Source organism: Delphinus delphis, chromosome 7 (genome assembly GCF_949987515.2).
Source record: "Delphinus delphis chromosome 7, mDelDel1.2, whole genome shotgun sequence".
Lineage (NCBI taxonomy): Eukaryota > Metazoa > Chordata > Mammalia > Artiodactyla > Delphinidae > Delphinus > Delphinus delphis.
In genome coordinates, this window is record NC_082689.1 from 86,106,595 (window position 1) to 87,203,667 (window position 1,097,073).

Sequence of the window (1,097,073 nt, forward strand, 5' to 3'; positions counted from 1 at the left end):
CTGATGACACTGTCTGACAGCCACTGAAAAAGAAATGGAAGTAATCAGAGATACACATTCCTTACGTTCCCACCACCTAACATAGAAACCCAACTTTACATATATCCATCTGTCTTTCTTCTTTTTAACATGGAAGAAAAAAATACATAATGCTATACATACATAGGTATATATACACACACATATATGTATATATACACATATATATGTATGTTTATGTATACGTATATACATACTCTTCTGCTACCTTCTTGAAGACCTAATTTCTGCTGTTCTCTCTCTGCACCACCAATTTCTTTTCTCACATTATGAAAAATCTCTAATGACCACACAGTCCTTTTAGTGCTTCATGTCTCTGCCACCCTTCAAAGCAACATTTCTCTAAAAATTATCTACTCTCTATCTATCCACATCTTCACCTCCTATTCACTCTTCACGCTCTTCAATCTGGATCTCATCCTCTCCACGCCATTAAAAATACCCTTGTCATGAAACACATCCTTCTTTAGTTTCCTTGACACCAGATTCCCCTGGGGTTTTTCTTACCTTTTCGGTTACTCATTCTCAGTCTTTTCTCAATGACTCCTTCTTTCTTATTCCCTCTCTGAATATTGGAGTCCTCCCAGGATCCATCCTGTACTGTTTCATCTTCATTTACCTTCTCTCCCTAAGTGACTTCATCTAGTCCCACAGTTTTATATGATGCCTACATACTTATATTTATATCTCTGGTGTTAACTTCTCCCATGAGGCCCAAATGCTTACTGACTACTCAAGATGTCCCCTTGGATATATATTGGCATCTAGTCATCGCAAACTAAATGTGTTTAAGACAGAAGTCTTGATTTTTCCTGGACTAAACCATTTTCTTTCCCAACCTTCCTCCTTTCAACAAAGGGCACCCGCACCCAGCACCTTAGACCTAGGAGTCCTCCTTGATTCCTTCTTTTCCTTCATCTTCTAGAGTCAACCTATCAGTGTCTCTTTTTGATTATAACCCCCAAAGATATTTCAAATCTCTTTATTTTTTCCCCCATCTCCACTGCCACATTCTTTGTCCGCACTGTCATTATCTCTTGCTTGGTCTGCTGAGATGGTGTTCTGATTGGTCTCCCTGCTCCCATTTTTATACTCTTATAATCCACTCTCTACCCAGAAACTAAAACGATCAGTTAAGCCTCTAAATCAGATCGTGTAGCTCCCTTGATTACAGTGTTTGCAGGCTGCCAGTATCACTTAGATGAAAACCTGAACTCCTTATAATTCCTCATGGGACTGCATCCCTCCTTTTTGTATCATCACATAACACTCACTACCTGTTTCAATATATTCCCGCCGTATTGCTCTCCTTTCTGTGTCATAAACAGGGCGAGAGAGCTCATCGATGTACCTTTTGTTGCCTTTGCCTGAAATGCCCATCCCTGGTTTCATCACACATTGCCTTCTTCTTGTTTGTTCCTAAAATTTCCATTCAACTGTAACCATTCCTTTCTTGGACCACCCTATCTAAAGTAAATCTCTTACCACCACTCCTCTCACCCTCATAACATGATTGTCTTCATTTTTTGAGAGAAGTTATTACAAGCTGAGATTATCCTGCTTATTATTTGAATAACCGTGTGTTGTCTGTCTCTTCCAGTAGACCATAAACTACTCAAGGGTGGGAATCTTGTCTGATTTCATCTCTTCTATTCCCACCACCTAAAACAGTGCCTTTCCCATGCAAGGCTTGCAATAAATATAGGTTGAATGAATTATCATTAGTATTGCCCATCAGCAATTCACAGGTACAAGGAGACATGCCTGCAAGAGAGGGGAGAGCAGAAATAACTCTGGAATGGTAAATGTATATCCTGACGAGTCTCATAAAAAGTACTGAGTTTAGTTTTTTCTTCTTCAAGCAGAATTCCCTTGGTTAAAAAAATGATGACTCTATAGTATTTAATATGAGTGAACTAATCTGTATGTATCATCATGGCCAGATCTTAAGAACAAAATGAAAGCAAAAAAGTAAGTTTCAGAATAATGTATACTGTATCCATGTATAAAAATGTAAAACTCCATATGCATGTCTTGTTTACATATGCAGCTTATGTGGTAAAAGTAGAAAACACTGACTTTCTGGACGGAGCCATTCCGTATTCATTATCATGGTTACTTCTGAGATGGGAAGGGAATGGGACTCAGGCAGCGAACAAAGGAGACTTCAATTTTATCCACAAAGTTTCATTTCTTTTATTTAAAAAGTCTGAGGCAAATTTGACAAAGTGCTAACATTCTGCAGTTGGGTGGGTTGATGCATGTTTATTATCTTTTTCTTTATAATTACTGTACTTTCAACATTAAAAATAAACTTAGTTAAGGGCTTTATATACCTGTGGTCTGAGGGGAACTTAAGGAATTGATTCATAAAATATAATGTCCTTGTATTTAAATCAGGGGTTAACTAATTCAATTTGGCATCTATCTTTATGATTCTTGGGTGGGCTTCCTTCTGGCTGGCGTCTGTGTTTTTGGGTCAGACTGAAGGGGTGTGGAATGTGGAAATAGGACGGAAAACATCTGTGCACTAACTCAAATATCTCTCCTCTGTTCCTCCAGGGTTGGCTTTTTCTTTTTTTCTCCTGACATAAGAGTGGCAAAAATAACAAATGTCATTTATTGAGGACACACTACATCTTAGGGACTCTTTGTACACTATCTCATCAGTGCTCGTTCATGCAACTCATTGAGGTGGATATTACCACCCCTTTTTTTACAGGTGAGAAGATTAAAACTTGTGCCAGGCCATGCAGCCAGCAGACGATGGAGGTAGAGGTCAGAGCTAAGTTTATTTGACCCAAAGCTGGGGGTTTTCTATTCTACAACTTTGCCTATTGCTGTTTGACTGCAAAGTGCCTCTTTAACTTCTAGATTTTTCATTTCAGGTTTTGCTTCAGATTTAAAAGCTGCCTTCCTTTCACTCATGTACTTGGTCAATGATCTATCCCTTTCATGAAAGACATATTTAAACAGAGCTGAGTTTCAACTCTAAGAGATGAGATGGGGAGTCGTATTATTTAGTACCCAGTACCCCTGCTACAAACTGGAATTTCATGGATGAAAAACAGTAAAAACAGAGTCGAAATTTTATTTTAGTTACACACACACATACACACATATGTGTGTATGTATATATCTATGTATAAGTATACAGATATGTATGTATATATGTACATGGGGAATGTGTATGTCTTAAGAGAGTTTGGCAAAAGATATCAAACGAAAGTGGGGGAAATTTGAAGCAACAGATACGTACTGTTAAGAACTGTACTCATAAAATTTTGGATTTGCACTAACCACGGCTGAGCTTTGTGAAATAGACAAGATTTATTTTCTTAGGAGCTATTATATTATTATTTTTTTGTCACTCTATGTAGCTAGCGCAGTGTTTCTACCTGTAAATTTCTTGAGTGAGTGACATGTTTTGACATCTATCCCCCATGTGGGACCCTGTCCCTCACCTCACTCACGTACCCCACCACTGAGTTTTCCGTGCTGGTCTGAGGTGCTGGAGCCCACCCTCCAGTACCCATCCTAGGTACTATTCCCAGTAGCTCCCACTTACCAACACTCCCTTAAAGACGAGTCAGCCGGGCTTCCCTGGTGGCGCAGTGGTTGAGAGTCCGCCTGCCGATGCAGGGGACGCGGGTTCATGCCCCGGTCCGGGAAGATCCCACATGCCGCGGAGCTGCTGGGCCCGTGAGCCATGGCCGCCGAGCCTGCGCGTCCGGAGCCTGTGCTCCGCTACGGGAGAGGCCACAACAGTGAGAGGCCCGCATACCGCAAAAAAAAAAAAAAAAAAAAAAAAAAAAAAAAAAGACGAGTCAGCCTTATTGCTTCCTGGTGAGAAAGACAAATTGGGGTGACTGTATTCATTAATGTACAAGGGCCAATATCTTAGCTGTAACAAGTGGTACATTTTCATTTTTTTCTTCTATTTTCATATTTCCTTTATTTTATTTTTTAAACTTTTTATTTTATATTGGAGTATAGTTGATCAACACTGTTGTGTTAGTTTCAGGTGTACAGCAAAGTGATTCAGTTATACGTATACATGTATCTCTTCTTGTTCAAATTCTTTTCCCCGTTAGATTGTTACATGATATTGAGCAAAGTTCCCTGTGTTGTACAGTAGGTCCTTGCTGGTTATCCATTTTAAATATAGCAGTGTGTACATGTCGATCCCACACTCCCTGACTTAAAAGGCCTGTCTCATTTGCCTCCCACCCCCATGATGACTCTGTGAATTTCAGGCATCATGCCATAAAAAAAAAAGGGGAAAATATTTTAGGGAAATGATCTTTCTACGTGTCCCAAAGCAAGTATGTTGCTGCTTTTTCTCTCTCTTTGTGTGTTATAATTCTGGTATTCAGACCATCATGCTGGATCCCATCAGGACACTGAGAAATGTGTGACCATGCTTTTTTTAATGGAAGTATGTAGATAGTATTTTGTTTTTCACTGCTGATTGGGAATAGAGGTTTTTGTAATGAAGGCAGATAAAGAACATAGTTTAGATGTAAATAAGAGTGGGCAAGAAAGGTTTGATTTCTTTTTTAAGTTGTAGCCATGATACTGAAAATACAGGAAAGAGAAAATTTTTAAAAATTGAGACATGGAAACTATCAACTTAAATCAATGGAAAATAACACTTTACATGAACATAGATAGGTGTATGTTTTCTCTCATTTACTGCTGAGATGTCATTTTGTTTGATTCATCAGAATGTCAGCTTGTGGGCTTTAAAACAGATGTATATCAGCCAGAATAATGATACCAACAGGAACTGTAACACCGCAGGCTTTTTCAAAGCCTTCCTCAGGATTTTGAAGAATTTAAAAGCTAACAAAAAAATCAATTTCGTGGATATAGAGGGCAGTTCTATAAGTCACTTTGTGCTCACCTGGGGGAGTGGATTCACTTGTAGAAGTTTTAAATAAATCACCTAAATGGGAAGGAGAGATTAGATCATAGGATGGAAAATTTCTGAGATTACATATGTCTCCTTTGTGGCCTCTCTTTTTTTATTTCTTCATGGATATACTTAAGGGTCACCTCATGGTGGGAATAGCAGGAATGTTATCAAGCCTCAGATTTACTTAGAAAGGTAAATAAAGCTCTTCTCTATTGTCAAATAAATTAAAATGCACTAGGGCCTGTTTACTCTTCTCCACTGGAATAATTTCTGGTGGTTTCTTTTGCTTCTCTAGATATCAAGTCCATTTGAGAGCAATGGTCAGTCACAGTAATCCGTCACCCAATCTTGTTCACAAACTGATTTATCTTTTATACTTCTTAAATGTTCTGTGAGTTGATTGATGGTTAGGTGAGATAATTAATGAAAAGCCGCTTCTATCTGATATAGTTTTATTTTACCTTCAGCATAATTTCTGGATGCTGTAACTGTGTAACGGTAGCTTTTCAGGTATCTCTTTTTTAAAAAATTTGCAGTTGAAATGAGATGATGTCTGGGATTTGCTTTAAAATACTCAAGGGAAAAAAATGGCAGATAGATGAGATAAGATTAGAAAAATGTTAGTACTTGTTAAATCTAGGCAATGACTACTTGGAGTTTAATACACTATTCTATCTACTTTGGAATTATGTGTAAAATTCCTTCTGCATTCTTAGTTACAATTCTTCTGTAAAATTTTTTTTTTCCTCATCAACTACTTGGCTATCCTGAAATACTACTGATAGAAGAGAGTCAGAATAAATACTTGATTTGTTTCCTTTACACATCACTTTTCAGAGTACTGTTCTATTTTCTAGGTACTACTTTTTCGGTGAACTGTGAATTTTTGTTTCTTTTATTGGTATTATTATTTGATTAAAAAAAATAAATTTGGTATCTTTCAATCCATTGCAATTATTATACATTCTGGTGCTTAAGTTATCCCATCTTAGGCCAGTGGGAATCTCTTCAGATTGGCTTTTGTGCCCTTTTGACAGGATCCCACTAGTGTTTGGTGGCTTTCTTGTCTTTGGGCCGGACCAGAAGCTCCAGAGTCATCTTGTGCACTTCCGGTCCAAGGCCTAGAATCTGTTATCTCTCCAAGAGCTCAGGGCATTTTCATCTCAGCCATGGAGGTATCTGCCTCATCTAACTACAAGGAGGGGACACTGTGAAGGAAGGTTACACTGTGATGATATTGGTTAGCAGAAATGGGAAGGTTTCTTTGGACAAGCTGCTGCCAGACATCATTGTTCATTCTCCTGGGAGGCCCATGCTTCTCACAGATATCACTTGTTATTACAGTGAGCCTATGCCAGCCAACTACCTCTTTTATAACTTGCTCCAGACTTATTTTGGCTTACAAACACCGATCCTGCTGGCTTCTGTATGTCGTAGTTTCCATGGCTCAGTCTTTGCCCTTCAAACCTTTCCAGTGCCCAACCTCACCCATGGAATAATTGCCTTCTCACTTATATTTGGCACACACTCTTCCACTCAGTGTCTAAGTTAGAGAGTCACAATCAAACATCAACATCATTATCTTCATCCACAAACTTGATAATATTTTTAGGCATAATCGTGATTGCTAGAACAAGAGTTATCAAGGTGTACACACTTCCAATCAAGGGCTTTGTACACACAATTTCATCATCTCGCTTAATCCTCACCACAGTCCTATGGAGTGTGTGTTACTGTTCCCATTTTACAGGTGAGCACCCTGAGGCAAGAGAGGTCAGGTTACTCCTTTAAGGAGCTGGGAATCCCACAGAGGACTCTCTGAAGCCAAAGCAGGCACCTTGACCCACGGTTTAATGCCTCCTCTGTCGCCTGGGAATGCCAGAGATACAAAGAAATATAAGACATGGCTTTTCTTCTCAAGGAGTTCATAATCCTAACTGAGAAAGATCTTCACAGAAAAAAAATCAGCATGAAGAAGCATATGACAAGAGACATGTAACTGTTTCCCTTCCAATCCACTTACCCTGTGCTGTCAGATTAATTTTACTAAAATGTTTTTGCTCTCATTATCCTCCTACTTCAAACTTCAGAGGTTCCCCACTGCCTTCAGGATAAAGTCCAACTTGCTTGCTTGGCGTTTCAGGGCTTCCAAAATTTGGCCCTTACCTATCTTCTCATGTGTGAAATTCCACTGTGAAGCTGGCTTGCGAACGGGGTTTCTAAGCCAAGGGACACGTCTGGTGCTCTATGCTTTTGTGTCCTAGAAATGTTGTCACATAAGGGCATCCAAGTTTTACTTAGTTCCGCCTTTTAAAACATGGTCCATAAAAGATGTAAAGTCAATTGCTGCTCTGAACCCTCCCCTGTTAGAACTCTCCATTGTAGCCAAACATGTCTTATTCTCCAAATGCATCTTCGCAATTTCTGCCTCTGGGCCTTTGCTCATGTTACAACCTCGCCTTGATGCCTTCCTCTTTTCTCGACCTGCCCTCCTTCAAGAGCCATTGCCATCTTGGAGCCTCCTTGATTTCTTCAGGCTCTTGTTTAATATGATATCATTTGAAATTTCTCAGCTCTTATTGTCTGTATCAATGATCATATACAGTCTCAGATTACCACTTATGTATATTTAAAATTGTATTTGCTCTTTTTCTAATTATGAAAGTAACAAATGCTCAAAGCAAAAACTTGGGGATGTGCCAGGCACAATGGGAGAAAATTAATTACTGATAATCTCACAACCCAAAGATAAGCACTGCTAATAGTCTGTTGTGTGTGTACGTATACATTACAGGATATATAACAACAGTGGCATCACACTGTACCTATGATTTCATAACTTGTTTTTCCTCTTAACAAAATTTCTCTTGTCAGTAGTGTTCGTACACATAGATTTTAAATGTCTTCATAACACCTCATCATATAAATGTTCCCTTGCTTAGTTATTCAATTTTATATTAGTAGATATTTACATGGTTTTTCTATTATATGTTGCAGTAAGTATATTTTAGACTTCTTCTCTTTTTAATATGGAGGAACTAAGAATATTTCTCTAAAGGTAGACATACCTGGTTTAAAACCACTTCCTAGCTCTTTTCCCTTGGGCAATGATGTAAACCTTTCTAAGTTTACATTTCCTCATCTTTGAAATATTCATGAAATCACTGCTATATCACAGTCCTGTTGCAAGATAACTGGCATGTGGTAAGTCAATAATAAATGTGAGCTGTTATAAGTTTCATTTTTTGGCCTCATGTCTTTTCACCTATAACTGAATCATAAGTCCCTTAAGGGGAATACTTTGTCTCATGGGGCTTGTGTTGTTGCCCTCAGGTCTGTCCCACTGTATTATACAAAATTGGTGGTAAACCGATGTTTGTTAATGATCATAACAATGATACCTCAATATTCACTGAATGCTCACTGGGTAGGAAGTTACTCTTAGTAATAGTCCTGGGCAAACCCAAAACTGTTATTACAACTTAAAGACTTTAAACTTTTCTCTCCTCATCCAATGCTCATTTTTGGTACTAATCTTCGTTTTCTAACGTTCAAATTTTCCCCTGTATTCTTGACATCCCAGTTGTTGCCATTTTTGTTGATTTGCTGTTCTAGCTGTAGACTGTGCTTTAATAGCAGGATTTGGGAAGATCTATGCTACCCTCATGTGATGGTATTTCTAGGGCACTAATGCATGGCACTGGGAAACACATCTTTGGCTGAGCTAGCCAGTTCAAAAGCCAGCTTCACAGCAGAATTTCACACATGCAAATGAACCATTGTGATCCTAGTCATGAAAATTCATGGAATAGTGGCTAGTTCAGTGTGGATGACCTGTCAATTTGGCAGCCAATCATCTAGTTAAACATCCAAATTACTGGCCACTCAGACTAAAGCTAGTCTTCCTGCTTGTGACTGGGTTCTATGTAATCCTATTAAAAGCAATGACATTTCCTTTGATTTGTGGCAGCTAATGGTGTAGAAGTACCATGCAGGCATCGGACATGTTTCTGGCACAGTTTAAAAGTGGGCATTGTGAGAATGGACTGTTTGTGTTACTACTGGATTTATTGTTAAAATACTAAATATCTTCCTTTGAATAACAGGCAAAGTATCAATTTCATGGGTGCCCCTATTTACTATTTTCATCAATTGTAAGTGGGAGGTCCTCTAAGGAATGCAGCATCATTTTTCGATGTGCACTAATTGATTTTGTCGGATCTATATTTCACTCCTTGGACCAGCCCGTCCCGTCAGGCAACCAGACAGAAAGCCATGAAGACCCCTTGGGGCCTGGTAGACCTTAGGATTTGACTGAAGTGACCCATTCTTAGTTTCAGATAAAAGGTAGTAGCACTGTTATGCTGGGAAGTGAATCTAGAACAGTAAACCCTAATCACAGACTTCACTGAGAATCTAATGAAAACTCCAGACTTTAAGTCGAGGGAAATGCACAAACAATCTAGTCTGAAAGTTCTGAGAGTTCATGTATCTGTCAAAGCCCAGGGGGTTGAGGGAACCATGAATTTTAGGTTAAGATTCCTGCTCTGGGTGTGAGAGTGGGGAGTGGGAATAAAGAGAGACAGAGAGACAGAGGAGAAGCACAGAGATAGGAAGACAAAGAGAAGCAGAGAAAGAAACACAGAGGCAGAGGCAGATGCAGAGACAGGGTGTATAACTCCAGTTTTCTTAGCAGAATACAACTTCTCAACACTATGCTCATCTAGATTCTTTTTTTTTTTTGCGGTACGTGGGCCTCTCACTGTTGTGGCCTGTCCCATTGCAGAGCACAGGCTCCGGACGCACAGGCTCAGCGGCCATGGCTCACGGGCCCAGCCGCTCCGCGGCATGCGGGATCTTCCCGGACCGGGGCACGTACCCGTGTCCCCTGCATTGGCAGGCGGACTCCCAAACACTGTGCCACCAGGAAAGCCCATCAACTAGATTCTAATAAATGTTTTCACATGTTCCTAACCCTCCTTCTTCTGGTGAATTAAATCTCTCATATGAGAGACACAACACATCCCACACCTGAGGATTTTTGACCTTAGTGTGGAGAAACTCTACAGGGACACAGATTTCATTTTAAAGGCAAGTATGTAGGCCGCTTGAAGACACAGTCTTACAGGTTAAAGGACTATTTGGTTTGTAAGTGAAAAAGCCTTTTGTGTACACTGAAGACCACTGATCGAATAATTGTACTAAAAATACTACTGATTAGGAAGCCTTACCTCATATATTTTTCAAGGAGTTTTTATATACATTCTCATATTTTATTCTCACAGTAGCCCTGATGTTAGGTAGGAGAGAAATTGCTATATGTATTTTAAATTTAAAGAAATGGAGACAGAATATGTATAGGGACTTTCCTGGAATCACAGATATGCAATAAATAAGTGAACTCTAGAAAACTGATGTTCCAATTTTTGATTCTAGGTTGAATCTATATACCCGTGTTGATAGTAACATCCATATAACCAGCATAAATCTTTTGTTTCCGAAGATGAAATATATGAATTTAAAATAGCGTTCTCGAAATGGGACAAAATAAGAGAATCATAGAAATTTAGAGGGTAGGCGGTCCTAGAGATGAATTTTAAACTGGCCTCCTCATGTTAAGGATGAAGCCCTGACTCAGAGGACCTGAGACTAATGCAGGGCCTCTAGCTGGCCTGCAGGAACATGCAGAGGTGACAGAGTCTAATACCATGAGCACTTGGTCCCAGATTTCTTGCTCTTGTTGAACTAGGAAGAAGTGGGGTGTAAAAGCATCTATTCTATGTCTTACGACGTCATTTAGGTAGAGTGACTTGGCGATAATTTTGAAATATTAGGTGTGAGTCAAATCCGGTCCTCCACTTAGGTGACGCTTGGAAAGTTTAAAATTCCAACAGTGTTTCTCAGAAATAGTTTTTATAGGATAATGTATAGTTCTGCACATTCTGTTGGCCTGGGAACACATAAGGAGATATGACAGATTAACTGCTCTGCTTCTCAAGCTATAATAGAGAATCCTAGGTTAGAATAGGTAATATATGTAGCAAAGGTGGATAGATAACACATACATCTACATCCACATATATATATATTCATGTGTAAGTGTCTATAAAAATTAGGTCTTAGGGTTATTTAAACACTCTTCACTTATAGCTTGCTTTTGGGGAATTATTTAGTTATGCAAGATATCACCATATTCAGTATATATTTTTTTAATAATAAACATGTCTAGTCAAAGAAGGCATTAATGAAGTAATTCCCCAAATAAAACAGTCCATGATATCTGAGTTGCAGCAGAGAGAGAGTGTGGTCTTTGTAGTCTAATCAAGATCACAAGACTTGTTTTGAGCGTCTGTCATCTTTAATTTTACAGCACTTCATTTCAGAGTAGGACTGCCAGGGTCACATGCAATTAAAACACAGGCAAGATTTGTCTTGTGAAATCTTAACATAAAAAGTAATGTGTTACTCCATTTTAACTTTTCTACTGAACTCTGTGAACTCACTAATTACTTTTCCCCCTCCTGTCACCTTTTTGATATGACATGTATTTTATAGAGAAGATAGAAGTTTGGAATTTTTTTTTTATATCATACATACGCTTGAGGATAACAAAATTAAAGCAGAGAAAAAAGAAACGCGTTTTTCAGAAATACATTTTTTGGTTAAAGAAATATCTGAGTACTACAGCTTCAATTACAAAGAACCTCATAGATCAAATTCTAGGAAATAACTGTTCATCTGTTTAACTAGGGCAGGTAGAGTGTAATAACGGACCAGCGATTTTATGGAGGCCAGGATGGTGAACCGGAGTTTATTCTCTGGGGTGCGGGGCAAAGGGGCTTTTATGTGATTGGCTGTGAAAAGCATTAAAAGCCAGCGCCAACGCGGAGCTTTGGAGCGCCAGGAGGCTTGTTCCATCTTAGTGATCAGTAAATTGCATAGACCCTTATTAACCTTATTGATAAGGAGCTTAGGGAAGTCCCATTCAGGCCGCAATATATTCTTCTTTTTGTTCTCCTGTCTCCGCCTGCGATCCCAGCCGCTTTGTATGGACAGCCTTTATGCTGCGCCTCAAAATTCAGCGTGAGTAGCTGCGCCTTTAAGTTCCAGCAACGGAAGGGCGCGCAGAGCAGCCTGCCCAGGGGCTCAGGGCCTGTTGCACTGGTGCTGCGGACACCTGGAGAATGTTTGAAAATTTTGTGCTTAAAGAATCTTTTATATTGCTCCTCTTTCAATGCAGCTGGGGTCTATAGGGATCAGGGGATTATTTTTGATACCTGTCGAAAAGAGTTATGTCTACACTGATTTTCCATCCCTCACTACTAATTAACCTTATTGTATACAGGAAACAGTCTATTTAATACCTGCATTCTTTCTGTAATGCCAAGTAAAATGAAATCCAGTGTGAAATCTAGTTAGCGTTTGCCTTTTTGAAGTCATTTTTAAGTTTCCAGTTTTAGTGACTGTGACCTTAGAACTGATAGCTAGAAAAATGGTGAGCTCAAACCAATTTTGGTTTCAATTGTATTCTTCACCCCCTCCTACTTAAAAGCTGCCTTTCACCTGGATTTGGGAGGAGACGTTAGGAACAGGCATCCGGAGCTGGACCATCGTTCCCTGGAGCCTTCCCCGTTGACCTCTCGCTGGAGTTCTAAGGCTTCCCTTCAGACCCTCATAGGCTGGCCCCTGGTCCCCTGACTCTGTTTCTCTCCTCAGCAGCCGAACACCTCTGTCCTCTTCCTTTCAATCGGGGAGGCTTGAATTTGACCGAGGGACACGTCACGGCAAAGCAGTGCAGCAGCAGCGCAAATAAATGCTGAAGGAGAGGAATCTGAGCCCAGGGTTAAACTACTGAAGGGAATCCCATTGGTGGAATATTTGCGAGGGAAAAAAAAGGTAGGGTCTAGCAATAAAGGGCAGAAATTAAACCGTGCAAAAGGTCACCAAATGATGTGGAAAAATCTACACATCTTCAAGCATGCTGCACAACGTGGACTCAGAACACATTTTGCTAGTGATCTGAGAATGGTTAGCGCAAGTCCTGCTCTTAAAATGTGAGTGTGCGTGTCTCAAGTAACTGTGTCAGCTTAAATGGTGCCGGGGAAAGTGTGGATCTTTCAGGCCGATGCTTTGTATTTGCCGAATTTCTTGGCTTTTGAGATTTTCGTAAATTGGTCCAAAAGTCTATGCTCTATAGCATTTATCCGACTCTCCGCCACTGAGCTACTGGAGAGAAGTATTTCTCGTGCACTTAGACTTCAAAAGAGGCAGTTGAAGGCCTATCTGTTTGTTTGTTGGTTTTTTGCGGTATGCAGGCCTCTCACTGTTGTGGCCTCTCCCGTTGTGGAGCACAGGCTCCGGACGCACAGGCTCAGCGGCCATAGCTCACGGACCTAGCTGCTCCGCAGCATGTGGGATCTTCCCGGACCGGGGCACGAACCCGTGTCCCCTGCATCGGCAGGCGGACTCTCAACCACTGCGCCACCAGGGAAGCCCCAGGCCTATCTGTTTGATGATCCTTTGCAGGCGGGACTAGGAGTCAGTACAGATACCAGTGAGTTGAGACTACATAGAACTTCTGATGACTAGCTGATAAGAAACCCCATGGTGGATCAGAGTCGTATTTAATGTTGCTTATGTTCTGAGTGTCTGTCTTGGTTCGCTCATCCAACAAGCATATACTGAGTACCAACTCTGGGCTTAGTGTTACCTCTCTCCCTCACTGCTTTCCTAGCACTCTCCTAATTGAATGAGGAGCGTTCTATAGAATCCAGCTGCTTGCGTAAGAATTTCGTGGACCCTGCATGCTTCACTTCAAGCATGAGATAGCAAAAAGCAGCTGGATGAGTCTACAAGGGATGTGTGTGTGTGTGTGTGTGTGTGTGTGTGTGTGTGTGTGCATGCGCGTGCGCACACGCACGCCTGCATGTGCGTGTGTATCCTTCTGCCAGGTCTCTCACCGAGACAGCTAGATGTTTTCATTTTGACAACACTGCTACAGATAATTGTCCTCTTTTTGTACAAGATGTTCGCGGTATTCTCATCATTTGGGTGATTCAGGATCACTCTCCAGCAGCATGAGACACAGCGTGTTTTGATGCCTGCCTCTTTTTCAATTATATCTACGAGGAAGACTGCTGGGGACCCATTTTTTTTCATCTTGCACAGGACCCCTAAAGGGCCAGATTTAATTTCACTACAATATTAAGCGGTATGATATGATGAATGATAACAGGACATTGACAAATACAATCCAACACAGGATAATATGATGTAACATAGAGTAGAAGCCACCCAAACAAGCACTTTTAAAGATGTGGGAAAGGAGGCTTCCATGCCGTCCTCTCCATAATGTAGTGACATGGTCGGTACAACGTAGAAAAATGAAATGGTACGTGAATATTCAAATTATAATAGCGATAAGATGAATGAGAGTTAGTCATCTACTCATAACAACAAAGGTACTCTGTATTTCTTTGGGGAAATACATAATATCCCTCTTGTTCTTTCATGAAAATTAGTGTGAAAGTGAAACTCTCATCAGGTGTTTTAACAGGGGAGGGAGGAGTTACTCACATCTGGGGTATAAATATTTAGGTGTTCATCTGCTTACATTTCTTCAACGTTTTTCTTTTCTAATTGAGCGAGCATATATGGTCTAGTGGTTAAGGCAGGGGCCTCTGGAGCCATATTATTTAGTTTCAAACACTAACCTGACACTTACCAACTATGTGAACTCGGGTAACTTCATTGTTTTTTCCCCTCAGTTTCCTCAAGTATAAATCAAGGATAATAGTAGTACCTTCCTCCACAGACTTAGGAAGATTAAGTGCAGCAGTATGTGTGAAGTGCAGTTCCTGGCTCTTAACAAGCACTCAAGAAATGTTCGCTAATCAAAAATTAGTCATTCCAGGACAAATTTTTCTTGGTGGTCCTCTGAGTGGCCAGAGAAGGCACACTGCTCCGAGAGAAGGGGGAGACATCAGAGCAGGTGAGATAGAAATGACCTGATGATCACCTGGGAAGCATGCTGTGGAAGAAGGCGGCAGCAGGCGTGCTCCTCTGACTTGGGTATGACTTGGTCCAAATATCTTAAGATGTTACTGTCAAATGTCGACTCATTGTCAGAATACCAGAATCTGCTCTGCCCCAACCCAGAAAAATTCAGCTGGAAAGGGGCCTGCTAGAGGAGTCCTGTGTAACAACAAATGCTGCCTTGCACGGAGCAGTCGTAATTCAGAGGTGGCGGGTGACGCTCAGAAATGCAGGAGGACGATGCTCCTCAGTATTGGTTTCTGAATCTTCTGCCACTGTCTGAATTCAGATCTGTGTTAATAGTATGATGGCAATGATCTTCTGTCTGGCAGTGGTGCCTATAATTTCTCCCTGCCTCAAACGGTAATTCATAAAGTTGCCAGGAGAATCTTCACAGCTTTGCTAAAGTCACTTCGCTGCTAAACAACCTTCAGGGTCTCAAAATTGACTATGGACTTAATATAAAACCTCTTGGGCTTCCCTGGTGGCGCAGTGGTTGAGGGTCCGCCTGCCGATGCAGGGGACACGGGTTCGTGCCCCAGTCCGGGAAGATCCCACATGCCGCAGAGCTGCTGGTCCCGTGAGCCATGGCCACTGAGCCTGCGCGTCCGGAGCCTGCGCTCCGCAAACGGGAGAGGCCACAACAGTGAGAGGCCACATACCGCAAAAAAAAAAAAACCTCTTGGTATGACATTCGAGGCCTTTCGGAGTCTGGTTCCAACTTGCCTTCTCATCATCTTCAGAAGATCATAAAGTTAATTGTTAGTCAATAAGCTGGAAATCTATCATCTACCTCCAGACAGAGGTAGATGGGACAACTTCTATTTTCACAGTGTATTACCTGTTTTAATTTCCTTCACGTGATTCCATTAGACAGCCTTAAGAGGTGAGATAAGGCAAGTATGATTCTATTTCATAAACTGAAAAACTGAGACCCATTTTAGTTTGCAACCCTTGGTTTGAAGAAAAAGAAAAAGATCCACCTATTTTCTAAAGATGAGATGAAACATTTTTAATTGAGGAAATAATATGTGACTATTATGTTTGAAGAAAGTCTTTTCTTTTTTGTTGGTTTATTATTTTTTTTCATATTAAGATTTGAGTTTCCCAGGAGAGAGTTGATATTGTTTTGGTTTTATTTCTCATTTTTGACAACAGAGCAATTTGACCCAGAACTCTTAGTGACAGTCCTTTGGGCAGAAAATCTTCGCGGGACCTTTTAATTAGGAATTGACAGCATGATTAAACTTATAATTCACAAAAAATAAATGTGGAACAGAGAAGTACAGGTCAATTTCTAGCTGTGTTCAACTGTAAGGACAGCACCAGTGGCAAGTGATTGTTCCCTTTTAACAGCTTTTCTAATTTCTCTTAATTGGATCCTTTGTTTTCTAATTGGAGAGAGAGAACTATCACATGGCTTTCAGTTACTAGCTGTGGCATGGTGATCCTGTCATATGGCACACGCTAAGTAAAGTCAGACCTGCAACATATAAGATGGAATAAATACCATCTCCAAGAAGCTCTGTGAGTAGGAAAGAGGGACAAGCTCCCGTGTCCTGGGAGGAAAAGCCGTGCTGCAATTGGACATGCTAACTAGCCTGATTTTCCAGGCAGACTGCTTTGGACTTCCATTATGTTAAGGTTATGATCTCTTTAAAATATTTATTCATCATAATATATAAATGCTTCTAAGACTACAAGATTATCTCTTGCACTCCTAGAAAACGTTAAAAGCTGTACACACACACATATAAGGCCACACACGAGAAAATGCCAGTGTCCTGCAAGTACCTTGTTTTCTTCTGCCCACTGGTGAATTTAGAGATTCTCTTTCTAAGAAACAAAGTTTCTCATTTTACAACCTCCATTGGATCTCTTTTGCCTGCAGGATAAAATCTAAATATTTTATCACGTCCTGTATCTGACTCCAACTCTATTCTCCAAAATTGCCAGGCGTGTGCTTCACATGAGCTTCTTACTTTTCCTTGGAGGGGTTAGGTCTTTCACGGCTCTGTTCATGCCATTCCTGCTCCCTAGTGTGTCTTCTACATTTTTCTTTGGTTAGTTTTACTCATGGGTCAAGGCCAGATTGAAAGGGTTACCTTCCTAGTGGAGCTTCACCTGACTCTCCCAGGCACAATCTGTTTTTTGGTTCTTTGTCAACCACTGAACTTTAACACCTCTGTACCAGCTTCTGCTCATTCACCCATTCAAAGATACTTTCTTATGAATAAAACTGGAAAAAATACTTTTTGAGCATCTCTGTGTCGAGGTGCTAAACCCTGGGGCTACATGGTCACTAAGAGGGCTGAGCGCCTGATCTGGTACTGAACTGTAACTAATCCCTAGGTGATTGTTTTCCTTACCGGACTGTGAAACTGCCTAGTGTAGTAACATTTGCCTTACTTTGTATTCGATCAGCAGAGCCTAGACTTGCACCTGGATCAGATAAGGTGATTAAGAAATGCTCATTGTCTTTAAATGTCTTCTTGATGGAGAATGTTGATCAGTTTTATAAAATCTAACCCCTCAGCGAGGCAACCTAGTATACCTACAATCTTGGCTTTTAAACTTGGAACAGTGGATAATGAGCATCATCGTTGTCCCTGAGATGTTATGGAAGCTAATGACCTTCCGGCGTAAACTTTTTTATGCCTTTAGTGTGTATAAGTCAGATCCTGTGATGGGCGCTTTGGCTCAGCACCTTGGAACGGTCTTCTTCCAGAGAGGAAACACAGTCTTTGATTAAATGCCCTTAGCGGGCAGGGACAGGACACAGCTGGGGTTTGAATAAGGCTAAATCCCATCAGATTGGAAATCAAGAAGCTGCTGCTTTTGAAGATCATAAATCTGGAAGGCAGCAGAGGCAAGGGGCTGTGAGTCCCTGCTCAGAGAAGGTAGTGCCACGTCTCTGTGGCTGCTAGCGCTTCTTCTCTCTGGCTGTTGCTCCCAGAATTACTTTAAAGATGGACACGGGAAGGGATAAGAGTTTAACACTCGGACTACTAAGAAGCAATGAAAGCCTTGGAGAAGACCTAATTAAGAATATGAAATGTCATGGAAATGAGGAGGACTTGAATGCCAGAAACTCTTGTTTCATGTCTCCATGTTTTTCTGAAAGGCACAAGCACAACTTTGAATAAAAGAAGAGCTTAAAGCTGCAAGTCTGTTAGCTCATTGCTACCAGCAACTTTAGATCATGGGGTTCTGCCTCATGTGACTTTCCTTGGCTTTGTGGTATTTGTATATGTCCCACTCCATGAAACCACACTTCAGCATTTATTGTGGTCGCTTGTGTTCTTGGCCATCAGCCAACTTACTGGCGCCATTGCCAAAATGAAGACATTCAACAGGGGTAAGGGAAACCTCTCCTTCCTCAGGCAGCTCCGTGGATGCTGGAGCTGTGCACGTCTGGCTGTCTCTCGAGCAGCCGCTCTCCCTCCACTGTATACCCCACCCACGCAGACAGCCCAGGCCTCTGAGCTCCTTACTGCTCTAAGTGTTTGCTCTTGGATCCGTGCTTCACGTGTTTTATTTACACGCTTTATTTTTCATTTTATGAACAAATCGATAACTAGACTTACTCTTTATCGCACTGGATTAGCTTTATTTATTCCATTTGAATTTGATTAAAAAGCTGTCAAACATAAGTCTACATTTATATCAGCAGAATAATTTCACAAAACCGGCTATGAGATGTGTTCAGCTAGAACACAGTTTTCAAAATAAAACAATGTTTGATATATTCTAGACAGTTACCCTTTTGTTTATCCATGACAACTGAAATTAACCATCAAATGGATAAAGCAATCCAAGTCCAGTCAAGTAATCCTTAGGGCATATGGAAAAAAAGCCTTTTTTAAAAAAGTTCTTTCTAGATGGATTTAATGTAATTCACCAATAAAGCATCCTCAGAAGCATAATAAAAATTCTACATAAAATGACATAGCCAGGGAAAAGGAAGATATACAGTCTGATGAAGATTCAAAATGGATGTTAACATTAAAAATGAACAGTCATGCAATTCCTGTATAATATAAAGATCAAAATTGCAGGGCACTAATTTTGCTTCTAATTTATAAGACAGTATGTTTATGGGACTGCAAATAGTATATGTAAAAAAACATATCCAGGGCTTCCCTTGTGGCGCAGTGGTTGAGAGTCCGCCTGCCGATGCAGGGGACACGGGTTCGTGCCCCGGTCCGGGAGGATCCCACATGCCGTGGAGCGGCTGGGACCGTGAGCCATGGCCGCTGAGCCAGCGCGTCCGGAGCTTGTGCTCTGCAATGGGAGAGGCCACAACAGTGAGAGGCCCCTGCGTACCGCAAAAACAAAACAAAACAAAACATATCCAATGGCAAATGTTTTGAACTGCCATTTTTCTTCAGAAAAAATGCCATTCAACATGTATTTGTAAATTTCAGCATCTAGCGCCAAGGATAGCTGGACTAGATTTACGCTTAACGAAAAGGTTCTTGAAAGAGGAAATATGTCTATTTTGGTTGAGATCCTGATTTCCTTTGTTCTATTTAAAAAGTATTCATTTCTGCCTTCTCCCGTCTTTTGGTTCTACTCGTGTACACGTGGGCGTATGGGCAGAGGCCTGAGGCAGCCAGGGTAGTGAAGAGGCTCACCTGTGTGGACACATACCCACACTCTCAATCACACTCACACTCACACTCACTCACATGTCTGCACATACACAACCACACATCCAATGCCCGGGAGTCAAATTAACGCTAGTTTTGGATATATGCTGTCCTCTGAACAATATTCTATAGCATGGGGCATGCATAATGTATGCCTAGAAGTGCTGGAATGCACAACACTGAAGGGGTTAATGTAGAACACATATAGGCAAATACTGTCAACTATTTTATTCAAATGTTTGGAACTTAAACACAAAATCATCATTAAGTTTTTACAAAATGAGGCATCTGTCACTTGAATGGAAAAAAATATTTCAGAAATATGTTTACAGAAACGTAAAAATATGAGGCCTCGAGACAGATGTGAACATACTCAGTAACTCGTCTTGTCTGTCAGTCTTCCTCCGAGCCAAAGATCTTACTGTACTCGCTCAGCATGAGCTCGGCGATCTGGTTCTGGTACACCATGTGCACCGCCATGTTCCCTGTCTCGTTTTCAGCTCGCAGAAGGGTGGGTCCAAATACAATCCCTAGGCTTTGTGTGGACATGAGGTTCTTGGATGCCTCGGCCACTATCCTATGGAGAGAGAGAGAAAAAAAAGACCCATTGGAGTTTGAATAAAATTGTGGCTACTTTTGAATTATAAAGTTCTGTGCTCTTGAATCCTTTTTCTTCGTTAAATTTCAACTTAAAGAAGGAGAATAAGGGCAGTGATTGGCTTTGGCAAAACACAGAATGCAACACAAGCAAAATAAAAAAAAAAAAAAAAATTCAGGTTCCAGAAATACTACTAGACCACAGCATTATTTAATCTTCTACTCTGTGTGCTTACTGTATGGAAATAGAACCTATGACTTTTGGGGGGAGGATTCTATCCCCATAATACCTGGCCATTGTGGGTGCTTAATAAATGTTTGTGGAATGAATGAATGAATAAATTAGCAAAAATGAGAAAAATTACTGTGGAGAGTTAACAAGATTCAACCTGTGAAGTGGTTATAGTCAATGGAGGAAACATGCACAGAATATATAAGAAGCCAAACACACAAAAAATAGAACAATAGATACATAATTCATGATGGAAAGACCAAAAAAATAATTAAGTTTTTAGTGATTAGCATGAGTAAAGTATTCCTGACAAATGCTAATTGCAATATGTTTTGTAGAGAGGGTAGGTTCTGGGACATTTAGGTGTATAACAAAATTCTAAGTGTCCCCACCCATTTTACTCAATTTAGCTCACATCTCAATAAAATGCAGAAGACTGTAGCATTTGCACAGGAGAAGAGTCCCACTGGAATCAAAGAAATGTTTGCTTATGTGAGGACTGTGGAGAGCTGGAATACCAATGAAACATTAGGATGTGGTTTTATTACTGGTAATGTCTTGCCTGCTTCAACACGGGACTCTTAAAAAGAAAATAAAGCCCCCTCCTATCAATTGAGACTTTAAAATTAAAAAAAATAATGCTTATTCTCACCATTAGAACCCCCTTGGTTTTATATTAAAATTAGGTTTTAGTGACGTTAGGGAAATAGGGAGAGCACATGGAAGGACAGGGTGCTAAGAAATACTGTACTCTGCATTCCTGCAGAACACCGACCCAAGGGAAATATAAGCTCAGAGAATAAAGTGGGGCAAAAGAATACTTTACTGCAAGGCAGTGGGGCATCCAGTCTCAGAGCCCACTGGGGCACTGGTTGAGCTCTAGCGGACTCTGTGTTTGGTCTGTTTGGGCCTACCTAGTTCCCACTCAGAGGAGGCAGGAGGAAGGAAGACTTGCTCTCTTTCCATCTCTCCACAAACCCAGATCTCTGACATACCATTTCGGTGACCAAGAGCCCATGCCTTCTCTCTCCTGAAAGAGACTGAGAAGGGCCAAAGCCTTCAGTTTGTGACTCCCCACAAGATGTCAGCAAGATGTCATTGACCTGATCAATATCAGTAGTAATCAAGCAAAATCAAGTATTATTCTAAGCAATTTTATTTATTTATTGGCCACAGAGGCATGCGGGATCTTAGTTCCCTGACCAGGGATCAAACCCGCACTCCTATTCCATAGTGGAAGTGCAGAGTCCTAACCACTGGACCGCCAGGGAAGTCCCTATTATTTATTTTTTATTTAATTTGATTTTTAAATTGAAATATAGTTGATTTTATTCTAAGCAATTTTGGGGTCTCATTTAACTTCATAACAATCCCATGAGGTAGTATCTATTATTTAAGCCCTTTTGACAAACGAGAAGACTGAGGCCAAGAGCGGCAAAGTGCCTGATATCACACAGAGCTGAGGCTCAGACCCAGGCAGGTGGGTTGCAGCTCCCGTGGAAACATCATTGCCCTGGGGTGTGTTATGGCTCCTATGCTTAATAACTGGGCTGTCATGTCACTCTACCATCTTCCACATGGTTATTGGTCCTTCCATAAGGGGGTCTGGAGTTTTATTCCTCACAGTAGCATTGTGATTGACAGCCTGGTTACAATGGATTTATTGTGGGGAAAATTACTCTTAAACTTGGACTGAATATTCAAGATATTCTGCCTCCCATTTTCACTTTTCTTCTCCTTCAAATGGAAAGCATTTGTACCTGTGCGTAATGTTGGCAATACTACGTTTCTGGAAGGGATTCTCACATTTAAAGTATCAGTGAGTTATCAGAGACTTCAAGTTTAGAGTTTCCTTTGGAATGTAAGAAACTGTGCCACTTTGCTACTACATTTACCAAAAGTCTGTAGAATGATTTTAAAACACTCTCCTAACCTGGAGTAGGCACAAATGGAGTGGGGCTTTGCTTCTCTTTAATACACCTATTCACCTTGGCTTAAAGTCTCTCTTGAGCCTCTCCCAGACCTCTTGAATATAAAAATCACTTGTATGATCCATTGTGAAGGAAGACAGTTTTTCTCTTTTGGATTTAAAGTAATACCTTTTTGGGATGCTAACTCATTCATTGACTATGCCACAATAATAATTTAAAATTTTGTTAAACAAATATGGAGAGAGATAACATAAGTGATCAATTAATTAACTATTAGGTAAAAGTTGCTTTAAAAACATTACCCATAGGTAGCAAAGGTCTAGGCTGATAAGAATTATCTATCAGAGAACAGGGCTCAGAAGGCATGGGGCATGAAGAAGGTAAAATTAAAAGCAAAAGTCTAGGGCTTCCCTGGTGGCGCAGTGGTTGAGAGTCCGCCTGCCGATGCAGGGAACGCGGGTTCGTGCCCCGGTCTGGGAAGATCCCACATGCCGCGGAGCTGCTGGGCCCGTGAGCCACGGCCGCTGGGCCTGCGTGTCCGGAGCTTGTGTTCCGCAACGGGAGAGGCCACAACAGTGAGAGGCCCGCGTACCGCAAAAAAAAAAAAAAAAAAAAAAAAAAAAAAAAAGCAAAAGCCTATTTAAGTATGAAGGTGAATGGCTGATATAGGGCCAACAGGGGAGAAGAAGAACATTAGGACCTGGAGTCCAGGGAGACTGAAAGGAGAAAGGGGTGACCTCAAGACAGATTGATGATGGGAGATATAGTTTCCTAGTTAATAATGGCTATAATTTCAGTCAATAGCAGGAACAATGAGATTTGGGGTATAGCTGGGAACCAGAATTGTGTCAAACTCAAGGTGACGCTAGAAATCAAGGGACGTCCAAAAGCTGATTATTGGAAGGGACAGTTGTGGCTGTCATTATTGGAGATTATGGGGGTAGAAGCTGGAAGAGGTCTAGGCTATCTGGAGGAACTGGCGTGACTGGAGGGGTCTCCAGAGCATACAGGAAAGATATAGCTGGTGGGACTCGAGCTGTGAGAGGAGAAAAAGAAGGCTGAAATGGGACTAGATTATTTTTTAATTTTCCCAGTGTTCTTTATATTTTTCCTGCTCAGCAAAAGTCCTGATCTGAGAATCCAGAGCAGGACCAAATCTAGAGGAAAGCAAGGCTGAGTTTCAATGGAGTGAAGAGTAGGAGGCTACAGCGGGCTGTCAGAGCCCCCTCTGGGAAAGGATTCGCTCTTGGCCAGTGGATCATGGGAGAGGACTCCTGTAATGGATTTCTGCCAAGTCATCGGTTTCCTAAATTTCCCATGGACAAGTGTTCACTTTGAGCTCTTCTGTGTGTGTAAATGTGGAACATTCATGCCATCTCAACCTGTGTTATTTGTGTCCATTTCTCTTCACATTCTCCATGTGACTTTAATAAAACCAGTTTTAACTAATGGGTGCTTTCAAGTAATCTTGTTACATGTAGATTTTACCAAATAACACTTAGTGTTGTATTCTTGTTATATTTGCATTACTGCAGGTTAAATTTTCTTAGCAGCTTGGAATTTTTTCCAAGTTGGGAAAATTAAGTTACTTGCAATAACTTTTAGAAAAATCAAATGTAGTTAAGAAAGAATGTTAAGAAAATGTGGATATGTATTATACAGAATGCATGCTTTCTTGCCTATTCTCTGTTACAAAACGTGTGCTTGTGTGTGTGTGTGTGTGTGTATGTATTTCATTGGCAATTTATGTTCTGAATATCAACCAACCAGTAGTTGGTATATTGAGAAATCAATCAATCTTTAGGTTAGAAAATGCTGAGGGTGAAGACTATTTTGGGGTGGAAGTCACCAACTACCGAACTATATGATTCATGTAGATAGACAAAAATATTCTCACATCAACATTCACATTAGATTATACCCCTTTATAGTAAAGAGTGGTGATAGATATTTCTAGCAAAGAAGGCTCCCAAACTGGGGATGTCTGGAAAATGTATTCATGCTGTTATGGATGTATTCATGCTGTTATAGACTTCACTATTCAAATGTGAACTTACTTACGCTGTACCTCAACAGACTCTTAAATAGTTAAGTGGTTGATTTAGGACCACATAAGTAGTCAACCACAATGTCAAAATACAGCTAGAATACAATCCTACGAAATTATTCAAATCTCAGTTTTTTACCTCAGATCAATGGGTGTCATAATTTCCACTCTCACTATGGGGACTATCTGGGCATTGCAAGTGTCATTATTTCTGAAGGCTTCAACTAGTAAAACATATGTAGAGGAGAAATAGAGGCTATCGAAAGAAATAAAAGCCCTGCATGGAAAAAAATGCAATCTAGTATGTAAGATGGAAAACTCTCAAAAACAGTTAAGTTGTACTTCCAGTAGTTTAAAATGCAGTTGAGTTGTATTATTGGAGGGGAGGATCTGATTCAGAAACCAAATACATTTTTACTATGGGTTTGGCAGTACTTCCAAGACAGCTTTCACTAAAGTGAGTTCTGCAAAACACCATCTCTGTGACATACTTCACAAAAATAGCAATCTGGAGTAAGAAAGTTTTGGAGAAAATTATATGCCATTTTTCTTTCTTGGAAATTTACAATGCACAATAGCATAATAAAGGCTCTGACAAGTCCTGCAGAAAACTAACCCTGTTCATCTTTGTGTAACTCTTGTGCTCCCTAACTTACTTGCACGTTGTGGATCCTCTTTCTTGAGAGACAATAAACAGCATACATTAAGAAATGTTACTTCTAGTGTGCTTTGCTAAGGATCTACTAAGTCTGAAACATTATGGATTTTACCCTCCTATGCCACCCAGGCTTCAGAACTCCATAGCAGCTAATTCAAAGAGAGGTCAGATTGTGGTCATTTCTGGCAAGTTCCACCCCTCTGGTAGGGCTTAGATTTCATCTGGCCTTAAACTCCATGACAGTGTTGTAAATTTTGAGCTACAATTTAACCTGTTTTCAGCAAAGAAATGAAAGAAGCTCCCTTTTTAGGACAAAACAAAGGCCAAAAGGCAAAAGACCACATCTGAATGAGAAAGGTGAGAGCAGAGACATGGTTGAGAGATTACCATACAGTAAATTGATGGATGGTAAGAAGGTGCAAAAACATTTAGATCTTAGATCAATATTTGGAAATTCTTCTACATGTTTGTTTACTCACCATTAGATTACTCCCAAGAAATCCTTATAGCAAAGATACGTGATTTGCAGCCACAAGAAGAGCTCAAAGTTTAGTGCCTGTGAATGCTTGACTAATAGGAAAAATACCCCAAACTGCAACTCTTTTGAAAAAGGCTATTTATTAACACTGCTTAGTTTAAAATAGCCTGACAAAAATAATTATGATTTTATGAATTTCTTCACAAAATAGCACTTGATATGTGTTCATTTTAAAAGAAACTCTTATACCGCTAACTAAATTCAAGTTTATAAAATCTTGAAGTGGGTAAGAATTCATTTTTCTGGCAAGAGATCAAAAAGGTGATATACAGTTTACAGCATAAGAAGGAAAAGAAATACCAGAGCTACTTTTTGTTGGGCCCAAATGGACGGAGCAATGATCCATCAATTTTAGATTATTTTAGAAACAATCTATAATCCAGAGCTATAGATGCTGGACCCCAGGCCAAAAAAAAATCCTCAGAGCCTTATGCTGGGTAAGTTTTTCCAAAAGTGAGCTGAATTGCTAACTCAAAGGAATTTCTTAGTTGCTTAAAATCACAGTCAAATGATTCAAAATGAAAGAGAGATTTACTATAAAACTAAAAATTAATGCTGAATTAAGAAGACCAAAGCATTTAATAATAGTCCAGCTCCAAACAGATATACGGATGCAAACTTCCTTTTAAGTTTGTGCTTTGCTGTTACCATAGTGACTTGCAAAGCAAGTCGAAAGCCACATAATTGCCTGCAGAACAAGCCTCAGGTTATTGGAGGTGTACTAAAAATATTCCCTTCCCTATCTCTGGATTGCTGTGATTTTCCAACAGACATAACTTTAGGATGGTTTAACTTGAATGGGGAAAGTGCGGTGGTAAACGTACTTTTGCCATCAGGTCACACTTGCAAAATACAGCTCATCCACTGTATGTGAAATGTTAATTGTGACTTTGACCATTTCAGTGAAGAGAGGCTGTTAAATATAGAATAAATTTTCAATGTGCTCAACTTATGTTTCCTATGTGCTATAACTACTTTGGGGGGGGGGTTCCATGCTAACCATATGCTTGCCTACTCTCAATTTGCACAAACTATACTGCTGTCTACACTGGCCTTTTTATTTTTTTTTTAAAGATTGGGGACTTAGCAGGAATTCTACCTTCTCCCTTAAAGTCATGGCTGTATGTTAGAAAATTTTTCAAATATTGCAAAAGCAGAAGAGCATTCAGAAATGTTTTTGCATTTAATACTAATGTAGTTCAAGGCAGTGATTCACTGGTGATTCAGTCATTTTTTATATGCAAATTTATAAATTAATTGATTTAAACTAATTGTAAAGTCTTCAATTTTATACTTAAATATCATATTATTGTTTTCCAAAGTAAGCAAAAAACTATCCTCCTAAAAAGCAATTACTGCTATATTCTGACATTTTTGCTTTTAAATTATCTTTAAAGCTACGTGTATGTAATTCTTTCAAAGCACATCATGGAAAAGGTACTTTATATGGCAGTCGCACATTCACAGGTAACATGGCCTTATTCTTTGCATTTATTGAGTACCCTCTTTGCATTGATTTCATTGCAAAAGACTGAAACATTTTCAGTTATTCACTTGTTTCATATTTATATTGATTGGCCATTACAGGGAGAGTCTAATGTATCTTTAAAGCAATATTCAGAACAATAAGATAGGAGGAGTGATAAAATAAAAAAAGGGACTAGCCCATAGACTTCAAAATGGCTTATTTCTGGTTGGAATATGTATTCTATAAGGTGATAACAACCATGGATAAAATGGGATATCATAGCCAAAGCCCTTACATAGTAGATAATATCAAAAGGAACACTAACAGTAGTCACTATTTGTTGAATATCTTTTATGTATTAATCACTGTGCTTCAAATATATCACAATTTCCAAAGGTAGACTTAAAAATCAGCTTTAATTTCTTTTGTTATGATTATAAAGTAATACATTCTATTAGCATTTGAAAATTTAGTAAAGTATAGTAAAGAAAAAACCACACCAGCAACTGTGAACAGTAACTCAAGGTACCCATTATTCATTCATAAAAATCTGTTACTCAGTAGACCTGCCATTACTCAACACCTGCTAGGTGCCTGACGCTGTTCTGGATGTTGAGGATGGTGCAGTGAGTAAAACAAAATCCCTGCCCATATGCAGCATACAATCTAGTGGGGGAACCAGACAACGAACAATACACTAATCAGTATACGGTGTGATTTCAGGCACTGAGGTACTTCAAGAAAAACTAAGAGAAGTGGTGGTTCTTCCACTGACCCTGGGAGCCTTTTAAAAGTTTCTCCTGGCCTAGAATCCATCCCCAGAGATTCTTCTTTACCAAGAATGAGTGGAGCCTGGCTGGCTGTAGATAATACAGCCCCTAGATTATTCCACTGTGTAGAGAGGTGGAAAGTGCACATGTGGCAGACAAGGTGCTCAGGAGTTCTTTCTAAGGAAGGGACGCTAGGGCAGAGAGCAGCTTATGTGCACACACCAAGGGAAGGAAAACGCCAGGCAGGGAAAAGTAGGTAGAAAGCTCCAGTGGTGAAGTTGGGCTGGGTGGTTCTAGGAATAGAGAAGAGGAGAGTGAGGCAGAGAAGGTAGGAGATGCTGTGGGCGGACTCATGGGCCTTGGTAAGGATTTAGGACTTAATTCTAACAGTGATGGGAATTCAACCTTGGGTTTTGAGCAAGAGAATAACACTGCCAGCATTTAATATAAATGTATAAGTAATTTATTTACATGCATATTCAAGAAAATACTTTCTATATAATTTTGTATTCACCGTTTTTCACTTCTATCATGAGCAATTCCCATGTTTTATATAAGTAGTATATATTTTTTACTCATTATCTTATATGGGACAGAATGGGCTGTACCCTATGATTTCTTAGTATAAGTGAAATTGATGTATTAAAAAATCTTTTTGTACTCTTTCTCCACATTTTGGAGTATTTCTTTAGGCAGTGGTTTCCAAATGGGGCAACTACCCACTCCCACTCCCCCTATTAGGCATTTGCAATGTCTGGAGACATTTCTGATTGTCATGACTGGGCGGGGTGGGGGAGTTGAGTTGCTATGGTATCTAGTGGGTACAGGCAAAGGATGCTGCTAAACATTCTACAATGCACAGGACAGTCCCCCAAACAAAGAATTTATCCAGCCCAAAATGTCAATAGTGTTGCTGTTGAGAAACCCTGCCTCAGGGTAAAATAGTAGAAATGTAACAATTAGATCGATGGTTCTGAAACTTTACCATTCATGAGAGTAATTTGGAAACCATATGAAACACAAGTTTGCTGAACTTCACCTTCAGATTTTTGGTTCAGCACCTCTGGAGAAGGACTTGAGAATATGCATTTGTCACAAGTTCCTAGAGATGATACAACTGGTCCCGGGACCACACTTTGAGAACTTGTGCTAGATTAAGATATTGGTTCTCTTTTCTTAAAATATGATAACGTGGGATACGTAACATGACAACCCATAGTCCTGTTAGCATTATTATCACTTGGTTTTATTCTTTTTAAAATAATTGCTAACTTGATAGGTGAAAAATGATTGTCGTTTGGATTTAGGATTCTTTTAAGTTAGGTAATGGGGAAGAAGTTAAGAAAAGAACAGCCATGTGGATTTTTTCTTCTGTGAACAATTGTTCATATCACCTGCCTTTTTCCTATTGAGAGCATATCATTTTATTTGTTTACTTAATCCACTTACTTATTTTGTATAACAAAACTAACACATAGTCTTTAACAGTGTGCTAATCAGGAGTATGTAGAATAAAAAGGTAAAATACTCTGGCTTTCTAGTCAAACTCCTTCATGATAACTCTAATTAACAGATGGGTGTTCCTTCTGGATGCTTTTCTATCTATCCATCTACCTATCTATCTATATATATATTTTTTCTTTTTAAAAAAGTACATAATATGGTACAATTTGCTTTATTTCCCCTTAACTATATATCATGGGAATCTTTCCAAGTCAGTACATATAAAAATACCTTACCCTTTAAAAAAAATGTTGTTACATTTCATAATATGGAAATAATTTATTTAACCATTCCCCTGCTGATGGACTTTTAGGTTGCTTCTAATTTTTTGCTGTTACAGACAATGCTACAATGAACATCCTTGTACATATAGATTTGTGAGTTTTTTATGTATTAAGATGCATAATACTTCATTACTTTTGTTGTACTTATATTCTCCCAATTCTTTTTTTCCTTAATTTTGTTTATTTAAATTTTGTGTGGTCACATCTAGCACTCTTTCTTTTGGAATTTCTATCACTGTTTTTGTTATTATAAAATTCATCCATTTAAATAAATCAGATAAATGTCATTAATATTTTTTCCTAACTTTAAAAAATGATTTCATTTCATATCCTCTAATTCATCTCAGTATATTTTACTGTTTGAAATGTGATGGTAATCTCAATCTTCTTTTTCTTCAAAAGCTAGCTGATTCCCCCAACCACATTTCTTGAATAAATTTCCATTCTCCATTGATTTGTGATGCTACCTTCCTACAACTCACAGACACACACACCTGGTATTTTTACTCTGTGGATGATTTCTGTGTGTATTCTTAGCTAGTACTTTGCTGTTTAAATCATGATAACTTTAATAAACATTAGGAATCTTCCCATTTTTTTTCTTTTTCAGATGGGAAGGAAAATGTTCAGATGGACAAAAGGAGCCTGAGAAAGATTGAATAATTTGATCAACACCATGTAGTTAAGCGGCAGTAGCACCTAGATGAAGATGCAGATCTTTATTACTCTGGGAGATAGATATTCTTTCCACAAATAACTAAGATTCAAGAATTTGGGGTTTGAAATCAAGGGGTTTCTTAATGTTGAGGCCTGAGGCCTGAGGCAGACGTGGAAGAGAAGTGAGTCAGAAAGTTGGCACAAGTCTTGGGTGACATATTTTGATTTTTTAATCACCTAACTCACACCCAAGGATATATTTATAGGGATGAGAAGGATGTTCAGGTGGAAGAAAAACCAAATGAATACATATTGTCTTTTTCTCCAGAATCACACAGTGTTTTAAACTTCTGAGAGCATTCACTTCTCACTGTGAAAAGAAACGCACTATTTGTGAGATTGGTTGAGAGTTTCAGCTATTGTTTCCCTTAGCTGTTTTCTCTTAAGCTTTAAAATGGTTTTAGCCATTCAGATTTGACCTTGTCCGCAGTAAAAGAAGTCTTAATTTTTATTCCCTGAGCTCTGTTGATCTACCAATAACCATGGATAATATCACCATCCTGGGAAGACACTGCCCTGGATTTAGGGGAGAAAGGCTGGGGAATGTATTACATGTTGGGAGTATTTTTAGAAAAGAAAAAAAATATATAAGACTGTTTATTATTCTTTACTTGGAATTTGTCCAATAAGGCAGTTAAAACACTAGTAACGTTTTATATAGAACATTGGGGGTGTGCGTGGGTCAGCATTAATTAGGCCAAGCAGAATAAGGCACCTAATTATAAGACATTAGTGGAAAATACAGAACTTAAATATTTGCCTTGTGATGTTAGATAAAACTAAAAGGAATACTATCAATATGCAAAGTCAGGATTCATCAACCTCTTTTTTTTTTTTTTTAATTTCTTTTCACATAGGTGAAGAGAACAGCTATTTCGCTAAGGGCATCTATCAAATCTTCAGCAGTTTTCTAGAAAATTGTTTCCTTATTTAAAAGGTCCCAGAATAGCTGAAAGAGAATCACTTGTAGTTTGGGTGTCAGCATTCATTCGTCCACACTTAATTTTACTTTCTGAGGAAAAACAAGCTTTAGATGTTTCTCACAGTGACTTGACTCTGAGAGGCTGCACAAATAGAGGCTCCAGGGTGAATGTGTGAAGCAGAGTGACAGGCTCCTCAGTGACACAGGGCAGGGACTGATGGTGTTTTGGTTTGGAAAAAAGAACAATTAGGGAAGCCACGATGACTGAAAGCAAAAAGCCATGATATGGAAGAAAAAGTCTATTTTCCTCTAGTAAATCCAGTTCCTGGAATTGGCCCAGAGACAAATTTCACCTCCATATGACGAATTAGAGTTATGAAAATAGACTAGACTCCTTCAAAAGATTCACAGTTATTATAGAAAATTTAGAAAATGAAGTTGAGTCAAAATAGAAACTAAAAATCCCTGATAAGTCCATCACTTAGATATTACTATTATTAATATTTGGTATAGATTTTTCCAAGTGTATACTAGAAAAAGAGCGGGACTATCTATCAAGGTTATTAAACATTCTGCACTTAAAAAGAACATGAGTTCCCCATCAGGAGGCATTCAGAGATGTTCCAGATTCCCGTATTGAATGGCAAAGTGAATGACATTTAAAGTGTGGTTTGGTTTGGGCTTCCAGATTAATGACGAAAGAATGAACATTCTGGGAAAGTCAAACTATCGTTAGAGATGAGGTGGGATAATATATAATAACTGAGGTTTCTTCCCCACCCTTCCTAATGCCTCTTTCTTTTCTCCAAGATTCAATCAGCAGCGTTTTGTCTTCAGTGGAGGGATGGTACAACAGAAAAGCAGAGAAAGTGCTTTGGATTTTTGTAAGCTAGGGCATTTGAATTGAAAAGGACTGGGCCTAAGTGCCCTGGACTCAGAGTTGCAGCGATGGCTTAACCAATAGATTGGAAGGTGGATCAAGAGCCAGGCTGCCCTGCTGCCAGACAAGAGAAAGATTTCTCTGGATCGGTAGAAAGAGAGTTAAAAAGAGAGCTGAGACTTTGGTGAGGTCCCATGAATGCGGCCCAATCCTGAGTCCTTCTTATCCCCCTTCCCTGGGGATGCGGGCTGTTGGAAGGTTTGAGGATTCTGAGATCAGATAGACCCATATTCCCCTCCTTGGGGAAAACCTAGGGTTATAAAAAAATTCCAGACTTCCTCATGTTCAGTGTATCAGGAATAAAGACAGATTACCGCATGGTGTATCTACGCAAGGGTGGCATAAGATAACTCCACAGTGTCTGTCTGACCAGTGACTGAAACCAAGACCTGGAATTGGAAGTTGGGGATGATGACAGAAAACCAGAAGGAAATGAAGACAAGCCAGGACAGGTGACAAAAGCCAGACACTTACTACCCTGCTTATCTGCTTTACTACCTTTCTCTAGTAGAATGTAAACATCTTAAGGACCAGGACCTTATCTGTTTTTGTTTAGTGCTGTATTCCTAGACCCAGATTAGTGTTTGGCGCATAGTACTAGGTGCTCAGTAAATACTTATTGAAATGCTGTATAAACGGATGCTCTCCCTGCCCCCCACCAAATGCTGAGGCCATACGTAGCCCTCCAGACCTAGAAAGGATCCAGGAAAATGTCTAGAAGTGTCTAGAAGACACTCTGAACTGACTAAATTTAAATCATTTCGATGAATAGGGCTCACAGGGGAAATTAGTTTCAATTGTGGCACAATATTTACATTTCTGGCACACCTGAGTTTCATACCTACTCCGAGATGATGAGAACACGAAGGCAGAGATGAACAGAGATACTATTTCTTGACAGCTAGTTAAGGGCCTGTAAGTGTGCAGGTTGCCTTTCCTTCCCATGTATTATCTGACAATGAGATTCTAACATGTACCCAGTTTGAACAAAACTGGTGAGAGGAGTTTAGAATAAAATGTAATTTTTATCTGGTTTATACTATGGATGGTTGAAGTTAAAGACAGTGACATCATTTTTCTTGGCCATCTAAAATCTGACCATCAAATTCTATTTTAGGTAAAATGCTTGATGTATCTGCAGAAATACAAACCCCTTCAAAATGTTTATAATACTTGGCTTAAAGATAGAAACTATTTGTTTTGCTTTTACACACATGAATTTATAATCTGTAGTGTGGTGGAGAAATAAATTGTGCCAGTTTCTGCATCTGTCCTTGTACATATGGACGTCAGGCTAACTCATGAGTCTATTGTTCAGCACACACCTCTGTAATCACCTGTTATGACTCAAATCTAGACCTTTTTGTGCCTCTCTCAAGTTTCATCTGCTGTTATCCATGCTGAGTTTTCATTCTTGCACATACATTTTATCATAATATTATATGTTAGTCATAAAGTATAATAATAGAGATAAGAGGGATTTTGAATTTAAAACATTGTAAAATGTGCTATAATTATTATATATTAAAAAATTACTTCTATCCCACCAGAACTAAACCATGTGATTTGTGTGCTTTTAGTGAGTAAGGGGTGAGACTATAGGTAACCTAAGCTATTTTTAAGTGTATATGAACCAAGCATAAATTAAATAAAGTGACACCAAGGCTGAAATAATGTAAGCAAGCACCAAGTGAAACACTGCAGTGAATTCAAAATAGAGTAGTGTACTGCTACTGACGGTTCCCCTATCCTGACATGCTGACTTAATCTGGCATCAGGAAGGAAGAGAACAGGATAAAGACAGAGAGAAGGATAAATAGAGAAATGAAGATTATTTTTAGTGTGATCATGACCAGGCCATTCATATTTCTCCTATAGCCTGGAACCAGTCTTATACTTATTGGAAGGTGTGACCTTTAAATATTCCTTACTTGCAAAACGACAAATATTCTAGAAGCTCGGTGTTAGCTTGTGGAGGCATCTGTCCCGCTAGCTCTTTGCATGGAGTTTACTGCAGGGGGGGTGAAAATTGTAGATGAGCAAATGTGTTACTTATTCTTTACATTTGCAGACTTTAGGGTAAGTTCTCCTTGACAGCTCCCCGATTTCTTTAACGCGGCAAACCTTTAATCAGTCTAGATATGTTAAAATGTGATTTTTACAGCGAATTGACCTGAGTTGAGTACTTGAGTTGAAATGTGTATTTTTCACCCACAAAAGCTGACTTGGAGGAAAAAAAAAATCAGATATTCTATGATATACTTTGCCTTAGTGACAAGATGTTTTGGGGGAAATCATCCAAGCTTGAAATAAAATCTTTATTGAAAGTAATTCTACATTCATGCCAGTCAGATACATTGTAGGATTAGACCGGATATCCCAGGGGAAAACTACGGTATATGCACCAGGCAGAGTTGATTATTTGGACCTCCTGTCAGTTCTTAACTTCCTGACAATGGCTGAAGCATTCACAACCGTTACAACTCCGTTTTCATCTTTATTTTGAGAGAAAGTTAATACACTTTACCTTAACTACGCCAAATGTACTGGAAAATAACCCAGTAATAAGATACACCCCGCCTACCAAGTGATATCTGTGTGTAGAGAACATTTAGCTGTGCATTTTAAGGAAACAAATACAAGCAGCAAATGACAGAAAGATATTGTGATTATTTTTTCTACTTAAACTTTAAAATTTTTCTGGCAAAGCCTCCTGTGTGCTGTCTTAAAATCAACAATGTATACATAATTATGGAGCCAAATAAATGGCTTTTATTGAAAATTTCCTTCAAATGGCAGATGGGGGAGGCTTTTCAAATTATTATTGCTAGAATAATTTGGTTATCAATGTTATTTGGTGTCAAAAAGGAAGACACAGGTACGCCAGGTGACATTTGGCTCCATTTAGAGAATCAACAACAGCCTGGGATGTCACTTTTGAAAAAGTCATAAAATTGTTTCTTTGGATATAATTAACACTGTGACTAAAGAAGAGAGAAAAAGGCATAATTTCAAATTTAGATTTATAGACTGATTTGCTGTGAAGACAAAACATCCTTGTAGTTCTAGAGGAAAGGAAAAGACATAAACCCCAATAGATGTTTGATAATAACCATGTTCAATTTAAAAATTCAGAACTTAATTTTGTAACTCTCATCTTTTGGTTATATATTTTTAAATGCTTTGCTTGCACACTACCAAAGAATGAAAGCAAAAGGGTGAGGTGGCCCATGACTCACAAGTATAAGGAGAGAAATGATGACCTACTATCATGTTATAGAAAATGACAACATACTCCCCTAGACAAAGAAGTCTCAAGGTGAAAAGAATATGTGTTCTGAGAACTGTATTTCCTACCTGAGTAATGCATTGGTTAAAAAACTTAAGTTGAAAAAACTTTGTTTTTAAATTCAAAAGATTATGAATGTCCTTCAGTGGGTGAATGGATAAACAAACTATGGGATGGAATAATGGAATATTATTTGATGATAAAAAGGAATGAGCTATCAAACCATGAAAAAATGTGGACGGGGCTTCCCTGGTGGCGCAGTGGTTGAGAGTCCACCTGCCGATGCAGGGGACATGGGTTCGTGCCCCGGTCCGGGAAGATCCCACATGCCACAGAGCGGCTGGGCCCGTGAGCCATGGCCGCCAAGCCTGCGTGTCCGGAGCCTGTGCTCCGCAACGGGAGAGGCCACAACAGTGAGAGGCCCGCGTACCGCAAAAAAAAAAAAAAAAAAAAAAAAAAATTTGGACGAATTTTAAATGTATGTTGCTAAGTGAAAGAGGCCAGTCTGAAAAGCCTGTATGATTTCAAGTATCTGACATTCTGGAAAAGGCAAAACTCTGGAGATAATGAAAGATGAGTGGTTTCCAGGAGTTAGGGGAGAGGGAGGAATGACTGGGCAGAGCACAGAGGATTTTTAGGGCAGTAGATCTATTCTGCATGATACTATAATGGTGGATATATGTTATTATATATTTGTCAAAATCAATATAATATACAGCAAGAGTGAACCTTAATGTAAACTATGGACTTTAGTTAATAATAATGTATTGATGTTGGCTCATCAATTGTAACAGATGTCCCACACTAATGCAAGATGTTAATAATAGAGGAGATTCTGCATGTGTGTTTGGGGGTGTGTGGGGCTAGATAGCATATGAAAACTGTGTAATTTCTGCTCAGTTTTCTGTAAACCTAAATCGGTTCTGAAAAATCTATTAATTAAAAAAAAGTAAAAAAAAAAAAAAAAAGATAACGAAAGCAGATTGCATTAATTCAGGGTCCGGAGGTCCATTTCCCTGTTTGTCTATCCTTACGGGCACACACATTTGAATGGCTTTGCACTGTACGTCAGTCACCGTATCCAAAACCATATTTAAGTTTGTTTCTACGAGGAAGCCTTTAAGAACTGTATTCTGATCACTTCGTTATTTGCTTTCTTGGCATTTAAACATTCAGATTGTATTACATTATTGTTGACGGTTTATTTTTATCTCTAAGGTATTTCATGCACATATGTTTTATCTCCCTCAATTAGATTGCAGAATCTTTGAGTTTAGGTGATGTGTCACCTTCTACTTTTCTCCTGTTTTCACTGCAGTAGGAAATTTGGGTATTCTATACCTTCCTGTTATTACAAATTGATTTTGCTTTATAGGTCACTGGCAGGTTAAATTTTTCCTCACCCAGATGTGTTTTGCTCAAGCAGAAAGTGAGCTGAACTGAACAAAAATGAGGTACTCCCTTATACTTTTCTATCTACAGTCAGAGCAAAGCTGTCCACAGCTACTCCTTTTTTTTTTTTTTAATTAATTAATTTATTTTTTGCTGCGTTAGGTCTTCGTTGCTGTGCGCGGGCTTTCTCTAGTTACGGTGAGCGGGGGCTACTCTTCGCTGAGGTGCGCGGGGCTTCTTGCAGTGGCTTCTCTTGTTGCGGAGCACGGGCTCTAGGGCGCACGGGCTTCAGTAGTTGCAGCACGCAGGCTCAATAGTTGTGGCACACGGGCTTAGTTGCTCCGCGGCATGTGGGATCTTCCCGGACCAGGGCTCGAACCCATGTCCCATGTCTTGGCAGGCGGATACTTAACCACTGTTCCACCAGGGAAACCCACAGCCACTCTTGTTAGCTTCTGTTTCTTAAGTCCAGGAGGGAAGTCAAGATCATCAGTGAAACCCTTGAGCCCTTTTCCATGTCAATCCTCTCCCTTTCTCCTTTCCCCTGTCTTCTCTTTTTACTTCTTTTGAAAAAAAAAATTACAGAGGATGACTGGAGAATTGAATTTGGAAATACAGCAATCTTATGTAACATTTAGAGGTATTTTTTTTTGGAAAAGAGAATTCAGTAAGTGCAAAATATCATCTGTGGATGCTCCGTTTTCAAAGGTTTTATGAGGTAGTGTGAAATTACTTTAGGTTAAGGTGTCAAAAATAGAATGCAGGAGTTATGAGGTTTGTGTTGAGCAGTCTTGCTTCTTCACAGAAATGTCTACATCATCCAAATGAGAAAGAATCCATCTCACTGACCTAGAGAATCGTGTAGACATCCCTGAGGCTTACTGACCCAGCACAGCATAGGAACCTGGAGAAAAAGGCGATTCAGTGAGGAAGCCTTTGTCTCGTAAATGCACACAATTTTAATTGATGTAGAAGATCAATGTGTACAAAGAAACAGAAAGCCTGGTTTCCTCCCCTGGCTCCACTTTTTATTGCATGTAGGACTTTGGGGATTCACTTAGCCTTCCTCAGCCTCAGTTCCCTCTTTTGGAAAATCAGACAGTTGGGCTGGAAGAGTTCTAATGTCCTTGTTGAACAATTTAACGCTTAAAAAAAGCTTAAACTCTTTTCTTCCTCAAATTTGAAATGATTTGTAAGGAAAGTTGACACGCTCGGAAACACATGGAAAGCATAGTACTCCACTGCAAAATAAGGAAACCCTAAAATTTAAGGGGTTGTAATAATATCTTAGGTATATGTGTACACGCTTTAAATATAATAGACATATAAAGGGTATGTATGTATATTTTTGCTATAAGGCATACATTTATTTATTAAAATAAAGAATGAAACAAAAAGGCAGACACTGGGAATTTTTAAGGAAACAGACACGAGCCTCCTGTTCTCTTGGAAGCATAAGGGTGTGTCTGTAGTCTGCATTTTTGTTTTCATAACACCTATAAAAGAATAGCGGCAATGGACCAACAGACCTTCTCTGGCAGACATGACACACAGGTTTGCTTTACCTGGCTGATGGTGGCTGTCTGCTCCGTGGGGAAGGACCCTGAAGTTGAAAGAGTGATGTGACCAATCAATAATGTCTACATGGGATTTGGATGGAGAATGGTGGTGTATGTGCCAGGAATGTGCCATTCAGGGCAAAAGTAATTTTGAAAGGAAATCAGATACATCTATAGAAGAATTACAAAGCCTTCCTGGATGAGAAAGAATCTGGAAACTTGAGAGGCAAGCTGTTGGGGGCATTTGAACCAAGTTGCCCTTAAGTAAGTATAGAAAAAAAAGGGAAAATTGTAGCTGCATAGAGGTGTCAAAGTAGACAAAGAGTGAATTTAGATATATATGAGTTAAATTTCAAGGATAACTCTCTGAAAGAGATTTAAGGAAATATATACAAAAGATATAAATTGGTAGTCCTTTCAAATCAGAACATATATACCTGCTTCATTTTTTAAAAGAAATTACTCAATATTTATAATATGTATTTTAAAAAACCCAGTTCCCAATGGATGTACATTATCCACCCCACCCCTATATCTTATTAACTCATAATCATCACAAGATCAGAGCTTTCTCTGGTTGTATATGAATACTGAAGAGAAAGTCATAGAAAGGAAAAATACAGTCTCTCTATGGTTAAAAAGATCTACTAATGTCAGTGGTTAAGTGGTAATTTTATTGAATAGTGATAATAGAGGGAAGACGTACAACGCTGTGGAATAGAAGAGGGTCAGTGGAATCTATTCATTTTGTGTTTATACGTTTGTACTCTTGCATGGCGCCTCATTGCCATGCCTTATCTAGGAGGATTACTAATATGACAACACTCCTGATTTATAGAAGCCCAGTTAGGTTAAACAGTTTGATTCATTTCAATTGGATAAAAAAAACTCTTGTTGAAGCTGAATTCTTGCTTTGCAACGAACACAAACTCACACTCATTATTACTTATGGTGCTTTTCTTTATGGATGAAGTGCTTCGCAGCCAAGTAGCAGTAGTCACCAGCTGATGACCATAAGGAAAGGCAAACACTGTCAGTGGAATAACATCCTCAGCCAAGTGTTTATGTTGGATGCATATACAATACATAACTGTTCTTAACTAATGATACAAAGTTGGCCTCCCCAAGTTTCTCCTTTTGTATTATTTCTTGCCACCCATGTGTTAAGCAAGATTTTCTCAGGACCTAAGCCCCACCCTAAAAGTAAGTTCGGCTTCTTTGCAAGTTGGATTTATTCCTTCTAGCTTCCAGGGGAATATCATACATCAAATAACTGTGAGTTAGTTGTACATACAATTGTGGTGATGTGGCTGCTAATGAAGTTTCCAGAGGTGGTTAATTTATGTACAGAGTATCTGAAGCAATGAAATGACCTGGTTAATTGGGAATTTTTTAATGTGGCCCTTTAAGACCGTTTGTTTATATTTTCTTTCCGAATCTATTGGTTTATTACATTCTCAATGAAAGCTTTTTTTTTTTTTTTTTCTTTTCCTGCAGGCAGGGAAAACATCTAAGTCTTCCTATTAAGAACTTTATTTTCTTTCTTTTCCTTGCTCCAACTTTCCTTGCTTTAAATTTTCTCTAACCTACAATTTGGAATTTTCTCTTCAATTGGCTGAAGTAATGTTTTACTGGCATTCCTCTGACCAGATATTCCCTTGATATGTTCAACACCAAGCTGAAAGATCTGGCCAACCGCTGGGACAGAGGGAATGAGGCATTGGTACATTAGGAGTGAGATGAAGCCAGCTAGATCAGACAGAAGCTGGTGCAGCCCAGACCATGGCTCTAGGGGCAGAGAGAAGCTACCAGAAAGAGTCAGTACTGAGATCACAAAAAGCTAAGCAACACAAGTTGGCAAAGTAGTTTTTAAAAGGCTACAGCCAGGGGATGAGCCATATTTGCAGCAACGAAATGGCAACTGTCTAAGACAGTCAGTGTGTCAGCCTAAGACAGATAGACATGGTCAGGAACAGCGCTACTCATGACCAAGGTATCAGGCCCTCCAGTCGAAGTCTCTGCCCCTATTTTTCTAAACCTCAAGTGCTGTCTGGCAAGCCATCCTCTCTCTGATAAAGGAGCTAATGTTTGTTCAGTCCTTGCCTTGTGCCACTCAAATGCATCATCTTACTTTTTTCCTGACAACAGCTTTATGAGATAGGTACTATTATTATCCCCATATTAAAGATGAAAAACTTGAGGCTCATGGAGGTTGTCCTGTGTCACACAGAAACGGTTGTGCTAAGATTTAAAGCCAGGTCCTCTGAGTGCAGAATATGAACTCTTCTTACATTGTTATCCCTCTGTCCTTCTCATACCTCACTGGTTCCTCTGTTTGCTATTCTTTCCCCCCAGTCCTGGGTCTCTTTAGTTCCCAATCAGATAGCCCTCATCTCTGTACCCAGAGCTTTGAGCCAGCCTCTCCCCCCCCTTCCCCCAGTCCCAGCTCACTTAACCCCAGCCCGGGTAAGAGCCCCAGGCCCCTTGCTTTCCTGGCAGGAGAATAAAGACAGCTGGCAGTGAGAAAAGCCTGTGAAGGAGAATATGAACGCAGTCGTGGTTATGGCTTTGCTGTCTGAGAACTCCCTCTGTCAGGGAACTGCTTTGGCTTCCCACACTTGCTACATGGACAGATGTTTTCAATTATTATCACTGACAAGCCTCCGGGCCAGGTTCCTTCTGATTGGCTGTTACAGGACTCAGAGGGGACTAAAGGAAACTGAGGCTAGGACACAAAACACCTCAGTCATCACTTTAATCATGTTTCTCCAAAGCAACTGGTTGAGTTGGACAGTTCACCCAGAATTGGAATCCTTTTGTAAACACAGACTCAATTTCCTTTTAAACCTTTCTTTCATTCTGGTTTCAATTTTTCCGCCCGTAGTTTTTCTGACATTGTAAGAGAGTGAGACATTTGTCATTTCTTTACCAATTCTTTCCTTTTGTTGTTCATCCGGAGTTTTGGGTACGTACCAGAGTATAGTGGGAGTTGTGACTTAGTGAAATTTAACCTGATGCTACTAGACTTGGCATTGCATCATCATCTGCAAAAATGACCTAGGTCTGATCTGGAAGCACAAATATCATCCAATGTTTCCACCTATAGTGACCTGGGGAATGTTCTACCCTAAGTTCAAAGCCACTTCTCACTTAAGTTTTGCATCAACTATAGGAGCCGTTTGACATATCTGTCCTGCATTACCAGGACTGTTGTCTAACTTTCTAGCTAATCATTGTATCAGCCATAGTTACCCTGATTTCTTTCCCTTACCATCTCTGGTGTGTCCTAAGGAAATCCAATGACGAACTGATCCCAAGAGAAATCTGAGGGAAGCCTTGGCATGGTCGAAAATAGAAAAGAATGTAGACGTGGCTCTCAGAAGCAACCCTGACAACCCTCTCTTCTATGTTCCTTCTTCTTCAATGGGATTAGTTATATTTGATACCACTCAGCCTCTAACTTCTCATTATTTATTCCTTCCTTCCTATTTCTATAATTAGAAGGGAAAATTAGACTGTCAGGTGGATTAAAGCTTTCTAAATTCATTTTTATTTCCCATTCTGTCATTTATCTGGTTAGAAAAAAAATGTATTCAAGATGCTCCAGTGTTTCTGCATATTAGTTTTCATGTTCTTTTGATGTCCTGAAGTTAGGTTTGTGTGTGGTCCGTCATGCTCAAGTCTCCAAACTGCCTTGTCTCTGCTGCCATTTTAAAACAATAGCAGCAGACACGCAAGTCACCAAACGTATTTGGTAAAACAGACAAAATCCACAGACTTAATCCTGAAAGCTGGAGTCTCCACGTTGATTTCTGAAAAATGTCTCCTTGACTTTCAAACCACACTCTGTATTTTAAGCCCAAAGGTAAAATATTATAGGATGTTAATTCATCCTTTTCAAAAAAGGCACATGAGGGTTAAAACATATGCTTTCTTCTTCACTCAGAAAAAAATTCACTCCAACCTTTTGGGGAGGGGAAATCACATGTAGCTCTAAAACAGCTGAAGCTAAAAACATCAAAGTTGGCATGACTTCAGTTATCACTGAATCAGGAAGATCAAGCCAAGTTTTTGAAGAAAATGGTTGAGCATTTTAAAACTAAAAGAAGTTAAAATGCTCTTTCTGAGCATGCTCGTTGGGAGGTTTTAAAATATTTTCTTTAGGTTGGCTTTATTTTGCTCATCACTTTGGAGACATTTCAACAAAAACTATCTAATTAGTCTTTATTAATATTGTTCACTAATGCCCTAGCCAAGGCCCAAGTGTCTGTCACCTGCTAAGGTGATGTTTTCGCCATGGTTGCCAAGGGACCACTGCTACTCAGCAAGGGTGAGTCGTCTTGGTCTTTCACGTTTTTGTCATCGTTGGGTTCAGGTATTTGTGGTGGGACAAACACGGGGGAGGGTAGAGGGACAGGGTGTTGAAGCAGTTCCACAGCAATACAGTACATTGAATATAGCTGCTAGATCCTTGCCTGTTTTGACTTTTTCTCTCAATTATCCACAACTTCAGTATTTCCCCCCCAAAATGGGTAGGATGGTTTGAGTATTTGAAAAACAAGAGGCAGTTTAAATCAACTCCCAAGCACATAAATATGGTCCTTGAAATGGAAACTGAACAGACCCTATGTTCATGGTTTTCTGATAGAATTTCACTCTCTTTTAGGCACTCAGTAGCTCATGCTGTGCTTCTCACAGTTTGGGGGTCTGCATTTATTTTTCAATAAGGCAGTCACTGCTCTTGCTTTACCTGGGATGAGATCAATTGACAGACCTGGAGGATCATTGACACGGAGCTTGTTATCACCGCCATCCGATACTGTCTCAAGATGTAAATTTCTCAAATGGTATCAACAGCTTGGTGAGAAGAGTGCTTCTTGTAGCAGAGCCCTTTTACTAGTTTCAGCACTGCAGTTTCAGGAATTTCTTTACTGGAGCTCTCAGTGAAATCCTCCAATAGCGTTTTTGAATTGCAATATCTTGCATGTATAATGGCCCAAGGGAATTGCCTCACTGGTGAGATTACTTCTACACCTGTCTAAATAGCATCAGATCTATAAATTGTCAAGAGGAAAGGCAAGAGGTAGGGTCTGACATGACTGTTGTTTCTAATATGCTGTCAGACAGTGATAGCCAGAAGGGCCAGCATAATACAGGGTATCCCAGTAGACTATCTGCAGGTCAGTTTAGATATATTAATCCATTCTTAGGTAAAAAGGAGGTACAATTATGCTCAACTTACAGATTCAAGTATACTGGGGAAAAAGTCTTATTTAATAGCTGGTAGCAGAATTCCTCTTAAGGGAAAAAAATCAGTTTTTCTTTCTTTCTTAGCAAAACATTTTTTTTTTTTTTTTTTTTTGCGGTACGCGGGCCTCTCACTGTTGTGGCCTCTCCCGTTCCGGAGCACAGGCTCCGGACCCGCAGGCTCAGCGGCCATGGCTCACGGGCCCAGCCGCTCCGCGGCATGTGGGATCTTCCCGGACCGGGGCACGAACCCGTGTCCCCTGCAACTGCAGGTGGACTCTCAACCACTGCACCACCAGGGAAGCCCAAGCAAAACATTTTGATGGACCATTCTGGAAAGATAATCCTTAGAACACAGCCAGAAAAAGAGATAAACAAATTCTCTGTATAAAAAATGAAATGGACTTATGAAGGTTGCGTGTAAAAAGAAAGAATATGAAAGAAGGGTGTTGGGGCAGAATTACATGGTGGAAAGTTGGAGGCCAAATGGAAGAGACAACCCACAAAAATTTCCTAGTGGAGGGTGTAGGGAGAATGACCAAGGCAGTAATAGGAATGCCTATTACTGAAGTTTAAATTTTCAATTATCTGCTAGGCTGGGTGTGATGTAATCTTTCCATCCTCCATGAATTTTCAGTAAATGTCTACTAAGTGCTATGTCCTGGAGTGAGCTTTTGGAAAGCAAGGCAGAGGAATTGTTAAGATAAGGAAACACTGGCAAGTGATGAGGCAATGCATGGGTTGTGGTTTCAGCCAAAGCAGGAAATCAAGCCAGAAACAACTAGATGAAACATAAATCCTTTCTGATAACCTGAGAGACACCAGGTTTCTAATTTCATAAGGATTGTAAGTTTGAACACGTTATTTTAATTTGAGTAGGAATGATGATGCAGACTGACAAAGGGTATTTCCTTGGGATTCCTGGTGCCATGTCTTGCCTGCCTCAGCTGTACCCAAGTTTCTTCTAAAGGGCCTATGCATCCTGCTAGTTCACAGATTTCAGGATGCAGCAGGACTGAGCCATATGTGCCCTGTTTCCCCAAGTGACCCATCCATTTGCGGTTTTGATACTTGGTTCTGCCTTTCAATTCCCCCCCTCAAGGACCAGAACCCGGCTCTGAACACGAGAGGGGTTGCTGGGAGACTTGACTCTATCACCTAATATTTGCCAGCTTCTTCTGCTAAGGTTGTTGTCTTTTTCTGCTCTCCTAAGTATACCTGAACCACTATTATTGCCTCTCCCCAAACACGGGTTACAGAGCCTTCCAAGATAGAGTCTGCATGCACCTGGGCTCTTTTAGTCTCATTATGTGGATCAATGTTCTTGACTTGAAAACCAGCAGTGGCCTTCTGTTACCCATTAGGTAAAATCCCAGCTCCTTATTAGGATATATTAGCCCCTTCATAACCTGTTCCAGTGTCTTTTTCCAGTACTCCCCATTCAATGTTCTCAATAAGCACTCATCAGAATATTCCTTTTTCTCCCAGTGAGTAGACCTGGCCATGTTTTTTTATGGCTGTTTGGACCAAGGGTAGAGGCTTGAATCAAGAAATGGGACCAACCAGAGTGCCTTTCTCAGCATTTAAACTTGGTTTGAAGAAGGACATTCCAACCTTTGCAATGCCTGTTAATATAAGGTCTTCACAGAACAGAGCACGTGATTTGGATTGTGTAACTATTTCAATTAATACATTAAGAAAAACTAAAAAAGGTGCCTTGGCTCAGAACTCTTTTTCTCACCAAAAGTAATTATGAAATTTTAAATTGTTATTTATACCACAATGTTCAAAATTATAATGACTACATATGACATAGTTCACATAAGTAGTGAAATTAGTTGATCTCCATGATATTCGAACAGAGACCTGGAAGTTCAAATCTAAGGAACTGATCTGGTTTCAAGTCATCTTTAATAGTGAACCATTCTATACAAGGTCAGTGTCTGCTGGGTGGCCGGTGATTACTAGAGAAAAATCTAAATCGTCTAAAATACAGTTGAGGAGTGGAAGAGGCCTTTAACGTTTAGGACTCTAAATTACCTCACAGACCACCAGCGAAAGGCACGTGTCTTCTGAATTTGACCAATTCTATATGACAGCTTATTTTCTTTCTTTTTTTAAATGTCTGCTATTGATATTTACTAATATTGTATTTATTTGCCCCGGGCTGGGCCACTCCAGCACCCATCCCAGGGCCCGCCCCTTGTTTTGCTCAGCACGCTCCCATTGGTTGAGACTTAGCAGTAATGATAGCTTATTTTCTACTCTGATCATAAAATTTTAACTTCTTGAGGCATGGATTGAACTACTTCTAATGCTCTTCTCAGCAAAAGTACCTGGTTACAAATAAGAACTTCATTAGCTTTTAGCCTTTAATGACTATTACTTAAAATTTAACACAGAGTCATTAATCTCCCTCAAACCAACGATCTTATTAAAGTATATATGTTGTCCATGCTTCCAATTTTTGTGGCACTCTGATTTTGAGGTTTTCAAGACAGTAGACAAATAGATTTCAAAAATCATCATGAGATCACCATGGAGAATGGGAAGAACAGTCTCTTAATTTCATGCATTAGGACAGGCATATATGGGAAGCAACTTCTAATCTTCTTTTAGATTCTACCCAGTTGTTAGTGTCATTTCAATGTGTGAGCTAACTTTCTATTTTTTCCTTCTAAGAAATGAATATATAACCTATTATTTAAGATTAGAGTTAGAAATGGATTTAGGGCAGCACCAAGTACTAATCCTTCATGTTCTACCATTTTCTATTCACGTTACATTTTTGCCCGGTACATAGTTGTGACTATAGAATAGGAAAACTGACCAGAAGGCAGGCTTAAGGTTCTGGTTATAAAGTTCTGATCATGTCACCTATAGAAGTTTAAAAAATACAAGTTAATATGGGACACATTTTCAAGAATCAGTGGCATTGAAGAAGATAAGAGCACGCAGAAGACCGCTACAGTACTGCAGAGGTTCCGGTGGCTCACTTCTACTTAACCAGCTCTCTATTTCCTCTGTAAAATATACTGACCAATGCCCACAACACACTGAATGTTCACAGCTAGTTAATGACTCTCAACTGTGCACATCTGTTCCCACTAGAGGAAAGTCCCAGGAGAGAGTCCCAAACAAGTTTATACCATTTGTACTTATTATTGTAATTACATAATTTAATTAAATATTATGTAAACTGATGAAATATGAGAGCAAAAAGGAAGACAGTTGCTTTGGGGAACACTTCTTTTGAAGAGAAGATAAATTCTACTAAATCTAAACTGACTAAAGGATTTTCTCTGAAGATGGGGTAGGTCTGGATGAATTCTCAAGGCTTTTTCCAAATCTATCGTAATAGATATTTCTTCGTTTTTAAATTTTGTTTCCTTTTGGATTTAGTCCCAAGTTCTATTTCATATGATAACAGCTGCCAATTACCATTTCCTGAGCACTTACTATGTGCCAGGTACTGTGTACAATGGTTTGTTTGCATTATCTCATTTGATAAACACAGTAATGACTATTAATTATTGAACAATGACCTTATGTGCTTGGCCTTTTGTTGAGCAAATTATAAATATTACCCATTTAATTCTTACAATACACCGATTTTTAGATACGGAAGCTAAAACACAGAAGGAATGGGAACTTTGTCTACACGTACGCAACTAATAAGTAAAAGAGCTGGGACTGAAACTCAGCTCTATGTAACTTCAAAACCTTATCTCTTGTGACTACACTACACTACTTCCACATAGAGGCTCTTTAAGGAGCTGCCTTATTTATTTTTGTAGCCTCAGTGCCTAGTTCAGGTCCTATCTCACTGTAGGGACTCACTAGTGTTACATGGATGAAGGAATGCATGCATGGATGGGTATTACTTCAGTTTTGCTTGCTAGGCCTTGATGTCACTTTGCCAGAGAGCACGGAAGAAAGACAGGCAACATTTCTTATTCGTAGACAACAGTGCTGCTTAATGTGACTTAGCCTCCATGTACGTCTCTCATTGATTGAAATACTATTATATTCAGATATAGGATAGTTGTGTTGGGGAAATAAGAGGTTGTAGTTACAATTTACTGTTGTGGACAAGTGGATTATTTTTTTTTGTCTTCTATGCATCTTTTTTCTTCCTTTTGGGGGAAACCTCTCGCCCACTCCCAGTCTCTGTGGTGTGAGTGGAGTTGACCCAGTCCCTGCCTCCAGGGTTGGGCTTATGTCCCAAGTCCAACTAATGAGAACCATTCATTCCTCTGCCACAGTGAATGGATCAGGAGCAAATACGGAATAAATATGGGATCGAAGCCAGGCCAAGGAGAATTGTTCCTGGGAATTTTCTATTCCCACGGCAAAAGAGAAACATACTTGCCCCTGAGGATGCTAGGCTGATACGATACAATACTGCTGCTGCCATCTTGCTGCCAGGAGGAAAGATTTTAAGCGAAAACGAAGCTAACCCAAAGATGAGCAGAGATTAGAGATGGAAAGAGGCAAAATTCCCGGCAAGATACTTTGGCACTTGGATCTAGTCATGCCCAAAGTCATATCTAATCCTGGAACTTTAAGTTAAGTAATCCAATAAATTCTCTTTTATACCTAAACAGTTTGAGTCGGCCTTTGTCACTTGCACCGAACTTTAGCATGTCTTAAGAATTTATAGAAGCCTAAGAAATGTTTTCAGAGTGCATAATTGGGATCAAATGGATTGATCCAGAAACCATGGCTTGCAAATGTTTAGAGGAGAAAAAGAAATTACACTTAAAACAAAGCAAAGAAAAAAAATTAAACACAAAGCTGAATCTAATATCTGGCTCTAATATCTTAGCTCTAGCTAGTGTTTTAACTTTGGTGCTTAGTAACACTCTTTTGTTCTTTGATTTAAAAGAAGACTAGCTAATCTGCTAAGTAAAATGGCTTCATACATAACATTGCAAGATCTGAATTTCTTGGAAGTCTTCAGAACAAGTCAGAATATGCAGGGGGAATACCCCCACCATGTTTTCAAATGAATTCTTTAATTCAAGACTTCTTCAAGCAGCATTTTCTTCCAGCTCACTTGCAAAACACACACTTGTGTATACACAACCATGCAGAAACAGAAATCCATTCGGGTACAATCTAACTTGTAATCAAGAACTACTAAAATAGGACCTTATCATCAGCACAGCACATCCCAAAATGTCTTTGTAAAATAAATCAAATTATATGAGTTAATTGATTCCAGGCAACATCAGCAAGTGCAGGTGGAGACTGAAGAGCAGGATGTTTATTAATGAAGTACTATTAATCAAAATTGACAATACCAATTCCTGTTTGTTGTATCTGAAAGCTACCTTCAGTGGTTATAGATATATTTGTTGAGTTTTAAAACACAGTTTTGAAAAGGAAGAAAAAAAGGTATAGTAACACATGGGATTTTTAGCTTTGGATTTTGGACTACTGATATTTAAACACAGGAAAGATATTCCTAAATGCAATTTGACAAGCAATGCCAAAGATGCCAGTGGTAATTAATTAGCACTTAATTGAGACCACAGAACAACAGGACATAGGAATTGGTACTCAGTGCCATTTCCCCCTTAGGCTCCATCTCATGAGGGTCAGGAGTGTGGCTGCACGCTGAAGGTCAGGAAGTAAATTGAGAGAACACATCGACGCTGGACATTTCATGATGGATCTCCTTCACCCTTTGCTGCTGCTCCCGGCCATCTCTGATGAGAAAACGACTGTGATTGTTTGAAGGGGAAGTCATTGTTCACGTACATCTAAACTAAGGTAAGCGCTGCCCTCACATCCTAGACTAGTTAGGCTGGACACTTCACAAAAAGATAAAACTCATGAATCAGATGTTAACATGAATGAGGGTAGGCCAACATAAAAGCAAAGTAAATTTAGAGTGAACATTTATTTGAAGTTGCTGGCTTTGTTAGTTTATATTCAATTTTTGTAGAAATAAATTTACACCAGGGTTTTTTATAGTTTGGACTTCTATGATGCATGTTAAAGACTTAAAAGACGTTTGGAAATTCAATCTAAGACCATCATACATACTCCCCCAACTCCTCTTCAAACATTGACCCTCTATCTTAATAGACAGGAGTCAACATGCTTTAACAGAGAGGAAAGAACATTCTTACTTCATTATTCCATGGACTGAACAAATGAAAAAAAAAAAGGAAATTAATTCTAGTCTCTGAATAAATCTAGAGACAATTTCTGATTGAAAGTTTATGGTAGCTTGTCATATAATACATGAATTGGGAAATAGGTTTGTTAAATTTGCCACAATATTTTTTGAAAAATTAAGTTGGGTCAGTTTTGATTTTTCCATCTTATAGTTGAAATCAGTAACTGAAGGTATAGTTCATTGATGTAACTGGGAAGTGATATCTGGGTTCTTGAGTAACAAACCCTCGATCCACACAGATTATGTTACTTTTGAAGGGTCTTCACTGTCCAAAAGGAGCTTGAATAAAGCACAAATGTCATACATACATCTGGAAGGAGACTCTTCAGGAATCTGCTTTACTTGGTCACACATGCCTGCAGTTAAAACCAACCAGATACCCTTCCTTTCAACACTCCTAGGAAGGGCTTGACTCTGATTCTTTGGAGGTCCTCGAGAATTTGTAGTAGACAATGACATCCACTGACAGAGCAGATGGCAATGACAATTTGGTAAGAAATACGTACTCCTTTTCCCCAACTGAGTTCCTTTCCATGGTTCATTCACGGAACTAAGTTGGTTCCCATGAGAGTCGCCTCAACATCACTGCTCTTTAAAAACAACTGGAAAAATCTGGACAAGGGATTTCTTTCTGAGAATTGAGATACTCATGTGATATGACTGGAGTAGATCAGTGGTTCCCAGCCTCCCTTATCATTAGAAAACACAACTAAGAGTTGGATGGCAACAGAGAGAAATACCATCTGGTAGCCTCAGAATTTGCAATCAAATAAGCTTCTCTTTATTGTCTTGATATTCATTTAGTTAAAAACTTCGAGAAAACCATAACTTTCAGTCTTAGTCAACCTTCCCCTCTGTGTTTTAAAATATCAGTTTGCAAACGTTATGGTATTTGAGGATAAAATCATTTTCAAACTCAGAGATCTTTGTACTGTTTAGTGGGATTAAAAAAAAGATCTATGAAAATCCCATATCTCTTCCGTTGGCCTTTAAACTTTTCTGATTTTAATACGGATAAGCTGCATCTTTAAATACCTTCTAGAACGCCACACATTTCAAATCTTCCCTAAAACACAAGGTCACAATTATAGTCCTATGCTTTAATGAAGTAACACGTGAGGCCTGAGCCACCCACTTCTATGCAGTGAACATTTCTGAACTTGTTCTGTAAATTGGAGCACCAATTTTATTTTGTTAATTAATTTCATTTTCATTATGTATTAAATTGATTTATACTTCCACCTTATAAATGTATTTTACTGTGTAAAAATACATTACATATAAAAGGTTAAAATACGTTTAGAATGAGTGAGAGGGGCTTCCCTGGTGGCGCAGTGGTTGAGAATCTGCCTGCTGATTCAGGAGACACGGGTTCGTGCCCCGTCCGGGAAGATCTCACATGCCGCGGAGCGGCTGGGCCCGTGAGCCATGGCCACTGAGCCTGCGCGTCCGGAGCCTGTGCTCCGCAACGGAAGAGGCCACAACAGTGAGAGGCCTGCGTACCACACACACACACACACAAAATTAATAAATAAATAAATAAAATAAAATGAGTGAGAAAATAAGGGCAAAGGGAAAATAAGGGGTTAGTAGAATATTTAAGGTGCATGCTGTAAAGTTACAAATGCTTGCCAAGTTTGACTCGAAGCTTGTCATTCCCTGTGAGTCATATCACTTCCAGGTAGTCTGCCAGTGACCAACTTAACTGTTAACTTCTGAGAACATTTCTGCTTTCCTTGTGCTGTCTATGTGACCATGTCTGTTCAGAGGCACCAAAGATTCTGAATTTCTTCTTTTTTTTTTCAAGTCAGATTGGAGCAGGGAACAGTTCCCATATTAGCTTGTCCATTCATACAAATATTTAGTGACTTTTATGTGTGGGTTACTCTGAGAAGGGAAGCAGTTTTGCATAGAATTTAGCTTTGGATTCAGAAAAACTTGCATTCAAATACTGACCCCACTACTTTTTAGTTGGGTGGTCTACGAAAAACACGTGGTTCCTCTGGATGCTAGATTTTTGGCTCCATAAATGGACAGTAATACCTCCTTTACATGGTTGCTGAATTGAGAGGATGTATTTCTAAATATTCAGGAGAGTATGGGACACGTGGTTGATGCTCAGTAAACTATGTCTCTTCATGCTAGGTATTCTCAAGAACCAGAAAAGAATAACTTCTGCTCTACATTCACTATGCTGTATGTATGTGTCAAGCTCCCCTTCACGGCTATGCCTAAGAAGGGCTATGAGTTGAGTAGGGAAAGATCTCCTCAGATGGGGTCAGATCTGTGATCGAGCAAATCTGAATATAGCTGGACACTGAGCCAGATGCTTCAAAGAAGTGGTAGCATCTGGGATGAGCAGAGAGCATAGAGAGGAGTCTGGGAAGGAGCAGAAGAATGTGGGCCAAGCCTTGCAGAGGGGGATGCGGGAGGTATGGGTGGAGCTGACGAGAAAATTCATTCATCTGATGAAGTGACACATTCGTTCACGGAAGTAATGGTTAGAATTCCAGGTAGAGCTAAGACAGTGAGAAAGTACTGACAATTTTATAGAAAAGGGACCTCTGTGATGAAATTACCTTCATCAGAAATTGAAAATCTAAGAACTTTAACTTTAAGAACCATCTAGAGTAATTAGCCAGTTGGAGGTCAAGTGCCTTCGACATAGCTTATTTCCATTTTCCTTTTACCACTAAAGTCAGCCTGGGTTATAGGACCTGCAAACCGGCTAGATGACCTGGGAAAGCACAGGTTTGCTCATCTTTGCAATGAGAGCCTTGGCCAGCTTCCCTTCTGGCACTGACACCTCAAAAACCTATAAGCCATTTCACTCTTGAAAATGAGAATAAAGGTCAGATGCTTGCTATTGCTGCTGTACCTCGACTTGCCTTTTGGACGCCTCTGTTTAAACTTCCAGATGTCTGCAAGAAATCCTCTGCATGCTGAGTCATTTAAATTTTTGAGAAGGTCTTCTTCTTCCTCTTTTTTTTTTTCAAGGAGTGGCCTAGGTGTTGACTGGCCTGAAATTCCACAGAACTAAAGACAAAATCAACTCCTTTCCCCACCGCCCAAAACAAAAACCTTCCATACGTGTCTCTCTGCGAAGCCACATTACTACTTCTTGATTTTAAACTCAACAGTTACATTTTTAAAGAGACATCACACTTTGGAATATAAACGTGTGAAATCTAAATACAAAATATAATAAAGCAGCTTGAGCCAAGCCACAATTTGAACTTTGCTGTTGTTTTAATTTAGGGTCGTCAAGCACTTTTGAACTTGTTTCTAGCTGTGCTACTATTCTTTGGTGGGTTTCGAGATGAAGCCAGCCACCTTCCAGGGGCTTAATTCGCTCACTTTTGGAAGATGCCCCATATTCTCCTCTGCTTTGCAGCATCTTTCCTCTGAGGGGCTGGGCATACGTAAGCCTCAAAATAGCCCAATACAGAAGGGTATATAGTCTTTCTGCATTACTGATTTGAGATGGTGAAAGACAAATATTGCATACTTTTCTCTAAGCACAGGAAATGCCCTTTTGTGATTCACTCCCCATGTGGACTGAGAAAGACATATGATTACAGTGTGTGTTTAGGCCCTTTCTAAGCTCTCTGCCTGGGGATAATGCAGGACTGCTGAGGGTGGTGGCTGCCACCAAGCACAGAGGACCCAAGAAACATTCTCCTCACTTTGGCTACATTGTGGCAGCCCTTATTGTCTGAATTCCTACCTTAGTGTATCCCCAATTGTGTTACTAATGACATTCTTATGGTACAACAATCTCCGTAAAGAAGTTCTCTATACCTGGGGGTGTTTATCTTCTTGGAAAGCCTTTCATTAGAACAGATAGTAATCTGACGTTCCTATACCTCCCTGACTCTTGCCTCTTCTGATATTTTAAATCCAATTACTGACCTCTATTTTTACCTTCAGGCTTCCTCAGAGGCCCCACCCCACATTCTAGAACACTTCCCAGTTTATGACTTCTCCCTCCCATTAGAACAAAAATTCCTGAACTCATACTTATTTCAGAAAACCTTTGCTGGCTAAATTCAAGACTAGTCAAGATAACTTTCAACATATACTGTCTACAAATGCATTTGGTCACTCTGATTTAAAGCAATCTAAATCCTTATTTCATTAGATTTTTTACTCTGCATCTGGACTATCTCTTCTTTGCTGTGATCTGTCTTAGCTTATAACTTTATTGATGAAACAGGATGTGCCAAACACACTTTTAGACTGCTTTGCGGAGTGCTATGAAAATGTGTTGTTCATTTATCTCACAAACATTTATTGAGCACCTACTATGTGCCAGCCACTGGACCAGGTTCTAGCATTACAGGAATGGACAGCATATATTCACCATCTTGGAAGGCACGTAAAGCAGAAGAGTTGTTTCAGTAGGAGAAGGCAGACTATGCAATAACAATAAAAAGTCAGAAAACAAAAATGAGGTGGATCAGGCAACAGCCCTGTTGGAAAATGTGGGTGGCCAGTGAAAGTTTCTCCAGGGCCTTTTAACTTGATGAAAGACTGTATTAAATTGAATGTCATGCAGATTTGACCTAGGAAATAATGACCAGTGAACAATATGCAGAGCATGATTGATTTCTATTTCCTGCATCGCTTAATAACCCTTTAAAAGTGTTATTGTAGTTGTCCTTGATTAGGGCAATTCATTTCCCTTTTCTGAATTTTAGGTCCAAAACTATGTGCTTGCTTTCTTGCTTTTTTCTTGGTGTGGTTCTTAGTTTATTAGAGCAATGCTATGGAACGGCTCGTTTCTAAATTTCTTCAGCTATATAAGTGGCAGGGTAGCAGATAAGTTTCCTTTCTCTCCCTTTTTTTTTCCTAAATATGCACACACATACAAACACCCACCTTCAGATTTTTAACTGGCACATCAAGGGGGAAACTTGAGCGTCAGTTTCAGGCTGTGTAACTGAGACCATAGCTCTGTGGCTTTGACTGCACTTCCCAGTGCCGAGTAGACTGCTGGGATTCCACAAATAAATAATAAAAATAATAATGATTTTTAAAGCATTTGGAATTGCTGAGTTGAAAGGTGTGGTGTAAGTGCAATGTTTTATTGTGAAAGTGATATCTCTTGCATTATCTTTTCCTAATGGAGGGTGGAAGTAATGGAGGCGGAGGCACTTATGCCTCCAGACCAGGGGTCCCTGAAGGCGGGGTGGAGCTCAGGCAGGCACTGTGGTAACACTTACTGTACTCGGTAACTGCTTCCTTCCAGTCTAGCAAGAAGGTATAAGAAGAGTCACGCTGCTGCTCGTTCTCCTAAACCTTAGAAAGTCATCCTTGTTTCTTACTGATGCAAGAAGTGAATGAGAATCATACTGGAAAAGTACCACAGATTTAATTAATTTATTATTATTATTTTTAATATATTTATATTTATTTTTGGCTGTGTTGGGTCTTTGTTGCTGTGTGCGGGTTTTCTCTAGTTGTGGTGAGCGGGGGCTACTCTTCGTTGCGGTACGCGGGCTTCTCATTGCGGTGGCTTCTCTTGTTGCAGAGCACAGGCCCTAGGCGCGTGGGCTTCAGTAGTTGTGGCACGAGGGCTACAGTAGTTGTGACTCGTGGGCTTAGTTGCTCCGCGGTATGTGGGATCTTCCCGGACCAGGGCTCGAACCCGTGTCCCCTACACTGGCAGGCGGATTCTTAACACTGTGCCACCAGGGAAGCCCATACCATAGATTTTAAAATATTAACTTTAGTTTTAGTTTTGGTCTCAAGTAAACACACATTTGGCAAGGGGCATGTCAGCAGCATGGATATTGTCTTGGACTACGTTATGGGCTGAATTATGTCCTCTCCCCTCTGCCCCCCCCATACACCCCAATTCATATGTGGAAGCCCTAACTCCCAGTACCTAATAATGTGACTGAATTTGGAGATAGGGCTTTTGGTAATTAAGTTGAAATGAGACTGTTGGGATGGGCCTTCATCCAATATGACTGATGTCTTTATAAGTAGAAGAAACTGGGACAGAGAGACGCCAGGGATGCATACACACAGAGGAAAGACCATGTAAGGGCACAATCAGAAGACAGCCATCTGCAATCCAAGGAGAGAGGCCTCAGAAGAAGGCAAACCTGCTGACACCTTGACCTCAGACTTCCAGCATCCAGAATTGTGAGAAAAGAAATTTCTGTTGTTTAAGCAGCCTAGTCTGTGGTATTTTGTTATGGCAGCCCTAGCAAACTAAGATAGTCTGGGATTATCTACATTTAGGATTCACACTGAACCAGACAGATATAGAAAAAGATAAATATTTTCCATACAGTATAGTCTGAGTGCTTTCTCAACTAAGTCCATAACTTTAATTATAAAATGAACATAACCTGTATTAAATTATGAATATGTTAACATATTGAAGGGGGACAAGAAAAATAAACACCAGATTTAGGCTCTATAGGCACTCGAAGGTAGAGTAAAAAAATCTGGTTTCCTTGACCACATTGTCATAATATGCATATATAACAGTTTATTGAATCCAGGCTGTGTAGACAACCAGAAGAACTCTGGCTCCATACTGTCACAATGCATGCCCACAACAAAGACTCTGGGGGAACAGCCCCTTTCATTCGATCCCTCTAAGTATTACCAACATGAGAGCTGAAAACCTTACCTCTGTCTGAAGTATATCTATATACCCATGCATAAGTTATTAACTGGGCTCCCTGGGTTCTGCTGCTGAAACTATCAATATATTCAAATCTCATTCTAGCTACTGCAAAAAAAACGGTATGTCAGATCAATGTATTAGTATCTTCTTAGACAAAAGAATCTGGAATTTTTTTTAAGTTTCCTTCTTATTCCTTGGACTCCAGTTGAAACATAGGTGATACACAGCCTAATAAGGGAAAGTGCTCACCAGGTGCCAGAGTGCAGGGCTGACTGCATCTATGAAACACTGTTGATTGTGTTTGATATACAGCACTCTTTCGTGAGTATTATGTGCTAAGTACTGTTCTTAGCATCCAATGGCGGAACATTTTAAAAAATTCTTATAAACTTTCTTAGACATTTTACAGGATGGAAATGACACGGACTGTATCTGAATGCCTTTAATTGCATATAATGTGACCTTTAATCTATCACTATTCTCGCTTTGGTGGGCTGTGTCTTCTGGACACAAACACAGCCTCAGAGGAGTTGAGAAGCAAACCTTTACTGAGAACCAGCAAGCCAAGCGGAAAACTAGAGAAGTTAAGCCAGTGATGAGAGGGGGTCATCCTTGAGATTTATCCTTTTAGATTGCTGCTCTGCATTTCTGGACCCCCCAGTTAAGAGATATATGTAATGACCAGCCCCTACACCATACAGCTTTGCCTTTCTGCTATTGGCTGCACTTAAGGCCTTTTATCAATGACAACAAGCGAAGTAGGTGGCCTTCTACCTCTTTCTAGCTGTAGAAAAAAAAAGTGACATAATTTTTCACAGCCTGAAATAATTGTGGAAGTACAGATACTGGTTAGCATCACTATGAATTATTAGTGGAAAAGTGGGTCTCAGAAGTACGTTACATGTGAAATATTTTTCGTCACTTGAACATGTGCCGTCCAGAGCTGGCCCTGTTCTAGCCGTCACAGGGAACAAACATTTCACATTCACAGATGCTCCCAATTTGGTGCGGTTTGGAGTGTAATTTAGATCAAACGTCTCCATGTAAATGAGTCAGGGTTTCTTAATTAGGTGCCTCTAAAGCAAAACCTTGGACCACATCAGTAGGTGTGGGTGTGGTGCCCACAATACTGGAATCTTTCCTATAGACCAGCCTCCTAGTATCATTCAAATAGAGCTTTTTTTTTTGGTTGTTTTTCTCAGGCAGTAATAAATCTGCAGATGGCATAGACAGAAAGACGCTACTTCAGAAGAGCTGTCTAAAAACACTGCCTCTTTGGCAAATGCCTTAAAGTAGGTCATTCTGCTGTGATTTAGCTTTTTTCTTTAGATTTGATTGCCAGCTTTTTGTTCCCATTACAAGTAGGGTGCATTCCAGTCCACAGACTTGTTCTTAATTTTTCCAACTGGTATTTGTTTACTAGGATTTGCAGATCTTCCTACAAAAATGGCCAATATCCTGTCACAGCGCTAATCATGCACTTGACCGCAAAGTGAAATGGATCCTGGTGATAATCTGGTGATGCTGAAATATTAAATGCCTTAAACACCCAGTCTTCCCACAGCAAAACTGCATTGATTTATATGGGTCGGTTTGTTGAAATAATTGTCCCATCTTTTATACATGTGAAAAGAAGAGGTGACAGGATGTAAATGGAAAACTTTTACAAGCCATATAGCTGTTTGTATAGATATTCAGGTTATCTGCTTTTATACTTGTCATTGTTTGTGTTTTTTATAGGGGGAAAATCATCGGGTCCCATTTCCCCATCAAGGCTTCGGGATTTACATGCAGAAACCCCTGCAGCATTAATGAGTTACCTGCATAAATCCCCTGGCAATCGATGGGCACATAGACCTTGTTTTGTTATATTAATTATTCCTCACAGAACCTTGACACTGACATTAAACGAGGCCTTAAAAAATCTTGATGAAGGTCTTAAGGTATCTTTTACTCTTCAAATATTAGCATTGCAAAAACTATGTCTAAGGCATTATTCATTTTGCGGTATCACAGGGAAGGAGGGATTGAAATAAGGAGATTGAGCAAAGGGCCTAGGGGGTGAACTTTCTGGTCTTAACTCTTTACTGCTTGGAGGCCAGTTTTCTTAGGACCAAGTTATAATCCTCAAATTGTGATAATGATTAAAATAAATATTACGATCATAGTGAATACAGGAACTGAGTATGCTGTTTTCTCCAGATTGGTGTTGAATATGGTGTCTTCTCCACAGGCCAAGTTTTGTCTTGGCAAATCGTTGGTGTTTTCAGGTGAATTCCAAAATGTCAGTTAAGAAGACACAAAAAAGAGGGCTCTAGAGAGGAGATGTAAATTATTGGCTAGGTATGTTGCAAGATGGCTTGCTAAGTATGTACTTAACAAACAGACTAGGAAAATGGTTTTATGTGCCACTTTCCTTCTTTCCCAGTAAAGTTCCTTTACTTAGAAGGCCTGGGGAGTGTGAGGCTCTGATTAAGCAAATGCTCTGGTAAAAAACACTTACATTATATTGTCATATGTGGATTAGCAGGACTCAAACAACACAATTAGTATTAAAATTACAATGGACACTGCATTATCGTCCTTCGATAATTCACACGGAAGTTTTGAATCGTGAAGGAACTTCAGTTGTCTCTGTGCTGGAGTGTGGTTACTAGAGAAGTGGGTGGTCATTAGGGATTTCAGACTGGTGAAATGACAGCTAATTGAAATTTGTTTGGATCCTTTCTGAGTGGAAGGTATTTATAATAAGTTATACTAGTTGATGATGCTCTTCAGGTTTTTATCATGCTGATGATTCCGAATGATCTGTTTACTTTCTACGGTGTTTCCCTTTGCTGGTTAGTGAATTTACTGTGCTAGTCCCCAGTTTGGTGTTTAGCTCTATCCTGCCTCTTCAGGCTCTGAACTCTCTCGGTGAATGTATCCACTCTCATGGTTTGGAATATTTACTCTAAAAAAACCTGATTCCCAAATCTACATTTCCTCCTTTAATATCATACCTTTACTTACCCACTTGCTAAAATGACTTGCTAAGTACCCCCTGCTGCTCTACCCTGTGCTGGTTACATGGGGCACTAAAGGAAGAAATGATTTCTGCCCTCAAGGAGTTAAAATTAACAACTACCTATATGGAAGGATTAATTAAGATTTTTTATCAGGCTGAGTAGAGCTGTCTACAGTTGCAATAGGAGCTTTGGGGGGCTTCATCTCTTTGGTGCTTTACAGTATATAACAGGAATTTTATTCACCTGTAACTCTGGATTAAGTCCTTTGAGGTATCAGTATCGTAATCTCCTCTAACACAGAAGAGGAAACTGAGGAAGCTGTTTTATCCAAGGTGACAGGGGTAAGGAGTCAGTGACTCAGGATCCAAACTCAGGTTTTCTGACTCTGAATCCAGTGCTATCTCCACTCTCACTTGGATTCAGCACAAGATCAGGTGTCTGGACTGGACTCTGCTTGAATTTCCAATTGTGTCAATCTCTAATAACAGTGTGTAGTCTTGGCTTTTACTTTCTTTATCTCCTTCGATTCAGGGTGTGCACAAACACACACACAAACACACACTACAAGGTAGATAAAGTTAAGCATTATTCCCATGCTAAAGACAATAAAGCAGCAGCTGAGAAGTGAAGCAACAGGCCTAAAGTTATTTGGGAAACTTATACCCAAGCAGGGGGCTGGAATCCAGTTCTTTAAATTCCTTCAACCTATCAGAGGCAAATGCATGAAGGACTTTCCACCCACAAATAACTCTTTCTAATTAGATTGGTAACTGGATAAGTTAGTTTTCCAGCTGGTTTTCTTGTTCTCCTAGAATGTATTCTCAACACAGTGATTCTTTTAAAACTGAAATCAGTTCATGTCAGTCCTGCTCCAAAATCTACAACTGGCTCCCCCTTTCTTTTAACTAAGAGCAAAGACCAGGTCCTTAATTTTTTTTATTTTTAACATCTTTATTGGAGTATAATTGCTTTACAATGTTCTGTTAGTTTCTGCTGTATAACAAAGTGAATCAGCTGTATGTATACATATGTCCCCATATCTCCTCCCTCTTGCGTCTCCCTCCCTCCCACTCTCCCTATCCCACCCCTCTAGGTGGTCACAAAGCACCAAGCTGATCTCCCTGTGTCATGCGGCTTCTTCCCACTAGCTATCTGTTTTACATTTGGTAGTGTATATACGTCCATGCCACTCTCTCACTTCGTCCCAGCTTACCCTTCCCTCTCTCCATGTCCTTAAGTCCATTCTGTACGTCTGGGTCTTTATTCCTGTCCTGCCCCTAGGTTCTTCAGAACCATTTTTTTTTTTACATTCCATATATATGTGTTAGCATGTGGTATTTGTTTTTCTCTTTCTGACTTACTTCACTCTGTATGTCAGACTCTAGGTCCATCCACCTCACTACAAATAACTCAATTTCATTTCTTTTTATGGCTGAGTAATATTTTATTGTATATATGTGCCACATCTTTATCCATTCATCTGTCGATGGACACTTAGGTTGCTTCCATGTACTGGCTATTGTAAATAGTGCTGCAGTGAACATTGTAGTACATGACTCTTTTTGAATTATGGTTTTCTCAGGGTATATGCCCAGTAGTGGGATTGCTGGGTCATATGGTAGTTCTATTTTTGGTTTTTTAAGGAACCTCCATACTGTTCTCCATAGTGGCTGTATCAATTTACATTCCCACCAACAGTGCAAGAGGGTTCCCTTTTCTCCACACCCTCTCCAGCATTTATTGTTTCTAGATTTATTGATGATGGCCATTCTGACCAGAGTGAGATGATATCTCATTGTAGTTTTGATGTGCATTTCTCTAATGATTAATGATGTTGAGCACTCTTTCATGTGTTTGTTGGCAATCTGTATACCTTCTTTGGAGAAATGTCTATTTAGGTCTTCTGCCCATTTTTGGATTGGGCTGTTTGTTTTTTTGATATTGAGCTGCATGAACTGTTTGTATATTTTGGAGATTAATCCTTTGTCAGTTGCTTCGTCTGCAAATATTTTCTCCCATTCTGAGGGTTGTCTTTTCGCCTTGTTTATGGTTTTCTTTGCTGTGCAAAAGCTTCTAAGTTTCATTAGGTCCCATTTGTTTATTTCTGTTTTTATTTCCATTTCTCTAGGAGGTGGGTCATAAGGATTTTGCTGTGATTTATGTCATCGAGTGTTCTGTCTCTGTTTTCCTCTAAGAATTTGACAGTGTCTAGACCAGGTCCTTATAATGGTCTTGGAAGGCCCTGTGTGATGTGGCCTTGTCAACTAGGTGACTCCTCTCCCCACCCTCCCTCTGCTCAAGCCACACCGGCCTCCTTGCTTTGCTGTAGCTTGAAGACACCAAGATGCTGGATGTTCTCTACACATCTCTGGAATGCTTTGACTCCAGGCAAATCCGCCTCACTAACTCCCTCCCCTCCCTCAAGTCTCTTCTCAAATATCCCCTTTGTAATGAGTTCTTCCCCAATGACTGCAAACCACCGGACTCAGGACCCTGGCAGCACCCTTGACCCTCCTCACTCTGCCCCATTTTTACTAGTTCCTTAGCAGCCATTATCTTCTAATATGCCATAGCATTTCCTTGCTTATTATGTTTATTTGTTTGATTTATTTATATTATGTGTGTTATGTTTATTATGTAAACTCTGTGAGGGCAAAGGTGACTTCTGTAAAGTTTACTGATGATCCTAAGCTCCTAGAACAGTGCCTGTCACATCCTTGGTTCTTAAAGTCCATCGATAACCCAGTTTCTATAAGTGACATCTCCACTCTTCTTTGTCTACAAATTGGACATCCTGGCACTGTCTCAAACTCTTTCCAGTCATTTATCCATCATATCAAACCTATCAGCAAATACTATTGACTCACTGCAAAGTTTCTCTAGAAATTCCCCTCTTCCCACTGAGCTCCTCAGCCACCACAGGACTAAACTGCTCCTTAGCCTTTCTCCAAGCCTCCCTCCCCAGATCCATTTCACATTTGATCCTTCAATGAATTGAGATACTTAAAACAGAAACCAAAGCAAAACTTCTATTCTTCAACTGCTTCATAACCTGCCTTGGGCCCCTATTATCTAAGACTTCAGATTCCGACTTTCCTGCCAGGCCCTACCCATGACCTGGTCTCTCCCTGCACTCAGGTCCCTCCTCCTCCTTTGCTCCCTGTCACATCCTGGCTTCCTTTGGCTTTTCTCAAGTGGAAAAGTGCCAAATCCTACTTGTGTTTCAAAGCCTAACTTCAGGTCCACTTTTCATTGCAGACTTAACTATTTTACTCTACTTCTTCCCATACATGCTGTTTAACAGTTAATTATTCTCTACTCTTTTTCCTAAGTGCTTTGTTCCCTTTTAGATAAGTATCTCTGCAATGGCAGAACTTTATACTTCTTATATCTTCCCAACCCTCCCCAGTGTGGTATGGAACACAAAATAGGCACTCCATAGCTACTGCTGATTCACTGATTGATACTTATATTCTTCTGTTTCTTGTGTGTGTGTGTGTGTGTGTGTGTGTGTGTGTGTGTGTGTGTGTGTGTATGCTTTACTGTGTTGGCTTTAGATAGCTGAACATTTCAAATGATATATTCTGAATGATGGCAAGTAATAAGATTTTTGTAGCTATACTGATGAGCTACATATTAGGATAAATGTATATCTAAACTCCAGCCTTATCTAGTTTAAAGCATGTTTACAGCATGTCTAAATGTGGGAACCCATACTGCTTTCACCAGGGATTAATTGGGTCTTGCTTTTAAGCATGTGTGTGTTTTTGTGTGTGTGTGTTTCCATACATCTAAAGTGAATTCTATCATTAAGAAGTCACAAAATATGTAGATATTAGTATAAAAAGCACTTGGGAAATAACTAAAGAATATAATCAATAATCCACCCAACAATTAAGTCTTTAATAGTACATGCAGACTTTAGCATGGAAGCCTCCACAGCACACAGCAATAAACTAAGTTTGCATAATATAAGCTTAAAATGGCCCATTCTTTGATGTTTTTCAGCAACTCTGATTTTATTTTACAAGGCTCTGCAGGAAGATTATTACTCCCTTCACTGTCCATTGGTCAAGCTTTGAGGGTCTGCATTCTGCCATCTTGTCTTCTCTTGACTCACCTTGAAAGACAGACAGTTTTCGTTCTTGGGAGGTCATCTTAGACCACTGCTGGCTGGTGTGTCTCTGCTACAGCACCAACCAGTGAGTGGAAAATGCTACACTGTTCAGAGTGGGCATCTCATTCATGAAACATGTTCAGGGGCCAAATTCTGTGCCTCTCCCCATCCTCTAATGGCAGAAGCCATTTTAGGAGTGAGTTTTACGAGTGGATTGGATTCGTTACTATTTTGAACTCTCCAAGTTTCTGCTTCCTTTAGTTCCTAGGACAAATGAAAGTGAGCCTGATTATTCTGGGTGCTAAGTCTCATTTTAAAGTCCTCTTTCTCTTTGTCCAGCCTCTGCCCTCTTCCCTGCAAGAAATGACTTCTAAAAGTTTGGTTCCCGGACAGCAGCACCTGGGAGCTTGTTCTCGATGCAAAATCTCAGACCCCATTCCAGACCTCTTGAATCAGAATCTACATTTTTAACAGGATCTCTAGGTGATTTAATTGATAAGCACCTTAAAGTTTGAGAAATCCTGAGCTAGAACTTTCTGCAACAGTTAGGCAGCCATCGTGTTGACCACAAGACTAGCAGGTGGTGGAGCTCTCACAGTTCCCATCGTCCACCACTGGACCCCCCTGGATATCCTCCACCATTTAAATCCCCCTCCACTCTACCTCTTCAAAGCTTGTTTCCTGAGAAGGCTGAACTAGTCACACAGCACGAGGCACAGGCACACCTGCACAGATAGAGGGCACTCTTTCTTCCAGCCAGTAAGTTGATACCATTAAGCCCTTCTGATGGAGCCTAGGTTGTGAGAGGTGAGGCGTTTTGGATGGGCCCCAGGATGACAGCTTTTACCATTTGTGGTCACTGATGTTCCCGTGGTGCTTTTTGTGAGAGAAGGGGTTGTTAACCTCGGTGTATCCTGGCTGACTTCCAATCTGCATAATTGCATTCAGCCTACCTAAGTCTGCTCTGTAGTTTCAATTAAGTAAAGTATTGTTCACTTCTTGTACTAAACTGCTGTGTTGTGTGGCTACAGACTGCTAATTAGCTGGTTTTTTTCAGGTGACTGCATTCGTGACGAACAAAACGTCTCTCTCTGGCTATCTCCCTCCCCAGTACCGCTATCTCCGTGACCACCAGCCCACACAACCTCATGCCTGTTTTCTTCTATATCACCATTTCTTGGATAAAAGTGCTTTGGGATCAGAAATTACTAGAATGTGACAGTGAACCTTTCTTTACTTTCTCTATGTAGCCAACTGCTTCTTAGCCTACCTAGCCTATTGTAGGGTGTTGGAGGGGAAACTCAAGCACAGAATGGCAAGAATGTGATGAGGGGTGGATAAAACAGGCCTTCCTCTGCCAAGATGAAAGGTAAATGCCTGTGATTGCCAGGGAAGTATGAATTACTTTAAGAGCCTGGCACCCTAGGAATTGGTTATTCTCAGTGTGATATGAATGGAGAGTGAGGTCAAAGAGAATGGGGCGTGCATTTTATTTCTCTTTTCCCACTAGTTAGAAAAATACAGCTGGACATGTAAACCAGCCATAAAATACCTCACTATCTCTGTGGGGGATGTTTGACCCTAAACAGGAAATGTGGCCCCGGGAGAGTGAACGGAGTCCCTTTCTGATGAATCAAAGGTCAGTACCAAGGGAGCACTTGCAGCTCTGGAATGGCAGCCGGAAATGAAAGGAAGTGGAAAAAAGGTGGGTGAGCAGGGAGGGGACAGAGTTGTGCTCTAATCGAAGAGGAGATGCATTTGAGGGTGGAATTTTTCTGGGATGTAAAATGATTGCTCAAAAAGTGTTCAAATGGGAAAAAGAACCCAGATTTAGGTAAAGTATCACACTTTGCATGTGTAAAGTATCACACTCTGCATGTCTTTTCACTATGTGAGGACATTTATCCTGTTTTGATGTCTAAGCTCAGAGACACAAATTAATTAGATAAAAATTCCTTTAGGGCAGGAGTAATTTCTTTTACCTTTTCATAGCCCAAACACTACGCGCTAAATGAATTCATGAATGAATGAATGAGTGAACTCACTGACAAAGGGAAAAATATTTATTAAGAGGTATATGTTGACTGGGAGTTCACGGAGGGTAGGAAAGAAAATGCTTTTAGCTCTCCGGGTGCCAGCGCCCATGTCTTGCCTACTCCTCGCTATGGCCCTGCCCCGAAGTGTTCTACTTGTCTCTCAGAAAGTGGGAAAGAAAAGAAGATCAGGGGCTTCCTGAATCTCATCAATGGACTCACCAAACGCCTATAACAGATAGGCTGGTTTGCATATCCCTGCGAGGAGAGGAGGGGCAGGGCTAGAACCACAAAGTTGGGAGTGAAAGTCAGACTAAGGGAAGTGAACATTCCCAGATAAGGGCAGAGAGATTGATAACATAACTGAATGCAGTTCCCAGATGCTAGGAACTGATTGTTTTCCTGGTAAAATTATCCTTATTTCCAGCTCAGCGTCTATCACGTGAGAGGCACTTGATCTGTTATTTGTATAAAGAATAAATGGGGAGATGGATGACGTATTTGGCAATGCTTTGAAGGTGAAAAGAGTTCTCAGAGTGAGGGGCAGGAGGAAGAATTTGAGGAGGAGGGTGATATTGGGAGAAAAGGCAGAAAATAGAAAGGGGAAAATGTCAGCGAAAAGAGTCTGACAAAAGAATGTATGACACAGAGGAGAAGAAATTACTAGAAGTGAGGAAAAGTAATCTCTGTACAAAGGGCAATATTTAGTATAAAGCTTCTAAGTTCTGAATGTATTTCCAACTTCCTTTGTACACATTAACCTGAGGAAAAATTATAGACCAGAAAATGTCACTGAGGCAGAGATTAAAAAAACTTTAAAAAGCCTAATCTTCAATTCAAGCTCTACTGTTTTGTAGATGATTTCAAAGATTTTCCCAATGTCCTGATCCAAACAGCCCCTAAATTCATTTCCTTGTCCCCCAGAGGCTCTCATTCCAGGTAAGCCTGTGGTTTTAGCTGCGGACCTCTTCAGAGTCAACTGTGGGTTGAGTCTGCCACTGGCCACAGACTAATTATTACTTATGGTTGAGATTTCCTTCTGTCCATTACTAAAGCCCAGTCTTTTCTCAGCACAGCCAATACAGTTTTGGGATCTGAAATCTCATATACAATCTGCACTTTTTCCTGCATGAGGCAAAACCCCCCAGCAACGTGGAAATGTGCAGCTACCCCATGCGAACTATTCCTGGATGTCACCCTGCAGCTCTAATTTCTTCTTTCTCCTCTGCGTTTTGGGTGCTGCAGCCGGACCTGTCAGCACCTTGTCACGGCTTCCTCGTGCGTGGGCTACCATCGGATTCTGTGTTCTTAACAATTATCCATAAAAAACCCCACAGAATCCTTCACAAGTAGAACAATTTATTTACATTAACAGATAAAAGAGAAAAAAAAAGAAAGCTACTTTAAAAATTTTGGTGTCCTGAAGCAGGAGCTATTTGTAAATGCTGCCGTGTGGCCTCCTCTTTTCCAGTCCTGAGATGCTCTTTTGTTCATGGTGTGACGAGGATGCAGGGAGCCAATTTGATTTAACTAAATAATACACAAATGCCAGGAATACTTTCATATCTCGTGTACAGACCAGAATAAATTACTCTGATGGAATGTTTTGTTTTCTTTTCAGGGAACAACCCCGCAGATTACAAGGAGCTAGGCTGACAAGGAGTGGCTAAGAAACACTATTAAATGTCACCTATTTTAATGTAGGGCTAAATGACGGAGGATTTCACTCGGGTTCAAAAGACAGAGGCCTGGAGAGGAAGTGGACAGGCAGACAGCAGTGAGAAATTAGCCTTGTCCTGGAATTCTTATGGGCAGTGGGGAGAAAAATAAGTCCAACAAGAAATGAAAATAAGGGAACTAGTTCTCAGAATTAAAGGTGAACCGAAAGGAACTGGCAGCTGTCTGGACATGCCAGCCAGAGGGGCCACGGTATCTGATACACGTGACAGACCAAGAGACAACTGCAAAGCTCCCCAAACAACTCGCCTGAAGGGCTTGCCAGGAAGCCAGATGCTGCTTCTGGAAGAATATCTTCCGTGGTTGGGCATCTGGGTTCAGTGCTTTCCATTTAAGGAGGAGAAAGAAGGTGGTAAAGGACAGCACCATCACTGTCTTTTAAAAAAATGTGTTTTTTCTACACACACACACACACACACACACACACACACAAGCATTAATAAATATGGTCATGGAACTTGGTTTTAAAAAGGACCCCCCAAAATAAAACTTTTCCCAGTACTTTTTAGGTAGAAAGCAAGCTGTTAGAGGGAGAGAGAGAGACAGAGAGACAGAGATAGAAGGACAGACACCAAGAAACCCCTTATTTAAATATGTCACTATACTAATTAGGTTATTTTATTTAAAAGATTGGGATTATAGCTGATGTTCAATTTAAAAAGTTATTCAAGTGATGGGCCTGTGCCTCTATCACAGTTGGCCTCTCATTCTCCCTCTTTCTTCCCTGGAAACAATCGAGTATTGGTGTTGGCAAGGAAGCAGAGTGTGGTCTAGTGGACTGGAAATCAGGTGACCTGAGGTCTGGTTGATTTTTTTCCCCCTTCCACTTTGAAGTTATGTGTCTCTGCTCCATAAAACAGGAGAACCAAATTACTTTATACACTTTTTTTTTTTTTTTTGCCTCTCACTGTTGTGGCCTCTCCCATTGCGGAGCACAGGCTCCGGACGCGCAGGCTCAGCGGCCATGGCTCGTGGGCCCAGCCGCTCCGCAGCATGCGGGATCTTCCTGGACCGGGGCACGAACCCGCGTCCCCTGCATCGGCAGGCGGACTCGCAACCACTGCGCCACCAGGGAAGCCCTCTTTATACACTTAATAGCACAGGTCAAGTTTTTGTAATCATAATTTTTTTCCTTGACCTGATGCTAAATAATTCAAGGTAGTAGGAAGTCAATATTGGATCTGGAACAAAAGATGGACAGGGAGGTTGGCTGATATGATAGGAGACAGGAGTGATAGAGATTCTTTAATTTAGTAGTAAGAGTACTCACAGAAGGTATAGAACTAAGTTTTGAAATTCCAAGATCTCTTACAAATCCAAGATGATCAAGAAATCAGAAGAAATGGCAATCCCACCCTGGGCTGCACTAATTGATCTAAAGGGCTCCAACACTGGTCTGTGGTCACAGATTCCCTGACCAAGACTCACTCAGCAAGGTCAGCTTCCCTTAGCTCCCATTCATCATTATACTCCAGGCCTCCTAACTTGCAGTCTTAGTGATAATATTGCCTCTTTTACAATTAAAACTGCTCTTCTCTTCATCACGATGAAAAGATAAATATCAGGTGAGGAGAGAGAAACTTGAGAAAAACAATTTACTTAACAATAACCTCAAAATGGAATATTCCCTAGTGCTAGTCTGAAGTATATCAAGTTTCCAAGATTACAAGCTTAAGAAGTTGATCTTAATTGGAACCACCAATGGCTATTAGATGTTCATCTTCTCTTCAATGACTTCATGTGATTCCATTTGTTCAGCAAAGACCATTGAGTATCTATAACGTGTGGAACACTGTATTAGGCTCTGGGGATATAGCAAGAATCAAAATGATACAAATTCCTGCCCTCCTGGAGCCCAAGCACTAACGGTAGAAGGGACCAGGTCATAATTTCCAACTTTATCAATGTTTCCAGGACCTGACTATACTAAAGAACAAATTTTCTTTCTTCTGGATTACTATATATTCATTCCTATGGCTTTTCAGAAGCCAAAGGATGAATGTTAGAATAGGACATCACATCACTAGAAATTCTGCCCAATGTCCCATTACCATAAGAATTTTCTAGGTCTTGTGGAAGCAATAGTTTTAACCACAAAATATAATACCTCTGGTCTCATCACGTTTTCTATTACCAGGCATGCTAGTCTCAGACTCCTTTCCCAGTATCCCTTCCTCTGGCCACTTCTTCAATGGGGACACCCTCAGGAGTCTGTCCTCAACTCTCTTCTTTTTTTTTTTTTTGCGGTACGCGGGCCTCTCACTGTTGTGGCCCCTCCCGTTGCGGAGCACAGGCTCCGGACGCGCAGGCTCAGCGGCCATGGCTCACGGGCCTAGCTGCTCCGCGGCATGTGGTGTCTTCCCGGACCGGGGCACGAACCTGCGTCCCCTGCATCGGCAGGCAGACTCTCAACCACTGCGCCACCAGGGAAGCCCTCAACTCTCTTCTAGGTTCACACCTTCCCTTGGGTTTATTCATGACCTCACCCCAAGGCCATCTTTAAACTGATGACTCCCAAATTCATACCTAGATTCCAATCAACTTTCCTGCATTCCCAACATATGTTTCTTATTCTCTAATGGAATATGAGCAATGACCAAATCACATCATGTCCAGAAAATTTCAACTTCTTTTATGTCTCCAATTTTCTCCTTTTGCTCTGTTTGAGTTAAGGGTATCACCATTCAGCTAGTTCAAAACCTGGGTGCCATCTTGGAACCTTCCTTCCTCTTAACCTCTTACATGCACTCAGTGAGCGTGTTCTATTGAATCGACCTTCTCCATGCCTCTTGTATCCATTCCTTTCCCCCACCCCACACTCCCTTACTATGGGATCTCTGACTTAGACATTATACCAGCCTCTTAACTGGTTCCACTACCTCTAGCGTTGCCCTCCTTATAAACACAAATCACATCACCTCATCTGCCTGCTTCAGACCTTTCAGTGATTTACCTAACATCCACAGAATGAATTTCAAACTCCTTAAGCAAAGCATATGATGTTCATCACAATTTAGCTCTAGTTTACTACATTCTGGGCTTATGTCCTGTCACCGCTTTCATGTTTCCTAATTCATCATTCCAGAGGAGTCAGCATGTCTTTACCACACTGTGGTTCTCCTTCTTCCTGCCTCTTTATACACAGTCTTCCCTCTGCCTGTAGCAGGCCTTTGTCTGCCAAACTGACCTCCTTAAAGATAGCCATGTCTTCTCCTCTGGGAGGCATTCTTTGGTTTCTCTAGGCTAAATTTCAGCTCCTGCTTGGTGCTCTCATACTGTCTTGTGATATCTCACCACATTTATTATAATTGTTTATTAATTTATCTACCCTGGGAAACTATAGGATAAGGGAGGGTAGGAATCTTTTTTATGCCTCTGGTATCTGGGTGAAAGGTCAGTAAACTGTTTCTGTAAAGGGCTGGATAATAAATATTTTTGTGCAACTTGTTACAGCTATTTAATTCTTGCCACTGTAGCATGAAAGCAGCCATTGGCAATACATAAACATATAGGTGTGCGTGTGTGTTTCCCAATAAAACTTTGTTGATAAAAGTAGGCAGCAGGCTGGATGTGGCCCATGGCCATAGGTTGCCAACCTCTGATCTGGTCCAGTGCCTGGAGTACAGTAGGCACTCATTTAAGACTTCCTAAAGGAATGGGTGGATAGGACTTCACAGTTAACAAATATTTTCTCAAGTGTGAATTTATTTGACCCATTTCACATATAAGCAAAAGGGAGGGTTAGAGACATTAAAGCTTTTCCTAATGTTGTACAGTTTCTAAGGGCTGAGGTTGGGACTTGAGCCTATGTCTTCTGATTCCAAATCCTTGGTTCTTTCCATTAGGTGAAAGGCCAAGATTCACAGTGGAGAAGGGTGAGGCAAATTAAAAAATTTACCTCTTATGAGGGAAATACCCCCATAAGGTGAGCCACCGCTAACAATAGAGAAGACAGTGATAAATGGTCAGTAGCCATTTTAAGTTTTGTTTTGTTTTTTATTATTCAGTGGTTAACTGTTAACATTCAAATGTTAAATCAAAAGATCTAAAGTAATTTCACTCCCATCTTAAAAACCTTATCTCCCAAAGCCTTCCTCTAGAACAAGGATCCACCACTGGAAGGATCATTGAACTTAGTCCCCAGCTCACAAACCTTATAAATCCCATGCCAAGATGTCTCCTAAGTAGATGACATTTTAATGATTACTACAGGGAGTTGGGAACTATTGCTTCATCCTCACTATCAGAGTAATTAATTTTCTTAACTACAGGCCAAATTCTGCCACGGGAGTCCAGTTGAGAAATTTCAGGCCCATAGGAAGTACATTAGCTCTTCAAAGTGATTAGGGTGCCATTTCAAATACACAAGCAAAGGAGCTATTAGGCTTCTGGCTTATTTCAAACAACTTGCAGCCCCTGTTTCTCAGGGAAAAAAAAAAAGAAAAAGAAAGAGAAAAAGGGAAAATAACAATTTGCTAAGGTTCTTTATTTTCCAGTAAAAACACCCATGGCCTGCAAGTCATTGGATATCAGGTATTGTGGCTGGGTGAGAGACCAAAGTGTACAGAAAAAGGGTGGAATGCCAGAAGGCAGCACAGAAAAACACAGCCTGCTCCAAAGCACCCCAGAGCTGAGCCTTCAGAGGCCTGACGGGAGGCAGAGCCTCACCAGCCATTGCTCTTGACCAGAGAGAAGGGTGCGGGCTCATGGGCTTTCCAGTCGCTCTCTGGCCATGTCTCACCCCCCTCCCCACAAAATATCAGAAACGCTCACAATGCCATTTTAAAGACAGAGCGGATGAATTATTTCCTCACCATTGTTTCCTCATACAACCCCTATATTTCTAAGTCATCATCATTTGAGTTGCCTCTGACATGCTTTTGTAGAGTATTTATTTAACATCCATGAAGACCACAGAGAAGCTTTAAATATCGGTTTACTCTCACAAAATAGCCACAGCTCAACAGTTTCGCCTTTCAATGAGGCATTCAACTGGCATGCTTCCATGAGACTCGTCTATTCACCTTGGAATTCTATGAACAGCTGGACGATTTTCTTAGCGTCAGTGCTCTCCTTTCAGCTTATTTTACAAAGTGCAAGTCTCCTATAAGAATGTTTATTTGCATCTAAACTCTGCAGCAAATATATTCTTCCAAGGCTATTTTTGAAAATCAACGAACGACATTATTTTATGTCACCTCTAAAAGCCACCCATCTCTAAGACATTTTGACTTTCTCTGGACAATATATACCTATGTGGGAATTGAATGTTCTTTTATATCCTCCCCCCACCCACCATCAAACATTTCAGATTGTTTTGGCTTCCAAAACGCATGCCACAAAGTAAATCTGGATAACAAGTTCAATTTAGCTGGGGGAAAAATATTTTTGTATTTATCTTCTAAGTTTTCTGTAATTCTCATGTATTACTTTTATCCCGGAAATAAAAATGTGAGAAAAGACTTCAGCAATAGCTAGGACAGCTTACTTATAGGAACGGCAACAGGAATTCTAGAACTTGAAAAGGTCAGTGTCCATTCTAGGTGGATATGTAGCTGATAAAATTCTAGGAGTGTTTACACTGGGGATTTGAGGCATAGGGTAAGGCCCTACCAGCTCCAAATTATCTCACTTACCAGGCTTCCACGTGGCCAGTGAGCTGTTCTGCCTGGTAGGAAATTCTCACTGTGAGAACCATTCTGATAAGTTAGACAACAAGAAGAGAACCGTCCCTAGGAAACTGCTGTGATGGGAGGCTCTGGGCAGGAAGCAGAGGAGGACCTGTGTCCTTCTCCAGTGTTCCCACGCCTGCCTAGAAGTCAAGCGGACCAGACTTTCTTATCAGCAAGCTACAACTCTGAAGGTGAAAATAGTTGGATTTGAGAACACGGGACAAGATTCAGATCAGGTTGATGGAGAGCTGGCGACAGTACAGAATTGGGCAGGGGAATTCACACAGGGACTGGGCAACACATGGAGGCGTCACGTGGTTTGTCAAACATGTGAAAACAGCCTCACTGGGACTAGGGGAAACTGGCTGAGTCAGGCCAGTATAGAAACTCAGGTTTTGGCAAAAGATTCTGTGGTGGGGTAAAGAATTTTCTGGAAGCCAGGAAATTTGGCAACCCAGCCTCTGCAATTCTTCCTATATTTATTTCATTAGAAATAATTTTATATTTCTCTCACTATAAAAATAATACATGCTGATGTCTGATGCTTAACTAGAACCAACTATGTGCTAGGTATTGTGCTAGACTCCTTAAAAGGATAATTCCTTTACTCCTCACCACAGAAATAGGTCCTATTGTGATCCCTGTTTTGCAGATGAGAAGAAGGAAGCTTAGAGCTAGGTCAGTTCTAAGTTACATGCCCAGTAAGTGGCAGGGCCAAGGCTCACATTCAATTCTGCTTAACTCCAAAGCCTGTTCTCTTTACCGGTTCTCTTAACCTCAATATCTCTTTCTATCCCATTGTTAGGAGAGAAAAAGAAACACACAAAGAAAAAAAAAACTTTCGGGCTTCCCTGGTGGCGCAGTGGTTGAGAATCTGCCTACCAGTGCAGGGGACACGGGTTCGAGCCCTGTTCCGGGAAGATCCCACATGCCGCAGAGCAACTGGGCCCGTGAGCCACAATTACTGAGCCTGCGCTCCGCAGAGAACAAGAGAGGCAGCGGTAGTGAGAGGCCCGCGCACCGCGATGAAGAGTGGCCCCCGCTTGCCACAACTAGAGAAAGCCCTCGCACAGAAACAAAGACCCAACACAGCCATAAATAAATAAATTAATTAAAAAAAAAACTTTCATTGTTCAACAACTCTAAGAAATATTAACATCTCAGCAAATAGCTTTACAGTCTTTTCTAGATGCACAACTTTCCCACATATTTATACTCTCCTTAAATATATAAAATATTGTATCCCTGACTTTATTTAACTTAATACAAGCATTTCCCTAATTAAGAAAACAATTAGCTGTGAACCACATTTTATGAAGCCGATATGATGTACCATGTTCTATAAAACCTTCCCCTATCACTGAACACTTAGGTTGTTTCCAAGTTTCTACCAGTGAAAACAGTAAAATTTTATCTGCATAAAGTGGCCTCATCCCCCAGCATTACTTAGGATAGGGTCCTAGCAATTAAGATGATTGGCTCAAAAGGCATGAAGATTGGAAAGGTTTTCATTCTTGAGCTATATTACATATGTGGCTTCATACCATGCTGGTTGGAACATCCCCACCAGCAGATCTAGAGGGCTTGATTCAATTCACACCTGACAAAATGGGGTTTACTTTATTTCATTAGTCTTCTATACCCTCATCTTAATCTTCCTCTTTCCCCTGTCTGCATTTCAAAACAGAGAAAAAAGTGCACCCTTCTAAACACTATCTCCTTTTGCTTTTTAACTTGCTACCAGAGGAACTATTTTTACAATTACTCAGCACTGAAACCACAGACTTATTCCCATGGCTGACCGGATAAGGGGGATAAAGAAATGAGAGAAATAAAAATTGTATGGAATTTTCCTTTGAAAAGTCTCAGGATTTGGACCATTGCTTTCCATTTTATGTTCATCACTCCAAACCAACTACAACTCCCATGTGGCCTCTTAGGTTTTTTTTCTCCTTCTATCTCGTTCACCCTGCACTCTATTGTCAGAATACTCTTTCATAAACACAGAGCACATCATGCAAATGTCCAGCAGATAAAGTCTCAATGGTCCTCTATTTCTTATATAACCTCTTTGCCTGGCTCTCAACGTCCAACCGCTACCCATCAGCAAGCAACCCTTATCTTTCTAGGTCTTCCTTCCCATTAACTTCATCTTCACTTTGCCTGCCTGCCTTTCCAAAGAAGCAGGCTGAAGGAACATGCATTCGACACTTATATTTTAACAGAGATAGAACTTGCCATTTATATGATGATTCAGAGCTGTCACAGGACCTTCCAGTGCTTATCACTGTAATGTCAATTGGTGAAAGTGCCTATTAATAAAGGTTTCTGGCTGATGGCATTTTGAGATGATAGTGTATTCTGAATTCCTGGTCTCAATCTATCACAGCAGAAGCACATACTTCACCTTGAGTTTGATCGAGAATGAGGACTCTGGACTCTGAGACTATTCAGTCTGTGCAGCTATTGTGTAATCTTATGCTTAATATAATCACAATCCTTTAAAAATTCTGGCTTTTGTGGACAGCACTTGCATCCACCTTCTAGCCCAACTGTGCTGTATTAAGCTTTCTCAGCTGGTAGTTGCTCTGCTTTCAAGGGAATGTTTAACTCAGAGCTTTGCAAAAATGGACTTCTATTCTGTTGGCTACAGAGTACAACGCAGGTCAAGTGGAATTTTTGGCACTTCATTACATTCCCTGACCCTTACAAAACAAACTTCAAAATATATATATATTTGCAGCAATTTGGAATAAACACTACATACAAGTGTTGATGGTAGATTTTCTGAAGAACTACCAAATGCATCAAGACTAAGGAAAACATTCTAATGATTCTTTCAAAGATGAATACATTTAAATTCTCGTTAAACAATCTTCTTATTTAGCCTTCTCAGGCTTTGATGACATGCCACGATTGGCTGTTTATCAAAAACTTAACAAGAAATGCTTAACAAGATATAATCATGTGCACACACTTCTGCATAATTAAACCCCGTTTATAAATCATTGCAGGGTGGAATATGGTCACACCACTCAAGAAAGGCGGGTGGCTAGCAAATAACACTTTTTTCTCCATCTGTAATGAAAAATCTTATCATGTGAATGCTGTGAAGGTGACATAATCATCTGATCTTAAATCTTAGTTAAAAACATCTATTTCCATCTCAACTGAAAGTTCTAACAAAATTAGGAAATTAATTTAGATATAAGAAACATGATCAGGCACTAATTGTTAATACTGGGATTGTTGGCATGAAGGTGGAAGATTCTCATCCTTTGAAGGTTTTTAATTGGATAGATTCTCATCTGTGTGTGTTTTTTTCAAAGTAGGATTTAGCTGATTCTCAGTTTCTTCATTTTATAGCTGTTCTTTCAGTTGGAAAAAAAAAAGGAATAATTGAGATTGAGTAATGGATATTTCTCTAGATCTCTGAGACTAGGTATTGCACAGCATTAAAGAGTACACTTTTCCATTTGTTTTACGACTTTGTCCAGTTAAAGTTACTGAGATAAGCACTCCAGTATTTACTTGTAACTTGAAACCCCTTTCATGGTGGGTCTGGATCCTAAGGGAAAAGAATTAACATTTGAGGAATGCTTACCTTGTGCCAGGCTTTTTATATGCATTATCTCATTTAATTCTCATAACCACAAGATACGGTTGATATTATTTAATCTGATTTTATGTGCTTGAGATCATGAAGGGAGTATAAAGTATAGAACAAGAATTTGACTCTAGCTTTCTCTCTTTATTTTTTTGAAGCCCAAGATCCTTTCACTTAACCACACTGGGTTTCCCACTGAAGCCAGTAATGTGGAGGTGACAAAAAGGGGCATTCTAACAATAAGGGATGTTCTGAACTTTGACATAGGTTCCTCTGTGGGAGTAAAATAAGTAAGAAGCAAATACGATGAATTAGATTGAAACATGTTCAATCTAACGCAGTGCCCGGTGAAGTGAATTATGGACCATCCATACCATGGAGTACTATGCCATGAAATGGAAAGCTGTCCATGAGTTGCAAAACAGTAGAAGAACAATATGTGCAGAATGATATACTCTAATGCAATAAACAACCACACAGAGGTATGTATGTCCTTAGGAACAGGTCTGGAAGGGTAGATACAAAAATGTTAGTTGCTTCTGCTCAGCAGGCTAAGAGTGACTAGTAGGTAAATTTGACTTACATGCACGACAGTTGCTTAAATTTTGTGTGTGTGCAATTCTGCACATTACATTTACAATTAAAAATCACGTAGTGGATGAGTTGAATAAGCTGTAGGAATGACTCAACCTAAGGCATGGGTGATTAAAGAGATTTAATCTCACAAAAGCAAAACAGCCCAATCTATTTGAAACTCTGTCAGGCTTCAACATTACTATATGCATATGGTGAAAGCTACAACCTCATCACTTGTATTGCACTTTGCATTATCTGAAGAAGGTGTTAACAGAAGGCAAATGAGGAACAGTCATTTCAAACTTAACATGTCCAGAATGAAGTTCTCCAGTCGGCTCTTCCTATTCAGCCTGTTCCTCCTCCAGTTTTACCCATCTGTGCCGCACTACCATTTCTCCACTTGCCCAAACCCAAACCCTAACAGGCACACTCAATTTCTCCTTTCCCTTCCCCACTGCACCCCAACCATCAGCAAATACAATCTGATCCATCATCAAAATACCTCTTTAAGATCTCCACTGAAGTCACCATTACTTCTTGCCTGGACTACTATGGTCTCCTCCGTATAGGTTTCCCTGCTTTCACTTTTGCAAATCATTCTCCACCTGTCAGCCAGGGTGATCTTGTATATCCCTCAATTTAGCACTCTTTATGGCTCTTCACTGTATTTAGAATGGAATTCCACTCTCTCACTGTGGCCCACGAGAACCTATGTGATCTTACACTGGTCCAACATCTATGACCTCAACTCCACCACCATGCCCCTTGTCCATTAGGCTCTAGCCCGCCTGGCCTGCTTTCTGCTTTGCAAATACATAAAGCTCTGTGCGGCCTCTGGGTCTTTACACTGTCTTTTTTTCTTCCAGAAATACTCTTCTTTTAGCTGTTTACATGGATGGCACCTTATCAATGTGAATCAGTGTCTTACAGACGAAGGAATTGGATATCAGAGAGTTTAAGTAACTTATTTGTGGTCATCACTCTTGGTATGTGGTGAGGCTAGGTTTTGAACTCATGTCTGAATCATTTCAGGCTCTTGCCATTATACTAAATAACAAAGTAAACCCAGCCCATCCCAGGGCTCTGGCTACAGTTCTGACAATCAATCAGCAAACATCTACTTGTTGAAAAGCCAGAAAAAAGAAAGTATTTTAAAAGTTCCTTTTGTAGGTTCCCCTTCCTACCTCTAGTACATTCCCCAGCTTCTGCAGGAAGACGCGGATCAGCTGGAGAGGGAAATCTGAGATTGATGCATTCGGAAACTCTTGTATTAGAGATTTGAAATTAAATATTGCTCATTTAGGAAATGAGACTGTGACAGAACAACCAGAAACTTTGCAACTTACTTAGTTAGGTGTCCAAAGAGGACTTTCATGGTGTCACGATTTGGTGGAGGGAGTTTTTGTACAAGAGACTTTATAGTTTCAATTCTTGTGTTATTGTCTTGCTTTTCTGGAAAAAAAAAAAAGAAATTAAAAAGGAAGGTTAGAAAAGAATGATATTTCTTAGGTGCATGAGGGAATTTTCTTAGGAGAATTCTGGACTAAGTCTGAGCAACTTAAAAGTTCTAATTAGCAGCCAAAGGGAATAGTTATACTTGAAATCAGGATCATGAAGTTTCTTTATTTTGACTCTGAATTAGATCATGGGAAAATGAAAGCAGCAACAGTGTGGCTCTGACACGATCTTCTTATTAAGATCAGGTACTACATCCGTTTTCATAAATGCTTTACTATTTTACAAGTTGTGGCAGGGTAAATAATGGCCCTCCAAAGATGTCTCTGTCCTAATCTCTGGAACCTGTGAATGTTACCTTCCATGGAAAAAGGGACTTTGCAAATGTGATTAAATTAGGGATTCTGAGATGGGGAGATTATTCTGGATTATCTGGGAGGCCCAATGTAATCACAAAGGTGGCTAAGAGGGAAGCAGGAGGGTCAGAGTCAGAGAGAGAGGGGATATGACAATGAAAACGAAAGGAGATTTGGCTATGTGATAAAGGACCATGGGCCAAGGAGTAAAGAGAGCCTCTAAAAACCAGAAAAGCTGAAGGAAGAGAGCCTCCAGAAGGGACACAGGCCTGCCAGCACCTTGATTTTTGCCCAGTGAAACTGACTTCACACTTCTGGTCTTCAGGAACGTAAGATAATAAATTCTTATGGTTTGAAGCCACTGAGTTTGTGACAATTTGTTACAGCAACAATATAAAACAAACACACAAGGACATATATTCTCATTCAATTACCAACATTCTATTATTTTGCTTGATTTTGTGGAGAAGTAAAGAACTTTTAAAATTAGTTCTATGCTATCTTTTCTCCCTAATACATTTTGCTTTTGCTGTAAAACAAAAAAGTGCAAATAAATTTGAAAGCATAATACTTATTCATATACATTTTGTTTCATTTTTTAATTTGTATTTTTTATTGATTTTTAATTTTTTGGTCATATACATTTTAAAACAATAGGAAGTTGTTCAAAACTACATACCATATTGGTTGTTTTCCTTCATTTTGTTTCTTTTTGCCTTTCTGGGCATGGGTGGCATAAGAAGAACTGAGTTACTTAGTACACTAGAGAATTTATCTTACCATAGTTTTAACCAGGGCCCAGAATTATAATTACTTCTCAAACTTAAACTCCTTAGATACACTGACTCAGGTGCCTTTCCTTTCTATACGTTAACTTCTAGCACAGAGCTCCTGATGATTCTAAAGAGGCCACTGCTGGAAAAGATGATAGATAAGAGAATAATATGTAAGGCACCCACCCACGCAATATCCATTCTCTTCTTCTTTAGCTAGACAATCCCGCTGTTGAAGGGATGGCCACATCCTTCATCCTAGCTTCCTTGCTTGGCAGCTGGAATGACCGTATGACAGAGTCCAGCCAATGAGAAGGCAAAGTGTTATGTGGGACTTCCGGGGAGGCTGTGTGCAGGAGGCTAATTTATCTTTGTGGTCCTTTGGCCTTTCTGCTCCTCAGAATGTAGATGGCATGGTTGTACCATGAGATGACCTTGAGAACTGAGGCTATGCAGAGTGGGACACACAGTATAAAGAGCTTCCCTGAATCTGTGGAGCAGTCAGCCCAGTCCTGCACTGTTGGTCTCTGAGTTTCTTTAACATAATAAGTCCTTGTGTACTGAAGCCTTTGAAGGTGGGTCTCTAAACCAAACGTACTTCCTAATACAGTGTGCTTCCAAAAGCCCAGTTCATAATCACCTGTTATTAGGTATATAAACTTTATACAGTGGGGCAAGAAAGAGTTAGTGTAGAAACTGGCAGGGTGTTTTGTTTTCCTTTTTTTAAATACACTTTTGCAAAAGAAACTTTTTATAAGGAATTACAGGAAAATATCCTGCAGAAGATAGTATTTGGCTAAAGTAGGGTGGGGGCAGTCTTCCTAGTAGAACTCTGCTTGGAAGCGTTTCTTCTTCTTCCTGAAACCACAGAGGTCTATAAATAATGCCTCCCACAGTCTGAGCTTTCAAAACTGCACTTACTCTTAGAAGAGTTCCGGAATAATATGGATTGGACAACTGCAAATGAAAGAGACAAAGGGGAGAGAAAAAGAGAGAGAAAAACAGAAAAGCCGGTTGCAACATCACAGCAGACAGCAGATCTAATCTTTCTGCCGAAGGGTAGAAAGCCACCTTGTAGCTTAATGATGGTAAGACAATGTGATGCTTCACAGGACCAGTTGGAGCCTATAGGATATGAGAAACTCAGAAAAAGAAGGAAAACAAAGTCAATAAAGATGAGAGTGAAATTGGTACAGTACATTCAGGACAGAGCACTTAGGGATACTTGGATACCTTGTATCTAGCCATCTGAAGCTAATGCAACACACCAATGATCATATACATAAACAGGTACATATACATACATTTATATATTTATGAGATGGGTATATTCTGCATAGTTTGGCATGATGCTAGTAGTTGAATTTACCTAAGGATCTGCTGAACTACTTGATTCAAGCAATTAAGATGAAATTAGGAGAGGTGAGGGAGAGGAGGGAAAGGAAGGAGAGCCTTTCTAATTTCACTGAAGTCTCTGGCCATGGTTATGATTAGGTCAATGTCAGAGTCTCCAAAAAAGGGATCTGTTGACATTGAGGACTATAGGAGTAGTGGCCATAATCTAAGCCTGACAGACAATAAATGGAGAGTGGTCTAAATGGCTATATCCAGCAAACCTCAGTTTTAGGGAAATATACTCCAGTCTGGGTAGGTTTAAGAAAGGCTGGTGTTGCTTAACTGGACATACTTGAATGTGCAAGGTCACTGCCATGGTGCCTGGGCAGGAATTAAAACTTTAGTTTGTCTGTTTAACCACTAGGTAAAAGAATTATGACCTTCCCTAGACAAAGTCCCTGTTCTATGTTCCATTGCACTTAAGACATTCTATGTAGATAACATTCTGCATGATATTTTCATGGCTTGAATGCCGTTCAATTTTTCCTATTAAACTGAGAATTTTCCCATAAACTGAGGCAGCTCTTATACTGGTATATAGTGGGTTAAATGAATAAAGAAAGAATTAGTGAACAAAGGAAAGACATGAACACAGATTGGAACAGACAGACCTTGGTTTGAATTCTGTAACAGCTTTTTATTAGCTGTGTGGTCTTGGACAAGTTTCTTATTTTCTTTGAAAAATGTCTGAGGCCAATTTTATGGATTGAACAAGATAGTATGTAATGAACCTAACGATGACTAGTAAAAAGTAGGTACTCCATAAGTGTTCACCCCCGCCCCCCCGCCACCTTTTTTGAGGCCCATGCTGGGTATGGTTCACCTTTTATCTTCAGCAATGAGCATACTACCTGGTTGCAGTCAGCGTTCAAAATGTAGTTTCTAATACTTGAACTGAGTTGGTGCCAGTGGGTGACGGTACACTTGCTATGGTAGCCTGACATTTTACAACACACTAAATAACTTGTGGTGGGCAGAGAGACCGATGATCTGACTGATGAGCAGCTCAGTTCCATGCAAGAATTCTTATAAAAGTACATGGTGGTTCCCATATCTGCTTGTAAGAAACATCCTACACGAAGAATACTTTATAGAAACATTTTTCTCTCTTCCTCTGCTTTCACACATAATTGAGGAACTGGAATGAATGGTGGTATATACATATTTGTGGCTGGGTTACACTTAAGTAGTGGAGGGGGTACTGGACAATGGCTTAGAGAGGGCTGAAATATTATCAAGGAGGAGCAATTTATTGTTCTTACAACATAATCAGAACAAAATCTTTGAAAAGGTTATAGGAAAGCAGTGGTTTCCCCTTCAAATCAATACCATACCCACTCTTCCATAGCTTGTAAAATCAGGAAATAACACAAACACTTCTAAGTAGAGGAACATCTAAAAATACAATTGGATACATTAAAATCAAAATGACACCTTTTCTGATCTGGTTTATTGATGTGTCATATTAGGAGTTGGAATCAGCATACATAATACAGCAGTGGTTAATGAGCTAAGATTCAGACACAGTTTACTACAGATGTGTCAACTGTCTTCAACTGATTCAGCGAGCATCTGAAAGACAGCATTTTCTATTAATATTTCTCCTTCAGCATATGGTTTCTCATTCTTGTGAAGTATTGAGAGTTCTGAGAAGACTTTGAGATATCTCTGACTCTTTTACATTATGTCTAAAAGGGGGGAAATGAACCTTTTCTGCATGGAGAATTAGAGAACCTCTTAGGTAAACTGTATACTAAGAGACTTACACAAAATCTTGCCAGTAATTAAAAAAAACCTCCATGATTCTTTCCTTTTTCACTCACATTTGCTCCTACCTTCATTCCCTTATAATTTATTTTTGTATCTACTCTATGTTCTCTAATACGTCTGTTTTAGTTCCCACCCAGATCCCAATAGCCTCTCCAATCTCTGAGCTGTGAACCCACATTGCATACAAAATCTTTCTGTAGTGCTTCATTCTTGCGACCCAATAGTAGCAAAAATGTCTATGTAAAAATATGCACAGTGTACATGTACATATTGAGATAGTAAACTGTTTTTTACTAATGCCTATTCCTCACTCACCTGGCCCCATATTCTCAAACTACCTTAAACTCTTTTGTAAATGAGCTTCTTCAAAAACAACTCCAGGCCAGTTAGAGAAGTAACAGCTCCTGCATGATGTGAAATAGCCTTTAATGTTATGGTAAGGATGTGGCTTTACAGTTTTCCTCTGATTCATGGTTTTGAGGACACATTTTTAAAAATATGGTTTATGATGCATTTGCATTCATCTGCATGAAATGTTGCTACTAAAACAAGGACATTTACAACCGAATGCCTTTTTTTGCAGAGATAAGAGAAAGTTATACAACGATGGAAAGAGTTCTGTGCAGTGCAAAACCCTGGACCTGGTGACCCCTGGACACTTTTCCGGCCTTATCATCTATGCATTTATTATTCTTAACTTATTTATAGTCACATGTTAAATCATATTTCAAAATTAATTCTGCTTTGTTATGTAGGTTCACCCAGGGGAAGAAAAGACCAGATTCTCCCAGTAACCAATGTATCAGTAGTACTATTCTTTCTATTTGTCTGTAATTCTTAAAGGACAACTGTACCCCTTTGTTTTGAGGAGGTCAGCAATATCACAGCTGTTCTGCTTCTGAAAGTTACTCTGGAATGTATAGTGCATCCTGTATGAAAAAAATGGTAGTCACTTATACGTCAGGGCTATATTTGGAAGAAAGCAGTTTAGTTTCTATTCACTTTCTATTCTTTGTATCATCACCATTTCAGAATTCAGTTAGAGACTGTCCTGGCTTACAGGAGGAATGATTATCTTCAGAGAACATTTTATTTTTTTAGTGTACCATACAACTGGATGCAAATCTTTGAGGACATGATTTTTAATTATAAAATTTGAATTGGGTGTTGAGGAATCATCCAAGGCATGACAACAATCGCTTGATAACTTTCTTTAAATAATTTACGTTGAATTCAGGGAGGAACACTGGGGGGGAGGGGAGCAAATTCAAGACTTACAAATGGATACAAATAGAGGCTTTAAATCCCTGTTATAAATTAAGAGAAGTGGTATATCATGAAGGAGTCTGAAAGAACTAAGTTAGAATTCTTGCTCTGCAGTTATGATTTGGGACAAGTTGCTTGAATTTCGATGCTTCCAGTTCCTTATTTAAACGCACACACGCACAACCCATTTGTTGAATTAAATGTTTCAATGTACATAAATGCACATATTATAAGTGCTTATTGAATGTAAGTACCCTTCCCATTAAAATCTTTCTTTTGAATCATCTATCTGCCCTGACACATGATTGTTCATAGTTCAAGGCCATTTCCCAAATCATATGAAGCCATAAATACTTAGAATGCTGTCCATTATGAAAGAGTGTTTGGTTCTAACTCATAAGTAGACATAGTGTATTATAAATAGCTGTGCCATTGCATCATAAAAAGGAAGAACAATGGACTTCAGGCTAATCTGGAGTTGGCAATTGGCAATTTTTCAAGAGTCTGCTCCCCTCGCCCCATCCAAACTGAAGAGCCATTTTTTATTTTTAGTTAAAAGGAAGACACATTCTTAATGTCTGCAGTTACCTGGTAAGTTTGATTTTAGGTACTGATAATCTATGTCAAGGCAGTTCAACTTGAGAACACAGGGCAGGAAAGATGCAGCCGGAACTGAATCTACTTTCTCTAGTAGGGATCACCTGCATATTAGATCTAATCCCCTCACTGGTACACCAGATTTCTGTTGTATTCTTTGTTTCTACTTCCAGGAGATATTAATGTGCTGTCTGATTTTTGAACAATTTTTCCCTTTTAGGAAGAATTTTAAAAATAACTCTCCATAGCTAATAAATGTCAGTAACAAAAATTCTCTGGCCAACTGATTGACATAAGTCCATGGATTCCTCAACCTGTGAGGAAAGTTTCAGCATCCTGTCCAGTTTTGCATCATTTCCAGAGGCCATTTCTGGTCCCTGTGCAGGTGGAGCTAGGCCATCTACAGCATGCTATTAGGGGCAAACTTAGTTTTGTTAAGGCTGACTTCTGTTTCTTTTCACCTCTACTCCTAGTCTCTGGCAATACCAACTAGAAAATTATTGAAAAGAAAAAAATACCTTTTTGTTAAATAATTTTTAGAGTATTAAACATACATATGTACGCATGGTTGAAGAAAAAAATGTTTATTAAGACCAACGTGCAGCGTGTGGCAAACACAAAGTTGATCCCTATCTACTGTCATTTTACAGCCTAGAGGGGCAGATAAGATACAAAATGTGTCCCAGAGATGTTTAAACTTAAGACATATCATTATATAGTTATCAGTGGAGTTTGTATCTTTCTTTTGACTGAAGGAATCCTCTAAGATAATTGTTAAACTCAAAATGCTTCTTGGGTGTTAGTTCCTTATACCAAAAAATTCAAAATAATTGAGAAATGCAATTAATACCAAGTCACAAATGTAAAATTTTTTCTAATCGATTTCTGAAGGTCTTCGAATCATTATTCTTAACTTCTTTGTATATCCCCAAATACATTCAAGAAAGTAATTTAATCACCTTTTCTTTTTCATGTAACTGTATCTATGTTATCTTAGGGACTTCTGGTGTATTGACCTCACACTGAGGGCAAGTTTGGAAAATGTATTCAAGTTTTAGGCTCTAAGTAACTTTTAATAACTTGTATTATTGCTTTGGTGCAATCACTTTGGGGATGGTAACATTTTCTAAAATTCACCAACCTGGAACTGTCTCTTAAAACAAATTTCCTCAGTTTTGCAGCAATGCCGCTCTTTGTCTGAATCAAAGAGTAAGGTAGTGGCAGCAATCTTCACAGGAAAAGCATGATCGTAGTATCCTGGCTAAAATTTCTTGTTTTCAAAGTAATTTTGCAAGTGTCATGGTGGCCAAGCACATTTCTGTAACTTACAAATGATACTAATTCATCCTCAGGTGAGAGTGTGTGCCGAGAAAATAAAGCTCACTAGTTTATTTAGTTCTCCTTTGAGAATTTTCTTTAAACTATACTTATCCGTGCATATCTGGTTTTATAAGCCTTTAAAAAAAAAACAGCCTTATCGTTTTGAGACATTTGACATCTTTCTAACCATAAACCAGTAATTCTTTTCAAATACTCAAGTAGCTATTTACATTAAGCATTATCTTTGTACATTTTCATGAGGGTGGCAATCCTACAAATACTTTTCCAGATTTAAAGTTTTAATGTGTCTACCTCTTTCCACTGGTAGACAAATTAAATTTATAGGGGATTAAAAAAAATCACACTTGAAAACAACTAGGATGTGTCACACAATTAAGAAAAATGTGAACGAAGAAATATTTTCCCCTGTCTTTTGGGTTAAAAATATTTTTTGAAGAAGCATATTCAACTTTATCCATAACTATTCATTTGGAACAAAACACCTCTCAAGAGGAGATAGTGGTTAGTATGAGGTGAACTGTTTCTCCAGACAGTTCATTCGACATGGCTGCACAGTGACATTGAGAGCAGGGGAGAGTTAACAGCACAAGCATCAAACTCCTTTAAGAAATGGGGAATAAAATAATTGTATGATTCAGCTTTTTTTTTTTTTAATTGTGAGAGTATTGTAAAAGAAGAAAAACAGGCAACATGTGGTAACTTTAGTCAGCATTTCTGAACTGGGAATGATAAACACCTCTGCCTGGCTCTGGCATTTATCAGGACTGAGATATTATTACCACATAGAGTCACAGCATGGTTACCGTTATCATCGGAAAAAAGAGCCAGCTAATCTTAATGGTTTGTAAAGCCGTTACCTGCACCGGTCTGACATTTATCATGATCATTTTACCACATGGGTCCTACATAGCAAAGGTCTTTTATCTGGAAGGGACATCACTATGAATTATTATTTGCAGCTAGGTAGAAAATTGTATGTTGTAGATACCTTTTCTCATTATAAATCACATAGTCACATTTCACCGTTTCCCCCAGAAAGTTGCTGAGCCCAGGCTTTTTGCCACAGCTTGCTTTCCTCTCCCTCTCTCTCTTTCTTTATGGTTTCTTGAAATTATTAGCCACCTTTTTCATTAACATCCTTAACATAATCTTTGAAGAATCACACACATATGGACATACTTTCAGTAGAGTTAGGGGACTTTCCTCTACATCCTATAAAGGGACTGCACTGTCCTTTAGAAATTAAAGTTGATAAACTGTCCACTTTTTTTAATGCTTATTCTCTCTTCCGTCTTGGGGGCCGGAGTTTTCTCTCTTCTTGACCTTGTCAATAGAATATTTACCAGTAGATTAGATGAAATTTCTGATGCTTGATTTGTAATACTCAAAACACGTATGCCATTTGTTGCCTGAAATCCTTTGCTTGGAAATGTGTTCTCATAAGGAGTACGATGTAGTTTACTTTGTTCGATTGTGAGTTTTTCCAGATTCTGTTCCAGTAAGTTACAATGAAGTCGAAGCTTCTGCCAACAAATTTGTTTAAAAAGGAGCTTAGGTTCTATCCCTAACTATCTAGGTCCTAAACGACATACATTAATATATATAGAAGAAATAAGGATATTAAAAAGTACGATGTTTTTGAACCATGGGGCCAGGACAGTAAAGTGAAATGCATTGATTTGACCATGGAAAATTACAATGAAAAGCCCAAATTGTTTACCATGGGGAAGAAATGAACAAATACTCTCTTTTAAAAAGATTGAGACAACTAATCTTCTGAAGGAGATATTTATATATCTTCTTCTTTCTCAAGTGTTCCATTAGGAATAAACAAACCAGAAATTCTGCACTTCTGTAATGAAGAGGGAGGAGAATTCTTTGCCATCTTTGCATTTAGGAAGAAATGTGCAAGAAGAATGTGACAATTTAAGCAAATCAAGATTGTTTCAAATGGATCACAAACAGGACTTTGCGGGATACTTTATACTAGCACGTGAAGCAGACAGTAAATTTGAAAGGAGGATTTTCTCAATGGTCTAGTTCTGATGTGTTTTCCTATCTCTTTGTGTGTTTAAAAAAGGTTTGGATGTGGTGTTGAATATTGCTTCGACTTTTTTGCAAATGAGTTCTGGAGAAATATCCGCACATGAAGGAAAGCTGATGTGCTGTAATGCTGACAGCAGCTGGGGGGATATGAATGAAGAAACCAGATTCCCAAGCCTGAATTTAGCAAAAATAAACACCTATCATTCCATTAAAAAGTTGTGCCATTTTAAATGTTTACGGGCATTAATAGCAGACCTCTCTCCCTTTGAAAAAGCCAATATTTTTCTCAAAGAATTCCATTCTTTGAGGGGGAGATAAAAACTTGAATTTGACATGCAGTATTTTGCAATAATCTACAGTAGTTTGCCAGTCTTCCTACATTTGATTCCACATTAATTTTTGTATTATTATAAATTTCCTCCAAAGGATACAATTTCTGTTTCAGAGATTTGTGAGACGAACTTGCATAAATTTGGGGGCAGGGGGTGGAGTGGAAGATGTCATTTGTGAAACCAATCTGTACTTTCACTGCTCAGAAAGAGCTGTACACACTTTGGTTAGGTCATCTAAAATTTCATTGTAAAGAGGTGGTCTAATATTCTAACACACTGTCTTACCCATCGAATGAAAGACTGCACTGATTTCAAACAAACAGACAAATAAACAAACAAGCGAGCCCTTTTATTCTTTCTTATTTCAGAATGACTCTTCCATTCTAGCTTAACATCATTCTGCCATTATTGTCCCCCCAAAACTGTAACCTGGGAGCATTTACAATAATTAGTGAGGGGCTTTGGTGCCTGGGTTTTTTCTCCTTTTCTGGGGAACTGGGTGAATTGTTGAGTGCTAATGAAATTCGGAGACTTCTAGCAGTGGTTGAACCAGGCACGGTGCGGGCAGACGCGTTGAGCTTCCCACTGTGCTGCAGTACAAGCCTCCCCGCTGTTATGTTTACCATAGTTTTAATGTCTGTGAAAAAAATTCCTGATGCAACCGAATTATGTTATGCCCTCTTGTTTATCTAATCCCACCCTACCCCCCGAATTTAGCAGATTCCTGTTGCCCCTGCCTGTGACAGAAAGAGCCTTCTCAACTTGGTGGCCATCTTACCAGGCCAATTCTCGCCACCACAATCCAGCTGCTATGCAGCCACGGCCGGAGGATCACACATGATCTATTTAGACGTTCCGGGAGGATAACACACACGCCTTGCTCTACTTATATCACCTCATAACAGATATCCTCTTCTCTACTGCGTGTGCATGTCATCGGAGGTAATGTTAAAGCACCGACATCGACAATGCTAGCTTAAACTGCAAGTGTACTTGGTGAAATGCACTGTGTCTTTAAAGAAATCTATCAAAAGACCTCAAACTATCACTGCAAACTAAATAATGTGCTCAAAGATGAAAACAACCGATCTGTGATCTGAGTTGATTTATTCTTTGTCCTTTTCTTAAAAATGGTTATCTTGAAGAAAATGACCATTCCATTCCATCGTAAATTGACAAATTCACCAAGTGTGATGTACAGTGAAGTTTTTAATGAATATTCATACCACTCTTTCAGTCCATTAACAGGACTTAAGACAATGAGGATGCAACTCATTCCCATTTAGATAGTGGGGGGAAGGGGAATGCGGAATTAATAGCATAAACAGCACTTGGAAAAGTTTAACTTTAATGTATCAAACTCCAGGTGCCAGAGTTTGAAGAAAATAACCAATAATAGCCATTTTTAACATATTTGATGGGACTGATTATGCAATGTGCAACTCTAAATGGCTTATAGCACATTGTAGCATGGTTCCATCCCATTGGCTACAGTAGGGTGCAGGCAGATGGATGACAGTGACAGGGAGAGAAGTGCTTTTGCTTAGCCGTGCGTTAAGATGCCATCCAGAAGCTCTGTGCACTGCAGACACTTCATTAGGATGCCAGGATAATGGTAAACTACCACTCAGAGTGACACCCCATTTCCTGCTTACTGAGCGCTCCAACCTCGGCAGATGTCAACAATCTCACAGTGCTACAGAGCAGACCTAACTTTCCAGCCACTTTGACTCCAATTTTTTCCTCCTAACAGTGCCATACATTATGTGCAATATGTAATGGCAAACACCTCACTGAAAACAAAATCTGCCCAGTTCGTTATGACTGGAGTGCTTAATTTTTTTTTTTTTCTTTTAAAAGATGAGGGACAGTGAGTTGGGTAAGAGAATATGTCCATTCACTCTTTTAACCTCAAAATGTCTTGCTATGATTTCCATTTGCTAATCAGTTCAAAGTGTTAATTGTGTGGTGAACTCTGATTAATAGTAGTTAAACTCTGATCACAAGGGATACGTTTCTTTTAATTAATGTCCGTTTCAAAGGTAAGTGATTGTGGAATTCTTTTGTTAAAGACTGTAGACTCAGTTTTGCTATGGTTCTTAGCTGTCTGGCAAGAAAAGGCTGACCTGAGCATCTGGATGATATTTCCTCTGCAAATGTATGACTTGAGGCCATTTGCACACCTCCTTACCCGCAATTCAAGCCAATAGAAACTTTTTTTTTTCCTATGGTGTAAAGTCCAAAATTCTTTTTATAAAGAACCAAGGTGTGGTTTAGACAATGAAAAAAAATCCCCCAAATGGAAAAATAATATTTTGAAATCGATCATTACGATAAATGATTGATTTACATTTTGTGATACTAAGCATATTCTTAGAGGCTCAAAGGGCCTTCCTTGCAAATGGCAAGACTAAAAATAAACATCCTCCTCTCAGGTCTGTTACCATTTCCAGGTAAAGATGCAAATGTAAAGAAGAAGTCATAGACAGAGGTCACACTCCAAGGGAGAATTTGAATGCAGACTTTCAATGTGATGTCCTTGATGCAAATCTTGACTTTTGGTTTAAAAATGGCATCTGATTGGCAACACCTAACCACCTCTTGGAACTTGTCACTAAATATGCTTGAAGACAAAGAAAAAAGACTAGAATTCTTAAACACGGACTCACAGGCAACGTGGTGACAAAAAGTTTATAGTAATTTCCTTCAAGACAGATGGAATTTAACTGGAAAGTGCCAGCACAAGTGGGACCACTTGTGCTATTGAACTATTGAACCAGAGAGCCTGTCTTTCTCAGAGCAGATAGAAACATCCTTCTCTTTCTTTCTTCAACTGTCTGATTTCAGAATCAAAGACTCAAGGTCTGTGCCAACCAAAAACTCCCTTTCCTCAGCTGATAGTGTTGAGTACTGTGAATAGTATAGTTTCCTTCTTCCCTTCCTCACCTGTCCTCTGCCCTTCTAACTATAGATGAAGACTTCTCTTTTGCCTGCAACAATTTAGAGATAGCAATTTCCACAAAATAACCAAGGAGATTGAGAATGGAAGGCAGAATAATAATAACAATAATAACAATAATAATAATAATTGAGAGTGGAAGGCAGATGATGGTGCATATCACCATAGGAATTGTAGTCCCATATGTAAAACGTAGGAGGGAGGTGGAGACTGGCAAAATTCTATTAGGAACACATTCTTGGAATTCTAATGTTGTATGTCGTTCATCTTTTAGAATGCCAGTGAGTTAAGAAACATGGTGGGAGAAATATCATCAGGATAGTAGGGCCACAAGTCAGTAAGTGTGCTAGAGAAGAATAAATATAAGAGCTGTGATTATCAATTTGTCAACTGGATGGTACTCCAGGACAAAGATTAGGCTAAAACTAAAGCAGAGGGTGAAAGGCAAAATGCAACGTGCACAGAATGTTGCATGCATTTCCACCTTTTGAGATGAGTAAACATAACGAAATTTCCAACAATGCATGACCTATGAAAAAACTCATTTCAGGTAAGAGAACAATGCTCAGAAATGCAGAACTCTCACAATGACCATGAGACAATTAGGAAACTACTTAGTATTTTCAACAGAATTTTGTATGTCAAGGAGTCTAATCAAAAGGATCAGCAAGCCATAGGGAGAGAACTGGATAAGATGAAAACATACCAGGATGAGATGATAAGGAGATAGATGGTGAGGAAAGACAGTGTGAAATCTAAAAATGCAAAACAAAATTAAATTTTACATTAAAGGCCAAACTGTCATTGTAGAAAAATTAGGTCAGTGATATGGATGACAAACTAGAGAAGCTTCCTCAGAATGTGGAAACAAAAAATGATAGGAAGGAGACATGCTGGAAGTCAGAGAATTGAGAGATTATCTACAACTTGTAAGTGTACTTGAGGAAGAAACCAGAACATTTGAAAAATATTCAATAATCAAAGACAAAATTAAAGAAAATGTCTGTCTGTGAGTGAAAAAAAACTCTCTCTTTACAAATGACAGCTAGGTTCTAAGAAAACATCATTGGGTAGATGTATTATTTTCATATAGTTTGGCAAAACTTTGTAATGATGAAGATCAAGCACTATCATACAATTATTAGAACAAAAATAAAACTAAGTTAAGTAGTCATGCGGGCTTTCTGAGACTTATCTCACTAAATTCTGAAGTAAAAGCAGTATCTGTTGTTCAGAGGGAAAACTGTGGTCTTAAAACTGTGTGCACACTTCAATCATCTTTTTCATGTTAGGATAACAGAAAGACATGCTCATCTATGCAAAGATTTATAATAGCACTGCTTTCTTGAAAAGTTTACTTGAAGGTTTATTATGTAAGCCCTACTGACTAATGAATCAAAATTTAGAACTCAAGAAGAGAGACACTATAAATGAAACTAAGTATCTTTTTATACTTATTTGGACCTCAAACTCAGAAGGCTCCATTGAATTATTTCTCTCTGGCTTCCATTTCATTCTCAGTACCAGGAAATGATTTTCTTGGGCTCCACCCTTCATAGTTCAGGTGAAAGCTCTAATGACCATTTAAAACAGTGACTGATGCTATTCAGTTCTGGCATTTGTTAGCAAACACCATTATTAGAACATTGCACTGGAGAGTTACTAAAGTTTTCCCTTCGCAAAAATCAAAGCTTCAGAGAATAGCAGAATGTTTACTCCTGAATCTTTAGTAAACAATAATAACTGTATTGAAAAAACTGAATCTTTAGTAAACATCCTTTATATCTATAATAACTGTACTGAAAAAACTGAATCGGAGGACAATTAAAGTGATAAAGACCGAACAATTAAGCAATGATAAGTATTATATACAAATTATCCTATGTTGCATATGTTTTAAAAAGTCCAGGGGAAAAAATGCAGAACAAACAGGTCAAAAGGAAATATCTACAAAATACAATGATGAAATTCAGAGTAATTTTAATTTTTTTCTTTTTACTTTTCTGTTCAAGTTAGCTTCAATAAATATTTATTATTTTTGTAATCTGTTAAAAGAGACAACTTTAAATTGTACAATTGCTTAGATACCATATAATTATAGCTTTGCTAAACAGCTAATTAAAAAGACTGCAGAAAAATATACCAAAATATTAACCATGATAAGTTATCTTTGAATAACAGGACTATAGATCACTTTCTTCCCCATTTTAAATGCATTTTACATGTTTTCTATAATGAGTATGTGCTATCTTGATAAGAAAAATAATTCTCTGTGTTTGGTACAGAACCTTTAGTTGTTCTAAGCCATAGAAAAATATACTATTTTCACAGATCAAACCATTTCTAGGAAAATAATATACTGGACTTTCCTCTAGGTTTTTCTGTTGCAGTTAATCTTTTATTTAGTGACTAAATTCTAGAATCAAGAAAGCAAGGTTGGAATTTGATACTTTCTTTTCATGGATGAAAATATTGGGTATAGGGTGCTTGCAGGGAGAGTACAGAAAATGTAAAATGCCACAGGATTATATATTTGCAACTTGAAGAAAGACCCAGGGTGATGCAGTGCAATATATGTAAATATATTCTAGTTCCACATTCTGATTTCTGATTCTTCCTCAATCAAATCTTTTCTTAGGGAGTTACATCACCTATTGGACTGAACCTCTGAAGCGTGAGAAATAAAACCTATCAACACAACACTAGTTCAAGGATAAGACTTAATGGTGGTATTTCTAAGTGAAAAAAAAAAAAGACTGCTCTAGAGCTTACATCGAAACACACATTTTATTCCTACCTATCCGTTTAAGTCACATCAATTTCTCTTCTCTTTTGGAAACTACATTCGTTAAAGCTTTCTCTACTAGTAGCGAAAAGTTGAGAAATGAGGTCATATCCAGGTAATTTAAACCCTTAAACTTTACTTTTGTCTCAATTTTTCTGTACATGTTAGATGCCCAATTAATACATGTTGATTAAATTATCCAGATAACTGACTTGGTTCTTCAGTTCACCTTGCATGCATAGTGAGTTGAGAAATTATTCTTCAGAGTTGGCATCAGTAGTTAGCTCCTAGTTTTACCAAGCAGAAACACAAGGAACCAAAAGCTAAATATTCTGAATGCAGAAGTTGTTAGACAATCAAAAATTAAATTTTTGATTTAAATTCTTTTCAAAATTGGGGTTAGATTTGAATGGACAACTAATTTGGGATGGTAGGAAGTCAGTATATCTGGGATATTTAAGAGAGCCCCCTGTTGGTTACTCTTAGAAATGTCTTCTGATTCCTTTCTGTCCTCCAGATGGCCAGATATATTTAAGCATATGTAATTGGCCATGTGTTTAAAAGTAAATTGGGATGGTGGCAAAGTCAGCCCCTAGATTTGATTAATATCATTTTCAAAATAAAACATTTTTCAAAAAGAATCTATTAATTCTCTCTCTTAAGGTATACAAAAAGACAATATCAGCCTCCAACAAATAGCTAGAAATATAAGCGATATGGAGAATGCTGTAAACAGAATTAGACTAAAAAGTATACTTGGGCATATTACAGTGGGATTCCTTAAAGAGGTTGGACGTGATTGCTATAGTAAGGGACTGGTGCTTTGCAAAGGCTCTTCTGTTCTTTCTAAAACCAATTTCAGGCTGAATTTAAAAAAGAGAATAAAGTTATTTTCTCATATAATCAAGCAATGGCCCTTTTCACCGGTAGACATCTTCCAGGACTTTAAAAATTAAAAAAAAACAACAATAAAGGATGCAAATGTTATTCTTTTCTAGCTAACATAATTTTTTTTTTTAAGTAAACATCAGCTCCTCAAGGGAGATTTCGATTTGAAGACTGTTTATTATATCATTTGAATAGGACTAGACCTGGCCTTTTGACTTTGAACCACTACCAAATTTCAGGCTGTGAGGAAATTGTTCTACATTTCCTGACAAATTGAGTTAAGCAGACATTAAGTGGGCTTTAAGAAAACAAATGGCCATCTTTATCACAGGTGGACACTGATGGCTTAATGGGGCCTGGGCTGATTGTATCACTTCTAATGGCTTGACGGGAAGCATTAGGGTTTTTGCATAAAGAACTGGCATTGCGAACCCTGCTAACACAGACCTGTCAAGCGCTCTGTATCCCTTTGTGCACGGAAGCAGATGTTTGTATGTATACTATGAACTGGCATTAGAGCAAGCGACAGATGCCTGTATGAATGCCAGGTTTGTGAATTTTTACAGCAGGAGCATGTTCTGAGGAAGTGCAGCTCTGCCCTCTATCATAGGTAATTCCCAGTGGAACTTGCTAAATCCCAGCTATGTTTTCATTATTTGGCTTTCCTAGCAACTGGATGAATGTGTCTATCCTGAAAATGCAAGATGAGAGCCCTACCAATCTTAGAGATTTGCAAATAGCTTGGACTTTCCAGGCAGCGCTTTTGCACTGTAATCGCAACCAACTTACTCAGAGAAGCGGGTGGTATTATGGCTCTCTAATTAAAACTTACTTCAATGTTTATCTGCCAGTCCTCCGCCGTGGTCTCCCTACATTCCCACCCCCGCTCCCGAGGAAATGCGAATTCCATTTGGAGGTTTTTCTCTCCTGCAACATTCAGAACTTACACTCTAGTTGTCTGTCAACAATAGAAACAGGTAGCTTGCAGTCCATTAAACAAACACAGTGCCCCCCTCACTTTTATTTGACATTTTATTTGGCTGTGACAAATGAGCAGCAGTTGGATTATAACATAATTTGTCTTGTCTTTATTACCAGCACAAAGGACACCATTCATTAATTATTCTGCCGTTGCAGCTTAACACTGACTGGAAAGGTCCCTCTTCGGACAGATGGCGGGGACGATGTTATTTATATCAATCAGCCAAAATCCTCAACAAGGATTACTGTTCCTGAGACTACAATGATTTATTTCTTTTTACCTCACCCCCCCCAACCCCTTCTGCTTTCAGAGATTTCTCTATAAAAACGAAATTTGATGGGAATCTTAAAGCAAAGCCATATTTAACCTGTTAGCTTGCAAAACAACATGCATGCTACATCAGTTTAACTGCATGACATTAGCTGCATATTTTTAAAACTGCTCAGGGTTTTTTGATGTTCCATTCTCGAGCAAAAGATTAACTGAAGGTCCCAGGGCAGCAAGTTCAGCAGAAGTTTGCCTCTTCTGTGACATTGTATTGCTGTGGCCCATGGGACCCCTGCAATAAGGATATCATGCTAACTGTCCCGATTTTTTTTTTTTTTTTTTTTTTGCCTCTGCTGAGATGAGATGATCCATCCTATTTCAGAGTCCAGAAGACTTTCTGCAAGATCAGCTCGGATGTTTGGAGAAAATAAAAATAACAACCACAACCACAAAAAGCAGAAACAACCTCATCTCCTGTCTAAGCTGGGGTTAAATGAAAAGAGTGCAGCTCTCCTTTGATTTCTCCTGGGTCCACATCTCTCTGTAGTATCACCAGGTGGTTATCAGGGTGGCGGTAGTGGGTGATGTACCTTTTGCTTGTTTTGTGTTGTTAACGATTCTGTCCAATACATGCTGATCGAGCACGAATAAAAGACTAGGCCGAACCCAGATGTGACATTCTTCTACACATTTTTCCATAGTGCTCCTGTGATGTGGCCATTTTCTCCACTTAAAATCTTTAAGAGAGGAGGAGTATGTACAAAAAAATATACAGATTGTTGGGGCTAAGGCACTGAAAGTTTTTATTTAAGTTTTCTGCTTGGATGTAATAAAGAAAATAATGCAGAAAGTTTTTTGTCTTCAGAAATTATTGGTATAACCTTGCTATCCTGATTAGTTTGCAAATATTAAAAAAAGTCCCATCAAGACAAATATCAGCAACATGCAAATACCCTTGCAGGTTGTGATTAAGATTTTAAATGTATCCTTTTGCTTTTAGTTAATGAAAAACAAAGTCTTGGAGGATCTAAGTTGTAATTTATTAAACATGAAAGGCTCCTTGATGAAATATAGAAATGAGATATATTTTGCATTTCAAAGATTTAAGCTGACAACTTACTTGCATGCAAATAAGAGCAAGATTTGTAAAAATATTTGAAAAGAAATTATTCCTGAATGTACTTATTACAATAATGTGGCATGTAGATAAGAGAAACACACAGCATTAAAAGACATTCATTTCTCCAAAGTCTTAAAATTAGCTTCTTTATGCCATTGTGTATTAATGTTCTTCTTCAGGAATGCAGCATATTAAAGAACTGAACAGAATTAGTAATAAATTTGTTAATTACAAATTTAAGCAACACAACTGTGTTGTTTTCCCAATATGTTTTTTTTTAAAAGCAGAATTGCTAATGCATTTTAATCATTTATGTATAAACATTTGAGGATAAAATATTCTGAAGTTTATCAATTTCAAGAGCTGTTTATTTGCTAGCAAAATAGGCCATGTTATACAACATATATCTTATCATTTTTACTCATCAAATCCCCATTTGCTGAATGCAAATTTCCCTGGTCTAAGTGCTCTTGCACCTCAATTTAAATGAATAATAGGATCGACTCTATTAAAATCAGTTTAAGGTTGCCATGGGTGACATATCAGTAGGGTTAAAATGAGAAAAACAGGTCACAGAATCAGTCCTTACAACCTGTTTTTTATCATAATGAAGCATATGTAAGATTCGGCGAAGGCTTAAAATAACAATATGTCACTTGGGCAATACTTTAGTTTGTGGGTCTTCTTAAAAAATCTTTTTTTAACCACAATGTATTCCAAACAAAATAAACGTAAAATTATGGGGCCATCAATAACTTCGGGAATGTATTCAGTTGTGGTGAAAATTAGAGAGTAAGATCTTGTGCTATTATACAAGACTGACGGATTGTGGATTTGTAAAAATAACAGAGAACTCGTCAAAAGAAAAAAAAAAAGGACAGTAGGTACTTTTACTGCAGTAAATCTCTTGTTACAAGGACCCAGCTAGGTGTTATAATCAAATTAACAAAGCATACAGAAACTAGACTTAAACACTTCATTTGAGAAAAATTTTGCTTCTTCTGCCAACCAGATTTAAAGGATTATATTCATGTAGTTATTAGTAAGTATTGAAACACCGGCTGATGCCAGACGGAGAAGATATCCTGGAGCGAATCTTTGGGTCATAGGCTCTTGAAAGCTGAACAAGCAATACTTTGGGGCCGATGGAATATACATACGATCACATATATATGAATCTTCATATTTTAAAAGTCAATTCTATTTATTAAATTCACACTCAGTGCTGATTTTATATTATTTATGATTCTCATTTGGATTTCACAGAATCCCATTTTTGTTACAAGCATTATATTTCCTATCTTTTTTTTAACCTGCAATAAAAGGGAAAAAATCTCCTTATTTGCTAAGGTTACAGTGTTAGTTTAATTTTCATAGAAGCGGTGGAATATTTTGAAGTGAGTAACATTTACCAAGTCATTAGTTTTATGCAAACTAGGAAGGAAGATGAAAGAAAAAAAATTATCAATTATTTATAGATTGTTAAAATGTATCTTAGTGCACTGCTACTGTATAGAAATGACAATTAGCCAAACTTACCTTCTTTAATTAATAATGCATACATTATGCTCTTTGGGCAACTAATCACCAGCTCTACAAATTTGTTTGACACTGTTGAAGATACCTATCACATGGGTTAAAAAAAGAACAATGCTCTGCCAGCTGCAGCCAACGTTCAGCCTTCTAGCAATGCTTGAAATGCAGTAGCTGTTCCAGGGAGCAAAATGGTGGTCCTTCAGCTGCCTGACACTACGAACATGGCACCGAGCTGCAGAATGCTGCCTGCTATGCCTTCACCACCGGAGAATGTACCCGTTATCTCAAGTTGGTTACTCAGCAATGAAAACCCTCAATCTCTTCCTCCTATGTTCATTTCCACAATCTTACAGTGAAAAACTCTTGCAGGTAAAATAGTCCTATTGCCTTAAAGCTGCATTTACCATCTTTCCTGAAGTAAAACAGGAACACATGGTTGGAGAAAAGGATGGACCATTTGAAAACTGAACTATTATAGAGAATCTGAGATGAATGGTCACCATGCTTACCACAGAAAATTGCCATCACACCTGTGATTGCAGCATTTTGTTGCGATGATTCTCTCCAATTTGTTTTTAATGACATAAGCGCCTATCTGTAATATATTTAGACCAGAAGGAAAGATCAAAAAAAATCTTTAAAAATTGCCTGTCTCTGCATCTCTCTATACTATAAGGATGGCAAACCCAGTCTCCTCATTTTACCCATAAATCTGAGGGCAGTGGCAGCCACTGGGAAGTTTGTAAAAGTTTCACATGTGCTACTAAATTAATATAAAGCCCTAGGCATTCTCTCTCTCAGAGGCCACTAAAGCATAGTATCATATTGAGCAGCACGCTCGAGTGGTCAACAGGCCAACTGACATTGGGACCAGGTAGACACTTGGCTGTCACCAATTTCATTCCAGAGTCACACACACCACAATGAGGTAGCAGCTTGTAACATTTGGAAGGAGAAATGAGACTGGTTCAGCTCCCTCACATATGGTGTTGAACAGACCACCCTTCCCATTTGCTCCTCCGAAAGGTGTGCATTTTCCAGGGATAATGCCAAGTGTTCTTTGTGCTATGGTGTCTTTCTTTGCATTGAAAGGTGATGTGTCTGACACATTTTGGCAGGCTACATTTTGAAGAGCTTTAGAATTTTCCACTGACTTGCAATAAGACAAGAGAATAAGAGTGTACTTTATCAAAGGTAATAATCTGACTTTTGGAATGACAGGGTCACAGTTCCGGAGTGAACTGAGACCAGGAGAACATGGATTTTTATTGATGATATTCCTCACTACCCTGTAAAATTTCTGCTTTGTTCCTTTTTAAAAAAAAAAAAACAAAAAACATATTGACTAGTGGATCTGCCACCTAAGCAGGTTTATCATTTTAAGTAGATTCTGAATTAGAGCTTTGAAACGTGGGTATAGTAAAACTAGAATGTGTCTTTCTCGTGAAATCCTCTCCTCTTTTTCAGTTGCTCTAAATGAAATGCAGACTAGGAGTCAGAATAAATGCAAGGAACTTCTCTCAGAAGCATGTGAGAAGAACCAATTCTATATGTAAACTGAAGGAAATCTTCATTTCTATCATGAACAGTGGATATTTCCCCACCCACCATTTAGAAGGATTTCTGTTAGTCTTTTGTGAAAGATTGCTCTCATTTATTTAACTCAGGCCACATGGCGTAGCTTCATAACCAGTATAGGGTTTCTAGAGATTAAAAAAATCCATTTTGTATCTATGGAAATATGAAGCTGGAATTTAAGCTATAATTGCTGCAAGTTTTCCACATTATAGTATAAAATTGCTCGATTTATTAATGCTGGGCATACTTCAAGACTCCGTGTTTTGCCCTGGTCAGTGGTTACCTGTCAAAATGTAAAACAGTTTTTAAAGAATATTCTGTGCCACAGAGAAAAATAATGTGTGGATTTTTTCCATGTTTTTGTTTGTTATAAGCAGAGTATTTGCAATAATTTATGGAAAGTCTTGGAATTATAAATATTACGCCATTGCCAAATGATTTAACTATATCCCTCAATGGCAAATTGTCTTTAAACACTACTATTTTTTTTTCTTTCGTTCTTTTTTTTTATCATTTACTTGTGGACCAGAAACACTTGCAGGCTCTTGCCCCTGGCCTTCTGTGAGAATGTTAGTTAGCAATGCTCATAAAAACTCAATTCATCAATGTGAACATAATTTGCTATGAACAGAAAGCTCACAAAAGGGTGAATTTGTCAGATAGACAGGTGGCCTGAGATCTCTCCCTGATACTGAATGATATGAATAATAGATTCTGGTAAATGTATGCCAAGACTTGAGCTGTAAACACAGCTGCCTCCATTCCCTTCCAGAAAAACAGCTTCGAGGACGAAAGCACAGGAACCACGGTTCCACCTGAGGACCTAAGCTTGTACACACACACACACACACACACACACACACACACACCCTCATTCAAGAAATAAATAACCTCCATAAAAAAGGACAGAGTTAGAGGAATCTTCTTGTTTTTCCCACTCTATGAGAGAGACATTTTAAAGCTGTCTTGGGCAGGGGAGACTAGATAGAGAAGAGAAAGAAGAGAAAGAAATGGATTTTCCTATGGTTCTGGTTCCATATTATTCAAATGTCTTATTTTATAAAATACACAAATCAACAGAGCTAACAAACTTCGCAATATTATAACTCCTGTTTTATGATGAGAAAAATAAGAGAGCAGGTTGGCTCTATGCAGAAGCACTGTGCTTGAAATCATTCTAGTAATTCATGGCTATTTGTCTTATGGGTTATTAAGTATTTATTAAGGTTCAAATGTAATGTAGCCTTTTCTCCAATTTACTCTGAACTTTAAAAATCTATTTTTGCAAATGGTTTTCCAGGTAATGCACATACTCACTTAAGAGTTGAATTCAGGATTTAGAAGATTCTGATTGAGTGCAACATATATTTTTTTAGTCTTTATAGATACTAGTGCATATAGGTTGACCTATTCTGCTAACATTTATGATTGACGGTCAACTGGCAAAGACACTGGATAAGTCTTTTTTAATACAGTAAAACAGTGTTTCTTAAAGTAGAATATGCATATTATTGGTTGTATAAGAGACAAATTTAATGATTATGTATTTATTTTCATGTGTATGAAAGCATAAGGAACACTTAGAATGTATGCTTCCAGGGATATTATTACTTGGGAATAAAGCTAAATCTATTTAAATAAAATTGTCATTTAATTTTAAGAAAAATATTTAACATTGATTTACTGAAAATACTATCCATGAAAATAGCATGTGGATTACAAAGTTTGGGAAACTGGGCAACCTCTTTCACCAAAATCACATAAAAAATTTTATTAAAGATAATGAGAATCACAGAGGCACAGAATATAGTCATGACATTTTTCGAGTTGGAGCAGACTTTGAAACCTTCTGTCCTATTCTCTAATTTTATGGATGTAAAGGTTATGATACAGGAGAGTAAGCCAATGAACAAGTCACCCATCCAGTTATGGGCAAAGATACAATTAGAAACCAGAGCTCCTCACAGACTAGGCTCTCATTGTTAGGAAAAGAATAAATAAATTTGGGAATCACCTCCCATTCACTCACACTTGATTTCTGGAAGAAATACTGACTATTCTTCATACAAAAGGTTATCTTCTTGACTCTTTGTTGAAAGAGAATTCCTAAAACTTCTTACTAGTATTTCTTTCGGCTTTCCCAACATGCATATGCTAAACATGAGTAAAATTTGTTCTAAAAGAGAGCAAGCCTCTCTAATGGGAGAGGGAAAATACAGGCAAACATATTCTTCCTCTTTGCATTTTCATAAGAATGTATCTCTTCCTCTGTTTTTTCACATGACTTTCCACTTTTTATTGTGTTTCAGTTATACACATTGTTTTTTTCCCCTGACAACCTGATAGAACTTTGCATACAAGAACTATGCCTTATTTTTCTTTGATTTTTTAATTTCTCATCTCATTATCTTACTCATGGTAAGTATTCAATAACTTTGTTATAAGAAGGCACAAATGAATCCAGCTCCTCAAATCCCTGTTAATATTGCCTGATCTGTAGCTCCATTACCTACAAAGGTTATTCCATTCAGTCCAATCAAATCCAATCCATCAAATACTTCAAACCTTACCAAGCACTCGATCTAAATTAAACAATGTTCTAGGTGCTATGAGATAATAAACAGTTTTTAGCCTTAAGAGCACACCAACTAGGAGGGGTGATATAACATGGACACAATTAAAATACAAGGCATACTAAAGAGGTATGAATTTCTATGTGGATTTGAAGAAGAAAAATATCATATTTATCTGGGATAATCCAGAAAGGTTGCATGAAAGTAGGTTCCAGTAACCAGGAGCTTTGTTCATTCCCTACTCTAGTGTCTAAAGATAAATATAGCAATATACATTCCCTGGTTTACTCACTGATTCTGGTGTTCAAACTCATGATTTAGTTACCAAGTTCACCAACCATGTGTTCCAAAACTTGGTGTTCACAAAATGGAAATCCCCAAGACCAATCAGGTCTAAATCTTCTATTTCTTCTCTTCACTTTAAGCGTAACTAACTGGTACTCTGGGTTTTCACCATTTTCAGAGGCTCTGAGTCAATATTAGAATAATTGGAACCATGAAGAATTAATGAAACAATGAATGAGGTGTCTACAGGAACCATGTAGAATCAAAACAGGATAACATAATAGAAACAAACCAAAATGATCTTTCAATTATTGAAATACTTTCCTTTCAGTTTTCAGTTCAAGTAAAACTGAGTTAAAATTCAAGTAGGGGAATGCACACATCTTAAGTGTTGATTAGTTTTGACAAATGCATGCACTCAAGTAACGAACACCCCAATTGAGTTAGAACATGTATAGCACATCTTTTTCATTTCCAAAACTTCCCTCAGACATCTTTCCAGTCAGTCTCCATCTTTCTCACATGCAACCATTGTTCTGAGTTCACCATAATAGATTAATTTTGCTTGTTTTTGAACTTCATATAAATGCAATCATGTAGGTACATACTCTTGTGTGTGTGAATTCTTTTCCTCAAGACAAGTTTTAAGATTCATCATGTTATTGTGTGTATCCATAGTTCATTGTTTTTTAATGCTTAATAGTATTCTGTTATGTGATTTGTTCACAAATCCTCCCTTTGATGAACAAATGAGTCATTTTTATGTTTTGGCTATGATGAACAAAGTTTGTGGATTTTTGTACAAGTCTTTTTGTTGACAAATGTTTTTACAGTTTTTGGGTATATAACTAGGGGCACAATTTTTGGATCATAGGTAGGAATAAGTTTGATTTTTAAGAACCGCCTAACATTTTTTCAAAATGATTGTACCATTTTACACTCTCACCAGCAACATACAAGGGCTCTAGTTGCTCACTATTTTCACCAATATTTAGTGTTATAAGTCCTTTTAATTTTAGCCATTCTGACAGGTGTAAAGTTGTATTCTGTGGTTTTGATTTGCACTTCCCTGATGACGATTAATGTCAAGAAACTTTTCATGTGTTCGTTGACCATCTGTATGTCTTTGGTGAAGGTCTGTTCAAGTCTTCTGTCCATTTTTAAAAATAGGATTGCATGTTGTCTTATTGATTTTATAATATATATATGTGTATACATATATACATATATTTTTGTCAGATGTATGTATTATAAACTTTTTTTCCCAATCTATGGCTTATCTTTTGTTCTTAATGATAACTTTTGTAAAATCCAATAAAAATGTTTTCTTTTAAGGTTATTGCTCTCTATATATTGTTTTTTTGTTTTTGTTTTTTTGCTGTACGCGGGCCTCTCACTGTTGTGGCCTCTCCCGTTGTGGAGCACAGGCTCCGGACGCGCAGGCTCAGCGGCCATGGCTCACGGGCCCAGCCGCTCCGCGGCATGTGGGATCTTCCTGGACCGGGGCACGAACCCGTGTCCCTTGCATTGGCAAGCGGACTCTCAACCACTGCGCCACCAGGGAAGCCCCATGCTCTCTATATATTATCTAAAAAATCTTTGCCTACTTCCTAGGCCTTAAATGTGTCCTTCAATATTGTGTTCTACAATAGTTTCTTCTAGAAGCTATGTAGACTTAAATGTTACTTTTAAGTCTATGGTCCAACTCAAATTAACTTTTGTGTATGTTGTGAGATAGGGACCAAAGTTTTTCCTTTTTTTCCCCATTTCCTTATTCAATTGTTCTAGTGGTATTTGTTGAAAAGACTCTTCTTTCCCCATTGATTTTTTTCTTCTTTTCACAATTGTTTCAACTGTTCCATGCTGTTTTCATTTTGTTATTAACTGTATAATCAACGTGTAATGTCTATAGAAACACTTGTTGGAAAGTTGACTGTGTTGACTATGGATGAATTTGAGTAGAGATGACATCTTACCAATATTGAATCTTCTAATCCATTATTTAGGTCTTTTAAATTTTCTCTCAGCAATGTTTTGTAGTCCTTGATTTGTCAGGGTTATATGACTTGATACATTTATTGCTAAGTATTCAAAGCCATTTTTAATGCAAGTTTTAATTTACATTTTTAAAATTTCTATTTCTTATTGTTTGCTGCTAGTATACAGATATATAATTGCATTTCTTTATTGATTCTGATCTGTGATGTTTATAAATTTGCTTATTACTTCCAGTAATGTTTTTATGGATTACCTTAGGATTGCATTGGCTAGAAAATCCAGTACAACTTTGAATAGAAGTGGCAAGACACTGAGTTGACTTTTTTCCAGCACTTTAACAATGCTTTTTGTTTTTGATGAGAAGTCAGTCATAATTTACAGTTTTTATATATGCATGAATTATATTCTTTTTCTCCATAAAGTTTTAAGTTTTTTATTTCCGTCTTTCATTTTAAGTTCAAATATGTGGTTTAGGGATTTTATTTTTGTTTTGTGTTGTATATTTTCTGCTTAAGGTTTTCTGAGCTTGCTAGATTCATAAGTTGAAGTTTTTCATAAAATTTGGAAAATATCGATCACTTTTTTTCTCTGAATATATATATTTTTGTGCTCATTCTTTTTCTACTCTCCCACTGTATGTCCAATTATATGTATGTTACACTGTTTGATTTTGTTCCATAGGTCACTGAAATTCTGTTTCTTTTTTATACTTTTTTTTTCTCTGTTCTTCTTGCTGTATAATATCTATTGATCTGTCTTCAAGTTCACTGACACTTTATAATATAAATACCTGTCTATTGCTAGGCCCATTCATTTCAAAGTAAATTTGTTCACTTTGGATATTTTACTTTTCAGTTTTAAAACATTTATTAGGTTTTCATTCTTTCTCTTCCTTTTTCTCGCTCTCCCTCCCTCCCTCCTTCTGTCCTTTTTTCTACATTTCTATGCTGAGGTCCCCCTTCTGTTTACTCAATATGGTCATCTTTTCCTTTCAGTCTCTGGACACATTTATAGTAGCTGTTTCAAAATTCTTCTCTGCTAACTTCATTAACCTGGTCATCTTAAGGTCTATTTCTGTTGTCTGCGTTTTTCTTGATTGTGGGCCATATCTTCTGTTTTGTTACATTGCTAGCAATCTTCATTGTGTCCTTGCAGATGACATGTTGTATGGAATCTGTATTAGTCGCTTTTCTTTAAAGAGGAGAAGTTTTTAATGAAGGATTGTTAAGCTTCTGTCAGATCCTTTTGATCTTGTGAGACTTGGCTATTTCTCTGTTAGGGTTGGTTTATTTCACTTTTGAACTCAATTACAGGTCTTGTTAGATATAGCTACAGCCTTTCTGAGGTCGTACCTAAATGTCAAAATTGCTCAGAGAGATTTCTCTACTCTGACTAAACTGAAACCCCAATGTCTCTCAGTACTGTAAGACCTCAGTACTGTAAGATATCTTGCTTCAATTGTCAACCCTGAAACAGGGTATCTCTGCTTGGCCTCATGGAAGCCTTCTGCATGTGTAACACAGCTCTCAGGCACACACATATACAGAATTGCCATGCAGATTTCTGGAAGCCCCGTTTGCAAAGCCCCTTCTTTTCTCATACCATCCTCCATGAATTCTAGCCAATTTAGCACTCCTGAACTTTGGCATCTACCTCTTTAACTCAACAATACTACCATCCGTTCTGGTCTCCATTTCCCTATGCTGCAATATCAAAGTGTATCCAGATAGAAAGCTAGAGCAATCATGAGGCTCATTCCATATGATTCCCTTCTTTTATTTTTTCAATATCTTAATGCCTCTTATATTTTGTCAAATTGTATAGTTGTCTAAAGTAGGAGAGAAAGTCTATTAGCAGTTATTCCAACATGGAGAGAAGCAAACACTGCCTTTCCGATATATGCATTTTTAAACTCAACTTTTCAGTAGCAGTCAAAAGAGTAGGAATGCAAAATTATCTCTTTAATTTTTTTATCTGCTTATTTATTCAAATTAGAGTTTAAACTAACCCTAAATAAGTGTTTTACCATTGCCCTTGGATATTTCTACTTTAGGCAAAGCAAATAATGTAGATATTCATTTAGCTTAACTAATTCTCAGACTGGACCATTAAAAGTTACCATGGAAAGTGAGTAAAGGCCCCGTATTATAGAAATATTATTCTGCATTCTTGGCCCAGCATTTTCTTCATGATTTGTACATGAATCAGCAGGGCTGAGTTGAGGTTCTTTATCCTTTTTATTAAATTGAACCAATTTAATGCAAGTGCACAGTTTTGCTAAATTTTGCAATCAACCAACACTCAATCTATCATGTAATGTCTGTAGTGAGGTCCATTAACTAACTTAAAAATCATTTGAGTATTCTAATATTTGTATATGGGAGACTTGTCTCATCTTTGGGCTCTTTATAGACATTCATAGTGGTCGTTCCCCATATTTAAACAATGAGCCGATTTCTGAGTTTTGTCTGTTACATATATGCATTTTTCTGCTCCACTTTGATTTCTGACCTGAGAATATTGGTTTACACTGATGTTAAGGTCAGGTAAGTCTGCCAAATACTGTATCTCAACTTTTTAGTTCTACCAGAGTCAAATTACTCTATCAATTACTTATACCTCTCCTGAAATGAAAATCTACTGATACGTTCTAAGTAATGCTATTTATCTCCCATTTAGGAAAAATATTCTTTTTATTAGATTAGGCATGGGATGGTCTAGGTTACAATTACTGCTATATTAATAAAAATTATTAATAACAGGCTTTTCTTAGCACCAAGTACACACTATTTGTCTGTGGCATAATAGACTTGAATAGATGTGGAGACTTGGAGACTTGAATAGATCAATAATGATAATTCTTTTCTCTTCAGCTGATGGTGTAAGAGGTGACAGTAGGCCTGAATACGTATTAAACAACTGTTACAACTCTACTTACATGAGTATTCTACATTACATTTAAGTAAATACATAAAAAAATAAAAGCATTCCAAATAAAGTGTTATAAGGCAGTTAATATGCTGTATAATTGTCTTTAAAGATTATATAAAGATGTGGATAAATGACAGACCACCTGATTTCATGGAACTACCCCCCAGCAAAACAAACTGAAGGCATAACTATAGAGTAAAAATATATAGACCCATGTAGACTATAGATCATTACTAAATTAAACTGCATGTCGCTTTTGGCCATCATTGCTTTAACTGGACACCTATAAATTTGTCAATTGTTTAATCACCCCAAAATTTTGCTAGAACCCCTTGGAACATAATCTTATTTAAGGTATCTGTAAGATGAAGTTCTTCGGTCAAATCAATAATCTTTCACTTTTGATATTAAAGGCAAAATTATTTCCTAAATCAGAAATGATGCATTGTAGCCAACTGCTCTAATATGTCGAAAAAAGCCATTGCAAATGAAAGATTCCAAGGAACTACTCTTTCAGGGTGCTACTAAAGTAGAACTACTCAGAGCACCACACACGCATACCTAGAAGCAAATCTCCCACTGATATAAGGAAACTGGTTAATGGACCCTAACTTTTGAACCACTGAACCAAAATGATAGTTTTACAAAAGAACCATTCAAAACAAAACCTAAAGCTGCTTCTTCATTGCATTATACTGCATGAACATTGTTCATAGTAATGTTCAATTACTGTTCAACCAATAACATAGACTATGTTATTTAGCTTTCTGACACATCATTTTCTCAGTAGGCGTGCCATTAGCACACTGTTCTCAGAGAAAATATAGTTGTAGAATGGAGATAATATAGTTGTAGAATGAGTATTCCCAATAATTCTTTTCCAATAATTTCGGTTAGTGGTTTCCTTTGACCTGGGCCTGATGTTTTAACCCAGTTACCTCATGCTGTTGAGCGAGTCAGGTCAGTTTACCAGCTGATTAAATAGGGATAAAGTATTCATCTTTAGAAACCTACAATATGCAAAACAATTTAAAATACACAAAACAATTAAAAGTATGCACTAAACAGGAATTTTTGTGTTGGTGATGAATTCAATATATAAAATTCAGTTTCTCTAGATTTTGTTAATAGGTCCGACCCTGTCCTGCTGTCTGAAGGGGACCTGATATTAGCATAAGAGACAATGGGGAATTTGGTAGAAATAACTTTGGCATAAACAGAACCATGGTTGTAGGGTGGACTGGAATGGCGGCGTGGTCACCACCACCAGCAGAACAATGCATAGGGCAGGATGTTTGCAGAGGGTTCTGGTCTCCAGTGACCCATTGGATCCCTCACTGTGTGCAGGTTGTTGAAAGCATAAAATTTAGGATTTGCCATTGTATGGAACTGGCAGAGGCAAGCAGAAGTGTCCACATGTGTATCCTTGGTTTTATGTGTCCTTTGCACTGCCTTTTGCTGGTCTGGTAAGGTGGTATGACAAAAAGAAAGCAAACTGAGTCTGAGGCATCAGTCTTACAATCGTCAAACCCTTTCTATCATACTCCAATGTATGATAGAAAGTATGACATGTGTGGCACAGAAAATATGTTGACACCAAGAAGAAATAACAACAGCACTACAAATACAGAAAAAGGTGAGGTTGTATAGGGGAGAGAAAAAAGTAGATGTTATAAATTTAAAAAAGCTGGGATGAGGTTAGGGGCAGAGATGGGGTTTGCTCTAAGAACTTCGAGAAGCAGCAAGAGCTTTTTTAGGTGGAGACTGACTCCTAGAATTTCCAAGTCTCTTCTGTCCATCCATGGAACACTTAACTGCCACCTGTGAGCCCAGTTCCTCCCTAGTGTCCAAGGTCTGCCCTGATCTTAAGCAGTAGTGGGCACTTAAGAAACTCCAGTCTACGTGCCCTACATTGGGGACCTGTACACCATGTCACCTCTGCTGCTTGTCTCAGCCTAAAATTAAATTCAGTGTGAAACACTGGACTTCCACTTGGTCCCTTTTTGCTTGAATCTTTGTGTTGGTGATGAGATCAGGTATATCCTGGATCCCTCTAATAACTGGAGCCCTATGGTCCTCTCCCTACCTTTTTTAGGGAGAAATATTTCTACTCAAGTATAAACAGAGCACCATGCACACATACCTAGAGGCAAATCTCCATTTTCAAGCTCCACTTCCCGCTTTCAAGTCTGGAATCTGTCCTGCATTCTCACACCTTCACAGTTTGCTAAGACAGTTCTTTGTCTAGGTTATAAAATATAACCTGATCTTAGATTCACCATTATAGCTTCATATGATATATGTCTCCTGATAAAGTCCTACTGGACTAAAGCCTGTGAGTACACAAGAGGTTAAGTCTTTGGATCACGGAACCAGAGAGACCTGAATTTAAATCTTGGGGTCTATAAATTACTAGCAGTCTGATCGTGGACAAGCCACATAAACTTCTAGGTCTTAGTTGCCCTATTTGTAAAATGGGGAGAGTAATAGGTGCCTGATCATGGTGTTTAAGCTACATAGATTATAGAAAGCCTTTAGCACAGTTTGTGTATATAGCTAGTGCTCAACAAATCACAACTGTTGCTGTCATTATCTTTTTGGATTTCCATATGGTACCTACACTTGTGTTTGCCCTTCAAATGTTTGACCCATGACATGGTAGATTTAGTTTGTTTGTTCATTCATTCATTCAACCCGCTGCATTCCAGGCACTGTTCTGGGCATTAGCTCTAAATCTGGGCTTTTCTCACTGGGCTCAGTCCTTGGGTAGGTAACAGATTTATGGTCAACTATGCTCCAAGATAAGAGACATGGGAGAGGCAATATACTGACTAAGGAAGCTAGCTTTGGCACCATACTGCCTAGGTTTGAATGCCAGTCCCTCTACTGGATGGCTGAGTAAACTAAGATAATTTTTCTATATCTCAATTTTTCTAAACTTCAATTTTTCTTTTCTTCAGAATAGAGATAATAATAGTACATATTGCCTAGGATTGCTCTAAAAGCTGAAATTGAGACCTTTAATGTGCTTAGATCAGTACTTGGCACATAATAAATTATGGTAAGTTAGTTACATTAAAATTGTAAGGTCTAAACTCAGGGATCTGCGACCTAACAGAATGGAAACTTTCCACTTAGCTACCAATTCCAATACCCAAAAACAATTAAAATTCTGATTCTTTCATACAGGAGAGAAGAATATATTTACAAGTAAATTTATACCCATATGAATTAAATCATTCTCTTATTTCTCCTCTTTGGGAAGTGCTAGTGGGATAAGTTTTGTGTTGTGAACTTGAATGATTCTGTAGCTCTCTGTGGCCTGTATTGACTTTACAGGATTGTGTATGTATTCAACTTCAAATAAAAAGTTGGAATTACTCATCAAAGGATTGGAATAAAGGTGACTTGAGCCACAAGTACATCAGAACTCTGGGCTTCTCTAAGAAAAAAATAACTGACAGATCAACTGCAGAAAAAGGAACAGGGTGACTTATTCAGAGTGAGACTGTCATGTAGACTGCACAAAAAAGGAAGAGTCAGAGTACAGGCTTGTCAAACAGCAAATTGTGCCTGCAAACAAAGGACATAGTTTAAGGGCATGGGGTTTTAGAAAGGAATGCTGGTCTCTCATTTGTCTTTTCAGCTGGGTCTGCATACATGGGTGATATCGCCACAATCAACCATGTCATCTTTGAATAGGGAGGAATAGAGACTCACACAGAGCTTGCACCAGGGAGATCCTTCACACAGATGAACAATTCATTAGTCATTCAGAACTCAAAGCTGTTGCCAAATTTTGCTCTGTATGCTAAAAACAATACCATGATTGAAAATAAAAAGAAAATAGAATCAAGACAGTGAAGAAGCCTTTTAGGAGGAGATGGGAGTGTTACATCAACATACTGTCAAGCTTCAGATGAGTATCTTCACAGTATTTTCCATCCTATGGGCTTTGAAACTTAGACTGCATATAGGTTTAACAACAGTGTTAACTATTCTCCAGTCTAACATTATGAAACCTACAAAACACACTTCAAAACTTTTTCCTTATTCCTCATCAATATAATTTTCTTTTCTGAATCTTTATCATGATTTACACTAAATTATAGATTGCATTTTCTGGAAGATTAAATCAACACACTTCTGTTGAGCACTTATTTTCAAGGTAGTTATCACCGATAATTTTATTTTCATAGTAAGAACATATACTTCTTAAAGGTATGGATTTTTTGCATATGCTTATGGGGTCTTTCTTTTTTTCAGCCTTGTATCCCTCCTTATCTCCTCCTACTTCTCTCTTTATTCATAGTTGACATTCATTAAACATTTGTTGCTTCATTATTTTGGCAAGGACAATGCAAGATTTCAACTATTTATCATTTAAGCAATGTTATATCCTGCTTAACATGTGTGGTAGGCAGAATAACAGACCCCCAAAGATGCCCAGGTCCTCATCTCTGGTACCGAGGAATATGTTATCTTCATAGCAAAAGGGACTTTGCAGATGTGATTAAATTAAGGACCTTGAGATGAGGAGATTATCCTGGATTATCTGGTTGAGCCCAATCTAATCATATGGTTATTTAAAAGCAGAGATTTCCTGGTAATGGTCAGAGGGAGATTTCTCCTGGTATGGAAGAATGTTCAGAGAGATACAGTGTTTCTGTTTGTTGCTGTTGCTGATGATGGAGGAAGGAGGCCATGACCTGTGGAATGTGGGTGGTCTTTACAAGCTGGAAAAGGCAAGAAAATGAATTCTTCCTTAGAGTCTTCAGAAAAAAAACACAGTCCTGCCAACACCTTGATTTTAATCCAGTGAGACCCATGTCAGACTTTTAAGCTACAGAAGGGTAGGGTAGTGTCATTAGGTTTGTGGTAATTTTTACAGCAGCACCACAAAACTAATACAATGTGGAATGAGATAAATGAGGACATATCCTTATGTTATTTCCTGGCCATAACAAACTCATTTTGTTGCTACTACTCCTAGGTAAAAGGTCAGGGGTTAGGAGAAGATTTCTCTCAAGGAAACACATATGATAGGTCCAATCTTTTTCTTTCGGTGACAATTTAGCACCAACTTCTGTAATTTAACATACTTATACTCAAATAAAGATAACCCCCGTGGAGACACATCATATGTACAGTTCATTGATATTTATGCAGGCCTATCTCTAAATGAGTAATTTCCTGATATCTTTCATTAATAATTCATAAGCTGTGCATTTTAGGATTGATTCTTGTTCTTATGTTTTGTTTTGTTTTTTAACAAAATCCTCTTTTTTTCACCTTTCACTCCTTGGCTATGTTAAGCCACTAACCCTGCTTTAGCCTCTCAGGGCACAGATCTCTTTTCTGTTTCCAGAAATGTTGCCCAGAAATACAGAACTTTAAAATCTGGTTGAGAGTAATAAGCAAAGTTGACTTTTATAAATGCAATTGGTGTCCCCATTGGTTCTCCTAGAATTCCTGGGATTACAGAGTGGAAAAGACAGTCAAAAGTTGAAAAATTAAACCAAATGTGGAGGAAGAGTGAGAAATAGATGTACTTTCTGAAAATAGATAGAAGCAAGTATGCGTGAATAGATTTTATATAGAGGAAAGTTTGAATGTAGGGGTTAGTGAGAGCATTGAGGACTCCATCATTCCAGGCTATGAAGTTTGCAATGATTTTTGTCACATAGCAGTAAAACATCTTGTTAGACTCAGATCTGTTGTATTTTGGAACACAGACCATGTGTGTATCCACACTACCCTGTTAGGAAAATTGGTCAGAGAAATTGGAAATTCAGGATGTTCGTCTATGTTGGCTATTTCTAGTGTCCTTCCATAAGAAGAATACCCATCTATTGCTTCAGTTTATCTTGAAGAATGTTCTAAGATGAAGATAGCATCAACTAAACAGAGTGCCAGAGAAATGGGCAGAAGACAGAAGCTTGTTGCTAAGAGGCTAAAATTTCCAGAATATGATCACAAAAGATTTCTAAAATTATTGAAAGCTGATATAATTGACTAGAAACAAATAAACCCAAAGTATTCTCAATTTTTAAAAGGGATTCTGTTACCAGAGAAATCCATGTTTGCCTAGAAGGACAGACAACTCCTTAAAATTTCCCTGGGACCCTGAGGACAAGGATGCTGCTAAAGGCTATCCTTCACTGTACCTTTCTCCACTGTGACTATGGAGACAATGGGTAAGTGAGAATTTTCCAGAAAGTAGAATCAGGAGCTGCCAGACTAGCTGATCCAGAAAATCATTCCACAGCCAGGGCACGGAGCTCACACTTTTCTTCTCGGCAGAATCTCATATATCCCTTGGACAAAGCACTATCGTATGCTCTCCATTGTTCACTTTTACAAATAGAAATCTTAGTGGTAGTTATCTCTTTTTCCTCTACTCTTGAAGAGTAAGTGCTTTGGTGGCAGACGGATGTCATTTATTTAGAGAAGTCACATCATACCTGATAAAGAAAACTGAGCACAAACCTTGATTCTTGGAACCAGCTACAGTAGCTGGATGAGGCTTTGGGGAGGAGTGAGCAGTTTCAAGTAGTTGTGAAGGTTTCAGAGGTAAAGGCTGGAGCAGAAGGGAGCATGTGAGTGTTGGACAGTCAGTGAGCTGGAGTGGAGATACCGTTGACTGCCTATCCTACATCTATTCTCCTCCCTTTCTTCTAAATGGAACTTTCATCTTGTTCAGGGATCTGTTGTCTGACTAATCCTTAGCAGACCCCAGTCCCTGATCCTGGATTCAGCCTTGCTTAATCGAAGCCAATGTACTTTTCTGGGCTATTTTAAGAAATAGGCGTGTGATATGATTCAAATTAATTAGGTGAAAGGAGATGTTTGCTTCAGATTTCTGGGAAATGGGCTCTTCTACCTCTCACCATATGTAACAGAGGAAGGACACGGTTTGTGTTGCTCTTGGAGGTCATCCTATACAACGAGGGCAAATCAGCATTAGGATGAAACCAGCCTTGTGGATGGCAGAGCAATGGTAGAACGGCCTTGGGTCATGATGTCCATCTTTGAATCCCTGTATCAATAAATCCTGTAATTCCCCCTAACTCATGTAACCCTTTCTCATTACATGAGCCACTGCTTAAATCCTTTTGAGCTGACTTTCTGTCAACTGTAGTCAAACACAATCCAACTGACACAGTATTTGATAGTGACATAGGAATGGCTAACTAACTTAGTAATTTATAGGAATAAATAACATAGTAAGGTTAAATTCTGGCTCCTCAGATGAGTATTCCAGTATGAATGTAATAGTTAGGAGTATAGGCTTTTAAGCCAAATATACCTGAAATTCTACCCTGCTCTTTCCATTACTGCCTATGCTTGTCTTCTCTGAACTCCAATCTTCATACTGGTACAATGAAGACAATGAACCTATCTTATAAGACAGTATAGTGGTAGACAGTACATGAGATAATGCACGTAAAATTCCTGTCATGAAGTAGATGCTCAATAATTGCAACCATCATTTTAAGGGCCGGAGAAAAAACATTGCTTAAGAACCCTTAGTGAGAATTTTTTTATAGGAAGATGGCTCAAGAGAAATAGAACACTAAAAAATGAAATTCTGAAAATACAATGGCAAATGGTTATGATAAGAAAGAAAATGAGTAGGTAGCTAAGGGAACTGATGTAGCTGTACAGGAATATTTTCCATGAACTAAGGTAATTTTTAAAAAAATATATATTGAAAGAGAGAAGAAAAGTCTTGCAACCAAGAATGGATATAAAAGAGAAGTGCCAGACTCCAAGAACAGGATCGGGAGGGTTGAGGCACAGACGGAATATCAACTTAAAAGAAGGCTCCAAAGCCACAACAATAAGAACAAATCAATGAGACACATGAAAAGACTCTATAGTGTTAAGAGGTGACAAGGAGAAAATAAGACTGTTTAAAAACTGAACTGAGCAACAAGCACTAATAATATGCATGATATAGATGGAACCACTAAAGAGTAAAATAATTGTCTACCCATTTTCAAGGCAAATGTTAGTTCTATGAAATTTTAAGTTATACTTTGAAACATTACAGGCCATGTTGACTTATTTGTTACTAAGTTATGAAACATAATAAAAGTCTTGGTAGTACAAAAGGACAACTGCTCTTTATCCTGAGGTCTGTACTGGCAAGCTACTACTTTTCTGTATAAGCATGGTATTCACAGTTTGCCTCAGTGCACAGAAATAGCTTTCTAAAATCTTTGATTAGCTTTAAATTATAAAAATGTTTCTTAGTGATTATACTAATGGATAATATGCCCCTGCCCCCAACACACACACAGGGAGAGACTGGGAACTGGGTTCAGAACTCAGACAGATGCCACCATGTATATGTGCCTTGTTAAAAACATACTCATACACACACACACACACACACACACACACACACACACACACCCCAGAACTTATATCCTAAGTTCTCTGTGTCTGTTAGTAATAAAAGTCCGAGGGGGAGGCCTTCGTTACCAAGGTTAAATTCAGGTCTGACCTAGTTCAATCTCCTAGAGAGGAACAGAAGGACTCTGCCTTGCTAGGCCAGGAAAGAACACAGCTTTCTCACCAAGGAGGTCCCTGGACATAATTCACCTTAAGGTGAACTGCTTTTAGAAAGCACTTTTCAGTTACCTGCCCCCAGAGTGAAGTTCAAAAGAAAAGGGAGTAGAATGTTCTCAATCAAGATCTCTGGGCTGTGGTGTTTTCTATCACTGGAGAGTTGCTTGATTCTGAACATTATCACCTTCAGGGACAGGAAACAGTCATTTCTTTACCCAGACAGTCTTTTAATCTTGGAACAAGAGGCCTAGAAAGCTATTCTCACTGAAGGCATTTCTTGCTTTTAAAAACGCAATCAAATTGGTTCCAGTGGAGTGGGATATAAGGAATGTACCTCCTCTACTTCTACACAAGTAATTGGACTAGCCTAATTAGATTGCCCAAGTGTTTAGATACCATGGTGATGGGCACTTGATAAATACTGTATGTAGCTAAACTGGGAGCATCCCTTGTGACAGTAATAGCCATACAGTTATCTCTGATAGGTTAGCAAGATGCAAGCCAAGTGCTTTGCTACGTGCCATAATATTTATCGATAGTTATTTATGTTGACACTTTCAGCCATTTGTGGTGTCTTTTTACTCTAGACCTGTGGGTAGTGTGGTCAGAGATGACTTCTACAGACAAAGATATCATCTTGTATGCAAGGTAAGCATCGTTGTGGATTCTGCCCAATAACTAAGAAAACTATTACAACTTATAAACAAATGCCATCCAGAAATCAAGTTGCACTTAATCAGTTTAGAATTAGAACATGCTTAAATGAGACCTGCTGTGAATGAAAACCACATATTGCACAGAAGCTAATGGTCTTTGGTCCTCGAAGAAAACCAAAGGATAGTCTCTAGTAGAAATAAATCCAGAAAATAGCCATACTGAATGCTGAATTGCTTTCTTTCGTTCTCAAACATTTTTTCTGCTTCACTTGTCAAGCTGGGGCAACCTCAATGAGAAAACTGGGGTGAAAACACAAGGGGTGTTTCACTTATTGGGGAATTCACTTATGTGAATCCATTGTACCTACTAGGCTGAATCAGTGCTATACTGATAATGAAACATTATTAGGGAACTGTAATATATTATGTTTTTCTTATCTCCTTGTTAAGTAAGCTTTGGCAACCTCACTTGAAATGACTGCAGGGACAAAGAATTATAATGCTGATTTATACAGGTAACAAACTGGGTACCTGTCTTTTTGGAACAGAAAGGTTTCCCCTACTCCATTATTTTTAAATTTACTTAGTGGCACCATAAATCCAATCAATTGCTCAAGCTATAATTTTGAGAAGCTGTTCTGTTTCCTTTATCCTCCCATTCCTTACACTTCATTTTCACTCATTCTCTACTGTAAGTGGTCAAACAAATTCTGTTAGTTTGATTCCCCAAACACTCCTTATGTAACCAATGTCTTCTTAACCAGCTCCCTATCTCCAGTCTTCTTTTGTTTGCCACCATCCATCCCATAAGTACACATGTTGCAATGCAAGTCTCAGTAGGTCATGCACTTATTGAAAATATTAAGGGGACTTTGTTTGCCCTCAGGTTAAATCTACCTCCAGAGTAAGTCACAGAACAGCATTCAGAATCTGGTAAATGATTATGTTAATTCATTTATAACACATTAAAATAATCATTTTTAAGCACCTACCAGGTGGCAGGTACTGTGTCGTGTTTTGGTGCTATGGAAGTAAACGAAACAGACAAACAACTAATCACCTCAAACTATTGATGTATAAATAAAATTAATGAAAGTGCTATGACTGAGGGAAAGTACTGGGGGTAGGGGATGCTAACCCAGACTGAGGGGCAACTAGTACTATCTGAGGAACTCTTATTTCTCACCTTTTTTATTTCATGTTTTTAAAGATCTAATCTGTTTCCTAAAAAAATTGTATTCTCCTCTTTGAGGCATCTTTTCCTTGTCCCTTAGAATGATCTTGAAAAAAACATAGAAGACACTAGTTACTAAGGTCAGGGATGAGGAAGATCACTATATATTCTATCGATAATAAAAGAACAATAAGAAAACATTATGCCAATACACTCAACAAATGAGATGAAATGAAGAAATTTCCTAAAGACAAAATCTACCAGCACTCACACAAGAAGAAATAAATAACCTGAATATTCATGTATCTAGTAGAGAAGTTGAATTTTTAGTTAACTCTTTCTCACAACATTGAAGAGAAAGAAACAGTTCTTCATTTTGTTAGGGCCAGCACTGTTGACAGCAAATAACAAAACCATGCAAATATATTACAAGGGGAAAAAAAAACCCTTTGAAGATGAATATCCTTCATGAACATAGATGTAAAATTCTAAACAAAATTTTAAGAAATGGAAATCAACAATGTATAGAAAAGATAATAGATCATGACCAAGTGGGACTTGTTCCATGAATGCAAGTTTGGTTTAGCATTTGAAAAATCTATCAATGTAATTGAATACTTTCCATCTAAAGGCAACAATAAGACAAAGATGTCTTCTCTCATCATTTCTATCTAACATGGTACTAGAGGTTTTAGCTAGTGCAATGAGACAAGGAAAAGAAAGAAAATGCATCCAAATAGGAAATGAAAAAGTAATATTGCTTTAATTTGAAGATGACATAATCATCTATGTAGAAAATTTGATGATGTACCAAAAAACTACCAGAACCAATGAATTAGTATCACAATGTTGCAGGATATAAGAACAAAACATAATATAACCGTATTTCTATATAGAGGTGAAGAACAACTAGAAATTGAAATAAGAAATATATAATAGCAATGAAAAATGTTAAATATTTAAGGATAAATCTGACAAAAGATGTGCAAGATACGTATAATGAAAATCGTGAAACATTGCTGAGAAAAATTAAGATATAAATAAATGATTAGATATAATTTGTCCATTGGTTGGGAGACACTATATTGTTGAAATGTCAATTCTTCTCAAATTCACCTATAGGTTCAATTCAAAGCCAACCAAAATCTCAGCAAATCTTTTTTTTTTCTTTTTATAAATTGACAAGATGATTCTAAAATTCATGAGAAAATGTGAAGGACCTACAACAAGGGTTAGCAAACTATGACTTGCTTTTGTAAATAAGGTTTTATTGGAAGATAGCTATATTATTTGTTTAAATATTGCCTATGGCTGTTTTTGTATTACAGTGGCAGAATTGAGTACTGTATGAGACTATATAGCTATAAACTTTAAACTATTTACTATCTGTCCCTTCAGAGAAAAAAAAAAACTTTGCCAACCCCTGACCTAAAATAGCAAAAACAAGTTTGATAAAGGGTGAAGTTGAAGGAAAAATAATACCTGATCTTAAGACTTATTTTAAATTTATGGTAATAACTTGTGGCACTGGCATTGAGTTAAAATAAATCAATGAATCAAAATGGACAGTCCCCAAATAGAACTACAATTAAATGGACAACAGACTTTCAACAAAGGTGCAAAGGCAACTGAGTGAAAAAAAAGGGTAGTATTTTCAACAAAGGGTGCTGGAAAAATTGGATATCCATAGGCAAAAGGAGTGGACTTCGATCCATACCTCTCAAACTTATACAGAAATGAACTCAAACTGGATCATAGATTTAACATAAAATCTAAAACTATAAAACTTCCAGAAGGTAACACAGGAGAAAGTCTTTGTGACGTGGGGTAATGCGAAGATTTCTTAGATATGACACCAAAAGCATGATCCATAAAAGTAACAAATTTATAAATTAAACTTCATTAAAATTAAGAGCTTCTGGTTTTTAATATACACTGCTGGGAAAATGAAAAGACACAAACTAGGAGAATATATCTGCAAAGCATACATTTAAGAAACGGTTCATATCTTGAATATGTAAATAGCTCTGAAAACTCATCCGGAAACAGACAACCTGATCAAAAATGAACAAAAATTTGAACAGACACTCACCAAAGAAGACATAGAGATGGCAAATAATGACATGAAAAGATGCCCAACATTATTGGCCATTAAAGAAATGCAAATAACAACCACAATGCGACACCTCTACAAAACCTGTTCGAATCGCTAAAATTTAAGAGACTGACCATCCCATGTGTTGATGAGGATGTGGAGAAACGCAGCTCTTACTGCTGGTGAGAATGAAAAATGGTACAGCTACTCTGAAATACAGTTTGACAATTAATTTTAAAGTTAAATATACATCTACCGCATGACCTAGTCATTCTACTCCTAGGTATTTACATAAGAGAAATGAAAGTATATGAGGACTTATACACAAATGCTCATAGCTGCTTTATTTGTAATAACCAAAAATTTGACAATCCAAATGTCCACCAACAGGAACTTTGCTAAGCAAATTGTGATACACCCAAACAGTAGACTACTACTTAGCAATAAAAGAATAAATCCCAATATGCACAACCTCAATGAATTTTAAAATAATTGTTCTACATGAAATGCACCAGACAAGTATATATTGTATAATTCTACTTATATAGTACTTTAGAAAATCAAACTAATCTATGGTGATGGAAAGCAAATCATTTGTTATGGGAAGGGGGCACCAGGGGTGGAGGGAGGGAATTACAAAAGAACATGGGGCAAGTTTTTGAGGCGAAGGATGAGCTCATTATTTTGACTGTGCTGATGATTTCATGGTGTATACATACCTCAAATTGTGTCTAACTTATCAAATTGTATACTAAAGTTGTGCCCCAAATTATACCTTAATACAGCTGGAGAAAATCCACAGGAATTGCTCCAATACTGAGCATGTTTACTTTTTACTACTATAGCTTTTATCAAAAAAGAAACATACAAACAACAGCACCCAGACTTACATGTACCCTGGTCTTCACTCTGGGTAAGACCAGGACATGTGCATTGCAGTAAACCCATTGTATTTGACTTCTTTTCTGCCGATGCAGGCGTAAGTAATTGACGGTTTTATGTACTAAAAATCTACCAGTACATCGCTATATAGGATTTCCCTCCAAGAGTCCTCCAGGTCACCATGGGAATGTATTTCTAGCACAGAAAAAAACGGACAACATATGAGAATGTGTTGATTTTGGGGGAAAATGAGCCATGTGATGGGTGCTATGCAATCATACGCTGAAGTTAATCTTGAAGATAAGATTTTATTTTAAGGGGTTTGATAAAACCCCTTATTATTTTATTTTGATAAAATAATAATTGATTATCTCTCAAAAGTTACCTAATAGAGAGGTATATTAAGTGCCACCAAATATATGACAGATTAAGTCAAGAATCTTATTTTGTCTCCAGTACTACAGAAATCCCCACCAATACCGGATAAATTATATTGGCAATAAGGATTTGCTATGCATAAGGATCTTTGATTTTACCTGCCCCAGAACAAGACAAAGGTGCTTTCCTGATTCTTTCACTTGGCTGGGCCCTTGACATAGAGACTACTTACTGGGTGGGGTATACAAGACTACAGAAGAATCAGACAAGAGACTTGACTTGATTCACCAAGAAACTGCAAACTTTTGAGGAAGGTAATTTGTAAGGTATAGCACTATAGCCATGGAACTTTAGAGTAGGATGAGATGGTTAGAGATCCCTTCGTTCAATAACCTCCAATATCAAGTTTGAGAGGACAAATTACTTGCTTGATGTGGTGGAGCTAATTTGAGCCAAACTAGGAGAATGTAATCACTTGTGAACCCAGTCTTTTCTTAGTAAACCATACCTGCCCTTTGTTATTCATGGTGCCATTCAATGGAGGTGACAAAAAGACCCACTGAAATTTTATCATATTATTTTGAAAAAAATAAACTGTAGACCCAGTCTTGATCTCCCAGCTCATCAGGACACAGAGCTAGGGAACATTTTCGGAGTTGTTCCAGATATGAGTTTCTGATCTTTTGTTTTTTTTTTTGCAAGGTGCTAATTGAACATTTAGGTTACTGAATGAATTTAAAAGCAAAGAAAAAAACTCGAACAATATGAAACTGGAAGTTCACTTACAATCTTTTGGAAAATATTAATTATTCTTAGTAAAGAATACTTTTTACCAAAATGATTATTTTTCATTTAACTCTGGCAATCCCTGAAGTATGATGTACTTTATAAGAGAGGTCCTTTCACTGCTGTGATTCATGGTTGTATCCCAGTTCCTTCCATCTGTAAAATGGGTATAACCCTGAGTTCTAGTGATCCAAAGTGATCAATTCTTAGACTACCCAGTTATGTACTTCAACAGTATTGATATGCAGGCAGAATGCTGTCATTTTCATTCCCCTGTATTAAAGGGCACAGATTTATTCAATACCTTCTTTATTCAATGATTGTGGAAAACAGACTACATCTGCTGGAGAGCAAACATTGTTTCTTCTCTCCAGATGTCTGTTTTTTCTCCCAGAAGTTGGAGAGCATTGGACAAGCAATAACAGATGAACACATGCATAACTACAAATGGGCAAGCTGATTGTTTTCAAAATTGGTATAAACATTTGCTCTTGGGTTGAGATCTAGCCCATAGCAAATCTTTACATTTGCGTTATAAACTCCCAACTAAAAAAAATGTTTATAATGGAAGTGCTGACAATGTGAAAATTCAGTTATGGTCAGGATAGCAGTTTTGTTTAAAAATGCCATTTTGTGCTTCCATATTTACTTCTTAACCAGTGACTGAGATGTCAATTTCTCCAAAGTTTTCTTTTCCAGTCCAAGGAAGAATTTGACAACTGTTTTGAAATGAACAAGAGATCTGAATTTCAGCCTCTTGCTTCTTCAACAAATACCGATTAGAGGATAGATCCACATGCTGGTTACTTAACTGGTTACATAGATGATGATGATGTTGATGGTGATGATGATAATGATGAATGAGACAGAAGACAGTTAAGCTTGCTGCTGAAGTGAGGTTTTGCTTTTATACACGATTTGAAAAAGAAATGGCAGCAATTATTAGGAAATACTTTGCATTATCTGACCTTGAGTATGCTAAAACACAGTGAGTACATTGATTAGAGGTGATTAAGTAAGGTCAGAGAAATTCTTTGACTTGCCTATAAGTCACTTGGTGTAGAACTAAATGTGTGGTTTTCACTATGGGGTTGGTATTACAGTGAGTCCAGTGGGCTGAATCAGGTTTTCCTCATGCGTCTCATGATATAAATACATATATGGCCCTCTTTTACATAGTTGAATTGTTAAGACTACCCTACTATTCACTCCCAGAATGGCAAACAAATTTAAAAAAAGAAAAGAAAACCAATAAAGACGTAGACATGTGCTAACAATGCATCTTTATGAGCGAGGGGTTTTCTTTTGGAAACCTGTGGTTGGGTGGAAGTCATAGGAAATAAGCCAGTGGTGGGAATTTCCGCCCTAACTTTTGGATATCAGGCAACTATTTTCATTTAAATATTTACAGCTATTATTTCTGATCATCTAGATTCTTACCTGGATTCTCACTTATTTGCAGGGGAATTGAAGTATTTTTATTATAAAAGGGGAGAAGGGAGGGGAAAACCCAAAATATCTCGAAGACTCAGTTGACACGAATAGGCAAGGACTCCCCATGTCCAACTTCAACATGTGGTTCTGAGTGTAATCCAGTCCTACTCTCTTAGGTTCAGACATGAAAAGGAGGACAAATGACTTATCCTAGACATAAAAACACCTCACACATTTCTCTTGAAAATGTTAGAGCCTCTTGAAGGCAGAAAAAATATGTTAAAGTCTGAGTTCCCTGTAAGCTGCTAATACTTAACACTTGCCCAATACTGTATTCAAACAATTAAGGCATACATGTAAAATTTTAACATTTGTATTCTCCTGCATTCAAGCACACAAATAATAGGATACTGTGCTCACAATAACTCTCAAGTGAATGCATGAAAGAGGGCTACTGCTCAAATCTAGGACCTGGGTAATGAGAAGCCCTTCAAGCATTAGAAGAAAATGTGGATTTTGCCTTTGTACTTTTGTTTTCAAGTCTCAAATCATGTAAATGTTCAACCTTACCCAAGGTTAAGAAGACTTGCATTGATCTTATTAGTATTTGTGGGGAACAATCTGGGTGGTGGTAGAGTAACAATCCTCTGAGTGGCTTGACATTCCGAGTATTAATACTCAGCCCTCTCTGGCTGTTAGATTTCTGGAACTATTTTGAAAAGAGTGTTATACACCATCAGAACAAAATGAAGAGGGCATGTGTATGAAAACATGGAGTCCATTCTCATTTTCCATATTAATGAAAGAGTTAATTTACTTAGGACACTGAAATACTTTCACGTGAAAGGCATACATTGAATAAAATGGTACAGCATAAACCTTAGATAGCTAGTTAATATTGCTAGTCATTTTGAATTTTTACTGTAATTTAACATTTCATAAAAATTATGTATATTTGTAAGTTGAGTTAAAAGAGCACTGATGGACAGAATAAAAGCAGAATTAAAGATAATTTTTTCCCAAATGAAATCTTTTTGGCTTGTCCTTTTACAATTATTGCTCGAAGGACTGGAATGTGTTCTTTGTTTATAACTCAATGATTCCCATAAAGGCAGCACTGTATTACCACATAAAATAACTAAAATAATTTGCTGTAATTAAAGAAAAATGTGTTTGTGCAGAAAGCACCTAACAACCACAGTTTTGGTGAATTCTTTTCATAATCCTTTGATCAGCACTGTAATGTAAGCAGATTCAAAATATACTTTCTAGTAAGTGGCTTGCCTTTTTTTTTCTTAACTACTTGGTGATATCCTAATTAACCATGCTCAATTGATTGCTTTCAAAATAAGAACTAAGAGCTCTCATCTAGTCAAGTGGAAGCTAATTCAACTCTTTTACACTATGGCAATGATACGTCTCACATACACACTCATACCCACACCCACACACCCACCACATGTAGCATAGTAGACGTACTACATTCTGGGTCTCTTGGTTTGAGTCAGTGTAGCTTGACAATCACATTTCTATGGATTTTCGTGTGTTATTTTCTTTTAATGCTTATGAGAGTGAGTATAAATGTTAATTTTTCATTCACAGATTGAAATTGTTTTCAGAACTTTTTTTTATGTCATTTGACAAACTCTCACATCCAGGAAATATGCTGTTCACTTGGAAGAGAGCAAAAAAGTAAATGGGAGAAAATGAACTCCAATCAGGCAGAAGCAAACTCTGACCATTTCATGTCTTAACTTATCCCAGTTGCCTCTCTCTTTTTTCTTTTCAAGTCAGAATTAAACACATCTAATTTGGGTTGACAAAACACTTAATCATTTGACTATGAGATCATCGTAAGAAGCCAGAGCATCTATGTGCGTGATGTTATTTTGCAGTAGAATACAGAATTTTCAGATCCTCGTTACTGTGCATCCCATGAACATCTTCTCCAGCCACATGGACAAGCGGGGGTAGGTGATACAATACGTAACTACATGTCATGCACAGACCTGAAAAACTGGTTTCAGCCTGTATAAATCTCACTCCAGGCATTACACAACAGGAGTTTAAAATGTTACATGTAAATCATCCAGACTTAAGCTTCTTAGGAAACACAAACCATTCTCCAAGGACATATGAGACCAGAACTTCAGAAGATGTTGCCTCACTGTGGACGGCAGAAAACAACGGTTCACAGACCACCCTGGTGTGCAGTAATCAACAATGTAGTGGCCCACTTTATAAAGGCGTCAGACAGTCTGTAAGCAAAAAGGCAGAGCCTCCAACTGAGACAGGCCCTGCTAATAAGTGACTTCTAGTAAAAAGAAAAAAAAGAAGCCAGCTTTAACATTTGCAACAGGTCTCATATCGCAACATATTTACTTCTTTTGTGTTCTATCTTCTTCCTTTTGGAGCATCGTCATCAAGGATGTCATCCTGAAACACCATAAGCAGTGGAAGAGAGACCCTTCATGTGCTCAAGGCCTTTCATTTCTTCACTGTGGGGCTGCCCTTGTAAATATCTCACCACATGCCTGTTTCACCTGCTGGACTGTGAATTCCATGAAAGTGGTAGCATGTTCTGTTCATCTTACTGTCTCTAACTTTCAATATATTTGTGTCCATAATAAGTCATTCAGGGCTTCCCTGTGGCGCAGTGGTTGAGAATCCGCCTGCCGATGCAGGGAACACGGGTTGGTGCCCCAGTCCGGAAGATCCCACATGCCGCGGAGCGGCTGGGCCCGTGAGCCACGGCCGCTGAGCCTGCGCGTCCGGAGCCTGTGCTCCGCAACGGGAGAGGCCACAACAGTGAGAGGCCCGCGTACCGCAAAAAAGAAAAAAAGAAAAAAAAAAAGTCATTCAATACGTACTTGGAGAAAAAGTTGTTCTATTCCAGTACTGCTCTTAGTGAACTGGGAGATTCTGGACAAACCACTTCATGGTTTTAGCTTCAGTTTCCTCATGCAACTTTAAACATTTGACAAAAAATTAGCAAAAGAGGTGATATATTTGAAAAACTTTAAAAAGTATTTTTATAAAAAGCATGTGTTTGCAAGGTGCAGGTTTGGGCACTTCTTGCAATATACACTAAATTATCTGAATAATAGAATTATTATATGACCTACAATAGTTTAATTGAAGTTCTTTTATTCTGACAGACAGAAGTTCTGTGATCTTATGTTAAAAAGAATGTTGTTAATTTCTGTAATGTACATAACACATTAAATGTTGAAAAATAACAAAGCAATTACTTCAGAAAGTATTGAATATATTTCTGTTTCCTTATAATTCTGACTTTATATCAGCAAAAGTACCTCAGTGAGTGCTCATACCTGCTGTGATAGAGAGACTAAACCACATTTTGTCAACAGGGGCAACCTGCACAAACTGGGCACACAAATAGAAAATAATAATGTTGAAGAAACTGTAATTAATTAATTCAAGCTTCAAGATAAGATCACTGGATCCTGCTGACCTTACATGTTAATCAGTTGATTGATTAATTGCCACAATCATAATAATTATATGGTGCAAATCTAAGTACACTTAATGATAGTGCGGACAGAGTTAAAAGTTCTTTTCAATCTGCGTATCTTTTCTCTTTCTTGAATCAAAGGAGTTGGTTTCATTTACTTTAAGGATATCTTTTGGTTTGTAGAGCTTTTGTCAAAATTAGTCAAGGTTTAAATTTGCTTGTCCTGTTAACCATTTTTTGGTCATTTTTCAATGCTCTGTTTAAAAATTTAAAACAATCTCACCTCTGAAACAGTAATTTTACATTATACATATTCATCAAATCGTATTACTTTTTTCACATGTGGAAATCCCAATTTTAGGCTTTAATATTTTTTTGCTACACACACACTCACGCATCAGTATATATGATGGTATCTTGGATTTTGCCAAACATTTCATTCTGAACAATCTCAACTTCTGATCAGCTATTAGGTGTTCGTTCCAACAGCTGTATTCAGTTGGGTTATCCTGGAATAATTTCTTGCAGCACAAAGGTACACTGAACTGTCTTGCTCTGAAGTCTATAGGAACAATGCCACGAAGAAAAATCAGTTCATAGATGAGTTGTGTTTGGTCCGGTCTTCTACTGCATGCAAAACAGTCATCATAGCTTCTCTATTTCTGTCAAATACAGTTCTGTTCTGTTGGTCATGCAGGTTTAAAATCTGACCATGACTGTCTATCCAAGTTACCATTAAGTCTTTGCAAATTTTCTTCTTTGTTGTTCATCTTTCTTATCTATACTTTCTTCTTTTCCTTTTTTTTTTTTACAAAACAGTCAAAGATTTTCAAGTTGGTGAGAAGCTTAGAACTCATCTAGCTACTAGATGCTTCTTAAACTTTTGCATGCAGATGAATAACCTGGGGAGCTTGTGAAAAAGGAATTCCTGGGCTCCTTTCCCAGAGATTGTCATTCAGAAAGTCTGGAATCAGGCCCCAGAATTTGTATATCTAACAGCATCCCAGGTGATTCTGATGCTACCAGTATTCAGACCATGTTCTGAGTAGCACATATTCTATAAATTTTTGCAAGGTCACATATCTTCTGGGAATCTTGTCCCAGAAAATACACAGGTGCACATCTACAGAAACCTGGCCAACGCTTTGGGCAGTGGCTCATGAACCTCTTGCATATCTATGTATCTCAATTTCAGAATTTTGACATGGTATACTTTCATTACTTCAGAGAGAAAAAACTGAGTCCATGAGTGGTTAGGTTACTTGTCCAAGGTCATACTCCACTTGTAGCCAGGTATAATGCCAGGTGGATAACACAATAGGGTTTTATGTCTCCTGTCTCTCCTCTTAAATACATCTTGTCAATCACCACTAAATAATTTCTCTAAAAAGTATTCTTTAGTTTTTCACTACTTTCCTCAAAAATGTTTAATGGGGTTTTCTCTGCTGTGGATCAAAATGAAAACCCTTCTGTAGTATTGAATTCTGTGCAATTAATTAGTTAATTTATTGACCAAATATTTACTGAGTAGCTTTTCTGTGGAAGGTACGGTGTTAGGCGGGAGGTTACAGGATCAAATACTACAGTTGCGGGCTGCAACCTTCATGGAATTTATAACACTGGCTTAACTGTATCTCCACTCCTTACCTTCTGTTGTTATCTCCACAATCTTTACTGCTTTTTATTCAGATTCTTCACTCTCCCCAGCATAACACATTCATCTCAGGGCTGGAGCCAGTACTCATGTTCTTTCCCTGACTGATTTTTCAAACTCCACATACACTGAATGACTCCACAGTGAAGTTATTGCAACCACTGTACTTTTCTCTCTCTCTTCTGTAGAGTGTTCATTGTCTTTATCCCTTGTTGTGCTGCTAGATCGTACAGGGTCGCATATTCTTCTCTAGTTTAGAGTATTTACCTCTTACTTCTGCAGTATCCCGCTCAAGGATTGCACACCTTATTTTGGGGTAAGACGCTGTGATGCCAACAGACTATGTACAGAAGGAACATAGTCTGTACACGTTCTCCTTTTTGGCTTCATCAAGGAGAAAGGACAGAAATCAATGGTTCCCAAATCTGACTGCACATCAGAATCACCTGAGAATTTGCTCACTGCTTTTTAGTAAAAATTTCTCAACCTCATCTCAGGCACACTGAATCAAAATCTAGCAGAATGGGTCCAGGGATCTGTTTCTATGAAGGTGATTTGGGTCAAAACCACTTTTGGGATCCTCTAGAGTAACTGCTTCTGGGATCTCTCACAATACCGTCAACTCGCCCTCTTTTTATACTTTTGAGTTTTAGGTTTTTTTTTTTTTTTCCATTATTACAGATGTACTTATTGAAGAAACTTGAAGAACATAAAAAAGCAAAAAAAAAATAAAATGAAGGCTATATAGTCAATCAGAGACAACCCCTGTTAATATTTGAAATAAATACTTTGTCCTTTCTCTACTTATAAATAATTACATACATATTTTAAAATAGGTTAATACCTGTACACCCTTATGCTCTCTTTTAATATTTACTGGCATTTTACCTTGTGAGTAATGCTTTCTATAACATAATTTAACAAATGTATAATATTTCATTATATGAATGTGCCATAATTTAACTTTCCCCAAATTTGGACAAATATGTTACTTTTACCTTGCTCACGATTATAAATAACATTTCTATGAGCAACTTTGTACACATACTTGTGCATATCTATAAAAATTTTCTAAGGTAAGTTTCTAGATAGGTAGTAGTCAATACATAGGTATGCAGATTTTTAAACCTTTTGGTGTATATGTAGTTAAAATGCCCTCAAGAATGTTGCAAGACTTCCAGTTCTAAGTAGCTAACAATTCTTGCCTCATCATGAACTTTAGCTGGCATTTCATCTGCAGCCAAGTGTTTATATGATCAGCAGTTCTTTACAGGCATCATCAACTTATACCTGTACAGCATACTCCACTACGTGGAAACTGCATCTTTTGTTAAGGTTATTAAATTTTTGGCTATCTTCCTTGCAGGTTGCCACCAATGTTAGAGAAAAGAGATCTCCAAAATAATTAATCTCCTGAAGTAAACTTTGATGAGATGTAACATTAAAGCTAAAAACCCGAGGCAGGAGAATGCTATTTTCTCGTGCGATACCTTATTCTGGCCATCTGTTTAACAAATATCTGGTTCCAAAGAGTGTCAATTAAAACTGATGACAAATCTTAATAACATCGACTTGTGAATATCAGCAAGACCAACTTTGTGCTATTCATGTAGTTATCTTACGGCAGTTGAGGTACCACCAGATTTTACATGGATACACAGGGTGGTTTTTGCTCTCTCTCTCTGTTTTTAACCTCTCAGAACAAGTAATCCAGAACATCCACTGTTAAGCAAGTTTGTAAAACACAGTACAGCTTAGCATTGGGAAATCCCAAATCCGGTGCCAAGAAGTTCATGAATATAGTAATGAACCCTCCCGTGTCAAAAGTGAGCACTGTTTAACAGAGCAAGTAGGAATGGCCCTCGGGATGCTCTGCAGCTGGGGTTTTTCTATTGCAAGAGAGCAGAAACTTCATGATGGTAGTAGTTGTAACACCAGATCCTGGAAAGGCTATCTACTCAGTCTGCAAAGTAAACTAAAAGGAACGGCTGCTCACATTTGGTCCTGATGCCACCGACATAAGAAACTCAGCAACAGGAGCAGTAAAATAGGAATTTGGTGGCAGATGGAAAGGTCTGTGGGAAGTGTCCACCCAGTTTTGTTTGGCCCATATTCTGAAACAACTAGAATAAACACTTAGTGTCGTAATTTATACACATATCAGTACCAATAAATCAGAATCATGCAAACAGTCATGTTTATTATATTCTTGTTGCTTAATATTCATGACAGTAATTTATTTTTATAGTACAGTTTCACTGTTTTCTCCACCATTGCCCTGCATTTAAGACTGGCAAGTTGTATTAGCAGGAGTTCAGGTAACCCTTTGAATACTGCAAAAGTTCACTAGCCTTATCAAAATACTTTATTTGCTCATTTAACATCCCCTTTCTTCTCTCATAAATTTTTAAACCACCAAGATGAAGTCTTTGTAAATTATATAGTAATACCATTTTGACATACAGAAAATATGAAGACTAGAGTCAGCATATTCCTCTGAAGGTAGCTGTAAAACAGAGCTTTAAAGACAGATAAGAACATCTGGAGAGATGTAAGCAGTTAATTCTTAAATCTGCTCTCAGTAAAATGGGCTATATTAAGCACAGTTTCCTCCTCTCTTCTTACTCACCTAACTCACCACCAGTCCTTCCCACTCCCCCACCTCAACAGTCCATTGCTGCTAATTACAATGGATTGTTAAAGGAGGAATTACATGAAACAACCAACACAAAGCACGTTACGTTTTTGCATTCACCTAGTAGCTGCAGCTACAAAGATACTAAAACATGGCTCCTACCCCAGAGATCCTTAGGTCAGATTAAGAGATGGAAAACAATATTATACAGTTCTATACCTAGACATGAGACAGCTTAGACTCAGTTTCATACTTAAAAATTCAACAGAGATAATTTATGATTAATCATCAGAGAAAAGAGTCACAAACATATAAGCCTGGAAAACCAATTTTATAAAAAATAATTCCCAGTTAACAGCACTCTCAAGATCGGTGTATTTTTCTGTGTGTTTGCTCTGTTTCAACAAAGATGTTAAATGTTTTTTAAAAAGTGGACGATCATTGCATGTGAGTGGACATAGCATCAGTATTTTAACTCTGGTTGGGCTTTTTCTGTTATGAATATGATGGGTTGAAATAGTGAATCTATTTTATAGACTCCATGAAAATATATTCTAGCACATGACATGAGGGGCAAAGCAATGCTTTGTTGTAGTTCTACCTTTCAATTAAATAACACATATGATGAAAGTTGTAAGAAATTTTATGCTATTTCTTAATTCACTTGCTAGAAAATGTAATAAGGACATAGTGCCTTGTTTCTACACTTTAAGCATTTTCTTCTCCATCTGCTAGGAGTGTCTGAATTTCACTGGTGCTTAACTTTATTTTTAAAAGTTTTTCCAGTGACCTAGGCATGAGAATGAGTACCTGTAATGTTGCCTTGGATACAGAAAGCAATAAAAAATTTTGTTGAATTTGTTTTAAGTTGAATAGCCAGGACAGAAGCCTTTCTTAAATAAACAATGAGGTTTTGAGACCATGTGTATGAACATAGCAATTTATTCATGTTCTACTTAGCTTCCTTTCATTATAATTCTTGACAACAGAGTCTTCATCTGAGCCACATCTAACTCTACTAATTATCTCATTTCTAAGTAGACTCTTGCTATCACTTTGTCCAAATTAGGCAAGACTGTTAGTTTCCTGGTTAAGAACAACAGCTTTGGAGTCTACCAGATAGGGGTTCAAATCTGAGTTCTGCAACTTTCCAGCTGGTAGCCTTAGGCATGCTATTTAATGTCCAAGAGCCTCAGTTTTCTAAATTGAAATAATGGGAATAATAATATCTATCACAAAGGAGTGTTTTAAATACTAATTTAAATGGCAAACTGTACATATTGTACTTGGCTTTATCCAAGTGAAAATATGGTAAGTAAACCATAAATTGAAACTGTAATTATATGACCAGTTTAGTTTACAATATTTATAATTCAAATTAATTCTTAAAACTGTCCAAATGTCTAAAGAATTACACTTTGTAAATTTTTAATGCCCCTCTCTACAATTCTTCTTAATGGCACAGTATTTGAAATTCTTCCCAAAATGTTATAAAATTGTTCTCTCTCGTTGCCCCATTGTTCCAAATGGCCTTCCAGTCTATGCTATACGGTCTTGAAATGCACTCAAGGAACTGGATGTGGGTATGGAATACACATTGTTCAGATTTGCAAATGTCATAACGCTGAGAGGAAGAGTGAGTGATGAGACTGAAGGATTTATGGTTAAAAACTTGGATTTTGGTCCCAGTTCCAATTGTTACGTGACTCAGGTGAGATTAGTCTTGTGACTATGCAAAACTTAAAACTTAAAGCAAAACTCCACTGCCAGTGTTATTGTTTTGACAGCCTGGGATCATGAGGGAAAAAGCACAATGGGTTGCATGCATATTTCTGCACGTAGGTTAAAAAACACACAAAATTAATACGAGAGAGAAATGGGTAAAAGTGACACCTGGAACTTTAAATTCAATTTTAGACCCCCATAATATAATTAACTAATATTAATAAAGAGCTAATTAAATCGTGTGTGGCACTAATAGAAAGATATTGCCAGAATAAGGGAAGAAACTTCATCCTACACTGGTTAAGTTGTACAACTAAAGTATTCATTCAAGTATGATTTCTGTTATTGCCTGAAAGTTTTTGTTCCCCCAGTCCCCCAAATTCTTTTTTTTTTTTTTTGTGGTACGCGGGCCTCTCACTGTTGTGGCCTCTCCTGTTGTGGAGCACAGGCTCCGGACGTGCAGGCTCAGCAGCCATGGCTCACGGGCCTAGCCGCTCCGCGGCATGTGGTATCTTCCCAGACCGGGGCACGAACCCGTGTCCCCTGAATCGGTAGGCGGACTCTCAACCACTGCGCCACCAGGGAAGTCCTAATTTTTTCTTTTTTGTGTTACCCCAAATTCTTATGTTGAAACCCTAACTTCCAACGTGATGGTATTTGAAGGTGGGGCCTTTGGGGGAGGTCATTAGATGCTGGTGAGGTCATGAGGGTGGGGCCTCATGATGGGATTAGCATCCTTCTAAGAAGAGGAAGAGACCAAACTTGCTCTCTCTCCACCACACAAGGATACAGTGAGAAGGTGGCCATCTGCAAACCAGGGAGTGAGTTTTACTGGAACCCAACCATGCTGGCCCACTGATCTCAGACTTCCAGCATTCAGAACTGTGAGAAATACATTTCTGTTGTTTAAGTCACCCAGTCAATGGCATTTTGTTATGGCAGCCCAAGCTGACTAAGATAATTTCCATACTTTAGAGGGGCACACTTGGAAGAGTGTGATCTTAATTCTTGAGAATGACTGAAAGAACAGAGAAAGAAAGGAGAATACTACACAGAGGTTGGAGCTTATGTTTTAGGTCTTTTCAAATATTACGGAACTTTTAGAGAAAGATGGTGTTTGGATGCTGACATTGACCAATGTGATTCTTCTAGTTATGTTCTAGTTGGTCTGTCTTTCCCCTTTGTGGAGAACTCTGGGGTCTTCTGCTTGGCTAAGACATATTCATTTAGGGGTCCAGCTCTCAGAAGCCCTGAGCATTACAGATCCTAGCATCATAGACAGGGGTTTCAGAGGTCTTTCTGTGTCTAATATTGCTCAGGATGATTTTTTCCTAAAACATTTTCATAACAAAGCACAAAGGAGTAGAAATTTCAAAAAAATATTTCAATGACGTAATAGTTCCTTCTTAGGTGCCAATTAGATATTCAGAGAATAATACACAAAAGGTGTCAAAGAAAAATCTTACCATGGTGCTTAGAGGAGTTAGGGACCTGGAGGAGAAGCTCAAAAGATCATTGATTTCATGTATTGGAAGGACAGTATCAGCCTGCAAACTAGCATGACAGACGGCAATACTGGGTCTACCCATCCGTTACTTGGCAGACGAATGGACTTGAGATCTGAAAGAGTCAACCTTTCACCTGCTGGACGCTCCAAGTGAAAAGTAAAAGAGAAAGCGGCCAAGAGCTGATTGGTTAGACAGCAATCATGGACTCAGGGCCTTAGACATTTACCCTTTTAGAGTTTCAATTTTCTGAAAAGTGAAGGTGTTGCATGAAATAAAAGGGACTGCACATTTAAATAGAAAACTATAAATAAGTCAATGAAAGGAGGAAACTCATAATTATCCGGTGCAACTTTTTTCTATCGTGCATGGATTTTTTAAAAAATATGTGTTTGCTTTTGTTTTTTCAAGCATATTACTTTAACTTACAAAACCAGCACTGCTACTTGCTTTCTATAAAAGGGTATCCATTTTCCATGTTTCTATTTCCCAAAGTGTAGGTAGAAAATGTGTGAGTCGATCCTTAGGGAAAGGCTCCAATCTCCAAACCACATGGCAATTCTCAGCAAGTATATTGTGCTGTTCCAACATGAGCAGAATTCCCCCAGGAGATGTATAGTACTCTGGCAGACATCACTTCTAAAGTTTAACTCTCCAAAACAATAAAGAGTGAGCCAATGAAGACATGCTGCATTTCAAGGAGCCCGTGATAGCCCTAGAAGCTATTAGAAGAAAACTCTGTTATCAACTGAGAGGTGGAGAATTAGAGTAAGGACAGGTGCCTGAGCCGATGAGAGCATGTGCCTGCCTGTGAGCAAGCAAGAGGAAACAGGGTAAGGGGTCAGTTCTCACCCCATATCAAGGTTCAAAAATAGCTCAGGGAGATTAATAGGAAAGTTCTCGAGATAATTGTAAAAGTTTTTTCTTTTTGGCCGTACCGCGTGGCTTGTGGGATCTTAATTCCCCGACCAGGGATTGAACTGGGCTCTCGGCAGTGAAATCGTGGAGTCCTAACCACTGGACCGCCAGGGAATTCTCCAAAATAAGTCTACCTTTTAAAGCTAGAATGTCACGAGTTGTGAGAGCTGAAAAGAAAAAAAATGAAACATTTCCGCTTTGGAGAATGTGTGTGAGTGTGTGTCCCTGTGTCTATGTGTGTGTATGAGGAGGAATGACTTCTTGTAGAATACGGTTGACAACTCTTTGAATGTTTTTTTCTGTGAGAAAGATCTACAGTGTTACGAATATGTGCACAGCCTGGTGTCTAGCCTCCCCCTTCCACACCCTAAACTCCTCTCTTGCCAATGAGCCTATAACCTTCACAAGAGAAAACACAGGAACACCATCAGCAAGGAAGCTAATTTCCCAATTGGGAGAAGGCATTACTTTGAAGTTGTCTTTTCTGGTGTCACTATCAATGTCACATTTACTAATATCCATTAGAAGTAAGGCAGCGTCAGGTTGGAGAAGATGGTTAGCCTCTGAGTTATGATTAAGATGTATGTTCTATAATGAAGTAACAGGCTTCGGAATAATCAGGTGGAGTTGGGCTGGGAACTGCTGAAAGAACAAAGGAGAGATGTCATGAGATAAAGAAAAGTGGGATTTGCTGGATCTCAAAGCAAGAGAATATCCTGGATTATTATCTTAAACATATTTGGTGCTGTCTGGAATTCTGGAAACAAATATTAAAGCAGAATAAAGATGATCATACGTGTCACTTGAGACACGTTATCAGAGGAGTGGAAAGATTGTGGGAATGGACAGGAAGGTCATTTGAGAGCGTGGCCCGAAGGATAGGCTGATTGTACACTGATTTGATATTGCTAGCTGATGTTCGCTGAATGTCACGTGCCAGAAACCCGTAAATAAGTGCCTTGTCATAATTAGCATTTCATTAAACTCCCTACAGCCCCCATGGGGAAGATACTACTTTTACATCCTTTTTCTAGTTGTAGAAATTGAGGTGAAGAGAGGTTGAGGACTTGCTCAAGGTCTTAAAGGTAGTAAATAGTGGACTCAGAATTTGAATGGAGGTGGTGGTGTGCCCCACAGGTAGAAATGTTAGCTTCTCTGATGAGGTAGGCCTCACTGAAAAGTGAACATGTGAGTGGCAACATGGGGACATGCCTGTAGCAGAGGGGTTGAGCAGACAAAGACCCTCCATATACCTGGGGTATTCAAGGAAAGGCCAGGAGATCAGCGGGCTTGAAGGACATGGTCCAGGCAAGAGAACTTTCAGGTAACCAGACACGAAGGGCTTTGAAGACCTCACAAAGAATTTGGCTTTTCCTCAAAAGGAAACGGCAAGCCAGTTGCATCATTAGCTTATCTTTATAATTAGAACCACGCTGGACTGGGTGAGAGAAAAGAAACCTACTGGGGAAGTAGGAGAGGTCACTCTCCCAGAAATGTGGCCAGAATCAGAGTTGGGAGTGGGTCGGCAGAAAACTTTTTGGAAGGTCTCTCTGTGGTGATCACAAAGCAGTACTGGTGTTAACCTGAGAATGTGAAATGAGACTGGCATCTCAAAGGCCACAAACCCTCATTTTTCATTAGGATCTATTGATGCTGTGACCCTGATAACAGCCCATGAAAACCAGTGACCTAAATCTACATTAGAGGACAGGGTCGCGATAACTGTTTTCCCCTGAGGTACTGAGGAGAAATTCTGCATTTTGCTATATATTTTTTAAAAGCACCTCTCTTCAGTGGGAGCAGGGATGCTCAGGAAGGCTGACTGGCTCATCGCTCAGCTTGAAGTTTATTGCTTTGAAAACTGACCTCATAAGGCTATGGAAGAAAGAAGTGCAAGAAAGTTTTAAGGAAAAGCAAAAAGACGAGCGCCACGTTTTCTAATGGAGCTGATGTGTTACCACTCAATTAATTTCAGCATCGAGGTCCAATTTTAGTTCTGAATCACCTTCTAGTTTTACTTATAAAGGACTTTTCATTAAGCCAAATTAAGTAGATGGAGGTCCAGTTGTTTATTATCTAGCACTAAACCATTCCTACAAAAAGACACCTGTGCAAGCCATTTGGCTCTAGTCAACTATTTTTTTTTTACAATTTAATTATGAATATAATTAGAATGAGTTAAGAGACAAGCTAGGCATCAGCCATAAAATTTCTAGTTTGCTAAACACACACACACACACACACACACACACACACACACACTGATTAAAAAGCAACCACAACAAAAACCCCGCCAAGTCTGTGAGCTTGAAGTGGAAACTGTAGTTAAAGGGGAGTATTTGTAAAATCTACCTTTATTTTAATTTCAAATTTCCTTGAAATGGTGCTGTAGAGAATATTTTTGTACTACATTATTTTTATATCCCTGCTTTCTCTGTGGTGACCCTTTAAACCCTGTTTTTTCCTTTCTCTGGTCTTAAGGTAATTTGTCACTATCATGCTTTCATGTTTAGCAACTATTCGTAGTCAAGTGCCTTGCAAGCTCTGTTTCTTTTCTCCCAGAGTGTCATCATAGAGTTGATGATGCATCAGAAATAGTTTGACCAAAGGGCAAGATAAAGTCAAGAGTAAAGAAAATATTTGCAAATATACTTGACTAGTTTATTTTCCCAATTACTTACTGAAAGTATAGTTTAAAGGTAAAATGGCATGATGGCCATAGGAAAAAAAACATTAAGACATGCAATAGATACTTTCTGACATAGGGCAATGTCTTTAATTTAGATTTTTTTTTTTGCGGTATGTGGGCCTCTCACTGTTGTGGCCTCTCCCGTTGCAGAGCACAGGATCTAGACGCGCAGGCTCAGTGGCCGTGGCTCACGGGCCCAGCCGCTCCGCGGCACGTGGGATTTTCCCGGACCGGGGCATGAACCCGTGTCCCCTGCATCGGCAGGCGGACTCTCAACCACTACACCACCAGGGAAGCCCTAGATCATTTTTATATGAGGATGGTGTGACTGACAGATGTATAGTAGGATGAGTTATATTTAAGGACCAGGCATGGGGTATGCTCTACCTTCAGTGCCTTGATTTTAAAGATGCTTAGTCAACCTTATGGATACCATTTCTCACAATTTGTTTTACTGCTTAACTGATCAGTGTGTAGCAAAACTAGGCATAAATATTGTCTTCAAATGAGTGTGTGACTACAACCTTTAAATTGAAGACTTGTATGAAGCATCTTTACTGTCTCAGTTTGTTGCTGGCTTGCCTAATCTCCAAGTGTTATATACATAAATACATATATATATGTATATGCACATATATTAAATAAACACGATATATAACAATATGATGCATAATAAACATGATATATAATAAACATTATATATATAATATTATTTAAGAGTAACTGAAAACGAGGATAAGGGGACTGCTATTGGACCCATAAGGTTGTTTTGATCTTGAAGTTAGCATTGATTGCATTCCCATGATGGGGCCCTGCTCAGGGGTGGAAGGAAAAGTAATTATTTTTATACACAAAAGGCAACTTTGGAAATTTAGAATACAACAAATCAACAAACCCTAAATCATGCTCTAGCAAGAGCAGCACAGAGCTGAGGTGAAGGTGACCAAGGTGAAATTATCAGACAGTCCTTGAATAAATGAGCTTTGGCCCAGGCCTGACACAAATCTCTAAGCCTATCCCGCACAAATAATAGATAAAACATCTTGTAAGGAAATTCACAAGGTCATTTCTCTTTATTTTCCGCTCATCTACTAATCAACCTATGGTTTCACTGTTATCTCAACTCTGATGATTCTTTAGATTTGAGACAGGAAGATGAAAATTGATGGATGAAGCACATCTGTGACATGGGTGTAGAGAAGGTGTAGGCAAAAAAAAAAAAAAAGGCTCCATAAAGATGTCCATACTTTACTTCCTAGAGCCTGTGAATATGTTACTTTACATGGCAGAGAGATTTTGTAGATATGATTAAATTAAGGACCTTGAGATGGGGAAGTATCCTGGATGATCCAGGGGGTGCCCAATGTAATCACAAAGGTCCTCAAAACTGGAAAATGGACTGAGGAGAAAGTCAGAGGGAGACTGACTACAGAAGAGGTCAGAGTGATGTGATGTCATGTGACTGCTGCCTGTGAAGGAGGTGGAAGGGGACCACTGGCTAAGGCATGCAGGCAACCTCTAGAAGCTAGAAAAAGCAAGGAAGTGGATTCTCCTGCAGAGCCTCCAGAATATCGTCCTTCCGGCACTCTGATTTTAGCTCAGTGAGACTAAGCTTCAGACTTCTGTCCTATAGAAATATGTGGTAATAAATCACTGTTATTTTAGGCCACTGAGTTCAAGGTAATTTGTTATGGCAGCAATAGGAAACTAATACACATGTCCTATAGGACACAGTGCCTCTAATTCAGAAAACACAAAGAAATCTGAACACCCTGAAGCAGCCCTGGAAGCACCACTCCAATATGAATTAGAATGGCAGAAGCCTCTAGAAAGAAGCCATCCTGGTAAATCGGGACTCTGCGCAATAGTGTCAGAAATGAGTAAGGACATTATAAAAGAAAAAAAGCAAAGAAAAAGAAAAGCAATTACAGACGCCAGGAAAAAAATAAATAAAACATCTGCACAAGAAAAGCACGATCCAACTATAAAGGGAACCAAATGTGGCCAAGAGTTTAAGCAATTTTTGGAGTGTAATAAAATAGATTCTATTGGACCTGGTGAGGAATACTCTTTGACAAGTGTAGGGATTGTGACAGTGAATTCTAAAGAAGGAATCTTTGTGAAACCTCTTGGACAGGTAATGAACAAGACTTACAAACTCATAATAATGCAAATATCAACACTGTTTATTAGTTTTCTAATTGGTCAAACTATTAAAATTTAAAGGAGTTAATAACCAGAGATTGTGAAAGAAAGGAAGAGAGGTAAAGGAAAGAGTAGAAAGGAAAATATATTTACCTTACAAAGGAAAGTTAGGAGTTACTGTAGAATGCTGAATGAAACAAGAAACAGAGGTTTATGTGTATTATTCAACATCTACATATAATAATATGACTATCAAATGCTGGAGGAAGTGAAGTAGAATAAATTAATATTTCATATTAGGTATTATCTATAGTAGATAAGTCAAGAAGTAGAGATATTATCCAGAGTTATGAAAGTAACGACTACAAGAGATGAAAACTGAAATAGTTGAAGGAGGTTTCCTCTCATGAATAGGCCTGGGGATGTGAAGTGATAGGGCCCAATCTATCACTTTCCATCATGAACTCCTCTGTAGAATCTGGTTTGGTGCATGTTGTAATTTGATAAAAGTGAAGAACTGTATAAAGGAACATTAATAACACTTCAGCTTGAAACAGGTACTCATATGAAATAGGAAAGTAACATTGTCTATATCTAAATGAATTTCAAAAGGGGATAGGTGAAAAATTGGTTACAAAAATAATACAGTGGAGGGTTAAAATGTACTCAAAGAGGGCAATATTTAAAGCACTGATGCTTTTAATATCTAATAGTAAATACTGAAACATAGCTCACCCTTGGAAAGTTTTAACTTATTTCTAACCTAGAACTCCAATACTAAAATTTCTGATCATTTCATTCTAACCTTGGTTAAAAAAAAGACAGAAATGACACGATCTTATATAGAATGATATGGGATATATAGGTTTTATATAGGATGATGTAACAGACAGATATTTGGCAACAGCTAGTTTAGTTGTTAGTTATTCTTCCAGCAAGATTTCTTTTAGATAAACAGTCCCAGAAATGCAATGTAGGATGATGGAAAGTATTTATGTTTTAGAGTCTGCAGCTTAATGCTAAACCTAATCTTCTGAGCCATATGAACTTGGGAAATATTTTGTGACTTACTTTTTTCCTCTGAAAAATGAATTTCTTTCAAATCATTTATTGAGCACCTAATATAAAGGAAATGTTATGTTGTATTATTCTCATAGTAACTTTATGAGCTAGAAATTACTTTCCACATGATTTTTCCATTTCTTCTGTGTCTCCTGTGTTATTTTCAGAAATAAATTAGATAATTATAAAAAGTGTCAACAAGTTTTCCTCCTCTCTTTCCCTTTCCCAGGAATTTTGGAAAAATGCAGATAGTAAAATAGAAAAGACATTGTTTGTTGTCTCTTTTCTTTGGATCGGTAGCGGCACCAGAACAAAAGAGATGGGAATAGAGGAAAAACTTTGTACATTTCATAGGATTTAGATGTACTGGAAATGTCCAGACCCCCTGCAGGCTTTTAGCCACAAGATTGCATCACCTATCATAAAACTCTAAAGTCATGCTTTTGTACTGAGTTCACATTTACAGTATTAATAATGCCTTCAACACAAGTCATTTCCAGGGAATTAAGTCCTTGCAGTCAGTGGGTTAAATCCCCATGAAATAACCTGCAGGTGACCCAGTTGCATTGACCTCAAGTATAGAATTTCAGATCAATAGCTGCAGTACTTGGATTCTGAAATATGAAACAATCGCTAGTGTTTTTGTTACCCCAATGGGTGTTATCAGACAGGAAATCACTATGGCAATTGTTGGTTCTTATCATATTAATGCTTGTTTTTGGTCCAAAAAGAAACTACTTAAAAAAGTAAATGCCTTCTGTTCACTCTTCTTGGAATATGTAATGATGACTTTCAAACATATAATAAAAATTAACAGTATTTCAAATAGCACAAATGATCATTAATTGCTTGTACACGAAAAAACATTTCTTCTTCAGAAGCAAAGCATTCCAGTTGGATGTAAAATTCCTTTTGGTCTGTTCACCTTTTCACTCTGTCATGAAAGGGTAACAGAAGATCTCTCAATTTGGGGCCAAATAGAAATCTTAAGCCTTCACAAACTGGGCTTGGGGGTAGTGAGACAGTAAAGGAAAATAACGTTATAGCTACACGAACCATGACAGTGACTGGCATGGAGTTTTGCTAGTGGCTAACCAGAGACCAGACATCACTTCAAGCATTTACACCAACAGAGGGAATGATTTTGATGCAGGGAACTGGTTACCCATGTGATGAAGAAGCTGAGAGCCAAATAAGGAAGCCTGAAGTCACCAAGAAACCAGACACTGCAGGAAGCCACTACCAGGCTGGAGGGACAAAGGGAGGAGGGTCCACATCACCAGATGGAAGATGGAACCAGAATGGGCTGAAGACATGGAGGACATCATGGATCCTCAGGTAGAGAAGCTATCTGAGGCAGATGGGTGGGCAAGGGATAGGGGGTGGAGGATAAACTAAAAAAACTGGTTGGTCTTTTCCTTCCCCCTCCCTCTGCCATCTATCACCAGAGACTTCCACTGACTGTAGCAGCAGGAAGCCAGCCCTCAAGAGCACCTCTGCGATACAGCTGGCTAGGGTCAACCTTCCACAGGTACAGAGCAAAGAAGTGATGGATGAAGATGGTCAAAGAAGCCTAGAGCCAGCCTATATGGACATCTCCCCTGCAGACAGACCTCACCTGGCTGGTTCCTTTTCATAAAGAGCGAAGAATTCATGGGCAGGTCTGTTGAGCTTCTCATGGTATAGATTTTACAAGAGGCAGCGAGAGCTATGATAAAGCCCAGCACTTCCCTGGGACTGGATATGGATGTCCTTATATTTTGGAAAAACTTTTTTACTCAGTTAGTGCACCGTGGAGTAAAAGTGCCTCCTCTGGTGTGGTTTTGCCATTTCCAAAGAACTATGTGGCCATTCTGCCATTGCTTAAGGATATTTAAACATGAACTACAACCTCAAGCTGAGTTGAGAATTCAAGAACTAATGTCAAGGTTATGTCAAAAATGCATGGATTAGCAAACATATGTCCCTTTCCAACATCATATTTCTTAGCCATATCAGCCTCTTGGTTAGTCCCTCCATTTGACATATTAAAAATACTACGTACTACATGAGTTAGGTAAGGCAAGCCTGCTGAGGGTGATTCTCCTTGCCTTGAGCAATGAAGGAAAAACTCCCGTCTCTTTGCTTCCAGATTACTTTCTCAAACAAAGCTCATCTGGAGAAACACTGTTAGCATTTGTTCAGTATCTTACATCTCTAAAGGACTTTCTAAAGCACTCTCTCATTCATTTTCTCCATAGCTTATTTGATAGGTGTTGGAAAAAATCCTCTCAATGGCCATCAGTCACAACAGCATGCTGCCTACCTCAATTCTGCTTTGTTAAGTTCTAACCATGCCAATAATTCTGAAATTCTGTCCAGTTTGGAGTCAAGTCTAGGATAGACCAGAGATGGTCCTCCTCTTTATGGAAATTCAAAGGACACAACCTCTCATGGGTTTGAGGGCCTGCTTCCCACATCTCTTAGACTAAGGGAATGGCTTGCCTAATATCTTCAGAATCAGGTTAACTAAAGGAAGCTTAAACGATGGGTATCCTACATCATAGCCCTCAAATCAGCACATGCACAAGTATATTTCCAAATAAGACAATTCTCACTTAAAAGTATGGTGACCACGATGTGAAATTTGTATGAATTCTCTAAATATACATAATCAGAAATATGTACCCAAATGCAAAAGCCCCCAGTGTCTTACCAGAACACTGTCTTCGCATTATGAGTGATCTTCCGTGCTTGAGTGTTCCAAGATGGAATATCAGAATAAACTGTTAGGGAAATTCATGCTTGTTTATTTTTTCTTTATTCCTCCTTTTAAAAAGAAGTGAAGAGAGCCTGGGAACTATAAAATACTGTTCTTGAGAAGCAGAGGGCTCATGACATAAAAACTCTGACAGGGGATATGAGCTCCAGCCTCACTTCAAAACCCATATTTAAAGCACTGCTACTCTATTCAACAACAACAACATCTGAAATTGTGAGCAGGCAGCAAGAGAAAGACCTTGGGAGAATAAGCTCTGCTTTATTCCTCTTGATATCATTTTGCCAGAGCTTTAAACAAGCGTGAAGACTTTTGTGAAATGAAAAACAGAATAAAAGGGCATATTGAGGGGCTGTTTCCAACAGGCTCCCCATATCCCACTCCCCCTAATGGGAACACTGTACACACAGCCATCCAAGATCAGACCTCCTAAGTAGAGCACTTTTTTTTCTTGGAGATTATTCTCATTTGGACTTTAATTAAGCTCCTGCCAGGCTTGCAAGCTTTTTAATTTTACCTTTCTTTCTTCTTTCTTTTTCCTCCTTGAATCAGCTTGCTTGCCAGGAAACTTTTTCCAAGCTGTCACAATCATAGTAAGTACACCCTAAGATGTTAAATTTAGAGATGTACTAATCGTTGCTGCTCCGAGAATCAATAGCAGAAGTGTCCTTGCATTTGGAAAGATTTTCATTCATTCATTCATTCGTTTTTACGTGTGTGTGCGCACGCGCGTGTGCGTGTGTTATGAATGAGAAAATAATAGAAAGGAAGTTTCAGGGGGTATACAATGACTATTGGCTAGTAAGTGATACGACTCAACCTCCCATAAGGCCACCAGCTTAACAGAAGAAACTTTCCATTACTTAATTTAATATTCACATTGTTTGTAAGCAAATTGTAGCCAACTCTTTACTAGTGTTGGTGGGTGTAGGGTGAGCAAGCTTTGAGAAGGTGATGCCTCAGCTGATGATTTAACACCTCTTTAATGAAATGTAATAGTTAATTCACTTCGGTTCTTTTTCAAGATCTCCTTGAACTCAGTTAAACTCACTGTGATTCTGAAAGTATAAAGGTAGGGGCTAGGGAGGTGGAAGGTGGCCCCTGTAAAGCAGATTGCATGAGAAGCCATTTTCATTTGAGGAGGCTTAGTTGAAAACTGGCCACCCTAAACAGGATGCCTTCTTCTTTTTTTCTTAATTTTTCAAAACACTTAGATAATACTGCAGAAATAAGACTAAGCCATCAAAAACACCAAAACTAAAATGAAAGCTGTGGAGCATTGGGGATATTATCATCACCATGATTGCTATTATCACCATTCTTATTATTTACTTAATAGTAATTCCACACTGCCAGGTTATTGCACCAACCGCTCCTGTCTGTAAGGTACTTACTGATCGCCTCCACAAACCGCTCAAAGAAGCTGTAAGGGAAGAGCGGCTCAGGCAGCTCCCGGAAAAACATCTTCAGTGCTCCAGTGACAACGTGGATGTCCTCCCACTGGCTGTCGTCCAAATTCAGCTTCTCTTCTGGGAAAACACGAGGAGAAATGGAACAACTGGTTTTAATGAAACAATTACAAGACACTAATTATTATGTTAATGTTTGCCTACTATCATCAGCAACCGTTAACAGCCTTCTGCACCTAGAGGTTTGGTGCTGTGCATGGTTTTTTTTTTTTTTTTCCTTTTTTCCGTAGGACGGGAACATTTTCAATGGAATACCATCTGTAGGAGTGCGGCTAACAAAAAACAAGAGACACAAAGAGACAGTGCCATTGACACAGTATGTCAGATACATTTATTCCCATAATGCATCAGTATGAAAATTAGCATCACAGCTCAACATGATTCAAAGCTATTTGGTTTTGAGGCCGAGGGGCTAAGAGTTGCCAATGATGGCCGGCTCAAGGGACCGGCCTAAAGGCCTTGCTGAGCCAACAGGAGACATATGCTAAACATGGCAATAGAAAATGAGTTATTGCTTTACATGTGTTAGTCTTGCTATGTACAAGGGAATAATGGGTAACACTTTTTTCCTTCTTTCACTGAATATAAAGTCAGCAAGGAATAGAATAGTGAGTGAGAAAGGATATTAATTCCTTCTTCCTGCTTCAAAAATATCTTTTTTTAGTTTTCATCTCAGCAAGGAAAATGTGCCCAGCAACAATATTAGACAGACCCCTGTTGGCCTACGTAGGCTATGCAAAGCTGTCAAAAATGATAACACACTAAAGACAACCCACAAGTGCTTACCAACTCCTCTTAGAAATAACGGAAATGTTTGCTTGGGAAGCTTGAGTGAGTTGAGATATTTAAATATTAAAGAAAATAAAGGCCACAATAAAGTTCTTAGAAGAAATAAAGAGACGCTGGGCAATTATTTCCTTCCTTTTCGTCTTCAGTATGAAAGTCTGGAATCATTCTCACCCAAAAAGTGGATGTAATAGGGTCTGAAAGTGACATCTTTGCATACAACTAAAAGGAAGCAGGCATAAAAGCATTGCTGCTGATCCACAGCGTTTGTCTTTCTGAACGTACAACACAGAAGAGATTTTGGATTCTGGGCTTAATGAAAACTAAAGCTAATCATTCTGGACAACCTGGGGGTTAATGGGAAAGCAGAGTATCCTGGCAAGAACTTAATAGGTATTTGGTCAACTAGAATTGTGTTTCCTTACCGACGTCCGAAGCTCACATTCAGATGCCTGCTTGTGTCAGTTTTATGAATGCAGAGGAGAATTGACACCAAAAATGTAAGAAAAGCTGAGAATTGTCACTATAGGGGATCTCTGCATGGGCTGTTCTGCTAATAGTCTTCATGTCCTTTTAAAAATATTAGCCGAAATCTTTATCAGATCTTTTTTTCTAAATGGACTATTACTCCCAGGGCTAGTAAGTTATGTTCCTGCTCAATTGGCTGTTTGCAAAGAGAAGGAATGAAGGTGAATCTGTTTATTTCAGACGGGCTATTTTCTTTTCCCCTTTCAGCCTTCATTCCTACCTCGGTCATAACACGATAATTTGATCCACAACAAAATCAGCAGAGGAGACCTTCTTTCTGCCCTGCAATCATTTTTGATTGATTGTATTTCAACAATTAGTCTTTTATTTGGCTACACACTATTGAAATAGGACGACAGCATCTTAGCAGGCCAGCTTTAAACAGTCAACTGTTAACAATAGCATCAAAAAGGGAGACCTGATGGGGTTTACTGTCACTTTAAAGAACGGGTTTTTCACGTTGTTGAAATCTGTCAGATATTTTGAAATGTCCCTCTCACTATGGTGCCACACCCCCTGCGTGCCCTTATAATAAAATTGGTTTTACTCCTGATTAAATCATTTTCTCCCTACCCACTACCATACTTCTCATAATGGACCTGTGCGTTCTACAGCTGGTGTTCTTCCCATGGTACCAATTCTTACTTTATCTTTTAAGCACTTTGCTGCTAAGATCTCATGCAGAGTGCTTATGTTTTGTTAAGAGCTTCATTCTTAGAGAAATAGCTTAACACATGTTCTAAAAATGTTGTACAACTTATTGCTTAAAGCACATTTAGAAAATGTATAAGTACAGTAGCTTTGGCACTGAACTTTAAGTGGAAACCTAAATAAACACATACACACACACAACACACACACATGTTCACACACACAACTATCTCTACCAAAAATTTATCACAAAAGTCCAATACAAATTGTCGTTTTGGTGCATAGGTTTAAGATCGCCAAATGAAAGTGTTCAGCAGGTAAAAAAAGAGAATGATTTTATCTTGAGCAAGAAAACACTAAGAACAAATAATTGCTTAACCAAAGGCAGATGCCAGTAAACATCAGTTAATTCAATTGACTGTGAAAATGAAATATTTTAATATACATAAAAGATAATTTACCAGTCAATAAATACCATTTGATTATATCCACTCAAAATACCATATAACATATCAACTTGCGTTACTTAAACTAGCATTCCTACTATGTAGTCTTCACTTTAAAAAGATAATTTGTAGCCCCTCAACAAGTAGCTTCAATAAATAATATGGCAAGTGGTTGGAAAGAGTCTTTTTGTATATAATACCTAATTTTTATATTAAGATTTTTTGTGAACAACCAAGGTTAAGATTCCTTGTAAACCAGAGGCCTTTAAGGCATATTTTTCAAGGCCACTGTGACTTATTTAAACATGCAGTTGTGTCCATATTTGCACACCTTCTCATGAATCCAATCAGTTCTGAAGATGAAATGAAGATGAAGTGATACCTGTCTCCACGTTAACGGGTATCATTATGAACACATTTGTATTACCTGATAGGCATTTTCTAACTAATCTGTTGGCAGTGATGATGTCTTCCGCTTCCCCTCTTTTCAATAGAGCAGGATTTCTCAATAGTGAAGCACTGTTGACATTTGGGGCTGAGTAATGCTTTGTTATAGGGTCTGTCCTGTGCATTCTAGGATATTTAGTAGCATCCCCAGCCTCAGCCCACTGGATGCCAGTAGCACTTCCCAGGGCTGCTGATGAAAAATATCTCCAGATATTGCCAAATATCTCCTAGCAGTGAAAAGTTATCCCCAGGTGAGAACCACAACAGTGGAGCCTGTAAGAGTCTATAAAAGTTACTCAATAAATATCGATTTATGAAGTTTACCTTAGGTGGGCAGAGAAATAGAAAACTAGATATGTGAATACTGAGATTTCTTTAATATGAACCTAAGAGTTGGTAATTATTATTGACAGAATAAAAACCTTTTACAGAACAAAATTCAAAATTCATATGACTATATTTCAGGAAGCTTTGCAACAGGAAGAATAACCAACAGTTATTCAGTGCTTACACCATACTAGGGACTATGCTATGCACTTTCCATTTATTATCTAATATAATTTTTTTTCAGTAAGACAATGAGGTACATGCTATTGTTATCATCACATATTTTACAGATAGGAAAAATGAGGCATGGGTAGATTAAATAACTTTTCCATGGATGACAAGTAATAAACCCAGGATGTAAGCCTCCCCTCAAAACCACTATGGTCAGACTAATTTTGGCTGGAAGAAGCTGAAAGGATAAAGGCAAATAAATAGCAATTGCCAGTGGTAGTAGATTGACTATTACTTCAAAGATAGTGATTTTTATATTTTATCCCTAAATATCTTACTTGAGGCTATGCTTTTACCTGTAAACTTACTCTGATCTTTCATAATTACTGATTTATAGAAGGAACAGATTCTTATATAAACAGATATAAAGCGAATTGGCAATAAAAAGAAACTGCATTAGGAATGGGACAGAAGATGTAGCAAATTGTTATGTGGTGATGGAGTGAAGAGGAAATATGATAGGGTGAGAAAGAGATTATACAAAACACCAGGTCTGGATTTACCACTAATTCATTGTATATCTATTTATTTATTTGTGAAATGAAGATATTCAGAAGGATAGTTGTTGGTATCAAATGAGAAAATGTGTCTGAAAAACATTTGGAGAGTAAATATATATATATATATATATATATATATATATATATATATATATATATATATCCAAGACACCACTATGATAAGGAAAGTGAATAAAGCCCAAATAGGCAAAATACATTAGGGATTAAAGCAATGGAAATACTGAGCAAACATCATAAACCATTCTGGTTGTTTTAGAGGATTTACCTCAGTGTGATGTAATCTGTCATATGAACTCAACAAAAACTTTACATGCTGGAGTTCAATACTGGGAAGAAGTCTGGTTGAATCAAGATATGTCACAATTATCATGCTGATAATCTGTGCTCGTTTCTCCTGGCCCTCTACTTAGGCTACCGTAAATTCATTTTGGTCATGGCTTTTTGCTTAAAGCATTTAAACAGAATTGAAGATAGGTTAACCTCCAGAATCCAAAGTCACTATGTGACTTTTATGATATCACAAAAAATATATTTAAATATTGTATCCAAGCATTCAAGTGCATCTTGAAATGTCCTTCCTTGAAGGGACTTTTGTGTATTTTATTTTTTAAATAAAAACTTACCTATATCCAGCTAAAAACTATTTAAAATTTAAAAATTTTGACAATAGCTATTAGGAATAATCTTTTTTAAAAAGGAGAACTGAAGGATGGACCTTTTGATAGCCACAGTAGGTCATGGTAATTTCCATGGAAAAAGGCACATTTAAATATCACTAATAGCTTAATCACCACTTTCCTCTTGTATTATGTATTGCTCTATAGACTGGTGTAACCAGAAGTTGCAATATCAAGACTGACTTTAACTAAACTCACTGTGTTAACCTAGTATTGGTTGAAATGCAGCTGAAGATAAACTTGGACTATCCAGAATAGAATAGTTATATAAGAATAAAGAGGCACTTCTTTGTGTATTGAAAAACAAGTACATTTTTACCTTGTAGTTTTTAAAGCCCTTTACTAACTTTTCTTTTACTGTTGCAATAAAAAAATAAAGAGGAAAAGACAGCCCAACTTTCACAGGATATGGAGAAAATAGCTCTGATTTCATTAATATAGTGACAAGAACCTATTACATCATGAAACTCTCATAAAAGGATGTGGTATCTGCTTCCAGTGCAGATGACCACTTAGAAACCTTATCTGAAAGCCCTGCTGGGTACATGAAAGTCACATCATGAATGAAAGAGATGCCAGAGAGACTACTGATCTGAAAAATAATAATATGTTTGTCCGGAAAATCAAACTGGTAGATATAAAAGTGGATAAAACATACTGTTTATCTATAAGGATATAGCTGATTTTGAGTTTAGCATTTAAAGGAGTGGATCAAAAGGAAGTTGGTTGAATCATTTGACTAGCTCGACCTTTCCTGTTGTGTTGGCTCCTTAGAGTGACAGTTCAATCTGATTTCTAGTGGATTAGAGAGGTTCCAAATTCTCAAACACGGTGATATAAACCCCGTGCCAAAACCATCCTCTTTCCACGCTGCACTCGCTAAAGCCCCTCCTATAACACCTTGGGTACAACATGAGACTTCAGTAAGGACAATATCTTTGAAAACTAGGCTGGTTGACCAGTTAATCTGTTTGTTCACTTAGTTTTTATTAAGCAAATATAGATTGAATGGAGACTACATACCAGGAACTGTATTTTGTGCCTTTCAAAGCTACAGCTGTTGAGGCTGCTTTATATTCCTCAAAGGAGAGGGCTTTACCAGGTGCTCAGAAATACTACTCAGGTGAAAATAAGTTAGGTTCTAGACATTTTACATCTTATTTCTGTCCCCTAGAATAATACTCTTTTGACCTTAATGAAAAGCAGGGACAAATTCACCCCTCAAATGTGCTTTATGTTTCTTATGGGCTGAATTGTGTCCCCCACCCCCGCGAACGATTTGTAGTCTCAACCCCCTGTACCCCACCATGTCACTGTATTTGGAGATAGAGCCTTTAAAGAGGTAATTGAGGTAAAATGAGATGATATGGATGGCCTTATTCCAGTATGACTGGTGTCTTTATAAGAAGAGGAGATGGGGACACAGACATGCACAGAACGAAGACCATGTGAAGACATAGGAAGAAGACACGCATCCATAAGCTAAGGAGAGGGGCCTCAGAAGAAAGCAACCTTGCCAACACCTTGATCCTGGTCTTCTAGCCTCTGGAACAGAAAGGAAATACATTTCTGTTGTTTAGTCCCCCACACCCCCATCCCCCCTAGTCTGTGACACTTTGTTATGGCAGCCCTAGAAAACGAATACGATGTCCAAAGATTCTGTGCAGAGAAAGATGTCATGTTCCTAGATCATATCTAGACATTTTCTCAACACATGGGCTATGCCACACTTATGAAATATTATAGACAACAGAAAGAGCTGTTTAGGTAATTCAAATTAAATAAAAATAATTATCTAGATTCTGAGAAAGGGTTTGAAGGTGGAATAAGTTGAATAATTGCTTGCCTATTCAAGATCAACCTAACTATTTCTAATTACTTGATCTATAAACATGCAGGATACTCTCTAGCATGGCTCCCAGACAAAGAATAAAATCATGATTGCTATTTTCTTACTCACTCTAGGGAACATTTAAAAAGTTCTCAGGAAAACTCAACACAAGCCAAATCAACTCTCTATGGCCATGGTATCTATCAAAGAAGGAGGAAAGTGGTTTTAAATATGAAATTTCATATTCCAAAACCAAAGAGATGTATTCCTTACAATGTATCACAGTAATCTCCAGGAAGCTATTAGGATGCTTACATTTGAAAATGGTTACTTTACTGTAAGAGGAGATGGTTTGACCTATGCAGAGAATGGGCACTTTTGCCACCTGGTCTACCAAATCCAGTTTTGTGTGGCCCCCTTGCAGTAGGAAAGAGGGAGGAACCAAGAAAATAAGCAGAAATTCTCTAAGATACTAAAACCTTATTCATAGAAGCTTTTATTTCTTAAATCCACTGGGATATTTTGGCATGCCATGTTAGCTTGCTTTCTATGGACTTCATGCTGTGCATATTTCTTTGGAAATCACTTAAGAAGCCCAAGGCATGCAAATAATGTCACAGGCTAATATGAAATATCTTTCGTTACTCTCTTTGAAGGTGGTGAAGCAGCCTTCTACTATATCCAATACAGGAACTGAGTCAGGAATGAGTATGTCTTATTTTTATTTTTCCTCAGATTTCATCAGAATGTAAATAATAACATAATAAATAGGTACAACTGAAATTTGTGAAGCAAGCGTCACAGATGGAAAGTATAACAAATGTGTCGTTGCTTTGTGCATTTTTAATTTATAACGGCATAACATAAAACATCTCCCCATCATCATAACTCCATGTATAATGCCATCTTATAAAATGATGTTACTGACATTATGCTTCTCTCCAGGCTTCTAGGTTTTTTTGTCTAGGCATCTGAGGAGAGGTAGCCCTGTTCAGACTCTAACAACAACAACAATGACAAAAATGAATTGACTTTATTTGTTAGGATCATAAATATTAAAAAGGATGCATTTCATGATACCAATATATATTTCTTTAATTACTTTCTTACTCAGAGCTTCCAACACTGCTCTTAATTCCATGCAGTCAAAGGCTTTTTGTGCTCTGCAGACACTATACACAATGGTTCGTTTTATTTGACTGTCTTCTCCAAACAGATTCTGAATTTACTTGAATTCCATGGATGATTTCATACATTACATACTCCAAAGGGTAGAGAATCCGTAGGATTAAATTTCAACAGAGTCATTTTTGAAAGTTTTCTTTGTTATCGGCTCTAAGTTTCAACACTATTGCTATTTGTTCTCTCCAAGTTATATTACATTTGTAAATACCAAGCGGAAGGTCAGATCAAAACATATCTCATAATGATATCTAGGAAATAAACATAACTAAGTCCTATAAATACCCATATACAGATAACATGTCTATTGTAGGTATATGCACATATACAGAGTTACTTAATGTATTGTTTCCTCACTTGTCTAATGAGAACTGTCATCTCTCCCTCCTGATTTTGTGTGAGAATTCAGTGAAGTAATATACGTAAAAGTTCTAGCACAGGTTTGTTATAACATTATTAGAAAATTTATTTGGACATTGTCTTCTTTGTCAGCCAGACTTTGGAAAATATTTCCAGAATTTAATATACTTTCTTGCTTCAACTATTCCTTTTGCTACACTGTTGGTGTACATGGGGTTAGCAATGGCATTACTTAGCAGGAAAAAGACTGGGCTTTTTACTAATTTAGAAGTCTCTTGTCTGGAAATATTCTGTCAGAAAAACAGAAATAAAAGGATAACAAAAATCAATAAAATAGAAACAAAATGGATAGAGTAAGACAGTGCCACTCTTACTTCTTGAAACCATTTTACACCTGGATAGGACAAAAATTAGTTGTCAATTAAAGACAACCAAAACAAAGAGACGATTTCTAGCAGTTATTGAGGATAATATTTTTTCATGTAAGTTATCTTTATTAATTGACCCATGGTAGTAGTTGAGTAAATTTTCTACTTCATATCACAAGAATAGCCAGAACTCCGCAAAGGTACATACAATAAGAGTGGAAGATTTATAAATTTTACAACTACTTGCATTAAGTTAGGATAGCTAGAGATCTATGCAAAACTTTCTTTGTGAAACCACACGATAACACTATCTTCTTAATTCTGCATCTATACAATATTCCAAGCCCAGAATAGTGACATAGATTCTTTAATGGACCTACCTATTATCAATAACTGTTTTTGGTTTTTTCTTTGTGAATGAAAAGTTTTAGAGATTTTTTTTCCCACCTCAAAAGAGAGTCTGCCTGTCTGACACCAGAGGCCTCCAATTATGAAGCACAAAATTACTCTTGTGTTCCTTTCTACCATGACTTTGAAGAATCATAATTCATACAAATAATTCACAATGAGGGTTGTTTTTATTGCAAAGTAGCTATAAAAACTAGTTGATAAAAATTGTCAAAATACCTAATAAGATGATACTCAAAAACCTACAATTGTTTAATATGAAGTGTGTGCTTATTGTTTTTTGAACACTTTTATTTATTTTATTTTGAAATAATATATTTACAGGAAGTTCAACATACATGAGTATACTGCAAAAGTCTCTTTCTAGTCTATCCTTAGCTACCTAGTTTACACCTCTACAGAAAACCTATATTGTCAATTTCCCATGTATCCTTTCAAAGATGTTTTCTATACTCAAGCAACATTATCCTCAACTACCACTTTAAAAAAAAAAACACTAACAGTGGGTAAGCTGGGACAAAGTGAGAGAGTGGCATGGACTTATATACATTACCAAATGTAAAATAGATAGCTAGTGGGAAGCAGCCGCATAGCACAGGGAGATCAGCTCCGTGTTTTGGGACCACCTAGAGGGGTGGGATAGGGAGGGTGTGAGGGAGACGCAAGAGGGAGGGGATATGGGGATATGTATACATATAGCTGATGCACTTTGTTATACAGCAGAAACTGACACACCATGGTAAAGCAATTATACTCCAATAAGACGTTAAAAAAACCCGAAAACACTAACAGTGATATCTATGCACTGTTCTGCATTTGATTCTTTTCACTTGACTATATATCATAGAGATTACTCAAAATTGGGACACAGAGAGTATTCTCTTTCTTTTTTACAGCTGCATATTTACTTTAATGGATGTACAATAACTGACCAGTTTCCAAATGTCAAATATTTTTCATAGTGCTAATGTGAATAATCTTGCACTTAGATCATTTATATCTAAGTATGTATCTGTGTGAGTAGAACAAATTCCTAGACCTGGAATTTCTAGGTGAAAAGTTGTGTGTATATTGTAAACTATTGATAGACCTTGCCAAGTTATCCTCATAGCCAGTGAACCAATTTATGTTACCATCACAATATTTGAGAAACTATGGTTGATTGGGAATATATATTCATTACTGCCTGTAACTCTTCTCAGATACCCATGAATAAATTGTGCCTTTGACTGTATAGTTGAAAAAATACATAACAAAGAGTAAAATGAGGAAAGATACAGACTAAAAATATATATAAAGTCTTTGTTAAACATAAGAGAGACTTGTGAGAGATGTAACTTCTGATAAAGAAAAGTCTGAATATTTAACACAATTGATGTTTAATAAATATATAACAATAATACAGTTGATCCTTAAACAACCTGGGTTTGAACTGCAAGGGTTTACTTATACACAAATTTTTTTCAGTAGTAAATACTACAGTGCTACACGACCCATGGTTGGTTGAATCAGCGGATGCAGAACCGCAGTTACAGAGGAACTGCATATATGGAGGGTGGATTATAAATTATACTCCGATTTTCAATGGCATGGAGGGTCTGCCGCACCTACTCCTTGAATTGCTCAAGGGTCAACTGTAACTACAAACAAAAAATAAACCCAATAACAATGACTGTCTTCTGATGAAATAAAAATCTAAATAGGAACAAAGTCAAATAAAAGAAAAAGGACTGAGCATGCTGAAAATGAAATGAATGAATGGAATTCCATCAATTATGTCAATTTCAGCAATACATTTATAGTGTAAAGTGAAACAAACCCATCAATCAAATAAATTAATATATTCACTCATTAAAAAATAAAACACCTATAAGATGTCAGATGTGCTAAGTGCAAGAGGTATGGGTGGGAAGGCAGTTATAAATGAGGATCAAAATATATCTAAAAAATGGTATATAATCTCTTAAAGTCTGACAGTTCTTAAGTTCTCTAACATTACTACTAGGATTGTGCTGTCTCTAGGGAAGGAGCTACCCCCTTTGATTTTATTTTTTTAATTTTATTTATTTATTTAAATTTTTTTGCCCCCTTTAATTTATATTTGCTTCATTAGTACACAGACATGCTCAATTAGTTGCTTAATAAGTACCTTTTAAATAAAGATGATGATGATGATGACAACTATATAAACTTCCAAGTCTGAGAGTTATCTACAGTTCCTCTTGTAGAAAAATAGGAAGACATCATTTGCTATGGTCTCAGGTGACCTGTTAGTAGTAAACACATTTCCAAGCAGCCTAGGCAGTTCTGGCCCATATGAGCCTCATCCCTCTGTAGAGCAGAGATGTACTTAGGCTAACTTCACCACACATGTTCTCACACAAGAAAGTCAGTGGAGGAAGCTGTAAATGGAGGAGTGATGTAAATGGAAAGATACAGGCTTCTTCGGCCAGGTGCTCTTCTCCTTGCTTTTCTTCTCTTCCAGTCTAACATGAAACAAATCTGTGGCACTAACTCCTGGGTCTCTGCCTCTGGTTCCTGATGTCACCCAGGTCTATGCTGCTAATCTTAACCCTGGCCTACATTCTGCTTCATCTCAGATCCTGTTAACTATGTTACTCATCCTAGCCTGGTAATCCCATGACTCCTGGGGCACACCCTAAATAATTTAACTACAGCAGTCTCCTTTCATCTTTGGTTCCCGCTTTCTGCAGCTACCTGCAGTCAACCACAGTCTGAAAATACCAAGTGATAAATTTTAGAGATAAATAGTTCATAAAGTTTAAGTTACCAGTCATTCTGAGTAGCTTGATGAAACCTCACCCAGTGCTGCTCGGTCCCCCCCGGGACCTGAATCTTCCCTTTGTCTAGCGTAGCCTCCGTTAGTCACCTAGTAGCCATCTCGATTATCAGATTGACTGTCACGAAATCACAATGCTTGTCTTCAAGTCACCCTTATTTTACTTAATACTGGCCCCAAAGCACAAGAGTGGTGATGTTGGCAATTCGGATATGCCAAAGAGAAGCCATAAAGTGCTTCCTCTAAGTGAAAAGGTAAAAGTTCTAGACTTAATAAGGAAAGAAAAAGAGTTGTATGCTGAAGTTACTAAAGTCTGTGGTAAGAATGGACCTTCTATTCATGAAATTGTGAAAAAGGAAAAATAAATTCATGCTAGTCTTACTGTTGTACCTCAAACTGCCGAACTTACGGCCACGGTGCTTGGTAAGTGCTCAGTTAAGATGGAAAAGGCATTAAATTTGTACAATAAGATATTTTGTGCATGTGAGAGAGACCACATTCACGTAACTTTTAATTCAGCATATTGTTATAATTGTTCCTGTGCATTGGCAGGAGTGAGCAGGATGGATCAGAGTGAGTATATGGACGAGAGGTGGTGTGTCCAAGAGGTACCAGGAGCAAGGAGCTCAGCTGAGAGGCTCTGTTGTGTTAAAATACTGCATATTTACTGTGGAAAAACAATATTTTAAAGGAAGTCAGGAAATAAGAGAGAAAAACTCAGGTGTATTCATGAAACCACTGCATAGTGGAGAAAGACGTCTAGAGAACTGATGGTTAGGCATGTACAAAGGATTAAAGTTCAGAGACAATTATTGTGTATCACATTTATCATAAGTTTGAGGAAGTCAAAATATTCTATTTTCCTGAAGTTTATAAAGATCTGCTGGTGGTTGGAAAGTGAGAATCCGTTTGGATTATATGACCAGAGATAAGACTTCAATGGTGTTTCAGTATCATGCGCTGCTTTACCGACTCTACAAAAGGGAATTACAATTAATTGGATTATGCTGGTCTCCACACGCTGATTGTAAGAAAAGAAAGTATAAAAGTGTAACTATTGCTAACAGGTCATACCTATCATCAATCATGGGATTTGCTTTTTACTTACCAATAAGATTAATTCCTTCTTTACAATCTTTCAATTTGAAGCCGTTTTAATTATAGACTTTAGAAAATTCAAAGGAAAAGGCAAACCTACTTTCAATGTATTATTAATAATTGACCTCATCTTTATTCATCTTTATAATGAGGGAAAAAGAAATGGATGGTTTACTTATTGTTTAGAAGATTTTTACTTACTTAAGATCCCTTTGCAATCTTTTCTGAATTTCAATTTAATTAAAAAAGTTTTGTACTTGATTTCTGTAAAGTGCTAAGCCTGGGGCTATGTTTCTGGGGATTCATGGAGATGTGGTCTTTGTTTTCAGGGAACTTAACATCTAATAAAGGACTTTGGTCTGCAAACCCCAAACGTCATTACATGGCTAAGTGGAGTGTTAGATTAAAGGTATGAACTACTAAACATAGTATCTTTGAGCCCTTCTCAGGCACTATTCTAAGTGCTTCACGTGTATTAAGTTATTTTACCTTCACATTAACACATGCTATAGGTGCTATTATTTGTTCAGTTTTACTGATAAGGAGATGGGTCCAGAGATGAAGTAATTTGTCCAAGTTCACTCAGGTATTTAGCTAGAGTCCAGTCTGTCTGGCTCCAAGCCTTCAGAACCCTTAATCCCTCTGCTAGCACAGAGTATGAACTGGTGCATTCTGACTAGAGTGACAGATGAAATTTCTCTAAGGCAATGGCAGTAAGGGATTCATAGGATTCTGATGGACTGAGATGGGTAAGGAAGGATGTTCTAGGTCATACAAATGTGGCCTCAGGACCAGCCATACTGGCATCACACAGGACATTGTTAGAAGTGAAAATTAACAAACTATATCGGACCTACTGAATCAGAATCTCTGGGGTGCAGCTGGCCATCTGTGATTTAACAAGTCCTCCCAGTGATTCTGATGCATGCATGCTAAAGGCCGAGAGCCACGGTTTCTAGCAAACAGATACGAAATGGATGAAAGTTTGATTATTGTCAAGCACCCTCTTTATGGCTAGTGCAAAGGTGGGTTATGAAATGTGGTGAGAACTTAGCTTGGAAGTCGACTGCCTTCACTTCCATGCTGAGAGATTAAATGTTCTTCTTTAGACAAGAGAGAACCATCAAAAGTTTGAGTGGGGAGATAATACCATTCAGACTGTATTTAATGGACACAGTATTTGAGAAATGAAAAGGTAGGAATACGCAAATTATTTAGGAAGCTATTGCTGTAGTTCAAGGCACCATGAAGGCCGAAACTAAGTGGTTTTTGTAGAAACGCAAAGAGGCTGAGTATGTGAGGCCTTAAAATGTAATGAAAGTAGTGGTGGTAAAGGGAAAAGAGAATCAAGTGAAACTATTGTTTCTAGCTAGAAGGATGTTGATGTGTTGACATAGTTGTCTTGTATTAGACACCTGAGAAAGAGTGGCTAGGAATTTTTTTTTTTTTTTTTTTTTTGCGGTACGCGGGCCTCTCACTGTTGTGGCCTCTCTCATTGCAGAGCACAGGCTCCGGATGCGCAGGCTCAGCGGCCATGGCTCACGGCCCAGCCGCTCCACGGCATGTGGGATCTTCCCGGACCGGGGCACGAACCTGTGTCCCCTGCATCGGCTGGCGGACTCTCAACCACTGCGCCACCAGGGAAGCCCTAGGATTTTTTGTTCACTCCATTTGTTCTCAACAAGAAGATGCTAGGGAGTATGAGTTTGGTTTGGGTATGCTATTGACGTTTTCAGGTGGCAATGTCCAATAGACATTGGGATATTTGAATATGAAGCTTAGCAAAGGGGATAAAGATTGACTAGGTCAATTTGAGAATTATCAACATAGAAGTAAAAGTTGAATAACAATGATTACTACAGTAATGACAACAAAAGCCGTTAAAGGAGCACCTTTCATGTGCCAGTCACTATGATAGGCACTTTACACACATGATCTTAACTTCCACAGCAATCAAGGAATGTAGTACTATCCTCACTTAACATGTTAAGATGTAAGAACCAGAGAAATTAACTTGTTCGAGTTCATACAGGAGGTTAGTGTCACAGCTAAGTTTTTAACATTGTTTCCTGACTTGCAAACTATTTTTTTGCAAGACTACCTAAAATAATAAGGGAGGAAAATGGTCATGTAGAAACAGAGCAAGAAGAGAAGAGTGCCATTTAAATATATGTTCTGGAAGTAAGAATATAATTATTTTTACATGAGTTTATATGCAAACAGCTCCAGACTATGAGCTCCAACCAACAACATGGATTCTTGTGTTAATAGTTAATCTCCCCAAATCAGCATCTACACAAATCAGCTTGCTTGACAAGGTAAATTCCATGGTCTCTAGAGGAGCAGCAGCAGTCTTAAGACCACGGAACAAGTCACACTTTGTGATTCAGGTCATCTGTCCTGAAGAATACCGATCACTGCAAACCCAGTGCTCTCTGATGTGTTACTGATTAATAACAATTACTATGTTGTAAAGTTTATGGGGCAAAACACATATAAAGTTGAGGGAAATGAAACACACGGACTGATAGGTGTTTCCCACGTTCAGTGGCCATGTCTATGCAAACAACAAGTTGATAGTTTGAAGTCAAATTGGAATCTTGTTCGGTCAAGTACAGATAACCTGTTAGATTTATAACTCTCCACCTTAGTCCAAAATATTTAGGAAGACAGTGCTAAATGGTGACTCCTGGTTAAAGGTATAACATGATTTTAGGAACATTATGTTTTAATTTTCTGAAAATCTAGGTTACTTTTCCTTTAATGAACAGAGCTATTTTTAAATGATAGAACAGCCATAAGTTAATTTAAATGTGTGATAAGGCACTTGAATAAGCCTCCACAATACGTATCATTTACAGATTGTATTTATATACTGAACACACCTTTGTAATGTACTTTAAAGACTACGATTTCTTATTCCATCCATTCAAGGCCTCTACTATGTGACACAACCTGCCATTTAATCTTAACTTTCCACTTCACTCAGACCCCTGTCATCTGCTCCTGTTAAACTGGTGTACTCACTATTCCCAAACAAGAGCTGTACTTTAAAACCTCCATACTTTGGTTCTTGCTCATTCTTGACCTAAGCTATCATAGCCACTCCCTCCTTCTACCCCAACCTACCAATTCTTTAAAGCCCAAAGGAAGCCTTCACATCTCCAGAAATCCCGCCTAGAGCGAGCCACTTTTCCTTGATCTCACTTCACTTTGAAAGCTGAGCACTTATTGCCTATGACGCTAATTTGGGGATTAGGCATTAACAATCACTGCATTCTTGCACTGTCTCCTCCTGCCCTCTGCTCTCCTGCAGATGCTTCCTATTGGTTCAATCTAGTTGGAAGCCTTTTGGTAAGGGGACCTTGGTGATATAGTGCATATAGGTCAGATCCTGGTTACGGAGCAAGGTAGTGAAGAATGCAGAACCAATGTGGGGTAGGGAGGCAAATAGAAAATTACAGTCATATCAATCCAATAGTCTGTTCGTTGACACCTTGGAGCCAATTGCCCAGAGAAATATTTCAGAATCTCCAAACAGTGTAACTTGGTTTTTAGAACCAATTGTAGAAACTTTCTGGGTGGAGATGGGAGGGACAAAAATCTTTTGTGTAAGGCCATCCCTAACGTCCTTAATCCCATAAAGACTCACATGTACATGCACTTATTTCAATGTGTAATTATTGACATAAACACAGCTGCTCTCTATGTTAAAGGAACATTAAGCTCACAAAAGCATGGAAATTCCTACTTAGAGTGTCTACTCCATTCTTAACATGGCTTGTTGTGCCCAGATGCTGCGTGTAGTTTTGCACCATTTAAAAGGCTGATGTACAAAAGCAAAAAAGGTGGTAGAAAAATTAACTGAAGAAAAGGAGAGAGCCATGTAGAGTTGTCCTATTCTTAAATTTTATTATGCTCTAATCTTCATAATGGCTAGGCACAACAAAACAAATTAAGAATTAAAGGAGAGATAATTTGACCATGGATTTTTGGATTTGGCGGCAGGAAAGCTACACATTTAAAGAAACACAAGACACGTACAGCCAGAACAGAATACTGAAATTGTGTAGTTTATGTTAAACTTAAAATAAATAGAGATTTACACTTCCCTTTACATCCAGAAATACATGAAAAGTTGCAAGCCAGCCCACAACAAAGCAATTGACAAGAAAGATAGCATCTGCTTTTCTGTCTATTCAAGCTGAAGTTTTTCATTCTAAATGCAAGCAATGCTTCCCAAGTTAACATAATTAACTCATGACAATCCTGAAACATCATGATATAAGATACAGATGGAAATTCAAAGCTTAAGAATGTCAGCTAACTGCATCAGGATTACCACTTTTTTTTAAGTGAACAAATCATGATGCTAATTAAAACAGGTGTTTTTATTTCAAACCCTTTTGCATGTTATGAAATTACAACCAGGGTTATTTGTTCATTACTCTGCTGTGAAACATACATCTTAGAACAAGGGGATCTGTGAAAACAACAAAGTAAAAAGATAAAAAGAATGACACTCAGCACTGCTTTCTGACACAACAGAGAACCAGTCGTTCAATTAGTTAGTAATTTCCCTGTGACTACTTGACAGAATCTACTAATTGTTAATCTTCTACTAACTATTGCTTTACATAATTAATTATATCCAAATAAAAACAACAAAGACATGTGGGCCAGTTGCCCTTTTGAGAATGTTTTTTTCACGACTGTTTCTGCTTACTGACAATATTTCCAGTATGAAAAGATATTAATCTCACAGGAGAAAAAACACATTAAAGTGCTAGCACACTCTGTCTTTTACCTTGCTTATAGAGCACCCGCCACCCCTCTACCACCACCAAGGACACAACTACAAAAAACCCTGAAGCTACTGACTGCTTTACACAAATCTATCCTCCAAGCAATTCGTAACAGTCAAAGTCCTTTGAGTTGGGATCTTTCATGTTAATTTAGCATTGCATAAAATTCAGAGTAACCCGTCCAGAGGTCAAGCATCATTCATCATTAGTTGAAGTGACATTTTCAACCCTTCATATTGCAGCTGCTAAGAAGTGGGGTGGAAAGGTATTCTTTGGGAGGAAAAAAACAAGACTCAGAACACAATCCTTGCTCTATCCACAGAAGAGAAAACAAGGTGCCTCTATGTCAGCATGATAATATGCTTAAATTTGGTGATGTCATTCTTCACTAACCCCAAAGTCACTAAGCACATGGCAGCTGCATTCCTCCACTTAGGAGTTCTAGTGGAGATCAGTATTAACCATTTTAGATGTAAATGAAATCCTTTAGTGGGGTGGAAAACATAGCTTTGTGAGCTGAAATGATGATTTATATCCGAATCCTATCTTGTTTTTGAGAGATTAAAACTGTTAACAAGGATGCCCTTGTTCTGGTGGCATCCTCCAGGCATAAAAAATTCTGGGAAGCTGAGTATGATCACTTTTGAAACTGCAAAACAGCATTCCAAGGCTTTGCAGTAAACGCACTGCCAAATTAGGGTCTAGGAAGCTTTGCAGTTCACAAATGAAAGATCACTCTCTTGTGGGATTCCTTCCTTTCTCTGAAACATTAAGGTCAGGACAGGAAATGGAAGCAATTGAAATGAAAAAGCAATCAGAAAAAAATAGATAACTTATATTTAAATGACTAGTAATTCACAGGGCTTTTGATAATGCATAGATGTTTGCAAAATTATGAGACATCTCTGGGTTCTAAAATACCAGGATATTTGCTCTAGGAAGTAAAGTCTCTCTGGCAAATATCGAGAGTTCAGACACAAGTATTATGAAAAGTTCCAATGAAAGAGGTGAGATCTGGAGGTCTCTGCTAAGACTCTCTAGTCTCTCTTTGAGTGGCCTTAAACTCTGACCCACAGGGTAGAATTTTGAAACACTGTAGAATTTTAGTGCTAATTCTCCTCCCAGGTCAGAGCAGTGTGATTGAAAGGTATCTGTAGTAATTGTTTATGATGTGTAAAATAACCATCTTCCAAATTTTGCAAAAATCAAAACTAAAAAGGACATTTCATTTGGGAGAAGAAAGTAATTTCAAGGACTCCTCCACGTTGATGGATTTGAATTATGTATAAAGTTGTAATTCTGTTGCATTATGTCAAAACTCATATAATGTAGCATTTTCATCTGTAATGATTTTCCTAGTATTATTTAACCTTCTCATCCACTGTGTTTGGCTAGGATCATACCTATTCAAAAGAGGCAAGTGGAGTAAATAATGGCATATGATTGTAGCAGGTGAGATCACAGGTCCTGTGGATTCTTACACATGTGGTCAGAGCCTGCAGTGGTCCAATTTTTAGACTTGACCCTGAGGGAAATGTACACCTTTTACTTACATCAAAACCATATGGGATTTCTGGCATTGAAACTTCTTTACAGAGTAGGCTTTAAGTTTGGATATGAATGTCTCATAAACAAGCTGACAAAAAAATAGAGGCTGTCCATACACAGGAGTCCAAGGACTGTTATAAATTACAAATGTCTTTTCTATTTCACTGCTAATTACCCTGACATGGACTGAGCACACACAGAGATCAGATTGGGGTGTTAAAGGGGTAGTTATCTGAATAATTTAAGAAATTATTTTTACTAAGCTACTAAACTAATTGAAGCAAAATAACAGATTATGTTGGTATCATGCATCACAGATAAAACACACTCACATTCAGCATCTCATTAAATACAACAATCCGGGAAAAAGTTATTATTGGCATTCTCTGCATTTTAGAGGGCAGTAAAAGAAGGTTCAGTGAAATAACTACACAAACACTGTAAACAGGAGAACCAGGATTTGAACCAAGTCTTTGAGTCAAACACTCTTTCTGCTGCACCATTATAGCACCGTTGCTGCTGTCTAAATCAGCTTTCCATTTTAATAGTTAAACCATATCTAGGTGGAACTATGAAGAAAGCATTCAGGGATAAAAATAGTAAAACCATTTCAAATTCAAAACACAGGTAGTTTGAAAGTCACAGATGAATGGTTTTAAGGTAGGTCTCAATTAGCTCCCTGTGGTCAATTAATTTCATCTCTTTATCCTGGAAGAGGAAAGTGTCTTTACATTAAGTGCCCTGAATCTGCTTCATAGTAGTATATGTTGGCATAACTGTTACTTGGGGATCATTTATGCTTTTTTCCTGGGACCTGTCCTATTTTCAACCGTGGGTTTCAAGCACCTTGACATGAGGTGCTATGTCTCACACTTCCTCGAGTGCCTTGCTTCTGTGCAGGTAGGTACTTTTTACATTGTTCCCTTAGGACTATGTCTTTACCTGGATATATAGTTCAAAGTGCTAATTATGTGCTAGTCCCAGTGAAAGAGAACACCAAATGGAAAATGCTTTTCATGTGAGAGTTCAGCCACGGAGCAAAGCAGGAAGGAGCTGAGAGTCAGAACTCCTCAAGTCTCTGCTCTGTCCCTTAATCTCTTAGCATCAATTGTTGGGTTGTTGTGAGGATCTATTAAAGGAAGTATATGCAGAAGCAACCTATGAAACTGCAAAATATTATGCTATATAAGGCATTACTACTCCAATCTTTTCTTCACCAGAATAGAGATGCTCAAGAGAGTAGGACATTTAGGAAAAAGCACAGAACATGTATTTGAGATTTAAAGTTGTCTGAATGTCACTATTTAGTTGCAGCAAATTCTGTTCTATATTATTTAGTTTTAGTAGGAGTATAACTTGCATGTATCAAATCATGGTCACCAGGACTAAAATACTAAAGCTTTATCTAGAGGAATTAGGGAATATCTCAGTAGCTACCTACATACAATACTTTCTCTGAAGGGGCATTTTGTTTATACAAACAGGCGAAATGCCCAAAATGGGCAAAATGCTGAAGATCGAAAGTTTTTGTAACTGTATGATGTTTAAATTCAATAAATATTGGGAAGTGGAGCAGAGAGAATTCTCTAAATGATAACTGTGATGACTCTTCTGCTTCGGACGTTTGAAGAACAATGTAGAAACGCAGACAAAACCTGGTCTCTATGTGAGATTCCATCCCAGTTTCCCAAAACTGCTTGCAAGGATTCATAACAGAGGGTGTGGAAAATTCCAATCCTATATTTGGATCTGAATTTTCAATCAAACAAACAAAAACAAGAGAAACAACTAGGCTCAGAAGAACTGGTCCTTCCAACTGCTAGAATAAAACTCTGCATTTGAACTTGCTGTCTTCAGTTTAACCTTAAATTTTAAATCTTATAAGCAATGCAACCACTACTTTGAGAAATTATTTTGTAGTCTAATGGATCTCATTGTCAGGAAATAGTTTTTGATTTTCAGCCAAAATCAAGCTTTCCAGAAACAAGTTTTATTCGTGCATTTCCCTCCTTTAATATTTGTGGCTAATGTAGATATTTCATTTATGGGCTTCTTTTTTAAAGCTTCAAATTGGTAGATGAGGAAAGGAAGAAGAGGAGTTTATCCTTTTCCTTTGAGAATTTCTTTCTTTTTTCTCCTTATCTACAGTAAAGTTAACTGCTAATATCGATGACTGCTTTTCCACCGAGAACATGAGAAATCCTCACAAGGAGAAGCAGCACAGATAGGTGGGAATATTTGAACAGTACTTTGCAAGAGCTGGAAGTTCACCAAACAGACTAAATCTGTAAGAAGACTACTTCAACTTCAACAGCTTTAAAATTCTTTGTATTGCCATCATTCATTGGTAACTGGGGAGTTTTTACAGCCTTTCAAATCTTAGAGTCCTTTCAATCACTAGATGCCTTAAAGGGACAGAAGGCCTTAAAATGTGCTCCCGATCTCCCTAGTTGAAAAAGATACATAGACAGAGGGGGGAAAAGTCAAACAACAATACAAAAAGCATTAATGCAAAGAACAGTGGGGTCTCTCCCTAATTTGACTTTCTCTACAGGTGGCCTGCAGCTGCGTCCAAACAGGTTAGTCCAGCGCCTTCCCATGAACACGACAACAAAGTACTATCTGTATTCACAAGAATACATTTTGTGGCAGAGACTGATTCAGGTCTAAAAATAAGAAAAGAGCATTTTTCCTGCATAGCCTGAGGTAACTCTGTACACCAGCAGAAGACAGTAGCACTCTTGTCTCCCTGGCTGTGCCTGAACATAAAGGAATCAGAAACCTACTTCACATGACTCAAGGAGGCCCAGGGCCAGCAAGCAGTTGATTCATTCTATATACAACCTTAAGAGTCCCATTGACTACATACAGCAGCTGAGCAGGCAAAATTAATAAGGAATATTCTGTTTTCAATTGACTTCAAGGTAACTATACATACAGGTCTCTGAGACTGATATACCTGCTTAAATAAGTATTCTATCATGCTGGTCAACATTATGCTGAAATACGCACAATTAGAGCATGCCTATTTGGTTTGGCTTAAAAATAATTGATCAGACCACCTTTACTAATCTCCTTTAAAGACATACTCCCTGCCTGCGTGGTTACTTAGTGATGAAATGACAAAAAGAAGAAAAGCCTGAAAAATGTTTATACTGGATGGATAACCCTCCTAAAATTGATTTATAATTTATGTATTAATACTTAAATAATATCTTTTGAAATGGGATTTCAATAACATTGCTTCTTGTATGTAACATGGACACATGAGGGAGTTCAGCTTGTTTCTGGAGAGTTTTCCTATCCTCCCTCTTTCCTTCTTCCTTCCTTCATTCCGTTCTTTTTTTCCCATTTCCCCTCTTATCTCTAAGGCATGTATTCACACTTTTTTTTTTTTCTTTCATGAAATCTCTACTCTTTTCCAATTCATCACGCTGATTTAGGAGCAAATCAGTAAAAGGTGCTCCCCCATTCACCTCTGCCAATAAAGAAATATCTGATCCCCTCCATCTTCCCTTGAACACAGTTGGATTTCCATTCTCATGATTGAGCAAATCATCTCTGAGATATGTTTAATTCCCTACTGACCCAAGAAGTGTGAATCTCCACTCTCCTTCTAAGTACAGGACTTATGAATAATTTTATTTGTTCAATTGCTACACTCCAGAACTGTCTTCTTTCTAAACTTTTTGATAGCTCTGTGTTTGCCCATCCACTCAGAAAGCCATACAATGTTATTTTTGTAATGTGTACATGACAACCATTAGCAAAAACTTTTCTCTACTTTGGTTTCCAGATGGTTCCAATTTCTTTCCTTATTTCTCTTTAAACCTCCACCTATATTGTTTTATGAAGATATATTATTTTAGAATACCTCATAATAACATACTTTTGCTGATGCATGCCAAAAAGAAAAAAAAGACTAGCTGATTTGCCTTTTAAATTCAATAAAGAGAAAAAGAAGAATGGATTTAATAATGATTAATGAATGCTTTACTGTTTTATGTTATATAGGAAAAAAACCCTGAAAAATATATCTTGGAAAGGATAAGTGTCCAGTAGTCAATGTTCATTGTAAAGTGACGGCTCACAAAGGACTGGGGTAAGATTAGCAAGTCATTCCCAAAGAAAGTCACAAACAATTGGGTGGATTTAGGAAAAAATAATCCAAGCTAAGCTATATAATAGTTTTCTTATTTTAAGTGAAACACACTTAATACAATGTGGTTTGAAATAAGACTTTTAAGAATTAGGATGGAAAACTTTAAATCCTGCATCATACAAAATTTTCAACACCAGATGAAGTAAAAATGCTCACTTATGTTCTCATGATTGAGATATGAAAGACAAATAGTTACCAAGGGAAAACTGAGAGTCTCCAACTCATTTTACCAGAGAAATGATAGAGCTCAGGTTTTAAATGGTCAAGCCCTGTGGTTAGGCAACCTCCTCCCTCTTGTGTTTGAAACTAACAACATTTGCTTGATTACTGGCTAATGCTAATTTTTAAGGTTTATGAATGCTTGCTGTATCAGGGAAAACAAAATTAATATTTTAAACTTACTCTTTGCCTTTTACTTCTTATCATGTCTACTTCTAATTTCCCGTGGCAAGAAACCTTCTTTGATTAAGGACAGTAAAGATTTTTGAAGAGACAACAGTACAGGTTGTGAGCAAAATATTATAAACTCATGAAATCCAAACAAATTTACAGATCTCCACATTGTAAAATACATGTTAAAGATATAAAGAGAAATTGAATCATGTTTGGAGAGTAAATCAGGTAAGTTGCTGAGGGTCCTTCAAACACAGCAGTTGTATTACTCAAGCCCTGAAGACCAGTCTGGGACTTCTATAGCAATCGATGTTCTCCAGCCCAACTTTTAGAACTACTGCTTTAGTACAGGGTTTGGCAAACTAAGGCCCATGGGCCAAATTTAGCTCATAACACAGGCAGGTAACATTTTAAACATAGGTCATATTTTAAATATGACATTCTTCAAGAAATGTCATTCATATAGGTGGCATTTTTTTAAATTATATTTTTATGTGAAGTTCCTTAGTTCTCAAAAAAGTATTATATTGGAATAAAAAAGAATACAATAAAAAATAAATGTACATTTGTGAAGATGAACTGTTTACCTAAGATCACTTGTCAGTTCCCCAAAACCATCTAAAATACTACATTAGCCAGTACCATTTAGCTCATGATAGACAACGACTTTAAAGTTTGTTTTTTCTGGCAACTGATTTAATTTGCTTTATGGGACTCTAAGCTCCTTCAATATAGTGGACAATTTCACATGGTAGTTAAATGAGATGAGGTTTGTAAAAGCAATTTAAAGCAGTAAAGAACTATGTAAAGTGGTAGTCATGGTTGTGATACTAGTAGTAGAAGTAGGTGTTTAATAAATATTTATTGGATGAATTAAATGTTGGCTCCATTCTGAACCATGATTTTAAGAGTTTTAACTGCTAAAAAGAATATCATGCAGATAAAATGTCTGTTTCAGATATGAAAGTCAACTGAGTTACATATAATATGAACACTCCGCTGGTTATGCAATGCTTGGAATTCCAAGTGGGAGTTTTACTCATAGAAGAAATACAGTATGTGGCCCTGTGACTAAAAGATAATAGGAACTATTGAAGATGGAGATTTTTCCACTTGGTCCTGGGCACAGAATCAAAATCTAAGTTTAACTTGGTGATATTTAAAAATGCATAACATGCAAAAGTCTGCAATCATTCTGTTTCTCAGCTAGTGAAAATAGAAGTCTACAGCCTAGTATGTGTCAATTTTGAAAATATAGCCAAATCAGGCCGACAAGAAAAATCTTAAGTAAATAACTTCATCCATGTGTTTAGTACCATCCATGACTCTATGCCAAATTCGCTTCACGTTCCCTTCTTCAGCAACTTCTTTTATAACATGTGCCTGCAGCTATTAACTATCTGAAGTGTTGATGAGGCTAGGAAAGAAATTACTTTCATGGTTATGTTTTAGGGGGACATTTGGAATTCAACAGTATGTGAAAGGACCAGCTTCAGCTTGAAATAATCTGCTAAGAAAAACACCTGAATTCTAAGCAAACAGTTTAGCCTTTAAAACTCATTGAGGCAGATATACATGGTAAGAAATAGTAAAACTGAAAGAGAGAGAGACAGACAGAAAGCGATCCATGAACATCAGTAGCAATGGGAAGGGGCTTAAATAGGTTAAACTGGAAATACATGATGAATGCAAACTGTATGAAAATACTGGACATTTAATTTTGGACAGAAAGTGCTTTCTGGTCTTTGAGGCTTATTTTTCTGGTTTTGGTAGTGATGTCTTCATTTCTTTATCTTTATTATTTGTTTATAATTGACAGTTTTTTCACTATATTTTTGTTACTACAAAAGTCATTTTTTCCCTCCTAACTATGAAACATTCAAATGGCTCATCCTCAAATTTATTTTTGAAAGAACTGTGCATTAACAGGAACTTACAGGTGCGCATATATGTTTCTCAAAGTACATTGTTCTCTGCTGGTAGGAAAATTACTTAGGCTCTCATCTATGGACAGCAAAAACACTATTCAAATGTCCATGTTTATTAAAATGATCTGTTGCTGTTCTTCCAAGTGGAAGCATCTAGATGTGTGGCATTCTGTGAATAGACAAATAAATAATTTTCTCAATAGCTAACATTCCTTCCAGAATACATCACTTGTATTCCTGTTTGCTGTTGATGTTTGGTTTTTAAGCAAATGCATAGACCTCGTTGTCTTTAAGACTCTTAAGTTTACTTTTCAACCCTGAGAAATGTATCTCTACTCTCCTTCTATCCAGTATATTTCTTAGGATTTCTATCTTCTGGTTGCACACTTTCTATCCTCAGCAAAAATAAAATAAAATAAAACTTCTTTTTAAAGAGTGGAATGCTCACTGCCGTGGAGGACAAGCAGGGTGTGATAAAAGAGACATCTTATTGGCTGGCTGATCCAACCCCGCTCCTAACCTCTTTCCCTGTGGCACCTTCCAGCTAATGGTGACCATGTGACAACACAGTGGCCTAGAAATTTTAACATGTGTATTTCATTTAATACAATCTAAAGTCTTTACATCCCTTCATAATTTTTGAAGACCTTGGAAGTTTTTTTTAACTTTGTTTACTCCCTTACCCACTTATATACTGTTTTTGACCAAGATTTTATCTGTGTCTAGATTTACGCTCCACAAATTTCTCATTGTTTTACACAGTTTCTTTAGATTTACCCATAAGTTTAGCTTCTTCACTAATCTTTTCTTCTAACAGTTCAGACATTTCTTCTGGAATAATTTAATTTCTTCCTGAAATACATCCTTATAATATCTTTTCAGGAGAGTCTGTTGGTGTTAAACTCTCAAATTTCCTTGCTTGAGAATGTTTCTATTTTGCTATGGATCTTAAAAATATATAGACACACATTATTAGTTTGAATGTTATTTTTTCATGTAAGAAAATGCCACGTATCAAACTATCTTTTCTATCTTTCTGTACCATTTTTTAAGTTAAGTATTTACCATTTGAGATTAAAGGCTCTCTCTCCCTTAAATTAGATTTGGGAAGGAACAATAAGAGGGAATTATTAAGCTGATTAAATGCCCCCTATTAAGCTGCTGACTTAACATGTTGAGGGAGAGCTGGACTGAGTCGTTCTCATGAGTGGCCTCCTGCTTTCTTCTAGAAAGGCCCGATGAGGGCATTTCCATATAAACTGGATTAAAGGTAGATTTTCTACCTGCATCTGCATCTGAATTAAGATCTGTAGGCTTATATATTATATGTAATATAAACCATAAATAATAATTTTTCCATAGCTCTTACAAAAGTGTATCAATTTTATATGTTCATCTCTTTATTATCATATTTTGTATTTAAGCAAATCAACTAACAAGTGATAATAAGTCCGGGGTTCTACCATGTTTCCTGAATTGCAAATTCTCAAAACTTCTTATTTATATGGTTATATTTTCAATATGCCTATAGACATGTATTACTGTGGGGCAAAGGTGGTGATTGAAGGGAGGGTTAGGAAGAGGAAAAGAAAAGGAGAGGCATGTTTAAATTAGTGAGAAATAAAATTATGGTCAACTTTGATATCATTTAAAATAGCATTGTTATATATTACTGAGGATAATAAATGATTCTTGGTGGAATTGCTTAGAGGATCTGAGTTAATGATTAGTGATGAAGGTTTTATAGTTAGAATACCACGTTGGTGAAGAAAAACAGATACTTCTAAAAGTAATTAAGAATGTTTAAAAATGTCCCTGGAATTTTGCAAGTATTTTCTTTGAAGATATTTTGCGTAATAAACAGGTAAACACCAACCTATTCTATTTCAAGTATATGTGAATCATTGATTAGTGCAACCTAAATTATTTGGAAGTAATGATACAGAATATTCTAAAGAACTGGCTTAATGATTCTAAATAAAAATAAGGATAACAATTGGGATAAGGGTTAAGATAAATGTTAGTTTATATGTAATTTACTTTCAGAAGTAATCATTTTATTTTGGGCAAGTTGGGTAGATTCACAAATGGTGACTTTTATTCAAGTAATTATTGTGCTTCTCTTCCAAATGATCTGATTCCATCGACCCCATTTCTCTGGGGTTGTTATGACATGAATTGAAAGTTTTAGCATTTTTTGAACAGTAAAAAATAAAAGCTCTTGCTTGTTTCTAATTTCAGTAGAAAATTTTGCTTCACACAGGAAATGGCAATACAGGTTGAAAGGGCTCTACCCAGATGTAGCAATCTAGATGTTTCTCTTCATATTGACTCAACCGAAAAATTTCATTTTAATGAGAATTAGACCATGGAATTTTTCCTTAGCAAAACCACATTTCTATTCTAGGGCCTGTGTTTTAATTCCTGGTATAATCTGTGTGCTCCGTAATCCTGAAGTGCAGAGTCAATACCACCTCCTCCCTTGGCACAAAACAGGAGTGGTTTGGGAAAAATTTGAGATCGTCTATCTATTAAGGGAAACCAAAATGTTACCCTCACCTTAAAAATTCTTCTTCACATAAAAGGAATGCCTAAAATCCTCAAGTTAACAATCAATCTTAGTTTAAGAGCTGAATCTTGGTTAGAATATAAATTCTCCTGAAAAAAGACAATACTTTTGAAGATTCTTTATACTTCATATCTTAATATTTGTGGGTTTCAGATACTTTTCTGAAAGTAGGTTTTAGACGAGAAAAAAAAAGAGAAGAGTATACAGGAAATATGCTTCTTAGGGGATTTAGAAGGTATCCTGAAGAAAAGGACTCGTGGACAAATGTTGAAGCAAATTTCTGCTTCCTCAGAATCTTATTTACCGAGGGCTGCCTCGATATTCATGCATGTATACCTTCTTTCATTCACTTGACTAGCTTTAATTTGGTACCTCCTGTGTTCCAGGCAGTGCTAAGGATTGGGGGTGCAAAAATGAACACAATATATTTTCTGTTTTTAGGTATTCTACTCTAGTGAAGGAGAAATAAACCAACAATCAAAATAAATAGTGACAAATGTGTAAGGGAAGACTCTAAGGGATTCCACTGGAGGATTATGTAAAATAGAGGGACTCCATTTATCTATAAACTATTTTTGAAGTTAAAATATTTATTTACGAGACTATGAGACGATGCTCATTTAGTATAATGTACATTGAATACAGTCAACCATTGCTGGCCTTACATTACCAGCTCTTGGAATGCCTCACTACATTTCTTCTCTGAAGATACGGTGCCAACAAAGCTTAAAATATTTTAATATCTGGTCAAGTCAGCTGCTCTGACAGCAATTGATTTGCTGAATGTCAAATCTGTTCACTCTGGAATTTAATGGGTTTTAATAAGGTTCGGGATGGGATAAATCTAAATAATGTTTGAGTAAGTATTTACCAATTTAACTTTTTATATTTTGGTTGAATAGGAGGCATTTATATCTCTCAATATGGATTTACATCATGGGCATGAATGCAGCGCCACTATTCATTTTATGGATTATAATATATCTTGACACAATCCGGGGAATTTGAAGGTAGAGTTGACACTCCATCATTTGCTTGCACAATTGTGTCTTTTCCTAAAGCTGAACAACTTAAGAAGGGGGTGATTATAGATGTTAACTTTGATGCTGCTGACGTTTGTCACCTTATGTCATAACCTTAACATTATTTAAACGTATTTGTGGAAGGGCTTCCTGATTGTTCAAAGCACAACCTAGTATTCTGAAATGTACAGGCTCCTGTAACATTTGCTCCATCAGCAATCAACACATCAGCTTTTCTTTGAGAGGTAAATATTATGTGTCATGTTCCATAGGGGAAAACATTAAGAACTGCTACGACATGGTCTTTGATAATTTTTCCCCCATTTTCCCTTTGTTTTAGAGGTTACTTATATCAGAAATGAAATAGCCTGTGAATTTCTCTTTGTCCTTCATCAATCAAAGCTGATCAATTATAAGACCAGCAAAACTGGATCACAACTCCAAGCTACGTGGTCATATTACACTCATATTATTACTAAAAGCCACATCTATATTCCAAACTGGGATACTATAACCCCTTTGTCATTTTCCAATAAAAAGACCATACCAAATAGGCAGAGCACACCGTAATTAGCAGCTGGCAGAGAAAGCTGTAAATCTATATGAGTTCTGAACGATTTGCTTACATTGTTGCTTTGTTGACAAATGATGCTGTACATGTTAATGTTCCTGAAATGTCCCCATTGCACCTGACGTGCCAATAAATGCCAGCCAGCTGTATGAATTATGGAAATAAGATTTTTGTTTATGAAGGTATCCCAGACATTTATTTTACAGCATTCCTCTCGACAGATTTAATGTCTGGAGTTACACTGAGAAGATATTTGCTACCTGACATAACGGATAATGGAAACTTTAAAGGCTCTTTTTTTTTCTCCTTTTAATGGTAAGATTAATACCTCCACCCACGCACACACATGCACACACATACATGTATTTTAACATTTATCTTTGGACTTTATACTTTTCTCTTAATTTTTAAACATCACACATTCCTGCTCAAGAGTTAAATAAGGTATCAATTTCCAATTAAGACTAGGAGTGAATATTTAGAGTTATATACTGATAATTTTCATTTCCATTCCAATCATTCCTTTAGTGTGTTATGTGAATAGCACAAAAATATTTTGTATGAATTATAATATTTTGTATTTGTTGATCTATTTATTGCTGGTCTAAAAGAGCTTTACTTGTGGGTATTTCTTTTATATGTTACAGGAGTTAGTACTTCTGTAAATATTTTTATATTAATATACTTTAAAATAACAGATTCTATGGCTGGGGAAACCCACAAACTTTGCCTCATTGCCCATTGCACGACTTAAACCCCTTATTCAGATAAGAGATTTTATTAATTATTTTTAAAGAGCTCTCACATGAGATAAAAATTCCCTGATCTTACAATAATCATAAAATAACCACTGATTCTGAATCTTACAAACACAGTAATAAAATAAACCATACTAATTTAAAAACCTTTCCTCTAACATAAGTATAAAATGTATAATTCCCAGATATGAATGCCAGTCTTCTCAAGTTTTAATCTTCGAAACATTTGTGTGATAGATGTTCACTATTGTCTTTGAATTTTTCTACTTTGCCATAGGCCAAAGGGGGCTAGAAATTATGATTTCTGGGCTATAGTAATATTTTTGTCTTCTGTTTTAATACTGAAGAATGGACTGAATCGGTACCTAAAACAGTTGATACTATGTGGCCAATAAGATTTTGAATCTGATCATTCATCTCCAAATGATTTGCCATATCATATGGCATGTGATTTCGAAAAGAACCAATGAGTACAGGCTAATTGGCCCTCTCTGAGTGACTGGTTGCATGCTTTTTCACCTGGGTTAAATTGTTCAGTTGATTTTTACATACATAGGCCAATGTGCTTTGTCCACAGAATGTTTGATATACCTTCCCACATCCTATTCAAGATCTCTAAGCTACCTAAAGTCTCAAAGCAGTATGAAAAAATGCCTCTTTATGGAACTTTGAACAATGGAAGCTTAGGGATGGTTAACATATAAATAGGGAGGAAAGTCAAATCACTTTTGTGACCAAAGGCAATTCCCCTCAAATGTTTCTTTCCTCACAAAAGAATCCAGATGGCAAAAATGATGCTTAAATAAATGCTGGCTACAGCTCAATTCTTCTGGTTCACACTGGCTACAATAGACACTCACATTTATATATTAACCATTTCACAGATTTTGTGCAAAGAGTAAGCTACTTGTCCATAGGCCTATCGTGTTTAAAGAGTTAAGTCTCCAGTTCTTGGCATTGCTGCTTTAGTCTGTATTTGCTCAAAGGAGGATTAAGGGTAATGTGCAGCAGAGGAACAACGTAAGGAGACCTGGACTATATCTCTCTCCTCAATATACCTGCACAACGGGAAATACAGGGCTCCAGACTCCACTCTCCATGTTTTCTTTCACGTGCATGGAATTCATTGAAACTAATGGGAAGGAAATTATAGTCGTCTCACAGGTCTCCTAACTACAGGTTTCTGTGTGGATAAATTTAACTTGTCAAGGTTTCTTACAAAATGACACAACGAAAGTCAAATAGTCAACGAAGAATAGCAGGAAAATCTAAAAGTATTCAATTCCCCCATTTCAGTTAAATAAAACCAGATACATCATAGGCAAAGATCAGAGTTTGACTGGAGATTTTCCAAAATGATACTGTAATTTCTTACTGAGTTGTGAAGTTAAACACACACAAAGTAATAAATATCTGGAAAAATAAAGATAGTTCATCTAATTATCTCAGAGTATAATTTAAAAAATGAATTTTTTATAAACAAATCTTTTCATATACTCCACTAGATATACTAGGATTGACATTAGAAAAATTGAAGGAAGGAGTTGCTGAATGTTGTCTGACTACCAATCATTCAGAAAGAGCATTTCATCCAGGAAATATTGAATATAATAAATAATATTTGAAACAGAGAAATGGGCTATGCTGCTTTATTGGGGCAAACTAAAGTAGTAAAAGAAAGTTTCTTCAAACAAAAATCCTTCTCAAAATAGAGTTACGAGAAATTTTATCCCAGCAATACTTGCAGAATAATAAAATAATAATAACCATTTACCTCATTTGCATTTTATGTTGGAACTTCATAAGGTAGGAAGGATGATTAATTTTGTGTTATAATTGAAGAAGCAGAGTCCTGAGATGTTTCAACCTATTCAAGGCTGTGCCAGTTTTACAAAGCAAGGCTTGAACTTATCCCAGGGCAATGTGATTCCAGAACTCACATTTTAAAGCACATATTATTTTGTGCTTAGAAATGAAATATGCTGATTATCACAATCTAATTTTAGGATTTAATGAATGTGTTTTGGAAACTTTACCGAAAAATGGAAAGCAAAGCCAAGTGGATTGGGGAAGAGGATCCTTTGGACAGAACGTAAGTTGGTAGGAAAGGAGAGGCAACAAAAATAATTAACCAAGCAGTTGTGAACAGTAAGGTGGACATGGTACACCAAATGGGTACTTTTGGAAATTTACCAGAAGAATCTTTTTCAGGCTCCTGAATACGTGATATCCCAAACTCACACGGGTCATCATCAGGAGAAGCCCTGAATTGGAGGCCTAATTTTTGAGAACAAATTGCTCCTGAGTAGAACATAAATTACAAAATGAGAACTTGTCCATCTCACTGTTCACAATTGCTTTATTATTTTTGCTACTAATCATTTCCTACAAACTTCTGTTCTGTCGAGAGGATCCTCTTTCCCAATTGGCACTTGGCTTTGCTTTCCATTTTTTCAGTGAAGTTCCCCAAATGAGACTATCATCTGCAACAGATAGTGAATCAAGGGAAAGAAAATGTATATGTATTAACTACTAAGAGCTAACTATTTGAAATTGCAACTATAATACTCATCAACTCATGAAAGATGCCCACCCCTACACCAAGCTTTAGTCTCACTGTTTCTCACTAGCCCCAAAAGTCCTCTGAGCCAGGGCCACATCCTATTCATTTTTATACTCTGTTGCATTGTGCCTGGGACATAACAGCCATTCAATTCATGTTTGTTAAAGGAGAGTGACTGCAGACTCATGAAGCCTATCCTAGACCTAGAGAGAGGCAGAATTTAAGACAACACTGCATCTTGACTAAGAGCACATTGACGTTAGATTCAATCAATCCCAGGTTTGAATGTTGGCTCTGTCACCTACTAGCTGTGTGCCCTTAGGCAAATTAACCTCACTAAGCTTCAGTTTCCGTGTCAGCACCACTGAGACAGTGATGTCTACCTCTTTGTAGTCTACGTTTATTAAGTGAGGTAATATTTGTAAAGCACACCATGCCATGGTGGTATATAAAAGTGTTCAAGAAATGCTGTTAAAGCTGTAGTAGTTGAGATGGTCAAAAAGCAAATGCTGGAAATTTTTGACTCAAACTTGTCATTCTAGGATAGTAAGAGCAGTCAACTGCTGTAGGCAGTAGAGTGTACACAGAGAAGTGGATTCCTCAGAACAGAGATTAAGTTTCTATATCATTCCAGTGATTAGTGACCGCTTAAGTAGAGATATATTTTCAGGTAATGAAAATCACACTTTTAATAGTATGCTGAAAGGTTGGAATTAAGGTATAGAAATAAAGGCTTGAGAATAACTTGATTGCAAGTGACAGCTGAAATATGCAAGTTCTCTAAGGAAGGAGTGTGTAGAGAAGAAGGCCTGAAGTTGAACTTTCTCCAGCCTAGTTCAATAGGTGAAATACAGTGGAGGAAAAAGCAAAAGGGACCTTTAAGGCCTTTTTCAAGTCTTGACCCAGGAAGTAGGTAAAAAAGGCCATAGAAGAAGGCAGATGGTTGGGGAGGCCAAACATGAATGTAAATTTACTATAGAGCATTGGGAACATGTCCAAGCCAGAAAGGAAATGTATTAAACTGGGCAGAAAATAACAGATTCCAGAATCATTTATTGTTCAACATAGTACAGGTGATATTTTTTTGTGGGAGAATTTCTGATGGGTATGCCCAGGATGGACACAATCTAATTTTAGGTATCCATACTTTTCTCTTCTGCCCATAAAAGCAAACTGGGATGCCACGGGAGCGGGACTTTTCCTTTTTCTTCTTTTTTTTAATGAAAACCTTGATTTTTCTCCAATTTACTTAGAAGGTAAATAACTTGAAAACATGAGTACTTAGAGCAATTGAGATCACTGTTCAAGAATGTGATAAAGGGTAGAAAGCCAGACACAGGAGCTGCCCGGAGAGTACCACTGGTGCTCCGGAGAACTTATCCAAAAGGATTTTAAAAGGTCACTTAAAATTTAATGAGCAGGGCAAATTTATATTACTAGAACTTCTCTTGGTAGGAGAATTGCATACAGTTCTTTGATAAACTGTTGGAGAAGGAGAGGAGCTAAAATCCTAGGTTATGCTTGAGTAAAACCAAAATACTGTTAAACTGTCTTCTAAAGAAGTTGAGCCCAGTTAAGAGAAAGCCTTTTGTTGTGCTGAATGGGGTCTGTAAATTGAGAGGCTAGCAACAGTAGATTTTTTTTCTGCTCTTCCAACCCCCAATACTTGAATTTGTCTTTAAGAAATGTTTAATAAATATTTATATCAGTTTAAGGAAGTGACAAATTATTGGTGTGCTTTGCAGGTCAAATGATATGTTTGACCATAGTGCAAAATTATTATCATGCCAGTGGTGTCCACGTCTCCATTCAATTTAGAGGGAGGGCTGGCACTACAGAAATTGTTATGAAAGAGGAAAGATGAAAGAAAGGAAGGTCTTTATCCTTCATTTTGGGAAGGATAAAATCAACTAAAACAAGAGGGATTTGGGAAGGAGTAGTATATTTGATTTGTTTAAATTAATTCATTAGAAAGGAAGAGATTTTTTCAGGAATATGTGAATAAAGATCAAAACACAATGAGACAAACTTCAAAAGTCCAGAGGAACTTGGGTCTTAGATTATTTCCTTTAAAAAGCATCTGGATTGAGGGCTTTGAAAACATACCAAAAGCAATAAAGACTGAAAAAATAGGGAACCACAACAACAGCAAAACCCCTCAATCTTCAATAAAACAAAAATAGCCACAGCTTCAAACCATACACAGTCATGTGTACTGTGAAATACTGTGGAGTCTGTGCCACAGTGAGGAGAGAAACTAAGAGCCAACACAAACTTCAGAAATGGAAGAGGAAAGGGGTTTCCTTAAAAGGGTCATAGTTTTGAGCATGGTATCTGATGATCTGATAGAATATCAGGCCATGGGAATGGAATGGGTGCAGCCTGTGAGTAGGGAAATATGCTAGAAATTTATGACACAGAAAGTCAAGGAAGGTGGCATGGAAGCAAAACCATTTTACTGTTTATTCCCCAGTCACATAGCTTAGGAAGAGTTCCAAGGAGGAAGCTGCATGAAGGAGGGTGAGGAGACAGAAATTTCCAGGTTCCACACACAGAGCTATGTTACTGAGAGAAAGAGAGAGAGAGAGAAAGAGAGAGAGAGAGAGGTATTAAATAAGCCAATTCAAGGATTAGTAGTAATCAGAAAAATTAAGTAGGGATTACAGAAGCACCAAGGGATCATTGATTAGACAAGAATAAAAAAAGCAGAGGGATATAAATCATAAGAGGAATTATTCAAGAAACCAGGAGAGTTCAGACAAATAGCTATTCTATGGTTGCAAAGAAATTATTTACACAAAATGTATCAGGAGGAATTTTTAAAAAGAGCTATATGTATTCAAAGGGAGGAAAAGCAAGTTTATCAAGCTCAGGAAATAAGTGGAATAAAAAAAAAACCTACGAGTGTCAAAGTAGAAGAAAAATTGAATATATATAATTGAAAACAGAGAATGACATACAGACTAGAAAAAATTATACAAAATGAAAAGGAAAAGATTAAAGACATAAAATATGCCTATGAACAATTTTATCTATATGAGTAAAGGTGATTATAATACAAAGACAAAACTAGTGCTCTTGAAGATCAAAGAGCAAATGGAACAGAAAAAAACAAAGATGTAACAGAAGAAAAGTTTCTGGAAATAGAGAAAGACTTAAATTTGCTTACTGAAAAAACATACCTAGTCCCAGGAAAAATTGATACAGCATGATTAATCTAACATATCCTAGTAGGGCTACTGAAATTTAAGGATAAATAAAAAGCCATATGGTTTTCCAGACAGCACAGGTAATTCATATTAAGAGAGGAAAAAAAAAGGTTGGTCTCAGAATACTTCACAGCAATACTCAATGCCTGATGAAAAGGTTTGCAAAATTCAGAGAACTTCATTCAGAAACTTGAGAGTAACCTACTCATGCTCCTTTCTTGGAAATGGAACTGGATGACAAAACACAATAAACAGAAAGTTTAAATGAAGGCCTTGAGAATGGAGAAAACTTGGTAAAATGACTAGGTGTGAGCATTTTTTCCTTTGCAGCATAGAACTAAGTCTAAACAGCATTGGGAATGATGATTGCAAATGTGAATGTTAACCTTTCAATAAGAAAATCCTAAATAAATTGGAAGACCATCTGGAAGGAAGAATACCTTCCAAATCTTCTAAATAACAAAAGATTTAGTCTAAAATGGAAGTAATTCTTTTAACTTCAAAGTCTTAACATTTTCCTTAAGGTTAAGTCATCTTTTAGGAGTTAATTGTTCTTGGGTCAAGTAAACATTTATTTGAAGTTTAGGCATTCTTTCAAGCTCATTTAAACTTCTTTTTCTTCTTAAAATTCAAGTAAAACTAAATGTAAAACATTTTACTAAGGAATAACCGCTGTGGGAGAGTCGTATTTTTAATCTATCTTATTATTCATCTGTGTGTACATCACTATATCAAGGGCCATCTTGAATGTTATTCACTGAATATTAACATGTTTATACGTATGTGTATTTAATTATGTGTTTATTTATGGAATGACTAGGTGACAATTTTTTCTTTTTCTATTTTTGTGCTGTTTGAATTTTTGTAACAGTTAATATTTTAATATAAAAAGTTTTAAAATATTCTTTTAACAAACAGCAATATAGCTGCATAAGATCAGGGCTGAAGAGTTTTTTATCATTCTTTATTCAGTCAACATATGATTATAAAGAAAAGGTACAGGGTTACACAAATCTCTACATTCTTTTAATTTTAGTCTAGGGAACTATGAACCTTTTGTAGGATTTATCTTGCATTTGTCTAAATTTAGAAAGGACGTTTTAAATCTCAGGATGCTTTGTTAACACCCAGAATGTTCCTGATCCATCTCTCTGTGCTTTTATCAATATGCTTAGGAAATATAAAATTGTTTTCATAGCAAAAAGTAAAATACAAATATAAAGATATTTGCAAGATATTCCGAAGCCAAATACCAATTATTTGGGACTATTTAGAATTACAGATTTCACGTCCAGTTGTTCTGATATTGGTCATATTTCATTTTCAGAATTTTTCAGGTATTTAGATTTAAAATCTTGCAACTGAGAATAAAAGATGTATGATAAATTATTTTCATTCATAAAGACTGCTTTGCTGAATTATAGCTTGACTTCAATTAGCTTCAGTAGATACGTGCTATGTGTCTATATTGTCAGATTTTTTTAATGCTCTGATTATCCAGATTATGTTGCAATAATATTGCTATTCTCTTCTAGAGTTTTAGTTTACCAGGGTGTTGCAAATAGATTGTGAATGTTCACGTACTTTGATATCTGGAAGACTTTGAATGTACTGCTGATTCTCTGGCCTGCCTTGTGTCTATACTGTTGAAATAATTTTGTTCAAATTCCTTTGGACGTTTACCTTCATGACACTTCTTTCCAAGTATCTGACTTCAATAAAAGGCATCTTTAGCAGTTCCAAAAAAATAAGAATGGTAACTTTTGGGTGATATTTTCTCATAGTGCATTTATTTAATCTATTAGTTAATGGAGAATACAAAATATAATGTTTCAGTTTTAAACTTTCAAATTTACCTAGAAACATCTCAGTTTAGATAAAAAATAAGATTTAGTTGAAACTGTGAGAAATGACAGGAGAAACTAGTTTTCTCAACCAATAAAATGCCTAAAAGTTAGTAGTAGACATTTAACTATAAGTAAATAAAGTTAGTATTTTGCAGTAATTGTACAAAAAAAAATCCTTGGAGAACTCTCTTTTATTCAGAATTATTTCTAAACATAAGAATTGCTAGTTTATCTTTGCTCACAAGAGGTCTTCCAGTCTGAGCTTTAACTTGATCTCCATGTTTAAATAAACTCAGACAAAATATTAGAAATATCCCTAACAGAACCTAACTCCCTACATTAATTTTCGATTTGTCTAAGAATTCAGAAACATTGTTTTAAACAGATTCGGTTAAGTAAATCCATGCCATCTACCTTTCTGACTTTTTTTTTTTTTTTTTTTTAATGAATGCAAGCAACATCCATCCTGAGTAACTTGACTTTCTATAAAAGTAACAGTTCATAAAAATCTGTGAAACTACTACTGGGAACAAACAAATTAAACAAATGACAATGTAAAATAATAAAACTGCTGTTGTCCTCCTCTGGTGGAAGAATTGCTTCTTCTGTGGGACTAATACATCTTGCAGAAACAATTTTAAATAATATGAAACATATGGATTCAGCTTTTATTATTCTTCTAAAAGAAGACAATTATATTTATGTGATAAACTGTTCAGTGTTAGTAACATGATGTTTATATTACTGGCCACTTAAATAATCTTTGACATGCTCCTATGTGAATCAACAGCCCTCTTCTCTTGAAATCCCTCTTACAATTTAAGTCCTGTCTCTTCACAATGGCGCTCATGTGCCTTTCAGCGCATCAGGAGTGTAGCAGAGCTCTACATGAGACCAGTGAAGAAACAATTTCCTTACAGTGGATATGACTAACGTACATTCATCTCCTCTTCCCTTCCACACACCTTCCGTCTGAGTTCTCTCCTATTCCTGAAGAGAACGTTGGGACTTGACCTCAGTCAGTGTTTGGTGGAATGAAAGGAAACCAGCTTTTGAAGTTTTGCTTTTGCTAAAGGAACAATCAGTTTGGTGTTACCCGTGAAAAGTTTCTGAAGTACTATCTCCTCCTCACTCTTTGGTGAGATGTTTTTTATATTATTTTTAAAGAAGTTTTGCAGAGTAGAGAGAAACCTGTAGACATTTGCTGAGTTGCCTTCCACAATTCATCTAAAAATGCTTAATAAAAGCAGAGAAAAGTTTGTCTCCTCATCTTTCAGTATGACTGGCCTCTCACCCACATAGACATTTCTGGAGGAAACAGATTAATTTCCAAATTGTCACTTTGGCTCACTCATCGGTTGCTGCTGTGTGTTTAGATAACGCTTGTTAAAAAGTGATGGAGTTTGCTCTGCTGCCTTGTGCTTCTGAAATGAATCTCTTACAGAATATCAGTTGGCTTAGTATTTACCCATGCCCCTCCTCATTGCCCTACAGAGTGAGTTGAATAATTCTAATAATCAAAGGCACAGAGTCTGCATCTAGTTTGGAAGTGAAACCATGGGTAATTTTCAAATGGGGTGCTCTCAATTTTTGATGAACTGTCACAGAAACAGGAATTACCACAATTCAAAAATCCCATCCACTAAAGGACAGAGATCGGCATCTGTGGATGATTTCTTCTAACCCACTACCCTCAAATTTCCTTCCCTGCCCCCCTAATAAAAACACACTCTTGTGCCTCATGCTTCCAATTTAGCGCAATCATGCCTCTTACTGGCCATTGCCTTGCAGGACACCAGCTGTCAAACACATAGATGCAAGATATGGGGTTTGAAATAAAAAGCCTTATTAAGGTAAAAGATGTGCAACTCTTTATATCACGTCCAATATTAGACTCAAATAAGACTGCTCAGCATGCAGAAGCAAGAACGCAACTGCATCATAAATACTTGAAATGAAGGAATGCTAAATGGCTGTTATCACTTTCCAGAGTCTTTAGATGAGTAATCTAATCTCATCTCAACTCATCTCATCTCATGTCTTTCAGAGAAAAAACTGGTCCCGTTCCCACCCCTTCTAATCCCCTTCTCACCAATGAAGTGATTGTGAGAGAAGCTCTAATCCTTGGAAGGTTTTAAGAAACTGTCTTTGAAGATAAGATTTTGCTCTTCCATAGACTCTGAGAATCTGAAGTTGGGGAAGCTGCCAGGGGAGCTCAGAATGTGCCATTTCTGGAATTGGAGCAGCTAATATCATGCACAAATAAACTGCACTTTTTTTCTTTTTTGCAATAACTCAGTTAAGACTCATTTATTTATATCACTTCTGCAGTAGTCCTTATGCCAGGTAGTAAAGGCAAAGGTGAGACGCAATACTTGACCTTATGGAATTCAGGCTCTTCAAAGTGAGAAAATAATGCTATGAAAAAAGCATGTATAAAATGGAGAAAGACAAGAGGAGAAAGGGAGGGGTTATCTGGGCCTGAGGGATTTAAGGACAGTTTCAGAGATGTGATGGTTTTGACGATTTCAGCTTGATTTTGAAGGATGAACAAGGAATTTGTGGGGCTGTGGAGTGGAAGTGTATTCTGGGAAGGACTAAAGTGTGTGCAGTGGTTCACAGTTATGCACTAGCAGACATAGCAAGTTGCTGGTTTGATACCATTAGCCCAGCTCTTCATAAAGTGAAGCTATAGAAAATTGCAGCTTATTTAACAAATGTTACAGTATATCGGAATAGATGTTGCTTGGCTCCTGCATCTTTTAGCTTTTTGTGGAGCTAATCAAGCAACTAACCTTGAAAACATGGATTCTGTTTAAGCATATTTGTGTTTAACTCTGGTTACCAGCCTCATGTCCTTAGTCAAATTCCTTATCACACTATACCTTAGTCTGAAGATGGGAATGATACTAGTACCTGGTACATAGGATTATTGTGATGATCAGTAAGAAAATGCCAATGAAACACTTAGCACACACAGTACCTGGCACATAATAAGTGCTCAATAAACATTAGTTATCATTCTCACCATCACTATTAAGCATCCATTATGGGCACTTTGAGGGTAAAAAATATAGAATATGATATGAATCTACCCCTGAGGATCTAGATATTTTTAGTACTAGGTACTTATGTAATGAAAAATACCCTAGAAAATAGAGCAATTTACTTTAAGGCATTAATTATTGTATTAACTTTTTTAAAAACCATATAATAGGAGGAAGAGTACAGAAATAGGTAAATTCATCAAAGGAATTTGGAACTTGACCTGGGTTTTGAAACATGGTCTAAGCAAGGGAATATCAGGAAAACAAAATACCCAGAACATGGGATCTGTTGCTACCATCAAGCCATAGAAATGTAAATAAACATACCATTTTCTGCCTGTAATAATTACATTCGCTTGCAGGAGCATAAGATTCATACTGGGCATGGGTTGAAAATAATAGCATGTGGTCAGCTTCTGGAGAACGTGGTGAACTCTGAAGAAATGTATCTGGCTTTTGTACTAACAGATACAGGAAATCCTCAGTTAAATTTTGTCTTTTCATTTCCTATTTAATTGCGATAGCACAAATCTCTGAAATAACTGACATATTGAATACTCTAAGTTGAGACAATTACTTTTACCTATCTTTGGCCCCCTAATTGAGTCACTACTAAATAAATATGAAACAGAAAATATTGTTTGAGTTTTTCCTCTACCTTTAGAATATACCATCAACCTAGTCTTCTATTGGCTCTGTCTCCAGATCACTGGAAAATTTAGGCAAGATTGTAAATAAAAAGGCTTTCCTCATTTCCCAGCGTTCTTCCTTAATAAAACAAACAAATGTTGTTCCAGTGCTGGTAATAGAGGGAGGAGCTCTATGTGGGGAGAGCTGGGTAAAGCTCAGAATTGTTGCTCACTTAAAAGTGTGCCCTTCCAAAATATTTATTAACCAAAAAATCAAGCTTCTTCGTCTATTTTAAAAGTTGCCTTAAAACACTGGCCTCTCTTGACAAAATATCTAGCTAATTTCCTCCATGTGAGGCATATCCTTTGAGCAGTTTTTCTGGAAATGGGGATGGATCTGTGTTGCTCCACTTATTCTTTCTGGTCCAGCTCCCCTCATGATCATGGGCACACATTTCTGAGAACATGGATCTGAATTAAGGGCACAATGTATACCCACGGAATATAAAGAAAGGATCAAACTGACCCACGTGGAGACGAGAAGTATTGTGCCCTAACTCAGCTAACTAAACACTGACAGTGTTTTCTCAAGGGGAGAAAACCATGGTAGGTCAAATTCAAACAGATTCAGATTTGTCAAGATAGTGCCCATGATGTGAATCAGCTACAAGTCCTCTTCTAGCAAACTTGTGTTTGAATTAGTTGCCCATTCAATAGCAACTATGAATGGCAACTTTACACCTTCTGATTTCACTACCCCCGAGAAGACCATGTACTTAGACGCCTCCTATCACATTTTAAATGCTCTTTTAAATATTCAAATTATACAATTATGTCTAATTATACAATACATTGTATTTGCTTACAAAATAATAATACAGTTTGGGCATCATTGTCATCTTACAGCATTTGCCTTATTATGCTGTGGCATTTTCAGTATTTTTGATCAAACAATATAAATGGAACAGGTTTTGCATACGGGGGATCTTAAAACCCACTTTAAAGATATTTACTATCAAAGCACATTTTCTGTTTGGCTGGAAAAAATAGGAATTTTGTAGTGTGTATTATGAAATGTTGAATATTAATACTATTTAAAGTTAATGGTATGCCAAAGAAAATGGCTAATAATACATTATACAATTAAATGCCTATCATATTAGTTCATCTATTAACAAAATAAAATAGAATCAAATAGAAGGATTCTGATTTGTAGTTTTTTAGCAAGAGTTGCCCATGTGTAAAAGCTAAATTATTTATTCAATTTTTTACCGCTGGATACATCAGTTTGCAATTATTTGCATTATATTTGAATGCTTTATCATGGGTCCGTGATACAACAAAAAACCGTTTTCTCTTCTTGTATGAAGGCGTCTTCGTATGCACAGATGCCACTAACAATGACAAAAGCATCAACCAAAAAATCACCTTCCCCTATGCCTAGAGAGTCATTAAGGATTTCTAAATATCCTGGAGTCACCAAAGATCACACTACTACTCTTTCAGATCCTTTCCTGAACTGTATTTGTTATCACAACTTAACCTGTTTCTGGGGTACATAGTTCTACATCATTATTCTGACTCTCCCAACGTTCACCTTTGCCTGTCCAAGGTTAAGTCTCTCCTTTTTAATACTCTATGTTGTAATTTTGCATATCTTGGTCCATGCTTGTATACGATCAAGTGGTTTTTTTTTTTTCTTTCAATGTTGGTAGCCTAAAATACTTTGAAATCGTGTAGGTTTTGCTCCTAAAACATTTCCAAGATTATAGATTAATTAAATGCTGGGAACATGTTAGGGCCCATGCTTGTGCTGGAGCAAGCTAACCAATTTAACTGGGATGCAATTACCCCTTTCCTGAACCTATCAATTACAGCAAAGTTTGTGTACATCATCTCCCAAAGCAATTACTGCATGTTTAAAAAAGCTCCCAAACCCTATGAAATGGATTTATCTAAAGAGTTTTAAGCATGTTTGAAGCCTGTCTGAAGATAAGAACATTGCTTTAGTGATGCCTGATATCTCTTGCACATACCAATCTCCACGGTATGACATTCATGGTCTTAACAGTAAAAGTTCACCTACTCATTGTAGAGAGCATCTTACTTCTGGACCTAGTGTACCAAGTTTCCTTGGGGGAACATACTTCTCCTTCATCCCAGTTCATGTGATCTGGATGGGACTCTACCCCTACCTCCAAGTATGGACCATGTGATGTTTGTCTAATCCAATCTGCCCATCTGATTTTCTTAGCCACAGTGGTTGACTCAGGAATATTTGTTAAGGAGCCAATTTTGGTCATTAGTACTCAAGTCTGTTTAGGAAAGAGACTCCTGATGAACTAGAAGCAGGGACCTTGTTGACCCAGAGAGAACTGCAGCCACTTTTGCCACCATGTGAAGCCTAAGCAGAGCTGAGGGATCCAGAGAGACTAGGTCCTGATGAAGCTGTTTAAGTGACCAATTTTAGTCATGCTTGAATCTGGATTATTTTCTGACTTTTCTAGTTACATGAAAAAAAAATATTTATTTTAAGTCAATTGGGATTGGTTTTCTATGCCTTGAAATCAAAAGAATCCTAAGTGATTCACCTGTAAGTTTTATTTATTCCTTTGTTTTCTTTAATGGTGCTGAGTTTTTCAGCTGCTGCATAGTGAGAGACCAAACATGTCAATAAATGAAAAAAATCAACATTTCATCGTTATCCCCAGTGAAGGGGACTGTATTTTAGCTGATATAAGGAATGGGCTGATAGTATGTTTAAACTCAACAGACAACTTAAATTGAACATTGAGATCTTGAATGCAGATGGCAGTTGCATCAATTTTTTAAGGGTCTGTCAAGAAATGTGACTTAACGAAAATAAATCTCACCAACCTGAGCCCAAACAAAGTGAAAGTAAAGTGGGAAGACTGTGGATAGATACATCATTTTAGTTTTTCTGTATTTTTTTAAAGATCTTTTTGATGTGGACCATTTTTAAAGTCTTTATTGTATTTGTTACAATATTGCTTCTGTTTTATGTTTTGGTTTTTTGACCGAGAGGCATGTGGGATCTTGGCTCCCCAACCAGGGATCGAACCTGCATCCCCTGCACTGGAAGGTGAAGTCTTAACCCCTGGACTGCCAGGGAAGTCCCTAGTTTTTCTGCATTTGTGACTTGCTTTTATTTCTCAGTTAGGGGGTTTGTTCCATCCACAGTTAAACGACAGCTTTATAGACAGAAAGACAGTGTCTGTGGTCATCAGCTGAAGTCATGAAGTGGGATGGGACATTTCCTGTCGGGAAGATTATTTTGGACTTCCTGTCATTCCAGTGGGAGTCAACTCAATATATGGTTTGCATAATGAACAGAGTCAACCAAACTAGTCTAGTCATACCTTATACCAAACAGGGGATTTAGTTAGTGGGTAAAACAGGGCTAGTCTTAGTAAAATTGTTAAGTAAAATGTGGCTTTTTCATCTAACTCATTGTTAGAGTCAAGGCTTTTTTGTGCTCTTAAGCTTCTAGGACTTCTGAGTTCTTCATTCTCTATCATATACTCCTCCTCTCTTCTGACTCTTCCAAAATCTCCTACTCTTTGTTGTATTCTGTTGGAGGTATCCTAAGATATATGCTATCCTGCCTGATAAACAGATTTGTGTTCATTAGATTTCCTTAATGTGTAAACCTCATATGATATTTGAATTCTAATAATCAATTTTTATTAATGCAATACCATACCCCAGAAACAGAAAACATGTGGCAAGCATACTGAGGCTCTTTTTAAAAAATAATGCCAATGCCACACATCACTAACGGATCACAGAACTCATTCTCTTTAGGACAATGCTTCAGTATCCTTCTTAACACAACCATCTAATCAGCCCCTAATAATCAACTGTGTTTAGTATAAGAGGTAAAATTATTTGCCTTTCCTGCCCTAGCTGATGAATTGATTTTCTAATTGTGGCATTTCAGGCACAGTGAAATAGTGGTGGGAAATTATTTTGTATATAAAGAATTTCTTCATTGGCACAAAGCATCCACCTACACTGCTGTCAAATCAGGTTAGTCCATGAGTATTTTAAACTTGTTAAATAAGAGATATAGATTTGGGTGTTACCAAACAGTGCTTTTTATACTGTCATTTGAATATGGATGTACTCGGTGACCTAAGTGAGTTTATATTCCACCTCCTCCAGTTTAGATTATTTATAAAATAATTCAGGGCACTTCTTTGTCAAAATAACATATTCCATCTAGAGAAGGCTAAATCAAGTACTCCAGTCCCTGCTTTCTTTTCCTTCCCTCTTGCCCCCAGAATAGGACTATTCATATGGAAAACAAAATACAGGCACCATTAGAATGGTATCATCTCTTATTTACTTCACAAAACAGAATACAATATGGGTTGCTGTGAAATACAAATGAACTGTAATCCTCATCAGGTTTGGAAATAATGGATTCAGGCTAACATTTCCAGAAGAAATATGAAGGCAGTATTCTAAATTTCCTATTCTTTCCCAAATGAGTTTGCACAAAATGTGTCGCTACGAAGAGTAATGTGCCCATCACATAGTGAAATTTCCCACTTGCAAAATGAAAATGAAAAGTCTGCATTTTAGGATGGCGTATTTAAACACATGCACCATGCTGTCTGTACAGTAGGGAAAAGAAAGCTCCCCCTACTGGAGCATAAAAAGGCCTCATCGCTTTCCTGCACCCCATGGCTCCGTCATATGCAGGAAGGCACAGAAACATATAGTCTTCCCATTATCCCGCACATGATCCTGGTTCTCTCATCAGAACATTACATTTTCCTCATTTCAGTTAATTAAAGGACAGCTGGACATTTCGTTATCGCACCAACCTCAGCTCCGACAAGTTGAAATGGGGCATGTAAAGGTCTTGGTCCCAAAGACACTTTCTCCTGAGGCAAACGATTTTAAAATCCATGCCTCTAAGGGAGAAATTTTAAAAATAAATAAAAATAAAGTGTGTACATACGTGTGCCTGTGTATGGTTTTCACAACATACAAGTGCATACATAAATAGGGAGAGTGAAACTCAGCATGGAAGAATTTTACTAGAGAAATTATACTTATACATATGGAGAGAGAGAGAGAACACACAGGCACACATATGTGCATACTTTAAAGATTACTTTTATTTCTTTTTCACACATATATGTAGAAAGAAATGAAAAAGGAGTCATGTGATTGGTGAGTTGTTATTAATGGTTGGTTATTAGCATTTATTGGCAAATCTCTAGACATGTGAAACTCAATATGTATCTATCTTACTCTGTAAGCATAAAAAGCTACTGTAAACGTGAGAGGTTTAGAGGTTTAGAGGCACAGCCAAACTAAAGATAAAAATAATTTTTCCCATGACAAATATGAGGTCACATGTTTTACCAAGAGGGCAAAGGGTTTTATACTGAAAAAGATTCTAACAAAAATTTTCCTCGAAAGAATTTCTAAGCTTGTATAGTTGAAGTATTTGCTGTCCACAGGAAAAACATCTACACTACCTGCTTCTAAAGCAGCTTTAGACTCAACAGTAAAGGTCTCTGGGCTTTAGTCAATGGAGACTTGGTCAGCAAGGTTCCCACTCCTAGAAATCTGAGGTAGTACACTCACATGTTTTTTTCTTTTTTAATAAATTTATTTATTTATTTTTAGCTGTTTTGGGTCTTCGTTGCTGCACATGGGCTTTCTTTAGTTGCTGCGAGCGGGGGCTACTCTTCGTTGCGGTGCACAGGCTTCTCATTGCGGTGGCTTCTCTTGTTGCAGAGCACGGGCTCTAGGCACGAGGGCTTCAGTAGTTGTGGCACGTGGGCTCAGGAGTTGTGGCTTGAGGGCTCTAGAATGCAGTCTCAGTAGTTGTGGCGCACGGGCTTAGTTGCTTCCCGGCATGTGGGATCTTCCCGGACCAGGGCTTGAACCCGTGTCCCCTGCATTGGCAGGTGGATTCTTAAACACTGCTCCACCAGGGAAGTCCTACACTCACATGGTTTTGAAAGCCATACTGATTGGAGTTTTGACTGGATGATTCCAAACTCTAAAGGGTGTGTGAGGATGAGGAAGTGTCTGTGTGCTAACGGTCATGGTATAGAAATAGAGATCGTGCATTAGAAGAAGTTCTTTGCCCCTTTTCTTGTCTCCTTTAACAGACTCAGGAGCAACTATTTTCAGAAAAACATGTTTTGCTATAGCCATCCATACAGTCTAGAAACCATCCTCTACTGTTTATGCACATTTTCAAGAAAATAATATAAATGGTCACAGAACAAAGATAATTCAGACAATTTTTTCCTCCTCTCAATCCTGATTTTATTAAACATAAAATATAGAAGATGCAATTTTTCTATAAGTGGACAAAATATGATTATCTTCTGCAGTGAATGGGGGAAATACATAAGTCAGATTTGTCACTGTATCCAACAACTAGAACTGGGTTACCTCTTATAAAGGAAGAGTGCACCTCTAAATACACTATACTAGGTATGTTGGAACCCATAAACTTTCCAATTACTGCTTCAGAATTGATTGTGCACATATGGAAAATAATACTTGTAAAACAGAAAGGGGTTTGTGCCTTGTGCTGTCAATACTGTGAAGGATGGGGTGATTATAAAGCAAATTAACAATACTTTTAAATGTGCATTCACTTATCTTTCCAATTAAATCCTTGTTAAACAACTGCACAGACAGTAATGGCGCTTCTGCAAAGCACTGATCAAGACAGTTTTATTGTAATTTTTACTCTGTAACAATTAATCAAGTAGGCATTTTCTTTATTATTAAATTATTTAGTTAATAAATATTCTCAATTGGCTAACATATTTGTAGTTTACATGTTATTTTTGATTTTCCTACAGTGGAACATATTTGGGAATATTTCCATTTTCAAGCAGAGAGACCATTAAGGGATGTGATTTTATAAATTTCTTTTCTCTAGAGGAATAACTGTGAACAAGAGAAGTCCTTCAAACTTTAAACCATTCAAAAACCCTATTTCAACCATTTTATTTTGTAAGGGATGCAAACACATTGCTTTCAGCAGATAAGAAATGAGAGGTTTTGCTCTAAGGCGTCTTTCTTAGAGGGGTAAGCATTAAAATTAGCATTTTAAAAGTTCATTAATACCAGTTACAGACCTTTGAGTCATGAGGCTGCATTGTGGTTAGCATTTTCTTTTCTTATCCCAGTGAAATGAAAAGTTCCTGAATATTATTCCTTCTATAAACACGCAAGGTGGTATAAATGAAGAAACAGATATAAAGATATCTAAATTTTTTGAATCTTCATTTTTGTAATTTGGAGATCTGAATTTATCTAGCTGGAATACCTAACTTTTAAAGTGCTTCAGATGGCTCTTTATATGGTCTTTTTTGTTTCAATTGTATTTTGTACATTTAAAATTTTTTGATTAGAAGAAATTTCTAGGTAACTAGATTAGTATTGAGAACAGTGATCTCAGAAATTACACCTGGATTTAGGATTCAGGAGTGCTATATTAATTCAGAAGTAAGAATAAACATATGAGAGAGACAACATTTTCTTGAGTCATAAAAAGAAAATTCCAGGCATAGTTGGCTATAAAGTTGTCTAAGTGGTGTGATTTGAGGTGAGTCAACATTATGTTTTGAAAATACCTTACGTAGAAACCTGATATCCTCACTATTGGCCTGGTTATAGGAGGCCCCTATATTACGCTATTATGTAGTACAGAGCCTGAGCTAGTGTATTCAGATGAACAGATTGTCACCTTGGAAGGTCTGAACAGACTCTTGGGAATGGGGCTGATAAAGTTCAGCAGAGGGTAAGGGAAAAGGGAGAGGGAGAGATGGAATTGAGAAGATGGTTGGGTGCTGTGAGTATGAGCGTGGAGAAAGTAGGCTTTGGAGGTGTCAGAGGTGAAGGTAGAATGACTTGAAGGCTCTGCAGCCACTTCGTCCCTCTATGCTTTGATTGATGGTTGACCCCAGTTTCAAGTCAGATAACTCTCTGAGGGTAGAAGTGTAATGCTGATGCCAAGGCATACACTTCTCTTGGCTGAGTATTTGGCAAGCAGAAATTACAGGTTCTGGCAGGTACAACTTTACTGAGGGCCTATAATGTGCTTGGCACATCATGGGCATAATGGGAAATCCAGAAGTAAGTGTGAAGCACATTTCACTTCCCAGCATCTAACAGTTGGGAAAGGGAGAGAGATACGATACAAAATTGACTAAAACCAGTGCTAAACCACAGGTACAACATGCTAAGGGAACATAGTGGAAGAAGAAGCTAATTCCTGTTGAGATTTATAGGAATCGTGAGATTTGTCTTAAGGAGGTGAGTTTACCAGTCAGCAAAACCAGTGATTGTGTGCCTCTTGCTCAGAAAGATAGATCTGCTGTTCCTTCCATTGGGACCAAACAAACAATAATACACATACATACTCCAGTCCCTGTGGCTGATGGGACATTGAATTCCAACATCTCGAGCAGAGAAAGGACAGTGAATCCCTTATGGTTGTCAGAACATTAAAGGAATGAATTAAGTAGAAAGGAGAACAGGCCACTCACTGGGGAAAAACGTAGCAGGGAGTGGGGAGACCACAAAAAGACAATTTGGAGAACTGTAAAAGATGAGATAGTGAAACAGCAAGAAAAACTGCTATTTAAACAAAATTATTCCAATGAGCTTCTCAGAATCTCATGGACATTATGTTAAGCAGACTATCGGACACCCTGCTGGCCTTAGAGTCTCCAAGATGGGGGCCAGGCATTAGAAGACCATAGATGGGCTTTAAATCCAGTTTATCTCTAGATTACCAGGAGACACATAGTGCCTTCTCAAAATATCAGTTGAATGAAACAAATGCAACTTTTAGCAATTCATTTAAACTCATAGGGACTTTCATTCATCTATAAAGTGAAGAGCTCTTTTATAAAGATCTAGTGAGACAGCATTGAAAAATGCTTTAGAGAACTCAAGTACTGACATTACCTTGGCATGTTCTAAGGAATGAACATCATTCTCCTAAAGTGGATTTACCCAATTCTTTAAAACAAAACATATATTTCTTTTGTTATTTCAAAAGAAACATGTATTAATTGTAGGAAGTTAGTACACAGTTTAGAAAAAAGAAGACAATAAAAGTTACCAGCACCTAGTGACTTTTCAAACATTTTATGCTTTTCTTGCCATTGTTTCTTGAACAGAGTTCAGCAATATGCAATGATACAGTCCATGTCGAGAGTGATCTCTAGCATGTGCAAAAGGCTTTTTCTTTTTACATGAAATGTCCCAACTCTGAATCTGATCAATATATTAATTAAAATGTATAGAGATTCTATCAGGTGTGAGATATTCTTCAAAGTGAAGTAGGACCGATGGACTTAAAAGATATGAGCTCTGCTCTTAAGAAGTGTTCGGTGTGTTGAGAAGATAAGATAGGCACATAATGTTTGCTAATAATATATGACAATATACACAATATGAGATTTTTGTGAATCGCGTAGTTGAAACTGCAAATATAGGATTTAAAAGGAGCAACAATTTTTGTGCATTGGGGTGATCCAGGGAAAATTTGAGTGACATTTAAATAATCCAAGGAGGACATGAGATTAGCCCTTTCTCAAGTATTCTTTCCTTTTAAAAAATATATACTTCATACTATATCCTATTAAAATAGATATCTCCATCAGGATAGTTGTCAGGGACACATTTCGATATAACTTTCATTTCTACAGGCATACATCGAAGATATTGTGGGTTCTGTTGCAGACCACAGCAGTAAAGCGAATACCACAATAAAGTGAGTCACACAGCTTTTTTGGCCTTCTAGTGAATATAAAAGTCATATTTACACTATACTGTAGTCTATTAAGTGTGCAGTAGCATTATGTCTACAAAAACAATGTACATACCTTAATCACAAATAATTTATTGCTAAAAGATGCTAACCATCAGCTGAGCTTTCAGTGAGTCATAATCTTTTCTGTTGGTGGAGGGTCTTGCCTTGATGTGGATGGGTGCTGACTGATCTGGGTGGTGGCTGCTGAAGGCTGGGGTGGCTGGGGGCAACCTCTTAAAATATGACAATGAAGTTTGCCACACTGATACTTTTCCTTTTACGAACTGGTTCTCTGTAGCGTGCAGTGCTGTTTCATAGCATTTTACCCACAGTAGAACTTCTTTCAAAATTGGAGTCCATCCTCTCAAACCCTCCCACTGCTTTATCAACTAAGTTTATGTAATATTCTAAATCTTTTTTTTTTTTTCAATTTCAACAATCTTCACTGCATGTTCACCAGGAGTAAATTCCATCTCAAGAGACCAATTTCTTTGCTCATCCATAAAAAGCAACTCTTCACCCATTCAAGTTTTACCATGAGATTGTAGCAATTCAGTCACATCTTAGGCTCCACTTTTTTTTTTTCCAATAATGCTTTGCTTATTAATTCAGTTTACATACACTGAAGTTTGTTCTTTATGTTGTACAGATCTGCATTTTTTTTTTTTTTTTGTGGTACGCGGGCCTCTCACTGTTGTGGCCTCTCCCGTTGTGGAGTACAGGCTCCGGACGCGCAGGCTCAGCGGCCAGGGCTCACGGGCCCAGCCATTCTGCGGCATGTGGGATCTTCCCGGACCGTGGCACGAACCCATGTCCCCTGCATCAGCAGGCAGACTCTCAACCACTGTGCCACCAGGGAAGCCCGGTCATCTACTTTAAATACAGCAGTGTGTACATGTTAATCCTGAACTCCCTAATTATCCCCGCCCCCACCACCCTTTCCCCCTGGTAACCATAAGTTCGTTCTCTAAGTCTGCATTGACAGAGGAATGGATAAAGAAGATGTGGTACATATATGCAATGGAATATTACTCAGCCATTAAAAAGAAGAAAATAATGCCATTTGCAGCAACATGGATGGACCTAGAGACTGTCATACTGAGCAAAGTCAGTCAGACAGAGAAAGACAAATATCATATATCGCTTATATGTGGAATCTAAAAAAAAATGATACAAATTAACTTATTTACAAAACAGAAACAGTCTCACAGACTTAGGCTCCACTTTTAGTTCTCTTGCTCTCTCCACCACATCTGCAGTCACTTCCTCCACTGAAGTCTTGAGCCCCTCCAAGTCATTCATGAAGGTTGGAATCAACTTCTTCCAAACTTCTATTGATGTTGATATTTCAGCTTCTTCCCATGAATCACTAATGTTCCTAGTGGCATCTAGAATGGTGAATCCTTTCCAGAAGGTTTTCAATTTACTTGGCCCAAATCCATCAGATGAGTCACTATCTATATAGCTTTATGAAATATATTTCTGAAATAATAAGACTTGAAAGTCAAAATTACTCCTTGCTGCAAGGGCTGCAGAATGGGTGCTGTTAGCCGGCATGAAAACATTAATCTCATTGTCCATCTCCATCAGAGCTCTTGGGTGACTAGGTGCATTGTGAATGAACAGTAATATTTTGAAAGAAATCTTTTTTTCTGAGCAGTAGGTCTCAACAGTGGGCTTAAAATATTCAGTAAACCATGTTGTCAACAGATGTGCTGTCACCCAGGCTTTGTTGTTCCATTTACAGAGCACAGGAAGAGTGGATTCAGCATAATTCTTAAGGGCCCTAGGATTTTCAGAATGGTAAATGAGCACTGGCTTCAACTTAAAGTCACTAGAACATTAGCCTCTTCTTATAAGAGAGTCAGCCTGTCCTTTGAAGCTTTGAAGCCAGCATTGACTTCTCTAACTATGAAAGTCCTATATGGTATCTTCTTCCAATATAAGGCTGTTTCATCTGCATTGAAAATTTGTTGTTTAGTGCAGCCACCTTCATTAATTTTCTTAGCTAGATCTTCTGGACAACTTGCTGCAGCTTCTACATCAGCACTTGCTGCTTCACTTTGTAATCTGATGTTATGGAGACAGCTTCTTTCCTTAAACCTCCTGAACCAACCTCTGCTAGCTTCAAACTTTTCCTCTGCAGCTTCCTCATCTCTCTCAGCCTTCACAGAATTGAAGAGCGTTAGGGCCTTGCTCTGGATTAGGCTTTGGCTTAAAGGAATGTTGTGGCTGGTTTGATCTTTCTATCCAGACCACTAAAACTTTCTCTGTATTAGCAATAAGACTGTTTCACTTTCTTATCATTTGTGAGTTCACTGGAGTAGCACTTCTCATTTTTAAAAAAAAATTTTTGCTTTGATTCATAACTTGGCTAACTGGTGAAAGAGGCCTAGCTTTCTACCTATCACAGCTTTTGATATACCTTCCTCACTAAGCTTAATCATTTCTAGCTTTTGATTTAAGTGTTTACTCGAACACTTAAAGGCCATTGTAGGGTTATTAATTGGCCTGATTTCAGTTTTGTTGTGTCTTAGGGAATAGGGAAACCTATGAAGAAGGAGAGAGACAACGGAATAACTGGTTGGTGGACCAGACAGAACACATACAACGTTTATGGATTAAGTTCACTGTCGTACCTGGGCGTGGTTCACAGCACCCCAAAACAATTACAATAGTAACGTCAAAGATAACTGATCACAGATCACCGTAACAATCATTATAATGAAAAGGTTTGAAATACTGTGAGAATTACCAAAATGTGACACAGAGACACAAGGTGAGCAAATGCTGTTGGAAGAATGGCATGGATAAACTTGCTCAGGGTTGCCACAAACCTTCAATTTGTGAAAAAGGCAGTGTCTATGAAGCGCAATAAAGTGAAGCACAACAAAACGAGGTATGGGGTAGCATTTTCCGGTATAACTGGTTCATTATTTCATGTGATTAACTCATCTCAAGTGAACAGAAGGTCTTGCTTTAAAGATAAGAAAATTGGCCTGTGAAGGCTAAGTAACTTGAGCAAGAGGACACAGTTAATAAGAGGTGATACGGAAACTGATCTAAGTTTTCTACCTCCTGGACATCAGTGTTCTCTTTGCACCTAATGGCCTAAAAGAAATTGTTCAAAAGACACATAGAAAATGAGACAAAGTACAGTAGAACATGGAATTTACCTCACGTAAACCAGTCACCATTATTATATCTTGACTGACCTACTGTAATAACCTCCTAACTGTTCCCCTGTTTCTACTCTTGTCTTCTACAATCTATTCTCATAGCAGCCAGAATGACTTAAAAATAAATACTCATAGCAGCCAGAATGATTTAAAAATAAATAATGTCAGATCATTTTGTGATTATCTCCCACCTCCCTCTACCCCAGTGACTTTCCATTGAACTTAGAATGAAAGGCAAAACTTCTTATCTTGATTTGCAAGGGCCTCCCTGGGCTGGCTTTGCCCACCTCTCTAACTTCTGTGTCCTGATGTCATACAAGCCCTCATTCCCTGGGACCAGTTTTCCTCTGCCTGCTCTCCTCTCCCCCCACATCTTTGTGTTCCTGTCTCCTTCCTATCAGGGCAAGTTTCTACTCAGATGGTACCTCCTCAAAGAGATCTTCCCAAATCATCCAAAATGAGGACCATCACCCTCATCTCCTTGGTTATCCTCTATTATGTCACCATCTTGACTCTTGACTTGACCTGTAAGCATCTTGTGTATTTGATTATTATTTGTCTCTTGACACCAAAATGTACACTCCACCAGATCCTGATTCCCCTGGGCTCTCCTCAGTACCCAGAAGAGATTCTGACTCATAGGTTTTCAACAGATATTTCTGAATGAATAAATCTCCATTTCAAGCTGTCCTTAGGCAAATTAAAGCCTTATTTTATTCCTTAAACTAATTTTCCTCCTTTCCTGATTCTTCTCATATACTTTTCATTTTATAATACTTCTGTGGGGGGCGGGCATGGTAAGACCAGGAAAGTCCCTTGCAATTTGAGCCTTGCAATTTGAGAGGTGGCTTTTGGCAGACTGACGTGGGGCTGGCACAGCCTTGTGGATAAGCAATATTACTAAGAGGAATCACACTGTGGACATTTACATAAGCAGATGACAGTCCTGAGTGTGGTCTTACCACCTGGATTGGGAGTCACCCATTGTTTAGGCAGCCTTTCTTGGCCTCTTAGGCCAGGATGTTAGAGCTGGCTATGGTCTTCCATCTTGATAGGTGTCTCTTATTTTTTCTTCTTTTTTTTTTTGCCAAGTGTTTCTTATGTGGTCCATGTTGGACAGTCAGATTATGACCACAGGTGGAGATGGGAGGTGGGGAGAAGTTTGTGACTCTCAAATTCTGGAGATTTTTTTTTCTTGAGGCTATATTGTATTCTGGCCCTAAAAGCTAAGGTTACCTTTGATTAGGGTCTAACCATCGCTGTGGTCCACATTATTCATTAATTTCCTTATGGAATTCATTTAATATTCAACAAATACTTATTTGAAGGCTATTATGTGCCAGGTACAGTAAGAACTGGGGATACTTAAGAGACTAAAATAGGCAAGAGCTTGCTTGTATAGAGGCTACAGTGTAGAGGAGAAAGGCAGCCACTGAAGCAACAAATAAAGAAGCAAGGCAGTTTCAGATAGTATGTGTTCTGAAGAAAACAAAACAAATATTGGGGTGGAGAGTGACTGGGTGGGCATGGTGGAGGCATGTTTCAGAGGTGTTAGTCATGGAAGGCCTTGCTGAGAAGATGATTCAAATGTTGAGAAGAGTGAGTCCTGTGGACGTCTGGAGGAAGCACATTTCACGTACACAGGAGCAAAAGCCAAAGCCCTGGGAAGGAAATGAGCTTGATGTGTCTGAGGAAGGAAGAAAGGAAGGAAGGAGGAAAGGAAGGGAGGAAGGAAGGAAGGGAGGGAGGAAGAAAGGAAGCCAGGGTGGTTGGAAAATAATGAGATGACAGAGAGGTACGTGGTGAGATCAGAGAGGTAGGAAGGAAAAAGAATCTGTGGGGCCTGCAGATCCTAGAATTTTCTTACTAATTTACATTGAATAGACCACCAATCTTCTTGGCTACTGGATTGGAATATCCATGGAAATAGAGGCTCTGTGTCAATGAGAATGTCATTTGTTGTATTCACTGCTATTTCCAGCATCCTGCATGTTGCCTGGAATAGTAAGAACTTTTTAAGTGTCTGTCAATGAATGAATGATGTAAAAGCCAAAATCTTATTTTATGGAGCTCACCTCTCAGTTCCTTATCAATCCTGATGTGCCAGGACCCTCAGAGAAAAGGAAAGCTGACAGGGATATCTGCCACTCCGTCTCTGGTGGGCCATGAATGTGAGGGCATAGAGAGGATGGGTTTTGAGTTCTGCATGACTCTAAGTCATTCAGATTTTCATCTGATCGTTGCTTCAGCCCCTACCTTTGTAAATTTTGGATGCTTCTCTTCAGGGAGTTTATGGAGACCCCCCAAATTCCTTCCTGCCCCTACACCTGTTCCTTTTTCTTTCTAGAAGCAGCTTTGAAGTAATAAGAATACCTTTTTTCCTATAGCACACTTTTGTTAGGAACTCCTCCTAAACTACATGGAGCACCTTGAAGAACAGGTGCCATATAAGTATATGTGAGTCACTGAAGCCACAATTATTGGCAACAGGGACCTCCTGGGTGAAAACAAACACCAAAGCATACTTTCAAAATTCAAGGCATGGACTTAACAAGAGCAATATAATTAATTTCATTGCTATTTACTCACTTCCTATTTTCTCTCTACTTAGTCATTTCCAACATTCTGGAGAGCCAAGATGGCAAGTGAAGTTATACCACTACTTCCTGTGTCGTGCCCGACTTGCCCAATTGCCAGTGACACAAGGTAAACCCTCTCTCCTCAAGCTCTGTCTTACTGAGGCAGAGAATGGGAATACAGGATTTTTCACTCTTTATTTCTGTCCCACTATTTTTTTACACAGTCTAAAATTGTGTTAATTTATAGGAGTCTGGGAGAAAATAAATGTGAGATACAGCTTGAGTTTTCTTTACTGAGACATCCAAGAAGTAGAACCTAACACAATGTACCAATGAGACCATTTGATAGAGAGTTGATTTGTTTAAGAAGTTCATCATTCTCTTATTTTGTTGCAACAAAACTTTAACCCATAAACAGTAGTGGGCACTTTGTTGTATTGGGGATACAAAAATGAATCCAACTTACTACCCTTCATGAAGTCACAGGCAGTTAGGGGTTATTTATTGAAAGGACATTTTAAAATGAAGTTTCCTTTTATAAAAGAGTCCCACAGACTGGACACCAAGAATGTATAGTATTATAATGAGAAGAAGTGGTTTTTGGTTCTTGGATGTTAAAAAGAAGAAAATGAGAGAGCTGTTCCCTCCCCTACAGTAAATTGAATCCAGCAACGAGCAATATATTCTTTGGAGTAAGTTTAAAATGGGTTCACCGTCTGGCTTCAAAACATAATAACTTCGTAACCTTAGGAAAGTTACTTAAACTTTCTGAACCATGATTTTCATGTGTGAATAATGTGGATAATAAAGTTTATCTACCTTGCAAACTTTTACGAGGGTTTGAGATAACTCTAACATTGCATACCTGTCACGTAGCAGATTCTCAATTAAATGCTAGCTATCATCAGCATCAGTATTATTCTGTTACATTTTAAAATATTATTTACTCTTTAGTTTTGTTAGCAAATCCTTCGGTAAAACACCTTTCTTTTTCATTTATTCCAAAATCTATAATATTGGAAAAGGATTGCAGCTGTGAAAAATGTCAGCAATTTTAATCATATGAATAATATACGTGTTATAGTCATGACATTCGTTTCTTAGTTATATTCCAAATCATGACTCAGAGTTCATAAAAGTTAGTTAACATTATTATACCAATCAATAGTCAAAAAGAAAACTTCTCATCACTAGAAAATTGGTTAACAAAAAAGGGTTCATAGTCTATTCTTGTTTTCCTCGAACATAAACTTCACATATCTTATGGCTTGTAGGTCACATCTCCTCTAAATAGCCAGAATAAAAGTAGCTGGATACTGTGCAGGAGTTCCCAAACCTGGCTACGCACTTGAGTCACCTGTAAAGTTTTTCTTTAAAAATGCATACTTATAGCTCTAACCTCAGGTTTTTACATCAGAGTTTTTATGACTGAGCTCCAAAAATCTTTATTTTTAAAAAGTTCCACTACTTGATTCTCATGGCAGACAGACTTTAAAGTGATCCCTGATTCTCTCCTCTTCCTTGTATTCATGCCTTCTGTAATCCCCTCCTCTAGGGCATGGATACAAACTGTGACTTGCTTCTAACCATCAGCATGCCCCAAAGGTGCTGAGTTATAACCTTCATGATATCTTACAAAAGATTATAACTTTGCTTTAGCTACTGGTCTATATCCCTTGCTGCTTGGATGAAGAAAGCTGCCATGTTGTGAAATGGCCTATGGAAATGTCCACAAGGACTTTGGCCAACAAGCCAGTAATGTTGAGACGTTAAGTCCAACAACTCACAAGGAATTAAATCCTGCCTACAATCATGGGAGCTTGGAAGCAGACCAGTCCCCAGTTGAGCCTCCAGATAGGACCCACCCCTGGCTGACACCTTGATTGTAGCCTTATGGAGAATTCAGCTAATCCATGCCCAGACTTTTTTTTACATCTTTATTGGAGTATAATTACTTTACAATGGTGTGTTAGTTTCTGCTTTATAACAAAGTGAATCAGTTATACATATACATATGTTCCCACATCTCTTCCCTCTTGCGTCTCCTTCCCTCCTACCCTACCTATCCCACCCTCTAGGTGGTTACAAAGCACCTAGCTGATCTCCCTGTGCTATGCAGCTGCTTCCCACTAGCTATCTATTTTACATCTGGTAGTGTATATACGTCCATGCCTCTCTCTCGCTTTGTCACAGCTTACCCTTCCCCCTCCCCATATCCTCAAGTCCATTCTCTAGTAGGTCTGTGTCTTTATTCCTGTCTTACCCCTAGGTTCTTCATGACTTTTTTTTTCTTCTTAAATTCCATATATCTGTGTTAGCATACGGTATTTGTCTTTCTCTTTCTGAGTTACTTCACTCTGTATGACAGACTCTAGGTCCATCCACCTCACTACAAATAACTCAATTTCGTTTCTTTTTATGTATGTCCAGACTTCTGACCCACAAAAACTGGGAGATAATAAATGTGTGTTGCTTAAGCTGCTAAGTTGGTGGTAATATTGTTAGGCAGCAGTAGATTACCAATAAAATTCTGAAATATAGTCAGGGTTGGGAACCAGTGCTTTAAAGCTTGGTTAGAGCAGAAGTAAGCTTGGTGTATTTTTCCACTAATTTTTAATGACTACACATTAATTCTTACGGTGATGATAATGATTGATGATGATGATGGAGTTTTATAAATATCCTTAGGGTTTTCCTTGAAGATTGGCAGTGACACAACTCTGGCAGATTTAGTTTCTGGACTCAATTTCTTGACCCAATGGAAAAGCTACAACTAAACTAGGCCCTAAAATTTCAGTAGACTTTTCTCCTCCTCTCCAATGAACATGAGGCTAGTCTTTTGGAATCTGGAATCTCCCAAAAGCCTATGGATAAGATAAAGCCAACCCAGATTTCCTATGAATTTGGCTAGGAATGAGACAAATCATTGGATAGCAGGTAGTCTCCAAAGAAAAATAATCTTATTATAATCAGAGAAAACTCAATCATGTGGAAGCTAAAAGCCATATTTGATTATTAATATTTAGTATCATGCTATCATTAACACAACTAAGTAACATTGATCTGATTTCATGTAACCACTTGTCATCTTAATTAAAGTTAATACTGATGATCGCTTGGCTGATTCAGAATTCTTAAAGTCCTAACATTTTCATTATTATTCCCATTTTGGAAATGAAGAGTCTGTGATTCAAAGGGGTTAAAATAGTTTCCATTAGACTAACGAATAGCTCAGAATCAAGATAAGGAGGCAGTTTCATCGATGCTTATCCAGTGCTCTTTCCCCACTAGATGGTCTCTGTCTTTGATTGTTTCACCACACAGTTAAGTCAGTTCCTTATTGCTTGGGATGTAATGAATTATAAAATATAGTCCACAATAAATGGATGGTATAATTTGCTTTAACATAAGTAGCCAGAATTTGTTTACTTTAGAGACTATATTCAGAAAGTTGTTATTTGAATATTACATGAAACTAAAAACTATATAAATATATATGTACGTGAAGAGCTTATTGTTTTGACCTCTGTGTTTACCATTATTTACTAATGACAAATACATTTTCTTAAGCAGCTAGAAAGCAATACAAGTCTTTGAGCTCTCTGACTCAACGTAGCTAAAAAAATGAGGTCTAAGAAAGTTTCCAAAGCCCTGAACGATGTTAGAGTCTGGCCCTTTTATGATCAAGTGATCTTTTCAGCTTAATGGGAAAAATAAATCACTGTTAAAAGATAATCTTGTCACATGGAAGCCAGAAAGGTGCAATATCAATGATTCAACTTTCCAAAAACTGCCCCGTGGAATCGGATAAAGCAAATAACACAGTTTGTTTTGTTGTTGCTGTGGTTGGCAGTGAGAGGGAAGTAAGCTTAAGGAAATACCTCGTTTTAAAAATAATAAGAGGGCAATATAAACTCACTTAATAGAAAAATGAACGGACTTGATGCAAGGTCTATTTTATGAGAACAGAACTAGAAGTTTTGAAATCTTTTTCTAGGTCTTTTTCTGTTTCATACAATTGCTTATTTCATGGTGAAACTGCCAATTGTTCACATTCTTTCTCGCTTTCCTCTTCATTTATTCAATTTTTAATGCTGCAAATAATATGAAAAGCACTGGGATAGCTACTGAAGTTAATGCTTTGCTTTCTTTGCTTTGTGGTACAAATCTATAAAAAAGTAGTTTAGATATAGTTGGCAACACAAAATTGTTTCTCTAATGGTTTATTTTCAATGGAGCTTATTCTTAGCATGTTCAAAATAAGCAAGTTCATCTCTTTAAGCCAATACTTAATTTGGATCATTATGTCAATAAGATCTGGATGAATAAAGGTATGCAAAGTACAAGACTGTAAATTAATGGGAAAAAATCCTCTTCCATTTTAAAATAACACACACACAATCGTATGAACACACACGTACACACACCCACACACCCAATTAAGATTCTTGGCCATGTAGATTTATGGCATTTATATATTTTGTTCCTCCGGGTGTGAAAAAGTGAAGGAGGGTGTCCCTAAGAATGTTCCTTTAAATTATTTTTCTATATATGGAAAACATGTCTAAAATCCTGGTAAGAAGTAACTTCCTCCAGTTCAGAGAAATGCTTAGAGGGAATATTTGTTATTGTGTGCTAAGAAACACCAGTTTGGAAAATTCCCAGTCAGTGCTTCCTTTACTGCCTCAGAGTCCTCCCATTGGCTTATGGGCTTGGGAAGCTTCACAGTTAATATCTTCCAAAAAGGATGCCAGTCTTCCTTGTCCCTTTTTTAAAGGGTGAAAGAGAACATTTAGATGTTCTCTTTGTAATACCAAAGAGAGTCTGAACTGAATTTGGAGTTTGAACAATAAGCTAGATGGGCAGCTCAAGTCAGAATTTTGATGTCAGAAGGAGGGGGAATTCAGACTGGTGGGACTTCTAAGACCCACTGTCAAAAAGTTCTCAAGACAGTTATGCAGCATCCTCAGGGCTAAAGTTTGTCCTCTGTAAAAGTACCCCACACAAGAAAACCATCACGTCACAGATCATCCCAAAGAATCGACGCAGTCTCACAGGCTGATGACAAGTTGACATCTAAGGTCACAGACTAGTTTTCTTTGGGGATGCCCTCATAGAATGGAAGAGCAGCATCAGCAAAATGTCACTGAAAGCTGTCACCAAATACAACAAACAAGGCAGAGCACCGCTCAGTAATGCATCAACAGCCCAGTAAATCTAGAGTCTTCAATGCCTTTCCTGAAGGTTGCAACAGAATATTGTGTTAAAGTAGTTTCTCGGTCCAAGCATAGATACATGAAGCCCTACAGAGAATGGCAGTGCCTGGCTTCTTCCTAACTATGGCATTTGGTGTTTTCCCAGGCATTTCTCTTTCTTGAAAAGTTTTAGCCAAACTCCTATGACAGTACTTGTCACTTACAGAAAACAGAAAGAAAGTCACTAACAACTGGGTACAGCATGAAAAGACTGAGCTCCACTTTTCTAAGGAGGTAATCAACAATCAGTGAATAGGAAATGTCAAATCAGGCAGTGGTTTTTAGCATAGGCTCTGAGACAGAGAGACCTGGGATCTAGTCCTACCTCTTTCACTTATTGCTTTATGACCTTAGGACATTATTTAACATTTCTGAGCCTCAGTTTCCTCAACTTTAAAATGGGAGCAGTAATAGAACACATTCTATGGGATAGCAGAAAGGATTAAATTAAATGATATAAGTAAAGCGCTTGGTACAGTGCCTGGCACATAATAAATTATGAAAATATGTTAGCTACTTTTACAATAATAATAATTATTATCATCTTCATTACTAGTTATAATTAGGAAATACTTTTCAAAAGTGATCACTTTGAATTTAATTTGCATGCCATCTGATCTGGAAGTATAATAAGGGTATCCAATTCCTACTGATTTAGTGAGTCAAACAGAAAACCAAAACAAATTGAATCATTCAACTGGTGTATTTAGAATTGCTGATGATTATAGCATTCAAGAAAGTTAGTGAAATACATAAATTGCAATTAAACTGTTCTTGAAAATCCCCCAAATCGTTTTCATTTGTCTAGTCCAATGGTGGGTAGGGCTTGTTCATTTTAAAAACTGTACGTTTAGAACCTTCTGAAAAGGAAACATTGTGGAACGTGAACATGGAGGAGATAAGAGGTGTTGATACAAAGAGGGTATGCCAAAACCAGGTATGTTCCATCTCTGAATACAATGCATTGCATTCACATATTCCTTTATGCTTTTCAAGGAATTATCACTGCACTGCCACTTCATCGCACACACTCACACACACACATACACACACAGAGGGGAGACCACAATGTACACACTCAGTCTCTTTGTATCCAGCACTGATTCTCTCCCATATCAGCTCTGCTGTCAGCAACCAGCATGCAGATGGAGGGGAAGGTATGGTGTTAGAACAAATGCTACAGGTCTACTCCTGAAAATTTCATTCACAGGATAATCTGATTAGCAAAATTTGAGAGAGGATGGTATACGCATATCTTTTATCATCTAATTCAAAACAACTCCACAACACAGCTTGGACAAAATACTAGTATCAAAGGTTCTAATATAGCATAATTTGTGTTGAGTGTGTTGCATTCTGACAGTGGTATAAACCAGGGAGACAGTTTACTGACAATTCTGTGCTACCAGATACCAACTCAGGCCTCTGTCCAGCTTTACATTGTCAACTCTCATGGAAACATGAGCAGTTACACAGCCCCAGAGGATGCTGAAGTTTGGATTGCAAAAGATGAGATGGACAGATTTCATATTCTCGCTGCAGATTTTTTTTTTTGCCTTTTCAGACTGCTGAGCATAATTGTTTTTAAAGGCAGGAAATGCAACTAGTGTTTGTTTCTAGCATGGCTTCTGTTTTGAGATTTCTTCTTTGTAGAAGAAATGTGTTGCCCACCTGCCTAGAATCCCAATCAGGATATGGTTTCAGTATGAAATATATTACAAGAATGATTTTAGCTGGTTATAAACAGGAATGGTTATAAAAAGCTGGGGTATTTTATCCAATTTTTATCCACAGTGGGGTACTTTGGTTCAGGCCAATGGCCAATATGAATACATAAGGTAATGTTCAGTTCTGTTTTTTGCCCAGGAGGGACAGTAATTCTGAAAGACAATGGTGCACATTAGTGAGCAAACAGATTCTAGGTTATAGAGATGTTCAGAAATAAGAATCGTGTGGCCACTGGCCAAAAGCACTGCAGTTAACACTTAAAAGTATGGTTCAACCCAAGCTGAGCTGCTGGAGCGGTTAATGATTCTCTGTATTAATACTTCTACTATTTGCAACACACACACACACACACACACACACTATACAACAGATATTAAGAGCTCCCTGTATGGAGGCTCCAGAGCTACTGGTGGTGACTGAGGGAAGATATAAGGCTAATTTAAATCCTACCTTTTTAGGTCTATAGAGATTTATGGAGGAGACACATATTTCAACCAATATCCTCTTTTTTTATTCCAAGACTTTCAAATTTTAATGTTTGTGAAATATAATCACTGAATACATTTGATAAAATTCTCTTTAAAAGATGGCATTAAATCTCTGGGTCTTATAATAGATGGAATTTTAGAAGTTAGATGTGCCGGTATGAATGCAAATTTAACTACCCAGCGTAATGGGCACACAGAGAAGGAATCTGACTGAGGGATGTTGCAGGCTCCCTGGAGAAAACTATTTATAATCTGGGCTTTTAAGAATAAGGAGAAATCTAACCAGGCAGGAAGCTTTTGTATGTGGGATGGGAAGGAAAATATAGGAGAATACTGAAAGTAGATGGAAGAGACTATGCAAAGGCATTAAGAAATACAACAGTATGTAAATAAGGAAGTACAGTTAGGAATGTATCATGAAGGAAATTCAGAGGACCTGCAGTCAGCTAGAAGTAGCTGGGAAGCCAGATTATGTAGACTTTGTGTAAATTCTCCTGAAGGTAATGAGACATCATTGACTTTTTTTTTTTTTAATCATTGACTTTTTAAGTGAAAGGGAAACTTAGATGTACTGAACAACTACCATGAGTCTGTTATGTTACTAAGGGAATACTACACACTATCTCATTTCATTCTCAAAAATATTTCCAAGGCACTTCCATCCTGTTTTTACTGATAAGAAACAGAGCATAAGGGAGTTAAATAAGATGCCAAGGACACAAGGAGAGAGTGTCTGGGTTTTACTCCATGTGTTTAATTCTAAACCTGTGAGCTGTCTGTAACACCATCTCAAGATGTTTTAGTCTGTTTTTCTTTCAACATTTCCTAATTTTTATTTTAAAAATTCACTGTCTTTTTAGAGAAGTGTTAGGTTTACAGAAAAATAGAAAATACAGAGTTCCGACATACTCCCTCTTATGACTGACCACTCGCCCCAAATTTCCCCTATTAGTAACATCTTGCATTAGTGTAGTACATTTTTTACAATTGATGAGCCAATATTTATAAGTTTTTATTAACTAAAGTACATAGTTCACATTAAGGTTCACTCTTAGTGTTGTATATTATATAGATTTTGACAAATGTATAATGACATATATAATGGCATGTATCCACTATTACAGTATCAAACAGAATAGTTTCATGGCCCTAAAAATCCCCTGTGCTTATTCTTCCCCCTTTCCCCTCAAATCCTTTGCTATCACTGATCTTTCTACTATCTCCATAGTTTTGCCTTTTCAAAAATGTCATATAGTTGAGACAATAGAGTATATAGCATTTTCAGACTGGCTTCTTTCACATAGCAATATGCATTTAAGTTTCCTTGAAGCCATTTCATCACTTGACAGCTCATTTCATTTTATCATTGAATAATATTCCATTTTATGGATATTTTATGGTTTGTTTGTCCAGTCACCTATTGAAGGATATCTTGGTTGCTTTCAAATTTTACCAATTACGAATAAAGCTGCTGGAAATACTGTGTGCAGTTTTTTGTGTGGACATAAGTTTTGAACTCATTTGTGTAAATACCAAGGAGCACAACTGCTGGGTAATAAGGTAAGAATATGGTTATTTTCATAAGAAACTGCTAAGCTATTTTCCGAACTAGCTGTACTATTTTCCATTTCTACCAGCATGAATGAGAGTTCCTGTTGCTCCACATCCTTGTCAGCATTTGGTGTTGTCAGTGTTTTAAATTTTAGCCATTTTAATAGGCTTGTAGTAGTACTTCATAGTTGTTTTAGTTTGTAATCCTTTGATGATATTTGCATTTCCTAATTCTTTTACTTACCTATTATATATTTTTCTAACATCTGTGATCTTGACTCTTACATTTTCCACCATTCATTTATTTATTCATTTATCAGCATATATTGTGTATTATATACCAGTAACATTTTTCAAAGCTAGTTTGTTTTTTCCTTTTATTATTCTCTTTTTCATTTTTAGTTTGTCATATTTCACTTGTTACTTATTTCACACAACATAATAGTTAGTCTTTCTCTTTATTCTATTTACCTCCAAGTAAACTGGCTATCTTTTACTTCTCTGGTAATAATTGTTTAATTTCTTCAAATTTCTCTTTCTCCCTTCAAAGCCTTTATCAGTATATATTCATAATACATATGCAGAGAGTGTGAAATATTGTTGGAGATGAAACTACTTGTAAAAAGGTCTGAACTGAAGAAATCACTTACCTTGGTTGACAATAAATCTTAACTTCTGTATTGTTGCTAGATTGCCACTAACTCGATATATTCCATCAACATCTAGACCTGAAAACAAAAGGGCATGTTTTATATTCACTCATATAAAAACTGAGATGGCAAAAGAAAATAGTAATAATAATTATGGGAATGTAGTAAATCACCACCAACTCTCTCTTCCTCACAGAGAAAACAAATTTCTATGTCCTACACCAAGCAATCTTCAATATTTTAATACAAGCAAAATAATCATTAAGTTCAGTAACAGTTAATCATCAACAAACTTGAGTGCAGTTGAACCATAAAACAGCAGTAGGTAGCATGGGATTTCACAGTATAGTTAAGATTCATTCCCCCGAAAAAGACAGGAATCAAACTTGGGGTGGAGTAGGGAGAAGAACCTTCATGTATATATGTATTATTGCCCCTTGTTGGAAAGATAAATAACCCAAAGTGCTTGTGAAGTCTTCTTTCCTTAAAATCTCCCTCCCTCCCTCCCTCCCTACCTTCCTTCCTTCCTTCCCTCCCTCCCCTTTACTCCCTTCTCACTTCTCTTCTGTCTCCCTTTCTTTCCTCTTTCCTATTCTTATTCTATTCTGTTTTATTCTATTCCTAGGGATTCCAATCCATTCCCATTGTTTCATTCTCTTTTCCTGCAATTACTATAGCATAACATATATTGGTCTGATTATTTGAAACTACAGAATGAAAATTCTACTACAGATGTATAACTACTTTGAAAATCTCTAGTGTATTGTAGGTAATGGGGTGCTCCATTATGGAGGGAAAAATAAAAAGAAATCTTTGACAAGATGGTGACATTAGTTCCAGATTATTTTAAAACTAGTTATCTATAATTCAAAATAACTTATCCTGGCAGTTGGTTTGGATAATCAACCACTTGTTTTCCACACATTTATTTATATCATCAGGTTATTTCCATGTCCCAGTTATCAAAAAGATGAAGAAACAGGAAAATGAAAAGAGAAACATTTATTCAAACACTATTATTGTTGATAAGAAATGTTGGTAACATAATTTTAATGTCAGGATTGCATATTCCTTGACGTGTCTAGACCCTCAAGGAGGCCTGGATGAGATTACCAGTTAATGTAGAGGTCAGTATCTCAGCAGTTTCTCTAGGGAGGTGGTATAGTATCATCATTAAACATTGTAATTCACAATAGATAGTACTAGATAAATTGACAGAAATTATTGTCATAATCTAACAGAATAAAATTTTTGTAAAGCTCTTTACTGACATGGAATGAGCTCCTTTATTGCTTTACCATCTCTGTTTTTAAGTATCAATACTTTATAGTAGGAACATTTCTGCTGCTGTGCAAAATATATCATCAGTAGGTTAGGACAGAATGACATAATGTGTAATACTGATATTAATGGCATAAATCAAAGCCATTATTCATTCAGTTTTAAGACATTATTTTTTAGAGCAATTTTAAGTTTATATCAAGATTGAAGGGAAGGTACAGAGGTTTCCCACATACCCCTTGCCCCTGCACATGCATAGCCTCTCCCATTATCAACATCCCCCATCAGAGTGATACATTTGTTAAAACTGATGAAAACAACATTGATACAGCTAGAGTCCATAGTTTACATTAGGGTTCAGTCTTGGTGTTGTACATTCTATTGGTTTGGACAAATGTATAATGACTTGTATCCATTATTACAGCATATACAGAGCATTTTCACTGTGGTTAGGACTCCACGCTCTCACTGTCCAGGTCCCTGGTTCGATCCCTAATTGGGGAACTAAGATCAAAAGCCGTGCGGCACGGCCAAAAAAAAAAAAAAAAAAAAAAGCCCTCTGTGTCCCACGTACTCATCCTCACTATACTCTTCCATGTAATAACTTACATATAATGTCAATAAAATGGAATAGCTATTAACAAATGTATTAATTTGTGAGTTTTGTAGTTCTAGAATAGTCTAGTAATAAATTAGTGAGCCTCTGTTCCTTCCTGAGAACTATGAATCTGTGAATTTGTGAGGAATTGAGATGAGGCTGGACACCTATTAGTGTGTGGTGAAAATGTCTAAGACACATACATTTATAAAAATCAAATGCATTCTTTTTTTTTGTTTTCTGATGCACAAAATAGCTCCATTAATCAAAGGGCACTCCAGTTCATTTTTAAGTACAATGTGCTCTCGACAACTTAAATGTGACAATCATCTTAATTAAAACTTTCATAACGTTTGATTTTTAGTTTCAGTATTAGATCATGCTGGTCTTCAGTTTATGCACATGTGCTCAGAAACGTAATAATTTATCAACTATTTTCTTTTTTTGCTTTGTCATTTAGCTAGTGTTTGGTACTTAGCTTTAACCTGTATAATTTAAAAAATGTGACAGATTTTTAAAATTTTAAAACTTATGCATTAAAGTGTGTCCCTTTCAAAGTTCTCCCTCTTGTGGGTATCTGTACTTTTTCTAAACATGTAGTCCTTAGGGAAAACATTTTGAAATTCTTCTCTAAAATGACCTCCAGTGACTCCATATTGTCTATAGAAAAATGTTTATTGATGCAAGTTGGGGCCTTTGGTGATAGTTTTTGGTTTGGAAATAGTCAAAGGTCATTCAGAACCACAAATGGTGAATAAGGTCATCTTCCTTGCCATCACAAAGTCAAACAAAGTTTCACCAAATGAAAGCGTTCATGATGTTCCACGAGTTATCAGTTGCTCTGAAGGAACTTGAGAAAAATAATATTTTGGAAAACAGAAACATTGATGCAGTATGCAGGTCTACATTTTTCTCAAACAAGAAATCTTAATATATGTTTTTTTGGTTTGTTTGTTTGTTTGTTTTTTTTGCGGTACGCGGGTCTCTCACTACTGTGGCCTCTCCCGCCGCAGAGCACAGGCTCCGGACGCGCAGGCTCAGCGGCCATGGCTCACGGGCCCAGCCGCTCTGTGGCACGTGGGACCCTCCCGGACCGTGGCACTAACCCGTGTCCCCTGCATCGGCAGGCAGACTCTCAACCACTGCGCCACCAGGGAAGCCCTTAATATATGTTTTTTGCAAAGAATTGGTCAAATTAGCCCTATTTAAAGTAATGATTAAAAATGAAATGTCAACAACTATTAAAATAAAAAATGAGAAAATTTACCATATATTTTTTAAATTAATTTTTGTTTTGCTAATTAGTTGGACCTTTATCAAAGGTCAACAGTAAATAAAATTATTTGAATCCCAACAAATTTTTTTTACAAATAAGGACCTTACTTAAGCCTCATTTTAATAAGCATATCTCTTTATAGATATAAATCAAGTGCATTTTTATTTTGAAGCTAGAACTGTTCCTTTTCTAATATTATTTTACATGTTATTGAAATGCATGTGTTGTCTAGAGTTGTAAACTGAATTTCAATTAATGAAATTCCCTACTATCTGAAAACTTTTTCTCTTATAGAAATTTAAAGTTACAACATAGGAGGTATCCCTTTGATTTTTCATAAATTTCAGTACAAGGTTTGTTTTTTTTTAAGTTCAGTAATCAAAAACATCTGAAAGAGCAGTATGGGTTGGTTATATTACGTATGAGCAATTGGAAAGCACTATACTGTTCAAACAAAGCAGCCTCATCCTAAATTAATAACCTAATTTTCTTCTGGAATAAAAGAAGGGAGGGTTGGGAATGGAGACAGGGAGGGTAACTCAGACCAGTGTGACCACTGTGGTTGCAGAACTAAGTCACAGTAGAGAAACTGCTTTGTGGCTTACGTTAGAAACCAGAAAGAAGGAGTAAAGCAAAACACATTAGATGCAATTTGAATCTAACTTGACAGAACTTCCAAGCCCTTTAGATATAGAGATATCAACACCATATATCTTACGAAGGATAACAATCTCTGACATTACTGGCTCCTGCTTTGAATGGCTCATGCTCCCCTGCTATCATACTTTTTAAATTACATAAATAGAGTGAAAATGACAAAGTATATATTAAAAAGGAGGGTATTACATTTTGCAAAATAATCTGGAACACATCAGTGAATTTTAGCAGTTATAAATTACATAGGTACAGTCTTATAGTTGATTAGCTCTCCCCCGAATGGCTCACAGAATGGCAAACCCTAAGTCCTGGGAATCGAACCCAAATTAGAATGATTCACGTGCCATCCTCTTTTTGCTCCAAGAACTTTGAAAGTCATGCCAAGACAAACCAATGTAAATTGGTGGATTTGGACATCCTTTTCATGACCACATTATCCTTGCTGGATTGGAAACTACTTATTTTGGAAATATAATTAGACCTCTTATGATTTTTAAATGAGCAATGTCTTCAAGGTATCCATGTTGTGCTTTGGTGAAGTTTGGAGAAAAATCACTGAAGAGGTACTTCTTTTAAGAAAATACCATGACTGAAAATGCTGACAGGAATTTTGCCTGTTATGCTAAAAATACTTTGGGGACACAATGAAACTAAAACATTTTACATTTATTTTTATCAGACCAGCATTAATGTAATGTTAATGAAAAATTCTCTAAAGAAATTCACATTCACCGAAATGTCTTTTATTTGTTCCTCATCAGCTGACCTTCTTAAGTTTCAAAATAGTGTTTACTGTTGACAGAAATCACTGGGTACTGCTGTAGGGGATTTTCAAAAGTCTTCCCCCCCCCCTTTTTTTTTTTTTTTCCCTGAAGAAGCTTAGACTAGGATAGACACACAATTAGGAGTTATTAGACCAAATGGTGGTCTAAACCCAGTGGAAAGAATGCAGCTGTCATGTGTAATTCCCACCATAAATCTTAGACACTTTCCAAAAAGAAATCTAAGAGACCAGCACTGTTTCCAGAGTTGACTGACTTATCTGCCAAAATATGGGTAGTTTTCAACAATGCAGTTGAGTCTGTTAAAAATAGCTGCAAACTGTGGATTAGGTAGCATTCTTGGTAGCTCAAATTATGGACAAATCACGAAGATGTGGAGTTTGAGCCTGGTTGAGAGGTGTGCCCAAAAAGCCTGCTTGTTTTTCTGGAATATAACAAAATGCATCTGAACCTCTGGAGTCTGAAATATGGGCTGGGAATTTTACACAGTCTCTCTCCTGAGATTTATGGCACTTCCTAATTCCTAGGAGGCCAGAGCTACCGCAAGAAGAGTCATTCTCGCAATGCTTTGGTCTTCTGGCTTCTCCCTCTGGCAAGAACAAGTGAGCGCAGGAACGCCCAGACTGCCCCCTAAGAGTGCTGCACGTTTCTTTCTCTATCCTTCTAAAGGTCCTGCTTGGTTTCAGAGCTCAATGTGAGAGGTTTTGGATCATTTCAAATGGCACACATTTCCTCCTCCTTTAAAGTGAAGTGTTTCCAACTTTATATTGCTAACTTATCTGATCACACACTTGAAGTTCAGTGACTGAGAGTACAGGATATAAATGGAAACTCTTTCTAAATTTAATTTCTACTCTGTCTCAATGGCTTGTATTTATCCTGTATCTTTTGCTGGCTCTATTTAATTATTACTAATTCCTTGTGAGATATTCATCCTTCAAGAACAACTACCTTAGAAAATAGTTGACACAATTCTGATTGTCAAACAAGGATTTTATTCTATAGGAAAACCTTATGACTTTATAATAGCCATTTTAAATGGATGTTTTTTTTTTTACTATAGAGGCAATATACTTCCTTGTTAAAAATGAAAATTTAAACCACACAAGATTATACAATGAAAAGTAAGTATCTACCTCATCCTGCTGTCCAAATACAGTCATTGTTAACAGTTCTGTTTTAGTTCTTTTATTGTTACTCATTTTATGTTAATGTATCACATTTCTGTTTATTAATTTATTAACTTTGGTATTTATTCACTCCCTATCATAAAAAACAAAGAGTCCATAGCTCCTACCACTTATCTATGTACGCTTTGTTATTAGTTACATTTGTCTATTTCTATATCTTAATATATCAAACTACCTCTGTGTATAAAAAAAAAATAAGGAACTTAGTGCATTTACTCTTCCTTCCCCTTCTCTTCTCCCTCATAACTTCCAACTTTATTCTTTATGTTATTTCTTATTTTCTCAAAGTTTAGAACATTTTATTCTTTATAAATATTTTTGACTTATCTATGGGTTAATATAAGTCACTATTAAAAAAACAAATGTGATTGGGTTCCACATTAAAATTTTGTTTCACAAAGATCTCCCCAAAGTCAAGGTCTCATGTGTCTTCTTCTATTATAGGTTCCTTCATTTCCTCAAATTAAGTGCTGCCCAACAGAACTTTCTGTAATGGTGGAAATATTCTATATATTAACTCTCCAGACCAACTGTCACCGGCCACATGAGGCTGGCTGCTGAACACTTGAAATGTGGTTAACGCAACTGAACAACTGAATTTTTATTTTATCTTATTTTAAATAACTCAACCACATGTGGCTTATGACCACCATCTTGGACGGTGCAGCTCTAGGTCAGAGTCAACTACTGCTCCTCTCTTGTATTCCACTGTTATTCTTTCTTGGATTTATTTTTTTAGTGTTTTTTTTTTTTCACAAAAGTATGTGGTTGGTAAATTTTCTTACTTCTTCCATCTCAATGACTGTTTTAGATAAAAGACAATGTCATACCGTATAGCACAGGGATTTATATTCAGCATTCTACGACAAACCATAATGGAAAAGAATATGAAAAAGAATATAGATCTCTATATGTATATATGTATAACTGAGTCACTTTGCTGTACAGAAGAAATTAACACAACATTGTAAATCAACTATACTTCAATAAAAATTTTTTTAAAAAGACTGTTTTCTTTTGCTTCATATTTGTTGATTTAAGTATTTGAGTTTTATTATTTTTTACTTTTCTAACTTTGAAAAGTAATGTTCCACTATCTTCTAGCAACTAAAGATCAAGTTGATTCTTAATGTTTTGTAGGTAAATCAATTTTTCGTTCATGATTTTTTAAAAAAAGATTTTCTCTTTAAACTTGTATAAGTAAAATTTCACTCAGATGTATCTAAACATTTTCTTACATTATTTGCTTTATATACCCTTCCCTCTACTGTCTCTTTTCTTTCCATCTAGAATTTCTTTAAGATGGATGTTCAAATATCAGAATACTCCTATGATGAAAGACAAAATTAACTAGAATAAATGATGGTCATGGGTATTTCTGTATTTATACACATCTTTTTACCCTCAACAGGCTTCAATCTTAAATTGTTAGGCTCAGTGAGGGGTTCCTGCAGTATCAATGGGTGGTGAGTAGATAGTAGGCTAGAGGTCTTCAGTAAGGAGGACTGAAGTAAGGAGGACTGATTTTGGGATATGGAATACTTTAACTATTTTGCTTCTCGGCAAAGTTCTCTAATTCTATGCCTGCTGTAGAAGACCTGAGATACTTCATTCTCCACTGCTTTCCTTCTTAGATGCCAGCATCCTCTTATTTGTCCTTGCAGAACCTATTCTCATGCGAGGACTTCCTTGCTGCAAGGTAAATGGAGAGGGGCCCAGCTCTCCCACGCGTTAGATCCAGTATTTGGTGCATTACTTTACTTACTGTCCTCTTGCCAATTTTTGCTCTTTTTATTTGTTAACTCTAAGCTTGGATAATCTCTAGGACATCCCTGGGAAGAACTGTGCCTAATTATGGTGTCTGAGAATGGTGTTTCTTTTGCTCTAATATCTTCACTTGTTTGATCCCATCTGCTTTCTGTCTTCCTGGAATTTCTATTTCTGGTCTGCTGATGGTACCTTTTCTGTTTGCAGCACGACTTTTTTTTTTTCTTTTCCAACATATCTTTTCTATTATTTAATTGGGATATTTTTGAGGAAGGAGAATCAGACATGTTTTTTCAGTCTGCCAACTTAATGGCGGGGGGCTGAGTTGTTTTTCATAAGGAGAGACTTTTTAATGCTGAAAACAAATGTTTCACTGGATTGTAAAGATACTGCTATATAATAACTTTCTTTTCAGTAATAACCTATAGGATATAAATGATCCATGTGAGATAAATTATGAATATTTAAAACACTTATTATGTGAATCCAAATCTAATGTTGGCAGAATTTGTTCATACAGGGTCCAGGATCAGTATACCCCTCATTTTTTTGCCTCGCTCCTGTCCTTTTCTTTGTCTTCAGAAGTTCCTATTGTCATTAATGCTTTTTCCAGTGTTCCCTTTATTACTGAGATTGTTTTATTTTTCTTTTCCATTTGTTTCATGAGCCCTTTCTTTCTAAATTTTTATCTTATTTTGATGTTTTTCCTACCTTCCTTTTCCTACTTCCTTATTCTCTGCAATAAATTCTTGTTTCATGGAGACAATTGTTGCAATAAGTTTTCTTTTTAATATCATATCAAAATACTTTTCTTCAATTTTCCTTTACATTTTGTTTGTTTGATTTTGTTAGCATTTTAGGTTACTCATTTCTGAATGAAGTAAGTTTTTCATCTACCAGATATTTTATAGTATATTCATATGGAAAAGAAGAATTTTGTTTTCTTAACACATGGAAGAACCAAGTATTTGTTGATAAATTAAAAATGTTAGACTTTAAATAGGTCACCAAGAGAAGGGTATTTCCCCCCACCGCCCCCCCCCCCCGCGAGAAAACTGCTTAGAAACTGTGATGCTAATAAATGAACCATTATTATATATTGTTTACGTAGCCTACTCTGTAGATAGGAGCAAATTCCAGACTTAAATTAAATATCCTAAAATTGAAATTGCAAAGTAAATGAAACAATATATGAGACTAAGGACAAAATGATACCAAAAATGAAGAATCTTGGCTCAGAAGGAAGGATGTTGATTTCCTCTTCAAGGACTTTTCATTGAACACTTGAGTGGTTAGGATCATTATCAAATATTTCCCACCCAACCTCCCCATCTGTTTAAGCTATTACACTAGGAAATAAAACTGTTAAGGGTCCTAGCAAAAAATTCTTTATCTATCTATCTATCTATCTATCTACCTACCTACCTACCTATTTATCAAGTCATATTCACTTTTCTGTGCAGTCCTAACATCTTAAGCAGCCTGGGAAGACAAATTTAAAATTGGAATTGGAAAAGGACAAAATATCCTGAGTGTTAATGGTGTTACTGATCCATTTCTACTGGGCTGTACTTTACCACTTATGCCTTGAAAAGATCTACAACACTAGCACTTAGGGATTGTGTATGGGGGGGAAGAGCTGGCTATCTTACTTTTCACTATTATTAAATATTCTTGTAAAGAGTTACATTGCTAGAAAGTAATTGTTTAAACTTAGCTGAGAATTTGAGGCCTATGAGTATGAGCCTGAAGGATGGTAGAAATAAACATAATTTACAGAATTATACCAATCTTAAGACTTGAATAATATTGGAAATAAACTCAAAGTAAGAAGAACCTCAGAGACAGCTTGAGTATGCTTGTGAAATTTGACTAGGAATCCTAACCTCTTTGATTTGATAAGGCTAAAGATAACCACCTGAAATGATTTCTGGAAAGTGGAAAACAAAGTACCTAGAAATAGTGTTTAATAAATTCTCTTACATGTTTCTTTCTTTTAAATGTTAGTCTTGAAGACAAATATTGGTGAATGATTCTAAGTATCATTAAGTGAGAGCACTTGTCTTGAAGGAAAATCACATGTGTCTGGAAGACATTGAAGTGGGAGGTTGTATTTAGCTCATCTCCTATCGTTCTCTGAGTTTCTTGGAGGTTTGAGTTCTATTGTTATGTTATGCTGTGATCATGCTGATGTAAATAAATCATTCTTTTGGTATTGTGACTTGCTCAGTGTTTCTCTAGAATAAATAGGAGTCATATGAATAAACAGTCTAATTTGGTCGGCCATTATCATCTGGTAGTTTGCAAGTAAACATGCCAGCATAACCTGAGGTCCAGACAGGAGTGGATGGCCACAGCAGGTTTATGGATAGAAAACTAGTTGCCCAACGCTGCCATTCCTAAGGAAAGCTTGAGGCCTAGGGAAGAGTAATCTGTAGACTATGCCCATGTATACTTTTTTTCTTTTTAAAATTCTAGCAACAAACTCTCTTATAAGTTAAAGATATGCAATAAAAGGCTTACCAACACAAACAAGAAGAAAACACTTAAAAATTGCCCCTTGTGTGATGAAGTCATTATAGTTATATGAAGTCTAGACTTTGATCCCATCATACTTGAAATCGATATTGATCTAAAATTTATAAATTTACTCTCATTCTTTTCAGTCCCTCCACCTCTATTTTTTTAAACATCTAAACAAAGTGACCTCATTGTTTTCCATTGGACTTTTTTTTAAAACATTGGCTGGGATGATTGAGATTCAGGAATGTGGGAAAATGGATTCCCAAACCACGTCCCCTCCCCTTTCATTCTGAACTGTAATTTTTGGCTTGGCTTGAATCACAGTCATCACATTTCAGCCTGAATCTCTCTGTAAAGTGATCTTTCTTAAACATTTCTCTCACTCATCAAGGGATCAGAAACAAAGCCATTCTAGCCTTTCAGCAAAACACTTATAAGCAGCTTTTACAGAGAGGTTGCAAGAGCTAAATTTCCTCTAAAATTGTTTGAAAAGTGAACATTTTCAGTGCCTTGTTGTCCTTTTTGTGAATCTTGTCATCTGTATGCCATGAGCTCCAGCAGCTATTTTAATCTGTTTTTGTTTGCAATCCATTTGGTGTCCATCCAAGGAAATGCAGGTGATTCTAATTAACTTATTGCTGAAGACGTAGGAAAAAAATATCTCAATTGTGTTGCAAAGAATTATATACTTAAAACTTTTCTTCTATTATGTGCAACATATTATTAATGAAAATGATTATATGAATATATTTACCACCTAATTCATTGCTGTTCACTTGTATAAATCAATGAGGCTTATGGCACAGGAAAAAGCCACACACATACAAATACACAGACACAATACAGACCCCAAGAATGCTTGCCAACTTTTATTTAACAAGAGTAGCAACTTAAAAATAACATTATTTTTACTTTGTGCAACATAGTTTAATATCTGAAATAACTCTGTTCCAATAAAAACCTATTGAAATACTCTTAGGCCTAACTCTGCCCTGAGGTAAAAGTGATTAATTGAAAGATTTTGGCAGGTCTCTGCTCACCACCAGGGCAGTTTAATTTAGAACACATTCAACCATTTCTCAGTGTCTCTGTGTTGGTGGAGCATAACTTTTGATCTTCTTTGGGGAGGTGCCTCTAATTCAGACCCTTTGGCTAGCCACTTCCTGGAGGATTTTGATGGCTTGGCTCTGCTAAGCATTCAGGTGAGAGAGAGAGCCCATTCTGGCTGCTGCTTCTAGAGTGGGTCAGGGAAGCTGAATTCCATCCACAAAGGCAAAACAGTCTACGGACCTGTTTAATCCTATCAATACCCACAAGTCCTGTTTAGATCACAGACAAGATGGTTCTTCTCAACTTCTTAATGCTCTCCCAAACTTCTGAGAAATTCTGTGTCATTAGACTCTTTCCTAGTCAAAGAATATGCTTCTAACCATGACAATGGATGAGACTAAAAAGACTGGACTTCCTTTTCTCAGGAAACATAAGATTATTGTTTTCTTTTTGAGAATACAGGATAAACTACTGAGTAGGTACTGTTAATACTCCTGCTAAACAGAAACATGGGGCTAGTGCATAATCCTCCCTATTTGGCAGATGGACCTGTGCTAGATTGTGGTTAAATGGAAGGACAGAAAAATTTCAATACATTCTAGATGGAAAGACCTCGAGCTGGTAAACTCCAACTGTCTATGCAATTTAACGAATATTGATTAAGCACTTACTATGTAGCAAAAGTGTGCTAGGCACTTGGAATACAGCAAAGAACAAAGAGTACACAGTCCAGATGTAATGAAGCCATAGCACCAGCATCTTCTGAAGCAACAGTGCATTAGTGACATGCATTAGTCATGCATCAGTGACAATGGCACCTGTAATCTCTAATACTTTTACATATACGACACAACCAAGCAATACACTCAGGTTGGTATATAAGCTCTGTAGTCAACTTTAGAAGGAAACACCATCATGGTATATATTCAATTTCACATTATATTCTAAAACTGTTAAGTTTCATATGTGTGTATATAGATGTTTCATGTAAAATATGTAGGCATATAATATATATGAAACTTTAGCAAACAAATGATAATTATGATATTTATTTTATTACCAAAGTATTACGTCATAGATTACATTTCTTTCTTATGATATGGGTGTGTGTTCCGAAGGGCTCATTTGAAAAAGATTGGGAGATTATCCTAAATCTACCATGTCCTTGAATGTTCTATTTTATACCTCTAATTTAGCTGAAAGATGCTTTAAGACCCATGATATCAGATTCCAAATCTTTAGGTGACACAGTAAAAATCTCAAAATTTAAGTATTTCACAAGTTACTGGACAAATCACACCCAGGTTTGGAGATATAAATATAAGTCACTGGAAGAGAGATAAAAAGACAATCATTTCCCCTAATAAGAAGCTCTAAGTATACCCAGACAATTTAAACCATTGATTTTAAGACTTCTACAAAATGGAATATATAGATAAATGCTCAGAGCTATCACTGAGGTTGGCTTTTTAAATTTCTATTATCATATTACAAGCAGAAAGATTAGGGGAAGACTTCTTTTAGTGGTGTAAGAGAGACCTATCTGCTCAGCTTCATTTTTGACTACTTGAGGACTGTTAACTATCTAGCAAACAATTGCACAGACTCTAGTTGCTCAAAACATTACTTGTTGCCTTAAAAAAAGGCATTCCAGTACCAATTGTTCTCTTTTTAAACTCATTAGCACTAGTGTAATACAAACCAGATTTCTTGCTTCTGAATGATTTTGTCACTTGGGTCTACATCAAAAGTCTTACTGAAATATTTGTGTGTGTATACATACACACACATATTTAACATCTATCATTAGATATTTAGCATCTATCACTTCTTTCTGACCTGTTGTCATGGAAAGAAGGTATATTAAGCAAAGATGTGTTACATATGTTGATGTTCATTAACACACTATTTACCGAGTGTCTCTTCCACATGTGTGATTTTTCGAAGTGGTAAGAAACCAAGTTACAAATGCATTTCATGTTTTCCATTGTCTTAAATTTAAGTAAAGAGTATCTTAATTTTCCTAATTCCACCAAGGTCTGGCCAATCTTGAACTTTGAAAATAATATTAGAAAATCCATCATCAGTTACTATAGCTGACTTTCAGGGCTACAGAAGACAGAAATAAAAGACTATCAATTTGATGACCTAGATTTTATTTCATTGGTCCCCAAGGTTAGCCCTAACATTAATTATAGAGGCTATATTTACAATTTCTTTTAGAATTTTGGGGAAGATAATTTCATCTTAAAATATTTCTTTTACATAGTATTGCTTACGTTCAAAATTCTGTAATTAGAGTTTTATTCCTTTGTCTTTAAATCCCATGGAGGGATTTCACATAAAACTTCACTAATCATGTACACTTTAGTGTGGATCAATCTATTAGATCTTGTCTTGAGAGCAGACTTTAGCTAAAAGGAAGGCAAATAGAGCAAGAGTTCACTTGTGGAGGATGTGGAACAGGAAGAGATGAAGGATAAGTGTCAAGTATAATAAATAATGGGAGAAGAAAAGAAAAGGAAGTGGATGTAACATGTTGGGTTCAAGCTAATGCAAATGGGTAGTTGCTATTATCCAAATGCTCACCCTCATATTCTCAGATACACTGGACATAGGAAAATGGAGTGTTCTTACTGTATTTAAAGATTTGTGGGGAGGAGAGGCGCGTTTTTCAGTTTGACTAAATACAATTTATTCTTAAATATGATTTGTTTTTATTATCATGATAATTTTCCAATATATGGGAAGTGTAATAAATGATCTATCTTTCTTCTGGGACAACTTATACCACGCTTTTTCTTTTAGGTGAGTGTAATGCTCTAAACTGAAGTTCAAAAACTGAGCTTAGGGGCTTCCCTGGTGGTGCAGTGGTTGAGAGTCCGCCTGCCGATGCAGGGGACACGGGTTCGTGCCCCGGTCCGGGAGGATCCCGCATGCCACGGAGCGGCTGGGCCCGTGAGCCGTGGCCGCTGAGCCTGCGCGTCCGGAGCCTGTGCTCCGCAACGGGAGAGGCCACGGCAGTGAGAGGCCCGCCTACCGCAAAAAAAAAAAAGAAAAACTGAGCTTATATAAATCCATATAGGGCTTTGCTCTACAGATTGAAATGTTGTTAAGAGACACACTGTTCTTCCTTGGAATTATGAGACCTCTGTATCTCCTTGGAATAATGACATACACAAGCCTGTCTCCTCTGGGTAGGGCCTGCAGAAAACACAGTCTGGCATCATTCTTCTCTCCCTGCATCATTCTTCTGCACCTGCACTGCACATGGAGCTGTCTGTGTATAGATGACTAGCTCCATCAGACACCTCTCCTCTCTCGTGTCCTTAAGTCTCTCAGTAACTTAGCCTAAAACTCTTCAGCCTCAACTGGAGATCACATGGCACTGAACAATGGCGGACTCACGAGGTCCTAGATTCCCAACCGACTCTCAAGTTTTCAAACAAACCTTAACGAAGACTACTATAAACAGAAACAAATGCATTTCTACCAACCCATTGGTTAGAATATAAAAACAAAATAATGACCTTATTTTGCCAAAGTTTAGAGCAAAGTGTACTACAAGCAAAAGCCCTAGAGAGGAGGAAGGTACTAAGCTTGGGAACATAGCCTGCTCTTAGAGGTGTCAATATGATTCCCTTTTCCCTTCTTTGCCTTGTCAAACAAAACAAAACCCCTTCTCTGGTGCTTGAATATACTCTAATAAGAGACAAAGCCATTTGACGCCAGTTTATTGATGCCTTTTAGAACAACTGTACTCAAGGTAATATTCAGTCATAAGGGTGTCTGAACTTCAGGCTGAAGTATAAATGATATTCTTGAGGCAGGTTGGCCAGGAGAAGGGTACTAGAGGTCAGACACAGTGCTGAAGGGAACAGTATGGAGTAATGCAGCCATCCAGCAAAGAGAAAGAAGGAAGGGGGTAAATGAGTACCCAAAATACATCATCATCATCCTGGAGTCATCCTTCTTCAGAACTCATGTTTTGCCCCATAAGAAATTTCACTAACAGGTTTGTAATTGTCTTCTTAAGGTTTCAGGGTTTCAGACTCCTTTCAACTTTAACTCTGTTACCTACCAGTATTAATTATAAAATCTTGCTATAAATATGAGCTAAAAATTTAATATTTGACAATGTTTGACAAGTGAAAAGCATTTCCCCCGCCCAGCATGCTGTCAAACAAGAAAATGACAATAAATGATTCAGGACTTTGAGTATGAAGGTCTGTTTTCCCTCTTATATGCTAGGTGTGTTAGAAATAGTAAATAAGAGATTTCAAATACCTTCAAAAGAGAGGTTGTTCATAGAATAGCATTTCTGTGCAATCTCCAACAATTTTAGTTAAACAGAAGTGCTATAACCTTTTTGTTTATTTTTGTTTCAGTTTTGGTAATGGGAATTTGCGGCAGTTAATTTCAAAATATGGAAAAGAATTCTTTAAACTCTTTCTCCTCTACACAAAACTCTATCCCGCTAATTTATCCATGGGATTAAATATGCAATATCCCTTTAAATATTAAAAGTCCCTACTCTTTAGTCTTTAAATATATGAGAAAATATGACCAAACTATATTATTTTAACATGTGATCTTCTTTTAGAGCCACTGGTATTGCTTTTTGCACGTGGTACTCTAATTGTTTCTGTTGGTTCCTCAGGAATCTACAGTCTAGTTCTAGAACTATTTTCAGTTAAGAAGAGTTGCTTTCTACCATTAATTCAATTTCTAGCTTAATAACTTTTCCCTTAGTTTACCTGCTAAGAATAATTGTTATTCTTAGCAGGTAAACTAAGCAGATAACTGCTCGTATTCATAAACAGCTTGTGAAAAGAAGTCTTTCTTGTGGGAAAAGAATTTGTATGGAAAACATGCTCATACATATATCAGACCAAGGATTAAATGATGAACATTATATGTGAGGAAACATTACAAGAAGGTTTCACTATATTAGTTTTTCCAAGTCAGTATTCCAAGCCAGTCTTGGATTGTGTGTGAAAAGTAAGAACTCTGCACCATAACAGGTGCTGGCAGGAAACTCCCATTAAAGCTTATGGAAGTTATGCCTGTAAAGTCTTGGCATCTGAGAAAATTCTCTCATAAGAATGCATCATGCATCAGATTTTTCTCACTGCAAAAACAATACAAGGCTGTAACTGCTTAACCATATTCCCAGTCACTATTTTGTTAACACCATGCCTCGGTGATGACATCTTTGGTGACCTTGCGCTATATGTAAAGTATGTATCAGCCTTAATTTCAACATTGCAAACGTGCATTATCTTCTGTATATAACAATAGAGATGCTGGTCTACCATCTGTCTGTCCTAATCAAAGCATAAATTTGAAAGATTTTTTTCCTGTGGAGTCAATGGATTTAAACTAATTCACCCACATTCTGAAGACTGACTTTTCATATACAACATGGCAAATGTTTAAGAGATTTACTGGAATTAGGAATACAATTTGGAGTATCAGGTAGTAATTAATATAAGCTTTAAATGTATAGTACTGACTCATGTTGGGAAGCACTAGCATTATGTGTCGCACACAGTGGGTGCTTAATAAATGTCACCTTTGCTTTCCTTACATAAATCATACCATATCTGTATGACCACAACTTCAAAGACTAATGGTATAATTCTTTGCGTGTAAACTTGCCTACCTTAAAGTTAACAAGTAAGGCTTCTTTCTCTGATCAAGTTCAATTTTTCAGCCTATTAATTCTAGAGGTTAAAATATTTTTACTGACATCTGCCTGTGGGATACAACTGAAAAAGTTCTCTGGCCTTATTTTATAAGTCTACTAGTTATAAGGGATTTGATTTAAACCCAATGGGTAATTTGGGTTTAAAGCTTTTGTCAAGTTAAGGACTAAGATAAAAACTTAGACAGTGGTGAATGTTAGAAAAATCCTGCTGAAAATAATTGTGAGCCTGTGTATACCCAGATGCATATATTCACATCTAGGTTTGTGGCTACACTATGGAGTAAATGTCACTAGCTTACATTTATATTTGTATTTATACTTTTAAACGTGCTTTTCAGATATCAATAAATATCTTTCATAAAAAGTCCTCAGTTGGGGTAACAGAGCTACATTCCAGAACACGCGCACGTGTGCACGCACACACACACACCCCGCCCACCCAGCACCAACCCAGGCAATCTGCCAAAGTGTAGCTGCTGTGAAGGTTTTCCTTTAGGGCAACAGCAAACTAGCTCACCGCCCTGCTGCCCTGTCCACTCCTCACCACATGGTTCTTTGCTGTATCTTTAACTTCCCCTCCTACAGTGAGGGAACATTTCTTCAGACTGTTTTATTGCCAATACATTTTTACTTTGTATGATGAAATGAAACAAGGGACTGGTTTCATTAGAAGGAAAGGTAAACAGAGCATTAATTAAATTTGCTGATGATACTAAATTGGGAGGAACTGTGGACATCTGTGAAGACAAAAGAATCATACAAATGGACTTCAGGAGTTTAGAAATACGAGCAGGAAATAATAAAATGAGATTCAGCCTTAAATAATGCAAGCTAATACATTTGGGAAAAGATAATCAGAAACATGGCTATTCAGTGGATGGTAGATGCCTGGAAAGTGGTGATGGTGAAAGAGACCTAGGGGGTGATAATGGGAAAAATTATACACAAACTTACGGGGAAGTAGGCACAATGCCTGGAGGTTTATATATAAAAAACATAATTTTTTGAACCAGGAACATGATAGTTCTACTCTTATGACACTGGTAGGTCTCAAAAGCATTAAATTTCTCTTTAGTTAGTTGAATCTCTCAGGTTTATGAAGCAATTTAACACTGTTTGTTGAGAGACTGGTTTCTGCCTCTTAAGGATAAGCAAGTCAGTTTTGTCTGAAACCTGTCCTGAACACCAGGGTCATTGCTCTATTTTTGTTCTGTCTTATCCTATTAGAGATTATTGCTAATATGGTATGTCATATAGATATAAACATGGATATAGACTGAGGTGGATATATATACACATATCATACCATGATGCAAAGGCCAAACAAAACAAAACAACTCTTTTAAGGCAGCTTCTTTACCTTTCCAGATAATGTAACTTTACATTGTGTTTTAAGAGACATTTAATCACTATCTCTTCTAGCAGTTCAATGAATCTTCAGCATAGAATTTTTTTTTAATATCTTTATTGGAGTATAATTGCTTTACAATGGTGTGTTAGTTTCTGCTGTATAACAAAGTGAATCAGCTATATGTATACATATATCCCCATATCCCCTCCCTCTTGTGTCTCCCTCCCTCCCACCCTCCCTATCCCACCCCCTCTAGGTGGTCACAAAGCACCGAGCTGATATCCCTGGGATGAAGTGAGACAGTGGCATGGACATATATACACTACCGAACGTAAAATAGATAGCTGGTGGGAAGCAGCCACTCAGCATAGAATTTGATTCTCTAAGGATGGATGCTTGGGTGGATGAGTGAAAAGAAATCTTGGATAATATCCATCTATTCATCCATTTAATCGTCCATCTTGACTGGAACCCCTACATATGCCAGCTCTAGTGTGCTGAGCAGTGAGGAGGCAGGGATGAACCAGACCGTCTCTAGACTCCAGGACTCACATTCTAAGTGGGGAAAGGGCTATGAAACCAGCCGTTATGGTTGCATGCAATAAAGGCTATGTTGGGGAAGCAAAGCTCTTACTGGAACACTGTGGAGAGGGGTGGCTACTAATGTTCAAGAGACCACAGAGAGGTGGTTGAGGGTATGAGTCAGAGAACATTCATTGTTGAGGGTGACTCTGGTGCTATGCCCAAGAGGATCAATCGGAATTTGGCAGGTAAATGGGTATGGAAAGGGTCTTTAAGGAGAGAAAACAGTTCATGGAAGGAATATCAGCCTTTGGAAAACTTCATGTAGTTGGAGCATAGGAAGCCGTTTATGAGGTTATAAAGCTGGAGAGTAGACAGAGGTCATATGCTTCTCCTTTTTATGGTAATAACTAGTATGGTATTTTGTTTATCCTGATGGGAAGGCTCTCAGAAGGGATAATATAATCCTATTTATATTTAAGAGGGATAATTTTGGCAGCATGGAGAAGAATGGCCTGGGAAGAAATAAGAACAAAGGCAGTGATATCAATTAGAGGGTTTATCTCAAAAGAAATTATGGGAGCACAATTAAGGCCATGGGAGGTGAGAGGAAGAATCAGCTTCAAGAGATAGTATGGGCTTCCCTGGTGGCGCAGTGGTTGAGAATCTGCCTGCTAATGCAGGGGACACGGGTTCGAGCCCTGGTCTGGGAGGATCCCACATGCCGCGGAGCAACTGGGCCCATGAGCCACAACTACTGAGCCTGTGCTCCACAACAAGAGAGGCCGCGATAGTGAGAGGCCCGCGCACCGTGATGAAGAGTGGCCCCCGCTTGCCACAACTAGAGAAAGCCCTCGCACAGAAACGAAGATCCAACACAGCAAAAATAAATAAATTAATTAAAAACAAAAGTACCAATGCCACCGTGGATGTGAGGATTAAATTAGTCAATGCTTAAAAAAAAAAAAAGAGATAGTAAAATAAGTACAGATCATTTGATCTGATGAAAGATGCTGTACATAATGAGAGAGAAGAATTTAAGATGTCCAATGAATTTCTTTTTAGGGCAATGGGGAAATAGTTATGAATCCACTGACTGAATTAAAGACTAAAGGAGGAATAGCAGGTTTGTTGAGGAAAGTTATAAGTTCAGTTTAAAAAAGTTGAATTTGGAATGCCAGGGAAAAACTCAAAAAGGGTTGTTCCTGGACCTCAGGTCTGAGTATAAAAAGGTAGCTTGAGGAGGCTTCCCTGGTGGCGCAGTGGTTGAGAGTCTGCCTGCCAATGCAGGGGACATGGGTTCGAGCCCTGGTCCGAGAAGATCCCACATGCCGCGGAGCAACAGGGCCCGTGAGCCACAACTACTGAGCCTGTGCTCCGCAACAAGAGAGGCCGCGATAGTGAGAGGCCCGCGCACCGTGATGAAGAGTGGCCCCCGCTTCCCACAACTAGTGAAAGTCCTCACACAGAAACGAAGACCCAACACAGCCAAAAATAAATAAATACACTTATTTTAAAAAAAAAAAAAAGTAGCTTGAGGAGTCATGCCCATTTAGGAACTTTAAAGTCATTGAAGGAATCATTGAAGCTTTAGGGGCATTGAGATCACACTGAGAGAATGAGTAGCACGAAATGTCAGTCAAGAATTAAATCCAGAGGAAATGCGTGTTTTTATGCTGTCAAACTCTAGGCCAGACACATAGGCTCCAATATTATGCTATGCAATTTCACATACATGCCAACTGCTCACCTTTAAGACAAAAGTAAAGAAAACTTACCACAGTGATTACAGTGCTGTTGGGTGTCTCACCACTCTGTAGGGATACTCAAGAGTTAAGTTATTAGCCCAAACTGTCAAAAGTGCAAAACATAACTCGAAGAGCATTATGTTTAAAACAAGAAAGGTAATAGTCCTCTTTTAATGACACTGGTGTATTCTAAGTCTTTATAGAGCTTTTGATAGTGTCAGCAGAGTTTAACTTTTTTCTGCTGTGAAGTAAATTTTGGAGAAAATGCAATCAATATCCAGTAGCAAAACCATGTCAGAATGTAGAGGATTGGTATCCTCTGTTCGTTAGTTTCAAACTGATAGGTCTGTGTCGTTGACCATATCTTTCTTATTTCAAATTCTTTGACAGAATCTGTAAACTCAAAATCTATCTTCAAACTAAGAATTTCCTGATATTTACATAGAAAAGAAATACTAAATCAGGAAGGTGAGATATTCACAGGGAAGTAAACTAACACAGAGGAGCACCAGCATGGTATTCCAAGTCTGAATTAAAGGAAAAGATGTGGTGCTCAACTTTCTGTGTGGTTATGGGACCTGAGCCTATGCCTGACCATTCTCAGACATGTCACTTACAAGTCATAGTTGCCATTCAATTACTAAATTAAAAACAGCAGGCTATTGGTGTTGAAATAATGCCTAATGGGATATGACTTCCTCTGATGAAATGAGAATGGATGTTCTATTAGCTGCGGAACTTAAACGTGCTTTCCAAAAATTGATGAGCATAAAATCTTAAAGTAAACATAACTTCGAATGTTTAGCATAGCTGAGTATCAATGGGAAAGAATGATGTCATTTAGAATATAATATAATATCATCAGAAATGGTTTAAATGTTTAAAAGAAAGATTTGCAAGCTACATTTTTCTCTGCACATCTTGTAGCTGCCTTCAACCAACAACTGCTGGTCATTCATCTTTTCAGTTTCAACCAGTTGCAGGTGTAGCAATGGAGTGCAACTTTCCAATCAAGATTTAAACAATGTTGAATGTAATTTAACCATTCTTTCATCATTTATTGAGAATTCATCACATGCAAGGCACTGTGTGAAGAGTTAAAAATAAATTCATGCTCCCTATAGAAAGGAGCACACAATGTACTGAAGGTGATGTCTTAAATACTTTCCTTCTATAAGTGGTGCTTTCACCCTACATCTCAGGGCATTCTTATTTTCTTAAAAAGAGTACGACTTTACATTTTGGGTCTATGGTCTACTAAAACCTCAAGAACTCTTCCAGCAGTATCATTTCAGACTTATTTTGGTTTTGCACGGTCAGTTTTTCTTTTCAAAGCATCCTGCCCTTGGTTTGTTTGTTTGTTTGTTTGTTTCTGAACTGAAAATAGAAGTGGCTTGAAGAGTATAGAATTTGGCAAAAGGAATAAAACTAGCAAAGAAAAGATTATTTAAACACAGGAAAAACATTTCTAACTCAACAGCCCATTAGACTATAAGATAACCTCTCATAGAGTTCAGAAGAATCTCTAAGACACGAATCTATTAAGGAGTGAGTAAATTACTTTAAAACATCCTGTAGAGGAAAATATGCCACATTCAATTATGCAGACCAATGCAACTATTTCTCCTGGAATCTGTACGTCTCTTTTACGGTATACACAGATTAATGATTAATGCTTAAGTTGGACACACTTCATCTGAAAGTGTGAAAATTCTTTGGAAAAGGCAATTTTTTCTAGGCATTTAGAAAGGGAATGTTATTCATTAGGAAACCCACAAAAGAGTATAAAATTTTGGTCTTGTTCATAGCTTCCTGAATTAACTTAAGGCTTCTCAATTATCATACATTTTTAAGCTCTAGGGAAATGCCTATCAAAATATAACGTATATATTTTTGTTCAACCAATAAAGAATAGATTAATTCAAAAAATAAAGTGACACTCTTGTGAAAGTGTTGATAATTTACTTTTTCATCAATTGGTTCACATTATGCAACAAGAATAAAAAAAATATTTAAAAACTACAAATCCATTTTTGAATCCCAAGGCAACAAATATCTGAAAATCTCTAACTGCCTTATTATTAGTGGTATTATTATCACTATTACTCCCATTTTTTAAAAAACTGAAAGCTTTCCAAAAGCATGTGATTTTTTTCCTTCAACATTTGTAAACACTTGCTTTCAGGCTTAAACATCCTGCCAACTTTCAGCCAAGATTATTTTTATGGTTGAACTATTAACTTCTGAATATTGGGGTTTATAATGGACAAAACTCCCAGACCCAGAACTCCCATCATATAAATGACACCACTAAAGGATAATTTAGAGTACTGCATCTTGACATGTTGAGGTGTTGCATTATTTAAATCCTCCATCCACAACAAAAGGCTAATTTCCTAGGGTATTAATTTTGGCTGTGTTTCCTTCCAACTGACTCCAAAGGAAAAATATGTTAAGAACCTAAACTTTAGAAAGGGGATGGGAGTGGGGGCAGAGGTTGGAAATTAGACTCAGGCTTTATCTAGGAAGAGACATTATTTATTCGTATGCATTCTGGACTCAAAAGTGTGGGAATATCCGCTGACTGATTTGACCAGGGCCACGTTGCTGGATACGTTAGATAGCCTTTCTGGTTATTGAACTGCACATTCATTTCTCTGTTAACTTCTGTTAGTCTTAAGCTCTCTTTTTTTGATAATAAGACTGTTGTGTATTGCTCAATGCAGATAAACTCCATTAAATGTCACTAATAAGTACAGTGAACTAATTCGTAGCCACGTCTATACACAGAATTTGTGAACATTCAGAATTTGTGAACATTCATGGCAAGATTTAACTGACAAGCATTTTCTGGAACAGCAGTACGTTTCTCTGGAACAGGGAAGTAGGCATTAGGTAACTATGGCAGAGATGGTAACTGGTGCAATAGTCTGTCTTCTCTTCATTACAGACCTCACAAGCAAGTCTTTTTATCCATATTTGTTTTCTTAATTGCAAAACACAGCTTTTTTCTCTCTCTCCACCTTGTCATCTCTGATTTCTTTTGGTTGTCTTTTCCCAGTTTCTCTTTTATACTCTCGCTGGCTGTTTCCTGTTTACTCTTTTTTGATTTTTGTCTTCCCCTCTAGCCCTGAATGTGGCTTTCTTACAGACACAGAGGCCCCAGCATGACTACCCCAAAGAGCCAATTCCAACTTGGACCCACAAGACTACTGCTGTCAGGAAGGTGGCTGTCATTGGTTGCATTAAAACAAAACATAAAACACCAAAAACGCTAAACTGGACTTGATTTTAACTCAGAATTAAAAACTAAGGAAAATTTGCTGTAAACTTTCACGGAGTTTCTTGGAGGATCATTGCTATTGTAAACGCATGTGGATGCCTAACTTTAGGCATAAAAAGCAAGCACTTAAAAAAAAAGGAAGACATAGGTCAGTGCTCTTAGAAACATTTTTGTTCAGTCCACAAATATTCTCTGGGGAAAAAGGAATACTGCTTATCTTGAACTCTTGATTTTATTTTTTGAACATGTCATTTTTATCAGTTTGTTTTGTTTTTGTTACTTTTTTTTTTTTTTTTTACTCACTGCTTTTAAAACTAGCAAGCAGAAGTCCCTCTGGAACAAGATAGAATCATACAAGTTTTCAAGAATCTCGTCACAAACTAAACAGTACAAATTACACATTCTTCATGGAAGTATCAGACTTTGGTGCGTGCCTGGATCCAACTATAATAGATTATCCCAAAGTGGGAAAGAATGAACAGGACAAAATTAGCAGAACTGGGAGCAGAGCTTGTCTAGGGAAGGCATTATGATCTGCCCTTCAGGGGTCTAGATCATCAGGCAATGGGAATAGACCATGTAGTTTTATTTTTGCAAGTGAACACTTGGTAGTATCTCAAGAGGCAGACTGGTGCACTGAATGTTGCCTGTTCTTTTTATAATAAGTACGTACATGGGCATGCCTTACTTAATATGCAAGTACATGTTAAGCAAGGCATGCACTATATATAATAGTAAATATCCATGAATTTACGTATCGTCCTTGTTCTGAATTTTTATGACTCGGTAAGTATACTCCTGTGTAGGTGTACAACCTTACCTTCTTATGATATTAATACATACGTCTAAATAAATACTGACACAATTAGAGAAATAGATTTCATTTATAATGGCATGGGATTCTTAATGTGTCTTTCTCTCAAACTTCACGTTAACTGCAGCTGAATTACCAAAAAGAAACAGTTAAGGTATAATAATAATCTTAGCCATTCTTTTTCCAAGTTGCTATAATCTACCCAAAGATAACTAATTGTTCAAAGTAAACATTCCACTCTGACCACAAAAGGAATCCATTACACAAACATATAATTCACAGTCATTTTTAGTGGGTTGTAAACAGTTTGGAATGAGCATAAAATGGGACAAAAATCAAAGTGAGCATTTTGAAATGAAAAAGTGTTTGCTACAAAAGGTCAGTCCCTTTGCTTGGCAAACTATGTAGAAAAGCCTGGGAAAATGCTGATCACACAAGCAATGAAGGAATTTTAAAGCCAACAGCCTCCTTGTTTCTTTAAACAGACATCGGAACCTATAACTGGATCCTGTCAAACAAACGACAGCAAAAAAATATAACAGCTGCTAAGAAGTCAAGTAGAGAGATAAAGTTTTTGAGGCTAAGGACCTTCTCAGAAGTAGACTAAAGGTCTTTCTTAAATCTTTAAGCAAGGTTATGGATCCCAGGGTGGCTTTTAGGCACCAAGTCAAATATGTAATTTTGTGTATCATTCTTGTCATAGTATTTTGTGTTCCAGAAAAAAGAAAGAGCAAAATTGTCAGTTAGCATCTGCTGAGGCATTCTGCAAAGTAGCTTATAGCTGGAATCATCAAATTTGGAAGACCTGGTATCACTGATTTTTAACTGTGGTAAAGAAAACCACATAATATAAAATTTATCATTTTAACCATTTTTAAGTGTACAGTTAAGTGGTGTTAAGTGTGTACACATTGTTTGCAACAGATCTCTAGGTATCATTTTAATGTTGTTAAATAGTTCAGGGGCATAAAAATCAGAACTGGGAATCATGGAGGAAGAATGAGTTGTTAAACCATATTCCAAAGGATGAATGCCAATCCAAATGTAATTTAAAAATTGTTTTAAAACCAGCCCTATTCCTTTACAAACAAAAATATATTCAATGCATAAAAATACATTTAGTGTAGAAACGTGTTCATTCATTTAGTTAACTCCATTATTATATAAAGGAAGTCTTTGGCAATGTATGGTATTGTTGTGTAGAAAAAGGACTGGTTCATCATGTATGGCATGTTCTTTTGGGCATCTCACACCAAGTGACTCCTTGTATTGTGCTGTCACAATGTGTCAAGAAAATAACCTGGGAAATAGGCTGTAATTAAACTTCTGGTCTTATCAGGAGGCTAAAACCAGAAGAGTATGTGTTTTATTATTCAGGGTTTATAATGTCATTTAGAAATATATTCTAAATAAAAATTATATATATTCGTTGTTTTGGTTTTATTTTTTTGCGGTACGCGGGCCTCTCACTGCTGTGGCCTCTCCCGTTGCGGAGCACAGGCTCCGGACGCGCAGGCTCAGCGGCCATGGCTCACGGGCCCAGCTGCTCTGCGGCATGTGGGATCTTCCCAGACCAGGACATGAACCCGTGTCCCCTGCATCGGCAGGTGGACTCTCAACCACTGTGCCACCAGGGAAGCCCCAAAATTATATATATTTAAGGTGTACAACATGATGATTTGATATACATAGACACAGCAAAATGACCAACTAATTAACATATCATCTCCTCACATAACTACCAATTTTTGTCTGTGACGAGAGCACCTGAAAACTACTCTCTTAGCTTATTTTCAGTATTCATCACAGTATTGTTAACTCTGGTCATCATGCTCGTATAGTAGGTCTCTAGACTTATTCATCCTGCATAACTGCAACTTTATGCCCTTTGACCAAGATCTTTCCATTTCCCCCATCCCCTATTATGCCATTTTTAAGCTGACAAACTTCTCCTATTGTTTTTTTATTATTACTGTAGTGGTTGTTCTTTCTCCTAGCACAATATCTATTCTTTTCTTTCACAGCACTTATCACAGTTTGTTTAATGTATATCTGCTCTATATTCTCAGCTGGTAGTATGGAGACTGACACAGAGTAGGTACTGAATAGTTACTTACTGCCGAAATGCAATAAAAACTAGTGTCTGTTACTTCAGTGAGTGTTTACAATGCCGCACACACTGTGTGCCGTTCTTTCCAAATATCAGTAACTGGTCTTCACAAAGAGTAGCCAGTCAGTTACATAGTTTTCATATAAAAAACTATGGATTAAGGTCTCAGTACTAATTATACCAGTTTAGTACTTTGTTTAGTTCATGTCTCCTAGGTCCTTGTCTCTAAGTGACACAGGTGACCCTATTTTTAAGTAAGCAATTTCTAGACACCTTTGAGGTCATCATAAACTACAGAAAGTATTTTATAAAGCACTGAAGACTGGACTTCTCCCTCTTTGGATCTACATACCACCAGTGTGTCACAATGTTATCCTCTCCAGGCTTGTCCCCTCAGACCTCAAAAAAGTATCAGATGATCTCCTGCTTTTAGTCAGTTTACCATATGTATTGAGCATTAGCTGAACAATCATTCAATATTTTTGCAGAAACTGCTCTGGAAGAAGAAACATAAGTTGAATTTTTCATTGGCTACTTATGATTTCACATATATATATAAAATCTAAAACTGTAAAGGCAAGGCAAGGGAGAATGAACCACTTGGAAAAGCTTTAAAGACTAACACACTCCTTTACAGTTTGCCCTCCAAGTTTTCTGTATGTTTTCTAGGCTGAGCAGACAATGTCAGAAACCACAGAAATAACTTTAATCTAGTTATAATAGTTGGTAAGAAGGAGAATGCTCTGGTGGTTTAGAGGAATAAAGGAAATCCAAATCAAGATAAGGAAACATACTAAACAAGTGATTCGCTAAATTGGTTTACATTCGGCTCACTAAGAGATTTCTTTCTAGGTAGGTCCAAGAGACGCAAAATTTAAAATGTAACTAATACCACTGTACCAGTGATGAATAGAGAATGTATCTTGTGCCAAGGGCTGGGTAGGATTTCCCTGTGGAGGCTAGAGGAGCATGGGCAAACTGGCTCTGCCAAGTGCAAGTAACTAACTGAATGAATGAATGGAGGAATGAATGGATAAATGGTGAGAAATGCCCTCCTGATGTTGTTTCATTTGAAATCAAGCTTGTAAGAAGCATTAAAAAAATCCAGCTACAGTTTGTAAATGATTTTTTTAAGGTGGGGGAAATAACCTCAAGAAAAAGAGAGAGAAAGGAAACAAAATATTTTTTATAACAGCTGATGTGCTGCTGTAGTGAGGATTGAGACCATTTTCCTAAGACTGAGAGAGTAAACACACAGTTTTCATTAAAAGTGCCTTTCCCATAACTGGTCCATAAGCATTTCCCATGACTCTGCAGTTAAGTATCTTGGCTGGAAGAGGATCTGGCCATTAGAAGGAGGGCTCTAGATATGCAGAGTCCAGCCGTGCTGAGAGACTTGGCACCTTTATATGCTACTTCCTAACAACAACCCCAGCATAAAATGTCATCAGAAGCCTGCATAAACATTGGACTTAGATTCACATAAATTATTTCTGTCCTGAGGTGCTTTATGCCAAAATTTAGTAAAAACAACACTTTGAGTAAACAGAATTGGCATATCAATGTAAGAATATTAATCCAACAAATGATCATAGAAAAATATAATCAAAAGCACACACTTGTAAATCGTGCAGTGATGTGAGAGGTTTACCTTGTGTCTCTGAGTTTTTGTTGAACATTTCCATACAGTTCCTTCAAGCTGACATTGCCAAAATGCTTTGAATTATCAGTTGCTTTATGGAATTGCAGTCTTTGAGTTTCATTAAAACACTTAGGAATTATTTTAATAATCATATGTGATTAGTGCCTTTTCAGTGCTGAATCTACAAATTCATTTTAAGAGTAAACATTGGGACAATGAAATATAATGCCAAATATGATTGCCCCTGTCAGAAAATACATTGTCTTATTTTATTAAAAATCACCAACAAAATACCATGAACAAAACATACAGTTTCTATTTATGGGCATTTTCTATTCTGCAATACCATGGTGTTTGCATGCCACAAGGTTGTATCTAGCAGAGTTCTCATTTTGCCTGGGGTATGTACATAAATAGAGAGTTATAGAATCCTTTTTTTTATGGGCACACATCTTATTATGTACAGCTTCCCCCAAAGTCCTATTTGGATTTTTGCTAATATAACAGTGCTCACACCATCAGTGCTGAGTATTTATAAGAGAATGAAGATTTCCTGAAAATGATGATAATTTAACTATTAGCAATAATGGCATTATAACATTTTCAGTGATCCATTTGGCTTTAAGTACTTATTAAATAATATTTATTCCTAAAATATGTACTTACAAAATTAAATGAGATTGCAACATACAATAAAAAGACAATTCTCTCTGAACTCCAATTGATTCCATTCCTCACAGATACCTCTCCTTGTGTTCATTCTGCTTTTACTGTTTTCTCCTCTCTCTTTGAACCCTCAGCTCTTCTCTCTGATGTGTTGATATGCTTTTCCCCAAAGCTGCTCACTTTATCCACTTTCTCTACCCACTCGTCCCCTTCTTGTTATTCTCTCATTCCCTACTGACATGGGAATAATAGGATCCCAAGGCTGTCCTTACAGTATAATCAAAGTATGAATTTCCAGGAGCTGGAAATTGCAGACCATTTTTATTATGTTTCTATAATAAAGCCAGGTAATATCGAGAGAATTAAAATGGCTTTTCCCTAGCAGATAACTTGGTAAACATTTCTTCCCTTGGTTCTATTGTTTTAAGAGACTGGGAGCTGAAAAGGGGAATAGATTCACCACTTCTTTTTCTGGAAACACCTCTGTCTTTTACATGATATATATTCCCCTAGATCCTGGGAATATGTTGTAAACTTGTAACAGATGGTGATGAAGCTTCACATTTCTATACAATATATTTTTTGGGACTCTGCACCTACTGTACGTATCTTTCAGGGAAAATGACCTTGAATGAATAAAGTCATAGTCTGAAGGAAAAACACCCCACAGATAGACTAGCATAGAAATGATGAGTCAAATGGGTTTTGTTTTGTTCCCCTCAGTAAGATGAAATAATTTCAAATGGAAAACAGAATGTTGAAATATAGGAATCAAAGGTCATCTGAACACTGGAGGTGTGTCTGTTAATTGTTCCAGGAAAACCAGTTAGGCATATTCTGTGCTGAACAGATACACGTGGAAGATGGAATATCACCATGTGCAAGTAGAAACGCTGTTTGCTTCACTTGGGTAATGTTGGGGGCTTACCAAAATATGTTCTGGCACAAAATCTACCAGCATGAATGTTAGGAGGGTTCTAACACTGTGAGTGCTGATATTTTATGAATGTTTTATCACTGGCGAGAAAACAAGAAGTTTGCAATTGAATCAACAACATGTCAGACAGAAAAAAATATTAAAAAAAGAACATTAGTGGGAATTATTGATGTCCCTACTGTGAAAACAAACTGAAGTTAATAAGAAACTTGATCCTCTTAACTGATTAACAAAAGTCAAATTTTAATTTCATAGCTTGTCAGTGCTGTTAACTTGAGCACTGGTTGTGTAGAGGGTACAGTATTGGGGGAAATTGCTGTATATTCAGTTACCCACCTCTTTTTTCGACAGCTTCAATGCACTGCTTTACAAACCGCGGAACTGTGGAATTTTCACGTTCACACACTGTGTGCAGATGAGAGCCAAAAATTTGATCTGCAAAAGAAACAAAGATGAGCTTCATTAAAATCCAAGCTTGCGTTGTTCTTTAATTTGATTCTGTTTCCATATCCACTGAATGATGAAATCTGCATCTTGCATAGGAATCGATTTTTTGCTTTAATTCCAAAGTGTCTATTGCAGACATACAAAGACCATAACTCCCTTCTCTATGGAACAGGACTCCGGCCCCAGAGAAAGAAAACTAACACTCTGCCATCGATTAGGCAGGGATGACTGAGTAATTTATAGTCTCTCTGGGCTTAACTTTGTTGTCTATAAAATAATGACAAGGAATTAAGAAAACTTCTATAAAATAATTAATCTTAGTGAATTGGTGTCTTAGTGTTTGAGAACAAATTTGTCAATGGTTATCAAAATTACGATGTTGTTAGTATATGCAGAAGATTCACCCTGTGGCTCAATGATATTCGAAGAAAGCAAGTTCCCGGAGACTTACTTGGAAGTGAATTTCTTCACATCTCTCCTGCCTTGAATGCCCTTCCTCTTCTCTAATCTAAGTATCCCCTTCCTTTTAGGGCTCAGCTCAGATGGCTCTTTCTCCATAAACTCTATCCTTCCTATCTCAGCTTTATGTCTCCTGTAACATAGGTTCTTTGGAATACCAGTTCTTCAGGATGTTAATAGGCGATTTTGGGGAAAAAGCCTGTAATCAAAAATGGTTTAGCCACATTGGGTTAAACAAAGTTAAACAGGTTTCTTTCATGTGTACTTATTTTTAGAGCCTGTGTTATGCCAGTGTGCACTGGGAATCTCCAGGCGGGACTGGAGGATGCATTATTTCCCAAACTTATCTGAGTAAGATCCTTTTATTTCAAAGGGCATCTCTCCAGACTAATGTTTCCCAGAACACACTTTGTGAAATTCTAGCCTAGCCCTCTCATTTGGAACATGATTTATGCTACCTTGCATTGTGTATTTACACTTATAATATATGGAATGTATTTTCTCAAAGCAGATTCTGAGTGCTGCATTGCTTATATGTTCTTACGGTTACCAGTGCCTAGCACAAATTTGGGTCCACGGCATTCACGCAAAGATTTTTTAAAACTGTGTTAAAATATGTGTAACATAAAAGTGTCCATTTTAACCACTTTTATGTGTACAGTTTAGTGGCATTAAGTACATGTGCATTGGTGTGCGACCATCACCACCATCCATTTCCAGAACCTTTTTAAACAGCATAGATGTTGATTACTGATAATGAAACAAATATTTAGTAGGTTCAAGGGCTTCCCCTCTACCATAGAATGAAATCCAATTCCCTAACATCACTTCCAAGGCAGTAAACGACCTGACCTTCCACCAATTAACTGATTTCATTTGCTTCCTCTCTACTCTTTCCCGCTCATCACTTGCCTGCCACCACTCTGTCGACGTTGCTGATTCATGCTCTGCCTCAGGGACATTGCACTTATTATTTCCTCTGCATGGAGCTCTATTGTCCTAGCTCTCTGATCAAATGTCACCTTCTTATTGTAGCCTTTCCTATCCACCTTTAAATAAAACCTGGCAACCACTGCCAATAGAACTCTCCATGCTGCCCCACCTTACTTTTCTTGGAGCACTTTTCTCCACCTGACATATTAGATTGATATGTTTACTGGTTAGTTGCTTCCCTTGCTTAGAATGCAAAACCCAGGAGAGTAAGGACTATTCCTATTTCCTTTATTACTGGATCCCCAGTAACTCGACAATGTTTGGCATACATTAGAAGTTCAATAAATATTTATTGAATTATTGACTGTAAGACAGCATCTTAATCATCAGTGGAGGTCTTCAATGCATTTAAAATATATTTTTAGCAGAAGTGGGGAGAAAAATATAAAATGCAGCATAACAGAATGCTAAATGATGCATTATTACAAAGGGGTAGTCAACAAGGACTGTGGTGAGACTTCAAGAAAGTCACGATTTTCATCCATTTCTCAGAAAAGGTGATGGCTTGAATTGAGAACTTAGCAGAGAGGGAAAGAATTAAGGCTAAAACACCAATAATAATGACTTCAATATGGAAATGTGCATTTTTTGCAAGAGAGAGAAAGAAGATAAGCTCAAAACACAGTAACATAGTGTAGAGAAGTGGGAAATAATCATAGGTATTTCCTTTGAATAGCTGGTCAAGTAACAAAGATTTGTTCAAAAACAGTGAGTCACCACTATAAGAAAGGATAAAATAAAATATTACTTAAGAAAAATAATCCAAAACTTCAGATTTGATCATTTAATTTGGCCAGAGGTTACGGTCAGGGGGAACTGTTATAGAGTAGAAAATCCTTTAATAGTAATCATAATTCAAATGAATTTCACAAATATTTATTATCTTCTATACTTGTAGTGATGAAGTAGGCATATTAGGTTGTGAAAAAGATATCAAGAGGTCATAATACTGTAGGGCTGAAAGAAATATTCAAATAATATAAAAAATAGACTATAACAGGTATCATAAAAGGTACTCAGTGCTAAGGAGGATGTTCTATAGTATCGAGTTTTTTGTGTCATGTAGTGCAGATGCCGTGTTTGGTGGGGGCAGAGTGGAGGGAAGTTTATGAGATGGAGATCATTCCAAAAAGATAGATTCCTGAATGGAGTGGTGTTAAAATCTGGAGAGAGGTTTCTTTTGTTTATTTTTTTTTCTTCTGATAGGTAGATACAGGAAGATGAAGATGAAGGCACTCTAGTGTATTTACTGTTTCATTCACTCACTTATTTGCCAAAAAAAAAAAAAAAAAAAATTCTGAGGGCCTGCTCTGCATCAGGAACTAGGAATGGCACCGGTAACACAATAACCAAGACTCAATTCCTATACTCTAAAAGTTTCTTGACTAGTGCGGGCATCATATAAGTAAACAGGTAAGAACATATCGTGAAAAATATTATACCTGGGGAAGCACAGATACATGTGGCAGGGCAACCTGAACAGCCTTGACTGCACATGGAAGACTTCCCAAAGAAGAAATGAATCCTCGAGGATAAGTAAGACTTAGATTGGAGAGGTAAGAAAAAGGACAAAAAGGACATTTGGAGAAGATGGAGGAGAGGCAAACAAACACATCAATGATGAGAAGAGTGATGAGGAGGATGTGGTGTGCTGAGAAAAACATTCACTCTTTCTTATTTAGAAAAATCTTGATGTATTAAGCTTTCAAAGGAGATGAAGATTATGTTATGTCTTAAATATTAAGTCAGTATTAAATATTAAGTCAGTATTAAATATTAAGTCAGGCAGGTAATTATTTGAGAGTGTGCAAATACCATCGATTTCTTATACACATGCTATTCCCCTCCCAACTTCTTTCTTGTTCTTTTTTTTTTTTTCTTAGAAGATGTTGGGGGTAGGAGTTTATTAATTAATTAATTTATTTTTGCTGTGTTGGGTCTTCGTTTCTGTGCGAGGGCTTTCTCTAGTTGTGGCAAGCGGGGGCCACTCTTCATCGCGGTGCGTGGGTCTCTCACTATCGTGGCCTCTCTTGTTGCAGAGCACAGGCTCCGGACGCGCAGGCTCAGCAGTTGTGGCTCACGGGCGTAGTTGCTCCGCAGCATGTGGGATCTTCCCAGACCAGGGCTCGAACCTGTGTCCCCTGCATCGGCAGGCGGACTCTCAACCACTGCGCCACCAGGGAAGCCCCTTCTTTCTTGTTTTTAAAGTCCACTCATAAGACAGAACCTGAAAGTGTTCTCCATTGACTTCTGTTTCCCCTGTAGCTTTAGTTAGTTTAAATTAGATAGTTCTGGTTGGTAAAATGTAAGGGAACGTGACTTGGGAATCTACAAGAGAAGATTTTTTTCCCTGATAAACGGAGAGGGGTATATGAAGACATTCTTTCTTTCTTCCTTCCTGCTTTGAACATCACTGTGCAATCATGCAATGCCTGGAGCTACTGCTGCAATGTTGTCACCACGAGGCAAGAAGCTTGCAAACAAAAGCTAAACATGATTAAAAAAGAAGGTACAAAAACCTGAGACCTCAACAATATTGTTGAACTTTTAAACCTATCCTAAAACACATTCTCTAGACTTCCTGTTATATGAATATAAATATAATAATAATTAAATATAATATAAATAATTTTTAACTGGGTATTCTATCACCTGTAACCAAAAGGTCCATAAAAAAATGGGAGGCACAGATAGTGGGGAAGACTGAACACAAAGAGATTTGTTAAGAGGCTAATGTGATTGCTTGGGAAGACCAGAATCAGGATAGGCTTGTGGTAAATTTAATCATCATTGAGAATCCATCTCATCTTCTCTGAGTTAGATTCATACATTCACTACCTCTGCCATCTGCCTGTGTAGTAAAACTCACTAGAGTGGGCAACATTTTCCTCATTTCACTGCTATAGGGCTTGGCCATATGACTTGCTTTGGATAACGTAGCATGTGTAGAAATGATGTGTCAATTCAAGACTGAGGCCTTCAGACACATTACAGATTTCTACTCATCTCCTTGCTTCTTCACTATTGCCAAGACAAGAGTTTCCCTGGGTAGCTGCTGCGCCTTCAGTCTGGGCTCCAGAGTAAATACATATAGCACAGAACTGAGGTCAACCCTCAGTGAGGAGACAAGTCCAGTCAGACCTACAACTTAAAGCAGAGCTGTCCATTCAAGCCTGCCGTAGACTGACCCACAGACACATGAAAAATACGTGCTTTTTGCAGTTTGCCACTGAGATTCTATGTTTGTTTGTTAGGCATCAATAGCTTACTGATAAAGATGATAATAGGAGTCTGGATTTTTGGTGATCTAAGCTATGCTGTGAGAATGAAAACAGAGAGTTGACAGGACATGGAAACCAAAACTGGGGAGCAAATAAATAGAGAAAAAAATCTAAATTTGGTTAGAGCGTGGAAATATGCATTTGTTTAGAGTCAATCCTAGGAAGGAGTCTCAAAGGAAATTTCTCTCACCTTAAAATTTAAACTCATTATGTTTTATGTTATATTATGGCATTTCTTATTATGTATTCTCTCCAGATCAATTCAATTCTATTTAATTCAATTCAGCAAATATTTCATAAGCACCTACTATACGCAGGGCATTGTAAAGAATGCAAAGATTGACATTCATCCACATGCCCACTGTTGTCCAGACGGTGTGCTCCATCCTAAAGATGCAATGATCCATGAAGCATGATCTCCCACAGTGTAGGGGGAAGAACAGCTCTCAAAACCAGTTATAATATGATGTGATTAGTGCTATTGCAAGGACGCTCAATAATAAATAGCGAAGATATATTTAGCCAGGCAAGGGTCAAAGTACGTTATATATTTTAACTTATTTAATCTTTATAACAATCCTTAACACTTTGGTGGTAGATACTATTACCATCCTGATCTTATAGGAGAGAAAAATGAGGCACAAAGATATTGAGTTGTTTGTTCATAGTTACAAAACATCAGGCTCTGGGGAAAAAAAAAAAAGATAAGGACCTGAACTAAGACAACGAAGAGATGGGGTGATTCAGTGGGATTTGTAAACTGGATGCGGGAGGTGAGCCAACCCACCAGGCAAAGAGGACTTTCAGGTTTTTTGCTTGGTTGAAGGAGACTAAGATGCTGAAAACTGATGGTTTGGAGAAGAAAAGAGAGATTGATGTTTAGAAGTTAGGATAGCATTTCAGACCCAGCAAAACACTGATGGGACATCCAGGTGAAATTCAGAGACTATTGCTGATCATAAGGAAAATGGCTTTCATAGAATGAAACTGAGAAGCAGATGTTTGTGGTAAAGATTTGAAGAGAAGGTAAGAAGTAGAGGTAGCAAACAGACCCCCTTTTTTAGAAGTTTAGTGGTGGGAATTCACTAATTATAAGGAAAGACGGGACTTGGGGAAAGATTTTCATTTGGGGTGGATAGGAGAGAATTTCAATTGCAGAGTGTTTCTGATTGCCAGAATGCTCTAGAGGGGGTGAGACGCCCTCTTGGCTGTTTTTGGTTGCTATAATGCCTGGGGTGGGGGAGGTGTGCTACTGCCACTTACTGGGTGGTCCAGGTAAGTGCAGGCAATCCCTCACTGGGAGAGAAAACAATCCCTCCCTGATTGCCAATAACGCCCTGGGGAAAAAAGAGCTTAGATATGTTGAACTTCATTAGATAGAATGGAGACGTTTGCTTTCACTAGTTACCAGAAAGGTCAAAAAATTCCATCTCACTTATATCCTGTCTTTAAAGTGGCTATACTTACCCAAGGAGGTATGGCTCTGTAGTAGAAGGACCTAGCCTTTCAGGTAAACCTGATTGAATCAAAGGTTGTCATGTGGCCCAAGCTGGGTCAATCCAACTTGTCCTGCAAAAGTTTTAGAATTGGGACACTATAGACTGAGGTGGCATCAGAGATACTACCTGCTCCAGGGATTTGAATTGAAAGGCCGTCTAGATTTAGACACTGCAGGGCAAAAGCAGCCATTTGGGGAGATGGTGATGTGCAGTGAATGAGTGTTACTGAAGCTAATATGCAGACAGAGAGGTGAATGAAACAGACACACCTCAACTTCTCACTTCCTGATGCCTAGGCACCATATATGGTTGCCATGGGGTGCATTAGAAGTTAGAGGGAATTTCAGTTTAATGCAACTAGACAAATTTGGCTAGTACGTGGATAGCATTGTCCACAAGGTTTCGAAGAGGGTTTACAATCACAATAGAAAGGACTAGCCTTGGGAAAATAACTAAATGAGACCCCCTGTTACAGATGATGCTGGTTAGGAAGAGTATGTTGTATGTCTGTTGGTTTTGCTGGCCCTGGAACTATTCTTCTATCCTCCGGTAAGAGCACCCTGGTTTTCCTTTGGGGATGATACTTTCTCATTCTGCTGCCATTTGTTTTGAGTAGTGCTGACCTCACCAGCTCCAGCTCCAGGGATGAACATGCATTTCCTCCCCCGGCCACAGTAATCGGTTCAGACATGAACACATGACCCAGCTGGATCTGGGCAAGCAAATCCTGAGGCTTCCTTTTTTTAGTGCTGCTGGGAAAGAGGAGCCCTCTTTCTATAGGATTTGGTAAACTATGAGGATATGAGTCTAAGCTTCTAGAAGTTATATTGCCAGCTTCTGGGAAAACATACTGGAGAATGAAGCCGACAGAGTGGAAAACAGCTGAGGGATGGAGGAGCTAAATATTCGATAGCATTTTGTGCCCAGAGGTCCAGTCATGCCTGAAGCTATCCTTGTCCCTTGGACTTTTCAGTTAAGTAGTCCAATAAATTCCATTCCTACATTTGCAATTTGAATAAGTTTCTATCAATTACAACTAAAAAACAACTTGACTACAACATTAGCCTTCAACATTACATGGTGAATTATATAACGTGGAGGAGATGGTGTTATACATGAAACGACTTTGCAAAGTCAAAAGTGCTATATCCAAAGGAAGTAAATCATAGAGATTTAGCTTAGACATCATTGTCCAATTTAGGGGCTGTGGTAAGATTGCCACCCATCTGTAACTCTGATACAGTCCAGAGTTTGATACACCAAGGAAGACCATTAAATTATAGGAATGTCTTTGAACCACAGAAACTTCTTTCTTAAAACCCTGTAAAGAAAGGGGGAGGGAGAGAGAAGGTGTTTTGTTTTCATGGCAAGCATTGATGACCTAGCTTTTGCCCCCTAAACTTCCGTGCTTGCTGGGCTGGCACAACATTAAGGATTGTTTCTGCTTTTCCCCTCCTTATGGTATTCCAAAAAAGGGAGCAGTCCCAGAACCCTGAGCTCCCGGCTCCCCATCTATAGTCCCATCTGTGGGCTCACTGGTAATCCTTTATTCCTCTCTTAACAACTTTTTGTATTTAGAAAACACCTCTTGCTAGGGGTGCCAATATTTTCAGAATGCTCTGCACATGCCTATGGCCTTGGCTGGTGTGATCATTACATCTTTGTTCTCCTGCTTCAGCGCTTGTACCAGGGGTGGCAGGCAACACATTGGTTGGAGAAAATCCATTTTCTGTAATTTTTCTTTGAAAGCATCTTTTGGTGAGAAAAACAAATAGACCTTCCACATGACTGCACTTACAAATCACGTTGTTTACATAATGAATTAGAGTTTAACTAGGGAATGGTGGTTTTTAATCTTTAAGCTCTCAAACTTTTGACCGATTTAGTTAGTTCATCAGCATAACCAGGTTAAGCCTCCCAGATCACAAATTAGCTTCATTCTCCCTCATCTCTGCTATGTATTTTTTGACAAAAAATGAAAAGAACACCCAGTAATGGGATCTTTGTCAGTTAGATTCCAAATGAATCAAAACTATGAGGAAAACTACTCAATAGAGGCAGTTAAATGTTCAAATAATGTGACGGTGTTATCATCATTTACGCAGGGAGACAGTCTCCACATGCTTTTCAAAATGATGTTATTCTGCTTTCAGGACAGAGGCCCATTGCGGCCACTCTAGTGAATTTTAAAGAAGAAAACAAAGCACCTAGAACTACATACATGAAGAAATAAAGAGGGGAAGAGAAAACAACAACAAAAAACTGAACTGTTCGGACACACACACACACACACACATATTGGATAATTATTTTGGTAATGAGGCATATTCATCAAGGATTTTGGCTACAATAGAAAAAAATCCACTGTGGCTATCTTAAGCAAAGAAAAATTTATTCAAATGATGGTGAAGGATAGGGGTAGGAGGAAACTCAAAGAATTTACTGAGAACTAAAAGTAATTTATAACTGAATCACTTTGCTGTACACCTGAAACTAACACAACATTGTTAACCAACTATACTCCAAAATAAAATAAAAACAAACAAAAAATTAAAGTAATTTATTAATTCCTCAAAGAAAATACTGGAGGCGAGGGACCAGTCTTGGCGATGTTTAATCCAAGGTTCTCAGGAGATCCACGAAATAAGAAAAAGGAAATAGAGCAACTGCCTTGTAACTTTGAGAGCTGGGTCAGGATGCTATACGCATTGTCACCTCCACCACCAGTACTGTCCTAGCGACTTCTGTTCATCAATTACTCGAGATCTGAAGTTCCAATAGACAATGTCCAACGGGTTGAGATTTTGTCTAAAAAATGGGTTGAAATGAGAAAAAATACAGCCCATGTAGCTTCCATAGTAGGTAGCATTCACTTGGAAATTTACTCCCTCTGGACTGCCACACACATGGGCAGATCATTTCCCAATAGGTTGCTATGAGGGCAGGGCAGTGGAGAGTGGAGGGCTAAAATAATATTCTCAACACAGGTAATTTCAGCGATCTCACTGATTTCATCTTTTGATTTTAAACTGTAAGTGACATTTGCTTTTCCTTTTGGGAGTAGGTTTCCAGACCAAAACTTTCAGATTGCTTATGAGGGAATCGTATTTCTATCCTTATATTTTCTCCACTTCCATTCTTACATTTTTCTCTTCCTCACCTTTAAAATACCCACTATATGAGCCCCCATCATATAACTTTCCCACAACTTTACTGAATAGTTTTGGAGAAATAGGTGATTTAAGTTAAGAACTATAGTTTACTGATGGCTTATGTCTTTGAATTAAGATGCGGAAAAATACGTTTAATGCTAAAACACTAGCACTGAACTTAATCTATCTTAAGTGCTTCGGAAGGTACCGCATTGTCTTATGATGTCTCAGGGCTTTGATTAAAAATATCAGCTACTGCTTTTCGTTACATAGATATCAAAAATTGGGCTGATACTCCGTTGAGTCTCTAATATACACTGAAAGTAAATCTCTCTCATTGCCTTGTTTACTTGTGATTTCTTTTCTCATAAGAGGCAAGTACAGGGAAAAGCTTAATTATTTTAACTTTTAGGTAGTTTGGAATCTAAATAAATAGGAATTTAAAGTATATACACTTCTGTGTATAGTTCCCCCCCACATGTTTATTCATATTTTTGGATCTCATCTACTAACAGACTTTAAAGTCGCTGGTGGAAAATGATAATGTCTACTCCGGAAAGGCTGGCCTGGAGGAAACTGGCTTAGGCTCTAGAGAGAAGATCTTCTCAAACAAGGGTAGGCTGGGGTCTGCAGCTTCCAGTAGACATTAGACAGTTGGCTGCAGGGGTGGCATCCTTTGACAAGATCGGCCCAAAGATGAGTGTCAGAGACAGGCTAGCTGCCATCCAGACGGTATGGTGAGTTCTTCCCCAGTCCTTTCCATGTTTTCTCCTTCTTCCCTTTTCAGGCTTCCAGCCATCGCCACCTTTCACAATTTCACCCTCAACCCCAAACAATGCTTCTATGAAGTACCTTTTGGCCCCTTGCTTTAAGCTCCTAAACTCATTAAAAATAGATCTCAACTCAATTTTGGTCCAGTTAATGCAACGGACACATTGGTGGGTCCACTAATCAGGAAGGAATTTGTATCTTAAATGAAGAGTTTATTAACCCAAATGTAACAAGGAGAATAAAATTTTTCTGTATTTGTCTCCCCCAGGCAACACTTTGCCCTATACTTCTCCTTACCTCTGCTTACCCAGAGCAGCACAACACATGAATTACACACATATACACACACCCCCTCCCCTTATATGTGTGTGCACAGAATCACAATACTAAAGAGAATGGTTTGACCAAGTGAATGTTACTGCATTTTTGTATTCATCCATTCAATCTATCCATCCCTGAATATTTTTCAGTGCCTTCGGAGGATGGAATAATGAACAGAACACTCTCTGTCTTTACACAGCCTGTATGTAAATGGAGGAAACAAACACATAAAGACATTAACATGGAATGCAATGTCAGATGGTGATAGGTGCTATGAGAAAATGAAGCATGGCAGGGAGATAGAAAGAGAGAGGTGTTGTCAGGGCAGACATTTGCTAGACAGTGGCATTGAGCAGAGACCCAAAGAAGTGAAGGCATGAGCCATACCAATACACAGGCAGAGCATCTCATCAGAGGAGTAAGTTGCATACCCTGGAGAAGCAGCAAGAAGGCCGGTGTGGCTGGAGTGAAATGATAAACAGGAAGTATGGCTGAGGATGAAACTGATAAGGTAGCCTGGGGGACAAAGCAGGTAGGACCCTATAGGTCACAGGAAGGGCAATAGATATTATTTTAAGTATGATTTTATTCTAAGTAATTGGAAATTATTGAGCAGGAAAGTGACTTAAAGTGATTTATGTTTTTAAATGATCTTTCTAGTTGCCATGTGGAGGTTATATGTAAGGGCATCAGGAAAAGAAGCAGAGAGGCCAGTTAGGGGGCTGGTGAGATAGTCCAGGGAGAGATGATAGTGCTTGGGTAGGGTGGTAACAGTGGAAGTAACTGAGAGTGGTTGAATATAGAATATATTTTTAAGGTGGGATTTGTTGATGAGAGTAGAAGAGACAGAATAGCATGGAGGGTGACCCCGGCTGGCAAAGAACAGAGGTATTTCCTGAGGTCGAGAACACATGGAAGCCATTCGGAAGCCAAGGGTTGCTCTAGGTAAATGTGAGCTGTCTACCAAACATCCTAGGAGATGTCAAATAGATGTTTGAACATGCAAGACTAGAGTTTCAAGGGTCTGGAGTTTGAAGCTGAAGTACTAAGTTTGGAAAGCTTGCAGATGGAATCTGAAGCCACAGGGCTGGAATATTTCAGCAATAGTGCTCAGTAGTCTGAAGGAGAAGGAAAAGAAAAGAGAAGTCCAAAGACTTAACATAGGAGTAGCCCAACACTGTGAGGCTGGTGGGAGGAGCAGGCTCGACCGAAGGAGCACCCATGGGCAGAAGACTTTCCACAAGAAGGATGAGAAATTGTAAATAAATAGCAATTCTAAAACCACTGAAAGATTTCATGTCCTGCTTCCTTTCTTTCCTACCCTCTTTTAGGCAATAACAAAGCAGAGCGAAGTAAGGTGATCTCTATCTACCAGAGATAGTTCACAGTCTCCTTGGAAGGTATTAAAATATTCAACCACTGAAATTACAGTTTGGGGATAAAGAAAAGAGAGGACTAATTCAGAATGAGGAAGACAGGGATGGATTTATGGAGTTGGTAACTTTGAGATGGAGGACTAAAAATGAATAGAAGTTTACAATATAGAGTAAGCTGGAGAAGAATATTCAAGGTGAAGGAAGCTTTACACAGTAGAACAAGATCAATGTAATTTCTTCCTCTTTCCTATAGAAATAGATGTACTTCTATTGCATCCTATTACACTCCCTTCTGGATGCCAAGTGAAATATATATGAATGAGTGAATGAATGAATGAATAAATGAATAAGGGAATGTATAAAAGAAAGTGACTTTTATGTAAAAATTGTGCCACGGTCACTTGAGTATGAAAGAAATATATTTCAGTTTAGTTTGCATTAGTGCATTCTGGATGACTGACATGGCCAAATTTTGCTTAGCAAAGACTGATTATTTACATTTTGGGTTGACAATACTTTCTGGTTTTCCTTTGCCTGTCCTCATTTTATTAGAATTACACAGGGGTCTACAAAAGGAAAAGGGAATAAAATTCAAAGATGTCAAACTTTGCTACCTTAACCTTATTTGTGTACATTTTATGTTTTTAAAATAGAAAACTGTCCATGGAATTCAACTGCTCAAGCACACAACTTACTGCAATTATTCTGAAGTTAAAACTTTTATAGGTTGGGTTGTCTACTTACTTTACTTAGTAGGAACTTCACTGCAGTTAAAATTACTGTGAAATCAGTACTTTTATTTCTGTTTGAGTGATGAGACTAAGAAGAAAACTTGATACATAAAATTTATTCAGATATTTGATTGAATTAATTCTAAATGATTTAATAAAATTACCTTTTTAGCTCAAACAAATATGGACTAAAGTTGGAAATGTCATTCAGTGATCGATAAAAGTTGAAAGTTTCTTCTAGGGTGGAGAAGGTGTGGAAATTTTGAGTCACTCTGGATTTAAGTAAAATCTAGGAAAGAACAATGTACTTTTCCAGATATCAGCATAGATTTGTTAGAATCCCAGGTGGTAAGACTTCAATTTATTTGCATGAATGCATAGTTCAATAAGAAAAGATTCAAATTTAGTTGGAGTAAAACTGCTTAATGATTTCAAATATTACGTGTAATATATTAATATAACGGGTTTGAATATCTATAATGGAGTCTCTTTCATTTGGGTCTTAAGGGTGTTCTCACAGCAACTAATGCTGAGTGCTAGGTACATGCTGAAGCACCTAAGAGGAAAGCACTTTAGGTTAAAAGCACTTTCTCTTCTCAGCCTCGGGTTAAAAGCTATTTCAGGATTCTGTTAAAGGCATTCTTTGGTCCTCAGCTTCAGCTTAAAAGCTGCTTTGAAGAAAAGTGCTTTGAGGCAGGTAAAGGATTTTATAATAAACCATATTAAGAGCTGGGGAATCGTGTGGTTCTCTGGAAGTGTTGGCTAGCTCCATGGAGGTGTGGTACATACTCTGCGCAGGTTTGCCTGTTCCCTGTGGTCCACGGATTATTTTATGCAAAGAGACTGAAAAACATTTCCAGGAATATAATTGGAGAGAAGGGGTTATGAGCCCAAATTTAGTAGTCCATGATGCACACATTTCCGAAAACGTTTTGTCTCTTTTGGGTTTCCAGTCAAACACGGTGTGTATCTCTTTTTCGGCCCTTACTGCAGAAAGCAACTATGCAGTAACGTTTCTAAAACACCTTATCCTGTCCCGAAGCTGTCCACAGAAATGAGTAAATAGATATCTCCCTGGGAGATGCACTTTGCATATTGCACATGAAGATGCAATATCAGTTTATTTCATACTCTTTATTTATATAACTTTCCCAGCTAACAGGGCCTCCCATGGGGGGATGGGCACACTTCAAGATAAAATGGAGTACCTCAGTTGGGTCTGCCTACTGAATTGGCAGAATCATGGTCACCACCCAGATGTCTAATTGCAGGTATTGATATTCGTTGGTGAAAACACAGTGACTTTTGAGCCTGTGGAGGTCAATGGGAATTCTGAGAGATGGCAAAATGGTTCATGTAACCCAGTTGAGTCCCAGGGAGTAGATCTGAGTTCTGTTGAGGAAAGGGCCTCAGACAGTATGGAAAGAAGCTGTTTTCTCACTTTGTGAGATTCAATGCCTAAGCGCTATTACTTCAGGACCTAAAATACCAAGTGAAATATGCAGGTGGCTGGGGAGAAGAGCATTCTTCCTGTTTGCTCTGGAGACAGAGTGAACCCAGAAATGCAGTGGAACCAAAGGAATCAAAGCACTGTATGGCACCCAGAAGTTTTTGTAGGTTTGGAAACTCCTGGACAGTACCTAGGCAGTGAAGCAGGCATCGACTGGAAGATGCTGGCTGCCTGTGGCCTGGTGAGGTGCCTTCCTTGGCCAGTTTGTAGGCAATGGGATATCAAAGAAGAAGAATCAAAGGAGAAGAACATGAGAAGGGCAGTTCTCCTCAGATGTGATACATTCCAGGTGCTCCCAGAAATAGCTAGGGAGAGCTTGGAAACAGAGACAGGCTGAATTGTTATGATTGTACAGGTGGGAGCCGTGACTTGTGATAACTGTGCCTTAATGTCGGTGTTACTTCCCTCATATTCACAGGCTGCTGGGGCATGGCCCATTGAGGTTATACAGGAATTAAGTAAAATTAATTCCATAATATAGCTTTCTAATACAATCAGCCCTCCACATATGCAGGGATGCAGAACTGGCAAATACAGAGGAACGACTGTACTATGGCATTTTATATACTGGACTTGAGCATCCTCAAACTTTGAATCTGCTGGGGTCCTGGCACCAATCTTTTGTAGATAGTAAGGGACAACAATATATATTTCCAATGGTCTTTTAAAATGGAGCCAAGTTGGCAGGGTATGGACATGAAGGTTTTTTTTTTTTTTTTTTTGATATAGAATACTTCTTCCTAGGCAGTGTCTAATTTTGAAGGAAGGAATCTCACATTATACATCTTCATGGGCCCAGTATCCAGCCCATCACTTACCACATGGTGGGTCTGGGTCTTCAATAAATGTTCATCAAATAAATAAAAATATATAATGGGTACTGAGTGAATAATAAAATTGCGTATAAAATAAAGTACAAGCTCCTTAGCCTGGCACTATGCAAGACACCTGCCACAACGACCTCTCATCGAACCCTCTACGTTTCATCGACGCCACCATTCCCCATGCTTTCCTACAATTGGGCACCTTGGATGGCTTACCCATTTCCTCACATATCCAAATGCTCTAAGTCAAGACTCAGCTTAAAGACAATAGAATAAAATAAATATTAATCTTACCCACACTTCTTCCACTTGTAATTTTCCCAAATCTACAACCTGAATGTCCCTGGAAGCATTTGACATATTATGCCGTATTTGTTGTACGTTTTTCCCCCTCACTCACTTCTTGGGGGATTCTGATTTACGTAACTTTGTATCCTCTTAGAACACAGTGATTTACAGAATATGTATGAGTAGGCAATATGAAAAACCATCAAAGCATAAAGAAATGTAAGCACAGTTCTTTTTTTTTTTTTTGCAGTATGCGGGCCTCTCACTGTTGTGGCCTCTCCCGTTGCGGAGCACAGGCTCTGGACGCGCAGGCTCAGGGGCCATGGCTCACGGGCCCAGCCGCTCCGCGGCATGTGGGATCTTCCCGGACTGGGGCACGAACCCGCGTCCCCTGCATCGGCAGGCGGACTCTCAACCACTGCGCCACCAGGGAAGCCCAAGCATAGTTCTTTATTCTCATCATTGGATACCGCATGCAATGCTACAAGCACAGTGTGAGGCACACAGAATGCTCAACATGTTGGCTTTTTTAATGCAATGTCACAAAAATCTCACCATATTTTATCTGGTTTGCAATTTTCAGAATACCTACTCTGCATTCAGGACAAGGTGCACTTGCAATATGTAATGCGATAATAAGAGTAGAATTAGGAGTATAAGAAGGGATAGTTATTACTTGCTACGCTGATTGTTCTTTACACGGTATCAACATTCCTAAAAGGCATTATCTGGAAAGTGTTAAGACAGAAAATTTCATTACCTTGCCCTAATTCACAAAAAATAAGTAGCAGAGCCAAGACTAGACTTCAAATCTACTTCAAAATTCAGCCATCTTTAGGGCTTAATGACTGCAATACATTGTTTCCCTGAGTAAAGGAGAATACATATAGCTCTTTCAAATAGCACAGGGAGAGTTTGTCACTACTATCTCATCACTTCACACCACATGTCTCCAGACCCAATAGGGAAAATAGTCTTTCATATATTTCATTATTTCAAGTGTTCTTTATGGACTTAAATATCACACAAAACTAAGTACAGTTTTGTATTCAAGTATCTCTTTTTCCCAAGAATGTATGGCATTGCTGCGTTTCTTGGTAGATATTCTTGGAGTCTAGGATTCTAGGCTGGTGATAATGGAGCCAACAGCCTGGGACCCTTGTCCAGCAGAGGCTGCCTCAACCACTCCTAGCCTCCAGATAGTGTGGCAAATGGATTAGCACAGACTCCTTCTAGCAGATCTCAGTTGAGTGTCTGCCATTTAGCTCAGTAGGCGAAACTGAAGCTCAATACACATATCCATGGCAGCTTCTCAGAATCAGAGAACTGCATCTGGGAGACAGAAGCCTCCTCTGGGCTTTTGGTAGTGCTCATACTATAATAACTGATTGTAGGAACAAATGGCTTTGGATTAGCACATGGAAGTATTTTCCACTAGAACTTTACGCAAAAGTACTTACTGCCTTCTCCAGAATTCCTCAGATTAGATGTCCCACCTCCTTAACTTTCTCCAATGTGCTATTTATTCTCTACCTTCTTTCTGGTCCTGGACCAGGGTTGTGGTCTTTGTTTCCCCCACTATTTACCTCCTACCGATCAGTCCCCTCTGAGGTCACAGTTCCCTGGCCAGGGTTTCTGCTTCCCATTCTGTCCTCCGCGATGCAGCATGGGACAGGCGTATATCTACTAATGTAGTGCCCTGGTATGTGGCACCGTATGGTCACATTTGGAAAGCTTATATTCCTACACTGCATAGCCACCCTTGAAATACTTTCTCCATATTACTGTGGCATCTTGAGTTGAACATAACCTCACACACAGATGTAATTGTCTCTCCTCCTGTGTGATGGACAGCTTATTTCTAGCCAATATTACTTTTCTTCAATATTATTCATTCATACTATAAACATGTGATCTTTCTGATTAAAGAGGTATGCATACAAGTGTGTACATGAATAAAAAAACCTTATGCTAGAGAATTTGAGACATCTGACATCATTGGGAATACTGCCTTTGATGAAGAGAGGATCTAACCTTGCTTTTTTTCCCCCTAAAATGTTTGACTTCTTCAACTGGTAATTATGTAAACAGATTTATAACCAAAAAGGGCTCTCAATTCTTCTTTTGACATGTTAATTGTTTCTAAAAAACATTAAGTGAGGTCCTGTCAAATTCTTTACATAATATTGAATGTTCTCCTATGCTAATTACTCTTTTTAAGATGGAAAAATTGTAACATGCTCAGGGCTCCAGTGCATTTGAAATGTAGAGTCAAAAAAGATGTAAATACAGTATCTCACTGTTCAGAGAAGGAATGTATGAAGTGGTGCAAATGATGAGGGAGTCTGGGTGAATAATGGCTTTTCTGAAATTTAGATTATTTGGAATATCAAGATACAAAGATATCCTCAAGACATTATTTTCAGACCATCTGCTTTCTTACTTCTCAGCCTCTAGTGCATCATAGATTCCACCGTTGTGAGGTTAACTGAGGCCAGTCCTCTTCCGCCTGCATCATTTCTTTTCCTTCTATGAGTTTGAGTTCCAAGTTCAAAGGGATAAGTTAGGAGTGATATATTCAAGTTAATGACCCTCACATGTGTTTAACTTGGATGACATCTCCTCTAAAATCCCCCTCCTGTCTAATATGGGTAGATAAGAAAATCATTAAAAAATTGGAGCTCAACAACTGCTGAAAGAGAATGAAAATTTCTCTCCTTTGCTCTTACATTTCTAAGGGAATTAAATCTTATGAAAATGTCAAACCTTGTAACAGCCTCTTAGATGACTATCTGCACAAGTTATCCATCACAACACAAAGCATGATTCAATGCCTGCATGCATCTCAGGAAGGCATGGAGTTAGGCAACTTTAGGTTATAATTTGGGGCAAAACTTCAGCAGTAAATATATAAAAAATTTTCTTATAAATATTGGCCAAATATATACGACTTATTTTGCTTTAAAATTATAGTCTCCTTTATAATTTGATTATCTTACATGTCTGAACATATGTATCAGTATCCACGGACATTATTGTCAAATATATCTAAATTTCTTAGTCCCCTAATTTTAATTAACACTTGACATTGCTACATATTTAGGGTATGCTAGCTGGGCACAATGTTTTAGTTTCTCTTTTTAAAATGTATAGGTGAAATGGGTACATGATATTTGGCTTTATATTCCTTCAACAAACCCCAACTTTATTATTATAGATTGATGTTCTCTATCAGTTAGCAATACAAAGTGCTTTGAATATTTTTTAACAGACTATCAAAGGTAAAAAATACTAGAGACAATTGAAAATAGAATGGAGTTAGGTTACAATATTTGATAGTAAAGGCACTGAACTCTCGGAAAAATCTAAGTTGACGAAGACGTGTATAAACAGATATTCCTTTCTTATAAACTTCTTTAAATTTCTCTGTATTCTTTTCTTTACTAGGCTTTTTCCCTAAGCTACTATAAATTGTGAAAATACATTTTCATAAAATTTTTTTATTATATGAGTGTTGTTGATTTGAGGAGGGGGAGGAAAGTTTTCTTATTTCTCTTTTGTGTCTTTTTTTTTTTTCTGTGTGAGAAGAAAGTGTTCAGATCATCTTTTTAAATAGTGAAAATAATAATAACTGTTCCCAGGAGAATAAGACAGCAAAGAAGAGGTTTTGTTGGACTTATCTGTGATGAAGCACTTTGGTGCTTCGGTTTTTGCGAGTTGAAGAAAGAGATGTACACAACATTTCAACCCTTCCATTATGACAGTTTATGCTTCCTGTACAGCTTATCTAACTCCAATGCCTGGGAAATAGACACGATTACCACCTTATGGAATGCTGCTTAACTTTAAATGTTCCCTACAGACTAGAAACCCACTTCATCAAAATTTATCTCAGTTTCTCAGGAATTATTTCTTCTGTAAGCTTCTGAATATTCCTGTGCAATTTTAAAATTTAACCCAAGATTGCTTAGACATAACTATGATATAAAAAGACAGAAAAAATTCCCACACTAAGGGAGTTTGTTCACAAGAGTTCCTGTGAAAGAGCTGTGTCCTATGCCCATGTACACTTTAATCACTCACTCTTTCAGCTGTTATCAATTTAAAACCAATGAAACTCCCACACTGAGTCCATTTGAGCAGTCAATTTTAATATCTCAAGGCATCTGTAGTTATTCTGAATTGGCTGCAAAAGCAGAACTAACAAGTTAAGCTCTAACCATAAGTCGACATCAGGCTGGTAAACCATTCATCAAACACAGACAGTTAGTCAATACTCCAGTATGAAAAACCAACTAGCATTTTTAAGAAGAGCAATATATTCATAATATGTTTGGCAGTCTGGTTTGCATTGCTTCCTTGATGGCTGTGCAGTTAACTTTCTAGTCAACAGGGTGCTTCTTGCACTGCCAAGGCAACGTGTTTGAGGGAAAACTGGTCAGTCTTCCCATGTTTGGGTAATATTTTTACACAAGAATAAAAGGGATGGAGGAATGTGCCTTTTGTGAATAAGAATCTAGAGAGTGTCTTAATAGTTGCTTTTTATAAGAAAACTCTTTCAACCATATGTTCTGGATCTTTGAGCACAGTCTCCACTTCAAATATTATGTCACTGTCAGGCCATGTGTCTCAATTTTGTGTTTGGAAAATATGGTTGCTTGAAATACCTCTTTCTCTCCCAGGAATGACTCCATGACAGGATTGCTGCCTCCCATAGAGAAAAGACAATGAAGAAGGAGGAGTATTCAAACAAGATCAAGGCAGTCATCACTTCAATCAAATTATTTCCAAATTTCAGGAGCTCTGGGGGCCTTGCGTGAGGGGGAGTGAAGGGTGTTTATGACATATAGCTGCCTATTCCCAGAACTCTTTTATGTACTTTTATTTTATCTTCAAAAAGAAAGGACATATTAAAGAGAAATATCTAAGGAGGAACAATGCTACATAAAGTTTATGTTTTCAGATCTGTTGCCCCAGAAAATGCTTTGATAAAACACACTTAGAGCTACATAGTCAATTTCAAAGGGAAGTTGGGAGATATACCTCTCCTTATTGCAATTTGACTAATACTGACACTCCAATTATGAATTGGAGTGTGAATATACAATTATGAATATCCAAATTCTGATACGGCCTCTTGCCTCTTCCCCACAGAGGAAAATAGAATATGCTGGAATAGCACTTTTGCCACACAGAGTTATTTTTTTGATGACTAAATTTTACAGAGGCTGGTCAAATTTCAATGTCTATAATCAGATAGGGTAACAAGTCAAAAGAGATATTTTTATACTGAACAAAATTTGCCCCTCCCCCAAATAAAATGATACAGTTATTTTTTTCTTTATGTTGGGAATTTGTGGAACATTGCTGATTTATAATAGAAATGAATTTGCGGGGAAAGATTTGTAGGCCAGACTGTCAGTGATGCTAAAGGAAATATTATAAAAGAACACTCTCTTAATCTTAGGATATGTCAAAATGAATTGTTGATATTAATATTTCCTGTACTTGTAGCAGCCCACACGTCTGCTGAATGTGGACCCTGATGAGGAGATGCAGGTTGGGAGAGCTCTGATATGTACCATCTTTAGAAACACATTCAACATACATGTAATGTGGACTCTCAAATCCCAATCATAGCATGAATAAGCACTATGAAAAATTCAATTCATCTCACTACAAATGAAGCATTTATTCACACATTTGTTCAGATTATCAGTCTGCAGGTCAGGAAGAAATTCTGCTTTCTGCTCCCTCAATTATCCACCTCACCACAAAAAGAAATCAACGGCTAGTACTTTGTATAAGCAGTAGAATTATAAAAACGACAAAGGAGAAAGTGAAGCGCCAGCACTGGCTTTGGATACAGTTCGTATAGTCTACCGAGGCCCTGAAAAGCTAACGAGAATTAAGCTGAAGAATCTTCCACTGTCTGTGAGCTGGGTTTAGGAGTCATGAGGGAACTATGTGGTACGAGAACACCTGCTGGAAAACAGCAGGGTATCAATAATAAATGTAACCTTTAAAAAGGGGATTCTTGTGAACACTGAGGAGAGCCCTGCATCTTTTTCTTCTCTTCAGGTGGTTTCATGGAGGAAAGATTTAGGATGTGATTAGAGGATTGAACGGGTCATAGACCACCTCTCCAGAGGGCAGTGCAGCAGCCTCCTGGCACAGGAAGGAAATATCACATTGGCCTGACTTTTGGTCATCTGCAACTAGTTGAGGATATGCTTCAGAGAGCATATAAACTTGGGCTGGTGCAATGTCAGGGATGGGGAGGGGAGGTTTCCTAGCCTTTATACAGTCTACACACACACACACACACACACACACACAATTTGAGTTAGAGCATGCTTAAAACATGGTTTATGATGAAACAAAACCTGTCTCTACCTGTTACTGTTTCCTTACTGGCACTCATGCTGATTTCTTCTTATTTTAAGGAAACTTGTCAGTCCTTTACCTGGAAGGCTTAAAGACAGTATTTTGAACTGGCACTAGGATTAGACTAATCCTGTAGGGCATGCCAAAACTCTGGACAATTTTTTAATGATAGATAGTCCATGGAATGAATAAAACCAGCATCTACTGCCAGGGCAAGAATTAACATGGGTTTTAGAGGCAATTGGCTAACAACAAAATACCAATATACCAGTTTCAAATCAACTGGGTCTTATTCATTTTATATTCTCAGCATTTAGCATGCCTGTTACCAGGAATCCAGTCAAGCTTTAAGGCTAAAGCCTATTATCTGGAACTTTCTTTTACCTAAAAAAGGACAAAGATCTTGAGAACTTTACTCAAAGGGAAAGTAATATAATTTAAAGGAAGAAAAAATAATAGAAAATATTATTTGCAGATATACAAAATATATATAGTATATAAAATATAGTAGGTTATACCAGGAAATTACTGGTAAAACCATTTTGTAGGTACTAAAAATCAAGTATATTTAAGTCACCATCTCAAATAATATATTCTAACTAATCCTGTGTGAAAAGGTCTCCCTCCATAAGAAAATAAGTTCTTGAACCTCAGGGAAACCAATTTATTATTCTGGCTCATTCTTTTCCTGCTTACCTAATTCACTCCCATTTCTGGACCTCATTTTTCTCCTGTTGTTCTAAAGTTATTTTGATTTTAATATCTCATAATATCAGGATCATTTCCTCCTTGGATAACAAGCTTTTAAAAGACATGGGCTTAACCTGCTACCCAGGTGCACTTTTTTCTCAACATTTGTCACCTTTCATGGTGACCTGTATTTTATTATTGAACAAAAGCTATCTATGTGGTACTCTGTTACCAACACATTAGCTCCCAAGAGCCTTTAAATAACAGAAATTGCCTGGGAACTCTAAATGCAGAGGAACCAGGAAGCTTATAGGCCAAGATAAAGCAGCTTAAGGTTGGCTATTAATTTTGGCTAATATTAAATCATGACACAGCTCACACGTAAGGATCACAGTTCAATTATGAACCATAAAGAAGTTTAAAGAAAAGAAGATTTACAAGATATTTTTAAGCACATTAATGCATATTGTGGAAGTTGTGAGAGTATTTCAGGCCCCAGCAATGATAGACCCATGCCCCAGTATATAAATTCAAATATAATTATTCTTAGACTAACACTGATAAAGTGGCAAGTTGGAGCATACCTCTACTCAAAGGTATATTGCAGTGTTGCACATATATTTTTTGCTTAAATTAATGATGTGACAGGTAGGTTACTTTGTCATACATTAGTTCTAACAAATTATTTTAAAAATACTTTCCTCTTAACGATTTTGCTATTCATAAACATAACTGTTGGACCTTTAGGGCTGACAACTTGTATCTGAAACTTGGATAGCAAAGCTTTCTTTACTTCTCAATATAATTGACATCTTTTACAAAAGTACTGTGATTTAAAAGACATTATTTTCTCATATGACAAAAACCTTAAATAATTAGTTGTGTGGGTAATTATTAAACATTCTAGCAATTAGATGACACCATGTAAATGGGTGTAGATAGGAAAGAAAATGAGCTCATGCCCATTTGTGTATAAAGAGCACCATGATAAAAATTACCAAAAAAGATAAACATGAGCCAACTGCGAATGATCTTTATACTTTCCTTAAAGTAAATGAGTTACTGCTGCCTTTCCTTGACACTTGTTTGGATTGATTTCTCATACACTAAAAGAATACTTGGGAGAATGGTTTCCTAGGGTCATCTTGGCCATGATTTCCTCCATAAACATAATTAAGAAAAGAAAGAAGCAGGAAAGAAAGGAAAGAAAGATGAAAACAAGGAAGCAAAGACAGAAGGAAGGAAGGGAGGGAGGGAGTTGCTGAATGGTTAAGATAATGGTTATCTAATGGTTAATGGGCACTGTGTGAGATTCTTTACATATATCATTTCATTTAAGTTTTATGATATAAATTTTGTATATCAAGAAGTCGATAACCAAATATTAAATTATATAGCTGGTAAATGACAGGATCTACCTTTAAGCTTAGATTAGTCACATTCTAAAGCTGCTCTACTTTCAAATAAATTCAGTTTTCTTAATTGTAAAATAGAGTTGAAAATTTTCTATCACCACAAAAAATTCTATAAAGACTGATTCAGTTTATCCAGAGTATATAAGACATACTGTATCCAATGGAAATATTTGATATTTGAGGCAGATGTGGTAGTCCCTATAGTCCAGCAAAAACATATCATTGACAAGCTACCTCTACCCATGTATGCAGAGTTCCAGCTTATCTTGTTGGAGCCTCATTCTGTAATAAGAATGGACAACCACAGCCCACCAGATATTTGAGTCAAGTCACTAATATGATGGAAATAGAATGAGAAAAATATATGAACGAAAGGAACCAGATGAAATTGATGATTCAAAGTAGAGAAAATTTAAAATAAAAAAACCTAAAAGTACAAAACAACAAATTTTAATTTATATCCTTAGGTAAGTTAGAAAAAAATATAATCTATTGGGCTTCCCTGGTGGCACAGTGGTTGAGAGTCCACCTGCTGATGCAGGGGATGTGGGTTCGTGCCCCGGTCCGGGAACATCCCACATGCCGCGGAGTGGCTGGGCCCGTGAGCCATGGCTGCTGAGCCTGTGCGTTCGGAGCCTGTGCTGTGCAACGGGAGAGGCCACAACAGTGAGAGCCCCACGTACCACACACACACACACACACACACACTATATATATATATATATATATATATATATATAAAATCTATTTTCTGTTTTCTCACTTATTCAATTAATTAATGTTTATTGAGTGCTAAGTGCCATCCTCACTATTGGGAATGGGAGTAGCATGGTCAAACAAAATTTTTGCCCTCACAGCATGTGAGGGAGTGAGGTATGCAAGAAAGAACAGAGAATAAGAAAGACATCTAGAAAATTGAAAATATAATTGCTTAAGTAAAAATAAATTAATATAAAGGTGGAGGGGGGCGCTTCCCTGGTGGCACAAAGGTTAAGCATCCTCCTGCCAATGCAGGGGACACGGGTTCGAGCCCTGGTCCGGGAAGATCCCACATGCCAAGGAGCAACTAAGCCTGTGTGCCACAACTACTGAGCCTGTGCTCTAGAGCCCGTGAGCCACAACTACTGAGCCCATGTGCCACAACTACTGAAGCCCACGCACCTAGAGCCCGTGCTCCGCAACAAGAGAAGCCACCGCAATGAGAAGCCCGCGCACTGCAACAAAGAGGAGTCCTCGTTCACCGCAACTAGAGAAATCCTGCATGCAGCAATGAAGACCCAACACAGCCATAAATAAATAAATAAATAAATGAAAATTTTTTTTAAAAAAAGGGGGGATCAAACTGAGAATTCTTTCAGAACATGAGAAAAATCAATCCTGATGATCTAACACTCACATCATAAAGATCACAAAACAGGAAACAGAGAAAACTGATGGGAGAAACTTATTAACATAATAATAAAGAGAAAAAATTCCAGAGCCAAAGAGTCACTGTTCCTCAAGTTGAGTGCCAAGCAGAATAAATTTTAAAAATTCTGCCAATATACATTATCTCGATTACAGAATCTCAAAGACAAACAAAACCCAAAAAACAAAAAAAAACCCTCAATGATTCTGAAAGAAAAAAAAATTCAAAGTAACAAGAGTAAGAATGGAAGCTGCAACTCTGTATTCTAGAGGCAATGGGATTTTATGCCCAACTAAACTATTGATTAAGTGTGCCTGCATCCTGAAGATATTTTTAGGCAGTCAAGTTCTCATGTTTCCTAAATGAGTCACTGGAGTTACATAGAAATAGAAGAAATTAAAGCAAGAAAGAAAAGGCATGTGATTCAGAAGACAGTGAATACAACTCAGAAGATCAGTGAAAGGAAATCACAGGGTGATAAATGTGAAGTCTGGAAAGCAACCAATACAAATGAAGTAGGATGGTGGAAGGACTTTAGAAAACATCCTGGGGTAAAAACCAGGGAGTCACAGACTAAAGTATATAGAATGTTTAATTGAGAGGATTAAAGCCTTTGAGGATGTAAAGGCTCAGAAAGCAATAAAAAATAAAACTCTGGAGGAAAAAAAACATCTGTACAAGAAATTCACAATCCAAAAATATATCAAACTAAACAATAGCATGATTATAAGCGAATGATGAAGCATAAGCTTTAAAAATAAGAACATTATAATATGTGTGGCCGATACGGCATAGCATTGGACCCATGGATAAATTAATCCAATCTGGCAAATTACCTGGGGAAAAATTCCATAATATTTACATGATAAATATGAAGTAAATGCTCATGACTAAGTGACTGTTTTTTTCACATTTAGATTCAAAATATGCGGGGGGCGGGGTGGGGGGGGTGGGAAATAGAAGACTTGATTGTGGTTGTGAAACAACATAAACTTACTAATATAACCTTCAAATGTAAAAGAAAGGAGAATCTTTTTCACCAGGATCAAGGTGCATTTCTCTTTGAGAGTCACAGGGTCATGATATTGTAAGAAAAGGGAAGGAAGTCTAGTACTAGGTGCTGCAGTAAGCAGCCTTACCTAATCATAATCATACGAAAGCTGTTTTTTTGGTTTTCTGCTTTTAGAGTCAACCTATAAATAAGTCATAATTACAGAAACCAGTGAAATAATATAAAATTTCAAAACATAGAAGACTCAATAGCAAAGGCAGAGGAGATGAAAGGGCAAAGGACACTATGCTTCTCATCTTGCCAATGGATGCATTAAGTCTCAATTTTCTATGGTTAATAGAACAATAAATAGAGGTTCAAGTATGTTGGATGTTTCAGAGGAAGCCAACAGTAACAGCAAGACCGGCTATATTTGAGTATTTGGGGAAGAGAGGGCCAGGTAGATAGAGTCTAGTTTAATTAAGTCAGATTCATTGTAAAATAAATCTGAGGTAATGTCTAAGCTTTATAAATAAAGATATTAAAACATTACAGATAAGCAAGATATTGACAAAAATCTATACCCCAAATAACAATAACACAAGATAGGGAGGCAGCCACCAGAAGGGCTGCGAACAGAAACCATTCCAAACGGTGCCCTGCAAGAAGGAAAACTGGGGTAAGGCAGGAAAACACTGCTTTTCATCATAAATCCTGGAGGCATACTATTTCATCCTCAAACTGGTTGTTTCCTCTACAATATACTGAGTAAAAAATACAAGTAGTGTAGCATTACTCTCAATTTCTGCTAATATCATCCAGTATGGTTTTGTCCATACAAAGATGAAAGAAACCACTTTCTAAATATACAGTACTTTCTAACTCTATCATTTTGATATAAGGAAACACTAGTTGCTCCTAAAAAACCAACCAATTGTTGTCTTTTCTAAAAATTGCACTGCCAAGTGCTTTCTGTTCTTGGATGTCAATGCTGCCATTTGAAAGATTACATAAGGTAGTTTGGTTGACGCTAAAGAGCTATAATCTCAGTTCCAAAAGCAAGTAGAGGACATGTATAAGCACACCTACCACCCTAAAATGTACCCTCTTCCCTATAATTTACATATTATACTGATTGGAGTTTTGTTTTCTATGAGAGGCTCAATGTAATAAACTCATACTTTCAAAAAGCTCTTGCCATTCCCTTGGCAAATGTGAAAGCACTTGGAGAAATTGAAAGCTTTTCAGAAGCTACCCCTGCAATGGCACAATGATTGCAACGCCCACCTGAGCTATTACGATTTCCTTCCACTGGGTGATCATTCAGAATTATCTGATGGCCCCTTTTTGGCATCACAATGTACCCTTCTCATTAGTCATATTAAAGAAATCAGAAAATGCAGCCCCATCAAGAGACTGTTTCCAGATCCAAAACCTGGCCAAAGAAATCACATATTGGCTAGGTCTCCGTGAGTCCTAAAAACAGGTTTTGAAGAAAGGCTTTGTGACTGAGCTTAGACTGTGTGATACTGGGACAATTTTCTTTTCACATAAAGTACTTTGTGAATATGGTTCTGCTGGGCATTTAAAGTCCATAAAACACAGCCTTTCTTGCCCCACAGTGAGGGCTCAATAAAGGCTGGCTGAATTCAAAACTCAGGCCTCTCAGTCTGTTGGGAACACTACATAAAAGAGTAAACACTTTGAAAAGTGTCTGTGGCCTTGTCAAGCCCCCCCCCCACCCCCCAGGTATCAGGAAGCACACTTGTAAGATGCAAACTACCAAAGCTTTCCCAAACCTTGGTAATGGAGGCCTTTATTCCACATGTGGAAAATTAGACAGTTTAAAGAATTTGATATATATTCTTTGGTTAAATGCACTGCAGAATAAATTTAAAGGCATTATCCCTCTTTCTAAATAATTCTTCTCTTGAAAGAGTTAAGTCATTTTACTTGGAGAAATTAAATATTTAACTGTTAATCATTAATTTATGTTATGTGAGTTTTCATAACCAATCAGAAACACTGATTTCATTGGTTTTTTCTAAGTCTTTGCCTTAGATATGCTAAGAAAATGGACTTAAAGTACTAAATTTGACTAGGCCTGAGTTTTTTAAAAATTGGTTTAATCCTTTCTACTCGGTTAAAAAAAAAAGTCTCAGAAGAAGCCTTACAAAAAATTCACAGTTAAAACTGAAACAAGCCCAAGAAGTGACTATATTTGCATAACTTGAACTGTATTTGGAAGAAAATTCCACTGAAGACAACAATGGAAGCTTATCAAATTGGAATTTCACATAGATTTTCCATAGCCCTACTAATGAATACTGACTCATTGGTCAGCTATGGTGAAAATGTAATGGAGCTCTAAGATAGGAAATGTATCATTGGAGTGTGTTCGGTGGTTCCATTACATCAGTATGAAAACTGCATCAGGCATCCGGTTTCTCTGCCGCTTTCTGAGACCAATTCTAGAGCACTATGGTTATTAATTCTTTAGCATTTTGACTGGGGCCAGACTGTGCCACTGAATTAAAACCCCTTTTATTTTGCCACAGTCATGAAAAATTTGGACTTTATGTCAGATTGGGATTGTTTGGGCTACTTATCTGGTTTTATATTTTGTCAGGATGGCAGGTAACATGCTACTGAATCCTTTCTAAGAAACTTTTAATCTAGGGGATAAATTCGAAGGCAGAATTGAAGGTACTACTGTATTACTATATGAAGTTGGATCTGTAGAGGACCAAATGCTGTCCACTGAAAAGGACACTTCAGACAGTAAAAGTCTGAGCTAAGACTGATTTAAAGCACGTTCTAGTTCTACTTGCAAATGCTTACATTCTAAGAATTTTCCATTCTATTAGTGATAGGTATGTTCATGCTGCATAAAAGTTCACCTTTCACAATTGGTTCAGAATGCTAGATGATTTTTGTGATATGTTCACCTCTTTTAAAATGGACTGAAATTGATAGGTCAAACAGTTACTCTAAACTATTGAAATAATTCTCATTCTAAGTAGTGCTGAAAATATTATCTGCTTCGTCCTGTTCCTGAGAAATAATTGCATATTAAATCACTTTTTTGATTTCTATAAGGATCAGTCTTTCAACTTTGTTCTCAAAGTTTATTTTAGGACTTTATTTTAGCCCAAATTCTTTTCAAATTCTTTCTTGTATTTAACTTTCAAAATATATGCATCAGTTAGAAAATTTGAAAACCAGAGAGAATAATGGACTTGATGCATGTTTTCTTCTTAGGAAAATAATATACTTGCCTGTGTGATCTAAGTGATGATTTCCAGTGATAGAAATCTACATCACTGGTTTTATCTGTCCATCCATCCTTTCATCTATCTGGTACACTACTGGTCATAACGACAGTAATGAATAATAATGGCATTAATAATAGCAGAGGACATTTCTTGAATAATTATGTTCCAGAAACTCTGTTAAATCCTTTAAATGGATCATCTCATTTATTTGTTTTAGTGGTCCTCTCGGTGGTGGGTATAAGTATACCCATTTAACAGAAGAGGTATCTGAGGCTCAGAGATCATAACTTGTTCAATGTCCATATTAGTGAGTGGTAGAACCAAGGTCTGAATTCCAATTACAGTCTCTTGCCAGAGTGTTTTTTTATTCTGGTGGCTGGGCTGGTCTAGGATATTTTATATACTTTAGATATATTTGCAAAAGTACCTGCTTATTTCAGTTTAGATTGAGTTCTAGGTTCTCCAGCTCTCAAATCTGTAAGTTTTCATGACACTAGTTTATCTTGGACTTTCCTCCTAGCACTTTCTTCCTCGCACTTACTTCAGACTATGACTACATGATCAGACAACTTACAGGACAAATCAAGATTCATCTGAGAATGAAGAGGGCTGCTGTTACTAAGTATTCTGGGACGACAGGTATAACTAGGATTGTCCAGGCATGTGGGGACATGGGATCATTCTGATGGGCTACTAGGATATTTCTTCTCGGCTGCTGGTCCAGAGCCCAGATCCTCTGAGGGCAACACTAGGTGTTTTTTTTCAATGATCCTCTGATACAACCTTTATTTTCTCAGGATTAGTTTTCTGGACAACTATTTTTTCCTCTGTTATAGAGCAGAACATTTAATAAGCAACCTAAAAAGACTAAAATATCTTAATACTCCTTTAGAGCTGAATAACTATGGACACAGAGGCACATTTATTTATCACTGTTACAGTAAAAGTATAAAATGTTCTATACCTTTAATAAGTCCTTTTTCTTGCAGAGTTTTCAGGGAAGGTCTTCGGGTAATAAACTTCTTTAATCTGCTCTTAACTCGGTTTTTGTCGCTTGTATCAGAAGCACTATGATGCAGTCTGAACACTGGAGATTTAAAAAAAAGAGGCTTTCAGTAAATTTTTCCTTTATGATTATTACTTTATGCAAATATGAATAGAAAACAGTAGTTATGGGACAACTACCTGAATTAATAGCTCAGGCCCTTCTGTTTAGACAGGGCATAGGAGTAAAAATTTGTCCATATGAAAATATTAGCTCTGTTGCAACATGCATGTGTAATGAGAATGTGGTTAGCTCCATATTTTCACAATTTATCTCACATTCATTTCCTCATATTTACCACAATAATCTTTATCTGTATAATTCCACCTAACTGTATCCATACACAAAATTGTAGAAAAGTTAATCTAACTTAGAGATAAAAAAGCTCTGGTTGGGCTTCCCTGGTGGCGCAGTGGTTGAGAGTCCGCCTGCCAATGCAGGGGAAACGGGTTCGTGCCCTGGTCTGGGAAGACCCCACATGCCGCGGAGCGGCTGAGCCCGTGAGCCATGGCCGCTGAGCCTGCGCGTCCGGAGCCTGTGCTCCGCAATGGGAGAGGCCACAGCAGTGAGAGGCCCGCATACCGCAAAAAAAAAAAAAAAAAAAAAAAAAAAGCTCTGGTTAATTTCAATTAATTGTGATTATATACTGCCTGTAGGAAATGTAGGCATTTTCAAAGATCCTGCTTGCCCAAATAATTTCATCAATTTTCTTTATCAAGTTAACCCAAAGTGATTTCTTTTTCAGAAAGCAGATATTTCTTACTCTTCTTATGTGTGTGAAATTACCTCTAGGTGAAATTCTGTAACACATATTGCCTCAAACTTTTGCCATGTCTTCATCAGTCCCCCATCCTCAGTTTCCTAGCCTCACTGTTATCTTCAAAGTTAGGTGTGCATCAAATTCATTTCCTAAGCAAATATTTGCTGAATGTCTACTGATTATCACATCCCATGCTAAACGCTGTGAATTCAATGATGAACGTAACACTTAAGGTCTGTACCTTCATTAAGCATGGAGTCTAAATACATTCAAGTTATCTTATTATTAATGACTTTATTAACTAACTTGTTAACAATGATTCTTATCATTAATAATTCCTGAAATGATAGGAATTTATTATCTGTATGACCTGAGATACAGATCGTAAGTGGGTCCTTCACTGTCTTAATCTAATTACTGACGTCATGTGAGGATTTGGGGCACTTAAGGAGGAACATAAAGGTTCTTTTCCTCTCAAATCATATTTTAGAATAAGCCAATCATTCAGTTGGGTTAATAATAATATGACTAAAATGTACTGACACCGTAATTTATGCTTGATATTCTCCTAAGCACCTAACATGATTTAACCTAATTCTACTGCAATGTAAGCTACATGTAGGCAGGGATTTTCATCTACTTTTACAAATGTTGTTCACTAATGTGTCCCTAATACCTCAAACACTGTTTAGAATTAGTAAGTGTTTAGTCAATATCTGTTGAATCAAATCTCAAATGACCTTTTGAAGTATATATAAACTAATTCATCCATTTTAGAGATGAAGAAGCTAAGTCAGAGAGTCAAGCTAAGTAACTTGTCCAAGGTCCAGTTTGGATATGGGACCAGTCTCATAGGATTTTTATCTGGTATTCTAATGTATTGGAGTATTGGTGAAAGAATGGAAGGGGAAGGAAAACAGAAATATCAGGAGCTCACGTAGTCATTTCAAGTAGAATGGTTTTAATCAACTAAAATTTTTTAAGTAGCTATTGGGTGCAAAACACTTTACTAAGTTACAGCTGTAGGGGAGCTTCACTTGAGTCATTCTATCCTCTCCTGAGGAACTCAGAAGAGAAAAGAGAGAGACTTAGGAGGGAGCTGCAGCTGGAAGAAAATAAATTGCCTGAATTAGAGGATCTGAAGTCAAATTTTCCCAGTGGGGTCTCCAAGGAACCCGCAAAAGTGCCTAAGGGAGAGTGTATGCTTTAAAAATTCTGCCAGGCCTAGAGTGTGAGAAGCTTTCTTATAACTGGTCAAATAAGGACATTTTTGCAACCTCCTTCCTCTAGCTTTGACCACAAAGTAGTTATAAACTTGCGTTAGCAAAATGGGGAGTTGGAGTGAAGTGTTAGGCTAAGGAAAAGAAGAGGAAGACATCCTGCCCCCCTCCTAGCTAAGTGTAGAGTGGAGTTTTAATTTTAACTTAAGTTCAAAATTTTGATTATCACATGGGGTTATACACTATTAAATACTGAGTTGAGACAGTACTTGCTACTTATAAGACCATAATATCTTCTATTACCTCAAAGTAAGGTTCTCAATCTTAGTACTATTGATATTCTAGGCCCAAAAATTCTTTTTTGCAGGGAGTTGCTCTGTACAGGATAAGGATGTTGAGAAGCCTCCCTGGCCTCTACCCACAATACGTCAGTAGTACACTCTCCTCAGGTGTGACAATCAAAAATGTCTCCAGACATTGCTAACTGTCTTCTGGGGTGAGAGGGGGGAAAAGTGCTCCCTGCTGAGAATCATTCCCTTAAACTGAAGGGACAAGTTATAGGACCTGCTTCAGTTCTTGTTTATTGGTGGTGGAAGGGCTACTCCCACGCTGACAAAATGTAAAGCAACAGTGAAAAGCAAAAAAAAAAAAAAAAAACCCTATTATTTTAATAATATATCTCTCTATAAGTAGCATGTATATAAAAATATATATGTAAAACATACATATCTGATCTATCATCTATCTATTGTCTATCTATCTGCTATCTGTTAATTAAATGAGCTGTTTATACAAGTACAACCACTCTCATGTGAGTGTGGTCAATGGGTCTATCACTTGAAAAGGTTGGGAAGCACTGCTGTAGACCAGAGCGTCCCAACTATTATACCTGACAGGATGGTTATATAGAGTGAGATTTACGGATGCCCTCAGCACTCTGTGTAATTGAGCAGGACCAAGGCAACCTGAGCCCCTGGGAAATTGTTGTTGGCTATGAGCAGTCTTATTTATTTGTTCCAGTGGGCTATGCAAATATTATCATTTTTTTTGTGCATTTGAACATAAAATGGTTTGAGGAGCACTGCTTTAGACCTGTGTTGTCCAATATGGTAGCCACTAGTCACTCAGGGCTATTGAGTACTTGAAATGCAGCTTGTGCCGTAGGTTGAAATAATAATGTTTTGGATATTTTTGTTAAAAAATATATTGTTAAAATTAATATATTATTAAAACTTGTTACTTTAAAAAATGTGGCTATGAGAAGATTTTAAATTACACACATAGCTCAGATATTTTTGGACAGTGCTGCTAGGTGATACACGCACACAGACACACAGACACACACACACACACACACACACATTGACCACCTACTGAATACATGGCAGTGCTGGATTTAACTGTTGTGGATAGAAATGCATACGGTCTATGTAGTAATAATACATCATGATAAGGAGTTTGAAGTATAAGAGACTAAGGGTTCTTAGAGGAGGAACAGACCTCAGGTCATTTTGGAGAAATAGCAAGTGCCTTGAAAACCCATGCAAGCCATAGTTGCTTTTACAGGACCATGAATGTCAGGCATTAACTGATTCAAAACTGTATGATTGGATGAGTCATTCTGAGTGTCTTAATATACTGTGCTTATATGCTATCCTATCAACTTTCATCTGGGTCCAGTCATATATAATGTGCTCCAATTGATAGCTGTATCAAAGCCCCATGGCTCTGGGTTCTAGTACTGGGAGCTAAAGGAACACTTATCCTTCAGGAAGAATCTACCTCAGTAATTCTGGTCTCAAGTCTGTCTGCCTTTGAAATGATATGGAATAATCAATCTAAATTTTCACAGGTTACCATTTTCTATGTCTAGTCTCACCTCAAAATCTTGTCATTTTCCATGATAGAATGTCAAGAAATTAAGGGCCAAAAGAGGTATTTTTTTGGCCAGTTAGGGACTAGTAAATATGATATGATTAAAAAGTACTTTTTAAATTAAAATACATACATGTGGCATAAATGTGAGATTATGGAAGTAATTATATAGTGTATATATATATATTGTTTTCAATACCAACTTCTGCCTCCACATGTGAGAAATGTATGTAAGGTACACTGGTTTTTCAAGAAAAATGAAAGTGTATTTTAAAATGTTTTAGCTTGTTTCTTTCTCATACATTCTGAGAAACTAGCAGAGTCTTGAATATAATTACACAGTTTTTAACATAGCCAAACTATCCGAAGTTGCCTCTAATGATGACTTTCCTGGAGACAGACTAGAGTGTCAACTTCCATTTCCTGATGCCATAAATAATCGTCCTCAGATGACAAGTCAAATTGCCAGGCCTTTGCCATCATTCATTCTGCTCACTTTGTTCTAAGAAGAGATCCGCAGAAGTTAAAGTCAATAGATGACTATAATATATGGCATAATTTTTATTAACCAAATAACTTGAAAGTGCTGTAAATACAAACTAAAAATGTAAAAAGCACATGGTTATAAAGCAAAGTCCATCACTGGACCCCTGTAAACAGCAATAAAACTCTTTGAATATTGTGGTTTACAAATCTGATTTTAACAGCCAAACTTATAAAACAGTTTACGCTTTTCTGTTGTCAAGGGAGAAAAACTTGCCAAATTGTTCATTTTAAGTAAATACAACATAACCAATTAAGGAAAGCAAAATTTAAACACATGCCTATGGTAATCAGGACATAGTTTGCTTCTGATTTCACTACTGATTTTAACAGAACAGTGTTCCTTCCACTTTCCCACAGCACCCAAGTGACCCCACACATACTTTTAGAAACTTGTAATCACACAGTGCAAATAAAAGGACACTTTACTGGAAAATACACAGTGTGGTACAATAATCCATCATTTATGAAAAATAGAATTCAGCCTTTCCTCTTTCCTCAGAGATTCAACTACTTTTTGAGAGTGAAGCTTACTGCAATTTAAAGATTTATGTTAAGCCAATGAGCAGTTTTTTTCCGTTCCCATTTAAACTTTTTATTCAAAAATGAAAAGAGACTGAAGAGATAGCGGTTTAAATTCCAAAGCATTTAATCTGATTTACAGAGGAATCACTCCTAATTCTACATATTTTCACCTCCACGAAAAGTTAACTTGAATTGGATTAGCTTTCCAGGTATTCTAGAATTTACTTTTATTTCCTTTATGCTTTCTCTTTTTTTTTTCCACTGATGGGTGATCTTTTCTTTCAAGCCCAAACAAATAGACTATTTTTCAAAGCGTAAGAATTTTGAATAACAATATGCAGTTTAAGTCTCCACACTCATAGGCCAAAGGCATTAGCTTTAAGCACCATTCTTAACCAGTGGAGAGATTTAATTGGTGTTAAAGCTGCTCACACCAGACAAGAGTTAGGATCCTGGGCTTTTCAAGATGATCTTCAATAAATATCATTACATATGAGAATAAGGCATTAGCCCAACACAAGTTTTATACCTGACACAGCCATTATGGTGTTAAAACCACCTCTAGAGGTAGGAATGCTTATTGTAAAGGATGCCCTTTGTATATTTATTTCCCAACTTTAGTAATGGGAGGAGGAAGCAACACAATTTAGATGATGAATATCCACTACCATTCTATTAAGGGATGGGAACCACAAAAGAAAAACCTTCAAATCTTCCAGAATCCAACGGTTTGGATAATATGATCCAGAACTGTGCATCTGCCAGAATTTTTCTTGCTATGGACCTTATTTTGAAATATCCCCTTTTCCTGCCAAACTGCTGTTCTCGCGGTATTCCCATGTTACAATTACATGTTGTTAATATTATTATTTTTCTTAAATTTGGAAATGCTGGGAGAGCTAACATTTCAGAAATGTTGCTAAAGGAAAGCAGAGTCATTACCCTTCAGAAATGCTATTACAAACAAATTTCTAGGCTACTTGTTGTCACTTTTTTGATGGGGTTTTACATAGGGATCAACATCAGGTGTAGATAGATAGTTGTATTAGCAGCTAAGAGCTCCCAACACAGAGTCTGGTAGGATGTTCAGAGCAAAACTGGTGGCAGTTGCTTAGTGCACTCATCTTACCGCACTGCAGTGTTTGGAGAGGGAAATCCAGAAAGAAATGACAAAATAGGGTTATAGCAGGCTCTTCATCCCCAGAGATTCGAAAACACTTCTCAAACCATCACACGGATTACATAACAAAGTGCTGATTGTCTCCTTTCATATTTTCCAATATGACCTTCTCGTATTTGGAATTACCCTGTTGTACCACTTTCTAAATTACTAAAACAAGAGCACCTTACCCGAAGTAGAGAAATAAAGTTTATTAAATTTCTTGCCAGTCTCCTGCCTGATTCCTTTACAGGGCATATCTGCTTGCGCTCATTCATTAGGCTGTAATAAATACTGCTTTGCTCTCTCCAGAGTGTGGTTTTAGAGCTCAAAAACTTTGCACATAACTCCATGTCAGAGTGGGCAGAAAGGGTAAGTCTGGACTTAATGTACTGAAATGTACTGTTGGTCATTTAATCTCTCTTTTTTTTTCACATGCTCAGTGTAAACAGAAGTCATAATTTCAATCCCCTGAGGAGCTAAGTTATTGAAACTTTAAGTGACTTACTTGAAACACAAATCATGATTAAATCTGGAAATAATTGGAAGAGGGAATGCAGGGCGTTTTAACAGCAGTGCTTTATTTTAACCACTTAATTCCCACTTAGACATTGTAGAAATATAAAATAAATAATCAGTTGGAAACAGAAGGGTATGAAAACGTTCTCTTGCCAATGATTCATAGCTATGCTATCTACTCATTTAAAGAGGAGTGAGAATTCATGCAATGAAATATGTTTACTTTTAGGCTAAATCATCTAGTTTAAATAGACAAATCTACTCACATTTTTACATTTTCAGTGTCAATAAAGAGCTGGCAGTTTACTGTCATGGCCCCTGTAACTCAGCCATATGGAAATGCCATTAACTGCTTTTTCCAGTAATGTATAAATTCTTTAGTGTCTTTTCATGTATTGACCTAATATTTTAATTTTGCTCATGATGTATCTTTGATGTGTCTGTGTTGATAATGCATTTCTATAATGTGAGTCAGGGTATTATATTTAAACTCTTTTTACAGTGTTTAGCATAGCACTGAGTTACTTAAAGAATAACTTTCAGGACGGTTATGATGATGATGATGACAACTTCAAAACTGTACTGCAAATATTGAGTAATTTCATCACAAATATAATTTTCTTTCAATTGTTAGTCTATCTGGTTTCTTTCTATAAGCCAGAGTTGCAAAAGATTTTGGCATCAAAGGTTATGGAAATACTACATATTCACAAAAAAAGGAAAGAAGAAAAAAAGAGAATACACCTAAATAGCAAAAACCTATGGTGTACGTAGAGACATATGATGATATTTCTTCCTGAAACAGAATCAGATACAGATACAGTATAAGATGTAAAGATTCCGATCATCAAGACATCTTCTATTGACTAGATATTTTATCTTGGCTTCTTACAACTTAATGTAGTGTTGGTAAAACTTTGTCACTTGAGAGCTATTTCAAAACTTTGATAAATTTGCTAATAGAGTAAGGGGTTACTGAGCTAAGGCAGTAACTGATTTTGAAAGTAAAATTACTAAGGAGAAAAAAGAAAGAAAGAAAAAAATAACATACGGCACCAATCCAGACAAAGGGCACCATGAAGTAGAAACATGTTTTCCATGAGGAAAGGCTGCATATTAAATACAGGGATGGGTTCTCTCGTAGTGATAGAAAACAGGCCATGGCCAAATCAAATGAGAAGAGCCTTACAGATGAATGTGAACATCAGTCCACAAACAGAGAACAAAATAAAGAAAAAACAAAACAATAGGATTGTAGGCATGGCAATTCCCCCCATAGAGGTAGAAGCAAGACAAAATTCTAGGAAATTAACACTTAGATTTCTATGGAAAAAAAAAGTCAAGTTGGAGAAAGAAATAATATTCATATTTTAGAGCACCAGCCAATTTCCATGCTTACTTTACATACTGACTCATGCTTAGCAGTATTTGCATTGGGTGGGTGGTATTAAAATCTTCTCTCCATACAGACATAAATAGAGCTATCACTATGTATTTTGTGCACGTGTATGTATTTGTACCTTTGTGAAAATGTGTGTACAGATACTGTATTCTCAGCAGGCATAGGGGGGAGAAATATATAACAACTCTGAAGCTTTTTCTTTAATCTCTAAACTCTTGGCCCTATGTGTGATCAAGAATATTTTACAGTGTATCCTTAATTTTTCAAACATAAAATTTGAAACAGGACAGGAAAATATATAGTCAAAAAAATCAATATTTAAGAGGAAGTGGTGGAATAAATTGTTTATTTAGATTGTGAGAAAAGTTAAATAAATATATATATTTAACTTTTCTCACAATCTAAATATTATAATTATATAATCATCTACATAATTACATATAATAATCTATATAGTACTGATTCTTTTAAAGCAGTCTCAATTTCCATTTTGACCAGTCAATCTGATCATCTTAAAATCACATGTATTATTAATAATGACTAATGTTTGTAGAGTACTACCAGTGTGACAAGGAACTGTACTAAGAACGTCATATCTCATGATTATTCAATGTGGTAGGTTCTCTTATTGCTGTCTACTCTGCAGATTAGGAATCTGAGGTTCAGAGAGCTTAAGCCAAGTAGCCAATAGTGGCCGAGCCAGAAATCAAATGCAGGGCTGTTTGATTTGGAGCCCCTGGGCATGCCTAACCGGCCCCACTGCCTGCCTCTCTATCTGTTTGGCAATGCTGTCAAAGTTCTAAGGACATGGAGAGATGGCAGTAGCCTCCCACTGTGGTCAACTGCTTCCGACCTAAGGTCTTAAATCATCTGCTTCAGGTGAACTGCTGACAAAATTACTCTAGGTGCTGTGTGTCACTGTAGACCTAAAAGGGAAAATGAGTTGCTTTAGGCGAGATTAGTGAATCACAGGACAGCCACAGTGTTGACAGCTGAATACTCTCTGGATTGTCAGTCAGAACAGCTGAAGATGGCTTCTGGGCTGCACAGAGCCATAACCATCATAAACACAAATTGAGCTCTTCAGCTACTGGGCAGAAGGTGAATACAAGGATCTCTCACCATGCTCCAGGTGGCTGAATGTAGCAAGACAAGAATGAATATAGAAATAGAGCTATTGGGGCTTCCTTTTAAGCCAAAATGCCTAGTGACCTAGTCGGTTCTCTCAATTTCTTAGTCCTTGTTCTTGATTCCTGTCATCATGCAATCTTTTTTCAAAAACAGATGATGCACCCTTAGCCCACAATACATTCACAATACATTCAAAGCACATACATTCATGTCTACAGATTCCTTAGTTCTTCTCTCAGCCCAACCAGGAATCTCATTCTTCTCTATATCCAGCCACAGAGTCTGCTTGTATTATTCCTAGTTGCTTCATAGGAGTAAGTTCAGGGACAGCATTTAAGGGGAAGGCAGATAAGAACCACTAATATGTGGCCTCCTTCTAACAGCTAATGCTGTTCCTTTTCAAAAATGTGTGTTCCGTTCTCTCTCATGCATTTTTTTCTCTCTTTTGAATACTACCAGTTTTGGATTTTGAATTTCAACTCTGATACTTAACAGTGGTAAGATCTTATTTAAGCAGTATAAGTTCTTTTTGCCTCTATTTTCTCATCTGTTAAATGGCACTGACAATATCCCTACCAAGGATTGTTATAGCAGGTAAATACCCCGATATATGCAAAACACCAGCACAATATCTAGGGTATAGTAAGCATCCAATAAAAACTAACAATTGTTATGAACTGTGAGGTTATGAGAGTTACCCCGTATCACAATCATGGTTGTAATAATCAGTAAGTAAACAGATCAGGTGGTATGAAAAGTGCACTCTTCACCTTCCATCCCAGTGCCTCTCATTTTATCAGCATATACTTGGTCATTTATTATGTATCTGGTATTATTAGATTATGCCTTTAGCTGTTGCATACATTAAGTTTATATTAATTTATATGATTAATATATATTAATACATACCCATTTTAATTGATGGCTGTTCGGCTCTCAGTTAAAAAAAAAAAAACTTGTATACAACCCCAAGAGTTTATCTGTGATTAATTTCTGCCAGGTAGAGTGTATTTCAAGACTTTGAACATGCCTTGAAATCATTGGGTTTTGAAGAACTATCCATTAAAGACTTTCTGAACTGTGACAATGGATATTGACAGTGCTTGTCAGACTAAACCACTATTGATTGGCTCACATCATGTGTATAGCAAAACCAATTTCTTTCAAGTGCTTCTTCCTAACTGAAATACATTATTGCAGCCTTCCTCTCTGTTTATTTTAACACCAAAGCTCATCGCATGTAACACATCCAGCAAAAAGGTTTCACAATGAACAAAGCAGCAAACTGCAGCAAAGAGGGAAGGGAAGGCACTTAGCAATCCAAACGCTCTTGTACTGTAAGTTGCTATCCCTTTGGAAAATGTCAATCTCTTGCAGAGTCTTGTTTTTATTTTAGAATCCTCTTGAATATGGAAAGATCATGGACTAACAGAGCTTTGCTATTGTTTAATGATCCTGTGACTCTCACGGTTTCTACCCCTGAATGAAACTATTTTAAGTATTGTGTGTATGTTTCAGTTGTGGGAAAGAGTTTATGTTGGGTCATTGCTCCCCTGTCCACAAACATACACAGCTCTACACACACACACACACACACACCAGGGATGTGACTTTTCCCAAGTCTTAGAATGTTTTCTCCCATGAGTGACTCAGGCCAACTTTGGCCATATGCTACACATTGTACAGTTTCATTACTAATTTGAATTTGCATTGTGCCTTTCTTCCCAAGAGGGCACATTTCTTACTGAAACAACACTCTTACATAACAAAGAACAGTTCTCATAATACCCTCATGAGTGGGAAGAATTCCAGATTTATTTTTTTATTTGAAAATATTATTAAACAAAATCTAAAAGCATACCTTCCCCAAGTACTGACTGATCATATCTCATGCTTCCTGCAGTGTACGAGGAGCATTCCAGGGCCTAAAGAACCTTCAGTCTTAGTTTTCACCCTCTACAAAGCTCAGAGTTTACTGTATGCAAATGCCTGGGGAAAGCAGGGTATTCCTCGATCTTGGGATAATTCTCAGAATATTCCTAAAATTGTCAACCCTCTAAAAAAGTGATCCTTAGAACTCACGAGTTACTCTGATGATAAAACAGGGAAGACTTGGTTAAGTCTACAAATACTTTAATTAAATCTGCTGTGGTGCTGTCAGCTTCTTCCCCAGTCTAAGCATGCCTGGAAATTTAAAGGAAAAAATTTGCTTAGAATGCTGGCAAATGCTACACAAGCAAACTGTATCATTGTGCAAATCCCCTCCTTAAGTGACAGAGTTCCAAGTTTACTTGAACATTCGAGACTAGGATTTCTCCCAAGAAAAGGGTCCCATTGAGCCTTGCTTCCTGCTCGTCCATGCTATGGCCCCGCAGAATGGCCTCACTGAGCCCCCTGGACCATGTCCTTCCTCTGGCTTGGCCCCTTGGCCACGGCCTTCTCAACCCTCACATTCCCTAGCTCTGAGACAGGCTCCTGGCCTTGGGCCCATTCTCTTGGCACTCTCTGCAGGGGTCACTCTGTCCTGAAGAACGGCTGGTTGTCAGCGTGGCAGCCTCCTGTGCCTTTTTCAGGACATCGGAGATCAGGGAACGTCAGGCCAGAGTCAGTTAGTCTCTCACAAAATAGTTTTGCTGGGATAGGACCCTCTAGTAGAGGCATCGTTTTGATGTAAGCTTCAAGCTATTTGCTCCAAAATGTGCTTGTAAACCACTGAGACCCTCCCCCACAGGAAGGGTATTGAAAATGCAAAGGGTGGGCTGAGCAGAACTGAGGACACAGTATGCAGTCTACAGCTAAGTGATCCGGGATAGTGGAGCGGTTTGTCCTCACAAATGCTGACAGACAGCTGCAATTTGCAGCTGGCAGTGAGTTTATGCTTGCTAAACAAAGATCTAGCTGGAGCCGGTGAATACTTGGCTCCATTGCAATAATCATAATTCATAACATACATTGCTAAAGAAGGAGAAAAAACTAGGAAAAGACCCAGAAAGAACCATATCATTGTGACACTTGAAGCGGTCAGGATATACGCTGTTTTATTTGTTGTCTATTTGGAGTCTACGTGCGGTCCTTTATGGAGACGATGGTCCCCAGGTCTGTGACAAATGAAACTGCTTTCTGCTTTCCAGTCACACCTTCAGATTAACTCTTCTTTCCATTAAAAAATAGTGATAGGAGATTTACTTTCTGCCAAAATCCAATTATTATCCCGAATATTTTATTTCTTTTCCTAGATGAGTTAATTGTAATCAAGTTGCCAAGCTTTTCCTTGTTTTTGACCATCAGATAACCCCATTCTTGGGGGCAGTTCATGTTGGAGTCACGGAAACATGAAATATTAAATCTGGAATGAACTTGAGGGAACCTAAAATAAATGCTCCTTACTTTCTTAAAAAATAAATTTATTTATTTATTTATTTTTGGCCGCGTTGGGTCTTCGTTGCTGTGCATGGGCTTTTCTCTAGTTGCGGCGAGCAGGGGCTACTCCTCGTGGTGCGCGGGCTTCTCACTGCAGTGGCTTCTCTTGTTACAGAGCATGGGCTCTAGGTGCACAGGCTTCAGTAGTCGTGGCACGCGGGCTCAGTAGTTGTGGCTTGCGGCCTCTAGAGCGCAGGTTCAGTAGTTGTGGCGCATGGGCTTAGTTGCCCTGCAGCATGTGGGGTCTTCCCGGACCAGGGCTCGAACCCATGTCCCCTGCATTGGCAGAAGGATTCTTAACCACTGCGCCACCAGGGAAGCTCAAATGCCCCTTACTTCTGAGATGAGGAAAAAGACACCCAAATTGTTTAAGTCACTTGCCTTAGGCCACAGAGTAAGAAGCAGGGTAAAGATTCTCTCCAAAGTCTCAAGCACCATCTCTGGGTTTCTGTCAGCACATTTTTTATGTCTCACTAATCCCAGATTTAACTTTATTGGAAAAACTGTTCTAAATCCAGAAGAATGTTCTACAGGAGCCAGGTCTGTTGCTCTAGGCACCCACTACTAGCCCAAATCTTTCAGTGATCAGGTATTTTAGATTTGAATCTTAATGCAGTCATTGCCATCAATTAATTTCATTTTATTGTACATATTTGGAAAAAGAGTTTTGAATAGAATATGGATATATATATATATTTTTATAAATTTTTTAATTTTATTTAATTTTGGCTGCATTGGGTCTTCGTTGCCGCGCATGGGCTTTCTCTAGTTGCAGTGAGCGAGGGCTACTCTTCGTTGAGGTGCGCGGGCTTCTCACTGCGGTGGCTTCTCTTGTTGCAGAGCACAGGCTCTAGGCATGCGGGCTCCAGTATTTGTGGCACACAGGCTCAGTAGTTGTGGCACACAGGCTCAGTAGTTGTGGCTCGCGGGCTCTAGAGCGCAGGCTCAATAGTTATGGCACGTGAGCTTAGTTGCTCTGCGGCATGTGGGATCTTCCCTGACCAGGGCTCGAACCCATGTCCCCTGCACTGGCAGGTGGATTCTTAACCACTGTGCCACCAGGGAAGCCCTGGAAATATATTTAAGTTCATATGCATAATTATGCATACGAATATGAAAAATACATGCCCCAAGGGGGGAAATTACAGTAGCCTTGCTTTTGACATGTAGCAATGCTGTGTTTGCTATTATACTTTTCTTTAACTTTTGGTAACCTGAAATCTGTAATAGATTATTATTATTTAGGGTTCTGACCCTTCTCATTCCCTGTGGGGAGAAGATCCTGTTGCCAATTGCCAGGACACTCCTCCAGACACAGATGTCACTGAGGAGAGTCCTCTGCTGGATATCCCCTCCATGTGTTTCAGCCTAAGCTAAGAGGGAAAAAAGAGGATTGAGCTAGGAATGGGAACATGCATTTCACCAAGTTCCAACCCCTCTGAAATTCGAACTTTTGGACTATTGAACAGGCTGAGATCTTGATTTTCTTCAAGCTTGTTTATTTTCGACAAAATAGAAATTCTGGTCTTGGGGAAAAAAAATGTCTTTGGGTTTTAAAGGTCTCTGAAAGCTTCTTGAGACATTAAGTATCTCTTGTATAAAAAATAATACAGTGATGATTTAAGACCAGAGAAACTGGAAGTGCGTGGATTAAATGACCTTTAAAATACACATAGGTTTAAAATCAAAAGGAAAATGCACTTAGCAAAAAAGCATTTGGCATTTACTTCTAAAACATGGTTGGAAACATTAAGCAAACTCAAAATGAGGCAACGCACACACATCCTTATTTTGACTTAAAGATCTACTTTAAATAACACAACAGATGTGGTCATCAGCATCTGTTCCAACAGGGACACAGTGAATGGTGAGAAAGACGCGGTCAGACTTGATAATAACAATAACTACTGTCATTGTTATCCCTTAATCCTTCAAACTGTCAAAGCACAACCAAGAGTAAAAGGGAAATATTCTAGCAGGATCTGACTCCCTCCCCATTTGTGTCAAGCAGTTCAGTTAGGAAATTTCTATCAGGAAATATTCCCTTAAATTAACCACTGGAAAGCAAGATTAGCTATTTTTCACTCTGTGGCACACACAAAAAAAGGAAAAAAACACCTGTGGACTTCAGTCTGAAAACGCGCCTGACAACAAAAACAGGTGTTGGCTTATGTAATGGCTCAAGAAAGCAGAGGAGAACAGAGTCGTGAGTCAAAGGTGGGGCCTTGCAAAGGAAAACTGAACTTAATTGCTCCACTGTGAGGGAATGGCCAAGAATTATGTGCTCTTGGTCACATAATAGTTTGGCAAAAATACTTCTTTTGCCAGTTTTGTGCCCACATGAAATAAACTGCTGTTGGAATACATGTGGAAGTCAAAGATGAGGGTGGGCTAAGGCAGATCTTCACATAGCACTTTGGAATTTAAGGGTGTTCCCTATACACTAATCAAGGCTGACACAGAGTCAGTAGTCAGTTAAAAAAATGTTTAATAATTGAATACTCTCTGACCAAGATGTATGGTGGAAAGCACATAGGCATTTGGGCTAAGAGACCTGATCTTGACTCCCAGATCCACCACTTAGGAAGTATGTGACTTGGCTTCCCTGAATCTCAATTTCCTTATCTGTATAATAGGGATAGAAAAGCTCCAATGCAATGTTGTAAGGATTAAATGTTATGATGTAAAATATCACAAGGCTTTGTATGAACACAAATATATTACTATCTTTATGCTTTTCCTCCACTTTCTTCCACATCTTCATCATTCTCACCATCATTACCATAAATTACAGCTTGCACTAGACTCTGTAAAGTGAATTAAACAGAGATGGTCCTTGGACCTTTGGGAGCTAACAATTAAAAATTACAACACTGATGTGTCTAAACAGAAAGTAGATATGGATAATTTAAGAAATTTGGAGTAAGTGTATAAAAATTAAGTTAAGCTTATATTAATATTAGCTGTCAGTAAAGAGATATGTCTATATGGCATAGGAAGAGCCCTAGGAATTGCTGGTTGAGACAGAGTATACCTTCTCACACTTTTAACACACTGTATACCAAATTCTCCACCTGCATGAATGTTTATTTATTGCAGCTTTGATGGCAATAAGTGTCCTGGCGGTATAAACCCTCCCACATGAATGCATGATGTGAGTTACCACAACAACTTCTGCTAATAATAATAATTAAAAAAATAATAAAGTATTTTATTTATACTTTAAGACTGAAATCTTGCGTCAACCCAAATAGAAATGGCAGAAATTTTTCTTTGATAAATATGGTAGCAGCATTGTCTTATATAATGGTACTTCTTATCAGAATTGTGTCAGAAGTACATCTCATGCAGCCTTACAGTACACAGATAAGTAATTTAATAATGACAGCTAAAACATATTTTATATATTAAAAAAATTTTAAAGACCCTTAACACTTGATTAATAGCGGATGGAATATCAGTTTGGGGGAGAATCTGAAGATCTGAGGAGCTGAATTGTTTGTGCGGTGGGGAGTGAGGGAATGGGTTAGTAGTCAGAAGACTCTTTGCTGTTGTACTTCATAGGGGTCATATTCACAATTTTCAAGCAAGATCAGCTCTGACCAGTAGAGTAAAAGAAAACTTCTCAGGATTAGTGTCTTTCTGGTAAGCTTCCATACCCCCAGATGGAGTTGATCGCTTATAGTTACTTGTCAGTCACTACTTTTACTTTAGATACATTGACCTTCATTTTCTCTCCTGAGCACATCCCACCTCAGGGTCTCTGCACATGCTGCTTCCTCTGACCCAGAACTTTTTTTGGATATTTGCATAGCTACTTTCCTTACTTCTTTCAGATCTTCCCCTAAACATCACCTCTCATAGGTTTTCCCTCTCTATTTAAAATTGCAAGCCTTCCCCACTTAGGTGCTATCTCCCTTCCTTGGTTTATTTGTTTGTTTGTTTATTTAAGTTTTTAAACTTCACTGTCTCACTAATATATATTTTACTTCCTTTTAACATCTATTTTTCCCCCAATAGAATGTTAGCTCCAGGAGAGCAGGATTTTTGCCTATGTTTCATTGTATTTTATTTTACTGATTTTTTAAGAGACTCTAATCCCAGTACCCAGAACAGTGCTGAGTGAATGATAAGTGCTTAGTATATATTTGTTGACTGAATAGAAGAATACTCTGATTTTTTTTCTAGAAAACTGAAAGTTCTAGTTTCTTTTATTCAGCATTTTTAACACATGAATAAAACCCTATGTTCTTAGAAAGTAAACCTTCACCTAATGTTTTATGAAGAAAGGAAATTATGATTGGTTATTATCATTGAATGACAGTCTGAGTTTATATCCACAACAGGTCTGAGAAAAGAAACAGATCCTGGCCCTCAGGCCCTTTTCTTCAAACCTTGAACATCTAGAAAGAGTTGTGGTATTCTTTCCTTATTTACCTATTCACAGATATGAGTGAAAAATTATGTTGCTATCCTTATTATCTTACTTAAATAAGAAAAATAGAATTCATATTAAAAACATTAAATATCTTTTAAGGACACATACATTCAAGGATATATTAAAATTATTCTATATGGTATTTATCCGGAGGAAGGTGAATGAGAGATAAAGAAGAAAATTGTAAAGCTAGAGAGTTGCATGGCTAATGATAATAGGATGACAAGGATGATGAGGATGATAAAACTCAATTCTCTGTATCAATTAAGCAGACAGAGAGAGAGAGAGAGAGAGAGAGAGAGAGAAAGAGAGAGGCTGAGTTTCCTCAAGGGGCTGATTCTGGTCTCTCATGTGGCTGAGATTGCAGACCTCCTAGACCAGCATTCTTCACATATGTAATTATAAATATGCTAGTAGTCACATTAAAAAAGAAAAAGCAGACATTAATTTTAATAATTTGTATATTTTATTTAACCTAATCTATCCAAAGTATTGTCATTTCTCCATGTAATCAAAATAGACATTATTAGTGAGATATTTTATATTCTTTGTCTTGTACTAAGTCTTTGAAATCTGGTGTGTACGTCACACCTACAGCCAGCACGTCTCAATTCAGACTAGCCCCATTTTAAATGTCCAATAAACACTTGTGGCTAGTGGCATCTGTACTGGACAGTGCAGGTCTAAAGCAAGCTTCTAGGTGTCATGTCTGAAGGTGGGCCTTACCACAGCAGTGGGCAACTGTATGTCAGAAAAGAAAGCTGCGAAGTCATGTGTCTGGAATCAGAGCCACCAAAACCAGAGGCTATTTCTGAATTAATTTGTGATTCCAGTTCTTTCTCCATCTAGCTTTCTGTTAGTGTCTAACTAAGACAATTGCATGGGGGAGCCAGAGTGATTCATCAAAAAGGACAACAGTTAGGAAAAAAGTAAGGTGATTTTACCTGTATCTCAAGCTGGTAGAGCAGATCAAGCAAGACACACTCTGTTCTTTTAACTGTAATACTGATAATTAGGCTTCTGAATTTTAGTATGCCTACTTTCAAGTGCTGTTCTGTTGAAACTTCACATGTGCTAGTCATCGCTCCACCATAACTGAATTTATACCCAAACCTTAAAATATATCTGGGGGGACTGAATGGGTTAACTCTAGGTTCTCAGGGGTGCTGGGTGTTTTAACTTTATAAGAGGTACTCCCTGTGCTCAGGACAGTTACAACAGTTCAGAGTGGTAGTCCTTATTTGACCTCTCTCATGTTAAATGTATTTTATTTTTGAAAATTCATGGCAAGATAAAAATTTTAAATTATCACAAAGGGTCAGTTTCAGATGATCTATTTTAATACAAGAAAGACTAGATGGGCACTGTCTGCTTTATAGTACATTATCCAAATAATGGTTTTGGTCTGGTGAGAAAAGTTGGAGACACACACACTCAGACATAGTATATGCTTAGCTACAGAATAAATTGGTTTTGTTCAATTTGAGTTTTGGTTTTGCTCTTAAGTGCCATATATTTAGTTGACTTGACTGTACAATGATTTGAATAGACTCTACTGATTTTACTTTTATAACATTTCCCTGTAAGGGAATCAATTCACATAATCTCGGCCAAAAATTATTCAAACTGAGAAGTGTGTATATCTCTCAACTTTTACATCACACACACACACACACACACGCACTCACAAGGCAACACATAGTGTGGGCTATATTGTGCCATAACCCCTAGGATTTAATAATAAAACGAACAATCCATCATGGCACTGATTTCAAGCAAAGCAAATTCTGAGAAAGCTGTTTGATTACTTGAATAATAATCATCAATATTCATTTCTAAAGGGTTTATGAAACCCTCGAACCAGTTCTCAAAACCAAAGCCACATTCACCTGATTTTCAGCTGAAGCTTTGAGCTTCAGCTTTGCCTTTCCCCACAAATGATTTTGCTCTTACTGCAAATGATCACTGGAGAGCATTTAAATGTGTTCATCTTTAAAGTCATCCCGCTAAAAAAGGAGAATATAAACAGAACTTCACTTTAATTTTAAAAACAAGAGTGTGTCTTAAATATGAGTATGATGGAAATCTTGCTAGAAAAAAAAAGAAACTGGCTCCTCCCGTTCCGCTTGTAATTTTTAGTGTGTACAAGTACTTAAAATATAAACTATATAGCAATTGACGCTGTGAAGCAATACATAATCAAACAAGACACCATGAGGCAGATTGAAAACTTCCCTCGATCATGTTTCCCAGCTTTAAGGATGCAGAGGTCTAATAAACATGAACTTGAACTACAATGAACATACTCAAATCATCCTTAAAAAATAGGTATTTACAACAACAAAGTAGTACTGTAATGGCAAAGATAGATGAACTAAGTTTAGATATGTGTAATATAAAAAAGGAAACAATGATTATATAGTACAAATAATTTTGCTGTAATATGACAGCCTAATGACTTAAGTGCCCAATATCGTCATTATGGTTCTGAACCCCATGTGCATTAGCAATAAAGACTCAATAAAACTACTGTATAATTCATACTTTTCCATGAAAATCTTGTTCTTCTTTTAAAATACTTGTGTCTCGAAGATCTGTAAGCCTAAATGGAAAAAGTTAATAACCTGAATTATGTATTATGCCTATGTTGTGATCTGAAGGTGGTCTCAAGGAAATTTCTAAGCAATCCTTTTGATGGAGAGAAACAACAGTTTTGGACACCTGGTTTTATTTTAAGTTTTTTTAATCTAGTAAAAAATGCTTACTTTGTTATATTAATGCATTGATTTATTGTGTATATAATTCCCTGAAGATTATATACTCCAAATCCAACTACAATTACTTATCTGATCAGTGCATTTTAATTTTACTCAAAAGAACAAATAATTGAAAGTATGACAAATATTTAAAATGTTCATCTTTACTTAATATTTGCCATGCATATAGCTACTAGTTTAACCTTTTTTTTCAAACAAGGTAAATGAATGGTATACAGTAGTGATCAAACAAAAGACTGCAAAAATGTCCCGGAATAAGCGAACAGCATGACAAGGCATTATTTCAAGTTTTCAGATTCTCTTCCTTAGATCCCCAAGTCTTTATGTTCGCTAGAAATCTTCCCTCTCTCGAGTTATAACATGAAGGAAAACACTTAAAAGTGTAGCAAGAGTAGGTATTTTCAGGCCACTGAGCCATGTATCACCAAGCTGTTTTTCTAAGAGATGCTGAGAAACATGAGAAATTAAAGATGTTATTATCTTTTATTTTTGCTTTTAACGTTTGTAAGGCAGCAGCTGTGCCCAATTCTTAATGTAAAAGGAAAACCATATCAATTTTTTTTACTCATTTTTGTGTTTGGAATGAACATGTGAGGAGAAGTACATTTTGCCATTATCAAATCGGGAGATGTGACAATAATTGTAATGCGTGTTGTTTCATCTACCTGCTAAACTGGTCCTCTTTGCTCAAAATATGGTGTTGTAGGGTTGTATCAACCATCTGGCAACACAGAATGAGAGTTTCACAAAGAAACTTCTTGGATATCTAAAAATGATGTGAGGATAGACAAGCCCCTCAAGGGTGTCTGCACAGATGCAAATCATTTACATTTGCAACTGTGTGCACAAAAGAGAGGATGGAATTACCAAGCGAATGGCTCCCCTCAATTACCTGTTTTGTGCCTAAATATGCTTGATTTATGAGTATAGGAGTCAGGAACTTGAAGAACTAAACCAGGAGACAAAGCCTATCACATGAAATACTCTTTTCCACTAATACTCAAACACAGTGAATGTCTGGACAAACATATATGCTCAATTTAAACAACCGACTATTTTTCCTCATAAGCTGAAATTGAAAAAAAAGGATTCAGCCCAAGCTGTCTTTTCCAAGAGTGTTGAGAAGTTGCATTGTTTTGAAAAAAAAAAAAAACTGGCTTCATTTTCACAATTAAAAAAAAATGGATATGGAAAGAATAAGATTGTGCCCATAAAAGCCAATTGTTTCCAAACCGCCCTTTATTATTTGGCCCACATACTTTATCCTATATGGATGTAGAGAACCATGATAGACTGAAAATACAATAGCTGATCAAAATAAAATTTCTATTCTGAAATAACTTTATCATCCTGGGGATATTTGCCGAGACCCCGACCCTCCCCCCGACCCAGACCCAGTGTGACAAAAACAAACTAAATAAAATATTCAGTTTTCATATTAGGTCATCACTGCTCAAGGAACTGGTTTGTTGACTGACAAAAATGGGGTTTCTGTTAAACAGACCCTAAAGAGAGACACGAAGTATCAAAGGCAGGTGAGGGATTTTTCTGTCTTCCAAAGAAGGAACTACAAAGCTGATGTGAACTGGGGCTTGTGGAAAGTGTCATACCTAAGCACAAATGGAGGTAGTGAAGCTAATTTAAAATATCACTGTTGCTAATACAACAAAATATCACTGTTGCTAATACAACAAAATATCACTGGTGCTAATACAACAAAAATTAACTAAAATTAGCCTTTAGTTAATTTTTATGTGGGGAGCTGTCAAAAAGTAGTGATGTAAAGAAAAACATATTTATACTTTTTCTCAGTTGATTAATGTCAAAAAGGTAACTATATTTTCAGACATTTTATGCTTTTTTATATGTAATATATCAGCATCTAGACTTTTAAACTGGAAAACATAAAGCATTAGCTTTCTGCTTAAATAAAAATGTAAAAAAAAATGTAAACGAAGATTTTAAAATAAATACCTGTGTAAGTCATACCCTAAAAATGCAGATATCAATAAAATAAAGACCATCAGTGACTAGATTCCCTGTACTCTTAATAGCCCATATTCATTACATTTAAAGGTAAATATTATGGCAATAATCCATGATTCAAGGACTGTAGACTTCTTATTACCAAGATCCTTCCTTTTCTCTGATTTGGACACCTCAGTAAATACTGTAGAATTTTGGACCAGCTCTGGACATGAGAGCCAGCTGCAGAAATTAGTTTAAGACTGATAGTAACGCCCACTGTTCATCTCTTCTTCCTCCTCCTCCCTCTCCTGCTTTCTTTGCCCCCTCCTTTGTTCATCTTAAATCTTTTGGTTAATGCTCATTAAAGTATATTTTTAAATGTTAACGGAAGGCCAGCCACAGAAGAACAAAAACAGGAGGAGGTTAAGTGGGGAAGAAATAAGAAAGAGGGAAAGAAAATAGCAGTGGGAGGGATAGCAGAGCCATTTTGAGGGAATGATGGGAGAAAAATCTGTCCATCTCAACATTTTAAATCTAAAACACCTTCATTAAGCTAAGGAACTATTTTTTTAAACAGGTTTTAAAAAGTCTAAAAAAGTAAAACTTGTTCTAATACTTGACTGTGAAAATGACATCACTGCTTTATAGAACATGAAAAGGATTTTCTTATAAGATAAAGGAAAATTATCAAATAGAAGGCTTTAAGTTGATGTGGTAATCCAAAGAAAATCAATAGGATTTTTATTTCATAATTACATAAGATAAAGGGAAAAAACTAAGAACTAAGAAACATTATGAGGGTGTAGTCTATAATAAAAATCTCTAGAAATGCAATCACCCTCCAGCACAAACTTCTTGAGATGTCTTGATCATCAACAAGAAGCCAAACTAGCCTTGATTACATCATTTCCACTGTAACAGAAGTTGTCTTGAATAGAAATTGTCAAAGAAGTTTCTGTTACTTACATTTAGAAATATAAATAACTTTTCTGGCAAGACTAAGCACGGCTTTCCAAATTTACATGAATATACAGAGGGTTATTTATTTACTTATTCTTGCTTTTTATGTTTGCCATAATATGTTTGCCATATTAATAGAAATTCATCTTAGGTTATGTTGTTGTATGTCCTCAATCACCAATGCAATTCGTTCTGTTTATTCGAGGGTAGACCTTTATTTTCTTTAAAATTATTGTAATTTTGGTCTATTCCTTATATGTATCAAATTATATCCAACTTACTAATTACCATTAAAATAAATACAATTAAAGAAATTATAATTGTTTCTTGATTGTCCTAACATCAGTTCGATAAATTAAAGATGTTATTTAAATACATTTCTTAAACTCTAATCAGCTGAGCTCTTTAAAAGAGGGCTTAAGTCTTCCCTGGTGTCATAGACTCCAAGTAACTCCTGCCCAGGGAGTTTCAGTTTTTGCCTAATCTCCCTTTTCTTACTGTCCATGGACAAGTAGCTTCAGCCCCTGCCTATGGACTTCCAGCCTGGTTGTGGTCTTCCCTTTCTGACTGCCTTCCCTATGGCCTGTAGACTTAGCTGGCCCCATATCTGTGTAAGTCTGTTCCTTGTTATCTATCTATCCCTCTCATCTCCTCTCCTCTCCCTTCCCCTCCCCCTCCCCCTCCCTGCCTTCCACCCAACTTCCCTCCTCTCTCTCTTCCCCTCTGTCCATCCTTCCTATTAGTAGTGGTTCTGCGTCTCTGGTTGAACCCTAACTTACACAGTGGCTTTTGGACTAACTTTTGTCTTTTGTAAAAGTAGAAGGTTGATTAGGTGTAGTCTTGAGTTACCTCTCAATTCTCAAAGCACTTGGCCCTGATATTAGGGCCAGCATTCTCTTATGTGTGGGACATTTTTGGAGAATATTAACTAATCTATTGTGTTCAAAATTATATCTCCAGTGCATAGGACAGTGTCTCATATATGGAATGGATGCATGTATGGATGGATGAATGGACGGAACTCTGTTCTCTGTGTCTTCTGGAAATGTGAAATATATCTAACCTTCAGTGGGGCTTTGTATTTTCCTATCATGTCTTTGTAGAAGGTTTAATGATTAGGCATGATTTCTTCCTTTCAGCCTTTTAGTTTTTTTCCAGAGTTAAACTTTAATCTGTCATTTTTAGAAAGGCAAACTTCTACCACAAAACAAATTAATAAAAAAAAATCCAAGTAAAGAAAACAAAAACCCCTGGCACAATGCAGATGGTGAGTCAAATACACTTTACAGCAACCGTTTTTACATATCATGTGGACCTACTGAACAGTCCATTTTTAATGGTAAACTTCAGGCCTGTTGGAACTAGGATTAATGCCTATTTGTTCAGTGAACTATGCTGAAGAAGACACCCCAAAGGGGATTCATATTTACGGACAATTTCAGAAGCAGAATTAACTGGTATCTTCATTTTTACAATTACTAAATTTTTCTTTATAGGCAAAGGTACTATAAGTCATACTGATGAAAATGGATACTGAAAAAGAGTGGGTTTTCTGACAGTTAAAAAAAGTTTCCTGGGCTTCCCTGGTGGCGCAGTGGTTGACAGTCTGCCTGCCAATGCAGGGGACACGGGTTCGTGCCCTGGTCCCGTAAGATCCCACACGCCGCGGAGCGGCTGGGCCCGTGAGCCATGGCCGCTGAGCCTGCGCGTCCGGAGCCTGTGCTCCACAACGGGGGAGGCCACAGCAGTGAGAGGCCCGCGTACCACAAAAAAAAAAAAAAAAAAAAAAGTTTCCTGATGAATTTACTAATGCTCTTACATATATAGATATATTCCATTATTTTAGTTTGCTTTCTTTTAATGATGGGGGAAGTTATTTTCTCTAATTATAGTAAAACTAGTCATTTAGTCCTTACATTTTTCTTATAACATTTAGCCCAAATGAAGAAATGATGCATCTCCCTGGGATTTCCTCCAAGTTCAGAGGAATGAAGATCTCGAATCATAAATTCACTGCCCCACAGATGTGCCAAAAGTGAAAGGATAGTTTAATAGTACAAGTCAAATCTGAAGAAAATGTTCAAGGATTTTAATTTAAAGATGGGCTTGTGTCTTCTAGACTCACTAAACATTTTAAAGCCTGAAGAAAAAGCTATGGTCTCACTTCAAATTAAAATTTTTTCTGACAAAAGGGGCCTCTATCCTGGGGCTAAATTCAGGTATGTTACCTATGTTCTGTGTGTCTGTTCCCCTCTGACAGGGTGGCAGAAGTACTGAGGGAGCTGCCAGCTGTTCAACCCAACAGGATAGGGCCCTCTCCCTGAATCATGGCACAATACAGAGACTCAGTTGAGGCCATCTGTGCTCTTGGTTCCTTTCTTAAGTTTCCTCTAAATGGCAATATTTCAGCTTTCTCCTCCTTCTCTCATTTTCTTCTTTTAAGGAGAGGAGGAATCACACATATATGTTAGTTAAAAAGGATCAAAGTTTAGGTAGAATCTTCCTAGAAAACTGTATCATTTCTTGTCTTAAATCCAACTCAGAGAAAAAAAAATGATAGTAAAGAGAATAATAACCTTAATGCAATTACCATATCAAGCAATAAACCACAATTTGTGCTTCATATCTGAGGTTTGGTTAGTATAAAATAAAGATTCTAAGTTATCATTATTCAAGTAGTTTGTCTTCTAAACCTTTGCATTCCAGCTCTTTGATGAGAAATTATGTTTTTAGTCTCTGGATATGTATTTTTCCAGACGTGTCATTTGTGCTTTCACATATGCAGAGGATACAGTGAAATTAATAAAACTAGTATGTATTGTTTTATATATATGTATACATGTATGTGTGTGTGTGTATATATATATATATATATACACACACACACACACACACACACACACACACACACACATATGTAGGGGCAGTAGATGAAATCTGGGGGAGAAAATTGGTGTGAGTAGATGCAAGAGTTTTGAACTTGACCTGAGAAGAGCCAAATACTCATAAGTACAGTCCAGCAGACACTTTGTGAGGTGTATTTCCTGTACATAATGTCCATCTTTTACAATAATGCCCTATTTTATATTTTTTCTGATTTTGAAAGCAAATATGCATTTATTGTGAAAAACTTAGAAGATACAGAAAGAACAGAGAACACAACAATAAAAGAAACCAATGACAAATTTATTACTTAGAAAAACAGCAACCACTGTTGCTGTTGTTATTTTGGTGTATTTTTCTTTTATATCATATATTCATTCACATACTTAACAGTATTTAATGAGCCCTTACTTTGTTTAGAGATACATCTCTGAACAAGTAGATCAGGCCCCTGCTTTCATTCTCCTTATCAAACAAGTTCTGTGGCTTGTTTTTTCTTACCCCCACTTCACATTATACCATGCACATTCATTCTGCAATTGTTCTTTGAAAACAAATTTTTATAGTTGCATAACACATCACCATATAAATGCACAATGACTTATTTAACAAATGCCCACTGTTGGCAATTAGATTATTTCAAAATTTTCACTACACTCAAAAGCATTTTAATTTGGAGTTTCATATTGTTATTATTTTCTTTGAACAGATTTCTAGAACTGAAATTAAGTTTGGAGACTACAACTATTTTCAAGGTTCTCCGTGCTCAATTCCAAATTGCTTCACAGAAAGCTTATGTACAATACAGGTGGAATATTTGTATATACACCTGCACACACACACATATGCTTTTATATCTACCTGTTTATGTACAAGGAAGTATAATAGTTGATAAAATTTATAAAAATGTAATATGTTTCTTTCTGTTTAATTTTATTTTTGTTTTTAAATGATGGATACGAAATACTATGATTTACTCCATCTTTATGATTCAAAATGTTACAGGGAAGCATGGAGAAACAAGGGAAATAAAGCATTCTTCTCTTCCTCATTTAACCAGATGCATCATTCTAGCATTTTAATAATATGCAGATGCCTTGACCCTTTGACTTGGATTGGATGCTGGCAAAAGCAAATCTTTGCAACTTGGATCTTCCTCTATGGCCACTCAAATCATCCTTCTTCTTGTACATCATTGTAGCTCTGAGATGGTGTTCACCATGACCTTTCTTGAAGTCTTCAAGTCTCAATCTGACACCCCTTTTTAAGGTAGGAAGTAGGCTGTTACAACCTCTCTCCTCTTGACTAACCCAAGCTACTAGTAATCTTAAAAATTAAGTCAAAAAAAAGTTAACTCAGTATATAAAAATATAAAACTATGCCTCCAAACATTGAAACTATGTTGCTAGGATGATTTTCAGAGCACTAGTTCTCTGAGGCTAAAAAAGATCTAGCCAAATGCTTCCATAAAAACAAAAACAAAAGTACGGTGTACCTAACAGCCAGACTTAAGAGGTCACATGGCCTTGACTATCCTGACTAGTTTATCATTGTTTACATCTCAAGCTGATCACAGATCAAGTATTGCAACCATCATTCCAAAAAAATTGTTCTGTGTTGCCACATTTAGTTGCTGTGAGATGCCAAAGCAATTGAGTCTTGACTTCAAAGCAATGAGTGATGGTTCATTCCCAAAGGAGAGAAAATCATTAGGAAGGAGGGAAAAATTTTTCTTTCCTCTTAAACTATTCATCAAACAGATGTCTATCTTGATGATCTTAACTGACAAAATCTAGAGTTCCTATCTTCCAGATCTGAGGAGTCCATTTTCAACAGTTAAGAGCACTAGAGACTTTCCAACTTTCTTTCCCATGGCCTATGATTACCAGCCCTTCAACAGGAAAATCCTTTCCCTATAGTGTCTTCTGAACACACTGCTGGTAGTGCTACAAGAATCTGTGTGCAGGTCTCCAGAGCTGACTCCTCTGAGGAACTTCGTGGAAAATCAGGTTGGAACTCTGGTCATATTTAGCCTTCATTTCTGTGCAGACGACCCCCACTGTTCATGACAGCTATGGCTGCAGTGGTGATGTATGCTCTCTATTGCTTAATTTTGCAGTTCCTTGATTATATGGGTACTTTAAGATTTTTCTCATTGATTATTTGTGTGCTTTAGAATGCCATGAAAATGATCTGCTCTTTAGAAAACTGACATCAGTAAATTTTTAGACCTGTAACAGTTTTGAGGCAGATTTTGAAGAGATATTTTAGAATATTCTACTTTCTCCTTATTTCTTTTGGTTAATTTTTCTAAAATAACATATTTCACTGGTTTTCCATTGATGAGAATACAATTTTATATACTATTGTCTTGAAATTTAACTTCTGTATCTGCTTCACATTTTAAATTTTAATTGTGCTTTATATTCTTTTAGAGTCTTCAGTTATTTTTATTTTATTCTTAATAAGATTATTTTCAAAGGACTATCTCTTAGTTTAAAAGTAATTTTTGGGCTTCCCTGGTGGTGCAGTGGTTGAGAATCCGCCTGCCGATGCAGGGGACAAAGGTTCGTGCCCCGGTCCGGGAAGATCCCGCATGCCACAGAGTGGCTGGGCCTGTGAGCCATGGCCGCTGAGCCTGTGCATCTTGGAGCCTGTGCTCCACAATGGGAGAGGCCACAACAGTGAGAGGCCTGCGTACCGCAAAAAAAAAAAAAAAAAAAAGGAATTTTTGTTTTATAATTGACTGGTTTTCTTCACTTTACCACTTTCACCTTCAAATTTCTTTAGTTATATTTAGTTATTAAAAAAATGTTTCTTGAGTTAACTACAGAATTGTTTAACTTTCTTTGTAATGCTAAAAACATTTCATGCTATGCATTTGCCTCAGAATAATATTTTGGTTGCATACTATTACATTTGATATTTATTGGGCTCTTCCTTAGGGCAAAAGCAACTGAAGGAAATGTTATTTTAGCTAACAAGTGACTTGGGGCATTTTGCTTAATATCTTGTTATCAATTTCGATTTTTCTTATATTTTATTATATCTTATTCATGTCATGTTTCTTTGTAATCTCTACATTCAGGATTTAAAAAAAAATTTCTTTGTGGCTCTAGTATATGATTGATAATAATAAATATTATGTGGGATATTTTAAAATAATGTGTTGAGTCTGTACTTCAGGTACAAAGTTTAATATGTATTTAGTAATCAACAATACAAATATGTGAAAAATGTTTTTACCTCCAGTATAATCTTATGGACATTTATCTAGAATTAAATATGATATTTTCATACTAAATATTTTTACATATGCAAATTTCTAAAAAGAAACAATTAAATAAATGACATAAGTTATTTGGAAACTTAAAGGTTAGAGTTATTTTAAATATAATTAGAAAATAACAAACATCTGAACAAGTTCATAGAGTAATTTCACTAATTTTAAAAATCAAACTACATTTTAAGCTTTTGTTTTTACTTTTTAACTCATCATCTGTTAAATCAATAAATGCTGGAGTTTAATTTTTGTTATTATATATTAATTTCTAAATCAACCTTCCTTGACATTTATGCTTTTTCCATCTGTCAATATGGCCCTTAAATTTTATTTTTATATACTGTATATATGCACACATGCATTTATATCTGTATAAAGATCTCTTTATCCTTCAAAACACATGTACAAAAATCATTTAACAATATAATTATTTATACATATTTGCAAGTAAAACTTAAAGAAAGGTAAGAGAAAATAAAAACAAAATTGTACAAAGCTTAAAAGATACAATGTGTGCTTAAGTTAAAATCTGGGCTCCAAAACTAAAATATTTGTGTTTTCTCCTCTATAAATGAATATAAAATTGTTCTTATTATATAGGGTGTTTTAAAGATGAAAAATGAGAAAACACATGCTATGTGATTAGAGCAAAACGTGGCACATCTGTTTATATTTTTTATTAATACTGATATTAATATGTAAATATTGACAAAAATTATTTCCCTTGTAACAGGAGAATCCTTTAACTTTTTGGAAATAAAGTTATCCATATCACTTTATATCTTTGTTTACTTCATATCATTACCTAATGTATTTAATCTTAATACATAAGACAATGGAAAATGCAAAATTATTATTTTATTTATAATTATTCTAAAATTTTCTACAACCTCCAATTAATCTTCCACTCTGTGGTTTATATTTTTACCATTTGTTTTTAAAGTTATTCAAGTTATATAAATTGTTAGGTTTATTTGGTCTAACAGGAGTCCCTAATATGGATAACTGACATTTCAAGGGCACTTACTCTATTCTGGGCAATGTTCTAAGCACTTTCAGGGACTAAGTGATTTAGTCCTCACTGCAAATCTATGAGGAAATGTTACCCAAGTCACACAGATGGTCCTGGCAGGGCCAGGACCTACACCCAAGCCATCTGGGTCTAGCATCAATGCTTTTTGTCACTGCACTGCAGCTGGACAACCAGGTGAGCTCCTAGCCTAATCTGCACTTAAAGTAGCACTTGCTTCCTAACAGCTGGGCTCTAGGTCATTTAACGCTGTTTCTATTACTGTAAAGTGACAGATTCTCATTCCTAGGGCCATATAGGAAACAATTCCAGCCTCTAGAAGACTGAGGAGGAACAATGACACTAGGACTCAAGCTTGTAGCATTTTGACTTATCAAATTCTTCCCTTATGAACTCTTGGTGGACCATGGCTCATGGTGCTACTTAACACTCCATAGATAGGAGCTTGGTCTTAATGTGGATGCAAAATTTCTGAGAAGTTCAGTGTGAGATATAAATGTAAACTTAAGCAAAGTACTTTGCCAAAAGCATATTTAACCAGTCATTATTGTATTCATTTTGTTGAGAAAATCAAAAAAGGTATATTCTAACAATATTTCATGCATAAATTCATCATTAAATCATTTTGATAGAGAATAGCAAATACCTACTTAAAATGTGACCATAAACACTCTTTGTCAATGTAGAACTGAGAGCATCTGGCACCTCTTTCACATCAGTGCTTCAAACAGTGCAAGCAACTTCTCAAATGCACCTGTGACACGAATGTGTGAACTGAGTGCTTGTTCCCACTACTCTAGCTTTTAAGGGTTCTTGTCAACTTTGCTTAGACCTCAAATATCAGTTCTAGCTTTTTAGAGCTTATTTGTCTTCCCTCAGTCCCCAGATACAGATCTCTTTGATCTGAGTTAATCCATTTATATTATGAACATATTATAATACAGGGACATTAAGAATGTCCCTCTATAATTGGAATGTAACAAATACATTGAGAGGAATATTGCTCTGTGTAACTTGTTTCTTCACTGGTTTTCAGAGTTGATTGGCTGATCTATCTGGTTGGGCCTGGGTCCCTTTCCTTTATTACCATTCCATCTAAAGTCATTTCCTTTCTATCTATTCAGTGGAAGAAAAGCAGAATTTAAGATTCAATGAAGAGCTTTACTCCGCTGTTAGAACCGCCAAATGAACAAGCAAATAAACAAATATAGAATGGTTGCTGGTTAGGCTGTTTTCCAGACAAATAAAGCACATCTCTGGTGGTTTTAAATATCAGATTCTGATTTTATCCCAATATTTTTCCTAAGATATTGAAAGAGTAAAATTATCTGTATATGATTCACCCCTGACTTACGATGACCTTGGTCCAATAGTGAAAGACTAGTGAAAGACTGGGTAGGAAAAAAGAACTCTAATTCCTGACTTTATTGACAAGCCCTTAAAATAGCAGTTTCTTTACTATTTGAGCCTGAAGTCTAGGTATCAATTACTAACAAATAAGAGGCCTCAGGGCCTCTCAATGACCGTGATTACAAAGGAAGGCTTCTGGAACACTCTTTCCACCCAACTCTGCAAGGATCAATTTGTTCCTTTTCTGTTTATTCCCAGTCAAAATGCTGATAAGTAATTTCAGTTAAAGTCCTGCAACTTCACTGCACTTTGTAATTCCGTATTATATTGCCAAAGCTTAACCCCCTCAGTAGGACCATCCAAGTTATATAATTATACCAGTTAGCTGAGTTTTCTGCTGTCTTCTGAAGTACGGCAAATGCACTGAAGCATGTGTTCTATCAGATTTGGCAAGAGGAGTCTGTCTCTAGAAACAAAGAAATTGACTCCTATCTTCATCATCTCTTTTATGATTGAGTAAATTTGTTTTCACTAAGTAAGCTAATATATCTATGTTAATTCTGAATCAAGACTTTTATAAATGGAAACAAAAGAGGACAATGTCTGACTAAGTTCAGACTGACTACAGTTCAGTTTTCTGTAAGTCATTCCATATGCTATTTTTTTCCCTATAAATGCCAAAGAAATTTTGAAAATATGTTAGTCTAAGAGACTTCAATCATCTATCTCTAAGGTAACCTTTCCTGAACCAAATTAGGAAGACTCTTCAAAATACTATGGATGAAAATTAAATATGCGTACCGATGTTAGTATTAACATTTATTGAGTTCTTACTTTATGCCAAGCACTGCTACAAACACCACATACATAATCTAATTTATGCTTCCAAACAACATAGGTACTATCGTTATTGACATTATCAAGACTGTAAAACAGAATATAAGTGAGTTTTACAAGTTTATAGAGCTAGTAAGCAGCAGAAACCTTCAGCCTCATTCCCAAACCCAGAATCCTCACGGAACAATGGTTATGGCTCCAGGCTGTGGATTCAGAATCCTTGTGTTGAATTCTAACTCTGCCATTTTTCAGCTGTGTAACCTTGGGCATATTGACTAACATTTCAGTGCCTCACTTACCCACTAGGTAAAATGGGGATGATGGTAATACCATTGTACCTCATAGGTTTACTGACAGAATTAAATGAGAGAGAACATGTACACTGCTTAAAACGGGGCCTACAGCCTGGTTAAGCACTCCCAAACAATAGCTATTTCTATACCATACTTCTGTAGCATGGGGGACATGAAAGCTCCATTCTTACAGTACTGTTCATAAATTTGGCATAGGGATGGTCCTTGAGTGATCATCTAATGATGATTTTCCTACCAAATATTTTTATAATGGGAAATCTTATGTTTATTTAAAATTCTACCATATTGTCCCAATGTTTTCTTGTGATAGTCACTTAGTTATTTATTAAGATAGGAAGAAATGATACAAGATTAGAAATCCACAGAACCTCTGTGAGAGGACTAACTGCATCTCTTTTTAGGTTTTCCCTCCTACTCTCTCATGGTCATATGAGCCCTCTCATTTTAGATTGCTAGGCATTGAGAAAAACCATCCAAAGGGGTCACAGCTGGGGACTTCTCCTACAAGGGTGCACCTCAGCACACAGAATGTTGCACATACATCTTTTACATACTTATCCTTAAACTGTTTATCTGGCACATCGACAGGCAGCTGGTGGAACAAATAGGAAATCCGGGGAAGCACATTCATTTTTAAAGTGTTAATGCGTCCAATCCAAGAGACAGTAATGTGCTTCCATCCGTTAAGATCCCCTTTAATGCTCTGAATTGGAGGGCCATAATTTAAATGAAATGTGTTATCCAACCTGGAAGGTATTCCACATCCTAAATATTTAATTGATTTCTCCATCAGGGGAAGATGAGCCTACACAATAAGCAGATCCTGTCTATATCTAAGTGTCTGATTAATAGTGTCTCTAATTTAGGGTAATTCAGGAGTTTACAACTTATAAAATGGCTATTTCTTCCACATTCCTCCCAAAGTACCAAGAGAATTGTGTCTGGATTAATTGCAAACAGCAGACAATCCTCTGTGTATAATGAAAACTCAGAGTCAGCATCATCCAGCCATGCACCTATAATTTGAGATCTCATCTGAATATTTTTCACAAGGGGCTTCACATCCAAAGTAAATTGAAGTGGCAAAGGAGGAAAGTTCTAATTGTTGCATCTCCCTATTAAAAACGTTTAACAACTCAAGTTCATTCCTGCAGGTTTTTACTTAGTTGAGTCTTAGCTAACTGAGTGAGGAAGATAAATCAAGCTACTTGCAGATTTTCCTAATGGTGCAAAGTTTGGCACCCTGAGGACTATGGAAATGTCTATTACTACACTTGTAAAGGAGAGAAGTGGAACAAGACTGTGGGTGGCTGGATCCATATGAGTGATTTATTACCCCTGAATCCACTTAGTCATTTCCGGATAAGCACTTAAGTGCCAAAGGTTATGGTCATTTTCAGTTTAAGAAAAGAACAGGGTACATTTCAACATACAAAACAGATATATTATTTGGAGAAATGGTCGTTTTTTTTCTGAGTTTACTAGCAAATTGGAAAATTTGAGTTTATATGTTTAAGTGTATCCTTGAACTTCACCTAAATATGTTTAATTCTGATTTTACGAGGTCCTTTCAGTTCCACTTGTTTTTAGAAAAAAAGGTGTGTTCTGTTAAATTTTATTTTGGGATTTGATGCCTGAAACAAAAGAAATTAAAAATTTAGTGGCATGTCAGGACTATAATTTGTTGATGTTAAATTTACCTTTTCTGTGGCAGTTTTTCTCTGTATTCTGGAAGAGCTACTTTGTAAATAGCTTAATTTTTGTTTAAATACAAATTAGAATCAATTTTCTGGGGAAAAATAATCAGTATAGCTCCTGTTCTCCACAACAAAGAAAATACATTTGTAGACATATTCTGGAAATTTAAATCCCTCAATGCTCTTCTGAGCAAGTCCGAGGAGATTTGAAGACTGACATTTTGTACTTTGCTATTCCCAAGAGGCATATGTATGATCATCTTTACTGAGGTTTGTTCCAGTTCCTGCTGAATTAATATGCATTTTCGTTAACTAATCTTGAAACAACAGGAATAAAGTTTATCCAGGTCTTTTATACCTCAGAGAACAAAACAAATACTACAAATCTTTAGAGAGAAAGGATATACAAAGGGCTTGAGGTGAATATTTCAAAGCAAATACTCTTTAAATGATGTGCAAATTATTTCAGCTCTTGAGCATGATTTATGAAAGGGGATTAGCCCACTGAAATAAGAACCGAGTTTAAAATGTTGGGTTTCAAAGTCAAAGACGAGAAGTGGTTACAAGAAAAGGAAGGAGAAAGGCGATAATAATTTAGAGGAGGGATTTGTTTTAGTTTTTCCTCTAAACTGACTCACCTTAAATTAAGTATCACCAATTGTTGTACTTAACTGCAGTAGAAAATATTGCGTTTCTCCTCTAATTTTCTCTAAAGTTAAGATTGTAATAATTAAGAAACGATACTGGAATATTTCAGCAAAAAGGTCTCTACTTGCCATGTAAAAAATATAATCACAAACTGTGTTAAACAAAACTATTCAAGCTGAAAAGGATAACTTCTAAGAGTCTTGAGTGAGAGAACACTTTTTTTCAATTCACAAGTCACATCTATAATAACACAACATAATACATTCTAATATTCCAATATGCTCTTCAAGTAATAGTTAAAAGCTTCTTCTAAGACTTATGAAAATGACTGCTTTTATGTAATTGTTAAGAGTATTAAGTGAGCTCACTTCTTATGATTCTGTAATGACCTGCTATTGCTATTCTGGAAGGTAAAGGAAATTTTAATGATTCCACTTGCATGTGATTAATATCTAATGCTTCTTGACTAAAATTCAAGATTTTGTTCAATAAAAATGAGTTAAGCAAAAATTGTATGGGTTCTCAGTCAAAACCTTCAGTGAAATCAGTTATGTCCAATTTAAAAATAAGGCATGGAACCTCAATAACAAACCTAGGTACTGACGAGGAAAAATAAAGAAGATTAATTATTCTTACGTAAGCCGTCCTGGAGTAATAAAACTAAGTGAAGTGTATCCAGGCACTACTAAAATTTTGAGGATACTCTTTCAATCTGTCTCATTACTATCCAACAAGTTTTTAAAAGACTGGGCATTTAGGGGCAAATTTGTAAGAAAGATTCTTACTTAGAAAAGATTATCATTTGCCCAGCTCAGTTTGCATTTCCTAGAATAAATAAAGGTGGATCTGAGAAAATGATGCTTTATTTCCGAGATAGTTATTATTACCTCTTCCTGGTGAATGAAATTTCATACTACCAGAAGGAGTAATCAGACTTTATTTGGAATCTATCCTTTACTTTTTGATCACTAAATTGTGAGTCTACTTTTTTTTTGGCAATTTTTCTAAACTACTTCACTACGTGCAAGCTGGTAGGCCTTGATTGTTTTGGCAGGCACAACAGATAAACTTATTCTATAAGTAAAACAGCTATATCGTGACTCATTCAGAATTATGACATATAACCTGAAAGGCCAATGAGAAATGAATTCAGGTACCCAAGAACAACATTAAAATAAAAGACATTTAAGCCATAAAATACTATAATTCTTGCATTTGGAGAAGAAAAATAACAAAAAGAAGGCTATGTATGAGACTGTGTGCTCCCATAAGAGTCAAATGGAAAATAAGAGGTAAATAGCCTTTCAGATGGACTTTGCACGTGAGCACATCCAGGGAATTCGTGAATCACTTCCAAGGAATTGTTTGGAGCTTTGGTTTCTTGGCTGTTTGTCTTGGTGAGGGTAGTTTATTCTTGGCTAAATTTTCATTATTGTGGTTGTTGCTTGGCTAGAGCTGTTGACTTTTTGACATGGATAATTCAGAGTTCATGACTTGGGTGTTTGCACAGGCAAAAGCTGTAAGGAAAGTGTAAGTCGGTTCTGTCTCAGTTAGTCTGCAATTAGGGGTTGAAAGGGGTTGGTGAGATGAAATAAGTACTCACCATCCAAAATCAGTGCCATGGCATGGCCAACGTGATAATAACCACGTGTAGGGTTATTTTACATAAAGGCAGACCAGATAGCTCTTCTACATAAGTAGGTCTTGTCAAAGACTCAAAGGCCACTCTCTGGCTCAAGACTTCCAAAAAAGTACTTAGAGAAATTATTTTTGTCATATGGGAGCATCCTTCTCAAAATTTAATATGCATATAAATCACCTGTTAAAACAGAGATTCTGTTTAGTAGGGTTGGGATGGGGCTCCGGATTCTGTATTTCCTGATAAGCTCCCAAGTGATAATTGTTGCTGCTGATCCACAGACCATACTTTAAGTACAAGAATCTAGCAAGATCCTAAAAGAACAAGACATAGGATGCCAGTTCTGTTGAACTCCTAGGCATCCTGATGTTTCTTTTATCCTAACCACAGAAGCAATGGGTATTTGGGAACTGCCAAGAATCTTCCCAATACATATCAAGAAAACCTGTCAATATCCCCTCAGAAATTTCTGGAATTTTCTCCCTTCTCCACTCTAATTACTTAGTTTCAGCCTGTATTACGTTACTTGGTCCACTGTAATAGTTTCCTGATGTATCTCCTTATATCTGATTTTTCACTTTTTTTGTGCTACCTGTCTCTTTGCCATTCTCCACATTTCTGCCAAAATTATCACTCTGAATATCAGATCTGTAAATGTCTCCTGCCTGCCTGCATAAAAGTGTGTCACTAGGCACCCATTACTTATAGTATAAATCAAAATTTCTTAGCATTCTGTGCAAGACTCTTTGCCAATGTTTCCTGCTCATTTCCAATCTGATCTCCAGTTGTTGCCCTAATGTTTTGTGTATTACAGGCTCGCCAGTCTAGGATGTTCTCCAAACATGTTATGCTCTAATAGTTCTTTCTTTCCTATCTTAATACGTACCCATTTTCTTCTCTGCCATTCCTGTCTTCTCAACCTGAAAAACTCCCAGCATTTCATAGCAGTATTAAACTCCAGGTAACTTATATTTTCCTTTGTTGCCTTCCTTTCCCTGGTTCTCTCCACACCCCCATCTCCTACCTGTATTTCCAGGGATGACTTCCCAAAAATATTACCTACACTCAAATCTTTGTCTCAGGGACTGTTTCTGAAGGAATCCAAACTAAAACACCCATCAAGAGGTCAGTGCCTCACATTTCAACCTTTCCCTTCATTTCTCATACATAAAATTCAAAATTGTTTTCTTTTTTTTCAGCTCACTCACTCTGTCATTTATTTACTCAGTCAGACATTTAATATTGAACACCAATATATTTTGGACTCTGCCCTTAGGTAGCGGGGATGACGAGGAGTAATCATCAGAAGGTCATGATTTATACCCTCAGGCACTTGCAAGCTAATGGAACAGGGAGATCCTGGCTTCAGCAGATGACAGAAACCTTGGTCAGCTAGGGTTGCCCCTCCCACATAACAACCCCCTTCATTCAGATAGAGTGGGCCTAGGAGGCATCCTGGAATGCTTACCAGTCTGTCAATAGAGTGTGCTTTGGTGAGACCAGATCTTAAGCATCTCTCACTTTACTCTGTATAAGTGGCTCTGTATTCATGTGGGTTTGATAGTTTTACTTTAGTCAAGAAAAGCTATCTCTTTATCACCAGATGTGTTACGACATTTGGCTTGGTTCTAATATATATATACATATATATATACACACACACATATATAAAACATTAAAATTAAACAATATCTTTCCTTGTTTTTAAGTGAAATTACATAACTTTCTGTCAAAACTCTACCATTGCATTATTTTGCTCTTTTATGCAAGAATGAAAAGGCAACTGACACTTCATGACATTTAGTCTCTAGAGATTGCCATAACATCAGGTTCACACTCAGGAATGGAAAACCAAGGGTTTATTCCCCATAACACTCGGAATCCCTTAATAAAACAGAGATAAAAGTGTACATAATGCTATGAGTCAATAGAATAATGAAGATATTAAAAAATTAAGCCTTTGATAAATTATGCATTTGTTTGATCTGATTTCGCCAACTGTTCAAATCAGTGGCAAAGTGCATTCCTGCTATATTTCTAAAGAGAAAACTTGATGAACTTATAGTAGACAAATGTCATGATTATTTTACTCAGAGTACACCCATTTAGAAATCATTATCTAATATTTATACTGTAATATAAATCTACATAGTTCTTAGATATATTTTAGATCTAGTATATACACTATCCTTAGATCTAATATATTATTATCTCCTTAGATCATATAATATTGTATATATGCTTTATATTTATATAAAAATTATCCACTGTATTTATCTGAAAAGTCAGTTTCTGGAAACTTAAGAAACTTGTCCAAATCTTATAGTTAGCTTATCTTGGCGGTAAGAATTGTACTTAAAATACCCGATTGTTAGACACAAATTTCTGACACAATCCCATACAACCTTTTGAAGAAGGTGCATACAACACTTTTCTAACTTTTGTGTGGATTTTTATAAAATTACTGGATTTTTATAAATATGCTGACCTTAAAGAAAACTATTCTCAGAGTCTTCTAAAAATGATCAAAACTACTATCTTTTTTGTACATTATAGAGTGTCTTCTTCTTTCTCGCCTCCAATACAGCCTTGAAAATTCTAAGTCAGAGCCCACAGAACAGCATCAAGAATGATTATGAACCAGAGTGATTCTCTCAAATAAAATAGAAGGTTATTGTAAATAGTGCCAACCTAGATGTCCATCAACAGATGAATGGATGAAGGAGATGTGGCACATATATACAATGGAATATTACTCAGCCATAAAAAGAAACAAAATTGAGTTATTAGTAGTGAGGTGGATGGACCTAGAGTCTGTCACACAGAGTGAAGTAAGTCAGAAAGAGAAAAACAAATACCGTATGCTAACACATATATATGGAATCTGGGGAAAAAAACAACGTTCTGATGAACCTAGTTGCAGGGCAGGAATAAAGACGTAGACATAGAGAATGGATTTGATGACATGGGGTGGGAGGGCGAAGCTGGGGAGAAGTGCGAGTAGCATCGGCATATATACACTACGGAATGTAAAATAGTTGGCTGGTGGGAAGCAGCAGCATAGCACAGGGAGATCAGCTCCGTGCTTTGTGACCACCTAGAGGGATGGGATAGGGAGGATGGAAGGGAGGCTCAAGAGGGAGGGGATATGGGGACACATGCATGCATATGGTTGATTTGCTTTGTTGTGTAACAGAAACTAACAGGGTATTGTGAAGCAATTATACTCCAATAAAGATCTATTAAAAAAAAAAAATAGAAGGCTAGAATGCATGATAGAAAGATACTGAGAGGACAGTAACTTTAAGCAAAGGGATTAGGCTTTTCTCTTTTCTCTCCCCAATATCTTAGTCACTTTTATCCTCATTGAATGATAAAACACTTACTTATACATGACTTTGCTAGGTACAGTACATGAGACCTGCAAAAATATACCATTGCTTTGAGATTTACAGTTCTAAGAGAAAACTAAGAGAGACATACAAATAGTGACCTTAAAATACCAAACCAGTACAAGTAGTCAGGATGAAGAAATAATCCATTATTGTTCCTAAAAATGTTTCAGCAATTTTATCTTCATTTTTAGCACAGAATGAGAAGTACATTGATAATGGCCACTTGAATATCCTCATCCATTCATTCACTAATTTAACACTGCAAATTTTGAGTACTCTCAAATATCATCAAGCCACTCTGATAGTTGCAGATAAAGCTAAACTAGAGTTCTCTTTAAAGTCTGGCAGTGTAGTGGACAGACAAACAGACATGGATAATTAGCTTGTTGTAACACACTTTGGCCACTGCAATGGTAGAGATATGCACTGAGTACTAAGGATCTCCTAACTCACCACAGAGGTTTGGGAAAGCTTTTTGGAGGAGGTGTGGCTTGAGCTGAGTTGAACAGGATGTTAATTTAGCAAAGAGAAGATACTGATTTAAATATAAACATCAGCACAGAGTAGCGTGCATCAGGGATTATAACTGTCATTTTCCTGGAACATAAATCATGGGTCAGAGAGAGGTGGGAAAAAAACTGGAGAAGGGGACTCAGTGATAGCTTTCTATTGAGGAACTTGGACTTGAGCCATTCCAAATACAGTAATTTAATTAGAAATTGTTCTTAACCTTTGACTTCAGTTTGGAGGTCACCATCTCTGACGGCACTATCCCAGTCCTACATTTTGTATTTAGCCATCGCATCTCCTATTTTACCTCTATTTTTTTAGGCCAATTGATTTTGTATACAAAAAGGGTATATTTACATTACTGAAATTGGGTAGCAGGAGTATTTAGGTTCTATTTAAATAATCAGAGAAAGATGAATTGGCAGACTGATTTATCATTCTCCAGACATTCATAAGCCATTTCTTGAAGGAAGCTAAGAGTCCTAATGTTATAGATCACATTTTATTGCATTTCGATGGAAAGAGCTGGTACTTTTGGATACAACTCATACTTTGGGAGGAAAGCAATACCTGATTTTTCCTTACATGGATGTGGGCTTTACTATGAGTAATGAGAAATAAACTTATTTTCCAAGAAAATCTCATCGATTATACATGTTTACAGTTAAATGTTTTCCCTAAGCATACTTTTGGGCCTATTTGGGACACCCAAATAAATGCATTAAAAATCAAATTATTTTGTTTTAGGATTTTGAAGAAAAATAGCGTTATTCCCGCACTCCAGAAACAAAAAGGAGTATACCAAATAAATTCTGTACACAGAAAGAGTTGATCATTTGCATTCAAAAGAATGCTTTTTTTCTGCACAGGGATTCACTGTAAGAATGCTTTAAATATCATGTTTAGCTAAGATACTTTAAACTTGATATGACACCAGTAAACTAATATCATATACCTAACTTTACAAGAAAATATTAATATATGCCCATTCTAGGGTCATGGAATAAAGAGAGGAGAAACTTTCAGAGGAGATCAAAGGACATTTTTTTCTATTGTTTACAATCACAGTAGTGTATTCATGCTAAGGAAGTATTGCTGGAGAGTTACAGCAAACAGCCCTCTGGATCTGGCCTATTATTGAAAGAAAGATGCCATTTGACCTAATGAAATCAGAAATTGATTAAATGCAGTTCATCTAAGGGGAAATATGGTCAGGGAGTTACTGCCAGGGTCAAGAGGAGATGCGGTGATCTAGTGCTTAAGTGCTGATAGGGTTAGATAGACTTTCAGAGTAGCTGATGCTACAAGATACATGACAATGGACACTGAAAGGTCAGAGAGCGAGATCAACCCCTTAGATGGGAAGGAAGAGATTAATCAGAACATCCTTTGCTCAGCTTATAACTAAGTCCTCTTATCCAATGATTCACGGAGAACTGAATGTTTTGAAGAGACTGTAATCTATGGGTCCCAGGAAACTTGAATTGCTGCTAACTGTCTTGGAAACACATGTCAGAACAATTGCTGTGGTCACACAGTGCCTCAGTGAAGCCCTGGAACCTTCGTGAATAACACTGGTTTTTGTTTTTTTTAATTAAATAATACTGTTTTGACAAAGTAATTCAGATGTCTGATTATCAAGTGTGCATTTAATCTTTACTGTTTGTTTGTTTTTCTCATAATGTTTAACTCTTCCAGCTTTGGCAATGTAAATTTTCTTTTAAAACTTTTCATGTTTTTCTTCACCAAACTGGAATATTTTGAAATAAAGAACTCCCTTAACCTGTGGGAAACAATCAAGAAGAGAGCCGACACTCACCGTTCCTTAGATATTGTGTCTTAAATGTCAACTACGAACTGGCATTTTCTATTGGCACTTGCCATCTACCTCTACAAGGATTAAATCATGTGTTGCTGCAGCTGCTGACTTTCAACACCCCCTGAAAGGAGTTCAGGTGGAGAGCAGAAATGAGGCACTCTGTGCTCTGAGAAACACTGGCAGAACAGGTCTTCAGATAGTTAGATATTTTCAGGAGCCAATTTTATGACCCCCATTCTTGTATCTCTTCATATGTGGAAAAGTGCTAAAATCCTTCATGGCGACCTCTGCTCCTTGTGACTAGCAGTAACCTGCACGGGACTAGCAGAAACTGTCTGTAAAAAATATGTGCTTGATTGCATGTATTCCCCTTCACCAAAATCACATATATACTGACCTTGCCCCCTGCCTGCCTCTGTGGAGCAGTTTCTCAGAGCTATCTGGGATGCTGTCTCCCGGGCTGCAGTCCTCATTTTGTCCCAAATAAAACTCTCACATTGTGCGGTTTTTTTTTAAGTCAACATAACTATAGTAAAACAAATTTATTTTTATTTTCACACTTCAGTTCAATAGTTTATTTTTCTCAGGTGGATATTGAATGAAACTGGTGCCAGGGTACCAATATTGATTTTAGTGGGAAAAAAAAGAATCAGATAATTGACCACCTTATCTGAATCTGGATCTTTCTGACAACACGTTCACCCATAATATTCTACACAACTATTATGATTTTTTTCGTGTGTGTCCAGGTAAGAGCTTTTCTGTTTCTTCAGAGCTAGATATAATTTCTTTGTGCAATTTTAATATTGTTTTCATTTTCTTGGCAGATGGCTTATTCATCTTACTATTTTCATGCATTGGCAAGATTAGGCTGTTTTATACAAAATTCTTAATAAGAAGAAACTTTAACATATGTATTTATATGACTCTCCAGAACAGGCCTCACAATATGTTTTGAACAATTGCTAATTACATATTCATCCAGGAAACTAGTATGACTTTTCCATTTCGGATAATAATGAACATTTTAATAAATTTTGTTAATTATATAGTTACCAGAAAGGTCACAATAGTCACAAGAAAAAATATATTGGCTTTTGGAGAAAAAGTAGGAAAACAGTGATTTATCAATGTTTTACATTTAAAGAGGTCTTAATGTAACTCATACTCAGAAAATTTGACTTTTCTCTTAAAATTTTCAAATTACAATTAGAAAATGTATATATTCTTTTATTGAATTGTGAACATGAGTAATGCCTTATTGTGTATGTGTGTGTACATGTGTGTATATACTCCAGTTTTTGATTGTGAAACTTTCAAACATACAGAAAACAACAGCATCATGATCACTCCTATAGATACCACCTAGATTCAACAAATGTTAACATTTGGGACAATGCCAGACTAATCTCTCATTACATACATGTCTTACAAAGAACATCTGACCTTGCTGAGGACTCACTTCCCCACCCATGCTGCAAAAACTTCCTCTCCAGTCCTTCATTCTCTCCTTTTCTGACTATTTCTTCTGGCTTGGAGGCCTTGCATTCCCTCCTTGCCATCACTGGGGATTTTCAGGGTCCAGGAATCTCCTGGCCAAAGCCATTCTGAGAATCCTGATTGCACTGGTGGAGTTGGTGTAAGGGTGGGGGGAGGAGAAAAAGGGAAACCAGATGGAAAGCAATGCTACTGGGAAGGCAGAGCTCCTAGGACAGAGGTGCAACAAACTCAAAATGAACTGTTCCCTAGAAACAACATTCAAAATGATTGCATAAGATTCAAGTGTGCTTTTGTGGCTAGTACATGGTTTCCTTACGAAAATGTGTTGAGGTCTAAGCCACCAGTTTACAATTGGATTTTGAGAAGTTAGTCTACATACAGTTGTGGATGGCCAGTATTATAATTATTTAGATTAGCACAAAAATTAACTGTCTTCTCTATCACACTTGTTTTCACTTGGCATGACCATTATTACTTTGCAGGCAAATTTTTAAACAAAAATAACACTAAAGTTTCACAAGCATTTTCATTTTCTGCACTGTATAAATATCTCAATCCAATTTTTCCATTCTTATCTTTATTCCTGTAGCCTTGTACCTACGTTCTTGTTACATACATCACTAAGGAGCTGTGGAATTAGGAAATCCATATCTAAAATACTTTTAGGATTTCACCCAGAATACATTTGGTTTTTATGATGCTTTCATCAAAAGACAGTTAATAGGAAACCCATTTCCTTTCGGTTCTATTACTTTTGATTTTATTCTTCTAACTTATGTTCATTTTGGGGTGCTTATTTAAAATGCTAAGTATCAATTTTGTATAAACTTATTCAAGATTTCCATACATGGATTTACAGCTTAGCAATTGATTAGCATGAGATATACTACTCCTACAGCATAATCTAAATACAAAAATAATTTTTAAAAGTTTAAAGTACAGATGTGTGGAGCCAGGAATTTTAGTGGTGTGGCTTCAGATATATCTATTAATGAAAAATAATAAATACATGAATGAGGGAATAAACTAGAGGTATGGCTAAAGCAATGGTGAAATGGCTAGATGCTGAATCCTTTCCATCAACTGGAGTTTCTTAATGAACTGCTCTTCTGGGCATAAATGAATCAAGAGTATTTCTTGGCTCCCTTGTGCTAGTTCCTGGTGTGCTGCTCCCAAGAATGCCCTGGCTGCCATTTTCACCTAGGAAGTCGCCAGGGAAAAGACCAGCTGCTCATATTCAGATTTTTGCAGCCATAACTCCCATATCCAGTTCTGGCTCCTTTCCCCTATTTCCTCTACACTCAGAGAGAAGATGTCAAGTATATATGCCTTGCTCCAGTCTTCTATCAGACACCACCCTTGGCTCATGCCCTAGTTTGCTGCCATCTGCTTGGGGACATAGAGGGCAATAATAAGAGCTCCTACTTATTGAGTGCCTGCTGTGAGCTAAGTATTTACATATCTAATTTCACATTCTCACTTGATCCTGCAAGGACAGTATTAGATCCATTTTTATAGACCTAGAAAGTAAAGCTCAGAAAAGTTCAGAAAGCTCTCCAAGGTTTCTTGGATTTATATTTGAGCTTTTCCTCTTTGCCATCAGTGGAAGACGCTTCTCTTTCCTCGGAAAAATATGTTAGCATTTTCTTTGACTGACTCTCCACTTTCCATAACAGCCCTCCCTGGAGAGCTGCTCTCCCACTCTCATCCCATGCTGGTGTCCTGAATTTCCCACAGTGATTTGGCCCTTACATTGAATTTTCTGGCTTCTTGTCTGTTAGACTCAACTGATATCTTAAAATATCTGATTAGTACTTAATAGTGTTGGCAGGTTAGAATCATATTTTAAAAAGGAAAGTATATTTAAGCACTTAACTTTCTGATTCACTCACTGAAAGTACATATTTTTTTTCCCATGTTATACAGAGAAACTGGACAATGAAATGACCACCTGTTAGCTGCTAATGATGTTCACATGCCTTTAAAAAAAGTAATTCTGGCTTTATCTGTCTACAATCTTGGCGACAAAACTCGTGGGAACATCAAGGGCACAGGAAGCCAAAGGCAGCAAACTGACAATAAAGTTTGTTCTTAGACTGCTAATAAGGAAGGAGACACTGTGACTCTCTAACTCCACATAATTATTTAATCTCAAGAGGGTGACATAAAACCGAATTCATGCTTTAAAAACCTAAGTTTGGGTGCTCAAATCTGGGACTGAGATCAGAGGGGTTTCACAGAGCGTATTTCCTACTTGAAAAAATATTTTAAAAAGCATCAAATATAAAATATGCCAATCACTATTTTAAATGCATAGCTAATTTGATATTGTGTGGTTGGGTCAATCATTATGCCTTTCAAATGAAAATGAATATGTAAATACCGAATGAACTTCATTCAAAGTATTAGATGGATATTAACTGTATCCTACGTTGCAAAAAATATACTAGTCCTAAAAAAGGCTTACAACTATAAATATCCACCAAAATACAGTAACGAAGCATTTTCTAAAATTAGGGCTAGCAGTAAAGATTAAACGACCCTTTTAGTTTAACAGTGAAATCAAAGTCCAAAGGCAACATCTGGTTTTAATTCTTTTGCTAATATGTTTTTGGGTCCCTATTTAAGTTTATTGATTTATATGGATCTCATCTTTAATGTAATATTTCCACCCAAGGCCAAGGTTGATATAAACTAAGTTTACCTTTTATTTGTTCATTTCACTATAGTGTGATGGTTAAAAGCACAGACTCTAATATCGGTTTGCTTGGGTTTGAAACTTGTCTCCATAACTTGTTTTTTGTACAAGTTGGTTTAATTTTCTGTGCCTCAGTTTCCTCATCTATAAAATAGGGTTAATAATGGTACCTATGTCATTGGGTTAGTAGAAGGATTAAGTAAATCAATATAAGACAAGCACTTAGAACAATGCCTGAACAGTAAGTACTCAGTATTTGCTAGCTATCATTACTTTTTAACTGCAAAGAAAAAGGTGAATATGAGGTCATTATACAGTTAAATACATTTTGAAATGAATAGAATGAATTATATGTCTCTTTCCTTGTCTTTAGACAGGATCGAATTTAAGCCCCAAATAGACAAATAACTGTCTCTCCCAGTTAAAAATAAATTCTAAAGAGAAGCGGCTGGTATTCTACCTGTAGGAATTTTTTTCCCCAGTATGGTCTGAAAACATTTCAAGTGACTATTGCTGAATACAAAATCCATTTACCTCAATGTTTCTCACACATACTTTTATAAACCTTTATTTTCTCCTGAGCTTTAGGCTTCAGAAATGTGCCAAGGTCTCCTCCAAACCAGCAATTATATCTGAGATTCCAGAGCTACTGCTCATTGCCTCATGCATCCTTTTATATCCACTACAAATGTTTATGTAGTTAACATTAATTATGTACTCACAGTTGAATTCTAATTCTAAAATCTTATGTCTGATCCCATATGAAGTCAAGAGGGACAATGACCAGGAATTCAAGAGAAATCTTCAAATGAGATAACTTCAAACTGTACCAGCATATGGAAAACTTTTAAAAATGGCATTGTTTATCTTCCACAAATAATTTGGAAAGCACCATACAGTCCAAGACACTAACACTGATAATTTTAAGCTCTAAGTTAACACAACTGCTACCTAAATAATGTACCTAACAGTTGTTGAAACTATGGTATGGTTCTTTGAATAATGACAGTTTTGAAAGGGTGCTCTTACTCAAAGCTGTCATGCTGTTTCTAGATTTGGGTTCCTAATAATTTAGATTTGGAAGATATAGTATCACATATAAATAGTTTCCCTCTTTCTTGTCATGTGGGTGAATGTACATGTACATTTATGTATAAATATGTATAATACTCTCTAATGCACACAAATATGTGTATCTACACATATGGTCATCTAGCATATTTACTCATATACATATGTAGATAAGGAGATATTCCATAATCAGCCTTTCTCTACTTACTGAGTTCTCCTTAAGTTCAAAAAGCTAGGATGTAACTACACTGATCTTCGGTCAGAGGGAAATTGCAGAAAAAATGGTGATTCAGAAGATTCAGTGTAGGTAGACAGATGATGCAAGAAAGGTATTATAATTTACAAGACTTTGGGAAATTGTTTTTCTCTAATTCCAGAGATATCTACTTGTTCTTTTAGGAAGCTGAGACTCATGTCAACTCTGTGAGATATGCACGACACTTTTTCATAACTTCCTTTATTGAGGAATAATCAGAGTGAAGAAGGCTAAGAGATATGCTCAAGGTCACTATATAAGTGGACAGACTGGTCCTTTTCATTTCAAATTCATTTCTTTCAGAATATTAGAAATAGATGTGACCTTGGAGGACATCTAATCCACATTCCACATTTCTAAATCTTTCTGGTGGTCTAAAAGTGTAGAAAGTTGCATAGTCTGTTGGTTTACGTTGAGCCAACTATGCTGGTCACTCATATATCTTTTAACGTATGGAAATCAAATAGTCAGCTTACCAAGGTTTGGAGACACTTGACATTTCCCACTCTCAAAATCAATCACCAATCTGAACGCCATGGTTATTACTCAGAGATTCAGAGGTTTGCTGTAAGCAGAGACCATGACCTTGGAACAATTATTTTTTCAAAAGGCATTACCAACAATGACGCATGCAAAGCGCCCAGACTGCCCTCCAGTGCATGAATCCCTGGCCAGAAAATGGCTACGAATCTTCCATGAGTAGTATGAGTTTGGCTCAAATCTCATTTCAATGCATTTATATTTCATAAGCACTGCATTTAAACAGAGTTAAAATGAGCAAGTCAAAAGAAAATACTTACTTAAAGATTTCCTGTTCTCTGGTTTCTGTTCTTTTATATCACTATCATAGTGACTTAGTAGTTCAGTACTGGAGGATCTCTGAATTTTAAATAATTCCAGGTTTCTTGAAGGACTACTTGGATCCTTTGGCTGGAAATGACAATTAGATGGGATAATTTTACAAGGAAGAAAAAATGCACTGAATAGTTCTGTGATCTATTTTGCTGTTAAAGAGAAGTTTGAAATAAGGTAATTATTTTGGAATAGGGCCCCTAAGCTAAGCTCAATTTTCAAATTTAATAATGATATATATATATATACACACACACACACACACACACATATACATATATATATATATATATAAAACTTACTAAATGCTGTGCATACCCCAAGCACTCCGTGCATTAACTCAGTTATCACAGTAATCCTATGAGGTAGGTATTATTATTATTATTATCCTTATTTTCCAGACAAGGAGACTGAAGCCAAAAGAGATAAGTAATTTGCCTAAGGCCACACAGCTAGTAAATGATAGAACCTGGATTCAAACTTTCAAATGCAGGAAGTTTGACTCCAGAGTCCACTCTTAATGACAACAGCAATCTGTGTGTGTGTGTGTGTGCGTGAGTACTCATGTGTGCCTGGAAAAGGGAACTATATTGATGATGGGGAAAAGTCAATTTGTTATTTTATTTTTTAAAGTTTTGATCCCAAAGTTATATAATGGAAGTGTGTGATTAAATCACAGTAAAATTACACAAAAATGTTGTAGTTTTTGTATACATTATTAAAAACGCTCAAGAATATTTTCTTCTCAAGATTTTGCAAATATTAGTGTCCTAAAATAAGACGTTTGGTCGAGAAACAGTATAAAATGAGTAGTTTTAAATAATTTGACTCTTTTAAGAACATACTCTAAATGTGTGAATTTAGGGTAATTTCATGAAGTTCTAGATACATAATTTTCATGAGAAGAACAATCTAGCTTAGCTGGAAGAACAATGAAAATCAATACAAAGGGTTATTGTTTACTGGTATTATAACAGTGAGTATGGGCTTAAATACATTGATATTTATTTTCAAGAATATGTATTATAGATTGCATAAACTGAAAATGTGAAAATTCAGTAGTTATTAAGTCCTTGTGTGCTTTTCACAGACTTCAGTGAATGAACGTCTGTGTTATTTCAGGAAAAAAATGAATGCACTGTGTTTTTGAAAGAGAGAAATCAAATGACATTTAGTTCCACAAATCCTCTCTACTGAAAATGGTTTTCGTGGACTATTTAAACTTAAAATAACTTACTAACTCTCAATTCATAGGATCTACTTAAATGCATGTGTGCTTATGCCTAAGCAATAGATTTAAATGACTACATTCTAATTAATAAAGGTAACAGCCAAAACAAATACATACCAATCTGTCAATTGCATTTTTGATAGCGTTGAACCAATCCAATATGATGAAGTCAATATCTGACTGCAGAAGGAACTCAGTTCCTGATACTGTTGTGATCTAAAAAAGAAAAAGTTGAGAGGTAAGCAAACCATATAAAATAAAATAGATCTCTTACATTAAAAAATATATACTTTTTTAAAAAACACACTTTAATACACTCAGATATTTTCTTGTATTCCAGTAATTGTCTTTCTGGAAACTGGGAGACTAGGATCATTTTGAACTGCTCTCTATAAACGATTTTTTCATGTCATAACAAATATATTATTGTTTTAATAATAGAACAATTAACTCAGAGTAGGCCTAAAGCTGAATTACTCCAACTCATGGAGAAAGGAAGCCAGGAAGTTCAGAATAATGCAGACAGTATCCACTTAAGTCAGAACCTCAGAAAAATGCACTCGGGTGTGTCAGAATTCATTCTGCACTTTTGGCTCTTTCCTGTTTGTCTCTTTCAAATCAAATAGTATCTCTATATTTGATTTCATTTTATGGAGGGCACTAAAACAGATTATTTACCAAAGAGACTAATGCAGACTTTTCTGAAAGGTCATTCTAACGAATAACATTTGGCTACTTCTACTTTCCTATCATAAAGACCTATAGGAAAGCAATAAAGGACCAATTTCCCCACAAAGGGAGTACATTAGAATAAAAGTTCATTTACATATTTGAACCTCTCATGGAGAGTACTTATCAAATGAACATTCCTGTTCCAGACTCTTAGGGCTGTTAAGTAGTTGGCAATATTTAGCATGCAACTATACGTTTTTCATTGCAGGGAATCTTTTTCTCCCTGGAATTGTGAGAGAAGAATGTGGCCCTATAGAAAACAGAGCAATGCTCTTGATTTCACACATAAAGGACTACTTAGACAAGAATTTGATTAGAGTGGGTGTGGACACGCTCTTCGTATTAAGCTATCAATCTGAACTGTGAAGATTTTCCCTTTGTATTGTTGACTTTTTGTTTCAACAGGAAGATGAACATTTCCCAACTACTGTCACACATCAAGCAAAGCTTCAGAGGTTTAGAGGACTGACATTTCAAAATACTCAGTCAGGAGCTAGTCACCTCTTCTCAGCCTTACTTCCTCTAAATAGGAGGTAAATGCTGAAACGTGGCACAAGTTCAGAAAATCACAAATCATGCTACAAAATGTCTCTGTAATTCTATCATTGAAGTGACAATTATTACCCCAAATAGCTCACTCTGAAGGTTTCAGTGATTCTTATGGCAACATTTAATGACAATAATCCTGGAGTTTTAAAGCAATCTTTGATTACACACATACATATATATTCATTTGCATTGATTTTTAGAAAAAACTATTTAGAGATGCAACATTACTCAGTGCTGCAATGCAACCATTCTTGAGTGAGTTGGATTCCGACTTTTTACAATTGTAAGAAAAGGAACTATTCAAAGTACATTCAAATTATGAGAAGTGAAAGATTAGAAAATAAGAGGAATTTAATTATCCACACTAGCGTTTGACAGATTACCAGGGCCCATCACTCTTTTTTTTTTTTTTTTTTTTTTTTCGGTACGTGGGCCTCTCACTGTTGTGGCCTCTCCCATTGCGGAGCACAGGCTCCAGACGCGCAGGCTCAGCGGCCATGGCTCACGGGTCCAGCCGCTCCGTGGCATGTGGGATCTTCCCGGACCGGGGCACGAACCCGTGTCCCCTGCATCGGCAGGCGGACTCTCAACCACTGTGCCACCAGGGAAGCCCTATCACTCTTTTTTTCTAAGTAAAATTGCGTGCAAGAGTCGGGATGGCTCAAAATAGCCTCCAAATAGTCCTCTGTTTTATGTATCTAGTAAAAGACAGTTAAGCTGATGTTTGCTTAATTATCTGAACACACTTACAATGGTCTTTACTTACATAAAGTTCCAAATATTTACTTTATAAAGTGCTGCCACAGAAATAGTCATCTAAAAATATAAGGTCACTTCTAACTAACGCAAGAAAACTAGTAATGTCCTTGACCTCTACCTTCATCCTAATCTGAAGGTAAATATTTTGATTAAGAATGTATTATATAATGTTACGATTTGTTAACATACACAAAGAAAAATCAATTAGCCCAAAGGCAGTGTACAACCTATTTCTCTGTCATTATAAATAAACCATTATTAAAATTATAAAAAGGAACATTTTCGAAGTACCAGAAACAAACATATTCTGAGGGTTTAGGAAAGAGCCAGTATGGTTCAGTTTTCAGTCTAGTAAATTCAAACAGTGATAAAATGTAAGGACTTCAGCAGTGCATTTGCAGTTTTGGTGCATGCTACACAATGCAAAGGGGATCTTTACTCCTAACACAACCAAGAGCAAAATGTACTTTAAAAGTTTCTTTGTCCAAATATATTACTGCATTAATTGTACATAACCAGTGATTTATGAATTCATTTTGAGAAGCTGGATCAGAGAACTATGTGAATGCAATTCATTCAAAACATACTATCAGAAAGATACAGTTTACATCCTTTTCTTGGTCTTCCCACTAATCTTTCAAGTTACTAGGCAGTCTGGAGAAGTCTGCTACTGCTCTCTACAGTTTAAATGCATCCACTTCTTAATTACAGTCAGTAATTGACTGTTCTGCTCCATTCCAATCACTCACAGGAAAGCAGTTTCAAAGTCTTTGGCTGGTAAAACACATTTAATTCAGGTTTCTCAATCCACTTTTTTAACATTACCTCTTTAGGTTTTCTGATAAATGGTTTGCTGAATCATACTTGCACTTTGAACAATCAAATTTTCAACACTCTTAAAAAAAAAGATATCAGTAAATGTTAGCTTTGACTAAATGTTTGATTATCTCCTGATGACACTATAGAGTGATATAGAACTGATAACAGACATAAAAGATTTGATATTAAGCCAGGCTAATGTATTCTTTCTGTATCGTGCTTTGTCTAACTGACAGATGCTGGAATACGGTAGATGAAGGAAGAACTTACAGAAAAGATGGGTTTAGGCAAGAGCTGTTGGTCTACACTTTGCTTCAAAGCCTACTTTAGACAAATGCCTCTTGAAATCCCTTATCTCCACTAAGTTGTACTTTGAAGGGATATATCCTGGCACCAAAGCCGTCTCAATGAAATTTTCTGGTGTTGTCAAGAATAGATGTATTTAAATACCTGTCAGGAAATTTGCCTGAAACTTTTTCTCGCTAAATAATGACCACCTGAATTCTTGCTGGTAATAAGTGTATGCCTAAGAAATTATATAAGCATATCCACTGGGCAACACGCAGAACAGACACATTCCTCAAGACTCTGGTGTTAATTCTGCAATAGTTTCCCTGGGCTAGGGACATAACTTAGTCTGTGTCCTTGTTAGGGCTCCTCTGAAGATGAAAGCAGGTACATCCCAACTCCAAACTTCACTGATTAGAGACAAGGAGAGAAGAAATTTGTTTTCTAACCTTTAATTAACAAATGGAGTATAGTTATGCTAATTTAAAGCTGCTTAAAGGACTTTTAATGAGTAGGGTTTATGTTTAAGTATTGCCCTTTTCAATATTGTCAATTAAGTACTGCTCTTGTCAAAATGCATTCTGGCGGTTAGTCTTTCCCCTGTTGGATGTTCACTTAAATGAGAAATTAATATGTAGGATGGTATTTATATTATTAACATTTTCCATACTTTGGTTTACCAGAATAGAAACAAAAAATTTTCAGAACATCACTTTTTTTTTTTCCTGATTTTAAGACATTAAATTTACTGTGGAGAATTTAGAAAAACTAAAGATAATGAAAAAACAAATTAAAACTATTCATAGCTCCATAGAGGAAACATTATAGACATATTACTTTAGTTATTTTTCAGTATTTTATAAATAATAACCAAATGTATGTGATAATGATCAATGAACAACTTTACGTTATAGATGCCTCATCAGTAAAACATATTTGATGGTTAAATATTGTCGGCTACTTCCATTCCAGTTGACCTCAAATGAATGTTGGGAGACTATCAAAGGTGCTAGAGTTAACAAGTGACACGTGTTCCCCTCTTTGATAGTAACAACTTACTTACTGCAGAATAAACCCCACACATAATTTTAGTTCAGGAGAATGAGAAGATGTATTTCTCACCGAACATCTCCCTAATCATCAATAAGGACTGATTAAACATCTATTAAGTGCAAGGCGCATTGTTAGAAGCTAAGAATACACAACTCTCACCCTCAAGAGCTCACAATCTGTTTGGATAAACAGGACATATGAGTATAAGGATAAATAACAATAGAAAATGGCTTATACTAAGTCCCAATGTGAGTGGCACAGACAATGCTCATGCCAAGATTTCAGAGGAGGGAGTAATTACTGCAGACACATTTGTATCATGGAATTATATATAAACTATTGGTCATGATATGTTATTCTTTAAAGGTTGACTTTATCAGAACTTTAGTATATTAAGGATATGAATACTACCACTTGGTATGCAAAGTGATAACAGCTTTAATGATCTCAAAGCACATATTAAACATTCTTCAAATGCAGCTTTCTTCCACTATCATAAAGTAATTTTGCAAATGAAGAAAATGAAGCAAATGAGGAAAATGAGAATGCCATTCTATCAAATTGGCATCACTTTAAATGACAGAATTAAGAGATTACAAAGATCTTGATTTCTAGTTCACTAGTTCTTAGCAAACAGTTGTATACCAGTCAAGGACTCTGCATATGGGAAAAGGACCATGATGATTTGGTTTCAGTTGTGAAATTTGGAATATAGATCTTAGACAAAAGTTGCTTGTTTCTTTACTGTTATGCTAAAGATAGCACAATTTTCAAAGATCAACCAATATTGTTTCTCAGATGTTTTGTTTCTTTCTTTCTTTTTTTTTTCCCTCAGAAACAGCTACTATCCTGCTACGAAAAAAAAAAAAAATATCTAAAACAGAATTGGAGCATCCAAAAAACTCTTTGAGATTCTAGAAAGAACTAAAACAATCCTATGTTTGAACTAAGTATCTTTCACATTTTGCTTAGGATCAAACTTTGATGATGAGCCTAAGGAGGGTTTATTCCATCTTAATAAAGTTGAAACTGTATATAGGAAATGTGTAATAAAATATGCCAGATATCCAAAGAGCCTTGAAAAATGTTAAATCGTGTGTCTACAGTGATTCTACAAGTAAGCAGATTACCCATTTAAGAGGAATGGAATTTAATTGCTACTATATTTGGAGACACTTTGGACTTCTTGATGAAACCATTATGTTTAAGTTAAATTAAGTAGATATAAAAAGTTATGTCAAAGTATAGCAAATTCATTTGAAGTGAAAATAATTTTTTTATTAATTTTGGTTGTATCTTTATTTAATTCTAATAGCATAAGAAATATATATCTTGGCCACATCATAGTGAGATGTCAAGACCTAAAATTGAAGCAATAATGCTTTGAAAAAACCCCTCAGATTAACATTTTTTTTTCATCTTGCATCACACTCCACATTTGATATGGACGTTGTCATGGTTATACTAATAGTTAAATTACTTGGTCTCAAAGGTGTTTATGACCACCAAAGAAATTACATTATCAAGCTGCATGTCTGTCTCAAATTACAATCTGGTTTGAGTAACTCCTAACATTTTTCTTAACATGTCGAGCAAAGTTAACATAAAACTGAGGGTGAAATATCAGTTAGAAGTAAAAGGTCTTCAATTTGTCTTTCCAAAAATGTTACTTGTTAAAACATTTTGTGAGAAAGTATCTGCCTTGTGTTCCCAATGTTGCTAGATGTTAAGTAAATATATGCTGATTAGAAAAAAAAAGTTGCTTTGGCAACTCTCTTATTAAAATGCATTTGTAACCCCCATCTGTCATGAAAGTTTTGAAAAGTTTGTTTACTTTGGATAGCAGCCTTATCCTAGCAAACAATGATAGCAGTCTTCAGAAGTCGGGTGAGGAACAAGCCACTAGGGATCCATTTTCGTTTTAATTGGCACACACAAACACTTTTCTGGTCTGTCAAGAAGATCAAGCTAATATGCATGGAGGGTGTTATATTCTCAGCTTTGGGGACCAGTAAAGCTCCCTTTATTTAAGTAATTTAAATGATAGACTGCAAAAACTTTGCAAGTCAGAAAAATGTTTTATACTTTCTTAGGGAATATTTGTTTTAAGCAACGGAAAATGTTCTACATATCTAAAGATGTTGAACCTTATGTTATAATTACCCTGTTTCTTCTGACTCTGAGAAATGTTCTAAAATCCACACGCTACTAAATGAGCCTGGCCACCAAAGGATCCTGTGTATCCACAACTCCCTTTGTGTTAACAAACGTGAGTTCATTAGTTTCGAGAGGTTTATTGGATATGTTTTCAATGTGTTTGGGGTTGATTGATTTGCATGTACATTTACTGGAACCCTCAGTGGTGTCATCATATCAAAATAACCTGCTCATGTAAGCAATTTCTTATTTAATGGAAAGTAAACAAATGTTGGGCAATATACACGACAGATTTTAAGTGTGTTCTGAAATCCAAGGTTTAAGGTCAAACTTTCAAGAAACAGTGTTTTTTAACTGAAATTGAGCTGTACCTTTGACACTCAAATAATTTGGTCCCTGCATTCCTACAACACAGATTTGTTCTGCGTAATAAAACTGGTCCCGTAGTGAACATTCACACCCTGAATCACTTGCCCACTCTACCTTTCTGTTTATGAATGAAATACCCAAACCCAAATAAAGAAAAAAGAAAAACAAAACTCGTGTTCATTCTTTTACCTGTAGTAAAATACTTTAACTACTGAGAAACAGTCTTCTCAATATTCATCAAAGAATACTATCCAAGTAATTAGTAGATAGTTTAGCAGTTTCTACATGTTTGCAGTCAGCTACACCAAAACTTTTGCCTGTGGTGCTCATATGAAAAACAACTGAAAAAGTGACTAATCAAAGCAGTTGGTGTATAAAGATATCAGCTTAGAGTTTTATTGCTGTTAATGTTAATTTTTAAACTTGGGGGGAGCAACTGCCTCTAGGTAAACTCATCATCCCAGGGCTCGTGTTCGCTGGTACCCACCACTCAATCCCTGCCAACCACAGATCGGCTTCTAGCTTGAGCTATGTTCACTGTGCAAAATTACTCATTTAGTCACATGACATTTGGGAATCTGCTGTTCCCACTATTTTCAAATTGGAATGGTTGTCACTATTTCTGTGTTTACTTAAGAAATGCCCAATTTAAAGTTTCTTACCAAATATAAAAGTATAACAAACACAAAATTTCCCTTTTCCCAAGGTACACCAAATTGCTATCGTTCAATTTTTTTGATTCATGGATAAACATTATATGTGTTTATAATTTTAATGAAAAGTCATGTATACTGTTATGGAATTTTAATGTATTTAACTATGTATACTACCATCATCTTCCACATGGATTTAATGACAATATCTTTTTGTCTCCCCACCATCTCATCTATGTTTTCCCTTCCAATCCATGCTCCATATTGTAGCCATAGTGATCTTTCTGAAATTTGGATCTGATCATCCCATTCCTCTGCTTGATATCATTCTGAGATTCCCCACAGCTGTACACTGCAGTGCAAATAAAACCTTTAATTCAGGCTGCCAGACCCTGTGTGCTCTGCCATCTACCTGCTCTGCAGCCCCCCTGTTCCACATTTTCCTCTGCACCTCTACAATCCAGCCATATTGATTTTTTTCTTTTTTTTTTTTGTCCAGCTGTCCCATACTAATTCTTATTTCTTCCCTCAGAGTAGGTTGTTTCCCTTGTGCAGAACCTTGTGCCTTCCTCTATGATATTATTCAAATCAATTTAGATGTCAGCTTTTCAGGAAAGCGTTCTCTGAAATAGATGTTCCTCCTAAGTGCTTCTGTCATATCCTGCTTCTATTTCATCATAGGACATACTGCTCTCCATTGCAGTTCCCTATTGATTTCTCTATTCCCCCCACTACACTATAATTACTCTGAAGCCAAGGGCAATTGTCTATCCAGTATATGGCTGCACAACCCACACCTAAGGGGCACTAAGTAAGTAATATATAGGTGAGCTATATCTACCTTATACGTTTCACTGAATGCATTACATCCTATTGTTTGATATGCCATAGCATACAGTATTTACCTCATCCTCCATTGTAATAGAATTTTGAACGTTAAAATACCATTGTGTACTGTCAGGCAACGTAAGTAGTTTATTTGGATATCTACTAATAACACTTGTTTTTTTTGGCGGTACGCGGGCCTCTCACTGCTGTGGCCCCTCCGGTCACGGAGCACGGGCTCCGGACGCGCAGGCTCAGCGGCCATGGCTCACGGGCCCAGCCGCTCCGCGGCACGTGGGATCTTCCCGGACCGGGGCACGAACCCGTGTCCCCTGCATCGGCAGGCGGACTCTCAACCACTGCGCCACCAGGGAAGCGCCCTGATAACACTTTTTATCAGAGTAGAGTAGGCAATCCATTTTGAAGACTGGGAACAACAATCTGAAACTATGTTTTCCCATCAGTCAATAAGCCCTAGACGTCAGACAATAGGACTAAACGTGGAGGGACTCAGGAAGCACCAAAAGTGGGTCTGTATTTCAATGCATATTGCTAGAATAGAATGTTCTTGATTATATTCCAAAGCATGTGTTTTGCAGGGGTAATCTATACTAGATCATCCAAGAATCTCGCCCTATGTGTGGATCTTTCTAATTGAGCGTTGACAATACTCAAAACTGGATACAGTTGAAGATTTTCGAGAGTTAATCCTAAGGTTAATGGGTCAAGCCTTTAGAGAGCCTCAGTGATGCAAAAGTGCTCATTGCTGGTCCATCAATGTTGCAGCCATTATGTTCAGTAAAGCATTATCAACATTAATAAACAAGCAAACTTTTTATTTAGAAGTATTAGTTAATTTAAGATACAGTGACTTAAGTAGAAATAGGTATTGTTGCCCCTAGTTTATTACTCACACATGTCTTCTGTTAATAAGTGCTGACATTGCACAACAAGGATGAAAGATGTTGAAGTATGTATCTTTATGCTATTGTAACATATTTGGCCATGATTATGAGTATTTATAAAACATTCAAGAATTGTTCCATGTCTACTTACATTAATGAGAACACCTGTTAACGTGAGTGCTGTACAGACTTATTTTGCAGTAGATTCAGGTTTTTGCATACTGTACATCACTTTTTGAAACAATTAGGTGCTTATAGAAAAATATAGCTGAGCAAAAAACAGCACCTTGAATGCCTTCCGGCTCAAGATAATTCAACTCCAGGTTTCAATGAAAAACAGAAATGTGCTGAATTACAAAACTGCCAGTGAGAAATGAATGTAGGTGTATTTTATATTTTTTACATTCAGAGAACAGAAGATGCATATAAAAATCTGTGCTTTAATCTTCAAGTAAAATTACAGCCAACTGAGACAGTTTCCAGACAAGGATGCCAACAAGAGAGAGATGGCAATGCCATTACAATGTTGATTCTCCATCATCTTGGGGACCTCTCTAAAGATGGACTCTTTACCAGTCTGAGAAAGCTGGATGGTTCCCACAGGTCTTTTGACTGAATGAGAAAATTTGCAGACTATTGCTCACTTTGTTTTGTTTATAACGCTTTGCCATAGAGCCCTTTCTATGTGATGCCAGAACTAAAAGAAGGGAAGGAGCTGAGGACTCCCTCTGAGTCAGTCATTTCCGGGCCGCTGCTCCCAGCACAACAAAAGCCTACCAACTTAGAAAACGTACTGTGATTTCCTTGCAGAAGCCAGTGAGACTGCCTTATTCATAACTCAGAGAAAATAGCTGCAACTTTGGTAGGTCCCACTCTGTCTGCCACTTCTCATAGGATGTTAAAACTTCTGCGATTTAAATATTTTCAGTTATCAAAAAGGGAGCACTTGCACAAATCTGTAGATTCACAGCCTCGATTATCATCATTATATTTAAGAGGTGCAATATTTACATCAAAATGACTCAGTTGGTGATATATTCTAAAGATAAATGTGTATTTATGATCTGAAGAAATGTGATTTATAACTACTTTGTCAGACATAAACAGAGCGCCTCTGTGCTGTTCTAGTAAACACCGATTACCCAGGCACAGATGAACTATTCTCACAGAATTAATGCCACTTCAACCTGGGAGATGAGGGAACTGAGAATTACTCTGGGAGAATGTGTAGATCACAAGAACGAAGGGTATCTATTTCCTTCTCTGATGTCACACTACATGGTCTGGGCAGAATGACAAATACTCAGTGAGGATTTGGGGATCAACTAGTGAATTTTTATTGTCTGGAATCGAAACTTCCTAATCCAAGAAGTAAAGTTAATACTATAGCAAAACCTTACTTTTGGTTTCTGAAAATTTTGAAATTGTATTTAACCAAGAGCTTGACAATCTAGATTTTGGCCTTTATAAAACAGCATCATTATTCACTAAGGATAACAGACTAAGTATATGTGTAATTAGGAAGTTCATGAATGAGAAGAAATTTCTCTTTCCCCATGAATTATAGGTTTAAATAAGTTGAAAATGATGAAACTTTCCCTGAAAATGAGCAAAAGTGATAATTCTGCTTTTGGGAGAAAATCACTGTTTATTCAAAAGGGTTCTCTTTAAACAAACATGTAGAAGTATCTGACATTTCTAAAACTATAATTTAGTGGCATAATGTGTATATAATACAATAGTAGATATATCATTTGATGTCACTTTTTAAAAAATAAACCACTCATGACTTTATAATAGACAATGACATCTGTCAACTGAAAAACAGGCCAGTAATGGGGACATCTGACATCTGGAATGACATATTACTTATGCTACATGTGTGCAGAAAAACTTTAACACTCCTTAATTTCCAAAACAAAACTATATTTGTGTTAGAAATAGCACCATTTTAAAATGCTAGATTTTAAAAAAAATATAGATTGCATTATCAGTAGAGTGACCATATAATTTATTGCCTAAACTGTGACAATTTTGAAGGCAAAAGAAGCACTACTAGTAATTGCACCAGGACAACAGGTCCATGTACTTTGTGTATATTGGTACATATAGATCACTATTCATCACATACAACACTGGAGAGCCATTCAGCAACCACTGATCATTAGATGCCTAGTGAACACCTATTAGCGTTCAATTCTAGGAATGATGAGGTATTCCAAAAAAAAGTTAACAGTGACCCTTGCTCTTAACAAGCTTAAAATCTAGGGTGACACGGAAAAACAACTAGAAAGCAATAATTAATCATGATCCAAGATGGGACATACGTACTAACTTTTAAGGAACAAACCAAAGTTTCTCTAAGGGTAAACTTGCATTTCAGGGAAGAATGTTGGAGAAGGTCCTTACAAGGACAGATGAGATTTAGTAAAAGAAAAGGAGGGGGAAGAGAATAACACAGGTGACAGGAGCAGAATGTATAATGGCTTAGAGGCAGGATAGAAGTTGGCATCTCTAGAGGACATTAAGAGTCTATTTCTAAGTCCTCTTTGTGGGCTATTCTCCCTTCACTCACCCTTTAAATGGAGGTGTTTTATCAGCATTCTCTCATAAGCCATGATTCTTCTCAATTAGGGACATACTCCTGAATGACATTACCCACTTTGTTATTTGTTTAAATCAGAATTATAAACTAATGAATCCTTAATTACTATCTCTATTTCAGACATCTTTCTTGATATCTATTTTAATTCAAGCCACTGTTATTCCCTGTCTGATCTCCCTACTGCTGATTTGTGTTGCTACAATCCAATCTCTACATCTACTCATTAGCGAATTCCTAATTTGGCTGATATCAGAATTGTCCTTCAAGGTCTTTATAAGAAGTATTGATTCCCATGCTCACAGGGACCTAAGGATCAGATCCTTGGAGTAGGGATTAGGAATCTCTTTGTTTACCGAGTTCCACACATGGTTTGGAAGTTACTCTGTGTTGGCGCCTGTCACTCCAGACTATAGACAGATGATCCATCCAAACCCATGTTGGTCACCTGTCATTTAATAGTCACTGACTGGATCCATATTGTCCTCAAGATAAAACCCAAATTCTTTAATATGGATTACCAAGCACTTCATGATTTCTCTTTCTGTCTCTAACCTTTCTCTTCAAGTCCTCTATATGTTAACTGCATAACTTTGAGCAAGTTACTTATAGTAGAATCTTTGTGTTTCCATATCCTCACCTATAAGCTGAGGAAAATAATAATACTTACCTCATAGGACCAGTGTGCAGGGTATATGAAATATAATTCAGGAAAATAATTTAGCATAGTATCTGTCACATAGTAAGTCCTTGAAACTATTGTGGTTGTTATTATTTGATTGACTGAGTCATTGATTGTCTCTTGGATTTTTGCAAACTCCTCCTCTTTATTCAGGAAACTACTCAGACATCACCTATTTAGGAAAGGCTCTTCTAACCTATGGAGGTCAAAACGGAAGTGTCCCTTCAGTAGCCTGTATTTACTCCACCATTGAGTTCATCTCACTACTGTAAGTATCTAATTTCTTGTTCCACCCTTGCTACACTTTAAACTCACTGATGACAAAGACCATGTGTCCCAAGCACACAGCTGAGCACCATGGGCCCTCAGAAGGGTTATGGAATGAATGATGGCTCAGTTGAGTTAGGTTACTACTGTAGAGTTGTGATATTCAGATAACAAAAGGCCTTAAAATTTAGAAAACGTAAGTTTGATTTGATATGTTAGGCAAGAGGAAAACAGCACTAGATTCCTGAGCAGATATATCAGTAGAGTCATACCATAGTGTCAGAGGAGTGGGGGCATCTTAAAGCTGGATCTGTATTGCAACTTCCCTATTAGCATGGCACTGCCTTCTACGTTTGTGACAATGTAGCTCTTCTGAAAGGTGTACAGTGCCTCTTCCATGGTCTCCTGGACTTTCCAAGGCTCTTGTTGGTTTTCAGTCTTTTGTCCCTCCTTTCCAAAGAGCTCAAGTAGTCTGTTTCTCTGCCTGTGATTTTAGACGCTAGGCTTTTGGGATGCTTGGCATTGAATTCAGACCTTGAGCTCACTCCTAGGTGGCTTGACATGATCTCAGACCCTGATAGTTTAGAATGTACCCAGTTCTCAATATCCTGTCTTTGCTGAAACTCAGTTCTGTAGCTTTACCCTTATCTTGTTTCTTGGCTTCTGATTCCGTATTCTGATGGCTTACATTGTGCACCAGATCCTCTCAGGTGGCAGGAGTGCTTTTTGCTAGTATCCCTTTCAGGAACTGGGGCTCTGCTGAGCATCTCCTTGATCCTCACTGCCCACCCCCTTCCTTAACTCCACCTTCCATCTGTCTCATCCACCTAAATTACTAGACGTGTAATCAAACAATAATCCTTACTTGCATTCAAGGCAGATGGTCATATGAGTACCCCAAAATGAGCCATTTCCGGGTATTCATTGATTATTCAACTGGCCTTTTAAATATTCTTTTTATTTCAAGTTGGAACTCACACTCTGACTCTAACAGCTTGGACTGTATTGTTATCTTAGTTATTGGTTCTGTAGTATGTCCAGCAGACACACTTCCTTCCCATATTATCATCTCAAACTTTTCCCTAGCACCTGTCTCAACTATAGTTTTTTGCTGGCTTCATCAAGATGGTTCTATTGCCATCAACCAGATTACTCTTAAACCTAAGAAATAGTCCCTATCCCTGAATGATATTATAAGTAAGTATCATCAATACAGTGAGTTCCTCACTCAATTTTTGTGGCTCACTATGAACTATTGTGAGATTTATCATTTTCTAGGATCCTGAGGAGTGGGACATTAAGAACACCTTCCCATCATTGGAACCACTATCTGTCTGGCTTGTAATTTGCTACTCTTGATGAATGGCTCATGGCATTAGATCTACATCTTACTGAGTTTCATCCACAAAGTTTTCTAAAAATGTTTGAGATTTACATTTATAAGTAGCTTGTGAATTTATCTGAAAGCTGATGAGGGAGGCATTGAGGGGGAGAATTTATTCCAAAGTTAAAAGAAGCCACTGCCCAGGAGGTATAGTGATATATATTTTACATTGGCAACTGGTACCTCTTCCTTCACTCACTCTCTCTCTTTTTCTCTTTCTTAGATGCACACACACAATCCTACCTATCTATCTAGCCATCCATTTTCTATATATAATATTCAATATATATACTGTGTACATATGTTTGTGTATATGTTTGTGAATATATGCACAGCTTATATAATTGAAACAGAAGTTTCATAAAATAATAGTTACCCTTACTATATGTAATGTAGTCTGATATTTTTATTCTGCCCTATTCTTTCTTTAATTGATTTCATTAAAAAATATAGTCCCAACTCACTAAATTGATTTCGTGATCCACTAAAGTGTCTTGAATGCTATTTGAAAAACACTGGCTTAGGGAGTAATGAAGAATCCAGTCTTCAAGTCCTGCTTCTTGGCTTTCTCTCTCTTTCTTCTGGTTTATAAGATGCTTCAAAATGTTTCCAAATATAATTTAACAGTTGGATATTTAACCCTACAGAAAGACTCCAGAATATTTGTCACATTTTTGACAATTAGGCCTGGTTGATCAATAACCCTGCAGGGGGGATTCTGCTCTGATAAATCATTTCCTGCCTTTTGAAAGTAGAATTAGGATGTGGCTCTTTGGAATTTGGCTTAAACCCTGTCTTTTCTAAATATACCTTAAAGCACTAGTTTCTTCATAAAAGAAGAAACAAAGACTTGACGGTAATGCGCTGTTTGGAATACATTTGCGATACCTCACCATGATCTGAAGAGGGAAAAACCAAAGAAGTTAAAAGCCTGGCAAGCTATCAGAGGCAGATATGGTAGCTATTTGTTTTTAAGGCCCTTGTATCGAAACAATGAGCGCACTCCACGTTCATCCTGCAGCACCATGATACAAGGTCTGGGAGTAGTTATTAGCATGTGTCTGTGTGATGGGAGAGTGAAAGCTAAACATTTTAATAGTGTTATGGACTCTCCTTCTCAAGTTCCCATTAATGCAAATACAGCACATGTGGTTTAAGCCCCAAGAGCCTTGTAGGACACAAATCACAGATGTGGAATAAACATTATCAGATAATATGACTCCATGGTCTTCTCCTTGCCATCAACAGATGCCCTTATGCTCCTATGATGTCAGGCAGATACCTGATATGCTATCTTGAGGAAAATCACAGAAAGTCAGTGCTCTCAAAGGGCCCACGATGGTAAGATTCGAAAGCAAACTCCAAAGACTTTTTGGTAAATTTCGGCAGCGCTCGGACTACATCAAGGTTTTCAGAGAACACTTGCCACTATGATAACTAAAGGTAGTGAAACGTACTCATCCTTTATGCACCAAAATTACCAGAGACTTAGGCTCCGACTGTTCTTGTAATGTAAGCCAGACAATACGACAGCAGAAGGCTGACAAAATGGAGCTGGTATATCTCAGATAGCCAGTAAATCTTCCCCCAGGTATACTGATTGTTCTACGCCATCTCTAACAAGACTGTAACTCCAAGTGATTGCTGCTCTGAGACCACACTTTTCCTTTTTCTGTGTTCCATTCTCTCCCCATGACATTCTTTTCCAAAATTCTCAAGCTCAAAAACTGAGCAAACTTTCTTCTATGTAATTCATTATCATGACTATATTTTAAAACTGTCACTACATTTGAGAAAGTTTGGCAATCTCCTTATAAGTTGATGAACTGCATTTCCCATACATGAGACTTCAGTATCCATATGCTGACCTGACCTTAAAACTTATATTGGCAGTATTGTCAATTGCCATGTAGTGTGATTCCAGGAGTGTTAAGAAGAAGCCTCTTTGGATGACAAATTCCCTAAACCTGCTGTATCAGGATTGGAATATTAATGATCAGGTTATTACTTTAGATGAAGCTTTTTAAACAATTAAATGGAGAGATTATCTTTTTATATAATTGTTCAGATATCAGTATATTACTTTTCCTGAGAAAATATATTAAAACAAATGATTTCTGATTATAAATATAGCATATAAACACTTTAAAAACAAGCAAAATCAGAAATAAGTAAAATGAAAATTAAAACCCACCTCTAATCACACTACTCAAAGACAGCCCTCTTAATACTTAATGTATTTCTTTTCAGATTTTTTAATGCATATATACATAAAAATATGTATATATAATAGGTTGAATTAAATATACAGTATTATATCTTAATTTTTAAACATTATAAGGGTTTTTCTATGACATTCTTTGAGAGCATCGGTTTAATGACTTCATAGCATTCTGTCATAGGGATTTATCATAATATATTTAAGTTTTCCTGTTTTTCCATAATTTAGTTGTTTCCATTTTTTGTCATGACAAATGAGGCCATGTTGCATAAACATGCTTTTTTTTTCAAATTTCTGGTTTGTTTTTCTTAGAAGAGACTCCTAGAGAGAGATTTGCTACATCAAATAATATAATTTTGGAAGGCTGCTGAAATACATTCCTAATTACTTTCTAGAAACATTATTCTAAGTTGTATTATCTCACTAAAATTTAGAAGTGGGACCATTTCAATTCATACTTTATCTTATTATTGTATGGTTAGCAAATTTTGTAAATACAAAAATATATTTTTTGTTAAGCTTGTATTTCTCTTATCAGTAGTCATTTATTAAAAATTTGTTGCTAGTATCCTTTTACATTTTTCAATTATAGGACTTTTAAGATTTATTTGAAAGAGAACTTGAATTAAAGTTTGTTAAAGCTTGGCCATGATGGCTACAAATACTCTCCCTAATTTATTTTGAATGGTACTTCTAATTAATTTATTTATATATAAAAGTGTAAGTTTTAATTTTACATTATAAAAGTTGTATATTGTTCCTTGGTGATTTTTCTAATTAATATTTTAATTCTTAGAAATTCCTTACTCATCCAGATGTCAGATTTTTGACTCATATATTTTCCACTATTTTTTATGATTTTGTTAAACTTGTGTATACTTAATTCCTCTTAGATTTGTTTTATGGGTATATGAGAATCATTATTAAAACTTTATTCCAAATAATGTGTTATCTAGCACCATTTATTGATTAATCTTTCCTCTCCCTATTGGTTTGAGATTCTCCTGTTATTGTATAGATGCCATGGTCTTTTTGTGGGCTGTCTACACAGTTGTGTGACTTCTCTCTGGATTCATGCTATTTCAACCTCTAATTATTCTTATTTTAGATTTTTTCCTGTACTTCACATGGCATGTTTCCCCTCTGTTATTCCTTTTATGATTTTCTTGGAACCATCTTGACTCTAAACCTTTTAAACAAATTAAAAAAATTTTTTTCTTCTCCCAGAATCTCCCATTGGGATTTTGATAGGGTTGTATATTAATTTGCAAAATGAAAAATTTGCAAATGGTAAGACTTCCTCCTCAGAAACAAAGTATGTCTATCTTAGGATTTTGTTTGTATCTCTTAACAGATTTTTTGTTTTACTCATATAAACACACTCAGTTCTCGGTATTTGAAAAGAATTTTGATAGAAGAATAGAGAGAAACTTGAGGGCAAACATAACTATGACTCCAAAGAAAGAAGAGGCTCAGAATAAATAGATGGGGAGTGCTTTTTCTACAGCAGTGTTTAGCACAAGGTCAGCGATCTTTGTGGTAATGACCCCAAGAAGCCCAGAACATTCATTTCCTTGTTCTTATCATCTGGCTTGTGTAAGCATTTCCTACAGGGCATTGTCCCTATAAATGACTCTAAGCTAACAGGTGCTACTAGAGTAATCTAATCCAAAGACATGCTCATTTTATGATAATAAAAAATAGAACTACTGATACCCAAAATGTACTAGTTCTATTGGTCTGAGTTTCCTTTTCTTGATCAAGGCAGTTAAAACCCCTCCACATCAGCAGCTGCAAAAACATTCATCTAATTTTAGACCCACATCTTTACCATTTTCCAAAAATCGATTTCCCAAGTTACTGTAAATTCTTCAGATGCAACCTTTTGGTAATTGTGTAATATTTCATCATTTGGATATATCATATTCCATTTTCAAAAACTTGGAGTATGGCTTTAATTTCTTTCACATCTTCATAATATCTAACAAAATGAGAGCCTATAATTTCCAGTACAAATGTGAGGGACATGAAAGATAGCGTGAGACGGTATAGCTCAAGTTCAAACACGTGAGCTTTACAGATACCACTCTGGGCAGATCTAGGCTTGCCTCACACAGGCTTGAGTCCTGCCCATGTCACTTCACCACACTGTGCTTCAGTCTCACCTTTAAAATGGGGATAAAAAGAGGAGCTACCTCATAGGACTGTGGTGACAATTAAGTGTAATCCATGAAAATCCCATGACAAAGTGCCTGGCAAAGAGTCTTAACTATTAATACAATTACCCATGATATGTACAAACAAGTAAAGAACAAGATATCTTTGCAACCACTACCCTATCTCCCCTCCCCTAAATGTTCCTAGCCTATTTTGTGAAAGAGGACAAGTTCACTTCAAATAAATGGGGAGGAAAAAGGAGAAACTTTGCATATCTATTTACATATATGCATAAACATGTATGGAGTACCTCCACAACCCACATGTATGAGGATTTTTTTGGCGGGGGGAGGGAGGTGTGAAGTAGAAGAGAATAGCTTTATTGCTTTGCCAGGCAAAGGGGGCCACAGTGAGCTAATGCCCTCAAAACCGTGTGTCCCCTGTAGGAGGATTGTGGACTGATAATTTCTAAACTGCAACTGAAGAATATGACAGAATTAATGATCATAACCCTGTGGGCTGCAGGAATCAATTCCTGTATAAGAAGTTATAAAGACACCTGACTGAAGACTCTGGAGTCCCAGTCTCTATTTCTTTTGCTTACTCAGGTACCACACTCTTCCACTACCACTTATCCTAAATTTTTCAAAGGCAGTGTCACCACAACAGCAGTTTCAAACAAGCAAACAATAAAAGGAACGCCTCAACTATGGAGACTTTGCAGAATCACCATTAGGGTGAATTTGACTTCGGGGCTCCTGAGAAGGGAATGAGTGGGTTTGGACCGCTGTCTATAAATGGGTTAGAGCGGGGAAGATATGTGGAGGGAAAACCCTTGTCTGGGGCTAGGTTTCAAGTGTGTGGTGGCTGGGGCTTGGGGGAGAAGTGGCAGGCAAGGCTGCAGGGCAGGAGCAGTGTTAACCAGGCCCAGGAGCAACACCTCATCCTCACAGTTTATACACAGCTTTGAGGAGACCCCTTGTGTCCCTGTGCCCCTGAGGGCAGACACAGATGTGCTAAAATCTCCATCCTGAGGCCAGGACAAAGAGGCTGAAGAAAGAAGCGATCTCAGAGTTGAAGCAAACAGTAAAAATCACAAAATTTGGGGGTGGGGCAGCTTAACGCCAGCCACAAAACAAAGCAAATAAACAGTTAAGAACAAAAACCAGGCAGGTGTAATGGAAGAGCAGAGGACAGAGAACAGCAGGGCACAGACTAGACCAACCACAAAGTGGAGACCAGAAAGGCCTCTCCTTAGGATGTAAACTCCATGAGGGCAGGGATTTTTGCCTCTTTATTCACTGCAGTGTCCCCAGGATCTCAAATAAAGCTTGGCACATAATAGATACTCAGTAAGTATTTATCGAATGAATATATGAAAAACAATGAATCTAGAGACCATTCTCTTATTTGCCATTTGCCGTGAGGCCAGTAAGCTTCTCATTTTACCCAGATACCATCTTGGGAAGGAGACCTGGGAGGGCAGACTAAGGAAGACGTTATATCTCAGAAGACTAAGTTGACTGAAATGGTCAAGTGTAAGTACTTTTGTTTTTGTTGTTTTGTTTTAATTAACAACCCACAACCCTCCCAAGGAAATGGGGGACCTGGATCAAAATGAATTAAGAATTAAATTATTGAGTGAATACTCTTTTAAAGAATATTTGCTTTATAGAAAGTGATTTTTGACCCCATTACAATTATCTCCCTCATATTTTTTTTTATCTCCCTCATATTTGATATCTCAGAAGCTATAAGCAAGTTAACCCTCTATCATGAATAATCTCTTTTCCTGGCTTTCTTCTAATTCTTTGACTCCTTCTCAGTCTGCTTTGCTACTCCCCTAAACAACATTGAAATGTTCCCTTTTGAGCCAAATTCTTCTCTCACTCTAGCCATTCCTGCCATTTCTTTTCCTGATACGAACAGATAAAGAGTGATTCCCACATTAGCATACCATTCTTTCTAACCACTGCCTAGTTTTCCCATACACCTTTCCCAGTGTACCTGAATTTATTTAATACCTTCCTATAAAGGGATATTTAATAAAATTATTCTCTATTACAAAAAGCCAAGGTTACAACCAACCCCTTGTACATATACCAATTATGTACGTGCAAATGTTTGATAGATTCTTAAAAGTGGAAGAGCAGGATCAAAAGTAATAGACATGTAATTTTTTTTTTTTTTTTTTTTTTTTTTTGCGGTACGCGGGCCTATCACTGTTGTGGCCTCTCCCGTTGCGGAGCACAGGCTCCAGACGCACAGGCCCAGCAGCCACAGCTCATGGGCCCAGCTGCCCTGCGGCATGTGGGATCCTCCCGGACCGGGGCACGAACCCGCGTCCCCTGCATCGGCAGGCGGACTCTCAACCACTGCGCCACCAGGGAAGCCCTACACATTTAATTTTAATAAATTCTGCCCATTTCTTCTCTAAAATTGCAATTACACCAACAGTGAATGAGAATGCTTTTCCCAACATTCTTTCAAAACTAAACATTATCAATCTTTTAAATATTTATCAATCTGATGAGTGAAAATGGTATCCCATTGAAGGCTGCAATTCTCTGATGCTCGGTGAAGTTAAACATTTTTTTTCCATAAGCTTATTAAAAAATTTTAATTAATTGCTTTTTTTTTTTTTTTTTTACAATTTTTCTTCTCAGCTATCTGTTGGCATGTTTCTTTATTTCTTATTCATTTAGAGGTGTTCTCTCTATATTTGTCCTTGCAAAAATATTTTTTATCTGTCATATTATTTTTTTACTTTACTCATAGTATCTTTATTCCCACAGAGGTTTTAATTTTATATGTTCATATATGTCAGTCTTTTTTTTTTTTGCCAAAGAAATTTATTTCTATTGCTGGCACACCATTTTTTTAGGCAGGTACTGAATTTTATCAAAAGGATTTTTTTAATATCGGAGATATTATATAGTTTTTTCTTTTTAGTAAGTTACAGTAAGAATGTACAAAAACAGAATTCCTCATGTTGGAGATATCCACTCTTGGGATAAGTATTTCATTTGGTTACTAAGATTTGTTTGCTAATATTATATATAGATATTATATTTAGAGGTCTTAGCACCTTATTCATCATTATGATTGTCCTTCAGTTAGTTTCTTTTTTGGAGCTCTGCCTGTTTGATTTTATTTTCACGTTATGCGAGTCTCATAAATTGGGAAGCTTTCCATATTTCTATGTGAAAAAGTTTATGTAACATGGGGATTGCTTGATCTGTGAAGTTCTGGTGAAATGCATCTATAAAAAGTATTTGTTCTTGATGCCTTTTCAGATGTAGATATTTTATTACTTCTAAAAATTTTTCTAGGATAATTTTTCTATTCAGCTTTTCCGTTTCTTGAGTTAAGCTTGTAGGTTTAAATTTTCCTAAAAAATAATCCATTTTATCCAGGTTTTCAGAGTATTAACCAAGTTTTATGGAAATTTTCTTGTAAATCACTTCTCATTTGTAGTCATTTTCTTATTTCTAACATAATGCCTTTTCTCTTTTTTGCTTATAATTGTCTTTTATTGTTCAAATTTATTGTTGTGTCTTTTTAAGGGATCAGCTTTTAGTTTTATTGATAAAGTATGTTTTATTCATGGTTTATTCCATCATTACTTTTTGTTTTTAATCTTAATTAAGTTCTAAATTACATTTTCTTTGGGGTTATTTTGATTTTTTATAACTTTAATCTTTTTAAATTTTGTTTTATTATTTACTTTTATTTTTATTTCTAAATATATGCATTAGGATAATAAATATTCCCCTAAAAAAACTGCTTTGTATTCTACCATTATTTTTTTTTCATTAAACAAGTTTCAGACAAAGGCTGACTGGCTTCAGATCAACATTTACCAGAGAACCAGACACACACACACAAATAACACTTCTCTTTGAAGACACAGAAGAGCCAACAAGGCACAGAAAACTTATAAACTAAGATCTTGAAACGAATAGAAGCCCAGAGAAGTGAGCTCAGAATTTGGTCTTGCTTCTTCCCCTCAGACATTCTCCAATTAAAGCTATGGGTGATAGGTTGAGAAGCTCATCAGAGTTTATGGTAGTCTCACAGAGCTTGAGAAACAAAAGTAGAGTTTAAGTTCTACCAGGATGGAAAGGACCTGAGGCTTTCAATTGGGACCCTGAAGGATTGTGCCTTAAGCATTAAAATGAACTTGGAATCTACTAGCCTTCACAAATGTAGAAAGCCAATATTGAGTTAATTTAATCCCTGCTTGGATTAAGGTGATCTCCCAGCCTAAAGCTCCTGCCATAAATAAAAAATAAGTTCCCTGTGAAAGAAAATGGCATCATCTAGATGCTTAAATTATCTCTACAATTTTTCAAAACAATGTCCTGCGCCTGATTTAAAAAACAGGTTTGCTATAGATAAATGATTTACAACAAATAGAAAAAGTGATGAAAATAGACCTACAATAAATTTAGATAATCCAGTTCTATGACATTATATAATATATTCAAAAATAATTTACAAACTAAAAGTCTTAGCAGAGACCTGGAAATGATCAATAGAATGATATGAATTTTAGAACTGAAAACATAATTAAGATATATTAAGATATAAAAATAAGAAATTAAGATAGATTACCAGCAGATAAAATATACAGAGAAAAATGAACTGATATTAAGTCAGAATAAAATATGCACACTGAAGCACAGAAAGCAAAATAATGGAAAATACCGAAAAGGTCATAAAAAAAAGACATAAGGTCCTACAGATATATACTTGGAATCCAAAAAGAGAGGAGAAATTGAATAGGAAGAAGCTATATTTAAAGACAATGAGTCAAAAAGAATAAAATTTTGCCATTTGCAACAACATGGATGGACCTGGAGGGTATTATGCTTAGTGAAATAAGTCAGACAGAGAAGGACAAATACTGTATGTTATCACATATGTGGAATATAAAAGATAAAACAAACAAATGAATAAAACAAAACAGAAACAGACCCACAGTTATGGAGAACCAAGTAGTGGTTACCACTGGGAAGAGGGAAGGGAGAGGGGCAATATAGGAGTAAGAGATAAAGGGGTATAAAATACTATGTATAAAATAAATAAGATACAAGGATATATTACACAGCATAGGGAATATAGCCAATATATTATAATAACTTTAAATGGACTATAACCTATACAAATATTGAATTACTATGTTGTACACCTGAGACTAATATACTATTGCAAGTAAACTATACTTAAATAAATAAACGAACACATAAATAAAGCTAATGACTGAGAATTTTCCAAAGCTGCTTAAATACATCAAGCCACAGATCCAAGAATCACTACAAACCCTGAGCAGGATAAATGTAAAGAAAATCACCCTTACTATATCATAATTATACAGCTGCAATCTAAAGAGAAAGAGAAAATTCTCAGAAGCACCCAGAAAAAAAGGCAATGTGAATTTAAAGGAACAGTAATAAATCACCAGTTAATATTATTAGGTAAAATGAATTCCCATAAGCCCATAAAAGACTTATGAAAAGATAGTATTCATCCACATTAGCCATTCCTTGAAGTAAATTCCAGTTAATATTTTGTTTCAGTATCTGGAATTTTTACCAAACATGTCAGTGATAAAATTCAAATACTGCCACTTTTTAATATCATTACAGTTACTTAAAACCATGTGTTGAAAAGTCCAACAAGTTGTTTTCAAAGAATTTCCCTTTGTACTATCATATTTAACCCATTTCTATTTCATCTCCAATCACCTCTGGTCACTCTAGACCAAAACAGGAGCTACCTCTTATCTATATGACAAGAGCCTCCTAAGTGGCCTCCTTGCTTCCGGTCTTAACCCTCTACACTCAATTTCATTACACAGCTGACAGAGTAATTAACAAAAAACTGCTAATAGGATCATATCACTTCTCTGCTTAAAATACCCTAATGACTGAAGCTGAAACTCTGTCACAGTCTCCTAGGTTTATGTGATCTGAGCATCATCTATCGTGTTGACCCTCTCTCCTCCCACATTTCACCTCCTACTCTGATTCAGCTGCATTAGCTTTCTAGCTGTTGCTACTGAGCCTTTGGACTTTTCATTCCCTCTTCCCAGAATGCTCTTTATTCAGATGCTGCCCTTCACTCCTGGTTCTGCTACGATATCACTACCTCACAGAAGTCTTCCTTAATCACCCTTCCCAAAACAGTACACCCTATTACTACTCTCTATCACCCTCTATCCCCTTTTCCCACTTTATTTTTCTCATGATATATTTTAATTGGCATACTATATATTTTTACTTACTCGATTATTGACTACTTTTTACTAACATGTAAACTCCATGATTCCAGAAAATTTTTCTTCTTAGTCACCAGTGTATCTCCAGTTTTTAAAATAGTATCTCAATAAATATTTGTTTGATCAATCAATGTATTCAACAATTATAATGAGTGAGTGCCATGCATTGCTCTGCCTTTGTGCAAAGAAAAGATGAATTCAGTAAGTTCAATATATTCAATAAATCTGTATCTTTATATTCAATAAATTCATAGGATAATAGGAGATAAACAGATAAAGTAATCAATGTGATAACTATAATAGGGAGACAATGTCCATATACAGTGATGTGAAGTCTTGGTGGTTTTTTTGGTTTGTTTTTGGTAGAAAATAAATTGATTAATTTATCATCTTCACACAGCTAGTTAATAATTGTCCTAGATACTTATCTTTTAATTTTAATAAATACAGAATTAAAGGCTGTGGTTCTTAAAATATGAATTATGCCATGGTCTTTAAAATATACATTTTAAAAGGTTTTCAATTAATATAGCCTTTCCTACTATATTCTCATTTTCATTATCACTGTGACTGAAGTTATCATGATCATATAAATCAGTCATCAACAGAACCTAACCCTAACCTTAATTAACCCTTACTTCCTTCAGACTTGACTCACATAATCACTTTACTATGGCATTCTCTGGCCATGCTATTTAAATTTCAAAATTATTCTTTCTGCCTTAATTTTCTAGTTGCCATAGCAACATCAATATACTATATATTTTGTTTTATCTTAATGTTTTGCCTATTTCTAGCCTCATCAAACTAGAATGCTAACTCCACGAGAGTGGAATATTTTTCTGTTTGTTAACTGCTGTAGAGCAGTACCCACCCTAATGTTTGGCATATATATATATACACACACACACACACCATAACTAGGCACAAAGAAGACTGAATCTTCTTTGAATCTTCAATCACACATTACACATGTTTTCCCGCTCCAGGATAGAACACTAGTAACCTATTCAGAACATTAGAAAATGCTGACATAGAAGAGGACATATTATAATAGACAATCATGTAGACTGCTATTGATCAATGAATACATTTTTACATTAGTCCCAAAGATGAATTTTTGTCTATGTGCATGTGTCCATTCTGTAATTGATGAAATAGCAAATGTGTCTTCAGACTTACCAAAACAAATAATAAAGTAGAAAATTTTCATGTTACAAAGAATATTCCATTTTAAGAGAATTCACCATGACTTTTAATTTAAATGGCAAGTTTCTATAATGCATTTAAATTAAAATTCTATGGATTTTCAGACTTTATACACTACTTTCTAAAAATATGCATGGCAATAGTAGTTTCAGGATGATTTTTGGTTGGATTTGAAAAAATCAGTATCTCAGTTTCATTTATTTTCTACATGTGAAAACCATAAAAGTAAAATAAAGTGAATTTCTTGATCTAGAAAAGAAGAACGGGTGCCTTTGTAATGTCTGAAGTACCATTCTCTGTAATAGGGGATATACAGGTGAACAAATATATTTCTTGTCTTTGAGAAACATACTGTGATCCAGCAATGATCTTAAATCATGGAACATTAAAATGAAGCTCAGTAAGTTTGATTAAATAAGTGGTTAAGCCCAGTTAAAGGACCACTGGAGATATTCCCTTGTGGAATTAACACTTCTAATATGACTGTGTCTCCACTTCTGTTTCTGACATAAATTAATAAGACTCTATTTGGTTAAGAAAAAAAGATTCTCTCATTAGTGTCCCATCGAAAGTAGCACCATTTGCCTCATTAAATTTAATGAGGTTGTTGTTGTTGTTGTTTTTCTATTGGTAGGTGTGGGGGTGTGATATATGTGTCAACGTGTTAGACTTGTACCTTCAAAGAACATGCTTTACATAGGTTAGCTATTCTCTGAAGCTGAAGTCGCTTTACAGTAAGCAATTTCTAGAAGTTGGTGGCACCTGAATGGTTTTTATAAGCAAGTAATATTTTATTCTTAAAAAATGAAAGTGTCAGAGACAAGTGTCTTTTGTATCAAATCCTCATAATCAAACAATGTCATTATCAGAATATCTTATATTTATGTAATACATGTTTCAAACCAAGATTTAAAGGAAAAAACGTATCTTCCTCCTTTATCCAGTCCCAACTAAAACAAAAATCTCACAACGATGATTGATTCAAGCCACCACTCTTCCTCACCAAACAGCATGAAAAATGTTTTTTCTGTAGGGCTGAAACATTATTTCATTATTACAGTAATCAAGTCTTCTGTTTTCAAACGTATAAAAATTAACATATGATTTTTTTATACCTGTATACAAATTCTATTCAAATAGTGCAAATACCGTTTGTATTCAAAGAGGCCATTTCTTTTTCTTTCCAGCAATCTACACAATGGAGACACTTAAATACACACGTCATATTGATGTATTTAAAAAGCCTATGTATTGTCTGCAGAGTTTTTACTGTATTCAAAATTATCTTTGGCAAAAAAGATTTGAGGACTATTAGCATAATTGAGGGGAGAAGTGTTCTAGTAAATTAGGTATTGGACAATCCTTTACCCAATCTCATCTTTTAGATGGAATTAAATAATTCTTAAAACATAATAATACGTTCTCAAAAATAGCCACAAACTGATACATGTAGCCTAAAGCTGGAAGAGACTTTACCAGTCTTGTCCAGAGTTCTCCATAAGGAAGAAATAGGAACACAGAAAGAAGGAAGTGCAAAAAGTCAGCATGTGGATTAAAAATGAAAGAGAAAGAGAAAGAGAGAGATTGCCCAGGAAGAAGTGTGCAGCTTTCTTCAGATTAAATACTTTGGGTTTAAATGCAATAATTTCCATACTAAGAAGATTAATAAGCAGAGAGCATGCCATATGGAACTAGTGCACAGACACTGCAACTCTTGTTCTCACCTCCTCAGAAAACAGTGGGGGGAAAAAGATAAAAAATAAACAGAAGTCATAGTAAAAACCCACATGAGAAGAAAAACTATTCCAGGAAATAGGAGAAAATGTCACACATAATATTCTACACCTTCAGGGAAAAGATATGGGACCGTGCACCTATTGAAAGAATAACACAAGAATAAACATACATGGTCAAAGAAAAGATGAGTAAGCAAAAATATAAAGTAAGAATTTTTAGGGTTTATAAAAAGAATTGAGTGTTACAGTGAGAATTATTAGAGAAATTAAACCACAGTAAAGTAGCAAAAAGTAGAACAGGTATAATGATATACTGAAGGAAAACACACGAATGAAAAAAGAACGATGAGATCAAAGTTATTGGAGAGAATATCTGAGAGATTTAATAAAGATGGTAGACTGAATACAAGCATTAATTCTGCTTTCCTGGCATATTTTCATCAAAGCAACAAAACCCAATATCTATATGAAGAATATACCAGGGTTTTGTTTTTTTGGTTTTTGTTCTTTTCCAGTAGGGAGAGAAAAAGCATGTTAAGGGTCTTGACTCCACCAAATGGATAAAAATAAACAAAAAAGAGTAATTTAATTTCCTAGAGATAAAACGAATTGAAGAAAAAGAAATAACCTGCAGGTAAAACGAACAAACCCTCAAAAGCCAACACCAAAAATAATAACATAAAAATCACAGAAATATCAAATACCTTACTAACCTGAAAAAATATGAATGGGTTATCTTTTCCTATTAATGAATGGAGGTTATTAGTTTGAGTTTTTAAAACAGAAATATATCAATAGACTATTTACAAGATACAAAACTAAGGAAACAATGAGGTTGGAAATAAGAATGCAAGTTCATATTAATATTACCAAAAAGTATGTGGCACATGTGGCACTTTCTTTTCTTTCTTTCTTTTTTTTAAAATGTGTACTCCTGGCCTCTTTTCCAGATTTTTTTTTTCACCTAGCTTTATTGAGATTTTTCTTTAACTTTCTATCTTATATTGGACTATAGCTGATTAACAATGTTGTGATAGTTTCAGGTGCACAGCAAAGCGACTGAGCCATACATATACATGCATCCATTCTCCTCCAGACTCCCCTCCTATCCAGGCTGCCACATAACATTGAGCAGAATTGACAAATAACGTTGTGTAAGTTTACGGTGTATAACATGATGTTTTGATGTATATATATATATATACATATATATATATATATACACACATATATACATATATATATATATGTGTGTGTATATATATATATATATATGGGGAAATGATTACCACAAGGTGAGTTAACATATCCATCATTCCACATAGTTATCATTTTTTGTGTCTGGTGAGAATATTTAAGATTTACTATTTCAACAACTTTTTCCAGTATCAGTACAGTACTGTTAACTATAGTCACCATGCTGTACATTACATCCCCAGAGCTTATTTATCATCTAACTAAAAGTTTGCACCCTTTGACTAACATCTATTTCCCCCACCCCTGAGCTCTGGAAACCACCAGTCTACTCTCTGAGCCTACAAGTTTGACTTTTTTAGATTGTGCATATGAGTAAGATTGTACTGTATTTCTCTTTCTCTGTCTTACTTATTTCATTTACCAAAATTCCCTCAAGGTTCATAAACGTTGTCACAAATGACATGAATATTTTTCTGGCTGAATAATATTCCATTATATCTATATAGATATATCACATTTTCTTTAACCATTCATCCACTGATGGAGAGTTAGTTTCCCTGTCTTGCCTATTGTGAATAATGCTGCAATGAACATGTGAGTGCAGATATCTCTGCAAATAGTGATTTCATTACTTTCATAAATATACACAGAAGTGGGACTGCTGAACCATATGGTAGCTCTATTTTTAAACTTTAATAGCCATACCTCTAAACCATGATGTCGTATAATTAGAAATTAAAAGCAAACAGAATAGCTGAAAAGAATTATCTTTCCTTGAAAGTAATAACATATAAACAAATAGAAAATACTCTCCGTAATAACATATAAGCAAATAGAAAATACTCTCCTGAAAATATTTGGATTAAAAAGGACATTAAAACTAGAATAACAAAATTTTAAATATGAACCTTATATTATAAAACCTGTGAGGATATGATAAAAATACTAAATAATCAGAAAATTTATTAACTGAGGTACATTCATTTGTAGAAGACTAAATATGAGAACACAACATAGGAGATGTCATATCCTCATCATTGGTGAACCCCAAAAAAGAACATTTTAATAAAACAAAATATCCAAATATGTGACAAACAAAAATCTCAGTAACATAGAGAGAAATCTGAATTTATGTGGATAAGATGAGTGTGTTCTAGAGAATTTTGCTATAGAATTTAAATACTAAGAGATATCTTTGCTAAATTATCAGAATTTATGGATAAAGAAAAAAGTCCTATAGACCTTCAGAAACATGAAGTCACTTATTAGAGCAAAAACAGGATTGCTTCAGACTTCTCCATATCAATGTTTATATACAGAAAATAGTGGAGAAAGCCTAAAGGTCTTGGTAAAATGAAAGTGTTAATCAAGTACTTTGTACCCAGTCAAGTTTATGTTCACATACAAAGGCACCAGAAGACTTCCTTGGGCAATATGAGTTTCATAGTATATTTGGTTCCAAACAAACAAAAGCAACCAAATATCAAAAGCTAAAAAAATATTTTTGAGGAAGTTGCTGTACAAAATGAGATACAATCCTTAATTAAGCTAAAACTCTCTGAAAATTAGGATGACAGAAAAATATAAATATTGTAAACCGGAAAATATAAAAATATAACTAAAAATCTATTGACTATGACAAAGTGGGAAGAAGTATAAGTGCACACATTTCTCATTTTTCATAACGGGGGTCAATGCTGTTTAAGTTAATGAAGCAAGTATTACATTTATAAGGATAATTGCAAGAGTAACTAATTCCCATAATGGCAGAAATAAAAAACACAAAATGATAAACAAAATTTGATGAAGACCACAACGCAAAACAAACAAAAATCAAAGAGAACTTGCTCATGGGCACTCATTTATTTGTTTTGTTATAGGGAAGTCTACCTTATACCATCAAACTTACTAAACACACTTCCTAAAATGTGTTCTCCCATCACACATTAAATTGTTATAAAATTCATTGAAAGGACATGTTTGTATATCAAATTATTTAACTAGAAATATTTGTTTTTCTAAAATTTACCTTGGCTTCCCAGAAATTATCTTCATACTTTGTAGTCATTGCAATGAGAGAAAAATCTAAACTATGCATTGTTTTGAAGTAGAAGTTGTACATTTTGTAACATGAGTTTCATCTCAGGTAACCTTAGAGAAACTTCGTGTGGTCTCTAAGAGACAGAACTGGTCTCTTAAGAACTTGAGAGAACTAAAGAACTAAAAACTTAAGATGTGAGAACATAAGGCATAAGTTCTTAACACAACCCAAGTAGTAATAAATTTTTAATTTATTTTAAGAGCATAACCATGAGTCCCCTAATTTACCTTTTATAAACTTAATTCATTTCACCAATTTTCATTAACCCTGTTGCCCAAAGGGTAACATCTTATTTGGTTGCTTTGTGCTAGAGGCTAAGAACTATCCCTAGCTTGTGCCCACATGGTAGGAACTCATACGTGTTTGCTGACTTTTGAATACATAAATCATGACTTTAGAGTTTACATCTTACTTACACTGAACAAAGATAATTTAAATGAAATATTAATAAACTAATGCAAAACTAATGGAAACCATATATGCAGTAGCAGATACTTTTTTGAAAACTACAAGTATACCATGCTTTAGGAGACAAACATGTTCCTGAAAATAATATAAATTTTTCTATGGGATTAACTTAAGTGACATCATCAAAATTTTTAGTCTATAATTTGATTTCCATATCTTTTTGTTAACACATTCACTCATTCTACATATGTCATAGGGCCTCTATCAAATTTTGCTTCTTCAATAAAAATTTTTTCCTTAAAATGTTTTACCTTCCAGATGTTCACAATTCTACCAGTGCACACCATCATCCACTTCATCAATTCTTGTTCTACAACTCTATTACTTTTATTTCTTGCATCTCCTTTGTCCCCAGTAGACGATCATTTATAATGTCTCCTTCATCCTTGAATGTTCAGAATTGTCAGTCTATTCCACACTCTATTTGCTCCTGACATGCCACCTCTGGACCCCTTCCTTTCAATACCCTCTTTATATCATATATCTCACCAACTCCAAAACCTTAAAGAATTAACATTACAAGAATTCTCTACTTAAATTGGAAAATATTCAATATACTGTCACCTGAATAAGCTTTGAGTAATAAGGCTCCCACTGTCTTTTCCTTTTCTTACAACCTTCATATACCAGTATCACTCTCAGGATGTTTCCTGTGTTGCTCTCATATACCTTGTATGAATAGTTGTTCTATGTCTCTGGAGAAAAGTTTGTCTCATTCATATTGTCTTTATATACTTATAGTAGAAATGCAACAATAAAAGCAAATGAGTGATTTGTAGAACAATTTGTTTTATAAATCTTGATAAAAATTGCATCTCTTTCTCTGTCTTCCCCTAATAGCTCATAAAACTGAAGTTTTCCTTCTCTGGTCTCTCTAGGTATCTCACTCATAGATTTCTTTGATTTCTGAGCATAACTTCACCACTATTATGTATTATACATTTTTAGAAGCAATTCAAGCAGTTTGTTGTATTTTATCTTGGGTGTTTTTTTTCTTGTTTCCTCCCTAGTAACAACATATCTTTTTTGAAAGTAGTAACTATTTTGTGCTTCTTTGTAACCCTCACAATACTTAGTCTATCTCTGGGGTAATGATTAATAAGGTAAAAATTGAGTTGACAGAGTTTGAAAATTAGAAGACATATATTAAGTCCCGCGAAAGTGAGGCATGTGAACTGGATGTGGACAACAGTAAATAATCCTCAAGGCTTTAAGGAAGACTGACATTGGCAAGTGGAATGTTGAGAGAAAATACTGTGCCCAGGTCTCCAAACTGACACAAGACTAGAAACCAAATGCTCACTGGTCTCAAGGCTAAGGAATACAAAAATTTATTCTAATTTTTGTGAAAATCATGGCTTGAAAAGGATGGAAACATGTTTATTTACTTTAAAATAAATCGTATATACTTTAAAGACATTTCTCAATTTCAGCCAACTCAATTTCAAATTAATTTACAGATTAATATCCTTTTGTGTCTACATAGCTATACGTGAACAGCTTAGCATTTTGCTAATTAATCCTTTCAAGTTTTCCTTAAGATTCCTTTTATATCTTTGAGAAGCTAGCTTTAATATTTTTAATTATATTAACAAAACTAGATAACTTTAGGATACATTCTTCTGTGAGAAAACAAAACTCTCATTGAGGTCGTTCTCCAGAATGTCTTCTAGCCAAGTAGACAGCTAAAAGGTGGAAACATTCTTTTCAGTGAGGTCCCAAAGTGTCCCTCAATTAAGAAAAGCAATTGACCGATGTGTCTCTATTTGATGCTAGGAAGCTCTGTGCAGTGTTTCTAGAGTTTTTCCTTCAATCAGCCCAATATGAGATTGTGCTGCAAGCTGTGATTTTGTAAATCATTTTTTTAGTACCTATTGGGGCATCCTGTGAATTGTGGTCGCTTCATATCTGCATCATGGGGAAATATGCACAGAACAGAAAGGATTGGACAATTTCACATCTCAAAATATCCCCACCCAACCCCCTTTCAATTTGGAAAATAAAATTAGCTGTGAGTTTTTATCCTGGGGAACCACATATTTTGGAAACATCAGAGTTTTCAAGTTCTCAAGAGGAGTAATTCTTTTGTTTTCCCTGTCATTAATAAGCGAATTTGAAGAAGCTAAAATTCTCACTAGTACCTTAGCTGTTTTCTATTTTTCCAACTTCAGTTTTGTCTGTAATAAAACAACAGAATATCTGCCTCTTTCTCTCTCCCTTCTTCCCCCTGCCCTGCTTCTAATCCTACCTAGCCTGGCAAATAAGTTTGTCTTTTTGTTGGGGACTAGTAAACTTATCCTGTATTTTTTATATCGTTATAATAATATTATACAGCAGGCAAAAATATAATGATAAATGATAATTTGCCAAAAAACCAAAAAAAAACACTGAGGTGTTACCTATCAAAAGTTCTCCTTCTGTCTGTGATGCAGCACAGATTGTGATCGTGACAGTAAATCTGGTGCTATTGTTAATGCCATGGCACTTGGGTTTTTGGCTTGCTTTAGTCCAATCTGTGACATGCTTGTGAATATCTTTCTTCTGTTCTGTCTGTATGGCATATGGATTTCTGGGATACAACGTCAGACCTATCCACATAACAAGTGTTCAGAGCACCTTATCATTTTAAAAAGCCAATTACTCAAAAAGACAAATGTGAAATGTTTCACATTTAATGATGAGCAAATCTGCAAAACAAATGCAATTTTGCTCCTTCTAAAAAGTTTAGTTTAACTGTAAATATTGCAATGGAATCTTGCATGACACACATCACTGATAGAGAAAAGCTCATTTAATACATATTGTGTATCATCACTGTCAATTACATCTGCACAGTATTTAAAATGAGGGTGGTATAAGTAATTAGAAATAAAGCAAATAGAATATTCTAAACTACAAGGCTCTGAAATCACTGTAAAAATGTCACTGCTAACATTGAACACTCTAAAAAAATATTTTGAAAGTCTCACCCAAAAAACTGAAAACTGCATATGTCTACAGAGGTAAAGGTCATTCATGAAACACTCAACAACAAAAAATACCAATTCATTTTTTAGAAATATTTGTCAATATGTAAAGAATGTTTTGTACATAAGTTCTCAGTTACTGTTGAATCAGTGGCTGTACGTAATATTCCCACATGGAATGATGTCCTTTCAAATACTTTAAAACAAAGGTTTAGTGAAGGATTTTATGGGGACATCTTGAGTGCTGAGATTTTATGCATGGGAAGTACAACAAACAAAATATAGTAACATTGGTTTTGCAACTGATTTATATATTCAAACTGTTATACTTATTTATGATGGAGACAATAGCTAATTCAGAACTGTACATACATATTCCCATCATGTTATTCCACCTAAGGAAAACAAAGACAACACTAAAAAAATAATCCTACTCTTCAGCACTTACCATGTAGGTTGTGTAGATACAGTTGTCACATTTAAATGTCTTTACTCATTTTTCTTTTGTCTACACATTCTTTAAACCTTCTTTTAAACTGTGAACACTGGTAACAGAATATTATATGACATAAGAAATGGAATGCACCTGGCACTGGTAATTTTAGAAGAAACTAATCTCGATATTTATAACATATTTTAGCAAGCGGAATGGTTTTACCAGGCTTGCATGTTTAGATATGAAAAAGTTCACTCAGTTCTTGGACTTTCATTCTACATTGAAATTGAAATGTAGTAAAAAATCAGAAAGTCTCCAATCAGCTGTTGCACAACACACATAGAAAATTCTACTACACTCCTCTATTAGTAATTGAGACTAGAAAACGTCCCACAGTTCTACTGTATTTCATGTTAACTATTTGTTATCCAGGCCAGAGCCTAAATAAGAGCTGAACAATCAGTCCATACATTAAAAATAAAAAGTTTAGTCCATCATAATATTTTTTAAATATTCACTGAAAGTAAGTGCTTCACTTTGTATTTTATTATTCCTGTATCTACTGTGGTTTCATTTCAACTGCATGGATGTCCACCTTAGCTTGAAGTGAATTAATATAATGATGTGCATGGCACTTGAATTTTTTAATGTGATAGCTAATATTCAGGAGTTTTAGGGCATTTAATCAAATATTTAAAAGTAGTGTTATGGGCTGTCTCAAAACTTTGGTGGAAAGGACACAGGGTATAGATAAACAAACAAGTAAATAACTAATCATTGCTTTGGCCTCTGTGAAATAAATGTAAATAAAAATGTATTTACAAACAGAATGTGAGGTGCAAGCTCCTTATGGAGAGCCACTATCTTAACTTCGCATCCTTCACTTTCAAGCAATTGACTACTTCTTTCCTTTTGCTGAACCTTAAACTCCCTGAAATGTGATGAAATGTAATCTTTCCAAATTTCCATAGTAATGTTTAATTTCTAACAGTTGGGACTTTAAACATCTAACACTGAAACCCTTACACTCATCCCCACATTTATGTTCCTGGCTTGCACAGAAGTATTTACACAGAGGAAACTGATGATGCTAATGGAACTCTGTCAAAAAGAAACAGTTAACAGAACCTCCAGGTGGTGTGAACTAGACCTGAGGGTGTGCTCCAGGTGACCTTGAGGGTCTGCACAGGTCACACCTTCCTAGAGTCAAGTTGTACCAGATATGTGTTGACTATTTCTTGAAATTTGTTGCTTATTTCTATGATTCTAGAGTTTTATAATCAAATCTCAAGATCACATTTTGAAACTGGAAGGAGACTTAAAGATCATCTTTCCGCCAATGTCCTTTTTTGACAGAGGAAAAGATTTAGACCCAGAAGTATTCAGGGACTTTCCAGGGGGCACATTCCTAAGAAAGCCCCAAGCAGACCTGGGGTCAAAAGGTTTGGGCTGGAGTCATTATTGCCCAACTTACTCCATGAGTTACTTTAGGAAGTCTCTTAACTTTTTTAAGAGGCGATTTTCCCAGCTGTAAAAATCTGGTGACACGTATTTCACAGAGATATTATGAATGAGATAATACATGGGAAAGCCCTGTAAACTATAATACATTACATCTGCAAATACATTACAGGGCCTTTCTCCAGTTCACCAGCAACTTAGTTCCTAGTGTCTTTATTTCTTTCTTTATTTATTTATGCCTTATCTTACAGGATATAAACCATTAAACAGCAAAGGAAACATCAGGGGATAAAATTCCAGCTTTTATACATAGAAGCAAAGCTGCCAAGAAGGGCAGTTTCTTTCACCTCAATGTTCTTTGAGGCTATCTGAAATGGTTTCCTCACAGCTTGTACCCATGTTCTTCCAAAAAATTTTTCTAAAAGGAAGAAAAAAGTAATAATGGTGTAAGGAATAATTATGATAGCTGCTAGCCTCCATAATCAATTTCCACATAATATTCTCATATGAAATGCTGTCTGGGCAGTACCTGAGTCCATAAAGTGTCACGTGGCCATTTGGCAAGAGAAAAAGGAAGAAATCAGATCAACATTTTATAAGTGGTTTGCATTTTTATTTATTTATTTTTGCACCTGGTATTCTACAATTTCTTTCAGTTATATTTCAAAACACTACAGTTGGGATCTCCTTGCCAACCTGAGATGGCATAAGCCTGGATAACAGAACAAAATGTGAGAAGGTCCTTCTGTCTTTAACGCCTGTTCACCAGTGAATCAGCCTCCAATTAATCTGTTTCTTCAGTAGGAGTTTAATAAAAGTCAAGAGCACACATGTTCAGACTTGTTTAGTACTGAAGCTGTGTTAACATTATCTGTCTAGCCAGGTCAAAAATTCTGTGTAATTAGATGCCAGAAACCATTTCAAAAAAATTAAGGATTTTTCCATGTATTATAAGCAATTGATTATCTGAGATAGGGAAGTTTAAATCTAAATTGGAAGAGCAACGAGAGGGATGCTTCTCATTAAACATTGCAAGGGGAAAAAAGTTTGTCTCGTGGCCAAACTGCACATAAAACTCAATATATTAGGCTTGTTATTTTCTATTTGTTTATGAACCAGAAAATTCAGGATCATTCAGCAACTCTATTTCCATTCCACTGTGTGGGTGATGATCAGAGTTGGTCGTTTACATTCAATCATATATGGCATTATGCTTGGAGGAAGCCCTTAACCCAGTCATCTGTGCCTATAAACCGAGTGTGCCTCAGTATTTTCTGGAGAAAATCAACAACGCTGCAGGTTGGATGCATTTACGACAAGCCGAGTTAGCAACTACAAAAGCTCAGAACTGAAAGCTTCCTAAACCCCAGCTAGGCTGCTTAGTCTAAGCAATGGTAGAGGCAGTAAAATTCCAGGAAAGTCCACTTCTCTTAGAGTTTTGGTGAATGACTTTTAACCCATCACTGAAGGGGACATTAGCTTTGTGTAAATTATAAAACAGTATCAACCTAACCAGCAACTCTTGCTGGAGTCTAACTGCTCAGGCTGAGAAGTATGAAATCTTATTCTTGCTCTTATGTCTCCAATATGGAAGGATGTAATAAAGATGACTCATACATGTGGGACTTCCCATACAATTTGAACCTTTTTAAAGGCAGATTATTTGAGAAATTACCACTCAAGGCAGAAAGCAGACATTTCAAGGTTGAAAGGAGTGAATGATGATGGTCTACACTCAGCTTTTAACTTTCATTGAGCTACTCAGAAAAATAATTTATTGCTTTCCTTTTTTTTTCTTTTTTGAGATTTTTATAATCAATTTATTGAAGGTATGAATCTATCTGTACACTTTCCAAATAATTTCAGAGGAATACTCTAAACATTCCAAATGAAGATGAAGCATGGTGAGATAGACTTACATGTTAGGGAAATTTCAAATTAGTGGAAATTCATGACCATAGTGGCATCCAGCACCACACCAGGTATAATGCATTGTAGACCCCAGTTTTACTTAAAGTGTTAGAATTTGTAGCATTCTTAATTTTGTTACAACTTACTATCCATGAAAAAAAAATAAGCAAAAAATGAAAAGTCCATGAGTAAAATGTTCTAGGATTATACTGTATTTTTTCTTTATTTTTAGCTAATTATCAGTAAAGTTATGATTCCTATATATTTAAGATATTAGCTACTTTCATAGAAGTATCTCTAGTATGCCAACTTTATCTTCTGTTGAGAATCTGTGGAATTCAGCAATTTTTAGTAAGCAATTAAAAACTATATTAAAAATGTACCACCCATGAAAAATGACCAGAAACCTAAACACTATTCACACATTCATTATATAAAACTAAAGTTGAAAATATACATCACTCTTATTTATTGTTATTGTTCATATTTATCATCATTCTTATTTATCATTAGTTATTATTATTTTCTGCATATATCAGTAATGTACTGATAAATCAGTGAATATACTTCATTCACTGTGATGGAATAATTGTCCATACTATGTTTAGGGCTTTTGTCTTTGACCCCTAGCCATAGTCTCTTGCCAAGAGACTGTATCTACTTTCCTCCATCTACAGGTTGTACTTGAGCTAGCAAAAAGTAGTTTCCTTGGCTTTTTACTCTTTGCAGCATTGGAAAGTGAGAAAATAACATGGATGACAAGAACTCAATCTAAGGAAATGTCAAGAATATTTCAGTAATTCTCCCACCTCCTCCATCTCTAACTTTGGGTATGTCATGAAGTCATACTACATCTCCCTGTGTCTATTGTTAAATGTGAGAAATCATGAGATAATTCATATAAATATTCATTACAAACTTCAAAGAACTATATCCAAGAGAGAAACTACTATAATCACAATTGGTACTGCAGTTCAGGGTGTTCTTGGGATATTGGGTATTGGAATGCTTCATCTTCTTGACTGAATGTGCTGTAACCATTTAGGCTTTGATGTACATCTAGCAGAGTGACAACTAATCTCAACAGATGGGTTGTGCTCTAGGATATTTTTATTTCCTTAGGAAAGGCTCATGAAATCATTCAGAAAGCTGAAAACACCATCTTTGATTAAAAAGAAAATAATTTGAATCACTTTTTCTTTAGAATATTTACATGGAGCTCACTCTAAGAAACAATAGGCTCCTTTGATTGAATCAGATCCTTTACATGGTCTGTCATAGCATCATTAAATTATATGTTACTCTAGTCACTAGGGACCACTTGAATGGGGGCCTCACTGCTTGTGAAAACCCATAGCAGGTGATGCTGTGTTCCTGATTCACGTTAGCCATCAGTCTACATTCCTTGGTATATTACTGAAAATGCAGTCATGGCACAGAGAAGATCCTATGATTTGGTTCATGAACATCTGGTGATATTTCTGATAATGTTTTTTAATCTGTTAAAATGGAAGAATTTTATGGAAGCACAGTGGCAATGACAATATAAATGTTTGGGTTATTTCTGTTGCCCTTAAACACAGCTGAATAAAACAGACTCAGCAAATCAGAATATTAATATGCAGCATTATTTCACCTCCTTTTGAATGAGACCTTCAGTAAAGCGTCTTTGATTTACGATGAAATTTTAGGAGTGTAAAATGTACACAGAAGCTGACAGCATCTCTGGTGAAATGGTGAAGACAAATAGTTTTACACCATCAATGAATACAATAGGAATGAAGTGCTAGCATTCCCTGGAATTTCTGTGTTCTGGTTCAGATTCTGATTAGCACTCATCTTCCTCCATGCCCCACTATGTGCCTTGTACTCCAGGACAAACTTACCTTGTTTCTGCTTCCTAAAACCACCAGTGGCATCTCATTGCTCTCAGATAAAAGTGAAACATGTTTAGCATAGTTGTATGCTAAACTTGCATACAAGTTTTATAAATGAGTTTTATAAATGCAGGAATAGGAGTCTCTAACAAGCCACTGGAGTACTGGAACACTAGACCCCTTTCCCCCCAGTCTCTTGGTGTCATTTGAAAGCACGTGCTTCTAGATATTGACATAGTTCAAAACACTGGCATTAATTTACTGTCCTTAGAAGAATTTCCATACTCTTTGAGAAGTGACATCATTTGGAAAAGAAAATAATTCACTATCAATTTTGTGATATTTATACAAGAGACTAAAAACTAGCAAGACTGAACAAAAGTAATAAAATCACTACAAAAAACTGCCAAAAAAAGGGACTTGCATTACCTGTCTCTGCCTATCCCATGGCTTTATGCCTTTCCATGCTCTATCTTTCTCATTGCATTCTTTCCAGAATGTTTTGGTTCTTCAAACATGCCATGCTCTCTCTTATCATAGCATCTTTGAACAAGATGCTCCTTGTGTGTGTAATTCTCTTAGCATCTCTTTCCACCTGTGTATGCTCACTCATTCTCCTGCTCCTAATTTAAAGATCTCTTCCCCAGGAGAGTCTTTCTTGACATGTTAGACTAGATACAGCTAAAAATAGCCTTTAACACTAATAATGTCTTTTACTTTTTATATAGGAAGAAGATCTTCTGGAGATAACTACTGGTGTGCTCTCGTTGTACTTTGTACTTTTCTTGAACTGCACTCTGCATGTGTGTGAATATTTAAATATTTGCTTTATATCTTTCCATTTAGACTATAAACATCATGAGGACATAGACTATGTTTTGTTCACTAGTGAATTCTTTGTTCTAGGTCAATGTTAGATTGTAAGAGTGGCTCAAAAATTATTGACTGAGTGGTCCCTCATTCTCACTTGCAATCCCCTTAAACTCCTTGCCTTTTGAATATTTACTAAATTCTTGAAGGTCCAGCTGAAATGCCATCTCTTTATTGGCCTTTCCTTTCTGTAGTCTGATTTAATCTCTCTTTGATATTCTTGTACAATAATGACTGTTCCTCAATAAATTTCAAGCTCATTTAATGTTAACAACTAGGCACTTTAAAAATTATTGTATTCTTCACATTATCCAGGTGCTTTGAGCTTTTACTATTCATGTGTGGTTTTCTTGTTACACTGTGGTGGTAGGCGATCCAGATATACAGTGTCTTTCAGGCAAGGTATAATAATCTTTCTCTCTTACCCTCAATTCCTCCCTTCCTTCTTTGCCCTATCCTCCATGAATGGTAATTTTTGACCATTTTCACACTAATTTTTCCTTGAAGATACAATACAGAATGGAGTCTTATAATCTTTTTTTTTTTTTAACATCATTATTGGGGTATAATTGCTTTACAATGGTGTGTTAGTTTCTGCTTTATAACAAAGTGAATCAGTTATACATATACATATGTTCCCATATCTCTTCCCTCTTGCGTCTCCCTCCCTCCCACCCTCCCTATCCCACCCCTCCAGGCTGTCACAAAGCACCGAGCCGATATCCCTGTGCCATGAGGCTGCTTCCCACTAGCTATCTACCTTACGTTTGTTAGTGTGTATATGTCCACGACTCTCTCTCGCCCTGTCACAGCTCACCCTTCCCCCTCCCCATATCCTCAAGTCCGTTCTCCATTTTTGTGTCTTTATTCCTGTCTTACCCCTAGGTTCTTCATGACATTTTTTTTCTTCTTAAATTCCATATATATGTGTTAGCATACGGTATTTGTCTTTTTCTTTCTGACTTACTTCACTCTGTATGACAGACTCTAGGTCTATCCACCTCATTACAAATAGCTCAATTTCGTTTCCTTTTATGGCTGAGTAATATTTCATGGTATATATGTGCCACATTTTCTTTATCCATTCATCCAATGATGGGCACTTAGGTTGTTTCCATCTCCGGGCTATTGTAAATAGAGCTGCAATGAACATTTTGGTACATGACTCTTTTTGAATTATGGTTTTCTCAGGGTATATGCCCAGTAGTGGGATTGCTGGGTCATATGGTAGTTCTATTTGTAGTTTTTTAAGGAACCTCCATACTGTTCTCCATAGTGGCTGTACCAATTCACATTCTCACCAGCAGTGCAAGAGCGTTCCCTTTTCTCCACACCCTCTCCAGCATTTATTGTTTCTAGATTTTTTGATGATGGCCATTCTGACTGGTGTGAGATGATATCTTATTGTAGTTTTGATTTGCATTTCTCTGATGATTAATGATGTTGAGCATTCTTTCATGTGTTTGTTGGCAGTCTGTATATCTTCTTTGGAGAAATGTCTGTTTAGGTCTTCTGCCCATTTTTGGATTGGGTTGTTTTTTTGTTATTGAGCTGCATGAGCTGCTTGTAAATCTTGGAGATTAATCCTTTGTCAGTTGCTTCATTTGCAAATATTTTCTCCCATTCTGAGAGTTGTCTTTTGGTCTTGTTTATGGTTTCCTTTGCTGTGCAAAAGCTTTGAAGTTTCATTAGGTCCCATTTGTTTATTTTTGTTTTTATTTCCATTACTCTAGGAGGTGGGTCAGAAAGGATCTTGCTGTGATTTATGTCATAGAGTGTTCTGCCTATGTGTAGCAAGGAAAAACTTCTGCTGATCATTAAGTTGCCTCATTTCTTTTTGTTAGAAAATACATTTTACCATGTTCTGAGGCTTTACTCATCTCTTTAGTTCTAAGTATAATAACAATCACTTCAAAGTGGTAAACAATAGTCCTATTGAAGTATATTGGATGATTCTTTGTACTTCAGAAGTCCTTAACTAAGATGAAAAGATGCCTACTCCTGAAACATGCCATTTTCTGGGAGTTTCCTTTCATATTTTCATTTCCACTGTTTTCAGTAGGTAGAAGACAGCACCAGTCATCAAAGGTTATCAGTTGGGATATGGGAGATTGGAAGACATTCCATTTATCACTCTCACTATTAAAAGTGAAGCTAAAGTTGCACAGAGTGTGTAACATATCTATAATGTTTAGTCTGGGCCCCTGGAGAAGCACCCTTGCACTGTGAGCAGGCATTCTGACCATGGTTTTCATTACATTTCCATGTGCTCACAAGTTTAGTGTAGGATTTGTGTTTTACAGTTTTAATTATTTTTTCTAACTTGCCAACAAGGAAGAGAATCACTTGTGTTCTAGTCTTGGCCGTCACTAGCTCTTGAGTCACCCTGGACATTTCCATATTCTTCACAAACTAGTATATTTATGGCTATGTTGATGCCTAAGAGTCTATTAGTTTATACAGAATGATAATGAGGTTGTAGCTTAAAGTTGTAGGGAAGTTGTTAAGTGTTTGTCATATTGGATGAGCAAAGAAGTCTATTTGAAAAGCTCTAATTAAGTTGTCATAGTATGTTCTGTGTGCTTATTTAGTGATCACTGTGCATATTCATCAACAATTAAACCCTTATTTTAGAAAAGGGTGGAGTTTTTAGAAAAATTCTTGTAAATTTTTGCTGTGTCCTAAACCACAGAAGCAAGCTGGACGTGATCCTGGAGTGTCCCGTCCTCTGGCACATAAGAAGGCCAATGCTGACAAAGGGTACTGAGAAGTAATGCTTGTTCCATGGACATATTCAATGGATTGCCTTCCCTAGAGACAGACTGGCTTTACAGTAACAACAATTTAAGTATTTCTTTCTGTTTCAATTACATTTCAACTGGAAAAACAGTCCTGTGAAAGACACCTCTTTTAATGGTCTACCCCCTAATTTCACTTTGCATTTCTTAAGTACCAATTAAGTAATAATGCCAGTTTTCTCATAAATTATCTGAAGTGTCTTTTTCAGAAGATAAGTTATGGATAGGGTGCATTATTCTTAGTAATATTAATAATGATGTCTGCCTAACAGATAAATTACTATTGGTGATACAAGTCCTAGCTCTTGGTGCACATATTGCCACATCGAAAATATCAGTTCCTAGATTATAAAATTTACATGATTCTAAATCTTATAATCTAGGCAAAGCATAAAGAAGGCTAACTCTGGCTGTCTAGATCTTTTGGGATATCTAGGTTCAATCGGTTTTTTAATTAACAAATCCAAAACTGAAAACAGAAACAGAGACCTTTACAATGAAAGATATTTAAAATAATCTTCCTGGAAGTAAGTACACATTGTAATTTGTTTTGTAAAAAAAGGAGAAAAAAGCTAAGATGTATGTGGAGAAAAATCACTTTTTTTCTTATTCATCTTATATATTTTCATACATGTATGATGAATATATTGACAAATTCCCTATAATTTTAAGCTTGACTATGGGCCTTTAAGAACATTTTTTTGTCAAGATTTTTATCTTGGGATATGCATCTACATTGAGTTAGCTTAAGAATATGACATTTTCTTACTGATTACTGAACAATACTCAAATGACAATGACTTTTGTTGAAAGCTAATCAGACATCCAGAGGTCAAAATCATATCAAGGAGCCATATATGTTGTACAGAATTTTTCCTAAATGCCCCAAAAGCCAAAACAACAAAAACCTCTCAGCATGTTCGTTATTTTCTATTTATGCTTCTTTCAAACCTCACCCATCTACCTCACTTGCTGATTTCATAGCATCACTTCAAGTTGCTGAAACAACCACACTCATCCAAAGCGATCCAAACCCAATCTCATTTGTCTTTTATAAGTGGAGTGTATGTGCCAGTGTTACTGTGCGCTAAAGGGTACATATTGTGGGGATATACTCATTACTTGAAGTCGCATTTCTAAATGCATGTTCACATAACCTAGGCGGAATTTAACACTGAATAGAATGTTTAACGTTTTTAAATTGATCAATACTACATCTGTAGACAAAATATACAATAATTCTTCCAGAAAACATGATTTCAATATATTTTTGAAAATAGGAAAAGGTTAAAGATGTGGGCCAACTGTCAAAAGACTTGGGAGAATAATATTTCTGTTTTAAAATTTCTATATTTATATTATATGTTTATTCATGTTTACATTTTCTTTGGAGTTATTGGAAAATGGCAGCTTCATAAAAAGCCATACCATTTCAGAGAATAAAAGTAGTATTTGGAAAAATATAATAGTGACTCTTGGTACTTTCCCAGCATGTTCTCACTAGAGCTACATAATGTAACGGATAGGAGTTACTTTGGAAACTGACCCACTCAGAGCCTGATAAGTTTCTCTGGGCCCTTGTTACCTAATTCATTCCTGCCACCTTTTTTTGAAGCCGATGGACCTCTATTTTTCCCCCAGGAATCTCTTGGATAGCCTGTGTGTTAGTTTCTAATAATACGTTCCTGTTTGTGACCTGAAGTACCATGAGAATAACCTTTCCCAGGTTCCAATGACAACATGATAAATGTCTTGAATCTGTAGTAATTATTTTTGAAATGTGAATTAAGGCAATGTTTGCTCACGATTTCCCTTAAAAAAGAAAAGGATAATATACAATTTCAGTCTGCTGTTGTGCTGGAAAAAACCCTTGGGTCTTCTTTGGCTGTTCCAAATCTTCCTTCTCAGGGAGAGGTGTATGTTGGGAAGGAAATTCTGTGGCCTCTGACAGTCATGTGGTCAAGTGCAGTTCAGGGCCATGACTGTGCTCACAAGGTGACAAGAAAGAGGCCTAGTAGTAGCATATCATTTTCTTTTGTAACTTTATAATTAGGAGTCAATTGAGTTAAGTGCTTGCTTAATAACTGGCCTCTGGACTGAAGGCAGGCTCCCCAAACCAAGAAAATAAATGTGTATTGTGCAGCATAGCATGTCTTAGAACAGGGTGGAAATCAGATCTTACCGCACATAATGGCAAAAATGTTTCTCTTTGGTGATGTCTAACAAAGGTATCACATGGGCATGAATCCACGGGGGTAACGTATTTCACTACAATTATCCCGATTTATCCCAAGAAACTAGGTTTTATTCCGTAATCTGTGAGGAAATCTTCTGTTCTAGCCCTAAATCCTTTCCTCAGCCAGGTGATTATCAACTACATTTTTGTACAGGAGGGAATTAATGCCACATATGGCCTAAGCAGCTTTGAAGGCAAAAAGGCCTGGACCTGTAATAACTTTTGTGCAGGGTATTGATTCAGAAATCATGAGGGAGTCCACCGTCCCAGGGTGTCGGGGGGCTTTGTATGGCCTTCTTTACCCTTTGTATTCTACCACACTCCCCCCTCCACTGTGAACCCTCACATTAAGTCTCCACAGGAGATCCCAGGTAACTGTGCTGGTGTTACCACAGACTGAGTAAAACCGTAGGTAAAAGCCCAGCACCACAATGAAATCTGATTTTCAAGTCAGCAACAATCAATACAGCTTTAAAATTTGATAACAAGGAACTTTGGCAGAAAATAATCAGGTTTGCTGTAAAAAGCTGAGGCAAATTTTCTCCCAACTACATGGTTTGTTCTTTCATTTCAGGTTGATACTTCAGCGGTCATATTTAGTTGTGTTTGCGTGTTTGTGCCCATGTGCCTGTGCTAGAGTGTGTGTGTGTGTTTCAAGGGTGTACTTGCAAATATCTAAGGGTGAATCTGAAAGCTTCTGCTGGAACCGGTGAGCACACCAGGCTGAGGGTCGCGGGTAAAGTGGGGGAAGTGAAGGGAGGGGGAAGCAGGGAGAGGGGCACAGCACATCCCGCTCCATGAATTTATTCAAAAGCATTGCAATCTGCCTGCACATCTTCATCACTTCAGCGATAATTAAATCTCAGCATCACAGGTGATGTCCTCACACAGTCTCTTTCCCAGGTTCCCACTGGGCCAATGAAGCAGGCCTCCCTGTGAGGCCTGTTAGCACAGATCAGGTGGTAATGTGGAGGGACAGATGAGCTTTAGCTGACAGATGGCAAGATGACCTGGAAAACCTGCCCCCTTTTCTAGGATCAGGCAGCAGCTGACAGGTATTATTTCATAAAATAACGTCTAAAAGGAATCGCCAGGGTCTTCGCATTAATCTGAGGCTGCAACCAGCCATGTAACGTTTATGTCAGAACAAATCTGTCTCTATGCAGGAGAGGGAAAGTGGTTTTTGATGAAGTTGTTCATAAATTTTAATATAATATGCCTGATGGTGTCAGATATAGTCTCATATCTCTTTTATATTTAAAGGCTCTAGTGAAACATAGAAATATTCAATCTTCAACAAGCTACTTTTAAATAACTAAAAAGTTAACCAAGGATACCTTACTGCCTTTTTTTTTTTTTTTTTTTTTTTGTATTTTCAATAAAGAACTGGTTCATCTGAGCTCCCATTTTTAAATGAGAATGATTTCAGTGCCATGAAAAGCTCTTTGCCTGGGGTACCAAACAAAAGGAGCAAGGCTGTTGCAAAGTTGCTTTTATGGAAAACTTGCTTTTTGGAAAAGACGAAATTTGCCCAAACCCACAAGTAAACAACAACAGCAGGAAGCACCTGTCTTCTACATACATAAATAATATTTCACAACTTCTGGTGAAAAAAAAATCAACTACTGACTGGTTGGCAGAGATAACCCTTTCATTAAATGAGCTCTCCAGGCACCTGACATTTGAAAGTTTCAGTCCAAATGAATATGTGGGGAGTTCAACCACCTGGATGGGGTTTGGCTTTGTCTGCCCTATGTGTTATTCCCAAAGCCATGATGCAGCAAAGTATACCCTATGACTCAATTTGCATCTATCTACTAAAGAGCAAGCTCACTTTAGTCATGTTCCACGTGCACTATCCAATATTTCAGCAACAAACTTCTAAACCTGCCAGGGGAAAATGCTGACATCTTTCTATTTATTTGATTGTTATGAAACAAGGAGAATCATTTATTGTAATTGTGTTAAAAGAAGGGACGTTTCCTCTTCTAGAGACCTTTCGTGGTGTAAGACTGCCTCTTTAAGCACACCTAAGGATAATCGTAAAGTGAATTGATAAACATAACAGACGCACAAATAATCTGGAGAGTCATGTATCCTAGCAATGGAACTATCTCCACACACCTCATAATTACATTTTCACCTGCCCATCTGGTGCAGACCTGGGCTTATTAGTAAATGCACCAGATACAAAATCTTGTTTGTGTTTCAAAAACATACTGAACACAGTTTGCAAAAATAAGTAATGCCTTAGTTTTTTAAAAAAGCAGGAAAATACATATTTCAAGATGTTCTTTTTAAAAACTGAAACTAGTGAGGCATAAGGGAAAATATCTCAGTCTACTTAGATACTTTTATAGGACTACCTAGGCTGAAGCCCTCTAAACTACTAGTTTACCAAATTTTTTTTTAGAAAGGTAAATTCTTCATTTGGCATGTCATAAAATAAACTAGAGGTTTAATAGTATCCATACAGATGCCTTAATTTCATTATAACATAATCAAATTAAACCTTTAAAAAAGTTCTCTAAATGGCAGAGGCTTTTGTGAAAAATCTGATTGTTCTTACTCTACATTGAATATAACATACATTAAATTACAAATTAACAGAAAAAGTAAAGAATTTAGATCTAGTAATCATAGAAATATTCTTATCTGAAGCAATCTGGCCCAATACTTAATGAGTAATTTAAAAAGTTAAGTGAGGAACTATTATAGAATTATATACTATACCTACCTAAACCAATTAATTAAATTTAAAACAAATATATATTTTAGATAGGGTCGAAGTTTTTCTTCATTTGAGTGTCAAAGTTTGGGTTTCATGCTCTCTTCCATAAACCTGTCTGTAATACACAGAGAATGTCAATTTTTTGTTTCTTTGATGTAGAGCGCAAATTCAGTGATACATGCAAAATAAGCTAAGTTCAGAATCTTTCCGGAATTTTTGTCAACTTTTTGCAGTTGTCTTGTCTATACCTGATTTGGAACAATTTCTTTTAACAATTCACTTATCAAGTCTTTCCAAAGCATTCATCTTTGGTTTCATACAAACAATAGCTTCCTTTCCTTGAACATTTTTATGTCATCAGTTCACATAATATTGAATTAAGTTATGTATTTCTATACATAAAACTGATGTAAATCATTGTGGAAAAAAATGAACTGTATTCTCCAAAAGCACCCTACTCAACTGTTAGGCACAAAATAGTACAGGCATACCAAAAGTGGAATATTACCTGTGAGCATTTAGCATGGTGTTGACATCAGTACATTTCAGAAAGAATAGGAAAAATGTTAGCTAATCATTGAGGCACTTAAGTGAGACTGTTTAAAATATCTTACGAATATGTATTTATCATTGTGTGTGTATTTGTGTATGTATATTCTCACACCCCATGGTAAGGGTAGAGGCAAGGGAATGGCGTGGCAGTTAAGAACTCAACAATTTTTTCCCATTTTTATAATAAGAATTAGTAGGGTTTTTTGTTTGTTTGTTTGTTTCCCCTATTTTGGAAAGATTCAGTACTGCATTTTATTCTTTTTTATCCCCATGGCCCAGCACAGTGCATGGTTCACACATGGTGATTAGCAGTGTACCAGCTTTATGAGCTCAGGCAAGTTCTGTGTGTCAGCGTCGTCATCTGTAAAATGTCAATGATAATAAAATGTCAAGTTATTTTATGAATTCTGTGGATTAATAAATGTATAAAGAGCAGAGAATAAGACCTGGCTCATAGTGGGTGTCAGTAATTGGTATAATTATCAATAATGTAAGGTAATATTACATTATCAATATTATTGCCATGTAATCATTAGTCTCTTTTAAGTATTCACTCACCAAAAATAAGATCTAGTGAAAAATGGGAAAGAAAACCCAGAGTTGGGACTCTTGAATTCTGTTTAATTGCTCAAAACTGTTGCCCACTGTTAGTGTGTGTGAAGAACATTTACGTAAAAATCACATTCATTCAACATTAATTGATATTCCTAAATTCCCTTAGTTAAACTGGCAAAATTCCACTATTAAAAAATGTATAGTTCCTATGTTACTCCTTTTCATCATGTTTTTTCCTATTGATTAACGTTTTTAAACTATTTTCAATGAAACATTATACAGCAAAATAGGCTGTTTTGTATGGACTTGTGCTCTGAAACAGATACTCTCTGCAAAATTAAAAGCCAACTTGGCCATTTTGAACAAAAATAAATGCCTACACAAAACATCTTTCCAGAATTTTTTTTCTGATAGTCTTTTTTGGACACATGGAAAAAAATAAATATACAAAGGATCCTGTCTATTCCTTCCACATATTTTCCTTTCATGTTACCTGAAGACCAGTTTTACTGTGTATTATAAGAGAACTTCTTGAACAATTGTCTTCAGTAAGCATTGATTTTTTCCCCCTCCTTTTAATCCAGGAAAAGTTGTACTTTCTCTTTTTTTTTTTCCTTTCAGTGGGCTTTGCAAAAACTTCATTCCTTAACTGCAAAACAAGCTCTAAGTTAAAACAAAGAAAAACTTTTTTGATACATAAGTCATTTTTTTTTTTCTTTTCCGGTACGCAGGCCTCTCACTGTTGTGGCCTCTCCCGTTGCGGAGCACAGGCTCTGGACGCGCAGGCTCAGCGGCCATGGCTCACGGGCCCAGCCGCTCCGCGGCATGTGGGATCTTCCCAGACCGGGGCACGAACCCATGTTCCCTGCATCGGCAGGCGGGCTCTCAACCACTGCGCCACCAGGGAAGCCCCATAAGTCATTTTTCTAGATCAGAGTGATACACCTAACACATTCAGCCTATATAGATTTTTAACAATCCTCTTCTTTGGAAAAACCCATGGCCATTTTTTGTCTGCTTAGTAATATCCCACCTGACAATACTCAGATGAACTATCAACACTATGTTGGGGGCTGAGTGGTTTCAGGTTGTAATATACCTCAAGCGGAATTCATCTGAATCTCCTCTCTTCATTGATAATGTGAATTACATCATGGATGTTTCAAGGAAACCATTTATTTTTTTTTATGCTTTGCCATAAACTAGACAATACTAGTTGAGTATGAACATTAAGAAGTCCCAGGAAACAAAAGAGAGGAAGTATTTATTTATGTAGTTCAGAGCATTAACACTATGTTCCACTGTCAAAGACCAATGCTGGGCCTGAGATGGCCCTTTTTCTGTTGCTTATCTGTCTCTTCTGGTATCAACATTAATACAAGTATTAATTGGAAAACCCAAAATAGCTAGATCAATATGTAGACTTCACATTTTCTAAACCAAAATTACTTTTGCTTGATTAGTCCATTTCGTCTGGTCCAAATTAATAACTTTAGGACAACTACAGGGCACTTCAGAAATCTTGTACTAGTTTAGTGTCTGAGTTGGAAAGTTATCTTGCAGGCTAGCTAATGGTTACACTGACTGCCCCATGATTTGAGAAAGGGAACTATTACTGTAATTCCACCCCCTTTAGTACTGAAAAAATACTGAGACACATCTTGAATACATTCAGGTAATTTTAGTAATCAGTGTGCATTTGGTGAAATGCCTGCTGGTAGGAATGTCCAGAAAAAAAGCCATTCCAATGTCTACAGAAAAACTCTCAAAACATATGCCTTCACTTATAAGTTTAGCTATTATTTTGATGAAATAAAGTGAATTTTAACTTCAGTTCTCTAGAAGTCGAGTGGCCCTAGCTTGGTCGTGCCGAGAGTTACAGTCAGGTGACAGCAAACACTTCAGTTGACCCTCTTTTAGACGAAGCTTCTCTACCAATCTATTTATCTTGTCTTCATGGGTTGTGCATAAAACCTGATGTTCTCAATCACTGTAAATAACTGCACATGTCAATATGAAGGCTTCCTGGATCAGGCTGACACTCCTCTGCTCTGTGTGGTTAGAAAACACATGCTTGACCTCTGTGAGTTCCATTCCTTCACTGTGGTCTATATAAAAACCTAAAATTGAGAGATTTCTGAAGCAGCCATCAATTTAACATAGTGAATTTATGAGAAGCTTCTCTCCAGGTAAATAAAATGGTAGCCTAGGGCTTCTATCAAATGTTTTACACTATGGGCATTTGTAGAATGAAATAAAATCTCTTTTTCTATAAAGGCACGCCTTCTTCAATTTTCCAAAGAATAGACAGTAGGGGAAAAGTTTTGTTCTCTGGAGAGTTTTGAAGCTTTTCTTCATAGTGGGATAAGGTATACTTAGGCAGGTTAGATTTAATTAAACTTGGAGGCAGAAAGAAGGAGTGGATGGCCTTTCAAGGGGCCTTCATGCCTTTGATTACGTTTACTTACAAATAAATCCAGATACAAATAAACAGAAATATGCTTCAAATATGGGTGATTCCTGAATGACGCCAGGAAAAGAGAAAGCTATTTTGGAATATCCAAACTTTTTTTCAAATTTTACTTATGCAGGTGGGTTACATTCCCCTACTATGCACTTAACAGTATTTTTTTTTAAACTCTAAAACACATAGGCCTTTTTGCCTGAGTTAAATTTGTTTCTTTAGCTGGTAAAGCTTTTCCTTTCCATATGGTCAGGATAGCTAATTTAGTTTGTCTCTGAGGTGGCCAACATTATAGTGTGGTATCATAGAATATAAAAATAAAAGAAGGTATGAAAACCTTATTCTAAAAATGAAATAAAAACAGATGGGACATACGTTTCTAACGTACTTAATTTGCATCGTCTTTTTCTCCTTTTAAAGTTCTTGTGGACCAATCTTGCAAAGAGGCAAAACAAACCCTAAACACTCCAGCTCCATGCCAGCAAGCTGCCAAGCTGATCTTTTTATCTCCATCAACTCCATGAAAAATCAACGAACAGAAAAAATAAATCAAAACCCGTGTGTTTAAATGTTCTGAAAATTTTAAAATAAAATTCTAAAATAAAATTTGTATTTTTCACTTACATACTGTGAAACTATTTCCAAGTGAAAGCATAGTCATCTGCAAGGTTGAATTACCCCAGGAAGCCTAATGATGACTTTTCTCTGCCTCATGAGGATGACAAGGACTTTACAGGGTGGCCCCAGAAGAGCATGCAGGTGGCTGTCAATTTTAGTTTCCTCTCCAATCCATACCTTTCCCTTTCTTTAATGCTGCTGTAAAAATTTCATCATTCACTCCAAGACACAGTCTCGTAAGTCCTGCCCCTAGAATCCTGATTTCATCAGATTTGCTCAATGTAACTTGTTTAGTAACTCACTGCATAATACCCCGGTGGTCTTGTACCAGCTACCATATGTGAATAAGACTAGGTCTGTGTGATGTCAAAGCAAATGAATTAGGAGGCAAAATAATTTAGACACATAATTACTGGTTTTGTCTGAACAACTGGCTTAACTATTTTTTTTCTCTACAGTTTCCTGAATCAACTTTTTTTTTTTTAATCAAATGAACACAGTGGAGAATTGCTTGAGAACTGCAAGAATTTGGCTGAATATGGAATATGTGACAAATTATTTTCTATACTTTCCATGTTTGTCATAATTACTTTTTAAAAAGCACTTCCAAGAGAGCAGGTTTGGATCTGCTATAGGGTTATAGCTGTATTATTAGCAATAGGGGATTTGCAAATATAATTCTTTTCTGACATTAAATATTTTAGTTTTATTACTAACCTCAAGAATACTTTATTCATTGATAGCTATCCATAATTTTAATTAAAGATACATTCAAAGAAAAGCATTGCCACATTACTGTTATTTAAATGAGCCAAGATACCTGCTTGAGTAAAATATTTTATTTTCTTCAATTTTCCAGAAGAAAATTAAAAAGTTAATAGAGGCCACAATGACAGTCACAAATTATTTATCATCAGAAGAAAACTTCGAAGGATTTTTAGGCAAATACTCCAGTAGTTTGGGTTTGAAATGGCTTTATATATTTTAAATGTGTTCTCTCCTTTTTCTCTCCCTAGCATAATTCAAAAGTATTTAAAATGGTTTCATTGATTACTGGAACAAGGCATTAAAACTGTGGGTTGATAAGCTTCTTTGGAATCCTCAGCAATCTTGATACATATCTAAGTAATAAAATTTGTGAAGGAAAATAAAACCATGGCTGGTGTTACTGATACTTGATAATTTTCTTTCCCACGATGCTGTGTAGCTTAGCTTTTCTTTTCTCAAGTCAGGATGATTACCAAACAAACTTTATATACTACATAAAAGGGCTACTTATAAAGATTATTAAAAGAATGGAAAGGTTATGCAATGCTTTTTCATCAGTGTTTTGTATCTGATTCTGCCTTTTCCATAGAAACCCTCAAACCAAAAGAGCAAGGGAACAGTGCAAAGAAGTCATAGACAAGAGAGTAGCCCTGAACGGCACTTTCAGCCTTGCAGGATCCTACCAATTGCTAAAAGCTGTCAACATTTCCTTTGGAAGCAAGCGTGGGGGAGAATTCTGTTCTTAGTTGGTGTTGTGAGTTGAATCAGGTCCCCCCAATAAGATATGTTGACGTCGTAACCCCAGTACCTCAGAACATGACCTTATTTGAAAATAGGGTCTTTACAGAGATAATCAAGTTAAAATGAGGTCATGAGGGTGGGTCCTGATCCAATATGACTGGTGTCCTTATAAAAAGGAGAAATTTAGACACAGAGACAAACACATAGAGGGAAGACTATGTAAAGAAACACAGGGAGAATGTCAGGTGACAATGAAGGCAGAGATTAGAGTTATGCCACTACGAGTCAAGAAATGTCAAAGATTGCTAGCAATCCACCAGAGGCAAAGAAGGATTCCTTCAGGTTTCACAGTGACCATGGTCCTGATGACACCATGATTTCAGACTTCTAGCCTCCAGAACTGTGAGACATTCAGTTGCTGTTGTTTTAATCCATCAGTTTGTGGTACGTTGTAACAGCAGCCCTAGCAAATGAATGCAGTTGGTGAAACTAGTGCCACTGAGGCTAATATCTCAGAAAAGAAAATTATAGAAAAAGAAAAGGAAAGGAAAGGGGAAAGTCCTAAAGGCGTGAACTACCCAAATGCAAATTGTCAGAAGCACTTTTGTAAAAAATGAGGAAAAGATACCAAAGAGGGTACCAAAAAAGATGGAATGCCTCATTTGCTAAGTTGAAAAGTCTCCTCTTCTTTGTACTTTTTCCTCTTTATGCCTTTTACCTAACAGTCCAAACATTTCAAAATGTGGCACAATGGGGAAAGAAGCAATTGCTAGGAAACACTGAGATGGGGAAACCTGGTGAGAAACTGAGTAATGGTGATATCAGTCAGTTTCAGGGAAAATGGTGAAAGAAAGCTAGAGGTCGGTCAGAGTCTGTAGTGAGAGGGTGTCTGTAAATCACTGTGTAAACACCCAGGAACTGCTCCCCCAAAGTCAAGAACCAGTCAAGCAGTACCAGCTGTAAAAATGGAAGAGTGCAGGAAGTAGAGGATTCCTCCAACATCTGTTGGGGCCATTAAAAATGAAAAGTAAATCCAAACTGGCAATATAAGAGATTTATTTTTCTACATTAACCCTGACAGCAACTGCCAATTTTTTTTCAATCTTTTGCCACACAAGTACCTTTCAAGGGGCATAAGAATCAGTGCCAACTGCAAAAGCAGCAATAGGTGGAAAAATTGGGATTAAGACAATTTAGTATTGATGGCAAGCATCCAATAAGATGAGAATAAAGAAGGGAATATGAGAAGTCAAAGCTGTCAGGAATGCATCAACTTTTCCCAGGAAAATATAATTATCTGGGGAGAATGCCAAACAATTCTTTGTAGGCAATATCGTATTCTGTGAAATAAAGAATTTCAATGAAGATCTCATAATATTATAAACTAGAATTGGACTTAAGTAAGTGAAAGAACTACCTAAAACAATAATGCAAGTACTTTAAAAATACAAGGACCAAGATAACACATCATTCCATGCTCTTAATAGAAAGATATGAAAAGATACAGCTCCCCCTAGTTTATGTCAAGGGTCATCTGTTTGCCATGCACAATTAGTAAGAGAGGCTAGCTTTTTAATCATTCAGAACTACACTTATATTATGAACCAGGCAATGTGTTAAATCTTCCATTCTCTTTCCCCTTCTTTCCTTCACTGTTTCTCAATTCTGTTTGCTAACCCTGGTGTAAAGTCTGAATCCCAGTATAATGAGCCCACATATTTTGTCTCTTTGTAGTTAGCACTTTAGAGTTTGGCGATGGAAGGAATCCTGGAGATCATTTACTTTAATGGCTTAATTTTATTTATACACAAAGAACGAGTGGAACTATTTAACCAGAGGGAACACAGAGAGTTATGTATATGGGCTTTGGCTATCAACAGCCTTGGATCAAATCTGGCTCCACTACTTGTTCGATTGTGACTATCAAATTTCTCATTACATGGGGGCAATTTAATATATCATCCAAACAGGGACACTCTTGAAGGGGAAAGGGGGACACTGATGATAAGTATGCTGGGACAGTGGGGATAAAGCAGGGCTATTTCTGACAAACTAGACTTATAGTCACTTGTATTGTGAGAGTGATACAGACATCATAGGGTAGATATGAGGACTGAATGAAACAATGTATGTTAAGCACCCAAGCAATCAAATCAATGGTAAGTATTATTCTTGTTTTTAAGTGATTGGCCCATAGTCAGCCCAAATGTTTGCAATAGAGCCAGGAATGGAACACAAAGTAACATTCTTTCCACTATACTACATTGTTACTTTAAACAGAGTAGATTAAGTAGGAGACTAATAAGAAGCAGAGTACTAACATATCATTATAATATATTAGTACTCCTTATTAATCTACTTAATCTGTTTTGCCTATGCTCACATGCATATTCAAGTCTCCAATTAGATTAGATCTGCTCAAAGGCTATAACCAGAGGTCTGATGTATTTATCCTCATTCCTTCCTTTACCCTTTTCTTTGCAAAGTGCCTAGTGTAATGTGCATAAAGTAGGTATTTTATTTATAAAGTGGGCAATTTTGTTCTTCTTGTTCTATTCCACTACATATTTTGAGAATTGCAAATGAGCATCCAGTTCCTGGCACAATAAATATCTGTTTAATGGATGTGGAATAAGAACCCTCTTTAAAATCTATCTGTATTGTATCTTCACTTCTTTGAGAAAAAAAATAAAAAAGGCCATTCTTTTTTCCTACTAAAGCATTTTGAAGTGCATGTATTTATTACAAAGAGGCAAGTCTTGTCATTTAAACTTGATTTTCAATAGAATTTTCATAACAATTTTTGGTTGCTCACCCCTCTCTAAAGTTGACAATATTGTCTTTGCAGAAGACAAAAGCAATGAAGATTCAAACTAGGAAATTCAGATGGGTTTTGAGGAAGCTAAAAAGATAATTTTGTAAACTGCCGCATTGAAACTGCAATGTCTGGAAATGGCTTTTTTAATGGTCAGTGTGGATCATTTCACTATGAATTCAACTGTAGCAATGATCAGCACCAACAGGCAAGCTGTATGCTTGGAGGATAATTTACTTGTGGCGTTGTGCACAGACTGAGTTCTCAACCCTCGCTTCAATTTATCCTTTAGTATGTACCTAGAAGACCTGTATGCATATAACACAATCTTCTTTGCTTTTAATCTACACATATTTGGAAATTTAAACTTCCGAGACCATTCATTGAAGGTACCCTAACTTGGTAATTTTCAAATCTCCATTTCATTAAAAATAAATAAATAAATCAACAACTTCATGGTTCCAAGGTTCATTACATGTACCACCAAAAAGTGTGCCTATTCTCTTCAATATTTTTAATTCTCCAAATTACAAACAGTTACCCTTTATAGTTTACCTAGTGTACTTCTCCTGTACAGTCAACTTTCAATACTTCCGAGATTGATTATCCAGTCTGTGGATATAATTCAAGTCCTTGACTTTTCCATTTCCCTCAAACAACCTGTCTCTAGGGCATTTCTTCCCTCCCTAGAACCTCTGCTAGAGGGTGGCAATGGAGAATGAAGAAGATAAAACACATCAATCAATGTTTTAACAGAACTGCTAGAGGATGGTGTATAGGAAGATGTTGAAAAAGCTAGCTAAAATGATACTTTTGAGTATCTGAGGTTTTCACTGATTTTGATTATATCCTTTTCTCTAAGGTGCTAAGGGTGGCTATGGCTCTTTTATAAACTATCCCTGTTATCAATGAAGGAGTTCAGAATAGGAAGGATAATGAGTTTGATTCACTGTGTCATGTTGGATAGATAACTGAGAATTGACCTCAATACGCCAAGAGGTAACATGGATAATACCAGCCTTAATACCAGACCAGATTTATAGAAAAATATCTTAATTTCTTAAAATTTTAGAAATACTTTAATATCTGTTTAATAAACTGTTTAGTATCTCCAGGCTCAAGAATGGCTTTGAACTTCCAATCACTCACAAGTTATTTCTAAAAGATCTTAGAAATTGTGCTTTATGATCTCATTTTCACATATGCTAATTATGTTAGTTACTATTATCAGATCACCTGCTTTGCTGAGTTGAAACCCCAAAGCCACACATACAAATCCAAATTTCAGGGTAAACTTCAACACTTTAATAAATCTCAGTAAGCATAATGTTTGTTTGCTTGTTTTCCTTTCCGCATTTCTCTCTAAAGGCTATTTCTAAAGCTAGAATTATCTACTTATTAAGTATTATGACATATTAAGTATATTAAATTAATTATTAATGTTTAACTGAAGATAATATTTTGGTATGTTTGTTGTAAAGGGAAAGGTACCAGGGAGAGATTTAGACTATGTATTAAAAAGGCTATTTATGAGCATCATTCAAAGAAGCAGTCTTCAAGAAAATCTTCTCTCAGAAGACTGAAATGTCAGTGTCCTAAAATCATGAATGGAAAAGTTCTAAAGCAAATTCATATGTTCTATAATTTTTTTTTTTTACTACTAACACCTTTCTGATTTATTGCTTTAACCTTAATAGAAAAAATTCCAATTTAAACCTCTTTAACATGGCATTAGTAATATTAATTATCATAAAACTATGTAGCCATTAAATTACTTTTCAAAAAATATTTAGTGACTTGGAAGTTTCCCACTCTAAATTTAATAAAAGAAAATCAGAAAACAAAATTATCTATAGGATCCCAATTTATAAAATAAAAATATATACGTAAAGAAAAATAAATGTAGAAAGGAAATACATAACTCTATTTTGTAATATATTTAATAACAAATACTTTGGAAATAGTTATTTGTATTTTTTCTCCAATTTTTCTAAAGTAATCACATTATGAAATAGTATTTTTCTTAATCATGAAAATAAAATTACTGAAAATGTGCTAAAAATCCTTTGTTCCTCAATATTCTAGAAGGAGTTTTTTTTTAAAAATATGTTAATTGGAACAAGAAACTAGAATAAATGATCACTGACATTTCTTCCTACATTAAAATTCTATTGTACTGTATATAACTTCATTAGGTAAATATTGACTATACATTAAAAAATGTATTTACTCTTTATAGGATTATAATTTTACCCAAATGTTTTGAGACACGGTTTATTAAAATTATTCTGTCTTTGAAAATTTTATTAGATGTTGGGGAAAGTAGTCCATATATGCCATTTGTAAACAGAATCCAAAGCTTGTACTTCCTCAATAAGGGAGTATAGCTTCATTTTAATTCCAGGCAAATGGATTGATATTCTTCAGTTTATTACTTCCAGAGCAAAATATTTAAAAGAGATTACAAGAAAATATTTACCACTACCAACAATATAAAACACAGTATTGGGGGTTGACAATCTGACCTTTATGCATATATGTGTAATCTAAAAAGCAAAGAAAGAATGCTTGTGAAGAGTGGGCAAGTATGTTTGATCAAATTAAATATTCAACATTTCAAAATATTCAATTGGCACTTAGATCAGTTTTATGTTTTTTATAAGCTCAAAAAGAATTATAAAGTGAGAAAGTTGTAGCTAGAAGAAAATGGGAAGTTCTAATTTTTATTAAATTAGAATGTTAAAATATTACAATATTAGTGATAGATATCCTATGGAATACCCTTTAAAAGCAATCTAGTGAAGATCAGATTTTCTAATGCTTAGTGTCAGCCTCCATGCCACATATTAAGTCCTGAATTTTATTCTATGTTTTCTAAGGCTTACCATAGAGACACCTGAAGTTAATCAAAATAAATCCCCTTAGCCCATAGCCTAGAAAGCCCTCCTCATGGTCAGGATCATGATTTTAGAAGTTCTGTTCCCCACACATACCTCACCCCTGCCAGACAGAGTAGGTGTCAATGAGTGAATTCTATCAGTGATGATTGATAGACTTGAACACTTCAGGAAACATCATCGACAGGCTACAAACAATCCAAGTTAAGTAAAAATCGAAATTTACAAATTTATATGGAGTGTTCTGGCAATGAGGAATTTTGGTTAATTGATTTTCCTGATTAGCTCACTGTTAATGAAAAGTCCTCTACTTTCTGTCTTATAATTTAAATTTATCTTTAAAATGTTTTAGTTCCTCTCTCTACTTTTAGCATTCTGAAGGGTTGCACAATGGAATGTATCTGTAATGGTAAGAAACTTACTGTACCCAGTCACGATTCTAAAAATCAGTTCTCATTGTACCGAATGGAAAATGTAGAGGTTGAAGATATTAGAGATGAGAATGAATGCATACGCACTGTAGGCCATTGTAGATATGTGTTTGTTTTTCTCTTTGCATAATGCATTTAAAAATGTGAACTTGTTCTGTTGTTATTTGTCAACACATTTTCTTTAGAGCAGGGTTTGCTCTTTGCTAAAGCACTCCTCGATCCAAGCAACTATCAACAAGAAAAATAAAATCCATTTAATGAATGTTTGGAGAAGTTGGGTTCTTAGTTGGCATTTCACTGTTCTTGGCTTCCAGAATGAACCCTTTAGAGCCCGAGTGTTGATAGAAGTTTTCAGTAGGAACACTTAACCATGGCAATGTTATCGGTGAGTTTGCTGTCTTTACCTTAAACCTATACAATTTCCATGCTTTGCTAAAAAAACAGCATCTTCAACTTTCACAGAGCAGTCTAAGATTTCATTTCTAAATCACTGGAGCTCCCAGGGAGGTCATGTCTTTATGCATGTCACCACTGGACACTCTTGCACTGTTGTTCTAACACCCAGTGAGCTGCAGGGTTTCCTCCACAACATTCCACATGTGCAAGAGAGTATATTTTTCTTAGTTCATAAGTGCTTGGCAGAACTCTGATTCCCAGGGTATTTGGGCTATGTTGTTCTGAATTTTCATCACCAATCAGATTACTTACTTTCAGACCACTAAAAGTCACAAAAAAGAATTTGGGAAACTTATACTTAGTAGGGCCCTAGGGAGAAATGGCAGGATGGGAGGTGAAGAGAGGGAGAGAGGCCAATGACATTTCCAAAGACCAGTAGGTAGAGAGTTCTGATTCTAGCGTCATGTTAATAATACAATTATTGGTAGTAACACACATTTTAGTGTAACCATTCTGAATGTTTGCCTTTAAGCTAAAAAAGTATTTGGTTTTTAAAAAAATATAAATTATGTCATATATCACTACCTGCCTTATCAGAAAATTAACTTAGAATACATTTTAACGTCCACATCCTAATCAAAACATCTAGCCCAGTTTCCTTTCTGTCCAACCTGTTGTTTGTTCATTGCTTTATTTTACAAATTTAGATCCCTCTAGTGATTCTTTCTTGTAGTGAAGCTGTGACGGCCTTCGTCTATTCATTTTCCTCTTCCTTTTATTGATCAATTGTTTTGGCACACGTTATTAACAGTGTTAAATTCTCAGATTATGCAAATGGAAAAAGCATTGTACTTGTCCTAGGGAAGTCATTAGTCTGCTTCGGGAAAACAACTCTTTCAATGAGTAGCCATTGTGGCCACAGGGCAGACTCTCCAGTTGGGGCATGTGAAAGCTACCATTGCAGCCCGAAGACGAATCAAAGAACGAATCATCATTGTAGAGAGTCAGGCAGGGTGGAGCACAGTGGGGAAGAAGTGGGGTGGGAGGTTGGCAACAGTAGGGATATACTAATGATGGCAAATAGTGGCGCTACGTGAAAGAGGCACATTCCAGTAACAACATCCCATAATCCACTTACAATATTTTTATATCCTATTTTTTAAAAGTAAGAAATAAGCAATATGTTCCCTTTTAGGAAATATGTTCTTTCTTACCCACTGGCTTTTATTTCATCCATTATAATGGCTTTCAACAACTTAATTTGCAGTGCCCTTTGCCAATTGTTTGAGAAGTAACAAAATTACAAATCCAGCTAGATGTGATTAACAGGATAATTTTACCTCATAGATATATAACATTTGGGATTTGTTGTTATGCACCTATTTTTAGGAGCTAACCATGATTCTAATAACAGTTTAACCTTAGTAAAATGGATTTGCAGCTTTGCTAGGTCCAAAGAATGTTTCATCTATCTGGGATATCTTGTTCATGAGTAACTCAATTATTATTATGTTTTGCTTTTTCATTAGGAAACAAGGAACTTTGTTAATATGAAACTAAGCATGGTGAATCATATTTTTATTTAAGGAGAAATCACCCAAAACTACCTGCTATATATCTTCTACTCCTTCAATGCTCAACTCAAATTTGATGTGCTTTTCTGAGACTTTTCCTAGACTATCAACAAAATTGATTGCTCTTTCATCTTGTCATCCCACGTCGCTCTAATAATTCTGTTATATTTTTATGAGAGACGGCAAATGTAATGGCTAAGAGCATGGATTCTTGAAACACACTACCTGGTTTTGAATCCTGGTTTGCCCTCTCAGTACTTGTGTTATCTTAGGCAAGTTTCATCACCATTCTGTGCCTCAATTTCCTCATCTATAAAGCAGATAAAATAGCAGTACCTAACTAATAAGGTCCTGAGGATGAGATGAGTAAATATATAAAAGGAATAATAAAATTGTCGAATGAGATGAGTAAATATATAAAAGGAATAATAAAATTGTCTGGCATACAGCAAATACCGTGTATGTGCTATTTTTATCTATCAGTCCTATCTTATCTATTTAATATAATCGTTCTCTCATGCGTGGATCTTCCTCAATAGCATAGCCTTTATTTAATCCTGAGAACATGTCATTTGTTTTTGTGCATCACACATTTTGGAGTCTCTTAAAAATTGTTTAATATGGTAGGAGTTTAATAAATGTTGACTGATATAACACTGGAATCAAAGACTCTAAGGAACCCCATGAATGATCTTCAAAAATTCCGTACTTTGAAACTGCTCATGTGCAATTTTTTCTGAGGCAAGTATTCCTATCACTCATCAAATTCTTAATAAAATTATGTAACAAAAATAGTAAAGAAACAACCTTCTAACTTTTACAACAATTAAAAAATTTCCAAGTCCATTTGGAATGTATAACCTGAAGTTTATATAAGAATTTACCCAAAAACCCAAGGTAATGTGGTGTCTTCATTATTTCTTTCTTTCATCTTAATTTATCTACAAATAGTTTTTGAAGTTTGAATTTATACACACATACACATATGTGAGTTAGCTAAAAGCTGTGGTGGTATTAGTGAAACAGAATACTTGGTTTTTATTTTTGAGAGATTGATGACATTTTTATGAAAATCAAAGAAATAAAATAAACTGTTTGAGTTAAAGAATAAACCATTAAGTCATTTCTGAACACATTCATAGTAATGGGATACACAAATTGAAAGCTTTCATTGATGTCTTCAGCACTGGTAGCACAGATAAATGATTGCTTAAGAGTGGATCATCAGGATAATAAAATGTTTCCATCAAGGAGAAATTTCTCAAAACAGTGGTTTGAAGCCCTACCTTTCATAGACCTAACAGTCAGGATTCCAAAAGATTGAGACTACACCGATCCTTGTACTGGTTTTAAGCTAGCTTGATAAAACCAAAACCAAAGAAGAATATAATACTTGGCTCAGTGCCTGAATTGCTACAAACCAAACCAAACCAAACCAAACAGAATCTGTATCTATTCTGAATGTAGCAATTTCTCTTGTATTTGTGTGTGTGTGTGTGTGTGTGTGTCTGTGTCTGTGTCTGTGTGTGTGTGTGCGAAGAAACAGAGACAGAGAGGGAAAGAGAATATGCAAGCTTGGAATCTCACACAGATACTCTAGAGATCACTGAATAATATGCAGAACTCTTTCTTCACTGTTGGAGAAGAGATCCTCACCAAATGATCCTTACTGTGACACATCTTTCAGAATCTATCGGATCTATGATATCTGAATGACTTTCTACATCCAAAAGCATTCTTTGTCAAAAGCAGACCTAGCATGGGTTTCTATAGTGCCAAACACCACCACCACCTCTACAACCACCAGACAACAAATGAAAACCACTCCCCCGTCCCCAGCAACGACCTGTTCTCCCAAATTAGGTACATTATGCAAATATCCTGATAGGCACTTTGGGACAAGACATTCAAAGGAGGAAAAAAGTAATGATTAAGGAGACAAGCCTTCTTAACTTGCATAATCTTTTGAAACATGAAAAAGCTAAACTTTAAACTTTTCACATGGGTTTACATGATGCCATAGAAGATAAAAGAATAAATGAAAGGAATCACTGGGGAAAGAAATCTGAAGTCACTGTGGGTAACTCTGAAATGTGGACATAACTAGAACAGACTCAAGGCCCAGTTTGCAGATACTTGTCAGAGTTAAGAATTCCAACTATGGCTAAGTAAATATAATCAAATAATCTTAGAAATGACATATAAGATGCTGTCTGCTAATTATGTGATTTCTTCATAAATAACTGTATGCCACACTAAATTTCTTAGGATATTCCATAAGACATCAGAGCTAAGTCAAATAATTAAAACAGCTGCAAGTATTTACAATTAGTCAGTATGGCTTTTGATACAACAGGCTTTTTGAAGTGGGCTGAAGAAGTAAAAAAACAAGGTATTAATATTTGAGTCTTAAGTAATTAATTTATGAAATTCTCTTTTTTAAGATTCGATATTAAAGAAAAAACATAGGTTAAACATAACTGGGGGAAACTGATATCTTTGCACAAGTCCTATTTGTTGTTCGACACTTGTGTTATTATTTCTTGGGGTTCATATAGTTCATCTTTTTGGTGCATAAAATAATGTAGTTCTTTTGCACCAAATAAGAAATGTTTTGTTTAAGGCCCACTCCCTAGTTATCTATTACTGCTTCGCAAATGAGAGTGCTAATGTCACATTATGACAGGATAATCCAGAGGAAATAAGCATGGACTTTAGAAAAAGACTGATGTGGACTCCAATCCAGGATTTACATTACAAGCAGATAAATATTGGGCAAATTACATAACCTCCCTTACATTCAATTTCTGGGAAATAAAGAAATAAAATGTAACAACAATAATACAAATGACAATAATAATAAGCGTGCGTTCTCTGAAAGACTGTTGTATTACATAGAAATATTACATAGTATATCACACATACTTTGTGAAGTGCCTGGTAGAGTACTTTGCTCCTAATATGGTCTCAGTATATCACAATCATCATTTTACTGATAATAAATTAACACAGCATGAATAAATAGTGGATTATATCTTTGGAACAAATACCTGCCTTACTTACTACAAATTCAACTAGCAATTATATTGGAAATTTTGCAAGTTTGGATGAGAAAGTTGACCAAACTGAAGTCTGTTTAAAATCAATAGGTCTATATTACATGATTATCTTGTCAAAATGAATATTTTTTAACAAATTAAAGGATTTTTAAAATTTATGCTATGTATTGAAAAGATATTAAAATCCACTTTTAAGCTCAAAGGTCTATCTGCTTTTGGTTCTTCTAAGAAAAAGCAGAAAATAAATTTTACATAATTTGCCATTTTAAGGAAATTGGCATAATATTTATGATATTTACAATCTTACTCTGATGTGGTCTATAGTTCACAGAACCACAGTTTAGGAAAAAGAAGAGATAAAATATGATCAGTGAATACTATTTGAAGAGCATAAGTATCACTGAATTAGATTATGGAAATGAACTGAACAATATACTATGAACATAGTTATAAGATGCTTTCTAACATAGTATGCAAATGTGGAAATTGCATTTGATTTAGAACCAAATTCTGCCATTTTTAGAATTTACTAGTATCAGTGTTCATTTTGCATGAACGTATGTGCAATGCTTTTTATTGTTTTTTGGGGGGGTCTCCCTTGCTGAGTGTTAGGAAGTCTGGTTGTGTCACCATTTATGCAATAAAGTATTAATCCAATATTCAGCTATTTTTATTTTCCTGGTTGACCATATTTTAATTCAATCAATTGTTAATCGTAATTCATTAACTACTGTCAAGAGGTAGCAGTGAACTAAATAGTCAATGGAAATTGGAGAATCGGTCTGGATGAAATTGGACTTAATGGACAGACAATTCAAAGCTTTATTCTTCTAATTTAAATTAGGTGGATGGTCCTCAATTCTACAGAAAAATGTTGTCTCCCTTACTTTTGACTGCACCTGTGCCCAGGTGTTCCCATGTTCTCTTGACTGAACCCTTTAACTGACTCATATATTTTCTGACTATTCCTTTCAGTTTCTGCTTTACTTTGGGGCCTCACTCTCTTTCATCAATGTTATTATTTTACTATGCAAAGTGGTCTTGGTGCCTCCAAGCCCACAGTTTCTTCATCTGTACTAGAATTTTCACTCTAAAATCAAATCCGATCATGCCTCTTCTCTGCTTAAAATGTCCAATGCCTCCCACTGAACTATAGGAAAATTCCAAAAATTTTTAGTAAACATATGCTTAGTTTTCACTTCATTTCCTGCCATTCTTTCTACTGAAGCTCACTTTTCAGTTACAGCGTAGAATATGTTCTCTAAAGACTCCCTTCCCCTCATCTCCAGGTGGCAAGGCATGTGTGATTCTTTGATACTCAGCTGAGACACCATTTACTCCAGGGAGTCTTCTAAGACACTCTTTGTATCGCTTTGCTTCCATCACAGGCCAAGTATAATTCTATTTAATCTTACAATATTTATCACATGGAGCTGTAATTTATTTGGTACATTTTTACTTGCCTCATTAGATATTCTGCTTTTCAAGGGTCTTCCTAGAGAAGGTATATCTGGATTTAAATGTTACCATATTACCTTATTATGTGCATAAAAGCAGAGAGAAGTATGAAGATTAATTATATATTATATATATACATATGTAACTTTATCAGTTAAATACCTCAAAAGGTCTAAACATATCTCTCTTTAAATAAATCATAAGTTTTACATTGTTTTGTTCACCTTTCAATAAACTCCCCTTCTCTGACCTCAGGTCAGTATATATATATATATATATTCCTTTTAATTTTCAAAATTAGCTTCTAATTATTTATTTAGTTAAATCCTATAATATGGCTGTAAAAAACGTGGCTGACAAATTGCAGTACAGTGAACCCAAAACTATTTTAAGATGATCCAAATTATTGCTGTTTGTGAAAAACATAGTGTTTTATTTTATAAACCTTCCTAATAATATGAAGCTGAATTAGAGATATGAAGGCATATTAAAAAAGCAACAATAAAAATAATACACCAACACATACGAGAAAAGTAAAGTGAAATGGAGGTTGCAAGACGAAATATATAAAGAAAAGACATAGGGAGCAAATGGAACGTCCTGAAAGATAAATTAATATATGCCCAAAGGCAATGAATGCCATTTAGCAATAAATATACTGGAAATAAAAATAGAGCCAATTAGTATGAACAAGAAAATGCAAAAATAATCAGGAATAAAGAAGAGGAATATGCAGGGTAAGTTGCATGAGATTCAAAACATTATGTGGAAGATTATAAAATGAAGTGAAGGGAGTACAACATGATAAGAAAGGAAAGGTGGCAAATAAAAGTAAAATTGTGACGATGATAAAGATAAATATAATGACATTTTTCAACTGTAGGAAGGGCAAGAGGTCAGACCCTGGAAGAGATAGAAGAGATAACTTATTGACAGCAAAGGTAGAGGAGCTGATAAAACAAAATTAATTTTTTTTTCTGCCTCAGTGTCCACGAATGGTGGAGAGGCTAACGTGGCAAACACAGACATACATTTCCCATGAGATAGAAAAGAAATGTTAAAGGAAATTAAGATTGCTATGGAATGTCTAATCAATTGAAGCGGGTTTTTTTTTTCTTCAACGTTTCATTCTATTTGAAAACAAAAGGTATAACTAAACAATATTAATACTGCATCTTGGTTACAATAAGCATTTTTGGAGTTGACTACAAGTACCATGAACTTGCCTATTATGTGAAGAACATAAATAACACTTTAAAAAATATCTTTAAGAGAAATCCAGTAAACACTAGGACTGCAGATAGAGTTAAAAGAAGTTGCTGAAGACAGAGAAATATCTTGGTCATGCTTTATGTATTTTATTTTAATTTTCAGAAAGAATAAATAATTATCTGACTAGAATTTTTTCAGTTGGTGTTTTTTAATAAAGATTTAAAATTTGTTTTAAGTTTGAATTTCTATAAGCCTATTTGAAAAATCTTCAAATGATAAACTAAAATATAAAGATTTCACTTTTATAGCATTATTCTAATAACCATTAATCATATTTGCTAAAGAAAATTCACAAGGAAAAAAACAACATGATCCTGAAATGCATAATTTTTGATGTTTTATTATCAACACTATAACTTGGACCTTAAGGTAGAGATTATTTTTCTTTTGAAACATTTATTAGATATGAAAATTATTGTTATAATGGATTTGTGATCTTGATTTCTATTATGTGGGTGTAATAGAAACTGAACTGAGATCTAAATTTCATATGTATATGAAATTTCTGAGATCCAATTTTTATATATGTATGAAATTTTTCATGTATATTCTCTAATAGTTATAAAAAGGCAATAGATTTCAGGTAGTTTGAATGATATAAATTTGTTAACTAGAAATTAAGAACATTCATATCTTTTTACTATACTATCTAGTTGACTTAGCAAAATATATACTTTATTAGGTAAAGTTCTAGACATAATTGTATAGATTTTCTACAATCTAAATGATTTTTCAGTAGTTTTACATAAGAAAAGAACTATTCAGAAAAACTGATTCAACATGTATATATACAGGATCTATTGCTTGAAAAATACTGCATTAGATGCTGTGAGGATACACAATAAGAATTGGAACTTAACACAAAATAAGGGCAAAATTTGTGCTGCTGTAATCAAGGTAGAGAGTGAAACTCACCATAAAAGAGGCTCAGATAAAATGCCTAGGGAATTTAAAAGAAAGACAGATTTGTGACAATCAGCCTTTCATTCAATTGGTCATTCAAAAAATATTTCAGAATATTGAAAGATGGGTAAAAGAAAAACCCATGGAAATGTGGAATAAAGAATTTTCCAGAAGGAATCAGGAAATCCACACAAGGATGTGGTAAGGGAGCTCACAGCTATTAAGTGCCTAGTGTGTTCCTGATGTTTTACAGATTCTGTCATTGATCCTTAGAACATTTGTCTATTTAAGCCAAAAAATAGTTGTGATTGTGACTCCCTGGATAAATTCTTTAAAAGGTGAGCATGGTTATTCCCACTTTATATATAAGGCAACTTAGAACTAGAGATGTTTGCAAAAATCACCCAAGATCCTTGAAGTCTTAAATGAGGAGCCAAGATACATTCTAGGAAAGTTTATCTTCATAATCCAGGCTCTATCAATTTCTTGCTGGTATATACAGAAAGCATAAGAGTGATAGAAGGCCCAAAGAATATCTTCCTATCCTTACTTCCTACTCCCCTCCTTGCCCCGCAGTGCCTCATTGGAATGAAACTACTAATTTAACATACTGCACACACCCCATGATAATCCTTTTTTATACCTTGCTCAAATTGCTCTTTCTTCTCGAAATGCCTTCTCCCTCTATTCCTTCCTTTCTCCTTCTCTTCCCTTCCTTTCTCCCTCTCTTCCTTCCTTACTTTCTTTCCCCCTTTCCCCCCTCCTCCTCCTCCCCCTCCTACTTCTTCTGCTGCTGCTCTATGCGCACGGTAAATTTCTGGGCATACTTCAAATCCCAGCTTTCTTGATATTACAATACATGATACTTACTGATCCATCATTAGGGCATAATTCCTCCCTCTTCTGAAGTTTCTTAGCATTTATTTGGTACTTATAACACCCTCTATACAACTGCTCTGCCCATATGATAAACATTATACTCATGTTTTACATCTTTTATTATACTTCGAGTTTCATAAAAAGTTCTTAATAAATATTTCCTGACTAAATAAATGGTGAAATGGCAAGGGTTTGACCTAAACCTCTTCTGTGGGAGAATAAAATAATTTCCAAGTGAAAGTTCAAGGAAGGAAAACATGAAGTTTAAGGTGGATCTGTGTCTAAAATAAACCAAGTAATCTTATCATAGGCTCATGTTCACTAGGAACTGCTCATTAGGATTTCTGAGATTAGAGAGAACATTATTCAGAAGTCCATTAGTGTATGTAATGGACAGCTGAATTTTTTGTCATTTATGCTATTGTTTCCTCTCTGATTTCTAATTCTCTGGCTTTTTTCCTCTGGAAAAAAGTAGTTGGAACAGAAGATTTGGCTTCGTCAGCACTTCTTAGGAGGACAACAGATACTTTGTAAGGTCCTTAACTACGCTAGCAATCTATTTTTTTAATGCTTGCTGATTGATACCACCAGTCTCTTTAAAATTTGAAACAAAACATGGTAACTTCTATTCCTCATATATTAGTAGCAACCCTCAAATTCAAGATGTTCTAAGTTTCACTCATTCAAACTGGATTTTCTTTGGGATTGCTATTCATTTGTCGAACATGTATTCATTAAGTTTCTACTGTTTGATACCCAGTTCTAGGTGCTGGAGACACTGCAATGAAGAAGATAGGCAAGTTCTATGCTCTGATGAAGTTAGAATTTTGATGAGTTTAAAGAAGATATACAAAATATTGATTAACAAACAGAAACATACAGTAATGATAGGTGTTTTGCAGAGTGTTAAAACAGTGCAAAGTGATAGCAAGTGACTAAGTGGGTACTTTTAGAAATGGCAGTTAGAAAACGCCTTGGCAAGTAGGTGAAATTTGAATGACAGAGAAGAAAACTATATGAAGATAAAGAGCAAGAATCTTCTGGATAGAGGAAACAACAGGGGCATAACCTATAGGGCAAAACTGAGTTAACATGTCCAAGAAAGTAAAAGAAGAACAGTATGGCTGAAGCAAAAGTAGAAAGAGGGGTATGTGATGAGATAGGACCAGTGCATTTGGAAGGGGTTGAACCGTGCAGGTGCATTAAGCCAAAATGAGATATCAACATTTTATTCTAAATAGAATGAACATTATTGTAAAGCTTTGAACAGATAAATGGTGTGATTTCATTGACATAATTTCATTGACATGGTTGACATAACCAACTAAAAGATTATTACAGTATTCAGAGAATGATGGCGGTGACTTTGACCAAGGTGGTTTAATGGAGATACAAAAAGGCAGATGTATTCAGGTTGCTTTGATGTAGGGCCAAGAGGTCATAATGATGATTTCACTGGGTTGGGTTTAAACAGGAAACAAGAATGAATCCTAGATTTTTACCATGAACAACTAAGTGGTTGGAGTGGTTTGTTTATAACGATGGGATATTCCAAGAGAGAACAGATTTTGATGAAGAAAACAAGTATTCTTGTTTTGTTTGGATGGTTTAGGATACACATTAAACATCCAAATGGAGACATCAAGGAGGCAGCTGGATGTACAAGTCTGGAGAGCTGTGGTCAAGGCTAGATGTAGAGATTTGAGTGCATGTGGCATGGAGAGAATAATTTCAAACCATGATCCTGAATAAAACCAACTAGACAATTGCAGATATTAAAGGGATCAAAGACTGCATCCTGAGTCACTGCACAAGTAAGAAATGGTGAGGAGGAGGGCAGAAAACTAAGACAAAAGGTTGTCCCTTGAGAGTATGATGCCAAATAAACTAAGAGAAGATATTTCAAGGACAGAGAGGTCAACTGTGACAAATACTGCTTTTTGCCACACAATAGCCTAGGCCTTGGAAGTACAAAGAGGAATACAACCTAATTACTGAACTTAATTGGGTAAGCAGAGAAACAAACAGACAACTTCCCTCAGTGTATAATTGTGATAGTTTGGGGTATTATGAGAGCACAAAAGAAGGACATGTCCACCAAGATTTTGAGGAGAGCAATTAGGAATGGTCTTTTGGAGGACAGGTCATCTACAGGGAAGGTATGAGTTTGATGGAAGAAAAATTAGGAGATGTGGCTACATATAGAGCATTCCTGGTAAACAGAATAGTTTCTGAAAAGCCAACAAAAGGAGGGAGTGCAGAGTCTGATACCTGTAGGTATGTTTCCAGGATCCACAGAGCTTAGATGCAGCATGAGACCTGAGGCTAACAAGATAAGCAGGAGCCAGATCGTGGAGAGCTTTGAAAGTTATAGTAAAGATTTTGAACGTTTTTTTCCTAAAGGTTATGGGGAGTCATGGAAGAATTATAAAAAGTGGACAACTAGGAAACCAATTTGAATTTTAGAATGATTTCTCTGGCAGCCAGCCCCAGGAGTATGGCTTAAAGTGAGTAAAGAAGGCTGCTGTGAATATTGTTTAGGGACTTGTGGTAGAAATTCTATCAAGAAAAGATGAGTACCTGAACAAAAGAAGAGGAAGTAGAATTTAAAAAAAAAAATCTTACCTAAGTCCATCAAAGTTCACATATCTTATAATAGATCATAAATAGTAAAGGTGGACACTATTCATAATTAAGATAGAGGGTAAGTTTGAGCCAGTAAATGGAGCCCCTTAATTTGGAATTTGGTCAGCAAGAACTGGTAAATAATTCCAGACAGATGTCAACACAGAATCTTCCATGACCATTAAAATCAAGAAGTGTGCTTTATGCTTCATCCAAGAGGTGCAAATTCTTACAACGTAGCCATTTCCAATTCTATAATTGGTCATTTTCCATAAGAGTACTATTCCCTTTTAAGGAAATAAACAGGTCTCTCATAATAATGTTTGTGATAATGATGATGGATAATATAATAGTTATTTGGAGGCTTTGTACACCACATAAGAATTGGCATATGTCTCTCTGCAGTTTAACAGGTGACATATCAAAATGCTGAAGATTCAGCTAGAGTTTAGAAGCCACCTCTGGATTTTGATAAATTGGATTTCTAATTCAATCTGCAGTACATTTTTTGCTTGGGTAGCTCACTTTTGCTACTCATTTTCTCCTTGGTGTCTATGGATATAGCTCCTCTCTCTGCAATTCTGGGACCTTAGAGTTCCCAAAAATGTGGGACTCATGCATGGTACATGGCAATGGAATTTCTCGTGGCATTGTCCTGAGACATGGAGCATGTTACAAAATTTTGCTTGGAGGTCTATATTTGAAACATTTTCCATTGTTAACATCTCAATTTAATTTGGCCAAAATGTGTTTCAAATTATATATCAAAAATTATGCAATGAAAAATTTTAAATATAAAACATTAGGAACCCATATAAATACTTATCCTGTTAACTGGCTTAAAGCATAGCCTGAACCACTTACTTGGTCATTAATCATGTATTTCCTTCCCAGAGACATCATCTTTACTGTGTTATCACTGGTACTTAACTCTTCCTTATTTACCTCTTCAGTTTGTCTCTCCAGCTTCACATAGTCATAAAATGTTTTGTAGGTAATCAACATGCTAGAAATCATTAGGCAAATGCTATAATTGTATGGATGAGGAAACTGAGATCCAGAAATGTAGGTACTTCTTATATTTCTGTAGTGCGCAAGTGGCAGAGCTGCAATGCAAACCCAGGTCTCCTATTTTCAAGTCCAATATCTTTGTTTAAAACTCTTGAAGGGAGAGACTATGTCTTCTACTTCTTTGCATTGCCTTTACCTCTTAGTAAATTATCTTACATCTTTTGTTGTTTTGCTAGTTTTTAAACTGTTGTTGTCTACAATGTTCTAGATTAATCTTTGATATTAACAGAAATGTGATTTTATAGAAAACTTGTATTGTTGAAAGCGAACTTTAATGTTTTGTTTCTTTCTGTTCTTATCTGATAGCAGAAATCATATTAAATCCATCTCTTCAGGCCTGTTTGAAAGTCTATGAAATTATCCCTCCCTCCAAAAAAAAATAGGTGAATGTAAATATCATAAGATATGTCTTCATTTTAGGTTTGAGGGTGAAGTGAACTATTCTATGATGCCATTTTATAGTAAAACTTTTCTATCAAAATCATGAAAAATTTGTTTGTCATAAATATCATTATATTTTGGAATTTAGTTTTCCAATGTAGGCTAAGATAAAAGTTAAAAATAACATGCATATTTTTATGGGGATAAAGACTGCATATAACATTTATAAAAGTTATTACTATTGAGTATTTTTGCTCTTACACCTCCTTTTGTAAATACTGACCTGCACATATTACATATCAAGGCAAATTTCTTAAATACTAAGGTGAGACAAAGAAAGGTGCTTCTACATTTTTCTTTGTTTACTGTTGTATATCCATTTTTTTGAAGAAAACAGCATTATTAGGAAAGGATGTATTGAGGGATGGAGGGCATTGTCAAGAAATGAATTCTGAAGAAGATTCACAAAGAGAAGAATTAAGACATTTACTAAGTATAGATAAGAATGCTAAACACTTTCCAAAAGAGAGGCAATGAAAAGGGGAGCAAAAGAAATTAATGAAAGGAGTTGATGATGGTCCCAAAGTGGAGAGCTCAAGTTATTCATATATGAGTAAAGTGTTTGTAGCATTTTATCAGCTACCAATGGGAAATGTAGGTAATACAATGGACTAATGAAGCTATAAGAAATTTGCTCAAATGAATGAACTTCAATGCAAGTATGCATAAGAATGATTTGCAAGGAGAAGTACTGCCTAAGAGTATGAGAGCCGATGAAAATCCAGTGGAGAAAACTGAGGAATTGTTACACCCACTAAGTAGACTACATATTTAAAAAAAAATATTGGTGGTGAGGCAAGAATATACAGTGGAGAAAAGACAGCCTCTTCAATAAGTGGTGCTGGGAAAACTGGACAGGTACATGTAGAAGTATGAAATTAGAACACTCCTTAACACCATACACAAAAATAAACTCAAAATGGATTAAAGACCTAAATATAAGGCCAGACACTATCAAACTCTTAGAGGAAAACATAGGCAGAACACTCTATGACATAAATCACAGCAAGATCCTTTTTGACCCACCTCCTAGAGAAATGGAAATAAAAACAAAAATAAACAAATGGGACCTAATGAAACTTCAAAGCTTTTGCACAGCAAAGGAAACCATAAACAAGACCAAAAGACAACTCTCAGAATGGGAGAAAATATTTGCAAATGAAGCAACTGACAAAGGATTAATCTCCAAGATTTACAAGCAGCTCATGCAGCTCAATAACAAAAAAACAACCCAATCCAAAAATGGGCAGAAGACCTAAATAGACATTTCTCCAAAGAAGACATACAGATTGACAACAAACACATGAAAGAATGCTCAACATCACTAATCATTAGAGAAATGCAAATCAAAACTACATTGGGGTATCACCTCACACCTGTCAGAATGGCCATCATCAGAAAATCTGCAAACAATAAATACTGGAGAGGGTGTGGAGAAAAGGGAACCCTCTTGCACTGCTGGTGGGAATATAAATTGATACAGCCACTATGGAGACAGTATGGAGGTTCCTTAAAAAACTAAAAATAGAACTACCATATGACCCAACAATCCCACTACTGTGCATAGACCCTGAGAAAACCATAATTCAAAAAGAGTCATGTACCAAAATGTTCATTGCAGCTCTATTTACAATAGCCAGGACATGGAGGCAACCTAAGTGTCCATCATCGGATAAATGGATAAAGAATATGGGGCACATATATACAATGGAATATTACTCAACCATAAAAAGAAATGAAATTGAGATATTTGTAGTGAGGTGGATGAACCTAGAGTTTGTTATACAGAGTGAAGTAGGTCAGAAAAAGAAAAACAAATACCGCATGCTAACACATATATCTGGAATCTAAGAAAAAAAAAAGTCATGAAGAACCTAGGGGTAAGACGGGAATAAAGACACAGACCTACTAGAGAATGGACTTGAGGATTTGGGGAGGGGTAAGGGTAAGCTGTGACAAAGTGAGAGAGTGGCATGGACATATATACACTACCAAACGTAAAATAGCTAGTTAGTGGGAAGCAGCCGCATGGCATAGGGAGATCAGCTCGGTGCTTTGTGACCACCTACAGGGGTGGGATAGGGAGGGTGGGAGGGAGGGAGACGCAAGAGGGAAGAGATATGGGAACATATGTATATGTATAACTGATTCACTTTGTTATAAAGCAGAAACTAACACACCATTGTAAAGCAATTATACTCCAATAAAGATGTTAAAAATATATATTGGTGGTATTACACCAAAAATAATCAGATTTTGCTTATTCTTATATAATTATTATATAAGTAGTACATGTTTAAGTCAATCCCACCCTAATAAAATATGTTGATATCTTAAAATATGTTGATATCTTATATATATTTTGTTTCATATGAACTATGCTATGGTTTCAATTTACTAGATATGTATGCATTTTATCATTTTTTTTTTTACATTTAACAGATGGCACTTACTATCCCTTTTATTATAAATGATTAGAATTTGGCTACCCACTCAATATTTTTATTTTGTCTTTCTAAGTTTTAATGTCTGTGTTGATGATGAACTCCATTCACACATATAAAAACATATATTTACATGAATAAGTATCATTATATATAGAAAAAATTAACTATAATCATTTAATATTCTGAAAGAATAACTTATAGAGAAGAGCATATGTTAGTATAGATATAGATGTTGCATAGCTATGCATTTCCTTATAGAAGGTAAATATTTCATACATGCTGCATATTTATAGGCATGTATGAAATATTTTTCTTCTATAAGGTCCAGGTTTGTAAAGAAAAAAATGCTTTTTCCTATAAAAAAATGCTTTCCTCTTTCCTGTTTTTTTTTTTTACTATGTATATTTCCTCTCAATCTCAAAAATATAATTCATTTTAAATGTATTTTTGCATAATGTCATATTAAATGTGGCTTTTCATTATTGGTTTTGATGATTTTTAAAGATTTTTGTATTTAGATGGCATACACATTTTCAATCATGTCTTAATTACTTTTAAAAATGCTGCACTGGCTTAGGGACAAGACAGATAACTTGTTAAGCATTTGAAATTTCTGAGCTGTTTTCTCAGTTCTGGCAGTCACTACCCAAGTCCAGATTGTAACCTCCTTTCTGCCTCCAAAGCCTGCCTTGGCTCCGTGTCCAGTGAGGGATTATGGATTTAGCAAGGAAGGTAAGTGTGACTACAAGCATTGGCTCACCATCTGCTCCCCAGCAGAGTATGGGCCAACCTGCATCGCCTGCAGCAAGACCAGGGCACTGTTCTCCAGCCAGCCCCTTTCCAACCTGGCTCAAGACACACATCACATTCAGTCAGATGATTAGGTCTAAGTAGTCCATATGTAACAGAATATTTTTCCTAAATACCAAAATGAAAACAAAATGAATGCCATTTTTTCATTCTCCTTACTCGATATATCAAGTTTTACACAAATAAATACTCTCTTAAGGTTTATGCAAATTATAGAAAAATAAAACTATGCATTATTTAGCAGTTCTCCTATTTCAAGATCTAACAGACTTTATTCACAGCATGTTTTTCCCTAGTTTATGCTGGCCTTCTTTTCTGATTCGACTTTTTAATTCATCTTTTTAAATTATTCCTTTTTAAATCATTATCTTATGTGTCTTCACAGATTTTCATGTATTAATCTATTATTAATTTTTACTATACTCAACTTAATCTTAAATTGTTTAAAGCTCTTTTAAGAGTAAACACTTGCTTATGTTTTAAAGATAGCTTATACTTTAACACTTTGCATATTTGATCCAGTAGCCTCATTCAAACTTAACTGTCAAACAAATTATAATTTTATCATGGGCATTTTATGCATAGAATAATCAAGCATTGAACAGGGAAGTTAACCTTTGTGCTCAAGAATCAAGATTATTTTTCAATTCTCAAGAATTAAGAGATTTCTAGCCACCTACATTAACACATTTTATTTCTTTCTTGAGTTTTATCAATAATACGCTATTACACATTTTTGTATTTTGTTTCAGGTCAAGTGTTTTTTTGTCTTTTTAAAGGATTTTCATAAATAGCAGAAAAAACATGCAATTGAAAGTAGCCTTCTGCTTCCTTTAGCCTTGTTGCTGATTTGAGCACACAGAGTGAACATGAAAATAAGCTGAACAAACATCTCACCCTTTTAACTTAAACTGTTGTCTGCCTGACTGCTGAATGCACACAGAAAACAATCTAAAATTGTATAACCCATAATACAGTATATTAAATTACAACATTGGTCAGTAATGGAAACTTATTCCCAGATATGAATTATTTACAGCCCATTTAAGTAATCCATATTCAGGTGTGGCAATGAAAAAAAGTGCAACATAAATCTTTAATGCTGATCGGTTGAGAGAGCAGAGCTGAGGATTACAGACATTTTAAAGAAAAAAACTAAACGAATTGATATAGCCTGTTCAGTGGCTTACTGCACCAGCGTGCTAATAAATTGACGGATGGCATGTCAGGGGTAGGAGTTGAAATCCAAGCATTTCTAACTAAGGCGGGATCTAATATCAGACTACCAAAATAAGGAGTTTCTGAACCTGGTTGTCACAGAAAACAGCCTGTGCATCTTATTGTATATGCAAGTGTTCAAAATATCATATTTTAACAGGAAAATCCATGAAGGATTTCTTTTTTTAATTAACTCAGTAACTGCATTAGTAATTTCAGTGAGCCACATAGATGGTGTTATAAAAGAGAGGGTATATTAAAGGTAAGCCTTTCTTTTTCTTTTTCACAGAGTTGGGGCCGGTGCCTTATTTTGGGAAATAAACTTATCAAAGAAATCCCTTTAATCTTGTTTTACATTTCCATAGTATATAGAATAGAATTCATCAACAAACTTAAAGGGGGAAAAGAAGCAAACGACTTCTGGAGTGTTTCACACTATTTTTTATACAGATTGTGCAAGTTGCTAGCTACTTCAAACTGAAGTATAAAAGATCATGGGTGGAAGGAGGCTTTCATGTGGCAGTTTCTTTTGTTTCCTGGAGCAGTACCTGTGTTAATTCATCTTACAAAGATCATTGCTCAAGAACTAAATTTTGCATATATTAGAAAGCAGAATTAGCATTGCACTGTGTACAACATTCCATGCTAACTTCTCTCCAAGCAACCATTAAAGGTCATGTTTTGACGACTGAATGGCATGTCGGCACCTTGGTCCCCTGGAGAGGCATTCCCCAGGTACATGCAAAAGGTTATTAAATTACCTTCCGAGCAACACTATCTCTTTGGATGAAAATAATTACAGGCTTTTAGAGGCATCAGAATGCTTTCTTTCTTTCTTTCTTTCTTTTTTTTTTTTTTAAATAAGATGAAGATGCAGTACCTAATGACCATTTTTGTGTGTGAGTCATATAGCCTGTCAGCAGTGACAGGACAAATGAGCGTAATGGCATAGCTTAAAGGGGAAAGGTTCATTTTAAATAGTGACAAATAATATTTAAATGGCATTGTTGGAGACCCATCATGCTTGTAAAATGTAGTTTGTATCTCTTCTTCATCCTTTAATTTCATCACTGTCAAATGGCATTAGCTGTTAACATGCAACATCAGGTGCAGATATAATTTTAACTGTTAAATGTGCCCATAACCAAACATAATGTATCTTGATTTTTCCTGGTTGTTTTTTTTTTTGTTTTTTTCTTTGTAGTATGGGGAACTCATTCCATAATTCAAAAACATTTATCTAAGGGATTTGATTCTAAAAGATGACTTTACTAGATGGCTAAAATAATAGCTTTAAATTATAATCCCTTTAATGTTACTTCTTGTCAAGGTTCAAAAATGGAAGTGACTTAATTTTTAGGCTAAATGTAATTAGCAGATTGGAAGTACCATGGGCAAGATCACTAGATGCAGCAATTTAGCCAAAATAGTCATGGGTAAACCAATATAATGAAATATATATTGTGTATACTTGGAGTAAACTGGTGAGCATAAAACAAAATGGTTCTCTTTTAAAGGAAATGTATAACTTCAAAACACATATTAAGGGTGATACACATCATTGCAAACTGATATTTTTCTATTCTTTGTCTCATTATGCAACTTGAGCAAACTTAACTGAAAGTCAGTTCCATCCTTTAAATTTTCTTGAGATAATACAGTGTCATAATGAAAATACATGAAAAGAAGTAACCGCTGAGATATCCCATGTACAGAATTGCAGTTCTAATTTCAAACTTTCATATAAAGCCTTCTAATTCCTAAATATTTTTACACAGCTTCATCACATTTATTGCTACTTTATTTTCAGATCACTTACGCCAAAACTGGAGACAGTTTAGGTACCTTTGAGTTGTTAAAAGTTATAGCCAATTTTCTGAAAAATTATACCAGCTAAAAACACAACATTAAATATTTACCCTGTTGGATGTTAAAAAACGCTTACAATGAAAAATGTTCACATATTGACTATTCAAAATGGCCTTCACTTTGAAATTGTGAAATGGAAGGGATTGCAGATGTACAAGAATAAATATAAAAACAAATGAGTTGACTTGAAGTGTTGCCGGCTTTCATAAACATGCTACTGCAATAACATGTGACATTAATATTTAATTACAAAAGCACTGCTGCAAAATCTTTGAAATTAATGTTTTGCAAAATTAACATTCAGTGCACAGAAGCAAAGTCGTTCCAGGCGCGACTGTGATTAACAATGCCATTCACTTTACATATTATATTAATATATTATTCAAGCTACGAATTAACACCTCCTAATTTAAATAAGGTGCTACATATCATGATGAGCTAAAATGCTTTTCTTAAAATGGCCCGTCTGATTTTAAGCAATCTGTGTTTATCATTTAATATTTTGTTATTGAATACTGTTCTCTGTAAAATTCCTACTTTAATTTCAAGCCGAAGAGACCTCATTAAACTGGTGCCTTCCGTTTCTAGGATTGTTAAGCCATTTGAACCACATTTTGTTCGCTAGCTAAGCCAGCAGAGCTGAAATACTACTCTGTGTATGTGTGTTCTTAGGCAGCCATACTTCTATTTCAAGGTTCTAAGGGATCCTTTCAAGCAACATGCTTCTTTGCTTTCAATGAGACACTTGCTTACACAAATGCTGCCACTATCATTGTGTCACAGATTCCTACGTTTTCACTCTGAGGTAAGCACAGTTCTTTGGAAGGAGGAGCTGCAGTTTCCAAACTCTGCCTCCTGTACTGAACCTCACAGCTCACCATTTTTTTTTAATGTAAGTGTGAAGACACTTGGAGATGATAGGAATTTCTTGTTTTAATCTATGAATGTGGGATAATTTTCATTCCCATTAGGAATTCATTCATCAGGAAGTAGTTTATATTTTACAGAAGCCAATGCAAATGGAGGGTTCTTATTTTAAGAAAAATAATAACAAAGCAGATGAAATCACACTGTGAAGAGTATCATTTTAGAGCCTTAAATGCTTGCTCCATCATTACGTCTTTGGGGCTCCAGACTTCAATGATGATTTGGTTATTGACATTCTTGAATTGAGCTCAAAGTTCACATTAGCTCCAGGTATTTGAACTTTTGCTATTTGGGCACTTAATATCATTTTAAGTATACTAGGGGGATTAATATTGTTCTAATCTCTATAATACATTTAAGTGACACAGTAGAATGCTCTTCCTTTCCAGATACATTGGTTCTGAAGTGCATTATTCTTTCCGTATGATTGAAATAGCCTGCCTGCTGAAAAAGGGGGTCATCAATTTGTTTTCTAAGTCTCTCTGCTTTACTTTCACATGCAACCTCAGCCCCAACTTCTAGGAGCCACTAACTAAAATCTTCATCTTTAGGAAAACAAAACAAAATCCTCACTAGTCAATCATAAACAGACTCAATATTTTTCTTTTGATATCTGTCCATTTCCATCATTTACCTTGGGGCCTAAGAATACATGTGTTTCTTCTGCTACAGATTCAAATTTGTGCTCTGTCCAAATTTACCTTGTTTTTTAGTTTCCTAATTTAAACAAAACAGGATCTCTAACAATTTTTTAAAGCGCATTTTACAATTAAAAAAAAGAAAAAGAATGACTGACATTCCAAGGAAATATTTATTTAGCAACAAGAATCAATTACTAAGATACTTCAGAGTAAGTTCAGTGCTTTTTGAAACAGTTTCTAAGTTTTATTTCCTTAGTTTTGTAATCAATCAACAAATAAAAGGAAATAACGAAATTAGGTTGCACCCATTTTATAACTTTAGATCCTTGGAAATGGAAAGAAGCTTTTGATCATTGGTTTAAATTGAAGACTCATGGGCAGTATTTCTGTATATCTCTCCCATGTCATAGAATTCCTACTCAGGTTATTCATTTATATAACTGAATGAGTAACCACTCTGAGATTCTCAAAAAATAGAAAGATTTTTATAAATGCAAAACCACCTTTACACCATAAATTTAGCCTAAATCCAGGGTGTGGAGACCAGTAGGATGTTTATCTGATGGTGTACCAATACACTGTTGCACTTTCCAAGTTTGCTGAAAAAGCAGTGAAACTCTCTGGATCTCAACAAGTTTCTCTTAAGGGTCCAACTTCATCTTGGCCTTGCCTTAATGTCAATCATTTCTTGTTCATTCACCTTCTAATTTTTTAAAATGCATGAGCATAGCTATTCCTTTTTTAAAAAACAATGTTTCTTTAAATTATTTCATAAAGTTTTGTTCTGATTCAATGTTATGTGTCATTTTAATAGTACGAGAAATACTAAACTTGAAAATTCACAGTATTTATTAAAGTAAAATTTGAACATAATGGTTTTGATGTTAATATTGAGGTAATGAAACTTTCAGAGATTGTCCAATCCTTAAGAAAGGTTTATAACCAACTGGTTAACATGTTTTAGATATTCAATTAGCAGGTTCAGAGAATGTGGAAAAAATTAGAATTTTCAAGATGATTCAGATTATTTATAAGTAAGTGATCTACCTACCCCTTTCATGAGAAATGGTTATTGAAACAATGTTTTTTGAAGGGAATTGGGTTGAACAGCAAGTCTGCAGTATATACAAAGAGAAAGAGGGATTCCATAATTATACAAATTTTTAAAATGCTGAGTTAGGCAAATAAATATTTTTATGCAGGACCTCTTTTATTCTTTTTTAACATTAACATGTATTATGATTCTCTATGAGGGTGATGGTGTGCCCAAATTTTCTCAGACTTATTTGGCTATGGATTTTTCTAGAGTATCAGGAAGACCATGAGCCACATTTTAGAAAACACTACTCAAAAAAAAAATAATCCAGGCTTCCCTGGTGGTGCAGTGGTTGACAGTCCGCCTGCCGACGTAGGGGACACGGGTTCGTGCCCTGGTCCGGGAAGATCCCACATGCCGCGGAGAGGCTGGGCCTGTGAGCCATGGCCGCTGAGCCTGCGTGTCCGGAGCCTGTGCTCCGCAACGGGAGAGGCCACAACAGTGAGAGGCCCACGTACCGAAAAAAAAAAAAAAAAGCTAATCATAGATGATTGAAATTAACCCCAAATACTTAAGTACTTTGAAGATAATCACATTTTAAAAATCATTATTTTATTTCAATGACTCTAGAAGGTAAGAAAAGGCAAGTCTATTAAAGGTATATTAAATGAATCCTAAAAATGTAATTTTCTAGCAGTAACTTCTTGAGAAGTTGGTGGTAGTTCATAAAGAAAGCTTTCTGTATAAATGTTTCCCAAACTATAAATTTCTTTGGAAAATATACCAAAAGAACCTTAAAATCACTAAATATGTTAGGATATTCTATGCCAAAGGCAATGGAGAAAAAAATTTGAAATTCTACAACACAACATGAATCAAAAACACAAAGAATTGTTGTAATGATGGTTGGAAGGTGGGGACAAACAGGGTTATTTAGGGTGAAGCTTTGTCTTAATTCTTGATGAGTGATGTCAGGACCTAACAGTTCTGTTTAAGGTAATGAATTCTAGGAAACCCACATCTTTTGAATAAATGTATGCTATAAATAATGAATTTCTGATTGTCCATATATTTGGCCATATTATAGATAAAAATATTATAATGAGACTCTATGTTACTTCTAGGAATAAATACCATTCTCTGTTATCTAAGATAAAAATATCATAGTCCTAATTCCATGCCATATTACAGCAAAGCTCCAAGGTACCAAAGTAGTTCATTTTCTAAACGCCAATTAGCAATTAATTCAATCTTATTGATTCAGACACAAGACTGAAAAAATGGGGAATCTTCTGATACTAACCTTCCCACCACAAGTCTGTTTCTTAATCAAAAGTAACGACAAGTGCTCAAATCTGGGCCACCATCATAGTCATCACATCACGTATCTTCCCAGGTTACAAAACCTTTTCTTGCAGAAGAAATGGACCCAAGTAACCGTTTATTCTGACCACCTGAAGCAAGTTCTGTTCATCATGGCAAACATATTTTGTCAATTTAAGCATTTTGCTTAATAAAGGAAGAATTTGGTTACATAGTGTTATATCCAGAAATTCAGTAGTCTTGCTTTCTCCTTTTACCTTTTCCCCCCTCTCTTCTTTCCCCTCCTTTCAAGGTGAAAAGCAGCTCTGAGGTACCAGTTATTTGTTGGACAATTCCCTGATGATATTAAAGCACCCAGTGGAAGGATATGTCTTATCAGAAACGTATCATAATGATCCTTTAAAATATTTTTCTTATTAATTGATTGCTTATGGCCACTGTATACTGAGGCACCAACACCAAACTGCAGGAATAGACCAATAGTTTTTATAAATGCTAAGAAACAAGTAAGAATTCACATCAACACACATACTTCTTACCTTTTACTAGCAAAAGCAGTCTCTGCATACTTAATCTGTTCTTAAACTGTTAACTTTAATAACTATGGCATGAGTAACCTGATGTCTCCAAATTTCCTCTCACAGAGACCCTGATGACCTTCTGGGCACAATATAAGCCACATACTTTCAAATAGGCTCTACGCACATACTATCACATAATGAATATTTTAAGAAAGCCCAGTAAGATACATAAAAAGAGCAGGGACAAGTCACTAAATGTTTTATATTTCCTATTTGCTCCTTGAGGTCCATCTAATAACAAAAAATATAATTTCATAAATTAAAAAAAGAAATGATAAAATAAAATATTGATTACTATCTCCTAAGTGATTCTAACTTGTCTTTGATATAAAACCAGTTATGACCCATCTCTGAAGATATAGCTTTACTTTTAAAAGGCAAACTTTTTTTTTATATTCATTAAAGAAATTCTATATGAGATGTCCTAAATATTACAGATGCTGAAACTCAGGCAACTGATAAAAGTCCCTAGTTGTTCCAGTGAGAACACACACAGGAGACATAAAATGCCATATCAGTGAATCAGGATATGTTTTATAAAAATATGTTGAAAATTAAGCTAATTATAAATATGAACAGATTCATTTTAAGTGGGGTTCACTAAAGGGGGAATATTCTGACAATAAATAAATATGTATTATTCATGTCGGTAAAAAATATTTTTGCATATCTCCTCTCCATTTTGGGGATCTAAAGAAAAATTTACAAAAATCATAACAAAAAGCTAACAAAACTAATGACAAGATTATTATTGCTGTCATCACAAGGAGATTTTCTCTAATAAGTATTTATTTTAATGTATTTCCTCAAAAGGCCATATTTTGGCCATATTTTAATAAAACAATACTGCCACTAGGTTTTTTAAGTTTCAGTTAAAATTGGACTCATACATTATAGTTCTACAAATCTTAATATTTTATCATGTATACAGGAATCTTTCCAAGAAGCAGAAGAATAAGAAGCCATAAATATATTACAGCAGATAAATTGAGGCCTAGAAAGGTAATGCATTTGCTAAACATTTGTATGCAATCATACACTTGCTATGCATTTGTTAAGCCAACACTAGAATACACATTGCTTGATTCCTGATGTACTCATTGCCTTACTCTTGAACTCTGGAGTTCTTTTATAAGACACAGGACATAGAAAGAAAGACATAGAAAAGCAACTATCTTTGCACATTAGGATAATTATGTCATCAGACCAATAAAATAATATTTATTATTCATCAAGAGATTTATATAAAAATCTAGTTCTTTAGGTAAGCAGAAATGTTTTAAAAAGTAGAATGCACCAATTGGCCTCAGCAGATATTTTCATCTTCAAAGTGACCATCACCTCATTTCAACCTAACAAACTAAAACATTTTGGAAAATTACAAGCCAGATGATTGCATCATTTCCATCTTTAAGAATGAAGAGAAATTAATATATGCCACACACATGAATTCATCCTAAGGAACTGGTCAGAATTACTGCTACTGAAGAGAAGACAGGAAATGAAGACTTCTTGGAGAGGGTGGTGGACTTCCATACCTCTTAAATAGACTTTGATGAATTGATCTTGTTTCGACAATAGTTGATGCTTTCAGCAGTTCCTTTATCCTCTCACTCAAATCGATCTAAATTTCTGAGGAGTTCAGAATGAATATTTTCATGGGTTAGCTTTCCAAAGTGTCGACTGGATGAGCAAATACAAAGGCAATCTTCAAGTTTCTTCTGAACAACTTCAGGCAGTATCAAGCAAATCAAAGTACAAAGCCATGGTAGTTGAAGCTCCCCACTCCCTTCTTTCGATTTCCCCTTATAAAAGGCATACTGGACATGCTGAAAAGTCTAAATAACTCAACAGGTCCTCAGAGTCCTCTGACACTTTATATTTGCATGTGTTGTTCAGAATATGTTGAGAGTTAGTTCATTCCTTCCAGTACCCAAATTTCTCTTACAAGCAAAGTTTTGATAGTTTTACTACCTGAAGCTACGTTTTAAGAACTGATGTTTTAAGTGTTCCAATTTTAGGAGAAGTTACAATTAAAAACACTATCCATGTAAACATCATAGTCAGGAAGCAATTTGTATGGAACAGTATATCCTCTGATTTGATTTACTTTTTCCCATTGCCTTATTTGGAAGATGTTAGTAAATCTCCATATCAAAAAAATCTGGAGTTTCTTGCATTTCCCAGAAGATCAGAATTGAAATGACAGGTAGGAGAAGCATAGAAAAAAATGCCATCCTTGAGATTCCATTACGATTACTTAAAATCACAGATAATTCAGATTATCCTTAGAAATAAGATGAAATGAAAGAAGTTACATATGTAAACACATATCTCTAGTACATTGTTCACACCTATAGTCTGAAACAAACATATAAGGACATCTTTATCAGTTTTAGTAATATGAATGATTTCATAATTGAGATGAGAATGACATGTCAAAAATCACTCTAACCTCTAATTATGGTTATATGTTAAATCTGTTTAACACTGTTTGTTCTTTTCTTCATTAAATATTCCAAATAACAGTTTTTCTGATCTTAAAAACAGACGAGTACAATTTTTCAGTATTGAAAACTCCTGGAAGAGTTAAAATGTCATAAAAAATGACAAAGGCACTTTCAAAAAATAATGTGGCTATCACAGTAGAATAGTATTTCAGAAAAATATTGCACATTTGATGACTGTCAGAATTTACGTAACTTACTCTGCATGAATTAACTATGAGGTATAAAATTCAGTTTTGGCTTAAATACACAGAGAGACAATAATTGTCATGTGACATTTTTAGGCACTATGACATCAAGGTAAAGCCTAAATCACTAACACAAATGTGAAAAAAATTATTATGACACATGACTTTAGTGTCCCAATGTGTTGCACGGAATGTGGTAGTGTCAGAAAAAGAGCTGGAACAAAATGGGTCCATATCCAACAGTTTGTTTGGGACTTTCCAGTTGAAATGGATACTTGTCAATTTGGTGTCCACGATGACCACTCTACGGACATTAAGGTCATGGATTGGGCTCACAGAAGAACACCCATAGATATCAGAATCTCCTGAAATTATTAACTGTTAGGAAAATCAAATCCTAATATTTAACATCTGTCCTACGAATTCTTACCATTTATCTTTTGATCAAAATTTCGAATGGTGCCCCCAAAAAAAGAAGTCAAAAGGACTTGGTGGGGGTATCTTTGTTTCTCTCCCAAAGCCTAAAAGTTATACTCAACTGCAGCACAAAGAGTAAAGAGGTTGTTATTCATATTAACTACATTTACATTCCTAACGTAACATCCAGAGAGCTAATAGTGGGGTTATTAACATAACAAACGTAAATGTTCTATATAAATAATACTGTTTCAGGCCAGCAACCGCTCATCTGACAGCATTTAGGCACAGGCTCAACATCTGTTTATGAACACTTTGCCTAATGATATCATCAGATATCATTAAGTGCGGCAGAATACAGCATAGAGGCAGGTGCAGCTGCCTTCACAACCCATCACAGAGAAAGAAAAGAGCTGCATTCCCCATCCGAAAACCCATCATTAGGACAATTTTCTTCGACAAACCAGCCCTGTGATTTCAATCTGTATATCACCTGTAATTGTAGTTTTTAGCAAGAAGCTGATTCTATACATTTAGCGACGAATCACGTTGATGGCCTGAATACTGGAAACACATTTGTGGTACCAGCTGCGGCAGCTTTTTTTAGAGCCTGTGTTAACAAAATACTGCTAACAAGGCAATGCTTGGAGTGCAGCTTTGTTTCTCTTTCTTGTTCATAGTGTTTAGATGTGCATAATTATGGAAATTAGCAATTGATTGCTTCTCAATAATAATTGATTACTGGTCACTGAACTCTTCTGTAGCACTTTACCGAAGGTGAGGACATGAGATAAGTGAATTCTTACCAGTTCCAACCATATACAAAGAAAGAGACCAAAAAGAACTCTCAATTTGTACATCAGTTTCCATGATAAACAGACCAAAGGGATAACAGAATATCCCAGAATCTAGTTTGCCCTGAAGCAAATTGTAGAGATCATAGCAAGCCTACAGAATTCTCCCTGTGGACCATGTGGGAAACATACATCATTTTTATATATGTCAGTTGGTCTTTGATTTGAAAATATTTCTACCCATTTAATTTATCTCTTTCAGTCAGTTTTCGTAAATTGTACAATTTAAGGGTTATATCAAAAAATGAATACCAATTTCAACACCTCTCAAATTGAAACAAACTGACAAAATAATGTGGTCTCTTTTGCAAAGAGGTACAAATGCAGAAGCCTATCATCTCAGACAGATAGCGAGCACTTCAAAATGACTCTCCTCTTTTTGATCTGCTGTATATCCATCAACATGTTGATCTGTGCAGACTGACTTGTTTGAGTATAGCATAATGTAGAGGATGTTACTTGATGATGCAGCTAACATTTAAAGGAGAATGCACTTATTTTGGCTTAATCACTACTGTCAATTGGGACATAACATATCCAATTCAAATTTACTGCAGTACACGGAAGCCTCACAGACAATAAAGAATCTGTGGTGCTTGTTAAATGGGAAACACCGTGACTCATGGTGTTTCAAAGATGGGAAGAGCAGTAGGGGAAAAAAAAATTAACTCTTTATTTTAGAAGAGTAATGAGCTTCCAAGTGTTAAATTATGTCCTCCCTGGTGTGTTTGTGAGAGAGTATGTGTGTGCGTCAATGTGTGCATGTGTGTGGGGGGCTTGGTGAGTGTGTGTATGTATGCTAATTTTTACAGGACATGGCTGTATTGTGGCAATCAACTTTACAACCCGATTCACAAAAAATGCAGCTTGGTTAAAGTTAGTATGCTCAATTTCAATAATGTTTTTATCCCAAAATGTGTAGCAGATTGTACAATCACCACTCAAAAAATATGCACAAGCTATAAGAATTAGGCAACAGTCTGAGAATAAAACTGAATTCCTCCTCTCTGCCCACAGAAGGCTTTCTCACATAATAATGAACAGGTGCAATTTCCAGAGATCTCTGTTCACCGAGATTGGCAGAAGCCACTGTTTGTTGCTTTCCCCAGCAGCAACATAGGATAATATGATTATAAAACTGCGATCAGAAACTAAAAAGCCACATCCCATACACATACAGTTCTACTCTCTTAGTACATCTCTCAAACACAAATTTATATTCCTACCCTCCTAGCTCTTTCTTAAATTGACATTTATGCACTGAATAACATCACTATAAATTTTTGCACTACTTTTGTACCCAAAACCTGCAAAAAAGAAAGAAAGAAAAGACATTAGGCAATGTGTGTGAGTCCATGTGCTTACGCCATTATGTTAGTGCCAAAAGGCGTTAAAAAAAATGCAGACAGATTCCCTGTCATATATCTCTGGGTTTATTATCAGCATGACATTTTCATGTGTGTTATTAAAATTATATTTTAGGGGTGGGGTGGGGTTCAGGTGGAAGAGTGCTTTAGAATATTATAAAAAGTTGCACATAAAAAAATGTTTTTGGTAACCTAGCACTGTCCTTGACACACTTTGGCACCACAGAGTGGATCTGCTTAAAGAGACATATGGCTGGAATGGTAGAAGTCAGAATTTGAAGGGTATTAGTAAAATCATGTGGGGGAAGCTTGAACTGATACTGGCTTAGGCTAATTGTAGTTCTTCTCTCGGATTTTATATGCTCCAAGCCCATAAGATAATTTTAACTATTGAAAGCATAATTTGCATTTTTTGAGGTAGTTTAAATCCATTAATAGAAAATCAGATTGAAAATAAATGTATTTGCTAATAAAGCCAGGTAACTTTCAAATGTCATCACGGTAGGGTAAAAAGTATGGTAAATGATTAACCCAGAGCACTGAGCTGCTGGGGTGATTCATGGCTGTTGTCGAATTACACATGGCTGAAGTAAGACAGGCTTTCTGAGAAAATCAGGGATCTACTTAAAGACAAGACTTTTCTGATCACTTAATAGCCCTGCATGGCAGAATAGCCTTGCAGCCTTCTTCCTTAGTTTTATTTTCATCAAAGCCTTACAACTACTTGATATTTCTTTTCATTTACTTCTTTATTTGTTCATTATCTCTCTCCCCCCTTTTTACTGAAGTGTGAGCTCCTTCATAGAAGGGGTCTTATGGATCTTCATTCCTATCTGCCTGACACCTATGAGACACTCAGTAACACATGTGTAAGATGAATGGATAAATGTGACTCACTCAATGTCCTTCACGAGCCATGGTCTGCATGATATTCTCAACTTTTCCTTAGGACAGTCAGAACTTACTGGCCTGGTATAAATTTGTAATCACTTTATGTCAAGTTTTAGACAAAATACCATTTCATTAATGACAAATGAATACTTTCATATGGTGCTAATTCTGTTTTATACAGTCCAGACAGAGAGATTTTATTTAAGAAAAATTAGCTTAGCACTTCCTTAATATTAACTATACCTAAACTTTTCAAATAATTTCAGAATTGAAAGCTTAGCTAAAAAGACTTCTTTAATTCAGCCAATATATACAACCTAAAAAACTTGTTGACATTTTAGATACAAATAGCAATTGTGAGACTACCTGTAATTTCAGTTTTTGATAAAGTTATCAACCATATTAGGCTTTGAAAGAAGGAATACCAAATTACCCATATTACTTTTCTAGGTATCTACTTTGGTATCTACTTTTCCAGGCAAGGTTAAAGATGCTAACTACTTTCAAACAACCATCTGAAAAAAAATGATTTTTCATTTAAGATCCAATTCCCACAGTACTGGGGTAGGTGAGAGAGTGAGAGGTATGTTATTGAAAGGAATTCGGAATGAGTAATCGTTCTGAATGTGTGTACATCAGAGACTTCTCAAAGCCTGCCTGGCAATCTGTTTTTTACGTAAGTTTGTTTTTATCTGTGGTAGGGAGCGTTGATTTTTAAATTTGCATTAACTACTTTCCATAATGAATAAGAAGTACATAACTAAACTTGATTTGTAGCAAATCAATTTTGGCAGACAGGAAAAAGTCAAAAAGTTGATTTTATCTCTAAAGTAGAAAGCTTCTGTTTAAGACAGTTGAAGATTTTCAGAGAAAAGAGATCATTAATAGGAGTAACCAAGATTAGTGTAATGACAGGATTAGTTATGAAACCAGTGAGAGGCTTAGGGAAAGTTCTCCATTTTTAACATTCTGAAAAATTGGGTGCAATCTTGTCTTCCTCAATAGAACTGCTCCATCATTCCAAGATATTTATCCTCTCAATCTGTCAATATATATAGTGAAGTTTGAAGAATTACCAAATTGTAAGGTCTATAGTAATGTTGAGAAATCCTTCATTAACTCAACAAATATTGAGTACCTATCCATTCAGCACACTGCCACCAGAATGATCTTTCAAGGACAAATCTGATCTATCTCTGCAGAAAATCCTTCAAAGATTACTCATGGCCTTAGAATGAAATTCAAACTTCTGACCCTGGTATGTAAGATTCTTAATTGTCCAATCTCTGTTTTCTGATCCTCTTTCACCAATCTTCTTCTCTGACCTTTCCTGATCATGCTAGTTCCTGCTAAATTCCCCTCAACACTTGTTGACTTATACTCTATCCCAGAATTGACAGCTCTTTGTCAACACACATCTCCATGCTTCATAGGTACTGTTCAATCTTCCTGAATTAGCCTCTCTGCACAGTTCCTTGCCTGCAAGGTGAACTCCTTCTCATCCATCAAAACCCAGATGAAATATCATTTGTCCCTATATAAAATTTTTTCTCTGTATGCAGGCTTCCCATTTGTGCTTCCATATCACTGTAGAAAGAAGTATGCTATGCTACCAATCATACTACCATCTTCATTCACTCAGCAACAACTTATCAAGCTTCCATTATGTACTAGGTACTGAGGACATATCACTGAACAAAACAGATAAAATTTCTAATCTCACAGAATTTACTTTCAAGTCAATCACAGAAAAAAGTGAGACAATTTTTATATCATGTATTATATAATATTATATTACATACTTTTTTGGTTGATAGTGTTGAGTTCTAAGATTAAAGGAAAGAAGATGTGTGGTATTAGAGGGGGTGATTAATGTTGATAGCTGTGGCCAGGGAAGGACCCACCATCAAGAGATCTTGAGTAAAGACACTTAGCAATCATTTATTTACAATGCATCTTACCCAATAGTTTTCAAACTTATTCTTCTGAGGCTTTTCCACCTTTTGCCTCATCTAGAACTCAGCATAGTTTTTGGCACACAGGAGTAAGTGAATACATGGAGTCTGGGACTTAGGAAGAAATAATTCTATGCAAACTTAAAGGTTGTCAGAGCGATGGGTGGAATGCTATGATTTATTTCTGCCTCTTGGAACTTTAGTGCGAGACATAGACCCTGTGAGGCTTATAGCCTTTAAAATGCAATTACTTACACAATAACACTGAAGAATCATCATGTGTCTGGAAGAATACCCTCTAAGTAGGCATATTACTCTATTGCCATACAGGAGAGAATGATCATGGCATATTCATATTAAAAATCCCTCTATTAAGGCTTTATTAATAGCATGAAAAATAAATCATCTTTCCAGTTCCAGGCATTTCTTTTCCTTATGAAATATTATACTGCTAATTGAGCATTATTTCCTTCTGAAGTCTGTCCTGTCCTGCATTTCTTGGACATACAAACTTGCCATATGTGAGCACATTTTTTCCCACAAAACACTAGCAATACCCATGATTTTGATGAAAAGCCCAGAAAGCATCTATTAATATGTGGGATATAGCTTGCAATTTTCACAAATATCCAAATCATCACAATCGTCTATGATGTCGTTATGTACAATGGCTAAAATTCTGCTCTTAAATGAACATATAGCTCACAGTAAGTCCTGTGGCATTTGGAAACATAAATTCAGAGTTGTCTCCAATTATGCCATAATACATGCACAGTGTGAAAGGTTTTGGATAGGTCAAATATAAAATAGGATTTGTATTTATTTTAATGATTAAAACTATTTCCTAAAGTTCAAAACAATGTAATTTTTCATGTCACCAAACTGGAAGCAACTTACATTTTAAGACACTTAAGAAGTAGGATGGTCAAGAATTAAGAAGAACCATGATTTTGTTAAATTCTAAATTTTGTGTAAATTTAATACTGCTTCTTGTTACACTAGTCAGGGCAATTTGTATACACTGAATTTAGTAAATAAGCGGAAGGGAGAAACAATAATTATTATCCTTTTGGTTGGAAATCTGGGAGAGACATTCTATATGTCATTATTTAGCATTAACACAGAGTATACGCAGAGTGAGAAATTTTAGAAGCTTACATGCAAGGGAAAATAGAATGACTCTGGTGAGACAGAATCTGATGTAGAGGGATTTTATGCTCCATTCCTTGTGTTCCAACAAGTGCAACACATGCACTTGTTGCTTCAGACCAAGCATGGACACAACAAAGAAGGAAAACAGGAGAACATGAGGGATCTGAGGGTGGAACTAAACAGATTGATTATATATTATTTCAAAATAATATCCCAAAGTGTATTAGTCGGCGTGTTTATGAGAGTTATTTATACTAGAGTCTCATGTATTGGCTGCCCTTGCGAGAGACTTCTGAAGAGTCTGTTAGTTTTATCTGTAAAATTGTCATGCAGATGAAATATTTCCTTATATTTTTGTAACAGCAGAGAATAATGTAAAGATCTCAATTCAAATGTAATAGTGTATTCAAAAATTATTCTTCAGGCATTTAATAAGTAGCTACTATACAGGGGTTTTTCTAAGATAATGATGATGAAAGAAAAATATGACTTAGTTCCTCCTCTAATGAATTCCCCAGAAAAAGGGAAGCCAGAGAGGTAAATTAATACAATAAAGGACAAAATGACAGAACTGCAAAGGCAGGACCCGCAAGTGTTCACAGAGAAGAGAGGTTTTTCCTACATATTATGGAAAACAAATTGTCAATGGACAGAATTAAGTCCAATGAAAGAATAGATGTCCCTCGAAGTGTGAAAACATAAAGCTGTCTTAACAATGTGTTAATTCACATTGTTTAAAAATTTCAGTATTTCTTATTAGATCGGTGTCTATGCTTTTTATATTTGTAGTTTTTCTTTTACCATTTTTTTATCACTGTCAAGTCAAATGTCAAGAAAACAGGAAAAGGAAAATATTTTTTCAATAATTCTCTTCTTCATTATGCTTCCCACTCTCAACTATGGCCACTTGAACTAGACTTTTATGGTCTGAGTAGCAAATCATTCCCACCAGCATGGACTTTCATCAGAAAAATGAGAGTAAACATCCTGGGAACCTCTGCTACCATGAGTTCTCCACCTTAGAGATTACCAGATATGTGGTTTATAATCAACGTGAACAATGCTGCTGCGTACTGCTCCATCCCAGTATGCTCCTTTCCCCATAAAAATATTGATTTCTTTTAAACTTATAAAAAGAGAAACATGTCCACTAGTAAAAATTTGGGGGAAAACATTTTAATTCTCAGTAGACAACATATAGAATATACATTAGGAAGACACAAAAATCTTAAAAATCTTTTCCCAGTTCTAGTCCAATATCTCACACAGTGGAGTATACCTCAAAATCAACCAACTCTCTCCAACAAAACTTCTCAAAACTCTCACTTAAAACTCAGCATTTGCCCACCCTTCTTTTTTTTTAAGCCTCTCTCCTCTTCCTTTGCCTGGTTTATCCTTGGTCACTTTCACCCTGAATGGTTTCCAATCTGTCTTGGTTCTCTTTCGTTCTGCAGCTTCACCCTTATTCCAATCAGCAAATTACAAGTGTAGAAAGCCCAACCTGGTAGGTATCTGCCCCAATAAAAAAATGCTCTTCTTTTTTGGATGCAAGGTATTGAATGCTCATACTTTTTTGTCTCTGCTACACGTGTATTGTTTCTGTATTTGAGAGCCGTGTGTTTTAAACATACTGATTGTAGTTTTCAAAGAGAAGGAAAGAACTAACTTTGGGTATGTGACACTGAGGCATTTAGAACTCAGAAAGGAAAAATGATTCAACTGAAAGAAAATCCCTGTTGATTGATGGACCCTATGAAAGTGGTGTGTGAGAAAACCAAAATACTCTCTACATAGACAGTTTCATACAGTGAGACACAAGGTAGCTAAAACGATCCAAATTCAAATTACAATGATGCTGCTGAATACTATTGCCAGTTACGTTTTAAAGTATATTACGGTATTTTATGTGATCATACGTATAAGTATAACTTGAGAATTTTAGCGAAAGAGCCTTAGTAGATAGACCATAGATACCAACGAAAAGCAAGAAGGAATCTAAGATAATTTAAATAGAAAGCTTCCAGATCTGAGTTTCCGGTTTGATGACATGACTGATATACTCTGGAACTGCCTTTCTTTGGTGGCCCTGTTGCCTAATGGAATAATTCGAGGTTTCTTTCTGGGAATTCACGATTCTCAGGAACATAATCCACTCTGTCTTCCCAGTCACAGCCCTCTGACACCTGGTAGGTTTGCTTGATGTCACCAATAAGCAGTATCGCCTACTCTTTACGTAATTCATCGTTGCTATCCCATTACATCTCTTTGCTTAACTCCTGTATCTGACTATTAAAAATTTTGCAAATCCAACCATAAATTTGTGAGCCATATCTGGTCCAATATTTCACCCAGTTCTTTCCTTTAGAGATGAAGGGCCCACGAGTAAAGAGACTTGATCAAGGGCACCCACCTGGGAAGGCTGGGCCTGCACCTGAGGTCACTAGTCCTAGCTCAGTCATCTCTTTACTTCACACTACACTCCTACTCAGCAACAACAGTGACAACAGCAACAGCCCTCTCCTACTTTAGGAATTAGAAGTCTGCATGACACTGGTGCATATCCAATAGAAGCTAGTCGGGCATATAATGTCCATTCAATCAGTCAATATTTATGAAAAAATGGATAGCTCACCCCAACCCAGAGCACACACCTCATATTCATTCCCTGTTATGATCTGCCTTGTTTTCTATCATCTAGCACGACACAGGGAAAGGAATACAGACTTTGAAGATCCGTAAATCTAGGGTTTTCATCACCAGTGCAGTGAGGGAAGTACTATTATTCTAATTTTATAGATGAACCAACTGAGATTTAGAGAGGTTGAACAGGTTCTAAAGGGTCACTCAGCAAGTGAGTCCTGAAGCAGAATTTGAACCCGGCAGCCTGACTTCATGATGTTCCTGCACAGCTTTGTGTACTTTCTTTTCCTTGATGGAAACCTGAGTCACAGTCACGCCCTAAAGTGAGGTTTTCATTTGGTTTATTTGCCTCAAAGGAGTCAAGCAGGTTAGCAAGAAGCCACTGAAATGGAATATATAAAATCGTTACTCTGAAGCTCTCTCTACTCCCATTACTTACCAGTCTGTCACTAGATAATTCTACAGTCTTCTTTTCACCTCCTACTTCCTGTCAAGTAACCAAATACAGGTCCCGATTCTACTGGTTGGAGAGATTATGGATGCCTTTTGTTGACAGTATTTCAATGTCAGAGTCTTGCATTAATAAATTCTAATCACTGATTTATGTTGTTTTTCTCCTTGTCAATTATCTTCCTTAAAATACAAAGGGCCACTGAATCCCATCCACATTAACCATTAACTGAGAGTACTTTTCTCCACATGTCAGAAATTTATTGAATACTACGAAATGTACAACTCTGTTTATTTTTATTGAGTTCTGAGGCAGGACACTGCAGCAATTAATCAATGGGTTCTCTATTGGACTTCCTGGGTTCAAACCTCCACTCAACCACTTACCAGCTGGTACATCCTTGGGTAGCTATCCCTTCTAAAGCCTGTTTCCTGTCTGAAATAAGAGTAAAAATGCCCCTACTTTATGTAGGTAATTGTGAGGGTACAATGAGATATATCATTTAAAATGCTCAGATTTAGTGTTTACACTCAAGATATGGAGCCGTCAAGAAATGTTTATTATTATTAGACACATAAATGAACACTTGCACACTAAAAGTGAAGGAAAGAAATGCCTTCCAAAATGTACTTTTTTTTTTTTTTTTTTTTTTTGCGGTACGCGGGCCTTTCACTGTTGTGGCCTCTCCCATTGTGGAGCACAGGCTCTGGACACGCAGGCTCAGCGGCCATGGCTCACGGGCCCAGCCGCTCCGCAGCATGTGGGATCTTCCCGGACCGGGGCACGAACCCGTGTCCCCTGCATAGGCAGGCGGACTCTCAACAACTGCGCCACCAGGGAAGCCCCAAAATGTACGTTTTAAGATGATTTTAAGTTGTCTAACAATATTATATCAAGAAGTAAACCCTTGGGACTTAAAACTCAGAGAATTACTAAATAATTTCCAGCTGAGCAATTAATTTAACGCTGTGTTTTCCTCTTCAAGTTAATTATCATAGGTCAGTGGCATTCTACCTTCGAGTGTTTGGGTAGCATTTTGCTATCTTATAAGCAGAACACCTTCCATTCTTTTTTTAAATTTTTGATATTTTGCCAGTCATTGCTAAATTTAGTTGACCTGGAGTTATTTTGAAAATAAATCCTGTGATCCTCAAGTACGAAAGCCTAAGAGAGAACTCCAGAAGGGGTTATTTACATTAGGTTACATTCCTAAAAATCCCTGACTATTAGGTCAATGGCAGTCAGAAACCTACTAAGGCAAAATCCCCGAATCCTTAATGTAATGCAAAATTTGACATATTCGCCACCTAGAGCCTACAGAAGCAATGCCACATGCAGCCTCGAGAAACATTTTGCTACATTGCTTTGATTTATTTAATGCCTTCCCATTGCTCTATGGATAAATATCAAATCTTTAACTCAGCCTACAAAACCTTCCGAAGTCTGACGCCTTCCTCTCACCTCCCCAGCTTCCTATCCTGTCCCCCCTTCACTCCCAACACCTCCTCCCGCCCCCATAGCCAGACTGGCCTGCAGACAGCCTCACAAATGTGCCATGCTCACTGTTTCACAGCACTTCTGCACACACATAGCTCAGCCTGAGGTTCACTTCCAGCCTCTCCTACTCCACGGAGCTCCACCTTCAGCCCATCAGGGAGCCTCCTCTGGCCTTGCTCACCAGATCAACACTTGCACAGTCCTGAATGGTGCTCTGGAGGTCTCTCCCATAACATTTTGCAGAGTGGCAGCTTCATAGATACTTAGGGAATGATTTACTTGTCTCGGTCTAGGGATGTTTTCTAGGTTCACCACCATTTTTCCAGCATCCAGCCTAGGGCCAGTATTAAGTTCTTAATAAATATTGTGCAATGAAGAAAGAAAACCAAAATTTTAAAAGAATTTGAAAGAGAAAGCAAAAAGTCTTCTTTAAATACAAAATAAGCTGTTAGAATGTCACACATGTTATTTTCTAATACTTAGAAGAATACTTTGGGGACTTCCCTGGTGTCACAGTGGTTACGAATCTGCCTGCCAATGCAGGGGACACGGGTTTGATCCCTGGTCTGGGAAGATCTCACATGCCACAGAGCAACTAAGGCCATGTGCCACAACTAGTGAACCTGAGCTTTCGAGCCCGTGAGTCACAACTACTGAGCCAGCACGCAACAACTACTGAAGCTTATGTGCCTAGAGCCTGTGCTCCACAACAAGAGAAGCCACCACAATGAGAAGCATGAGCACCGCGACGAAGAGTAGCCCCCACTTGCCACAACTAGAGAAAGCCTGCCTGCAGCAACAAAGACCCAACGCAGCCAAAAAATAAATAAAATTTATATTAAAAAAAAAGAGTACTTTTAAAACTCTGCCTCACTGTGTTCCACGGTTTTATTCTAAATTCCCAGGGGCCTACTTGGGTTGTTCCCTGGGGCCTCCTATACCCATGTCCCCACCAACCAAACAAAGCCATCCTCTCTTGGTATTTTTTTTACTGCATTTTCTTTATTGCACAATGCATGAGTGAAGGATTGAGAGGATAGAAATAATTTGAAAATCAGTGATATAGGATACAATCATATAATGATCAATTATTTTATTCTTAAATATCATAACAAGGGCAAGCTGTCCTGGGTAAACTTTGTTAGGTTACATAATTTTCAACTCTCCAAACTCTATTCCCAATCTAAGTCATGCTCTCACACATTCATACATGTCAGAAAATACAGATATCATCATCTATTCGTGGCTGTCTCTATCATCTATCTTTCCCCTCATAAACGTAGGTCCTTTAGTGGTTCCTCTAATACCCAGAGGAAAACATCCAAGTCTATGGCGTAACATTTAAAAACTCTATCATTATTTTCACTTACCATTCCTGCTTCCCTCCCCTCCCCTTGAGCTTTATATATGAATCATGAAACATATCATAATTTTTCCTATGCCTGTGTACTTGCCATCCTGTCTTTTTGGAATGTATTTTCTCTGCCTGAATAATTTGTTCAATTGCTTCATGCACTAGCTCAAATATTACCATTTGCTTTTCCCAGTCTGGATAATTTACCCAAACCCCTACCACATGCACCCATAGGACTCTATGGTTTCCACCTCACCATAGGCCTTAACACATTGTTTGATAACAAGTATGGTTCTTGTTTACTTTCGGGTCTGTCTTCCCTGCCTAGGTATCTCCTTAAATACAGATTCTGCATTTCTCAGCTCTGTTCCTACTTCCTAGGTTACTGCTTGACATACTAAATGTACCCTGAATGAGTAGAAGAAACGTTCCAATCATTTTGAACAGTTCCTTGGCATTTAAACCTTTAATATTTATGGTATCAACTCACTGTGAGATTCCCCAAACTGTGTACCACAGAGAAATTAGCTGAATCCCAAACAAAATCATGCATGCACGGTGCCTATTGCCCACATATACCGTTTAGCTGGTTAGAGAGTCCAGTCAACTGCTCTGATTCGGCATCTAACCATTTTGTCATTTTTATTTTAAATAATATTTTATTATGACAACAATTATCAAGAGGGTTTTCAATTCTTGTGAAATATACAGAGAATTCTGTGGACTTTTTTTAATTTAGAAAGTTGAAGAACAAAGAAAGTGATTTTCTCACTGCACAGCGAATCAGGGTTGGTGCTGGTATAGGTCAAGATCAGTATTTCTCAAAGTATGTTCCAAGACTCACCAGTCCCTTGAGGTTCTGAACAAAAATGTTCATCATGAGATCTGCCTGGGAACACTGCATTCCTGGCCCTGCATGGAGGTTTGTAGTGTACACTAGAATCCTTAAAGCCCTGAGAAATTCTTCAGTAAAAAAAGCCTATTTATCTTTATTTAGCTCAGCATATCCAAACTCATTTGCTTGTGGAGCTCTACGGACATTTTAGGTACTCAGTGTGGAAAAAGCTAAACTTGATCTTCACATTCTCAACCCAGTACATGCCTTTTAATTACAGTGGTACATGTACATGCAAAGTAGAGAACTGAAGCAATTATTTGGTACATCATTTTTACCAGGAAGGGTCTATATAATTGAGAACAAATAATTTTAGATCCTTTTTTGCTTATTCTTTGGTATGAAATATATAACTGTTTAATTTTTTTCCTCCATGGTAATTAGGCATAAAATAAATAATCACTCCTTGGCAATGTGTTTCATAATGGAATAAATCACATTATTATTAACATCATAGTGTCTTTCCTACACTGTTATTAAAATTTGGTAATCTTGCTTTACATCTTATCACTATTACCACACCAGAGCAGCAGGTTACAGTAGTTATTTTAATAGCATGAATCGTAAGTTAAACTTAGAATTTACCACCTCATGCTTCCTAATCTTCAAGTTGATTTTCGTGTGTGTGCACACACAGACATATACACACACACACACACAATCAAGAAGCCTAAACTAGGGACTTCCCTGGTGGCGCAGTGGTTAAGAATCCACCTACCAATGCAGGGGACACGGGTTCAAGCCCTGGTCCGGGAAGATCCCACATGCCGTGGAGCAACTAAGCCTGTGCACCACAACTACTGAGCCCACGTACCACAACTACTGAAACCCACATGCCTAGAGCCCGTGCTCTGCAACAAGAGAAGCCACTGCAATGAGAAGCCCTCACACCTCAGTGAAGAGTAGACCCTGCTCGCCGCAACTAGAGAAAGCCCATGCGCAGCAATGAAGACCCAACGCAGCCCCCCAAAAAAAACAAAGAAAATTATTAAAAAAAAAGAAGGCTAAACTAAAAATTCATAAATAGCTTATAAGACAAACACAAATTTTTGCTGAATGGACACGTATGTATGCAGTAGTTGGCATCTAACAGTTGAGACCCCTGTGAGTCATGTAAGATTCAACTCAGAAAAAGCAGAAAATATGTAACTATCATCTTTGGAAAACTCTATGTTCAGAAAAAAATTATTTTCTGAAAGGACTGGTGTTTCCTTATTTGTAATGCAAAACAAATTAAAACCAAAGAAAAAAGTCTTACCACCTTTCTTACCACCTTAAGAAAAATTATAGAGATCTGTGGTTGTCAATTTACCAACAAATACGAGTATATTTTCTCCATGAATTCAACTGATATTACTTCGGTATGGTCTATGCTGCAAATGTACAAGTGGAAGCTACAACTTGGCTACTGCTTGATAAGTAGCAAAAGATGCAAGTATCTGAACACTTAGGTTGTCACCTTAAAACAAACTGTCACACATTTTTCTTCACACATTTGAAACCCAACTTATCAACCTTAATAAGTGTTGTTATCAAAAGAATTTTGGTGCCTTTGTTCTTTCCCTTTTGCAAGTAAATTACACTTTTAGGATTTATTAAGACAAGAAACAATTTTTGAATAGCAGGTCAAAACTCTCTACGGAAAAATTCTCATTACTTTCTAGCCCGAAGCAGTATTTACCACCCAACGTATCCATCTTTTTCCTGTTTCTTCTATATTTCCCGAATCTTGTTTCTGTGCCTAATGCTATAACATTGCCGCAGTTTGTTCAAAGCAACACTCTTATTTTTGCTCTTAGCCGGTGCTATACAAACCCTGATCAATTATTGAAGTAGAAGCCCTGAAGTAACACAACCATTACTGCAGCAGGCGGATAAAAATGGAACACTTTCAGCTGCAGTATATTTACTTTTGAGATCAGTAAACAAACTAACAAGTTAAACTACCTTGTCTTTCACTTTGCTCGATGTACTAATATTTCCTGCTTTCTTCCAAGTCCTTTTCTTCAGAAAGCAAGCCTTCATAAAGTCCAGTTTCTTTCTGGAATTGTGATAACCTTAACATTTGTGCAAAAGAGCTCGGTAACAGGGACACGACGGGCTGAAATGAGTTAGTATAGACACGTCCTGCCAAGAGCCACTTGGTATTTTACAAAGTTCGTCAGTGTGTCATCTTCATACAGTAATAACACCGCAAAGATTACATGATGATATTTAAAACAACAAACGGTATCACTGAGGAAAGTGTTCATTAAAGCTTTTCAGAAAAGTCAAATTAGAGGTGGAGAAAATTTCTCATGAAGAGCAACTGCTAATCACATTTGGACTTTTTTTGCTGTCCCCTCTGCTGCTTACTCCATTATTTACAAAGCATTCCCCAAGATGCTATAATTTTATTTTTTAAACAGCTCCCTTATTTAATTATACAGAGTATATCTGATCAGGTTGCCAGTGAAGGCTGCAAGTATTCATCTTCTGATAATGCTAACTTGCATCTGCCGCCTCAATACGATGGTGTACTTTTTTCTTTTTTTCATTTTAAATGTCTGTTCAGGGTTTTAAGGACTACATGATCGTGAAGATAACTGGAAATGTTCCAAGGTTTTTCTATGTACTGTGCAGTCGAAACCAAAATTAGTAGTTATACTCCAGAGCTAATAATATTTGACATTTATTCTTATCATTGCCTGAAGTTTGGGTAGAGAGTTCCGGCAAGTTTGTGAAAAGTAGCTAAGGACAATGTAAGAAATTGTTCTAAAGTGTGATGTATCTGCAACACACTCTTAGCTCCTCTTTTCCAGCCAAGCAAATAAAAGCAATCTGCATAACCTCTCAGCACCAAAGGTGAGCACATTATGAAAAACACTTTTATGAATTCATAAGTATGTCATCAAAGCCACTTGAAGCACTTTGATATGTGAATAGAAAAAGCCATGAATAAAAAGGCCATATGCATTTGGAAGCTTTCATAATTTAGGAGAGTTTATCGCAATGTCTTGTTATGAAGTGATGTTCATCTTTTCCCTCATATACTCTTCATTTGTGAATAGGCCTATTAGATACAATACAAAGCATAAAATGCCTCAACTGAAATATATGACAGATAAGGATCTTATCAAACATTTTTAAAATATGAGGACATTTGTACCTCTAGCATTATGAAAGGCAGTTATATCTCACCATCAGGACAACCAAAGGAAGACTTTTTTATTTATTCCAGGCTGTCGTTAGTGAGTAGACAACAATGTCACATTATTATTAGTTCCCTTTCCTTCACTCATTTCAAAGAGAAGAAATAATGTATTTGTACGCCCAGTTCCTAGAACATCCATTTCTTTGTTTGAATTGATATTGTGATCTACGCATGGCATATATAAAGGAAGGGGAGGGGTATTTTCTATTTATACACTAGGTTGTCTGAAAGAGAAGTGGACCATTTATTGACTCAAACATCTGCATTATTATTCTTAGGGCTTCGTGGCAGACAGCTCATGAAAGGTAGCTTGTACGACAAGAAACATAATTTGGAGAAAGTACAGAAAGGACTTTCTAGAAATGTATGCTTTGTGAAACTGTTCTTTATTTAACATGGCTCTCGATAATGGAAACAGGCTGACTGAATTTATGAGATGTGAAGCTTATGTCTTATAATGATTAACATTAGAATCACAATTTAAACTTGAGGTTAGATTTAAGAAATGATATTAACCCTTCCTCTACCTCTACTGGGTATCTTCCTCTCAAGATACCCAGTCATCTCCCTTTTTACTCCAAAAGATGGTCTTAGCCTTTCTAAAGTGGCTACACATTTCAAGCTCTTTCCTCATGTACTTCTTAAGGGTATTTGTTGTTGTTGTTTTAGTATCAACAGTATTCCTCTCAGAAAGTTTAGCTTGATGACTGAAGGGAGACTAGTCTATGTAATCCTTGCTTAGACTTTCACTATTTCCTCATTTTTTCATATATTATTTTATTAAAGGAAAAATCAAAACCATTTTATTGAGTGATTACTATGCATTATGTACTCTGCTGGATTTTGACAAAACAAATAACGCACAAGACACTGTTCCTGTTCTGAGGATAGTCTAGCAGAGGAGACACGCAAAGAGATATTTACAGTTAAGTCCCAGAAAAGAGATAACTAGGCCCATGGTACCCTAATGGCCTCAAGAAGGTATGGTTCCTTTTACAAAAGAGGAAGGTTGGGAAGAAGAGGGGGGTGGGGGCGGGAGGGGAGGAGCTTTTACAAAGGGATCTTAAAGGTAATCAGTGCACAATAGTCACAAAAATAGAACACAATGGGGACTTCCCTGAAGGTCCAGTGGTTAAGACTCCACGATCCCAATGCAGGGGTCCCGGGTTCTATCCCTGGCCAGGGAAGTAGATCCCGCTTCCCATAATGGAGATCCCGCGTACTGCAACTAAGACCCGGCACAGCCAAATAAATAAATAAAATATTTTTTAAAAGCCTTCTGCATTAAAAAAAAAATAGAACATAATGAAAAACTATATTGCTAACATGTAATTCTCAGGGGAAAAATATGTTTGTTATGTACTGGAATCATGTAAAAGACAAACGACTCTGGTTTATGACTGGGTTCATAGTTAGCAAAACTTCATATACATCTGATCCTCCTAGCAGCCTCTCCTGCAGATATAATTTCTGTCCTTATTGAGTAGAAATAAATGAATAAATGATAAACTCAAAGATCCATATCTAATTAAGGACAGAATGAGGACATCAAATTCAACTCAAACCAAAGAAATGATATTTTTAGGGAGAAAGTGACATAGATTAGCAATAGTTACTTGAACATCCTCATAAAAAAACTTAAAAGAGTATGTATACAACTTAGGCTACTTATCTTTAATGTGCAAAATAAATACTTTCTCTATGGACATCCAAACTGATGTGGGGACATTGACAGTTACCAAACATATTACTTTAGAAATAGAAAATTACAACTCATCCTGTGTTTATTTATTGCCTAGGAGTTTTCCAATATATCACTGATGGAGAAATGAAACCTTGAGGACAAACTGAAATTAGAAAAAAAATCATAATTCTATTTGAGTAATATGTTGAAATTGCATAAACAGTGTAGCAATATTGTGCATATGCTACTACAAAACTCTGAAGGCCTGAATCACTAGGTTTATTTGCCCTCATACAATATCACCAAGATCCTGAAAAAGAAACTTTATTCAACTAAAGTGATAGAGACTTAGGAATCATACATGGCTACTTATGAAATACTCATAAATTTAACACACATATGACCATGGATATGTCATATATTTGTCTTATACAGTGCTACTTGAGAGTTTATTTCTATTACGCAAATTTATTTATATGCTAAAATTTGATGGGAAATGGTAGCATAGTAGAAAAATATATCTATAAAAATCTCTTAGGCAGGGGCATTGAAATATTAACATTGTATTACATTATTTATACTTTATAGATCTTGTAGGCCAAAGTTTACTTAAACTCTTCTCTTTTACTGTGGACAAATAGACACTCAACTTCAAAGTTTAATGTCAACTTTCTTTTTTTTCCTCCTGGAATCATTCTTAAACACCAAGCAGTTTCCTTTAAAATATGTTCTTTCATAATTTTGTAGAGTGGTTCCACAACTTTGGTGAAAGTTCTGTCATTAAAACTTTAAGATAGAGATGCTGCTGCTAAATTAGGCATGTGTTGTGTGCATGTGTAAATAAATAATCAGTGTAAGATATATATGTGGATATACATAACATATATAATTGACAAGTTTTATAGTATACTAGACATTACTTTATGTATTAGTACTTATTTTAGTAAAAATGTGTTTATTTTCTATGACAGTCTAACAAACTGGCACCAACTTAGCAGTTCAAAACAATATACATTTCTTATTTCACAGTTCCCATGGGTCAGGAGTTCAGACACAAGCTGGCTGAGTCGTCTCTTCAGGACTGCACAGGTTCTAATCTAGGTGTCAGATGGGGTTGCTATCTCTTCCGAGGCTAAGGAGTCCTCTTTCAAGCTCATGTTGTGCTTGGCAGAATTCACTTTCTTATGGCTGTTGGGCTAAGGCCCCTAGCTCCTAGAGACGGCTCCTCTCCATACACAATTCACCGCATGGCTGTGTGCTTCTGCAAGGCTAGTTGGAGATTATCACTGACATGTAAAACCTCTTTTAGAGGGCTCACCTCATTAAATGAGGTCCACCCAGGATAATCTCCTTTTGATTAATTTAAAGTCAACTGCTTCAAGACCTTAATTATATCTGCACAATCTGTTCACCATTACCATAAAACATAACCAAATCGAGGTAGTGACATCATCATCTTTGCCCTATAATGTAACCTAACATGGGTGTAATATCAGTGGCAAAGATCATGGGGCCCTCTTTGAATCTGCCTATCATACCTTACTGAGCATGGTAAAGCTACTGCTTAAACATTGGTGAGGACAAGTTTGTATTATTCAGCAATCATGGGCAAACTTAGAGCAAATAATTGTACAAAACACACTGATAAGTTGCTTTCATTTAAATACTATAGGGGAGATAAGTCAGGAATGCATACACTCATGAATAATATTGGAAAATAATCTATGATTAAAAGTCAAAATGAATGGCATGGACAATAACTCAGGAAATTGATTAGAGCTCATTTGAAATGAGCTCTAACTGTTGGAGAAAGCCCCACTAAAGAAGAGATATAGGCTGGATTCTAAAAGATAAGAAAGGTCTGGGTGAACAGACAGAGAAGAGAGGTTCAGTTTATACAGCTGTTTAACATTCTTTCTTAACAGTGTAGTGTAAAGCCAGGCAGATAAGAGTTTGAATTCTAGTCTGTCAATGCATAGCTGTGTGGCTTTGGGTAAGGTATTTGAACTCTCTGAACTTCCATTTCCCTCACTTATAAAAATGGAAGTAAAAATGCTTACTTCATAGGTGTTAGAGAAGAGAAAATCAAATATCTGGATTGCTTACTCATAGGATCACAGAAAGAATATAGAAACAAAAAATATTAAAAGAGAAAAGGACTTTCAAAATTGTAAAGTGCCAAAAAAATGTAGGCCACTCATGTCATAAGTTCCCCAGTGATGTTCTCTCATTAGTTAAATATCTCTGATTTATTGCCTTACTGTATTTGATATAATAAATGTATAAGCAACTTCAAGACCATTCTGAAACAAGGAAGTTAGAAATAAACAAATAAATAATAAAATTAGCTTTTTGACTGAGAACTTTTATAATTTAATACCATGAAAGTAAAAAAAAAAAAAAAAAAGGTGGAAATTTCAGGAACAGGAAGGTCAGTATGGATATTTAGGAAAGGAATTTGCTTTTGTTTTCTTTTTCATTTGTCACCGTTCTTGTTAGTGATTGTTTTTGATGTTTAAGTAATAGTAGATGTAATAAATTTTATTGAATAAGTGCACTGTATTTGGAAACCAGTGATTTAAATATTAAAAGTGTGTCTAAAATGAAAGAAAGCACTGTATTACAACTATGCCTCCCACTGAATTAGAAACTCAAAGTGATTTTTTCTTACGTAAGTATACACAGCTCAAGGTCTCCAAATAAAGGATTTAATGTCTCTAAGTGATTAATTTGGCTTGTAAGCATCCAAAATTTTAATTCATATTTTATATTTTTGGTAAAGAAGAACAACCAAAATAAAAAACTAGATTTCAACCTTGGATTTCAAACATATCTTCTACTTCATAATCATGTAAGTAAGGTGAATGGGAGGACTCTGGGAATATTTATTGAATTGTGAAAGAAGAAATCTGACACACAATATATTTAATCATTTTCCATTTATCATCATCACCCTGTGACAGGATATAAAAACAATTGTACTAAAATGAGGTGTTTTGTTGAGGATGAGGCTCTAGAGTATTAAAAAAAAAAGATTTATATTTGAGTAAATAAAATTCTGCTGGAACCAGAAATTGAAGAGTATTTGAAGAAAATGCTCTGAACTATGGTAACTGATTATTCTTCATTTATAATGTCTGTTTCAAGCTGTCTTGAACATACGGTCCAAGAAATTTTGAGTCGAGACAATATACAGCTAGGGAGATACACCAACTTTTCACTTAACTACATGTGAAATGAATTTTCAAAGTTGTCTAGGTAAACTGAAACTGGTATATATTTAGCTGGCTTTCCTCTTTGATAGTCATACCTCTGAACAATGTGAAAAGATGAGATTCATAAGAAATAATAAAGCCTTGAGATTGACTAGTAAGTGTTCTTCAGCCACGACTTCTAACCTATTGTGCACATGCTGGAGAATGAATCTAATTTTGAATATTCATTATAATCATGTTTTTAAAAAAAATACATTTTAATGTCACACAGAAACAAAAGCTGTTCACGGGCCACAGCCTAGTCACTTAGGTTTACCACAGAGTGATGAAAATTCATCAAAATGTCAAGAGATCTGTATTTACCAAGTTTGATGAAGAAAATCTGACAAATACTATTTAAGATAAGTGGCATTTTTTTCTAATTGTTTTCATATGGATGAATGAAAATCAAGTGCCCTGTTACTTTGATGAAATGCTAAATTGCTTAAAAATTCATTTTTACACAACGGACCAGCATACATACTGAATGTAAGATTATCGTTTCGAAACCAAAATGTATAGATTTTTCTCAGCTAAGCTTGTACAGTACAGAAGAGAAAGCACAAGTGAATGTTTAAACCTGAACTAACAGTTTTACTCTCCCTGCATTTCCTCATTAAAAAGCAAAACAAATAAGTATTAGGTTAAGTATTAGGTTACAAAGTAGTATTTCTGCCATGAAGAGTACCTCAGACTTTCTACATTGGTGGCAGTCCATCAAGGACAAACATAAATCATTTTAGCAGGTAATTCACCTCCGGAATTAAGTATGTAAACACTGAAAGAAAGCCACAGACTATTTTTCCAGTCCATGCAGATTGTGTTATAATTCGAAGAAAGAAAAAAATATGCTAGGAAAACAAAATACAAGACAGACAAATATTAGCGTTAGTAGATGTTATAACTAAGGAAAGCAGTGATCAAATGCTAATCTGTGTTCTCCCTGTAATTTTATGTGTGGGTGTGTTTTTGCATACATGGTGTTAATAATGCAATTTAAAAGCAAAGAACCACAGACCAAACTAATAAGCGGTAGAGCTGAGATTTGAAACCCAGGTGCATGTGCTGACATAGCACATGGCCTTGGCCTCTCCTCCATGCTTATCTCTCTTCATACAGTCTTTCCAAAGGAAATTATAAAACCTTTTAAGGAAATCCTAAGACTTGAAATTTATTGATCTATGATCCATCATCTGTCGATCCTGAATTTTTTAAACTATAAAATTTATAATAAAACAATGAAAACAGTGACTCATTTCTGAGGTAAGACTGATTTCCAATCTTAATATAGATTTTCTCACACTCATGGACATTTCATTCCTTTCTAAGATGTTTGCAGGTTTGCATGCTGAGCAAGAGCCATCATCAAATACTAGTCAATTCCTACATTCATAGACTCTTCCTTAGCTGTCTCAGGGTGATGCACATATCTAACTTCATCAATGTTAAAGATTTCTGAAGAAAGCTGTTTTTATGACCCCTTCATTAACCAATTCCAATGTTTCTGGTGAACAGCCTGTCATTTCAAAGCAAAAATAATTCTCATGTGTAACATAAACTTAGCCTATCTACATTCTTTGAACTAAAATACTTTTATAGCATGCAAGGAGGCACAATTAAAAATATACTGAAAAAACAAGCATCAACCAGGAGAGTCCCAGGCAAACTAGGAGGCACAGTCAGGGGAAGAGCAGGTGGGTACCATCCTTTACTCTTATGGCAGCAAATATTATTTCCAAAGTCAACTGATTTCCATTAGTCTAAGAGAGATTAAGTTGACTAATAACTACAGGTATAAACATTAAAAGATAAGGAATTAAATTCATATAGTTGCAAATGGAAATATGTTGTTTACTTATAATGACATAAAACCTTCTCCTTAGCCATTCTTCCAGTTATCAGAACAAACATTTCACAAATGGATTCCTCCTTCTCCTCTATTCCAGTACCACATACAAGCATTGGGAAGCACAGACAGAAAGTAAACAAAAAATTCAGTGACAGCAATAATTAGTTTAGGCCTTGGGTTATTCTGTCCATAGTAATACTGACCTTCCGTTTTTCCCATTAGGTAACTGAAGTTTAAAATGGGAAAGTTGCAAAACGTTTTTGATCTTCAAAATTCTAAATGAAAATATTTACTTTTGTGATTATTTACTATTATTCAATAATGGTAATAATATTACTATCATATTATTGTATTATTGTGTTGTATTTAGTAGGAAGTTCATAACTGCATTTTTAGATTAAATAATCACTATTCCATCAATTCTGCACTATTCATTTTACAAGTTACAAGAGTGGGCTATGCAGAGTTACAGAGCACATAACCTCATCTTTGATTGATCAAATTTTCAAATTTATGAATAAAAATAATACCTTAGGTAGTTAATTTATTAGCTTCGCTCTGCTCATAAAGCAGTCCCTTGTCACTTGAACAATGGATTTTCTTGGCTGAAGCAACATAGCCTCTCCTAAGTGCCTCACTCAGTCTGACAGAAAAAAAAAAAATTGCATAGGAGACCAACCATCAGAGAGAGCCCAACCCTGGTACAGATCTGGAAGCCAAAAGGAGGGGGGGCATGGCACAGAGGGTTGAGCAGCCTTTTGGGATTAGACCAATAACACGGTAGAAATAAAGTGCAGTGCACACATGCAGGAGAACGAAATTTTAGAAGGTGTAGAGTTTAGGGCAATTGAAAATGAGCATATAAATCTTAGCTAGAAAAGAAACAATGTCCTAAATAGAGTGATTAAGCTTCTACCTACTTTTAGAAGATACCGGTAAGTTCACTGTAACCCTAATAAGAAGACAACCATAGTGCATGTCTCTCTATGTCCAATCTACACCTCTTCCTTTGGGGAAAATACCCTTCCCCCTCTCAGCCCATGGGATCCGAGCCCTTTTCCATATATGGACACCGAGCCCAGGTCAGCAGAAAATTTCATTTCTCTGCCTATAGTTAGTGGTTCAGGGAAAGGCACATCATTACACAGCCAGGCCACTGAGAAGTCTTCTCAGGACTTTTATGCCAGAAGTTAGGGGAAACAGGCAATCTCTCCTACACTAATTGCCTGTGTGCTGAGGTGCACATCAGTGTGAACCCTCTATAAGAGAAAACCTGTTTAGAAATAAAAACCCCAGACAACAAAAGAGGAGAGGGACAAAGCAGTCCATTCCTTCTTTGCTTACACAAGTTTGAGTTGAGTTTTTGTCACTTGCAACCTAAAGGGCCCTATCTATACTTCCCATGAATTAATGTTGGACTGAGGCACTTAAACTAAACGTGCGTTTATACATTTTGCATAAACCTGAGCATCCTGGTTTGGATGCTTCGAGGCTTTTTTCCCTCTTATCTAAGTACACAAGATCTTCCTTCTGAGACTTTGTCCTTCTCCAGGAAAATGGTAATGGGCCCCCCAGAGCCAAGCGAGGCATCCAGCAACCCAGGCTATCCATTGTCATCCAAGTTTCTGGCTGTGGTTTCCTCCTACAGGGAGTGGAGGCTATTGAGCCCCGTGCAAAGGTCTTATATGGGAGCTGGTGCTGCACCCACATACAGCAAGCTCCTCTCACCAGGTAAATCTGTTACTTGTCAGGAGTTTGCTTCCTCTGTTGTATTATGACTCTAGAAATCCCTTTCTGTTTAAAGTCTCATTCCATTCACTTTAGTGCCCAACGCCCCATCCCCCCAAAAGACTGCAACTGTCCAATACAAAGTATGCACAACTCTTTTTTTTTTGCTCAGAGATAGTCCCCAGTTTTCCTTGCCTAGTCTCCCCTTTAACTCTTTGCTCTGATATTTTCTCCCAGAATAGCATCTTGTTGATTCATCTCTGAATCCCCTGCTTCTGCTCAGCCCAGTCAGATTCTACGGTCTTCCTTACTTCCTATTGCTCCCTCTCGGGGATTACCTTCTATGCTGGAAGTCAAGTGACTTCCAGCATATCTTTGCCACAGATTTTCAGACCCTTCCCCAGTGCTGTGCTAGTATATGTTTATCATAGGGGATTCCCTGGCGTTCCAGTGGTTAGGACTCCGCGCTTTCACTGCTGAGGGCATGGGTTCAATCTCTGGTCGGGGAACTAAGATCCCACAGTGGAGTGGCGGGGTCAAAAAAAAATGTATATCGAAGGCTCTGGGGAAAAGTCTTTATTTGTAGCATTCACTGATTTTCCTAGTGGGAATACTCCCACTGCCCATTTCAAGCTAACAAAGTGGTATCTCAGAATGCAGAGCTGGGAAGAGCTGTACATGGTCAGCTCTGCAGCCAGCTCCAGTCCACCAGCATCCTGGCCCCTCCTTTTTTCTGGTAGGAGGTAGTATATGGGAAGAGGGAATTGCTAAAGTTAAAGAATCCTAACCAGGTTTTGTATTTTATATTAGAAACATCTAAGTTTTGGTTATTGCCCACACAGTTTTAATTATCCTTCACTGGGTCCATCTGTCTCTCTATCTACTAAGAAGGGGTAAAGATGAGACAGAAGAGAGATTTCATGTTTGGTGCTATAAAAACACACATTTATAATAACATTTATTACAATACATTTCTGAAAAAAATTGAGATAAGTTTAAAATGTTTATTTTTTATTGGCTAATCAATAGCAGGATTTAGTCTATTAAAAGTGACAGCTGAACACCATTTACTTTTCTACTGAACTCAGTATAACCTATGTAAAGTGTTTCTGACATAGCCTTTTCCTTCCTCTTTGAAATACTTGATTCCCAGTGGGTTATATATTTAGCTACCCACCTGTTATTTATTATTTTTGTTTACAGAAAACCGTGAGTGCACAGAACACATAAAAGGTCCTATAAGGATGAGTTTTCTAATCCAATTAGGAATACAATACCTTGGGCAACAGACAAAATGTGCAAAGAGATGGAAATAAGTTTCCAGACTGGGAAAAAGTTTCATAAAAGAGGGAGGAAAGAAGTATATATAGAAGAGAGTAATGGTTTAGGATACACAGAATAGGGGGACAGGAATTTATATTTTTATAAATATATTTTTAAAATATAATTTTAAAAAAAAATAGGACCTGATTAAAAAAATACACTGGGAAACACAAGAAGGGAGTGAAAGGGACAAAAATGGAAATAAGAGAAATCAATCTAAAAGTATGAAAAATATATCATGGCAAATAAACAAATATTGGGCCAGGATATGAGATATAGTATTAGGATACATACTGTGGGGAGAACAGGTAACCATACACATATAAAGAAAGAGAAAGTTGTGGATTAGAAGAGACTGAGAGAAAAGTCAAGTTTACAGCTTCAACACTAAAAGATATTTCCATGCAGGTTTTCTGAACATGAACATCTGAAAGTGTATCGGTCAATGATTTAAAAGTGAAGTGCTTAGTAAGTGCAAATTAAGCAACACTCACTGATTTGATAAGCAATTATTGAGCATTAACATTGTCAAGGCACTCTACTTGATTCTGGTGGGAAAGAAAGGACAACAGATATTTATATTAAGGTCCCACTCCGGCATGAAGACTGAGTCTTAACTTATACTTTGTCACTTACACCCTCATCACAATCTTTCAGGTCAATTTTAATATTCTCATTTTTGGTTAAGAAAACTGTTGTTTAGAAAGTGGAAACAATGAAATACAAAAGATTTGTGTGTATGAGGGGTTTCCCATTTGGCAAACAAATAAAAGGCACTTTGGAATCGAGGAAAAACTCTTGTCTCTTGTGTTGACTATTTGAAAGAAGCAAGGCTATGGTTTTTTTCTGAGAAGATGAGAATAAATTCCTTTTTTAAGATTTGTAATGGTAAGAACTGCTGCACTAAAATGTAGCCCAATGATTTGAGTCTTAAATCACTAGAAAATGATAATATCCTTGTCTCTGGAAGAATTTTTTTCTACACAGCTTATATTAGTACCCTCATAGCTCCTATTGTGCGAAAGTTCTTTGGTGTTTTTCTGTGCCATAATAGTGATGAACAAGATGATAGCAATTGCTCATATAGTATTTTTCCTTGCTATGTGCTCTTCTAACATTTATGTATTATTAGCTCATTTAATACATTGTATTACCAATGTCACCTCTTAACCTAGGCTACTTTCCATGTACAATTGGGAATCTCTTAGCCAACCGTATCTCTGTGCAGCCTCTTCCCAATCCAGTTCATCCTGCACACTGCCTTTGCATGAATATTCCCAAACCATCATTCTGAACACATGACTATTTTCTCAAAAAACCTGTCTATAGAATAAAGTACAAATTCCTTACTTTCAGAGATAAAGCCACCATTAGCTGGTCACTGGTTATCTTTGTAACTAACTGTGGGTTCCACAGGTACTTTCACAGTTTCATGAATAATGTTCCATACATATCTTAACTCTAAAGCTCGCCATTTATGCTTCTGAAAATGCCATCACCATATTACCTGCTTATCAAAATGGTCTTCTTTCTTCCACATTCCACCACTGAACTCACCTTTTAACCCATGAAACACTTATTTTGTGTACTACAGGCCTCCCTATTTTCATTCATTTATTACTCAATTGCATTATGTCTTCAGAAGGCATATATTTTTGCATGCCATTCTCTAGAGTCTACCACAGTGACAAATATTAGGTGCTCAATAAGTATTTCTGATAATTATATAGCCTCACACACTGTGGACATCCTCGAATGCTAATTTCATTCAACATTCACTCAAGAATTATTTCTTCAGCCTCTGTTATTTATATGGTACTCTTCCAGGCACTGGTGGAAGAGAAAGACAAAGTCCCTGCCTTCTGGATCTTGTACTTTGGTGTGAAGGCACTAGTTGATAATATGATATAATGTGCTTACAGAGAGTTATAAGGACAATAAAGAAAAATGTAAGATAGAGTCAGGGGTGGGGGAGAGAAAGAGAGAGACAAAGCCAGAGACAGAGACAGAGAGAGACTGAGAGAAAGAGAGAGATGAGGAGTCTAGTTTAACTGAAGTGTTCAGGAAAATTTTATTTGCGGTGTTACCATATGAGCAGACACGGTAAGTACATATGCTGTAATTATGTAAGATCAATTTGGGAGGAGAACAATAAACCCAAGGTCTTTAAAAAGTCACCGAGTTTAACAACTTATTGGAAAATACACTATAATAGGAATATAGGAAGCAGGGACACAATTGGGAAGTGATTTACTATAATCTAGACTGAAAATAATGGTGGAATTTGTACTGTATATTGAAGGTTGATGGACTGATTGTATTATACGTACAGCGAGTTTACATATTTAGAAACAGAACTGATCAGAGAATCTCATGTCATGGATCAGGGTCAGTAACTTACTTAGGAATTTGACTCAAATGCATATTCAAATCAACGTTGCCAAAAACTGGTATTTTCTTCCCAGTTTCAACTAGTTAGATTCTGCTGGAAAAAGTTAACTCCTGGTAAACTTGTATTGCCTCTGTGTACTTTAGCACATATTTTGGGATTGGGCATACAACTAGTGTTCAAGAAGCTCCCAAATTTTATTGTGCATTCAAATCACCTGAGTAACTTGTCAGAATATAGACTCTGATTGATTAGGTCTGGGGTGGCCTGGAATTCTGCGTTTGTAACAAGTTCTGGAACACCCCAATGCTGCCTGTTTGAGGACCACATTTATTAGATGATTGTTGAATGGATTTATTGGTTAATTGATTTACTAACTAAATTAGGAAGAAAGGCTAATGGTTAGAATTTTCATTAAATCATACCCTATTTGGGTCAATTTGAGTTGAAAATTACTTGATACATACAAATAAATGTTTAATATATATTTATTTCTTAGGGGATTAAGGTGATGCAGGTATGTATAACATGACTGTGGTCATTTTCTGGGTTACAAGTATTGAACAGAATAGATTTCAGTGGTCCTTTTTGGTGTTTATTTCTATAATGTTTGTTAGTATTATTCTGTAACTGTGGTTTGTAGTTAGTAGAAACCACAAGATGAGCGTAGTGTTGCTGCTGTTGTTTTCTATCCTGTACAGAAGCACCTGGGAAGCTTTTATAATATACAGAAAGTGTGTCCTACCACTTGACAATACAGTAAGTGTCCTGGTATCTAGATTTTAAAAAATTACCCCAGAAATTCTTATGTTTAGCTGTGTTTCGGAGCCACATGTATATTTAAGTAAGGAAGACAAAGAGTGTGTCACGATGAGCAGCTACTGACTCTGTTAAAGGACGCATGACTCCCTTCTCTTGGTCCTCATTGCTAACAATCAGGAATTTTCCACCTACTCTCAGGAGACTGCTCTTTTCCTCCTCTTTCACATTGCTTAATCCCAACTCAAAAGTCTTCCTCTGAGTTTTCCCTGTCTCTGCTTTCTAAAGAGATCCCCTGAGTGAGTTTGTGTCATCATGCACATTTTACCTTTACAGCAATAATCAGATTAAGCAATTATCTTATTGACTATGTTCACTTATTTAAGTATTTTTGTACCTTTCCCATTGGCAAGTAAACTCCATGTGGCTAGCTACTATTAATTTCCATCAACATCATATCTTCATGTTTAACTCAGTGCCTGATATCCAATAAAGGTTTGCTAAATGAAGTCATTCAGCTCTTCAGTTTTTCTCATCTGGATTACAACTATGTGTGTTTCTATGTGTGTATTCTTTTTCTCCTCACTTTCACTGCCATACAATTATCTGCCAGAATTTACATGAATACATTTTCCATCCATCCATCCATTTAATCATTTAACACTGAGTTATTAAACTTTCACTATAATACCTATGACTGTGATAAAGGCTAGAAAATAAGACTTATGTGGTCTTTGACACAGGAATATTACGATCTATTCATGGGTCATAATTAAACAGGCCAGTATAATATATTTGCCAAATATATTTTAGAATAAAAATTAAAAGAAAACCCTTTAAAGTGACAACACATCTAAAGAAAATTTGCTGATAAAAATATATTATTTTACAGAGATATAAAGCAGCATAGTAAAGCTAAAAGAATCAAGTTATGAACTTTGTAATTTACTAAATTGCATACTCCTTGAAGGCACAGGCAATGTCAGTGAATAGTTTGTAAACAGCATGGAAACTGAATTTTTAAAATATAAGATAGTTGACATCATGATCTGGTAGACTTCAATATTTCCAGGAATAAATAAACATCCCTGCAGATTACTAAGGCAAAGTGATTTGCTCATTTGGGTATTTTATGCAGATTAGTTTTAAGTTCTTATTTAGACAGTTCATTTGACTCTATCACAGTGTGTGTACCTTTTTGGTTTTTGATGACAGTTGCTGCTAAACCTGAACTCTACATATCTAGCTACTCAAATGTTGATCACCAGTATCAAGTGGTGAGAAAAAAATGGGTTTGCAATTACAGAGTTCCAGGCTGGGATTTTATTTTGGCCACTGCTCTGAGACTAGAGGAGAAGTTATTAACCTCTTTAGATTCCAGCTACCTATTCTGTGAAATGGAACAATAAGCCTAGGATTAGCAATAATTTATGGAGAGTATTTGGTGCTCATTAGCTGCTCAGTAAATGACAAGCTATTGTTATAATAATAATATCATGCTTCTAAGATAGATGATATAATAGAATGACTTAGGATGAATTACATTAATATAATTAAATTTTAAATGAAGTTTACCTCTTTCTAAAATATATTCTATAAATAAGATAGTAAATATAATACCTTGAGATATGTGTGTGTGTGTGTGTGTGTGTGTGTGTGTGTGTGTGTATATAAGCAACTATTTAAAATATGTATAAGGACATAAATGGTGACTATAAATTAATGGCATCTGTTAGTTACTTAAAGTTTTCCCTTTAAGTATCTGATATGTTGAACATTTACTTGCTTAGAAAAGTGATTAAGTGAAATATAATTGTTGCTGCAATAACTCTTTAATCTGTTCTAATCTGCAATCCTCTCTGAAGGATTAAACAAGCTCCCTAAAATGTAGGTGTATGTACATGTGTGTATGTGTGTGTATATACATATATACATGCATACAAATAAAATTATATACATATGTATTAGTCCATGGCAAAATGACATAGTTATTTTACCAATTGCACGTGTATGTTAAAGTAGGACATATCAGAGATATCAGTTTTTCATATTAATTGACTTGTCAAAGTGTTTTAACTAAGGACAGATGAATGGAACTGCATTGCAATGTCATTCATCACCTTGAACAATTTTCTTAAGAATTTCACATTGAATCTAAATCTCAAACACATTTTTCAAGGTCATTATCCTTTAAATGTTAAATGTTGAATTTTTTTTTTTTTTTTTTGCAGTACGCGGGCCTCTCACTGTTGTGGCCTCTCCTGTTGCGGAGCACAAGCTCCGGACGCACAGGCTCAGCAGCCATGGCTCACGGGCCCAGCTGCTCCGCAGCATGTGGGATCTTCCCAGACCGGGGCACGAACCCGTGTCCCCTGCATCGGCAGGCAGACTCTCAACCACTGTGCCACCAGGGAAGCCCCAATGTTGAATATTTTGCATTAAAATCTAGATCTAATTCATTCAAGTTGTTTTAGAGGTAGCAACGTATTTCTGTAACTATTTTCAGGGAAACTTAAGAGATTTATAGAGAAGCTTCTGAGAATCTTTTTTCCCCTCTCTTAAAGACCAGGAAGTTTGGTTTATTCTTGAGGCATCTTATTAGCTGAAAAAAAAACTGATTTTATTCCAATTCTGTACCAGTAACTCTCTTCCAAACTTTGAGACCTGACCAACTCCCTGTAGGATAATGTGCTTCTGAACTTTGCCAAGAGCTTGAGTAGTGATGGAGGCCTTTCCACTTCAAAGGTACGTCACAGCCATTTGCTTATGCTATGTGCAGTGAAATAACTGTCTAGTTCTGATAAGAGTTAATAGTAAAGGTGAGTTATTTGGAAACTCTTTTCTAGCTTAAAATGTCATCTAGCATTTTTTGGATGAGAAATGTAATTTGTTAATTAAAAATAAAATAAAATTCACGTATGTTAAAGTATTATAAAAGATTGGTTTCCTCCTTAGCAGAATGTAGGCTCTGGCAGAAATATGGTTTCAGGTGTGGGTGTAGGAGGGGAACCAAACTTGGATGAAACAGGATTTTATCTTCCTGGGGTGGGCTGCCAGTTAAATTTCTACAAATAGCAATGTCATAAAGCATGATTTTAGAGAAAGACCATGTGCTTTCTAGAGTAGCAATTGGGAGAAAAACAACAAAATTATAAGGAGGCTAAATGTAAAAAGCGAGCTTTCTCCTCATCCACCTGGAGTCTTGCAAAATAAAATTGCATTTAAAAAATATGCTTTATACAATACCTTTTCAAAATCAGAGTATAACCACATGAATCTTAAAAGTTCCAAGAGCGCCTGCTTGGTGAACCCTGCTCTCACAGCACTAGGATATAAAGGTTAATTAAAGAAACAAGTTCTCCATTTCCCAAATGTGGCTAAGGAAGACACATTAGCAAAGCCATATACAAAGCTGAACAGCAATTAGAGAGAATCAAAAAACAGACACACAAAATGGAACCTTTGGCAAACCTAAAGATAGACTCTACCTCAGCATCTGTCGTTATGTTACAAACATCGAAAAAACCTTACGTTTCTGATTTTTGCTTCTTGTTCCACCAACCTACCCTGCCACACATACACATTCTTTGCCTCCACATTCCCCTGTAGCAGGGTTTTGTAGGAAATTGAAATGAAAAGAGTTACTGTGAAAGGATATCATCTGAGGTGAGAGAAGGGAAATGACCCTGTTGGAACAATGAAGGACAGTATGAGAAATAAAGAAAATCAAGGTTTAGTGGAAAACAGAAGTAGTTTGTCCATTAAGAGGTTGAGATACAAGAGGTGGGAGGCACTTGACTTTATATCCATAAAATTCCTGGCATCGTTACCTTGCTTTTCTTTGACAAACAGTCAATGGTCCTCTGGGTGCTTCATGTGAGTCAGTCATACTTCAAACTGTAATTCAGTGAACTTCCTATTTATTTATTGTCTGTCTTCCATACACTATACCACCCAGGCTAAGTTTTTCTTTTTTTCTCTTTCATTTGTCAGTATTTTTTTAACTCTCCTGAGTCATTTTTAACATACAGTTAGGAATTTTTCCAGCCACTTGAAAATTCTATACTCTTTTCCTGCCATTTAAAATACAGTATTACAGTAAATCACTGCTACTAGGAAGAACATCCTGACTTGATCAGTGCAACCATGGTGTAAAGTGTGATAGACAGAATTCAAACACTAAGAGGACAGTCTCTAGTTTTCATACACCATCCTTTAGTTAAAGATAAGTAGTAGATTAACTGTATTTAAGACATCAGAAATATATTTGTATATATTGGGTATTACTAATTTTTTAACTATGACAATTTCACACAGAAACCCTTTTGTTGGAAACTGAATTTCCCATGTAATAATTAGCTGTGGAATATTACCCCAAACAGGTGTCTGTAGCCTGTCAAAGTCAGAACAGGTGATTTAGAATTAGCGTATTAAAAGAACTGTGAATTAGCGAAGCAAAAACGTGTTAATTTCTTGTTCCATCTGTTAATATGAATTCACTGCCAAATATTTTACTTTGTAGAACTGTGCTGGGATTGGCAAGAACATACACTATAAAAAAAGTTTAAAGGCCTGAATGTTTAAAAATCATGACATACGTTACTGCAAAAATAACTTCTACATTTTGAGCATGCTTTTTTTCTTTTTTATCTTTGAAAAAAATAACTGCAGAGATTGCCATATAATATAGAAAGTTAACTAAAGAAAACATACGATCAAATGTTAGACCTTTAAAACAAAAATTGGAAGAAAATGTTATTCAAGAATGTTTGATTATAAATGAAGACTAATTCTTCAGTGCTACTTCTCAGATGTATCTGAGAACTACTTTGAATTGCTGAAAGATATAGAGAAAATATCTGCTGCTACCACACAGCTCATATCCTATAATATCCTCTTACACAGAGATGCCATTATAGAAAGAGAGATCATTTTTTCTCCCTAAATACTGTAATCCTTTAAAAGATTATGGTGCAATTTAGGTCACTAAACCACAATCTCTGTATAATACCTAAATCTATTCTTCGTTAGCTTAGTTTCACTCCTTCCCCCAAATTTTCCTTGCATGGATAAAATCAAAATACATTATACCTTTAACTCCATATGCATGTGTGTATTTGTGTGTGCTGGTGGTAGCAGTAGAGGGTAGGGAGCAGGAAAAGAGGAAAGGCCCATAATAAAATAGAAAACAATTTGTATGGGTATCCCCGTTCCAAAATACGAGGAACTTGTTCTTTAACTGGACATATTTTTATTCTGAAAACCTTGAGAGAGCTTAGAGCTACTGAACTATTGAACCTGTTTACCATCTTTGGATCTCTTTTCTTTGCCAGCAGATCCTTGGGAAAAGAAAGGAACCTGAAGTGAATTGAAATTTCTGAGCTTAGACATATGCTAAGAGTACAGTTAACTTGAGTTACTTTTTCCATGCTGCTGAATTGGGTCCTGAATGAGGCAGTTTTGTGACTTAAACATTTCACTAATTTTCCTTCCTTGCACATTTAAAAAACAAACCACACTCTCCCATATTGCTGTTTGGGTTTTAACCGAGTGAAGGCATGCACACCCAATTACTATAAGCACTTTAAGTAAAGCTTAAAGATATGCAGCATGTTCTTAACTGCAAATGATATGATAGGTAGTGTCTTTCCTCTCTAGTTTTATGTCACATCCAAGAGATTAATCCTCTCATGAATCATCCATAATGACTAGAATAATTTGGGGAACTGAATGAAATTTTTCAAATTATTTATATCATGAGCTCACAAGAACATGAATGGTGGGTTATGCAAACACAAACCACGCTTACAAAAGATAAATATGAAGAAGGGAGGGTGAGGGTTAAGTTTATATTTCTGAAATTGGACTTTGATTTGACACACTGGCATTATTACTTCACTGTTTCAGCTGATGAAACACATAAGGGAAATGTATTGTTTCCAACATTTAAATGTAAAAATAATGACCTTTTGTATAGCTTAGAACAAAAGAACCAAATTCTTTAAGGATGTGAGATGCCCATATTATATGAGATTCATAATAATATTTTAAGAAAAAATTACACTCCTTTAAACTATCTGGTGATTTCTTTCCTACTTGAAGCACACAGACTTAGCATAAGTTTTATAATTCTTTCTAAACATGATCTCAGACAAAAGACAATACTCTATTTCCCATCCTATTTAAGAAATATGGTGGTGTTGTAGAGGAATTGATGAAATATTTCCAAAATTCTATACTATCAAGTTAAAAATTCATACAAAACTATACAATACATAAAACATTTTATGGAGTTTTAAATTATACAGTACATTAAAGTTTTAGTTGACTTATCTGAAAAGACATTTTTGGTATGTAAATAAAAATGCAAGAAGAACCTGTCAGAAAGTAAATAAAATATGTAAATTAAATAAAAGGTAAGGCAGCTACACTTTTTATATAAATAACTGTGTCAACAAAGCTTTATGCATATTACAATATATTCAGATGCAGAGCTTTTGCAAAAATAAATTCATTGCTCCTCTCCAAAGAATGGATTAAAACAATTTATTTTATAAAATTTGGATAGATAGGATAAGAAATGTAATAGCCATCCATGGAAAATAAATATAAAAATTATTCAAGCTCCATCTACTTTATGTTAGTAATGAGATGCACTTCATTCAAATTCCTTTCAATTGAAACAGTGCTGAGGAAGCAAAAACATGATTCTGTAGGAAATGATTTCTAATCTTCATGATAACATACCGATATAATACAATTATTTACAATTGACTAAGAGTTAATTTCAATAGTATAACATCTTTCTTGCAAAAATGTCAGCTTTTATTGATGAAACAAACTAAGAATAAAACATTTTTACTTGTAGTATTACAGTGCTGTTTTTCATTCTGTTAACCAAAACAACACAGTAATACTGTAAACAAAAAAATAACATCAGACTGCTTGTGTTTGCATGATTTCATCAAGAACCATAAGCAATGGAATGAACTACATTAGCTTTAATTTTGGAAAACACTTGATTCTTTTAGACTCCAGTCATACTATATTCAAAATAAGAAGAGATCATTGGGCTAATTGTGTTAATTATTTATTATGTCATTGGAGTACATAAAATTAATAATTGAAAATGATCGATCTCATATATTCAAGGTACATTAAAAGTAAATATCTGACAGACAACACTATCTATCTGCACACACACGCACACACACACACACATGCATACACCTGTTCATATATGCCAATTTTTCTCAAATGAGGTCTAAATGTCTCCAGACAGTTTAGTTGCCATGACTTGAGGAACAGGGCTACTTATACCTAGTGCGCAGAAGCCAGGGATGCTGCTAAATATCCTACAGTGAACAGGACAACCTCCCACAACAAAGAAGTATCCAGTCCAAAATATTATTGCACCTAGTTTGAGAAACGTTGAGATATACCTGTAGATTTTGTTGCTAACATCTGCCCTCTTTTAATTGAGAAATACCAAGTACTTACATCAATTAACCCTTGTTAGCCACCAGACTGGTAAAATCAGATCATTGCTGTAATAGAGGAACAGGATTCATTCTTAACTTTAATTTGTCATACTCTGTGTCAGGCCTTGTTGTGGGCATAGTTCTAGAACAAGCTGGCACTTGTCTAGTCCAATTCCTTCACTTAAGGTTTGGTGAATAATTGTCCTAGTAAGTAAATTGACTTGCCTATACTTACCTTGGCCTGGTTGGGTTTGAATTGAGTTTTCTTAACTCTGAGATTCCAGAACAATCTTTTGTACACTGAAACCTGTGCTCTCAGCAGTTAACAACTGGGAATGGTAATTGTACAATGCTGATTTGCATTATGCAGGTGTTTTCCCATATATTGGCTAAAATTCCAACTTGCTTTGACTGCTTTGAATAGGCTATTTGCTATTACATTTTAAGATATATAGATAGAACATGAAGGAATAAGGTTGATTCCACAGGGATACTTTTATTAGATCTCATTAGCTAAGCAAATCTTCCTTGAGTCATATTTAATATTATATTTTAATTTTCTACTAAGGACCTTTAATTGAAACTACAAAAATAAAAATTCTTTTGGCAATGCTGTAACATATTTAAAGAATAGTATGAGAAAATATTTTCAGAATTAAAGACCAGCAAAAGTTTTTACTTCTTAAAAAGTATCATTTTCTTCTTTTTTGCCCTGGCCACCAGGAAGGTCAGAGCCAGAAATGAATTTCACTAGCAGCAAAAATACTAGTTTGTATGTTCTCTGTTTCTTTATCTTTTCCATTACCCTGATTTAGTTTCTTTTTTTTTTTAAGATGTTAGGAAGTATGAATAAATTATTTAATTAAGTAGATACACTCTCTGTTTTCCTAGAAAATTTACTTAACGCTTTTTTTTTTTTTTTTTTTGCGGTACGTGGGCCTCTCACTGTTGTGGCCTCTCCCGTTGCGGAGCACAGGCTCCAGACGCACAGGATCAGCGGCCATGGCTCACGGGCCCAGCCGCTCCACGGCATGTGGCATCTTCCCGGACCAGGGCACGAACCCGTGTCCCCTGCATCAGCAGGCGGACTCTCAACCACTGCGCCACCAGGGAAGCTGGAAGTTTACTTAAATAGTGTCAAAGAATAATAATATTATAAATGGTTTTAAAACTGAATAATTAACATGCACTTTCTCCTCCTATGATTTACTCAATGATTTTGAATCTATTGCATTCCCTAGAATTTCATGAAAGGTTTCCAGGAATGCCATTTCTAGCATATTGTTAAGTAAAACAACCTCGCCTGTCAACGGCAGTATAAAGACTTGTAATTGTAATACTTAACCGTAGCTCTTCTATTGCTGGGCACTCTGTTGTGTACTTTTTTGTGTTCTTTTTTCTACCATTAACTCAATCCTGCAAACTGGATACAATTATTCTTGTTTTACACGTGAAGAACTGGAAGCTTGGAGCGGTTCAGTAACTTGCCTAATACTATCCAGTGAGCTAGTGGCAGAACTAGAATCCCACTGTAGATCTGATTGCAAAGTCCTTGCTTATTTTCACTTGTATGTCAGTCCACTTAATGCATTAAAAAAATGGAAAAATTTTAATAGAGTATGAAATAAATTTCTAAGGTAGAAGTTTAGGTATGATTTAATTCAATTTCTGGTATGACTTTTTATTGAATCTACTTAGTGATAATTTACTTCATCCCCATTCTGTTTCTTACTCAAGTCTCCCTTATCCCACAGCTATACCACAGACCTAACAGTATAGTGTATCGTATCATCTGAAGATTTTAAAATAGTATAAAAAAGTCTTATTCATGGTCCAAAGTTTACATATTGTCTTTTTTTAAGGGGAAGATTTTTTCATTTATTCTTTTATTTTTTAATTTTTATTGAAATAGTTGATTTACAATGTTGTTTTAGTTTCAGGTATACAGTAAAGTGATTCAGTTATACATACATATATATATATATATATATGTTATTTTTTTACATTGTCTTTCATAATAGGTTTTTACAAGATATTGAGTATAGTTCCCAGTGCTATACAGTAGGTCCTTGGTTGGTTATCTATTTTATATATAGTAGTGTGTATATTTTAATTGATTGTCATTTCTTAAAGGTTACTTAAGTGTACTTCTTTGAGGAAAGGTGTTGACTTACACTGTTTTCATCAAGAACATTATAAAACTGTGTAGCTACTTTCATGCTTGTGAAAGACTAAAACTGATTAAGGCATTTCAACAAATAAAAGAAACCATAAATAAATGTAGTGATGCTTCATTTAATCTGAACTAATTATACTATAAGAATTACTATATCATGAAAAACAAGAAAATATTTATAATTATGTGATGTAAATCTGACTGTTCACTAGCTGCCTAATCAGGACCCCACCATGCTCGCTCTCTCTGCCCCAAGTCATTGGAAGGTAAACTGGATAGACTCAAAACACATTTGTAGTAAGTATTGAAAATTTGTCTTTGGATGAGAGGCAAAGTTTTTCTTTCTCTCCTTTCAGACTGACAATATCCTTCAGATGCTTCCAGAATCCTTTTCCTCTTCATGCAGTTTGTAACATCAAACAGGAGATTCTGATCAGAATGTGTTGACGACTATACTTCAATTGCATCTTGATCATATTATATTGCTACCTTCCTTGAGCCTTAGCATTTAAATCTCATCCACAGTCACAAAATGAAAGGGCTTTTATTTATTTAAAATAGTTTAGAGGTAGGATAGGCAAAACTCGAATATGGTTCCCAAGATTCCAGCCCCCTGGTATGAACGCCCAGTATAATCCACTCTTAAATGTGGGCAGGACCTATGAATGTGATGGGATACCACTCCTGTGGTTAGGTTTTGTTAGATGGCAAAGGTGAAAGGATTTTGCAGATGTATTTAAGGCCACAAATCCATTGAATTTGAGTTAATCAAAGGCTGATTATACTGGGTGGGTTTGACCTAATCAAATCTACCCTTTATAAGATGATCAGCCCTTCCCCTGAAAAAAAAAGACTGGAAGCAGTAAAGATATTCTCCTACTGATCTTGAAGAAGCAAACAGCAATGTTATGCGTTACCTAGGAACTTAGTCTACAACCACAAGGAACTGAATTCTGCCAGTGTAGCCTCAGGTGACATTGCAGCCTCAATGGACACCGCAAAAAGATATCTCAATAGTAGCCTTATGAATACCTGAGGACCCAGCTAGGCTGTGCCGAGGATCCTGACCTATGGAAACTCTGATAATAAGTGTGTGTTCTTTAAGCTGCCAAGTTTGTGGTACTTTGCTAAATAGCAAGAGACAACTAAAGGAGGGATCAGCAGGTTGGTGAGATATTAGCAAAACAGGTGGAGAGAGTGGGAAGAAAAAGACTATTCAGGGCTTACTCCCACTCAGGAAGATAAAAGCTCCTCCTAAGATGTGGGTGAATTACAAGGAGGCCTGGAATCAGGACCTAGAGTTTGTTTTACCCAAGCACACTTCTCCTTGTCTCCAGATCAGTCACACTTGCCCTAAAAGCCCTCTCCTAAATAATACTAATGAGGACTAATATGTTTTAGTATTTCCTAGGTGCTAGACACTGTCCAAGACAATTCACATGCATTATCTATTTTGATCCCCATAACCACCCTGAGATAAGTAATTATGTATTATTATCAGCCCTATTTATCAGATGATATACTTGATGATACATATAGGTTAAATAATGTGCCAATCATCAAATGGCTAGTAAATGGCAGGGCCAAGAATTAAACACAGATCTAACCAATAACCCCATGATCTGAATACTTCCGTAGTTTTCTCTCCTCCATACAGGGACTTGCCCCTCTCTATCTCTACCAATCTGAGAACTGCAGTAAGCACCATTCTCTTCAATCTTTGCCCATAAATCTTAGAAAGATTTTCTATGTCTTTCTCACATTTTTGGTAAGTATATCAAGGCATTTTCTTACCTTAATGTAGCATTTTAATTTGAATAAAAGTGGCACATCCTTATATAAGAAATTCACAGTATGCCCAATAATGTTACTGAGATTGTTCCAATTGTTCTTAATGTAGAGATGGGGAACAGGTGTTTGCAAAAAATATTTTTTCAAGTTGAAAAAAAAAACTTGGTTAAAAATTTAATCTAAGACTATTCCACAAACTGTTTTTATAATGAAATAAATTAATTATAAGATACACAATACACTTATTTAGAAAATATCTTAAAGAATATAGTATCAACTAGAATTTATTTGATTGACATAGTTTTGGCACTGAATGATATTTATATATTTTAAATTACCCTTAATTTGTTTACAACAGTTGCTCAAATTCCATTTGTATAGAAGGGCCAGTTTTTCCTAAAGCACTGATATTCTACTACCAGTTTCACATTAAAGATCTGTTTTTGCCTAAATGTTCATTGACAATTGAAACACCATTAAAAAAAATATATTGGTTGTGTCTCAAGTTTGATATGTCTAAACTATTTGGATTTTACAATTTCATCACCATTATACTCAATTTTGATTTTGGAAATACCATTTTAAAAGATGTAGAAGGATCAAGATTTGACCATCTTTGACCTACAAAAATAGCAACTTCATACAGCTTAAAGCAAGACTTAAATAATAATTCTGAAGTATCCATAAAACTCAGTGAGCACTGCTGTAAGACTGACCATATTTTTAGTTCAATCTGCTTTAAAAGGTTAAATGGATAAGCCAGAAATAAGAAAGTGACTTTACCATCCTGTGAATGTACATATTTACCTTGTGATGTTATACTTATTTAGAAAGGAGCAGTTTTATTATGTTTATCCTCAAGGATATAAACCATTTTGTTTAGCCTCACAAATTACAAAATAAGGGTTAGATTACAAAACCACAGGAGTTTATTTGTGATCAAGCTTATGATTTATTCAGTTGAGAATTTTCTCTTTGATAAAATGGTCATTTATGTGAAAGGGCAGAACTATTCCTCCTGAGTTAAAATGATAGGAATACATATGCTTTTATAACATGCTAATTCAGCTATCACCTGGGAAAGAGTTGGTATTTCACTACCTGGGAAATTTTAGAGTCATCTGTGTACTGGAGAATGCCTGATCTCCTTCTTCTCCAAAGGAACTTTTGTCATAAAACAGAATTTCTTCCCATCTTCCGTATTATCTGTGCCACTAAGTTAAATAAGTATTTTCACCAGAAATGCAGATTTTCAGCCCAGAATTTCACACCACATTGGACTGAAATTTTCAAAAAGAATATAAAGTGTCAGAATTATTTTTAGTCAGAGCAAGAAGTATTATTTATACCTTGCTATGGTTTTTTAAATGTGAAAGTTTAACAAGATTTTAACTTGCGGGGATAAAAGTAAAATCTGATTGTCAGTTGCATTAAAGGTCCTCTTTAGCAATGTCTTGTGAGAGCAAAGGTGGTGGTACTGATTGCAGTGGTGGTGATATTTTAAATGTAGAATCACTAAAAAGGAATGAGGATGAGACTAATGGATGTGGAACACAAACGATGCACAGTATAAGCACTTGGCATTCATTATCTCTGGTGACAATTTCAACATGCCTATGTAGGAGAGGTTATTAGGTCTGTTTAGCAGGTGAAGAAACTAAGATAAGTGAGATTAAAATTCACTCAAGGTCATGCTTATAGTAAGTAACTGAGTCTAAAAGTAAACATGGCTGGATTTTAGAAACTCAACCTCCTAGTTTTTCATATATAATCACCTTGGTCACTACTTGATTGGATAAACCAAGTGGGACCATATTCATGATTTAAAACCTTTAAAGAACACTCTATCTATCTATCTATCTATGTGTGTATGAAATAGCAACTTCATACTTATCATACTTCATACTTCATATTTATCAACTTATCTATTTATCTATCTCCATTTGTATACATATCCATACATGTGTATACATAAACAACTCACACATTTATTGTAATATTGTAACTATTTTCAACCCACAAGTGTGCTGAATTAGCATTAAGCAATTTCATTATCAAACAATTTTGCATTTAAAAATATCCCATGTCAAACTCTAAGAATGAAGATACTATAAGGAGATAACAGCGTTGATATGTATATCTTATTCATTATAAAGTCATCATAGTTACCTGTGGAGATAGTGTTCATAACGTATTGACTGTTGCTTTTTTTTTTTTAATTAGTGCTCTTTTGTCATCTTTAGGAAAATGATAAATTGACAAAGCTGATAAATGGACTTTGTTATTTTATCTTCAGAACCTATTATTTTGGAAACATTTAACAGCTCTCCTTTGAGGATCTAAGATCTAATAAACAAACAAACAAACAAATAAATTTACCTCATCAAATTCACCCATTTAGAATTTAGCCAAAAATAAGTAATTGGGAAAAACAAAAATGACAGTAAAAAAACAAAGGCGTTGTCTTAGAGTTCATGTTGAGGCTTGACTCATTAGCACAAGTGTTAGAAGACTTTCAGTACATATTTTAAAGTGTTTATCAACATAGTAACTCTATCAATACAATGATGCAGTTGCTATACTTGTTGGTTTCGTAATTCCCTGTTAGATATAGATCCTGTAATAATTTAATATACAATGCAGTTGAGAAAGCTGTGTTCTCCTTTTCCAACTTGTACACAACTGTACTCCATCTCCCAGCCTCCTCTGCAGTTGTTATGACCATGTATTGGTGCTAGTCATTGGACTATAAGAGGATAAGATGTGTCCAGTTTCTGGGACAAGGCTTTTAAGCAGCTGCTGTGCCCTAACTATACTCTCTCCTTCTGGACAACAATAATGAGGCTCATGAGCAAGCAGAGCCACAAGATGCAAGGGGCTAGGGTCCCTGAATCACTGCCTATCCAACGGGAGATGGGGGAGAGCTGCCTGTTCAAGAACCCCCAACTCAGAATGTTTGTAATTATGTTCTAGTTCATCATCAGATTGTCTGTTTTGGTTGAGTCATTACACATGTTGGGTCTATTTGTTGTACCAGTTAGGGAGACACCAACTTATACATTGAGAATATTATACAGGTAACAAAGTGAATACTTAGACATAATTTGAACCCATATATAAAATGAAGTATATCCAATTTATTGAGTGTTACTATGTGTGAAAAACGTATGGTTACATAGGATAGAGTGTTACCTATTAATTTTGCCTCCGTATGGCCACATCTGATCCCATTCTACTTGATTTTCATCTTTCAATGTGCTTAATCTATTGACCAAACTGAATGATGGGCTTCCACGTGCCACACTGGCACAAGTAGGTCTGGCTTATTCTAACTTAAGTACTGAGCTAATAACACTCCTGTAGAAAGTTCCCAGATTTTCTGCCCCAAAGTGCTCAACATCTGTTCCCTTAAGAATAAGCTTTCTGATTTGTCTACACAGAATTCAATCATTTTCCCTTTATAATCTAAGATATTTAACTTATCAAATGCTATTAAATAAAATTGTGTATGATAGGAAGTACTTTGCTGCTGCCTTTGCAAGGGTTTCTATAGGCTTTTATTGTATAGGATGGAGAAAAAAGAAGACTTTCTAGATTGATTTCTCCCTGGGAACATATAGCTACCCCTGCAAGTTTTTCAGAGCGGTGAGATTTTACTCTCTCTGTGCCTCTCTATGTAGACTTGCATAAAGCATTTTGCATATTGATTTTAGTTACTGCATATGTATTTGTTCAAATATTTCTTATAATGAGTAAGTTGAGGAAATAAATATAATTATTCCTAAATTATTAATTTTTAGATCTTGAACTAGAACTTATGAAAACTCAGAACTTCTTTTTTATTATAAGACTCATCATTAGCTGCTTTCTTTCTTTTTCTTATGTTAAAAAACAATGGAAGGAGGACCCAGTACTAGAAATGTGAATTAACATGTGAAAGTTAAAAGAGTAAGAACTTTAGAATCTTGAAGCATATCCCCAAATGGTTCTTGCCACACACTGTATATGTGACTCTGAACAAGTCTCTTAACATCTCTGGGATTCAATTACCACATCTGTAAAATGTGGACAAAATTCTCATGGGGAGGTTGTGCATGTTAAATAAGATAATGAATGTAGAACAACTAGCACAGTATCTGGGGTACTATTTACTTGTTGATTATTTTGATAATTTAATTTACTATATAATTATTTTGAGACTTACTTTGGAAGTATTGAGATCCACATATACCATTGCCACATATGTGATGATATTAAGGTTATGCATATGGATTTTAGTAACATATTTCCTGATTAAATCTTTACCTAAAAGTAGTATGAGAATAACTTAATAACACTTGGTATGGATTTGCTGAAATGAGATTCAAATCAGTTTAATGAGTTTAAGTTTGAAAAGTACCAATATGTCTTGGAAAATAATTATTAGAAATTTTCTTCATGGCACTAATTTTCCATTCACATGAATGAGGCTTAGTGAAGCTGTCATAATCATCTTGTAATGATACAAGTGGAAATTCTCAGAGATGATGTTATAATGATAAGGTAAAACAAAGTTCTGTCAATACCATGGTGTGCTAAGGGGATAATAACGAGTTTCAGTATTTTAAGATGCTAACTAGAGATTACATCCATTTGAGGTGGAATCCTAATATTACCTTTTTACTAATCCTTCCACATGGAAATTCATAGCTGAGACTGAAGTACCAATATCTGTATAATAATATACATGTGGATGGTACGATCTACAGCCAGAAGTGATAGAGAACAAATCAACTCCAGCTATCTTTTTTGTTTGTTTGTTTGTTTTTTGTTTTTTTGGCGGTACGCGGGCCTCTCAGTGTTGTGGCCTCTCCCGTTGTGGAGCACAGGCTCCGGACGCGCAGGCTCAGCGGCCATGGCTCACAGGCCCAGCCGCTTCGCGGCATGTGGGATCTTCCCGGACCGGGGCACGAACCCGTGTCCCCTGCATCGGCAGGCGGACTCTCAACCACTGCACCACCAGGGAAGCCCTAGTTATCTATTTTTAAGCAATTAATAACCAGATATCTGCCAGTGAATATGGGAGACTCCCCTCCAATTGGAGATAATTATACCTGTGAACACAGTGCAATAATTTAAGAATAAAAATGGTAATCTACAAAGCTATATAAGAATGTACAGGAGTGGTAGAGTAAAAGGTAGAAATAAGATGCATTCTATGTGAGACAATGCAAAGAGAAATCTATCTAAAATGCAGGGCTCCTGTAGGGAAGAATAAAAAGTCCTGTGTCATTAGTTGCCCAACTTTGGATAGTTACTTAATTTCTCTATGCCTTAATTTTCTCATTTGTAAAGGGGAGATAACAATTGTGCATAGTACCTTTGTCACTAAAATTAGATGAGATACTGCATTGCAAAACATATGGTCTAGAAATTGGCACCTAATTAGTCCTCAATTATAGTCCTATGTGTTGTGGACTTTTTTTGTATTTATTATTATTACTTAAATGCATATATATGAAATGTTGAGGCTCTATGCTGAATATTTGTCCTAGCCTGGGATGTAAACCTCTATTTCAACAATCATAGTTTTTCTTTCTTGCCATGGTTTAGGAGACATGCAAAAGGTTACAAGGAGGATTTTCTTTTTCTTTCTCCTCCAGTGCTTGTGAGTAAGACTGATGATAAGCTTTTCTCACCATGCTTCTTGCACTCATCATACTGAGCCTGATATATAAAAGTAAGTACTGGTAAGATAGTTTTACTAGTACATATTTAAATTCTAAGGGTTAGACTGGGTCTTCACTGAAGCCTAACTCTATCCAGAGACTCCTAGGAAACTACCTGACCATATTGCTTCTACTTAGGAAGATACTCTCAGGATGGAAGTACACAGAAGCAGTTTAGATTCTATTGTGCTGTTGCATTGAAAAGCTATCTCTAAATCATCTTTCACCTTCTACGTCACCCAGCAATATGCTTAAGAAAGCTGTTTTCTTTCTTGTAACTACAGGTGTCAGATGCATCAAAAAAACAGAAGTGCCCTTTCAGCTCTTCTCCGTGCCATCCCTTGTCAGTTTCATGTTGCCTACAGCAACAACATAATACTGAAAACAGCAATGATGGCACTGGAAGTGCTCTGTGATTGACAAAGAAGAACAGTCATAGTCAGAGGTGGCTCCTCAGAGAATTCAGAACTCGCTTAGTGTCCTCCAGGGGCTCATCCCTTGATTTGAAGGAGGAATGAAGTGTTCGCTGCATGAGAAAGCAGAGTTGAGAAGTGACATAGGTACATAAGAATGGTCAGTTACTCTAAAAGTACTTAGAAGCAGGACAGGCTGAATACCCCAAGGTCTTGGTTAGGTTCTCTGTAAGAAGCTCTGGGGACCCAGAAATGTAATGGCAGTGAAGCACATTCCTTAACTCTCACACTTGTTGAAATGAGTAGAAGGTGGCATTTGTTTGGAAATCCCTCCCCAGTCTTTGTTCCCAGAACCCAGTATTCATTTTCCTGTGCCTACATACGTAGCTCCTTAGATAAACACTACTACTGCAACAAATCATCGAGTGCCAGGTCTTACCAGATGGTTACATTGAATTAAAAATATATGCAAAAATAAGTTCTAAAGTAAAAGTGGTTAAAGATATAACTCTCACTAATTCCCAAAATTGCCTTCTATTACAGCCATGCTGCTACAAATACTGCCTTTATCCACCCAAATCTTTGTTCCCATCATCCTTCTCCTTTGAAGTCTTCTGTACTTTTCTATTCATGAAATTCTGCCCATTTATTAAGGACCAGTTAAAATCTTCATCCTTCATAAACTCTTTCTTGAAAATTCCCACCCTTCCTGGAAATCCTATTGCCTGCCTTTTATTTGTCCTTTAATATTGACTGTCCTTTTCTATTATTTTAGAATCCCTTTCCTCCTCAACAGAATCCAAATTCCTTGAGGTTAGAGGTCATTTTAAAATTCAGTCCTTTGCTGAACCCACATGACATGCACAAGGTAGAAAACATCCTGTGGAGAAAAGGACAGAAGTCTGCAGGCTGGGAGTGAATTGTACAAAATTATAAGGTGTAACCTAAGCAAAGTCTAATTAGAGGAAGTTTCTTTCAGGAAGAAACTGTTCTTCCCCATTTTCCCCTTTCTTTTCAAATGGTATTTTTCTATCTTTCATGGGAGATAAGATAGTCTAATAGAATTAGATTGTCTAGATTTGAATTTAGATTCTAATTGATGTTTACCATATAGCTTTGGGGAATTTACTCCCTTCCCTGTGCCTCAGTCTCCCAACTGTAAACTGGGCCAAGTAAGAATAATTGCCTTTAGCGTCATCTGGAGTATTAATTAAACTAACATATGTAAAGTGCTTAGAACAATGCCCAAAACATAGTGAATGCTAATAAATGTGGGCTATTATTTTGTTATGATTAAATTCCTTCTCATTAGCTTAGTATTCGATTAAATTTCCCTCTGGTTTCTAAGTAGAGGCCACTTGTTTGAATGTAGAGTCCCACTGGCTGGAAACCAGCGATGTAGTACCTAGAGCCTTAGGCTGGATGTTAGGGGAGTTGACTCTTCAGTCACTGGTCAGTGCACCAGCCCAGGGTTCTTTGGGGGTAATCACTGATATTTCTGGATTGCCTTCAGCAGATGATGATAACCATACCAAATATGTGTGGTTTCCCTTCCATAGTACACATTTATCGCTCAAAAGTGCTGTCCCTTAGATTCTATACTTCCCAGCCCTCTCCCCTTGCTTTTAAATGGTGAATCACATTCTTGCCAATAAAACATAAGCAGAAGTGATGTGTGTCGCTTCCAGTCCAATTGTGCCCCTCCTCTTCTTCATGCTTCTTTCACTGGCTTGATGCAGATGTACCCAGAGACCTTAGAAGCCACATGTTAAAGATGCTGGGTCCATCCTCTGGGAAGACTCTGGGGGTCCCTGATTGACTGCCCACAGGAAAGCTGCCTGCAATCAGCAATGCCCATGCTGGACTTTGTAAGAGTGAAAAGTAACATTCTATTCTATTTGATCAATTATCTAGGGTGGAGTTTGTTTGTTACAGCAGGTAGCAGTTATCCTAACTATCATGTTGTCCATCAGTAAATTGGAAAGAAGCCCATCCATCTACCAAAAGTTAATTATTAACCCATAAAATATCAAAGTCTCAGAAGCACCAAGTAAATACATCTGGTAATATTATCCTGCTAACTTAGTGCTTTTATTCTGAGAAATTTGTGTTAAAATTGCAAAATACTGAATAGTTCACAAGTGCTTCTCAACTCATCCATACATTTAAATGTTCTGGGTTCCAAAATATGCAATAGTTACAGCAAAGACTGTCTTAGGATCTTTAAAGGTGCTTATTAAGATTCAGGTATAAGGGAAGAGAAGGCTTAGATGGAGACAATCATTTATCATCAAGACAAACACCAAAGGAGTTTTAAGTAAATAGTTGAACAAGACCAGTTTACCATTGAGTTAAGTTCCCAGAGCTTTAATGAATGTTCATCAAATGAACTTAAATGGTTTTATATAGTAACCCCCAAAATATCATTGATTTTGCTGTTGTCTCTACTTTTAAGTGTAGAATTAAAAAACTGAATAAGCAAAAAAGGGAAGGTTTTTCTTTGGGCTCTTCTTGGGGCGGTGGTTAAGCATTTGTTGCCAAACAATAGCTAAATTCAGATTTGAATATGAACAGCCCATCGTCACATTATTCTTTTACCACTTAATATTTGCAACACATATATACTTTTAGTTACCTCCCAGACACCCAGCCTTAAGACCCATCTCTGAGATACTTTGTCTCTTTCATCAGGTGCTTGTGGAACTATGCATCGTCAACAAAGCCTGACATCTCTGATGGACTGAGGTGGTTTTAAACTCCAAAATTAGTGTTAATCTAACCTCTCCAAAATGAACACAAATTATACTCTTGTTGGTGACAGCAGATTTGTTTGTGAGTAGACTTCATTAAGCACCCCCTGCCCTAGCATCTATGGGTCTCAAAACAAGAATACAAATGGAGACATACATGCTGTATGTGAAAATATTTAACAGTTGTAAATGCAGTTAACAAACTTCACAAAATCATTTTCCAAACCATTTCATTGGTTGTGAGGACTAAATATGTTGATACATGTCAAGGAACCATACCTGGCACATAGTGAGGCACATAGTGAGGACCCAGTAAATGTTAGCTGCTATTCTTGTTGTTGCTATTGTTGATGATGATGACTTCCTCTCCTTGAGAGAATTTCATAACAACTAAATGACTCAGGGATTGATTATTGCGCCACGAGGCTTCTCTGGACCCCGAGGATACCCTCTTGATTAATGAAACAATGTCTGAGAGGGTGGCATCTTTTCCACCAGAGCCAAAATGCATACTAAAGTGACTGTAACAAACAAAAGACTTTAGGCACTGGAGCTTCTGCAGGCTTTAATTTTGTAATAACTTTAAAAATGAGAATTCTAAGATAATTTATTGAAATTTTACACTTATATTTATGTATGATAAGCTAAGTGAAATTTAAGTGCTAAAGGAAGGTTTTGAATAAAAATGCTGATTAAAATCAGTAATTCTGGTATTGTTGGATTAATACTTGGCTTAGTAATGTTATCACTTAAAACTAATGGGGTCAATATCTATTTCTAGAAACAATCAACAATAGCTCCTAAATTATAGTTGTGTTTCCCAGCCCTGCTAAAATTAATGGTCTTGTAAAATTCCTACTATAAGAATTTATATTTCAAATACTGAAAACTCTGCTATGAATTATTTACATAAATAATTACTTTTAAAAATCAATAAGACTATTTTAAAGTTTTGGAACTAAAAACAAGATTTTTTAAAAAGTTGCTCTGTGAGTAATTTATGAACAAAAATTACCCATCTTTCTATCATCATAATTTTTAAAAGGACTGTCTTTTCTATTAAATTTTTAAATTCAATTTTACAGGCTGTTACTCTATAAATAGAACAATCCATTTTAAATGGACAAGGTGAAGTATATAAATAACATTATTAGTGTTGCGACTAACAAGTTTTGAACTCTGCATATTTACACATAAATAAAACCAAACCAAAGAGGATAACAATCTAAGAGTAAATGAATAGTAGGGGTGGCATAACAATTATTTCCATAGTTTAAGATGTAAATGGATCAAAATAATTGAGTAATATTGGCATCTTCCTGCATTATAAATTGAAAAAGTACATTAAAAAGTAACTAATTTAACTTTGAAGACAGCAAAAATACTTATATGGAAACTATTAGATTTATCTTAACTTTCTCCTTTTACAATATTCTAGGTTATGGGCTGGAAGCTAAAGTTGCCCCAAATGTCTGATGAAATTGGTAAAGCATTGCAAAGCCCAAGCAACTGAATTTCAAAATAAGAATAGGATGTGCTTATAGGATAGAAAAGCCAAATGTTATTTGTACTCATTGTTATTAATTTGGGGGCACTTGGTTACGACTGTCAAATAGCACCACTGAGAAATGGACATTTCTTTGAGAAGCAGCCACAGCTTTCTAAAAGTATTTTGAAACTTTCCAGTTTCTAAAGTATTTTTATTCTGAAATTTTAAAACATGCCGTGTCTATCTATCTAAATGAATTTCTAGTTGATTTTTCCCAGTATCCAAGTACAACTCTTAAGGATACTGGAGACCTTTACATAGAATATGCTTTTTAGTGATAGTCTCAGCTCCAACCTTGATGGAGAGAAGGGAGGTGGGCTTTGACCCAAGCAGGGCAATAATAAAACGGGTAGATATGGAGGGCAAAGGTTCAAACTGAGTCAACTGGAATTCAAATCAATTCATCCTAGTTAAAACTGTACATCTGCTGAGTGCTAACCTGAGTCAGGTCTTAACAAAAGAGGCAAGAAAAGAAGACCCCTCCCAGAGCACCCACTCTGGCTTGCTATTGGGATTTTCAGAAGAGAACCCACCAGATAATAATGCATTGTAGTTCTTCAGAACAGGCAAAAACACTGTTACATGGTGTGATGTTTAATTTTCTGTGTCAACTTGACCGGTAAAAGGTGCCCAGATTAAACATTATTTCTAAGTGTACCTGTGAGAGTGCTTCCAAATGAGGTGGACCCTAAAGTAGATTGTCCTCCCCAGTGTGAGTGGGCATCATCTCATCTGTTGAGGGCATGAGTAGAACAAAAGACAGAGGAAGGAGAATTGTTCCCTATTTTCCAGCCTTACTGATTCGGGTGGGACATCTCATCTTCTCTGGGACTGGGATTTATTGGCTCCCTGGTTCTCAGGTCTTTGGACTTGAACTAAAATACACCACAGGCTTTCCTGGGTCTCCAAGTTGTAGATGGCAGAACAAGGGATTTCTCAGTCTTCATAATTATGTGAAACTAATTCTTCATAATAAATCTCCATATATATGTGTATATATGTATCTGATATGTATACACATACACACACACACATATCACTGGTTCTCTGGAGAGCTCTGACACATGATATCTATATATAGAGATCAGGAAACATCAATTCAAACAATCCTTCAAAAACAATCATTTGAATTTGAACTACTATACAAGAATGCTTTGCCTTTCTGTCATAGCACTTAGCATTAAAAAAACAAAGTAAAACACATAGGGATGTGTGTGTGTGTGTGTGTGTGTGTGTGTGTGTGTGTGTGTGTATCTGCTGCTTTCCATATAGATTTAAACACTTTGAGGACAGGTAGAGTGTCTTATACAACTTCATATTCACTGTTGCCCCCAGTATCCCTTCCAAAATATTTAATCCAAATCTTAGAAAATGTATTCTTTAGTATATTTTTGCAAATAAATTGAATTCAGTTAACCAACTGATTGGATATATTTTTGATAGAAATTATCAAACCAAGTCAAATTCACTAAGGCTTTCTTTGTTGCTCTTGTTAGTAATTCTCACCTTTTTTTGCTTAGACTTCGGGCATTCGTTGTGACCTGCTCAATGTCAGGCCACAGAACAGTAATGCTTCTCCCTCACTGTTAATATCATTGGCAACTTTATAACACCTTGTGTGCTTCCTTCTCTCTGACAAATCTTTCATATTCCTTGATGTCAACACCTGGCCGATGCTGTTCTTCTCTACCTTGTCACCTGCTACCATCCCAGCTACTTTAATCATCTCTCCAATAATCTCTTTGTTTGCCTGACTTCCAAATCCCTTTTATTTCTTCAGTCCTACCTACTCCAGATATCTACTCCTAAAACTATTTGAGTCATAATTAGTTCACCCACCACACTCTCAAATTCAAAGACTTGCTACATCGTGTATTCACAATTCAAGCTGAGTCTTTATACAAATCGAGGTTACAAACTGAAAGTATATGGGCTGAAACACAAGTCTCAGGTACATTTTATTTGATCCATATAATGTGTAAATTTTAAAAAATAAGTTGCTAATATTTAAAATCAAGAGATTCATGTAAAAATGCAGAAGATTTGGCAATTCTGTTTCATATTTTTGCATGCATCAATGATCTACAGCTGAAAAGCAGCTGTTTTTGTTTTTGTTTTTCAGATAGGACAAGCAAACTCCAGTGTATAATTGTCACATTTTCCTCAGCACTTAAACCATACCATTTTATGTCTTTACCAGTCATAAGCATTTCAGTATGTGGTTCCTACTTGAATATTTTCTGAACCTACGTCTTATCATTTAGCTCTCATTTACTCAGTGCTTAGATCTTCTGTCTATATATTCTAATCCTCAACCAAAACTCACTTTCACCAACCACTTTCTCAACACCTTCTCCTCGATGTGAACAGCTGATGGGGAAAATTTATGGAGTTGTTTTGCCTGAGCCCAACAGATAGTTTGCTATCTTCTTTGAGCTTCAGTGTCACTTGGTACATTATCACTTTGCACTCTGACCATTTCATGGATTATTCAAATCAGTTGCAAACTCCTTGAAAACAGGACCCAAATTGTTTATGCCTCTGTAGCTCAAGTACCTAAAGTTGTCTGAGTAGCTAATATAGTCCATTCATTTAGGTATATTCATTCAAAGCTTTTTAGGTGTGGCTATTTAAAGGATCAGACTGCATGTGATGTCATGCAGTATATGAAGATCTGACAAATTTATCAGCTGTGAAATAATTCTTCTCCCTCTTCTTATTTTTCTTTCGACCTCACCTTAGGGTGTGTGAAAGTCACTATGTATGAATTGAAAGGATACCTGATAAGAACAAGGCATCATACTTTTGTTAAGAGGACACCAGATTTAAGGTTTCTTTACTTGTCCTTTATATAAACAACTCAGAACAAATGAGAACCTACAGAGGCTGCGTGTTGTAATTCCTGGGCACATCTGGGTGGGATAAGAGGGAAGAAGCTTTGAATCTCTGCAGCCTGTATCCTTCTTTCCAACCAGGGTTTTCAGCCCTGTAAACGGTTATCAAGTGTACTGCCTTCCACAAAGATTTAAAATTCATCAAACAGACAAAGTGTATATTTAACACTCACATGAGGGAATACAGAATGCCTTTCAATACATCAAACTCCTAAACCTTTTACATCCTTCATTTTTAAGCTACATGGATTTTGATTTGTACAATTTTAAAAATATTCTGAAGCCTAGTCAATCTAACAGTAAAAAGCACTGTTGCACAGTAAGAAATCAAGAAATACAATTCAGCAAACCTGGTATAGTTGGTCCCCAGGGAAGCTTTTTTCCAATTCGGTTTGTCATAGCCCAGATCCATCATGTCATGCTAGCCTAACTTACTACTACTGTATTTCATTTTTTTCCCCCTTTTTTGGCACACTCCAACTATTTCCTGTTAAACTAGTGCTGTCACAGGAAAACATATAAAAATGCTCTTTTGCAAACACTCTGTTTGGTTCTCTCCTGAACTCTCTGGAGCTCCGGATTTCTCTCACTGTCTTCATCAGGGGTGAATGTTGACAGATCACTGCACCTTACTGGTATAGTGACAGGCTTGATGCTGTTTTGTGCAAGGTGAAGAAAAAAAAAAAAAAATGAAGCAAGGTTTCTTTGCCTTGCATTTAGAAGGTCCCTGATTGAACAACAAAGACTTATGTTCAAAGATGATTAGCTTAAAGGCATTTCAGAGATTTCTGATCGTAGCCGCGGTTGGGTGTCTTGCTACTGGGTGAAATATGTATTCCCCTGAGAATAAAGGCAGCAGCAATCCTTTTCTGCTGAGATTGCACCTTTAATAATTCCATGTATTTATCAGTATTTGTGTCAAGGTCTTAGGGATTTTGCCCTTCAGGTGAGGCTAAGAGTAGATGGAATGGATAGGGTCTTAAATAGTTCTTTAAGGTATCTGCAGAGAAAAAATAATTGTCCCAAGGTATCTAGGAGAATGAGAAGAAAATATTCTTGTGGATGAAAATGTACACAGCACAGAAAAATACCTCCAAATTTTCTAAAGGGAAGAGTGAATAGCCTTTAGCTATTCATAAAGGCCAAGATAAGCTATGGCTAAAAAAACTGTACAGCACTGTTCTTTTTTCCAAGCTTGAATCAAGTAAATCTAAAGAAATATATCCTTTTAAAAGGTTAAAAATACAAAAAAAAAATTAGGTAAACTTATTTTTCCAAATAAATCAACAAGCTTTGTATGTGCTGTTGCCATGGATTTCTCCTGCATAACCATTCTGCATATTGTGTACGTGACTCCAAAGGAGAAACGGTTGGTCTGCAGTTAAGAGAAACAGGATGTGCACAAGACTTAACTGAATGTGCATACACATGGTTGGCGCTCTCCCTATGGCCTGTGGCCTCGCATGACACCTTTTATCACCATCTGAGGCAGATTCATGTACTATTGAATCATATGGCACTTTTTCCCACGTGGGTTCACACTGGGCTTGGTTCTTTGTGTCCCTCATCAATGTAGAGAGCACTGTGTGCAAGGGTGAATGTGTTAGAGAACCATTAGGGAGTGCCAGAGGTTTGAGGAGATAATCTTTCAAATCATGACTTTGATACAGTCTCCCAAAGTTTGAAAAATCAGAAAGTCAATTTGCAGAAATGACACACTAAGCATCCTTCCCTCGGCACAGAAGGCAGACTCCAAGAAGTGAGCTAAATTGGGGGGTTAGCCTTCCCTGAAGAGGCACACAGAGCAAAAGCCTCAGATGATTCTTTAAACTAGCCCATGAGAGCCCATCCTATTTTCCTCTTTGTTCTGGAAGCAAACTTTCAATGACACATCGGGGATATCAGTTCCTTTCAGGGTGACAAGCTGATGTCCTAAAGTGCGATTTTAAGGCTACAGTGAAGCCAGGCAGAAGACAGGGTGGATTTTGAGAAAGAAAGAAAGCACTTGTCATAAGTAAGCACACGGCCAGATAATTAGATTAAGACTGACCTCTTCCAATATCTTTTTAAGCGCATTTTCCATTGAAATCAAAATCAGACTTCCCTCCTAACGACTAATATAATTTATATTTTTGGACAAATTTTATATTGACATTAGATAAAAGTAAGCTATATAAAATATATGGCCAGGCAATTACATTAATATGTAGTAGGTTTATGCCAGTTTAGGTAACAGAATTATACATTTGTTCACTGTAGTGTTTCATTCTCAAAAATTCTGGTCATGCTCATGCCATTCCACTTCTAGAACTTCAGACTCCTAAGAATTATGCATTTACAGTGCAGAATGGGCTCTACACACCTGACTATATATTAAAAAGAACAATCATTGCAATAAACTAATGTCTTCCTGCCTATTTCCATTTTACTAAAGTGTTTGATGCCTACATAGCTATTGAGATTTCCCTCTTCCCCACATTCTTTTCTCAGAACTATAGCAATCTTTCTGTCACAGAAAATAAAAGGAAGCAGTAAATTTACTTCTATAGGAATTCATTACATGTATACATATGTATGTGTGTACTCACGTGCATACACACACAAATATGAACATGATTTCACATTCCGGTTATGCTCAGACAAAGCTGGCAATACAACAAGGGCCCAATTAAAAAAGAGAAATTCAAAAGTTTTAAATGGTTACACTTACATTGCCCTCATATATTACGTGGTGTAAAATGAATGGAGGGAAACAGAAATCTGATCAGAAGTTGTCAGAGCAGATCATGGTCTATCAGAAAGAGAGCTCTGGGTTGGGATTCAGAAAACCGGGGCTTTACTCTTTAGTTCTGCCATTTTTTCTAGATGTGTGATGATGAGGATGGTCATTCACTTCTATGAGACTCTTATCTCATCATTAAAATTATAATAACCCCTCTTTTCACAAAGGCCACTCTGCAGGTTAAATGTTGTATTCTACGTGAAAACACTTTGTAAACTCAGATACACTTGGCAAATGTAAATGAGAAAGATTAAATCATAACACTGAGATTTTGTTCAAAAAAGTTATGGAATATTTAGAGAAGACAGTTTTTTCTTTCATAATTTTGTGCATCATGAATTTTCATTTCAAATTTTAGGGGATTTTTAAGATTTTGCTAAAGTCAACATTTAAAAATATTGTATGGATGTAAAATTATTTTATCTACACTTAAAGGGTATATAATGGTTTGATGTTTCAGTTTTTATGTATAACTTAAGTCTTGTTCAAACACACTAAAGATAGAGTTTTATTAGGACTGGCAAGAATGATACCAACACATATTCATAGACTTATTCCATCTGTATGGAATATGTAGATTTCACTCTAAATATAGCCTTTCAGTGTTCTGAAATGCTTGTGCTTTGGAAATTTGAAGTACAATAAACTGATGCTATATTAACTTGGTAATTTATTTTCTCAATTTAAAAAATTAAGTACCTTCTCACAAAATATTAGATGTTTTTTAATTTAAAAAGTAAATGCATACAGATCAACGACAGCTCAGAAAAGATTCGAAAGCCCCTATACCACAGTATTTCATATAATGTATTTTCCATTCTCATTCTTAAGATATTTCTTATCAAACCAATTTGCCACCTGATCTGGGTAAAAAAGTTATTTGAAGCTAAAAGTCTATTTCCAAAGGACACACACACAAAATAGAAGTTTGGTATTATTTATTCAGTCACTCAGCTAATTTATACTTAACATGAATTTTGCACTGGTAGTTTGAGCGTTTAAGTGTATAATCTTAACCAGGTGTTTTGTATGCTTATACTTTTCATTTCTTTTATGTTTAAAAAATACCCTTTACACTATATTGAAAAAATATTGAATTAATTAAGTTTCCACAGTTCTTTAATTTTCTCAGTCAGTATGGGGTTTACAAGTAAAAGCCCCAAATGTAGAGGTATTAAATCAAATTTTTAATTTTTGTAAGGAACTATTGTTGAATTTATATGTACTTAGTTTCATCTGCACATGCCTTTTTTTTTTTTTTTTTTTTTTGCGGTACGCGGGCCTCTCACTGTTGTGGCCTCTCCCGTTGTGGAGCACAGGTTCCGGACGCGCAGGCTCAGCGGCCATGGCTCACAGGCCTGCACATGTCTTTTTGATGTCTTAAGAGATCCTGTCAAAGACTGCATTATGTCATTGCATACTGCATATTGTCAGTATAGTATATATCTTTGAGTCAGTCTCCAAAAGTCTAATTTGATAAGTCTATAATATTTATTTTCAAAAGTTTATTACAATAACTTTGTTATGATAGAACAAAATGTACATTATCTCTAAAAGATTAAAAGAACAAAGTAAGAATTAGAGACATGGGATGCATGTTCACTGAAATCTACCAGTCTTAGGCTGGAAATTTGTTTTTCATGCTTAGGAGAACCTTGAAGGAAAGAAATATAACCTGTGCCTTATTTTTGGAGAATCAGGATCACCTTGTGTAGTTCCTGGCTTCTTGTATTATTTTCTCACTGATTTAGAATGTATGATTTTTTATTTCAGGTTTATGGGTTTTAGCTCAATGTCAGTTATCTCACTGGTTAAATTAATTAAGCCCATTTTTCTGGAACACTGTGCTAAGTGGCCCAAGGTCTTGGGCCTCCACTCTGTTGGACTGGCTCTGTTTGCTCTATACCATTACCATAACCAAGAGTATTTATCTACTTGTTATCTCTCACTTATTTATATATTTTTTCTAATTGCCTTTTAGCTCAGTGCCTGTAAAATGGTCACAGATAGGCAGCCCTTGGGATAGACATGCTCATACACATATTTCCGGTGCTTCCAAAGGGTTTAATCTTGTTTAATAGTTGCCGGCATTTAAATATATTTGATAGATTTCACAACAAAATCTACATTTATGTTTTCCTTTGAAAAATAGGACTGAAAAAACTGGGCCTGTCCTTCTCTATGGTGACCATTAGGTGGCGCTGAGTTACAAGGGGCAGGGCTCCCAGTTCAACCAGCATCACTGGCCCTACTATATTGCTGTAAATGAACTCCTGTCCCTTGTACGTATGTAAGTTTTGCCATTTTTGAGCCCTGGTCCAAAGTTTCAAGTGTGGGTGATTGGAAACATGTTTCTATTCTCAAAAATAAAAAGGAAATAAGGAGAAGGTTGTTTGGGGGTGGAATGCATATTTATTTGGAAGAAGGGGTGAATCATCAAAGTAGAAAATGTCCAGTGAACATTTGGAAATAAATGGCTAGTGCCGACACAAGAGGAAAAGATTGGCCATAGAGATTTTGGAATCATGTGAGTAAAGGCAGAGCTGAAGCCATGAAAATGGATGAGTTCTTTGAAGGAGAAATTAGACAGCAAGAAGAATGAACGAGAAAGAGCTGAACTTAGGGAAATATTCACAATTATCATGCAGGCAGAGAAAAAGGATCTCGATAGATACACGGAAGTTTTGAAGAGGGTGACAAAATCTACCTTTTTCCTGGCTTGAATTTATTGGTGTTTTTCAACATGGAAAGAGATAGGTATGCATAAAATTAATGGTGAATAATGAAAGGTTTAATATTGTTCCAGGGAGGAACAAAACGTCGTGGTGCCTCGGCATAACAACAGCACAAAGCTCAAGCAGGACCTTTGCTGAAACCCTGATTTGCAACATAGGCTGAGAGTGCTGGACACAATAGGCAGAAAACCAAAAATATTTTTATGTGAATATATATAATAGGATATTACAAGAGTAGAAACATGTAATTTTGCCATTTTTTGGGTAAAATACATTTTTAAAAATATGGACATAACTTGGAGATATTGCGGGTTTGGTTCCAAAAGCACTGCAATTAAGTGAATATCACAATAAAGGGAGTCACACAAATATTTCGGCTTCCCAGTGCATATGAAAGTTATGTTTACACTATACTGTAGTCTATTAAGTGTGCAATAGCCTTATGTCTAAAAGCAATGTATATACCTTAATTTAAAAATACATTATTGTTAAAAAATGTTAATTATGATCTGAGCCTTCAGTGAGTAGTAATTTTTTGCAGTAGTAATGTCAAAGATCACTGATCACAGATCACCGTAACAAATATAATAATAATGAAAAAGTTTGAAATATTGTGAGAGGAGAGCAAATGCTGTTGGAAAAATAAAAGGTGCTGATAAGAGTTGCTTGATACAGGGTAGTCACAAACTTTCTATTTGTAAAAAACACCAAATCTGTGAATCGCAATAAAGCAAAGGGCAATAAAATGAGATATGCCTGTATCTGAATTGAAGTTTTTGCCTTTCTTTAAATTTTGGGCTACAGATTGATCATCTTTATTATAAATATAGCAGTTATATTTATACAAGATAGGGAAGGAGTTTCTTACTTGTCCCTTAAATTTCTACTTTCTCATCTTGGCGGTTTCAAACTAAATACTGTACATTGAGGAAAGCAGTGAGAACAGAACGGTGTGAAATTATTGATCTCTTGCCTTGTGAAGTTTCACAAGTCCTTGCAAAAATTTACAAGTTTGCTGCAGGGCAAAATTTGATCATTTTAGACAGGGATTGAACATTTTGCCTTGAAAAATGTTAGCAAAATAACTCCTAGGGGTGAAATCACAAATTGTCCAATCATTTGGGCATAGAAAGTCATCAACTTTATGTGGTGAGTGGCAATTTATACTCTATGCTTAGCTTTCACGGAAAACAATGACAAATTTAGAATCAATACTCCTAAATGATCTGCTCCCAACAAGAACTGATTGTTTTCACTGGATTGTATTGAAGGGCAGGCTATGGTGTAATACCAGGGGAGATCAGCAGGAGGCAGCACTGAATGACAGGTAAAGTAAAGGAGGAGGAGGAACCAGGAAAGGACCAAACTTCTAAGCAGCGGGCCAGGGTAGAAAGAGCACAGGCTTTGAAGACAGACAAATCTGGGTCCAGATTTTGGTTCTGTCATTTATTAGTTATGTGAAATCTGGTAGGTTACATAGCCTCTCTGAATCCCAGTTTTCTCGCATGTAAAGTGAGAGAATTAGTATTTACCTGATAACAATGTTGAATAATGACAAGCTGATGCATGCATTATAAATGGTATTTCTATTATTAGTTTATCATTATGAAAATCATTATTATTAAAGCAATAAAGGTGTGTCGGTAGGAGGACATACTGCAAATCTATATACTTTTCCTTGAGAAATAAAAATTTACATAGTAAATAATGTAACTTGTGAATTCAAAATTTTATTTACAAGTACAAGTGGACTGGAAACATGATACTGAAAAGATGACTTTAAGAAAAGTTGCTAAAACTAAGAATTACTAAAATAAAGAAGTCTTTTATGTAGTAGATGGTAACCTTATTGGATTCCATCTATCACAATTTCATTTAGTCTGAGAGCAAAGGATTACATACGCTTATGAATACTGGATTCATAAACAACTTTGAAAATATTTTTGGCTAGGTAACACTTTCACAAGGTTCAGCTACTGAAAGCATTAAAAAAAGGAATAAAGTAAGAGGTTTTTCTCTTTTCTTTATCTTAATAGTAGGATTTTTAAAAATAGAAACTAGAATATTTTGGAGTCCATTAATAAACTGCTAATGAAAATTGTGCTTGAAACACAGGTACACTTTAATAAAATGCATTAGTCCACGATGCACTACTGGCCATTTTATTATCATAATAAAACACCATCATTCATAGTTGGTCATCATGAAGGGAACCTGCAGCTTCACTACAATGTTCAAGAAATGGGTTTTCAGGCCCATTTCCAGTTGGCTCATGTTTTCTATGGGAGAGTCACAATTTGCAGGGCTCTCTCTTCTTTTAGTTTCACTTCTATTTGGCTCTGCTTCCTACATGAACTGTCTCAGAACCTCATGAGGGACTTCCCTGGTAATTCAGTGGTTAAGACTCTGCGCTCCCAATGCAAGGCGCCCAGGTTTGATCCCTGGTCAGGGAACTAGATCCCACATGCCGCAACTAAGATCCCGAATGCTGCAACTAAAAAAGATCCTGCACGAGGCAACAAATATCCCACGTGCCTCAACTATGACCTGGCGCAGCCAAATAAATAAATAAATAATAATAAAAAAAAAGAACCTCATGAAACATGTCTCTATTTTTAAGCAAATGTTCTTAATTGCAAAAAATCCTAACAATTATTGTCCTCCTGCTATGTTATAGTCTAATCTTCTTGATTTTGACTCACTGTTTAAGACTTTCCATGTAAGAGACTCTATTTCAGCTCTAGATCTTTTATATTAACATAGGCTAATGATGTCTCATGATTACTATTCTTCCTATGTGTATATTTGATGTATTTTGAATATCTGTAATTAGTAGTTAATGTTTTCTACATTTAAAATTTTCTTCACTATATATATAGCAGAGCAGTCGACATCAAGAACCCTGTAGCAGGAGCACCCTAGTTCTAAACCTGGCTTTTACTACTTGTTAATTATAGGACCTCTGGCAAGTGATCTAAACTCTCTGAGCCTTACTTTTCTTGATCTGTAAAATGGGTATAACAATTGTTTCACAGATATTGTAAGGATTAAATCAGTAAAATTAAATAAACTCCTTAGAGTCTAGTGTATAGTAAGTACAACATATGGTAACTCTACTACATTTTTTTTTTTTTTTTGGCCACGCCACACAGCTTTTGAACCCAAGCCCCAGCAGTGAAAGTGCCAAGTCCTAACCACTGGACTACCAGGGAATTCCTGTCTACTACATTTTTATTGCAAGTATATCTTACTAATATTCTATCTTTAAGCAAATAATGAGGGTGCTCTTTTTATACCTGCCATTTCTTTGTATCAAAACTGAAGTGTGGGTTCCTTCTTATAAATAGTTGGCCAATATCTACCTTTTGATGGGGCAAGTTATTAAGGACATATTTGAATATCAAAACCACGATTCTTCCTTCTCAAAACCGCTCAACAAACCCTTAATCAAATCCTTAAAACTTAGCTTTTTAGGTTAGTCTTGGCATCCCTCTTGGCTGTGAATGCTTCAAAAGAAGACACTATAGACATACAATTCTTTGGGGATGAATAACGTTGACATTGCTAGGGCCAGTCATGTTAGCAACATTGGGAAAGAAACATGTCTGCCTTCTCCCATGCCAGGTCCATATCCACCCATTCTCATTTCCAGCTTCTACCAAGAGGGCGAGGAGTTTATGATCAGAAGGGTCAGCACCCAATACATGACTTGGATCAATGGATGGTGTTACCAAGTCTTAAGAGCACCCTCCCCTCTTTTTTTTCTCTCTTGTTTCTTTTTCTCTTGTACCCTCGATTGTTTCTCCATGTGGTAAGTGGACCTAGACATGACCTAACCCTTGATCTTCTTTTCTACTCTATGCTTCTGGAAAAGTAAAAGAGCATAGCCTTTTCCCCTATTGATAGAATCTCACCATGTCCTCTCTTGCTGCTTCTCATACTGAACTGCCAGGCAAGGAAGGCTGGCTGCCTAAGCAAGTTTGGAATTACATAGTTACTGAGTAAAATCCAATGCTCATTTCTATCCTTTTCCTTTAGAACTAGAAGTATGAGGAAAATAACACTTTTTTTTTAAGAGTCCATACATATGAAATCAAGATTCAGATAAGTTCTATGGGTACACTTTTGCTTTGAAGGAAGTTATCTGTTTTGATTTGTGAAGAATGATAGGTTGAATTTATTTCTAGGAAGAGTGATATAAGGTTGTCAAAAGCTGTCCTAAAGTGCTTGGGGGAAAGCTAACACTGATGTCCCCAGCAAGTCACTTCCCAAGCTCAGTAGTAGACACAGTTGCTCACTTGCTTCAAAACCTGCTGTGGGGAAACAGGCCCGGCTGCATCGATAATGAGCTTCCACATCCCCAAACAGAACACAGATTTTTTAACAGCAAACCACAGCTGCAGTCATTAGAACACATGAGGACTTGCTAAACGAATTTCTCAACTAGCAAACCATCAACTTAAGAGTTAACAAAGGTGCTCAATGTCCACTAAAATACCTTCAAGGTCAAGCATAGCTAAACCTCCATAAAATGCAGTTAAGAGGTGAAAAGAGTGGAGAAATTTAAATGTATAGCTAAAACTGAGGATTCTAGAAGAAAATGGTAGGGATCTGTGACCTAAATAGGAAAACTTACTGCTTAAAAAAGATATTTAAAAGTAAACTATTTCACAAAGTGCCTCTGGGAATAAATAAAGATTATGCTCTCAATCTGTCTTCTTTCTATGTCCAAAATGATCTGACTCGGCCCATTTCTATGTAAATGGGTGGATGAGATTTCTTTCCTTCTGTACAAAGCCGAATAACCTCTGAATAACTTGGTGTATTCAAAACACGTCTCAGTTTGAAGTCAGATGTCCTATGTTTGAGAACCAGCTCTATACTGAGCAGTGAAGGCTCTTCTGGCCATAAAAGCTCTCAGGGAAGGACAGCAGTAAGGATTGCTATCATAGGCTGACGCTTCATGGAAGAAACCAGGATTGAGTGTGACCTCAAAAAGGGCCCAGGTCACAGTCTTCAATGTAGTCATTGCTTGTTTTTACAAATGCAAACAGATTCTAGCATGTATACCAATTTGCAAGGCCATGCTATGAAATATTCAGAGAAACTCAGGAATCACACACGGTTCCTATCATCGAAAGCAATACTTGCAAATCTTTTAAGCGCAGCTACTTGAGAATGAGAAGGGTCTCACATGGTGAATTAAAATCCACCAAATTGGCACTTCAGCTGAATGAATAAGAGGGGAAAATTCTAGAAGCATGGACTGTCCGTAAAAGAGACGCTGCTTCATTCTTCCCTAGAAATAATAACATCTTTTACATATGACACTTCTGAGGGGCTTTAAATACTTTATCTAATTAATCCGCCCAGCTTCCCAGAGAGGTAGATAGGGGGCAGGTATTATTATCTGAATTTAGCCATTGTAGAAATTAAAGTCTCCTGATTAAGTGACTTAGGTAGGAGGTGGCATTTGCACTTAAATAAGTGGGTTCTAAATTCCCTGCTATTTGAGTAAAAAGAGCATCTACAATGTATATTAAATCTTCCTTTTTTTAATCCATCCTACGTGTAGTCTGGCCAAAAAAGTCTTCAGCATTGATTGGTACAAAGAAGAAAATACCTCAAAATGTAATTGTAAATTTAGCAGTGGCTTCTGGGCCAAGAGGCTAGAGGTTATTTTTATTAAACTATAAATAAGAAGATTTCTTATATTTTTAAATTGCTGTACTAGTCAATTTAGTATTATTGAAACAGTTAAATGTTCATCTTAAGTATCAGAATAGAACTATCTGAGGGGCTGTGGAACTCCACCTTTGGGATTGGAAGGAAATCTGCATTTGGACCAGGTAATTAGACCCTCAGGGTTGGAAACATGAAGGACAATAGAAAAAGTCCAAAGAGAGAGTCAAAAACAGGAGACTAATTTAGCAGGCACTGTTACCTACGCAAAAGTCATTTTCTTCTTTGCTGGCAGAACCCCAGCTTGGGGGGGTCTGTCAGCCACCCTCCCTTGTCAATCAACTCTTGTCCCCATTTCTCTTGCATGTTATACACGTCAGGTCTTTGTGGGCTACCTGGACCAGCAACAGCAAACATGTGGCCATGAGTGAGACAAGTAGACCAAGGGGATGACAGGACAAGAAGAAGGAATGACTCTATGCCTTTGATAATGTCATTGAGCTATTGAATTAGCCACCCCTGGTACCGTTTTATCTTGGCACTCTCTTTCTACATGAGTTAAAATTTCGGTATCATTTAGGATAGAAATGTCGGGTTTTCTACACAGATGAGTTGTCACTAATACAACCTGGAAGGCATTGTTTTCAGAATTATTTCTATGTCATTACTTCTGATGGCATCTCAGACCTGCTGCTATCCACCAGTGTAAAAATACTGAGATAATGAGCCCAACGTTTGAGAGATCCCTGAGATGCATACTCACAAATTTCCTCACAGATCAGAAAGAAATGTTCTATGGACTTTCCCCTAAATAAACCACAGGGAAAGAACGGGCAGAAGCTACACCTACAGAAGCTGGCGATAATGGAATAGAAAAACTGGGACGCAGAGGCAGAGAGTTTGAAGAAATTATGGCCCATTTTACCCTGGATCTACAGAAGAATAGTCCAATGATCATCTAGTTGATAAAAATAAATGCTATGTCCACAAAGCACCATGTAGGTCTACAGAGCTGATTTCAAGGTTTGCCTATGAATTTAATAAACAAAGCCTATGGATTTGTCTTATTGTCTTGCTGCTTGAAAGTTGCCCAAAGATGGCTAGTAGCTTAAGATTTAAAAGCTCTATCTGTCCAAATACCCAGACAGACGGTCTATCCATGTGGTAAGAGCATACATAATTCTCAGGCATAGGAGGTACATTCTGAATCCTGGTGTGACTTCCTGAATCTATCTACCTCATATTCATTTTTCAAAAAGTAAACAAGCTATGTCTGCCAGTTACACTGAACAAACAAGCAGCAAATGATACGTAATGAAACTGTTCATTTTTTTCTTACTGAGGAGTGTGCAACAAATGAAAAATAAACTACTCCATTTCTTGTTATTTGAAAAGCAAACGGCTAAGAATGAATTCATTTCCACTCTTAGGTTCCCTGGGCATACTGGAAGTTCAGAAGGGTGTAAGGCAGTATTTCAATAAACGCCAGTATCAAAGTACAAGCCACAATAACAATAAAAACAACACAAATAAGCCAAAAAACTACGAAGAACACTCAGAAATACAAGGCATCCGAGTGAGCAGAAGAATGAAAAGATGGTGTGGTTAAGCTTCCAGTGACGAGATTTCTACAACTTTGCGAGTTTTTGCTTGTTTTGATGGTGTGCCTAATTCTGAGCCAATGTTTTAGTAAAATATCAAATTATAACAAGAAAAGAATAAACAACTTTGAGAATCACTATGCAAGATACTACGTCAGACATGGAAAGAAATTTAAAAAAGAAGGAAGGAAGGAAGGAAGAGAGGGAGGGAGGGAGGGAGGGAGGGAGGGTAGCTGTGGCCCCTGCTTTCCAAAGATGTAAAATGTAATTAGAGAGAATGCATAGACATATGAAAACATGCATAAATGCCAAGTAGTAAGCAAAGTGTCTAACAAAAAGATTACCAATAATAACATGCACAAAGACAGCAACACTGTCATTCAGAGGCAAGATTCAGTGCTAGCGGCATAGGGATTAGAGACAACCTGCCTGTGGTTTAAACCTCACCTTTGCCATAAGAGCTGCACAAAATAAGGCAAGTTAACGAACCCTTCTGTAAATCCTTTTTCTCATTTTTAAACTGGAAACAAAGCAAACTATAGACTTGGTGAGTTGGCTGTGAGAAGTAGAAAGATACATGTGGAGTATTCAACAGAGTGCTGAGCCGTCACTAGAGTACTTGGTAAAGGGTAATAATAAAATTAGTAATAGTTGGCTAAGTAAATGGTATTCATAAATATAGCTGATGTTTATTTTGCTTTTTCTGTGGGAACCATTCTGCCTAAGTTATCTCATTTAATTATCACATCAACTCATATAATGTCATCCTTACTTTAAAAGTTTAGAAGTGGGCAAAGTCTATTCTAGCTATGAGACTCGGAAGAATTCATGGAAGAACTTATTGTAAAGGATGTGCAAGAGCTGGGCTGGAAGAGAGGCAATGTAATGGCATACCAGGAAGGGAAATGGTTCAGCAAATACACAATGATGTTAAAGAGCCTATCAATCATTTAAAGAAATCATGCATTATCACCAAAAGAGTATGGGCACAAGCAATTTGGTTTGTTAGAGGACTGCTGTGTCCAAGAAATTGTTCATCAGAGAAGCGTAGACTTGGACGGTGCCTTATACAAATGAATCGGGGAACTGACTTGGTCACCTCTCTGGGGTTGATAACTTGAAGAGATGGAAGCTTAGGGAAAATGTGCTCACTGGATCTTCTGAAGTAAGTAGGCAAGTAAATAAATAAATAAATGGGCCCGTTTTCACCTACACAAACCTAATCAAGCAGAGAAATGAAATCTACTTGTCCAGTAATTATTTTGTTAATATGTAGATTTGAACAGTTTCGAAATTACTGTTTTCAAATTAATTGTCTAACTGCATCTCACCATCACCAGGGTCAACCCTTTGTGATGGAAACATCAACATTATATGTTATTCCATTCCCTTGCTGATTATAGCATCAATAGTTCAGTGATGGTGAAGTCAGCCTGGAGGGGCACGGGCAGGGGGTGTCCCTGGGATCTCCTCCCCTTTCTCTAGCAGTTGAAGTCAGCCCAAAGTTGGACAGTAGCTGCCTGAAGAACTCTGATATTTCTCCTAGTTTACCTGTCTGCCCCCAGACCTTCAGCCTTTTAGTGTGTGGGTGATGTCTGCTTTTGTTCTTTTTTTGTGGGTGGTTGTTTCATTGTGCCAAAGGGTTTTTTTTTTTGGGGGGGGTTCTGTGTTTTCTCTTGATTCAGGAATTTTACTGAGAGTGGTGACCCTCTTCATTGTGACATTTTTCAGTTATACATTGTTAGGTTCCCAAAGTCAGTTAGGCAAGGTGTCCTGGGGAAATAAAAAATTATTATTGTCATTTTGAAATTCTGAAATTAGGACCACCTTGCAAAACAACTGAATTATAAACGTGGTTTGTCGTCTTGTTACCCAGTCAATTGGCCAGTAACATGAAACAGTTATTAGACTGTGCTGTGCGAGTATAACTTCCTCCTGCTAATGTGATGGAATTAATTCATACAACCTGATAACAAGGCTATTACAATGCGAACAATGGTTTAAAAGAGGCTTGCATGGAACAGCCAGGCACCATTGAACATTTCAGATCAAAGGTCTATTGAACAGAAAGAACAAATAGAATCAATTTCTTGAACTGTTTCTGCATTTTCAAACTTGCAACATTATACCACATAATGTGACTTAATGAAGTACAGATGAGAAGACCAGAGAAAAGCTAGTTCTAATGCAACAGTGAAAATTAATGTTGTATTTTGGACTTTTTTCTTCTCTATGGGAACAAGCTAGTTATTAAAAACAGCTTTATATGCCTAACATTGTGGACTTTGAAGCCAGACAGGAGTTAGATAACTTACTTAGTTACAGATAACAAGGGGTAGAGAGATACCTTGGCAACTTTTCATCTAGGTTGCAAAGTTGTGTGTTACAGAATTTATTTATTTTCAAACAACAGAGTACTTAATGATGTTAAGTGTCTATCCAACTGACATAAAGTAACAGAAGATGCACAGAACATTTTACTTAAAATCTGAAATTAAAGGTTGAAGAGTGACCATAATAAAATAGCTAGTGAATAGAAAAAAAAAAAAAACTTTACTTTTCCAGAAAGCTCATTTGTGTTAAAGGTTGTTTCTCAGTAACATGTATTATAAGGGTTGTTTCTCAGTAACATGTATTATAAGGGTTGTCTAGAAAAAAGTACAAAATATATTTATTCTTTAAAAACATTTGTACTCTGACTATGATCCAGACTTTGTTCTAGGCTCCTTGGAATTACCAGGAAATAAATTAGCAATAAATGAGAGGAAATTACTAATGATGAAATTTTATAAGAATAAAATATGGAAGTGAAGTATTTGGAAATGACTAGCAGTTAAAATAAATTAAATAGTAATTTTAAAAGTAACTAAGATTAGGAGAGATTTATAAAATCTTAAAAAATTACACAAATAAAATACTAACCTACATTTTAAAATATTTAATCTTTTGAAAAATGTCATACAACATGCTGCTTAAGAATAAGGGTCATGATTTTTTATTTGTAATATATTTCATCTAATTAAAAAGTGGCTTTTTAATATGTTATTATTAAGAACAAGAGCTATGGAAAACATACTATAAAATAAAGCAGTTATTAGTAATTACTACCGAATATCATCATCAAATTATTCAGAAATACGTATTAGATTCTATTAGGATGTATTGTCTTATTTTTACCTATTTTATCATTTGTTTTACTGAACAAAGGTATCCAAACCTAATTACCTTCATTTCTGGATATCAATAACTTAAAGACAAAGATATCAGTGTCGTAATATTTTAAGTGAAAATTTAAGAAAATAACACAGGTTGACAAGTAGAAATAGAGTGATTATGTAGACAAAGCAACGTAAATCATTTCTTTAACCAAATCTTTAACTTAAAAATATCCAATTAAAAAGACACACGAAAACAATGAAGTAATACACAGCTAAAAATGTAGAGAAAGTACTTGAACACGTGAAATAAAAACGACATCAACAACACTGTCAAACTTTAAAATCACATTGCCAAAAACAAGAAAAAAAATTCCATTTAATATGGTCGAATTTAAATGTTAAAAGTGCAGCCTATTAAAAGGCAGAATCTGGACTGAGCCGGTGGTTAAATACATATATGATTAATACTTTTCTACTGAAACATTCATGAAAATACCAGTGAGTTCTAGCAGTATTGGAAATTGAGAATATAAACTAGTGATCTCACAGATTGGTAATAATATTCCCTGAATACTTTACAGATCATCTGGATTGAGATTAGCAGTGAATGCATTGCTATACTTTTTAAGCTGAATAATACGGAAAGAAAAAAAAGGATGGTTATTAAAAAAATCTATTAACTCTTTTTTCCTAATATGGTTTGGCCTGCACTGCCCATGCAGACTTGTGACCACAGCCTTGTGTCTGCTGGAAGAGAGCCGTTTGCTGAGGCGACCAGGACCATTCACATCCTGTTCCCACCCCACTGCCTCCTCCTGACACCATCAGTTTGTAAGGAGGCAATGGGTCCAGCACAAGAAGAGGAGAAATTTTACTTAATGAGCAAAATTAACAGTAATTGCTGATTAAAAGGAACCCAAGAAATGGTTCATTCTTCCAGAGAATTACAGATACATGCCCACGTTCGAGTAAAAGAAGAACTAAAAACATTTTTGAAATTCTCATGAATAAATCCATCTCCTTATAATTAGCAGAACATATAATAGAAAAGAATGTTTGACATATCTAAGTTTCCTCAACTTTAAGGCAAGAGAGAGTCTGTCAGCACTCAAGTGGAGCTGAAGTTGTAAAAAACTATAAGAAAAATGTATGAAAACTTGGGTTCTGTAAAAAGAGTCTACAACCTAGAAGAAGAGTGCAATGCTTAAAAAATACAAAGGGGGGACCCTGACGCCCAAGGAGATGGAAGGAACCCCCAAGTGAACCAGTAGGACATGGCGGGACAGAGGGGGTAGGAAAAGTGGAAGCCAGACAGGATCGGCACCCCTAAGCCTGGGGAGATCAGGAGAGGCAGGCGAGAGGGCCCTCTGGGAGGAGCAGGAGAGGAGCAGAGGGCGATCGCCTGGCCCACCCAGCCCGGGGAGCCTGTTGAGCTCCCAGGCCAGTACCCCTCCTCCAAAACCCCCTCCAGGCCGCATGGGTCCTTGGGGGCAAGGGAGGGAGGCCCGGGAGATCAGGAGAGGCAGGTGGGAGTGGCCCTCTGGGAGGAGCAGGAGAAGAACGGAGAGCGTTTGCCCTGCCCACTGGAGCCCAGGAAGCCTCCTGGGCTCCCAGGTGAGGTCCCCTGCCTCTGAGACCAGGGGTGGGGGCAAACCTAGGCCCTTCCTGTTCCTTGAGCCTAAGCCCCACCCCCCAAAGCCCCCAGGCCCTTTTCGAGCCCTGTGGGTCCTGAGCATAGGCCCTACCCACCACCCAACCCTTGCCCTTGCTTAGGCCCCAACCTCCACAGCCAAGTCCTTTTCCCCTTTATTTTTTTTTTTTTCTTTTTCTTTACTTTCTTTCTTTTCTTTTCCCTCCTCTTTTTTACTACTGTGGTACTGTTGTATCTTCTGGTTGTTGATTCATCTGTATTCTTATATTCTTTCTAACATATCTGTTAGTTTCCTAGTCTAATTTTATTTTTTACTTTGTTATTGTTCTCTCTCTTTTTTTTTTTTTTTTTTGCCACCTCATGCAGCTTGCGGGATCTTGGCTCATGAGCCAGGGGTCGGGCCGAAGCTCCTGCGGTGGGAGCTCTGTCGGAACCACTGGACTAACAGAGAACCTCAGACCCCAGGGACTATTCATTGGAGTGAGATCTCATGGAGGGCCTCATCTCAGCACCAAGACCCAGCTCTACCCAACAGCCTACAAACTCCATTGTTGGAAGCCTCAGGCCAAGCAACCAATAAGACAGGAACACAGCCCCACTCATTTAAAAAAAAAAAAAAATGAGATGGCAAAAAAATATGTCACAGGTGATGGAGCAAGGTAAAAACCTACAAGACAAAATAAATGAAGAGAAAATAGGCAATCTACCTGAAAAAGAATTCAGTGTAATGATAGTAAAGATGACTCAGAATCTCGTAAATAGAATGCTGGCATGGATTGAGAAAATACAAGAAATGTTTAACAAAGATCTAGAAGAACTAAAGAACAAACAAACAGAGATGAACAAAACAATAACTGAAATTAAAAATACACTAGAAGGAATCAATAACAGAATAACTGAGGCAGAAAAACTGAGGCAGAATAAGTGAGCTGGAAGACAGAATGGTGGAAATAACTGCCGAGGAGCAGAATAAAAAAAAAAAAGAAAAGAATTGAAGACAATCTCAGAGACCTCTGGGATAACACTAAATGCACCAACATCCAAATTATAGGGGCTCAGAAGAAGAAGAAAAAAAGAAACGGTCTGAGAAAGTATTTGAAGAGATTATAGTCAAAAACTTCCCTAACATGGGAAAGGAAATAGCCACCAAAGTCCAGGAAGCACAGAGAGTCCCATACAGGATAAACCCTAGGTAAACACACCAAGACACATATTAATCAAACTAACAAAAATAAAATTCAAAGAAGAAGTATTAGAAGCAGCAAGGGAAAAACAAAAAATAACATATAAAGGAATCCCCATAAGGTTATAAGCTGAGTTTTCAGCAGAAACTCTGCAGGCCAGAAGGGAGTGGCAGGATATACTTAAAGTGATGAAAGAGAAAAAAACCTACAACCAAGATTACTCTACCCACCAAGGATCTCATTCAGATTCAATGGAGAAATCAAAAGCTTTTCAGACAAGCAAAAGCTCAGAGAATTCAGCACCACCAAACCAGCTTTACAACAAATGCTAAAAAAACTTCTCTAGGCGGTAAACACAAGAGAAGAAAAAGACCCACAAAAACAAACCCAAAACAATTAAGAAAATGGGAATAGGAACATACATATCGATAATAACCTTGAATGTAAATGGATTAAATGCCCCAACCAAAAGACACAGACTGGTTGAATGGATACAAAAACAAGACCCATATATATGCTGTCTAAAAGAGACCCACTTCAGACCTAGGGACACATACAGACTGAAGATGAAGGGATGGAAAAAGATATTTCATGCAAATGGAAATCAAAAGAAAGCTGGAGTAGCAATACTGGTATCTGGTAAAGTAGACTTTAAAATAAAGACAAGAGACAAAGAAGGAAAGGAAACGAAGAAAACAATAGCAAAGATCAATAAAACTAAAAGCTGGTTCTTTGAGAAGATAACCAAAATTGATAAACCCTTAGCCAGACTCATCAAGAAAAAAAGGCAGAGGACACAAATCAATAAAATTAGAAATAAAATAGGAGAAATCATAATTGACACTGCAGAAATACAAAGGATTATAAGAGACTACTACAAACAACTATATGCTTATAAAATGGACAGCCATGAAGAAACGGGAAAATTCTTGGAAAGGTACAATTTTCCAAGACTGAGCCAGGAAGAATTAGAAAATATAAACAGACCTATCACAAGTAATAAAGTTGAAACTGTAATTAAAAATCTTCCAACAAATAAAAGTCCAGGACCAGATGGCTTCACAGGTGAATTCTATCAAACATTTAGAGAAGAGCTAACACTGATCCTTTTCAAACTGTTCCAAAAATTTGCAGAGGGAGAAACACTTCCAAATTCATTCTACAAAGCCACCATCACCCTGATACCAAAACCAGAAAAAGATATCACAAAAAAAGAAAATTATAGACCAATATCACTGATGAACATAGATGCAAAAATCCTGAACGAAATACTCACAAACAGAATCCAACAACATATTAAAAGGATCAGACACCATGATCAAGTGGGATTTATCCGAGGGATGCAAGGATTCTTCAACATATGCAAATCAATCAATGTGATACCCCACATTAACAAATTAAAGAATAAAAACCATATGATCATCTCAATAGATGCAGAAAAAGCTTTTGACAAAATTCAACACCCACTCTCCAGAAAATGAGCATAGAGGGAACCTACCTCAACATAATAAAGGCCATATATGACAAACCCACAGCAAGCATCATACTCAATGGTGAAAAACTGAAAGCATTTCCACTAAGATCAGGAACAAGACAAGGGGTGTCCACTCTCACCACTCTTATTCAACACAGTTTTGCAAGTCCTAGCCATGGCAATCAGAGAAGAAAAAGAAATAAAAGGAATACAAATTGGATAAGAAGAAGTAAAACTGTCACTGTTTGTGGATGACATATACTATATATAGAAAATCCTAAAGATGCCACCAGAAAACTACTAGAACTAATCAGTGAATTTAGTAAGGTTGCAGGATACAAAATTAATGCACAGAAATCTCTGGCATTCCTATACAGCAACAATGAAAAATCAGAAAGAGAAATTAAGGAAACACTCCCATTTACCATCACAGCAAAAAGAATAAAATACCTAGGAATAAACCTGCATAAGGAGGTGAAAGACTTGTACTCAGAAGACTATAAAACACAGATGAAAGAAATCAAAGATGACATAAACAGATGGAGAAATATACCATGTTCTTGGATTGGAAGTATCAATATTGTGAAAATGACTATACTACCCAAAGCAATCTACAAATTCAATGCAATCCCTATCAAACTGCCAGTGGCATTTTTCATACAACTAGAACAAAAAATTTCACAATCTGTATGGAAACACAAAAGGCCTCGAATAACCAAAGCAATCTTGAGAAAGAAAAACAGAGTTGGAGGAATCAGGCTCCCTGACTTCAAACTATAGCACAAAGCTACAGTAAATAAGACAGTATAGTACTGGCACAAAAACAGAAATATAGATCAATGGTACAGGATAGACTACCCAGAGATAAACCCATGCACATATGGTCACCTAATTTACGACAAAGGAGGCAAGAACATACAATGGAGAAAGGATAGCCTCTTCAATAAGTGGTGCTGGGAAAACTGGACAGCTACATGTAAAAGAATGAAATTAGAACACTGCCTAACACCATACACAAAAATAAACTCCAAATGGATTAAAGACCTAAGTGTAAGACCGGACACTATAAAACTCTTAGAGGAAAACACATGAAAAACACTCTTTGACATAAACCCAGCAAGATCTTTTTTGACGCCCCCTCCTAGAGTAATGGAAATAAATACAAAAATAAACAAATGGGACTTAATTAAAAGCTTTTGCACAGCAAAGGAAACCATAAACAAGACAAAACGACAACCCTCAGAATGGGAGAAAATATTTGCAAATGAAACAACAGACAAAGGATTAATCTCCAAAATATACAAACAACTCATGGAGCTCAATATCGAAAAAACAAACAGTCCAATTAAAAAATGGGTAGAAGACCTAAATAGACATTTGACCAAGGAAGACATACAGATGGCCAAGAGGCACATGAAAAGATGCTCAACATCACTAATTATTAGAGAAATGCAAATCAATACTACAATGAGGTATCACCTCACGCTGGTCAGAATGGCTTTTATCAAAAAATCTAGAAACAATAAATGCTGGAAAGGGTGTGGTGAAAAGGGAACCCTCCTGCACTTTTGGTGGGAATGTAAATTGATACAACCACTATGGAAAACAGTATGGCGGTTCCTTAAAAAACTAAAAATAGAACTACCATATGACCCAGCAATCCCAGTACTGGGCATATACCCTGAGAAAACCACAATTCAAAAAGAGTCATGTACCAAAATGTTCATTGCAGCTCTATTTACAATAGCCAGGACATGGAACCAACCTAAATGTCCATTGACAGATGAATGGATAAAGAAGATGTGGCCCATATATACAATGAGAAACGAAATTGAGTTATTTGTAGTGAGGTGGATGGGCCTAGAGTCTGTCATACAGAGTGAAGAAAGTCAGGAGAAAAACAAATACCGTATTGTATCACATATATATGGAATCTAAAAAAAAAAAGGTACTGATGAACCTAGTGGCAGGGCAGGAATAAATGCATAGACAAAGAGAATGGACTTGAGGACATGGGGTAGGAGGGGGAAGCTGGGGCGAAGTGAGAGTAACATTGATATACATACAATACTGAATGTAAAATAGTTGGCTGGTGGGAAGCAGCAGCATAGCACAGGGAGATCAGCTCAGTGCTTTGTGTCCACCTAGAAGGAGGGTGGGAGGGAGGCTCAAGAGGAGGGGATATGGGGACATGTGTATGCATATGGCTGATTCACTTTGGTGTACAACTGAAGCTAGCACAGTATTGTGAAGCAATTATACTCCAATAAAGATCTATTTAAAAAAATAAATAAATAAAATGTTTGAGATCAGCAATGTTCAGAGGAAGCATATTACAGCTGACCAAGCAGAAAGGATTTTGGAAATCTCTGCCTCTGCTCTGCGATCCCATTGTCCAGTCCTCCTCTCATGAAGAAAGAATTTAACCTTCAGGAAGGATGGTCTGGAAATTTTTTCTGCATCGTATCAGTGATTTCACCAGGTGCGGTCTTGCCTCCCTTACTTCCTAAACAGCAGGATATACAGTTTTTACGTGCATCTGAGGGCTCCAAGGAGGGTCCTGAATACTCTCAATGTAAGTGAAGATTAGACAGGGAAGGCCCCCTCGTTCTGGGTAGGGAGAGCTGCCCCAAGATGCTCTCATCACTGATGTCATTTGTATGGTGGCCTCCTGCCCTGTTAGGAGAAGTACCTGAAGGCCTCTTGGGCTGTCAGGGAGGGAGTTTGATCACAAACTCACTGGTGACTTGAGAGATTGAGCTGTTTGTATACTTACTGGCTAATGGCACATTATCTTCTACATAGTGCCTGTTCATATCTTGCCTATTTTTTGACTGGTTTGTGTTTTTCAGAAAGTGTCTCTTGAACAAGAGACAAGGGTCAGAAAACTACAGCCTGCTGACCGGCTGTCTATTTTTGTAAATAATGTTGAATCAAAAGATGCCTGTTAACCCTCCTACACTGTTGGTGGGAATGTAAATTGGTGCAGCCACTACGGAAAACAGCATGGTGGTTCCTTAAAAAACTAAAAATAGAGTTGCCATATGATCCAGCAATCCCATTCCTGGGCATATATCTGAAAAAAAACTATAATTCAAAAAGACACATGCACCCCAATGTTCATAGCAGCACTATTCACAATAGCTAAGACATGGGAACAAACTAAATGTCCATTTACAGATGAATGGATAAAGAAGATGTGGTACATATATATAATGGAATATTACTCAGTCATAAAAAGAATGAAATAATGCCATTTGCAGCAACATGGATGCCCCTCAAGATTTTCATACTAAGTGAAGTAAGCCAGACAGAGAAAGACAAATATCATATGATATCACTTATATGTGGAATCTAAAATATGACACAAATGAAATTATCTACCAAACAGAAACAGACTCACAGACATAGAGGACAGACTTGTGGTTGCCAAGGGGGAGGAGGGGTGTGGGGGAGGGGTGGAGTGGGAGTTTGGGATTAGCAGATGCAAACTATTATATACGGAAAAGGTAAACAACAAGGTCCTACTGTATAGCATAGGGAACTATATTCAATATCCTGTGATAACCCATGATGAAAAAGAAGGTATACATATATATATATATGTATAACTGAATCACTTTGCTGTACAGTAGAAATTAACCCAGCACTGTAAATCAGGTATACTTTAATAAAATGAATTAAAAAAAAAAAGATGACCATTAACTTATGAAAAAAAAAGATACAGAGAAAAATCTGTGGGGGGAAAAAAGATTTATTATAGAAACCAGAACCTGTAGGAACATACCTGTGTTGCAACAAAAGAAAACTTGGAATGTATATGGCCAGAAAAAGAAGATTTGATTCTTTTAAAGGCTTACATAGAGTGAGATATGCATATGGCTGGAAAAGGTAAGAAAACAAGGCAGGGCAACTTTGTGCATTAGATCAGAATTATTTATTAAAATATTTATTAGAGGCAGAAATATTTATTAGAGGCAGAAAAGAGCTGAATTTACACGGCAAAAAAACAACACAAAACCAAACAAAAACCAAGTATCAATAGTGGAGAGGGAAAATTCTGCCATTTCTAATACAGAGGAAAGAGACCAAGAGGGAGAAATTTTGAGATAAACATGATACATATGAAAAACAGATAGGGAGGTGCAATTTTACAGAAAGTTAGATGTACTGAAGATGAAAAAAAACAACTTGAAGTGATCATCACTGACATGAACTTTTTAAAAAATAACCTTAAGCTTGAATATGCATTAAAATATTGAATGTGACTAGTAAATTAGTAGAAAAATAAATAAGATTTTTTTAAAAAATTTTCTAGAATAAAGATATAAACAGGCAGGAAAACCAGGTTACTTGCAAAGAACAAAATTAGATTGTTTTCATATTATACTAACAGCCTGTAGATAATAGAGCAATATAAAGATAGTTTAAAAAAAGAAAAGCTGACCAGGAGATTTGATCTTCCAGTAATTAGAATAAATTATATGGTTACAATAGTGATGACAGTAATATTGGGTGCAATGTCAAAGAAATTAAATTGATATCTGAAATGCACTTATTAAAAAGAGAAGATAATATATAATAAAAATATAAGCATCATAAAACCATAGAGAATGATACATTATTCACAAAATGTTATTGAATGTTTGAGTACTTGAGTCATGTTACACTACACACCAAAATAAATTATGAACAAATTAAATATCACCACTAGCTAAATGTTAAAAAATACTGAAATCCTTTCAGAAATGGGCAATACAAATGAAAAGGTGCTGATCTCAGTGTGGGTAAGGATTGTATTTTAACGCATAAATGTAAAGGAAATCACATCCAAAGCAAACCAGAAATGTCTACATGAAGGTGAAAACTTCTGAGTTAGTAACGTCTTGAGCAAAATGAAAATCAAATAAAGGTTTGTAGTTGGTGAAGAATATGTAAGATGATTAATATTTTACTACAGACATATTTCTAAATTATTGACATAACATCTGCGCCTCTTTGTGGACAGTGTTTTGTTTTTTGTGTTTTTTTTGTGGTACGCAGGCCTCTCACTGTTGTGGCCTCTCTCGTTGTGGGGCACAGGCTCTGGACGCGCAGGCCCAGAGGCCATGGCTCACGGGCCTAGCTGCTCCGCGGCATGGGGAATCTTCCTGAACCGGGGCATGAACCCGTGTCGCCTGCATCGGCAGGTGGACTCTCAACCACTGCACCACCAGGGAAGCCCGACAGTTTTTTTTAAAAGGTATTGATACTTGCACCTAATGGGACTTGTACACACATCGATACAACAGGCAGCCCTGCAGGGCTGCTAGCACACACTCTGAACACACTTGCAGCCACTATATCATTCAATGAGAATAATTTTGTTTTGAATAATTTTGCTCATGATTTATTTTCAGTATGATCAATAGAGTAGTAAAAATGATAAATAGTTTAAAAATAGCTTGGCTTTTTAAAAAGTTTTTAACCAAATTTATAATTCATAGGAAGTGACCTGGAATACTTTTTTCAACTGGAAGGTATATACTTAACTAAGTCAAAGTTTTTAACTTCTGGGTTATTTTGTTATTTATCTTCATAGAAAATGATCAAAATTTGACTAGGTAAATGGAAATTCATTATTTTACCTTATTAATAAAAAATGACTCATTAATCATATATTAATTCAAAGGTTCAGAGTCTCAACCATCAGCTGTAAAGGAACACTCTTAAAAATTGGAACAAAAATCACTGTGACAGTGAAATTTAAGAATTGGATGAGCAAGTTGATTGTAAGGATCACGACCTGTATGAGACTCACTTCTTTTATATGTGATGAAAATTATAGCTTTAATGGCAAGTAGCTGTATGTGCTAAACCTCATGTTTAGCAACCTCATGTGCTAGACACCATCTAAATCCTGAAGTTCCCTAAGTCTGTATCTTTATCTCTGACCCCTCCCTAGCTTTCAGAGTTTTTATTCCCTCGTTAGGATTTATTAATAGAAAAGCTTGAGAAGCATTATTTTTTTTAATTTTTTTAACGTTTTTATTGGAGTATAAGTGCTTTACAATGGTGTGTTAGTTTCTGCTTTATAACAAAGTGAGTCAGTTATACATATACATATAGCCCCATATCTCTTCCCTCTTGCGTCTCCCTCCCTCCCTCCCACCCCCCCATCCCACCCTTCTAGCTGGTCACAAAGCACCAAGCTGATCTCCCTGTGCTATGAGACTGGAGAAGCATTACTTTAATTAACTTATCATTTCTTTTTTAAAATAATAATACTGCATTTATCAACTGCATGGGATATTATATATTCACTAAGTACAGATCCTTTTAAAGTAGTTATGATTCATTCATTTTCATCTTTTTGAGACACAAAAAGCTATAGGTGTTTAATAAATACAACTTGATGTGTTTGGAGATAAGTATAAAACATTGAAACCATCATACCAATCAATGTCATAAACTTATCCATCACCTCCTATAATTTCTATATAGATGAAAGCATGTGAATATAATAAACCAATGTTGGCACAGGAATATTTAGAATAGGAAACGGGTAAACCATAGTATTTTCTCTTTCTTAAAGAAATCTACCAAACATAGCCTTCTAAATCAGAAAGCTTATTTTATTTCCTTGAAAACCTAAGATATTCTAATTTTTTTTCTTACAACTCTTTGAAGTATATTTACTTAGGAAGGGCAACATACAGCAGGGTCTTCCCTTTTCATTTTGTTGGATAATTTTCTTTCAATTAATATTATCCTAGTTTAATCTTTTAAATGCCAACTTCTGTTTTACTCTTAATCTGAATTATTTGCTCTCTTCTTGGTATATTCTATATTATTTGATGGTAACATACCCATATTTTATCTTTACCAACTTAGTTGTCAAATGTATACTTATCCAAAGATTTAATAAGCATCTAATTTATCCAAAAATATTAATACCAAATGTGCCACTCTATTGCTATTCTAGAGGTTAATTAAACACATTTTCAAGTCTAGAATGTGTAGTTTTTTAAAGAATAAACCAGTACTAAAAGTTTTTACCTGACTTGCATTACATGTGTTATAAAGAAAAAAAATACTGATTTACACAAGGCACAAAAATCTTTTACTCTTTCTGTTTACAGCCGTATACACAACTATTTTCCATTCTTTTCTAACAGAGGACTCATTTTGTTTTTTCACATTCTTGGGAATTCCAATCAGTTTAATTGTTTGACAGAATTTTCTTGCCTTTCCTCATAAGGTGTAAATTTTTCAAGTGCCAGCAACATATGCTAGAATATTTCCCAGGAGTCGAAGCTAATTGCAACTTGGTTTACTGGGACTTTTGTTTGAGGGCCTTTTTGTTTGTGTTATACCAATACGCTGTACATTCGAAACATAGGACTTAAAACCAATGACTTCCAAGCAAAAACAAAACAAAACAAAAACCTACACTCTGTAAAATTACTTTGCCACGATAGCTACATACATAAAGTTGAATTGCAATCATTTTTCACTGACACTAGTTGGTACTTTCGCTAAAATTAAAGTAGTTTTTACTTGTTGTAACAAATCTATAGTATTAAAAATGAGGCTTATGAAGCAAAATGTGTTCCTTTGCTACTGAACAATTTACACTGAGCACCCTCATTTCGTCTTCCATCCCATCTAATATTATCTCTCTAGAATACACCTCAGAAGGATAAAATTCATAAAACTCGATAGAAAAGAATCATGATTTCTTATGCCAAATATCTGTTTTCCAGAAAACTGTTATTTCAACAACAAAAGTGCTCTAGTTTATTTTTTCAGCAAAGCATCTCCTGAGAGACTAACAAAATCAGGCACAGTATGTATGTATTCAATATCTTTAAAGATGGTATATAAATATCTATGACCAGAAGACAGCCTTATTTGATAATATGAGACGTATATTCATTTACCATTGAAAAAAGGTGTAAGCCTATTAACATGGTTCAATTACTGAATGAACTTTCCAACCCTCATCTCATTTTTGACACCCTCATAAAGTATTTATTTCACTCTGAATTCTTTGACCTTTAGCTCCTATAATTCATGCATCTGACTTGGACTTAAATAATTATTGATGCACATTTTCTATATTCTCAACACTTTTGAACTAATTTAAAATAGGTATGAATTAGTATGCAGGTTGTCATGTGTTGTTGAATAACTTGAACTCTAGTTTCATACTCAACAGTCTTTATCAAAGAAGCTGAATGGTTCTTTTAAATAAGTCACTATGTCACCATCAATTACAAATATGCAATCAATTATGTTAAATGTTTTTTATCTCTAGAATGGCTTGATGAAATGTTACTCCATTTAAAGAACAACAACAACCCTTTAGATCGGGCAGGTTATGTCAAGTGAGTTGAATATGTAGTTGTGTAGGGATTGTGGTAGACTCTATTATTAGTTACCATTTATAACAGTGCATCTCCCTGCAGTGGCCCTGCACATGGGAGGATTATAGTGTGTAGTCTCCTGGCTGTGTGACTTCCTTGGTCCCATGAAATGAAGACAGACCTGACATATGCCACTTTCAGACAGAAGCTTAAAGGCTAGCATGTAGCTTGTCATATCTGTTCCAGACAGAGGCTATTCCTTCAACCCGTGACCGAGAATGAAGACAGTACAGAGCTGAGCAACAGAAATCTGTTCCTAAAGTCTATCCTGGATGATACAGGGACCATAAATTGAAGTATGGTAAATCAAAACCCTGATGCCATTTGGTCCTTTGTATCATTCTGTTAATGTTTACTTCATTAAGTCATTATAGATCTTTTATTTATTTGGAAACATGAGTGAATACTAAGCAAAGTTTATGGGAGAAAAATAAGAGTAAGGATTTTGTTGATACAATGGAAATCCTACACAAAGTAACTTAAGAAGTGATCCCTCTTACATCTCTCTGCCCCTGAGTCAGATTGGACTCATCAAAGTAGAAAATTCAGAAATATTTCACCTTTAGTAAGTAAATTTAGCAGATTCACATGCTAAGTGAAAAAAATAAATAATAAATATGAATTAGTAATCACAGACATACATCATTTCTTTGGTAAATAATGTCATATATAAATCATGTCTTTGGTAAAAGCAATCTAATTACTTACAATGACAACTCCTGACTACCTTTAGTTCACCCTGTTTGGAGTTCCGGCAAAATTAGTAGAATCGCTACTTAGTCACCAATAGCAAATAAGTACTCTACATAACCCAAGTATTAGTTAACTTTCTTAGAGCTTGCATTTGAAAAATAGCTCAGCTACTTTCTCCAGTTACTGAAATTTGCACCGTGATTTGATTTGCGTTACACTGAAAAAAAATAATTTTGTTTGACTTTAGAAGATAAAGTAACATGTGTTATCAAAATGGCATTTTATATGGAGTGGAAAAATTATTTAAAATAAACTGTGAAACAACGGATGTAATAGGAATAAATGGGAAATAGTTGAGTGTTATTCAATTTCTTAAACATAAATTAGACATTTTTGAAAACTGACTTTTTCCAAGATTCTGGAGTTCTACTCAGTACTGTGAAAAAGTAGTAACTGAACACACAATTTCTAAAATAACTACCAAAAAATTATTTAAAACCTAGACTTTGATGTAACTGAATAACTTTATTCCCTGTTTTTCATCAGTTTTTGTTCCTGAAGTTAACCTAACACAGATTTAGAAATAATAAACTCTTGAAAATTGAAAATTTAATTTAATTAAGGAATTCAAATAAATTTTTAATCCAAAGCAGAGTATTCTTAGTATCATGCAGCTTTAACATAGAATATACCATGCTTATCTTTGGGTTTAATTATGTAAAAAAAAAACAGAAAGAAATAAATGAATTAAACCTTCTTATTTACATATTTTAGGAAGAAAAAAAGAAACTAAAAATTATATCGATGAAGGTAGGTCTGGGAATCACATGTTAACCTTGCACAAATAAATACCTTCTGACCTGAAATATCCTGTGAAAATTCTGAGGACAAATAATAGCATTCTCTATGTGTATATTTTTCAAAATTAAAGGAATTGCTAGAATATTTAACTCCAAAATGCAAAGCAACATGGACTTCATGCTTTTTCCTAACTAATGGTTTTTAACATGAAGGTCATTTTCAACTTTTAGGAACAAATAAAAAATACCATTTGCAATGAAAATATGACAAATATAATTTTCTTAGGTCATTTGCAAGCTTTTCCATCAGCAGCACAGAAATCAAATTTCTTTTCTTTCTCCCAGAAACTCTTAAAGTGCCAAAACTTTTCAGCTATATTTAGATTTTCCAACTGTAGCTCTATCTGGTCTTATGTCTTACGGCTCAAATTTTGGGTTAGAACCTCTATAGTTGCTGGCCTAACAATGACCTGTGACAACCCTGGGTCCTGTTGATCCAGACCATTTAAAAAAATAGCATAAATATACAATAGTCTCTGATTTTTAAGAGGCCAAGAAAGATACTATCTTGAAGACTCTGAACATACTGTTCCATGAGCATTTGCTGTGATTTTTTCTCTTGTAACTTTTCAAGCCAAATTATGTTGCCTCCACCTAATGTTGCAAAAACTTTGGGTGAAAGCCCAAAGTGATTCTGAGGCTCTGGTATGGTTCTGTGTAACCTGGCATCTTTCCTGGAAGTTAACTTTGTTAGGCGGCTATTTCTATAAACAAACTGAGTAATAGAAAAGACACATGATGAGATGAAATGCTACTACCTGCATTTTCTCTACAACCCTGTAAGGAACTAGTGCTTGGTAGTTAATTATTAGAAGCTGACACCATGAACTGGGTTTCCACAACCTTTACAAAGGCCTTTTATACTGGCTGGATTTTACTTTCAAATATGTTATTTTTTTCTTCTAAAAATCATGCCATTGAATTTTCTTTGTAGGCATATTACTTGTATCAATTAGCTGTTGCTCTGTAACAAACTAGCCCCAAATTTAGTGGTTTAAAACAATAATCTTGTATTTGTTTACAATCAAGAATCTGGGTTGCTCTTAGATATTCTTGAACAGTGATATCATCACAAGTCCTGGACCTCCATGACAGGTGAGTCAGTACACTAGCCAGCAGGAGTATTTCTGGATGTCATTCACACATCAGCCTGGCTATCCATAACTTAGCAATGCCTGCAGCAAGCTCAGGCTATGGTGTAAGCTCTTTGACTCTTGAGTCATATGACTCAGAAAATTCAATGAGGAATTACAGTATAATGCTGCTGTGGAGTTTGTGGCAGTTTATAAAAAGAGCCTCACAATGAAGACACCCAGGGTTGTGGAGGAAGGCTTTGCTTCCTTCAGTAAAGAAATCCTCACCACCTAAAACATAGCTCCTGGCCTATTACTGGGTTAGAACAGACTGAGCACCTGATCACAAGACGTCAAGTGACTATGTGACTTCAGCTTCCCATGATGAGCCAGGCATTGTCAAATTCATTGAATAATAATATTGGACAACAATCCATGGATGGAAATGCTATATTTAGAATTTGGCCCAAGCAGGTCCAGAGGGCCTAAGTAAGTTACATGAACACATGGCTCAAAGCCCCATTATATCTGTCACTATTGGAGTAGTGCTTCTCCCTGAGCTTGCACCTATGGCCTCATGGAAGTTCCTAAAAGCCAACTGATGAAGGATGAAAAAACTCAAGCCTGATTCACAAATGGGTCAGCTCAGTATGTTGGTGAACACCAAAAATATGAACTGCAGCTGCACCATAGGCTGACCCTGGGGTGAGCCTGCAGGAAAGTGGTGAGGAGAAATATTTCCATGGGGAGAAATATAAGAAATAAACTTGACTTGTTCACTCTGTAGAGAGCAGGGCAGCCTGAGGTAAGCATATAGACTGATTTCTGGAAAGTGGAGAATGACTCTGCTTTTTGGTCAGAGGCCTGGAAGGAAACAGTCTGGAAGGCTGGAGATAAAGGAGTCAGTGGACTCATGGGAGTGGGCACAGGACATGCAAATCATTGTGTTTCATCTTCATGTGTTAATGTCTACCAGAGAGTAAGTACACCAGATGACTTAATCAGTTGAAGTCCTCTAACCTTTGTCTTTAGCCACTTGGAACTTGTATAATACACTTATGAATGGAGTGGCCCTAGTAGCAAAGATGGAAACTATGCACAGATGCCAAACCATGGCTCCCTCTAACCAAGGATGATATAACTCCTACCACTGCTGATTGCTCAGTCTTCCAGCAGCAGAAGCACAACTGAGTCCTTAAAAGAGACTAACCAGGTGCCTGATAGCAAATTCACTGTATCAGAGCCCTTCCTTTGAAAGTGGATCCCGGGATCCACTGTTCTTACTAAATAACATATTATTTGGTAGCAATCAACCTAATAGAATAATGGAATGACTTCTTAAGGTCTCAGTTAAGGTGATAGCTTAGGGATTAGACCCTGTTTGGTTAGGGTGTTGTATTGCAAGATGCAATATATATACTGAATCATTATCTGATATATGTTACAGTGTCCCCAACAGCTAGATTATATGAGTCTAAGGACCAAGAGGTAGAAGCAGGAGTAGCTCCTGTAGTAACCCATTTGCAGCATTGATGCTTTTGACTTTTGCAGCTTTGGCTCTGCTAGATTAAAAATTCTTGTTCTTGGGATGGGGGAGAAGTTTGCTTCTGGCAAGGATTAGTAATGGAATCACTGAACTTAAAGCTATAATCACTGCTATGTAACTATGGATACTCAAGCAGTGGACCAACAGACAAATAAAATAGCTGCTATAATCATGAGGATAACTGGCCCTATTATAATGAGAAGGTGAAGTTGCTTCTGTACAATGGGAGTTGGAGAAATGATTCAGGAACTCGGGGAATTCACTGACATGTGTCTTGGTGTTTCTGTGCCTGGTGAGAGCAGTGAACTGTCAACTGCAGCAAACAGAGGCTGGCACTGTCAAAAAATTAAGGGCTCAAATCCGTCAGGTATGAAAGTCTGATTCACCTCATAAGGCAAACACAACAGACTAGTTGCAGTCCTGACTGAGGGTGAGGATAATCTAGAATGAGTGGTACAAGAAGTAGATGATGAATAGCAAATATGACCTCAGACACAGTGGCAGTAAAGGAGTGTAACTTATACCACCACAACTTTTTTACTACCTCTTTTGAAGAAACTGAGGCCAGCCACCATCTCGGAATATTCAGAAATGGATTAAGGTTAACATGAGGTCCAAGTCAATTTGAGTATAGCAAGGAGTGAATTGCATCACATACTTCTTGTGTCCTGCCTCACATCCTCTTGGCTTTACCTGTGACTCTAGCTGTAGCTGGTGTAAACATTTCCGTGAGGGCTTCACATTCCTTTGTCCTGACTTCATCTTGCCTCAAGCATGCACCAGGTATCTTTCACTTTCTGTCACTGATATTCTCTAGTCTAAGGAGGAGGACACCTGAAAGAGCCTTCTTGGTGCACACACAGACACACACATACACACACATGTGCAGCCTAAAAGTCAAGAAGATTTAAAGATATTATCCCATCCGAGGTGACCCTAAACCAAAGGGATGAGAAGCTGATGAACAAATGCTTCCTTCTGTTAATCCTTGGGTGAAAATTCTGACAAGCATCCTAGCCACTTTGACCCACTCAATAACGTTCCTTGTAGTGCCTTTTCATCCTCTGTTTCACTCTTTCTAGTTCTGAATTCTTGCTTTCTGGGACACCTCGCAAATAAACTACTTGCTACAAAATTCCTAGTCTCTAACTTTGGTTTGAGGGGGAACCCTGCCTAAACCAGAGGGCATATATGGCAAATCTGTTTGCTTAAAGAGAATTCAAACCTAGCTTCCTATGAAAGGAATGGATCATTCCTCCACTGAGATACAGCTGTCACTGTCATAAAATTTAGCATAAACAAATACACCATTAAATGCCCTGCTATAAAATGTAACATCCAGCAATTACATACTAAAGGATTTAAGGTGACATCATTCATTATAGTATGTGAATGATTCTCCTGGCTAAATGGGAATTTAGTGTTAAGTAGCTGTAAAAGCTGCCAGAAAGCAAATGTTATTGAAACAAACATTAGCAACTTATGACTACAGCCTGGAGCGTCCTGACCATAGCTACCATCTCTATTACGGAGCCATTAGAAGCCACTATAGGGTTGTATCCAAGTTGAATAGGAAAATAATTTACTTGAAATTTTATACTTATAGGTGAAAGAGACTGGGGCATAATCATTATAGATTTTACTTTCTTTCTAAGGTTTTATTGTTGTTTTTCATATCCTCTTCCTAAATAGAGACAGGGGTAGGGGTAGGGGTAGGGGATTAAGTGATCTTCCCAGGGAAAACCAGCAATGTTCTTCCATGAGTCAAATTAAATATTTTGAGGGAGAAAACATTTTAAGTGGCAAAAGTAGGTACTTATCGAGGGTATTATCAAGTATGCATTCACAGAGTGAAAATCTTAACCAAAAATTTAAAAATAAAACCCACAGTCTTACTTTAAAAACAGGCATTTACAAATTTTTTTGCAAAGATAATATGCATTTGATATTATGATTCTTCCAAGTTAGTGCAATGGCCTTTTGTTATCTGACTTTTACTAAATTATAAGGTGGTTTAAAGATGTAGGCAAATACCTGGTAGAAACTGAGTATTAACTATTAAATATCATCCTTGAGAATTCAGGACTGAACTTCAACTTTCCTCCTGGGGTAATTTTAACTCATTATCTCCTATAATCTTTAAAGACTTGTGATCTATATAAGTATACACTTTAAGGATCAGGATTTTCATTACATACAATGAGACATTCTACAGTTATTAGAAACAAAACATACACTGAAGTTGCCAAGATAACCCTACTGCTTCTGATTAAGAATGTGTTAATTCACTGATGCTTAAGAACCATCAAAATTTCTTAAATTACATTTTAACTATTGTATTTTTGATAAAAAGTGCAGCATGAGCTGAATATTTGTCATTTAACTTGTAAATCCATGAAGAAAAATGACTTCGTAAGTCTCTGAGTCATTAGCAATTAATCAGATTTCTTCAATATAACAATTGAATGACTGGGAAGAAATCTTGAATTTTATGAAGCCCTACACATTTCTCTCTTTTGACGCTGTAAATTATGTTATTTCCAAAATCAAGCTCAGTAAGTGGTAACTTAAAAAAAATTCATGCTTAGATCCAAAAGAGGGATTACAACATCTCACATATATTCTTATTTAAGCAATATAGTATATCTTTAGATTCAATAAATCTTCCTAATATTTGACTACATATTTATTTTCTAACAGAAATGAGTGTTGATAAAATTCATCAGTCAATAACAGCCAAGAATAACTTCCTTAGATAAGTCATGGAAAATATACTTTCATGTTCAGGACAAAAATTACACAAGTGTGTCATTGCCTCCCCTGAATCCTCCATTCTATGACAGGACAGAGAGAAAGGACTGCCATCAGATGAATAACATCTAGGGCCATGGGATTTCAGGTTTAAGCTTAACAACATAAATAGAGACCTCCTTTGAATACCTCTCCAGAGCACCCAGCCAAATCAAATCAGCAAAGTCAGTGTTGAAATGCCAACTAGCCACCAGATGGCAGCAATGCTTTTATGAATAATGCGGCATTATGTGCAGTCCATCTAAGATTTCCTATGTTAATAATAGAACAATCCTTACTTTAGCAAAAGGACAGATTTGTTCGTAATGAGGCCAGCTATTTTTTTCATGTCACTAGTTATATTTTGTGGGATCTATTTGCTTTCTAGAATTTGGGCCCCCCGAAAATATTTACTTTCTTACACATTAAACATTAAATTGTTGTTGAATTTCATTTTGATATCGTGGTAGAAAATGCCTGTGGCTTGAAACAAATATTTTCCTTTCTGATGGACAAATAACATCTGCGGTTGTAAATGTTCCAGTGTAGCTGTCAAAAGAGAAGGGTTTCACATAATTTCCTGCCACCCTCATCAGTCATCCTACACATCAAAAGAGTGTGTTCATAACCTCCCTTCCCACGAATTGATTTCAAATCTATCACAGATCTCAAATATCAGAAGCTTCTCCTCTACTTGATCATGGGTGTGGGAATTTTGAAAAATGAAGCACTGTTTAAATTCAAGTTTTAAAAAAAATCCCTAAAAACTATCAAGGTCTATATTACTCAGGAAGGGAATCCTCAATATCAATGTTTCTTTCCCTTTTTGGGCTGTTTGCAGCATTTGTTAACTTCTCCACTGTAAATTTTTTTTGGTTTGCACATGTTCACCAAGGAAGTCAGACTTAGAATTTCTCCCAGTGCTGGAAATAAAATGTTAGGCAAAGTGGTGGGATGAAGGCCAAGGATCTAATAGCTCTCTACTAAAAAGAAATTCATCTAAAGCCTCCAAGTGAATGTGCCTCCCTTGGTCAAATCACCTCATACTGATCTGTTATCTGAAAAGAGTTTAAACTGCTTCCTTCCTGATCTTTCCCCACCATCAGGCATTTCATTTCATCGTTTCTCTTAGATCATTTCTCAACATTCTGTCAAGATAAAAAAACAGCCTCCTCTCCTTTTCAAATACCGAGAATCCTTAACTGTCCTGCAGTGTTTACAGCCTTGCTCTTGAATATTTATTTTCTACTAAATTTTAGTAACATATTTAACTCATATATTGAGAGGCTGCATAGATTCTATAAGTGGCCTCTCCAGTTCTGTATGAATGCTGGCATTTCCCTTTAATTTTAAACTTATTTTTTTTCTTGTGTACATTTCATACCTTTGTTATGGATGCTTGCTTTGTTGTTTTCTTATACTGCTTTAAACACTGCTTTGAGGTTTGAGAGTTTTGCTCACCACTGCCCAGATTTTTCCCTGCTCAGTGACTTGTGGCATATAAATGCTGTGAATATATATTTTTTTCTCTTGCTTTCAGGTCCAGCCTCATTACCTTATGTTTCTAAAAACTGAATGGCATCAACTATATCTCTGCCAGTGATCCTATATTATCCAAAACCACTCAATTTTATTTCACCCTGTGTCACCCTCATGGACAAGCTATAAAATGTCATACCATTTATTGGCCCCATCTATTATTTACCAGCTTTAGGGATTAAATCGTTCCTTTTTCTAGAAAAAGCCTGTTTACTATTAAAAGAAATCATATTCATCATGAAATAAACACAGTTGTTCTCCTTTAAAATATAAAATAAGAATTTTGAAACAGATATGAAAAAGGAATAAATTGGTTTGAATGTTGTCTTGCTAGCATCAGTGTAATATCTTTTGTATTTTACAAGAGGAAAATTACAAAATTACAAATTACAAAAATTACAAAACCATAACACTTGATGATTCTACTTTGATGCCATGAAATCCCCCATTGGCAGTGGTGGCTTTTGCTCAGGTGGGTGTTATGAAGGCCCAGGTTTGATCCCACATAACTCAGCTAGCCTCACTCTGGTTCTGCAGACATGGGGAAATGCACTGTTAGCCCATGTACGGCTCAGTGACCAACACACCAGTTCTACCAAAACATCAAGAAACAGAGTGTGTTCCATAAGAGGAGAGGATTTACATCATGATGTCAATAAATGAAGAATGGCATGTTGCATTTAGCCTGGTGTCAAACTAAAATCCAGAATTTATTCCAAATGGACAACTCTTATCTTTGAGCACACACGAAGCCAGCTATTCCAGAAGGCGATGTGAAGTGAGCTAACCAGTGACATAAGCCCATTAGGTAACACACATCCATTCTTCTGCTAAAATATTAGAAGTAAAAGAAGACAAGTTGACATTTTCTCTTTTTTTCTTTATATTTTTAATTTTGATTAATTTTATTTTATTTTGGAACCTTAAAATCTTGGTTCTCTTGGCTAATTTGGGACTAAAAGGTACTAGTATGGCTATTGTCAATCTTTACTGTCATCCAGTAGCATTCTGCTTTGATGATAGTTTAAAAACAAATGAAGACAGTAAGGTAGAAGACAGTGAGGTAGCATTGTGTCCTTTGGTAGTTAGTATAATAAAGAAGCTGTGCAAATGAGACCATATCCTCACAGACTACCATGCTTCATGGAATCACGAGGCAACATAAGCTTTCTATTGTTTTATTTGATAATACACCCAAGGTATCAGTATCTTAATTCTATACTTGAGATTATACCTGTTTTTTTACAGAGATCTTTATTACTTCTCAAAAGTTGAACCAGAAAAAAGACAGTGGTTTCCAAGTAACATGGTCTGAAGAAACAGGCATGTTCTTCATTTGAGGGGTGTACTTGCCATCCAAGGACTTGTTTCTGTTTCTCTTTTCATCAGTCAGGCTAACATGCTCTTTGGCTCTCACCTTAGATTTCTGCAATCAATTTTATTTCCTGTCTCCAGGCTCTCTCCTTTGCAGTAAGTCTTATATACACCCTTAATGTTAATATTCCTAAATCAAATCCCCAATTATAAAAAATTATATCATTCCATTCATCAAAATTCTTCTGTGAAATCCCACTGGTAAAAATGAAGCCAAAATCATCAAAATAATATCCCTTCCCCTTCAATCAGAAAAAAAGTGTTGTCCTGATATCTAAGGAGGGGAATAAAAAGAGTTACTGTTGTCTCTCATTTGGGGGCATAGTAGCTGCACTTGTCTCTAAGTTCCCTTTTGCAAGATTCTCTCAATAGCTTGGTAGAGGCTTTCAGGGCAAAATGCTTTTCTTAAAGTGTTTACTGGGATATGACATTAATTAAATAACCTGTATTGATTAGATATTACATTAATTATACTATTTACTTATAGACTAGGATATTAAAAATAATTTCAGTAATGTTTGAGGATACATATCCTTAGACAATGAATGAACAGATTTTCAATGGTATATTTAATCTTAGTCTCTTGGTTAAGTTCATAAGGTAGTACAGAGAGTACAGAGACCCTGAATTGCATTTCACAGAGGCATACCTCTCCTACCCATTTTCTTCCAAAATCCACATCTGGAATTGTTCTCAAAGTACTGTGAGATGATGTGGTTAGAAGATGAATACAACCCCATCTTATTTATGTTAAAAATCAGTCCTTTGGAGTTGCTTTCAAATACAGGGCTGTTTCACTTTAACCTTAACACAGATGGGAGGCAGGTGAGTTAAAGGCTTCTCTCTTATTTCTTTGCTGTGAAAAACTGTAAGCTGGAGGAGGGATCCTACCCTGGGTTCTACATAAAGTTACAACTGACATCGCCAAAACTGGAACACACGTCCCCAGACTCTTGTGCTCTCTCCACTGAACCTTCTGAATGATGGATGAATATCTAATAAGTAGATAAAATGATTGGGGACAAGAAAAAACTAAAAAACCAACTGTATTAGACATTAATGCTGCCCTTATTCTGGTTTATTTTTAATGCCATGCCTTTTAAGATACTGTGAGTAATTCTCCAAAGTGAAACCAGCTTTACTCGAAATCTAATGCATATATGAATGTGAAGAATCATCCTTTTGCATTTAGTCTAACTACAAGCATTGAAAAATGAAAGAGAAAATTGATAAAAGCTCAGATTTATTTTAAACCATCACTTTTAACAGAAGGAAATGGATAAAAGCAAAATACCAGTAGTTTTCCTTTTGGCTTAAAATGACATTTTCCAAGATGTTATTAAATTATCTTCGCATTAATAAACTTAAGTAGTACTTAAAGATTTTAAGCTAAGACATATTCAGATCAGGAAGAGCTATCAAATTATGTTTAAATGTAAAGCATATCCATGGAAAATATTACATGAATATGTTTAATATACATTATAGTCAGAAGACTCCATCCAAAGTCAGAAAAGAAATACAACTAACGATAAATCTATTCCGAGATTTACTTTTAGGGACAGAATTGGCTTCCTTGAGATATTTTTATACGTTAAAAATGAGCCCGTGTAATGCAAAAAAAAAAAAAAAAAAAAGAATCTCAAATCCAAGAAATTTGGCCATGGTTTTTGTTGAGGTTATAAATTGGTGGTGAGAGGAAAAAAAATTGACTTTCATCTTCTTGAGTCATTTAATTTTTTTCTGCCTTTAAGGCAGGCAATTGATACAGTTCTAATCAACCATAATTCATTAATAGTAGAATTATCTTATTTAAATCACGTAATCTGTAGATGAGCCTGCTGCATGTTCACGGGTGAAATTTTTTGAAAATTTTATTTGAAAGGAAACTCAGAAAAACTGAGGCCTAGTCACCGTCTGGCTCTGAGAAAAGGTTTAATTATTTCAAATGAGTAATCAACTACTGTTGTAATGAAAATGACCAAGAAAACAGATAGTATTTTTCTTATTCTTAACCCCCATTTTAAAAAGTGACTAGAGATGACACTCCAGAAATCATCTTGGAATATAGAGCCTATATTGTGGACACAATTTCTTAAAATTTTTTTATGACAATGAATTTCTTTTTTTTTTTTTTTAACTGAAACAATGCAATTTTAGCCTTAGCAGTAACCACTGAATTGGTTAAAAGGTTTCCAGTCTTCTGGTTTAAAAATGCAGTATGGGATATAGTCTCTATCTTCGTATATTCTTTGAGGAGGCAAAACTAATTTACATGACAGGAGTAAAGAATATTTTAGTGCTAAATTAAAAGGCATGGAATTAATTACAGTGCTTGGGACCATCATATATTTAATAAGAGGGCAGCTTCTTGGAGGCTGGGAATGTTTTAGAGGTGTGTCATCTATTTATTTGATAGCCATATCATGAACTCCTTTTCCCCAGACTTTCAAAAATGTTTAGCTCAGAGAGCCTTATGTTCAAAGGAAGGAAGGAAACCTGAGTGAAACTTTTCCTTCAACTTTGAAACAAAAAGATAGTAGATGTTTAAAAATTACTGATTGTTATAAATTATTTTACAACCATTTTCTCAACTGGACTTCTATTGAAAAGCTTTGTAAATGCCTGACGTATCCATGAGGAAAGAGAAGGTGACAGAAGCACTGCTTATGTTACAGATGCTGCCTGACAATACTGCCATCCTTTCACATGGTTTTATTTAGTTATTACAAGTATCTCTCTGTAAATGACATTTAGGATTATTTAAGATTATGTTGTAATCCTTTTAATCCTCAGTGCTTTAAATTTCAGGCTAAACACCAAAGAGCAAACTAGCACTTAGCAGAAATGCTTAAAACATGTGATTTGTACATAAATCTTTTTATTCACTCTTTCCCTGATGAAGACCTAGGGTTGCTCTTAACTAAGAAAACTCGTACCACATTTCATTACAATTTACTCGGTTGCTAAATGCTTTCTCAAGCTACATCAAACTTGTGATGGTCCTTGACAATTATGCTAAATGCAGAATTGAACAAAAGTTAGCAGCAATGAACATTTACTAGTTTAACTTAGAGTGTGTATGACCTTTATAATAAATACAATATGTCTTTCAGTGTTGGTAGCGTATGTGTGTGGAAAGGACCATTCTATTTCTTAACGTCAAGCTATTACATGTGGGTATATACGTTGACACATACATCATATATGCATACATGTATGTACATTTATACTTTAAACACATATTATGACTTGTCTATGTCTACTTTACATATATATATTATAGAAGTTGCTAAATATCTTTAATATATGATTTATTATTAAAGCTACTTATGTCAAAAACTGCTCTAAAATAGGTAGATGTTCTTGAACTCAGCCAGTGAGCATCATTCTGAATTACTGAGAGTAGTTGAATACAAAACCTAATTAATTAATGCTGGCACAGTTATGTTACTATGTACCAATCAAATAAGATTGAATCTACATCAAGAGTTTAATAAGACTTTGACTATAAAGAAAATTTGACTTTTAATGCAAAAAGAAAATGAACTCAAATGTCCAAATGACATATACAAAGGAAACAAATGAAATCCTTCCATTTTTGTGTCATAAATGTTTGCTTCTGAGTCTTTCAAGCATATCTCAGGCACATGTTTGTTTGTTTTCCTCTTCATTTTAAGTTCAACTTCTCTAGAGACATTGTAATTATGTGGCATATAACTGCTAATCCATCAACTTTTTAAAGACAGATTTCAAATTTTAAATTATTTCTAATTTTGCTTTTCCTTGATTTTTCTTGAACCAAAAATCTCAATAGTCGTTTGCTATCTGTAATCTATAATTCATAGACTGAGATTGAACACCATGCCTAATTCAAACTTGGTATTCTAAAGCTATTTCTGATGTAGCATATCGGCTAAAACTGTGATGGTCTTTTTCACTGAGGAAGAAATACTTCATTATCCTGTAGGTAATGAAACCCTTGAACACACACACTCAGATACCCAACAATGCCTTAATACCATGTTTTTGAGATATAATCATGTTTATTCTGATCATTTGAGAGTTATTCCAGCTAATGTACCTAATCAAATATTGATGCAAGTCATCTAGAGCTAGCTCTCTGACAAATCCTTCCCGATGCTTTTTTGTTAACAGAACTATAAAAGCTATCTATATTGTTCCTCTTGAAACGCTTACTTTCACTATGGATACGTATTAGTCAATTTTACCTAAGCTCGTATGTTTAGATGATGAAAAGATTTCAGCATGACAAGAAAACCACATGATTCACCCCAAAAAGAATGAAGCAGGAAATTAAACCTGAATCTTTCTTTAGTTTTATTATTTGCAACATCCTTATCATCACCTCTTGTTTCTCTAAACTAAAGGGTACAAGACAAAAAAAGATAAACTGGATGTAAGAAAACTGAAGTCCCATGAACTGCTCAGGTATCTTACAAACAAAGCTAACTGGCAAGATTTTCACCTCCAAAAAGCTACCAAAAGTGAGAATAGTTTTAATTATCTTTGGAAGTACCTACATTAAGAAATAAGAAAAATGAGTAAAATATTATAACAGAGGCAGTCACACCCCGAAAAGGTTAGGATGATAACATATTATCAATGTATTGGTTTAAATATACATCTATGAATATTATATTCACAGCTATGTAAAATTATACTTAAATATTTTCTTCCATATTCGCAGCCCTGTACACATCATATATATTTGATTATCATCCTCATTTGTGATCTAACTTAACTCTTCATAAGGTTAACAGAAGGAACTGAAAAAGTCTTCCTTAGTTCAACTCCGAGGGTTTCTACTATTCAAGAATTATGTCAGTGTCAAATTTTAATGTCTTTATCTTTGTTTTGTTTTGTTTTTTATAATGTCTTTATTTTATAACATTGATGATTAGGTTGCTAAACTCACAATACATAATAAAACTAAACCACTTAGCTCACCCTACCCTGTTCAGAACTAGCCATACTGATTATCTAGGTTGTCACAGAGGCTAGGATTATAGCCCCTAATTTTTCTTATTTATAGCAGAATAAAAAAAAAAAAAAAGCAAGAGATTGGGAGACAGAGTATGTCACTGATCTACAATTCCTCACTTTAAAAAAAAATTTAATTTTACTTCTTGATTCTGTAAGTTCACCTTCTAATCACTTTGGGCTTTAGTCCTTTGATTTCTTGGCAAGTATGTTTAGTTTTCTTTATTTCTTTTTTTTGGTTTTCTTCTTTCCTTCCTTTCTTTCTTTCTTTCTCATTTTTGGTTAAAAAGAAAAAGAAAAACAAAAAAACCTCTACCATATAAAAATGAATACCTAAATAGAATTCAACTATAATCAGAAAAATAAGTTATTCCATAATATGTTAAAAGTGTTTTTTCATGTTGTTTTGTTTTGTTTTTTTAATTAACATGAGTCCAAATTATTTGGCTAGAACTCATTGAGCATTTGGAAAATGCAAAAACAAACTGAAAATCAGTTTTTTCGTCCCAGTGAGAGTTCAGATAAGAAATGTCACCTACCTACACTTCTATAAGACTGAATACATCAATTTTAGTGATACATTTAAGAACAGAATTGACTTTTCTTCAAGGGCTAAAATGGTCTCAGAAGACATTTGATACAATAATTATGATAATCTAGTTCCTACTAAATGATATAAATTCTAAAATATACTATAAAGTTATTGGTTACTTTGGAGATATAAAAGTAAATTAAATGTCATGTAAATACAGAAAAAGATCAACTTCCATAATCTGAAGTTATTAATTGCCAAAGGGATTTCAGTAACATCATATGTGAAATATTAAGTTTTCCCATTTCCTTTCTTTCAAGGATTTCATCTGGTGCTTTCCATTCAAAGGAACATGATTGAAATTATTAATCACAGTTATTTTTTCCAAAAAATTAAATTATACAATATGAAAAATCCAATTTTTATAACTGTTCAGCTCTCTCCATCCCCCAAGTTACACTGGTAAATATAATTTATGACTGGAAAGCAGGAATGGCAATGAATGCAAAGAGTTTATCATAATTAGCAAATCTTACTTTGTTTACATCTGAAAGTCCTACATTAAATCTATTTAAGCCAAGCATTCTAGGTTTGAACCACAAACAGCTATCAAACACACTGCAAAATTCAATGACTTTCGGGTATATAATTAATCACCACACAACATATATTTTGTGTTTAGATAGCAAGCAGTCACCAGGGAAAAATAACAAAACAACCAAAATTCAACAAGGAAGAGAAGCCAGGTTTTTCACAATGACCTCTACACAACTAGTTCATGCACATGAAAACATCGTAACAAGGTAGTCTTGTTTTGATTACCCAAGAGAGCTCAGATTTAGAAGGAATAGGAATAATTTGAATCTATGTAGCATTCTTACCTGAAAGACATTCTTTCTGCTTGATTTTTCTTTGGCCCATTCGATATATGCCCCACACAAATCCACACTTTCTGGTTTGTGCCCAGTTTTCTGCAAATGAAAATGCAATAAGAATAAAAAGCATACAACACTGGAGATGCATGTCAGAAAAAATAAAGCTTTATTGACTTAGCAGCTATATATTTATGGTATAAAGACTTTCTTATCTTTTTTCCAGTTTCAAATAGATATCCTCACCGTCATGTTCATTGCAGCATTATGTACAATAGCCAAAACATGGAAATGACCTGTGTCCATCAATCCATCAATGGATGAATGGATAAACAAAATGTTTTATATAATATAATGTTTTATATTATGTGTGTGTGTGTGTGTATACATATATATATATATATATATATATATATATATATATACACACACACACGTAAGTTAGACAGGAGACAAATTCTGCATGATTTCACTTTTATGTGGAATCTAAAGTATAATTCATAGAAACAGGCAGGTTACCAGGCACTGGGGTAATTGGAAGATATTTGTCAAAGGGTACAGACTTTCAGTTTTAAGATGAATAAGTTCTGGGAATCGAATATACAGCATGGTGACTATAGTTAACACTTTACTGTATACTTGAAAATTGCTAAGAGAGTAGATCTTAAATGTTAGAACCACACAAAAAGGTAACTATGTGAGGTGATGAATGTTACTAACTAACCTTAGTGTGGTAATCATTTCATAGTATATCTGTATATCAAATCACCACATTTCATGCCTTAAACTTACACATTATTGTCAATTATATCTCAATAGAGCTGAAAAAAAGAAAAAACAAATTTAATAAATATTAAGTGCCAACTGTATGCCTTTTAGAAATTCATTTTTCAGACTTTAAGTCTATACACATAAGTATAATGTGTATTTGTATTTAGTAAATTTAATTTAGATCAAATAGATTATGGTGTGTGCCTCCTTTCACACAATACAATGTGTATGTTAGTGAAAAGCTGTTTTCACTTCAGTAATTCATAATAATCAGTTAATAGGAATATCCTCTGTATTTGCCTCTTCATATTTTTATTTAGTTCAAGTGAATCACACTTACATAACTTTAAATTTGCAAAACTCCAAACATTAAACAAAAACTTACCTGCTTGGGAGATTTTTTTACTATTTTTAAAGAAAGTTAAGCCACATTTCAAAGACTCCAACTATTTTCATATGTTCTGAGCTACTCTAGGTTTTCCTATAGAGAAATTCAGTTTCCTCAAGCCATTTTCAATAGAATACTTTAAAATTTTAGTGTAAAAAGCTTATAATATATTTAGACAATGTTAACAGTATGAACTTTAGGTTAAAGCATAAAATTATGGAAAAATGGCAAAAATTTTATAAGAAATCTGTCCACAATTGTTGCCTCAGAGCCACTATGTTCTATCAGTTTAAAAGAAATAAATTATTTTTCAGAAGAAGCCAGAAATATGGGTTTTTTAATAGTAAATTGTGAGATTTTTTGATTTTTGGCAACTCAATAAAAATTTTTTTGGAAACATTATACAGGCCAAGCATAACTTTCCTTCAGGATAAATTCGGCTGGCAAGATGGCAATTGATAGCATAGCTTTCCTTGGTTATTTGGTAGTAATCTCAGGAAAAACTTATCAAGATGAGCATGGCTCTTATGGATGCTTCAGATACTGAAATATTTTTACTGTTTTCCCATAATCTGCCACCCAGGTCATCACGGCTGTGGAAAATCTCAAGGCACAATAATAATGTTCATTGTTGAGTGATTTATGACATAGAAAAATTAAGAAAAACCTGCTTCTACAGTTAATTGAATTATGGGACACTCAGAACCAATAAACATATATAACAAAAAAGATTATCTCTCCCACGTAATGCAGTCAGGAAAAAAAGATGGAATATGATTTTATATAAGAAGCACTCTTTATGGGCCAAACACTTCTTATGTGTTTTATGGCTATCAATTCTTTTAATTCTTATAATACCTGTATGAAGTAGGTATTATTATTTTTTTAAATAAATTTATTTATTTATTTTTGGCTGCGCTGGGTCTTTGTTGCTGTGTATGGGCTTTCTCTAGTTGTGGTGAGCAGGGGCTATTCTTTGTTGCGGTGTGTGGGCTTCTCATGGCAGTGGCTTCTCTTGTTGCGGAGCACAGGCTCTAGGGGCATGGGCTTCAGTAGTTGTGGCATGTGGGCTCAGTAATTGTGGCTCACAGGCTTTAGAGCGCAGGCTCAGTAGTTGTGGCGCACGGGCTTAGTTGCCCCGCTGCATGTGGGATCTTCCTGGACCAGGGCTCAAACCCACGTCCCCTGCACTGGCAGGTGGATTCTTAACCACTGCGCTACCACGGAAGCCCAGTAGGTATTATTATTATTACCATGTTACAGGTAAGAGAATATGCCAGAATGGTTAGGTGAGCTTTCCCAAGGTAACATGGGTAGAAAAGGAGGTGCCAGGATTTAAATGCTAGCAGTGCCCCTCCAGAGTCTGTTTTTAACCACTATGTAGTCCTTAAAAATTGAATATACACTATGATCATATTCATGCTAAAACATGAAACATTTTGGGAAAAGATATGCTTTTCTTACTAGACTAGTACAGACATATTGATCTTGTTTCTGTCCTTCTCTGTTGAACTTGATCTTCCCATTGGGCCTTTACACCACCTGTTTACCTGGAATACCTCCCAATCTTCACATGGCTGACTCCTTCTTCTCCATCATGTCTCAGCTGAATGTCACCTTGTCAGAGGTCTTCTCTCTGACTGTCTTATATAAAATCATGGCATTCCAGGACTTCTGATTACTCTCTACCTATTTATTTTAATTTCACCACAGCCTTCCTCCTAACCGAAATTAATATATATATATATATATATATATATATATATATATAGTTTTATATGCTGACTGTTTTTCTCCCACTGGAATTTAACTCCCTGAGCTGGGACCTTGTTTGCCTTTTCCTCCACTATTTTTCCAATGTATGGAACAGTGCTGGTACATAGTTGTTGTTCAATGAATATTTGCTAAATTTGTGCATGAAGGAAAATACCAAAATGCAACTAACATTTGTGCTTTGGAAGGAAGGTTTGGGCATCTTAAAATTCCTAACTTTATAACAAGCAAGATTTGTATCTGGTCTAATGGTTAAGCAGTCTTTGCTTTGTGATTTGGCAAAATCTAAACAGTTTAATGGACTCATATGTGGACTGAACATAGGATTTCACAGAATCATGCAATAAACACTTACTGTATATATACTAAGTGTGAGTGTGTTAGCTACTGTGTTGGCCTATATCTTGACTCTTCCTTTAAGAATCGTATCCTAGCCTCAGACTCTGTATAATTATCTATAGACTCTCTCTATAGAAAGAGAGAGAGCTAGAGGAGACTTATGGGTAAAAAGCAATCTAAGCTTTGCCAGTGTGCTTACCATCTAGTTCTGCCAGCTTCTAGCTGTCCTCATCAGCGTCATATGCTAAATCCAATGGCTTTGGCACCTGGCTTGGGTTTATCTCAGTCCGAACACTGCCCATTACACTTAGTCACCTCCTAGTGCTCATTCATGTGACTTTGACCCGTCTCTTACATTCTTCATGAGCTCACTGCTTTACCTCCTCTCCACATTAGCAATCTTCATTGTGCTTTCTGCCTAACAAATCCCATTTTCTGAATCTGCCTTACTCCCACCTTGTTATGTTTGATTTTCGAGGTTATTGAAATCTGCACACCTTTGTGTGTTGCCCCAGCCTCTCAAGTCCTTGATTTCACTTCCTTTCATGTCCAGACCTGTGCCTCTGATTCTGCAGTCAATTCAGCCTCTCTCTCTCTCTCTCTCTTTCTTTCTCTCTCTCCCTCCCTCATTCGATGATCCACTCCACTCTCTCATCCACTTTTTCTTCTTCTACAATCTTCCTCATATTCCTCAATTCTAGAGAAATAACTTGACTACTCAATGTAGTAACATTACAAATAATGGCCACCTACTTCAGCTGGGCTTTTGACTCTACTTAGCAATACTATTGTTACTGTGATAAGGACACAACGTATCCATGAAATCATTACCAAGACCAATGTCATGAATACTCTGCAAAGTTTTTATGCGCTCCTAGTCAGTTTCTACTCTTCCTCATGGTACCTCTCTCCCAAAGCTTTACCTTTTTCAAGCCCACCAAACGGCTTACTCATAATTCAAAGAGATCATAGAGCTGTGGTGCTAGAACATTCGCCATTCTTCCCTCTTTCATAGTTAGTCTGTGTAATGCAAATGAACAAACAGAAACTTTAATAAATTTCTATATGTCTTGCCCTCTGAAAGCTTTATATCAACTTCTCATTTATTCCTTACAACAAATTTGTGAAGTTAATACCATTGCCTTTAACTGACATGTGAAGAAAACTCAAGCAGGGAGTGGTTAAGTGCCTTACATAAGCTCATGCACTTAATAAGGACCTCAGCTGAGATACGAATTCATTTTTATCTGACTCCAAGTCCCAAGTCCTTATCACAACACAATACACTGCCTCCCCTCCATACCTATCCTTTCCTCCTGCTAGGTCACATAATGCCTTTTTCAGGTCCCAAAGTAAGAATTAACACTTTCTATTTCTTCCTTGTAAGTGTCATCATTTCCCACTTTTGCATCTGTTTCCCAAAATTCTGGACCTGGGTCTGTGACTCTGGTCCACCTGTCCAATGAACTCCCATGTCTGGGCACGACAGTGTCATCTATGAGCATCAAAATTACCTGGCCTATCAGTGCCATATACTGCATGAACTCACAAGGCATGTCTTGTTTTGCCTCAGAGTAAGAGATGCTCCTTCTTCAGCCCAAGGTTTTTCCTCTATAGTTCCTAATTCTATCCAATCTCATACCTTGTTTTCCCTAAAGTAGATTATATCCTTTAGACTATAATCACACTGAAGTGATTATAAAAAAATAAAAAATAGAAGAAAGCAAGCACCAATGCCACAACTTCACGTTTTCTCAATCTCACCTATTTCCTTTCATGATTACCAGGATTCTTCAGAGTTTCCTGCAGTCACATTCTCTGCTCCTGTTCTATTCTCTCCTCAACCCACTGCAATCTTTTATCCCCTTCCTTGGTTAATCTAATTCGTCTTAACCATTAAGGTCAACAGGAACAGTCTGATGCTTTCTCTCCCATCCACATTCTGGTTGAACTCTGTAGTACTATGAGATTCTGCTGGCCCTTCTTAAACCCTCTGTCCTTCAGCTAAGGAGACATTTTCTCTCCAAATTCTTTCAACTTTTATTTCTCTGTTTTTTTTTTTTTTCCCTCACTGACTTCTCTTCCTCAACCAACTTCTTAACTTCTTAAATGTTAGTAATCCCTGGTTTATGGTTCTAGGCTTTCATTATTTCTCATAGTTTACATGATTCCTGTGAGTTTTGATTTTGCCTGTGGCCTGATCCATCACTTATTTATGTTAACTCCCCATGATTCCTCTGGTCCCCAGCTCCCTCTTATGTGTCCAAACTCTATTTTCTAACTATCATTAGGATATAGCACAGACATCTCCTTGAAATCACTGTCTTCTTCTCAGACTTGTCCCCTTTTTTCTATTGCTTGTCTTGGCTAATCATTTATCTCCTTCACTCTCTTCACTTTCTTAGTTCTCCTCTTTCCATCAATAGCCACAACCAAAAGGTACAAAGCCCAAATTCCAGAACGAGATCACAAACTCTTTTAAGTTCTTATTTTCTCTCATCTGAATTTCTCTCCTTCCCATTTCCTCTGAACTCAGTAAAAACCATTTCAATTCATTCTCCACATTTTGAATTTTTTTCCTAAAATACAAATCTCACAATATTTCTCCTAGAAAACTTGTTATCCACAAGATAATGTACAAATCCCTTAGTAGAGTATACAGGTTTTTTTCATCATCCCCCAACCACCTTCTCAGTTCCATTCATCCCTCCTTTTTTCTATACATCAGCAATGCTGAATTCCAGGCAGTTTCCAAAATGCTACATGCTTTCACAACTCTATATTTTGGGGAAGTGAGTATGCATGTACCCTTTTCATCTGGAACACAGTTATTTCTCTCTTCATCCACTCTCTTTGCCTGCCATCTGCCCCAATCCTGCTCATTTTCATGATGTAACTCCAAAATAATTTCCACGAGGCTCTCCTTCACCTCTGCAGGCACAGTCACTCTTTCCTTCTTACCATTTCCCCTACTCTGAAAAACATTTTTTTTTTTTTTTTTACAATTTGTTTTGTTATTCACACATTGCAACTACTTTTTGATGTGTTTCTTTCCCCCAGCTATACAATCAGAGAACAAGCTGGGTTTGTCTTACCGGTCTTCATTTTCCCCAAATTTAGCAAAGTGGCCCAAAGTAAGCACTCAACAGAAGTTTGTTAGCCTTTGAATGAATTTATGAACTGGATGGAAAATTGCAACAGAAAATTTCCAGATTCATTCAAATGAATTAATAAAATTAAGAATACAGCTCAGAATTATAGTTTACAAAATGAGAAATATTTAGGACATAAAAATCACTACATTCCCATTTATACTGACCTTTAATAGGAACTGATCTTATGGCAAAATTGAAGCAAATAATAGAGATTTGGGGTGAATTTAAAAGTATGCCAGAAAAAGCTAAAGTGATTTTGGTAAAAGTCAAGCAAATAAAAATATTAGCCTCAAGAAAAGAAAACTAAGATAAGTAAATGAAGGACTATATAAAAATGATCCTTATCAATTGTTTATTTTTACAAAGTTAAAGCAGAAAGATCTAGGCTTGAAGAACAACTTTAGGGACTAGGCTTTATTAGAAGGGAAAATTATCAGTGTTTAAGTGTTGTTAAATATTGGAATAAGTAGTTCAGAAAAGTTGTAGAATTTACTTGGAAGACAGTCAAGATTTTATTCCATCTGAAATTAAAGAATCCTTTAATAGAAAACGTATTTCTGATTCTACAGCTATAAAACACATGAAAAAGTCTGCTGAACTACATGATGCCAATGTATCACATTGTACATCATTATAAAAATGTACTTTTAAAAATTGACTAAATATAAACTTAAGCCTAAGAGTAGACATATATCTATTCTGGGTAAACTTAAAATATAAATGATTTTTAAATATTTAAATAGAATTATTTAAAAGTTACTGCTTCTGGACAAAACATAAAAGCCTCTTTGTTGGAGAAATGTGAAGTCATTAAAAATTGATCTTAGGTCTTGTCCACTTCTGATTTTTATTATTCTCTTAGTCCATCTTTACCATTTCTCAATAATAGCTGACAGGGTTGTCTCTCCATAATATATTTTTCTCTGACTTAGATTAAACCTTTGGGATTAAGTTTCCCATTTTTCTTTATGGGATATTTGGGGGCTTTTAATGTATATTAAGAAAATATCAAAGGCCAGATGCTCTTTTGCTTGATGGCATTTTCCATGATGAAGATTGGCCATGTGTGTGGGCAACAAATCACTGGGCCACTCATTCTCATACCCTTATTACTAGATGTGGTTGGAAAAAAGTCAAGGCTCAGATTTTATGAAACAGTTTATTAGCTACCATTTTTTATTTTGGATTAATTGCTATTCCAGAATATAGACTCAGATTGTCCTTATCAGTCTGAAACATGAAACACAAAATCTGTTTAGAGGAATTAAGTTTTATCACATAACTGGTTTTGATTCTGGAAAATCAGTCATGGAGGAGGATAAAACTCACTTATAAATTCTCATTTGGGCAAAATGATTTAGGAAAGAGTGCTGAATGGATACCTGATCTTATTAATGTCTAAAGTATGGCCACTGTCAACATAGAAGAGGATACTTTGATTGTTAAGATGTGGGTTTTATGTATATGAATATAAATGGTGTTAATAATAACTGAAATTGTTTCTCCAGTGAAATTTCTCAGTATATTACAAGACCAAATCAAACCAGATTTTCAGAAAAGCAAAGCCTTGTTAGTGATTTGGGGCACTAGAATGTTATGTGTTTGTTTGTTTGTTGAGGAGAAAGTATTCTCCCCTTTTTAAGAATTTATTGCATTTATTCCTGAATCAAAATCTTGCTAGAATAAATATAATAGCTTCTATTTAATCTATGTTTGTTGCATGCTTACATTGCCTTAAATTTACACTATGTAAAAACTATTTAATTCTGCAATGTGAGCAATCTGGGCACATTTTTGATGCCTCAGGCACCTCCTCAGATTCCCTCCTTAGACCCTCATTCTTTCAGTCTGCCTCAGTTGTCCCTGTAGATGACCAGTGATGCTTGGGCCCACATGGTCCCACTTCCTGTGGATGACCAGACACCTTCTTGGAATGCAAGGCCCTCCTGGTTGCCAAGGTTCAGACTGGCTTTTAGATCCCTACCACATCCAGATTTGGATAAACTACTATTTTACAGGGTGTAGGATCTGACCTTCTGCATAGCCATCCAAGGGTGTGCCCAGGATCCACATAATACAGGGAGAAAATACTCCGGGTGATAAATTTTAACCAAAAGGAAGCAAGAAATGGGAAGAAACAGGTCGATATATTCCTTCTCCTACCTCCATCCCTTCCTCCTACAGACTGCTTCATGCTTTCTCCAGTTTATTTGCAGCTTTTTTGCAAGTCAAGTGGTGCACCTGCCCAGTGGTTCTCTGTGTCTCTGAGGCTCACTGTAGAGTAGTAGCCAGCATGATAACACATCCTCTCTTCTATTTTGCATCATCTCCTGCCTCACTTCCTTTTTACTTCACTCTCTGTGTCCTGGGCTCATGCCTCCCAAATAAAGCATGGATGCTTAATTTGGGCTTTGTTTTCTAGGAAATCCGGACTGAGACAATTGATGTTACTCTCCTGTGTCAGGGAGGCATAGATCTCCACTGAAATGTGTGCAGGGCTCTCTCTTCAGGAGTCTAGAGTTGTCATTGGAAAGTATTGGGTTGGCCAAAAAGTTCATTCTGGTTTTTCCATAAGATGTTACAGGAAAACCTAAAAGAACTTTTTGGCCATCCCAATAGCTCACCAGCCAAAGGCTCCATTTTTTTCTATCCCCCTTTACACCAACCTGTGGCCACATTACCCATTCTCATCACTGGAATGTGAACAAGAACAATGTGAGACACCTCTGGGCTCACAGCTTTTAAAGAGCATGCAGATTTTCCTATGCTCTCTTAACGTTTCCTTCATCTGCCACTAGGGGATGACAGAACCAAAAGATGGGAGAAGCACAATGTAGCAGAAAGCTGACCAGGAATATCTGTTTTGGCCTATGGTATGAGTAAGAAATGAGGTTCTGAAGACATTTTGAATTGTATTTGGACAGCAGGTAGTGTTTCTTTACCTGAAAAATCTTGATATTATTGTTAAGAAAACTAAGACAAGGATTTTGACGTATACTGTCATTAAGTGAGTTTGTGCATTTGAATCCAATTCTGATTCCAAAGTCTGTTCTCTTAACCACTATACTCAACTGCTTCATGTAATAATAATACCAATAATACCAATAATAAATATAACTAATATTTATTATCTTTGCTGTGTGTCAGGCTTGCTACATCAATTTTCTCACACAATCTCACAATAGCTCTATGAGGTAGGTACTCTTATTAACCCCATACTGCAGCTGAGACATCAAAGAATTGTAGCAACAAATAAAATGTGAACCTGGGATTCCTAACCCAGGTTGTGTGACTTAGAAGCCCCTATTGCTACCTAATATGGTATACTGCTTCCCAGAGCATTTCAATTTAGTAGTGACTTTTAAAGGAAGAATAAATACATATATTCAGTAAATTTAAAAATGCACCGTGGAGTAAAAGTCCGTTTTATCTTAGAGAAATGTAAGCTCTAAATCAGATGTATTACATTGACCAAAATGATAAACCACAGAGAGTCAAGCTTCATAATTAAAATACTTTTCTGAAAGAGCCTAAGGTGAGGTTTATTGGACAGTAAGCTATTACCCATTTATAAGGCATCCTATCAATTTCATAGATTTTTGTGGTTATTAAAAATTATGTACGATACAGAATTTATTGTGGTTAATGGCCAAATCTTGAGAAAATTATAACCAGAGAACATGGCTTCATTTATATTAATATCGATCACTTGATTTCATTTTTTTCCTTACAAAGTTTGTGTTAATAAAACACTAGAATTCATTTTTCCTTTATTTCTTTGATCTCCACCTGTCATCCTCCAGGTTTTGGACTGTTTTTTCTTTTAATTTTTAAATGTATGTTGAGACCGTATGATAGTGCAATCTATGGCTGTACTAATAACCTGCCCTAATGCTAACCATGCTGACTTCACCAGAGCACTATTATTGTGAGAATTTAAAATGCCTTCGTTAGGCTAAGGTTGGTAGATCTATTGTTTGCACCTCCATTTTTATGATCTTTTTGAGCACCTCCATTTTTATGATCTTTTTGAACACTCACTTTACAAAGATAAAATCATTCCACATTCATTTTATACAGATTACTCAATAATTCATGAATAGCTTGCTGATTGAAACTATTTTCATCTTTTTTTGCTAAATCGCATCATTTTACTCCCATAAATAAGTCCATTTTTTATTAAAGTAAAGCTACAGTGAATGAACATTAAATATACTGCATTATTTAATTAATGTTTGTGCTCATTATTTGCACTGGAAGTAAAGAATATTAAGAAAAAGTAAACAAATTATTTTAATGAAGTCTTTTATATTACTCTTTTTGCTTTCAAGGTTATGGCTGAATGAGTGGTCTAAAAAAGTTAATAGTTTATTAAATGCCTTGGAAGAGTTTTCTGTCATTAGAAGTAAAATTTGCCAGTGTTTGCCTCTGATTAGAAGTATTAGTACAACGTAAAGTAAAAAACATAAAAGTAGCCCCCAAAATCCCAGTTACATACACAATCAACATGTAGCCTCCATATCAAACATTCTGGCTTTAGAACTATACAGTTTGAGGGGAGAAATAGTCCCTAAAATGTTTATAATACTTTTGAATTTATGTCAGAAGTGACACTAAGTTTTCTGAGTACCATGAGATAAATATAAAAGGAAGTAAGGTCCACTTGGTCTGATTTTTAGTGGCTGTGGAGACAAGAAATTTCCTAATCAGAAATAGACTTTGCATGATGCATTTATCTCAGTGGGGTACCACACTGAACATATATTCTGGAATCACATGAAAACACCTCCAGGTTGCTACTGGTGCTCACTAATGTGCTGATACACCCATGTTTTGGGCACTGCATATTTTTTAGTTCTTCCTAGAAGAATTACCCTGCCTGCTTTCTTTGCACTAGGACTTCTTTAGCAATGACCATGCTGCTAAAAGATCAGGTCATAGGAGAATATTAATATACATTCTGAGTAAGAAGATGCCCTGTGATTTACTAAATGCATGGGGCCATAATGATGACAGACTTAGCCGTTTTGCTATTATCTTTGTCAATAAGAGCACAGGCGTTATTACTCTCATCTATTTCCATATATTTTTAGAATAGGTTTTTCAGATAATTTAACAAGTCCTACCTTCATTTTTTTAACTGTAGGAAAAATATATCTTAACTCCCCAAACTGTCTCTGAAAACTCTGAATCTCTCTTAATTTGAGCATATGCAGTATAAACTATAAAGGGCTCCACAATGCCTACAGAAAGAAATCATCTCCTCCCACAATCCTGTTCAAGGTCTTTCATGAGCTGATTCCACACTGACTTTCTAACCAAGTTAGAGTGTTTGCTGTCCTACAACAATGTTCCTCAACTTTTTTTGAGGCAATCCCTCACTGGCAGTGCATCCAGACAACTTACAGAAGAAACACAAAATAGTCTGGACTGGGGCATATACACCCTAGGACTCAGGGAACCACCAAGAAACATTTTTAAGAGCAATGACTAGCACAGTATGTGGAGCAAGGCAAGCAATTGATAATATCTGGAAAATAAACAAATTAAGGAATTAATTTCCCACATGTTATCATTGCTTACTCCCTTCTTTCCATGTAAAGTGTATTCCCCCCCCCCCCATTTCTGCAATGGAATCCTATTCAGCCTTCAAAAACTTCCTCAAATGTCACTTCCTCTAATGGATATATTTAGAATCCTTTCCAGCTGGGAGCCATATCTCTCTCCTCTTAGTTACCATGAAACTAACCCATGTCTCTGTTCATGCCATTTTGGAGTAACTATCAATGTCTACTTTTTCACTACAATTACCTGATTTATGGGCATGCTTTCTATTTGTTTCTAGACCCTCAAGTGAAAGATCTGAGTTTGTTTCATTTTTGTGTCTTTCCTAATACCTAGCACAGTGGCTTAATATCAAGGACCCTAAGTGATATCAGAATGAACTAATGGAGAAATACATAAGTTGACCATTACTTGCAACAACAATTTCCTTGGGAAAGAGCTACCTGCAGCTAAACCTATGGTTCCCCAGCATGTTTTCTTATATACCTTTATCATGTTAGTCATGTTCTATTATAATAAAACTACATACGATTCTGTTTCCCCTACCGGACTATAAGCAACTTGACAGCAGGGATCGTGTATTATTCATCTGGATATCTCTAAGGTTTAACAACACATTGTGTGACACCTGTTAATAGTTCATAAATCAATAAATGAATGGGTTCTCTAAATTACACAGCTTCTTCCCCATGAGGCAATCCATCAATTTTGTTTTTTTTAACCAGGAGTGCATATTTGCCACATCCCATAGCTATAGTCCAGGTCTACTCCATAACAAGCAGATGCTCTAAAATCACAAAGTATAGCCCATACACAGGAGAAAAGTTGCAAGTGAATTGCTAGAGCCAATTGAAATACTATGCTGGTACTGAAATAGGTAAGTGTACCTGAAAAATGCAAGGGGTATGATTCAAGGCCTCAGAGGATAATTCAAACTGACAACTCTTGTTTCTTTAGGACTTCTCTGCCACTAGATGAATCAAATAATACTGTAGCTGCTTTTGAGGCAAAAGTTTTTGCTCTTGGACTAAATGAGTTGAAGTTAGAAGAATCATCTCCTCTCTTGTCTTTTTCCTGTGATAGTACTGGTCTTTTTAAGACAAGCAACACCTGGGTCATACTGCTGTTCAGCATGTAGTTGTTAAAAGAAGAGCCACGGGAGATTATTCTAGCGTGAAGATGTCTGGAGAATACTGACACACCTTATTAAAGAGTTGCCCCTGGTAGCAAATCTCAGCCCATGGCATTCTTCTCAATCCTTTTCTTTTATCCTATTTTCCAGCCGAACTAAAAAATTCATTTCTCTTTTCAGCACACAGACCTTGCCCATTTTCAGTTTCATGCCATTGTTCATATTTTTTTACTCCACTGGAATTTTCCCTGCCCACAAATCTCCACATATTGAAATTATAACCATCCTTCAAGGCCTAATTCAAATCTTTCACAGATGTGAGCTGTCCCTCCTTTAAATGTTAAAAAAAAAACAAAACAAAAAAAACAAAACAAAAAAAACACTCTCCTATGTTTCTTATTTCATCTCATCCTATTTTTTGGCAGAGATGCTATAAAGCAAAGACTATATCTTGATTATATCTCTATGCCTTATATGTAGCCCTAACGAGCAAGCTGTTCATTGTAGGATTTCAATACATATTCTTATGAAGTCTTTTCCCACCAAGGCTTATATAAATAGCACTAACTTGATTAACCAAATGCATATTTAAATGAAAGTGAGGTAGATTGTAATGAGAAACTATGCTATTTGGATCAACTCTCCCACTGCAAACAATGAAAAATGCTGGATAAAATATTTCTTTTTAAAATTAACCTTAAAAGAATTGAAAGGCTGAAAAGATAGTGGGAACATCCAGGGTAAATATTTTTTGGAGGTGAGAATCTGAACCCACAGAGAAAAGCAGAATATCAAATCAAAATAACTGCACCTTTCCTGAGGGCATTATAAAAGGATAAAGGAGAACCAATATTCAACTTGTTCCCTTTCTCCAATCCCAAGGGATTATAAAGAAGACCGCCTTTGTAGATGAACAATGTTAAGAGAAGAAGGAGTGAAAAATAATTCTGTCCCTGATAAAGTGTAGCACAGCTGTAGCCCTCCTTTTATGTACACATAACTCAAAAATTTTAAACTGTTAAATTGATCTAATCAATCACTGGAAGTGCCCCCAGACAATTTAGAAAAATACAAAACACTCTGGAGTAGGACACATTTATTCCAGGCCTCAGAGAGCCTCCCATGATAGTTCAATAACAATGATTAGCACACAGTCAAAGATAAGCAGACACACAAGGAAACAAAGCAACATGAGTGAGAACCAGTAGAAACAGCCTGATGTAGACTTCAGATGCTAGAATCACAAGACACAGAATATAAAAAAACTATGCCTTCTAATTTTCACAAAATAAAAGAGAGTCTTTAACATTCAGGAAAAAAACCTACAACAAATGACATAGTAAATTTAAAAAAGAAACAAACTTCTAGAAATAAAAATTATAATAATTGAAATAAAAATAATGTTTATCACAAAGGGAGACTGAGTTAAATTAGAAGATAAATCAAGATAAGTTATTTGGAATGCAGTTCAGAAAGACAGAAAGAAAGAAGAATATAAAACATGTGGAGGATAGAGTGAGAAAATTTAACATAGGTTTAACTAGGGGCTTAGAAGAAAATAAGAGAGAAAATGTAAAAGAAGCTACATCTGAGAAGATAATAGCTTGGAAATTTGTAAAATACATTAATGACAGTTATAATCAATTTCAAGAGGCCCAACAATCCAGGCAGGGAAAATAAAAAGATATTGACACCTGGATGCATCACAGTGAAACAGTGGAAACACAAAGGTAATGAGAAAATATTATGAGGGACCAAAGAACAGTGGTTAGATTAACAGGTAACTTCTTGATAACAATAATGGATGACAGCAAACAGTGGAATGATATCTTTGATGTGCCAAAAGAGTATTACTGCCAACTCAAAATTCTATATCCAGAGAGAATATATATTTCCAAAATGATGGAGAAATAGAGACATTTGAAACAAGCAGATGCTGAGACAGATTGTCACGACAAGACCCTTACTACAGGAATTTCTCAGAATATACTTCAAATAGAAGAAAAAATAATCCTAGAGGGAAGGTCTAAGATACAGGAATATATAAATAACAAGGAACATGGCAAATATTGGGCAAATAAACATCAATATTGATTCTATAAAAGAGAATAAATAATGTCTAGTGCTGTTAAAAAAGAATTAAAATACAGACAGAAATAGCATATACATTGGGAAGGTGATAAGTGAATTAAAACTATTCTAAAGTAATATTTGAATAGCTTTAGTCTTCAATAAGTTATAATTCTAGGCAAGTCACTAACAGAACACCAAGTGTATCACTCCTAAAACAGTAAAGAAAAATATGAAATGATTAAAACAAAATGAAAGGAAGGAAAAAGCAGGACATATTGATATTTAGAGAAAGAAGCAAGAAACAAAAGAAACACATGCTGTGATTCCATTTTATAAATTCAAAAGCAGACAAAGTATACTATATTTTTAAGGGCTACAGATATAGGTGGGAAAATAATAAAGGGTGATAAAATAATGACTAAAATGCCATCTAAGTCTGTGGCAAGGGAAGAGGCTGTGATGACATACAGACAATAGGCAGGGGTGGGGCTTCTGGAGGGCTGGCAGGGTGTGCATCTTGCCCTGGGTGGTGGTTATGTAGAAGTTTGATTATAACTGTTAAAATATACATACATGTTTTATACATTTTACTAAAAATGGTTTCTGCATTATTTTCCAGTGACAATATTTTAAAATTTTAAAGTGAGTTACAAATCAGAATACAGAATAAGAACACTGTCCTTTCCTTTATAATCCAGAAAATCCGGAACTAAGGACACCAGTGGTTTTCCAATGCTCCTTTTCACAGGAGGGCCAGCCAGTCTGGACCAAACTTTCTCTGGTCTGAGGTGAAGTGAACAAAACAGAGACAATGTATGTAGACGTAGGAGGGAGATGGTTTCCTCTCTTGGTAAAGACTGTCTTTAATTTTGAGGTTTTATCCCACCTAGATTTAGGATTGGGGTATTATACAATGTCCTTTCTGTTAGAAAGTGACAGCAGTAGTAGGCAGTACTTTACTCTTTAATGTCATTAAAAAAGAAAAACAGAATAGGTCAGTCCTCCTTTTCCTTGAATAGGTCACTGAGGACCCAGAGCCTATGAATCTCTGATTTACACACACCAGCAAAGTGACTGTGTTTCTTTTCAGGGGGAGGCCTGCTTTTGATAAAAATGTGACTTGGTTATGAACTGACAGAATTTCAGTGAGAAAGAAATATAGTCAAACATGGAATGTGGGATCTGGCACAACACCGTGTGACATTCTGTATTAAATGTGAAAGCAGTAAGGTTAAGAGACAATGAAGGAAGATGAGGGTCCCAGGAAAATATATATGGATAAGCAGGATATTACATCTAGAACCCCAAATGGAGAAATGGCTTCATTTTCAGAATTATTCAGTGCTCAGACACAATATTTTATGCTGCCTATGGATACATATTTCTTTTTTTGGAGACAGTACACGCTGGTATTCCTTGAATTAATATACCTTTTCTTCTACGCACGTGTGAATCAATTCAAGTGCAAAACTAAGATAGTATAATGATAAGTTATAATTATACTATACCCTATATTATGTACTATAGAATACAGTATATTTATATTTTAATGGAGTATATTAGAATATAATAATTATTTTATGGCTACTATGCATATTTTTATTTTATTAACTAATTTTATTCCTTACTAATTCTCTTGGCAAATATTACTATCTCCACTTTACAGATGAGGATTCTGAAGCTCAAAGCAGTTGAATAAGTTTGTCAGCTCCTAAGTGGCAAAACTAGAATAAAGCTCCCTATGGTTGAACTTCAAAGCCCTTCTCCTAGCTACTCTGCTGCTTTGTCTCACCACTGCATTAACATTCAAAGATCATTCCTGTACAGATTAAAATGCCATTTACTCTTTTAAGCCACATTTTGCACTCACTTAGGCAGCTTCTACAGACCCCCTTGGAGAAAAGGACAGACTTTCCCAGAAGTACAATGAACAGTAATACCAGGACATGTGTAAGGGGGCACAAGAGAAATTCAGAAACTTGAGCATAAATCTCTTTCAAAATAAAACCACAGTATCTTTCATCAAGGCCTGGTAATCATCATATCATTTCTCTGAGACTGGAATTGGTAAATGTGGGCTATCCCACCAGGCCTTTAATATTTGGTTAGAAATGTATCCAAGAACTTGACTAGCAAGACAATCCATGCAGTACAAACAGGAATCTGCAATTCTTTCCCCTACTACCACAAAACACAGTTAGTTCCTGCCCAGAATTTGCTTTGAAGACAATGAGTGTCTGGGAGAAACCATAAGAGCACTGAAAATGGGACTAGAAGTAATAAATAGGGACTGCCAAAAAAAAAAAAAAAAGGGGGTTAACAAATTTCCTCTAAAAGTAAAATCTATCGTCAATTTACAACAGTTCTGAAGCTTGAACTAGAGGCATGCAATTAGTGAGCTGACTTGCAAAGTTTGCCTACAGTAAGGGGGAGTTTCTTCCACCTGTACAAAATTAAGCACCTGATAACTATCTCCTGGTATGAGGAGACTAAAATAATAAAATAAAAATAAACCAAATGCTTTAACTTGGAATCTAATCTCTCCCATTATCCTAGCACATTCACATAAACTCTGCTCCAATGGAATTCTTCTCACCCAGCAGGATGAAGATCATCTTCTCAGCAGCCAAATTCAGCAAGGCAAGTGACTTTCCTCCCTTCCTGATTTCCCCTTTAGAACTCATTCAAAGGGAAGACAAAGGACCCGTGGGTGGATGGGAGTTGTTTTGTACCTAGCCTTTAGGGATACCTTATTTTTCTTAAAAAGATTATCTCAACATTACTGTAGCCAAAAAATAAAAACAAAACAAAACCCTAAAACAAATTTCTGAGGCAGTTTAAATTAAAAATACAAAGGACTGAGATATATTTTTAATTTATTCATAATTAGTTTCCAGATTGGACTGCACCGAGACTCCAAAATCAGCAAGCTACTTGCTGGGATAAAGGCTATTGCAATTATCAGGAGCAAGCCAAATGCTACCTTTTGTTCTTACTAAAATCTTCTCCTTTAAAAAAAAAAAAAAATCTCCTAGCAAATGATTTTCTATTTCCTATTTAAAGAGGATTACATAGCAAACACGACTAGTGGCTGGAAAGCAAAGAATCTTCCATCGTTTTATTACCTGCCAAATACAAATTAGTTCATTGTGGTTAATTCCTGCCAGGAGACCCCTTTTCCCTGCTGCCCATCAGGCCGTTGGGGTATGGCAGGTTGGTTCCTGCCCAGAGTCCTTCCTACTCAGGAGGCTGTCAGATATGCTGCTTGCCCACTGTCTCCAACATCGTGTGGCAGTTCTGGTGTTCGGGCAGCAAGGTTTTGAGCTTGAATTGCCCCAGTAACTAGCTCAGAATTGCTCCTACTATCACTGTCAAATCTCTGTGGGCATATATGATGCCCTCCTCCAGGTACAAATCAAGAAGCCCTACAAATTTCACTTTGTAATAACTATTGGATACAGAAATTGTATTAGTTCCATTAGATGGAGTCATAGAACTGTTCAGAAAGGTTAGCTGGATGCAGTGAATGTCACAGTTAGACTAAGATAAAAAATCACTGTTAACTTAGAGTGTTTCCTCATTGGTAACACCCTATATTAAGGTATCATTTATAAACAGTTTATTATTATTTATTAATGTGTGAAGCACTTTATAGCATGCTAGATAACAACTTAAATTCATGTATTAAAGATGCACATACATGGTTTAATACGATTTATGCCTTATAATATTCTTTAAAACAGCTTTCCATAGTCTCATCCGTTAAGTATTTATTACTAATGCATTTTATAACATACTTTATACTACATTATTTGAGCAAGTAGCTGCATTTAGTGATCATTTCATAAATAAGAATAAAGCATTTATAAATGTCACCTTAATTTAAAGTGTTACCTTCCCATTACTAGAGAGCTGCTTGCCATTCATCTCATTTTGTGATTATTCTCCAAATGCACCACTTAATAAAACAAACACTAAGTTCTATTTTCCCTTCATCTGATTAAAAGTTTATTGAGTCATTTTCCTCCATCTGCTTTCAGATGTTGATAGCTTGGAGGCTTTAGTGTGATTTCTGTTGAAACCAAACTTTTAATTCAACGGTATTTCTGTAAACATGATAATAGTAGAAACAGAGAACTACCCACCATATTAGACAGAGCCTGCTGCTTGGATTCTTTGTAAAATTCAATTTTTCGACTAGAAAGAACAATCCAGGAAGTAGACCAGTTTTTCCTTAGGAGAGAAAAAAGCAAAAAAGCACTATCACTTGAAGAAATCATTCACAGGTATTGTATGAGCAACATTTGGAATAAGTAGAGACTAACTTTATTTTTAACCAGGATTCCTAATAATCTTTTCTTTATTAAAATCTACAGGTGGTATGGAATTTAGATTAAAAAAATAATAAAAATATTCTGTAATTTTTATATATCATGGCATTTATAGTAAAAGTTTCATCATTTGTAGATCTTCCCCAAATCTTTTTCAGCTATCAAAAATCCAACCTCGTGTATCCATGTCTTCCACTCCATAAAAAGTCTATGTTTCTGCAGCAAACCAAAAACAGCAAAGTAAAAATAGAAATCAGAACCTTGTCCTTCATTGTTATATCTCTTCATTGGTTTAGTATACATCAGAGTCTGCAAAACTAATCAGCTAATTTGCCTGCCTAGTTCACAATATTTTTCAATGTTGAAACTCAATGCAAATAAAGGGAGTCAAATGCTTTTTACTTTTTTGCCAATCAAATTGGCAAAAATTAGAAGGAATAACACCAAGGTTTACTGAGAGTATGGAGAAATGGATTCTCCCATACAATTTTGGTGGGAGTGGAAACAACTTTTCAGGAGTGAATTTGGCAATATGTTTTTTAAAAAATATTTTTCAATGTGTATATCTTTTGATTGAACAAGCCCATTACTATGAAGTTAAATTTATCCTAAAGAAATCATCTCATAAGTTAAGGCTCTGTACATAAGAAGGAAGTGCACCATTTCTTAATTCTGCATCTAAAATATCAAAAAATGAGATAGGTTATGTAAATTGCATATAATGGAGTCATACAATGGACTAATGAACCCTGTGCTTAGCAGAATCCTGATGTGGGAAGATTTTAATGCAGACCATAATATAATATGTAGTTCATACGACCATGCTGTGCTATTTACCTATGATTGTCCTCACCCATCCCAGCCCCTTCTGATTATCAATTCCCATTCATCGAAGTTCAAATATTATGTCCTCAAATATGTCTTCCATGACTTCCTCACATAGAACTTAGGATAAATTAAAAATTTTTTTTTTGTAAATTTCACTTCTCTCTCTCCCCCATTAAATAAAAAGCTCCAAATCGACAGAAAACATTTCATCCTTACAGAGATACCCCCAGTGACAAGCAACAGTGCCTTGGACAGAGTAGGCAATAAATATGTATTTGTTGAGTCAATGATTAAACTTAGGCATGGGGGTAAAAAAAAAAAGCTGGATATAACAATAGTTAAATCAGAGAGTGAAACCATAGCTTTTGATTTTCCTTTTCATTGAACATGTATTACTTCAATACGCAGATGTGTATATATTTGTGTCATAAAGAAAGACAAATGTTTTAGATGGTAAAAGATTAAGGAGATTAGTATACATAAGTTTCTATTACATCATATTGCTGCAGTTTGCTTTGGTTTAACACTCAGTTCAGAATAGCTGAATTCGTTTTACAAAAGTGATTTTTTAAAAAAGTTTACAAAAAGACTTCTCTGATCCATAGAAAACTACACAAAGATACATTTTAAATGACCATTTGAGATCTTTGTGTAATTTAGTTCCACTTGCCTCATAGTCTCTAGGGGCTTGATTTAAAGGACAGCTGTGATTCAGTAAAGTTAATATTTACAAGATTAGGCTGCTCTTACATGCCTGAAGCTTTCCTAATGATACATCACTGTGTTAAAAAGAAAAAAAACTGGATAAACAGAAACAAAACAAACACAATGTGTATTTTCCACCATGCAAATATGAACACTATGTTCTTGGACCCACTTGTCTTCAAATAGTCACTTTTTCAATCAAATGATGAAAAAGATGGAGGAAAAATGAAAACCACATAGACCTTTTTCTTCCCTTGCCTTAGTTCCCATTTCTCATTTTAGGTAACAGTAGCAGCAAGATGAATTGCAACACCTGTAGCCTCTTGTTATGCAGGTCATAATATTAGATGGCCCAAGATAGAGTAAACATTGGTGGGACTGCTGTTCTAGACTGGGCATCTTTTTTATCTCCACCCCTTACTTTGACCATATGTAACCAAGGAGAATGGGACACCCCCAGGCATGAGGGAACCTATATTTAACCTGCCTGTTGTATTTCCCACTATATTTTTCATCTCCTGGCAAGAGATTCTATACCTTATTTGCTTCCTGTCTATAGCAAGCCCTGAGTAAATGGTTCTGATTTGATCTTTTTCAGATGTTGATCGTTTATAGAATGTGTTGGCATTACTCTTCCCTTTCTTAAACTTGGAACTGGAACTGGTTAGAACTGAAGTTGCATGAAATTCGATTACCTCATGGTTCACAGTTAGAACTTTGAACTGCTGTGAAATATTCCCTCTTAGGTGAATCTGATGAACAAGCTGAATAGGGTAAGAACTGCAGGTATTGGAACCTTAGTAATATGAATTGTTCTGGCACTTTACATACAGTAAATTTCTTTTTGATCTTATAAACTACAAACAATGTCTTTATGAATACAAGTGAAGATTTTTCCAATTTAAGATAATTTCATTTCAAAAAGAAAAATAGAATGCTGTTTTTCAATGTTTTAGAGGCTCCATTTTTAATTCAGTTTTTCATGATCTCTTTTAAAATAATAATTAGCATAAATTATTTTGAGTACCTAGTATAAGTTTGCTTGTCTACTGGAGATTTAGCTTCACAAAAAAGATGAAGGTACTAATCTGTCCATTTACTAATATGGAAAACAAAGTTCAGAGTGTTTAGGTAACTTACTTAAGGCCATACACTTAGAGTCAAACTCAGTTTCTCCGATTCTGAAGCCTAAAATCTGTTCACTAATTTATGTTGTGGGTTTCTTTTTAAAGATTAAAGAGTATAGGCATACATCATTTTATTGTGCTTCACAGATATTGTGTTTTTTTACAAACTGAACCTTGCCTTCAAGTCTACTGGCGCAATTTTTCCAACAGTGTTTGTTCACTTCATGTCTCGGTGTCACATATTGGTAATTCTCGCAGTATTTAAAACTTTTACATTATTATTATATTTGTTATGGTGATCTGTGATCAGTGATCTTGATGTCACTATTGTAATTGTTTTGGGGCACCGTGAACCATGCCCATATAAGACAGCTAACTTAATCCATAAGTGTTATGTGTGTTCTGACTGCTCCACCGACTGGCCTTTCCCCATCTCTCTTCCTCTCCTCAGGCCTCCCTATTCCCTGAGACAGAGCAATATTGAAATTAGGCCAATTAGTAGCTCTACAATGGCCTCTAGGTGTTCAAGTGAAAGGAAGAGTTGCATCTCTCTCACTTTAAATTGAAAGCTAGTCATGATTAAGTTTAGCGAGGAAGGCAGGTCAAAAACCAAAACAGGCTGACAGCTAAGCCTCTTGTGCCAAGCAGTTAGCCAAGTGAATGCAAAGGAAAAGTTCTCGAAGGAAATTAAAAGTGCTACTCCAGTGAACACATGAATGATAGAAAAGCAAAACAGTCTTAATGCTGATATGGAGAAAGTTTTAGTGGTTTGGATAGAAATCAAACCAGACGCAACATTCCCTTAAGCCAAAGCCTAATCCAGAGCAAGATTTTAACGCTCTTCAATTCTGTGAAGGCTGAGAGAGATGAGGAAGATGCAGAGGAACAGTCTGAAGCAAGCAGAGGTTGGTTCATGAGGTTTAAGGAAAGAAGCTGTCTCGGTAACATCAAAGTACAAGGTGAAGCAGCAAATGCTGATGTAGAAGCTGCAGCAAGTTGTCCAGAAGCTCTAGCTAAGATAATTAATGAAGGTGACTACAACTAAACAAGAGATTTTCCATGTAGACAAAATAGTCTTCTATTGGAAGAAGATGCCATCTAGGACTTTCATAGCTAGAGAAGAGAAGTCAATGCCCAACTTCAAAAGCCTCAAAGCACAGACAGACTGTCTTGTTAGGGGTTAATGCAGCTGGTGACTTTAAGTTGAAGCCAAAGCTCCTTTACCATTCTGAAAGTCCTAGGATCCTTAAGAATTACGCTAAATCTACTCTGCCTGTGCTCTATAAATGGGATGACAAAGCCTGGGTGAAAGCACATCTCTTGGCAACATGGTTTATTGAATACTTTAAGTCCACTTTTGAGACTTGCTGCTCAGAAAAAAAGATTCCTTTCAAAATATTAGTGTTCATTGACAAATTACCTGGTTACTCAAGAGCTCTGATGAAGATATACAATGAAATTAATGTTGTTTTTATGCCTACTAACGTAACATCCATTCTGCAGCCCATGGATCAAGGAGTTCTATCATGTAAGAAATACATTATAGCTGCTATAGGTCATGATTCCTCTGATGGGTATGGGAAAAGTAAATTGAAAACCTTTTGGAAAGTATTCAATATTTTTGATGCCATTAAGAACATTCCTGATTCATGGGAAGAGGTCAAAACATCAACATGAACGGGAGTCTGAATTAGTTGATTCCAACCCTCATGAATGACTTTGAGGGGTTCAATGCATCAGTGGAGGAAGTGACTGCAGAAGTGATGGAGATAGCAAGAGGGCTAGAATTAGAAGTGGAGCCTGAGGATGTGACTAAATTGCCACAATCTCATGATAAAACTTTAAAGAATGAAGAATTGCTTCTTATGGATGAGCAAAGAAAGTGGTTTCTTCTGATGGAATCTATTTCTGGTGAAGTTGCTGTGAAGACTGTTGAAATGATACCAAAGGATTTCGAATATTACATAAATTTAGTTGATAGAGCAGGGGCAGGGTTTGAGAGGACTGACTCCAATTTGAAAGAAGTTCTACTGTGAGTAAATTGCTTTCAAACAGCACTGCACGCTACAGAGAAATCGTTTGTGAAAGAAAGAGTCAATTGATGAGGTAAACTTTATTATTTTCTTATTTTCAAAAACTGCCCAGCCACCCCAACCTGTAGTATTCACCACCCTGAGGAGTCGGCAGTCATCAACATCAAGGCAAGACGCTCCACCAGCAAAAAGATTATGACTCACTGAAGGCTCAGATGATGGTTAGCATGTTTTAGCAATACAGCATTTTTGAATTAAGGTATGTACATTGTTTTGTTAGACATAATGTTATCGCACATTTCATAGACTACGGTAGAGTGTAAACATAAATTTATATGCAAGGGGAAACCAAAAAAAATCATGTGACTCTCTTTGTTGCCTTAATTTCTTTATTGAGGTGTTCTGGAACCAAACGAGCAATATACTGTTTTCTTGGTTAAGGAGATTGTCAATGTCAGATTTCGCCATAGTTTGGGTCCTAAGTCTCAAATTCTAAAAGCTAGAGTGCAGAGCCTGTGACAAGGTATAAGCCATCTGGACTGTCAAATTAACTGTTTTACCTAATGTTAATTAGAAGGATTGGTCAAAGGCCCACCACTCTCAAGCTCTATTTTTCTCTTGGGAATTGAGCTGATTTAAAGGAGTCACATGATGAGTCTTTCAATTCCTCATAAGAAGCCGGAAGCAGGGATGTGCTTCTAACCATGACACCACCTCTTTCTCTTTCCTGCTAGGGGATTATTCTGGTTTGTGATGAGTAGACTCACCTGCACTCAGTAGGGAGTCTAAAACCAGAAAGTGTTTCAAAAGCCTCTAGTCTAGGAGTGGCTAAGAATTCACCTAATGGGAATATCTTTTAACCTATGACTTAGGTCAGAACCTTCCTCTCTGAATGAAGTAGTCTAGAGACTTGGCTATTTTCTTCACAGTATCTTTCAAGTCCACTCCCCATTTGATGTGTTTGGCCCATTGTGCTGCTTGTAATTCTCAGGATATCAGCAGAAAAGCTTTCTCACCAGTTACTCTAACACAGCAAGCCTTTTGATGGCACTGTCAGCTCTGGAGGGAGTATGAATAGGATCAACTGGCAAGGTTTTGCCTTGACTTGTACCTTTAATGCTTTCTGTATGCAACCAAATCCTTATAGGTGACAGTTTTTCGGTGTATTGAGATTCAACTCAGAGAGCGAGTAACTCCTTCAAGTTTAGAGGGCTTAGGCAGGACTTTAAAAAATAGCCCTTTTGAGGATGAAGCGATTTTCAGAATGGAAAGGAAGTCCCTCTACTTTCCTAGTACCCCCAAAGAGGGGAACACCATGACCTCCTGGAGCTTTTCCGCTCCTCGGCACAATATCTGACATTTAGTGAGTGCTTATCAAAGGTTTTTGAGTAAAAGAATATATGGGTTCTCAAATTTCAGGAGGGTCACACATCTAGATTACTCCTGCCCTGTTTGTTGTTATTCACTAACAAGGACTACAAAAGCACCTACTTCTTGCATTTCCCTTATTTATTCCTTAGTTCCCAAGTGTTTTGATAAGTCTTTCATAGCACTGTTTTAAAAGTATCTAACATTCCTGGTTTAGTATATCTTTTTCTAATTTATAATTCTAGTGGCAATACCTGAGCTTTCTCTAGAGGGCTTCCTGACTTCTCAGATGTGTTTCAATAAGATAAGCTATTATGCATGTATTGGTTCTCACTCTGTGCTAGGTATGGCACCTGGCATTTTGTGTCAAGTAATTTAATCCCCAAGACAGTCACAAGTATCTACTGAGCATCTACCACAGGACAGATACAATTCCAAGGACTGAATATATAAAGGCAAATAGCAGAGACCTCAAGGCATTTATGTCTAACTCAGAGAAGACAGGCAGTAAACACAGAAACAAATCCTCCACATTCAGATAAAAAAATTGAGGCTTAGTGAGGTTGCATCCTACCCAAGGGCATCAAAGTCATAAATATGGGATTCAGACCAAGTCTTCTGGACTTAGAAGGCCATGCTCATTCTGCTGTATCAGTTGTCTCTAGAGCAGGTGGCATGCAATTCTCCCTTAGTCATATTGGGCATGTCTATGCAGAGCCTCATGATAGACTCTGAGAGAGGAAGACACCCAAGTGCTGTCAAAGAGTTACTTGAACATCTTTCTCCTTGGAACAAGGGCACTTCTTAGCCTGACCTGGGCTGTTCTGCAATGCTGACCTGGAAGCCCTTTCACCTCTACCTTCCCAAGATGGCCAGCAAGTAACTTCATCCATTGATGGGAGCCAATTAATGCATCAACACTTCATCATCTTAACTTTGGGGGAGTTCTTTTTTATTTTTCCACACAGAGAGATAAACACCAAGCTGTTGGACAGACTTGAGGGCTAAACAAGATACATAGGTCAGGAAATGTCCAACTTCAGTAAGTCAGAGGTCCCAGGAATAGGTGAGAGAGTCTCCGCATGAATTTACAAGTAACAATTAGGTAAGGGATTGATATTGACACTAGTGATTCAGTACAGGAAATATATCCTGGGACAATAAATGCAGGCTATTTATTTTAATTTTTTTTGTCACAAGACATCACATCTAAGGGGGAAAAAGATCCTTAATGTAATTAGGAAGGAGGAAGAACTAAATTCTAATAAGGACAATTAGTTACAATTAATGAAATTGGTGGGACAATTTCTCCAAGTGAGACACTTCAGAGAGCTTCCCTAAAACAAATCCTGAGTTGTAAAGGTAGAAAGTAAAAACAAAGCAAAACAAAACAACCCCCAAACCAAAGAAAACTCAACACAGGCATCAGCTTGACCAAAAACTCTGCATTCTACAAAACGGACACCGGATGGCAGCACATAATAACAGCAGCTTGGTAACGGCTTATCTGAAGAACGCTTGATGGAAAATGGCCCTTAAGATATTCGTTATCGTCATAAGAATCTGTTAGCTTGAACTCAGGTTTAACGTATTCATCTGCTCTAACATCAAAGCCTTATAACTTACATTCACCTCTCCTATGCCTCCTTTGGTAATGACACGGTGACAAACGAAAAAGTCAGAGGAAAATATGTGAGGTTACTTTGTAAATTTCAGACTCACTCTGGGCCACCTGCCTCCGTTATCTGACTGGATTTGACTTGATTCTGTACCTCTGGTGGGGGTGAATGTGATTTACTCTAGTGTCCTTGACTGATTTACTGAAAAATCACTTGGACACTGTTTAAGTGTTCTGACTAGTTCTCAAACTGGTAGGTGAAGAACTTATTGCTTCCCTCTTAAGCTTCTTGTAATTTGCCTCTGCTTTAAAAAAAGGGTCAAAGAGACACTGATGTATAAATATATACATCTCTGCCATTATTGCAAGAAATGTAAAAGCTTTATATATTCAAAGGGTTACTAGAAGTTGGAAATTATAACAGAGCATGTGTTGGAAATCATGAAACTCAAGCAACCTTTTACAAATTAACTTCAGTATTCCATACTCTCCAAACCTTCCCTCCAGTCCTCATTATGGAACATTAAAAAGAGAGAAAGACAGATGAAGCCTGGAAGAAGTTATTGGGATCTTGAGCAGAAAATGCTAAAAAAAAAAAAAAGTTTACATTAGGAGGGTACTTTGGTATCATGTTCTACAGAGTCTATTCTGAGAAACAATTGTTTAAAAAGAAGAAAAAACAAATAAAAACTAAGGTGTAACAGCCATGGGCTCTAGGATGAAAATACACACTAGTAGACATAACGCTGCACTACCTTTACTCGATTTCTTCCCAAATACCTCTCTGTCCATATTTTCACCCTCAAGTACTTCTTCCCAGGTCCCTCTGAAAAGCAGAGCAGAGTGAAAAGCCATGATAAGATGTACAGAGCCACAAATGAGATGACGAAGGGGCAGGCTTGAAAGGTATAGAGGGAGAGATAAGGGTACGGAAATAGCTTACATGCTGTCGGGGGCTTTCATAAATTAAAGTTGTTTTCAATTAAAGAATTGAAAACAGCTCTTTGCTAAGGTCTCCGAGAGCTTCAGAGAAACCTGGGCTACTTAGCTTTTGGGGATAGATGTACCAAAATGCAGGAATTTCTAAACTTTATCAGAAAAAGCATACTTTCAATGTTCACAAAGAAAAACTAAAGTTGAATGCTGAATGTCTTCGGCTTTCAACCCCGTCTGTCTGTTTGGGGAGATTTCTAGAACTTCATTTCAAAATAAAGTTAAATTTATGTCCCTTTACAAATGTAAGATACAGCCAAGGAGTTCTCCTTCCTTCCACCCACTCTTGTTGTATTCAGAGATAGGTCAAACTTGTCTTAGAAAGAAAAAATATATGAAAGAGGAAAGGAAGCTAAAGAAAAAGGAACAGGAGGAGGGAAAGAAAGAAAAATAAGAACACAAGATATAATGTGGATGACCTGCCATGTATTTATGAGTAGAAAACTTTGAGATTAATAAAATAGTATTAAGTGACAATTGAAGCCCTTTGTACTGTTTTTTTTTTTTTTTTTTTTTTTTTTTTTGCTGTACGCAGGCCTCTCACTGTTGTGGCCTCTCCCGTCGCGGAGCACAGGCTCCAGACGAGCAGCCTCAGCGGCCATGGCTCACAGGCCCAGCTGCTCCGCGGCATGTGGGATCTTCCCGGACCGGGGCACGAACCTGTGTCCCCTGCATCGGCAGGCAGACTCTCAACCATTGCGCCACCAGGGAAGCCCCTTTGTACTGTTGATGGTATGAAATAAACGAACAATTTTTGCTTCCTGGCCTCAAACATCTTCTAGCAAGAGGGAAAAATCCAACCTACTTTAAACAGAGGACAGGGCTAAAAATCTGATACCAACTATACATGCAATAAGATTGAGAGAAGGAGAGGTTGATACAAGTGACCAAGTTTCTCCACTTGTAAGATTGAAAGCGGTAATATAGCCTATTTTAGAGTATTATTTCAGAATTACTAGTAAAGCAATTATCCAAGTACTTGACAGAATAAGCATCTGTTACTATTGCAGTAACTGATTATAATTTATAAAAAGATATAAAGTTCCCTGATAAATGGGGAAAAGGCTATGGAAAGAAATTTTACATAAGAAATACAAATTATAGCAACTATGGTATACTATTTAATAGTTACTCAATTTCCAATGATATAAAAACTACACAGTTTTTCAAAGTTATGATTAAACTGACCATTTTGTTACTAGTTACAAAAAACATACAGACTCCTTGGACAAGCAGTATGTCAATACATAACAGTCATTTAAAAATGGTCTTGTGATTTAATTAAGTCATCTAGGCTTAGAAATTCTCTTAAGAAGATATAAAAGAAAAATTGACAAGCAATAGTAGGTTTACTGCATTTATAACTATTTTAGTATAAAACTGGAATCAACTTAAAAATCTAATAAAAGAGGAACGTAGAAATGGCTTGGTGTATTACAGTCCCATCAACATTGTGGTGTATTATATGTTATTAAACATGCTGACTATATATACTACAATTTTCAATCTGTAATGTGTTTATAATAAAAACTAAAGCAATCCTTAAAACAACTAAAAATAGAGCTACCATATGATCCTGAAATCTCACCCCTGGGCATATACCCAGAGAAAACCATAATTTGAAAAGATACCTGCACCCCAATGTTCACTGCAGCACTATTTACAAAAGCCAAGACAAGAAAGCAACGTAAATGTCCATCAACAGATGAATGTATAAAGAACATGTGGTGTATAGATATACATATATATGTATATCTATACACACACACACCCCTACATATACATATACATATATACATACATACATAAATACATACACACACACACACACACACAGTGGAATATTACTCAGCCATAAAAATGAATGAAATAATGCCATTTGCTGCTGTTGCAAATGGGTGGACTGAGAGATTGTCATACCAAGTGAAGTAAGCCAGACAGAGAAAGACAAATATCATGTGATATCGCTTATATGTGGAATCTAAAAAAAGAAAAGAAAAGAAAAAGACACAAATGAACTTATTTCCAAAACAGAAAGAGACTCACAGATACAGAAAACAAACTTATGGTTACCAAAGGGGAAAGGGGGATGGATGGGAGGGATGAATTATGAGGCTGGGATTTTATACACTACTGTGTATAAAATAGATAACCAACAAGAACCTACTGTATAGCACAGGAAACTATACTCAATATTATGTAATAACCTATAAGGGAAAAGAATCTGAACAAGAATATATATATATATATATATGTATATATATAGAACTGAATCGTTGTGCTGTAAACCTGAAACTTGCATGATATCATAAATCAACCATACTTCAATTAAAATTTTTTAAAAAATTCAAAAAAGAAAGCAAATCCCACAAACAATAAAGAATGAAATTATGGAACAATATGGATCAAATTTAAAAATATCTGGTCACTAAGGACTTTCATCAGCAAGGTAAATAGATAGTGGGAGACTTGGAGGAGATATCTGCCAAGCCTAAAGTTGACAATGTATTACTACCTGGTGTACATCAGGAGTTCTCTCAAAAAAAAAAAAAAAGGAGAAACTCAGTAGAAGATAGTCAGAGTTTATGCACAGGCGATTCTTGGAATGCAGAGCCTGACTGACTCTAAATAGGTGACATGATGCTTAACTGAAACACAAGTCAGAAGAATAAAAATAAATGCAACAATAAAGTAATGTCCTATAGCCATCAACTTGCAAAACTGAAAGTTTGATAATGCTGCATGCTGATGAGATCATGGAGCGAGGCGATCCCTTCTGCATTGTGGAGAGAGTGTGAACCGATGCATTCATTCTGGAGAAAGTTTGGCATGTAGCACCCAAATCATTTATAACCGTGTGTACCTTACCACCAAGCAATCCTTTACTCCTGGGGGTATGCCCCAGAGAGAATTCCTCACAGGTCTGTAAGGAGACATATCGGTGTGGTTTGTTGCAATGTTGTTTGGGATGGAAGGAGTTAGGGACAATTTAGGTATCCACTCCTGGAAGACTGAGTAAGTAAAATTTGATGTGTGTTCACAATGGCAAAATGGGCAGCAGTTGGAAGAAATTAACTTGTTTTAAATATACAGATATAGATAAGATATCCTAACATTGACTAACATTGAATGAAAGCAGTACGGACCAGAATGAGGCTTATAACCAAAGGCTTATGCAATTTAGAACACATTCACTTACACACTGTTTTCTAGAATGCCATACATATAGCCAAATAAATGTATGGAGAGAGGATTTGATGAACATACATTCTACAGAGGATTGAAGTGAGGAATGGAGATGAAGAATAAAATAAAACCAACTAGGGGTCTTGCCCAGAATGATGATAATACAAGGCCACACACTGAAGAGGAAAATCAACTCAATTTGTACACCTGAGGTTAAAAGCAAAGACAAAAACAAAAACGAAAAACTAAAATTTATATAACTTTAAATTAAAAAGCTGAAAGAATGCATAATTGCATGTAAGCTGATTGAAATAACAATAAAACATAGTATAAAATAATGTTTATATGAATTTAAACTAGAACACAGAAATGGTTTGTAAGCTGATTAAAGTAACAACAAATACAAAATGGTATACACACTGGTTGAAATTACCTAAAAATGTATTCATGTGAGTATGTTAGGGAAAAGGCCTGGTTGTGCTCCTCTACTTTTTCTTGACACCACTTTCTAGGAAAACATTTTACTGGGATGGTTTATGGATAGCTTATGGGCAAGGACATTGTAAAAGATCACTGTGGTGGCACATCATCTTGTTTCCTTGGAGTTCCTTTTAGCATCTCCTCCTCTTGCTTGCATGAGTCTGGAGGCTACGACTGACCAAAGCTATCACTCCTCTTTCCTGCTAAGCCCCAGTGAAAGGTGAAGTGATAACTTAGACAAGTCCTCTTCTGTCCCTCTATGGATTTTTTGTCCACATCGCTGGTAAGGTAAGAAAGGGTTTTGACTTATCTTGGGAAGATTTATCATTGCACCTTTCACGAGCTGATATAACTGGGAGAAAAGTCTAGGGGAAAGTTGGCACTAGATTGGGTTAATCAAAGAATCCCTCCTGGGTCCTTTCAGAACCCAACACATTAAGTCAGGTTCTCCACTGGGGCCAGGACTAGATGAGTCTTTGAAAGCAGCATTGCATTTGATCTTGTCTCCTGTGCATCTCCCTCCTGGACCCTTCAAAGGAGGGTGGCTGCAGGGTTACTGCAGAGGAACAGTCTAGGAGAGGGTTCAAGGCCCTGTTTGCTATCTGAGAATAAAACATAATACGGGTAGAAAATAGAGTTTGTTCTTTAAAATTGAAATAGTTATTTTAAGTAGTGGAATTATGGATGATAGTTTTCCCCAATTTTACTTCTTTTAAATAAATATATACTTACTCCACTATAGCAAACAAACAATAGCATACTTCATTCTCTAGTGTTGGCCAGAGTTCCATTCTAGTAATGAATTGTATTATACAATTAATAAGTGTCCCATTGTATAGCTAATTAGTGAATTTATCCTGTATGATTTTAACTATTAATAATATAGTCATGAATAAATGCCTTTTCTCCCACTGTAAGCACTTTCTACATACCTTTGCAGCTTGCATATAACCTAGCACAAAGCTAAGTATATTATAAGACCTACATGAGAAATAGGGAAAATTCTAAAATGGAGATGATTATTTCTAAATATCCCATACATAAAAAACATGTAGTGTGTTTGTCTACCCTCCTATCAACCTTATTTTTTTCTCCAAGTTTTTTCTTGTTGTTGCCTAGGGAATCCTTATTACATTTTCTAATTTCTCTCACCTACTCTGTGTTGACCTCATCTCCAAGTGCAGCAACTTCCAACTTTTTATCTGACAGATTATTTTCCTTTTATTTTTTCTCAAATGATTTTTATTTGAGCAACAAATGTATTTCAAATCCTCCATCCTTCAAAAAATTATGATCCCAATGTACTGTAGGGAGATTTTTATATACTGCAAAATGAGTCCTTTCATCCCCTAATCTATTAATCCCAGAAATCAAGACCCATTATCTTATTTCTTCACATATTTTTTAAGATTTCAAGTCTTAGAAGGTCATGAAGCACTTCATTTATATATTCTGTGCAACAAAATAAAATGTAGTGCTTTGTTGGAAAACTATAATTGTATTAAAAATACTGTTGATCTTAGTGATAGCAGAAAGGAATATTCTAGTCATGTACTATAGGGCCTACCTTTCTAAACAATAGCAGTGACACAACTGAGGAGATGGGGAACTGGCATAGTTATATAAAAGTGAATTAAAAAAACTTTTATTACCTTAGTTTCTTTCCTCCATCTGCAATTTTAGCTTTTTGAAGATAACCTTCTTTTTCAACCATCTGCAAGAAGAATACATATATTAAAACTGTGACAAACTCCTATGCATTATTAGTTTGAATGAACCTGTGCTTTCCAACAGTCATTGCAGTGATGGAAGTTTCCAGTCATAGAACTTCATCAACAATGCATATATAGATTATGGGAAGTGCCTTCAAGATCAGTCATTACAAGCTGTTAAATATCCAAAAGAAAGATAACAAAGAGTAATGTGAATGATTTGTTAGATAGTGATACACCTTTACTTACTTTTCCTTCTGGGCATTGAAGTCACTTGCTTACAAAATTGATTAAAAATGGTAAAACAAAAACAAATTTAATGCCTTCCTTAATTTTACCAATCATCCTTGGAAAAGTTCTTCCTTTTCACTCCTCATTTCCACTTCCTCATGTACCTGCTGATGCCAGTGAGTGAGAAAAAGTCAACAGCAGCAGGTAACTGGGCCGGTTAAACTGGAAGGGCATTTAAAACACTGACATTCCACACATTTCGTTCAGTTAGTTGCCAAGAGATGCTGTAGCAGCATTATCTCATTATCTTCCTCCATGATGTGGGTTTGCTTCCTTTCCTATTTGTATTTATTGGCTTTCATTGCTAATACAGCTGCACATTCCTTAAAGGAGATTCAACCATTCCTTATCATTCCACAGAGGTTTTTGTGGAGTTCTAGGGTAAATAAATACACAATGCAAATTGTGATGTGGTGACTCCCAGCAAAGTCTATAATAGATGTTTTAATTTCTTAGTGCCCTATTTCTACCTTCCCCTGTCAGTCCTGCACCCCTCCCATCCCTAGATCTTACCTGTGTTCCATCTTTTCGATCTTGGTAAATTGCCAACAACCTTCACCCGCACCCCCATGCTATATGCTGAAAGCTTTAAGGAGTCACCTACCTAATATCAAAGGACCACACTCCCTCAGTGCCACCCTACATGCCTTCCTCCTGACTGTAATATTTCACTTCCACCATATCTTCATCTCATCAATTCCCAGATATATTAAATCTACTTTAAAATGTAATATTTCTCTCTATTGTTAGAGAGTTCTTCCATGTTTCCTCTGCAATCTCTTTTTAGATGCCCTGTCCTGAATCTTCATTTTCATTCTGCCATTACCACTATCACAGGGCTTATTTGGTTGTACCTGCACCTGTGCTGTGACTCTTCCTTTCACACTTGTGTTCCCAGCACAGAGAGTACTTGCTGGCACCAATGATCACAATAATAAATATTCTTTGAACAAATGAGTGGATGAATGAATGGCTATTTAAATGTTTATTTAAATTTTTATAGGAAACTGGACAAGCAAAAATAATCTGTCTGCATTATGACAGGTTAAAGGAAGAGATATTTGGGTGTGAGTTGTTCCAAACCACTAAAATTTCATCAGTTAAAGAATTGGCTACTTACAAGACTCACTCTGATATAGGTGAGATCTTTTCTGATTTGTTTATTATTATATTCCTAATACACAGCACAATACTTAGCTTTCAAAATACACTGGATGGAGGAATCAGGAGGATGGCGGAAGAGTAAAACGCGGAGATCACCTTCCTCCCCACAGATACACCAGAAATACATCTACACGTGGAACAGCTCCTACAGAACACCTACTGAACGCTGGCAGAAGACCTCAGACCTCCCAAAAGGCAAGAAACTCCCCACATGCCTGGGTAGGGCAAAAGAAAAAAGAATAAACAGAGACAAAAGAATAGGGACGGGACCTGCACCAGTGGGAGGGAGCTGTAAAGGAGGAAAAGTGTCCACACACTAGGAAGCCCCTTCGCGGGCGGAGACTGCGGGTGGCGGAGGGGGGAAGCTTCGGAGTCGCGGAGGAGAGCGCAGCCACAGGGGTGCAAAGGGCAAAGCGGAGAGATTCCTGCACAAAGGATCGGTGCCGACCGGCAGTCACCAGCCCGAGAGGCTTATCTGCTCACCCGCCAGAGCGGGTGGGGCTGGGAGCTGAGACTCGGCTTCCATAGGAGTGCAGGGAGAGGAATGGGGTTGGCGGCGTGAACACAGCCTGAAAGGGGTTAGTGCACCACGGCTAGCCGGGAGGGAGTCCGGGGAAAAGTCTGGAGCTGCCGAAGAGGCAAGAGACTTTTTCTTCCCTCTTTGTTTCCTGGTGCCCGAGGAGAGGGGATTAAGAGCACTGTTTAAAGGAGCTCCAGAGATGGGCGCGAGCCGCGGCTAACACCGCGGACCCCAGAGACGGGCATGAGACGCTAAGGCTGCTGCTGCCGCCACCAAGAACCCTGTGGGCAAGCACAGGTCACTCTCCACACCTCCCCTCCCGGGAGCCTGTGCAGCCCGCCACTGCCAGGGTCCCGGGATCCAGGGACAACTTCCCCGGGAGAACGCACGGCGCGCCTCAGCTGGTGCAACGTCCCGCTGGCCTCTGCCGCCGCGGGCTCGCCCCGCATCCATAGCCCTCCCTCCCCTGGGCCTGAGTGAGCCAGAGCCCGCGAATCAGCTGCTCCTTTAACCCCGTCCTGTCTGAGCGAAGAACAGACGCCCTCCAGCGACCTACACACAGAGGCAGGGCCAAATCCAAAGCTGAGCCCCGGGAGCTGTGCGAACAAAGAAGAGAAAGGGAAATCTTTCCCAGCAGCCTCAGAAGCAGCGGATTAACGCTCCACAATCAACTTGATGTACCGTGCATCTGTGGAATACCTGAATAGACAACGAATCATCCCAAATTGAGGAGGTGGACTTTGAGAGCAAGATTTATGATTTTTTCCCCTTTTCCTCTTTTTGTGCGTGTGTACGTGTATGCTTCTGTGTGAGATTTTGTCCGTATAGCTTTGCTTTCACCATTTGTGCTAGGGTTCTAGCCGTCCATCCTTTTTTTTTCTTAAAAAAATTTTTTTTCTTAATAATAATTTTTTTATTTTAATAACTTTATTTTATCTTACTTTATTTTATCTTCTTTCTTTCCTTCCTTCCTATTTTTTTTTCTTTCTTTCTACTTTTTCTCCCTTTTATTCTGAGCCGTGTGGATGAAAGGCTCTTGGTGCTACAGCCAGGAGTCAGTGCTGTGCCTCTGAGGTGGGAGAGCCAACTTCAGGACACTGGTCCACAAGAGACCTCCCAGCTACACATAATATCAAACGGCGAAAATCTCCCAGAGATCTCCATCTCAACACCAGCACCCAGCTTCACTCAACCACAGCAAGCTACAGTGCTGGACACCCTATGCCAAACAACTAGCAAGACAGGAACACAACCCCACCCATTGGCAGAGAGGCTGCCTAAAATCATAAAAAGTCCACAGACACCCCAAAACACACCACCAGACGTGAACCTGCTCATCAGAAAGACAAGATCCAGCCTCACCCACCAGAACACAGGCACTAGTCCCCTCCACCAGGAAGCCTACACAACCCACTGAACCAACTTTAGCCACTGGGGACAGACACCAAAAACAACGGGAACTATGAACCTGGAGCCTGCAAAAAGGAGACCCCAAACACAGTAAGATAAGCAAAATGAGAAGACAGAAGAACACACAGCAGATGAAGGAGCAAGATAAAAACCCACCAGACCTAACAAATGAAGAGGAAATAGATAGTCTACCTGAAAAAGAATTCAGAATATTGATAGTAAAGATGATCCAAAATCTTGGAAATAGAATATAAAAAATGCAAGAAACATTTAACAAGGACCTAGAAGAACTAAAGATGAAACAAGCAATGATGAACAACACAATAAATGAAATTAAAAATACTCTAGATGGGATCAATAGCAGAATAACTGAGGCAGAAGAACAGATAAGTGACCTGGAAGATAAAATAGTGCAAATAACTACTACAGAGCAGATTAAAGAAAAAAGAATGAAAAGAACTGAGGACAGTCTCAGAGACCTCTGGGACAACATTAAACGCACCAACATTCGAATTATAGGGGTTCCAGAAGAAGAGAAAAAGAAAGGGACTGAGAAAATATTTGAAGAGATTATAGTTGAAAACTTCCCTAATATGGGAAAGGAAATAGTTAATCAAGTCCAGGAAGCACAGATAGTCCCATACAGGATAAATCCAAGGAGAAATACGCCAAGACACATATTAATCAAACTGTCAAAAATTAAATACAAAGAAAACATATTAAAAGCAGCAAGGGAAAAACAACAAATAACACACAAGGGAATTCCCATAAGGTTAACAGCTGATCTTTCAGCAGAAACTCTGCAAGCCAGAAGGGACTGGCAGGACATATTTAAAGTGATGAAGAAGAAAAACCTGCAACCAAGATTACCCAGCAAGGATCTCATTCAGATTTGATGGAGAAATTAAAACCTTTACAGACAAGCAAAAGCTGAGAGTTCAGCACCACCAAACCAGCTTTACAACAAATGCTAAAGGAACTTCTCTAAGCAAGAAACACAAGAGAAGGAAAAGACCTACAATAACAAACCCAAAACAGTTAAGAAAATGGGAATAGGAACATACATATCGATAATTATTTTAAATGTAAATGGATTAAATGCTCCCACCAAAAGACACAGACTGGCTGAATGGATACAAAAACAAGACCCATATATATGCTGTCTACAAGAGACCCACTTCAGACCTAGAGACACATACAGACTGAAAGTAAGGGGATGGAAAAAGATATTCCATGCAAATGGAAACCAAAAGAAAGCTGGAGTAGCAATTCTCATGTCAGACAAAACAGACTTTAAAATAAAGACTATTAGAAGAGATAAAGAAGGACACTACATAATGATCAAGGGATTGATCCAAGAAGAAGATATAACAACTGTAAATATTTATGCACCCAACACAGGAGCACCTCAATACATAAGGCAAATACTAACAGCCATAAAAGGGGAAATCGACAGTAACACATTCATAGTAGGGGACTTTAACACCCCACTTTCACCCATGGACAGATCATCCAAAATGAAAATAAATAAGGAAACACAAGCTTTAAATGGTACATTAAACAAGATGGACTTAATTGATATTTATAGGACACTCCATTCAAAATCAACAGAATACACATTTTTCTCAAGTACTCATGGAACATTCTCCAGGATAAATCATATCTTGGGTCACAACTCAAGCCTTGGTAAATTTAAGAAAACTGAAGTTGTATCAAGTATCTTTTCCGACCATAATGCTATGAAACTAGATGTCAATTACAGGAAAAGATCTGTAAAAAATACAAACACATGCAGGCTAAACAATATACTACTTAATAACGAAGTGATCACTGAAGAAATCAAAGAGGAAATCAAAAAATACCTAGAAACAAATGACAATGGAGACATGATGACCCAAAACCTATGGGATGCAGCAAAAGCAGTTATAGGAGGGAAGTTTATAGGAATACAATCCTACCTTAAGAAACAGGAAAGATCTCGAATAAACAACCTAACCTTGCACCTAAAGCAATTAGAGAAAGAAGAACAAAAAAACCCCAAAGTTAGCAGAAGGAAAGAAATCATAAAAATCAGATCAGAAATAAATGAAAAAGAAATGAAGGAAATGATAGCAAAGATCAATAAAACTAAAAGCTGGTTCTTTGAGAAGATAAACAAAATTGATAAACCATTAGCCAGACTCATCAAGAAAAAAAGGGAGAAGACTCAAATCAATACAAATAGAAATGAAGAAGGAGAAGTAACAACTGACACTGCAGAAATACAAAAGATCATGAGAGGTTATTACAAGCAACTCTATGCCAATAAAATGGACAACCTGGAAGAAATGGACAAAGTCTTAGAAATGCACAACCTTCCAAGACTGAACCAGGAAGAAATAGAAAATATGAACAGACCAATCACAAGCACTGAAATTGAAACTGTGATTGAAAATCTTCCAACAAACAAAAGCCCAGGACCAGATGTTTTCCCAGGCGAATTCTATCAAACATTTAGAGAAGAGCTAACACCTATCCTTCTCAAACTCTTCCAAAATATAGCAGAGGGAGGAACACTCCCCAACTCATTCTACGAGGCCACCATCACCCTGATACCAAAACCAGACAAGGATGTCACAAAGAAAGAAAACTACAGGCCAATATCACTGATGAACATAGATGCAAAACTCCTCAACAAAATACTAGCAAACAGAATCCAACAACACATTAAAAGGATCATACACTATGATCAAGTGGGGTTTATTCCAGGAATGCAAGAATTCTTCAATGTATGCAAATCAATCAACATGATACACCATATTAACAAATTGAAGGAGGAAAAACCATATGATCATCTCAATAGATGCAGAGAAAGCTTTTGACAAAATTCAACACCGTTTATGATAAAAACCCTGCAGAAAGTAGGCATAGAGGGAACTTTCCTCAACATAATAAAGGCCACATATGACAAACCCACAGCCAACATCGTCCTCAATGGTGAAAAATTGAAAGTATTTCCACTAAGATCAGGAACAAGACAAGGGTGCCCACTGTCACCACTCTTATTCAACATAGTTTTGGAAGTTTTAGCCACAGCAAGCAGAGAAGAAAAGGAAATAAAAGGAATTCAAATTGGAAAAGAAGAAGTAAAGCTGTCACTGTTTGCAGATGACATGATACTATACATAGAGAAACCTAAAGATGCTACCAGAAAACTACTAGAGCTAATCAATGAATTTGGTAAAGTAGCAGGATACAAAATTAATGCACAGAAATCTCTGGCATTCTTATACACTAATGATGAAAAATCTGAAAGTGAAATCAAGAAAACACTCCCATTTACCATTGCAACAAAAAGAATAAAATATCTAGGAATAAATCTACCTAAGGAGACAAAAGCCCTGTATGCAGAAAATTATAAGACACTGATGAAAGAAATTAAAGATGATACAACTAGATGGAGAGATATACCATGTTCTTGGATTGGAAGAATCAACATTGTGAAAATGACTCTACTACCCAAAGCAATCTACAGATTCAATGCAATCCCTATCAAACTACCACTGGCATTTTTCACAGAACTAGAACAAAAAATTTCACAATTTGTATGGAAACACAAAAGACCCCGAATAGCTAAAGCAATCTTGAGAACGAAAAATGGAGCTGGAGGAATCAGGCTCCCTGACTTCAGACTATACTACAAAGCTACAGTAATCAAGACAGTATGGTACTGGCACAAAAACAGATAGATCAATAGAACAGGATAGAAAGTCCAGAGATAAACCCACGCACATATGGTCATCTGATCTTTCATAAAGGAGGCAGGAATGTACAGTGGAGAAAGGACAGCCTCTTCAACAAGTGGTGCTGGGAAAACTGGACAGGTACATGTAAAAGTATGAGATTAGAACACTCCCTAACACCATACACAAAAATAAGCTCAAAATGGAATAAAGACCTAAATGTAAGGCTAGAAACTACCAAACTCTTAGAGGAAAACATAGGTGGAACACTCTATGACATAAATCACACAAGATCCTTACTGACCCACCTCCTAGAGAAATGGAAATAAAAACAAAAATAAACAAATGGGACCTAATGAAACTTCAAAGCTTTTGCACAGCAAAGGAAACCATAAACAAGACCAAAAGACAACCCTCAGAGTGGGAGAAAATATTTGCAAATGAAGCAACTGACAAAGGATTAATCTCCAAAATTTACAAGCAGCTCATGCAGCTCAATAACAAAAAAACAAACAACCCAATCCAAAAATGGGCAGAAGACCTAAATAGACATTTCTCCAAAGAAGATATACAGACTGCCAGCAAACACATGAAAGAATGCTCAACATCATTAATCATTAGAGAAATGCAAATCAAAACTACAATCAGATATCATCTCACACCAGTCAGAATGGTCCTCATCAAAAAATCTAGGAACAATAAATGCTGGAGAGGGTGTGGAGAAAAGCGAACACTCTTGCACTGCTGGTGGGAATGTGAATTGGTACAGCCACTATGGAGAACAGTATGGACGTTCCTTAAAAAACTACAAATAGAACTACCATATGCCCCAGCAATCCCACTACTGGGCATATACCCTGAGAAAACCATAATTCAAAAACAGTCATGTGGGGCTTCCCTGTTCGTGCAGTGGTTGGCAGTCCGCCTGCCGATGCAGGGGACATGGGTTCGTGCCCCTGTCCGGGAGGATCCCGCATGCCACAGAGAGGCTGGGCCCGTGGGCCGTGGCCGCTGGGCCTGTGCGTCCGGAGCCTGTGCTCCGCAACGGGGGAGGCCACAGCAGTGAGAGGCCCGCATACCACAAAAAAAAAAAAAAAAAAAAGAGTCATGTACCAAAATGTTCATTGCAGCTCTATTTACGATAGCCATGAGATGGAAACAACCTAAGTGTCCATCATCGGATGAATGGATAAAGAAGGTGTGGCACATATGTAGAAAGGAATATTACTCAGCCTTAAAAGAAACGAAATTGAGCTATTTGTAATGAGGTGGATGGACCTACAGTCTGTCATACAGAGTGAAGCAAGTCAGAAAGAGAAAGACAAATACCGTACGCTAACACATATATATGGAATTTAAGAAAAAAAAATGTCATGAAGAACCTAGGGGTAAGACAAGAATAAAGACACAGACCTGCTAGAGAATGGACTTGAGGATATGGGGAGGGGGAAGGGTAAGCTGTGACAAAGCGAGAGAGTGGCATGGACATATATACACTACCAAACGTGAAATAGATAGCTAGTGGGAAGCAGCTGCATAGCACAGGGAGATCAGCTCAGTGCTTTGTAACCACCTAGAGGGGTGGGATAGGGAGGGTGGGAGGGAGGGAGACACAAGAGGGAAGAGATATGGGAACATATGTATAACTGATTCACTTTATTATAAAGCAGAAACTAACACATCATTGTAAAGCAATTATACTCCAATAAAGATGTAGAAAAATAAAATAAAATAAAATAAATTTTAAAATAGAAATTAAAAAATACATTGGATGAAGACATCTCTTAATAAATAATGATGAAGATAATGTTGACTTATGATAATCATAGCATAGTATTTTTCACATAGCTACATTTCCAGAGAATTTCTTTTCTTTCAGCATGTTCTCCCCAAGCCTAGAAGAATCTGAGGAAGCTCTTAGATAACTTTTAGAATCATGATGTTCAGTGGTGCCTCTTCTGTACTTAGATATGTCTATTCATTTGCTTTTCCCACCTTTTGTCCTAATGTATGCCGTCTCTTCTTCTTACTTCCAGGAAGTCTTATTTGTCTACCCCCTAAAATCCATATAATACATTTAGTACTTAAATCTGGGCATCACTAGTTTCTACAAATGTTTGGAAGAAAAATGTTGTTAAGAGCAATTAGCATCACAGAGGAGGTCCCTTTTAGGAATGTATATTGAGAAATTTTGTTGTGTAACCATAGATAAAATTTACCATTTTATTTAAGCTTTCTTATGATGAAAATAAAATAAGTTACCAAAAGCCTGAATCTATCTACCAAACAGCTACAAAATCTCTCAACCCATGATAAAAACCGATGCATACTTTCTCAGCTAAGAATATTGCCTTTTTCTCCATAAAAATATTCACTAAAAGACCACTAGGTGGATATTTAGTACCCAGAGATGTATTATTGATGACCATTTCTTTAAAAAGAGAAGGGAAATGTGAAAGTAGAAACCTAACACTCTTGCAAGGGAAATCAACATAAGCTGGCTTGCATTATATACCTTAAAATTCTCTCTCCTTGAATGTATAAGTAAAGTTTCTCTATATGCTGGATCTTTTCAGGACACCTGAGATTCAGGCCAGGGGCTGGATTTCTCATGTTAGGATTCTATAAATGGACATCATTGCCATCAAACAGGCTGAACCAATTTTCACGGCCTTTGGTCAACGCAACAGAGTTTCCAGGCATGTCCACACAGAGGTCCAGAAAAAGGAAAGAGGAAGAGGCAAACAGCAGGTTAGGTATCTTCTTTTATATTATCTTTCAAAGTCCAAGTTGCCTTCCTGGTCATTTGAAGAAGCTAATAATCCTTCTACTGTGTACTTTTACCTATTATATTTATTTCTACAGTGCATATTTTTACTTATCTATGTATCGGCATACACATTTCTACATGTAATTATATACATGTGCAACCATCATGCACTATTCCCACTTTTGTGATCAGGTGTTCACTTCTCTCCATTGTTTCTTTCATACTTGCTGCACAACCATTCATTCTTTCAACACATTTTTAAATAGTAACATCCTCTTCCCCTAAAAACCAGCTGCTCTGCTCACAATGGGACTGCAAAGACTAACAGGACAACCTTAATCTTACTGAGGCTTATATCCTTGTGAGTTCACATTTCAAGATACTCCTGTTCCTCTTTTGGGGGGACTGGATACCATACTCCCCTCCAGTTATCTCAGAGACTAAGGCCAACTTTTGCCCTGGAATAGAAAACTCCAATCAGGCTTCCTACACTGAAAGCACTGCATTATTTTAAGTCCCATGCTGGGAAGCAAAGTTTCCATGAGGTATATTTAATTACTTTATTATTCCTTGTCGTCATACTTTGAAATACCTCACCATGTTCCAGGCACTAGGAATCAGTTATTCCAGGAGGCTCATAGGAGCAGAAAGAAAGATTAGGGTAAGCAGAAGATTGCTATGTATTTTGTATGTGGGTTTATATATGGTACCATAGTAATTATTCTAATTACTTATTCCTCTTTTATGTTAATCACATGGTTTGAAGGGACAGTAATCTATAAATTACAGTTGAGTATACTGGTCATCTAGGACCTAGATGGTCTTGCCGCTAGTAATTTACAAAACTCTGTATAGCTTTAGGCCTGTGTTTAGGATACTATACACCAAGTTCCAGGCCAACTTGAAGTTCTTTAAAGTAGCAGCACTCCCTAAACAAAGTATACTTAAGAATTGCCAACGAATCTTTAGATGCTGAATCTGGCTTCTTGAGCTATTTGTCCAATATTCCTTAGAAGCCCTATTTAATGTTAAGTGGCAGGAAAGATCAGCAATTTGTCCAGATTGGATGCCAGCCAGTCTGCTAGCATTGAGGAAGCACTCGGCAGACACAACTGTGCTGAGATACAGATGAAAAGAATGAATGGCAGTGGGATATCCAGATAGCACCTGTTTATCAACCTAAGTTGGAAGCGAGAGGCAAGGCAAGAGAGCAGATGACAACCTTTGATTAGTGCTAACAGTCATGGCAGAAGGACCGGCCTGTAACCGTTAAGTACAGACACTGTAATTTTTTTTTTATATGAAGGCTTCAAGTAGTTCTCTGATAAAAGACTTGAATTGAAAACAATAGGTTTTCATCTACACCAGTCCACCAAAAGAATTCTGTCAAAATACATGTTTATAAATGGAAATAAACTGAATCTAAAACTTTCACCAGATTTTCATGAGAGGGTATTGGCTTTTAATACCAGAACGACAGACCCTTTGGGCTGCTGATGTATGTACGTGGTTGCTCTTTTCTCCTTTGTTCTGATTCCTGTGTTCACTGGCAATCCTCTGGCTCCTAATTTAGCTTCCTCGGTCCTCTCACAAATAGTCAGAATGTGGGTGACAAATAGCATCAGTATATTTGCCATTATAAATTAATAAATCAGAATTACAATTTATACAGCTGACTCTTACAAAGTTGGTTACTGTGAGGTAATCCTAGGGATCATCATCTCTGTAAACACTGATAACATTGTTACATATAATTTTTCAAGATCCACAAAACTGAGACAGGCCCCAGACCTGAACTGGAGAGAGCCCTCCGAAGTAGCACCACCCTGTGAAAGTTTCTGTACGACTGACTGGCCTCCTAGGAGAATTTTGTATCAATTCTGTATAACTACAAACAAGCGCTACTATTATTTTGCATTTAATTATTTTCCTATTTAATAATTAGGCACTTGCTATATTTTTTTCTGAACTTTTAATAGATCGCAGTACTTTGCTGATAATCTGTTTGCTTTGATAATTTCTATTACAAAGCACAGAAGGAGGACATATCTGGTTACATCATTTTACCCCCAAATGGGGCTTCTCTTCCTTCTTAAATCTCTTCTTAACTTTTCCACCACTCACAGAAATAGAAATTTCTGTGTCTTCTTTCCATTGGCTTTTTAAAAATTATTTTTTAAGTTTCTATTTTTACAATAAAAATTGTATATATTTACGGTGTACAATATGATGTTTTCACCTACATATACATAGTGAAATGATTACTATAGTCAAGCTACTTAATATATACATTTCCTCATATAGTTATCATTTTATTTATTTAATAAATTTATTTATTTTTGGCTGCGTTGGGTCTTCATTGCTGCGTGCAGGCTTTCTCTAGTTGCGCCGAGCTGGGGCTACTCTTTGCTGTGGTGCGCGGGCTTCTCATTGTGGTGGCCTCTCTTGTTGTGGAGCATGGGCTCTAGGCACAGGCTTCAGTAGTTGTGGCACGCAGGCTCAATAGTTGTGGCTCGCGGGCTCTAGAGCGCAGTCTCAGTAATTGTGGTGCATGGGCTTAGTTGCTCCACGGCATGTGGGATCTTCCTGGACCAGGGCTCAAACCCGTGTTCCCTGCATTGGCAGGCAGATTCTTAACCACTGCGCCACCTGGGAAGCCCCAAAATTTAAGTCTTTTTTTTGTGGTGAGAGCATGTGAGGTCTACTCTTGTAGCAAATTTCCAGTGTACAACAGTCTTATTAACCAATATAATCACCATGCTGTACAGTTGATCTCTGGAACTTAGTCATCCTACATAACTCCATTGGCTTTCCTTCTCTTGCCCCACTTCCCTGTTTGGGACTCATTGCTTATATTTTTCTTCTCCGTTTCCAATTATTTCTGTACTGGCTCTAGCTTTCTTGCTATATCAGATCTGCTGACCATGTGTGTGGACTTGCAGTAGAACAGAAACAAAAACAAGGAAAAAAAATCATCTTCAAAATGCAGCTTATCTGTACATCATATAAAGTACTAAGTACATAAAAAATGTAAATGCTTAATTATAGGACTATCTTACATATAGCTGGAGAATGAACTATGATGCATTTAGAGGGGTGAAATATAATATTTCTGCCTAATGTAGATACATAATTTACTGTGTGCATACTTTAAAAAAGTGGTAAACCAAAATTCTCAAGTTGGATACGATAATTACACAAAAAGGAGGATAGAAGAAAAGCAAAGAAAAACGATGCTGTGTCATACATGAGTGATGCCTATAAAGGAGTAATAAAGCATTCTCAAAGAAGTTCTGGAGAAGCTGGTCTTGACTTCAGGTCTCAAAGTTAGGCATGGTTTGCTCATTGTAAATTATTTATACCCTGCAGTGTGTATGTTGCACAATGCTTTCACGGGTATTCTCCCTCTCTTACTCTCAGGATAAGAGAATATGTTGTGCTTTGGGGTTCTGCTGAATGTCTTAAACTGTTTTTCAAATGTTGGGTTTGGCAAAGTACATATAATGTTTTGCCAAGTGAATTTCCCCATCATTTTAAACCCCTGTGTATTTCAAGAGAAATTTTACCCACATGTCTCTGATTTATTTACCCTTAACTCATCAAAATATCATCTTGAATAAGCTACATTTTGATGTTTAAGAACCCCCATAGCCTTTTCCTGAGCCTTTCATCTTGTAACCAGTGTGTTTCATTTGGTCACCACCAAAATATCCAGGTTCTAATTGGGAAACAGGCTGATGAGGGAACCTCTTTTTATCTTAAGAATTTCGGTCTTCTGGAGGCTTTTCCTATGTATCACATCTCCTTTCTCCTCCTTTATTTCTCTCTTCTTCCCTGAATGCTATTTCTTTGTTTCCTTGATCTAAATATGCTGTTCTTTCTTTGCCCGTCATTGGAATTCAGTGAGAATCGCCTTCCTGGTCACTGCCTGGGCAACTTATTAGCCTAATTCAATTGTTTTGTTATAACCTAATTTTGGTCAAGGCAGTAGGGAAGAAAGGATTGCTCAATGTTAACAACCTTTTTTGTTGTTGTGTTTGTTCTTCTCTACTCTACAGTTAAATGAATTTCAAATGTAGGCCTGGATGGGAGAAGTCATGGTAACCTGTTTCTGTGTTTTAATGGCTTCTGAACTCCTTATCATCACCTCAAGGCCCATCAACATCTGAGTACTGCCTCACTCTGCCCACACTTCCAGACTTATTTCCCTGTTCTAGCCAGTGTGGCATTCTTGCAGTTTTTCCAATGTAACCACTTTGTTCTGACTTCCAGACCTTTGCACTTGATGCTCCTTCAGTTTGCATCATTCTTCCAGTAATTTGCTTGACAAACTCTAGTCACTCTACAAATCTCAATTTAAATGGCCCTTTCAAAGAGTGATCTTATGACTACTTAATCCAAGGTAGGCTCTCCCTCTTTCATGGAAACTTGTTTGTCTGCTGTCATAGCATGTTGTGTAATTTCCATTCAGAGAATTATGCCTTTCTTTACTCGTTTAATTCTTTTCTTCACCCTTAGACTGACAGGCCCTCCAAAAAAGGACATGACTATTTAGCATATCATTGCATACCCTAAACCCAGCCCAGTGCCCAGCACAGGGATGGCCTCAACAAACATTGGAATTAACGCACTCCTACAAAACACTGTAAAAACTATACTCCAATAAAATTTTTTTTTAAATAAAAAACACACTCCTGCTGTTTGAGTAAAGGAAGGGTACATAAAGCAATGAAAACTTCGAGATGGTTTGTATTACTGTTATTAAATTATGTAACATTATTAACATACTGCCAGCTTGAAGATCTGGGAAGAAGTTTTTTTCAGAAAACCTAATTCTATCTTAACAAAGTAGAATTTTGAAAGACTGAAGAGCTTTTGAAAATTTTTTGCAATTTGAGGAAAGCACAGCCTGATCAATAGAATTATTCGCCCAAAGGGGCCATCCTTTGTTTTAAAATAAGAAAACACTGTATGCTCACAATGTCTTTCATCCTTAAAGCCCTCACAAGTATTAATTAATCCACAAAATGATATCTGGCTCCAAAAGGTAGAATCTGTGACTTCAGGTTTATCTGCAAAAGCCTGCTTTGCCCCCAAGCCATGGCAACTTCCTGAGCTCTGGCCTCCAAATCCTTCTAGCTCAGGAGGTAGCAGATGATTCTCTAAAACCTGCCACAGGCTTTTGACTCCTGCAGGGTTATCCGTAGACATGTCTTATACTCTTTTGATAAACATAAAGATGATAAAGATTTAACATGCTATAAACAGGGTTATTTTTCTTGAACATTTCTTTAGGGGGAAAAGGGAAAATGCCCGGAAAATAATTAGGTCTCACGAAGAGTTATAATATGAAATATACAAGATCAGGAAACAAACACATATTAGTATATTTGACATTTCATGTTTAAAATCTTTGCTGCATTACAGAAATGGTTAAGCAACAACACGGCTTCTCAGAAAATAATATAGTCTCATGCATTGAGAGCATATGGATTTGCACACCAAGTGGCATAAATGACTTCAGCTGTCAGTGAACTGGGTAGTTTCTGCCCTAAGATTTCAGACTCCAAATAGGAATATATTTTTGTCAGTATTCAAAAGAAATGCATTATGTTTCTGTTTAACTGTGTTGATCACAACCTACTTTATTAAAGGGGAAGTTGAGAGGTAAAGCATGGTTACCAAAGGATGATAGCATCTATGGGAGCATCCACCATGGCAGACTCCACTGTCATAAAATGAATTACTTTTCTCCAAAGGGAGTTCATCGAATAGGATACTTCTGCCAGTTGTGCTTAAAGCCAAAGCCTCCCATGATTGCTGGATATTGTTCAAGGAAGTTCTAAATATAGGAGATAAAGGAAATGGGATTTATAGCAGAAAATGTGGGATATAAATAAGCTCAAAGATCCATATAGTAAAAATAATGAGTAATAACATCAACTTAAAGGATTTTACTATTTTCTACAGTGTTTTGGTGTATATCATTTTATATATGGTAGTTGATCCTGGTAGGTACTGGCAAGGGAAACTACTGCAAGAACCTATGGATGATTCCAGAAGCAACACTGAGGCAGGCATGAGGGAAAGAAAAAGAGATGTAGAGATGAAGGAAGGAACATGTCAGATTTGCGGAAAAAAATATGTGAATCTAGGTTAAAAATAATTATACAGTTATATTAGTCAAATGTAAAGACAGCTTTATAGGTTCTGGAAAATAATTCAAGTCTTGATGTAAACAGTAACGGATAATTAAAAATTAATCAGAGGGACTACCCTGGTGGTGCAGTGGTTAAGAATCCAACTGCCAATGCAGGGAACATGGGTTCGAGCCCTGGTCCAGGAAGATCCCACATGCCGCGGAGCTACTGAGCCTGGGGGCCACAACTACTGAGCCTGCATGCCACAACTACTGAAGCCTGCGCTCCTAGAGCCTGTGCTCTGCAACAAGAGAAGCCACCGCAATGAGAAGCCCGTGCACTGCAACGAAGAGTAGCCCCCACTCGCTGCAACTAGTGAAAGCCCGCACGCAGCAACGAAGACCCAACGCAGCCAAAAATAAATTAATAAGTAAATGAAATTTTAAAAAAATATTAATCAGAATTTGTTGTTTGAGGGAATTGGTGGTTATTTCGGCATCGTCTACCATAATGAAGTAATTCATAAGTAAGACGTGTGGGGGAAAGATAATCATGTGTCTTTAAAGTAACATTAAATAAGCAATTTAATTCAAGTAGAGATTGATGAATAAAAGTTCATATAACTATTCAACAGAATAACCTCTGTTCACAAGATAGAGCAAGATAAACAAGTACTCAAAGAGAGGGTCCAGGGAAACCCAACTCAGGAATAGGAAGTAAATTGGTTGGTAGTTCCAGTAGAGTTGAGAGAGAGAGAGAGAGAGAGAGAGAGAGTGTGTGTGTGCTTGTGTAGACAGAGAGAGTAACAGAGAGAGAGAGATGCAGAGAAAGAGATTCAGAGAGACTGCAAACTGAAGAGGTCAACAAATTACTGTCTTTTTTTCCTTCTATCAGCAGTACTTCCCAATGTCACTTTTACAAGGTTATCTGACCTAGAATAGAGTATTGAGCACTTAGATATATTTTCTTTTAGTTAAACTATCCATAATTTGAGATATTTAAAATGAGTTTCATTTATTGAGAATTGAGGCTGCAGAGTCAAAACACATAACTATAGGCCAGCAAACCAACAAATAACCTTAAAGGTAGGAAGTTATTAAACTGACAAAACTATTTCTGAATATTCTAATTTTTTTAATATTAGCCTATGCTTGGTGTATAGGCATAGCACAAATATACCATTAGTTATTCATTAAAGTAATGACCATAATTTTAATTTTTAAAATTCATAATTAATATATATTTCATGTAAAAATTTTGAGACACTTTAAGGCCTTTTTCAAATATAATCCATATATATTTGTACATGTAAAATTATATATAATTGCATATATATTTATATTATGTACACACACGTTCATATAGCTTCATTTTCAGTCTAACTTTTGTCATGTTTCATCAAACACTTCAGAGAAACATTTGCACGTGCTATATTTTAAAAAGAGCACTTTATATGTTCTGTAAGGCAAATTTATAGAAAAGAAACACAATTACTTTCTATTCACTGTACAGCTATACTATGCCAGGCCTTCTATGAAGTTTTAATAATAAAACAGTAAGTGAAGCATAGCTCTCCCCTCAAATACTTATAGTGCAGTAAGAGACAAGTAAAAGGAAACAGGCAATTTTAGTGTGATTAGAGATAGAGGCAATTTAGAGACAGAGGCAAGGCCAAGCTGCTATAGGAAGGTAGAATAAAGAAGGGCTACCTGATGCAAAGTTGAGGAAGCAAAGAAATACTTTCCAGGGAAAATGGTCTCTAAGTTGAAACCTAAGTGATTAATTTTGAAAACAAGATATTGTTATATCTAACTAAATTTTAAAATGTCTTTCACTATGAATAGAAGTCATATATTTATTAATCTCCAAAATCAACAATATTGTTTTAATAAATCTTTAATATCTTATCATTAAATCAATTGACAAACATGTCTTTTCTGAACAAACACTAGTCCCAGAAGCAATGTAAGGGGAAGTATGATATAATAAAGAAAATACAAGTCATGACCCCTAACTTCAAAGCATTTATAGTCTAGCCATGGAACAAGTCTATTACCCATGAAATAAGAGAGAACACCACAAAAGAGTGTTGAGATGAAGGAACTATAATCGTTACAGAAAATCCAAATTCCTTCAGGGTGAGAACCATGTCTTAATCATGTTACTATTGCTGGCTTGAGGTTGTGTATTTGGCAGTAGATAATAAATAAGGTAAATCAGAGCCATGAGAGAAGTCTATAGACTTGGTGCTATAGTATAGAAAATAGGAAGCTGTTGAAAGTTCTGACAAGGAGAATGAAATAATGAAGGTACTGTTTAAAGAAGGTTGGTGTGGAAGGTTGTACAGTAGCACAGGATCAGTGGGAGAGGCATGGTGGGATACAGTGGGGTGAGACCAGAAGTATTTGAAGGCCTCAGAAAGGGTGTGCCTGTACACATGGAGAAAAAAATGAGGCCACCACATCCACTGTGGAGAAACCACCTCAGAAAATGTTGACATGTGAAGGGTCACAGAGAAAATAAAGGATCCAAAGAAAATGTGTTCTCAGCCTAGATAAACATTTGCTACTAATAGAAATGGGATAGACTGGGAGTTTGGGACTGACATGTACACACTACTATATTTAAAATAGATAACCAACAAGGACCTACTGTATAGCACAGGAAACTCTGCTCAATATTCTGTAATAACCTAAATGGGAAAATAATTTGAAAAAGAATAGATACATGTATATGTATAATTGAATCACTTTGCTGTACACCTGAAACTAACACATTGTTAACTATACTCCAATATAAAATAAAATTTAAATAAATAAATAAAATTTTAAAACAAGTCTTCTCTATTAAAAAGAGCTAACTTTTTTGTTTTTAACAGCTATTAAAGAAATAGAGATGGGGTTCAATGGAAATAGAAATCAATTTGGGAAGATGGTGATGGTGTGTTCAACTTGGGATATTTCATTTTAAGGATGACACCAAGATGCGCTAAGAACAAATGACTAAGTAGCACTTCAAGATATATGATGAGATAATGAAGAGAAAGTACACAAGTATAGATCTGTGTACTATGAGCTTGGAAATTAAAAAAAAAGTCATTAACTATTTCATTTGTGCACTCATTTAACACACATTTACTGAGATTTTACTATGTTCTAGCAATTGTTATAATCATGGGAATAGTTATAAACATAGGAGACAATAACCCTGCTCTCACAGAACTTTCTAAGGAGATGACAAACAAATAAAAAGAAACTGCAGAGTATACCACATGGTGGTAAGTTCTATGGAGAAAATTAAATTAGGGTAAGAGAAAAGAAGTGTGGACAGAACTGGTGGGTTTTTAAATTTGCTCATTTGTGTTTAGGGGACACTAGAGAAGAGCTATCTTAAAAGGTGATATTTGAACAGAGATGCGAAGAAAAGGAACGAATGAGCCCTAAAAATTTCTGGGCACCAAATGAAGTATTTTGTATCAGGCAGAGGAAATAAGAGGAGAAACGGCCCTGTGGAAAAAGTAAGGAGGTCATTTTGGCAGGAGCAGAATAAGCCAGACTCTCGTCTTCTCAGTTTGCATGCTTTGAAGGAGCAAGCCACCATGCTGGAAAAGCCCAAGTGGCAAGGAAGTAAGAGTAGCCTCTGGCCAAAAGCCCTGAAGGAACTAAATCCTGCCAGCAACCATGTACCTGAGCTTGAAAACAGATCTTTCCCCAGTCAAGCCTTCAGATGTGACCCCAATTTTGGCTTAAACCTTGAGTGCAAACTTTTGGAAGGCTCTGAGCCACAGGACCCTGCTAGGTTATGCCCAGATTCCTTACCCACAGAAACATGAGATAATAATATGTGCTGTTCCAAGTTGCTGAGTTCTGAGGTAATTTATTTTGTAGCAGTAGATAAATAATACAGTATTGAAGTGAAATAATCACTTACCAGTTGTTCCAGTGGAGGAATGACATCTTTCAAGACATGCTGTGAATGATTCCTTCTGTGCCGGGATACCTGAAAAAATAGTGACATTTGATACTATTATATTATTTTTCTTAAAAAAAAAAACTTTAAATGATTTAAAAGAGCGTAATTTAGTAAAAGTGCACATGAAAATAACCATATTCACATTCATTCAAAAAGGTGAATAAAGTACATTTAAATGGGAAGTAAATGTTTGGGACATTAATTTGAGTAAGATGTGTACTCAAAGACGGCTGGCTGCAACAATATCTCATATTGCATGTGGTCTTCTTATTGTGTGACCTTGACATCCCTCCTATCAAATGGTGAGGTCTATGTTCTTTCATTTCAAACTTGGGCAGACCTTTATACCTACTTTAACTAAAACATATGGCAGAAGTAATACTATATGGACTCCAAATATTAGAGCATAAAAATATCATGCACTACCCCCTTGTTCTCTTGGAATACTCCCAGCTCATCTTCCACAGACACGGGGCTCTGCTCCTGCCTGCATGTTCCCTCTGTTGTTGGAGCTTGGAGCCCCGCTCTCTGGGCACAGGAGGTGTCCACTCCCTTGCCTGCTGAGACCTGTGGAAAGGGGCTTCCGGGGCCAAGATCCCTTTTTCCAGAGGAAAAACAGAGATCTGAGTTTACTTTCATTTTTTCCATTACGGGTGTACCCTTGGGGACAGGTGGGGAGGGAAGGTGAGGGCTCTGGGTAATGCTATGATGTGGCACTGGCTATTGAGTAATACATTTGCTATGGATTGTAAAAAAAAAAGAAAAAAGTCACCAAATCATCCCATACAGAGAGACCACAGGGAGAGACCTCGTAAGTCTTCTAGATGACAGACTAGCCAAGGTTCCAGCAGACAGCCAGTATCAACCACCACTCAAATGAGTATAAAGATATGATGATTCCTTCTTCCAGCCATTGAACCACCCCCAGCTTTCAAGTCTTCCCAGCAGAGACCTCAAACACTGTAGGAGAAATAAGCCGTTCCTGTTGTGCCTTATCTGAATTTTTGACCAGATTCCATAAGCATAAAAAAATCATTGCTTTACACCTCTATGTTTCAGTGTGATCTGCAATGCTGTAGTAATAACTGGAACAAAATATTTAATATTGAAACACTTTGTGTTTATGCTATGTTATGAACTCAGCTTTTTCGGAGTTAATGTGCTATTAATTTCCCTGTCTTCTACTATTATCTAGATATATATAAATATATAATAATCACACAATAAGTGCTTTTGGAACAAATTTGTTTTAAATGCCTTATTGTTCTTTCTCCTGAAGAAGCATCGTAGACAGATTCTATAATTAAAAAAAAAGTGAGGAATTTATAATTAAAAATCATTATCTTGAAAATTTAAGTAGAAGCTCTCATTAAGAGTACTATTTCACTAAACAGGAATTTTCTAGTACTTTGAATGAAGGAGAGAGTGGAAAGGGTTGGGACAAAGCACTAGGAAGAAAAAGGAAGAGACAGAGGCAGAGACTGAGAGAGACAAAGAGAGAGAAAGACATGAGTGCAAGGAATCTTTAAATAAAGCAGGCTCAAGTACCATGTCTAGAAAAGAACTTTGGATGTCTTTGACTCTGCTTACCAGCACATGCAACAGACTGAGGGGATTAGATCAATGTCTACTAAGATTTTGAGGGAACTGTATTCCCAAAGAAACCAAAAACCTGGCCTAAAAACCCTGTGATTCTATTCAATCCCTGAATCCCACATTTGCTCCAAAAAAACTGAATTATGAAGGCAGTACAACCTTCAAGGAAGCCATTTTCTTCAATTCCCACTTCAGATGTGGCCCAAGAAGGATAATGGGGAAGGGACAGACTCCAGAAAGCAGAGCCAGAAACCTGGGAGAACAATGGATATGGGAAATTCTCCCAGAAAGAAGAGCCAGAAACTGTCTCTACTGCCAGGGCAGGGTCTCAGAGGACCTGCCCAGCAGGATTACAATCATCACTTTGGTCCAGAGACTGTTGGTCATTTACCATTCTTTCCTTTACAAACGAGACGATTTTTGTTTGTTTGTTTATTTCCAGGTATTAAGTTCTTGCCCCACCATTTTCTATTGGATATGATGGGGAGGGCAGGACAGAGAGCTTATTTTTCAAGTTCTAAACTCTTAACACCCTGGAGAAAATTTGGGCCTGATGAAGAAAGCTACTTATCACCAGAGATTCTGGAACTGGAGCTTGAGGCAGTAACTGGATGGGACTTTTGGTTGTCTCCTTTGAGGAGGTGTATGGGTGTATTTCTAAGTGTTGGAATACAGGTGCAAATTGATATATGGGAGGGAGGAAGAGCCTGGTGGTCACTCACCAAATTCTGTGCTCTCTTTCCTGAGCACATCTCCAGACTGCACTCTCAGCCTGCCTTACAGTTAAGAGTGGACACATGACTAGTTCAGACCAAAGGCAAATGAGCAGAAAACATGAGAACCACTCCCCCTCCAAGGCTATTAACCAGTGAGTGCTCCCCCCGCAATGTTCTCTTTCCTAGTATACTGGCTGGGAGTAAACATTAACCGAGTCCTTATGGGAGGATAAAGATGCAAGTTGGGGGCCCTGAATCACCATGTCAAGAAAAGCCAAGCACAGGCCAGGAAAATTCACTTTGTTTTATTTAGTAAACTTTTTATTTTGGAATAATTTTATACTTAGAGAAAAGTTGCAGTGAGGACAGAGAATTCAGGTAGAAAAATTCCTTCGAACTTGTATATAGCGAGAAATAAACTTGTATTTTGTGGAGCCATCATGTATTTTAGAGAATTTTATAGGTGTTAACATTACCCTAATTAAGATAACCATAGTTGACACTCAATCAATGTTTAAATGAAAGGTCTTTTGCATAAGAAAACTGTGAACAGAATAATAGTTAATGAGAGAAATCCTAGCAACCAAAACTTCATACCTGTTATTCATTGATATTTCAGCTTCTCAGCAGGGGGAGAACATACATATATTTGGTATTTAAGCCTCTTAAGGAACTAGAATTTGTTTTATATTGCTATGCATTTAGAATTTACTACTCTCAACTATTACTCATTATACTAAGATTTATAATCTTCAGTGAAAATTTAGTATACATGTCATATTCAGCTTACAAAGGTCGGAGAATTCTGGGATAGAGGGAGTTTTCTTGTTCCATTTTCTTGCTGGATTTATAGTCTTGGCGTAAAAGTCATTCTTTTGGCATGTAAAGTACCTCAAGCTTTAAATGTTAGAGAAAGCAGTAGTATGTAAATGTCTCCACGATAGGATACCAATGAATAGGCACCTGGGCATTCACTTGTGTCAGTTTTACCATTTCTTCTATGGCCAAGTCCATGCCATCTTTTGTCCTACCACTACTGGATTTTAATGGGCATAGTGGTCCACAAGCCTCTAAATATTCCCTTCTAGTCACCTATAGAAAGCTTTCTTATAAGGCAATGCTTCAAAATGTGTTGTATACATACTGCCAGGGGTACAAGAGATGATTTTAGCTGATGTTTCAATTTTAATTATTATTTACATAATTTTAAGGTTTAGTAGAAAAATTTATCACATCAGAGCCATTTATTAGTGATATGAATACATTTTCCATTAATATAAAGTTATTTAAGTATATGAAATGTGGGGGAAAAAAGAACAAACACAATAAGTGAATGACTGAAGTTTGGGAAACAAATTTTAATGGGAAGAAATGGAGTTAGAAATGACCAGTTACTAAGCGCATACCACCCTTGAAGGAAACCATTGGTTCCATGGTATAAACAAGAATTCAACTTGAGAAATGATACAACAATAATACTGCCTGCTAACATTTACTGAGTGCCTATTAGTAGCCAGGCACTGTTCTAAGTGTTTTGCATGTACTAAAATATTTAATTATCACCCAAACATTAAGAGATCAATGACATATATTTCATAAAGGTAGAAACACAGACACACACCTTTAAAGTAACTTTGAAAATCCATAGCTAGTGAAAGCACGGGTGATGTTTTAACATGGATCTAAGCCCTCAGCTATTGCACTTTACTGTTTTTCCAGAAATATAAATGTATATGTATAAAGACAGTCACTAAATTCTTGGGGAACTACAGAGATCTCCTGTGTGCATAAGTGGATATTCCTAAGGTAGAAATTTGAAGAGAGCCAAGCTTACAAATTTGTACACATTGATGCAGGAAGTTAGAAATCAGATTTCAAATCTGTTATGAATCATCTTACTATTCCTTTGGGGAAGTAATATTGCTGATCATTCCTAAATCAATAAGCTAGCTAATCTATCATGTTCAATCAAGTTATGAAGATACGGAAGAAAGGAAAACTTTCATCACCTGTCTTTTGCTTTAATGTCTTTCTCAGTTAAGCATTAGGTACAGAAATATGTTATGCCAAATCAGATTATGCTGACTGAGACTTATTTAGGAAATTCTGGATCCAAAGTTGCTCAATTGTCTTGCATGGATATCTGAAAAACTTAGGATGTTTCAAAAGAGCTGTGCTTCTGTGACATACTTAACTGAAATAATAATTGTAAAGAAAATTTGAGGTCAATCACAGTCTCATGAGGTTAAGTTTGAAGGGAAAAAATGATTCTCCTAAGCCACAGTATAAACAGAGAAAATCTTACAGCTTATATAATTATTTATCAATAGCTTATTGGCAGTATCTGATAACTCTGCAAATTTTTATGGGACATTCTCCTGAGAAACAGTCCCACTTAAGACATCAGTTTGGTTTTTTTTTGAAGTGCAGTTGATTTACAATGTTGTATTTATTTCTGCTGTACAGCAAAGTGATTCAGTTTTTCTTGTGTATATATATATATATATATATATATATATATATATACACACATACATACATATACATATATACATATATATACATTCTTTTTTATATTCTTTTCCATAGATTTTTTATGAACCATTCATTTTAGCCAGTAAACATTTCATGTTTAGTTACACTCATATGCCAGTAATTTCCAACAGTAGGTGCTTAAAATGTACCTGTTTGTTGACATTATAAAATATCTCTAATACTAGTATTGCAAAGACAGCACATACTTCATTTTGGATAATCCTTCATTTTGGATGAAGTTCTTGATATCAGAACTTTTAAATGTACCTGACATCAAAAAACCTACATCTTGTTCTGCAAATTGCTTCTGTATAAGTTTCAGAATGCTGGCAAGGTTGGGCTCCATTGTTTGATCTTAGATCCTTTTCACTTTTGCAGGAACTGTTAATTAATCATTGAATTTGAAAACCTAAAATAACAGTCAAAATATTAGCAGTAGCTTGATATAAAAATTTTAATACATTATTTTCTCTGTGAAGTACAGAAGTATTTCTTCTGAGGAAGCCTGAAAATATGATTTATATGTATGTATGATTTCTTTTTATGTCTCCAAATAATCTGAAATAGTATACAGATCTTCCCTCTAAACATAAGTGAACATGTATGTATACCCACCACATATTTAAGTGTTTATAGCCTGATTTTTTTTGCTAGTTCTTTTACTCTTAAATTATGAAATATTGGTTTCAATATCATTTTACAATTCCCATCTGAGAATTTTATGAATTGCTACCTGTCAATTTACTTCCAGCATTTTAGCAGAAAGAGGCCTTAACAATTCCACACTTCTCCAGCCTATTTATTAAGAATGTTACTTAACAGTTTCTTTTGAGGTAACATGGTTATGTCTTAAACTGTTTTTTCTCTCACAGTATTCTGCATCTTAAGCAACTGAGCTTTCATAATAAATACATGAGTTGATGGCAACCCTTCCTTTGAGGAGAAAAAAAAAAAATGTCAGACCTTACCTTTTTTTCAGTGATGCCATCTTCCTATTGATTTATATATTTTTTTAATATTTTTATATATTTTTTTATATTTTTTATATATTTTTTTATATTTTTCCAGTAAATAGAAATCATCTGTAGCTACCATTGAAAAAATAGAAATACAAATATCTTTTGACTTGGATTTTTTTGAACTCAAAATTAGGTTAATATTATATATCACTGCAACTTTTTTAGATCAAATCTATGAGTTTTCTCCTTTATCACTGCACACTATGCTCCCTGCTTCCAATCCTCTGCCCTCCCCAGGTACTCTAGCTTTCTAATTGTGCAAAGCAAAGTGGAACATGAAGTATTCAAGATGTGTAATGCATATTTTCTTTTAAATTCCTTTTTGTTCTTATTAGAATAAGCATCATAATTAAGTTTTTCAGATACCTTTTCCTCCAAAAAAAGGAATTAAAAGTCCCTTTTTCAAAGTGTCTCTATTTTTTCTTCCATTCCTTTTTTCTTTTAACTATTTAAAAAATATGAAACTGATGGGTGGGTCTAGTACTTGATATATTACAAACTGTAAAAATAACAGAATTTGAGCATATTATTTTCCTTGTTTAGGAGCATCTACTATGAGAGTTATACATAAACATGAAACATTCCACATAGCTCTGATTTTAAATAGATTACCATTTTTGATGAAAGTTTATATCTTGTGGCTTAGAACTGAAATAAAATCACTTGAATAAAAGCATTAGTTCCAACATTTTCACAGACATGTACATTTTCTGAGGCATACCTCCCGTTAGCAACCTCCCTGGATACTTGGATGAAAAACAGAAATAAATTTTTGGTTAAGTTTAGTTTTTATCTTCAGTTTCTCAAGAGTTTTTGTTTGTTTGCTTGTTTGTTTTTGGTGTATCCCAAGTCTTATGTTCAAATCTTCATTTGTTTTGCAAGTTCTTTTTCTTAAAGCTACTACAATCAGAAATTAAGGAAAGTTAGTGAAGCTTTTTTTTTTTGGAATGTGGAGAGGTGGCCAGTATTTCTTAAACTCACAACAATTTAGTTGTTTAGAAATAATATACATCAACCTAAGTGATGGCTCTATTTTTTCAATCATGTGTATGTGGTAGGTAACTGATTTTGAAAAAAAAAAGGAAGATAAGAACATATAAGGACATTACCTTATCATGCATTTAATGTTCTAACTTTACATATTTGTAGGCACATATAAAATTTACGCATGCCTCATAATTATTCTACCACTAACTAAATGTATCCTTCCTAGTCCTAATGAGAGGTAATGACATAAACCATGGAAAACCCAAATCTTGTTATACTCCTTATTAATGTACCACAGTATACTGTTTAACATTTGTATTCTCTTCCTCCATCTGCCCACAATATCATTCAATTACCATATTGGGCATAAGCAAATGTCTTTTTTAAAATTTTTTTCCATAAACCTTTTTTGGTTGTACGTTGTCAGTCAGAAATCTGACACTCTCATCTCTTTTATCCCCTGCAGAAAATGAAAGATTCAGAAACCTTTTGATGGGTATACTAAAGTTTATCAGCTTTTTTTTTTTTTTTTTTTTAAGTTTCTTGAGTATTCTTTAGTCAGCATCTGGGTCACCTGAAGCTCTCACCAGCCTTTCAATCCTGGGATAAGTCTAGCTGAGTGAAATTCAGCTTCAACCACATATTCTTATCCCAGATAGCCAAAGGTAAGTGCTTGCTGGAATGATTCTAACTCCTTTATATTTTCCCTCCTTTATTTAGCCACAAACATGTGTGTTCCTCCAAGAAGAAAATCAAACTGCCTCTTACTTTCCTTTTTACATAAAAATGAACTATATACAGCGCACACTTCCTTGTTTATTGCTAAATACTGTTTTAGTTTTCTCATTTTTTTTTTTTTGCATACTTTCAGTAAAATGTTTCTCTCCAAGAATCTTCTCAGACTGAGAGGTATCATTCATACGGAACTTGGACGCTCCACAAATTTTAGCCTTCAAATGCACTTGTAAGATAAAAACTACCAGAAGCAACAAACACAGAGATATCTGGGTAATACAATTTTTTACATTTTCTTCATGTGAAGTGCATTTATGTATTGTCTTAATTTTTAGCTTACTTTTTTTCTTTATAGGTTCATATATATTTAGCCATGAATTTCCAAATTGATAATGAGAAAATAAGGGCCAAATAGACACAGAAACATCTTATTTCACTCATACTACTACTAATGGTATTAGATCTAACACATTAGATAATTCATTAGAGCCAGAGCTAAAGTTACTACCATTAGCAGATAAAATAACTTATTCACCTCTTTTACTCTCCATACAGAGATATTTTACTCTGTAAACAAAAGGAAAGAGTTTAGATAGATTAAGAAAATATAGATGGGTATCTAGATGGGCCAAACGGATATTTTCTCCACAATGGCAAGTCATATGTTATTTTTTAAATAAAAAGATTCAAGGCAGTAGAAAACAATACCAAGAAAACTATCTCAAAAAACCTCAAAACAAAGGAAAACAGAAAACAAATAAACAGTTATTGAGGGTCTAAATTATTAAAATGGTTTACCTATTTTTAGCTAAATGAAACAAATCATTGTCAAATCACCATTTGGCTATGTTGGGCAGAAACAAACTATATCTAATTTCATGATGTTTAACTGTCTGGAAATACTCAACAGATTAGAAACAGGCTTTATTTTCAGTCTCATATTTCAGTCTCTTTCATTGTCCAGAAGGGCTTAAGTTGAAATATCAAATTTACTTCTTACTTTTTCAGGTAGATGTTCAATCAGTAAAGAAGAAATTCTCTTCTTTGGAAAGCTGTAATCCACGATATATCAAGTTTGATCTATGATATGTAAAGTTTGACAAAGACATTTACCCACAGTCAGATTTGTATAGTCTTTTGACACCTTTCCTTGCACATTTTTTCTTAGTGCAAAGATGGAAATGTACTATGTAACTCACTGAAAATGCTCTCCCTGTGTCGAAAGGTCACTTCTAAAAGCATTGTGGGAGGCAAAGCTTTTAATAACTATGACGTTCTTTCAAGAATTAATGGACTTTTGGTCAAATATTTAAAACATGCATACAAATGTTGTTGGCACCTTTAGTGAATGTCTAATAATCGTATCTTTCCAGTTTCCTTTCTTCAGTTATTTTTTGAGGTTTTCATAGACCCCAAACTCACCTTCTACTGACAAAAACGCAGATTAGCTCTGAAGGTTAATCCAACTCAGCAGGATTGAAGGATGGCACTTTTCCTTGGTCGTAAGTACGTTGGCTCAGGCCAGACAGCTGTTAGGACATTCTCCTCTGGGAATCGTGCCCTCAACACCCACTGCTGATGCACATACATGGTCTACTGGCTGCCGACTTCCATGCCCATCTGCTCAAATGGCATGGTGCCCACTCACAAGTTGGCTGGATCCTTGCCCTTAGTGTGTAGGTGCCAGGCAATGATGGGTTTAGATGGGCAGCCTGCATAATACTACAAGTGACAATTTTTTTCTTTCTCTCTCTCTCTCCAGTATCTGTCTTCTGTGCCTTCTCTGAAAGAGACACTTATGTTTCTCTACCTCTGCTTATACCTGTGGACACATGTGGCCTTTTACAGGTAGATATACAAATACACTGAACCTGCTACCAACAGTAAGATGATAAGGAAGAATCCACAGAGCCCCAAATGACAAGTTCTAATTCAGAAATGGGATGGATTGTGAAAATCCCGACCACCTGGAGTCTGTCAGAAGAAATTTAGCAAGGGTGTAAGTACAGCAGATCTCTCACAGATAGCAATGGCACCAGGAAATAGCTTAAGTTACAACACTTTTTGTCTGTCGCAGCTCCAGCACAAATCACTTGCCTTGCATTGAAAAGGCACGTACAACAGAAAACGAAATAAATCAGGCAAAAAGAACAAGCTTAATGGGAACACAATTTATATGCTCAATGGGGGCAAGGGTACAAGCTACAATATTCAGACCTCAGAAATAACCCTTACTGGAGGTCCTAATAGAGAGAAAAAAGAAACAGAAAATAGCATCTCTCTTTCCAATCTACAGGAAATCCGTGGAGAGGAATAGATTGGCATAGGAGGTTGTGACTTTAATGATCCAAAGCATATGAATGCTTGTTAGCAGACAGACATAAGTAAGAACAACAGTAATGGTTGCATCTGCAGCCTGGCCTATGGCACTCAAACCAATCAGGCTGCTTTGGAAAGCAGTGCCGGAAGGTATGTTAAAGCTTTGCTTTCCTTGTGTGTTTATTTAAGGGTGATTGAACTCAGGGTGTTGTCAGTCTGCCTTGGAGAATGGTTATCCAATGTGTAGGCATGATCTTTCTCCCTGAATATGTTCTGTTGAGTCAGTTAGTTATGTGTGACTACTTGCTCTGTCCTCGTCTTTATACAGTGCCAAAATCCTCCAGTCCAAGTTCCAAAGGAACAGGGCCTAAAAACTTTTGGCTTGAGAATCAAATTAGGTTTCTCTGCTTCCCTAGCCAGAAATGCGTAAATACCCAATGGCCAAAACCAAAGAATCTGACATTGTGGAATGAATAGAGCTGTCATATACCACTAAAGTGTGGAAATATCTACTGTTTGAAGTCAGGACTAGTTCAACATCTTTAGTAATCAGAACAGACTTCTTTGGACACCTTCATGGGTTAGTCTGAATTTTGATTGGGAACGTTTCTGGCAAGCTACTGATTCCAGATATCAGAAATGCAAGAACATACGGTTTACAAGAGAAAATCTGCCATTTTTTCCTATCAAAAAAAAAAAGTTCTTAAAAGCAGCACATTTTCATAAAAGACAGACCCCTCATCCTGTTTTCCTTATTGACCTTCAAGTTAGCACCATGCCTTAGATGTATACTTAAATGAAAACTAGTCAAAGAAGAGGTACGTTTGAATCGTTTGAAAAAGTATTTATGAGAAACCGAATTTGGAATTATTTGGGAGCTGCTGGTGAAAACAGACAGAGAATGGGTATAGTCATCCAAAACTCTTCAATCTGATTTTTATTCTACAACTGTCAGAGCGAGCTCCCAGAATAAATCATTTTCCTCATGACTTACCACACCTTGAGTATTTTACAGTAAGAGTTACATACTACTAACTTTTTGAAAGTGAAAAAAAGCAGATGTCCTATCTAGAGACTTTTGAGGGTAAGGACCATGTTTTACTCATCTTTAAATCAACTGAACTTAGTATAGTGAGAAATACATATTATGGAATTGGTCACTTCAAACTTCATATTGCATCATCTTATACATGTGACCTATTTTTCATTGAATTTACCAAGACCTTCAAAAGCTTATAATGCCTTGCCCTGTGATACCCTGTTATAAACAAATTCATCATTCTTTCCAAAATATGGACTAAGTCAGTAGTCATTTCCAGACGAAGTTCCATAATTTCTCATAGGAGATTTGCCATCTATCCTTACTGAAATAAGGTTGAACTTTCAAAATGATCCCTCCATTAGTCTACAGTTGAAATAACTGACACTAGTTGGATAATATTATAGTTCCCTGATCTATGTAGTATACCCAATGCTTGGGGCTTACACTCCTCTTCCAGAGGAAAAATCTGAGAAGATAAATAGATATAGATAGGTATAGATATGGATATAGATTTAGGTAGATATATTTCTGTAATAATGGTTTTAAGTAGCATTACACAATTATGTAGATTATTATTTTGAACAGTTCTATTTTCTATTATCTCTTACCCACTGGGAAAATTGTTTTACCTCTTGGTGCCTCTATTTCCTCAGTTGTGAAATATGCAAGGTATAGTTGTAATTCCTCATAGGATTCCATTAGAAATAAGTAAATTAAAACATATACAGCTTCAACCACATGGTAAGTACTCATTAGTATAATCTCTGCTATACCAATTATATAATTCCTCTTTCAACAGTCCTTCTAGTAAATGAGTAAATATATTTTAGTGCATGGATAATTAACATTCAGTCAATGTTCTTTTAAAGTGTTTGATGCTTTTAAAAACTCTTTTAAAATGATTTATTTCTTTAAGAAACTCCAACTATTTCTTCTGGGATACTCTGAAAGCATTTTAATAGAAAAATCTTTAAATACTCAAGAAGTGGAGTTATACTGGATATGCACACAAGGAGGTGGGTATCCTGAGGTTTTAGAATTTTGCCTACCACAATTCCACCTCTGGCCCTCAACAAATCATGTCCCTCCCACAAGCAAAATACATCATCCTCTCCCACAATTCCAAAGAGTCTTGTTTTATTATAGCATCCACTCAAAGACCAAAATCGCATCATACAAATCTAAATCTCATTATCTCACCAGCTCAAAGACCAAAATCTAGTCACCTAAACTCAGTTTTGAAAGAAGTTGAGCTTGACTGAGATCAACTATTAAGTAACAGAGGCAGGATTCAAACACAAGTAATTTGATTCTATAGCCAGTGGTGTTTAACAACTTTAATAATGTGTACTATCCATGAAGTAGTTATGATTACTGCCCTCATTGCATAGATGATAAATCTAAGGCAAGTGAAATAAGATTGAAAGTTAGCGAGTGTCAGAGGCTGTTGGTTAACCCAGATTCATTCAATTCAAAACCGCGTGTATGCTGACTCCAAAGCTTTTAAATGCTGAATCTACTGCCTCTCAAAGTGAATATTCAGGGCTTCCCTAGTGGCACAGTGGTTGAGAGTCCGCCTGCCGATGCAGGGGACACGGGTTCGTGCCCTGGTCTGGGAAGATCCCACATGCCACGGAGTGGCTGGACCCGTGAGCCATGGCCGCTGAGCCTGCACGTCCGGAGCCTGTGCTCCGCAACGGAAGAGGCCACAACAGTGAGAGGCCCATGTACCGCAAAAAAAAAAAAAAAAAAGTGAATATTCAACAAATGCTTGTTGCCTGTCCATCATATCACACTGTTTGTAGATCAAAATATAGACTAGTGTTTATCAACTTGTACTGAACTAGTTTCTTACACCTAAGTGCCTATTCTATTTTCATCATATTTCAAATAAGAAATTTTTATAATCATCTTGAACATTATCTAAATGAAATAATGATAGCAATGCTTTGGAAATCAGGAAGACAAATAAACTAATGGTGCATATACTTTACTATAGTATTCACTCAGAAATAGTGCTACAGATTTGTATTTGGCATATCCTGGAATTGGAAAATGACTATCTATCTGTTCTAGATACTATACCAGCTGAGGTAAAGTTGCCAAAGTGGACTTTAGTTGAAACTTGTGGATTGAACATATACCTTAATCCCCCCTGTGTACTAAAATCAGAGTAAAAGGATAAAAACATATTCATAGAGAATGAAAATGTGCGCAAAAGTGGATAATACATCTCAAAGAACTTTTGGAAGATAAAAAGTTATGAAAGCATTGTATATTACTTCGTAAAATGAAAAATCTACAACCTCAGTGTTTGCAGCAGTGGAAGATGAGGATATTAATGACAAAAAAGTTAGTAAGTCTCTCCCTCCCCACAGAATGTTCAAGAGGCTCATCACTTGGAAGCACAAGGTACGATAAGAGATAAGGTCAAAACTGCCTGCAACAGCCATTATCGGAAAAGCTGGACTCCCAGGCTCAGTCATTCAACGCACTCATTTATTCATAGCCAGGAGACCACTCCCAGACATGCATGAGACAGACAGTTTCCAGAGTCTCGACTTAGGATCACCCGGCATTGCAAAGGGAAGAGAGGAGTGCAGTACTGTGAACTAGGGGATTAAATCCTATGTACCAAGCAATGGAACCCTCAGCACCCATTCTCAACTTTTCTCCCAGAAATGCCAGTGGCAAAAAATGTATCCCTTCTCCCAGAAGACTTAAGGAGTCTACTCTAGAAGGATGAATGGTTCTAAAGTCCTTCAGATACTGAAACTCAGATATCCTCAATGAAAAGCTTGCATCAACATGTTCTACAAAAAAGCCTGGCAGTCAACAAGCCCAACATGCCAACTCCAAAAGAGGCCTCTTTTTAAAATATGAGCATGCAGGAATGAGTTAAAAGAAATTAATTAATATATGATATATAATACTATATAATATTTATATATTATACTTATAGGTCATATATTATATAACACTTAAATATGAGTATAATTACTACATTATATGTATAATAAATTATAATCACTATATTATGTATTTATTTATTGAGCGTCAAATACGTACAACATGTTCAAAGTGATGAGTAAAATAACCTCTGCTTTAATGAAGTTAAAGTCTTTGGGGAAAGTCCCAAAATGGAAGAGGAATATCAAAACAAGCAAATCTAAAAAGGAACCCAAAATAAGCAGAAATTATACACAAAAAAGAAAATTTAAAAAACAACTATTGTTAATATTATCAAGAGATAAGAAAATATATAGGATTCATAAAAACAGGAACAATAATAATAAAGAGAGGCATTTGTAAATTAAAAATGTAAATAAATATATTAATTCAACATAATTCTTGGAGGATAAGAATAATAAATATGTCAGGAAATAGAAAAAGAGCTGGATTATAAGAAAGAATAAATAAACAAAATAATCTGAGAAGTTCAACATCTGCCTTATAGGAAAACCCCGAAGGACAAAAATTAATTTTTAAATGCATGTGAAGAAATTTTAAAATAAAGTACAAGCAAATATCCCAGAAGTTTATAATATGAGCCTTCTGGTTGAAAGAGACTATCAAGTGTCTGGTGTAATAAATTAATAGGTAGGTCATGTAATTATAGAACACTGGAAATAGAGAGCGAGAAAGATCACATACAAAAGGATGGGAATCAGAATGGTGTTAGGCTTTTCTAAAACTGACTGGAGGCTAGAAAAATGCTTCCACAATTTAAGGAGGAAATACCGTCAACCTAGAATTATGTAGCTTGTTAAACTATCAATCAAAAGACAGAATTGAATAAAGACATCTCCAGATATAAAAGGACTCAAAGCATTTGTCTCCACTACATTCGTATTGGGAAACTCCTGAGGCAAATTAGCAAAATGAAGGATTTGACCAAGGATAAGAAGGCACTGTAAATAAGGCCTGGAGACATAAAAAAAATATGGCAAAGAGGAGCCCATGTTCACCGATGTGTGTCAGGCCAACAGTCTTCAGTCCAAATTGAAGTAAGGTGATGGAAATCAATAGAAAGAAAACAAAATTTTAAATGCGGATAGACAATATTTAATGTTTCTGTGTTTGAGGAAAAGATTGGTAGGAGTTTGAGAGATTTGCTGGCATCTTTGGGTAAATTAGCTATAGATATGACAAAATATAAGTAAATTAACCTAAGGCAATTATTAAGTCCATGAAAAAAGGTTGAATACAAAAGGAATGATAATTATATAATAATTCTTGGCTCAACTGGAAATATTTAGAAAATCACAATAATGTCAACTAGTGATTGAAACAAAAATTGTGACAGAACTATAATGAAAAGAGTGAGGGAAGGGAAGGTGTGAGTGTAAGAGTGCTAATATTAAAGTATCATAACAGAAAGTTAATATATAATGCCTAAAATAGATAAATCAGGAAAAGTCCGATGGCATATAGTGTTGAAAAACATGAAGGTTAATGGAAATAAGAAACAACAATACCAAAAAACTAAAGCTGTTGAAGGTGGTAGCCGCTAGCAAGTGAGATTGATGACTAGATAGATGGAGAAGCCAGAGGAATGCTATGTTTAATTAAAAGCTTTCTAGACTAATGTCTTAACTTCATGTATAACTTTGATAAAAAAAATAATAAAACTGACTACGAGTTAAGTGTAACTTATCATAAAAAAATTAAAATTTTTTCCAAATAGTCTTGAAAGAGAGAGAAAGAGAGCAGGCAATTCTCACACCAGGAGTCTTGGTAATCAATCTCTATCATGAAAAAGTTCCAATTGCCTATCAGAGTTGAATACAAAAAGAATTTTAAGTCTGAGTCAGCAGAGAACAACAACTGCTGGAATAACTTAACAAAATCACACCCACAGAGCAACTAGTGGATTCAAGCCCTGCATTCACCACTAATCTGCATGATTTGGGGCAAGTTATTTAACCTCTCAGTATCTCAGTTTCCTCATCTACAAAATAGAGAATATAACAGCTTACACCAATAGAGTTATGGGATGATTAAACAGATTAATACTTTCAAAGTACATATGAGAGCACCTGGTATGTAATAAGTGCTGTATACACGTTAGCTATTATTATCAAAAGAACTCCTGAATTCTGAACCCTAAGAGAGTCCTCCTAAAATAGTGGCTTCCTTAGCCCTTTCATCTTCCTAGAGTTCCCAGTTGAAGACTCACTCCCTAAATGTACGTTCTAAGGGCAGGGAGAGGCAGGGTCAAAGGAGAAGACAAGGGGAAGTGCCCCCTCTCCTATTCTCCCTGGCCTCACTTTCTCTTCTCCAGTGAAAGCATTTCACACAGACAAATGAGCCTTCACAAAACAAATAGCCAAGGAGTGAAATGGTTACATTTGTATTTAGCACCATATCCCCAAAAAGCATGCATGCTATTATTTAACCAGATGTTTATCTTTCTGGACATTAAGTGGGAGAGGCTGGGAAATAACCCCTTGCTTGTTATTAGCGGGTAAGGTGCCATTAGATCCCTGGTTCTGTGATGCCCATAGAAAGATTTTCAAGTTTCTGTTTTTTACAGACATCTACAAAGAAAAAAGAAAGCCTCTTCACTAGTCACCTACTTAAAACCTTTTCATTTTCAAATCAAGGGAAGCTGCCAAAATTGTATTAATTTTTTAAAAATAACTCTCTCACTAATGCTCCCCTTGGATAAATAAAGAGGGAGTCTAATTCTGAGCCCATTTTTTCTCCTCCATTGTGTACCCACCACAAGGCACAAGTCAGCTCATTAGTGCTCTCGGCAAGGGCCATCATTTTTAACTGATCAAAGTGTTTGTTTGGGGAGAAATCAGTCACATGGAGTAATTGTTCCCAAACTGTGATCCTGAGCATTTAGGGGAGAATCCTCTGTGGTTCAGTTAGGAGATATTTTAAGGGAAATGTGAAGGCTAATAAAGTACAGGACCAAGTGGGAATGTTTTGAAGATAAAGGGACATAGAATGGTCATTATATTGGTTTGGGGACAGGGATTTGAAATCAGTGGCAGTTCAAAAATGAGGGAGAAGAACCTTAAACCATGGTATAGAAAACAGGTGCAAAACAAACCTAGGAAACAATGTTTTAGGTCATATACTAAAAGGAAATTTTTATAATAAATGAATTTTGTCATATAAACTCTTAAAATGAAAACTATATACACCTAAATTTTAAAACAGAAAACTTTAACTTATTAACTTTTCAAAATAAATGTTTTCATAGTGCAAATGTCAAATTCTTGCTCTTTGTAAGTAGAAATAATTTAAATAAAGATTGCTAACTTTTAATCATAAACAAAGAAAAATGTTTTTGTTCCTATTTCATATGCTCAAATTTCCCTGGTTATTTGTGGCTTTACTGCTGATTTGATTTTCCTCATCCAGTCACAGTGAAAGACACACCCAAATCAGCAGCAATAAAAAAGAAAGAGCTGATGATTATTTTTGAAATTTTGGCCACAAGTTCGACAGTAGCTTAATGGCAAAGTTTCCTGAAGGAATGTAAAGTGTATTTATTAAATAGCCTTTACAAGAGTTTGGTGGGGTTTTTCACAGAGAATAGGACATACTGCACACAGCTACAGGAAGTTAATTTGGGGTCTCATTTAAAGAAGAAAAGGAATAAGATTGGGGGTCGGAAGGTTTGGTAAAGCTAATGAATTTGGGGTTGGAATTATTTAAAATATATATTTCATACTTTTCTTGTAAACTTAAGATAGAATACTTTTTCTTTTCATTTTATGAAACATAACTTAAAATTTCTGCTTAGGAGAAATCACTTTCATATGATTTATGAAGCCCTTCGATGATACTGACAAAGGATAAATAGATTTCCTACAATAGCAATTAATATGGGAATCTACAGTGCCTGATGAAGAAGGTAAAATTCATCCTAACCAAAAAACAAAGACATTTCTAGAGAAAGGATCTCAACTCTTTTTGGACCTCCAACATACCTGAAGGAAACACACTTGTAAGTAGCAACTCTTACTATTGCAGTGATTATAGGCATCGGGGAGCACTCCTAGCAGACATTGCAGAGTCTCATATTACAGAATCTTAGAGAAGACTGCAATTTGAAAAAACCTGCTCCTACCCTGATCCTAGATTAAAAATCAATGAGAGGGCTTCCCGGGTGGCGCAGTAGTTGAGAGTCCGCCTGCCGATGCAGGGGACACGGGTTTGTGCACCGGTCCGGGAAGATCCCACATGCCGCGGAGCGGCTGGGCCTGTGAGCCATGGCCGCTGAGCCTGCGCGTCCGGAGCCTGTGCTCCGCAATGGGAGAGGCCGCAACAGTGAGGCCCGCGTACCGGGGGGAAAAAAAAAAAAAAAAAAAAAATCAATGAGAGACCCAAAAGTTTAAAGTCAGGAAAAATATAGAAAATGTTCAAAGTACATGAGCTTAAATCTGTGTTAGTAGTTAAAAGCAATGGGGTAAAGAAAGTTTCAGTAGGATAAATTAAAAAGAGAATAAACATTTTTATTTTAAGGTAGTGACTATATGCAGTTCACGCTAGTAATCCCAAAGATCAGCACAGTACTTGGTATATGGCAGGCATGGAATGAATGTTGTTAAGTTGAATATTAAAATATCAACAAAAATATTTCACTTTATTTCTCAAAATGATTTCATATAATTAGCCCATTTTATTGAAAAATGGTATTGTACAATATACAGGAAATTATTACATCTTTTTGGAAGATAAGGAAATTAGGCTACAGTTTAAATGGGTATTTCTTGGGTTAATTCTATGAGCATAGACCAGGTAGGATTACTATGATAATAAATAATATTTATTTTTTACTTACATCCCAAATGTCATTTGATCTACAAAAATCAGCCTCTTAAATTGGTATCACTGATTTCTAAACTGAGGTTCAGAGATATTAAATAGCTAGATATTAGATCAGATCCTATACCTATCCACAATGTTTCCTTGAGGCCACATGAAATAGAATCTGCAGCTGTCTTTCCATTGGAACATGCCATCCCAAATATAGATGGAAATATGAATAAAGAAAGTAGTTCTGCTTTATTCAAATCAAAGTCATCAAAGAGTATTCCTAAGTAAGCAACAAAACTAAGTAAGTTTGTCCAGTTTGCTATCAGTGCTGTCCAATTTTTTGAGGTCACATTTATACAGATAGACTTTCAGCTGGTGCTAAAGGCACTTGTCCTTCAGACTTTTGCCTCCCCAGGAATCTTGCCTTCTCTTTAGTATATGGAATCCTTCACCCTGTCGAATGCTATTCTTTGCAATTCAGCTCACATGATATACTTCAAAATATAAGCTAACTGAGCAACAAGCTGCATCAGCGGCTGTGTCATTTCAGGTTACATGTTTCTGTCCTTTCTTCACGAGACTTGGGCTGCTGGAATGCTGACCTCCTTAGACTGCCATGGGCTACTAGTCAAAGACAAGGAAAGAGCTCTGAAGAGCAAGGGCAATCACAAAGGAGAAACTTTTGGCTTGCCTAATATTACATGCCTGTCTTTTATCCTGCTGTGCCAACTTGATGATTTATAAAGATTACCTTTTTATGTGGTTCCAACTTTAAACTTCAATTTAAGGACAGTGTCTATTTCTTTTGGTCAATTTTGCTTACAGTAAACAAACTTATAACCTGACAGCATTTTATCTTTAGCTTTAGAAAAAGACAATCCAATACAGAGAAATCTACAGAGTGTTTTACCTAGGGTCCTATTCTCATACTCATATTGGAACTGTGTGACTCTTTCAGTTGCTATATACTTTTATTTCCCCTTTGTGTGCTCCTGTTTCTTATCTGATCCTATTTTTGATACTTTAATATACTTGATTATTTTTTCAAAGATATGTTTATATCAGTACAAAGAAAAATGGAAGCCTTTGATGGTGTCCCCTGAAGTCATTTCCATTTTCCTCATTGATCATTGTTTCCTTTACACAGAAGAAACATTCCTTAAATTTGAAAGAGAATTTAAATCTCTAAAATTCCAATAACATAGACCCCTTGAAGCTGATAATAATTAATCACTGGTTATGAATAAATTACAATATTTGACAACACCCAACAGTCTTACTGACCTTCTCCTACCTTTGCTTTGTCCTAGATTCTGAAGACTAGCTCTTCTAAGTGGCTTAGCATAGCTCCAGAACCAGTCCTAACAGGAGCAAGAATATGTCAGCCTTCTCTGACCCACTACCTTAAGAAGATGAATAGTCAGTGAGCCTCTCAAGACTCCAAGTTGGTGAACAACCACCCTAAATTTCTGATGCCAATCAAGCCTGAATGTTAGGTCCAAATTTGAGAACTCCGGTGGCCCTTCCATATCTTCTTTGCCTGCCTCTAGTATTGACTTCAGCTATAAGACTGATCTCCCATCCTTGACAGCTAGCCTTTGGTACCCTGATCTTCTCCAGTGAGAGAGAGGGCCTGTCCTGAACCATGGTTGGTTGCTGAACGGCTGCCTCCCCTGAGATCCTGCTCATACTATTTCCTGGGACTAGATTATATGCTTAGTATCCCTGCTGCCTAGTGGGGGCCCTGCAACATATAGACAGATCCCTTATTACAGAATACAATGTCATTTAAATTCTTTGTGACCTTGTTCCTGCCAAGCACTTGAACCAGCTGGTAAACATGACTGCCTAAAATATCTCTGAGTTTCTTTCAGCATCAAACATTTGCCTTACCGGAGACAGTCCTTACTAATGTATTAATTCCCACCCTAGTAGAGGTTGAGTTTTTCTGGTGAATGGCAGCAAGAGAGAAGAGAAGCCCCTACAAGGTTTATGAAGCCATACAGATGATGCTATGTTGGCTCTGCACTAACTCAATATTCTCTTGTCTTTCTCTAAGTTCCTCTCTCTCTAAAACACACACACACACACACAACACACACACACACACACACACTCCTTAGGGAAAGGTTTGGTAGAGAAAGAATAAAAAATATAGATTATCTAAGACATAGATGAAATATGTCTAGATTTTCTAAAACGTAGAGGGAACTGGAACCTTACATGCAGAGTAGAGGGTGAACATTTCTGGCTTCTAAATGCTAGCTGACTTTGTAGTGTAGTGCTATTGGTTTCATAGGCTCAGTTTCAAAGCAGAGGCTGGCCAATAGAGAGTACTCTTAGTTTTTGTTTGTTTATTTAACTTTGGAGCCTGAAAAGTTTGGCACCCAGTGAATAGTACAAGCTGGATTCTAATTCCTAAGATCCAGGTTAAGTTCAGGAATCTGTATTTTTAAAAAGCTCTGCCAGTGATTGTTATGATCAGCCACATTTTGTAATCACTGAAATAGAAAAAGGTGATAATTTCCCTGAGTACCCTACATAACAGAATGTATCCTAGTGTGGTAGCAGAAGAGCATTTTCTATTCCAAGTGAGCCTAAGACCCTACTTCTAGGATTTTGGTTTTAGTGTCTGGTGACTTCAAAATCATCGTCAAAGAAATAAACTAGTAATCTCAGGTTGTGAATGAAGGCAGTGCTGAAAAACTGGAAAGCATTTTCCAAAATGAAAGAACAAAAGCCAGGAAAAGAGATCTATCCTGTTCTAGGTCCTAAATGGATGTCTAGACTTGGCTTGCCCATAAAAATGTTAAAGATGAAAGGGTATGAAGATAATCCTGGAATATCCAGAAAAGCGACTTGTAATGCCAACCAAATAAAGGGACTACTCCTTATACCAGTGAGATTAAACTAAAGCTGATGAATCCAATGCACCTGCTTAGTTGGCTATAAGTGAAGATAAACCTCAAATTGCTAAAAAGGCAGGAAAAACACCTGAATGACAGTGCCATTTACACCCTGGGATTTGCATCCTTATTTAGGGCCATATCTTTGCTCTGTAAGTGTGTTAGTTACCATATTACTAACACCTACCTTGTAGGTATAGAGATTAAGTGAGACTATGTGTTTAAAGCACTGATGCTGTTTTGGGGGTTGCTTCTGCTCAACTTGGTCTGCTCAGACTCAGTGAATTTCCAGCTAATTTAAGGCTATCAAATCTACTTTGCCCAGTGTCCAAACCCATTTTAATATAACCATACAAAATTTGGAACCTAATATAACATCATCTAGTCCAAATATCCAGTTTTAAACTTGTGAAAAATGATACCCAGAGTCTGTACAGGACTGATACCAGAAGTTAGAAGTTCTGCACATCAGCCCAAGAGTCCTTCCAAGATTTAAATCATGTTATTGTTACCATTATTAAATCTTCTAGCAATCCAAAGAACTCTCACGTAAATTTTTTGTGATCATAAACCATGACAATAACAGAGAGCAATGGCTTGCAAGTAAGAGAAGGTAACGGTTATTGGAGTTTCACATGTGACAGTTGTTTTGTGCTTTATGTGTATTAGGTCATCATTTCATTCTCAAAACAATCCTTTGGGAGAAATTACTGTTATCATTGCAATTTTTAGTGAGGAAACTGAGACACAAAGAGGTTATGGAACATGTAAAATGTCCCCCAGTTAGTGAGTTGTTAAACCAGGATCTGAACCTAGTTTGTCTGCCCATACTTTTAATCCAACAAATGATATCTGGTGGAAATTTCAGGGGAATTTCTTGGCCATAGACCAGCTGGCCACAACTTAAGCTAGTTAGCTGCTCAATGACTTAACCTATCTGTGAAATGAGGAGATTGGAGCCAATGATCTCCAAGGGCTCAAGCAATTCTAAATTGTGTTTCTATGTTACATTCTGCATCTCATCTCAGAAAATAAAGCGTAAGATTTATGAAGGATATATAATATACCCCCAACAACAACAAAACTCAACACAATGTCAGAGTAAAATAACAGCCAAAACATTTTGTTTTTAGGTATATAACGATTCCAAATTACTAAAATGTGCTTGACATAATGCTATTTTTCTGAGTGTAATGAATTCTACAGTCCAGTCATCATGAACACTTATTAGTCACTTTAGAAAATATTTAGGCAATATCTGTTTGTGATAAATTGAAAATTTCAATGAGAACTTTCAAACTAATTGGTAACTTCTCAATTTCATTTTTTTGCCACCTTTAGAGTAAATCAGTATGAAAGAGAGATTTCATCCCTTAATGGGGTTCATAAATGCATAAAACTGACGGCTGATTCGTAGTTCTCTTTGTAAAAACAATAGCTATCATTTTTTATCATATTTCTTTTCTGAAAACAATACAAAATCCTTACCCCCTAAGAACTTTTAGTCTTAGGGAGGAGACTGACAATTAGATAGACAGGTACATTGCAGCATGATAAATCTTGGAATCCTACTCAAAGTGGGTTAGTATCTCTACCATGCTCTGGAGCGGAGGCTTAGTCTGCTTTCTTGGATGCCAGATTCTCGACTTAGATAGAGGTTCTCAAACATTTTTCAGAGGACTTTACACTCTTAAAAAATTTTAAGTTTTTTAAAGACTTTGTCAATGTGGGACATATCTAACAATATTTATCACATTAGGAACTTAAACTGAGTAGTTTTTAAAAATATTTATGTAGTAATCAATTTATACATAGGAATAATAAATCCTTTGCTTATTAACATAAATCCCATATATTGATGAAAATAACTGTTTTCCAAAACAAAGAAAAATGCAGTGAGAGAGAGGAATTCATTTATATTTTTTGTAAATATAAATAATATTTTAGAATTATTATGAAAATGGATTTGACCTCTGGGATCCCCTGAAAGGCAAGGAACCCACAGGAATCTCTAGATCACCCTTTGACAATCACTGATGTAGAACACTGCCTGTCAGATCTACATGCACATATATATGAATGAATGAGCAAATGAATATACAATTGAAAGTAAAAGGTAGAAAAATGCAAAGTCTCTTCCTGTTATCAAATCTTATAGTGAATATTCTTTATGTTATCTGTCTTGAATGCACTCCCTCTTTGGTGAGAGTGGGGACAGCCTTTCCTAATCCAATGAAATCATCCTGGTGGGTACTGTCCAAATTATAAGCTTGCCTTTCAGTTCTTGTCTTTTAAGTTCCCATCCAAGGTAACCAGTCATTGGTCTAAGAATGGCTCCATAACCAAAACAAAGCCCAGTCTTTGCCTGGGATTCTTCTTGCTCAAACTGATGGGGAAGGACTTTTTCTTCTGCAAGAGACCTCCCTATGCATGTGGACTGCTAGCTCTCATCTTACCCACTTTCTTGAGAAAAGATTATCTGTCACAGGGGGAAAAGAAGCTAGTATTTAGAGGGGCAAGGGGCAGAGGTAGAGGATAGAATCTTTCTAAATTTTGATTATGTGGCAGATTTTGTTTTCCCAAGGTGTCCACAAGATCTGCCATGACACATGTTCTTCTTACAACATTACATTGCCACTCCTTCCATTAAGAATCTGTATATTGGTTTCCCTTAAATTAGGGGGTCTGTTACTACCACAAAAGTGACACTATAATGACTTCTAAAATCAGTACATAAAAGGTCATACAACTTCCATCTGGTCCTCTTGAGACACTAACACTTAGAAACTAGTCATGTGCCATGCAGAAGCTGAAACAGGCCATGGAAGGCCCATGTGGAAGGAAATAGAGTCCCCTTACCCCCCAGTCCTCAGCTCTAGTTCGGCTTCTAGGAGACAGTAGCATTGATTTTCCAGCCATGTGAGTGAGCCATCTTGGAAGTAAGTCCTCCAGGCCTGAGTTGAGCTGCCCCAGCCAATGCAATGAGCAGTCCCTAGTGAGTCCTGCCCATATTGAAGATTTATAAGTTACATAAACATTTGGGGATGGTAAATAACGCAATGATAGATAACTAATACATGCTATGAGAACCAATACATTTTTTTCTAGTTAAACTAATTTAAATTGGGTTTCTACATTTGAAAACAAAAGAATTGACCAGTACAAGATGATTTTTACATAGATTCTCCAATTTGTTAGTTGTTTTTCACTATTTAATATTGTGATTTCCTCTGCTATTATCTAATAATTTTAACCAGCTGCCCAAAGCCCACGGTCGTTTTGGATATATAATAATTTATTAATTGCTTGGCTTCTTCATATAAATATCTATTCCACTCTACTCTTGAATGATGTGAAACAGATAAATTAACAAAGCAGTAGATTTATTTTCTTACTGAGTAATTTCCATAATTGTTTTTGAAAGTTGCAAATAAAACTTTGAGAAAATGTATTATTGTACAGATGAATAATAGTAAAGTTTCCTACATCATTGTTCGCTTATTTTCCATCAATATAAAATAATTTTTGTGAATCTTTATAACTGTGTGACAAAAGCATCCTGAAGTATTTTGGTTAAGGAGTGAGGTCATCTCGCTTTCTCGCATGATCGGTTGGTAATATAGAAGAACCTTTCAAAATATAGGAACTCAGTTGTGCTCAAGCTTGACAATGTAGTGATTCCCTTGAAATTTGCCAACAATAAAAAAAGTTCCCTCTAGATAGTAACATGTATTTTATTTTTAATGTATTATAAAATAATAATTTCATTAAGGTATTGTATACATATTATTATTATTCAAACAGATATGATTCTATGACTTGAATTTGACTTTTTCTTCTTTTATTGAAACTACATCTGCTATTAGGTTGGGTTTTCAAGATGACCATTTTTCATAGCCCTGGAGATACTGGAGGTTTGCAGTAGTTAGAGAGGCCTCCCTGAAAATATTGTACTAATTTCTAAGTTCAAGGAAGAAGGCTGAGGGAGACGCAAGAGGGAAGAGATACGGGAACATATGTATATGTATAACTGATTCACTTTGTTATAAAGCAGAAACTAACACACCATTGTAAAGCAATTATACCCCAATAAAGATGTTAAAAAAAAAAAGAAGGCTGAGGAATAAAAGAATTATAGTGGCTTCTGAAGATGACTTTAGAAATCATTATTCACCCCAAGATCTGTGGTTGACAATAAAAATGGTGGGGATAATTTTTTTCCTTCTGTCCATGTACAAGCCTGCTCCATATCCATGGAGACATCAGAGCTTCCACATTTCAGGCATGTGTCTCCTAAAGGAAGAAATACCAAGGGAAGCAGATCATTATCACAGGGACCTCTGCCATCCACAGGTCTTAAAAGGCTATCAGGTCATTTTCCATCCCAGCCTTCTTTCCTCCAGTCTTTCCTCCCAGTATCAGCCAATTACTTTCAACAATTGTTTCCTGTCCCAAAACTTAGCTTTTGATCTGTGATGGGCCTTAACTTACTATGTGGTTAATACACTTTCAAATTAGTCTTCTGTGAATATTTTAATAGCATTGAGCACTGTTAATATTTGCATTCTTCCTCATTTCTTCCACTGGGGTCAGGCTAGGCTTCCCAAGGCTCTCGGTTCATTGGTTTAGGAGCCCATGAGATGCACTGAAGAGCTAATGACCCATAAAATTTCAGGCTTGATGTTTTTTAACCCTCTCTAGTTTTCTTTCTATGTATGCATAAGTCCACCACTACAGAGTATACATTTTTAAATTATGCATCTGCAGGTTCCTAGGGAAAATTAAAAGTCTACAATATGAGATTGATTTAAAACTTGGATATGAAAACTCTCCATAGTGTTGTTATTTTTTAGCAGTGGAGTGAATAACATTAATATGTCTAATTAATACCTAAAGAGATTTTTTTCCATTTGATCAATTACAAAAATATCATTAATATTTTTTCAGGATACACTATGTTTGTATAAGAGCTTCATTATAGAGTCATTATTCTACTTTTTCCAGGAGGAGATGTGAATATGAAAGAACCATCAAGTAGTTCCTCTGTCCCTCCAGATATGGGGGAGACTACACGGACTAATCTGTACCAATTCTCTTAATAAATAAATCAAACAGACACTCTAAAGTGCTTCCTAATTTCTATCGTTTTAACTGGATTTATAACATCTCAGTTCTTATAGAAAGAAAATGAAACATTGTTAAAAATTAGAATATTAAAAATAATCCATAGGCAAACAGTCTTTGTATGACCTGGAAAGCAAACAGAGCCTGTAGAGCTAAAACTACTTGGCAAAAACAAACAAAAAAAGGAGATGATTTTTGTTAAAAAAAAAAAGTTTCTTTAAAGCATTTTGTTTGTTTGTTTTTTAATTGAAAGCTCTGTTAGTGTTTGCCAGTTATGGACAGGAGAGATATTGAAATATAGAGCTCTCAAAGGTGATGATCAAGGTCTTTTCATTCAGCTTTTTGTGACTATTAAGCTGCTCATTTGGTGGAGGTGATCATTAGCGTCTTAATGGGAAACAAAAGCTTCGGGACAAGAACTTCTGGTTGAAGATCAATATGAGAGATATCATTTCAGTTCCAGCCTTAATAACTGTAACCACAGGGAGTCTGGCAGAGCTGGTTTTACGAATTAATATAATATAGAATCCACCAGGTACAAACGGAGAGTACAAATAAAGGAGAATTGCTAGTAGTGACTACTCTGGGAATTTTTGGGTGAGAGGGAATTGTTTGATAAATGTAAGTTGACTCAAAGTGGGCTCTAGTACCCTTGCCACAAACACATCTTCCAATAAGAAAATGCGTATCTGAGGGCCAAATTGGGAAGGGAATTCAACCAAGGAGAATAAAATTGGAAAAGACCACTTGAAAAACGATTAATTTTACACATTCTATTATCTTATAATGTTCCTTGAGGGATTTTTTCTGTAAGTGGGTAAAATCAAACACATGGTTGACATTTTCATATGATTTGCTGCTAGGGTACACTAGTCTACTTGGACAGAAGTTACAAACAACTTGGTCCAGAAACTGTTATCAATCTACCAGAGAAATAATATGCCATTAACCTTTTCTGATTAATAGAGCTTATCGTTTTATCCTAGGGCAAACTGTAAATGACAAACAAAGCTCAAAAATATCCATTCAATTTACTCAAGATAAAATTAGAGTTGCAGGGTTTTTTTTTAGTTTTGTGGATTATCTTTATTATCTCTGTGTAGTTTATTTCTTTATCTTTACCTTGATGTTTGCCCTTTGATTCTATCTTTGAACATTTGTTTTACATGTTGAAACCAGTTATTTTCCAGACATTTTGACTTTTTCCTATTCCTTGTGATGCTGGAAGAACCAAGATAATATTCTTTTATGGGAAAGTTAAAAGTGCAAAATAAATTTTGAGTTTTCCTCTACCAGGAAAAGAAAAATAATATTTGAAACATATAAAGATACCTAACATTGCTTAGATTTTATCAGAGCATACATTCAAATGTATATAGATAAATAGTACTTATATATGCATGCATATTCATATATGACTACAAACGATGTCTAAAATACTTATACATGAAACAAACAACATCTCTGTTTTTAATTGTATCTTTAGATCATAATACCAACAATTAGAGTCACTAGTTTTGCCTCATTTCCAATTCCTATGAAGTAATTTTTCACTCAAAGAAACTGAATCTACAGGTACTTAAGTGAAATATATATTTTTTTTATTTGAATATTCTCAGGCACTATTTATTTCTTGAAACTCATGGACATCTCTTGGTTCATGCCCACTTTTCCAGTCACTCCTTCACCTTCTTTGCAGGCTTACGCTGCAGGTTTAAACCCTCTTTTGTGCCTACGCTTTATTCCGATGGACTCTTGGTTATATATGTGGCATTAAATATCATCTGCTGGTTCTTGGCATCAAAATTATATCTCCTGGTCATGCCTACTCTCTGAGCTCCAAACCCACATAATTCATTGTCACCTCGACACTTTGACTTTCATGTGTCATTGGAAATCTCAAACTATCCGTAACCAAATCTGACCACTTGACAACTCACATTGTCAAATCTGTCCATTCTCGGTTCTTCCCATCTCAGTGATTGGCACTATTATCAATCCACTTTGTCTATCTAAATACCTGGAAACCTCCCCACTTCCTTTCCACCTACATTCAATTGTCTGCAAGTCTTTTCAATTCTATGCTTAAAATGTTAATTGTTTTCTTCCATCTATCTCCACTCAACCAATCTAGTACAAGTTACCATGATTTATTGGGTCAAGAATAGTTTGAACTCAATAGCACTCCCATTTTCTTTCTTCCTCTCTTAACCTATTCTCCACCAAGCAGGGAGACTCATCTGCTTAAAATATTTCAGTGTCCTCTGTGCATCAAACAATAAAATCTAAACTCATTTTAGTAGACTACAAAGCCCTGCATGATCTAAGGAATGTTCCCACTCCCACCTCACTCTTTTTTTTTCTTTTTGCGGTACGCGGGCCTCTCACTGTTGTGGCCTCTCCCGTTGTGGAGCACAGGCTCCGGACGCGCAGGCCCAGCGGCCATGGCTCACGGGCCCAGCCGCTTCGCGGCATGTGGGATCTTCCCGGACCGGGGCACGAATCCGTGTCCCCTGCATCGGCAGGCGGACTCTCAACCACTGCGCCACCAGGGAAGCCCCCACCTCACTCTTAATCCACTCTGTCCTTTAACTCTGATCTTTTATTAGCCTTATCTCTATCTGATATTATTTTGTTTGCAGCAGGGAAGTCTCCTGATCAAAAATTACATAACACAGTCTTCCTTGAAGCTAAATGTGAAAATGTAATACAGTTTTGAACAAGATATAAGTAGAATCATTGAATGGACCTTCTGTGGAAGCTATTTAAAAGACAGTAGGTTCAGCTTGCACAGGTCTTTTGCCCTTAGCTAGTCTTCTTTCCTGCTTGGAATGCACTTGAAATGCTAAAGGTAAAGCAGCCATCTGCTGGCCATGAGAAGATCAGCAATAGGAAATAAACTGCATTCTAAAGAGGGTGACTGGAAGAAACCTGAGTCTTTGACATTTTTCTTAGCCAAGCACTACAACTGCCTGGTAGTTACTACCTCTGCATTGTTGTTACACACAAAAATAAGCTCATTAGTTATTTAAGCCAATATGTCCATTTTTCTGTCCCATGGGACCAAACGCAATCTGTAATGGCTATGAAGGTCATGTGACTATTTCTGGACTGAATTCATTATCCAGATGGGTGGCTGAATTCCTTTCTTGGAGTTAGATACAGCTTGAGAGCAGTTTGGTAACCACCACTCTCCATCACAGTTTTAGTCAACAAGACTGCCTAGTATAGTGCTGCTAGATACAGGTGGGAACATCTTTAGCTTTCCCTGCCTTGTTCTCTGGTGTATTGGACTAATTATATATATTATTTAATTATATTTGTATATAATTAAATACTAATTATATATAATTATATACCATATACTAATAATATATTATTATATGTAGTGTATAATTATATACTAATTATGTATATATACATAATTAAATACAATTTTACATATATATGTATATATAAATCCCAGCCCACCCTTTTACTGGTGCTCATGGTAATTCTAGCTCTACCTTTAGCAATATACTTGTGGTTACTATAATTCCAATGACGCCTTATCCCATTGCCAGTCCCCTACTATCTCTACAATGGTGTTTTCTGGGAGTTTTAATCTCTGAGTGGACATAAAAAGGTGGGGAAAGGATAAAGAGCAACAGAATTCTGGTTGTTTCATAAAACAACACCTGCTCAGTACAGGGGTTCTTGCCTAGTTTGTGGTTGGCACACATGCCATCATTTCTGAATGACAAGGCAGGCAGTCAAAGAGATAAGCTACCTATTTCAGACTCAGTGGATGGAATGATGAATTCACTGTTCATGATTAGAAACATAGATGGACTGTTGGGGTTTTCCTGCTCTCAATTCAGCTTCTTTATTTTTATAGTATGAGATATACCTAGATTCTAATTTTTTCTTACTCCTGTTGTACAGATAAAAATTATACATTTTTGTTACAGAGATGTTTTATTCAGAAAATAGAAGAGATATCGTTAGATGTTACTAGCCATATACTATTTTAAACTTCTTATAAGTACTTTAAATTTTTTAAAAATACTAAATGCTCACTTTCAGTCAGGTTCAGTTGAGGTTTGGCATGATATCTGACTTTTAGGAGTTTTCACATTAGTAGGAGATATATAATAGGAAAATACAAAAAGTTGAACAATAATAATTAAGGGTAATAAATTTTCAAAATAAAACATAGAGAAATACACTAAAGCTGTGCATAATAAAAAGTTATATAATTCATCAAATGAATAATTGCTATTGGAGTTCAGATGAGGGAAAAGCCAGTTGAGAAACTGTTGTGTAGGAGATTGAGCTTTAATTCATTCTTTAAAGTTGAATAGAATTTTAACTGGCATAAAAAGAGAATGTATAACTGCTTCCCACTGTTTCTGCGGGCCAGGTTGAACACAGCACAGTGTCACCATGGAGTCTATAGCAGGGCAGGGTTTCAGGGCTTAGGAGCTATAATACTGACTGTGGCTCAGAATAGCCAGAGCTTGGGCTTTGGTATCAGTCATCCTTGGAGTCAAGTCTCAGTTCCATCACTTATTTTTTGGTGTGAGGCTTTAATCAAGTCTTCTTTGTTACAGCACTTAGCACAGTGCCATGTACATCGTGGACGCCCCCAAATGGCAAACATTTGTATTACTGTAACTTAAGAGCTAACTCTGGTCTTAGCTGAGGATGGAAGCTGGCAGGCATTAACGCATTGTAAAAACAGTATCAGATATCAGAAAATATTTGTCTAAGAATTAAAAGCTTAAAGAAATCAAGAATAGGTTGAGTAAGAGTTCAAGGTAGTTGAATCAAAATGTTTCAGAATACAGGTAAGTACTGGAACAACTTTGCTGAAAGGTGTTGGTCAAATGGCAGAGGGGCCCACAGGGAAGTTCAAAGCTACAGAGCCAGGTCTGTAGAACCTTATTCAAATGAGTGGCATGATTATAACAGTGATTTTCTACAATTTTTGAATACTTCTTATGTACCCAGGTATCATACTTAGCACTTTATATACATTATCTTCTTAAATTCTCATCAGTCTATAGGTAACTGATATTTTTATATTCATTTAAAATTGTGGATAGGAAGCCCCCAAACCATCAAGAAATCTGCCCAGGGGACTTCCCTGGTGGTCCAGTGGTAAAGAATCTGCCTTCCAATGCAGGGGACACGGGTTCGATCCCTGGTCGGGGAACTAAAATCCCACATGCCACAGGGCAACTAAGCCCGCATGCCACAACTGCTGAGCCCATGCAACCTGTAGCCCATGTGCCACAACTAGAGAGAGAAAACCTGCACGCCACAATTAGAGAGAAGCCCGTGCCACAATGAAAGATCCCACATGCCTCAATGAGGGTCCCGTGTGCCTCAACTTAGACCCGATGCAGCCAAAAAAATGAAGAGAAGATAAATAAATAAAATAAATAAATAAAATAAATAAATAAATATATATATACACACATATATATATATATGTATATGTGTATATATATATATATATATATATATAAGAAATTTGCCCAAAGTAACATAGTAAGTAAGTGACAGAGCCAGGGTTTTCTCCCAGGTCTGCTCAGCACTAGCTCATGTTTATAATCACCACACTCCTATTTGCTTCCATGAAGTGGCAAAGCACTTTGAAGGTAACCATCATGCAGATGTGCTTGAGGGGATGATTTACACTTGATTTACACTGCCTAAAATAATTCTAATTCTGGCTAGAGTCAAATGTTACTGGTCAAAATACTGAACACGTACCAAACTCACAACTAAACAAACGAGAACATTACAACCTCTGTATGACACTTGCCCTGACAGTTCTGACTGAACCTGGAGGGACCACTTCAGGGACAGAGACTTGCCACATCTCCCCATGACTGAATCTTTGATTTGTCATTGGAGATTTGTGTGCCACAGGGGCACTAATTAGTGTCTCTGGGAATCAGCAGAGGATCAAGTTTTCCAAAGTTTCATTTATGTAAATAACCACCACAGTACATAAATGAACTCTTTCTTCCTATTTCCAAACCTTATTCCCACCTAGAAGAGGCAACTTAGAAAAGTTACATTCAATGGAAACATGAGTTTTGCAGTTACTTGAATGATAACACAGCTGCTTTTTGAACCTTAGTGGGCATTTAAAGAAGGTTGGAATAGATATGCTAAAGCTGACATTGCCAACTCAAATGTCAGGTAAGTAACAGGATCCAGTGAAGGGGAACTGGTTTGAATGCTGTGAACTAGAGGTCACTTGCCCCATCTAGACAGGGCAACATCTATTTACCTTTAGCTGGTTATTGCCTGCTCTTTGGGGAGCCAGCCCTTTGATGCCAGAATTTCTGATATTTTGAGATGTGTCACATATACAAATTCTTGTGAAAGGTCACAATGTTAAAATGTCAGCTCAATTAAAAAACAAGAAGGAAACTGGACCAGGCAAAACACATCTTTAGGTTGGATTCAGCATGCAAGATGCAACTCTAGAGATCTCTGAGAGCCCTTTGATCTTTGTTTTAAAGGAGCTTTTCTCTTCCTTATATGACCCTATCTTCTCTCCACAAAGGCACACAGCTTCTGACTTGGTAAAGCCAATGCTCCAGAAAAAGAAATTCTGGCTATAAGGAGCTGTGTTGAGACTGTTTGTGGAGTTCATTTTTTTGTGTGTTTCATTTTTTATGAGATGTCACATATCAATTGAAAAAGATATAAAAATTCTAACGAAGTTTAATAGTCTTCAAATTAACTTTAATTAGTAAAAATGTAAAGTAAATGATACGATGTAAAAGATAAGATAAAGTAAAAGATAAGATGACTAGTCAAATCTGAATTGATTTAAATTTTGTATAATATTGTGAACTGTCAGATAGCATCATTTCTCATTTCTAAGGGCCTGGTGTGATTCTTTTTTATAATATTTAGAAGTGCACTGCTTCACTTAAATACAAGGCAGCTTATCATCAAGCTTTCAGAAATATTTAACAAAACCCACAAAAGTTAAATCATAGATAAATCAGAATAAACAGAATATTTATAACTTAGTGACAAGAAAACACTATCTGCATAGATAATCACAGTTATCTTTTAGTGTTGTCTAAAAGGTAGCAAGTTGTTTGTTAATTTATAATAATGTAAGAGTCTAAAATTGAAATTAATCCCAAGTGAAAAAATCTGAATAAGAAAATTCATATTTAGCTATATAACAGAATGTTTTCACACTCTCAGTGAAATGTGGTAGAGACTACATTTCCAAATGTATGACTAACAATTGTCATCTTCTAAATTCTCAAATTGATAACTAACAGTTGTCATCTTCTGACTTGCCACATTATGTTCTCAATTCTAAATAGTCAGTCACTGAAATAACTCTAAGATTACAAGCTGAAATATCTTCAGGGCCAAGCAGGTAGCGTAAGTTGATGAAGACACCGCTACTCCAACTAAAGGCTTTCAAAGTCAAAATTTTAAAAACACCATCCTAAATAAAAAATACCTATGCGCAAAATTGGGTCATCCACTTGTCTGTGACCTCTGCTTTAGACTATTAGCCTCTTGTCACTAGTATATATGAAATCAATATTGTCCCTAAACAAATCCTTGAAGCATAGGTAAAAGGAAGCTATCAGAGTTCTAGGTACACGTTTGTGATCTTGGAAAGCACAGATCTTTCAAGATTGGTTTCAGCTAAGCAGTCAGGCAGCAGGTGGGGATCTCAGAATTGTAAAGGTCAACATGAGTGGAGAGAAGCTCAGACTGACAGTCAAAAGGTGTAAAACAGTTCTCTTTAATGCATCCAGGATCTAGTCTGGGTTTCCTTGTCCATTCTCATAGCAAGACTGCTGTCCAATTACGCACACATTAGAGAAATAAGAAACTATGAAGTCTCGATAGAAACTATTTTGTGCATGATAAAGTGCAGGCATACTTTGGAGACATTGCAGGTACGGTTCCAGACCACTGCAAAAAAGCTAATATCACAATAAAGCTAGTCACACAAATGTTTTGGTTTCCAGTGCATATAAAAGTTATGTTTACACTATACTGTAGTCTATTATGTGTGCAATAGCATTATGTCTAAAGAAGTACATACCTTAATTAAAAAATACTTTATTTTTAAAAAATGCCAAAATAATTACAATAGTAACATCAAAGATCACTGATCACAGATCACCATAACAAATATAATTATAATGAAAAATTCTGAAATATCATGAGAATTACCAAAAGGTGACAGAGAGACACGAAATGAGCGAATGTTCTTGGTAAAACTGCACCAATTTGCTGAACTCAATGTTGTCACAAACTTTCAATTTGTAAAAAAAAAAAAAAAAAAAAAAAAAAAAAGCGCAATATCTGTGAAGTGAAATAAAATGAAGTGCAATAAAGGGAGATATGCCTCTATTCGGAAATACCTAAGAATCGCCTTGCTTTAGGTAGAGCTAAGTCTTTAAACTGGTCAACTGATTGGCTTATTTCAAAACCTGGATATTACTGTATTTTGACCCTAGTTTGTCTATGCAATTTGAAGAAATTATCCTTCAAAACATTTTTTTCCTTTCTTTTTTTTTCCTGAATAGAATAAACCTGAAAATAGCTCATACTGCCAACTGAGCCTATGCTCTCTGATCTTTGCTTCTGTGTAGGAGGAGCGTATTAGTGTCATAGTCGGCAATGTGTCTTAAGGACTATGATAGCATGCTCCTCTTAAATAGATGAGGATAACACTAATGATAGGGACTACTTAGGTGGGTGTGTAAATTAAATCATTCCTTCCATGATCAACCCCCCAAAATTTCACAAATCATGGGTACTTGGAGGACAACGTTCAGCCAGATAATCAGCAAAGATCATAATAAAAAAATGTTTAAAAGTCAAGAACTTGGTGAAAATTCTGAATGCTCTGTGAAAGTCTAAATTGGGTCTTTATTCAATTTTCCTGTTGAAAGCATAAACAGCCCTAGATGTCAAGTATACATACTAACATTTTAATTTGTATTCATAAAAATTATTATTTCAACTACTCCAGTTAAACATTTATGATAAGTTTTTGAAGACTAAGGAAGAGGGAATAAGAATGGGTAATGAATAAAAATGGCATTATAAATTTAACCAGTTGAGAATACTTGCACCTTGATTTATTACCAAAAAAAAGTACTCTAATAACTTGTGTTTGCCAAAGGAAAAAAGACATAGGAAATAGGTCTGCTAAAGTGTGCTACAGAGAGTTTAAAGTAGGCTAAAATCAGGTGGGAGTTCCACAATTTCAAATTTTAAAAAAAGTCTTGTTTGAGATTTACAACCCACAGAAATGTGTCTACAGGAAGAGACAGTGAAGGTCTCTTATTTCACAGGTCAATTTTAAACACTGTGTATAATGTTTTTGACAAAATGTAAGGTATATGATGCTAGTACCAGTACTGAGAATAAGAAGGAGCTGGTGGTGACCATGATGACATCTAGGAAGCAAACAGGCTGAGCCTGGGCGATCCCATGATAATGATTCTACCTCACCAGAATGTAAACTCCAAGAGGACAGAGAACCTTTCTGTTTTGCGTACCCAGGTTTCAACGCAGTCTCTGACATACAGTAGGTGCTAGTAAATGTCTTCCAAATGAATAAAAGAATGGACTAATGAATGAATGGATGAAAGTAGTTGACCTGCTCACCCACTTTTCAGTCTGGGGACTCTTAATGGGTTGGGAGGATGACAACTCCGTGAGCTGGAAATTATTAATGCAGGAACCTCAGGACACACTATTAGAGTAACATTCTCTAGGATTTTTGTTACATAAGACTGAGGATGCCAGGATAAAAATAACAATTATAATGTTCCCTTATATTTAGGGCTTTATTATCCAAAATGTGTTATAGATGAGAATTATAAAGATATCAAATTAATAATCTGTGTGACAGCGAAATCTTGTTCATTGGTAATTTCAAGACAAGAAAGAAAATGTCTTTCTTTCTCTCTTTCTTTTTTCTTTTTTTTAAACGATGATATTAAAAGCATGGAGGTTAAAGATAGCACATCCAGGAATGTAAACTTCTTTCCTGTCTACTTGATCATGTGTTATTGGCATTAATACTGTCAATAATTCATGGCAAAAAAGGAAGTTGCCATGAAATGTTACCCACTGTCAGGCTATGATCAATAGGTAAGACCACAGTGGGTGATATATTATCAAGTATCAGCCAGATTAACTTTCTCATGGATTTTAAGAGTAGTAGTTACACTCATTTTGTCTAACCTGAGCTAAGCTTATTTATTCATTATCCTTTCCCTGCTGATTATAGACTACTCCTTGATTATAGACTACTCATTTTATCTATGTACAGAATATCAGCTCTTGCTATTTAATTCCTGTGATCTGGCAGTGGGACTCTAGGATTTGCCCCCATGTTTTGATGTTGGTGTTTATATTTGAGCAAACAAAACTGTCACTTTGTTTTCCTGTCTTCCTATGTTGGGTCACTTTGTGCTACATGATATGATCTAAGACAATTCAATGCAAGGAGACACATGTCCCTTCTCATTGGGAATACGAAGACTGCAGCTTCCTTTTACCCTGTGGGAAAGAAAGCAGGTCAGGTGTCCAAAAGTAGTGGAGGAAAGTTAGTGTCATCACTATTCCTCCTCCTCCATAGAAATAATATAAGATTATGAGGCAAGAACAGCACTGGTTTCTTCATGAAGGGATTAAAAAAAAAAACAACAGTACCATGGTCGTTTGTGTTTATGGTATTGTGGAAGGGCACTCACATAAAAACAAGACTACCACTTCTGGACATTTTCAAACACATTGTTAATCGGATATCTTGGAATCTCAGGAAAAAAATCACTTATTGAAATCACCTCCTCAGGGATAAGTAAATATGAAACATTAGTAAACATTTGGCATTTTCTTTTTTATTTAGTAAGTATAATCACCTGATTTATTTCCTTCTGGTTTTCAAAGCCAGACCTCTACAACATTTTGATACTTAAACACCAGAATTTGGCTTTGTTTCACTTTATGTTATGTTTTATGTCACCCAAATGCTGGTATATAAAATAATTTGGATATAAATGAGTGAGAGGTCTGTGTCAGCCAGTTTAATTTTATCAAAGGAATTTACATGTGGAAAAACGCATCATATCATGGTGACTACAGTGGCCACCAGAAACAACATGCTGGTGCCTCTCCAGAAAAAAAAAAAAAAAAAAAAGAATGGAATGAAATAATAAAAATGAGGTAGAGGAGGAAGAGGAGAAAGAATAAAGTAACTGAACTTCCTCTGGGTTTCTCACCTTCCCCAAAGAGTCTATCCTCATTTTTGGAGCATATGATTTATCTCTCATTTTAGCATATCCTTAAACTTGCTTGACATATGACAACCATACATTCTGTTACAACTCAAATCCCGTATCTCTTCCTCAATAAACATACTGCCAGTGCATTGGAAGTGAATGGGAATCAAAAATCCATCACCTAAACGGAGAAGCATGTGAGATTGCGCATAAAGAAGATGGCATCATTTCTGGGAGAAAGTGCCACATCGCTGTACATTTGCTAATTACTTGCAACATGCATTAATGTATAAAAAAATGCCTTTTTGTTACATGGTATTGTTTAGAGATGGTTCTGCTTATCAGTTTTTAATATGCTCTTTGAAAACTGACATGTACTTTACCCACATCTCTTTAGGAACACAGAGATTCAAAGGCTGAATAAAATAGTTTCATGCTTCCCAACACGAACCTGAGAGGGTAATTAAACAGATGGTAACAATAAACTGAATCTGAACATATGAGGGACTAAAGTCCCTTATTAAAAGCCTTACACACCGAAAGGAGGGGGAATGACAACTCTGGGGATGTGTTTTAGCAGCCAACACCTTTATGTCTGCCTTGACCTCAGAAGCAGAAGCTAATCAACCATTTAGGGATGGGTTTCCTACCACCTGGGAGAGGGCACACAAGAGGTCTTCTGCACAGCCTGAGGAGCAGGAATGCAAAGTAGATGTGTGACTCTAAAGGAAAGCAACTGTCCCTCAGGATTGCCTTCAAAGACACCAGCTTTAGACACACCAATTTTGTAACTATAAATTCACCCTATCCCCATCCCTCCTACACACACACACACACACACACACACACACACACATCACAACCTACACTGGGGGACTTATGCTCCAACAGCACAAGCTATCCTCTTCCATGTGAGGCCAAAAACTAGGTACCATAGATTTCTGTGATGACATAGTTATTCTGAATATTTTCAACCTCATTTCTGGGAACCAAATGATCTCCTACTTATTCCATCCTTGAAACATACTGGAATTCGACTTATTTCTCAGATCTTAACATTGTCTGTCCTGAATTAAATCTATGGGAAGAAGAGTATTGAAGCAATCTTGATATTTCAGCTCGTAACTGTATGTAGGTGGCTATTTTTTATAGAATATAAAAATAATCTCAAATATATAAATATTATATACATATCTCTCTCACTCTGAAGTGAAAGATGTATATATGCATTTGTGTGTATATATATATATACTGTATTTTTATATATGTATAATAGATACGTGTGTTTATTTACACACACACACACACAGAAAGAATCCACTAGATGCAAGAAAGGATCTTGTTTCTGTAGAGGTTTGCAATGTTATTGTGCCATCACGCATGCAAAGATGCTATTTTGCCATTTCATAAGGCACTTACAGCCTAGGGGATAATCAAGTCAGTGTTTCTTCTTGTTTCTCAACCTGCTTCAGTTCTCTGCTTCACTTGGCAAGTTCCTGGAGTGTCATTTATAAGAAACATTCTGCAGCAGTAAAACAATGACTTAGCTTAACTAAGTGCTAGCAATCAAAGGACAATGTTCAACATACTGTGTTTTAGATTAATCAAGGTTATAGTGATGATCTATTAAAGGAAATGTTTGAAAACTGAGGCAAGTATTAAGGTGGGAAAATGTACAAGGTATAGAAAAATGTAAATCAAATGGCAAATATTATTTACCAGCTTGCATTTTACCTTTCTGTGCATGTACATCAACATATAACACTGCCCAATTTTAATTTGGGGGTTTTGATACTTAATAGTATAAAAAGACTGTTCCCAGCTTCTGATACAATTGTACCTTAAATGACACATATTACCTTAGGAATTTGCCATAAAACCCTCACAATAATAGTGACTATGGTTCTAAGTGACTAACTTATTTTAAGGGTGAAGAGTATTATATGAATTAAATAAGAGATGCTGCAAATAACTTAGTGGAAAAGCATAGCTGCTGCCACACAGAGTATTAGGTAACCTCTTTTTAATTAGAATGTACACTTTTAGATTACTGATTATGAACATCAGGGGACCCAAGATTTTGATTCATCAGTAATTCTCCTTTATGTCTACACTAAGACGTAAAAATGAGACCTCTGGCTCAACTCGGTATTTCAGAGCCTTTACATGCTGGTGCAGAATCTATTTTACCTGTAATCTCTAGTACTGCTCTGCCCCCTTGTGCTGCTACAGTGAACTCAACAGAGGAACAGTTCGCCTTAATCTTTGTACACTACTACAGAAAAACCCCACTGTCACTTCTCACTTTTCTGGCAAGTTCAAGGTCAGTGTCTAGCTATTTTCAGCTCATCTCTTCTTGATCCATGCAGAGAAATGACAAGGTAACATGATTCGGGGTCAGCTGTATTACAGGAACTGTTACATAAACGGAGAAAGTGAAAATCAATCCTAGCTGACAGTGACTTCGGGATAATCAACGCTCACTGGATGCCTCTGTCAGCTCGCCTGCATCAAATACCGTGTGACTTCTGTCAGATCTTTTTAATAAAACTATGTTCTCACTTTCAGCAACCTGAATACATATTTCTCTTGAGCTGAATTTTTTAGACTATGTTGGCCTTCCAGATTTGTAAACTATGCCAATAATGCCTTGAAAAAATTCATGCATGATACCCGTTATCCTACAGTTATTGACCTGATATGGAAGGTACTGCTGCAAAAACGCCCTTTTTTGACTGATCCATGAGAGCCTTCCTACAGACTGCTGCATCTTCTGCATTGAACTCAACACATTCCTCAAATCATCCTCAGCCCTAACTCCTCTCCCTTCCTCCTTGTTTAACAGAACACCTTAATCAATCATTTCTTGTTGGGAGATGAGTTTTTTTCCTCCTTTTTAGATGTTCATGGTTGCTTTCCTTTTTAATCTCTGTATTTTCTGCCAGGACATTTTCCCCTAATACAGAAAAGGAAACACAGTATTTAACAAGACGTTACACTTTAGTGGCATTCCCACTGACAGCACCTGATATGTCAGTTTAGGGAAGGAGCTATTTTTATCCCACCCACCTTGTGCTCCCTTGAAACTGTGAGGAAGGCAGTACTCCTTTGAAGTACAATTTACCATAATATTAGTTGTCAGTAAATTCAAAGATGGAACTCCTAAAGCTATAAAATGGATTAGAAGCAATTTTAAAAAGAATTAACAAACTAGAGTAAGAGTATACTGTCAACAAACAAATGCTCCATCATAGGACTGTAATTTGGAATTTTAATTACCCCTCTGCTTCTGTAACAAAACAATGTCTGAACTGGCAGCGATTTGAATCTCTCACAGGTCATTGAGCATTCTAGTTAATTACTCTATGAATAGCCTGTTTTTCTCCCCTCTGGAAACACGTTTCTAATGGCAGTCAAGGTCTGACAAATGTGTCATCTACATAATTAGCTAGGAAGCAACACAAAACATTAAACATGCTTTGTGCCGACAACTATCAAAACATTTCATTTGTTGTCAATTATTCATTACTTTGTAGGTTCTGAAGGGGTTGTTATTATGGAAATAAGTCCAGATGCTAACAAGGTTAGAGTTTTGGATTCAAATTAGTAATCAGAGGACTAAAGTAAAAAAAAAAATGTATCTCATGTACATTCAGCGCCATGTTCAATCAGTAGGAGATTATAAACAAATTTAGCTATGCTCAAGTTAAAATGGAAACGATGCAACCACAAACGTGAACTCAAGAGCCCCAGCTCATTCTTTGAAGTACAGACTCTACACTGTCAATGAAAACTTCCTGAACATTTGGCAAGTCCAATTTGTGCTTGGTAAACAGAGTTAAAGATTTTCACAGCATGAGATGACATGGGACTGCAAGGACAAGGAAAGAAATCTCTAGTGTTCTTTTATTCTTCTTTCCTCCCTCCCACCCCAGGGCATTTTATTTAAAAGTCAAAAATCTAGCTAAATAAACATTTTCTTCTGCTTTACAGCAGACTGGTTACCTTAGCTAACCCTTGAATTTCATGATTTCTTTTTTCTTTTTTTTTCTATTTCTGAAATCTTGTTTCTTTTATTATTGTTTTAATATCATATATAAAACCAAGTATTGTCTTGAAAGCAGTACTCCTAATGTATATAGAGGATATAAAAAGATTTCTCAACAAAATTGACCTCTCAGTGGCAGAGAAAATTGCAGTGGAAGACACATTATTTAGTAGTCATATCTGAGGTTTGGATCTATGGAGAGTCTGACTCCACTGTCCTCCAGCTTTTCCTTATAAACCAAAATGGCTTACAAATGTCATCCACAATAGTCCAATAAAGATTAGGAACAAAACACTGTCCTTACACTGATGAGATAAGAAAGATTTAACTGTAGAATGCAGTGTATAAGAACAGTTCATAAGGCTTGTTCTTGAATCAGAAAAATAGAATTCAAATTATATGTGTGTGTCTAGAATTTAATTGAGGTGATGAGTTTATTTTCTACATAATGTTTGATCAGATGCCTGTACTACAGAGCTAGATAAAAAGAAAAGAAAGAAAACAAATTCTATCAGGAAAAATCAAGAAGACCCGTTATCTACAGAGTGTGCAAAGTATGTCAGGAAATAATTCCACCCTGAGCTCTGAGAATGCCCAGTTAATAAAAAGAGATCAGCCACTCGCTAAGAGAAAAATAATTGTCTGTATCTATATTTTTCAAAGCAAAAAGGCAGCCACATCTTACACTAAATAGGACACATTAAGGCTTTAATAATCTTTATGCAGAAGGAAACTAATCCATTTTCAGATCATACGATCCACAGCAATAAAAGGAAATCATCAAACTAAAAACAATTTTAGAGATGGCTGCAGACTCTCATTTAATTAACATTCAACAGATCATATATTTATGAGGAAGTCAAAATATTTAGGAAGCCTATAATCCTGTAAGCCTTAATGTGGTATAAAAACAACAAATAAATGCAAAGTGTTACTGTTATACATGCCTGCCTGATCAATGGTTTTCACATATTGATCTATAAATGGAGTTGACAGTCTGTGTTGGCTGCACATTTTCCAAGCAGCGCTATTTTTGTATAAAACCAATACGGGCAATTACCTTTGTTTGAGATGCCAAGTCTTATCAATTCAATGTGATTTAGTGTCATTTTAATTAAATATCAGGATCCACTTCAGGACAATTTATACAAACAAAGCCTCAAACCTATCTATAAGCTTGATTTGAAGTAAACATGGACAAGTCCTACAGCCTCATAATATTTCTCAAAATCTCTGCTAAACAGAAGGCTTATATTTTTAGTAGCAATTTTTATGTCTGCCTTTTTAGCTAGCCACAACTTTGGCAAGTATCCTAAAATCACAGAAGTAAGAAACAAAGGAAAATTGTTTCCTCTTTTTCCTTATAATATATTAAAAAGAAAAATGAAGGAACGCTGTATGTTAAGAGAAGCACAAGGAGTCTTGTATGTTAATGTTTAGGAATGGCTTGACCTAAGTCTTTATCTGAACACTAATTAAAAGAAATATTTCCCTGTCCATGATGGCTATGGAATGGAGTGAGGCACTTCTGCAGGGTTTACAAGATGGAAATGGTGAATATTCATACATGTTGCTGCTTAAGACACCAGTATTAAATGCCGAAACTACTCCTGCCTGCAAATCCTATGTCTGCAGTTTCCTGACTTGGGCTATTTAAACTCTTCATTAATACCTATTTTCAAACTGTCTAGTAGGCTGGGCATCCCTCTTATAAATAACATCAAAGCCACATTAAACCTTTTGCATTAGCTATTTGCTGGATTGCACATTAGCCTTTTTAGCCCTTAAAGAGGCACACTTTACTTGCCCCCATTTACGTTCACTAAGCCTTCTGCTTCTGTGTTTAGCACATTCAGGTAAATCAGCAGTCCACCTTTAAGAGGTCTCACTCCAATGCTCCGGGTGAGACAACAAATCACTGAGACCAAAGAGCGCTCCCTCCCCACCAAATGAAGGTCTCCAGATGGCTCTCACAGATACGCAATTTTCTTACTAACCATGTCATTAGATGTCCAAATTTCCCACCTCTCCAACATTTCTTAGAAAGCAAAGTGGCCTCTGAATTTTGAAAAGGCATTGATCTTATGAACCACATAAAAATGATTGTTTGGTGTTTAAAGAAAATGATGCATGCCACCAATAAAATACTAATGGAGTATTGATACCTGTTTTACTGGAATGCTTCCCTGCAGCACTTAGGCAATCAAAACTTTTAATTCAACAAGTAAATTCACCTGTGTTTGCACAGCTTAGGGTAGAATAAATGTTTATATTGGCATTTCAAAATACTCCTCGATTTAAGATACCAAGAATACAGGCTCTTATGACATGTATAGGAGAATTTTATATTGTGTTCTGAGTTCACAGTCATATTAACATATTTTTAATTAAGCAAAATTTTAAGAGGACTTTATGAATTAATGACAAAATTATACAATTGATTTGACCCTAGAATATTTGTATCATGTTTTTGGAATAAGTGAAATCATGGAAATGTGTAATACCAGATTTTTGTGTTATTATATACTCTGATAAGTCCATATTAGATTTGTAGAATTGATATGCAAGTGACAAGTAGTATATATATGCCATATATATTAAATAGGATGCATAATACATATATAGTCTCTAAGTACTCAATTTTTTTCTGTACAGATTAAATGTATCTCTGTTACAGCCAGCCATACCACATGTGAACTTGTGCACACATTTTTAGTGTGCATTTCCTCCCACTTCTCCTAAGTTCAAAATCTCCCCCTTTGACCTTACCCCAACCTCCAACTTCTGAAAAATCAAGTTCTTAGTTTAGCTTGAGCAGATATCTTTAACAGGCTTGTTTGAATAAATATGCCAAAATACTTTACATTCTGTCAGTATCTAGTCAGAAAATTGTGCATGGAAAAAAAGAGATGAAAAGAACTGAGACAGAAAGAAAATTAGTGCCATGGCAAGCTTTCAATACAGTATCTCTGAGCCAAGTTTTCTCGGTGAAATGACATATCCTCACTAAAATACCCCTTTTATATAATTATGCACCGAGCACACATAACCAAAAGTAACTTTTATTTTTGTTCCTTATCGAGGAATACATATTGCCGAGGCTAAGAATGCGGAAACAAAAGCTGGGATAATTATAGCTAATTTAACTTTGGAAAACTCTGATTCTCCAGCAGTCCAGCATATAACCGCCCAAACTAAAGTTATGTAACAAGGTAATATCAACAATGAGAAACTGCATGATAAAATCCTGCCCAAAAGTGAAAAATGCTAATTTTGTCTCATTTAGCAGCTGGATACAGAAATGCTCATTAGTTTTAAGAGGGTTAATCCTTTTAACTTTTGCATATTGATATGCCAATTATGCCTAATTGTACAAGAGGCATCAGTCAAGGTAATAGTGCATAAACACATGAAAGTTATTAAGTACATCCCAACATGTAATAAAGTAGGTGTTAATTGGTAGCTGAGTTCTGCGGGCTATTGAGGTGGATAATTCATTGAGAGATGGATCACTTGTAATTTCTCTCCATAATTCCTTTTGCAGTCTCATGCTGTGATGTTTTCATGCTTGTCAAAAACAACTGCGGCATAGTGCCTTTTGTTAAACACAGCCAATAAAATATGTTAGGCATCATTAAATATACTTAACTTTTAAACTTTTCCAAAGGTACAGTTCTTACTGATAATACATTATAGAGATTCCAATAATTTACTCTAACCATTGTCTCAAGTTCATGGTTGAGGAACGTTTTAGCAGGTTTCAACGCCAAGTCAGGCTGGCCGTGTTGTGCCTCCCAGCAGATAATACTTTTAAATGAGAAAATAAAGAAAAAAAAATGCATCTCTCAGTACCTTAACTAGGGATATGTTTCTCACTTTCAAAATATAATCACTGGCTTCCTCATGCTAAATTTGTCTATAATACCTGAAGAAAGGATGATTAAAACCATACATTTCTCAGGCTCCTGAGATCGTTGTGGGTTAATTTTGCACTTGAAATTCGAGTGAAAAACAGCGAATAAATATAATCGGTAACATTCTACTCAGCAAGTTGATCTCATTTAATAACTCAGTTAGGGAGCTGAATATTTCATAGGCCCCTATGATATTAACAGAACACTCAATTAATAGCTCACATGTTACTGCAGGGTGACTGGGACTCACAGCCTGTCCCCAGCTAACCTATTTCTTGCTCTTGCTCTCACTGTGAGAAACAAAATAGATCCGGGGTCCAAAAGAGTGGCTAACATTGCATAAATAATTTTGTAACATCCTATGGCCTCAGCTGCAAGTTACCACCATTATGGAAGAAAATTAACCAGAGGAGACTCATTGCAATCAGTGTGTTTAGTGGCTCAGGATGCGTGCAGGGGCAGGGACACAACTGGCAATAGAGTTCATCTGTAACTATTTTATTTCAAATCTTCCTAATGACACATTATGGAGACAAAATGGCTTCCTCTCCAAACCTTAAATCTCCACACCATTTCAACTGTTCAAGCTCATTCCAAATCAGATTGTAATTTCCAATATCATATATTGTTGGGAGATTTTAAGGAAGAGATTTTCACTTTTTTAAAAGATTTTTTTCTCAGTTTATTCTTAGCTAATTTTAGCCTCTGGCTTTTCAAAGTGATGTACTGTATTTGGAAGTACAAACACCACATGCTAGCATAACCTCATTATTTTTATGACACTGAAGCATGATAGTGGAGGCCCTTAAAATGAGTCAAAGGTGCTCTTCAGTCTAGCTCCAAATCCACTTTATCACTCTGGATTAAGCCCAGCTCTTCTCTTGCAACTGGGGATATAATTACGACTATAAGTAGGCAAGATAAAATGCATTACAAAAACAGTTTTCTCATGCACATTAGGAAAACAAATAAAACAAGGCTAATTAGCTTTTTTTTCCCCCCTTCTTTTACAAAATTCTATATATCAGGGAACTTGTGGTATTTGACTTACAGGTTCAGTGACCTTCCCAACATCGGTGAGGATCATGGATTTACTTTGGCTCAGCCTGCTGTGGTGGCTATTGGCATTTTTGATTCTCATTTGCACAGCTCCAGTGCCTTGGCGGGTGGGATTCAGTGTTTCCACAGAGGTATCAGAATTTGTAGACTTCTGCATATTACAATGTTATCCTGATGAAATATAAAAGCATTATATTATTCTAAGTATATGCTTTTCCATGAAAAACTCCTGGTGGAGTGCATATCCTTATATATCATTAAAGTACAAAAATGAAATAGTCTCCGCCTCTTTGGTGAAGAAGAAGGTAGTTACTTTGTAGTGCTTTTATCAATTGGACCTCTGTATTCCGACGGTACTGTATACGTGCCAGAGGATTTCAGTTCATAGATAGCACACTCAAATTCTGTGTAGTTTCTTAATTCGATTAAGGAACTCCTAATGGCAATATGATATGGTCTCCCTTATATAGAAATGATATTGCCAACTAAGCATCTTCCGGGTATATGCTCTTTTCATTCACAATGTCTTTGATCTATCACCCACCCCATCCCAACCCACCTCCAGACATTACCACCAGCAGCCTTTTTTGGTGAACAAAAAACCCCCGTGAATAAGGTCAAATTTAAGTGTGTAAAATTGGAGGAAAGCAAGCTGGTCCCATTGACTATCAAATATGTCGGCTTGGCCTCATTAGCATGGTGCAGAGTCCCAGTCACCACCCCCACTTGCAATATCCACAGGGAAAAATTAAAATTCCTTTGTCCACTGCCATCTGCCAACTGAACTAGATTTAGTAGCTTAGTTGGATATAATATTTATGAAGACTATGAAGAAACAGAAAATCAGCACATCGACACTATTTATTTATTTATATTTATTTTAATGGAAGGAGTCTGATTCAGGTAGGAAAATCCAGTGTGGGCAAATTTTAAAGGAGCCGCTGTGAGAAAACAATAATTCAGAAAAAGAAAACAAAGGAAATAAATTGGGTGGGTGGACCAGGAGGGCTTTTAGTTGCTTCCCAAATCCATAATCCTTTTCAGCTGCTCCTCCCCACGAGTTCCTCAAATGAATACATCTACTCTTTTTAAATAGGATATTTGCAATGCAAATATAGCTTCAAAGCTTCTAGAAACAGACCCTCTTCTAGCCTGAGTGTCCTCTCTATGTCTCACCCATATAGACATTTCATAGCTAGCCTAGGCACGTGGGTACAACATTAGAAAAAAATGTCACCAGTCAGTTATAGAAGCCAATATAATCCAAAAGAAGGATTATATTTTAAGGAGCCAACTGTTTTGGTACCTCTACCTGATTGGACAGACAACGGGGCTAGAATCACAGTAATGTTCAAGTTGAGTGGACACTAAAAGGATTAGAAAAGAATAAAAGCATTTTAACGGGAGGAAAAGTGTTTCCTCATAATTGAAACCAGTTAGGCAATTGAGTGATATTGAGTGAGAAAAGAAGTTAATATTTATTGAGTATTTACTATGTGCCAGGCAATGAGCTGGTTTAATCCTTACAAAGTTTCTATGATATTGACATTAAACTCATATTTTTATAGTGGAGAAAAATGAGGATCAGAGTGACTAACAATTTTCTTATGGACAGTGGGCAGCAAGAAGTGAAGGAGTATTTATTTTATCCGCCCCCCCCCCACTGCCGACCCAGATGTCCATCAACAGATAAATAGATAGACAAATTCTAGTTTATCTACACAATGAAATATTGCTCAACAATAAAAATGAATGGATTACTAACGCATGCAACCACATGGATGAATTGTAAATTCATTGTGCAGAGTAAAAGAAATCAAGCCCCCCACCAAAAAAGTACTCATTGAGTACTTACGATTTCACTTACATAATATTTTTGAAAATGCAAACTAACATAAAATGAGAGAAAACAGATTAGTGATTGCCTAGGGACAGTGTGGACTCTGGATACAAGGAAGCTTTTGGGGGTGATGGATATGTTTGTTATCTTGATTGTGGTGATGGTTTAATAGCAGTATACATATATTAAAAATGATCAAATTGTACACTTTAAACACTTGCACTTTATTGTACTTCAGTTATATCTAACAAAGCTTTTTACAGGACAGTTTTATTAAGAATTCCTTAACCAATTTATTTTGCTACTTATTTTATTTTAATTTATTTTGAATATATTCATTTTCATAATCATACATGAGTGATATATTTTAAAAACTTATCTAATTGAGAATAAGAGCTCTTTTGACAACATTTGAAATAAAAATTTGAATAAAAGAAGAAATATTATCCCCACTATTCCACAGCAATATGATGACAGCTACATTAATAAGAAGGACTTTAAAATGTATCAAATCTGACCACTAATGTATGCATAAGGGATCTTACCTCTATATCTAACTAGAATAAGATAGGGTTTTTTATATATAAATGTGTTTTGAAAAGTAAATGCAATCGGACTTCCCTGATGGCCCAGTGGTTGAGAGTCCGCCTGCCGATGCAGGGGACACGGGTTCGTGCCCCGGTCTGGGAAGATCCCACATGCCGCGGAGCGGCTGGGTCCGTGAGCCATGGCCGCTGAGCCTGCGCGTCTGGAGCCTGTGCTCCACAACGGGAGAGGCCACAACAGTGAGAGGCCCGCATACCGCAAAAAAAAAAAAAAAAAAAGTAAATGCAATCACATGCAGATCATATAAATAGTTATTTCTCCACGTACCCCAGTACAGGATAAACATTTTTGGTTTTATTCTGTGTATTATTTATTATTGAGGCCTTCAATTTTTCTTAGCCAAGAGACATTATTTCAAATTAAAGCAAATCTCTGGATTTTTTATATTTATAAAGATGCTACTAATAAAAGCATGAGTTTTTTTCAGAGTATATTTCAGTGGATGAAGTAAGGATGAATGAAAGAATGAGAATCTAGGTACCGTGATTGTAATGGAGGTCTTGGATTCATTATAATCAGACTGGTTGCATAAAAAGAGCCTATGATGACTTCTAGTGCAGCACTGTTTCTAATGGCCAGCTTTGTGACCTTGAACAAGTCCGTGGACCTCTGTTTCATCACTGGAAAAAAATGATAGTGAGGGGGCATGGGCAACTAAAAGGATTGCTATGATCTGTAGGCTCCTTTTCACTTCTGATACTGTTGTGTAGAAGTCTGGGAGCTCAAGAGGTATTACTGCAGATTTACAGAGCTCAGTAGTTTTAGGTAGTTTTAGCAACAATGTAAATGCTTTGGTATGATCTGATGCCCAAGGATTTGAGTGAGGGTTGAGGGGATCTATGATTAAACATATAAATCTTTTCTAAAAAATTTGGGTTCTCCTTGGAGTACATTGAAGGCTTGATCTTCCAAATTATTCATTAGATTCAAAACTCTAAGGTGGTGTGTTTGTAATACTGGTAAGAGAAATACTCGGGCTAACGCCACTCTCTTCTGACCAAGAGCATAAAGCCACTGTATTTACATAGCCCCACCAGGTGCCGTTTATACGGCATGTTGTTTCTCAAACTCTGAACAAATTTCAGCGTCAAATCAACATTTGCATTCTTGTATTGATTTGACAATTAACCCATAATTTGCCTGGTGATGGGTTACTGTCAAAAGGCTGGATTAATTTTAAAAGCCTCTTATCTGGCTTTCCCATCTGTTTTCTCGAGGACAGTCTACAGAAAAGAATTTCAAAATCTTCCTCCTTCAGATCTTTCTTTTAAGCTGATCTCTCCCCCTACCAATGTTAATGTTATTTCTCTTTTCTCACTCCTCTAGCCATCACTTCTTTTCCCAACTGACCTCATCTTCACTTTTTATTGATACTCTATTTATTGCACTCAATTTTTTCGCTTTATTCAGCTTTTTTTGTATTTTGTTCTATCAATGGCATTCACTTGATACTATTCATAGTTATTCTCATGTTTGCAAATATTTGGTGGTTTCTGATTTTGCAGAGCACCACGTTGCTCTGAGAAGAATACAGAAAATGACACAAACCTCTTTCTACCCACAGAAAGTAAATTATCTGTTTAACGTTTACTGAGACTTTCCTGAGTGACAAGGCACTACATTAGAGGCTGGCGATAACTCTTTTTTGTGTTTTTGGTTTTTGTTTGTTTGTTTCAACCAACTGTTTTACAGTAGTTTGGTGAGTGTGATAAAGAAACAAATCAATAATTAAAAGAGAATAGAGTGGTGCCAGGTGGGGAGAGAAGCAATGACATCAGACCACAGTAGAACTGGGAGGTGTGGAGAGAGAAAGTCCACAAAAGATCAGCTGACGTTGGAGCTAAGTCAGGGCAGGTTGGGCATTTCGGGAAAGGGGCTCAGCAGTGCAGAGGTATGCAAATAACTGTGATATTATAGAGTAGATACTGAAATATGTCATGAAGAAAAACTATAGTACCAAGGAAATTCAAGGAAAAGGTAAGCATTGGGTTTCATGAAGAAAATGGCATTTAGCCTCAGTGTGGGTGAGTTTGATCATCTTTCTATCCTCTTATCGGGCTGAAGGGTTAACGGAGAGCCTAATCCTTTCTAAGCCCACCAGTGCTGTAAGAGGCTGGTATTCTAGACACTCTGAGGGAGAGAATTTGGGAAGAGGGCTTTCCTTGGCATAATACACAAATGTCTTGTATGGATGAGTTGAGTGCAAAACAGAAGGAAGCAGGACCCCCTCACCCCAAGCAGGAACTGAGGAAGGAGGGAGGACAGAGGAGGAAGGAAATCTAATGGCCAGAAATGACAGCTGTGTTGGTGGCTGTGAAACTTCTAACTGCCGTACTTGTGGGTTCAGAGATGATTTATTCTTATTCATCCTGTTAGAAACCTCTCATAGCTGGTGGATAAGGCTGTTTTAGGCCAATTTTGCAAGTTGTATTTGGACCCCACTTACAGTTCATTCTCTTTACACTCCAACTTTCCCATTTTCTCCTCACCTGCATCCTAATACTCATGTTTTCCTCTACAGTGCACACTATGATCCTTTTCACGTTTTGGCTGCCAAAGCCCCCCACTGCAGCACCTACTTAGGCCCCATCTCATCTACAGGGTCAACATATCTGAAATTCCATCATCCATTCTTCCTTACTTACATCTTTTTACTTACATCCATCTGCTCAGTGAATCACTTAGATGTATATATGGGAGAGGAATGATTAAACTAATTAACACACTGTCATAAATGATTAGTCAGACTTCCCATGAACTCTCAGGGAATCATTTACCTGAATCTCATACTGGAAACTCCTCCGGCTATGTAGGAAAATATCTTACAGTAGAAAACCTTTGATTACTCTACTTTGTGTGTGATCTTAAGTAAAAGTAGAGGCAGGTAGCATTTGTGACTAGGGATAGGATATTAGAATTGCATTCTAGTAAAGGGTGCCTCTTGGAGTTGTGGGACATGATGGCCCTGCCAGGGTGCTCTAGTTTTTGAGTCTTTATGAAAGAAGGTTCTAGGGGAATAAACTCCAATATAAAGTCTTCCCAACCCTGAGTCAAAAGAAACCCTCAAGGGTTTCTGCGCGCCCAACGCAGGGGGCCTGGGTTCGATCCCTGGTCAGGGAACTAGATCCCACATGCCGCAACTAAGAGTTTGTACGCCTCAACTAAAGATCCTGCATGCTGCAACTAAAAGATCTCCCATGCTGCAACTAAGACCCGGGCAGCTAAATAAATAAATAAATATTTTTTAAAAAAAGAGAGAAACCCTCAAACCCCAGGGTCCATCATAACTTGCTCCCAGCATCAGGGAGTGAATATAATTCCAGGAACATAAGTATCAATTTCAGAATATACTCAGAAAGGCAATGAAGAGCTCTAATCTGTGAGTCTTTCTGAGTTATTATTCCAAGAATATACATAGGGTTTTGAAATCATATTCTGTTGTTCCACCTGTATTTTCATTTCTCATTGACCCTTAACTTTCTAGATTTGGTAGAGAACTTGTAAAATCAATAATACTTTTGTATGCTTATTTCTATGCAACTTCGTAACATGAAACATTTTGTTAACTATAAGTCATATTAAGTTTCATGTGATCTACATGCTTATTCCGTATTTCTCTTGTTCTTTCATAACATATCATCTAATCATCATCATCATCATCATTGTTACCAAATTCTATTAGAAAAAACATTGATGACGTATGCATTTATATTCTTACAGGAGGCACACAGACGCATGGTGAATGACTAATGACAACACATTCGTTCATTTTGCATGTGTTTAAAATATCCATTTGATTTTTACAAAACTCTCCAAATAAATATCCCTGAGTTAGAAGTTGAAATGTAAATCACTTAAGACTGGCTTCACAATTTCTGTAGACTTCCTGATTTTGTATGTACCAAGAGAACAGCAAGAATAGCTTGTGATGTTACACTAGTTCCACTTTCAATACTGTTTTAAAAACAGGAAACAGTGATGAGAATGCACTTCATAAGAGCCACACAAACTTTGGCTCTGCTCAACAGACTTGGCTCAGTGATATTCTGGGCCTGATTCTCCCACTCACACTGCAAATACCCAAATAGGAATGAATGTGATATTTCATCTAATCATAAATTTCAAAGCTGCTCTGTCAATTATTTGTTGCACTCTGTTAATTACACTAAGGCTCAGCAGCTTGCCCTTTTGAGGTAGAAAGTGTATTTTTGACATCTTTTTCCCATCAGCAACATTAAAATAAAAAATATTAAGAATTATTTGAGTTAGTAGAAACTGAATAGGCACTATGATATTATCTACATGCTACAGAGCAGAGAAAATTGAAGTTCAAGGATACAGACTCTTCCCCAAGGTGCCACAACCTGTTCAAAGTAGTCCCAGGACAGAGCTCAAGTCCTGCATCTCCAAACATCCTTGCTTTAGTCATAGACCGCCAAGTCAAGTGGCAACTGTGTCTGGAAAAACAAGGTAACAAGAATTCCAAAGGAAATCTGACAGAGATCAGGTAGATAAAATGATCAAAGTGCATCCATATTAAGTATAGATCATGTAAGTCTTTCTATTTAATCATTTATAAATGTCCCCGTGCTTTCTGACAAAACAATAAAGACTGAATAAATATTTGCAGAATATAGAAATGGAAAACAAATATAGACCTAGGTAATGCCAGAGTACATAGCTTAGGAAAGCATTATCAGTAGGAATGTCTTTGACCTAATTTAGTTCTTATTTTAAAAAGAATATGTATAACTTGCTCTGCCCAGCGGTTCTAAGGGCCAATGAACGATGGATATTTCATAAGTTAGAGGCTGCAAAGAAGCAATGCTTTTCATACCTTTTGAGGCCAACATTAAAGTATACTTGGAAAATCATACAAAATTTCCAAAAATATGAACAATACCATATTTCCATTTCAGATAACCCTTTTCTTTATTTCTTATTTTTAAAAAATGACTGCATTTTTGACCACCTTGCAACTTAGCAGGGCTCTGTGTTCTAACAATAGAGAACATCTCCCTGGAGTTTCAGCTTTCTTCAGGTGCTTAACATTTTTTTCTCTGAATAGAAGGACTCTCTTGCCTGACATGGATTCTCACTAAAGACTTTGTGAGGAGAACTGTCTCAGAGATAAGCACTGAGTGTGCCCCAGTGTTTTCCCATTCCATGGGTCTTAGCCTGGGTTTTCACTGTGTGGCAGTGAGCTGTCTGGTCACCACCAAGGTCCTCTCTGCCTTAACACACACGAACCCTCTGTGGCAATATGACCCCAATCCCTTTCCGGAATGTGTAAGATGAGTTGCTTCTCCAGGTCTAGTAAGAGTGTGTGGAAACTCCACAGATGAATATGATATCAGAAACTCATTTCTGTCCCCTGGAAAGGTCTTCTACTCATCTGTGGTAGAGCACAGTCTGTTTGTTCCCCTGTGGAAATGACTTGTGGCAGTGGTAGCTCCAGTAACGTGTGGTACAACCTCTGTGCTACACTTGCCTGACAGGTCAGTAATTAACTTGCATTGCAATTGTTTGCCGTCTCCACCAGAGCATCCATTTACCAAAATAACATTTTAATTTCACTTTCTTCCCGGTTCACTCTCCTGTTCTTTTTTCCCTGTGGCTTCTACATCTCTATTAAGTCTAATTTCCCAGACCACTTTCAGAAGCGGAGAGAGTACAATAAAATTCAGTTTCAAAAATGTCAAATATAATGAGAAAGGATGATCACAGTAAAGGAATTTGACCATAGCCACCCCATTGGGTAACACTGTCTTTGACTTTGGCAGGTATTATATATAGGAAATGTGATAATAAGGCTTTGCATTTAGTTAACATATATCAGGAAATCTGGGTGATAGACTGCATTTACTGACAAAGTCTGGCAGATCATCTGCATGGACAAATTGTAATACAGTTATTGTCATTGCATATGGGTATCCTAAATGGTAAAAATGACAAGTAAAATATAAAATATGTTTTAAGTAGAATAAAACTGTGTGGTAGGCCACCTTGGTATCTTGTTGCTACCTCTCATCCCCTGAGCACCTTAGCCCATTAGTCTCCAACCTACTGGGAGCAAAGCAACTGGTTTTATATTTCAAATAATTATTGAGCCTCTACCCTGAGAAACTGACTTGCTAGGTCCCACAGTTTCTACAAAAATTGTTAAGAATTCTGGGGTAGAGTTAGACATAAGCATGCTTGCTTACAATGAAGTCTGATAAGAGTGCAATGGAGAATGGGACTGAGGGCAATTTCCAGGTGAAGGTGACATTGAACTTGATGTTGTATGATAAATAGGATCCAAAAGGCAGAGAAGGGATATCAAGGGCAGTGCAAGCTGAGATCACAAGATTTCAGGAAAAGCAAAGTGAACATCCACAACAAATGACAGAGTGGGAGTGGCTAGTTGGGAAACCTAGGGAGAGATAGTTGATTAGGGCCGGATTAGGAGAAACTTGCAGCTCTATTAAAAAAAGTGGGCTCTTGGGTGGCACAGTGGTTGAGAATCTGCCTGCCAGTGCAGGGGACATGGGTTTGATCCCTGGTCCGGGGAGATCCCACATGCCGTGGAGCAACTAAGCCCGTGCTCCACAACTACTGAGCCTGCGCTCTAGAGCCCATGAGCAACAACTACTGAGCCTGTGCTCTACGGCCCGTGTGCTGCAACTACTGAGCCCACATGCTGCAACTACTGAAGCCCGCGTGCCTAGAGCCTGCGCTCCTCAACAAGCCACCGCAATGAGAAGCCCGCGCACTACACGAAGAGTAGCCCCTGCTCACCGCAACTAGAGAAAGCCCACATGCAGCAAGAGAGACCCAACACAGCCAAAAAATAAAAAATAAAATAAAATAAATAAATTCTAAAATAAAATCTTAAAAAAAAAAAAAGGGGGCTCTTATAGATCCCTGGAAATGTTGATGCCTTTGTTTAAGGCATAATCCCATTCCAAAAGACTTGGTGGAAAGGACCCAGAATGGATCTCCAGCCACTGAGGCTGCACAATGAACAGGAGCATTCTCATGGGATGCTTCTTAATTAACTTTAAATTAGAATAAATATCACAGCATCTATTTGTAAACACTAATCTTATGAAAAGAGCACCCCATGACTTGGGGGAAAAACTTCAGGAACCTCACTTTGAACTTCCAGGCACATGTTTAATGCTTCTTGTTACCAATCAAATGAAGAGAAAGGTAAAGGCTTCACCGGAATGACAAAATGAAGCATTTACGGAAGGGAGGTCTAAGGGTACAATTACATCTTATTAAGGGCATAAAAGAAAATAAAGTTAAGATTAGTGAAACTGCTTCTGAATTTCCCTCTGGTGATCAGGTAAGCAGTAAAAAATAGAAAAGCAAATAGGAACAAAATGCCTGCATTATTGTAATTATGTTCAGGCAGCATAAGAAATTTTATGAAATGGCAATCTCCTTAGATACACAGGAAAACCATAAGGGGCATAAGTAGTGCAATCTCTTCTCTGTTTCCTCTGTCAGTTTTGAACTAATATAGCAAGAAATGCTGAGCCATTTTCCGCCTCTTGCATACAAGTATCAATTAAGGGAAAACAGGGTGACTATCTTAGGGCACTGGATGATGAAATGTCACTTAAGGAGAAACCATCAGCTGTAGAAGAAGTTGTTCGGCAGCCACAGAATTAAAAAACACTGGCAAAACAAGCAGTCTCACCCTCTGGGACAGGGCTCATTCTCTGATCTTTGTTGGAAGAGTATCAAGTGCACAAATATACATTTCAACTTGCGATTGCTTGTTTCCTCCAATTTCATGTTCTATAGTATTTATTTCCTAAAGTACATGACTCAGTTGCAAAGCCCTTTTACCAAGCAGATTAAATCTAATCACACATTGATTGCAATACACCAGGTTCCCTCCATCTCCATCTTGGCCTGCCCAAGTTAAAATATGAGGAAGCTGCATATTGCGTAGTGTTTGACAGTAATTAACGGGAGTCAGTAATTGACAGTAGGAAAATGTGGATGACATTTGTTTTATTTAGCAAATTTGTTATTGTATCCAATTAGTCTTTCCCTAATGCTCATGTCTTCAAACTCTGAATTGACTGAATTGTATTTCAGTGCCAAAGGGACCTGTCTGAGAATGAGACAGTAATATAGTCCACTGTTGTGACAATGACAGCACCATTAAGATAAAACATTTCAGCATATCTTTTAAAATGCATTTAAAAATTGGTTTCTCTCTTGCTCAATTATATATGCATAAAATACATTTTAAATAGTTTTTGTGTTTATGTGTGTGTATGTATACGATTGTGTTTGCATATAAGTTCAATGAATTGTCACAAACTGAATGCACGCTCCTGTAACCACACCCAAATCAAGAAACTCAACATCATCAGCACTCCAGAAGCCCTCTGAAGCTCCCTTCCGGTCACTACCCTCCTCACCCCACAAAGGATAATCAACATTCTGTCTTCTTAGTTTTGCCTACTTTTGATCTTTATATAAAAGGAAACTTAGAGTATATACTTTTTAATTGCTGGGCTTATTTTACTCAAATTTTCATTTGTGTAGCTGATTGCTGTGTGATATTCTTTGGAAGCACCTGTGCAAAACTTTTGCTAATTCTTCTATTAGGGTGTTTGTGCTTTTCTTACTGATTTGTAGGAGTTGTTTTTATATTCTGGATACAAGTTTCCTTTTAATATATATGTTGCAATAATGATCCTTTTTTTCATTTGTAAGTTGCTTTTTACTCTCTTACTGTAATATGTTCATTAGTAGAGGTTCTTAGCTTTAATATATCCAATTTATCATTTATCTCCTTTTACAATTAGTACTTTTTTTGTCCTCTTAAGAAATTCTTGCCTAATCCAAAGCTACAAAGACTATTCATATATTTTCCTCTAAAGAGTTTTGTTATTTAAACTTTTTTAAAAAAGATTTATTTATTTGTTTTATATTTATTTTTGGCTGCATTGGGTCTTTGTTGCTGTGCGTGGGCTTTCTCTAGTTGTGGCAAGCGGGGGCTACTCTTCGCTGCAGTGCGCAGGCTTCTCATTGCGGTGGCTTCTCTTGTTGCGGAGCACGGGCTCTAGGTGCGCAGGATTCAGTAGGTGCAGCGTGTGGGCTCAATGTGGCTCGCGGGCTCTAGAAAGCAGGCTCAGTAGTTGTGGTACACGGGCTTAGTTACTCCGTGGCATGTGGGATCTTCCCAGACCAGGGCTCGAACCCATGTCCCCTGCATTGGCAGGCAGATTCTTAACCACTGCGCCATCAGGGAAGTCCCTAAACTTTTTTCTAGAACTGTGATCCTTCTGGAAATAATTGTGTTTGGTGTGAGGCAGGAAAACGTTCTTTCTATATAAAGAATTCATATGTATGTGTGTGTGTGTGTGTGTGTGTATTTTTTTTAATTAGAAGGACTTGTCATCTCTCGTGATTTATCTAGGTGAAAAAGGACCAGGATCTGGCCCTCCATCTGGAGTGAACAGATACTGGAGAGCTTTCCTATCCACAAATATTGACAGTAGGTGCGGTTTTGTCTAATAATTACATAAATATCTGGTTACAGTCTTGGTAAATACTGGCAACTGGGTATCCAAGTTGAATAGAAAGATTTATCTAACAGGTGGGAAGAAACAACCATTCTGAGAGGAGCGATACTCAGAAGTTCAGATTTGCAGATTGTTATCAACCAGGAGGTTTGTTACTGTCAGAGTTCTCAACACTGGGTATCTGTTCAGAGCTAGCTCAGTTACCCACATGGGAGACTCTCAGTAGAGAGGTAGGACTTTCATCCTAGCAAGAGAATGAGGCAATGAATGACCAGGTTTCCAATAGAGGAAGTTGTGGTCAGGGACAAAACAAATGCCTAATGAGGAAGGACTGGCTGAGGCACTGGGACTTGTAAATAAGGGGGCAACACACTTGATTTGTGTATCACAAGTGCAGACTAAAAGCCATAATCACTTGTTATAATTTATTATTGAACTCACAGAACTCCATTTCACTGGAATTAGTTAAAAATCACCTGCATTAAGCTAAGATTTCTCCTGGGAGTTAGGGTCACAAATAACTCAACTTCAGTTGAAAATGAAAAGGTATCTCTAGAAGTGAGGAAGAAGACAGTTATAGAGCAATGATTCTCAAGGGTCAGTGTGAGTAGCTTCATAAACATGCAGATTTAACTGCACCTTCCCAAGATATTTCCATTCAGCAAGACTGAGGAGGAGCCTGAGAAAGGACATGTTTGGCCATCACCCTTGGTGATTCAAATGCACACTGAACTTTGATGAGAAACAAGTCTATAGAATTATATAAAGTTATTTTTTATTTCATATCTGCATTGTCCTAAAAATGTTACCAATTACTACAGTGTCTTATTTTTAAAGCCCATTGATACTAGGTTCATATTTGTTAATATTTTTGCTCTAATTAAGTTTTCTGGAAGTAAATCTCACTTTGAAATATGTTGGTGGTTTGGGGGAGTGGTGTGGATCGCAGTTGAGAACAGTGAGGAGAGAAGTGAGCAGGTAGCTAAGTAGGTAGTATAAAAATTGACACACAGACACATAGGTACGTGAAAGTAATACTATGAGTATCCTATTTGAGATTAATTAAAATATGATGTTTAGCTATCCAGAACATACATCCAGTCCTAACTATTGCTGCAAAATGAATTATTTTACATAAATGAAAAACCCAGTAGTATCATACCACCAACGATCTAGGTCTATTGCAGAACTTTCAGCAAGTTGTTTTTTTTGGTTTGTTTGTTTTTTTAATGTTTATATCATGAACATAGTAAGTGTGAGTAAAACAATGTCAATTTGAACACTTGGAAAACTGTTCTCTTGCTTGTTAAATATCAAAGGGTGTTTAGTGTGAGAACAAAACAGATTCCACAAAATATTGTTGTTTTCAAATTTAATCTGAAATTTTGTGGAAGTGAGGCTTTCTTTCATGAAGCCAAGAATGTCAAAATAGCAAAAAAAATATTTAGCAGTCCACATTATTTAAATTAAAAGTTTTTGACTGAGTTTTTCCAATCCTAGTCTTTGAAGATACTTCAATATGTTCTGTATATTATACATCTTAAATTGTGTCCTTTCTAGACTGGTTAACTAAAGGCTCTTATGATGCTATAGTCTCTTAAAGAGCTTCAGCTGTATTATTAGGAACCTCAACCCAGGGTTTGTTTGGGGGATATTTTCCCACTTAAGTAAGTCCTGTTTTGCTTCTCTCTCCTCAAAGTAGAGTTCAGAGGCCTCTCCCCAGGAGGTAGGAGGTAGAGATGGTTATATGCATTATCGAACTAGGTTCCAGTTAATTGAGTGTTACTGTAATTTGAAGTAATGTAGCTAAATTTCTATCTTAATTTAGGCTCCTCATAAAGCAAACTATAGGATTTTGTCTTGGACACATTGAAGTAAAAAAGGAATTCATAAATGTTAGAGTTTTTAAATGTCTATCAGGATTACCTTTTTAATTAAAAAATTATTGAACAGTAATTCTTTTTCTGTCTGTCCTCCCACATCATTTATATCCATTGTCATGACCACTTCTGGAACTTATAATCATCTATTAATAGATAACACATATGATAAAATGGGTTATACAACCACACTTGGGCTACATTTCCTCATTCCATGCACTGTGAATTTCACACATGTATGTGTGTGTATGCATGTGTGCACATATGTTTAAATTGTTGTTACTATTATTATCACCATTTAAGACATACTAAACTCTCTTTTATTTCCCCTACAACAATTCATCCTTTAAAAGTGTAGATGTTCCGGTCGGAATCCAATATCTTGTAATTTTGTGAAAATCAGGGAAACTAAGGATTACTATACTTGCTATTATTTAGAAAAGTTAACCTTTTGGAGATATATCTTAATGTTTAAAAAAATGCTTTGAAGAGGGTTGGTAGCAGAAGAGTTTGTTCTTCCAAGTAAGGAAACTGAGCCTAGTCGTGAAAGGCAGACAAACAAAACAAGGACCTAAATGAAAAAGTTGCAGATAAATGGAGGTTTTTCATAAAGCAATGTGCTAGTCAGTCTCTAAACACTTATTACGATTTACTGTGTGTACAGAAGTTAGTTGGAGGATTCTAGTTCTCTCTAATCATTACACCCTGCTCTTGTTTTCTTCGGAACAGCTATAAATTCAAGAAGAGGTGGAAAACCGGCAGACTGCCAACCAAATTCAACCCACAGACATATGTTGTTGGGCCTGAACAATGTTTTGGAGTGTTTTGAATCAGTTTCCAATTGAAACATGAGAATTTTTACTTTTTAAAAAAAATGTATATCTGTGTGTCTTCTCTCGAAAAATGATGAGATGTGAAAAACTGCTCAAGGTATGCATGGTAACTGTCAGGTGGAGGTGGGCAGCTTCAACATCTTGTAAATAGGACAAGTTCTCTCTGATTCAGACTTTCTCTCCCTTCCCCCTTGATTTGCATAGAAAACTTGACTGATCTGGTAATATCCGTGACTGTGACCCCAGATGTCAATCACCTCTAGGAGTTTTGCTCCTCTGATTTGAGAGTTGAGCAGAGTTTCTGCTGCATATTAAATTAATATCATTTTCAATATCTTATTATTTTAAAATCCAAGCTGGTAGGATTGAAAATGGAGAACAAAACTGAGACTGAATTTGTACTTCTGCTTTAGCAAGAGGTTCACTGGAGATTAACATTATTTCATTTATTTGTACAATTTTTTCAACATGATCTGACATTACCAAGAGTAGGATATTGTGCTGTGCTCTTTGCTATTGCTAAGCAAGTTCCCATTTCCCCCTCTCTGCTCTGACCTCCTTTACTGTTCCTATTATATTTTGGCAGATAATCATATCCTGACTTCTTTTGTTCTCTGTTATCTATTTGAGTTGAGTGTCCCTTCTGCCAAATTGTAGGATCCTTAAAGTCAGATGCTGTATTTTTTCAGTGTTGTTGCTCTGCATCGTACCAAGAACATTACGGATATTTGGTGCCTGTCTGAAATCCTCTGCCTCTAATTCTGCCAGTACTATGAGCATTTCCAACAAGTTCAGGTTTGCCACCATATTAGAATGGTCCTGATTCTCAGTCCCAAGTGTTACTGGATTCTCATGCTTCTTTCCTACTTCTCCACATCAAAAGCTGCCAAATGGACCTGGGATACAGTGCATGATGGTTAGGGGAAGTCAGAACATCCACTGCATCTCAACTTGCTCCCATCCCTGACTCAAGACATACTCCCTAACCATCTGCCATACTGACTAGTCTCTGGTTTTCCTTTCAAGCTGATTTCCCACCCTGAAACTATGGCCCACTTGTTAATCCACTTTCTTAGAGCCAGACTTCTAACCTAAAGCCCTCTGGCCTGTAGGATGCAGCTAATTCTCCAGGGACAGCACCACAGCCACTTATCTCCCTAGCATTCTGTCAGTCACTTCCTACTGCCACACCTTGCTGTCATTTAATGGATATCCTAATACCAAGTGCTTTCAGGATTAGGACCGAGATTGGTGTATTCAGTCAACCTCCATACATGGAATCCTGAGCAGGTTTCCTCAGGGGGAGAACAAAACAGAATAAAAACAGAAAAAGACTTTGCTAACTGGATAAGCACTTTGGACATCCCAACATCTTATTTTTTTCCTCAGAATCATTTTGCTAGGACCCCCATGCCTCATGAACAATCTGCATTAATACTTTATAACCGTAGGCAAAAATTAGGTATAATATAAAAGTGGGTGAAAAGAATTCTACTTTTTTTTTCTCTCTCCTGGTTTCTGTAGTTCTTCTTTGCTTCATTTTAATTTTAAGTCCAAGAGTCAATGGCTGCCTTTCACTTTTTAAACTGCTCTGTGTGATGAATATGAATTCTTCAAAATTAAAGGGTATTTTTGGTTAGGACACATCTTGAGCTGCTCAGAGGAAAATTTCCATATCAACCAAAAATTGGTAAACAAACAAGAAAAGAGTGAGTCTTCTTCCTTCTCCTCCACACAGCTGTATTGAGGAAATGAAACTAATAGCAAGAAATTGCTTTTGATGAGTTCCAAATCCTATCATAATACTTAGAATTGAAATAAATCAAAATTATCCTGGCATGATTTTTATATCATAATGAAGGGGAGAATGGTCATCATTTGATTCAAGACAACCTGATAAAACAATTACTACTATAACTACTATTCACGCTACATTTAACCCTTCTAAAACAATATTGTGAGACACAAACTAGGCAAAGTTCTTTATATACATTCTTTTTTTATCTTGTGAGGAAACTCCTCATTTTATAGATAAGGAAACTTGGGCTCAGAGAGATTAAGTAACTTGTACAATATAACATATACAATACCTAGCAAGTGGTGGAGCCCAAGATTGAACTTTGTTTTTTCTGACTTCCCAGGCAGTGCTCTTAATATCTTTACTATTTCTCACATGGGTCAGAATGGCCATCAAAAAATCTACAAACAATAAATACTGGAGAGGGTGTGGAGAAAAGGGAACCCTTCTACACTGTTGGTGGGGATAAATTGCTACAGCCACTATGGAGAACAGTATGGAGGGTCCTTAAAAAACTAAAAATAGAGCTACCATATGACCCAGCAATCCCACTCCTGGGCATATATCCAGAGAAAACCATAATTCAGAAGGATGCATGCACCCATTTTGATGTTCACTGCAGCACTATTTACAATAGCCAGGACATGGAAGCAACCTAAATGTCCATCAAAGAGGAATGGATAAAGGAGATGTGGTACATATACACAATGGAATATTACTCAGCCATAAAAAGGAACGAAATTGTGACATTTACAGAGACATGGATGACTTAGAGACTGTCATATAGAGTGAAGTAAGTCAGGAGGAGAACAAACAAATATTGTATAATATTGCTTATATGTGGAATCTAGAAAAATGGTACAGATGAACTTATTTGCAAAGGAGAAATAAAGTCACAGATGTAGAGAACAAACTTATGGTTTCCAAAGGAGAAATGGAGGGGTGGGACAAATTGGGAGATTGGGATTGAAATATATACACTACTACGTATAATACACAACTAATGAGAACATACTGTATAGCACAGGGAACTCTACTCAGTGATCTGTGGTGACCTAAATGGGAAGGAAATCTAAAAAAGAGTGGATATATGTATACGTATAATTGATTCACTTTGCTGTACAGCAGAAACTAATACAACATTGTAAAGCAACTATACTCCAAATTAAAAAAAAAAAATCTTCACTATCTCCACAAGAAATAAAAAACTTCTAGACCAGAATTTGGGAGAAATATGTTCTCAGCATGTCCTCAAACACTTCTATTTCTCCAAGCTTCCTTGTCTTCTACTAAATCTTCTGCTTTTACCACTAGCTTGCTAGAATAACCACATAAAATAATTATGCAAAATCACTTTTAAAACTCTAAATAGAATATAACTAGGTCATAAAAATTCTTACTTGTATTAATTAACTTGAACCCAACCATCACCATGAAGACATAAAATAAATATTAAATATGCAAACTAAAGAGGTAAGAGAAATGAGTATGAAAGTAAATAAGACCCCTTTGCCATAGTCTAGACAAGACTTAATGGATATCTAAATGAGTAACTATGACAATAAGTGAACACAGAAAGAAGGAAATGGATGCCCCTAACAATGACAGTTGATTGGATGTATGGACAGGAGTCCTTGGAGATACCAAGCTCACTTACTTAAGTGATTTGAAGAACAGAGATAGCTTAACTGAAGTTGGAAAGAGAATGGGGATTCTGTGGGGAGATTATAGGTTTAACATGAGACATATTCAGTTTGAACTTCTGATGGGACATCACGGAATAGGTTATCAAGTGACAATTGGAAGAAGGAACAATATTGGGAGAGAGACCAAAGCCAAAGATAAAAAATTAAGGACCATATTGATTAAATTTAAAATATAAGAGTGGATAAGAATGTCAAAGTAGTCTTGTGAGAAGAGGAGATGGCCTAAAGCTGTGCCATCCACTAGAAATAATTTGCCACACAAATAATTTAAAATTTTCTGGTAGCCATACCAGATGAGTAAAATGAAATAAGTGATTATATTAAAATAATGTATCTTAATAATGTATGTTATTTATCCCACTATGTCAAAATTTTAGCATATAATCAATGTAAAAATATTAAGGAGATATTTTATAACTTTTTTATTTGTACTGTTTTCAAAAACTGGTGTTTATTTTACACTCAGTTTAAACTAGCCACATTTCAAGTGCTAAATAACCATCTGTAGCTAGTTTCTACCATAATGGACAGCATGACTCTAAGAAGGAATCGGGAATCTAGGGGCAGAAAGGAGACACAGGGTCCAGAGAAGACAGAAGAAGTGAAATAGGAAAACGTACCTACAGTATGACAAAAACTAAGGCAAAAATGTTTTCTTCCTCACATATTTTATAACATCTCTACATAAGGATATATGTATATAGTGAAAAAGCAACAGGATTTCCACAGATGACATAGTTTTAGATATCAAACAAAGCAGGATCCTTCTAGACCCTTTCAGACTACAGGGCCTCATGAATGAAGTCCAGTATCACTTAACTGCTGACACCTAACAGGATTAGAAATTATAGCATGGCATAGTGAAAATAACACAGATTTTGCATTACCCAAATCTGCCTACAAATCATAACCCACCAACCAAACAGCATTATAAATTTGGGCACTTACCCACTCAACCTAAGCTTCCTTATCTTTAAAATGGAGATACTAACTCTCTTACATGATTTTTGTGGGATTCAAATACTATTAGGTATGCAAAACACCTGATACATAATACACATTGAATAAATCATAGCTCTGATGATTATTATTAATAATGCCACTCTAATAATTTATATTAATGAATGTCTCATGCTACTGTAAGCATCTAGACAAGAAGGGGATAGTGTTTGCTTGGGGTACCACCATGGTACCTACCACAGTGCTGGAGGCACCACTGGGGTAATCAACACTCATTTTTCCTCCTACATTCTACTTCCTTTAGGAGAACCATCAAGGTATAAATAGAGGCTAAGACTACTTGATTTCCCAAATAAGATGAATATGGACTTCATTGCTCAGTTTCTATCCCTTAAAATTCTAATATGAAATTAACTGAAGTGGAAAGATAAATTAAAAAAAAATTTCCCCCAACTCAGCACTTAATTTCCTGAGCATTCTATTTTAAAAAGAAATCTCGTTTTGACTCTAAGCTTGTCATTACATCAGCAGAGACTAAAACAAAAAGTTCACTAAGTGTTTAGGAAATGAATCTAAAGTAAACAAAATTATTCAATTTTAATACCCTAGTTTTAGAAGAACAGCTTAAAATTTAAATGCTGGTGTTCTTTACCAATTTATGCAATACGTTTTCAGATGCTTATTTATTTTGAGTTTCAAAAAAGTGCCACAGTATATAACGGATCCAGCATTCCATTCCAACTTTTCATCACTAACAGGTTGCTCAAAATGAACCCATAAAGTGTCATTTGTTTGAAATACGTTTCTAGCTTCTCTTCCCCTAAACTTACCTTATTTTTTAGATCCAAGAGAAGTCACAAATCTCCAGAAGCCTTCCCTGACTCTACAGCCCCCAGTCAGCTTTTATATTATTTGTTCTTTCACTAATCAAATATTTATTGAGTGTTTATTATATGTCTACCATTGTTCTAGGTTCTAGGTATTCAGTAGTAAAAAGGCAAACAAGGTCAGTACTTTCATGGGCCATTCAGTTCAGGGTAAAGATAGCCACTAAAAAATGTAATAATGATTCCTCATATCCAAAATGCTATTTAAGCAAACAAAAGCAGAGTAATTACATAGAGGGCCTGACAAATCATGGAAAAAGACTGAATTAATTTAAAGTATAATAGAAAATCATTTGGAATGTTTTAGTTGGAGAATTGTATGATTTAAGTCTTAAGAAAGTCACTCTGGCTACTCTTTGGAGAATGACTATCATGTAAAAATTAGAATCAGGGAGATGAGTTAGAGGACTCTGCAGTAACAGCAGTAGAGGTGGTAAAAGTGATTAAATTTGGGATATTTTGATACACATTTACCCCTTGCTTAATGTCTAATTCATTCTTGCTAAGATAAAATCAGTTAAATAAAAGCTCAAGATACCCAATCAACATTTATAAATATAAAAATGCATGAATAGATTTTAAAAATGGGTTTATGTAAGTAGTAACAACAATTTGAAAAAAAAGTACATAAAATATAAAAAGTATATTTATTAAATTTCCTATTTTTCTGTATCTTTTACGTCACCAATATTTTCAATGTTTATGAAACTTACAGTTTTCTTGCTGTCAGAGCATACTTAATGATAAATTACAGCAAAAAAAAAATTTAGGGCCAACAAACCAACTGGAATGTTCTACAAGTTGCTACTTCTTCAACCTTCTTGAGTTCATTCAAAAATTTTCAAATCAACATTGCTCCATATATTTTGTATGATTCTTCTCTAACTTGAAACTAGAAAGTGAATTAGTAAGCATGGTTTATCTAAAATTGTGATGTCATCTAAATGTCATATATTGTAGTGTATTCATTTAGCAGGTTTTTTGAGGAAAATTCATTATACCAAGAAACAAAAAATAAAAAGAGCCATTAGTATAAAAAAAAAAGATATAACTTTTCAAGAGCCAACATTTAGAAAAGTAAACAGGATTATGGGAGGTAAGTCAATTTTGCAGGCTCTGCTTATTGCTGATTAATTGGATGTGGTTTGGGGTAGGGAGTATGAGAGAAAGAGTGGAATTGGGGGTAATTCTTAATTTATTATCTTGAACAGAGATATGAATGATGGTGCCATTAAATGAGATAAATGAAAATAGGAGAGAAGCAGGTGGGGGTGGGTAAGTGGAGAGTAAATAAGAGCTTAGTTTTGAACATACTCATTTTGATGTCTCTTGAAACATTCAACTGGAGATGATAGGTAGGCAACTGCATTTACAGTTTTAGTGTTAAAAAACAAAAAGTTTTGGTCTTGAGGTCTAAATAGAATATAGATAGTGGTTAAGAATCCGCCTGCCAATGCAGGGGACACGGGTTTGATCCCTGGTCCGGGGAGATCCCACATGCCGCGGAGCAACTAAGCCCGTGCTCCACAACTACTGAGCCTGTGCTCTAGAGCCTGTGAGCCACAGCTACTGAAGCCCGCACGCCTAGAACCCGTGCTCCACAACAAGAGAAGCCACCGAAATGAGAAGCCCACGCACCACAACGAAGACCCAGCACAGCCAAAAATAAATGAAAATTTTTTTTAAAAAAAGAATATAGATAGTATTTAAAATCATGGCACTAAATAATAGCACCTAGGAATAAACTAAGAAGACGATAGCTAGGACCAGAAAGGTAGAAATCTGAAGATTGAGTACAGGACATTTTAACATTTAGAGGGCTGGATAATGAGGAAGAGTTAGCAAAGAGACAGAGAAGGAGCACTGAAATAGTTTGGAGAAAAACTGGGAGAATGAAATATAGAAGTTTAGTGAAGAGGGAGTTTCAAGAGAGAAGGAATGTTCAGTTGCATCAAATGCAACTCAGATATGGATAATATGAAGATGCATAAATAGCCACTGGATTTGGTAAAATGAAACCACTGAGACTCTGACATAGCATGTTCTCTAATATTTCTAAGGCCTTGCATTTATACTTATAAATTTATATTTAAATTCTTGTATTTGTGCACTAAGCTACCTAAGATGGTTTCACTGGCTAGTTAGCACACTGAGTCTCTGTATCCCCAATAATTCTTAGCATAACACAGTGTACTTAGTTAGAGCTCAAAGTTATTTATGGAATAATAAATATGGGATTTATGGAATTGAATAGGGCTGATGCCCATTGAAAGTGAAAAATCAACTTTAAAATTCACAGTTGTACTATATATTTTTGACGAGGCCAATTTTTAAAATAAGATAGTCTGCATATTCTTTGGCATCCTCTAAATACTACCTCTTATCAAATGGACTTTCCTACCATTTCAAAGAAGATAGAATCCATGAAGCAAATATTCCTCACCTTCCTCTCCTCACTTCATCTTATCTGTATCCAGTTCATCTACATGCACACTCATTAAAGTGCTCTTCCTTCTGTTTCAGGTTAATTTATCTACTTGAGCTAGTGATTACACCCATCTGTCCTCGAATCCTCTGAGACATTGTTGGATGTCTGGATAGATTTTCTTTTTTTTTTTATTTTTATTTTTCATTCCTTTTCTCTTTTCCTTCACTTCAGTGTTCATGTTTCATCCTCTTTTAGCTACTGCTTATTTCAAGTTTTATTAAAAGAGTATTTTACATATGCTAGCCCCGATTCCTTATTTCCTTTAACATCTCATTCTAGGCTTGAACTTAACTAATGCTTTTGGTCCTTAATTATGCAGTTGAGAAAGGATACATTCTGTTATTAGGAAAAACAAATAGACCTTTACTCTTTTAAAAACAAGCCCAACCTCAATCATAATAACAGAAATATTACATAAAACTATATCAGGATACATTTTTCTACAGACTGGCAAAACCTGAAATGTTTGGTAACACAATCTGTTAGAAAAGCTATGGAGCTTCCACCAGCCCTCTCGTTAAGTGCTGATGGAAATTCAAAAAGTTACAACTAATGTGAAGGATAGTTTGGCAATAACTATCAAAATTATTTTATCTCTTGGCTTATAAATAAATAGTTTTAATAAATGAAATTTCTGGGATTTCATTCCATAGATATATTTTCAAATGTACACAATTATATTAAAACATTCTTTGTATTAGCAAAAAATTGAAAACACCCATGACTCTTTTAGACTGGTTAGATTAAGTATGCTATATCCACACAGTGGAACACTGTACAACTATAAACAAAGAGAGAGAGAGAGAGAATTAGACAGTTTCTTATTTTTATAATTAAAATATCTCTAAGATATTACTGAAAGAAAAAAAAGTGCAGAGGTGTATATAGTGAACTCCCTTTAATATAATAAAGAAATATATACACACACGTGCGTATATACATACATGCTTTTGCATAAAGAAACAATGAAGGATTTAAAAAAAAAAAACTGAAAAGTGGTTGCCTGTTGGGTTAAGGTGGGAGTAAACAGAGGTATATAGAAATAGGAGTGTTAGAAAGACTTTCACTAAAATATTTTTATTTAGGTTTTGTTTGTTTTCAAACCATTTCACTGTATCACTTATTCTCAAATTAAAAACAACACAACAAAGCTCTGCAATATGAAAAAAAATCATTATAACCACAGCCTATATAAGAACCTCGAGGCACCTGGGGAGGTGCGCCAGTGACTTGTCTTAAAGGAATACCTCCCTTCATAGACGACCACCATTTCTCCAAATCACCCTAAAGAGTATGTCACCAATAGTGACATATATACAAGAAGTAAATAAATCCTGATGCTAGATAGCCCACCCAGATGCAAAACGTGGCCATCCTGCGATGGATTTCCCCTGCTCAACAACCCTGTTGGTACTTACAGCCCTTAGTCATGATCTGCTCAGCAGGTTCACCCTATTAGAATCTCAAACCATCTGCCCTGACCTCCTGCTAGTATACTTACAGCTAACAACAGGAGACAACTCACTCCGCCTGGGAAATTCTCTGATACTCCATGTTTGTCCCCCGACACATTCCCTTCCTGTCTTTCGGAATGTTTCTCAACTCCCCAGTTCTAGCTTTCTCTGGATACTATCACAGTAGTCCACCCCCCACTCCTTATCTACGGGGACACATTCCAAATGCCACGATGGATCTTGAAACCGCAGATAGCACCGACTCCTATATAGACTATGTTTTTCCCTATACATACATACTTATGGTAAAGTTTAATTTATAAATTAGGCACAGTAAAAGATTAACAACTAATAAAGAAATACAACAATTATAACAATATACCGTAATAAAAGTTATGTGGGGCTTCCCTGGTGGCGCAGTGGTTAAGAGTCCGCCTGCCGATGCAAGGGACACGGGTCCGTGCCCCGGTCCGGGAGGATCCCACATGCCACAGAGCGGCTGGGCCCGTGAGCCATGGCTGCTGAGCCTGCGCGTCCGGAGCCTGTGCTCCGCAACGGGAGAGGCCACAACAGTGAAAGGCCCGCGTACAGCAATAAAAAATTAAAAAAATAAAAGTTATGTGAAAGTTGTCTCTCTCTCACACACACACAATATCTTATTGTACAAATTCAATGCCGTTTTCATCTTAATTAAGCACTTACCACACACTGCAGCCATAACTTTTGCAGTTCGAGGTGCCACAACAAAACGGACAGAGATTTATTTTTCCTTCTTCACAATTTCACGGATAGAAAATTCAGGTTCGTCCGTACAGTACCTCTGGGCAACCTCGGACTACGAATTTTTTTTCTGGCACCCTATCGCTTAGAGGAAGCACTGCAAGGATATGCCTTGGCATGTCCGATTGGCCGGAAGCACTACTCGCGCGTTGGAGCCACTATTAAGCGAATTAAAGGGGACGCAAACACCAGCACCGCGATACCTCAAACCTCAAACTCGCGAGAGCGACGATCTGATAAGCGGGAAGGCAGCTCAGTGCCTCACGGGGGAAACGCTGGACGCGAAGATGCCGGCCCGGAGCACGGCAGCGAGACTTCCTCACACTACCTCAGAAAGGTGAGTCATTTAAATCTCATGGATTATTTCTGGAATTTTCCCTTCAACATTTTCGGACGGTGGTTGACTGCAGGTAACTGAAACCGCGGAAAGCAAAACCCTGGAGAAGGGGGAACTACTGTACAAATATTTATTCCAAAACTGCCCTGATTTCTCTGACTGGATATGATAAATGATATAACACCTGCAAAATTCTCTAGTTTATTGCCCGCCATATAACAGGAAGACAAAAATGTTTGATGAAATTCTGAATCCTAATAGAATATTTCTTATATCTTTTTATGGTACTTGATAAAAAGTTGTTGGCATTATAATTATTAATCTTGTACTTTTACTGGATTATAAGCTTTTAGAAGACAAGTATTGTGGGGCAGGGGTTTGTACATGGAGTAGCTGTTGAAAAATACTTTAAAATTCAGTTTAATTGAAACACTTGCTTCATTCAGACCTATGCTTAAACTGACGCCGTCTTTCTGTCTGATTACAGAGGTTGGAAAATTTAAGTACTGGTTTTAAATGTGACCCGATGTGGCCGTGTGGTAGTTTTCTATGGCTGTATTACCTCTAAGACATAAAGTTGCTCTTCTTCTGGGGGAAGAATTTTAGTTCCTCAGTGTAGAGACCCCTCTTTTCAGCGGAGAGTCCAGGTGTTGCAGGGGCAGGTGGCTCATCAATGCAAGAGTGGGCCAGTGACCTTAGGCCTGGTCACGCAGGGTGAGGCAGTGATTGGTTCAGTATGGTTACGTGACCCACTTCAGTCCAATCAGATCTCAATCTGAGGTACCTTAGCTGTGGTGAAGGGGGAAAGGCATTCTTTTTTACAAAGTTTGCTGAAAGGGTCAGAGGTAAACCTGAAGCCTTCTGGTCAACTTAGTGTGAGCTTCTACCAGAGACTGTTTATAGTGGAGTGAAAAAAAAGAGCTAAGGGATGAAGAAAATGATCTTGGTAAATCTGTGTGAGCTGCTGGATCCAGCCTGACTTTTCTTTCCTTGGATTTTCAGTTATACAAATCAGTGCCTCTCTCTATTGCCTAGGCTAACTTTAGCTTATTTTCTGTCATTTGCAAGCAAAGGAGTTTTGTCTACCGTAAGCTAAAATTTAGAATACTTATAAGTATTCTAGTTATATAACATTTATCTTGCAGTACAAAAAATATGGTACCCAAAGTGCTAAATTCAGGATATTAAATGATTTTTAAAATACATATGTAAAACTTTTGATTATGTTAGATAGTTTCTAAGTGTATGGGAATACCAAAATAGTTTGAAGATGTGCAGTTAATTTTCATCCACTACAAGAAAGATGTATATTTCTTAAGGAATATCTTAGAGAAATGGACACATCTCTGTGATGTACCCTTCACATAAAACATACTCAGAAATTTTGTTTAAATGCCATAGACAAGACGAATCGTTAACAAAACACTCTTTCTCCCCCAAAATATTTTCCCCAAACTGTTTGTAATGGCATCTGTCTCCTCACTTGAGACTGAGGTCCTCAACAGTTAGCCGTTCCCTTGGATCCTGTCTGCTGAGAGAAGTTATTAAAATTCTACTGGGAGGAGGAAGGGAGGCCTGAATTACAGGTTACAAGAAACAAAGCTCTGGAGCCCTCTCTTGTGAGCATGGATTATTTTTATCAGATGCCCTAACTTCTGGAAAATAGGATGAGTACATTTTAAGAACAATGGGAGTGTGATGGAAGGAAAAGTGTAGGGTGTATTTCTCTAGGACCAAGGCTGGCAGACCTTAAGTCAGGGACAGAGTAGCCCACTCTGGGACAGAACACTTAAAAATAACAAGAGAAGGAATATCAAGGGGGGGAATGTCTCCTTTCTGAATTTTGCTGAATCCTGGCCCCAAGTGGAAAAGCATTTTTTTTTTTTTTTTTTTGCGGTACGCGGGCCTCTCACTGTTGTGGCCTCTCCCGTTGCGGAGCACAGGCTCCGGATGCGCAGGCTCAGCAGCCATGGCTCACGGGCCCAGCCGCTCCGCGGCATGTGGGATCTTCCCGGACCAGGGGAACGAACCCGTGTCCCCTGCATCGGCAGGCGGACTCTCAACCACTGCGTCACCAGGGAAGCCCCCTATTTTTTTTTTTTAAACACTTTCCAAATGAGATTCTCTGCATTGTTTTTATTTCATCAAAATTTGTTTCTTATTCGCTTAAAATACATAAAGATATAGTAACCTACCTATAATAACTCATTTGTAATTTACCCTCTTAAGATTTGGTCTTTACATCCCAGAGATAATGCATTAGTAGTTTTTACAAACAATTCTGAGAGCATCTTAGGTTACATGAATATCATCTCTACTTATTTCTCTTTATAAATCCATATTAAGTATGTTTAATTACTTCTTAATTTTATACATACTCCATAAAATATTTGTCTTTTAATTTAACAGTTTCTGCAGGAAACAATCATTTTACAAAGATTTGGCTTATAAAAATATTAAATTATTTAAAAAACTGTAGTGGACTTTTTTCAGTACCAAAGGCTTATGTGGATATTCATTCTTGCTAATATGTAAGTACTACATATGTTTATTCATGTGATGTTCTTTTATAATAAAATGAAATAAAGTAATAACATATCAACCAAAACTATCTGAATTATTAAGCTTCTGTAGATGCAGAGGTTCAGAACCACAGTATTGAAGACAGATTTAAATAATGCTTTCCATTGTGAGAAAATGCAGCAAATTGAAAAGCTAATCAGAATATCAAAGCAAATACATATTACCAAGGTTCTCTTACACTCTAACAATAAAAAATGTATTGAACATCAAGTCCTAATCTCTGTTTTTTCATGATCATTTGAATAGTCAACAAGTAGCTAGCTTCAGTATTGACAATTGAAGAGGTCTTAAAATGGAGTGTACTAGTATAACTAATAATTTCCTACCAAATTGACCACATCAAAAAACATTTATGTGAGTGTTTCAATAGAAGACAATAAAAGAAAAGAAAATTGTTGCCACTTATCAATCCTGTAACCATTTTTTAATAATACAAAAAAATAGGTGTTGTGGGACCCTCATGTCCCCCATCCAACAGCACAATAAAAATAATATTACGGAAGGGTGGATCGTATCTGGAGCTTTTATTAAAATTCCTTGAAAAATCTACAGTCAGATTTATTTTAGGTATTTGTCTCTGAGATGAGCAATACTTTTATATTTTTTGTACATATGTTACAGCACACAAAGACATTCTATAAAAGCAAGAAGTCACTATACAAGAAAAGTTCTTGTCAGTTAATGATTAACAAATCCTTTTAATTTCTGAGGTTATTGTTTTAGAAATCTCAAAGAAGGAAAATTATATAATTACCTAAATAACAGAAGTATATTTCTAATTTGCCTCTTTTCCCAGAAGTAACCCCCTGTGAAGTCATCTGTGACTTCTCCTTTAAACGTACAGTTTTGCTTATGAAATAGAAACTTGCCCTCATTTCACACTATATCTTAAATAAAATTTAGGAAAAAAATCAGATGTCATGATAGAGAAATTTCTTTGGCATTTTGAAAATTCCCTGCTTTTTAATAGCTATTTAATAAGCTGTAAATTTAATAAACTACACCTTTTAAGGGTTTCTAATGCTAACTTTACTACAACACTTTACAGTGGGTATCTTTCACACTGCATGCAATTCAGATGTTATTTCTAATTGTTACAAAATGCCTTTTTCTCTTTATTATCTGAATCATGAAGAGTGCATATTTTTATAAAGCAGTCAGTTAAAGATACAAAGTCCCAATTTTTAAAAGTACTTTCAAACTAAAACTATACCTTATTCTGTTTTTAATATTTTCATATAAAATCTTAGTATACGATCTTTTAAAGTACTTTAGAATTTAACTGTTGCAAATTTAAAAACAATATTCTTCTCTACACCAAAGGAAACAAACTGATGTTTCAATCACAAATGAAAACATCACAATTTTGTAGGAAACGTTTATACATTCCCACTGAAGCATAGGATACTCTGTCAAATATTTTCAAGGTTAAATTGCACGTTCAGTATGAGCTCACTTACCTTTCCTCAGTGCTGACTTGTTACTGAAACTGCCATCAACTTCTGTTAATGACTCTTTTAGCAAAAACGGAAAACAGTAAAGTCAAGTCACATGTCGTAAAAGTAGGCCTAGGTTGGATGCTGCTTAATTTCAGTACTGGAGGAAAAAAAAAGGCGGGGTGGGGTGGGGTGGGGTGGGTGTGGAGTGAGCACAAAAACTTTTAAATAAACCACTTCCTGCGTAGATACGGTTAACCACACACATCACATCATTACTCGATTTGAAAAACTTGCCTTCTATAGTCAACGAGATTGTTATTTTTCAGTGTGATTTTCAGTTTTCAGACACTGCACATTTGTAAAGGTTTCATCAATTCTGATTTAATGGGGCAAAATGTATGGTTAAAAATTTAGCAGGGAGAGGGGCAGCCTGCTAAGCACCGGGGACACTTCCTCTTTCTCTGCCTTCTAGCAAGGGCTTTAAGCCTAAAGCCTGCTCTCCTCAGTCAGCTAGAGCATGTCCATATGCCTTCAGGAGGCTTTGCTTATTGGCTTGGGAAGCCAAGAGACCATCTCCATTCACAGAGCTGGTGCTTTTAACTCACAGAGGGCCCCACAAAGAGGTGCTCCATTACTAAGTTCATGAGGCTTTGGACAGCTTGCATGAGAACTTCAGAGAACACAGCCCAGGGCCCCGCTGCCACGTGGGGGAATGGAATGTGCTCATCCAGCACATACTGTGACATTTGCTCTAGGTGGCTCTCACACTTGTGTGTCCTCTCTCGCAGTTGCCTAAGGAGTTCTGATATGTGCTGAAGAGCTTTTGCTGTGGCTAAATGATTCTCTGTGTGGCCTGACTTAAGAAGGAAAATAAAGGCTCCAAGGGGTGTCATTTTTGGCATGCTGCGCTGTGCCCTTCTGTGTCAAACTTCCACCCGTCCAAGACACGTTTGGGGTGGGATGGGGACTCAAAATAGCCGTAGGGTGTGCCTCTCTACTGAGCTATGGGCTCCAAGAAGTGAGCTCCTGGGCGTGCAAGCCTGGCTGGTTTTGTGAGACTGCAGGAGATTCACAAAAGGAAAATCTTCCCTTCCAAATATGTGAGAAAGTTAAATCACAATCTCTTGTCATACAAACCCATCAGACTAGAAATCTATGTAGTAGTTCTCAGTGGTGTGGAATGTTTTGGCACACATAAAGAAAAACTTTAAAAATATATGTGGTGTATATGGCCCAAGATATGCATGGCATGTCCCTGCAAATTAATCTAATTTCTCTAGGACTCTTCTTTCTAAAATCATATTTCAGATTCACCCTAGAACTCACTGTCAATTGTCATTCCAGCATACACCTTTTTAAGTTTTTAGAGCCCTGAAGGTTTGTACTCAATGTTCCTCCTTAACATTGAAGAGAAAATAGAAAGGACATGATAATGAAAGTGAGGAAACCAGATTTCAGGCTTCAGTTCTGACACTACTGTTTATTTAACCTTGGCCAAGTCGCTTAGGTTCTCTGAAATTAAGGTTATTTATCTATATAATGGAAACATACATATAAAAAATATCCATCTACCAGAATAAAATTGTTGGTTGGTACACTCAGCAGCTCCCCCAGTGAAATCTGAAACTGGCCCCCATATGATGAGGGCAAGAAGAGACCAAAGAAAGAGGCAGACCACTCCAGATTGGTAGGTGGCAGGTTTAATAAGCAAAGGAACTTACCTACAAAGATTGTCTTGGGTGGCCGCAAGACAAGTAAATCTTTGCGCCTGCCCACCAGAATCTTAAGTTTAGATAGAGGACTTAACTGGGTTCAGTCATGCATACAGTCCAGACCATCTCAATAACACGTTGCTCCCTCAAGGCTGCGTCCTTGAAAATGGCTCCTGCTGTGGGAATGGTGGGCAGAACATACATTCCAGGGTCAGGGTAGGAGGTGAGGAGCCTCCGATTGCCTGGGTCCAGTTTGCAGCTCAACTGGAGGTCACATTCTCCCAATTACCTCCTCCAACAAAAATAAGTAAATAGATTTAAATATGTTGTAAATAATGAAGAATTGCAGACTTATACATGAGCATGAGCTAGGAAATGATGATGCCTCCCAAGAAACATCAGATAAATTTAGTACATCCTACTCGATTTAAGCCTTTGTAAGTCCAAGTCAGGCTCATAAATCTAGAACAAGGGAAATAGGCTTTTCCTTTTACATAGGTACTGATAACAGATATTGGAATAGAAAAAATATAAAACACCAATGTACCCTTATGGGAAATAAATAAACACAAACACCTACTTGAAGGTATAAATTTTCAGTGTTTATTTTTGATCATGAACAAGTAGACATTAAATAAAGACAAAGCACATTTTCTTTGTACAAGATGGGAGGGGAGCAACTCAGGCAGTGATATACCTAGGTTTGGTGGCTAGAGGAAATGTATTTACCATGATTACGATTAAGGATCTAGCTTAGGCTTTGACACTTGCCACTCAATATGTATCTAATATTTATTGAATACTTGCTATAAGCCAAGAATTGTACCAATCCCTTTACATTTTTTCTTTCGTTTAATCCTTCCAACAACCTTATGAGCTAACCAATGTTATTATACTTTCTTTCTTTCTTTCTTATGAGGAAACTGAGATTATATAATTGCCCATTTTAGTAAGGAGTAGAGCCAGGAGTCCAGCCAAGGGCCCTGATCCCACAGTGATTGTTCTAAATCACTATGCTATCTCCTAACCATGTTCTATTCAGCATAACTCAAAGTAAGTAATGCCGAGGACAAGTTTCACCCCTGGTGTTTCTTTTTGCTTCTTCACTGACAGGAATGATAGACTTAGCATTAGACTCATACTAAAATCAAATCTCCCCAAAGTTCTCTACGTTTAAATTTATATTGAAGAGATTAAAAGAATTGATAAATGGAAATACACTATGTGCATAGATAAGAAAAGTAACAGTGAAAATGTGTCAGTTTGTCCAAGTCAATCAACAAATAGATTCAATAAAATCTCAATATATTGCAGAGGAATTTTTAAGGAACACAACAGGCTATTCCAGGAATTTCCATAGAAGAACAAATGTCCCAAAGTACCTAAGTTTATTTTGAAACAGAACAGCAAAGACTGATGACTTATAGTCAGATATTAACATAGTCCAGGCCACAGTATTAAAAAAACATTAGAGTACTGGTCCAATAGCAGACCATATTTATTTGAGAACTTGATATATGACAAAGATGGCATCATGCGGTAAACAAAAAGGAACAGATTGATTAGTAGATGATTCTGGCAAGACACTCTCACTAAATCAAAGAAAATAGAGTTGGGCCCCTACATTAGACCACAAGCAAAGATGGACCCTAGATGGAGTAAATCTACATTTGAAAAGTAAATCCTTTTGCTGATACAAAATATAAAGAAATATATTTTTGCAAAATGCAACTTTCATAAATAGTATCCCTAAATTAAAAGGAAAAGAACAAAAATATATGGACTTAACAAGAGCAAAAATATATGGACTTAACTATACAATAATTAAAGAATTCTGTTAATTATAAAACAAAGTTACAGAAAAATAACAGACTAGTAGAACATACATAGATTCACAAAAGATTTGTGTAAGTCAGTAGGAAACTTAAGTGGGAAATAAGAAAGTAATTTGAATAAACAATTCATGAAAAGGACTGAACTAGTATCCATCAGTAAGTAAAGAGATGTACACCTCCCCAGTAGTCACTGTAAAAACAAGTTAAATTAGCTCCTATTGAAATGGCAAAAATCTGGATGAGAATTTATAGAGAGGAACTGTCATATATTGATGGTGGAACTATAAACTGAAGCCATTCTGACAAGCAATCTGGCAAAAAAAAATATAGCAAAATAAAATATATTCATGCACTATGTTCCAGCAACCCAATTCTGTTATAAATATAGGTTCAGATAAATCCCTCACAAAGCCTTGTTTTCCCTCCTTTATCACAACTAGTTAACTGATTTAGGTCTTGGTTCTTGTGTCTCAGGTAATATTAACTAGTATTGTGTCTGTGTGTTTGTGTATGATTAGGGAAAACAAAAACAGAAGTTTATAGGCCCTCTGAGCAAATGTTATGAGTTAGACACTAAAGGAGAGTAGAAAAGAGAAGAAAGGCTTGACTTAGATTGGGAAAGATTTCAATTTCCTGTGATAGGAATGAGAGAGAGAGATGGGTTTCCCTTACTGGAGGAGAGCTTGCTCCACTCCCAAGAAGCTGCCCCTTATTGGCAAACACTTTAATCTGGAGGCAACGTCTGTTCATCTCTTGAACACTTACTGTGTACCAGGCAATATAGCAAGCTTTAGATATACTGAATATTAGTTAGAAAAAAGATAAATTAAAATAATTTATTGATAAGGAAAGAAATACAAAAGCAGTGAAGTGGCACATAAAATGTTCAGAAGGTATAAGACTTGAGGTCAGATGAGAAGAGAGGTCTTACCAAGGAAAGTAAATATTTAAAGAAAGTGAGGGATCTAGCCATGTGGATTTAGAGGTGGGAGGTGGGTATTCCATGGAGAGGAAATAGAAGTGCAGGAACTCTGGATGAGGATTGTGTCTGGGATCATTGAAAAGCTGCATGGGGGTCAGTGTGACTATAGATGAGTGAGAGAGAGGAGTATGGGGTATAGTATCAGAGAAGTAATAAGGCCTAGACCACGTGGACTCTCCTGCTCTTTTTGAAAAATCTGAGTGAGAAGGGGAAACATTAAAATAATTTGACTCACAATTTTACAAGAGCATTCTGTCTGTTGTATGAAGGATTGACCAAAAGAATGGGAATAGAACCCAGGACACCAATTAGTAAGCTACTGCAATAATCCATGGCAGAGATGATTGGGACCTGGACCAAAGTGATGGTAGCAAGTGTAAGGGAGAAATGATCAAATTCTGTATGTGTTCTGAAAATGGATCCAACAACCATTTCCTTTTGAGCAACCTGAACAGCTGAAGAATGGAGTTGCTATTAACCGAGACAAAAAAGACTTCAGAAGAGCTGGTACATTGGGGCATGTTGGTTTGTAGTACATGATAACTTTGAGATGCTTATTTGTCATCTCAGTGGAGTTGACTATTTTGCAGTTAGATATGAAGGTCTGGAGGTCAAGAAGGGAGTCCAGGTTAGATATAAATTTGGAACTCATCAGCATAAAAATGGCATTTAATACTATGAGACTGGATAATATAGATACAGAGTGTATATAGAAAAGAGAAAAGTTTCAAGGAAAGGATCTATGCTTAATTTAAGATTGGGAGAGAGGAAAAATTCACAAAGGAGATGTTAAAAAGGGTAGTCTGGAAGGAAGGAGGAAAGAACAGATGAATTTGATGTCCTGGAAACCAAGTGAAAATATTTTTCAGGGATGAGAGATTCATAAATTGTCAAATGCCACTGAAAACTCAGGTAAAATGAAAGGGGCAAAATTACCTTTAGATATGGCAACATACAGGTCGTTGTGACCATGATAAAAGTTTTAGTAGCATATGAGTGAGAAAATCTTATTTTAATAGATTGAAGACAGCAAATACAGATATCTTTTTGGAGTTTTACTCTACAGGAAAGAATAGAAGTAGAAGAAGTGAAGATGATCCTATAGAAGGAAAAACTGATTATACCAGATAGAAAGGAAAGTGTTATGGGATGCAGTCCTGAAGCAGAGGAGTGGGAATAGAATCTCAGGCACAAGTACCTTTATGGCCTAAGCCTTGGCTGAAAGCATGGGCAGTTCTTTCATTGTACCAGAAATGAAGCCAGAGCACATAGGCAAGGCACAAATTTGCAGCTGGGTACAGTATTTGAGGTCAGTGGAAGTTCTCTTCTGATTACAACAATTCTGTCAGTTAAGGAGAAAGATGGGAATGAGAATTAGAATGGGTGAAAATGGGGTGAAGAGTTAGAGTTTTTAAGAAGAATAAAATGTGAAACAGTCCAACATTGTGAGATTTCTGGGGTGGAGTGTGGACACATCTCCATACGCCACATTTTGCCAGGAGCATCGGAACCACCTGTTTCACGTTATGCTTGAACTTAGACAAGACGTCTTTCAGTGACATTCATAATGACCGGAGGAGCTTCCCTGAGGACTGTGGAAGCAGTGGGGAATCCCGTATAGTTTCAAGAGCTGAAAGTTGGATGTAGAATGGAGGAGGGTGGGCCAAGCATGATGGAAATTTAATTCTAACTAAAGAAAGTAGGTGAGAATAAGACCTGACTTAGATTATTTATAAAAAGAGAAAAAAATGTGACATTTCTTACAACCAAGTGTTATACTGTTGTAGGAAAAAAATGTGTGCACTCAATCACTCACTTATTCAGCAAATATATTTGGGGTATTTACTTTATTCTAGACACAACACCAAGCTCCAAGGATGCAATTTCTTGGAGATTTTTTAATGTCATTTGGTGGAGGTAACAGAGACAATAAATAAGAATAAAATCACATTAATTAATAATGTTCAAGAGTAGTAAGAGCTATGAAGAAAGTAAAGCAAGATCAGCAAATAGCAAGTATACACAACTCTTCCAAGAAATCATAATCTAAAAGGAAGTTAGATATGTGTTAGATATGCAGTGCCTTGAGGGAGAAGCAGGTGACAAAATGTTTTGTTTTGTTTTTCAGATCAGAGAATAATAATAGCTTGATTCTATGCTGATTTTGAAATGATGTAGTAGAGAGGGAAAATTTGTTGATATAACATAAAAAGGATGCTCCCTGAAACAATGACCCTGAGTAAGTGAAAAGGGAGAAATTGGCCTTGGCATCAAGTCATAGGTAATTCATAGAAACAGGAGAAAAAGGAGAGCATCTAGATGAAGGTGGTTAGATATAGGGTTTTCAGGAGTGACATTTCTGACGTGACTTTTGGCACAAGACATGAAAATAGTCAAGGAGGAACCTGGTATATATGGAGAACAGTGGTCCAAGCAGAAGAAAGAGTAAATGCCAAGTTAGAGCAGGATTGGCAATTTGAAGAATAGCAATGAGACATGTGTGCCTAGAAAGCAAGCAGTGAGGGCAAGATTTTGTAGGGCACTGAATGCCAAATAAGAACAATAGTTTTTATACACATTGTGCAAAAGTCATTTTGCTAAGAAGTGAGACTTTAGAGACAAAATTCTTTACCTCCTTTCCATCCCCTTAACCTCTATCAAGGCACTGTCATCACATCTTGGCTCATTCTTTTCGTGTTACATGTTTGGATATTGTAACAGGGGTAAGGTCTATCTTCCTTTTATTGACTTAAGTAGCCAGAAGGAGCTGTCTCAAGGCTCCTGAATCAGGAATGTACTTTTGGAGCCTTAAGATTCTGGGTATCTGTACATAGCCAGGTCCCAAGTCCTGGCCTCCAGCCCTATTTGAAAGCCCCAGAGTATATTACTCCAGTGAGAGAAAGAGGAAAGGAAACAAGCTAGTTTCAAAACATGAAGCTCATGCCGTAAGAGTATGTGCAAAATGGAGAGACTTCCTATTCTAGCAACATTGCCTATTGAGCTGATATGGATCTGCCATATCACTGCAAACGCTTAAAAATGCAAGAAAAAATATGGATTAACAAAATATTAAACACATAGCTAAGCATCCCAGAAAAGCAAGTGAAACTCACTGAAAGACAGGATTAAAAAGGAAATCTGAAGCTAAAGGAGTAAGCTTGCAGACTGCTGCTATGGCAGGTTGAGGAGGCAGGTAGTCCCTGGGGTCAGAGATTTTCATGGTCACCAAGGAAATGAAAAGATGGCGCTGCGCTTGCACAAAGCCAGCAGTTAGAACTGATTCCTGCCTTAAAGATAAGACCCTAGAATGGCTATCACCACCATAAAAGAGGAACTAAAGTAAATAAAAACTAGAAAGCCTGTCAATACTGGGTCCTTGGTTTAACAAAGAAAAGTCTTTTGTGAGAAATTAAAAACTGACTCATGTTGAGGATCCAGATGCATAATATCTTTTCAGATACTGGAAACTCCAAGTCTACAATTCATGTAAAATTGCCTTTAGACCAGTGAAACCAGGTGGCCTATGGAAGGAGCAAATGCAAAACTATTATGTAGCAAATACTTCCTCAAGCCAGAGTACATGCACATCTATCCATGTAAGGTGCTTTCACAATGAAAATGACACTGCATATCAAAAAGTCATCAACCATTTGCAAAAGTCATCACAAAAAACGAGATTCCTCAGAATTTGAGATTATAGGCAATCTGAAAAAAATCTACGAAATGAGTATATTTCAGTTGAATACAAAGATTAGAAATGAAATAGATTCCACCAGAAAAAATAGAGCTCCATTAAAAAATGACTGACATGTTTTCATAAGAACCAAATATAAATTTTAAAAAATACGTATTAAGGACAATCATAATATGTTCTTGATTACCAGAGAATTTTTCTAGCAGTAGAAAGATGACCCTGTTATAGTCATAGTGAGTATACCCATATTGCATCATGAATGAGAATGGAAGTTCTATATTATGATGCCTTCAAACTGAAATATTCCACCATTATATGATTTTCCTTGATAAATATGTATCATTATAAATCAAGGATTGAATCATTTACATAATTATTTTTCAGATGTAACTCTTGGAAAGTAGATTTGACCAAGCAATATTCTTGAGTTAAGAAACAATATAACCTAAAAATAATTTACTTCAAATAAATTTGTCAGTCTTAAAATATAATAGAAGGATCATTTACATCATCATAGATAGAATGTACTTCGTTTTTTCTAGATGAAAAATAAGCAATTCTGTGAATTAGTGAGATTATAATTTTTATTGTTTTTCTTTATTTCCTTTCTGTAGAATTGAACAAGAAACTAAAAATGACTTCTGTGTAAAAACTGCATATGGAAAAAAATTGTATCTCATGGAATATATCAGCAACTTGTATTTCACATCTTTAAAACTGAAATAACCTTAAAATATATATCTACTTTCTAATGGATAGATGGCAAATACTGAAACTTTGATAGCATTGTAGGTGGTAAGCTTTTTCTTTTAATTTCTAAAAATAATGCAGATGTAAAATGTCTGACAATTCCACTTTATCACTTTATGCCAATTGTGTTGTAATAAATACCAATTATCTTGAACTCTCAGCCAAAAACTGTAGTTTTTCACTCTCTGTTTCTCAAGAAAAATTTGGTACTAAGACAAAAAAAGTAAGGTTAAAAACTCAAAAGGCATATTAAAATAAATGACAGGTGCAAAAAAAAATAGTAAACTTGAAGATAGACTTGAAGAAAATCCTAGCATGTGGCAAGTGTACTGAAAAGATGTAAAATATGAAAGAATAAATAAAAGGTATAAGGACAGAATGCATCTCAAAGGAGTACCAGAGGAAGGGAATACAGAAAATAGGGGAGAGCAAAATATAATGAGGTAAAGCCTGAGAATTTCCTTGACTTGACAAAAAGACTTGAGGATGTAATGGAAATGCAGAATAGAGGATGGTGGATTGTGATGAGCGGTAGGTTCAGGTATGACTTGCATGAGCTGAGATTTTTCAGAGCTGAATTTTGAAGAAACATGCTGGTGAGTTATCAAGATGAGCATGTGTGCAGGTGGAGAAAGCTATTGGCTGATGAAGCTGTGTTCTCTATTTTGGTAAATAAGGTAATGTATAAATTCCATATTCACAAGTAGGAGAGGACTCTAATCTCTCTGTGATGACTTGTCCCTTATCATACCTGAGTATAAATTTTATTTTGCCAACTACAAATTGAATGGTAGCCTTCCAATTTTCCAGTGAGCTACATTACAAATGGAAAGTATAAGTGATAGATGGAGCTATCCACTAGTGTGCTGGAGCAGGCTTAAGCCACCTTACAAGATTCAAATATGACCTATCTTCTCAACCCTGTGTTCAGTGACATCACGTTGGTAATTTGAAATTGGCCATAATAGAGGTATTTACCACAGAAATTGGCAATTGCTATAACTTGGGCCTAAAGTTTTCAGAATTGGTTATTAAATAATATATCACATATGATTGAAGCTATCCTGCAATGAACATGGGCTGCATCTATCTTCTCAAATTATTGTTTTTTTAAAAAATTGAAATATAGTAGACATACACTATTATGTTAAAGGTGTACTACATAATGATTTGACATTTGCATACATTATGAAATGATTGTCACAATAAATCTAGAAAACATCTGTCCCCATACAAAGTTATTACAGTATTATTGACCATATTCTTTATGCTGTATATTACATTCCCATAGCTTATTTATTTTATAACTGGAGGTTTGTACCTCTTAATCCCCTTCATCTCTTTCAAACCCCTATACCCTCACCTTTGGTAGCCACCCCTTTGTTCTCTGCATCTATAAATCTGTTTTCATTTCATTTTGCTTGTTTGTTTAGTTTTTTTAGATTCCGCATATGTGATAACATACAGTATTTATCTTTCTCAGTTTGACTTACTTCACTTGACATTATATGCTTTAGATCCATCATGTTGTCACATAATGGCAAGGTTTCATTTTTCTTTATGGCTGAGTAATATTCTGTTGTGTATGTATACCACTTCTTTATCCATTCATCTATTGATGACTACTTAGGTTGCTTCCATATCTTGGCTATTGTAAATAATGCTGCAATGAACATAGGGCCGCATCTCTTTCCTAATTATTGTTTTCATTTTCTTCAGATAGATAACCTGAAGTGAAATTTCTGAATCATGTGGTAGGCCTTTTTTTTTTTTTTTTTTTGAAGAAACTCCACTCAGCTTTCCATAATGACTAAACCAATTTACAATCCCACCAACAGGGTAAGTGCAATCTCCACATCCTCACCAACACTTGTATTTGTTGTCTTTTTGATGATAGCCCTTTTGACAGGCATGAGATGGTATCTCACTGTGGTATTGATTTGCATTTCCCTGATGATTTGTGATGTTGAGCTTCTTTTCCTGTGTCTGTTGGCCTTATTAACTCTTTATCAGATATATCATTTGCAAATATTTCTGCCATTCAGTAGGTTGCCTTTTCATTTTGTTGATCTTTCCTTTGCTGTGCAGAAGCTTTTCAATTTGATTTAGTAGTCCCAGTTTGTTTGCTTTTGCTTTTGCTTCCCTTGCCTGAAGAAACAGATTTAAAAATATATATATATATATATATATATATATATATATATATATATATTGCTAGCACTGATGTCAAAAAGCAGGCTGTGTATGTTTTCAGATCCTACATGTATGTCTTCTAAACATTTTTTCTAAAGTCAGTTTTCTAGTGCTGAACTCTTTTTACTTTTGCTTGTCTGTGAAACTCTTTATCTCTTCTTCAGATCTGGATGATAGCCTTGCTGGGTGGAGTATTATTGGTTATAGGGTTGTTTTTTTTTTTTTTACTTTTATCACTTTAAATATTGTGCCACTCCCTTCTGGCCTGCAAGATTTCTGCTAAAAAGTCAGCTGGTAGTCTTATGGGAGTTCCTTTGTATATAGCTTCTTTGCTTTTCTCTTTCTGCTTTTAAAGTTTTCTCTTTATCTTTAATTTTTGACATTTTAGTTATAAAGTGTTTTTGTGTGGATCTCTTTGGGTTCATCTTGTTTGGGATGCTGTGCTTCCTGGATTTGGATGTCTGTTTCTTTCTGCAGCTTTAGAAGGTGTTAATCTATTATTTCTTCAAATAAGTTCTCTGCTCCTTTCTTTCCCTCTTCTCCTTCTGGGGCCCTTACAATACAAATGTTAGTAAGCTTGATGTTGTCCAGTGGTCTTTTAAATTATCCTCATATTTTAAAATTCTTTTTTTTTTCTTTTTTCTGCACAGATTAGGTGATTTCCACTACTTTGTCTTCTAGAGCATGGGGCTCAGCAGCACACACCCCTCTGATTGCCAGAGCTCTATGTTCTAGGGCTATGCCCTGTGTGGGCTGCATGTGCTCTTGCTGTGGCGGGGTCGACTACTGTGGGCATACTAGTAGGTGGGCTGGCCCCCAGTCCAGTTGGCTGTGAGGCCATGCCTTGTGTGGTGGCTCTGGGCTGCTGGAAGGTGGACTAGGTTTCCCTTGCAATTGACTGCATAGCCTGGGGTGGCTCGGGGCTAGTACCAGCCAGCTGTCTGTGTGGTCCAGGGAGGTTGCAGGACTGGTGCTGGCCCACTGGAGGATGGGAGCTGGTCCCTGCAGGGCTGTCTGTGTGGCCAGTGGGGGGACACAGGCCTAGTGCCAGCCTACTGCAAGGTACGGCTGTATCCCAGGCAGTGTAATAGGCTAGAGGGAGGATTCCAAAATGGCACTTATCAGTGCTGGTGTTATTATGGTAGAATGATCTCCTAAAAAAGGCTGCTACCAGTGTCTCTGTCCTTACAGGTTGTCCCAGTTGCCTCCTGCCTCTCCAGGAGGCTCTCTGAGATCATCAGGTGGAGACCCCTTTCTAACTGCTGTCCATGCACTGGGACTCAGATCTTATGAGATTTTCATACACCCTTTAAGAATGGAGTCTCTGTTCTATATAGTCCTCCAGCCCTCCTGAACATAGCCTCACTGGTTTTCAAAGCCAGATGTTCTGGAGGCTCATCTTCCTGGTGCAGCACCTTTGGGCTGGGTAATCCAATATGGGACTCAGACCCCTCAATCCTTGGGGAGGACCTGTATGATTGTGATATTTCTTTTGTTTGTGGGTTGCCAACCAGGGGTGTGGGTCCTGACTATACTACATCTTTGCCCCTTATACTCATCTTGCTGTGGTTCTTTCTTTATGTCTTTAGTTGTGGAAAATTCTTTCTGCTAACCTTCAGGTCATTCTAATAGATAGTTGCTCTGTAAGTAGTTGTAATTTTGGTGTGTCAACAGGAGGAAGTGAGTTCAGTTTCTCCCCACTTGGCCATCTTGGTCACCTCTCTCTCCAGGTTACATAAATTGTCAGAGACAGAGTTTAGGTTACTATTTCAAGATTTTAGATTACAATAAAGCACTACTGTGATCCATGCTGAAACACAATAAAAGCATTTCTGTCTTGTTAGGTTCAATGTACTGTTATTGCCTCTGTGAAAGAACACAATAATGAGGCTGAAGTGCCTTGTTTTTGTTCATGGCCAGAAATGAGCGTGATTAGGACACGGAGAAAATTATAAAAAACAGCTTAGGGCTCCCCTGGTGGCGCAGTGGTTGAGAGTCCGCCTGCCGATGCAGGGGACACGGGTTCGTGCCCCGGTCCAGGAAGGTCCCACGTGCCGCGGAGCGGCTGGGCCCGTGAGCCATGGCCGCTGAGCCTGCGCATCCGGAGCCTGTGCTCTGCAACAGGAGAGGCCACAACAGTGAGAGGCCCGCGTACCGCAAAAACAACAACAACAACAACAAAACAGCTTAAAGCTGCTAGACTTGGCAAATACCACAACGATAGATTTTACTCTAAAAGCAGTGACAACAGGACTTCCCTGGTAGTGCAGTGGTTAAGAATCTGCCTGTTAATGCAGGGGACACAGGTTCAGTCCCTGGTCCAGGAAGATCCCACATGCCACGGAGCACCTAAGCCCATGCGCCACAACTACTGAGCCTATGTGCCTAGAGCCCATGCTCTGAAACAAGAGAAGCCCGCACGCCGTAATGAAGAGTAGCCCCCGCTCACTGCAACTAGAGAAAGCCCGTGCACAGCACTGAAGACCCAACACAGCCAAATACATAAATAAATAAATAGAAATAATAAAAAAAAAAAAGAATAAATAACAATATTTAATTAGGATCCTTTAAAATCACTTTTAAAACATGTATGGTAAAAATAGCTGAAAACTATGTCTTTATAAGTTTGTCATGGGCCGTATACATCTGTATGTGTTATAAATGAGCAAGATATTTACAGTTGCTTTGTTCAGGACTGACTCAGCTGAGTAGAGTTTTACAAGATCATATGGCACAATGATGGCCCAATGTTACAGAATGCTAGTTGAAACTCCTGTACTTTCTGCATCCTCTTGGGAGACAATTTTCTATGGATCTCTTGTGTTTCTGGCCATCTATAAACTAGAGGCACTAATGGCTCTGTTCAAGAATTTTGTATAGCACACAGATTTGGAAGGTGTAATATCTTCCTCTGGAGTAGCGGAGTTTTGTTCATTGCTCAGGATAATGAAGATTATATCTCACTTTGGGGCAAAGGTTCACTAGTAGGTTTGCCTTTATATTACTCAGAGTTTCAAATTTTAAGTTCCCTTAGCTGTGATGCAAACCCACTGTGTGTACTTTATCCATCTGAGCCTCTCTGCATATTGTCTTCAGGGGATCTGCAGAGCAAGGGAAACTGATGTGGACATGAAGCACACGCTGCTTGCTGTGCAGTGAGTAAAAGTTCTTTGTCTTTGACCCACGAATCTTCTGTCTTTTACCATCTATGAAACTGCAGCAGACTGATTTGTGAGCTTGTAGGTAGTACAAAATCTCAGACCCTTCACAATTCTCAACACATCAATATTTCCAGTTTTGGCTTTTCTTCCTTGCACTGTTTATCATTTCAGTCTCCATTCATTTCATACTTTCATCCCTCATTCCACTCTATATCACCTTATTTCTCATTATTCTTTGTTTACTCAACCTAACCTCATCCTCTGTATATGAAAATAGCACCTAGCACAGAACTTGGCTCATGATATATATTTGTTAAATGAACCAACGCTTTTATAAGTTTCTATCTCTAAACACCATTTCTCACTTGGTTTATCATTTGACAGCTTGAATTAGATGTACAAAATGTTACTTAATTCAGTTTTGAGTTTCAGCTGTTAATTTCCCTTTAAATTGTAGGATATTGCATAGATTGTAGCAGTTTTATGAACTATATTTTTCAAGAGTTTTCTGCACTATTTTCTTTTTTCTAGGGGATTTTTTTTTTTCTCTCTCTCTCTCTTCCTTTTGATGTGCAGGGCCATTTAAGTCCTACATGCATTTCTGGAAAACTAAAACCCCAAATCTAAGCCTGTTGAACCTCTTGTCACACAAGCATTTGAAAGAATGATACTTAAGGGAAATAGAAAATGACACTTTTTCCCTCATCTTTTGAAGACAAAATGATCCACCCCCTTCAATTCTACCAAAAGAGATCCCCAGCTCATTTTCCTTAGAAAGAGCTTTAAAGTATAAAAAACTCATCAAACATCTTTTCCTCTGAGACAATGTCATCTGAGTTCAAAGGATGTACACAGCTCTGCAAAACTGCTGTCTTGTTTCAGTGATAAGGCCTTGGCTTTCATTTTATGTTTGATTCCAAGAAAATCAAATCTGTTTTTATGTACACTATGACTATAACTAAATCAGGAAATTAGGAGAAATAATTTATTTCCGCAGACAGCTAGGGGGGAAAAGTTTCCAGTTTAAAAAGCAATCCTAAAATGACTCTTCAGCTAGGTTACATTTTCACTCTCAGGATATACTCAGTTATTTAAAATAAAAATATATATTTATTTGTCAAACAATGGACAAAACCTGTACTATTGCTCTTGGGAAACAATACTGTCTTCTTCCTCTGGTTAACTCTTTGGAAAACCTTTACTGGCTAACTAGAAGATTGAGGGCATGCTTGCTTGCTTGTTTATTTTCCCCAAAAGCTGGTCAAAACTTCTGCACCATAATGATTAGAATTTTTTAAAATAAATATTTCAATGTTTATCCAATGACTTACTTAATCATAGTTTCTAGACATGGGGTACAGAAAATCTTCACTAAAAAAAAATCCTAGGACATGCAATTTTATCTCAGCATACTCAGATTCATTCAATATAGTAATACTCATTATCATGCTTGAGCTATAATAACTTTCTTATACATTCAAAAATAGGGGCCTCCCTGGTGGCGCAGTGGTTGAGAGTCCGCCTGCCGATGCAGGGTACGCGGGTTCGGGCCCCGGTCCGGGAAGATCCCACATGCCGTGGAGGGCTAGGCCCGTGAGCCATGGCCGCTGAGCCTACGCGTCCGGAGCCTGTGCTCCGCAACGGGAGAGGCCACAGCAGTGAGAGGCCCGCGTACCGCCAAAAAAAAAAAAAAAAAAAAAAATCTGCAGATATTATGAAATAAACTATAGCTCAGTAATACTCAGAAGATGAAGAATTAACAACCTCCTCATTAAAATTTGGTTATAAACATACAGTTGTAAAAACTGGGCAAAGTAAAGATGTAGTTGTGACTATGTTTTCAAGTTCATGTATATCTTGGGTAAATTAAAAATATTAGGATAATCTAAAACCTGTAAGTTAAAGCAATCACCAAAATGACATATAAGGAGTAACTCTGTTTTAGATGAAAGATTTTGTTCATTTTAACCTCAAATATCAAGTATTTAGAAATTTTACTCTCTATATGTCCTGATCAAATAGAAGCAGATACTTTCAGAATGAAGGCAGTTGACATCTTTATTTCTCAAGAAAGTTCCCCTACCCTCTTCACCAAACTTTACTAAAACCTTTTTAGTATCTGATGGGGCATGACCATACATAGAGCATAGTGCAAAGTGAAGAAAATGTTGAAAATTAACTTGATTACTTCCATTACTCTAATGCCTTTCAATCTCATTTATTGATTCTAATAAGTTTTATGGACACTCTAATAAATGAATTAATATTAAGAATACTCGAAAAGTTAATTGAACTACGAAAAAACATTGCAAGTTTAAGAATATATCAGTGTTATCAATGAGCTCTTCTACTGTTATCTATTTATTATGTTTTAGTTTATAATAAGGAGAGTATTGTTGGTAAACCATAAGTTACAGATTCAGGTTTAAAAATTGAGCTATTTTAGCATGTTGTTTTTTTATATTTTAGTTCAGTCCTAGTTACAATTAATGTATTCATAGAATTACTTCACTGTAGTTTTCAACAACTATTTCTTAAGAATTTATGACATGTTAGGCACTTCTCTTTTGTGCATTACTTTATCCCCACTAATCTTCCAGTTCCTTGAATGTGCCAAGTTCTTTCTTTTTGATGACCTGCATTCTATCTGCCTGTTCTGCCTCAGAGGCTCTGCACCCACTCCTCATGCCCACCTCCCATTGTTCCCATAGCCAGTTTCTACAGATGTCAGCTTAAAATGCCATCTCTCTGTTGACCTATCTATGAAGCACCCCATTCTGTTCCATATTTTTATCTTGGGCCCCTATTTCTTTTTTATTGTACTGAATTTAAAATTTTTTTCTATTTATTCATTTTACCTTCTTCAAAAATATGAGCTCTATTTGTTCAAATAAGGTTTTGTGTTGCTTACAATATGTACCTCCAGCACCTGGTTCAGTGCCTGTCATATGGTAAATGCCTAATAAATAATGACTGAATTACTTTAAGTTTTACAATGGTCAAATAAGATAGTGCTTGTAAACTCAGTTTATAAATAGTAAAAGCTATGCAGAATGTTAGTTTGATACATTTCAATAAACCTTTATTATTATTATTATTATTGAGTATGGGCTTCACGTTGAGTTTTAGAGCACCTGTATGTTCAAGACAGGTAGAAGATGATTGCTATTTACCCGCTATATCAGTTGGGATTAGATTCAGTTACATATTAAAAAAAGATGGCAGTGGCTTTGACACAGAACAGTTAATTTCTCACATAATGAGAAATCTAGAAATAGGCAGTTGCTAGCCCTGATTCAGTGGCTTCGGATGGTCAAGGTCTAGAAACGTGTGACACTTTTAGCTTTGCCCTTATAGTCTTAAGATGGCTGTCTTATTAGCTCCTGCCTTCATGTCTGAGTTCCATGAGCAAGAAAGCACTCTCCCGAATGTTCCACTGACAATTTTGCTTATAGCTTTTTGGCCACTACTGGCTGGAAAAAAAAAAAAAAAAAAAGTTTATAAATGTAATCTTTTAGCTGGACACATGATAGCCTAAAAGAAAATTAGTGTTCTGTTTATTAGGAAGAAAGGGAAAATGGTCATTGTATAAATAATTGTTTCTAGTCTTTAAAATCAGAGTTTTAGCTAAGGTGTGTTTTAAATGATTAATATGATTGCTTTTACTTTTTACTATACAGGTCACAAAATTTAGCAAGATACAAAATGTAACAAGATACTCTATCTTCAGCTATAAACAAGTATATACTACAAAATTAATGAAAAATAGTTCTGTGGGTCTAGCTAGAGTGTGTATGTGTGTGTGTGTGTGTATGTGTGTGTAGACACACACATACACATATCAAGGAACCAAAGGAAGGCCAGGGTCCAGTTTGCTCATCCTGTATTCTTAAATAAGAGGGGAGCCATCAAAAGTTTGTTATACAAACTGTACTGACAAACATTCTGGTGAATAGATAGTAGCTACTTTTATTATGCCACTTAATTCAGGGAAATACTTCTTGGGATACTGGCTGATACAGGACAATGTCACACAGTAAGAAAATGCTGCCGATGTGGGAAGATGTAACTGAGTCCTTCTCCAGTTTGTAGAATTGCATATAGGCATCCTTCACAGTTGGTAGACATTCTGCTATCCAAACTCAAAGTTCCTATGTCTCTCGCAACTCTTATTATGGAAGACTTTCCTGTTTGTCTTTACAGATTGACTGATGTCTCTATCTCCTCTCTTTGTTTTATTTACCTGTAGAGTAAAATCCCTTTAAGTCAAGATAAATGGGATCCAAACAATAATAAAAAAAATCCAAGGAATAATAAATCATGTAAAACCTAGGATTGTATTATTATGAGGTTAATTAAATGACAGGGGCTAGCCTGTCATCCAGCCAGCTGATTGGTATTGGTTTCATCCATGGTTTGGTGCCACCTTGTGGCACCTGTTTACTTTAAATATAGCTGAGGACCATTCTGAGTTTTGTGGCTGCCTGGGACTTTTGTATGGAGACAGTAAATTGAGAAATCTCACAGTCACATGGTTCTATAGTTAGTTGGAGGCTGCTTTAATTCAGTCAGGCAAATCTGGTAAGATTTGGGCAGAAAAATTACTGGAAATGTAGAATACATCTTGTCTCCTGAGTCAGGGCTGCCTCTGTGTGCTCTCTGCCTACTCTCCTTAAAAGATGAAAAAAAAGCTCACTTTCTAATGAAACATTGAATAATGGAGGGCCAATAGCATTCTTATTATATCTGATTCTGATTTATTGCAAGGTTTTACTGTGTTTAAAATACATTTCTTAATTTCTGACATACAACTTGTTTGAGATTACATTTCAGATAACTTATTTACTTAATTTGCCCCAAAGACAAGGAACAGATCCAAAAAACAAGGATAATATATAAAATATTTAAACAGTAGTAAGGCATAGACACTGACTAGATGACTATTGCCATAAATACCAGATATAGCCTTACATCCGTACTGACTGGATGCCAGCCATAACCAAAGGCAGTGCTCCAGGTTCAAACTGACAGAACAATGTAAGGCCAACACTGTGCTCTTTAAGTTCTCTCCTTGAATCTTAATGTTAGTTGAGTTTAGGAGACTCTGATATAAATGGTCCCAGGATATTGGCAACTACAGATACGATAAAAAGTTACTACTGAGAGATTTCAAATTGTATGAAGAATTATAGGAAACAAAGACTTCGGGGTTTATTTTCCTTTGTTTTATGTTTTTCTATGTAATTTAATTGACCAGTGTTGCAAGATATAGTGTTATCTCTCATTTTTTTTCAATAGCATTTAACTATATTGTAATCTAAGTAGGCTTTGGTTGACCCATCTGACAACAGAACTCCGAGTTTCAAACAACCACATTGCAAATGGATCTTTAAAATTCAAAGTTGGTGACCGCATTGGTTTCAGAAATAGGGGGCCATTTCAGCCTTACTTAAAGATTAGTATCATTGACCATTCTCATAATAATATGAATGCCCTTAGTTTGCTTCTTCTCTAACATGTGGCTGAGACGAGAGAGCCCCTGCCTTGAGATGAGATCCACATTTCAGAGGCCCCTACTCTGGTTCTCTTCCAGCAGTTCCTCCCCACGAGTGAGGAAATCCATAAGACCAGAGGCATGTACCCAGTTTGAATCAGTGTCTCTGAACCCCTAGATATCTACAGATATCAAAAATTGGGGAATTTCCTGCCCAAAGAGCTCTGAGCCTGCTTCCAGACCTTATGAAAGCCTCTTCCCTGCTTCCATTTATCCAAGAATAGGCAACATGGCCAGTTGTGTGCACCACTAAACCTCAGGCTTGGCTAAGGAAGAGCTGTTTTGGGGGAGGGTTTAGATGAAGCCACACATGCATGGGAGTAAAGTTCCTTCAGCTTCAGACTGGAGCCCAGGGTGGAAAGGGAGAACAGGGCTCAAACTGATGACTAACGGCAGGGGGTTGGCTTCCTTGCACCCTCATTTCAGGGGGAACGCTAAGGAGCACAAGAATTCTAACTTCAAATCTGGTTTTCCAGGACATTATAAGGGAATATATGTCAAGGTAGAAAGATAGAACTTGGTTTTATTTCACAGCTTATTAACAATATATTTTGCAACTTTGAAATATTTAGTTGCTATTTGTCATCCTGCCCTGGGTTCTGCAAATGTTAGGGGCAGATCTAGGAGGGAGTGGGGAAAAGGAGTATTATTTTAGTTCTGGAGCGCTGTCGTCAAGGAGGTTTTTCAGTGAAGGGTTTTAGAAATATAAAGGCATATGCACCAGTGTTGAAAGACAGGAGATAAAGTGTCCAGAATCTGAGCTGGGTTCAGAAAGTAAGTTGTGAATGTGCCGTGGGGATAGTTTTTTTGTTTTTTTTTTTTTTTAAATAAATGTATTTATTTATTTATGGCTGCTTTGGGTCTTTGTTGCTGCACGCAGGCTTCCTCCAGTCACAGAGAGAGGGGGTTTCTCTTTTTGCGGAGCACAGGCTCTAGGCACGTAGGATTCATTAGTTGTGGCACGCAGGCTCAGTAGTTGTGGCTCGCGGGCTCTAGAGCGCAGGCTCAGTAGTTGTGGCACACGGGCTTAGTTGCTCTGCGACATGTGGGATCTTCTCGGACCAGGGCTCGAACCCATGTTCCCTGCATTGGCAGGCAGATTCTTAACCACTGCGCCACCAGGGAAGTCCCGGGAATAGTTTCCTTTATAACATTTTCCTAGATCTGTGAAACCAGATTCTAGTGTGCATTAAGGCACAGAGAGGCAAATGAGCTTTCGTATGTTTCCATACAATTCTTCATCTTCCCTCTTGCCATCTCTAGACCCCAACATTTGCTGCCAACATTTACTCCTAAATGCCTGATCTTTTTTAAAGAAAGAAACTCAGATAAGTTGGCACGTGGAGATTTGAATCACAGTAAATCGAGATAGCTGATTAGAATTAATTGATCAATTTGAAGAAGCTAGATCAAACTCAATTCAAAGATAATGTACCAAAATAAGCTCTCCTCAAGGCAGGCAGGAATCTAAAACTATTGAAGAGGGACAGGAAGGGAAAGGATGAAATGAACTGTAAAAGTATTTTCTGAAAATAACTAGTAGTCAGTGACGATTTTATGCATATAGGTTTTGTCATGGTGTGCTATAAAATATCTTTCTTAAATTGTAGACTCATCCTCAAGATCCAAAAGTCCTTGGTGATCTATTTAATAGTCTGCAACATAAGGAGAATTTGGGTGCATAGATAGAACATTCAATCTCACTTTTCCCCTAGAGCTCAAATGATATAGGACATCCCAGTAGTTAAACAGTATTAAAATGTAAACAAGTAGAGTTTTAGAATTTAAACAGATTCTACTAGCACGGAAAACATCTATGCAATTAGAGAAATAGCAGGGTTTTGCCTGACTCTGAGGTGCTTCATTCATAGTTTTCTATGATCTTTTATAGAAGAAATATCTAATGATGTTCTTGCTATTGGACAAGAAGCTGATATTTACTGGGTTTTGTAACTTCACAAAATTTAGTGTTACTATAAAATATTATTTTTATAACACATAATTAATTTTATTCTATGTAATTTCATTCTTAAAGAAAGGTATTGACTTACTAGGAGTATCAACTTGCTTTGATAAATGGCTGAAGAAAATCCCCAGTAAAAAGGGGTCTTTCTATAATTTCAAATGGGAGCCATTTTCATGTTCATGTTATTCACTGTAATCATTTACAAATATTCTCTCTTATGTGTGTAATTTTATGTACTCTGAATTATGTTAAGTATGTGTTACATAAGTTTTATTCTATTTACTTTGCTTACTGAGGTCCTGAAAATCTTTTGATGCCGCATTGGTAGAAATAAAGTGTCTTAGTCAAAAAATGAAAGTGTTGCATGTATAAATCAGCCGCTGCAAAACATATTAGCCATATTTAATAAAATTTTAAGTGCAGGATCTCTTTTTTTTTTTTACTTTTAGCCTTTGCATAGTATTTGATTCTTTACTTAAAACTGAATACAAAGCCAAAGAGAACTTTGAAATGCATACCTTGGAGTATTAACACGTACTCAACTCTTGATGTAAATGTCAGAGAAAAAAAGAAAAAGATCTGATGAATTCTCTATTGGTGAAATACTGAATTGTTGCTGAATAGAATTATAAATGCCACTGAGATAATGTTTCATCCTAAAGCAAAATAATTTTAGTGTCGTTTACTTGCTATGTGAATTTTTGCTCAATAATTATAAAATATTGCTCTAGAAGTAATTTAGGAAGGTGGTACCACCGTGTAACTGTCCAGTTCACTCTTGTGTCATAATGTCTTAGGTTAGAAATTGTCCAGGAAATAATATGTTTTAACTATTAGAGTCTTTTTTCCCATCAAATTATAGCATCATAAGTTTTCATTTTCAACAATGTCTTTTCTGATATAATAATGACTTGAGGATTTAAATCGTATGCTGTTATTGTGACTTCAAAGACTTAAAGCTGCAATTGAATGAGGCAGTTCATCTGTCATTATTCAAATATGAAGCAATTATGATGAAATAAAGATAAAATTCCATTGAGAAATACTCCAATCAATTTTCACTTATATTTAACTAGAAACATAAAACGATGCTTAGAAGAGTAAGTTTAGGTAATAAAATTGAAGAATAAAAAAACATGAATTACTGATCTATAACTGAGTCATTTGTGCAGATTGTGGGGCATGTAAGTAAAATGTGTCACCAATATTGAGTGAAAATTTGGTGCATGATAAAAACAAAACAAAAGCAAAAAACCCCAAAAACAAAAAAACAAAACCCCTCTTATTACTTAACTGGTCAAAACAGTACCTAAACCTGTGTTACCCACCAGAAGTCTTGCAGAATATTTATGTTTTTTATCAAATGTATCCCAACCAGTCAATACAAATTCAGTGAACTTATGTGACTTTTGTTTTCTTAGAAAAGATGTTAAATTCAGTGAAAGACACATGCCACAATACCAAAAAATTGAACTTTTTATTTTTTTAATCTGACTGAGCATTTTATGTTCCCTCACTTGTACAGACTTCATTGTTTTATAACTCTGTCTCTGTTATCGTTAACTTTAATATTTCCTCTTTAATCTAAATTTCAGTACCACTTAATTAGTTAAATTCATAAAATTGACCCAAAGAGTCATCCAATAGAATGCTCAGCTGTGTTCTAAAAAGAGCTCAAAATAGAAGAAAACTAAAATGTATAGCATTATGTCATATTAGAATGTTATAAATATGTTTTAGTAAATATTCTTCCATTAATTTAGCACACTTTTATTTAAAACATTTCCACATTCATCTTATGTAAGTACAACATTCTACTTTTAGCATGATTTATTTTCTTATTTTTGCGTTACATATATAATTTCTAATATAGGAAGAACCCATTAAAAATTTGTGGCTAAGTTATATGAAGTTTCCTACATTAAATTAATAAATATTATGAGTATATCTAATATTTCAAGTGAACAAGGGTTCTGTGAATGCCTACTATGTTCCAGATCTCTGTCCAATACTTAGTACATGAGGACCAATACAATAGATAGGGATGAAAACAGGGAAGTACAAAACTGCAATGGAAACACAGATAAAGAAGGACTTAATTTTGCTATGAGAATATTTAGATAGCTCATGTTTCCCTACTATGGGATGTAAGGATGATACCCATCGGCAACAATTTCACTAGCAAGTTAAGTAAGACTCAGCCGAGACTTGAAGGAAGAGTAGAATGTAATCAGGGGACAAGGCATAAGGAATGTCTTCTAAGCAGAGAATGGCAGATAGCACAAATCAAGAGAAAGCACAGTTAATTCTGGAAGAGCAGTTTGGAGGAACAAATGAATGATGAAATATGAGGCCATGGGCTTCCCTGGTAGCGCAGTGGTTGAGAGTCCGCCTGCCGATGTAGGAGACACGGGTTCGTGCCCCCGTCCGGGAAGATCCCACATGCCGCGGAGCGGCTGGGCCCGTGAGCCATGGCAGCTGAGCCTGCGCGTCCGGAGCCTGTGCTCCGCAACGGGAGAGGCCACAACAGTGAGAGGCCCGCATACTGCAAAAAAAAAAAAAGAAAAAGAAATATGAGGCCTGAAAGGGTTTCAGAACCAGATATGTATTCTGTCCCCAAATTCCTGGAAATAGTGACGTTTTAAAAAGGGATCTAAATAGAACCTATTTGCCTGTTATATTTTTGACTATAGTGTAGAGAACTCAAAAAGGTAGGATATGCCTCAAAATGGGGAAATATATAAGAGGTTCGTTTTCATGAATACAAGGCAAAAAAAAAGATATCTACTAAACTATGATTCTGACAATGGAAGTGGAATAAAATGAAAAAAGAATTCTAGAGGTAGTAGGAGATAGTATCAGTAAAATTTGATGATTGATTAGATGTGGGAACTTGAGGCTTCAGGAACAGTCAAATGCATAGCTGGTAATGCTATTATATGACATAGAGGACAAAAGAGAAAGAGCAGAGACAAGGTTTATTTGGGGCAGTTGGAAAGACAGTAAACTTAATTTCAACCATGTTGAGAACGAGATGTCAGAGTTTCACTGTAGACTTGTGTAAGGATAGGAGAGGTAGCATAGGAAAGTTGTGAGGATGCACTGGGTGATAAAAAGCCCTTAGGTGTTTGGAGGGTAAGGGGTGTATAAAAAAGTGGGGTGGAAACCTAAATGTCCATTGACAGAGGAATGGATAAAGAAGATATGGTACATATACACAATGAAATACTAATCAACCACAAAAAAGAATGAAATAATACCGTTTTCGACAACATGGATGCAACCAGAGATTATCATACTAAGTGAAGTAAGTCAGACAGAGAAAGACAAATATCATATGATATCACTTATATGTGGAATCTAAAATATGGCACAAATGAACTTATCTACAAAACAGAAACAGACTCACAGACACAGAGAACAGACTTGTGGTTGCCAAAGGGGAGGAAAGGAGGGAGAGGGATGGACTGGGAGTTTGGGGTTAGTAGATACAAACTATTACATTTACTATGGATAAACAACAAGGTCCTACTGTACAGCACAGGGAACTATATCCAATCTCCTGGGATAAACCATCATGGAAAAGAATATTAAAAAATGAATGTCTATATGTGTATAACTGAGTCACTTTGCTGTACAGCAGAGATTGGCACAACATTGTTAATCAACTACACTTCAATAAAAATATTTTAATAAGTGGGGTGGGAGTACATGGAGATCAATTTGGCATTTGTTTACATTTTCTTAAATGACTGGCCCAATATGAGGAGTATTACCTTTAAATCAATTTAGTTGAAGAATACAGGACATTTGTTTAAAAGGTTCTACTAAGAATGCTCAGCTTTTTGATAGGAAATAATTTCAACAATAAGCAGCTTTCAGTACTCACTTTATGATCAAAAGAAAGGCTCTTTCCTTTCATTACTGAAATCAGACCCACTAGGCTCCAAAGTCTGGTCCTAACACTTGATCTTTATCCTTTGACAAGTTCCTTAACTTCTTTAGTGTCTCCACAACAATAGTCATAGATAGCGGTAGTGCAACAAATCTTGGCACGTTATTGAAAAGCTTGAATGAAATAAAGTATGTGTTACTTTATTTCTAGTGTATTAGAGAACTAATGCCTAGTGCATAGAAGAACTAAAAAATATACATTTCTAAAGGGTTCATTTTCTTCTCCCCGCCAAGAAAATATCTCTTCTAAGTATTATACTAAATAACAAATGTGTTCCTTTTTTTTTTTCAACGCTTTGCCCCATTCATTCAACAACTATTTTTGTAGCACCTTCCATATATGAGGAGTGATTTGGCATTCACCAAGGAACTCCAAATGGTGCTTGGAACAGCTTATTGTATACTTGGTAATATAAACTCTGCAAAGATGAAATAGTAAAACAGAAATAAAAGGTCATTGGTGGAGATAAAAAAAGGATGGTGAAAGAAATAGTGGACCATCTGTGTAACAAGATCTGGATCGTACACTTTACACTGATCACCTCTTTCTTGGTTGCCTAGAGCATTTAGAATAGAGGTTAAAAAAAACACCCTTGTAGTCCATCATATCTGGCTTTAAATTCTGGTTCCACAAACATTAGCAACATAACTATGGGCATAATTTAGCAATATGTTATATAACTAAGAAATAACTTGTGGTCTTGAAGCCCTGGTTCTGAAGTGGAGATTACTATTAGTCATCACCTAGCATTGTTTAGAGGTTTAAATAGATAATGTTAAATCCCTCTTGTGGGATCTGCCCTATAGTGAAAACTCAATACGAGGTATTAGTAGTTGTGGTTAAAAAAAAAAAAAAAAAATTCACAGCAACACTAATTTTATTACAAAGAAATTTTGCATATATTATCTAATTTAGTGTTCATAACAAACTTGTGGGTTGTATATTATTATTCTTATTTTGTAGTGAGGAAAATAAGGTTTGATGAAATTGTTCTCAGAAGGGAAGCAAGAAGTTGAAGAGCTTAGGGGAAAGGATAGCATTCACAGAATGACCTTGGAAATTATGGTTGAATAATAACACACAGCCAGGAGAGTCATATGGAATTAGTTTGATATAATTTTCAGATCTCCTAAGGTTATAGAGTACTAAGATAATGTGAAATCCTTCAAGCTCATGGGTCTTTAGACCTTGAATGGAGACACGTTTCCATAGAAAGAAATGCAAAGTCAAATTTAATTCCTTGGTGTGGATTACAGACCTTGTTTCATTTGAAAATTTGGTAATGATGAGACTTAAGTCTAAGAAAATGGTCCAAATGTCTACACGTTTTAAGTTAGGAAGACTGTTGGATCCTCTTTATATACATGGGAAATCCATCAGAATCCCAGGTAAGGATCCATTGCTTTTTGGTCAATATATTCTAGTCTCTAAGAACCAGGAAAATGAAAGCAATTCCAAAAATTTCATGGGAAGGTAACCACCAAAAATGGGTTGGGTGACATAATTGTTTAATGATGTGCAGCATTTTTTTAAACTTGAGAAGGTTTAAAATTAGTATTAAAATGTTTTAGAAAATCACATCTATGATATTATTATTATTTAGCCATCTTTGTTAAGTAAATTGTGCACATTTGGTATTTTAAATATCTGAAATGTTGTGGAGAATTTAGTATATTAGAATGGGTCAGACTTTTGACTCCAGTTTAAAATATGCAATTGTGAAATCAATTTCAACTTGAGATCTTAACTTAAGATCTCAGTAAGTTCATATACAGTATTAGAATGCCTGTTGGCACAGGTTTATTCTATTTTGAAATTTAATTTAGTAAATTTTACAGAATTATGTAAGTACTTAAAATTTTTTTTGGACAATGTAAATATTTAAAGGTATTTAAATGTAAATATTTAAAAAATGAAATCAAGTATTAAATTCACAACTGTAGTTTAAAATGTTTAGGGGCTCTTACATTTCTAAATGGGACCAAATATTAATGAAATACTTCCTGTTTGAAACTTTTTTCCCCAGAAAATTTAGTTATGTGTGCTAATCAAATTTTATTTTTAAATTATTACAAATTCTAAATTGGACAACTTTAAGTTTTCTCTCTTCATACACACACATACACGTGCACACGCGCACACGCACATACACACACACAAACATATATGAAAGAGTGGTAAGGTGTCATACACAAAAAGGGAAAAAAAGATGTCTGGTGAAAGATCATTGAACTCTTTGACTATCATTCGGCTGAGTGGGATGACAACTGGCTTCCCAGAAGAGGTCTTAATACCATCAAAAGTTTATCTGAAAATTGCTTTAGCAGTTTATCAAGAATGCTAATTTCTTCCCAGAAGAAGGTTGTGAATTAAAAACTCTGTCCCAGACCATGTTAGGGACAATTTTCCCTTTATAAATCTTTTAAATTATTAAATTTATTAAATTTTATGGACACAGATAAAAAATAAACTTTGTGAGCTGATTCTAGTAGTTACAAAAGAAGTGGGTTTTTTTCTTTTCTTTTTTTTAAACAAAAGCAACTTCAGATTTGACTTTTAGTTACTCCAAAACCACCTTCAAGGACACTCCACACGCCAAAAAACCATACACACTTATCAAGCAAGGTTAGCTGTTTACACAGATTTCTGAATATATGTGTGTTTCCATGTGTGTGTATACCTGTGTATATATATGTATATACTCACACATATGTGTAAATACATATATATGCATATGTACACACGTAAAAATGGTTCATTTAGGGGCTTCCCTGGTGGCGCAGTGGTTGAGAGTCCGCCTGCCGATGCAGGGGACACGGGTTCGTGCCCCGGTCTGGGAAGATCCCACATGCCACGGAGAGGCTGGGCCCGTGAGCCATGGCCGCTGAGCCTGCACGTCCGGAGCCTGTGCCCCGCAATGGGAGAGGCCACAACAGTTAGAGGCCCGCGTACCGCAAAAAAAAAAAAAAAAAAAAGGTTCATTTATATTTGATAACATTTCTACATTAAATGTGAAGTTTTGATGGCTTATCATAAAATACACATATATAAACATGTACCCAGGCTTATTAGTTTAAAGATAAAAGATCAGGAACCATTCAGGGAGAGTGGGGATCAATGTGGCAGGTGGCAGGAATGAGATAATTACCCCTTTTCTTTTCCTGATAGCTGAGCCCCACACCTCCCATACACCTGTGCATACAAGCTACAAGAAGTAGAAGTGATTGATATAGGAAATACTAGACTATCCCACCTCCATTTGATCCCAAATCTTTGATCTTATTTTCCTGACCCAAGTGTCATCTTTGTTCTCCTACTTCAAGGCTGATTTCTTACTCTTTAGCTGCAAAACACTCATTCCTCAAAACAATTATTACTGGGATTGTTGGGGACAGACCTCTTGGTGAATTTCTGTGCCTAGCCTGAGGTCATGCCTGCCCCTCCTTCACTTCTCCATGCCCTAGTTTCTTGCATCTATGACAATGATGTTGGAGCCCCATACAAGGGACCTCAATTGGAGGGCAATTCTCAAGGGTCATCTTGGTCCAGACTCCCTGTGGGATTGGTTGAGAACTTTGTTGTAACTGTAAAAGTTTATTTTCTCCCATCAGCACAGTCCTGCTTCCCTCGCTGTCCCCCAAGCCCACCCCCACATACACATGTTCATCCCAAGAGCATTTCCAGTAAAACTCCTGCACATAAATCTCCATCTGAGTTTGCTTCCTGCAACTAACAACTTCAAAGAGAACATAGAGGAATGCTCTAGAAGCCTACCATCCAAGGAAATATCTGCCTTTGGTTACTGAAAGGTTGTAGAAGATGGAGGCAAAGCATTTTAGGGTAAAAAGGCTTCAGGGATTCTACATGGGAGCAAAGCCAAAGTAGGAGAGAAAGAGAAATGCTCAGAAACCAATGGTGGTGAGCAATATAATAACCCTTAAAGATCATGCCCTAATCCCCATGAACTATAAATACGGTGCCTTACATGACAAAGGGACTGTACAGGATGCAAAATTAATACACAAAAATCTGTTGCTTTTCTATACACTAATAATGAACTGTCAGAAAGAGAAGCTTAAAAAAAATCCCATTTGCAATTGCATCAAAACGAATAAAATACCTAGGAATAATTTAGCCAAGGATGTGGAAGACCTGTATATTGAAAACTACAAAATATAATAAATTTAAGAAAGAAATATATGAAAGAAATTGAAGAAGACACAAGTAAATGGAAAGATATTTTGTGCTCATATTTGGAAGAACTAATGTTGTTCAAATGTCCATACTACTCAAAGCAATATATGGAGTCAATGTAATCCCTATCAAAATTACAATGGCATTTTTCACAGAAATAGAACAAACAATCCTAAAATTTGTATGGAACCACAAAAGATCTCAGATAACTAAAGTAATCTTGAGAAAGAAGAACAAAGCTGTGAGCATCATGCTTCCTGATTTTAAACTATATTACAAAGCTATGGTAATCAGAATGGTATTGGCATAAAAACAGACACATCAATTAGTGGATCAGAATAGAGATCCCAGACATAAACCCATGCATATGTATCAATTAATTTACAGCAAAGGAGCCAAGGATATACAATGGAAAAAGAGTCTCTTCAATAAACGGTATTGGGAAAATTGGACAGCCACATTTGAAAGAATGAAACTGGGCCACTATCTTATTACCATACAGATGACCCTTTTTAAAAGTTACTTTTAGTTTTGTTAATTATGAAACCTAGAAAGTATGTATCTATTGAGAAGGAAGTACTATTTGGGATAAATTGGACAAGTTACTCCTGTGAGAATGTCAGGTCATGGTTATGGGAGAAGGCATTGTTTTTTGAACATCTAATATTAATTAGATTAATAATTTATTATAGATTAGATGAAAGTTGGTGGGTAGAGTGTGATGACTCTGTTTCCCCTAACTTCCTCTCTTTACATTCATTCAAAACTTGGTGGGCTACAAGAAAAAACTGCCCAGTGTTTTCCTAAGGGTTGAGGGGTTTTGACCTGGAGAACTAAGGTACAAGGGGGTACTGGTACTCAGAGAATGTCTCCCCTTCTCCATAGGTTTCAGGAGGTGGGACTAAGTTAGTATCTAGTATTTTCAATGGCAAAATGTTAGAATTATTGTTTACTTCTCCTCCAAGTTAGTGTGAGAGCAGTGGAAACAGGTATGGGAGAGAAAAAACAAGGACTCCTGCTGGTGGTACACCCCTTCCTGGCTGAGATGTAGGTTCGTGTATGGAAAGGGTTGCCCGTGCACTGCCTACAAATCAATGGATAGATCTTGCTGTCCATGCTGAATCTCCCATATTTGAAATGTGTGTAGTAACTGAAGCTAGAGAATCCTCTGAGGTGCTATTCTGTTTTCCAACAGTAGAGAAGCTGGTTTATGGGGACACTTAAGCAGCAAACAGAATCATCAGCAAGCCCCATTTGTTATCCCCATGGAGAGGGTTGTGTAGCAACTGAGAATTGTGGAATCCTCACAGAAATAGTATAGAAAAAGGAGGAAAAAGTAACATGCATAGAGTGAAAACTTCAGGGTTCTAGTGCTTCACTGTGCTGGTCCTGAGTTTCTACATCTGTAAGATGTGGGTATGTAGGATGGATGTAAGTGACCCCTAAGCAAACTGCAGATCTTCAAAGAAGGCAACATCTTGGAGACCTATATTCTTTAAGTAAGTCCAGTGTGAATAGTTTTTCCTCCATTATTGGAAAATGAGATGCTTTGGTTGATTTCTAGATAAAGTTTATGGCTTATGTTTTGGAAAAATAAATACTTGGAAATATTTATTAAAAATAGACTTCATCTAGTCTTCAACACTAGAATCACATCTGGTGTAGGTCATGCTTATGTCCTGAGAGGCATCTAGAAAGTGAGGAGGAATTGCTGTCAACCTTGTCACATTCTATCTGCGTCCTCAGCTCATTCTGTAGTGCTGTATCAGTCACCCAAACAATTTAGACTTTTTTATGTTTAATCTTTTTTGATTGAGCATAATTTAGTTGAGTTTTTGAAAGTGAACCCTAGTATATGCAGCGCCACTGTACTTACATGACACTGTTTCCTCCCTGACTTACTTGCTCCTTCCATTAATGAAAATCCATGACGTTGGGACCTTTGGAGAATTTCAAGCTACTATAAAAGAGAGGAAGTCTTCATTTATTCCCCTTAGGTGGGATTAAAACTCTCCTTCCTCTTCACTTTCATAAAACTTGGTACAGTAAATGCACTTCTGTTTAGCTCTTTCTGGCTTAGATTTAATCATATTAATATCTATTTCTGGTTTTTACTTTTGTGGAATAGCAATAATGTTTTCACTATTTCAATATCTATTTACAGTGTTGAATGTACTGCATTTTAAAATATTTAAAAATTCTAAAACAGAATTTTTAACGATGGCCTAATTAAATTAGTCCCTTATAGTTCTTCATTTAAGTTGACTCTGGTTTTCTATCTTTATAAATAATATTTGGTTAAGCTTTCCTGAAGATATGTTTTGTGAACACATCTGCATTTGATTGTAGGGAAATTAAGGTGCAGAGAGACCAAGTAACTTTCCCATGATTGCATACAGAGTTGAAAATTGAACCCAATACTATGACTCCTAAAAATGGCATGTTCAACTGCCACATAATACAGGCTCTCAAAACTTTATTTGAAACTTTTGGGTCCACTTATGATTTAGAATTTAGAATTTTTCTGAGTTTATAAAGTAATATAATATATACATCATATAATACATAATACTTCCTGTGGGTCTAGGACAGTATCACTTAAGGGCATTAATATAACTGTAACCAAATATATGAATATTCACACTAAGTGTAATAAATAAAAGCAATATATAGTCTTATGTAAATGCTGATCAAATGAGTTTGGACCAGATCAGGTTTTGCCGTCAAATAAGTTAATACCCTTAATTAGCAGGCTTGAGTCCCCTCCCAAACCTACTCCCAGTTGCTTCATAGGGCTTTCGAGCAATAGACTTTTTGGGAGTGGGGGCTAAGAGTGTTATATTTTTTTTGCTCGATTGAGTAATAATGTTTAAATTCTTACTCTTTCACTCTACCACATCTGTTGTCTACAACATTAAGGATTGTCCCAATTGTTCTAATTATCTCTTGGTGTTTAACAAATCACCTCAAAATTTAGAGGCTAAAATTAATACACCTCATGAATGTTTTGGTCCAGAATTTGGTAGAGCTTCTATTCTTTGTGGCTTCAATTGAGGGTACAGTTATATTCAGCTGGCAAATGGACTGGTGTAGATGGGCCACATTTTAAAGAGATTTCTTAGTAGATATCATAAAGAATATTTCCATAATACAGAAACCAAAAAAAACCAAAAACAATAGAGCAAGCATTATAACAAAGTTGAAGTTTTCCAGTGAAAATGCTGTCTGTAATAATCCAATACTTTTTCATATACACACACGTACTAAATAATATGTAAAATACTGACACCTAATGTTAACTTTATGTATTATAATGTCAGAAAAAATTTCAATATCCTAAAATAGAATTTAGAAAGCTACCAAAAATTAAGATTAAACAAAAAATCATATAGTTGTTCAAAATAAAATCATTTGATTGTCTAGTTTGTTAACGAAATACTGTTCAGAAAATTAAAGGTAGAAAAAGCAGCTCATATACATTTAAAGCTTACGATAAAGCCATGGGCACACAACTGAACTGACGATTAGTGGCATGAATGTGTTACCAATAACACCTCAACAAACTAATGTTTTAATGCAGAGGTCAGTAAACTTTTTCTTTAAAGGACCAGTGAGTAAATATTTGTGGAGGATGGTCTAAATGGTTTTGTGGATGATAAGGTCTCTGTCCCAACTACACAACTCTGACCTTAGAGAGTAAAAGAAGCCATAGATAATACATGAACAAATGTGCATGACTGAGTTCTCCCCCACTCAAAAAAAATAGTTGGCAATGAAATTTGAATTTTATGTAATTATCATATGTTTTGAAATATTATTCTTTAAAATTTTTTTATCCACTTGGAAATATAAAAACCATTCTTAGCTCACACACTGAACAAAAAGAGATGTTGGATGGGATTTGGCCCATGGACCATAGTTTGCTGACCCTGGTATATGACTTGTAGTTGAATTGTCAGTGTAGGACAAAATAGAGAAACACTTCTCTCCCTTTGGGGTGAGAACTGATTAAATAATAGGAACATTCAAAGATCCAATAGATGTTTTGTTTCAAAATAATTACTACTCACCTCAGATTGATGTTGCCCTGTAGGTTATTTTATAGTCACTGGGTTAGCCACAGGAACACTCAAACTCATTTTTAAAAATACATTCACAAATTAATGTGTTTTTTCATTGTTGTTTCATCAAACTATATAATAAGAAAACTGGAAAAAATCTTTAAAAACTTAGAAAAAGTTTTTGGACTTTTAAGTAGGAAATCTTGCCTATTAAATATGTTTCTGAAAAGACTGAAGCTCGTTTCTACATGAAGTCCTTTCTAACCTCACGGACTTTGTTTAGAATACTCTTTCTCCGCTCTGCGTTCCCTGTTTCTCATCTTCCAGGTCTCATTTTAATCACTTCCTCAATGGAAGCCTTCCCTGACCAACCTATAGGGGAAAATTTTCCCTTGGTCAGTCTTCCATTGTACACTCTGTCCTTTTCCTTTACAACCCTTACCAGAACTCTACTCCTTTACTATCTGGAGTATGTCTACATTATGGTAGCTATCTCCCCAGACTCTGAGCTCCCTTGGCTGGGATGATTGCCCTTTTTCTAATCTCTGAACCTAGCATGAGGAAATGTCTGTAGTCAGGGCTCAGTTAACAGAGGCATACCTTGGAGATATTGTGGATTCAGTTCCAGACCAGTTCAATAAAGTAAATATTGCAATAAAGTGAGTCACATGAATTTTTTGGTTTCCCAGTGCATATAAAAGTTATGTTTACACTATAGTGTAGCCTATTCAGTGTGCAATAGCATTATGTCTTTAAAAAAGTACATATTTTAATTTTAAAATATTTTATTGCTAAAAAAATGCTAACCATCATCTGAACCTTCAGTGAATCATAGTAGTAACATCGAGGATCACTGATCACAGATCACCATAATAAATATGATAACAATGAAAAGGTCCAAAAGATTGTGAGGATTAACAACATGTAATCAGACACAAAGTGAGCAAAAACTGTTGGGAAAATGGCATTGATAGACTTGCTCGATGCAGGGTTGCCACGAAACTTCAATTTGTAAAAAATTGCAATATTTGCAAAGCACAATAAAGCAAAGCACAATTTAACAAGGTATGCCTGTACCTCTGAAGGATGAGTATGTGAATCAGTCCAAATCATATTGTCACCTTTTTAGGGAGGTGAAGTCTGGAAACTTAATATAATTAGGACTACATTAAGAAATAAAAAGATGACAGTTGAAAAGGTATAAGGCAGGGACATGACAAGATGACTTTAATACAGAAAAGAAACCAGTGGATATCACTGCCTGTGACAAAAGCCTTATGATAGAACTTCAAAGTTTACAAAATGCTTCCTTGTTTATTTTTTTGAGAAGTGAATGGAGTAAGTAGTTATTTTATCTTGGTTTACATCTGAGGAAATGGGCTTACAAAGTTAGTATTTTATGAGTTTACCATGCATGTTACGAAAGGTGAGAAAGCTGTGAGCAATTAAAATAAACCAAATTATCAGTGTACTTCAAGAGAGGAAATATTGCATGTTGGTTAAGTACGTGAGCCCTAGATACAGACTGCCAGATTTGGGTCCCAACTCTACCACTTTCTAGTTGTTTGATCTTGACACAATACTTATCCTTTCCTGCTTTATCTAGAATATGAACAAAATAATAGTATTTATCTCATAGGGTTGGGATAGGGATTAAATATAAAGTGTTAAGACAAAAATCTGGCATACGTTAAGAGAACAATTAACTCTAGCCTTTATTGAACTATTATTTATCATGATATCCATTAGATACCTATTAGACTAAATAATGAAACCTATTATCATAGGTAAACCTAAAATAACTGGAAGTTTTTAACTTCTAAGAACTCAACCGAAATGAATAAGAAAGAAACAAAAGTAATTATTGGTTGGACAAGAGTTTATTTTCACTAATGGAATTCTCATTTTTTCAGATAGTCTCCATATCTCAGAGATTGATCATTTGTCCTACTGTGATTCACTCATTCATTCATTCAGTATTTAAGCTCTGTGTTATGATTCCCAAGTGAATGACTGTATTGTAGAAGATACTCAACTTGGCCTAGAAGGAGAATCTTCCAGGCAAAATAAAGTCTCTATTGATTGGTGAAAGTGAATTTAACTAAAGAGAGAAAGGTAAAAGAGCAGTATTCCAAGGTATGGATATACCACAGTTTGTTTAACCATTCATCCATTGAAAGACATTTGAGTTGTTTTCAGTTTTTCTCTACTATAAATAAAGTTGTTATAAATATTTTTGTACATGTCTTTGCAGTAACATAGGTTTTAATTTCTCTGGTATAAATTTCCCAAAGTACCATTCCTGGGTTGTATTGTAAGCACATTTTCAGTTTTAAAAGAAACTGGTAAACTATTTTGCAGAAGTAGATATATCATTTTACATCTTAACCAGCAATGTACAGGTGATTAAGTTTCTCTGCAGCCTCTCCAAAAGTTGATATTATCTCTATTTTTTAAATTTTAGCCATTTTGTACATATTTTTGCATTAACATAAGTTACACAGCTTAGGTATTCAATATATAGTGGATATTATAAAAATACCTACAGTATGCAGGATTCTATATTAAGAAATGGTTCTCTACTAAATTCCTAAAAATTCTAAGTAAAATGAATTCAACTTTCTTTATGACAAATGTTTCAAAAGAAAAGAAGCAGTTTACTTTCTCAGTCCTTTTAATCCAACTTCCTTTCTTTTTTCCTATATTTTTCTTCTCTTTCTTCATTTTCTCTATGTAATAAAACTATGAATATGATTTTAAAGTATTCCCTAAGCTATAACTAACTAAATACACTATGAGTTGAATGAACAGAAGGCTATAAAGATTTTTTTTATCATACAGTTTTCCTGTACTCAAACTTGCCTTAATAGAAATGTCATTAAATGTTGTCATATGTTTGATAGCAATGACTGGATTAAGTTTTGTCCTTCAGTCACTTCTCTCTTTCAGTCATCACATACACTTATATACAAACTCACTCAATTTAATCTTTTTCATATAATGTATATTATTCAAAATTTTCAGGATGTACCTAGATTTGCAGAGATAAATATGTCTCACTGTGATTCTTCCTTGAGTTTCTGATATTCAGAATGAAAACATTTCTATTCCTGTGCTAAGATGTATGATATTGTACATTATCATTCCATATCTCTCCTCTTTTTCAGATTATGTATGTTAAACACATAAAGGGAAGAGTAGGTTTCTATTTATACGACACCATACCTCCTCAACTTGCTCAAGCTTGGATTACAGTATGTTGTCTAGCTTCTCCAGAAACCTTCCTTTTTCGTTTACAATAATAAAAATTCAATTTTTTGTCCACATGTTTAAAATGTTTTAAAGCTGCCATTCACTAACAGCCTTAGTTTAGTTACACACAAACTGTTTGAATGTCATCGGAACTTCTTAAGTTACAGCTTTCTTCCAAATTATGAGCCATACATTATTGTCTATATCATCTATGGGATAAACAGCTTTTGTGTTTGCCAAAAGAATATCTGGAGGTATTCTAATTTACATCACATGTTGAAACTATAAATAAAAACAAAAACATGGTTTACTATATGTTACAATTAATAAAACCACCGCACTCAACACATTACCTGTTGTTTCCCCACTTAATAGCATCTTTTTAAACACAGTTCGTTTTTGGAAAAAAAAAAATATGTCCTTAATCTCTACTGAGGAGAAAAAGAAAAATCAGTATCAGTTTTGTTGAAATTTTGGACTCACTAAGTGTATATGAAAGAGTAGCGACATATCTTAAGATATATTGAGAATTTAGGATTTTCTGAATATTAAGTTGAAGCATAGAGGGCATACCTGATATTATGTGAAAATATCAAAGCAGATATAGGACCAGTGTTCAGCCAAAAAGAAGAAATATTCGCATAAGTATTAATTAGTCTTCTGACAAGTTTTTATTTTATTTTATTTATTTTATTTTTTGGCTGCATTGGGTCTTCGTTGCTACTCACGGGCTTTCTCTAGTTGCAGGGAGTGAGGGCTTCTCTTGTTGAAGAGCACAGGCTCTAGGTGCACAGGCTTCAGTAGTTGCAGCACATGGGCTCAGTAGTTGTGGTGTGTGGGCTCAGTAGTTGCGGCTTGGGGGCTTAGTTGCTCCGTGACATGTGGGATCTTCCCTGACCAGGGATCAAACCCATGTCCCCTGCATTGGCAGGCAGATTCTTAACCACTGCATCACCAGGGAAGTCCAATGAATGTTATTATCAATTTTACTGTCTTCATTTCTTTCAGTGAATGAGCTTCTGATTTTTAGAAGCCAATTTCAATTCATATCTTATGCAATATGTTCATATACTGATAGTTACAATAGACACAAATTAATCTTTCATACGAAGCATAATTAATGAAATGCTCTTGTTTAGATATTAAACAGTAAGAAACATACTTTAGTAGTTTAAGATAGCTTTATTCCATTGATGGCAATTCATCAATTTTTAGTTTTTAAATATAATGATTCTTATTTCTTGACTAATTTCTATGTATTGCACAATGTGTTGTGTTTTCTTTTTAATTTTTTTTTTAACCAAAGTAACTCATGTAAATACTTAACAGTTACCTAGAACTGCCAGCACTAGTAATGTGTGCCACATACTATTTAAATGATTTTGTTTATTAAACTACTTAATCTGTAAGACAACCCTGTGAGGTAACGCCATTATTATTTAATTTTACAAAAGGGAAATGGAGGCACTGAGCATCTATGTCACAAGATCATATAACTAGTAGGTGGTAGACCCAGTATTTGAGCCCTGTATCTTGGTTTCAGAGTCTGTGAACGTAACTCTTATACAGCATACTTCTCTGAATGTTTCAACTTTTACGCCCAAAACAGTAGTCCTCTGACCCACCCAACACCTACCTTTAATTCCTGCTAACCAAAAGGCGACAGCTCTCAACTATTTTAGCTATTTCTATCTATATTTATCCCCATATTTTTAAATAATATGAATTTATAGCTATTTCTTCATCTTCAAATTCGCAACATTATTTTTTCCTACTGTGAAAATTGAGGATTTAGTTGTCATAGATCTCCCTCTCCCCCATGGCCCACAGACACATACAAACAAATACATATTCTCTTCCCCTGTCCTCCACATATAGTGAAATTATTATTTAGATTGCCTCAATAGTCATTGTTTGCATGTTTATAACCACATAAATATTATTTACAGCTGGTGTTGTGTGCATATGAAAGAATCAGGACATATGTTAAAATATATTGAGAACATAGCATTTTTGTAATATTAAACTGAGAAATAGAGGGTATGTCTTCTACACCGCACGTTTTACTCTAATAATGTTTCTTTTATTGTACAATCTTATGTTTTAGAGTTAATAATTGCCTTCTTTTACATTTGCTCAGTATTGTTGTCTGTTTACTAATTTGAATTCTCAAATTAGCTCTGACAGAATTTAAAACTCTTATCAGAATAATGAAAAATATGAGGCATTAGGTATTTCATCAGTTTGTGTGTGTGGTGGAAGGACAGAGAGAGGAAGTAAATATCCACCTCCTGCAGCCCTCTGAGGATTTATTCCAGTCTGGAGTGGTTCTGCTCTAGGGCTGTCCGCATGAGACCTCTCTTCATGCCCTCTTTGGGAATCCTATTGCCTCAGTCTTTTCCAGTAGCTTCTGAGAAGTAGTACATGGAAAGTAAACATTCTAAAACCTTGCTCACCTGAAAACATCTTTATCTTCACATGTAATTGATAGTTTGACTTGCAGTCAAAGTCTTAAATGGAGATAATTTCCCATTTGAATAACAAAAGTATCCTCCATTGTTCTCTTTCAGATTTTGTAGTAAGAATTTCTGCATCATTATAGTTGCTGATTTTAATGTAACAATTATCTCTATAAAAGTTTTTAGAATCTTCTTTATATCCCCAGTGTCTTACATTTTTTCCCATAATGTGATTTATATTTTAAAAAACAAAACAAGTTGATCATGTTTAGTACTTACTAAACCTCTTTCTTCTGAAAGCACATCTTTGTTTTGGGAAAAGTTCTTGGGAGGAGTTTTCTTTTTTGATAATTTTTCTATTGGGTTGGCCAAAATGTAACATGGAAAAACCCAAACGAACTTTTTGGCCAACCCAATATTTTCTCTGCTCTTTTATTTTGCAGCCACTGTTAGATGGGTGTTGACCTCTAGAATTAACCTTCTAATTATCTAATCTATTTGTTCTCCTTTTGAGACACTTCTTCAATTTTATATTCCAGATTTTCCTTTGAATTATTTCTGATATCATATTTGTTTTCATTTTCAAGAACTTTTTCTTGTTCTCTGAACCCTGTTTAATTGTATAGTATTCTTGTTCCAAGATTTTTCTTTTCTCTTGGAAGATTTTTAGCTGTAGCTTTTTTTTTTCCTTTTTCTCCTCTTTTTCTTCCTTTTTCATTGTATTACTTATTTCCTGTTTGTTCTTTTGGATTATATCCTGCACTTTAAATGTTATTGTTCAACGTATGGTGATACTCCATGTCTATTCATTTTAAACTTGGAACTGTAAAAATCAAGTGCGAGTATTTTGTGCAGGGGTGGAACTTTTTGATTGGTGGGTGACACTATACCACAATGAGACCCATGTAAAGATTTGTAGTTCGTATCAATTGGACTAGACAGTTTTCCCAGAGAGAACTCTATAATCATATTCCTGGGGTGGGCTGGAGGGGAGGTGGACATGGCCCTAGGCACATGCATAATTTCTTGGGAGACAAGTTAGGGGAAAGGAGTAAGGGCTTTCACCACTTAAAATGCAAAATTTTGCTAAATCATTCATCATTTAGTCAAATGGCTCATCCATCTCCTCAGCTGTCCTCATGGCCCCACGTCTAGAACTACACAAGTTCATCCTTTCTAGAAAGTGAACTCTTGTCTTTGTGGTTGTGGGGAAGGTGTAACATTCCAGTTGCACAGGGTGAGGAAAGAATCTGTGGTCCAGCTGCGAATTATATAGACTTTCAACCATTTATTTCCCATCCCACTGTGTATCCTGATCTTCAGAAATAACAGGTACCTCCAATTCCTAAACATTTCAATGGCTTTGACCTGAATTAGATTAATACTCTTTGATAGCTTCCCCTCTCATGTTGGCAGTTATATTTCAGTTTTCTTTGTCCTGCTAAGTCAGTTTACTTTCCAGTTTTGAAAGTGTATTGACATCTTCCATGCACTCTTGACTCTTGTCATTTTAGGGGTATTTCTATGTTTATGCCACATTTATTCATTTACTATCATTTTTTGTGAGATAGATGACTAATATTACCTGGAAGTATAGATTACTATACAGTAAATTTGCTCCCCTAAAATGATTGTCAACTTTCCCAGAGAAATTAATTTAAAACATTTAGTTTTCTTTTAGTCTTATTTTATTCTTATGTTTCTGACACAAATACACCTTGAAATATTTAAGGAAGATGAAATTTTCTGATGGATAGGTAATCACACAGGTACTGGATATTGAACTGCACAGAAGTGCATGAGTTGATCACAATAAACGTACCAGGTCTGGCTGGATTGAAAGTCATTCAAAGGAAGTGTTCTGTAAGCTTTAATATGCTTTTCTTCAATCCTCCTAAGTATTGTTGAGAGAAAGATACATAAGAAAGAGAAAGATAACAAATATAGTATGTAAAAATATATGTAACAAGTTTGTTACAAAGTAAGTTAATATGGCCATCAATACAACCAAATAACAGTTATGAAATAACAATATTACTTAGAATTCAGTGAAAAATGTGACATTTGGAGTCAGTTACCAGTTTCAAACAGTCTGGTTCTGTTGTTGCCACCTAAAAAAAGACTGTCTGTGATTCTCTCTTTCTGTTCTTTTTTTTCCTCTTAATTGCCGTTTTTTCCCAGACCAGCTGTAGCATCTACGTCCTGACTTTGATCCAACTACTTACTTTAACCCATAGAGAAAATGTCTCCCATAGACTCTGCATATATCATTGCAATGTCTCCATTCTTGACAAGCTTGCTGTTTTAGCACAATAGAGTGCAAGGAGAGCTGCATGAAATGAAGCTCCCACATACTGGGAAAGAGTAAATTAAGACCTCTGTTTAGTAAATATTGGCACCCAAATGCAGTTCTTTTCACCTAAAATAATATTATGAGTATATGTGATTGAAATTGCAACTGAGGCCCAGGAATCCAATGTTAGTTAGTTTCTTTGTTTTTCATGGGAAGTCATGCTTTAAAACACTATTCTCATTTGATTGAGGATATTAAAGTAGGAAGAAAAGACAAATATGCAAATAAGTGTGTGATATATTGTTCCTTTCAAAATCCATCATAAGGAAATTATGGAAACAACTCTTTGACACGTGGAGGCAGAAGGGATTGTTTCCATCATAAGAATATGTGGTGGGAAATATTATATACATGATACAATAAGAAACTCTTTCTATTTTTTTTTGGGGGGGGAGAGGGAGGGAACAAAGGAATTTTAAAGCAAATTCCAGACTTCATCATTTTATTCCTATGTACTTGGTATATATACCTAGATATACTAACATCTTCTTACATCCACAGTAGCTATCACAGCTAACAAATTGAATAAAAATTCTTTTCTCATTCAGATGTCCTCAGTTCTCTCAGCAATATATTTTTATAGTTGGTCTTTGAATCAAGATCCAAACTAAGTCTACACATTGCATTTGCTTGCCGTCTCTTCAGTCTCATAATCCAGAATAGTTCCTTCTCCCTCACCTCTTCCCTATCTTATTCATGCTATTGACTTGTTGAAGAAACCCAGCCAGTTGCCATGTAGAATGGCTCATATTTGCTTCTCTTTGGGGTCTGTGGGGTCATTTAGCTTGTTCCTCCATTCTTCATGTTGTTATAAACTGGAAAATAGCCCTAAAGTTTTATTGGATTCAGGTTTATTATATCCTTAGTAAATAGCCTGCATCACAGGCACATAGTTACAGGTTGCTCCATTTTTACTGGTATTAGTGATGATCAGTGAGTTTAGGTGGTAACAATCCAATGCCCCCACTATGTACTTTCTCATCAACTTTTCCTATAATGTTTGATCTTTGCCTGAACCAATTATTCTAATAAGAATTGAAAATGAATTATTTTCTAATTCTATTATTCCTTAAGTATTAACTATAATTTTCTATAAAGGAATGCTTTTCCAAAGTGGAAGCATTTGTAACATGCTACTATATTTATTATATATTATATAAGGAAGGAGATATATATTTATATATATATTTACCTATATTTATATCTATATGTAAAGTAAAAGAAAGGATAAACCAAAACATGAAAAAAAATGTATAAATACTGGGAGGAAATAGGGTGAAGGGAATAGGGACAGAATCTAGAGTTTTCTGAGTATACCTGGCTTGCAGATTTGAAGTTGAAATTGTCCAATTATATGACACAATTCTGAAATAAATTTTATATTTAAAATGAAGTTTATAAAGATTGAAAAGATAATTCTAAAGTACTGAACCTAAATATGTATACAATTGGTGATGGAACCATACAGAGAAGAGTTATTACAAGTGCCTTTAAAACACAGTAATCTGACTTACTATTCCTAGTCACATGTATTCTAAGGACAAAAAGAAGTTTCCAAAAGATCTTAAACTGTTTTCATCATATTGTTTATGATAGCTTTAGTATTACTAATTCTGAAACTATATATATAATATATATGCATATATATGATAGTGTATATTATACATGATAATATTATTAGAACAAAGATTTTCAGCACAAGAGATATAAAATAGATTAAGTTAAATAAATACTCTGTTATCCTAAATTAAATTGAATGAATATGAAATAAAGATATAATTTCTCATAAAAATATATATTTCCTAATGCTTTTACTGAAAATCATGGATATAATGATCAACCTAATTATAATGAGCACTTGTACTGTTAAGATTATAGTTTCTAAATGCCACTTTTCTCCAAAAGAAATTGAATATTCTTAAAGAAATGAGTGATATCAAGTTTGAGGTAGGAAATATACAAAGTAAGCCTACATCTTGTCAGACCAAAAGCAATAAAGCTATCAAAAAATAGCTGAGGTAATGTCAAAAGGACTCAGGAGCCACTTTAAAGAGTCAAAAATCGGAACACTAGATCATTAATAAAAAGAATAATTGCAATAAGCCAAAACCACATCAGAAATGTTTAAATCCATTATAATGATCCTCTTTATCATTTTGTTCTTTGAGAGTACATCTTGCCGAGATTAAAAATACTACTACTAGAGGGCTGGGTACATATCCTGTACCTTTCTCAAACACATAGTGCAGATGCTAATGGCCCACACAAGCATCAAATCCATCATCTCAGTAATAGGGTGCCCTAATCCAGTGATTACCATGTTGTGCTTTATGGTGTGCTTTCAGGGTGTTTGCAAGTTTCTTTCTTAAGATTATGCCAAAATCCATTTACTTAAAAACCAATGCTCTAGCAACTTCAACTTGTGAAACAAAGACATAAAAAAATTTGAATGTAAACCCGTATAGTTTTGAACTCAAGAATAAGTAGAAAGTTATTGCACAGAAAATAGCTGTAGAAAAAGTTTATTTCTTTAATTTGAAAATAAGTTATTGACTTCACATCCAGCTTTTTCTCCAGTAAGCTTTGTATAATAATTTCATGTTACACAAACAGACCTATGTATTACAATAGCACCCAAGGGCATCGCTATAAAAGAATTGACATTTATATAGATGTGCGTGAGTTATTGAGAAAGTGCAATTCATTTTTCACACATTCTACTTAAGAAAACAGGAAGTATATATATATATATATATTTTGTTTTGTTTTGTTTTCAGTCATAATCCATTTCTTGACAGTTTAGCATGTTGTAGGGGATTAGATACCAGAAAGAAAAAAAAAAAAAAAGAAAAACGACAACAAAAAAGCCTTTTAAAATGAGATGGCACAGAAGTGAGAAATTCTCAGAACCCCAAAATGAAATAAAAGCAGGAAACTGGGAAGTAAGAAAAGATCAAAGTAAGCTTAGGATCAAGGCATGGCTTTCATCCTCAGAGTTTCTGCTGAATCCCAGAGTCACTGAGCTTCAGTGTTGATAACTAAATAGGACATGAGACAAGCCTAGGATTGGCCAAGGTAAGTAAGCTGATAGGAGAGCCTGGCATAATGTTGACAACCAAAGGCTATATAAAGGATCAGCAAGAAAAATTAATAACTTGTGAAGATTTGTAACTATTAACTGGTCCTCACATGGATTAATATATCTAGTTACATGCTGTTCATGTGATTTGAAAAACCTGAAAACAACTCAGAAGTGATCCTCGGCAACTGGCAGAAGCAAATGTGAATACCTTTCAAATAACACACTTTAACCCAGTTCTCAAAGAACGAGCACTTTAAAGTTAAGAATTACAATATATACAAGGAAACTAGCATTATATGTGAAAAGCAACAGAAACAGAACTGTAAATTCATTATATATTAGATATAGAATATAAAATACTTATGATTATTAAGACTAGTAAGGAAATGGTGTCTTAGATTTGGTTCCCTAGGAACTTGAGACAGGAATTTGGATAAATATGTTTTACTGAAGGAATTATACAAAAAGCCTGTGAAGGAGAGGATACAAAGGAAAAGAGGCTGATCAAGTATAAAATTCAAGTAAAAATCTAGTTTTGGCTTAATCCACAAATTAAGGATGGTGTCCGAAGCATAAACTGATGTGTTTGTGTGTGTGTGTGTGTATGTGTGTGTGTGTGTGTGTGTTGTGTGTGTCTTCATTCTTTTTTCCCTTTCTTCTTGTGTGGAAGTTAAACATTTATTCTCTGTTATTTTAATAATCACCTTGGCTATTTTTTTTTTTTTTGTGGTACGCGGGCCCTCTCACTGCTGTGGCCTCTCCCGTTGCGGAGCACAGGCTCCAGACGCGCAGGCTCAGCGGCCATGGCTCACGGGCCCAGCCGCTCCGCGGCATGTGGGATACTCCCGGACCGGGGCACGAACCCGTGTCCCCTGCATCGGCAGGCGGACTCTCAACCACTGCGCCACCAGGGAAGCCCCACCTTGTCTATTTTTATATGTATACTACTGGCAAGGATAAGTAGCAAGGTAACCCTCATGTCCTACTGGTTTGGCGTAGAAACTGGTACAACCACTTTAGAAAAGTTTGACAGTACATAGTGAAGTCGACCATGTCTGTGGCCTATGACCAAGCACTTCCACAGTTATAGGTCCTGGACAAACTTTTGAACGTGTGCACTAAGAATGTTAATAGCAGCATTGTTGCAATATTACAAATATTTGGAACAACTCACATCTTCATCAGTAGTAGAATGAATTATAATTCTAATTATACAATAGAATACTGAGCAGCAATGAAAATGAATGGAAAGCTATGTGTAACACATGAATGAATCTCAAAAAGCAGGATGCTGAGCAAAAGAAGTAGAAGAATATATACAGTATGATTACATTTATATAAAGTTCACACACAGGCAAATTTAGCTAATATATTTTTATGGGTACATGCATAGTTATAAAATTTTAAAGAAAGTAAGGGAATGCTTAACACAAAATTTAGTTTGATGATTATCTCTGGGTTTGGGGGAGGAGGGGGTGCAAGTAGGAGAAAGCAAGTTTCTTTTTTTTTTTTAATTTTTATTTTACTTATTTTTTTATACAGCAGGTCCTTATTAGTCATCAGTTTTATACACATAAGTGTATACATGTCAATCCCAATCGCCCAATTCATCACACCACCACCACCACCCCCCTGCCGCTTCCCCCCCTTGGTGTCCATATGTTTCTTCTCTACATCTGTGTCTCAATTTCTGCCCTGCAAACTGGTTCATCTGTACCATTTTTCTAGGTTTCACATATATGCGTTAATATACGATATCTGTTTTTCTCTTTCTGACTTGCTTCATTCTGTATGACAGTCTCTAGATCCATCCACATCTCTGCAAATGACCCAATTTCGTTCCTTTTTATGGCTGAGTAATATTCCATTGTATATATGTACCACATCTTCTGTATCCATTCATCTGGCGATGGGCATTTAGGTTGTTTCCATTACCTGGCTATTGTAAATAGTGCTGCAATGAAAATTGGGGTACATGTGTCTTTTTGAATTATGGTTTTCTCTGGGTGTATGCCCAGTAGTGGGATTGCTGGATCATATAGTAATTCTATTTTTAGTTTATTAAGGAACCTCCACACTGTTCTCCATAGTGGCTGTATCAATTTACATTCCCACCAACAGTGCAAGAGGGTTCCCTTTTCTCCACACCCTCTCCAGCATTTGTTGTTTGTAGATATTCTGATAATGCCATTCTAACTGGTGTGCGGTGATACCTCATTGTAGTTTTGATTTGCATTTCTCTAATAATTAGTGATGTTGAGCAGCTTTTCATGTGCTTCTTGGCCATCTGTATGTCTTCTTTGGAGAAATGTCTATTTAGGTCTTCTGCCCATTTTTGAACTGGGTTGTTTGTCTTTTTAATATTGAGTTGCATGAGCTGTTTATAAATTTTGGAGATGAATCCTTTGTCTGTTGATTCGTTTGCAAATATTTTCTCCCATTCTGAGGGTTGTCTTTTGGTCTTTTTTATGGTTTCCTTTTCTGTGCAAAAGGTTTTAAGTTTCATTAGGTCCCATTTTTTTGTTTTTATTTCCATTACTCTAGGAGGTGGATCAAAAATGATCTTGCTGTGATTTATGTCAAAGTGTTTTTCCTATGTTTTCCTCTAAGAGTTTTATACTGTCTGATCTTATATTTAGGTCTCTAATCCATTTTGAGTTTATTTTCTGTATGGTGTTAGGGAGTGTTCTAATTTCATTCTTTTACATGTAGCTGTCCAGTTTTCCCAGCACCACTTATTGAAGAGACTGTCTTTTCTCCATTGTATATCCTTGCCTCCTTTGTCATAGATTAGTTAACCATAGGTGTGTGGTTTTATCTTGGGGCTTTCTATCTTGTTCCATTGCTCTATGTTTCTGTTTTTGTGCCAGTACCATATTGTCTTGATTACTGTAGTATAGTCTGCAGTCAGGGAGTCTGATTCCTCCCACTCCGTTTTTTTCCCTCAAGACTGCTTTGGCTATTCAGGGTCTTTTGGGTCTCCATACAAATGTTAAGATATTTTGTTCTAGTTCCATAAAAAATGCCATTGATAATTTGATAGGGATTGCATTGAATCTGTAGATTGCTTTGGGTAGTATAGTCATTTTCACAGTATTGATTCTTCCAATCCAAGAACATGGTATATCTCTCCATCTGTTGGTTTCATCTTTATTTTCTTTGATCAGTGTCTTATAGTTTTCTGCATACAGGTCTTTTGTCTCCCTAGGTAGATTTATTCCTAGGTATTTTATTCTTTTTGTTACAATGGTAAATGGGAGTGTTTCCTTTATTTCTCTTTCAGATATTTCATCATTAGTGTGTAGGAATGCAAGAGATTTCTGTGCATTAATTTTGTATCCTGCAACTTTACCAAATTCATTAATTAACTCTAGTAGTTTTCTGGTGGCATCTTTAGGATTCTCTATATATAGTATCATGTCATCTGCAAACAGTGACAGTTTTACTTCTTCTTTTCCAATTTGTATTCCTTTTATTTCTTTTTCTTCTCTGATTGCCATGGCTAGGATTTCCAAAACTATGTTGAGTAACAGTGGTGAGTGTGGACATCCTTGTCTTGTTCCTGATCTTAGAGGAAATACTTTCAGTTTTTCACCATTGAGAATGATGTTTGCTGTGGGTGTGTCATATATGGCCTTTATTATGTTGAGGTAGTTTCCCTCTATGCCCCCTTTCTGGAGAATTTTTATCATAAATGGGTGTTGAATTTTGTCAAAAGCTTTTTCTGCATCTATTGAGATCATCATATGATTTTTATTCTTCAATTTGTTAATATGGTTTATCACATTGACTGATTTACCTATATTGAAGAATCTTTGCATCCCTGGGATAAATCCCACTTGATCATGGTGTATGGTCCTTTTAGTATGTTGTTAGATTCTGTTTGCTAGTATTTTGTTTAGGATTTTTGCATCTATATTCATTAGTGATATTGGTCTGTAATTTTCTTTCTTTGTAGTATCTTTGTCTGGTTTCGTTAGCATGGTGATGGTGGCCTCATAGAATGAGTTTGGGAGTGTTCCTTCCTCTGAAATGTTCTGGAAGAGTTTGAGAAGGATGGCTGTTAGCTTTTCTCTAAATGTTTGATAGAATTCACCTGTGAAGCCATCTGGTCCTTGACTTTTATTTGTTGGAAGATTTTTAATCACAGTTTCAATTTCATTACTTGTGATTGGTCCATTCATATTTTCTGTTTCTTCCTGGTTCAGTCTTGGAAGGTTATACCTTTCTAAGAATTTGTCCATTTCTTTCAGGTTGTCCATTTTATTGGCATAGAGTTGCTTGTAGTAGTCTCTTAGAATGCTTTGTATTTCTGCGGTGTCTGTTGTAACTTCTCCTTTTTCATTTCTAATTTTACTGACTTGAGTCCTCTCCTTCTTTTTCTTGATGAATCTGGCTAATGGTTTACCAATTTTGTTTATCTTCTCAAAGAACCAGCTTTTAGTTTTATTGATCTTTGCTATTGTTTTGTTTGTTTCTATTTCATTTATTTCTGCTCTGATTTTTATGATTTCTTTCCTTCTGCTAACTTTGGGTTGTGTTTGTTCTTTCTCTAGTTCTGTTAGGTGTAAGCTTAGATTGTTTGAGTTGTTTCTTGAGGTAGGCTTATATAGCTATAAACTTCCCTCTTAGAACTGCCTTTGCTACATCCCATAGGTTTTGGATCATCGTGTTTTCATTGTCATTTGTCTCTAGGTATTTTTTGATTTCCTCTTTGATTTCTTCAGTGATCTCTTGGTTATTTAGTTACGTGTTATTTAACCTCCATGTGTTTGTGTTTTATATGTTTTTTTTCCCTGTAATTCATTTCTAATCTCACAGTGTTGTGGTCAGAAAAGATGCTTGATATGATTTCAATTTTCTTAAATTTACTGTGGCTTGGTTTGTGACCCAAGATGTGATCTATCCTGGAGAATGTTCCATGCGCACTTGAGAAGAAAGTGTAATCTGCTGTTTTTGGATGGAATGTCCTATAAATATCAATTAAATCTATCGGGTCTCTTGTGTCATTTAAAGCTTGTGTTTCCTTATTAATTTTCTGTCTGGATGATCTGTCCATTGCTGTAAGTGAGGTGTTGAAGTCCCCACTATTATTGTGTTACTGTCAATTTCCTGTTTTACAGCTGTTAGCAGTTGCCTTATGTATTGAGGTGCTCCTATGTTGGGTGCATATATATTTATAATTGTTATATCTTCTTCTTGGATTGATCCCTTGATCATTATGTAGTGTCCTTCCTTGTCTCTTGTAACATTCTTTATTTTAAAATCTATTTTATCTGATATGAGTATTGCTACTCCAGCTTTCTTTTGATTTCCATTTGCATGGAAAATCTTTTTCCATCCCCTCACTTTCAGTGTGTATGTGTCCCTAGGTCTGAAGTGGGTCTCTTGTAGACAGCATATATATGTGTCTTTTTTTCGTATCCATTCAAGGAGCCTGTGTTATTTAGTAGGAGCATTTAATCCATTCACATTTAAGGTGATTATCGATAAGTATGTTCCTATTACCATTTTCTTAATTGTTTTGGGTTTGTTTTTGTAGGTCCTTTTCTTCTCTTGTGTTTCCCACTTAGAGAAGTTCCTTTAGCGTTTGTTGTAGAGCTGGTTTGGTGGTGCTGAATTCTCTTAGCTTTTGCTTGTCTGTAAAGGTTTTGATTTCTCCATTGATTCTGAATGAGATCCTTGCTGGGTAGAGTAATCTTGGTTGTAGGTTCTTCCCTTTCATCACTCTCAGTATATCATGCCTCTCCCTTCTGGCTTGTAGAGTTTCTGCTGAGAAATCAGCTATTAACCTTATCAGAGTTCCCTTGTATGTTATTTGTCATTTTTCCCTTGCTGCTTTCAATAATTTTTCTTTGTCTTTAATTTTTGCCAGTTTGATTTACTATGTGTCTCGGCGTGTTTCTCTTTGGATTTATCCTGTATGGGACTCTGCCCTTCCTGGACCTGTGTGGCTATTTCCTTTCCCATGTTAGGGAAGTTTTTGACTATAATCTCTTCAAATATTTTCTCAGGTCCTTTCTCTCTCTCTTCTTCTGGGACCCCTATGATGTGAATGTTGTTTCGTTCAATGTTGTCCCAGCGGTCTCTTAGGCTGTCTTCATTTCTTTTCATCCTTTTTTCTTTATTGTGTTCCGCAGCAGTGAATTCCACCATTCTGTCTTCAAGGTCACTTATCCGTTCTTCTGCCTCAGTTATTCTGCTATTGATTCCTTCTAGTGTAGTTTTCATTTCAGTTATTGTATTGTTCATCTCTGTTTGTTTGTTCTTTAATTCTTCTAGGTCTTTGTTAAACATTTCTTGCATTTTCTCGATCTTTGCCTCTATTCTTTTTCTGAGGTCCTGGGTCATCTTCACTATCCTTATTCTGAATTCTTTTTCTGGAAGGTTGCCTATCTCCACTTCATTTAGTTGTTTTTCTGGCGTTTTATCTTGTTCCTTCATCTGGTACATAGCCCTCTGCCTTTTCATCCTGTCTACCTTTCTGTGAATCTGCTAGTATTGGAGGGTCTCCTGTAAAGGCGGGGGGTGGCTGTGGCTCATGGTGGGACAAGGACACTGGCAGCAGAAGTTCTGGCAAGTACTCCTTGGCATGAGCCCTCCCAGAGTCTGTGAGAAAGCGAGTTTTTAATGCTCTTTCTTCACCTGGGTGATGAGGACAGAGTGCTGATGATGCTTTGAATGGTTTATTTACATAATTTGATGTAATTTTAATGTGATTAACATCAAATATTTTAGAACTTTAACTGATAGGCACCTTCATATACCTTTCCTTACTCAACTATCTAGTTAATACCCTTAAGATTTTTCTCTCATAGTATCACCGTTTATCTTTAATAGAAGAACTTACAGTTTGTAATTATATATTTACTTGGATGTTTATAGGTTTACTCTCTGTTTCCCCACTAAGCTACCTGTTCCCTGAGAGCTGAAATTATGTCTTTTTTGTTTACCACTGTGATGTTCAAAAACAATTTCTTCTAGATGAAGTCATGTATGGTCAGATTTTAAGGTTTTGAGAATTTTTCCATCTATGAAAGATGAGTTTTGCCAAAAGTGGAGGTGGGAAAGTTTTCTAAAGCAATTATGCAACCACTCAATTAAGTGAGATAACATGTAAATAGAATAGCACAATACATGGTACATGGGAAGTACTCAATAAATATCAGTAGTTGCTGGTGTTGGTGTCAGAGCTCTGCAACTTTTTATTTAACTCTACCACTCAAAGTGGTTGGCTAAGCTAATACCGTCATAGTCACTCTTTCTTGCTGCTTATGTATACAAATGTAGAGTATTTTGCCAATTCATGAATAGTGGTTATGGCATCAACAGCTGAGAACTAGGGGAATTTTACAGGGCTGAATGTAACTGTTGTGTTTTCATAGTGATTAACAAAGGTCCATAGATTTGGGATAGAGGTTGAGTGATGAAGCACTTATTTCCTAACCTTAATCCTCAATCACAAGTATCTTAGAGTGATTTATTTCATTATTTTAGAAACATAGTAGCATCTGAAGTCTTTTATCAGGAGAAATTCCCATTAAACAAAACCAAGAGATTATGATAACATTAAATAAGGGGACATCCTTGAAAAATGGATTAGGACCCTAGAGTGAGTAAAGAAATCAATTTAATGAGCTTCAACCACCATTAATTGTAATGAGATAAAATAATAAATATGAAAGCACAAGCAAATAATTTATGCAACTTTTGTTGTTGCTATATATACCATTTTTAAAACCAGATCTAGGACGATATCTACTCACTATGAAAATCATGGTAATGTCAGGGAAGATAACATGAAAGAATGGCCAATGGCAATTGTAAGAAGCTGTGGAATGAAAACTGAAAGACATTTCTTCTTTACCAGATGTTAACATACGATTAAAAAAATTGTGTATTAGAATCAATGAAATAAGGCTTGTACACAAATTAAACTCTGATATTAAATGTATTCCTTAGTGTGGATTGTGACCACACTACAAATATTTGAAAGCCACTGCCCTAGAAAATGCATTTTCTGTTCCTCAGATTGGAGTTAGATGGAACATTGTAAAAAGCATACATATATCAGACTGTTCAACTACAGTGCCTATAAGAAACTCTTTGGTAAATTAAAATTAAAGTAATATTTCTAAAATTGACACAAAAATTTCCACGTACATTGTGAAGTTGTCAGTCAAATTATAAATTAAACCAACAAAACACATTTCATTAACAATGAAATATGACAGCTAATCAAGACTGTGTACATAATACTTGCACCAGTAAAGACTTTGATCCACCAAACACCAAGAAATTGGACAGCCATGCAGATATCTCAAGGCCACAGACCCTTAAAAAATTGTCTTGTTTTTCTGTAAAGTATACAATTCATTGCCAGTTATGTGTAATCAGTTTTGAAATAATTAAAACTTGAATAATAGTAATAAAATAACCACAGGCTTTCCATATTATTTGCTTAAGTTGCTATGGAAAACTCGGCTATTTTTGTTTCTGCAGAGTCAAGTGCAGAAATGAACAGATTGATAAATTTATAAACATCATGGAAAGAATTGTAGAGAGGAACTGGAGCCACTCGAATCCCATTTGGATCCCGTTTGTCACACTGTAGAGGAAACAAAAAGTAAAACCACAATAATGTTGGCATCATTCATATAATGGAAATCCACATTCAAGAGAAACTTACATAAAACATTCATACTGATTTCCCTAAAACTTAATATATAAGCAATTTTTTTCACTTTAAATAAAGCATAGTGTTTCTATGTTATTTGAAACTCCCCTCTTAATAATAATTAAAATATTAATGGGTTGGTACATGAATATCCTAAGTACTTTCCTGAAGTCCAGTCAGCAATGATCCTTTTTAAGCAACCAATGGATCGAGTATACAGTTTATCTGTGGAGAGACCCTGGAGAGACTGGAACCCTTGCACACATTTCAATGATTGAGAACCTCACTGAGATCTGGATAGTTTTAGTTATATTTCCATTAAATTCAGTAATCCCTAATCTCATGAATTGGGCTCAGATAATTCAGCATAGTCTGAAGATCACTATGACTATCTTTAAGAAACACGCCCTATGGGCTAGACAATATAATAAATGGTTTATGTGTGCTGGCACATTTTATTCCATAACAACTTTTGAGGTAAGTATTTTTGCAGCAAAAATACAGATGAAGGATCTGAAGTCAATAGTTGTTTACTAACTTCCCCAGGAGCACATGGCTTGTAAATGGTAGAGTGTGATTTGAAATGCTGATATTCTGATTTGTGTCTTCAGACTCTGGGGATACCTCTCCTAAAGGTTTGGAAGACTGAGTGCAGCAGTTTCTAAATCTGGAAATAGATATGTTATCACCATTTTTCCTGAAATTACTCATTAAATACTTATTAGTTCTCTTCAAGAGACTAAGAGGGCTACTTAGGCCCAACAGTTAAAAAAAAATTCCATACAACATTAACACTCTTAAGATGTGTCTACATATCTTTCTTGACTGAAGTGAAAATGTTGAAAATAATTTAGTTCAATCAAACAACTAAGTAAGACTGATTTCCTTTTTCTCCCTCTACTATATTGTATGTTCTTTAATTCCACTTATTCAATAAATATATAATATATTAGGGTTTTCACTAAATTTTTTTCTGCCCAAACTATAATGAAAATAATGGATAAATTACATAAAACTCTTTCCTGCAACCAAAATTTGTGGTTTCTTCCCTTTTATCAGAAATGACAGATCTCTGTGCCCTTCAGTTAGCACAGTGCTGAATACTTAGTTGGCATTTAACTTATCCTCACTGGCTGATGTGAAATAACATGGAAAAATGAATAAACAAAAAAATCCAAATTTTGTCCTCAACATGCAACCCATAGAGAAAAACCTGGTAGCAAAGCAAGAGATATACGTACAACCACTCCTCTTTTTTCTAGTTCTTGGAAAATATATTTAATTGGAATAGAAAATGTTAGGGTTAGCTGGCAGCCGCGATCCTCTATACGGGATGGAGTAATTATGTTCACAACTATTTTCTTGGTTTCTGCTTTATCCTGGCTGAAGTGATGCTTGATCATGTATTCCAGATAACCAGTTAGCAAAATAGATTTTCTCCTCAGTGCTTTCATAGTTGCTTGCCTAAAGATCTGCAGAATGAGAAGCAATCAGGTTCACGGTTTCTTGTTGATTTATAAAGAAGCAAAATTTAACTGTAAATCACACATAAAACAAGGGAAATGCCCACTTTTGACCTTTCCAATAAAACATCCATTTTAGATAATCTTTTTGTGAAAATATGTCCTCTTTTAAGTGCTTTGCCATTAAAAATTAAACACAAAGTGTCCATGACAGAAAAACTGTACAAATGTCATTTAAACAATACTTGCAAAAGCAGAAAAATATAAGTGAACATAATGTTCCTTCAGAGTTATTTTAAATTAGCTTCATATAATTAGTACAAGTAAAACATACCTTAATAAATGCATTTAACTGTTATAAATGTCAAAAATTTTCCTCCAAACATTTTATACAATCATAATCAAGATTTTTTTCTATTCCCATATAAAGTTTGTTTAATCCACAAAACGGTGCAATAAGAGCTAAACGCTTATGTGGAAGGCAATGTTACCAATATTATTTATATTCGTTTTACCAATTCCTAAATCTCCTTCAGTTTGACAGCAAGAAAACAAGTAGTTAAATAGTGATGGCTAAGTTTGGTCAGAAAAGCAAATAATGTTAGATAATGCATGTATTATTACTGAAGCATTTGGTCTTTCTTTTTTTCTTCTTTCATCATTTTCTCCCCTGCTAAACTCTAACACTGGTGTGAAAATACTGCCAGTTGCTGCGTGAGGTGTCTTATATTAAGATGAGTGACAAAAGGGCACAAAATAACTGGTATTGGAACATTAGGGGTCAGAACAGACATGCTTTTCTAGCTTATCTCTTAAGGTCAAATAGAGTTTAAAAATATATTCTACATATAAGAACTGAAATAACTGCAAACAGATAACTGGCAAGCCACTTAATGTCCCTATTCTGTATCATGTTATGCCACTGAGCAAACATAGGGTCATTTGGTGATATCTATACTTTATGAAGTCTATGAAAATAGTTTTTTCTCTATATACACATGGCATGTGTGGGCAGGCATTCTACTAGAACTCAACCATTCAGGCATAGATTTTCTTGACCTATTGCATGGAAGCTATGGATGTGGCTGAAGGAGAGGATGGGAGTTGTACGTAAGGTAATGTCTTGAAGGAAGAGAGGAAAATCAGAGGATAGAAACCTATCTGCCTCTCTTCCCAACCAGACCTCATGGACTGTGTCTGCAGCCTGGGAAGAGTTCAGCTGCAAATAGAAGCTGAGGTCTTTGAGGTCCATGTCAAAAGGCATCTGACATATTCAGTGCAAAAAAATGCTACTTTAGGCCAGTTACATGGACTTTGGTAAGAGGCATCTCTTCATTTCCTGTGTAAAAAAAATGTCCATAGATTTGGCACAATAAAGACTCAAGGGAACACCTCCAAGTTTTGGATCAAGAGAGCCTGATCCAAGAATCAACATTTGTACAGAGGGCAGGAGCAGGGACAGGTAAGGTGTAGCCCACCAGTGGTTTGGCTGTCAGGTTTGGAATTAAAAAAAAAAAAAAATGTGACAGGAATCTTTACAAGCTTCTCTTTGGAGATTAATAATAATTTGAGGATATTTTAATTATTTAAATAATTCTAGTACACTTTCTGGATCTGCTTTGGGACCCATAAGATGCAGATGGAGACAATGTGTAAAGTAGTACTTTTAATGGTATTTCATTTGTATTCATAGGTTAGTAAGACTTTGGGGAATATTAAGTTTATAGGGGGGTTTTTTTAATGAAGTTTTTTGCTCTTGCAGATTTGATAACAAGCAACCAATTTTTTTTCATGACAAATGTGTCAATTTTAACATATCATGACTCTTTGTTAATAATAAAATAACTTTTAAATGTAAAACTAATTTCCACATTACAACCACAACAAGAGAAGCTGCATTCTGAGGGGGTCGTAAATTCTTCTCAGAGTGTAAAAGTCTCTACTGAGGCCTCAGATAAAAATATCAAGAGGGGATAATAGGAGTTAACAGTGAAGTAGAATAAATGTCCCTTTTTTTTTTTTTTGCTTCTCATTATTTTCATGCTTTCAGTACTGTGGAATAATTTTTTTTTAAATTAGGAAAAATGAAAAGTGTAGTTTGAAAATATTCAGCTTATAACAGAATTCTTGGCAGAGTTTCCACTATTTGGGTGAGTTTTCTTGTTAACTAAAATAAATGCAAAGCTAGAAAAGTTAGTTATGTTTAAATAGGAAAAATAAGTATAGCATGATGTTTTCAATTCTTAAAATTGGCTGCCTAATAACTCTGAGGAAAGACAGAGTACATTTCTTCTGACTTGCCCTGTATTTTAATTGAATGCTCTAATTTTATATATTTAAGCTATTTAATTATATATTTATGTACTGGAAAAGTCTAAAATTGTCTATATGACCCTTCAAAATACAATATAAGTATTGTTTAATTTCAAGTTAGTAATTAGAAGGTTGAGGTGACCTCCGAAGTCCAAATCTGGTCCAAACATCTTCATTAAAAAATTGAGGCAAATGAATTCAAGAGTAGTTGTCACTTGTTGAAGGTCACACTTAGTGTCCCAGTGAGGGATAGAGTATTTGCCTCCTGCTTCCTACCTTATTGCTCTTTCTCTTGATCCACAATATTTTTTAAATTATTGTACAAAAGATTAAATAGGCAGCACTATGAAGAAACAGTTTGAAACTAATTATAAGGTGCTATTTTTCATGGTATCCATCAATCAATCAAATACACATTAATTGTGAACAAAGCCATAATTAATCTTTTTTAAAAATTCTGTGTATTGCAAATCCGAAATCATATCCATGTACATTGATTCTTAAGTATAGAATCTCTTCTTCGGTTGGCATTTGACTGTGTAAGAATATTTTTTGAAAGGGAAGTAGAGATAACAAAGAAAGGTAGCTTGATTCATGTATTTATTTCTTTCATTTACTCAAACTTCAGCTACGTGTCTCCTATATGTGTAACTTTTAAATAAATTAGGTAAGTACTGAATAGGTTAATTCACTGACACATGGCAAACTCAGAAACATCTAGAAGGTACAGTGTTTTAACAGTTAAGTAGAGAATGGGAAACAATGAAACGTATTATTTTGTAATTTCAGAATTTTGTAATTTATAATAGGAAGCAAGAATTTCGAAAACACCTTCTTTAACACAAGGTTTGATTACTTAAAGATAATTTTGGTTAGAACATAGCCTCGACAGTGAATGATTTAATAAGATATCTCCAAGAGGATGCAGAGAAACACTTAAGTGATAAGAAGCTCCAGAGCAGTGTACATACCTCTTCTGTGGCATTTAGAGTCTTTTTCTCAGGTTTAAGTTTAGAAATTAAAGGAGAAGATAAATCAGTCTTCAGATTCCAGCTGAGAATAGAAACCATGTCTAGGTGACTATAATACAGTGTGGAAGAAAACTATTGGTAGGGAAAATAGGAATAAGACTTCCTGTGGCAGAAGAGGTGAATACTGAAGAACAGTCAGTCCACTGCAGAGAATACCAAAGTGATAGTGTCTAAAAGACATTTTCTAGATACGGCTAGGAAGTCATTTGCAAAGATAAAATCAGAGGAAACTTTAAGTACTAGTTTTTCCTAAGGTATTCCTTGGTGCCTTGTTTTTTCTTACTATAATTCATCTTCTCCCTGATATAAACTTTCAAAATAAGCAAAACGTTATCTTCTTTTAAAATGTTTAACGGGGGACATCCCTGGTGCTCAGTGGTTAAGAATCCGCCCGCCAATGCAAGGGAAACGGGTTCGATCCCTGGTCCGGGAAGATCCCACATGCTGCAGAGCAGCTAAGCCTGTGTGCCACAACTACTGAGCCTGCGCTCTAGAGCCCACAAGCCACAACTACTGAGCCCTTGCGCCACAACTACTGAACCCATGCACTGCAACAACTGAGCCCGCATGCTGCGACTACTGAAGCCTGCATGCCTAGGGCCTGTGCTCCGCAACCAGGGAAGCCACCGCAATGAGCAGCCCGCGTGCTGCATCAAAGAGTAGCCCTGGCTCGCCGCAACTAGAGAAAAGTCGGTTCGCAGCAGCAAACACCCAATGCAGCCAAAAAAATAAAATAAAATAGAATAGAATAAAATAAAATAAAATAAAAATGTTTAACGGAAGTGTTCCTCAGGTTGGATATTTTGAAAGCAAATCAAATATCATTATTTGATTTGCCGAGTAGATTTCATCACCCCCCTTAAAAAGATTTTTTAAAATATGTATCACTGCCTGTGAAATCTTGTTACTGGGTCTATTTCAACTTAAAAAAAAAACCAAAAAAACCTGCCCAAAAGTGAAAACAGCACAAGCTCCATCTAGTGGTCATACCGAGTATGTGCTCTTTAAATTGGGATGAAATGAAATGAGTTGATTACTACTATCTAGCGGTGAAGCTGTATAAAAACAGCGGAACTTGACGCTGCTGTCCAGTGGCCAAAATGAGAAGCTGCTGTGAATGTTCACATAATTCTAGAATTTTAAGTTTGGAAGAGATTTTGGAAGTCTTTATCCGGTCACTCATGCCAGAATACGCCACAGTAGAATTTCCTAAACCTAGATGATTTTAGGAGGCTTTCAATTTAAAAAAAAACAGAAAATCAAAATTTTATTTGAATATCTATATATTTAAAATCTCTATTGGAAACATATGTGTATTTACTTAAAATATATTTTACTTAAATGTATGTATGTAAAATATATTGCCTTAATATATGTATTAATACTATTATTATATAGATATAATTATTAACAATATATATTTACTTAGGTAAATTTAGTCTTAATCTGAAATTAATGAATATCCAATATCCAAATAATTAGTTAGGAGACATATATATGCATTATATGTGCGTAAAAATGAATAGATATAGGTAAGTACCCTATTATTTAGGGTGAGACTAATTTTAAGTAGAAGCATGAATGGACTTAAAGAAAAATATTGAGCCAATAATAGTAGAAATTAAACATGGATATAATGTTATAGAAACCCCAGTGAGGAAAAAGAAAATCCGCCCTACCTCATGGGACAACCTTACTCATCTTTAGTTTACTCTGAGTATTCATACTCTCCCCAACCCCCTGAAGTCTTCCTATAGTTTTGTCACATGGCAGTTTGTCAGTTCATTGACTCACAGAACTAGAAGAAACAGAGTCCCCAGTAATCACAACATCGTCCAGCACACAATATTTCCTTAATAAGTAAGTGTTTGAATGAGTGAATTAATCAAGACTTAAATATTGCATGTTTGTTTTGTATAGAGAGAGACCAGTAGAAGATTAAATAACTTGTTCAGGTTCACACAAATTCTAAGTGGAACTAAAAATATGTCACCCCATGTAAGATTCATTGAACATTTATTAAGTGTGCCAAGCCTTGGGTTGGGGGCTGAATATATAAATAAAAAGTGACATTAGCACACAGTCACTGTCCTAATGGAGAACCCTGCCCTTCCTCCATTGTTTATGCACATTGCATATTAATCTAGCTGATTAGCAGATAAACAACATGTCTCAGGTAAAGAGAAAGGTAAAGATGTGGGAAGACTGAAGCATAGATCACTTACCTCTAAACTAGCATGTAAGGAACAGACCAATAGAATGGGAGGATTTGAAATTCGGAATCCATTGACCCCAGGGATTAACTGCAGTTCTGAAAAATTAATATCGTGTCATTTTTATAGAATGTGCCTAAAAAGGTATCCTTTATGGATTTTTTTATGACAGTAAAGTAGAGAGGAAAAATATAAGACTTAAAAACTTTTCTTCCTGAGATTTCTGAGATATTTAAGAGAAACGCCATGGACCTAAAATACCGGTATATTTCTCCTTCACCTACAACTTCCATCTCCTCTGCCCCCACCTTCATAGCAGCCTACCAAAAATTAGAGCCCTTAGACACAAGACAAACATAATGTCATCTAGAAGATTTTCGGCACCCCAACCTCTGCCCTCTCATCCCCAGCCAGCATTCCTTGTTCTGCTCCATGCTTTGCCTTTCTATTATGAAACCAGGTCAACAAGGGGAAGATATCAATATTCGAATGATTTGTAATTGTAATGTCACCCAAAGGCAGAAATATAAATGAAATGACCTAGGAAGGTGACTTTTAACATTAGGATTACTAGGTCAAGTAACTTCTCTTGGGAAAGAAGAAAAAAAAAGGCTTTAAAAAAAATGATCTGCCTAAATATGATATATTAAAAAGGTAAATTAATATCAGACATTATCCTAATTATAATTAATTAGATTGAATAGTTGCAAGTTAAATCCAAGAGTTAAAACTGCTAGTTAGAGATAAAGTTAAAAACTAATACTAAGAGTGAGAGAATTTTCTGGGTCTTTAGAGATGCATCTAATTAAGGCTAGTCAAACTATATCCAGTGGGTCAAATCTGGCCCACCACTTGTTTTGGTAAATAAAGTTTTATTGGAACGTAGCCTCATTCATTCATTTATGTATTTTTGTGGCTGCTTTAGCACCACAATGGCAGAGTTATGTATTTACCACAGAAACAGCATAGCCCCAAAAACTTAGCATATCTCCAATCTGACCCTTCACAGAAAATTTTTGTCCACCCCTGATCTAATCCAGCTCCCTCATTTACAGATAAGAAAACCCACTACAAACAATTTAAATAACTGGCATAATAACAGTTCATTATTTCAGCAGCCAAGATAAAACACAGCTTTCCTGATATGACTGAAGAGCCCATCTTTATTCTTTGCATCTTGGTTGGTGCAAATGTGAATATATTTAAAATCCTATCTCAGGGTTGGAAGCAGTCTGAAGGATCAAATTTAAGTTTAATTCTCACATTTAGGAAGTTCTCTGTATCCCATGTGATGGAAGAATAAAGTCACTCAGGAAAAAGAAATAGTGCAATTTGATAACTCCCTGTTCATGGTGTACTTTCATTTCTACCCATTGGGGTTACTATTTGGTATGTGATGAAAGACACAAAAGAAGGAATATTTGGGAAAATAGAGGGATAAAAATGAACATTTATTAAATAGTTTGCTACTTGGTTTATAGCTTAGAATGTGTCCTGCCCTCAAACGAAACCCTGAAATAGTTATTATTATTCACATTAGATATGTGAGGAAAAAACCCCAAAAATCCAAAATGATAATTATGTGCAACATCACAAAACTATTAAGCAGCAAAGTGGGTTTGATACCTAAGTCTCTCTGGGTCTGACTCCAAGCCAACAATTCCTTCCTGTTTTCCCTGCCTGATGTTTTAGGTACTCCATATTGATGAGATCTGAGTACTTTAGATTTCACTTCTACTTATTTCCCTACAAAAGGATAGGCTCAAAATCATGCTAAAATCTATGAACACTTAGTCTTACACTGAAGAAATGTCATTCCTTATTTTAAGAATTCTCAGTGGCATTTTCAAAGTGCACTCTCCATGAGGCATGTATATTACATATCATACAAAGACAGACGAAAATTGAAATAAAGTTAAGACAAAGTGACTTGTGAAGTAAAATTGAATACACTTACTGTTATCCATCTTAAATCTGGTGCTTAATTCATGGCCAAACCATCCCACTAACCTGAAACATAAATAATAACATTTGATATTTTGGTCTATAAAAATAGTCACAATTAATATAGGACTCTAGGGCCTGCATTTTAAAATCATTTGTGATACGAGTCATCAGATACTTAAGCATATAAATACTATATGATATCATAAGGGAATTAATATTTATAACCTTCTTGAGATTGAGTATAAAATCAATTTATTCTTATTAGTTGTATTACCTTTGCAAAGTTAAATCATCTGGAGACCTGTACTTAATGACCTTGTTCTTATTTAAAATTAAATAAAATGAGCAAAAATGTTGGTTATTTTAGATTTTAAAACAAAGGTGAAAAAAAAGCTCCAAAAAAATGTGATTAATACAATAATGTATTTTTCTTGCAGTAAGCTCTCTAAGGAGAAATGGCATAAAAATAACCTATATAATTTTTGAAAAATTTTAAATAATTTTCTAAAGAAATTGTTACTTTCAGATTTTAATAAGAATGTTAATTAGCCAGATATAAAATACAGTATATATAGGAAAAATCATATGTATGTGTGTATGCTTATTACATAAAAAAAATACAAAATATCTCAAGAAAAATATAAAATTTGAGAAAGAGAAATACAATATTCCTGATAATCAATTCTTCCTAAATAAATTGCTAGTTTTAATACTGCCAAAATTAAAAATTCCAAGTATGTTGTTTTTGGATTTGGCAAAATGTTGTTAAGTTTATATAGAATATATGAGTGAAAATAATAAATTTTGAAATAGAAGAGTATAAAGGTGAATATGCTCTTTATTATACAGCATATTACGAAATTCGTTAAATGAATGAGCACAATACTATTAAAAGAAGCATCAGGGAGACAAATGGAACATGGCAGAAAATATAAAAAACAGTCCTCAGATCATACAACAATTTAATAAGTGATAATTGTAACATTCCAAAAAATGCAGAGATGAAGAACATATGTTCCTATATTTATATGATTCTTAAGAGTAAATTTTCTAACTATGAAAACCAAAGAAAATATAAAGGAACATATCTATATATTCAGACACATTTCAAATTCTGTATTACAAAGAAAAAACAAATGAAAAACCAAAAGAAAAACCAATGATGGGGAGAAGGAAGCTGTTTGCCACATTTAAAAGAGTTTTCACCAAGAGTTTTTTCATCAGAGAAAGGGCAGTGCCCCCAAAACCACACAGCCACGAAGAATGGACAAGGCATTTATAAAAGGAGAAATGCATATGCCCCATGAATTCTGGGGGGAAAAAAACCCCTCAATCTCAGTAATAATTAAAAATATGAAAAAACAAGAAGATCAGACCATGCTTCACATATCAAATTGGCAAAGTCATTTAAAATTTATATGTCTATTTGTATCAAGGATTTAGTAAAAAGGAAATAAGCTCTTTGTCTAATAATGAATATATAAGTAATGAAGCCTTTATGGAGTACAGTTTGAAAATATAAATTAAATATTGTATAGTTTTCTGTCCCAGTACTTTTACTTGTTCCAGTTTATCCAAAGGACTGTTCGGATTACACTATTTGTAGTACGCTAAGATGTGTGTGCTAGGACAGTGAACACAGTACTATTTACAGTGTCACAGCAACCCCAATATCTTGTAACAGAGAAACAATAAAATAAATTATACAACTTTTATATGATGGAATATTATGTAGCCATTATAAAAATCATATTTGAAAGAATTTATATTCAAAAAGAATAAAATGGAGATAACAATATTTAAACTATGTTTCCAATTTTAGGATAAAATATATTGCATGCATTTATATGTAATTATGGCCAAAATGTTAAAATTTTTAATTTTTTCTTTATTCACATCCAAGTCAAACTTAGACGAAATGGAGAAACACCAAAGTTACTTTCATTAGTACTAAGATTTTACAGTTATAATAATTGAAAAAAGAGGTAGTAAATTGTCACTACTTTCAAATTATACAATTTTGTAGCTGGTATGAACAAAAAGATAATTTAGTCTGGTAATCTGGTACAAAATTAATATGAGAACTAAATATCTGAAGTTTACAATTTCAACAAGCTGATATAATAATAAGAAATATTCCAGACCTACATAAAAAAGTTTAAATACTTCTGAATCTGAACAACAAGAGCAAAAAGACTTGAATAATTTTCAACATCAGGAAAAACAATAGGACTTCCCTGGTGGTGCATTCATTAAGAATCTGCCTGCCAATGCAAGGGACATGGGTTTGAGCCCTGGTCCAGGAAGATCCCACGTGCTGCGGAGCAACTAAGCCCATGTGCTACAACTATTGAGCCTGTGAGCCACAACCACTGAAGCCTGTGTGCCTAGAACCCGTGCTCCACAACAAGATAAGCCACTGCAATGAGAAGCCCACGCACCGCAAGAGAGTAGCCCCCCATCGCCCCCCAACTAGAGAAAGCCTTGTGCGCAGCAAAGAAGACCCAACACACCCAAAAATAAACAAATAAAGAAATTTATTAAAAAAGAAAAAGTCAGTTCTCCTCAAATTGATGTATAAATTTATATAACCCCAGTAAAATATACAAACAGATTTTATTTTCATTTGGTACTTGCAAGCTGATTCTAATGCCATATGGAAAAACAAATAATATTAAAAAATCCCTAAAAAATAACAGCTATGACATTGACATAACAGCTACGACATAACAGCTATGACATAACAGCTATGACAAAATATTACTATATTATAAAAATTCAAAATGAAAACAATGTGGAACTGTGTTAACAAATCAATTAATATACCATTCATCATATTAATAAAGCTGAAGAGAAAGTTATAGAATCATCTCCATAGACCAATGAGTCATAAGAGAAAGTTCTATCAAGTGATATTTGCAACTTATGTCACAAGAGGTTAATCTTTGTAGTATAAAAATATCTAGAGATAGGGCTTCCCTGGTGGCACAGTGGTTGAGAGTCCGCCTGCCGATGCAGGGGACGCGGGTTCGTGCCCCGGTCCGGGAAGATCACACATGCTGCAGAGCGGCTGGGCCCGTGAGCCATGACCGCTGAGCCTGCGCATCCGGAACCTGTGCTCCACAACGGGAGAGGCTACAACAGTGAGAGGCCCGCGTACAGCAAAAAAAAAACCCAAAAAACTCTCCACTTAACTAATGATAAGAAAAATACAAATGAAAGCTACATTGAGATACATTTGCTGTCCTCTTAGATTAGAAAAAAATTCCAAAGTTTTATTAAGGACTCTTTTAGTATTAACATGTTTTATAAGTAATGCTCATGTATTATTGTGGGAATATGTATTATTGATGCACCCCTCTAGAAAACAAATGAGTAACAGCTATAAAATTTACAAATACATGTATTCTTTTACCTGGCAAATTCAATTCTGGGAGTTTTTTCTCCAGTAGAACTTGTACAAGTATGAAGTGAATTATGTATAAGTGTAGCCATTGCCTCCCTTTTAGTAATAGTCCAAGATTGAAAATAACCTAAACTTCCTTCAATAAAAGACTAGTTTTATAAATTATGCTAAATTTATATTATAAAATATCACATAGTCATTATATCAAAAGTGAATGAGAATGAGTTCTGGGTCCTGAAAGGGAATGATTGCAAGAGATAAGAAACCAAAAAATAAAGATATACAATAGAATATGTAGTATCTTTTATGAACTTGATAATTATCTTGCTTATCTTCATTTTTCTCCCCCAACTAGAATGTAAGCTCATGAGATCAGGGACTTGTCTCCTAGTGTTTGTAGAAGAGTGTTTGTAATGTGGATGTGTGACGAATGGTAAAAGATTGTTAGGAGAAGCATGAGTTCGGGCAACTGACTAGTGTGGTGATGGTCAGGGGAGGCTTTGACAAGGAAGCTAAGCAGAAGAATGAGTATATTTCAGCAAAAGAGGAAGGAAAAAGTGTTCCAGATAGTCAAATAGCATATTCAAAGGCCCAGCACATATGAAGATTATGAGGGCAAATTTCACACCACCTCCCTTTTCAACTTTTATATTTTTGTGTGTGTTATACTGTTTGACTTTAAATGAATTCTGCTGATGTTTTTATTGAGTTTACTAAATTTCTAGGTGTAGACTTAATATTCAACTTCAGAATTGTTTTCAAATGATTTTTCCAGAATAAAGCTCTAAAACTTATTAGAAAACTGATGATCCAGTTTGGGTTCTGCTCCTGCTATGTATGATATTTTTAGTCACATATTAATTGCCAGTTTCTCTTGACTTGAAAAATCTATGGCTTCAGGGACAACTACTGACATAATATTGTTTGGGAAAAAATGTTTGGGGTGGTAAAAAAAAACTTTGAAGGTATTAATTAAAATTTTTCTCATCATTTGCAAATAATTTTCTAAAACTTTCTTCTCCACAATGAATCAATAAATTTTATTACTTCAGGGTCATTTGTTAAATGGAGAGCACCAAAAGATGTATACTCCTTTTAGCTTTGAGTTCAAAACAAGCTATTGAAACTTATAGCAGAGTTAGTAGTCTTTAAAAGCCAAGGCTTTTGACTTGCAGTAGATAGACATTTTGGAATTCTAATTATCAAGTGTCTCATATAATAGCCTAGCATAAAGTTTATGCTGTAAGCAGCAAAAAGAAAAGAGAATAATAAATCTAACCCATGAATCAAATGACCTTTGTGAGTGCTGAGGAATGGGAAGCTTCAGAAAGGAAAATAGAAAGACTGGATTCATATTCCTAATACAGAGCTGGGCTGCACTCCCTACCCCCAGTTAAGTTCTAGGGGATGGGAGTTGGGATGCTTGAGAGGTCAGTGGGAATTCCAGATATGTTTGGGAGGATCTAATGATACGGAATTCCTGAGCCATGTTCCCTCAGTCCTACGTGGCAATCCAAAGGGTTTGTAAGAATCCCTCTATGCCAGGTTGGTACCATAATCTTCATACAAAAAAGGTTAGCAGAAGGGCCTGTGATAGCACCTCCATTTATAATCTAGGATCATACTAACCCAAGAGACCCAAGAGAGTATCCTGAAATTCCTGTTTCCCCAGAGAAGGAAATCGAAGTGACTGAGAAAGTCAGCATCCCCATTGGAGCTTGAGATAAAGGGCATAGGGTCATGGTAGCTCCACAGACATCTTGGAGGATGTAGCAGTAATGGGAGCAGATGACCAAGGGAGTGCCAGGTACATTTTAATGGATTCCAGGAGATGGCTATAGACAAGATGCCTCTCCTTTATCTATGTCTGGGCACTCTGTACGTCACCCATCGTGCAACCTTAGATGCCATCCTAAGGAGAGAAGGACAAGAAAAGAACTCTGAACTGACAGAGCTTAAATTCTGAATTTACTGAGAAAAGTCACTAAGTATAAAAGTCACTAAGTGAAAAGTCACTAAGAGAAAAGTCACTAAGTATAAAAGTCACTAAATAAAGTTATAAGACTGAATTTCCTGAGTCAAATGAGTTGATAGATGAAAATAAAGAAAATAAAATTATTTGTCCACCTAAGTTTATGGTCTGGTGACATTTACATATGTAACTTACTAAAAAATTATTAAATTTCTGATGACAACTGAAATCAATTATAAAATGAAAAGTATGTTTATCAAAGTTCTCATATGTTTTTGTATTAAATATCCAGAATCAGAACCTTTCTTTAGTTAATCTGAACACATAACTGAGCTATATGGATGAGTTAAATTGAGTGGGAAAACAAATCAGTGTACAATGTAATTGTTTATTTGAGGTGCTTATATTTATCATGGTGTATATTTATTGAAAACCCATTCTTTCAGCAGGCATAAAACTGTGCTGGGTACTGAGGGGAACTCAGTATCACCTTTTCTATTGAGGCTAAGATTATGTTTGCATAAAAAAAGAGGAATAAAGAAAGGAGTTCTAGCCTGAATGAATTAGATTCATTCACTATCATTTAGTACAGAGGCATTTACTATTTTTTTATGTTATTTCTATCTTTTGAAAGAGAAGAAAAATACTACAGTTTGTTAAAGACAATGATTTCTTCTATAGTTACAAATCAAAAACATAATGTGTGAGCCCTTTTGCATGTAATGCTTTCTTTGGAAACGGATTCAAAATTTTCCTCTTGGCATTTTCTTTTTTAAAAATCTGAGGCAAATACAGTGGCTATGAGACAGGGTAATGGAAAACTGGGAATTTTTTTTTCCATCTTTTTTCAACAGGTTTAAAATAAAAATTGGGAGAGTACTTCAATACTTTTTTTCTTATTTAGCAACTTTTCCTTCATTTTTGTGTATTCATTAAAAAGACTAGGTATTTATCATTTCTGTTTGTGGAGTGCTATTAAAAATTCAGGAGTATGATTTATGATTGCTGGGCATATCTGACAGAAATATCAAAGACCTAGATACATGGTATCCAAAGATACCATCAAAGACCTAGATATGAACGTGGTATCATAGGAGGAAATTATAGTTCATGCTTAAAAGTACTGATGGCACGTTCATAGCCCAAATATAAAAGGAACAAGTAAATACACGGAGGGAAAAAGTTTTCTTCTTTAGGGGAAAAAGTACTTGGACCTGAGTCTATAACTGAGGTCAAGGCATCATTTTTTATGCTTTATTTACTGAGTCCATAAAAGTACTTTAACTTTTTATCTGAAAAAGTACAAATATGATATTGTAATTTTTTCTGAGTTGCCTCATTATTTGATGATAATATGCTTCTTTTGAATTTATTCACTAAAGAGATTATATTTTTCTATCCAATGGCTTAGTACAAAAGATACTGGGAGACTAACCTCTGGGCCAGCCGCATTGGAGATTCTAATTGTTTGCCATCCATCACCCCTAGCCACCACATCTATGTCACTTCTGGATGGGAATTATATAATCCTATAGAACATTTCGGAGTGATCTATCAAATCAAATTGCTTGTTCTTATGCCAACAGGAAATCCTATTCAAAAGGCATGGTTGGGCAAAGCTTTTGCATATTGAACTGCTAAGGGAAAAAAAGGGCAGAAACAAAGATATGTTTGCTGGAAAATGGGCAAGATCGTTTCATGTCATCTTACTTATTAATCTTTGCAACAACATTCTGAGGTTGGTATTGTTTCCATCATTTTATATTTGAGAAAAGTAAGGCTTACAGAGTTTGAGTGATCATCTAAAGGAATGTAGCTAGTTAAGCCCACATCCTGCCCAGTAAGTGAGCAGAAACACTGACCCACAGTGAGAAGCTGTGGTTGATATAACATCATCAGAAGGAAGTTGAAGGAGGGGGTTCAAAGCAAGTATCTTAACAAACCAATAAGCAAATAGAAGCTGAGATGGTCAGTCCCTGGAAGCTGAGTAGAAGAGCAGATGCTAAAAGTAGACTCAGGTAAAATAAAATAGTTTAATGGAAATTAGTGTGAAGTTAGAGTAAAGTTGATGCTTGTTATAAGGGACTCTATTTCTATCATTTATGTGACTAATTAAATTACCTTTCTTTTATCAAGCTTATTAGAGTTTTCCTACATTTCACTCTATAATTCTTCAAAAATAGTTGAGACACCTTGATAGAAGCAAGAGATAGAAATAGTACAGTGAGCTGTACTAGAAATGGTTCCTGCCCACAAAGAGCTTAAAGTCTATTGGGTGTGGGTGTGACTCGGGGTAGAAACTAATTAAACAAATATTAATTCAACAAAGGGTGGGTGGGTAGCCCCCCATCTCTGACTCCTGGTGTTCATGCCTTTATGTGGCTCACAATTAAGAATTGTGGGTGGGACCTGTGTCTCTTCCTCAAGAAGAATGGATTCAGGTGACATAGCAAAGTAGAAAGAATTCAGAGAGGGAAAATGGACTCAAACCTAGATGTCTGATGTTAAACAAGAGCTAAGGAAGACAGAGTTGCTGACAGATTCTGTTAGGAGTAAGACATTGAGTGGATTGAAACCCTGAAAGAAATGAAATTAGAGACTCAAAAGGTAAGAAGTTTCAGTTTCATCAACGTGAATATTGAACTCATTAAGAGAAGAAAAGTAGAGTAGGAGAAACAGAAGAAAGAAAACACGGCTCTTCAATAGAGGCTATTTATACCATAATTCCCTAACAAGTAGTAGTAAATTGGGTGAGAGTGCTCCAGAGCAGGAGGATAATATATATGGCAGTAAAGTCTGATATCTAGATGTGACAGTGACATCACTGAACTCTGTTACCAAAGCAATTACTTGAAAATTTTCATCAAAACAACTCAACAAATCATAGTACAAATACTCTTACAGTTATGAAAAAAGAGGATAGAGGAGCTATTCCATGTTGTATGTGCTTCAAATTCCTGAAGCCAATAGTGGTTAATTGTCCCAAACTGTCACTGATTTTCATGTGATGCTTTTCTTCCTCTATGTCTTTATTCTGATATAAAAGATTAATAATTACCATATTCTTTTAATCATTTGTGGTATCTATAATCTTAATGAAATTCTAAATATTATTTCTTCTGGAAATAATTACAACTTTCTAAAATTAATTGCTCTATACTTTCACTTGATAAAAAGTAATAATTTGAATGGGGTGTTACAACAAGAGAATGACATTTTTATCTTATTAAAATTTATTTTTACCCATAATTCCTTGTAAAGTAAAAGGATCTTAGAATCTCTTCTTTAACTCCTGACATTTTTCAGGTTATCCTGAATATTTTCATGATAAATAACATCAATGATATATGTTAATATAAGAGCCCATACTAATATAACTTTTACCATAACTAGATTAAAATTTTGAAAATCATTGTTAATTTAAATAAGAAAAGGAAAAAGAATTCTGTTTATTAAAATAGTATGTTAAAAAGATAAAGTCTTTTCCCCATATTATTTTCCAATGCTGGAAAGTGAACAACATGAAACCAGGTGACTGACTCCTCAAACATCAAGCAAAGATCTTGTAAAAATACTCAAAAGAATTTGATTTGATTTTGTGGGTTCGTCCTGATTTAGGTTCTTGTAGTTGTTTTATTAATTTTGAGAGCAACAAAAACAAATGTTAATTGAGATTTCATTATGAATCAAACATTGTTCTAAACAATCAATCTACAAAAGAATCCTGTGATGTAGATATTATTATCGTCCTCATTAAACAGATGAGAAAATTGAGGTTCCAAGATGCTGGATAAATAGTCGAAGATAGGGGAATTCTCTGGCAGTCGAGTGGTTAAGACTCTGCTTCGACTGTCAGGGGCGTGTGTTCCATCCCTGGTCGGGGAACTAAGATCCCACATGCCTCACGTTGGTGGCCAAAAAAATTAATTAAAAAAAAAAATTAGTTGAAGATAATACAGTTATTAGTCCTTGAAGCCCAAATACAGGTATAGACCATCATGACCAAGTATATTCACAAACACATGCAAAATCGCCTGGGCAGTCTTTTTTTTTTTTTTTTAATTCATCAAGGAGTCTAAAAAAACCCCAATATTCCTTAGATTACTTAAATACTACGCTTAAGGTTCTGACCTGGCAAAATGCCAGGCTAGATGACAGCCACATTTTTTTATACACAATGTTTTTCCTTCCTCAAAAAAAAAGTTTTTTGACTCTGTCCTTTCATAATCACTGTAGTCAGTTTCTTTTCTTCAAAATGCATGGACCTAGGTATCTAATTTAATGAATCTGAGTATGTGTATCGATCATATATTACACCTTGAAGTCTTGACAGATGGAATGGGGGCTGTTTAAAGTCAAATAAAGAAATGATTATTTCAAAGAATATTTATTCAAACTCAAAATACATTTCTAAGAACCTAGGGGAAAATTAAATTCATTTTAAGACTCCACCACTTGGAATGCAGGAAAGGGAAAATCAAAATACAAAAGAAATGTAATATAAATGAAATCGTGGCATGAATTCTAAAGACAAATATTCTAAAGCTAATGCAGTAAAATTAAAAACCATTAAATTAGCTTATAAGTAGCTATTATCACAAGCTCATAAATCATATCTACAAATTGAATATGAACAATAACAATTAAGATGCAATCTCATCATACTAGGATAGAAATTTGAATCTTTTGCCATCAAAAATTAAAAATCAAGCAGTGAGTAAATTTACTTAAAATGAGGATGTTAACAGAATTTTGAGAGAAGGTGTTGGGAGAGATCCAATAAATAATAAAAAGTAAAGATTTTAATATGCTTTTTGTTCTTGAACATCATAAATTTCCTAAAAGGAGTTTCAAATAAGTATTATCAAATGGAAAGCATCACTTACAATAAAGGCATCTTTGAGCCATGATATTCAGATTCAGTAAGAGGAAGCCACTAGGGATCCAATCAATATGATTTTGGATGCTAAGAGTTATGAAATGAAATATCAAAATGCTCCTTGATCTCCTTAGCAAGACTTTAATGGCAGAATCTCCAGTATGAATCCCTAAATATTTCATGCACTGAATTAATTTAACTTATTCTGCAAACCCCTTACCTCTCCTCACCCCATACCTCACCAAAACTAAACAAAACAACTTATCCCGGTTTTCTTAGCTTATGTTAAAAGTGCAATTATTCATTGGAGCAAAATCCCACATATAAAGAAATAGATCACAATCTTTTCTAAGGAAGTACATTTGCATTAAAAACTGCTTTCATGATGTCCTTTAATTTGGCAATTTATCACCACCATTTAATAATTTAAGTCTGTGCTTAGGAATATAAACCTGACTGGGAGTAAGTTTCCTTTTTTTTTCTTTTCCTTTTCCTCTTCTTTTCCCTCTTCCTCTTTCCTTTCTTCTTCCCTCCCCTCCCCACCCCTCTTCTCTTATTTCTCCCTCTCTCTCTCTCTCTCTCTCTCTCTCTCTCTCTCTCTCTCTCTCGGGCACAACTTAGAACTAAATACAATTGTCTTACTGCTTTCATGGTTTCAGAAAATGTGTTGAATCAACAAAACTGTTATAGCATTACAAAAAAAAAGGAACATTTGGGGTACAGCATAATTGTTTATTTTTAAACAAAATCTGTAATAGCAATTGCGAATAAGTTTGTCTGTTATCTCATATCCTAATGTCCTCTGTAACCGAACCTCAAGTGAAAGTATATTACTTAAAATCCTCATCAAATAATCAGGTTTCACAGAATCAAAAGTTCCACAAAGGTTGTTTTATTGAGGATGTAATGAGAAATTTATTCATTCAAATAGCTTTTATATAGTCTTAATTTTCATAATAAAAAATTTGGTAGCTGAGCTTAGGAAATGTGAACATGGTACTCTTTCATACTTGAGAAAATGAAAAAGATGAGAAAGTTACAGTAAAGTTTGTTATAAATTTGTCTGAACTTACTGGGCATTACTGTATCCACCTATTACAAAAAAACAGAAGGGAAGAGGGTCATCAAACTCAATATAACCGATGATGCACAGATTTCCATTAAATTGGTTTTAATTTCTGAGTTATCCCTATCAGCAGTTTACCTTATTCGAAAGCTTCATGTTTATTACTGAAGAATCAGAGAGTTTGAAAACTGGAAGGGAATCTTAAAGATGCCCCGGCCTAACTATTTATTTTTCCCATAATCAAACCAATACCTGGAGAGGTGATGAGACTTGAATTTGCAGTCTTGTTCCATATGAGCAGTCAATGGCACCCCTTTGTTTTTAAGATAAAAATCAAAACTCCTTAACTTGAAACACAAGGACCTCGATGATCCTGCCTGGAACACCCCACCACTGCCTGTTCCCTTTCAGTCTGACTAAGAGTTAGGAGACTTTCTCCAACGTCTCTCTTCCTTTTCCCTGTCACACAGAATGATAAATCCCAAGAAAACAGGCTTATTCTTGTCTGTATCCCCAGGGTTTGCATACTGCTTTGCCTGTAGTAGATGCTCAAGAAATATTTTTTTAGTTGATAGTTGAAATAACTGTATGACATTTGAGTATTTTAGTATCATTTGGACAGACATCAGTCTGATTCTCCCCTCATTCTTGTCCCTCTAGCCAAACTTTTCTCTATGTCCTCTAATTTCCTAATAACTTTTAACTCTGTCCTGCTTTCTTTATCCCTCTTGCCATTACTATATTTTAGATAGTGAGTGGCTCACTTCTGTGTGATTGCAAACATCACTTAACTGACATCCACATTTCTGTTTCTGACCTCCTTCAGAGTGCTGCCACCTATCTTTTGTAATAAATCTAGAAGCCTACAACTTCTCATCACCTCCTTTGCTGCTCCCCTGCTTTGAATTGTTGTCACCTCTTGTCTGCATTCCTTAATGGCTCCCCAGCAGGTCTCCCAAAGTCTCCCAAAGTAAGGTCTCCCTTACCCTCCTACAACCTATTCCCAAGAAAGCCACCAGAATTATCATTTTAAATTTGCTGTCATGTCACTTTTCAGCAAAATGGGCAATGTATCCCAAATCTTTACATTGCCTTATAAGGGCCTGCATTTTCTGGACCACTTTGTCTCACTCATCTCCAGCTTATTCATTCTATTCCAGCCATGCTGGCTTTCTCAACACACTCTTGTCTTTGAGCTTTTGATAAAATACTCCCACTGCCTGGAGCCCTCTTCACCAAATAATTATTTGGTCCAGTCTCCACCTCATTCACCTCTTCATCCACATTATATTTTCCCAATGGTGAGCTTTCCTGAATGCCTTTTTAATACTGTGCAATGCCAAGGATTCCACAGAGTATTCTTTTTCTTTTTTTCTTTTGTCTGTGTTGGGTCTTCATTTCCGTGCATGGGCTTTCTCTAGTTGCATTGAGCGGGGGCTACTCTTTGTTGTGGTACACAGGCTTCTCTTCGCGGTGGCCTCTCCTGTTGTGGAGCACGGGCTCTAGGCATGCGGGCTTCAGTAGTTGTGGCACGTGGGCTCAGTAGTTGTGGCTTGCAGGCTCTAGAGCGCAGGCTCAGTAGTTATGGCTCATGGACTCAGTTGCTGTGCGGCATGTGGGATCTTCCCGGACCAGGGCAAAAACCCGTGTCCCCTGCATTGGCAGGCAGATTCTTAATGACTGTGCCACCAGAGAAGCCCCACAGAGTATTCTTATACCTCCTTTTAATGTCCTGTTTTTCCAATTGTCTATAGGACTTATCAACTTCAAACATATCATGCAATTTGCTCTTTATTATGTGTATAAGCTATCTTTTTTTACTGGAATGTAAGCTCTATAAGGGGAGGAATCTTTGCTTTATTTGTCCATATATCCCAGACACTTAAAAAAAATGCCTGGAATATAGTAGATGCTCCATAAATATTTCTTTAATGAATGTAAATGTGGTACAAGGACATTATGCAGCTGTGCCTTAAAAGATTATAAGTCAAAATTCTTCCACAATGTTCAGTGACAATATTAACTTCTTTTCATGAACAATTGTATACTTTTTTCCTCTTTCTTTTTGGTTAGTCCAAGCTCTATTCATCTATAATCAGCCAAGGTGTTTCTTCAAGCCTCCACTGACAGTCTTTTCTAAGCAAGCCATCCAATAGGATGACCAAATGCAAACAAGGGTGACTTTGAGCATACTAAAACACTGCCTTCAGGGAAGTAATATCAGTTGGGTGGAATATGGGCAGGTTGCGTGGGTACATAAGTATCCCAGAAAGTCTTTAGGCCATTTCTCACAATGAGGCATTAATATTGCTAAACTACCAGGCAGAGTGAGAAGAAAGGCTTGGGAAACAGGAACACAATTGCTAAAGTTCAAGTAGATATTGAAATTCAAAAATAACAGTAGTTCAGGCACATATAGGAAAGGTGGAGCTACAGCATAGGAATAAGGATCAGAGAAAACAGATATAAACTATAACAAAAGGCAAAAAAACAAAAGCTCAACTAAAAATGAGAGAAGGAGCAAGGAAAACCTAAATCCAGGCAGTTGGGGAACAGCATATTTGAAGGAAAAGTAAACTTACGGCTAAGTGATAGAAGCAGATTCAAAGGTGCTAGTGACAACAAAAATCTTGACAAAACAGGATGTTTCAGCCCGTGAATTGTGCATTCATCCCTTGATGTCAGCAACTAGTCCCTAAGCATGACCATTATAAGGCTCAATATGGCCATGACATTAGACAGGTAAAATATTACCAACTCACTCTTAGTAAAGATCTTTATCAGTTCCTATTTTCTAAAAAAATTCATCTATTCACAATTGCTCTGCTCTGTTCTAAGTCAGCTGATTTAACACTGCTTTGGAAAGGAGTTGTGGATGTATGGGGGTTCAATTCCTTTTCCTCCACTCATTTGCCCAATCATAATGTAAATATCATTAAGATAGAGTGCTTTACTTGGTTCTGTTACATATTCAATTACATCTTCAAATCTTACTCAAAAGGAGGCTTGTTAAAATATGTTCAGTGAGCTAACAGTATGATAAGCATAGTTATAAGAAAGTACTTCCTGTTATTGTAAGTTTTGGTTAATGAAAATTGTTTCCTGAAGATTCAGAATAATATGCTGTCCTTACAAGAGCTAAATCAATATTTTCTTGGTGTGAAAGCTTCATTAAGAAAAAATTTCTGCATATGATTCATTGAAATGTATTATTACTATAAAATATTGGTTTATAATCTGTGGTAACATTGATGCTAAAAGCACAAAACACATCAAGAAGATGTCTGAATTTAGGACTTTAGAAAGAACTATTTGCAATGTTGATTAAAATACTCATGAAGGACTTTTGAAGTTGTATATAGCTGGTTTTCATGGATATATTTGGTCTTTGTAGAAGCATATGGAAATGCATATTTAATTTGACAGTATTTTGCAAATCATACCCACTTCAGAATACCTTGCAAAGTAGAAATGCTTCCATATGCTAGAAGATGGTTTGTCTGTTATGCTGAGAGTAAAGAAAGAGCCATATATCCAACAAGAAAATTTTAAAAATATTTTCTTGGGCGTTGTGGATTATGAAAGTAAAGGAAATTCAAAGGACAATGTCCTTGTACTTAAACATTTAGAATTAATTTAGTCAATTTTTCAAACAATCACATTGGACATACTAAGATGAATTCTCACAAGGATCACAGGCCCCCTTTAAAAAAAAAAAAAAAGAATCAAATGGGCATTTTCTGCCTAGGTTTCCATGCCTGTGCCAAATCTTCTGAGACTCTGACCACATCTGATTGGAGCAAGGATTTATAAGAGAATGAAGGCAAGCTATCTCTATAGGACGTTACCATGATGGGGACAAACCTCCATCCTAGAGAAAATGATAACTCCCACTCAATCAAACCCTCTCCTCTGGGGTAGAGTTAAAAACAAGTGACCAAAGAGAAAATGGATCATAGGAATTCAGACCTCTCTTCTGAGTAATGCATTCCAAGTATTCCTGTGACCTGTGAAGTTGGCACAGCTCAGTCTTGGAAGCACCAGGACCCAGTGGGTCTGTGTGTGATGAGCAGTTTCCCAAGCTGCCCCGCACAACAGTATCATTGCACCGTGGCTGTTTTGACAGTCATAAAAAGTCAGATGGATACATGTGTTTTCTCAACAAGAACAAATAAAAGTTTAGCAGTAGCTCTCCATAGTTTACATTAAAAACCCTTGCAGATTCTGAAGGTTACTTTAGGGACAAAACTTGAAGTAATTAAAACGAGCAGAAGTTCTTTGACAAGTTTTACTTTTTGTGTTTAAAAGGTTCACTGACCTCATATATCTCCAGGGACACAAGTCTGCAATTTTCAAAGAGAAAATAAATTTTGAGGTTTCAAAGGACTTCAGTTTTCTCAAATTAATCTTTATGTCATCATTATCTGAGAATAGTGATTTGCGAGCAACAATGGCTTTAATGTATCTTTTTATACTGATGATTACTATTTTGGTTTTCTTTTAAGAGCCAGGATTCCTTTATCTCTTAAATTGAGAAAATCAGATTATTTACTGAAATAATTTTTAACTGTGATCATGCCTCAGTGCATAAACGTTATTTTTATGATCCCAGCTTAAATTCACACAGGAAAATTGTCTAGATGATTATGCACAGTAAAAAAGTGTCAAGCCAAGAAGATGAGGGATCCTTTTAGAGTTATTGATCAAAAATGGTTTGTGAATGAAGACAGGTATAGGTTATATGCCATGAATCCATAAATGAGTTTTCTTCAATCAAATTGTCTTCTTTTGGATCCCTTACAATGAGGCTTTGGGGACTAGGATTTGCAATAGGTGTAACCCACTCGTGAGCATGGCTCTGGAACTAAGTGTATGAAGCATACTTGATTTTACCACTGTTTATAATTTCTAAAATATTGTAGAATAGAGATAAAGAGCAATTTTATGATAATCGGCAGACTTTTAAATGTTAAGTCAATAACTCAGATTCCATAAAAATTCTACTAAAGAGTATAAAAAGATAAAGATCACCTGACATATCCCTTAAAGAAATGTCATTTAAGTAACTCTTCTTTATACTTCCTTAAATTTATGAAACTAATCAAGTGAAATCTCCCTCATAGGCAACAATTTCAACTTTCAAAGTAAGAGAGAGAAAATTTACTCAGTTAACATAGCATTCCATTTTGCAGAGGAATTGTATCTGTAAGTTGGTGGTGAACCAACTTCTTCAAGCTTTTCCAAAGCACCTCTGAGTTAAAGTTATCTATTCCTTCACTGTTCTATGGCAGTATCTGAAAATTCACCCAGCAATTATTAAGAAATTGCCTTGTGGCACATATTCTATCCCTGTGTTACCTGTTATTTAAATTGTTTATTCAGCTATTGAAATGGCATCTCTCCAAATAGATTGTATGATTTAAAAATCATATGAAATATCCTATATTTATTTCTATCTATTAAAGTTTCTTGTACAAAAATCTATGTTGTTTATATTTGCTCATGCCTCCTCAATTGACTCAGGAACATTCTCTTTACTTGGTAAAGCAGTGAGCACCTTAGAAAGGATACTCGTTTTGGAGTAGGATAAAATGGAAGGTTCATCATGTTTAATTCCTAAGATTGGAAAGATGTATGAATATATTGGAAGTCCTCATTATTTGATTACAAATGGAATACTGGGAAAAGGCCATTTAAAATACATCTATTTTAAAACAGTAAACCATACTTTTTGAAGTAAATAATGGAGGAAAAAAGAATTGATTGAGATGCTCTTGAAAATAAAATTTTAAATTGTAAAATAAATATAATTTGACAAAACTTACATTAAAATTATAATATGCTAATTATTAAAAAGAATAATAAATTGTGGAGTTTTTGTGTGTATTTTAACAAATGTGGTAGCAAACTACAATCTTTTTTGTATTACATTTAACTTTTTTAGCATGAGCATAAAGATGATCATTTCCACAAAATTTTTGAAGCATTCATCATTTCCTTTTAATCCCTGATATTCTAGTCATTTGCTTTTGAAGTACCGTGTCTAATTTCGTCTGCTTCATCTGTTAATGGTTCTGACTCTGACATATTCTCATTGTCCATGATTTTGTGATTCAGCAGTTCTTCAGTATCACTTGCATCATGAAATCCTGAATCTCTTGCAAAATGTTACTTTACAATTCATTTGCGTTAAGTTTTTATTGTGTTATGCTTATAACATTCTATAATCAGCAAGAGTCTAAACTTTTTTATGATAACATAGAGATAAATGCTAATACTAATTGGGAAAGGGTGTTTAGAAAAGGCTAATTTTATAAATGGGTAGTTCATTAGTGAAAATTTCCTACTATGACAGTTTTTGCTTCCCTACATTGTCATATATCTTGGGGACTGGAATAATGCTTTGGTAATCAGGAACTCTTGCAATTTGCAATCAGATGAAAGTAAGGGCTAGAAAGTAAGCAAGTGGTAAAGCTGGAAATGCAAATTGGTGTCTTCTACAAATGTCTGTTGTTGACATAATGACTGTGGATGAGAAACTCCTGGGCAAGAGGACCAATGGTTGAGGCATTGAGAGAATCAATGAAAAAGTGAAAGAGAAAACCTTATAAAATATAGAAGAATAATCACATACATTGGAGCAGAAGCAAGGGAAAGTAGTACACTAGAAGATTAGGGCTGTGGGAGGTACACATTAAGGACAAAGGGGATGGCCAAGTACATTTAATATGGCTGTCTGATAGGGCAGGAAGTTGTGGCTGAGAAGTCATCCATGTTAATTCATACTGAACATCTAACTCCAGAAACATGCTAAATGGGTAGAACAGATGCCCTGGGAGGTCTAGGTCATAGATCAACTAGGAATTCTGTGAAAACTCTCACTGAGAAATCTATTGATACTGGCCTGTTCCATTTGAAAGCATTTGGAGTCTTGTGAATTCACACACCTACACTTCCTTGTTCTCTCAGCGTTTAACAACAAGACCTTATGCAGGTAGTAGACAAGGATGTGATAAGTAGTAAGTCAGAAAGAATCACAGAAACCAAAACAAGGTTTAAATTATAGATGAGTTTTGGGCTATGGTATTCTCCAGTATCGCCTGGAGAAGTATGTAGAATCAAATATTTCAAGTCAGCGCTCCCCAGAACAAATGTGCATTAGATGCTCTCTCCATATAACATTAATTGTACAGTTGGGTCACACATGGTACCTGCTTATAATTTTTTAAGTCTTTTTTTCTAAATTTTCTTGATGCTTATTATTATCCTTTCTTAGACTTCCCTATATTGTTTTATAGGAAACAATGTTGTTTCCTTTTATTGTTCCTCTTTTTTTAAGTTCCCTAATAATAATAATAACCTACATTTCTGAGTTCTAAAATATGCCTTAACCATGCACTGATGTCAGCCAGCCTCTTCTATTGGTTCTTTTTAACCTGCAAATGACTTATTATAATAAAGGAGATGACTCAAGTTCTCAATAAAGCTTTGAAAATGTTATCTCTACTTAAAGTCTTCAATCAAATACTTCTAGCTGTTTATGGAAATGTGTTGGCATGATTTGAAATTCCGGCATTTAAAAAAAATTATCAGTTGGCCCCATTCTTGGCCACTCAGAAAACTTAAAAAAAAAAATTGTAGGAGAAACTAGCATTTCAAGAGATATATGAGACCATTTGGAGGTTTTTTATGCCAGCATGGAAAGTGAGGAACAGCAGTTTTCTTGTATGTGTTATTTCATTGGACAGGGTAAAAAAGTAAGCCATAGAAGGAATCTTAATAGCTCACATAATCCACTCCTGTTTTCATGCTAGAGTCTCTCTAAAAAAAAAGAAGAGGTGGGTGGTGGTGTCTTGAATTGCAGTCTATAGGTTCTCACAGAAGAATCTTTTTATGGTCCTCAGATATGCTTGAATCCCCTAAAACCAAAAGGTTAAATATTGATCTGAAGTCTATCAGAAAGGTCAACACTTATAAAGTTAAAAAGAAAAATTCAAGATTTTGAAGTATATTTTTTAAAGTGATACATTTCTGATTGTCAAATTCTTATAATTAAAATATTTTCCTTCATATTTCAGAGCAATAATTAACTGTGTAGACTAAATTGAAGTCAGCCCTGAAGGAAGAAGACACAGATAACATTTACTCACAACCAGTTCTAACTTTGTATAATTCTTAGCTACAGACAAGGTTTAGAATATGACACTGGAATGAGAAAAAGTGATGATAAACTAGGAAAAGGTCAAATTCTAGTTGAGAATGATAGCTTGAGTTACAATGCTTAATGCAGTGGACTGACTCTGGCCTCTACTCATTCTTTTTATTGGCAAAGGTTCTTGGAAAAAGTCTTAGGTCATCATCAGGTTTGAACAATGGCCAAAATGCCTATTTAAACAAAAGAAGGAAGTGAAGTTTCTTGGTACAGATATAATTTACCAGTTGCTAATGGGAACATCATATAAAAGATACTTTGAAATTATATAATGAATATTAAACTTTTAGAATGCAGGATTACATGTTCCGGGATCCACTCACTATAGCAGGTAGGCCAACCGCCAACCACTCCCATAATGCCCTTCTTCTCAGCCTTGATAGACATGTATGCGTTATGTTGAACCATGCACCTAGAATGCCCCTCACTAACTTCCACCTTCGTCCTGTCCTGCCTCTTTATCGAAGGCTTTGACTACACAATCATTGCACTATAAATATGGGGTCAAATGATATAAAATAAAAAATGATTTAAATATATATACTTAAAAAATACTTGATAAAAGGATGAATGGACCAGGAAAAGTTATATGTACTCTTTATTTGAAATAATGTGTTTAGCCACTAGATGTCACCCTTTTTTAAGCGACAAAGTTTACTTGACAAAGTTTACAACATCAACAGCAGTTACGTTCCACTATAGGGTAGAAGTTGTTACCATCGGAATTCGTCCCTCTGATATCACATAAAAAGAAGCTTTAACAACAGACAAACGAAGAAACAACAAACAGGCTTTCCTGTAAGAAGGGCTACATGAGTCAGACTGAATTGAGTCGTCAGTCTCCAAAGCCAGATAGTTAAAATGCAACAATAGTTAATAACGTATAATTTTCAAAAAAGTTAAAAGCATGGCTCTCATACAAATATAAAATGAACACATATAAAGATCTCAATCAACTCATTAATTAGCAAGGGAGCCAATTAAGATGGTGAGGCCAGTACGAGAGAGAATTCAAGGAATAGAGACTTACAGGGTCAGTCTGAGCTTGGCAATACGTACAAAACGGTTTAATGTCCCAAAGGTCACAAGCTGTAATCTTTAAGGCTATGTTTCCTGCTTGAGAGAAATGGTCTCTACTAGGCAAAATTCTACAAGTTAACATGCAGCTTCACATTGAGGCAACAAAATACTTAGCCTACATGTATGGATCACCTGTCATGCTTCAGTGGCTATGCTAAGTGCTTTCCATGCATCATCCCATTTTAATCTCACAGTAATTGCCTATGAGGTGAATGCTGATGTTATCTTTATATAGAAGCTAGAACACTATGAAGTCAAGGACATTCTTCAGGTTATGGACCAGCAAGTGAGTGATCAAGCTGGAATGTAAATCTGGTCTGTCTGCATGGTCTTTCTCCTGGGAGCATAGACTTAACAATTGCTTACTGGGTCTAGAGGATGTTGGGATTCTACAAGATGAGGCACATGCGAACACACTACAACCCCTCCACCCTCTCCAGTTCCTCATCCATGAAAGGCAAATAATGGTGAAAGAAATCTGAAGTTCAATAGAGATGCTGTAAAATCAGTTAAACTGCTAACACTTGCATTCTCTAGAATTTGTATAGATTACTTACCCTCGCTTCCCTTTGCTGATTCCTCTATTGCAATAAATAAGTGGAGAGTTGGAGATGCTCAAGGTAGTGAGTCTTCACACAAAGCAAGCAATACCTTATATACTGTCTATATGGAAAACACTTATGCTAGGTAAAATATTATCAATGTGGTTTGCTAAAAATGAAAAAGAGACCTTTTAAAATATGTATCGTATTCCTATAATATAATATACGCTTTATATTCTTTTCAGAGAATTTGGGACAAGGGGAGAAATCTAATGTACTGACAATATACTCAAGGAAGATGTCTGCCTAACAAAATACTTGCCTAAAAATGCTCTATTTAATTTTAAAACTTTAAAATCTTGTGGAAATTTTAGACATAATTAAATGAGCTATAGAAAATCATCTTAAATTTGTAAGATTTATATGCACAGAATCTCAAAAATGTGAGGTGCTCCAAGCTTTATTACTAATTCACTTTCAATTCTTATAACGATTATACCACTCAACCAGTGACTGAGAAGATTCAGAAAACTAATCAAATGTCATTATATTACCTATTAGGAGTCTAGACAGTCTCCTCATCACCTACACTCTGATACAACTTTGAAAGGATTTTTTTTACAGGATATTATTTCTTTATCTCCATACCAGATTAGAAAAATAGAAACACTTAAGAGTTCCCCAGTCAAATAAAAATGTGTAAATTTGTTGGTGTATCACATTTGCATTTATACTTGCTCTAAAAAAATGGAGTGCTATATAAAAATTGAAAAGTATTTCTTTTTATGTAGTCAGTCTGTTGTTCAGTGTTCAACTTCTTCAGTTTTCATGGATTATAAAATTTTTTAGGACAGAAGATACTCCTTACAAGACCATTTTATAAGTTTCCAGCTTTAAAGGTAGATGTAATTTTAATAATCACATACCACTTTGAAGCTCTATTAGGCACAGCTCTAGTTGCCTTTGATTTATCCATCAATGTGAGAAACCTGAAATTTTCTAAAGTCTAATTTTTGAAAAAAAGTTAAGTAGTCTCTTCGCATTAAACCATCTGCTCTGCATGATTACAGGGACTCATTTTTAGCCTTGAAGCTTCTCTTTTGTGATTAAATTTCTTGTTCAACCAAGAGAACTCTTTGGAAACCATTTATTTCCGATAAAGCATATCATTGTCCATAGAGTAGTAAAATAATTATAATCAGTCCAGATTCTTATTGGATAGCATCTTAAAGAGCTCATGTAAATTTAGCATATTATTAATGCAAGTTCATTTATTCATCACCAAAGAAGAATCTAAAGATAGTACTCACGCAGGTTTAATTGTATAGGCATGCTTTTCATGGACAAAGGCACCAGCAAGACCTCCTGCTCCTGCATTTAAATACTGGATTAAAAAAAAAATACTGGATTGAGAATAAATTAAACTGTATGGGTTTACCTAAATATGTATGACAAAAGTAAACAATGTAATAATTTGACTTTTTTATTATGAAACCAACTTTTGACAAGATCAGAATGTGTGACTATTTGAACTTTTATAAAAAACAGAATTTAGAGTTACCTTGTTTAAAGAAAAAAAAATGAAACATAGCATTATTAATCAAGAATAAATAGCTATTACTTTTTTAGCCAAATTTTGCCCCAACTAGTAGATAATAGTTCCAGTGACATTTATCTCATTTCAGAGCTCATTCATTTCAATTATTTTGTCACAAACTATTTAAATAATAATAAAAGATTATATTTTTAAAACACTTAAATTTAAATAAAATTGGTTTTATATCCATGCTCCCTGTCAATTAACTTGTCTTCAAATGTCAGTACAAAGTTGATTCCATAAGAATTATCTTTACTTATGTAGAAATTTCACAACATATCAACAAAAAACTCAGATCAATTTGAATTAAGTTCTAAGTGTGGAGCTTTTTTTCCAGAACCTCCTGACTTTTACAGAGCAGCCAGGGAATTGAAGGAATAGTATTCTATAAAGGATGGAAATAGCAAAATTTAATAACCTATACTATTCTATCATGTGCTCTACAGTTAACTAGAGTCAGAAAATACAGTAATGAAAGAAATGGAGGTAAGTAATTCAAATACTTAAAATTGGCCACTGATCCAGTTTTACATTTAGATTAACGTCAATATGGAATAAAAGAATAAAAATATATTAACTAGTTTGTTGATACCTTGTAGGAGCACCAGCAGGCAAAATCAACTCCCCACTCATGTAAGTGGAGTTCAACATTTCCAACTGCATGTGCCAGATCAAAGCCAACCAAACAACCCTGTGGAAGAACATAATAAATTTTGAATTCACTTAATGATTTGAAATAGTAAAGACAGTATACTTAAGAAAATCTTTGACACACTGCTGTACCATAAATATAGTTCATCCTTTGGTACAGTGACCCACAAAGCATGAGTCACAAAATCCTGGGCATTCCCAAGACCCTTTCAGGTCAAAACAATTTTCATACCATGAAGAAGACATTCTTTGCCTTCTTCACTGTGTTGACATTTGCAATGATAATGCAAAAGCAATGATGGGTGAAATTGCTGGCACCTCAGCACAAATCAAGGTAGTGGAAGCTTGTACTGTCATTGTGTGTCAAAGCCATTCAGTTACAGTATAAAAAAGTTAATTTCACTTCTATATCTCCTTGATAAAAGTATGAAACTAATACATTTATATTAAATCTCAATATCTTAATTTTCCTGTTTTTAAGATTTAATGTGGGAATTATGCATAAGACATTTGACCATATCCTGAAGTAGGATAGTTGTCTCAAAGTAATGCACTTATGCAATTATTTGAGTTGCAAGCTGAATTAGCCACTTTAGGTTACTGGAAAACCGTTTTTGCATGAAAGAGCAACTTATATACAAACAATAGTAGGTCATACTTAGGTATTTGACAGACATATTTTGGAAAATTAAATGAGTCTGTCAATTTAAGGAAAATAACTCACAGGATTTGTTGCCAAGGAAAAAAAGTAGTTACCAAGATAAAGTAGAATTTTGGAAAACTTGTATCCACTTTTATGAATATGACCATTTCCCAGTATTTAAAGATATTTCTGATGAGTTTAGAAGTAATATATAATTTTTAAAAGAACATATACTGAAATATGTAAATATCAATATTTGTAAAATATGATAATAATGAACCAATATTTTCCAAATGACCAATGCTTATTGTTACATATCATGCATGGATAAAAGATCTATTCAAAATGAAAAATCAGCCAATGGATTTTAATGTAACAAAGCATAGAAAGATCAGTGATTTGGTTTCACATTTCATACCACAACTCCCAAGAAGTTCTCACTTGTCAAATTCTGGTGTAGTATCAAAGATTATTCACAATTAACTGAAAAAGCTATTAAACTACTTTTGCTTTTTCTAAATATATATCTGTACAAGGTCCAATTTCATTCCTGTGGTTCACAAAGGAAAAAAAAAATCAAGAGATTGAATGCAGAAGATATATAAAACCAGTTGCCTGCTATGAAGCCAAACAGTAAAGATCTCTATCTATATAAAATATCTGCCAAATATAAAACATTCCTTTTATTGTTTCTTTTAGAAACTACAGTTTTGCTTCCCTAACAATATATTATTTATGTCAGTATGTAATGGGTTTGCCACTTTTGTCCTAAAATAAATAAGTAAATGTATTTTAAAATTCTGTTTTAATTAGAAATACAGTAAATATAGATAGATAGATAGATATAAACAATATTAAAACCTCTTTGAGGTGATCAGTGATTTTTAAGAATGTAAAAGCTTTGCATTACTAAAAAGTTTGAGAACTGCTGCTTTAGTATATCCTGTTAACCTGAAGGAGTTAATAAAATTTTCAGTTTATCACTTAACCCCACATCATGTCATTTAATTTGATCAAGTCTATGCATGCTGTAGTAAATTGCCTTAGTGGTTCCGATTCTACGTCCCTTCCTGTATCCATGTCCCTTGCCACGTAACTTTTCAGTTCCTTCACTGAGAACAGGGTGCAATTCTCCGCCACTGGGATCAGTCAGGTGACTTGTTTTGAGCAAAGGGACATCAGCACATATAATACAAAGAGAATGTCCTAATCACTTGAGTGATGAGGCTTGCTCTCTCTTGCCCTCTGCCACCTATATGAGAAGGACTTGCTTCGGCCAACCTACTGGCCCAGATGGAAGATGAAAAAATTGTGGATCAGAGTCATCCTCCCCTGGGCTCAGCCTGGATTCTACTCACCCACATTCTCTTAGTTGGCCAGAGATGCATGAGTGACCTCAGCTGAGATTAGCAGGATCCCTGCAACTAAGTCCTGTCTAGATCAGTTGACACAAAGGTGACCCATAAAAATGATGCTGTTTTTGACTCTATACTGTGTTCTCCCTGTACATTGACTTGAGACCCTAACAGTCTCTTACTATCTGACTCTATTCTGTCTCAGTTAATGACATGAATTTTTTTAAAAAGCTGATAGTTAAATGGGGGTGATAGTTCACTTTGCAAACGTGTCTTACCTCTGAGTTCTTCTGTTGTTTGCTTACTAAGAGCAAACATAATAATTACATTCTTAAAACTTGTAGACTTCCTGCAACTTCGAAGAAACACATCTATGGATTGAAGTTTTTGAAGTAAATAATTGCAGAGGTACCAATTTTAGATTGTTTTTACACCTCTTAAGAATAAATAACCCCAAACTGCTATTACAGGTACTTTCCCCAGAACAGAGGGATGCAAACCATGACCTGTTCTTTTTTTTTTTCTTCTTTTTTTTTCATGACCTGTTCTTAATGAATAAAGTTGTATTTGAGCACAACAATCTCATTTGTTTAGATATTGTCTATGGCTGCTTTTGCAAGCACAAATGAATCACTGCAACAGAGACCATATGAACGAAAAATTCTGAAACATTTGCTATTTTGCCCATTACAGAAAAGATTTGCTGACCCCTGCCCTATAGCATTGGTTTCCATAGAGAAACTCAATATATTGGGGAGTCAGTTAATTAGAAACCTTACTGTAATGTGGCCAGAACTAGAACATCATAAAAGAAAAAGTTCTTACAGGTATTTTGTTTCTAAAACACAAAAAATGAGCAATACATATCATAAAAGTATGACAGATGCTTCATGCTAACACAAATTTTTGAAGCAATAGAAAAGAAATACAGTTAATCTCCATCAAGATTTAGAGGTCATCAAAACTGAGGTTTGCAGACTAGGTTCAATAGATATATATACAGAGACATACATATGTGCAATTAGTTTGTATTTTAAGATACACTTTTAATATTGAAATTAAATTTTGGGGAAAAAAGTTCTGAATTTAAAATTCTCTTTTTTCTCACCAACACATCCAATTAAAGTGCTTTTTTAATGAAAAAAATTTTACAACTTAACTTCTCTTAGACAAGTTTTTACAACACAGCTTTTCTTAGAAAACTCAAGGAATAAAAAGGCAGCACTTTTATTTTATTATCAATTATTTATAAAGAATGGCACAATGAAGAAACCATGAAACTTCACCTACCATATCCTGTTATTAAAAGCTCTGTGGTCACATCTGTGGCACGATGTAAAATAATCACTTGTGGCTCCTACAGTATGTTTTAATGCATGTACAATTCTTTCCCCATGGGTGGCAGAGAACATAAATTATTAAAATGTGACTGTTTTTAGGAAATGACCGTAAGATACAAACTTGCATGAGATCATCACAAAGCGATTTTACAAAAGTTTCACTAGATGGCAGCATCTTAAAAATAAAGAAAAAACTAATAGTTCTCCAAAACCTCTGTATAGCCATGCAGTTAACATTTTCATTATTTTACGAATAAGAGTAGGTAAAACAATATGAATGTGTGAAAACAGACCTCACCCTTGAGTGCATACTTTATGTAATTTTAAAAATAGAAATCAAATATTTTTCAACAGATTTTTATTAAAATTACCCACAATTGCTCAGACTCTCATTGATACAAGGACAGCAGCGGTGTTCAGCCACCGTGTCACCTGGCTTTACAGTCAGTCCCCAAACTATGGCAGTAGTCTTCTAACCATTCGGACTACTTCCAGCCTGCCTTCTTCCAATGAACTTTCTAAATCATACATTTGGTTATAAGACTTCCTGTGTCCCTTCAAAGATCTCCCCATTAACTTGAGAATGTAACTCATTTTCCTTGGTATGGCTTTTAAAGACCTTTATGATCTGGTTCTTTCCAGCTTTCCTGTCCCGGGTGCCCTACGCCTACTTTCATTTATTTGCATAAACTGTTCTCTGTCTCTGGGGTAGTCTTTCCCTCCTCATTTGCCTGGGTAGCTCAAATTTTGATCACAAGATAACTTCCATAGGAAGATACCGTTGCCAAACCCTCTTGCTCCTCTCATCTTACAGCCCTGGTTGCATAAATCTCTTGTAGCAATTTTCCAATCTTAAACTGTCTTCTATTTTTATATAATATGAACTCAAATAATTCAATTGTTGAATAAATAAGTAAAAAAACGAAGTCATACAATTGTCAATAAATATTCTGTAAACTGAAGCTAAATGTTAAAATATTATTTGATATCCTTTATTTCTGTTTCAATTTTATTGCATAAACCATTTATTCAGGCTTGGCATATTTTAAAATGAAGTTTCTTGGACAGTCAAAAGTAGTTTAAAATATATTTAAAATCCCTTTCAATAAAACAAGGAATATCATGACTTTTTGTCTTTGCCATCTTTACTAGCACAATACTAAAAATTTTTCTAACCAGTGGAATAATACACAGGGTCTGTGCGGAGATTTCCAGGTAAAGAGCTAGATCACTGTCTCTCAAATTTAGTTTATTATTTGTTTATTAATTAAAATGAAATATGGAATAGTACAGTTTAATTTTATCCCTTGTAGCATTAAAGTCCTGATAACTTTATTGATTTATTCTATAACAGATTGGCTTTAGACAGATATTATTAGTTTGTTCTTTCTTCACCAAAAAAAAAAAAAATCCTATAAATTATGAAGACCATCAATAAGTAGCAAATTTGGTGGGAAAAGGGTTAATTATATATTTGGAGCTATACACAGAACTGAAAGTCAGCTTGTATGCATTTGTATGTTCAAATAATTCTTAAAATAATAAAATACTTAAGATAGGTAAGTAGCCTTTGTCTTTGAGCCAGTTGAGTAAGCGCCCAGGTTACTTAGGAGGTACCTGCAAGAGATGCCTGTCACACAGCCTGTGGTCATTCATACATACCAGCTGGGTGCATGTCCAGACTTCAGTGGATGCCCTTGGCAGTGGCATTAGCATCATGGTGGGTAAATTACAGGGGCCTACAAGTCCCTTCAACGCTAGTAATTGGATACTAGTAATAGGAGTGTGACTTCTCTCGTGGCTGTTTATGGGAACTACAGTTTCCACACCATACTAAAGAGATCTTTACGTATTCTAAATATCACTCCTGTTTTGATATAAAGTCACAGGAAACAACTGAAGAAGTACATTGCTATAAATTTGAACAATATTACCTTAAATAGAAAAACTGATGGGAAAATTTGAGGACAGTGAACAAAAATTTTTAAAAATGATAGGAGTGTGTGTGTATGTGTGTGTTGTTGTTCAACTCTACATAGATGATATGGACAAATGGTGGATTAATAACAACAGGTTGGCTAGTTAGCTTTGATCCTGGGATTTCCCGAGGAAGCTCACAGTTAGGGAGGTACTGGGGAGGGTGAAAATGAACAAGAAGCACATGAAAGGTGGTAGGGTTTCTTGCCATAGTCTTGAAGCACTAAAATTTGTAAAATTCATTCAAGTGCTGTGATTCAAAAAAATCCACAGATGCTAAGTTAAAAGAAAAAAAAGTAATACCTAGTAAAGATCTCTGTAAGAGGGGCCTCTACCATCTCTGTAAACATAGTATATCATTTCAGAGTGAATTTTTATTGTGAAAGTCTTTCCTTTCATCCTAAAATTTATTGTGGTCTTCAAATATCCTTCTCACTTTTTTTTTTTTTTCTTTTCATCCAACTCTGGTTATAAGCAGGAACTATACATTATTTCTTAATACTGTGTTTACTCTGCACTTAAAGTCAATATGTAATTTGTATTACAGTTTCCTTCCCCAAATTATTTAATACAGCTGTCTACTGTTTTTTGAAATACTATGTTAAGCCTTCACTTATTTATATCAATAGTTTGATGGGAGTAACTGTTCCTCACTATTAAAACATAAAGTAATACAAAATGAGAATGAACTTTCACAAGTTAAAAGGGACAAAACACAATCTTCCAAGTGGAACTGCAGGGAATATTTTAGAAGTAGCTTGGCAACTAGAACCAAAACTTAAAATTTTCTGTAAGGCAGAACCTGAATGCTACTCAAAGTTATTTTAGTCCTGAGGCTCTTATAGATAATATATGATACCACAAAAACATAAGTAATCAGCATATGTACTGCAGGAGAAAAAAAATACACACAGTATTCCATCCAGGAAGCTAGTGACTTGATAATTCTAAATGTTCATATTAAGTTCAGCAGCAAACACGAACAGAAAGAGGAAAAATTGGGAGGGTAGACAAGATTCTACCCGAGACATATGATGAATTACTCCAAGGTTAAGGTCTAATAATTTCAAATGTATCTTCTATCAAAATACTATTTTAAAATGCAAGTGTACAGAGAAGGATGGTATCACAAATAACCCTTAGTCTACATGATAATTTGAGTAAGAAAGCTCTCCCATTGTCCTAGAGCTATTGATTGATGGTATTTATGCCAAAATGTATATACAGCAGAGACAACAAGCCGTGATAAAGTGAACATTGTTCTGTGCCTCTCATGTGGGCTATTGCTAGGGATTTGGGGAGCCATGACTATACTTCTCGGTTTCCAGAGAGCTTAATTTGGAAAAAGATAAGATATCGAATAAGAGAGAGTTTTGAATCAAGAAAGAGTCTTTCATGACAAAGGTTGTGCATAGATATCAGGGAATTAATTAAATTAAAAACGAGTACCTTTAACTTGAAATCAAAATGAAATCAGAATGAATGCTTTCACTCAGTGACTTAAAAACTCTGGTTTGGATTCAAGAGTAAGCTAAAAAGTGAAAGTAGAATCAATTCTGAAATATTCATTTATTTGTCAACCTGTGCAAATTAGACTAATACAGTATTAGGATTTTATTACCCACTTATATCAAGCCATACTTCCATATTTTCAGAAAGTATAGTAACTTATAGTTACCCAAAAGAAAATATGAAGGAAGTATCCTGTTGGAAAAGTAAAGTGACGGGGTGGAAATTTGGGAAGAAGATGATGGACACAGGAAAACTAAGGAGCTTGTCTTTGGATGGAAACCTTGGAGTCCTGAATGGGGTGGTAGAACTCTACTCAGGTGCTGAAGATGGCCAACCTAGTGCATTTTTGGAGGCCTTTCTGGGCTCTGTTTATGTCACAGGAAATGGAACGTGAATGTTTTTTGAAATTAATGTATAACTCAAGGTGCCCTTTGTTTAAATTCCAGAAGTGTTTTAGCTGTGGAACTTACACAGCAGGCCACGTAGCCCATGGGGAACACTGGCAACCAGAGTCTGGAATACTAGCTATGTCCTAATAGCTATGTCCCCTAGTTCTGTGAACAGATGCCTGGAGGAAAATGATAGCTTCCGAACTTGAGTGGGAAATTTTCCCCACACTATCTGACTTCCTCTTGAATTTGCAATATGTGGTTTTGACCCAATCGTAAGGTAAAATGAATTGGAGCATATATAACTCTGTTTTTTGTGGTATTAGACTGGATTGATTTTCTAAGACATTTTCATGGATTTGTTTTTACCCTTGTCGAGCATTAATACAGTCTAAAGCAGTTTTCTATATATATGTCTCTATGTCCCATATGATTCTTTAAAGGCAGACACAGTGGGGTTTTTCTTAATCTATTTTCTCTCTGTCTCCCTCGCTCTCTCTGTCTCTCTCTCTCTCCCCCTCTTAAATCCTGGAAACTGATATTAAGTGAGGGGTCAATATACCTGTGAAACAATGAAATTTCTTGAGAATACTCTGCAACTCAGCTACCATTAGAAGGTTCAGTGGACTTCCTGTTGAAATTCTCCCTATTGTCATGTAGATTAGCTTCCCAGTCATATAGGAGTTTGTAAGCTCTTAATTAGAGGGAGGGCACCTGCAAATACATCTAAAGGCCCTGAAGAGCTGCTAACAGGAATGACAATGGGGCAATCATTGGTGGGAGCTATTGCCAATAGAACTACCTAAGAGAACCATCAGAAGGAGACCCACCAGTGTCTTGGGGCATCTCTTAAAAAGAGCAGTTGGGAAGAGTGGGTTAGAGGTTCCGAGTTGGGCCACTATTGAATGCTGGCACTGAATAGAATCTTATTCAGCAATAATTCTGTTCCTTATACTTGACATCTAGGGGCAAAGTAAAAATTGTGGTTTTCAATATTCTCTAAACTGAAGAGACAGTTATATCAACGATAAAGACAAAGGTTTCAGGCTCCCATGGAGAAAAATAACCAAGAAAGAGGGCTATATGTATTTTCTTTGACTTTCCAAATGTTGAGACCTCTTTGCCCTTACACAATCAGTTTACAAATATAAAAGGAGAAAATATAGTGGAAAGAGAGGTATGGTATCGGCGCCAGACTCCAAGTCTAACCTTTACTGGCTGGCTAAGTCAGCTTGAGCAACTGCTTAACTTCTCTTGGACTCAGTTTCCTCAACTGAGCCATGGGAAAAGCTCCCTATTAGGGTAGCTGAGAATATTGTAAATACTACATGCCAAGTGCCTGAAGCACAGTAGGTCATCATCAGCACCTAGTATTATTCACATTTGTACAAAGCACAAAGTATTGCAGAAACTAGATTCATCCTTTTAGCCTGGCTTTTTAAAAGTAAATATTGATGAGACTGGCAAATCCAGAGATGAGAAGTAGAAAGTGGGGAGTGTTAGGAGCATTTTGCTAATGAAATTTAAGGAGGGAGGTATCAGTTAAGAAGGCTTGAGACAGAGCTAAGAGCTAACAGCTACATGGGGAGAAAGAGTAAAGGATTTGAGAGAGAGGAAAAGCAAAAAAAACACCTTGATTTGAGACCCTAAAGTGTTATGTAATATACAGGTAGAAATGTCTTACTATCTAATAGAGTGTGCTTTCAAGAGTAAATTTCAGCTATTTCTTTTACCAGGAAAAAACAGCAATTGTCTCCTCTGTTTATGGTCAGAAGTAAGTACAAAACCAAAGAAGAAAAATAAAACAAATCAAGTAACACTGTTCTCTTCTGGAGTCTTTCTCCAGCTGGCAAGGATCTCACACAAAATATAGTTTGTTTGATTTATTTCAGATACTCAAGATGGGAAAAATAGCTCAAGGTAATTTTTCAAGCTTAATTTAGTTCATTTAATATTTAATAACTTAATGGAGCAGTCTGCATGCCCTAAGTGTGTCAAAGAGTAGAAATGGAGTTTGAAAAAGAACTCAAATTTTACAAATATTTTGATTTTTAGAGCAATTGACCATTATAAGTAATTCTTCAGAATTTTCTGATTCTAATTAAATGGGAGCATAGTTATGTCTTTTATGCAATGTGCGATCCATAAAATCAGCCTAATCCATTCTTGCTGATAACACACATTTATCCATTCACTGGCCAAACAGGTATGCACTTAATGATAAATGACTATGTATGTGTAAAGCATTAGTATAAGCCTGTGAAGTTTGTAGGGTCCACCCTCAATCAGTCATTGAACACACTATTGACAAAAGCTTCCTAAATTTCATAGTTAAGATAGACATAGAAATAATTACAAGATACTGCAAAAGAGGACCAATAATACATTTTCTGTCATGCTATGGAAATACAGCAGGAAGACAGATTTAGCCTGACACAGAGGAGCAAGAAAAATTTTATGATGAAGGTGAAGGATCACCCCCTCATGTTTCTACAGGAGTTAGTCAAGAAATATATGAGTTGAGCCTATAAGAAATACTCCACTTTACCGTTTTTGGTAAGAATGCTGCAATGTAAGCAGAAATATATACATCAGCTGTCATTCTGCTTCAGTGCTGAGGTCAGTAGGTAGACGTGGGAGTTGTGTTGAAGAACCGAAGTCCCATCCAATGGGCAGAGCTATGATTCAGACTTGCCACTTGTTATCGTACAAGAAAGATGGTCTAGTGTTGCCAAACCTGTAATTTGAAACTAGGAGTTTTTATATGAAATCTCTTGATCTGTCATTATTGGCATGTGATTAAAAAAATGTTTAATGTACGATGTTTGCATATACAAAGAGGGTTAAACAAAGCAATTCTCTAGGACAGATCATAACCTGTGAAGCAGGTAGTGGTTGAACTAAGCTGGAGGAACAGAATCTTCATATGTGGGAATTCTAGGAGGAGGGAAAGCTAAGAAAAAAGGCCTGGAGACTGAAAGTAAGACATCTGGACAGAAAACATTCAACACATTTGGTTTAGTTTAACTATTAGTATGTGAAGGAGAGCAGAGGAAAATACGATACTGATAACTTAGGTATATGCATAATCATAAAAGACTGAAGTGTTTTTTGTTTCTTTTTTGCGGTACGTGGACCTCTCACTGATGTGGCCTCTCCCGTTGCGGAGCACAGGCTCCAGACACGCAGGCTCAGTGGCCATGGCTCACGGGCCCAGCCGCTCCGCAGCATGTGGGATCTTCCCGGACCGGGGCACGAACCCGTGTCCCCTGCATCGGCAGGCGGACTCTCAACCACTGCGCCACCAGGGAAGCCCTGAAGTGGTTTTGACTCTATTCTACAAATGGTAGAAGAATGATGGTCATAATTTGGGAAAGACATGAAGCAAGGGATCAAATAGGGGGTACATGGGCCTAATCACAACCTTCCCAACAATGGGCAGTTACTTTTTGGATGGGTGGTGACTTTTAACCTTTACATATCTACTTTTATCTACCTGTCTTGTTATAAAGTGGCATTAAAGCAACTATTTAATTTATCCATCACATGAGAATGATACTGTATATCAAAGAGAGCCCCGTTTAGATGGGAAATGAAAGTACACTCTTCCATAAGATATTTTACTAGTGATTACTATGACAATCTAAATGGTCAATTTCTCAACCAAATTTGCTTATATTATTAAGTTTTACTTACATACTGAACTTGATAATCTTGCAAAGAAGCTTATGGGATAGTTTCTGAAGATGTCACTCTTAAATTTCTTCCCTTAAAGCTACTTTTTATAGACAATGTGATAGTTATCTTCTTTGTTTACCACCTTACTTAATTTGCTAGGAAAGTGAACATTGTCTCTTCAACTGAACTAAACTTTGATATCCCTAATCTTGTTTGCATAAACAATTTAACTGATTAAAGAAGGGGGGAAGTCCCTGGTGGCACAGTGGTTAAGAATCCGCCTGTCAATGCAGGGGACACGGATTTGAGCCCTGGTCTGGGAAGATCCCACATGCCGCGGAGCAACTAAGCCCGTGCGCCACGGCTACTGAGCCTGCGCTCTACAGCCCACGAGCCACAACTACTGAAGCCTGTGTACCTAGAGCCTGTGCTCCACAACAAGAGAAGCCTCCGCAGTAAGCCCGTGCACCACAATGAAGAGTAGCCCCCACTCGCCGCAACTAGAGAAAGCCCGCACACAGCAACGAAGACCCAACGCAGCCAAAAATAAATTAATTAATTTAATAAAACATTTCTTAAAGAAGGGGATCATGAAGAAGGACATTAAGAGAAATCTCTCACATTTTATTGGGGATTTTTTTTTCTGGGGTCTTCTGAAATTCCACCTACCTTGATTGCCATGAGACACACTTTTTCCTTTCCATTCTTATGATGATTAGTGAATAAATTAAAACGGGTGTGTACATTTCATGTTGTAACACTTTCATTTTCAGCTTAAAGACTTAAACCAGCCTTTTGTTGGTCAAGTGGCATGAAAAATATGGGTTTTAGCCTGGGTCTAAGACAACTTAAGTATTTTATAAAATGCATATCATCTAAAAAAAACCATAAATATAATATTTCACTTGGGGGACCCTGGGTTTAGATGAGGCTAGATCTGGAGAAATAATTGTCCACCATGGCTTTGATGAGAGTGGTTGCCAAAGCAACAATCCTGATTGACAACTGAGAGTCTTGCTTTTCTCAAATCTGTAATTCTAAAACATCTTGAGTGCAAATTTCTCTTCTGTTGAGAACTACTCAGTCTTTCTCACATGGTCCATTTAATGAAAAGCTTAAATTAAAACATCTGATGAAAACTTCTTAGAGACAGCTCAAAATTTTTAGATTCTTGGGCACTGATCCTTACCAACATATTTTGACAGAGACTCCAGGCTGCTGCTTGGATAACCAGGATAGTTTACTTTATATTTCTAAGCAGAATAATCCTTCACTATTCCCAGAGTAAATGATGTATAGTTAATGGGACATTCCATCTAAACTTTAGGTCATTTTTCTCTTCTCTCTCTCTCTGTCTCTTTGTCTCTGTTTCTATCTGTCTCTGTTCTCTCTCTCTCTCTCTCTCTCTCTCTCTCTCTCTCTCTATCTATCTATATATATATGTATATTTAATCCTTGGATTCTGTGGCTAGAACTAAATCTGGGTGGGACAGCAAGAGCTCAGTATAGATCCTTCATTTCTGATGGTTATACAAAATCTGTCTTTAATAACAATAGGATGATAAGATTAAATAAGAACAATCTCTTAGGAGATCAGAAAAATATTTCATGCAGTATGAAATGGATCTGCTCTCTGGTACCCCTATCTTTTGAACTGTATCATGATAGCGAGTTTTAAAATTCTTGCATAGAGACTGCAACTGACTCTTTACTTTTGCCTACTCATCTAATTCCTACCCATTCCTGTAGGCAGGGAAAATCTTTTTAAAATTAAAACAAAACCTAGTTCTTTCATTGTCTAAAAGCTTTTAATGGCTACCTGTGGCACTAAAGAGAAGCTCAAGATGTATAATATGGCTTAGTGGGCCCTTCTTTACTCAGCCTCTGTCAGCTTTATGAACTCATTTCTTGTCATATCTTTTCTAACTATCAAGTTATACAATCTTTTCTACAATCAAATTATACTGAAATATTTGCTTCCTTGTAATTCTGTCATTTTTTAACACTATCTAGAATGGCCCCACCATACTGTCCGCACCCTGGAGGGGATTTTACCTAGTTACCTCCTACTCATAATGTTAGAATTGGCTCTTGTCTCATCTAATCACCTAAGAAGGTCAGGCTGACACTCCAGGCTAAATTAGGCATTCTTATTTAGAATTCCGTTATTATAATTTACTACTCAAATATTTACTGATAGAATGTATAAAAAATTAAAATGCATATCGCTCTGCTATAGAGAATATAGAGATAAGATTCTTTTTATGTGCTAATGATAAGATCCTATTTGGTGAACTGGCAGTGACTTTAATGAAAGAATGGCCGTATTAGTATGATTTCTAGTAAAGATTACTTAATATTGAACATCTCAATGTTAAACCTTTTTGGAAAAGGTTAATTTATTATGCATAAAAATTTCATACAACATGCCAGTTTATATTATAGTTATATACAAAAGCATCAGGTACTGATTTTTCCTAACTGATTGATTGCTCAAATCCTGATATCTCATGCAAGTATTACTGATATTATTCTGTTGTAATAGTCCATGAGACTTGACTCCCAATCTTCAGTACTAGAAGCAGCTCAGCCAAGATAATGTTGAATTTTGAGGCTTGATCAATCATTTGTCTCCTACAAAAGTCTGAAGACATTTTTAACAATAATTTAAACTTTCCCTGAAGATAAATGGATGGATCAGTGAGGTGACCATCTATATATGAGTGTTATTTAGATACCTCAGTTTTTATTAAATGATATTAAAGCTAAAATATGTCTTTCTTTTTTATAATGATGTCTTTATTCATATTTCTGCTTTCGTCTAATGTTCTAGATCCAGAATTAATTCATTTTGTTTTTAAAATTGTTTGGGCTGTAATTGTGATTATTATTTATTAATAATTTAGGCAACTTATAGTTAGGTCTAAGAGATGTTTGTACTCATACCCAGTAGAGAGTGACCCATAACAAGGTAGAAGCTAATAAAGCAAAGCACAGGTTTGCAAAATTCAGTCTTCTTTTTGGCTGTCATTTGCATTTCAATTTTCAGTAGGCTAAAAGAAAACTAACATGCCAGCATCCATATAAGGTAGAGTAAGATAGTATAAAAGATGTGATAAATAAGAGAATCAATCATTCATTCACTCAAAAATATTTATTTGGCACCACTGTCTGCCAGGCACCATGAATTCCAGAGTGCTGTAGGCCATTTTATGTGGCACTGGAGAGGGAAGGTAGAAAGCAAGCAGTTGGCACTGAGTTTTTTTAGGGATAAGATTATTAAAATTTTTATCAGTCCATTACCCAGACTTTAAAGTTTTCAGTCCAGTCTACTGAGTCCTAACCATACTGCTTAGATTATTGTTTTCTTTTATAATCTAGAGTAGAAGTGTCTAATGAGAGTCTTTAGTTTAAAGTTCTTAATATTTCACTTTCTAAGGATTTATTATTTTTTTGTAGGTTGGATATGCCAATGTGATATTTTTATATATTGATAACGTTTACTGATTACTTACAATGCACTAAGTACTAAGTGTTTTAGGGATAGTTCCTTGTTTCTCAGTAGAACAAATCAATGAATTAGGCACTATTACCTTCCCCATTTGTTAAGTGGAGAAATGAAGTCATATTGGTAAATGAATTAAGCCATTTAAACTATTCTAGAAACTAATGGAAAGATGTGGGTTCAAGGCCAGGTGTGTCTCTGTCTCTACTATCTAAACATTTCATTAATGCAAATGCTATACTGCATTTCAGAATAAGTATCCTACTCCATCAGCAACCAAAAACGCCTGAATTCCAGGTGTGGCAAGGCTAATAACTGTTCCTCTTAAGCACACAAATATACTTAATTTCCCAAAAATGACCATGTGTTAGTCGAGGGAATATAAGTGGAAATAAATTTTTTCATTGTTAAGCTAATGTTTTTAAGATGTTAGTATTCCCCTTTAAATCCCTTTATCCCATTTCTTTGGCTGAATAGTGACAGAAGCTCTAGGGTATGAAAGCCATAGGATACAACCCTGAACCACTTGTAACCTGAATCATTGCACTGGAGAAAGCTGATCCCTGACTGCTGCGTGAGCAACACAAAAACATCTATCACAGTGAAGCCATTTATGGCTCTATTTAATTGTTACCAAGACTTAGTCTACCTTATACACCAAGAGTTTCCATTGACAGTAATTTCTAATTACCTATTTCTTATCATAATTCAACTTGAGAAATTATAATTTGTGGGGAGCCTATTCATTTCACCAGATGATATAGATTTTCTCTTTATTTTGCTCTCTTTATATTTCATTATGGAGCCTAATCAATTTTCCATGAATTTTTTTCAAATGTTTTGTGAAATGAGGCAAAGAAGAAAATAGAAGAAAGAAAAAAAGAAGGGAGGGAGGGAGGGAGGAAGGAACGAAGGGGAAAAAAAAGGAAAAAAATTAAAGAGGGCTAGAAGAGGAAAGAGGGAAACAGATTAGAAACAATGATGCTCCACGGGGGTGTAATTGGGAAATGCAAGAAGTACTGTCAGTAAATTAACCCCAACCCCTCTTCTCAGCCTCTCTCTAATATAGGGCCATAAAAGCTAAAAACTCCTTTACTCATGCTTCTTTGAAACTACTACTTCAGAAGGCAATGAATCATAAACAGGAAACTGCTAAGTTTTTCTGGGAAAGACTTTGCACTTTGGATGAAAGGGACAGATAAAGCTGTACTGCTACTTCTCCCTTCGTCTTTCTCTCTACTGTAAATAGAATTGTGATATCTGGATTTGGGACAACTCTCCCTGTGACCATGACATGAAAAGACTGAAGAAAATATAAGAAAGCCCTGGAGATGTCACACAAACACTACTCAGTTGCTGAGTGCATCCTAGCAGCCTCCTGCCTCAAGTCTTCTGTGGTGAGAAAAATAAATCCCTAATCTTTGGCTAATTTTTCTCTGGGATTTTGTTTCTTGCAGCTGAAAACCTTCATAAGTGATTCAGGAATATTAAAGAAAAGACTAACCCTGAGGGTAGAATTAAGAAGTGATTGGTTGAAAAGGTAAAGAACAGGAAAATGTCAGAGTTGAGTCTAAAGGTCTATAACGATGGTGGCATGAAACAAACAGTAGGGATATTCTGGAGGGAGACAAGTCTGGAACATACTGATCTCAAGGTGCATATAGCACTTCCATGTGTAATAGGCAGATGCTCATAAATAACAATTTTCAAGTGTGTGAGTAGCCTGTAGCTTTTACTTGACAGTGAGAGCTGAGTCGTGGCAGTGGTTAAAAATCTTTAGGGATAGTAATTCAAAGGACAATGGGGAGCATTCAGTGAATGTAGACAAAAATAAATTATTAGTAGAAATAAGTAATAGTATATGAAAAATATATAAATATAGAGGTAAGTCAGAGCTCCAAGATGGTAGGTTGGCCAATAATATAAAATAAAATTAAGTAGATGGCTTCTAAGACAAAATATGAAAAGTGTGTCTTCAAACTGATGTCTCTTTTCACATGCTGGCCTTCCCTTATAATATGGCTCTCTAGCCTGATCTTATGCTTAATTTTCCTTGGCCTGATCCCAGGGCTTCTCCTCAGTTAAAAAAAGTCTCAGCATTCTCTAGATTCATTATGTGAGTCAGAGCCGTCCTACCAACTGTTCTTTTGTTAATTTATTTATTTTTCCCTTCAGATGATCACTAGAAATCTTATATTTTCTCTTTCCATCAGAGTCGATTTCTATACCACTTACAACAAAAAGTCAGATAACCAAATACAAAATTGGGAAAGACACTTGAATAAGCATTTCATAAAAGAAGATTCTGAGACAGCTAGTACACATTTGAAAGATCCTCGACCTCATCAATAGTCAGAGAAGTGCACATTAAAACTTTAATGAATTATTATTACAAACTAATCAGATTTGCTATTGGTGAGAATGAAGAGCAACAGAAACTGATACATGCTAGTGGGAGTATATGACAAATCGATACAAACCTTTGGAAAGTTGGCATTGTTGATTAGGATTTAACATATACATACTTTATGTTCCAAGGATTCTAATTCTAGGTATGTATTTAACAGAAATGGGTATGAAGGCATACCCAAAGAAATTTATAAGAATGTTCACAGTAGAATTTATTATAATGGCCCTCAAATGGAAATGAAACTCAAATATCTATTCTGATTAGAATGGAAAAAAATTAATTGTGATCTATTTCATACACTATAATAATATAGTGAAGTGGAAAGAAAAACAGGCAAAACTGCTACATACAATATGGATGAACCCCACAAATATAATAGCAAATAAGCAAGACACAAAAGAATATATGTTAATCCATTCATATACAGTTCAAAGATGGGCAAAGCTTATATATATTTTATATATGTATATATTTTATATATATATATTTATATATGGTTAGAAGTCAGGAGAGGAGGTAATAGGCAGTATTTGGGAGAAGGAGGATTCTGAGTGTTATAAATGTTCTAGAAGTTTCTTGATGTGGGTGATGGCTATAAGGGCTCAAAATAATTCATCAAGCCACTTATGATTTCTGCTTTTTTTGGTATACATGTATTTCTTTAATAATATATTTTTCAAAATTCCTATCCCCACTTCCCTTTCATATGAAGTTTCTACTTCAGAATCTACTCTTGTTGACTTTTATTAATCCATCATTTTTGGTTCCAACCATACTTCTGGAAACTTTCATCTTTTTTATGTCACTTAGCCGTTCCTAACAGTGGCTCTTTTATGGCTTTTTTTCCCCTCGAATTTCCCAACTCTTTCTTGATTGACACCTTTAATTTTCTCTTTGTCTCTCTTCAGCTTTATCTTCATAGACCACCCAAGAGAGCGATGTAAGTCTACATTATAAAGAATTTTTCTAAATCTCCATTGAGAATGGAGGGGATTGTCTAGCAAGAGTATAAATGTGTGTTAAAATAATTTTGATAATGGATAAATTGAAGTCTGCTAGATCGCCATTTCACTCACATAGTATCCATCACTCCTGTGCAGTTACATTTATATGGAACTGCTCATTCCTACCTTGCTTTCTTTGACTGAAAACTCAATGAGAGTTTTACCTGGTAGGCACTTACCATATTTTTTACATAAAAGAAAGTGTGCAAAATACTGAGAAAATGGTTTTAGTAAGCAAGGTAGTTAAGAATAAGAATTACATATAACATCTACTAAACAAGTTTATTTTGCTTTTAATGGGAAATGAAAGAAAATTTATATTTAAGCCACTTTCTATAACTTCATATTTGTAGAGGACAGTGGAAGGAGCGAGGGAACCACCATTTAACTGTAGAATGTGTACAATCCAAGAGATATTTTATACTCTTCATAATCAACACTGCATTTATGAAGTGGGTCCTGTTATCCCAAATTAACAGTTTTTAAAACAGAAATTCAGAAAAGTCAAGTAACTAGCTTGCTTGAGATCATATAAGAATTAAATGACCTAGCCAAGATATGAATTTCAGACTGAGTGATTCCAAAACCCATGATCTTTCTTCTTTACCATCCTGCCTCATTTCTATGAAGTTTAATGAGACATGCGTGTATACTAAGGCAATCAGGGACTTCTGATTACTTGCATAACATTTAAAAATATGATATTTTATTGGCCTCCCTTTATTTTGGTGCTTAACATTTAATATCTAAATTAAGAAGACATTATCTTTATATCTTTCATAATGCACCACTTTCACAGTTATCCATCAAACCAGTTGGAAGTCTTGGTTGGAAACTCCTAGAGACTGCTGATAACGGTGCTAAATTTTTTTTCATTAGTTCCATTCATTAGCTTCAATAACTGAGTACATTAACTAGATATCACACATATATTAATTGCATAACTTATTAATGTTCAGAGTATAATTCAGTTGCTACCTTTTTAAATACATGATTTGATTGCTGAATCAAATAGAGCTGTTATTTAAAGATTTTAAATACAAATTGTAACTGTTTAATGTTGTTCCTCTGATTTTTTTTTTCAGGCAAACAAATACTAAAAACACTTTCTTACAAGCACTTATATATAAAGAGCTACTCTTTCACAATAGTAAACTATGTAAGTGTCATTCAGTAGTATTGAGGGAAAATTGCTCGTTATAGGCAGTATAATGGCTTCCTAAAGTAAACTGGGTAAAACTCCATCTACTGATAAACTTTTATTCTCCATATCCCCTTTTTCAGGTACATAGTGTTAATGAGCATGAATTATATATAGAATAAGTTATAATATGACAAAGCACCAGAGTTGAGCTTCTAACAGTCCTAGTGTATAGTTACTATCCTAAGTATTGTCTGCTTCCTGCTGACTGAGCAGCTCTGTACCAATGACATCACTTACAGGAAGCTCACCTATACTGCTGATTAGAGGTAGACATTGGGAGAGCAGATGCTAATAAGGAGGTAAGACCACAGAAGTGACAAAAAGAGGTTTAAATAGAGATGCCTATAGCAAAATATATATATTTTTTCAGATATATTTAATATATTATTTATATGTCATATATCATATATATGATATATATCTTACTCTTTTTTTAAACTCTTTAAATAATTTTACACAGACACAAACAAAGGTATTTTACTAGAAGTACAGTTGAATACTCCTATAGAGTGATGTTCTGGACAAGGGGCAAAGGAGGAAATGACGTACATACCTTTGCTTGTCCGGCTTTTGTGATGGCAGGCATATTAAAGAGCTGGCCAGTATAAAAATGCAGACCACTGAACAGGATCACTGCAATAGAGTCACCTTCATTCTCAATTACTTCAAGGATATCCTCTAATCTCAGTGTTTCTTCCCCCTAAAGTCACGTTAGGCACAAGTTACATTATATCCACAATAACAAATTTGTCCCTTTACATTTCCCAATCTAAAATTCACCTTGAGATCTTTCCTACCATAAGAAAAATCAAAGATATTTTTTTCAAATTAATAATCTTCAAAAATCGGACAAGAGCATGTATTTGAATATCTTTTTGTTATTAAGAAATGATAATAAAATAGTAAAAAAGAGGTTTATAAAGTATCTTTGCAAAACCCTACTGCTTGATTTTATTCTTCAGTTTTTCACTTAATCTTTACTATTTACATACTTATAGATTGTTTCCTTCTTATTCCCATCAAATAAAATACCAGAAAGTACAGAATGTCCATAAAATTTAAATGTCAAGGCAAATTTCTTGGAAATTAGTATTTTACTTATCAATCTAATACTTTTTTCCAGAAAAAAGAGGCACGTATACATCATTCATCTGAGTGTAACTTAACCAATATTTTCTGTTAGTTTAAGAGTAAAATCTCCTCCACACCAATCTAAAGATCAAGATCCAAACATGAAGAAAATATCAATGAAACTCAATATTATCAAAGTTACTTTTCCCCCACAACTCCCCACCTAAGACTAGTGATCAGTGACTTTCTGAAAATTGTGAATGAATTTAGATTTGGTCTTATAAACAACTTGAGTGAAAATAACTCACCTAGATACATATAGTCTATTTGTATCCTGATAATTCTCATCTATTTATGAAGTCTTCATGTATTTTCTACAGTGCTAAATCTGACATGATTATGAAGTCAAAGCATCATTAACTACATTAATATGTGGGGAAAACTCATTAAGGCATTAATGAATTTTACTTCAATTATTTTTAATTTTTGGTAACTTACTATTTGCTAGTTACTGTATCCCACATTAGGCATATATAATATGTATCACAAATATAATAATACTCTAATTTCTGCTAATAGTCTGAGACTTGTTTACAAAATGATAATCTATAAAAATAGGATTGACAATGAAATCTTTGAATTACTAAGTGATGCATACTTTATACATAAAGAGAAGGATTTCAGTGATTCTAAGAAAAAATTCAGAGTAAAATTAATAACATCATAACCCCAAACTCTTTTTTTCCCTTAGAGGAAGCTAATACAATTTGTCCACCATAATTTCAAAAAAAAGTAAGGAAAGTGTTATATCTACTAATACTTTATTTCTTTAAAGAATCAGTATTAAGCAAATAAGAAATATATTTTTCAATGATAGATATGGTTCTCTCTCATGTTGATGTGCCCTAATCCAGTAATGCTAAAGAGTGGTCCCCAAATTATGATTAACTCATATAGCTCTACAACACTTGTCACTTTTATTTTTTAAATATTGAGTATATTTCCCTGTGCTATACAGTAGGTCTTGTTGGTTATCTACCTTATATACAGTAGTGTGTGTGTTAACCCCAAACTCCTAATTTATCCCTCCCCTCTGCCCTGTCCCCCCGCCTTTCCCCATTGTTAACTGTAAGTTTGTTCCCTATTTCATTTTATTTATTTATTTATTTATTTGGCCGCATTGGGTCCTGGTTGCGGCACGCGGGATCCTCGTTGTGGCATGAAGGATCTATCGTTATGGAGCGCGGGCTTCTCTCTAGTTAGTGGCGGGCGGGCTTAGTTGCCCTGCATCATGTGGGATCCTAGTTCCCTGACCAGGGAGCGAGCCCGTGTCCCTTGCATTGGAAAGCAGATTCTAAACCACTGGACCACCAGGGAAGTCCCCACTTGTCACTTTTAAAGTAAAAACTTGTGATATATTAGTGGCTATGCTCATTTTTGCTGGAAATAAGCAATTTATATACAACATATGAAACAGATGTTGTTCCAAAGCTGTGAGAACTTTCTATTCCATTAATTTATTGCATGTTGGCAAATAGAAGTGAATAGAGTAGACCTTTAATTTCTCAAATTAGTTCTGGGTTGAAAGAAATAAATGTTCAAACACTGGTTTAACAGCCTGGGAGCATCGTACATATGTGAAACCTAAAATTTATTCTGTGTGGATCTCTTGGTGCCAAAATTACACAAGATGCAGGGTTTATAGGTCAAAACCTGTACAACTTAGCCTTATATCTTTATTAATGTAAAGTGCACAGTATTTTAGACCTTGAACATATGGTCAAGCCTGACTAGGTATTTCCTTTGTTGTCTGTTTAAATATAAAGGAATCTCAGAGATAAAGTAACTATCAAAAAGTCACATACCCAGTATGTTGGTGGGTCTGGGATTTCCCTGGGGAGTAATAGCGAAGTTCTAAGCCTAGTTTTTTTCTGCTACACCGCATCCCTTTCTATTCCCCAGGCCAAGCTCAGAGGAAAATATTTGATCCTTAGATTAAGAGAGGCATAAAAGATAGGCATCATTCAATTTCAACAAGTATCACTAATTTTTAACATGATTTCAATGGCACCCACAGGCAATGGCATTTAAAATTGAAAATGATGTATGCAATTTGTCATCTCCTCCCATCCCATTGAAGAATATGACAGACTCCAGTGGTATTAATAGGGAAATAGTTTGCTTGTAATAGCCCTTGAAAAATTAAAATAAATACACTTCTGAGTTAATTCTCTATTTTAAGCAAAATGACCTAACAGTAACAGAGTATAGGCCTTTTATACTTTCTTGAAACTTCCATTAAAGTAATGAAGATAATAAACTTTTGAAGAAAATGAAGAAAAAAAATCAATACTAAATAGAAGAATGATTAATATTTATTTATCTTTCTCATATACCTCTCTTGGTTTTATAAGCCGCATACTTTTCTCAATGTTAAGTCCATGAAGTTGAAGCTGTGACTCAATAGCATACTGGAAAAGAAAGATGATTTATTAAATCAAGTCCAGTGTACAGAAGTATATTGAAATAACTCAGAAAAAAATAATAAAATACCAATAAAAGCATATTGTTATATTAAATTCAAGGTCAAGGTTAAAAGTGACTAAACAGAATATATCAGAGAAGAATTGCTTAACATAATTTACATGCAACAGTCTGAACATTCTTTGAAACACAAAATATTAGAAATGGATGGAAATGTAGGGGTCATCTAGACTTTAGGAGTACAAGAGATTTTTAGAATAAGATATTAAATCATCTAATGCAAGTCAAAACAGAATTTACAAAATAACCAAAGTGAGCAGGTGGGGATTTGCTAGGCTCCAACAGAGAGTACAGAAGTGGCTTGTCCTAGAAAGAGTCAGCTAGTAAAAGAAAAGGGCATCAAGAAGTTCCCTTCATTGAGAGCCCAAGATATAAATGGGAACAAGAAATTTTAGAAACCCTGAAGTTTTTCAAAATAGGGGTTTGATCCTTTTTAGTAAGATCATGGTTATTAATTTGCATTAATTAAGTGCCTTAAAATTACAAGGTGTAGGCTAGAATACTTAGAAAAGACAGAAATCAAGTTTCTCCAACACTAAAACTGAAATATAGCACTGAAACTGCAATATACTTTAATCTGTGTCTGTCTGTGTCTGGAACAATCATATTTCTTACCAACTGTGATTCCTGAAAAAGTAGCATGATTTTTTTTCTTGAACCACAAAAAATTCTTTTAGTCCTTAATACATTTTTTTAATTATAAAGCATCAATAATTATGTTAGTGTGCTATGAAAACAAATGGACAAATAAATGTTTATATTCCTACTTTATGTACCTAAAAGATTAAGTACTGGTATATGTATCGATTTAATTTCATAAAATAAAACAGCAACAAGAATTAATAAAACATTTATAACTGCACTTGATTTAGACCAGCGGTTTGCTCAATGTCTTTAAAAAGACTAATAAATCAATGTTCCCATTCAATTCTTTCCTCCTTTAACACGTTTTACTTGAACCAAAGAAATAAAGCTACAATCTATAAAAAATGCATAAATCAAAAGCATTTGACAGATCTTTTTTATTATAAGGTTACTTGGAAAAGACTAGTGAATAAACATTCAAGTCAGGCAAATGATATGCTCCTTTAGGAAGAGCAGAAAGAATATAAATATAATTTGAAGAATCCTTACATGATCTGAAGGGAAGGCTTTAGCTTCTAGGAGAATTTTATACCGTTTGGGTGTAGGCTTGAAAAACGATAACTGCAATGAAATGGATTTATTGAGGAATGCGTTAATGAACAACTTAGACATTTGTTCATTTTATATATACCACACTTTCATTTTATAATCTCCAGCATTTTAAAGGCATTAATTAATTACACAGCTAGATGTCTGTCAAAGGTACCTTCTCTGATTAGCCTTGTTTCCAGTAAATTCTAAAATGGAAGAAGATACTTGCTCATTATATTTATCAATAGGAAAGCAAATTTGGGAGAAAATGTGAATCAGATAAAAACACATTCTCAAACTTTACTTAAATGTTAATTGAAAAATTAACTTCCCAATGCGTTTAATGGCAATTTCTCTATTATGAGACAAATATCATGTTCTGTGTATATTTTATTTATATTGGTTTATCTAGCACTGCAGATTTAGTTTCTAGTACATAAGATTTCTACAGTTTTATGATTTTATGAAATCTAATTTTAGGTTCAACTAGAAGTACCTTTGCCCTAATGAAACATTTGGCATTTCTAGAGACACCAGAGAGAAGTAGCTCATGTGTTCAGTGGGGCCTTTTCATTTCTCCACACAGTTCCTGGAGAAGCAATACTGACTGACAATAATAACAATGAGGATGATTACTACTGTTAATTGGATGTTGACCACTGGCCAGGGTGCTAAAGCAATTTTCACATATTATCTTGTTTCATATGTACAAGGTAGGTATTATCCTCATTTTTACAGAGGAAAAAATTAAGATTTAGAGATGCCAAAACCCTTGTCCAAAGTCAAACAGGTATTAAGTAGCCTAGCTGGGAGCCAAACCAGAGGTGTCTGAACTGAAAACTATGCTGTTTACCATCATAGTTAACATACTCCACAAGTACTTTCCTTCAGGCATATGTAATAATCATGTCTATATTTTATCAAAATAAAATATCAATATCTTAATTGTGCATCTTTGTCTTGTAGACATGTTTTCAAAATCTCACTTAAAAATGAAATACAAATTTTTCATAGCATCAAACAATTACTATAGGTGCCATATTTCAAATCAATAATATATTTGACATTCTAAGGCATACCCATTATTAAGTTCTTAGGATGTAAGAAACACCTAAACACAGTGACTCATTTAAGGTACTAGGTCCTTTTTCTCCAATTTAGTTTTATTTTCTAATTCTTTTTTAATCTACTCCCCCAAAATTAGCCTACAAAGACATACTAATCCATAGTCCCACCCTGCTAAAGCCCAGCATATTGGAAAACTGTCTTTCTGAAAAGTTCACTGTTTGCTACCATTCATACATCATTGTTTTGTGTGTGTGCAGCAGTTTTGCTTTTTACCCACTGTGACTCTTATTCCTTATGTTCTGAGATAAGAGCTATTCATTATTCTAAAGCTCTTTGCAAGAGTCAACTCTCTCATGGTTACAAAGAAGCCATTCTGTCATGGTCCAGCATTTCCTGGTAGAAATGAAAACAACCTCACAACTTATTTTTAAATAAGTAAACCTCCAAATGCTCATGGATTAAAGATTGAAAAATGTCAGATTCTGTAAACAGTGTATACTAAACATTGGTGGAATAGGAAGCTTACCAATAGAAGATGTAAATTAACAGTCAAACCATTCATTAGGGCTATTTCTTTCTCATTGGCTCCTGCAAAATAAATATATCATAATTTAGATTGTTCTATTAGTTCTAAGAGTATCTGGAAAAACAAACTATCACTCCTTCATCCTTAATGTTTTTAGAGATAAGGACACATTTGATGTGTCATCACAAAGAAATGGAAGTTTTCCCACTTGACTCATTTTATCAAACAATAGCTGGACTCATATGCATATAGCTAGCTAAAAATTATATTTCCTTTTTGACATAGTAAATAATAATAACATAATAGTGAAGCATTTGCTAAACTAAAAATGATTTATCCTATCATCAGCTACGTTGCCAAATTCCCACAGAGGACATTTTTGTGGTAAGTGTATCTCCAAAAAGAATCTAAAAAGAAATGAAAGCCCGTCACATTTTTAAAGCTGGTTGTTTGTAACATCAAATTAAAATGCACCTTTAATAAAAGAAGGCAATGTTGCTAAACATAATTCACTATTATTACAGTGAGATATACAATACTGTAGTTCATAAGACAAAAGAGCTAGAAGCAAAGTACAAAGAGCTAAATCGCTCTGGGGTTTATTTATACACACTGATATAAGATAATTAATATAGGTATGTATTGTCTGATGAAGAAAACACACAAAATTAAGATATCCACTACACAATCATAATCTGATATAATTCCTGTTAACAAGGGTTTTGCCACTGGAAACAGACCCAGAGACAAAGCATACATTGAATACTTAAGAACTCAGAGCGCAATAACAAAGATAATAATACTTTCCCTATTTTTAGTTCTTATGATGTCTCTTAAAGGCAATTAGACCTGTTTAATAGGAATGATTTCTCTTTACTATCACTGAGAAAAATGGGCTGTGAGCTTTAATGTTTGTAAGGCTGTACTAGGTGTTAGAGAAAATGCATCATACAAGTCTTGCACTTTGTATCCAATGAAATACTTCTGATAGAGTCCCATTTTTACTAAAAGAATAGACAGTAAGTAGAATAATTAATCTAATTAATAGATGGATTTTAGGTTAAGTTCACTTGAGGGAAGGCCACTGGAAATAAGTGTATAACTTAGGAATTTATATTTCAACATAGCCATTTAAGGAAAGGCCTGTGTCTTCATTTAGTCAAGAAAAACTTTTTGTTGCATTTGATTGATGGATTTCCCCATTTGAATGCAAGGTTGGTAAATAAATGGTGGCTGTTAAGAGATGTATCTCTGGTCATTGTAATGTGAATAGTGTCTCAAGTCAAGGGACAGTAACGACAAACTCATTCTGCATTCCTAGCACTAAATAAAATGTCTCAAACATACTAGAAAGCTTAATTTGTATACAGGGGCATATGTCTTCTCCTACGGTATAAAAGTCTTTTAGAAATATGGTGAAAGAAATGCTGCAAGCTTTATTTTATTTGTTTCTTTGCATTATGGTATGAATTTTTACTGTTATTTCTAAAACAAAACATTACCTATTATATTAATCTTATATAACCCTTAACTCCCTGTTAGCTCTTTACACACATCTTTTCTGAACACTATTCATTTTAATAAAAAATATTCTGGCAGGGAGCGTGGAAGGAGAAAAGGAAGGAAAAATAATACATTTGGCCCTCCTTATCTGTGGATATGAAACCTGCGGATATGGAGGACGGACTTTATTCATGGCACAACTCACTTTATATTAGGGACTTGAGCATCCTCCTATTTTGGTATCCATGGGGGAGCCACGCCCCAAACATACTGAGAAAGCAGAATTAGTAGAAAGAAAAGCATTTGAAAGAATGTGGTGGGAAGAAAACAAAAGAGGAGAAAGTTCATAAATTTTATCACAAAATGAAAACAAAGAAATAGAAGAGGCAGGAAGGGAATGAGACTTTCTATACAAGGTCAGGCATTCCATTTTTGCTTAGTGATTACCTTCTGATTAAAATAATTATTCATTCCTCAGGAATGTTAGTCCTTCAAATAATAGTGTTCATTTTGGATCACCTAAAATTTTTCTTGCATGGAATGTGATGAACCACAAGTGCTAGGCTGAATTAATCTAGACATACACGTGGCCTTTCCTCACCTCACTCTCAATGGCATGCTAACATTGGATCAATTCTTTGTAAATAATCCCTCACTAACTTGAATAATTTGCCCGCAAAAATTATCCCGCCTTGGCACACTTTAAATTCAATCAAGCTCTTCACAAAATGCCCTCCTCACCTGCTAACGAACTTTGTCAAGGAGAGGTTCGGTGTACTTAACATGTGCGTGCGTACCTATGTATGTCTAAGGATGGTGCAAATATTAATGCTGCAGAACATTAACAGAAATGTTTATTCCAAATATGACCTAAAGGCACTAAAGAAACAAGCATTGTTAACATGAAAGGGCCACCAGTCAGACTGATTTTTAGCCTATTTTCCAAAGGAAATATATCTAATTGACCTATCTCTTTTGGTCTAATATGTATTTCTGAAATCAACATTTGTTGTTTTAAGATATTTCAATATTATCAGCATTCCATAAGACAAAATTTTTTTTTAAGCAAGCTGAAATTATTTCAAGTTGCTTTTCTTTGTACCTTTTCTTTCTCCCAAGAACTTTTTGTGAAATAATGTTGAAACATCAATAACTATAAGTATGAGCTGTAATTCCCTGTGCTGTACAATATATCCTTGTTGCTTATCTATTTTATACATAGTAGTTTGTAACTCCCCTGTTTGGCTCCTCCCTCTTCCCTCTTCCCTTTGGCAACCACTTGTTTGTTTCCTACATCCATAACTCTGCTTCTGTTTTGCATATACCTTCTTTTGTATTATTTTTTAGATTCCACATAGGTGATATCATACAGTATTTGTCTTTCTCTGTATGACTTCTTTCACTAAGCATAATATGCTCTAGGTCCATCCACGCCCCTGCAAATGGCATTATTTCATTCTTCTTTATGGCTGAGTAATATTCCATTATATATGTATACACCACATCTTCTTTATCCATTCATCTGACTAAAATTCAATAAAAAATAAAAATAAAAGAAAGAACCACAAGTATTGAGGGCAAATTTACTAGAGGCTAAGTTTTTTTTTAAAAAACTTCATGAAAACTTATCAGGATTTGAAAGAGTCTTTATCTTACAAGATCATATAAAACTCACTGCAGTAAATGTAAAAATTTGAATTACTTCATCTGAGATGGGTGTGAGCCAGGGTTCTCATTTGAAGAGTGCTTTCTTGCTTGCTTATTTATTGAACGTAACTTTTTGTTTACCAGAAGGTGAAAGTTATGTACAAGCACTGCCTTCTTATCTCAATGCCTGGCATGCTAAGGTTTATTGAGCCCTTATTATGTGCCAACACTTCTAATGTAACTTGTATTATTTTCACAGTAACTTGATAAGGTATCTACTTTGATTTCCATATTTATCAATGAGGAAACTGATGTGCACAGAAATGAACTAACTCGCTTAAGGTCTCACAGATAGGAAGTAGGAGACAAAATCTTATAGAAAAAAATATTAATTAAAATCTTTGTTCAAGGTAACATTTGGAAGTGTTGTCTACATTATCCACTCCCTGTAAGTCAAATATAGGAAGCCCATGTTCATTACTAACATCCCTCTGCACCTTTCTAATCTTCATTTAATTTCAAATATTTTGCAAAGTGAGGTCAGCAGGGTTCCAGGCTGCTTAGTGTTTGATAAGAAGGTTAATGATGGATCTTATAACTGCCATACCATGTTCTGTATATTTTATTAAGCAGATGTAAATGTTAATTGTGGATTTTGTTGTAAGGTTTGTAGTTCGGCTAAGTCCGAGAACTTTCCACTCTGTTTTTCAAATAGCAAATTCCTATGGCCTTGGAGGTGGCTAGTGTGTGTTTGAGGATTTATGACTTTGGAGAGAGCTTCCAGGGATTATTGCTTCTCTGAGGGTCAACCACAAGTTTCATAAAGCAAATTTATGTTCACATTACAACATTTTTATAAGCCGAAATGTATGTATCTAGCCCTTTGTGATGTTTATGTACCCAGGGAGAAGTAGGCTTAATAATAATACTAATAATATTCTTCAGCAGTTCTATTTCTAGCATCTTGATAATATGACATTAACTATAAGGGAAAGTTATTCCATGTTTTGCAGAATTGTTAGCTCCATATAAAATGTTTTATTAATGGTTTTTCTTCTCATCTGAAATGGAAATTCTTTTCTATGTCTGTGGACATGGAAATATAGGGTTGCTCACTGTGTCTTCCGCTTCTCTATCCACTCTATCAATTTGTACACATAATAATTTTTATTATACTCCTGTTACTTCTTTTTGAGAAATTTTATGGCAAAATACAGGTTGTGGTTTTAAGAACCTGGAAGATTCAGTCATAGTCCAAAATATACAACTTATCTGTTCATGACACATTTAGACAGCCCACAAGTAGCAAAAATCAATTTGACTTCTGCTGCTCTCTTCTGTAGTTACCACATAATTTTAACATTTATTTTGTGATTTATACAATATCTACTTCCAAAGAGGATTTTAGGTTTCTTGTATTACATGTGAGAAAGAATGATTTTAAAAAATTGCAACAGAGTACTATATATGTGGATGAGAAACAAATTAGGAGCTATTAAATATATATATTTTTTTAACTAAATATTTTTGCTACTTCGAACTCTACCAAATTTTCTCAGAACTTACTATCAACCAAGGCAAAAGGGAACCTGCATGGGATTTGCAGCAAAGAAAATAAACATGAACAGACACACAATACCTTCTAAAAGAATCAGTTCCTACTAAATCAAACAAAGTGAACTCATTCATTTTTCAACTTAAGTTAAGAACCGTTTCTTGGACTAATATATACAGTTTTAAAAGTAAAGAAATTTGGGGATAGATGATAGCTACTGAAATTAAAAAGAAAAACAAGCTTTTAAAATATTGCTCATAATATACTTTTGCAGATACTGTCAACAACAAAAATAGTAGAAATATTTCTCCTGATACAACATAAATTGTAGAGCATTTACAATTTTATTAAGTTTATTAATAATAAATAAATAAATAATTTACAATTTTATTAAGTTTATTAATAAATAAATAAAACAATTAAGTTTATTAAATAAACATTTAATAAACTAATCATTAAACTAAATATTTAGTTTAATGCACTGACAATATTTCAAATAAAATATGACAATGCATTTGTCATATTAAGGCTTGAAACTTTGAGAATATATATATACTGTATATATATAAAATAAACAATATATATACTGTTTATTGAGTTTCATATGTACAAATGTGACTTTGCCCATTTCAAGACATAATTGTTATTTTTATATCCTGTATAATTAGGATCAAATGACTGTAATTTAATTTATACAACATTCAAGGACAAAAATCACAGAAAACATAATGAAGTTTGTCCCATACGTTACAGCTTTGTATGGTATTTCAAAGACACACAAAAATCCCTAAAGCTAGAACTGATAAATATTCTTTAAACATTTTTAGTAAGCTCAATCTTCTTACTTATCTAAATAAATCTGAGTATTTTGTTGTTGTTGTTTTTTAATTTCCTTAGTAATCATCATGAGAGGTGAGCTGGTTTAAATTTCATTGATCATTCTGACATATGTGTATTTGCTGGGCAACAAAACACATGCACATTTAATAAGTTGCAATAGAGCTATAAACTTTTAAACGATCAAAGGAAATCTTTTTGCAGGTTTTATGGGCTTCATAAATAAATCTCACTAAATGATAGCCTTACCAGTTCCCTGGCCTGTATATAAACATCTGAACTCCTCTTTAAAGGATGATAAATACTAATCACAAAATAATAGGATTAGAATGCAATTTATGTTCTGAAAGCAAATCTAGCAAAGAAAGAGACAGTCCACATCTAAGGAAAACATATATGTTCAGGTCAAATTAATGCAGGATTTTTTTCAGTTTTTTTAAAAATTTACATGTTAGGCATTTGAATGAATATAATAGGCGTCTAAAAAATGAACATAAATGAAAGCATTGTCAAACAACTAATTAATACACCCGTAAATGTAGTCCAGGATTGTTCAGGTGGGAATTCCCTCCATGAGAATATACACTCTTCTGGATAATGCTGGCAGTCTGATCAAATGCTCTGTGCTCCCAAGATCCTGACTGGTTTGGCAGGAGATGCTATGTTTTCACCTTTACCCACCCTGGCTGACAAGGTTCTGGCCTTGAGTTTGAGCCCCAAGCATCCAGGGCTCTGCAGATTCGCCCTGGGGCTTGTGAGAGTCCTGCACTCAGGCCCTACACACTCCTGGCTCCATGCACTACCCCCCAGATATTGTGCTTCCAGCTTTCAACTGCTTCTTTCTCAGCAGTTGCTATATTTCTGGTCAGTTGGGATTACTATTTAATTTTTTTTAGTGTTGCTATATGTTTGTTAATCTAAATTTTTTTCTATCATTTCTCTGTTTTTGGAATAGAAGGGAGCATTTTCAGTTTGTACTTAATGGGTTATCTTAAACTAGAAGCCAATCTTCTGATCCTATAATATAACCACATAAAACAGAAATGTGTGTAGTGTAATGATTACTCAGTAATAACTAGCAGCAAACCGAGCTTGTTGCTTTTGCTTGCAACTCTTCGATGGAGTGTTGTTTTTTTTTCTTTTTTAACTTGCTGAATGGAACAGGTTACACATTCATATAGTTCATAAACTAAAAACAGGTTTTCCTTAAAGTCTGGTAGTTTGGGGTGTGTTAAGCACCCACTGTGTTCCCCGCTGTGCATGTGGTGGGTTTTGTCGTGCTATGAAAACCCATGTCAGAACCTTCAGGCTGCCCAAATATTGCAGAAAAGACTTTTCCAGTCTCCTGCCTAGATACTGGGAGCTAAGTTAGCGTAGAGGTGGATGAACATTTATTTAACTCTGTTTTCACAGGGAATATGTTATGGACTGAACTGTGTCCTCCTTGCCTTTACCAGTGAGATTTTAGTCTAATAGAGAATTCTAAGGACTAATTTTTAGTTGACTGAATACCTAAACTTGGGCAGTAGTCCTGCAACCTGGGCTGGGCCACCTAGGCCTGGTTCTCTACCATGTTGAGGCTTTCTGGGAAGCCAGCCACTTTGGGCAGGAGTAAAATGCAAAGTTGTTTACTGAGGATCTGGTTTGTGGGGGTTGATTGGGGCAGAAGACTATATTTATGCTGGGGTGACTCCCAGAAATACGTAAGAAGAAGCTAGAAAAACAATGTCCCTAAATTCTTTGTGGTATGTTTGCAAACTGCCTTAGATTGTTTTGACTATAATAAGTTTGAATTTCTCCTTGTTAAACATAGTACAAAAGCTTGAGGTTTCCTCTCCCTCTTGCAGCCAGTACAGAGGATGTAAATGGTGGCTGCAGACTGAGTAAGCTTCACCTGATTGGTGTGGGTGCTGGTCTCTTGTCAAATGTGTCCCTAAACTTCCTTCTCCTCGCAGGCAAGCCCCCAGCCAAACATCTAAGATAGGAAGTGCTCCTTTCTTCCTCTTCTCCCTCCATTGGGTTACCAGCAAAGCCAATACAACCACTACTTAGATAGAGTAATGACTTCTGCAAATTCAAGGGTGTTCCTTCTCCCAACCTCTCCTCTTTCCTTCCCTTACAAACCCTCTACCCTAGACAACATCCTCCCCACCACACCCCCCCCCCAGAGGATCTCTGCTTACCCTTCTAGTGTGGTCTGGTAATATCACCACCTTGAATGTGAATTGCTATCCTTATTGCCCCTATTCAAGAAGAGCCAGCTGGCATGTTGTCAGGAAGCACTATTTAAAATGTGAATTGTTACAGAGCAAATGAATACTGTGTAAGAACATTAAAACAGAGAGAGAGATTTCTAGTTGTGGCCTTTTCTTTTCCACTTACAGAAGTTTCTTTCACATTTCTTGTAAAGCAGATTTAGTGGTGCTGAACTCTTCTAGCTTTTGCTTATTTGTGAAACTCTTCATCTCTCCTTCAAATTTGAATGATAGTCTTGCCAGGTAGAGTATTCTTGTTCGTAGGTTTTTTTTTTTCTTCACCACTTTAAATATGTGATGATACTCCCTTCTGACCTTGCAGAGTTCCTGCTGAAAAGTCAGCTGACTGTTTTATGGGAGTTCTCTTGTATGTAATTACTTGCTTTTCCCTTGCTGCTTTTAAGATTTTCTCTTTCTCTTTATTTTTTGACATTTTAATTACAATGTGTCTTGGTGTAGACCTCTTTGGTTTGATCTTATCTCTGTGATTTCTGGACCTGGATGTCTGTTTCCTTTCCCAGGTTAGGGAAGTTTTCAGCTATTATCACTTCAAATAACTTCTCTGCCCCTTTCTGTCTTCTCCTTCTGGGACCCCTATAATGTGAATGATAGTACACTTGATATTGTCCCAGGGGTCTCTTAAACTGTCCTTATTTTTCAATTCCTTATTCTTTTCTCTGCTTAGCTGGAGTGATTTACACTACTCTGTCTTCCAGTTCACTGACACGTTCCTCTGTATCATCTAATTTACTGTTGATTCCATCTAGTGTATTTTTATTTCAGTTATTGTATTCTTCAGGTCTGTTTGGTTCTTCTTTATATTTTCTAACTCTTTGTTTAACTCCTCACTGTTTTCATCCATTCTCCCTAATTCATTGAGCATTTTTATAATCACTACGTTGATTTTTTTATCGAGTAGATTACTTATCAACACTTCACTTAGTTCTTCAGTTTCATGTTGTTATTTGTTTGGAACATATTCCTGTCACCTCACTTTGCCTAATTCTCTATGTTTATTTGTATGTTTTAGGGAAGTTTGTTACATTTCCTGATCTTAAAGAAGAGGCTGTATGTAGGAAACTTACTATGGGGCCCAGAAGCACACTCGTCTCTGGTCACCAGAGCTATATTTTTTGTTTGTTTAATACCTTAAATTTCATATAAGATTTTAGGCAATGCTGAATAATCAACCCAATTAAACAGATAACTTTTTTTGAAATGTTAACACATTTACCATCTAAAACTATCTTGAATAGTTTTACCAAGAGTAGATAGAATTCACTTTAAGGAATACACTATATACCAAAAAACAGCATCAACTATATTATTTTCAACAGCACTCAGCCTAATTTTAAAAGATCACCATGAATTAAGTTGAAATGAACCAAAACATATTGGTGTTTTAGACCTTTAGCATGTTAAGGTTAACGTTTATTTCACCATATAATAAAACCTTAGAAAATTCTTTTAAGTTGATTTTTATGAAACTTATTTAATTATAAATATGTGTGTTTCTCATTGGTGAGCAAATACTAGTCCTAGAATATATAATAAAAAATAACATTAGCAATAAGTCTTAATTAAAGGCATGCTTACGCCTTAGTGTTATGGATTAAAATAGAAAATCAGGACATTCTTCAATAAAATTTTTACCATATAACCTATGTGTATAACTAAATGATCATATCTTTATGATTCTTTTGGAAAAAATTCATTTTATACTTACCTACAATGTCAGTCATAAGTCCTAAAATAGTCTCATCTCCTATAATCCAAGGACGTTTCCCTACATCATGACCATAGGCTCCCCTGAAATTGAAAAGGGAGATGAACAATCTTAGTTTATGTGTGTGTCTGTGTGTATCTGTGTGAGTGTGTGTGTGAGAGTGTTCAGATGTCAGCATTAGCAACTGGACATTTCTAAATGAGTCTTTGTAGTGTTTTAATAAAAAGCATGCTTTTTTGAAAACCAAAAGTAATACTTGAGAACTCTGCTTTTTAACTTGTCATTTAAAAAAATTTCTTTGATTTCCTTTCTGTTGGGGAGCGTAGGGGCGATTACCCATATATTTCATTATTTTTCTCTATTTTGGAGTCTAAGATGTTATTTTTTTCTCTTTTCTTTTGAAAATTTTAAGACTATTTGAATACCTTACTTGTATACCATACCATATAGTTGTACCTATACTAAAACATATTAACTGTTATTTGAGGCTAGAGATTAAAATGATTATTAATTAAACATTAAAATATAATTACAATCTGTAAATTAAATAGAAGTGTATAAAATGTGACTATACTCATGGTAACATTTTAAGTAGATAGTAAAACGTGGCAATAATCAAAGCCAACACTATTTCTTGACCTATTTTCTAGCAATTTCATCTATCATATTCTAGCTCAATTTTATTATTCTAGTAAGTATGCCAGTAGGCATAATGGAAAAAACACAAAATACATAAGAGAACTTCAACTCTCTGGTAGTTTCTATCAAATGAGGAGGCAAAATATTTGAAAAATATAGGAGAAGAAATTAAAACAAAGGATTAAGAAGGGAGTGACTTTGTGTACTGTTACAAACATATCTTAGGAAGCTTTGAATTAGATTGTTTTTAATTCTTTTGGAATCCAAAGACTATTTAAACTCGGAAGAAAAGAATGAGCATGTGCTCTATGTATAGTGCTAATTGTGATGAACACATACTCTGAAATTAAGTAAGCTGGCAGTGGTGAGCTGGTAAACCTTCTCTCAGAGGTGAAGGGTAGCAGAACACACCACACTAAAATGTAGCATAGTGGTATATTGATCATCTTGAGCTGTAGGCACTTGAAAAACAGAAAATGCATGGAGAAGCTTTCTCTGAACTTCCCTATCTGCCTAAAGACAGATCCTTCAAAGGGAATTCAGTTGTCATAAATCCCCTCCTCAGGAGTTTCATCAACCAGGGAAAATTGATTCTTAGCACAGAAGAGATTAGAAGTCAGTGACACCCCAGATAAACTTTGTCACAAACTATACCTCTTATCTATTCTTCAAGGACCATCTTTCATAGAAATCCTTTACTCTCCTCTAAGAGGCCTTCATCTCTCCTCCTCTTTCCCTTTTAACAAGGGATTTAAGCTTGAATTCTAAGCCACTTTTGGGAGTTACTCATTTTTCCCTGGGTGTTTCCTATGTATACATGAGGTATTCATGTTAATACACTTCCGTTTGTTCTTCTCTTGTTAATCTTTTATTACAAGCTCTCAGGTAAAAACTCAGTAGGGTAAAGGAAAATATTTTTTCTCCTCTACACAGCAGTGGGGAACTGGAAGGGAGGAGCCCTGTTTTTTAGCCCTTGCTGTTTTTTGCGGTATGACTACCCCCATTCACGTGGCCAATTTGGTATCAACAAAAATCTTGAATATTTAGCAATTGGCTCCATCACCTGGGATGAGACAGGTCCAGGGCAATACTGGGCCCGAGGCTACATTTATTAGAGGTTTATAGGGCCTAATTTTCCACTTTTATAAAAGTAAATGGGTTACAATATATAACTTAAAGGATAGCTATGAAAAACAAGTAACATGTGAAAAAGATTGGTACATGGTACCCCTTTTCTGAGTCTTCTTTCCTAATGAAAATCTAATGTTAAAACTCACTTCACCAGCATGAGGTGTAAAACACAACTTTTAAGCTAATATTTCAATTACCATATAAACTGAGATGAAGGAAGAAGACTTTCTTTGAGAATAAACAGACTATAAGAACTAAGGAGGAAAAGAAGGGCAACTGTTAGTGCATATTATTCATATTATTATTAGATAGCCTGCAGCTTGCCTCTTTCTTGACTTCCAATATAAATACTAAAGACAAAAATCATTATCATTAAATAGTATTTAAAGGCAGATACTTGGATACATTTTTATTTTAATCATATAGAGCTCCATGGCCTTGCTGATAGCACAATACATCTTATTACATTTAGGTAGTAAAAGTCTATGTTCTGCCTCAGAGAATTTATATCTCAGAATATGATGCCACCTACTTCTCACTCTGGTAGACACCATGATAATAATCTTTAAGGATACTTTCTTCTTGGAATGCTTTTGTCATCTTCCTCCCTTTAAAATATCACATGCAGAGTCAGCTTCTTCATTTTGTCAGTCTCCTAGCCTGAGATAGTGAAATGTATTTAGAAAGTGTTACCCAAATAAACTCAAAGTAAAGTGGCCTGTCATTAGAAAGAGCTGATGTGGATCACACTGCAGTCATAACGTACATATTCAAGTTAAGAGAAAGATTATGTTGTTCTCATTCAAAACTGCTTAAAATAGTTGCAGTATAGCTGCAATCTTCTTTTACAAGTGCTGGAAAGGAAAAGAGAGCATAGGAAAGCATTCACTCACTACCATAGCATCAATCATTGCCTGAGTGGGCTGTTCTCAGAGAAGTCTACAAAGCAGTATTTGCTCAGAAAATTAAATTTCAGAATATAAAATCTAATTAGGAAGTTAATAGAAATGTGGATCCTCTTTGAAATATGACTGTGCTTTAACCATCCTACAAAATGAAAAGTGGCCCTGCTTTTAAAAGCTCCCCCCAATAAGTGAATAAATAAGACTTCACAGTCTTCCTTAATGATATCACAAGTTTTTTTCTGTGATCCAATTGTTGATTAGCCAACAGAGATGTCAGGAAAAGCTCTGTCACATGTCATACCATGTATTTTCTTATTCATACTGAAGGGTGGCAGAATATGCCACACTAAAACTGGCCTCTTTGGCATAAGATTATTTTGCACAAAGCACAAAGAATGCACTTGAGGTCCCTAGTGGTGCAGTGGTTGAGAATCCGCCTGCCAATGCAGGGGACATGGGTTCAAGCCCTGGTCTGGGAAGATCCCATATGCCGTGGAGCAATTAAGTCCATGTGCCACAACTATTGAGCCTGTGCTCTAGAACCCACAAGCCACAACTATTGAGATCAGATGCTGCAGCTACTGAAGACTGCGTGCCTAGAGCCCGTGCTCCACAGCAAGAGAAGCCAGCACATGAGAAGCCCACGTACTGCAACAAAGTGCAGCCCGCTCTCACCGCAACTAGAGAAAGCCCGCGCGCAGCAACAAAGACCCAACACAGCCAAAAATAAATAAATTAAATAAATTAATTAATAAAAAGGAATGCACTTGAAAAACAGCAAATACATGGGGAAGATATCTCTGAACTCCCCTTATCTGCCTGAAGACAGATCCTCCAAAAAGGACTCAGTTGTCATAAATTCCCTCCTCAGGAGTTTCATCAACTAGAGGAGATTTACTCTTGTCACAAGAGAGGAGACTAGAAGTCAGCACCACAGCCAGACAAACTTTGTCACAAGCTATCACACTTCCCATCTATTCTTCTAAAGTTCCATTCATCCTTCCTAAAAATCGTTTACTTTCCCCAGAGTAGCCTATATACCCCTCCTCTGTCCCTATTAAGACAGTACCTAAGTTCTCAAATCTCATTGCTTTTTTGGATATTCACTTTTTTCTTTTTCCTGTGATGCCCTCATGCACGTAATGTTAAAAATGTACTTTTATGCCTTCTCTCTTGTTAATCTGCCTGTTGTGTTTATTTCATAGACCCAGCTAATGGATCTAGGAGAGTAGGGGGACAGTCTTTCCTCCCTTACAATACACTTTTTTTTTTTTTTTTTTAAAGAAAGAAACCCATAAATTGAACCACTGCAGGTCTGCAGACCTCTCCCATGTGCTTTACCAGTACCTTTTCTGAACACACATTGCCATGTAAGTTAAGTCACTGTCTGCAAACCAGGCCTTTTGTTCCTAATATGTAATTCAGCGGGCTATTTTTCTCTTTAAATAATTCTACCTAATATGTCTCAGTTCTTAGAAGAATGCCTATAAAAACACAAATGTGGCAAGTTTTTGCTCCTGTGAAAAAGAAAGAAATTTATTTATCTAGCAGATAAGACAACCCAGAAGACCTAAGATATAGTGATTATATCTTAGGGACACAATATACATTTCTCAACTTACAATGTGCTCTTTAGGACTGACGTATCTTTCCCTTCTAGCCGAACTTTACCGCTATGAATATTAACCCATGTTATTCTCCTTTAAATAATCTGGGCCATTGGTAAAATATATAATTTTAAATGTTCTCAAAAATTATTTAAGTTTATTGCCTATCCATCCTAGCAGACCCACAATGAACAAACATATGATATTGTTGCTTCTTATTGTTTATGGTAGCTTCTTGCTGATAACTAATTATTATATATCAAAGAGTGAAATTACCCTAAAAGTTTTCTATTTCAGAATATTAAAATTATCTAAATATTATCATTTCACCAAACAAATAATATATTCTCCAAAGTAAAGTGTTATTAACCTACTTTAGAAATCACATACAGTTGAAAATGACTTTGGAAAATAATGATAATCATTTATAAAAAACACAGAGGTAAGTATTTTATTTGCATAGTTTTGCCTTAAGTAACTTGAAGTTTTAGAAGAAATCATTTGGGTCCTAAAATATTTCTAAGTGTGCCTGTATCCTTGACTTTTCTTTAGTATAAATAATCAAATATGGTAGCCATATGAATTATAAGATTGGATGGCATTGTGACCAGTGATGGTTTATTTTGTAGATAAGTAGGTAGTATGTCTACAATAGGCCGTAAAAGATGATGACATAGAGATGAAAACCATGAGCCAAATGTCATTTCCTACATTATAGGTCATGCATGGCCAGAGACTTGACATCAATATCCCAGAGTAATATCTTGCTTAGAGCACTCAAATTTCTATGTTACTCTTAAGATTATAAATTTTTAATATTATTTTTTTCCAACTAATTTCAATGTGCATTAGAGTGTTTAGTGACTGTGTAGCTCTCTTTGACTCAGTTCTTCTCAAAATCTCTCAGTAATCTAGAAGAGGGGGAGGCACTGGCCTGGCTTGGGTATCAGCTAAGAAGTAGGGCAGAAATGGGGTTGGAGGAGATGAAGAGGAACAGATAATCGGATAAAACTCACCACAGTAATGGGAGGCCCTGGATCTAGAGGCAAATCAAATATATGCAGGGGAGATTTAAAACAAAAGCAATAGCCAGAAAGGGAATTGAAGTAACCAACAGGCCACCAGAGTGGCATGAAGATTACTTTAAACTAAAAGCATGTGGACAAACAGCAGCCTAAGAAAGAAACATTATCTAGACTTAAGGAAAGCCTCCTGAAAATGCCATTGCCATTGACCCACCGTCAGAGAAAAATGACGCTTAGCACTAGGAGTTACAAATTTACTTCTCCTCCATCTTCCTCTTGGGGGGCTTCCAGCCCGGAAAGATACTGCCCATTATCATCAGGATGGAAAAGCCCAACAGAACCTTCCATACTTTCCTACTGAAGCCCTAAAACTCGCCCCTTTTGTTAAGTTGGTTTTAAACCTTTACTCTGGCTGATCAGTGAATCACTGTTTGTAGAGTGCTTCTGCACACATGTGAAATAAACTTTTCTCCTGCTAATCTGTCTGTTGTCAATTAATTCTCATGCGCCCAACCACTAGAATGTAAGTTGGTAGAGGAAATGTTTTCCTCCCAACACAACCTTAGCTGGAAAAGGCCAGAGTGGAATTTTAAGCTAAATATTTAGGAGCAAAAAGTAATGAACAAACCCATTTGAGATGAAAGATCAAGGGTGGGATAGGGGAAAACAGGATTGCGATCATGCACCTAAAACACCACTGACATTGAGCTGGCAGGGCTATGATGTTGACTGGGCCACCACAGTTTACAGCAAAAAGACTAAATAAAACAAACTAGCTACCTAATCTTTTTCTCAGAAGAAGTCTTTTTAAAATTTACTTTACATTGCTTGAAGCATTACAGTACACCTCCTTGCTAAATCGTCTGATGAAAAATAGGTAGAAGGGTTTAAGATTATGTAATTTTCTGTTGTCACAAGGTAAAATATAAAATTGAAAGGTAACAACAATAGAAGGGCATTATGACAGAGAGGCACTTTCCTGGAACATAACTGGAATACATGTCTTGAGAATAATCAACCATTCTTTTAATAAAGTAGGATAATCATAAGAATATGAATAGGATAGAAGAGTGGCATCTTTTTAAAATACCTGAAGGATAAAAATGCACAGTCTTGCTGAATGAATATCCAAGAGTCAAGGACACTCTCCAAAGTTCAAATTGAATCTAATTCTTTGCTATCTTTTACGTTAAGGCCAAAAATGAATATTAACCATTTTTATTAACTATGACCCTCATTTTTTAAATACTAAAGCTTGCTAGTGCAAAATGCTTCCAAATGTGGTGATATTTATTTTTCAATTTATGCATAAATGTTATGCAGGTAAAGTTATAATATGCCTAATAAACTATATAAAACTCTATTACTCTTGCATTGAGTTGTGAACTTACATTCTTAACCACTTAAATTAAGAAACTTTGCAATGTTATCTAATAGCCATGGTAGTAATCATTGGCATAGTCAGTGTAAACTAAACTTTATAGAAGAGGTTTTGGTCTCAATGTAAAAGACCACTGACCTGAAGAATATAGAAAGCTGGAAAAGACATTCTGAGTTTCTATAAGAACCAAATATCTTGCTCAGAATTCTTATCTGGTTTAGTTTCATCTTCCTTCCTGAATTTTTTTTTTTCCTGTCCTTCAGGTTTAGCTTCCCCTTCATATCTATTTTTCAGATTCTAAGAGTCAAAAACTATTTTTAAAATAGTTGTACTATTTTTAATATTTTAAATATAAAATGTTTAAATAGTTAAAAATATTTTAAAATATTTTCAGTTCCAGCTTTATCAGTAATCACTGGGGAAGGATAAGAAGTACATAAGATTAGGTTATTTTCCTTAAGGGATTTACAATATAGCTAAGAATATGAAACTAATGAAAGTAGACACCTCTAAACTGCCTATTGTAGAGCACTGATTATTAATGCAATAGACATTCAGGGAGGGCTAATCAGTGGTTGAGAAGGTTGATATTAAAGAGGGTAAGCATTGAGGTAAGCAGAGAGTATGAAGACTTTCATAAGCAGAAGAGTAAAAGCAGAACATAAAAGAAGGAAAAAGATGAATCCTAATTTAAGATTCCTGCATGGTTAGCTAAGCCCAAATGGAGCATCTTCTCAATAATCATGTTCAATTTGGGGAGGGAAGCACCTTCTGTTCCACTCAACCTCCTCTCCCCACCTCAACAATTTTTATTTTCTTATTTATAAAAATTAGTGTGGTAGAGTTTAGCCAAGAACTAATCATGAAAACACTAAATTGAATCCTAAATATTAACTGCTTTGTTAATCATTTAGAAAATAAAATAATTGCATACGATGTAGATGTGTCAATTCAAGGGAGAAACTTAAATTTTTAAATATTTCAAAAGTTTTACTATTGATTCTGCAACTAACTTGCCATAATACCTTATTTACTGATCCTCAGTTATTTCATCCAGTGTTGAATGACACAATCCCTCAGGTTCCCTCTGCTCTAAAATTCTAAGATTCTACTATACACCTTTCCAAATATGAGACAACCTGGCGTGATTTTTAAAATTCTTATATGAGATGTTGAATGATAGCTTTTGAAATAATACTTACATTTTGGCCCACTTATCTAGTTCTTCTTCCAGATATGTTTTAACCATTTTTGGTTGAAGCCCAAGAGAATTTCCCAAGAAATAGATGGCTTCTTCATCCTTATTCACTAAAGATAAATCAACTGAAATAGAAGAAAAGGGAAAATATACTTATTCAATTAATTAACATTCTTCCATTTGGCATTGTTAATCCACTACAAACAATGAATGTAATTAACTCCAAGAAAGATGATACATATCTTAAAATTCCTCCCAAGGATAACATCAGGTTCTCTGAAAAATAATCTTTTACATTTATATTTTAAAATACGGTTTAAACAGATAGATGCTTTTGTTCAGGTCTGTCATATTTATTATGCTCCACGAGGAAATCTAGATTAACAGCTACTCCCAATCATGAATAGCCAATAGAAAAGAGTTAAAACCAGAATTTTTACAGAAATTATATCAGCCTATCTAGTCATAGCAGAAGGTTACCAGAATTTAGACAAGTAATAATCCTGGTGTTGTAGATCAGGCAAATTTAAAAAATCTAAATGATTACTTATATATCTGAAGTAGATATATTGAATTTATAGATTTTTGTTCTTTGTATGCATATAATATTAATACATATGTAGGCAAAGATTGTTCTCTATATCTACTTTTTATTCAAATAAATCAGAACTTTAGTGATTTGTTTTATAATTTTTCCTTGATTGCAGTAAATGCAATTTCATTAGCAAACCAATCTATATGCTTCAAGTATTTTCTAGAAATGCACAAGTTTATAATTGTGTTCTACTAAGTTTTATCTTAATTCTATGGGAAGAAAGATTAAGCTTCTTGCTGAAATTTGAACCATTTGGTAGTATACTTGTCTTTATTTAGATTACTTATATCTTTGCAGGCTTTTTAAAAGCATACCATCTAATTCAACCTACTTTTATAGATCCTGTGTCACTTTTTCATTGGCATTTCTTAAGTCAGACCCAATCAAAGAGGTGTAAATACTGTTCACACATTTAAATTTGATTAATTAACAGTTCTTTGTCGATCTAGAGAACAAATACTGAAGGATTTTTTTTAGAATCCAGAGGTTTTAATTGGTGTACGATGGCTCAAATTTCAACTAAGCATTCAAATAAGTAGTTTAAAGACTAAACATGTTCTGTGTGTGTCAGCCTTATCAACAACCCAGGAAGAGGATCACCCAGATCTCTGCTCCCATTTTTTTTTTTTTTTTTGTCTTGTTCTTTCATTGGTGACGCTTTTACAGATAAATAGGTATTGGGTTACTTTTACTTAGAAAGTCATTTTTAAAATGTGTTCAGTGTGAAAAAAAAGTGGAATTGTAAACTGAATTATCTCATCTCATGCCTCCCCAAAGTGTGGTTCCCCATCCTAAACTATTTTCCTTTTACTTGGTTGAGGTTTGGGTTTTTTTGTTTGTTCGTTTTTTGTCTCAAAACACATCAAATGTCACCATGTGAGCATTCAGTTGGCATTATGTAAATAGGTAGAATAGAGTATCAAGAAAGTGCTTTGGTAATTATCCACAAGAATGAAGAGATAACACACCACTCTCCAACCTAATGCCATCAGATCTTTACAACATGCAAGACAAACAGGACTTTAAGCTGTGGGGGCCTAGGCTTCTCTTCTCTGAAGAATGATAAGAAAATTTCTTATTAAAAGTTGGTACTCTTGGCAGTCATGGGGTTCAGGACATGCTACCTCAAAATGTGGCACCTTGGACTTCTCTGGTGGCACAGTGGTTAAGAATCTTCCTGCCAATGCAAGGGACACGGACCTTGGTCCGGGAAGATCCCACATGCCGCTGAGTAATTAAGCCCGTGTGCCACAACTACTGAGCTTGTGCTCTAGAGCCCACGAGCCACAACTAGTGAGCCTGTGTGCCACAATTACTGAAGCCCTCGCACCTAGAGCCCATGCTCTGAAACGAGAAGCCACCACAATGAGAAGCCTGTGCACCGCAATGAAGAGTAGCCCCTGCTCACCGCAATTAGAGAAAGCCTGCACACAGCAACAAAGACCCAAAGCAGCCAAAAATAAATAAACTAATTAATTTTTTAAAAAGTATTTAAAAAAATACGGCACCTTGGCATATTGGATGTTTTAAGCTGAAGGAATTTGAGAAATGGCTAGTGTAGGAAGAACTTTCTGACCTTCACCTAACCAAGTCATGAGATACTCACATCATAAGATAGCTGCCAGCACACCCTGGAAGAAGATGTGACTAGTATCCATATCAAATCCAGCTCTCCCACCAAAAGCATTGGGCACACGCAGTCTGCACAGGGATGCTCCAACCTAAGAACATCCCTTCAAGACCACAGAAGGTAACTGTTTCATGTAAATTCATAGAGGCAAAGTTAAGTGAACTGAAAAGTCAGAAGAACTACCCACAATTGAAAGAACAAGAGGAAGCCGTTGAAAAAAGTAATAAAACATAAATAAATAATTTACCAAAGAATTCAAAACATTGATAATAAAAATGTTAACTGAATTAGAAAAAAATAATTGATCTAAACACTGATATTTTAACAAGGAACTAGAAAATATAAAAAAGACCCAATCAAAACTAAATAATTCAGTAGCTAAAATAAACACATTAGAAGGAATGAATAACAGACTAAGTGATACAGAAGAATGCAAAAGTGATCTGAAAGATACAATAATGGAAATCACCCAGTTGGAACAGCAGACAGAAAAGTAAATTTTTTAAAAACAAAGCCATTTAAGAGATGTCTACGATAACATTAAGCATGCCAGTATTCACATTATAGGGATTTTAGAAGACAGAGAGAAGGGGATCAAAAATGTAATGAAGAAATTATGGAGATTGGTTCAAGATGGTGGAGTAGAAAGACGTGCTCTCACTCCCTCTTACAAGAACACCAGAATCACAACTAACTGCTGAACAATCATTGACAGGAAGACACAGGAACTCACCAAAAAAGATACCCCACATCCAAAGACAAAGGAGAAGCCACAATGAGATGGTAGGAGGGGCACGATCACGATAAAGTCAAATCCCCTAACTGCTGGGTGGGTGACTCACAAACTGGAGAACACTTATACCACAGACATCCACCCACTGGAGTGAACGTTCTGAGCCCCACGTCAGGCTTCCCAATCTGGGGGCCTGGGAACGGGAGGAGGAATTCCTAGAGAATCAGACATTGAAGGCTAGTGGGATTTGATTGCAGGACTTTGACAGGACTAGGGGAAACAGAGACTCCACTCTTGGAGGGCACACACAAAGTAGTGTGCTCATCAGTACCCAGGGGAAGGAGCAGTGATGCCATAGGAGACTGAACTAGACCTACCTGCTAGTGTTGGAGGCTCCCCTGCAGAGGCAGGGGGTGGCTTGAGTCACTGTGAGGACAAGGACACTGGCAGCAGAAGTTCTGGGAAGTAATCCTTGGCGTGAACCCCCCCAGAGTCTTCCATTTCCCCCACCAAAGAGCCTGGGTAGGCTCCAGTGTTGGGTTGCCTCAGGCCAAACAACCAACAGGGAGGGAACCCAGCCCCACCCATCAGCAGACAAGTGGATTAAAGTTTTACTGAGCTCTGCCCACCAAAGGAACAGCCAGCTCTACCCAGCATCAGTCTCTCCCATCAAGAAACTTGCACAAGCCACTTAGATAGTCTCGTCCACCAGAGGGCAGACAGCAGAAGCAAGACGGACTACAATCCTGCAGCCTGTGGAACAAAAACCACATTCACAGAAAGATAGACAAGATGAAAAGGCAGAGGGCTATGTATCAGATGAAGGAACAAGATAAAACCCCAGAGAAACAACTAAATGAAGTGGAGATAGGCAACAACCTTCAAGAAAAAGAATTCAGAATAACGAGAGTGAAGATGATCCAGGACCTCGGAAAAAGAATGGAGGCAAAGATCGAGAAGATGCAAGAAATGTTTAACGAAGACCTAGAAGAATTAAAGAACAAACAAACAGAGATGAACAACACAATAACTGAAATGAAAACTACACTAGAAGGAATCAATAGCAGAATAACTGAGGCAGAAGAATGGATAAGTGACCTGGAAGAAAGAATGGTGGAATTCACTGCTGTGGAACAGAATAAAGAAAAAAGAATGAAAAGAAATGAAGAGGGCCTAAGAGACCACTGGAACAACAATAAGCACAACAGCATTCACGTTATAGGGGTCCCAGAAGGAGAAGAGAGAGAGAAAGGACCGAGAAACTATTTGAAGAGATTATAGTTGAAAACTTCCCTTACATGGGAAAGGAAATAGCCACCCAAGTCCAGGAAGTGCAGAGAGTCCCATACAGGATAAACCCAAGAAGAAACACGTCAAGACACATAGTAATCAAATTGGCAAAAATTAAAGACAAAGAAAAATTATTGAAAGCAGCAAGGGAAAACCGACAAATAACATACAAGGGTACTCCCATAAGGTTAACAGCTGATTTCTCAGCAGAAACTCTACAAGCCAGAAGGGAGTGGCAAGATATACTTAAAGTGATGAAAGGGAAGAAACTACAACCAAGATTAGGATCTCGTTCAGATTCGATGAAGAAATGAAAAGCTTTACAGACAAGCAAAAGCTAAGAGAATTCAGCACCACCAAACCAACTCTACAACAAATGCTAAAGGAACTTCTCTAAGTGGGAAACACAAGAGAAGAAAAGGACCTACAAAAAGAAACCCAAAACAATTAAGAAAATGGTAATAAGAACATACATATTGATAACTACCTTAAAAGTGAATGGATTCAATGTTCCAACCAAAAGACACAGGCTTGCTGAATGGATACAAAAACAAGACACATATATATGCTGTCTACAAGAGACCCACTTCAGACCTAGGGACACATTCAGACTGAAAGTGAGGGGTTGGAAAAAGATATTCCATGCAAATGGAAATCAAAAGAAAGCTGGAGTAGCAATACTTATATCAGATAAAATAGACTTTAAAATAAAGAATGTTATAAGAGACAAGGAAGGACACTACATAATGGTCAAGGGATCAATCCAAGAAGAAGATATAACAATTATAAATATATATGCACCCAACATAGGAGCACCTCAATACATAAGGCAACTGCTAACAGCTGTAAAACAGGAAATTGACAGTAACACAATAATAGTGGGGACTTCAACACCTCACTTACAGCAATGGACAGATCATCCAGACAGAAAATTAATAAGGAAACACAAGCTTTAAATGACACAATAGACCAGATAGATTTAATTGATATTTATAGGACATTCCATCCAAAAACAGCAGATTACACTTTCTTTTCAAGTGCACACAGAACATTCTCCAGGATAGATCACATCTTGGGTCACAAATCAAGCCACAGTAAATTTAAGAAAATTGAAATCATACCAAGCATCTTTTCTGACAACAGCGCTATGAGATTAGAAATGAATTAGAGGGAAAAAAAACGTAAAAAGCACAAACACATGGAGGCTCAACAATACGTTACTTAATAACCAAGAGATCACTGAAGAAATCAAAGAGGAAATCAAAAAAATACGTAGAGACAAATGACAATGAAAACACGATGATCCAAAACCTATGGGATGCAGCAAAAGCAGTTCTAAGAAGGAAGTTTATAGCTATGCAAGCCTACCTCAAGAAACAAGAAAAATCTCAAATAAACAATCTAACATTACACCTAAAGGAACTAGAGAAAAAAGAACAGACAAAACCCAAAGTTAGCAGAAGGAAAGAAATCATAAAGATCAGAGCAGAAATCAATGAAATAGAAACAAAGAAAACAATAGCAAAGATCAATAAAACTAAAAGCTGGTTCTTTGAGAAGATAAACAAAATTTATAAACTAGTAGCCAGACTCATCAAGAAAGAGAGGGAGAAGACTCAAATCAATAAAATTAGAATTGAAAAAGGAGAAATCACAACTGACACTGCAGAAATACAAAGCATTCTAAGAGACTACTACAACTAACTCTATGCCAATAAAATGGACAACCTGGAAGAAATGGAAAAATTCTTAGAAAGGTATAACCTTCCAAGACTGAACCAGGAAGAAACAGAAAATATGAATGGACCAATCACAAGTAATGAAATTGAAACTGTGATTAAAAATCTTCCAACAAACAAAAGTCCAGGACCAGATGGCTTCAAAGGTGAATTCTATCAAACATTTAGAGAAAAGCTAACACCCATCCTTCTCAAACTCTTCCAAAAATTTTCAGAGGAAGGAACACTCCCAACCTCATTCTATGAGGCCACCATCACCCTGATACCAAAACCAGACAAAGATACTACAAAAAAGGAAAATGCAGACCAAGATCACTGATGAATATAGATGCAAAAATCCTAAACAAAATACTAGCAAACAGAATCCAACAACACATTAAAAGGATCATACAACATGATCAAGTGGGATTTATCCCAGGGATGCAAGGATTCTTCAATATACGTAAATCAGTCAATGTGATAAACCATATTAACAAATTGAAGAATAAAAACCATATGATCATCTCAATAGATGCAGAAAACGCTTTTGACAAAATTCAACACCGATTTATGATAAAAACTCTCCAGAAAGTGGGCATAGAGGGAACCTACCTCAACATAATAAAGGCCATGTACAACAAACCCACAGGAAACATCATTCTCAATGCTGAAAAACTGAAAGCATTTCCTCTAAGATCAGGAATGAGCCTAGGATGTGCACTCTTACCACTATTATTCAACATAGTTTTGTAAGTCCTAGCCATGGCAATCAGGGAAGAAAAAGAAATAAAAGGAATACAAATTGGAAAAGAAGAAATAAAACTGTCAGTTTGCAGATAACATGATACTATGCATAGAAAATCCTAAAAATACCACCAGAAAACTACTAGAGCTAATCAGTGAATTTGGTAAAGTTGCAGGATACAAAATTAATGTACAGAAATCTCTTGCATTCCTATACACTAATGATGAAAAATTTGATAGAGGAATTAAGGAAACACTCCCATTTACCATTGCAACAAAAAGAATAAAATACGTAGGAATAAACCTACCTAGAGAGACAAAAGACCTGTATGCAGAAAACTATAAGACACTGATGAAGGAAATTAAAGATGATACAAACAGATGGAGAGATATACCATGTTCTTGGATTGGAGGAATCAATATTGTGAAAATGACCATACTACCCAAAACAATCTACAGATTCAGTGCAATCCCTATCAAATTACCAATAGCATTTTTTACAGGACTAGAACAAAAAAATCGTAAAATTTGTATGGAGACACAAAAGACCCCAAATAGCTAAAGCAGTCTTGAGGGAAAACAGTGGAGCTGGAGGAATCAGACTCCCTGACTTCAGACTATACTACAAAGCTACAGTAATCAAGACAATATGGTACTGGCAGAAAGACAGAAATATAGATCAATGGAACAGGATAGAAAGCCCAGAGATAAACCCACGCCCCTATGGTCAACTAATCTATGACAAAGGAGGCTAGGATGTACAGTGGAGAAACGACAGTCTCTTCAATAAGTGGTGCTGGTAAAACTGGACAGCATCATGTAAAAGAATGAAATTAGAACACTCCCTAACACCATACACAAAAATAAAGTCAAAATGGATTAGAGACCTAAATATAAGACCGGACACTATAAAACTCTTAGTGGAAAACATAGGAAGAACACTTTTTGACATAAATCACAGCAAGATCTTTTTTGGTCCACCTCCTAGAATAATGGAAATAAAAACAAAAATAAACAAATGGGACCTGATGGAACTTAAAAGCTTTTGCAAAGCAAAGAAAACTACAAACAGGATGAAAAAACAACCCTCAGAATGGGAGAAAATATTTACAAATGAATCAATGGACAAAGGATTAATCTCCAAAATATATAAACAGCTCATGCAGCTCAATATTAAGAAAACAAACAATCCAATCCAAAAATGGGCAGAAGACCAAAACAGACATTTCTCCAAAGAGGACATACAGATGGCCAAGAGGCACTTGAAAAGCTGCTCAACATCACTAATTATTAGAGAAATGCAAATCAAAACTACAATGAGGTATTACCTCATACCAGTTAGAATGGGCATCATTAGAAAGTCTACAAACAACAAATGCTGGAGAGGGTGTGGAGAAAAGGGAACCCTCTTGCACTGTTGGTGGGAATGTAAATTGATACAGCCACTATGGAGAACAGTATGGAGGTTCCTTAAAAAACTAAAAATAGGGCTTCCCTGGTGGCGCAGTGGTTGAGAGTCCGCCTGCCGATGCAGGGGACGCGGGTTTGTGCCCCAGTCTGGGAGGATCCCATGTGCCGCAGAGCGGCTGGGCCCGTGAGCCATGGCTGCTGGGCCTGCGCGTACGGAGCCTGTGCTCCGCAACGGGAGAGGCCGCGGCAGTGAGAGGCCCGTGTACTGTAAAAAAAAAAAAAAAAAACTAAAAATAGAATTACCATATGACCCAGCAATCCCACTACTGGTCATATACCCGGAGAAAACCATAATTCAACAAGACACATGCACCCCAATGTTCATTGCTGTGCTATTTACAATAACCAGGTCATGGAAGCAACCTAAATGCCCATCAACAGACGAATGGATAAAGAAGTTGTGGTACATATATGCAATGGAATATTACTCAGCCATAAAAAGGGAAAAAATTGGGTCATTTGTAGAGATGTGGATGAATCTAGAGACTGTCAAACAGAGTGAAGCAAGTCAGAAAGAGAAAAACAGATATTGTATATTAACGCATATATGTGGAACCTAGAAAAATGGTACAGATGAACCGGTTTGCAGGGCAGAAAGTAAGCAACTTTAAATTGGATACTAGGCTTCCTTTTATTTTACACTTCCATAATTTTACAAAGTGCCATCCTGTGTTACATAATAAAACATAAACCAAATATGACAGTTATGTGACCCAATCTCATCTTAAAATCATATTAGCTAATGCTCTTGGATTATGACTATCCAAAATTGTACCCGCCACAGTTAATCTGAAGAAAAAAGGAAATTAGACTGAATTATTAAGTATGTGAAACCCATTTTGGTGGATCAAGTCTATTCAACTTGTAAACTTTTTTATCGATGGAAAATGGAGCTAAGCCAAATATGAAAAATTGTTTCATTTTTTTTACCTGTGCTACCTAGTTTTTTTTAAACAGAACATCCTCCAAAACAAGAACAAAGTCAGTTTACTGTATTAAATTTTTGAAATGCAATATGCATTTCTTAGGCATTGATTTTATTTATTTAATTATTTTTGTAAGTCATACATGCCTCAACACAGAAAGATGGCTACTTATGTAACATCCTTCCTAATATGTCCAAGTCCCAAAATAATATTCTCTCTTAGACAGATATGTTATCATGAACTAGGTGCCACAAAACAAGAGGTATTCTAATACTGTATTGAAAAAGAATTGTTTTGAGCTCTGAGTGCTTAAGAGAACAAGTAAATGCATCTGCTACAATTTTCAATCAGTAACTCTATTGTTCAGAGAACTAGATGACAGTATAAGAACCCTGTAAGTATTTTCTTCAGAAGAGGAGAGGAAACACATAGAATCTGAGACTAAGGTAGGCTGACAGGTTGAATTAATACCACCAGGAGCCTGCTGTTTTGTAGACACAATTGCAGTGGCTCTATTATGTAACAGAACAATGATTTTCAAAGATTTATGATGAACACATGCAGTAGCAAATATGTTAATAAATTAATTAAGAAAAGTAAAACCCTTTCCAGTATTCTTACTTGGAGGCAGATCCTGCATTTTGGGAATGTAAAAACACTCCCTGAAGTGCCTCAGCTTATCTTCCTCATCGAGGCGGAGGGCAACCCTCTCATCTGTTGGGTGACATCTAAGTTCAGATGCGATGCGTCGGACTGTGTTAGCTGGTAACTCAAGAGGTGAAGGTTCCATTATAAGTTCTCCTCTAAAAATTAATTTGAAAAAAATTAAAAATAATCTAGCCACCATCATTTTTTTTGGTAGAAAATTAGCTTTTAGGTAAAACACCTTTTGTTTTAACTAAGCTTCTCATCTTCCCAACCTCACGAATAATATAATTAACAATCAGCATTAAACCCCATGCCTGAGTTTTTCTCATGCACATAATAATGAAAATAATAGTGACTTAAGGATGCTGAAAGGACTGAATTAGGTAATGGTGCTCAAGACAAAGTAAGCTCTCAATCAGTGTTAGCTCTTTCCATTTTTATTTTCTGAGAAGTGGTCCAAATTAATGTTGTTCAAACATATATAATGTCAGCACTTTTTCCTTTAGGTGTCTTACTAGGAGGTAACAGTAAAGATGCTTTTGTGAAAAGTATAGAAGAGCAGTGCCCCAACTAGCTTATCCTCCTTCTCCCTAGCCCACCTCCACTCTCCCCTCCCCAATGATTCTTGGATCATAGTTTTAAAAATATGAACATATATACAATAGAACCTTAACAAATTCTTTATTGTGAATAAAAACAATATCGATGAAAAAGTATTTAAACACCTTAAATAATGTTAGTAATTTTTGCCATATGAAGACCAAAGAGATCTACCTGCTGCTGCTAATGAGAAACTTCTATTTCACAGTCATACAGAGCATCTTTTTTTTTTTTTTTTTTTTTTGCGGTATGCAGGCCTCTCACTGTTGTGGTCTCTCCTGTTGCGGAGCACAGGCTCCAGACACGCAGGATCAGCGGCTATGGCTCACGGGCCCAGCCGCTCCACAGCATGTGGGATCTTCCCGGACCGGGGCACGAACCCGTGTCCCTGCATCAGCAGGTGGACTCTCAACCACTGTGCCACCAGGGAAGCCCCCAGAGCATCTTTGAACAAAGCAGGACCCTTTCTTGAAACCACATCCTGCTTCCTTTAGTCATCATCTAACACTTCCCACCCTTTTGGAAAGAAAACTTAAATTTTGGAAAGGGATAAATGACAATGGAGTTTTATATTTATATTTATTTTGTAATTAGTTTTTATATTTGTATTTTATTTCCCAAAGTTTTAGTTTTTTGAAATTGAGCAAGAATAGGAGAGGCTTCCTGTTTAAGATGGCAGTGCAGGAAGATACTGAACTCACTTGACCCCACAGACACAATGAGTCTACAACTACATATGAAGCAGTTTCCTCTGAAAAAACCTAAAGGCTGGCTGAGCATCAACTACACATCAGGAGAACGAGGGGAAAACCACACTGAAGTGATTAGAAGAGGCTAGGACACAATCTAGCCTTGACACCCTCTTGCCCGTGTGGTGACCCACAGTCTGGAGGGAATCAAAACCTGGAGCTTTTCTATTAAGTGTGTCTTTACTATAAACCCATTACTTATGGTAGCTTGATTGAGTTACTATTGAACTGTATTCTACCTGGGCGCCTGAATCTTGTTTAATTTATCTTTGTAGTCAACCCATTCCTGAGCAGTGCCTTTCAGATAGAGTGTTCCGCCCGAAATGGCAATTGAATAAGATTCACAAAATAGCTTGGTGAATTATTTGACAGGATTAATGACTGTTACTAGAGGAATACCCTCCTCATTCCAACCACAGAGGAAATAATTAAAGGAACATTTTCAATGGAATTCAGAATCAAGAGAGCTTGCCTTGTATTTGAGACTTCCTTTGGAGAGTCAGCACTTTCAGAGTTCATCAGGGTTGACTCTAAACTCTGACTGGGTTATCTAAATCAATACACAAATTAATTTTCTACCATCATATTAGCAATAAAATTCAACTTCATTTAAAAAAAATATTTGTATTAACTCATTAGCCTCTTTATATTTGTTTCTTATTTAATCCCTGTAACAATTCTGAGGGATCAGAGTCATTTTCCCCTATTTTGAGACCAAACTCTGGAATCAATAGAGTAGAAACAAAAATGAAAGAGAAGGATAATAGAGCTCACAATTTGGGACTGCACTTGCCTGAGGAGCTGAGTCAAATTGTGCTTGTCTTTGACAGGGCATGTGGGTGGAATGTGCAGAGAAGAATTCCTGACCCAAGACTTGAACCTCTCACTTCCTTTTCTTTCAATCTTGTTTCTTGATTTTCCTTTCGATGTTTCTTTGGTTCATTCCCTTTCTCTCCCTTTATTTCTTTTTTCAGCCCTGTACTCAGTCTGCAAAGCACCACAGGCTATTACTCTTTTTAATCCTTTCAGTCCCAGCCAGGCAAAGGTTAAAGTGCTGGTCCTACTTCTGGGCCTGTCATAGCCCAGGTGTCAAAACCTCACCTGCACTGACAGTAAGATACCTGCTGGTGAAATAGTCTTTCCAGAAGAGCAAACTGGGTGCCACCCTGCCAACAGGCACAGCTTCCGACAGAAGTAGGGCTTCCCTGGTGGCGCTGTGGTTGAGAGTCCGCCTGCCGATGCAGGGGACACGAGTTTGTGTCCCGGTCCGGGAAGATCCCACATGCCGTGGAGCGGCTGGGCCCGTGAGCCATGGCCGCTGAGCCTGCGCATCCGGAGTCTGTGCTCCGCAACGGGAGAGGCCACAGCAGTGAGAGGGTCGCGTACCGCAAAAAAAAAAAAAAAAAAAAAAAAATTCCAAATTTTATACTTCATGTATTTAGTGTTAATTTTATTTTAAAAGTGGACATGTACACATATGGTCTTAGGCGAGTCTCCTAACATTTCTCTGCTGCAATGTTATGTAAAACTATCTTAAATTCTACTTCAGAAGATCATGGTTAGGATCAAATAAAATTATTTAAGTAAATTCCTTTCTAAAGAGATAAAAGATAGTCTCATAATATATTTTCATATTAGTACCTTGTGATGGAAATTGCCATTTTACTGTCAATTTAGCTTTTGAAATTTTGTAAATTGTGTTTTCAATTTTATTTAGACAGCTAAAACTTTAAAGCTGAAACTCTTATAATCATAAAAAAATTTTAATGGAATTATGGAATTCAGGATCTCCTACTTACCCACAGGTCTAAGGTTAAATAGTTAAGTAAATGACAATGAATACCCAGTAGTTAATCTTTACACAGTTTCAGGTTTCATGCCTGAAATGAGCAAATTATTCACTTGAGTCCAAAGATTAGAACCTGGTAAAGCAAATTATGAAGAAAGTGTGTAGCTTTTCATTGAGAAAGAAAGTATTACTTAATATATGTGCATAGAACAGTGTTCTTTAAATATATCATTGTTTGAGGAATGAGTGACATCACTGACATAGCTGCATACTTCATATCTAAGCTTATATGAATTATATGCTGAGTTTCACATTAATAAGTTCAATGCATTTGCTCCAATATTACTACCTAAAAAACACCCCTCCATCCTCAAAGTAAAAGCAGGAAAGAAAAAAGAAACTCTTTTAGCTATATAGAAAAAATGTGTATCAACTTTCCATTCTTAGGCAAACATTTCACAGAGTGAAAGGGGAAGAAACCTCACTCAAGAAATAGACATTTTCACTTCTCTAAACAAAAATTGAGTATGACTAACAGCACTAAAGACAACTAGAGTTACCAGAAAACAAAAGACCTAAAGCTAATTTAATAATTTGAATTTTGATCAAATCTTACCATTTAAACTCAAGTACCAAGATTAACTTATTCAACTATAACTATCTTTTAGTAGATGAATTGCAGTATACTATTGACATCAATTCTTTTTTTACTATATTGGTAAAAATCTCTTCATTTAACTCGCAATTTTAAAGGTGAGAACACTTTTAGGGTGTTGCACTGTTTTTATGAAAATAATTTGGAGGAGAAAAAGAGAAGAAACTGGCAGAAGAAACCTCTAAAGCATTATGACAAGAATTCTAGCAGAATATCCCTTTAGAAAAATCACTGAATGTATATTTGTGTACAGAGTATATATATCAGTGTCTCAGGGCTTACCGGCTAGGATTCCAATGGGGTCCACAGCTCCCAGTGTTTCTGCTTCAACAAAAAAAAAAACCTCTCAAGAGTTCCTTACAAATTTATAGGCCAGACTTCTGGGTGAGAAATTGAAAGCACTTCTGCTCAGACTCCACCCTCCGGGGAATCTGTGAGGTAACTTTAGTTCTTCCCACTCTGTGTATGCTGATTGTAAATCTCCAATCACTGACAAACATCTAAACAAAATGCTGCTTCTGCTCTCTATTTCAAACACTAGGGGCTCTGCTTAGGGCAGTTCCCTAAGGGGCTCTGACCTTTACACTTAGATAAACACTTCTTTGTCCTCCAACTAAGACCTTTGAGAATGTGAGCTATATCCTATAATTATCCTATAGAGTAAATAGATTATCCTCATTTTTTTGTGAAATGAACCAATGAGTTTGTCCAGGAACTAAATCCCCAAATTTGCAATCCTTCCTTGCTTTGGGCTATGGAATACACTAAGGACTGGAGAAAAGTTCTTTCCCAACTCTGGGAGATAAGGAAAACTTAGATTTTGAGGCAGTACCCCACTGTCAAAAGCACTGTAAGTTTCTAGTCTGAAGGTAGAGTTTGATATTTAATGAATTAACATTTTAGTCGAAAGTTTAATATTGGCCCTCAATTCTAGAATATACTTTATTGCCTAATAGGTGGATTTTAGAAAGTCCTAAATTAACAGTTAACAAAACAATCAAGGAAGAAAGAGAGTTTGAAGATCAAGTGGAAACTAGCCTAGGAAACTTCATAAATAGAAATTATTCCTTTAAGCCTGTGGGCTATCTATTGTTCTACCTTCATTATCTCTTTACGCTTATTCCTGAGCTTGGGTCTTTTAGTGAATATCCTTTTAGGTATCAAAAACCAAGAGCAAAATGTTTCAGAATGAAGACCAAAGATAGAGACTGGGCCTGAATAATTAACTCACTTGTACATCTACCCCTTGTTGAGCCCCACACCATACCAGGTATAGCATTATTTGATTCAATCATCTCTACCATATGTTTGCTGTGTAACTCTGGACAATTTACCTCACCTGTGGTGAGTCTCATATGTCATCTATCAGATGGAGACATAAAAGTACCTTTCCATCTAGATTACTGAGATATAAAACAATGTACCTAGAGAGCCAGTGTACCAAGACACATAAGTTAATAAGTAACATGTCCCTATTTTTTTTTAGTTAACCAGACCAAAAGCATTACCCTCCAGTGTATGAGAGATGGGGATAAAAGACATGAAGTCACTTTCATACAAGTAATTGAACAGTGAAAAGAAAATGTATTTCATCTCATGAACCTTATCATTACAATAATACTGTAGAGTAAGTAGAGTGTCTTAATTTTATTAAGTTGGAAGAGTAAAACTTTGAATCCAGAGTATCTCAAATTTTGTGGGTTTTTTTCTATTTTGTTTATTCCTTATGCTGTAAGAGTGTTAGACAATTTGTCCAGTTCTAGTATCCAGGAAGTGAGCCTGAGGGTGAAGTCTGTGTCATTTTTGGTAGGAGAATTATACTCCTTTATCTACAGGAGACAGATATAGGTACATATAGAAGTAGAGATAAAGTGTCTTACTTTCACACTACTTCTTCTAAAGTCTTTTGATAATGTTAAAAACCATGCCATAAAAATATTGTCTTAAAAACTATTGTTTAACATAGCCACTTTTAAAGAACTTGCTTGGAGGTCTAAGCTGTCATTCTAGTTCTTATATTTTGTATATCTGTCTTTTTTAATCTGTTACCTTTATTCATTTTTTAAAAAGTATTAAGAATATTCTTTGTTCCTGGGGATATAATGGTTTTCCATTATAAAATCTTTATAATACTCACATAAGCCCCTAAAAATATAAAGGATTGTGAAATAAGTCGTGACAGGAGTGGTGAAAGAAAGATCCACTGCAAGGCCAGCTGTGGCGGGAAAAGAAAGAACAGAGTGAGCTTCCATTTCTTCTTTTTTGGAAACAGAATGAGGAAACATGTTGCCAGGATAAATGTACCAATTCGGAGTTGTCTTTTAATTTCCATGTATGTCATCTGGCCTGTAACATGATATGTCTCTGAAAGGCAGAAAATTTGATTTTATCCTCTTCAGAGTTTGCCCATGAATAGAGCTAAGAAAATATCTGTTGAATTAGGTTGTTTTTTTTTCAGAAGAGGATTCATTTCCTTCCATTAAACTTGCTGATTGGGGATATGAGGGAAAGTCTGTTCTCAAAAACTGATTCTTAAACAGTGAATTTTATATTTACTCTTCAAGGCTTATTCACTAAGGCTGGACCAGTGTGTGGCATAAAGTAGTAGACTTCAGTCGGGGCTCACAGTATTATTAATCAAATTAAATTCAGTGTAGCAACTGTTTCTGTAAGAATCCAAGGCTACAGATCCAACTAGAAGCTCTAATGCTAAATGTTCAGTAAGTAAAAATGAGTATGTGACTAAGGCAAAGATGCTGGTTGGTGGCCAGTTCAGGTTCAACTATTAAAAGTGTTCTGTAGAAGTAAAAGAGAACCTCGGGGGCCAGTGAGGACGGACTGATAAAAAGCTGCAGTCTCAAACTTGGGTGTTGAAGGGTAGCATAATATGCCACCCCAAAATAGAACTGTAGTAGTTCAGGACATGTCACCACAAAATATGCCACTGTGGCATATTGACTATTATGAGCTGTAGGCACTTGAAAAACAGCAAATGCAGGGAGAGGATGTCTCTGAACTCCCTTTATCTGCCTAAAGATAGATCCGAAAGGAACCCAATTTTCATAAATGCCCTCCTCAGAAGTTTCATTAACCAGGGGAGATTGAATCTTATCACAGAAGAGACTAGAAGTCCACACCACACACAGACAGACCTTGTCACAAACTATTTCTCTCATCCTTTCTTCTAAGGGCCCATTGATCTTTCCTAAAAATCGTTTATTCTCCATGAAGTGGCATACATTCCTCTTCCCTTCCCTATTAAGATGGGAATTTAGCCTGAATTCTAAGCCAGCTCTGAGAGTTAGTCATTTTCTCCTGGATATTTCCTATGTATACATGAGGTATTCATGTTAATAAACTTACTTTTTTTTTTTTCTCTTGTTAATCTGTCTTTTATTACAAGGATCTCAGCTAAGAACTCAGAAGGGTAGAGGGAAAATTATTTTTCCTCCCCTACAGTATATAGGAACTTTCACATAGATCTATTTTTTCTAATTAAGTAAAAACATGTAGGAACTCGCTTCTCACTTCTGTGCAGGGAAATTTAATCTGAGTCATTATTAGGACGCTCCTTCCTTCTTCTTCCAAGGGGATGTTGGAAATACCCCAGACGTTTTACACATAGCAAAATACTCTGGGGCCAGCCTAGTAGCTTCCTTCTCTCTCTTCCCTTCTGCCTCTCCTTTCCCAGCCTCATCACTTTGCACTGCCAACACTCTTTCCCCTTCCTCTTAGGGTTAACCAACATAACATAAGTTCTCTCAAAACCCAGGTCAGGGGGTTCTTGTCAAGCAATTTCATTCTGAAGCCAAGGAATGCCAAATCTTTCATGGGTAGGGGAAAATATTGGAACAATATCAAGAACAGAACACCGCCTCCCCAAATTCTCTCTCCTCTGTTCTTCCCCCTCCCCTTTCCTTTTCTCCCTCCTTTCCTCTCCTTCCCTGCCTTCTTCTCTTGCCTTCCCTTTTTATCCTTCCCCCTTCTTACTCCCTCCCCTCCCACCTCTTCCTCTACTCGCCTTAATCCTCCTCCCCTGCCTTTTCTCTCTCTCTTGCCCCTCTCCTTTTTCTTCTTTCTTCTTCTCCATTACCTCCCTCCTGTCCTCACCCCTTCGCGCCCCTCCTCTCCTTCTCCTCCACTCTTTTCCCCTCCTCTCTTCCCTCTTCTCCCTCTCCGTCACATCTAACAGGGAAAGCAAATAACAGTAAATCACTAGGCTAAATAGATAATCTGTTCTGTCTTTCCTATGAGATATATATTCTGGTTATTAGAAAAATTCCCCAGTAATGAGCACGGGCTTTCCTATCCTCTATATGCAGTATTTTAGTTTTTTTAGTTTTTTTTTTCGAGAAAAAATACAAGGGTTTATTATAAGCAAATGACATTTTGCCAGTTGGTACTTAAAATTCATTTGTAGGGACTTCCCTGGTGGCTCAGTGATTTAAGACTCCAGGCTCCCAATGCAGGGGGCCCAGGCTTGATCCCTGGTCAGGGAACTAGACCCTACATGCATGCCACAACTAAGGAGCCAGAGAGCCTCAACTAAGGAGCAGGTGAGTGGCAATTAAGAAGCTTGGCTGCTGCAGCTAAGACCCAGCACAACCAATTTAATTAATTAATTAAATATTAAAAGAATTCATTTGTAGACTAAAATTCCTATAACCCACGCACTTTTTCCTAGATCAAATCTTCCCCCTCAGTGTTAAATTCAGAGGCATTCAAGTCAATCTATATGTTGTGCTCTAGCAGGGGAAGTTGAATATTCTCTATTAGATATGTTTGCATATCGATTTGCCCAAATATCTGATTGTGTATATGAAGAACTGGAATTAACAAAATTATCTATTTTTTCCTCTGTATTCAAATAGTAAGCAGATAAAAGAATCAGAGCTGAGCTACAAAGAGTTTCAAAACAGTTTTGAAATAGGCAAATGCTTTTAATATTGCTGGCCCTATTTCAATGAGTCATCACATCTGAATAGAGGGAACTTTAATGAATTAGAAAATGACCATTAAGGATTTTAAAACTCCCACTCTAGAACAAGGGCTTGCTTTCAAATAAACCATTTTGTAGTAGTAGTTATGCTTTTACTGTTTGTTTATTTAATAACTGACTTTCTCAAAATAATGTTACTGCTATTATCCTCTTGATAAGGAGAGGTTTTCTGAGGTTTTGTTTTTTATATGCCACATATGAGCGAAATCATATGTTATTTGTCTTTCTCCATCTGACTTACTTCACTTAGCATAATAACTTTTAGATCCACCCATGTTGTTGAAAATGGCAATATTACTTTTTTTATGGCTGAGTTGTATTCCTTTGTGTGTGTGTGTGTGTGTGTGTGTGTGTGTGTGTGTGTGTGTGTGTGTGTGTGTATATACACCACATCTTTTCCATTCATTCCATAAATGGGCACTTAGGTTGTTTCCATATCTTGGCTATTGTAAACAATGCTGCGATGAACATAGGGGTGCATATATCTTTTTGAATTAGTGTTTTTGTTTTCTTCAGATAAATACCTGGAAGCGAATTAGCTAAATCGTATGGTAGTTCTAGTCTTAATTTTTTTTGTAATCTCCATATTGTTTTCCATAGTGACTGCACCAGTTTACATTCCCACCAGCACTACACAAGGGTTCCCATTTCTCCACATTCTCTCCAACACTTGTTATTTCTTGCCTTTTTGATCGTAGTCATTCTAATGGGCATAAGGTGATATTTGTGGGTTTGATTTGCATTTCCCTAATAATTAGTGATGTTAACCAACTTTTCATGTGTCTATTGGCCAACTGTATGTTTTCCTTGGAAAAATGTCTCTTCAGGTCCTCTACCCATTTTTTAATTGGGTTGTTTGTTTTTTAGTTGTTGTTGAGTTGAATGAATCTTTTATATATTTGGATATAACCCCTTATCAGATGTATGACTTGTAAATGCCCCATTCAGTAGGTTATCTTTTCATTTTATTGACAGTAGATTTTGCTGTGCAGAAGCTTTTTAGTTTGATGTAATCCCACTTATTTTTGTTTTTTTCCTTGCCTGAGGAGACATATCCAGAAAGACATTACTAAGACTGCCATCAAAGAGCATACTGTCTAAATAGTAGTTTTATGGTGTAGGGTCTTACATTCAATTTCAATCCATTTTGATTTTTGTGTATGGTGTGAGATAGTGGTCTAGTTGCATTCTTGTGCATCTGGCTGTCCAGTGTTCCCTACACCAGTTATTGAAGAGACGATCCTTTCTCCCTTGTATGGTTCTTTGCTTCTTTGTCATAAATTAATTGTCCATATATGTGTGGTGCTATTTCTGGGCTCTCAATTATGTTCCATTGATCTATGTGTCTGTTTTTCTGCCAATATCATGCTGTTCTGATTACATAGCTTTATAATATAGTTTGAAATCAGGAGTATGATATCTTCAGCTTTGTTCTTTTTTCTCAGGATTGCTTTGGCTCTTTGGGGTCTTTGGTGGTCCCATATAAATTTTAGGAGTTTTTTGTCCTATTTCTGTGAATAATGATAGGGATTGCATTGAATCTGCAGATTGCTTTAGGTAATATGGACACCTTTAACAATGTTAATTCTTCCAATCCATGAGCATGAAATATCTTTTCATTTATTTATGTCTTCTTCAATTTCTTTAAACAATGTCTTGTAGTTTTCAGTATATAGGTCTTTTACTTGTTTGGTTAAATTTATTCCTAGGTATTTTATTCTCTTTGTTGTGATTGTAAATGAGATTGTTTTCTTAATTTCTCTTTCTGTTAGCTCGTTGTTAGTGTACAAAAACACAACAGATTTTTCTATATTGATTTTGTGCTCTGCAAGCTTACTGTATTGGTTTATTATTTCTAATAGATTTTTTTGGTGGTATCTTTAGAGTTTTCTCTATATATAATCATGTCATCCACAAATATATATAATCATGTCATCCACAAATCATGTCATCCAGTTTTACTTCTTCTCTTCCAGTCTGAATGTGTTTTATTTCTTTTCCTTGCCTAGTTGCTCTGTCTATGACTTCCAGTATTACATTGAATAAGAGTGGTGAGAGTGGGCATCCTTGTCTTGTTCCTGATATTAAGTGGTAGCTTTCAGTTTGTTACCATTGAGTATGATAGCTGTGAGTTCATCATATATGGCTATTTTTATGATGATGTGTATTTCTTCTATACCCATTTTGAGAGTTTTTGTCTTGTCAAATAGTTTTTCTGCATGTATTGAGATGAACATGTAATTTTTATCCTTCATGTTGTTAATGTATTGAATTATGTTTATTGATTTATGATGTTGAACCATCAATGCATCCTGGAATAAATCCCACTTGATCATGGCAGTTTCTACTGAGGAATCTGTTGATAGCCTGATGGGAGTTCCTTTGTAGTTTACTATCCTTTTTTTTTCCTGGCTTCCTTTAAAATTCTTTTTCATTGACTTGACAATTCTCCAGAAAACAAACTTAAAGTCACAGAATCTAACTGAGAGAGAGTTAAAAATAGCTGTCATGAAGAAACTCAATGAGCTACAAGAAAACTCAGAAAGGCAGTTCAATGAGGTCAGGAATAAAATTAATGATCAGAAGGAATACTTTACCAAAGAGACTGAGACTCTAAAAATGAACCAAACAGAAATTCTAGAGCTGAAAAACTCTATAAATGAGATGGAGCATTGGAAATAGAGCAGACCATAAGGAAGAGAATTATTAAGCTCAAAGACAGAAAGCTAGAAATGATTCGGGGAGAAGAGGAACAAGAACTAAGTTTTTTTGTTTGTTTTTTAAATGAATAAACTCTATGAGGACTATCTGACTCCAATAGAGAAGGCAGTATAAAGATAATGGGTATTCCAGAAGAAGAAAGGGAGAAGGGAGTAGAGAGTTTATTTAAAGAAATAATAGCTAAGAAATTTCCAAACCTAAGGAAAGAACTGGATATACAAGTCCATGAAGCTAAGAGAACACTTTTGTTGAGTTATGGATGTTTCATTGGTTGTAGTTTGTGTGTAGATTGAAGGGGTGAGACAAAGAAAGTGTCTTCTGCCATGATGCTGATGTCACTCGTGCAAAATTTCCATTAAAAGGCAAAGATTTATACACTAGAATTTTTTTCACAGTACAAGTACAAATACAAGTGCCCTCCTTTTACTTTAATAACTCACTTCTCCTTAAAACATTTTTAAAATATTAAAAGTGACTATCAAGAGAGGCAATGAAGGGTGGATGTTCATAGGTGACTCTTCAAGATGCTCCTCTAGCATTTGACTTTTCTTCCTGTGATTCTCTGGCAAAATGATTTCTAGCACCACTAACAAATGCTGTAAAAATTCTCATTGTGCATGTGTCCATTATCTAGACACCAGCTTTGCTGGTTCCTACTCATTTACTTCCCACAGCTTTTATAGTACACATCCACCAAAATATAGCAATTTCCTAAATCCCACACTGAACATGGGAGAGATTTTATTAGTTAGAATCCAAAGAATGTTACAGTAAGTTCCTGAGGGCCAACAGGAAATGCTTCTAAGGGGCTCTTCTTTAGAAAAGGAAAGTACATTGTATTAGAGAAGAGTTAGTAAGAAGTAGAAAATAACATTCATAAACTTGAAATTTAACTTGCATTTATATATGAGAATAGTATCCTGCTTTATAGAAATATTTCTATAATCTGGAAAAAAGAGATTATTTTTTAACATGATACACATTTTCAAAATTGACTGAACTGGAGGAATACTTGAAAAGAACAATTCCTTCAGAAGAGGTTAGAAATGAGTTTAAAGAGCTGTCATACAGAAGGCAATATGAAGTTTGAATACTTTTGTACAACTATTGTTAAATTATAGTTCATCTTAAAAGAATAGGAGATTCCCATATTATTCAAACTATTCCAGACTACTGGGGGAAAAATGAGCTTTCCTGTTTATTTTCTGAAGTTTTTCTAATCTCAATTCCAAACTTGATAATGCAGGAGTCTAAGGTACAAAAGTCTGTTTTCATTAAAAAAAAAAAGTGTTGATAAAGAATCATGTTGCTTAACTGTTTTCATTAGAATCATTTATCTTTATTCATGATATATTAATTCTGTTTAAAATAAATTATAGCTATTTTCCACTGCATTGTTTTAACGTATTTTGTTCTTTGTTACATGGCTTTCAACTGTTTTTTTTTCTTCTTCAGCTTATTTATCTAGTTTTTCTTTTTTATTTTCTTATATAAGCTTTGCTTTTTAGAGCAGCTTTAGATTCACATCAAAAGTGAGCAGAAAGTACAGAGAATTCCCATATAATACTTCCTTCTCAACTTATTTTTAATATTAATTTTTCCAATCAAATTTCTTGCCTTAACTTTTCTCTTTTGTCCAATCTGATCCTTGTGTTTCCTTCTTATTACTTATTACTCCAATATTGATTCTTTTAAAATTTTAACTCTTTTTTACTTTTTAAAATCTCTTTCCCTGCTTTATTTCATAACTCACTTTTACATTTTCAATTTTTATTTTATTTATTTTAATCTGTTATTTTAAATTATTTTCTTTACACAGATGGACCTTTATTATTTCTTGTTATGCCATTTTAATTTATTTTAATTTATTGTTTATTATTATTTATTTTTACTCAACTTATTTGTTTGTATTCTGTTCTTTCATTTTATTTCATTGGTTTTATTTCATAATTCTTTAATTCTTTCCCATTTATTTCAAATATTCACTATTAACAATTGTAATTGCTTTTAATTTTATAAGTTATTTTCCTATGAACAATAAAAGCTAGAGAGGGTGTGGAGAAAAGGGAACCCTCCTACAGTGTTGGTGGGAATGTAAATTGGTACAGCCACTATGGAGAACAGTATGGAGGTTCCTTAAAAAACTTAAAATAGAACCACCGTATGATCCAGCAATCCCACTCCTGGGCATATATCCAGAGAAAACCATAATTCAAAAGGATACATGCACTCCAGTGTTCATTGCAGCACTATTTACAATAGCCAAGACATGGAAGCCAACTAAATGTCCATTGACAGAAAAATGTATAAAGAAATTGTGGTATACACATATACAATGGAATATTACTCAGCCATAAAAAGAATGAAATAATGCCATTTGCAGCAACATGGATGGACCTAGAGATTATCATACTAAGTGAAGAAAGTCAGAGAAAGACAAATATCATATGATATCACTCATATGTGGAATCTAATTTAAAAACGATACAAACAAACTTATTTACAAAACAGAAGCAGACTTATAGATATCAAAAACAAATTTATGGTTTCCAAAGGGGAAACATGGTGGGAGGGATAAATCAGGAGCTTGGGATGAATACACGCACACTACTATATATAATATACATGACCGATGGGGACCTACTGTATAGCACAGGGAACTCTACCTGTGATAACCTATATGAGAAAATAATCTAAAAAAGAATGAATATATGTATATGTATAACTGGATCACTTTGCTGTACACCTGAAACTAACACAACATTGTAAATCAACTATACTCCAATAAAATTAAAATATTAAAAAATAAGTTATCTTTCTATGGTATATAGAAAACCATTTAATCTGGGTGGCCCAAGCAGGAAGAGTTTGTGATGGACAAGGAGATAAGAAAAAGACAAAGAACCTTAGTGATTGTTCATGTTACTGTCCTGCAATGTAAACCTTTTTCTACATAAATTTCCAGCCAAAAGCCTTGTGTCTTATTCTTGATGGAAATAAAAAAATAGTGTTGGTGTTCAACACATTATGTTTTGGTAAAGAGACAACCTTTAATGGACTGAGATAGTCTACAAAATTAAATAAATTTGTTCAAGTAGGAATGCAGGAAAGAGGTGATGAAAAGTGTATTCTCCCCCTCACCACACATATCCTTGGAGCAAGGGAAGGCATTCTGAGGATGAATATCCTCAGGTATCATTAGCATTTAAAGGAACATGGTGAAATCGTGACAACTGGATGACTTTTGAGGATCTTCAGACTTTACCTCAGGCTGCACAGTTGAACCTTATTGCTTTTGGCTCTTAATGAATTTGGATCTTATAGAACTCCAATTTGACTTTCTGCTTCAGTGTGACTTGAGAGGAGTAAAAGGAGCAGAATCATGCATTTCACTTTATATATATTTTACCTCAAAACATGATTTTGCTTTGAAAAATTATAGGAGAAATATCATTCAGGTCTTAGTTTTTGAAAAACCATGAAGAATTGTGCTACTCTTTGCTTTGGCTGCTAGGGAGGTTAAAATCAACTTTTTGCACTACCTTTAGTGAGACTTTTCATTTACATCACTGAGTTCTAATATCCTCTTGTATTTACTGTACAATAATCTTTCTATGGGATCAGTATGTTTATTTATTTTTCAACGTACATGTGGCCTTTTAATTGATAATATAAATTCACCACCCTGGTTAAATGATAATGGACAAAAAAGTAATTAAATAAGAAGGTGATTATTACTCCCATACAAATTTACCCTCTCTCACTTTGACTGGTCCCTAATTGCTGCTCAGTAATCCAGTTACGCCTTACCTGTTGTTTAGTATTATATGCTCTAGAGAATCCATTTAAAATATTCACCCTCATGGTCCTTCCTCTGAGGAAGCCTTCAGAATGCAGGGTCAGATCTCCATAGCTTTCCCTGTTGGATCAGAGCATCCCTAGGCTATTCTATGAGACAAGGAGCCTTTATGGTCTGGATGTTTGTTGTGGTGTCCAAGCCAGGAAGTAGCTGTAGAGTGGTCAGTAACTAGCTATATGTCCTATGCAGTTTACTTAGGACCTACTTTCAACAGGGCAGTTTATAAATCCTCTGACTTCTAACTTTTCAGTTATCTTTGTTCCTTGTTCTTTATAATTATTCCTAAGGAATTCCATGTAACTATTACACTCACAAGAGGCTCCTGTAACTTTATTGTGCCTACAAGAGTGGACTTTTGGACTCACTGCCCTAATCCAGTACAGATGAAATAGGAGGTTAATGTTTTACTAACAGCAATTAGTAGCCAAGTAGGACAGTCTGAAATTTAAATTTATAAAAGAAAACTAATAGAAAACAAAAATATCATCAATAGGAAAAAGATGTGCAAGAGGAATTGTTCTTAATTTCCTTTTATCTGTGACTCTTTATGAGATCCTATAGGTACTTCACAGTACCTATCATCATCCTATAGGTACTTCACAGAAAGCATGGAGTCCTCAATTTGCCCAAGTACTGTTTAGTCATTCCTTCCGCCCCTTTCTACACTCACTGCTTGTCCGAGTCTAACATGTCATCACTTTATGACTTCCTTTTGACTTCTTTTGGACAGTCTCTTAACTTGCTTCCCTGTCTCTGTATTTCCCCTGTGATCTAAATTCCATGTCATTCACAGACTAATCTTTCAGGTCATATGTTAAATGCTACTTACAGGACTTTTAAAATTGTATCCAGGAAGGATGAAGTTATTGACATGACATAGAAAGTATTTTATGGTTTGGACTGTGCCTACCTTTGGAGCCTCATTTTGGGCCCTTCTTCCCCATGGATGCTATAATCCAGCCATGCTAAACTCACTATGAGAATTTGATGCGCAAACTCTCCATCCACTTCTGTTTTTCCCTATGTTGTTACTTCCCTCTGGTTGAAATGTTCTTTTCTCTCTTGATTGCCCTCTTCCAAAAATGAACTTAAGTTTTCACTTAGCTCAGGATTTTCTTTATATTCCAGTCAGAGTTTATTGTCTGTTTTATAATGCTTCGTATGATATTTTATTTAACTGAGTGATTATGCTTTGACAGAGTTAAAGTCAGAAGCATGACTGAGGTATCCAGGAGGTGTGAGGGGATTTATCTACCCAGTATGGTCCAATTCTTTTTTGTTGTTGCTGCAGCAGTAAATCAGCATGGCTTAGCATTTAAGCCCAGGTGACACAGGTTTTTCTGTTGTGAGATGACTTAGCTAACTCTTGTCATTGTGGGTAAAGTGAATTGCTCCTGCTCTTTCCTCCCACTACCATAATGACTGTAGTTTCTCATGATGGCGGCTGAGCTGTGTACTTTCCTCCACTCTTATGTCTCTTTTCTATATTCAGAGTGGAATGGAGTTTAGAGATTGTTCTCTAGCCTGTCCTATTTTCCAGAATTACTTTTCTGGATAAGATATTCTTTACAGTTTCCCATAGGACCATGCCACCTGCTTTGGAAGAACTCCAGGGCTCACCATGTGAGATATGAATGCACTCTTCGCACCCAGACATGTTAGGTCTGAGACTTTATTGTATTCAGCAGCTGTTCTTCATAATTTGTCATTTGCAATTATAGCCATTACCCATTTTAGTAAAGAGAGAGTTTTCTTCTCCGTTTTCTAAGAAGTTTTCTTTTCAGTTTTCTCTTGGCTTCAAAGAGAAGAACAGAGTAGAAATGCCTTTAAAGTGCCTCCTTAACTGCAAACTCCCCTTAAATCTTACTTCCACTTCTACTGTATTACTGAACCTCTTCTCTGGTACAGTTCTAATGATTTCCTAATTGGCAAATTCAAACTGGTTTCTCTGCTGACAGCCTCTACATTGAAAGCTCTTGTTCCTATCAGTTCTTTTAGAGTACAAATCTCAGTTTAATCTTTTTTCTCATTCTTCTTTGTCTCTTCTTTTCCAGTCTCATTCTACAGTTTTTCCCTCTGTTGCTAATAAAAATACATGCATTCATTTTTGTACCTGTAGCACTTTCTGTACTGCTGTTAATAGCCCTTAGCATAGGCTGAGTTCTTAATATATCTGTATGCACAATTTTCTTCCTTTCTAGGGTACTTGTTACTTGAGCATGAAGTTTTATCTTTCTTTACTTCCTTTTGCATAGTAGATAATAAAATGTTTCCTGAATTCAAGTTGTTAAATTATTTTATTAGTTAGATTGCCTCTGCATTGTTTTTATTCACCAAGATCTATTATTAACCAGTTAAACTGATAAATATATTAAAATATCATTAATAGTGACGAGAACAAAAGGAAAAAGCATTATGGCAATGGAATATGAATCTAAAAAAACAAAACTCTGGACCATAAGTCTGGGGACCTGTTTACCACATAGACCCAGCATTATCAGAATTGAACATGAGGTCTTAAGCAGGCACAAATCAAGTTGATAAAAGTGAAAGTTATATTTATTTTTAAAATGTTAATTTTTAAGGTTTTTCTGATATTCAGAGATCTACTTTTAGTCTTCAGATAGAAAAGTATGTTGGAATACTACCAATTTTTGGTCAATGCTCTGTAAAAACTATTTTAATGTATATATCATTGTCATAAAAATTATAAATAAAACATGGTAGAGGTATGCAATTTTTTTTTTTTTTTTTTCAGTACGCAGGCCTCTCACTGTTGTGGCCTCTCCCGTTGCGGAACACAGGCTCCGGATGCGCAGGCTCAGCGGCCATGGCTCACGGGCCCAGCCACTCCGCGGCATGTGGGATCCTCCCAGACCGGGGCACGAACCCGTGTCCCCTGCATCGGCAGGTGGACTCTCAACCACTGCGCCACCAGGGAGGCCCAAGAGGTATGCAATTTTAATTAAAATATAGGAAAGACCCACCAATAAAACAAACATATTCTCTGAGAAGCCATCAGCTTAATAAAAATACCCAACACGTACTAAAACTAGCTGTGGAAGCACTAGAAAAAATATGCTTTATCAGAGCTTCTTTCTTCATTATCACAACCTCACAGCCAACCCTTTCAAAAATGAAGTTGCCTCTATTATGAGCAATTATAAGTTTGGTTGGGGAAATATATACACACATATCCACAGAGTTAGAATTAATCCTTTCCCTTGTTTAACCACAAAAATGATTGTGCTTACATTTTCAGCTAAAGAGATTTTATGAAAAGCTTATTTTTTGCAACTCTGCCTCTTAGCCTGAGTTGACCCAAGGTCTTTGCTTATTAAAAGAGTCCTATTCATGATTTATGAGATATGACTAGTGCGTTTATTACTATTGCTTCTTGTGCTCTACATCTTGATTACAGTGTAACTACAGAATTAAAAAAAACACCTCTTACTATGATTGTGAAACTTGGGTCCATTAACACAGAGTTTACAGAACAGTGTACAATACCTTCTTAATAATCCAAACACCATAAGAAAACACATATATTGCTCGTTGAATTACATAAGAGGGTTAACTCAGTTTAGATAGCCCTAGCATATGCACAGTCCTTAGATACATGATTTGTACATGGTAATCCACTTGATTAATTAATTGAATTTATTGATTAATGTAATAAAGGTGAATAGCTGATCCAAAAACTTCCAAGAATAGTAGTTATTTCATATTTACATTTGATCTATTAAATCTCCAGAGAACATAATTAGAATTTAATTATTCAAAGTATCCTGAAAATACATCCCCATGGAATTGGGAAGAAGCAATGATGTTTCTGCTTGGGGAAGTCAGAGAGTATTCCAAAGAAGTGTCCACACTTACCTGAAGCTACTCCTTTCTTCCTTGCCTGTGGCAGTCCCTGTTAATGGAGCTCACACTGTACTCTTTTCCTCTGTTCCTAGATGTGGTCTTTCATGTTCTTTTTTTTTTTTTTTTTTTAATTTTACTTATTTATTTTTGGCTGCGTTGGGTTTTTATTACTGTGCACGGGCTTTCTCTAGTTGTGGCGAGCAGGGGCTACTCTTCGTTGCGGTGCACTGGCTTCTCATTGCAGTGGCTTCTCTTTGTTGCGGGGCACGGGCTCTAGGCATGTGGGCTTCAGTAGTTGTGGCTCGCGGGCTCTAGAGCGCAGGCTCAGTAGTTGTGATGCACAGGTTAGTTGCTCCGCGGCATGTGGGGTCTTCTCAGACCAGGGATCGAACCCGTGTTCCCTGAATTGGCAGGCGGATTCTTAACCACTGCACCAGCAGGGAAGTCCGGTCTTTCATCTTCTTAACAGAGTACTCCAGAAACTAATTTTAAAAGGGATGGAATGTTTTTACCAACCTAGGCTGAGCATCTTAGACAAACCTGACATAGACAAGTGAATATAAAATGCTCCCAGAACTCCTTGCTAGTAAAGAATCTGGCCGAGAACAGAGGTATTGGTTGAAGGAGCCACGGATGGACGCTGGAGTGAGAATTTATCAAACACTAGCAATTTACTTTAATGATCATTTCCTGAGAAGTTCTAAAATATTTTCAATGTTTAGAGAATTTGTTTAGTAACTAAATGGAAAAGTGTCTACTAAGAGAAAACTCCATGCACTTATAAGAACATTCTACTTGCCCCACTGTTTTTCTTACCTATCTCTGTTTGCCAATATCTATAATACAGATTTTGGAAAACATATTTTGCCTCATGAATTTAAGAATGATTCCATTTTCTATCATGACATTGGCAGTGCTGTTTTTTCTTTCCTTTCTAAGTTTGTTCTTCAGTAAAGAAATCAGATACAACTTTGACTTTGTATTTCCTGATACCTTCCTCAAAATGGTTTGACATGTTCTGTGATAAATCATGCACTAGAGGCAAGAGTGATGGTGATGAAAGTGTTGCAGTTTGAGACTATAAATATATGGATTCAATAGATACATTTGGCCCAAATGAAAAGATGAGAGTTCCTCCATCATTAGCAGGTCAGGTGCTTGCTGCACAAAGGCAGGTCAGCTTTAAGGGCAGGGTCTGCTTCCCACACAGGCAGGAGTGCCAGGCTAATGTGAGTTCAAGAGCAGAGTTATGGCTGCTGATTTCCCAGCTACATCCTCCTCCATTTATCACCATACTGTACATTCTCAGAGACTTTGGTGAGGGAGTACATATAGGACAGAACAAATTATTCAATTTCAATTTAGACTAAAATTAAATTTAAATCTCATTTTATATGTGTATCTAAGTCCCACAAAAATGTCAGTTCAATTTGAAACAAGATTAATAAATAACTAGTATATATTTAATCCTATCTAAGCGTCAAGTATTGTACTAGGGTTTCATTTGTATTATCTCCCTTAATCTTTAGAGGAAAGAAAAAAAGAGTTATAAGTACTATTACTGTTTTACTTTACAGAGGAGGAAATGCATCAAAGGAAATAAAATGTGTGTGTGTGTGCATGCGTGTGTGTGTGTGTGTGTGTGCGTGAGAGAGAGAGAGAGAGAGAGAAGAAGGGAATATTCCATGCAATATAGACCCCCAAATCCACACTAGTAGATACTATAGTAAAAGAGAAAAGCAAAACAATTGTAGCTGGGATCAAAAAATAAATAAAAAGGCAAATATTTCTGTGGATAAGAAATAGAAAAACAAAACAAAACAAAAAACCAAAGCAGTGAGTAGGGCTGAAGTTATGGTCCTGCAAGGCTGTGGATCTGGGTGAAAAAAAGAAAGGCTACATGTTTGGCTGCTGTAGGAAACAAAAGTGCCAGTTACAGGTTGAGCTAACAGAACTATGACTGCTGCCTTAGAAAAAGAGAGAGGGATGAGTGGGCTGGCATGATTCTGATAAGGCAGTTAAAGTGGGGGAGAGAGAGTGTAAATAATCACATGACATTCTCTTTTTCAATATAAGTCTGCATATTAAGTAGTATAGTACTAAGAAAGACATACTCAGTGATTAAATACTCATGATAAACTCACTCTGCATACAATTATAATAGGAATAAGTATGTTTTCAATTATTTAAAAAAACCTGAAAACTAAAACAAGAAGATATGAATATAAAAGAAATATCAATTGAAATCTTGGTATTAAAAAGATAGACACACAAAAATCCATAGCTATAATAACCCTAGGCTGAACACAGTTGAATAGAGAATTATTATAGAGCAGGACTTTAGCTGCTCCCTGACGTAAGCTGACCAAACTATATACCTACTATATTGTAGTGAAATTCACTACAATTTCGCTTCTGGCAACCCCAATCTTTTCCCCCAGATACATAATTCTAAACCTGTGCCCATGGACCCAATTCAGCAATTCCATATGCAACTGAAACACAGTTACCCTATTTCCAAAGAGAGACAATCCAAACTTCATCCAAATTAAAGTTTCCCTCTAAAAACAGGAACTTTAGGATACGTGTTGTTAGGAAACTTAGGATATTCTTGTTCTTTATAAATACGGTTTCTCATTATTCTGGCATTCATGACTAATAATAAAAATGAACCCAGATACCCATTCCCACTTTAAAGCAGTGGAGGAAAACTATTATAAAGAAATGTCAGTGAAATGAGAGCAATAGGCCCTTGATATAAAACATACACAAATACTACAGGACAGGGATAACAAAACTCACTTTTCTTGTTTGAAGGAACTCTCTTGCCCATCATCCTCCATAATGATATATAAGGATACTGTTCCACTTATTTGTTTTTTGGTTTTAAATCCATTCTCGAGTATTTTCTTTGATGGATATAGAATAATATGGTTTTGAATATTTGCCTATCAACAAATATGTTTCTTTTTTTTTGCAGGTGAATGATTCTAAGCTGGGTGTAGATACTTAGATTCCAATCCTTTTCTTTCAATAGCCTATAGATGTTATTCCATACACTTCTTCCTTTGGTATTATAAGGGAAAAGCTCAATGCCAGTCTAATTGGTTTTCCTTTATAAAAAACAAAAATACAAAAAAACAACTTGTTTCTTTTGTGTGGAATCTTGTTAGAATTTTTTTTCTATTTTTAGAATTCAGAAGTTTGGCCCAAAAATTTCTTCGTGGGTGTGCGCATGAGCATGCTCGTATGTGCATATGCATGGGAAAATTCTTCTCTATCATTTCTCTAGCAATTGTCTCTCCCCAACCTCTTTGTTCCCTTTTTCTTTAACTCCTATGTTTCAGGTGTTAGACTTCCTGGATACGTCTTACAAGTTCCTTGTCAGTCTCTTTGCATTTTTATCATTTCAAGATTTCAGGATACTGCCTCATTTTTAACAATCACCATCTACTTTTTCAGTATTTCTAATATTTTCTAAATTTAAAAATTATGTTTCCATACCTGAAAGCCTTATTATGATCATTGAATTAATCTCAGTGTTCCTTTTTACTTCTCTAACAGTTTCATCTGTTTCCTCCAGATTCAATTTCAAGGTGAGATTCAAATTCAAATTCCAGATTCAAATTCACTGGAAGAACCTACTTGTTTGGATTGTTTTCTTTGGGTGTTCTGTGTTATGTGCTAAATTTCCTTAAGCATATATTTGCTCTTGGCTTTATTTGCCTTTATGATTCAGATCAAGCTGTTGAGCTATCATGAGGGATACAAGTGGTGGGAGGTTCTACAGTATTTACAACTGGGCATTGATGATGTACCACCCGCAATCTATCTGCCCTCTGTTGAGGCTCCGTCAGTAACACTTTATTCTTCACAGTCTCTTTCACTGAAAACTTTGCTATTTTATGAGATTTAGGTTAAAGTGTGTCCAATGGTATGATGCTCCAGCATTTCTTCCAAGGCTTGAGTGCTCTTAGCACTACACACTTGTTCAAATACCAACATCTATGGATTTCTGCAGATTGAGTTTTCTCTAAGAACCTCAGAATTTAATTCTCATCCCGAGACTGTCTACCCTCTGTCTCCAGGCATCCTTCTGGCTAAAAGAAGATAAACTTTCTGCATATAGCTTCTCTTTCTTTCCAGATCCAAGTTCGGGTTTGGGTTTGAAGGCAGGAGTTCTGTTTTTCTGGCCTCAAGCTTTCATGTGGAGAAGCTTCAGCTTGAGTTACTGTTTTGCTCCAACCACGTCTGAGTTTTCTGTATTTTAGAACTGATCATCTGTGGAAAAGTTGCATTTTGTATGGCTCACCCATGTAGTCAGTTTATCAGGACAGTGTTGAGCTCAAAAAGGGCAAAGGCCTATGTTTTTACTGGGAAAATGGATTTGATGCAGTGCAGAGGGGTAGGAGCCCACTGCTTCTACACTTCAGACCAGTTTTGAACAGTAATAGAACTATCCTGAACTTAGAGTTTAGATAGTGGTATGCTTAATTATTTCCTCATTGCCTCAATACCCAACAAAGCCTAAGACTTTTACAATCTATTCAGTAGTGCTTCATATAAGAGCAGTAGTTGAGGATATTGGAATTGAGAGGGTTGGATGGTCAGAACATCTATTGAGGAATCATTTTTCCAGAATTTCTTTTGGTTATTACATTTTTACTTGATGTTTGTGGAGCTCCAACTCTTTTTCTAACAACAACAATACATGGTCTGTCCATTTTCAATGGATATGTTACACTGATGAATTCAACTACTTCTTTTGCTCATCATTGCATAGAGAGATCATTCTAGTATCTATATTTTCAGATTTATCAGTTTTTCTTCTCCTAAGCCGCCTTACATTCATTACAAAAGATCTATTGAAAACATAACCAATGAAAAAGTACCACCATCATGCCTCATTTATCTTCTTCAGGAATAGCTTCAGAAAAAAAACCCACACCATCCTACAGCACATTCCTATAATTACAGACACTCACTGTGGCCCCCACAAGCTTTAACTTAAAACTGTGATTTAAATCAACTTGTTCTTACACCATTGGGCTTATTCTTTATTACAAAGTTGTTCGTGTAAATGCCTCTGAGTTATAGTTATATTGGCCATCAATTTCAAAGGAGGCCTCTCCAGTGTTTTTTTATATATAATATCCATACCATTCTTAATGATGGTAATCATAGGCAGTGTTATAGAGAAGTCTTGATTACTAGGTCACAATTGGAAATTGTTCAGATGTGCACTCTATATAGTAAGAATTTGATCTTACTTCTAAAATTCATTATTCAAGAACTCATTGTCCTGGTAACTCACTTTGAATTCTTTTTTTCAATTTCAAATTTTGATTTTTTTCCTTACCATTTAAAACATACCTAAATGCCTCTGTAGATAAAATCATAATAAGCCTGCATAAAATGTTACAAAGAAAGAAATTGCATTGAGATACAGAAAAATCCCAGCTATAGTTTATAAAAATCCATTTCCTTATAGGCCAGATTTGTTACAGACTTCATGGAATATTTCACGGAACTCTCATTAGAGGAAGAAAATTAGTTTTACAACTCAGGAAGATAAAACAAAAATATATAATCCCTTTGTATCAATATTCTATATAACACTTTCTCTTAAAAGAAAACAATTTCCATTTAAAATACACAAACATTGAAGGCACCTGCTTTGTACCCTGAAGAAATGTACTGTACTTTCTTCTAATCTGTATTACAGTCTATTATCTAGTTCCTGTATGAAAACTATTTCAGCTGTATTGTTTTAAAAATTAAACTATTATAATGTAGCTCAAGCAAGTGATAGATCTTAAATTCAGTATTCAGTGTATAGCTCTCTACCAGTGATAGAAATTGATCATTATAAATCTCCAAAGTCAGAACATATTCCGGGGCGAAAAACCTCAATTTGACTTTTAAAGCAACATATTTCATTCTGCCTAGACAATAATTCTCTGGTATTATTTGGACACCTCTTATGTGCAGAATGTCAACAGACCATCAGTAAGAAACATGATTTTAAAGCTGTTTTAATTGCTGAACTTTTTTTCAATACCTTTTACACTTTGTCCCTTGAATTGTGGCCCTTTTGCCTATGCTGAGTGATTCATGACATTTCCAACTGCTTAAGAGCTGGTCTTCTTGTTATTCCTGACTCTGTCTTGATGCAAGCTTCTCTTGAGTGAAATCTCACTATTTCCAGAATATTCCACCTTTAGCCTTTCCTCACTTTCTCTGCTTCATTTGTTCCCACTTCTTATGATACTTACATATTTGTTTCTGAAACTCCCTCATCTTAAACCCTGCTACAAAGTCCTACGCCAAAAAAATCTTTCCCTTAACATTTCAGTCCTAATGGTTCCATATAACATTAATATTTAGCTATTTTTAATGTCACCATTGGCTCTTACAAGTTTAATTATTGAATAAATATTTGAATGAATATGGGATCTCTAAATCAGATCTTGTAAGGCAAGGCCCATGTTATCTCTTCCTTTAATGCCAGGCATGGACTCTAGTAGGAACACCATATATCCATGTTGATTGATTAAATTGGTTGTTTCTTCTGTTTGTCCTGCTATCTGTCATTCCCATTTCACTCCCTGCCCAGGAGCTCGCTACTTTCATTGCTCTTATCTATCTTTAGAGCTATACCATATGGTGAGACTGGGTGTGCAAAGGATTTGCCCAGCACTGTACGGCTGGCACTCAAGGTTCTCATATTGAATATTATGCCTAGGCATGGAATGAAATTATATAGTCATAAAAATTTGCAGAGAAACTCACAGAATTTTGGAATTAAGTGATGTGGGGGAGGAAAAATCTCTTTTACCCATCTTAGGTTCTCCAGCTGGGGCCCTATAAATTAGACTGGCCAAAAACAAATCAACAAGAGAAAACCGAAACAGAAGTTTATTAACATGTACATCATACATATGGCATATGGGAGTACCTGGAGATGAGTGACTCAAAGATTTGGTTAGAACTTGGACTTATACAGCATCTTAACAAAGAAATAATACATTTTTAGAGAAGTGGAAAGGTCCTGAGTCTCTAGGGGCAGGAAAATGTGGAAAGGTAAACATATGAGAAACTAATGGTAGATAAAGCCTCATTAGTAAATCTCATTATGTAGATTCCTCTGATGCTGTCTCCAGGCTGTTAGGATCTAAAATTTTCTTCAGTAATTAACTTTTTTTTAAATTGAAGTACAGTTGATTTACAATATGATATTAATTTCAGGTATAGAGCATAGTGATTCAGAGTTTTAACAGATTATACTCTATCAAAAATTATTACAAGATAATGGTTAATTCCCTGTGCTGTACAATAGATCCTCGTTGCTTATCTGTTAAGGGGGGGTGCAAGTTAGGGGTATGGGATCCAGAGATACAAACTAATGTTCAGTGATTAACTTTTGTCCTTCCTGTTGGAGAGGGGAGGAGAGGCACCTTCCTAAATTTATGTTCTACTTTTAGAGAAATAGGAGGAGGGCAGAAAACTTTTTTGTATCTAATTCCTCTCAATTAACTTCAGCTCAAAATAACCCCTATGCTAAAGTGGCATATTTTGGGGGTGGCATAGTCTGCTACCCTACAGTGATTAAGTACTTTGCCCTGATCATTTACTTATAAGACAGAGTTTAAAGTATAACAAGTTTCTAAGATTGGGATAATTCAAAGGTAGGAACTCAACATGTATAAGTGGCATATACACTTCTTTTTTTTCTTTTTAGATTGACTCTAGTCACAAGGTCCTCCAGGAAAAGTTTAAAAAAAATCCTCTCTCTCTCATTTTAGAACACTGCTACCCAAAGGGCAAGACCACACACACAAGTCACTGAAGTTAGAAAAGCAGAACTAAAGCTTCAAAAGTGATTGAAGGAATTAACAAGAAAATGCTAAGAACTCAGCTTATCTGATGAGTAACAACAATCCTTAAGCAGGAGAGAGATGGCAGTAAATCCAAACAGAGCATCAGAAAAACTGGCTAATTGTTTACATGATTTCTTTAACATGAGCAACTAAACATTAAAACAAAAACCCCTGGGTGGATGTTAGAGTTCATTGCATATAAGTATTTACAGTAACATATACTTGACTCTCATAACAGATATGCGTTCACCTATTTTCTACATATTCTTTCTTTCTCTTTATACAATCCTTCCAAGAACACCTCAAAATTTTGCTATAGATGGAGCATCCTGGTCTGTCTGTACACTGACTTTCTGTTAGGTATACTATATTTCTGTTATATTCTGGTATACAGAGGATGAAGAAGTACGAAAGCCACAGCCTATACAGAATGCTCACTTAAACATAATTATTTTTTTCTCCATGTGCTATAAGTGCTACTGTGCTGAGATGTCAAATGTGATATAAAAATAAACCCAAATTATGGTATTCAATAATTTCACTGAATTCTACAGTTTTAAAATGATCTCCTGTTAGTACCATGAACTATTTTAATCAGACTAACCTTTTAACTTTGCAAAATACCTCTCCTTTTTCTTCTACCACATGCAGCCCCCTCCAGACACAGACACAGATGTCATGTGGTTACACTACTTCTGTACTATCTATCCCTACTCTTGTTGGATGGCTTCTTCTTTCCTCTCAGCCCATCCATATCCTGACTATTCTTTGGAAGTCGTGGGTCAGGTGACACTCACTTGACAACACTGATGCCTCTCTTCTCTAATGTCTTTTTATTGTTGTCAATTATATCAAATACAGTCAAGCACATGTACATAGGACACACTCAGTCAACTTTATGATGATTTATTTCTCTGAAGATGGCATCAAGAAATCAGGGGCCATGCATATGAGCCAAAAGTATGATATTTGTTACTCTGAGTCAGTTGGGCACTGTCCCTATCAGAATCCTGCCACTTACTAGGGCAATAAAGAATTGCCATGGGGAGATGTGGTTGTACATGATGCTTACCTGAATGTTAAAAAAGAGCTCCCAAAACACCACTGTTTCCCTTGAAAGCCTATATGGAACTGTCATCAGTGCCTTTTTAAAGACATTTATGATGATATTTATGTCTCTAACTCGTACAACTTCATTTATGAGCAAGATCAAATATAAAGAAATAGTGAAATGGAGAGGGCTTTTTATAGGTATCCTCCTTCATTCTCCTCTTTCTCGCACTTCAGTTTCTCCAGTGCTCCCATACTGCTTGCCTTTCCAATTACTTAAGAAAATTAAATATGTGACACTAATTTCAGTGCCCCACTTGTTCCAGAGATATTTGCAACTTGAAGCATGAGAAGAAAATGCCTAACATGAATTAATACAGTAAGATTGGTGGAATTCGAAGCTGTCAGGGGCAGGCCACTGGAGAATATATGGAAACTTTTGAAATTTTTTTAATCGAAAAATTATATACATTACCATTTACTGTAATGGGCACAAGACTGACTCTTACTGTTTTCTACCTTTCTTCTTTCTTTTTTTTTTTCTTTTCTTGCAAAGCAAGAACTGGTGCTGTATAACCGGGCCAAAAAATTCTTAGAGAGCAGAATAACAGAACCCAGTAGTTCATTGTGCTTTGCAGGCATTGCCAGCTGTGCTGAGATCTGCTTTAGGGGCTACATGATGTGGACAGAATGTGGACTTTAAAGTCAGAACACACAGAATTCTTAGTGAGAAACTGCCCCTTTCTAGTATGTAGCCTTTGCAAAAGGCAGCCTCTGTGAGTCTCAGGTTCCTTATCTGTAATAATATATCATGTCTCCCTTCCTCACAGAACTGCTGTGAGGATTCCATGAGATAATATTCATGTAAGAATATTCCTACAGGAGGCTCACTAGATGAGTCATGGCCCAGGAGCAGCATGCACATAATAACCTCCTCAGGGATTATTTTTTTCTCCCATATCCCATCCATCTCTTAATGGATACGGAAGATTAGAAACATCAGTCTGGATGGAGAAGGGTTGTATCTGGAAAGAGCTCACCTTCACAATGTGAGTAATTATTTACTGTAGTCTCCTTTGAACCAAGGGGAGTGTGCTGTTTTGCTTTTAATAGTATGAAGCCACCTTGAGACAGGAAACTGCTATGCTACCACCCCAACACTAGTCTATATAAGTCCATAGCAAAGTGAGGGAACAAATAGAAACAAAAGATACGTGTACAACTTTTCATTATTTTTCTCAGTGTTTGGTGAAACATGGCTTTCCCGTGATCATGCCAAACCAACAGATTCCTCCAAATCCACTATCACTTAACACACACACACACACACACACACACATACACACAAACTTATAAATATGCATACTGATAAGTGACAGGTAAATAGTGTTTCTAAGAACCATACACATCTCTGAGTGATTTATAAATTTTGTCTTTTTGAATGTAAACTTAGGCTTTCTAACAAAACCAGCCTTACATATAGCAAAATATTTTAAATTTAATCGAATTAAAAAACAGCATTTGTAACAGGTATGTGCATTTTTTATCATTGATTTATGTAATCAAGGAATTCTCTGAATGGGTGGTGAATTTTACTGTATAAGGTGTTTTTCTCCCCTAATTTAAGAAAGGTAAAAATGGATGAACCAGTATATAAAAGTTCTGATAAACTTTAATAGACATAGTGCAGTAATTTTAAAGAAAAAAGTAGACAGACCAAAATTAAAGTTCAATGCTAAATACACTCAAAATATTAAAGAGCTGAATGAGTATAAATGGAAGGAATAGCATAGAAAAATGCTACAGAAGGCATCAAATAGAAGAACCAGAGGCTAGAGAGAAACAAACTACAATAAATATGGAAGAACAAAGGTAGAAATGTATTTAAAAACTGCAAATTTTAAGACAGAAAATATAAAACACAATAGCTAAATGCATAAGTAACCAAATTAATATTGATTAATAGTTATTAGGGTCAGCCAGATTTGAATACCTTTTGCCAGGGACAAAATGTACTCCACATTTTTCATATAATCTTATTTATTCCATTTTATGTTCTGAAAGTATGTCCTATTTGTCAAAATGATTATGCTCTTACATAACTCTATGTTAAATAACCTTTACAGAAAACTTCAGAAAATGAAAACTTGTTGTTTCTCTGCAAATTACTCTTGAAATTGTAATCATGCAGACAATCAAAATGTGGGAAAAACTATCTGGAGTATTGTTTCAGTCTTCCACTTTATTTTTTGTGTGTAGATACTGGCTAATGTTACCCATAACACATGGGTGATTGTCATGAATCTTGTCAGGAAGCTCAAATGCAAAGACAGTACTAAATCTAGATCAGACACTCCCAAATTTGGTTGGACACTAGTCATTATAATGAAGACTTAGAGTTAATCCTGCACTTAAAGAGGTGACTAAAAAGACATTAATATATTACACTTAATTGTACTTGAATCACAAGTTGTATTACCTCCTTTGTGAGTCTGTCACTGGAAGCTCAGCGACCCCAATTCCAGCCTTCACTATAATTAATGATGGCGGTTTTCCTATATCTATTTGCTGATGCCATCTACTGCCTGTGATGTCTCACTAAGATAAATGACTTAGCCAATTGCAGATAAAAATGTTTTCTATCAGAAGTAGGCTGTGACACTGCAATGGAGAACAAGCTCAGCCTGACTTTATGAATGGTTAAAATTTCCTTGCCAAAATATGCAATGGTAAATTATATTGTTAATATTGATTTCTATCCATACAAGGGTAGCGATGTCAACAAGATCAATTCTTTTAGTCACATCTGTTGTTGTAGGATAAAAAATATCTACTAACTGCCAAAACTGAATTTAATACAACATTGTGGTTTAGATTTTAAATTTACTTTAGCCCATCAGGCTTCAGTTTGTTAGGAGGAATAAGAAGTGGAATATTGATGATTTTTACCCATTGCAACCTGCCAACGTTAATGTGCAATTTCACTGAAAAGGACTGAAGTAAACCAAGATTTAGGGATACTTCTATCAAAAGTAATATCCTTGGACTGGAGTAACTGTCATTAATTTTTTTCCCCCACATTGTGGAGAACTTAAGTTCTAAAGAAGTAGACACCTTTTAGACAAAAATTAATGATCAATTTAAAAAAAAATTGTATTTGTGGTGCACATGAATAAAATTTCAGAACTGTGACATTTAAAGCATCAAAGGCAAGACGCATAGAATTGTAGTAGTAATTCAATATACTATCTTTCCTCACCGAGAGATTTCATAGGAAAAAGAAAATTACACATGAGGAAGATATTTTCCCCCAGCAGTGCTGGTCATTTTCTATACACAGCTAGGGATATTTTTAAAACTGAAATAAATCAAATTTTGTTACTTGCAAGATGAAACCTTCCAGCGAAGTACAAGTGAACAAGAAATAAAGGCCAAACACTGTCCGTGTCAACAAGGCCCAGAGTGATTTAGGTCCCTGAGACCTTTCTGACTTCAACACACATCATATTCTTCTTTTCTCAGTGGCCTCCAGCCGTACTGGACTTCATTCCTTTCTGTACCTGTGCTCATGTTGCCTCCCTCTAATCTCACATACTTGTTCTCTCTGCCTAGAAAACTCTGTTCTTCCACGTTCCCATAGGGTGTGCAGTCTCTCCATTCTGGTCTCAATTCAAAAGTCACCTCTGATAGAGACTCTCCCTGATTACCTTGACCAAAAACAAGATCCTCATCCCTTCTCCATTTTAAGTTTTCACTGCATTTAGCACTGTCTGAAATAACTCAGTGTGTTTACTTCTTTGCATGTGTTTCCATGAGTTCAGTAATATTGTCTTCCTTTTTCAAAGCTATACCCCTGACACATAGCAGATGCTCAAAACATATCTGTTGAACTAATGAATGAATATATTGACCATCATATTAGAATATTTTTAAAATCCCTATATTTGCTCATATGAATTATTCCCCCAGTGTTTTTCACATTATTTTCTTATATTTTAATAAAACATATAAGTAATCAAAATTAGAAATACTACTCAGCCATAAAAAAATGAAATAATGCCATTGCAGCAATATGGATGCAACTAGAGATTATCATACTAAGTGAAGTAAGTCAGAAAGAGAAAGACAAATACCACATGATATCACTTAATATGTGGACTCTAAAATATGACAGAAATGAACCTATCTGTGAAACAGAAATAGAATCAGGGACATAGAGAATAGACTGGTGGTTGCCAAGAGGGAAGGGTGAGGGAGAGGGTTGGATTGGGAGTTTGGGATTAGCAGATGGAAACTGGTATATATAGAATGGATAAACAACAAGGTCCTACTGTATAGCACAGGGAACTATATTCAATATCCTGTGATAAACCATAATGGAAAAGAATATGAAAAAGAATGTATATATATGCATAACCGAGTCACTTTGCTGTACAGCAGTAATTAACGCAACATTATAATTCAACTATACTTCAATAAAAAATGTCATGAAAATTACTCATATGTAGAAATTATACCAGCTTTCTATAGGAGAAAGGAAAAATAGGGAAGATTAAATGGGTCTACTTCAGAGAGCTTTAAAAGACAAAAATGCAAGTTAATTTTAGAATTCATCCAATATTATTATTTTTTTTTTAACATCTTTATTGGGGTATAATTACTTTACAATGGTGTGTTAGTTTCTGCTTTATAACAAAGTGAATCAGTTATACATATACATATGTTCCCATATCTCTTCCCTCTTGCGTCTCCCTCCCTCCCACCCTCCCTATCCCACCCCTCCAGGCTGTCACAAAGCACCGAGCCAATATCCCTGTGCCATGCGGCTGCTTCCCACTAGCTATCTACCTTACTACGTTTGTTAGTGTGTATATGTCCATGACTCTCTCTCGCCCCGTCACAGCTCACCCTTCCCCCTCCCCATAACCTCAAGTCCGTTCTCTAGGAGGTCTGCGTCTTTATTCCTGCCTTACCCCTAGGTTCTTCATGACATTTTTTTTTTTTCTTAAATTCCATATATATGTGTTAGCATACTGTATTTGTCTTTTTCTTTCTGACTTACTTCACTGTGTATGACAGACTCTAGGTCTATCCACCTCATTACAAATAGCTCAATTTCGTTTCTTTTTATGGCTGAGTAATATTCCATTGTATATATGTGCCACATCTTCTTTATCCATTCATCCGATGATGGGCACTTAGGTTGTTTCCATCTCCGGGCTATTGTAAATAGAGCTGCGATGAACATTTTGGTACATGACTCTTTTTGAATTTCGGTTTTCTCAGGGTATATGCCCAGTAGTGGGATTGCTGGGTCATATGGTAGTTCTATTTGTAGTTTTTTAAGGAACCTCCATACTGTTCTCCATAGTGGCTGAACCAATTCACATTCCCACCAGCAGTGCAAGAGGGTTCCCTTTTCTCCACACCCTCTCCAGCATTTATTGTTTCTAGATTTATTGATGATGGCCATTCTGACTGGTGTGAGATGATATCTCATTGTAGTTTTGATTTGCATTTCTCTAATGATTAATGATGTTGAGCATTCTTTCATGTGTTTGTTGGCAGTCTGTATATCTTCTTTGGAGAAATGTCTATTTAGGTCTTCTGCCCATTTTTGGATTGGGTTGTTTGTTTTTTTGTTGTTGAGCTGCATGAGCTGCTTGTAAATTTCGGAGATTAATCCTTTGTCAGTTGCTTCATTTGCAAATATTTTCTCCCATTCTGAGGGTTGTCTTTTGGTCTTGTTTATGGTTTCCTTTGCTGTGCAAAAGCTTTGAAGTTTCATTAGGTCCCATTTGTTTATTTTTGTTTTTATTTCCATTACTCTAGGGGGTGGGTCAGAAAGAATCTTGCTGTGATTTATGTCATAGAGTGTTCTGCCTATGTTTTCCTCTAATAGTTTGATAGTTTCTGGCCTTATATTTAGGTCCTTAATCCATTTTGAGCTTATTTTTGTGTATGGTGTTAGGGAGTGTTCTAATTTCATTCTTTTACATGTAGCTGTCCAGTTTTCCCAGCACCATTTATTGAAGAGGCTGTCCTTTTTCCACTGTACATTCCTGCCACCTTTATCAAAGATAAGGTGTCCATATGTGCATGGGTTTATCTCTGGGCTTTCTATCCTGTTCCATTGATCTATCTTTCTGTTTTTGTGCCAGTACCATACTGTCTTGATAACTGTAGCTTTGTAGTATAGTCTGAAGTCAGGGAGCCTGATTCCTCCAGTTCCTTTTTTTGTTCTCAAGATTGCTTTGGCTATTCGGGGTCTTTTGTGTTTCCATACAAATTGCGAAATTTTTTGTTCTAGTTCTGTGAAAAATGCCAGTGGTAGTTTGATAGGGATGGCATTGAATCTATAGATTGCTTTGGGTAGTAGAGTCATTTTCACAATGTTGATTCTTCCAATCCAAGAACATGGTATATGTCTCCATCTATTTGTATCATCTTTAATTTCTTTCATCAGTGTCTTATAGTTTTCTGCATACAGGTCTTTTGTCTCCTTAGGTAGGTTTATTCCTAGATATTTTATTCTTTTTGTTGCAATGGTAAATGGGAGTGTTTTCTTGATTTCACTTTCAGATTTTTCATCATTAGTATATAGGAATGCCAGAGATTTCTGTGCATTAATTTTGTATCCTGCTACTTTACCAAATTCATTGATTAGCTCTAGTAGTTTTCTGGTAGCATCTTTAGGATTCTCTATGTATAGGATCATGTCATCTGCAAACAGTGACAGCTTTACTTCTTCTTTTCCGATTTGGATTCCTTTTATTTCCTTCTCTTCTCTGATTGCTGTGGCTAAAACTTCCAAAACTATGTTGAATAAGAGTGGTGAGAGTGGGCACCCTTGTCTTGTTCCTGATCTTAGTGGAAATGCTTTCAGTTTTTCACCATTGAGGATGATGTTTGCTGTGGGCTTGTCGTATATGGCCTTTATTATGTTGAGGAAAGTTCCCTCTATGCCTACTTTCTGCAGGGTTTTTATCATAAATGGGTGTTGAATTTTGTCAAAAGCTTTCTCTGCATCTATTGAGATGATCATATGGTTTTTCTCCTTCAGTTTGTTAATATGGTTTATCACATTGATAGATTTGCGTATATTGAAGAATCCTTGCATTCCTGGAACAAACCCCACCTGATCATGGTGTATGATCCTTTTAATGTGCTGTTGGATTCTGTTTGCTAGTATTTTGTTGAGGATTTTTGCATCTATGTTCATCAGTGATATTGGTCTGTAGTTTTCTTTCTTTGTGACATCCTTGCCTGGTTTTGGTATCAAGGTGATGGTGGCCTCGTAGAATGAGTTTGGGAGTGTTCCTCCCTCTGCTATATTTTGGAAGAGTTTGAGAAGGATAGGTGTTAGCTCTTCTCTAAATGTTTGATAGAATTCGCCTGTGAAGCCATCTGGTCCTGGGCTTTTCTTTGTTGGAAGATTTTTAATCACAGTTTCAATTTCAGTGCTTGTGATTGGTCTGTTCATATTTTCTATTTCTTCCTGATTCAGTCTTGGCAGGTTGTGCATTTCTAAGAATTTGTCCATTTCTTCCAGATTGTCCATTTTATTGGCATAGAGTTGCTTGTAGTAATCTCTCATGATCTCTTTTATTTCTGCAGTGTCAGTTGTTACCTCTCCTTTTTCATTTCTAATTCTATTGATTTGAGTCTTCTCCCTTTTTTTCTTGATAAGTCTGGCTAGTGGTTTATCTATTTTGTTTATCTTCTCAAAGAACCAGCTTTTAGTTTCATTGATCTTTGCTATTGTTTCCTTCATTTCTTTTTCATTTATTTCTGATCTGATTTTTATGATTTCTTTCCTTCTGCTAGCTTTGGGGTTTTTTTGTTCTTCTTTCTCTAATTGCTTGAGGTGCAAGGTTAGGTTGTTTATTCTAGATGTTTCCTGCTTCTTAAGGTGGGCTTGTATTGCTATAAACTTCCCCCTTAGAACTGCTTTTGCTGCATCCCACAGGTTTTGGGTCGTTGTGTCTCCATTGTCATTTGTTTCTAGGTATTTTTTGATTTCCTCTTTGATTTCTTCAGTGATCACTTCATTATTAAGTAGTGTATTGTTTAGCCTCCATGTGTTTGTATTTTTTACAGATCTTTTCCTGTAATTGATATCTAGTCTCAGGCGTTGTGGTCAGAAAAGATACTTGATACAATTTCAATTTTCTTAAATTTGCCAAGGCTTGATTTGTGACCCAAGATATGATCTATCCTGGAGAATGTTCCGTGAGCACTTGAGAAAAATGTGTATTCTGTTGTTTTTGGACGGAGTGTCCTATAAATATCAATTAAGTCCATCTTGTTTAATGTATCATTTAAAGCTTGTGTTTCCTTATTTATTTTCATTTTGGATGATCTGTCCATGGGTGAAAGTGGGGTGTTTAAGTCCCCTACTATGAATGTGTTACTGTCAATTTCCCCTTTTATGGCTGTTAGTATTTGCCTTATGTATTGAGGTGCTCCTATGTTGGGTGCATAAATATTTACAATTGTTATATCTTCTTCTTGGATCGATCCCTTGATCATTATGTAGTGTCCTTCTTTGTCTCTTTTAATAGTCCTTATTTTAAAGTCTATTTTGTCTGATATGAGAATTGCTACTCCAGCTTTCTTTTGGTTTCCATTTGCATGGAATATCTTTTTCCATCCCCTTACTTTTAGTCTGTATGTGTCTCTAGGTCTGAAGTGGGTCTCTTGTAGACAGCATATGTAAGGGTCTTGTTTTTGTATCCATTCAGCTAATCTGTGTCTTTTGGTGGGAGCATTTAGTCCATTTACATTTAAGGTAATTATCGATATGTATGTTCCTATTCCCATTTTCTATATTGTTTTGGGTTCGTTATTATAGGTCTTTTCCTTCTCTTGTGTTTCTTGCCTAGAGAAGATCCTTTAGCATTTGTTGTAAAGCTGGTTTGGTGGTGCTGAACTCTCTCAGCTTTTGCTTGTCTGTAAAGGTTTTAATTTCTCCATCAAATCTGAATGAGATCCTTGCTGGGTAGAGTAGTCTTGGTTGCAGGTTTTTCTCCTTCATCACTTTCAGTATGTCCTGCCACTCCCTTCTGGCTTGTAGGGTTTCTGCTGAAAGATCAGCTGTTAACCTTATGGGGATTCCCTTATGTGTTATTTGTTGTTTTTCCCTTGCTGCTTTTAATATGCTTTCTTTGTATTTAATTTTTGACAGTTTGATTAATATGTGTCTTGGCGTATTTCTCCTTGTATTTATCCTGTATGGGACTCTCTGTGCTTCCTGGACTTGATTAACTATTTCCTTTCCCATATTAGGGAAGTTTTCAACTATAATCTCTTCAAATATTTTCTCAGTCCCTTTCTTTTTCTCTTCTTCTTCTGGAACCCCTATAATTCGAATGTTGGTGCGTTTAATGTTGTCCCAGAGGTCTCTGAGACTGTCCTCAGTTCTTTTCATTCTTTTTTCTTTATTCTGCTCTGCAGTAGTTATTTCCACTATTTTATCTTCCAGGTCACTTATCCGTTCTTCTGCCTCAGTTATTCTGCTATTGATCCCATCTAGTGTATTTTTAATTTCATTTATTGTGTTGTTCATCGTTGCTTGTTTCATCTTTAGTTCTTCTAGGTCCTTGTTAACTGATTCTTGCATTTTGTCCATTCTATTGTCCATTCTATCTCCAAGATTTCGGATCAACCTTACTATCATTATTCTGAATTCTTTTTCAGGTAGACTGCCTATTTCCTCTTCATTTGTTAGGTCTGGTGCATTTTTATCTTGCTCCTTTATCTGCTGTGTGTTTTTCTGTTTTCTCATTTTGCTTATCTTACTGTGTTTGGGGTCTCCTTTTTGCAGGCTGCAGGTTCGTAGTTCCTCCTGTTTTTGATGTCTGTCTCCAGTGGCTAAGGTTGGTTCAGTGGGTTGTATAGGCTTCCTGGTGGAGGGGACTAGTGCCTGTGTTGTGGTGGAAGAGGCTGGATCTTGTCTCTCTAGTGGGCAGGTTCACGTCTGGTGGTGTGTTTTGGGGTGTCTGTGGCCTTATTATGATTTTAGGCAGCCTCTCTGCTAATGGGTGGGGTTGTGTTCCTGTTTTGCTAGTTGTTTGGCACAGGTTGTCCAGCACTGTGGCTTGCTGGTCGTTGAGTGAAGCTGGGTGCTGGTGTTAAGATGGAGGTCTCTGGGAGATTTTCGCCGTTTGATATTATCTGGAGTTGGGAGGTCTCTTGTGAACCAGTGTCTTGAAGTTGGCTCTCCTACCTCAGAGGCAGAGCCCTGCCTCCTGGCTGGAGCACCAAGAGCCTTTCATCCACACGGCTCAGAATAAAAGGGAGAAAAAGTAGAGGGAATTAGTAGACGTATGAGGAAAGAAAGAAGGAAAGGAGGGAAGGAAGGAGGGAAGGAAGGAAGGAAGAAAGAAAGAAAGAAGCAAAGAAGGAAAGAAGGCAAGAAGGAACGAAAGGAGGGAGGGAGGGAGGGAGGAAGGAAGGAGGGAAAGAAGGAAAAACAAAAAGAAAGAAGATACAGTAAAAATAAAGTATAATAAAGTTATTGAATTAAAAAATTCTTAATTAGAAAAAAAAAAAAAGGACGGATAGAACCTTAGGACAAATGTTGGAAGCAAAGCTGTACAGACAAAGTCTTACACAGAAGCGTACACATACACCCTCACAAAAAGAGGTAAAGGGGGAAAAATCATAAATCTTGCTGTCAGAGACCACCTCCTCAATTTGGGATGATTCGTTGTCTAAAGGAGGGAAGGAAGGAGGGAAGGAAGGAAGGAAGGAAGAAAGAAAGAAGCAAGGAAGGAAAGAAGGCAAGAAGGAACGAAAGGAGGGAGGGAGGAAGGAAGGAAGGAGGGAAAGAAGGGAAAACAGAAAGAAGATACAGTAAAAATAAAATAGAGTATAATAAAGTTATTGAATTAAAAAATTCTTAATTAGAAAAAAAAAAGGGACGGATAGAACCTTAGGACAAATGTTGGAAGCAAAGCTATACAGACAAAGTCTTACACAGAAGCGTACACATACACCCTCACAAAAAGAGGTAAAGGGGGAAAAATCATAAATCTTGCTGTCAGAGACCACCTCCTCAATTTGGGATGATTCGTTGTCTAAAGGAGGGAAGGAAGGAAGGAAAGAAAGAAAGAAAGAAAGGACGAAGGTAAAGTATAATAACGTTCTTAAAATTAAAATTGATTATTAAGAAAAAAAATTTTAAGAAAAAACCATGGACGGATAGAACCTAGGACAAATGGTGGAAGCAAGACTATACAGACAAGATCTCACACAGAAGCATACACATACACATTCACAAAAAGAGGAATAGGGAGAAAAATCATAGATCTTGCTCCCAAAGTCCACCTCCTTAATTTGGGATGGTTGGCTGTCTATTCATGTATTCCACAGATGCAGGGTACATCAAGTTGATTGTGGAGCTTTAATCCGCTGCTTCTGAGGCTGCTGGGAGAGATTTCCCTTTCTCTTCTTTGTTCTCACAGCTCACAGGGGCTCAGCTTTGGATTTGGCCCTGCCTCTGCGTGTAGGTCGCTGGAGGGCGTCTGTTTTTTGCTCAGACAGGACGGGGTTAAAGGAGCCGCTGATTCGGGGGTTCTGGCGTACGGAGGCCGGCAGCGGGGAGGGAGGGGCACGGAATGCGGGGCGGGCCTGCGGCGGCAAAGTCCGGCGTGACTCTGCACCAGCCCGAGGCCCGCCGTGCGCTCTCCCGGGGAAGTCGTCTCCGGATCCCGGGAACCCGGCAGTGGCGGGCTGCACAGGCTCCGCGGAAGAGGGGAGTGGAGAGCGACCTGCGCTCGCACACAGGCCCCTTGGTGGCGGCAGCAGCAGCCCCAACGTCTCCCGCCCGCCTTGGGGTCCGCGCCTCCAGCCGCGGCTTGCGCCCGTCTCTGGAGTCAGCGCCCTCAGCCGCGGCTCGCGCCCGTCTCTGGGGTCCGCGCTTTCAGCCGCGGCTCGCGCCCGTCTCTGGGGTCCGCGCTTTCAGCCGCGGCTCGCGCCCGTCTCTGGGGTCCGCGCTTTCAGCCGCGGCTCGCGCCCGTCTCTGGGGTCCGCGCTTTCAGCCGCGGCTCGCGCCCGTCACTGGGGTTCGCGCTTTTAGCCGCGGCTCGCGCCCGTCTCTGGAGTTCCTTTAAGCAGCGTTCTTAAACCCCTCTCCTCACGCACCAGGAAACAAAGAGGGAAGAAAAAGTCTCTTGCCTCTTCGGCAGGTGCAGGCTTTTCCCCGGACTCCCTCCCGGCTAGCTGTGGTGCACTAACCCCTTCAGGCTATGTTCAAGCCGCCAACCCCAGTCCTCTCCCTGCGCTCCGTCCGAAACCGAAACCCTAGCCTCAGAGCCTCAGCTCGCAGCCCCGCCCGTCCCGGCGGGTGAGCAGACAAGCCTCTCGGGCTGGTGAGTGCCGGTCGGCACCGATCCTCTGTGCGGGAATCTCCCCGCTTTGCCCTCCGCACCCGTGGCTGTGCACTCCTCCGCGGCTTCGAAGCTCCCCCCTCCGCCTCCCGCAGTCTCCGCCCGCGAAGGGGCTTCCTAGTGTGTGGAAACTTTTCCTCCTTCACAGCTCCCTCCCACTGGTGCAGGTGCCGTCCCTATTCTTTTGTCTCTGTTTATTCTTTTTTCCTTTTGCCCTACCCAGGTACGTGGGGAGTTTCTTGCCTTTTGGGAGGTCTGAGGTCTTCTGCCAGCCTTCAGTAGGTGTTCTGCAGGAGTTGTTCCACGTGTAGATGTATTTCTGGTGTATCTGTGGAGAGGAAGGTGATCTCCGCGTCTTACTCTTCCGCCATCTTCCCTTACTCCCCATCCAATATTATTCATTTTGAAATTATTAGATTCTTTGTTGGTTCATTTGTACACTCATTTACTTACATATTTCTTGATTTAACAAATATTTATTTAACCCTGCTATGCATAAAGTACTATTCACGGTGCTTGAAATTCATCACACAAGAAAACGCTGATCTTGTGGAATTTGCAGTTTATGGGAATAAATGAGCAATAAACCTGGTATATACGAAACATATATAGGATTATTGGATGCTTGTTAAAACTCTGGAATAACAGAGCAGATGGGGGATGAGGGAAGACAGCAGACCACTCTTGCTGGTTATGGACTTCTGCATATAATGTATACTTTGCTACTTTTTCCTCAGAATCTATATTATTTTCAAAAGATTGATCCCTGACATGCCAAATTTGCCATTTTCTTTACATATTTAATTATTTTTATTGCTACCACTTCTAGTTTCACTATCGCGAAACGCTTTTTTGTAACACTTTTTTGTAATATTTTCAACTATTAACCCAGCTTCTGTACTTTTTAGACGTAACATAGACAATGATATTTTCAAAAATAAGATCATACCCAGAAAACATACTATTGCTGAACAAAGCACACAGTGACTGAAAGGATGCCATATCTTCACTAATGCCATCTGCCATTGTTTTGCACAGATCCCTGTTTCCTTCATGAAACTTACAGCACTCTATAATAATATTTTGGTTTTTAACTTATTTATTATTTCTCTAACACTAGATTTTTAGCTTCAGAAGACAGGCTCATGTTTCAAAATTTTTTTCTTAATTGTTTTTATTTTCCAGTGCCAGGCATATCATTAGCAATTAAAGCAATTTTTGAAATAAATTAATGAGTGCATCTGTAATTGTTCATGGTATCCCATAATGTACCCAACTGTTGTTCTGTGGCAAGAACTGACATGTCCCTTTACCGAAATGCAGATGATTTAGATGAAGAAGCTAAATATTCAACTTTGCAATATAAAATTGTGTACATTTGGCTGAGGGAGTTTCTGTCCCTGTTGACTTTGTTGCTGTATTTGCCTGGATGAGAAGGCTGGAGGAAACAGATGGTAGAAATGCTTCTTTTCTTTAGAAGAATTAGAATGGATTACACTACATTAAACTGTATTGTTATATTGTAGAGATGAGAGTTTTTGTTGAAAATGATTCAGAGGAAACAGCAGATTCTGGGATAAACCAGAATCTGAAGAAATGAGAAAATTGAGAAACAAGTCTTCATTTGGGGTAATGGGAGAATATTTTTCTCTGGGTATCATAATTATTAAATGTAGAACAGAATGCTCCACTGCCTTTTTGATAATGAAAGCTAAACTGACCTTACTGCTTGTGGGTAAGTTGTCATCTAGAGTGCCAGACTGTTAGGAAATCCATGTGGGTAATCTTGGGCTAGAGTGCTCTGAAATGAACCACATGGATTGGCACTTGAAAATAACTGCTGATTGTGTACCCCTCTGTTAACCATGAACTTTCAGTTAAATCTTTTGTAAAGTTGCAATTTAGTCACAATCCTGCTGGGAGAGTTTTAGGGGAGGACCTATTTTAAGTCCCTATGTCAAAGTTAAAGTGGAGGGCTGTTCCTTCCCTACCATCATGCCCTGACTCCCATCTGCTTTCCGGTTCATATCTGCAATGGTCCAGAGGATATGGGGGCTGGAAAGGGAATGGGAGGGTGAGGCAGTCATGCAGTCTGGCATTCAGTACTGGTAATTATAGAGACAACAGCCACAGCAAGAAGCAAAAAGGTCAAATTATTAATGCTCATTGAATGCTTACTTTGTTCTAAATGCTATAATGTATCAATTCATTTAATTCTCCCGATACTATTGTTGACCTGAAATAAGCAGACTGCCCTGTATTTCTCCAGCAAAGATAGGTTTAATTGGAATCAGCAGAGAATTACAATTTGGGGTCTGCAACAATGGCGGCCACATGCAAGTTCCCACCCCACAAGGGAAGGAGAAAGCTTTTATAAAGAGGAAAAGGACGTTGGTAGTTCTATAGTAACAAAGAGTCTATGGCTTTTTATTGACTGAGTCCTTGCCAGGAAAGAAGAGTTTTTCTACCGTCGGGCTCTGCTACCGTCACAGGGCATGAGAATTCCCCTTTCTGATCTTGCAGCTCTGTTTTATTGAGGCTTCTGTTTATTAATTTTTTACACTATGAAGTAGTACTATTCTTAACATGTGAGTCATGACCACATTGAACGGAGAAGGAAAAAAACATTAAACAAGAGACTGCCACTATGACTGTGGTTCAGAGTCATCATAATGTTGACAGTAACTGATATACACATCCAAGTTGATTCTCATTAACTGATGAAAACCATCACACTTGTTGTAGAAGTCCTATTTATTGAGGGCCCCTTTGAAACAGCTTATAGGCAAGGTTAGACTAGAACAGAAAACTGGAAAAAAACTTCTATTAAAATCTAAGTGTTGTGAACTATCTACTAGGATTAGAATATTTTTCCAAAAAGTTGAGAAATCCAAAGGACTTTGTTTTACTTATTGGACACTCTATATCTCCCATTCTCCCGGGAGCTTCTTTGCTAAGAAGAACACTAACAGCAAGGGTGCAGTTTATGAAGGGATTTGCAGGAGCATAAATTGTTATCTGTTTGCTCACAGGGCTTTCCTGCAGAGCATGAACCTTGCTGATCAATTCACCCTGAGTATAAGAAGAGATAGTTGGGAGCTAAATGCCTTGGTTACTCCATTTTCAGTCATTACTACATATCAAAACCAAAGTAAAGTTACTGAGGACACTTGAGTCTCCCTATGCCCCTTCCCATCTTGACCTAGGTCTAGGAGTGAGAGAGAGAGAGACCTTTTTACTTTTATATTAAAACTCTTGTGTTGGGACTTCCCTGGCCATCCAGTGGTTGGGACTCCACACTTCCACTGGAGGCGACATGGGTTCGATCCCTGGTTGGGGAACTAAGATCCGGCATGCCCTGTGGTATGGCCAAAATCAAACCCCAAACCAAACAAACAAACAAAAAACCCCTCTAGGGTCAAAAGTGGGCTATTTTCTATAAAATGTTTGAAGATAAAAGAGAACTAACGAAGGGGAGAGTGACAGAGAAAGTTCAGTATCTGGAACCATGGCTGCCTAGCCTGAACAGCTGAGCTAGGACGCAATATAATTGGGGGAATGATTCTGTCTTTACTTATTTACATCAATCACTATTGTCGAATGGATCTGGCAGTGATCTCCACTGAATATTAAGGTGACTTTGTAAGCAGAATCAACTAAGCTTTAGTGATGTTTTGGTATACATCCATAAATCCACCTGTTTATTTTCATATTCTTGGCATTTTATCCGAGGGAAAATACGTGTTTATTTTCTGCATATGGTGAACTAGTTTAACCTGTTCATAAGCAATTTCAAAATAAAAGCATTTATTGCTGAAAGATATAAATATCAACGAACAAGAACTAAACTGTAATATCAATGGGCTTTCTAAGGTTATTGGGGTGAAGACTTAATGGAGCAGAGATTTCATAAACATTCCAGGATAAAATATGAAATGTGATCCTTACGTTGACATATCTGTTGTGAAGCTTTTTGTTTTGAATTTATTTCTCCAAGCAAACAAAATATTACAGATATTTTAAGGATATATGATATATACACACTAAGAAAAACATCAGCAAGTATCATCTAATTATGTAGGTTCTAATCTTAATAAATTTTTTCACTAGCTCATTAACTGCTCTGTTTTTTTCTTGCATGTGTCTTGGCCCAATGCACCAAAAATCAGACCTGTTGAAGGGCTTGATCTTTGTATTTTCATGTGGATTCCTAACATCATGTCTACAGGCACAACACACAGTGGGCTTAAATATATTTAATCCTTTTTTCCCTTATTTCCTTCATTTGTTGTATATGCAGTTAACGAAAATAAATATGTAGAAAATAGATAACCTAAATGTCTGTGTAGTACTAGGAACTGGAGAATACAGAACTGAATACTTACATTAATAACCTCTGCCAAGAACCCAAGCCTTTTGCCTGAAAATGGAATTTAAAAAATGAAAGTAAAAAATAAAAAAAAGAAAGGAAAATGCACACTATGTGTAAAAAGTAAAAATATCATATTTTACTTTTTTCCAGTTAAGTATATTTTCAAAAAGAATTCCATCTAAAATAATTGGCATAGGACTCATGAAGTCTACTTGCTTCATGGGAATAGTTCATCAAAGCTCTCACACCAAGATTCCTGGTACTAGAGGGGAGGATCTCTGCTGTGTTGACATTTTCCCTGCCTATTGTTATGTATCTAAGGTGAAAGGCCATCCATCCTTCTTTAGCCTTCTGTAAGGGAACCTATGCGATTCCAGACCTTACAAACTTCCTTCCCCTAAAAATTCTTAATTTCCTCCTAGTGGTTAAATACACATTACGTTTCCCCATTTTATTGCCAACTATTTGAAACAAGAGACTCATTACATCTTCTACTTCTTTGTATATACCGTAAAAACAATTGAGACTTCTACAAGCAGCCAATAAACATGTATTAATTGTTAATTCAAGCTGGTTGAAAACTCATGTCTAATAAAATTATAAAGGGGAATTTTTTTATCTGTGTAATTTTATTTGTACAGCTTGGACAAATAGCTCACATTTGAAACGCCTTCAAATATGTTTTTCAATCAATAAATATTTACTGAAAGGTTTCTATGTACTCAGTAAGGCACTGGATGAATCAAAATAAGGTTGAGCAAATCTTTGAAATCTAGTTTTATCCCAGCTCTGTAGAAAACATTTCTCTCAGTATATTTATACCAGTCTCTAGATGACTCTTTTATACATCAAATGTGACATGTTTTTCTAATGCGGTCTGAGATGATCATTTCATATTGTTACTTTAAGAAAAAACAAAGTAAAATATTCAATAACTTTTGAAAACAAGAGTAAAAAATAGTGCTTTGTTTTAGAACATATTAAAATATACATGTAAAGTTGAGATGCTATATTTAATTTGGTTACTAAATAAATATTAAGTAAAAATTTAATGACTAATTAATATGTAATTTAATTCTATTTATTTAACAAATAGTCATTAAGAAGCACTATTATAAAGGTTAATGGATGTATCAATTAAGCAGAGCAAAATACCTAGATACAGGGGTGTATGTGTGTATGTACTGAATTCGCACGTATTCATATAATTGTAAATATTAAGTATTTTATTATTGACATCTTAAAGCTATGGGGAAAATATTATCATATAGTATATAGTGATGATTGACATTTAGGAAATGATAATTTAGATTCCCTATTTACAACATAAATCAAAAGAAATTCTCATGTATTTAATACATACTAACAATAAAATTTTAAGATGACTTAAAAACTTGAATGCATCTTAGGGTAGGGAAGTACTTTCTAAGTGTGACACATCAAGAGGAGTGATAAAGAAAAAGACAGATTTAACTGCAAAAATTCAAACTTTGATATGGCAAAAAATTATAATAAATGTCAAGAACTTTTAAAATATGTGCAACAGATTTAATAAAGATTTACTAATCTTACTGCAAGATGAATACATAAAATACTTTGAAGACAGTTTTTAGTAGAAAACAAAAATCCCATTAATGTATGAGTGAGTTGAGAACAAAAGACACCACTAATGTTAATTTTCTTCACTTGCATAGAAAGAGATGAGGACACACAAAGCAAATTTGGCCTAAGTATTGATAAAAATAAAATAATTTCATGTTTGTTAATTGTTCATTTTGCAAGTCAATCAAATCTTGCAACAGTATACAAAAAGTGACTTGACTTTTTAGTAAAAGCCTTACATATTCACTTCCCTTTTATCATCTCCCTTCCTCGGACTTGAATATTATTACTAATCTCTGCATGTAAGTGACTTTGCAGATGTTGTAATTGTATTCTCTTTCTCTGCTTAGCTAAATCCTACTTACTTCTTCTTCACTTTCTCCATTTCTTTGGGTATGATTTTGCTATGTAACTTTTTATATTGTGATGCACACTGAAAGAGTAAAGTGAAATGGAGTGTACAGAAATAGTGAATAACAAGGGAGTATGAAATTACATAATGTCATTAAGGAGGGCCTCTCTGAAAAAGTTGCATTGGGGTCAATCATCGTCAATCATGAGAAGAAATAAGCTAATAAGAGAGAGAAGAGTGTTTCAAGCAGAGGTGAGGGGGTAGCCAAAATAAAGAACCCTGAGCCACCAAGAGGCTTGTTATGTTAGTTCTGTCTTTTGTTTTTAGTTGAAGTATAGTTGATTTACAATACTGTGTTAGTTTCAGGTGTACAGCAAAGTGATTTGGTTATATATAATATATATATATATATGCTTATGTTTGCATTCATTTTTTTCAGTTCTTTTCCATTATAGGTTATTACAAGATATTGGACATAGTTCCCTGTGCTATACAGTATGTCCTTGTTGTTTATTTTATATATGGTGGTGTTATGTTTCAAGAGTTGCAAGAAGGGACATGTGGCTAAGTAACTCTGAACATAATGCAGCAGTGGCTCTAGGTGAACCAGGAGAGATAGGCAGGGTCAGATTATGCAGTCCTTTTAGGTCAAGGCTAAGTATCTGAATTCGTTCAAAGTGTAGTTGGAAGCCATTGAAGGATTTTAAGGTTGGAGAGTGGGGGTGACTTGATAAAATTTATGTTTTTAAAGATGCACTCTGCTAACCTTGGTTCTAGCTGTGATGTCCCTGAAAATAATTACTAAATATGGACAAACTACACAAAGCAACTTTTGGAAAGCCCTGGAGAGCAACTGAGACAGGCTGGGTATAGGGCTCCTTTCTTTAAGAGAAAGGAAGGAAAATGATGTTACTCAAATATTTTGGCTGTTTCGTCTGAAGATATTTTTTGGCTTTCAGTTCCTAGGAATAGAGCCAAGGCAGAAAATGGCCTATTTTACAAAAGTGAGCTTGGAACTGAGAAAATGGATGGGACTTGAGGGAGAAACATCTTGGCGAGATGAACTTCAGCAAAGTGGATACAATAATCTGTATGCAAATTTTCTCTCAAGTAGTTGGCTGATTCTTCAGCTATGCCTGTGTAGAGCAAGATTTCAAGAAACCTGGCAGAAAACAGTGGCTAACAGCCAAACAGGTGAGCAGGAATTTCAGCTACACAGTGCAGGGAAGGCAGACACTTTATTCAGACCCTGACAGGTTGGAGGGGCCTTGTTTGATTCCAAGTGCTTCCAGCCATGACCCAGAAAGGTCATGAAGAGCAGTAAGATTCTGTTGTAGGAGTATAGCCATAATGACTCTGGTCCTAGAGTAGGGACAAATTGAAATAGCTGCTAAGAAATAGATTACATGGCGGATAGTGACTCAGAACCTTCAGGAAGGAAAAAGTTGATAGAATGAAAGCTCAAACTTGATTTTCCCAGTAGTAGGATTATGCAAGATTCATAAAGAAAAATAAACAGTATTTTTGGCTACCTCTGAGATGTGGACTCTGAATCTGGCTTGGAATGGAATCTACTGTCTTGGAAGGATTTCCTTGAATTAGCATATTGTTTCTGGAGAATTTGCTTTATACTATTTTCTGGATTTGAGGTACATATTCATCATTGTTTGCCAGAGAAAAAATAGGATGTGTGTTTGTGTATATGTATATATGAGAGGTAGAGAGAGAGATTTGCTATAAGAAATTAGCTCACACAAATATGGAGGCTAGCAAGTCCAGAATTGGCAGGGTAGGGTGGCAGGCCAGAGAGCCAACGGTGCAGATGAAGTCTAAAGGTAGTCAGCTGGAGGAAGGCAGTCCTCTTGCTAGGGAGGCCAGTCGTTTTTGCTTTATTCAGGCCTTCACCTGGTTGAATGAGGCCTACCCATATTATGGAGAGCTTTACTCAAACTGCCAATTTAACTGTTGATCTCATCCACAAATACCTTCCAAGTTAACACATAAAATTAATCATCACAAAGTATAATTTGAATAAAATGCATAGGTATTAAGTTTTCAGTGGAATGAGTTTTGACAAATATATATTCCTATGTGACCACACTATAATCGAAAACATTTCCATCACCTCAGAACATTTCCTCATGCACCTTCACATTCAATCTCTTACATTCAGTTTCTCCCGAAATACAAGGCAAAAATTGATTTAATTTCTGTTACCAGTTTTTCCTGTTTTACAGCTGTATGTAAATGGAATTTTAAATACCTGGCTTCATTTGCCCAAAATGATTTCTGTGGAATTCATCCATGCTGTTGTGTGCCTTGATTGTACTTTTATTTATATTTCTAGCTAGTATCCCCTTGTATAAATATCTACAATTTGTTTACTCATTCACATTTTAATTTGTTTCTGGTTTTTAGTATTATAAATAAAACTGTAATAAACATTCTTATACGAGGGTTTTTGGGACAGAAGTTTTTATTTCCCTCCAGAAAAGTATTTTGAGGTGAATTTTCTCAATCACAGGGTAGGTATGTTTTAACTTTATAGTGAACTGCCAAGTGGTTTTCCAAGTGATGGTACCAGTTTCTCTTTCACCAGCAAAATATGGGAGTTCCAGTGGCTCCACATGTCTACTACTAACAATTGATTTTGTGATTCTTTTTAATTTTAGCAATTCTAGTGATGTGGTTTTTACTTGCATTTCTATGATGAGTAATAATATTGAACACCTTTTATGTGTTTACTGGCCAGTTGTATGTTCTTGGGGAAGTGTCTGTCAAGTTGTTTGCCCATTTGTATTGTTTGTCTTTTTATTATTGAGTTTTAGGGATTAAATATATATATATATATATATATGCATACATGTATATTCTAGATACAAGTTCTTTATCACATATAGGCATTGCAGATATTAATATCCAGGTCTGTGGTTTATGTTTTTATTTTCTTAATTATTCCTTCTGATGAGCATACATATTGTTGTTGTTGAAGTCTTATTTATCAATTTTTTCTCTTATTGTTAAGGCTCTTTGTGTTCTGTAGAAACCTTCGTCTATCTTAACATCATAAAGATATTTTTCTCTTTTATTCTAGAAGTTTTATATTTTTAGCTTTTAAATTTCTTTCTATCATTCACTTTGAATTAAGAAAAAATTTCTTAACAGTTTTATTGAGGTATAATTGGCATACATTAAACTGCTCATATCACGTAGGACGCGATGTATGGCATCTCAAGGGAGTCTGATGTCTCAGTCTAATGGAAATTATGCTATTTCACTTTTTTTTATAGTTCTAAGCACACATTTGTAACATATACTTGCTATGCATTTTTTATTCCACCAGTTTGATGTATACTTTAAAGTCCTGAAGCATTATTTTATTGTCTTTTAACCCCAGCCTTTAAGTGAGGCAGTGGTTTTATCCCATCCTACTTGATAAGCCACACATTAGTTAGGACCAGAGGTTGCTATGAGGGCCGCCCTGCTTTCCAAAGACTCAATTCCTTTTCTCTTTTTAATTGTATTTTTTGGTAAAATATATATAACATAAAATTGATGATTTTAACCATTTTAAGTGTATAACTTATTGGCATTATGTACATTCAAACTGCTGAGTGACCATCACTACTATCCATCTCCAGAATTTTTTCACCATCCCAAACTGAAACTCTGTATCCATTAAACAGTAACTCCCCATTCCCCTCTCCCCTTAAATTCCTGGTAGACACAGTTGTACTTCCTGTCTCTATGAATTTGCCCATTAAATATTTTTTTTTTTATGTATTGGGTGAAATAGAAGGGAATATTTTTTCCCCATATGAATACTTGGTTATTCTAGCACCTTCCAATCCCATTTTTTAAACTTCAGTTTCAGCTTGTTTCTAGGCAACTTTAAATCTTTCAATAAGTTTCCTTTAAGCACAAGGTAAAGCATACTTCCAGATATTGGGAAACCACGCCATAAATACATGCTTGGCACTTGAAAATGATTTTCTGGCATATTTGGAGTAGCTATAATACATGTCTTTTAAAAAATGTGGAAAGAGAGGAGGGAGAGGTTACGTAGTATTTCTAGAGTAATGTGTTAAGCCAGCAACAGGGTGAAAAAAGAATCCAGAGTTGCTGACTCCCAGTGCAGGGTTCTCACGAGGGGCAGTTGTGAAAACATCAGTTTAAGCAATACTAATAAAGATGCCAATAGAGATGTGGTGTTTATTTGCAGATGAAAAGGAATAAAGTCCTTTCAATTATACTTACAAAAGGGTATGACATTTCCTATTATAAATATTCTTAATATTTAAAGGTATTCTAATACATCGTTCTTGGTTAAATACAAAAATGCATTAACAGGTCCATTATCACCAGGAGCACTACCATCAGTGACTTCATGTTCCAGAGAATATTTGGATACCTCTTTTACAGGGATTGTTTAAAAAAATGGGATTCATTAATTGTGTAATACTGGACCTTATTCATGTTCCTATTTCTGAAATTCTTTGTCAAAAGTAAGTATTTTAACTGTTTTGAATGATTTCTCAGCAATCTCTTGCTTATTACATGAATCACAATATTTTACAAGTTACAATTAATGATATATCATAAAGAAACTGTCTTCCACTCTTCCCAATATAGATTCAATAGAGGCTAGATCTTCAGTCTCAGACTTTGTTCAGTTCCAATACATTTCTGTATAATATAAGTAGTTTGTGGGCCACTTTGAATTAAAACCATCTCAGTTTAGAAAATAGCCCAATTCTATTTAATAATCAAAATTTTGAGTTTATTTAACATAAGATTTTTCTACCATCCCAGGCTGAGATCGGCTTCAGCTGAAAGACTTGCAATTGGAAGGAGCGAGAGGCTGGCTTTCCCATCTGGCCCTTTCACATCTGTATCTTTACCAGCATTTGATGTTGACACTATTTTTATTTTAGATATTCTGATGGATGTGAGATGATATCTCATTGTGGTTTTAATTTGCATTTCTCTAATCTTTAGTGATGTTTAACATCTTTTCAAGTGCTTATTTGTCAGCTATATATTCTTTTCAATTAAATGTCTCTTTATGTTTTTTGCCCATTTTCTAATTGCATTATTTGTTTTTTACTGTTGAGTTTTGAAAGTTCTTTATGTACTATAGGTATTGGTCCTTTGACAGACTAATGGTTTGCAAATATTTTCTCCCACTTTGCAGCGTATATTTTCATTCTTTTATCAGGGTATTTAGCAGAGCCAGAGTTTTAAGTTTTGATATGGTATAAGTTATCTATTTTTATTTTATAAAATGTATTTTTGGCATCAAGTCCAAGAACATTTTGCCTAGCCCTAGATATCAAAAATTTTCCCTTAGTTTTTTTTTTCCCCTAAGTATTTTATAGTTTTACATTTAAATCCACAATCCATTTTGAGTTAATATTTTTATGAGATGTGAAACTGGCTGTGTTCTTTTTTTTTGTTGTTTTTTAATCTATGGATGTCCAATTCTTCAAGCACTACTTGTTGAAAAATCTATCTTTACTCCATTGAATTAGTTTTGCACCTTAAAAAAATGTCAGTTTGGGCATATTTGTTGGGTCTGTTTTTGGGTTTTCTGTTCTATTCCATGATTTGTGTTTGTCTATCTGGCAGTATCACATAGTCTCGATTACTGTAGCTATCTAGTAACTGAAATTGGGTAGACTGATTCTTCCCACTTTGTTCTTTTTCAAAACACTTTTAAGCTATTCAAGTTTCTTCCTTTTCCTATGCAAATTTTATAATAGTTTTAGTCTATTTCTACAAATTCTTGAATTTTGATAAAAATTGTATATTACTTATATAGCAATTTGGGGAGAATTGATATTTTTGCTATGTTGAGTCCTCCAATCCATAAACACACTATATCTCTCCAATTATTTAGATCTTTGTTGACTATTTTCATCACCATTTTATAATTTTCAGCATACAAAACTGGACATGCTTTATTGGATTTACTTCCTAAGAACTTCATTTTTTTTTTTTTTTTGAGCACATTTCTTAAATCTTGAGTTCTCTAGCTATTTTGCCTTCTCTCTTTCAGAAACTTTTTATATTTGTTTTATATATAATGTACAGAATGCTAACTATATTTAATGGAGGAATAGAAAAATTTACATTTATTTCATCTTTCTAGATGTGGAAGTTTGTGGTGATTTTTTGAGATTTAAATATTAAGAAAAAATCATATATTTACCCATTTAGTTGTAATTTATATTTCTTTTCCCCTACCTTTGTATAGATTCAGTGTTCCAGCTGTTATTATTTTTCTTCTGCTTGAGGATGTCCTTTACCATTTCTTTTTTTTTTTTTTAAACAATAGTAATCCTTTTTTAAAAAAAATTATTTATTTTTGGCTGCGTTGGGTCTTCTTTGCTGCATGGGCTTTCTCTAGTTGTGGCGAGCAGGGGCCACTCTTCTTTGAGGTACGCGGGCTTCTCATCGTGGTGGCTTCTCCTGTTGTGGAGCATGGGCTCCAGGTGCACAGGCTTCAGTAGTTGTGGCACACAGGCTCAGTAGTTGCGGCTCGCGGGCTTTAGAGTGCAGGCTCAGTAGCTGTGGCACACGGGTTTAGTTGCTCCGCGGCATGTGAGATCTTCCTGGACCAGGGCTCGTACCCCTATCCCCTGCATTGGCAGGTGGATTCTTAACCACTGAGCCACCAGGGAAGTCCCAACCATTTCTTATAGAACAGGTCTGTTAGTGAAGAATTATTTCAGCTTTGAATGTCTGAAAGCACCTTTATTTCACCTTGTTTATGAAATATATTTTTACTCAGAACAGAATTCCAGGTTGATTTTCTTTTTAATTCAGTATTTTAAAGACATTGATGCAGTGTTTTCTCACCTTGTGTTATGTCTGATGAGAGCTCTGCCGCCATCAATATTTTTGTTTCTCTGTGTGTAATGTATCATTTGCCTCTGGCTGTTTTTAAGTTTTTTCCTTGTCTAGTTTTGATCTATTTGATTATATTCTGTATGGGTGTAGCTTTCTTCAAGTTTCTTGTATTTACAATACATTATGTTTGTTGGAATTGTAGGTTTATAGTTTTAATCAAATTTAGAACTTTTTCTTCAAAAATTTTCTGTCTCCCCACTCTCATCTCATTAAGAAATATCAGTTACATGCATATTAGATCATTTGAATTGTTCCACAGGTCTCCTATGCTCTTTTCATTTTCTTAATCCTTTTTTTCTTTGTGTGTTTCACTTTGGATTATTCCATTAGATAACATAATTTGGATAATTCTATGACTATCTTTCAAGTTCACTAATCTTTTCTTTTGTAATTTCTAATCTTCATTAAGCTCATGTTGTATATTTTTCATTATATGCATTGTAGTTTGTATTTCTTGAAATTTGATTTGAGTCTTTAAAAAATGTTTTCCGGGTCTTTACTTAGCATTTTCAGCATATACAGCAGAGTTATAATGGTTTTAAAATTCTTCTCTGATATTTCTAATATCAGTGTAAATTTTGATCTGGTTTCAATTGATAGTTACTCTTCTCATTGCGGGTTTTATTTTTCTACTTCTTTCATGCCTGGCAATCTGATTAGATACCATTCATTTTGAAATTTATCCCTTGTGTATGTGGGTGCCCACATGTGCATGTGCATGTGCATGTACTATATATATATATAGTACGTACTGTATATATGTATAGTATATCCCCCCAGAGGGAGCATGGCAGGAGCAGGGTGCAGGGGTGGTGTGAGCGGGTAGCTGATTGCCCGGCAAAGAGGATGCTGGGAAGCCTGATGGCCTCACCTTCACGGGAACTTCTTCAGCGCCAAGGGTCTGCCCTCCTCGTGCAGCGTCACGGTGGGAACATCCAGGAAGACGATGCTACCACCCTCAGTGCCCAGGGCTGCCCTGTCACCAGAAGCCACCAGACGGACCACTGTGATATGCGAGAGTCTGAGCAGGCCAGTGGCACTGTTAAAGTCCAGGCGCCTAGGCAGCTGGAAGCTGAGGGCTCCCTCCCAGTGGGCGCAGCCATTGTGGTGGACGATCTCCCAAAGATGGAGGTTGCTGTCATCCAGCAGGGTCAGGAGGTGGCCCTGGCCGGGCTGGAGGTGCATCTGGGTGATGGTGGCCATGTCTCGGTGCAGGCGCGTGAACTCCACACCAGGGGGCACCACAGATCTTGACGGCTCCAGACCTGGTGCTGCAGGCCATGACGCGAAGCTCAGGGTCGAAGGCCAGGGCGCTGGCTGGGCTGGTTGGGGAAGCCATGCTCCTCGGTCTTGGGGAAGGCGAAGAGCTCCTGCTTTAGCTTTTCGTGCGGCGGGTGGAAGCTCTGCCTAAGGAACCGAAATTTCCTCATCTTGCGCCCGGCCGCCTGCCCGCCACCGCCTGCAGGATGTGCCACGCAGCCCCTCGTGCGTATTTTGTTGCACTTATATAAATATTAAGCTTTGGGGACTCAGAGAAGTTACTTGGAAAGAAGTTTGGTCCTTTCAGGTGTTTTGTTTTTTTTAATTTGTTATATGTGCCTGGAACAGTGCTCAGTTTATGGATAATTATACCCCACTACTGAGGTAAACATTTTCTGAGCACTCTGTCAAGTGAATTAGGAGTTTACACAGGCTGCCTGGTGGAGTCAGACACGATTCACGCCATGTCTGTGTTCCAGGCCCCATTCACTCTAATTCTTATGGTTGGCATTCCTTCAGCCTCAGGTGGTTTCCTCACTAGCAGATCCCCAGAGCTGTAGGTCTCTTCAGCGGCCCCTTCTCTTCAGGGACTCTGTTCTGTGGAATCTTGCTGCCAGGTTCTCCTCAGACTCTGCTTGTCTCCTCAGCTCAGTGCATTCTCCAGGTTACGCCTAGTTTCCTCCTCCCTGTGCCATGGCCTGAAGAGTCTCTCAAAGCATTAAACTAGAAAACTTGTTGGACTGCTTTTATTTGTTTCGTGCCTGTCAGGGATGGCTAACATTCATTGCATGATATCCATTGTTTTGAAAACTACTTTTCACATACAGTTTTTTTTATTTTTGGTAGTTTGGGTTTTGTTTTGTTTTTATTTTTGTATTCAATATGTTGGTTTGCTTGTTTTTGCTTAAAACAAACTTTTGGTAAATCTTGGCCAGAGGTAAAAGTGGGAGAAGTTCTATTTAACAACCGTAATTTATTAGTTTTCAAATGCTGCTCTATCAAATTGTTATAAACTTAGTAGCTTAAAAGAACATGAATTTATTTTCTTATAGTTCTAGAGGTCTAAAATCAAGATGTTGGCAGGACCTTCTGGAGGCTTTAGAAGAGAATCCATTTCCTTTAATTTTCCTTTCCTAGAGGCTCCCTGCTTTCCTTGACTCATGGTCCCTTCCTCTGTCTTCAAAGTACATCACTGTAGCCTCAGTTACCATCTTCACAACTCCTTTTCATGACTTTGATCCTGCTGCCTCCCTCTTACAGGACTTTTGTGATTACTTCGGGCACACCCAGGTAATTTAGCATAATCTCTCTATCACAAGATCCTAAACTTAATCACGTCTGCAGAGTTCCTTTTATCATGTAAGGTAACATATTTACAGGTTCCAGAGATTAAGACAAGGACATCTTTGAGGGCGGTTATTCAGTTTACCACACATGTCAAATTCATTTTAGGACAACTGCAGAGCTAACAAGTAGATATTTCTTAGGCCCATATACCGTATCTCTACTTTTTCTGAATAATTATTTTCTGATACTTATGTTATTATTCCTTTTTTATTATTCCTATTTAATTAAAAGTATTAAATTAATATTTATAACATGGCAAATGTTATGATCTATAAAAGAATATGAGTATGTTCTGCAGTTTACTTTGAATGAACTTACATTGAAATATATCTAGATAATGTGACAAATTGTAAAGCATATAAGTAATAATTAAAAAACACATGGGTCAAAGGAATCATCTGTAGTAAAATTTTTGAGCCAAATTACAATGTGTTGAAGGTACAATGTGGGTTTTTGTTTTTTTTTTTAAGAATAACAGAAGATACATTGGAGGTCTCCTTATTCAAATTAAAGATCTGCTTATCATACTAACTAGTATACCTTAGAATTTTCTTAAATATACATCAGTTTAAGTCCTCTCAAGTATGGTGTTTGAGACATAGAACTACTAGGAATAACTATAGTAGTAGTTTTAACCAGCTATATTTCATTGTAGTAAAATTGTGTAATTGACAAGGTTGTATTTTGTAAGATAATTAATTATTTCATGGCATTTCCTTATAGCACTGATGTCAAGATCTGAGATCTAGAGTTGGAAAGACCTGTGTTGAAAACTCTTTAAGGTAAGTCTCATTACCTCTCATGAGGTAATGGAATATGGGTTTGTGCTCCCAGTTCTTGACACCGAGTTCCTAAAACCCTTGTGATTTCTTAAGTAATAAAAACACTAGGAACACATCTTGTTCTATTGAGGCGACTCTTGAGTGGGCTCCTGGTTGGTTCTTGGATGGGGATTAGTCACCAGAAAGACATGATTAGATGCTTGGTATTTTCAGCTCTGCCCCCATCCTCCAAAGAAAGGAGTGGGGCTAAAAATGGAGTTAATAGTTGATTATGCTTACGTGAAGAAGCCTCCATAAAATTCCAAGAGTAGGGGGTTCTGGGAACTTCCAGGTTGATGAACACATTCATGTGCAGGGTGATACATCCCAACTTCACAGGGACATAATGTCCCAGGCTTGGGACCCTCCCAGCCTATGTATTACTTCATCTGGCTGTTCATCTGTATTCTTTTATCATATTCTTCAATAAACTGGAAATGTAAATAAGTGTTTCTCTGAGCTCTGTGAGCTGCTCTAGCAAATTAATAGAACCCGAGGAGGGAATTGTGAAAACCTCCGTTTTCTAGCCAAGTCAGACAGAAGTTGTGGGTACTCTGGGGACCTACTACTTTCAGTTGGTATCTAAAGTGTCATGGGAACATTCTTGTGGGACTGAGCTCTTAACCTGTGGTATCTGACCCATTTCCAGAACTGAGTTAAATTGTAGGATACCCAGTTGGTGTCATGAATTGCTTTGGTGTGGGGAAAAAACCCACACACATTTGGTGACCAGAAGTGTCAGTAATAGTGTTCTGTGTATAAGCAAAGTAGTGTATGTCAATTATATCTCAATAAAACTGAAAGAAAAAAAAAGTAAAGGAGAAACACACAGGAGGAAATCTGTAGGTTTTTTTCAATATACCTCTTCATACTGCTTTACCTAGACTCTAAGATATTATCTACCTCATAGGGTTGTTTTCAGATTAAATGAAGGAATATGTATATAGTACTGCGTGCTTTAGTTATACACAGTTGTGTTAGTGCTTAGTGACAAGTAGTTAGGACGTAAAAATGTTAGTTGTTGTTAGTACTATTTTTATGGCCTGAATAGTTTAGACTTTTGATGAGAGACAGGAAGGAGAGCATTCAACTTTTGTTAAATCCTTGTAGAATATGCTTAGTGTATTAATGTTTACCTCAGTGGAAGTAATCTGAGACCTGGAGATGAGGTTACATTTTAAAAATTCTGAAGATTAACTGACAGAGACCTTCTTTAATGTTCCCTCTTTATTAGTTTGCATAATCAGGAGAGAAAACATGAAAAATCGTTGTCTGAAAATTTAAAAATTGGAGCAATTCTATAATTGTGATTAGATATATATCTAGAAGCGAAGTACCATTTATTGCAAACAAAAGAAAAAACAAAAAAAACTTCAAAGATTAATTTTCTCTAAATGTCCATATGTACACATTATTTATTCATTACCTGCTTTTTGCAAAATTGTTTAGCTTAAGGTCAAACATGTACTACAAACACAAAGATATATAAAATTATTAATAATTATTTATATATAGATGATCAAAGATCTAAATCTAAAGAAAAAGGTGAAACAGCAACTTGTTCAAATTAAATTGTTTAGAAAATAGATTAGTAATTTCACTGATAGCTAAAACATATATTCCAGATTTAAGCAAGAGAGAACTACAAAGCAGTAAAAAGCTCTTTTTGAGAGTTTATAATAAATACATAACCATAGCAATTTAAAAGAAAAGAATAATTTAAGTTTCAGTAACTATGATATAAAAATTACTCTCAAAATTCTTCTTAAAGCCATCACTAAATTGTTCCATGTCATAGAATATATGACATTAAAATTTCTCTTAAACTATGTCAGAATGGAATGGAAAACAAGAGAAGCCAGAGAATAGAAGAAAGATCAAGTTTGATTTTCTTAACCCTTGCCTTATCTTTTCGATTGAAAACATCTCTGCTGGGCATCACAGATAAGTGGACTTGCCCCCAAGCAAATAAATATACCCTATACATATGTGCCTTTGAAAATATAGGGTAAGGTCCATGCTGTCCTTTGTCTCATTCTCACAACATATTGCATTTATATAGTGCTTAAAGCAATATTTTTGCTTAAAGATTTTCCCAAATACCTAATTTATCAAACCATTACACACAGTTTTTTATTGAAAATGCCTTATATATCAGACACTCCCTAGGAGACAAAGGTCCTGACCAATCTTTTGCTCTCATTATGTTCTTGAGAGAGAGAAGGACCATAATTAATAAAGAAATAATATAAAATGCAAATATAATACATGCTATAACTACAGTAAGGCAGAAGCAGGTAACAAAGAGTGTCTAGGATTCTACTTCATATGTGGTAGACAAGGAAATGGCAGGATTCACATTTCTATTTGATTTTAATAATTTTTATTTTTCTTATCATCACAGAAACAAATGGACAGATTTTTTTTCTGTAGATTTTCCAAAAGGATCATATTATCTCTGGTCCCTGAAGAGATAGCTTCACTGACTTAAGAGTTGATGCTATATTTGAGCGTTTATAGATACTTAATTCTAAAGTTGCTATTTTGAAATGCACTGTCATATCTTCGGTAAAAGGACTGCTGTAACATTATGTGCCATGTGGATTATTGTTTTGTATGTAAGGAGCCATGAAAATGTTTGGAACACTAAGTGAATTTGCACAATTACTTCTGCCAGATAATTTACTTCCTAACGAATTGTTTCCATTTTTGCATAAGTGACCAGTAAAATAAAGCAAAATTTCATTGCTACTTAATGTCTCCCAGCAAATTAGTGTCACAGCTAGACCTCTTGATCACCACCCAGTGCTTTTCCTGGGATATCACATTTTCTAAAGATAACTTGATCTTCTGATAAAAAGCCATCACTTTAAAGCATATACTGTATTTCATTGACTTTAAGTTACCATTGCTTCTAAGATGCACTTGTTACCTCTAAAAAAGATGCTTCCAATTAGACTATAATTCAGTGCTTATTGTGACTTAGATTCATATTCTATACTTTTATATTGAAAGAACTCTTCTAGGCTTAATTAGACATAGGGTTTTATCTTTTATCAATCTTATACATGCAAAGTATAATCAGAGTAAATTGGTTGAGTTGTTCCTGAAAATTTTATACATTCAGACAAAAGTTTTCTAGAAATTTTTTAATTCAGTCATTAATATCCTCAAGAACATTGGTGATACAGCATTTCTTAAAATCTTACACAAGAGAATTAAAACCTTTTAGTAATAGGCCCTAAGACAACTTTGAGGTTATGAAGATCTAGCTTACTTTTAAATACCATTTCAGAAATTTTGCTAAGTACTATCTAATTCAATGTCTTTACTGATGGTGTCTAAGGGTTTAAAAGAATACTCCAGAATTATCCCTGGGCCTTTCTACAGGCCACTGCTCTCCTTTCTGTGAGTTTTGATCTGGCATTTTGATGGTTGCCCATACACAGGCAATGGCAATTATGCCACAGTTGCTAATTGGCTGACTGCTGTTTGGAAACATTATTGATTTCAATATACATCCATTGTAAAGATTAAATGCAGAGTAAAAAGGCAAAAAAAAAAAATCTGTGTCTTGTGATTATGAAACAGAGCAATATAGTAAGCATATTTTGTTGTTCCACAAGTTAAATTAACATAGACCTTTCTTGATGCTCATTCCTAAAATATAAAAATTACTAATTTATTCTAATATACCTTGCATTCTCTGGAGAAAAATCTACTGTAAAATCTGCTTCTTCCCAAGCTTCCTTTTTTTTTTTAAAAAGATCTGTGAAAGTTTTAGTAAACAAAATCCTCAGTAGCAGCTGTTGTGACTACATTTTAATCTGGGATGAACTTAGTTGGCAAAAGAAGCTTTGTTTAGCTTTTTCTTTGCTAGAGCTTTTGAAGCAGCAAAGAAGATAAAGAATTGTTCTAGGATATATGGAAATTCAACTGAATTTGATAAGACTGCTTCCTTGTGCTTCAACCCTCAGGAAGATGTGTGTGAAAGGCAGTCAACCACAGCCAAATCCAAGTTCATAGCATAGTTCCTCATTTGCTATTTGTTCCTTCCTGCTCAGTACATCTTACTGAATAAATACCTTTGGGATATGGAGCCCAAACCCTTGTTCTCCTTCCTTTTCTAAGTTGATGGTAGATAAGGTTTATCAAGTCTCAGTTACATGTTACTTTCACCATAGTCTAAAGTTTGAAAGCAGGTAGATTCTGAAGCCTGGATGTTCCTAGAAAATGTCACATGGCAGACTGGCTGGCCGACTGCTGAGACTCTCCAAAAAATCCAGTCATTTCCTCTTCTTTATAGTTTAAATTCATGATCATACCTGTGCATTGAGAGCGGCACTATGTTATTTTTTAAATCACACTTAATACAATGATATGTTAACCAGAATTTCTATTATTAATTTACAGTGAGAATTAGAGCAGTCATATATTAAGGAATATTGAACTCAGTTTTAATATGTTCAACACCCAAACACCCAAATCTTTTCCTGCTTTAGTGTTATTCATTTCAGTTGGCAGTGGATCCTTATAACGTAAAACAAAAACCTTGAACTCATTTTTGACTTCCGTGTTTCTCTAAACCTTCACAATCATCCTACAGCAAATCCTGTGGACTCTACATTAAGAACACATTAGAACATTTCATACCATCCCCTTGTTATCACACTTGTCCAAACCACCATGTTCTCTTGCCTGGATTACTGTAGTAACTTATTGAAGAGTCTTATTTCCACCTTGCTCTTTTTTAGTGTATTCTCAGCACAACCCCAAAGAGATCCTAATAAAATCTCCTCCGCTTAAAACCCACCAACTTCTTCTCATCTAACTCAGAGTAAGATTCAAAATCTTGAGAATAACTTACAACAATCTAATGATTCTTGTGCCCAGCTTTCATTCCCAACTACTCCCTCCTCAAATTTTGTGTCCTCCTTTTTGTTTTATTTTTTCCATATCATTTACTCCTACCTAACATCTTTATATATTGCACTGCGATGTAAGCTCCACAGGGCAAGAATCATGGCCAGTTTTGTTCAGTTATAGTCCCACAATGCAGAACAGTGACTTTTGCATGGTAAGCATACAGTACTTGCTGAACAAATGAATTTATTTTGTTAAGCTTAGCATATTCTTTCCTTGATGTCAAAACTATAAGATGCTAGATGAACATACACTTCAAAGGGATAACAATTATTTGCATGTTCCATGTTATGATTATATGAGGCATCCATTTCCATGAAGATACAATATATATGACATTTAGAGTTCAGATTGAGTGTGTGATTCAAGCTTCCACTTCCCGGAAAGTACCTTGATCTTATTTAATATTGTATTTATTTTAAAAAATTAATAACACAAGTAATGTATTATTGCATTGGTTTTAAAAAATAATAAGAGTGTTACATTTAATGCTTAAGTCCTTTCTGATCACCATGCTCCTTTCTCCTCATCCTTGTCAGAATGCAATATGTATCTTTCTAGTAGAAACTAAAAATACTGTTTATATATCAAAATACGTGGATAGAAAGTATATAAAAAATTTAATGCAGATTTTTATTTTTATAAAAATAATACCATAGTGTACATATCATTTTGTAGCTTGCTTTTTTTTCACTCAAATATGTTTTCAGTCTGTCTATGCTAACTCATATACTTGATTCCTTATAGATGCTATATATTATTCCATCAAAAGAACAAACTAGATTTAACTGTTTTTAAACTGTGGTTGTTTTAGTTTTTAATTTTGGTAAGCAGGGCTTCATTAAGCACCTTAGAATGTCTCCATCTGCATATGTGAATTTGCTTTTTCTATCGTAGGTACTTAATATGAGAATTGCTGAATAACAGCATATGTGCATTTTTAGTGTTAACGTATATTGTCAAATTCTTCATCAAATTTGCTCTACTGCTTTATTCTCCCATCAAGAATGAAAGAAAACACTATTTCCTCACAACCTGCCAAGGCATTGTTAGCATATTAATATTATTTTTTCATATTTTCTGATCTGATGAATGATAAAGTAATACATGACTTCTATAAATTTAAATGCCTATGATTACTACTGATAAGTAGTCAATTTTCATATATGTATAGGTCATTTGAGTTTCTGCTTTTAAATACTGCTTATTCATATGTTTTGTTAATTTTTCATTTTACTTTTATTCTCATATTTTATCAATTATTCATATAAGTAATAAGTTACATCACTTACAGTATATCTTTTAAGATTATTTTTCCTACTTTTTTATCAAAGCAAAGTTTTGCTGTCATATTATCAGTCTTTTCTTTTGACACATGCATATGTGATAAAATCCATTTTATAATGAAATAAGTGATGACAAAAAAATCAAAATAATGATAAAGCCAAGTAGAAGCACACAGGTGTGAAATGTTCCCGTTACTATATTATTGACGGGCTCAGGGGTGGTTTTTTAATGTATGTGTGGTTTTTTGTATGTATTAAATATTACATAGTATTTAAGAAAACAACTCACTGTCTTCACATTCTTTTTCCATTTCAGTTTTCAGGTTTTCAAGCACCGTTTAATTCTCACTGTTTTCTTTGTGCACCTTGATGCCACCATTAAGATAATGTCCATGCCTTGTTTTATTTTTCTCCCTGTCTCTGCCATGAGAACATTCTTCTCTCTCTGTTGCCTTCTGCATGAAACTGGTCTCAGTACGGTTTTACTTACCTCTATTATTCCCAGAACAAATTTTTTTTTTTTTTTTTTTTTTTTGCTGCGGTATGCGGGCCTCTCACTGTTGTGGCCTCTCCCGTAGCGGAGCACAGGCTCCGGACGCGCAGGCTCAGCGGCCATGGCTCACGGAGCGGGGCACGAACCCGCGTCCCCTGCATTGGCAGGTGGACTCTCAACCACTGCGCCACCAGTGAAGCCCCCCCAGAGCAAATATTTTTTTGTCTTACTTCCTGTGATTCATTTAGCAGTTGACGGTTGAGAGAGAAAACAGAAGCAAAGGTAGTGAACTGCAGTGAAAAGATTTTGAACAGAAATTAAGTAAGTTATTTTGTGCCTTATGAGTATTTAACACAGGAGAAAAGATCGATTCTTCCTACCCTTAGAAGGCTTGCATTTCCATCAATATAAAATTAGTCCTGTCTCTCCCATTTCTGTTTTATCAACATATTAACTGCCTGAGAACTGTATGTATGACTTCTGCTCTGCCTTGGGTCACTTAAGTCTGTTTCTTTAAAGCAAAATAAATGTTCTCAGATAGTAATCTCTTGAAGGACAAAGGGTATGTCTTGTAGTTTTCTTTGTTCAGTGCCTGTGACAGCATTATGGTGGTGAGGATTTTCTTTAATTTCTACTTTGTCAGGGTAAATGATGGTTATTAAGTCACCAGAATTTTCTCCTCTCCTTCTACTGTCATGTACTCAAATATCAAGACCTCTATTCATACTTCTACTGGAAAATATTCTGAATTTTGAACAAGTCATGCTTTTAAATCTCATTGCTGTCTTTATGAATTTAATACTAACATAGCATGTAAGGATGTCAGAGAAAAGACTTCATGAATGTCAAATAGCTTTATCCAGTATTTATGAACTGTATTGTGTTAGGATTCCCATGGAGTTATTTAGCCATCAAACTGCCCTAAAAAGAATATTTATACTAGTTTAAAATCCCAAAGTCAATATAGGAGAAATTCAAATACTCTACTTTTTATGAGGAGCCATATAAATAAAGTTATTTTCTGTGTCTTTTTCATCCATATGAAAAAAAATTAAAAGCACGTTTCTTGTGTGTTCCAACTTATGACTTACTTAAATACCCGAAACAAAATTTTTATATTTAATAGAAGCAACTTCTATTAATAGAAACAGCCTAATTCTTAGGTGGAGAGAAACCTATGAATAATCAATTTCCAAAAATGGAACAATAGATAAGAATGATCCTAGGAAATGTATGAAGGAAGTTAATCGTTTCTTCTATATTCCATATTTTATTTTTCTATTTTAAAGAAATTTCTCCTTTAACACTCATTCCCCACCCCAGGCAATGGGTCATGAAAATGAAGACGTTTTATTTTATGACCTAAGCAATCTACCTAGAGCTAATTTCATCAGTGCTACAGACAACAGCATAGAACAGTGGTCCTCAAAGTTTAGTATGCATCAAGATCACATGAAAGGCTTGTAAAGACACAGATTTCTAATCCTCACCCCAGAGCTTCTTCTAATTTAATAAATCTGGGCCTGGGTCTGAGAATTTGCGTCTTTAACACATTCACAGGTGATGCTGCTGTTACTGGTCCAGGGATCACACTGGTAATCATTGATGTAGAGAAGGTCCAAGCTTGGGCAAGGATAATAAGATTCCCTTTAGTTAGAATTTAGAATTGGGTAATGTTACCAGCTATCTTTGTGTAAAATCTGTGAGTTTGGGGCTGAAGTGGCCAGGTTGAGTCATGTGCAATTAGAGAAAGTTATTTTGCAGAGAAAGGAATAAATCAGATATTCATCAAGCAAAGAGCAAAGCAGAAACAAAAAATATAGCTTCAGTAAAAAGAGGAATGGAAAAATCAGCTCAGAAATTTTCTAATTTTTCATTCTAAACACTTGATTGTCTGGTTGCAGTTTTTACTGTTGGATTCTGAAAGATGCTCTTTGTAACTTTATAATAAAGGCCAACTTTTTTTAATCATCAGGTATTCTGCAAGGCTTAGGAACTCATTTAACAAAATTATTGCTGAATGAAACACAAGAACGTTCATATTTTTGGACTAACCTTATAAACTAATTTATTATGTATGTACAATAACATAAACATAAGCTCTGCTAGCGTTTACTGCAACTCTGGCAGAAGACCAGAGGTCTTCTCTGATTAACCTGCCTAAAACAGCTAGTGGCAGTATAAAGATTTATGTGTTTATGTGTTTATATTTTGGAGTCTGTCTTCACCTCTAGAATGAGAACAGAGAACTTCATTTGGTTTGCTGCTGTATTCCCCATAACTGAAACAGTGATGAATGAATGAATGAATGAAGGATATCATTTTAGTTTAAGCAGGGTACAATATCTTTTTTTGAGAAATATTATTTCTTAAAAGTGTTGACTATGCCTGTTAATTGCTTTCAGTGTTATGCAGTTCCTGAAATATTAATCACATTTTCATTTTCTCAGGGTTCTAAGTGAAATAACTAGATGTTATGTAGCAGGCTACAACAGATCAGAATGGCCAGGTCAGAGTTACACAGATATTGATTGCAGAGATTATCTATGTCAGCAATTACATCAACAAGATAGGAAAAAATATGGTGCAAATCTATGGCATTAGTAGCTTTGTACACATAATCAACCGATTGCAGAAATCTCAATGGCAAATGACATGCTCATGGGACTGTGTTTGGCAACTCACTCAGTTTCATGCTGCAGGTCCCACATGTGTGTTGGGTTGGTTCTGTTCCATGCATGTTTATGCTGAGTTCCTAGACTAGAGGGGCAGAAGCCAAGTGGTTGTGATTTTCTTCTGGCAACTGTCAGAAGTTCCCCAAGGGAACTGGCAGAAATATGTGGCTGCTCCATAAGGGCTAATAAGCTCATTACTTTATTGCTGCTACTCATGTCACATCCCGTGGGTCAGAAGAAATCACATGGCCATACAAAACTTCTGTGGAGCAGAGAAATATACTCCCTATGAGGAGGTTAGAGAGAAATGAAGTTTTGTTGAAAAATACTCCGATCTACTTCAAGTACTTTCGGCAAAAAAATGAGTTACTAAAATGACTAATAAACACAAGGCAAACGTTCCCCTTGGTTAGTTCATAGACTAAACCAGAGCTGTAACTGAGATTCTTCTGTGAAGTGTTGTTCAGTGGTACGTCTCCCATTCCCAATTGCAATGAAGGATTTAACATATATAGGGCTGTATCAGTCAGGGTTGAGTTAGGAAATACAGATCAACTCTAGTAATTTAAAGGAAATTTAATCTGGAGAATTGGTTGTGCAAGTGTTGGAAGGGTATGAAGAGTAAAAAGGAAAAAAGGTAGTGTTATGTAGAGAAAGAAAAAGAAAAAAAGATGTGATATATAAAGATCAAAAGCTGCAGAAGTCCTTGTGCTGGAGTCTATGAGCTTATGCTGCTGGTAAGCTGTTGGAAACCATTGTAGTTGCTGCTTTATCCACCAGAGAAGTTCAGCTCAACCAAGACTGACTCTGAAAAGGTAACTGCCTTTTTCAGGTTGCTTAAGCCCAATATCATATCCGCTTGCTGCATCTCTAGCAATATTCAACAACTATCGAATTGTGGGAGCAAGAAGCTGGAAGCTTCTTTCTTCCTCCCACTCTCTGACTGCCTGTTTGACCTCCTAATGATAAGAAATCATCAAAAATTCAGCTGTCAAAAGGGCTTTGGGAAATAAAATGTTCTGGCTCCAAGACTCCTGAACTATGTAGCAGAGCCAGGAAAGGTGGAGTTTGGAATGCAAAAAGCAAATAGACAAATGATCTACACAAAGGACTGTTCTCTTTTGGCTAGAGGAAGACTAAGGGATTTTTCAGGAGTACTCAAGGCAAGAGAAGTGACAAAGTATGAAAATGATAGCATCTGTTGCCCTACCAGCCAGTTGGACAGGGTCTGAGCTTTGGTTAAAAAAAAAAAAAAAAAAAAAAAAAGCCGATTCAAGAGTTGAGTGAATCAATAAATTCTGTTTTGTTTATTCCAAAAAAAAAAAAAAGAGTTGAGAGAATTCAGTTTATGAGCTGTGCTATGAGATCCCAGGAATGATCCTTGGTGTTTCAAGGTCAGCATGATACTCTGCATGAAATACAGTACTTGCAAATATTTCAAGGACTGGCAATGTGTCTCAGGACAGATGTGTCCAATGCCTAGAAAAGAACGTCAAGGTAGAAAAATTATACTAGAAAAGTCATGACACATGAGATACTACCCACTTTCATATTCTCTACAAAAACAGATCAGAAGAACAGGGATTTTATGAGATAAATTTCTATTTAAACTGATGAATATTTAAAGCCAATGGAGATTAATATTTAATGTGATATAGTGTTTCTATAGCCTAATGAAATCTGAGACAGTTTACAAAACTATAGACCTTAATAGATGGAATGATACTAGCCCATCTAATCTAAACTTTACATATTATGACCCACCAAAGGAAATATATGTTATGATGGATTACATATGCAGACACACACATGCAAGTTAAAAAAAGTTTCATGAAACAACACTTACCCACACTATGGGATGCACTTTGATATTTTCTATTTCATCTACTCTGTACTACTTAATTTTATAAAGAATGCTGGTTGTGACCCATTTAATTCATTTCATGCCCACTAAAGGAGGTGAAATAGTCCCTTTTAAGTTTAAAAAACACTGAAGTCTCACTTTATAGTTAAGAAAACTGAGACTCAGTTTGATAAATAACTCTACCAATTTCCTAATGTTCCTTATGAACATAGTTGTGTCATATTGTTTTCAGTCGTAAGGTCCTTAAGAAGTGAGGCAATAATTGAGTTGTATTCAACAGCACAAAATTTTTCTTTTCTGTTCTTAGTAAATGTTTCACAATGATTACAACTATGTATTTGAACCATGATGCTTCATAGGTTTATCTTATCTCCCCAATGAACTTGTTAGCCCTTTAAGGACAGAACCATCTCTGGTAATTCCCCTTACCTCCTGCAGTAATAACATGATTCTAAGCAGAGAATTCTAGGGCTCAGTAAAAGTATATTTAATTGAATAACAGAAAAAGAATTATAAAGAGTTTTAAAATTCATATGCCTCTGAGTGATAACTGACAGGATTGTGTCATCCTTCTAAAAATAAAATAGAAATCGTAGGGTTTTCTCAACAACATGGAAAACCCAACATATCGTTTCTCTGTTCAGTATCAACTGTTGGCACAATGACTCAAAATATTCTGGGTTTCAAGTCCATTAGTATTACCAAAAAAATTTTTATAGGTTTATAAGAACAGAATTTGGAATAGGCAAGCCTTCAGACAGTATGGCCCGCTCACATTTTCTCAGGTTGGTAGAGTGCTGATATACCTTAACTGCTTAATAGTTATCCAAGATTCATGTTCTGCTAAAGTGTTTGGATTCCATGAAGAAAACAAATAGGTAGGCTGGTTTTATATGAAAAGGGAAGAAAACAATCTCCACAGAGGCTTTCAATTCTGTCTTTCTATCAAATAGAATTTTTATGGCTTTGTCATAAACCTTGAAAAGCTTAAATTTTAATAGAAATGCCGATGTAGTTTTAAATATAGTACCCCTGGTCTATGCTTGTATTACAGTGAAATTCAGTGTCTCTCACAGCAACCAAATATTGGAAATCTCAATGGTAGTGTTCCCGTCAATGTTTAGTTATTTGAAAATCTTTCTTTTGATAGGAAATGTATTTGTCACCATTTAGATTTGTCAAGTACTGAATGATGTAAAAATTGCTGTAACCGTTTTAGGCCTGTGTACTTAAAACTACTACTCATGCAAATGTAAGTTTTAAAGCTCATAAATTTGGTGAAATGTTTTTATTACCAATGAACTGTAATTTTTCATATGCTGTCAGCAAGATGTAGTACAAAGAATACTGCACTTTGAGAAAGAAAACACTATTGTTAGAAGTAAATTTTACATTCACTATTCTGTGAGATATTGGCAGATCTCTTCATCAATTTAGGTCTCAGTTTTCTGTCAGCGAAATAGGAACAATAATGACATTCTTAAATGGTTATTGTGAAAGTCATGTGAGACATAAGTGAGATGTGATTTTTAAACATAGAAAGTGGCTTAATAAATTATATATTTTTACATACATATTTTTTATTTTAAAATATAATCATAGTATATATAAATATTGCAATATACTGTAAAACTTTAGGAAACATAAAAATTAGAGAGATCACTAATTATATGAAAAAATCTATAAATTCTATAGATATTGCTATTCATTTTTTATGTAATCACTTTTCTTGTATGTATAAATTACATGTAACTTTTTTGTCATCAGCATAAATACCTTTGTAAACAAGTATATATATATATGTATATGTGTGTATATGTGTGTTTGTGGATGCATATATACATGTGTATGCACACACATACATATAATTATTTCTTTAATAAAATACATGAAGTGGATTCATTAAGTAATCTTAGTGAAAATATTTACAGTCAATTGCCCTGTATAACTTTGTGCTAACTTTTGCTCCCATAAGTAGTTAGATACAAGTTCTTGGTATTTATCCTTTAAAAAACTCCTTGGTAATTTGGTAGTTAAAAATAATATTGATCTTTCAATAAGTATGTATTTGATAACTAAGATAGTTAAATATTTAAAAATAATTATTAGGTATTACTTTAATGTTCTTTCTTCATTTTTCTGTCAGGGAATTTGTCTCTTTTTAAAATTAATTTGTATGCATTCTTCATTGTTTGCTGAGCCTCAGTTTTCTTATCTGGAACATGAGTAGAATAATAATTCATGAACTTTTTTATTGTGATGATTAAATGAGGTAATATAACCTAGAGTGTGGAGATAATTATTAATAGAATGTCAAAGTATTATAGCTAATAAGAGATAGAGATGTAAGTTTAATTATGTTCCACCTCCCATGCTCTTTTCAAAATAGACCCCTATAAACCAAATTATAACAACCATTAATATATATCATTTCAAAAAATTGATATAATTTTTCCATATTTCTTTTCTGGAATTGATGCAACCAATAAATATTTATTAATCTCCACATGGGTCTAGTCATCTGCCTAGGAGCTGAGACTTTAAGAGAACACATGTACTCTTATACTTTTAAAATACATACACATAACTCATGTCACTTTAATATTATCACAAATCTATTATTAAATATTCTTCTATGAGTAAATGTGTAAACAAATTGTGATACACCTATGCAAGAGAATACTACTCAGCAATAAGAAAAAGCAAACTATTGGGACATGCAACATCTTGGATAGATCTTGAGGGCATTGTGCTGAATGAAAAAAGCCAATTTCAAAAGGTCACATACTGTATGATTCTGCTCATTCTGGAAATCATAAAATTGTAGTGATGAGAAACGGATCAGTGGTGGTCAAGGGTTAGTGTTGTGGGGAAGATGTGACAAAGTGTAGTGAGAGGAATTTTGTTTGGAGTGAGGGAATATTACTGTGTCCTGATTATGGATCTATACATGTGATAAAATTGTATAGATTTATACACCCACACAATGAATGACTATAAAACCTAGAGAAATCTAAATAAGGTGTGTAGTGTAGTTTATAATATCATGCCAATATCATTTTCCTATCTTTTTTAAACTGTGGTATAATTGTCACATAACATTGTGTTAGTTCCAGATGTTCTACATAGTGATTTGATATTTGTATATATTGCAAAATTATCACCACAATAAGTCTAGTTAACATCTATCACCATACATAGTAAAAAATTTATTTTTCTTATAATGAGAACTTTTAAAATCTACTCTCTTAGCAACTTTCAAATATATAATATACTATCATTAACTATCTTCACCATGCTGTACATTATATCCCTATGACATTTATTTTATAACTGAAGTTTGTACCTTTTGACCTTTTCACCCATTTTGCCCCCTGCCCCATCTGCCTCTGACAATCACCAATCTGTTCTCTGTATCTATGACCTTGTTTTGTTTTGTTTTGTCTTTTATATTCCACATGTAAGAGAGATCATATGGTATTTGTCTTTCTCTGTCTGACTTGTTTCACTTAGCATAATGCCCTCAAGTCCATCTATGTTGTTGCAAATAGCAAGATCTCATTATTACTTTTATGGCAGAATAATATTCCATTGCATATATGCCACAATTTCTTTATCCATTTATCCACTGATGGACACTTAGGTTGTTTCCATATCTTGGCTATTGTAAACAATGCTGTGATGATTACAGGGATGCATATATATTTTTGAGTTGGTGTTTTCTTCAGTTAAATACCCAGAAGTGGAATTGCTGGATCATATGGTAATTCTATTTTTAACTTTTTTGAGGAAACTCCATACTGTTTTCCACAGTGGCTGCACCAATTTACATTCCCACCAACAGTGCACAAGGGTTGCTTTTTCTTCATATCCTTCCAAACTCTTCTTATTTCTTGTCATTTTAATAATAACCTTATTTGTATCTTCTACAGTTTTTTTCATCAGTGTCTTATGGTTTTCAGTGTGCAAGTCTTTCACCTCCTTGGTTAAATTTATTCCTAGGTATTTTAATCAGTTTCCTGGCTTTGACAATTGTACTTCGGTTATGTAAAATTTTATCTTTAGGGGCAGCTGGGTGAAGGATGCATGAGAATGCTCTGCATCATGTTTGCAACTTCTTTTTATTTATTTATTTATTTATTTATTTATTTATGGCTGTGTTGGGTCCTTGCTGCTACGTGCAGGCTATCTCCAGTTGCAGTGAGCGGGGGCCACTCTCTGTTGCAGTACACAGGCTTCTCATTGCGGTGGCCTCTCCCGTTGCAGAGCACAGGCCCCAGGCACACAGGCTTCAGTAGTTGTGGTTCGTGGGCTCCAGAGTGCAGGCTCAGCAGTTGTGGCACACGGGCCTAGTTGCTTCGCGGCATGTGGGATCCTCCCGGACCAGGGCTCGAACCCGTGTCCCCTTCATCGGCAGGCGGATTCCCAACCACTGCGCCACCAGGGAAGCCCTGCAACTTCTTTGCAAATAGATTTTTTAAGTCAGTAGTTGAAAAATTCATGGCCATTGTTTCATGCACTTGTACAGCCTTCAAGAGTATCATAATTGATGATGACTGATTTGTAGTTAATTCCAATAAGACAGGAACCATGAATAACTTTTCACCACTCTATCTCCAACACTTAGGACATTTCCTGTAACAGAAAAGGCACTCAGTAAATGCTTGCTAAATGAATAAATTGATGCAAAAAAAATTATCAAGTGGTTGTATCTAAAATAAGCAAGCTATTTGCATATTATTGGAATTTTAGATTGTTTCCAACATCTGCCACTATAAATGTTGTCACTACAAGGAGCATCTTTATTTATACAATTGATCTCCCACTCCTTATGGATTTTACATATTTTCTTTAAGAATCAATTCTCAAGAATGAGATGACTGGGTTTAAAATATGTAACTTTATTTGAGCTTAAATTTTTTTTATCAATTTACTTTGTTAAATAGCATAATTTACTGTTAATTATTTTATTGAAACTGCCTCATCTCCCACTTCATCTTGAAATCACTCTATACCTGAGTCTTACCTTACTCAACTATTTACTTAGTTCCTTACCCAAACCTGAATCTCATTTCAGCACTATACATCATGATAAAAAACATGATGAGGAACTCTAGCATGAAGATCACTTTGCTGTGTTTGTATTTATATTTGTGTGCGTGTGTGTGTGCCCCCCCCGCATATCACATATGGGGCAGGAACTAGATGACAGTAAAATTCCTTTATGAAGTGAACTTTAGGAATGGTTCAATTGAACTGTATGTTAAACAATTTACTTTGTGTGTTTACTTACAGAGTGTTGTCAGCACTGACAAGTTCAAGTTTAACATCCTTTGTTGTCTTGAGGATGAATGCTCCTAACGGTATTAATTAAAATGCAGAGGCATTGTAGTTTTTAGATAATTCACTAACCAAGTGTCAACAAGATTAGGAAAATATTGTTCTTTTCAATATTTGCTCATTTTTCTACATTGCCTAATTTCTGAAATTAGATCTTTATACCATTTAATGTATCCCTTTTGCCAGAAAAGCTACTGTGTAAATCATCGCCTTAACATTTTTAGCAGTTTTAGAAGGAAACTGGTGTATATTGGAAAATTTCAATTTTAAAACCTGCTTATAATTTTTTTAAAACAGATATATCAATTTTTTACTTTTTATTAAAACCATTCTTAATTGAATATAATTTTTATCTGAATTACAGAAACTTCTAATTACTGAGACTTTATTAATTTCAGGAGTAAAATTTTCTGGAACTTGTATTTAACTTTTTGAGTCATGTCGCTGCAGAATCTAAGGTGAGTTTTTGTGGCCAGGACATTCCAATTAGTAGTTTAAAGTGACAGATGTGCACACTACAGTGAATTTCCTAGTAACATATATGAATCTAGAAAGGATTTAATAGTTAAAGTTGATTCATTTTCCAGTAACGTTGTGTTAGAATTTACTTTTACGAAAATTCATGATTACTTCATTTTAATGGGATTTTATGAAGAGTAAATTAAAAATGTATTTAGTTTCTTAAATAGCCTATGGAAGATCCACCGTTTCTCATTTATGTTAAAAAGATATTTAAAGAACACTTGACTGTTTGGGCAGCAATCATGTAATAGTTGAAAATTAAGCTCATTAACTGATAGCACCAGATTTTGTGGCAGTCTGTGCAGGCAAGTTATATTCATTCAATAATGATAATGTGCCTCAAATTAGTTTACTAACTGTAATCCCAAAGTATGAACAATGTTTAATGTTATAAACTGAGTCTAAAACTCACAGATTACTGTGGGAAATCATGATAATTATCTGCTCACTATTAGCAAAGCAGTGATTGTCAGTCTGTTAATTAATGAATTGTCTCAGTTGGTTAACATAGATAATTTCTTGCCACGTACTGTGTGTTTCTAATTCTGACAATTGGTCTTTCAAAATATGCATTATTAATCCAAAGACATACTGAGGGTAGGATGGATGAACTTAATCAATATTAAATTTATTATTCAGTATAATTAATATCATAATTAAAATAGTGTCTCAAAACTTTTTTCTATTTGATGACATCATATTAGTTGTCATTTTTCTGCATATAAAATGAGATATTAATTTAGTCTTAAGATGATGACAATATTGTTTCAAAACAATGTAACTAGAATACATAAATATAAATACATTACCACATAAGAAAGATTTTGTTAAATTGGTGGTTTTTTCCTTACCAGCTTTTCCTGCTCCAAATTAAAACAAACAAACAAAAAAACCCAAAAAAACCTAAAGATCTAAAGCATTTAGTTGCCTTATGAATTAAACTTTAAAGCAACTCAGGACCCACATATCTCACTGCCAAGTTATATTTACTTCGGTTTAAGGTAAATAGTTTTATCTTTTAAGATAACTGGGATTATGAGAATTTTAAATTGCTCTTGCCTTATGTAAAATATGAATAATACAGCTTATAACCTGACTACCTTAGAGAGAGATTATGAGGAGGGTTGATGAGTTACTTAACAAGGACTTCTAAGGTTCTTGGGAAAAAAAATAACAAAACAAAACTCCACAAATATACACTTTTGGTACTATAAGAATAGTTAAGCATTAATTGTGGCATAAAAGATGTGATGCTGTTAAAGTACTGTAATATTAAACTCTGTATACTTCTGATCTGACGATTTTTGTCAGTTTCTCATAAGAATTCCACAACATTTAACAAACATTTCCAGTTACTGCACTCTAGTGAACTACAAGCTCGTCTCCATTTTATGTGCAAATTTGTGGGTACAGTGTTTTGTTTTTGTTGTTGGGAGTAACGATAAGTAAACATGACAAAAATTGGCTTAAATAGTAAAAGGAAGTTTCTGACTTACGTACCTAGACTTGATGGAGCAGTGTCCTCAGTAATGCTTGATTTTGAGACTCAGTGATGTTCTCAAGGATGAGGTTTCTTTCTCGCTTTCCACTTTGCCTTTAATGCTATTGGGGTCATCCTAAGACTTTCTCCCTTCATGATATGAAGATGGTATCCAGCAGCTCAGAGGACTGCATGCTTCCTTCATCTTATCTTAGCCTCAGAAATCCTTGAAAAACTCTAGGGATTCAATTTGATTGGATCATCTTGGGGCAAGTGCCTGTCCCCAGTCCAATCCCTGTAGTGAAAAGGTACTTATTGCCTTAGCTTAGGTCACGTGTTCTGCCCCGGCACTGTGGGGATAGTTGGGTTGTTTGGGACAACATAGATCCCCAAATAGAAATCAGGGCCTGTTATGAAGGTTGAGGTCAACTTTTGAAGTAGAAAAGGATATCTACATATCTATCTATATATATATCTCTCTATATATATAGAGAGAGAGATCCTATATATATATCAGCTTCAAATATTAATGTCTAGTCACAATAAGTTAGTTCTTTTATTTTTTTAAAAGATACAAGTGTGAATGGTATGGCCAGGGTATCAATGAGTCCCTGAGTATCAAATTAGCTCATGTTTTCCCTCAAAATTACATTCCAATAATGGCAAGTCTGATTTTATTAATAAAAATATATTTTTCAATGAATTCCTCTTCTGCAGAATATCAGAAAAGTTTTAGAGTACACTTACATATTCTAGAGAGCACTCCTGGTTTTCATTTTTCATTTTACCTCCACATCTGGTTCTGGTCTATGATTCTCGCTCTGCCCACCCATTGGACATTACTGCTCTGCTTTTCCTCAAGACTGTGGAACTTGGTGTCCCTCTGCCCAGAATATGTTTTACCCAGCTCTTCAGGAGGCTGGTTGCTCATCGTTTCAGGTCTCTGTTTAAAAGTCATTTCTAAGAGAGGCTGTCCTTGACCAGCCTATCTAAATTATGTCCCCATCGTGCAGTAATTTATTATTTATTAACATTTTTTTATTATTCTAATAAGCATCTGATATTCTTCGCATTATTTTCTTTGTTGCTTTTTAAATTGCTAATTCTGTTTCTTTGATCTTTTCATATTAAAATGTTAGCTGTATGAGAGACATTGTGTTACTCATCAAGACTGTTTTGCTCACCCATCTATTCCCCACATACAGAATAGTGCCTGGTATAGAGAAGGTGTGACGAACATTTACAGAATGAACAAATGAGTAGGTTGTCTCTGAATGTGTTTTTCTCTCTTGCTCTGTCTCTCAAGCATGGGCATGAACTTTCCCCTAATCTCCCACTGAAAATTAAAATATAATAGAAAAGAAACAAAACCCTGGGTGTAATTTATAATTGGTACTGGACAGGTCAGCTCAAAGGTACCACCTAAACTAAACTTACCGTTAAGACATTTCTAACAGGATGGCTCCTGTTTAGCTTCCTGTCTGTATCTGTGTGGTAATGGCCAATTTTCTTCCCTCCTAATCCCTCTGCTTGCCACACGCTTAAAAGAGTGTTCTTGAGCTTCACAATCCTACTACCCACAGGAGGACAGACAATGTCTTTCTTTTCTTGGAATCTGAGACCTACCGAATTCATTTCCTGTCCCCAGTTTGACCTCTTCATGGGGATGGTTGTCATGAGCAGTTCTACTTATTTTAAGGAAGATTCCACCTCCAACCACAGAGGTGCAGTCTGGCCCATTGTCTTCAAAAGAACAATATTCTTGGAATACAGTAGTCATGCATCAGCCCCTTACCTGACAAGTTATTTGTCTTAAATAATAATAGTGTGGGATATCAGCAGTTTGATGCAATAGTCCAATATTTAGCCAAGCCCAATTTATTTCCAATGTAGAGTTTCTCTTCTAGCTCAAGTTAATTGGGCTTTCTCATCTTTCTTTAAGTCTTAAGAGGTCTTAATTGCTTATGTCTTGTGGGCATTGTTTTCACAAGAATTTCCCCCAAGGACTTGCTGTTATTTTCAGAGACAGCACATTCTAAAGCCATACTTGGAAAAAAAAAATTCCTCTAAGGGGAGCACAATCTGTAGATACTCAACTCTACTTGCAGCATAGCCAACCTCTTTGTATTATCTGACAGAGCAATTGTATCCCTTGGAGTCACATCTCTGCTTTACATCTTCAAAATTAAAAAACACATTTTCAGTGCATGGTTTTCCTGGAACAATAAAACAGCCTCCATGAAAGTAGAATACAAGTCTCTAACAATTGGAAAGCAGAAAACATCCTGACTGCTTTAAAAGATCAGGTTTGTTTAGTTTAGCTTTTATTTGTTTGTTCCACCATGCTCTCAGCTTTGCTTATGCCAGCTTTAGATTTCAAAGATATTAGCATGAAGTTTGCATCTAGTCCTGAATCAAAGTTTCTGGCATGCCCATCCTCTACAGAGATCTCTACCAATAAAAGATCTATTTATGCCCTTAGTAATCCTTTTTAGGTATCACTGCCTTTTCTTTCTCCCAACTTGTTCTTACGTTGCAATCAGCTAGTTATACCACCTGGGGAGGGAATGGGGGAAGACCATTCAGAGATTTTCATGCCAAAGTGAGATTTTCAAGTGGAATACAGGTCCAAGCAAAACTGTTAAGTAAAATTTTTCACAAAAACCAGTGTTTGTCTTACTGTTCTTCAATAGGAGAAACTGCTTCACAATTTTAGCTTTAGTTACCATCTTCCAAATTGATAGACTGATGACATTTGGAAGAGTGACAGAGGGATTATGATTTTCTCATATCAGGAAGAAAGCCCATTTTTTGCATATAGAAAGGATTTTGGAAACTGGTTGTCTATGGTGAAGAATTTATGCAAATGATCAAGAGTTCCTGCTTGTATTTCCTGATAAACTTTAGTTTCTCTAAAAGAAATTCAAATGTTTCCTCACATGTAAATGACAAGGACAACTCTCCTCTGGGAAATATAGTTGTTAATGCTGGACCGGATATAATTTAGAGGCTAAACATGGAGGCAGATTTAAGAATAGCTTTTCCTTAACCTTTTAATGATAAAGGCCAAATACTTGAACTTCCAGTTTGCTAACCTTTAAGACCAAAGGTTTTGAGAGAGAAGAGCCCATGTTAATGGCTTAATGGAGACATCTGACAAAGGTAATTCATTTTAGTAGCACTTTAATGAAGTGAGAATTTGGCAAAAGAAACTGAGAGGCTGACAAGTCAAAGGTTGAGGTGGTAATGGACTGGATGTCTCTTGAATTATTGGGACTTCAGTTTGGATGACTTAGTAAAAGATATATATATAAGGCCATTATGGATAGAGCACTCAAAGGTGTCATTATCTCAATCCTCTCAACTCTCCTACTGTAATAGTTCTTGAAATCGTTAGTTCCTCTCACTTCTTATTGCCCTTGCCTGAATACTTGCATAGACTATTATTATATTAGCTTCCAAATTAGCAACCCGCATATCACTGTTCTCTGCCATGGTCCATCTTCCAAGTTTCACACAGAATCATTTTTCTAAAACACAAATGCTTAAAATCATATATACTTGATGAGAATGTAAATTGCTTCCACCTTAATGAGCAACTTTGTGGCAATATCAGTCAAAACTTAAAATCCACATATCACTTAAATGAGCAATTTCACTTTTAGGAGTTTATCTTATAGCTGTATTCACCCATGCAAAATGTTGAATGTGTAAGAATACACATTGCACATCAATGATAGAAGAGATTTGGGAAAACTGAATATCTATCAGCAAAGAACTAGTTAAATGAATTGTGATATATTAATACGATAGAATTTACATAGCCATTAAAATGAATGAAACAGATCTGTATGTATAAAAATGCACTAGATTTATTTATTTTGGGGGAAATAAAGTGTAGAATAGTGTGTGTGGGAAAGTATATAGAAAGAGTAGAAGGATTAACAAGAAAGTGTTCATAGCAGTTATTTCCTAGGAGGGATCTAGGAGGAAAATGTAGAAGGGAGACTTACTGGTCATTGTAAACGTTTTGCTTGTTTAGAAATTGAACTTTGTGTTTTAATGCTCATTAAAACAAAATTGATTTTTAAAAAATCATTCAGTGATCAGTAATCTCTTGGATGATCTTAAGAATCATTAGTATTAATGTATATATGTGTTATATCTACTATAATAAATTTAGTATTATACATATATAATGCCATATATATCTATAATGCCACATATATCATAATGTTATATATATACATTATAGTGTCATATATTTAATATCATGTAAGCCACCTATATTTTATCTGTCTTTCTGTCTATCCATCTAATCATCATGGTCTGTAGGAACATTTACTTTGCCAGTTATCATTAAAATAATACTTCCAAACTTCTACCGACAGAGCTTTCTTAGCTTCTTACAGGTTATGTAGTTAGGGAGTTTGGTGGTGTTCATTATAAATTAGTTGTGTGTTACTCTGAAGATTTGCTTCAAGTGAAACTTCTTTAGCAAAATATTTTCTACATGGAGCTAATACCCAATTACATGATGTAGCTTTACAAATAATTTATTGTGGTATAATATACACACAGAAAATTACCCAAACATTAAGTACACAGCTAAATAAATAAATACCACAATGCTACCAATTCATTTAACCACCACCAAAAAAAAAAAAAAAAAAAAGACATAACCATATAGCCAGACTAAAGAAGGCCACCTTGTGCTACTTCCCAGTCATTATAGTGTTGAAAGGAAACTACCTTCCCTGACTTCTAACAGCATGGATTAGTTTTTCCTGTTTTAAAAATTTATATAACTAGATTTATATAGTATCATTTTGTTCTCATGTATTTCCTTCAGTGTAAGTTTGTAAGATTTATCCGTGTACTTACATGTAGCATGGTTCATTAATTTTCATTAATAATTAACATTTCATTATATGAATATAGTACAATGTATTTGTTTATTTTACTATTAACATACATTTAAACAGTTTCAAGTTAGGAGCTATTATGAATAATGCTGCCATGAACATTTGAGTACATGTCCTTCATAACACACATGCAAACATTTCTATTGAAAAAAATATGTACATATGGAACTGTTTGGTCATAGAATAGATATACATTCTGTTTTATTAGATACCGCTAGGTTTTTTGTAGTGGTTGTATGAATTTACCTCCTACTAGCCGACTATTAGAGTTATAATTAGGTCCTCTTCAATGATTGATGCTGTCAGTCTTTCAATTTGTAGTTATTTCGGTTTGTGTGTGTGTGTGTGTGTGTGTATGAGACAGAGAGAGAGAGAATATGTGTGTGCATGTAGTAGATCTATGGATCTAATTTTTAATTTCCCTGATGATTAATGATGTTGAACACACTTTTTGTTGGTTGGACATTTGGTATCTTTTCTGTGAAGTGCCCATTAGGTGTTTTCCTTATTTTTCTATTAGGTTTACTGTCTTTTTCTTACTGATTTATAAGAATCCTTTAAAATACATGCTCTTTAAATACAACTTAATTGTCAGATACATGTAATTAAAATATCTTCTGAAGCTTGCTGAGTTGCCTTTTCACTCTCTTAATGACATCTATTGATCAACAAAAGTTATTAATTTTAAGACATTTTAATTTATCATCGTAATTGCCTTTGTAGTTAGCATTTCTCTTTTCTATTTAAGAAATCTTTGCTATCCCAAGCCATAAAGGTAGTCTCCATTGTTTTCTTCTAGAACCAAGCTAACCAGCAGAAATTTTCATGATGATGGAAATGTTCTAAATCTGTTAATACAGCAGTCACTAACCACATGTATATATCAATATCTTGAAAAGTGGCTATTACTACTGATAAACTGAATTTTTAATTCAAAGTTAAATAGCCACATGTGACTAGTGGTTACTGTGTTGCATAGCACAGTTTATTGTTAATTTTAAAATTTCACTGTTAGATCAACAATAATCTAGAGTATTTTGTCTGTTTTTTAGTTTCTGGGTTTTTTTTGGTTTTTTGTGGTATGCGGGCCTCTCACTGTTGTGCCCTCTCCTGTTGTGGAGCACAGGCTCTGGACACGCAGGCTCAGCAGCCATGGCTCACGGGCCTAGCCACTCCGTGGCACGTGGGATCTTCCCGGACCGGGGCACGAACCCATGTCCCCTGCATTGACAGGCGGACTCTCAACCACTACGCCACCAGGGAAGCCCTGTTTTTTTTTTTTTTTAATAATATAGCAGTATTTTGGAAAGTGCACATTTTGTAAGTGAATTGCAGTAATACTTTTATAAGTATGTACGTGTGGGTGTTTTTCTTGACCCTATTCTATTCCATTGGTCTATTTACTGATCCTGTTACATTCTTTTAGTTATTGTAACTTTATAATGTTTTTTGATTTGTGGTGGTATAAGTCCAATATTTTGTTTCTTTCTTTTTCAAGATTATTTTGGCTATTTATGGCTCTTCCTAATTCTATATGAATTTTCAAATCAACTTGTTTATATCTTAACTTGCTGGGACTTTGAGATTTCATTTAAATCTAAGGATACTGTGGGGATATTACATATATATGTATACATATATATATAAATTAGACCAAGTTGTTGATCATAGATTTTAAATGTTCTATATACTTAGAGATTTTTGGTCTTGTTCTATTATTGACAGAGAAGCTTGATAAATTATGCTACTATGCTTGTGGATTTTTTTCTTTCTTCTCTTGTTTTATGGCTTTGTGATTACACACGCAGTGATTTAGAACTGTTCTATTTTCCCCTGATTTGTTTTCGTTATGGCATCTCTCTTTTTCTCTAATAATGCTTCTTGATTTAAAATCTAATTTCTATGATATTAATATAACTACCAGCTTACTTTTGGCTAATGTTTTCTGTTATATCTACTTACACCTTTTCATATTCAATCTTTGTGTCTTTATCTCTCTTAAGCAACATAGAATTAGGTTTGTGTGCTTATTTTGTTTTTTCATTGAAGTATACTTGACATACAGTGTTATACTTTGTGCTTGTTTTCTATTCAGATTGATACCCGGTTTTTGGAGTATTTGGACCACTTAACATTCAATGCAATTCTGAAAAATTTGGGTTTATATGTATAAACTTACTGTGTGTTTTTCTCTTTTTCCCCATCTTAATTTTATCTGGATTAATCATTCTTGCTGATTTCAGGCTTTATCTTTATCTTTGGTCAGCAGTTTGAGTATGATTTGCCTAGATGTGATTTTATTTCTTTTTACTCTGCTTATGGTTTGTTAAACTTCTGTGGATTTAAGTTTTTCATCATATTTGGGATGTTATGAGGCATTATTTATTGACTTGTTTTTATATACAACGTGAGCTGCAAAATTAATAAGCGTCCTATCATTCAAAATGTTTATTCTGATGTTTAATCAAACTTTTAAAAGAATTATATTTGTAACTTAGCATCCATTAATTAGCCATAATAATTATAAATAGCAAAGCCATTCCCATTTATTCTACATATATTTATTGAGCATCTACTATTTGTAATACTGTGCTAGGTCCCAGTTTAAAAAATAAGCAATATAATTGAGTAGATATTTCTCCAAAGAATATAAACAAATGAAAGATAAGCAAATGAAAGATGCTCAACACCATTAGTCATTAGGAGAATAAAATCAAAACTATGATGAGATACCTCTTCACAACCACTAAGATGGCTAATTAAGACAAGTGTTGGAAAGGATGTGGAGAAATTGGAATACTCATCTATTGCTGGTTGGATTTTAAAATGGTACAGCCAATTTGGAAAACAGTTTAGCTATTCATTGAGATGTTAAATGTAAAGTTACTATATGACTCAGCAATTCCACTCCTAGGTATATACCCAAGAGAACTGAAAATAGGTGTTCAAACAAAAAACTTGTACACAAATGTCCATATCAGCATTATTCATAATAACAAGAAGCAAGCTGCATGTTCATCAACTGAGGAATATATTTTAAAAGATGTGGTAAAAAAAAAAATATTTCTGAAGAACCTAGGGGCAGGACAGGAATAAAGACGCAGACATAGAGAATGGACTTGAGGACATGGGGAGGGGGAAGGGTAAGCTGAGACGAAGTGAGAGAGTGGCATGAACATATATACACTACCAAATGTAAAATAGATAGCTAGTGGGAAGCAGCTGCATCACATGGGGAGATCAGCTTGGTGCTGTGTGACCACCTAGAGGGGTGGGATAGGGAGGGTAGGAGGGAGACACAAAAGGGAGGGGATAATGGGGATATATGTATACGTATAGCTGATTCACTTCGTTATACAGCAGCAACTAACACAACAATGTAAAGCAATTATACTCCAATAAAGATGTTAAAAAAAAAAAAGACGTGGTGTATCCACACAATGGAATATTATTCAGCTATTAGAAGAAATGAAGTGCTGGTACATGCTATGATACAGATGAAACTTCAAAACATTAGCTTTCGTTTATATGGTTCTATACAGGGGAATTGTATGATTTCCATTTATTTAAAATATCCAGAATAGACAAAACTATAGAGACAGAAGGTAGGGCTATCTATGTGTGTTGTGGGGTAGTGAGGTTGGGAGGAGTTGTTGAATGGGAAGCTACTAACTTGGAGGGTACAAGTTTTCTTTTCAGGTAATGAAAATGTTCTAAAATTAGGTTGTGCTAAAGGATCACAACTGTGACTATACAAAAAACTATTTGTACACTTGGAAGGAGTCATATTTTTTGATATATTAGTTATCTTAATAAAGCTGTTAAAAAGGTAAAGAAAAAGCAAAATAATGGATATAATGACAATGTTACATTTATTTAAAATATTAATTTTGTTAAAGACATTCAAAAAGTATTTTATCTCTTAAAATATTTCATTAATTGTTCTTCTGACTTCTTTTGCTAATATTTTCTGCCATCTGTGAGTTTGGAACCTGTCTCAGTTTGATACAATTAATTGTGTATTCGTTCAGTGAAACCAATACTAGGAAAAACATTTTGCTCTGAATATCAAGTAAACTTCTGACCATTACTTTTCAGAGGTTAAAAAGCTCACTCAAATTGCACAGTTTGAGGAAAAAAATGTAGTGTGATGTGCTATAACTTTGAGAAAGCTTTGAAAAAAGCATATATAATGTTTCACTTCATTTTTCAATGGCTTGTATATGAGGAGTAAAAAACAGAAGTCATATAAATTGAATGAGTTATATTTATTGGAAGCCATACAAATATTCTTTTATGATAACTAGTAAAGCCTTACATATTTGTGAAGTGTAATATGTTAATGATTTCCTGAAGAAGACTTCAATATAATTAAATTTCATTTCTAATTTTCTCTGTCTCAGAATTTCACCTTCCATGTGAATGATAGTTTAAAAAAAAATGGTGACATCATTGGAATGACCATGTATGGTTTTATTCTCAAAAATTATATGAGTTTGAAATATTTTTTAGATTCCATATATAAGTGATAGTGATACTGGAAAAGCTTTATCAAACGTTGAGGCTCTTGTTCAACTCATTCAAAAAAATTTGAGCAAGGAACACAAAACACTAAGGAAAAATAAGGACTGAGGCTGGGGAACAAAGAGTACAAAAGAAGAGGTTTATTCAGGGCAGAAGCTAAAGTTACACACTCAGAGGAGAAGAGTACGGGCATGTTAGAGTGAGGGTTTTTTGATCCCCCTTTTATCTTATTTTTAGCCTTTTGCATGGGTGGGGGTCTTTTTTTTTGTGGTACGCGGGCCTCTCACCGCTGTGGCCTCTCCTGTTGCGGAGCACAGGCTCCGGACGCGCAGGCCCTGCGGCCACGGCTCACGGGCCCAGCCGCTCCGCGGCATGTGGGATCTTCCCGGACTGGGGCACAAACCCGTGTCCCCTGCATCGGCAGGCGGACTCCCAACCACTGCGCCACCAGGGAAGCCCGGGTGGGGATCTTTTTGATTACAGTTGGAATATTCATTGAGGGGAAGGTTGAGGTGTGACCTGGACTGCACCAGGCTGCATCAGCTCCGGGTCCTGAGCTTTTTTCTCCTACAGCCACCGTACATATGCTCTAAGAGCTGTTTCCCCTAAATTTTCCCTTACTAGTGGGGCACCACATGTGGAAGGTGGTACCGGGTCATCAGTAACCTGTGCAGTTTTATTGCACGTGCTTCACAATTCTCATGGTCAGGGTTTCTTGTTAAGATGCTACAAAGTTCTGTTTTAAATGAGATTCCCCTATGTGTCATGCCCTCATTAAATGCAAAACAAGGAGGTGGCTTTGCCTTCTGCCTAATGCCTATGCATGAAGAGGCTGTCCTTGGGCCCCACCCTACTCTATTCATAGCGTGCAGTATTGTCTTTCTCCGTTTGACTTATCTAACTTAACATGATGACCACAAGGTCCATCCATGTCACAAACAACAGGATTTCCTTCTTTCTCATCACTGACCAATTTTGCATTGTGTATTGTATAATTGAAATTTGCTAAGAGAGCAGAGCTTAAATATTCTGAACAAATCAAGTAAATAAAACAAATATTTGAAGTGATGGATATTTAATTAACTAAATGGGAAGAATCCTTTCACAATGTAGACATATATCAAATCATCATCATGTACACTTTAAATATCTTATTTGTCAATTATACCTCAATAAAGCTGAAAAAAATTACATATAAATCACTTAGTCTTATATCTCTACCTATTAGCTTATCTGGTTTGATACTTCCTCATAAGCCAATGTATTTTTCTGTCCTTCTACTTCTCTGTACCATCTCTTTAGCTTCCATGACCCCCATCAATGCCACCACCTAGCATCTATACAAAACAACTTCTTTAAAAAAATGGTCTTTTATTATAGTTGATTTACAATATTGTGTTAATTTCTGCTATACAGCAAATGATTCAGTTATTCATGTATATACATTTATATACTTTTTCATATTCTTTTCCATTATCGTTTATTACAGGATATTGAATATAGTTCCCTGTGTTATACAGTAGGACCTTGTTGTTTATCCACTCTATATATAATAGTTTGCACTATTAATCCCAAACTCCCAAACCATCCCTCCCCCACCCCTCTACCCCTTGGCAACCACGTCTGTTCTCTATATCTGTGAGTCTGTTTCTGTTTCATAGACAAGTTTATTTGTGTCATGTTTTAGATTCCACATATAAGGGATATCATATGGTATTTATCTTTCTCTTTCTGACTTACTTCACTTAGTGTGATAGTCTGTAGATCCATCCATGTTGCTGCAAATGGCATTATTTCATTCTTTTTTTAATGGCTGAGCAGTATTCCTTTGTACATATGTACAACATCTTCTTTATCCATTCATCTGATGATGGACATTTAGGTTGTTTCCATGTCTGGGCTATTGTGAATAGTGCGGCAATGAATATAGGGGTGCATGTATCTTTTCAAAGTATAGTTTTGTCCAGATATAGACCCAGAAATGAGATTGCTGGATCGTATGGCAACTCTATTTCCAGTTTTTTGAGGAACCTCCATACTGTTTTCCATAGTGGCTGCACCCATTTATATTCCCACCAACAGTGCAGAGGGTTCCCTTTTCTCCACACCCTCTCCAGTATTGATTATTTGTAGACTTTTTGATGATGGCCATTCTGACAAGTGTGAGGTGATACCTCATTGTAGTTTTGATTTGCATTTCTCTGATACTTAGTGATGTTGAGCATCTTTTCATGTACCTATTGACCATCTTTATGTCTTCTTTGGAGAAATGTCTATTTAGGTCTTTTGCCTGTTTTCTGATTGGGTTGTTAGTTTGTTTTTTTGTTATTGAGCTATATGAGCTGTTTGTATGTTTTGGAAATTAAGCCGTTGTTGGTTGCATCATTTACAAATATTTTCTCCCAGTACGTAGGTTGTCTTTTCATTTTGTTTGTAGTTTCCTTTGCTGTGCAAAAGCTTATAAGTTTAATTAGGTTCCATTTGTTTATTTTTGCTTTTATTTCTATTGCCTTGGGAGACTGACCTAAGAAAATTGGTACGAAATATGTCAGAGAATGATTTACCTATGTTCTCTTCTAGGAGTTTTATGGTGTCATGTCTTATATTTAGGTCTTAAACCGTTTTGAGTTTATTTTGATGTGTGGTGTGAAGGTGTGTTCTAACTTCATTGATTTACATGAGCTGTTCAACTTTCCCTACACCACTTGCTCAACAGACTGTCTTTTCCCCATCGTATATTCTTGCCTCCTTTGTTGAAGATTAATTGACTGTAAGTATGTGGGTTTATTTCGGGGCTCTCTATTCTGTTTCATTGATCCATATGTCTGTTTTTGTGCCAATACCACCCTGTTTTGATTACTGTAGCTTTGTAGTATTGTCTGAAGTTTGGGAGGGTTATGCCTCCTCTTTTGTTCTTTTTCCTCAGGATTGCTTTGGCAATTCTGGATATTTTATGGTTCCATATAAATTTTAGGATTATATGTTCTAGTTCTGTGAAAAATATCATGGGTAATTTGATAGGGATTGCATTAAATCTGTAGATTGCTTTGGGTAGTATGGCCATTTCAACAGTATTAACTTTTCCAGTCCAAGATCATGGGCTATCTTTCCATTTCTTTGAATCATTTTCAATGTCCTTTATTAATGTTTTAAAATTCTCAACATATAAGTCTTTTACCTCCTTGATCAGGTTTATTCCTAAGTATTTTATTTTATTTTTGGTGCAGTTTTAAAAGGCATTGTTTTTTATATTCCCTTTCTGATATTTCATTGTTAGTGTAAAGAAAGGCAACCAATTTCTGCATGTTAATCTAGTATCCTGCTACCTTGCTGAGTTCATATATCAGTTCTGATAGTTTTTGTGTGGATTTTCTTTAAGGTTTTCTATATATAGTATCATGTCATCTGCATATAATGACAATTTTACCTCTAAAACTACTTTTCTATACATACAATTTCATGTTTCTTTTTCCCCCAGAATACAAAAAATCCTCAGGAACAGGATAAATAATTTATAAATTAATAAAAGCAAATGAAAGATTTGAAAAGTCTCAAAATGTAGCATAGAAGAAAAAAGAAAAAAAATAACAAGGGAAATAATGTGAATGTAACATGCTTTTAAGAAATTATGGGGTAAATTGAACTATTTGAAATATTTGATTTTCTTCTAAAATCAAAGAAAGTAAAGCTATTATGATAGTTTCATAATGACTCCTACTTAAATAAGGATTAAATTAATGGGTGATGAAGAGGAAAATACTAGGAATATTAGAGAGGAAGAAAAAAGGCTGACTGATTAAATAAAGGATATGACACTGTTGAAAGTTTTTAAAGTTATGTCATATTTCAAATCTGGCTGTCTCCTTTTATTGTAATATGCATAGAATATATTAGCTTTTGACAAGTGACAACATGATCAAACATCACTTTTGTAAGTACATGGTAAACAAATTATAAATATTATAAATTGTTGTCAAAAGATTTGATGTTAATACAAAAGTACACCCACTTATAAAGCTCTCTGATCTACTGATAACTCTTTCAGAAATTTAGTCAGAAATCTATTCCATCCCTAGTGGCATCAGATTTTACGGTAAACCTAATTTATTCTCACTGTATATATTCCCTACTCTCATCTGCAACTATTTTAAGGACTATCATGTTGTTATAAAATATTGATGATTATCTACATATTACTCACAAGTTAACAGTTAATAAAAATTTACGTGATTTGTTTTAAAAATATTTAGTGTTTAAATCTAAGATATTTTGTAAGTCCTGTAAACCGTTTGAAATGACAATAATTCATGTAAACTAAAATCAATTTTGAATGACTAGATCTACCAAAATAAAGCTGATATCCATTTCAATACTTGTTAAATCCACAATATTCTAATTGCATATTTGTTGACATAATGGGTATATATATATATATATATTTTTTTTTTTTTTTTTGCAATTGACATTTTTCAGTGTTAAAGTACAAAAGCAAGTTGAGCAAGAAGTACAATATAGAATATTGGTAAATGTGTTTAAATTTAGTCTCAAACATTTATATGAAAACATGTAAATGTAGTTTGATTACTTGCTGTAGTATACATTATAGTTGGTCTCAGTCAAGAGACCTTCCTAACACACTTTTCACTGATGATTGCCACAAAGCAAGCGATGGGTGGAGAAGAAAGAGAGAAAGGTATTGTGTTCCTCTTTCCATATTGAGCTTCTTCACCAGCTCTAGCCTGCCTCTTCTCAAAACTTCATGTTATATGAAACAAACTGTAATTTTTCAAGTTGCTATTTGTTATGCTTTTGGTTATTTGAAGGCAAATGCACTACCAAATAAAATATAATATGCATTTTTAAACACTATTGATTTAGATGTATTTTTAAAATGTACACCTTTTCATGCGTTTGCCACTGATATGAAAATGTAATTTGAGGAAATGTTCAAGACAAATGACAAATAAACATAATCAAGAATTTCAGCTTTTGAATTTCATATCTAAAATTTATTTTCTCTTCCCATGGAGTTTTTACCTTTAATAGTATGAGGAAAATATAAGTAATTATGAAGAACTACCAAATATTTTGTATCTATAATGTGCTGAATACTGTTTTAGTTATTTTACATGTATCATTTGTTTTTTGAATCACTGCTACAACCCTACTATGGAGGTAAATATACATTTGTTTTACAAATGACAAACTGGGATCAGATTGGTTAGGCAATCTGCTGTAGTTCACGTGGTCAGAAAGTAACTGAGGCTGGACTCGTAAACACACTTGTCAAGGATGACAGTCTATGTTCTTTTCATGGTGTCTCACTTCCTCTGAACCTTGTTAATCCAGAGCAGATTTGAAAATTGCTGTTTTTCTCTCATTCCATCACTAGCCAAATTAATATTTTAAATATATTTATTTATCTGTTTTTTCATGTTTTACATGTCATTTTGAAAAGAAAAAAATGCTTTCCCTTGAATAGTTTCATTTTAATGCATTATCTTTCCACACAAATCTATCCTATGAAGGTTGATGGTGTGATGAATTTGGCAGTGGAGGGAAAATACATATATACCATGACATAAAAAGACTTCTTTCGAAAAGAAGTTCCTGATGAGTGTCATTTCTTCGTGTATGTAGATTTCCATCTTGACATGTTTTACCAAATGCTCACTCATTCAGTACCCATTTGGTGAGCGCTTCTAGTGTGTCAGTTGTTGTGCCACATCTTGGGGATGTAAATCAAGCAGAAAGTCTTTACTCAGGGTGCTTAGAGTTTATCTGGAGACATGACTTTGTAGGGTGCAAATGAAAAGTGCTATGAAAGGATCAGGACATCCAGAAAGAATTTTGTATATTTTGCAAATTGTGCGGTTAAAATCCAAGCCAATTCTTCCTCTCAGCCCTGTGCCTTTCGGAGGTTGTATCCAATGAGAGGAAGATATGCCTGTTTCTTATTGCATAAGGTACTATCGGCTTGCCAAGCCCTGTGCTTGCCTGCATCCTGCTGGAAGGAGCACCTTTCCTTAACTTTATGGGAAGACTAAGAAAGTGGTAGGATCAGCTGGTATACACCACATAAAATAAACCCTTACCTCATTCTGCGTGGTTAAAGAGGCTTATCTCAAATAATGGCTAACAATCTCATCCTTTCAGACAGTTAGAGTTCTCTGGTCAAAAGGAGTAAAATACTTACATATGTGGAAAATCAAGGAAATGTGTACAAACAAGTTGAAGTCAGGAATCTTTGAATGTAGTAAATAAGATGGTAAAAAGGCTGCAGATATACATAAGGAAGCAGATGTTGAAAGCCTCATATTCCATAGCAAGATGTTATAAGTGTACATTTTGTATTGAAACAGTCTCTATCAATAAAAGAATAGATAACCATACCATAAGTTAAAGATTTGCTTACGTACTTTACCTTACTGAATCAGAATATCACCTCCAGGACCAAGAAAGCAATAGAGAGGAAACAGAGAGGAAATAGTCTCCGTTCTCAAGATGGAACTGGAATTTGTCATTTTGCTATTGTAAAATAAAATGGGTCATAATTTGGAAAGAACTGAAGGTCTCAGAGAATCAGTATTTTTTCACATTTACAGTGCATGACACACATTCATGCATGGGTAAAATCTATTTAATGTACAATGAATCCAATGGATTTTAAAGTAACAGAGCATATAAAAGTTTATTGATATAATTTGAATTTTCACATTTCAGTGCACCTTTAAGAAGCGATCACTTGTTGAGTTTTGGTGCAGCATCAAAGAATATTCAGAATTATCTGAAAAGGCTATTAAAATGCTCCTCTCATTTCCAGCTATGAATCTGTGTGAGGCTGTAACTTCTTGAGACACATCAATTGATACAACATTTAGCAATATATTGAAAGTCAAAGTGTATGAAATCCAGTTCCTTTCTATTGTTAGATGTAATCAGAGATTTGCAAAAATGTAAAATATTATCCCTATTTTCACTAACTTTTTATTTTGGAAAATAGTTTATTTTAAATATTAGCATGTAATGAAATTATTATAAAATTTTTAAATGAATAACTAAAAATATTTTAAACTTTCTCAATTTTAATCACCTATTCAGTAATATTGGTAGATATAATTAACATGAACAAAGACCTTTGGATCCCTCAGTAATATATTTTAATTGCTTTTGGAAATATTACTGGTGTACAATAATCAGCAAATATTAATATAGTTCAATTTGATAAATTTGACATAAGAATACACCTGTGCATCCACAACCACAATCAAGATAATAAATATATCCGTCATCCTAAAAGGTTCCTCATGCGCTGTTATAATCCTTTCCTCCCTTCCTAGGACTACTTTTTGTCTGTCTAGATTAGTTCTGTTCTGTTTCTTGCTGTGTATTATACTACCTTTAATTTCTTAAGCAAACCTTTGACATCAGTGACTCTTAGAACGTGAATAATGATTTCAGCTGTCTGCCTCAGAGATGCTCTAAACATTAGAGGCAATATTATTTTTTTTCAAGTTTTGAATAACTGGGAAGCAAATTAGGTTCACTGTAGTTATCAAATATTCATATGGCACATGCATGGCTAGAATATAGGATTAAGGAATCACAGAATTGATGTATAGGGAAGATCAGTCAACCCTGGACTAAAGAGATTATCTTGTCCATTCTGTTAATTTTTATTTTTATTTTATTTTATTTTTTTGCGGTACGCGGGCCTCTCACTGTTGTGGCCTCTCCCGTTGTGGAGCACAGGCTCTGGACGCACAGGCTCAGCCGCACCGCGGCATGTGGGATCCTCCCGGACCAGGGCACGAACCCGTGTCCCCTGCATAGGCAGGCGGACTCTCAACCACTGTACCACCAGGGAAGCCCCATTTTGCTTTATTTTGATTATACAGATAAAATTAAATTGTTTTTCCGTTCTAAGATTCAATGATTGTAACATTTCAAATCATTGTTATAAAAACAAATAAGAGAATTAAATCAATATTATGAAATTTAAAAGGAACAAATGTCAGTATCCGCCTTTACTAGTTAGAATAAAACAATAAATGATGTAGGTAAAGACTGGGAAAAACTGATACGATAGCACCTTTGAATAGAAAATTCTTGTGTTTTTGTTGATTATGACAAGCTCAGCGTGCGTCAACACTCTGATCATACCACTGAAAATATTATCATGATATGGTATTACATTGTGTTTATCAATGTCTCATGTCCAGATAAGAAGGTTATTCATTCCGTCTACTATGCAGTTCACACTTGGAATAATTTCTCTAACACTATACATCACAATGTAAAAGAAATATTGGCAGAACAGTGTTCAGAACAGTGAGGAATCTGAAAACTCTGACACATGAGGAAAGATGAAAGGAAGTGGGGGATTTTAGTCTGGAGATAAAAAGATTTAGGAGAGCCACAGTAGATGCTTTTAAATATTTGAGTAGCTATTCTGTTGGAGAAAAAAAATAGATTCTATGTATTCTATAAATCTTTCAGGCATCACTTGTATGTATTAAAGTTTTAACGAAGCAGTTGCTGCTACTTATAAGGAAAATCCTTCAGATAATGAATGATCTGCAATGATAGAAAAGGCAGACAGATTACATAGTGAGAACACCTTTATGTGAAACATTTGAGTAGTAGCTAATTCATTGTGTGTAGAGAATGGTTGGTTAACACATGGGTTTAACAGTGGAGTGTCCATAATTCTGAGGGAATTTGAAAAAAAAATCAAAATAAAATTGATATAATTAGTTATTTGCTGAAATTACAAGAATGACTGTCCATTGATATTATATGAAGAAACATGGGGCTGTTCAGTCTTAATAAAAGCAGGACTGGAATGTGATTCTTACTGAAGAGTCTAAACAAATCTGAGACCTCTGCTTATTATAGGCTCCATGAAGGATGTTACCTAATTTACTTGATTGCAACATTTTGGGGGAGCTTGGAAACTATAGATAACTTTAGATCAGAGTTAGCAATGAATGTATCATTTGAGGAAGATGCAGACATGGAGAAAAGATAAAACAGACATGGAAAGAGGGAGGTAATAAGAGCAGTTAAGTCATGAGAATGGCTAAGGAAATAGAGGTGCAAACCCCTCTATCTGAGAATATGAAAAAGACTAGGTCACTAGACCTTTAATTGGATCACCACGGTTGATGTTAGACATGATGTCCTAAATAATGATTTAAATTTTAAATTTTACAGGAGCAGTTGCGCAACTGTTAAAATAGTTTCCTTTGCTCCTTACCCTCCTGAGTCACTTGATACGAAATCCTGAGGTGATCTGTGTCTGTCTCTATCACTTGAAATTTAGTGTAGTTAATATATACCTTTATGTACGAATGGTTTATTTGAGATAAGTGGAATGTGATCAACACAGGGTGTAAGAAAAGGAAATGGAGGAACCAGGCTTTAAAGGAAGTATGAAATTAATCCATTCTAAACATTCTCTACCCCATCACTCCCCATGAAACGTTGGACTGATTTCTTTCTCAACAAGCAGTTTTGTTCTAATTTGATCTTCCATGAAATGTCTCCTTAACAGTACATTTACAGATGTGGCTCATGGACCACTTACATTGAAATCACCAATAATATTTGTCAAACATACATATTCTTAGGCCTGATACCACTGAATCAGATTCTACTGAATCAGAATCTTTGATGGTGATTCCTAGGAGTCTTCATTTTATGCAACTGCCCATGTAACTTTTATGCACACAAAATTTGAGGAACACTGTCTTATGTAGAAAGAATGTGCTGACCAGTTACTATGAACAAATCCTTGGCTTCTACCAGATGACACTGGTCCCTTGGCCCTAGTAAAACCACCTCCTCCCTTTGTTCCTTCAGTCTGATGGTGGGGACTGTAAGGGGTTCCTTTTGTTGCGAGTGTCTGGATTCCCTTTTGGTCTCCTGTTTGCTGATTGTTGTTGTTGTTTTTCCACTATTTGTCTAGCCATTTCTTTGCATTTCAATCCCTGTTGTTTATATATTCAGAGTGGTTTCTTTTTTACTCCCAGTTGTGTCCTGGCCCTATCTCTAGGGTGGCCAGTATTCCTAGATGTCATCGGCCTCTGATCTCCCCTTAATCAAAGGATACGTACTTGAATCAAAGATCATTTGAAAGAAATATTAGGGTCAATTTTTAACTTTTAGTTTCGCCATATATATTTATTGAATATATATATTCACTTAGCTATATACAATTCAAATCTTAGCAACTTTGAACAGGAGTAGATGCCATATTCTCCTACATTCAGCATCTAGTCCTTTGAGACAATTATATAAGTTATCATTAGTGTAAAAGTCTTCTCTATGGCCATGGAATGACCTTGTTTGATGAGAATACATTCTTTTTTTTTTTTTTTTAATATTAGTGTCTTTCATTTCCAGGCAATATGTTTAATGGTAGAGTTACAAAGATGAATAAGACATGTTTCCTGTCCTGGACAATTGAACAGTAATTGAAGGTATTAGGAAAGCAAACAGTGGTAATACAAATGAATATATGAATAGATTTAGGTTTTTTGTTGTGGTTGTTTATTGAGTTCTATGGGGAGAGCATAGGAAATGAACAAGAGGAGGGAGACACTGTAGTTGGAGTAAGGAGGCAATGTTGTTGATACTTTAGACAGTTAAGATACTATTTTTTATCTTTCATTCCCTAGCAATCTTAAGAAGTATTAGCACCCTTATTTTACAGATGAGTAACTTTGGAGAGATTGTCATTTGCCAAAACTAGTTTTCAAGTTTCCATTGTAGGTCACATGTCATTTCTTTGATATATAAATATTGGAGTGTGCCAAATCTGAGTCTTTAACCCTCTCTCTTCTCCTCTTCTGTACTTCTTACATCAGCTTTTCTCACCACTCATGGCTTTAAATATCATGTCACCACTGTGCCTACTCCTCTCAAATTAAATCTCCAGCTCAGATATCTTCTCTACTCCACATACTCACATATCCAACTGCCTAATTGAGTTTTACACTTGGATGCATAGCAGGCACTTAAACTTAATTCATCCAAAATTGAACTTCTGTTATCTCTCATATCTCAAACCACCTTCTCCTGGAGTAGTCCCTGTTTGATTAAATAATACCTCCATCTTTTTAGTTTCTCAGGCCCCAGACCTTCAATTTCTTTTGGTTTCTTTTTTCTTTTAAATCAATATTCATATTTTGATCACTTCTCATCACTTTTATTCTCTTGAGGTTTCTTTTACCTTTTAAAGAAGCCTTCTCTACGATCTCCCTCTATCTATCTACCTACTTATCTACCTATGAAATCGGGGCTGGCTTCCTGTATGTGCAACCTGTGTAGTCTCAAAGGGTCCCAGGTTTAAAAGGACCTATGTTTAGTTTAATGTTCTGCTGTCACCATCTTGAAATTCTTCATAATTGTATCTTTGAACTTCTGTTTTGTAAACGAAGTCCCATCGGAGAATGGAACATACACAATAGTAGAGGAAATACGTGAAATATGTTCACTGCCATTCCTTGCCTCCCCATTGATAGGTGATGCCCTGAGAACACAGAATTCTGGTGTGTTCCCAATGCATGTAAGTTCAGCAAGACTAAAAGTAAGTAAAAGGGAAGCATACTGTGTCTTTGACTGAGTAAGTGGCAGTGCTGACAGCCCTGAGAGGCCACACTTTTATTTGAACCAGAATTGCTTCTGACACTGAAAGAAGGCAGTGGTGTTCTATGAACCATGGACAACTAACCAAGCCTAACATACCCTTTCTTAGTCGTGTTCTTCACTCTGTTAGCAACCGCTTAAGAAAATGATGACACTAAATGGAAAAGTAGGGAAGAAATTGCTGAAGGTAGAGAGTATTGGTTTTTGGGAAGAATGTCTTTTTATTTTGTTGTTTTATTTTTTGTTTCTTTCCTCCTTTTCTTCTCCTTTCTTTCTCCATCATTTACTTCCTTCCCTTCCTTCTTCCTTTCTCTCTCTTCTTCTTTCTTTCTTAACAAGAAGGTTGAAAGAAATGGGTTGTTAAGGAAATCATAGTGTTCACAAGCTCTTCTTTGTAATAATGTTAATAATGTTAAATTACTGACAAAAATTTTATTTTGAAAACAAAACAAAAATATCCCAAACTAGCACATGCCAATGGCGATGCTTATCTAAGCAACTGGTGTTCCTCTCTGCTTTTGAGGCGTTTCTTCTGGAGCTGTACAAAGTCATCTTCTTTATCTTGAATATTAAGAGATAAAATAAAAGGTTGAGTTTGTGCATCTTTCCATTCTTCTGATGAACAAAATACATATGCATGTCTCAGTTATGAAATATAAAATGTGTAATCTCTTGACATCTGCCAAAGACAAATGTATTCTGGTCTCTACACTTAACGTGTTAAACTAAAACAAATACAATTTTACATAAAAGTTAGTTATTTACCTCAGAGGTTAAAGATTGTAGTACTGAATTTTAGCCACATATGAAAGAATACCTTACAGTTACACATGGCAGCCATTTTTTTTTTCCTGAGAATTGTAAGATTTTGGCTGATTGTATTACTTAGGAGATGCTTTGTTTCCCAGGATAGATATCTGCATAATAAATAGAAAATATATTTTTTGTTTCAGAAACCCCCTCCATAAAAATGTTGTGGGTTGTTCCATTCAAACTGGTTATTAAACAAAGTTTCAAAAATGATAATCAAGAACTTTCACAGGAACAAAAGCATTTTCTTTTATCCACAGGGGAAATGTGTAGTAAACAAATTATGGCATTCAATGAAATGTGAACACAGAGTGTAATTATTAGCATTACCATTTAAATGGTAACCTTATTGGGCATTTTACTGGAGATTTATCTTTATAGCAAAAATAACCAACACAGTTTCTGATCATGGGTTATTCAATGTAACTATTGCACCTCGATGCTTATATTCATTAAATAGGTCATACAGTTTCTAATTTTGTATCTGCCAAAAGTTTCTGGAACTGGATGCTTATATGTTTCATATTTGAGGCATCTAAAATATTTTATTTCCCTTAGACATCACATTTTATCTCTAGTTTTCTATTTATTGTTTTACCATAGTTTCATTTTGAGAAACTATGAATTTTTGCTCATATGGATTTGTTTTAGGATATTATAGTAGTGAAAGTCTTGAAATGTAGCTTCAAACATTAGATTTAAATCTTAACTTTGTTACCTCCTAGTTTTATATACTGGGTAAGTTATTTAACTTCTCTATTACTCAGTTTTCTCACCTATGGATATTGAATGTACTTACCTTTTACAATATTCTGCAGTTAAATAAATTGATTTTAAATACCCACATACTAAATTAGTTTTGTAGTTTATTTCCACATTTAACCTAGTATCTATAGACTGCCTTTACTGAGGAAAAAGAAATCATAAATTTTCTCATATGCATTATGCTTCATTCTTATAACTTATTGCAAAAATGTTTTTCTTTCTCAATGACAAAGCTTAGTGTTGGGTAAAGACTCAATTCAATGAAATATATAATGCTTAAAAAATTTTCACCATCAGAACAAAGTGCTAGGAAAACATACTAAAAGAGGATTATAAGTTTAATCCTAATTAGTTCTTAAAGAGGAGCTAATAAATTTAAGGACATTTTTACATTTGGGGAAATTGTCACCAATGTTATCCTTAAACTTCGGATGTGTCAGTGCTAGACTGTAGGCAATGGTCATCAAGCCTCTTGCCCTAGTGACAGGTTGTAACATAGCCCATTGAGTCATACAGATTTATGCTTAGGGAACTTTGGACCATGATTTTACAGCTAACCAGATGAAATATGTGTTGTTAATATCATAGTTCTATAAAAATATATAAAATATTATGACTGTATAAATAATACAATTTTGGTGTAAAATATAAAAACAAAAAATATATGACAGAATAAAAATGAATAATAATTATAAAGATTACTATCATAGCATTTTATGTTTCCTAATTGGGATCAAATATTTGATATGGTTTTGTAGTACTTGAAATAGTGTAGGTTTGGGGAAAAATATTTTTAGTTATAAAAATAGAATGGTGATATTATATTTCTTTATGTCCCCTCTTTGCAAGGAGATGGAGCAGGGAGAGCGAGTTCTAGCCCCCAAAGAAAGGACTAATAAGCAATAAACATGCTGCTCCATTCTTATTATGAGGCCGGCCTGCCTGCCCTTGAAAGAGAAGTATACGGTTAACCCACAGGTGTTTTGCAACATGGCAGTGGCTCATGCCATTTCTTGCAACAGAGCGTGCTGGACTCCTCTGATCATGTGTACTCATAGAAAGACATATTGATTTTTTATTTGCAAATATTTAAACTACTGTTTCAGACTGTCTTTGACCTGTATGTCAAAGCTGAATCCTAAGTGTCATGATTCTTATAATATTAATATCAGCCTCTTGTTAGCAGCTTGTGAAATCTTTGCCTTGAATAGCCCAGCTCACTGTCTCAAATGTCTCCATCTTGAAGGCATAAAAGGCTTTATTAAAAGAGAATAAAAATCAGTAAACATTATATGTCCCACATGGGGCAAATAGAAGCCCACAGTAGTCCAGGGTTTGACATGAAGCATTCCCCAAAACCAGAGTCACTTGATGAGTAATTATTTTAACTCAAGGTTTGCCCTGGTAGTAGAACTGTGGAGGAGGCGGTGGGAAGCCATGACACAGGAGTTTCTGTGTTAGTCAGCTCAGGCTGCCATGATAAAATACCACAAGCTGGATGGTATAAACAAAAGAAATTTTTTTTCTTACAGTTCTGGAGGCTAGAATTCCAAGAAAAAGGTGCCATCAGAATTGGTCTTTTGAGGGCCCTCTTCTTGGTTTGTAGACAGAAACCTACTCTCAGTGCCCTCATACAGCCTTTCCTCTGTATACATGCGGAAAGAGAGAGATTTCTGTGCCCCTTCTTATAAGGTCATCTGTCCTATGGGATTAAGGTCTTACCCTTATGACTTGATTTAACCTTAATTACCTCATTAAAAGCCCCATCTCCAAATACAACCACAGTAAAGGTTAGAGTTTCAATATGAATATGGGGGGGAGTCATGATTCAGTTCATAACAGTATCCAAATTATTCTAATTTAGCGGTTATTGTAGGCTCTCTGTAGAGAATATATGCTAATAAGAGAAGAGAGTGTGCATCAAATGTGGCTTGACTCAACAATAGGATTTAAGAGTTGGAGAGGCTAGATCATCCTGGTTACATTATGTTGGTTTTACTTGAACCCACCTCAGCCAGCTACCAGATAGCGCTGGGTGTTTATCCTGGACACAGAGGCCAATGTATTTGTAAAGCCAAATGGAACTGTAATAGGGCCAAGCAACCCTGCTGTGAAGCATGTACAGAAGAGCCCACAACGGGGAAAGAGAAGTTGTCTCCCTACCATTTTGCAATAGAACATCTCAGAAAGGCCTGAATAGGGCAGTCGTTGGTAATGACGTCAGTGGTTTGTGTAGCAGTCTTCAAAAATCAAAAAGAGAATGCCCTAGGGAAGCACAACAAAAAGAGCAGCTTCTTGAGGGTAACTATTGCCAGCAGTTCTGGTGCAGTAACATGGTGGTGGTTTGGGCAGTTTTCTGGTGAGATCTATAGGGCTGTGATCTAGATGCAGCACTGTAGGCACCAACCCAGAAGCTTGCAGGTGGTACCAGCCCACTGAGAGGAACATAGATGTGAATTGGATTGATTCATGAATATGGTGGTGTCAAGAACCATGAAGGGTCTGAGATTTTTACATTGCTTGTCAGTTAATAAGTTAGGTTGCCACAGTTTCATGAGTGCTGGCAGAAGACATGAAACTCCTGGGTCAGAAACAAAAGACCTTATTACTGATGGAACAACAGTCATGAGCTTCATGATCACTTCTATTCTGCTCACACCCTAAATCCCACAGGGTTAAGCAGGATGGCCCATATGATGAGGTCTAGGCAGTAGGTTTGCATCACAGCTGAGTACTCCTAGCTTAGAAACCCTACTCTTTTCAAGGGGCTATTAGTCAATCTGCCCAACTTTTTTTGTCCTGGAGGGAGACATTATTTTTATCTTCCAAGGAAAGAAATCTGTGTACTGCCCTAGAGAGAGACACTATCTTTATCTTCCAAGGCCCTTTATGTACTAACATCCTTGATAAGATATTTGGGAGCACAGCTGTCAATGCCTTCGCTCAAAAGGCATGCAGAAATATTAGAGACCATGGAGAATTGTCTCCCAAAAGGAATGACACCCCTGGGGACTGGCTGAGTTATGGTTTATTGGGCGGGAGAGGCTGGGGATATTAGTGTGATCTCATTTGTATCCATAAGCTTGAGACTACTATAACACTTATAAAGGCAGCTGTGCAAAGCAGTTTTTAAATTTTTCATTTTTGGATTAACACCATTTTTTCTTCTCTTAATATAGAATCAGTTCTGAATATAATTATTGTCTAAATAGTAATCTATGAGGAAAGTGAGCAAATAAATTGATAATACAGTATGTTCTTTTATCCTTTGAACAGTTAATATGCCTGGTGACTGAAGAGAGATTAGGTAACCAAAAATTACAATTTGAAAAGAAATTTCAAATAGGAGATGAATCTTCTAGTACTTAATCCTTTCCTTTTTTGGTAACTGCTGAGCAGGGAAGGAAAACCCTGCTACTTGGAAGCAGGGTCTTTGTTGAAAAGTACATCTGGAACTGGGAGAGTGGAAGGACGACTCTACATGTAACCAGGCCATTGAGATGCCAAAGATGGACAGCAAATCACTCTTTGAGAGATGGTTCTTCTATTTGTGTTAAAAGAAAATAGGAAAGAAAAAAATGTTGATTATGGTCAAGAAAAATTTATGATTTGGTTCAAATCAATGAGTAGGTAGCAAAAATCTCTCTGCCTGCTAATTATTATCTTAGTGAATTGACTCATTCAGTTTTAAGAGATTTGTGAATTATTTTTGAGGGATTAGGAAAACAGGAGTTTGGGGAGCCTGCAAATGGGAAACAGGATTAAGAGGAGCTAGAATTTCTGCTTTTAGAGTAAATCAGGAGGTGAGGGCCGTGTGGAAAGAGAGTTTCTAAGAAAATCCATTCAAGATCATATAAGGGATATGAAGAACATTATTGCACAACATCCATTTTTATGAAGTGAAATTTATGAGGTATAATTTACATATAGTAAATTTTTCCTTTTTACATGTATATTTCTATGAATTTTGATAATTGAATATGGTCAGGTAAACACCATCACAACCCGTGTTTGACAGTTCCTTCACTCCGTAAATTTTCTTCATGCCCCTTTGTAGTCTATTCCTTTCTTCTGCTCCTGGCAACCACTGATCTGTTTCTGTACCTATAGTCTCTGTCCCTGTAGAGCTTCGCCTATAATATAAATTGGATCATGCTGTTCGAGTCTGGCTTTCTTTTCCTTAATATAAGGCACTTGAGGTTCATCTCTGTGGTTTGTATATGTTCAGAGTTCATTACGTTTTATGTACCATCTACTTTTTGGTTATTTTCTATTTCATACTGTGGTTGCCCTCACCAACTTCCCACCACATCTCCCAAACCTTTAAAAAAAAAAAGAGTTTTATTAACTTATAAATTTGGTTTTAGCCTTGTCATTGCTTTGCCTTGGAGAACGAGACATACTTTTTTCATGTTTTGTGTTTACCGAAAACTGGAGTAAGCTGATATAGCATTGTGAGAGATGATCAAAGCATTATTGGAAAGAGAAGTTGGCAGTGAGAGGTATAAGAAAGCAACTGTTCACATTCCCTCCCCTAGCCCATCTTTCTGAATTTTCAAAGCAAGACTCTAATTTCTGCAACCACATAGGATCCATCTTGGGTCATTTTATTTAGACATTAAAGAAGATAGTAATTTCAGTAGCTAGAGAACTTGGGGCGTCTCTGGTTATAGATGCAACTGAAGGTTTCTTAAAATTGAAAAATAATATCCCAGATCAAATCCAGAGCATGACATTAATCTCTGTCCTATGAAAAGAGATACAGAGAGAGTAGTGTTGTCTAAATTTTATTTCTGCTTCTGTTTAGCACTAACATTAAAACATAGCCATTATGTTTCTAAGCAAATACAATAGTAACTGACAGTTCTTCAGAATAAAATTCATTTTAGATTTGGCTTCAGAAGTTCTTATAGAAAATTCATTCTCTTATATATGAAATTTAATGCAAGGAAAGAGAACACATACTAAGATTTCCAGTAGAAAAAAATTGAAAAATGTTAAGGAGAAACTTATCCAAGTGACTTTAAGAATTATCACATGCATCTCACAATTTTGAAATAACTTGATGTTAAATAAAAGAAAAATATATTGTACTAAAAGTCTTGGAAAGGACCAAGTAGCAGTCAAATTTGAGGAAACCTTTTTAAAATTTTTATTACATTACCTTATTTGACAAAAGTAGTTTCCCTAGGACGTGAATTAGTGAATATGATTCACCCATTCACACTTCACTAGTAGTTGAATATTGGAGAATCGACAAGAATGATTAATTAACCTGACATATATTGTGTAATAAAGTGGAAATCTTAATTCTGAAGTTTTAATTTTTTAAATGAGTTCTAAAAAATTTAGGCCCTTGTTATGGAGTTGATACTTTGTAAATTGTTTGAAATGCATAGGATTTTTCTACAATGACATATGATTCTATCATTTTAGAATACTTTATAAAAATAATATATTGTTGACAAATGACTACCAGAAATGAGTTAATTTTTTAATCAATTATGTGCCTTACAAAAATGAAATTATAGCAATTACTCATGGTAACATTGATCTCTTAAAGTTGTCAAAGATCTTTGTTTTTATATTTACATTTGATTAAGAAATAAAAACGCACTTCCCAGATGTCACTTCTTCTTTTTAAATCAGAATAATATATTGATTTGAGTGCTTAATTTTTAAAGCATTTTCTTCTTGAGAAATTAGTCTTCTGTCAACTCCTCCACTATACAGAGCTGGAATTTATAGCATTCCACCTAAGAGGCTTAGTTTTCATCTTTTATTCCATGGTCTTTAGCTGTAAGAAAAGCTGCAGCTTGTTTGTCTTTTCAATCATTTCCTTCCAAATAAGACTTTTTCTTCATCTTTCTAAAACTGAGTATTATATTTCTACTGTATTTTTTTCAGACTCTTTTATGTCTTGCTACATTGGTTTTCTTTAAAGGTTATAAAACATACACATTATCAATGTGCAGTTCTATGTTTCACATGATAGCCTTGACTCAGTTTGGGTAGGGGATAGACTTTGAAATACTCTTTCCAAAGCAGGCCTGCATTTTCTTTGATCCTGCTATGCCCTTTCACCCAGATCCCAAATGACTATAATGAGTTATTTGCAGTTTTTTGTTGTTGTAATTGTTATTGTTGTTCAGGGTTCAAAGAGTAGATAGAAGTAGAGGTAAATTTCCAATGAGAGGTCATGACTATGACCTTGTCAATATTATCTTCTATCAATGTTTTTAAACAAATGTTGTTTGCCAGATATTCATTTAAAAAGTTGATTTCTTTCCAAGAAATACTGTGCCAAGAAGTTACCGGACTATTTTATATGTATCATTGATTTAATCTCCAAGCGCTCCAATGATTATCCCCAATTTACAAATGAAGATACTAAATTCTAGATAGCTTAAATATAATTCCCAAGGTTGCACAGTTAAGAAGTAGCAGATTATGGATTCATCCATGTCAGTTGACTTTGAGCCTATATTCTTAAACACTGGGGAAAATGATTTCTCAGAAAAAATATGAATAGTGGACATGCATCACTTTTTTACAAGATTCATCATTTAAAAAGTAATAAAGGCAGGGACTTCCCTGGTGGCACAGTGGTTAAGAATCTGTCTGCCAATTCAGGGGATACATGTTCGAGCCCTGGTTCAGGAAGATCCCACATGCAGTGAAGCAATTAAGCCTGTGCACCACAACTACTGAGCCTGCGTTCTAGAGCCCGCAAGCCACAACTGCTGAACCCTACTGAAGCCCGTGCACCTAAGAGCCTGTATTCCGCAACAAGAGAAGCCACTGCAATGTAATGAAGAGTAGCCCCCACTCGCCACAACTAGAGAAAGCCCACGTGCAGCAACAAAGACCCAACGCAGCCAAAAATAAATAAATAAAACATAAATTTATTTTTTAAAAAGTAATAAAGACAAACAACAAACACTAACATTTTAATAAAAATTGGTTCTATTGCATAATCCTTTTTTTTAACCTTTAGCATTTATTTCATTTAAAAAATCTCCTTATGCTCTCAGTCACCAAGTCCTGCTTTATTTTAAGAACTTTTCCACTCTTATAATTAAAAAATAAAAGGTAAGAAAAAAGTTTCTTAATTGTGGACTAAACAAGTCCATGCTACATAATATTGGAGGAGGTGGTAGAGAGATTATTCCATTCTTACCAACCTAGATCCTTTGCTCAGTCCAGCTTAGAATCCTTCTAATGAGAAAGATCTGTAAAAGTTAGACCAGATGCCTATCTTGGTTGAGTCATATTTGGCTAAATAATTTTATCCAAGGTGTTAAATTCTCTAAGTCTCAATTATGTCTTTTTTAAAATGAGGCTAAAATATCTTGTCACACAGGCTTGTGTGGCTAAAATATCTTGTCACACAGCAGATTAAATGAGATGATATAGGAAAAGATGCTTGAAGATATCGAAACCAAGTTGCTATTATGTGTTCCCTACATTGTACTTCCTGTTCCCTGTACTTCAGATGAGTCAGATACCTTCCGCATAATACATCACACAATTGTCAGCCCATAACAGCAAGTCATGAACCGAACTTTTTCTTCCCTAATTTCTGTAACTCCAGTAGACCTCCTCTCACTCTGGTCTCATTTGGCTTGACTTGGAACTTTCTGCTGACTTCGGCATTTTGACGTTTTTTTGTCAGACTGTCTTTTATTTACTGAATTTTCATAATTGATTTTAATAACATAATTGTGATTCCATGTTACCCAATGTGCTCCCTGGTGGGAACCTCCTTCCATCTTGAATTTGGCCTTATGGAGGCCAAGTATGACCCTAAATCCATGGTCAGCTACTTAGTTAGGGCATCTCAGCCACTGTATCCATGGTCTATGAAAGAAACATTTAGATACCTCTATCCTTACAACACTTGATTGGTGTCTTTTAACACTTAAAAGAGAAAAAAGGCTCATCCTGATGTATTTTTAAAAACGTGCTTAAAATGTATACATATGTTTTATATATATACATTATATATATAAAATCTGTGTATAGTTTTCTCAGTGGCCATTCAAAGTGTTATAGTATACTTATATAACTTAGAAACTGCTGGTATTGATGTTTTAACCTTTCAAGTGAAGTGTAGAAATTTTACTTTCATTTAGATTCCTTTACCCTCTCTACTTTTTTTTTTTTTTTTTTTTTTTGGTACGCGGGCCTCTCACTGTTGTGGCCTCTCCCGTTGCGGAGCACAGGCTCCGGACGCACAAGCTCAGTGACCATGACTCACGGGCCCAGCCGCTCCGCGGCATGTGGGATCTTCCCAGAACAGGGCACGAACCTGTGTCCCCTGCATCGGCAGGCGGACTCTCAACCACTGTGCCACCAGGGAAGCCCTACCCTCTCTTCTTTTAAAATATAACAGCCTTAGGTATTTCTTCTGCATGCACTGAGCACCACATCACGTGGTGTTCTAATTTGTTCTTCAATCATCAAATATGTCTTAAGACTCATGAGAAAAAAAGATAGTCTACTGTATTTACCCTTCTTTTCACCCATTTCAATGTTCTTTTTTTTTCTCAAGTTCTAAAACTTCTGTGATCATTTCCTTTCTGTTCATAGAATTTCCTTTATCATTTCTTAATGATACAGTTGCTAGTGACAAATTATCTCAGTTTTCCTTCATCTTAGAATGTCTTTGTCCTGAAGGATATTTTCATCAGATGTAGAATTTGTGGTTATTTTTGTTCAGCACTTGAAACATGGTGTGCCACTTTTTCCTGGCCTTTATGGTTTCAGATGAGAAATCCTCTGTCATTCGAATTGCTGTTCTCATATAAGCAATGCCTTATTTCTCTCTGCTGCTTTTGAGATTTTTTTCTTGTTTTTTAGTTTTCAGAAGTTAGATTATGATGTATCTTGTCATGGATTTCTTTGGGTTTATCCTATTTGGGATTTGCCCAACACAGCTACATACAGAGAAATAAACACATAGACACATGCATGATCTCTTTTAAAAGAATGGACACAGCTGGAGGGTATTGCGTTTAAAGACAATTAGGGTTAAATTTTCAATCTCTGTAAGTCATAGAATTGAATAAAGCCTAGTGAATTAATGGCTTATAAATGTAAACTTGTTCAAGCTGAAAATAATAATTACATCTGTCATGCTTCTAGATTAAAAATGACTCCTTAAATGTATGGTTAAACTTTACAAGTAAGTTATAGAGAGGTTAAGAAAATTAGCCTGCGAGTATTTGATTTGAGACTAATTTTCGATTATGAGACTTTAAAAATAATCTAGAGAATTCCTTTAAAAACAATATCTTTTGGAATGAATAGAAATTTATTTTTTGAAATTGCTTTCAGAAAAAAATTGAAGAACAGTGTCTTTGTATATAGTTGGTTGAATTTTAAAGACCACAATTTCAAGTGTACAAAATCAGAAATTTTTTATGTGTCTAATAGAATTTTACTTAGTTTTTGTATAGCATTTTCTCTACTGATGGAAAAAATTATCTACTGGTTCTAAGGAAACTCATAGCTTCTAATGTTTTTGGGTTAAATATTTAATCAGTTCAGTAATTTCTACCTCTACCTTTTCCTTCTATTTTTGCTAGGAGGTAAAACTCAAGATCAGGTGACAAATGGAACACTCAAAGGAATAAAGGAAGAGAGTATGAAGACAAGATTATTTATAAAGGTATAGGCAAGGTTAAGAAATATCAATAAGGGTTGGAGAGTCACTTAGGGATTCAAAAGAGGAGGACATTGTTACTACCCCTATACCTAAAGAGGCAACAGGAGAGGCAACAAAGGAACCCATTGAAAATAAACAGTCGCAGGTTATAAAGAGGAAGGCAGCCACTGCCAAAATTTGTCTTGGCAGGAAACAGATGGAGTGGGGTGAGGTATGGAGAGAGTAGGTGGGGCATATAAGTAAATATCTTGACCTGTTTCTCTTCTTTCATCTCTTTCCAATGCTTCTTATTGTCCAAACCAAACCATGATCCAGATGGCAACAGAACCTGCCCAAGTGAGGCAGTCCATATAAGTAAGCCTCTAGGTCCAAAACAGGGCAGAGATGAATAGCTCTGGAGAGATAAATAAGGAATATCAGTCAAGGGCTCAAACATTATTCTCAAATAGAGGGAAAATGTCTCATCTTTCTGTCAACAAGCATCTTCCTGGCTTCTACTGTGATGTGTAATTCCCACTGATTTTCAGTCATGGGCTTCGATTTACTCAAGTTTTGAGTTCTATGGCCTTTATCACTGTGAAAATTTGGACTTTCTGTTCCCTCTTCATCCCAAATATATAGCCCTTAGCAGTCTCTGTGCTCCTCTTGGGATGAAAGTGAAGGAACATTAAAACTCTTGTGATTCTCTGAATGAAAGAAAAATTTAGAGGCAGTTGAGGTCTCTTTCTGCCAATTCATGCCATGACATTCATTCTTGGAACTCTCCTTATAAGCTCCAATATAAGAAAGTGAGACATCAATTTTTGTGCAGTTAGGTTCCTTTTAAACCATTGGTTGCTTGTTGTACACTCCTAACCCTAGTAGACAGCTTGGGGAGTGAAGACCAGTGGGAAAGGGTTTGAAGGCCTTTGTGGTCTTAGATAATTAGTTATGTAATTTTAAATTTTCTTTCAAAGTTCTCTCACTTCAAACCACATATCTTTATCTAGTTTGGAACAAGAAGTTACCCTTCTATCATTATCTATTTTTTCACTTATTGTTTATGATATAAACTATATGCTTTGATTTTTGAAAAAAAATAGAAAACTATGATAAAACATTAAAATGTCTTTCAAACAGTCCAGCTATTCAAGTTCAAAGGTGCCTTGGTTTAAGACTATAGTATGAGCTATGAGTTTTAAAAATAATCTCTTTAAGAAATCTAGCTAGTTACTTCGCTTTTACTTGTACTCCCACTACCCAAATCCCACCTACCAGGCAAAAGATGCCACTAAGCTAATTAGAGGAGATCAAGATGGCAAGAAAAATAACTATGGAAAGGAAACCAAATATGTTATTATTTCCCAGTATTGTTGTGCCATATATAGTTGAGCAAAGAGATTTACTTTGGGAAGTTTTATCCTTAGAAATACAGAATGGTATACACATTAGAATCCATAGTGCCAGAAGAACTTGAAGTTATATGTCTAATTTGCTAGAAAATAATTCTGCAATAATAGAAGCAACTTGAGTACATCATCAGTTCACTTATAAACCAGTATTGTACATTTAAAAATGAATTAATAGTAGTATCTGCATACATTTTCTGTACAAACATTAAAAACAATGCCTGTAGCACATAAATGTTATTAACACATAGATTCAGTAGAGACTTGGAACCCTACAAAAATAATGTTTTCGTAGTTTCTCCTCTCTTGAGATCAAGTCTATGTTTTACTTTGCTTTAAAGTGAATGTCCAGAAACATGTCAGAAATTATAGACTATTTGACTGACCATAGTCATAGAAACATAAGTTACAACACTATTTGTGAAAACTCCTTTTGGAGAATTTAAATATTCTATTAAAATTACCTTTCCCAGCAAGGTAAAGAAAAGAAGGTCAGAGCATGTTTACATTCTGGTGCCCACAGGAACACAATGAACACAGTGCATTGTGGTAAACAGTAAGATAGGGCAGAGTTTCTTATGATTACCCTATTCATTTCTGCTCCTTGCTACCTTGGCTGCAGATCTTCTTATAATTATTACTAGTTAATGAGAAGTAAAAAGAGTCTCAAAAAGTTTAGCAGTTTGATTACCACTCTTTCAAATGTAATACTTTAACTACTTAATGCCCCCAAATGTATTCACAGTGGTTTGATTACTACAAATATAAACTATCACAAATATAATAGTTTAACTTTATTTAAATTTTGTGAATTATAAAATACTATAATAAATAATATCTATGAAAGAATTTACCAGTCTTGTGCCAATTATTTGATAATATGCAGCAGGTTTTTCCTGTTGGATAGAAACTATTTTGGCTTTTTGCTGTCACTTCAGAAAATAATACAGTCTTCTCTTTCAGAGTTGATAGATCTTATTGAAATGCAATTCAGTGATTGTCTTTGGACAGTAATTAAGAGAAATTCTTGAGACTGGTACCAAATTATCTTTAGTTCAAACCTCAATCTTCTTCAAAACCAACGAACCAACCAGCCAACCAACCAACACCTAGTACAAAACAGAGACAAAAATAGCCACTGCATATACAGTCATCTAGAATAATAAATAAGAAAATAAATAGGCAGTAATATAATGATATTTTCCAAATCTATTAGGAGAGGCAATGCCATTCTTCAGCTAAGTGATTTTTAAAAAATAGGTTTTATATAGATATAGATGATCGATAGATATAGAAACTATTTCTCACTGTGTGTGTGTGTGTGTGTGTGTGTATCCAACCCAAAGACTTATGACTTATATGATTTCATTTATGTAACAACCTTGAAGTGACAAGGAAAACACATCAGTGAGTAACAGAGGTTAGAGGTGGAAGAAGGGTATAGTTATTAAGGAGTAATATGGTAATAGTAAGGAGGGTGTGTATGTGTGTTTGTCTAATGGAAAAGTCTGTGTCCTGATTGTGGTGTTTGTACTCTATATATGTGACAAATTTTCACATAACCATACTTCTCACTCAACATGTGCGTGCACGTGCGCACACACACACACAAGAGTACATACAAAACTTGAGAAATTTCAGTAAAGGTCTGTAACTGAGTTAATAATATTGTCCCAATGTCAATTTCCTTATGTTGACAATGTACTATGGTTATGTAAGATATTATCATTGGGGAAAGTTAGGGGAAGAGGACATGGGAAATCTCTGCACTATTTTTGCAACTTGTGAATCTTAAATTCTTTCAAAGTAAAAAGTTAATTTAAAAATCTGACCCATAACTGACATATATGTTAGAATTAGCAGCAACAAAGGTCATTAAAAAGTATTTTACCCATATTTTATATGTTTACAAAGTTAAATAGGAATCTGATAGATATAAAAATGACCCAAATCAAGTTTGTAGAAAAATGTTTGAGATGAAAAACACACTGAGTTTTATAATTGTACTATAATTACATAAGGATGTCTCTTTAATATATTACTAGTTCGAAATTATTTCCAAACATTTTAAAAAGAGAAATACATGGGGCTTAGTGTTGGTGATTTTTCCATGGTGTCATAGATATTGAATGTCAGAGACTACCCAGTATTCTTGCTAGAATAATGCATTCTTGTGAAATAGCTCCTTCCTTTCCTTTTTTTTTTCCTTATTTAAATTTAATTAGGTTCCTTTTCTTACATTAGATTACTTACTTTGTCTCAGGCTATGTTCTCCCTATATTTTCACTGAAGGAACATGTATCTATATACAAATTAAAGTTTTTTCGTTATAAACTCCCTCATGTACAAGATAAGAATAGTATAAATATTCTGGCTTTATGTATTCTATATGATTTATTGAAATGAATGGTAAGAATTTGCAGTAAATTATTATAGTGCTGATCTCATGGCAAGCTCATCTGTTACCATCAAATCTGAAAATATGTTTCTGAACTCCGAGGAGAAATTTGGTATTGATGGCAAGGAATTGTACGACTCAATGACAACACTGTATTAGAAATGTTAACAAATATGACCCACATGTTGGGATACTTCAGTAGAAACCATATGACATGTTAGTCTTTTAGTAGATTTGTTTTAAGGAAAATGAAATTCAAGATGTGATTTCATTAAAATTTGATAAATTTGATAAAATAAATAAATAAATTTGATAAAATTTGATAAAATAAATAAATAAATTTGATAAAATTTGATAAATTTGATAAAATTTGAACAAAAGATATGTTATTTATGAGATGTTTAAATAATGGATATTAAAGGGAATAGAAATTGACTTGTAAATAAAGCTGTCAATAATCACACACTGGGTTTCAGGCACTGTTCTACACATTTTATATTCATTATCTTATGTAATTGAATGAATTCTTGCAACAGTGATGCTCTTGTGACCATTATGAAGTTGAAGAAACTAAGATTACAAACACTAAGTAACTGTCCAAATCACATAGCTAGTAAATGGAAAAGGTGTGATTTAATCCAGTCTGTCTGATATTACAATAAACATCCATGCCTCTATACTCTACTTGAATGAACAGCTCTATTTGGATGTCTCATAGGCAACTCAGACTCAACTGGTAGGGGCAAAGGGCTTCCTGAAGGAACTTTAGATCCATTCTGTTCCCCTCCCCATGCACACTCACACACATATTTTTTCATATAGACAAGTGATATTTTCCCAATCTTATGCAAAATGCTATAAAACACAGCTTTGGTAACTCCATCTATCCTGATTGCCAACCATAAGGGCATGTTACTTAGAAATTCTGGAAAAGCTGCTGAAATCTAAATAAAATTTTCAAAATTGACTTTGTCACGTGATTTCACTGAACAGTAACCTGTCCTATACTCCCTGATTTTGTTTATATCACAATCAACTTTCTAATCACTCTAGTGAAAAATGGCAGATCTTTAATTTTCTCTTTCCTTGGGCCCCATATCTAACCAGTTGCTATCATCTATGTATTCTGGTTCATTGGTTAGATCTTCCATTTTGTGATTTCATTATTTTCAAACATTTTACTTTCTACTATTTTGTGGTTTCTTTTTACCTTGCTTTTTCCATGCCTCCCAGTATCCATATTTCCTGTGTTCTTTTGTACTGATTGAATTTTATTTATATTCCCACTGCCTTTTCCCCCAAACATATACCCATACACTCATTCTACTAGTCTGGAAACAGCATAATCTATGTCTATTTTTAGTGGTTACCCTTAAAATATAATATGCATACTTGGATTTAGTAAGCTCTGAAGCAGTAGAAGAACCTTAGAACCATCTGTTTTCACTTGCCTCTGTTCTTCTACATACTATTGATGTTTTTCTTTTTTAATAAGTTTGCCCATTTTCTAATTACATGCTATATTAGTCATCAAACTACTATTATTGTTTTATATGTGTCAGTGCATTTAGATTTGCTCATATTTGCAATTTTCCTGCTCACCATTCCTTTTAAGTATTTGTCTTTCCTTCCAGAGGGTCTTCTAAGAAACATACATTCGAATTGCTTCAAGGAGTGTCTGTGCTAACTTTTTTTGTTTTTGTTGTTTTGTCATTTGTAATGAAAGTTTCATGAGGTATATATGTGATTGGCAGCCTCTAGATGACCCCCATTGATCTCTGCCTCTTGGTATTTACTCACTTGTGAAATGCCCTCCCCTTGAATGTAGGCCATACTTAATGTCTTTCTTCTAACAAATAGAATACAGTGAAAATGATGGGATGTCACTTCCAATATTAGATTTACCAAAAGTCTATGGTTTCCATCTTGTTGGCCTTTTCTTCATCTCTCCATTGGTCCTTCTAATGGAAGTCAGCTGCTGTGTTTTGAGCTGGTATAGGCAGAGGGTCACAGAATAAGGGACTGAGGGAGACATGCAGGGAACAGTCATCCAGGAACTGAGACTGTCAGTCCACCAGCCAGCAAAGAGCCAAATCCTGCCAACACCAAGTGAGCAAGTAATAGTGTCTGCTACAACTTCATTGATAACCTACTGGAATTTCTTTTGAGCTGTCATACCACTTTATATGTTTCTCTGTTATAGAACTTCTCACTTTCAATCATGTGTTAGATTTCTGTGGTGCATGTGTCTTACATCTCCTAGTAGATTCTAAGCTCCTTTAAGGTTAAGATTTATTTATTAATTTTTACAAAATATTATAGAATATATATATAAAATATGTAAAATTTTACTTAACATATTCCTGATACCACTAGAACAGAATTTTAAAACAAAAGGCACAGAATAAGATTAAGAAAGAAAAACAGGGCTTCCCTGGTGGCGCAGTGGTTGAGAGTCCGCCTGCCGATGCAGGGGACACGGGTTCGTGCCCCGGTCCGGGAAGATCCCACATGCCGCGGAGTGGCTGGGCCCGTGACCCATGGCCGCTGAGCCTGCGCGTCCGGAGCCTGTGCTCCGCAACGGGAGAGGCCACAACAGTGAGAGGCCCGCGTATCACAAAAAAAAAAAAAAAAAAAAACAGGTAGAGTAAAAAGCAAGTGTAAAGCAAATAATTTCAGATAATTGATATAACGGGGGGAATGGGACTCCACTTTTTACATTATTTGGATGGTGGGGGCCACATTCTATATAGATGGATAGACCTGCATGAAAAATACAGACTATTGGGTGAAGGAATTAATCTATTAAATACAGTTTTGCTATGCATTTACTCTTTATCAGACACTGTATCGACCATGTAATATTTAGAATACCCTTGTCATTTAAGAATTCACTATTTAATGGAGGAGGTAAAAAAGTACAGAAATAATTATATTGCAGTGTAATTTATAATTATAGAGTTGTTGGACTCAAAAAGGGCACCTAACACATGATGGGGTTTGAAGAGTTGAGATTAGAGAAGGCTGCCCAAACTAATTTATTTAACCAGGTGAAGAAAGCAAATTGGGGAAAATTTAGTCGCACTCCCAGACTTCTGGAGAGGGGAAAGGGGATGGAGGTTGAATCAATCACCAAATGCCAGATTTCCCTGGTGGCACAGTGGTTAAGAATCCGCCTGCCAATGCAGGGGACACGGGTTTGAGCCCTGGTCCGGGAAGATCCCACATGCTGCGGAGCAACTAAGTCCTTGCACCACAACTACTGAGCCTGCATTCTGGAGCCTGAGAGCCACAACTGTTGACCCCGTGTGCTGCAACTACTGAAGCCCTTGTGTCCTAGAGCCTGTGCTCCACAACAAGAGAAGCCACCGTACTGAGGAGCCTGCACACCGCAACAAAGAGTAGCCCCTGCTCGCCGCAACTAGAGGCCCCATGCAGCAACGAAGACCCAACACAGCCAAAAATAAAATATAAACAAATAAATACATTTAGAAAAAAACACAACTGTACATAAATGTTTATTTAAAAAAAAATCACCAAATGCCGATGATTTAATCAACCATGCTTCCATCAAAACCCCAAAAGGTCAGGGTTGGGAGAACTTCCAAGATGGTGAACACGTGGAGATTCCCAGAGAGTGTTGTGCCTGGAGTGGGCATGGAAGCTCCAAAATATGCCCTAATGGCATATTGATTATTTTGAATTAAAATTACTTAAGAAACAGTAGATGCAAGAGGAACACTCCTCTCTGTCTGCCTGAAAGCAGGAAATAAATCTCCCATGTGAAAGGTACCTTCTCTGTACTGGGAGGTAGAAAGACATCCTCATTACCAGAGATAAGGAATTCAGGGCTGAGAAACTTGTACAAACAAACCTTGTTACTTCTTTACTAATTTACTACTCAAGCTCTAACTTTGCTTAAATTCTCTTACTATTTAAGCACCCAAACTTCAGTTTCTTTGCCCCATTAATTCCTCTCAAATTTATTTCTCTAAAATGTATAAAAGCTGCCACCTTTCATCACTTGTTAGGTCTCATTTCTATGAGACTTCTGTGGGTACCAATTAAGCTTGTTTCTTTAATCTGTCTTGTGTCAATTTTATTAGTCAAGCCACAAGAACTCAAGAAGGTTAGAGGGGGAAATTTCCCCCTCCCTGAAAGTTGTAAAATAGGATTGCTGACTCAAAAACTTCTACGAGAATCTCATCCCTTTCATTATGTCTCTTTAGACATTTTCAGAAATGGCCAGGAGTGACTTAAACATGTTTCCAGAGTGACTATCTATGACTTTTGGTCTCACCTTTCTTTATCTCTGGATCCCAGGGCACTTAATGTGTCTGCCAATGATGCTATACATCTATCTCTCAATGAATCTATGAATGCTTTGAAACCCATATATGGCTTCAAAATACCACGTATATCTGTATTCTCTCAGTTTCCATCTGCGGATTTCCTTCCCATCTCTTCTTCTCATCTCAACTGTATAATTCTCTCAGGCTTACAGTATACAAAGAGCTTCTTTCTTTAAGTGCTTAAGTAAGAAAGGAAGATGTCCAGCTTTAGATATTTTGAGATTCATATTGACATAATTATATGGGGTTTTGCTACATGGCACTCATCCTCATAGACTGCATAGATGCTTTGAGGGTGAGGCACACAGCTGAATTTAGTGCACTCAAGTTTGGCTTCAGCATGCATCTCAAAAAATTGCCAGTAGTTGTTAGCAAAATCTTGTCCCTGTTGTTGGATATGGTCCACCTTTATAAATTCATTCTTCTCCTTGGGATTTTTTTCTCAGGGCCACAGTTGGTACTTCTTAAAATCAGATTACTATATGGTCTTCCTATTCATTAGACATGTCTGTATAGATCTGGACTCCTACTGTGGACCATTTTCAAGTTCTTTCTCTTGAGGGTTCTAAATCCCCGTAGCTCAGGGTGTGTGGCTTGACTCCTTCCTTTTGGATGCTCAGATGTTGCTTCCCCAAAGGACATTTGATGCCATTAATGACGATACTGTCTTTGTGAACATGCAGTGAATTCGCCAGGCCGTCGAAAGATTTAAACAAGATAGAAAAAAAATCCAATCTGTGCTTTAGACACAGTGGTATCAGTGTAGATGATAGAGTAGATTCAGAGACAGACTGGAGGCAGAGGGATCTTCTGGATTACTGCCATAATCCAGGTTAGAAATAAGGATAGCCTGAATTAAAGCTGGGGCAGTAGGAGATGCAGCAAAAGAAGACAACCTGAGATAAATTTTTATTATCAAATATACATGGAGCAGGAGGAAAGGTAAAAATCTAAAATGCTTCCAGATCTCAATTTGATTGATGTAAATCTGTTCTCTATTTCCTTCTTGTCACCATAGAATTATGCTATATTAAGAGGTGGCATAGGTTTAGGGTACCATATAGAGATCAAGTTGACCTCATTAACCCAATGTACACTGTGTAAGACCAAAAGAAATTATAGCTACACTAAGGGGATCAGCTTGGGACCCTAAATAAAATGATGCAGTGAAGCTACATAAGTAATAATGCATTCTGCCTGTCCTTTCTACTCTTTGGTTCTTCAGGGGAATATTTATTTGTGAGGAAATGCTAACACATATTATGCTGAAAGTGTTTACTGCCAGCACATACTTATGTCCTCTTAACCTATAATGTAATGGGAGAAGAGGAAAAGGTTATGGAAGCAATGAAAATATACAGAATTTGTATGTGAGGCTCATATGAATTTTGCAAGCCAAATAGATTTTCCATAGATATAAGAGTATTCCAAAACTTTCAGTATGGGATAGTTTGGGCTTTCACAAATATGTCAGTGTAAGTTTGCACAAGTGAAAAGAGTCTTATTTCTTTCCTACAGCTGTGCATTGAAGTAAGCAATTATGTCAGCTAGCAAATACAAAGGGCATAGTAATTTCAGACCTTCCAACCGTTCATGAAGTTGGTTGATATTTCTACACTCACCTCCAGGTACCTGCTTGATGGTGGTGTAGCTAGTGCGCAGTTACATTTCTTGAAGAAAAAAAGTCCACTAATCTTAAGTGCTGACAGTGCCTGCTGTTTATAATTCTCTAGCATAACCTAATCTTTAAAAAACAAATCCTTGTGCTTTCTCACATCGGAATATGAGAAATATTTTTGCCTATTGAATGGAAAATAATAGGTGGTTGGATTTTGATAATTACTGCTTCATTCTCATCTTGTGCTAATGGTAGACTCCATAATGCATTAAAATTGTTGTAGTTTCTAAGATCATCCCATAGCCTATTCTTCCCTCAGCTGTGGCAGGTTTACCAGGGAGCTTGTTCTTTTCCTTTTTGTATTGTGAAACTTCGATTTAATCATTCCTAAAATGCATTTGTCAAGAGGTGAATCTGTAAAAGGTTTTGTAACATGCCCCTGAATTTGACCCTTTGGGACTGGGAGGTTGTTTGCCATTCTTGTTATTCGGAAATGGATCAAACTCTTTGAACGTAATGATGCATTCACTAATGTACTCATTGTATTTGTGAGATCCATTAAAATCAGGCACAGAATGCCTTTGAACTGCGGTATTTCCAAACACATGTAGTGTTATTGCTTTATATTCAGTAAGTTCTGTGATTTAACCTTATATAAAGTTACTATTTATACACATTTTCCATTTTCAGAAATGTGCTATTCTTTTTTTCCCCATATTGCTTGTCAAGAATTTAGAAACACAGTCAAGAATCTACTTGGACATACTCTGGCATGAGAGAGAAACTTCCCTAAAGGGTGACTGAAAGCTGTATTCTTCTTTGAGTAAATCCCTGTGGAGTGGGGAACGGTGATTGGCATTAGCTGACCAGGACACTTGCGTTCTGTCTGTTCCCTGAACACAAATTCCTTAGCTGAATGCAAAACACCAACCATTTCATAAATGCCAAAGGTGCCAGTTGTGATGGGAATTGGCATTTGAGAAATAGCCTGACGCTAGAGTATGCAAAGAAAACACATCTTGTTTCTACCATTTGTGAAATGTACCTTTTGAATTCTGTGTTGGTAGGTTTGTGCCTCTGGACTTTTTGCTGGTAGCTGCCCAGTTGCCCTTTAGAATCCCAAGTGAGAGAGAAAAGAAAGTTGAAGTTTTTCTCTCTCTTATTAACACGTTAGGTATGTGTAGCATTTTGCTGCTGGGTTTTATAGAAGTCCTATCTTGGCTAGCAATCACATCATCCCCCAGTGACTAGAGCTAGCAAAAGCAACACCAGGATGGCTATAAGGATCCCCACCTTCCTCTGCTACTCTTGGTGCTTTGGGAAGTGGCTGGCCATAAACCATGATCCCACAGGAAGATTCTGCCTTGGAACTATCAGAAAGAGTAGTATCATTTTTATCACTAATCAAATCACCAGTCAGACACCAAGGTGGACCAAAAACTCTATCTTCATTATATGACTGCATTCATTGACCTTTGGTGGTGGTTCATAACTCCCATGCACATGAATAAGCATTGTGCTCTTGGCTCAAAGAGTAGCCAGATCTTAAAGGTAAAGCATAAGTTAAGATGTGTCGTTAAGTATTGGATTTTTTCTGAAATCTAAATGAGGTCATAAATAACAGACGAAATGCAATGACTTAGAACTCAAGGATAAATGGCTGTATAGAGATCTGAATTTCCAATTAGATTCAAATAAGCATGTCAAAATTTAGTCCTTCAGTGTATTCAAAACTGTGGTCAGCCTGGCTATGGGTCAGTTCTTTCACTTCAGTAAGTCTCTATGTTTTGTGTGTGTGTGTGTGTGTGTGTGTGTGTGTGTGTTTTATAGCTAAATTGCTGGCAAATTGAAATCATAAATTATTATTATTATAAACATAAATTATTATTGATTGACAACCCATAATCTAAAATAAAACCCCCTTTATTATGTTAATGGTTCTTTGTGAGCTTCTCCCACGTATGTTCAATTAAAATATTGGAAATAGAGATGTGAGAGTCTTCTCCAGAAATTAACTGAAAAGCAAGGTATAATTAACCAAACTGTGGTATGCAAAGCCTTGAAGTTAAGAATGATATTCATGACTTAAAAACTGATTAAATGTCATTTAAATACAAAATAACTTTTCAAAATATTTCTTAGTAGCCTTGCCTGTTGGTCAAGACTTCCTCTTTAGAAGAAAATGCAAATAACTACACAAACACTGCTTGTGATAAGTGGAATAATGACCTCTCCCCTTACAAAGCTGTCCACACTCTAATCCCTGGAACCTTTGGATGTTATATGACAGACATTACTTTAAGATATGATCATGAGTACAGACCTTGAGATTATCCTGAGATGTGGAGATTATCCTGTATTATATTGTTGGCCTGACCTCATCACACGAATCCTTAAAGGTGGAGAACCTATCCTGGCTGAGTTAGAAAGATGAAGAGGAAAGAAGGACAGATTTGAAGCATAAAAGAGGTGGAACCTCTGCTGATGCCTTTGAGGATGGAAAAAGGGGGCCATCAGCCAAGGCATCTAGAAGCTGGAAACGGCTCTCAGCTGACAGTCAGTAAGAAAATTGGGATCTTACTCCTGCAGCTGCAAGGAATTGAATTGTGCCAAGACCCAAATGATCCAGGAAAGGTTTTCAAAACCCTAGAGCCTCTGGAAAGAAATGAAGTCTTGCCGCACCTTGATTTTAGCTCAGTGAGTTTTGTGTTGTACTTCTAGCCTACAGAACAGTAAAATAATAAATTTGTATTGTTTAAGCTTCTAAGTTTGTTGCATTTTGTTAACAGCAGCAAAAGGAAACAAATGTTCTACACTACAGACCGGATGTCTACTTATCTATTGATCTAAATATCTGTATCTATCATGTCTTTTCAGTGGTTTATAAAGCCTTGCAGCATGGCACCACAAATGTACCTTAGAAATAGCGAAGGCTGAAGGAAAGGAGGGAGCAAGCAAGTGGGCCTCCTGACACTCACTACACTTCAGGCATACTCGTTCTCCTTTTACGTGTCATTTGAATAATGGACCATTCTGCTTATGAACATTTAAAACCACTGTTTTATTGCATTGCATTTTTTTTCTTACTCATTATATTGAACGAGTGAAAAAAATAGAAAATGAAGGTGCTAGTTCTAAAGATGAGAAATTCAGGTCTCCTAACCTTGATACACTTGAGGTAACAGTTGATACTCATTAGGAAAGTTGAAAGTAGAGACTATTTTGACTCAAGTGGATGCTCATTAGACCTAATCCTGTCAACTGTGTGTTCAATTATGAAGGGAAAGATCAAAGTAGGAAATGTATGAAATGCTTGAAATATATCATCAGAGATCACATCTAAAATGTGATGTGCACTTAGAGATTTTATAATATTTTAAGCTCCTGCGAAGAGCATCCCCTTCTTTAAAACATGCAAGCCATATGACTTCGAAAGTTATTAAGTCAAACACATTTTTAGCATAATATATACGAGAGATATCAAAGAGAGAATGATTCAATTGGAAGAGAGGTTTTCAGGAAAGGAGTAAAAAGAGGGAGAGAAGCAAACGGTGGCACCATGCCTAAGGCTCAGGGGAGAGGGAATGTGCTCTGGGCCGCAAGTAATCATCCAGTCTTCACATGGAGACTATCTCTTTGAGGAGAGAAATAAATCAAGTCCTTATGACTCAATGGTACTATTATTTTATACTCCAAGAAAAGTCTTTCTAATGATAATTGGTCTTCTATGTAGGTCCACCTTCAGGGATTGAAAATGCTGCTCAGTATCTGGTAAATTTAGTAGTCATATTTCTCATTATTAATAGATAACTTCTCTCTCTAGAAAGAAAAAAAGAATAGATGAATAGCTGTATACAAATATATAGGTATATAGATGGATATAGATATATAAATACATATATAGATATGGATATAGAATATATAGGTAAATATAGATATATCCATCAATAAACATAAATATCAGACACTAGGTCTTTCTCAACTGGAGCATCATGAGAGAATTAAGTCCTATTCCACTAAGGCATTTTTGAAGGTTATGAATTATCTTTTCACCTATGCATTCAAATGGTACTCATTGAGACAAGTAAAATAATCACTTAGACACTTTCTGTGTTCTGTGGCTCAGCTGTGGAATCCTAGTTGAGAAATCTCAATTAAGATGATTTATTTGCATAAGTTAACTTGCTACCCACATACTTCAAATTTCCTAGTCTGCAGACCTTTGGACCCTCTCTCTCTTATGGAGATGACTGAGATCTCAATATATTCTATTATACACATGTTCCGTGACATAAAACTCTCAATACAGACTTAAATATGAGCTCTTCCAAGAAATCCTCTTTTATCAGTGTAGCCAGATGTGATCTCTCACTTTCCTAAATTACCTTTGCTCTTTATTTCATATTTTCTCATCTTATTATATTTATATACTGGCTTTTTCTCTCAGATTTTAAGTACTGTAATAAAAGTCAACCTCTATGTTTTTTCTGTGGCCCCGATCATAACGCCTGGAACTGATAGGCACAGAGTACACACTGGTGGAATGAGAAAATTAATTTCTGAGCATACGTCAGTAGCTGGAAAGACTTCACCAAAGTAGGAAACAAATGTTATGAATTCATAGGGTTTGATCCCCATATGGTCACATGCTTATATGTAACTACTAGTTTCAAAATTCTTTCCGACTATATCTCACCAGAAAAACATAATAAATAAATTTACAATAGAGACAAAGAAGTATGTGGATAGGCTCACATTACCTCACTCTTCATAGAAAAAGAAAATAAACCTGAAAATTGTGAGGTCTGGAGTGTCATCTTTACATACAAAATTAGCACTTGTAAGCTTATTATAGCTATATCTTATTCATGATGGGATAGCATATATTTAATGAATTGCACACCTGTAAATTGGTACTAGCTTTAATACTATACTCTTAACTTAAAGCACCATATATAGCACTCTGTGCATGTGTATGTTAAATTAAGTTTCACCTCCTAAGACTTATTTTGACTGTATGTTAGTTTATCTCCGCCATTAAACATTACATCCCCAAAGCTTACCTACTTCCTTTCCTCAAGTTCTGTACATTTTTTACTCTTCCCTAAAATCTGGGAAGTCCCATGGACAATATTACTAACTAGGCTAAATTACCTTCCAATTATCAAACCTCACTGTGTGTGCAGTGCACCCCACCGGATCCTAGATGCTGGGTGAACGAAGGTAAGTATCTAATATCCTCTTAGGAACCCATGGTCTAGTGGTCTCAATAACATTTAATCCTGGCACTACTGTTAATTTTTAATTTATCCACAGTCGGTTTCTCAATGTCATTAAAGAGTTGTTTCTTTTTATAATAAAAAAGAAACAAAAAATGTATTCCTAGTCATGTTATTTGAGATATTATTATTAAAATCATAAAAGAATGTTGAACACTAATCATCTAAATACAAATGAAATTTGAATACCTTTTTTTATTAATTAACTTATTTTTAAAGTTATATTTGGCTGCGTTAGGTCTTTGTTGCGGTGCGCGGGCTTTCTCTAGTTGCGGCGAGCGGGGGCTACTCCTCATTGCGGTGCGCAGGCTTATCATTGCGGTGGCTTCTCTTGTTGCGGAACGCGAGCTCTAGGCGTCTGGGCTTCAGTATTGTGGCACGCGGGCTTCAGTTGTTGTGGCACGCAGTTGCTCCGTGGCATGGGGGATCTTCCCGGATCGGGGCTCGAACCCATCTACCCTGCATTGGCAGGCGGATTCTTTTTTTTTTTTTTTTTTTTTTTGCGGTACGCGAGCCTCTTACTGCTGTGGCCTCTCCCATTGCAGAGCACAGGCTCAGCCGCCATGGCTCACGGGCCCAGCCGCGCCGCGGCATGTGGGATCTTCCCGGACCGGGCCACGAACCCGTGTCCCCTGCATCGGCAGGCGGACTCTCAACCACTGCCCTACCAGGGAAGCCCCAGGCGGATTCTTAAGCACTGCCCCACCAGGGAAGTCCTGAATCTCTTTTAAATTACTTTAAATTTTGACTAATTTAATGGGTCTTCCATTTCTATATTACGCATGTACAGGGTGGATTTAATCATCCGATTTTTTTTCCAGCCAGGCCTGATGGTCAAAATTTGGTGAATTTAAAGCATCTATTTTTTTTTTTTAATCTTGTTTATCCAGAATCCTAAGCATATTTGGGGTTTAGTTGGGTCATAACTAGGATGCTTAATTCTCAAAGTAGTACTCTAGAAATGCCATGAACATCCATAAAATTATACATGTAATGACCTTTTGCTCCCAGAACTTTGCAAATAGGAAAGCAATGACCTATAAACCTGGGTTCTAAAAAGTAAAACCACTTAAAAGTTATTTTAATTCACCAGAACCGAAAAAACCTTAACTTTCAGTTTTTATTTTAGCATGTCATATAGTTAAGCTAAAAACCACAAAAAGAGCTTTGTTTACTTAATTTTACATAACAAGATCCCTTTTGTTATGTTGAATTATTTTAGATGAGTGGATTATAATTATTTTGTCCCAGGGCTTCCAGAAAAGAGCCCTTGAAGCTAAAATGCATACTGAAGGGGGCTTCCCTGGTGGCACAGTGGTTGGGAGTCTGCCTGCCAATGCAGGAGACACAGGTTCGAGCCCTGCTCCAGGAAGATCCTGCATGCTGCGGAGAAACTAAGCCCGTGTTCCACAGCTACTGAGCCTACGCTCTGGAGCCAGGGAGCCACAACCGCTGGGCCTGCGAGCCACAACTACCAAGGCCCGTGCGCCTAGAATCTGTGCTTCTCGACGGGAGAGGCCACCATAATGAGAAGCCCGCCTGCCGCAACGAGGAGCAGCCCCCGCTCTCTGCAACTAGAGAAAAGCCTGCGCTCAGCAACAAAGACCCAATGCAGCCAAAAATAAATAAATTAATAAATAAATTAATTTTAAAAAATGCATACTGAAGGCACACTGTGGTATGCTCAGAGAAAATGAGGGAGATGTGCCCCCAGCACTGTAGGTAAATCTTAGAAACATTGTATTGAGAGAAAATAAATAGTACAAAAATATGTTTTATAAGAATGTATACAAATAAAAGATAATTTTTTTAAAAAAACAGCTGCTACTATAGCTCTATCTATCTATCTAATCTGCTTACCTACCTACCTACCTACCTATCTATAACATATTAAAATGGGTGCCTTTTTTGGTAGATAGAGAAATGAGAGTAGGGAACTGGGCCAAAAGAGAATCAAAATTAAAATAAAAGAGGAGTTTTGCTCAGATTGATGTGAGTTACTAACTGAGGCATATGGTTAATACAACACTTTGCGTCTGAGGTCCAGAAAATCAAATAAAAAGGAAATAAATAAAAAAAAAATAATAAGCTCCTAATCTAAAAACTGCAACCTTTTAACATAGTTAACTTTGGTGTGTTATCTATGGCACAATTGATGAGGGTAGTGACAACTAGGACATTGAAACACACCTCAGCCCGTTTTATATTTTAGTTAAATATCCAGTTATACTCAATATTTTGGGGGAATTGGAATACCCAAATTTACCAAAGATGTCCTAGAATAGACAAAGGAGTTCCTGGAACACATCTAGCATTAAACTCTGTTAATTCTCCTTTTAAAGTATGTCTGTGAGTTCTTTTCTGTCACCAGAAGAGCCCCATCTTTACAGAGTCTGGATTTAGTGCTCAACCTCTATTCCATGGTTCTAAGCAGTTCAGCTTCAGGTCACAAGGCAGTGTGCTATGAGAGGCTATAGCATAGTGCATTAGAACACGGGCTTTAAAGTCACATTGCCCCAGTTCAAATCCCAGGTCTGCTACTGACTGGCTGTGTATCCCTGGGAAAATTTCTTCAGTATGTCTCTAAAATGAATGGAGTAATTTTACTTATCTTTCATGGTTATTTTTAGGTTTGAATTTTTTTTTTTTTTTTTGTATAGAAAACAGTGACAGGCATAGAAAGCCTTCCATATATGTTAGTTAAAATAATTAGTAATTTTAATAATAAATCTGCATATCATTTAGTGAATCAAAAGCTTTACTGTTAATAAAACCAACACTCTTTAGGAGACAGTATAATGAAGATCGATTACAGTGCTATTGAAGTTGTGTTTCACAATTCGTTGGTCTGCAAATTGGTTACCAGTCTGTGATAAGTATAGAAACTGAAAGTGTTTAGAAACATATATAACGAAATGACATATTTTGTCTATTGAATCTAATAAAAACACTTATATATATTGAATGTCATCATTTTATTTTTATATTGATTTATTTTATTATTGCTTTTTTTTAACATATTAGTCTCCAGTGATTAGGATTAGAAGGAATAACAACAACAACAACACTGGTCTTTTACCACGTATAGTTTGAGAAACACTGGTCTACAATTATTCTTTGTTTTAAGTGATTTTTATCAAATTCTTCCAAATACTTTAAAATATTCTCTCAGAGTGTACAGAACCTACACTTTTCTCCATGTTATTGCATGTGAATATTGATGTCTACAAAAATGAATATGGGGACTTCTATGAATTGTAATGAGTGAATAATATTTCATTATTTGAAAACATGACCAACTAGTCGTTCTTTCTTATTGAATATTGAAGTTATTCATTTCATTCTCTATTTTACATAATATAAAAATGAACATCCCTGTACGTAAACTGTTTTATGAAGTCATAATTATTTCTTTTTTAAAAATTTATTTATTTTATTTTTGGCTGCATTGGGTCTTTGTTGCAGCACGCGGGCTTTCTCTAGTTGAGGCGAGCGGGGGCTACTCTTTGTTGTGGTGCATGTGCTTCATGGCTTCTCTTGTTGCAGAGCACGGGCTCTAGGTGTGCGGGCTCCGTAGTTGTGGCTCACGGGCTTTAGAGCTCAGCCTCAGTAGTTGTGGAGCATGGGCTTAGTTGCTCCACGGCATGTGGGATCTTCCTGGACCAGGGGTTGAACCCATGTCCCCTGCATTGGCAGGCAGATTCTTAACCACTGTGCCAGCAGGGAAGTCCCCATAATTATTTCTTGAAGATAAATTTCTAAAAGTGAAATTAAATCACTGGAAATCCAGATTTTTGAGGCTTTTGTTGTGCATTGACAGATTTCTCTCTCAAATAATTGTACTAATTTGTAATCTCTCAAGCAGTGCTCATGGGTGTGTCAATTTTCTTTCTTGTCTGCTTTTTCTTGATTATTCATATTTTATTATAAATAGTGTTTCACTATTTTATGGATCAATTATTTGACTGCAATTTAAAATATCTTCAAATGTTCATTAGACTTTTTAATTTCTTCTTTTGTTAATTAAGTGAATTGCATATGTCAGTAAATGCATCTGACCTGCCCAAAGTTGCTGGAAATAGCCAACAAATTGCATCATCTTCTGATAAGTCTGCCCTGAGACCAAATCTTTATTGAGAACTAGACAAACAAATCTCAGAAAATAAAGTCAGCTACAGTCAGTAGCTGTTGAACCAAAAGGTGATGAGATTTTGCTTTAGGTGGCCATTTTGCAGCTATGAAGAAGCTGCATGAGCAAATCTAGACTGGCTTTAAAGCAGAGAGAAAGTTAGAGAATCCATGAGGAGAAAAATAAAACAGCTTCCATTCCTGACTTTCTATCTCCAAGCTTCAATCCCTATGAAGACTAAATGAAATTCTTGCTTTTCATTTATTTCCTTTTATTTCATGCAAGCTAAAGTGCATTTTAGTTCCTTGTAACCAAATCTTCTCTAGAGTTTATTTTCTTCCCACCTATTCCATTATCTCTTGGGATACTTGCTAATTTTTTTGGTTTGAACTCTTTATCTTAATTATTTTTTATTCCATACACATTATAAATATATATTTCTAATATGTTGTCTTTTAATTTTGCTTATGCCAGTTTTGAAGAAGTTATCAATATTATTAAATGAATACATTTTCTTTTATGTTTTCTTCCTTTCTTATAATACATCAAAAGACTTTTTCATACATAGCATTTATTTTTGTTTTACCACTACTGTAATCTCTCTTACTTACATATTTACCTACTCATATTGTTTAGTACAAGAAGTCCTCTCTTTGCACAGTAGTGTGGGACTGTAAAAATAATCATACAAACTAAAAACATGAAAGCAACTTTAATAATCAATGGGAAAATTATGATTGTTCTGTGACTTTTAAAATTTGTTGTCAAAACATTAAGAATTTTCTTTCTGTTGGTTATAGAGGTATGTATATGAAAAATTAGTAAAACATTTATTAAGTGCACTGAAACATTGGAGATGTTGAAAATTAAAGTGTTTTATTTATTTGTAAAATAGCTTATCAAGAGAGTAGTTTGAATAGAATTTCCCTTTTCTTCTCTTGATATAATTTAAAATGTGAAGTGAGAATTTTTTTTCTTATGCTCTGGAGAATTTCCTTACACCTTTCAACACTTGGAGCAGGTTCCAACATTTACCCTTTGTGCTTTCAATGTTTTGAAATATCTCTGAGAGTTCCTTCAGTGTGAAGTTTTTGCTGGCATCACTTCCTCTGAGACATCTCTTTCCTTTCCATCACAACTACTTTACTCATTTATGTTAACAAGTTTACCCTCACTAACTTACTATGGCACATGTTTAGAGTCTCTTGAATGGTGCCATTGTCAACATTCCTACACTCAGCTATTTGTACTGTAACTCTACTTACATTTGATTTGAATTTCACTTCTAGCATCACCACTTTTCTTTTTCCCCCTTCTCCTTTTCTTCCTTCTCTTCTTTTTCCTCTTCCTTGCCTTCCTCCTTTTTCCCCCTGCACGTTCATCTTTGTTGACCATACCTCTCTTTGTCTTTCAATTATCCATCTTTGTAAAATGTCACATAGATTTACCACTGGGAAACAAGAAGGCAACACAATTCCATACCTTGATGTCTGTGTGTGGACTTGTTAACAGATGCTCAGAAATCAATCACTGACAGACTTTGAAACAAGTGACACAATTGGGTCATTGATGGTGATGCAGGTCTGTTATTTACTTAGTGATTTGTGGACTGAAGAGCTGGTAGTGAAGTTTGTATCAGTATGTAATTCCTCACAATTCATACCATGATAAGCAAAATTTAAACTGTGTCATTGGGGGACTGGGGTTACTTAACTAAATCATTGTTACTGAAAGTTGTGCATTCAGAATCATGCAAAAGCAGGAACTGCTTGTACTTAATCTATTAATACATCTTAACCTGGCCAAAGCTAAGCTTTAGAGAGCCTTTATGTGAATTAGAAAAAGGTGCTCTCAAACCCCATAGATGTAACCCTTTAGATGACATACTGATAAGGAGAACATTATGCAGAGCACCACCTACATAGCTCTAAGTTGTGGCACCTGTTGTGACAATACTTATAACTACTTCTAAGAGATACTTCATCCAGCCCATGAGTATTCCTTCATTTCTGGGAAGAGGGGACAGTTGCCTTCTCTTTTGGTAGCTCCTTGCTAGGATGCTCCGTCCCCAAGAGGTCACACATATGCTAGCTCAACTGACTGATGTTGCTTTTTGGTTCTTTGCTTAACTTGAAACATAGCTACTGGTCAAGGGTTAAAATCTTGGAATCAGTGTTGTTTAATATAAATGAAAGTCTCAGTAAAGAGAATTTTTATTCATAGAAAACAATTTTGAAGGAGCTTTAAATAGACGAAGAGAACTATACACTTGGCCTCATCTCATGTCCCCTTACCTAGCTGTTTTTCCTGAGTTGAATGACGGTCTTTTCCTGTTCACCCAGAATGGGCCTATTAGGTAGGAAACAGCACCACTGAATAAGTTGATTTGTTTACTATAAAAAAATTACTGTTTGAATAATATAGCATCCTTTTCATGAGAATTCACAGAAGTAATTTCTCTCTGGCCTTAGTATCAGGGAGTGTGAAACTTCTCTTATACAACTCTTTGTTTCTTCTTACTGAATTATGTTATCATATTTCTAAATTCATACTAATTACTCGAATGACTTTCATATTCATTAATTAATTTGGGGTCAAATTTGTATTCTGCAGCCAACAGATATGTAAAAACCCTTGGTGAGCTTTTCCTGTATTAATGTCATGTTCGTTTCACCTTACCTTTCATTTTGTCATTTTCTCTTTGTCCTACTTTCCTCACTCATTAATTTTATTAGTATTTTATCTCATTACATGCACACACACACACTCTTAATATCTTAAAACCTTTCATACAAGGTGAGGTACAAATGAATGAATGGATATAAAAAAAGACTGATTTTATAAAGTATCTTAAGTCACCAAAAAAAGGCATTTGAGTTTAAAACTTTCATATTTAAGTTTGCCATAAGACTATCTGGTTAACAAATTTGGTGAGGAAAACAAGATTAAAAATCTTGACAAATTTGGAATATAAAAACATTTCCTGATTCGCTTATCCAAATATCAGGAGTAACCAAATGTGTATTTGAAAGTCCTTGATTTGTGAAGAAAGCAAAAATTACAATTTTACAGGATTAGTTTGCAAAGAGCAACACTCTGTTTTCTAAACAAGTCAGACCACCTTTGTAACCTAATTTCAACCTAGTTAGCTATTCTTTCCTTATGCTGAGGTCACAATTAACCTATTGAGCAGGCAAGAAACAACTCAAGGACATAATGTATTTTTGTTTAATTTGTTTTATTTCTAAAACTAAAGATTATTGTGAACAATATTATACTTCATAAATACTATGCTAGATGAATATTACATAACAGCTATCACAGCATCAGAAACAGAATTGTGGGTGTTGCTAAGAGTGACTAAGGAAACAAAGTAGAATTAATGGGAGGTGATTGATTAGGAGAACATTAGATTTGGACACCAAGACGAAAATGGGAAGAATTAGAAATCCTTTTTCTTTCACCATTTAAAATGAGATAAAGTACTTAAGGATCCTTTGCAGAAAGCATTCAATGCTGAAAGAGAAAGGAACACATTACATGGGTCAGAAGGCTGTACATTTATGCAATTATTTTATATTACCCTTTCACGTTATGGTCTTTATTACACAAAAGATATACTCTAGAAAGTTTGCTTTTTTAATAGCATATGATATTTTACTTCTAATATAAAGCCTTTAAAGACTGCTTTCCCTTATTAAGCTATATTTTACATTGAGGACATGACTGAAAAGTTAATGCCAGATGAAATTCTCCTTTAATTCAGGCCTTATTTAAACAGTGCATTTTTTTAAAAGCCAAATTGTTTAAAAAAAAAAGAATTTGAAAAAAAAATTCCTGCCAATTCATGTTGATGATGATCTTTGTGAACTATTATTGTAAACACTGACAGGTAGCCATGCTGCCTAGAACATACTTTGCAGAACTTTACATGATTGAATGATTTTAACCTTACTTTTAGGGACAGTTTTATGTAACATATATAAACAAGAGTCTATGTAATATTATTTTCAGGCAGGAATAAAGGTGGATTTTTTAAAATTTAGCTTAAAAAGAGTGTATTTTATTATGGTCATAAAAAATGGCTGCATACTAATCTTAGAGAATTTGTGAAATACAAAGAAATTGAAAGAAGGGTGGAAACTTAAATTCCCACTACCCAAATAAAATTACTGATTATATTTTGCTATGTTTACTTTTAGTTGCAATTAGAATAATATTTTTCTAATTTTAAAATTAGTATGGTTTTATTTTATAATTAGAAAAATATATAAAATATAAATAAATATATAAGTCAGCATTCATAATAATAATCTACAGATTTTTAGTGATTTGTCTCCATGTGTTTCTGATTTATAGTCCTGTTTCTTTTATTTATATAATTTAAATCACATAGTCTATGAAATTTTATATTCTGATTTTAGGTAGCATGCTTATAGAAAAATATTATTTTTAATTACTAAATACTAATCCATTGCATGGATAAATCATAGTTAGCACATCTATTCCATTTTATTTGATATGTCATTTGTTTTCATTTTTTTATTGGAGTTTAAAAAATGTTATAATTAATATTTTTTTGTATAAAGTGTTCCCATAGTTTTTCGTGTTTTTTCCCTTTGGTCTCTTTTCTTCAAATACACTGCCAGAGTGAAATCATCAAGGCAGGAGTTACTAATATTTTTAAGATCTCCAACACAGATTTACAAAATGTTAACTTCTCCCAAATATAACGTGACTGTGGATAAAGTCTGTGAAAAACTAACATTTGAGAGAAATCCATTTCCAATAAGTGGTCACCTAGGTGATTCAAAGCACTTCCTGCCAAAGGCACCTAAAAAGCTGGACCTAAAAAATATACTAATACACTAAGCTGTTATATATGCTGAGCATATTATGTCAGTACATATGCTGAGGTCCTCATAAAATAACAAGGGAGAGAATTAGCCACTTCTTTATTAGGGGCATTTTCAATCATACCAGACAGCTGAGAGGCAGCAGACAACAGGTGACAGAGCCCTGGACCTCCAGGAGCAGGGACCTTCTCTGATTGCTAGGGCTACACTGCCACCTTTGTACTGGGAACTTCTGCCAATGCCCAGGACACATCTGAAAGAAAACCTATCAGTCAGGAGACTCACTGAGTTCAAAAGATGAAAGTTAAATTTAAGTGATCACTAAAAGTAGAAACCCTCGTGGAAAATCCCTTGCTCAGAGCAGGAACCTGAAGAAACTGCCTTCAGGAGGTGGGGTATGGACTAGACTCTGGCAGGCCATGTAGATAACACAAACAGTTCTTAAGTTTTGGTCTTGATCATCTAGCACATACTTCTGCTTGGCAGAAGGAAACAAAAATCATCTTCAAAAGAGTACAGAAACATCTTAGGACTCAAATTATTTCTGAAATTAATTGTTCTAAGAAACAATCTAAGATAAATAACGCAAATAGCAGAATAAAAATGCACAAGCTAAAATCAATAGAACAATATTCAACAGAAGTTGGTTGAGAGGAAGTCTGGTTAGGGGAATTATTAGATGTAGATTGTAAAACAATGATTTACCATGTTCAGGAGAATAAAAATACAGGGATTTTTTTGGCTGTGCCACGTGGCACGTGGGAATGTGGGATCTCACTTCCCGACCAGGGACCAGGGATCGAAATAGCACCTCTTGCATAACCACTGGACTGCCAGGGAAGTCCCTAAATACATTTAAAATTTAGAGTAAAGAACTGGAAACTATAAAAAGCAATATGGCATATATGAATAAAAATCAACTAAAATTGTGGAATTGAAAAGTATGACTAAAACCAAGTAGACAACATAACGATTTTAATAGCCAGTTACACACAGCTCAGCTAGAAAGAACAAGAAGAGACAAATACAGAATTAAAGATGAAGGGGTAAGAGAGGATACAGTGAAAAAGGTCTAATGTCTTTTTAACTAAAATTTTAGAAAATAAAAGAAGGTCAGGGCTTCCCTGGCGGTGCAGTGGTTGGGAGTCCGCCTGCCGATGCAGGGGACACGGGTTTGTGCCCCGGTCTGGGAAGATCCCACATGCCATGGAGCGGCTGGGCCCGTGAGCCATGGCCGCTGAACCTGCGCGTCCGGAGCTCCGCAACGGGAGAGGCCTGCGTTCCGCAAAAAAAAAAAAAAAGAACAAAAATGGGCCCCAGAGAAATTTTTCATGAGATAATGGTTGAGAATTTCCCATAATTGATGAAGGAAACAAAGCATAAAAGTATTGAAAGTACCCAAAGATTAAACCTCAAAGGAATGATTGACTACCGAACAACATTAGAGGCCACAGAAGCATGAAGTGTCTTCAAGATGCTAAAGGGCAGAATTATTGAGCCTAATTTTCCACCATAGATAATATTTTTAAGAATAAAGGTAACATAAATGCATTTGCATACAAAGAGTAAGAATTCGCCTCCAGCAGACAAACCCAAAGGAAAATATAAGAACCTCAGGTAGACAAAAAAAAAAAAAAAAAAAAATTCCATGTGGAATCTTGGAGATGAAACAAGAAAAAAAAAGCAAAGAGTTTGAATCTGGGAATAAATTTAAATTGCTGGTAGCAATTATAACATTATTGCAGGATATAATGTTAAGATGTATAAAATATTTTTTAAGCCAGTTAAAGGAATTAAAGCATGCTAAAGTGCGTGTGTAATGCAGGAGGAGAGTAAATGTGCAGAAAAATATAAACAGTGCTTAAAAGGTAGGTTCCGGGCAGCACCTAAAATAACAAAGTGCATATTTAATGGAAATCATTTAGTTGGAGGTCTGCTGATTAAATCCTTTAGTCTGAGAACAAAACAGTAGGAATTTGATGATAAATTCAATGCAGGGTTCTACAGATAATGGTGGTTTTCAATAGGTAAAAGTGGCCTTAAATCAGCACTTACTTGAATATTAGTTTATCATGAAAAAAAAAAAAGAAAGAGTTGCATGAGTCCATGGAAAAAGCCAAAAAAGATCTCTCTCCCCATTAAAATAAAGCCTCGTTTTTTACTATTACCAGAGGAGGCATAAATGCCAACTACATAGAGAGATTACCAAAAAAAATGGAATAAAAGGAATGGAAACACAATTTGCTCATATCCCCATCATGTTGTGTGGAATTAAGAAATGTGGAAAGGAGAAAAAAATGGAGCTAACAGCAATTATCTCACAAGGACTTTAGACAGATCTTTGACCTGATTATTCATACATCAGAAAAACAGTGATGACATTTTAAGTGTCCACAAGAGTAATATTGTCTTATGTCAGAAGACTAATATTCTGTAAACAGAAGAAGAGGAAGCCTAACAGATTAAGTACCACATGAAGGGATCTAGTACTTCTGAACAATTTAAGAAAGTATAAAGAAGCACTAGGAATAGTTAAAGAGAATAAGAGAGTCTTCAAATTAGCTTTTTTAAAAATGTGTTTTTCTTATTAATTTACAAGAAAGAAACTTATACATTTGCATTAGGATAAGGTTGGGATCATAACAACTCTAAAGTGCTGACTTTTATTTTTGTAAATGTGTAAAACACTTAAAATATCAGAACCAAATGCTGCATATTTTAACAAGTAAATGGAAAGCTGACTGTCAATAATTTATGATACTACACCACATAACAAGAAATGTATGATTTCACGTTCTTTAAATACATTTTCATAAATGTGAAATAGAGTGATTCTTATCTCTCTGGTAATAAATTTTGAATTCATTGAAATATTATTTGATTTAAATTTTAGTAAGGTAAAATCAGAAAGGATGAGGACTTTTTGATCCAAAACTAGATAATTTTTAACAGTTACAGATGTTAGTCACTTGACTTTAACTAAAGGAGCCTCTACTTACTGTTGTATCCTGAGAGTCTAGCTGGAGCACATAGCATGTACCTTTTATATTCTCCTAGCATATATATGTGTTTGTCAAATAAACGAAAATGACTGAGTATGCATTAAAAAAAAAAACTTAAAAATCTCATTCATCAATAGTCCTTAACTTTATTTTTTTGAAATTTGATAAAATCTATGGATTTGTTCCCTGGCAAAATGTAAATAAGCAATCTCTATTTGAAAATCTGTACATTTTGGATATGATTTTAAGAGTATCGCCCATAATGAGATACCTCTGGGCTTCATGGAATCCATCTAATACTAAAAATCTTTGTGAAGCCACAAAAATATTTAGAATTCAAAAGTATTGGGTCTAGATGTTAATGTATTTAAAAAATTAAAATATAATACTAGTCTTTCTTTTTTGATATTTCTAATTTATTAGACTGTAGCTCCTGTTTGTTGGTATTTTTCCTTTATACTCCACACATATGCTGCCAAATGATTATGTATTGTGAATGCTTACCGTGTGTTGTGCTATAAATGTATAATTTGAGCACATGTACAAATTTTATATAAAATGTTCATTCAAAATGACGGTTCCTCAGCTTATGTAGGGATTAGATTCTAAAGACAGAGAATAAAATAAAGAATAACACATGGTCACATAAACTGTAAATCCCTTAAACCACCCTTAAATCTCTAGGATGTTGACCCTTAGAAGTTCAAAGTCAAGGAATTCATCATTCAACAAAGATTTATTTAGCATTTACTTTGTGTCAGGTACAGTTAAAGATGCTAAAAACATAAAATGGCAAAAATCCCTACCCTCATGAAGCTTACATTTTAATGTGTGAGACAGGCAATAAATAAGATAAATACCTTTTATGCATCTTATATAATGATATGTTAGAAAAAACAAAGCACTTTTGATTTTCTGCTTTTCAGCTTTCCCTGTAACAGAGGAAAAGGCAACAAGGTAAATAAAGAAAACTCTGTTTATTTTCCTTCCTTCTCTCTGTTTAGCTCATATTGTTAAGTCCAGGTCCTTTTCAATTATGGAACTACATACTGTTAGCTATAATAGATTTTTGAATTCTGGGTTTTGATAAAACTCAAACTACCTCAAATACTCTTACTGAATATATCTATTTCAATAAGAAATAGAGTGTAGGATCTTATAATCCATGAAAAGTATCTCTCTACGGTGATCTCTGGTAAGATATTTAATATCTCTGAGACTCAAATTTTATCCTCTGTAAGAATAATTGTAAAGTAGATAGTTTTCAAAAAGCACAGGAAAAGCATAGCTCTATTTTAAGAGGAAATGCTACTTAGGTGTTATGATGGGTAATTCTGGGTATGAGTGAGCAGAATGAAGGTCTCAGACACTTGATACAAGAATGAACCACAGAAAATAAAGATGGCATAAGAATGTGAAAGGACATCAAATTCCAGTCGTTCCCATGTCAAAACTTGCCCAGCATTGGACTGGATAAGCTCCTGAAATTGCTAAATAAATGTGAGTATGAAAGATTAAAAGTATAACACCATTCCTCATCCTTGCTCACCTCGAAGAATAAGTGATCAGTTTAATCTTTCAGGTTGTTTTTAACTCTCCCACCCCACATACTAAATTGGACCTTTGTTAAGATAGATGGTATAGTGGAATTAACAGTGACAAGAGAACTTGGTGCTAAAGAATGCTGTTTGTAAACTATCCGTTCATCTAACCCTGTCACTGAAATTAGATAATTAATTTGCGTGGCAAACAGTTAACTCAGTCAAAGTTTATAAAGATTACAACGAAGAAACTACCTTAATATCATGATCTTTCTCCAATTAAGCCATCACTAAACATTTTCTTGTGATAATTAAAATTGTTGCTTTTGTAGATGAACTTGATCTTCGAAATCTCCCACATTTTCTTTCAACTTTATACCAGCTAATATGGTGTTGTAGTTAAGCAAAACAATGCAATTAAATTAGTTGTTGAAGAAAGAAAATGGGATAGAAGGTAAATATATTATTTTAAAGATTACATTAGCTTCTTCAAAGATTTTGTTTTGATTATAATGGATTTTTATTTGAAAAAAATAGTGTCTTGAATGATTCAAAAACCATCTAATCACTTTCTTTTTAGAATAAAAAAATTAAAATGTACTTCTGCATAGAAAATACTAAGGGCTTAAAATATACTTTGGTATTAAAAGAAAAACAGATTGAAATTAGCATTTAACTTTAAAAAATATTTGCTCATTATTCTGTTTTCCCTGTCAACAATGAAATATATTTTAGCTAAATGTTGTTTTCAGTTTGGGGAGAAAGTTGAAGAATACTTTAATTTCCCACTAACTACAACATTAATCAGTGGTGAATTGTAATTATTTAGCCTGTAGAAAAAGTGAAAGTAGAATTAGATCTGACTACAAGTCAAATAAACTTTCTTTCTTATTGATTTAAACATTTTTAAGACAGCTATTCAATAAGATTTACTTAGCAAAATTTTGGTAGTGCTTGGTCAGTGTGTTGAATAATAACTGAAATCAGTTGCTGTGTCAAACTGTATCTCTTTCTGTGTTAACTTGTAAACATCAATATGCTTTAATAACAGAGTACAACATTAGTATTATTTTTTCAATATCAGTGCATAATTGCAATTAAGTTTTTTTGTGGATTTCAAGCTTGATATTAAAATAAATTCTTTACTTTCGAATGTTCATTTTGTTCAGAAACCATTTAAAATGATATAGATTCTCTTTACAGATTTCCTCATTACTATTGATGTCTCTAGCTAATTTTTAACATGTTAAAGATGCAAATCCTGAATCTTATCAGTTTCAACTCCTATTTTGCATTTAAGAGCACTCTTTTGTTTGTAATACAGGGGAGAAAATTGAAGACCTAACCTTGTCTCAACAGAATGTCAGGAAATAAATAAAAATCCCATTTCAAAATGTGAAAATGTTAATAACATGCCAAGTCTATTTCTCAGTTTGGGAAAGTATGGTACTTCTAGGGCCTCATCCTTTACCTAATAATTATACTCAGAGTAGAGTCTCCTTATAGTCTTTTCTTAACAGACATTGCTCACTGAGAAAGCAACACCTGAATTTGGCATTCTTTAGCTTCCCTTTCATCAGTGTCTAAATTATCCATACATTTTCTAAATTTTTGCTAACAGACCTCTGCAGTCAAATGCTAAATGTTATTAACCTCCAACAAATTGGATTCCTGATGAATCCATGTTCTTTTTTAAAATAGTGTCAGTAAGTCATCACAGTGCTCCAACTGGGGTTCCTCTAGTGGCTCTGTGAAAAGGCCCAGGATCCTTGGACTTCGCAATTGATGATTTTGATGCCATCTTTTGGTAGTTATGAAATCATTAGTACAAACATTAACACACAGTTTCTTTCTACTCAATAAATATTTATTTGGTAGGAGTTATAAGGCTGTTGTTGTGCTTGGATATAAAAAGGCAGGTGCTGTACAGTGTTGCTTGATTTATTCAGTACATTTTGGTAGGAGTGGTTTTATAGAAGTAAATTTCACATTCCTGTACTTTCCTGTAACCGGAAACACTGGGCATAATTTAACCTTTCTATAAATTGAGTTAATAATGAGACAGGAAATTTTAATACAGTCTGTTATTAATTTTTATTTTATTTTCAGATGTTTTTGTACCCTCATATATTAAAAAAAAAAAAGTTTCCTTCTTCCATGGGGTCATAAACAGTTTTTAGAGTTAAGGCTAAATTGTTGCCACATCTAAGTTCATAGAAAAGACCTCTGCTCAGCATTATGTTTTCCATAGTCTTTTGGGTATATTGGAAGCAAACTGTCTAAGAAAAGGTGGCAGCTCCAAGATTTGGACTAATAATAATAAAGACCAACCTCTGCAGTTTCTTACAAAGCAGCAAATTAGCCGTAAGCAGCCCTAAATGTTGGGCTCACTTCTGTGATTTTTGCCTGTCTTGAGTTTCAGATGTCTAATTCCTTACTACTTTATTAGCTATTTAATGTTTGTCTGATCATCTTTATATTTTGTCTTACCATTTTAGAGTTCCTAAGCAGAAGGGTTGGTCCAAATATCAAATTCCCCATTAGCAGAGTTGAAGTCCGCTTCTGCCATTAGTGAGCCTTCCTTTAAACGCCTCCCCACGCTCACTTGCTCTGAGCTTTGATATTTGACCACCAACAAGACCCTCAATACATCCATTCTTGTCGTTTGTGTCATATAGTGTTGATAAAGAGAGCAGTCCTCTTCAGTTTCCAACCCTGTCACCTTTTTCTTCCTCCTGTGTTATTTTCTACTTCTTTCATTGGCTACCTTCAGCCTTTCACATGTTGAACAGCACAGTATTACTGGTTAAAAGGTAATGCAATTGTTTTTACTACAAGGCCATTTGCAGGAGGAAGGAAAAGGAATGAGTAACCTTGGAAAAAGAAAGATGTTTGAATAGTAGGCTATCTCACAGAATTACAGCTGATATACATTTTTATTATTTTTTTTGAAATAAAGTTGATTTACAATGTTGTATTAGTTTCAGTTTTTTATATATATATATATATATATATATATATATATATATATATATATGTAAATATATATAAAGACTTTCCATATGGACACACCCAAGAGGGAATTGATTGAAATATAAGGGATCTCTACCCTAGGCATTAGTAATGGGTGTGATTAGGCATTGGATTCAGGAATTGTGGCTGTTAGGAAGAGGATCTGGAATGTGTGGCTCATAAGGAATTTGCCCCCTTCTTCACATGGCCTTCTTCCTAATATGTCTCTATCTCCCGTCCTATTATAAGGGCACTACACATTGGATTTAGGGCCCATCCTAATGCAATACAACCTCATTTTAAATAATCCAATCTGCAAAGACCCTATTTCCAAATATAATCACATTCTGAGGTTCCAAATGGGTATAGATTTTGGGGGGACACTATTCAACCTACTACATTTATTTTATATATGTATTGTATACACTATATATTACACATATATATGTATACATAAATTGTCGCCATTTATATCAGTAGCTAAGTATGCATATTATTACATGTGCCATAGTGTCTTTGTTATTTTATTTTATTGTAATTCTCTGTCCTATATTCATATGCCTATATGTGCTATGCACTTTGCTAGACACTTCGAATATAACAAGGAATAAAACATAACTGTAAGGTCGGATCTTAACAAACGGCACCACGAAACAGAGGAAAGCTTCAAGTGAGCTTTATTAGGGAGCGCTCCCGGGCGAGGTTCACTGGTCCGAGAGAAAGGGGCCAGAGAAGTCGCGCTCGGGTGAGGGTTGGGCAAGATTTTATAGGGGAAGAAGGGAAAGGGGTGTGGTGAATCTGGGAGGGCGCAGGGTATTCCTTATTTGGTGGTCGTTTCGGGTATCCTGGGGGACGGTTAGTCCCACCCCTCGAAAGACGGGAAGGCTGGGCTGGGTTCAAAGTCCCCAGGTCAGTTCCTGGAACCGGGTGGTCCGGAGAATTTCGGTCTGATGCAACCTGTGAATCTGATTGTGTTCCCCTGCCTCGGACCAGTTGGCCTTACAATAATATGCAAAAAAAATAGAACATGATGGGAGAGTCAAGCCTCTAAATATCCAGCAGTAAGTTGAGATTTTAATCGCTTTATTAGAAGTGATACAGTCCAAGTAAACATGATAGAAAATGACAGCTTTGAAATAACATGGTGAATTTTTAGAAGTGCAAACAGTTGTACAAGGCAAGAGAATACAAGGAAAGTTTTGGTGAGAAGTGAAGCTAAGGAGGAATTCAAGAGACAAATCATATCATATCCTGTATAACTTAATAGGCAAACTGACCATAATTTTCTTGACATTAAGGAGTCGCTGAAGGTTTTTAAGCTTGATGAGGGAGATATGATAAAATGATTTAATTGGTGTTTCAAATTTTATCACTTGCTTTAACTTTTTATAAATCAAAGCTATTGTTTACTAACCTTCAGGTTTGTACATTCTAATATTATGTGGTATTTTATGTTGCCTCTAAAATTTGGGAGAATATTTCTAATGGGGATGAAGAGTTTGCTGACCACTGCCCTCACCCCACAGCTAGCTATTCACTGGAGTAAATTTTGAAGATTTGATTGTTACATGGGGCTTTATAATTTAAACTACTTATTTGAAATTGTGTTTGTGATATTACGTGTCTGTGGACACTTTTAGGTGATGGCAGAAATCATGGGCTGTTCGGATTCTTTATTCACAGGTGTAGGAAATGTAACCGTCCCACTGTCCACCCCCAATATTATTGCTGTTAGATCCGCTTTAAAGTGAAACAGTAATACAATTTTTTCTGATCCCATATTTTGATAATGTTATGTTGAAAGTATCAATCACACACACACACACACACACACACACACACACACACAAACACACACTCTAATCTTTGATCACTTTTTTTTTAACTGCTTTGCCCTTTCCTGTTGGCTATAGATGATAAGAGCACTTAAGGTCAGTCATCCAGGGGACATTGTCAACAGATACCACACAGAGGAAATGGAGAGCTGTAAGGCCTCAACCAAGAATTTATGTGACGATACTCAGAAAGAGAAACATAGAAAAGAGGAAAGACACAGAGTGTGAATTTTTTGATGTGGCTGTAAGCCTGTAACAGGGAAGAGCTAAATCGGACTCCATGTTCGATCTGTTTCTTTGACTTTAACCTTTGCTTTTTGTTGCTTTTGTTATTATAATCATACATAATGGCCCGCCTCAGGGAACCCTGCCCCTCTGCCTGAATATTAAAAACTAAAGTGCCTCTGTTCAACTCACTGGGAGACAGCCTGACCCTGCCCGTCTGTGGATGGCTACAAGAAAGGAGAAATTAACACATCCCCTTCACTGAGGCTGGCCATTCCAGGGGATACTTGCAAAATTTATGGACTTTTTACTTTACTTCCTCATCTTCTCCCCCTCTCTGTGCTGTAAAAGAAAGCGGCATCCAAACCCCAATAAGATATTTTACCGGAGACGATAGTCTGCTATCTTCTCCATCTGCTGGCTTTGCAAATAAAGTTGTATTCCTTGCCTCAGCACTTCGTCTCTGATTCATTGGCCTGTCGTGTGGTGAGCAGAGCGAGCTTGGACTCAGTAACAAGCCTATACTTGTTGATACTGAGAAAACATGATCTTGGAGAGTCATGGAGTTGAGAATACTACATGCACAGAGCTTCACAACCTTCTACAAGCTTATAGATTTCTAAACAATCTCACTGGCCAGGAATCCAGAGACGTACCTTCTTTTCTCTTTCAACTGGCTCCAAAGTAATAAATAATGTTAAGACCTTTCTGAAACCACTAGGAAATTATAACAAGCAATAACAATTTTACTACAGAAAATATATATTCAAATAACACTAAGCCATAAAGCATTTTGTTTGTAGATGATAGTTTTCTAAGAGACAACTAGTCTTTGGCTAAGAGACTAAATATAGGCTCTTGAGAGAAAGTGACTTTAGACTGAGGGATTGCAGGTAGGATAAATAGTCATATTAAAGCCTGAATCATTGTAGGAATCTGAGCATGACTGGGTGGAGAAACACAACAGTAGACTGGGTTCTAGAGAATAATAAAGACCAAGTTCATATTTTTCACAGAAATAGTCTTAGCACAGTAAGTTTTTTTTTCTGCCTTATCTTTGTGTGTTATAATAAGCATTTACACAACAGGATTCAGAACTGAAACTATTTTATCAGGATTGATGCAATAAAAATGAGTGGTTTACTGTCTAACCATGCTAATCCATGATTTTTGGATCTGTTATGAAATAAAATATTTTCTAGAAAATGAATGCTTTGAATTATATGAAAACTTAGAGATGAATAAGAAAGAATTGTTTTCCCACTGCTTTAGACAATCAAGCTTCTATTTAACATCTTCTGTGTTAAATACTGAATGTGGATATGTGAGCTAAAAGAAGTCCAATCAATATAGACCTTAGCATTTGAGTTGGAATGTTACCCTCAATGCCTAATTATGTAGACATTTCTTAAACAAACTATTTTTGTGTAACAGTGATATGTGTAAGCTCAAAATCTCAGAGTTTTCTAGTAGAAAAAATAAAAACAAAACATTATACATCATAGAACAGAATGTGAGCTCAGCTCACAGAAATTCTCTTGATATAATACTATATAAGGAATTTGATACATGTAGTTGGCCTCAGTTGTTTTTGCATATATGCATTTGTAATTCTTCTGATCATTCCTCCCGTATTGTCCTTAAAATTCCACCTCTAGAACATCTTGTAGTGTCATAAGATAAGAAAATACTAAAAAAATAAGTCCCACATGTTGGAGTTATGACAAAGGGACACAGGAGTCAGTTGAAAGAGCACGCAAAGGCCACAGCTGGAGCAATCTGAGCAACAAAATAAATAATTTACTAATGGAGTATAACCTAAAGTATAAAATAAATATCCATGAATTTATATGATATAAATAAATGGTTTAATAAACAAATGGGGGAGAATAAACAAATATTTCATGCAGAAGAATAGCAAATAATTTATGTAGATACTGCCACCAAAGAGATAGAGCATAACTACCTACTCCTTAAGTCTGGATTGAATATAGTGACTTCCTTCTGAAGAATACAGTATGGAATTGGGGGGAGAAAAGAGCAACTTTACAGTGGAGAAATCTGACAAACAGTACCACAGCCAGGTGATGAAGGAGAACATCAATAGTGATGTTATATTGATAGTATATACTGTTGATGTGATGCATTGAAACGGCAATTTACCTTGTGGTCTTCCTCCCAATAACTCATATCCCCATTCTAATCATGAGAAAATATCAGATAAACCCCAGTTGAGAGATATTCTACAAAATAGCCTACCAGTACTCTGTCAGGGTGATTTAAAACAAGAAAAATCTGAAAAACTGTCTCAGTCAAGAGTAACCTAAGGAGACATGATGACTAAATATAATGCAGTATCTTGAATGGGATCCTGGCATGAACAAGGGACATTAAATAAAACTTAAGAATCTGAATAAAGTATGGGCTCTAGTTAATAATAATGTATCAATATTAGTTCATTAACTGTAACAAATCACCAAACTAATATAAGATGGCAATAATAGGGGAAACTGGGTACAGGGTATATGGGAACTCTCTTTACTATCTTTGCAGTTTTTCTGTAAATCTAAAAGTGTTCTAAAATAAAAAGTTTATTTAAAAAAATCCACTTGTTCATTCTAAGATGATGCCGCTTTGGTAGAGCTGGCTTAGTGCCCAGCCCCAGTAGTGGAAATGTGAAGCAGGCCTGGCTCAGTTGAGCATTGCCTCCTACACAAAGAAACAGAGATTGTGTCACAGATGGACATATAATCCATATCATTTCAATCAGAGCAAATCCTGAAGTGTTTTCTGGTAGGACTAAAAAAAGATATTTTTTCCTCTTTTCTACCAGACTTTGAGCTGTGAGCATGTAGGCCTAGAGACATCTTGCCATCACAAGAGCAAATCCTGTTTTAGGACCAAATGAAAACATGAGCTGAGTTTTGCAGTGTGAGGTTAATTCTTAACCACGTTGTTTGTGCTCCTGGATCCAGAAATTTTTAAATAGCTGTAACTTGTTGTTATATATATATATATATATATATATATATATATATATATATATATATATAAATTCTAACTGATAACGATGTATTTGAGATAAAGTAGAGAGTTGTCAGGAAAGTACAGATCTTCCAGTAGTGTACCCCTTGGGGGACACTTTGCATAGCTTAAACTATGGACCTAGTGGCAGAGTGACAGTGTGGTGTATTGAAGAGAGTTGTCTGATTTATTCCTCAACATTCATATGAAATACAACTGTTCAACTTGTTGAAGAGATTATGTGTTTCCCTGTAATAACTGAGTTGATTGAAGATAATATGGTCCATGCATTAGTTTATCATTATTATTTTTAAATGACTATTTGACTGCTTATATGTGGGGAGTCCACAGAAGTGAACAAAACAGACTATCTCTGGTTTCATTTTAGTAGAGGAAGAGGGACACTACACAAAAAACAACATACAAAGAAACAAGAAACAGGTGTCTCTATTACTAGTGAAGTAGGTATAAGTACCATGGAGCAAATAATGGGGATAGAGAAGACTAGAAGAGGACAGAGGGAGGGTATTGCATAAATGGCTGGGGAAGGAATATTCCTGTTATAGGGGATGGTGCAAAGGCCTTGAGTGAGATATGACAGATGTGTTGGTTAATTGTATGTGTCAGCTTAGCTAGGTCATAGTGCCCAGATATTTGTTCAAATGTTATTCTGGATATATCTGTGAATCTGTTTTCTTGGATGAGATTAACATTTAAATCAGTGGGCAGATTCCCTCCATAATGTGAATGGGCCTTAGCCAATCAGTTGAAAGCCTTAAGAGAACAAAGAGTGACCTCCTTCAGCAAGAAGGAATTCTGCCAGCAGACTGCTTTTGGACTTAAACTGCCGCCCTTCCCTGGGGCTCCAATCTGCTTGCTGGTCCACCCTGAAGATTTTGGACTTGCATCTCTACAACTGTATGAGCCAATTCCTTAAAGTATCTCTCTCTCTTTCTCCTCCACCTCCATGTATATTTATGTGTAAATACATATGTATATATGTGTGTGTGTGTGTGTGTGTGTGTGTGTATACACACACACACACACATCTGGGAGTATATACAATGGTTTGTTTCCCTGGAGAACCCTGACTAAAACAGCAGGATTTTTGGTGAATTCAAGAAACAGCAATGAGGCAAGCAAGAGTGACTGGGGCAGAGGGAGTGAGGGAAGAGAACAATGGAATATGATGTCATCATTGTTAGCTTTGACTCTAGTCAGGAGACTTTTATCTGTAGGGTGGTGGGTGGATCATTAGGCAAATTGACAACCATTAAATCCACTTACATTTCCTGAGCTCTATATTGTTTCTTCCTTTAGAATAGTTTTCATGCCTTGATATTTTTATATGATAAAGTGCGTGTATTATTTCTACATTTAAAACTTCACCAATTAAATCTGGCTCTGAGAATGATAAAACCACAAACTAACATGCCAAATAAAATTAAAATTAAGCAAAATAAAGTTGATTGTTTACTTAAGGTTGGCGTTGTGTGAATAAACAAAATAAAAGTCCTCCCCACAACACAATTATTTCAATAAATTTCCATTTTCCCCGTTGCTTTTCTGGCCATGGGCAAATAGATTCCAAGAAATTTAAATACAAAATATTTCTAAATTAGCCAGTTTTTCACAATTTATTGTTAGCATTAAGCTTCCAAAATGTTTTTTCTTTGGGGTTGACACCAAAAGTTCTAATATTTTTGAATTTATATGAATTGTGATTTAAATGTTGTTTTTAAAAGGAAAGCCCTCTGGGAAATTTTAACACACATACCCTTAACAGCTAAGTAAATCTAATCCTCCTATTTTTGTATATTTTTCATGAATTCCAGCTCTGATCCCTAATAATTGTACTTTATCTTTTTTATTTTTGATTTTACCTACAAAGCTAATGACAATTTATTAGTTTGAAAAAAGAAGAGTCTTTTATTTTGTCTAATGTACTAGGTCTCACTTCTGTCATCTGACTTCAGCGCTTCCTTTTTGTTCCAGATGAAGTAAACAACAACAAAAAAATCTTTGATGTGATTAGCAGACAGATCTAGGCTATCATATAAGGTGTGATTCAAGAGAAATGAAATAGCTTTTAAAAAGCATGTTTCTGCTTATACATTCAAATTAATATTTTCTCCTAATCAGTCACCTTTGGAAGGGCCATTTATTTATCCTAATGACACTGTTATTATTCAAAATATTTTTAAAGCTTTTTGTTTGTTTTGTTTTCATGCAGCTTCAGAAACCCATTTATGAGTCACATAAGAAAATTATTTGTCTCTGTGCATATTATTTTTTAAGAAACACTTATGTATGCTAAATATGATGGAGACATTGTCCTAGGCAGTGTCCTTTCTAAGTGTTTACTAACTTAATTCCTGTAACAACCTCATGAGGTAGTTAACACAATAATGTTAATTTTGTCGGTAAAGAAACTGAAGCGTTGTCCAATATTACACACCTAAGGATTTAGGGAATTAGATTGAACTCAGGAAGTCTGGCTCTATAGTACCTGCTTAATTACTACATTATGTTGCCTTTCACATCTTTTATTTCAAAATTATCAACCGTATTTTTCACAAGGAATAAAATACTTCTGAATATTATTTTTGTCTTTAATGTAAAATGGCTTCTTCAATGGCTCTTCATAGACAAATTAAGGAACTTGAAGCACAAGAACCTGAATCACAAAAAGTTCAATCATCTGTACATTTACTAAGAAAGAAAGATGGAAAAATTCCTGCTAGAAAAAATTTCTGTTTAGTGTTTTGTCAATCAGACAAATGAATATGTACATAGCCTTCTTTCTTTTAACTTCTGGTGAACTGAGATTTTACTGAGGCAAATGTAGCATCCATTCTCTTAGCCACCAGTTCAAAGCTATCATTCTTCAGTTTAAGATGTGCTGTGTCAGCACTATGTTGACTTCACTAACTTGGTCTGACCATTACTCAGTTGATCTTGATGAATCTCTACTAGTGGAGTGATTTTGATAAGCTATAAATCAGTCTTGATGTCTTTTTTCCCCTTAATCTGTCTTGGTAGAGTATAGAAACAAGTTAGCTGAGAAATTTTTTCCAAGTATAAGTTAAAGAAAGCAGAGAAAAAGAGTAAATTGTTGATGTATATGTGTCTGTGTATATATATATATATATTAACATTGTGATTTCTCCTATTTTATTCTTCTACATACCAGGAATCAAAAATCTAATCCAAAGAAGAGAATTGAATGATAAAATGATAAAATTGTTTATAATTGAATGATAAAATTGTTTATAATAGGTGTAAATTTAAAATGTAATGGCTTTTCATAGGAAAACTTATTTCTCACAAGAAGAGTCACTTAAGCAAAATTCTTGGAAAATAGTTTGCTTCACCATTAGATGTAACCTCCATCAGGGTAATGATTATGTCTGTTTCATCTACTGATGTACACAGCAACTGATACAATGCCTGGTACATAATAATAGGTGTTCAATAAATATTTATTGAATGAGTAATGAATGCATTTTTAGGGTTTAATTAATATCCTTTTCCAGGCTGGCAGTGGCAATTCATACCCTCAGAATGCTCTGATAATTTTCAAGAGTAGACTCAAGTGGCCTTAGCATTAGAGAAGTAAGTGATTTAGAATGCCAGAATTAATCCCAATATCTTGTATTTTAATAAAATTTTAATCTAATCTAACTGTATAGTGTACACTCCTTTTTTTTTTTTTTTTAATAAATTTATTTATTTATTTTTGGCTGTGTTGGGTCTTGGTAGCTGCATGTGGGCTTTTCTCCAGTTGCAGCATGTTGCGGTGAGCGGGCTTCTCATTGTGGTGGCTTCTCTTGTTGCAGAGCACGGGCTCTAGGCGCGCGGGCTTCAGTAGTTCTGGCACGCAGGCTCTAGAGCGGAGGCTCAGTAGTTGTGGTGCACGGGCTTAGTTGCTCTGCAGCATGTGGGATCTTCCCGGACCAGGGCTCGAATCCGTGTCCCCTGCGTTGGCAGGCAGGTTCTTAACCACTGTGCCACCAGGGAAGCCCTAGTGTACACTCTTGTTGTTTGCTGAGACATCCATAAGAACAGTAAAATAGTTTTGTTGCTTCTACTTTTACAAATGATAAAATAGACTCCGGCAATTTAAGACACTGGCTTAAGGATCGTATAGTGACGTCAGAAACCTAAGCAAGGAATCAAGTTTCTTCCCACAGAGTTCAGAAGGATGTAAATTATTTAGTGACCTGGATTCATTTTTTTGCATCCAAAATGAGGCTACAGAGAAGAGAGAAGAGAGAAAACTCATGAGAGCTGGCAAGAAGGGCAAGCAAATTAATTAGCTTATAAAATGTTTATAAACTCACAAAAATTTCAGAAGTCCCCTGTCTTTGGTTCTTCCCCTACTAATTCTACATACAGTTTTTTGCAGAGCCTAGATCTAATGGTCAGTTCAGATTTATTCAGATTTGTTTATATGTTTTAGATATTTTGAGTTGTGAAGCATATCGAGTTTCTCAAAGAAAGTGGTTATCTAAATCAATGGTATCTGTGAAATGTATTATGAAAAGGCTAATTATAATTTATTATGAAGACTCCCTACATCTGTTGTTCATAAAATAATGTTCTCCTCACAGCAGGCCCTACTTTCATTAACCTTTTCATAGAAGCAGTTATCTCATTCAGAAATCTTATTTCTGAATTATGTGCTCATACCACACACTGACTTCTTCATATCTAGGGGGAAAAGGACCAGTGTGCAGTTGTGGATTGATTTTTCAGGTTTAAACTGTTGATGGAGGTGTGGAAAAATGAAGGAAAAAAAGGGAAGTAATTTTGCTAATAAAGCTATTGATGCTCTTTTCAAAGTATTATTTTCTGCTTTCTTATGTTTTCCTCCATTCCAAAGACAATGGCATTTTAAAAGAAAAAAGTCACAGTAAATTAAAGAGTGACATACCGTGATAGAGTAATCAAGATAAATAATGATGTGTATTTAAAGGAGAGGGAAAAGCCCACAAGGGTCTCTCTCCTTCTCTGTCCCTCTTTCTCTCCTTTCTCTAGGCAGTGAGTTAAATCCCTTGATAACTTAAGAACAGAGAAAATGCCAAAATTTTCCACCTTTTCCATCATTGTTCTACCTCAAATATAAATCTTTCCTCCAGCCAACATTCTATCTTGTTGGAAAGGTCAAAAAATTCCTGATTCCACTGTTTTTTTCTAAAAAAGCAAAACATATCAGCAAAGTAAAGGTGTATTCCTTTTGTACACTTTCACACAGAAAATTCTAGACAGCCACTACAGTCTTTCTCCTCTGTTTTAAATGCCCTTAGGTTTCCATAATCTTCATGGAAGCAGTAAAGGCAGTGACTACAGATTATGCCAGGCTTTCAGCTTCTGCAGCCCTCTGGCCCTTGATGTTGGAGTCATTTAAGTTCCTATGTAAATGGAGCTCTTCACAGAATTTGAAACCCTTGGGTAGGTTAAAAAGAAATCTCTGGGCTATTATTTATTTTCTTTAAGATCAAGTCAGACAGGATTTTGGTCTTAACATTGATGTTATACACCAGGCCTAGTAGCAGGACTTTTCATTGGCTATGACCAGGAGCTTACTTTATACATTTCTGATGATTGCTACTCTGCTGTATCAGTAAACAATTGGGTTGTTCCTTAGTTCTTTAGGGAATATTCTAGTTCTACTGAGCCAAAATCCTTCGTTCTCCTGTTCTCCATCCTTCCAGAGATATATTTCCTTTCTTTTTCCTCTTCTTCATGGTAGAGTCTTCACTGCTGGCTTTCAGACACCTCTAAGGCTAGTTGCCTAGCAAACTCCTTAAATGGTATCCTGTTGAAGTCCAAGTGCCTAACTTCTGTGGTCTTTCTCAAATACTCTAACCCACCTGATTCCCAGGTCTTGGTCATTATTGACAGGACCATCCTCTTTCCAACCAAGCCCTAGTTAAAATAATACATACCATATAGGCAATACATTTGTACAAATGTTTTAATCATACTCTAAAGTCAAATAATTCTATTTCTGATGCAAGCATCAGCTATGAGCAGTTTTAAAATTGTTTTAAAACACGTCACATTTGTTTGAATAAGTACACACTTAATTTAGGCAATATACATCTTCATATTCTTCCATAAAGCTTTTGAAAAACCATTATAAAAGATATTACAGTGAAATCTGAATTCTGTCACTTAACCAAAAAAGTGCCCTGGCTTAATAAATCATGAAGAGAGTCAATGAGGCTTGCATTGAATGCCTGAAAGAAAGCTGCAGTCATTCATAAGGAGTAACTTTGGATGATTACTAAGTTCTCTAAAGTGGTTGAGACTGCAGAAAACCATAAATGCTTAGTCTAACAATTGTCACTATCCCATATACTAGTGGAGCCATTTTGAAAGTGTTTCCGATAAATCCACAAATGCCTTGACTGGAACTGATGTGGAATATTTTTGCAGAACTTTATTGTAACTCTCAGTTATAAGGGCTGCTGTCTGAATGGAATAGTAATGTTCTTTTGTCAGGAAGATAAATATTTGTAATTGTCGATCTTTTGATCAAATGCCTCTACTCAAGAGCAAAAACAACAAAAGGAATGCTGTTACTATGTAGAATAATGTAATGCATATAGAAATATGACAGAATCACAAACTGATTTAATATAGAGTATAGATGATTAAGGAGCAGCCATTTAGAGGCTTACTTGTGCCAAGCACTGTGCTGAATCCTGGAGGGAAATAAATGGAATTGGTGTCTATCCTCAAATGACTTCAAATATGGAGAGAACTCACAGTAAGAGCACAACATGGCGGAAAGAAGGTATTTCCAGATATAGCCATTCCCATGGTCGTTTATGCTTTTCACTATCAGCATAGGGATTGTGCCTGAGTTTCTAAACAAACTATTGAGATACAGAATAAACAACAACTGCTAATGTTTGAGGCCTTTACAGTTCGTTTGAAGAGAAAAATATACAGGCTTATGTAATCGCTATTCAAGGAGGTGGAAGTTCCTTACATACCAAGACTATATCTTAGCCTAAGCACAGCTAGAGGACATAGAAGGTCTTCATTAACTTGCTGGTGACTGAATGAACCTAAAATAATTATAAATCCCATATGAGAAATTATTAATTTTTGTTGTATGGCTTGTGCTCATAAATGTTGAATATATGCAAATTGATGATATCTTTAGAGAAGGAAAATCCTATAAAAAGATAGCAGAAAGAAGCTGTTAGGTGCGAATAAAGGCCAGTGTGTTGATTGTAATTAAATCATGGATATATAGGCCAGTAATAATTTTAATTGATAGGTTTACAAGGGCAAACTTGATTTGCAGTGTGTGTGTACTGTCAAATCAACTGGATGATATGTGAAAACATATTTAATAGAGGACATCATTGTACATCTAATCTGTTCTGAAAAATACCTTATTTTGCAATGTGTTTCAGTACTTGAGACTGTTTGGTCTCAGTTTACTGTAATCCAGAGTGTAGAAAACTGAAGGCATCTGTATCTGCTCCCAGAGATGATGCTACTTCATTTTTAAAGTTCTCTGAATCATTTTCACATCTTTCTTCACACCCATGGGTAAGAATCCAAGTGCTGAGTATTCTCTGAAGTCAGTGGGAACCAGTTATTAGTTTAGCTTGATATTGGTGTTGCAAAAAATTAGAGTTTTTTTTCCTTATGACTAAGGACCAAGAAAAACAGATGGTTGGGTGAGGAAGGTAGAGGTTGTCAGATAAAGCTCTTGCCAACAAGATTTGGTGCTAACATAATATATTCAGTCAATTGGAGCATCTTGATGACACCAAATATAGAAAAGAAAAATGCGTCTGGTTGTCTTTGTAACTTATGTGATGATTGCAAGAAAACTGACTTAACTTGAGCTGAGTGATATTTGTTTATTATAGAAAAGAGATACATATTTTTTAAACAAAACAAAACAAAATGTTACCCTGCTCACGCATCTGACCTTTGTAACTAATATATATATATATTTTTTTACTTTTAAAGTTAATAATTTAAAACATTGTTTTGATGCTGTGATCAAATTAAACTTATCAGTTATAGGTATAGGCTGATTGATCAATAGATAGATGTATAGCTCATGTACAAAAACTATTTCAATTATTATATGTTAGAAATAATAATCAATTTTAAGTTCAGAAAGAACTTCCTCTTCTGATTGGAGAATATAATACAATATACACCAAAGCAGTTATCCTTACATATAATCATCATTGTACTCCAGTGCAGAGTGGCAATCTATGCTGTCATTTTTAGCACAAGAGCAAATCTTTAATAGTACTCTCCTGCTATATGCCCCTATTTTTTCTCCTCCACCTGTTTTTTTGGTCTACATACCAAGACTGCCTTTCTCTTAGGCAGCCTGTCTATATCCTCTTTATATCTGTCTGTCTTCTCGTGACTATGTTCTATGATTATTTTCCTTTACTTTTCAGATTTATTTTCCTTATGTCTTGACAGGCACATCCACAGACATTTTTAATGTTGAGTACATATCTTTGGAACTAAAGCATTTTGTGTCTCAACATTTGGAACTGTAGATGTTGTCTTAGAATAAGAATTAGTCATTCTATTATACTTTCTGATGGGCAATTAGAAGACTAAGTGAAAAACAGGCAGCTCTGTCCAAGGATGAAAATGATCAAGGATGCCTTCAGGAATAGAACGACATGGAGCATAATGGACCAGAGAAGTAAATTATCTTTTCCATACCAGTTTTTATATAATCATGAGATGAGAATCCATATGCTAGATACGGACATACCATAGAATCTTGAAAAAAACTTGGAGTAATGCAAACCTAGGTTTTAAAGTAACAGAGGCCTGAAATAAAACTCATTTCTTTTCCTTACTGACTGTATTCTCTTAAGGCAAGTCGCAGCTACTGTGACCCTGTTTCCTCCTTCCCAAAATGAACACAATAGTACCGTACTTTAATGTTGCTGATTTGCTAGAAACAATGCGTATAAAGACTGTTGTAAGATTGAAATTGTTCTTCTGTTTATTTTTATGATTTCCCATAGATAGTTATTGATCAGAAGAGGTGAGATAAATGACAGTAGTGTGACATTTCCGATGAAGGCCAGATGCTTATTTTAATGCTTATGCTTATTTTTTCATTTTCTCAATATATACTTGATGCACTAAAATAACATCAGAAAAGTGTTCATGCTAGGTTTTGAATTTAACCTTGGCAAGTTTGGTAAATTTTTTTTCACTTTAAATTTTTCGTTTGTCTAAAATTCTGAACATTTGAGTTCCTTACATGGAAAGCAGTTTCAGAAAATTGCTCCACTAAACCAGTATGTAGCTCTGAGACTTCATTTCTGTAATTATAATAAAAAATAATAATACTCTTATTCTTGCATAGTGATTCACAGTATGCCAACATCTTTACAGTGGTATAATTAATCAGAAGATATATCTACAGTTTTCAGAGGAAAAAAAATGGAGAAAAAAGCAAATTATTCAAAGCCACAGGGTTTTTGAGTAGAGAATTCAAGACAAACTCCATACTTTATTAAGCTTTTTCCCCCTATACTGCATAACTTCCTTGTTCCTTGGACTTCTGTAGTCTTTGATTCTGTTTGGTAGAGTGGTAACATCCTCTGGATTACTAGATTGGTAGAATAATGCTTTCATGTTTATTTCTTGTACACTAAAACAACATCATGTATGCTTTCTCCACATGAAAGGGACCTTGTTTGAAAATCAGTGGGATGCTAATTTTATACTACTCATAGTTTGCCTTGGCATTTGATTAGAAACCAGTCTTTATAGCACTTTTCTGAAACCAGAATTATTTTTCATATGACAGAAAAAAAAGTCATATTTTAAAAGATCACTAAAATCAAAGAAATAAGGAAAAAAATTTTAAAAAGAAATAAAATTCCTTTATTTATTTTTCTTAAGCTATGCTGCTATTTGAAAATAGTAAAATTTACTATGAATATCAACTTTTATAAATTGTTCCAAACTTTTGAAAGCCTCAATTATTTTCATTAAATTTCTGATACCATTTCATGTTTTTATGAAGCATTTGAAAGAATCACTGATCATTGTCTTTGTGTAAACATTTGTCTTTCACTCCTCTTAACAGAAAAACTCCAAAACTGGGCACCTAAGCAAAAATATTTTTCGAGTAACTTTACTTTGTCATTACTTTTCCTGAGGCATTAGTAGAAATTTCTAAGTAAGAGAAGGGGTATTTGATGTGTTACAAAGTGCTTTTTAAAATGTAAGTATATTGTATGGGGTATTGGTAATTTGCTGCACTGATCTCATTTTTTTCAAAGTTAACTTGTATAATATATTTCACAGGTGTAGGTGAATAATCTTAAACCAATTCACTCATCATGGGAAATGATCTTAGGGCTTTTTAAAATCCCATAAAATATAGGAACTTCCATAATATATCCAAAAATGCTCATTTAACTCTTGCTTGAAGATGTCTGTGGCTCTCAATTCTTCAAAGTCGTTTTATTCCTCTTTGAATATGAAAGAATGCCTTATTTCCATAATCATTAGGGAGTTTTTTCTTATGTTCAACTGAACTTCATCTCCCTGTAATTCCAACTCATTGGTTCCCACTTTCATCTATGGAACTATACAGATTGTTGTATTCTGTTTCTACATGATATTCCTCCAAATATCAAATATTAAATTTCCAGATTTAAATATTTTTTCTAAAAAATAACACCCAGAACTGAACACAGTGTTCTGTATCACCTAACAAATGCAATGGATAACAGCACTATTCTCTTTTCTATGGACTATGGATACATATTAGTGCTAAAGTCATTGTCCTCCAGCCCTCTGCTGGTCAAAATTGGGTAAATTAACAACTCTACTGCTACTCCTTGTCAGTTATTATGTGTCAGTTACTACATAGAGCAGTTTGACATATTTATATAACAACCATGTTAATTGAGTTATTTTTATTCGTGTGACACAGACAGGGAAACCAGTGCTTCCCAAGGTTATTTAACTACAAAGGAGGTTGATTGAAAGCCTGAACTCTTTCATGTCCACTAGACAATATTGCGTTCCTAAACTAAAATACTGAGGACTTTATCACATGATCAGTGGTCTCAGATAGGTACTGCTGGCAAGAGTGATTTCCTCGGAAGACTAGATCTGTGCTGTAGCTTTGGGCTAGATGCCTGGCACCAGATCTTCAAGTCTGATTCTCCATTCCTCCCAAATTGTGATTTATGCTTTAGCCTCTTGGAAAAATTGGTTTCGTTTTAATCAGCTATTTTTAGGATAACCTTTATAGTATGTCTTTGCTTTTATTTCTTAATCAGCCAGAATTTGATTCTGTTTACAACTAAGACTGTTAGACTCATCTGAAGGACGTTATGCTGTGATCCAGTTGTATTATATCATGGTACTTTTCTTGTCTTTCTATCCAGTAATCTTATTAAACATGAGGTTAACTTGGTTTGCTCCATGAGAACTACATTCTTTTCTAAGTGCTTACCTGCTGTGTTTGATAAGTAAATTCATCTACAGTTTTTCTGGGAATTATAATAACAAACAAAATTTATTTTAATTACTTTAATATATCACTTTCCCATTCTGAAAATTGTGAAAGTATGTAGCCATTCTCAGACTTCTGTCGGTAATTACTGAAATAATATTGGTAACATTTTATGTATGACGTTTTGACACTTTGATGTCAAAAACTAGTTGTCACATTAATCTGATAAGAAAAATGTATTTTTTCCTGATCGTTTTAGGGAGGAAACAAGTTAAACATCTGCTTGTGTAATCAGTATATCTGACAACAGCCTTGCTCTATCAACACTTTCTCTGACAATGACACTATCTTTTAGTCATTTTCCAAACAATTCTCATTCCCACCCTTATCCCCACCCCTCCTCCCTTCTTGTATTGCCAATCCTACACTTAAACAAAAGGCCAAGATAAAGTCTAGTCTTCACCATGAAACTTTTTTCACTCTTACCACCTCCATCAATAACTGATTTCTCTGATTTCTAGTAGCCCTAATAATTCATATCATGCTACTTGACACTTGACTTTAAACTGGCTGATATGATTCTCTGCATATATCAAATGTGTCACACTCTACATAGATTGTAAGAACTTTTAAAAGGAAGAAGCTGTTGTCTGTTTTTCCTGCACTATTTCTGCATCTATTTCTTTATGGAAGCAATGAGATCCTTAATCTTTACATGTTAGCCCTCTATTTCATTAGACTGCTTAATTATGAATTTTTCTGAAGAAGCTACAAACCTATCTTCTTTGTGTAAATTCAATGTGTGAAAAATGACTTGCATTGATATACTTTTTGACTATAGTAGTTCTAAAAGCTATTTCTTTTTCTTCTTTTTTTCTTCATGACCTAGGAGTGTTTATTTTGGATACATTGTGGAAAAAAAAAATTTTGTTTATTTGTTTTTAGATAGTGTAATAGAGATCTTTTAGACTGTCTGCCATACTCCCAGTGGGGGTCCTGGCAGCTGTGACTGTCCTGGGTGACTTCATTTTCCTGGACGTAGCTATCTGCAATTGGTTTAGATACCTGGATGGAACAGAAATTTTGGATTAAGAATTCAAAGATACTAGTCAATTTGGGGTCTTTTCTAAACAGAAACTTGCAAATTACAAACGTGCTGGGTAAACATTTTCCCCATATGAAAGAGGAGCAGGAAAAGACTTCAGGTAGAGACAGTGGAATTTAAGATACTCAGAATGAATCAGATTTGAAAGACTCTGTGATCCTAAACAGTGAGGGAGGAAGGAGAGGAAGAGGGGGATAAAATGAATGAGAAGGACCAGAGGGACTGCAGAGGAATTGCCTTAATTTCTGATATCTTTTTAGTTCTCTCCCCTCCAAGGTGACCTTCACCTGAGGTCCATGAGCTACAGCTTTAGTTTCATCACACTTTTTTTGTTTTTAAAGCTAACTTAAGTAGTTTTCTGTTACTTGCAAACCAAAGAACTTTAACCCAGACATGCAGCCAGGGATGCAAGATAGGGGGTGGGGGGCAAGTAAATTTCAAAGTTAAAGGAAGATAATTTAATAGTTACGCTTATATTAATATTGTAATAACTTCTGTTTAATTTGGAAAACTTTTTAGTCTGAATCACAAAGCAAGGGGCTTCAGATCTTTTCCTCTTCTGCAGGTATGAGTGGAACATAGAGGTAATTCAGTACCTGCCCATAGAGACACACCTGAGGACTGAAATGATGCACAAAGAGACAGTTCCAAAGTTTTAAAGGTGTTTAACATTCTGCAGAGTGAACAGAAAGCAAGGGACTTTATTATATCTAACTGGAGTTATTATATCTAACTGGAGTTATTTAGAATCTGAATTCTGAACGGCTGCAAACCCAGAGTCTGGAAATTATTTTCACTTAGTGTAATGCACTGATATAATGTACAACCTACCATTACAACAGACAACCCACTGGTTCTAGGAGAATATGAGACGTTGAGCTAATCAAGGAGATAATCTAAGCTGAGTCATTAGAAAGAAATGATTCTATAGTTTTGCTAAGAATTTCACTTATTCCTTAGTGAGACTTAATCACACTGCATAGAATTAGCAGATTTCCATGAAATTGCCTCAAGTTAACTGCATGGTTGATATTCTATTGTAAGAATATAGTCTTTCTCACAGAATTATTTTGGTGTTTTATGTATGAGGTTTTTTTTGGGTTTTTTTGTTCTTTTCAAATACATCTAAGATAAATGACACATAGTTTCCCTTTAAATGATCCTAGAAAGGCAGATATTCCAAAATGTGTTCTTACAGAGCAGCCTTTATTAGAGTTTATTCCTATCTAGTTAGTTGTCTCATATTACATATGTAAACCTTTTCTGCTTTCAATTTTAAGAATTCATGAGAGTACTAAAATCAAATAGTTCTAACTGATGTCTTGCTAGTCCTAGAGGAGAATTTTGTTTCTTAAGATTGTTAAGATTGTTTCTTAAGATTGTTTCTTAAGATTGTTTCTTAAGATTGTTAAGATTGATTTCTTAAGATTGTTAAGATTGTTTCTTAATCAGGAGAAGTCTGTATATAAAGTACAATGCAAAGCAATATTCTTGCAAATGGCAAAACACTTTTGATTATTAAAATATAGTTATCTGTATGGTTTTGCTCACTCATAATCTCATGGCAACATTTGCTTCTCATTAGTTGGCATTACTGTTATAATGCTTAAGGCTATTCACAGCCCATCTGCACACAGGAATAGTATTGCAGCTCACAACTGATGGCAGGAATTAGGCTGTTTTCCATTTTGTACACCTGTGCAGTCCATCCAAATTGAATAGAATCTCTAACTCTAATGCTAAAGATTTTTTTTCAAAACTTCATGCTAACTTCATTAACAGTTAATATTACCCCAAAGCATCAATCTTTTTTTAGAGGTTTGGTGAAGGCAGGAATGAATAAACAATAAGATTGTGTTTGTTTTTTTTTCCCCTAACTTAATAAAGACCAGGCATCATATGTAGCAGTTTAAAGAATCCTTTCTTTGATAAACAAAATAGTTGTATCAGCATATGCAATAGATGATAGAATGGTATCTCAACAAGAGAGGTGGGAGATTTCCTAACTGAAAGATGGATTAAATGAGAAGAATGGGATGTGGATGCAGAAGCTATCAATAATATTATTGCCTTTTAAACCAGGCAAGTGAGGTGTAGAAGGGAGAGGAAGAAAGCCATTTCTCATTTTAAAAGAACGGAGAAGAATACTTAGCCCTAAGCTGAGGACCTGGAACAAAACACGAAATAAACGTTAGATGAAGGAAGGAATAAATGAGGAATGGAAAAAAAAGAATGAATATATGAATGTATTTTCCTAGTCCATTCAGCTAAAAGAAGTGTGTAAGCATTGAATTTCATCTATGTTCAGTGACAAAAGTTTGCACGGAAATTGAACACAATATTAGCAATGGAACTTAAATAAATGCCTTTTATCTATTAATTTATCATATTTTGTTTATCAGCATTTTTCAACAGCTTGTTTTAACCGTGAGATGAGTGTAAATGAATAAAACACTTCTTCCCTTGAAGAAATTTTCATTATTCTAAAGATATTATGTAATTATATACAAATAATACAATTATAATTGAAGTAATCAAAGAAGAGGAAGGAATGAATGGTCAGAAAGTGAGCTGAGAAATATGGAAACACTGAAATAGTTAAATTTGTACTGTAAACCGACTTGTTTTCTTTAAGTTTTTCAATTAACTTTTAAATACATTTTTTTCTATTGTAAAAGTAATATGCATTTAATTTAGAAATTTCTTATAAGGTAGACAATGAAGCAAATTAAAAAAAACACTCATAATCTCACCCAACCCATCGATCTTAACACATATGTATATTGACTTTTGAAATATGCATGCTTAGGAAGAATACCACAGCAATATTTAAAACCCCACAACACTTATAATACCCCAAAATTTCAGTAATGTTTACTAAGTGTGTAGTTAAATTTGATGTAGCCAAACAGTAAACTACAAGGCAACTATTAAAGGGATATTTTAAAAGCATATACGGCACTATGGCAAGATCCAGATAATAAATGCACATTATGCTTCCAGTGTCATACATTTATATCTATATTTATATTTCTATCTATATCTGTGTATTATTGATCTACCTATCTATGACTAAAAAGTCAACACAGAACAGATAATAACTTACTAGAAGTAAAAGGGCATGCTTTCAACCAAAAATTCAGAGAATGAATAAAAAGGAAAGATTATCACTGTTGGTTGAGATTTGAATTAGTAGTCTGGGAAATCAAGTAGAAAAACGTCTCAAAACAGAGCAAAAATATAAAGAGACAAAAATCATGACGTGGAAGAAAAGAAGCAAGAAGAATAGATACAGAAGACATAACATATGAATAATAGAGGTTTCAGAAGGAGAAAAAAGATGGAGGAGAGACAATAATTAAACAAATGAAGAAGAAAATTTCCCTGGTGTGAAGAAACATTTGAGTCTGCAAATTAAAATTGTTCAATGAATTCCAGGCAGGATTGGTGGAATCTAATCCAATCCAATAACAGACCTGGGTATATCCTGGCAAAAATCCTGAACTCTCAAGATTAAAGAAAAATCCTCTTGTCTGCCATACAGAAGGCTGAAGTTATATACCAAAAAACCTATAATTTTTCATCAGTGACACCAGATATTACAAGAGAATATAGTATTGATTCTTGAAAGAAACAGACAAATCCAAGAATCTTCTTCCCAGGTAAGATAGCTTTCACTTGGCAATGAAATATTGGAGAATATATAAGACTTCATAAACTATATTAGCCTCATATTTAATATTCAAGCAAAAATTCCTAGCAAACAAATAGATCAGTGATCTCAGTGCAAGGAAGAGGAGAAACAATTTACTAGTGAGTGGTGAGTAAGGGTGGTAACTAATTATATTTAATCAGTCCTAGTTATAGTTTCTTAAAGGAGAAGATACAAACTGCTGTAAAGGAAGTAAAAGTACTAAACAATTACAGCAAAACCTGCTGAATGGGGATGGAGTGGAAGAGGAAGTAAAGTACTTCACATAGTTTCCTCTCTTTGTAGGGATGTGAGGAAGTAGAAGTATTTTCAAAGTCTTATTTTCTTATTTTTTTCTACGGGAAGAAAAGAGTGTAAGGAGAGAGTTGGTATGGATATATTGTTGGTGGTTTTTATACAGTTGCTGAAGATGTATATTTTGTCAGGAGTGCTAGTTAAAGAAATATAATCACCATTGGAAAGCAATCAAGCCAAATCTGTTAGTAGTTATAGCAAGTATGAATGGGTGACGTTTGTATTGAATGGAGGGCCCTACCTGACTTCCTGTGTTATCTGCATTTCTATTAAAAAAGGGGGAGAAAATAAAATTCTAATTCTAATTCATATTCACTCAGAAATCTTGGGAAGCTATTCTAATTGAGGTCTTAAAGAAAGAATATTTGTTAAGACATTTCTTAGAGCTTTCTGTCCCTTACTTCTCTTAAAAATCCTGCTAAAAACAAATTATTTCTTTACCATCCCCTATACACTATCTAAATAAAAATAGAAAATTCAGGAACAAGATATGGTAACTTTCCTTTCAAAAATGAAGTCCTAAGCAAGGATCTCACTCTTCCTATAGAAAACGATCACCAGTGTCCCTTCCTGTATAGAAATAAAAGAAAGCTCTTGTTTCATCATTTTCACAATAAAGACAATGAAAAAAAAATTCTAATAAGGAACTTTAATATGTTTGACCAAAGTATAAATGTTTCCGTAGATTCCATTTAATTAAATAATTACTGATTCAACAAAGTTTTATTGAATGACAGTTATGTGCATAGCACTGTGATTGTTTCGGAAACAGAGATAAAGGATATGATCCTTCTCCTTAAGAAATGTACACATACACACAAACACACATACACACACGCACACTAACACACTATAATCCTGTAAAATAGGTGCTAGAAACAATGGTGACTAAATGCAAGCTTTTTAATAAGTAGGTTAGAAAAGTCTTCAGAGAAGAAGAACCACTTTGAGAAGAGCTTGAAGGATGAGGAGGAATATTCCCTGGAGTCTACAATGGGAAGAGCATCTGTGAAACCACAGAAGTAGGAATCAGCTTGAGGACATTGAACTTTACTGCATTGTGTACAGAGGTGATATAGGGTTAAAAGGGAAGACCTAAGTGAGATGCTATAGGGGAGGTAGAGGCTTGGCTCCAGCCTGCCTGTGGGTCACGCTGCAGGTTTGCACTTTCTTCTGTAAACAATGGAGAGCGATTGATAAGCATTAATCAAGTTCTTCCTTATTTAGACCTGTGTCTTAGTCCCAGATTCCAATTGTGGATAAACTATTGTGGTATTTTCAGATCTGAACATTAAGATCACTCTTTTTAGTAGTTAGTATTGGTTTTAACCAAAGTAAAGTAATGAATTAAACTCAGAAATCTGAATTGTAGAGTTTGATATTTGTTCTAATAAAAAGTTTTCAAAAGATATAATGCACATTCTAGTAGCAGTGGACTCTTAATTTGTATAAGCCTCTCTCACTTCTGGAAATAATGCCAAGAGGAAGGAAAACATCTATGATGTAGTTTATTTTTTCAGTCTAAGACCCACTTATTTACGTATTGAAATGTCTTCAAAATCAGGATGTGTCTTCCAATCAATATCAGTTTACAACTTTAATCTCAGATTTTTTCCCCCGTTTTTCGGCACTAAGAATGCATCCTCTCAGATTTAGCGGAGTTGCTGTATCTGGTGAGCAGCCTTGATGTATTTAGCCTCTACAGTTAGGAGCGAAGTTTTCACTCAAGTGTAGTCTCTAAAATTTGGTTAGTTAGTGTAGAGTCCACTGTTAACAACTCTACAGGTCTAATTTCTTATATTTTTTCAAACAGAATAATTGTGTATTATTCACATGTGCTAGCTAAAAATTCAGAAAGACTCTTACATTTTTATATTAGATAAATTTAAGAGAAAAACATAAAATTGAATCAAAACATAATTCTTAAAGTTGAATGTGGGGGGCTTCCCTGTTGGTGCAGTGGTTAAGAATCCGCCTGCCAATGCAGGGAACACGGGTTCAAGCCCTGGTCTGGGAAGATCCCACATGCCGCAGAGTAACTAAGCCCATGCGCCACCACTACTGAGCCTGTGCTCTAGAGCCCGTGAGCCACAACTGCTGAGCCCGCGTGCCACAACTACTGAAGCCCGCACGCCTAGAGCCCGTGCTCCACAACATGAGAAGCCACTGCAATGAGAAGCCTGCGCACTGCAATGAAAGAGTTGCCCCTGCTCACCGCAACTAGAGAAAGCCTGCACACAGCAATGAAGACCCAACACAGCCAAAAATAAATAAATAAATTTATTAAAAAAAAATTGATTGTGGGAATAAGACTACATGAGGGGGAAATGTATAAGTAAATATGATATTTTAACCCAATATACAGAATTTTTGGTTTTATTCTGGTAAGTTTCTATAATATATAATGAATCTAAAATGTTCAAAGCACTGTTACCTGCTGGGTGCAAGAAATATAATAAATCATTGCAAAATTGCAAGTTATTAATATCTTTTACTTGAAAAATTTCACTGCATATTCATACCTCATGAATTGATAATGATTCCTCAGCTTGCAAATGTCTCACTTTTTGTGTAAAGTCTGTTTGTCAGAACGGTTAGAAAATGAGAAGCAATATGAAAAAACTAGTTTAAATATTTCAGTAGAATTAAAATAAGCCCAAAGCTAACATTTATGTTTATGTGCACAAAAATCATTGTTGTTTGAGGGTTTTTACAACTTTTTTCTTCTTTTGAAAACACATATTGGCTGACATATCAAGATATATATTTTATAAAATATCTGATTATTCTATTTGATGTCCTGAAAGCTTTAAAGTTTGCCTTTTTTCTTTAACTTACATCTCTTTTAAAGAAAATAACTGTGATCCTCCTATCGCTGTAGGGAAAGTGTCAGTGAAGTGCAAATCTGAACTTCTGAAAATGTTTTTTTACCCATAAAGCATTTTGTCATAAGTGATTCCCTCCACAGAGTTCATAAAAGGGGACAGAAACCACAGAAGGGATTATAGATTAGTAAAATATTATTTGCTATCTGTATATGTGTTCAACATTGAATCATTCTATACCTAGACTATCAATGTTGTTTTATTCCATAACAAATCAGTGATGAGGCAATGACTCTCTTCAAAGAAGCCTTGAGACCTAAGAATCACATAATTTTGGACCTAAGAGACTCCCTCACCATAAGACTGCCCTCCTACTAATATACAGTGAAAACATCTTTTAAATTGGTTTAAGTAGAAATACAAGATAATCAGTATACACCGTGGAGCCAGGAATGTAAAAGATGCTCAGTAATTATTTGTATAATTAGATAATTTATATAATTAGATAATTTATTAACTCCTGTTTGAAATTATCTCTAGCATGTTCTAGCTTATCATAATAATCACAAGAAAAAGAACCATGATATTGAGTGTTTTCACTACAAGTTTTTTTTTAAAGCAAATAAAATATAATTAACTATAACGTAACATCAATTTTATACTTTAATTTACCTGACCAATGTCTACAACTCTTCTGGATTTTTAAATGCATGATACAATGTAGATCATAGTATGTTAAGAGGAGAGAGAGAGAGAGAGAGAATTTTTTTAAGATTAAAAGGACAGAGTAGATATGGCAGGAACACTGTTGATTTCCTATCTGTTATCTGCTCCCTCTGTTTCTTCCTTTTTATTGGAACATTAGTTCTAGCTTTATAATACTTGGCTATAATAAATATCTAATTCAGGTATTTATGTGTTGACTGTGTGTTTCAGATTAGGGTTGATGATTGGGCTAAATGCGTTATTTTCAAACTTTAGCATGCATTGGATTCACCAGGGGGACTTGCTAAGATACAGATTGCTGGGTCCTACCCTCAGTGTTTCCTAATTCAGTTCATCAGAAGTGGGGTCTGAGAACTTCCATTTTCAACTAGTTCCCAAAAAGGTGCTGAAGAGAATATAATTTAAGAACCACTAGTCTAAGTCAATAATAGTAATTCCTAGTGCTACACAGATAGATAGTAGAAATCTGAATATTCACATATACTGTTTGATGACCATTGTCCATTCTAATTAGTAATGTCCTGTTCTAATTGGTAGGTGACCAATCTACACTGGTTGTTAAACTGGCTCTGTGTCTGGTACTTGGTCATTTCAGTCTCCTCTTTGAGATCTTGCCTTTTCTTTCTGTTTCATAACTTTGCTCCCCATTCATTTTTTTCATTCATAGTAATAACTAAAACAGCTACCCCCTGTTTTATTGCATCTTTACCAGCACTTAGACCCAGGAACATATTTAGTATTTCTTATTTATTTCAGCCTTGTCCTTTAAGATTATGACCTTTCTTTTTAAAAAACCTCTTCTTAATCTTCTTTCCTCTGATATTTTTACTATTCTCACATCACTCCTGGCCTAAGAGTTGTTCCAATATATATGTTTAAAACCAATCCAGTTACCATTTGAATACCTAAGCAAATCTGTTTGATAGAAACTGAGGTTTCCAAAACAGGTCTATGTAATTGCTTTATTCATGTTTTAGTGTACAATAACTTCATTAAGCTATTTCCTTCCTCAAAGAAGACCAAGTACTGTATTCTCCATATCAGGTCTTCATAATGGGGTATGTGAACTCCACTCTGAGTGCCCATAAACTGCATTAACCCGCTGTGGACGATCCCGTGTTAACTGAACTAATTTAGGTGAAAACCTAAATAAAGCAACCCACATGCCTGCTGTAAACTATTTTTTTTTATAATGACTAGTTTCATAAGTAATTCTCTAAACAGAAGGGATTGAGAAGGACATTTACTAAGCCATCACTTTTGCCAAACTGTATTTAATAGTGTTTTAAATACAACACATTTAAATACCCTTTAAATTTCATCTTTGTTTAGTGGAGTCAGGCAAGAAATTCACTCATAGAAATTTGGAAAGATACTTTCACTTCAAAGAAATGCATACAAAAATGTATGCTTTTCTTTCATGTGGTCTTATAGTAGTTCTCTCGAAAAACATAGACAATTTGTTTTTTGGGTTTTTTTAATTCAAAGTCACAAAAATTATAATCATCCTCATCAGTTCACTCAGTCCCATGTAATTAATTTTTTTTCATCTTGATCTTTTGTTAGCACTTTTATGAATTCATCAGTTTTCCATTAGAGTTCTGAAAATGCTTATTCATTCAGTTCAGCAGTATACTGAGTTACCAGAAACCAGTACTTGTCAGTTTTTTCCATGAATTCCTTGAAGATGAAACCCTTGTACAGGAACATTTTTGCAAAAGCATCAGAGTACACCCAGAACTGTCTGTAAATGACAAAAGACTTAAAAATGACCACGGTGAAAGATTTGATGAAAGTTCATAATAATACAGTTGACAAGGAAATTTAGTTACTTCTGAGATATACCTTTTAAAATAATAACTAGAATTATGACTTATAACATTATACCAGAATATATAAGATTTTTAGGAATTTCATGTAATGTCTGAAACATTTATATTAACATATTTCCATACAAATAACCCAAAGAAAGTTTAGTATTAGTTTTTTGTTTTGTTATGTTTTTTTTAATTTTTGAATTTTATTTTATTTTTTTATACAGCAGGTTCTTATTAGTCATCAATTATATACACATCAGTGTATACATGTCAATCCCAACCGCCCAATTCATCACACCACTATCCCCACCACTTTCCCCCCTTGGTGTCCAGACATTTCTTCTCTACATCGGTGTCTCAACTTCTGCTCTACAAACCGGTTCATCTGTACCACTTTTCTAGTTTCCACATACATGCGTTAATATACGATATTTGTTTTTCTCTTTCTGACTTACTTCACTCTGTATGACAGTCTCTAGATCCATCCACGTCTCTGCAAATGACCCAATTTCGTACCTTTTCATGGCTGAGTGATATTCCATTGTATATATGTACCACATCTTCTTTATCCATTCATCTGTCGATGAGCATTTAGGTTGCTTCCATGCCCTGGCTATTGTAAATAGTGCTGCAGTGAACATTGGGATGCATGTGTCTTTTTGAATTATGGTTTTCTCTGGGTATATGCCCAGTAGTGGGATTACTAGATCATATGGTAATTCTATTTATAGTTTTTTAAGGAAGCTCCATACTGTTCTCCATAGTGGCTGTGTCAATTTACATTCCCACCAACAGTGCAAGAGGGTTCCCTTTTCTCCACACCCTCTCCAGCATTTGTTGTTTGTAGATTTTCAGATGATGCCCATTCTAACTGGTGTAAGGTGATACCTCATTTCAGTTTTGATTTGCATTTCTCTAATAATTAGTGATGTTGAGCAGCTTTTCATGTGCTTCTTGGCCATCTGTATGTCTTCTTTGGAGAAATGTCTATTTAGGTCTTCTGCCCATTTTTGGATTGGGGTGCTTGTTTTTTTAATATTGTGCTGCATGAGCTGTTTATATATTTTGTAGATTAATCCATTGTCCGTTGATTCGTTTGCAAATATTTTCTCCCATTCTGAGGGTTGTCTTTTTGTCTTGTTTATAGTTTCTTTGCTATGCAAAAGTTTTGAAGTTTCATTAGGTCCCATTTGTTTATTTTTGTTTTTATTTCCATTACTCTAGGAGGTGGATCAAAACAGATCTTGCTGTGATTTATGTCAAAGAGTGTTCTTCCTATGTTTTCCTCTAAGAGTTTTATAGTGTCCAGTCTTACATTTTGGTCTCTAATCCATTTTGAGTTTATTTTTGTGTATGGTGTTAGGGAGTGTTCTAATTTCATTCTTTTACATGTAGCTGTCCAGTTTTCCCAGCATCACTTATTTGGTATCAGGGTGATGGTGGCCTCTAGAATGAGTTTGAGAGTGTTCCTTCCTCTGCAATTTTTTGGAAGAGTTTGAGAAGGATGGGTGTTAGCTAGTCCTTAAATGTTTGATAAAATTCACCTGTGAAGCCATCTGGTCCTGGACTTTTGTTTGTTGGAAGATTTTTAGTCACAGTTTCAATTTCATTACTTGTGATTTGTCTGTTCATATTTTCTGTTTCTTCCTGGTTCAGTCTTAGAAGGTTATACTTTTCTAAGAATTTATCCATTTCTTCCAGGTTGTCCATTTTATTGGCATAGAGTTGCTTGTAGTAGTCTCTTAGGATGCTTTGTATTTCTGCAGTGTCCGTTGTAACTTCTCCTTTTTCATTTCTGATTTTATTGATTTGAGTCCTCTCCCTCTTTTTCTTGATGGATCTGGCTAATGGTTTATCAATTTTGTTTATCTTCTCAAAGAACCAGCGTTTAGTTTTATTGATCTTTGCTATTGTTTTTCTTGTTTCTATTTCATTTATTTCTGCTCTGATCTTTATGATTTCTTTCCTTCTGCTAACTTTCGGTTTTGTTTGTTCTTCTTTCTCTAGTTCCTTTAGGAGTAAGGTTAGATTGTTTACTTGAGTTTCTTTTTGTTTCTTGAGGTAGGCTTGTATAGCTATAAACTTCCCTCTTAGAACTGCTTTTGCTGCATCCCAAAAGCAGCTGCATCTGCATCCCTGTAGAGTTGGTTTGGTGGTGCTGAATTCTCTTAGCTTTTGCTTGTCTGTAAAGCTTTTGATTTCTCCATCGAATCTGAATGAGATCCTTGCTGGGTAGAGTATCTTGGTTGTAGGTTCTTCCCTTTCATCACTTTAAGTATATCATGCCACTCCCTTCTGGCTTGTAGACTTTCTGCTGAGAAATCAGCTGTTAACCTTATGGGAGTTCCCTTGTATGTTATTTGTCATTTTTCCCTTGCTGCTTTCAATAATTTTTCTTTGTCTTTAATTTTTGCCAGTTTGATTACTGTGTGTCTTGGCGTGTTTCTCCTTGGGTTTATCCTGTATGGGACTCACTGCACTTCCTGGGCTTGGGTGGCTATTTCCTTTCCCATGTTAGGGAAGTTTTTGACTATAATCTCTTCAAATATTTTCTCGGGTCCTTTCTCTCTCTCTTCTTCTTCTGGGACCCCTATAATGTGAATGTTGGTGTGTTTAATGTTTTTCCAGAGATCTCTTAGGCTGTCTTCATTTCTTTTCATTCTTTTTTCTTTATTCTGTTCTGCAGCAGTGAACTCCCCCATTCTGTCTTCCAGGTCACTTATCCGTTCTTCTGCCTCAGTTATTCTGCTATTGATTCCTTCTAGTGTAGTTTTCATTTCAGTTATTGAATTGTTCATCTCTTTTGTTTGTTCTTTAATTCTTCTAGGCCTTTGTTAAATATTTCTTGCATCTTCTTGATCTTTGCCTCTATTCTTTTTCCGAGGTCCTTGATCATCTTCACCATCATTATTCTGAATTCTTTTTCTGGAAGGTTGCCTATCTCCCCTTCATTTAATTGTTTTTCTGAGGTTTTATCTTGTTCCTTCATGTGGTACATAGCCCTCTGCCTTTTTATCTTGTCTGTTTTCCTGTGAATGTGGTTTTTGTTCCACAGGCTGCAGGATTGTAGTTCTTCTTGCTTCTGCTGTCTGCCCTATGGTGGATGAGGCTATCTAAGAGGCTTGTGTAGGTTTCCTGATGGGAGGGACTGGTGGTGGTAGAGCTGACTGTCGCCTAAACTTTGATGTCTATTTGTTATTTTGGTCACCAAGGGCCAGTCTGTGTATTTCTCAAGGTCGTAGAGAAAGACCAAGTTGCTATGGTTTTAGAACACTAATACACTCTTTTTTTTCTGTTCTGAATTTAGAACTATTTAAGTAGCAATTTCTAGGAGGCAAATAGAATTCAGCATGTCAGCTTTAATACTGATACAGCTGATTGCAGAGCATATCTTTATATCTACAGTAAAAAGAACTTGCTAACACCATGTATTTCTCTGCAGTCTAAATCCTAGAACTTCAAACCCAAAGCACTAGCCACGAATTGTCTCATACCTGGAATGGAAGACAGAAAGAGAATGGATGTTATAAGTTATATGGGGAATCTAAAAAATAAAACAAATGAATGAATATAACAAAGCAAATACAGAGGCACAGGTATAGAGAATAAACTAGTGGTTACCAAAAGGGAGAGGAAAGCAGAGAGGGGTAAGATAAGGGTAGTGTACTAAGAGGTACAAACTACTAAGTATAAAAGGAACAAGCTACATTTATTGTATGTATTGTACAGCACAGGGAATATAGCCAATATTTTATAATAACTATAAATAGAGTATAACCTTTAAAAAATTTGAATCACTTTGTTGTATACCTGAAACTAGTATAATATTGTAAATCAAATATACCTTAATAAAAAATAAAGATGGGCATTACCTAATACTGGCAAGGATACAGATCTGGCATTCTCACACTTTGATGGGGGCCATGCAAAATTGTACAACTACTTTGGAATAACTAGGTGATTTGTTATAAATTTAATACACTGTTAATATACAAAGCAGTCATTCCATTCCCATTATTTACCTAAGGGAAAGGGTAACCCATACCCAGAAAAGACTCAAAGAAAGTTCTTAGCAGCAGGAACTGGAACAGCTCACTGCTCATCAACTCATGAATGATAAACAATCTAGTGTCTGATTACAGTAAAAGGAACAGAATATAGATACACACTGTCTCCTGAAACTCATTACTACCATGCTGAGCAAAAGAAGGCAGACCCAAAAATGTTCATATGGCATGTGGCTCCACTGGTGTGGGTTTCTAAAACCTGAAAATCGAAACTGTTGCAACAGGCAGCAGATTGGTTGTCATCTGTAGATGCGCAAGGGATGATTGATTGCAAAGAAGCATGGGAGAACCTTCTGGAAGTGTTCTACATCCTGGTAAAGGTGGTGGATGCCCAAATATGTACATGTATGATTTCATTGAATTATATACTAAACTGGTAGATTGTATTGTATGTAAATTATACCTCTATAAAGCTGATTTTTTGTTTAAAAAAAGTAGAAGCCAACTAGTAAAGTTAGAAAATTTTACTTTTTGCCAAAGTAAACATATTTTAGATAACATATATTGCTTTGATTGGTATTTTGGTATTTTGATAAAATATATACCAGTTAGGGTTTTCACCTCCTTCCTTTTACCTCCTTCCCTCCCTTCCTTCCCATTTTTCCCTTGTTCCTTCATATCTTTAAACATTTCTTTCACCTGTAATTTAAAATTGTGTATGTCAAAGTTTATCCCTGGTTGCAACACCTTTCTATTTAGACAGATCCTCATGATTGATCTGCCTGTATTGTTCAATAGCCTCACTTATATTGCTGAAAACATAGTCAACATAGTCTCTACATTAAAATCTTAATAGTCATCATAGTTGTATCAATTACTGTATTATCTTTAAGCAGATTGGGCTATTTGAAGGTTACCATGCATACATAAATATATTCTCCAGGTTTTATAATAGTACATTATTCAGTTGAAAAGTTTTTCTACCACTTCAAAGATTTCTTGAACTTTTGCCATCATTATTATGTGGTTGTGGTTGTCCCTACAATGACCTTTTAGATATCATTGCTTGGAGAACATGCTATTTCACTGCAACAGCGTTTTTGAATACTAGACCTTAAAAGTCAATACTGTTCTTTCTGTGACCTCCTTTCCACATAGTAATGTGACACATGGGAAACATACATTGAGAAATGAGGATCTCTGTTGAACATTAGAACAAAAAGAACTCAGTCCATCTTAGTGATCTTCAAATTGAGAGACAATTTTACACTTTAACATGATTGAGCATAGAAACATTTTAGACCTGGAGTGCAGTAAGCAATATTACAAATGGGTTGGGAAGGAGGATAAAAAGACTTATGAACACATTTATAAATTAAATTGAGAATGGTAATATGCCCAGCCTTGAGACATTTTGGCTAAGCAATGCTGTCTAATTGAAAATATGAAAGGAAAAAATAATTTACCCTCTTCTCAGTCTATTAAAACCCCAGGGGCAACTTGCTTTGTAAAGCAGATCAAAGCACTTTTACAAACAGATGTAGCTTGATCAAAGTCAACATAAATGATTTGGATTAATGCTCACCATAGATAAAATAACAAGCAAATGTGTTCTTTGCTTTTTTAGTTTTTCATAATGTTAGCTTATTTTAATCTTATCTGTATAAGTAAATATAATCAATTTATCTTGCCAAGTGGATACTATTTTTGTTGATTATTGTAGATCCAGGCTTGTTATGAGTTCACATTAAATAATGTATATGAAAAGGGTTTTGGAAAATAGAAAGCATTATACAAATGAAAGTGATTATTATGATTGTAATCATCTTAAATAGTGAGAGTAACTGCTGTGAACATCTTAAAATATGCTTCCAACTGGGATAATCAGTCTTCTGTCAGTTGCATTTATTTTATGAGTACACATACAGCATTCTATATTATACCAACTGGTGAGGTAGAAAGGAAGGAAAATATATGATCTGTGTGTTTTGGAAAACTTCACAATTTAAAGGGGGCACATGATAATCTTGAGTGAATGAAAGATAACATATGCACATCAAATACCAAGCATATAAATTATGACAAGATTAATACAGAGTATCTACTCCTGCGGAACAGTAAGGCAAACAAATACAACCAAATAACCAGTAAAATAGGCTGTGGGGAGTAATATATACTTGTACAAAGCACATGTGGCACGTAGGTTGGACAGCTTAGCACAGTGGTAGCAATTTAGCAGACCATAATCCCAAATTTGATTGAAAAATGTGTTTTATTTAACCAATGCAGTGTTACACTTTTCTTCCATCCCTCCGTCCCTCCTTCCTTTGCTTCCTTCCTTTCTTCTGACAGAAGATGCATAAGCCCTTTATACCGAAAATTGTAAATCTGTATTATGGATTACAAATAAAGCCTTCAATAAATAAAATGTACACTGTTAGCTCTGAGATTTAATTTTACCATACTTCAAAGCTGATAAATTAACCTGTTAGTGTTTCATAGATTCTGAGCTAGAAAAAAGAAACATTAGTACTCACCACTAAGGAAGCAGCATTCGTATTGCCATATTTGCTTTAGTCCTCTTGTCTGCGATCCCCCAAGACTACAGGGTTATGTGATGGGACCATGTTGATGCCTGCACATGCAGTGGGCTGGATTATAGGTGAGTTTGGGGAATCCACTGCTTTCATAGCAAGTAGTAAGCAAGCCTGTTTTTGTTTGTTTTTGTTTTTCAGTTGAGTGGAAGGATTATCTCATTTCTCAAACTTACCAGCTACATAAACAACACTGAGATGTGTCCTGTTCCAGTCCGCTAGAGAGCAGTCACCTCAGCAAGATTTGTAGGAGGAACACAAATTCAGAAGAACTGTCTCTCCCAACAGGTACTATGTTCCATAATTAGTATGTATAAATATGATTTTATATATATAAAGGTACACAGAAATCATAGAAATACATTAATTCTCTCCAAATGAATTTATGCGTTTACTGCAAGTCTGATCAAAATCTCAACAAGGATATGAGGATATGAAAAGATATACATGGCTGGAGGGAATGTGTATTGACAAAATTGTTATGGATTTTTATTGAGTTATATCTAGTAAAATTGATGACAGTCATGTTGTATGATTCAGAATTTCTTTTAAAAATGTGTCTACCTTAGTGGAACTCTTCTATATGTACATAAGGATGCTCATGGCATGATGCTTTTGCAGTATTGTTTATCTTGGAAAAAATACTAAATGCTTATCAATATGAGAATGGATAAATAAATTAACTAGCAATTAAAATAAATTAGTTAGATCCAGTGGAATAATACTCAAAACCTACTGTGCAGTAAAATAAGTTAAGAAGAATAGATGCCATATATGCAACTTTTAAATATTGAACAATATTATTTATTATTTATGAATACAAATTAGTAGACATTTGATACCATATGCAGCAAAAATATACTACAATTTGAGGATACTTACTACCTTTAGATAAAGAGGAAAATGGGTGCATACAGTAGAGTGGAAAGCTTTAACTGTTTATGAAATGTTTTATTTCTTTAAAATAAGATTTGAAGCAACTACAGCAAAATGTTAACAGTTGTTAAATCTGGATGGTGGGAATATGGGTATCTATCACAATATTGTTTCTGACTATATGCTTAAAACATTTCAATATTAAAATTTAAAAAAACTGCAAAGGGCTTCCCTGGTGGCGCAGTGGTTGAGAGTCCGCCTGCCGATGCAGGGGACATGGATTCGTGCCCCGGTCCAGGAAGATCCCACATGCCGCAGAGCGGCTGGGCCTGTGAGCCATGGCCGCTGAGCCTGCGCGTCTGGAGCCTGTGCTCCACAACAGGAGAGGCCACAACAGTGAGAGGCTCGTGTATCACAAAAAAATAAAAAATAAAATAAAAAAAACCCTGCAGAATATTAGTACTTCGCCTGCCTGCCTGCCTCTCTGAGTAAATGAATGTATATAGAAATATTAAGAATTTTATTCAGCAACTACACTTACAAGATAATAGAGTGATTAGTTTTGAGCATGAGCCATGTTCTCATGTTCATTTAAAATTTAATTATAATCACTGAAAAATAGAATATTATACAACAGTTTAAAGACAATATTTTCCTAGAAGCAAAAGAATGAGGATAAGCAAGACAAGCTCTGCTTGGAAGGTTATTTGAAGTAGGGATTAAGTATTCTGACCCCAAACAATGACAGTCTTAATATTGAAAGCTTCTGCAATGAGAAGCAAAATAATTTCTAGGAGATGTTCAAACTGTGATTTTATATTTTAACATCAGCCTGTATTGGTGGCGTGTATGCTTTTACAGTTTCTGATTCACTATACTGTTCACCTCTAATGTATTTATAAAACTCAGTCAATTGTTTATAAATTTACCTAATCCTTTGGAGGCCCTTGTACATTTAAAGGTTTCAACATTGTTTTCTCTGTTTATTTAATGCTATATATTCACATCTGTTTCATTTCATTTTATGAAGTTATTTTATGTTTTGAAAAGTATTAAGCACTTATTACATAATAAACTTCAAACTCCAAAATAAACAAAGAAACAACAACAGCCATATTCCATAACAGAAAAAACAACCATTATTAACATTTGGCTTCTTTTAGTACTTTTATATGCATACCTTTATTTTTAACATAATTGCAACCATAACATATATAAATCACTCTTCACGCTTCTGACATTTATTTTGAGATTTATTCCCAGAAGATAGAATTTAGCACTTAAACTTAGTTTTAAGAGTTTTTTTTTCTTTTTTCTTTTTTGTGGGGGAATTTGGATCACAGTGGTAAAAACTACAGAAAAGTTTGATTTAGAAAATGGCCTGATTATTTATATATGCTTAGAGATTCCGGAAATTTTTTTGCGTGTACTAAGGAAGTACTGAAGCTGGGGTTTTTCTCTGATTTTAAGGCTGGGTGATGAAGGCAGGTTGGACCTAGGCGAAGCAGGGGAAGGCTTTTGTAGGTGTTCATCTCTGCCCTTTCAGTTCTCTTGGAAGAGGTGCTTAGGAATAAGAGTGGTTAAAAAAATGGAAGAAAATATCACAGAAATTGACTTTTAAGCTTAATTTCAGATTTAACTTGGAGGAAAATTTTGTATACCCTGAGAGACCAGAACATTTTTTCCTTGCCAAATACTGTGTAAGTGGTGAAAGTGTCTATTTTGCACAAGCTGCCAAAAAGAGAGTGAAGTTTCATACTCTACATGAGTAATTGTAGAACACTATGACAAGGACATCTATATTCTAAGGATTCCCGGTCTCGATTTGATCTGTAGTATCCCTAAGTCTGATAAGTTTGTAGTTTTATTTTCTACATACGTTTGCTTTAAGAAAATTAAAAATTTTGTGGAACAAAGTCGAGTGAATCAGTCAATGCAATAATAAGCCTCAATATATTGATTAAAAACAACGTAACACTCAATTCCCCACTATGCTAAATCTCTGTGAGTTGTTTTAAGGTGCTCTGGCAGTGAGTGACTAGTTGAGTTGCAGAAAATTTTAGGAAAAATACATATTTAATTTATATGGGCTAGGATTGCATGGTACGTGAATCAGTCCACATGCATCTGTTCTTTCACTTCTATGCAAAAAACCTTTGTTCATCATCTCACTTGCTTAAAAAATATAATTTTGGGGACGTCCCTGGTGGCGCAGTGGTTAAGAATCCACCTGCCAATGCAGGGTACACGGGTTCGAGCCCTGGTCTGGGAAGATCCCACATGCAGCGGAGCAACTAAGCCCATGCGCCACAACCACTGAGCCTGCGCTCTAGAGCCCGCGAGACACAACTGCTGAGCCCGTGTGCCACAACTACTGAAGCCTGCACGCCTAGAGCCCATGCTCTGCAACAAGAGAAGCCACAGCAGTGAGAAGCCCGCGCACCGCAACGAAGAGTAGCCCCTGCTCGCTGCAACTAGAGGAAGCCCATGCACAGCAATGAAGACCCAACACAGCCATAAATAAATAAATTAATTAAATATATATATAATTTTATTTTTGCTAAATGATACCTAATCGAGAAAAAAAGAAGGCTGATATACATATTAGCAAAACACTACCCCAAACATAAAACAATCAAAAATATTCAATTGGGGGCTTCCCTGGTGGCGCAGTGGTTGAGAGTCCACCTACCGATGCAGGGGACACGGGTTCGTGCCCCGGTCCGGGAAGATCCCACATGCTGCGGAGCGGCTGGGCCCGTGAGCCATGGCCACTGAGCCTGCGCGTCCGGAGCCTGTGCTCCGCAACGGGAGAGGCCACAACAGTGAGAGGCCCGCGTACCACCAAAATAAATAAATAAAAAAATAAAATATTTAAAAAAAAAATATTCAATTGGAATTTTCCATTCCTCACTTGTTAAGGTTAATGAAGTTTTACTTTAACATACATTAATGTAGTTTGTATGTGTGTGTGTGATGTTTTGACATAGTATTCTGTTGATGGTCTATACCTGCACTGTTATTAAATGCAGTATCCACTAGACACATGTGGCTACTGAACATTTGAAATGTCATTAGTCCAAATTGAGGTGAATGTAAAATACATGTTAGACTTTAGATGAATTCATATGTAAAAAAGTCTCATCAATTTTTTATATTGATTACATGTTAAATGATAATATTTTGACTATATTTGGTTAAATACATTTAATTTGATCTTTTCTTTTAACTTTTAAAAAGTGGCTTCTAGAAAATTTAAATTGTATGGCTTTAAACTTTAAATGCACATTTATGGAAAACACTATATTTCTGTTATTCTGGAACACAAGTAACAATTACAAGAATACTCAAAACACATGACAGTATTTTCTTATTTTTTTGAATAGAGGACTCTATAAATATTTAGATCTATGTGGAAAATGAAAGATCACTTTAATTCTGAATTAATTTTGTAACATTCCTGCCAGGACATATACAACATATAAGTGTTAAACTTATCAATAGTAACTAAGAGATGCTGCAACAAATTCCAGGAACTTGCGTTTATACACCTTGTGATTTTTATTTCAATTTACCCTCAGAGTTTATGGTATATTCTTTTCCATGTCCATGTTGACAGGTTCTACCTGTGTTTGAGGAAGATGATTTGTATTTTAAATTATAAATATGGATGCCAAATTTTCATCTTATAGCTGATAATGTCTAATTTATAGGAGGTATAATATATGAGCCAAACCAGTCTTTTAAATAAATTCCAGAAATATACAGATTCTCCCAGTCCAGGTACAGAGGTGCTGGATCCAGGCAGAACTCCCTCTGCACAACAGCCCTCCTAAAAACCCCTCCTAAAATCTCAAAGCACAGAGGAGCAGGGAGAATTCACTCTCTGCTAGCAAGAGGACAAAAACAGGTAGTGCCAGGACAGCCATGCCTAGTTAGTTTTCCCCAATTTAACTACTGGTTAATCTACTTCCTCTTTTCAAAAGAGTGAATACAGGAACAGAGTCAGTGAAGAAGTATATTCCTTCTATCAACCCATAAAATGGGAAAAATATTTTTCCTTAGTATTGATTACTATCATTTAATATATCTTTACAGATCTCATAATATTACTGCCAACTATGTATTTATACAATCCTTACAACTCTTTTATTTCTGTAGTTATTTTATTTCCATCTAGAAGATAAAAGAATAGAGTCTCTGAGAGTTCAAACAACTTGCCCAGCATTATGTAGCCAGAAAGTGGAAGATGCTTTTACTACACTGCTGTTCTGTCTATTGCATCTCCAGTGAAATTAAACACGATCTCTCAAGAATTCTACAAATGTTGAGTACAAGTTTTTTCAATGAAATGTATCAGAATGGTGATTGCAATTATTAAAAACAAAATGAAGAAAAACAGACATTTTTTCTCCCTGTGGTTCTGAGTTTATAGTTGTAAGGAGAAGTTCAAAAATTTTTGAACATTTGTTCCATTTCTAAGAGTTGATGCAAAATTTACCAGAACAATTACTTTGAAAAATGATACTACTCATTTTAATGCTGAAATACAATGTCTTTCTTAAAAAATTAAAACCTTACATTTTCTATAATTTCTTATAGTTGAACTTAATATTTTTATTATTTTTACTAACTAGTTCTACATATGGGTCATTGTCATGACTACGATTTCAAACATGGAATTGAATACTTATATAGCAAAGCAAAATGATTTATAATAAATTATTTTTTATTTAAGAATGACAACATAGACAATTTGAAGTTAAAGGAATCTCCAGCTTCTCTCCTGATCTGTTGAATCTTTGGAATGTTCTTTGAAAGTCATCTTGTAATCTCTGAAATTTAGTCCAAAATTTTCCACTCTGTCTTTTTCCCAAAAGTCTAATTGAAGAAGCTATATTTAAAATATATAGGATTTTTGTTTGTTTTGATTGTTTTCTGTTTGTTAGGCTATTTTACTTCCTATGTTGCAGAACTATGTGATTTCAACAGCCTTATTATTTTAATTTATGTGTCCTTATAAGTTAAAAAAAGTTGCATATTATTTACACAGTCTCTTGGAACTTATGTTGTAGTTCTAAGACACATCCTTTATTTCAATGGAATTTTTGCTTGATTGAGTACTATAGAACCATTCCTATTAATATCACTCTACAATTAGGTCATAGAATAGTAGGATTTTTTTTTTTTTACATGAGTATAAGGGCTTACATTTCCAACACCTTTGTTATATCAAAGAACCTATTTGGCACTTGTTTCTTTTCATTTCATACTACTATTGATGTATAATTTCATGATGGAAGATTCCTAATGCATTTGTTGATAAATAGGAGACCAGCTTTGCTCTCTATAGGATTACTGTGTTTTATCTTTTCTTCATTAAATTGTCAAGGCTGCTATCCTCAATCACAAGTACATCCTGTACTTTAATGTACAACAATGATTAGTGATATAAAAGTGCACTGGAGAGCATTTCAATTTTTGAACTTCCTGGTTTTAGGTTTCAGTTAATTATACTGCAGTTGATGTGCATGTAGGGATGTCATTGATCTCCATCTCCCAAATGCCTCATTTACTGTCTGATACTAGACAAGGCATTCAGGGTGGTATGTTAACTCTCCAGGCAAAAGCAACACTATTGAGTGAATTATAATAGAGATGTTATTATATTTGGCTTTTCTTTATTATGGCAAGCTTCAGAGATTATGGCGGGACCCTATATTCTTGGCCAATTATTCTGTTAATGTATGCCATGGCCAGACTCATGATATCATAGAGTTACAAAACAGAATGAGAGCTTCTACTTACACAACCTTATTGTATAGAGGCATATATTGTAGTCCAGAAAGATTAAAGATCAAGATTTTGTGACATCATAAAGATAATGACATATCTGGGGATAAGAAGAAATGAGACCTTACCTTCAAAACATGATTTTGGGAGAATCCAGGCTTCTTCAACTTACTGGCTGTTTAATATCTGACAAGTTTTATAACCTGTCTGGTCCCAATTTTTTCATTTGCTCTGTGTTGAAAATGACTGCTTCGTAGGTTCGTGTGAAAGAAAATGACAGATATACAGTAATTGTTGAATTTCCTTCCTTTACTTTTATTGTTTTAGAGAAACCCACCATAAGATCTTAAAAATTACTCTAATTATGGTCTATTGGAAATACTATCTTTATGATTATAGGTTAGCAAATTTTATTTAAAATCATCCTTTTTAATTAAAGAGTTATTTTAAAAAACATTTCATTCTTGGTGGTTGGGCAGAAGGAGGAGCAGTAAGGCTCCTGTAGAGAAAGTTGGTTTCAGTCTCACTGAATTAGAAATAAACTGAAGCTAGAAATATCTCAGCTTTTGTATTTCCTTGAGTGGAGGATTCTTCACAACTTTTTCCTTCTTTCCATTGCATTTCCATGAAACAGAGTGAAAATAAGTGCCTCTTCTCTATTTAGTCTTGCATTCACAGGGTCCTGGGATCCTGTTATTGTTGTGTTTTTTTCCCCCACTGAGAAAAAACTTTGTCCTGTATATGATATTGGCAAGATACTTCAGAGATGTCAGAATTGAATCGCTTGATTGTTGACCTGGATTGCTGTTAAAGTTTAGGAAATAGAATGTAATTGTCCAAATCATTTATTTGAAACAGAACTTTGAATCTATGGGTATCCCAAAATTAAAATGTTATATGTGTCAAAGCATATCCATTTCTATCCTTTAAGAAGAAAAGCTGATATTTTAAAGTGTCAGACAAAAACAGTTAACCTCACTGTAGGCCTGTGGGTTGTTGAGACAAAATATAGTTTGAGGCACCATAACCTTAGGAAGAGGATTGCCCAAGAACAGTGTGCCAGTAGAACCCTTGCAACTAAGAAGAAAAGGGGTGATGCCATGTTCTTTAAAATATGTTAAACCTTTTAGAAAATGTATTTGACGTAAAAGGTTATAATTATTGACTAGTCATGAATATATACCTTTTTGTTTTAGAAAATAATTATGGGCAAACTGTTTATCTGGAATAGAAATTCATTAATGATAGGTTAGTTTTGAAATATGAATAATTAAATTTATTAGGATAGCATTAGAAAACAGTAACTTATGATCCCCAATGGATTATTTGCATAACAGCAGCAAAATTGCTTAATAATAATTCATATTTTTATAACTCTTATGAGGTGGCTGTATAGTAATTAATGGCTAACCAAACATTGTCATATCATCTTCAAACCATCTTTTTGAATTGATATTACAGTTATCCTCATTTCATAGATAAAGTCACTGAGGATCAGAAAAATTAAATTACTTTTCCGAGGCTACTTAAATCAAAACTTGAACCCGGTTTTTTACTTCCAAGTCTTTAGTTTTACATTACACCTTAACACCGTAAATGGGAAATGCTATTATAATGTGGAGAGAGAAGTAAATTGAGAATTAAAAACCTAGATTTTAGCCCTGAATTTACTATCCTCCTGTCTTTATCATTAACTCAGTGTTGAACTAAGATAAGAACTTCTGAGGGCTTCCCTGGTGGCGCAGTGGTTGGGAGTCCGCCTGCCGATGCAGGGGACGAGGGTTCGTGCCTCGGTCCGGGAGGATCCCACATGCCGTAGAGCGGCTGGGTCCGTGAGCCATGGCCGCTGACCCTGCGCGTCCGGAGCCCGTGCTCTGCGGCGAGAGAGGCCGCAGAGGTGAGAGGCCCGCGTACCGCAAAAAAAAAAAAAAAAAGAGCTTCTGAATTTACATGGAGAAGAAAACTGAAGCCTTTGTACTCACATGGTATATTATAAGAGCCTAGTAACTATAAATCAAGGAAAATAAAAAGATTATTTGAAACAAATGAACTATATTTGGAAAATTTTGAAAGAAATGTAGCTGAGCAGTACAGAAAAAGCCATATTGGAGATCAAAGGAACAACTACTTTTTAAGTTATATTCAGATGACCAAAGCGATTATTTTCCCAGTTTTATTTTTCCACCATATTTTCTCCAGAAAATAGAAATTCACTTTTTTTGGTTCATATTTCTTAATTATCTTCCTTCTCAGTGTTTTCAATTCCCTATTTCTTCTTCGGACCTGGATCTTTCCAGATACTCAGCTAGACTGCCTATAAAGAGATGGAAATTTTTTAGCTGCAGAATCAACAGCAAGGTCATGTCTAGAATCAAGGCTCTGTTTGTATGTTGGTAACAACTTTTGGTGATGAATATTGCCATACGGAGCACGGCAGGCCCTTGTGAGATCCTGGGTCACCTATTTGCTTGGGCACATATATTAAATTTTTTTCTCTGTCTTCACGACTCACTGGGTGATCCGAGGGCTTTCTGCGTGTCCTCCCATTACTTTCTGCTCAGCGTGTGGTCTGCCGACCAGCAGCACTGGCATATCTTTGTCAATGGCTTGTTAAAAATGTAGACTCTTAAGACCCTGAGACTTACCGAGTCAGAACAATATTCTCAGATGGTTCCCATTCACATTAAAGTTTGAGAACTACTCTTTGCTGTTCATTATCTCAAAGATAGACATTCTTTCATTATATCTTCTTGGACCCTTTCTTCTAAGTTCTGCATGTCCTTATTATATGGATATTATTTTTGAAAATATGTGTTTAGTGCCTATGCATAGTTGTTGTTCTGATGGGTATTGCAGAATGTAGAGTGGGTTGGAGAGAGAGCTGATATTTTCAAGCATGGACTGTGATGTTTGATATTGGCTCCCACTTTACAGATTAGAAAACTGAGGGTCAGAGAAATAAAATAATCTATTCACAGTCATAGGCTGGCTAGTTGTACAGTTAATACTAAGTTTTCTGCACGGAAGTTAGAGACTGGAATAGACACATATAAGGAAGTGTCCGTATATGCTAAACAAAATTGTCCATCTTGCATGTTCCAAGTAATTCCTGCAGATGCAGATAGGCCATGAAAGAGTTGCTTTTTAGAGGGAAGGCTTTACTGTCAATGTAACCTCCTATTCATTCACTCTTTGCATTTTTCTGAGCACAATAGAATTTTATCCAGTGTATTTTTGGGGTGCTGAATGTTATGCAGCTAAACTCTGTGAAGTTAAAAATTTATGGATTACAAATTTTATATAATAGGAATTGAAAAGTTTGAATTCAAATGTCTTGTGATTTTAGGCAATTTCATTATAATCCTACAGATGAACTTTTTAAAGATTTGGTAAACACCAGATTCTAAAAAGTGAAGTGTCTTCAATTTTTGAATGAGAATTTCATCAACTTTTCCTGGCTAAATGTAAATGATTTAATCTAGGTAGCCTATGTAAATCTGAAAGCTGTTTGCTAAAAGAAAAGAAAAAAATTTTTAAAGGTTTCAGTGGAAGGAAAAAAATGGATGTATTTTGAAGCTAAGTTAAAATGAAATTGACTCAAAGTTTTCAATCTTCTCTTTATTCAAATCTAGCCAAAGAAAATTCTGAATCTTAGCTAAAGTAAAAATATTTATAATGAAAGGAAACCTAAGTTAATTTGCTCAACTTGAAAATCAGCTTTCTGAATGAGAGTTGTATATATGAAAGAGTCACCAAGCAGTGCAGTACGGATGTCAGCAGTATTTCAAAGTAAGGAGTAAGTAACTGAATCCTGTAAGCCTGACAGGAGATCAGTACACAATGGCTAGTAGAACTTCTTGCTTTAAAATATAATTCAGACTCCTTTCTACGTCGAAAGAGAAATCCCATCTTCTGTCTCCACACCTTTAAAAACTATGTTCTAAAATTCTTCCTCTTTCATTCATACCTCCCATCTGACTTCTCTGTATCAACCAACTCCAATTCTACACATTCATAAAGTGCCATCTCAGATGCCATAGATACCATGATTGATGCATTTTCCCCCCAGTGTATTCAAAACAATCTCCTCTGAGGGTCCATAGCTACTTCTGTGTTATGCAAAATTAAAACACATTGATGGTCAATACCAAATTAAATTTTGTGGCATACATGTATGTTCCCCTTTCTATATCCTTGAAAGCAAAGAACTTTTCTGGTCAATCTTTGACCATCCTACATTATCCAAAATATTTCTTCACGATAATATGTTTTCAGTAAATGTTTGTTGTGTTGAATTTGCACTAAAATATGTAAGGCTATTCAAATGTTTTAATATGAGGTTAGTATGCTTAGGAGCTAATCAATTTAGAGAGAGGTAGAACAAGATGACCTGGGAGATGAAGCAGAAAACTGTACAGACATAGATGTCATGAGGAGTGAAAATAGTTTCCTAGTTGCTAATTTGTAGAAGACAGGCAATTAGCTGGACTGTTGCTAAAATCATCTCTTTTGTGTATATGTAAATGGTTGATATTGTCTGCTAAAAAGTAATTTATGATATTGTTGTGTTTCCCAGTCCTGAAAATGACTATAAATAATTGAACTGTGGCAACTCCATTGTCACAGCTCTTGAAAACTATTGAAATTACATCTTCTGCTCTGAAAGATTCTAAATCTTTCTTGACCAGAATTTTGAGGCAGTTTTTATTTGCAAAGCACAAGCATGATTACTACCAACCAATATATATGTTATTATACAAGTTCCCTAATGACTAAATTAATACCGTCTCAAATCTCTTGCTTTTTGATCCCATCATAAAAGCAGATAATTTCAAACATCATTGTTTATTTTTTACTTTATGGACTATAAAACATTGGTTATGCTATATATCTTAAAGGGATTTCTTCTCTGACCTTTCTATTTTGAGATCTTCTCACTAAAAGAATTTTAACCTTATATTTTGAAAGGGAGGTAACAAATAGGCATTACATTTTCCAGTGAAGAATCCATTATATTTATTTAATGCTTTTTAAACAGAGAAGAAGTTATGACAGCTTAAAAAGAAAATGAAGGGTGAATAGAACAAATTCTGCCAAATTTAGTGATGTCAAAATAGGGTTTTTTTTGCAACTAAATTATTTTACTATGTCTTGGACATATGCTGACCAAACATAAATGGCTCTTTCTGCATAGACACATAGGGTTATTCTCTTAAAATTAAAAAAAATCATGTCACAAAGTTTTTGTCACAAATAGCTTTATTTATCTTTATTGGATAATTAATCTGTGAATATATTATAACATTAACAACAATGAAGTCTTCCCTTAATATTTTATTGCCAGAGATGTTCTCTTACTACATATTTACTTCTCTTCATACTGAAAAGCATGTCTTTTAGATTTGCTTTTAAAAATCTTTTTTATTACTATTTAAAATTTATATTTTATTCATCCTTTTTTCTTTATATCTTTAGAGTGATTTCTTCTGTAATTGGAATTTGTTATTAAGTATTATTACTTTGTATTGGAATTATGGATTTCACTTCTATTACATTGCCTTCTGTTCTTGCACTTAAATTTGTTAATTTACTTTTTTCTCTCTTTTTTTTTTTTTTGGTCTGAACTTGAATAATTATTTCTTCTTTATTAAATCTGTTGACTCACAATCTTATGCATTGTAATGCTTAATTTAAGAGCCTCAAAGTCAAATGGTTCTTCAAATTGTACATTGCTGAAATCATGCTAGAAATATTAATATAATTGCAAATTCAGGAATTAAACTTAAAAATATTTTACATGGCCCTCATTTTCACAAAAAAACTTAGAACTAATTTTAAAAAGTCTCATTCCCTTATGAAACTTTCCCAAGTTATACCCTTTGAATTCCTATAGTATTTGTATGTATATATTTTCTTATATTGTCTTCTAATTTTTTGCAAGTATTAATATAAACTTGGATAAAATGGTACAGTCCTTGAAGATATGGTTAAGACTGTTCTTGGTATTTTCAGTATTTGAAAGTGCCTATCATCACGTGATTATATATTGTAGGTACTTAGCACATTGTTGAAATAATAATTTCTATAAAATGTCATTAATTTGACTTCTATGAACCATGTTTGGGGCATCATGAGCAGAAGTAATTTACAATCTCTTAATATCAGTTATTTTTATTCAATTTATATGTTAACAATGATATTTAAGATTGACAACAAAGCTGTGTAATTTAGTTTTAGTGCACTCTTAGATATGTCAAAACAACCCACCAACAAATTTATGGTCATCTACTAATTAAAACATTAGATAGGCTATCTGCATCAGTGCAAATGGACCTTTTTCCTCATGGCTCTCTAATCAAAGCCACTTTTCTTTTGTTCAAGTACTCACTCCAGAGGCTGCAATTCATGGGATGTACAAAGGTTTCCCTGACATATGCTTCTTCCTCAGTATAACATTTCTGCTGGGACAAAATCATGAATCACAAAATTTTCTTGAAGCAAATGAGAAGTTGTGAATGAGAGTTGTGAACTCTGTGTGGACCAGTTGTGAATCTGGCCCACACAGAGAAAGAGTAGTGTGTTTAATTACATTAGGGAAGAATCGTAGTTGCTCTCTGCTACCAGGCTCTTTAACTGTAGTACCTTTAAGTTCCTATCATTGTGATTGCCTTAAGTCACAAAGTTTTAAAATAATAACAAACTTTCACAAAGCCTCTACTAGGTTTCAGAGCTTGTGTTATTCCCACATCTAATCATTTTATATGACAGGAATTCCCCCACCCTCACCCCCTTTTAATTATTCATTTTAGAGAATACAAATGAAAATAACTTGGCTCGGGTCACTCCACTAACTATCCTATGATGAGAATTTAATCATAAATTTGTCTTTCTTCAAATACACATACTTGACTGAAATAATGACAGATTTTAAAAATATTTACACATTTATTCTTTACATTAACTTATTGGGACTATTGAAGAAATTGGGTAACTTCTGTTCTTGAATATTAATTTTGGAATCCAGAGACAATAAACCAAATAATTTAGATACATCCATTGTAACTGTGTTTTGACTAACTTTTCCAGATCAATAGTTGACAACAATTTTACCAATATAGATATCTCTAAATCTTTGGCATGAATATAAAATACATTTTTGATCATTTTTAGCTTTCACTGTCTTTTTAATTTGAGGCATATCATTTATAATTTGACATTTTGATTATGTCATTAAGCAGCAACAGTATATGTCATATTTAGTCAACACAGAATAATCAGATAAATTGAGTAATTCTCTGGTCATCAAATTTTATTAATGCTGATAATCAACTCAAAAATGTTCTGTGAAGTTTTCCTCTCTTAGCTTAATAGAAATGCTATTGCTGTTTTTTCATCATGTATTTTGGACAGCACCTAAATATTCTTGATTCGTTCTTTCATCTGTTCATTTATTCATTCATTTATTGCATATGTTGCTTATAGAACAATGTTCCTCAAACATTGTTGAGTGCACAACTCATCTGGGGAGTTTATAACCTCCCCCATTTTTAGAGATTCTGATTCAGTAATTGACAAACATAATCTAGTAATTTTGAAGCAGATTAATACAGAGACCACACTGTCATAGGGAATACAGCTCATTAACATCAGTCATCTTGCAAATGTTAAAAAACAAAATTCAGCTGAGTAAATTTGAAAATCTAGTTGAAATCTAATTGTCTTTATTCAACAATTCACCAATTGGGCAGCATCTAGCAAATAGAAAGGGGCTCCCAGGAGCTGCAGAAAAGGAAAGGTTTTTAGGGGCAGAAAGGGCCTGGGACAAGGAAGTCATAGCAAAATAAAAGATTATTTCGGGCAGTAACCTTCCTTTGGAGGAAGGCTTGGGTCTGTCAGGCAGATTACCTTACCTCTGCCGGCCAGGTAATTCTGGGTTGACTGGTTAAACGTTACATATCTGGAAGAGGCTGAAACTGTAGTTAAGTGAGGAATTAAGTCTTGGTAGGATGATGTGGTACTTAGCACAACTGACTTAATTTTGGCCTTGTTTCTTTTTGTTTTTTAAACACAAATAATGTTTATTTAGTGAAAAACGCTGTATTACTTTCAGTAGCATATATTTTGGTCTTTAAGTATCTTTCAGTTTATTTAAGGAGATAATATATAAGCACAGATTTTAGGACTTTTGTGGAACAATCACCAAATAGTAGTTGTTTAGTAGTTTCTAATAACCATAATTTTCAAATATATATTATTTATTACCTTTATTTCAACATTATTTTCCCTAATCATCCTCATTCAGAGTGAATAAAAAATATAGGTAATTTTACATCTCTCCCTACATGTAACATAAAATATTGCCATCTGGTTGAAAGATAGGTGGCCCATAAATATAAATAAATTATTGTTATTAGATTTAATTAAATATCTTATAACCCAGTTTACTCTGTCTTATTTTTTTGTCTTTTAAAAATTATTCTATCTATTGCTATATTTAATTAGCATAAAGCCCAGAAAATGTGTGCTTTACTCATTTTCAGTTTATCCCTTGTTCTGATTCTGGGAGTTAGTCATCAAAAATGTGGCAAAATATTAACTTGGATTTTATAATTATATGTGTTTAGTTCTGATATATTCATACCATCTGGATTTATTTGGCAAGCAATATGAAAAGTTAAATAATCTTTACCAAACTAAAAGGTACTGAAGTATTCATGAAAGTTGACATGTATCTTTTATCACTAACAAAATGAGAGCAAATATCAAGGAAAATATCTGAAGGACTCACTATGGGAAAAATAAACATATGAATAGTTAATCATGGGAGAAGTAAGCAGGATTAACAGCTATAGTAATGTAGAAGAACTTTTGTATTAATTATAACCAAGTTTTGATGTGTCTCATTAAATTTCAGTCACAGATTTAATTCAGAGAAGCTAATTTAAATAGGCTTTGTGTTGAGCATTGTCATAATGTTTAAAATCTGGCCGATGGGCTTGAATCAAAGAGTGAAGGTAAACAGTGTCATGTTCTCCGGGTGCCTAAGGGATGAATGTCAGCCTGGTCTTATTTGAAACCTCATTAGTGATCTCAGAGATGGAGTAAATAGAGTACAAATGAAATTGAGATGAGCTCAGATTGGCAGATAGTGAAAACACCACTAAAAAAAAAAAAAAAAAAAAAAAAAGGCACAGTTTGAAACTACCTTAAACGGGTGGAATCTTGGTAAGAAAGTTAAAACACATATAATTTTTTAAATGCGATATAGCTGAAGAAATTAATGGAAACTATAGATAGTAGAGTGTGAGCTCAATCTTTAAATGGACGTTTGGAGATAGGTAAGAGTAAACATTAAATAAGAACAAATTTCTTCCAATTTCACAGCAAAATAGTTCCATAAATATTACAGCATTACAGTAAAAGTTTAACAATATAGTTCATATTATATATATATGTATATATCTATCTATCTATCTGTATCTATTTAAAAATCTACTTGCACTTTTTCTATATTTAATTCTCTAGGTATATCTACTTATAGCCCCTCAGAGATTGAACTTTAAATCTTGTTGTCGATGTTGGCTAACTCACTCCAAGAAAGTTGTAGATGAAGTGGCAAGAGAAAAAGAGAAAGAGCCATAAGGAGCAATTAAGTAGTAGAAAAGGAATAAGAATTAGTAAAGAATAGCATTGGTATGACACCTCTGGGAAAAGAGAGAAAGATGCCCTACTGCAATCATTTATATGGAACAGAAGAAGGGAAAATAAGCAATAAAATATGATATTCAGAAAAATATTAAAAGAGTGGTGGAATAATGGAAATAGTTGCATTTACAAATAAAATCAGTTTAAAAATAAATTTCACTATAAAGACTACCTTTTCAGAGCAAACAACAACAAAAAAAACAACTTTTTTTGGCTGCACCACATGGCATGTGGGATCTTAGTTTCCCGACCAGGATCAAACCCGTGCCCCCTGCAGTAGGAGCATGGAGTCCTAACCACTGGACCACCAGGGAACTCTCAAGAGCAAACAAATTTTAATTTTTAAGTTATGTTATAAATTCAATTGCCCTATTTATTATGGTTCTAGAATCTATTTTGCTGTACTGATTTAAACATTTCTGTGGCATGTAACTGGGATAATTCCATGACATTACACATTCATTAATTTTTTAGAAAGTGTATTTAGAACCTATCAGTTATTTGTCAATTCTTGAGCACTTTTTTGCTTTAGGTAACATCTAAAATTTATTTGGTGTTCTAGAGTTTGGTTGAGTTTTAAAAAGACCATGGGACTTCCCTGGTGGCGCAGTGGTTAAGAATCTGCCTGCCAATGCAGGGGACACAGATTCGAGCCCTGGTCCAGGAAGATCCCACACAATGTGGAGCAACTAAGCCCATGTGCCACAACTACTGAGCCTGTGCTCTAGAGCCCGCAAGCCACAGCTACTGAAGCCCCCGTGCCTAGAGCCTGTGCTCCACAACAAGAAGCCACCGCAATGAATAGTAGCCCCTGCTCGCCGCAACTAGAGAAAGCCCATGTGCAGCAACAAAGACCCAATGCAGCCAAAAATAAATAAATTTATTAAAAAAATATATATATACTACTCATGTTGTCCAAGAACTGTAAAGCTGAAAAAAAATCAGAATAAAAGTAGCCAAAAGAGTGATATCTCTTAGACATCTGGCTGCAGCAAATAGATGTAGGGCCATGGACTTCCCTGGCAGTCCAGTGGTTAAGACTTTGCCTTCCAATGCAGGGGGTGTGGGTTTGATCCCTTGTTGGGGAGCTAAGATCCCACATGCCTCGGGGCCAAAAAATCCCAGAAGCAATATTGTAATAAATTCAATAAAGACTTTAAAAATTGTCCACATCAAAAAAATAAATAAGTAAAAATAAAAAGACCATGTACTGGTACTGGGCTTCCCTGGTGGCGCAATGGTTAAGAATCCGCCTGCCAATGCAGGGGACACGGGTTTGAGCCCTGGTCCAGAAAGATCCCACATGCCACAGAGCAACTAAGCCCGTGCACCACAACTACTGAGCCTGCCCTCTAGAGCTCGAGAGCCACAACTACTGAGCCCATGTGCCACAACTGCTGAAGCCCGTGCACCTAGAGTTAAGCTTCACAGCAAGAGAAGCCACCGCAATAAGAAGCCTGTGCACCACAATGAAGACCCAATGCAGCCAAAAATAAATAAATAAATAAATAAATTAAGTTAAAAAAAGACCATGTACTAAATGTGCATTTGTTTAAGGCATGGGTGAGAGCTCTACTTGTGGTGTCATAGCAAATACATTTGAAAGAGTCCTGAATTACAAGTCTGGGGAGACAGATTCCATTAGTTAAGTCACAAAACAGGATGATCTTGGGTAAATTGCTTAAACTCTTGTGTTTAATTGTAAAGTAGAGAGAAGGAATTAGATAATCCTACAACTCTAGGATTCTATGGATGGGAGAGAAGTCTTTTGTCCCTCTTCTCCTCTAAGATTTAGTAAATATGGGTGATATTTCTAAGAATACTGAAAAAAGAGGCATAGTATAATTTTAAAAAAAACCCAGATTTTACTGTACAAATTTAATGGAAATAATTACATATTAGCCATCAAAACACTATATCAAGACAGTATAATTAGTGTATTAAAAAACAGTCTATAATTCTGAGGATTAATGGGGTTAAATGAGAGTAATGACACAGGGATTTCTAATAAAGAGAATCATAAATAGGAAGAGTAGAGCGTAAGCATGTAGAAAGAAAAGAGGGTTAGTCTTTCTTTAGGGTCTGTTGTTATTAAAACTTAACTTTTAGATCTTGTGTTTTAATTTTTCATGTGGAATTTTGGCAGATGCCACTTGGAGGCACTGTTATACTGTTGTACTGTACAATTTATACTATCAGAATGTCGTGTAATGAAACTTTCAGTTTTTATTTCCTTTTTTTAATTCTAATAATCACTTGGGGATGGATAATTAACACTGGTTGTGGTCTTTAAACTTTGATATTATTCATATTTATCACCTTGTAAGTTTTGCTGTTATAAATAATCTCCTGTTCATCTAATAAAACAGATTTCATTAATTCCTGTAAGAATGAAAGAAAGGTTTTAGGACAACACCTAAGAATTAACTTGAGCATAAATTTTGGTTTACAAACTAATGTCCATTTTTCAATTAGGAATTTTTAGTATTTTTTAAAAATTAGCGTTCATTTCAATTTGCTGTTATGCAAAGCAGAATTATCATGAGGCCCCAGAGAAAATATTGATGAGAACTAATCTCATCAATCATTTAAAAATTTTGAATGGAAAATATAGGCAATTAACAGGATTACAGTAACATTAATGCAATACAACAGCATGCACAAGATATACATTAAAATTGGTTTTCACAGGAAAACTAAAGTTCATAGCTACTAACTTTTGGTAAGAAATTTTTAAAGAAATGAAGTCATATTTTTCAAGATTTTCTCATTTTTATAATGTTTATTTTAAAATATCTATAAAAATTCTTTTTATACATATAAAGAACATGTATAGTTGAAAGTTCATGCTTTTTTGTTTCAAATATATTTGAAAGATGCTGAATATTACATGAGAAAGTATATGTATTTTACCTCTTTTCTATTTTACTCTGAACCTAGAATATACAAAACAATGCAATAGAAGTAATCACTTTTTACTGTTACTTTTGCATAGGATATTTTAATGTTTTTATTAGGAATGATGTCATTGTAACATTCAAACTACAAAATTAAAATGTTAACTTTTATCAAATTTTAATCAATTGATAATAGATAATACTGATTAAAATAGTATATTTACCTATACATGAAATGAGTAAATAGTAACAATTAGATTTCATCTGTATATTAACAAGCTACAGTTTGAAAAGTTTAATGAAATTTTAATTCTTTAAACTCTTGTGAGTCCTATGACATATTGAAAAGGATGTGTCATTTGGATAGCTTCAGGTGTGAAGAGGCTCTCTTCACTAACCTGACTTATTGATTAAATTTCCACACACAATTCTGGCACTGATTCACTATTCATTTTTTTAGTATTCATTGCTTCTTGGGATGGTTATTTATCTCCAGGGTCTGACCAGCTAAGACGTTTACTTTTCTCAGCACTACAAAGTTTACTTTGTGCTATTCATAATGAAACACTTTCTTTACGTAACACATGAATTTGATTAACATTTGGATAGATGATAGATAGATGGATAGATATACATATATATATATATTCTTGTTTTCAGTTAATACCTCACATATTACAAACTAACAATAAAGGGAAAGGTCTATTTATTTAAATTCATACATGAACTACAGTTTCACATAGTCCCAAAAATGTACTTTCTCCAGTAAGTTAATAGAAAATTATATTTAGAGCTGAGAAAGTCAAAAGTAGTGATAATTGAATTTTCCCCTTTTCAAGTTAATGGGTAAGCACTGTATAAAGAGAGCATAATAGTGAGATGTCTGTGTGTTCTATTTTGTTTTTGTGTAACAAACTACTCCGAAACAGTGGAGTTAGGGGGTTGACAGGACTCAGCTAGGCCAGCTCTTTCTCAGGGTAGGGCTGGGACATAGGGAAGGCTTTTTACAAGCATCTGGTGCTGGGTCCTGTGGGCAGGCCTGTCTCTCTCAATCTGGTATCTATCTTCATGTGGCAGCTCAGGGTAGTGAGACTCCATACATGACAGCTCAGTGGCCCCAGGCCATTGTCCCAAGAGAAACAGCAGAATGTGCATGGCCTTTTCTAAACTATCCTTGGAAGTCATACAGCATCACTTTCACCACATTCTTTTTGTCGAGGCAGTCACAAAGACCCACTCAGTTTCAGGGGAGAAGAAACAGATTTCACAGATTTTATTTCAGGAATGTCAAAAAACCATGACAATTCTTAATGCAGTTCTTCTATCAAGTTTTCCAATCAGAAATAGATTTCTAAAACATCCAAATTAAAAATATCAACACAAAGTATGAGGGCATATTTTAATTATAAATACATTCAGTTTGGTGTTTTGTGTGCTTTGAGTTTAATTCAACCAAGTATATATGTTCTTACAAATTGACAGTGCTTTTTTTTTCAAATTTAAAATAAAATCTGTTTCTTCTATAATAGTGAAGAAATATTTCCTTAATCTGTAATGTTCTATGACTTCTGGATTTTCTGATCCTATAAATCTTAGGATGGACTCATCAGAAGTTACATGGTCCAATCATCTGTGTAAAGCTTGAACACCTTGACAACATCCCTGATGGGTGAGACTCCAACTTATGTTCAAATACACACAGGAATAATTGACTGCCCAGGGAAGTCCGTTCAAGTTATACCCAGAGACAATAGTCAGAAAATGTCTTCCTTAATTTAAACTACCTTCTGGCTGCTTCATTACCCCAGGTTCAAAAATATTGAACCTGGACCTGATGATATCAGTGTATATGTACACATCCTGGTGCTTCCTTAGACCTTTGGATTATATAAGGTAGTAAATTCCTGGTGGGATCACCTGTATCAAATAAATAACCCCTACAATGTAGATCAAGCTTATACCAAAAAGCCACTTCCCATTCAGCACAAAGATCTACTTAAATATTTTTGTCTCTGTCCCATCCCTAGCCCCCCAAATGAATAACAGGGTTTACTGAAAAAACATGCTGCTTAGATGGAACAACAAATGTAAAAGACTGACATATAAACTTGACACCAATTATGTGGGTGAATAGAAAGAGTGCTTGGCTTCTTCCTCTGGCCCAGAGCATGATCCAAGACTTGGAGAGCTGAAGAAGAGCCAAGACTCTGTTACATTAAAAGACTTTCAATGTGTTCTTTGTCCTAATGTCCTTGAATTGAAAATTCTATTAGAACATTGAAATTGTTCATCTTGTTATGTTTGAATCAATGGAGAGGAGATAACTACTCTTTCTTCTTCCCATCTCCTATCTCTGTCTGCTTCATCTTTTTTGACTGTAAATTGAAAGAGAACAGTAAATATGCTTTCAGTTGTACATAATGCCTACAGTATCTGGCATTGAAAACTTCAATAAATATTCAATAAATATATATTTACTGAATGAATAACTTTTAAAAAATATTGGAATTCTCTTTGCTGTCAGATATGTCTCTGACCTCCAGTGAAAAAAACAGTAAAATAATTTCTACAAGAAAGTCTTTTTTGGAATAGAAGGAGGGCTGGAAAAATCACAGAAAAAAAGGAGTATGCCCCTTCCCCTTTCAATCCCTGAATATATTCCATTTTAGAATATTTTGATACACATGTAAGAGATACAACCATTCTCACAAACTTAAGATATCCCCAAAACATGTTTACCTAGCCAGAGGATAGCAATGCCCTCTGACCTTTTCCAATCAAAGAAGAAAAATACAGAAGCCTGTTCTACGGGAAATACTTAAAAAGTAATACTCATGCACTATTACCTTATTTAACAAAGTAGATCAACTGGTGGGCTTACTGCTGGTATATGTGGATGAAAACCTTACCCAATATGAAAGTAAAGAGTATGTTAAGAAAAAAGGAAAGGAGGAGATGTAGGACCTGCAATTTTCCATGCTGATATATTTTTTTTTAATTTTTTTTTTAACATCTTTATTGGGGTATAATTGCTTTACAATGGTGTGTTAGTTTCTGCTTCATAACAAAGTGAATCAGTCATACATAAACATATGTTCCCATATGTCTTCCCTCTTGCGTCTCCCTCCCTCCCACCCTCCCTATCCCACCCCTCCAGGCTGTCACAAAGCACCGAGCCAATATCCCTGTGCCATGCGGCTGCTTCCCACTAGCTATCTACCTTACTACATTTGTTACTGTGTATATGCCCATGACTCTCTCTCGCCCTGTCACAGCTCACCCTTCCCCCTCCGCATAACCTCAAGTCCATTCTCTAGGAGGTCTGCGTCTTTATTCCTGCTTTACCCCTAGGTTCTTCATGACATTTTTTTTCTTAAATTCCATATATATGTGTTAGCATATGGTATTTGTCTTTTTCTTTCTGACTTACTTCACTCTGTATGACAGACTCTAGGTCTATCCACCTCATTACAAATAGCTCAATTTCATTTCTTTTTATGGCTGAGTAATATTCCATTGTATATATGTGCCACATCTTCTTTATCCATTCATCCGATGATGGGCACTTAGGTTGTTTCCATCTCCGGGCTATTGTAAATAGATCTGCAATGAACATTTTGGTACATGACTCTTTTTGAATTTTGGTTTTCTCAGGGTATATGCCCAGTAGTGGGATTGCTGGGTCATATGGTAGTTCTATTTGTAGTTTTTTAAGGAACCTCCATACTGTTCTCCATAGTGGCTGAACCAATTCACATTCCCACCAGCAGTGCAAGAGTGTTCCCTTTTCTCCACACCCTCTCCAGCATTTATTGTTTGTAGATTTTTTGATGATGGCCATTCTGACTGGTGTGAGATGATATCTCATTGTAGTTTTGATTTGCATTTCTCTAATGATTAATGGTGTTGAGCATTCTTTCATGTGTTTGTTGGCAGTCTGTATATCTTCTTTGGAGAAATGTCTATTTAGGTATTCTGCCCATTTTTGGATTGGGTTATTTGTTTTCTTGTTATTGAGCTGCATGAGCTGCTTGTAAATTTTGGAGATTAATCCTTTGTCGGTTGCTTCATTTGCAAATATTTTCTCCCATTCTGAGGGTTGTCTTTTGGTCTTGTTTATGGTTTCCTTTGCTGTGCAAAAGCTTTGAAGTTTCATTAAGTCCCATTTGTTTATTTTTGTTTTTATTTCCATTACTCTAGGAGGTGGGTCAGAAAGGATCTTGCTGTGATTTATGTCATAGAGTGTTCTGCCTATGTTTTCCTCTAAGAGTTTGATAGTTTCTGGCCTTACATTTAGGTCTTTAATCCATTTTGAGCTTATTTTTGTGTATGGTGTTAGGGAGTGATCTAATCTCATACTTTTACATGTACCTGTCCAGTCTTCCCAGCACCACTTATTGAAGAGGCTGTCCTTTCTCCACTGTACATTACTGCCACCTTTATCAAAGATAAGGTGTCCATATGTGCATGGGTTTATCTCTGGGCTTTCTATCCTGTTCCATTGATCTATCTTTCTGTTTTTGTGCCAGTACCATACTGTCTTGATAACTGTAGCTTTGTAGTATCGTCTGAAGTCAGGGAGCCTGATTCCTCCAGTTCCTTCTTTCGTTCTCAAGATTGCTTTGGCTATTTGGGGTCTTTTGTGTTTCCATACAAATTGCAAAATTTTTTGTTCTAGTTCTGTGAAAAATGCCAGTGGTAATTTGATAGGGATTGCATTGAATCTATAGATTGCTTTGGGTAGTAGAGTCATTTTCACAATGTTGATTCTTCCAATCCAAGAACATGGTATATCTCTCCATCTATTTGTATCATCTTTAATTTCTTTCATCAGTGTCTTATAATTTTCTGCATACAGGTCTTTTGTCTCCTTAGGTAGGTTTATTCCTAGATATTTTATTCTTTTTGTTGCAATGGTAAATGGGAGTGTTTTCTTGATTTCACTTTCAGATTTTTCATCATTAGTATATAGGAATGCCAGAGATTTCTGTGCATTAATTTTGTATCCTGCCACTTTACCAAATTCATTGATTAGCTCTAGTAGTTTTCTGGTAGCATCTTTAGGGTTCTCTATGTATAGGATCATGTCATCTGCAAACAGTGACAGCTTTACTTCTTCTTTTCCGATTTGGATTCCTTTTATTTCCTTTTCTTCTCTGATTGCTGTGGCTAAAACTTCCAAAACTATGTTGAATAAGCGTGGTGAGAGTGGGCAACCTTGTCTTGTTCCTGATCTTAGTGGAAATGCTTTCAGTTTTTCACCATTGAGGATGATGTTTGCTGTGGGCTTGTCATATATGGCCTTTATTATGTTGAGGAAAGTTCCCTCTATGCCTACTTTCTGCAGGGTTTTTATCATAAATGGGTGTTGAATTTTGTCAAAAGCTTTCTCTGCATCTATTGAGATGATCATCTGGTTTTTCTCCTTCAATTTGTTAATATGGTTTATCACATTGATAGATTTGCGTATATTGAAGAATCCTTGCATTCCTGGAATAAACCCCACTTGATCATGGTGTATGATCCTTTTAATGTGCTGTTGGATTCTGTTTGCTAGTATTTTGTTGAGGATTTTTGCATCTATGTTCATCAGTGTTATTGGCCTGTAGTTTTCTTTCTTTGTGACATCCTTGTCTGGTTTTGGTATCAAGGTAATGGTGGCCTCGTAGAAGGAGTTTGGGAGTGTTCCTCCCTCTGCTATATTTTGGAAGAGTTTGAGAAGGATAGGTGTTAGGTCTTCTCTAAATGTTTGATAGAATTCGCCTGTGAAGCCATCTGGTCCTGGGCTTTTTCTTTGTTGGAAGATTTTTAATCACAGTTTCAATTTCAGTGCTTGTGATTGGTCTGTTCATATTTTCTATTTCTTCCTGATTCAGTCTTGGCAGGTTGTGCATTTCTAAGAATTTGTCCATTTCTTCCAGATTGTCCATTTTATTGGCATAGAGTTGCTTGTAGTAATCTCTCATGATCTCTTTTATTTCTGCAGTGTCAGTTGTTACTTCTCCTTTTTCATTTCTAATTCTATTGATTTGAGTCTTCTCCCTTTTTTTCTTGATGAGTCTGGCTAGTGGTTTATCTATATTGTTTATCTTCTCAAAGAACCAGCTTTTAGTTTTATTGATCTTTGCTATTGTTTCCTTCATTTCTTTTTCATTTATTTCTGATCTGATTTTTATGATTTCTTTCCTTCTGCTAGCTTTGGGGTTTTTTTGTTCTTCTTTCTCTAATTGCTTGAGGTGCAAGGTTAGGTTGTTTATTCGAGATGTTTCCTGCTTCTTAAGGTTGGCTTGTATTGCTATAAACTTCCCCCTTAGAACTGCTTTTGCTGCATCCCACAGGTTTTGGGTCGTTGTGTCTCCATTGTCATTTGTTTCTAGGTAGTTTTTGATTTCCTCTTTGATTTCTTCAGTGATCACTTCATTATTAAGTAGTGTATTGTTTAGCCTCCATGTGTTTGTAGTTTTTACAGATCTTTTCCTGTAATTGATATCTAGTCTCATGGCGTTGTGGTCAGAAAAGATACTTGATACAATTTCAATTTTCTTAAATTTACCAAGGCTTGATTTGTGACCTAAGATATGATCTATCCTGGAGAATGTTCCATGAGCACTTGAGAAAAATGTGTATTCTGTTGTTTTTGGATGGAGTGTCCTATAAATATCAATTAAGTCCATCTTGTTTAATGTATCATTTACAGCTTGTGTTTCCTTATTTATTTTCATTTTGGATGATCTGTCCATGGGTGAAAGTGGGGTGTTTAAGTCCCCTACTATGAATGTGTTACTGTCGATTTCCCCTTTTATGGCTGTTAGTATTTGCCTTATGTATTGAGGTGCTCCTATCTTGGGTGCATAAATATTTACAATTGTTATATCTTCTTCTTGGATCGATCCCTTGATCATTATGTAGTGTCCTTCTTTGTCTCTTTTAATAGTCCTTATTTTAAAGTCTATTTTGTCTGATATGAGAATTGCTACTCCAGCTTTCTTTTGGTTTCCATTTGCATGGAATATCTTTTTCCATCCCCTTACTTTCAGTCTGTATGTGTCTCTAGGTCTGAAGTGGGTCTCTTGTAGACAGCATATGTAAGGGTCTTGTTTTTGTATCCATTCAGCTAATCTGTGTCTTTTGGTGGGAGCATTTAGTCCATTTACATTTAAGGTAATTATCAATATGTATGTTCCTATTCCCATTTTCTAAATTGTTTTGGGTTCGTTATTATAGGTCTTTTCCTTCTCTTGTGTTTCTTGCCTAGAGAAGATCCTTTAGCATTTGTTGTAAAGCTGGTTTGGTGGTGCTGAACTCTCTCAGCTTTTGCTTGTCTGTAAAGGTTTTAATTTCTCCATCAAAGCTGAATGAGATCCTTGCTGGGTAGAGTAGTCTTGGCTGCAGGTTTTTCTCCTTCATCACTTTCAGTATGTCCTGCCACTCCCTTCTGGCTTGTAGGGTTTCTGCTGAGAGATCAGCTGTTAACCTTATGGGGATTCCCTTATGTGTTATTTGTTGTTTTTCCCTTGCTGCTTTTAATATGCTTTCTTTGTATTTAATTTTTGACAGTTTGATTAATATGTGTCTTGGCATATTTCTCCTTGGATTTATCCTGTATGGGACTCTCTGTGCTTCCTGGACTTGATTAACTATTTCCTTTCCCATATTAGGGAAGTTTTCAACTATAATCTCTTCAAATATTTTCTCAGTCCCTTTCTTTTTCTCTTCTTCTTCTGGAACCCCTATAATTTGAATGTTGGTGCGTTTAATGTTGTCCCAGAGGTCTCTGAGACTGTCCTCAGTTCTTTTCATTCTTTTTTCTTTATTCTGCTCTGCAGTAGTTATTTCCACTATTTTATCTTCCAGGTCACTTATCCGTTCTTCTGCCTCAGTTATTCTGCTATTGATCCCATCTAGAGTACTTTTAATTTCATTTATTGTGTTGTTCATCGTTGCTTGTTCATCTTTAGTTCTTCTAGGTCCTTGTTAACTGATTCTTGTATTTTGTCCATTCTATTGTCCATTCTATCTCCAAGATTTCGGATCAACCTTACTATCATTATTCTGAATTCTTTTTCAGGTAGACTGCCTATTTCCTCTTCATTTGTTAGGTCTGGTGCATTTTTATCTTGCTCCTTTATCTGCTGTGTGTTTTTCTGTCTTCTCATTTTGCTTATCTTACTGTGTTTGGGGTCTCCTGTTTGCAGGCTGCAGGTTCGTAGTTCCTCCTGTTTTTGATGTCTGTCTCCAGTGGCTAAGGTTGGTTCAGTGGGTTGTGTAGGCTTCCTGGTGGAGGGGACTAGTGCCTGTGTTGTGGTGGATGAGGCTGGATCTTGTCTCTCTAGTGGGCAGGTTCACGTCTGGTGGTGTGTTTTGGGGTGTCTGTGGCCTTATTATGATTTTAGGCAGCCTCTCTGCTAATGGGTGGGGTTGTGTTCCTGTTTTGCTAGTTGTTTGGCATAGGTTTTCCAGCACTGTGGCTTGCTGGTCGTTGAGTGAAGCTGGGTGCTGGTGTTAATATGGAGGTCTCTGGGAGATTTTCGCCGTTTGATATTATGTGGAGCTGGGAGGTCTCTTGTTGACCAGTGTCCTGAAGTTGGCTCTCCTACCTCAGAGGCAGAGCCCTGCCTCCTGGCTGGAGCACCAAGAGCTTTTCATCCACACGGCTCAGGATAAAAGGGAGAAAAAGTAGAGGGAATTAGTAGAAGTATGAGGAAAGAAAGAAGGAAAGGAGGGTAGGAAGGAAGGAAGAAAGAAAGAAGCAAAGAAAGAAAGAAGGCAAGAAGGAAAGAAAGGAGGGAGGGAGGGAGGAAGGAAGGAAGGGGGGAAAGAAGGAAAAAAGACAGAAAGAAAGAAGATACAGTAAAAATAAAATAAAGTGTAATAAAGTTATTGAATTAAAAAATTCTTATTTAGAAAAAGAAGGGACGGATAGAACCTTAGGACAAATGTTGGAAGCAAAGCTATACAGACAAAATCTTACACAGAAGCGTACACATACACCCTCACTAAAAGAGGTAAATGGGGAAAAATCATAAATCTTGCTGTCAGAGACCACCTCCTCAATTTGGGATGATTCGTTGTCTAAAGGAGGGAAAGAAGGAAGGAAAGAAAGAAAGAAAGAAAGAAAGAACGAAGGTAAAGTATAATAACGTTATTAAAATTAATTATTAAGAAAAAAAAATTTAAAAAAAAACATGGACGGATAGAACCCTAGGACAAATGGTGGAAGCAAGACTATACAGACAAGATCTCACACAGAAGCATACACATACACGTTCGCAAAAAGAGGAAAAGGGAAAAAATCATAGATCTTGCTCCTAAAGTCCACTTCCTTAATTTGGGATGATTGGTTGTCTATTCAGGTATTCCACAGATGCAGGGTATAACAAGTTGATTGTGGAGCTTTAATCCGCTGCTTCTGAGGCTGCTGGGAGAGATTTCCCTTTCTCTTCTTTGTTCTCACAGCTCCCAGGGCTCAGCTTTGGATTTGGCCCTGCCACTGCGTGTAGGTCGCTGGAGGGCGTCTGTTTTTTGCTCAGACAGGATGGGGTTAAAAGAGCCGCTGATTCGGGGGCTCTGGCGCACTCAGGCCGGCGGGGAGGGAGGGGCACGGAGTGCGGGGCGGGCCTGCGGTGGCAAAGGCCGGCGTGACTTTGCACCAGCCTGAGGCGCGCTGTGCGTTCTCCCAGGGAAGTTGTCCCTGGATCCCGGGAACCTGGCAGTGGCGGGCTGCACAGGCTCCGCGGAAGAGGGGTGTGGAGAGTGACCTGTGCTCGCACACAGGCCCCTTGGTGGCGGCAGCAGCAGCCTTAACGTCTCCCGCCCGCCTTTGGGGTCCGCGCTTTTAGCCGCGGCTTGCGCCCGTCTCTGGATTCCGCGCTTTCAGCCGCGGCTCTCGCCCGTCTCTGGATTCCGCGCTTTCAGCCGCGGCTCGCGCCCGTCTCTGCGGTCCGCGCTTTCAGCCGCGGCTCGCGCCCGTCTCTGTGGTTCGCGCTTTTAGCCGCGGCTCGCGCCCGTCTCTGGAGTTCCTTTAAGCAGCGTTCTTAAACCCCTCTCCTCACGCCCCAGGAAACAAAGAGGGAAGGAAAAGTCTCCTGCCTCTACGGCAGGTGCAGACTTTTCCCCGGACTCCCTCCCGGCTAGCTGTGGTGCACTAACCCCTTCAGGCTATGTTCAAGCCGCCAACCCCAGTCCTCTCCCTGCGCTCCGTTCGAAACCGAAACCCGAGCCTCAGAGCCTCAGCTCGCAGCCCCGTCCGCCCCGGCGGGTGAGCAGACAAGCCTCTCGGGCTGGTGAGTGCCGGTCGGCACCGATCCTCTGTGCGGGAATCTCCCCGCTTTGCCCTCCGCACCCGTGGCTGTGCACTCCTCCGCGGCTTCAAAGCTCCCCCCTCCGCCTCCCGCAGTCTCCACCCGCGAAGGGGCTTCCTAGTGTGCGGAAACTTTTCCTCCTTCACAGCTCTCTCCCACTGGTGCAGGTGCCGTCCCTATTCTTTTGTCTCTGTTTATTCTTTTTTCCTTTTGCCCTACCCAGGTACGTGGGGAGTTTCTTGCCTTTTGGGAGGTCTGAGGTCTTCTGCCAGCCTTCAGTAGGTGTTCTGTAGGAGTTGTTCCACGTGTAGATGTATTTCTGGTGTATCTGTGGGGAGGAAGGTGATCTCCGCGTCTTACTCTTCCGCCATCTTCCGCCTTCATGCTGATATTTTTATTTGCTAAAATACTAAATGTTTCATTGTCAGAGGGTCATTGTGGGATTGAGGAAACATACAACATTTAGAATCAGGTAAGCTGTGAGGTCAAATCTCAGCTTTAACACTAACTTTGGAGAGTTACCTCTCTGAGCTAGGTAACTCATTTGTCAATATGGTTATTGAATTTTAAATAATGTAATGCAATCATCATGTGCAGAACATGGTCCCCCCCATTCTTCTATTTCTCTTCTTTTTGTCATCAGTGGTTTATACTGGAAAATTATTGTATCTAGGGTTTTATAATAGTGGTATGGATGTTAAACGGTGATAAATATCAGATATCTCTCAAAATATTGAAACTGGACTTGATGCCATAAGTGTATACACATAAGAGTGAATACACCCTGGTGCCTCCCTTGATCTTTGGTATATATAAGTCAGTGAATTCCTGGTGAGATCACCTGTATCAAATAAGTAATCCATTGCAATGTAGATCCAGCCATGTTTCTTGACCTTAAGGGAATCTCTGTCTAGTGGGTGAGATAAACACAACACAGAGATATTTTCAAAATATAAGATAAAAGGAGCAAGATATGAGCACAGAGCTTGGATTCAGAAGGCACAGAGTTGGCTGTGTGCTTAAGTTCAAGAGTGATGGTGGTCATTTAAATTCTGTGGGCTTCCTCGATTTTCTCACCTATACAGAGTAGGAATGGGGCCTATAATCATAAGCTATATTGAAGATCTAAAAGTCATAATTTACTAAACCTGTCTACAAAATGTATATTTTTTTAATATACAAAGGTATGCTTTTTAAATTTTTTTCTTAAAATTTTTGTTCTGTGAATTTAGTGTAAATGAAAGGTAAAAGAAAGAGAGGTCAAGTGGAGGATTAACATATATTTAATATTTGGTCTGTTAACATTTCTTGATTCTCCAAATCTAAAACTCAAATTATTTCTAGTGTATAAAATTAGAAAATCAATAAATCGAAAAGGTTCCAATTCACCAAGTAATAACTAGTTACATCTATTATGGTCTCATGTTGTCTATTCCTGCTTCTTCCTAGGATGTTAGCAGAATTTCTTGTTGGTGCTGTTACTACAAAAGCGTGGATAGTTTCAGATTTACACGGTGGAGTTGAGAGTTGCATTCCATCTGCACCACACATTCCTGGTCCTCTTGGCCATGTGATGAGTTCTGGCCTATGGACTATGGGTAGCAGTGATGTGTGTTACTTCTAGCCAATACTGAGAAAAGCAAGCATATAACTCTCTAGTTCTCCTTCCCCTAAGGCAACAGCAGACAAGACCTCATGTTGATGTGGTAGAGCTGTAAGATCAGTGCAGTCTTAATTGCTGGGGCCCTAGTTGTCTGAACATTAGCCCTAATCCATAATAGATTATGTATGAGGGAGCAATAGATCTTTGTTCTGTTAAAACACAGACCTCGGGGTTGTTTGTTACCACAGCATAACCTACTCTGGACTGACTAAATCTTCTCTGAGATGTCAGCATGATGGCCTTCTTACCACATCACTTGACACTTAGTTTGCCCATGTAGCCATTCAGCAAATATACTGAAGTACACTTGAGAAACTAAAATAAGTTACAAAATTAGGAAGATGTATATGAATAAGTTGCTGAAAGAGAACTAAGTCTTTTGGAGGATCAATAGTCTTCAATAATTATGTTATCATTAAATAATTATACTGGATGAAATTAATAGAGATATGAGCAGAGAAGCTGGGTAGTTTTATAGAGCATATACCCTTACCTTATATTGGGTTGGCCAAAAAGTTCCTTCGGTTTTTTAAGTAAAAATAAAAGACACATTTTTCATTTTCACCAAGAACTTTATTGAACAGCGCATTCACCCTTTGTTCCACTACCTTCTGCCATTTTTCAGGCAAATTCATAATTCCATCTTCCCAAAACTTTTTACCTTTTTGTGCAAAGAACTGTACCAGGTGCCTTTTAGAGTCTTCCAGGGAATTGAAATTTTTTCCATTAAGAGAATTTTGTAAAGACTGAAATAAATGGCAGTCTGAAGGTGCAATGTCTGGTGAATACAGCGGATGAATCAGAACTTCCCAGCCAAGCTGTATCAGTTTTTGCCTGGTCATCAAAGAAACATGCAGTCTTGCATGACCCTGATGGAAGATTATGCGTTTTCTGTTGACTAATTCCAGACGCTTTTCATCGAGGGCTGCTTTCAGTCGGTCTAATTGGGAGCAGTACTTGTTGGAATTAATTGTTTCGTTTTCCAGAAGGAGCTCATAATAGAGGACTCCCTTCTAATCCCACCATATACACAACATCACCTTCTTTGGATGAAGACAGGCCTTTGGTGTGGTTGGTGGTGGTTCATTTCACTTGCACCACAATCTCTTCTGTTCCTCATTATTATACAGTATCCACTTTTCATCACCCATCACAATTTGTTTTAAAAACGGAACATTTACGTATGTTTAAGTAGAGACATGTGGAAATACGGTCAAGAAGGTTTTTTTCGCTTAACTTATGTGGAACCCAAACATCAAAGTGACGAACATAACCAAGCTGGTGCAGATGATTTTCAATGCTTCATTTGGATAATTTGAGTATGTTGCTATCTCCCACGTGACATAACGTTGACTGTTCTCAATTAACGTCTTGAGTTGATTGCTGTCAACTTCAACTGGTCTACCCAACCGTGGCGCATCGTCCAGCGAGAAATCTCCAGGAGGAAACTTCGCAAACCATTTCTGACATGTTCGATCAGTCATAGCGCCTTCTCCATACATTGCACAAATCTTTTTTTATGTATCAGTTGCGTTTTTCCCTTTCTTGAAATAATAAAGCATAATATGCCGAAAATGTTGCTTTTTTTCTTCCATCTTCAATATTAAAATGGCTAAACAAAAATTCACCAATTTTGATATTTTTTAATGCACACTGATATGATACCTGTCACAATACAATCTAACAAAATTGTTTCAAATGAAGTTAAAGACAACTAAGCACTACTAGAACCATCTTACAGAAAAAAAAGAATGAACCTTTTGGCCAGCCCAGTTCTTTAAATCAAGCAGATCCACTAGCACACCAAGGTAGCCAACAACTGTCTTAGAAAAGTCTAAACCTATCCACTGTCTTTACTTTCTTTCCAATTTATATAAAAGAGTAGAAATGACTTACTGGTAACTTTTCACTGTGCTATTAGGACAGGGTTGAAGGTTCAAGAGCCTTTTTTTGTTTGTTAAGCAAAATTATGTTATATGCTAAAACTGTGGAAGTAGCAATTGTGGAAAGTTTAATCTAAAAGGATTCCATTTTGTAAAAAGTTCTTTGAAATGAACTACATTGAAATAGAATGGATAAATTACAGGAGATTTCAAAATCTTCTAAGAGAAGGTAAGTGGATTCATAACTACATTTCAAATTTAAAGTTTTTTACTAGAATTATTTGAACGCAAAATTTTGGTTGCCCATAGGAAGGGGAGTATAGGTATTACCCATGATGTTCTAAATATAATGTTTGTACACTATTAAACCTAATGAACTATGAATATATGAATTGAAAATGTCATTTCTCTATTCATTTCAACTGATATAAATCGGGTGTTGAGGTGGAGGCAGTGTATATCTTACTTCAGAACATTTTGAAGACTAAAATCTAAAGGACTTTTATTACTTTGGTTATTTGTAGTTTGTTTGAAATATTTGAATGATCAGTTTTAAGACAGACCTGTATCATGTAATGCACATGCTAGAGGTCCCATCAGGCTGACTTCTGCTGAGCAGACCACCCAACCTTTATCCCACACCACCTAGGCACAGCATCCAAGATTCATAAAGAGGGAAACCTGTTCAGCTCCAGTTTTCAGCAGTTCCCACAGTGGTACTCACAGGCACCTCAGAGGGTTCTACCACTTGCCCGGTGAGTCTGGACCAGCTCTGCTCAGGCAACTCAGCAAAGTTCTCTACCATCTGGTAGATTGTACCAGACCTTCAAAATGTCTGAGCCCCAACCTTGGAGACATCATTTCCCTTTCAAGTTTGTCCTTTTTTGGAAACTCTCCCTCAGTACCTGGATACACTTCAGAATCATCTTCTCACCTTTATAGTTACTCTAAAATATCAGCTTTATAATAATTACTTACATTAAACTTCCCCTATTTAAATCACTCTGTGATTTCTGACTCCTGGTTAGACCCAAGGTCTTCAATAATTTCTAAGATGGTAAAAGGGTCCTGGGACCAAAAAGTTTGAGAATGACTGCTGTAGGGTGTAGTAAAAGTAAGTAAAAGAATTTTGGAATAGTCTCCTTTTACCCTTATGGTTTTAGTTAATAAAACTAGCATTTATCCTAGGACATTTAAAAAATACGTACTCATCTTCTCCCAAAACCTATTTTTCCTTCAGTCTTTGCATTTTAGTGTATACCTCAGAATCTGACCAGTTCTTATCACCTTTATCAATATTACTCATGAACCAAGTCACCATCATTTCTTGCCTATGTAATGACATTGATATCCTAACTGGATTCTAGGCTTCTTCCCTTACCCCTACAGGCTGATATCTGCATAGCAGGCTGACATCTACATAGGAATCTGGGTGATACTGCTAAAAAAAAAAAAAGTAAAATAATGTCACTCCCCTACCAAAACCTTCCGGTAGTCCTCCATATAGCTCAGAGTAAAAACCAAAATCTTTACCATGGCCTAAGATTTTCTACATAATTTTTCATTCATTACTTCTTTGCCCGCATCATCTGATACTTTTCCCATCACTCCTGTTCCAGCCATACTTGCCTCCTTGAAAACAAGAGATACACTATACCTCAGTGCCCTGACACATATAAACTCCTTGATGGCTGGATAGTTTTTCACTTTATTTCTACAAACTTAGTATCCAGCACAATACTTGAAAACATTATTTACTCTGTAAATCTTTTCTGAATGAAGGAATAAACCACAGTCTGAGCTGAAAGGCTACATAAACCTAGATAGAATCTAAAATTATAGTTTTCTCCGAAGTGAATCCTAATTCTCAAATTTACCTCTTGTTACACATATTTTCTCACAGTCTACATTCTAGAGGATATTGTGGTTTCACTCCAGTTTAATCCCAAGACAGTGTCAGAATTACAACCCTATATTAGAACCAAAGTATTTAAAGTCATTCAAAAAACTTTAATTGAAAACTTAGCACATTTAAGATACTCTTTTAGCTACTGTGTAAGCCAAAATGATGAAAATATGATACCTGTCAATTATGTAAAAGACAACATAAAGTGTACTGTGCCTTATTCCACTATCAAAGTGGCAGACCAAACACACATTGAAATCACTGCTTGACCTCTCAAGTCTACAAAGTATAGGGAAAAAATGTAAAAACTAATTAATGAGTATACAGCCATGACCAAAACAAAGGGGAATTCTCAGAGACAATGAATTTGTGTAACATATTTGAAAAAAAAAAAAAATAGTGCGTCCAATTGAAATTTTCCACAACAGCAAAAAAGACCTAAATGGAATGTCACAGCCCTCAAGGGAGATCAGACAGCCCAGAATACAATGTGAGAATTCTGTCACAAAACTGAGGCACACAACTAATAATCAACAAACATCAGAAGATCAACATTATGAATGAGAAAAAGAAGAAAAAAAAACAAATGTACAAAAACTCTCAAAGCAATAGAATTAACTTATCAGTCCAGAAGTAGAATTTAAGTAACACAAAACAAATAGGAATGTGCATCTCATTCTTATTTTGGAGACTTAGAAATTCGGAGAGATGCCCTAGGAGACTTAGAAATTCAAAGAAAAAGATCTATGAGATGGTGGATTATTTTAGGAAAAGTTAGGTATTTAACCATATGTTTTAGAAAGCATACGATTTGGATTGATGGAGAATAAAGACAAATTCCATTTCATTGGAAATGGAAAGGTGATGAGGACTCAGACATTATGATGACACATGGGGAGGACAAAATTTTTGGAATAGAAAATTGATGTTAAAGAAAAGGGAAAGATAAGAATTAAAATTCAAGGCAGAGATAAGGAAAGTTGTAGAAATTTGGATTTGCTTTAACAGACTGTGGGAAAAGTAGTAGGTTCCTTAGCAGAGAAGAAACATTTATCACTGGACAGTAGAGAACCAGTTTTAAAGACAATTGCTCTTTGGTACTGAAAAGAGTAGTAGTAAGTCATAGGAGGAAGAATCCTAAATATAGGCAGGGTTAGTGAATACTATAGGCCTAAAGACTTCTGAAAAAATTTCCCAGGCTGTTAGAATCTTATTAAGCTTCACACATTTTCTCTCATAAATTTTACACATTTTCAAAATGGTAATGAATTGATGAATATCATATGTAGAAGTTTTAAAAACTGGCTCCAAATTTGTTGGCACTTTTCCTATTGAGCAGTAGGGTCCATGTACTCTCTCTTTTGATACTGGTTGGGCTTGGGACCTATGGTGAACATGAGGGTAGAACAAAAGTGAATGTGTGACCATTTTTTATGGTGGTGGTTTTTTGTTGTCTTTTTTTTTTTTTAGATTCCATATATATGTGTTAGCATACAGTATTTGTTTTTCTCTTTCTGACTTACTTCACTCTCTATGACAGACTCTATGAAGAACCTAGGGGCAGAATGGGAATAAAGACCCAGACCTACTAGAGAATGGACTTGAGGACATGGGGAGGGGAAAGGGGTAAGCTGGGACAAAGTGAGAGAGTGGCATGGACATGTATACACTACCAAATGTGAAATCGATAGCTAGTGGGAAGCAGCCGCATAGCACAGGGAGATCAGCTCGGTGCTTTGTGACCACCTAGGGTTTGGGATAGGGAGGGTGGGAGGGAGGGAGACGCAAGAGGGAAGAGATGTGGGGATATATGTATATGTATAGCTGATTCACTTTGTTATAAAGCAGAAAATAACACACCATTGTAAAGCAATTATACTCCAATAAAGATGTTAAAAAAAAAGATGTTAAAAAATAAATAAAAGTCAAAAAAAAATGAATGTGTGAATATAGTACAATGGTGGTTGTATACCCTCAAATTCAGAATGGTTTCTAGGCAGCAGTAGTACTTGGAATAGAATTTGGTATTTTGAGGCAGGGCAAAGTCATAAAACAAACGTGAAATTAAAAAATAGACAAGATACAATAATCTAAAACGTAAAGTGAAAATCTAAAACATTGTATTTAGCTTTATTTGCTGTTAGGTTTAAGACTGGGTCATGGGTGGATGCTTGAATGGGTCTTCAGAAGGCTATTGTGAAGGCTTAAAGGAAAGTGATAAAGCTATTATTGGAAGCTGGAGGAGAATAGATTTCTTGTTACATAGTGATGAAGAATTAAGCACAGCTAGCACCTGCAGTAACATAGAAAATAGACCTTGTACCTAATGAATGGATAGATCTGGCTAAGGACATTACTGGGTAACATGTTTAAGGTGTCAGTTGCTTTCTTATGCATCATAAGGTGAGACTAGAGAGAGATAAGCTAAAAAAGAACTTATTTAATTTTTCAGGCAGAGCTTAAAGAAACTATAAGAGCCAGGACTTTCTGGCTTTAAAACAAATCAACCAATCCCCAGTGCATTAGTTCAGGTCTTCCAAAAGTCAGATGTCAAGACAGGATTAGATTGTAATAGATTTTTAGGGGAAAATACTTGTGAGGTAAAAAGAGGAGGGAGCCCAAGAGGGAGGGAGAGCTGGTAGACCATGTTACAGTCATGACACCTGTGGAAGAGAGAGAGAAGGAAGGAGAATTGGATAGGCAGAGTCTTAGACTATAGTGCAGTTCTGATAAGTTTTAACAAGATCAAAGTTTCTGGTAATCAAGACTGAACAAAACACTGTGTATACAAAAATGGTGGTAGCTTCAGAGTGCAGCAGCTAGGGTCATCTATCAATTAGATTTCCTGCAGCAGAAAATCTGAGTCATGGATTTAGCCACCACAGTTCACTGTTTGCACTGAACAGATATGTTTGTCTACACGTGTTCAAAGAGCAGCTCCTCCACGGTTCCCACAGACCTTTTTTCCTGAGGGTAAACTTGGAAGGGGGAGGTTAGTGGGATACTTTATAGCCCCCATTACTGTAGCTTATCTTGGAGCCATAAGCAGTACTCATTCTTTCCCTTCTCCATTATCCATTCTAAATTCCCCTCACTCTCAGCTTTTCTTTGGCTGGCCTTGGCTGGTCACCAAGGTGACCAAACCATTATTGAGCGGCTGAATCCTTGGTAGTCGTATACTTCTCAAATCTGGGCTGCTATATTTGCCCACTTATGGTTACAATAGAACAAACAAATGCCAGGAGGTGCCCAAGTGTATCATCTGCATTCCATATATATATATATATATATATATATATATATATATATATATATATATATATATATCTGTGTTCTCATTGAGTAAAAGCAGCTTTGCCTTCTGCTGATCAGGGTCAATTATTCTTGGAAATATGGTGACTCCTCTTTTCTGAGCAGGAATAGCAGGGATCAGGTTGAAACAACTGCTCAACTGCAAAAAATGGGCTACCTCTTACAGAAGAGGAAGGATGACTCAGAGGACAGAAACAGGGCCCCGGAGGGTGGAGCTAACAGCCACAGAGAATTCCAAAGCCAGAAGCAAAGAAAATAGGACTGGACTCTAATCTAGAAACTGGCAACTCATGCTGGCTGGATTTCAGAAATGCTGTAAGCCAATGACTGCTGTGTACTTCCTGTCACTTTCCTTATCCCTGTCCCACATCCATTTTTGAGCAGGAGTGCCACTGCAGTTATCCAAGAGTATCCCATCATTATACTTAGGGTATGTGGGGGAAGATAATGAGACTCTTTAGTTTACAAGTCTTCAGGTTGATAGAAACTATATTCAAGGACTGTACTAGAGGGATCACTCTGAGGAACCTCATCCATATCTGGACCTTATTTAGTTAACAGTATCCTGGATTTTGAATTTGAACATAATTCCTTAAAGAGTTGAGACATTTGATGCTGGAGAGGGTGTGGAGAAAAGGGAACGCTTCTACACTGTTGGTGAGAATGTAAGTTAACTTGGTGCAGCCACTATGGAAAACAGTATGGAGGTTCCTCAAAACACTAAAAATAGGGGGGCTTCGCTGGTGGCGCAGTGGTTGAGAGTCCGCCTGCCGATGCAGGGGACGCGGGTTCGTGCCCCGGTCCGGGAAGATCCCACGTGCCGCAGAGCTGCTGGGCCCGTGAGCCATGGCCACTGAGCCTGCGCGTCCAGATCCTGTGCTCCACAATGGGAGAGGCCACAACAGTGAGAGGCCCGTGCACCACAAAAATCAAACAAACAAACACTAAGAATAGAGTTGCCATATGATCCAGCAATCCTACTCCTGGGTATATATCTGGACAAAACTGTAATTCAAAAAGATACATGCACTCCAATGTTTATAGCAGCACTGTTCACAATAGCAAAAACATTGAAGCAACCTAGATGTCCATTGACAGATGAATGGATAAAGAAGATGTGGTACATACACACAATGGAATACTACTCAACCATAAAAAGAATGAAATAATGCCATTTGAAGCATCATGGATGGACCTAGAGATTATCATACTAAGTGAAGTAAGTCAGATGGAGAAAGATACCATATGATATCAGTTATATGTGGAATCTAAAATATGACATAAATGAACCTATTTACAAAACAAACAGACTCACAGACATAGAAAACAAACTTTACCAAAGGGAAATGGGGATGGGGAGGGATAAATTAGGAATTTAGGATTAGCAGGTGCAAACTACCGTATATAAAATAGATAAACAAGGTCCTACTGTATAGCACAGAGAACTATTTTCAATATCCTATAATAAACCATAATGGAAACAAATATGGAAAAGAATGTGTGTGTGTGTGTGTGTGTGTGTGTGTGTATAATTGAATCACTGCTCTATATCAGAAAATAACACAACATTGTAAATTAACTCTAATAAAAAATAAAATAAGATAAAAAAAATAAAGAGTTGAGACATTTGAGGAGTCTTAAGATAGCCTGATTCTATTGTGCAGATATTATAAATATACATAACTGTGGCCAGATGACACTTTGGTGCCTTTTTTAAAATAGTAGGAAATTGACTCTGCTCATATGAGAGGTAGTTCTGTGTCCTCTTGCCAAGAGAATGGGTAAGGTTTGCATTTGCTTCAACTAGTAGAGCCCAGGAGAAGTGATCCTATGTGACTGAAGCTAGTATAGTAGTCCATGTAGCTTCTTCCTGAGTCACTTGGAATACTCACTCTCATGACATTCTCTCTTAGAACTCAGCCAATACATGGTGAGAATATCAAGTCACATGGAAGGCCTCATGTAAGTGCCCCAGTTGACACGTCCAGCTATGCCTGTCCTTGGCATCATCTCATCTCTGATACAGAAAGGCATGAGAAGAAAACTCTAGATGATTCCAGTCCCCTGCTTTTCAAATCTTCCCAGATAAGCCCCAAACCCTATGAAGCAGAGAGGCTGTCATCAGTGTGTCCTATCCTAATTCCTGACCTACAGAATCCTTGAGCAAAATAAAATGGTGGTGTTTGCCACTCCAAGTTTTGAGTGGTTTGTTTATAGCAATAGTAATTAGAATGCCATCCAATATTCCTTTTTAGAAAGGCTGAAAATTTTAAATTTAAAATAAATCTCTAATTCAAATCCTCTCCTCTATGTTCCAAATCAGTTAACAGTTTACTTTTTTTCCCCCCAAATATTTGAAACTATAGTAGCTATTATGGCTGTAGAGTTCCTAAATCACAACCTTTTGATATACCATACTCCTGAATTTGGAATTTGAAAGAGGCACCTGAAGTTGTGCTACTGAAAAGATTATAATCTTTCCAAACCTAGTATATTTTGGAATGAAAAATAATATTTGACAATTAATCTTAAGTCATTATTAAATAATTATTGACTTGACAATATTTCATTCTTAGGAAAAAAAGAATACTTATTTACCTAGAATACATTTAGAAAAATAAATATCTGCTGAATATTTTAGAAGTCTAATAAACCAAAAAGCAAAGTTCAATATATGAAACACATGTACCTACTTATAGAAGTGGAGGTGTTTGTACATAGAGAGAGTCAACAGAGAGAGAGAAGTGGGGGCAGATGAGAAAGAAAGTATATGAAATATGGAAACAGGGTAATTTTGCATGTTTCTGTGGACCGTATTTTCCTAAAATTAAAGAATGTGAGGCTACAGAGCCATGTGATTTCTCATTCATCAATTAAAACTTAGTCAATTTCACTCTACTACATTTTTTTTCTTTTGAGTAGCAATATTTCCAGGGCTTAATGTGCCATTTAGGTTCTCAGAAGGGCTTTTGAACAGCCCGTGTGATAAAACAGGCCTTCATTCAGTGAAATCTTGCTGACAGCTGAAAGTTGAACATTGCATTTTGTACCCTTAAGATAATATAATTGCCGGGATGCAATTGCTCTTTCATCTTATGGTAGTAATCAATCAGTGATTGACAAGTCTAATTAGAATCCTTGGTATGTGCAGCATGATAGCACTTTCTAACAGCATTGTAGTGTAAAACATCTTTTCAGCAATCCTGTAAGAAAAACATAATATTTTATAGATAATTCAATTTACATTGCTGTCATTACTGTTTGCATATATGGAAAGGTTTTATTGAGGTAGAATAATACCAACTTTTAAAGTATAAATATACATCTCTAATGGTTCTATGGTGTCTCCCAAGGCCTTTAAAGGTTTGATGATTTTTCAAATTGGCAAAGGTAGATTACTGTATGTGTATAATTTTTTTATTGTCTTTAGAACATAGTGTATTTTAGGTGCATAGATTTATGTTTTGATGAAAATCTTCCCCCTCTCCTCTTCCCAAGAGAGATAATTCATAGTGGGATACAGTAATCAGAAGAGAAATAGCATCTGTTAAAAAATACGGTGCTTGGTTACAAAGTCAAGATAAAATACCATATTTTGCTAGGCACTGAAAATATCTAGAAAAATCAGTGCTCATTTCCTTCTATAATATGACATGTGTTGAGTCTCTGAACAGATTTTTTCACATTGAAATATCTTCAAAGATGTTAAACTTTAAACTCTATAATTACACTGTGTATTTTGTCTTTTAGCATTTCAATTAGGATCTGTTAATCTTGAACTTGTGCAAGTTACTTCGTATGCAGAGGGAGAAAGTGGAATTACAGGAAGTATTAAACCATTCTTTTTGTTCTTGATAAAATAATGTACAAAGTGCTTTCCTTCGCATGTCTGGTATTTCTTTTAGAAAATGAGGCTTTCCATCATACAGAAAGTGATAAATTACTGAGAAGGCATACTATTTATTCTTGCAGTATGTGGATTGAATCAGAGACATGGGTTTTTCTGAGATGTCAAAAGACAGTGTAAAAAAATATAATTATAGTTTTACTCTGAATATCCCAATACAGTAATTTGAATTTAAATGCCTCCTTTGACATTCTATAAATTAGGAACATGTGTTTTCAAAACTAAATTTAAAGCTGAAAAGTAAGCACAATATCTGAGAAAGCATCAAAAAGTAGTCTTTAGCAATGTAAGGATGCAAAGGTGATGACTAGGTGATCCATTTGAAGCATCAACAAGATGTAAAGCACCACAGAACAGATACAACTCAGCAAGTCGTTTTTTTCAAGATGATTTTTTGGATGTTATATGAAGTATTTATCATTTTTCATATTTTATAATACCACAAGTGTTCTCTGTGATACTGTCACTCCACACACCATTGCAGTGCATCTAGAACTCAGCAGAAATATCCCGCTTTTGATGACTTCATCTCAGCTCCCATCAACTACATGGTAACTTTTTTTTTTTTTTTTTTTTTTTGCGGTACGCGGGCCTCTCACTGCTGCGGCCTCTCCCGTTGCGGAGCGCAGGCTCCGGACGCGCAGGCTCAGCGGCCATGGCTCATGGGCCCAGCTGCTCCACGGCATGTGGGATCTTCCCAGACCGGGGCACGAACCCGTGTCCCCTGCATCGGCAGGCGGACTCTCAACCACTGCGCCACCAGGGAAGCCCTACATGGTAACTTTCAAATTCAAAATAAAAATACTACCTGAATATGATATTTGATCATGCAAGCCAAAAAGCATGTTACAAGAAAGCAAGAAGTTGTGTATTTTGCCTCAGAAAAATGTTTAGAGAACGTTCTTGAAAAGTCTTCTCAGCACTGGCAAGGCAATCACAAGTAGGTACATCACTTTATAAAATCACTCAAACATATTTCTGAAGAAAAATGCCTAGAAGTTTTACTACCTTGACTTTCTCCATCATGATATTCTCAACTATTTTCTATCTACCTACTCCCTCCCAACTATTTAATTTTTCTCCTCTATTTTATAATTCAAATTGCTGCTTCCATCTGAATTTGCACAGTATATAGGCTTATTTTTACAATGCTTTTAGAATCAACATTTCAGTTGAAACGCATAAAAACTTGAAGCAAATAAATGTTTCTATGTATTTGACCATGGAGGAAATGATGTCAGTTAACTCATGCAACTAGTTATACCAAAAAGAAGAGTGGAGACAGTTTCCTGATTCCTAGTCCATGCCTTTTCACTGGACTATATAACATCATATATATCATATGCATATATATGATAGTATATGTTAATAATATATTAATTATATATATATATATATCATAGTGCTATCTATGTTCTTCTGAGTTTAATTCCTACAAGTGAGCGCTGCTTACCTTGTAGCACAAGTGAAGCAAGAAAAGGAAGCAAGTGTCCGTATACCATGAGATCTTTTGCCCTTTCCTAACTTATCTTGACCTTCAGTACTTTAAAATTTTAGTTTGAAGTCCTAAAACTTAAACAAAAAGTCTTTCAATGAATTCTGTATCTGATTAAATCAAAAAGCAAACTGAAAAAAATCAGCAAAATTGGATATATGTTTATTGCTTAAACTGTCTTTTCAAAAAGGAGGAGCAAAGTATAATATAAGCCCTAAATTTTATTTTAGTAGGTATAGAGGGAAAACATATTTAACCTAAGAAGGAATATCATTATAGGAGGAATCCCACAGGGTTTTCAACACAGATAATCAAGATTCTTCAAGGAGAGAAACATCTTAAGCTAAGAGAATGCAAAGAAATTAAATTTTTAAGAAGAATTTTTCTCCATATGTGCTTGTAATAGAAGGTACTCTATACTGAGCTGCATGTTATAAATCCCTGTGTTTGTGTTCAGTGAGATCGTATCACTTGAACAAAAAATTCAAAGGTTGTCCATGCCAAAAATAGTATACTCTGAAGCAGATTGGAAAGGAATATGCCAAATACCCATTTTGCTTTCCTGAGCTCATTGGTGAAACTGCCCTGTATCTGAGCATAAACTGTAAGCATTTAGATGCCCAGTGCAGAGCTTGCACATTTCAGTTCCTCACACGTGCTGTGGGTCTCCTCAACAATGTTCTCTTCCCAAATATTTACTTGGAGAACTACAAAGAACATCCACTACATAAACCCATCAAAAAAAAATATTCAACAGATCTCATGGTGTCTTGAGTGAAAGGGTAACTAAATTTAATTTTTAAATTATTTGAACACTGAAAGACCTTAGGTGTTATAAGGGTAAACTGAGAGTAACCATTACTGATAATACTCTTCAACTGTATAAAATTAAGTAAATGACTAATTTTCCATTTAAACTGCATTTCTTTATATTCAATAGCATCCACCTAGTACAGACCTTAGATTCAAACCTTACTGATGACTACAAAATATTGTCTAGACATGAACTGTTGCCTTTCAGCTTTTCATATATGAGATAAAACTGTTGACTTAATGGGTAAATATGCTGAAACAAAGAGTATAAACCTTTCTGGGGAAATGTCAGAGACATAAACTTCAAGATGAAATAAAACTAAAAGTAAGGGCTCTTAGTGGTCTATTTTGATCTATTTAATTTAAGTGGACAAGATTTCATTAAATACTTGATTAGTAAATAGATAATATAGGGATAGGGAATCAAAAATGAATAAGACAGGGCTTCCCTGGTGGCGATCGGCAGGCAGTGGTTGAGAGTCTGCCTGCCGATGCAGGGGACTCGGGTTCGTGCCCCAGTCTGGGAAGATCCCACATGCCGCAGAGCGGCTAGGCCGCTGAGCCATGGCCACTGAGCCTGCGTGTCCGGAGCCTGTGCTCCGCAATGGGAGAGGCCACAACAGTGAAAGGCCCATGTACTGCAAAAAAAAAAGAAAAAAGAAAATAAAATCCTGATTTTTTTTTGTACTTTATTTTATTTATTTTTTTATAGAGCAGGTCCTTATTAGTCATCAATTGTATACACATCAGTGTATAATGTCAATCCCAATCCCCCAGTTCATCACATCACCATCCCCACCCCCCCATGGCTTTCCCCCCTTGGTGTCCATACGTTTGTTCTCTACATCTGTGTCTCAATTTCTGCCCTGCAAACTGGTTCATCTGTACCATTTTTCTAGGTTCCACATACATGCATTAATATACGATATTTGTTTTTCTCTTTCTGACTTATTTCACTCTGTATGACAGCCTCTAGATCTATCCACATCTCAACAAATGACCCAATTTCATTCCTTTTTATGGCTGGGTAATATTCCATCATATATATGTACCACAACTTCTTTTCCATTCATCTGTCGATGGGCATTTAGGTTGCTTCCGTGACCTGGCTATTGTAAATAGTGCCGCAATGAACATTGGGGTGCATGTGTCTTTCTGAATTATGGTTTTCTCAGGGTATATGCCCAGTAGTTGGATTGCTGGATCATATGGTAATTCTATTTTTAGTGTTTTAAGGAACCTCCATACTGTTCTCCATAGTGGCTGTATCAATTTACATTCCCACCAACAGTGCAAGAGGGTTCCGTTTTCTCCACACCCTCTCCAGCATTTCTTCTTTCTACATTTTCTGTTGATGCCCATTCTAACTGGTGTGAGGTGATACCTCATTGTAGTTTTGATTTGCATTTCTCTAATAATTAGTGATGTTGAGCAGCTTTTCATGTGCTTCTTGGCCATCTGTATGTCTTCCTTGGAGAAATGTCTATTTAGGTCTTCTGCCCATTTTTGGATTGGGTTGTTTGTTTTTTTAATATTGAGCTGCATGAGCTGTTTATATATTTTGGAGATTAATCCTTTGTCCATTGATTCGTTTGCAAATATTTTCTCCCATTCTGAGGGTTGTCTTTTCGTCTTCTCTATGGTTTCCTTTGCTGTGCAAAAGCTTTTAAGTTTCATTAGGTCCCATTTGTTTATTTTTGTTTTTATTTCCATTACTCTAGGAGGTGGATCAACAAAGATCCTGTTGTGATTTATGTCAAAGAGTGTTGTTCCTGTGTTTTCCTCTAAGAGTTTTATAGTGTCTATTCTTACATTTTGGTCTCTAATCCATTTTGAGTTTATTTTTGTGTATGATATTAGGGAGTGTTCTAATTTCATTCTTTTACATGTAGCTGTCCAGTTTTCCCAGCACCACTTATTGAAGAGACTGTCTTTTCTCCATTGTATATCCTTGCCTCGTTTGTCATAGATTAGTTGACCATAGGTGCGTGGGTTTATCTCTGGGCTTTCTATCTTGTTCCATTGATCTATGTTTCTGTATTTGTGCCAGTACCATGTTGTCTTGATTACTGTAGCTTTGTAGTATAGTCTGAAGTGAGGGAGTCTGATTCCTCCAGCTCCGTTTTTTTCCCTCAAGGCTGCTTTGGATATTCAGGGTCTTTTGTGTTTCCATACAAATTTTAAGACTTTTCGTTCTAGTTCCATAAAAAATGGCTTTAGTAATTTAATAGGGATTGCATTGAATCTGCAGTTTGCTTCGGGTAGTATAGTCATTTTCACGATATTGATTCTTCCAATCCAAGAACATGGTATACCTCTCCATCTGTTGGTATCATCTCTAATTTCTTTCATCAGTGTCTTATAGTTTTCTGCATACAGGTCTTTTGTCTCCCTAGGTAGGTTTATTCCTAGGTATTTTATTCTTTTTGTTGCAGTGGTAAATAGTGTTTCCTTAATTTCTCTTTCAGATATTTCATCATTAGTATAGGAATGCAAGAGATTTCTGTGCATTAATTTTGTATCCTGCAACTTTACCAAATTCATTGATTACCTCTAGTAGTTTTCTGGTGGCATTTTTAGTATTCTCTATGTATAGTATCCTGTCATCTGCAAACAGTGACAGTTTTACGTCTTCTTTTGTAATTTGGATTCCTTTTATTTCTCTTTCTTCTCTGATTGCCATGGCTAGGACTTCCAAAACTATGTTGGTAAGACTACCAAAATTATGTTGAATAATAGTGGTGAGAGTGGACATCCGTATCTTCTTCCTGATCTTAGAGGAAATGCTTTCAGTTTTTCACCATTGAGAATGACGTATGCTGTGGGTTTTTCATATATGGCCTTTATTATGTTGAGGTAGGTTCCCTCTGTGCCCACTTTCTGGAGAGTTTTTATCATAAATGGGTGTTGAATTTTGTCAAAAGCTTTTTCTGCATCTATTTAGATGATCATATGGTTTTTATTCTTCAATTTGTTAATATGGTGTATTACATTTATTGATTTGCGTATATTGAAGAATCCTTGCATCCCTGTTGTAAATCCCACTTGATCATGGTGTATGATCCTTTTAATGTGTTGTTGGATTCTGTTTGCTAGTATTTTGTTGAGGATTTTTGCATCTATATTCATCAGTGATATTGGTCTGTAATTTTCTTTTTTTGTCGTATCGTTGTCTGGGTTTGGTATCAGGGTGATGGTGGCCTCTAGAATGAGTTTGGGAGTGTTCCTTCCTCTGCAATTTTTTGGAAGAGCTTGAGACGGATGGGTGTTAGCTATTCCCTAAATGTTTGATAGAATTCACCTATGAAGCCATCTGGTCCTGGACTTTTGTTTGTTGGAAGATTTTTAATCACAGTTTCAATTTCATTACTTGTGATTGGTCTGTTCATATTTTCTATTTCTTCCTGGTTCAGTCTTGGAAGGTTATACCTTTCTAGGAATTTGTCCATTTCTTCCAGGTTGTCCATTTTATGGGCATAGAGTTGCTTGTAGTAGTCTCTTAGGATGCTTTGTATTTCTGTGGTGTCTGTTGTAACTTCTCCTTTTTCATTTCTAATTTTATTGATTTGAGTCCTCTCCTTTATTTTCTTGATGACTCTGACTAATAGTTTATCTATATTGTTTATCTTCTCAAATAACCAGCTTTTAGTTTTATTGATCTTTGCTATTGTTTTTTTTTGTTTCTATTTCATTTACTTCTGCCCTGATCTCTATGATTTCTTTCCTTCTGCTAACTTTTGGTTTTGTTTGTTCTTCTTTCTCTAGTTCATTTAGGTGTAAGGTTAGATTGTTTATTTGAGATTTTTCTTGTTTCTTGAGGTAGGCTTGTATAGCTATAAATTTCCTTCTTAGAACTGCTTTTGCTGCATCCCATAGGTTTTGGATCATCGTGTTTTCATTGTCATTTGTCTCTACGTATTTTTTGATTTCCTCTTTGATTTCTTCAGTGATCTCTTGGTTATTTACTAATGTATTGTTTAGCCTCCATGTGTTTGTGTTTTTTACGTTTTTTCCCCTGTAATTCATTTCTAATCTCATATTGTTGTGGTCAGAAAAGATGCTTGGTATGATTTCAATTTTCTTAAATTTACTGAGTCTTGATTTGTGACCCAAGATGTGATCTATCCTGGTGAATGTTCCATGCCCACTTGAGAAGAAAGTGTAATCTGCTGTTTTTGGATGGAATGTCCTATAAATATGAATTAAATCTATCTGGTCTGTTGTGTCTTTAAAGCTTCTGCTTCCTTATTTATTTTCATTTTGGATGATCTGTCCATTGGTGTAAGTGAGGTGTTAAAGTCCCCCACTGTTATTGTGTTACTGTCGATTTCCTCTTTCATAGCTGTTAGCAGTTGCCTTATGTATTGAGGTGCTCCTATGTTGGGTGCATATATATTTATAATTGTTATATCTTCCACTTGGATTGATCCCTTGATCATTTTGTAGTGTGCTTCCTTGTCTCCTGTAATATTCTTTATTGTAAATTCAGTTTTATCTGATATGAGTATTGCTACTCCAGCTTTCTTTTGATTTCCATTTGCATGGAATGTCTTTTTCCATCCCCTCACTTTCAGTCTGTATGTGTCCCTAGATCTGAAGTGGGTCTCTTGTAGGCAGCATATAGATGGGTCTTGTTTTTGTATCATTCAGCAAGCCTGTGTCTTTTTCTTGGAGCATTTAATCCATTCACATTTAAGGTAATTATCGGTATGTTTGTTCCTATGACCATTTTCTTAATTGTTTTGGGTTTCTTTTTGTAGGTCCTTTTTTTCTCTTATGTCTCCCACTTAGAGAAGTTCCTTTAGCGTTTGTTGTAGGGTTGGTTTGGTGGTGATGAATTCTCTTAGTTTTTGCTTGTCTGTAAAGCTTTTGATTTCTCCATCGAATCTGAATGAGATCCTTGCTGGGTAGAGTAATCTTGGTTGTAGGTTCTTCCCTTTCGTCACTTTAAGTATATCATGCCACTCCCTTCTGGCTTGTAGAGTTTCTGCTGAGAAATCTGCTGTTAACCTTATGGGAGTTCCCTTGTGTGTTATTTGTCATTTTTCCTTTGCTGCTTTCAATAATTTTTCTTTGGCTTTAATTTCTGCCAATTTGATTACTGTGTGTCTCGGTGTGTTTCTCCTTGGGTTTATCCTGTATGGGATTCTCTGCGCTTCTTGGACTTGGGTGGCTATTTCCTTTCCCATGTTAGCGAAGTTTTTGACTATAATCTCTTCAAATATTTTCTTGGGTCCTTTCTCTCTCTATTCTCCTTCTGGGACCCCTATCATGCAAATGTTGTTGTGTTTAATGTTGTCCCAGAGGTCTCTTAGGCTGTCTTCATTTCTTTTCATTCTTTTTTCTTTATTCTGTTCTGCAGCAGTGAACTTCCCCATCTGTCTTCCAGGTCACTTATCCGTTCTTCTGCCTCAGTTATTCTGCTATTGATTCCTTCTAGTGTAGCGTTCATTTCAGTTATTGTATTGTTCATCTCTGTTTTTTGTCCTTTAATTCTTCCAGGTCTTTGTTAAGCATATTTTGCATCTTCTCGATCTTTGCCTCCATTCTTTTTCCGAGGTCCTGGATTATCTTCACTATCATTATTCTGAACTCTTTTTCTGGAAATTTGCCTATCTCCACTTCATTTAGTTGTTTCTCTGGGGTTTTATGTTGTTCTGGTACATAGCCCTCTGCCTTTTCATCTTTTCTATCTTTCTGTGAATGTGGTTTTTGTTCCACAGGCTGCAGGATTGTAGTTCTTCTTGCTTCTGCTGTCTGTCCTCTGATGGATGTGGCTATCTAAGAGGCTTGTGTAAGTTTTGTGATGGGAGGGACTGATGTTGGTTAGAGCTGACTATTGCTCTGGTGGGCAGAGCTCAGTAAAACTTTAATCTGCTTAACTGCTGATGGGTGAGGCTGGGTTCCCCCCCCCCCCGTTCTTGTTTGGCCTGAGGCAACCCAACACTGGAGCCTACCTGGCTCTTTTGTAGGGCTAATGGTAGACTCTGTGAGGGCTCTCACCAAGGACTACTTCCCAGAGCTTTTGCTGCTAGTGTCCTTATCCCCAAGGTGAGCTACAGCCACCCCCTGCCTCTGCAGGAGACCCTCCAGCACTAGCAGGTAGGTCTGGTTCAGTCTCCCTTGCGGTCACTGCTCCTTCCCCTGGGTACCCATGCACACAGTACTTTGTGTGTGCCCTCCAAGAATGGAGTCTCTGTTTCCCCAGTCCTGTCGAAGTCCTGCAGTCAGATCCCACTAGAGTTCAAAGTCTGATTCTCTAGGAATTCTCTAGGAATTCCTCCTCCTGTTGCCGGACCCCTTGGGGCTCAGAACCTTCAGTCCAGTGAGTTGACTTCTGCGGTATAAGTGTTCTCCAGTCCGTGAGTCACCCACCCAGCAGTTATGGGATTTGATTTTACTGTGATTGCGCCCCTCCTACCATCTCATTGTGGCTTCTCCTTTGTCTTTGGATGTGGGGTATCTTTTTTGGTGAGTTCCAGTTTCTTTCTGTCGATGATTGTCCAGCAGCTAGTTGTCCAAAATCCTGATCTTTAGAAGTTAAGATCTGGTGGAATGCCAGAAACCTAAGTGATTACACAAGTATCTCTATTATCACCTCTATAAGGTGATAGTATCTCTATTATGAGAAAGAATAATTATGTGGTAAGAAAGGTAAAAATGCAGTCCTCTGAGAATTCTGAGGAGGGATAAATGATATCAATCTACTGAAGTTCTGGAAGATTGCATGGAGGAGGTGACTTTTAAATGGCCTTACAGACTGATAAAATTTTTAGTAGGTAAGAAATGGGAAGGAAAATTATTCCAGGAAAAAGAACTGAGTGCGTAAATTAATAAAGTGTATAGTTAATTTAGAGAGCCTTGAACTACATATGAAGGAGATTAGTGAAGTATAGAATGTTCTTGACTTTTTAACTATGGGTTTAAAAAATATTTATTCATTAATTCAGTAGGCAATGGGGTAGCCTGTGAAGAAAAATGATATTATTTGAGCTATACTTTAAGAAAATTAATCTTCTGGTAATCGAGAGAATTTATTGGATTTTCCAATTCAGAGACTATTGTTTCACTCTAGACAGGATATAGTGACATTTTTTAGCAGAGTGATAACATTAAGAGTAGAAACAAGGGATGTTAGAGCAAATACAGAAAAATAGAAGCAAAGTCTTACCTTGATGGGAAAAGAGATTCAGAAAGGAGAGAAAATAAATAAATAAATAATTACTTTCAGGATGAAAGCTAAATTGGGAGGATGATATAGAGATATTTTAAGAAATACACTAATAAGATATGAAGCAGGAAGAGGGCAGCTGGGTGCCTAGGATGAAACTCAGAGGGTGACTGAACAGTGAAGTTGGTGTTGTTAAGTGATACTAATTGGTCCTTATCTTTACACTGGTCAGTACAAATATCAGTGTATCTCAGGAAATTGAATTTTTCACTGCAAATTAATACATTGACATTTTGGTGTATCAGAGATACTTTTATATCTTTGATTAACATCAATGAGTTTTTATGCTGTTGAGAGTCTGGTCTGCTCATTTTCTGAGTGAGCTGAAACACTGAGTTTTTAAATTTTTTCAGATGAGGACCAAATTCATATGTGAATAGTAAGGACAGAGCGATGTATAAGTTGTGTTTATATCTTATTAACAACTTTGCATTTAAAATCCTAAGTAAATTGCTTTGTTTAAGAAAAGCTTCAGCAAAATTCATCTGAGATGCCCGAGGGTTTCTAGGAAGTAAAGATGTGGGAAGAAAAACTGTAAACTTCAGTTGTCTAATCTGTGCAATGGTTGGGGGGTAATAAAAATACCTACCTTGTTGTGTAGGTATGAATAATAAATTAGAAAATGCATGAAAGCACTAGGAACAGTGTCTGGCACATGATTAGAGAAATCAGTGTTTGCTATGAAGATGATTGAGATGAAGAGGAAAGAAACTGACAATAGAAGGAAAGATAGAAACAATAATAAAAAGAAGATTTAGTCTTCGAAAGGCAGATAGAAAATACAAATAAGCCATTTGATGGAAAATTCAACATTTCTCCTACTTTCTGTTCTGGAAAATGATTTTTATTACAGAATTTTATTTCACTATTGTGTATATTAGGTTTTGCTTATTTGCTTTTTTTTCCATCAAAATATTACTATCCATTGGAAAGTGAACAAATTCATGCCACAGAAATAACAAGGTACATTCAAAACAAAGTTTTAATAATATAAATAAGGACAAAATAGATCTTTATTGTAATGTTCACAATTAATATGATAGAAAACAATAGAAATTTGGACTGACCACATTTTACTCATGTTATTTACTCCTGTTATTTACTCCTGTTAGATTAGGAATGGTACATTTGAAAAAGAACTGAATTGCATTTAAGTATTTTTATTATATTGGCCAATTATACATTTAAAACATTTTATAACAAAGCTATTTTATAACAGCTTTTGAAGAAGAAACAGGCCAAGAAATAAGCCATCAAGCTTCAAAAGGTGATAGCAATCCATAAGTGAAATGTTTTGATTTTTCCCTTAATCTAAATGGACTGCTCAATAACTTGGTATGAAAAGTCAGTTCTAAGTTTGATATAAGTACCAACTTTTTCAATTTTATGGTTATCTATAAACCTGGATTTAGTATGTGACTCCTTTCCCATAAGCAATAATTTTGGACTTACTGTAATTAAATTTAAGTTCTTATCTACTAGAAAGGATGGTAAAATATCTTTCAAATATGCATAGGGTCAGGTCTTCAGAAGGTTGTGGGCAAGGGTGGTGAATGTATCTGTGATAAGAGCTCACATTTTCTCTCACCTCAGGAGCTTACAGGATAATAACTATTCACATTTAGTTCACCGAAGGGAACTGTTAACCGTTAGTGTATCTGAGTAACTAGCAAAAGCCATTTTAAATCAAAGTAAATTGATGGATGCTTGCGGCATATTGACATTTGTGGCCATGACTGTAAAGTTCCTGAGGGTTAATTGTTCTGTGCTCTCAACCTATAGTACAATGTTTTCAATTACTAAGGGGTTAATAAGTGCTAATTGAATTCAGCTGATAAAAGAAGTGAAAACAGCAGAACCAAAATATAAGATATAGAATTTTGAAATAGATAACATAGATAATTTCAGCTTAAATCCTTTTATATTATTTAATATTTTGTATTAAATTCTTTTATATTACAAAAAATAATGTAATCTCTAGGTCCTCAAATAGCAATAAACAAAGAACCTTCTAGATTTTTATTGGTGGGCAATGTAAGGAGGAAAAGTCTAAAGGCATACTGATTAAAAATGAAGTAGAAAGCAAAGATATATTCAAAAAGATGAAATAAAGATAATAAAATAATAAAACAATGGATTCCAATGCAGTCAAGGAATAAATCCGTGAGTTCATGTGGCACAAAATGAATATCAAAACATAGGTAGATTCTCAAGAAGAGAAAAAGTATGACATTTTTCTGTTAAAGACAATAGAAATAATGGAAGACAGAATATCTGATGCTGATATATTTGAGTCACTTCACTGAAATACTCTGAACATTCTTTGTAGCCAATGATTGTGAGGAAAGAATCCTGCTGGAGAAGAAGGAGAAATAAGATTGAGACTCTGGAGGTCTTGCTCAGTCTCAAATTATGATTGCATGAAATATAATTTTTAAAAAAGCCTGATACAATGAACCTGGTAGTAACTGACACAATGAACCTGGGAGACAAAAAGGACAAAAATTATGGACAAGTATCAAAGAGGCAGACATTTTCTTCTACAGAGGGTCTTAAACGTCTCCATGAGGTGAAAATGGAATGTGTCTCTATTCAGCTCCTTCTTCCACATTGGAGATTTTCATAGCTTCTGACTGCCCCATTAATTCAACCCTATATGTTTGATTTTCAACTTTAATTCCCTTGGCATAAACTGTGAAAATATGATCCTTGATCTGTCTTCCTTGGTCAACTTTATTGATTTATATGTAAACTTAGTAGGAATTCAAGCGAGCTTGGAATCATCAAAGGCAGATTGAGATGCATGTTTTATGCAAATTCTTATAGCTGGGTATAGGGAGGGAAAAAATTACAGACAGAAATAATGAGGTCAGGATGAAATACATAGTTTTACATGCCAGAGATTCAAAGGCACGAGAATTTAAATTAGAGAGCTGTTCTCTCCTATTCCTTATACATCAGTTTCCCTCTGCTATCATTTCTATTTTCTGAGACTAGAAATCTTTAGATTTGACCCCTTGTTTATAAAATTGAAGTAACCACCTGATTAATCAAAGATTTTTATTTCATTTTTCTGGAAATCGTTAGTTTTTAAGATCCATGGGGTCCAAGACCATCCTCTCTTCAGCTGTCAAACACAGTAATAATATATGTAAGATAATTAAGGTATATCTATCTTGTCTACTAGATTGCAAATGGAAGAGGTTGTAGATTGATAATTCCTCCTGATTGCAACTTGTATATTAAAGACTAAGAAATTCAGTAGAATGATATTAATAAGGTGTATATTATGTAATAAACAACTAATAAAACTTTTTTGTTTTTACTTTTGGGTAATGTTTGAAAAATGTGTTTATATCTTCAGTTAGGAGTTTATTTTTATATGAAAGGGTTAAGGAATTAGGGATCTATATCCTCTAAAAGAATCACCTTTAAGATTGGATTTTATCTATTTGTTTTTTATATTAGATAATATTGACTTCATTAAAGAATGAAATGAGAAAAAATGTTCATAAGGAAAATATATGATATCTACAGCTTTAAAATCACCTAAAAATGGAAGTGTGTTTTTATATGAAAAATTATATGGATTAAGATAAGTATTCTTCACTTTTCAATTTTAGATTAAATGTGCTACTATCTATTTGCAAAACAAAAACAAATGCATTAAGATTATAGCTGGACTATTTAATACCCTGAAAAAATCATAAAAGGATAAAACTCTAGCAGTGGGACCAGTCATCAGCATTCAGATTTGTTTTGTTTTAAGGTTCTCCAGTGACTGCAGTGTGCAGTGGAAATTGAGAATCACTGCATAAAATTATTTAACCAAAGGCTCACTGTGTGGAAACCTGGGCTAGAACGCTAGCCCAGAACAATAATTACCCTGGTCCCTACACCATAGTTGCCTATCTTGTTTTTACATCACAATATGATGGATTTGATAGACATAATTTATCATGTAATCAAGAGTGGAAAATTAATGGTAAATTGAGGTCCTGATATGAATAGACAAGTTTGTTTTCTATATTTATACTGTGCTTCTCAATGACTGTATATGCTGGGTCCACGTAATACAGGAAATAACTTCTTGGGGTCAGCAATATCAGCCAAAATAGTGAAACAGTAGCTGTGTCAGGAAACAACCTCACCTGACTTCTCTATTAGTTGGGGGAGAATATAAAGCGACCTGGCCTCTCTAACATGATCTTAGACCAATTATTATACTGCATAGCTCTCAAAAGGCCAAGATATCTTAAACCAATGCCCATTGATAAAAGCTTTTCCCATAAACTCTCCCTATTAATTAAATAAAATGTAGCTTTTAAATTGATGAGACTGCAAAGATAAGTTGTTCCTTATGCTTAGTATATTTATCAATAAAATAATGTGAAATGAAACAATGAGTAAGAATACCTTTAAGAAAAGAATTGTGCTGTCCACAGTCAGTTGTCACTGTGTTCCTTTAAAGAACAGAGTTATTAAGGAAAATTTAGAAAACAAATAAAACAAAACTAAACCTTAACACTTGGCTAATAGTCAAAGCATAAAAGGTGGTTTCATGTCATGTCTATTTTGGCTTTTACTCGGTAGAATGATCCTGAAAATGAACTTATATAAAACGAAAGGTCGGGCTTCCCTGGTGACACAGTGGTTGAGAATCCACCTGCTGATGCAGGGGACACGGGTTCTTGCCCCCGTCCGGGAAGATCCCACATGCCGCGGAGCAGCTGGGCCCGTGAGCCATGGCTGCTGAGCCTGTGCATCCGGAGCCTGTGCTCCACAACGGGAGAGGCCACAACAATGAGAGGCCCGCGTACCGCAAAAAAAAAAAAAAAAGAAGGGTCATTAAGCTAATACCAAAGACTGTAGATAAAAGGTATAACATTTTTTTGAAAAGTGAGATTTATATATTGATGTATTTAAAACATGTAGTTTATTCAGCATCAGGTTAGACATGGAAGAAATTGTGGAACCAACTGAGAAGCCATAACATTACTGTTGATCCTGAAAACTAATACAAATCCACTTTTTTACACTGGTTTTGGAAAACTAATAAATATAAAAATAAATAAAACCACTTATTTTACCTATACTATCTTTGAGACATTCTTCAATCCAATGTGTAGTTAGGACTGAATTACTTATACCTTATTCATATTAATTGTATAAAGATTCCTTGGAAAATTCTGATGGCTACCAATATTTATTTAACAATGACAAGAAAACCTTTAACAATATTTCTGAAGCTTTATGCCATTCAGAGGTTGCCTTTGATTTCCAGAAGGGCATATTATAAATGGGGTCACTTTCAAGAAGCCCTTGAGTAGAGGGTTTCATTGAGACTGAATTTCAGACAGTTTTATTTATCTTAAAAACTAATAGGAAGTACCTCTGAATTTAATATAGGGCAAACAGTATCCTGTATCTTCCAAAAATATTTAAAATTAATTACATAAAAGTAAGAGGTTAGGGGACAGTATAGTTCAGATATAGGTAAAATTCCTCTAGTTGGAGAATTCAGATTTTAAAATATATCTTAATACCTATACTATTAGCATTTCTATAGCATAATTTAAGGCCCATAGAAATACTAAATTCTCATCAAAAAATTTGATACTACTTCTCAAAACCACATTCTAGTTAGTGAATAAAACCTGAAAATTAACCTTATCAATTAATCATATTCTCCTGTGCACCATTAAAAGCACTGGGATCTCACCAAACATTAGACTCAGTTACTGACATGTATGGAAGACAAGATAAGCTTTTGAATCAGACAGATGTAGAGTCAATTCTTGGTGTCACCTCTTACAGATGGCAGACATGAGTAATCTCTTTATAAGTCGTAGTTAAATTTTTATTAACTAAAAATATTTTATTCACTCAAAGTCTGCTTGTTGAATGCAAGACTTGTTGGGTATCTAGTTGTGAATAGAACAAGATAGAGTCTCAGCCTTTATGGAGTTTATAATCTAGTGAATATTTCTTATAATTTTTGTCTCCTGTGTTTTATTGATGTAAATATTCTGAAATGCCCTTGGTTTCTAAGATCATACACTCTTTTTCCAAATTTTATATTATCATCAGTTATTAGTCTCAGCAACAACCAACCAGATTTGAGATAACATACTAAATGCAGAAACCAGTTTGTCTTATAGAATTTTAGATTTTTTTTTAACTTTTGCTTCCTGAGGCATTATAGAAATAAATAGGCACCACTTTAAGTTCAACTTAAAAGATTTATGGACAGATCCCTTATTATTCCTTAGTCCTAACTCCTGGCCTAGTTTCCAAGATCTTTAATAATTATTTAACAATAAAAATATTTAGAATATTTTCTTTCCCCTTAACCAGTTTTCATTTAGATACCCCTTTACCTGTCATTTTTTTGGGGGGTCACCTAAGCTCAAATCAGCAGAATGGTAATAATAATTTTATTAACTTATTAATATAGTAATAAATTAATATTAAGTTATATATTAATAGTTGTTGAATTCTCCCTACCTGCGAGACACCATTTTAAGGAATTTATATGTATCATCTCAGTCTTGATAACCACCAGATAAAATAAGTATCATTTTTGTTAGAATTGAAGCACTGAGGCTAATGAAAGTAGAGAAAATTACTAAAAAATATACCAGTTAGTATGATTCAGATTTGAACCCAGGGAGTTGCTAGCCTTTTATTACTCTGCATTCTTGCTTCCTGACTGGACTATATTTGGCTCTTGGTTCTTCTTTCTCCATTTACATCCACTTTATCATCAAGGCCAGTCAGCTTTTTAATTTTTTATTATTATTTTTTAAATCTTTCATTTCTTTTGCACCATCACAGTCACCATCTTCACACAGGTTTCCATCAGCCCACCACGTATTTGATTTTACTTCTCTCTGTAACTTACTGATCCTTCAAAGTGCTGCTCAATTAGTCATCTTAAACCCACTCTGTATCAGTCTCTCCTATCTGCTTTATCAGAGTCTCAACTCTTTAACTGGCTTTCAGTGACCCCTCTGGCTTTACCCTCACCTAAATACTTTAGTTTATCTCCATGATGGGAACCTGTTACTTTACTTAAGTTGTCATGTTACTTTATCCTGAATATGTAGTCCTGCCTTTGAGCCTTTTCATACACATATCTCCCTTTGGAAAATGCCTTCTTTTATCCTAATTGCTTATTCAAACCAAACAAATTATATATAGTTTGCTATACAAAAACCTCATGGTAACCACAAGCCAAAAATCTATAATAGATATACACACAAAAAAGAAAAAAGGAATCCAAACATAGCACTAAAGATAGTCATCAAATCACAAGAGAAGAAAACAAAAGAAGAAAGGGGGGGAAAAACATACAAAAACAATTCCAAAACAATTAACACAATGGCAGTAGGAACATACATATCAATGATTACCTTAAATGTAAATGAACTAAATGCTCCAACCAAAAGACATAGACTGGCTGAATGGATACAAAAACAAGACCCATATATATTCTGCCTATAAGAGACTCACTTCAGATCTAGAGACACATACAGATTGAAAGTAAGCAGATGGAAGAAGGTATTCCACACAAATGGAAATCAAAAGAAAGCCAGAGTAGCAATACTTATATCAGACAAAATAGACTTAAAAAAAAAAAAAGACTGTTATATGAGACAAGGAAGAACACTATATAATGATCAAAGGATCAATCCAAGAAGATATAACAATTGTAAATATATATGCACCCAACATAGAAGCACCTCAATATATAAGGCAAGTGTTAACAGACATAAAAGGAGAAATTGACAGCAACCCAATAATAGTGGGGGACTTTAACACCCCACTTACATCAATGGACAGATCATCCAGACAAATAATCAATAAGGAAACACAGGCCTAAAATGACACTACACATTAGATCAGATGGACTTAACTGATATTTATAGAGCATTCCATCTGAAAGCAGCAGAATGTACATTCTTTTCAAGTTCAGGTGGAACATTCTCCAGGATAGATCACATGCTGAGCCACAAAGCAAGCCTCGGTAAGTTTAAGAAAACTGAAATCGTATCAAACATCTTTTCTGACCACAACGCTATGAGGCTAGAAATGAACTACAAAGCTACAGTAATCAAAACAGTATGGTACTGGTGCAAAAAACAGGCATATAGATCAATGGAACAAGATAGAAAGACCAGAAGTAAACCCAGGCACTTATGGCCAATTAATCTACAATAAAAAAGGCAAGAATATACAATGGGGAAAAGTCTCTTTGATAAGTGGTACTGGGAAAACTGAACAACTATATGTAAAAGAATGAAATTAGAACATTCTCTGACACCATATACAAAAATAAACTCAAAATGATTAAAGACCTAAATGTAAGACTGGGTACTTACTATAAAACACCTAGAGAAATGCATAGGCAGAATACTCTTTGACATGAATCATAACAATATTTTTTTGGATCTGTCTCCAAGAGTAATGGAAATAAAAAAAAATAATAAACAAATGGGACCTAATTAAACTGAGAAGCTTTTTCACAGCAAAGGAAGCCATAAGCAAAAAGAAAAGACAACCTAGACTGGGAGAAAATATTTGCAAATTATGTTACTGACAAGGGATTAATTTCCAAAATACACAAACAGCTCATACAGCTAATATCAAAAAGACAAATAACCCAATCAAAAAAAAGGGAAGAAGACCTCAATAGACATTTCTTCAAAGAAGACATACAGATGGCAAACAGGCACATGAAAATATGCTAAATATCACTAATTATTAGAGAAATGCAAATCAAAACTACAATGAAGTATCACATCACACCAGTCAGAATGGCCATCATGAAAAAGTCTACAAATAAAAAATGCTGGAGAGGGTGTGGAGAAAAAGGAACCCTCTTACACTATTGCTGGGAATAGAAATTGGTACAACTACTATGGAGCACAGTATGGGGGTTCCTTAAAAAACTAAAAATAGAGTTACCATATGACCCTGCAATTCCACTCCTGGGAGAAAACTCTAATTCAAAAAGATACATGCACCACAATAGTCATAGCAGTACTATTTACAATAGCCAAGACATGGAAACAACCTATGTCCATCAACAGATGAATGGATAAAAAAGATGTGGTATATATATATATACACACGCACACACAATGGCCATAAAAAATGAAATAATGCTATTTGCAACAACATGGATGGACCTAGAGATTATCATATTAAGTGAAGTAAGTCAGACAGAGGAAGACAAATACCATATGATATCACTTATATGTGGAATCTTAAAAAAATATAATACAAGTAAACATTTACTTACAAATAGAAAGAGTCAGAGATGTAGAAAACAAAGTTATGGTTACCAAAGGGGATAGTGGGGGGAGGGGAGGGATAAATTAGGAGTTTGGGATTAACAGATACACACTATATATAACATAGATAAACAACAAAGACCTACTGTATAGCACAGGATACTATATTCAATATCTTATAATAACCTATAATGGAAAAGAACCTGAAGAAGAATAAATATATATATAACTGCCTCACTTTGCTGTACAGCTGAAACTAACACAACATTGTAAGTTAACTATACTTCAAAAAAAAAATTAATTATCCAATGTCCAGTTCAGTATGATTTCTTCTAAACATTTCCCTAAAGAATATCAGCCCTAATTCGTTATCACTTTCTTCAGCCCTAATTCGTTATCACTTCTCAAAATTCACATATTATTAAACTTCCCTTTTGGCGCTTTATATATGTGCTAGTATATAGTTCACATAAACTGTTTCTTATACACTATATGGTAAATATTCAGTAAACACTAACCTAAGAAGACCTTGTGTTTGATTCTGTAAGATATTCTAGAATAATTCAGATAATCCTCAAATAAAATTTTTTCCAGTAGGGAAGTGTAAACTTGGTAAAACCTAGTTATAAAAAAATTATACCATATTTCCACATGGCTAATAAGCCAATGATTGTATGATATGTCATTGATATAAGGCAACTAATAAACTAATAAGCCAACTAATAAACTCATTACCTCATGGTCAGAAATATCCTCATTTTAGAATGAGCAGTGTAATATAATGGCTATGGATAGAGTTTTGGAACTAAACCTTTTGGATGCACCACCCCCTAGAGATGGGCTATCGGGAAAGACTGAACTTTTCTACACTTAGCTTTCCTCATGTGCAAAATGTGTGTAATAAGAAAGTTTGTCATACAAGGCTGTTGTGCGGATAAAAGGAGTTAACATATGTAAATCAATTAGAAAATATCTGGCATGTAATAAGGGCTATATATTAGTTATTACCATTTAACATTATGATTGCTCTTACATGATAAATGTGAAAAAAGTGCACATCTTAGAATTGATATTCAGTTCAAGAATAACCTTATGGTGAAAAATGTAGTGCAAGAGTCTATATCTAGTTGGGGGAATCAGAGCAGGTATAGAGTTAGTGGAATATCAAATAGACCTTGATAGCTAGATAGACTATTAACTTATACCTAGTCCCAGAGATGTGACAGAATAGAATATGTAGAAGTAATTGGGCATTCATATATTTTTCCTCTAGGGAGTATATAATCGCTTTTAGAGCAAAGTCCTTGTTCTAGATTTATTTTTTTCAGATTCTAAGAATCCATTCAAATATTAAGGCCATAGTAGGCCTTCAGGAAAGAGGTTTTTTTTAAAAAAAAAAGTTTTAATGAAATGAATAGGACATCATGCTGAAAATTACTGGAAATGTGCATGCACATTAGTAATTATCTCCATAAAATCAACAGATATTCAATGGTAAGGCAATTAGCATTGGTAATAATGATTTGTGCACTGTATCAATTTTTTTTAAAAAAAGGTTTGCATTCTACAAAAGCATAGACTTTTTCTCTCTTAAAGTAGTAGTCTTTTAATGTGGGAATTTGTGTAAACCAAAAAATGAATGGTGAAAGTTCAGGGCCAAAGGGAAGGACATTTTATTTGCCAAATATAAAATATACGGAATTAGATTTTCCATTGTCCTTTCACCAGTGGTATTTTAAATACAGTTTACCAGAAATAGAAGTAAGTGGAAAAAAATGTGGATACTCATATACTGTTCTGTAGAACATTTTAATTTTATTTCCGGCTTTCTACTCATTAGAAATTACCCATCATTATTAAGTATGAATAAATCATTTAATTTAGTCAGAACCAGACCTTTTGCTAAAATTTTGACCTGGTGTATTTTTTTCTTGGATAGCCAAAATTAAAAATTAAGTATAGGCATATATTTTTTTTATTTAAATTCTTTAATATTAGCTGTAGCTAAGGATGAACTTAGTGAATAGAAATGCTTTCTGCTTTCCTACATCTCTTCAGCAAAAATCTCTAAGTGTACGTTGTACATTAGAAAACTAAAATAATTCCCTTACTTTCAAGTTCCTCGTATAACGAGTTAACATCTTAGGCATGCTGAGTTCTCAGAAAACTTAAGTGGTAATCACAGATAAAAATGAATTAGAGATCATTCACTACTTCCTATGATTATCCCCAGTAGGTAAGGTGAAGTAACTGAGAAATGAGTGGTGCAGTTTCCTTACCTCTAGGTGTCTTAGAACACGAGGATCATCTTTATAAAACTATATTATGATAATAAAGATTATTTTGTGCACAAGTAAGCATGTGAAACAGGGTTTTTAAATGTTGTGATAATTCATTTTAGCCTAAGAAATTTGAAATTTTTCTCCCAGAATTGACAACATTTTAGAGATCCAACAACCCTCCATTCTCTGTTTCCCTGTGGTATATAATATGCAGGACGTTGCTCAAGAAGGTCGATTACTAGGTTGTCAGCCTTATATGTAGGAGAATATCTTCATCAGAGTGACCAGTTGACTCTGTTTATCCAGATTGTATACAATAGATTATCATCATGATTATCTATAGTCCCTGTTAGCTTTGAAAGCTAAATGCTACATATAGATTAATTTCAAGTGTACAGAACATGACTCATAATAATTCTTATTCTTGTTGGTTGAGAATGAATAAGACAATATTATCCTTCTCTGAAGAAATAGGGTTTAAAGGAGATATTAGGACTCTCCCAACAGGTGTCTGAATTTGCCATTTTAGATATGTATTTTGTTGATTTTGTCAATGGATTTTGATTCTTAGGTCACAAATCAAGCATAAGTATCCTTTGGATACTTTAAACCTTTCTTTGCTAGATTGGCATGGCCTTCCAAATGCTACTTTATACCAAAACAGAGAGAATAGTCTCAGTTGGACAAATTATAGATATCAATTTTTAGCAATCATATTCAGATTTACAGTGCATGTTCTGGTACCTTTAAATTTGCATAATTTCCTTCTCCTGCAATAAATTTTAATCAAATATTTTGTACCCAGTTGTACTTTTGTCTGAAATCTTCCAAAGTGCTGTTGTTGCCAAGGAAACCATTTCCTTGTTATCTGTGCATTCAGCACTGTTTCACTGTCTGGCTCATTTTTCTCTTTCTCTCTTTCACTCTTTCCATGACTCAACTGGAAACTTTATGTCATGAATTAGTTAAAATGAAACACATTGCTTTCCTCTGAGTAAAATGCTCATTTAAAAGATGCAGAACAGAAGTTTCAACAATGGCTTCATCACCATTATTATTTTTGTGTGGGTGTTGGAAAAAAAAGAAACCAAAAAAAAGAAAAACAGAACCTTTTTATCCAGGCTTTACTCTACATTTGGAATCTGAAAAGTGTATGAAGTCTTTGTTTTGATGTCCCAGCTATATAAGAGTGTTGTGAAAGTCTGACACAAGTGCTTTTTGAATAATTTTTAACCCCTAGTCTTTGCATATAGTATGAAAAGGAAAAGGTGGGAAAGAAGACATAAACATGAAAGAGAACTTTAAAATAATAAGATGGTTTAGGGACAGATGTTTTCTAAATACTTCTTGCCTGCTTACCTGCTCACACCCTATTCCACTTCCCAAATTTTACCATTGACAAACTACCTCATTTGCAACCCCTTTGCAAAATGCCCTTGTGTACATTTCAACTAAGAAAAATATATTCTCAGTAATACTTTGATGACAGGATTGATTTTTCTTCTAACAAACTATACATGCTTAATGCATTGAGTAGCACCATCAGCAGAATTCTGCAAACAAGGGTAGACTGCTTAGGATATGAATGCTGCCTATTGAAGAAAAAGGCAGAATCAGTACTTGATTGGTAAGTTAAAACCCAGAAAAATCTAATAAGTCCTGGTACAATGCAGGCACCTAATGTACTTAATTATATTTTCCACATTTCATATAGGCACACATAATTTTATAAGTAATAAGACAGTTTCTTATGAAAAATATTTTGTAATGTACAAAGTTCACACGAATTGAGTGTATTTTTCTTCAAATCCATACACACACAGAAAGAAGTAAGAACTTGATCTTCTGAAACACAGAGGTATGCTTCATTCTGGGTAACTAAATTACCCAGATTGCTAATGTTTGCTATTTTTTAGAAAATTTTAGTTTCAGTCTTATACAATTTATTTCTTGTAAGATAACTGTTTAAGAAATGATGGGTTAACTCAATTCAAACTGACTGTCCCACTGAAAACAAATAGAAATACAGAAAAAAATATTAGTTTTGTTTGGTTGATTTATGCTTTCAACTGTCTCTTGGAACCAAGAGAATTAGAGTTGAGGTCTTCTAAGGAAGAGCTATCCCAGTAAATACCTCACACTTACAGTCCAGATTTGTAATTTTCTAGGTTCCCAGACCCTGGGAGTAAGAAACTAAAAATAACCAGCCATCACAAAGATAGAAACTCAAGTTTGAATCAACTCATCCCATGATCCACCAGCAAAAGCAAATTATCTTTGAAGGAAGGTAACAGCATTTAGGGCCTCAGATTATCTATGAATTTAATTTAAAAAAATTATGGACAGTGTCTGGCATTCAATAAGAAAAAATTAACTTTGCAAAAAACAAGAACTGAATAAAAGTTAAGAAAAAGAACATAACAGAAGCAGATATTAGCTTTAGCAGACATATTTTAAAATAACTGTGAGAAATTTGTTTAAAAAAGTGAATTCATGATGAAGAATTTCAGCAGAGAAGTAGAAATTTAATATAAAATTTAATATAAAAATAAAACCAAATGGAAAATTTAGAACTAAAATTTATTATATGTGAATTAAATCATCAAGGAAGCATGAGTTTTAAGGAGGATTAAATTCAGTTGAAGAGAAAATTAGTAAACTGGAAAATAGTTCAAAAGAAATTGTCCAGACTGAAGGAAAGAAGAAAAGAATAGAAATATAGACTATGAATCACAGACAGGAAAGTTCTATCATATGCATAATTGGAGACCCAAGAGGAAAATATGGAAATAATTAGAAGTAATATATGAAGATATAATGGCCCAGAATTTTCCCAAAATAGTGAAACACATCATCAGAGATTCAAAAAATGATTCAACCCCCAAGGAAGATAAGTAAAAAGATCATATTTAGACATATAATAAAGCTGCTAAAAAACAAAGAAACAAGAAAACCCTAAAAACAGTTGGAATGGATAATAAAACATGCACATAAACACATACACTCTCTACTATCATTGAAACTATAGTAAAACTGGGAACTAATTTTTCAACAGAAACAAGGGAATCTAGAGGAAAACTGAATAATATTTTTAAGTGCTAAAGAAAGCAACTACCAAGCTAGAATTCTGATTGCCAACAAACACATGAAAGAGTGCTCAACATCACTAATCATTAGAGAAATGCAAATCAATACTACAATGAGATATCATCTCACACCAGTCAGACTGGCCATCATCAAAAAATCTACAAACAATAAATGCTGGAGAGGGTGTGGGGAAAAGAGAACTCTCTTGCACTGTTGGTGGGAATGTAAATTGAGCCACTATGGAGAACAGTATGGAGGTTCCTTAAAAAACTAAAAGTAGAACTACCATACGACCCAGCAATCCCACTACTGGACATATACCCTGAGAAAACCATAATTCAAAAAGAGCCATGTACCACAATGTTCATTGCAGCTCTATTTACCATAGCCAGGACATGGAAGCAACCTAAGTGTCCATCGACAGATGAATGAATAAAGAAGATGTGGCACATATATACAGTGGAATATTACTCAGCCATAAAAAGAAACGAAAGTGAGTTATATGTAGTGAGGTGGATGGACCCAGAGTCTATCATACAGAGTGAAGTAAGTCAGAAAGAGAAAAACAAATACCGTATGCTAACACATATATATGGAATCTAAAAAAAAAAAAAAATGTTTCTGAAGAACCTAGGGGCAGGACAGGAATAAAGACGCAAATGTAGAGAATGGACTTGAGGGCACGGGGAGGGGAAGGGTAAGCTGGGACGAAGTGAGAGAGTGGCATGGACATATATACACTACCAAACGTAAAATAGATAGCTAGCGGGAAGAAGCTGCACAGCACAGGGAGATCAGCTTGGTGCTTTGTGACCACCTAGAGGGTTGGGATAGGGAGGGTGGGAGGGAGACGCAAGAGGGAAGAGATATGGGTATATATGTATATGATGTATATGTATAGCTGATTCACTTTGTTATAAAGCAGAAACTAACACACCATTGTAAAACAATTATACTCCAATAAAGATGTTAAAAAAAATATGGCAAAACAAAGACACTAAAAAATATACTATTTGTCAGCCATAAACTTGAATTAAAGAAATGTTTTAAAGAGAAAGATAATAAAGCCAGAAAGAAGCAAAGATTCAGGAACAAATAATAACAAATCAAGAGATTAGCCATTTGCACTTATTTTAAAAATACTGGCAAACACCACAACAATAATAGCAACTTTGAAGGTTGCTATTGAAGGTTATTGCATTATCTTAGAAATGGTAAATGTACTAATTTATATTAACCATTAATAAATCAATAATGTGTTTAATTTATAATGTAGCTATGAAAACTAATGAGAATGTAAAGTACCACATTAATAGAAAAAACATAAGATAATAAGAATGTATAATTAATCAGAAGAAAGCAAAAATGATGATAAGAAAATGGAGAAAGTATGACAAATAGATAGTATATAGTGAGACAGTTGACTTAAGACCATATAATTCATTGATTACACTAAATGTAATGGATTAAAAATTCCAAATAAATGACAAAAATGCTATAACAGATATAACTTCTTACAAGAGATATCTGAAATAAAAATGCTGAAAGAAAAAAGTTGGGAAAAGATATTCACATAACCCAAAACAAAATAAAGCTAGTATTCCTATATAAAATTAAAAAAAAAAAAGACTTTAGGGCAAGAAGCATCATAAGTTAGAGAAAGAAGATATATCAATTCTTAAATTGTATGCATATAATAAAATACCTTTAATATTTAAACAGAAAAAGAGATGAATAGAACTAAAAGTCAAATCCATTATCACAGTGGGGAAACGCATGGCTTTCAGTACAGAGATAAAGAAGACAAAATAATCAGTGAAACTATAGATCTGACATGTGCCAAATTTGTTTCTTTTTTTAAATTTATTTAAAGTTGTATTATAAAAGTATTTATCAAACACCTACTGTGTTGTAGGCAATATTTTAAGCTCTATATTTAGTAATACAATGATCAATGACAACTACCTTGATCTCATTAGGTTTATAATCTATTATGGAAAGGTGAGAGAAAAGTAAACAATTGAATGAGATAATTTCAAATGATAAGTGCTATGAAGAAATTAAAATCAAGTGACATGATAGTAGATGGGTACCTAGTGGTGGCAAGCTGTGAATTTCAAGAAACAATTCTCTGAGGAGATAACATGTGAGCAGAGATCTTGTGAATGTGGAGAAAGAAGTAGACATATTTAAACAGAGCACACTAAGTATAAATGAATAAATTTTTGAAGCCTCAAATGAACACATTTTATGAATATAATTATATGTTGCTCGAATGTATCCCTCATACCGTCTTAACTGTGCCCTCTTCCCTGCCAATCTCCCACAAGCCTAGGACCAACAACTCTTTTATTGTTTGTTTGCCAGGACAGAAGATGTTGCACAAATACTCTGTAGAGCTATTGAAGTGCAGTCGTCTTTCTCATCTTCTTCATATATGTGATTGAGATGTTTTATGCCTCTGGAACTATAAAGACTTACGCTTTTGAGGTACAAATGACTATTAGCTTCTACCTCTTTCATGTGAACTAAGCTGAGTACAGCTGCAGGCAACATGAAATGTGGGATGGGTAGCCATATTTCTTCTGAATCAATATATCTTCATTGCTTTTAGTTCTCTTATTCTTCACTGCTGAATAAACCTGCAATCCTTCATTGTCTCTAACTATAGCTCCTCTTTAGTTATTTTCTGTATTATGTGGGGGTTAATGGAGGCTATGGATAGTTTATAGAAATTCCTACCTTGTGCATCTCCCTCCTTTTTCTGAAATGCAAGTAAAAGGAACTCTCTACCTGAGATGAAGTCAACTAATACTTAAAGAGCTCAATGTTTTGGGGAAGAATTATCCAAAACATATCAAAGAGTGAGCCAAAACATCAACTAATATTTTTAGCAGTGGCTGTGTTCATGTGTTAGCCCATTGTATCTATTTTCTTTTATCTTTTTGTGTTTTTCATTGGTATTTGCTATGTTTTTATGAGGAATGCACAGTACTTTCATAGTAGAAAAAAAGCAAAAATGTTAAACATTATAAATGAAGAAGTTATCTGGAGAAGAATTCTTACATTTCTAAAAGAGAAGCCAACAACAGCAAACTACTATAAAAACATAAATAGAAACAAGCACACGGGGGTTGCTATTTGTGGAGGTCATAGACGGTTCCTTTCAAACTACCTATGGTCAGTTTGAATGCTTTTCCAGGGTCCTCAAGGTGGACACACTTTCTGATGTAAAGGAAGTGGAGCTGTGTAACTACTCAGACCATGTTGGCTTGCTCTCTGTTCTGTTGGTCCTCAACAATCAGCTCCTGGTTGAGAAGTCTGGCTTTTCATAAGCTTCACCAGTGAAACTACACACTTTGATTCTTTTCCACAGTGAACTGAGCAACAGCTGTCCATCAAGTCTACTGATAACTTCTTTGATGCTCGGCCAAATTGTGCATTCCAGGGTGTTCCAAGTATTGTTTATCTGCCAAAGAGCTTCTTTTGTCTTTTCCAATTAATTCCAGGTTCTGACCTGAACCTCAATCCTGAAATCTCCAAAGGCTGATGTATGAAAAGGCATGCTCTCCAACTTATACCTGAGTACCCAGATATTCACCCTTAGAAAAACTCTCAACCTTGAAAGAATTACAAAAAAAAAAAAAAAAAAGAAGAAGAGGAAAAGAAAGGGAAAGAGGGGGAAGGAGAAAATAAAGTGTACGAACAGGAGAAAGTGCCCAGTGGACAAAATGAAACATGGGTGTATCAAAAATCAAACTGTACTTTTTTTTTTTTTTTTGCGGTATGCGGGCCTCTCACTGTTGTGGCCTCTCCCGTTGCGGAGCACAGGCTCCGGACGTGCAGGCTCAGCGGCCATGGCTCATGGGCCCAGCCGCTCTGCGGCATGTGGGATCTTCCCGGACTGGGGCACGAACCCGTGTCCCCTGCATCGGCAGGCAGACTCTCAACCACTGCGCCACCAGGGAAGCCCCCAAACTGTACTTTTGAACTAAGATTTAGATTTAGATTTGGGAGAATATAGCAAAAAAAAATAAAGTATATTAGGAAGAAAAGTGTAATAAAGCTTTCTGCTTCTGTTTAGTTTTCAAAGTGTTTACTTTAGTCTTCTCTGTTACAACAAAATGCATACTATATGCTCCCCTATCATTACTGGTGTCATTTCCAACAATACAGGGCAATATTTTTTTCTCTAGAGAATAAGCCAATCACTTTAGATTTTTCCAAATGCTGACTCTTATTTCCTATATGTTACATTTTTATATATAAGGGTAAGCCAGAAGAAATAAAACTAAAATACAGACTGTAAAGTGACAGAAGCTCTCTATTTTGACTTTGTCAAACTGGAATCACTTATAATGCTGCTAGTTCAATTACTCTTGTCCTATTGGCTTTCTCTGGATGAATACGTTCTCGTCAGGAGAACAACTAAAACCCACTTGACGAAAGTTTATAAAGACACTTTGGCCTGTAAAACACAGGATGCCTTCAGAGTCAGGCATTGAAAAGGTAAGGAAAAGGCAATCTGCAGAGACAAACATAATTAAATGTAAATAAATTGTAGGGTTTAATCATGAACATTCTTTTACCTGTGTTCAAGGAGATAAAGCTGTTTTCAGTCTTAGTGTATTTAGAAATGGAGAGGAACTTTGAGAGTGTCCAGATATACCTCTGTGTTGCTGGAGCCATTTTAACCTGAAGTGAATCAGAATGTGATTTATTTATTTCGTAGCATTTATTATTTAAATTAAAGACACAAGCTGAGCTTTGGAAGTATTCATTGTTGTAGCTCTTCAGCAGAAATAAATGAATACTTGAGGCATGTGAATCGGCACCGTCAGCCTGTTAACATTTATTGACAAAAAGGAGAAAGGGGGAAGTAGAAGATGAAAGGAGACATGGGAATACATTTCTTTGTAAACCTTTATTTTTTATACTCCGAACTTAAAATAAATTCTCAATTTTATTCATCAATTATACCCCAATAAAGCTGGGGAAAAAGACTTAACTGTGCTGTCTGGAGTTGGACTGAGGACTTTCAACAGCATGTGGATTATGTGTTGTTACAAATGAAGGGATGGAGGAACAGTCAGTAACAAAGGGACAATAGCAAGGACTAGGAGAGAAGAAAATTGAAGTAGGAAGAGCTGTAACTTTGCAGTAACCATATTTTAGATGTAAGGCTTAACATTCAAATATTCCCCAGCTATTCTTATTGACCTAAGTCATCTCAAACATTGAACAAGACTTTGAATTTCATTTTTTTTTTTTTACAAAACACTTAATATGATACCTGACATGCAGTAGACACTCACCAAATGACAGCAAATATCCATGTGTGTTCTGGGTTCAGTGTTCAGGTGCTGCATGATACACACATACCTCCATTTCACCAGAATAAATGGAAGCATCACTTCAGAGTCATTCATATATCATGTTTCTCCTGAACAAAACTACAAGTGATCTATTTACTCCCTCCTCTGGAAATATGATAGCCTTTCCCCTTAGATCAGTCTTTTAATGGTTTTTTCTACTGATATATTTTCCTTTTACCTTTCTTTTCCTTCTTCTTTATTTTATTTTTGTTACTATCTTGGAAAGCTAGCCTCTGTTGCCTTAGCTAACAGAGGAAGAACCTGTATGAAAGTAGTCATTGGTAAGTGGCCATCTTCAATTTATTGTTGAAAACATCATTCAGATCCTCAGATGATTCCTTCATGATGCTTGTCTAGGGAGGCAGAGTAAAAATGATTTAATTTGAAAGGAAGGAAATTGTTCCCTGAGCTATAAGTAAACGAATGAACGGAAAATGTCTCCTTCCTTTACTCTGTGACAAACTTTCTACTGCTTTGGATCCTTCTAGTACCTTGCTTTCTTCAGATACATGGATTGTGGTCTCTTTCACACCTTAATCTTTTGACCCTTCTTCTACTGTATGAAAACTAGAATACGTCTGTCAAAGCTTCATAGTTCTATTCTAAAGACAACTAGGCAACAGTGGATCTGGACTTCAGAAATTGAATGCTAGGATTTGAATAGTGATGTTAGAATGTGGCCAGGGGCCAAGGAAAAATTCATTTAAAGTGAAGGGAAAAATTCCAAAAGAGACTGTTCAGAGCATATTTGTCAATATTTGTTCTGACATTGATAGTTATTTTTTGACCTGTCTCTTGACAAAGCCTTGCTCTTTAGGAGGAAAAAAAAAGACCTGACTGGTATGAACATCATAATTGCACCTTTACCTAAGATCTCAAATATCTTTGAGAGGTTTTGCCAGGTTTCCTATCTGAAAGCATCATTATTCATTATATGGCTTTTCACTAGGATGTACATATTATGAACTAAAGAGAAGGAAGTGTTATTATGGCAACCTGGCCTAAGGAAGTAGGACTGGTTTAAGAGCTACATCTGTTAAAAATATAATTAAGAGAGTGTTTTCCTATAATGCTGGGCTAGGCTAAGCTGGTCATCTGACATGTTGCTTGGCTTGTACAGGGATTTCATGAAATCTGTGCTTAGGGCATTCTCTTTTCTGTAATCATTCACATTACTATGTGTCCATTTACCCAAAGCTAAAGAGAGGTCAAGTGTTCAGACTAATATAAAGCTTTACAGATTTCCTTTGTGTGATCTGTTCTAGTTTTGCCTTAATATAATTTTGTTTTCATGGGTTAGGAGAGAGGTTGGGCCTGTGCACGTGGCTGGGTGGAACTATGGCTCACTAGGGGTCTCTGTGTAGGAACTTCTAGATGGCTCAGATAAGTGATGGCAGGTCAGGGCAAGTCTCTCCAGGGGGGTAACTTTTGCTGGATTCTTCAGCTTTTCACTAGCATAATATTAAAACCACAGAACGTTGACAAGCAATATCCTTTGTCTCTTAAGAACTACCCAGTTTCATCTCTCCTTCTGCCAGTCGAGTTCTCTCTGATTAGCTGTTTCAGTGGCAAATGAAATAAAAACCCATGGTATTAACCTGTCATATTATGAAACCCTTTTTTCTCTGCTGCATACATTTGGCACAGCTGTGCATTTTGCATTTCAATATCCCTCTACCAGTGGGCTGCTTGAAACTATTGCTTTTCTATGGGAAATTAAGCAGGGAGCTGCTTAATGCTCCTTGTTAGTTTTTTAATAAAAATGAAAGTGAGAAGCCAGCAGTACCAGGAGCAAATGCCTGCAGGACCCCATGGCTGTGCTAAAAGCAAAGAGGAGGAACCAAAATGCATGTTACCTTTAAACTGCCCCTGCACCGATGGCTTTGCAGTACCCACTCCACTGTGGTCCTATGAAATTGCCTCTCAGATGTTGTTTAGAGGTTATGTTAAATTGGGAGAATCTTCTCCTGGGATCGTTAGGCAGCTCTCAGTTTGGTTTCCTAATAAAATATTGAAAGTTACAATGTAGAGGCAGAGCTACAGCTATGGAATTTGTGTGGCTTCTGTGGATTCAGGGGTCAAGAAGAGGAGGACAAAAAATAGAGGGATGGAGAGAGAGAGGAAGCAAAGAGACTGGGAGAATGAGACATAGAAAGAGGAAACACAAGAAGGTAAGGGGCTGAAACAGAGACTGAAAGGCAGAGAAAGTCAGAGTGAGAGAAAGACAGAAAAAGAGCAGAAACAGGAAAGATGAAAGAGAGAGAGAAAGAGAAGAGAAAGAAGGTGGCCAGCACTCTGAACATGAGTGTCTGACATGGCATTAAACAGAAACAGTTCACCTAGGCTTAGCCCTTGATCTCACCAAACTCATTTCCAGAGCTAAATACCAGACTTTCAGGGAAAACAATTCAAAATTGATCCTTATTTCAGTGGAGCATCCTTATTTCAATGCAGTCCATGTCTGGTGGAGTGTTGCAGAGATTTGCAATTGTAAACATGAAATTAGTCATTAGCAGCAGTTTCCCAAAGCAATAAAGATTTTATTTCTTTTCCGTCCTTACTTTTGTTACTTCTCTGCTAACATGCATACAATTAAGTTTATTGAGATGACAAAACTCAATAATCCAATTTTCTAAATAGTGATATGAACTAATTTTAAACCTTAAAAAGTTTACTGTACAACAGGCTGTTGACTGAAAAAAATGCACAACGTGAGAGTTGTGAGTTAAGAGAGAAATTGACAAGAATGCAATAATAGTGAGGAAGACTTTGATACCTCAATTGTTATATAATAGAGACAAAGTGGTTAACAATGGTTAGATCATAGAAACAGAAAATCAATAAGGAAACATTGGTTTTAAACTATATGTTAGATCAGATGGGTTTAACAGATATTTATTTACAGAACATTCCATCCAACTGCAGCAGAATACCTATTCTTCTAAAGTGCACATAAAACTTTCTCCAGAATAGATCATATGTTAAGCCACAAAACAAATCTTGATAAATTTAAGAAGATTGGAATTTAAGCAACTTTTCTAACCACCATGATATGAAACTAGAAATCAGTTATAAGAAAACTGGAGGAAAAAAAAAACACAGAAAACTGGAAAATTCACAATATGAATTAATATGTGGAGATTAAGCGACATGCTACTAAACAACAAATAGGTCAAAGAATATGAAAAGAGAAACTAAAAAAAAACTTGAAGTAAATAAAAATGGAAATACAATAAAATTTATGATATGCAGCAAAAACAAATCTAAGAAGTATATTTACATGATAAATGCCAACATTAAGAAAAAAAATAAGAGCTCAAATAAACAACCTAACTCTATACATCAAGGACCTAGGCAAAAATAATAATAATGCCCAATTTAGTAGAAGGATGGAAATAACAAAGGTCATTGTGGAAATACATGAAATATAAATTAAATAGACAATAAAAAGATCAGTAAAACTAGGAGGCATTTTTTAAGATGAACAAAATAAACCAACCTTTTGCTAGAGTTACCAAGAAAAAACGAGAAAGGACTCAAAGTCAGAAATGAAAGAGGATATATTACAACTGAGAGCACATAAACACAAAGGGTCATAAGAGACTATTACGAACAATTATATGCCCACAAATTGGACTACGTAGAATAAATGGATAAATTCCTAGAAACATGCAACCTATCAGGACTAAATAATGAAGAAACAGAAAATCCAAACAGACTGATTACTAGTAAAAAGATGTAGACAGTAATCAAAAAAAGTCTCAATAAACAAATCCAAGACAAGATGGAGTCACTGGTGAATTCTATGAAACATTTTAAGAAAAATTAATACCAATTATTTTCAAACTCTTCCAAAATGGAAGAGGAGGGAAACTTCCAAACTTCTTTTATGAGGCCAGCATTACCCTGATACTAAAATCAGCCAAGAAGGCTACAAAGAAAGAATATTATAGGTCAATATCCCTGATGAACATAGATGCAAATATCCTCAACAAAATATCAGCAGACTGAATTCAACAGTACATTAAAAGGATCATTTACTATGATCCAGTGGGATTTATTCCAGGGATGCAAGGATAGTTCAAAGTCTGCAAATCAATCAGTCATCAGATTTACAAAATGAAGGAAAAAATCATTGATCAATCTCAATAGATGCAGAAAGTTAATTTGACAAATTTCAAAATCCATTTATGATAAAAACTCTTAACAAACTGGGTATAGAAGAAATTAACCTCAATTTAATAAAAGCCATATTTTTATACCTGCACCCCCATATTCATTCAATCCACAGCTAACATATTCAGTGGTAAAAAACTGAGCGTTTTTCCTCTAAGATCAGGAAGAAGACAAGGATACCCACTCTCAGCACTTTTAATCAACATAGTATTAGAAGTCCTAGATAGAGCAATTAGGCAAGAAATATAAATAAGATTCATCCAAATCAGAAAGAAGTAAAACTGTCTCTATTTGCAGATGTCATAATGTTATATATATATATATATCTCCCTAAAACTCCACCAAAAACAATTAATAAATGAATTCGCTAAAGTTATAGGATACAAAATCAATATACAAAAATCAGTTGTTTATACACAGTAAGAATGAACTATCAGAAAGAGATATTAAAAAATAACCCCATTTGCAATTGCATCAAAAACAAAATGCTTAGCAATAAATGTAACCGAAGAGGTGAAAGACCTGTACATTGAAAACTATAAGACATTGGGGAAAGAAATTGAAGGAGACACAAACAAATGGGAGCATATTCCATGCTAACAGGTTGGAAGAATTAATGTTAAAATGTCCATATTAACTAAAACAATCTACAGATTGAATGCAATCTCTATAAAAATTCCAAAGCTATTTTTCACAGAAAAAGAAAAAAAAAAACAATTCTAAAATTTGTATGCAACCACAAAAGACCCCAAAGAGCCAAAGCAATCCTAAGAAAGAAGAACAAAGCTGGAGACATCACTCTATTTTTAAATTAAATTTCAACACTATAGTAATCAAGACAGTATGATATTGCATAAAAACAGACCCATAGATCAATGGAACAGAATCAAGGCCTCAGAAATACACATATATTGTCAATTAATTTACAACAAAGGAAGCGAGAATATACAGTGAGGAAAGGATAGTCCTTAAATAAATGGTGTTGGGAAAGCTGGATAGACAAGTACAAAAGAATGCAACTGTACCCCTTTATTACACTATACTGAAAACTCAACTCAAACTGGATTAACGACTTAAATTTAAGACCTGAAACTATAAAACTTCTAGAAAAAAATAGGGGATAAGCACCTTGGCTTTGGTGTTGGCAATGTTTTTTTTTCTTTTTACACCTAAAGCAAAGGCAACAAAAGCAAAAATCAACATGTGGTATTACATCAAACTAAAAAGCTTCTGTACAGCAAAGGATATACCATCAACAAAATGAAAAGACAACCTACAGAAAGGGAGAAAATATTTGCAAATCATTTATCTGATAGGTGGGTAATATCCAAAATATATTAAGAACTCACACAACTCAATAGCAAACAAAAATCAATCCAATTAAAAGATGAGTAAAAGAAGTGAATAGACATTTTTCTAAAGAAGACATACAAATGGGCGACAGCTTCATGAAAAATGCTCAACATCACTAATAATGCAAATCAAAACCATAATGAGATATCACCTCACACCTGTTAGAAGGCCTGTCATCAAATAGACAGCTGATAAGCAGAGCTGGCAAGGATTTGGAGAAAAGGGAACGCTTGTGCACTGTTGGTAGGGATGCAAATTGGTGCAACCACTATGGAAAACAGCATGGCAGTTTCTCAAAAAATTTAAAATAGAACTACCATATTATCTAGCTACCCCACTTCTGGGTATATATCCAAAGGAAATGAAAACAGGATATCAGGATATTGAAGAAATACCTGCACCCCCATATTCATTGTGGCATTATTCACAATAGAAGCAACCTAATTGTTCAACAATGGATGAATGAACATATATATATATATATATATATAATGGAATATTATTCAACCATGAGAGAAAAGTAAATCATTTTGTTTGAGACAGTGTCAGTGGACCTGGAGGGCATTATGCCAAATAAATAAGCCAGACAGAGAAAGACAAGTAGTCCATGGTCTCACTTTTGTGGAATCTAAATAAATATTAAAAATCACAGAAACAGAGGGTAGAAAAGCAGTTCACAGGGACTAGTTTGTGGGGGAAATAGAGGGAATTTGGTAAAGGGGTACAAACTTTCAAACATAAGATGAACAAGGTATGAGGAGCTAATGAATTACATGATGACTGTAGTTGATAGTCAACACTGTATTGTGAAATTGTTGAACAGTAATTTAAGAGACTAAAACTTATATGTTCTCACACACACAAAAAGATAAGTATGTGAAGTGATGGATATATTAATTAACTAGATAGGAGGAATCCTTTCGCAATTCATATGTGTATCAAATAATCATGATGTGCACTTTAAATATCTTACAATTCTATTTGTCAGTTATACTTCAGTAAAGCTGAAAATAAGGTGTCCAAACAAAACCTTGTACATGAATGTCCATAGCAGCAGTATTCATAATAACCAAAAAGTGCAAACTACCCAAGTGTCCATTAATGGCTGAATGGATAAACAAATGTGATTTATCTACAATGGAATATTATTTGGCTATAAAAAGGCGTGAAGTACTGATACATGCTGCCACATGCATGAACCTGGAAAACATTAGGCTGAGTAAAAGAAGGGAGAGATAGAAAAATCCATATATGCTTGTTCCATTTATATGAAATATCCAAAATATGCAAATCCATGCAGACAGAAAGCAGGCTAGTGGTTATCAGAAACTGGGAGTTGAGGGGATTGGGGAGTGACTGCTAAAGGGCAAGGAGTTCTTTTTGGAGTGATGGAAATGTTCTGGAATTAGAGAGTATTGATGGTTGTACAACATTGTGAATATACTAAGGGACACTGAATTGAACACTTTAATATGGTTAATTTTATGTTATGTGGATTTTTATCTCAGTTTAACAAATGAAAAACAATGAAAGACTGATGTGTGCTTCAACATGGATGAACCATAAAAACATAAGCTGAGTGAAAGAAATCAGTCACAAAAGACCATGTACTATAGGATCCGATTTCCATGAAATGTCCAGAATAGGCAAATATAGTTAGAAAGTAGATAAGTGGTTGCCTTGTGGTGGGGCTGGAGGTGGGGAAGGTTGGAATGGTATAGCTGAAGAATATTTCACTTATTTGGGGGTTGATGAAAATATTCTAAGGTTGACTGTGGTGATGGTCACACAACTGTGACTATACCAAAAATCCTTGCGTTGTATACTTTAAATGTGTGAATGTTACAGTAAACTGAACCTCAATAAAGCTCATAAAAAAGAGAGAAGTTGGTCATAAAAGAAAACAGAAGAATGGCCAATGAGCACATGAAAAGATGCTCCGCATCATTAGTTACCAGGGCGTTTCCATTTAAAACCACAATAAGAAACCACTACACACCCATGAAGGTATATGTCTACCCAAAGGTTTGCATATGAATGTTCACAGAAATTTATTTGTAATAGAAACTGGAATCAATCCAAATGTCCAGGAACAGGTGAAAGGATAAACAATAATACCCTGTGATAAAAATAAACAACAAACTATTGATTCCTGCAGCAATATGGATGACTCTCAAAAACTCTAGTAGATGCAAACTCACCTATAGTGACAGAAAGCTGATCGGTGATTGCCGGGAGGCAGGGGTGGAAGGAGATGGATTAAGAAGGAGCATGAGAAGAGTTTAGGGATAATGGAAATATTCATTATCTTGATTGTGGTGATGCTTTCGTGGGTGTATTCATATGTAAACACTCAGCAAATTGTACATTTTAAATAGGTCAGTGGGTTGTATATCAATTTCATCTCGATAAAGTTGTAAAAAAAAAAAATAAAATAACAGGGGCTTCCCTGGTGGCGCAGTGGTTGAGAGTCCGCCTGCCAATTCAGGGGACGCGGGTTCGTGCCCCGGTCCGGGAAGATCCCACATGCTGCGGAACGGTTGGGCCCGTGAGCCATGGCCGCTGAGCCTGCGCGTCCGGAGCGCTCTGCAACGGGAGAGGCCACAACAGTGAGAGGCCCGCATACCACACAAAAAAAACAAAACAAAAACAAAAACTGTCAATGCACTCCTGTTACCTTTGGATTAAAATCTAGCTTGCAAGCAGATAATCAAAAAAAAAGAAAAGAAAAGAAAGAGAAGTTGGGGTCATCTCTTCTAAACCCTTGCTTCAGTAAGATAATGTTTATTTTATACTTAAAGATATCAATATGCCCTAAATTTATAATAATATTGTTATCACTTACTTAAAGAAAATAATGTGTGAATTCTAAGACTCTCTAAAGATAGATATTTGGTAAGAGGAAGAGAGAGACAAATGCTCTTACAAATTATTTCTAAGGAAAAATCTCTGCTTATCTCACCAGTTCCTCATCTGCCTTTGGTTTGGTTAATACTGTGGGTCATGGGGACAATGAAGAGCAAGTTTCAAATGACTTCTACAAAGTTTTGAGTTTAATGTAAAAACTGAACGAGAAATCTCATATTCAAGCATTTCTCTGCATATTAGCCTGGACTGTGAACAAAAGGAGTAGAAGATGAAAAAGATTTCATTTGAAATCCAGGAGTTACAGAGAGTGGAGCAGCACACTCAGAGGTCAAGGATCCCAAAGCCAGGGTCCTGCCTTCAGACTTTCCACAGAAAAGACACCTCAGAAAAGTAAACATGAAAAAGAAGAAAGATGGGGAGAGGGTATTGAAAGTGGGAGGTGGAGAAAAATATATCAAAGGAGAAGACAATTTTGAATGGCTCATATGGATTTTATTCTTCTTTTTTCCTGAATGGAAATTAAAATCTGCCTGATTGTGACACTGAATATCAGGTGACATGATGTGACTCATACAATTGACTACCCAAGTACTCAAAAGAATCAAAAGTTTTGGGGTAATATAATGTTTCAGACAACTCTTCGATATTCTTTTAATAATATCTCTGCCTCTGTCTTTCCACATTTTCTGGTTATGTGATAAAGAGACTTATCTGATTTCAGTCTTCCTTTGCCTGGCCTTTTCATATCTCCAGTCCGTTTTAAGTTTCAACAGTAAGCCCAATATGTCAATTTTATTCAAGGAACACAATTTCTCACTTATATTATTTCTCTATATTTGCCTCCCTCTCCCTCCTTCCAGACCTATTCACAGCAAAAATGTGTATCCTTTATTTGATCTCCCTGCTGTAATTTAGAATATCTTAGGATTTTCCAGGTTGTAATGTGGTATTCAAGTTGTCGGACTTAATATCAGAGTGAGTTGTACACCAAGAGAATTTTGCAAATGAAATCGCTTAAAGACAAGATGATGACACATCACAATTTTCCTTTTCTAGTCAAAAGCACTTCAATATATTAGGTGGAAATTATCAATGTCTCAGGAAGACCCAGTAACTCAAAACTGCTACAGCGCTGTAAGGTTCTACAGTTGGGGAAGAAAGGATAAAACTGCCAAAAGAGCATCAAGGAAGTTGAGAAAGTGATAAAGTCTGAAAATGCATTCATGAATGACAAGTATGTGGGTTTTATCAACTCAGTTTTAGAAAAGTTGAAAAAAATGCTGATACTATGTTTTTTCTCCTATTATTATTATTGTTATTGAATGCTTCCAACAGCAGACCTGTTTTCTTTAAAGGAAGCTCCTAATTTCATTAGGAGTCACCCGATTTCATGTCAGTCTGTTATTTTCCTCTCAGACCAGCATAGGATAGCAGTTGATGCCTGGTGGCTAACCTCCTGGTAACTGATGCAGCTTCATTTGATGATTAATTATTCATTGAGCACCTACGGTGCCCAGGGAAAGCCTTGCAGTCTTGCTAGCAACTTGCAGCTTACTAGGCAAACAACGACCAAATGAGGCAAACAAAAATGTGACAAATTTACTCTTCTCCTGTGAGTTCTGGATCCTTGAAGAGGGAGGGTATTCCCAAAATGAGATTAGGGTCTGCATCATTTTAGAAATTTTAGCAAAATCATTTGAAAATGATTAGTGTAGCAGTGTGACATCACCACAAATCAGGGATAATTTGGGACAGAGATTTTCTTTACCGGATTTAAAGTCGATTTAAAATATATTTTGGATATATAGTTCAGAGTTTTTATATATATATATATATATATATATAAACACATATGCGTGTGTGTGTGTATCTATCTATCTATCTCTATCCATATGTAAATATGAGGTCCATGGGTTGGGGGGGAAGACAAAAATATTCATAAGGTAAAATATTTTCGACCTTTGGCTATGATAAATGAAAGAAAATTGACAGGGTATTTTTGTGGCTTTGAACACAAAACCCAAGCGTTAATACCATTTATAAGTAAAAGTGCCTCTTCAAAACAGGGCAGATGATGATTCAATTGTGAAAATCAAAAACTGAAGGATAACTTTCCTCCCCCTCACCATCCTAACCCCTGGCAACCATTCATGTGTCCTCTTATTTCTGTAATTTTGTCATTTTGAAATGTTACATAAATGGAATCATACAGTTAAAAAAAAAACCCTCAAGGATAGAGATCTTCCGAGGTCTTTACTAGAGGGGACACAGTTGACTCATCCATGCTGCTAGGGATTCAGGGAAATTTAGTTCCAGTTCGGCACCTCATTCTTCAGACCATTGGTGGATTGCTTTGTCAGTCTCTGAGGCATGAAACTTGAGTTCTCTATATAGATTGTTGCAACAAGCCACCTTAGGGTCCTGCCTCACTAACTCATGTGATTGCAGGTATTTCAGAGAAACCCATACATGCCATGGACTGTACAGAGCTTTGACATTCTTTCTCTACTGTATACCAGTTTACCAATGAGAACGTGGAGGTGAGAGGTGGGGTCTTGCTCTTAAATTTAGAAAATAGGTATAAGTTTGTAAACATGAGGCTGAATAGCCCTGTCATTTCATTTCTAGCTGGGGTGACATTTTGAGCCCCATTCTTATTAACTTAAATGTCTAAAGCTACTAGGTTCATTGAATTTTTTGAAAACTTGCCCTTTTTGTTCATTTTCTTATCTGTCAACATTATAAAATGTAAATGACACAGCTACACAGAGAAAATCAGGAATCCTATTTAGTTTGTAAGTCTTAGAAGTCCTTCAAAACAAAGCTTATGCATACATAAAAACACTGATCAAAATGAAGTCTGTAGTCAAAACCAAGTAAAGATCAGGCCAATGGCTCTCAGTAATAAAGGTTATAAAACCCAGGAGATGAAATGGATGTGATATGTGGGTCTTTGTATCTCCAGCAAGTAAGGCAACATAATTTATAGAAAGCACTGCATTTACCTCCACAGAACTGGAAAGAGAACAGCCACCTCACCCTTAGTTCAGGGAACTGTCATTTCTTTCATGCCTAATGTGCTTTGGCCCAGAAAAATGTTAACCCATGGGCTAATATATTAGACCTGTATTTTGATATATAAATTCTTCTTTCTGAAAAGTTGTTGAATGACTGTCTTATCTTCCATATTCCCAAATATCTTCTAGTCGATACTTTTTCTAGTAGGGTTGACAAATAAAATATGGAATCCCCAGATGATTTGAATTTCAGATGAAAAACAATTGAAAAATATCAGTATATACCATGCAATATTTTGGGCATACTTATACTAAAAAAAAAAAAATCATTGTTTATCTGCAATTCTAATTTAGCTGGGTATCTTGTAGTTTTATTTGCTAAATATGGCAATCCTAAACATGGTAATTCTTAGAAAAATCATATACACTTTTAAAGGGTATGCTTATCTTCACCAAACCTATCACTCCCTCCTTAACTCTCCTGATTATTAAAACCAGTAAGGTTATTTGTACATAATTGATGAAAACAATATTTATATTTCCTTCTGGCCCTAGAATCCCCAAAGAGTCAAATATTTTCACTTCCTGTGATGTAGATCTCTTTAGCAGAACTATTTGATGTGGAAGCCACTGCCTTCTGTAGCTGCAAAGTGCAGAGCCAGAAGTTCATTTGACCTCTTCACTAACCAGAGCCATCAGTGCATTTCCACTTCATTTGTTTTCATTCCCTGAAGTAACAGCACACACAGAAAAACTTCAGTAGAGCAATTATGTGACAGTGGGTGCTGAGGAAGGGGCCCAAAGTGACATGCTTTGGAGCATTAAAAATTTTGTAATCAATGAAACTTCTTACTCAGTGATGTGACTCATTTGTTTTTAAACATCTTGTGACCACATACAGTCTTAGCCTGGAGGTAGAAATACATAACTTTTCGGGAGACTTCATAGAGGCTTGTGATCTTTTCCTCTTGGAAGACTTGCTCTTGAATAGTAATTGCTGGTTTTTACCTATATAAATTTCTGATGATAAAATCTCCTACGTTTGAAAAAAAGAAATACTTCCTTTTATACTAGTTTAGAAATCTTTGCCTAAGAGGGTCTTTATCTTTAAGTTATCTGCCTACATCTCTTTCCTTAATACTTTTATCCATTTTTTACATAGTTTTTTTTTTTTTTCCATTTGTAAAGTGAAGATAGCACTGTTTACCTCCCTTAGTTGTCATGAGGATTAAATGAGATGAATGTCAAAATTCTTAGCTTAGTTCTGAACAACAGTAGTTTATTGTTTGACAGTGATTGACTAAATGCCTTCTGATGTGCTACTCATACCATTTTGCAACTAACTTATTAACATGCTTTCTATATAATGTTAAATGTGCAACTAACCTGCTTCTTGCTGCCACGTGGAAGGTTGGATTCTGCCATTTTCTTGGCACAATTTGAAGGGATAATTGTTATAATTTCAGTGTCATTATGCATTTGTCCTAAAGGACTTCATGTTTTGCGTTATTTGTTTTTGTGTTGTTAAATTTCTTTACTAAGTTGAGTATCATTTATAAACATCCCATTACCAAATTTAATACACATTTAAATTTCTTTAACTGATTGAATTTTAAATGGGATCAATAGGAACTTTGCCTAATTGTTACTCTTTATTGTTCACAACAGTTTAACACTTTTCAAAGAACCTCTCCACAAAGTATTGAAAACTATCAAAATGTCTACACAAAAAGCATAATTAGAGGAATATGATTGACTGATAGCCACATTTATTATAAATAATAAATCAATAACATAAAAGATTACCCTAAGATACCCCTACTCTCCTTAAAACATTGACGGCCTGAAGAATGGGGTTCAGAATAAAAATGTTAGCAAACCCATAATAGGTAGCATTTTCAGTAATAAAAGATTCTTATAACCTCTTTAGCTAGGAAAATGAATAAATATCTCAAAATTAGGTATAATATTGTTTTGTGTTATACAATTTGTGAGTTATATAAAATTGGATTATTGTAATGGGGAAAGTAAAAAAAGAGGGCCAAAAGGAGCAGAGATCTTTTAAAAAAATATCTATTTTGCTATGATTTTAATTAATTAATTGCCATTTTTATTTTTGAAATTTAACTATCTCCTATAATAGCCATGTTTTATCACTTCCTGTAATTACCTAAAACTTATATCACAACCACTGAAGAACATTAAAATTTTAAACATATTTAAAAAAATAAAGTAAATATAGGATCCTTAAATATTAGTGAGGTACACATCTCCTAGGGCCTCAGGATATCAAATTATAGAAAAATAAATGAATGCAAAAACGCACTGAAATAAAAGAGTACTATAAAATGCAGCTCCAGTTGATACTTTTGCTCTTGGCCCAACTGCACCAGGTGTCAAGGTCTGTGATTCTAATGTACTTTTTAAAATATTCAGATGCACAGAGAAACTCATATTAGCCTTTAATTAAAACAGAATTTCTTCTTGAAGGGCAACTCATTTTTTAAAAACTATGTTTGTCTTTCTGAGAGCAGGGGCTTATATTTTCTCTTTCCATGGAATCAATCTTAAAAACTATTGCAAAACTCTACATGTATCACAAATACAGCTAACCAATGCAACAGACACTGCTTTTATGAACATGACATATAAAAATATGGGCCTAGTATTGCCCAAACTTGTTAGAGATATTGTCTAATTCATAACTACAAGTTTGTGGATTCAAAAGTCAGTACATCATCATAAATACATATAAAATTTAAGGGAAAAAACAATGATGAGTCATTTGGATGAGTTATCAAATAAGGGAAGACTGAAGGAGAATATTTTGACATAAGGCTTAAAGCCAAGAAATTGAAGAAAGATCCAGGGAGGATATAAGTAAGAGAAAGCAGGTGGTATTAAATTGGTGAGTGGAAGGTAGTTTGTATAACACTTACAGGAGCAAGTTCCTACGTATCACATAATGATTAAGAAAATGAACTTTGGATTTAAACATGTCTTTGTTTAAAACACGACTCCTCTTTACTAACTGTGGGACTCTTCACAAGTTCTAGAAGTCTCAGGAACTTCTCAGTAATGGAGATGGTGATGATGATACATCTCTTATAGCTTTTTACATCATGAAGTCAGAGGATGCACGCAAAGGACATAGCACTCATTACATGTAACAAATGGTAGCTCTTTCTATTCCGTGGGTGCGTAGATCCATTTAAAGAGATATGGAATGAGCTGATTGCTTGTCACTATCTATTATACGAAGAGAAAATAAAACTACGCAGTCAGAGGTGGATAATCATGCACACTTAAAAACAGAATTCCATATTTAAAGACAAAAAAACAATGAATTAGTATTCAGTATGAAAAATATCCAAACAAAAATATTTAGAACTATATAACATAGAAAATTAAAAAGCACTTTCATAATCCAGACATCTAGATATAATCCCTTTCAACCTATGGTTTTCTCTTATCTCAGACTTTTAAAAATATATACACACATATTCATTCACACACTTTCATTTAATTAATTAATTCGATAAAAATTCAACTATACTAAAAATAAGTATCTTGCCATTTTTGGATATGGATATATTTCCATGTCAATATATATGTTGATATTGACATATGATATGCTACATATTACTTCATTGCATATAATTTCATACTGTAACTAATAATTAACGATGAACATTTAAAGTACTTTCAAAATTGTGTCATTATAAACAATATTAAAATAGAACTTCCATGAGACCATATTGATGTAAGTAAATTATAGAAAAATAAATGAATGGGAGAGAATAGACAAATCTTTTATACAGAAGGATTCCAAATAATTTATGTAGGTACTCTGCCCTAGAGGAGGTGAGTTGCACATGGTGACTTCCTTCCAAAAAGTACAGTGTGAAAAGTAGAGAAACGTGACTGACAGTTCCTCATCTTGGTGATCACGTTTAACATTGATAGTCATAAGTTACACTGATAGCATATACCCTTGTAATGAAAATGGCACTTTATCTCTGTGGTCTTCCTCTCAAAAACACATAACTCTAGTCTGATCATGAAAAAAAAATCAGACAAATCTTAATTCACATCTTTCTACTAAATACCTTCACAGGACCTCAAAACTGCCAAAGCCATTAAAAATAAGGAAAGACTGAGAAACACATAGCCAAGAGATACAGCCTAAGGAGACATGATGACTAAATGTAATGTGGTAACTTGGAAGGAATTTTGGAACAGAAGAGAGACATTACGTAAAAAATAAGGATATCTGAATAAAGTATAGACTTTAGTTAATCACAGTGCACCAGTATTGGTTCATTAATGGCAACAAATGTTCCAGGCCAAGGAAGATGTTAATAGTAGACCTGGAAGTAGGGTATATGGGAACCCTATCTTTGTAACTTTTCAAACAAAATCTAAAAGTGTTATGTAATAAAAATGTTATTAATAAAATAAATAAGCCTTCTTATACAAATTTTTCCTACTAACAAAAATACCCAATATAAATTTCTAAGAATGGAAAAGTTTGGCTCAGAACATGCTCACATTTGAAATGCTTGAATATATACTTTCAATTCTTCCTTAGTAGTTGTATGATGTACATTTTTACCAACACTATCCTCTACTCGGAATAATATAATCTTTTCAAATGTTTTCAATATGCTCAATTAAGATTATATCAGTTTTTAAATTTGCATACACACTTAAAAATGAAGTTGAGTGTTCACGTTACTTGGCCATTCATACAGTTTATTAGGAATTATTATATATGCATAGATGTAAATCAACAGGAATATTTTAACATTCATTCAAAATATTTCCCCAGTTTGAGATTATTTTCATTCTTGTCTATATACCCTTGTTTAAAACTATAACTTTTCGGTGCCTAGAAGTGTATTTGGGATGAGACAAATTTACTGAATGGAGTCAGTCAGAGTGTTCACATATTATTTTATTTTTCGTATCATCTCTACCTCTGGGAAAGACACTTAAAGCTGCCTTCCAGCTATAATTCTGCTATAAAACATAAAGGAAGATTGTATAATCAACTGATGACTGCAGTAGATTTATGTTCCATTTAAATTTAGAACAAAAAAATTAAGTATTTTCCTATATATCTCTATGTTCAGTTTGCAGTGTATAATGCTGTGCAAGAGCAAACTAAATATGATAACCAATTCAAAATATACCCAAAAAATCAAGATAATTGTGAAGAGCAAATAATTTTCAGAACTACCAGATAAAAATGTAAAATACTTATCATCTTTTATTATAATTCAACTGTTATATAAATTGCTTTTTATTCTGGTTATCTCTAAACTTTGTGATAATTTCCAGAAACATATTGACTTGAAGTAGAAAATTCTGCAACTGTAATAATCCTTATCAAAATGAATATCCTCTTTAAAAATCAACTCCGGAATAATTATGTTCTTTATAGAAACCAATTAAGCAGTTTTTACCGTAAGTCAATACCAAGGCAAGGGTAGAACTAAAAACATCTGCTTAGACTTTAAGCATTTATGCCAAAGACGAATTGCTGACCAGTATTTTGCCATTTTTCCCTTTAGAAGTGTCTGAAGATCTGGGATAGTGTCTTTTTCCTGTATTCCCCTTAGATTTTATGAAAGCTGCACCATTACTGAGAAAAGTCAGTTTTATAAATCAGGTTTTTGGACAGATTCCAAATTTCTACTACAGAACTCTCTGCACTGACTGATCCCTCAAAAATAAAGCATCTATAACCAGCATCACCTTGTATGTTCCCTCAGATTTTTCAATACATGAAAAATCTGATTGAGAACATTTGCTGATATGTATTGTGCATGCATTAAGGGCTTTAAATAGGCAGTTTTTTTACTCCTCACATAATCTCATAAATCAATATTATTAATCCCCATTTTTTCAGATGAGGGAACTAAAACACAGAGCAATTAAGTAGCTTACCAAATATCTCAAAGCTAGGAAAGTAGACAAGTCATTTGAAACATGCAGACTTCTTTAGAAACCATATCCTTAACCTTGTGTTGTGTTCCCTCATAGATCATAAATGGTACTGAGGCAACATTGGAAGAAAGATGCTATTACAGTTATGACATGGAAAAGTGGGAGAACAGAGGTGATATGGAGCAAGTATAGTGATGCAATTCAGCTTGATGATATACAGAATAAAACCAGGTCTTTTCTTTAGACATTTAAAAGCACTTCTTGAGTGTCTAATATGTATATTTCAGGCACTGGATTATCAGTCAAGTGAATACAAATAGATGTGGATATTATTCTGTGGAGCTCATCATCTAATTGGGGACACATTAAAAATTATAATAATTGTGATAAAAGGGAAATAACTGAGTTATGGACATTATAGTGTGTCTATTTCTAGGCTGTGTGATTGACGAGGCTCACCTCAAGGAGAGAAGATGGGGCTGAGACCATGAATGAGAAGGCAGTAACTTGCTTAAAGTGGTATTTTTCCAGGGTGGATCTGGTGCAATGGCATGAGTAGGAAGATCAAAGTGGAATTTTTAGAATTTAAAGAAGCCAATATAGATGAAATATAGAATGAAAGGTGAAGAATGGTATAAATTTACTTAGAGAGAGAGTCATGGGTTGAACCTTGAATGCATATTTATTTCAAGAACAATGGGCAATCTTTGGAAGATTTTTAGCTCAGGAATAACACAAATATCTTTATATTGGGTTGGCCAAAAAGTTCGTTCGGGTTTTTCCATAAGATGTTATGGAAGAACCTGAACGAACTTTTTGGCCAACCCAGTATTTCAAATCTATCACCCTGACCCCAGTGTGAGAACAAATTCAAAGTGATCAAGATGGGAAGGGGAAAATGAGATGAAATCTGTTGTAACAGTCCAGGTGAGGTAGACTTTAACCACAGTGGTGGTGTTTGGGATGGAGAGATATTTAGAAAATATAAATGAAGAACATGGAAATTTATTTGGTATGAAAGTAAAGAAGGACAAATTGAAACCTTTGAATTTCTAGTTTGCTTAACTTGATGGATGGTGGTCCCATTCATGAAAACAGAATGCTAGGAGAGGGCATGATATTTAAGGAAAACACTAAGCTTGATTTTGGACATGATGAGATTGAGTTGCCTTTGAAACATCCAAATGCAATTGCCATGTAGGAAGAGGATGATAAGAGTCTATAACTCAGAAGTGAGCTCTGGATAAAGAGATTAAAAGTAAATGAAACCACAGATGTGAATGTGATTGCCAAAGAAGAGATTGTATAGTGAAAAATGAGAAATAAGACCAAATCTTGGGGACTTCCAGTATCTAAAATCTAAAAATAGTAGGAGAAATTAGTAAATACTAACATAAATGGGTCAAAAAGATAGGTGTTGTGGTACAGCAGAAGACTATATTGTTCATGAAAGCCAAGGGAAAAGAGAATTTCAAAAGAAAGAGAACAATTAATACTACCTAATGCTACTGTGAGTTCAAATAGGACAAAGACTTAAAAATGTCCATTGATAATATCAACCTAGATATAACAAGTATCTATTTTGGGTAAGCTACTGGAATAACTTCATTATTTTTTTTACTTCTTCACTGACTCTTCCTCCTTTTTTCATAAGTTATATATTTTGTTTGTTAAGAGAGGTAAAGTGGAGGTAGGGTGGAAAGGGATATAATGAAGGGTAGAGACTATTTCTACTTGCACAGGGCAGTATCTATCAATTATGTGAGTTGTCTGTACACTCTTAACATTTATTTAAGTCTTCAGCCTTAGAGAAATGTGCTTATTCTCAAATTATCTATAAATGGCCTACAGACAAGACGTTTAAAATGTGATTTTCTCAGTGTGCAAAAATTAACCACACTTACTCTTGCAAAGAAAAGCATGCTGTCCATCAAGTTGGTGTTCGAGTGGTCATCATCTAGTGGCCATCATCTAGTGTACCATCTAGCATTCTGCTCATGGTCAAAAGTTCAGCGAAGATTTAAGATGGAAATTTAGAGAATTACTGTGCCCAGGAGGGGAGCTTATTTAGGCGAGAGAACACACTGAGATAAACTGCCACTACTGAAAATAGAATTGTTCTGAAGGGAGGTGTGGCTGTGATGATGATTGTAGAGACAGTGGTGGTTTGTCTTTAAGCTCTACTCTGATTCAATCTAAAGGATTGAGTTTCTTTTCACTTCCTTGTCCCCTCTAATCCTGATCATACATGTTCTTCTTATCAGACATGATCATTACTATTGAGACATATGGATTAGTCAAGTCAGTCTAATTTACTGGGCCTGGGCAGAAAATTTAACAATTACATGAGTTAAGTCCCACAGACCTCCACGAAATAGGCTAATGTTGAGAAATGAGATATTTTCATAAAAAAATAATTAGGGAGTTTGGGAGTAGAATTCAGTGCACTGTCTCAACGATCCTCTTCTCATCACTTAGCTACAAAACTAATGTTACAGCTGTTCATGGCCATTATTGATAAAAGAGCAGAGAACATATTGCCAAAGGAGGATGTGGGTGTCAGGTGCTGTTTCCTGGACAAATTTCAAGTTGGATAATTCTCTGCCAACTTCCTAAATTTTCCTTTTCTTTTACTGGGGCAATATCCATTCCTTTCCTTCCTTATTAATCAGTGTTGCTCGCTGTTAAAGATTTGCCATGGTATATTTCAAAGCTGATTCACTGATATTCTAAAGCTGAATAATAAGAGTAACAGTCCTAATTACTCTTCTGAATGGTAATAAAGAAATCCAATGTACATAAATTGAGCATCTCCTCTGAGCAAACAGTTTGAATCAATTAAAACATGTACAAGTTTATTTCAAATGGAATTTCATATTTAGCCAATGGAGCTTTTCAACAGTGCTTTAACTTCAGACCAAAGGTTGACATCTGTTACTATCAAATAGAAACTTACTGGTTGAGGTATCTGTTTTGAAAGGCACTAACAATATTTAAAGTCATATTTCCAACTTAAACCTTTCTACTTCTTTGCTTTGCTTTTGCTTTGCTCCTTCCTTCTACATACTTTTAACAGAAGCACTCAAGCAACTTGGATGGAAAAGCTATCTTGACTTCATATAAAGACCAACATCTTAAGTGGTTTCCAAGTTGTTTTGATGGATATTATTTATCAAGTCATTTCAGTCTCTCTGTTTAAAATACACAAAACCAAATTTACTCCAACAGACAGTAAAGTAAATCAAATAATATATATTCAGTTCTTTCCCAAATGCCTGAAAGAAACAAGTGCAGTACTTACAGAAAAATGACAAGTGCTTTGCTGGCTTTACCTTTTTCTTTCTTAATCAGGCTTGAAATCATTTCTGAAAGGAAAAATGTGTCTACATTTTTAGAAATTTTTAGAAATGTGTGGACATTTCTATTTCAACAAGATAGATACCTATTCTGTACTAGGTAGCATCAGCAAGGTAAATACAGAAAATAACTTAAAATGGACACATTAAACAGTAAGAACTTGAATGCAATTGATACACTTCTAAGAGACAGATTCTGAAGTAGAAAAAAATCATAATTACTCTGTTTTCCCAGGAGAAAAAGGAATATAAGTGGTAAGAAAGCATTAGCTCCTTTATATTAAAAAAGAGTTAAAACATTTTATTGACTAATTGACAAGCTATTCATTTGAAGAATTATTTAATAATTTTAATCTACCACTGTTTGGCAATTATACAAAAATAGTACATATTTAGTTATTAGAATAAAAGCAGCAAAATGCACTACAAAAGCAAGGTGTTCCCTAAACATCTCCACATAATTAGAACATTAAGGTAGTGTTAGTTCATTTTCACTTAGAAATATCTAAGTGTGAATTTCTGATTCCAGTCAATAGAAACTGATGCAAATATTCAAGTAGCTGAAACATGCTAGTCTGTAGGCCACTAGCCAGCTGATAATGTCTAGCTGCTTTATTATTCTGTGGTCTTTAGCCAGCTTTCCCTTGCTTATCTCCAACATTTGTTCAGTTCATCCTCTCTGCTTGAAATGCAACTTTACACACACTCTTCTTTCTCCTCCTCCTCTTTCTTCATGTTCCAACCCACATACACTAATGATACTCTCCTTACTTCAACCACATATTTTGAGTTCCTCACTGGAACCTGAAGTCTTTCTCTGACTTTGGAAACTAAAGCAGAAATTTACCACAAATCCTCTCTAACTGTAATAATAATTAATCAAAAATATTTTTAAATTGTATAATTGGTTGTCTACATCCTATGTAGACCTGTTGGTTAATGTGTGCTGATTGCACCTGCTTTAGATTATAAATCATCCCTGTGTATTAATGATATTTCCTCACATAACCATTTGAGAACATTTCTTTCTTACTCTTTTTCTTAATCCGTATTAAATTATAGATACCTGCTCTGGCAGATTGCAAAAGTTAAAACTTTCAGGAGCCAAGAGAGCTCTTAGATTTGCTGTCTTCAAGTGACAATGAATAAATGAGGGAGGACAAAATCAGGGTGTAGACAAAGACAGCACATCATAGGCATTAAGAAATACTTAGGTGTGCCTACTTAGCCCACCGTTTGGAAAGGATCCATGTTACTTGGAACAGAGATTCTGCAGAATTGAGTGATAAGTTCTATTATTTTTTTTTTCTGGTCCTACATCTAATAGGAACTAACAGAGGAAAAAAATGTTGAAATGATAAATTTAAAAAAATGACAACTGGGGCACTAGTTGTTCACAAGCCACAATCCAATTGCCAATAGAAACATTTGAAAAGTTTTCATTGTGTGGGAATAGCTGTTGTTGCGAAGTCTATAGAAGCAAAGCAAGTGGCCAGCATTGGTGCCAAGTGGCCTATAAGAGGGAACACATCAATCTACTTAACTAAGAGCTCATAGTTCTATGGTGTCCCAGTTTAAGTATCACTGAGGAGCCTACTTGATTTGACACTACCTATACACAAAAATATGCAATTTTTTAATTTGTGAATGTGTGTGTATCAATATATACTCAAAGACATATATCCATATCTATTATTATAACTAAATGTTTAAGCTTTGTGAAGTCATAATCTTATTTGATACAATACCATTTCTTTGGCTTTACTCATTTGGCTGAATACTAGCACTGTTCAGTCTTCTTCCTGGTCTTGGGCATCATAATCTTGCTTTGTTCTCTTTGGCATCTTATTCTGCATCATCATATTCCCAGCTAAACATCCACACAGATCTCTGTTAGAAAAGCTGCAATGGGATTTCCTCAATTTTTAGTTAATATTCCTATGTAAGCGTTGCACTATACAATAATTGTGCCCAACTGCTTGTAAGAGAAATAGAAAATCATAGTGATGCAAACAAAATTGAAGTTTATATCACCGTCTCACAAAAGAAGTAGAGAGTTAAGCAGTCCAGGACTGATGGGAAGGCTGCATATTGCCACCAAGGATGCAAACACCTTTAATGTTTGGCTCCAACATTCTCAGCACTCAGCTTCCATCTTCCAGGCCAACGTGCAAATAACTATAGCTCATCAACCATTGGGTTTAAGATCTAGACAGGAAGAAAGAAATGGAAGAAAGTGGTGGTAAAACGGTGCACATTAACTCTCTGTTCCAAAGAAGTTTTCTCAGAAGTGCCATCCGTCAACTCTCACTTAAGTCTAATTGACCATCTTGGCCTCAAGGGGACCTGAGAAATATTGTTGCCTAATCGGGCACATAGCCACATGCAATAAAATAGTAGTTGATTCCTAAAGAAAAACAGAATATACTTGAAGTAAAAAACTAGTATTCTCTGATTAAAGTGTTTTCCTCTCTTAGTAGAAAAAAGAAATATGGTATTAATGAATCCTTTAGCTTCCTCTGAATTTTTATATTATCTCCTTAACTTTGCAATTACCCAAAACATTACAGTATTAAAATGTTTCTACTCTGATTTCTATAACTTTTACAACATAGAAGATGTAATTTGAAGAGCTCAGTTTTTTAAGAAAGAAAAATAATAGCTTTCTTCCTACTAGAAAGTGTGTCAACATGTATGGCAGATTGCATTATGATTTCAAATCACTTGCTCTTCTCTCTTCTTTTGTATTGGAGGTTTACATACTTTGGCACATTGCTATGTGACTTACATTACCTCCCTGTAGGTGAAATATACTTCCTCTCTCCAATGTCAAGTGTGACCATGTGACTTATTTCAGCCAATAAAACCAGAAGTCGTACAAGCCTATCTTAAATGAAGCTTTACGAGCTGTTGTCTGTCCCCATCAACTATGTTGCTCTTTTACCATTGCCATGAGAATAGCACATCCCAAATGGGGCTCTTCCTTCAGCCTGTGTTCTGGAAGGTGATGGCATGTAGAGTAGAGGCAAAGCACATGACAGCCACAGACATAAAACACAATGTCATATACGCTACTAAGATGTTAGGGTTACTTAACTATCATTGTATAAATTAGGGAAAGTTGACTAATACTCAAGTACATAATTGACTTATTCTAATACAAATAAAAATTCTTTTTTTTGTTGTTTTATGTTATTAAAATTTCTTGATAAACAAACATCAAAGTCACCTACACCTGAGGGATTTCTTTCTTCCTTCTCCTACAGGTATGTTTTAAGCATTACCAGAAACTGTGCTTGGTGTGTTTATCTTACAGAGTTCCCATCATTATTCCCCACACAGGTGAGGTGAGGGAAAATAAAAATAGAATTGCTTCTCCTATTTTCTCCTTCCTTTTTCAAATGTGAACCCTCTTCCTTTCTCCAGATTCTCCTATTAATAAGGAACAAAAAAATGAAGCATGGTGGAAATCAGCATTGGGCATTCAAGCAGAACTTTCATTCTTTCAGAAATAGTTGAACTAAATCAAAGTTGTCTGAGGAAGAATAAAAATGTGATTTTCTCTCATTGAACCACACTGTATTTTCTGAACATGCCTCTCAAAATCTAAGAAACAATTGTGCTGCTACTAATTAAAAAATGAGAAAAATGTAGATTTTTTGTTTTGGCGGGGTACCAAGTGAAATCGCTTTAAGAAAAATCTCTGCATTGGGTTGGCAGGCTACATTATAACAGAATTCAAAACAACTGCTTTTAACATAAAGAAAAGAGATGATTTTGAGAAAAATATGTTATGGATACTAGATTTAACTCTGAGTTGGTACATATACACTTACATTTATATTTGTTCCTTTTTTCTCCTAACCCTGATTCAACTATAGTAATTCAATTCTCATGTAATTCAAATAACTGTGTTCCTTTTAGAAGTAAGATTAGTCACAACAAAGGTAAAAAAAGAGATTTAGGACTGGGTGATATAATAGACATTCTTTAAAAATAGTAGTAATATGCTATTGAGAAGGAAAACACTTTAGGGAGAATGTATAAAGGGAAGGCAGCACCAGAGCCATCACTGGAGCCTATGATTTCCATGGTGTGACACTCTTAATTAGGACCAATTACTTTGAAAAGCTAAACTGCTTTGGGTAGAAGTCATCAAAGAAATATTTTATACTAAATCTCATGATAAAGCAAGTTGTAGTGCCACATGACAGTGACAGAGGTGATATATGCCACTTTGAGAGATGGACCCTTAAATAAAATAATAAAATTAAATTAATTTAAATTAAATTGAATACAATTAAATTTAAAAATTCCCAATTCTCCACCATGTCCTTCCTTCTTCATTTGCTAGCAAGAATTAGAGGATCCAGTAAGGATGCAGAAGTCCTAAGAAGTGCAGAGCCCAATAAATCAGAAAAGCTAATGGGAATTTTGTGCTCACCAAGCACTGTGAACACTGCTTGAACAGCCTTGAACTGCAGGGAAAGGAGGTGGACACACTTAACGCCCATAAAACTTCTCTTCATGCGCATGCTCCACTGTCCCTTAGACTTAACTTACAAAACATAATTTTTAAAAATACAGTTTTTAAGTATTTCAAGTTGCTGATATCAGAACCAAACATGGTACCCTTGTGAGTAAGGAGACTTCTGCAGCCACAAAGGTCACAAGCCCACGAAGCCAGCTCAGGACTGGTTCCCCTCCTTCCCTCCCTCCCTTTTTTTTTTTTGTGAAGTGGGAAAGCTCTTAATCTTAGAAAACAGGATATCTTAATGATCGTGCATGATCATGGCTTCTTTAAGATAAGGAACAATGAAAATACAGCCTAGAAAAAGATTTTTTAGAAGCATAGGCATTTTGTCACAGGGCCAGAATTTTGACTAGCCTGATTATCAGATAGCAATATTAAGCAAATAAAGCTTAATATTTGTCAGTGATCAAAACAGCTACTTTCCCAGACCAGTTTCAAAGGTCTATTTGAGAAGGAAAGGAAAGAAGGAAGGGAGAGAGGGTGGGTGGGAGGGAGGAAGGAAGGAAGGAAGGAAGGAAGGAAGGAAGGAAAATGGATCCAGTGAATGACACTGTAGAGCAAAGGTCCTTGATTTGGACTGTGATATTAGCCAGAAATAAACGTTCGTTTTTGTTCAGCCCCTGATACTTTAGGATTGTTTATTATAGTAGTTGGCCTCTTTGAGTAAAACTTCATTTGTACTAAAACAAGGAGCTCTACCCTAATTATTATCTGAGCAAGAATATTTCTAGATAGAACAATGGGAGTAACACGGAGAGTAACCATTGCTCATTCAGTTGTTCTAGTTGATAAAGGAGAATAATTTTGAAAAATGTTAGAACAATCTAGACAGTTTCCCTACCCTACCGTGCTTCCTCCTTCAATCTTCAAGGTCTACAGGTAAGATAAACAAAAATTAAATTTGAATTTTATGTTTCTATTGTTTATACCATGGGAAGTAAACCATTGCCTGGTCCAAGCCTGACTGTGAGAAAGTTAAACTTTCATGATGGTTTTATAACTACACAATTACATTAGTTTACTGCTCTGACTTAGGCTTTCTTTTAAATTCTGAGAACCTTATCTCTTTTTTTTGCAGCTATACAGAGAAACAAGAGAAAGCCACAGGGTCAATGTTTACTTATTCCAAGTCAAGCTGGCTTAACACAAACTTTCTGTTCCTCTCTTCCTTCACTACTAATTGAATCTTTAACAGTGGCCTCCAAATGATAAATAATATTTTATCTTCACAGAAATCTTCACAGAAAGTGGATAACTTAGGAGTGTTCATGATTGCTTTTTTTCCTGTGTTTTAGGTGTTTTCCATGGTGATTATTTTCATCATTGCCTTTGTTCCAGTCTTCTAATAAGGAACACAGAGTTACACAAAATGGCCTCACTGAGAAATAGGATGTCAGGCAGGAAGATATAGGTGCATAATTGAAGTTTTGTAGCTGTTAAGAGATTGAAGGGCTCAGAAGATATTTTACTATTATTGGCATGGTTAAGATGACTTGGATGTTTTGGTTCTTGAACTAAATAAAATAAATGTACAATGTGTCAGTAGTTCCAAACAATGATTCAGTAGTTCCAAACAATGATTCTGCTTTTATTTCTGCTCCACTGAGATGAGTGACTTTACTGTCAGTGAAACTTATGACAAGGTTAGAAGGGAGACTGATTATTTTGGGGTGGGAAGGATGACGTTAGAAAATCGAGATTCACAGTTGGCAAAAACAAAAAGAAAACCAAGATTCACAGAACACAAAGCTGCATGTCACTAGACATTAAAATTATACCTGGGATCATAACAAATATTAATTGATTGAATATGCCTAGCATTGACTCAGTAACAAATAATATGGGGAAATCCTTCCCTATAGATAAACAAAAGTATAATAAGAATTTCAAAATACTTTGGAAGACACTGAATTTACTTAGTTTTAATTGTGAAAGGCCTGTTTTACAAAGGCTTATTTTAATTGTGAAAGGCTAGTAGCTAAAGTCACGTGCAGCATGAGTTGTAAGATGAAAGAAATCCATGATTCCATTCTTTGTTAGCTTGTCAAATATAATTATGGCTTTAGTTTTCAATTATATTTCTGGAGGAAAAGAAAAATATTTATTGATTTTTAAATTACTACTAGTAAAATGTACAACAGTTATATTTTTATGTTGAGAATATTTTAATGGTGACTTACGTTTGAAAATTTCAGACAACACAAATACATATTTCTTTTTTCTCTTGGCACATTGAAATAATAGTAAAACAAAACAAATAGCACAGACCACAACAATAAAGGATATCAAATGGAGGCCATGAAAAAATAAGAAATGTTAGTAAATTTCTAGAAGACAGAAAACAGTAGAAACAGTGTTGACTGATGACATGAGAAGCCACAGTCTAGTTGACAAGCAAAAAGTGGTGTAACCAGTGAGCTGGCTGAACTGCCTACCAGGTTCCAGAAGGCAGGAGTGAGAAGTCGGGTCAAATGTGAAATCACAGGGGTGATTGCCCATGCCTATCTGGGGCTCTACCATGTAAATGGGGTGACTAAAGATTGCTTCATTGTTTTAAATAAAACAACATTTTATGGATGACTTGGGCAGAAATAATGGACATTAGTGCCCCCATTCCCATTCTTGCACTTAAGGGTTCTCCAACAAAATGATCATGTGCCAAACCCTTACCCAGAAGATAGGAAACAGAAAAAATAAATAAATAAATGGAGCTAAGAAACAGAAAACCAAAATTCTAATTAAAGTCTTCAGAGACATCAACTATATTTCGATAAAAAAAAAACTTCAGTGAGAGAGTAAAAAAATGTATTGCATCCATTAAAAAACATACAGTGAAAAATAAGTAATCACAAAATAAGCAGGGTTTCTTGGAAACTAAAACCAAAATTTAGTAAGATTGAAAGATAAATTTGAAGAAATTTCCCTGAATATAAGAGATAAAAATACATAGAGGTAAAAGTATGAGAGAAAATATATGAGATAAGAAAGGATCGAATGTTGGAAATTTCAGAGAAGGATATCAAGAATAACAATAATATTAATACAGTAAATCTTCTCTGAGTTAAATGCCTTGACATTAGAGAGGACAGAATCATAAACATAATGAAGGAAGAATTTTCAATGCTTAGATATACTGAGGATATCTTAAAATTTTCCTAAAAGACCCTCCAATAGCACACACACACGCACAACACTGTAGGTGAGCCCCGGCATCATTGCTCATATAAGACAATAAATGGAGTTGTGTTTCCATGGCACTATGTGAACAATGATTTTCAACCCAGAGTGCTTTTCACTATAAGAATTTTGGACTAATGGACTTCTATTTTGTAGTTTTAATCATTTTTAAAAATTGAGATGACAAAGAATACAGAGAGAACCCTTGAACACTTTGCCCGATTTCTTCCCATAGTAGGACTTTGCAAACTATAGTACAATATCCCAAACAGGATATTGACACTGACAGAATCCAAAAATTTTATTTATAGTTCTCCCGTTGTTTTACTTACTTTCATTTGTGTGTGTGTGTGTGTGTGTGTGTGTGTGTGTGTGCACGTGCATTAACTCCTACACAGTTTTGTCACTTTATTGGTTCATGTATCTACCACTGCAGTTAAGATATTAAAGAATTGCAATACCACAAGGATCCCTCAGGTTTCCCTTTATGACTAAACCCTCTATTGTGTTCACTCCCATGCCCATCTCTAATCCCTAGCAACCATTAATCTCTCCTCCACTTCTAAATGTTGTAATTTTGAAAATGTTATATAAATGGAATCATACAGTATATAAGTTTGGGGGTTTTTTTACTCAGCATAATTCTTTGAACATTGTTCCAAGTTCCAAGTATGGATAGTTTATTCCTTTTTATTGTTGAGTAGTAGTCTGTTACAGATGTACCACACTTTGCTTAACCAATCTTTTGACTATTGAAAATAAAGCTGCCAAAAACGACTGTGTACAGGTCTTTGTGTGAACATAATTTTTATTTTGATGGGATAAAAGCCCACAAGTTCGATTTCTGACATGTATGGTAGCTGGTTATTTAGTTTTCTAAAAACTGCCACCAAATTGTTTTCCAGAGTTTCTGTACCATTTTACATTCCTGTCAGCAATGTATGGTCCAGTTTCTCTACGTCCTTATCAGCATTTGTTGTTGTCACTAATTTTTTTTTAAATTTTAGCCATTCTTATAAGAATTTAGTGATATGTCATTGTAGTTTTAATTTACATTTCTTTAATGACTAATGATGCTAAATATCATTTCATATGCATATTTGCCATCTATATATCCTCTTGAGTAAAATATCTGGTCATATATTTAGCCAGTTTTCTAATTGGAATTTTTTTAATGTTCAGTTTTGAGAGTTATTTATATATCCGAGGCACTAGTCCTTTGTCTGGTATATGGTTTTCAAATATTTTCTCCCAGACTGTAGGTAGTCTTTTTATTCTCTTTATATGAGATTTCACCAAGCAAAGTATTTTAATTTTGATGAGGTTCAATATATCTATATCAATTTTCCCCATTATGGATTATACTTTTTGTGTCAAGTTTAAAAATTATTTTTTAGTCCTAGACGCTGAAGATTTTTTCCTTTGTTCTTTTCTTTCATCACTTGGAAAATAGTGTGACCTTGCCTCTGGCCTCCACAGTTTAAAATGAGAAATTCATTACAATGCAAACTGTCCCTTTAGGTAGGGTGTCATTTATTTTGGCTGCTTTCAATATAATTTTTTCTCTCTCTTTAGTTTTCAGAAGTTTAATTGTGATGTGTCTTAACATGGATTTCTTTGTATGGAATTTGCTCAACTTCTTTGTGGGTTTGTCTTTTACCAAATTTATGAAGTTTTCAATCATTATTTTTTTAAATCCTCTTTTAGTCCCAATTTCTTTCTCCTCTTCTTCTGGGACTTGAATAATACAAATATTGAGTCTTTGCTCATTTTTGTTGTTGTTGTTGTTTTCTGCCTATTTTCTCATTATTTTTCAGATTGCATCAATTATATTGTTCACCAATGCATTCTTCTGTCATCTCTACACTACAGTTGAGCCCATCCAAGACCTTTTTTTTTTCCTGTTATGGTAATTTTCATTTTTATAATTTTAGTTTGGTTCATTTTTATAACTTCTGTTTCTTTGCTGAGATTTTCTATATTTTTAATTTGTTTCAAGAGATTTTGTAATTATTTATCAAAATATTTTTATGACAGCTGCTTTAAAAGTCTTGTCATCTATTTCCAGCATATGATTCATTTTGATATTGGCATCAGTTCATTGCTTTTTTAAAATTTAAGTTGTCTTTTCTTGGTTCTTGCTATGATGGTTTTTTTATTTTTGTTTTTGTTTTTGTTTTGTATCCTGGACATTTTGTATTATGTTAGGAGAATCTGGGTCCTATTTAACTTTAAAAAAATTTTTAGCAGTCAGATTTAGCACGCAGGTCTTGGCCTACATTTGTAGCTGTAATACCAACGCCAGTTTAATTATCAGGGTCTTTTGGTATTACCTTGACCTGCCTGGTTTAGCTGTTGTTATTGTGGCTCCAACTGTTCCCTGCTGGTGCTGCCTCAGGGTGTATAAGGGATTTCCCTAGGCCTGACTGCCAGGTATCTCTCAGTGGGTGAGGGTGTAATGAGATTCCCCTACCAGTGCCTTTCTTCCATGGTGTTTCTGGGTGGGAGAGAAGAGTCTTTTGCTTACAGGCACATAGGTGTTTCTCAGACTGAGCTTCTTGTTGTAGCTGAGTCCCTTGCCCCACCTGCTTAAACCAGTGTCTTTTGGCAGGGAGAGACAATTTGTATCTCACTGAGATGAAAAGCCTGCCTGGACCAGGCTGCTTGCTCTGACTTTGTTCCTTGTGTGGGTTCTGCCTGACCTTCTGGTAACTCTGGGCAGGGTAGGAGAGACTTAGTCATGTAGGGACTAAGAGGCTTCCTGGACCAGGCCACCTGCCCTATCTTGTCTCTTCTGCCGGCTCTGCCTGCCTATTTTGGTATCTCTTTGGAGGATGAGTGGAGTGCCAGGCCTGGTGGGGAATGAGAGAGCATCCCCTGGCTTTTTGTTTCTGGCAGTGCTCCCAAAATGATCCCCCTTTCTGGTGGTGTCAGGCTCCCCTGATGTTGTCAGAGGGACTTCTCTTTGGGGAAGAATGACCTGCTTTCTGTTGCTAGGTTAGGATTTGGGAAATGCTGGATCTGGGTAGCCTTCTTCTATCGGGTGAGGGTCACAAAACAAAACACACTGCCACAGTTGTGCTTGTTTCTCCAGTCCTGGTGTCCTAAACCAGCTGACCTTCTTCTTACAACCTTTCATAGTTGTTTGCTTTTTGTCTTGTACCCTTTCTGGGGTATATGGTTGTCTTTAGAGGAGAGATGCAGGGTAAAAGGATTTTATACCATCTTGTCCAGATTGGAAGTCTCTTAATTGACTTTTTAGTATGTATTGAAATTATATAATAATTCAAAAAAATCATTATTTAAAAGAGTGGTTGAACTATTTTGGGGGGGAAGTAATTAAATTCGATCTGTTTTAAAACCTATATACTTTTTTTTTAAGTCCACATGGTTTTCTAGCTTCTTCTAGTGCTTTCTTAGATTAAAATTTTATACTAAAATAACAGTAACAGCTATCGTCTTTACAAAACCCATGCACGGTAAGCAATGTTTTCCTCTTTGAAAGAAGAAAAAACACTGAACCCAGAGAGATTCACTGAATTGAGAGGAGTATGAGGCTAGATAGTGCTGTCGTGGACTGAGACTCAAATTTAGATCCATAAAGCTTAATAAATTGTTTCTTTCCTTATATCCCAATTTCATGATTTTAGACTCAGACTTAAAAGCCCATGTAGACTTATAGGCAAATATTCACCTGGAAAGCCTCAATATGCATGAGTTTGTTTTCTTTTTTAACTAGATCTGTTCAGTGGGAGTATGAAACTGTAAAATGTGGTTTGAAGTCACATTCAGATTTTTCTACTTCCTGTCAAGAAAATCTTGGATAAGTCACTTAATCTTTCTGATTCTCAGTTTTCTTATGCATAAATTGGATTTAATAATATATACCTCATCATGTCATTGTAGTAATTAGCCAGTAAACATTACAAAAACACCTAGAATGATTCCTGACACATAAGGGGCATTGACTAATAACACTCAATAATGATATATATTACTATTGATTTTATTATTACTATTGATATAATGGTGATAATAATAATGATGAAGAAGAATAGGAGGAAGAGAGGAAAGGTTCTTCAAAAATGCTGAGACATAGAAGGGAAATGTTCTAGCCTAGCAAATCAACTAGAGCTAATTATGTGAGTGTGGATGAGATATAAGAGAAAATTGGAATATATAATGAGAAAAGGTATAGGGAAAAATAAAAATAATGTTCTAGAGTCAAATCACATTTTTATCAACAGTCACTTTCCATGTAAAGGCAGAAAATGGAAAATCACATTGGGAATTCAAGGGAAAGGAAAAGTATGAATTGACCACAAATTCTTATTCACAAATTTGTGAATTTGAATTCACAAATTCTTATCAAGAACTAGTTAGAGGCAAAGAATGGATCACTGGCTCAGCTTTACAACTGTGGAAATTTCATGCATATCCTAAGTTAAGTCTCCAAAAGTGAAAGGCACCACTATCTTGGAAGAGCTGAAACAATTTAACAATATTTCCATTAAATGAAGAACTGAAATTTAAATGCAGTTGGCAAATGTAAATGGGGAAAATAATATCCAAAATCAGTGATTGCTTACAGAGATCTTATGCAAATGCCCATCACTGACACATATTAGGATTTAAATGGAACATTGGAAATCATCTGATCTAATAGAATTATTTTACTGATAAGGGAACTAAGGCTAAAAATGAGCAAGATAAAAAATGTGGCATTTCCCATTGGTGCAAATTGCTGAAGGAAAAGAGAAATAAAGCAAAGTAAAGTACCCGATTTCTGTAATCAAGTTCACTGATAACATGAATTACAGAAGTCCTTTTGTAAAAGTGACAATATTGAGGTACCAATCATGCTGATACAGATATCCTGAAAGCAGACTATAAATAAACTATGTTCCAATATATAATGAAATTTTCCTTAGGGTATTTCAAGGTGAAAACGAACAAGTTAACAAATGAAAAACACTTTGCAATTGACTTCTTCATAAAGTAAATGATTATTTCTTAATGTGACAAATTCTAAGTGATCTCTTACAAAATTTTAATCTTCGTATTTATTCATTAAACAAACATGCACCTGATATATGCAATACATTTTGGACATGGAACATACATAATGGTATATTGCCCTATTACATAAGAAAGTAGCTTAACAACTACTAAAAGATGCATCATAACTATATAATGTTTACTCATACATTTCCATTCCATTTCCATAAAAGAGAATGAAACAAATGCTAAGCTTGTGCTGGAGACATAGTGATAGAAAAAGGCTTTCCAAAGAAGTTGATTTCCAAGTATGGCATAAAGGATACATATAGATTCGATGGTGGAGATGGAAGGAGAGAAAGGTGCTTCAGACATGAGCAGAAGCACGGGGATATAGAAGTAATTGTTTAAATAACCTAAAAATTGGGCTGGGGTGATGGGAGTTCAAATGTCATGGGAGTAGAGGTCATTGATATCTGAAATAATGCCAAAATTCTAGGTTGAAGCCAGTATTTAAAACAATTTGACGCCATTTTTAAGAGATGGGATTTATTCTAAGGACAAAGAGAATCCACAAATAGTTTGTGAAGAAGAGATGGCAGTCTGATTATTGGTTTTAGGGGACAGCTGACAACTACCCAGTGAATTGATAGGAGAGGGTAGAAATTGAAGACAAGTGTCCATTTGGAAGTCTACAGAACAATTCAGAAATGATCCAGAAATCGTAAGGACCTGAATTCAAATGTTTACTGTGGGAAAAAAATGAATGGGTGACAAATGATACCATCCAGAAAGTAAAAAGATAACCTACAGAATGGGAGTGAATATTTCCAAATTATACATCTGATAAAGGACTTGATAAGCATATATAAAGAACATTTAAAATGCAATAATAAATGATAACCAAGTTAAAATATCAGAAAATTATTTGAGTAAACATTTCTTTGAAGAAGATATATAAATAACCAGTGAACACATTAGCCACTGCAGAAATGCAAATCAAAACCACAATGAGACATGGCTTCATTTCTACTAGGATAGTTATAATCAGCGAGACAGATAATGGCAAATGTTGGTAAAGATGTAAAGACACTAGAATTATACATCGCTAATGGGCATGTAGAATGTTGCAGCCATTTTGGAAAAAAGTTTGGCAGTTCTTCAAACATTAAGCGTAGAGTTACCATAAGACTCGACAATTCCAATTCTAGGTATATACCCAAGAGAAAGGAAAATGTATTCTCGGTATATACCCAAGAAAAATAAAAACATACGTCCATGTAAACATGTGTACATGAATATTTATAGCAGCTTCATTCATAATAGCCCAAAAGTATAATAATCAAAATGAATGGATAAACAAAATGTGGTCTATGTATACAGGAGAATATTATTTGGAAATAAAAGGAAGTACTAATACGTATGACAACATGATGTAACATCGAAAACATGTTACATGAAAGATGCAAGTCAAAAAAAGAAAGACTACATATTGTATGATTCCATTTATATGAACTATCCAGAAGAGTAAAATCTATAGAAACAAATTAGATTCATGGTTTCCCAAGAGAGGAAGAATTGAGAGGAGAGTGAGGAATGACTACTAATGGATGCTGTTTCTTGGTGGAGTGACAAAGTGTTCTAAAATTGTGATGATGGGTCGTACAACTCTGTAAAAATACTGAAAAACAGTGAATCTTACACTTTAAATGGATGAATTGTGTGATACATGAATTGAGTTATATCTCAATAAAATTGTTTTAAAAGGAGTGGGTGAATTTGAGTTATATTTCAGAGGTAAAACAGGCAGAATTTAGTAATTCAGAAACTTAGAGTGTTGACGAATAAGGCTGTCAATAAAATGCCATACTCTGATCTTCTTTGAGATTGTGGGCATTGCCACTATCTATAATGAAAAAGAAAATCTGATAGAAGAACATGTTTGGGGAGAAAAAATTAAATTTCACTTTAGGCATGTTGAATTGAGGTGTTGATTTCTTAAGTTTTTCTTGGTCATTCATGACATTGACAATATTGTAGAGAACAGGCCAGTTTTCTGTAGAATACTGCTCAATTCTTATTCTTATTCTCAATTGTTATTGTTTTGGAGGAAAAGATTTTTTAATGATAAATGCAATTTATTTATTTAATGGATATGGGTAATTAAGGTTATCTATTTCTTCTCATGTGGTTTTGGTAGTTTGTGACTTTCCTGTGGTTTTGATAGTTTTAGTAGTTTGTATATTTCATCTAAGTCATCACATTTATTGACAAAGTTTTTCATATTTCCCTATTGTGTTTTTTTTTTTTTTTTTTTTTTTTTTTTTGCGGTATGCGGGCCTCTCACTGCTGTGGCCTCTCCCGTTGCGGAGCACAGGCTCCGGACGCGCAGGCTCAGCGGCCATGGCTTACGGGCCCAGCTGCTCCGCGACATGTGGGATCTTCCCGGACCAGGGCACGAACCCGTGTCCCCTGCATCGGCAGGCGGACTCTCAACCACTGCGCTACCAGGGAAGTCCCCTATTGTGTTTTAACGTCTGTATAATCTGTACTGACATTCCCTCTTTTTTCCCTGATATTGATAATATTAATAATCTTTTTTCCTAATCAGTCTAGAGGCTTATCAATTTTATTGATTTTTTTACAAATAAACAGTTTTTTGCTTCCCGATTTTTTCTATTGATTTCCCATTTTTAATCTCATTGTTTTTTGTCCCTGTCTTTATTGTTTTATTCCTTCCACATGCTTTGGATTTAAAGCTAGATTACTGGCTTGAGATCTTTTTCTTTTCTTTTTTTTTTTTTTTGTATGTTGCCATAGTTTTTCTTTTCTTTTTTTAAATTAAGTTACTTTGGTCTATAGTTAATTTACAATGTTGTGTTACTTTCTGATGTACAGCAAAGTGAATCAGTTATACATATACATATATGCACTCTTTTTTAGATTCTTTTCTTATATAGGTTATTACAGAGTACTGAGTAGAGTTCCCTGTGCTATACAGTAGGTTCTTATTAGTTACGTATTTTATATACAGTAGTGTCAGTCCCAATCTCCCAATTTATCCCTTCCCCCCTTTTCCCCTTGGTAACTGTAAAGTATGTTTTCTACTTCTGTGATTCTATTTCTGTTTTGCAAATAAATTATTTGTACCATGTTTTATAGATTCCACATGTAAGCAATATCGTATGATATGTGTCTTTCTCTGACCTATTTTGGCACATCATTAACCAAAGTCATAAGTAATAGCTATATTACTGTTCACTCTTGGTATTATATGTGGTATGGATTTGGACACATTTATAACAACATGTATCCATCATTATAATATCATACAGAGTCTTTTCACTGCCCTAAAAATCCTTTGTGCTCTGCCTGTTCATCCCCACTGCCACCCCAAAACAACCCCTGGAAACCACTGATCTTTTTACTGTCACAATTATGAATAAAGCTGCTATAAACATCTGTGTATAGGGGAGGGCTTTCCTACTTTCTTGGCCTACCCTCAGTTTTATTTTTAATTTATTTAATTTATTTTTTTTGTTGTTGACATCTGAGTATTTTGTTTTGCTTGGGGGTTTTTTTGGCTGCATCGGGTCTTAGATGAGGCATGCGGGCTTCTCTCTAGCTGTGGCACATGGGCTCCAGAGTGTGTGGGCTCTGTAGTTTGCGGCAGGTGTGCTGTCTAGTTGAGGCGCATCGGCTCAGTTGCCCTGCGGCAGGTGGGATCTTAGGTCCCTGACCAGGGATCGAACCCACGTCCCCTGCATTGGAAGGCGGATTCTTAACCACTGGATCACTAGCGAAGTCCCCCAGCCTCAGTTTTAGACAGGACCTTGGGTCCTGGCCCTAGGGGGTGGAGATTTGTCTGTCTGCATCCCTTACTTTTTCCTTAAATGGCAGCAAAACTCTGTCTTGTGTCTGTTTTGAGTATTGAGCAAGAGGCAGTTTCTTTCCCATCTCTAAGTAATAAACCTCTAAGATTTCCTAAAGCTGGGGAGAAGAAGCCATATTTAGACAGGACCTGAGTTTATTCAATTTATCACAACTCACTCCATTTACCTAATATATGCTTAGGCACTCAACACTGGCCATATTCTCTCACTTACTTTACCTGTCCTATCCTGCCTGGACATTTCAGTGTGGAACCCCAAATATAGTTAAATACGTACCACTATAGAATTCCATTAGTTAAGAGCTGCCATATCTAATATATTCCTATTATTAAAGATATATATGTTGAGAGAGGAAGTCTGGCATAATAGTACTACTAATTGTCTAGGATTAAAAAATAAATAAGTTCTAAAGTCTAGGTACATCTAAGTCTCTAATAATCATTTGATAAATCACTTAACTTCTTGGAACACACTTTCCTCATTTTCAGTTAAATTGAGTTTAAAAATTAGGTACACTTTTGCAAGTCACTGTATTGATGTAAAGATGGAGAGAATTCAGTATCTACCCCAAAGGAATTTGTACTCCAACCTACATATTATTTGATTAATATCTAAGATCCCTCTATGCTTAAAAATTACATGACTATAGATTCTTATGTTCAAGAAAAAAACTCAAACATATATAAATAAAATCATTTAACCACACTAGGTAATATTTGAAGTTAATAATACAATATTGCTTAATTCAGCCTGATAGAATTCTATTGATTTTAGTTTATACGAGGAATATGATTTATGCTCCTTTTGTCTCTTTTGATTAATAGAATATCTCAGCTTATCCAAAGATTCAGACAACCAAAATGTTCCTGTGTATTCTCTTTCAAATAAATTGAAAGTTTTGTTCCATCGAAGCTTGGTTTAATAAATAAAATAATTCCTAAAACTTAATTTGGGACATATTACCTCCAGACTTTAGATAATAAATATGTTTTAGTATTATTAGATATATTTCACAAAAATTATCTCAATTCCCATTTTAAAAAAAAAATTAAAATATTTGGCTGTTGAAGCTTTAATTCCCTCAGCTTTTCTTTTCTTTATTTTTTAATTGAAGTATGGTTGAGTTACAGTACATCAATTCCCATTTTAGGTGGAAAAGAAGTAGAGAGTGTTATGGACAGTCACAGCTTACCGACTTTTGCTATAAATTTATGAGATTGTTTTCTTAGTATAGTTTGTCCTAAGATGTTACACTTAAAAGATACAAAAATCACTACTCATATCTTGAAATGTAATGCTTGACATTAGCTGTATGAATTAAATTATGTGTATCAATATAATGGCATCCTATTCCATTAAAGAAAATATTTTAACAACTTTGTATTGACAGTGAAAAGATCTGTATGCTATGGTCTTAATTTATTATAAAACTATTTGTGTGTGTAAATGTGTGTTTAAGAAGAGAGAGTACGTGTATGTGTATGTATCTATGTATCAATGTATCCTAACTGCTTATCTGGGGAATAAGAGGAGTTGTGAGTGTTTTAATTTTCTTATTTTTTGACTGTCTCAGATTTTTCTCCTCCTGACATCTGACATTAATGCTGACACTCACTAAGTGTCCTATAATTCAATTCATTTCTGACTGAAATACCAAGTGTTAGTGTCAGACTCCACACATTTAGGGGCTCAGTCCCACAACACTGCCCCCACCTCAGATGCCAGTCAAAAGTCCTGATCCACCATACTTCTGATGGACTGGCTATAATTTGGAGATTCCCGTAACTACCTCCTCAGGTTCAATGATTTGGTAGCATGACTCACAGAACTCACTCAAGAAGTCTTTACTTACATTTACTGGATTATTATAAAGTTACAAATGAACAGCCAAATGAAGAGGTATACTGGGCAGAGTCTTAAAGAGTCCCAATCACAGGAGCTTCTGTCACTATGGAGCTGGGGTGTGCCATCCTCCTGACATGTTGGACAAATCGGAAACTCTCCGAACCCCATCTTTAGGGGTATTTATGGAGGTTTCTTACGTAGGTGTAATGCATTAAATCCTTGACCATTGGTGACTAACTCAATTTCCAGCCTCTCTCTTCTTTCTGGTTGTTGGGGGTGGGGTTGAAAGTTTCAAACTTGTAATCAAGGCTTGGTCTTCTTTCTGGTGACCAGCCACCATCCTAAAGCTACCTAGGGGCTAATCAAGAGTGCTTCATTAGAACAAGGGACAGTCCTATCACTCTCATTTCTCGAGAAATTCTAAAGGCTTTAGGAGCTCTATGCCAGGAATAGGGAACAAAGACCAAATATTTCTCTATGATACCACACTCTATATATTGTTTTTTTTTTAATTATAGTATGCACAAAATTGTAAGATTTGCTATTTAACAAAATGTAACCTTTATATAAAATATCTGTACAGTAAATGAAAAGTGTACAAGTATTTGATTCATGCAATGAATATCTGTGAACCAAATTATTTCTTGAGAATGTTTAAAATATATCAAAAGACCTTTAGGGGGAGTTGAACTAGATTTACATGGTCACCTATGTGGTATGATTTGAAGGCCGCAAAACCACTACCTTCTCACTCTCACCATCACCACTGTTCTTGCCACAGAAGTTGAATTACCACATAACATGAATTTTCTTTGTTTTCTTTATGAGACAGCATGCAAAAGAAATACCAGTATTGAAAATAAACCCTCAAAATTATTCATTTTCTAGTTACAAGTTTTTACCCTTTAATATAATCTTCCCAATTCCCCCCACCCTCTCAGCACCTGTTAACACCTTTATATTCTCTGTTGCTACTGTTCAGCTTTTTTAGGTTCCACATTAGTGGTATCATGTAGGATTTGTCTTTCTCTGTGTGACTTATCTCACTTAGCATAATGCCCTTCAGGTCCATCACATTGTCCCAATATTTCTTTTGGCTGAGTCTACAACAGCAAGATTCACTGAACTTCTGAATTAGAAGCAACCTGATAGATCATCAAGTACTTTCTGAGGAGTGTTGGATTCCCTCTAGACCATATAGGTTGGCAAACTATTGTCCTGGGCCCAAATCTGACCCATTTCCTGTTTTTATAAATAAAATTTTATTGGAACACAAAATTTTTTGAAAAGGCAAATTATGAAAAGCAGTGAAATTCTTGACTTAAACTTTACAAATGCCAAACAAGGATTCCATTCAGGTGTTTTGCTGTTGTTATATTTTTAAATTTTCTAAAATCCAGATAAAATCTCTTTAAAATTCAGAATTTGCTACCTTTCTTGAAGAAAGTCTCTACTCCAGCTCCTGTAATTAACTTTTATCTGTCTGTGATAAGATCTTGCCAGTGAAAATCAATCTAGCCCATTTCAGGTCTTTTCAGTTATGGCTTTACTCAATCTGGACAACCCAATCAAGAAAATAAAATCTTGGGTCCCAAGCAACAAAATATTTTTCCTTATTAAAAGGCAGAGAAAGGGGTTAAAGATGTGACTATTAATAATTCTTTTTTTTTTTTAATTTCTTTTAAATTGTTATTTTAATACTCAAGTTTGGTTCAGGACAGCACAAGACCAGTGAACTTCAGTGCTCAGTTCAGATTAAAATTTACATTTACCAAGCAAATAATAGCTTAATTTGAGTGTCAGAAAAATGAATGACATAGTTTTGCCCTCAAGGAACTCAACAATCTAGTAAATGATAAAACAGTACAGACATAACTGTAATACGGAGAATTTATATCAGAAGCTGATATTGTACATCAATTTCCTAGTTTATGAGATATATTTATAAGATTATTTGACCTCGTACTAAATAGACCACTTATAGCAGCAGTCCCCAGCCTTTTTGGCACCAGGGACCAGTCTCGTTGAAGACAATTTTTCCATGGACGGGGGCAGGGGGAGGGTGTGGGGAGATGGTTCAGGCGGCAATGCGAGTGATGGGGAGCCATGGGGGGTGGCAGATGAAGCTTCACTCACTTGCCCACCACTCACCTACTGCTTTGTGGCCGGGTTCCTAACAGACTGTGGACCGGTACTGGGGACTGGAATAGAATTATTTTAAAACACTCAGATATCTAGGCTCACTTGGTCACTAGAAATTAGGCTGTTTAGCTTCACATCTCCTGAGCTTTTTTCCCCTTTTTTAAACAGCTTGTCAAAGGATAATCGATACACCGAAAACTGCACATATAAAATGCATACGATTTGATGAATTTGGATATACGTACACACTTGTGAAATCATCACCTCAATCAAGGTAATAAACATCACATCCAAAAGTGTCCTCATGACCTATTGTTTGTAATGTGTGTGTGGTAAGAACACTTAATATAATTTCTACACTTTTAACAAAATTTTTAAGTATGCAGTTGAGTGGTGTTAACTATAGGAACTGTGTTATACAACAGATCCCTAGAACTTATTCATCTTACGTAACTGAAATTTTATGCCTATTGAAAAACAAGTCCTCATTTCTCCCTCCCCTCAGTCCCCAGCAACCACCATTCTACTTTCTGTTTCCATGAGTTTGATTATTTTAGATACCTCATATAATTGGAATCATGCAGTATTTGTCATGTTGTGGCTGGCGTATTTTACTTAGCATAACGTCCTTCAGGTTCATCCATGTTGTTGTATGTGGCAGGATTGCCTTCTTTTTTGAGGCTGAATACTACTTCATTGTTTGTATATACCACACTTTATCTATTCATCTGTCAATGGACATTTTGATTGTTTCCATATCTTGGCTATTGTGAATAATTGTGCAATGAACATGGGAGTGCATATATCTCTTTGAGATCTTAGTTTGAATTCTTTTGGATAAATAACCAGATATAGGATTGCTGGATTGTATGGTAGTTCAACTTTTAATTTTTTATCTCCATACTGTTTTCCATAGTGGCTGCACAATCTTACATTCTCACCAACAGTGTTCAGGGGTTCTAATTTCTTCACATCCTCAACACTTATCTTTTGATTTTTTGTTTTGTTTTGATAATTGCCATCCTAACAGTTGTGAGGTGATATCTCACTGTGGTTTTGATTTGCATTACCCTGGTGATTAGTGATGTTGAGTACCTTATCATATACTCTGAGCTTTCTTTGAGAAGTTGGTAAGTTGTTTTAAATGCTTCCAATGATATTCAGAAAAGCACCACCAAAACAGAAAACAAAACAAAACAAAAAATTTAAAAAAAAAAACACTTTGCATATGATTTTCACAAAAAGTGATGCTTTTCAACTGAGCATTAGGAGAATGTTCACCTGAAATCTGGGCCAAAATCACTGAAACAACTGAGAAGAAAATTCCGACTCCAAAATCTGGAACAGGCAGCACAGCTGTGAAGCCAAGTTTATGGGGCTTACTAGGGCAGCAGCTGGGCATGGACTAAAGAAAGACGATAATTCCAGTGCTTTGGAAGAAAGAGTGTGATAAAAAGCACAGCTTAATGTTCTCTTGGTGAAGCAAAAAATCGTATTTTAAAAAAAATCACTAAGTGATAAGCACTTTAAATAACAATGTCATTTTTTAGACACTCTGAAAAGTTCATGTTCTTCATCTCCCCCACACTCATTACTGTCATTCACAGATCAGCGCCAAGTCAACTTTTCAGTTCCTTTCGATTTTTAAGCTGGGCAGTAGAGTTACTTAAATAATGTTTCAATTTGTTGAAAAAATTTGATTTAAAATAGGAAAAATAAATAAGCATAACCTTTAGGAAAGAGGGATTATGGCATTTAGCATTTCTTATGTGTCCTTAACATTAGACCTTAGGCCAAAATGCTGAAATCAGACTCAGAGAGGAGGAAGCAGAAAATCTAAAGATATATTAAAGTTTACCTAGGTTGAATTATCTCTTCAAATGTTTTGTTGCCAGATATTTCAGCCTTAGGCTGATTATCAGAGGGGTCTTGAAAAAAAAAAAACACTAACGTATTACCATGTGATGTTAAAAATAAATCAGGTCATGAATGAATAAATCCAGGGAGTATATGGCTTAAGAGCAGAGTGGTCTGTTAATCCTGTATAGCAGGTGAACCTTCATTCATACCTCCCTTTTCTAAATCCTCTCATACCTCCCTTTTCTAAATCCTGTCTATATTTCTCCAATAATACTCCCTCACCACCTACTCTCCAATTGTCAAGGCACTTATTCTTACTTAAAGAATTAATAATCAACAGAAAAATCTGAATCAGATTCTTTCAAATAATAATAAATTCAAAACAGATTTGTATGTGTGGAAATGGGGGCTTCATCCGCTTTATTGAGGTGTTATGAGCCTGATCATTTTTATGAAAATCTGATACTTGTGTATAATTTTATGAAAATCTGATAATCATATGTTGCATCCTGGCATGACAAAGCTTCTGAATATTAGTCAGTGGAAGAAAACCTGCATCCTAGCCAGGATAACAGAAGAAGAGATTCATCCCAGACTAAATGCATGGAAAGCATACTTGATTAACATATTATGACATATATCTGGTCAATGGTTACATACATGAGATAGAAAATGTGTGCAAGGTATGGGGTTGTGGTATATCAAAAAAGAAAAAAAAAAGAAAAAGAAAAGAAAGCCCAATACTTGGAATGGACAAAAGAGATCACTGGGCATCTTTTCAGTGGAGTGATAAGTTTTACCTAGTGAACCCTTGGAGGAATATCTGATTTCATGGGGGTGTGCACTTTTTATTAATTTTATATAACTAGACTATTTCACAACTCTCTAGGGCTAGAGGTTAACTTATGGGAAAATAATAGCAATGCAAATCTCCATTGCCTATAATATATATGGGCTCTAATGTAAATGTATTATTTGCTAGGGCTGACATAAAGAATCACAGACTGAGTTATTTAAACAGAAATTTATTTTCTTACAGTTCTGGAATCTAGAATTCTTAAATCAAGGTGTTGCCAGGGTTAGTTTCTTCGAGAGTCCTCCTTGGCTTATAGATGGCCATCTTCTTCGTATGTCTTAACATGGTCTTCCCTCTGTGTCTGCCTGAGTCCTAATCTCCTCTTCTTATAAAGAAACTAGTCATATTAGATTAGGACCTACCCTAATGACCTTGTTTTAACTTAAATTACCTCTTTAAAAACCCTGTCGCCAAATACAGTCACATTCTCAGGTATGAGGCATTAGGAATTCACTGTATAAAAGTTTAAGGCGGGGGGGGGCTTCCCTGGTGGCGCAGTGGTTGAGAGTCCGCCTGCCGATGCAGGGGACACGGATTCGTGCCTCGGTCCGGGAAGATCCCACATGCCACGGAGCGGCTGGGCCCGTGAGCCATGGCCGCTGAGCCTGCGCGTCCGGAGCCTGGGCTCCGCAAAGGGACAGGCCACAACAGTGAGAGGCCTGCGTACCGAAAAAAAAAAAAAAAAAAAAAAAAAAAACAGTTTAAGGGTACACAATTTAGCCCTCAACACCATATTATCTAATGAATTGAAGAAAATCTCTGAGAGGGTCTCATTTATATTTGCATGATATCATATGGTTTTTCTTTTTTTGAAAACGTTAATTTATCTGGAGAGAGAGAAAGAATATGCTGCAGCTGGTTAAGTCAGGGTCTATATGTTGACTGCAGAAAAGTAAGCTCTCATTCTAGGTGTAGTCATGAGATTTAAAAAATATTTTGCTCAGTGCCTATGTTTGTGCCTAACATCTATTGTTAATATTAATTATATTAATAAACAGTGCTCAGGCTTGGATGGAATCTCAGAACAACCAAAGTCTTCAGAAAGATTGTTACTTCAGCTATATGGAAAACAAATCCTCATGCTAAAAAAGAAAACCCACACCCTCAAGTTACAAATCACCTTCAGTTCTTCCTCTTCTTATCTATGAGAGAAGGAAAGCAGTAAGGGAAGGGAATCTGATGTGTGTTTTGAAAACAGACTCTGAAAACAGACTTTGATAACAGCTCTCTGTGGAATTCTATAGTTGTCACTGTATGTTATCTTCCTTTATTAAAGCTTGCTTTATAAGGCCTGCTGGGACCAATATAGGTTGGGCTGGCTGGTGACATTCTCCAGGAAATGAAGCTGATTCTAGAGGGCTAATGGTATAGTGGGGAAAGGAGTGAGAACACTAGGTACAGATATTGAATTTACCAGGTTTAGGTCCTAGGCTGGAAGAGAGAGTGAGCTTCAATCATTTCTAATGACTCACAACTTGACAGAAATCTGTACTCCTTATTATATAGATTATTCCCATGTTGAAAAATGGGATATAGTTCTGCTTATCTTTAAGGTCAGTCATTTGAAATTGTGTACTTAATTATTTATTAAGAGGAAATGTATCATTAAAAGGTAAAATTTGGAAAATTTCCCACACACGTCCAAAATGTTAATGCCAATAGAAGAAACAATATAGGGCTGCCCTGGTGGCGCAGTGGTTAAGAATCCGCCTGCTAATGCAGAGGACATGGATTTGAGCCCTGGTCCGGGAAGATCCCACATGCCGCGGAGCAACCAAACCCGTGCGCCACAACTATTGAGCCTGTGCTCTAGAGCACATGAGCCACAGCTGCTGAGCCCGGGCCTAGAGCCTGAGCTCCACAGCAAGAGAAGCCACCGCAATGAGAAGCCTGTGCACTGCAACGAAGAGTAGCCCCAGCTCGGTGCAACTAGAGAAAGCCTGCACGCAGCAACGAAGACCCAACGCAGCCAAAAATAAATTAATTTATTAAAAAAATATTTAATGAAAAAAAGAAACAATATAAAACACTGTGATAAACCACCATAAGCATTCTTTTACTAGTCAATCCGAAACTGCTACAACTTTCTAAAATGGTTTTCAAGTTCCCAATGACAGCATGCCAAGTTGTTGGCAAGATAATTCACTCCAAAGAATCAAACAGTTTAAAGGCTCCTTAATAAGATACATTCTGCCTATAAATTTGAGCTGGTGAGCTCCTCTAAAAATAATCTCAAGGTGATTTGCAATTTATCAGTCAAGTAGTTTCTGAGAGCAGATTTACTCAGCAGTGGGCCAAATAATACTCTTTCTCTCTCATTTACTTACCCCAGGCCTTAGTTTCTTCATGTGTAAAGCGAGAACAATGGCAAAACCTAACATACAGGGCTGTTATGAAAATTTCAAAGTGGATATATGTATAAGTATAAGTGATTCACTTTGCTGTACATCTGACACTAACACAACATTGTAAGTCAACTATATTCCAATAAAAATTTTCATATATGAAGCTTGTTCATAGGAGTGTTCAATAAATGGCATTCTTTCCTGTATAAATAAATATATGTATTTTATTGTGGACACCCAGTGACGATGTAAGTAGGGGAGTATCATGTTTAAATGTTTATTTTATTAAGATAACTAAGGCATCAGTTTGCATGATCAGGGTTGATATGCATGATAGTAGCCATAGAAATGTGGGAGGAAGACTATAGTCTTATAGGAGCCCAGATAAAAGATTATGAAAGCCTAATGTAGGGCAGTAAATTAATAAAGGTAGAGAAGAAGAAATTATACCTATGAGAGATATTAAGAATCTAAAATTGTCAAACTTGATCACAGAATGGTAGAGCAAGTGAAGGGAACAGAGAAGTCAAAGATATATCTAGATTTCTGGAATATCAAATGGATAATGGTAACAGGGAAATCTAAATACCCTGCAGATTCTTAATAATCTGCTTCTTCCCGATCTCTTTGACCTATTTTACAGTATAAATGATATAACAAGAAAATTTTAAAAATATATAAACCAAAACACATCCTTAACCTACTTAAATCTCTTTAGGGCGTCCCATTGCTTTTAAGATAGTCCAAAATCTTCATATGGTCTAAGATTGCCGTTACTAAACTCCTGTGCTCATGTCTCTGAGATTGTTATGCCACATTTTTTTTTCAATTTTTAAGCCTAAACCACAAAAACTGTCTTTCCATTTCTAAAGCACAGCAAGCACTTTGGAAACTCAGACTTTCCCACCTCCTGTCCCTCTGTCTGGAAGCTACTCTTCGCAGTTCTCCATCTGGCCTCTCCTTCAACATCATCCCCTTAGAAAGCACTTCTCTCGCCCCCCAGTCTAATATAGACCTCCATTTTTTTTTTATGACAGCATTGCATTTATTTTTCTGGAGGACACCTCTTACAACATGTTATAATACATTTATTTGTTTAATTGTTTACTGTACACCACTTCCAAAGATTGTCCAAAGATTGTCAACTGTCAACACAGGAGTCATGTCACTTTGCTTTAGCAACAGTGTGGCCATCACTCACCATGGCATGTAGTAGGTAGGTAGTACATATATGTCTGGGAAAGAATGAATCTGCAATAGGAAATACAGATATCCATGGCTTGAAAACTATCCAAAATGGAAATGTGGATTTGTAAACATGCTACTCACAGGGTAATTAAAACATTTGGAGTGAATGTGATGAGTAAAGGAGAACAAATAGAAGGAGATGTGGACTAGGATAAAATCCTGAGGCACGCAAATACTTAAATTTTTTTAAATTATAAAAGTGATACATGGGGCTTCCCTGGTGGCGCAGTGGTTGAGAGTCCGCCTGCCGATGCAGGGGACACGGGCTCATGCCCTGGTCTGGGCAGCTCCCACATGCCGTGGAGCAGCTGGGCCCGTGAGCCATGGCCGCTGAGCCTGCGCGTCCGGAACCTGTGCTCCACAACGAGAGAGCCCACAGCAGTGAGAAGCCCGCGTACCGCCAAAAAAAAAAAAAAAAAAAAAAAAAAGTGATATATGTTTGTTGGAAAAATAAATAGATAAAAGTTCTAGTATAGGCTACCCCAACTAGTCCTATAGGGAGCCACTGTTAACCATTTGGCGAATACCTCTGAAAACATATTTTCAGAACATATGGACATATAGGCTAAATAAATAAATAGAGAAAATAGTATTCCGCAGAATTGCTCCCAAGTAGATTATGCTCTTTGGTCTAGGAAAAAATTTTACTAGACAACTTAAGGTAGAAGGTAAGACCCCCTAAGGGACTGAAAAAACTGAAGAATGTGCAAAATAAGGAAAAATCTTTATTAAAAGGGGAATAATTTGTCTTTATCTCTGAAGAGATAATAAAAATTAGATGGAAACAAGGGAGATGGCTAAAACTTTTTGGACCCTGGACTTACATTTCTCCTCTACTTCCCCCCAAATTTTAGTAAAGTTCCAAAAGAAAAAAAAAAAAAAAACTTCATGGGGTATGTGCATGTGAATGTGCTCCAAATCCATCTTCATTCCTGGGCAGACATAGAGGAGAAGGTATCAGAAATAAAAATTGTGGAGAGGGTGTTTACTGTCCCAGTCATTGGAAATGGGCAATGGATGAATTTTATAAAATTTCCTAGTAATATCTGGATAATTTATGTATACTTTTTAAAACTCTCATGGAAGCGTACTCTAAAAATTGTTCAGCAACTTTCTTTTACCACCATTTTATCACAACATTCATTCCGTATTAGTACATATAGATTTTTAAATCCTTTCTTTAAACAGCTGACTCAAACCCATTGAACATCATTGTTTTATCATTTATTTCTTTATTTCTTCTTCTTTTTTTTTTTTTTTTTTTTTTTTTTTTTTTTTTTTTTTTGGTACGCAGGCCTCTCACTGTTGTGGCCTCTCCCGTTGCAGAGCACAGGCTCTGGACGCACAGGCCCAGCAGCCATGGCTCACGGGCCCAGCCGCTCCACAGCATGTGGGATCTTCCCGGACCAGGGCACGAGCCCGTGTCCCCTGCATAGGCAGGCGGACTCTCAACCACTGCGCCACCAGGGAAGCCCTATCATTTATTTCTTATCCCATATTTATGGACATGGAGATTGTTTCCATATTTTGTTTATTGAACAGTTAAGCAATAAACAAATTGAACAGTATTTCTGTGCTTTTTCTAAGTATTTTATTCCTAGATTCCTTGAAGTAGGATCTGGTTCAATACATTTTGATTTTGGTAAGAATTTGCTTTCCAGAAGCATGCTAATTTTTGCTTTCACCAGCAGCATTTAGGAGTTCCTTTTTCACCACATCCTCTAGCTATCAGTACTGTCTATTTTTAATTCTGTTTAAACAAACTTTGTCAATCTGATCAATGAAATAAATATATCCTGCCATTGTTTTTTTTTTTTTACGGTACGTGGGCCTCTCACTGTTGTGGCCTCTCCTGTTGCGGAGCCCAGGCTCCGGACGCGCAGGCTCAGCGGCCATGGCTCACGGGCCCAGCCGCTCCGCGGCATGTGGGATCTTCCCGGACCAGGGCATGAACCCGTGTCCCCTGAATCGGCAGGCGGACTCTCAACCGCTGTGCCACCAGGGAAGCCCCCTGCCATTGTTTTTTAATAGCAGTATTTTAATTATGAGTTAAGTTGATCATATTTTGTTTATTATTTTTATTTTTGACTGCTGTGTTGGATATCTTCTGTTTGCTTCCCAGATCAATCTGATCTCTTCTCTATTCTGTTCTCCCTATTCTAGTGTGGACAGATTACATCAGTTAGCCCTGGCTCCCATTTGGTTTCAGCTGAGCCTGAGCCTCAATATGCCTTCATCTCCTGATACTGTAGGTGGGTGGTGGGGATCAGCCTGCTTGCTGATGGGAAACTAATTATATTAGATCCCACCTGTCATGAAGGATACTATACTTTGTCCTCATAATATAAGATATATTCAATATATGGATCTGCCATCCTTCTCAAAACAACTTCTGCTGATAAAGGGAGGAGACAAGAGTATCTGCAAGGTTTTTGACCAAAGCAAATAGATTAAAAAAAATTCTTGAAATTTACTGAAATGAGGTGCACTGTAGAAGCTGCAGTGTTGTCTAGAAGTTTGAGGATACTGTGGGGTTTTATGTTCAATTTAATACATCTTTTGGGGTTTTATAATTTACCTCATTTTTTATTGAAGTATAGTTGATTTACAGTGTTGTGTCAGTTTCTGGTGTACAGCAAAGTGATTCAATTTTATATATATATACATACACACACATATATATGTGTGTGTGTGTCTGTATTCTTTTTCAGATTCTTTTCCATTATAGTTTACTATAAAATATTGAATATAGTTCCCTGTGCTATACAGTAGGACCCTGTTGTTTATTTTATATACAGTATGTATCTGCTAATCCCAAACTCGTAATTTATCCCCCCCTCCCCCTCTTTGGTTACCACAAGTTTGTTTTCTATGTCTGTGAGTCTGTTTCTGTTCTGTAAATAAATTCATTTGTATCATTTTTTAGATTCCACATATAAGCAATATTATATGGTATTTGTCTTTCTCTTTCTGACTTACTTCACTTAGTATAATAATCTCTAGTCCATCCATATTGCTGCAAATGGCATTATTTCATTCTTTTTTGTGGCTGAGTAATATTCCAGTGTGTGTGTGTGTGTGTGTGTGTGTGTGTGTGTGTGTGTGTGTGTGTGTATATATATATATACCACATCTTCTTTATCCATTCCTCCGTTGATGGATATCTAGGTTGCTTCCATGCTTTGGCTATTGTAAATAATGCTGCTGTGAACACTGAGGTGTGTGTATCTTTTCGAATTATAGTTTTCTCTGGACATATGCACAGGAGTGGGATTGATGAATCATATGGTAACTCTATTTTTAGTTTTTTTAAGGAAACTCCATACTGTTTTTCTTAGTGGCTGCACCCAGTTACATTCCCACCAATGGTGTAGGAGGGTTTCCTTTTCTCCCCACCCTCTCCAGCATTTATTATTTGTAGACTCTTTGATGATGGCCATTCAGACAGGTGTGAGGTGATACCTCATTGTAGTTTTGATTTCTCTAATACTTAGTGATGGTGAGCATTTTTCATGTGCCTGTTGGCTATCTGTATGTCTTCCTTGGAGAAATATGTTTAAATCTTCTGCCCATTTTTTGATTGGGCTTTTGGTTGGGTTTTTTTGTTATTGAGTTGTATGAGCTGTCGTATATTTTGGAAATGAATCCCTTGTTGGTCACACCATTTAATTTCCCTCTTTACTGAAACATCCATTTAAGTTAGGGATGCCAATTAGACTTCAGGTGAACATTTCCAATAGACAGTTTTATATACGAATGTGAAATTGAGAATTATTGACCATAGATATAGCTTGTAAAGTCTTCAGCATATAGATAGTATGCTATCACATGAACCATGATGAGATGATCTAGGAAGTGAGAGTCCACAGAAAAGTAGAGAAGTCTGAGGGCCGAGCTGTGAGACACACCAGAGATGAGAAATCCTAGAGCAGAAGGCAAGCCTGAAAAGGAAATGAGGAGGGTCATGAGGAAAGAGGAGAATCTTTAGGAGGTGGTATCTTAGAACCGAAGTGAGATAAGTCTTTCAAGAAAGAGTGAATAACTATTGCAAATGTTATCTATAGGTATTGTTAAATAAGGACTTAAAATCCACCAATAGATTTAGCAACATAAATGTCATCGGCCACTTTGATGAGAGCTGACTGGTAGAGTGCTATGGGCGAAACCGTGATTAAAGGGGCACAAGAGAAATTATAGGAAAAGAACTGGAGACTGCAAAATAGGCAACTACATATTAGCTCTAAAGAGAGGTAGAGAAATGGTAGGACAGCAGCTTAGATCATGGAAGGGATTTTTTTTTTTTTGACACGACAAATGTTACAGCATTTTGTGTGGGTGATAGAAAAGATATACTAAAAAACTTAGTTCTTTATCATAAATTTGCAAATATTATGTCAGCCTTTGTCTTTTGCCATTGTTGGTAGAAGCACTAGCATTTAAAGGGTAGAATCAGAATAGGAATTAAACAAACTTTGAGAATTCATCATCTGCTATAGAGAGTGAGATAAAGACTGCCAAAACCAAGCATCAAGAACGTAGAATAGCTTGCAAAGTCAAAGTAGAACCGGGGGTAGAAGCCACTGGAGATTTATATTATTTCCAGAGGGATTTCATGATACTAAATAAATGATAGAATTCTTCTGCAAATCTTTTCTTTCAGGTTGGTTGGATCTTCATGGTAGGGGTGTGTGTGTGTGTGTGTGTGTGTGTGTGTGTGTGTGTGTGTGTAAGCAAACTGGAGAGGAAGCATGCAAGAAACAGAAAAAAGAACCAGTGGCTTTTTCCCTCTCAGACTACAATGTCCTTCCACTGTTCCTAAATCAATCTCATGGAAGCCACAGCCTTTAATACTGTTCCAAGGGTGCTGGGTGCTGGAAACTGGTAATGTTTAATCACTCTCTCTAAGAGTGAGCTTTGATTCTCTTGGATCACTTCAGGAAGAGAAGACACCAACATGCTCATCTCTTTCAAGACAGGCATGGTATATATTTTGAAGATCTGACATGTGAAGGTAGTCTTTAAAACTATTTTGTCATTGTAGAATCAACATGTATATTTCTAAAAATAAAACAAAACCTAGATTATGGAACTTGTAAGCCAGAAATTTGAAGAAATTTACATATGCGTTTTAATATAAAAATTTAGTCACTTAAATGCGTACTGTATCCATCACAACCCAGATCCCTTTTAAACTGCATAATTGCAACTACTCTTCTATTACCATCTGCCATAAAGAAAGTATTCACTGAAAAAGAACCAGATGTGGTAAACAAATTAACACGTGCCGTTGTCAAATGGTGCTTTTCTAAAGTGTATAAGTGACATGGCAATTAATGTCTGTGAACAGCTGGTTTTAAAGAGTGTTGAAAGTGATTACTTTGTCCCATAAATGGACCAATCCACAGATGTTTCAGGTTGTGCTCAGTTGTTGGCATTTGTAAGTTATACTTTGGAAAATACTATGAATGAGAGCATGCTGTTCTGTAAAACTTTTCTGGATGGCATAACAGAAGAAGGAAATATTTTGAGATATTTCAAGTGACAGCACAGGTTTTAGGGTAAGTGAGATGCAGTATGCAGTTCTTAATATGGATTCAAGCATATCAAAGATGGGGGGAGGAGAGCCTCCCATTGCCTAATGCTTTCTGGATATATTGTGCTGTCCACCACAGTCATCTCAATGATCATGTCTATGGAGAGGTGTGAAAAAATGGCATCACTTGTCAAAACTCTTCTTGCAGATCTTCAGTGGCAGTGATGGAAGAATTTAAAATGAGCTGATTAAAGTGTGCTCAAGTGTTACCTTTCTTTCTTAATCAAAAATTAAACTTGACAGACTAATTAATAATCCATTAAGGTTTACAAAGCCAGCTTCCTTGGAATATCTTTTTTCTCACCTTTTGGCTGATATAAACATTTTGAGACCAAGAGGAATGCATTCTTATTATTCCTGACAAAATGGAAGCTGCCATAGAATTTAGTCAATGAAATTAGATGGAAATATTAGGCTTATTTTTGCTAAAAAAAATATAACCACCTACCAAATTTATCATTCAATGACCATTTATAAATGAAACTGGAAACTTTGTCAATAAATGTGATGACTTAGATGAAATATACAAACTACTAAAACTATCAAAACCACAGGAAAGTCACAAACTACCAAAACCATAGGTTTTGGGTCATCGTGTCTGCATTGTCATTTGTTTCTAGGCATTTTTTTATTTCCTCTTTGATTTCTTCAGTGATCACTTCATCATTAAGTAGTGTATTGTTTAGCCTCCATGTGTTTGTAGTTTTTACAGATCTTTTCCTGTAATTGATATTTAGTCTCATAGCGTTGTGGTCAGCAAAGATACTTGATACAATTTCAATTTTCTTAAATTTACCAAGGCTTGATTTGTGACCCAAGATATGATCTATCCTGGAGAATGTTCCATGAGCACTTGAGAAAAATGTGTATTCTGTTGTTTTTGGATAGAATGTCCTATAAATATCAATTAAGTCCATCTTGTTTAATGTATCATTTAAAGCTTGTGTGTCCTTATTTATTTACATTTTGGATTATCTGTCTATTGGTGAAAGTGGGGTGTTAAAGTCCCCTACTATGAATGTGTTACTGTCAATTTCCCCTTTTATGGCTGTTAGTATTTGCCTTATGTATTGAGGTGCTCCTATGTTGGGTGCATATATATTTACAATTGTTATATCTTCTTATTGGATCATTGATCATTATGTAGTGTCCTTTGTCTCTTCTAATAGTCTTTATTTTAAAGTCTTTTGTCTGATATGAGAATTGCTACTCCAGCTTTCTTTTGGTTTCCATTTGCATGGAATATCTTTTTCCATCCCCTTACTTGCAGTCTGTATGTGTCTCTAGGTCTGAAGTGGGTCTCTTGTAGACAGCAAATATATGGGTCTTGTTTTTGTATCCATTCAGCCAATCTGTGTCTTTTGGTGGGAGCATTTTAGTCCATTTACATTTAAGGTAATTATCTATATGTATGTTCCCATTCCCATTTTCTTGTTTTGGGTTCGTTATTGTAGGTCTTTTCCTTCTCTTGTGTTTCTTGCCTAGAGAAGTTCCTTTAGCATTTGTTGTAAAGCTTGTTTGGTGGTGCTGAACTCTCTCAGCTTTTACTTGTCTGTAAAGGTTTTAATTTCTCCATCAAAGCTGAATGAGATCCTTGCTGGGTTGAGTAATCTTGGTTGCAGGTTTTTCTCCTTCATCACTTTAAATATGTCCTGCCAGTCCCTTCTGGCTTGCAGAGTTTCTGCTGAAAGATCAGCTGTTAACCTTATGGGGATTCCCTTGTGTGTTATTTGTTGTTTTTCTCTTGCTGCTTTTAACATGTTTTCTTTGTTTTTAATTTTTGACAGTTTGATTAATATGTGTCTTGGCATATTTCTCCTTGGATTTATCCTGTATGGGACTATCTGTGCTTCCTGGACTTGATTAACTATTTCCTTTCCCACATTAGGGAAGTTTTCAACTATAATCTCTTCAAATATTTTCTCAGTCCCTTTCTTTTTCTCTTCTTCTTCTGGAACCCCTATAATTCGAATGTTGGTGCATTTAATGTTGTCCCAGAGGTCTCTGAGACTGTCCTCAGTTCTTTTCATTCTTTTTGCTTTATTCTGCTCTGCTGTAGTTATTTCCACTATTTTATCTTCCAGGTCACTTATCCGTTCTTCTGCCTCAGTTATTCTGCTATTGATCCCATCTAGAGTATTTTTCATTTCATTTATTGTGTTGTTCATCATTGTTTGTTTCATCTTTAGTTCTTCTAGGTCCTTGTTAAATGTTTCTTGCATTTTGTCTATTCTATTTCCAAGATTTTGGGTCATCTTTACTATCATTATTCTGAATTCTTTTTCAGGTAGACTGCCTATTTCCTCTTCATTTGTTAGGTCTGGTGGGTTTTTATCTTGCTCCTTCATCTGCTGTGTGTTTTTCTGTCTTCTCATTTTGCTTATCTTACTGTGTTTGGGGTCTCCTTTTTGCAGGCTGCAGGTTCGTAGTTCCCGTTGTTTTTGGTGTCTGTCCCCAGTGGCTAAGGTTGGTTCAGTGGGTTTTGTAGGCTTCCTGGTGGAGGGGACTAGTGCCTGTGTTCTGGTGGATGAGGCTGGATCTTGTCTTTCTGGTGGGCAGGTCCACATCTGGTGGTGTGTTTTGGGGTTTCTGTGGACTTATTATGATTTTAGGCAGCCTCTCTGCTAATGGGTGGGGTTGTGTTCCTATCTTGCTAGTTGTTTGGCATAGGATGTCCAGCACTGTAGCTTGCTGGTCGTTGAGTGAAGCTGGGTGCTGGTGTTGAGATGGAGATCTCTGGGAGATTTTTGCCGTTTGATGTTATGTGGAGCTGGGAGGTCTCTTGTGGACCAGTGTCCTAAAGTTGGCTCTCCCACCTCAGAGGCACAGCACTGACTCCTGGCTGCAGCACCAAGAGCCTTTCATCCACACAGCTCAGAATAAAAGGGAGAAAAAGTAGAAAGAATTAGTAGAAGTAGAAAGAAAGAAAAAGAAAGGAGGGAGGGAGGGAGGAAGGAAGGAGGGAAGGAAGGAAAAAAGAAAGAAAGATAAAGTAAAATAAAATGCAGTGAGATAAAATATAATAAAGTTATTAAAATAAAAAAATAATTATTAAGAGAAAAAAAATTAAAAAAAGAAAAAAAAATGTACGGATAGAACCCTAGGACAAATGGTGGAAGCAAAGCTATACAGACAAAGTCTCACACAGAAGCATACACATACACACTCACAAAAAGAGGAAAAGGGGAAAAAATCATAAATCTTGCTCTCAAAGTCCACCTCCTTAATTTGGGATGATTCTTTGTCTATTCATGTATTCCAAAGATGCAGGGTACATCAAGTTGATTGTGGAGCTTTAATCCGCTGCTTCTGAGGCTGCTGGGAGAAATTCCCCTTTCTCTTCTTTGTTCTCACAGCTCCTGGGGCTCAGCTTTGGATTTGGCCCCGCCTCTGCGTGTAGGTCACAGAGGGCGTCTTTTCTTCGCTCAGACAGGACGGGGTTAAAGGAGCCGCTGATTTGGGGGCTCTTGCTCACTCAGGCCTGGGGGAGGGAGGAGCACGGAGTGCGGGGGGAGGGGCTGCAGCGGCAGAGGCCGGCGTGACGTTGCACCAGCCTGAGGCGCGCCATGAGTTCTCCTGGGGGTGTTGTCCCTGGATCCCGGGACCCTGGCAGTGGCGGGCTGCACAGACTCCCCGGAACCGGGGTGTGGGTAGTGACCTGTGCTCGCACACAGGCTTCTTGGTGGCGGCAGCAGCAGCCTTAGCGTCTTGTGCCCGTCTCTGGGGTCCGCGCTTTTAGCCGCAGCTCGCGCCCGTCTCTGGAGCTCCTTTAAGCAGCGCTCTTAATCCCCTCTCCTCTGGCACCAGGAAACAAAGAGGTAAGAAAAAGTCTCTTGCCTCTTCGGCAGCTCCAGACTTTTTCCCCAACTCCCTCCCGGCCGGCCGTGGCACACCAACCCCCTGCAGGCTGTGTTCATGCCACCAACCCCAGTCCTCTCCCGGAGCTCTGACCGAAGCCTGAGCCTCAGCTCCCAGCCCCGCCCACCCCGGCGGGTGAGCAGAGAAGCCTCTTGGGCCGGTGAGTGCTGGTTGGCACCGGTCCTCTGTGTGGGAATCTCTCCGCTTTTCCCTCTGCACCCCTGTGGCTGCGCTCTCCTCCGGGGCCCCGAAGCTTTCCCCCTCTGCCACCCACAGTCTCCGCCCACGAAGGGGCTTCCTAGTGTGTGGAAACTTTTCCTTCTTCACAGCTCCCTCCCACTGGTGCAGGTCCCGTCCCTATCCTTTTGTCTCTGTTTATTCTTTTTTCTTTTGCCCTACCCAGGTACGTGGGGGGTTTCTTGCCTTTTGGGAGGTCTGAGGTCTTCTGCCAGCATTCAGTAGGTGTTCTGTAGGAGTTGTTCCGCGTGTAGATGTATTTCTGGTGTATCTGTGGGGAGGAAAGTGATCTCCGCGTCTTACTCTTCCGCCATCTTCCTGGAAGCCTTAATGCATTATTTTTTACAAAATAAAAATTAATGCAAAAATCTATGATAAGCCAAATTTCAAAATTTTAAATAAAAAAAACTATAATTGAAGTTTTCTTTTTCCCTCAATTCCCAATATGTTTCAGAATGATGCTTTTACTTGTTCTGGTTAAGAGCTATGGTTTAACAACAACAAAAAAATTGTGCCAATAGACATCAGTTGAAAGCCCTTTTTTTTTTAACATCTCTATTTGAGTATAATTGCTTTACAACGATGTGTTAGTTTCTGCTTTATAACGAAGTGAATCAGCTATACATATATATATATATATATATATATATATATATATATATCCCCATATCTCCTCCCTCTGGTGTCTCCCTCCCACCCTCCTTATCCCACCCCTCTAGGTGATCACAAAGCACCAAGCTGATCTCCCTGTGCTATGTCACTGCCTCCCACTAGCTATCTGTTTTACATTTGGTAGTGTATATATGTCCATGCCACTCTCTCACTTCGTCCCAGCTTACCCTTCCACCTCCCCATGTCCTCAAGTCCATTCTCTACATCTGCATCTTTATTCCTGTCCTGCTCCTATGTTCTTCAGAACCATTCTTATTTTTTTTTCCAAATTCCATATATATGTGTTAGCATACGGTATTTGTTTTTCTTTTCTGACTTACTTCACTCTGTATGACAGACTCTAGGTCCTTCCACCTCACTACAAATAACTCAGTTTCGTTTCTTTTTATGGCTGAGTAATATTCCATTGTATATACGTGCCACATCTTTATCCATTCATCTGTCGATGGACACTTAGGTTGCTTCCATGTCCTGGCTATTGTAAATAGAGCTGCAATGAACATTGTGGTACATGACTTTTTGAATTATGGTTTTCTCAGGGTATGCCCAGTAGTGAGATTGCTGGGTCATATGGTATTTCTATTTTTTGTTTTTTAAAGAACCTCCATACTGTTCTCCATAGTAGGGCTCTATCAGTTAACATTCCCACCAACAGTGCAAGAGGGTTCCCTTTTCTCCACACCCTCTGCAGCATTTATTGTTTGTAGATTTTTTGATGATGACCATTCTGACTGGTGTGAGGTGATACCTCATTGTAGTTTTGATTTGCATTTCTCTAATGATTAGTGATGTTGAGCATCCTTTCATGTGTTTGTTGGCAATCTGTATATCTTCTTTGGAGAAATGTCTATTTAGGTCTTCTGCCCATTTTTGGATTGGGTTGTTTGGTTTTTTTTGATATTGAGCTGCATGAGCTGCTTGTAAATTTTGGAGATTAATCCTTTGTCAGTTGCTTCATTTGCAAATAGTTTCTCCCATGAAAGCCCATTAAAAGTGTATATTTGTTATTTGGGGGGAAGAAATTACCACATCCTTTGATAGACCCTCCTTGTAGCATCAAGATAGAAATTCCACATCAGAGTCAATGTTCACAGAAAGATCGTAATTGTATAGTCTATGCAAACATCAGAGGATATTTCCTTAAGGTAACCAGTTCTCTCTCTGGGTCTTAATATTCTAATCTTTTAAATGGTTAAATATAGTACTCTGCAAAAACAACAATGACAACGAAAACCACACACACCCAAACTCTGTATTTACTAAAGAAGCTTACTGCAAAATAAAGAGAAAAAATTTTGTTGCTTGACTTTTTTTTTTTTTTTTTTTTTTGCGGTACGCGGGCCTCTCACTGCTGTGGCCTCTCCTGCTGCGGAGCACAGGCTCCAGACGCGCAGGGTCAGCGGCCATGGCTCACGGGCCCAGCCGCTTCGCAGCATGTGGGATCTTCCCGGACCGGGGCACAAAACGGTGTCCCCCGCATCGGCAGGCGGACTCTCAACCACTGTGCCACCAGGGAAGCCCGTGTTGCTTGACTTTTATTAACATCAAATATAAGTGTTCTTACTATTTCCTTTTCTCAGTTAAATCAGTATATGTTGGTAAAGCCTTGCATTTATTTTTTTTAACTTTTATTCTTTATTATTTGAAACAATCTCCAAGTTATAGAAAAATTGCAAGTATAGCACAGGTAAATTGTTTTCATTTGAAAGAGTTTTTTACATGATGCCACATAGCACTCCCCTCAGTACTTTAGTATGTAGTTTTTTAAAACAAGAATATTTTTTCTACAGAGCACAATACAACCATTGAAATTGAGAAATTAACATTGACATATTACAACAATTTACTCAACAAAGTTGAATTCAAACTGCCATCTATGTTTTACCAACTGTTTGAGAAATGTTCTTAGTGGCAAAAAAATTCAGTTTGGAATCCTGTAGTGCATTGAATCTTTTAGTCCCCTTCATTAGGAAACCATTTTCAGTCTTCCCTTGGCTTTTGTAACACTGCATCTTCATAGATACAGGCCAGATAGTTCATAAAATGTCCCTCAATTTGAGTTTCTCTGATGTTTACTCACAATTAGATTCAGGTTGTACATTTCAGGAATATCACAGAAGTAGTATTGTGTTCTTATTGCATCTTGTTAGTTTGCCCAAGATTTCAATTTGTCCTATGTTAACTTTGATCAGTTGATGAAAGTGATGTCTACCATGCTTCTCCACCATCCGAATATTCAATTTATTCATTTATTTTTGTATATCACTATGAACCATGGCTTTCTGTTTTATTTAGTGGGCTGTCATCCATTAACATCATTATTTATTGTGAGGCTCAGTTGTCCCAGATTTGGCCAGTGGAAACCCTCCAAGTGTCCTTTTGGCATGCCCCTTCATCATGTGAGCCTTTTATTGTTTTCTGGTACAAGATGATGTTCTAGTCTCATGTCCCTTCCTGCTCTACCTCTAGATCAGACCTTTCTCCAAGGAGTCCTAGCTCTTCTAGGGGAGACTAGAATTAAGAAACCAAGTCAGGGTTTAAGGTGTACTTATTACTATTGGGATGTCCCTGCTTCCAGCCTTTCTCAATAGAAAATTTAGAAAACACATGTATAACCACATATTTGCACCTCTATTTATTTTTATGTTTCTTTCTATATTGAAAACCAGGAGTTCACACAGACATCTTTAGTTTCAATATAATGCCATAGCATTAACACTAATTTCCTCCCTTTCTGTATCTGTAATTTTCTTTTCTGATGGTAAGAGACCCAGTTCCCATTATCCCTACCTAACATTTATTTATGTGATCAATCTCCCTCAGTGTAACTGCACTTACAATACTGCTACCATCCTCTTCACGCACAGATGACTTTCTTGTCGCACTTGGGCTCTGATACCTTGCTGCACTGCTCCCTCCAACATGTGAATACCCTTCTCTCCCCACCTTTGTTCCAACTCCCTGAGTGGGATTGCCCACAATGTGGAAATTCTCCTCACTCCAGCCTCCTCAGCCCACTTAGGGGCCATTACCTCCTGGTGAAATGGTCTCCCAGATGGTGATACTCTCACCTGGCTAGAGTCATAACACCCTTGTTAGACCGTCATCTCATGTAGATGCTCTCCTCAAGCCACTTGGGCTCGTACAGCCAGTGAAGAGGTAACCCTTCTAGACACATCTTCCTCACACTGTTCACGATCTGATACTCTATACCAAGTTCCTCCTCTACACACACTGGAATGCCACCCTTAGGCCACTCAAACACTGACACTGCGTTGGGTTAGCCACCTCCTTACCTGCCGTGGGCTCCAGTACCCCATGTCACACCGCCTTGCAGCCCCCTGCCTTGTACATGCCTTCCTCACTTTTCTTGAGGCCTGAAGACTCCCACTCTCCCAGTGGATACCCTCCCCATCCCTCCTGGAGTCCACCGTCCCACACAGGCCACTCTCTATGCACCACGTGAACGACCTTCTCACCTTTCTTATATAATAAATCCTACAACTAGCTGTAATCCCATGTGCATACCCTCCTTACCATGCTTTGGTTCTGACACCCCACATCAAACTGCCCCTTCAGTGGGCATTCCTCAGCAGGCTTGGTTTTCATCCCCTTCACTGGGCCACATTACCTGGGAATACCCTTCTACCCACACTGATTCCAACATTCCATTCTAAGCATGGTGCCACTTCCCCTGGCATGGACACTTACTGTCCTCAGCCACACCTCATGCTTGTGGACTAAATTTTTCATGAAGAGACCAGGAAATGGAAGGGAAAGAAAAGTAAAAATTGTCTTTAAACATAAATAGGATTACTTTCCTTCATCATTGCCCAATTTGTTTTTCAATAGACATTTTTATTCACAAAACTGATCTGCATGTTCTTTCATCCTGATCAGACATGATGGTCTCAGATTGTTTACTAGTCACACCCAGTAAATGACATAAATAAACTAAATGCAGAAACTATATTCCATAATACATCAACAGTATACGCACATGTAGAGAAATATATCTTAAAAGATACCTTTGAAAGAATACTTTCTATGACACCGAATGATTAGAAGCCATTTTCTATGATGTTAATTCATTTGATAGAATAATTTCCCATTGACAGTAATTCATTAGAACAGTTTTGTGTTAATTGGACAGAATTGTCTTTATAAATGAACAGAGACAATTGGCTTTTAGCTCTTTCAAAAAAGTGAAGAACAATAGGAAAAAGGATTTTTAGTTGTAGCATCAGTAGGAAATTATTTTGACAGCAGGCTTTATAGGGAAAAGTATGTTTGAAATATGCTGGCCTAGTTGTTCTTTTTCAGTGCCTTATAGCACTTTTATTTTTAGACTTCTTCCTTACTGAGTATGCACTTGGCCTCTGAAATTTATTATATTGTGTGTATAAGTGCACATGTGTGTACGTAGTTTAAGGAAACTGAAAATATGTGAGACACAAATCTCAGAGTGAAGACCTAAAGTCTCACAGGTTGCAGAATCTAATTTATCTGTATGGTTTTCAGGACAAGATCACTTGGGATCAGTTTTAGGATGATCCATGGCAACTAAGTAGATCCCCTATTACTAAGTCACCAGGATTAATGCACCTAATCTGCCTTATGATCAAGTTACTCCCAGTTCTCCAGACAGTGTACTAGAAAGGAAAAGTTCTAAAGTATGATGGGCATGAAGACAATCTCACTGTCACTGCTCCACAAATTCTGTTCTTTCTCCCACACCAGCACCTTTGGATCAGGACAAAGAAGTTTGGAAGGAGGGAGGCCTTAGCTCTATAGCAGTTGAAGTGTTGTATAGCTAAGGCTTCTGAATATGAGAAAGGGCACAAAGCACTAATGTTTTTAAGACCAAACACAGAAAGTTACATTGGCAGTGACGGTTGTAAGGGAAATGCTAAATATTCACATCCACAGTGGCAGAAAATGTGCCTAGACATTGGGCCAGAGCAGTGCAGCAGCCATGCCACTGCATATGGTAGGAAACGTTTGCAGCTGAGGTGGTACCTAAACAGAACTGAAAGTGGTATAAACCCAGTCCTGCTGTTCAAACCTCACACAGGAATCCCCAGAACCCTTCATCTCCATCTGTGAAAGATTTAGAGAGGCTTGGAGGTGAAGATTCCAGTTAGTTAGTGACATGCCAGAAAGTTTCCACTTAATTTATGCTCTTATTGTATACTTGCCACTTGTGCCCCGATTTTATCTGACCTAATTTGTAGTGGCGTAAGAAATACATTTTATATATGAACATCCAGATGTACTCAAAACATAAATTTATGGGGTTTTATTTATTTTAAAATTGCTACATATATTGTTTTCCTAGGTGATGAACTTCCTTCTGACATTTCGTAGGAATCAGTTTACTCTGATCCTAACTTTAATATTAGTTATCTCCCACTATCTTTTCTTGCTTTGACTGCCATCTGACCAGACTTCTCTAGATCTCAGCCAATCCTCTTGACTTTGATCTATTTAAAAAGATCTGTCAGCTCTAGCACATGTCCATCCCTCCTGGCCGATGCCTGGTGGGTCATCTTCACCATGCTTCCCTTAAGGGACAAAAGATTAGAAACTTAAGATGCTGATTTTACTTCTCATTGTCAAGTGAGGCTGAGTAGGATTCTTCCTGTCTTCCCCAAAGTGTGACCCAAGTAGAGGACCCAAGTGTGAGCTCTCATGAGGGATCGTGGGAATACTGTGAATGTTATTGGAGAAGATTATTTCCCTTTCCAAAGCCAAGGGAATGGCTTTTTAAGAATGAGGTGGGTGGACCTAGAGTCTGTCATACAGAGTGAAGTAAGTCAGAAAGAGAAAAACAAATACCGTATGCTAACACATATATATGGAATCTAAGAAAAAAAAAAAAGGTCATGAAGAACCTAGGGGTAAGACGGGAATAAAGAAACAGACCTACTAGAGCATGGACTTGAGGATATGGGGAGGGGGAAGGGTAAGCTGTGACAAAGTAAGAGAGTGGCATGGACATATATACACTACCAAAGGTAAAATAGCTAGCAAGTGGGAAGCAGCCACATAGCACAGGGAGATCAGCTTGGTGCATTGTGACCACCTAGAGGGTGGGATAGGGAGCTTGGGAGGGAGATGCAAGAGGGTGGGGATATGGGGACATATGTATATGTATAGCTGACTCACTTTGTTATACAGCAGAAACTAACACAACATTGTAAAGCAATTATACTCCAATAAAGATGTTTAAAAAAAGTCTCCAAAAGAAAGGGAGAGAGAATTTTGTTCTCCAATGGCTGTCTGCTTAGACCCCTCACTTGCCTTTGTGCTCCTTTACTACACAGGCAGACAGAGAGAATTAGAAAGAAATGGCAGAGCTAAGAAGGCGGGAGCTGAGTGGGGCTGCTTGTCCCTGGCCATTTGGCAATGTCTGCTGAAGAGAAAGAATGGAGTTCATTAGGAAGAGACTTTGGGATAGACTGATGCTGGTGGGGGAAGAGTTGTCTTGGAACAGGTCTAACCAGAGCCTTGTCTCTGACATTAGGAAATTGGGCCATTGAACACCACCTTGGAAGGGATTCTTAATACCCGATAGGTGTGGTTCCCAAGAGAGCGAACATTTAGGTAACTGCGACATAGCAAATAAGTGTGGCCAGTTTCAGTTATCCAGGGAAACAACAATAATCAACTCAACCAGATTGCCACCGCTCCCAGTTAAGTCAAGGAACACTCTCATTTTCCCTCTCTATTCCTCCTTCCAACTCAAATAACTAGCACTAGAAAAGGGAGGAAGGGAGTGTGTAAATAGTGATAATGTCATATCGTCCCTCTCCCTGCTCCTCCTTCAAAGCACTAAAGCCACAAGAGATTTTTCCTGGCATAGTGGGAGGCAGAAAGTTTGAAACTAGTTTAATGTGAAAAATTTTCAAAATAATGGAACAGCATATTAAATATGGAAATAAAACTCTTCTGGGCTTCCCTGGTGGTGCAGTGGTTGAGAGTCCGCCTGCCGATGCAGGGGACACGGGTTCGTGCCCTGGTCTGGGAGGATCCCACATGCCGCGGAGCAGGCCCGTGAGCCATGGCCGCTGAGCCTGCGTGTCCAGAGCCTGTTGCTCCGCAACGGGAGAGGCCACAACAGTGAGAGGCCCGCGTAGCGCAAAACAAAACAAAACTCCTCTAATTACTGAGAAATGACTATAAATTTAATGACAATTTCAAAATATTAAGAGACTCACTACATAGTATTTGCATAAATGAAGTTGTTACACGTTGATATTATCAAAAGTTGATATTTCTTCATAAACTCTCTATACTAGTTAAATGACCCTGGACATTCACTTACACTTTTTGAATTTCAGAGTTGAAAGCATGATTTTAAATTTAGACAGCCAAAGTTATAAGCAATGGAAATCCATTAGGATAGCAAAGAGCTGACAGGGTAGAAATTTTTTTCCTTCTGCCTTCAATCAGTAGAGAAGAAAAAGGGCTCCACCACACAGATTTGAAGGTCAATGTTGTATGGTAAAAAGCCTTAGCTGAACTTAGGACAGAAGGAGAACACTGAAGGAAGACCTGTCTCAGGCAATAGGAGGTAGGAAATGACATTAAATGGCCAGAGCTGTATAAGTCAGGTCACAAACAGGGAAGAGAGGGGTATGACAAGCCTAAAGCCAAATGTCAAAGCAGAACAAGTTTTAGAATCAAGAATATCAGAGACACAAGGCTTTGGAGACCCATAAGACAATTATATTGAAATATTTCTGAGGCATGTGTTAACTTCACTGAACAAATATCAATGAGTGTCAAACTCGCTAATTAACATGACTATAAAAATGAACATGATACGTAAAATCCTGCCCTTGCGTTGCTTATAACCTAGAGAAAGAAAGATTCTGATGTTCCCTCTCTCCAAATTCTTGCCAATAAAAGTATTTTATAAACATATATTACTAAAGTATTTCTGATTCTCTCAATGTAGTTTATTTTAAACAATTTCATTCCAACTTGCTATTTTCATCTTTTTAAGAGTTAAATATATCAAAATCCTTGTCATTGCAGCAATGGTTTTTACAGGTAGCCAATCTAGACAGAGTCAAGGCTAAGACTCACTTAGAAAACTAGAGCTGTATGTGGAGGCCACCTGATTTTGTCTATTCTGGATCATAGAAAACTGACTGCCACAATCGGGCAGAGTTGGTCTGGCCAAGGTTGAGAAATTTAAGCATTCCAAAGGCATTCATTAACTTGAGGATTGTTCAATATGGACTATAAATTGATAATTACATCTGTCCAGACTCTAGGAGTGGAAGAGAATAGTAACTATGTCCCTTTGGATACACCCTTCAGTGAGGTTCTGATTTCTGTTCCACAAAGTACGTGATGAGAGCTCTAATCAGGGAGGAAGTATAAGGGTTGCATTTCTGTAAAGCTTTGGTTAGGTTACCTTTTCTCTCTGGAAATGCCCATTGTATTATTTCTCTTCTGATTTCCATACTGTTCTATTCTGGCATGTAGGAGCCTTATTACTACTTGAAGACAACTTTTGATTCTTACCTTTGCATTTATTCAAAATAACATCCTTTAAGTACAAAGTTTTGCATTGTACAGCAAACTTCAAAATCTTAGTTGATTGCTTTACTTTTACTGGGAACGGCTGCAGGCATCTGCCTCTCTCTAATTTAGTTACACATGCTCTCTGTATTCTATTGTTACATACTTTTGTCCTGCCACAATCATCATAAGGGCTCTTTGACACAGAGTCATTTGCAACTAGAGTTCCTTGCTGAAAACAGATTCCCAGTGAATATGTGCATTGCCTTCTCTGCATATGCCTCTTGGATCACTTTTTCAGTCCGGAGACATTCATTCATCCAGTAGTCATGAATATTGGCTACAGATGGTTCCTTATTCGATCACTTTGGAAATTACCCTCAGCCTGGGGAAGCTGACTCTCCCAAGGTCATGCACATTGCTACAGTCAATTTGCATTCAGTGATTGGTGCATGCAGTCTGGAGGGCCTGGAACTATTACTTAATCTGGGACAATTCTGAAGGGCCAACCCGTTCCATAGATGGGCTCAGCGCTGGTTGAGACCTCTTCGCATCTGCATCACATTCCAATTCTCTCTCTCTTCAGTCCTGCCCCCTTCACTTCCTTACAGGTGTTGTCCCAATATATCCTCCCTAGTACAGCTCCTGAATGCAAAGTCCTGTCTTCGATATTGTTTCTGAGGATGCTGACCTAAGTCAGTGGGTGCCAAGAGTGATCCTAAAGAGTGAACTGTAAAATGGGATATTAGGACTGGAGTACCTGCTGGTTGGCCAGCACCGTGACTCCTATTACTGGTAGTCGGGGGAGTACTAATAAGCCCTGGTATGCTATAGCAGTGCAATTATTGAACTTTTTACCAGTGGTAAACAAGTGGAAAATATGTGTTTACTTTCCACTGGACAATACAATGTCTCAGGCATTTAAAAAGTAAACAGGAAGTAGATATTATAATGTATGGGATTAGATGACTCTTGCTGGGTTGAATCAATGTATTGAAAAAAGACAATGGTAGATGTGCTTGATCATTGTTTTAAGGCCATGTATGAAAGTCACAGTGCCTCCTTTGAAATATATAAAAAGACTCACTTTCTAATACTAGAGAGCAGAAAAAAAGTGAAGAACAGGCTCAGGATTGAATTAGAAAGCTAGAGGAATCCCAACAAGTCAACCATGCTATGATCTGGGCTCTGATGGGGAAAGAGTAGAACCCTGAGATTAAGGATGTTAATGTCTGGTTCAGTGGTTTCTAGAACCTTGACACCGGAGATCACCTCAAACTCTTTGGGCATTCAGAAATGCTCCACTCCTCTTTGTCAAGACTAGCATTTTATCTATGCATAACGATGATACAGACACCTTTGCTTGCAAGACAACACATGCCTTCCTCAGGCTATACTCCCACTTCTGCTGCTTGCCAGAAGACTTTTAACTAGGGTCAGATTACAGGATAAATTGGCTGGGGAGGTTTCTGCTAAAGGAGACAAAATGACTAAGTGCCAAGAAACTGCAGGACCTAGCCAAGCTTACAGTCAGGAACCTGGAAAGTACATGTGAAGTTGGATCTGAGGGTGCTGAATCCAGAAGGGCAGCCTACAAAACTGATTTAAAACAGAGTTTCTTCATATGGGAACACACCCCTGTAACATAGAATTTAACACTTTTTCAGGGACATTGAGAGATGATGCTGATATACTACAGGTTGGCCTGTGAAAGTTTGGAAAAAGTGTTTGCCCTCACTAAATAAAGACAAATGAAGAGATTCCCTGGCAAACAGCAGGAAAAGGTAAAATGTTCACCAACACAGGCAATTAGAGTGCATACAGTACATAAATCTGCAAAACCTTATGGGAACGCTGAGTACAATTCGCTTAGCAAAGTGCTAAGAAATATGGGAGTGAGGAGTGCACCAGCAGTGTAAATATCTGTGATGGCTATACTCTGTAGGCTAGGAATGATTTTAAAATATGATGTTATCTGATTGAAAGGAAGGTGATAGAATGCCAGATGAATAGAGACCAGGTGGCAGGGTTTAGTTGTAAGGAGAAAGATGAGTGAAATTATTGAAATACATATTTCAATAATTTCAAAGTCAGAGTAGAAGTCAGGGACCAGACCAACCATCTCTACAGTGATTTTTAATAGAACACAATGCTGGGACTTCCCTGGTGGTCCAGTGGCTAATACTCCATGCCCCCAGTACAGGGGGCCCAGGTTCGATCCCTGGTCAGGGAACTAGATCCCACATGCCGCAACTAAGAGTTCACATGCTGCAGCTAAGAGTTCACATGCCGCAACTAAAGGTCCCACATGCCACAGCTAAGACCCAGCACAGCCAAATAAAATATAAACTTATAAATAAATATTTTTTTAAAAAATAGAACACAATGATCCTGGGAATAAACTATATGGGCAGTGAACAATGATGTTGCTTGATTTATAAAAGGAAACAAAATAAACAGTATCCATGGTAGTTCAACTTGAATTGCTTTACAGACCCCAAACCCACAAACTGAATGCGAGGCTGGGTCTCTAACACCCGGTAACATCATCAGTATGTAATGATTCCCCCATTTTTGCTCTGTGGTTACTCAGTAACCATGCCCTGGGAGTATATGGTGGTGAGATAATAGATAATAAATAAACATGGTTTACTTTACTCTGGTTCCACTTGTTCCACAGATGCACCTGTTAGTAATTTCCCAAGTCCCCCAAAATATAATTAAAATGTACATCCTTGTTAGTTGGCATGTTATTGTTGCATGTAACAAATTATCCCAAAATTTAGTGATTAAAGTAAACATTTTATTTTTCGCATGTTTCGTGGGTCAGGAATTCAGGAAGAGCTCAGCTGGGCAGTTCTTTCTTAGGACTTCTTATGCTGGTGCAGTTAGATGTTGGTTGAGGCTGCAGTCATCTAAAGGCTCAGCTGGATTAGATATCCAGGCTGGCTCACTTGCCTGGATAGCAGGTGATGCTAGCTCTTGGCTAAGAGCTCAGCTGAGGCTATCATCTAGAGTAGTGCACTCTGACTTTCTAGCCTGGTATTCTCAGGGTATTTGGACTTCTTACGTGGTAGATGGTTTCTACCAGAGCAAGCATCCCATAGGGAGCAGGTTAGACAATGCCTGTCTTTTTCTGAGCTAGCCCTTAAAGACATATAATATCACTTCCACTGTCTTCTCTTGGTCAAATTAGTCACAAACTACTAAGATTTAAAAGTGAGAGAATGGGAAGAGGGTGAAAGAATTTTTTTTTTTTTTTTTTTGCGGTACGCGGGCCTCTCACTGCTGTGGCCTCTCCCGTTGCGGAGCACAGGCTCCGGACGCGCAGGCTCAGCAGCCATGTCTCACGGGCCCAGCCGCTCCGTGGCACGTGGGATCTTCCTGGACCGGGGCACGAACCCGTGTCCCCTGCATTGGCAGGCGGACTCTCAACCACTGCGCCACCAGGGAAGCCCAGAATTTTGAAGCCATGTATTAAAATTGCTATACGCTCCCATTGATTTCTATGAGGTAAGAGTTATAATGGAAAGGTCAAAGGAAGTTCCTGGAACTGTCCTTTCACAACTTGGTCACAGTAGTAAATCAAAACCTAGAGTCACGTCCTGGTGGGAAATGGCAGAGATCAGTGTAACCCTTAGAGTCTTAAAGAATGCAGGAGTTATAGTCTCTTTCATGTTCTCATTTAATTTACTAGCGTAGCCCCTATAAAAGCCAGATTGATCCTGAAATTTGAGAATGGGCTATCAGAAATTTACCTAAAGGGTAACTCCAATTGCTTTTTTTGTTGTTTAAGTGGTTAGAACACATTAGCATAACTTTAGGTATATGATATGCAGTCATTATCTGAAGAAAATATTCTTTTTCATTCCTATCAGGAAGGTGAGTCAGAGGCAGTTGACATTCACATGGAATGAACAAGAGTATATATTAATGATCTTGCCCTAGGGTATGTTAACTCTCCTTATGTCTATTATACTATAGTCCAAAGGGGCCAGAATTCAATAGGTATTCTGTAGAATATTACTACATGCTTGGCATTGTGTTAGTTGGACGTGATGAGTGAGAAGTAGCATGTTAGCAACTTTGGCAAACATCGTGTAGTCAAGAAGGTAGGAGTTTAAAACCTCTGAAGATTTAGGAGCTACCCATATTAGTGAAGTGGACTAGAATGTGCCAAAACATAACCATGATTAAGAAAGAACAAGTTATTTTTGTTTTTATTTCTATTACTTTGAGAGACTGACCTAAGAAAACATTGGTACGATTTATGTCAGAGAATATTTTGCCTATGATCTCTTCCAGGAGTTGAATGGTGTCATGTCTTATGTTTAAGTCTCTAAGCCATTTTGAGTTTATTTTTGTGTGTAGTGTGAGGGTGTGTTCTAACTTCATTGATTTACATGCGGCTGTCCAACTTTACCAGCACCAATTGCTGAAGAGACTGTCTTTTTCCCATTGTATATTCTTGCCTCCTTTGTCAAAGATTAATTGACCATAGCTATGTGGGTTTATTTCTGGGCTGTCTGTTCTGTTCCATTGATCTATATGTCTGTGTTTGTGCCGACACCACGCTATTTTGATTCCTGTAGCTTTGTAGTATTGTCTGAAGTCTAGGAGGGTTATGCCTCCTGCTTTGTTCTTTTTTCTTCAGGATTGCTTTGGCAGTTCAGGGTCTTTTATGGTTCCACTTGAATTTTAGGATTATTTGTTCTAGTTCTGTGAAAAAGGTCATGGTAATTTGGTAGGGCTTACATTAAATCTGTAGATTGCTTTGGGTAGTATGGCCATTTTAACACTATTAATTCTTCCAACCCAAGAGCATGGAATATCTTTCCATTTCTTTGAATCCTCTTCAATTTCTTTTATTAATGTTTTATAGTCCTCAGTGTATAAGTCTTTCACCTCCTTGGTCAGATTTATTGCTAAATATTTTATTTTTGGGTTTGTGAGTTTAAAAGGTATTGTTTTTTACATTCCCTTTCTGATATTTCACTGTTGGTGAAGAAGTTATCTTCTTGAAACTCCTGTTTCCTGGGAGCAGAGACACAGAGGCTTGTTTCATATTGCCAAGCGAATGGAAAGTTTATTTGGATGCACCGTAGGTCACCTGCAAGAACGTGTCAGCTTTCAGCCTCCTGGTCTTGAATGGAGCATCCCGACAAGAGTTAGCATTTTCTTCTATTAAATCTGCTCAGCCCTTGGTTTCTCAGTACTATCGGACAAAGACTGCTTTGAAGCCCCCCAGGTCATGGCTGACTCCTGCTATGTCCTCAACTCTTGGCCACCCCCGAACCCAGCACCTACTTGATGTTTCTGCCTGTGTGTTGTTGCTCTCCAGAGTTCTCTACCCCTCAGCTGCCTCCTCTCTCTGCACCCACGTTTATTTATTTTTTTAACATCTTTATTGGAGTATAATTGCTTTACAGTGTTGTGTTAGTTTCTGCTGTATAACAAAGTGAATTAGATATACATATATCCCCATATCTCCTCCCTCTTGCGTTTCCCTCCCACCCTCCCTCTCCCACCCTCCCTCTCCCACCTCTCTAGGTGGTCACAAAGCACTGAGCTGATCTCCCTGTGCTATGCGGCT

At 36.2% G+C, this 1,097,073-nt stretch overlaps 2 protein-coding genes and 1 long non-coding RNA gene across 6 annotated transcripts in view; all 3 read right to left on the reverse strand.

Moving 5' to 3' along the window:
* The window catches only part of LOC132428185 (uncharacterized), a 9,835-nt gene extending 9,182 nt beyond the window's left edge, over positions 1-653 (reverse strand). For both annotated transcript variants that reach the window (XR_009520080.1, XR_009520081.1), the window contains exons 1-2: positions 547-653; positions 1-23 (exon numbers count right to left, since the gene is read on the reverse strand). The exon at positions 1-23 is cut by the window's left edge and continues 41 nt beyond it. This is a non-coding gene — a long non-coding RNA (uncharacterized lncRNA). The remainder of the gene's footprint in view (positions 24-546) is intronic.
* Positions 654-19,891: 19,238 nt separating this feature from the next.
* On the reverse strand, positions 19,892-641,012 carry ARHGAP15 (Rho GTPase activating protein 15). 2 transcript variants are annotated; one of them, XM_060015714.1, is made up of 14 exons: positions 640,950-641,012; positions 611,794-611,972; positions 564,693-564,761; positions 544,686-544,747; positions 530,510-530,597; positions 511,178-511,267; positions 324,146-324,244; positions 322,746-322,875; positions 274,238-274,360; positions 243,792-243,890; positions 213,549-213,626; positions 146,500-146,634; positions 78,671-78,776; positions 19,892-20,221 (listed from the first exon to the last, which is right to left on the reverse strand). In XM_060015714.1, exons 2-14 carry the CDS (start codon positions 611,956-611,958, stop codon positions 20,038-20,040), a joined length of 1,428 nt encoding a protein of 475 aa, XP_059871697.1. In that variant the 5' UTR covers positions 611,959-611,972; positions 640,950-641,012; the 3' UTR covers positions 19,892-20,037. The 2 variants fall into 2 exon arrangements, with proteins under 2 accessions (XP_059871697.1, XP_059871699.1); XM_060015716.1 differs by lacking the exons at positions 564,693-564,761; positions 611,794-611,972; positions 640,950-641,012 and adding an exon at positions 560,305-560,379.
* A 46,945-nt stretch (positions 641,013-687,957) lies between these two features.
* KYNU (kynureninase) lies at positions 687,958-783,997 on the reverse strand. 2 transcript variants are annotated; one of them, XM_060016864.1, is made up of 15 exons: positions 783,821-783,997; positions 781,567-781,644; positions 779,719-779,900; positions 769,996-770,116; positions 762,106-762,188; positions 752,583-752,644; positions 750,947-751,018; positions 749,665-749,739; positions 746,751-746,897; positions 727,122-727,220; positions 726,243-726,316; positions 703,786-703,838; positions 701,841-701,926; positions 696,050-696,280; positions 687,958-694,739 (listed from the first exon to the last, which is right to left on the reverse strand). In XM_060016864.1, the coding sequence occupies exons 2-15, from the start codon at positions 781,611-781,613 to the stop codon at positions 694,593-694,595; spliced, it is 1,479 nt and encodes a 492-aa protein (XP_059872847.1). In that variant the 5' UTR covers positions 781,614-781,644; positions 783,821-783,997; the 3' UTR covers positions 687,958-694,592. The 2 variants fall into 2 exon arrangements, with proteins under 2 accessions (XP_059872847.1, XP_059872848.1); XM_060016865.1 differs by lacking the exon at positions 781,567-781,644 and having other exon boundaries at positions 687,959-694,739; positions 783,821-783,996.
* Between the last annotated feature and the right edge of the window lie 313,076 nt (positions 783,998-1,097,073).

Bases quoted from the DNA above. Each gene is read 5' to 3' on its own strand.
- KYNU (XM_060016864.1), bottom strand. From the start codon at position 781,613: ATGAACTCTGAAAGTGCTGACTCTCCAAAGGAAGTCTCAAATACAAG. The intron at 696,281-701,840 runs GTAAGTGATCTA...CTCATTCTGCAG, and splicing joins CCTTACATGCTAGTTTAGAG to ATCTTTAGGCAAGCAACTAT. The intron at 694,740-696,049 runs GTACGTATATCT...TTTCCTCTACAG, and splicing joins TAGAAAAAAGAGGAGTGGTT to TGTGACAAACGGGATCCAAA.
- ARHGAP15 (XM_060015714.1), bottom strand. From the start codon at position 611,958: ATGCAGAAGTCTACAAATTCTGATACCTCTGTGGAAACACTGAATCCC. The intron at 564,762-611,793 runs GTAAGTCAAATA...CTATTTTTTCAG, and splicing joins TTGGGAAGGTCACTGAACCT to GTATCCCGGCACAGAAGGAA. The intron at 78,777-146,499 runs GTAAGTACCTTA...TTTTTTTTCCAG, and splicing joins GCGGTTTGTGGAGGCGATCA to AAAAGCAAGACAATAACACA.